Consider the following 1,153,433-nt stretch of genomic DNA (forward strand, 5'->3'; position numbering starts at 1 on the left):
GTTTCTAGATCGATGGGACCTGGATTGTGCTAAGAGGTATAGCGGGACCAAAAGATTTGGTGAGAGGTGGAGAGTCTGAAGGGGGGCAGGAAGAGACCTGTAAGGGCAAAGGAGGAGCTCCTGGAATGGAGGGGAAAGCTGTACTGCAGGCCAAATAGTTAAATATTGGACAGATTTGTTAGCATGAGCTGAAAGCCATTTTGTATTTCTGGTGGCCATTTCGTCTGCAGGGGCTCTGTCTTACCTTTCTGTTAACTGCTCTTGTAGCCTGCCTAGAGACAAACTATATTCAGCATCTTCCACTTCGCACATGCCCTGAAGGGCCTAGCTAGTAGAATGCACCTGCCTCTCTAGTACAACTGTCAGGCTATTTTTGCTGCTGTATGGAGAAGTGTTGGCCTTGGTCCTTCTGGCAGGTTCACCCCTAAACTTTTTGCTTATGGATGTGACTTAGTGCTAGTGATTTCTGGCTTCTGCACACTTTCACTGTGTCCCAGTGGAAAGTGCATGCGTACTCTGGTGTGGTGAGGTTGGCCTGCCCTCCCATAGGGATGCATGGGGAATGTATGTGTCCATGTTAGTTCCTGAAGCGTAAGGTGTGCAGGCTCGAGTTTGGTATGTGCAGACTCGTGTGATTAAATGCTGCGCAGTGATGTATGTGGCGTGATTGTGTCTAGTGTGGAAGTGCCACTTCTAGAAGTTGGCATGTTTTGTCTGGCATGTGATTGGCTGGAGCTGGCTTGTGTGCCAGGCTCCAGGAGTCAGGATGAGTCTGCCCCGCTGGTGAGTGTTGAGATTAGCATGAGTGATGCAAGGGAGGAGTACACCTGGGACCTGAATAGGCTGGGCTTTCCCCACACAATGCTGGCTCCGCCCCCTGTGGTGCGACTGATGACCCTAGCCTAACTAGTGAATAGAAAGGGTGGCTGAGCACATCAAGAGTGCTCCAAAACCAGCTGTGACTGGTTTCTTCCCCACCCTACACACAGACAAAGGTGTTTTACTGTATAAAAAGGGGCTGTGTCCACTTACAAAAGGTTCTTCTTTTTGATCCATGCAAGGGGGGGCCTGCTGATGCTGCTGGGCGCCAGGAGGACCGCCACTGGGGATTGCCTCCCTGCCTAGGAGGACCCTGTGAGCTGGCCCCTGGCCCAGCCTTGCCCCCCCCCCTTGAAGGACTTTGTTGCAAACATTTGGGCCACTAGCGCCTGGGAGCGCTTTATTTTGGCCCCTAGCGCTTGAGAGCGCTTTATTTTACACTAGCGCCTGGGAGCGCTTGATTTTTGCCCCTAAGTGCTTGGTAGTGCTTTTATTCCACTTTCGCGGCTGCCCACGCCGCATGTTGCCGAGTTTACCGCCCTTGATTTGCCCCTGACGGGTGCCCACCCCGCCAGGGACCCTGCCGGCAAATCTTGATATTTCAACCGGGAGCCTACCCCGGATTGACACCGATGAGGAGAGCATTCCCTTGGGCTGCCGCTCTGCCCATGGCGACCCAGAAGCAGCTTGATGGCTGGCCAATTGCAGCGTGGTTCCGGGAGAAGGGCCGGAAATCCCGCCCCCGCAGCCCGAGAGGAAGGATACTGCTGCATCGTGTCAGCGAGGTTCTCACGAGGGAGATCCCCGGCCACCTGAACCGGAAGCAGGAAGCAACGGGAGCTGACCTCGTGCTCCTGCGTGAGCCTGGGGAAGCTGTGCTGGGAATCACCAGTCCCTCGTGTGGAGAGGGACCCTGGCAGTGTCCCCCGCCACAGTCAATGAGGTCCCGATGTGAAGGGGAGCCCCAGAGTGCACCAACAAGCGCAGAGGAGAGGAGCCCCCCTGTTGGACAGGCCTCTTGGCATGCCCGTCCCCTCCCCGCATGGCGGGTCTCGGACTACTGTTACACCAGTTCCCCGGACAAGACCCACACCTGCAGCCCTCTGGGTCAACCCCCAGCTCTTCCCTAACGGAACCCAGACCCGTAACTACCCCGACCTCCGAGTGCGAGGGTCCGGACATCAAAGGGCGCCAGACCTATAACTGGGGTAGCTCCAGAGCAGGAAGGCAGTTGTATCCTGGAGTCGAGAGACACAGAGACAAACTCATCCTTGGAGGCCTGCTGGCGCTGCCGCGGCTCATCCTCGTGAACCATCTTTGAAGGCCTGCTGGCGCTGCTGCAGCTCATCCTCGTGAACCATCTTTGAAGGCCTGCTGGCGCTGCCGCAGCTCATCCTCGTGAACCATCTTTGAAGGCCTGCTGGCGCTGCCGCGGCACATCCTCGTGAACCATCTTTGAAACAAGGATCTCGGCGTCCCGAGAACCAGAACTTCGCTCCCCTTCGGACACCAAGGTCCACATTCCAAAAGACGTCGTCCGAGAGTACTACCGGAACGACGATATCCAGCAATGGTTCAAGGCCTACGAGGTAGCCATGATCTCCCACTGTATTCCGCGAAAAGACTGGGGAGCCGGGTTGTGGGGGAAATTCGTCAACGAAGGAAGAGATGCCCTGCTACAACTCCCCGACGCAGAGATGACCTCCTACGAGCACATGAAAGCCGCCCTCCTCACTCGCTATGGGCTCACCCCTGAGATGTAAAGGCAGCGATTCCGAGACTGTAAAAGGATCCCCGGTACCACCTGGGTGGAATATGTGAACTTTTTTAGCCGAGCCTTCGAGGGGTGGATCAAAAGCAGCCAGGTCACCACCTATGAACAATTATTCGATCTCGTGTGGGAGCACCTATCCAATAATTGTTTCATTGAACTAAGGCAGCATCTCCTCGATAGCAAGCTGACCGAACCCCGGAAACTCGCCATTGAAGCGGATCGATGGGAGAGCACCCGGGTCCCCCGGAATTGGCCGGGTGAACAAAACAGAGCCTCCCAGGGGTCCCACCGTCCGCGAGGGGGAGGAGGAGGCCAGGGTCGGGGCAGGGACACCGCCACGGTGCCCTCCACTAGCAACCCCCCGTCTCCGGCTAGAAGAGGAAGCCCTCTGACGCGACCGGGATTCCGCTCCAACATTGTCTGCCACAAGTGCCAGCGGCCCGGTCATTACGCCAATGACCCCAACTGTCCGAGAAACCAGTCAGCCCAGGCCCCGGGTCCAATGAACCGCCAAATCACCGCCGTGGCCCTCGGAGAAGAGCAAGGCGAAGAAGAAGCCGAAGAGTGCGAACAATACCAGACCGATTGGGAACCTGCAGCCATGTCCCTGATATGTCTAGGAGAAAGGGACATGGTCCCACGGGCCCCCATCCCAGCCAACACGCAGAAGTACAGCCAGTGGGTCACCATTAATGGACACCGGGCAGAAGCCCTCCGCGACACGGGGGCCAGTGTGACCGCAGTCCGTTGCCATCTGGTGACCCCGATCAAATCTTGCCCAACGTACTTTGTCCTGTACGGTCTGCGGACAACTCTGAAAGCCTGCGCCAGATGGCCCGCATCCCCTTCGAGTGGGGGGAAGTGTCGGGCATGCTGAAAGTGACCGTCCGAGACGATGCCCCCATTGACTGCCTCCTGGGGAACGATCTCGAGAGCTCCCCCTGGTCAGCCGTTGAACGAAAAGAGCACCTGGGGATGCTTGGCCTCCCTGAATGGGTCTGTGCGATGACCCGATCCATGGCCGCCCGCGCCATCCCATCCACTGAAGAACCCGAGTGGCCCGAGCCTCCCCCGCCGGTCGTCACAGAAGAGACCACCCCTGAACCTGGTACCCCGGGGTCCGACAATGAAGAACCTGACCCACCCCGGGACATACCGGAGCTGGCCCAGTGGCGCCAAGAAGGTGGCCCCACTCTGGAACAGTTCCGCTAGGAACAAAGAGCGTGTCCCTCCCTAGAGGGGCTCCGACATCAAGCCATAGCCCAGAGCGCAGGGGATGCCTCAGGGGCCCACTGGATCTATTGGGACAATGAACTCCTCTACAGTGAGCAAAAGATTGCCGAACTGGGGGCCAGCCGGATGCTGGTGGTCCCCCTCCGATTCAGAGACTTCCTTTTGAACCTGGCACACGATGCGCCTCTCGCCGGGCACCTGGGGCAGGACAAGACTTACAGCCGCCTGGTGACCCATTTCTACTGGCCTAAGATGCAGAACGATGTGATAAACCACTGCCGGGCCTGCCCCACCTGCCAGGCCAGCGGGAAGAGCGGCCGTAAACTAAAAGTCCCCCTGCAACCCTTTCCAATCGTCACCACTCCCTTCAAGCGGGTGGGAATCGACATTATGGGGTCCTTGGAGCCCCGGACAGCGCAAGGTCACCGGTTCATTCTCGTCCTGGTGGACCATGCCACCCGCTATCCCGAGGCCATCCCTCTCCGGACCGTGACAGCGCCCGTGGTGGGCCGAGCCCTGATGGGGATCTTCTCGCGGGTGGGCTTTCCCCGAGAGGTGGTCAGTGATCGGGGCACGAACTTCATCTCCAGATACATGAAGTCCCTATGGCAACAGTGTGGGGTCACCTACAAATTTACGACCCCCTACCACCCGCAAGGAAACGGACTAGTGGAATGATTCAATCGCACCCTCAAGGGTATGATCATGGGCCTGGAAGAGCCCCTATGCCGCCAATGCGACGTGCTGCTACCCTGCCGCCTGTTTGCCTACAGGGAGGTCCCACAGAAGTTCCTGGGATTCAGCCCTTTCGAGCTCCTGTATGGGCACCCCGTCCTGGGTCCCCTCAGCCTGGTCAATGAAGGGTTGGAGGTGACCCCCCAAAAGGCTCCCCCCGATGTGTACAGGTACCTCTTGACCCTCCGGAATCAGACCCAAAGGTTCCGGGAACTTGCCAAGGCCAACCTCGAAGCCAGCCAAGAGGACATGAGATGCTGGTATGATCAAAACGCCTCGTCTATTGAGTTCGAGCCGGGACAACAGGTCTGGGTCATGTCTCCGGTCGAACCTTGCGCCCTCCAGGACAAATGGCCGGGCCCTTCAAGGTGGTGGAACGCAAGGGCCCCGTCACCTACCTGGTGGACCTGGAGTCCCCCAGGAACCCCCTCTGGGTCCTCCATGCCAATAGACTTAAGCCGCACTTTGTGCGATCAGAACTTATCCTCCTGATGGCTACCGACAGTGGGGCTGAAGAGGACTCCGAGCCCCTCCCCGACCTCCTGAAAACTCTAGCCCAAGACGGCTCCGTGGAAGGGGTCAACCTCTCTTCTACCTTGACCCAGCACAACGCCACAGCTGCAAAGACTTGTTGCAACAATTTGCCGATTAATTCTCCCTCACGCCCGGGGTTACCCCCTGGTGTCTCCACGATGTCGACACCGGGGATAGCTGCCCTATCCGGCACAGGGCCTACAGAGTTCCCGATCGGGTACGCGCCTGCATCCAATCAGAGGTCTCCTAGATGCTGGCCCTAGGAGTAATCGAGCCCTCCGACAGTCCCTGGGCCAGTCCAGTCATGCTGGTCCCCAAGGCCGCTGCCCCTTGCGTCGCCCCAGAACTCAGATTTTGTGTGGACTACCGGGGCTTGAACGCCGTCACCCGAACAGACGCTCACCCCATACCCCGAGCTGATGAATTGATTGACCGTCTGGGGGCCGCCCGCTACCTGAGCATCTTTGACTTGACCGCGGGCTATTGGCAGATCGGCCTCACCCCAGGCGCCCAGGAGCGATCCGCCTTCTCCACCCCGGATGGCCACTACCACTTCAAAGTGATGCCCTTCGGAATGAAAAACGCCCAGCCACCTTCCAGAGGCTCGTGAACAAAGTATTGGCGGGGCTGGAGGAGTTCAGCGCCACCAATCTGGACGATATTGCCGTGTACAGTCGCCACTGGGCAGAACACCTCCAACACCTCCGGGAGGTCCTGACCGCCCTCCGGCGGGCAGGACTAACAATCAAGGCCAGCAAGTGCCAAATCGGCCAAGGGTCCGTGACCTACCTGGGGCACCAGGTAGGAAGTGGCCAGGTGGCCCCTCTCCAACTCAAGATCACTGCCATCCAGGCATGGGAGCCCCCGGTCACCCAAACAGAGGTCCGAGCCTTCCTGGGGCTCACCGGATACTACCGGCGCTTCGTGAGGGACTATGGCAGCATTGTGGGGCCCCTCACAGAACTCACGTCCAAGAAGAACCCCCCGAAAGTACACTGGACCCCTGAGTGTCAGGCCGCCTTCGAGAACCTCAAGTCCGCAATGTGCACTGCTCCAGTGCTCCAAGTCCCCGACTACAGCCGGGAATTTATAGTACAGACAGATGCCTCCGATCACGGCGTTGGGGCCGTCCTCTCCCAAATCAACACAGAGGGAGTTTACCAGCCAGTGGCCTTCATCAGCCGACGCCTGCTGGCCCGAGAACAGCGCTGGAGCACCATAGAGCGAGAGGCCTTCGCCGTGGTGTGGGCCCTCAAGAAGCTCCGGCCCTATCTCTTCGGTACCCACTTCCGGGTGCAAACAGACCACCGACCTCTGCAATGGCTGATGCAGATGCGGGGAGAGAATCCGAAGCTGTTACGTTGGTCCATCTCCCTGCAAGGGATGGACTTCACTGTGGAGCATCGCCCAGGCCAAGATCACGCCAACGCAGATGGCCTGTCCCGCTTCTTCCGCCTCGGCGAGGAGATTACCCAAGAGGATGGGTGACTCTCCCTGCCTTCAGCTGGGGGGGACGCATGTTGGACAGGCCTCGTGGCATGCCCGTCCCCTCCCCGCATGGCGGGTCTCGGACTACTGTTACCCCTGTTCCCCGGACAAGACCCACACCTGCAGCCCTCCAGGTCAACCCCCAGCTCTTCCCCGACAGAACCCAGACCCGTAACTACCACATTCTCGGCTGGCCGGGGCCTTTCCTGAACCACCGTCCCCGGCCCAGCCGCCATCTTGGAACTGCCACGACCAGGCCTCGTGGCCGCGGGTCGACCTCAGCCTCAGGCCCAGCCAAGCCCCGACATCGAGGCACCACCATCCACCCAGGGGGGAAAGAGACCACCTGGCGAGTTAATGGAAGAAGGAGTGTCGATGGCTCCCCTCCGCCTGGTTTCGATCGCCCCCAGCCTCCCTGGGCGCCGGCTCCACCCCCCTGCTGGGTGTCTGGACTCCCTCATCCTGAACCCCCCGACCTCCAAGTGCGAGGGTCCAGACATCAAAGGGCGCCAGACCTATAACTGGGGTAGCTCCAGAGCAGGAAGGCAGTTGTATCCTGGAGTCGAGAGACACCGAGACAAACTCATCCTTGGAGGCCTGCTGGCGCTGCCGCGGCTCATCTTCGTGAACCATCTTTGAAGGCCTGCTGGCGCTGCCACGGCTCATCCTCGTGAACCATCTTTGAAGGCCTGCTGGCGCTGCCGCAACTCATCCTCGTGAACCATCTTTGAAGGCCTGCTGGCGCTGCCGCGGCTCATCCTCATGAACCATCTTTGAAGGCCTGCTGGCGCTGCCGCAGCTCATCCTCGTGAACCATCTTTGAAGGCCTGCTGGCGCTGCCGCGCCTCATCCTCGTGAACCATCTTTGAAGGCCTGCTGGCGCTGCCACGGCTCATCTTCTTGAACCATCTTTGAAGGCCTGCTGGCGCTGCCGCGGCCCCTACTTGCGAACCCTCCAGCTCGAGTATTGAGAGCTATACCCCCGCTACCCATGTACCGGACCAGTACTGAGACTGTCCCGCTACCCCCTTTTCCCCCAGAGACTAGAATTGAAGGGATCATCGCATCCTGGTCCTGCTGTATCGTCAAGTTTAACCTGCCTAAGAATACCTATAAAAGTGTACAGAACCTATCTTGGTGTGGCGTCCATCTGTGGGGGGGTAGTTGCTCGTCCGTACGATCTCCGGAGAGGGCCCTCGCCAGGAGGCCTCTCCCCCTTGCTCGGCTGACCCTCCGGGTCCCCGTCTAACACCCCCCCACCGAAGAAAGCCAGTGAGTAAAAGCCGGCTGGATGGTAAGTGAGGCCACACACCCCGCCGGTGCATCTCTCCAGAGCGCCCCCACTGAGCAGCTGAAAATGCAGGCGGGGCTCCGAAGTTGAAGGAGAGCCCTGCGCTGCTTGAAGAGGCACACCGGCCGTGTTTCCCTCCCCTGCCCAACAACGGTGAGTGGAGCAGGGGGCGATTGTTCGCAAGTCCCCCGGAGAGGGAGGACACCAGAAACGGGGCACCATTGTTCTTGAAAGGCCCCGTGGGGGCCCGGGCAGCTATTTGTTCTGAGCCTGAAAGGCTCCATCGTCGTGAGGGAGCATATGCAAATTTGAGCCCCGAGGCTCTTGGGGTGCATTTTGGCATTTCGAGTCCCCCGAGTGGGACTCCAACGTTCCGGGCATTCTTCATGTAGAGCCCTTGAGGCTCCAGCATCACTGGGTCATTTTTCTTTGAGCCCACAAGGCTCCAACGATCCCCGGCATTCCTGGTGGTAGAGTGGCCCCAGCTGGCAGCGGGCCGCTCCCCCAGTGGTGGGAGCATTGATCAGAGCCCACGAGGCTCCCAGGGGCTTAGTTGTTGTGGCCACTGAGCCTGCATGGCTCACAGGTGATTCTTGGCCCCATTGATTGTTTGTTTAGGAGCCCCGCAGAGAGCCAGGAGGCACGCTGGTGCCCGGCTCCCTACTACAGCTGCTCAGCACTTAGTGGGCAGCTGCCACGTTTAGATTTCTTCTTTGGCTGCCTGCAGCCTGCCCTGACATTTGGGACACAGGGCGTCCTAGCCCCAGAGTGGCCAGTTGGCCTGGGGACAGTGAAAGGTTGTGGTTTATGTAATTTCTGCGCAATTGTTCTTTGCTACACCGCTGAATGTATGTTTATGCATCATGTGTAATGTTCTTATGCCTATACCCCTAAATGTATATTGATACTTAGGTGGTTGTTCATCCTAGTACAGGTGTTGATAGTGAGGTACTGGTTCCCTGCATGATATTTCCCTAAGGTGGTTAGGGTTGCATAGGTGGTACTTACCTGTTACCAGTGTTTACTGGTTGTGTGCTTTATTTTCTATTTGGTTCTACATTTGTTCTATGTGCTAAGGGTTATCCCTACAGAGTGCTAATTCTACCAAGTGCTAGTTCTAAAAGTGTTTCTTCCTGACAGTGGCGCTCATGGCCCTGTCCCATGCACCAAATCCCCTGTAAATTCTGCCCGTGCCTATGGCACATTGTAAAGTGTGTATTTATTATCTAATGTGTTTTGTACAATACAAAGGCTATTTTTTATAGAACCTTGTGTGGAGTTTCCTTTGTGGTGGGCCTTGGGTGCTTTTGCTGGGGGTGTGTGCGCTTAACACTTAACTTACATAGCCTCCAAGTTTAGCCTTGCTGCTCGTGTCACGTTAGCAAGGGGGTGAGCAGGGGTTATCTTGGCATGTAACTCCCTTGCCCTGACGTAGAATGGTGGTCTCTGACTGACTTTGGAGCAAGCCTTGGCCAGCCAAAGATCCCATTTCTAACAAGAAGTCACTCTCCTCCCACTTTGTTGAGCAAGTAGATTTTGCATGCCCATCTTGGTCATTTTGCATGCTTACATGAGCCAGGACTGTCCCTTGGTTTTATGCTGAGCATGTAACCCTGTTCTGTACTGCTAGACTGCCTCATTCAGTTGCTAAGGCTTCTGTGTGACGTAGTCTCACCTCATGTGAGGTTGATAAAAGTCTCTGTTATATTTCGGCTTCTGTGCCAATTTCTTCTTTGTTGGTTTAAATGGACTAAGTATCAGTGGAACCCCTGGGAAGTGGATTTTTGATTACTACAAAAGGGTGCAGCCAGGACGGGGGTGCAAGCTGGGGGGACGGAGGAGGAGGGGGGAGCTGTACTGCTGTCCAAGGGGTGCAGTGAAGGCAAGGGGTGCATACAGGGGGGCGGGGAAGATCTGTACTGCAGTCTGAGGGGTGCAGCCAGGGCAGGGGGAGGAGTGGAGAGCTGTACTGCAGTTAGTGTAGGGTAGAGTTGTGTTGCAGTCCGAGGGGTGCAGTGAGGGCAGGGCATGGGGCGGGGGTGGAGGAGAGAGCTGTACATCAGTCTGAAGGGTGCAGCCGGGTGAGAGCTGTACTGCAGTCTGAGGGGTGCAGCCAGGAAGGGGGTGGAGGGGAGGGCTATGCTGCAGTGTGAGGGATCCAGCCTGGACAGGAGGTGGAGGTTAGGGCTGTACTGGAATCTGAGGGGCGCAGCCAGGACAGGGGGTGCAAGCAGGGGGGGCGGGGGTCATGGGAGAGCTGTACTGCAGTGCGAGGGGTGCAGCCAGGACAGGGGTGGAGGGGAGAGCTGTACTGCAGTGCGAGGGGTGCAGCCAGGCTAGGGGGTGGAGGGGAGAGCTGTACTGCAGTTCAAGGGGTGCAGCCAGGAAAGGGGGTGCAAGCAGGGGAGTGGGGGTGGAGGGGAGGGATGCGCTGCAGTGCGTGGAGTGCAGCAAATACAGGGGGTGGAGGGGAGAGCTGTACTGCAGTTTGTTTGAGGGTGCAAAGAGGACAGGGGTGCACGCAGGGGGGCGGAGGAGAGCTGTGCTGTAGTCTGTGGGGTGCAGCCAGGACAGGGGTAGGAGGGGAGAGCTGTGCTGCAGACAGAGGGGTGCAGCCAGGACAGGGGCTGCAAGCAGGGGAGAGCTGGGCTGCAGGTAGTGGAGGGGACAGCTGTGCTTCAATCCGAGGGGTGCAGTGAAGGCACGGCATGGGGCAAGCAGGGGGCGGGGTGGAGAGGAGGGCTGTGCTGCAGTGTGAGGGGTGCAGCCAGGCAGGGGGTGGAGGGGGGAGCTGTGCTGCAGTCTGAGGGGTGCGGCCAGGACAGGGGGTGCAAGCAGGGTGGTGGGGTTCATGGGGAGAGCTGTACTGCAGCTCAAGGGGTGCAGGCAGGACAAGGGGTGGAGGAGAGAAATGTATGGCAGTCCAAGGGGTGCAGCCAGCATAGGGGGTGCAAGCAGGGGCCGGGGTGGAGGGGAAGGCTGTGCTGCAGTCTGAAGGTTGCAACCAGGACAGGGGGTGCAAGCAGGGGGGGCGGGGGTCATGGGAGAGCTGTACTGCAGTCTGAGGGTGCAGCTAGGACAGGGGGTGGAGGGGAGAGCTGTGCTGCAGTCTGAGGGTGCAGCCAGGACAGGGGGTGGAGGGGAGAGCTGTGCTGCAGTCTGAGGGGTGCAGCCAGGACAGGGGGTGGAGGGGAGAGCTGTGCTGCAGACAGAGGGGTGCAGCTAGGACAGGGGGTGGAGGGGAGAGCTGTGCTGCAGTCTGAGGGGTGTAGCCTGGACAGGGGGTGGAGGGGAGAGCTGTGCTGCAGTCTGAGGGTGCAGCTAGGACAGGGGGTGGAGGGGAGAGCTGTGCTGCAGAGTGAGGGGTGTAGCTAGGACAGGGGGTGGAGGGGAGAGCTGTGCTGCAGTCTGAGGGGTGTAGCCTGGACAGGGGGTGGAGGGGAGAGCTGTGCTGCAGTCTGAGGGTGCAGCTAGGACAGGGGGTGGAGGGGAGAGCTGTGCTGCAGACAGAGGGGTGTAGCCTGGACAGGGGGTGGAGGGGAGAGCTGTGCTGCAGTCTGAGGGGTGCAGCCAGGACAGGGGGTGGAGGGGAGAGCTGTGCTGCAGTCTGAGGGGTGTAGCCTGGACAGGGGGTGGAGGGGAGAGCTGTGCTGCAGTCTGAGGGTGCAGCTAGGACAGGGGGTGGAGGGGAGAGCTGTGCTGCAGTCTGAGGGTGCAGCTAGGACAGGGGGTGGAGGGGAGAGCTGTGCTGCAGTCTGAGGGTGCAGCTAGGACAGGGGGTGGAGGGGAGAGCTGTGCTGCAGACAGAGGTGTGCAGCTAGGACAGGGGGTGGAGGGGAGAGCTGTGCTGCAGTCTGAGGGGTGCAGCTAGGACAGGGGGTGGAGGGGAGAGCTGTGCTGCAGTCTGAGGGGTGTAGCCTGGACAGGGGGTGGAGGGGAGAGCTGTGCTGCAGTCTGAGGGGTGCAGCCAGGACAGGGGGTGGAGGGGAGAGCTGTGCTGCAGTCTGAGGGGTGCAGCCAGGACAGGGGGTGGAGGGGAGAGCTGTGCTACAGTCTGAGGGGTGTAGCCTGGACAGGGGGCAGAGGGGAGAGCTGTGCTGCAGTCTGAGGGTGCAGCTAGGACAGGGGGTGGAGGGGAGAGCTGTGCTGCAGTCTGAGGGTGCAGCTAGGACAGGGGGTGGAGGGGAGAGCTGTGCTGCAGTCTGAGGGGTGCAGCTAGGACAGGGGGTGGAGGGGAGAGCTGTACTGCAGTCTGAGGGGTGCAGCCAGGACAGGGGGTGGAGGGGAGAGCTGTGCTGCAGTCTGAGGGTGCAGCCAGGACAGGGGGTGGAGGGGAGAGCTGTGCTGCAGTCTGAGGGGTGCAGCCAGGACAGGGGGTGGAGGGGAGAGCTGTGCTACAGTCTGAGGGGTGTAGCCTGGACAGGGGGTGGAGGGGAGAGCTGTACTGCAGTCTGAGGGGTGTAGCCTGGACAGGGGGTGGAGGGGAGAGCTGTGCTGCAGTCTGAGGGGTGTAGCCTGGACAGGGGGTGGAGGGGAGAGCTGTGCTGCAGAGTGAGGGGTGCAGCCAGGACAGGGGGTGGAGGGGAGGGCTTTGCTGCAGAGTGAGGGGTGTAGCCTGGACAGGGGGTGGAGGGGAGAGCTGTGCTGCAGTCTGAGGGGTGTAGCCTGGACAGGGGGTGGAGGGGAGAGCTGTGCTGCAGAGTGAGGGGTGCAGCCAGGACAGGGGGTGGAGGGGAGAGCTGTGCTGCAGTCTGAGGGGTGTAGCCTGGACAGGGGGTGGAGGGGAGAGCTGTGCTGCAGAGTGAGGGGTGTAGCCTGGACAGGGAGTGGAGGGGAGAGCTGTGCTGCAGACAGAGGGGTGCAGCTAGGACAGGGGGTGGAGGGGAGAGCTGTGCTGCAGTCTGAGGGTGCAGCAAGGACAGGGGGTGGAGGGGAGAGCTGTGCTGCAGACAGAGGTGTGCAGCCAGGACAGGGGGTGGAGGGGAGAGCTGTACTGCAGTCTGAGGGGTGCAGCTAGGACAGGGGGTGGAGGGGAGAGCTGTGCTGCAGTCTGAGGGGTGCAGCCAGGACAGGGGGTGGAGGGGAGAGCTGTACTGCAGTCTGAGGGGTGCAGCCAGGACAGGGGGTGGAGGGGAGAGCTGTGCTGCAGTCTGAGAGGTGTAGCCTGGACAGGGGGTGGAGGGGAGAGCTGTGCTGCAGTCTGAGGGGTGCAGCCAGGACAGGGGGTGGAGGGGAGAGCTGTGCTGCAGTCTGAGGGGTGCAGCCAGGACAGGGGGTGGAGGGGAGAGCTGTGCTGCAGTCTGAGGGTGCAGCTAGGACAGGGGGTGGAGGGGAGAGCTGTGCTGCAGTCTGAGGGTCAGCTAGGACAGGGGGTGGAGGGGAGAGCTGTGCTGCAGTCTGAGGGTGCAGCTAGGACAGGGGGTGGAGGGGAGAGCTGTGCTGCAGACAGAGGTGTGCAGCTAGGACAGGGGGTGGAGGGGAGAGCTGTGCTGCAGTCTGAGGGGTGCAGCTAGGACAGGGGGTGGAGGGGAGAGCTGTGCTGCAGTCTGAGGGGTGTAGCCTGGACAGGGGGTGGAGGGGAGAGCTGTGCTGAAGTCTGAGGGGTGCAGCCAGGACAGGGGGTGGAGGGGAGAGCTGTGCTGCAGTCTGAGGGGTGCAGCCAGGACAGGGGGTGGAGGGGAGAGCTGTGCTACAGTCTGAGGGGTGTAGCCTGGACAGGGGGCAGAGGGGAGAGCTGTGCTGCAGTCTGAGGGTGCAGCTAGGACAGGGGGTGGAGGGGAGAGCTGTGCTGCAGTCTGAGGGTGCAGCTAGGACAGGGGGTGGAGGGGAGAGCTGTGCTGCAGTCTGAGGGGTGCAGCCAGGACAGGGGGTGGAGGGGAGAGCTGTGCTACAGTCTGAGGGTGCAGCCAGGACAGGGGGTGGAGGGGAGAGCTGTAAGGCAGTCTGAGGGGTGCAGCCAGGACAGGGGGTGGAGGGGAGAGCTGTGCTACAGTCTGAGGGGTGCAGCCAGGACAGGGGGTGGAGGGGAGAGCTGTGCTGCAGTCTGAGGGTGCAGCTAGGACAGGGGGTGGAGGGGAGAGCTGTGCTGCAGAGTGAGGGGTGCAGCCAGGACAGGGGGTGGAGGGGAGAGCTGTGCTGCAGACAGAGGGGTGCAGCCAGGACAGGGGGTGGAGGGGAGAGCTGTGCTGCAGTCTGAGGGGTGCAGCTAGGACAGGGGGTGGAGGGGAGAGCTGTGCTGCAGTCTGAGGGGTGCAGCCAGGACAGGGGGTGGAGGGGAGAGCTGTGCTGCAGTCTGAGGGGTGCAGCCAGGACAGGGGGTGCAAGCAGGGGGGGCGGGGGTCATGGGAGAGCTGTGCTGCAGTCTGAGGGGTGCAGCCAGGACAGGGGGTGGAGGAGAGGGCTGTGCTGCAGTGTGAGGGGTGCAGCCAGTACAGGGGGTGGAAAGCTGTGCTGCAGTCTGAGGGTGCAGCCAGGACAGGGGGTGGAGGGGAGAGCTGTGCTGAAGTCTGAGGGTGCAGCTAGGACAGGGGGTGGAGGGGAGAGCTGTGCTGCAGTCTGAGGGTGCAGCCAGGACAGGGGGTGGAGGGGAGAGCTGTGCTGCAGTCTGAGGGTGCAGCCAGGACAGGGGGTGGAGGGGAGAGCTGTGCTGCAGTCTGAGGGTGCAGCTAGGACAGGGGGTGGAGGGGAGAGCTGTGCTGCAGTCTGAGGGTGCAGCTAGGACAGAGGGTGGAGGGGAGAGCTGTGCTGCAGTCTGAGGGTGCAGCTAGGACAGGGGGTGGAGGGGAGAGCTGTGCTGCAGTCTGAGGGTGCAGCTAGGACAGGGGGTGGAGGGGAGAGCTGTGCTGCAGTCTGAGGGGTGCAGCCATGACAGGGGGTGGAGGGGAGAGCTGTGCTGCAGTCTGAGGGGTGCAGCCAGGACAGGGGGTGGAGGGGAGAGCGGTACTGCAGTCTGAGGGGTGCAGCCAGGACAGGGGGTGGAGGGGAGAGCTGTGCTGCAGTCTGAGGGTGCAGCCAGGACAGGGGGTGGAGGGGAGAGCTGTGCTGCAGTTTGAGAGGGTGCAGCCAGGACAGGGGGTGGAGGGGAGAGCTGTGCTGCAGTTTGAGAGGGTGCAGCCAGGACAGGGGGTTGAGGGGAGAGCTGTGCTGCAGTCTGAGGGGTGTAGCCAGGAAAGGGGGTTGAGGGGAGAGCTGTGCTGCAGTCTGAGGGGTGCAGCCAGGACAGGGGGTGGAGGGGAGAGCTGTGCTGCAGTCTGAGGGTGCAGCTAGGACAGGGGGTGGAGGGGAGAGCTGTGCTGCAGTCTGAGGGTGCAGCTAGGACAGGGGGTGGAAGGGAGAGCTGTGCTGCAGTCTGAGGGCTGCAGCCAGGACAGGGGGTGGAAGGGAGAGCTGTGCTGCAGTCTGAGGGCTGCAGCCAGGACAGGGGGTGGAGGGGAGAGCTGTGCTGCAGTCTGAGGGTGCAGCTAGGACAGGGGGTGGAGGGGAGAGCTGTGCTGCAGTCTGAGGGTGCAGCTAGGACAGGGGGTGGAGTTGAGAGCTGTGCTGCAGTCTGAGGGCTGCAGCCAGGACAGGGGGTGGAAGGGAGAGCTGTGCTGCAGTCTAAGGGTCGCAGCCAGGACAGGGGGTGGAGGGGAGAGCTGTGCTGCAGTCTGAGGGGTGCAGCCAGGACAGGGGGTGGAGGGGAGAGCTGTGCTGCAGTCTGAGGGTGCAGCCAGGACAGGGGGTGGAGGGGAGAGCTGTACTGCAGTCTGAGGGGTGCAGCCAGGACAGGGGGTGGAGGGGAGAGCTGTGCTGCAGAGTGAGGGGTGCAGCCAGGACAGGGGGTGGAGGGGAGGGCTTTGCTTCAGTGTGAGGGGTACAGCCAGGACAGGGGGTGTAGGGGAGAGCTGTGCTGCAGTCTGAGGGGTGCAGCCAGGACAGGGGGTGGAGGGGAGAGCTGTGCTGCTGTTAGACGGACCGGGAGGGTCGGCCGAGATTACGGGGAGAGGTCTCCAGGGAGAGCCGTCTCCAACGACTGTACAGACAAGTAACTTCCCCCCCACAGACGGACACCACACAAGGTTGAAGGTTAACGAGACTTTATATGCAATTCTTAGGTTACGATGGTATGATACAAGGAGGTCTGGACTCAGGGGTCCCCTCGGTTCTGATCTCTGGCTGAGGAAAAGGGTAGCGGGACAGTCTTAGTTACCAATGAGTACAAAATAGCTCTCAATCCTCGAGCTCGGCGTTCTAGATGATCGGGCCGTGGAGGAGCCAAGCAGGTCCCGAGATGGATGAAGGAAGGACGACGGTCCGCGGCGGAGCCTGCAGGTCCCGGTGAAAGATGACGGTTACAACGGTCCGCGGCCACGCCAGCAGATCCCGACGACGATGAAAGATGAAGGTTACGACGGCTGTGGCAGCGCCAACAGGCAGGAGGTTGGTGCACAGGACAGAGCTACGGCAGCGCCAGTAGTCCGTCCAGGATGAGTTCCTCTTTACGTCTCTCGACTCCAAGATACAACTGCCTTCCTGCTCTGGAGCGGCCCCAGTTATAGGGCTGGTGTGCTTTGATGTCCGGACCCTCGCACTTGGAGGTCGGGAGGTCCGGGATGAGGGAGACCAGACACCCAGCAGGGGGGTGGAGCCAGCGCCCGGGGAGGCGATGGGCGAGCGGCACTGGGCGGGGGAGAGCCATCGGCACCTCTTTCTCCCATTGACTTGCCAAGTAGCCCGCTCACCTCCTGGGTGGAGGGTGGTGCCGGAATGTCTGAGGCCGGGCTAGGCCCGGGGTTGAGGTCGATCGGGGGCCAGGCGGCCTCGTGGTGAAGTGTCCAAGATGGCGGCCCGGGCTGGGCGCGTGGGCCGGCAGAGGATCGGACCCACGAGGTTAACATGTTCGAGGGCAGGGGTCCCTGAGGGGACGGAGGACGTGCAATGGTGGTGTGTGGTACTTGCGTGACTGGGCTCGGGCCTGGTTGAGCCGGGGGAGAGCGGCCCTTCATGTGGCCTGTCCAACATGCGTCCCCCCCAGCTGAAGGCGGGGAGAGTTACCCATCCTCTTGGGGACTCTCCTCGTCGAGGCGGAAAAACCGGGACAGGCCATCCGCGTTGGCGTGGTCTGACCCAGGCCGGTGTTCGACTGTGAAGTCCATACCTTGCAAGGAGATGGACCAGCGTAGCAATTTTGGGTTTTCCCCTCGCATATGCATCAACCACTGCAGGGGTCGGTGGTCAGTCTGTACCCGAAAGTGGGTGCCAAAAAGGTAGGGCCGGAGTTTCTTGAGGGCCCATACCACAGCGAAGGCTTCCCTCTCTATGGTGCTCCAGCGTTGCTCCCGTGGTAGGAGTCTCCGGCTGATGAAGGCCACCGGTTGATCAAGGCCTTCGGTGTTCACTTGAGACAGGACCGCCCCAATGCCCTGGTCGGAGGCGTCCGTCTGGACGACGAACTCCCGGCTGTAGTCTGGGGCCTGGAGCACAGGAGCGGAACACATGGCGGCCTTCAACTGTTCGAATGCCGCTTGACACTCTGGGGTCCAGTTCACCTTCTTGGGCTGATTCTTTGACGTGAGCTCGGTGAGAGGCCCCACTATGGTACCATAGTCTTTCACGAACCTTCGGTAGTAGCCCGTGAGGCCCAGGAAGGCTCGCACCTTGGTTTGGGTGATAGGGGGCTGCCAGTTCTGGATGGCGGCAATTTTCAGCTGTAGAGGGGCCACTAGGCCGCTTCCCACCTGGTGTCCGAGGTAGGTCACAGACCCTTGTCCAATTTGGCACTTGCTGGCCTTGATCGTAAGGCCAGCTCGCTGAAGGGCTTGCAGCACTGCTCGGAGGTGGTGGAGGTGCTCGGTCCAATGGTGGCTGTACACAGCGATGTCGTCCAGGTAGGCGGCGCTGAACTCTTCGAGCCCCGCCAGGACCTGATTGACGAGCCGTTGGAAAGTCGCCGGGGCATTTTTCATGCCGAAGGGCATGACCGTAAAATGATAGTGGCCATCGGGGGTGGAGAAGGCAGAACGTTCTTGTGCTCGGGGTGTGAGGCCGATCTGCCAATAACCTGCTGTCAGGTCGAAGATGCTGAGGTAGCGGGCAGCTCCCATTCGGTCGACCAGTTCATCTGCCCGGGGGATGGGATGTGCGTCCGTTCTGGTGACTTCATTCAGGCCCCGGTAGTCGACGCAGAACCGGAGTTCTGGTGTGGTTCCGGGGGCGGCTGCTTTGGGGACCAGTACGACCGGGCTGGCCCATGGACTGTCTGAGGGCTCGATGACCCCGAGCGTGAGCACCTTAGCTACTTCCGCCTGGATGCAGGCCCGTACCCGATCAGGTACGCGGTAGGCCCGGTGGCGGATAGGAGGGCTGTCTCCGGTGTCCACATCGTGCACACACCAGGAAGTGACACCTGGGGTGAGGGAGAACAGACTGGCGAACCGTGACAGGAGGGCTTGGCACTCTTGGCGTTGTTCTCTGGGGAGGGTCTCCGAGAGTCGGACCCCATCCACGGAGCCGTCTTGCTCCTGGGTCCGCAAGAGGTCAGGGAGAGGCTCGGAGTCGTCTTCAACCCCATTGTCTGTGGCCATCAGTAGGCTGAGTTCTGTTCGTGCAAAGTGGGGCTTCAGTCTGTTGGTGTGGAGGACTCGGAGTGGATTCCGGGAGGACTCCATATCGATCAGATAGGTGGCAGGACCCTTGCGCTCGATTACCTTGAAGGGTCCCGTCCATTTGTCTTGGAGAGCGCATGGCTCTGTGGGGGACATTACCCATACCTGTTGCCCCGGCTCGAATTCACTGGATGAGGCGTTCTGGTCATACCATTTCTTCATGTCCTCTTGACTGGCCTCTAGGTTGGCTTTTGCTAGGTCTCTGAACCGCCGGGACTGGTTGCGGAGGGTGAGGAGGTACCGGAAGACATCTGGAGGACTCTTGGCCGGAGGCATCTCCCAGCCTTCTTTGATCAGGCTGAGCGGCCCCCGCACTGGGTGCCCATATAGCAGTTCGAATGGGCTGAAGCCTAGGGACTTCTGTGGGACCTCCCGGTAGGCGAAGAGGAGGCACGGCAGCAGCACGTCCCACTGGCGACGGAGGGGCTCTTCCAATCCCCCGATTATCCCTTTTAGCGTGCGATTGAACCGCTCAACAAGTCCGTTTCCTTGGGGGTGATAGGGGGTCGTGAAGCGGTAGGTGACCCCACACTGTTGCCAGAGGGACTTCATGTATTTAGAGATAAAGTTCGTGCCTCTGTCGCTGACGACTTCTCGGGGGAACCCCACACGGGAGAAGATCCCCATCAGGGCCCGGCCGACCACTGGGGCTGTCACGGTCCGGAGAGGAATAGCCTCAGGGTAGCGGGTGGCGTGGTCCACTAGTACCAGGATGAAGCGATGGCCTTGTCTTGTACGCGGGTCCAGGGGTCCCACAATGTCTATTCCGACCCTCTCAAATGGGGTCGTGACTACTGGAAAGGGTTGCAGGGGGGCCTTTAGTTTGCGGCCGCTCTTTCCACTGGCTTGGCACGTGGGGCAAGATCGGCAATGCTGGTGCACATCGTTTCTCATTTTGGGCCAGAAGAAGTGGGTCACTAGGCGGCTGTAGGTTTTATCTTGTCCCAGGTGCCCTGCCAGGGGGACATCGTGGGCCAGATTTAGCAGGAAGTCTCTAAAGCGGAGGGGCACTACTAGTACTCGGTTGGCCCCCAGCTCGGCGATTCGTTGCTCGCTGTACAACAGATCATTGTCCCAGTAGACCCAATGAGTTCCGGAGGTATCCCCTGCGCTTTGGGCGAGCGCTTGTTGTCGGAGTCCCTCGAGGGAGGGACAGGTCTTCTGTTCCTGACGAAATTGTTCCTGTGTGGGTCCCCCTTCTTGAGCCCACTGGTCAAGGTTAGCGAGGTCGGAAGGTTGAGCAAGTTCGAGGGGGATGTCATGGTCGGGGGTCTCGGCTGGGGCGACCGGAGGCGGTGGCGCCGGCCATTCTGGTTCTTCCGGGTGATGGTTGGCACGGGCGGCCATGGACCGGGTGGTGACGCACGCCCAGTCCGGGACGCCCAACATCCCCAAGTGTTCTTTTCGCTCCACGGCTGCCCACGGGGAGCTTTCCAGGTCATTTCCGAGGAGGCAGTCCACGGGGGCGTCGTCTCGGACCGTCACTTTCAACATGCCGGAGACCCCTCCCCACTCAAAGGGGACGCAGGCCATCCGACACAGACTTTCCGAGTTGTCGGCTGATCGCACAGGGCAGAGAATGTTCGGTAGATATTGTTCTGGGGTCACCAGATGACAGCGGACGGCTGTCACACTGGCCCCGGTGTCCCGGAGGGCTTCGGCCCGTTGTCCATTGATGCTCACCCATTGGCTGTACTTCTGGGTGTTAGTGGGTAGGGGGACCCGCGGGACCATGTCTCTTCCCCCTAAGCACGCGAGAGTCATGGCGGCTGGCTCCCACTCTTGATACTCTTGCTCGTCTGTTTCTTGTTCCTCGGAGATCTGTTCTTCCCCTAGTGCCGCGGCGGCCACATGGCGGGGTTTTGGACTCTGATACTGCGGGCAGCTTGGGTCGTTTGCATAGTGGCCGACTCGTTGGCATCGGTGACATGTAACGTTGGCTCTGTACCCCGGTCGCGCTGGGGTGCTGCCCCGGTTGGCCGGGGGGGTGGTGCTGGTAGCGGGGGCGGCCGGAGTGTTGTCTCTTCCTCGTCCTTGGCCCCCTCCTCCTCCTCTGGGTCGGTGGTGACCATTGTTGTTCCTGTTCTGCTCGTAGGACCCATTCCGGCCCACTCTGGTGATTTCCCACCGGTCAGCTTCGGCTGCGAGCTGCCGGGGATCGGTTAACTTGCTGTCGAGGAGGTGTTGGCGTAGTTCAATGAAGCAATTGTTGGACAGATGCTCCCATACCATCAGATTGAACAGCTGCTCGTAGGTCGTGACGTTGTTCCCTCTGATCCAGCCTTCGAAGGCTCGGCTAAAGTACGTTACATAGTCCACCCAAGTTGTACCCGGGATGCGTGTGCAGTCTCGGAACCTCTGACGGTACATCTCGGGCGTGAGGCCATAGCGGGTGAGGAGGGCCGCTTTCATATGGTCGTAGGAGGTCATCTGGTGGTCTGGGAGCTGTAACAGGGTATCGCGACCCTCATTGAGGAATTTGCCCCATAGGCCGGCTCCCCAATCGTTTCTATCGATCCGGTGCGCAGTCATCGCGATTTCATAGGCCTTAAACCATTGCTGGATGTCGTCTTCTCGAAAATATTCTCGGACAACATCCTTGGGGATGTGTACTTTTTTCTCCGTGGTCCCTGGGGTGTGTGGTCTGTCGGGCACCCCTAACTCTTTATTCTGCTTGCGCAGGTTGATCTCGGCTAGGTTCCGTTCGTGCTCGTACGCTAGTTTCTTTTCCTCGAGCTCCCTTTGCCTCTGTTTCTCCTCTCTTTCTTCTCGGAGACGTAGGTGCTCTAAGTTTATTTTTTGTTCGGCCAACTTGAGTTCTACGTCCATCTTGAGTCGGGCCATTTCTAGTTCGTGTAGTCGGGTTTTTTCTCTTTCTTGGATCTCGTCTTGCGAGAGACTGGTTCTTTGCCCCTCAGGGGCCGTGTTGGTATTTTTCGCGGTGCTTTGCTCGGGGGCTTCGACATCCCCGGTCTCTGCCCAAGATTCTAGGGCATGCTTAAAATCGTCCTTGGTGCTTAGTCCGGTGGTAGCGATACCTAGTTCGATGCAGAACTGCTTTAGTTCACGATGGCTGTACTCCTCTAGTTTTTCCATTTGGAACTTCTCAGTTGATCCGCTCTCTTTAGTTGACATTGTGGTTCGTTGTGGGGTGAGCTACTCTCTGTACGTTATGCGGTGATTCGGATCGCGCCGCTGGCCACCAATGTTAGACGGACCGGGAGGGTCGGCCGAGATTACGGGGAGAGGTCTCCAGGGAGAGCCGTCTCCAACGACTGTACAGACAAGTAACTTCCCCCCCACAGACGGACACCACACAAGGTTGAAGGTTAACGAGACTTTATATGCAATTCTTAGGTTACGATGGTATGATACAAGGAGGTCTGGACTCAGGGGTCCCCTCGGTTCTGATCTCTGGCTGAGGAAAAGGGTAGCGGGACAGTCTTAGTTACCAATGAGTACAAAATAGCTCTCAATCCTCGAGCTCGGCGTTCTAGATGATCGGGCCGTGGAGGAGCCAAGCAGGTCCCGAGATGGATGAAGGAAGGACGACGGTCCGCGGCGGAGCCTGCAGGTCCCGGTGAAAGATGACGGTTACAACGGTCCGCGGCCACGCCAGCAGATCCCGACGACGATGAAAGATGAAGGTTACGACGGCTGTGGCAGCGCCAACAGGCAGGACGATGGTGCACAGGACAGAGCTACGGCAGCGCCAGTAGTCCGTCCAGGATGAGTTCCTCTTTACGTCTCTCGACTCCAAGATACAACTGCCTTCCTGCTCTGGAGCGGCCCCAGTTATAGGGCTGGTGTGCTTTGATGTCCGGACCCTCGCACTTGGAGGTCGGGAGGTCCGGGATGAGGGAGACCAGACACCCAGCAGGGGGGTGGAGCCAGCGCCCGGGGAGGCGATGGGCGAGCGGCACTGGGCGGGGGAGAGCCATCGGCACCTCTTTCTCCCATTCACTTGCCAAGTAGCCCGCTCACCTCCTGGGTGGAGGGTGGTGCCGGAATGTCTGAGGCCGGGCTAGGCCCGGGGTTGAGGTCGATCGGGGGCCAGGCGGCCTCGTGGTGAAGTGTCCAAGATGGCGGCCCGGGCTGGGCGCGTGGGCCGGCAGAGGATCGGACCCACGAGGTTAACATGTTCGAGGGCAGGGGTCCCTGAGGGGACGGAGGACGTGCAATGGTGGTGTGTGGTACTTGCGTGACTGGGCTCGGGCCTGGTTGAGCCGGGGGAGAGCGGCCCTTCATGTGGCCTGTCCAACAGCTGCAGTCTGAGGGGTGCAGCCAGGACAGGGGGTGGAGGGGAGAGCTGTGCTACAGTCTGAGGGGTGTAGCTAGGACAGGGGGTGGAGGGGAGAGCTGTGCTGCAGACAGAGGGGTGCAGCTAGGATAGGGGGTGGAGGGGAGAGCTGTGCTGCAGTCTGAGGGGTGCAGCCAGGACAGGGGGTGGAGGGGAGAGCTGTACTGCAGTCTGAGGGGTGCAGCCAGGACAGGGGGTGGAGGGGAGGGCTTTGCTGCAGAGTGAGGGGTACAGCCAGGACAGGGGGTGGAGGGGAGAGCTGTGCTGCAGAGTGAGGGGTGCAGCCAGGACAGGGGGTGGAGGGGAGAGCTGTACTGCAGTCTGAGGGGTGCAGCCAGGACAGGGGGTGGAGGGGAGAGCTGTGCTTCAGTGTGAGGGGTACAGCCAGGACAGGGGGTAGAGGGGAGAGCTGTACTGCAGTCTGAGGGGTGCAGCCAGGACAGGGGGTGGAGGGGAGAGCTGTGCTGCAGTCTGAGGGTGCAGCCAGGACAGGGGGTGGAGGGGAGAGCTGTGCTGCAGTCTGAGGGTGCAGCCAGGACAGGGGGTGGAGGGGAGAGCTGTGCTGCAGAGTGAGGGGTGCAGCCAGGACAGGGGGTGGAGGGGAGAGCTGTGCTGCAGTCTGAGGGTGCAGCTAGGACAGGGGGTGGAGGGGAGAGCTGTGCTGCAGTCTGAGGGTGCAGCCAGGACAGGGGGTGGAGGGGAGAGCTGTGCTGCAGTCTGAGGGTGCAGCTAGGACAGGGGGTGGAGGGGAGAGCTGTGCTGCAGTCTGAGGGTGCAGCTAGGACAGGGGGTGGAGGGGAGAGCTGTGCTGCAGTCTGAGGGGTGCAGCCAGGACAGGGGGTGGAGGGGAGAGCTGTGCTGCAGTCTGAGGGGTGCAGCCAGGACAGGGGGTGGAGGGGAGAGCTGTGCTGCAGTCTGAGGGTGCAGCCAGGACAGGGGGTGGAGGGGAGAGCTGTACTGCAGTCTGAGGGGTGCAGCCAGGACAGGGGGTGGAGGGGAGAGCTGTGCTGCAGTCTGAGGGTGCAGCCAGGACAGGGGGTTGAGGGGAGAGCTGTGCTGCAGTCTGAGGGGTGCAGCTAGGACAGGGGGTGGAGGGGAGAGCTGTGCTGCAGTCTGAGGGGTGCAGCCAGGACAGGGGGTGGAGGGGAGAGCTGTGCTGCAGTCTGAGGGTGCAGCTAGGACAGGGGGTGGAGGGGAGAGCTGTGCTGCTGTGTGAGGGGTGCAGCCAGGACTGGGGGTGGAGGGGAGAGCTGTGCTGCAGTCCGAGGGGTGCAGCCAGGACAGGGGGTGGAGGGGAGAGCTGTGCTGCTGTGTGAGGGGTGCAGCCAGGACAGGGGGTGGAGGGGAGAGCTATACTGCAGTCTAAGGGGTGCAGCCAAGAAAGGGGGTACAAGCTGGGGGCCGGGGTGGAGGGGAGAGCAGTAGAGCATGCAGTGTGAGGTGTGCAGCCTGGACAGGGGGTGGAGAGGAGAGCTGTGCTGCAGTCTGGGGAGAGCAATCAGGACAGGGGTTGCAAGCAGGGGGTTGGGTGGAAGTGGGAGCTGTACTGCAGTTCAAGTGGTGCAGCCAGGACAGGGGGTGCAAGCGGGGGGTGTGGTGGAAGTGGGAGCTGTACTGCAGTTCAAGTGGTGCAGCCAGGACAGGGGGTGGAGGGGAGAGCTGTGCTGCTGTGTGAGAGGTGCAGCCAGGACAGGGGTGGAGGGGAGAGCTGTACTGCAGTGTGAAGGGTGCAGCCAGGAAGGGGGTGGAGGGGAGGGCTGTGCTGCAGTGTGAGGGGTGCAGCCAGGACAGGGGGTGGAGGGGAGAGCTGTAGTGCAGTCTGAGGGGTGCAGCCAGTTAGGGGGTGGAGGGGAGGGCTGTGCTGCTGTGTGAGGGGTGCAGCCAGGACAGGGGTGCAAGCAGGGGGCTGGGTGGAGGAGAGAGCTGTAGTGCAGGCCAAAGGGTGCAGCCAAGACAGGGGTGCAAGCACAGGGTGTGGGGTGTGTTCAGGGCAGGAAGGCACTTTAAACGTACTTACAGGAGGCAGCAGACGTGGGTCAGAGCCTTGTTCTAAGTACAACTCAGATGAGTCAGAGGCTGGGTGTACCTCTTGAGACGCAGACAGTGGTCGCCCTTCCGAGATGAGAAGTCATGGTGTCGATATCCATTATTATTGGATTGATAACTCTTGCTCTTCATGCCAGGCTGTCCTATCAATAGTATACACGTGTGTGCAGATGACCCGATTGAGCTGCAGATATCTACACACCAGGGCTCGGCCTGAAGGCCTCCCATCATACCGGCCCTGCAGCACTGGAGAAGTGCACTGTGGGTTTTGGTTTTCGAAAAGATTAAAATAATGAAAAGCCCCGCCCGTGCGCACAAATAAGGATCAAAATATTCTTCAAACAGGAGTAGGGATTTGTCGCAGCTTGAAGGCCAGCTTGGCTCAAAATGCACCTCTGGCGAGGCCCTGTCAGGCCATGGTCCTACAATGCTGATTTTGGGTGATGTCAAGGCTTCTTCGCAAATCAATCATCCGATTCTTTAACAACAAAGACAAACTTCAAGCGATGGTATGGAATGCTGGCGATGGAATAGAATGCTGGAAGGGCACTTGCATCCATCGCTCTTTGGTCCTTGGGGCAGTAGGAGTGCATGAACTCAGCGAAGGCTTCCAGTCTGCCCATCACCAGCTGACACCTCTCGCTGGCACTCTTCCTGACACACCGATGAGGGATGCAGACAGATCATCTTCTAGGGGTTGGCTCGGCCGGGGGAGCTCCACATCTTCCTTGTAAATATCTCAAGTCCCTCCAAGGAGTAGAGAGAGGCCTGGCTGGCTGGCAGCCGCAATTAAAACTTGAATTATTCCGATGCGCTGCTTCACTTTAGTGTTATGAAGTCATCCCAAAAAAATGTTCCTAAAATACTTCGCTCTTTTCCCACTTTAGGTTCGGAATCCTTCCCCTTGCAAGCCAAGTTTTATCCATATCAGATTGCTATCTATCCGAGGGGGGACTCCTCCATGATCCGCAGAGCACTGGTTGCGCCTCTATGCTGTATTATGCAATCCTCGGCCAGCTGGGACTGGCACCAGGGTAGCTTCAGAGCAACTATGGTCAGAGCTCCAAAGGTGTGACCTCAGTGCAAGGTCAGGAATATCAGGGCTCCAAAGGTGTGGCTTCAGTGCAAGGTCAGGACTTTCAGAGCTCCAATGGTGTGGCTTCAGTGCAAGGTCAGGACTCTCAGAGCTCCAAAGGTGAGGCTTCAGTGCAAGGTCAGGCCTATCAGAGCTCCAACGGTGTGGCTTCAGTGCAAGGTCAGGACTATCAGAGCTCCAAAGGCGTGGCTTCAGTGCAAGGTCAGGACTATCAGAGCTCCAAAGGTGTGGCTTCATTGCAAGGTCAGGACTTAGAGAGCTCCAAAGGTGTGGCTTCAGTGCAAGGTCAGGACTATCAGAGCTCGAAAGGTGTGGCTTCAGTGCAAGGTCAGGACTATCAGAGTTCCAAAGGTGTGGCTTCAATGCAAAGTCAGGACTATCAGAGCTCCAAAGGTGAGGCTTCAGTGCAAGGTCTGGACTATCAGAGCTCCAAAGGTGTGGCTTCAATGCAAAGTCAGGACTATCAGAGCTCCAAAGGTGTGGCTTCAGTGCAAGGTCTGGACTATCAGAGCTCCAAAGGTGTGGCTTCAGTGCAAGGTCTGGACTATCAGAGCTCCAAAGGTGTGGCTTCAGTGCAAGGTCTGGACTATCAGAGCTCCAAAGGTGTGGCTTCAGTGCAAGGTCAGGACTATCAGAGCTCCAAAGGTGTGTCTTCAGTGCAAGGTCAGGACTATCAGAGCTCCAAAGGTGTGTCTTCAGTGCAAGGTCAGGACTATCAGAGCTCCAAAGGTGTGGCTTCAGTGCAAGGTCAGGATTATCAGAGCTCCAACGGTGTGGCTTCAGTGCAAGGTCAGGACTATCAGAACTCCAAAGGCGTGGCTTCAGTGCAAGGTCAGGACTATCAGAGCTCCTAAGGTGTGGCTTCATTGCAAGGTCAGGACTTAGATAGCTCCAAAGGTGTGGCTTCAGTGCAAGGTCAGGACTATCAGAGCTCCATTGGTGTGGCTTCAGTGCAAGGTCAGGACTATCAGAGCTCCAAAGGTGAGGCTTCAATGCAAAGTCAGGACTATCAGAGCTCCAAAGGTGAGGCTTCAGTGCAAGGTCTGGACTATCAGAGCTCCAAAGGTGTGGCTTCAATGCAAAGTCAGGACTATCAGAGCTCCAAAGGTGAGGCTGTGGAGTGCAAAAAGTCACACTTTGATTTTCCTAGTAGACAGTACAATATTTTTGACAGTGCGTACTCTGTCTGAGTCACCTTTTGAAGGATAAATAAGTATGGGCAAATTAATGGAGCGGATCTTTCCCCTCAAGCTAGGTGTACTGTAAACTGTGTTTTAGAACAAAATTAGATCTTCCCAGCAGTGCTCCCACCCAGACCCTTACTAAAGCCAGTCGCAAAAATGTAGAAGACCCCCAATCAAATCTCAAAAAACAAGGCCTAGCAGAAAACTGGTGACAAAACGTACTTTGAAAGTAAAAGTAGGCCCAAATACCCCCTTACCCACCGTGGATTGCATTCAAACCACTTGCAAGCAACCAAGCAAAAGTATCCATAGCCAGCATCGCTCCAAGACTCGAACCCTCCCCACCCAAAAACATGCAATAGAAATACTGCTAACCCTAACGAACCCTAAGTTAAGAATAGTGGCAAAGGCTTTCTTTAACTATGCCAAATCCCCCCTTTCCCACCATGGATTTTCTTCAAATGACTTGCAACCAAAATTACACATTCTCACGAGTGCTCTAAGACCCCAGAACTCAGTTGCAAAAATCTAGAACACCCCGAAACACATGCAATCCTGCTGCTAGTGCTAACCCTAACGAACCCTAAGTTACAAAAAGTGCCAAAAGGCTTTTCGGCATGGATTTTGTACCAACCACTTCTACCCGGTATTAGACCTTTCCAGGAATGCCCCAAGACCCGCCAACCCACCCGCCAAAAAGCATAACACCCCCAAACAGGCCAAAAGCAACATCTCCTACTTACAATATTTCTCGGCCTTCGGTCCAAACGCGCTGCGTAGCTAGGCCATATGTCCGGTTTGCCACCACAGATTTCCTGAAAAGCAAATGCAATCAAGATTAGAGTGTCCCAGCAGTGCTCACAGACCCCGAAACTCACCCACAAACAGACGGAACCCCCCCTAAGAGCACCTCAAAGGCAAGCAAGTCAGCAAAAACACAAAAAAAATTCCGCCTCGGATTTGGTCCAAACCACTTTTATCCGTTATTAGAGCTTCCCAGCAATGGCCCAAGAGCCACCAACCCAGGAGAAAACGAGTAGAAGACCCCCAAACAGCCAAAGAGCAAAAGTACAAAAATGGGGACTTAGTCATTTTTTTCCAAATTTCCCAAATCACTCCGCGCGCGCTCTGCAGCTAGGCCCTAACTCCCCTCTGCCACCATGGATTTGCTTCAAACCTCTTGCAAAGTAAAGTATCCATAGCCAGCAGTGCTCCCAGACCCTGAAACCCACCCACAAACACCAGGAAGCCCCCCAAACAGACCCCCGAAAATGCTACATTGAGCAAAATGTCAGAAATTGCAACAAAAAAATCGGCGTGGATTTTGTCCCAACCACTTCTACCCGGTATTAGACCTTCCCAGGAATGCCCCAAGACCCGCGAACCCACCCGCCAAAAAGCATAACACCCCCAAACAGGCCAAAAGCAACATCTCCTACTTACAATATTTCTCGGCCTTCGGTCCAAACGCGCTGCGTAGCTAGGCCATAAGTCCGGTTTGCCACCACAGATTTCCTGAAAAGCAAATGCAATCAAGATTAGAGTGCCCCAGCAGTGCTCACAGACCCCAAAACTCACCCACAAACAGACGGAACCCCCCCTAAGAGCACCTCAAAGGCAAGCAAGTCAGCAAAAACACACAAAAAATTGCGCCTCGGATTTGGTCCAAACCACTTTTATCCGTTATTAGAGTTTCCCAGCAATGGCCCCAGAGCCGTCAACCCAGGAGAAAACAAGTAGAAGACCCCAAACAGCCAAAGAGAAAAAGTACAAAAATGGGGACAGTCATTTTTTTCCAAGTTTCCCAAATCACTCCGAGCGCGCTCTACAGCTAGGCCCTAACTCCCCTCTGCCACCTTGGATTTGTTTCAAACCTCTTGCAAAGTAAAGTATCAATAGCCAGCAGTGCTCCCAGACCCTGAAACCCACCCACAAACACCAGGAAGCCCCCCAAACAGACCCCCGAAAATGCTACATTGAGCAAAATGTCAGAAATAGCAACAACAAAAAATCGGCGTGGATTTTGTCCCAACCACTTCTACCCGGTATTAGACCTTCCCAGGAATGCCCCAAGACCCGTCAACCCACCCGCCAAAAAGCATAACACCCCCAAACAGGCCAAAAGCAACATCTCCTACTTACAATATTTCTCGGCCTTCGGTCCAAACGCGCTGCGTAGCTAGGCCATAAGTCCGGTTTGCCACCACTGATTTTCTGAAAAGCAAATGCAATCAAGATTAGAGTGTCCCAGCAGTGCTCACAGACCCCGAAACTCACCCACAAACAGACGGAACCCCCCCTAAGAGCACCTCAAAGGCAAGCAAGTCAGCAAAAACACACAAAAAATTCCGCCTCGGATTTGGTCCAAACCACTTTTATCCGTTATTAGAGTTTCCCAGCAATGGCCCCAGAGCCGTCAACCCAGGAGAAAACAAGTAGAAGACCCCCAAACAGCCAAAGAGAAAAAGTACAAAAATGGGGACTTAGTCATTTTTTTCCAAGTTTCCCAAATCACTCCGAGCGCGCTCTACAGCTAGGCCCTAACTCCCCTCTGCCACCATGGATTTGCTTCAAACCTCTTGCAAAGTAAAGTATCCATAGCCAGCAGTGCTCCCAGACCCCGAAACCCACCCACAAACACCAGGAAGCCCCACAAACAGGCCCCCGAACACGCTACATTGAGCAAAATGTCAGAAATAGCAACAACAAAAAATTGTCGTGAATTTTGTCCCAACCACTTCTACCCGGTATTAGACCTTCCTAGGAATGCCCCAAGACCCGCCAACCCACCCGCCAAAAAGCATAACACCCCCAAACAGGCCAAAAGCAACATCTCCTGCTTACAATATTTCTCGGCCTTCGGTCCAAACGCGCTGCGTAGCTAGGCCATAAGTCCGGTTTGCCACCACGGATTTCCTGAAAAGCAAATGCAATCAAGATTAGAGTGTCCCAGCAGTGCTCACAGACCCCGAAACTCTCCCACAAACAGACGGAACCCCCCCTAAGAGCACCTCAAAGGCAAACAAGTCAGCAAAAACACAAAAAAAATTCCACCTCGGATTTGGTCCAAACCACTTTTACCCGTCATTAGAGCTTCCCAGCAATGGCCCCAGAGCCGTCAACTCACCTGCAAAGAGGTAGAACAACACCCCCACAAGTGCTGAGTCTTTCTTCATTGGGCGTAAACCAGCCCTCTGCTTTGATGGAAATAGGAGTCTGGAGGAGGAGGATAGAGGAGCATGTTCTTCTGAACTTGTGAACCTGAGCAATGCAGACTGCGGCACCTTCAAATCAATTAGCAAACAAGTGAAGACAATTCTGCTGATGGGCTTGTTTTAGTGATTATCTGATTAAAGTTTGAATTATATTAACTGTGCACAACAAAGAAAGACAGACACACAGGAATAAAAGTGAATAAGGACGAAAAAGAAAGTTATTGATTTGTTGTCTCATTTTCAGGGCTCGGTATCACGGTCCGTGAATGAGAATAAGGCTTCGTCATCATACTCTGCAAATTCAGGCAGGGTGAGGTTAGTGTCACCTGACAGAGAAGAAATTCCCTCATCTATGTTGCTGTCCACGTCGTTTTCATCCGGCGCGCTTTCTCGTACTCTGAAATCTGGTGGTATGAGGTGCTGATTCATCTTGATCATTGTTAACCTCTCCACATTTTTGGGCGAGAGGCGGCTCCGTTTGGAAGTTACAATGCCACCAGCAGCACTGAAAACACGTTCAGAAGACACGCTTGCGAGTGGGCAAGACAAGTAGTTTAAAGCCAGGTTGGTGAGCTGTGGCCACAATTCTTTTTTCCCATGCCAATACGCCAATGGGTCAGCATTAACATAGACCTCTGTTGAGTCATTAAGATAGTCCTTGACCATCGAATCATGGTTCTCCTCCAAGGTTCCTCCACTTTGCTTAGCTGTTGCTGGGCCCTTTTGAGAACCAAACCCAAGCCGAGCTAGCCAATCCTCTTCAGCCTCCAATGTTACTGTTGTGTCTGGTGGTGCAGATGATCCGGTTGCCGGTCTCTTTAACGGCTGAGAGGTCACTTGTGCCCCAGCCACAGGTGCAGAAGTGGATTGTTGTGACTGGGGATGGCCTGCTGTTGCTGATGTACTGCCTTTTCCTTCAATTTGCTGCCGTTCTCTTTCAAACCTCTTGGCTGAGGAGTCTATCCACTGTTTGTACTTTGTAACATCTTCATCAGCAAGAGGAAAGAATGCTTGGCCTGCCAGCGCCTTTTTGTAGCGTGGATCCAGAATAGTAGCACAAATGTAATGCTGGTTTGAGTGGATCATTTTAAGACGTTCATCACCTTGTAAGTGCTCTAATAATTTCTCAGCCAGAACAAAAGGGTCTTGGTTTTTTTCATCTTTTTCAAACACAGAACACACCTCCTTCAGTTGGTCCTCCAGCATGTACGACAATGGGATAGCTTTTCCCAAATTACAGTCCTCCTTGCTGACTGCACGCATGAAGAACTCAAAAGGACGAAGCATGCGTGTCAGGCTTTTAACTATGTTCCATTGTGCTGCACCCATCCTCAGGTCCTCCTTCTGAGCTGTACCCTGTGTTAAGAAATAGTGATCGAGTACCGTATACTGCTCATACAGATGCTCAAGCATGTAGAAGGTTGAGTTCCAACGTGTTACCACCTCCTGGATGAGTGCTTTCACTGGCATTTGACATTCATATAACAGGCTCCTCAGATGCTTCCGGGCCTTAAAAGAATGGCTGAAATGGTTGCATATTTTTCGGCAGGTCTCCACTACTCTGTACGCTGCACTGTCTTTATCACCCAAGAATTTTTTGACAACCAGGTTTATACAGTGCGCCAAACACGGCACTCTGAAATAGTCACCCAGCTGCATGGCCTTAACTATATTGGAGCCATTGTCCGTGGAAACATAACCAACCTGGCGTTTTTTTGGGGACAGCCAGTCAAGGACCTTTGTGTTGAAGACATCCAAAATGTTTTGTGCTGTGTGACATTTCTCCAAACCAAACATGGCTAGTGTTGCATGTTTCCGAGCAGCTTTAAAAACAATGTCCGGGTCAACACCTGCGTTTAGCTTTGCTTTAGCCCCTGAAAAAGAGACCCTGTGTGCAGTGATGCACATGTAATCAGCGCCTGCGCCACTGGTCCACATGTCTGTTGTCAGATGTATAGTGTGAACAGCACTCTTCTGCAAAGCTGCCCCAATCACCTCCAGAACATCTTCATGTAGTGCTGGAACCGCAACTCGGGCAAAATAGAACCGACTAGGAACCTTCCATTTAGGGCAGAGCGCTGCCACTAATTCTAGAAAAACAACCCCTTCTACAAAAGAAAGAGGGAGAAGGTCCTGAGCTAGCATTTTAGCCAGCTTAGTCTTATACAGACGCGTCAGTGGGTGGTTGCGTTCATATTGCGCTTCTGTAAACAACATCTTTTTAATGTTGCCCTGGACCAAAGATTTACGGGATGATGATGATGATATCTTCGACTCAGTTACGCTCGCTGATAAACTTTTTCGCATTGATGTCTCACTCTCTCCCACACTCTTAGTGTGGCTCACATGGGGTGTGCTGCTGACAGGGGTACTGGGTGTAAGTGAAGTGTTTGAATCGTCTTCTTCCTCCTCGTCATCATCAGATGAAAAATCAACGTTTTCATTACGTGCAATTCGGGCTTCCTTGACCGCCTCTAGGTGCGCAAACCATTGGACAGTGTGCGTTCTCCTAAGATGATCTCTCTGGCCTCCGGTACCATAGTTGGTACCAAACTTATCACGACTAACTCGAAGCTTACAAATGCTACAAATGGCTACGTTTTCCTTTTTTGGGCAAACACTAAAGAAGTCCCAAACTGGAGACTTGAAATGTCTTTGGGGGCCGGAGGAGGCGGCGATACTGGTGGTGGTGGTCCTGCTGCTAATGCCAGATGAAGTGGAGGATGTGGATTGCCGAACTTCAGTACGTTTTGCACTTTCACCACCACTAATTGAGATCGAGGTGGATAGAGGTCCCTTCTTGCGAGAAAGAAATATGGAAGCGGTAGGTGTTGGTGTACTAGTTAACTCCAAATCTAATGATTGTTGTGTTTCCATTTCCATTGCCTCCTCGTCGACATCATCATCACGCTCAGCAGCTTCTCGGGATAGGGTCAAAATGTCTTTTTGCTGCATGCCCGCTGGGGCTGCAGTGACCTTTATGATGACTGGCTCGTTGTCATCGTGAGAGGCTTCATCAGCAGCCGTATCCGTCACTTCTTGTTGAGCCTCATCACACTCCACAGCTTTGAGTTTTTCGACGACCTTCCTTTTACGCTTAGGTACCTTTGTCAGATCATGGTGGGCCTCACTCTCAGACGGCCGTGGTGGTTCCCAATTTTCATCCAGTTCATCAGAAGGAAGTGGGCTTGAAAAAGATGTAAACACCCCCCTTGATCTTTTCCTTGCTAGGGATGTGGAAGACAATGAATGATCATCAGGAGGAGTGGCTTCCAATGCTACCTCGGCTTGATTGTTGATTTCCTGATGTGCCCCTACTTCGGGAGGAACAACTATTGTGGGCACTTGTGACCCTTGAGGTTCCGTGACGATTTGAACCTGTGTTTTCAACATTGTCGTAAATACATAATTTTGGTATCAGTGAACCGCAAATGATCCATTTAGCATATCCTGGTGTTTTCGCTATGCTACGAGCAAGAACACTCCTGTTATGAACACATTTCTGGTTTACCCATGGCATCCATCTTAGATTACGGCAGCCATTTTGTATTCTTGCCCTCACATAGTCAATGGACACGCAGTGACCTCTTTTTCACTTAAGGACACGTAAGCTTTAGCCAGCGATTCACCTTGCTAGTGACACGTGCACCTTAGGACAGAAAACGCCATGGCTACATGACTCGGCAGAAGCTGCCTCCCCAGCCTGAGGCCAGTCCTGCTATACTGGTTCTCGTATTCGTTGGCCTGATAATGATTAGGCGGCCGAAGCTGGTAGCCTTGCCCATTTACGACCCGCAAACATCCCTTATCCTGCTTTTCTATCTTCTGCACCTGGCTCTGCTCCTTTCCTTCTGGGCCTTTATTAGGGGGAGGTAACGAAATTTACGATGAGGCGGTCCGGCTCTTGAATGAAAAGTTGACATGGGATTATGATGGAACAGTGGGAACCCCTCGTTCGTAATGTTTTGACATCAGATATTGTTGACGATTCTTGTGTAACGCCAAATATTTATTGTTTAGGACATGAAGGTTTAGAAATGTACTAGCATGTAAAGAATTTGCCCCAAGCTGAAAATTGAGTATTTAAGGAGCAACCCACTTTGTACAAATCGAACAGTCTCCTAGATTCTGCCCGTGTGTAGTTTCTGTGACTTCTGTGTCCCTGCAGTAATAAACCTTTGGTCTTTGACGCCACCATCGAGAAGCCCGTGTTTCTGTTTATGTGTGCACCGAGACAGGTAGAAGTCCGGGGTCTTCGGGTGTTATCCCTGACACCTCTGGACGGAACCAAAAAGTTCAGAACTCCAATTGGCGCCCATAGTAGGGCGACGTCATTCGGTACCGGTCCAAAAGCCTGAAGAGTTCGAGTAGTTCGTGTGAAGATTCCAGATCGAGGCGCCCCACTTCATCGATCCCGGCATATCGCAAAAGTGGCCCGACGTTCTCTTCCACGAGGGTTCCCGTTCAGACGGCTGCAGTGATCCGCTGCCTTGACTGTCGCCCTGTCTTGGACCCGAGGTGCAGACCTTAGTACGGCGAGACGTGACGGGTTTCTCCTTGGTGACGTCTTCAGTGCCTCAGTTAAGTATTAAGTGGTTGCTAGTTGGTTACTTCATAAGGGTTGCTCCTGTTTGGATAATCCTTTTAGTTCTTGGTTTGGTTTGGTTTCGTAAGATTATCACTGGTTGTTCTAGTTACGATAATCATTTGGTTTAGTTTGGGTATCGATACATTTGTTCGCTTTGGTAGGCCTACTTCTTGGTTCGAGCGCGCACCTTCGTTTGTGTTTTGTCTGTTCTGTGTTCCGGGTTATAAAATGGTAAGTCGGAAAAATTGTATGTTGTTGTGTTTTGGTTGCAACAGTGATTCCCGGTTGGAGGACTCATGTCTGGTTCCTCCGATTGGAACTCCTCTTTATGATCTGTATTGTAAGTTCGGAGTGGGTCCTATATCTTATAACGAGGTATGGATCCGATATACAGAGAAAGACGGTGTCCTTAGTTGGCCACTGCATGGTAGTTTTGAACCCGAAATTCTCGATAACTTAGAAAGAAAATTATTTAAGAAGAAAGCCCGGCCGGCAATGTTTGATTCTTTCCGTTATTGGCGAAAAGAATCCAAACAGAGAGAAACTAAAAAATTAAAGAAAGAACAGAAAGAACAAGAGTTGACTTTAGAACAGTCTGCCAAGCAGCTGCAACTCAACGAGTCTGAGAAAGCGATGGAGGTGGCCAATAGAGAGCGTATTCTAGCGATAGACAAGTGCTATCCTGCCTTGCCATTGAGTACAGCTAAGATAGTAGAGGACCCCGAAAAGGATCCCCTGTTGTCTTACTTGTTGAGGTCACCCCCACCGTATGCACAGGGTGCTACAGCTCCACCCTTACCGAATGTTCAATTACCGGTTGCTGGACAGCCTGGTATACCTGCTCCTGCTCCCCTGAATCAAGCTCCTGTACCTCCTGTGGTCAATGTTAATGTTCCTCCGGCACCCCCTCTTCCAGGGTTGCCGGCTCCTTTGCCTATGCCTGTACCGCTCATACCTGTTGTTTCACAAGCTACTTTGCCTACTACTCCGACTGTTCCTGTTTTATCTGTTCCGACTGCTACTCTACTTACGGCTTCTGCTAGCATTATGACTCCGCTTTCTGTTCGTCGGAGAATCACTGATTCTGTCTCCAATATTCTATCTCCCTTCTATAAAACTTTGATTAAGACTCCTGCAGCCTGATTCATCATTCTCCCGTTTTGCGAGCCCCTAATAGCGATTCATAACGAATCGCTATTAAGGACGTGCAAAACGGGATTCATGTAGGAATTGCAATAATTATTGCGATTCCTACATGTTCCTTATTTGCGATGAGCTAATTGCTAATCGCTAATAAGGAATAACTCCCCATGCATTCCTATGGGCCTACAGGCCCGTAGGAATGCATGGGGAGTCATTCCTCATTTGCGATTAGCAATTAGCTAATCGCAAATAAGGATGCGATTTCAAGGGTGCTAGGGGTGTCCAAAGGACACCCTGTAGCACCCCTGAAATGTAATCTACATTGGTGTTGCGCACACACATGTCCAAAGGACATGTGTGTGTGTAACATGCAACCTAGAAAAATGCATTTAAATGCATTTTTCTAAGTTTTTGCTATTTACCGAGAGGTCTGACCTCTCGGTAAATAGCGGCCCAAAATTGCCATTTCGCAATTTTAAAATGCTTCATGAATTGCATTTAAGGAATCTCAAATAGAGATTCCTTAAATTCAATTCTTCGCAAATGTGCGAATTCTTAAATAGCGAAATTTGCATTTGGGATGATGAATCCCAAATGCAAAAATTGCACTTGCAAAAGGCAAGATTCTGAGAATCTTGCCCTTTGCGAGTGCAATTTAGCTTGATGAATCAGGCGGCTGCTTCTGACTCCGTTCAGAGACGTAGTCAGCTTCCCAGTACTGAAGAACGGGGAATATTAGATTCCACAGCTCTTAGATGGATTTCGAAAAGTGGAAGATATAGTGTAAGAGATGTATTAGATACATTTATGCAATGGAATGAACCGACACAGCGATATGTGTTTGATGAAATGTGCTTCCTTTTGCGTGAGGAATTGGAAGAGGATGACTCTGAATCAATTCTAGACAAATTAATTAATGTTCAGAAAGAATTTGCTGCATGTATGGTAGTTGGTCAGAGTATAAAGGAAGCGATGGAATTGATTTTAAGTTATGGGAATGATCCTTCCCTTCGTTCACCAAGAGAGTTAGAGAAACGCAGTACGAAGCAAAACCGCCAATATCCTATGAGGGAGGTTCCTCCAATTTGGCGCGAAGCTGTGCAAGCTGATGCGGTCCGTGGTATTGCAGCCGCTCCGGCGCAATTCCAGAGAGTGTGGATACACATTCCGTGGAAGCGAGCTGAAGTGTTAGCAGTGAAACAGGCCTTGCCAGATCCGCGTAAGAATCCAGCCGGATACTACAAAGAGTTAGCGCAGACAGTTGAAGCTTGCGTAATGAATTTAGCGGACATTGACATGTTATTTGGCAATGTAGTTCCACAACCAATTTGGGCTAAAATTCGTAAAGAAAATCATCCAGTTGCCCTAGGTGGTGATTGGGCAGCTATAATAGCGGCAGACGGTCAACAAACAGGTGGTTCTAAACCAGAACCTCTAATTGCTGGTTTGCCTGGTAGAATAATAGATTTAATGAAGACTCTGATGCCAGCATTGCGCGTTAACTGGGACAAGTTGTCCGCATGCAGGCAGAAGAAAGACGAAAGTGTCTCCGATTTTTTCACAAGGTTTGAAGAAACTTTCGTTGATCACAGTGGTCAGGATATGAGCACGGAAGGAGGACAGAGACTATTTGTTGATAAATTCGTGCACAATCTGTTACCAGAGCTCAGTAATAAATTGAAAGATTCTGAAAGTGCGTGGGCTGTTTCTACGACTGCGCAAATACTTGCAACTGCCCAGTATTATGAAAATAGGGATAAAGAAGAGAAGGAAAAGTCAGATAAGAAAACGAAAGATTTAAAAACAAAAGTTATTTTGCAGCAAGCATATCCGCCTCGCACGAATCAGACTAACACACAGCAAGGGTCATATCAAAGGACAGATTATGGTTCTCAGAGACCGCAATATCAATGGAATCAGTGTGCTTACTGCAAAAAAGAAGGTCATTATAAGAATGAGTGTCCAGTCTTAGCACAAAATAATGCTGCAGCAGCTCAGAGAGGTCGTGGTGGTTCTGTGCAAAATTCTAAAGGTCGAGGACGAGGTGCTACGCCTCCACAAACAAATGATCGCCCTTCTAATTATTTTGATCAGCGAAATGGACAGTGTGCCCAACAAAATAGATCTCAACAGTATCACGTTGAAGACTACTGTGAAGTTAGTGAGGAATTTCAGCAAAATGAGTACTAGGACAGCCATGGACAAAGAGAGGGAGTAGTATCAGTTCCAGTAGATCAGAGTGGGCCTTATGTCGCAGTAGCAACATCAGGTGTAGTCGAACCGTTTCTGTTGGATACTGGTGCAGCAAAAAGTTCTATCATACATGCGAAACTCCCTGGCGCACCTTTGTCTGGCTTAACAAATGTTTCTGTAGGTTTTTCAGGCGCCCCTGTTTACAACCCTGTATCTGGTCCCTTGTCTATTTCTGTTGGACCCCGTCAATTGAAAGCACCCTTGATTTTGACGACCGGTTGTAATGAAAATCTGCTTGGTTTAGACTTGTTAAAACGCCTATATGCGACATTGTACTGTTCTCCTTCAGGAGTACAGCTTACATTAGGTAAGAGAATCATCTCTCCGATGTATTTGTCAATGGATGCGCTCCCACCAGAGCTGCGTTCTCTCCCTCATTCTCTTTGGGCGACTGGTCCTAACGATGTAGGTCTTTTAGAAATTCCACCATATGTAGTCACTTTGAAAGCGAATGTCAAATTTCCACGAATCCCACAATGTTAAAGATTAGACTGCAAAACGTCAACATTATCGGCGCCATCTTGCCCCTTTCCAAGCCCATTCGTGCGCGTAAGCGGCAGCCATTTTTGAGCACCATGGCCTCCCTGCCCCTCGCTGATAGCCAGCGCGTCTCTCTCTCCCTTAACCTCGCAAGCATCCCCCCCCGCACACTGACAACCCCCGCTCTCTCATGCCTTGGGTCATAAACCCCTCTTCAGCGCAGCTTCATCACGGAATCCCATCCGGTTCCCAGCGCGACACCTCCCCTCATTCCTTTCATGGCCTCAGATCCTTTTGATGCAAACCCCCTTTTCCTGTGTCCCCGTTTGTCTTCCTTGTTCCCAGGCCGCCACCTGGCCCTGCGGATACTGTTTATTACCCCGTACAGTAGGAAGCTTCCCCTCCCCATCGAAAGACCCTCGAGCCGATCAAAGCACCCCACCCTATGAGATCCGATCAACCCCATGCATTCCGTGAATCGGCGGAATGCCCTGCTGTGCGACAACCATCACCTGTTGTGACCAGGGTGGGGAATCCAACTGTAAATGTATGTGGGAACGGGCCTGAAGGGGAGATTCCGAGGATGTTCTTTCAAATACTAAAGTGTTGCGAGAATGTGTTATGTGCAATAAAGGTCATAAACCCTAGTATAAGAGGCCAGGCCTCAGAGATGTGGTTAGAGCACCTCGTGACGATACTTGCTGTCTGAATTGATGTGTTCTCCTCCGGAGAGAATAAAATCCTCGTTTCCTGCCTTCCAGTCTCCAGCGCCTGCTTCTTCATTGATTAATATTGGTGGGTCATAGAGGCGATACCGCCGGGCAACATAAAAAGGGTCTTTGGTTACCGGTTGTCTTTGGAACCCTTTTTTTACAATTGGCGTCCCAAACGTGGGGCCCATCAGCGACTCGTGGATCCAGTGGGAGAGGTCCTGACGACAGAGTGAACGACTGCAACGATCGGAAGGTACCCTGTCCGATAGACCCTCGTCTGACAGCCGATCATCCGAACTTCACTGGTTCCGAACAGACCTCTCTCGAGTGATCTGCGGTCCTGACTGGGAACCATCAGGAGTGCCACGAGAAGTACGAAGAGAAGAGGACGATCGGGCGCTGGATTCGGAAGACAAGAAACTGTCCATGCGGTCCGGGTTGGTCGTGTAAACACGACGAATTGCGAAAGTGATAGATAAATTGAAAATGATTGATAATTGTTGAGAAAATACTAGTATTACTTTTTGTTAATTTATTGGAGATTCGCTGTCTGCAAACGGAGAAACAACAGGCTCTCCCTTTATAAACAGCGAAGGATAGGTACGCACCCGTCGGACCTATCTTTCTCCCCCACTGAACAATTGCCCCTTCCCCCCATTGATTAACTGTTATAGATTGTTTTCTGGAGAAAAATAGGTCCCCCTCTTTACAGATAGTGAAAGGGTAGGTGACGCGAACCTTTGCGAGCCTACTTATTCTCCCCATTGACCATATTGATTTTTTTTTTTTGACCTAACATTGATTGATTGCTCAAGATTGGTTCATGAGGTATTCACTACGTGCAAACAACGTAGAATAGAAATATTCTGTCTAGTCTTTGCGCGCAGTGATAAGATAGGTAGTGCTGACTATTATCCCATTGTGATCCGTCATGCCTGTCTTCTCCCCACTGGTTAGTAGCCTGTTTAACCCGGACCGCTTATTAGAGATGAACCATCCGGCTCCGCTGGAAGGCACCCCTAATAAGGACATGTTCTCGAAGCATGGATTAGTTGCTATAGCCTATAGCCAGCTGTGGCATAAATATACGAAAAAGGATCGAGAAAGTCAGTGGCCACTGATAGGATCCTTCGAAGATGATAGAATAATCGCACTAGAAACAGCCCTTGGTAAAAACAAGACGACGTCCACTATGCTTGACAGCTTCGGCATGTGGCGAAAAGAAGCCGAACAACGCAAAAAGAGAACCGAGAGTAGGTTGGGAAAAGAGCTGCGGAAAGCAGCCCACCTAGCGGCCCAGAAACTAGAGAAAGAGATAAAAGAAAGAGAGGATACCAAACAGAAGCTAGAAATAGAAACATCAAGCCAGTGTCTGGTTAGAACTCCCTCCACGCTCTACCCTGAATTACACTCAAAACAGCGAACCAACGATGATCTGCTGCTAGGTCCTCCGATCATCCACATGCCCCCTCCATATGCCCCTTCCCAACCCTTAGCCCAGCACCCACTACCCCCAGGTACAAGCGAGAGTAGCACCACGGCTTCAGCCCCCATGGCCTCCGTGCCGGCTGAACTCCTTGTATTAGATACTACGCAAACGACAACGCTAGGCGACCCAGAAGCCCGAGGGGGTGGTCCTGCTAGAGCATATAGACTAAGCAAACATGAACGAGCAGGGGTCGACAAGATAGCAAAGATACTGGTAGAGAAGAAGGAGGATGAAGAGTCCGTCACGGATGTGTTTAATTCTTATACTGGGAGTCACAGACGACACTTTACTGTACAACTGTGTTACCATGTCTTAAATGCATACGAGGACCGATATCAAGAAAAAGGTCCACAGAGCCTAACGACTCTGTACCGGAAGGTTGATATCGGGGATAAGAGTGAGAGTGATGTGACGGACCTCCTTACTCGTACGCTTGAGGTTTTCCGCCACCTCACTGAACAAAAGCCGAAAATCGAATCCACTACCTCCGTAGCAACCAACCCACAAACTGAACGACCTAACACTATGATGCCGATACGAGAGGCTGCCCCTTACTGGGTTCCTCCACGAGGTGAAGGGACTCACGATGACGCAAACAACAAAGATGCAAAGGGAAGGGTAGTGTACAATTGGGTCTACCAACCATGGGACCGGCAAGAGATTCTGACCTTCCGGAAATCTCTGCCTGACCTACGTAAAAACCCCACTGCCTTCTATACTGAGTTAGGTACGGCCCTAGGATCGACGATTATGACTCTAGCTGACATCGATTTGTTTTTCGGGTTATGTCTACCAGCTGATGTGTGGAAGCAAATCCGGAAAGTCGACCACTCTGAGCTGTTTGGACATAACTGGTCACAACTTGATGGCATAGACAGACAACGAGAACCCGGACAAAAGCCTTTGAAAGCCATTTTAGACCTCCCGGATAAAATCGTGCAGAAATTAAAAACCCTGATCCCAGAAAAGAAAGTGGACTGGTCGATAGTAACGGCTTGTCGCCAGAAACCTCAGGAGGATGTATCGGAATACTTCTCCCGGTTTGAAACGGTGTTCTCCGATTACAGCGGCCAGGACCTGACCACTGCAACCGGACACCATCTGTTTGTCCAGAATTACGTTAAGGGCTTATCACCGGAGGTCTCGCAGAAACTGCAGGCCAGCGAAAGTAGTTGGGCAGCCTCCAAACCTACGGCTATCCTCCAGATGGCCCAATATTATGAACATCAGAAAAACGAAAATGATAGAACAACAGAGAGAAAGAAGAAAGAATTAAAGGAGAGGGTGATGATAGCACAACTGCAAGGGGTGACTCTGGGACGAGACCAATACCGGGGAAACCCTCAGATGAACGTCCCTAAAACGGCACCTCCCAAAGACCGTGCTTCAACTCCCCACATTGGACGTACAGACATTAGAGAGGACGAGTGTGCCTTCTGTAAAGGATCGGGCCACTGGAAATCTCAGTGCCCGGTTCTTTTGGAACTCACCAGAAATAGAGATCCTAGAGATTCAGCAAACGAACCAAGAAATAGGGGACCACAGCGAGGGCCCCCAAACAACGCAACTAATGATAGATCAAGTAGGCCAAACACATTTGACCGACCCCGACAGAACCAATGCCAGCAATCTGACTACGATGATGTTCATGACTTTGCATAGGACTGCCTAGGGCAAGGGAGGGATCCAGTCGAGCTCCATGTTGACCAGCAAGGCCCTTATGTCACTGCTAAGGTCTTGGGTACAAAGTCACCATTCCTGGTAGACACTGGCGCAACACGTAGTGCATTATCTAAACGACTGATTCCAAGGGCACCCTTGTCTGGCTCACTAATAACATCGACAGGTTTCGATGGGACGCCCTCCACTAACCCTTTGTCCGCCCCAATCCTCTTTGACTTAGAAAATAACACCACTGACACTACGTTTTTGCTTTCCTCCAATAGCCCTGACGCAATTATGGGACTCGACTTATTGAAACACTTCCGAGCAACGATTAGATGTTCTCAAGATGGAGTCCGAGTTTTCCTTTACGACAATCCTGTTCTGCTCAGACATTGCCCCCCCAGACACATGTTTTCCATCACCGACGCTGACACTTCCCTGCTTGACACTCTGCCTCCGTATCTGTGGGCCAAAACGGATTCGGATGTAGGGCGCATGATGATTGACCCAGTGCACATCACTGTTCGACCAGATGCAACACTCCCAAAACTTCCACAATATCGGATATCGCCCGAGGGCGAGAAAGCATTGGTAGAAATCATCCAATCACTGATAGACGCAGGAGTGGTAGAGGAAGTAGTTAGCAACGTTTGCAACAGCCCAATCTTGCCCATCATTAAGAAACAGGGAGAAGGAGATGAGAAAGCATACCGCTTCATCATTGACCTTCGAGAGATCAACAAAGTGGTGGTACCCCAGTACCCTGTGGTCTCGGACATTACCACCATCCTGACTTTGATTCCCTCCACTGCCACCACCTTCACTGTCATTGACCTCAAAAACACATTCTTTTCCATCCCCATCCACCCAGACAGCCGATATCTCTTCGGTTTCACCCTAAAAGCCCGCTCATATAGGTTCTGCCGAGCACCCCAGGGCTACACAGAAAGCCCTAGCATCTACAGCCAGGCCCTCAAGAGACAACTGGATCAAGTCCAGTTACCCGATGGAGTGGTGTTAGTACAATATGTCGATGACATCCTCTTGGCAGCCGACACCACTCCACTAGCTGTCACAGCCACCATTCAACTCCTGCATTTCCTTGCCGAAAATGGCCACAAGGTCTCTAAGAAGAAGTTGCAATTCTGCCAACCCCAGGTCACTTACCTAGGCCACCTTTTGTCCAAAGACGGAAGGAAATTGACTCTTGACCGGATCCAAACCATTCTCGACACCCCCGTCCCTAAGACCCAGAAACAGGTCCGCTCCCTACTAGGCCTCACCTCCTTCTGCCGACAGTGGTTACCCAACTTTAGCCTTGTAGTAAAACCACTGCTTTCATTGTTAGCAAAGGACATCCCTCTCCCACTCCCTTGGACCCCTGAGTGTCAGGCATCTTTCATGCAACTACGAGATGCCCTCTGCTCGGCCCCTGTGTTGGGCACCCCCGATTACACAAAGCCCTTCTCCCTTTACACCCATGAAAGGGAGGGGTGCGCTTTATCTGTCCTGACCCAGTCCATCGGCTCAAAGCAACGACCATGCGCTTACTTCTCAGCCACTCTTGACCCTGTAGCCAGAGCCCTGCCCGCTTGCCTTCGAGCCGTAGCTGCTGCTGCGATCTCTATCCGACAGAGTGAAGGGATCGTGCTCTCGAATTCCCTCACAGTACTGGTACCCCATGCAGTTGACACCCTCCTAAACCAAACCAAAACGCAACACCTGACGAGTTGTGGTTCTTGGCATTCTGAACCTGTGTTTTAAATGTCATGACTCTGTTATGAATTTGGTATCAGTGAACCGCAAATAATGAATGCGTTATTCATGAGTATTTTCGTCATGTTACACCAATGGATTCACTGTGCATTTGAAGGTTTTGCATTGAACACTTGGGTTTCATCTTGTAAATAGAAGCCATGTTATTTTGTTGCCCTTACAGTAGGCTCTCTCCCATGGCAGAGTAAGCATTTAAAGGACATAACCTTAGCATGGGTTTGTGCTGACTTCTGTATGACCTGACGACAGCTGACCCTGTTGCTCGAGGCTAACCTCCCAAGCCAGTCCCAAGCCAGTTCCTTGTTCAGCAGCTGGCGCAATAAAGTTCAAAGAGCAGGACATGTCCGACCTTTTATGGCACCATTCCCACGGCTTCTATCTCCGTCCCATCTGTTGCTGCTTTTCCTTTAAGACATGTTCATCGATCTAGTTGAAGGGTTTTATGGTGGGTTTGTCCGGCCTGATGGAACAGGAAACCAAGCATGTGTGCAATTCTTTTCTTAGCCTGGACTTATCCTGAAAGTGGTGCTTTGTATGCACGTCCTGGGAATTTCCAACATAATGCACTTCAAAGCAGGAATGTGTGCTTAAAGCGAAATATTCTGTATAAAAGGCCTGTGCGAAGGCCATGCAGGCAGACTCTCTCATCCAGTTGCTTTAAGAGTGGCTGGGCGACGGAGCCTCACAATTAATGATAATAAAGATGTCTTTTCATATTTCAGATTCTGTGTTGATTTCTTTGCCACTCTTGAATGGACTACTTATTGGTAAGACCCCTGAGAAGGAGTATTGTAAATATTTGGTTCTTCAGTTGGCGCAACCAACAGGGGCATCATCATGGAAGTGAATACCTGGAGGAGAGTTTTTCAGAGAAAAGAACTATGCTGGGGAAGGCAAGACAGGAATCTACTAAAAGAGGTACTCTGTGCACGGAGGTTCTGGGGGATTCTCTGTCTTTGCGGCCTGGCATATTTTTGATTTTTCTGACTTAAAACTCTCCAAAAGATGTCACTCCTGACTGAGCAACCCTTTTTGGCGCAAGTTTTTTTTAAAGAGACTGTTAGTGCAGTTAGAAATTGGCAGTTAGAATTTGGACATCTATTTCTTTGGTACAGCTGTGATAAGTATTTAAGTGGGTCGCTCCCAGAGTCCTTAGTAGTTGACACTTTGCTGGTGCTTTTGTCGTATGCACCTTTGCGAGTGTTTTTGTTGTTGACGCTTTGCTAGTGTTTTTGTCGGTGACACTTTGCTAGCGTTTTTGTTGTTGTTGTATTATTTGACGCCTGCAGACGCCAAAAACCGAGGGTATTTGTTCTTTGCAGGGACTTGGTAAATCCCGTAACCCTTGAAGTTTGATGCTGGATTAGTGAGCTATAAGATGCCTGATCTTAGCGAATTTGAAGCTTTGTATTGGCCAACTTTGTATACGTTTGAATTAGCCGGTTTATCTAAATAGATTAGATTTACAAACATATTTCTTCCTTGGTGATTTTGTATCAGCAGGGAATTAAAATATGTCATAATACATAAACAAGGATGCTTTGCTCTGTATAATTTTATAAATGGATATGCAGAACGATTTTTGGTGTTCTGCCAGCTGCAGCTAGTAAATTGAGTGTATTTTTGGTTTTTACACTGTTGAGCAGTGTTTCTTGTAAATATGACTTACAGCTACGTATGGTCCGGACTGTCCTGTTTTTGTCCTGAGTGTTGATTTGTGGGTTTAAATGTGTGTTTGAATGCGTTGTTAAAATGTGTGTTTACATGTCTATTTTGTTTGTGAGTTTTGTTGTACATTGCGACGACGCGATTTACAAGAAATGGTTGGAGAGCGCTGTATTGTGTGTCCTAAATGTTTTCCACACTTTCTGTTTATGTCTGAAATGTGCTCAATGTGTGTGGTTCACATTTAATGGATTTAAATAAGGCCCCAGCCAAAAACGAAGTTACATGTTTTTGCAGAAATAAATGCATTTACAGCGTTTTTCACTTAAATGCACTGTATTAAATGTTCACAGGCAAAACGTTTTTAGCTGTAGTATATTTGCATAGGAATGTTTTTTCAGCCAGAAATTTTTGTAGTTCATCACGGGTGGATTTTGCATGACGGCCCTTTTACATGACAGAGGCCCCAAAAAGTGACGCAGAATATGACGCTTTTTAAATTAGGCATATGCGCTCAGGTTTGTGAGTTAATGCATCTCAATAAGAGGCAAGGGATGTAGCGGGCTCTTATATGTAAAACCAATCACAAACAGAAATAATTGGGTTTTATTAGGAGACAAAAATTATTAATTATGGAAAAATAATTCATAAAAATTAGTGCTACCAAAATCGTTTTTTAATATTCATAAGGCGTAACACTCATGCTATGACCTCTTAGCATTAAAATGTGATTTGCGTTATGTTGCATCACTTAAATGACAAGAATTCATTTGTATAAATTCGCTTGCCATAGGCGCAAGCAAGCTCATTTTTATAACATATAAATTATTATTTTCGGATACCTGACTCTTGGATTATGTAATAGACTTTCTAGTAATACATATTCTGCAAGAAAATTGTAAAATATTCATTTTGTAATGCCCAAAATAAGAAAGTCGATTTTGAGTAAAATCACTGTTTAAACTGCATTTTTGCTTTCCTTAAAGTGTCTCAGTCTTAAGCAAATGCATGCATTTAGGTTTTGACATAAGGTTGTGCTTTCTTGTGATTCAGTGGGTTAATGTGCCAGTACACAGGCTTGTTTTAATATCAGGATTGGAGGTTCTACTTTCAAGCTAGGCCTACGGACAGTTTGCTTATTTAACACTGATGCAGTGTGTGCCATAGGATTGCAACAAGTAAATTACTCTAAAAACTGGTCTGTGTGTCTTCAGCTTTTGAGACACATTGACAGTGAATGTAGTCTAATAATATGGGAATAGTGATCATTTTAGCGCCTAAAAAGAGAAATTTTTTTTTAAAATAGCTTGAATTATTGTTGATTAGATCCAGCCTACTGGCTTTGTCAGCTCCACTGTGGCAGAAGCTGGGGGCTGGGAGAATTTGCAACAGCTGGCTCAGCGCACTCGCTGAGATGTTCTCTTTTAAGTGTTTCCCCATAAATTATGGAGCAGGCCCCTCATGTGTTGCCATTTACAGCCTTTTAATTAGGCCTTTGTTTCCAAGGAATGCAGAATGACCTCTCTGCACGGCTGCTAAGGATGAGGTTTCTGGTTTCTGGTTTCACCGTGGTAACATGAAAGACCTTGATTTAAACAGGGAGATGAAAAGGGGTTTCTTTAAACATCGTGTTAAATGCTTGATACAATGTTTGTTAGCTGTGTTTTATTTTACAGAAAACGAAATGATGCATCCAGTGTTAGATAAAAATAACATGCAGCCTTTTTCACACAATTTTGAAGGTTATAGGTTACAGGCCTACGTTCAGTACAGATTTGCTCATTAACAGTTAAGTAATACACAGTTATTTTTTGTGTATGGTACAATGTTTTTGTGTTGTGTATTTTTCTGTTTTTGCCAACAGATTTTTTCATGGATTGTTCTTAAGAAGAGAAGACACGTGAGTTTGGCTAATTGACAAAAGATGTGTTTTTGCGTCATTTCTTTAACAGAAAAAAAAATGTACATGTTTCTGTTTGCGGTATTTACAGCTGTCATGACATATTATATTTTGACAATTGATCTACAACTGCGTTGTGCTCAAATGTCAAACGCTGGGTATAGAGTTTGTATGGAGTTTGGACCTGACAATTTAGACAGGCCCAAATATTGGGTTTTTGACTGCAGGTTTAAAGTGCATAAAATACACATGCCATGGTGCTGCATTTTTGTATGTTTGTTCATGTTGTTACCATCACAAGTTCTCCTGTATTGGATGAATTTGGTATAATGATAAATTTCACAGATATGGTTTGCATACTGTGAGGAAGGATGGCAGCACTTTTACCAGTGCATGCCTACCTTTGGCTATACATTTGGCTGTATTGAAAGTAAATAACTAAACAAATATAACAGGTTCAAAGTGTATCACCTGATGTTACGTACTGCACATTCCCTTAAAGGAATAGGCAGCCCTAAATTGTTATGTATCCTTGATTGGACCTAAGGATAGAATTATAGATCTGTGACTCACGGTGATCTAATTTTTATATTGCGTTATTTGATTATGTTTTGTTTCTCAAATAGCATATGGCTTTTGTCCCCTTGAAAGGAAGCCAGGTTTCATTTTTTTCCTCTCCCTGAAGAGAAAACAGGAACATAGAATTAGAATTTGTGTAACTTTGGTCTTTTGTGTATTCCCCATTCTCTTGGTGCTGTGTTACATGCCTGAGGCACCCAAGCACACTCTTGTTCTTCCTATAGATTTTTCTTTTGTTGTTCCGCCCCTGACCAATGCCCCTGACCAATGTCGCATTATGCTTAGTTATTAGGCATTTTAGTTGTGTCCTAATTCCATTTCCCCTTTTCCCATATTCCTTTCACCAGTCAGCCCATTTATCATTATGGGTGTATTGTTTATGTGTACACTTCTAGACCGTAGTTATGTATTAGGGACCCCCATGTTATGTAAAATGTTTTTTTCCCCCCATGTTATGTAAAATGTTTTTTTCAGACTGACTGTCAAGGTAGTGATAGGCTGGTTCCAATGTCTATTTTTAATTTTTCAGCTTTCTTGCTGCTTTAATTTTTGGTGGGATTAGATGTGTTCTAAACATGCAAATACCAGGACTTTCTAGTGTTTGTTCTTTGTCTTCACATTTGATCATTAGCCTTTTGTATTGCATAGTGCACTTAATGCACATTTTTAAAGGGACTTTTCTTCATGTCTTTGATAATGTGAATGATGTTATCTTTCTATTCGAGATGTTCTAGATAAGGAATTTAGGAACACCTAGGCTTAGTCATTGAGGGAACACATGTATTTACCCCATTAGATAATGCCACTGTGTGAGGAAATTCATTTTGATAGAAATCCTGTGTAGCTATAGATGACAGAGAATAATGAAAAGAACATACCTGAAGATTCTAAAGATACTGTTTTGCCCTTTTGCCTTTGCTCTTGTATTTTATGCTCATGGCACATTGTCACTCCCTTGCAGATTGCAGGTCACCTGCTTGCCAGTCCTTTTGTTAAAACACATGAACTGCTTTTTGTGCTTGATTTGAAGGAAACTAACAATTGTGTTACATATCCTGCATCATTAACAGGTCCTGCTAAGATCTTCCAGAGTTAAAGGAAGAGTGATTCCCTGCAGACCTGTGATCAACACTAAGCTCACACCCCATCAGTGACCGCTCTAAGATGAACAGATGTCCTGGCTCTACACTTCTTGCAAACAAGGAAGTCGCGAAGCGGGACAACGATCATCAGCGCAACATCAGTGGTACCTCCAAAGCAAGGCAGTTGATTTGCGAAAGGCGTTGCAGAAGAAAGGAGGAGCTGATTCGTTTATTTGTTGTTTGGGCTCTGTACCTGTTATGTGCTGGTAAACCTCTGTCAGTGTACATTCCCTTGAGCCATTGGCCCGAGTTTTGGCCACCTTCACACTTTTGCTTTGCACCAGTGGAAAGGCAGTGCACCCAAGGATCCACGTTTGGAAAAAGGCACTACATTCTGGTGCCCAGGAGAGAGCAGCTTGAGCATCCTCTGACACTAAATGATGAGTGTTGGAGCCTGAAAGTGCTGCTGATTTTGCTAAATAGTGCTTGGATCTGCACGAGATGCTTTGTGCCCTTGATCAATGAACAGCACATCATTTGTAGTGCCTGCCACCAAGAAGAGACACTGGTGCATTGTTTTGAAACATTGAAACTTTCGAGTGAGCTGTGAGTGTTTTCCCCGGACGGCACTCCAACTAAACAGTATTGTCTCCTCATGAAAGGCCTGACTTGAAGAGGCCCAACGCGAAGAAAAAACTGGAAGCGGATCTGATGGACTTTGGGTATTTTCTGTGAGCTTATATAGACTTGAAGTTTGGAAAATAATTTTTGCTGCTTTGCTGGCATTGTTTTAAAGTATTTCTGTTTAGTAAAAGCAGAATTAAGTCCACTCTCTGTGGAAGAGTATCCCTTTTTCATCTGAGAGCATTGATCAAGAACACCATTGTTTCACTTAAACATATAATGAATTACTGAAATGCGTAGGAAGCAATATAAAACGTTATTAGAAAATTCTAGGATTTGCTGTCTGCTTAGGACTGTGCAAGTATTACGCATTTGACCTTTTGTTGTTCTTTTTCCCTTGCTGAATTGTATTATGGTTTTTATTAAATTTTTGATTGGTTACCATTTGCCAGTTGCAGGGTCACGTAGGAGTACAAACGGTTCAGTTTGTGACCTGAGTAGTGGCAGTAGGCCTGCAGGACCTGCAGTGTCCCTATGACCTGCTAATAATCACAGCTGATGTACTCTACCAAGATTGCGTGAGCGACATTAGAAAATGGAGATTGTATTGAGGAATGACGATTTAATACTTTTATGTATTTTATTGGCTACTATATTTTGGTATGTTTCCCCCTACACTATTGACGTCTGCACCAACTTCCCAACATACTCTTTCTTTTTCTTCACATGAGTTTCACATTTTACCTGAACATGAACTGGTTAGGTCAGAGTTTACTGATAATTCCTTTGGTACAGTATTTACATCAACACCAGCTAGTGATGAATATAGCCATGTATAGGTTATTGCCTATGTAAGGGCAAAAGGATGCTCTGTGGTTCTTGGCATTCTGAACCTGTGTTTTAAATGTCATGACTCTGTTATGAATTTGGTATCAGTGAACCGCAAATAATGAATGCGTTATTCATGAGTATTTTCGTCATGTTACACCAATGGATTCACTGTGCATTTGAAGGTTTTGCATTGAACACTTGGGTTTCATCTTGTAAATAGCAGCCATGTTATTTTGTTGCCCTTACAGTAGGCTCTCTCCCATGGCAGAGTAAGCATTTAAAGGACATAACCTTAGCATGGGTTTGTGCTGACTTCTGTATGACCTGACGACAGCTGACCCTGTTGCTCGAGGCTAACCTCCCAAGCCAGTCCCAAGCCAGTTCCTTGTTCAGCAGCTGGCGCAATAAAGTTCAAAGAGCAGGACATGTCCGACCTTTTATGGCACCATTCCCACGGCTTCTATCTCCGTCCCATCTGTTGCTGCTTTTCCTTTAAGACATGTTCATCGATCTAGTTGAAGGGTTTTATGGTGGGTTTGTCCGGCCTGATGGAACAGGAAACCAAGCATGTGTGCAATTCTTTTCTTAGCCTGGACTTATCCTGAAAGTGGTGCTTTGTATGCACGTCCTGGGAATTTCCAACATAATGCACTTCAAAGCAGGAATGTGTGCTTAAAGCGAAATATTCTGTATAAAAGGCCTGTGCGAAGGCCATGCAGGCAGACTCTCTCATCCAGTTGCTTTAAGAGTGGCTGGGCGACGGAGCCTCACAATTAATGATAATAAAGATGTCTTTTCATATTTCAGATTCTGTGTTGATTTCTTTGCCACTCTTGAATGGACTACTTATTGGTAAGACCCCTGAGAAGGAGTATTGTAAATATTTGGTTCTTCAGAGTGCACGACTGACAGGATACGAACTGACTCTGCTCGCACCCCACATCACTCTGAAGAGATGCACCACACTGAACCCAGCAACCCTGCTGCCCTTACCAGAAAACGATCCCAATGCGCACCCTGTACACGACTGTGTGACCCTCACAGACGAACAGACCAGAAGTAGGGTTGACCTCAGAGACACGGCCTTTCCCGACCCCGACGGAGAGCTGTGGGTGGACGGTTCTTGCATCAAACTCCCCGATGGCACCACTTCAGCTGCCTATGCAGTCACCACAGCTCGAACTGTAGTCGAGACAGCCCGCATAACGCAACGATCTGCCCAGGCAGCGGAACTGATTGCCCTGACCCGAGCCTGTATTCTAGCAGCAGGAACCACAGCAAACATTTACACCGACAGCCAGTATGCCTTCGGGGTGGTTCACCATTTTGGGCTCCTTTGGAGGGAGAGGGGATTCTTGACCTCACACGGCACCCCCATTTTGCACGGGGATCTAGTCTCCGCCTTGATCGAAGCCGTCCTTCTCCCCAAAAAGCTTGCAGTCATCAAATGCCAGGCACACAAAAAGGTGACAGACATTGTTGGACAGGGAAATGCACTAGCCGACACCACTGCCCGAACGACAGCTGAAAATAGGACGACAACACGCATGTATGTGACCAGGTCACAAGCAGAAAAATGGTCTGACGCTAGGGACACTATCAGAGACATTCAAATGGCTAGCACACAACACAAACTGACTGAATGGACACGGGTGGGATTAAAAGATGACGAAGGCTGCTGGCGGACAAAAGACACAAACAAATGGTTGTTACCTGACTCATATCTGATTCCCATACTGACTATGGCACATTCCCCTGCCCACATAGGATCAGCCCCTATGATTGAACTTGTCTCCAGAGTTTGGCACAATGATAAGATCACAGAGTCCGCCAAACGCCTGGTCCAACAATGTTTGATATGCCTGCAACACAATCCCGGGAAAGGAACTGTAGTACCCCGGGGAGGGTTTGGGGTCCCGAATCACCCGTTTGAAGTCCTGCAGATGGACTACATCCAACTAGACAGATGTCAAGGCCTGAAATATGTACTTGTGGTGGTATGCGCATTTAGCAAATGGGTGGAAGCATATCCAACCCGTGACAACACTGCTATGGCCACAGCAAAAGTACTGTTAAAGGAGTTTTTCCCCCGTTACGGCCTTTGTCGAATTTTGTGGAGCGACAATGGCCCCCACTTCGTAGCCGAAGTTATCCAACTCATTTTGAAGGGGTTGGGTGTAAAACAAAAGTTCCACGCAGTCTTCCACCCCCAATCTGCTGGACTAGTTGAACGACATAACGCCACACTGAAACTAAAATTGGCCAAAATAGTCGCTACCACAGGACTGAAATGGCCAGACGCACTTCCCCTGGCATTGCTTTCAATGCGTTCCACCCCCACCAAACACCACTTGACGCCATACGAGGTTGTTTTCGGCCGGCCTATGAATGTCTGGTCTGCACCGAAACCAACTTCCATTCATGACGTCCCCGACGTCCTAATGTCTGATTACTTATGTCAGTTGACTAAAACGCTGTCTGTTATCCATCAACAGGTGCTGCATGCCATTCCTGACACCTCCAGGGGTCCCGGACACACCATTCAGCCTGGGGATTTCGTCCTGATCCGGAATTTCCAGCGTGCCAAGAGTCTGGAACCCCGGTGGACGGGCCCCTGGCAAGTCCTCATCACCACCCGAACAGCACTACGGGTGGAGGGAAAACGCAACTGGCTGCATGCACACCACTGTAAGAAGATCTCCTCGACCCTGACCTCGACCGAAAACATCGACAACCAAGAAGAGCTCCTGAACAAGGACCGACCGTCACTAACCTGCTATCCTGATACCGACACACTTGAACTTTCAAAATTCTCTGATCCCACAGTGCCATCGAAAGAAGGGTATTTCCTGCGTCGAAAGGAGGGAGTCTCGGCTAAGTAGACCACGGACTGAGTTAAATCTCAAAACGGTGACCTAAACACTACCAAGGGTTACCCGGAGAGAAGCAAAACAAAGTCTGTGGTTCTGCCCGCTACCGAGCCCCTTGAAGATGATGGAAGCGCCAGATAAGAAGATGATGGAAGCGCCAAATAAGAAGATGATGAAGGAAACAGGAAATACCCACCGCAGAAACCCAAAAGCAGACAGACTCCATAGCCCAAAGACTATTGCGCTCTTCATCACAATCCTCTTCTGCTTTCTCCTCATGACCACACTCTGGATTGTGGAAGAAAATGCACCTGCTCACGAAACATTCCTGACCACTGTCCAGCCTACCACCATGAAGGAACATTATCTGATCTCGCTCTCTCCCCAACTCAGAGAGAGGCGAAAGGAATTTTGGAATAACTCCTTCGTACAACTACTTCACCAGCACAACCTTGCCACCAATGCCACCAACTGTTGGATCTGTGGGTTGCTACCCCACGCCACTGGACACTCGATACCATTCATCCCTTCACCTTTCTCAGTTCACGGCTCCTGTCTTGCCTGGCTGATGCTTCTGCAAGAAAGCTTTAAGGACAATGCCACCTCCAGCAAAACCGTAACGCATTTCTACCACGGGGTCTGGCGGAACAGAACAAAGACACACTTCTGCCCACAGACCAACAACAACACAATCCACTTGGACATCCCTGCTAAAGAACAAGTTGAAATGCAAGTGTTCAATAATCCAACCAGAACCACCTTCTCCTACCTGCGAAAACGAACGGCTGCCACTCTGACTGTGGCCCTGTCAGTCATCAACGTCACCGGCCACATATGCATGGAAGGGCTAGGGACTCAGCTGGTAGGCCACAGTGCCTGCCGGTTTTCCAGAACTCTGGACTCCGCCGACCCACCTTCCTTTGTGGCATCACCAAACACGTATTTCGTCTGCGGCACAAAGGCTTACACCTGGCTTCCCAAAGGCTGGGGGGGCACTTGTTTCATTTCCTTCATCCTTCCTCCGACCTATGTGGCACCAGCAAATCATCACAGACAAAAACGAGCCAAGGACATCGATGCTATGAAAGGACTTGTCCCCCTCTGGGGCCCGATGGCAAACAGCCGTGCCATCCGACATCTGACTCAAGCAGTCGAGACAACAATGAACATCACGGCTGGTATCCTTGCTAACAACACCGCTGAACTTCAAGCGGTCCGCTTGGTGGCCCTCCAGAACCGCCTTGTCCTGGACGTGGTTCTTGCGGACCGTGGTGGGGCATGCCGCATTATTGGGTCCAGCTGCTGTACGTACATACCGGACAACTCACCCTCAGTGTACAAGGCCATCGAACATCTTCATAGACTCTCTTCAGAAGTCCACCAAGAACAAGAAGAATGGTCGCTGGGTGGGTGGTTCTGGAGCACCGTTAAGAACTGGGGCTGGAGACTATTCACCATTATCCTGATTCCTGTGGTTGTAATATGCGGTCTATGTTTAGGAATTCAATGTCTACCACCCCTGTGTACATTATGTATAAATTGTATTTGCCCTAAGACTGTGGACTTTGGAAACGAACGTATGAGAGCAATATATGATGCCGAGGTTAGGAATTTGATGAAGATTGACATTGATTAAACAAGTTGGCTAAGATATGTTGAAAAGGGAGGACTGTTAAAGATTAGACTGCAAAACGTCAACATTATCGGCGCCATCTTGCCCCTTTCCAAGCCCATTCGTGCGCGTAAGCGGCAGCCATTTTTGAGCACCATGGCCTCCCTGCCCCTCGCTGATAGCCAGCGCGTCTCTCTCTCCCTTAACCTCGCAAGCATCCCCCCCCGCACACTGACAACCCCCGCTCTCTCATGCCTTGGGTCATAAACCCCTCTTCAGCGCAGCTTCATCACGGAATCCCATCCTGTTCCCAGCGCGACACCTCCCCTCATTCCTTTCATGGCCTCAGATCCTTTTGATGCAAACCCCCTTTTCCTGTGTCCCCGTTTGTCTTCCTTGTTCCCAGGCCGCCACCTGGCCCTGCGGATACTGTTTATTACCCCGTACAGTAGGAAGCTTCCCCTCCCCATCGAAAGACCCTCGAGCCGATCAAAGCACCCCACCCTATGAGATCCGATCAACCCCATGCATTCCGTGAATCTGCGGAATGCCCTGCTGTGCGACAACCATCACCTGTTGTGACCAGGGTGGGGAATCCAACTGTAAATGTATGTGGGAACGGGCCTGAAGGGGAGATTCCGAGGATGTTCTTTCAAATACTAAAGTGTTGCGAGAATGTGTTATGTGCAATAAAGGTCATAAACCCTAGTATAAGAGGCCAGGCCTCAGAGATGTGGTTAGAGCACCTCGTGACGATACTTGCTGTCTGAATTGATGTGTTCTCCTCCGGAGAGAATAAAATCCTCGTTTCCTGCCTTCCAGTCTCCAGCGCCTGCTTCTTCATTGATTAATATTGGTGGGTCATAGAGGCGATACCGCCGGGCAACATAAAAAGGGTCTTTGGTTACCGGTTGTCTTTGGAACCCTTTTTTTACAACAATACAAAATCTCTAGTGAAGGTGAACGTGCACTTTTTTTGATCGTGCAAGATCTGATCAAGAAAGACGTAGTAGAAGAAACTAGAGGAAATGTCTGTAATAGTCCTGTATTGCCAATTCTGAAACGCACTGATCATTCAAAGCCTCCAGTCTATAGATTTGTAATCGATCTTAGAGAGGTTAACAAAATTGTGATTCCACAGTTTCCTGTGGTTCCGGACATTACTGCATTGTTAACGTTGATTCCTGCTACAGCCATATGGTTTTCAGTTATCGACTTGAAGAATGCCTTTTTCAGCATTCCAATAGCCGAAGAAAGCAGAGATATTTTTGGCTTCTCTCTAGGAGGACGAAGCTTCAGGTTTAAACGTGCTCCACAAGGCTATTGTGAGAGTCCGTCCATTTACAGTCAGGCATTAAAAAGTCAGTTAGATTCCTTTGTACTTCCTCCTGGTTCTGCTTTAGTGCAATATGTCGATGATCTTCTAGTGGCTGCCGATGACAAGGAAACTTGCAAAGCAGCTACAATTTCCTTATTGCATCATTTGTCTAATTTGAATCACAAGGTGTCACCTTCGAAAATGCAATACTGTTGCCAAGAAGTGACCTACCTAGGTCATCTCTTGTCAAAGGAGGGAAGAAAGTTGACCCCAGAGAGAATAAATGCAATTACGCAGATGAATGTTCCTAGCACACAGAGAGAAGTACGTGCCTTTTTTAGGTATTACCTCATACTGTAGGCAATGGATTCCAAATTTTTCTCTTTTGGCAAAACCATTGGTGGCTTTGACTGGGAAAGGTGTTCCGAGTCCGGTGCCATGGTCTGCCGAATGTCAGCAGAGTTTTTCTGAGTTACGAAATGCACTGTGTTCAGCTCCTGTGTTGGGTACACCTGACTACAGTAAACCATTTACACTCTATGTTCACGAGAGAGAAGGTTGCGCATTGAGTGTTCTGACGCAAAGATTTGGTGATAAACAACGCCCTTGTGCGTATTTTTCATCAACATTAGATCCGGTAGCCAGAGCTTTGCCTAGTTGTTTGAGAGCTACAGCAGCAGCTGCAGCGTCCATTCGACAATCTGCTGGTTTGGTCATGAACAACATGCTAGTGGTCATGGTTCCTCATGCTGTGGACACACTCATGAACCGAACCAAGACACAGCACCTTACCAGTGCTAGATTATCAGGCTACGAGCTGACACTGCTAGCGAGTCATATTCAGATCAAAAGATGCAATGTATTGAATCCAGCAACATTGTTGCCAACTAGTCAGGAGTCGAGTGATTCAGAACCACATGACTGTTGTTTCAGAACCGAGGAAGAGACAAAAGGATGAATTGATCTTAAAGACACTCCGTTGTCAGATCCAGATGGCACGTTGTATGTTGATGGGTCATGTTTTAAATTGGAGAATGGTGATGTGACAGCTGCCTATGCAGTAACGACTTTGAGTACGATTGTGGAGACTGCAAGAGTGAGTCAGAATTCTGCCCAAGCTGCAGAATTGATCGCCTTGACGAGAGCATGTGTTTTAGCTAAGGGAAAGAGAGTGAATGTGTTCACAGATAGTCAGTACGCGTTCGGCGTGGCCCATAGTTTTGGCCGTTTGTGGAAAGAGAGAGGTTTCATTACGTCCCATGGGACTAAGATCCAACATGGTCAGCTAGTTAATGACTTGTTGGAATCTCTAACCTTGCCGACTGAAGTTGCGATTGTGAAGTGCAGTGCTCATCGAGCAATCACGGATGACGTTGGTCGTGGGAATGCTTTTGCTGATGAGACCGCTAAACAGACAGCTAGAAACACGATGAGTAGGATGTATGTTGCAACGTCTGCAAGATGGATTACTGAGTCTGGAATGTGTGAGGATACAGTGGAAAGTGTGAAAGAAATTCAGAAAGAGGCGACTGAGGAGGAAAAGCTTGCATGGAAAGAGATTACGGGTAAATTGGACTCGAGTGGGTGTTGGATCGATTTGTCAGAACAGCAGCATTGGATGTTGCCTGATGCGTATGTGCTTGCAGTAGTAACGGTGGCGCATGGAGTAGCGCACATCAGTTCTAAAGGGATTTGTAAGATGTTGGCTCCAGTCTGGAAGAATGATGGGATTAGTAAGTGTGCAGAGAGAGTGGTGAGAAATTGCATGATATGCCTGATGCATAATCCTGGCAAGGGAATCCCCACACCCGCTGGTCACTTCGCTTCCCCTTCCTGCCCCTTTGAAGTGATCCAGCTAGATTTCATTCACATGGATCGTTGCAATAATCTAAAGTACGTCCTAGTGGTAGTCTGTGCTTCTTCCAGATGGATCGAAGCATATCCACTGAAGGACAATACTGCCTTGTCCACTGCCAAAATCCTTCTCAAAGAATACTTCCCCAGGTTTGGAATGCCACGGATTGTATGGTCAGATAATGGAAGTGAGTTCGTAGGGAAAGTTATGCAGAGTGTGTGTGCCGGTTTAGGGATAAAACAGAAGTTCCACAGCGCGAATCACCCCCAGTCTGCTGGTTTAGTTGAGGGTTACAATGGCCCCCTCAAGCTGAAACTTGCCAAGATACAGGCCTCCACGGGTTTGTCCTGGCCAGATGCACTACCTTTGGCTCTGTTATCCACAAGAGTGACTGTACATTCTAGAGTAGGGCTTAGCCCTTATGAGATTATATTCGGTCGACCTGCAAATATTTGGGGGGTACCTAGACCGAAGGAGTTTAAGCAGCTGGAATATCCAATGTTAATTGATTACCTTTTCGACTTGACTGCTAAATTGAGTCTTATTCACCAACAGGTTTTCGATGCATTGCCAAAGCCACCGGAGAGTCCAGGCCATCAGCTGAAACCCGGTGACCAAGTGGTCATCAGAAACTTTGGACGGACGAGAAATCTCCAACCCAAATTCGTCGGACCATTCCAGGTCTTGTTGGCGACGAGGACTGCTATACGTGTGGCTGGCAGAAAGAACTGGATACATGCGACGCACGCAAAACGTGTGCCCCTTCCACTTCCTTATGACAACTGGGTGAAGAAAGGAATTGGTGCCTCTGAAACTGAACCAGTCCCCCGGTTCATCCCTTTCAGCGATGCAGAACTGATCACTGATTCACCGAACTCTGACTCCCCTTCTGAAACTGTTCCTTTGAACTCCGAACATTTATCCTCTGCATCAAAAGAACATTTGTCATCTGCAAACCCGAACATTGCAACCCCTGCTAAAAATACACTGTTTCCGGATCAAACAGCTCCAGGAAAATTGAGATACAACTTACGTTCTCACTCAAAGGACAAATAAAGCAGGAAACTGCCTATTTTACATATTTTAATTTGATACATTGCCTCCAGCCAGGAAGTTTGCTAATATTTTGTGTTGTTATGTTGTTTTAAATTGCCTTGCCGTCTGGGTAGCCGTAGGGTCGTGGCTGTGTGCCTAATTGAATCTGCGGGGGTCAGACACAAGGTCGATCTTTCTGTTAGTTCTGGGAACTTCCAGGGCTGATAGAGGCATTTTCAACTACGTACACATCATCAGTGGTCGCGAGCGGTTGTAGAAGATGGAGCTTCCTGAGCTGCACCGAGAGAATGTAATTTATGTTCGCAGAAATAGACTTTACAAGATTCTTCATAACACATGTTTTCTGATGCAATGTGCAATTACTTTTTTGATTGTTTTAATAACGTTGGTGGGTGGAATCATCTTTGGTGTCTATTTAATTTTGTCACCGATAACAGCTACAGTACCTCCCCTTGATCCCGTTTCTTCTACTATTGCTTCTTACCATTCTTTTCACTCGTTTCCTGAACACGAACAAGCTCGACGCTCAGAATTCATTAATAACACTTTTGTACAGCTCTTGCATCAACACCAACTGGTAGTTAACACAACAGACTGCTGGGTGTGTGGTTTGATACCTCACACTATGGATAAAGGCATTCCCTATCTAGTCTTGCCTTTTAGCTATAATGGATCATTTCAGGCCTTTCAGACTATTTTTGTCTATGCCCTTGAAACCTATCCTCCGCGTCCACCACGTTCCACTAAATATATCTCTGCCAATAAAGCTTTAGTCAAGGGAATCATTGACATGATTAAAGACGTCAATAACACCCCATCTTATCCTAGAGATGAATTACGAGTATATCTGAGTTGGAATTCTACAGAGTATCGCATTAGTTTGGGTGAAAGCAAGCGTAAGAGCTCCACTCCAATCTGGGTCGTACCTCACCGAGGTCAAGTCTGTTTGCAAGGTAATGGGAGAAATCCAAGAGCTCAGCTAGGGAAGAGTGAGTGCGTTGAGACTTACGTGTATCCGTCTAACTCTTCCCCTGCCTTTCTTACTGCTAGGGGTACCTACTTCATTTGTCTGGATAGAGCATATACATGGCTGCCTGCTGACTTTTCAGGTTCATGCTATATTGCTCAACTGTTGCCTCCAACATACACTGCTTCCCCAGATTATCACAAGACCAGAGTAGCAAGAGGTGTTTTCAGCAAGGAAGATACCGCTGGTCAGGAAGCTGGAGACTTCTTCAAAGGTTTCCTTCCATTCTATGCGCTTAGAGGCCTGTAGGTGATTGAGCGCGTTACAAATCTAAACTAACAATAACAATTCTGGGGGCCTATGGCCAATAGTAGAAATCTACGTCAGCTAACACGGGTAGTTGAATCTACTATTACAGAAACTGCTGGTGCCCTTAGTAACTTGACAGCTGAGCTTCAGGCGGATCGTCTCATGACGTTGCAGAACCGTATGGTTCTAGACGTAATACTTGCAGATCGAGGTGGGGTATGCAGAATGATCCAATCGAGCTGCTGTGTTTTTATTCCCAATAATGCTCCGACTGTGTATGAAACGATCTCTAAGCTACACAATATCTCCGACTCTATACACGTAGACAAAGGAAATTGGTCCTTAATGGAATGGCTCTGGACATTACTCTCAGCGTGGGGATGGAAGGTTCTAATGGTCATTGGTATCATCCTAGTATTCCTGTTCTCGTGCTGCCTTATTATCCAATGTGGTCCCACTTTGTGTAGTCTCTGTGCTGCAACCTGTCTTAGAAAACCACCTGCGTTTGGAGACAAGGTACGAGGAATGATGATGATGCAACAACATGTCACTGACCTGATGAACATTGAGATAGATTCTGACATAGACTGAGTAATTGCCTATGTAAGGGCAAAAGGAGGGTATGAGGTTCCGTGACGATTTGAACCCGTGTTTTCAACATTGTCGTAAATACATAATTTTGGTATCAGTGAACCGCAAATGATCCATTTAGCATATCCTGGTGTTTTCGCTATGCTACGAGCAAGAGCACTCCTGTTATGAACACATTTCTGGTTTACCCATGGCATCCATCTTAGATTACGGCAGCCATTTTGTATTCTTGCCCTCACATAGTCAATGGACACGCAGTGACCTCTTTTTCACTTAAGGACACGTAAGCTTTAGCCGGCGATTCACCTTGCTACTGACACGTGCACCTTAGGACAGAAAACGCCATGGCTACATGACTCGGCAGAAGCTGCCTCCCCAGCCTGAGGCCAGTCCTGCCTTACTGGTTCTCGTATTCGTTGGCCTGATCATGATTAGGCGGCCGAAGATGGTAGCCTTGCCCATTTACGACCCACAAACATCCCTTATCCTGCTTTTCTATCTTCTGCACCTGGCTCTGCTCCTTTCCTTCTGGGCCTTTATTAGGGGGAGGTAACGAAATTTACGATGAGGCGGTCCGGCTCTTGAATGAAAAGTTGACATGGGATTATGATGGAACAGTGGGAACCCCTCGTTCGTAATGTTTTGACATCAGATATTGTTGACGATTCTTGTGTAACGCCAAATATTTATTGTTTAGGACATGAAGGTTTAGAAATGTACTAGCATGTAAAGAATTTGCCCCAAGCTGAAAATTGAGTATTTAAGGAGCAACCCACTTTGTACAAATCGAACAGTCTCCTAGATTCTGCCCGTGTGTAGTTTCTGTGACTTCTGTGTCCCTGCAGTAATAAACCTTTGGTCTTTGACGCCACCATCGAGAAGCCCGTGTTTCTGTTTATTTGTGCACCGAGACAGGTAGAACTCCGGGGTTTTCGGGTGTTATCCCTGACACCTCTGGACGGAACCAAAAAGTCCAGAACTCCACCCTCCATGCACCTCTGCTAGAGCATCTCCTTGAGCTGCCTCTCCTTCCACATGTACTTGGGCTTGTACTTGCACATGGTGTTGTTGTTGCGGCTGTGGTTGTTCAACACTTGAACAGATGAGTTACAACAACCTGTGTTAATTCAGGGACATTGCTGCTACTTTCTTGCGATGAGCCAACATCACTGGTCGATGGTGATTGGAGAAGTACACTGACTGCCTCTGAAGCACTCAAGGGCTTTGACTTAAGTTGGCATGGTGGTGGAGGCACTGAACCTAATGGAGCGGGGGTGCTGCTCCCAGCTTGGTCCCCAGCAGATCCTGCTGCTGCTGCAGGCTTATTTTTTTTTTTGCTCCCAAAAAACGCGGCGGCCGGCACACCAGCCTCCTTGGTAACTTGCTTCTTCTGCTCCTTACTAGCAACTTTCTTGCTAGAGGAGCTACGGAGACCTTTTGTTGGGGCCATCTTCTTCAGAGCAGGTCAGACAGCAGGCCACAGTTGCACGAATTGTAGAGTTGTCTGAGGCCAGACGTGATGTCGCGTGACGTTATGCTGCACACACACACCGCTGCAGGACTTCTTCCTGGCACCGGTGGTTCTCTTGAGTCTTGTGCACCTAAAAGCAATGGAAGACAGAGGAGCATCAGTTCAGTTATACACCCCAAAAAAATCGAAAAAAACAGAAATATCAGCACAATCCCATGCCCTCCATGATGCTTAAATTCAAGACACCCCACAGAAAGACTAGGCACATGCAACACTCACTAGTCACTACCCCTGGTGAAAAGGCCACAACAACAGGCCCAAAAAACGAAAATCACAGAAAAATCAGCACAATCCCATGTCATGATCCAGCCCCTCCATGATGTTTAAATTCAAGACAACCCACAGAAAGACTAGGCACATGCACCACTGACTACCCCTGGGCCTGTAGCAGCACTCAAAATGGCCCCCAACCACATGGCCTGTCCATCCACAACAGGCCCAAAAAACGAAAATCACAGAAAAATCAGCACAATCCTATGCCATGATCCAGCCCCTCCATGATGTTTAAATTCAAGACAACCCACAAAAAGACTAGGCACATGCACCACTCACTACCCCTGGGCCCTGGGCATAATGGATGAAAGCTAGGCAAAATGGGTGCAGGCCTGAGAACACTGCCTGCATTCAAAATGGCCCCCTCCATCACAGCACATGGCCAGGGCCTGTAGCAGCACTCAAAATGGCCCCCAACCACATGGCCTGTCCATCCACAACAGGCCACAAAAACGAAAATCACAGAAAAATCAGCACAATCCTATGCCATGATCCGGCCCCTCCATGATGTTTAAATTCAAGACAACCCACAGAAAGACTAGGCACATGCACCACTCACTACCCCTGGGCCCTGGGCATAATGGATGAAAGCTAGGCAAAATGGGTGCAGGCCTGAGAACACTGCCTGCATTCAAAATGGCCCCCTCCATCACAGCACATGGCCAGGGCCTGTAGCAGCACTCAAAATGGCCCCCAACCACATGGCCGGTCCATCCACAACAGTCCCAAAAAACGAAAATCACAGAAAAATCAGCACAATCCCATGCCATGATCCAGCCCCTCAATGATGTTTAAATTCAAGACAACCCACAGAAAGACTAGGCACATGCACCACTCACTACCCCTGGACCCTGGGCATAATAGATGAAAGCTAGGCAAAATGGGTGCAGGCCTGAGAACACTGCCTGCATTCAAAATGGCCCCCTCCATCACAGCACATGGCCAGGGCCTGTAGCAGCACTCAAAATGGCCCCCAACCACATGGCCTGTCCATCCACAACAGGCCCAAAAAACGAAAATCACAGAAAAATCAGCACAATCCTATGCTATGATCCAGCCCCTCCATGATGTTTAAATTCAAGACAACCCACAAAAAGACTAGGCACATGCACCACTCACTACCCCTGGGCCCTGGGCATAATGGATGAAAGCTAGGCAAAATGGGTGCAGGCCTGAGAACACTGCCTGCATTCAAAATGGCCCCCTCCATCACAGCACATGGCCAGGGCCTGTAGCAGCACTCAAAATGGCCCCCAACCACATGGCCTGTCCATCCACAACAGGCCACAAAAACGAAAATCACAGAAAAATCAGCACAATCCTATGCCATGATCCGGCCCCTCCATGATGTTTAAATTCAAGACAACCCACAGAAAGACTAGGCACATGCACCACTCACTACCCCTAGGCCCTGGGCATAATGGATGAAAGCTAGGCAAAATGGGTGCAGGCCTGAGAACACTGCCTGCATTCAAAATGGCCCCCTCCATCACAGCACATGGCCAGGGCCTGTAGCAGCACTCAAAATGGCCCCCAACCACATGGCCTGTCCATCCACAACAGGCCCAAAAAACGAAAATCACAGAAAAATCAGCACAATCCTATGCCATGATCCAGCCCCTCCATGATGTTTAAATTCAAGACAACCCACAAAAAGACTAGGCACATGCACCACTCACTACCCCTGGGCCCTGGGCATAATGGATGAAAGCTAGGCAAAATGGGTGCAGGCCTGAGAACACTGCCTGCATTCAAAATGGCCCCCTCCATCACAGCACATGGCCAGGGCCTGTAGCAGCACTCAAAATGGCCCCCAACCACATGGCCTGTCCATCCACAACAGGCCACAAAAACGAAAATCACAGAAAAATCAGCACAATCCTATGCCATGATCCGGCCCCTCCATGATGTTTAAATTCAAGACAACCCACAGAAAGACTAGGCACATGCACCACTCACTACCCCTGGGCCCTGGGCATAATGGATGAAAGCTAGGCAAAATGGGTGCAGGCCTGAGAACACTGCCTGCATTCAAAATGGCCCCCTCCATCACAGCACATGGCCAGGGCCTGTAGCAGCACTCAAAATGGCCCCCAACCACATGGCCGGTCCATCCACAACAGTCCCAAAAAACGAAAATCACAGAAAAATCAGCACAATCCCATGCCATGATCCAGCCCCTCAATGATGTTTAAATTCAAGACAACCCACAGAAAGACTAGGCACATGCACCACTCACTACCCCTGGACCCTGGGCATAATAGATGAAAGCTAGGCAAAATGGGTGCAGGCCTGAGAACACTGCCTGCATTCAAAATGGCCCCCTCCATCACAGCACATGGCCAGGGCCTGTAGCAGCACTCAAAATGGCCCCCAACCACATGGCCTGTCCATCCACAACAGGCCCAAAAAACGAAAATCACAGAAAAATCAGCACAATCCTATGCCATGATCCAGCCCCTCCATGATGTTTAAATTCAAGACAACCCACAAAAAGACTAGGCACATGCACCACTCACTACCCCTGGGCCCTGGGCATAATGGATGAAAGCTAGGCAAAATGGGTGCAGGCCTGAGAACACTGCCTGCATTCAAAATGGCCCCCTCCATCACAGCACATGGCCAGGGCCTGTAGCAGCACTCAAAATGGCCCCCAACCACATGGCCTGTCCATCCACAACAGGCCACAAAAACGAAAATCACAGAAAAATCAGCACAATCCTATGCCATGATCCGGCCCCTCCATGATGTTTAAATTCAAGACAACCCACAGAAAGACTAGGCACATGCACCACTCACTACCCCTGGGCCCTGGGCATAATGGATGAAAGCTAGGCAAAATGGGTGCAGGCCTGAGAACACTGCCTGCATTCAAAATGGCCCCCTCCATCACAGCACATGGCCAGGGCCTGTAGCAGCACTCAAAATGGCCCCCAACCACATGGCCGGTCCATCCACAACAGTCCCAAAAAACGAAAATCACAGAAAAATCAGCACAATCCCATGCCATGATCCAGCCCCTCAATGATGTTTAAATTCAAGACAACCCACAGAAAGACTAGGCACATGCACCACTCACTACCCCTGGACCCTGGGCATAATAGATGAAAGCTAGGCAAAATAGGTGCAGGCCTGAGAACACTGCCTGCATTCAAAATGGCCCCCTCCATCACAGCACATGGCCAGGGCCTGTAGCAGCACTCAAAATGGCCCCCAACCAAATGGCCAGTCCATCCACAACAGGCCCAAAAAACGAAAATCACAGAAAAATCATCACAATCCCATGCCATGATCCAGCCCCTCCATGATGTTTAAATTCAAGACAACCCACAGAAAGACTAAGCACATGCACCCCTCACTACCCCTGGGCCCTGGGCATAATGGATGAAAGCTAGGCAAAATGGGTGCAGGCCTGAGAACACCGCCTGTATTCAAAATGGCCCCCTCCATCACAGCACATGGCCAGGGCCTGTAGCAGCACTCAAAATGGCCCCCAACCACATGGCCTGTCCATCCACAACAGGCCCAAAAAATGAAAATCACAGAAAAATCAGCACAATCCCATGCCATGATCCAGCCCCTCCATGATGTTTAAATTCAAGACAACCCACAGAAAGACTAGGCACATGCACCACTCACTACCCCTGGGCCCTGGGCATAATGGATGAAAGCTAGGCAAAATGGGTGCAGGCCTGAGAACACTGCCTGCATTCAAAATGGCCCCCTCCATCACAGCACATGGCCAGGGCCTGTAGCAGCACTCAAAATGGCCCCCAACCACATAGCCTGTCCATCCACAACAGGCCCAAAAAACGAAAATCACAGAAAAATCAGCACAATCCCATGCCATGATCCAGCCCCCCATGATGTTTAAATTCAAGACAACCCACAGAAAGACTAGGCACATGCACCACTCACTACCCCTGGGCCCTGGGCATAATGGATGAAAGCTAGGCAAAATGGGTGCAGGCCTGAGAACACTGCCTGCATTCAAAATGGCCCCCTCCATCACAGCACATGGCCAGGGCCTGTAGCAGCACTCAAAATGGCCCCCAACCACATGGCCTGTCCATCCACAAGAGGCCCAAAAAACGAAAATCACAGAAAAATCAGCACAATTCCATGCCATGATCCAGCCCCTCCATGATGTTTAAATTCAAAACACCCCACATAAAGACTCAGTGCACCCACCATTGAGTACCCCTGGGCAAAATTGTAGTTGCAGCAACTGTAATGCCCCAAACAAACTTACTTGTGAAATTTCTAATCCAAAAGTGATCCAAAGAAAGTCATAAAGGCCTCAAATCCAAATATCCAGCAGCATCCACAAAAAGTAATCCTTCCAGCTCCAGATCCAAATGAAAAGTGACCAGGAGATGGACAAAGCACTGGGAGGAGCCTGCTGGACTGGAAAAGAAAGTTGAAGACTGTGGGGCACTTCCTTCCTCCCACCCCCTCCTCCACAAAATGGACTCCTCGCAAAAAAAGTGCAGGCAAATGTCAATCTAAGGCGTTATTCAGATAAAAATCATCATTTCCAGAAGGTTTATGCTGCTTGCTGGTGGATTTCTTGTGCAGAATTGCAAATTTTATATTTTCGCGTGTGCAAGATTGTTGCAGCTTGCCGCATCTCAAAGCTCGCAATTGCGAAGTACCGCGATACGTGATCACGGCATACTCGCGTTGACAAACTCTTGCTGTAAAAGTTGGCAAGCCGCGATTACGTAATCGCGCTTGCCAAATTCCCGCGGGATCCCGCAGCAAGATCCAAAATGGCGCAGCACTCGCAAAATATCGAGAAAAACAACTCGGCAAACGATGAATGACGGGAAGTAAACGACGCGCGCCGCAAAATTGTATCACCAAGAAAAAAAAAATCCGCTGAGTGTGAATTTGCGGATTTTGCGGGAAATCCGCAAATCGCGCGGATTGCGAATTTACCAAAAATCCGCAAAATCCGCGAGCGGAACGGATTTTCCGCCCATACTTAGTAGTCATGTGGCTCCTTTTATCTTGTACAGTCCTCAGTGTATTTTAATGAATCTGCTGAGTGGTTTTTCCACTACGGCCTAACAGGGAGTCTTTGAAGACCCTTGAGCCTAATTAGTTTCCTAATTTTTCTTTTACCCTAGGAGGTTAGCCCATCGGCCCCATCCTCCAACCTCCCTTCCCCCACTTGTCCTGATGAAGACCCGCGCTGTAAGGGCAATCAACCCAACATTTCTTTAGGGTCGAAACGTAGACTACTGTTGCCTACCCTATCAACTCCTATCATCAGCAGGATATGCACAGCCATTTAGGAGTTTGATTGTACATAATGTATTGATATATGCATGTTTTGGGTGGCCCCGATTGATGGGGACCATCCCAAGAGTATATACATGAACTTTGACTTATGTTGTTTATGTCACATACCATTGAATACTGAGTGTCAACTGTCTCACTCAACTCCCACACAGCACTCCCCTCCCCCCTTTTCTCCTATGTGGGCACAAAATGATTTGATAAAATAAAAATTCATTTTGCATATATACCGTTTGACCATAAAAAGGTTGATATGAGTGCGTTGTGAATAAAACATCGCATTTGTGATTTGTTCTTCCTTTCGTTTCTTTTCCTTTTATAATTGAGTACTTTGATTGTATACTATATTCGAATTACTCTCTCAGGTCTGGGACCCCTCTGTTCATAGATCTGAGGGCAGCCTTTGATCTCGTCCCACGATATGGGCATGCCTCCTACCCTCCTTTCCTTGATTATCAAACTGCATGAGCATAACTATGCCCAGATAAGATGGGGCCCCCCTGGACGTGTCACAAACCAGTTTTCGGTAGAGAGAGGAGTGCGCAAAGGGTGCATGTCAGCACTGACCCTCTTCTCTCTCTATATTAATAACGTGGCAAAGGTCTTGATAGAGGCAAATGTTGATGCTCCAATTTTGGCAGGCGCCAAAATACCAATCTTGATGTTTGCCGACGACTGTCTCATTATTTCCAAGACCCCAAGTGGCTTGCAAAAAGCACTTGGGATCTTCGAAACATTTTGCATTGACCACGGCCTGGAAATTAATGTTTTAAAATCTAAATTCATGTCTTTCAATAAACACAGGACATTTAGAGGGAAGGTGTTGATGAATAACCTACCCTTGGAACAAGTAAAATCATTCTCATATCTTTCTGTAACCATCCAGCACGATCTCCGATGGAATGAACAGATTGACCTGGCAACCCTAAAACATAGGCAAAATGCAGGTGCACTGACCCGTGAACATGTAAAGTCCCTTACAAAACCGATGCCCCCCGTAATCATGGTCTACAATGAGAAGGCTGTGAGCACAGCACTCTATTGGGTTGAGATATGGGGGCATGGGAACATAAGTAAATTAACAGTTTCTGAAAATAGGTTTCTACGTAATCTTATCATGCTACCACATAGGCCCGGTTCTTGAGGACCTTGGCATGAAACCAATCGAGATTATTGCAAACCTTCGCCTAGTATTATACTGGAGGCGAATATGGGTAACAAAGGAGCTGAAATTATTCGCCAAGGGACTTCTGGACATTATTAAAAGTGATGTCTTTCATCAGATAAAATGGCTCTCTGGAATTAGAGCGGTTCTCAGAGCGCTGGGTCTGGCGGAGACTTGGGAAGACCCAACCAACGCTATATTCCCCTCAAAAAAGGCAATTAAGGGATTGTATTGGGAGATGATATCCTCAAAACTGTTCAGGACCACTCCCCCACTCTCACTGACAGGGGTGGTTATGGAGTTCAAGTATGAGACTCGTTTTGAGGCATTCTGGGATGACATAATGAAGCCACTGGATAGAAAGCTCTACTTCCAACTGAGACTCGGTAGTATCCCTGTCAGAGCTTTCACATCCAGATGGTCTAATGGTGGAAGTGCCTCTTGTCCATCTTGCCTAGACCCCAAAGAAACAGTTGGTCATCTACTTTTTGAGTGCCCTGCACACTCTGCCCCGCGCAGAGTCTGGCTGCGGCCCATGGCTAAAGTGCTGGGAACTCAAAGTGGAATTGTGGCTGCTAGAATCATCTGTACAAACCCAAGCGGCAGAAAACTGCTGCTAAAGCGGCACTAATGGGCTTGATAATATGCCCTGGAGAATTTCAAAAGAAGCCCATGTTCACACCAGAACATGGACAAATGTATTGGAATTCTCAAGGGCCTATAATCAAGCCCATTATCGCCACTTTAGCAGCAGTTTTCTGCCGCTAAACAGGCAATAACTTTTTTTAACTCTGTTCTTGATAATATGCCCCCAAATCCTTTAACAATACTTTTGAAACTTTCACAAACCTTTCAACTTGTCTGTACCACTCTTCCTCTGGTTTTCCTTTAAGCTTTGAGAAGTCATTTGTGAATGATAAAATATCCTGTTTGGGCCATGGACATGTACATAACCGCCTCCTGGCACTTCTCTCATTGAACACTACCTCTAAACTTGTCTGTTTCTTTCATAAGATACTCAGATGCAGTTTGATTTGTCTGTGCTTCCTCCTTTTGATTTGTCCATCTAGCTTTCCACTTGTCTAAATCTCCCAATTTTTGTAACAGTGACAATAATTCTTTTATCTGCAATTTTCGTCCTGACACATTCATGTTCTCTAAATCTTTGTCAGAACATTCTGCTCTATATTGTTTCTGTAACACTTTAGATTTACCTATATCAATTCCCATTTCTGAAGCCAAATTCATTACCTTTCCATGGAACATTTTGGTAATTCGAGTGATGCTTCTACATATGAAGAACAACTCATCTTCGTTGAAGGAATTTAGTCTCTCTAGCCCTACATTTCCAGCTATCTTTTTTTTCAATTCTACTCTTAGTTTGAAAATGTACAATACCTTTGACTGGGATTTTGGCTTTTCTATATCTCGTGTCCATCTTTCTATTTCTTCAGGTGTTACTACAGTGGCACTCCTCGTTCCTGTGGAGGTTTTAATCTGTACTTCTATTTAGCATCCAGGAGTAATATTACTGATCGAGTCACCCACTGGTTCTGGTATAGGCAAATCCTTCAGGGAAATCACTGACTCGCACTCACTTGCCTGGTCATCAATTATTATATTTTTTTTCTGGATTTGTACTATGGAAGTAGTCAGAACATGAGTTTTAGGACTAGGTTGCTTATCTCCATATAAGGGAACAACGGGACCAATAGTTACTGGTATCATTAAAGCTTCAGGGCTTGTATTCAGTTGGGTTATTTTCTGTATTAATTCATTACGCTGTTTATTTATTGCTTCCCTTTCTTTCTCTTGTAGTACCTTTTCTGTTGTGATCTCATGTACAATCTGTGGAACTAAGGGTGGGTTTAAAAATGGACCACTAGGGGTAACTCTATTTGTTTCTTCTTGATAAGGGGGTGGATTTTTCATTAATAAATCCTCGAAACAATCATCTTCTGAATCACCACTACTAGTCATTAAATATTTTGTTTTCTCAGTATTTTTACTTTTGGTCTGTTCTTCTGTGGTAAATACAGGATACAATCCTTCCAGTAACATAGACTGTCTCCATTGTTTCATCTGCTTATCTCTCGACTCTTGGGGAAACCTGGGATAAAATGTACTTAAATTCCTGTCACACCAAGGTCTGTCTCGTTCAAAAGCCTCAATCACCCACTCTTCTAAAGCTTCATACTGTGTTAATCTAGGTCTAGTTTCTAATTCATTCATGCAAGTTCGCAAATAATATAAGATTCTACCATTGAATGTTCCATACTCTGGGAATGGCAATATTTCATCAAAAGTTGTGTACACTATACAATTTTCCAACCATACACATGTGTGGTAGCCTCTTTCTAACATCATGTGTGATGCAGGCGTTTTTGGAGGTGGAATAATAATACCTTTTCCTATTTTACCGGCTGATCCTTTTTTAAATAATTCTTAATTTTCTTCAGAAATGACAATATTCCCTCTGATATATTGCTTGTGAGTAAAACCTACGTACCTTCTATCTGGGCAAGTCCCTATAATCGTTGGATCAGAGCTCCACATATAATCACCACTATCTATTAAGACTGAAAATTCAGAGGGGGGAACCAAGCTAGTGACCGAGATGGCCGCATAGACGCTTGGCTCCGTGAGCCCTCTCACCCCGCGCATACATCCTGGCAACTATCCTGAGCGGTAACAGCATATTTAAGTGGGTGAAGGAAAACTTTCACTTACCGTTTGCTCCTGAGGCTTCTACGTGTGGCAGACCCTGAGAAATGTCCCCGACTGTTTTGCAGCCCTCACGGAGCTGGGACCGTGGTGTCGAGTGACCATTGGTGGAGGTGAAGAGTTGGCCGGAGGGCGCCAGAGGTTTGATGGGCCGTTGGCGACAGTGCCAGTCCATCTAGCGGAGTGCCTCATGGGGATGCGTGGCAAAGCAGGGTCGAGGGGAGTGCATGATATTTGGCCCCCGTTCCAGTTTTGTGTCCGGGCATAACTAAGGACTTCCCCCGGAATCGGCGGGCGGCTCCCGGGAAACGGCAGAGATTTTGTTTAGCCCTTTGGTGACTCTTCTCTGGGAAGCTTGCCTTGACTTTCTGGGTCCTCGCTGTGAATCCTGTTGCGCTCTGGTGTGGGGCCCGGTCCCTGAGGTGAGGTGAAGAAGGACGAGGCCGGATCAGCTAAGATGGCGGCTGGCACCCTCTTACGCAGACCACATCCGGATAAAAAAGCTGCTGTGCGGGAGAGTCCAGGGGACTGGTGGCACGAGAAAGAGCCCACGTCCAAAGATATATTGGCTGCTCTAATGACCCTGCATGCGACCCTGATCCGTAATGCCCGGGACCTGGGAAGAAGGATGGCCACCATTGCTGTCCCGCCGTTCCACATGGGCACAGTTCGATCTGAAGGAAGTGCGGACGTGCCTGCCTCTATGTCAATGAAGAGTGCTCCAGCTACGCCTAGGTTCGTGGAGATGCTGGAAGACCCGGCTCCTGAGATCACCTTGGACAGATCTGTAGTACATGTGAGTGACTCGTCGGGGCACATATCTAATTGGCGGCTGGGGAAACAATGCCGATCTATGTCTTGGGCTGCCCCGGCGAAGTCTCAGTGCTTGCCGGATGGTGTGACTCTCTCTTCTTGGATGGTGAGACTGTGCTCGGACTTGAGGATGTTTTCGGGGTCGATACCGACACAGACGGATTTCCGCCATACATGTTCGGCTGGGTTTTGGTTGCTGAAGTCCCATGGAGTAATAACACAGCCCGGTCCGCCCGGATCACTTGGACCCTCCACACCGCTCTGTATGCCGATTGATAAGTGGACGTATGTTGGTACTACTGATAGACAAGGCCAGGGGTGATACCGTCTAGGATCCAGTGGACTTATTGTTGGCTGACGGTGATTCGGGGGACACTCGGCGGGGATTATATTGATGGTGCGGTCGGTGATTAATGTTTTCCATGGCTATTTTGATCTTGCTTTTAGGATGTTTACTGAGCGCGGGGTGGGGGGGGGCGGGTGGCAAGATCGAGGGCCCTTCTCCACTTTTTTCCTCTTTTTTCTTCTTTTCTTCTTTCTCCTCTTTTTCTATATATCGGGTCTCTTATTTAGGGCGACAGGCACGCTGCTGGGGGGTAGGCCATGGCCTTCTGCAGGGGTGCAGGGTGGGGGGTAGGGGGATGGGGTTTGTAATTTGTCCGTTATTTGTTTCTATGGCCCTTTTGTCTTTCTTCCTTTTTAGTGTCGTTGTTCTTCATGTTTCCTACAGTATGTTTTGTTTTGAGGGGTGGGGTGCTGCTTTGCTACGGAACGGGTTTGTGTTTTAATTTATCCTGACTCGTATACCTTACCCCCAATACTTCAATTGTATTTGCACTATTTGCGGATTTCCTGATTCCTGCTTGTCATTGAGGGACCATGTATGACCGTATGGCATTGATTCTTAGTTTTTTCTTTATTGTAAAATGAACCTTCATTGATCCTGAATTTCGGCCAGTACGCTTGAATACAAGTCATATCCTGGACACTTGTTCGACCCCGGTTTTCGAGCTGCTATAATTTCCCACATTGATTTGCTGTACTTACGACTTGACTAGCGGACGGCCGGGGTGGTTGTAGGCCCATGCTTGTAATTGCTTGAAGTATTAATAAAGGTTCCCCAAAATTTTTTTAAAAAAGACTGAAAATTCAATTTTTGCAAGTTAATCAATTGTTTACTTTTCCAAAAATGCTTTTCCAATAACAGTGCGTCTCTTCATTTATTGTCCAATCAACATTTGATTTTCAGCACTGCATCAACCAATGCTTACGCAGATTTTCTGTGTCATGAGTTTTGCTCTCTGCACTCAGCCCTCGTTTTCAAAATATCCTGTTACACACATGCTGTTTCAACCAATCCAAGCGCGGCTCAGAGTGATGTCAGTGCAGCACCCGTGACTGACCCCTTCTTTGCAAGGTAATACAACAAATCAATTTATTTTCAATTTAAATGTACATTTCATTAACATTCGCTACAGTGCCTGATTGACTAAATTCAAAGAAAAGACAATTTTTCTCACAGCAAGTAAAACCCTTCCGTTTACCCTTCACACACTACAAGTGAAACCTCTTCCGCTTACTCTTCACACAAGCAAAACAAACCTGCTATTCCTTTAGACTTACCCTTTCTAGGTGATATAAGACCAAAGTCTCACCAGCTCACTCCTTTGCTATCAATCCCTCTCACTACTATACGAAAATAATCCCTTACTAGTGCTTCATGTTTTATCTAACTTTACCTCACTGCAGTGTGGCTTCCATTTACCACCAGCTATTCAATATCCCCGGGGATTTCCTGACAACATATATCAAATACAAACGGGTTTTGGTTTATACATTATATCAATACAAATCAATACATAATTAACTACCTATCTTAACTAAACCCTAACCATACCTCTGCTACCAGGAAAATATCGGATGGCGTGGCATTACTGGCTCAGTTAATCATACTCACCTGGGTCCATAACATTAACACTTTGAAACGTTAATCCATACTATCTTCCTGCCTATCAGAGTTTTATTCCCCTTAGGATTTATACCTGTACACCATGACTTACCAAATCCTTGTCACTTGTGTGCTAAATCCTAAATCCAAGGATTAAGGGAGTTAGAATAATAGGTAGAGAATAACATTTACTATATGAAAAAGAAACCAAAGACTCAGGAAACTTTTAAATACTTTATTATATTAATAAAACCGGACAAGTTGAAGTATGTCAGGTTGATTTATTGTAGATAAGTAGTTGAGTCCAGATGAAATAAAGTACAAGCCCCACCAGGAGCAGCCAGCAGGCAGCTCAGCCCATCTCAACTGGGCCTTTCTTGAGAGACACCAAACATTCCACAGAGCATCATAACACTGTAACATTCTAGAGGCACTGCATGTAATGAAAGACGAGAAGAACCAGTGTGGACAGAGGTATAAAATACTGGTAAATAGAGAAAAACTGCAGGGAAAGACAAAAGAAGGTAGAAAGAGTGGGAAGAGACCACCGAAAGGTACAAAAACATAAATAAGTACTCATCCTCCCTTTCCCATAAAACAACGAGAAAGAAAAAGGGAAAAGAAACCCTAAGAACTGCTCCAGACACACCCACTGACAGGAAAAGTGTGAAAGGAGATAGGCATAGAGGAAATTGAAATAGCTAACAGAGAAGCAGAGGAAAAAACACCAAAGAATCCTTCATTCTACCCTAGAACAGCAATAAAATATAATGTAGATAACTTTAGAATAGAACCTTACAATGTAACAGGTCACACATTCAGCAAAAGATAAGAGATAAAACTCACATCCCTTGCATACCAGACAACCTCATAAAGAGTCACACATTGAAAAAATGAGAAGAATGATCCCGATAGTGACAATCTGGTAAACGTCAAACATAGAAAATATATTGACAAATAGAGGGAGTAACTCCATGTCGACAACCTCATAAAAGTCAAACATTGAAAAATATTAAAGAATTGAGAGGGATAAACCCAGCATATCAACAACCTCATAAAGGTCACACATTGAAAAATTGAGAGGCAGAAATCCCAAATTGAAAACTTGGTAAAGGTCACACATTGACAAAACATAGAATGAAAATTGAGTAATTGAACTGTTTAGGGTGACCATTTGAAACCGTGAGTACAGTGCAGAGTACAACACAATGTAATCCCAACTAGGGAATTCAACTGGAATGCATGCAAATTGAGAAATGCAATCACGAACAAGGGATACTGCATTGAAAAAATAGAGTAACTAAACACAGGCATGTACATTGATACAATAGAGCAATCAAATCAGGATGCAAAAATGTACTCCGTAGAGCTAAATAGAATTGGAGAAGTGTGGCTCAATGATTAGAGCGGCAGACCCTGATGCAGAGGTCTAGCCCGGGACCAGGGTTCAATTCCCAACGTGGCAGGGTCCTGAACCCAATAATGTCCACAGACTCCATAATTCTCGCCTCGGTGCCTATTCTAATCATGGGGTCCCACGCTGCAACTCTGGGCAATAGCTGCTTAATCTCCACTACGACGGCCCACCCGCTGCGGGATGCCTGGCTTTCACCTTGGGGGAGCCCAGTAGGGGTTATCTCACAGGGAAAAGCCAGGACGGGTTCCCAAGGCAAGCGCCTTGATGCCTTTGGGTGATACGTGCGCTATATAAGTCGCAATACATTTACATTACCTACAATTGTGTAGATTACATAAACAGTAACGCTAGATCATTTGCAAACAGTGCTCATCAATTAAAATTAAGCCCGTAGAGGGGAATGACCCCATAGCGACAATCTAGTAGAGGTCAAACATAGAAAATATTGAGCAGAATCGAACTGCCAAGTGCAGAGCAAGGTTGGCATTGATATATGGTGGGCAGATGCAAAACTGTATATCGTTGGAGCCGCCAGCCAAAAAATGGCAGCACATACAGGAAACGCACGCTGAGAGACCCCTGGCATGCTCTGTAAAGCGACAGGCGACAGGGTTGAAGACAGGATAGACATAATGGAAGTCTCTTGAATGATTGCGCGAGACACCATAAGCGAGGTGAAGTGCGTGAGCCATTTGAATAGGAAAACCAAGCGCAACTGTATGCTTGTGCATGCGTTGTAGAGGAAAATAAAAACCCTAAAAAAACAATAAAATTGCACTTTGCTCACCAAGTCGATCAGTTCTCATGCAACAGACAGGACAACTCGGCAATAATAGTGCAGCCAAACCACTTAACTTTGAAAGAAACAGTATTTGACAGTGAACTGGCACAAATAAAGTGTACATAGATGCAGAGCTGGCACAGACTTGAACTTGAATGCATTGTTGAATCCAATACAATATTGTGAACGACAATGCACAGGATGAATTAACAATTGAGACATTGATAAGAAACCACACAATATACTTAGTGCTAAACCATTCGAAAGTAGATTTGACCATTCAAAACCATGAGTAGTGTACTTACCCATTGTGATCTCAACTAAAGAATGGGCGCAAATTGAGGTGTACAATCCCCGCTATGGAAATTATTGGGACAATAGAGCAATAGAATTGAGTTGAATGGATATAACACAATGTAAAATCCTGTGAAGGAAAACATTTAAAAAACAGTAACATAAATATTTGCATAGCTTACATTTCACTTGGATTGTACTTTGACTTGAACAAAAAATGGGACCAGTCACCATCCCCTAAATTGTACAATAAGTCCAACTAAACACAGAAAAGGTTCAAATACCATAAACATACTGGCTCTGTCGATGGAAAGGTTGCAGAGCGCACCCCTATACAAATGTAAAAATTTGAGTGGTTGAAATTTGCAATACCTCTTGAGAATACTGCAAACGTTGAAATTGAGTAAAGTTGCACAAATTTAATATTTCGAAAACAGAGTAATTGAAGACTGAGAGTGTGTAATTAAGGTGCAGATATGCACACAATAGAGATAGATCGAAATTACACACATGCAATCTCACAAAAGAATAGAAATAAAATAATTGAGGAAACTGAAACACAAAGATACATAACAGTAAAAAGGGCATAGATAGAATTTGAACAAACACCAAGGTTGAAGAAATCGGCAGTGCATTGAGGTCCCTTAAGAAAGTGAACAAAGTGACAGCACTAGATCAAAATGTTTTGCAGAAATATTGATCCTTGTCCATGGGTATTAAAGACAATTTTAAAATTGAGCAGTTGTACACTTGAGGAACTGTCTTCGAAGAATGCTTGCAAAGACGTGAAGTAAATAGTAAAACTGAAGTACATCCAGAGTGTTGAAGCAGTGCAAAAGTAAACTTGTGGCCTTACTGGAGAGTGTACAAGCAAAAGGATGACACCCAGGAGACACATACTATATCTGTTCAAGCGAGACATCCATTGCGACTGCAATAAGACAGACAAACCTGACACAAGAAACAACTCTCACTCACTGCCTGAACTTGAAGAAAGTTGAAGGCCACTACACTTTGAGTCATGAGAACTGATGAATGCCTCAATGGCGCTGGAGGATAGACCCAAAATAAGGACACCTTGACTGACAGGTCGAAGAGAAGAAACGTTCATGACAACGAAGTAGCAGACTCGAAAAAGTGAGATGAACTGCCAATTTTGGAATGTGGTTGGCAGAAACAAATGGAAAACACAGTGAAGAATGATGTACCTCAGCCAAACACAAGATGGCGGCCCATTTTGCACATAGTGTCGGGTGGATCACAGCACGTTAATACATAAATACGTCAAGCCGGCGGTCACGAAGACCTCATAGAAGATTCCCAAAAGAAAGACATCACATGGGATGCACGTGGTTTCGCTGGAAACTGGTAAGATTCCAGGTGCAGAGGCTTTAGAGATGCAACTTTTGAAATAAGGAACGCACAGGGAGAATGCACAACAGGTGGCTCATGAACAGTTTTCAAACAGGACAAAATAGGCTTACCCGAAAGCCGCATAGAGACACTAGTAATGTTGTGCCAAGCCAGTTCATGTTAAACCGACACACTGGAAAACACCACTCTGGTGTTGTGCATGCCGCTCCGACACTGCACATGAACAGCTGTCCACACTTGTTCCAGGTAAAATCGGCATGTCACAAAGTGTGACACTGGTCACATATCGAACAATAGAGTTGCCTTCAAACATTTGACGCCGTGCAGAGCGATTGGTATCATATGGAAACACAGTTTGTGGATTGACAGAAAATACTGAGTGAAACAAAAAGTCCTAGAAAACACATTGCATGTGATGAAAGTGGAGAAGGACAAGTATGGACAGAGCTATAAAATACTACATTTATCTATGCAATATTTTGTAAGCCAGTTGCAATGACTGTGAAATTAAGGATTTTCCAAGTAATAAAATAACTAATAAAGCATACAATGTGCAGGACTTTTGGAAAACACTTTCAAACATTGGTACCTGGGAGGGGTGAAAAAGGGAAAACGGTACAAGGACATATCACACAGATAATATTTACCTAGAATGTTGTGAAGATCAACCCTGGCCACGGGCTGGGACAAGAGAAACGCTCCTGATTAATCAGTTGCAAACCGGACAGAACAGGTGCAGGGACAGGACAGGCAACCTCCGCTAAGTGCAACACCAGCGTCACACCCTCTCCACGGCTACTCGCAGACCCCGACTGGGTAGATTGATTCTTCTCCCTCAACAAAACTCTCAATTCTCCGTCAAAGTCCTCGACTAGCACTCTGCTCTCGATTCTCCTTCAGAATATGTTGGGTCAGTGACAGGTCTGTGACAAGTCGGACAATCTAACTGACTAAACCTACCTTAGTTAAACCATTTCAGCGTGTGTACCACCACCTTAATATTGCAAATTCTATGTGTTTCCTTCATTTGATTGGTCAGAAAGACGAGGAGAGGTCATCACACCATACCAGTATGAGATAATTTCTCTTCTATATAGTTGATCTATGTTACCACCCATAATTTACTTTCCCATGCTTTTATTCCACCCAGCAATATTATTTCAAATCACATACAATGTATAAAGTTCTGTGCTTTCTCTTCCTCTTGCTCCGGGTGACTAGGTGGGTTTCCCACAAGCGTCGAGAATAAGATGGGAACTGGCATCAATTCAATGTCAAAGCTGTGAGGACTTTGATGTCATCAGCGCATGACCATGTGATTTCAAAATGGACTTTGCAATCCCCTTTAGGCCCAAATATGAGCTATCAATTAGGTCAAAAGAGAGACACATTAGAATACAAAAATAAATGAATGCACTGTAAACCACTTATTTCTACTCAAACCCCATTACTTTATTTTAACTATAGCATTAATAATTAAGCAGAACATACAAGTTTTAGTTCAAGCAAGAGCATGTGCATTAGTATATGAAGCATGAAGCGGCCATCTTTGGTTTTAGTATGCAGCTGCAAAGAATTACCACTAAAAGCATAGCTAGGTCTCACTTTGTAGATATAGGAGACGCCTTTGCAGAAAGGTTCCCGTATTTTCCGCGGCCATATTAGGGTTGTTGTTAGTAAAAACACATAGGAAAGCTTCCCCTATATACTGGAAATGTTGTATAGTGCGGTTTTAGTAATCACAAAACATGTTGGTTAATAAGTTACATGTTATTTTGAGAGGATTGAATACGAGCAAGTTTCTGTACATATGAAACCTTGCTCCATCAAGGGCAACAAGTTTTGATGTCTATTTTGTCCTTGGGACAAGTAGGCCCAACCTCCTACAGCACAAACCCTTTGGCTGCCATTTTACAGTACCACATTATGGATTAGGGAAAGGTATTGACTGCAGTTAAGGTAATATTTGTGTCCGTGTGATATTGTTGCATTTTTGGATGAGCGAATGTGCAGGTGTAGATTTGCTCATTCAAAATCTGAGTGTTCACTTTCCCTCCAATCACTTTTTTCCCAACCCTGGAAGACGTTTGATGTCTGCCATTGTCAGGAGTACATTTCCACTCTTTCTCGGAAAGGGAAAAGATTAGAAAAGAGTTGGTGAAAACCCTTAAAACATGCAAGTTAGTAGGTTTGCACACACTGAAAGTGCATTACAACCCTATAACTGTTGAATACCATTACCTTCAGCCCCAGTATGTAGATCTGCAAAAACGTGGCAACATAAGGGAATTTCTAGTTTTAAAACCTTAATATGGAAGGAACCCAGGCATAATTAGATAGTCTATTTCAGAGCTCTATATAATGAGATTGCTGCCATAATTTGACACAGCAATTCATGTCACAAACACGTGGATTTTGCTAAAGGACAAGTAGATTTATGAAGCAACCTGCCCCATGGACAAGTAGATATTTTATTAAATTGCACACCCCTATAGCAGGTGTAAATTTGTTAACAAACTTCAATCGTAATGGAGGCTCTCTGTCATGTGGGAAAAACAGAATGTCTCTATGAGAGTATGAAGCTCTTTTTCATGTCCTATTGAGAAGAAGCTTGGGATATCCTCTCTCTAATAACCGCAAAATAAGAATCTGACTCACGAAAGAAATCCTCCTTTGAACAGTTCCGCCGACTATAAAGGAACTGCCCAAAGGGGAGGTTATCCCTTAGACTATGCAGGTGGAAACTGGAATACTGCAGTGTATATTTTATTTTGGTTGGTTTCCTGAAGAGATAAAAATAAATTCTTCCCTGGTCGTGTTTTACCATCAGATCCAGGAAACTTATCTCCTGGACACTAGATGACATGGTAAGTTGAATATGTGGACTCTTCTGGTTCAATCATTTAAGAAAGAATATCGGTCTTATGATGATCCTGACCAAATAAAAAATACAGCATCAATATAATGCTTCCGGGTCGGCATCCTGGCCCAGAAAAAGTTAATCATTTAGCAAGAACTTTTGTTGAAAGTCAAACATACAGAGTATAGACAAATTTGGTGCAAAAGAAGCTCCCATGGCAACTCCCATGATTTGTAAAAAAAAGAAATTGCCACAGAATTAAAAAAAGAAATATTTTGCATAGCGATACTCAGTATCTTAATGAGAAAATCTGTAGGGACTGCCACTGGAATCACCTTCAGAGCCTCCTGTTGAGTAATGTTAGCATATAAGGAATTGGGGCCCGATTATGAAGAGACTCGGAAAGCCTCCAAACTCAGGTCAGATGTTTTCCCAGGCTCATCGCGGTTTCAGCTTGACCCCTGAAATATGATACAGGCAGTCAAAAGTGAAACCGGTTGGTAATTATGGCTGGATTCTGATGGTCTCAAGGAGCCTGTTGGCCAGTTGGAGACTGGCATGTAATCGCTATGGATGTCATTTCTGTTGTAGGGATTACGATGTCGGTTTCAGGCAGGCTTTCCATGCCGGGATTTCTGACAGAGAAAGCCTGAAAGAAAATCACATCACTTCTCCCTGCAGCCTCCAGTTGAGGCTGAGGTGCCCCCTGTGGATCCCTGCACCTAGTGGCAGGCACCATGAGGTGCCTGCCACATGGTGCAGGGATTTACACAAACTCTCAATTCTCTAATGAAGTTTATTCTACAGACAGTTTACGGCTAGAGCACAAGTTCCCACAGGGGAATGGGAGTTCGCAACCTTACCATGTGCAGTTGCATTGTAATTAAGTATGCAAAACCACCGACCAATGGGCAGTTCCCATACCAATACAGTGTCGGGCTGACGTGAAGTTGGGGAGTGATGTTGTCTGCCTGAGGTGGAGCGGTAGGGTGTTCCATGCACTGGCCGTGAGGAAGTAGAAGGTACTGACTCCTGATCTGGTCTTTCTGGTGTGGGAGACCATGGTGTAGGATCGCGGAGCTGATCGAAGGGTTCTTTGTGGTGCGCAAAAGTTGATTCGGCTGTTGAGGTATGCTGGTCCATTGTTGAGGAGAGCTTTGAGTGCATGGGTGAGGATCTTGAAGGTGATTCTAGCCTCAAAGGGGAGCTAGTGGAGTGTGCGCAGGTGTTGGGAGATGTGGCAGTGTCATGGTAGGTTGACGACCAGTCTTGCGGCGTCATTCTGGATGTTTTGTAGCTTGCGGGCGAGGTTTTTGTTGATTCCGGCGTAGAGTGCATTGCCGTAATCGAGTCTCCTGGTGACGAGGGTGTGGGTGACTGTTTTTCTGTACCGGAGAGGCATCCATTTGAAGGTCTTACGCAGGAGGCGGAGGATGTGGAAGCAGGAGGATGTGACTGAGTTGATCTGGTGGTCCATTTTGAGCTCGGAGTCTAGGATGATTCCAAGCTTGCATGTGTGGTCCGTGGGGGTGGGTGGGCTACTGAGGATGGGGGGCCACTAGATGTTGTTCCAGGCATTGGGGTGTGGGCCAATAATGAGCACTTCTGTTTTGTCTGTGCTGAGTTCTAGGCAGCTGCTTTTTATCCATTTAGAGACAGCTTTCATGCCTTCTTGGAAGTTGTGTTTGGCTGTGTTGGCTTCGTTGGATAGGGAGAGGATGAGTTGGGTGTCGTCTGTGTATGAAACAATATTGAGTCCATAGGTTCTGACGATGGGGGCAAGAGGAGCCATGTGGACGTTGAAGAGGGTTGGGCTGAGGGATGACCCCTTGGGGACTCTGCAGGAGGCTGGTGTAGGGTCCAAGAGAAAAGGGGGGAGTCTGACCCACTGCGTTCTGTCGGAGAGGAACAAGTGGATCTAGTCGGGGGCCTTGTCCCAGATACCTGTGTTGTGGAGTCTGCATATTAGGGTGCAGTGGGATACCGTGTCGAACACTGCTGAGAGGTTGAGGTGGATGAGGGCTACTGTTTCTCCTTTTTCCAAGGGAGCGGATGTCGTCTTTTGTGGCGAAGAGGGTGGTTTCTGTGCTGTTGTTTTTTCTGAAGTTGGATTGTGACGGGTCAAGGATGTTGTGCTTTTCGATGAAGGTGGCAAGTTGGCTGTTGATGGCTTTCTCGATGACTTTCACTGGGAACAGGAGCAGGGAGATGGGTCTGTAGTTTTTGAGTTTGGTGAGCTTCTTTGGGAGGGGGTTAGTCTTGGCATGTTTCCAGACTTCGGGGAAGGGGGCTTTCGCCAGGGAGCGGTTAATGGTGTGACGAAGCCTGGGTGCGATGGTGACGGCGGCTCTGTTGAAGATGTGGTGTGGCAGGGGTCCATGTGGGCCCTGGAGTGGATTGCCTTCATCATCTTTAGTGTGTCTACGGTGGTGAGGGCTGTCTAGCTGTCAATCATTGGCTTCAGGGTGTCGAGGGTGGCTGGTATGGTTCCGTGTGTTGGTTGTCTTCCTTGAAGTTGTTGTAGATGTTCTTGATTTTGCAGTGGAAGAAGGTGCTGAGTGTGTTGCAGAGGCATTGTGAGGGAGGAATGTCAGTCATCCTCGGCCTACAACTAAAAAAATAGGGGGTGGCTTGATTTGGGGTGGATGCTGGGAAGGTAATGTAACTGAGTGTGGTGAAACAAATGAAGAGAGACAGACCACACAGAGCTTCTATTACGCTGAGGGTCAATCTCAGTCTCAGAGTCACTAGACACAGAAGAATCTGAGAATGTGACCTGTTTACATGTGGGTAAACCCCTTTGGTGAAAGTTGGTATTGTTAGATTGGTAAAAGGTATCAGACAAAAATGGCTACGTCTGATTCCGATTGTAGCTAGTAATATCTTTTTGAAGCTTACCGCGCACTTTCTATTCAGATTGCTCATCTCGAATTTCAAGATCTTTCAATGAAGCTTAGACGATGCGTCTTTGGCCCCCTGAAGACTTTGATCATCCAAAGTGTCTCTTTCTAGATCTGGAATTTCTTTGTTTAGCTGATCAATTGATCTACTGGCCGTGTCGATGCCCAAGACCATCCAGTTCCTACAGCACTGATAAGAGATATGACTGAAATCTCTGTATCTTGGCTCACACACTAAGATAACTGGAATATTTCTGATGTGTGAACCTATCAGTATAGTATTTCCTTTAAGTTAGCCAGTCATAAGGCGGCCATACATCTGAGTGTGAATCACTTTCTTTTTTAACCTTTCTAGTTTCAGCATCTTCTCTTGCAAAGTCAAAGTTTGAGGCTCTGCTACAATTGGAACAAAATTAGATGTAGCCAACAACTCAGCAAATTATTGGCGGGTATCCATGGTGGAAATAGTCACATTCAACAATAAGCACATGAAAAAATGTTAATTATAAGACAAAACATAAAATGAACCATCAGATACAGAACCTCACTACCAACAATAATTAGCAAGTTGGTAACAATTTACAGAGTCAACCCAGTAACCCCAAGAAACAGGGTAATTATGTTAGACCAAATGACTATGGTTAACTTGGGATATCGTAAACCCATTGGAGTCAAGCTATAAAATTAAACCTACATATGACAAAATAATAAAAAAAATTCATAAAGCCTAATACAAGAGAAATACACTCGCAGAGACAAAAAAATTAATTAAACCATAAAGCTTGCTTTTCTTGTACAGTTTTTCCCGCCTATATATTCCTGACCTCAAGGCTTTACATGCCAAAAATCAAAAGTGAACATGAAGAAATGTTTTAATAATTATAAAAAAACGATTTACACAGCAACACATATAAAGCTGATATAAACTATCCAGAAATAATGACTGCCACTGAATAGACAACAATGCCATACAAATGGTTGAGTCTAAGAATTAAACAGTATATAATTATATACAAAGCAGGTACAGGGTACACTTAAGGCAGTCCAGCTTAATTAAATGCAGGTCGACCTTTCAGCCCAGCTGTAAAATTCACCAGGGGCTTCATAAGGACAAATGTGTTGCAAAAATTACACTAGTAAATAACTTCTACACAATCCTGTGTCCGAAAAAAGGGAGAGTAGAAGGAGAATGAAGAACAGTTAGGCTCAGTATGAATTAGTATAATTATTGCACATACACAAATACTTTTTAGGTCTCGCGCCTTGCGGTGCACTGTGCAGCAGTGCGCGTGCAGCGCAAGACATTTAGTAGGTGAAAAACAGTATATTGCTCGTGCATGTGCGGGTCCTTCTGTGCTATGCGATTGGCCTTTGCGTGCGTTTTTTTTTATTAAAGACTGCACGCCATTGGCCAGAGGCGGGCGCATTGCTCAACCCATGGACTATTGGTGTCTATTACGCGCTTGGTCAGCGTAATAGACACTAAAAGGCCATGTTGTTTTAATTATCGTGCCCAGACACTGGCACAATAATTGAATCCACATGTGTGGCTGTGGTGCGCATGCACCACTTGTTTGCAGCTTGGGGTGAGCTTTCTCCCCCTTGAGCTCGCAGTGTAGTGCGCGCTCCCTGCTTGCAGTGTCACCCGAGTACCCTCCTTCTTCCATGTGATGGTTGCTCTCTCTGCTCATGCGGTGGACCTGGGCAGGGCTGTGCATAACCCCTTCCAACTGCATGGATCTCACTGTCCTCCCTCGGAACAGCAGCCTTCTTCTTCCTCCGTCTGCCAGCGGTCCACAAGTGTAAGGGTTGGTAAGAGCAGCAGCATGGTGAAGGGAAAGAGGTAAGATGCTGCAGTCGGAGTGGAGCCAGGAGGCGGTGCCAGACCCAGACTCGGGAGGCATCACCCATTGCTGTGGCAGTGACCCGATCCCATGTCTTCAGCCCAAGCATGCCACCCCCTGCCTCCTACAACCTGTCCTGGCCCCTTGGCCAGCTTGGCACTCGAGCCGACGTGCGGTAGTGCGCGCAGCGGGTGGAGCTGCAGGTCAGGCCGGCAAAGTGGTGCACAGAGCAGCGGCTACTATCACCCTCTGCTTGACGTTCAAAGGCACGGAGTGTGGGCTGTGTTCTCTAGTGCAGTTGGTAACGGGGTATCTCACATTGACACCGAGCTCCGGGGTCATGAGCTGAATTCAATGTAAGGTTGAGAAAGCAGTTTACTGATGAAATGCCCTATTGTAAGTATAAGCGAAAGGCAGTAAGTAGTGTCACGTCTGGGCTCGTACAGTAACAGCTTCATACGTGGTGTTTGTGGTGGTTCGGCGGGAAGTGAGAACTGACTCTCAGACCTGGTAGTAATTAAAAAAAGACATTCAAACTGATTTCTGAATAATAAATCCAAAAAAACGTTGAGGTAATCCATGTCAGCGATTCAGTTTCTGTGTATATTTGACATATTTTACATAATTTTGAATTTGCTAAAAGTGTTAGCTGAACCAGATGTTTTATTGTATTTTTTTCAATGTAACAAATTACTCATGTATAGTACATGCTTAGAACAGAGTCGCCTCTAAAGCCTTATAATGGGCCACGATTGAGAGAGGACTGGAGTTCAGGTTGAAGGCAGTGTGAGTTTATCACTGTGCTTGTTTTATGTGGGGCTGTGCCTGCATCGAATCTACCTTATCCAGTAGCAGGAGTGAGCTAAGGAGTCCCGCTTTCAGAACATGGTGACCGGGATGGAAAGAAGGACTTCAGGCACAATCCAAGTGCTCGGAGAGAGATGTTGCAGGTATGAACACCACTGCTGGGGAACTACAAGCCCCATAGTCCCCTGTTGTTAGCTCACCTGCAGTGCATTAGCTGTGCATTTAATATTCTGCATTGCCCCACAGCTCAGGGCGGGCCCTGGGTGTGCCCTGGACGTGCCCGGGGAGGGCCCGGGGTGAGCCCGGGGTGAGCCCGGGGTGGGCCCGGGGTGAGCCCGGGGTGAGCCCGGTGTGAGCCCGGGGTGGGCCCGGGGTGAGCCCGTCAGCGACCGGAGGAGTCTGGGCTGTGTTCACCTGTCTTGGTTTTGCCATCTTGCTGCATGGTGAGTTTTAGTTAGGAGGTGTAGAACGGATAGAGCTATAATCACATCACTTTTGAACCTCATTGTATATTTTAGCTGAATCATGGTAAAGAGAAAGCTTCGTGGGGACCGAAGGCAGGGTAGTTGTGAGCACTAAGTAAGTTGGTGGAATTGTCACAACCCTTGATTCTTTTTTAACAAGAGCAGAGAGCGTCCACGCAAAAGAAATTGATTAAGGAGATCAACCTGAGTGAGACCTCTAGCCCCTCCCCTCGTCAGACAGTTGACACGCTAGATGACCAGATGGTAGCAGTATGGGAAGATGGTTTAGTGCCTGCATTATGAGACCAACCAATTAATATGTCAATTCACCATACACCTGTCCAGAGATCTGCTCCAGCCAATTCTGTCCCCCCCAACAAGCATCCTCAAGGGCTCCCTCATTTGTAGTCCCCCTGGTGAAAGCAAATGCAATTTCAAACAAGGGGCTCCTACTAAATCCTTAACTAATAGAGAAGAAGGGGCACTTTCTAAAACATCTAAGTCCAGATCGTTTAAGGCTAGATCATTTTTCGCAGATTTATCAGCATAGCACTGGTCCCATTGGGTCTGCAAATGAACCCGGCCCTGGCGGAGGTGATTCCTCCTTGGTTTTATACTTGAAGGAGGTAAAGAGGGCTTTGGGGGAATGCAGTAGCCTTAAGGGGCACAGATGGATGTCTTTTTATTGAATACCAGCATCTCTGAGCTCAACTCTTGGTGGTTGTGCTTAATGTGAAGTAGTGTGGCTCACTGGTTAGAGGCGGCAGACCCGAGAGCAGAGGACGGCCCGGGACCAGGGTTCGATTCCCGGCGCTGCAGGTTTCTGGACCAGGGTCAGCGGACTCGATAATTCTCTCGCCTCGGTGCCCACTCTGATCAGCGATCACACTCGGCAACTCTGGGCATTAGCTTGCCTCATCTTCACTAACGGCGCCACCAGACCGCCGGGGATGCCTGGTCTCACCCTGGAGATACCCATTAAGGGACCATCTCTCAGGGAAGCCAGGAAGGGTTTCGCAGCGGTCGAAGCACCTTGGGACCCTCCGGGTAAGTAGTGCGCTATATAAATGCCTATACATTTACATACATACATACAATGCCACAGTAAAGGTTAGCACTCTGGCATCTTGGAATCAATCGGTAATTGTCCCCATCGACAAAAAGGGAGCCTAGTCCAGCCCCAAAATCTATAGACCAAGTTTGTTGCTTGATTCCACCACAAAACTAATGGTGGCCTATTGTTACACAGGTTTGGCAGAATGGGCAGTGTCAAATAACCTCTTGCTACAGTATGGTTTCAGGAAGGGTAGGGGTACAGTAGATCATTCACTCACACAAAAGTGGGCCCCTGAGGCTATAACAGGTAGAAACATGCATTTGCAATGCAATAGGTCTAGCATTAATAAAGTTTGAGCTATTGGCATTGGTAAATAATGCAACATCAATAGCTCAAACTTTATTAATGCGAGACCTATTGCATTGCAAATGCTTGTTCCTAAAGTTGCCATCTTTTCCACATTAACGTTTGACACACATTTTGCATTTGTGACACTTGGATTGGTTTCACAGAAACACCGACCTTGCTGACACCGAACACTTTGTGAAAATCCTATCTCACAGCCCTGGCATTTGGTGCAAGGCCTCTCACGTGCGTAATACAAATGTGATTAAATTGTAACATTCATATGGCGGCACAGCTATCTGTAGAACACAAACAATGGTTGCCCGATTACAATCCCAACCCGAGGCAAGGATGCCATTTTCCATATGCAGCCTTTTGTTTCCTAAAATATTCAGGAGACACTTCTACTGATCTTGAAGGGTCGCTGAATGCTGTAGCTTTTGCCTAGCAGCTGACTGACATCTCCTTGAAGGGTGTCCTGTTCCTGACCAAGACACGGTCATACACTCTTACCCATCAGGTAAAAGAGTTAGATCATCCAGATGGGGGTTTTCTTGGCAAACCATACATTCACACCTTAGACAAGTAGGTAAGAGTTGGTATCGTAGGAGTACTATTGATTGTTATAATCTTATATATGTACACATTTATAACCTGTCTCAATAAGATGGTGCAGCTCTTTGTATTATTGTCTGTGTTGCCACTCATAACTTGTATCCGCTTCTGTCTATTAATCATCGCAGCCCATATATTCTATAAAAGAATCACTCCAGTTCAATAGATATTGAAAACGCCCCTATGTGTATTCTTTGTATATTTCTCTGAGCAACAGAAAGCACCAGCAACCAAGGGGAAGTTTGTAGCCTGTCACCACGGTTCCCGAGGGAACAGAGTGGTCATGTTCAGTGGTTTCTATACTGTTTGCTCCCTGTTCAGTTTAGGGGGGTCTAGCAGTGGCACAGTGAACTATCTGGTCAAAGAAGAACATATCCAGCGGGGGTGCATGGATTCATTCTGGCACCGTCCTAAGTATGTCGCCCGCAAATGTGCAGTTCCTACTGATTGGTGGACAGTACATGACAAGAGACTTACTAGTCGAGCTCTAAAACGAGAGAAACTCTTCCAAATGCACTGGACCACAACGGAATTGCAGGCAGAGGGATTGATGCCCCATTCTCACTGCTGCCACTGTATTCTGTGACCTGGTCCACTTCCTCTATGATTGCCACACTGGCGACCCGTTTGGGAGGCCGTAGGTGCCAAGCTGGGCACAACTCTGCTGGTCTTTGCTGGTATATCCTGTACCCTGCCCTCTGTTGTGGTTTCTTTATGAGATTAACCTGAATAAAGAACTTTGATACAAGAAAGGCATGCTTCTGTCCCACAGCCGGGGCACAACAGCCAAGGCCCCCAGGTATCTGTCCCGCCGCAGTCAGGAGGGTCCCATGCAGGGTACTGTGCCCTGGCCCATGGTGGCAGCCGCTCCATGGATTCTACCTGAGCACGGTGGAAGGGTCGCATTCAAGGCCTCCAAAGCCACAGACCATGCTGCAACTCTGATGGTCCAGTGGCGTCATGCCTCTCCGCAAGGCATTAGCGTTCCTGGCAGCAAGGGCTTTTCCTGCGCCCCTCCACCATCCAGGTCCAGGGGGTCAGAGGGGCATGGTTGCGGGTGCCAGGTGAAATGTAGCTGCAGGCTGGGGCAAACAGTCAACCGGGGCAACGCTAACCAAAAAGCTTCACAAGGATGCCCCCATGCTCCTCTGCGGCGAGCCTTACCCTCTCCAATCTCCTCTCACCCTCTCCCCAACACCTTAACTGGAAAAATACATTCCCAATCCCTAATCTATCTTCTGTTCTTTTTTATGCCTTCTGGTCCTGACCCAAGCATACATCTGCTACTATAGGTTTGTGTAGCTAACTACCCCATGGAGCAAATGTGCAATCGCTGCCAACCACTTCCTGTATCACTCAGCGGAATTATTGGCATCGTTCTTGCGCAACGATTCAAATAAATAAACAATTGCAACAGCAAAAAAAAGAACTGGCTGCTCCTAACTTTGACCCTAATTAATGCCACCTTAATTTAGTGGAGTTAGTTGGATCTGCCCATTCTTTGTTAGGACCCATACATGGTAATATGTTCTAATCATGAGATTCCCATGGTAATTTTAACACATCATCCAAGCTCAAGAGGTCTACAGAGTTTTGTTATTCTTTAGGAGACGCCTTGGCCCATAGCCTCGCTTAGGAAAGAGCAGATTTATGGGGGCCGTCTCTAGAATCCCACTGTTTACCTTTGCACCATCCTAAGCAGATTCACTGGAGTTCACTGTTTGATCCAACACCTCATCCTTTAAGAACTCTGTGCCAGAAGCATCACTAAGAGTCTGATGGCCCCAGAGTTCAGCCACTGGAAGCGTCTCAGCAGACAAGATGAGGCTAACAAGGTCCAGTGGGGTTAACAATGATACCAAGCCCAGTGTCAGCTTCACACCTGACATTACCTGCCATAATAACTCAATATGACAGCGCTCTTTTCACATGGGACCATAGCACTTAATTCAAGCACATTTGCATCTCAGGTAATACAATGGTTTAAATATTTCTTAAATACTGTTATTCGATTGGAAAAGTCGGTTTGTGTTGTAGGATTTCAATACCACTATTGACTTACAAATGTGGCAATGTCTGCTCCCAGCCAGCCCACCTGACACCACACAACATTGACAAAGTCATCCCTACAATATGAAAGAAGTTACGCAACAAACAGAAGCTTTGTCACACGTCACATGTAAGCTTAACTTTTGTATATGTCTGTTAGCTATGGCCTCTTATACAAAAGCTTTTTTGCATTTGTGAAGCTTGCAACTGCCACAGATCACAGGCCTTGCTACCACAAAAAGCTATATGAAAATGTACTAAAATGACTATGTGAATCAGACTTTTTTTCTGACTTTATTTAATGTTCGAAGTGTGTTCTGTATAGCAATAGGTAAGGGGCTGAAAGGGGATTCTCTCCATTATTTGTGAATGTCATAAAATGGATCAGTGGCTTGAAACTGTAATTGTAAAAGATTAATCAGCTACTGACACCCAAAGTGAGATAACTGGTTCCACAAGGGACAGCCTGTTCCAGGATTCATGGGAAGTGGTGTAGAATAAACAGAGGCACAGGGAGCAGTGCAGGCACATCCTGGAAGACATATATTTATTTGTGTTTCTCTTTTGAACAGCCCATGTCCCTTTAGGGCACTCAGGCTGCTTTAAAACTGTCCCTTTGGAATCCTGAGGTATGGAAGGCCATCTGCTGTTCTTCACAGGCCTCCTTCCTGAGTGGACATTACAGGGTTTACAAAATGAAGCCCTGTTTGCAATAGAGTCTGTGTTTAATTAGCACCCACTGGTTTGTGAACAGGTCTTGCATCTTGAGCCCCAGCTGTTTTCAAAAGATCACTTAAAACAGTCTGTAATTTTTAAAAAAGGTACAGGAAAAATAGATGAAAAACCAATGTCCTACCCTTGTCTGCACAACAGCTGCTCACCAGGGGGGTGAAAAAGACGGTCTGGGGGACACTCCTGTGGGAACTGTTCTCTGGTAACTGCAGAGACAGGCTTCTGACCCTCTTTGGACCAGATGCAGGGTCCTATGATCTCATGAAGAAGACTCAGATTGAGGGATTTGGACTCACCACTGAGGAGTACAGAATTAGATTCAGGGGGCTCGCAAAACCCAAAACCAATCCTGGATTAATTTTGTAGACTACTCAGTAAAGGCACTGGGTGGCTGGTTAATTGGAAACAATATGCATGACTTTAATGGAATTTACAACCTGTTAATTAAGGAACACATTTTAAGTAACTGCATTGATAAAAATTTGTATCAGTATGTAGTAAACCTAGGTCCACTTTCCCCTCAAGAATTGGGAAAAATGGCAGACCACTGGGTCAAAACAAGTGTAACTAGGACATCCACTGGGGATGACCAAAATAAAGAGGTCACAAAACCTCCCCAGAAGAAAGACAGTGAACCCCTTAAGGATAAAAGTAAGGAGTCCCAGGTAGCCCCCCGAAAACCTGTCCAGGAGGGTGGGCCCAAAGACACCTCACAAGCCAAACCAGGGTACCAAGGTAAGAATTGAGATCCCAACAGAATATGGTGTCATAACTTTCAGAAGTCAGGACACCACACCAAGGACCCTAACTGTCCTAAAAACAAGATCCCTAGTACAGCTCCAGGGGTGACTAGCGTAGCCCCAGCAGTTGCCAGTGTAGCTCTGGAGGAAGGGTCCTCCGATGAGAAAGTCCTCCTAGCTTTTAACTGGAAAATGGGCCCAAGAGGTAAGCTCGAGATCCTAGAGGGGAGTAGACACTTCCCCCACCTACTGGTGAATTGAATCCCAGCCACTTCCCTGATAGATACCTGTGCCAGTCACACTGTGGTGCATGACATGTTGGTACTCCCACACCAGTATGTCTCAAGGGAAACAAGAAGAGTAAGGGCTGTCCCAGGGGGAGTCACTGTTAGGCCTGTGGCTGTAGTGCCCCTAGCAATAGATGGGTCCCTTAGATGGAGTAAGGTGGTAGTCAGTAAAGACCTCCCCCTCGATTGCCTCCTGGGGAATGACCACTTAGAGGTGGATCTGAGACAAAGAGAGGCACTGGCCCAATGCAGGCCTCACTCAAGAAACCTGGGGGGCTCAACCTTCAGTCAGTGCAGCTAAGCCACCAAAGAGTAAGACAAAACAAGGTAGGAAAGATGGGCAACTGTTATTCACAGTTTCAGAGGGACAGGGAGATTCTATACCAGCGAGGGAAAACTCCAAACGTGGCCCTGGTAAAGCCCCCCGAGTCAACAAAAAGACCTGGCTAGTCAGGCAACTGTCCAGTCTGACTTGGTGGCTCCACAACTGGCAGAACACAGGGTTGAGGAAGGGTGTTCACTACAAAGTATAGTGACCCCACACCCTAAAAGAACAGACAGACAGCCGGGACCCACAGAGACCTATAACATAGTCCCTTTACTTGCCAGTCAGGAGCTTAAGCTGTGGGCACTGACAGCTGTCAGCAGCTTCTGCTGGGTGTTAGCCTTCATGGCAGCCCTATCCTTGGCATGGTGGCCCAAACCCTTGCCAAATAGCAAGCTAGGCCCTCTGACCCTATTGGTCATGGTGGGGTTGCTCAGACTGTGGGTAATCTCTGTAGGTAAGCTGGGCTTTGCCCTATCTAAGTTAGAATTTGCAGAGGTAGGCACCTCCGAAGTCAAAATAAAAAGATGGGATGAAGACACTAAAGAGCAAGGAGAGGAGCTTTGGGAATTAGGTACTTGATAAGGTAGGCCGGCACCCCAAAGGGACTGACCTGGACAGAAGGATATAAGTCAGAGTAGGCCCTGCAACTTTCAAACCACTTCTCCAACACTTCCTTGCCTGACAGACTAGGAAGACTCTCCCAGCATTGGCCGAGTCTCCTGGCCTTGGGGCTGGGGGAGGGCTTGTGTAGGAAAGTGGATTTTTGTTGCAGTAACCCCCCACACACTTTTTGCCTGATGAATGATGCTCTTTTCCTTGGTGTGCCCTGGGTCCATGCCAATCAGGTACCCAGGGCCTGTGTTCCTTTCCTAAAAACTGTACTAAAGCCTACACCTAATTGGCATCTCTGGCCACATGTCAGCCCCTGGTAAATGGTACCTTAGGTACCCAGGGCACTGTGACCTGAGAAGGCACTAAGGGCTGCAGCAATTATAGTGCCACCTTTAGAGGCCCTGTTCCCTGACACACATACACTGCCTCTGCAGACTGAGTGTATGGGTGCAGAACAATGCAAAGAGTCGACATGGCACACATCCCTGTGTGTCATGCACACAAACACACTGCCCTAGCATACCTCAGTCACCCCTCCACCTTGATGCACTATGCCAGTGGTGTAGGTACAAGTGCATGAGCCCTGTGCCTCTACAGTACCCAGGACCATTCCTGGGGACTGTAAGTATAGTGAGGACATTAAAAGTATATGGTGCCTGGAGGTTGTCATTACGAACTCCACAGCACCATAATGGTTACACTGAAGACTGGGAAGTTTGGTATCAAACTTCTCAGCACATTAAATCCACACTGATGTCAGTGTGAGATTTATTGTAAAATGCACGACATAGGGAAACTTAGAGTTACCCCCTGAACCTAACCCACAACCAGCGTCCTGACTGAGAGGCTGCCTAGGCTGTCACACAGCAGACATGTTGCTGGACCCCTGGGTGGAGAGCCCCCACTCTCCTGGCCCTGCAACAATGCACATCCTGGGATGAGGTGCTAGTTATCCTCCCCCAGGATGGGCAGGGGGAGCTTCAAAGGCAGGCCGCCTTTGTGAGATTCTTCAGGCTACTTGTTGTACCCAGCAACTGGCCCCCGCCGGTTCTTACCCCATCTCTGGCAGGAAGACAGGCGTGAAAAACAATGGAAGGAAAGGGGGTGTGCCAGCCTCTGCCAACCCCACCCCTCAGGTGGGGCTGGTGAGGTAAAGCACAACTCCTGTCTCTCGCCATTTTGAGAATGGGGAGCCCTACCCAATCAGAGATAGGCTCCTGCCCACCTGCCACTGGAGAGTGGCAAGATAGGGGGTGTACTCAGCCAGGACAGTGACCCATTTGTCCCTGCCCTTGCCCTGCCTGTAACACCCCTAAATGAAGTATTTAGGGGCTCCCTGAACCTTCCTTCCTCAGATCCCGATTCTGAAACAAGAAAGAAGAGCATGAAGAAGAAGACCTGCTGCGCAGCTGCTAACAAGAGGACGACTGACTTGGCCCAAGCCCCTACAGGCCTGTCAATCCTCGAACCTGCTGCTGCTAAATCTGTCTCCTGTGGTCAGCAACCTAAAAAACCCCGGGGACCTGACTGCCTTGCTCATCTAAGGACTTGGACTCCCACAAGCAGTGGTAATGCTCAAACAAGCAACGCCCCTGGTGCCAGCCAGGAACTGTGAATCCAGCACACTCTGAACCCGCCAAGCCCAGCGTTTGCCTGAGTGGACAAAGACCACGAGGACGTCCCCCCAGTGACCGTGATCCAGAACCCAGCACCCAAGGACCCTTCTCGACACTCCTGACAATGCCTGCAGGCGCTCAACCAGGGACCCCTCTAACCGCGACTAGCTGAGGGTAAGAATTCCCAACACTAAAAGACACCCCTGCACCCGGTGCCCTGCGGCCCCCTGTGCTCTCCTCCGGGGTGCCTATCTAACTCACAGCTTCCCAACTAACCTCTCAAAGTGGTGGTCGCACCTGAAGAATCTACGTCCCTGAGCCTGCAGCCTTTGTTCAACTATCAGCTTTTCCATTGAAATACATTGGGCGTCCGACTGCCCAAAAGGACACTGCACCCAGCCACCCGAGTGCCACTGGAAGTGCAGCATCTGTTCTATTCTATTTGCCCTGTGTAAGTGACCAGGAGCTCAGCTCTCACAGCCGCGTGGCCTGCCTGCTAGCAGCCACCAACCAAAGGCCCCTTACCCGCCATAGGCTAACAGTGGGCCTACTCACTCTGCACATGGCTATCCCTGTGCCGTTGAGGGTGTAACAACTGTACCTACCTGACCCTGGGAGACCCTTGAGTCTTACCCCAGAACCTTAACTCTGCCAGTCGAGTACTTACCCAAAAGTCGTTAACTTGCATTTTCTCCATAGGGTAACATTGGCTGGTTTTCACTTGAAATTTCTTCTAAATGTCGAGTTTTGAAACTTTGAAATATTCTTTAAAAATCATCCGAACAACGAAAACAAAATTACTCACCTGTAACCAGGAGAGATCCCAGTGCTGGATCTTTGTGCCCAGCACTGACCCTAAAAAGTCATTATAACTGTAACTTACTGTTAACTTGACTTAAAGTTACAAATTTTCCTCAAAAATCGCCTGTGTAACAAAACCGATTTCTTTCAACTGTTTACAGGAAATGCACTAGGGCTGAATCCAGGATCCCGCCCTGAGTAAGAAAAACTTTTGTAAAGTGATTTTATTGCATTTACTTTAAACTTCCAATTGAGTTCAATGTTAATATTGTGTTAGGTTTATGTTGCATATTGCAACAACTGTATCTATTGCATTCTAAAGTCTTCTGCTATTTGAAAATATTCAATTGCAACATCTGATTCTGAGAAAGTATTTATGATACCTACTTGTGGTTCTAAAATAAACAGCAATATGTTTTTATATTCAAAACAATTGTCCTAGAGTTCAGTTCTTGAGTGTGTGAGACCATGTGCCGACTGAGTGTGTACAACAAATGCTTTACACAGTCCACAGATACTGCCTTACTGCTCGACCAAGCTAACACTTTAGAGAGTAAGGTTATATATAACTTCAGCCTCTTCCCTACCTGGAGACTGTGGGCTCTGTGCACACTGAACCCTACTTTGGTGCAGTATATACAGAGCCAATTTCTTACAGATGGCCATTTTATTGCACAGACTGCTGGAGGTACAAGATGAATCCACATGTTCGCTATGTAAAAATATTGTTGATACTCCTGTTCTTGCCAACAAGTATAATTATAGAATAAAAATCCCTGAAGCCGCCCTTAACCTCACCTATGGCCACTTCATCGCATCTCTATTGTCAGTGCACTGATCCTTCAAAACATTCACATGTTGTAACTAACTGTAGTAAGAACACTGGTAACTTTATATAATTAAAGATTTCTAGTTGTCTCTTTGAACAAATAACTAGGGATTGCTTATCAAGATAAATATCTGCTAGAAGGTCTCTTAGGCTTGAATGGGGAACCCCATACCTCAAAGATCAGCAGAAGTGAATCACATCAGGATCTGCAACAAGCTCTCTGTTAGACCTGGCACCATCGGTGTGGGTCTCCCTTCCATTCTTTGCTGTTGCCTCATGTATTTTTTCTGGTGTTGTATGCTTTGGGCACTGTGTCACTGCTATTCAGTGCCACGGTGCAAGTGCTCCCTACTGTAAATTGATGTATTAATCCGTGGTTCCATGTTTGGCTATTTGGTTTACTTGTCAGACCAGAGTCTAGTGCACTGAGTGTGCCCAGGGCATGTAAATCCAAATGCTGCCGGTAGGCTTACAGCACTGGTTGTGCCACCCACAGAAGCAGCCTTGTAAAATGTTTCTAAGGTCTGCCATTGCAGAGCCTGCTTTCAGTCTGGTACTGTCATGCTGACTGGGCAAGTGCACCAACTTCCCAGTCCCTAAACCTTCCCATTTCTTCATATCAGTCACCCCTATGGTAGGCCCAAGGGCAGGGTATATTGTAAGTATAAGGTAGGACAAGCCCTGATGTGTGTGGCATGTCCTAATACGGAATTACAGCCATTTTCGTTTTTCACTATTGCAAGGCTACCTGTTCTCCATATGCCAGAATGATCTGTTAGAGGTATTACATTTTATAATCCTAACTGTCTCGGATAACATGGTAGAAATTCGAGTTTAGTATGCCTGAACTCAGAATAATAAAATACATCTTTTAGTAAAATGTATTTTAATATTCTGTGTTTGCAAATACCACTTTTAGAAAGTAGGTATTTGCTTGTCTAACCATTCAAACCTGCCTCTGCTAGTTTGTGTATTCCTATGTCTGGTTTTGTGAGTGACAAGGCTGGGGAATTCCAGGAGACAGGCTGAGTCACCCAGTAGTGAATAGAGAGATGTGCATCTAGATGGGAGAGAGGAGTTGCACCTGAACCTTAAATAGGGATGTGCCTGACTTCCACAATGCTGGCTTCACCCCCTGGGAAGCGGTTGATGTTTCTGCTGCTTTACTAACAAAGGAAGGAAAAAGGAACTTTAAATACTTTGCTTTCAACTTGTGAAGGATCTCCAAGGGTTTGGAAAAGAGCTTGCCACCTGCTGAAGTCTCGGGGACAACAGACTTCACATCCCAGCTTCCCAGAGTTCTTTTCGAAGTGCCTGCTGCTGTTTTTAGCCTCTGCGGAACTGCGTGTCGCAAGGAGCTTGAAGCGTGACTCAACGAGAAAAAGTGTGTCGCACTGCCTGCCGTCACAACCCAGAAGGAGGGTGTCACCGCTGGAACTGTCGCACTGCATCACATCGGAGAGAAGCGTGCCGCATGGAAGAGGATGCGTGTCCCCTTCGCTGCTGCTGCGGTCGCAACTCCAAAGAAGGAGGGTGTCGCCGCTGGAGCTGTCGCACTGCACCACATCAGGAGAAGAATCTCGCAACGAGGTCGGTGCGCGTCGCCATCGCTGTGCCTGCTGCCGAAACTCCAAAGCAGGAGGGTTTTGCCGCTGGAACTGTCGCATTGCACAGCATCAACCAAGAGCACCTCGCATCCCCGAGAAGCGTGCCGTCATCGGAGCTGCTGCCGTCGCATCTTGGATGTCGCCGCTGTAGTTGCCGCATCGAGCTGAAGCTTCACGCATTGTGGAGAAGAGGGTCGCCGCTGGAGCTGTTGCTGTCTCATCGTAAGGGTGTCGCCACTGTAGTCCACGCATCGAATCGAGAGTTTCTCGCATCCCCGAGCAGCATGCCGCATCTGGAAGATCTTCATGTTTTTATTTCTTTGTATCTGAACTTTGCCGCATTTCCCATCCCTGCGACATTGCTTGTCATGAAAGCGCAACGCAACCTAAGGTACATAGATGCATTGTGTCGCATCTAAGGACTGAACTGAACTAAGCTTAAATCTACCATCTTAAAGTAATCATAGTTTGTATTGTTGTCGTTTATGGTCTTGTGGTAACTCTATATAAAGTCTACTTATTATTTATATAAAACCTGTGTGGTGTCCATTTGTAATGTTGGCACTGGGTTACTGTATGTGATCGCAAATGCTTAACTTACAACGCCTCTGAAATAAGCCTTGACTGCTCGTGCCACGCTCACCCTAGAGCAGAGGTCTTCAAACTTTTTGATGCTGAGACCCCCTTGTAAAACCATTTTAGGCGTTAGGACCACCTTCCGACAAAAGTTTCTAGAAACTGATACTCCTCATCATCAACTTTTGACAACCATAAGTGCGCCTGTTAGACCTCATCACATCCATCCATCCATCATTCATCCACCCACACTTTCACACATCCATCCATCATCCATCCACCCTTTCATCCTTCCATCCATACAGCCATCCTTCATCCATCCACCCTTTCATCAATACATCCATCCATCCATCCACCCACCCTTTCATCTATCCATCCACTCATCATTCATCCCCCCACCTTTTCACACATCCGTCCATGCATCATTCATCCATGCAACCTTTTATCCATCCATACATCCATCCTTCATCCATCCACCCTTTCATCCTTCCATCCATAAGTCAAATCTTAAACATGTCAGATACCAGTGGCATCACACATGTATTTAAGACAATCTTTTCGGGACTGTTAGCACCCTTTGAAGCAGTAGTGGGCATCTTCCTGAATTTCGTACATTCTGTGTTCGGCGGCCTGCCTCTCATCTTGGGACTCGTAGCAGGAATCTTATTTTTGTTCCTTCTGCTCCAATACGGCAAGTCAAGTCACAGACAAAACTCAGGCTACAATGAAAGACACTATCCTAGCAATGCGATACCAAGATCGGATTACTAAAGTCCTCGGCTTGGCTCGGCTAAGAGATCTGAATGCTACCTGGTTTCTTTCATTCAGACCAATCTTGCAAGATTGCATCTTACCTGTTCTACGAAGCCTGCTTTGCGGAAAAGAATGCGTGTTAGACGTCTGTCTCACACTCCCATCAGCAGTACCTATGGATGTCGATACTTTGCTTGGTTCGGTAACGGCTCATGCAACGTGTTGTCCCCAGCGGCTACCCATTCTGATGACGGTATTCGTTGAGACCTCACCATTACGATTAGTTGGCGGTGAGGTACGAGATGAAAGCGGCACACAGGTACAAACTTCAGTGACCATTGCTGATCTAGACACCGAATATGGCAATGCTTCGCACATATGCACTATTTCTACTTTTTTGACCTGGTCCAACTTTCACCTACTGTTGTAGATGAATTTTTTACCATCCTATCTGAGTTAATGTTCTCTCCTAGCAACGAGAATAACTTTTGAAAAAGCGAGCACACAGCGTTCCCTGAACTCTGAATTCGGCCTTCAGTTTTGATAAACAGAACTGCTAAAAAACATTGGAACTATTTTTCTTCCCGAAAGCGAAATTATTTTTCTCCAGTTCCCAAAATATTTACCTTTTTTTTTTTTGGCACATGATACTCTGCTTAAAGTAGAACTATTCTTAGAGAACAAGATTTCTATTTTTTAAATCTCTAGAGACAATATTTTGACTTAGCCTCTAGCACATGTACAGTCTTGTATAAATATGTGATGAAATGGTCTCGACCTTCTCTTCTGTATTAAGAGCCATTTCATAAATGTAAATTTCGTGATTCATTCAGTCAACATTCTAAATGTACAAAATATGCATTATCTGAATGACACCACTGCTTACTAAAAACGTACAGTATTATACTCATTTTTCGTGGACATACCATTTCAAATGCTTACTATGTATTTTGGGGTGGGCTGGAAAACACATGCATCGTTATAAGTTTAGTATTGCTTAGTATTTAGTAATGATGGACATTATACGTGGAGTGGGTGTTGTGAATGTTTCTAGGACCCTAATTAAAACATTCCCGATTTATGCCCTTATGTGGTTATATCAAATCATACCCTTATAAAGGCATAAGAATCATCTCCATATTAAGTCATAGCATAATGCAGTCCAAATACGGCAAGGCTACTCCCATAGACTCCTATAAAGCACAACACGTTCTTAAACAAACCAAGCCTCCAGCAGCCCGGGAATAGCCCCTGCTTCTGTATTGATTTGTCCTAGAACTCCTGGAGTGCTGAAAGAACTGCGAGTTCTTAGTGGCGTCTTATGTTCAACCTTACATCAACTCGGCACCTTCCAGGTATAAATGTACCAGCATCTGCCTTAAGCAACACACGGTGGTTTGGAGCAGATCGGCTATCTACTTGCCCGACGCCCTGCTGATGTGAGTGCCGAAGGAAGCCGACCCTCCCTGTTGACGCACTGAGAGAGACACTGTCTTTTCTACTGCGGAGGAGTCCAGCTCCAGTGTTTCCCTGACACCCTCGCAGTTGCTGGGAGATCGAGTCCTGAGAAAGAAATACAAGACCTCCTTCATTCTATAACCAAGGTACGGAGCTGATTAGACCCACATAGAATTCTTGATTCAGATTCTTGGCAAAAACTGTAACTCATCTACTCCTTCCCTGTACTAGGCTTAGGTTAGGTACACTGGGGTAGGCGTATCTTAAAAACACCAGTTGAGTATGTTTAGTCATTATTTTAACATTGTATGTATTTTATCCATTTTAAGTATCTTATGGCTTAAAAACCATATAAATGCTTTTACAGTATTATTTCATAATACTCATTTTACTGTACGCACTTTGCTTTATGACAAGTATTGCAATTGTGGAAATTCATTTCTCTTGCATGAGAAAGAAGACTGCTTAATAAATAACTCTTTTATTGAAATCGCCCGTCTCTCTATTTCTCTGCACTTCTGGTGAAACGAAGCATGCACGATTGACTGAGTGAAATAGCTATCTATTCTTTCCGCGACTCTAGAGATATTCCTTATTTCAGGGGTAACAAAGTTGTCATGTTATTTGGTTGTCAGAAGCTAATCCCTTCCTGTCTATTCAGGAAAGTTAACACCTTCTTGTTTACTTGAGAAAGTTTCTAGTGACCTCTGAGCTAGCTGGCACACACACAATTAAGTCTAACATATTCAATAGAGACCTAGTCGACCTCAGTCCTACGTCTACACTATCGTTTATGTTATTCCAATGCGCAAAGCCAATTGGGAATATAGGAACTACACTACACCTGTGATAGGGATAATACCACCACGGCAGGCTCAATAACATGTCGGGAGTACTTGAAAGACAAGGATGCAGTACTTAAAACGTCTTGGGTAATCCCATATAGTTTTCTTCTTTATTGATTGGGTCACCTTGATATGATTAATATCAAACAATAATATGGATAGTTGTTGGTATACGATGACTTTCTATTCTGCTCATTTATGTGTATATTTAGAGAACATATTTTGGCAATGTGCTTGTCCATATGGGTCAAACGGCCTTCGTCAGGGGTGTCCTCCATATTCCCTATCGAAACGCTCTCGAACCATGCTATTAACAAGGCAAGAGCTCTCACATCTGGGTTTCTTTTCACAACTGGAAACCCTTAATATGGGTTAACTAGTTTTCATGGTTGTGATAAGAGGGCACTTCCCATTAGTCACAATCTTGGTTTCTTTTCACTGTTGGAAAGCCCTAATATGGATTAACTGGATGTCATGGTGAGTGGGCACTTTCTGTAGTCACACACTCGTCAATGGTAAAGTGCCAGCCTATGTATCTATGGTGCCCTCATCTCAACTTCCATATTGTAGGAAGCTGACATTTTATGCAGTGATGCCAATGTATGGGCACACCATGCAAAAAGTCCAGACAACCCTTATTGCTTTACAAGACGTATTTTAATAATCCCAAGTGCTCTATTTGTGGTAGTGTGGCCGAACAGCTTAGGTTTATCAGAGGGAAGTCTAAGCATTTGCTGTACACTCAATAAATGGTCCACACAATGAATGAGATATCTGAGAGCTATTTATAAAAACAAATTAGATTTTTATATGAATTTAGAAACCAAAGTCTTTAGAATAACTTTAGTACATTTGTAGATATCGATTATGGAAGAAAATCGCAAAATAGTTCAAATTACGGGTTTGAGGAGTGAGCATCAAACTCTACAATGTTAGCCTATGGGAGGGAAAACACATGTAGCAAAACGATACTTGCAGTGGGAGTTCAGTGGTGCCCTTTGGGGATTAAGGTGCTAGGGGAGCATGGTCCAAAGTACCACCAGCAATGCTGTGGTGCTTCATTAAACAAGCATTTGCAAGGTAATAGGTCTCGCATTTATACAAGTTTGAGGCATTGGCCTTGCAAATGACAATGTCTTTGAATCATGTTTTGGTTTTTAAAACACAAATAAACAAGCATTTGCAATGCAACAGGTCTCGCATTCACATGAGTTTAAGTTTTGGCATTGTAAATGGCAATGCCTTTTTTATTTGTATTTTAAAATCCAAAACATTATTCAAAGGCATTGTCATTTGCAATGCCAATGGCTAAAACCTGCATAAATGCGAGACCTATTGCATTGCAAATGCTTGGTATGTATTATTTATTTATGCATAATCACATAGCGCTGATATTACCTAAAGGTGCAGGGAGGGAAGGGTTTCTAGATCGATGGGACCTGGATTGTGCTAAGAGGTATAGCGGGACCAAAAGATTTGGTGAGAGGTGGAGAGTCTGAAGGGGGGCAGGAAGAGACCTGTAAGGGCAAAGGAGGAGCTCCTGGAATGGAGGGGAAAGCTGTACTGCAGGCCAAATAGTTAAATATTGGACAGATTTGTTAGCATGAGCTGAAAGCCATTTTGTATTTCTGGTGGCCATTTCGTCTGCAGGGGCTCTGTCTTACCTTTCTGTTAACTGCTCTTGTAGCCTGCCTAGAGACAAACTATATTCAGCATCTTCCACTTCGCACATGCCCTGAAGGGCCTAGCTAGTAGAATGCACCTGCCTCTCTAGTACAACTGTCAGGCTATTTTTGCTGCTGTATGGAGAAGTGTTGGCCTTGGTCCTTCTGGCAGGTTCACCCCTAAACTTTTTGCTTATGGATGTGACTTAGTGCTAGTGATTTCTGGCTTCTGCACACTTTCACTGTGTCCCAGTGGAAAGTGCATGCGTACTCTGGTGTGGTGAGGTTGGCCTGCCCTCCCATAGGGATGCATGGGGAATGTATGTGTCCATGTTAGTTCCTGAAGCGTAAGGTGTGCAGGCTCGAGTTTGGTATGTGCAGACTCGTGTGATTAAATGCTGCGCAGTGATGTATGTGGCGTGATTGTGTCTAGTGTGGAAGTGCCACTTCTAGAAGTTGGCATGTTTTGTCTGGCATGTGATTGGCTGGAGCTGGCTTGTGTGCCAGGCTCCAGGAGTCAGGATGAGTCTGCCCCGCTGGTGAGTGTTGAGATTAGCATGAGTGATGCAAGGGAGGAGTACACCTGGGACCTGAATAGGCTGGGCTTTCCCCACACAATGCTGGCTCCGCCCCCTGTGGTGCGACTGATGACCCTAGCCTAACTAGTGAATAGAAAGGGTGGCTGAGCACATCAAGAGTGCTCCAAAACCAGCTGTGACTGGTTTCTTCCCCACCCTACACACAGACAAAGGTGTTTTACTGTATAAAAAGGGGCTGTGTCCACTTACAAAAGGTTCTTCTTTTTGATCCATGCAAGGGGGGGCCTGCTGATGCTGCTGGGCGCCAGGAGGACCGCCACTGGGGATTGCCTCCCTGCCTAGGAGGACCCTGTGAGCTGGCCCCTGGCCCAGCCTTGCCCCCCCCCCTTGAAGGACTTTGTTGCAAACATTTGGGCCACTAGCGCCTGGGAGCGCTTTATTTTGGCCCCTAGCGCTTGAGAGCGCTTTATTTTACACTAGCGCCTGGGAGCGCTTGATTTTTGCCCCTAAGTGCTTGGTAGTGCTTTTATTCCACTTTCGCGGCTGCCCACGCCGCATGTTGCCGAGTTTACCGCCCTTGATTTGCCCCTGACGGGTGCCCACCCCGCCAGGGACCCTGCCGGCAAATCTTGATATTTCAACCGGGAGCCTACCCCGGATTGACACCGATGAGGAGAGCATTCCCTTGGGCTGCCGCTCTGCCCATGGCGACCCAGAAGCAGCTTGATGGCTGGCCAATTGCAGCGTGGTTCCGGGAGAAGGGCCGGAAATCCCGCCCCCGCAGCCCGAGAGGAAGGATACTGCTGCATCGTGTCAGCGAGGTTCTCACGAGGGAGATCCCCGGCCACCTGAACCGGAAGCAGGAAGCAACGGGAGCTGACCTCGTGCTCCTGCGTGAGCCTGGGGAAGCTGTGCTGGGAATCACCAGTCCCTCGTGTGGAGAGGGACCCTGGCAGTGTCCCCCGCCACAGTCAATGAGGTCCCGATGTGAAGGGGAGCCCCAGAGTGCACCAACAAGCGCAGAGGAGAGGAGCCCCCCTGTTGGACAGGCCTCTTGGCATGCCCGTCCCCTCCCCGCATGGCGGGTCTCGGACTACTGTTACACCAGTTCCCCGGACAAGACCCACACCTGCAGCCCTCTGGGTCAACCCCCAGCTCTTCCCTAACGGAACCCAGACCCGTAACTACCCCGACCTCCGAGTGCGAGGGTCCGGACATCAAAGGGCGCCAGACCTATAACTGGGGTAGCTCCAGAGCAGGAAGGCAGTTGTATCCTGGAGTCGAGAGACACAGAGACAAACTCATCCTTGGAGGCCTGCTGGCGCTGCCGCGGCTCATCCTCGTGAACCATCTTTGAAGGCCTGCTGGCGCTGCTGCAGCTCATCCTCGTGAACCATCTTTGAAGGCCTGCTGGCGCTGCCGCAGCTCATCCTCGTGAACCATCTTTGAAGGCCTGCTGGCGCTGCCGCGGCACATCCTCGTGAACCATCTTTGAAACAAGGATCTCGGCGTCCCGAGAACCAGAACTTCGCTCCCCTTCGGACACCAAGGTCCACATTCCAAAAGACGTCGTCCGAGAGTACTACCGGAACGACGATATCCAGCAATGGTTCAAGGCCTACGAGGTAGCCATGATCTCCCACTGTATTCCGCGAAAAGACTGGGGAGCCGGGTTGTGGGGGAAATTCGTCAACGAAGGAAGAGATGCCCTGCTACAACTCCCCGACGCAGAGATGACCTCCTACGAGCACATGAAAGCCGCCCTCCTCACTCGCTATGGGCTCACCCCTGAGATGTAAAGGCAGCGATTCCGAGACTGTAAAAGGATCCCCGGTACCACCTGGGTGGAATATGTGAACTTTTTTAGCCGAGCCTTCGAGGGGTGGATCAAAAGCAGCCAGGTCACCACCTATGAACAATTATTCGATCTCGTGTGGGAGCACCTATCCAATAATTGTTTCATTGAACTAAGGCAGCATCTCCTCGATAGCAAGCTGACCGAACCCCGGAAACTCGCCATTGAAGCGGATCGATGGGAGAGCACCCGGGTCCCCCGGAATTGGCCGGGTGAACAAAACAGAGCCTCCCAGGGGTCCCACCGTCCGCGAGGGGGAGGAGGAGGCCAGGGTCGGGGCAGGGACACCGCCACGGTGCCCTCCACTAGCAACCCCCCGTCTCCGGCTAGAAGAGGAAGCCCTCTGACGCGACCGGGATTCCGCTCCAACATTGTCTGCCACAAGTGCCAGCGGCCCGGTCATTACGCCAATGACCCCAACTGTCCGAGAAACCAGTCAGCCCAGGCCCCGGGTCCAATGAACCGCCAAATCACCGCCGTGGCCCTCGGAGAAGAGCAAGGCGAAGAAGAAGCCGAAGAGTGCGAACAATACCAGACCGATTGGGAACCTGCAGCCATGTCCCTGATATGTCTAGGAGAAAGGGACATGGTCCCACGGGCCCCCATCCCAGCCAACACGCAGAAGTACAGCCAGTGGGTCACCATTAATGGACACCGGGCAGAAGCCCTCCGCGACACGGGGGCCAGTGTGACCGCAGTCCGTTGCCATCTGGTGACCCCGATCAAATCTTGCCCAACGTACTTTGTCCTGTACGGTCTGCGGACAACTCTGAAAGCCTGCGCCAGATGGCCCGCATCCCCTTCGAGTGGGGGGAAGTGTCGGGCATGCTGAAAGTGACCGTCCGAGACGATGCCCCCATTGACTGCCTCCTGGGGAACGATCTCGAGAGCTCCCCCTGGTCAGCCGTTGAACGAAAAGAGCACCTGGGGATGCTTGGCCTCCCTGAATGGGTCTGTGCGATGACCCGATCCATGGCCGCCCGCGCCATCCCATCCACTGAAGAACCCGAGTGGCCCGAGCCTCCCCCGCCGGTCGTCACAGAAGAGACCACCCCTGAACCTGGTACCCCGGGGTCCGACAATGAAGAACCTGACCCACCCCGGGACATACCGGAGCTGGCCCAGTGGCGCCAAGAAGGTGGCCCCACTCTGGAACAGTTCCGCTAGGAACAAAGAGCGTGTCCCTCCCTAGAGGGGCTCCGACATCAAGCCATAGCCCAGAGCGCAGGGGATGCCTCAGGGGCCCACTGGATCTATTGGGACAATGAACTCCTCTACAGTGAGCAAAAGATTGCCGAACTGGGGGCCAGCCGGATGCTGGTGGTCCCCCTCCGATTCAGAGACTTCCTTTTGAACCTGGCACACGATGCGCCTCTCGCCGGGCACCTGGGGCAGGACAAGACTTACAGCCGCCTGGTGACCCATTTCTACTGGCCTAAGATGCAGAACGATGTGATAAACCACTGCCGGGCCTGCCCCACCTGCCAGGCCAGCGGGAAGAGCGGCCGTAAACTAAAAGTCCCCCTGCAACCCTTTCCAATCGTCACCACTCCCTTCAAGCGGGTGGGAATCGACATTATGGGGTCCTTGGAGCCCCGGACAGCGCAAGGTCACCGGTTCATTCTCGTCCTGGTGGACCATGCCACCCGCTATCCCGAGGCCATCCCTCTCCGGACCGTGACAGCGCCCGTGGTGGGCCGAGCCCTGATGGGGATCTTCTCGCGGGTGGGCTTTCCCCGAGAGGTGGTCAGTGATCGGGGCACGAACTTCATCTCCAGATACATGAAGTCCCTATGGCAACAGTGTGGGGTCACCTACAAATTTACGACCCCCTACCACCCGCAAGGAAACGGACTAGTGGAATGATTCAATCGCACCCTCAAGGGTATGATCATGGGCCTGGAAGAGCCCCTATGCCGCCAATGCGACGTGCTGCTACCCTGCCGCCTGTTTGCCTACAGGGAGGTCCCACAGAAGTTCCTGGGATTCAGCCCTTTCGAGCTCCTGTATGGGCACCCCGTCCTGGGTCCCCTCAGCCTGGTCAATGAAGGGTTGGAGGTGACCCCCCAAAAGGCTCCCCCCGATGTGTACAGGTACCTCTTGACCCTCCGGAATCAGACCCAAAGGTTCCGGGAACTTGCCAAGGCCAACCTCGAAGCCAGCCAAGAGGACATGAGATGCTGGTATGATCAAAACGCCTCGTCTATTGAGTTCGAGCCGGGACAACAGGTCTGGGTCATGTCTCCGGTCGAACCTTGCGCCCTCCAGGACAAATGGCCGGGCCCTTCAAGGTGGTGGAACGCAAGGGCCCCGTCACCTACCTGGTGGACCTGGAGTCCCCCAGGAACCCCCTCTGGGTCCTCCATGCCAATAGACTTAAGCCGCACTTTGTGCGATCAGAACTTATCCTCCTGATGGCTACCGACAGTGGGGCTGAAGAGGACTCCGAGCCCCTCCCCGACCTCCTGAAAACTCTAGCCCAAGACGGCTCCGTGGAAGGGGTCAACCTCTCTTCTACCTTGACCCAGCACAACGCCACAGCTGCAAAGACTTGTTGCAACAATTTGCCGATTAATTCTCCCTCACGCCCGGGGTTACCCCCTGGTGTCTCCACGATGTCGACACCGGGGATAGCTGCCCTATCCGGCACAGGGCCTACAGAGTTCCCGATCGGGTACGCGCCTGCATCCAATCAGAGGTCTCCTAGATGCTGGCCCTAGGAGTAATCGAGCCCTCCGACAGTCCCTGGGCCAGTCCAGTCATGCTGGTCCCCAAGGCCGCTGCCCCTTGCGTCGCCCCAGAACTCAGATTTTGTGTGGACTACCGGGGCTTGAACGCCGTCACCCGAACAGACGCTCACCCCATACCCCGAGCTGATGAATTGATTGACCGTCTGGGGGCCGCCCGCTACCTGAGCATCTTTGACTTGACCGCGGGCTATTGGCAGATCGGCCTCACCCCAGGCGCCCAGGAGCGATCCGCCTTCTCCACCCCGGATGGCCACTACCACTTCAAAGTGATGCCCTTCGGAATGAAAAACGCCCAGCCACCTTCCAGAGGCTCGTGAACAAAGTATTGGCGGGGCTGGAGGAGTTCAGCGCCACCAATCTGGACGATATTGCCGTGTACAGTCGCCACTGGGCAGAACACCTCCAACACCTCCGGGAGGTCCTGACCGCCCTCCGGCGGGCAGGACTAACAATCAAGGCCAGCAAGTGCCAAATCGGCCAAGGGTCCGTGACCTACCTGGGGCACCAGGTAGGAAGTGGCCAGGTGGCCCCTCTCCAACTCAAGATCACTGCCATCCAGGCATGGGAGCCCCCGGTCACCCAAACAGAGGTCCGAGCCTTCCTGGGGCTCACCGGATACTACCGGCGCTTCGTGAGGGACTATGGCAGCATTGTGGGGCCCCTCACAGAACTCACGTCCAAGAAGAACCCCCCGAAAGTACACTGGACCCCTGAGTGTCAGGCCGCCTTCGAGAACCTCAAGTCCGCAATGTGCACTGCTCCAGTGCTCCAAGTCCCCGACTACAGCCGGGAATTTATAGTACAGACAGATGCCTCCGATCACGGCGTTGGGGCCGTCCTCTCCCAAATCAACACAGAGGGAGTTTACCAGCCAGTGGCCTTCATCAGCCGACGCCTGCTGGCCCGAGAACAGCGCTGGAGCACCATAGAGCGAGAGGCCTTCGCCGTGGTGTGGGCCCTCAAGAAGCTCCGGCCCTATCTCTTCGGTACCCACTTCCGGGTGCAAACAGACCACCGACCTCTGCAATGGCTGATGCAGATGCGGGGAGAGAATCCGAAGCTGTTACGTTGGTCCATCTCCCTGCAAGGGATGGACTTCACTGTGGAGCATCGCCCAGGCCAAGATCACGCCAACGCAGATGGCCTGTCCCGCTTCTTCCGCCTCGGCGAGGAGATTACCCAAGAGGATGGGTGACTCTCCCTGCCTTCAGCTGGGGGGGACGCATGTTGGACAGGCCTCGTGGCATGCCCGTCCCCTCCCCGCATGGCGGGTCTCGGACTACTGTTACCCCTGTTCCCCGGACAAGACCCACACCTGCAGCCCTCCAGGTCAACCCCCAGCTCTTCCCCGACAGAACCCAGACCCGTAACTACCACATTCTCGGCTGGCCGGGGCCTTTCCTGAACCACCGTCCCCGGCCCAGCCGCCATCTTGGAACTGCCACGACCAGGCCTCGTGGCCGCGGGTCGACCTCAGCCTCAGGCCCAGCCAAGCCCCGACATCGAGGCACCACCATCCACCCAGGGGGGAAAGAGACCACCTGGCGAGTTAATGGAAGAAGGAGTGTCGATGGCTCCCCTCCGCCTGGTTTCGATCGCCCCCAGCCTCCCTGGGCGCCGGCTCCACCCCCCTGCTGGGTGTCTGGACTCCCTCATCCTGAACCCCCCGACCTCCAAGTGCGAGGGTCCAGACATCAAAGGGCGCCAGACCTATAACTGGGGTAGCTCCAGAGCAGGAAGGCAGTTGTATCCTGGAGTCGAGAGACACCGAGACAAACTCATCCTTGGAGGCCTGCTGGCGCTGCCGCGGCTCATCTTCGTGAACCATCTTTGAAGGCCTGCTGGCGCTGCCACGGCTCATCCTCGTGAACCATCTTTGAAGGCCTGCTGGCGCTGCCGCAACTCATCCTCGTGAACCATCTTTGAAGGCCTGCTGGCGCTGCCGCGGCTCATCCTCATGAACCATCTTTGAAGGCCTGCTGGCGCTGCCGCAGCTCATCCTCGTGAACCATCTTTGAAGGCCTGCTGGCGCTGCCGCGCCTCATCCTCGTGAACCATCTTTGAAGGCCTGCTGGCGCTGCCACGGCTCATCTTCTTGAACCATCTTTGAAGGCCTGCTGGCGCTGCCGCGGCCCCTACTTGCGAACCCTCCAGCTCGAGTATTGAGAGCTATACCCCCGCTACCCATGTACCGGACCAGTACTGAGACTGTCCCGCTACCCCCTTTTCCCCCAGAGACTAGAATTGAAGGGATCATCGCATCCTGGTCCTGCTGTATCGTCAAGTTTAACCTGCCTAAGAATACCTATAAAAGTGTACAGAACCTATCTTGGTGTGGCGTCCATCTGTGGGGGGGTAGTTGCTCGTCCGTACGATCTCCGGAGAGGGCCCTCGCCAGGAGGCCTCTCCCCCTTGCTCGGCTGACCCTCCGGGTCCCCGTCTAACACCCCCCCACCGAAGAAAGCCAGTGAGTAAAAGCCGGCTGGATGGTAAGTGAGGCCACACACCCCGCCGGTGCATCTCTCCAGAGCGCCCCCACTGAGCAGCTGAAAATGCAGGCGGGGCTCCGAAGTTGAAGGAGAGCCCTGCGCTGCTTGAAGAGGCACACCGGCCGTGTTTCCCTCCCCTGCCCAACAACGGTGAGTGGAGCAGGGGGCGATTGTTCGCAAGTCCCCCGGAGAGGGAGGACACCAGAAACGGGGCACCATTGTTCTTGAAAGGCCCCGTGGGGGCCCGGGCAGCTATTTGTTCTGAGCCTGAAAGGCTCCATCGTCGTGAGGGAGCATATGCAAATTTGAGCCCCGAGGCTCTTGGGGTGCATTTTGGCATTTCGAGTCCCCCGAGTGGGACTCCAACGTTCCGGGCATTCTTCATGTAGAGCCCTTGAGGCTCCAGCATCACTGGGTCATTTTTCTTTGAGCCCACAAGGCTCCAACGATCCCCGGCATTCCTGGTGGTAGAGTGGCCCCAGCTGGCAGCGGGCCGCTCCCCCAGTGGTGGGAGCATTGATCAGAGCCCACGAGGCTCCCAGGGGCTTAGTTGTTGTGGCCACTGAGCCTGCATGGCTCACAGGTGATTCTTGGCCCCATTGATTGTTTGTTTAGGAGCCCCGCAGAGAGCCAGGAGGCACGCTGGTGCCCGGCTCCCTACTACAGCTGCTCAGCACTTAGTGGGCAGCTGCCACGTTTAGATTTCTTCTTTGGCTGCCTGCAGCCTGCCCTGACATTTGGGACACAGGGCGTCCTAGCCCCAGAGTGGCCAGTTGGCCTGGGGACAGTGAAAGGTTGTGGTTTATGTAATTTCTGCGCAATTGTTCTTTGCTACACCGCTGAATGTATGTTTATGCATCATGTGTAATGTTCTTATGCCTATACCCCTAAATGTATATTGATACTTAGGTGGTTGTTCATCCTAGTACAGGTGTTGATAGTGAGGTACTGGTTCCCTGCATGATATTTCCCTAAGGTGGTTAGGGTTGCATAGGTGGTACTTACCTGTTACCAGTGTTTACTGGTTGTGTGCTTTATTTTCTATTTGGTTCTACATTTGTTCTATGTGCTAAGGGTTATCCCTACAGAGTGCTAATTCTACCAAGTGCTAGTTCTAAAAGTGTTTCTTCCTGACAGTGGCGCTCATGGCCCTGTCCCATGCACCAAATCCCCTGTAAATTCTGCCCGTGCCTATGGCACATTGTAAAGTGTGTATTTATTATCTAATGTGTTTTGTACAATACAAAGGCTATTTTTTATAGAACCTTGTGTGGAGTTTCCTTTGTGGTGGGCCTTGGGTGCTTTTGCTGGGGGTGTGTGCGCTTAACACTTAACTTACATAGCCTCCAAGTTTAGCCTTGCTGCTCGTGTCACGTTAGCAAGGGGGTGAGCAGGGGTTATCTTGGCATGTAACTCCCTTGCCCTGACGTAGAATGGTGGTCTCTGACTGACTTTGGAGCAAGCCTTGGCCAGCCAAAGATCCCATTTCTAACAAGAAGTCACTCTCCTCCCACTTTGTTGAGCAAGTAGATTTTGCATGCCCATCTTGGTCATTTTGCATGCTTACATGAGCCAGGACTGTCCCTTGGTTTTATGCTGAGCATGTAACCCTGTTCTGTACTGCTAGACTGCCTCATTCAGTTGCTAAGGCTTCTGTGTGACGTAGTCTCACCTCATGTGAGGTTGATAAAAGTCTCTGTTATATTTCGGCTTCTGTGCCAATTTCTTCTTTGTTGGTTTAAATGGACTAAGTATCAGTGGAACCCCTGGGAAGTGGATTTTTGATTACTACAAAAGGGTGCAGCCAGGACGGGGGTGCAAGCTGGGGGGACGGAGGAGGAGGGGGGAGCTGTACTGCTGTCCAAGGGGTGCAGTGAAGGCAAGGGGTGCATACAGGGGGGCGGGGAAGATCTGTACTGCAGTCTGAGGGGTGCAGCCAGGGCAGGGGGAGGAGTGGAGAGCTGTACTGCAGTTAGTGTAGGGTAGAGTTGTGTTGCAGTCCGAGGGGTGCAGTGAGGGCAGGGCATGGGGCGGGGGTGGAGGAGAGAGCTGTACATCAGTCTGAAGGGTGCAGCCGGGTGAGAGCTGTACTGCAGTCTGAGGGGTGCAGCCAGGAAGGGGGTGGAGGGGAGGGCTATGCTGCAGTGTGAGGGATCCAGCCTGGACAGGAGGTGGAGGTTAGGGCTGTACTGGAATCTGAGGGGCGCAGCCAGGACAGGGGGTGCAAGCAGGGGGGGCGGGGGTCATGGGAGAGCTGTACTGCAGTGCGAGGGGTGCAGCCAGGACAGGGGTGGAGGGGAGAGCTGTACTGCAGTGCGAGGGGTGCAGCCAGGCTAGGGGGTGGAGGGGAGAGCTGTACTGCAGTTCAAGGGGTGCAGCCAGGAAAGGGGGTGCAAGCAGGGGAGTGGGGGTGGAGGGGAGGGATGCGCTGCAGTGCGTGGAGTGCAGCAAATACAGGGGGTGGAGGGGAGAGCTGTACTGCAGTTTGTTTGAGGGTGCAAAGAGGACAGGGGTGCACGCAGGGGGGCGGAGGAGAGCTGTGCTGTAGTCTGTGGGGTGCAGCCAGGACAGGGGTAGGAGGGGAGAGCTGTGCTGCAGACAGAGGGGTGCAGCCAGGACAGGGGCTGCAAGCAGGGGAGAGCTGGGCTGCAGGTAGTGGAGGGGACAGCTGTGCTTCAATCCGAGGGGTGCAGTGAAGGCACGGCATGGGGCAAGCAGGGGGCGGGGTGGAGAGGAGGGCTGTGCTGCAGTGTGAGGGGTGCAGCCAGGCAGGGGGTGGAGGGGGGAGCTGTGCTGCAGTCTGAGGGGTGCGGCCAGGACAGGGGGTGCAAGCAGGGTGGTGGGGTTCATGGGGAGAGCTGTACTGCAGCTCAAGGGGTGCAGGCAGGACAAGGGGTGGAGGAGAGAAATGTATGGCAGTCCAAGGGGTGCAGCCAGCATAGGGGGTGCAAGCAGGGGCCGGGGTGGAGGGGAAGGCTGTGCTGCAGTCTGAAGGTTGCAACCAGGACAGGGGGTGCAAGCAGGGGGGGCGGGGGTCATGGGAGAGCTGTACTGCAGTCTGAGGGTGCAGCTAGGACAGGGGGTGGAGGGGAGAGCTGTGCTGCAGTCTGAGGGTGCAGCCAGGACAGGGGGTGGAGGGGAGAGCTGTGCTGCAGTCTGAGGGGTGCAGCCAGGACAGGGGGTGGAGGGGAGAGCTGTGCTGCAGACAGAGGGGTGCAGCTAGGACAGGGGGTGGAGGGGAGAGCTGTGCTGCAGTCTGAGGGGTGTAGCCTGGACAGGGGGTGGAGGGGAGAGCTGTGCTGCAGTCTGAGGGTGCAGCTAGGACAGGGGGTGGAGGGGAGAGCTGTGCTGCAGAGTGAGGGGTGTAGCTAGGACAGGGGGTGGAGGGGAGAGCTGTGCTGCAGTCTGAGGGGTGTAGCCTGGACAGGGGGTGGAGGGGAGAGCTGTGCTGCAGTCTGAGGGTGCAGCTAGGACAGGGGGTGGAGGGGAGAGCTGTGCTGCAGACAGAGGGGTGTAGCCTGGACAGGGGGTGGAGGGGAGAGCTGTGCTGCAGTCTGAGGGGTGCAGCCAGGACAGGGGGTGGAGGGGAGAGCTGTGCTGCAGTCTGAGGGGTGTAGCCTGGACAGGGGGTGGAGGGGAGAGCTGTGCTGCAGTCTGAGGGTGCAGCTAGGACAGGGGGTGGAGGGGAGAGCTGTGCTGCAGTCTGAGGGTGCAGCTAGGACAGGGGGTGGAGGGGAGAGCTGTGCTGCAGTCTGAGGGTGCAGCTAGGACAGGGGGTGGAGGGGAGAGCTGTGCTGCAGACAGAGGTGTGCAGCTAGGACAGGGGGTGGAGGGGAGAGCTGTGCTGCAGTCTGAGGGGTGCAGCTAGGACAGGGGGTGGAGGGGAGAGCTGTGCTGCAGTCTGAGGGGTGTAGCCTGGACAGGGGGTGGAGGGGAGAGCTGTGCTGCAGTCTGAGGGGTGCAGCCAGGACAGGGGGTGGAGGGGAGAGCTGTGCTGCAGTCTGAGGGGTGCAGCCAGGACAGGGGGTGGAGGGGAGAGCTGTGCTACAGTCTGAGGGGTGTAGCCTGGACAGGGGGCAGAGGGGAGAGCTGTGCTGCAGTCTGAGGGTGCAGCTAGGACAGGGGGTGGAGGGGAGAGCTGTGCTGCAGTCTGAGGGTGCAGCTAGGACAGGGGGTGGAGGGGAGAGCTGTGCTGCAGTCTGAGGGGTGCAGCTAGGACAGGGGGTGGAGGGGAGAGCTGTACTGCAGTCTGAGGGGTGCAGCCAGGACAGGGGGTGGAGGGGAGAGCTGTGCTGCAGTCTGAGGGTGCAGCCAGGACAGGGGGTGGAGGGGAGAGCTGTGCTGCAGTCTGAGGGGTGCAGCCAGGACAGGGGGTGGAGGGGAGAGCTGTGCTACAGTCTGAGGGGTGTAGCCTGGACAGGGGGTGGAGGGGAGAGCTGTACTGCAGTCTGAGGGGTGTAGCCTGGACAGGGGGTGGAGGGGAGAGCTGTGCTGCAGTCTGAGGGGTGTAGCCTGGACAGGGGGTGGAGGGGAGAGCTGTGCTGCAGAGTGAGGGGTGCAGCCAGGACAGGGGGTGGAGGGGAGGGCTTTGCTGCAGAGTGAGGGGTGTAGCCTGGACAGGGGGTGGAGGGGAGAGCTGTGCTGCAGTCTGAGGGGTGTAGCCTGGACAGGGGGTGGAGGGGAGAGCTGTGCTGCAGAGTGAGGGGTGCAGCCAGGACAGGGGGTGGAGGGGAGAGCTGTGCTGCAGTCTGAGGGGTGTAGCCTGGACAGGGGGTGGAGGGGAGAGCTGTGCTGCAGAGTGAGGGGTGTAGCCTGGACAGGGAGTGGAGGGGAGAGCTGTGCTGCAGACAGAGGGGTGCAGCTAGGACAGGGGGTGGAGGGGAGAGCTGTGCTGCAGTCTGAGGGTGCAGCAAGGACAGGGGGTGGAGGGGAGAGCTGTGCTGCAGACAGAGGTGTGCAGCCAGGACAGGGGGTGGAGGGGAGAGCTGTACTGCAGTCTGAGGGGTGCAGCTAGGACAGGGGGTGGAGGGGAGAGCTGTGCTGCAGTCTGAGGGGTGCAGCCAGGACAGGGGGTGGAGGGGAGAGCTGTACTGCAGTCTGAGGGGTGCAGCCAGGACAGGGGGTGGAGGGGAGAGCTGTGCTGCAGTCTGAGAGGTGTAGCCTGGACAGGGGGTGGAGGGGAGAGCTGTGCTGCAGTCTGAGGGGTGCAGCCAGGACAGGGGGTGGAGGGGAGAGCTGTGCTGCAGTCTGAGGGGTGCAGCCAGGACAGGGGGTGGAGGGGAGAGCTGTGCTGCAGTCTGAGGGTGCAGCTAGGACAGGGGGTGGAGGGGAGAGCTGTGCTGCAGTCTGAGGGTCAGCTAGGACAGGGGGTGGAGGGGAGAGCTGTGCTGCAGTCTGAGGGTGCAGCTAGGACAGGGGGTGGAGGGGAGAGCTGTGCTGCAGACAGAGGTGTGCAGCTAGGACAGGGGGTGGAGGGGAGAGCTGTGCTGCAGTCTGAGGGGTGCAGCTAGGACAGGGGGTGGAGGGGAGAGCTGTGCTGCAGTCTGAGGGGTGTAGCCTGGACAGGGGGTGGAGGGGAGAGCTGTGCTGAAGTCTGAGGGGTGCAGCCAGGACAGGGGGTGGAGGGGAGAGCTGTGCTGCAGTCTGAGGGGTGCAGCCAGGACAGGGGGTGGAGGGGAGAGCTGTGCTACAGTCTGAGGGGTGTAGCCTGGACAGGGGGCAGAGGGGAGAGCTGTGCTGCAGTCTGAGGGTGCAGCTAGGACAGGGGGTGGAGGGGAGAGCTGTGCTGCAGTCTGAGGGTGCAGCTAGGACAGGGGGTGGAGGGGAGAGCTGTGCTGCAGTCTGAGGGGTGCAGCCAGGACAGGGGGTGGAGGGGAGAGCTGTGCTACAGTCTGAGGGTGCAGCCAGGACAGGGGGTGGAGGGGAGAGCTGTAAGGCAGTCTGAGGGGTGCAGCCAGGACAGGGGGTGGAGGGGAGAGCTGTGCTACAGTCTGAGGGGTGCAGCCAGGACAGGGGGTGGAGGGGAGAGCTGTGCTGCAGTCTGAGGGTGCAGCTAGGACAGGGGGTGGAGGGGAGAGCTGTGCTGCAGAGTGAGGGGTGCAGCCAGGACAGGGGGTGGAGGGGAGAGCTGTGCTGCAGACAGAGGGGTGCAGCCAGGACAGGGGGTGGAGGGGAGAGCTGTGCTGCAGTCTGAGGGGTGCAGCTAGGACAGGGGGTGGAGGGGAGAGCTGTGCTGCAGTCTGAGGGGTGCAGCCAGGACAGGGGGTGGAGGGGAGAGCTGTGCTGCAGTCTGAGGGGTGCAGCCAGGACAGGGGGTGCAAGCAGGGGGGGCGGGGGTCATGGGAGAGCTGTGCTGCAGTCTGAGGGGTGCAGCCAGGACAGGGGGTGGAGGAGAGGGCTGTGCTGCAGTGTGAGGGGTGCAGCCAGTACAGGGGGTGGAAAGCTGTGCTGCAGTCTGAGGGTGCAGCCAGGACAGGGGGTGGAGGGGAGAGCTGTGCTGAAGTCTGAGGGTGCAGCTAGGACAGGGGGTGGAGGGGAGAGCTGTGCTGCAGTCTGAGGGTGCAGCCAGGACAGGGGGTGGAGGGGAGAGCTGTGCTGCAGTCTGAGGGTGCAGCCAGGACAGGGGGTGGAGGGGAGAGCTGTGCTGCAGTCTGAGGGTGCAGCTAGGACAGGGGGTGGAGGGGAGAGCTGTGCTGCAGTCTGAGGGTGCAGCTAGGACAGAGGGTGGAGGGGAGAGCTGTGCTGCAGTCTGAGGGTGCAGCTAGGACAGGGGGTGGAGGGGAGAGCTGTGCTGCAGTCTGAGGGTGCAGCTAGGACAGGGGGTGGAGGGGAGAGCTGTGCTGCAGTCTGAGGGGTGCAGCCATGACAGGGGGTGGAGGGGAGAGCTGTGCTGCAGTCTGAGGGGTGCAGCCAGGACAGGGGGTGGAGGGGAGAGCGGTACTGCAGTCTGAGGGGTGCAGCCAGGACAGGGGGTGGAGGGGAGAGCTGTGCTGCAGTCTGAGGGTGCAGCCAGGACAGGGGGTGGAGGGGAGAGCTGTGCTGCAGTTTGAGAGGGTGCAGCCAGGACAGGGGGTGGAGGGGAGAGCTGTGCTGCAGTTTGAGAGGGTGCAGCCAGGACAGGGGGTTGAGGGGAGAGCTGTGCTGCAGTCTGAGGGGTGTAGCCAGGAAAGGGGGTTGAGGGGAGAGCTGTGCTGCAGTCTGAGGGGTGCAGCCAGGACAGGGGGTGGAGGGGAGAGCTGTGCTGCAGTCTGAGGGTGCAGCTAGGACAGGGGGTGGAGGGGAGAGCTGTGCTGCAGTCTGAGGGTGCAGCTAGGACAGGGGGTGGAAGGGAGAGCTGTGCTGCAGTCTGAGGGCTGCAGCCAGGACAGGGGGTGGAAGGGAGAGCTGTGCTGCAGTCTGAGGGCTGCAGCCAGGACAGGGGGTGGAGGGGAGAGCTGTGCTGCAGTCTGAGGGTGCAGCTAGGACAGGGGGTGGAGGGGAGAGCTGTGCTGCAGTCTGAGGGTGCAGCTAGGACAGGGGGTGGAGTTGAGAGCTGTGCTGCAGTCTGAGGGCTGCAGCCAGGACAGGGGGTGGAAGGGAGAGCTGTGCTGCAGTCTAAGGGTCGCAGCCAGGACAGGGGGTGGAGGGGAGAGCTGTGCTGCAGTCTGAGGGGTGCAGCCAGGACAGGGGGTGGAGGGGAGAGCTGTGCTGCAGTCTGAGGGTGCAGCCAGGACAGGGGGTGGAGGGGAGAGCTGTACTGCAGTCTGAGGGGTGCAGCCAGGACAGGGGGTGGAGGGGAGAGCTGTGCTGCAGAGTGAGGGGTGCAGCCAGGACAGGGGGTGGAGGGGAGGGCTTTGCTTCAGTGTGAGGGGTACAGCCAGGACAGGGGGTGTAGGGGAGAGCTGTGCTGCAGTCTGAGGGGTGCAGCCAGGACAGGGGGTGGAGGGGAGAGCTGTGCTGCTGTTAGACGGACCGGGAGGGTCGGCCGAGATTACGGGGAGAGGTCTCCAGGGAGAGCCGTCTCCAACGACTGTACAGACAAGTAACTTCCCCCCCACAGACGGACACCACACAAGGTTGAAGGTTAACGAGACTTTATATGCAATTCTTAGGTTACGATGGTATGATACAAGGAGGTCTGGACTCAGGGGTCCCCTCGGTTCTGATCTCTGGCTGAGGAAAAGGGTAGCGGGACAGTCTTAGTTACCAATGAGTACAAAATAGCTCTCAATCCTCGAGCTCGGCGTTCTAGATGATCGGGCCGTGGAGGAGCCAAGCAGGTCCCGAGATGGATGAAGGAAGGACGACGGTCCGCGGCGGAGCCTGCAGGTCCCGGTGAAAGATGACGGTTACAACGGTCCGCGGCCACGCCAGCAGATCCCGACGACGATGAAAGATGAAGGTTACGACGGCTGTGGCAGCGCCAACAGGCAGGAGGTTGGTGCACAGGACAGAGCTACGGCAGCGCCAGTAGTCCGTCCAGGATGAGTTCCTCTTTACGTCTCTCGACTCCAAGATACAACTGCCTTCCTGCTCTGGAGCGGCCCCAGTTATAGGGCTGGTGTGCTTTGATGTCCGGACCCTCGCACTTGGAGGTCGGGAGGTCCGGGATGAGGGAGACCAGACACCCAGCAGGGGGGTGGAGCCAGCGCCCGGGGAGGCGATGGGCGAGCGGCACTGGGCGGGGGAGAGCCATCGGCACCTCTTTCTCCCATTGACTTGCCAAGTAGCCCGCTCACCTCCTGGGTGGAGGGTGGTGCCGGAATGTCTGAGGCCGGGCTAGGCCCGGGGTTGAGGTCGATCGGGGGCCAGGCGGCCTCGTGGTGAAGTGTCCAAGATGGCGGCCCGGGCTGGGCGCGTGGGCCGGCAGAGGATCGGACCCACGAGGTTAACATGTTCGAGGGCAGGGGTCCCTGAGGGGACGGAGGACGTGCAATGGTGGTGTGTGGTACTTGCGTGACTGGGCTCGGGCCTGGTTGAGCCGGGGGAGAGCGGCCCTTCATGTGGCCTGTCCAACATGCGTCCCCCCCAGCTGAAGGCGGGGAGAGTTACCCATCCTCTTGGGGACTCTCCTCGTCGAGGCGGAAAAACCGGGACAGGCCATCCGCGTTGGCGTGGTCTGACCCAGGCCGGTGTTCGACTGTGAAGTCCATACCTTGCAAGGAGATGGACCAGCGTAGCAATTTTGGGTTTTCCCCTCGCATATGCATCAACCACTGCAGGGGTCGGTGGTCAGTCTGTACCCGAAAGTGGGTGCCAAAAAGGTAGGGCCGGAGTTTCTTGAGGGCCCATACCACAGCGAAGGCTTCCCTCTCTATGGTGCTCCAGCGTTGCTCCCGTGGTAGGAGTCTCCGGCTGATGAAGGCCACCGGTTGATCAAGGCCTTCGGTGTTCACTTGAGACAGGACCGCCCCAATGCCCTGGTCGGAGGCGTCCGTCTGGACGACGAACTCCCGGCTGTAGTCTGGGGCCTGGAGCACAGGAGCGGAACACATGGCGGCCTTCAACTGTTCGAATGCCGCTTGACACTCTGGGGTCCAGTTCACCTTCTTGGGCTGATTCTTTGACGTGAGCTCGGTGAGAGGCCCCACTATGGTACCATAGTCTTTCACGAACCTTCGGTAGTAGCCCGTGAGGCCCAGGAAGGCTCGCACCTTGGTTTGGGTGATAGGGGGCTGCCAGTTCTGGATGGCGGCAATTTTCAGCTGTAGAGGGGCCACTAGGCCGCTTCCCACCTGGTGTCCGAGGTAGGTCACAGACCCTTGTCCAATTTGGCACTTGCTGGCCTTGATCGTAAGGCCAGCTCGCTGAAGGGCTTGCAGCACTGCTCGGAGGTGGTGGAGGTGCTCGGTCCAATGGTGGCTGTACACAGCGATGTCGTCCAGGTAGGCGGCGCTGAACTCTTCGAGCCCCGCCAGGACCTGATTGACGAGCCGTTGGAAAGTCGCCGGGGCATTTTTCATGCCGAAGGGCATGACCGTAAAATGATAGTGGCCATCGGGGGTGGAGAAGGCAGAACGTTCTTGTGCTCGGGGTGTGAGGCCGATCTGCCAATAACCTGCTGTCAGGTCGAAGATGCTGAGGTAGCGGGCAGCTCCCATTCGGTCGACCAGTTCATCTGCCCGGGGGATGGGATGTGCGTCCGTTCTGGTGACTTCATTCAGGCCCCGGTAGTCGACGCAGAACCGGAGTTCTGGTGTGGTTCCGGGGGCGGCTGCTTTGGGGACCAGTACGACCGGGCTGGCCCATGGACTGTCTGAGGGCTCGATGACCCCGAGCGTGAGCACCTTAGCTACTTCCGCCTGGATGCAGGCCCGTACCCGATCAGGTACGCGGTAGGCCCGGTGGCGGATAGGAGGGCTGTCTCCGGTGTCCACATCGTGCACACACCAGGAAGTGACACCTGGGGTGAGGGAGAACAGACTGGCGAACCGTGACAGGAGGGCTTGGCACTCTTGGCGTTGTTCTCTGGGGAGGGTCTCCGAGAGTCGGACCCCATCCACGGAGCCGTCTTGCTCCTGGGTCCGCAAGAGGTCAGGGAGAGGCTCGGAGTCGTCTTCAACCCCATTGTCTGTGGCCATCAGTAGGCTGAGTTCTGTTCGTGCAAAGTGGGGCTTCAGTCTGTTGGTGTGGAGGACTCGGAGTGGATTCCGGGAGGACTCCATATCGATCAGATAGGTGGCAGGACCCTTGCGCTCGATTACCTTGAAGGGTCCCGTCCATTTGTCTTGGAGAGCGCATGGCTCTGTGGGGGACATTACCCATACCTGTTGCCCCGGCTCGAATTCACTGGATGAGGCGTTCTGGTCATACCATTTCTTCATGTCCTCTTGACTGGCCTCTAGGTTGGCTTTTGCTAGGTCTCTGAACCGCCGGGACTGGTTGCGGAGGGTGAGGAGGTACCGGAAGACATCTGGAGGACTCTTGGCCGGAGGCATCTCCCAGCCTTCTTTGATCAGGCTGAGCGGCCCCCGCACTGGGTGCCCATATAGCAGTTCGAATGGGCTGAAGCCTAGGGACTTCTGTGGGACCTCCCGGTAGGCGAAGAGGAGGCACGGCAGCAGCACGTCCCACTGGCGACGGAGGGGCTCTTCCAATCCCCCGATTATCCCTTTTAGCGTGCGATTGAACCGCTCAACAAGTCCGTTTCCTTGGGGGTGATAGGGGGTCGTGAAGCGGTAGGTGACCCCACACTGTTGCCAGAGGGACTTCATGTATTTAGAGATAAAGTTCGTGCCTCTGTCGCTGACGACTTCTCGGGGGAACCCCACACGGGAGAAGATCCCCATCAGGGCCCGGCCGACCACTGGGGCTGTCACGGTCCGGAGAGGAATAGCCTCAGGGTAGCGGGTGGCGTGGTCCACTAGTACCAGGATGAAGCGATGGCCTTGTCTTGTACGCGGGTCCAGGGGTCCCACAATGTCTATTCCGACCCTCTCAAATGGGGTCGTGACTACTGGAAAGGGTTGCAGGGGGGCCTTTAGTTTGCGGCCGCTCTTTCCACTGGCTTGGCACGTGGGGCAAGATCGGCAATGCTGGTGCACATCGTTTCTCATTTTGGGCCAGAAGAAGTGGGTCACTAGGCGGCTGTAGGTTTTATCTTGTCCCAGGTGCCCTGCCAGGGGGACATCGTGGGCCAGATTTAGCAGGAAGTCTCTAAAGCGGAGGGGCACTACTAGTACTCGGTTGGCCCCCAGCTCGGCGATTCGTTGCTCGCTGTACAACAGATCATTGTCCCAGTAGACCCAATGAGTTCCGGAGGTATCCCCTGCGCTTTGGGCGAGCGCTTGTTGTCGGAGTCCCTCGAGGGAGGGACAGGTCTTCTGTTCCTGACGAAATTGTTCCTGTGTGGGTCCCCCTTCTTGAGCCCACTGGTCAAGGTTAGCGAGGTCGGAAGGTTGAGCAAGTTCGAGGGGGATGTCATGGTCGGGGGTCTCGGCTGGGGCGACCGGAGGCGGTGGCGCCGGCCATTCTGGTTCTTCCGGGTGATGGTTGGCACGGGCGGCCATGGACCGGGTGGTGACGCACGCCCAGTCCGGGACGCCCAACATCCCCAAGTGTTCTTTTCGCTCCACGGCTGCCCACGGGGAGCTTTCCAGGTCATTTCCGAGGAGGCAGTCCACGGGGGCGTCGTCTCGGACCGTCACTTTCAACATGCCGGAGACCCCTCCCCACTCAAAGGGGACGCAGGCCATCCGACACAGACTTTCCGAGTTGTCGGCTGATCGCACAGGGCAGAGAATGTTCGGTAGATATTGTTCTGGGGTCACCAGATGACAGCGGACGGCTGTCACACTGGCCCCGGTGTCCCGGAGGGCTTCGGCCCGTTGTCCATTGATGCTCACCCATTGGCTGTACTTCTGGGTGTTAGTGGGTAGGGGGACCCGCGGGACCATGTCTCTTCCCCCTAAGCACGCGAGAGTCATGGCGGCTGGCTCCCACTCTTGATACTCTTGCTCGTCTGTTTCTTGTTCCTCGGAGATCTGTTCTTCCCCTAGTGCCGCGGCGGCCACATGGCGGGGTTTTGGACTCTGATACTGCGGGCAGCTTGGGTCGTTTGCATAGTGGCCGACTCGTTGGCATCGGTGACATGTAACGTTGGCTCTGTACCCCGGTCGCGCTGGGGTGCTGCCCCGGTTGGCCGGGGGGGTGGTGCTGGTAGCGGGGGCGGCCGGAGTGTTGTCTCTTCCTCGTCCTTGGCCCCCTCCTCCTCCTCTGGGTCGGTGGTGACCATTGTTGTTCCTGTTCTGCTCGTAGGACCCATTCCGGCCCACTCTGGTGATTTCCCACCGGTCAGCTTCGGCTGCGAGCTGCCGGGGATCGGTTAACTTGCTGTCGAGGAGGTGTTGGCGTAGTTCAATGAAGCAATTGTTGGACAGATGCTCCCATACCATCAGATTGAACAGCTGCTCGTAGGTCGTGACGTTGTTCCCTCTGATCCAGCCTTCGAAGGCTCGGCTAAAGTACGTTACATAGTCCACCCAAGTTGTACCCGGGATGCGTGTGCAGTCTCGGAACCTCTGACGGTACATCTCGGGCGTGAGGCCATAGCGGGTGAGGAGGGCCGCTTTCATATGGTCGTAGGAGGTCATCTGGTGGTCTGGGAGCTGTAACAGGGTATCGCGACCCTCATTGAGGAATTTGCCCCATAGGCCGGCTCCCCAATCGTTTCTATCGATCCGGTGCGCAGTCATCGCGATTTCATAGGCCTTAAACCATTGCTGGATGTCGTCTTCTCGAAAATATTCTCGGACAACATCCTTGGGGATGTGTACTTTTTTCTCCGTGGTCCCTGGGGTGTGTGGTCTGTCGGGCACCCCTAACTCTTTATTCTGCTTGCGCAGGTTGATCTCGGCTAGGTTCCGTTCGTGCTCGTACGCTAGTTTCTTTTCCTCGAGCTCCCTTTGCCTCTGTTTCTCCTCTCTTTCTTCTCGGAGACGTAGGTGCTCTAAGTTTATTTTTTGTTCGGCCAACTTGAGTTCTACGTCCATCTTGAGTCGGGCCATTTCTAGTTCGTGTAGTCGGGTTTTTTCTCTTTCTTGGATCTCGTCTTGCGAGAGACTGGTTCTTTGCCCCTCAGGGGCCGTGTTGGTATTTTTCGCGGTGCTTTGCTCGGGGGCTTCGACATCCCCGGTCTCTGCCCAAGATTCTAGGGCATGCTTAAAATCGTCCTTGGTGCTTAGTCCGGTGGTAGCGATACCTAGTTCGATGCAGAACTGCTTTAGTTCACGATGGCTGTACTCCTCTAGTTTTTCCATTTGGAACTTCTCAGTTGATCCGCTCTCTTTAGTTGACATTGTGGTTCGTTGTGGGGTGAGCTACTCTCTGTACGTTATGCGGTGATTCGGATCGCGCCGCTGGCCACCAATGTTAGACGGACCGGGAGGGTCGGCCGAGATTACGGGGAGAGGTCTCCAGGGAGAGCCGTCTCCAACGACTGTACAGACAAGTAACTTCCCCCCCACAGACGGACACCACACAAGGTTGAAGGTTAACGAGACTTTATATGCAATTCTTAGGTTACGATGGTATGATACAAGGAGGTCTGGACTCAGGGGTCCCCTCGGTTCTGATCTCTGGCTGAGGAAAAGGGTAGCGGGACAGTCTTAGTTACCAATGAGTACAAAATAGCTCTCAATCCTCGAGCTCGGCGTTCTAGATGATCGGGCCGTGGAGGAGCCAAGCAGGTCCCGAGATGGATGAAGGAAGGACGACGGTCCGCGGCGGAGCCTGCAGGTCCCGGTGAAAGATGACGGTTACAACGGTCCGCGGCCACGCCAGCAGATCCCGACGACGATGAAAGATGAAGGTTACGACGGCTGTGGCAGCGCCAACAGGCAGGACGATGGTGCACAGGACAGAGCTACGGCAGCGCCAGTAGTCCGTCCAGGATGAGTTCCTCTTTACGTCTCTCGACTCCAAGATACAACTGCCTTCCTGCTCTGGAGCGGCCCCAGTTATAGGGCTGGTGTGCTTTGATGTCCGGACCCTCGCACTTGGAGGTCGGGAGGTCCGGGATGAGGGAGACCAGACACCCAGCAGGGGGGTGGAGCCAGCGCCCGGGGAGGCGATGGGCGAGCGGCACTGGGCGGGGGAGAGCCATCGGCACCTCTTTCTCCCATTCACTTGCCAAGTAGCCCGCTCACCTCCTGGGTGGAGGGTGGTGCCGGAATGTCTGAGGCCGGGCTAGGCCCGGGGTTGAGGTCGATCGGGGGCCAGGCGGCCTCGTGGTGAAGTGTCCAAGATGGCGGCCCGGGCTGGGCGCGTGGGCCGGCAGAGGATCGGACCCACGAGGTTAACATGTTCGAGGGCAGGGGTCCCTGAGGGGACGGAGGACGTGCAATGGTGGTGTGTGGTACTTGCGTGACTGGGCTCGGGCCTGGTTGAGCCGGGGGAGAGCGGCCCTTCATGTGGCCTGTCCAACAGCTGCAGTCTGAGGGGTGCAGCCAGGACAGGGGGTGGAGGGGAGAGCTGTGCTACAGTCTGAGGGGTGTAGCTAGGACAGGGGGTGGAGGGGAGAGCTGTGCTGCAGACAGAGGGGTGCAGCTAGGATAGGGGGTGGAGGGGAGAGCTGTGCTGCAGTCTGAGGGGTGCAGCCAGGACAGGGGGTGGAGGGGAGAGCTGTACTGCAGTCTGAGGGGTGCAGCCAGGACAGGGGGTGGAGGGGAGGGCTTTGCTGCAGAGTGAGGGGTACAGCCAGGACAGGGGGTGGAGGGGAGAGCTGTGCTGCAGAGTGAGGGGTGCAGCCAGGACAGGGGGTGGAGGGGAGAGCTGTACTGCAGTCTGAGGGGTGCAGCCAGGACAGGGGGTGGAGGGGAGAGCTGTGCTTCAGTGTGAGGGGTACAGCCAGGACAGGGGGTAGAGGGGAGAGCTGTACTGCAGTCTGAGGGGTGCAGCCAGGACAGGGGGTGGAGGGGAGAGCTGTGCTGCAGTCTGAGGGTGCAGCCAGGACAGGGGGTGGAGGGGAGAGCTGTGCTGCAGTCTGAGGGTGCAGCCAGGACAGGGGGTGGAGGGGAGAGCTGTGCTGCAGAGTGAGGGGTGCAGCCAGGACAGGGGGTGGAGGGGAGAGCTGTGCTGCAGTCTGAGGGTGCAGCTAGGACAGGGGGTGGAGGGGAGAGCTGTGCTGCAGTCTGAGGGTGCAGCCAGGACAGGGGGTGGAGGGGAGAGCTGTGCTGCAGTCTGAGGGTGCAGCTAGGACAGGGGGTGGAGGGGAGAGCTGTGCTGCAGTCTGAGGGTGCAGCTAGGACAGGGGGTGGAGGGGAGAGCTGTGCTGCAGTCTGAGGGGTGCAGCCAGGACAGGGGGTGGAGGGGAGAGCTGTGCTGCAGTCTGAGGGGTGCAGCCAGGACAGGGGGTGGAGGGGAGAGCTGTGCTGCAGTCTGAGGGTGCAGCCAGGACAGGGGGTGGAGGGGAGAGCTGTACTGCAGTCTGAGGGGTGCAGCCAGGACAGGGGGTGGAGGGGAGAGCTGTGCTGCAGTCTGAGGGTGCAGCCAGGACAGGGGGTTGAGGGGAGAGCTGTGCTGCAGTCTGAGGGGTGCAGCTAGGACAGGGGGTGGAGGGGAGAGCTGTGCTGCAGTCTGAGGGGTGCAGCCAGGACAGGGGGTGGAGGGGAGAGCTGTGCTGCAGTCTGAGGGTGCAGCTAGGACAGGGGGTGGAGGGGAGAGCTGTGCTGCTGTGTGAGGGGTGCAGCCAGGACTGGGGGTGGAGGGGAGAGCTGTGCTGCAGTCCGAGGGGTGCAGCCAGGACAGGGGGTGGAGGGGAGAGCTGTGCTGCTGTGTGAGGGGTGCAGCCAGGACAGGGGGTGGAGGGGAGAGCTATACTGCAGTCTAAGGGGTGCAGCCAAGAAAGGGGGTACAAGCTGGGGGCCGGGGTGGAGGGGAGAGCAGTAGAGCATGCAGTGTGAGGTGTGCAGCCTGGACAGGGGGTGGAGAGGAGAGCTGTGCTGCAGTCTGGGGAGAGCAATCAGGACAGGGGTTGCAAGCAGGGGGTTGGGTGGAAGTGGGAGCTGTACTGCAGTTCAAGTGGTGCAGCCAGGACAGGGGGTGCAAGCGGGGGGTGTGGTGGAAGTGGGAGCTGTACTGCAGTTCAAGTGGTGCAGCCAGGACAGGGGGTGGAGGGGAGAGCTGTGCTGCTGTGTGAGAGGTGCAGCCAGGACAGGGGTGGAGGGGAGAGCTGTACTGCAGTGTGAAGGGTGCAGCCAGGAAGGGGGTGGAGGGGAGGGCTGTGCTGCAGTGTGAGGGGTGCAGCCAGGACAGGGGGTGGAGGGGAGAGCTGTAGTGCAGTCTGAGGGGTGCAGCCAGTTAGGGGGTGGAGGGGAGGGCTGTGCTGCTGTGTGAGGGGTGCAGCCAGGACAGGGGTGCAAGCAGGGGGCTGGGTGGAGGAGAGAGCTGTAGTGCAGGCCAAAGGGTGCAGCCAAGACAGGGGTGCAAGCACAGGGTGTGGGGTGTGTTCAGGGCAGGAAGGCACTTTAAACGTACTTACAGGAGGCAGCAGACGTGGGTCAGAGCCTTGTTCTAAGTACAACTCAGATGAGTCAGAGGCTGGGTGTACCTCTTGAGACGCAGACAGTGGTCGCCCTTCCGAGATGAGAAGTCATGGTGTCGATATCCATTATTATTGGATTGATAACTCTTGCTCTTCATGCCAGGCTGTCCTATCAATAGTATACACGTGTGTGCAGATGACCCGATTGAGCTGCAGATATCTACACACCAGGGCTCGGCCTGAAGGCCTCCCATCATACCGGCCCTGCAGCACTGGAGAAGTGCACTGTGGGTTTTGGTTTTCGAAAAGATTAAAATAATGAAAAGCCCCGCCCGTGCGCACAAATAAGGATCAAAATATTCTTCAAACAGGAGTAGGGATTTGTCGCAGCTTGAAGGCCAGCTTGGCTCAAAATGCACCTCTGGCGAGGCCCTGTCAGGCCATGGTCCTACAATGCTGATTTTGGGTGATGTCAAGGCTTCTTCGCAAATCAATCATCCGATTCTTTAACAACAAAGACAAACTTCAAGCGATGGTATGGAATGCTGGCGATGGAATAGAATGCTGGAAGGGCACTTGCATCCATCGCTCTTTGGTCCTTGGGGCAGTAGGAGTGCATGAACTCAGCGAAGGCTTCCAGTCTGCCCATCACCAGCTGACACCTCTCGCTGGCACTCTTCCTGACACACCGATGAGGGATGCAGACAGATCATCTTCTAGGGGTTGGCTCGGCCGGGGGAGCTCCACATCTTCCTTGTAAATATCTCAAGTCCCTCCAAGGAGTAGAGAGAGGCCTGGCTGGCTGGCAGCCGCAATTAAAACTTGAATTATTCCGATGCGCTGCTTCACTTTAGTGTTATGAAGTCATCCCAAAAAAATGTTCCTAAAATACTTCGCTCTTTTCCCACTTTAGGTTCGGAATCCTTCCCCTTGCAAGCCAAGTTTTATCCATATCAGATTGCTATCTATCCGAGGGGGGACTCCTCCATGATCCGCAGAGCACTGGTTGCGCCTCTATGCTGTATTATGCAATCCTCGGCCAGCTGGGACTGGCACCAGGGTAGCTTCAGAGCAACTATGGTCAGAGCTCCAAAGGTGTGACCTCAGTGCAAGGTCAGGAATATCAGGGCTCCAAAGGTGTGGCTTCAGTGCAAGGTCAGGACTTTCAGAGCTCCAATGGTGTGGCTTCAGTGCAAGGTCAGGACTCTCAGAGCTCCAAAGGTGAGGCTTCAGTGCAAGGTCAGGCCTATCAGAGCTCCAACGGTGTGGCTTCAGTGCAAGGTCAGGACTATCAGAGCTCCAAAGGCGTGGCTTCAGTGCAAGGTCAGGACTATCAGAGCTCCAAAGGTGTGGCTTCATTGCAAGGTCAGGACTTAGAGAGCTCCAAAGGTGTGGCTTCAGTGCAAGGTCAGGACTATCAGAGCTCGAAAGGTGTGGCTTCAGTGCAAGGTCAGGACTATCAGAGTTCCAAAGGTGTGGCTTCAATGCAAAGTCAGGACTATCAGAGCTCCAAAGGTGAGGCTTCAGTGCAAGGTCTGGACTATCAGAGCTCCAAAGGTGTGGCTTCAATGCAAAGTCAGGACTATCAGAGCTCCAAAGGTGTGGCTTCAGTGCAAGGTCTGGACTATCAGAGCTCCAAAGGTGTGGCTTCAGTGCAAGGTCTGGACTATCAGAGCTCCAAAGGTGTGGCTTCAGTGCAAGGTCTGGACTATCAGAGCTCCAAAGGTGTGGCTTCAGTGCAAGGTCAGGACTATCAGAGCTCCAAAGGTGTGTCTTCAGTGCAAGGTCAGGACTATCAGAGCTCCAAAGGTGTGTCTTCAGTGCAAGGTCAGGACTATCAGAGCTCCAAAGGTGTGGCTTCAGTGCAAGGTCAGGATTATCAGAGCTCCAACGGTGTGGCTTCAGTGCAAGGTCAGGACTATCAGAACTCCAAAGGCGTGGCTTCAGTGCAAGGTCAGGACTATCAGAGCTCCTAAGGTGTGGCTTCATTGCAAGGTCAGGACTTAGATAGCTCCAAAGGTGTGGCTTCAGTGCAAGGTCAGGACTATCAGAGCTCCATTGGTGTGGCTTCAGTGCAAGGTCAGGACTATCAGAGCTCCAAAGGTGAGGCTTCAATGCAAAGTCAGGACTATCAGAGCTCCAAAGGTGAGGCTTCAGTGCAAGGTCTGGACTATCAGAGCTCCAAAGGTGTGGCTTCAATGCAAAGTCAGGACTATCAGAGCTCCAAAGGTGAGGCTGTGGAGTGCAAAAAGTCACACTTTGATTTTCCTAGTAGACAGTACAATATTTTTGACAGTGCGTACTCTGTCTGAGTCACCTTTTGAAGGATAAATAAGTATGGGCAAATTAATGGAGCGGATCTTTCCCCTCAAGCTAGGTGTACTGTAAACTGTGTTTTAGAACAAAATTAGATCTTCCCAGCAGTGCTCCCACCCAGACCCTTACTAAAGCCAGTCGCAAAAATGTAGAAGACCCCCAATCAAATCTCAAAAAACAAGGCCTAGCAGAAAACTGGTGACAAAACGTACTTTGAAAGTAAAAGTAGGCCCAAATACCCCCTTACCCACCGTGGATTGCATTCAAACCACTTGCAAGCAACCAAGCAAAAGTATCCATAGCCAGCATCGCTCCAAGACTCGAACCCTCCCCACCCAAAAACATGCAATAGAAATACTGCTAACCCTAACGAACCCTAAGTTAAGAATAGTGGCAAAGGCTTTCTTTAACTATGCCAAATCCCCCCTTTCCCACCATGGATTTTCTTCAAATGACTTGCAACCAAAATTACACATTCTCACGAGTGCTCTAAGACCCCAGAACTCAGTTGCAAAAATCTAGAACACCCCGAAACACATGCAATCCTGCTGCTAGTGCTAACCCTAACGAACCCTAAGTTACAAAAAGTGCCAAAAGGCTTTTCGGCATGGATTTTGTACCAACCACTTCTACCCGGTATTAGACCTTTCCAGGAATGCCCCAAGACCCGCCAACCCACCCGCCAAAAAGCATAACACCCCCAAACAGGCCAAAAGCAACATCTCCTACTTACAATATTTCTCGGCCTTCGGTCCAAACGCGCTGCGTAGCTAGGCCATATGTCCGGTTTGCCACCACAGATTTCCTGAAAAGCAAATGCAATCAAGATTAGAGTGTCCCAGCAGTGCTCACAGACCCCGAAACTCACCCACAAACAGACGGAACCCCCCCTAAGAGCACCTCAAAGGCAAGCAAGTCAGCAAAAACACAAAAAAAATTCCGCCTCGGATTTGGTCCAAACCACTTTTATCCGTTATTAGAGCTTCCCAGCAATGGCCCAAGAGCCACCAACCCAGGAGAAAACGAGTAGAAGACCCCCAAACAGCCAAAGAGCAAAAGTACAAAAATGGGGACTTAGTCATTTTTTTCCAAATTTCCCAAATCACTCCGCGCGCGCTCTGCAGCTAGGCCCTAACTCCCCTCTGCCACCATGGATTTGCTTCAAACCTCTTGCAAAGTAAAGTATCCATAGCCAGCAGTGCTCCCAGACCCTGAAACCCACCCACAAACACCAGGAAGCCCCCCAAACAGACCCCCGAAAATGCTACATTGAGCAAAATGTCAGAAATTGCAACAAAAAAATCGGCGTGGATTTTGTCCCAACCACTTCTACCCGGTATTAGACCTTCCCAGGAATGCCCCAAGACCCGCGAACCCACCCGCCAAAAAGCATAACACCCCCAAACAGGCCAAAAGCAACATCTCCTACTTACAATATTTCTCGGCCTTCGGTCCAAACGCGCTGCGTAGCTAGGCCATAAGTCCGGTTTGCCACCACAGATTTCCTGAAAAGCAAATGCAATCAAGATTAGAGTGCCCCAGCAGTGCTCACAGACCCCAAAACTCACCCACAAACAGACGGAACCCCCCCTAAGAGCACCTCAAAGGCAAGCAAGTCAGCAAAAACACACAAAAAATTGCGCCTCGGATTTGGTCCAAACCACTTTTATCCGTTATTAGAGTTTCCCAGCAATGGCCCCAGAGCCGTCAACCCAGGAGAAAACAAGTAGAAGACCCCAAACAGCCAAAGAGAAAAAGTACAAAAATGGGGACAGTCATTTTTTTCCAAGTTTCCCAAATCACTCCGAGCGCGCTCTACAGCTAGGCCCTAACTCCCCTCTGCCACCTTGGATTTGTTTCAAACCTCTTGCAAAGTAAAGTATCAATAGCCAGCAGTGCTCCCAGACCCTGAAACCCACCCACAAACACCAGGAAGCCCCCCAAACAGACCCCCGAAAATGCTACATTGAGCAAAATGTCAGAAATAGCAACAACAAAAAATCGGCGTGGATTTTGTCCCAACCACTTCTACCCGGTATTAGACCTTCCCAGGAATGCCCCAAGACCCGTCAACCCACCCGCCAAAAAGCATAACACCCCCAAACAGGCCAAAAGCAACATCTCCTACTTACAATATTTCTCGGCCTTCGGTCCAAACGCGCTGCGTAGCTAGGCCATAAGTCCGGTTTGCCACCACTGATTTTCTGAAAAGCAAATGCAATCAAGATTAGAGTGTCCCAGCAGTGCTCACAGACCCCGAAACTCACCCACAAACAGACGGAACCCCCCCTAAGAGCACCTCAAAGGCAAGCAAGTCAGCAAAAACACACAAAAAATTCCGCCTCGGATTTGGTCCAAACCACTTTTATCCGTTATTAGAGTTTCCCAGCAATGGCCCCAGAGCCGTCAACCCAGGAGAAAACAAGTAGAAGACCCCCAAACAGCCAAAGAGAAAAAGTACAAAAATGGGGACTTAGTCATTTTTTTCCAAGTTTCCCAAATCACTCCGAGCGCGCTCTACAGCTAGGCCCTAACTCCCCTCTGCCACCATGGATTTGCTTCAAACCTCTTGCAAAGTAAAGTATCCATAGCCAGCAGTGCTCCCAGACCCCGAAACCCACCCACAAACACCAGGAAGCCCCACAAACAGGCCCCCGAACACGCTACATTGAGCAAAATGTCAGAAATAGCAACAACAAAAAATTGTCGTGAATTTTGTCCCAACCACTTCTACCCGGTATTAGACCTTCCTAGGAATGCCCCAAGACCCGCCAACCCACCCGCCAAAAAGCATAACACCCCCAAACAGGCCAAAAGCAACATCTCCTGCTTACAATATTTCTCGGCCTTCGGTCCAAACGCGCTGCGTAGCTAGGCCATAAGTCCGGTTTGCCACCACGGATTTCCTGAAAAGCAAATGCAATCAAGATTAGAGTGTCCCAGCAGTGCTCACAGACCCCGAAACTCTCCCACAAACAGACGGAACCCCCCCTAAGAGCACCTCAAAGGCAAACAAGTCAGCAAAAACACAAAAAAAATTCCACCTCGGATTTGGTCCAAACCACTTTTACCCGTCATTAGAGCTTCCCAGCAATGGCCCCAGAGCCGTCAACTCACCTGCAAAGAGGTAGAACAACACCCCCACAAGTGCTGAGTCTTTCTTCATTGGGCGTAAACCAGCCCTCTGCTTTGATGGAAATAGGAGTCTGGAGGAGGAGGATAGAGGAGCATGTTCTTCTGAACTTGTGAACCTGAGCAATGCAGACTGCGGCACCTTCAAATCAATTAGCAAACAAGTGAAGACAATTCTGCTGATGGGCTTGTTTTAGTGATTATCTGATTAAAGTTTGAATTATATTAACTGTGCACAACAAAGAAAGACAGACACACAGGAATAAAAGTGAATAAGGACGAAAAAGAAAGTTATTGATTTGTTGTCTCATTTTCAGGGCTCGGTATCACGGTCCGTGAATGAGAATAAGGCTTCGTCATCATACTCTGCAAATTCAGGCAGGGTGAGGTTAGTGTCACCTGACAGAGAAGAAATTCCCTCATCTATGTTGCTGTCCACGTCGTTTTCATCCGGCGCGCTTTCTCGTACTCTGAAATCTGGTGGTATGAGGTGCTGATTCATCTTGATCATTGTTAACCTCTCCACATTTTTGGGCGAGAGGCGGCTCCGTTTGGAAGTTACAATGCCACCAGCAGCACTGAAAACACGTTCAGAAGACACGCTTGCGAGTGGGCAAGACAAGTAGTTTAAAGCCAGGTTGGTGAGCTGTGGCCACAATTCTTTTTTCCCATGCCAATACGCCAATGGGTCAGCATTAACATAGACCTCTGTTGAGTCATTAAGATAGTCCTTGACCATCGAATCATGGTTCTCCTCCAAGGTTCCTCCACTTTGCTTAGCTGTTGCTGGGCCCTTTTGAGAACCAAACCCAAGCCGAGCTAGCCAATCCTCTTCAGCCTCCAATGTTACTGTTGTGTCTGGTGGTGCAGATGATCCGGTTGCCGGTCTCTTTAACGGCTGAGAGGTCACTTGTGCCCCAGCCACAGGTGCAGAAGTGGATTGTTGTGACTGGGGATGGCCTGCTGTTGCTGATGTACTGCCTTTTCCTTCAATTTGCTGCCGTTCTCTTTCAAACCTCTTGGCTGAGGAGTCTATCCACTGTTTGTACTTTGTAACATCTTCATCAGCAAGAGGAAAGAATGCTTGGCCTGCCAGCGCCTTTTTGTAGCGTGGATCCAGAATAGTAGCACAAATGTAATGCTGGTTTGAGTGGATCATTTTAAGACGTTCATCACCTTGTAAGTGCTCTAATAATTTCTCAGCCAGAACAAAAGGGTCTTGGTTTTTTTCATCTTTTTCAAACACAGAACACACCTCCTTCAGTTGGTCCTCCAGCATGTACGACAATGGGATAGCTTTTCCCAAATTACAGTCCTCCTTGCTGACTGCACGCATGAAGAACTCAAAAGGACGAAGCATGCGTGTCAGGCTTTTAACTATGTTCCATTGTGCTGCACCCATCCTCAGGTCCTCCTTCTGAGCTGTACCCTGTGTTAAGAAATAGTGATCGAGTACCGTATACTGCTCATACAGATGCTCAAGCATGTAGAAGGTTGAGTTCCAACGTGTTACCACCTCCTGGATGAGTGCTTTCACTGGCATTTGACATTCATATAACAGGCTCCTCAGATGCTTCCGGGCCTTAAAAGAATGGCTGAAATGGTTGCATATTTTTCGGCAGGTCTCCACTACTCTGTACGCTGCACTGTCTTTATCACCCAAGAATTTTTTGACAACCAGGTTTATACAGTGCGCCAAACACGGCACTCTGAAATAGTCACCCAGCTGCATGGCCTTAACTATATTGGAGCCATTGTCCGTGGAAACATAACCAACCTGGCGTTTTTTTGGGGACAGCCAGTCAAGGACCTTTGTGTTGAAGACATCCAAAATGTTTTGTGCTGTGTGACATTTCTCCAAACCAAACATGGCTAGTGTTGCATGTTTCCGAGCAGCTTTAAAAACAATGTCCGGGTCAACACCTGCGTTTAGCTTTGCTTTAGCCCCTGAAAAAGAGACCCTGTGTGCAGTGATGCACATGTAATCAGCGCCTGCGCCACTGGTCCACATGTCTGTTGTCAGATGTATAGTGTGAACAGCACTCTTCTGCAAAGCTGCCCCAATCACCTCCAGAACATCTTCATGTAGTGCTGGAACCGCAACTCGGGCAAAATAGAACCGACTAGGAACCTTCCATTTAGGGCAGAGCGCTGCCACTAATTCTAGAAAAACAACCCCTTCTACAAAAGAAAGAGGGAGAAGGTCCTGAGCTAGCATTTTAGCCAGCTTAGTCTTATACAGACGCGTCAGTGGGTGGTTGCGTTCATATTGCGCTTCTGTAAACAACATCTTTTTAATGTTGCCCTGGACCAAAGATTTACGGGATGATGATGATGATATCTTCGACTCAGTTACGCTCGCTGATAAACTTTTTCGCATTGATGTCTCACTCTCTCCCACACTCTTAGTGTGGCTCACATGGGGTGTGCTGCTGACAGGGGTACTGGGTGTAAGTGAAGTGTTTGAATCGTCTTCTTCCTCCTCGTCATCATCAGATGAAAAATCAACGTTTTCATTACGTGCAATTCGGGCTTCCTTGACCGCCTCTAGGTGCGCAAACCATTGGACAGTGTGCGTTCTCCTAAGATGATCTCTCTGGCCTCCGGTACCATAGTTGGTACCAAACTTATCACGACTAACTCGAAGCTTACAAATGCTACAAATGGCTACGTTTTCCTTTTTTGGGCAAACACTAAAGAAGTCCCAAACTGGAGACTTGAAATGTCTTTGGGGGCCGGAGGAGGCGGCGATACTGGTGGTGGTGGTCCTGCTGCTAATGCCAGATGAAGTGGAGGATGTGGATTGCCGAACTTCAGTACGTTTTGCACTTTCACCACCACTAATTGAGATCGAGGTGGATAGAGGTCCCTTCTTGCGAGAAAGAAATATGGAAGCGGTAGGTGTTGGTGTACTAGTTAACTCCAAATCTAATGATTGTTGTGTTTCCATTTCCATTGCCTCCTCGTCGACATCATCATCACGCTCAGCAGCTTCTCGGGATAGGGTCAAAATGTCTTTTTGCTGCATGCCCGCTGGGGCTGCAGTGACCTTTATGATGACTGGCTCGTTGTCATCGTGAGAGGCTTCATCAGCAGCCGTATCCGTCACTTCTTGTTGAGCCTCATCACACTCCACAGCTTTGAGTTTTTCGACGACCTTCCTTTTACGCTTAGGTACCTTTGTCAGATCATGGTGGGCCTCACTCTCAGACGGCCGTGGTGGTTCCCAATTTTCATCCAGTTCATCAGAAGGAAGTGGGCTTGAAAAAGATGTAAACACCCCCCTTGATCTTTTCCTTGCTAGGGATGTGGAAGACAATGAATGATCATCAGGAGGAGTGGCTTCCAATGCTACCTCGGCTTGATTGTTGATTTCCTGATGTGCCCCTACTTCGGGAGGAACAACTATTGTGGGCACTTGTGACCCTTGAGGTTCCGTGACGATTTGAACCTGTGTTTTCAACATTGTCGTAAATACATAATTTTGGTATCAGTGAACCGCAAATGATCCATTTAGCATATCCTGGTGTTTTCGCTATGCTACGAGCAAGAACACTCCTGTTATGAACACATTTCTGGTTTACCCATGGCATCCATCTTAGATTACGGCAGCCATTTTGTATTCTTGCCCTCACATAGTCAATGGACACGCAGTGACCTCTTTTTCACTTAAGGACACGTAAGCTTTAGCCAGCGATTCACCTTGCTAGTGACACGTGCACCTTAGGACAGAAAACGCCATGGCTACATGACTCGGCAGAAGCTGCCTCCCCAGCCTGAGGCCAGTCCTGCTATACTGGTTCTCGTATTCGTTGGCCTGATAATGATTAGGCGGCCGAAGCTGGTAGCCTTGCCCATTTACGACCCGCAAACATCCCTTATCCTGCTTTTCTATCTTCTGCACCTGGCTCTGCTCCTTTCCTTCTGGGCCTTTATTAGGGGGAGGTAACGAAATTTACGATGAGGCGGTCCGGCTCTTGAATGAAAAGTTGACATGGGATTATGATGGAACAGTGGGAACCCCTCGTTCGTAATGTTTTGACATCAGATATTGTTGACGATTCTTGTGTAACGCCAAATATTTATTGTTTAGGACATGAAGGTTTAGAAATGTACTAGCATGTAAAGAATTTGCCCCAAGCTGAAAATTGAGTATTTAAGGAGCAACCCACTTTGTACAAATCGAACAGTCTCCTAGATTCTGCCCGTGTGTAGTTTCTGTGACTTCTGTGTCCCTGCAGTAATAAACCTTTGGTCTTTGACGCCACCATCGAGAAGCCCGTGTTTCTGTTTATGTGTGCACCGAGACAGGTAGAAGTCCGGGGTCTTCGGGTGTTATCCCTGACACCTCTGGACGGAACCAAAAAGTTCAGAACTCCAATTGGCGCCCATAGTAGGGCGACGTCATTCGGTACCGGTCCAAAAGCCTGAAGAGTTCGAGTAGTTCGTGTGAAGATTCCAGATCGAGGCGCCCCACTTCATCGATCCCGGCATATCGCAAAAGTGGCCCGACGTTCTCTTCCACGAGGGTTCCCGTTCAGACGGCTGCAGTGATCCGCTGCCTTGACTGTCGCCCTGTCTTGGACCCGAGGTGCAGACCTTAGTACGGCGAGACGTGACGGGTTTCTCCTTGGTGACGTCTTCAGTGCCTCAGTTAAGTATTAAGTGGTTGCTAGTTGGTTACTTCATAAGGGTTGCTCCTGTTTGGATAATCCTTTTAGTTCTTGGTTTGGTTTGGTTTCGTAAGATTATCACTGGTTGTTCTAGTTACGATAATCATTTGGTTTAGTTTGGGTATCGATACATTTGTTCGCTTTGGTAGGCCTACTTCTTGGTTCGAGCGCGCACCTTCGTTTGTGTTTTGTCTGTTCTGTGTTCCGGGTTATAAAATGGTAAGTCGGAAAAATTGTATGTTGTTGTGTTTTGGTTGCAACAGTGATTCCCGGTTGGAGGACTCATGTCTGGTTCCTCCGATTGGAACTCCTCTTTATGATCTGTATTGTAAGTTCGGAGTGGGTCCTATATCTTATAACGAGGTATGGATCCGATATACAGAGAAAGACGGTGTCCTTAGTTGGCCACTGCATGGTAGTTTTGAACCCGAAATTCTCGATAACTTAGAAAGAAAATTATTTAAGAAGAAAGCCCGGCCGGCAATGTTTGATTCTTTCCGTTATTGGCGAAAAGAATCCAAACAGAGAGAAACTAAAAAATTAAAGAAAGAACAGAAAGAACAAGAGTTGACTTTAGAACAGTCTGCCAAGCAGCTGCAACTCAACGAGTCTGAGAAAGCGATGGAGGTGGCCAATAGAGAGCGTATTCTAGCGATAGACAAGTGCTATCCTGCCTTGCCATTGAGTACAGCTAAGATAGTAGAGGACCCCGAAAAGGATCCCCTGTTGTCTTACTTGTTGAGGTCACCCCCACCGTATGCACAGGGTGCTACAGCTCCACCCTTACCGAATGTTCAATTACCGGTTGCTGGACAGCCTGGTATACCTGCTCCTGCTCCCCTGAATCAAGCTCCTGTACCTCCTGTGGTCAATGTTAATGTTCCTCCGGCACCCCCTCTTCCAGGGTTGCCGGCTCCTTTGCCTATGCCTGTACCGCTCATACCTGTTGTTTCACAAGCTACTTTGCCTACTACTCCGACTGTTCCTGTTTTATCTGTTCCGACTGCTACTCTACTTACGGCTTCTGCTAGCATTATGACTCCGCTTTCTGTTCGTCGGAGAATCACTGATTCTGTCTCCAATATTCTATCTCCCTTCTATAAAACTTTGATTAAGACTCCTGCAGCCTGATTCATCATTCTCCCGTTTTGCGAGCCCCTAATAGCGATTCATAACGAATCGCTATTAAGGACGTGCAAAACGGGATTCATGTAGGAATTGCAATAATTATTGCGATTCCTACATGTTCCTTATTTGCGATGAGCTAATTGCTAATCGCTAATAAGGAATAACTCCCCATGCATTCCTATGGGCCTACAGGCCCGTAGGAATGCATGGGGAGTCATTCCTCATTTGCGATTAGCAATTAGCTAATCGCAAATAAGGATGCGATTTCAAGGGTGCTAGGGGTGTCCAAAGGACACCCTGTAGCACCCCTGAAATGTAATCTACATTGGTGTTGCGCACACACATGTCCAAAGGACATGTGTGTGTGTAACATGCAACCTAGAAAAATGCATTTAAATGCATTTTTCTAAGTTTTTGCTATTTACCGAGAGGTCTGACCTCTCGGTAAATAGCGGCCCAAAATTGCCATTTCGCAATTTTAAAATGCTTCATGAATTGCATTTAAGGAATCTCAAATAGAGATTCCTTAAATTCAATTCTTCGCAAATGTGCGAATTCTTAAATAGCGAAATTTGCATTTGGGATGATGAATCCCAAATGCAAAAATTGCACTTGCAAAAGGCAAGATTCTGAGAATCTTGCCCTTTGCGAGTGCAATTTAGCTTGATGAATCAGGCGGCTGCTTCTGACTCCGTTCAGAGACGTAGTCAGCTTCCCAGTACTGAAGAACGGGGAATATTAGATTCCACAGCTCTTAGATGGATTTCGAAAAGTGGAAGATATAGTGTAAGAGATGTATTAGATACATTTATGCAATGGAATGAACCGACACAGCGATATGTGTTTGATGAAATGTGCTTCCTTTTGCGTGAGGAATTGGAAGAGGATGACTCTGAATCAATTCTAGACAAATTAATTAATGTTCAGAAAGAATTTGCTGCATGTATGGTAGTTGGTCAGAGTATAAAGGAAGCGATGGAATTGATTTTAAGTTATGGGAATGATCCTTCCCTTCGTTCACCAAGAGAGTTAGAGAAACGCAGTACGAAGCAAAACCGCCAATATCCTATGAGGGAGGTTCCTCCAATTTGGCGCGAAGCTGTGCAAGCTGATGCGGTCCGTGGTATTGCAGCCGCTCCGGCGCAATTCCAGAGAGTGTGGATACACATTCCGTGGAAGCGAGCTGAAGTGTTAGCAGTGAAACAGGCCTTGCCAGATCCGCGTAAGAATCCAGCCGGATACTACAAAGAGTTAGCGCAGACAGTTGAAGCTTGCGTAATGAATTTAGCGGACATTGACATGTTATTTGGCAATGTAGTTCCACAACCAATTTGGGCTAAAATTCGTAAAGAAAATCATCCAGTTGCCCTAGGTGGTGATTGGGCAGCTATAATAGCGGCAGACGGTCAACAAACAGGTGGTTCTAAACCAGAACCTCTAATTGCTGGTTTGCCTGGTAGAATAATAGATTTAATGAAGACTCTGATGCCAGCATTGCGCGTTAACTGGGACAAGTTGTCCGCATGCAGGCAGAAGAAAGACGAAAGTGTCTCCGATTTTTTCACAAGGTTTGAAGAAACTTTCGTTGATCACAGTGGTCAGGATATGAGCACGGAAGGAGGACAGAGACTATTTGTTGATAAATTCGTGCACAATCTGTTACCAGAGCTCAGTAATAAATTGAAAGATTCTGAAAGTGCGTGGGCTGTTTCTACGACTGCGCAAATACTTGCAACTGCCCAGTATTATGAAAATAGGGATAAAGAAGAGAAGGAAAAGTCAGATAAGAAAACGAAAGATTTAAAAACAAAAGTTATTTTGCAGCAAGCATATCCGCCTCGCACGAATCAGACTAACACACAGCAAGGGTCATATCAAAGGACAGATTATGGTTCTCAGAGACCGCAATATCAATGGAATCAGTGTGCTTACTGCAAAAAAGAAGGTCATTATAAGAATGAGTGTCCAGTCTTAGCACAAAATAATGCTGCAGCAGCTCAGAGAGGTCGTGGTGGTTCTGTGCAAAATTCTAAAGGTCGAGGACGAGGTGCTACGCCTCCACAAACAAATGATCGCCCTTCTAATTATTTTGATCAGCGAAATGGACAGTGTGCCCAACAAAATAGATCTCAACAGTATCACGTTGAAGACTACTGTGAAGTTAGTGAGGAATTTCAGCAAAATGAGTACTAGGACAGCCATGGACAAAGAGAGGGAGTAGTATCAGTTCCAGTAGATCAGAGTGGGCCTTATGTCGCAGTAGCAACATCAGGTGTAGTCGAACCGTTTCTGTTGGATACTGGTGCAGCAAAAAGTTCTATCATACATGCGAAACTCCCTGGCGCACCTTTGTCTGGCTTAACAAATGTTTCTGTAGGTTTTTCAGGCGCCCCTGTTTACAACCCTGTATCTGGTCCCTTGTCTATTTCTGTTGGACCCCGTCAATTGAAAGCACCCTTGATTTTGACGACCGGTTGTAATGAAAATCTGCTTGGTTTAGACTTGTTAAAACGCCTATATGCGACATTGTACTGTTCTCCTTCAGGAGTACAGCTTACATTAGGTAAGAGAATCATCTCTCCGATGTATTTGTCAATGGATGCGCTCCCACCAGAGCTGCGTTCTCTCCCTCATTCTCTTTGGGCGACTGGTCCTAACGATGTAGGTCTTTTAGAAATTCCACCATATGTAGTCACTTTGAAAGCGAATGTCAAATTTCCACGAATCCCACAATGTTAAAGATTAGACTGCAAAACGTCAACATTATCGGCGCCATCTTGCCCCTTTCCAAGCCCATTCGTGCGCGTAAGCGGCAGCCATTTTTGAGCACCATGGCCTCCCTGCCCCTCGCTGATAGCCAGCGCGTCTCTCTCTCCCTTAACCTCGCAAGCATCCCCCCCCGCACACTGACAACCCCCGCTCTCTCATGCCTTGGGTCATAAACCCCTCTTCAGCGCAGCTTCATCACGGAATCCCATCCGGTTCCCAGCGCGACACCTCCCCTCATTCCTTTCATGGCCTCAGATCCTTTTGATGCAAACCCCCTTTTCCTGTGTCCCCGTTTGTCTTCCTTGTTCCCAGGCCGCCACCTGGCCCTGCGGATACTGTTTATTACCCCGTACAGTAGGAAGCTTCCCCTCCCCATCGAAAGACCCTCGAGCCGATCAAAGCACCCCACCCTATGAGATCCGATCAACCCCATGCATTCCGTGAATCGGCGGAATGCCCTGCTGTGCGACAACCATCACCTGTTGTGACCAGGGTGGGGAATCCAACTGTAAATGTATGTGGGAACGGGCCTGAAGGGGAGATTCCGAGGATGTTCTTTCAAATACTAAAGTGTTGCGAGAATGTGTTATGTGCAATAAAGGTCATAAACCCTAGTATAAGAGGCCAGGCCTCAGAGATGTGGTTAGAGCACCTCGTGACGATACTTGCTGTCTGAATTGATGTGTTCTCCTCCGGAGAGAATAAAATCCTCGTTTCCTGCCTTCCAGTCTCCAGCGCCTGCTTCTTCATTGATTAATATTGGTGGGTCATAGAGGCGATACCGCCGGGCAACATAAAAAGGGTCTTTGGTTACCGGTTGTCTTTGGAACCCTTTTTTTACAATTGGCGTCCCAAACGTGGGGCCCATCAGCGACTCGTGGATCCAGTGGGAGAGGTCCTGACGACAGAGTGAACGACTGCAACGATCGGAAGGTACCCTGTCCGATAGACCCTCGTCTGACAGCCGATCATCCGAACTTCACTGGTTCCGAACAGACCTCTCTCGAGTGATCTGCGGTCCTGACTGGGAACCATCAGGAGTGCCACGAGAAGTACGAAGAGAAGAGGACGATCGGGCGCTGGATTCGGAAGACAAGAAACTGTCCATGCGGTCCGGGTTGGTCGTGTAAACACGACGAATTGCGAAAGTGATAGATAAATTGAAAATGATTGATAATTGTTGAGAAAATACTAGTATTACTTTTTGTTAATTTATTGGAGATTCGCTGTCTGCAAACGGAGAAACAACAGGCTCTCCCTTTATAAACAGCGAAGGATAGGTACGCACCCGTCGGACCTATCTTTCTCCCCCACTGAACAATTGCCCCTTCCCCCCATTGATTAACTGTTATAGATTGTTTTCTGGAGAAAAATAGGTCCCCCTCTTTACAGATAGTGAAAGGGTAGGTGACGCGAACCTTTGCGAGCCTACTTATTCTCCCCATTGACCATATTGATTTTTTTTTTTTGACCTAACATTGATTGATTGCTCAAGATTGGTTCATGAGGTATTCACTACGTGCAAACAACGTAGAATAGAAATATTCTGTCTAGTCTTTGCGCGCAGTGATAAGATAGGTAGTGCTGACTATTATCCCATTGTGATCCGTCATGCCTGTCTTCTCCCCACTGGTTAGTAGCCTGTTTAACCCGGACCGCTTATTAGAGATGAACCATCCGGCTCCGCTGGAAGGCACCCCTAATAAGGACATGTTCTCGAAGCATGGATTAGTTGCTATAGCCTATAGCCAGCTGTGGCATAAATATACGAAAAAGGATCGAGAAAGTCAGTGGCCACTGATAGGATCCTTCGAAGATGATAGAATAATCGCACTAGAAACAGCCCTTGGTAAAAACAAGACGACGTCCACTATGCTTGACAGCTTCGGCATGTGGCGAAAAGAAGCCGAACAACGCAAAAAGAGAACCGAGAGTAGGTTGGGAAAAGAGCTGCGGAAAGCAGCCCACCTAGCGGCCCAGAAACTAGAGAAAGAGATAAAAGAAAGAGAGGATACCAAACAGAAGCTAGAAATAGAAACATCAAGCCAGTGTCTGGTTAGAACTCCCTCCACGCTCTACCCTGAATTACACTCAAAACAGCGAACCAACGATGATCTGCTGCTAGGTCCTCCGATCATCCACATGCCCCCTCCATATGCCCCTTCCCAACCCTTAGCCCAGCACCCACTACCCCCAGGTACAAGCGAGAGTAGCACCACGGCTTCAGCCCCCATGGCCTCCGTGCCGGCTGAACTCCTTGTATTAGATACTACGCAAACGACAACGCTAGGCGACCCAGAAGCCCGAGGGGGTGGTCCTGCTAGAGCATATAGACTAAGCAAACATGAACGAGCAGGGGTCGACAAGATAGCAAAGATACTGGTAGAGAAGAAGGAGGATGAAGAGTCCGTCACGGATGTGTTTAATTCTTATACTGGGAGTCACAGACGACACTTTACTGTACAACTGTGTTACCATGTCTTAAATGCATACGAGGACCGATATCAAGAAAAAGGTCCACAGAGCCTAACGACTCTGTACCGGAAGGTTGATATCGGGGATAAGAGTGAGAGTGATGTGACGGACCTCCTTACTCGTACGCTTGAGGTTTTCCGCCACCTCACTGAACAAAAGCCGAAAATCGAATCCACTACCTCCGTAGCAACCAACCCACAAACTGAACGACCTAACACTATGATGCCGATACGAGAGGCTGCCCCTTACTGGGTTCCTCCACGAGGTGAAGGGACTCACGATGACGCAAACAACAAAGATGCAAAGGGAAGGGTAGTGTACAATTGGGTCTACCAACCATGGGACCGGCAAGAGATTCTGACCTTCCGGAAATCTCTGCCTGACCTACGTAAAAACCCCACTGCCTTCTATACTGAGTTAGGTACGGCCCTAGGATCGACGATTATGACTCTAGCTGACATCGATTTGTTTTTCGGGTTATGTCTACCAGCTGATGTGTGGAAGCAAATCCGGAAAGTCGACCACTCTGAGCTGTTTGGACATAACTGGTCACAACTTGATGGCATAGACAGACAACGAGAACCCGGACAAAAGCCTTTGAAAGCCATTTTAGACCTCCCGGATAAAATCGTGCAGAAATTAAAAACCCTGATCCCAGAAAAGAAAGTGGACTGGTCGATAGTAACGGCTTGTCGCCAGAAACCTCAGGAGGATGTATCGGAATACTTCTCCCGGTTTGAAACGGTGTTCTCCGATTACAGCGGCCAGGACCTGACCACTGCAACCGGACACCATCTGTTTGTCCAGAATTACGTTAAGGGCTTATCACCGGAGGTCTCGCAGAAACTGCAGGCCAGCGAAAGTAGTTGGGCAGCCTCCAAACCTACGGCTATCCTCCAGATGGCCCAATATTATGAACATCAGAAAAACGAAAATGATAGAACAACAGAGAGAAAGAAGAAAGAATTAAAGGAGAGGGTGATGATAGCACAACTGCAAGGGGTGACTCTGGGACGAGACCAATACCGGGGAAACCCTCAGATGAACGTCCCTAAAACGGCACCTCCCAAAGACCGTGCTTCAACTCCCCACATTGGACGTACAGACATTAGAGAGGACGAGTGTGCCTTCTGTAAAGGATCGGGCCACTGGAAATCTCAGTGCCCGGTTCTTTTGGAACTCACCAGAAATAGAGATCCTAGAGATTCAGCAAACGAACCAAGAAATAGGGGACCACAGCGAGGGCCCCCAAACAACGCAACTAATGATAGATCAAGTAGGCCAAACACATTTGACCGACCCCGACAGAACCAATGCCAGCAATCTGACTACGATGATGTTCATGACTTTGCATAGGACTGCCTAGGGCAAGGGAGGGATCCAGTCGAGCTCCATGTTGACCAGCAAGGCCCTTATGTCACTGCTAAGGTCTTGGGTACAAAGTCACCATTCCTGGTAGACACTGGCGCAACACGTAGTGCATTATCTAAACGACTGATTCCAAGGGCACCCTTGTCTGGCTCACTAATAACATCGACAGGTTTCGATGGGACGCCCTCCACTAACCCTTTGTCCGCCCCAATCCTCTTTGACTTAGAAAATAACACCACTGACACTACGTTTTTGCTTTCCTCCAATAGCCCTGACGCAATTATGGGACTCGACTTATTGAAACACTTCCGAGCAACGATTAGATGTTCTCAAGATGGAGTCCGAGTTTTCCTTTACGACAATCCTGTTCTGCTCAGACATTGCCCCCCCAGACACATGTTTTCCATCACCGACGCTGACACTTCCCTGCTTGACACTCTGCCTCCGTATCTGTGGGCCAAAACGGATTCGGATGTAGGGCGCATGATGATTGACCCAGTGCACATCACTGTTCGACCAGATGCAACACTCCCAAAACTTCCACAATATCGGATATCGCCCGAGGGCGAGAAAGCATTGGTAGAAATCATCCAATCACTGATAGACGCAGGAGTGGTAGAGGAAGTAGTTAGCAACGTTTGCAACAGCCCAATCTTGCCCATCATTAAGAAACAGGGAGAAGGAGATGAGAAAGCATACCGCTTCATCATTGACCTTCGAGAGATCAACAAAGTGGTGGTACCCCAGTACCCTGTGGTCTCGGACATTACCACCATCCTGACTTTGATTCCCTCCACTGCCACCACCTTCACTGTCATTGACCTCAAAAACACATTCTTTTCCATCCCCATCCACCCAGACAGCCGATATCTCTTCGGTTTCACCCTAAAAGCCCGCTCATATAGGTTCTGCCGAGCACCCCAGGGCTACACAGAAAGCCCTAGCATCTACAGCCAGGCCCTCAAGAGACAACTGGATCAAGTCCAGTTACCCGATGGAGTGGTGTTAGTACAATATGTCGATGACATCCTCTTGGCAGCCGACACCACTCCACTAGCTGTCACAGCCACCATTCAACTCCTGCATTTCCTTGCCGAAAATGGCCACAAGGTCTCTAAGAAGAAGTTGCAATTCTGCCAACCCCAGGTCACTTACCTAGGCCACCTTTTGTCCAAAGACGGAAGGAAATTGACTCTTGACCGGATCCAAACCATTCTCGACACCCCCGTCCCTAAGACCCAGAAACAGGTCCGCTCCCTACTAGGCCTCACCTCCTTCTGCCGACAGTGGTTACCCAACTTTAGCCTTGTAGTAAAACCACTGCTTTCATTGTTAGCAAAGGACATCCCTCTCCCACTCCCTTGGACCCCTGAGTGTCAGGCATCTTTCATGCAACTACGAGATGCCCTCTGCTCGGCCCCTGTGTTGGGCACCCCCGATTACACAAAGCCCTTCTCCCTTTACACCCATGAAAGGGAGGGGTGCGCTTTATCTGTCCTGACCCAGTCCATCGGCTCAAAGCAACGACCATGCGCTTACTTCTCAGCCACTCTTGACCCTGTAGCCAGAGCCCTGCCCGCTTGCCTTCGAGCCGTAGCTGCTGCTGCGATCTCTATCCGACAGAGTGAAGGGATCGTGCTCTCGAATTCCCTCACAGTACTGGTACCCCATGCAGTTGACACCCTCCTAAACCAAACCAAAACGCAACACCTGACGAGTTGTGGTTCTTGGCATTCTGAACCTGTGTTTTAAATGTCATGACTCTGTTATGAATTTGGTATCAGTGAACCGCAAATAATGAATGCGTTATTCATGAGTATTTTCGTCATGTTACACCAATGGATTCACTGTGCATTTGAAGGTTTTGCATTGAACACTTGGGTTTCATCTTGTAAATAGAAGCCATGTTATTTTGTTGCCCTTACAGTAGGCTCTCTCCCATGGCAGAGTAAGCATTTAAAGGACATAACCTTAGCATGGGTTTGTGCTGACTTCTGTATGACCTGACGACAGCTGACCCTGTTGCTCGAGGCTAACCTCCCAAGCCAGTCCCAAGCCAGTTCCTTGTTCAGCAGCTGGCGCAATAAAGTTCAAAGAGCAGGACATGTCCGACCTTTTATGGCACCATTCCCACGGCTTCTATCTCCGTCCCATCTGTTGCTGCTTTTCCTTTAAGACATGTTCATCGATCTAGTTGAAGGGTTTTATGGTGGGTTTGTCCGGCCTGATGGAACAGGAAACCAAGCATGTGTGCAATTCTTTTCTTAGCCTGGACTTATCCTGAAAGTGGTGCTTTGTATGCACGTCCTGGGAATTTCCAACATAATGCACTTCAAAGCAGGAATGTGTGCTTAAAGCGAAATATTCTGTATAAAAGGCCTGTGCGAAGGCCATGCAGGCAGACTCTCTCATCCAGTTGCTTTAAGAGTGGCTGGGCGACGGAGCCTCACAATTAATGATAATAAAGATGTCTTTTCATATTTCAGATTCTGTGTTGATTTCTTTGCCACTCTTGAATGGACTACTTATTGGTAAGACCCCTGAGAAGGAGTATTGTAAATATTTGGTTCTTCAGTTGGCGCAACCAACAGGGGCATCATCATGGAAGTGAATACCTGGAGGAGAGTTTTTCAGAGAAAAGAACTATGCTGGGGAAGGCAAGACAGGAATCTACTAAAAGAGGTACTCTGTGCACGGAGGTTCTGGGGGATTCTCTGTCTTTGCGGCCTGGCATATTTTTGATTTTTCTGACTTAAAACTCTCCAAAAGATGTCACTCCTGACTGAGCAACCCTTTTTGGCGCAAGTTTTTTTTAAAGAGACTGTTAGTGCAGTTAGAAATTGGCAGTTAGAATTTGGACATCTATTTCTTTGGTACAGCTGTGATAAGTATTTAAGTGGGTCGCTCCCAGAGTCCTTAGTAGTTGACACTTTGCTGGTGCTTTTGTCGTATGCACCTTTGCGAGTGTTTTTGTTGTTGACGCTTTGCTAGTGTTTTTGTCGGTGACACTTTGCTAGCGTTTTTGTTGTTGTTGTATTATTTGACGCCTGCAGACGCCAAAAACCGAGGGTATTTGTTCTTTGCAGGGACTTGGTAAATCCCGTAACCCTTGAAGTTTGATGCTGGATTAGTGAGCTATAAGATGCCTGATCTTAGCGAATTTGAAGCTTTGTATTGGCCAACTTTGTATACGTTTGAATTAGCCGGTTTATCTAAATAGATTAGATTTACAAACATATTTCTTCCTTGGTGATTTTGTATCAGCAGGGAATTAAAATATGTCATAATACATAAACAAGGATGCTTTGCTCTGTATAATTTTATAAATGGATATGCAGAACGATTTTTGGTGTTCTGCCAGCTGCAGCTAGTAAATTGAGTGTATTTTTGGTTTTTACACTGTTGAGCAGTGTTTCTTGTAAATATGACTTACAGCTACGTATGGTCCGGACTGTCCTGTTTTTGTCCTGAGTGTTGATTTGTGGGTTTAAATGTGTGTTTGAATGCGTTGTTAAAATGTGTGTTTACATGTCTATTTTGTTTGTGAGTTTTGTTGTACATTGCGACGACGCGATTTACAAGAAATGGTTGGAGAGCGCTGTATTGTGTGTCCTAAATGTTTTCCACACTTTCTGTTTATGTCTGAAATGTGCTCAATGTGTGTGGTTCACATTTAATGGATTTAAATAAGGCCCCAGCCAAAAACGAAGTTACATGTTTTTGCAGAAATAAATGCATTTACAGCGTTTTTCACTTAAATGCACTGTATTAAATGTTCACAGGCAAAACGTTTTTAGCTGTAGTATATTTGCATAGGAATGTTTTTTCAGCCAGAAATTTTTGTAGTTCATCACGGGTGGATTTTGCATGACGGCCCTTTTACATGACAGAGGCCCCAAAAAGTGACGCAGAATATGACGCTTTTTAAATTAGGCATATGCGCTCAGGTTTGTGAGTTAATGCATCTCAATAAGAGGCAAGGGATGTAGCGGGCTCTTATATGTAAAACCAATCACAAACAGAAATAATTGGGTTTTATTAGGAGACAAAAATTATTAATTATGGAAAAATAATTCATAAAAATTAGTGCTACCAAAATCGTTTTTTAATATTCATAAGGCGTAACACTCATGCTATGACCTCTTAGCATTAAAATGTGATTTGCGTTATGTTGCATCACTTAAATGACAAGAATTCATTTGTATAAATTCGCTTGCCATAGGCGCAAGCAAGCTCATTTTTATAACATATAAATTATTATTTTCGGATACCTGACTCTTGGATTATGTAATAGACTTTCTAGTAATACATATTCTGCAAGAAAATTGTAAAATATTCATTTTGTAATGCCCAAAATAAGAAAGTCGATTTTGAGTAAAATCACTGTTTAAACTGCATTTTTGCTTTCCTTAAAGTGTCTCAGTCTTAAGCAAATGCATGCATTTAGGTTTTGACATAAGGTTGTGCTTTCTTGTGATTCAGTGGGTTAATGTGCCAGTACACAGGCTTGTTTTAATATCAGGATTGGAGGTTCTACTTTCAAGCTAGGCCTACGGACAGTTTGCTTATTTAACACTGATGCAGTGTGTGCCATAGGATTGCAACAAGTAAATTACTCTAAAAACTGGTCTGTGTGTCTTCAGCTTTTGAGACACATTGACAGTGAATGTAGTCTAATAATATGGGAATAGTGATCATTTTAGCGCCTAAAAAGAGAAATTTTTTTTTAAAATAGCTTGAATTATTGTTGATTAGATCCAGCCTACTGGCTTTGTCAGCTCCACTGTGGCAGAAGCTGGGGGCTGGGAGAATTTGCAACAGCTGGCTCAGCGCACTCGCTGAGATGTTCTCTTTTAAGTGTTTCCCCATAAATTATGGAGCAGGCCCCTCATGTGTTGCCATTTACAGCCTTTTAATTAGGCCTTTGTTTCCAAGGAATGCAGAATGACCTCTCTGCACGGCTGCTAAGGATGAGGTTTCTGGTTTCTGGTTTCACCGTGGTAACATGAAAGACCTTGATTTAAACAGGGAGATGAAAAGGGGTTTCTTTAAACATCGTGTTAAATGCTTGATACAATGTTTGTTAGCTGTGTTTTATTTTACAGAAAACGAAATGATGCATCCAGTGTTAGATAAAAATAACATGCAGCCTTTTTCACACAATTTTGAAGGTTATAGGTTACAGGCCTACGTTCAGTACAGATTTGCTCATTAACAGTTAAGTAATACACAGTTATTTTTTGTGTATGGTACAATGTTTTTGTGTTGTGTATTTTTCTGTTTTTGCCAACAGATTTTTTCATGGATTGTTCTTAAGAAGAGAAGACACGTGAGTTTGGCTAATTGACAAAAGATGTGTTTTTGCGTCATTTCTTTAACAGAAAAAAAAATGTACATGTTTCTGTTTGCGGTATTTACAGCTGTCATGACATATTATATTTTGACAATTGATCTACAACTGCGTTGTGCTCAAATGTCAAACGCTGGGTATAGAGTTTGTATGGAGTTTGGACCTGACAATTTAGACAGGCCCAAATATTGGGTTTTTGACTGCAGGTTTAAAGTGCATAAAATACACATGCCATGGTGCTGCATTTTTGTATGTTTGTTCATGTTGTTACCATCACAAGTTCTCCTGTATTGGATGAATTTGGTATAATGATAAATTTCACAGATATGGTTTGCATACTGTGAGGAAGGATGGCAGCACTTTTACCAGTGCATGCCTACCTTTGGCTATACATTTGGCTGTATTGAAAGTAAATAACTAAACAAATATAACAGGTTCAAAGTGTATCACCTGATGTTACGTACTGCACATTCCCTTAAAGGAATAGGCAGCCCTAAATTGTTATGTATCCTTGATTGGACCTAAGGATAGAATTATAGATCTGTGACTCACGGTGATCTAATTTTTATATTGCGTTATTTGATTATGTTTTGTTTCTCAAATAGCATATGGCTTTTGTCCCCTTGAAAGGAAGCCAGGTTTCATTTTTTTCCTCTCCCTGAAGAGAAAACAGGAACATAGAATTAGAATTTGTGTAACTTTGGTCTTTTGTGTATTCCCCATTCTCTTGGTGCTGTGTTACATGCCTGAGGCACCCAAGCACACTCTTGTTCTTCCTATAGATTTTTCTTTTGTTGTTCCGCCCCTGACCAATGCCCCTGACCAATGTCGCATTATGCTTAGTTATTAGGCATTTTAGTTGTGTCCTAATTCCATTTCCCCTTTTCCCATATTCCTTTCACCAGTCAGCCCATTTATCATTATGGGTGTATTGTTTATGTGTACACTTCTAGACCGTAGTTATGTATTAGGGACCCCCATGTTATGTAAAATGTTTTTTTCCCCCCATGTTATGTAAAATGTTTTTTTCAGACTGACTGTCAAGGTAGTGATAGGCTGGTTCCAATGTCTATTTTTAATTTTTCAGCTTTCTTGCTGCTTTAATTTTTGGTGGGATTAGATGTGTTCTAAACATGCAAATACCAGGACTTTCTAGTGTTTGTTCTTTGTCTTCACATTTGATCATTAGCCTTTTGTATTGCATAGTGCACTTAATGCACATTTTTAAAGGGACTTTTCTTCATGTCTTTGATAATGTGAATGATGTTATCTTTCTATTCGAGATGTTCTAGATAAGGAATTTAGGAACACCTAGGCTTAGTCATTGAGGGAACACATGTATTTACCCCATTAGATAATGCCACTGTGTGAGGAAATTCATTTTGATAGAAATCCTGTGTAGCTATAGATGACAGAGAATAATGAAAAGAACATACCTGAAGATTCTAAAGATACTGTTTTGCCCTTTTGCCTTTGCTCTTGTATTTTATGCTCATGGCACATTGTCACTCCCTTGCAGATTGCAGGTCACCTGCTTGCCAGTCCTTTTGTTAAAACACATGAACTGCTTTTTGTGCTTGATTTGAAGGAAACTAACAATTGTGTTACATATCCTGCATCATTAACAGGTCCTGCTAAGATCTTCCAGAGTTAAAGGAAGAGTGATTCCCTGCAGACCTGTGATCAACACTAAGCTCACACCCCATCAGTGACCGCTCTAAGATGAACAGATGTCCTGGCTCTACACTTCTTGCAAACAAGGAAGTCGCGAAGCGGGACAACGATCATCAGCGCAACATCAGTGGTACCTCCAAAGCAAGGCAGTTGATTTGCGAAAGGCGTTGCAGAAGAAAGGAGGAGCTGATTCGTTTATTTGTTGTTTGGGCTCTGTACCTGTTATGTGCTGGTAAACCTCTGTCAGTGTACATTCCCTTGAGCCATTGGCCCGAGTTTTGGCCACCTTCACACTTTTGCTTTGCACCAGTGGAAAGGCAGTGCACCCAAGGATCCACGTTTGGAAAAAGGCACTACATTCTGGTGCCCAGGAGAGAGCAGCTTGAGCATCCTCTGACACTAAATGATGAGTGTTGGAGCCTGAAAGTGCTGCTGATTTTGCTAAATAGTGCTTGGATCTGCACGAGATGCTTTGTGCCCTTGATCAATGAACAGCACATCATTTGTAGTGCCTGCCACCAAGAAGAGACACTGGTGCATTGTTTTGAAACATTGAAACTTTCGAGTGAGCTGTGAGTGTTTTCCCCGGACGGCACTCCAACTAAACAGTATTGTCTCCTCATGAAAGGCCTGACTTGAAGAGGCCCAACGCGAAGAAAAAACTGGAAGCGGATCTGATGGACTTTGGGTATTTTCTGTGAGCTTATATAGACTTGAAGTTTGGAAAATAATTTTTGCTGCTTTGCTGGCATTGTTTTAAAGTATTTCTGTTTAGTAAAAGCAGAATTAAGTCCACTCTCTGTGGAAGAGTATCCCTTTTTCATCTGAGAGCATTGATCAAGAACACCATTGTTTCACTTAAACATATAATGAATTACTGAAATGCGTAGGAAGCAATATAAAACGTTATTAGAAAATTCTAGGATTTGCTGTCTGCTTAGGACTGTGCAAGTATTACGCATTTGACCTTTTGTTGTTCTTTTTCCCTTGCTGAATTGTATTATGGTTTTTATTAAATTTTTGATTGGTTACCATTTGCCAGTTGCAGGGTCACGTAGGAGTACAAACGGTTCAGTTTGTGACCTGAGTAGTGGCAGTAGGCCTGCAGGACCTGCAGTGTCCCTATGACCTGCTAATAATCACAGCTGATGTACTCTACCAAGATTGCGTGAGCGACATTAGAAAATGGAGATTGTATTGAGGAATGACGATTTAATACTTTTATGTATTTTATTGGCTACTATATTTTGGTATGTTTCCCCCTACACTATTGACGTCTGCACCAACTTCCCAACATACTCTTTCTTTTTCTTCACATGAGTTTCACATTTTACCTGAACATGAACTGGTTAGGTCAGAGTTTACTGATAATTCCTTTGGTACAGTATTTACATCAACACCAGCTAGTGATGAATATAGCCATGTATAGGTTATTGCCTATGTAAGGGCAAAAGGATGCTCTGTGGTTCTTGGCATTCTGAACCTGTGTTTTAAATGTCATGACTCTGTTATGAATTTGGTATCAGTGAACCGCAAATAATGAATGCGTTATTCATGAGTATTTTCGTCATGTTACACCAATGGATTCACTGTGCATTTGAAGGTTTTGCATTGAACACTTGGGTTTCATCTTGTAAATAGCAGCCATGTTATTTTGTTGCCCTTACAGTAGGCTCTCTCCCATGGCAGAGTAAGCATTTAAAGGACATAACCTTAGCATGGGTTTGTGCTGACTTCTGTATGACCTGACGACAGCTGACCCTGTTGCTCGAGGCTAACCTCCCAAGCCAGTCCCAAGCCAGTTCCTTGTTCAGCAGCTGGCGCAATAAAGTTCAAAGAGCAGGACATGTCCGACCTTTTATGGCACCATTCCCACGGCTTCTATCTCCGTCCCATCTGTTGCTGCTTTTCCTTTAAGACATGTTCATCGATCTAGTTGAAGGGTTTTATGGTGGGTTTGTCCGGCCTGATGGAACAGGAAACCAAGCATGTGTGCAATTCTTTTCTTAGCCTGGACTTATCCTGAAAGTGGTGCTTTGTATGCACGTCCTGGGAATTTCCAACATAATGCACTTCAAAGCAGGAATGTGTGCTTAAAGCGAAATATTCTGTATAAAAGGCCTGTGCGAAGGCCATGCAGGCAGACTCTCTCATCCAGTTGCTTTAAGAGTGGCTGGGCGACGGAGCCTCACAATTAATGATAATAAAGATGTCTTTTCATATTTCAGATTCTGTGTTGATTTCTTTGCCACTCTTGAATGGACTACTTATTGGTAAGACCCCTGAGAAGGAGTATTGTAAATATTTGGTTCTTCAGAGTGCACGACTGACAGGATACGAACTGACTCTGCTCGCACCCCACATCACTCTGAAGAGATGCACCACACTGAACCCAGCAACCCTGCTGCCCTTACCAGAAAACGATCCCAATGCGCACCCTGTACACGACTGTGTGACCCTCACAGACGAACAGACCAGAAGTAGGGTTGACCTCAGAGACACGGCCTTTCCCGACCCCGACGGAGAGCTGTGGGTGGACGGTTCTTGCATCAAACTCCCCGATGGCACCACTTCAGCTGCCTATGCAGTCACCACAGCTCGAACTGTAGTCGAGACAGCCCGCATAACGCAACGATCTGCCCAGGCAGCGGAACTGATTGCCCTGACCCGAGCCTGTATTCTAGCAGCAGGAACCACAGCAAACATTTACACCGACAGCCAGTATGCCTTCGGGGTGGTTCACCATTTTGGGCTCCTTTGGAGGGAGAGGGGATTCTTGACCTCACACGGCACCCCCATTTTGCACGGGGATCTAGTCTCCGCCTTGATCGAAGCCGTCCTTCTCCCCAAAAAGCTTGCAGTCATCAAATGCCAGGCACACAAAAAGGTGACAGACATTGTTGGACAGGGAAATGCACTAGCCGACACCACTGCCCGAACGACAGCTGAAAATAGGACGACAACACGCATGTATGTGACCAGGTCACAAGCAGAAAAATGGTCTGACGCTAGGGACACTATCAGAGACATTCAAATGGCTAGCACACAACACAAACTGACTGAATGGACACGGGTGGGATTAAAAGATGACGAAGGCTGCTGGCGGACAAAAGACACAAACAAATGGTTGTTACCTGACTCATATCTGATTCCCATACTGACTATGGCACATTCCCCTGCCCACATAGGATCAGCCCCTATGATTGAACTTGTCTCCAGAGTTTGGCACAATGATAAGATCACAGAGTCCGCCAAACGCCTGGTCCAACAATGTTTGATATGCCTGCAACACAATCCCGGGAAAGGAACTGTAGTACCCCGGGGAGGGTTTGGGGTCCCGAATCACCCGTTTGAAGTCCTGCAGATGGACTACATCCAACTAGACAGATGTCAAGGCCTGAAATATGTACTTGTGGTGGTATGCGCATTTAGCAAATGGGTGGAAGCATATCCAACCCGTGACAACACTGCTATGGCCACAGCAAAAGTACTGTTAAAGGAGTTTTTCCCCCGTTACGGCCTTTGTCGAATTTTGTGGAGCGACAATGGCCCCCACTTCGTAGCCGAAGTTATCCAACTCATTTTGAAGGGGTTGGGTGTAAAACAAAAGTTCCACGCAGTCTTCCACCCCCAATCTGCTGGACTAGTTGAACGACATAACGCCACACTGAAACTAAAATTGGCCAAAATAGTCGCTACCACAGGACTGAAATGGCCAGACGCACTTCCCCTGGCATTGCTTTCAATGCGTTCCACCCCCACCAAACACCACTTGACGCCATACGAGGTTGTTTTCGGCCGGCCTATGAATGTCTGGTCTGCACCGAAACCAACTTCCATTCATGACGTCCCCGACGTCCTAATGTCTGATTACTTATGTCAGTTGACTAAAACGCTGTCTGTTATCCATCAACAGGTGCTGCATGCCATTCCTGACACCTCCAGGGGTCCCGGACACACCATTCAGCCTGGGGATTTCGTCCTGATCCGGAATTTCCAGCGTGCCAAGAGTCTGGAACCCCGGTGGACGGGCCCCTGGCAAGTCCTCATCACCACCCGAACAGCACTACGGGTGGAGGGAAAACGCAACTGGCTGCATGCACACCACTGTAAGAAGATCTCCTCGACCCTGACCTCGACCGAAAACATCGACAACCAAGAAGAGCTCCTGAACAAGGACCGACCGTCACTAACCTGCTATCCTGATACCGACACACTTGAACTTTCAAAATTCTCTGATCCCACAGTGCCATCGAAAGAAGGGTATTTCCTGCGTCGAAAGGAGGGAGTCTCGGCTAAGTAGACCACGGACTGAGTTAAATCTCAAAACGGTGACCTAAACACTACCAAGGGTTACCCGGAGAGAAGCAAAACAAAGTCTGTGGTTCTGCCCGCTACCGAGCCCCTTGAAGATGATGGAAGCGCCAGATAAGAAGATGATGGAAGCGCCAAATAAGAAGATGATGAAGGAAACAGGAAATACCCACCGCAGAAACCCAAAAGCAGACAGACTCCATAGCCCAAAGACTATTGCGCTCTTCATCACAATCCTCTTCTGCTTTCTCCTCATGACCACACTCTGGATTGTGGAAGAAAATGCACCTGCTCACGAAACATTCCTGACCACTGTCCAGCCTACCACCATGAAGGAACATTATCTGATCTCGCTCTCTCCCCAACTCAGAGAGAGGCGAAAGGAATTTTGGAATAACTCCTTCGTACAACTACTTCACCAGCACAACCTTGCCACCAATGCCACCAACTGTTGGATCTGTGGGTTGCTACCCCACGCCACTGGACACTCGATACCATTCATCCCTTCACCTTTCTCAGTTCACGGCTCCTGTCTTGCCTGGCTGATGCTTCTGCAAGAAAGCTTTAAGGACAATGCCACCTCCAGCAAAACCGTAACGCATTTCTACCACGGGGTCTGGCGGAACAGAACAAAGACACACTTCTGCCCACAGACCAACAACAACACAATCCACTTGGACATCCCTGCTAAAGAACAAGTTGAAATGCAAGTGTTCAATAATCCAACCAGAACCACCTTCTCCTACCTGCGAAAACGAACGGCTGCCACTCTGACTGTGGCCCTGTCAGTCATCAACGTCACCGGCCACATATGCATGGAAGGGCTAGGGACTCAGCTGGTAGGCCACAGTGCCTGCCGGTTTTCCAGAACTCTGGACTCCGCCGACCCACCTTCCTTTGTGGCATCACCAAACACGTATTTCGTCTGCGGCACAAAGGCTTACACCTGGCTTCCCAAAGGCTGGGGGGGCACTTGTTTCATTTCCTTCATCCTTCCTCCGACCTATGTGGCACCAGCAAATCATCACAGACAAAAACGAGCCAAGGACATCGATGCTATGAAAGGACTTGTCCCCCTCTGGGGCCCGATGGCAAACAGCCGTGCCATCCGACATCTGACTCAAGCAGTCGAGACAACAATGAACATCACGGCTGGTATCCTTGCTAACAACACCGCTGAACTTCAAGCGGTCCGCTTGGTGGCCCTCCAGAACCGCCTTGTCCTGGACGTGGTTCTTGCGGACCGTGGTGGGGCATGCCGCATTATTGGGTCCAGCTGCTGTACGTACATACCGGACAACTCACCCTCAGTGTACAAGGCCATCGAACATCTTCATAGACTCTCTTCAGAAGTCCACCAAGAACAAGAAGAATGGTCGCTGGGTGGGTGGTTCTGGAGCACCGTTAAGAACTGGGGCTGGAGACTATTCACCATTATCCTGATTCCTGTGGTTGTAATATGCGGTCTATGTTTAGGAATTCAATGTCTACCACCCCTGTGTACATTATGTATAAATTGTATTTGCCCTAAGACTGTGGACTTTGGAAACGAACGTATGAGAGCAATATATGATGCCGAGGTTAGGAATTTGATGAAGATTGACATTGATTAAACAAGTTGGCTAAGATATGTTGAAAAGGGAGGACTGTTAAAGATTAGACTGCAAAACGTCAACATTATCGGCGCCATCTTGCCCCTTTCCAAGCCCATTCGTGCGCGTAAGCGGCAGCCATTTTTGAGCACCATGGCCTCCCTGCCCCTCGCTGATAGCCAGCGCGTCTCTCTCTCCCTTAACCTCGCAAGCATCCCCCCCCGCACACTGACAACCCCCGCTCTCTCATGCCTTGGGTCATAAACCCCTCTTCAGCGCAGCTTCATCACGGAATCCCATCCTGTTCCCAGCGCGACACCTCCCCTCATTCCTTTCATGGCCTCAGATCCTTTTGATGCAAACCCCCTTTTCCTGTGTCCCCGTTTGTCTTCCTTGTTCCCAGGCCGCCACCTGGCCCTGCGGATACTGTTTATTACCCCGTACAGTAGGAAGCTTCCCCTCCCCATCGAAAGACCCTCGAGCCGATCAAAGCACCCCACCCTATGAGATCCGATCAACCCCATGCATTCCGTGAATCTGCGGAATGCCCTGCTGTGCGACAACCATCACCTGTTGTGACCAGGGTGGGGAATCCAACTGTAAATGTATGTGGGAACGGGCCTGAAGGGGAGATTCCGAGGATGTTCTTTCAAATACTAAAGTGTTGCGAGAATGTGTTATGTGCAATAAAGGTCATAAACCCTAGTATAAGAGGCCAGGCCTCAGAGATGTGGTTAGAGCACCTCGTGACGATACTTGCTGTCTGAATTGATGTGTTCTCCTCCGGAGAGAATAAAATCCTCGTTTCCTGCCTTCCAGTCTCCAGCGCCTGCTTCTTCATTGATTAATATTGGTGGGTCATAGAGGCGATACCGCCGGGCAACATAAAAAGGGTCTTTGGTTACCGGTTGTCTTTGGAACCCTTTTTTTACAACAATACAAAATCTCTAGTGAAGGTGAACGTGCACTTTTTTTGATCGTGCAAGATCTGATCAAGAAAGACGTAGTAGAAGAAACTAGAGGAAATGTCTGTAATAGTCCTGTATTGCCAATTCTGAAACGCACTGATCATTCAAAGCCTCCAGTCTATAGATTTGTAATCGATCTTAGAGAGGTTAACAAAATTGTGATTCCACAGTTTCCTGTGGTTCCGGACATTACTGCATTGTTAACGTTGATTCCTGCTACAGCCATATGGTTTTCAGTTATCGACTTGAAGAATGCCTTTTTCAGCATTCCAATAGCCGAAGAAAGCAGAGATATTTTTGGCTTCTCTCTAGGAGGACGAAGCTTCAGGTTTAAACGTGCTCCACAAGGCTATTGTGAGAGTCCGTCCATTTACAGTCAGGCATTAAAAAGTCAGTTAGATTCCTTTGTACTTCCTCCTGGTTCTGCTTTAGTGCAATATGTCGATGATCTTCTAGTGGCTGCCGATGACAAGGAAACTTGCAAAGCAGCTACAATTTCCTTATTGCATCATTTGTCTAATTTGAATCACAAGGTGTCACCTTCGAAAATGCAATACTGTTGCCAAGAAGTGACCTACCTAGGTCATCTCTTGTCAAAGGAGGGAAGAAAGTTGACCCCAGAGAGAATAAATGCAATTACGCAGATGAATGTTCCTAGCACACAGAGAGAAGTACGTGCCTTTTTTAGGTATTACCTCATACTGTAGGCAATGGATTCCAAATTTTTCTCTTTTGGCAAAACCATTGGTGGCTTTGACTGGGAAAGGTGTTCCGAGTCCGGTGCCATGGTCTGCCGAATGTCAGCAGAGTTTTTCTGAGTTACGAAATGCACTGTGTTCAGCTCCTGTGTTGGGTACACCTGACTACAGTAAACCATTTACACTCTATGTTCACGAGAGAGAAGGTTGCGCATTGAGTGTTCTGACGCAAAGATTTGGTGATAAACAACGCCCTTGTGCGTATTTTTCATCAACATTAGATCCGGTAGCCAGAGCTTTGCCTAGTTGTTTGAGAGCTACAGCAGCAGCTGCAGCGTCCATTCGACAATCTGCTGGTTTGGTCATGAACAACATGCTAGTGGTCATGGTTCCTCATGCTGTGGACACACTCATGAACCGAACCAAGACACAGCACCTTACCAGTGCTAGATTATCAGGCTACGAGCTGACACTGCTAGCGAGTCATATTCAGATCAAAAGATGCAATGTATTGAATCCAGCAACATTGTTGCCAACTAGTCAGGAGTCGAGTGATTCAGAACCACATGACTGTTGTTTCAGAACCGAGGAAGAGACAAAAGGATGAATTGATCTTAAAGACACTCCGTTGTCAGATCCAGATGGCACGTTGTATGTTGATGGGTCATGTTTTAAATTGGAGAATGGTGATGTGACAGCTGCCTATGCAGTAACGACTTTGAGTACGATTGTGGAGACTGCAAGAGTGAGTCAGAATTCTGCCCAAGCTGCAGAATTGATCGCCTTGACGAGAGCATGTGTTTTAGCTAAGGGAAAGAGAGTGAATGTGTTCACAGATAGTCAGTACGCGTTCGGCGTGGCCCATAGTTTTGGCCGTTTGTGGAAAGAGAGAGGTTTCATTACGTCCCATGGGACTAAGATCCAACATGGTCAGCTAGTTAATGACTTGTTGGAATCTCTAACCTTGCCGACTGAAGTTGCGATTGTGAAGTGCAGTGCTCATCGAGCAATCACGGATGACGTTGGTCGTGGGAATGCTTTTGCTGATGAGACCGCTAAACAGACAGCTAGAAACACGATGAGTAGGATGTATGTTGCAACGTCTGCAAGATGGATTACTGAGTCTGGAATGTGTGAGGATACAGTGGAAAGTGTGAAAGAAATTCAGAAAGAGGCGACTGAGGAGGAAAAGCTTGCATGGAAAGAGATTACGGGTAAATTGGACTCGAGTGGGTGTTGGATCGATTTGTCAGAACAGCAGCATTGGATGTTGCCTGATGCGTATGTGCTTGCAGTAGTAACGGTGGCGCATGGAGTAGCGCACATCAGTTCTAAAGGGATTTGTAAGATGTTGGCTCCAGTCTGGAAGAATGATGGGATTAGTAAGTGTGCAGAGAGAGTGGTGAGAAATTGCATGATATGCCTGATGCATAATCCTGGCAAGGGAATCCCCACACCCGCTGGTCACTTCGCTTCCCCTTCCTGCCCCTTTGAAGTGATCCAGCTAGATTTCATTCACATGGATCGTTGCAATAATCTAAAGTACGTCCTAGTGGTAGTCTGTGCTTCTTCCAGATGGATCGAAGCATATCCACTGAAGGACAATACTGCCTTGTCCACTGCCAAAATCCTTCTCAAAGAATACTTCCCCAGGTTTGGAATGCCACGGATTGTATGGTCAGATAATGGAAGTGAGTTCGTAGGGAAAGTTATGCAGAGTGTGTGTGCCGGTTTAGGGATAAAACAGAAGTTCCACAGCGCGAATCACCCCCAGTCTGCTGGTTTAGTTGAGGGTTACAATGGCCCCCTCAAGCTGAAACTTGCCAAGATACAGGCCTCCACGGGTTTGTCCTGGCCAGATGCACTACCTTTGGCTCTGTTATCCACAAGAGTGACTGTACATTCTAGAGTAGGGCTTAGCCCTTATGAGATTATATTCGGTCGACCTGCAAATATTTGGGGGGTACCTAGACCGAAGGAGTTTAAGCAGCTGGAATATCCAATGTTAATTGATTACCTTTTCGACTTGACTGCTAAATTGAGTCTTATTCACCAACAGGTTTTCGATGCATTGCCAAAGCCACCGGAGAGTCCAGGCCATCAGCTGAAACCCGGTGACCAAGTGGTCATCAGAAACTTTGGACGGACGAGAAATCTCCAACCCAAATTCGTCGGACCATTCCAGGTCTTGTTGGCGACGAGGACTGCTATACGTGTGGCTGGCAGAAAGAACTGGATACATGCGACGCACGCAAAACGTGTGCCCCTTCCACTTCCTTATGACAACTGGGTGAAGAAAGGAATTGGTGCCTCTGAAACTGAACCAGTCCCCCGGTTCATCCCTTTCAGCGATGCAGAACTGATCACTGATTCACCGAACTCTGACTCCCCTTCTGAAACTGTTCCTTTGAACTCCGAACATTTATCCTCTGCATCAAAAGAACATTTGTCATCTGCAAACCCGAACATTGCAACCCCTGCTAAAAATACACTGTTTCCGGATCAAACAGCTCCAGGAAAATTGAGATACAACTTACGTTCTCACTCAAAGGACAAATAAAGCAGGAAACTGCCTATTTTACATATTTTAATTTGATACATTGCCTCCAGCCAGGAAGTTTGCTAATATTTTGTGTTGTTATGTTGTTTTAAATTGCCTTGCCGTCTGGGTAGCCGTAGGGTCGTGGCTGTGTGCCTAATTGAATCTGCGGGGGTCAGACACAAGGTCGATCTTTCTGTTAGTTCTGGGAACTTCCAGGGCTGATAGAGGCATTTTCAACTACGTACACATCATCAGTGGTCGCGAGCGGTTGTAGAAGATGGAGCTTCCTGAGCTGCACCGAGAGAATGTAATTTATGTTCGCAGAAATAGACTTTACAAGATTCTTCATAACACATGTTTTCTGATGCAATGTGCAATTACTTTTTTGATTGTTTTAATAACGTTGGTGGGTGGAATCATCTTTGGTGTCTATTTAATTTTGTCACCGATAACAGCTACAGTACCTCCCCTTGATCCCGTTTCTTCTACTATTGCTTCTTACCATTCTTTTCACTCGTTTCCTGAACACGAACAAGCTCGACGCTCAGAATTCATTAATAACACTTTTGTACAGCTCTTGCATCAACACCAACTGGTAGTTAACACAACAGACTGCTGGGTGTGTGGTTTGATACCTCACACTATGGATAAAGGCATTCCCTATCTAGTCTTGCCTTTTAGCTATAATGGATCATTTCAGGCCTTTCAGACTATTTTTGTCTATGCCCTTGAAACCTATCCTCCGCGTCCACCACGTTCCACTAAATATATCTCTGCCAATAAAGCTTTAGTCAAGGGAATCATTGACATGATTAAAGACGTCAATAACACCCCATCTTATCCTAGAGATGAATTACGAGTATATCTGAGTTGGAATTCTACAGAGTATCGCATTAGTTTGGGTGAAAGCAAGCGTAAGAGCTCCACTCCAATCTGGGTCGTACCTCACCGAGGTCAAGTCTGTTTGCAAGGTAATGGGAGAAATCCAAGAGCTCAGCTAGGGAAGAGTGAGTGCGTTGAGACTTACGTGTATCCGTCTAACTCTTCCCCTGCCTTTCTTACTGCTAGGGGTACCTACTTCATTTGTCTGGATAGAGCATATACATGGCTGCCTGCTGACTTTTCAGGTTCATGCTATATTGCTCAACTGTTGCCTCCAACATACACTGCTTCCCCAGATTATCACAAGACCAGAGTAGCAAGAGGTGTTTTCAGCAAGGAAGATACCGCTGGTCAGGAAGCTGGAGACTTCTTCAAAGGTTTCCTTCCATTCTATGCGCTTAGAGGCCTGTAGGTGATTGAGCGCGTTACAAATCTAAACTAACAATAACAATTCTGGGGGCCTATGGCCAATAGTAGAAATCTACGTCAGCTAACACGGGTAGTTGAATCTACTATTACAGAAACTGCTGGTGCCCTTAGTAACTTGACAGCTGAGCTTCAGGCGGATCGTCTCATGACGTTGCAGAACCGTATGGTTCTAGACGTAATACTTGCAGATCGAGGTGGGGTATGCAGAATGATCCAATCGAGCTGCTGTGTTTTTATTCCCAATAATGCTCCGACTGTGTATGAAACGATCTCTAAGCTACACAATATCTCCGACTCTATACACGTAGACAAAGGAAATTGGTCCTTAATGGAATGGCTCTGGACATTACTCTCAGCGTGGGGATGGAAGGTTCTAATGGTCATTGGTATCATCCTAGTATTCCTGTTCTCGTGCTGCCTTATTATCCAATGTGGTCCCACTTTGTGTAGTCTCTGTGCTGCAACCTGTCTTAGAAAACCACCTGCGTTTGGAGACAAGGTACGAGGAATGATGATGATGCAACAACATGTCACTGACCTGATGAACATTGAGATAGATTCTGACATAGACTGAGTAATTGCCTATGTAAGGGCAAAAGGAGGGTATGAGGTTCCGTGACGATTTGAACCCGTGTTTTCAACATTGTCGTAAATACATAATTTTGGTATCAGTGAACCGCAAATGATCCATTTAGCATATCCTGGTGTTTTCGCTATGCTACGAGCAAGAGCACTCCTGTTATGAACACATTTCTGGTTTACCCATGGCATCCATCTTAGATTACGGCAGCCATTTTGTATTCTTGCCCTCACATAGTCAATGGACACGCAGTGACCTCTTTTTCACTTAAGGACACGTAAGCTTTAGCCGGCGATTCACCTTGCTACTGACACGTGCACCTTAGGACAGAAAACGCCATGGCTACATGACTCGGCAGAAGCTGCCTCCCCAGCCTGAGGCCAGTCCTGCCTTACTGGTTCTCGTATTCGTTGGCCTGATCATGATTAGGCGGCCGAAGATGGTAGCCTTGCCCATTTACGACCCACAAACATCCCTTATCCTGCTTTTCTATCTTCTGCACCTGGCTCTGCTCCTTTCCTTCTGGGCCTTTATTAGGGGGAGGTAACGAAATTTACGATGAGGCGGTCCGGCTCTTGAATGAAAAGTTGACATGGGATTATGATGGAACAGTGGGAACCCCTCGTTCGTAATGTTTTGACATCAGATATTGTTGACGATTCTTGTGTAACGCCAAATATTTATTGTTTAGGACATGAAGGTTTAGAAATGTACTAGCATGTAAAGAATTTGCCCCAAGCTGAAAATTGAGTATTTAAGGAGCAACCCACTTTGTACAAATCGAACAGTCTCCTAGATTCTGCCCGTGTGTAGTTTCTGTGACTTCTGTGTCCCTGCAGTAATAAACCTTTGGTCTTTGACGCCACCATCGAGAAGCCCGTGTTTCTGTTTATTTGTGCACCGAGACAGGTAGAACTCCGGGGTTTTCGGGTGTTATCCCTGACACCTCTGGACGGAACCAAAAAGTCCAGAACTCCACCCTCCATGCACCTCTGCTAGAGCATCTCCTTGAGCTGCCTCTCCTTCCACATGTACTTGGGCTTGTACTTGCACATGGTGTTGTTGTTGCGGCTGTGGTTGTTCAACACTTGAACAGATGAGTTACAACAACCTGTGTTAATTCAGGGACATTGCTGCTACTTTCTTGCGATGAGCCAACATCACTGGTCGATGGTGATTGGAGAAGTACACTGACTGCCTCTGAAGCACTCAAGGGCTTTGACTTAAGTTGGCATGGTGGTGGAGGCACTGAACCTAATGGAGCGGGGGTGCTGCTCCCAGCTTGGTCCCCAGCAGATCCTGCTGCTGCTGCAGGCTTATTTTTTTTTTTGCTCCCAAAAAACGCGGCGGCCGGCACACCAGCCTCCTTGGTAACTTGCTTCTTCTGCTCCTTACTAGCAACTTTCTTGCTAGAGGAGCTACGGAGACCTTTTGTTGGGGCCATCTTCTTCAGAGCAGGTCAGACAGCAGGCCACAGTTGCACGAATTGTAGAGTTGTCTGAGGCCAGACGTGATGTCGCGTGACGTTATGCTGCACACACACACCGCTGCAGGACTTCTTCCTGGCACCGGTGGTTCTCTTGAGTCTTGTGCACCTAAAAGCAATGGAAGACAGAGGAGCATCAGTTCAGTTATACACCCCAAAAAAATCGAAAAAAACAGAAATATCAGCACAATCCCATGCCCTCCATGATGCTTAAATTCAAGACACCCCACAGAAAGACTAGGCACATGCAACACTCACTAGTCACTACCCCTGGTGAAAAGGCCACAACAACAGGCCCAAAAAACGAAAATCACAGAAAAATCAGCACAATCCCATGTCATGATCCAGCCCCTCCATGATGTTTAAATTCAAGACAACCCACAGAAAGACTAGGCACATGCACCACTGACTACCCCTGGGCCTGTAGCAGCACTCAAAATGGCCCCCAACCACATGGCCTGTCCATCCACAACAGGCCCAAAAAACGAAAATCACAGAAAAATCAGCACAATCCTATGCCATGATCCAGCCCCTCCATGATGTTTAAATTCAAGACAACCCACAAAAAGACTAGGCACATGCACCACTCACTACCCCTGGGCCCTGGGCATAATGGATGAAAGCTAGGCAAAATGGGTGCAGGCCTGAGAACACTGCCTGCATTCAAAATGGCCCCCTCCATCACAGCACATGGCCAGGGCCTGTAGCAGCACTCAAAATGGCCCCCAACCACATGGCCTGTCCATCCACAACAGGCCACAAAAACGAAAATCACAGAAAAATCAGCACAATCCTATGCCATGATCCGGCCCCTCCATGATGTTTAAATTCAAGACAACCCACAGAAAGACTAGGCACATGCACCACTCACTACCCCTGGGCCCTGGGCATAATGGATGAAAGCTAGGCAAAATGGGTGCAGGCCTGAGAACACTGCCTGCATTCAAAATGGCCCCCTCCATCACAGCACATGGCCAGGGCCTGTAGCAGCACTCAAAATGGCCCCCAACCACATGGCCGGTCCATCCACAACAGTCCCAAAAAACGAAAATCACAGAAAAATCAGCACAATCCCATGCCATGATCCAGCCCCTCAATGATGTTTAAATTCAAGACAACCCACAGAAAGACTAGGCACATGCACCACTCACTACCCCTGGACCCTGGGCATAATAGATGAAAGCTAGGCAAAATGGGTGCAGGCCTGAGAACACTGCCTGCATTCAAAATGGCCCCCTCCATCACAGCACATGGCCAGGGCCTGTAGCAGCACTCAAAATGGCCCCCAACCACATGGCCTGTCCATCCACAACAGGCCCAAAAAACGAAAATCACAGAAAAATCAGCACAATCCTATGCTATGATCCAGCCCCTCCATGATGTTTAAATTCAAGACAACCCACAAAAAGACTAGGCACATGCACCACTCACTACCCCTGGGCCCTGGGCATAATGGATGAAAGCTAGGCAAAATGGGTGCAGGCCTGAGAACACTGCCTGCATTCAAAATGGCCCCCTCCATCACAGCACATGGCCAGGGCCTGTAGCAGCACTCAAAATGGCCCCCAACCACATGGCCTGTCCATCCACAACAGGCCACAAAAACGAAAATCACAGAAAAATCAGCACAATCCTATGCCATGATCCGGCCCCTCCATGATGTTTAAATTCAAGACAACCCACAGAAAGACTAGGCACATGCACCACTCACTACCCCTAGGCCCTGGGCATAATGGATGAAAGCTAGGCAAAATGGGTGCAGGCCTGAGAACACTGCCTGCATTCAAAATGGCCCCCTCCATCACAGCACATGGCCAGGGCCTGTAGCAGCACTCAAAATGGCCCCCAACCACATGGCCTGTCCATCCACAACAGGCCCAAAAAACGAAAATCACAGAAAAATCAGCACAATCCTATGCCATGATCCAGCCCCTCCATGATGTTTAAATTCAAGACAACCCACAAAAAGACTAGGCACATGCACCACTCACTACCCCTGGGCCCTGGGCATAATGGATGAAAGCTAGGCAAAATGGGTGCAGGCCTGAGAACACTGCCTGCATTCAAAATGGCCCCCTCCATCACAGCACATGGCCAGGGCCTGTAGCAGCACTCAAAATGGCCCCCAACCACATGGCCTGTCCATCCACAACAGGCCACAAAAACGAAAATCACAGAAAAATCAGCACAATCCTATGCCATGATCCGGCCCCTCCATGATGTTTAAATTCAAGACAACCCACAGAAAGACTAGGCACATGCACCACTCACTACCCCTGGGCCCTGGGCATAATGGATGAAAGCTAGGCAAAATGGGTGCAGGCCTGAGAACACTGCCTGCATTCAAAATGGCCCCCTCCATCACAGCACATGGCCAGGGCCTGTAGCAGCACTCAAAATGGCCCCCAACCACATGGCCGGTCCATCCACAACAGTCCCAAAAAACGAAAATCACAGAAAAATCAGCACAATCCCATGCCATGATCCAGCCCCTCAATGATGTTTAAATTCAAGACAACCCACAGAAAGACTAGGCACATGCACCACTCACTACCCCTGGACCCTGGGCATAATAGATGAAAGCTAGGCAAAATGGGTGCAGGCCTGAGAACACTGCCTGCATTCAAAATGGCCCCCTCCATCACAGCACATGGCCAGGGCCTGTAGCAGCACTCAAAATGGCCCCCAACCACATGGCCTGTCCATCCACAACAGGCCCAAAAAACGAAAATCACAGAAAAATCAGCACAATCCTATGCCATGATCCAGCCCCTCCATGATGTTTAAATTCAAGACAACCCACAAAAAGACTAGGCACATGCACCACTCACTACCCCTGGGCCCTGGGCATAATGGATGAAAGCTAGGCAAAATGGGTGCAGGCCTGAGAACACTGCCTGCATTCAAAATGGCCCCCTCCATCACAGCACATGGCCAGGGCCTGTAGCAGCACTCAAAATGGCCCCCAACCACATGGCCTGTCCATCCACAACAGGCCACAAAAACGAAAATCACAGAAAAATCAGCACAATCCTATGCCATGATCCGGCCCCTCCATGATGTTTAAATTCAAGACAACCCACAGAAAGACTAGGCACATGCACCACTCACTACCCCTGGGCCCTGGGCATAATGGATGAAAGCTAGGCAAAATGGGTGCAGGCCTGAGAACACTGCCTGCATTCAAAATGGCCCCCTCCATCACAGCACATGGCCAGGGCCTGTAGCAGCACTCAAAATGGCCCCCAACCACATGGCCGGTCCATCCACAACAGTCCCAAAAAACGAAAATCACAGAAAAATCAGCACAATCCCATGCCATGATCCAGCCCCTCAATGATGTTTAAATTCAAGACAACCCACAGAAAGACTAGGCACATGCACCACTCACTACCCCTGGACCCTGGGCATAATAGATGAAAGCTAGGCAAAATAGGTGCAGGCCTGAGAACACTGCCTGCATTCAAAATGGCCCCCTCCATCACAGCACATGGCCAGGGCCTGTAGCAGCACTCAAAATGGCCCCCAACCAAATGGCCAGTCCATCCACAACAGGCCCAAAAAACGAAAATCACAGAAAAATCATCACAATCCCATGCCATGATCCAGCCCCTCCATGATGTTTAAATTCAAGACAACCCACAGAAAGACTAAGCACATGCACCCCTCACTACCCCTGGGCCCTGGGCATAATGGATGAAAGCTAGGCAAAATGGGTGCAGGCCTGAGAACACCGCCTGTATTCAAAATGGCCCCCTCCATCACAGCACATGGCCAGGGCCTGTAGCAGCACTCAAAATGGCCCCCAACCACATGGCCTGTCCATCCACAACAGGCCCAAAAAATGAAAATCACAGAAAAATCAGCACAATCCCATGCCATGATCCAGCCCCTCCATGATGTTTAAATTCAAGACAACCCACAGAAAGACTAGGCACATGCACCACTCACTACCCCTGGGCCCTGGGCATAATGGATGAAAGCTAGGCAAAATGGGTGCAGGCCTGAGAACACTGCCTGCATTCAAAATGGCCCCCTCCATCACAGCACATGGCCAGGGCCTGTAGCAGCACTCAAAATGGCCCCCAACCACATAGCCTGTCCATCCACAACAGGCCCAAAAAACGAAAATCACAGAAAAATCAGCACAATCCCATGCCATGATCCAGCCCCCCATGATGTTTAAATTCAAGACAACCCACAGAAAGACTAGGCACATGCACCACTCACTACCCCTGGGCCCTGGGCATAATGGATGAAAGCTAGGCAAAATGGGTGCAGGCCTGAGAACACTGCCTGCATTCAAAATGGCCCCCTCCATCACAGCACATGGCCAGGGCCTGTAGCAGCACTCAAAATGGCCCCCAACCACATGGCCTGTCCATCCACAAGAGGCCCAAAAAACGAAAATCACAGAAAAATCAGCACAATTCCATGCCATGATCCAGCCCCTCCATGATGTTTAAATTCAAAACACCCCACAGAAAGACTCAGTGCACCCACCATTGAGTACCCCTGGGCAAAATTGTAGTTGCAGCAACTGTAATGCCCCAAACAAACTTACTTGTGAAATTTCTAATCCAAAAGTGATCCAAAGAAAGTCATAAAGGCCTCAAATCCAAATATCCAGCAGCATCCACAAAAAGTAATCCTTCCAGCTCCAGATCCAAATGAAAAGTGACCAGGAGATGGACAAAGCACTGGGAGGAGCCTGCTGGACTGGAAAAGAAAGTTGAAGACTGTGGGGCACTTCCTTCCTCCCACCCCCTCCTCCACAAAATGGACTCCTCGCAAAAAAAGTGCAGGCAAATGTCAATCTAAGGCGTTATTCAGATAAAAATCATCATTTCCAGAAGGTTTATGCTGCTTGCTGGTGGATTTCTTGTGCAGAATTGCAAATTTTATATTTTCGCGTGTGCAAGATTGTTGCAGCTTGCCGCATCTCAAAGCTCGCAATTGCGAAGTACCGCGATACGTGATCACGGCATACTCGCGTTGACAAACTCTTGCTGTAAAAGTTGGCAAGCCGCGATTACGTAATCGCGCTTGCCAAATTCCCGCGGGATCCCGCAGCAAGATCCAAAATGGCGCAGCACTCGCAAAATATCGAGAAAAACAACTCGGCAAACGATGAATGACGGGAAGTAAACGACGCGCGCCGCAAAATTGTATCACCAAGAAAAAAAAAATCCGCTGAGTGTGAATTTGCGGATTTTGCGGGAAATCCGCAAATCGCGCGGATTGCGAATTTACCAAAAATCCGCAAAATCCGCGAGCGGAACGGATTTTCCGCCCATACTTAGTAGTCATGTGGCTCCTTTTATCTTGTACAGTCCTCAGTGTATTTTAATGAATCTGCTGAGTGGTTTTTCCACTACGGCCTAACAGGGAGTCTTTGAAGACCCTTGAGCCTAATTAGTTTCCTAATTTTTCTTTTACCCTAGGAGGTTAGCCCATCGGCCCCATCCTCCAACCTCCCTTCCCCCACTTGTCCTGATGAAGACCCGCGCTGTAAGGGCAATCAACCCAACATTTCTTTAGGGTCGAAACGTAGACTACTGTTGCCTACCCTATCAACTCCTATCATCAGCAGGATATGCACAGCCATTTAGGAGTTTGATTGTACATAATGTATTGATATATGCATGTTTTGGGTGGCCCCGATTGATGGGGACCATCCCAAGAGTATATACATGAACTTTGACTTATGTTGTTTATGTCACATACCATTGAATACTGAGTGTCAACTGTCTCACTCAACTCCCACACAGCACTCCCCTCCCCCCTTTTCTCCTATGTGGGCACAAAATGATTTGATAAAATAAAAATTCATTTTGCATATATACCGTTTGACCATAAAAAGGTTGATATGAGTGCGTTGTGAATAAAACATCGCATTTGTGATTTGTTCTTCCTTTCGTTTCTTTTCCTTTTATAATTGAGTACTTTGATTGTATACTATATTCGAATTACTCTCTCAGGTCTGGGACCCCTCTGTTCATAGATCTGAGGGCAGCCTTTGATCTCGTCCCACGATATGGGCATGCCTCCTACCCTCCTTTCCTTGATTATCAAACTGCATGAGCATAACTATGCCCAGATAAGATGGGGCCCCCCTGGACGTGTCACAAACCAGTTTTCGGTAGAGAGAGGAGTGCGCAAAGGGTGCATGTCAGCACTGACCCTCTTCTCTCTCTATATTAATAACGTGGCAAAGGTCTTGATAGAGGCAAATGTTGATGCTCCAATTTTGGCAGGCGCCAAAATACCAATCTTGATGTTTGCCGACGACTGTCTCATTATTTCCAAGACCCCAAGTGGCTTGCAAAAAGCACTTGGGATCTTCGAAACATTTTGCATTGACCACGGCCTGGAAATTAATGTTTTAAAATCTAAATTCATGTCTTTCAATAAACACAGGACATTTAGAGGGAAGGTGTTGATGAATAACCTACCCTTGGAACAAGTAAAATCATTCTCATATCTTTCTGTAACCATCCAGCACGATCTCCGATGGAATGAACAGATTGACCTGGCAACCCTAAAACATAGGCAAAATGCAGGTGCACTGACCCGTGAACATGTAAAGTCCCTTACAAAACCGATGCCCCCCGTAATCATGGTCTACAATGAGAAGGCTGTGAGCACAGCACTCTATTGGGTTGAGATATGGGGGCATGGGAACATAAGTAAATTAACAGTTTCTGAAAATAGGTTTCTACGTAATCTTATCATGCTACCACATAGGCCCGGTTCTTGAGGACCTTGGCATGAAACCAATCGAGATTATTGCAAACCTTCGCCTAGTATTATACTGGAGGCGAATATGGGTAACAAAGGAGCTGAAATTATTCGCCAAGGGACTTCTGGACATTATTAAAAGTGATGTCTTTCATCAGATAAAATGGCTCTCTGGAATTAGAGCGGTTCTCAGAGCGCTGGGTCTGGCGGAGACTTGGGAAGACCCAACCAACGCTATATTCCCCTCAAAAAAGGCAATTAAGGGATTGTATTGGGAGATGATATCCTCAAAACTGTTCAGGACCACTCCCCCACTCTCACTGACAGGGGTGGTTATGGAGTTCAAGTATGAGACTCGTTTTGAGGCATTCTGGGATGACATAATGAAGCCACTGGATAGAAAGCTCTACTTCCAACTGAGACTCGGTAGTATCCCTGTCAGAGCTTTCACATCCAGATGGTCTAATGGTGGAAGTGCCTCTTGTCCATCTTGCCTAGACCCCAAAGAAACAGTTGGTCATCTACTTTTTGAGTGCCCTGCACACTCTGCCCCGCGCAGAGTCTGGCTGCGGCCCATGGCTAAAGTGCTGGGAACTCAAAGTGGAATTGTGGCTGCTAGAATCATCTGTACAAACCCAAGCGGCAGAAAACTGCTGCTAAAGCGGCACTAATGGGCTTGATAATATGCCCTGGAGAATTTCAAAAGAAGCCCATGTTCACACCAGAACATGGACAAATGTATTGGAATTCTCAAGGGCCTATAATCAAGCCCATTATCGCCACTTTAGCAGCAGTTTTCTGCCGCTAAACAGGCAATAACTTTTTTTAACTCTGTTCTTGATAATATGCCCCCAAATCCTTTAACAATACTTTTGAAACTTTCACAAACCTTTCAACTTGTCTGTACCACTCTTCCTCTGGTTTTCCTTTAAGCTTTGAGAAGTCATTTGTGAATGATAAAATATCCTGTTTGGGCCATGGACATGTACATAACCGCCTCCTGGCACTTCTCTCATTGAACACTACCTCTAAACTTGTCTGTTTCTTTCATAAGATACTCAGATGCAGTTTGATTTGTCTGTGCTTCCTCCTTTTGATTTGTCCATCTAGCTTTCCACTTGTCTAAATCTCCCAATTTTTGTAACAGTGACAATAATTCTTTTATCTGCAATTTTCGTCCTGACACATTCATGTTCTCTAAATCTTTGTCAGAACATTCTGCTCTATATTGTTTCTGTAACACTTTAGATTTACCTATATCAATTCCCATTTCTGAAGCCAAATTCATTACCTTTCCATGGAACATTTTGGTAATTCGAGTGATGCTTCTACATATGAAGAACAACTCATCTTCGTTGAAGGAATTTAGTCTCTCTAGCCCTACATTTCCAGCTATCTTTTTTTTCAATTCTACTCTTAGTTTGAAAATGTACAATACCTTTGACTGGGATTTTGGCTTTTCTATATCTCGTGTCCATCTTTCTATTTCTTCAGGTGTTACTACAGTGGCACTCCTCGTTCCTGTGGAGGTTTTAATCTGTACTTCTATTTAGCATCCAGGAGTAATATTACTGATCGAGTCACCCACTGGTTCTGGTATAGGCAAATCCTTCAGGGAAATCACTGACTCGCACTCACTTGCCTGGTCATCAATTATTATATTTTTTTTCTGGATTTGTACTATGGAAGTAGTCAGAACATGAGTTTTAGGACTAGGTTGCTTATCTCCATATAAGGGAACAACGGGACCAATAGTTACTGGTATCATTAAAGCTTCAGGGCTTGTATTCAGTTGGGTTATTTTCTGTATTAATTCATTACGCTGTTTATTTATTGCTTCCCTTTCTTTCTCTTGTAGTACCTTTTCTGTTGTGATCTCATGTACAATCTGTGGAACTAAGGGTGGGTTTAAAAATGGACCACTAGGGGTAACTCTATTTGTTTCTTCTTGATAAGGGGGTGGATTTTTCATTAATAAATCCTCGAAACAATCATCTTCTGAATCACCACTACTAGTCATTAAATATTTTGTTTTCTCAGTATTTTTACTTTTGGTCTGTTCTTCTGTGGTAAATACAGGATACAATCCTTCCAGTAACATAGACTGTCTCCATTGTTTCATCTGCTTATCTCTCGACTCTTGGGGAAACCTGGGATAAAATGTACTTAAATTCCTGTCACACCAAGGTCTGTCTCGTTCAAAAGCCTCAATCACCCACTCTTCTAAAGCTTCATACTGTGTTAATCTAGGTCTAGTTTCTAATTCATTCATGCAAGTTCGCAAATAATATAAGATTCTACCATTGAATGTTCCATACTCTGGGAATGGCAATATTTCATCAAAAGTTGTGTACACTATACAATTTTCCAACCATACACATGTGTGGTAGCCTCTTTCTAACATCATGTGTGATGCAGGCGTTTTTGGAGGTGGAATAATAATACCTTTTCCTATTTTACCGGCTGATCCTTTTTTAAATAATTCTTAATTTTCTTCAGAAATGACAATATTCCCTCTGATATATTGCTTGTGAGTAAAACCTACGTACCTTCTATCTGGGCAAGTCCCTATAATCGTTGGATCAGAGCTCCACATATAATCACCACTATCTATTAAGACTGAAAATTCAGAGGGGGGAACCAAGCTAGTGACCGAGATGGCCGCATAGACGCTTGGCTCCGTGAGCCCTCTCACCCCGCGCATACATCCTGGCAACTATCCTGAGCGGTAACAGCATATTTAAGTGGGTGAAGGAAAACTTTCACTTACCGTTTGCTCCTGAGGCTTCTACGTGTGGCAGACCCTGAGAAATGTCCCCGACTGTTTTGCAGCCCTCACGGAGCTGGGACCGTGGTGTCGAGTGACCATTGGTGGAGGTGAAGAGTTGGCCGGAGGGCGCCAGAGGTTTGATGGGCCGTTGGCGACAGTGCCAGTCCATCTAGCGGAGTGCCTCATGGGGATGCGTGGCAAAGCAGGGTCGAGGGGAGTGCATGATATTTGGCCCCCGTTCCAGTTTTGTGTCCGGGCATAACTAAGGACTTCCCCCGGAATCGGCGGGCGGCTCCCGGGAAACGGCAGAGATTTTGTTTAGCCCTTTGGTGACTCTTCTCTGGGAAGCTTGCCTTGACTTTCTGGGTCCTCGCTGTGAATCCTGTTGCGCTCTGGTGTGGGGCCCGGTCCCTGAGGTGAGGTGAAGAAGGACGAGGCCGGATCAGCTAAGATGGCGGCTGGCACCCTCTTACGCAGACCACATCCGGATAAAAAAGCTGCTGTGCGGGAGAGTCCAGGGGACTGGTGGCACGAGAAAGAGCCCACGTCCAAAGATATATTGGCTGCTCTAATGACCCTGCATGCGACCCTGATCCGTAATGCCCGGGACCTGGGAAGAAGGATGGCCACCATTGCTGTCCCGCCGTTCCACATGGGCACAGTTCGATCTGAAGGAAGTGCGGACGTGCCTGCCTCTATGTCAATGAAGAGTGCTCCAGCTACGCCTAGGTTCGTGGAGATGCTGGAAGACCCGGCTCCTGAGATCACCTTGGACAGATCTGTAGTACATGTGAGTGACTCGTCGGGGCACATATCTAATTGGCGGCTGGGGAAACAATGCCGATCTATGTCTTGGGCTGCCCCGGCGAAGTCTCAGTGCTTGCCGGATGGTGTGACTCTCTCTTCTTGGATGGTGAGACTGTGCTCGGACTTGAGGATGTTTTCGGGGTCGATACCGACACAGACGGATTTCCGCCATACATGTTCGGCTGGGTTTTGGTTGCTGAAGTCCCATGGAGTAATAACACAGCCCGGTCCGCCCGGATCACTTGGACCCTCCACACCGCTCTGTATGCCGATTGATAAGTGGACGTATGTTGGTACTACTGATAGACAAGGCCAGGGGTGATACCGTCTAGGATCCAGTGGACTTATTGTTGGCTGACGGTGATTCGGGGGACACTCGGCGGGGATTATATTGATGGTGCGGTCGGTGATTAATGTTTTCCATGGCTATTTTGATCTTGCTTTTAGGATGTTTACTGAGCGCGGGGTGGGGGGGGGCGGGTGGCAAGATCGAGGGCCCTTCTCCACTTTTTTCCTCTTTTTTCTTCTTTTCTTCTTTCTCCTCTTTTTCTATATATCGGGTCTCTTATTTAGGGCGACAGGCACGCTGCTGGGGGGTAGGCCATGGCCTTCTGCAGGGGTGCAGGGTGGGGGGTAGGGGGATGGGGTTTGTAATTTGTCCGTTATTTGTTTCTATGGCCCTTTTGTCTTTCTTCCTTTTTAGTGTCGTTGTTCTTCATGTTTCCTACAGTATGTTTTGTTTTGAGGGGTGGGGTGCTGCTTTGCTACGGAACGGGTTTGTGTTTTAATTTATCCTGACTCGTATACCTTACCCCCAATACTTCAATTGTATTTGCACTATTTGCGGATTTCCTGATTCCTGCTTGTCATTGAGGGACCATGTATGACCGTATGGCATTGATTCTTAGTTTTTTCTTTATTGTAAAATGAACCTTCATTGATCCTGAATTTCGGCCAGTACGCTTGAATACAAGTCATATCCTGGACACTTGTTCGACCCCGGTTTTCGAGCTGCTATAATTTCCCACATTGATTTGCTGTACTTACGACTTGACTAGCGGACGGCCGGGGTGGTTGTAGGCCCATGCTTGTAATTGCTTGAAGTATTAATAAAGGTTCCCCAAAATTTTTTTAAAAAAGACTGAAAATTCAATTTTTGCAAGTTAATCAATTGTTTACTTTTCCAAAAATGCTTTTCCAATAACAGTGCGTCTCTTCATTTATTGTCCAATCAACATTTGATTTTCAGCACTGCATCAACCAATGCTTACGCAGATTTTCTGTGTCATGAGTTTTGCTCTCTGCACTCAGCCCTCGTTTTCAAAATATCCTGTTACACACATGCTGTTTCAACCAATCCAAGCGCGGCTCAGAGTGATGTCAGTGCAGCACCCGTGACTGACCCCTTCTTTGCAAGGTAATACAACAAATCAATTTATTTTCAATTTAAATGTACATTTCATTAACATTCGCTACAGTGCCTGATTGACTAAATTCAAAGAAAAGACAATTTTTCTCACAGCAAGTAAAACCCTTCCGTTTACCCTTCACACACTACAAGTGAAACCTCTTCCGCTTACTCTTCACACAAGCAAAACAAACCTGCTATTCCTTTAGACTTACCCTTTCTAGGTGATATAAGACCAAAGTCTCACCAGCTCACTCCTTTGCTATCAATCCCTCTCACTACTATACGAAAATAATCCCTTACTAGTGCTTCATGTTTTATCTAACTTTACCTCACTGCAGTGTGGCTTCCATTTACCACCAGCTATTCAATATCCCCGGGGATTTCCTGACAACATATATCAAATACAAACGGGTTTTGGTTTATACATTATATCAATACAAATCAATACATAATTAACTACCTATCTTAACTAAACCCTAACCATACCTCTGCTACCAGGAAAATATCGGATGGCGTGGCATTACTGGCTCAGTTAATCATACTCACCTGGGTCCATAACATTAACACTTTGAAACGTTAATCCATACTATCTTCCTGCCTATCAGAGTTTTATTCCCCTTAGGATTTATACCTGTACACCATGACTTACCAAATCCTTGTCACTTGTGTGCTAAATCCTAAATCCAAGGATTAAGGGAGTTAGAATAATAGGTAGAGAATAACATTTACTATATGAAAAAGAAACCAAAGACTCAGGAAACTTTTAAATACTTTATTATATTAATAAAACCGGACAAGTTGAAGTATGTCAGGTTGATTTATTGTAGATAAGTAGTTGAGTCCAGATGAAATAAAGTACAAGCCCCACCAGGAGCAGCCAGCAGGCAGCTCAGCCCATCTCAACTGGGCCTTTCTTGAGAGACACCAAACATTCCACAGAGCATCATAACACTGTAACATTCTAGAGGCACTGCATGTAATGAAAGACGAGAAGAACAAGTGTGGACAGAGGTATAAAATACTGGTAAATAGAGAAAAACTGCAGGGAAAGACAAAAGAAGGTAGAAAGAGTGGGAAGAGACCACCGAAAGGTACAAAAACATAAATAAGTACTCATCCTCCCTTTCCCATAAAACAACGAGAAAGAAAAAGGGAAAAGAAACCCTAAGAACTGCTCCAGACACACCCACTGACAGGAAAAGTGTGAAAGGAGATAGGCATAGAGGAAATTGAAATAGCTAACAGAGAAGCAGAGGAAAAAACACCAAAGAATCCTTCATTCTACCCTAGAACAGCAATAAAATATAATGTAGATAACTTTAGAATAGAACCTTACAATGTAACAGGTCACACATTCAGCAAAAGATAAGAGATAAAACTCACATCCCTTGCATACCAGACAACCTCATAAAGAGTCACACATTGAAAAAATGAGAAGAATGATCCCGATAGTGACAATCTGGTAAACGTCAAACATAGAAAATATATTGACAAATAGAGGGAGTAACTCCATGTCGACAACCTCATAAAAGTCAAACATTGAAAAATATTAAAGAATTGAGAGGGATAAACCCAGCATATCAACAACCTCATAAAGGTCACACATTGAAAAATTGAGAGGCAGAAATCCCAAATTGAAAACTTGGTAAAGGTCACACATTGACAAAACATAGAATGAAAATTGAGTAATTGAACTGTTTAGGGTGACCATTTGAAACCGTGAGTACAGTGCAGAGTACAACACAATGTAATCCCAACTAGGGAATTCAACTGGAATGCATGCAAATTGAGAAATGCAATCACGAACAAGGGATACTGCATTGAAAAAATAGAGTAACTAAACACAGGCATGTACATTGATACAATAGAGCAATCAAATCAGGATGCAAAAATGTACTCCGTAGAGCTAAATAGAATTGGAGAAGTGTGGCTCAATGATTAGAGCGGCAGACCCTGATGCAGAGGTCTAGCCCGGGACCAGGGTTCAATTCCCAACGTGGCAGGGTCCTGAACCCAATAATGTCCACAGACTCCATAATTCTCGCCTCGGTGCCTATTCTAATCATGGGGTCCCACGCTGCAACTCTGGGCAATAGCTGCTTAATCTCCACTACGACGGCCCACCCGCTGCGGGATGCCTGGCTTTCACCTTGGGGGAGCCCAGTAGGGGTTATCTCACAGGGAAAAGCCAGGACGGGTTCCCAAGGCAAGCGCCTTGATGCCTTTGGGTGATACGTGCGCTATATAAGTCGCAATACATTTACATTACCTACAATTGTGTAGATTACATAAACAGTAACGCTAGATCATTTGCAAACAGTGCTCATCAATTAAAATTAAGCCCGTAGAGGGGAATGACCCCATAGCGACAATCTAGTAGAGGTCAAACATAGAAAATATTGAGCAGAATCGAACTGCCAAGTGCAGAGCAAGGTTGGCATTGATATATGGTGGGCAGATGCAAAACTGTATATCGTTGGAGCCGCCAGCCAAAAAATGGCAGCACATACAGGAAACGCACGCTGAGAGACCCCTGGCATGCTCTGTAAAGCGACAGGCGACAGGGTTGAAGACAGGATAGACATAATGGAAGTCTCTTGAATGATTGCGCGAGACACCATAAGCGAGGTGAAGTGCGTGAGCCATTTGAATAGGAAAACCAAGCGCAACTGTATGCTTGTGCATGCGTTGTAGAGGAAAATAAAAACCCTAAAAAAACAATAAAATTGCACTTTGCTCACCAAGTCGATCAGTTCTCATGCAACAGACAGGACAACTCGGCAATAATAGTGCAGCCAAACCACTTAACTTTGAAAGAAACAGTATTTGACAGTGAACTGGCACAAATAAAGTGTACATAGATGCAGAGCTGGCACAGACTTGAACTTGAATGCATTGTTGAATCCAATACAATATTGTGAACGACAATGCACAGGATGAATTAACAATTGAGACATTGATAAGAAACCACACAATATACTTAGTGCTAAACCATTCGAAAGTAGATTTGACCATTCAAAACCATGAGTAGTGTACTTACCCATTGTGATCTCAACTAAAGAATGGGCGCAAATTGAGGTGTACAATCCCCGCTATGGAAATTATTGGGACAATAGAGCAATAGAATTGAGTTGAATGGATATAACACAATGTAAAATCCTGTGAAGGAAAACATTTAAAAAACAGTAACATAAATATTTGCATAGCTTACATTTCACTTGGATTGTACTTTGACTTGAACAAAAAATGGGACCAGTCACCATCCCCTAAATTGTACAATAAGTCCAACTAAACACAGAAAAGGTTCAAATACCATAAACATACTGGCTCTGTCGATGGAAAGGTTGCAGAGCGCACCCCTATACAAATGTAAAAATTTGAGTGGTTGAAATTTGCAATACCTCTTGAGAATACTGCAAACGTTGAAATTGAGTAAAGTTGCACAAATTTAATATTTCGAAAACAGAGTAATTGAAGACTGAGAGTGTGTAATTAAGGTGCAGATATGCACACAATAGAGATAGATCGAAATTACACACATGCAATCTCACAAAAGAATAGAAATAAAATAATTGAGGAAACTGAAACACAAAGATACATAACAGTAAAAAGGGCATAGATAGAATTTGAACAAACACCAAGGTTGAAGAAATCGGCAGTGCATTGAGGTCCCTTAAGAAAGTGAACAAAGTGACAGCACTAGATCAAAATGTTTTGCAGAAATATTGATCCTTGTCCATGGGTATTAAAGACAATTTTAAAATTGAGCAGTTGTACACTTGAGGAACTGTCTTCGAAGAATGCTTGCAAAGACGTGAAGTAAATAGTAAAACTGAAGTACATCCAGAGTGTTGAAGCAGTGCAAAAGTAAACTTGTGGCCTTACTGGAGAGTGTACAAGCAAAAGGATGACACCCAGGAGACACATACTATATCTGTTCAAGCGAGACATCCATTGCGACTGCAATAAGACAGACAAACCTGACACAAGAAACAACTCTCACTCACTGCCTGAACTTGAAGAAAGTTGAAGGCCACTACACTTTGAGTCATGAGAACTGATGAATGCCTCAATGGCGCTGGAGGATAGACCCAAAATAAGGACACCTTGACTGACAGGTCGAAGAGAAGAAACGTTCATGACAACGAAGTAGCAGACTCGAAAAAGTGAGATGAACTGCCAATTTTGGAATGTGGTTGGCAGAAACAAATGGAAAACACAGTGAAGAATGATGTACCTCAGCCAAACACAAGATGGCGGCCCATTTTGCACATAGTGTCGGGTGGATCACAGCACGTTAATACATAAATACGTCAAGCCGGCGGTCACGAAGACCTCATAGAAGATTCCCAAAAGAAAGACATCACATGGGATGCACGTGGTTTCGCTGGAAACTGGTAAGATTCCAGGTGCAGAGGCTTTAGAGATGCAACTTTTGAAATAAGGAACGCACAGGGAGAATGCACAACAGGTGGCTCATGAACAGTTTTCAAACAGGACAAAATAGGCTTACCCGAAAGCCGCATAGAGACACTAGTAATGTTGTGCCAAGCCAGTTCATGTTAAACCGACACACTGGAAAACACCACTCTGGTGTTGTGCATGCCGCTCCGACACTGCACATGAACAGCTGTCCACACTTGTTCCAGGTAAAATCGGCATGTCACAAAGTGTGACACTGGTCACATATCGAACAATAGAGTTGCCTTCAAACATTTGACGCCGTGCAGAGCGATTGGTATCATATGGAAACACAGTTTGTGGATTGACAGAAAATACTGAGTGAAACAAAAAGTCCTAGAAAACACATTGCATGTGATGAAAGTGGAGAAGGACAAGTATGGACAGAGCTATAAAATACTACATTTATCTATGCAATATTTTGTAAGCCAGTTGCAATGACTGTGAAATTAAGGATTTTCCAAGTAATAAAATAACTAATAAAGCATACAATGTGCAGGACTTTTGGAAAACACTTTCAAACATTGGTACCTGGGAGGGGTGAAAAAGGGAAAACGGTACAAGGACATATCACACAGATAATATTTACCTAGAATGTTGTGAAGATCAACCCTGGCCACGGGCTGGGACAAGAGAAACGCTCCTGATTAATCAGTTGCAAACCGGACAGAACAGGTGCAGGGACAGGACAGGCAACCTCCGCTAAGTGCAACACCAGCGTCACACCCTCTCCACGGCTACTCGCAGACCCCGACTGGGTAGATTGATTCTTCTCCCTCAACAAAACTCTCAATTCTCCGTCAAAGTCCTCGACTAGCACTCTGCTCTCGATTCTCCTTCAGAATATGTTGGGTCAGTGACAGGTCTGTGACAAGTCGGACAATCTAACTGACTAAACCTACCTTAGTTAAACCATTTCAGCGTGTGTACCACCACCTTAATATTGCAAATTCTATGTGTTTCCTTCATTTGATTGGTCAGAAAGACGAGGAGAGGTCATCACACCATACCAGTATGAGATAATTTCTCTTCTATATAGTTGATCTATGTTACCACCCATAATTTACTTTCCCATGCTTTTATTCCACCCAGCAATATTATTTCAAATCACATACAATGTATAAAGTTCTGTGCTTTCTCTTCCTCTTGCTCCGGGTGACTAGGTGGGTTTCCCACAAGCGTCGAGAATAAGATGGGAACTGGCATCAATTCAATGTCAAAGCTGTGAGGACTTTGATGTCATCAGCGCATGACCATGTGATTTCAAAATGGACTTTGCAATCCCCTTTAGGCCCAAATATGAGCTATCAATTAGGTCAAAAGAGAGACACATTAGAATACAAAAATAAATGAATGCACTGTAAACCACTTATTTCTACTCAAACCCCATTACTTTATTTTAACTATAGCATTAATAATTAAGCAGAACATACAAGTTTTAGTTCAAGCAAGAGCATGTGCATTAGTATATGAAGCATGAAGCGGCCATCTTTGGTTTTAGTATGCAGCTGCAAAGAATTACCACTAAAAGCATAGCTAGGTCTCACTTTGTAGATATAGGAGACGCCTTTGCAGAAAGGTTCCCGTATTTTCCGCGGCCATATTAGGGTTGTTGTTAGTAAAAACACATAGGAAAGCTTCCCCTATATACTGGAAATGTTGTATAGTGCGGTTTTAGTAATCACAAAACATGTTGGTTAATAAGTTACATGTTATTTTGAGAGGATTGAATACGAGCAAGTTTCTGTACATATGAAACCTTGCTCCATCAAGGGCAACAAGTTTTGATGTCTATTTTGTCCTTGGGACAAGTAGGCCCAACCTCCTACAGCACAAACCCTTTGGCTGCCATTTTACAGTACCACATTATGGATTAGGGAAAGGTATTGACTGCAGTTAAGGTAATATTTGTGTCCGTGTGATATTGTTGCATTTTTGGATGAGCGAATGTGCAGGTGTAGATTTGCTCATTCAAAATCTGAGTGTTCACTTTCCCTCCAATCACTTTTTTCCCAACCCTGGAAGACGTTTGATGTCTGCCATTGTCAGGAGTACATTTCCACTCTTTCTCGGAAAGGGAAAAGATTAGAAAAGAGTTGGTGAAAACCCTTAAAACATGCAAGTTAGTAGGTTTGCACACACTGAAAGTGCATTACAACCCTATAACTGTTGAATACCATTACCTTCAGCCCCAGTATGTAGATCTGCAAAAACGTGGCAACATAAGGGAATTTCTAGTTTTAAAACCTTAATATGGAAGGAACCCAGGCATAATTAGATAGTCTATTTCAGAGCTCTATATAATGAGATTGCTGCCATAATTTGACACAGCAATTCATGTCACAAACACGTGGATTTTGCTAAAGGACAAGTAGATTTATGAAGCAACCTGCCCCATGGACAAGTAGATATTTTATTAAATTGCACACCCCTATAGCAGGTGTAAATTTGTTAACAAACTTCAATCGTAATGGAGGCTCTCTGTCATGTGGGAAAAACAGAATGTCTCTATGAGAGTATGAAGCTCTTTTTCATGTCCTATTGAGAAGAAGCTTGGGATATCCTCTCTCTAATAACCGCAAAATAAGAATCTGACTCACGAAAGAAATCCTCCTTTGAACAGTTCCGCCGACTATAAAGGAACTGCCCAAAGGGGAGGTTATCCCTTAGACTATGCAGGTGGAAACTGGAATACTGCAGTGTATATTTTATTTTGGTTGGTTTCCTGAAGAGATAAAAATAAATTCTTCCCTGGTCGTGTTTTACCATCAGATCCAGGAAACTTATCTCCTGGACACTAGATGACATGGTAAGTTGAATATGTGGACTCTTCTGGTTCAATCATTTAAGAAAGAATATCGGTCTTATGATGATCCTGACCAAATAAAAAATACAGCATCAATATAATGCTTCCGGGTCGGCATCCTGGCCCAGAAAAAGTTAATCATTTAGCAAGAACTTTTGTTGAAAGTCAAACATACAGAGTATAGACAAATTTGGTGCAAAAGAAGCTCCCATGGCAACTCCCATGATTTGTAAAAAAAAGAAATTGCCACAGAATTAAAAAAAGAAATATTTTGCATAGCGATACTCAGTATCTTAATGAGAAAATCTGTAGGGACTGCCACTGGAATCACCTTCAGAGCCTCCTGTTGAGTAATGTTAGCATATAAGGAATTGGGGCCCGATTATGAAGAGACTCGGAAAGCCTCCAAACTCAGGTCAGATGTTTTCCCAGGCTCATCGCGGTTTCAGCTTGACCCCTGAAATATGATACAGGCAGTCAAAAGTGAAACCGGTTGGTAATTATGGCTGGATTCTGATGGTCTCAAGGAGCCTGTTGGCCAGTTGGAGACTGGCATGTAATCGCTATGGATGTCATTTCTGTTGTAGGGATTACGATGTCGGTTTCAGGCAGGCTTTCCATGCCGGGATTTCTGACAGAGAAAGCCTGAAAGAAAATCACATCACTTCTCCCTGCAGCCTCCAGTTGAGGCTGAGGTGCCCCCTGTGGATCCCTGCACCTAGTGGCAGGCACCATGAGGTGCCTGCCACATGGTGCAGGGATTTACACAAACTCTCAATTCTCTAATGAAGTTTATTCTACAGACAGTTTACGGCTAGAGCACAAGTTCCCACAGGGGAATGGGAGTTCGCAACCTTACCATGTGCAGTTGCATTGTAATTAAGTATGCAAAACCACCGACCAATGGGCAGTTCCCATACCAATACAGTGTCGGGCTGACGTGAAGTTGGGGAGTGATGTTGTCTGCCTGAGGTGGAGCGGTAGGGTGTTCCATGCACTGGCCGTGAGGAAGTAGAAGGTACTGACTCCTGATCTGGTCTTTCTGGTGTGGGAGACCATGGTGTAGGATCGCGGAGCTGATCGAAGGGTTCTTTGTGGTGCGCAAAAGTTGATTCGGCTGTTGAGGTATGCTGGTCCATTGTTGAGGAGAGCTTTGAGTGCATGGGTGAGGATCTTGAAGGTGATTCTAGCCTCAAAGGGGAGCTAGTGGAGTGTGCGCAGGTGTTGGGAGATGTGGCAGTGTCATGGTAGGTTGACGACCAGTCTTGCGGCGTCATTCTGGATGTTTTGTAGCTTGCGGGCGAGGTTTTTGTTGATTCCGGCGTAGAGTGCATTGCCGTAATCGAGTCTCCTGGTGACGAGGGTGTGGGTGACTGTTTTTCTGTACCGGAGAGGCATCCATTTGAAGGTCTTACGCAGGAGGCGGAGGATGTGGAAGCAGGAGGATGTGACTGAGTTGATCTGGTGGTCCATTTTGAGCTCGGAGTCTAGGATGATTCCAAGCTTGCATGTGTGGTCCGTGGGGGTGGGTGGGCTACTGAGGATGGGGGGCCACTAGATGTTGTTCCAGGCATTGGGGTGTGGGCCAATAATGAGCACTTCTGTTTTGTCTGTGCTGAGTTCTAGGCAGCTGCTTTTTATCCATTTAGAGACAGCTTTCATGCCTTCTTGGAAGTTGTGTTTGGCTGTGTTGGCTTCGTTGGATAGGGAGAGGATGAGTTGGGTGTCGTCTGTGTATGAAACAATATTGAGTCCATAGGTTCTGACGATGGGGGCAAGAGGAGCCATGTGGACGTTGAAGAGGGTTGGGCTGAGGGATGACCCCTTGGGGACTCTGCAGGAGGCTGGTGTAGGGTCCAAGAGAAAAGGGGGGAGTCTGACCCACTGCGTTCTGTCGGAGAGGAACAAGTGGATCTAGTCGGGGGCCTTGTCCCAGATACCTGTGTTGTGGAGTCTGCATATTAGGGTGCAGTGGGATACCGTGTCGAACACTGCTGAGAGGTTGAGGTGGATGAGGGCTACTGTTTCTCCTTTTTCCAAGGGAGCGGATGTCGTCTTTTGTGGCGAAGAGGGTGGTTTCTGTGCTGTTGTTTTTTCTGAAGTTGGATTGTGACGGGTCAAGGATGTTGTGCTTTTCGATGAAGGTGGCAAGTTGGCTGTTGATGGCTTTCTCGATGACTTTCACTGGGAACAGGAGCAGGGAGATGGGTCTGTAGTTTTTGAGTTTGGTGAGCTTCTTTGGGAGGGGGTTAGTCTTGGCATGTTTCCAGACTTCGGGGAAGGGGGCTTTCGCCAGGGAGCGGTTAATGGTGTGACGAAGCCTGGGTGCGATGGTGACGGCGGCTCTGTTGAAGATGTGGTGTGGCAGGGGTCCATGTGGGCCCTGGAGTGGATTGCCTTCATCATCTTTAGTGTGTCTACGGTGGTGAGGGCTGTCTAGCTGTCAATCATTGGCTTCAGGGTGTCGAGGGTGGCTGGTATGGTTCCGTGTGTTGGTTGTCTTCCTTGAAGTTGTTGTAGATGTTCTTGATTTTGCAGTGGAAGAAGGTGCTGAGTGTGTTGCAGAGGCATTGTGAGGGAGGAATGTCAGTCATCCTCGGCCTACAACTAAAAAAATAGGGGGTGGCTTGATTTGGGGTGGATGCTGGGAAGGTAATGTAACTGAGTGTGGTGAAACAAATGAAGAGAGACAGACCACACAGAGCTTCTATTACGCTGAGGGTCAATCTCAGTCTCAGAGTCACTAGACACAGAAGAATCTGAGAATGTGACCTGTTTACATGTGGGTAAACCCCTTTGGTGAAAGTTGGTATTGTTAGATTGGTAAAAGGTATCAGACAAAAATGGCTACGTCTGATTCCGATTGTAGCTAGTAATATCTTTTTGAAGCTTACCGCGCACTTTCTATTCAGATTGCTCATCTCGAATTTCAAGATCTTTCAATGAAGCTTAGACGATGCGTCTTTGGCCCCCTGAAGACTTTGATCATCCAAAGTGTCTCTTTCTAGATCTGGAATTTCTTTGTTTAGCTGATCAATTGATCTACTGGCCGTGTCGATGCCCAAGACCATCCAGTTCCTACAGCACTGATAAGAGATATGACTGAAATCTCTGTATCTTGGCTCACACACTAAGATAACTGGAATATTTCTGATGTGTGAACCTATCAGTATAGTATTTCCTTTAAGTTAGCCAGTCATAAGGCGGCCATACATCTGAGTGTGAATCACTTTCTTTTTTAACCTTTCTAGTTTCAGCATCTTCTCTTGCAAAGTCAAAGTTTGAGGCTCTGCTACAATTGGAACAAAATTAGATGTAGCCAACAACTCAGCAAATTATTGGCGGGTATCCATGGTGGAAATAGTCACATTCAACAATAAGCACATGAAAAAATGTTAATTATAAGACAAAACATAAAATGAACCATCAGATACAGAACCTCACTACCAACAATAATTAGCAAGTTGGTAACAATTTACAGAGTCAACCCAGTAACCCCAAGAAACAGGGTAATTATGTTAGACCAAATGACTATGGTTAACTTGGGATATCGTAAACCCATTGGAGTCAAGCTATAAAATTAAACCTACATATGACAAAATAATAAAAAAAATTCATAAAGCCTAATACAAGAGAAATACACTCGCAGAGACAAAAAAATTAATTAAACCATAAAGCTTGCTTTTCTTGTACAGTTTTTCCCGCCTATATATTCCTGACCTCAAGGCTTTACATGCCAAAAATCAAAAGTGAACATGAAGAAATGTTTTAATAATTATAAAAAAACGATTTACACAGCAACACATATAAAGCTGATATAAACTATCCAGAAATAATGACTGCCACTGAATAGACAACAATGCCATACAAATGGTTGAGTCTAAGAATTAAACAGTATATAATTATATACAAAGCAGGTACAGGGTACACTTAAGGCAGTCCAGCTTAATTAAATGCAGGTCGACCTTTCAGCCCAGCTGTAAAATTCACCAGGGGCTTCATAAGGACAAATGTGTTGCAAAAATTACACTAGTAAATAACTTCTACACAATCCTGTGTCCGAAAAAAGGGAGAGTAGAAGGAGAATGAAGAACAGTTAGGCTCAGTATGAATTAGTATAATTATTGCACATACACAAATACTTTTTAGGTCTCGCGCCTTGCGGTGCACTGTGCAGCAGTGCGCGTGCAGCGCAAGACATTTAGTAGGTGAAAAACAGTATATTGCTCGTGCATGTGCGGGTCCTTCTGTGCTATGCGATTGGCCTTTGCGTGCGTTTTTTTTTATTAAAGACTGCACGCCATTGGCCAGAGGCGGGCGCATTGCTCAACCCATGGACTATTGGTGTCTATTACGCGCTTGGTCAGCGTAATAGACACTAAAAGGCCATGTTGTTTTAATTATCGTGCCCAGACACTGGCACAATAATTGAATCCACATGTGTGGCTGTGGTGCGCATGCACCACTTGTTTGCAGCTTGGGGTGAGCTTTCTCCCCCTTGAGCTCGCAGTGTAGTGCGCGCTCCCTGCTTGCAGTGTCACCCGAGTACCCTCCTTCTTCCATGTGATGGTTGCTCTCTCTGCTCATGCGGTGGACCTGGGCAGGGCTGTGCATAACCCCTTCCAACTGCATGGATCTCACTGTCCTCCCTCGGAACAGCAGCCTTCTTCTTCCTCCGTCTGCCAGCGGTCCACAAGTGTAAGGGTTGGTAAGAGCAGCAGCATGGTGAAGGGAAAGAGGTAAGATGCTGCAGTCGGAGTGGAGCCAGGAGGCGGTGCCAGACCCAGACTCGGGAGGCATCACCCATTGCTGTGGCAGTGACCCGATCCCATGTCTTCAGCCCAAGCATGCCACCCCCTGCCTCCTACAACCTGTCCTGGCCCCTTGGCCAGCTTGGCACTCGAGCCGACGTGCGGTAGTGCGCGCAGCGGGTGGAGCTGCAGGTCAGGCCGGCAAAGTGGTGCACAGAGCAGCGGCTACTATCACCCTCTGCTTGACGTTCAAAGGCACGGAGTGTGGGCTGTGTTCTCTAGTGCAGTTGGTAACGGGGTATCTCACATTGACACCGAGCTCCGGGGTCATGAGCTGAATTCAATGTAAGGTTGAGAAAGCAGTTTACTGATGAAATGCCCTATTGTAAGTATAAGCGAAAGGCAGTAAGTAGTGTCACGTCTGGGCTCGTACAGTAACAGCTTCATACGTGGTGTTTGTGGTGGTTCGGCGGGAAGTGAGAACTGACTCTCAGACCTGGTAGTAATTAAAAAAAGACATTCAAACTGATTTCTGAATAATAAATCCAAAAAAACGTTGAGGTAATCCATGTCAGCGATTCAGTTTCTGTGTATATTTGACATATTTTACATAATTTTGAATTTGCTAAAAGTGTTAGCTGAACCAGATGTTTTATTGTATTTTTTTCAATGTAACAAATTACTCATGTATAGTACATGCTTAGAACAGAGTCGCCTCTAAAGCCTTATAATGGGCCACGATTGAGAGAGGACTGGAGTTCAGGTTGAAGGCAGTGTGAGTTTATCACTGTGCTTGTTTTATGTGGGGCTGTGCCTGCATCGAATCTACCTTATCCAGTAGCAGGAGTGAGCTAAGGAGTCCCGCTTTCAGAACATGGTGACCGGGATGGAAAGAAGGACTTCAGGCACAATCCAAGTGCTCGGAGAGAGATGTTGCAGGTATGAACACCACTGCTGGGGAACTACAAGCCCCATAGTCCCCTGTTGTTAGCTCACCTGCAGTGCATTAGCTGTGCATTTAATATTCTGCATTGCCCCACAGCTCAGGGCGGGCCCTGGGTGTGCCCTGGACGTGCCCGGGGAGGGCCCGGGGTGAGCCCGGGGTGAGCCCGGGGTGGGCCCGGGGTGAGCCCGGGGTGAGCCCGGTGTGAGCCCGGGGTGGGCCCGGGGTGAGCCCGTCAGCGACTGGAGGAGTCTGGGCTGTGTTCACCTGTCTTGGTTTTGCCATCTTGCTGCATGGTGAGTTTTAGTTAGGAGGTGTAGAACGGATAGAGCTATAATCACATCACTTTTGAACCTCATTGTATATTTTAGCTGAATCATGGTAAAGAGAAAGCTTCGTGGGGACCGAAGGCAGGGTAGTTGTGAGCACTAAGTAAGTTGGTGGAATTGTCACAACCCTTGATTCTTTTTTAACAAGAGCAGAGAGCGTCCACGCAAAAGAAATTGATTAAGGAGATCAACCTGAGTGAGACCTCTAGCCCCTCCCCTCGTCAGACAGTTGACACGCTAGATGACCAGATGGTAGCAGTATGGGAAGATGGTTTAGTGCCTGCATTATGAGACCAACCAATTAATATGTCAATTCACCATACACCTGTCCAGAGATCTGCTCCAGCCAATTCTGTCCCCCCCAACAAGCATCCTCAAGGGCTCCCTCATTTGTAGTCCCCCTGGTGAAAGCAAATGCAATTTCAAACAAGGGGCTCCTACTAAATCCTTAACTAATAGAGAAGAAGGGGCACTTTCTAAAACATCTAAGTCCAGATCGTTTAAGGCTAGATCATTTTTCGCAGATTTATCAGCATAGCACTGGTCCCATTGGGTCTGCAAATGAACCCGGCCCTGGCGGAGGTGATTCCTCCTTGGTTTTATACTTGAAGGAGGTAAAGAGGGCTTTGGGGGAATGCAGTAGCCTTAAGGGGCACAGATGGATGTCTTTTTATTGAATACCAGCATCTCTGAGCTCAACTCTTGGTGGTTGTGCTTAATGTGAAGTAGTGTGGCTCACTGGTTAGAGGCGGCAGACCCGAGAGCAGAGGACGGCCCGGGACCAGGGTTCGATTCCCGGCGCTGCAGGTTTCTGGACCAGGGTCAGCGGACTCGATAATTCTCTCGCCTCGGTGCCCACTCTGATCAGCGATCACACTCGGCAACTCTGGGCATTAGCTTGCCTCATCTTCACTAACGGCGCCACCAGACCGCCGGGGATGCCTGGTCTCACCCTGGAGATACCCATTAAGGGACCATCTCTCAGGGAAGCCAGGAAGGGTTTCGCAGCGGTCGAAGCACCTTGGGACCCTCCGGGTAAGTAGTGAGCTATATAAATGCCTATACATTTACATACATACATACAATGCCACAGTAAAGGTTAGCACTCTGGCATCTTGGAATCAATCGGTAATTGTCCCCATCGACAAAAAGGGAGCCTAGTCCAGCCCCAAAATCTATAGACCAAGTTTGTTGCTTGATTCCACCACAAAACTAATGGTGGCCTATTGTTACACAGGTTTGGCAGAATGGGCAGTGTCAAATAACCTCTTGCTACAGTATGGTTTCAGGAAGGGTAGGGGTACAGTAGATCATTCACTCACACAAAAGTGGGCCCCTGAGGCTATAACAGGTAGAAACATGCATTTGCAATGCAATAGGTCTAGCATTAATAAAGTTTGAGCTATTGGCATTGGTAAATAATGCAACATCAATAGCTCAAACTTTATTAATGCGAGACCTATTGCATTGCAAATGCTTGTTCCTAAAGTTGCCATCTTTTCCACATTAACGTTTGACACACATTTTGCATTTGTGACACTTGGATTGGTTTCACAGAAACACCGACCTTGCTGACACCGAACACTTTGTGAAAATCCTATCTCACAGCCCTGGCATTTGGTGCAAGGCCTCTCACGTGCGTAATACAAATGTGATTAAATTGTAACATTCATATGGCGGCACAGCTATCTGTAGAACACAAACAATGGTTGCCCGATTACAATCCCAACCCGAGGCAAGGATGCCATTTTCCATATGCAGCCTTTTGTTTCCTAAAATATTCAGGAGACACTTCTACTGATCTTGAAGGGTCGCTGAATGCTGTAGCTTTTGCCTAGCAGCTGACTGACATCTCCTTGAAGGGTGTCCTGTTCCTGACCAAGACACGGTCATACACTCTTACCCATCAGGTAAAAGAGTTAGATCATCCAGATGGGGGTTTTCTTGGCAAACCATACATTCACACCTTAGACAAGTAGGTAAGAGTTGGTATCGTAGGAGTACTATTGATTGTTATAATCTTATATATGTACACATTTATAACCTGTCTCAATAAGATGGTGCAGCTCTTTGTATTATTGTCTGTGTTGCCACTCATAACTTGTATCCGCTTCTGTCTATTAATCATCGCAGCCCATATATTCTATAAAAGAATCACTCCAGTTCAATAGATATTGAAAACGCCCCTATGTGTATTCTTTGTATATTTCTCTGAGCAACAGAAAGCACCAGCAACCAAGGGGAAGTTTGTAGCCTGTCACCACGGTTCCCGAGGGAACAGAGTGGTCATGTTCAGTGGTTTCTATACTGTTTGCTCCCTGTTCAGTTTAGGGGGGTCTAGCAGTGGCACAGTGAACTATCTGGTCAAAGAAGAACATATCCAGCGGGGGTGCATGGATTCATTCTGGCACCGTCCTAAGTATGTCGCCCGCAAATGTGCAGTTCCTACTGATTGGTGGACAGTACATGACAAGAGACTTACTAGTCGAGCTCTAAAACGAGAGAAACTCTTCCAAATGCACTGGACCACAACGGAATTGCAGGCAGAGGGATTGATGCCCCATTCTCACTGCTGCCACTGTATTCTGTGACCTGGTCCACTTCCTCTATGATTGCCACACTGGCGACCCGTTTGGGAGGCCGTAGGTGCCAAGCTGGGCACAACTCTGCTGGTCTTTGCTGGTATATCCTGTACCCTGCCCTCTGTTGTGGTTTCTTTATGAGATTAACCTGAATAAAGAACTTTGATACAAGAAAGGCATGCTTCTGTCCCACAGCCGGGGCACAACAGCCAAGGCCCCCAGGTATCTGTCCCGCCGCAGTCAGGAGGGTCCCATGCAGGGTACTGTGCCCTGGCCCATGGTGGCAGCCGCTCCATGGATTCTACCTGAGCACGGTGGAAGGGTCGCATTCAAGGCCTCCAAAGCCACAGACCATGCTGCAACTCTGATGGTCCAGTGGCGTCATGCCTCTCCGCAAGGCATTAGCGTTCCTGGCAGCAAGGGCTTTTCCTGCGCCCCTCCACCATCCAGGTCCAGGGGGTCAGAGGGGCATGGTTGCGGGTGCCAGGTGAAATGTAGCTGCAGGCTGGGGCAAACAGTCAACCGGGGCAACGCTAACCAAAAAGCTTCACAAGGATGCCCCCATGCTCCTCTGCGGCGAGCCTTACCCTCTCCAATCTCCTCTCACCCTCTCCCCAACACCTTAACTGGAAAAATACATTCCCAATCCCTAATCTATCTTCTGTTCTTTTTTATGCCTTCTGGTCCTGACCCAAGCATACATCTGCTACTATAGGTTTGTGTAGCTAACTACCCCATGGAGCAAATGTGCAATCGCTGCCAACCACTTCCTGTATCACTCAGCGGAATTATTGGCATCGTTCTTGCGCAACGATTCAAATAAATAAACAATTGCAACAGCAAAAAAAAGAACTGGCTGCTCCTAACTTTGACCCTAATTAATGCCACCTTAATTTAGTGGAGTTAGTTGGATCTGCCCATTCTTTGTTAGGACCCATACATGGTAATATGTTCTAATCATGAGATTCCCATGGTAATTTTAACACATCATCCAAGCTCAAGAGGTCTACAGAGTTTTGTTATTCTTTAGGAGACGCCTTGGCCCATAGCCTCGCTTAGGAAAGAGCAGATTTATGGGGGCCGTCTCTAGAATCCCACTGTTTACCTTTGCACCATCCTAAGCAGATTCACTGGAGTTCACTGTTTGATCCAACACCTCATCCTTTAAGAACTCTGTGCCAGAAGCATCACTAAGAGTCTGATGGCCCCAGAGTTCAGCCACTGGAAGCGTCTCAGCAGACAAGATGAGGCTAACAAGGTCCAGTGGGGTTAACAATGATACCAAGCCCAGTGTCAGCTTCACACCTGACATTACCTGCCATAATAACTCAATATGACAGCGCTCTTTTCACATGGGACCATAGCACTTAATTCAAGCACATTTGCATCTCAGGTAATACAATGGTTTAAATATTTCTTAAATACTGTTATTCGATTGGAAAAGTCGGTTTGTGTTGTAGGATTTCAATACCACTATTGACTTACAAATGTGGCAATGTCTGCTCCCAGCCAGCCCACCTGACACCACACAACATTGACAAAGTCATCCCTACAATATGAAAGAAGTTACGCAACAAACAGAAGCTTTGTCACACGTCACATGTAAGCTTAACTTTTGTATATGTCTGTTAGCTATGGCCTCTTATACAAAAGCTTTTTTGCATTTGTGAAGCTTGCAACTGCCACAGATCACAGGCCTTGCTACCACAAAAAGCTATATGAAAATGTACTAAAATGACTATGTGAATCAGACTTTTTTTCTGACTTTATTTAATGTTCGAAGTGTGTTCTGTATAGCAATAGGTAAGGGGCTGAAAGGGGATTCTCTCCATTATTTGTGAATGTCATAAAATGGATCAGTGGCTTGAAACTGTAATTGTAAAAGATTAATCAGCTACTGACACCCAAAGTGAGATAACTGGTTCCACAAGGGACAGCCTGTTCCAGGATTCATGGGAAGTGGTGTAGAATAAACAGAGGCACAGGGAGCAGTGCAGGCACATCCTGGAAGACATATATTTATTTGTGTTTCTCTTTTGAACAGCCCATGTCCCTTTAGGGCACTCAGGCTGCTTTAAAACTGTCCCTTTGGAATCCTGAGGTATGGAAGGCCATCTGCTGTTCTTCACAGGCCTCCTTCCTGAGTGGACATTACAGGGTTTACAAAATGAAGCCCTGTTTGCAATAGAGTCTGTGTTTAATTAGCACCCACTGGTTTGTGAACAGGTCTTGCATCTTGAGCCCCAGCTGTTTTCAAAAGATCACTTAAAACAGTCTGTAATTTTTAAAAAAGGTACAGGAAAAATAGATGAAAAACCAATGTCCTACCCTTGTCTGCACAACAGCTGCTCACCAGGGGGGTGAAAAAGACGGTCTGGGGGACACTCCTGTGGGAACTGTTCTCTGGTAACTGCAGAGACAGGCTTCTGACCCTCTTTGGACCAGATGCAGGGTCCTATGATCTCATGAAGAAGACTCAGATTGAGGGATTTGGACTCACCACTGAGGAGTACAGAATTAGATTCAGGGGGCTCGCAAAACCCAAAACCAATCCTGGATTAATTTTGTAGACTACTCAGTAAAGGCACTGGGTGGCTGGTTAATTGGAAACAATATGCATGACTTTAATGGAATTTACAACCTGTTAATTAAGGAACACATTTTAAGTAACTGCATTGATAAAAATTTGTATCAGTATGTAGTAAACCTAGGTCCACTTTCCCCTCAAGAATTGGGAAAAATGGCAGACCACTGGGTCAAAACAAGTGTAACTAGGACATCCACTGGGGATGACCAAAATAAAGAGGTCACAAAACCTCCCCAGAAGAAAGACAGTGAACCCCTTAAGGATAAAAGTAAGGAGTCCCAGGTAGCCCCCCGAAAACCTGTCCAGGAGGGTGGGCCCAAAGACACCTCACAAGCCAAACCAGGGTACCAAGGTAAGAATTGAGATCCCAACAGAATATGGTGTCATAACTTTCAGAAGTCAGGACACCACACCAAGGACCCTAACTGTCCTAAAAACAAGATCCCTAGTACAGCTCCAGGGGTGACTAGCGTAGCCCCAGCAGTTGCCAGTGTAGCTCTGGAGGAAGGGTCCTCCGATGAGAAAGTCCTCCTAGCTTTTAACTGGAAAATGGGCCCAAGAGGTAAGCTCGAGATCCTAGAGGGGAGTAGACACTTCCCCCACCTACTGGTGAATTGAATCCCAGCCACTTCCCTGATAGATACCTGTGCCAGTCACACTGTGGTGCATGACATGTTGGTACTCCCACACCAGTATGTCTCAAGGGAAACAAGAAGAGTAAGGGCTGTCCCAGGGGGAGTCACTGTTAGGCCTGTGGCTGTAGTGCCCCTAGCAATAGATGGGTCCCTTAGATGGAGTAAGGTGGTAGTCAGTAAAGACCTCCCCCTCGATTGCCTCCTGGGGAATGACCACTTAGAGGTGGATCTGAGACAAAGAGAGGCACTGGCCCAATGCAGGCCTCACTCAAGAAACCTGGGGGGCTCAACCTTCAGTCAGTGCAGCTAAGCCACCAAAGAGTAAGACAAAACAAGGTAGGAAAGATGGGCAACTGTTATTCACAGTTTCAGAGGGACAGGGAGATTCTATACCAGCGAGGGAAAACTCCAAACGTGGCCCTGGTAAAGCCCCCCGAGTCAACAAAAAGACCTGGCTAGTCAGGCAACTGTCCAGTCTGACTTGGTGGCTCCACAACTGGCAGAACACAGGGTTGAGGAAGGGTGTTCACTACAAAGTATAGTGACCCCACACCCTAAAAGAACAGACAGACAGCCGGGACCCACAGAGACCTATAACATAGTCCCTTTACTTGCCAGTCAGGAGCTTAAGCTGTGGGCACTGACAGCTGTCAGCAGCTTCTGCTGGGTGTTAGCCTTCATGGCAGCCCTATCCTTGGCATGGTGGCCCAAACCCTTGCCAAATAGCAAGCTAGGCCCTCTGACCCTATTGGTCATGGTGGGGTTGCTCAGACTGTGGGTAATCTCTGTAGGTAAGCTGGGCTTTGCCCTATCTAAGTTAGAATTTGCAGAGGTAGGCACCTCCGAAGTCAAAATAAAAAGATGGGATGAAGACACTAAAGAGCAAGGAGAGGAGCTTTGGGAATTAGGTACTTGATAAGGTAGGCCGGCACCCCAAAGGGACTGACCTGGACAGAAGGATATAAGTCAGAGTAGGCCCTGCAACTTTCAAACCACTTCTCCAACACTTCCTTGCCTGACAGACTAGGAAGACTCTCCCAGCATTGGCCGAGTCTCCTGGCCTTGGGGCTGGGGGAGGGCTTGTGTAGGAAAGTGGATTTTTGTTGCAGTAACCCCCCACACACTTTTTGCCGGATGAATGATGCTCTTTTCCTTGGTGTGCCCTGGGTCCATGCCAATCAGGTACCCAGGGCCTGTGTTCCTTTCCTAAAAACTGTACTAAAGCCTACACCTAATTGGCATCTCTGGCCACATGTCAGCCCCTGGTAAATGGTACCTTAGGTACCCAGGGCACTGTGACCTGAGAAGGCACTAAGGGCTGCAGCAATTATAGTGCCACCTTTAGAGGCCCTGTTCCCTGACACACATACACTGCCTCTGCAGACTGAGTGTATGGGTGCAGAACAATGCAAAGAGTCGACATGGCACACATCCCTGTGTGTCATGCACACAAACACACTGCCCTAGCATACCTCAGTCACCCCTCCACCTTGATGCACTATGCCAGTGGTGTAGGTACAAGTGCATGAGCCCTGTGCCTCTACAGTACCCAGGACCATTCCTGGGGACTGTAAGTATAGTGAGGACATTAAAAGTATATGGTGCCTGGAGGTTGTCATTACGAACTCCACAGCACCATAATGGTTACACTGAAGACTGGGAAGTTTGGTATCAAACTTCTCAGCACATTAAATCCACACTGATGTCAGTGTGAGATTTATTGTAAAATGCACGACATAGGGAAACTTAGAGTTACCCCCTGAACCTAACCCACAACCAGCGTCCTGACTGAGAGGCTGCCTAGGCTGTCACACAGCAGACATGTTGCTGGACCCCTGGGTGGAGAGCCCCCACTCTCCTGGCCCTGCAACAATGCACATCCTGGGATGAGGTGCTAGTTATCCTCCCCCAGGATGGGCAGGGGGAGCTTCAAAGGCAGGCCGCCTTTGTGAGATTCTTCAGGCTACTTGTTGTACCCAGCAACTGGCCCCCGCCGGTTCTTACCCCATCTCTGGCAGGAAGACAGGCGTGAAAAACAATGGAAGGAAAGGGGGTGTGCCAGCCTCTGCCAACCCCACCCCTCAGGTGGGGCTGGTGAGGTAAAGCACAACTCCTGTCTCTCGCCATTTTGAGAATGGGGAGCCCTACCCAATCAGAGATAGGCTCCTGCCCACCTGCCACTGGAGAGTGGCAAGATAGGGGGTGTACTCAGCCAGGACAGTGACCCATTTGTCCCTGCCCTTGCCCTGCCTGTAACACCCCTAAATGAAGTATTTAGGGGCTCCCTGAACCTTCCTTCCTCAGATCCCGATTCTGAAACAAGAAAGAAGAGCATGAAGAAGAAGACCTGCTGCGCAGCTGCTAACAAGAGGACGACTGACTTGGCCCAAGCCCCTACAGGCCTGTCAATCCTCGAACCTGCTGCTGCTAAATCTGTCTCCTGTGGTCAGCAACCTAAAAAACCCCGGGGACCTGACTGCCTTGCTCATCTAAGGACTTGGACTCCCACAAGCAGTGGTAATGCTCAAACAAGCAACGCCCCTGGTGCCAGCCAGGAACTGTGAATCCAGCACACTCTGAACCCGCCAAGCCCAGCGTTTGCCTGAGTGGACAAAGACCACGAGGACGTCCCCCCAGTGACCGTGATCCAGAACCCAGCACCCAAGGACCCTTCTCGACACTCCTGACAATGCCTGCAGGCGCTCAACCAGGGACCCCTCTAACCGCGACTAGCTGAGGGTAAGAATTCCCAACACTAAAAGACACCCCTGCACCCGGTGCCCTGCGGCCCCCTGTGCTCTCCTCCGGGGTGCCTATCTAACTCACAGCTTCCCAACTAACCTCTCAAAGTGGTGGTCGCACCTGAAGAATCTACGTCCCTGAGCCTGCAGCCTTTGTTCAACTATCAGCTTTTCCATTGAAATACATTGGGCGTCCGACTGCCCAAAAGGACACTGCACCCAGCCACCCGAGTGCCACTGGAAGTGCAGCATCTGTTCTATTCTATTTGCCCTGTGTAAGTGACCAGGAGCTCAGCTCTCACAGCCGCGTGGCCTGCCTGCTAGCAGCCACCAACCAAAGGCCCCTTACCCGCCATAGGCTAACAGTGGGCCTACTCACTCTGCACATGGCTATCCCTGTGCCGTTGAGGGTGTAACAACTGTACCTACCTGACCCTGGGAGACCCTTGAGTCTTACCCCAGAACCTTAACTCTGCCAGTCGAGTACTTACCCAAAAGTCGTTAACTTGCATTTTCTCCATAGGGTAACATTGGCTGGTTTTCACTTGAAATTTCTTCTAAATGTCGAGTTTTGAAACTTTGAAATATTCTTTAAAAATCATCCGAACAACGAAAACAAAATTACTCACCTGTAACCAGGAGAGATCCCAGTGCTGGATCTTTGTGCCCAGCACTGACCCTAAAAAGTCATTATAACTGTAACTTACTGTTAACTTGACTTAAAGTTACAAATTTTCCTCAAAAATCGCCTGTGTAACAAAACCGATTTCTTTCAACTGTTTACAGGAAATGCACTAGGGCTGAATCCAGGATCCCGCCCTGAGTAAGAAAAACTTTTGTAAAGTGATTTTATTGCATTTACTTTAAACTTCCAATTGAGTTCAATGTTAATATTGTGTTAGGTTTATGTTGCATATTGCAACAACTGTATCTATTGCATTCTAAAGTCTTCTGCTATTTGAAAATATTCAATTGCAACATCTGATTCTGAGAAAGTATTTATGATACCTACTTGTGGTTCTAAAATAAACAGCAATATGTTTTTATATTCAAAACAATTGTCCTAGAGTTCAGTTCTTGAGTGTGTGAGACCATGTGCCGACTGAGTGTGTACAACAAATGCTTTACACAGTCCACAGATACTGCCTTACTGCTCGACCAAGCTAACACTTTAGAGAGTAAGGTTATATATAACTTCAGCCTCTTCCCTACCTGGAGACTGTGGGCTCTGTGCACACTGAACCCTACTTTGGTGCAGTATATACAGAGCCAATTTCTTACAGATGGCCATTTTATTGCACAGACTGCTGGAGGTACAAGATGAATCCACATGTTCGCTATGTAAAAATATTGTTGATACTCCTGTTCTTGCCAACAAGTATAATTATAGAATAAAAATCCCTGAAGCCGCCCTTAACCTCACCTATGGCCACTTCATCGCATCTCTATTGTCAGTGCACTGATCCTTCAAAACATTCACATGTTGTAACTAACTGTAGTAAGAACACTGGTAACTTTATATAATTAAAGATTTCTAGTTGTCTCTTTGAACAAATAACTAGGGATTGCTTATCAAGATAAATATCTGCTAGAAGGTCTCTTAGGCTTGAATGGGGAACCCCATACCTCAAAGATCAGCAGAAGTGAATCACATCAGGATCTGCAACAAGCTCTCTGTTAGACCTGGCACCATCGGTGTGGGTCTCCCTTCCATTCTTTGCTGTTGCCTCATGTATTTTTTCTGGTGTTGTATGCTTTGGGCACTGTGTCACTGCTATTCAGTGCCACGGTGCAAGTGCTCCCTACTGTAAATTGATGTATTAATCCGTGGTTCCATGTTTGGCTATTTGGTTTACTTGTCAGACCAGAGTCTAGTGCACTGAGTGTGCCCAGGGCATGTAAATCCAAATGCTGCCGGTAGGCTTACAGCACTGGTTGTGCCACCCACAGAAGCAGCCTTGTAAAATGTTTCTAAGGTCTGCCATTGCAGAGCCTGCTTTCAGTCTGGTACTGTCATGCTGACTGGGCAAGTGCACCAACTTCCCAGTCCCTAAACCTTCCCATTTCTTCATATCAGTCACCCCTATGGTAGGCCCAAGGGCAGGGTATATTGTAAGTATAAGGTAGGACAAGCCCTGATGTGTGTGGCATGTCCTAATACGGAATTACAGCCATTTTCGTTTTTCACTATTGCAAGGCTACCTGTTCTCCATATGCCAGAATGATCTGTTAGAGGTATTACATTTTATAATCCTAACTGTCTCGGATAACATGGTAGAAATTCGAGTTTAGTATGCCTGAACTCAGAATAATAAAATACATCTTTTAGTAAAATGTATTTTAATATTCTGTGTTTGCAAATACCACTTTTAGAAAGTAGGTATTTGCTTGTCTAACCATTCAAACCTGCCTCTGCTAGTTTGTGTATTCCTATGTCTGGTTTTGTGAGTGACAGGGCTGGGGAATTCCAGGAGACAGGCTGAGTCACCCAGTAGTGAATAGAGAGATGTGCATCTAGATGGGAGAGAGGAGTTGCACCTGAACCTTAAATAGGGATGTGCCTGACTTCCACAATGCTGGCTTCACCCCCTGGGAAGCGGTTGATGTTTCTGCTGCTTTACTAACAAAGGAAGGAAAAAGGAACTTTAAATACTTTGCTTTCAACTTGTGAAGGATCTCCAAGGGTTTGGAAAAGAGCTTGCCACCTGCTGAAGTCTCGGGGACAACAGACTTCACATCCCAGCTTCCCAGAGTTCTTTTCGAAGTGCCTGCTGCTGTTTTTAGCCTCTGCGGAACTGCGTGTCGCAAGGAGCTTGAAGCGTGACTCAACGAGAAAAAGTGTGTCGCACTGCCTGCCGTCACAACCCAGAAGGAGGGTGTCACCGCTGGAACTGTCGCACTGCATCACATCGGAGAGAAGCGTGCCGCATGGAAGAGGATGCGTGTCCCCTTCGCTGCTGCTGCGGTCGCAACTCCAAAGAAGGAGGGTGTCGCCGCTGGAGCTGTCGCACTGCACCACATCAGGAGAAGAATCTCGCAACGAGGTCGGTGCGCGTCGCCATCGCTGTGCCTGCTGCCGAAACTCCAAAGCAGGAGGGTTTTGCCGCTGGAACTGTCGCATTGCACAGCATCAACCAAGAGCACCTCGCATCCCCGAGAAGCGTGCCGTCATCGGAGCTGCTGCCGTCGCATCTTGGATGTCGCCGCTGTAGTTGCCGCATCGAGCTGAAGCTTCACGCATTGTGGAGAAGAGGGTCGCCGCTGGAGCTGTTGCTGTCTCATCGTAAGGGTGTCGCCACTGTAGTCCACGCATCGAATCGAGAGTTTCTCGCATCCCCGAGCAGCATGCCGCATCTGGAAGATCTTCATGTTTTTATTTCTTTGTATCTGAACTTTGCCGCATTTCCCATCCCTGCGACATTGCTTGTCATGAAAGCGCAACGCAACCTAAGGTACATAGATGCATTGTGTCGCATCTAAGGACTGAACTGAACTAAGCTTAAATCTACCATCTTAAAGTAATCATAGTTTGTATTGTTGTCGTTTATGGTCTTGTGGTAACTCTATATAAAGTCTACTTATTATTTATATAAAACCTGTGTGGTGTCCATTTGTAATGTTGGCACTGGGTTACTGTATGTGATCGCAAATGCTTAACTTACAACGCCTCTGAAATAAGCCTTGACTGCTCGTGCCACGCTCACCCTAGAGCAGAGGTCTTCAAACTTTTTGATGCTGAGACCCCCTTGTAAAACCATTTTAGGCGTTAGGACCACCTTCCGACAAAAGTTTCTAGAAACTGATACTCCTCATCATCAACTTTTGACAACCATAAGTGCGCCTGTTAGACCTCATCACATCCATCCATCCATCATTCATCCACCCACACTTTCACACATCCATCCATCATCCATCCACCCTTTCATCCTTCCATCCATACAGCCATCCTTCATCCATCCACCCTTTCATCAATACATCCATCCATCCATCCACCCACCCTTTCATCTATCCATCCACTCATCATTCATCCCCCCACCTTTTCACACATCCGTCCATGCATCATTCATCCATGCAACCTTTTATCCATCCATACATCCATCCTTCATCCATCCACCCTTTCATCCTTCCATCCATAAGTCAAATCTTAAACATGTCAGATACCAGTGGCATCACACATGTATTTAAGACAATCTTTTCGGGACTGTTAGCACCCTTTGAAGCAGTAGTGGGCATCTTCCTGAATTTCGTACATTCTGTGTTCGGCGGCCTGCCTCTCATCTTGGGACTCGTAGCAGGAATCTTATTTTTGTTCCTTCTGCTCCAATACGGCAAGTCAAGTCACAGACAAAACTCAGGCTACAATGAAAGACACTATCCTAGCAATGCGATACCAAGATCGGATTACTAAAGTCCTCGGCTTGGCTCGGCTAAGAGATCTGAATGCTACCTGGTTTCTTTCATTCAGACCAATCTTGCAAGATTGCATCTTACCTGTTCTACGAAGCCTGCTTTGCGGAAAAGAATGCGTGTTAGACGTCTGTCTCACACTCCCATCAGCAGTACCTATGGATGTCGATACTTTGCTTGGTTCGGTAACGGCTCATGCAACGTGTTGTCCCCAGCGGCTACCCATTCTGATGACGGTATTCGTTGAGACCTCACCATTACGATTAGTTGGCGGTGAGGTACGAGATGAAAGCGGCACACAGGTACAAACTTCAGTGACCATTGCTGATCTAGACACCGAATATGGCAATGCTTCGCACATATGCACTATTTCTACTTTTTTGACCTGGTCCAACTTTCACCTACTGTTGTAGATGAATTTTTTACCATCCTATCTGAGTTAATGTTCTCTCCTAGCAACGAGAATAACTTTTGAAAAAGCGAGCACACAGCGTTCCCTGAACTCTGAATTCGGCCTTCAGTTTTGATAAACAGAACTGCTAAAAAACATTGGAACTATTTTTCTTCCCGAAAGCGAAATTATTTTTCTCCAGTTCCCAAAATATTTACCTTTTTTTTTTTTGGCACATGATACTCTGCTTAAAGTAGAACTATTCTTAGAGAACAAGATTTCTATTTTTTAAATCTCTAGAGACAATATTTTGACTTAGCCTCTAGCACATGTACAGTCTTGTATAAATATGTGATGAAATGGTCTCGACCTTCTCTTCTGTATTAAGAGCCATTTCATAAATGTAAATTTCGTGATTCATTCAGTCAACATTCTAAATGTACAAAATATGCATTATCTGAATGACACCACTGCTTACTAAAAACGTACAGTATTATACTCATTTTTCGTGGACATACCATTTCAAATGCTTACTATGTATTTTGGGGTGGGCTGGAAAACACATGCATCGTTATAAGTTTAGTATTGCTTAGTATTTAGTAATGATGGACATTATACGTGGAGTGGGTGTTGTGAATGTTTCTAGGACCCTAATTAAAACATTCCCGATTTATGCCCTTATGTGGTTATATCAAATCATACCCTTATAAAGGCATAAGAATCATCTCCATATTAAGTCATAGCATAATGCAGTCCAAATACGGCAAGGCTACTCCCATAGACTCCTATAAAGCACAACACGTTCTTAAACAAACCAAGCCTCCAGCAGCCCGGGAATAGCCCCTGCTTCTGTATTGATTTGTCCTAGAACTCCTGGAGTGCTGAAAGAACTGCGAGTTCTTAGTGGCGTCTTATGTTCAACCTTACATCAACTCGGCACCTTCCAGGTATAAATGTACCAGCATCTGCCTTAAGCAACACACGGTGGTTTGGAGCAGATCGGCTATCTACTTGCCCGACGCCCTGCTGATGTGAGTGCCGAAGGAAGCCGACCCTCCCTGTTGACGCACTGAGAGAGACACTGTCTTTTCTACTGCGGAGGAGTCCAGCTCCAGTGTTTCCCTGACACCCTCGCAGTTGCTGGGAGATCGAGTCCTGAGAAAGAAATACAAGACCTCCTTCATTCTATAACCAAGGTACGGAGCTGATTAGACCCACATAGAATTCTTGATTCAGATTCTTGGCAAAAACTGTAACTCATCTACTCCTTCCCTGTACTAGGCTTAGGTTAGGTACACTGGGGTAGGCGTATCTTAAAAACACCAGTTGAGTATGTTTAGTCATTATTTTAACATTGTATGTATTTTATCCATTTTAAGTATCTTATGGCTTAGAAACCATATAAATGCTTTTACAGTATTATTTCATAATACTCATTTTACTGTACGCACTTTGCTTTATGACAAGTATTGCAATTGTGGAAATTCATTTCTCTTGCATGAGAAAGAAGACTGCTTAATAAATAACTCTTTTATTGAAATCGCCCGTCTCTCTATTTCTCTGCACTTCTGGTGAAACGAAGCATGCACGATTGACTGAGTGAAATAGCTATCTATTCTTTCCGCGACTCTAGAGATATTCCTTATTTCAGGGGTAACAAAGTTGTCATGTTATTTGGTTGTCAGAAGCTAATCCCTTCCTGTCTATTCAGGAAAGTTAACACCTTCTTGTTTACTTGAGAAAGTTTCTAGTGACCTCTGAGCTAGCTGGCACACACACAATTAAGTCTAACATATTCAATAGAGACCTAGTCGACCTCAGTCCTACGTCTACACTATCGTTTATGTTATTCCAATGCGCAAAGCCAATTGGGAATATAGGAACTACACTACACCTGTGATAGGGATAATACCACCACGGCAGGCTCAATAACATGTCGGGAGTACTTGAAAGACAAGGATGCAGTACTTAAAACGTCTTGGGTAATCCCATATAGTTTTCTTCTTTATTGATTGGGTCACCTTGATATGATTAATATCAAACAATAATATGGATAGTTGTTGGTATACGATGACTTTCTATTCTGCTCATTTATGTGTATATTTAGAGAACATATTTTGGCAATGTGCTTGTCCATATGGGTCAAACGGCCTTCGTCAGGGGTGTCCTCCATATTCCCTATCGAAACGCTCTCGAACCATGCTATTAACAAGGCAAGAGCTCTCACATCTGGGTTTCTTTTCACAACTGGAAACCCTTAATATGGGTTAACTAGTTTTCATGGTTGTGATAAGAGGGCACTTCCCATTAGTCACAATCTTGGTTTCTTTTCACTGTTGGAAAGCCCTAATATGGATTAACTGGATGTCATGGTGAGTGGGCACTTTCTGTAGTCACACACTCGTCAATGGTAAAGTGCCAGCCTATGTATCTATGGTGCCCTCATCTCAACTTCCATATTGTAGGAAGCTGACATTTTATGCAGTGATGCCAATGTATGGGCACACCATGCAAAAAGTCCAGACAACCCTTATTGCTTTACAAGACGTATTTTAATAATCCCAAGTGCTCTATTTGTGGTAGTGTGGCCGAACAGCTTAGGTTTATCAGAGGGAAGTCTAAGCATTTGCTGTACACTCAATAAATGGTCCACACAATGAATGAGATATCTGAGAGCTATTTATAAAAACAAATTAGATTTTTATATGAATTTAGAAACCAAAGTCTTTAGAATAACTTTAGTACATTTGTAGATATCGATTATGGAAGAAAATCGCAAAATAGTTCAAATTACGGGTTTGAGGAGTGAGCATCAAACTCTACAATGTTAGCCTATGGGAGGGAAAACACATGTAGCAAAACGATACTTGCAGTGGGAGTTCAGTGGTGCCCTTTGGGGATTAAGGTGCTAGGGGAGCATGGTCCAAAGTACCACCAGCAATGCTGTGGTGCTTCATTAAACAAGCATTTGCAAGGTAATAGGTCTCGCATTTATACAAGTTTGAGGCATTGGCCTTGCAAATGACAATGTCTTTGAATCATGTTTTGGTTTTTAAAACACAAATAAACAAGCATTTGCAATGCAACAGGTCTCGCATTCACATGAGTTTAAGTTTTGGCATTGTAAATGGCAATGCCTTTTTTATTTGTATTTTAAAATCCAAAACATTATTCAAAGGCATTGTCATTTGCAATGCCAATGGCTAAAACCTGCATAAATGCGAGACCTATTGCATTGCAAATGCTTGGTATGTATTATTTATTTATGCATAATCACATAGCGCTGATATTACCTAAAGGTGCAGGGAGGGAAGGGTTTCTAGATCGATGGGACCTGGATTGTGCTAAGAGGTATAGCGGGACCAAAAGATTTGGTGAGAGGTGGAGAGTCTGAAGGGGGGCAGGAAGAGACCTGTAAGGGCAAAGGAGGAGCTCCTGGAATGGAGGGGAAAGCTGTACTGCAGGCCAAATAGTTAAATATTGGACAGATTTGTTAGCATGAGCTGAAAGCCATTTTGTATTTCTGGTGGCCATTTCGTCTGCAGGGGCTCTGTCTTACCTTTCTGTTAACTGCTCTTGTAGCCTGCCTAGAGACAAACTATATTCAGCATCTTCCACTTCGCACATGCCCTGAAGGGCCTAGCTAGTAGAATGCACCTGCCTCTCTAGTACAACTGTCAGGCTATTTTTGCTGCTGTATGGAGAAGTGTTGGCCTTGGTCCTTCTGGCAGGTTCACCCCTAAACTTTTTGCTTATGGATGTGACTTAGTGCTAGTGATTTCTGGCTTCTGCACACTTTCACTGTGTCCCAGTGGAAAGTGCATGCGTACTCTGGTGTGGTGAGGTTGGCCTGCCCTCCCATAGGGATGCATGGGGAATGTATGTGTCCATGTTAGTTCCTGAAGCGTAAGGTGTGCAGGCTCGAGTTTGGTATGTGCAGACTCGTGTGATTAAATGCTGCGCAGTGATGTATGTGGCGTGATTGTGTCTAGTGTGGAAGTGCCACTTCTAGAAGTTGGCATGTTTTGTCTGGCATGTGATTGGCTGGAGCTGGCTTGTGTGCCAGGCTCCAGGAGTCAGGATGAGTCTGCCCCGCTGGTGAGTGTTGAGATTAGCATGAGTGATGCAAGGGAGGAGTACACCTGGGACCTGAATAGGCTGGGCTTTCCCCACACAATGCTGGCTCCGCCCCCTGTGGTGCGACTGATGACCCTAGCCTAACTAGTGAATAGAAAGGGTGGCTGAGCACATCAAGAGTGCTCCAAAACCAGCTGTGACTGGTTTCTTCCCCACCCTACACACAGACAAAGGTGTTTTACTGTATAAAAAGGGGCTGTGTCCACTTACAAAAGGTTCTTCTTTTTGATCCATGCAAGGGGGGGCCTGCTGATGCTGCTGGGCGCCAGGAGGACCGCCACTGGGGATTGCCTCCCTGCCTAGGAGGACCCTGTGAGCTGGCCCCTGGCCCAGCCTTGCCCCCCCCCCTTGAAGGACTTTGTTGCAAACATTTGGGCCACTAGCGCCTGGGAGCGCTTTATTTTGGCCCCTAGCGCTTGAGAGCGCTTTATTTTACACTAGCGCCTGGGAGCGCTTGATTTTTGCCCCTAAGTGCTTGGTAGTGCTTTTATTCCACTTTCGCGGCTGCCCACGCCGCATGTTGCCGAGTTTACCGCCCTTGATTTGCCCCTGACGGGTGCCCACCCCGCCAGGGACCCTGCCGGCAAATCTTGATATTTCAACCGGGAGCCTACCCCGGATTGACACCGATGAGGAGAGCATTCCCTTGGGCTGCCGCTCTGCCCATGGCGACCCAGAAGCAGCTTGATGGCTGGCCAATTGCAGCGTGGTTCCGGGAGAAGGGCCGGAAATCCCGCCCCCGCAGCCCGAGAGGAAGGATACTGCTGCATCGTGTCAGCGAGGTTCTCACGAGGGAGATCCCCGGCCACCTGAACCGGAAGCAGGAAGCAACGGGAGCTGACCTCGTGCTCCTGCGTGAGCCTGGGGAAGCTGTGCTGGGAATCACCAGTCCCTCGTGTGGAGAGGGACCCTGGCAGTGTCCCCCGCCACAGTCAATGAGGTCCCGATGTGAAGGGGAGCCCCAGAGTGCACCAACAAGCGCAGAGGAGAGGAGCCCCCCTGTTGGACAGGCCTCTTGGCATGCCCGTCCCCTCCCCGCATGGCGGGTCTCGGACTACTGTTACACCAGTTCCCCGGACAAGACCCACACCTGCAGCCCTCTGGGTCAACCCCCAGCTCTTCCCTAACGGAACCCAGACCCGTAACTACCCCGACCTCCGAGTGCGAGGGTCCGGACATCAAAGGGCGCCAGACCTATAACTGGGGTAGCTCCAGAGCAGGAAGGCAGTTGTATCCTGGAGTCGAGAGACACAGAGACAAACTCATCCTTGGAGGCCTGCTGGCGCTGCCGCGGCTCATCCTCGTGAACCATCTTTGAAGGCCTGCTGGCGCTGCTGCAGCTCATCCTCGTGAACCATCTTTGAAGGCCTGCTGGCGCTGCCGCAGCTCATCCTCGTGAACCATCTTTGAAGGCCTGCTGGCGCTGCCGCGGCACATCCTCGTGAACCATCTTTGAAACAAGGATCTCGGCGTCCCGAGAACCAGAACTTCGCTCCCCTTCGGACACCAAGGTCCACATTCCAAAAGACGTCGTCCGAGAGTACTACCGGAACGACGATATCCAGCAATGGTTCAAGGCCTACGAGGTAGCCATGATCTCCCACTGTATTCCGCGAAAAGACTGGGGAGCCGGGTTGTGGGGGAAATTCGTCAACGAAGGAAGAGATGCCCTGCTACAACTCCCCGACGCAGAGATGACCTCCTACGAGCACATGAAAGCCGCCCTCCTCACTCGCTATGGGCTCACCCCTGAGATGTAAAGGCAGCGATTCCGAGACTGTAAAAGGATCCCCGGTACCACCTGGGTGGAATATGTGAACTTTTTTAGCCGAGCATTCGAGGGGTGGATCAAAAGCAGCCAGGTCACCACCTATGAACAATTATTCGATCTCGTGTGGGAGCACCTATCCAATAATTGTTTCATTGAACTAAGGCAGCATCTCCTCGATAGCAAGCTGACCGAACCCCGGAAACTCGCCATTGAAGCGGATCGATGGGAGAGCACCCGGGTCCCCCGGAATTGGCCGGGTGAACAAAACAGAGCCTCCCAGGGGTCCCACCGTCCGCGAGGGGGAGGAGGAGGCCAGGGTCGGGGCAGGGACACCGCCACGGTGCCCTCCACTAGCAACCCCCCGTCTCCGGCTAGAAGAGGAAGCCCTCTGACGCGACCGGGATTCCGCTCCAACATTGTCTGCCACAAGTGCCAGCGGCCCGGTCATTACGCCAATGACCCCAACTGTCCGAGAAACCAGTCAGCCCAGGCCCCGGGTCCAATGAACCGCCAAATCACCGCCGTGGCCCTCGGAGAAGAGCAAGGCGAAGAAGAAGCCGAAGAGTGCGAACAATACCAGACCGATTGGGAACCTGCAGCCATGTCCCTGATATGTCTAGGAGAAAGGGACATGGTCCCACGGGCCCCCATCCCAGCCAACACGCAGAAGTACAGCCAGTGGGTCACCATTAATGGACACCGGGCAGAAGCCCTCCGCGACACGGGGGCCAGTGTGACCGCAGTCCGTTGCCATCTGGTGACCCCGATCAAATCTTGCCCAACGTACTTTGTCCTGTACGGTCTGCGGACAACTCTGAAAGCCTGCGCCAGATGGCCCGCATCCCCTTCGAGTGGGGGGAAGTGTCGGGCATGCTGAAAGTGACCGTCCGAGACGATGCCCCCATTGACTGCCTCCTGGGGAACGATCTCGAGAGCTCCCCCTGGTCAGCCGTTGAACGAAAAGAGCACCTGGGGATGCTTGGCCTCCCTGAATGGGTCTGTGCGATGACCCGATCCATGGCCGCCCGCGCCATCCCATCCACTGAAGAACCCGAGTGGCCCGAGCCTCCCCCGCCGGTCGTCACAGAAGAGACCACCCCTGAACCTGGTACCCCGGGGTCCGACAATGAAGAACCTGACCCACCCCGGGACATACCGGAGCTGGCCCAGTGGCGCCAAGAAGGTGGCCCCACTCTGGAACAGTTCCGCTAGGAACAAAGAGCGTGTCCCTCCCTAGAGGGGCTCCGACATCAAGCCATAGCCCAGAGCGCAGGGGATGCCTCAGGGGCCCACTGGATCTATTGGGACAATGAACTCCTCTACAGTGAGCAAAAGATTGCCGAACTGGGGGCCAGCCGGATGCTGGTGGTCCCCCTCCGATTCAGAGACTTCCTTTTGAACCTGGCACACGATGCGCCTCTCGCCGGGCACCTGGGGCAGGACAAGACTTACAGCCGCCTGGTGACCCATTTCTACTGGCCTAAGATGCAGAACGATGTGATAAACCACTGCCGGGCCTGCCCCACCTGCCAGGCCAGCGGGAAGAGCGGCCGTAAACTAAAAGTCCCCCTGCAACCCTTTCCAATCGTCACCACTCCCTTCAAGCGGGTGGGAATCGACATTATGGGGTCCTTGGAGCCCCGGACAGCGCAAGGTCACCGGTTCATTCTCGTCCTGGTGGACCATGCCACCCGCTATCCCGAGGCCATCCCTCTCCGGACCGTGACAGCGCCCGTGGTGGGCCGAGCCCTGATGGGGATCTTCTCGCGGGTGGGCTTTCCCCGAGAGGTGGTCAGTGATCGGGGCACGAACTTCATCTCCAGATACATGAAGTCCCTATGGCAACAGTGTGGGGTCACCTACAAATTTACGACCCCCTACCACCCGCAAGGAAACGGACTAGTGGAATGATTCAATCGCACCCTCAAGGGTATGATCATGGGCCTGGAAGAGCCCCTATGCCGCCAATGCGACGTGCTGCTACCCTGCCGCCTGTTTGCCTACAGGGAGGTCCCACAGAAGTTCCTGGGATTCAGCCCTTTCGAGCTCCTGTATGGGCACCCCGTCCTGGGTCCCCTCAGCCTGGTCAATGAAGGGTTGGAGGTGACCCCCCAAAAGGCTCCCCCCGATGTGTACAGGTACCTCTTGACCCTCCGGAATCAGACCCAAAGGTTCCGGGAACTTGCCAAGGCCAACCTCGAAGCCAGCCAAGAGGACATGAGATGCTGGTATGATCAAAACGCCTCGTCTATTGAGTTCGAGCCGGGACAACAGGTCTGGGTCATGTCTCCGGTCGAACCTTGCGCCCTCCAGGACAAATGGCCGGGCCCTTCAAGGTGGTGGAACGCAAGGGCCCCGTCACCTACCTGGTGGACCTGGAGTCCCCCAGGAACCCCCTCTGGGTCCTCCATGCCAATAGACTTAAGCCGCACTTTGTGCGATCAGAACTTATCCTCCTGATGGCTACCGACAGTGGGGCTGAAGAGGACTCCGAGCCCCTCCCCGACCTCCTGAAAACTCTAGCCCAAGACGGCTCCGTGGAAGGGGTCAACCTCTCTTCTACCTTGACCCAGCACAACGCCACAGCTGCAAAGACTTGTTGCAACAATTCGCCGATTAATTCTCCCTCACGCCCGGGGTTACCCCCTGGTGTCTCCACGATGTCGACACCGGGGATAGCTGCCCTATCCGGCACAGGGCCTACAGAGTTCCCGATCGGGTACGCGCCTGCATCCAATCAGAGGTCTCCTAGATGCTGGCCCTAGGAGTAATCGAGCCCTCCGACAGTCCCTGGGCCAGTCCAGTCATGCTGGTCCCCAAGGCCGCTGCCCCTTGCGTCGCCCCAGAACTCAGATTTTGTGTGGACTACCGGGGCTTGAACGCCGTCACCCGAACAGACGCTCACCCCATACCCCGAGCTGATGAATTGATTGACCGTCTGGGGGCCGCCCGCTACCTGAGCATCTTTGACTTGACCGCGGGCTATTGGCAGATCGGCCTCACCCCAGGCGCCCAGGAGCGATCCGCCTTCTCCACCCCGGATGGCCACTACCACTTCAAAGTGATGCCCTTCGGAATGAAAAACGCCCAGCCACCTTCCAGAGGCTCGTGAACAAAGTATTGGCGGGGCTGGAGGAGTTCAGCGCCACCAATCTGGACGATATTGCCGTGTACAGTCGCCACTGGGCAGAACACCTCCAACACCTCCGGGAGGTCCTGACCGCCCTCCGGCGGGCAGGACTAACAATCAAGGCCAGCAAGTGCCAAATCGGCCAAGGGTCCGTGACCTACCTGGGGCACCAGGTAGGAAGTGGCCAGGTGGCCCCTCTCCAACTCAAGATCACTGCCATCCAGGCATGGGAGCCCCCGGTCACCCAAACAGAGGTCCGAGCCTTCCTGGGGCTCACCGGATACTACCGGCGCTTCGTGAGGGACTATGGCAGCATTGTGGGGCCCCTCACAGAACTCACGTCCAAGAAGAACCCCCCGAAAGTACACTGGACCCCTGAGTGTCAGGCCGCCTTCGAGAACCTCAAGTCCGCAATGTGCACTGCTCCAGTGCTCCAAGTCCCCGACTACAGCCGGGAATTTATAGTACAGACAGATGCCTCCGATCACGGCGTTGGGGCCGTCCTCTCCCAAATCAACACAGAGGGAGTTTACCAGCCAGTGGCCTTCATCAGCCGACGCCTGCTGGCCCGAGAACAGCGCTGGAGCACCATAGAGCGAGAGGCCTTCGCCGTGGTGTGGGCCCTCAAGAAGCTCCGGCCCTATCTCTTCGGTACCCACTTCCGGGTGCAAACAGACCACCGACCTCTGCAATGGCTGATGCAGATGCGGGGAGAGAATCCGAAGCTGTTACGTTGGTCCATCTCCCTGCAAGGGATGGACTTCACTGTGGAGCATCGCCCAGGCCAAGATCACGCCAACGCAGATGGCCTGTCCCGCTTCTTCCGCCTCGGCGAGGAGATTACCCAAGAGGATGGGTGACTCTCCCTGCCTTCAGCTGGGGGGGACGCATGTTGGACAGGCCTCGTGGCATGCCCGTCCCCTCCCCGCATGGCGGGTCTCGGACTACTGTTACCCCTGTTCCCCGGACAAGACCCACACCTGCAGCCCTCCAGGTCAACCCCCAGCTCTTCCCCGACAGAACCCAGACCCGTAACTACCACATTCTCGGCTGGCCGGGGCCTTTCCTGAACCACCGTCCCCGGCCCAGCCGCCATCTTGGAACTGCCACGACCAGGCCTCGTGGCCGCGGGTCGACCTCAGCCTCAGGCCCAGCCAAGCCCCGACATCGAGGCACCACCATCCACCCAGGGGGGAAAGAGACCACCTGGCGAGTTAATGGAAGAAGGAGTGTCGATGGCTCCCCTCCGCCTGGTTTCGATCGCCCCCAGCCTCCCTGGGCGCCGGCTCCACCCCCCTGCTGGGTGTCTGGACTCCCTCATCCTGAACCCCCCGACCTCCAAGTGCGAGGGTCCAGACATCAAAGGGCGCCAGACCTATAACTGGGGTAGCTCCAGAGCAGGAAGGCAGTTGTATCCTGGAGTCGAGAGACACCGAGACAAACTCATCCTTGGAGGCCTGCTGGCGCTGCCGCGGCTCATCTTCGTGAACCATCTTTGAAGGCCTGCTGGCGCTGCCACGGCTCATCCTCGTGAACCATCTTTGAAGGCCTGCTGGCGCTGCCGCAACTCATCCTCGTGAACCATCTTTGAAGGCCTGCTGGCGCTGCCGCGGCTCATCCTCATGAACCATCTTTGAAGGCCTGCTGGCGCTGCCGCAGCTCATCCTCGTGAACCATCTTTGAAGGCCTGCTGGCGCTGCCGCGCCTCATCCTCGTGAACCATCTTTGAAGGCCTGCTGGCGCTGCCACGGCTCATCTTCTTGAACCATCTTTGAAGGCCTGCTGGCGCTGCCGCGGCCCCTACTTGCGAACCCTCCAGCTCGAGTATTGAGAGCTATACCCCCGCTACCCATGTACCGGACCAGTACTGAGACTGTCCCGCTACCCCCTTTTCCCCCAGAGACTAGAATTGAAGGGATCATCGCATCCTGGTCCTGCTGTATCGTCAAGTTTAACCTGCCTAAGAATACCTATAAAAGTGTACAGAACCTATCTTGGTGTGGCGTCCATCTGTGGGGGGGTAGTTGCTCGTCCGTACGATCTCCGGAGAGGGCCCTCGCCAGGAGGCCTCTCCCCCTTGCTCGGCTGACCCTCCGGGTCCCCGTCTAACACCCCCCCACCGAAGAAAGCCAGTGAGTAAAAGCCGGCTGGATGGTAAGTGAGGCCACACACCCCGCCGGTGCATCTCTCCAGAGCGCCCCCACTGAGCAGCTGAAAATGCAGGCGGGGCTCCGAAGTTGAAGGAGAGCCCTGCGCTGCTTGAAGAGGCACACCGGCCGTGTTTCCCTCCCCTGCCCAACAACGGTGAGTGGAGCAGGGGGCGATTGTTCGCAAGTCCCCCGGAGAGGGAGGACACCAGAAACGGGGCACCATTGTTCTTGAAAGGCCCCGTGGGGGCCCGGGCAGCTATTTGTTCTGAGCCTGAAAGGCTCCATCGTCGTGAGGGAGCATATGCAAATTTGAGCCCCGAGGCTCTTGGGGTGCATTTTGGCATTTCGAGTCCCCCGAGTGGGACTCCAACGTTCCGGGCATTCTTCATGTAGAGCCCTTGAGGCTCCAGCATCACTGGGTCATTTTTCTTTGAGCCCACAAGGCTCCAACGATCCCCGGCATTCCTGGTGGTAGAGTGGCCCCAGCTGGCAGCGGGCCGCTCCCCCAGTGGTGGGAGCATTGATCAGAGCCCACGAGGCTCCCAGGGGCTTAGTTGTTGTGGCCACTGAGCCTGCATGGCTCACAGGTGATTCTTGGCCCCATTGATTGTTTGTTTAGGAGCCCCGCAGAGAGCCAGGAGGCACGCTGGTGCCCGGCTCCCTACTACAGCTGCTCAGCACTTAGTGGGCAGCTGCCACGTTTAGATTTCTTCTTTGGCTGCCTGCAGCCTGCCCTGACATTTGGGACACAGGGCGTCCTAGCCCCAGAGTGGCCAGTTGGCCTGGGGACAGTGAAAGGTTGTGGTTTATGTAATTTCTGCGCAATTGTTCTTTGCTACACCGCTGAATGTATGTTTATGCATCATGTGTAATGTTCTTATGCCTATACCCCTAAATGTATATTGATACTTAGGTGGTTGTTCATCCTAGTACAGGTGTTGATAGTGAGGTACTGGTTCCCTGCATGATATTTCCCTAAGGTGGTTAGGGTTGCATAGGTGGTACTTACCTGTTACCAGTGTTTACTGGTTGTGTGCTTTATTTTCTATTTGGTTCTACATTTGTTCTATGTGCTAAGGGTTATCCCTACAGAGTGCTAATTCTACCAAGTGCTAGTTCTAAAAGTGTTTCTTCCTGACAGTGGCGCTCATGGCCCTGTCCCATGCACCAAATCCCCTGTAAATTCTGCCCGTGCCTATGGCACATTGTAAAGTGTGTATTTATTATCTAATGTGTTTTGTACAATACAAAGGCTATTTTTTATAGAACCTTGTGTGGAGTTTCCTTTGTGGTGGGCCTTGGGTGCTTTTGCTGGGGGTGTGTGCGCTTAACACTTAACTTACATAGCCTCCAAGTTTAGCCTTGCTGCTCGTGTCACGTTAGCAAGGGGGTGAGCAGGGGTTATCTTGGCATGTAACTCCCTTGCCCTGACGTAGAATGGTGGTCTCTGACTGACTTTGGAGCAAGCCTTGGCCAGCCAAAGATCCCATTTCTAACAAGAAGTCACTCTCCTCCCACTTTGTTGAGCAAGTAGATTTTGCATGCCCATCTTGGTCATTTTGCATGCTTACATGAGCCAGGACTGTCCCTTGGTTTTATGCTGAGCATGTAACCCTGTTCTGTACTGCTAGACTGCCTCATTCAGTTGCTAAGGCTTCTGTGTGACGTAGTCTCACCTCATGTGAGGTTGATAAAAGTCTCTGTTATATTTCGGCTTCTGTGCCAATTTCTTCTTTGTTGGTTTAAATGGACTAAGTATCAGTGGAACCCCTGGGAAGTGGATTTTTGATTACTACAAAAGGGTGCAGCCAGGACGGGGGTGCAAGCTGGGGGGACGGAGGAGGAGGGGGGAGCTGTACTGCTGTCCAAGGGGTGCAGTGAAGGCAAGGGGTGCATACAGGGGGGCGGGGAAGATCTGTACTGCAGTCTGAGGGGTGCAGCCAGGGCAGGGGGAGGAGTGGAGAGCTGTACTGCAGTTAGTGTAGGGTAGAGTTGTGTTGCAGTCCGAGGGGTGCAGTGAGGGCAGGGCATGGGGCGGGGGTGGAGGAGAGAGCTGTACATCAGTCTGAAGGGTGCAGCCGGGTGAGAGCTGTACTGCAGTCTGAGGGGTGCAGCCAGGAAGGGGGTGGAGGGGAGGGCTATGCTGCAGTGTGAGGGATCCAGCCTGGACAGGAGGTGGAGGTTAGGGCTGTACTGGAATCTGAGGGGCGCAGCCAGGACAGGGGGTGCAAGCAGGGGGGGCGGGGGTCATGGGAGAGCTGTACTGCAGTGCGAGGGGTGCAGCCAGGACAGGGGTGGAGGGGAGAGCTGTACTGCAGTGCGAGGGGTGCAGCCAGGCTAGGGGGTGGAGGGGAGAGCTGTACTGCAGTTCAAGGGGTGCAGCCAGGAAAGGGGGTGCAAGCAGGGGAGTGGGGGTGGAGGGGAGGGATGCGCTGCAGTGCGTGGAGTGCAGCAAATACAGGGGGTGGAGGGGAGAGCTGTACTGCAGTTTGTTTGAGGGTGCAAAGAGGACAGGGGTGCACGCAGGGGGGCGGAGGAGAGCTGTGCTGTAGTCTGTGGGGTGCAGCCAGGACAGGGGTAGGAGGGGAGAGCTGTGCTGCAGACAGAGGGGTGCAGCCAGGACAGGGGCTGCAAGCAGGGGAGAGCTGGGCTGCAGGTAGTGGAGGGGACAGCTGTGCTTCAATCCGAGGGGTGCAGTGAAGGCACGGCATGGGGCAAGCAGGGGGCGGGGTGGAGAGGAGGGCTGTGCTGCAGTGTGAGGGGTGCAGCCAGGCAGGGGGTGGAGGGGGGAGCTGTGCTGCAGTCTGAGGGGTGCGGCCAGGACAGGGGGTGCAAGCAGGGTGGTGGGGTTCATGGGGAGAGCTGTACTGCAGCTCAAGGGGTGCAGGCAGGACAAGGGGTGGAGGAGAGAAATGTATGGCAGTCCAAGGGGTGCAGCCAGCATAGGGGGTGCAAGCAGGGGCCGGGGTGGAGGGGAAGGCTGTGCTGCAGTCTGAAGGTTGCAACCAGGACAGGGGGTGCAAGCAGGGGGGGCGGGGGTCATGGGAGAGCTGTACTGCAGTCTGAGGGTGCAGCTAGGACAGGGGGTGGAGGGGAGAGCTGTGCTGCAGTCTGAGGGTGCAGCCAGGACAGGGGGTGGAGGGGAGAGCTGTGCTGCAGTCTGAGGGGTGCAGCCAGGACAGGGGGTGGAGGGGAGAGCTGTGCTGCAGACAGAGGGGTGCAGCTAGGACAGGGGGTGGAGGGGAGAGCTGTGCTGCAGTCTGAGGGGTGTAGCCTGGACAGGGGGTGGAGGGGAGAGCTGTGCTGCAGTCTGAGGGTGCAGCTAGGACAGGGGGTGGAGGGGAGAGCTGTGCTGCAGAGTGAGGGGTGTAGCTAGGACAGGGGGTGGAGGGGAGAGCTGTGCTGCAGTCTGAGGGGTGTAGCCTGGACAGGGGGTGGAGGGGAGAGCTGTGCTGCAGTCTGAGGGTGCAGCTAGGACAGGGGGTGGAGGGGAGAGCTGTGCTGCAGACAGAGGGGTGTAGCCTGGACAGGGGGTGGAGGGGAGAGCTGTGCTGCAGTCTGAGGGGTGCAGCCAGGACAGGGGGTGGAGGGGAGAGCTGTGCTGCAGTCTGAGGGGTGTAGCCTGGACAGGGGGTGGAGGGGAGAGCTGTGCTGCAGTCTGAGGGTGCAGCTAGGACAGGGGGTGGAGGGGAGAGCTGTGCTGCAGTCTGAGGGTGCAGCTAGGACAGGGGGTGGAGGGGAGAGCTGTGCTGCAGTCTGAGGGTGCAGCTAGGACAGGGGGTGGAGGGGAGAGCTGTGCTGCAGACAGAGGTGTGCAGCTAGGACAGGGGGTGGAGGGGAGAGCTGTGCTGCAGTCTGAGGGGTGCAGCTAGGACAGGGGGTGGAGGGGAGAGCTGTGCTGCAGTCTGAGGGGTGTAGCCTGGACAGGGGGTGGAGGGGAGAGCTGTGCTGCAGTCTGAGGGGTGCAGCCAGGACAGGGGGTGGAGGGGAGAGCTGTGCTGCAGTCTGAGGGGTGCAGCCAGGACAGGGGGTGGAGGGGAGAGCTGTGCTACAGTCTGAGGGGTGTAGCCTGGACAGGGGGCAGAGGGGAGAGCTGTGCTGCAGTCTGAGGGTGCAGCTAGGACAGGGGGTGGAGGGGAGAGCTGTGCTGCAGTCTGAGGGTGCAGCTAGGACAGGGGGTGGAGGGGAGAGCTGTGCTGCAGTCTGAGGGGTGCAGCTAGGACAGGGGGTGGAGGGGAGAGCTGTACTGCAGTCTGAGGGGTGCAGCCAGGACAGGGGGTGGAGGGGAGAGCTGTGCTGCAGTCTGAGGGTGCAGCCAGGACAGGGGGTGGAGGGGAGAGCTGTGCTGCAGTCTGAGGGGTGCAGCCAGGACAGGGGGTGGAGGGGAGAGCTGTGCTACAGTCTGAGGGGTGTAGCCTGGACAGGGGGTGGAGGGGAGAGCTGTACTGCAGTCTGAGGGGTGTAGCCTGGACAGGGGGTGGAGGGGAGAGCTGTGCTGCAGTCTGAGGGGTGTAGCCTGGACAGGGGGTGGAGGGGAGAGCTGTGCTGCAGAGTGAGGGGTGCAGCCAGGACAGGGGGTGGAGGGGAGGGCTTTGCTGCAGAGTGAGGGGTGTAGCCTGGACAGGGGGTGGAGGGGAGAGCTGTGCTGCAGTCTGAGGGGTGTAGCCTGGACAGGGGGTGGAGGGGAGAGCTGTGCTGCAGAGTGAGGGGTGCAGCCAGGACAGGGGGTGGAGGGGAGAGCTGTGCTGCAGTCTGAGGGGTGTAGCCTGGACAGGGGGTGGAGGGGAGAGCTGTGCTGCAGAGTGAGGGGTGTAGCCTGGACAGGGAGTGGAGGGGAGAGCTGTGCTGCAGACAGAGGGGTGCAGCTAGGACAGGGGGTGGAGGGGAGAGCTGTGCTGCAGTCTGAGGGTGCAGCTAGGACAGGGGGTGGAGGGGAGAGCTGTGCTGCAGACAGAGGTGTGCAGCCAGGACAGGGGGTGGAGGGGAGAGCTGTACTGCAGTCTGAGGGGTGCAGCTAGGACAGGGGGTGGAGGGGAGAGCTGTGCTGCAGTCTGAGGGGTGCAGCCAGGACAGGGGGTGGAGGGGAGAGCTGTACTGCAGTCTGAGGGGTGCAGCCAGGACAGGGGGTGGAGGGGAGAGCTGTGCTGCAGTCTGAGAGGTGTAGCCTGGACAGGGGGTGGAGGGGAGAGCTGTGCTGCAGTCTGAGGGGTGCAGCCAGGACAGGGGGTGGAGGGGAGAGCTGTGCTGCAGTCTGAGGGGTGCAGCCAGGACAGGGGGTGGAGGGGAGAGCTGTGCTGCAGTCTGAGGGTGCAGCTAGGACAGGGGGTGGAGGGGAGAGCTGTGCTGCAGTCTGAGGGTCAGCTAGGACAGGGGGTGGAGGGGAGAGCTGTGCTGCAGTCTGAGGGTGCAGCTAGGACAGGGGGTGGAGGGGAGAGCTGTGCTGCAGACAGAGGTGTGCAGCTAGGACAGGGGGTGGAGGGGAGAGCTGTGCTGCAGTCTGAGGGGTGCAGCTAGGACAGGGGGTGGAGGGGAGAGCTGTGCTGCAGTCTGAGGGGTGTAGCCTGGACAGGGGGTGGAGGGGAGAGCTGTGCTGAAGTCTGAGGGGTGCAGCCAGGACAGGGGGTGGAGGGGAGAGCTGTGCTGCAGTCTGAGGGGTGCAGCCAGGACAGGGGGTGGAGGGGAGAGCTGTGCTACAGTCTGAGGGGTGTAGCCTGGACAGGGGGCAGAGGGGAGAGCTGTGCTGCAGTCTGAGGGTGCAGCTAGGACAGGGGGTGGAGGGGAGAGCTGTGCTGCAGTCTGAGGGTGCAGCTAGGACAGGGGGTGGAGGGGAGAGCTGTGCTGCAGTCTGAGGGGTGCAGCCAGGACAGGGGGTGGAGGGGAGAGCTGTGCTACAGTCTGAGGGTGCAGCCAGGACAGGGGGTGGAGGGGAGAGCTGTAAGGCAGTCTGAGGGGTGCAGCCAGGACAGGGGGTGGAGGGGAGAGCTGTGCTACAGTCTGAGGGGTGCAGCCAGGACAGGGGGTGGAGGGGAGAGCTGTGCTGCAGTCTGAGGGTGCAGCTAGGACAGGGGGTGGAGGGGAGAGCTGTGCTGCAGAGTGAGGGGTGCAGCCAGGACAGGGGGTGGAGGGGAGAGCTGTGCTGCAGACAGAGGGGTGCAGCCAGGACAGGGGGTGGAGGGGAGAGCTGTGCTGCAGTCTGAGGGGTGCAGCTAGGACAGGGGGTGGAGGGGAGAGCTGTGCTGCAGTCTGAGGGGTGCAGCCAGGACAGGGGGTGGAGGGGAGAGCTGTGCTGCAGTCTGAGGGGTGCAGCCAGGACAGGGGGTGCAAGCAGGGGGGGCGGGGGTCATGGGAGAGCTGTGCTGCAGTCTGAGGGGTGCAGCCAGGACAGGGGGTGGAGGAGAGGGCTGTGCTGCAGTGTGAGGGGTGCAGCCAGTACAGGGGGTGGAAAGCTGTGCTGCAGTCTGAGGGTGCAGCCAGGACAGGGGGTGGAGGGGAGAGCTGTGCTGAAGTCTGAGGGTGCAGCTAGGACAGGGGGTGGAGGGGAGAGCTGTGCTGCAGTCTGAGGGTGCAGCCAGGACAGGGGGTGGAGGGGAGAGCTGTGCTGCAGTCTGAGGGTGCAGCCAGGACAGGGGGTGGAGGGGAGAGCTGTGCTGCAGTCTGAGGGTGCAGCTAGGACAGGGGGTGGAGGGGAGAGCTGTGCTGCAGTCTGAGGGTGCAGCTAGGACAGAGGGTGGAGGGGAGAGCTGTGCTGCAGTCTGAGGGTGCAGCTAGGACAGGGGGTGGAGGGGAGAGCTGTGCTGCAGTCTGAGGGTGCAGCTAGGACAGGGGGTGGAGGGGAGAGCTGTGCTGCAGTCTGAGGGGTGCAGCCATGACAGGGGGTGGAGGGGAGAGCTGTGCTGCAGTCTGAGGGGTGCAGCCAGGACAGGGGGTGGAGGGGAGAGCGGTACTGCAGTCTGAGGGGTGCAGCCAGGACAGGGGGTGGAGGGGAGAGCTGTGCTGCAGTCTGAGGGTGCAGCCAGGACAGGGGGTGGAGGGGAGAGCTGTGCTGCAGTTTGAGAGGGTGCAGCCAGGACAGGGGGTGGAGGGGAGAGCTGTGCTGCAGTTTGAGAGGGTGCAGCCAGGACAGGGGGTTGAGGGGAGAGCTGTGCTGCAGTCTGAGGGGTGTAGCCAGGAAAGGGGGTTGAGGGGAGAGCTGTGCTGCAGTCTGAGGGGTGCAGCCAGGACAGGGGGTGGAGGGGAGAGCTGTGCTGCAGTCTGAGGGTGCAGCTAGGACAGGGGGTGGAGGGGAGAGCTGTGCTGCAGTCTGAGGGTGCAGCTAGGACAGGGGGTGGAAGGGAGAGCTGTGCTGCAGTCTGAGGGCTGCAGCCAGGACAGGGGGTGGAGGGGAGAGCTGTGCTGCAGTCTAAGGGTCGCAGCCAGGACAGGGGGTGGAGGGGAGAGCTGTGCTGCAGTCTGAGGGGTGCAGCCAGGACAGGGGGTGGAGGGGAGAGCTGTGCTGCAGTCTGAGGGTGCAGCCAGGACAGGGGGTGGAGGGGAGAGCTGTACTGCAGTCTGAGGGGTGCAGCCAGGACAGGGGGTGGAGGGGAGAGCTGTGCTGCAGAGTGAGGGGTGCAGCCAGGACAGGGGGTGGAGGGGAGGGCTTTGCTTCAGTGTGAGGGGTACAGCCAGGACAGGGGGTGTAGGGGAGAGCTGTGCTGCAGTCTGAGGGGTGCAGCCAGGACAGGGGGTGGAGGGGAGAGCTGTGCTGCTGTTAGACGGACCGGGAGGGTCGGCCGAGATTACGGGGAGAGGTCTCCAGGGAGAGCCGTCTCCAACGACTGTACAGACAAGTAACTTCCCCCCCACAGACGGACACCACACAAGGTTGAAGGTTAACGAGACTTTATATGCAATTCTTAGGTTACGATGGTATGATACAAGGAGGTCTGGACTCAGGGGTCCCCTCGGTTCTGATCTCTGGCTGAGGAAAAGGGTAGCGGGACAGTCTTAGTTACCAATGAGTACAAAATAGCTCTCAATCCTCGAGCTCGGCGTTCTAGATGATCGGGCCGTGGAGGAGCCAAGCAGGTCCCGAGATGGATGAAGGAAGGACGACGGTCCGCGGCGGAGCCTGCAGGTCCCGGTGAAAGATGACGGTTACAACGGTCCGCGGCCACGCCAGCAGATCCCGACGACGATGAAAGATGAAGGTTACGACGGCTGTGGCAGCGCCAACAGGCAGGAGGTTGGTGCACAGGACAGAGCTACGGCAGCGCCAGTAGTCCGTCCAGGATGAGTTCCTCTTTACGTCTCTCGACTCCAAGATACAACTGCCTTCCTGCTCTGGAGCGGCCCCAGTTATAGGGCTGGTGTGCTTTGATGTCCGGACCCTCGCACTTGGAGGTCGGGAGGTCCGGGATGAGGGAGACCAGACACCCAGCAGGGGGGTGGAGCCAGCGCCCGGGGAGGCGATGGGCGAGCGGCACTGGGCGGGGGAGAGCCATCGGCACCTCTTTCTCCCATTGACTTGCCAAGTAGCCCGCTCACCTCCTGGGTGGAGGGTGGTGCCGGAATGTCTGAGGCCGGGCTAGGCCCGGGGTTGAGGTCGATCGGGGGCCAGGCGGCCTCGTGGTGAAGTGTCCAAGATGGCGGCCCGGGCTGGGCGCGTGGGCCGGCAGAGGATCGGACCCACGAGGTTAACATGTTCGAGGGCAGGGGTCCCTGAGGGGACGGAGGACGTGCAATGGTGGTGTGTGGTACTTGCGTGACTGGGCTCGGGCCTGGTTGAGCCGGGGGAGAGCGGCCCTTCATGTGGCCTGTCCAACATGCGTCCCCCCCAGCTGAAGGCGGGGAGAGTTACCCATCCTCTTGGGGACTCTCCTCGTCGAGGCGGAAAAACCGGGACAGGCCATCCGCGTTGGCGTGGTCTGACCCAGGCCGGTGTTCGACTGTGAAGTCCATACCTTGCAAGGAGATGGACCAGCGTAGCAATTTTGGGTTTTCCCCTCGCATATGCATCAACCACTGCAGGGGTCGGTGGTCAGTCTGTACCCGAAAGTGGGTGCCAAAAAGGTAGGGCCGGAGTTTCTTGAGGGCCCATACCACAGCGAAGGCTTCCCTCTCTATGGTGCTCCAGCGTTGCTCCCGTGGTAGGAGTCTCCGGCTGATGAAGGCCACCGGTTGATCAAGGCCTTCGGTGTTCACTTGAGACAGGACCGCCCCAATGCCCTGGTCGGAGGCGTCCGTCTGGACGACGAACTCCCGGCTGTAGTCTGGGGCCTGGAGCACAGGAGCGGAACACATGGCGGCCTTCAACTGTTCGAATGCCGCTTGACACTCTGGGGTCCAGTTCACCTTCTTGGGCTGATTCTTTGACGTGAGCTCGGTGAGAGGCCCCACTATGGTACCATAGTCTTTCACGAACCTTCGGTAGTAGCCCGTGAGGCCCAGGAAGGCTCGCACCTTGGTTTGGGTGATAGGGGGCTGCCAGTTCTGGATGGCGGCAATTTTCAGCTGTAGAGGGGCCACTAGGCCGCTTCCCACCTGGTGTCCGAGGTAGGTCACAGACCCTTGTCCAATTTGGCACTTGCTGGCCTTGATCGTAAGGCCAGCTCGCTGAAGGGCTTGCAGCACTGCTCGGAGGTGGTGGAGGTGCTCGGTCCAATGGTGGCTGTACACAGCGATGTCGTCCAGGTAGGCGGCGCTGAACTCTTCGAGCCCCGCCAGGACCTGATTGACGAGCCGTTGGAAAGTCGCCGGGGCATTTTTCATGCCGAAGGGCATGACCGTAAAATGATAGTGGCCATCGGGGGTGGAGAAGGCAGAACGTTCTTGTGCTCGGGGTGTGAGGCCGATCTGCCAATAACCTGCTGTCAGGTCGAAGATGCTGAGGTAGCGGGCAGCTCCCATTCGGTCGACCAGTTCATCTGCCCGGGGGATGGGATGTGCGTCCGTTCTGGTGACTTCATTCAGGCCCCGGTAGTCGACGCAGAACCGGAGTTCTGGTGTGGTTCCGGGGGCGGCTGCTTTGGGGACCAGTACGACCGGGCTGGCCCATGGACTGTCTGAGGGCTCGATGACCCCGAGCGTGAGCACCTTAGCTACTTCCGCCTGGATGCAGGCCCGTACCCGATCAGGTACGCGGTAGGCCCGGTGGCGGATAGGAGGGCTGTCTCCGGTGTCCACATCGTGCACACACCAGGAAGTGACACCTGGGGTGAGGGAGAACAGACTGGCGAACCGTGACAGGAGGGCTTGGCACTCTTGGCGTTGTTCTCTGGGGAGGGTCTCCGAGAGTCGGACCCCATCCACGGAGCCGTCTTGCTCCTGGGTCCGCAAGAGGTCAGGGAGAGGCTCGGAGTCGTCTTCAACCCCATTGTCTGTGGCCATCAGTAGGCTGAGTTCTGTTCGTGCAAAGTGGGGCTTCAGTCTGTTGGTGTGGAGGACTCGGAGTGGATTCCGGGAGGACTCCATATCGATCAGATAGGTGGCAGGACCCTTGCGCTCGATTACCTTGAAGGGTCCCGTCCATTTGTCTTGGAGAGCGCATGGCTCTGTGGGGGACATTACCCATACCTGTTGCCCCGGCTCGAATTCACTGGATGAGGCGTTCTGGTCATACCATTTCTTCATGTCCTCTTGACTGGCCTCTAGGTTGGCTTTTGCTAGGTCTCTGAACCGCCGGGACTGGTTGCGGAGGGTGAGGAGGTACCGGAAGACATCTGGAGGACTCTTGGCCGGAGGCATCTCCCAGCCTTCTTTGATCAGGCTGAGCGGCCCCCGCACTGGGTGCCCATATAGCAGTTCGAATGGGCTGAAGCCTAGGGACTTCTGTGGGACCTCCCGGTAGGCGAAGAGGAGGCACGGCAGCAGCACGTCCCACTGGCGACGGAGGGGCTCTTCCAATCCCCCGATTATCCCTTTTAGCGTGCGATTGAACCGCTCAACAAGTCCGTTTCCTTGGGGGTGATAGGGGGTCGTGAAGCGGTAGGTGACCCCACACTGTTGCCAGAGGGACTTCATGTATTTAGAGATAAAGTTCGTGCCTCTGTCGCTGACGACTTCTCGGGGGAACCCCACACGGGAGAAGATCCCCATCAGGGCCCGGCCGACCACTGGGGCTGTCACGGTCCGGAGAGGAATAGCCTCAGGGTAGCGGGTGGCGTGGTCCACTAGTACCAGGATGAAGCGATGGCCTTGTCTTGTACGCGGGTCCAGGGGTCCCACAATGTCTATTCCGACCCTCTCAAATGGGGTCGTGACTACTGGAAAGGGTTGCAGGGGGGCCTTTAGTTTGCGGCCGCTCTTTCCACTGGCTTGGCACGTGGGGCAAGATCGGCAATGCTGGTGCACATCGTTTCTCATTTTGGGCCAGAAGAAGTGGGTCACTAGGCGGCTGTAGGTTTTATCTTGTCCCAGGTGCCCTGCCAGGGGGACATCGTGGGCCAGATTTAGCAGGAAGTCTCTAAAGCGGAGGGGCACTACTAGTACTCGGTTGGCCCCCAGCTCGGCGATTCGTTGCTCGCTGTACAACAGATCATTGTCCCAGTAGACCCAATGAGTTCCGGAGGTATCCCCTGCGCTTTGGGCGAGCGCTTGTTGTCGGAGTCCCTCGAGGGAGGGACAGGTCTTCTGTTCCTGACGAAATTGTTCCTGTGTGGGTCCCCCTTCTTGAGCCCACTGGTCAAGGTTAGCGAGGTCGGAAGGTTGAGCAAGTTCGAGGGGGATGTCATGGTCGGGGGTCTCGGCTGGGGCGACCGGAGGCGGTGGCGCCGGCCATTCTGGTTCTTCCGGGTGATGGTTGGCACGGGCGGCCATGGACCGGGTGGTGACGCACGCCCAGTCCGGGACGCCCAACATCCCCAAGTGTTCTTTTCGCTCCACGGCTGCCCACGGGGAGCTTTCCAGGTCATTTCCGAGGAGGCAGTCCACGGGGGCGTCGTCTCGGACCGTCACTTTCAACATGCCGGAGACCCCTCCCCACTCAAAGGGGACGCAGGCCATCCGACACAGACTTTCCGAGTTGTCGGCTGATCGCACAGGGCAGAGAATGTTCGGTAGATATTGTTCTGGGGTCACCAGATGACAGCGGACGGCTGTCACACTGGCCCCGGTGTCCCGGAGGGCTTCGGCCCGTTGTCCATTGATGCTCACCCATTGGCTGTACTTCTGGGTGTTAGTGGGTAGGGGGACCCGCGGGACCATGTCTCTTCCCCCTAAGCACGCGAGAGTCATGGCGGCTGGCTCCCACTCTTGATACTCTTGCTCGTCTGTTTCTTGTTCCTCGGAGATCTGTTCTTCCCCTAGTGCCGCGGCGGCCACATGGCGGGGTTTTGGACTCTGATACTGCGGGCAGCTTGGGTCGTTTGCATAGTGGCCGACTCGTTGGCATCGGTGACATGTAACGTTGGCTCTGTACCCCGGTCGCGCTGGGGTGCTGCCCCGGTTGGCCGGGGGGGTGGTGCTGGTAGCGGGGGCGGCCGGAGTGTTGTCTCTTCCTCGTCCTTGGCCCCCTCCTCCTCCTCTGGGTCGGTGGTGACCATTGTTGTTCCTGTTCTGCTCGTAGGACCCATTCCGGCCCACTCTGGTGATTTCCCACCGGTCAGCTTCGGCTGCGAGCTGCCGGGGATCGGTTAACTTGCTGTCGAGGAGGTGTTGGCGTAGTTCAATGAAGCAATTGTTGGACAGATGCTCCCATACCATCAGATTGAACAGCTGCTCGTAGGTCGTGACGTTGTTCCCTCTGATCCAGCCTTCGAAGGCTCGGCTAAAGTACGTTACATAGTCCACCCAAGTTGTACCCGGGATGCGTGTGCAGTCTCGGAACCTCTGACGGTACATCTCGGGCGTGAGGCCATAGCGGGTGAGGAGGGCCGCTTTCATATGGTCGTAGGAGGTCATCTGGTGGTCTGGGAGCTGTAACAGGGTATCGCGACCCTCATTGAGGAATTTGCCCCATAGGCCGGCTCCCCAATCGTTTCTATCGATCCGGTGCGCAGTCATCGCGATTTCATAGGCCTTAAACCATTGCTGGATGTCGTCTTCTCGAAAATATTCTCGGACAACATCCTTGGGGATGTGTACTTTTTTCTCCGTGGTCCCTGGGGTGTGTGGTCTGTCGGGCACCCCTAACTCTTTATTCTGCTTGCGCAGGTTGATCTCGGCTAGGTTCCGTTCGTGCTCGTACGCTAGTTTCTTTTCCTCGAGCTCCCTTTGCCTCTGTTTCTCCTCTCTTTCTTCTCGGAGACGTAGGTGCTCTAAGTTTATTTTTTGTTCGGCCAACTTGAGTTCTACGTCCATCTTGAGTCGGGCCATTTCTAGTTCGTGTAGTCGGGTTTTTTCTCTTTCTTGGATCTCGTCTTGCGAGAGACTGGTTCTTTGCCCCTCAGGGGCCGTGTTGGTATTTTTCGCGGTGCTTTGCTCGGGGGCTTCGACATCCCCGGTCTCTGCCCAAGATTCTAGGGCATGCTTAAAATCGTCCTTGGTGCTTAGTCCGGTGGTAGCGATACCTAGTTCGATGCAGAACTGCTTTAGTTCACGATGGCTGTACTCCTCTAGTTTTTCCATTTGGAACTTCTCAGTTGATCCGCTCTCTTTAGTTGACATTGTGGTTCGTTGTGGGGTGAGCTACTCTCTGTACGTTATGCGGTGATTCGGATCGCGCCGCTGGCCACCAATGTTAGACGGACCGGGAGGGTCGGCCGAGATTACGGGGAGAGGTCTCCAGGGAGAGCCGTCTCCAACGACTGTACAGACAAGTAACTTCCCCCCCACAGACGGACACCACACAAGGTTGAAGGTTAACGAGACTTTATATGCAATTCTTAGGTTACGATGGTATGATACAAGGAGGTCTGGACTCAGGGGTCCCCTCGGTTCTGATCTCTGGCTGAGGAAAAGGGTAGCGGGACAGTCTTAGTTACCAATGAGTACAAAATAGCTCTCAATCCTCGAGCTCGGCGTTCTAGATGATCGGGCCGTGGAGGAGCCAAGCAGGTCCCGAGATGGATGAAGGAAGGACGACGGTCCGCGGCGGAGCCTGCAGGTCCCGGTGAAAGATGACGGTTACAACGGTCCGCGGCCACGCCAGCAGATCCCGACGACGATGAAAGATGAAGGTTACGACGGCTGTGGCAGCGCCAACAGGCAGGACGATGGTGCACAGGACAGAGCTACGGCAGCGCCAGTAGTCCGTCCAGGATGAGTTCCTCTTTACGTCTCTCGACTCCAAGATACAACTGCCTTTCTGCTCTGGAGCGGCCCCAGTTATAGGGCTGGTGTGCTTTGATGTCCGGACCCTCGCACTTGGAGGTCGGGAGGTCCGGGATGAGGGAGACCAGACACCCAGCAGGGGGGTGGAGCCAGCGCCCGGGGAGGCGATGGGCGAGCGGCACTGGGCGGGGGAGAGCCATCGGCACCTCTTTCTCCCATTCACTTGCCAAGTAGCCCGCTCACCTCCTGGGTGGAGGGTGGTGCCGGAATGTCTGAGGCCGGGCTAGGCCCGGGGTTGAGGTCGATCGGGGGCCAGGCGGCCTCGTGGTGAAGTGTCCAAGATGGCGGCCCGGGCTGGGCGCGTGGGCCGGCAGAGGATCGGACCCACGAGGTTAACATGTTCGAGGGCAGGGGTCCCTGAGGGGACGGAGGACGTGCAATGGTGGTGTGTGGTACTTGCGTGACTGGGCTCGGGCCTGGTTGAGCCGGGGGAGAGCGGCCCTTCATGTGGCCTGTCCAACAGCTGCAGTCTGAGGGGTGCAGCCAGGACAGGGGGTGGAGGGGAGAGCTGTGCTACAGTCTGAGGGGTGTAGCTAGGACAGGGGGTGGAGGGGAGAGCTGTGCTGCAGACAGAGGGGTGCAGCTAGGATAGGGGGTGGAGGGGAGAGCTGTGCTGCAGTCTGAGGGGTGCAGCCAGGACAGGGGGTGGAGGGGAGAGCTGTACTGCAGTCTGAGGGGTGCAGCCAGGACAGGGGGTGGAGGGGAGGGCTTTGCTGCAGAGTGAGGGGTACAGCCAGGACAGGGGGTGGAGGGGAGAGCTGTGCTGCAGAGTGAGGGGTGCAGCCAGGACAGGGGGTGGAGGGGAGAGCTGTACTGCAGTCTGAGGGGTGCAGCCAGGACAGGGGGTGGAGGGGAGAGCTGTGCTTCAGTGTGAGGGGTACAGCCAGGACAGGGGGTAGAGGGGAGAGCTGTACTGCAGTCTGAGGGGTGCAGCCAGGACAGGGGGTGGAGGGGAGAGCTGTGCTGCAGTCTGAGGGTGCAGCCAGGACAGGGGGTGGAGGGGAGAGCTGTGCTGCAGTCTGAGGGTGCAGCCAGGACAGGGGGTGGAGGGGAGAGCTGTGCTGCAGAGTGAGGGGTGCAGCCAGGACAGGGGGTGGAGGGGAGAGCTGTGCTGCAGTCTGAGGGTGCAGCTAGGACAGGGGGTGGAGGGGAGAGCTGTGCTGCAGTCTGAGGGTGCAGCCAGGACAGGGGGTGGAGGGGAGAGCTGTGCTGCAGTCTGAGGGTGCAGCTAGGACAGGGGGTGGAGGGGAGAGCTGTGCTGCAGTCTGAGGGTGCAGCTAGGACAGGGGGTGGAGGGGAGAGCTGTGCTGCAGTCTGAGGGGTGCAGCCAGGACAGGGGGTGGAGGGGAGAGCTGTGCTGCAGTCTGAGGGGTGCAGCCAGGACAGGGGGTGGAGGGGAGAGCTGTGCTGCAGTCTGAGGGTGCAGCCAGGACAGGGGGTGGAGGGGAGAGCTGTACTGCAGTCTGAGGGGTGCAGCCAGGACAGGGGGTGGAGGGGAGAGCTGTGCTGCAGTCTGAGGGTGCAGCCAGGACAGGGGGTTGAGGGGAGAGCTGTGCTGCAGTCTGAGGGGTGCAGCTAGGACAGGGGGTGGAGGGGAGAGCTGTGCTGCAGTCTGAGGGGTGCAGCCAGGACAGGGGGTGGAGGGGAGAGCTGTGCTGCAGTCTGAGGGTGCAGCTAGGACAGGGGGTGGAGGGGAGAGCTGTGCTGCTGTGTGAGGGGTGCAGCCAGGACTGGGGGTGGAGGGGAGAGCTGTGCTGCAGTCCGAGGGGTGCAGCCAGGACAGGGGGTGGAGGGGAGAGCTGTGCTGCTGTGTGAGGGGTGCAGCCAGGACAGGGGGTGGAGGGGAGAGCTATACTGCAGTCTAAGGGGTGCAGCCAAGAAAGGGGGTACAAGCTGGGGGCCGGGGTGGAGGGGAGAGCAGTAGAGCATGCAGTGTGAGGTGTGCAGCCTGGACAGGGGGTGGAGAGGAGAGCTGTGCTGCAGTCTGGGGAGAGCAATCAGGACAGGGGTTGCAAGCAGGGGGTTGGGTGGAAGTGGGAGCTGTACTGCAGTTCAAGTGGTGCAGCCAGGACAGGGGGTGCAAGCGGGGGGTGTGGTGGAAGTGGGAGCTGTACTGCAGTTCAAGTGGTGCAGCCAGGACAGGGGGTGGAGGGGAGAGCTGTGCTGCTGTGTGAGAGGTGCAGCCAGGACAGGGGTGGAGGGGAGAGCTGTACTGCAGTGTGAAGGGTGCAGCCAGGAAGGGGGTGGAGGGGAGGGCTGTGCTGCAGTGTGAGGGGTGCAGCCAGGACAGGGGGTGGAGGGGAGAGCTGTAGTGCAGTCTGAGGGGTGCAGCCAGTTAGGGGGTGGAGGGGAGGGCTGTGCTGCTGTGTGAGGGGTGCAGCCAGGACAGGGGTGCAAGCAGGGGGCTGGGTGGAGGAGAGAGCTGTAGTGCAGGCCAAAGGGTGCAGCCAAGACAGGGGTGCAAGCACAGGGTGTGGGGTGTGTTCAGGGCAGGAAGGCACTTTAAACGTACTTACAGGAGGCAGCAGACGTGGGTCAGAGCCTTGTTCTAAGTACAACTCAGATGAGTCAGAGGCTGGGTGTACCTCTTGAGACGCAGACAGTGGTCGCCCTTCCGAGATGAGAAGTCATGGTGTCGATATCCATTATTATTGGATTGATAACTCTTGCTCTTCATGCCAGGCTGTCCTATCAATAGTATACACGTGTGTGCAGATGACCCGATTGAGCTGCAGATATCTACACACCAGGGCTCGGCCTGAAGGCCTCCCATCATACCGGCCCTGCAGCACTGGAGAAGTGCACTGTGGGTTTTGGTTTTCGAAAAGATTAAAATAATGAAAAGCCCCGCCCGTGCGCACAAATAAGGATCAAAATATTCTTCAAACAGGAGTAGGGATTTGTCGCAGCTTGAAGGCCAGCTTGGCTCAAAATGCACCTCTGGCGAGGCCCTGTCAGGCCATGGTCCTACAATGCTGATTTTGGGTGATGTCAAGGCTTCTTCGCAAATCAATCATCCGATTCTTTAACAACAAAGACAAACTTCAAGCGATGGTATGGAATGCTGGCGATGGAATAGAATGCTGGAAGGGCACTTGCATCCATCGCTCTTTGGTCCTTGGGGCAGTAGGAGTGCATGAACTCAGCGAAGGCTTCCAGTCTGCCCATCACCAGCTGACACCTCTCGCTGGCACTCTTCCTGACACACCGATGAGGGATGCAGACAGATCATCTTCTAGGGGTTGGCTCGGCCGGGGGAGCTCCACATCTTCCTTGTAAATATCTCAAGTCCCTCCAAGGAGTAGAGAGAGGCCTGGCTGGCTGGCAGCCGCAATTAAAACTTGAATTATTCCGATGCGCTGCTTCACTTTAGTGTTATGAAGTCATCCCAAAAAAATGTTCCTAAAATACTTCGCTCTTTTCCCACTTTAGGTTCGGAATCCTTCCCCTTGCAAGCCAAGTTTTATCCATATCAGATTGCTATCTATCCGAGGGGGGACTCCTCCATGATCCGCAGAGCACTGGTTGCGCCTCTATGCTGTATTATGCAATCCTCGGCCAGCTGGGACTGGCACCAGGGTAGCTTCAGAGCAACTATGGTCAGAGCTCCAAAGGTGTGACCTCAGTGCAAGGTCAGGAATATCAGGGCTCCAAAGGTGTGGCTTCAGTGCAAGGTCAGGACTTTCAGAGCTCCAATGGTGTGGCTTCAGTGCAAGGTCAGGACTCTCAGAGCTCCAAAGGTGAGGCTTCAGTGCAAGGTCAGGCCTATCAGAGCTCCAACGGTGTGGCTTCAGTGCAAGGTCAGGACTATCAGAGCTCCAAAGGCGTGGCTTCAGTGCAAGGTCAGGACTATCAGAGCTCCAAAGGTGTGGCTTCATTGCAAGGTCAGGACTTAGAGAGCTCCAAAGGTGTGGCTTCAGTGCAAGGTCAGGACTATCAGAGCTCGAAAGGTGTGGCTTCAGTGCAAGGTCAGGACTATCAGAGTTCCAAAGGTGTGGCTTCAATGCAAAGTCAGGACTATCAGAGCTCCAAAGGTGAGGCTTCAGTGCAAGGTCTGGACTATCAGAGCTCCAAAGGTGTGGCTTCAATGCAAAGTCAGGACTATCAGAGCTCCAAAGGTGAGGCTTCAGTGCAAGGTCTGGACTATCAGAGCTCCAAAGGTGTGGCTTCAATGCAAAGTCAGGACTATCAGAGCTCCAAAGGTGTGGCTTCAGTGCAAGGTCTGGACTATCAGAGCTCCAAAGGTGTGGCTTCAGTGCAAGGTCTGGACTATCAGAGCTCCAAAGGTGTGGCTTCAGTGCAAGGTCTGGACTATCAGAGCTCCAAAGGTGTGGCTTCAGTGCAAGGTCAGGACTATCAGAGCTCCAAAGGTGTGTCTTCAGTGCAAGGTCAGGACTATCAGAGCTCCAAAGGTGTGTCTTCAGTGCAAGGTCAGGACTATCAGAGCTCCAAAGGTGTGGCTTCAGTGCAAGGTCAGGATTATCAGAGCTCCAACGGTGTGGCTTCAGTGCAAGGTCAGGACTATCAGAACTCCAAAGGCGTGGCTTCAGTGCAAGGTCAGGACTATCAGAGCTCCTAAGGTGTGGCTTCATTGCAAGGTCAGGACTTAGATAGCTCCAAAGGTGTGGCTTCAGTGCAAGGTCAGGACTATCAGAGCTCCATTGGTGTGGCTTCAGTGCAAGGTCAGGACTATCAGAGCTCCAAAGGTGAGGCTTCAATGCAAAGTCAGGACTATCAGAGCTCCAAAGGTGAGGCTTCAGTGCAAGGTCTGGACTATCAGAGCTCCAAAGGTGTGGCTTCAATGCAAAGTCAGGACTATCAGAGCTCCAAAGGTGAGGCTTCAGTGCAAGGTCTGGACTATCAGAGCTCCAAAGGTTTGGCTTCAGTGCAAAGTCAGGACTATCAGAGCTCCAAAGGTGTGGCTTCAGTGCAAGGTCTGGACTATTAGAGCTCCAAAGGTGTGGCTTCAGTGCAAGGTCTAGACTATCAGAGCTCCAAAGGTGTGGCTTCAGTGCAAGGTCTGGACTATCAGAGCTCCAAAGGTGTGGTGTTAGACGGACCGGGAGGGTCGGCCGAGATTACGGGGAGAGGTCTCCAGGGAGAGCCGTCTCCAACGACTGTACAGATAAGTAACTTCCCCCCCACAGACAGACACCACACAAGACTGAAGGTTAACGAGACTTTATATGCAATTCTTAGGTTACGTTGGTATGATACAAGGAGGTCTGGACTCCGGGGTCCCCTCGATTCGAGTCTTTGGTTGAGGAAAGGGGTAGCGGGACAGTCTTAGTTACCAGTGAGTTCAAAATAGCTCTCAATCCTCGAGCTCGGCGTTCTTGATGATCGGGCCGTGGAGGAGCCAAGCAGGTCCCGAGATGGATGAAGGAAGGATGACGGTCCGCGGCGGAGCCTGCAGGTCCCGGTGAAAGATGACGGTTACAACGGTCCGCGGTCACGCCAGCAGATCCGGACGACGATGAAGAATGAAGGTTACGACGGCTGTGGCAGCGCCAACAGGCAGGACGATGGTGCACAGGACAGAGCTACGGCAGCGCCAGTAGTCCGTCCAGGATGAGTTCCTCTTTGCGTCTCTCGACTCCAAGATACAACTGCCTTCCTGCTCTGGAGCTGCCCCAGTTATAGGGCTGGTGTGCTTTGATGTCCGGACCCTCGCACTTGGAGGTCGGGAGGTCCGGGATGAGGGAGTCCAGACACCCAGCAGGGGGGTGGAGCCAGCGCCCGGGGAGGCGATGGGCGAGCGGCGCTTGGTGGGGGAGAGCCATCGACACCTCCTTCTCCCATTGACTTGCCAAGTAGCCCGCTCACCTCCTGGGTGGATGGTGGTGCCGGGATGTCTGAGGCCTGGCCAGGCCCAGGGTTGAGGTCGATCGGGGGCCAGGCGGCCACGTGGTGAAGTGTCCAAGATGGCGGCCCGGGCTGGGCGCGTGGGCCGGCAGTGGATCGGGCCCACGAAGTCGACATGCTCGAGGGCAGGGGTCCCTGAGGGGACGGAGGACGTGCAATGGTGGTGTGTGGTGCTTGTGTGACTGGCCTCGGGCCTGGTCGGGCCGGGGGAGAGTGGCCCTTCATGTGGCCTGTCCAACATGCGTCCCCCCCAGCTGAAGGCGGGGAGAGTCACCCATCCTCTTGGGGACTCTCTTCGTCGAGGCGGAAAAATCGGGACAGGCCATCCGCGTTGGCGTGGTCGGACCCAGGCCGGTGTTCGACTGTGAAGTCCATACCCTGCAAGGATATGGACCAGCGTAGCAGCTTGGGGTTTTCCCCCCGCATGTGCATCAGCCATTGCAGGGGTCGGTGGTCGGTCTGCACCCGAAAGTGGGTGCCGAAAAGGTAGGGCCGGAGCTTCTTGAGGGCCCATACCACAGCGAAGGCTTCCCTCTCTATGGTGCTCCAGCGTTGTTCCCGTGGTAGGAGTCTCCGGCTGATGAAGGCCACCGGTTGATCAAGGCCCTCGGTGTTCACTTGGGACAGGACCGCCCCAATGCCCTGGTCGGAGGCGTCCGTCTGGACGACGAACTCCCGGCTGGAGTCTGGGGCCTGGAGCACAGGAGCGGAACACATGGCGGCCTTCAACTGTTCGAATGCCGCTTGACACTCTGGGGTCCAGTTCACCTTCTTGGGCTGATTTTTTGACGTGAGTTCGGTGAGAGGCCCCACTATGGTACCATAGTCTTTCACGAACCTTCGGTAATAGCCCGTGAGGCCCAGGAAGGCTCGTAGCTCGGTTTGGGTAATAGGGGGCTGCCAGTCCTGGATGGCGGCAATTTTCAACTGTAGAGGGGCCACTAGGCCGCTTCCCACCTGGTGTCCGAGGTAGGTCACAGACCCTTGTCCAATTTGACACTTGCTGGCCTTGATCGTGAGGCCAGCTCGCTGAAGGGCTTGCAGCACTGCTCGGAGGTGGTGGAGGTGCTCGGTCCAATGGTGGCTGTACACAGCGATGTCGTCTAGGTATGCGGCGCTGAACCCTTCGAGCCCCGCCAGGACCTGATTGACGAGCCGTTGGAAAGTCGCTGGTGCATTCTTCATGCCGAAGGGCATGACCGTAAAATGGTAATGGCCATCGGGGGTGGAGAAGGCAGAACGTTCTTGCGCTCGGGGTGTGAGGCCGATCTGCCAATAACCTGCTGTCAGGTCGAAGATGCTAAGGTAGCGGGCAGCTCCCATTCGGTCGACCAGTTCATCTGCCCGGGGGATGGGATGGGCGTCCGTTCTGGTGACTTCATTCAGGCCCCGGTAGTCGACGCAGAACCGGAGTTCTGGGGTGGTTCCGGGGGCGGCTGCTTTGGGGACCAGTACGACCGGGCTGGCCCATGGACTGTCTGAGGGCTCGATGACCCCGAGCGTGAGCATCTTAGCCACTTCCGCCTGGATGCAGGCCCGTACCCGATCAGGTACGCGGTAGGCCCGGTGGCGGATAGGAGGGCTGTCTCCGGTGTCCACATCGTGCACACACCAGGAAGTGATACCTGGGGTGAGGGAGAACAGACTGGCGAACCGTGACAGGAGGGCTTGGCACTCTTGGCGTTGTTCTCTGGTGAGGGTCTCCGAGAGTCGGACCCCCTCTACGGAGCCGTCTTGCTCCTGGGTCCGCAGGAGGTCAGGGAGAGGCTCGGAGTCGTCTTCAACCCCATTGTCTGTGGCCATCAGTAGGCTGAGTTCTGTCCGTGCAAAGTGGGGTTTCAGTCTGTTGGTGTGGAGGACTCGGAGGGGGTTCCGGGAGGACTCCATATCGATCAGATAGGTGGCAGGACCCTTGCGCTCGATCACCTTGAAGGGTCCCGTCCATTTGTCTTGGAGAGCGCATGGCTCCGTGGGGGACATGACCCATACCTGTTGTCCCGGTTCGAATTCAATGGATGAGGCGTTCTGGTCATACCACTTTTTCATGTCCTCTTGACTGGCCTCTAGGTTGGCTTTTGCTAGGTCTCTGAACCGCCGGGACTGGTTGCGGAGGGTGAGGAGGTACCGGAAGACATCTGGAGGGTTCTTGGCCGGAGGCATCTCCCAGCCTTCTTTGATCAGGCTGAGCGGCCCCCGCACTGGGTGCCCATAGAGCAGTTCGAATGGGCTGAAGCCTAGGGATTTCTGGGGGACCTCTCGGTAGGCGAAGAGGAGGCACGGCAGCAGCACATCCCACTGGCGACGGAGGGGCTCTTCCAATCCCCCGATCATTCCTTTCAGCGTGCGGTTGAACCGCTCAACAAGTCCGTTCCCTTGGGGGTGATAGGGGGTCGTGAAGCGGTAGGTGACCCCACACTGTTGCCAGAGAGATTTCATGTATTTAGAGATAAAGTTCGTGCCTCTGTCGCTGACGACTTCTCGGGGGAACCCCACACGGGAGAAGATCCCCATCAGGGCCCGGCCGACCACTGGGGCTGTCACGGTCCGGAGAGGAACAGCCTCAGGGTAGCGGGTGGCGTGGTCCACTAGCACCAGGATGAAGCGATGTCCTTGTTTCGTACGCGGGTCCAGGGGTCCCACAATGTCTATTCCGACCCTCTCAAAGGGGGTCGTGACTACTGGAAAAGGTTGCAAGGGGGCCTTTAGTTTGCGGCCGCTCTTCCCACTGGCTTGGCACGTGGGGCAAGATCGGCAATGCTGGTGCACATCGTTCCTCATTTTGGGCCAGAAGAAGTGGGTCACTAGGCGACTGTAGGTTTTATCTTGTCCTAGGTGCCCTGCCAGGGGGACATCGTGGGCCAGGTTTAACAGGAAGTCTCTAAAGCAGAGGGGCACTACTAGTACTCGGTTGGCCCCCAGCTCGGCGATTCGTTGCTCGCTGTATAACAGATCATTGTCCCAGTAGACCCAATGAGTTCCGGAGGTATCCCCTGCGCTTTGGGCGAGCGCTTGTTGGCGGAGTCCCTCAAGGGAGGGACAGGTCTTCTGTTCCTGGCGAAATTGTTCTTGTGTGGGTCCCCCCTCTTGGGCCCACTGGTCAAGGTTAGCGAGGTCGGAAGGTTGAGTCGGTTCGAGGGGGGTGTCATGGTCGGGGGTTTCGGCTGGGGCGACCGGAGGCGGTGGCGCCGGCCATTCTGGTTCTTCCGGGTGAGGGTTGGCACGGGCGGCCATGGACCGGGTGGTGACGCACGCCCAGTCCGGGACGCCCAACATCCCCAAGTGTTCTTTTCGCTCCACAGCGGCCCACGGGGAGCTCTCCAGGTCATTACCGAGGAGGCAGTCCACGGGGGCGTCGTCTCGGACCGTCACCTTCAACATGCCGGAGACCCCTCCCCACTCAAAAGGGACGCAGGCCATCCGACACAGACTTTCCGAGTTGTCGGCTGATCGTACAGGGCAGAGAATGTTCGGTAGATATTGTTCTGGGGTCACCAGGTGACAGCGGACGGCTGTCACACTGGCCCCGGTGTCCCGAAGGGCTTCGGCCCGTTGTCCATTGATGCTCACCCATTGGCTGTACCTCTGGGTGTTAGCGGGTAGGGGGACCCGCGGGACCATGTCTCTTCCCCCTAAGCACGCGAGAGTCATGGCGGCTGGCTCCCACTCTGGATACTCTTGCTCGTCGGTTTCTTGCTCCTCGGAGATCTGTTCTTCCCCTAGTGCTGCGGCGGCCACATGGCGGGGTTTTGGACTCTGATACTGCGGGCAGCTTGGGTCGTTTGCATAGTGGCCGACTCGTTGGCATCGGTGACACGTGACGTTTGCTCTGTACCCCGGTCGCGCCGGGGTGCTGCCCCGGTTGGCCGGGGGGGTGGTGCTGGTAACGGGGGCGGCCGGAGTATTGTCTCTTCCTCGTCCTTGGCCTCCTCCTCCTCCTCTGGGTCGGTGGTGACCATTGTTGTTTCTGTTTTGCTCGTAGGACCCATTCCGGCCCACTCTGGTGATCTCCCACCGGTCAGCTTCGGCTGCGAGCTGCCGGGGATCGGTTAACTTGCTGTCGAGGAGGTGTTGGCGTAGTTCAATGAAGCAATTGTTGGACAGATGCTCCCATACCATCAGATTGAACAGCTGCTCGTAGGTCGTGACGTTGTTCCCTCTGATCCAGCCTTCGAAAGCTCGGCTAAAGTACGTTACATAGTCCACCCAAGTTGTACCCGGGATGCGTGTGCAGTCTCGGAACCTCTGACGGTACATCTCGGGCGTGAGGCCATAGCGGGTGAGGAGGGCCGCTTTCATATGGTCGTAGGAGGTCATCTGGTGGTCTGGGAGCTGTAACAGGGTATCGCGGCCCTCATTGAGGAATCTGCCCCATAGGCCGGCTCCCCAATCGTTTCTATCGATCCGGTGCGCAGTCATAGCGATTTCATAGGCCTTAAACCATTGCTGGATGTCGTCCTCTCGAAAATATTCTCGGACAACATCCTTGGGGATGTGTACTTTTTTCTCCGTGGTCCCTGGGGTGTGTGGTCTCTCGGGCACCCCTAACTCTTTATTCTGCTTGCGCAGGTTGATCTCAGCTAGGTTCCGTTCGTGCTCGTACGCTAGTTTCTTTTCCTCGAGCTCCCTTTGCCTTTGTTTCTCCTCTCTTTCTTCTCGGATACGTAGGTGCTCTAAGTTTATTTTTTGTTCGGCCAACTTGAGTTCTACGTCCATCTTGAGTCGGGCCATTTCTAGCTCGTGTAGCCGGGTTTTTTCTCTTTCTTGGATCTCGTCTGGCGAGAGACCGGTTCTTTGCCCTTCAGGGGCCGTGTTGCTTCCTTTCGCGGTGCTTTGCTCAGGGGCTTCGGTATCCCCGGTCTCTGCCCAAGATTCTAGGGCATGCTTAAAATCGTCCTTGGTGCTTAGTCCGGTGGTAGCGATACCTAGTTCAATGCAGAACTGCTTTAGTTCACGATGGCTGTACTCCTCTAGTTTTTCCATTTGGAACTTCTCAGTTGATCCGCTCTCTTTAGTTGTCATTGTGGTTCGTTGTGGGGTGAGCTACTCTCTGTACGTATGCGGTGATTCGGATCGCGCCGCTGGCCACCAATGTTAGACGGACCGGGAGGGTCGGCCGAGATTACGGGGAGAGGCCTCCAGGGAGAGCCGTCTCCAACGACTGTACAGATAAGTAACTTCCCCCCCACAGACAGACACCACACAAGACTGAAGGTTAACGAGACTTTATATGCAATTCTTAGGTTACGTTGGTATGATACAAGGAGGTCTGGACTCCGGGGTCCCCTCGATTCGAGTCTTTGGTTGAGGAAAGGGGTAGCGGGACAGTCTTAGTTACCAGTGAGTTCAAAATAGCTCTCAATCCTCGAGCTCGGCGTTCTTGATGATCGGGCCGTGGAGGAGCCAAGCAGGTCCCGAGATGGATGAAGGAAGGATGACGGTCCGCGGCGGAGCCTGCAGGTCCCGGTGAAAGATGACGGTTACAACGGTCCGCGGTCACGCCAGCAGATCCGGACGACGATGAAGAATGAAGGTTACGACGGCTGTGGCAGCGCCAACAGGCAGGACGATGGTGCACAGGACAGAGCTACGGCAGCGCCAGTAGTCCGTCCAGGATGAGTTCCTCTTTGCGTCTCTCGACTCCAAGATACAACTGCCTTCCTGCTCTGGAGCTGCCCCAGTTATAGGGCTGGTGTGCTTTGATGTCCGGACCCTCGCACTTGGAGGTCGGGAGGTCCGGGATGAGGGAGTCCAGACACCCAGCAGGGGGGTGGAGCCAGCGCCCGGGGAGGCGATGGGCGAGCGGCGCTTGGTGGGGGAGAGCCATCGACACCTCCTTCTCCCATTGACTTGCCAAGTAGCCCGCTCACCTCCTGGGTGGATGGTGGTGCCGGGATGTCTGAGGCCTGGCCAGGCCCAGGGTTGAGGTCGATCGGGGGCCAGGCGGCCACGTGGTGAAGTGTCCAAGATGGCGGCCCGGGCTGGGCGCGTGGGCCGGCAGTGGATCGGGCCCACGAAGTCGACATGCTCGAGGGCAGGGGTCCCTGAGGGGACGGAGGACGTGCAATGGTGGTGTGTGGTGCTTGTGTGACTGGCCTCGGGCCTGGTCGGGCCGGGGGAGAGTGGCCCTTCATGTGGCCTGTCCAACATGTGGCTTCAGTGCAAGGTCTGGACTATCAGAGCTCCAAAGGTGTGGCTTCAGTGCAAGGTCAGGACTATCAGAGCTCCAAAGGTGTGTCTTCAGTGCAAGGTCAGGACTATCAGAGCTCCAAAGGTGTGTCTTCAGTGCAAGGTCAGGACTATCAGAGCTCCAAAAGTGAGGCTTCAGTGCAAGGTCAGGACTTTCAGAGCTCCAAAGGTGTGGCTTCAGTGCAAGGTCTGGACTATCAGAGCTCCAAAGGTGTGGCTTCAGTGGATGGTCAGGACTATCAGAGTTCCAAAGGTGTGGCTTCATTGCAAAGTCAGGACTATCAGAGCTCCAAAGGCGTGGCTTCAGTGCAAGGTCAGGACTATCCAAGCTCCAAAGGCGTGGCTTCAGTGCAAGGTCTGGACTATCAGAGCTCCAAAGGTGAGGCTATAGTGGAAGGTCAGGACTATCAGAGTTCCAAAGGTGTAGCTTCAGTGCAAGGTCTGGACTATCAGAGCTCCAAATTTGAGGCTTCAGTGGATGGTCAGGACTATCAGAGTTCCAAAGGTGTGTCTTCAGTGCAAGGTCAGGACTATCCGAGCTCCAAAGGTGTGGCTTCAGTGCAAGGTCTGGACTATCAGAGCTCCAAAGGTGTGGCTTCAATGCAAAGTCAGGACAATCAGAGCTCCAAAGGTGAGGCTTCAGTGCAAGGTCTGGACTATCAGAGCTCCAAAGGTGAGGTTTTAGTGGAAGGTCAGGACTATCAGAGTTCCAAAGGTGTGGCTTCAGTGCAAGGTCAGGACTATCCGAGCTCCAAAGGTGTGGCTTCAGTGCAAGGTCAGTAATATCAGGGCTGCAATGGTGTGGATTCAGTGCAACGTCAGGACTATCAGAGTTCCAAAGGTGTGTCTTCAGTGCAAGGTCAGGACTATCAGAGCTCCAAAGGTGTGGCTTCAGTGCAAGGTCAGGACTATCAGAGCTCCAAAGGTGTGGCTTCAATGCAAAGTCAGGACTATCAGAGCTCCAAAGGTGTGGCTTCAATGCAAAGTCAGGACTATCAGAGCTCCAAAGGTGTAGCTTCAGTGCAAGGTCTGGACTATCAGAGCTCCAAATTTGAGGCTTTAGTGGAAGGTCAGGACTATCAAAGCTCCAAAGGTGTAGCTTCAGTGCAAGGTCTGGACTATCAGAGCTCCAAATTTGAGGCTTTAGTGGAAGGTCAGGACTATCAGAGCTCCAAAGGTGTAGCTTCAGTGCAAGGTCTGGACTATCAGAGCTCCAAAGGTGAGGCTTCAGTGGATGGTCAGGACTATCAGAGTTCCAAAGGTGTGTCTTCAGTGCAAGGTCAGGACTATCCGAGCTCCAAAGGTGTGGCTTAAGTGCAAGGTCAGGACTATCAGAGCTCCAAAGGTGTGGCTTCAGTGCAAGGTCTGGACTATCAGAGCTCCAAAGGTGTGGCTTCAGTGCAAGGTCTGGACTATCAGAGCTCCAAAGGTGAGGCTTTAGTGGAAGGTCAGGACTATCAGAGCTCCAAAGGTGTAGCTTCAGTGCAAGGTCTGGACTATCAGAGCTCCAAAGGTGAGGCTTCAGTGGATGGTCAGGACTATCAGAGTTCCAAAGGTGTGTCTTCAGTGCAAGGTCAGGACTATCCGAGCTCCAAAGGTGTGGCTTCAGTGCAAGGTCTGGACTATCAGAGCTCCAAAGGTGTGGCTTCAATGCAAAGTCAGGACTATCAGAGCTCCAAAGGTGAGGCTTCAGTGCAAGGTCTGGGCTATCAGAGCTCCAAAGGTGAGGTTTTAGTGGAAGGTCAGGACTATCAGAGTTCCAAAGGTGTGGCTTCAGTGTAAGGTCTGGACTATCACAGCTCCAAAGGTGTGGCTTCAATGCAAAGTCAGGACTATCAGAGCTCCAAAGGTGAGGCTTCAGTGCAAGGTCTGGACTATCAGAGCTCCAAAGGTGAGGCTTTAGTGGAAGGTCAGGACTATCAGAGTTCCAAAGGTGTGTCTTCAGTGCAACGTCAGGACTATCAGAGCTCCAAAGGTGAGGCTTTAGTGGAAGGTCAGGACTATCAGAGTTCCAAAGGTGTGTCTTCAGTGCAACGTCAGGACTATCCGAGCTCCAAAGGTGTGGCTTCAGTGGATGGTCAGGACTATCAGAGTTCCAAAGGTGTGGCTTCAGTGCAAGGTCTGGACTATCACAGCTCCAAAGGTGTGGCTTCAATGCAAAGTCAGGACTATCAGAGCTCCAAAGGTGAGGCTTCAGTGCAAGGTCAGGACTATCACAGCTCCAAAGGTGTGGCTTCAATGCAAAGTCAGGACTATCAGAGCTCCAAAGGTGAGGCTTCAGTGCAAGGTCTGGACTATCAGAGCTCCAAAGGTGTGGCTTCAATGCAAAGTCAGGACTATCAGAGCTCCAAAGGTGTGGCTTCAGTGCAAGGTCTGGACTATCAGAGCTCCAAAGGTGAGGCTATAGTGGAAGGTCAGGACTATCAGAGTTCCAAAGGTGTGTCTTCAGTGCAAGGTCAGGACTATCCGAGCTCCAAAGGTGTGGCTTAAGTGCAAGGTCAGGACTATCAGAGCTCCAAAGGTGTAGCTTCAGTGCAAGGTCAGGACTATCAGAGCTCCAAAGGTGTGGCTTCAATGCAAAGTCAGGACTATCAGAGCTCCAAAGGTGTGGCTTCAATGCAAAGTCAGGACTATCAGAGCTCCAAAGGTGTAGCTTCAGTGCAAGGTCTGGACTATCAGAGCTCCAAATTTGAGGCTTTAGTGGAAGGTCAGGACTATCAGAGCTCCAAAGGTGTAGCTTCAGTGCAAGGCCAGGACTATCAGAGCTCCAAAGGTGTGGCTTCAGTGCAAGGTCAGTAATATCAGGGCTGCAATGGTGTGGATTCAGTGCAACGTCAGGACTATCAGAGTTCCAAAGGTGTGTCTTCAGTGCAAGGTCAGGACTATCCGAGCTCCAAAGGTGTGGCTTAAGTGCAAGGTCAGGACTATCAGAGCTCCAAAGGTGTGGCTTCAGTGCAAGGTCAGGACTATCAGAGCTCCAAAGGTGTGGCTTCAATGCAAAGTCAGGACTATCAGAGCTCCAAAGGTGTGGCTTCAATGCAAAGTCAGGACTATCAGAGCTCCAAAGGTGTAGCTTCAGTGCAAGGTCTGGACTATCAGAGCTCCAAATTTGAGGCTTTAGTGGAAGGTCAGGACTATCAGAGCTCCAAAGGTGTAGCTTCAGTGCAAGGTCTGGACTATCAGAGCTCCAAATTTGAGGCTTTAGTGGAAGGTCAGGACTATCAGAGCTCCAAAGGTGAGGCTTCAGTGCAAGGTCAGGACTATCCAAGCTCCAAAGGTGTGGCTTCAGTGCAAGGTCAGGAATATCAGGGCTGCAATGGTGTGGATTCAGTGCAACGTCAGTGTTGGACAGGCCACATGAAGGGCCGCTCTCCCCCGGCTCAACCAGGCCCGAGCCCAGTCACGCAAGTACCACACACCACCATTGCACGTCCTCCGTCCCCTCAGGGACCCCTGCCCTCGAACACGTTAACCTCGTGGGTCCGATCCACTGCCGGCCCACGCGCCCAGCCCGGGCCGCCATCTTGGACACTTCACCACGAGGCCGCCTGGCCCCCGATCGACCTCAACCCTGGGCCTAGCCCGGCCTCAGACATTCCGGCACCACCCTCCACCCAGGAGGTGAGCGGGCTACTTGGCAAGTCAATGGGAGAAAGAGGTGCCGATGGCTCTCCCCCGCCCAGTGCCGCTCGCCCATCGCCTCCCCGGGCGCTGGCTCCACCCCCCTGCTGGGTGTCTGGACTCCCTCATCCCGGACCTCCCGACCTCCAAGTGCGAGGGTCCGGACATCAAAGCACGCCAGCCCTATAACTGGGGCAGCTCCAGAGCAGGAAGGCAGTTGTATCTTGGAGTCGAGAGACGTAAAGAGGAACTCATCCTGGACGGACTACTGGCGCTGCCGTAGCTCTGTCCTGTGCACCATCGTCCTGCCTGTTGGCGCTGCCCGGACATCAAAGCACGCCAGCCCTATAACTGGGGCAGCTCCAGAGCAGGAAGGCAGTTGTATCTTGGAGTCGAGAGACGTAAAGAGGAACTCATCCTGGACGGACTACTGGCGCTGCCGTAGCTCTGTCCTGTGCACCATCGTCCTGCCTGTTGGCGCTGCCACAGCCGTCGTAACCTTCATCCTTCATCGTCGTCGGGATCTGCTGGCGTGGCCGCGGACCGTTGTAACCATCATCTTTCACCGGGACCTGCAGGCTCTGCCGCGGACCGTCGTCCTTCCTTCATCCATCTCGGGACCTGCTTGGCTCCTCCACGGCCCGATCATCTAGAACGCCGAGCTCGAGGATTGAGAGCTATTTTGTACTCATTGGTAACTAAGACTGTCCCGCTACCCTTTTCCTCAGCCAGAGATCAGAACCGAGGGGACCCCTGAGTCCAGACCTCCTTGTATCATACCAACGTAACCTAAGAATTGCATATAAAGTCTCGTTAACCTTCAATCTTGTGTGGTGTCCGTCTGTGGGGGGGAAGTTACTTGTCTGTACAGTCGTTGGAGACGGCTCTCCCTGGAGACCTCTCCCCGTAATCTCGGCCGACCCTCCCGGTCCGTCTAACAGTCAGGACTATCAGAGCTCCGAAGGTGAGGCTTCAGTGCAAGGTCTGGACTATCAGAGCTCCAAAGGTGAGGCTTCAGTGGATGGTCAGGACTATCAGAGTTCCAAAGGTGTGTCTTCAGTGCAAGGTCAGGACTATCCGAGCTCCAAAGGTGTGGCTTAAGTGCAAGGTCAGGACTATCAGAGCTACAAAGGTGTGGCTTCAGTGCAAGGTCTGGACTATCACAGCTCCAAAGGTGTGGCTTCAATGCAAAGTCAGGACTATCAGAGCTCCAAAGGTGAGGCTTCAGTGCAAGGTCAGGACTATCAGAGCTCCAAAGGTGAGGCTTTAGTGGAAGGTCAGGACTATCAGAGTTCCAAAGGTGTGGCTTCAGTGTAAGGTCTGGACTATCACAGCTCCAAAGGTGTGGCTTCAATGCAAAGTCAGGACTATCAGAGCTCCAAAGGTGAGGCTTCAGTGCAAGGTCAGGATTATCAGAGCTCCAACGGTGTGGCTTCAGTGCAAGGTCAGGACTATCAGAACTCCAAAGGCGTGGCTTCAGTGCAAGGTCAGGACTATCAGAGCTCCAAAGGTGTGGCTTCATTGCAAGGTCAGGACTTAGAGAGCTCCAAAGGTGTGGCTTCAGTGCAAGGTCAGGACTATCAGAGCTCCATTGGTGTGGCTTCAGTGCAAGGTCAGGACTATCAGAGCTCCAAAGGTGAGGCTTCAATGCAAAGTCAGGACTATCAGAGCTCCAAAGGTGAGGCTTCAGTGCAAGGTCTGGACTATCAGAGCTCCAAAGGTGTGGCTTCAATGCAAAGTCAGGACTATCAGAGCTCCAAAGGTGAGGCTTCAGTGCAAGGTCTGGACTATCAGAGCTCCAAAGGTTTGGCTTCAGTGCAAAGTCAGGACTATCAGAGCTCCAAAGGTGTGGCTTCAGTGCAAGGTCTGGACTATTAGAGCTCCAAAGGTGTGGCTTCAGTGCAAGGTCTAGACTATCAGAGCTCCAAAGGTGTGGCTTCAGTGCAAGGTCTGGACTATCAGAGCTCCAAAGGTGTGGCTTCAGTGCAAGGTCTGGACTATCAGAGCTCCAAAGGTGTGGCTTCAGTGCAAGGTCAGGACTATCAGAGCTCCAAAGGTGTGTCTTCAGTGCAAGGTCAGGACTATCAGAGCTCCAAAGGTGTGTCTTCAGTGCAAGGTCAGGACTATCAGAGCTCCAAAAGTGAGGCTTCAGTGCAAGGTCAGGACTTTCAGAGCTCCAAAGGTGTGGCTTCAGTGCAAGGTCTGGACTATCAGAGCTCCAAAGGTGTGGCTTCAGTGGATGGTCAGGACTATCAGAGTTCCAAAGGTGTGGCTTCATTGCAAAGTCAGGACTATCAGAGCTCCAAAGGCGTGGCTTCAGTGCAAGGTCAGGACTATCCAAGCTCCAAAGGCGTGTCTTCAGTGCAAGGTCAGGACTATCAGAGCTCCAAAGGTGTGGCTTCAGTGCAAGGTCAGTAATATCAGGGCTGCAATGGTGTGGATTCAGTGCAACCTCACGACTATCAGAGTTCCAAAGGTGTGTCTTCAGTGCAAGGTCAGGACTATCCGAGCTCCAAAGGTGTGGCTTCAGTGCAAGGTCAGTAATATCAGGGCTGCAATGGTGTGGATTCAGTGCAACGTCAGGACTATCAGAGTTCCAAAGGTGTGTCTTCAGTGCAAGGTCAGGACTATCAGAGCTCCAAAGGTGTGGCTTCAGTGCAAGGTCAGGACTATCAGAGCTCCAAAGGTGTGGCTTCAATGCAAAGTCAGGACTATCAGAGCTCCAAAGGTGTGGCTTCAATGCAAAGTCAGGACTATCAGAGCTCCAAAGGTGTAGCTTCAGTGCAAGGTCTGGACTATCAGAGCTCCAAATTTGAGGCTTTAGTGGAAGGTCAGGACTATCAGAGCTCCAAAGGTGTAGCTTCAGTGCAAGGTCTGGACTATCAGAGCTCCAAATGTGAGGCTTTAGTGGAAGGTCAGGACTATCAGAGCTCCAAAGGTGTAGCTTCAGTGCAAGGTCTGGACTATCAGAGCTCCAAAGGTGAGGCTTCAGTGGATGGTCAGGACTATCAGAGTTCCAAAGGTGTGTCTTCAGTGCAAGGTCAGGACTATCCGAGCTCCAAAGGTGTGGCTTAAGTGCAAGGTCAGGACTATCAGAGCTCCAAAGGTGTGGCTTCAGTGCAAGGTCTGGACTATCAGAGCTCCAAAGGTGTGGCTTCAGTGCAAGGTCTGGACTATCAGAGCTCCAAAGGTGAGGCTTTAGTGGAAGGTCAGGACTATCAGAGCTCCAAAGGTGTAGCTTCAGTGCAAGGTCTGGACTATCAGAGCTCCAAAGGTGAGGCTTCAGTGGATGGTCAGGACTATCAGAGTTCCAAAGGTGTGTCTTCAGTGCAAGGTCAGGACTATCCGAGCTCCAAAGGTGTGGCTTCAGTGCAAGGTCTGGACTATCAGAGCTCCAAAGGTGTGGCTTCAATGCAAAGTCAGGACTATCAGAGCTCCAAAGGTGAGGCTTCAGTGCAAGGTCTGGACTATCAGAGCTCCAAAGGTGAGGTTTTAGTGGAAGGTCAGGACTATCAGAGTTCCAAAGGTGTGGCTTCAGTGTAAGGTCTGGACTATCACAGCTCCAAAGGTGTGGCTTCAATGCAAAGTCAGGACGATCAGAGCTCCAAAGGTGAGGCTTCAGTGCAAGGTCTGGACTATCAGAGCTCCAAAGGTGAGGCTTTAGTGGAAGGTCAGGACTATCAGAGTTCCAAAGGTGTGTCTTCAGTGCAACGTCAGGACTATCAGAGCTCCAAAGGTGAGGCTATAGTGGAAGGTCAGGACTATCAGAGTTCCAAAGGTGTGTCTTCAGTGCAACGTCAGGACTATCCGAGCTCCAAAGGTGTGGCTTCAGTGGATGGTCAGGACTATCAGAGTTCCAAAGGTGTGGCTTCAGTGCAAGGTCTGGACTATCACAGCTCCAAAGGTGTGGCTTCAATGCAAAGTCAGGACTATCAGAGCTCCAAAGGTGAGGCTTCAGTGCAAGGTCAGGACTATCACAGCTCCAAAGGTGTGGCTTCAATGCAAAGTCAGGACTATCAGAGCTCCAAAGGTGAGGCTTCAGTGCAAGGTCTGGACTATCAGAGCTCCAAAGGTGTGGCTTCAATGCAAAGTCAGGACTATCAGAGCTCCAAAGGTGTGGCTTCAGTGCAAGGTCTGGACTATCAGAGCTCCAAAGGTGAGGCTATAGTGGAAGGTCAGGACTATCAGAGTTCCAAAGGTGTGTCTTCAGTGCAAGGTCAGGACTATCCGAGCTCCAAAGGTGTGGCTTAAGTGCAAGGTCAGGACTATCAGAGCTCCAAAGGTGTAGCTTCAGTGCAAGGTCAGGACTATCAGAGCTCCAAAGGTGTGGCTTCAATGCAAAGTCAGGACTATCAGAGCTCCAAAGGTGTGGCTTCAATGCAAAGTCAGGACTATCAGAGCTCCAAAGGTGTAGCTTCAGTGCAAGGTCTGGACTATCAGAGCTCCAAATTTGAGGCTTTAGTGGAAGGTCAGGACTATCAGAGCTCCAAAGGTGTAGCTTCAGTGCAAGGCCAGGACTATCAGAGCTCCAAAGGTGTGGCTTCAGTGCAAGGTCAGTAATATCAGGGCTGCAATGGTGTGGATTCAGTGCAACGTCAGGACTATCAGAGTTCCAAAGGTGTGTCTTCAGTGCAAGGTCAGGACTATCCGAGCTCCAAAGGTGTGGCTTAAGTGCAAGGTCAGGACTATCAGAGCTCCAAAGGTGTGGCTTCAGTGCAAGGTCAGGACTATCAGAGCTCCAAAGGTGTGGCTTCAATGCAAAGTCAGGACTATCAGAGCTCCAAAGGTGTGGCTTCAATGCAAAGTCAGGACTATCAGAGCTCCAAAGGTGTAGCTTCAGTGCAAGGTCTGGACTATCAGAGCTCCAAATTTGAGGCTTTAGTGGAAGGTCAGGACTATCAGAGCTCCAAAGGTGTAGCTTCAGTGCAAGGTCTGGACTATCAGAGCTCCAAATTTGAGGCTTTAGTGGAAGGTCAGGACTATCAGAGCTCCAAAGGTGAGGCTTCAGTGCAAGGTCAGGACTATCCAAGCTCCAAAGGTGTGGCTTCAGTGCAAGGTCAGGAATATCAGGGCTGCAATGGTGTGGATTCAGTGCAACGTCAGGACTATCAGAGCTCCGAAGGTGAGGGTTCAGTGCAAGGTCTGGACTATCAGAGCTCCAAAGGTGAGGCTTCAGTGGATGGTCAGGACTATCAGAGTTCCAAAGGTGTGTCTTCAGTGCAAGGTCAGGACTATCCGAGCTCCAAAGGTGTGGCTTAAGTGCAAGGTCAGGACTATCAGAGCTACAAAGGTGTGGCTTCAGTGCAAGGTCTGGACTATCACAGCTCCAAAGGTGTGGCTTCAATGCAAAGTCAGGACTATCAGAGCTCCAAAGGTGAGGCTTCAGTGCAAGGTCAGGACTATCAGAGCTCCAAAGGTGAGGCTTTAGTGGAAGGTCAGGACTATCAGAGTTCCAAAGGTGTGGCTTCAGTGTAAGGTCTGGACTATCACAGCTCCAAAGGTGTGGCTTCAATGCAAAGTCAGGACTATCAGAGCTCCAAAGGTGAGGCTTCAGTGCAAGGTCTGGACTATCAGAGCTCCAAAGGTGAGGCTTTAGTGGAAGGTCAGGACTATCAGAGTTCCAAAGGTGTGTCTTCAGTGCAACGTCAGGACTATCAGAGCTCCAAAGGTGTGGCTTCAGTGGATGGTCAGGACTATCAGAGTTCCAAATGTGTGGCTTCAGTGCAAGGTCAGGACTATCAGAGCTCCAAAGGTGAGGCTTCAGTGCAAGGTCTGGACTATCAGAGCTCCAAAGGTGTGGCTTCAATGCAAAGTCAGGACTATCAGAACTCCAAAGGTGAGGCTTCAGTGCAAGGTCTGGACTATCAGAGCTCCAAAGGTTTGGCTTCAGTGCAAAGTCAGGACTATCAGAGCTCCAAAGGTGTGGCTTCAGTGCAAGGTCTGGACTATCAGAGCTCCAAAGGTGTGGCTTCAGTGCAAGGTCTAGACTATCAGAGCTCCAAAGGTGTGGCTTCAGTGCAAGGTCTGGACTATCAGAGCTCCAAAGGTGTGGCTTCAGTGCAAGGTCTGGACTATCAGAGCTCCAAAGGTGTGGCTTCAGTGCAAGGTCAGGACTATCAGAGCTCCAAAGGTGTGTCTTCAGTGCAAGGTCAGGACTATCAGAGCTCCAAAGGTGTGTCTTCAGTGCAAGGTCAGGACTATCAGAGCTCCAAAAGTGAGGCTTCAGTGCAAGGTCAGGACTTTCAGAGCTCCAAAGGTGTGGCTTCAGTGCAAGGTCTGGACTATCAGAGCTCCAAAGGTGTGGCTTCAGTGGATGGTCAGGACTATCAGAGTTCCAAAGGTGTGGCTTCATTGCAAAGTCAGGACTATCAGAGCTCCAAAGGCGTGGCTTCAGTGCAAGGTCAGGACTATCCAAGCTCCAAAGGCGTGTCTTCAGTGCAAGGTCAGGACTATCAGAGCTCCAAAGGTGTGGCTTCAGTGCAAGGTCAGTAATATCAGGGCTGCAATGGTGTGGATTCAGTGCAACCTCACGACTATCAGAGTTCCAAAGGTGTGTCTTCAGTGCAAGGTCAGGACTATCCGAGCTCCAAAGGTGTGGCTTCAGTGCAAGGTCAGTAATATCAGGGCTGCAATGGTGTGGATTCAGTGCAACGTCAGGACTATCAGAGTTCCAAAGGTGTGTCTTCAGTGCAAGGTCAGGACTATCAGAGCTCCAAAGTTGTGGCTTCAGTGCAAGGTCAGGACTATCAGAGCTCCAAAGGTGTGGCTTCAATGCAAAGTCAGGACTATCAGAGCTCCAAAGGTGTGGCTTCAATGCAAAGTCAGGACTATCAGAGCTCCAAAGGTGTAGCTTCAGTGCAAGGTCTGGACTATCAGAGCTCCAAATTTGAGGCTTTAGTGGAAGGTCAGGACTATCAGAGCTCCAAAGGTGTAGCTTCAGTGCAAGGTCTGGACTATCAGAGCTCCAAATTTGAGGCTTTAGTGGAAGGTCAGGACTATCAGAGCTCCAAAGGTGTAGCTTCAGTGCAAGGTCTGGACTATCAGAGCTCCAAAGGTGAGGCTTCAGTGGATGGTCAGGACTATCAGAGTTCCAAAGGTGTGTCTTCAGTGCAAGGTCAGGACTATCCGAGCTCCAAAGGTGTGGCTTAAGTGCAAGGTCAGGACTATCAGAGCTCCAAAGGTGTGGCTTCAGTGCAAGGTCTGGACTATCAGAGCTCCAAAGGTGTGGCTTCAGTGCAAGGTCTGGACTATCAGAGCTCCAAAGGTGAGGCTTTAGTGGAAGGTCAGGACTATCAGAGCTCCAAAGGTGTAGCTTCAGTGCAAGGTCTGGACTATCAGAGCTCCAAAGGTGAGGCTTCAGTGGATGGTCAGGACTATCAGAGTTCCAAAGGTGTGTCTTCAGTGCAAGGTCAGGACTATCCGAGCTCCAAAGGTGTGGCTTCAGTGCAAGGTCTGGACTATCAGAGCTCCAAAGGTGTGGCTTCAATGCAAAGTCAGGACTATCAGAGCTCCAAAGGTGAGGCTTCAGTGCAAGGTCTGGACTATCAGAGCTCCAAAGGTGAGGCTTTAGTGGAAGGTCAGGACTATCAGAGTTCCAAAGGTGTGGCTTCAGTGCAACGTCAGGACTATCAGAGCTCCAAAGGTGAGGCTTTAGTGGAAGGTCAGGACTATCAGAGTTCCAAAGGTGTGTCTTCAGTGCAACGTCAGGACTATCCGAGCTCCAAAGGTGTGGCTTCAGTGGATGGTCAGGACTATCAGAGTTCCAAAGGTGTGGCTTCAGTGCAAGGTCTGGACTATCACAGCTCCAAAGGTGTGGCTTCAATGCAAAGTCAGGACTATCAGAGCTCCAAAGGTGAGGGTTCAGTGCAAGGTCTGGACTATCAGAGCTCCAAAGGTGAGGCTTCAGTGGATGGTCAGGACTATCAGAGTTCCAAAGGTGTGTCTTCAGTGCAAGGTCAGGACTATCCGAGCTCCAAAGGTGTGGCTTAAGTGCAAGGTCAGGACTATCAGAGCTACAAAGGTGTGGCTTCAGTGCAAGGTCTGGACTATCACAGCTCCAAAGGTGTGGCTTCAATGCAAAGTCAGGACTATCAGAGCTCCAAAGGTGAGGCTTCAGTGCAAGGTCAGGACTATCAGAGCTCCAAAGGTGAGGCTTTAGTGGAAGGTCAGGACTATCAGAGTTCCAAAGGTGTGGCTTCAGTGTAAGGTCTGGACTATCACAGCTCCAAAGGTGTGGCTTCAATGCAAAGTCAGGACTATCAGAGCTCCAAAGGTGAGGCTTCAGTGCAAGGTCTGGACTATCAGAGCTCCAAAGGTGAGGCTTTAGTGGAAGGTCAGGACTATCAGAGTTCCAAAGGTGTGTCTTCAGTGCAACGTCAGGACTATCAGAGCTCCAAAGGTGTGGCTTCAGTGGATGGTCAGGACTATCAGAGTTCCAAATGTGTGGCTTCAGTGCAAGGTCAGGACTATCAGAGCTCCAAAGGTGAGGCTTCAGTGCAAGGTCTGGACTATCAGAGCTCCAAAGGTGTGGCTTCAATGCAAAGTCAGGACTATCAGAACTCCAAAGGTGAGGCTTCAGTGCAAGGTCTGGACTATCAGAGCTCCAAAGGTTTGGCTTCAGTGCAAAGTCAGGACTATCAGAGCTCCAAAGGTGTGGCTTCAGTGCAAGGTCTGGACTATCAGAGCTCCAAAGGTGTGGCTTCAGTGCAAGGTCTAGACTATCAGAGCTCCAAAGGTGTGGCTTCAGTGCAAGGTCTGGACTATCAGAGCTCCAAAGGTGTGGCTTCAGTGCAAGGTCTGGACTATCAGAGCTCCAAAGGTGTGGCTTCAGTGCAAGGTCAGGACTATCAGAGCTCCAAAGGTGTGTCTTCAGTGCAAGGTCAGGACTATCAGAGCTCCAAAGGTGTGTCTTCAGTGCAAGGTCAGGACTATCAGAGCTCCAAAAGTGAGGCTTCAGTGCAAGGTCAGGACTTTCAGAGCTCCAAAGGTGTGGCTTCAGTGCAAGGTCTGGACTATCAGAGCTCCAAAGGTGTGGCTTCAGTGGATGGTCAGGACTATCAGAGTTCCAAAGGTGTGGCTTCATTGCAAAGTCAGGACTATCAGAGCTCCAAAGGCGTGGCTTCAGTGCAAGGTCAGGACTATCCAAGCTCCAAAGGCGTGTCTTCAGTGCAAGGTCAGGACTATCAGAGCTCCAAAGGTGTGGCTTCAGTGCAAGGTCAGTAATATCAGGGCTGCAATGGTGTGGATTCAGTGCAACCTCACGACTATCAGAGTTCCAAAGGTGTGTCTTCAGTGCAAGGTCAGGACTATCCGAGCTCCAAAGGTGTGGCTTCAGTGCAAGGTCAGTAATATCAGGGCTGCAATGGTGTGGATTCAGTGCAACGTCAGGACTATCAGAGTTCCAAAGGTGTGTCTTCAGTGCAAGGTCAGGACTATCAGAGCTCCAAAGTTGTGGCTTCAGTGCAAGGTCAGGACTATCCGAGCTCCAAAGGTGTGGCTTCAGTGCAAGGTCAGTAATATCAGGGCTGCAATGGTGTGGATTCAGTGCAACGTCAGGACTATCAGAGTTCCAAAGGTGTGTCTTCAGTGCAAGGTCAGGACTATCAGAGCTCCAAAGTTGTGGCTTCAGTGCAAGGTCAGGACTATCAGAGCTCCAAAGGTGTGGCTTCAATGCAAAGTCAGGACTATCAGAGCTCCAAAGGTGTGGCTTCAATGCAAAGTCAGGACTATCAGAGCTCCAAAGGTGTAGCTTCAGTGCAAGGTCTGGACTATCAGAGCTCCAAATTTGAGGCTTTAGTGGAAGGTCAGGACTATCAGAGCTCCAAAGGTGTAGCTTCAGTGCAAGGTCTGGACTATCAGAGCTCCAAATTTGAGGCTTTAGTGGAAGGTCAGGACTATCAGAGCTCCAAAGGTGTAGCTTCAGTGCAAGGTCTGGACTATCAGAGCTCCAAAGGTGAGGCTTCAGTGGATGGTCAGGACTATCAGAGTTCCAAAGGTGTGTCTTCAGTGCAAGGTCAGGACTATCCGAGCTCCAAAGGTGTGGCTTAAGTGCAAGGTCAGGACTATCAGAGCTCCAAAGGTGTGGCTTCAGTGCAAGGTCTGGACTATCAGAGCTCCAAAGGTGTGGCTTCAGTGCAAGGTCTGGACTATCAGAGCTCCAAAGGTGAGGCTTTAGTGGAAGGTCAGGACTATCAGAGCTCCAAAGGTGTAGCTTCAGTGCAAGGTCTGGACTATCAGAGCTCCAAAGGTGAGGCTTCAGTGGATGGTCAGGACTATCAGAGTTCCAAAGGTGTGTCTTCAGTGCAAGGTCAGGACTATCCGAGCTCCAAAGGTGTGGCTTCAGTGCAAGGTCTGGACTATCAGAGCTCCAAAGGTGTGGCTTCAATGCAAAGTCAGGACTATCAGAGCTCCAAAGGTGAGGCTTCAGTGCAAGGTCTGGACTATCAGAGCTCCAAAGGTGAGGCTTTAGTGGAAGGTCAGGACTATCAGAGTTCCAAAGGTGTGGCTTCAGTGCAACGTCAGGACTATCAGAGCTCCAAAGGTGAGGCTTTAGTGGAAGGTCAGGACTATCAGAGTTCCAAAGGTGTGTCTTCAGTGCAACGTCAGGACTATCCGAGCTCCAAAGGTGTGGCTTCAGTGGATGGTCAGGACTATCAGAGTTCCAAAGGTGTGGCTTCAGTGCAAGGTCTGGACTATCACAGCTCCAAAGGTGTGGCTTCAATGCAAAGTCAGGACTATCAGAGCTCCAAAGGTGAGGCTTCAGTGCAAGGTCAGGACTATCACAGCTCCAAAGGTGTGGCTTCAATGCAAAGTCAGGACTATCAGAGCTCCAAAGGTGAGGCTTCAGTGCAAGGTCTGGACTATCAGAGCTCCAAAGGTGTGGCTTCAATGCAAAGTCAGGACTATCAGAGCTCCAAAGGTGTGGCTTCAGTGCAAGGTCTGGACTATCAGAGCTCCAAAGGTGAGGCTATAGTGGAAGGTCAGGACTATCAGAGTTCCAAAGGTGTGTCTTCAGTGCAAGGTCAGGACTATCCGAGCTCCAAAGGTGTGGCTTAAGTGCAAGGTCAGGACTATCAGAGCTCCAAAGGTGTAGCTTCAGTGCAAGGTCAGGACTATCAGAGCTCCAAAGGTGTGGCTTCAATGCAAAGTCAGGACTATCAGAGCTCCAAAGGTGTGGCTTCAATGCAAAGTCAGGACTATCAGAGCTCCAAAGGTGTAGCTTCAGTGCAAGGTCTGGACTATCAGAGCTCCAAATTTGAGGCTTTAGTGGAAGGTCAGGACTATCAGAGCTCCAAAGGTGTAGCTTCAGTGCAAGGCCAGGACTATCAGAGCTCCAAAGGTGTGGCTTCAGTGCAAGGTCAGTAATATCAGGGCTGCAATGGTGTGGATTCAGTGCGACGTCAGGACTATCAGAGTTCCAAAGGTGTGTCTTCAGTGCAAGGTCAGGACTATCCGAGCTCCAAAGGTGTGGCTTAAGTGCAAGGTCAGGACTATCAGAGCTCCAAAGGTGTGGCTTCAGTGCAAGGTCAGGACTATCAGAGCTCCAAAGGTGTGGCTTCAATCCAAAGTCAGGACTATCAGAGCTCCAAAGGTGTGGCTTCAATGCAAAGTCAGGACTATCAGAGCTCCAAAGGTGTAGCTTCAGTGCAAGGTCTGGACTATCAGAGCTCCAAATTTGAGGCTTTAGTGGAAGGTCAGGACTATCAGAGCTCCAAAGGTGTAGCTTCAGTGCAAGGTCTGGACTATCAGAGCTCCAAATTTGAGGCTTTAGTGGAAGGTCAGGACTATCAGAGCTCCAAAGGTGAGGCTTCAGTGCAAGGTCAGGACTATCCAAGCTCCAAAGGTGTGGCTTCAGTGCAAGGTCAGGAATATCAGGGCTGCAATGGTGTGGATTCAGTGCAACGTCAGGACTATCAGAGCTCCGAAGGTGAGGCTTCAGTGCAAGGTCTGGACTATCAGAGCTCCAAAGGTGAGGCTTCAGTGGATGGTCAGGACTATCAGAGTTCCAAAGGTGTGTCTTCAGTGCAAGGTCAGGACTATCCGAGCTCCAAAGGTGTGGCTTAAGTGCAAGGTCAGGACTATCAGAGCTCCAAAGGTGAGGCTTCAGTGCAAGGTCAGGACTATCAGAGCTCCAAAGGTGAGGCTTTAGTGGAAGGTCAGGACTATCAGAGTTCCAAAGGTGTGGCTTCAGTGTAAGGTCTGGACCATCACAGCTCCAAAGGTGTGGCTTCAATGCAAAGTCAGGACTATCAGAGCTCCAAAGGTGAGGCTTCAGTGCAAGGTCTGGACTATCAGAGCTCCAAAGGTGAGGCTTTAGTGGAAGGTCAGGACTATCAGAGTTCCAAAGGTGTGTCTTCAGTGCAACGTCAGGACTATCAGAGCTCCAAAGGTGTGGCTTCAGTGGATGGTCAGGACTATCAGAGTTCCAAAGGTGTGGCTTCAGTGCAAGGTCAGGACTATCAGAGCTCCAAAGGTGAGGCTTCAGTGCAAGGTCTGGACTATCAGAGCTCCAAAGGTGTGGCTTCAATGCAAAGTCAGGACTATCAGAGCTCCAAAGGTGAGGCTTCAGTGCAAGGTCTGGACTATCAGAGCTCCAAAGGTTTGGCTTCAGTGCAAAGTCAGGACTATCAGAGCTCCAAAGGTGTGGCTTCAGTGCAAGGTCTGGACTATCAGAGCTCCAAAGGTGTGGCTTCAGTGCAAGGTCTAGACTGTTAGACGGACCGGGAGGGTCGGCCGAGATTACGGGGAGAGGTCTCCGGGGAGAGCCGCCTCCAACGACTGTACAGACAAGTAACTTCCCCCCCACAGACGGACACCACACAAGATTGAAGGTTACGAGACTTTATATGCAATTCTTAGGTTACGATGATATGATACAAGGAGGTCTGGACTCAGGGGTCCCCTCGGTTCTGGTCTCTGGCTTAGGAAAGGGGTAGCGGGACAGTCTTTGTTACCAATGAGTGAAAAATAGCTCTCAATCCTCGAGCTCGGCGTTCTAGATGATCGGGCCGCGGCGGAGCCAGGCAGGTCCCGAGATGGACGAAGGAAAGACGACGGTCCGCGGCGGAGCCTGCAGGTCCCGGTGAAGATGACGGTTACAACGGTCCGCGGCCACGCCAGCAGGTCCCGACGACGATGATGGATTTGAAGGTTGCGAAGGCTGTGGCAGCGCCAACAGGCAGGACGATGGTGCACAAGACAGAGCTACGGCAGCGCCAGTAGTCCGTCTAGGATGAGTTCCTCTTTACGTCTCTCGACTCCAAGATACAACTGCCTTCCTGCTCTGGAGCTGCCCCAGTTATAGGGCTGGCGTGCTTTGATGTCCGGACCCTCGCACTTGGAGGTCGGGAGGTCCGGGATGAGGGAGTCCAGACACCCAGCAGGGGGGTGGAGCCAGCGCCCGGGGCAGCGATGGGCGAGCGGCACTTGGCGGGGGAGAGCCATCGGCACCTCTTTCTCCCATTGACTGGCCAAGTAGCCCGCTCACCTCCTGGGTGGAGGGTGGTGCCGGAATGTCTGAGGCCGGGCCAGGCCCAGGGTTGAGGTCGATCGGGGGCCAGGCGGCCTCGTGGTGGAGTGCCCAAGATGGCGCCCCAGGCTGGGCGCGTGGGCCGGCAGTGGATCGGACCCACGAGGTCAACATGCTCGAGGGCAGGGGTCCCTGAGGGGACGGAGGACGTGCAATGGTGGTGTGTGGTACTTGCGTGACTGGACTCAGGCCTGGTTGGGCCGGGGGAGAGCGGCCCTTCATGTGGCCTGTCCAACATGCGTCCCCCCAGCTGAAGGCGGGGAGAGTTACCCATCCTCTTGGGGACTCTCCTCGTCGAGGCGGAAAAACCGGGACAGGCCATCCGCGTTGGCGTGATCTGGCCCAGGCCGGTGTTCGACTGTGAAGTCCATACCTTGCAAGGAGATGGACCAGCGTAGCAACTTTGGGTTTTCCCCCCGCATATGCATCAACCACTGCAGGGGTCGGTGGTCGGTCTGCACCCGAAAGTGGGTGCCAAAAAGGTAGGGCCGGAGCTTCTTGAGGGCCCATACCATAGCGAAGGCTTCCCTCTCTATGGTGCTCCAGCGTTGCTCCCGTGGTAGGAGTCTCCGGCTGATGAAGGCCACCGGTTGATCAAGGCCTTCGGTGTTCACTTGAGACAGGACTGCCCCAATGCCCTGGTCGGAGGCGTCCGTCTGGACGACGAACTCCCGGCTGTAGTCTGGGGCCTGGAGCACAGGAGCGGAACACATGGCGGCCTTCAATTGTTCAAATGCAGTTTGACACTCTGGGGTCCAGTTGACTTTCTTGGGCTGATTCTTTGACGTGAGTTCTGTGATGGGCCCCACTATGGTACCATAGTCTTTCACGAACCTTCGGTAATAGCCCGTGAGGCCCAGGAAGGCTCGTACCTCGGTTTGGGTGATGGGGGGCTGCCAGTCCTGGATGGCGGCAATTTTCAGCTGTAGAGGGGCCACTAGGCCGCTTCCCACCTGGTGTCCGAGGTAGGTTACAGACCCTTGCCCAATTTGACACTTGCTGGCCTTGATCGTGAGGCCAGCTCGCTGAAGGGCTTGCAGCACTGCTCGGAGGTGGTGGAGGTGCTCGGTCCAGTGGTGGCTGTATACAGCGATGTCGTCTAGGTAGGCGGCGCTGAATCCTTCGAGCCCCGCCAGGACCTGATTGACGAGCCGTTGGAATGTTGCTGGGGCATTCTTCATGCCGAAGGGCATGACCGTGAAATGGTAATGGCCATCGGGAGGGGAGAAGGCAGAACGTTCTTGCGCTCGGGGTGTGAGGCCGATCTGCCAATAGCCTGCTGTCAGGTCGAAGAGGCTGAGGTAGCGGGCAGCTCCCATTCGGTCGACTAGTTCATCTGCCCGGGGGATGGGATGTGCGTCTGTTCTGGTGACCGCATTCAAGCCCCGGTAGTCGACGCAGAACCGGAGTTCTGGTGTGGTGCCGGGGGCAGCTGCTTTGGGGACCAGTACGACAGGGCTGGCCCAGGGACTGTCTGAGGGCTCGATGACCCCGAGCGTGAGCATCTTGGCTACTTCTTCCTGGATGCAGGCCCGTACCCGATCTGGCACGCGGTAGGCCCGGTGGCGGATAGGGGGGCTGTCCCCGGTGTCCACATCGTGCACACACCAGGAAGTGACACCTGGGGTGAGGGAGAACAGGCTGGCGAACTGTGACAGGAGGGCTTGACACTCTTGGCGTTGTTCTCTGGTGAGGGTCTCCGAGAGCCGGACCCCATCCACGGAGCCGTCTTGCTCCTGAGTCCGTAGGAGGTCAGGGAGAGGCTCGGATTCTTCTTCGACCCCATTGTCTGTGGCCATCAGGAGGCTGAGCTCTGTTCGCACAAAGTGGGGCTTTAGTCTGTTAGCGTGGAGGACCCGGAGAGGGTTCCGGGAGGATTCCATGTCGATGAGATAGGTGGCAGGACCCTTGCGCTCGATTACTTTGAAGGGCCCCGTCCATTTGTCTTGTAGGGCGCATGGCTCAGTGGGGGACATCACCCATACCTGTTGGCCAGGTTCGAATTCAATGGATGAGGCATTCTGGTCATACCATTTTTTCATGTCCTCTTGACTGGCCTCTAGGTTGGCTTTCGCTAGTTCTCTGAACCGCCGGGTCTGGTTGCGGAGGGTGAGGAGGTACCGGAAGACATCTGGAGGGTTCTTTAACGGAGGCATCTCCCAGCCCTCTTTGACTAGGCTGAGCGGTCCCCGCACTGGGTGTCCATATAGCAGTTCAAATGGGCTGAAGCCTAGGGATTTCTGAGGGACCTCTCGGTAGGCGAAGAGGAGGCACGGCAGCAGCACATCCCACTGGCGACGGAGGGGCTCTTCCAACCCCCCGATCATTCCCTTTAGCGTGCGGTTGAACCGCTCAACAAGTCCGTTCCCTTGGGGGTGATAGGGGGTCGTGAATCGGTAGGTGACCCCGCACTGTTGCCAGAGGGATTTCATGTATTTAGAGATAAAGTTCGTGCCTCTGTCGCTGACGACTTCTCGGGGGAAGCCCACACGGGAGAAGATCCCCATCAGAGCCCGGCCGACTACCGGGGCTGTCACAGTCCGCAGAGGAACAGCCTCAGGGTAGCGGGTGGCGTGGTCCACTAGCACCAAGATGAATCGATGGCCTTGTTTTGTGCGCGGGTCAAGGGGCCCCACAATGTCTATTCCGACCCTCTCAAATGGGGTAGTGACCACAGGGAAAGGTTGCAGGGGGGCCTTTAGTTTGCGGCCGCTCTTTCCACTGGCTTGGCACGTGGGGCAAGATCGGCAATGCTGGTGCACATCGTTCCTCATTTTGGGCCAGAAGAAGTGGGTCACTAGGCGACTGTAGGTTTTATCCTGTCCCAGGTGTCCTGCCAGGGGGACATCGTGGGCCAGGTTTAGCAGAAAGTCTCTAAAACGGAGGGGCACCACTAATACTCTGTTGGCCCCCAGCTCGGCGATTCTTTGCTCGCTGTACAGCAGATCATTGTCCCAGTAGACCCAATGAGTTCCGGAGGTATCCCCTGCGCTTTGGGCGAGCGCTTGCTGGCGGAGTCCCTCGAGGGAGGGACAGGTCTTCTGTTCTTGGCAAAATTGTTCTTGCGTGGGCCCTCCCTCTTGAGGCCACTGGTCGAGGTTAGCGAGGTCGGAGGGTTGAGCTGGTTCGGGGGGGATGTCATGGTCGGTGGTTTCGGCTGGGGCGACCGGAGGCGGTGGCGCCGGCCATTCGGGTTCTTCTGGGCGGTGGTTGGCACGGGCGGCCATGGACCGGGTGGTGACGCACGCCCAGTCTGGGACGCCTAACATCCCCAGGTGTTCTCTTCGCTCCACGGCTGCCCACGGAGAGCTTTCAAGGTCATTTCCAAGGAGGCAGTCTACGGGGGCGTCGTCTCGGACCGTTACTTTCAACATGCCGGAGACCCCTCCCCATTCGAAAGGGACGCAGGCCATCCGACACAAACTTTCCGAGTTATCGGCTGATCGTACAGGGCAGAGAATGTTCGGTAGATACTGTTCTGGGGCCACCAGGTGACAGCGGACGGCTGTTACACTGGCCCCGGTGTCACGAAGGGCTTCGGCCCGGCGTCCATTGATGCTCACCCATTGGCTGTACTTCTGGGTGTTAGCGGGTAGGGGGACCCGCGGGACCATGTCTTTTCCCCCTAAGCATGCTAGAGTCATGGCGGCTGGCTCCCACTCCTGATGCTCTTGTTCATATTCTTCCTGCTCCTCGGAGATCTGTTCTTCTCCTAGGGCCGCGGCGGCCACTTGGCGGGGCCTTGGGCTCTGGTACTGCGGGCAGTTTGGGTCGTTTGCGTAGTGGCCGACTCGTTGGCATCGGTGACACGTGACATTGGCTCTGTACCCCGGTCGCGCCGGGGTGCTGCCCCGGTTGGCCGGGGGGGTGGTGCTGGTTGTGGGGGCGGCCGGAGCGTTGTCTCTTCCTCGTCCTTGGCCCCCTCCTCCTCCTCTGGGTCGGTGCTGACCATTGTTGTTCCGGTTCTGTTCGTAGAACCCATTCCGGCCCACTCTGGTGATCTCCCACCGGTCAGCTTCCGCTGCGAGCTGCCGGGGATCGGTTAACTTGCTGTCGAGGAGGTGCTGGCGGAGTTCAATGAAGCAATTGTTCGACAGATGCTCCCATACCATCAGATTGAACAGTTGTTCGTAGGTCGTGACGTTGCTTCCTCTGATCCAGCCCTCGAAGGCTCGGCTAAAGTAGGTTACGTAGTCCACCCACGTTGTACCCGGGATGCGGGTGCAGTCTCGGAACCTCTGACGGTACATCTCGGGTGTGAGGCCATAGCGGGTGAGGAGGGCCGCTTTCATATGGTCATAGGAGGTCATCTGGTGGTCCGGGAGTTGTAGCAGGGTATCGCGGCCCTCATTGAGGAATCTCCCCCATAGACCGGCTCCCCAATCGCTTCTATCGATCCGGTGTGCAGTCATAGCGATTTCATAGGCCTTAAACCATTGCTGGATGTCGTCCTCTCGGAAATATTCTCGGACAACATCCTTGGGGATGTGTACCTTTTTCTCTGTGGCCCCTGAGGTGTGGGGTCGCTCGGGCACCCCTGCTTCTTTATTCTGCTTGCGCAGGTTGATCTCGGCTAGGTTCCGTTCGTGTTCGTACGCCAGTTTCTTTTCCTCGAGCTCCCTTTGTCTCTGTTTCTCCTCTCTTTCTTCTCGGAGACGCAGGTGCTCTAAGTTGATTTTTTGTTCGGCCAGCTTGAGTTCAATGTCCATCTTGAGTCGGGCCATTTCCAGCTCGTGTAGTCGGGTTCTTTCTCTTTCCTGGATCTCGTCTTGCGAGAGACCCGTTCTTTGCCCTTCAGGGGCCGTGGTGGTTTTTTCTGCGGTGCTTTGATCGGGGGTTCCGACAGCCCCGGTCTCTGCCCAAGATTCTAGGGCATGCTTGAAATCGTCTTTGGTGCTTAGTCCGGTGGTAGCGATACCCAGTTCGATGCAGAATTGTTTTAGTTCACGATGGCTGTACTCCTCTAGTTTCTCCATTTGGAACTTCTCAGTTGATCCGCTTTCTTTAGTTGTCATTGTGATTTCGTCGTGGGGTGAGCTACTCTCTCTACGTTATGCGGTGATTCGAATCGCGCCGCTGGCCACCAATGTTAGACGGACCGGGAGGGTCGGCCGAGATTACGGGGAGAGGTCTCCGGGGAGAGCCGCCTCCAACGACTGTACAGACAAGTAACTTCCCCCCCACAGACGGACACCACACAAGATTGAAGGTTACGAGACTTTATATGCAATTCTTAGGTTACGATGATATGATACAAGGAGGTCTGGACTCAGGGGTCCCCTCGGTTCTGGTCTCTGGCTTAGGAAAGGGGTAGCGGGACAGTCTTTGTTACCAATGAGTGAAAAATAGCTCTCAATCCTCGAGCTCGGCGTTCTAGATGATCGGGCCGCGGCGGAGCCAGGCAGGTCCCGAGATGGACGAAGGAAAGACGACGGTCCGCGGCGGAGCCTGCAGGTCCCGGTGAAGATGACGGTTACAACGGTCCGCGGCCACGCCAGCAGGTCCCGACGACGATGATGGATTTGAAGGTTGCGAAGGCTGTGGCAGCGCCAACAGGCAGGACGATGGTGCACAAGACAGAGCTACGGCAGCGCCAGTAGTCCGTCTAGGATGAGTTCCTCTTTACGTCTCTCGACTCCAAGATACAACTGCCTTCCTGCTCTGGAGCTGCCCCAGTTATAGGGCTGGCGTGCTTTGATGTCCGGACCCTCGCACTTGGAGGTCGGGAGGTCCGGGATGAGGGAGTCCAGACACCCAGCAGGGGGGTGGAGCCAGCGCCCGGGGCGGCGATGGGCGAGCGGCACTTGGCGGGGGAGAGCCATCGGCACCTCTTTCTCCCATTGACTGGCCAAGTAGCCCGCTCACCTCCTGGGTGGAGGGTGGTGCCGGAATGTCTGAGGCCGGGCCAGGCCCAGGTTGAGGTCGATCGGGGGCCAGGCGGCCTCGTGGTGGAGTGTCCAAGATGGCGCCCCAGGCTGGGCGCGTGGGCCGGCAGTGGATCGGACCCGCGAGGTCAACATGCTCGAGGGCAGGGGTCCCTGAGGGGACGGAGGACGTGCAATGGTGGTGTGTGGTACTTGCGTGACTGGACTCAGGCCTATCAGAGCTCCAAAGGTGAGGCTATAGTGGAAGGTCAGGACTATCAGAGTTCCAAAGGTGTGTCTTCAGTGCAAGGTCAGGACTATCCGAGCTCCAAAGGTGTGGCTTAAGTGCAAGGTCAGGACTATCAGAGCTCCAAAGGTGTAGCTTCAGTGCAAGGTCAGGACTATCAGAGCTCCAAAGGTGTGGCTTCAATGCAAAGTCAGGACTATCAGAGCTCCAAAGGTGTGGCTTCAATGCAAAGTCAGGACTATCAGAGCTCCAAAGGTGTAGCTTCAGTGCAAGGTCTGGACTATCAGAGCTCCAAATTTGAGGCTTTAGTGGAAGGTCAGGACTATCAGAGCTCCAAAGGTGTAGCTTCAGTGCAAGGCCAGGACTATCAGAGCTCCAAAGGTGTGGCTTCAGTGCAAGGTCAGTAATATCAGGGCTGCAATGGTGTGGATTCAGTGCGACGTCAGGACTATCAGAGTTCCAAAGGTGTGTCTTCAGTGCAAGGTCAGGACTATCCGAGCTCCAAAGGTGTGGCTTAAGTGCAAGGTCAGGACTATCAGAGCTCCAAAGGTGTGGCTTCAGTGCAAGGTCAGGACTATCAGAGCTCCAAAGGTGTGGCTTCAATGCAAAGTCAGGACTATCAGAGCTCCAAAGGTGTGGCTTCAATGCAAAGTCAGGACTATCAGAGCTCCAAAGGTGTAGCTTCAGTGCAAGGTCTGGACTATCAGAGCTCCAAATTTGAGGCTTTAGTGGAAGGTCAGGACTATCAGAGCTCCAAAGGTGTAGCTTCAGTGCAAGGTCTGGACTATCAGAGCTCCAAATTTGAGGCTTTAGTGGAAGGTCAGGACTATCAGAGCTCCAAAGGTGAGGCTTCAGTGCAAGGTCAGGACTATCCAAGCTCCAAAGGTGTGGCTTCAGTGCAAGGTCAGGAATATCAGGGCTGCAATGGTGTGGATTCAGTGCAACGTCAGGACTATCAGAGCTCCGAAGGTGAGGCTTCAGTGCAAGGTCTGGACTATCAGAGCTCCAAAGGTGAGGCTTCAGTGGATGGTCAGGACTATCAGAGTTCCAAAGGTGTGTCTTCAGTGCAAGGTCAGGACTATCCGAGCTCCAAAGGTGTGGCTTAAGTGCAAGGTCAGGACTATCAGAGCTACAAAGGTGTGGCTTCAGTGCAAGGTCTGAACTATCACAGCTCCAAAGGTGTGGCTTCAATGCAAAGTCAGGACTATCAGAGCTCCAAAGGTGAGGCTTCAGTGCAAGGTCAGGACTATCAGAGCTCCAAAGGTGAGGCTTTAGTGGAAGGTCAGGACTATCAGAGTTCCAAAGGTGTGGCTTCAGTGTAAGGTCTGGACTATCACAGCTCCAAAGGTGTGGCTTCAATGCAAAGTCAGGACTATCAGAGCTCCAAAGGTGAGGCTTCAGTGCAAGGTCTGGACTATCAGAGCTCCAAAGGTGAGGCTTTAGTGGAAGGTCAAGACTATCAGAGTTCCAAAGGTGTGTCTTCAGTGCAACGTCAGGACTATCAGAGCTCCAAAGGTGTGGCTTCAGTGGATGGTCAGGACTATCAGAGTTCCAAAGGTGTGGCTTCAGTGCAAGGTCAGGACTATCAGAGCTCCAAAGGTGAGGCTTCAGTGCAAGGTCTGGACTATCAGAGCTCCAAAGGTGTGGCTTCAATGCAAAGTCAGGACTATCAGAGCTCCAAAGGTGAGGCTTCAGTGCAAGGTCTGGACTATCAGAGCTCCAAAGGTTTGGCTTCAGTGCAAAGTCAGGACTATCAGAGCTCCAAAGGTGTGGCTTCAGTGCAAGGTCTGGACTATCAGAGCTCCAAAGGTGTGGCTTCAGTGCAATGTCTAGACTATCAGAGCTCCAAAGGTGTGGCTTCAGTGCAAGGTCTGGACTATCAGAGCTCCAAAGGTGTGGCTTCAGTGCAAGGTCTGGACTATCAGAGCTCCAAAGGTGTGGCTTCAGTGGATGGTCAGGACTATCAGAGTTCCAAAGGTGTGGCTTCATTGCAAAGTCAGGACTATCAGAGCTCCAAAGGCGTGGCTTCAGTGCAAGGTCAGGACTATCCAAGCTCCAAAGGCGTGTCTTCAGTGCAAGGTCAGGACTATCAGAGCTCCAAAGGTGTGGCTTCAGTGCAAGGTCAGTAATATCAGGGCTGCAATGGTGTGGATTCAGTGCAACCTCACGACTATCAGAGTTCCAAAGGTGTGTCTTCAGTGCAAGGTCAGGACTATCCGAGCTCCAAAGGTGTGGCTTCAGTGCAAGGTCAGTAATATCAGGGCTGCAATGGTGTGGATTCAGTGCAACGTCAGGACTATCAGAGTTCCAAAGGTGTGACTTCAGTGCAAGGTCAGGACTATCAGAGCTCCAAAGGTGTGGCTTCAGTGCAAGGTCAGGACTATCAGAGCTCCAAAGGTGTGGCTTCAATGCAAAGTCAGGACTATCAGAGCTCCAAAGGTGTGGCTTCAATGCAAAGTCAGGACTATCAGAGCTCCAAAGGTGTAGCTTCAGTGCAAGGTCTGGACTATCAGAGCTCCAAATTTGAGGCTTTAGTGGAAGGTCAGGACTATCAGAGCTCCAAAGGTGTAGCTTCAGTGCAAGGTCTGGACTATCAGAGCTCCAAATTTGAGGCTTTAGTGGAAGGTCAGGACTATCAGAGCTCCAAAGGTGTAGCTTCAGTGCAAGGTCTGGACTATCAGAGCTCCAAAGGTGAGGCTTCAGTGGATGGTCAGGACTATCAGAGTTCCAAAGGTGTGTCTTCAGTGCAAGGTCAGGACTATCCGAGCTCCAAAGGTGTGGCTTAAGTGCAAGGTCAGGACTATCAGAGCTCCAAAGGTGTGGCTTCAGTGCAAGGTCTGGACTATCAGAGCTCCAAAGGTGTGGCTTCAGTGCAAGGTCTGGACTATCAGAGCTCCAAAGGTGAGGCTTTAGTGGAAGGTCAGGACTATCAGAGCTCCAAAGGTGTAGCTTCAGTGCAAGGTCTGGACTATCAGAGCTCCAAAGGTGAGGCTTCAGTGGATGGTCAGGACTATCAGAGTTCCAAAGGTGTGTCTTCAGTGCAAGGTCAGGACTATCCGAGCTCCAAAGGTGTGGCTTCAGTGCAAGGTCTGGACTATCAGAGCTCCAAAGGTGTGGCTTCAATGCAAAGTCAGGACTATCAGAGCTCCAAAGGTGAGGCTTCAGTGCAAGGTCTGGACTATCAGAGCTCCAAAGGTGAGGCTTTAGTGGAAGGTCAGGACTATCAGAGTTCCAAAGGTGTGGCTTCAGTGTAAGGTCTGGACTATCACAGCTCCAAAGGTGTGGCTTCAATGCAAAGTCAGGACTTTCAGAGCTCCAAAGGTGAGGCTTCAGTGCAAGGTCTGGACTATCAGAGCTCCAAAGGTGAGGCTTTAGTGGAAGGTCAGGACTATCAGAGTTCCAAAGGTGTGTCTTCAGTGCAACGTCAGGACTATCAGAGCTCCAAAGGTGAGGCTTTAGTGGAAGGTCAGGACTATCAGAGTTCCAAAGGTGTGTCTTCAGTGCAACGTCAGGACTATCCGAGCTCCAAAGGTGTGGCTTCAGTGGATGGTCAGGACTATCAGAGTTCCAAAGGTGTGGCTTCAGTGCAAGGTCTGGACTATCACAGCTCCAAAGGTGTGGCTTCAATGCAAAGTCAGGACTATCAGAGCTCCAAAGGTGTGTCTTCAGTGCAAGGTCAGGACTATCAGAGCTCCAAAGGTGTGGCTTCAGTGCAAGGTCAGGACTATCAGAGCTCCAAAGGTGTGGCTTCAATGCAAAGTCAGGACTATCAGAGCTCCAAAGGTGTGGCTTCAATGCAAAGTCAGGACTATCAGAGCTCCAAAGGTGTAGCTTCAGTGCAAGGTCTGGACTATCAGAGCTCCAAATTTGAGGCTTTAGTGGAAGGTCAGGACTATCAGAGCTCCAAAGGTGTAGCTTCAGTGCAAGGTCTGGACTATCAGAGCTCCAAATTTGAGGCTTTAGTGGAAGGTCAGGACTATCAGAGCTCCAAAGGTGTAGCTTCAGTGCAAGGTCTGGACTATCAGAGCTCCAAAGGTGAGGCTTCAGTGGATGGTCAGGACTATCAGAGTTCCAAAGGTGTGTCTTCAGTGCAAGGTCAGGACTATCCGAGCTCCAAAGGTGTGGCTTAAGTGCAAGGTCAGGACTATCAGAGCTCCAAAGGTGTGGCTTCAGTGCAAGGTCTGGACTATCAGAGCTCCAAAGGTGTGGCTTCAGTGCAAGGTCTGGACTATCAGAGCTCCAAAGGTGAGGCTTTAGTGGAAGGTCAGGACTATCAGAGCTCCAAAGGTGTAGCTTCAGTGCAAGGTCTGGACTATCAGAGCTCCAAAGGTGAGGCTTCAGTGGATGGTTAGGACTATCAGAGTTCCAAAGGTGTGTCTTCAGTGCAAGGTCAGGACTATCCGAGCTCCAAAGGTGTGGCTTCAGTGCAAGGTCTGGACTATCAGAGCTCCAAAGGTGTGGCTTCAATGCAAAGTCAGGACTATCAGAGCTCCAAAGGTGAGGCTTCAGTGCAAGGTCTGGACTATCAGAGCTCCAAAGGTGAGGCTTTAGTGGAAGGTCAGGACTATCAGAGTTCCAAAGGTGTGGCTTCAGTGTAAGGTCTGGACTATCACAGCTCCAAAGGTGTGGCTTCAATGCAAAGTCAGGACTTTCAGAGCTCCAAAGGTGAGGCTTCAGTGCAAGGTCTGGACTATCAGAGCTCCAAAGGTGAGGCTTTAGTGGAAGGTCAGGACTATCAGAGTTCCAAAGGTGTGTCTTCAGTGCAACGTCAGGACTATCAGAGCTCCAAAGGTGAGGCTTTAGTGGAAGGTCAGGACTATCAGAGTTCCAAAGGTGTGTCTTCAGTGCAACGTCAGGACTATCCGAGCTCCAAAGGTGTGGCTTCAGTGGATGGTCAGGACTATCAGAGTTCCAAAGGTGTGGCTTCAGTGCAAGGTCTGGACTATCACAGCTCCAAAGGTGTGGCTTCAATGCAAAGTCAGGACTATCAGAGCTCCAAAGGTGAGGCTTCAGTGCAAGGTCAGGACTATCACAGCTCCAAAGGTGTGGCTTCAATGCAAAGTCAGGACTATCAGAGCTCCAAAGGTGAGGCTTCAGTGCAAGGTCTGGACTATCAGAGCTCCAAAGGTGTGGCTTCAATGCAAAGTCAGGACTATCAGAGCTCCAAAGGTGTGGCTTCAGTGCAAGGTCTGGACTATCAGAGCTCCAAAGGTGAGGCTATAGTGGAAGGTCAGGACTATCAGAGTTCCAAAGGTGTGTCTTCAGTGCAAGGTCAGGACTATCCGAGCTCCAAAGGTGTGGCTTAAGTGCAAGGTCAGGACTATCAGAGCTCCAAAGGTGTAGCTTCAGTGCAAGGTCAGGACTATCAGAGCTCCAAAGGTGTGGCTTCAATGCAAAGTCAGGACTATCAGAGCTCCAAAGGTGTGGCTTCAATGCAAAGTCAGGACTATCAGAGCTCCAAAGGTGTAGCTTCAGTGCAAGGTCTGGACTATCAGAGCTCCAAATTTGAGGCTTTAGTGGAAGGTCAGGACTATCAGAGCTCCAAAGGTGTAGCTTCAGTGCAAGGCCAGGACTATCAGAGCTCCAAAGGTGTGGCTTCAGTGCAAGGTCAGTAATATCAGGGCTGCAATGGTGTGGATTCAGTGCGACGTCAGGACTATCAGAGTTCCAAAGGTGTGTCTTCAGTGCAAGGTCAGGACTATCCGAGCTCCAAAGGTGTGGCTTAAGTGCAAGGTCAGGACTATCAGAGCTCCAAAGGTGTGGCTTCAGTGCAAGGTCAGGACTATCAGAGCTCCAAAGGTGTGGCTTCAATGCAAAGTCAGGACTATCAGAGCTCCAAAGGTGTGGCTTCAATGCAAAGTCAGGACTATCAGAGCTCCAAAGGTGTAGCTTCAGTGCAAGGTCTGGACTATCAGAGCTCCAAATTTGAGGCTTTAGTTGAAGGTCAGGACTATCAGAGCTCCAAAGGTGTAGCTTCAGTGCAAGGTCTGGACTATCAGAGCTCCAAATTTGAGGCTTTAGTGGAAGGTCAGGACTATCAGAGCTCCAAAGGTGAGGCTTCAGTGCAAGGTCAGGACTATCCAAGCTCCAAAGGTGTGGCTTCAGTGCAAGGTCAGGAATATCAGGGCTGCAATGGTGTGGATTCAGTGCAACGTCAGGACTATCAGAGCTCCGAAGGTGAGGCTTCAGTGCAAGGTCTGGACTATCAGAGCTCCAAAGATGAGGCTTCAGTGGATGGTCAGGACTATCAGAGTTCCAAAGGTGTGTCTTCAGTGCAAGGTCAGGACTATCCGAGCTCCAAAGGTGTGGCTTAAGTGCAAGGTCAGGACTATCAGAGCTACAAAGGTGTGGCTTCAGTGCAAGGTCTGAACTATCACAGCTCCAAAGGTGTGGCTTCAATGCAAAGTCAGGACTATCAGAGCTCCAAAGGTGAGGCTTCAGTGCAAGGTCAGGACTATCAGAGCTCCAAAGGTGAGGCTTTAGTGGAAGGTCAGGACTATCAGAGTTCCAAAGGTGTGGCTTCAGTGTAAGGTCTGGACTATCACAGCTCCAAAGGTGTGGCTTCAATGCAAAGTCAGGACTATCAGAGCTCCAAAGGTGAGGCTTCAGTGCAAGGTCTGGACTATCAGAGCTCCAAAGGTGAGGCTTTAGTGGAAGGTCAGGACTATCAGAGTTCCAAAGGTGTGTCTTCAGTGCAACGTCAGGACTATCAGAGCTCCAAAGGTGTGGCTTCAGTGGATGGTCAGGACTATCAGAGTTCCAAAGGTGTGGCTTCAGTGCAAGGTCAGGACTATCAGAGCTCCAAAGGTGAGGCTTCAGTGCAAGGTCTGGACTATCAGAGCTCCAAAGGTGTGGCTTCAATGCAAAGTCAGGACTATCAGAGCTCCAAAGGTGAGGCTTCAGTGCAAGGTCTGGACTATCAGAGCTCCAAAGGTTTGGCTTCAGTGCAAAGTCAGGACTATCAGAGCTCCAAAGGTGTGGCTTCAGTGCAAGGTCTGGACTATCAGAGCTCCAAAGGTGTGGCTTCAGTGCAAGGTCTAGACTATCAGAGCTCCAAAGGTGTGGCTTCAGTGCAAGGTCTGGACTATCAGAGCTCCAAAGGTGTGGCTTCAGTGCAAGGTCTGGACTATCAGAGCTCCAAAGGTGTGGCTTCAGTGGATGGTCAGGACTATCAGAGTTCCAAAGGTGTGGCTTCATTGCAAAGTCAGGACTATCAGAGCTCCAAAGGCGTGGCTTCAGTGCAAGGTCAGGACTATCCAAGCTCCAAAGGCGTGTCTTCAGTGCAAGGTCAGGACTATCAGAGCTCCAAAGGTGTGGCTTCAGTGCAAGGTCAGTAATATCAGGGCTGCAATGGTGTGGATTCAGTGCAACCTCACGACTATCAGAGTTCCAAAGGTGTGTCTTCAGTGCAAGGTCAGGACTATCCGAGCTCCAAAGGTGTGGCTTCAGTGCAAGGTCAGTAATATCAGGGCTGCAATGGTGTGGATTCAGTGCAACGTCAGGACTATCAGAGTTCCAAAGGTGTGACTTCAGTGCAAGGTCAGGACTATCAGAGCTCCAAAGGTGTGGCTTCAGTGCAAGGTCAGGACTATCAGAGCTCCAAAGGTGTGGCTTCAATGCAAAGTCAGGACTATCAGAGCTCCAAAGGTGTGGCTTCAATGCAAAGTCAGGACTATCAGAGCTCCAAAGGTGTAGCTTCAGTGCAAGGTCTGGACTATCAGAGCTCCAAATTTGAGGCTTTAGTGGAAGGTCAGGACTATCAGAGCTCCAAAGGTGTAGCTTCAGTGCAAGGTCTGGACTATCAGAGCTCCAAATTTGAGGCTTTAGTGGAAGGTCAGGACTATCAGAGCTCCAAAGGTGTAGCTTCAGTGCAAGGTCTGGACTATCAGAGCTCCAAAGGTGAGGCTTCAGTGGATGGTCAGGACTATCAGAGTTCCAAAGGTGTGTCTTCAGTTTAAGGTCAGGACTATCCGAGCTCCAAAGGTGTGGCTTAAGTGCAAGGTCAGGACTATCAGAGCTCCAAAGGTGTGGCTTCAGTGCAAGGTCTGGACTATCAGAGCTCCAAAGGTGTGGCTTCAGTGCAAGGTCTGGACTATCAGAGCTCCAAAGGTGAGGCTTTAGTGGAAGGTCAGGACTATCAGAGCTCCAAAGGTGTAGCTTCAGTGCAAGGTCTGGACTATCAGAGCTCCAAAGGTGAGGCTTCAGTGGATGGTCAGGACTATCAGAGTTCCAAAGGTGTGTCTTCAGTGCAAGGTCAGGACTATCCGAGCTCCAAAGGTGTGGCTTCAGTGCAAGGTCTGGACTATCAGAGCTCCAAAGGTGTGGCTTCAATGCAAAGTCAGGACTATCAGAGCTCCAAAGGTGAGGCTTCAGTGCAAGGTCTGGACTATCAGAGCTCCAAAGGTGAGGCTTTAGTGGAAGGTCAGGACTATCAGAGTTCCAAAGGTGTGGCTTCAGTGTAAGGTCTGGACTATCACAGCTCCAAAGGTGTGGCTTCAATGCAAAGTCAGGACTTTCAGAGCTCCAAAGGTGAGGCTTCAGTGCAAGGTCTGGACTATCAGAGCTCCAAAGGTGAGGCTTTAGTGGAAGGTCAGGACTATCAGAGTTCCAAAGGTGTGTCTTCAGTGCAACGTCAGGACTATCAGAGCTCCAAAGGTGAGGCTTTAGTGGAAGGTCAGGACTATCAGAGTTCCAAAGGTGTGTCTTCAGTGCAACGTCAGGACTATCCGAGCTCCAAAGGTGTGGCTTCAGTGGATGGTCAGGACTATCAGAGTTCCAAAGGTGTGGCTTCAGTGCAAGGTCTGGACTATCACAGCTCCAAAGGTGTGGCTTCAATGCAAAGTCAGGACTATCAGAGCTCCAAAGGTGTGTCTTCAGTGCAAGGTCAGGACTATCAGAGCTCCAAAGGTGTGGCTTCAGTGCAAGGTCAGGACTATCAGAGCTCCAAAGGTGTGGCTTCAATGCAAAGTCAGGACTATCAGAGCTCCAAAGGTGTGGCTTCAATGCAAAGTCAGGACTATCAGAGCTCCAAAGGTGTAGCTTCAGTGCAAGGTCTGGACTATCAGAGCTCCAAATTTGAGGCTTTAGTGGAAGGTCAGGACTATCAGAGCTCCAAAGGTGTAGCTTCAGTGCAAGGTCTGGACTATCAGAGCTCCAAATTTGAGGCTTTAGTGGAAGGTCAGGACTATCAGAGCTCCAAAGGTGTAGCTTCAGTGCAAGGTCTGGACTATCAGAGCTCCAAAGGTGAGGCTTCAGTGGATGGTCAGGACTATCAGAGTTCCAAAGGTGTGTCTTCAGTGCAAGGTCAGGACTATCCGAGCTCCAAAGGTGTGGCTTAAGTGCAAGGTCAGGACTATCAGAGCTCCAAAGGTGTGGCTTCAGTGCAAGGTCTGGACTATCAGAGCTCCAAAGGTGTGGCTTCAGTGCAAGGTCTGGACTATCAGAGCTCCAAAGGTGAGGCTTTAGTGGAAGGTCAGGACTATCAGAGCTCCAAAGGTGTAGCTTCAGTGCAAGGTCTGGACTATCAGAGCTCCAAAGGTGAGGCTTCAGTGGATGGTTAGGACTATCAGAGTTCCAAAGGTGTGTCTTCAGTGCAAGGTCAGGACTATCCGAGCTCCAAAGGTGTGGCTTCAGTGCAAGGTCTGGACTATCAGAGCTCCAAAGGTGTGGCTTCAATGCAAAGTCAGGACTATCAGAGCTCCAAAGGTGAGGCTTCAGTGCAAGGTCTGGACTATCAGAGCTCCAAAGGTGAGGCTTTAGTGGAAGGTCAGGACTATCAGATAAGCATGGGCGAATTTTGCGGATCTCGCGTTCGCGAATTTGCGGATTTTTGAACTCGCAATCCGCAAAATCCGCGAATTCTTGCGAATTTGCGGATTTTTTTTTTTTTTTGTGTTCGCAAGGATTTCTGCCAGTTCGCGAGGGTTTCGTACCAGTTCGCAATTGCGAACTTACATTTCGTCGCGCAACGGTCGCGAATTATGTTGTTTCTACGTCTGGTTCATCATCACAGGTTCCCAGCACCCTCTGTTTCACCACTGCAACCCTCTGTTACATCAATGCCACCCTCTGGTTCATCATTACTGTAGATTATGGGGGGGAAAAGCAAGCACACCATCCCTGCTTCAACTCAGATGAATTAATTTGGGGTTAGTTTATTAATGTGTCACTGTTTTAAAATTCCAGTCTGGCACCTGCTTCCTTATCTGTAATTTTGCTTTCTGTTGCAGTGCATTTTTTTTCCCCAGGACCTTCTTTGTGGCCTACTTGTAGCTATTGTATGAGCCTGCTGTGAGGGTCAGAGCAGGGTCATACAATTGTTGCAACTAGCAACTGAATTCTGGAGGGGCCCCAGTCAGGAAGCACTACCGGGAATTGTTACTAATGATGAGTTTGAACTCTTGCCCCTGCCGAGTGCTTTCACTTTTGAAAAACTCGTTTTTCTGCAATTTCGCGGGGTTCGCGGGGTGCGAACACGCGCAAGATCGGATTCAGAAGCCGCAAATTCGTGCGAATATGCAATTTGTTTTTTTTGCGGCGTGTTAGTTGGCAAGGTTTTGTGCGTTTTTGCAAGCCGCTCGTAGCGCAAGACGCGAAGTTACCCTCGCGGTCGTTCAAGGGCGCAGCCATCTTGTTTGCCTGACGTATTTCCGTTTCCGGGCGCGAAGTGTAATCTCGCAAAGTCCGCGGTTTGCCAGTACAGTCTCGCGCGTGTTCGCAAGGAAAATCTCGCGCGAACTTACCCGCGCGGTCGTGAACGGGCGCGGCCATCTTGTTTCTCATTCATTGCTATGGTTCTGGGCATGGTCTTTGTATCCTCTGTCAATCTCTGCCATCCTTTGCTTGTTTGAAGTTTTTTTTTATCTATTTTACTTATTATCTATCCCTCTATTTTTCTAGCCCTATATTTTTGTGTTTACTGCTACTTTTGGTTAATTTTAAACTACTTTTGTAAACTCTTTTCTTTTCTTCTCTTCCCTATTCTATTTTCTTTATTCCTTTCCGCCCAGACCATGGTGAAGGGAGCCGGGAAGCATCCCGAGAAGGGGAAGGGTCCCGCACCCCGTGTCCGGCTCCCGTGCGGGCGTTTGAGGGGGGAGCTAGTGATGCCACGGGAGATCTTTACCCCGGAGGAGGTGGCCCAACTCATTTTTTATGTTCAGCGCCGCCTCCCCAGGACCATCATGGGAGGCGGCAAGATCAGTGCCGGGTACGGGGCCCGGGAGCGCCGGAAGCGGTGGGAGAAGGTGTGCCAGGCCATTTACCACCACTCTCGGGTCTGGCGCACCTACAACCAGGCCACCCACCGCTGGACGGATGTCCTGACCCGTGAGCGAGATCTGCTCGACCTCCTTGGCCTTGAGATCCCCGGGCTTGGTGAGTAGTAGTAGCTATGTCTTTACTACTATGTTTTCTCCTGCTGTGTTATTATATTGCAAATTTTTGTTTTTTACCAAGAGCAATAATGCTGCTCATTACATTGTAGGTACATTTTATTTCAAAATCTTCTGTGCATTTCAGGTACACTGCTCTCCTTCTCAGTAGTGTTGCTACTATGCTTATTTGTTTTAGATTTTGTGTTCATTTCATTGGCCTGTGAAATTATGTATGAGTGTAGTTGAAAGAACTGCGCAATGCTACACACTAAGGTTCAGATTTTTAATTACCGGCGCATCCCTGCAAAGTTGCAGGGATGCGCCAGTAATTGTGCGTCACGCCACCATCACCCATGGTGCGCCGTATTACAATGCGGCGCGCCATGGGCCCAAAACGTCACCAAAGCGTTACGCATCTGTGCCGTAAAGGTGGCGCATTGCTGGAGTTGCGTCGCAACGATGGTGCAGCTCCATCAATTCTCTGGGGTGCCCTATCTCCCCAATGCTGCGTCAAGCCGTACGTCTGCTTCAAGCAGGCGCAGGGTTTGAGTCACGCATCATTGTCCTCAAAGTGACTGATTGAAATCTTGTAGATTTCCCTCAGCCACTTTTAGGATGCGTTCCTGCGCAGGAACGCCCTCCCTTGCGCCGGAACACCCCTATTGGCGCAGGGCTTTACAACGTGATGCATCTCCCAGATGCGTCACGTTGTTAATATACGCCGCACCATTGCGCCTCTTTTGTGCTGTCGCTGCGTCACAAAAGTCACGCAACAATGGAGCAAAAGAGCCGCAAGGGCCTTATAAATCAGCCCCTACAGACTCAAGTCCAGTCCTTCCTTTGTACACATGGCGATAAGAAGAAATAGTGGTGGTGGATTAATAGTTTGAGTATTTTAATGACTGGTGAATGTAGTAGGAAACTTTAGTGTTGTCGCTGATCTTCAATCACGATGGACTTTGGCTGTCACTTTGCGTGCTGCGGACTGCTGCCTGCCAATCCTAGGCAAACCTTTTTAGTACTTTGTTTAGTGAGTTACATAGGGTAGTTTCCAATTCGACGGTCCGCAAATCAAGCAATACTAAAGTAATGACGTAGTCGACCACATGAGATTGGTCAATAATATATCCCGTGGAGTCGTTCCCTATTTGCTATTTCGCAAAAATATTTTGTTACTTTGTTAGTTCTTTTTTAAATGTTTGATTTGGTTGAGAAATAAATATCATCCATGTTTTCTGTTTTTCTTTCTTTCATGTTGTACATCAGCTTCCCCCAGGGGCAAGAGGAGGACACAGGAGGAGGAGGAGGAGGGTGCTGTTGTCGATGCAGGCCAGGACCGGGCAGTCGAGGGCTCCTTTGCTGGCCCCAGTAAGTTTTAATTTTAATATAGAGTACTTATTTTTTCCTAGCGTTCCTCATGCGATTTTTTCTAAATCGTCTTTGATCTTCTTGTAGACAGGATCTAAATTCTTATCCCTATGACTCCGTGTGGTATTACTAGATTATTCTTATTAGTCTGTCTGTGTAGCTAACTAAGATTGCACATTTGGCATTTCCATTGGACTCCCATTCTAGTCAGCAATAGCTCTATGCACTGAGTGTAGTCCTCTGGGATTGTCCATAATGTCTTTTCAAGTATTCTAAATGTTTATGCTTTGACCATTGCCAACAATAAAAAGGTGAATGACCACCACCAAGAAATAATAAGATACTACTTTACTTTTGGTTTGGATAGGACAATCCATTCTACTACTGTTGCAGGGACAAATCTGCACAAACAGAACTATGGACACTAAATAATGCATCGCTTAGCTTATCAATTATAATAGGTGCTGTAACTGTTAGACTTTCCACATACCTCAGTGATAACAGACTTTGTAGTTGAACCCCCAATCTCCTTACTGACTAGATAGTGTGGCAGAGTCATTTAGCTCCCAAAGTCACCGATGGCAGAGGCACGGACTCATGCTTGCAAAAATTCGAAAACCTTTAGCTCATCCACTCTAGTCTGGAGGACCAAAAACCACAGAGTCTATTTAAGTTTAAAAGCTTTATTAAAAGTAAACACATTTATTAAATTCAAGTTTGTCATAAAAGTGAACGTGTAACTGAAAATGGAAAAGTGCTTAGTGCTGACGATTAATTGGACACATTTCTTGTGGTCGAGCCGAGCTCTCACCTGGTTTGAACTTGATCCTGCTCGTGTTCTTAGAAGTCAAGGTTCTGTCTGTTAGGAGAAAAAGTGGTGCGAGTTAAAAAGTAAAAAGCAAACATTCATCAGTTGTGCCAAAAAGTGCAGCAAGACAACAGCCTTCCCTGGAAAAAGGGACATTTTTACTCTAGAGTACACAGTCAAAAATTATTAAATTGTACACTTTTTTTCACATTTCTTTCTTCCTCCTAGACCAAATATTATATAGTAGTGAGTGGTGTATTCTAACATTATTAAATGTACTTTGTAGGTGGAACATCTGGAGACGGGGCCAGCGCGGAGGTGGTGGCATTGGACGAGGAGGACAACTCTGGGGAGGAGGCGGTGCAAGTGCCGGAAAAGGACATGCCTGTGAGGGTTCACACGGTGGTGGCGGGCAGAGGTAAGCTATACATTCCTTAGTCATTGAGATTGAAGACTGCAGAGTGTGCTTTCTGCACGGGTGTATTATAAAAAAAGCAGGTAGTAGCCTCCTCTAAATGTACTTCGACTTAGCTGTGAAGTTTTTGGCGAGAAGAATCCCAATCAGATCTGAGGTGAACTTGATGGATGGGATGAACGAAAAGCGAAAGAAGGGTGTAAGTAAGTGTGGAAGCACGAGAAATGTAATGATGACTGGCAAAGAAGAATGATATGTGTTTGCTTGGTCCCCGAGGTGGCTGGGAAGGTAAGAAAATGGTATGGTGCATGGCTGGGTGAATGATGAAGCATGGATGGGTGGAAGGAGAACAGCCTGGGTGGGTGAGACAGAAACTGTATGTCTGCAATATACTTTGAATGGATGGATGCCTGGATCATTCATGGTACTATCTGACTCTTAGATAGCATATGTGAATCTAGAGAGAGTAGACGGTCACTGGATGAACTAAGTGTTACTTTGAAGAGCATGTAACACCGCACCCGCACGTCCGTTCCAGTGTAGGAAAGGCAAGGAAAAGAAGTTGTAACGTTGTCCAAAGACTACCATGAATAGTAGCAGTAGTTTGTATTGCAACTGCAAGCACAGCATATATCCAGTTATTACGATGGGCACTCCCTACCTCCCTTAATAACTTTAGTTTAGTAGTAGTACGTCATTCATGTGTGGGGGTATCACTGTTCACTCAATAATAAGCAAAGCACCTAAAGTCATCCCATATGTCATCAAATACATCCCATGTGAAGTGATAGATAATCAGATAATTTAGCTTCTTCATTTTCCTTTTCTAATACTCATTTGCACTGTAGGGTGAAAGCTAAATTAATTAAGCAGTAGCCCTTTTAACAGAGTATTCTCAGTGCCACCCGTAATAGAAAAGTAAGAGCTTCACCACCTGCATGTACTGGACCGGTACAGTAACGCAAGTCTGTCTCACTCACCATGGTGTGCGTCTGTTTTTCTCGGGTGCAAGTTCACTGCGCTGGCATTATGCCGGCTTGCATAAGATAACGTACCAATTGTCCTAAACAAGAGAGAAGAAGAAGAATAAGAGTGGTGTACTGTCATAGTCGACTGTAATAGAAGTCCATAGTGCTCGTAGAATTTGTTCCTTAAACTCCCACTAATGTTAGAGCAAGGATGAAGAAGTCGGAGGTTACATAGATACTGTCCTCAATAGTTATGCACTGTGCTTTCAATTTGCTACTTGTACTGTGACAACTTTCTGCTCAATCATTTTGTGTTAATCTTAAGGAGCATTGGTTACAGACTATGTCTTTCTTTTTTCATGTAGTTGCTCCTTCCAAATCCAAGACACCATCAAGGAGGAAGGAGCAGGCTCGAATGGCCCGGCAACGGAGGCTGGATGCCACTGTGGCTGAATATCGGCGGCTGGTGGCCCTGCAGGAGGAGGAGACGCAGTCTGGAACAACAACAACGTCCACTGGGACAGCTGCCTCCTCCTCCGTGCGGGCTGCCAGCCAGCGCAGTGCTCCAGCGGTACGGAGCCGGGCTACCAAAGCCAAACGCCACCGCCCAGCAGCAAAGAAAGCAGCTGCCCCTCACAGGATTTGCAAGGCACACCGGCGCCGCTTATCCCTCAGACTGTCCTACCTGGAGCAGGAGGTCCATAATTATAAGAACGTGGTGGAGGGCCTCCGCTTCGAACTTGCCACCCTCCGCAAGGAGCATGATGCCCTGGCTGCTAATTCCAACAGCACCCTGCCATAGTGTCCCTTGCCCCTTTTTTAGAGACTTTTGGGGGGTGGGAATTGGGAGTTGTGATTTTTGGGGACTTTTGAAGGACAATCGTTGGGGTTAGGGAGGGTCTTGCGGGAGATTCTTTTGTTAGGGCTATAAAAATATACTTTTTGAAACTTTATCTGACCATACCTGTTTTTTACTGCTTTTGAGTCTGGTGGGTGGGGGTTTAACATAACAGTAAGTTTGTTTTCCTGAATAGTCCTAGGACTTTAGTAGTACTACCGTCAATCAAATCTCTCGTCTCTCCTAATACTCCATTATACTACCTCCAACCAAACGCCTATCTTACCTGTAATTTCTGTTTGCAAGTAGGGCTAGGCCCAGGGCTGGCTCCACGGGAAACAGCAAATAAGGTTGGCAATCCTGGGCGGATAAAATTTCCTCATAGCGGTGGTACTACTGGTGTGACACAGTGGCAGTTGCTTGCCTATGAAAAAAAGAAAATGAAATCTGGTTTGTCCTCCTGAGCAATACAAAGGTACAATACAGAATATAGCAGGTGACAGAAGTACACTAGAACAGTGCCACGTTGTAGCCTAACAAATGTTAAAGTATAACTAATTCGGTTGAAGTTCTTTGACATTAGCCATGGGTCTTTGTCAAGCAGAGTAAGAATATATCATCGGATTTCTTCACCAGCCTGTTGCTATCACCTTATCCTCCCCAGCAAGTGTGTGGATTTATTGCTGTAATTTAGTCACACATCAATCAAAACCACACAGCCCGGGGGAAGAGGGTTAGGCTTTGAAAAATGGATGGGTACGGGGGTTTTTGGGAAAGGTTTTGGGAGACAAGAAAAAGTAGCACAGCATGGACGAACAATTGTGAACATAAACAAATCTTTGGGTACAAACCTATCCCTCAATCTTTGAAAGTGCATACACTACTGTAACTGCATGCATGTCAGTTAAAAGTAATTAGTACTTTCGACAACTGTGGAAGAAAGAATGCGACAGTACAGGGCGTGGGTGGAAATATTGATAACTATATTCAACATAAGGTCTCTGTAGCCAGATACCTGAGAGCCTTGCTGGTCACTATAAATCCATTCACAACAACACTCAATGGGGTTGGTCTGGAAGGTGTCAGGTTTACTCCCCGTGATCCAGTCGATGCAAATATGGTTCCGCCTCCAAATGTCACCAACACCCAGAAGTGTAAACACAGGGTGTTCGAGGCATTAGGCGGGGGAGAAAAATAACAAACTAAAATAAAAAATGTGGGATGGGTAAAGGTAGGGTCAGCAGGGAAAGGATACCTGTAACAGAAGACAAGACAGGCATCAGTGAAGTGCTGTCCTAACATACAAGGGTACTCTCATATAGTCTCACTAAATAGTCTGCAAGTCTCCCGCCTACTCATGGGAAATGTAGTTTCATAGTACGGTAGGCGCTTAGGGGCTGCGTAACCTGACAGAAGGTATAGTAGATAGAAAAGGAGAAATTGCTTTTTTTCTAGGTGTCCCCTCACTCACCAGGGTTGCCCCTTGGTGACATGCTTCATCATTGGGGCCATCCCAGTCCTCTACGGCCTGGGGCGTGCTGCGACTTGCGAATTACGTAGGAGCACTTACAAATGACTATGTGTGGTGCAGATGTGATAGTGGAGTGGACTAAGTGATGTGTTAAGGGATCAATGTAGAAGCAGAGAGAGAGCCAAGAAATGCAGTCACAGTCAGAGAAAAAGGCAAGGGATACTGTATCTATGTGGTTGTAGTGGTCCTGTTGGAAGTGGTAAGTAAGTTGCCCGCAGAAAAAAAATCCTCCTATTAGCGGCACTCCTCCATTGCAGCCGACGCTTCGTCCATCGATGTTGGTCACCAGAAGACACCCTGTCCACTGCCTGCCTGATGCTGAATTGTGGCTCGCTACTGTGAAGCCTGACTCCATCCTTTTTTCCCCATTGCAGAGACTGAAACCCGGCCTGTAATTATTCAACGAAAAACAGGAAGTGATATAATATTACAACACCACTGATAAATAAATATAAGGCATGTAGGCTGTGGAGTGCAAAAAGTCACAATTTGTTTTTCCTAGTAGACAGTACAATGTTTTTGAAAGTGCGTACTCTGAGTCACCTTTTGAAGGATGTATGGGCAAATTAATGTATCGGATCTTGCCCCTCAAGCTAGGTGTACTGTAAACTGTGTTTTAGAACAAAATTAGATCTTCCTAGCAGTGCTCCCACCCAGACCCTTACTAAAGCCAGTCGCAAAAATGTAGAAGACCCCCAATCAAATCTCAAAAAACGAGGCCTAGCAGAAAACTGGTGACAAAACTTACTTTGAAAGTAAAAGTAGGCCGAAGTACCCTAATTACCCATTACCCACCATGGATTGCATTCAAACCACTTGCAAGCAACCAAGCAAAAGTAGCCATAGCCAGCATCGCTCCAAGACTCGAAATCCCCCCCACTCAAACACATGCAATAGAAATACTGCTAACCCTAACGAACCCTAAGTTAAGAATAGTGGCAAAGGCTTTCTTTAACTATGCCAAATCCCCCCTTTCCCACCATGGATTTTCTTCAAATGACTTGCAACCAAAATTACACATTCTCACGAGTGCTCTAAGACCCCAGAACTCAGTTTGAAAAATCTAGAACACCCCGAAACACATGCAATCCTGCTGCTAGGGCTAACCCTAACGAACCCTAAGTTACAAAAAGTGCCAAAACTAAAGGCTTTTCCGCGCGGATTTTGTCCCAACCACTTCTACCCGGTATTAGACCTTCCCAGGAATGCCCCAAGACCCGGCAACCCACCCGCCAAGAAGCGTAACACCCCCAAACAGGCCAAAAGCAAAATCTCATACTTGCAATATTTCTGGGCCTTCGGTCCAAACGCGCTGCGTAGCTAGGCCATAAGTCGGGGTTGGCACGACGGATTTCCTGAAAAGCAAATGCAATCAAGATTAGAGTGTCCCAGCAGTGCTCCCAGACCACGAAACTCACCCGCAAACAGACGGAACCCCCCCTAAGAGCACCTCAAAGGCAAGCAAGTCATCAAAAACACAAAAAAAATTCCGCCTGGGATTTGGTCCAAAACACTTTTATCCGGTATTAGAGCTTCCCAGCAATGGCCCCAGAGCCGTCAACCCAGGAGAAAACGAGTAGAAGACCCCCAAACAGCCAAAGAGCAAAAGTACAAAAATGGGGACTTAGTCACTTTTTCACAAATTTCCCAAATCACTCCGCGCGCGCTCTGCAGCTAGGCCCTAAGTCCCCTCAGCCACCATGGATTTGCTTCAAACCTCTTGCAAAGTAAAGTATATATAGCCAGCAGTGCTCCCACACCACGAAACTCACCCGCAAACACCAGGAAGCCCCCCAAACAGGCCCCCGAAAACGCTACATAGAGCAAAATGTCTGAAATAGCCCAAAAAAAATCGGCCTGGATTTTGTCCCAACCACTTCTACCCGGTATTAGACCTTCCCAGGAATGCCCCAAGACCCGGCAACCCACCCGCCAAGAAGTATAACACCCCCAAACAGGCCAAAAGCAAACTCTCATACTTGCAATATTTCTGGGCCTTCGGTCCAAACGCGCTGCGTAGCTGGGCCATAAGTCGGGGTTGGCACGACGGATTTCCTGAAAAGCAAATGCAATCAAGATTAGAGTGTCCCAGCAGTGCTCCCAGACCACGAAACTCACCCGCAAACACCAGGAAGCCCCCCAAACAGGCCCCCAAAAACGCTACATAGAGCAAAATGTCTGAAATAGCCCAAAAAAAATCGGCCTGGATTTTGTCCCAACCACTTCTACCCGGTATTAGACCTTCCCAGGAATGCCCCAAGACCCGGCAACCCACCCGCCAAGAAGCATAACACCCCCAAACAGGCCAAAAGCAAAATCTCATACTTGCAATATTTCTGGGCCTTCGGTCCAAACGCGCTGCGTAGCTGGGCCATAAGTCGGGGTTGGCACGACGGATTTCCTGAAAAGCAAATGCAATCAAGATTAGAGTGTCCCAGCAGTGCTCCCAGACCACGAAACTCACCCGCAAACACCAGGAAGCCCCCCAAACAGGCCCCCGAAAACGCTACATAGAGCAAAATGTCTGAAATAGCCCAAAAAAAATCGGCCTGGATTTTGTCCCAACCACTTCTACCCGGTATTAGACCTTCCCAGGAATGCCCCAAGACCCGGCAACCCACCCGCCAAGAAGCATAACACCCCCAAACAGGCCAAAAGCAAACTCTCATACTTGCAATATTTCTGGGCCTTCGGTCCAAACGCGCTGCGTAGCTGGGCCATAAGTCGGGGTTGGCACGACGGATTTCCTGAAAAGCAAATGCAATCAAGATTAGAGTGTCCCAGCAGTGCTCCCAGACCACGAAACTCACCCGCAAACACCAGGAAGCCCCCCAAACAGGCCCCCGAAAACGCTACATAGAGCAAAATGTCTGAAATAGCCCAAAAAAAATCGGCCTGGATTTTGTCCCAACCACTTCTACCCGGTATTAGACCTTCCCAGGAATGCCCCAAGACCCGGCAACCCACCCGCCAAGAAGCATAACACCCCCAAACAGGCCAAAAGCAAAATCTCATACTTGCAATATTTCTGGGCCTTCGGTCCAAACGCGCTGCGTAGCTGGGCCATAAGTCGGGGTTGGCACGACGGATTTCCTGAAAAGCAAATGCAATCAAGATTAGAGTGTCCCAGCAGTGCTCCCAGACCACGAAACTCACCCGCAAACACCAGGAAGCCCCCCAAACAGGCCCCCGAAAACGCTACATAGAGCAAAATGTCTGAAATAGCCCAAAAAAAATCGGCCTGGATTTTGTCCCAACAACTTCTACCCGGTATTAGACCTTCCCAGGAATGCCCCAAGACCCGGCAACCCACCCGCCAAGAAGTATAACACCCCCAAACAGGCCAAAAGCAAACTCTCATACTTGCAATATTTCTGGGCCTTCGGTCCAAACGCGCTGCGTAGCTGGGCCATAAGTCGGGGTTGGCACGACGGATTTCCTGAAAAGCAAATGCAATCAAGATTAGAGTGTCCCAGCAGTGCTCCCAGACCACGAAACTCACCCGCAAACACCAGGAAGCCCCCCAAACAGGCCCCCGAAAACGCTACATAGAGCAAAATGTCAGAAATAGCCCAAAAAAAAATCGGCCTGGATTTAGTCCCAACCACTTCTACCCGGTATTAGACCTTCCCAGGAATGCCCCAAGACCCGGCAACCCACCCGCCAAGAAGTATAACACCCCCAAACAGGCCAAAAGCAAACTCTCATACTTGCAATATTTCTGGGCCTTCGGTCCAAACGCGCTGCGTAGCTGGGCCATAAGTCGGGGTTGGCACGACGGATTTCCTGAAAAGCAAATGCAATCAAGATTAGAGTGTCCCAGCAATGCTCTCAGACCATGAAACTCACCCACAAACAGACGGAACCCCCCCTAAGAGCACCTCAAAGGCAAGCAAGTCATCAAAAACACAAAAAAATTTCCGCCTCGGATTTGGCACAAACCACTTTTAGTGCTTCCCAGCAATGGCCCCAGACCCGTCAACTCACCTGCAAAGAGGTAGAACAACACCCCCACAAGTGCTGAGTCTTTCTTCATTGGGCGTAAACCAGCCCTCTGCTTTGATGGAAATAGGAGTCTGGAGGAGGAGGATAGAGGAGCATGTTCTTCTGAACTTGTGAACCTGAGGAATGCAGACTGCGGCACCTTCAAATAAATTAGCAAACAAGTGAAGACAGTTCTGCTGATGGGCTTGTCTTTGTGATTATCTGATTAAAGTTTGAATTATATTAACTGTGCACAACAAAGAAAGACAGACACACAGGAATAAAAGTGAATAAGGATGAAAAAGAAAGTTATTGATTCGTTGTCTCATTTTCAGGGCTCGAAGTCGGAATCACGGTCCAGGAATAAGAATAAGGCTTCGTCATCATACTCTGCGAATTCAGCCCGGGTGAGGTCAGTGCCACCTGACAGAGTAGAAATTCCCTCATCTATGGTGCTGGCCACCTCCTCTTCATCCGGCACGCTCTCTCGTACTCTTATATCTGGTGGTATGAGGTGCTGATTCATCTTGATCATTGTTAACCTCTCCACATTTTTGGGCGAGAGGCGGCTCCGTTTGGGAGTTACAATCCCACCAGCCGCACTGAAAACCCGTTCAGAAGACACACTTGCGAGTGGGCAAGACAAGTAGTTTAAAGCCAGGTTGGTGAGCTGTGGCCACAATTCTTTTTTCCCATGCCAATACGCCAATGGGTCAGAATTAACATAGACCTCTGTGGAGTCATTCAGATAGTCCTTCACCATCGACTCAAGGTCCTCCTCCAAGGTTCCTCCACTTTGCGTAGCTCTTGCTGTGCCTCTGGCCTTTTGAGAACCAAACCCACGCAGAGCTAGCCAATCCTCTTCAGCCTCCAATGTTTCTGCTGTCTTTCGTGCAGATGATGCGGTTGCCGGTGTCTTTAACGGCTGAGAGGTCACTTGTGCCACAGCCACAGGTGCAGAAGTGGATTGTTTTGACTGGGGATGGCCTGCTGATGTACTGCCATTTCCTTCAATTTCCAGCCGTTCTGTTTCAAACTTCTTGGCTGACAAGGCTAGCCAACGTTTGTACTTTGTAACATCTTCATCAGCAAAAGGAAAGAATGCTCTGCCTGCCAGCGCCTTTTTGTAGCGTGGATCCAGAATAGTAGCACAAATGTAATGCTGTTCTGAGTGGATCTTTTGAAGACGTTCATCACCTTGTAGGAGCTCTAATAATTTCTCAGCCAGAAGCAAAGAGTCTTTCTTTTTGTCATCTTTTCGAAACACAGAACACACCTCCTTCAGTTGGTCCTCCAGCATGTACAACAATGGGATAGCTTTTCCCAAATTAGAGTCCTCCTTGCTGACTGCACGTGTGAAGACCTCAAAAGGACGAAGCATGCGTGTTAGGCTTTCAACTATGTTCCATTGCGGCCCACCCATCCTCAGCTCCTCTATACCCTCTTTCAAGAAATATTGATCGAGTTGCGTATACTGCTCATACAGACGCTCAAGCATGTAGAAGGTTGAGTTCCAACGTGTTACCACCTCCTGGATGAGTGCTTTCACTGGCATTTGACTTTGATATAGCATGCTCCTCAGCTGCTTGCGGGCCTTAAAAGAATGCCTGAAATGCTTGCAAATTTTTCGGCAGTTGTCCAATACACTGTACGCTGCACTGCGTTTATTACCCAAGAATTTTTGGACAACCAGGTTTATACAGTGCGCCAAACACGGCACTCTGAAATAGTAACCGTCCCTCATGGCCTTAACTATATTGGAGCCATTGTCTGTGGAAACATAACCAACCTTGCGTTTTAGTGGGGACAGACAGTTAAGGACCTTTGTGTTAAAGACATCCAAAATGTTTTCTGCTGTGTGACGTTTCTCCAAACCAAACATGGCTAGTGTTGCATGTTTCCGAGCACCTTTAAAAACAATGTTAGTGTCAACACCTGAGTTTAGCTTTGCTTTAGCCCCTGAAAAAGAGACCCAGTGTGCAGTGATGCACATGTAATCAGCGCCTGCGCCACTGGTCCACATGTCTGTTGTCAGATGTATAGTGTGAACAGCACTCTTCTGCAAAGCTGCCCCAATCACCTTCAGAACATCTTCATGTAGTGCTGGAACCGCAACTCGGGCAAAATAGAACCGGCTAGGAACCTTCCATTTAGGGCAGAGCACTGTCACTAATTCTAGAAAACCAACCCCTTCTACAAAAGAAAAAGGGAGAAGGTCCAGAGCTAGCATTTTAGCCAGCTTAGTGTTATACAGACGGGTCATTGGGTGGTTGCGTTCATATTGCGCTTCTGTAAACAACATCTTTTTAATGTTGCCCTGGACCAATGATTTACGGGATGATGATGATCTCTTCGACCCAGTTACGCTCGCTGATGAACTTTTCCGCATTGATGTCTCACTCTCTCCCACACTCTTAGTGTGGCTCCCATGGGGTGTGCTGCTGACATGGGAACTGGGTGTAAGTGAAGTGTTTGAATCGTCTTCTTCTACCTCCTCGTCATCAGCAGATGACAAATCAACGTTTTCATTACGTGCAATTCCGGCTTTCTTGACCGCCTCTAGGTGCGGAAACCATTCGACAGGGTGCCTTCTCTCAAGATGACCTCTCTGGCCTCCGGTACCATAGTTAGAACCAAGCTTACCACGACTATATCGAAGCTTACAAAGGCTACAAATGGCTACGTTTTCCTTTTTTGGGCAAACACTAAAGAAGTCCCAAACTGGAGACTTGAAATGTCTTCGGGGGCCGGAGGAGGCGGCGATACTGGTGGTGGTGGTCCTGCTGCTAATGACAGATGAAGTGGAGGATGTGGATTGCCGAACTTCAGTACGTTTTGCACTTTCACCACCACGAATTGAGGTCGAGGACGAGGTGGGTACCTTCTTGCGAGGAAGAAATATGGAAGCGGTAGGTTTTGGTGTACTACTTAACTCCAAATCTAATGATTCCATTTCCATTGCCTCCTCGCCGACATCATCATCACGCTCAGCAGCTTCTCGGGATAGGGTCAAAATGTCTCTTTGCTGCATGCCCGGTGGGGCTGCAGTGACCTTTGTGATGACTGCCTCGTCGTCATCGTGAGAGGCTTCATCACCAGCAGTATCTGTCACTTCTTGTTGAGCCTCATCACACTCCATAGGTTTGAGTTTTTGGACGACCTTCCTTTTACGCTTAGGTACCGGTGGCAGATCATGGTGTGCCTCTGCCTCACTGTCAGACCGCAGTTGTCGTGGTTCCCAAGACAGATCACTTGCACCAGAACGAGGTGGGCTTGAAGAAGATGTAGACACCCCCCTTGATCTTTTCCTTGCTAGGGATGTGGAAGACAATGAATGATCATCAGGAGGAGTGGCTTCCAATGATACCTCAGCTTCATTGTCGATTTCCAAATGTGCCCCTACTTCGGGAGGAACAACTATTGTGGGCACTTGTGAACGTCCATGCACCTTTGCTTGCGCATCTCCTTTTGCTGCCTCTCCTTCCACATGTACTTGGGCGTGTACTTGCACATGGTGTTGTTGTTGCGGCTGTGGTTGTTCAACACTTGTCAGATGAGTTACAACAACCTGTGTTGATTCAGGGACATTGCTGCTACTTTCTTGCGATGAGCCAACATCACTGGTCGATGGTGATTGGAGAAGTACACTGACTGCCTCTGAAGCACTCAAGGGCTTTGACTTAAGTTGGCGTGGTGGTGGAGGCACTGAACCCAATGGAGCAGGGGTGCTGCTCTCAGGTTGGTCCCCAGCAGATCCTGCTGCTGCAGGCGTACTTTTTTTTTTGCTCCCAAAAAAAGTGGCGGGTGACACACCAGCCTCCTTGGTAACTTGCTTCTTCTGCTCCTTACTAGCAACTTTCTTGCTAGAGGAGCTACGGAGAACTTTCTTTGGGGCCATCTTCTTCAGAGCAGGTCAGACAGCAGGCCGCAGTTGCACGAATTGTAGAGTTGTCTGAGGCCAGACGTGACGTCGCGTGACGTTATGCTGCACACACACACCGCTGCAGGACTTCTTCCTGGCACTGGTGGTTCTCTTGAGTCTTGTGCACCTAAAAAAAATGGAAGACAGAGGAACATCAGTTCAGTTATAGAGCACAAAAAAATCGAAAAACACTGCAAAATCAGCACAATCCCAATCCATCCATGCCCTCCATAATGTTTAAATTCAAGACAACCCACAGAAAGACTAGGCCCATGCAAGACTCACTACCCCTGGGCATAAATAAAGGTTGAAAAGTAGGCAAAATGGTTGGAGGCCTAACAACAAAGCCTGCATTCAAAATGGCCACTTGCCTGCCAAGCACATGGCCAGTGCCTGTAGCTGCACTCAAAATGGCCACCAGCCACATGGCATGTCCCTCCCCATGAACACCCCCAAAAATCGAAAAACACTGCAAAATCAGCACAATCCCATTCCATCCATGATGTTTAAATTCAAGACAGCCCACAGAAAGACTAGGCCCCATGCACCACTCACTACCCCTGGTCAAGGCCCCAACAACAGGTCAAAAATCGAAAAACACAAAATTTTACAAAAAAAAAAAATCGAAAAACACAGAAAAATCAGCACAATCCCAATTCATCTATGGCCTCCATGATGTTTAAATTCAAGACAACCCACAGAAATACTAGGCCCATGCAAGACTCACTACCCCTGGCATAAATAAAGGTTGAAAAGTAGGCAAAATGGTTGGAGGCCTAACAACAAAGCCTGCATTCAAAATGGCCACTTGCCTGCCAGCACATGGCCAGTGCCTGTAGCTGCACTCAAAATGGCCACCAGCCACATGGCATGTCCCTCCCCATGAACACCCCCAAAAATCGAAAAACACTGCAAAATCAGCACAATCCCATTCCATCCATGATGTTTAAATTCAAGACAGCCCACAGAAAGACTAGGCCCCATGCACCACTCACTACCCCTGGTCAAGGCCCCAACAACAGGTCAAAAATCGAAAAACACAAAATTTTACAAAAAAAAAAAATCGAAAAACACAGAAAAATCAGCACAATCCCAATTCATCTATGGCCTCCATGATGTTTAAATTCAAGACAACCCACAGAAATACTAGGCCCATGCAAGACTCACTACCCCTGGCATAAATAAAGGTTGAAAAGTAGGCAAAATGGTTGGAGGCCTAACAACAAAGCCTGCATTCAAAATGGCCACTTGCCTGCCAAGCACATGGCCAGTGCCTGTAGCTGCACTCAAAATGGCCACCAGCCACATGGCATGTCCCTCCCCATGAACACCCCCAAAAATCGAAAAACACTGCAAAATCAGCACAATCCCATTCCATCCATGATGTTTAAATTCAAGACAGCCCACAGAAAGACTAGGCCCCATGCACCACTCACTACCCCTGGTCAAGGCCCCAACAACAGGTCAAAAATCGAAAAACACAAAATTTTACAAAAAAAAAAAATCGAAAAACACAGAAAAATCAGCACAATCCCAATTCATCTATGGCCTCCATGATGTTTAAATTCAAGACAACCCACAGAAATACTAGGCCCATGCAAGACTCACTACCCCTGGCATAAATAAAGGTTGAAAAGTAGGCAAAATGGTTGGAGGCCTAACAACAAAGCCTGCATTCAAAATGGCCACTTGCCTGCCAGCACATGGCCAGTGCCTGTAGCTGCACTCAAAATGGCCACCAGCCACATGGCATGTCCCTCCCCATGAACACCCCCAAAAATCGAAAAACACTGCAAAATCAGCACAATCCCATTCCATCCATGATGTTTAAATTCAAGACAGCCCACAGAAAGACTAGGCCCCATGCACCACTCACTACCCCTGGTCAAGGCCCCAACAACAGGTCAAAAATCGAAAAACACAAAATTTTACAAAAAAAAAAAATCGAAAAACACAGAAAAATCAGCACAATCCCAATTCATCTATGGCCTCCATGATGTTTAAATTCAAGACAACCCACAGAAATACTAGGCCCATGCAAGACTCACTACCCCTGGCATAAATAAAGGTTGAAAAGTAGGCAAAATGGTTGGAGGCCTAACAACAAAGCCTGCATTCAAAATGGCCACTTGCCTGCCAAGCACATGGCCAGTGCCTGTAGCTGCACTCAAAATGGCCACCAGCCACATGGCATGTCCCTCCCCATGAACACCCCCAAAAATCGAAAAACACTGCAAAATCAGCACAATCCCATTCCATCCATGATGTTTAAATTCAAGACAGCCCACAGAAAGACTAGGCCCCATGCACCACTCACTACCCCTGGTCAAGGCCCCAACAACAGGTCAAAAATCGAAAAACACAAAATTTTACAAAAAAAAAAATCGAAAAATACAGAAAAATCAGCACAATCCCAATTCATCTATGGCCTCCATGATGTTTAAATTCAAGACAACCCACAGAAAGAATCAGTCCACCCACCACTGAGTACCCCTGGGAAAAGGCCCCAAAACAGCCCAAAAATCGAAAATCCCAAAATTTTAGTTGCAGCAACTGTAATGCCCCAAACAAACTTACTTGTAAAATTTCTAATCCAACAGTGATCCAAAGAAAGTCAAAAAGGCCTCAAATCCAAAGATCCAGCAGCATCCACAAAAGGTAATCCTTCCAGGTCCACATCCGAATGAAAAGTGACCAGGAGATGGACAAAGCACTGGGAGGAGCCTGCTGAACAGGAACAGGAAGTTGAAGACTATGGGGCACTTCCTTCCTCCCACCCCCCTGCCCCCCTCCCCAAAATGGACTCCTCGCTAAAAAAGTGCAGGCAAATGTCAAACTAAGGAGTTATTCACATAAAAATCATCATTTCTAGAAGGTTTATGCTGCTTGCTGGTGGATTTCTTGTGCAGAATTGCAAATTTATATTTTCGCGCGCCGCATCTCAAATCTCGCAATTGCGAAGTACCGCGAGACGTGATCTCGCCGTACTCGCGTTGACAAACTCTCGCTGGCAAGCCGCGATGACGTAATCGCGCTCGCCAATTCCCGCGGGATCACACAGCAAGATCCAAAATGGCGCAGCACTCGCAAACTATCGAAAAAAACAACTCGGCAAACGATGATAAACGCCGCGCGCCGCAAAAATTGTATCACCAACGCCGCGCGCCGCCAAAAAAATCCGCTGCGTGCGAATTTGCGGATTTTGCGGGAAATCCGCAAATCTCGCGGATTGCGGATTTCCCGAAAATCCGCAAAATCCGCGAGCGGAACGGATTTTCCGCCCACGCTTAGTTATATTGCTATTTCAATTTCATTCTGCTTTTATATTTCAGTACAGTTAAAGGAGACAATTTCATTGCTCAACTTTTTTCAATCTACAAGCAAGTAATGAAAGAAGGATTAGCTCAGGTAAGAGAGAAATACAGTAAAATGTATTTAAAATGATCTGCACCTGCATTCCTTTTTGTTACTTTTCTTTTTTTACTGTTTGGTCAACTTGTTGCTATTGTTCCTATAGCTTCAAGAGCTGTGCCTCTCTTTTGAAAGATGTGGTTAATCTGAAATGTTAAGTGGTGAATTAAGAGCAAATCTTCTAGCTGGTCACCTTTATTGTCCAAGCATCACTTCTCTGTGTTGAATTTCATGATTCCTGTTTAGTACGCATTAAGACTTTCATTAATGAGAAATCACTTTTTAGAGAGGTTTAATCGTTAATATTATTGGAAATATGAGCTTAGTTCAAATATCCAGCATATCAAAAAACATTTGAAGTTCCAATTTGTGTAAAGTGGCTTTAAATTATAGATATTTAGAGTTTACACCTGATTTCCACACATTATCATTTGAGCACTATATAGTTTTAGCACGAAAACTCAATCTCAATGGGAAGGTTTGTGGCAATTTCAATGGAAAATATGCTGTCCGTAAAGGACAGAATGCAGCCATATCATGCTTTAGCTATATTTAATATTATAGAGTTTTTGTAAAGTTTTACAATTGTGTTAAAAGTTTATAGCAAATTGTCACACGTGTAGTCATTGAATAGTAATAATACTATTAATAATACTAATAAAACATCATGCTTTTTTTAATGCAGTAAGGTGTCATTCATGAGGTGTACACTAGGGAAGGGATAATACATTAGAATCAATTACATCAAGAAGAAATTCAGCTGAAGTTCTTGTAAGCTTTTTGGCAATTTTGGGTAGTTAAAAAACAAATTCAGCTTTGAGTTTTAAAGATTTTAGATGTAGTAAGTAATTTCCAGACCTCAAAAATCTACTCATCAATTTGCTATGCAAGTTTGATTTTTATCAAGTCGAGCTATTCTTACTGTCGCATTCTGGTGAAAGGGCTTGAACTTGCAAAGAACAGGTGTTCTGTTCATTCAGAAAGTGAATGAGTAAAAAGATTCCTTCTTGATTTTATCTTGTCACATTTGATGTGCATTCAAAGACAGAGGTCACATGTAACCTTATGTCCTCTTACAAAGAGCTGCTTGGATTGACTTGCAGATGGTGTTTACTCTTTTTTCCACAACTGCAAAATATGAGGATTTTGATATGAGAAATGATCTAAGATGTCAGAATGTCACATCATTTAAGTAACTTGGTCGCGAACAAATATATCAACAGTTATTAAACACATTTTTTTGTGATTCTGAAGGTGAACACAAATATTTCAATGGGATCAAAACAAATATGAACAGTTTACTTGGTAATGTGTCAATGATAATTATTTGCTCACACCTGATTTCCACACATTATCATTTGAGCACTATATAGTTTTAGCACGAAAACTCAATCTCAATGGGAAGGTTTGTGGCAATTTCAATGGAAAATATGCTGTCCGTAAAGGACAGAATGCAGCCATATCATGCTTTAGCTATATATTGGTTAAAAGTGATTATACATATTATACATGAAGCAAAGGTTTAATTTATGAAATCATTCAATCAATACTTTACTTCATTGAGCGCAAAAATGACCTTGAAATATACATAAAAAATACAGAGAGAGTAAAATTTACAGAAAACATGCACAAAATGAAGGAGAGAATTGGTGTCAACTCCCACGCTAATTCCAGAAATTGTACAGTTGCTGTTGTTTTCCTTGTCCAGTAATCATCAATCCAATTACAGGACCTCTGAAGATTGAATTTAGTTGTCTGCTTAACACTTCATCATCCTCCTAGATCTCACAGCCGCTCGTAAGAATGCGGGACCCTATAACAAACATTGTGAGTGCATAAGAGTTGACGGTAGAAAAATGCATCCTTATATTTCCTAAATCCTAATGATTTTACCATCAGCTTGATAAATATGTTAAAATGTAAAATGTAATTTAAAAAAAAGTACAGAAGAACATAAAGCATGTCACAGTTTGCTCTGAGTAACCACGACCAGGGAAAGCCATCTTGTCCTGCCTAGTCTGAGCGGAACAGGAAATTACAAAAAATAGATGTTGGATTTGATCCCTTATACAGGGCTATCCCCACACATTTTGTCCTCTTCCTCCTGTTTTTCTGATCCTCTTTTTGTTGGCTCCAGGACTCTGGGCACTATACACCAATTAATTTGTTCTTTAGTGCATGTGCTCTTTTAAAAGATGCAAAAACAACAGTTGATGGAGAGAATGCAGAACAATGTCAAACATTCCCCCAGTACAGAGATCTGGGCCTAAATCCATTGATTTTTTGCACTCCACACCACCTCAGTTCAGACATGGCATATGCAAATCAGCCCTGACCCTGTGCCTCATGGGAACAGTCCAGCCCGAACTGCCTAGCCATGTCTTTCCTGGACTGGAATCAAGCATCCCAGGACCAGTTTCTGGCTATCAGCCTTCTTCAGCCAGGATAGCTTGACTCCAGTGATGTTGAGAGCATGGGACTCACGTCTGAGTATACCCATTCCACTCGGGGTGACAAATGCAAAAATAACAGTTGAAGGACAGAATGCAGAACAATGTTATACATTCACCCCAGTACAGAGATCTGGGCCTAAATCCATTGTTTTTTTGTACTCCACACCACCCCAGTTCAGACATGGCCATATGCAAATCAGCCCTGACCCTGTGCCTCATGGGAACAGTCCAGCCCGAACTTTCAAGCCACGTCTTTCCTAGGCCAGAACCCGGTCCTAGGATGCTTGATTCCGGTCTAGGAAAGGCATGGCTTGGCAGTTCGGGCTGGACTGTTCGAATTCACTGGCTTCACATAGGGAAGGTTACCAGCTTTGTAGCCCCCTTGCAATTGTGTTCCTCTGGAGATTTTCAACTCCCTTAAAAGAGATTGAGAACCTTATTTAGGACTTGGGGAATGGGATATTCCATCATCTTATTATATATGCATTTGTAATACGATGGATGAGATATCTGTAACATTTTTGACAGAGAATGCCATCCACCAATGTCTAATCAGGCCCTATTTAAAAATGTAGGACTCAACCAAATTGTGTTCCATCGAGGTTGCCCATGACTTTTGGCATTGCCATGGTCCCACACAACTATATGTTACTGGTTGAGCTTTAATGACTTAGGCACTATTTTTCACTTTAAAAATAAAAAATTCATAACTCAAGTTGTATTGACTAGATTTTTGTTGTGGTATTAAATCATTTCTTCAAATGTAGTCTATTTTTCAAAATTAGTGTGGGGTTTTTCATGTGTTTGTTTCTGTTAAATTGCTGTATAAATACTTTACACATGGCCTCTGTAAATTAAGCATGACAGCTTTTGTGCCAAGCTGCTGGTGGGTCACCCTGATAAGAATTTTGGCCATTGCCTGTGTACACTTAACTACCAACCCAATTGCTCACAAGCAACATATATGATGAACAGAGTAGGACTGATGCCTGATTACAACTTAACTTAACTGCTGTGAATAAGTGATGAAAGTAACCTGTCATGGGCAACCCTAGAACACCCCATGGCCACCAGAATTTGTACCAGAGAAGAATGGCAGACTGTATCAAAGGAGACATTAAGGTGAAGAAAAACAAGGGTTGGCACCCCGTATTTTCCTAGAATCATGCACAGTTAATTTGTAAACTCTATCAATACAACTTCTGTGCTGAGATAGATTTAAATTTAAGTTAGAAACATACATCCGACAACCACTGTTTTCAGTTACTTTAGGAAACAAAGACAGTAAAAATACAAAGGTGGCCCGATAAATGGGCCAAACTATGGAATGCTCTAGCTGAAAAATGAGCAAGTTACTTACCTTTGGTAACTATCTTTTTGGTATAGATTTTGTCTAACTATAGATTTCTCACGTTTTGAAATATTCCTCCAGGTGTCTTAATGAATCCAGAAAACCCCTCTGTCATACACTAGCACACCGTCAGGTGGTGCAAACTGCTCCACATAACATAATTCTATGCCACATGTGGTGAATGTCACTTCTATATAGACACCACTCGTGACCACTGATATCAGTTGCTGTCTGACTCATCCGTGCCCCTAGATACAAAGCCAAAACCAGAACAATCAGTACCAGTGTGCAGATCTTCAAATATAAAAGAGAATGGGGAGGCGTGTAAGTCAAGCAGGACTCTGAGGCTATATAATAGATTTTTTTACTAGAAAGAACATTATTGTAGGTAAATATACGAATTTCTAAAAGCAGACTCTTCACCTTTTAAATAAATCCGAAAGCAGTATCTTCTAGTAGGTGAGTCAGTGACCTGTCTCAAACCAGCAGGTTCTGAAGGACCAAGCCAGAAAAGTGCCTTTCCTGGAGGACCTCGTTGTGTGAAAGCATGGAATGAGGCCCATGTAGCAGTTTGACAAATGTCCAAATAGACATCCCATGTGCCCAAACATTGGCAGCACCCTGGTAGAATGAGCACTTCAGGTGGCTACTTTGGGGTGAAGGCATAGCAGATCTTAATGGACATTAGAACATTGCAATGTTGGGGAGCTCCATTGAAAACAGTGGGGTGCTCCGGGCTTATAATGGCTGGTATGAGCCTGGAGCTCCAACATTCCAATGTTTAACCCAGAATGAGATTGTCCTTTTCTGCAGATCCTTACCATTCTTCCATCCAGAGAATCAGATGAAGAGCTGACAATCTGGCCCGGGTTCTTTGATACAATCAATGCAGAAGAGTCCCTTTTGGAACTTCCCTAAAGGGGTTCTGTAGTGTAGTTCCTAGTTTCCCACTAGGCCCTGCGCATTGGAATAACATAAACAGTAGTATCGACGTTGAAGTGCGGATCTTCCAGGCCTCCACTGACTATGCTAAACTTAATTGGGTGTGTTACCAACTAGCTCAGAGGTCACTGGAAACTTTCTTGACTGAAATAGGAAGTGATCAGCTTCCCTGGTACAGACAAGAAGGGATTCAGCTTTCCAACAACCGTGCAACATGACAACTTTGCTCCTCTGATCAAGAGTCAATCTCTAGGGTCGTGTGAACAATAGACATGTATTTCACTCAGTCAGGTTAGTGCAGTTTACTTTCACGAGATGTAGAGAACAGAGAGACGGGCGTTTGTCAATAAAGGGTTAACATTTATTGAACAGTCTTTCTTCTCGTACAAGAGAAATTTATTGTAATAATTGCAAGACTTGTTATTATAAAAAGTATGTACAGTAAGATAAGTATTGCGAAATAATACTGTAAAAGCATTGATATGGTTTCTTAGCCATACAATGGTTTAAAAGTAATAAAACATATATACAGTCATATATACATTAGGCTAAAATACTCAACTGGTGCTTCTAACTAAGCCTACCCCAGTGTGCCTGACCTAAGCCTAACACGTGGAAGGGGAGTAAGTAAGTAGCTTAAGTTACGTTGGTTTTGCCAAGGTTTGCTTCAAGAATTCTCATCTAAGGGTTTAGTCAACACCATACCTCTGAATAGAATGATGGAGGTCTGGTATCTCCTTCAGGAGAAACTCGGTATCCAAGTCACCCGCGAGGGCAGACTAGAAACGCTGGAGCTGGATTTCTCAGCAGAAGAAAGGCAGCGTCTCTCTTCAGCGCGTCGAGGAGGAGGAAGGGGGACAGCGTCCGCGGGCAGCTTGGCATCTGCTGGGCTCTTCGCAGAGGGACGGCTGTTCAGCTCCTAAGCTCACCACACCATCGTTCGCGCTTTAGCAGCGATAATGGTATCAGTAGCTTCACCAACAGCAGCAATGGGACACCAGCTGCAGCAACGGGCTCGCTCGCTCGCAGACAGCATACAACAGCTAGCAACAGGCAACAGGCTATTGCTTAAGGCAACGTTGGTAATATTTATACCTGACAGGTGCCTGGTTTGACGCAAGTTTGCTGGACATAAGACGTCAATTAAAGATGTCACTAGGAAGTGATAGCTATCAGTTGCTCATTAGAGTTCCATTACTAATCAAAACACAGCAAGCGGGGATTTCCAGGTTTGCTGAGTTTTTATCTTGTTGAAGAACTCGGAGTGTTAATCTAGGAATATCAGATAGTGACTTCTGCTCTGTCATTGCACTAATTGGTTGCAAAGGAAGTGGCAGAAACTATTCTGGAATGTGGCTCTGTTCGTGTGAGGCCAGAGATGACTTTCTGAATATCGCACTTGAACGGTTATGCCAATATAGGGAATAAATGGATTTATAGCCGAATAGGGGCATAAGGTCGCAGTATCGATCAGGAACCTAGATAAACACGCAACAGTTCCATGGAAAAAAGAATGCCAGAAAAGTGATGCTCTGTCTTCACTAACTTTGGCAGGAAAGAGTAATTAAATGCAGCAGGGTGTCTCTGCTCCTACTCACCAGCAGCATCAGCAATGTCTCCCCCTTTGTTGTTATGGAAACACGGGACGGCCTCACGAGTGAGACCGCTTTGGACCTCCAATGATCACCACGTGGGTTCTTGCGATGTTAAGCCACTAAGATCTTTACTTCCTGATTCTGAATGATCTAAAGTCAGAAATTATAATGGGTGTGCTGCAAGCAGCCAGGGAGTCTAGGCACAAAAACCGAAAAACACAACATGTATCATAGAGGATATTTTTGAAAATGTTGTATTCAATATAAAAACCAATAAAAGGCACATAAAAACCAAGGTTATAGGAAGTACAATATAGCTATGTTCTTGTCATGTATTATTTTATAATTCAATGATTTTAGTTGTATTTTTGATATGTTGTTCTTTCACCCATCAACAACTTATTATCTTGAAAATAAATACATAGAAAAATCATGGTGCATTAACATAATTATCTAGTACACTTTTAGGTAAAAAAAATGTAATCACATGGCATGTGATGTTGGTGGAAATAAGGTGAAAACACCGATGAATTTCACAAGATTACGCTGAATTAAACGAGAAGAGCAATTCTGCTTTCAGTACTATTTTCAAAATGGACCTGAGGATGCATTTCTGTGCAAAGGTTTATCGCTAAGATTAGCTGAACAAGATTAGCGAGTGCAAGCAGCTGTCCCAATCTCTGTACATATACTTGGGGTAGCTTTTATCTCTAACTTACTCTCTACCTTTAGCACTATTTTCTTAGCACAAAATGCACCCTTGCGTCCAAAGTTGATGCAAGGATCCATTTTTTCCTGAACAAATTACGCTAAGTGCAGCAGAACACAATTTAGGGAGGGTGCGTGGCCGCTTGTGCCTACTAAATGTGCTCTTGCTGTAGTACTGTGGCCCCTAAATTACGCAAGTAGCAGTAATGCAAGATTACCTGTAATTACGCTTTAAAGAGTAACGTGGAATTATCAAAATTACTCCGATTACTCCGGAGTAATTTATATTCTGCCCTGGGCGACTGGTTTTAGTTCTGAAAGCCTTCTTTTCAAGATGGTTTTAGGTTCAACAACTAGTTCCTATCAGCTGAGGCTCCTGAAAATAAGTATTAGTTTAAAGACTAGAAGCACGTCAACAAGCCTCTGATTTCGATCAGTCACGGAGACGCAGACGTTCCGGCCGGCTCCCAGGCACCCGAGACCCAGGGTGGTGCCTTTTTTACCACTCAGCAAATTTGACAACCCCGTCCTGGAGACGATCCCTAGTAAAAAGGATCAAAATGCCCTCGACACCACTGCGCAATTTTAGGCATATTTTTTCCGTTTGGCTCATGAAAAAATGGAAATGAAAGCAATGATTGCAATTGATGTAAATTGTTACTCTTTGAGCCACCACTGTATATTATTTTTTACCATTGTTCACCTTGCGCCGTCCACGCTGATCACTTGCGTTGTCACCTTTATCCACTTGTATATATCACTATACACCCAGGGGCATATTATCAAGGGGGTTTATCTCCGCTTTTTTGGCTTTAAAAGCCAAGAAAGCGGAGATAAAATTATCTCCCTATTACCTAGCTGTCGCTAACACCAGTTAGCGACAGCTAGTAGGAGATAGCGACCATCTTGGGCCCCACTTTGCATGTCAATGATATTTATCACTAATGACATGCAAAGTGGGCGTGCCAAGATGTTAGCGACTGAAAACAGTTGCTAACATCGCTATCTCCTATTACCAACTTTTGGAGATATTCGCGCTAAGCGCGAATATCTCTAAAAGCTAACACCTGCCCTGAGCAGTTCTTAGCCATGTTATCCAATGGGAGGTGGATAACATGGCTAAGAGCATTAGCTCGGTAATGCATGAATATCGCTGACTTTTCAGTGATATTCATGCATTGCGGCGATTTTTATCGCATTTGCGATAAACTTTGGTAATACCAAGGTTTATTTGCGGTAAAAATCGCCGCAGCTCAGCGGTAAATTTTTGTCTCTAACCAAGCAATAGCGATAATTATCGCTATTGCTTGGTAATATGCCCCCAAGTACCTTTGGGTTATCACATGATTTTCTCTATATAGTGCTGCTTTAACTGTATACCTTGATGTTACTTTCTTTGATGTATCTTGGTGATTAACACCCTGTTCGTGTAATGCTTTCTGCATACATACATAACTGTCTTTAAACTGATACCTGTTGGGATAGTGTTTTTACTTCTATACTATACCCAATCCCGAGGTTGTTTATGGGCTCCACTCCTGTTATGTTTCACCGCACCTGAAAATAAGGCATTCCACCGGAAACTCATTCTAGGCAGGTGAACAATACATCCCAAAGCCAGTAGCGCTAGGCGAGAGAGGTGCCTTCCCCTCGGCTGAGCCAGAATGTGCTTAACGAAGTCTCAAAACAATGTCGGAAGAGACAGATCCGCCACCGAGTTAGACTTAAAGATGAATTAACGTCTTGATTAAAACAAATGCCAGGGGGAAAATGTGAAAAGTACATACATATTTTTACTATGAACTGTATTTTGGAAAGCCGAATGTACCTATTTTGATAAAATTGAGAGGATGAAAATCGTCTGTCTCATTAAAAGCATCCAACTTATGGTTCATTTTATAAAACACATACTTGTACCGAATGTTACACTTTTTTTTTTCTTTTTGCAGTTTGACTCGCACCATGCCGCTCAACGTCTACCAAAAATGGTCAAAGCATTATAAAAATACATTTACAATACAATCTTCTCAAATTTGTACATATACGAGCGAAAATACATTTTGGTGAAATGCTGTTTCTCATTCGAGCATGCCCTTTTTTTCTCAGTCGGTTTTCTTAGGAATCAATCGGTCTGACTACATGTTCTATTGTGAGGCAGATGGCACTGCAGCCCTGAAACAAGTTGAAATAAACACCATCGCTGCAGGTTTAGGAGGCCTGGTATCAAAGATCACCGATGTGCACAAGTAAGGAGATCTCTTCATGCCCTTTCCTGCGGTGAAAGCAAAGCTGTGCTTGTATTGTGCACTTAAACACTGAATAACAACACGATGTTTCCATTGCACTTCACCCAGTTTTCTGTTCGCCAACATCATTGGTACTCCTTTCAGCAATGAAGCATGAAGGGCTGAGTCAGTCTTTCCATGGTTTGATTCTAAGACCTTCAGTCCCCTATGGCTCTTGACCCGGTGCAATAGCCTCATGAGATGCAAGGTTGCTATACTCTAGGCACTCTTACACAATTTAGATGTTATTATTTCTAACTAGATATTACTTCCTAAATATTCAGCCTTTTCCTTTCTGCATTGCCAGTTTTACCCATACACGTCGCAATTTGCTTCTGCTACCACAACATACAACATGGAGTAATGTGTCTGCCCACTGTACCTATTGGCTCCCTTAAATTCGAGTTACTGCGTAAAGCATGTGCACATTGTTTATATCCATCTAAAAATAGTCTCGTTCTCTTCAATAGTAAAACTAGCTCTAAGGGTGTTTTTAAAATGCATTTATTTATTTTTAAATGTGAACTTTAAATAGTGCTGATTATTTTGCCTGCACGTTTGTGCCTGGTTAGGTGGTGATTTATTTTCTGTTTCCTTGGAAATCTTTAATTCAAGCATATGGTAATGCTGTTCAGGTGGCCACATATCTACTTTTTATGGCACATTTAATAACAAAGGTACCACTGCACCAGCCTGTTTAGAATATACCAATTAGCTTTGCCAATGCTTGTTGATATTTTGGCTTAACAAGATTGCTAAGGTGAGAACAACAAGCTCGAACACTACCAGGAGTCTCACACTCCCTAAAGTACTCGCTCTCACTCATTGCCTCATGTTCACTCGATATGGTTTTAGTTATTGACTCCCTTTGATTGTTTATTCTCGCTCACTCATTGTCACTCTTTACTCAACCTCCCTCACACCTTTTTCTACTTTCATTCACTTTCTGTGACTTACTCACTTTTCTCGTTTCTTCATTTTCTTGTCCAAAAGCCATTTTAAAAGAAAAGCAGTTTTTTCAGTAAATAAAGCAAAGTCTCCTTTCATGCAATGTGAACTGTGTCAGAAAATCAAGAAGTATTTGAATGGGAGCCAATACATTCTGAGTCAGAAATCAAGCTTCTGCAATGGTCTGCAATGCTTTGTTAATCTCCCAACTACCTGGAAAACTCGGCATGAGTCGAACTGTCAGTCGAATTCTGGTACTGAATCATGAATATCAAAGACCTTAAAAAGTGTAAATATTTCAAATTAACAGTTGTAACTCTTTGTATGTTCTTGCATCACATCCGCTGTTAAACAACAACAGGGTTTCCTATCATAAAGTTACCTCAGAAAAAGACTTCTGCTATGGCATTGGGTGTGGATGCAGAGTACCAATATTGTCCTCAATTATAATTATAGCTTGAAGAAATACATATAACAACAATTCTAAAGCCTGAAAGCCAACTCACCTTTGCACATCCTACCGGCCAATTCATAATATTAATGATACTAAAATATCAGCTATCCATTTGACTGTCTACAATTATCACTGGTTTGGTGAATAGAGGTGGCAGTGAGTTTATGGTGCATCGATCCACTCTGCATAATATATGGAGGTTATTTAATGCAATCAGGATGGCCGGCAAGTTCTGGGATCCTGTAGCTATCCTACAAGAAGACTTGGAAAAGGCCCTTTATAGTCCCTCACGGTGCTAGCTAACTACCTTACTGGAATAGTTGGGCTTCGGACCTCTACATCTATCATATGCCATATTCCTCTATGTCACCACTAGCACAAGTCAAGGTGCACGGGGCATGTCTTGCTTTTCCCATGGAGGGATATGAGGCATGGATTGTCATTGCTACCTTCATTATTTGCACCAGCAGTGGAACCCCTAGCACACTTACTCAGGACAGATTCCCAAAATAAGAGGTTTGCATGGTTAGATTTCTATGAAGGTATGGTCATCCTGCGTGCAGACCATCATCTTATGAATGTGCATTAGTATAAGAAATGTATTTAAAGATTCAGGTGGATGGAAGACACTCACAAGCATCAACCACAATGTTTGTCAGGGTGACCTGAGAACAGATTAGTGATGTTAATGTGTCATTATGGCACATGGCCAGAACATAGGGTCTGTAGTGTTCAGGCCAACGATAAACTTGACCTAAGTTGGGACGGCCCATGTTGTAATGCGGACAAGTAATACTGATTTATTGTAGATTAGACAATGCTACCTAAAGAATACATTTTAGATTATACTGTTGTCCACTACTGAATGAGCCAGTTCTATGTTGGCTCTCAATACAGAGAGCATAAACGAAACACGTTTGATTTGGTTTCTGTGCTGTTTTACCTGGGACAGTGTTCTGGTCTTTAGCCAATTAAGGCACAACTTCCCAACACTGTAGGTTGTTACCAATCCTGAATGTTCACTCTGCACATATCACATGTGAGGCCTATTGGTTGTAAATCTCTTGCAGAAATCTATTCTGACATCTGTTAGTGTCTCGTGGCCAGACTAACCATCCCTTCCTACTGGGATCAGATGAGTTATGCTTACTCTTACGCAGCATAGTGTCAATAGTGTTTTCATCACGTTTTAACTGCTGCAGTTGTCAAATCGTGTAAGAGTGGGAACCCGTGGTATATTGAATACGTTATCTTGGCTAAGCCAAGGCAAGTACTTTGCTGCACAGTTTTGTTCAGGAAAATCATCTGTTTTGGTTTTAAGTAGGCCCTAAGTAAAACCTCTGTTTCCTGAACCTGTAAATCTTTATTCCCACAGATAGATTTCATATCTACTGTATCCTTCCAAAATGTTAAACCTTATCAGCCATATTTGTAGACCGCTAACAAATTTCCCTTAAGGTTTCAGGGTTGTTGGGGAAATTAAGTGAGCTATTGCCCAAAGTCACATGGTGCTGAGCTGAGCTGTCACCAGCAATCGAAGCATGACCTCCCACTCAGCCTCTCTGGCAGCTGTACCACACCTCACTTGTACAGAGAGCTGGGAAAGTAAAGAAGAAAAGTCATTAGCTTGAGGTCAGTTAAAAATGTTTCTTTGCAGGTGACGGTACAGGCCTATAGGGAAATGATGCTGAGTCTGACGTGTCATAACCAGAAAATAGTTAAACTGCTGTCTAAATGCTTTTGAACAACCCTTTGGTGGTGTAGGGCAATGTTCCTATTGTGTAAAGTTAAAAACTTCACAATGTATACTAGCCTTGTTTAAAAAGTGATGACTGTAATGTGGAAAACCGAACATCTCATCAAAATTAGCTGTACCATCATATAACACATCAGAAAAAAACACCATGGAATGTTCTAGATCTTCTAACATTTAGGGCCTCAAATGATGCCCTACCGGCAATTTTGCATGACCGGAATGTCACTTTTTTTTACATTTTGGTTGCGCAATATGCCACTGGCATATTTACAAGGTCATGAAAAGCCAAGCCATACTACGTGGCTTTTCATGGCCTTATGAATATATACCCCTTTCATGCTGAAAACCGCAGGAAGGGGCATTCCATGGGCGGCACACTTGCACCATGGTGCATGGGTGCCTGTGTTGGCGCATGGCTGACCATAGTGCACCGGCATATTCCTGCCCTTTTGTTTTGCCGTAGGGCAGGGCATCTGCAAATCCTGCTGTGCTGCCCTATGGCAAAAAAACCCATAAATGAAGCCCTTCATATACTTTATCAATGTGACAATCAACATAAATAGTTCATGGGGTGGTCCTGTCATAAAAGGACATTTTAAACAAATTCAGATATGTTGTCCCATACAATCCCATCCAGAACTGAAAGAGCTGAAATATTCATGAGGGACAATTTTCTCTGTTCACTGTGTGATGATGTGTGTACTTTATTATTCAAATTTACTATGTGTACTGCAGAGCGTTCTGGGTCAAAAATGTCCAGCAGAAAGAACACAGTCACAAAACCAAACTAAAGGATAGGAAAAGTCATGCAATAGTAATCCAAATGTGAACCTTGGAGAAACAAAGTATGTTCCTTTGAGCCAAAGGTAGAATATATTCACCTTCAGCACAAAGGGCAGGGGCCATGGGGGCAGTGGGGCCTCCGACACATCAGAGGAGAAGTCAGCAAAGTCGATGAAGTATCTAGAAGCAATCCGGTTTATTTCATGAAGCACAGCAGGTTGGTTTGAATTAGATGATGATTGGGTCTATGGTATATCGACATAGATCTTGTTCTTTTCAGGATTTTGAATTGAAATCTGTGTTTCTGTACTTGTTGACTGCACATTTGTTGTTTTTTAAACAAGTAGAAGATATACTTACTTATTGTTGACTCTTGTTGAAAAGAGCAGGCGTTATTTGTAATTGAAACTTCCATCTGAAAGGCCTGTATGGCAGCAAGAAGCTTACTGCTCTGAATCGGCCACATAGTTTGTTTTGATCAGATCAATAGAGGTAAATTGTTTGTCTCTGCAAATTATGTGGACTAAACTGTGCTATTTTCCTAATTGTGCGTAGCACAAAGAAGAAAGCAGAAATTACCTTATTAACTTGTTATTGGTATGTGAGTTTATCGTCTCCCAGGATTCCCAGATTTTTCACCTTTTTCACAGGAACCTGAAGAAAACCAAATTCATCCGGCCTCCTGTATGGATTCCAAAAAGAAGCTTTATTCCAAAATATGATAAACTCCGCCTCTCGCATGCGCATCTGAAACATCTCATTTATATTAGGACACAGAGAGTCCGCCTCCCCCTGTTCAGATCGGAAGCCACCGAAGTCATCTGCGGAGTTCCTCAAGGCTCCTCGCTCAGCCCCACCCTCTTCAATGTCTACATGAGCACCCTTGCGGCCATCGCACGCCAACACAACCTCGACATCATCTCTTACGCCGACGACACCCAGCTGATCCTCTCCCTCACCAACAACCCTGCCACCGCCAGAGCCAACCTACACAAAGGGATGAAAGATGTAGCCGAGTGGAGGATGAACAGCCGCCAGAAACTGAACTCAGACAAGACGGAAGTCCTCATCCTGAGATCTTCGCCCTCTGCTTGGGACGACTCCTACTGGTCCCCTGACCTGGGAAGCGCACCCAAACCAACAGACCACGCACGCAACCTGGGCTTCATCCTGGACTCCTCCCTCTCCATAACCAGACAAGTCAACGCCGTCTCCTCATCGTGCTTCAACATCCTGCGCTTGCTACATAAGATCTTCCGGTAGATCCCCACCGAGACCAGGAAGACGGTCACCCAAACCCTCGTCACCAGCCGACTGGACTACGGCAACTCCCTCTACGCCGGAACCACCGCTAAATTTCAAAAGAGACTCCAGCGGATCCAGAACGCCTCAGCAAGACTCATCCTGGACATCCCCCGACACAGGCACATCTCCAGACACCTGAGATACCTGCACTGGCTCCCGGTAAACAAAAGAATCACGTTCCGACTCCTCACCCACGCTCACAAAGCCCTACACAACCAAGGCCCACGATACCTCAACAACCGCCTCAACTTTTACACTTCCACACACCAGCTTCGATCGACCAACCACACCCTCGCCGCCGTCCCCCGCATCCGAAGAGCCACCACAGGAGGAAGGTCCTTCTCCTACCTGGCCGCCAAGACGTGGAACACCCTCTTGACCTATCTCCGCCTGACCGAAGACCACCTCACCTTCAGGAAGCAGCTCAAGACCTGGCTGTTCGAGCAGTAGCGGACCCCCCCCCTCCCCAAGCACCTTGAGACCCTCCGGGTAAGTAGCGCACTATATAAATGCTGTGATTGATTGATTGATTGATTGATTGATTGATTGATATTAGGACTATTTATGGAGAATGAAATGACAATTTGAGTGTCATCCGCAAATGAAACAATTGTTAGACCAAATTATATTAGCGGACCGTGAGCTGTGTCACATAAATATTGAAGAGAGTTGATCTCATCAATGAGCACTAGGAAACTTCATTTGGGTTAATTCTATCGGGAAGGATCTAAAGAGGGTCAATGCTGCCCCTTCAACACGCAGGTCTTCCAGTCTAAACCAAGAGGTCGTGACAAAGGCTGTGGTCAGTTCAAGGAGGATGAGTGCAGCATTTCCCTCACCATTAACTGTGCCCCTGGCTATTACTGTAGCTATAATAGGAGCAGATCCTGTCGAATACTCGATGTGAAAGCCAAGTTGGGATTCATCCAGCAGCTGATTGCTAGTCAGGAAGGCTGATAATTGAAGGTTCATTTTTTGTTGCCTTTTCACCTTCATCAGCCTGTGAATTCCCTGCAAGGTGATCATCAACACGTTGATAACTGAATGTATGAATTATATGAACCTGTGACAATCATTCTTTCAAATTCTCCACCTGTTCTCAAAGCAGATTTGTGCTTCACTGTGCATACTTTCAAATTGCTGAATCCATTCTGACTCCAATAATAAAGATACTCATTAAATGACTGTATAAAATAATATAAATCACACACAATAAGAGTGAGGGAATGCACTACCCATATTCTGTAGTGCCAGTCCTAGAATCTTAAATTCTGCCTGCTGTTTCTTAAGTTCTGCCTGCAGTGCAGTCACTGAGTGACTACGTGTATATTTTTTCCTGGTGGAAGGTTCCTTCATGGATACAGACTTTTACGAATGCACATGCACCTGAATAATGGGGGGTATTATAAAAATGCTTACTTGCAATCTATTAATTGAAGCACTACATATGCAACATTTATTTCACTAATGTTCTTCTGGCTTTGTTTGCTTTTAGGTGCAGTGTTTGGCGCACTGTATAAACCTGATTGTTAAAAAATTCATGAGTGAAGAAAGTCCAGTGTGCGAGTTACTGACCACCTGCCAAAGAATGTGCACAAATTTCAACCATTCTTTTAAGGCCCGGCAGCAGCTGAGGTGCCTTTAACATGAACGCAAAGTGCCAGTGAAAGCACTCATCCAGGAGGTGCAACACGTTGGAAATCAACCTTCTACATGCTTGAGCGTCTGTATGAGCAGTATGCTGTAGTCGATCAGTATTTCTTTAAACTGGGTACACCTATGATAGACCTGAGGATACAGGTGGAGCAATGGGAGCTAGTTAAAAGCCTGACAGACATGCTTCGTCCTTTTGAGGTCTTCTCGCGTGCAGTCAGTAGGGAGGACTGTAATTTGGGAAAATCAATCCCATTGTTGCGCATGCTAGAGCACCAACTGAAGGCGGTGTCTTCTATGTTTCAAAAAGATGGAAAGCAAGAAGCATTTGAGTTGGTGGAGAAGTTATTACAGAGCCTACTTTGTGATGAAGGTCTTGAAAAGATCCACACAGAACAGCATTACATTTCTGCTACTATTCTGGATCCACGGTACAAAAAGGCAGTGGCAGGCAGAGTATTCTTTCCTTTTGATGACGCAGATGTTACGAAGTACAAACATTGGCTAGCTGTGTCAGCCACTTGGTTTGAAAGAGAACAGCAGGAAATTGAAGGAAAAGGCAGTATATCTGCATCAGCAGGCCATCCGGAGTCAAAAAAATCCACTTCTGCATCTGTGGCTGCGGCAGAAGAGAGTGATTTTCCCTCTCAGCCGTTAACGACACCAGCAACCGTATCATCTGCACCAGACACAACAGTATCATTGTGTGAAGAAGAGGATTGGCTAACTCAGCTTGGGTTTGCTTCTCAAAAGGTCGAAAAAAGTAAGCAAAGTGGAGGAACCCTGGAGAACCTTGAGTCGATGGTGCAGGACTATCTGAATGACTCAACGGAGGTCGATTTTCATATGACCCATTGGCGTATTGGCATGGGAAAAGAGATGTGTGGCCAGAGATCACCAACTTGGCTATAAATTACTTGTCTTACCCACTCGCAAGCATTTCTTCTGAACGTGTTTTCAGTGCTGCTGGTGGCATTGTAACTTCCAAAAGAACCCGCCTCTCGCCCAAAAATGTGGAGAGGTTAACAATGATCAGGATGAATCAGCACCTCATACTACCAGATTTGCTTTTAGGTGCAGAAAGACGAATCATCAGCCTCATCATTCCTCATCAGTGCCAGGAACAAGTCCGGCTGCTGTGTGTGCAGCACAACGTCACGTGTGGCCACAGACAACTCTGCAACTTGTGCAACTGCGGCCTGCTGTTCTGACATCTGAAGAAGATGGCAACAAAAAAAAGTTGCCCGTAGCTCCTCAAGCAAGAAAGTTGCCAGTAAGGAGCAGAAGAAGCAGTGGCGCCACTTGCAAAGGAGACTGGTGTGCCGACCGTCGCATTTTTTGGGGAAAAATAAAGTATGCCTGCAGCAGCGGGGTCTGCTGGGGACCAAGCGGGGAACAGCACCTCCGCTCCATTGGGCTCAGTGCCACCACCACCACGCCAACTAAGGTCCAAGCCCTTGAGTGCTACAGAAGCAGACAGTATAGTTGTTCAATCACCATCGAGCAGTGATGTTGGCTCATCGCAAGAAAGTAGCAGCAATGTCCCTCAATCAACACAGGTTGTTGTAACTCATCTGACGAGTGTTCAACAACCACAGCCGCAACAACAACCACATGTGCAAGTACAAGCCCAAGTACATGTGGAAGGAGAGGCAGCACAAGGAGAGGCGCAATCAGAGGTGCATGGAGCGGCACAAGTGCCCACAATAGTTGTTCCTCCTGAAGTAGGGGCACATCAGGAAATCGACATTCAAGCCAAGGTATCATTTGAGGAAGCCACTCCTCCTGATCATTCATTGTCTTCCAGATCCCTAGCAAGGAAAAGATCAAGGATGGTGTCTACATCTTCTTCAAGCCTCTTCCTTCTGATGATATGGATCAAACTTGGGAACCACCACTGCCGCCTGGGAGTGAGGCACACCATGATCTGACAAAGGTAGCTAAGCGTAAAAGGAAGGTCCCCAAATGTCCCATAGTTATGGAGTGTGATGATGAAGCTGAACAAGCGGTGGCATGTACTCCTGCTGATGAAGACTCCCATGACGACGATGCAGTCATCATGGACGTCACTCCAGCCTCAGCGGTCTTATCCCGAAATTCTGCTGAGCGTGATGTTGGTGACGTGGTAATGGGACTACCACCAATGCAGTTAACTAATACACCACCACCTACCGCTTCCATATTTTCCCGCCAGAAGGGACCTCCATCCACCTCGATCTCCATTTCCTCAATTAGTGGTGCTGTAAGTACACAGTGTAGTACATTTCGGCAACAAACATCCTCCACTTCATCTGGCATTAGCATTCCCAGTATCGCGTCCTCCGCCCCACCACAGACATTTGAAGTCCGCAGTTTGGGACTTCTTTAGTGTTAGCCCAACAAGGGAAAACATAGCCATTTGTACCATTTATAAGGTTCCAGTTAGTCGTGGTAAGCTTGGTACCAACTATGGTACCGGAGGCCAGAGAGGTCATCTTGAGAGACAGCACACTGTCAAATGGCATCCGCACCTAAGGGAGATCAAGGCAGCCCGAATTGCAAGTCAACAAATTATATCCATTGATGTTTTATCTGATGATGACGAGGAGGAAGAAGCGTCAAACATTTCTTCAGTTACACCCAGTACCCCTGTCAGCAGCACACCCCCTGCAAGATATATGAGCCACACTAAGAGTGTGGGAGAGAGTGAGACTCCAATGTGAAAAAGTTCATCATCACTGAGCGTAACTGAGTCAAAGAAGTCATCATCCCGTAAAATAATGGTCCAGCCCACAATTAGAAGCATGTTGTTTTCAGATGTGCCATTTGAACGCAACCACCCAAAGGCACGTCTGTATAACACTAAGCTGGCTAAAATGCTAGCTCTGGACCTTCTCCCTTTTTCTTTTGTGGAAGGGGTGGATTTTCTTGAATTAGTGGCAACACTCTGCGCTAAATGTAAGGTTCCTAGCCGGTTCTATTTTGCCAGAGTTGCAGTTCCAGCAATACATGAAGATGTGCTGGAGGTGACTGTGGCAGCTTTGCAGAAGAGTGCTGTTCACACTATACATCTGACAACAGACATGTGGACCAGTGGCGCAGGCACTGATTACATGTGCATCACTGCACACTGGGTCTCTTTTTCAGGAGTTACAGCAAAGCTAAGGGCAGGTGTTGACACGGACAAAGTTTATAAAGCTGCTCGGAAACATGCAACACTAGCCATGTTTGCCATCGAGAAAAATCATACAGGAGAAAACATTTTGCATGAGTTTAACACAAAGGTCTTTCAATGGCTGTCCCCAAGAAAACGCATTATTCGTTATGTTTCTTTCTACGGATAATGGTGCCAATGTAGTTAGGGCCATGGATAAGGTAACTATTTCAGAGTGCCGTGTTTGGCGCACCGTATAAACCTGCTTGTTAAAAAATTCATGAGTGAAGAAAGTCCAGTGTGCGAGTTACTGACCACCTGCCAAAGAATGTGCACAAATTTCAACCATTCTTTTAAGGCCCGGCAGCAGCTGAGGTGCCTTTAACATGAACGCAAAGTGCCAGTGAAAGCACTCATCCAGGAGGTGGCAACACGTTGGAACTCAACCTTCTACATGCTTGAGCGTCTGTATGAGCAGTATGCTGTAGTCGATCAGTATTTCTTTAAACTGGGTACACCTATGATAGACCTGAGGATACAGGTGGAGCAATGGGAGCTAGTTAAAAGCCTGACAGACATGCTTCGTCCTTTTGAGGTCTTCTCGCGTGCAGTCAGTAGGGAGGACTGTAATTTGGGAAAATCAATCCCATTGTTGCGCATGCTAGAGCACCAACTGAAGGAGGTGTCTTCTACGTTTCAAAAAGATGGAAAGCAAGAAGCATTTGAGTTGGTGGAGAAGTTATTACAGCGCCTACTTTGTGATGAAGGTCTTGAAAAGATCCACACAGAACAGCATTACATTTCTTCTACTATTCTGGATCCACGGTACAAAAAGGCAGTGGCAGGCAGAGTATTCTTTCCTTTTGATGACGCAGATGTTACGAAGTACAAACATTGGCTAGCTGTGTCAGCCACTTGGTTTGAAATAGAACAGCAGGAAATTGAAGGAAAAGGCAGTATATCTGCATCAGCAGGCCATCCGGAGTCAAAAAAATCCACTTCTGCATCTGTGGCTGCGGCAGAAGAGAGTGATTTTCCCTCTCAGCCGTTAACGACACCAGCAACCGTATCATCTGCACCAGACACAACAGTATCATTGTGTGAAGAAGAGGATTGGCTAACTCAGCTTGGGTTTGCTTCTCAAAAGGTCGAAAAAAGTAAGCAAAGTGGAGGAACCCTGGAGAACCTTGAGTCGATGGTGCAGGACTATCTGAATGACTCAACGGAGGTCGATGTTCATATGACCCATTGGCGTATTGGCATGGGAAAAGAGATGTGTGGCCAGAGATCACCAACCTGGCTATAAATTACTTGTCTTACCCACTCGCAAGCATTTCTTCTGAACGTGTTTTCAGTGCTGCTGGTGGCATTGTAACTTCCAAAAGAACCCGCCTATCGCCCAAAAATGTGGAGAGGTTAACAATGATCAGGATGAATCAGCACCTCATACTACCAGATTACAAAATACAAGAATGCATGCAGATAGAAGACGAGGAGGACACCAACTTAGATGAGGGAAGTTCTTCTCTGTTAACTGACTTACTCCCGTCTGAATTCACAGAGTTTGAGGATGAGCTCTTTCTTACCTGACACCGAGCCCTGAAAATGAGTCAATGAATCACTAACTTTCTTTTTCGTCCTTATTCACTTTTATTCCTGTGTGTCTGTATTTCTTTGTTTTGCAAAATATATATAAAAAAAACTTTAATCTCCTAATCACAAAAACAAGCCAATGAGCAGTACTGTCTTCACGTATTTGCTCATTGATTTGAAGGTGCCGCAGTCTGCATTCATCAGGTTCACAAGTTCACAAGAACATGCTCCTCTATCCTCCTCCTCCAGACTCCTATTTTCCTCAAAGCAGATGGCTGGATTACACCCAATGAAGAAAAACTCTGCACTTGTGGGGGTGTTCTACTTCTTTACGGGTGAGTTGACGGGTTTGGGGCATTGCTGTGAAGGTCTAATACCGGATAAAAGTGGTTTGGAGAAAATCGAAGCAGAAAAAGTTTTTGCGGTTTTGATCACTTGCCTGGGGAGTTAGGGCCTAGCTGCACAACGTATTTGGACTGAATTGAAGGTAGGCCCATTTTTGCTTTTTGCCTGTTTGGGGGTGTTTTTTTGCGGGTGGCTGCAGGGGACTGGGGGCATAGCTCGGAAGGACTAATATCGGAATTAAGTGTTTTGGACCAAAAACCATGGTGAAAAAGTTTTTGCATTTTTGCTCACTTGCCTGTCTTTGGGGTGCTGTTTGGGGGGCTTCCACGTTATTGTGGGTTAGTTTTGGGGTCTGGGAGCACTGCTGGCACAGTCTAATGTTGATTGCATTTGTTTTTTAGGAAATCCATGGTGGAAAAGGTGAGTTGGGACCTCGCTGCAGAGCGCATTTGGACAGAATTCCAGGTTTGCTTTTCCCGGGTTTTGCCTTTTGGCTTGTTGGGGTGTCAAACTTGTTTTTGCCCTGGTTGACAGTTCTGGGGCCATTGCTGGGAAGGTCTAATACCTGAAAGAAAGTGTTTTGGAGAAAATCCGTGGGGAAAAAGTTTTTGCATTTTCTGAGATTTTGCTCACTCTTCCATTTTCGGAGGGCTGTTTATGGGGGTTTCTGGTGTTTGTGGGTGTGGTTTGCGAGTCTTGGAGCAATGCTGGGTATGGATAATTTTGCTTGCCTGCAAGTGGTTTGAATACAATCCATGGTGGGTAAGGGGGGATTTGGGCCTACTTTACTATCAAAGTACGTTTTGTCACCATTTTCTACTAGGCCTCGTTTTTGGAGATCTGATTGGGGGTCTTCTACATTTTTGCGACTGGGTTTAGTAAGGGTCTGGGAGCACTGCTGGAAAGGTCTAATTTTGTTCTAAAACACAGCTTAGAGTACACCTAGCTTGAGGGGAAAGATCCGCTAAATTAATTCGCCCATACTTATTTATCCTTCAAAAGGAGACTCAGACAGAGTACGCACTTTAAAAAATATTGTACTTGCTATTAGGAAACTCAAAGTGTGACTTTTTGCACTACACAGCATACATACCTAATATTTATTTCTCAGTGGTGTTCTAATATCACTTCCTGTTTTTCCATCAATAATTACAGGCCGGGTTTCAGCCTGTGCATTGGGAAAAAAAGAATTACGTCAGGCTTCACATTAGCGAGCCGCAAATCAGCATCCGCCAGGCAGACAGTGGACAGGGTGTCTTCTGGTCACCAACATTGATGGACAGAGCGTCAGATGGAATGGAGGAGTCCTGCTAACAAGAGGAATGGTTGGATGCATGCAACTTACCAAATTCAAGAGGACAACTACAACAACATACAGATACAGTATCCGTTCTTTTCTAATTATCTTTTAAGTAATTTTATTGCTGTGAACTTCTATGAGTGTGACTCTGCATTTCTTTGATCTCTGCTTCTAAATTCATCCCTACAGCCATTGTATAGGTTTTACTTCTGCTATTTTTCAAACCTAATTTAATGTACGAAGTGTTTCTCAGAGTGCAGAGATAGGCAAGTGAAAACGCATAATTATTACTGCAGCCCTGTACTGTCGCATTCTTTCATTCACGGTTGTTAAGACTACTACTTACTTTTCAGTAACCATGCATGCAGTAGTTTTATGGATAGCTTTGTACCCAAAAATGTCTTTATCTTCAATTATTGTTTGACCATGCTGTGCTTTTTTTTTCTTCTCTCAACAAAACTTTTCCAAAAAAAACCATTCCCATCCATTTTCCAAAAACTTACCCTCTTTCCCAGGGCTGTGTGGGTTTGATTGATGTGTTACTCAATGACAGCAATAATTCCACACACTCGCTGGGGAGGATAAGGTCATAGCAACAGGCTGGTGAAGGAATCCAAGGATATCTTCTTACTCAGCTTGACACAGAGTGACTATTGGCAAATGAAAGCAGATTTTCATGTGTGCCATCAACTTGATTGGTCATCAAGAACATCCTCCACCTTGACGTGGCTAATTATTACTCTGCTGTGTCCTTCACCTTCAGTACTATTTCTTGTAGTAGTAGCCAATGTCAAAGAAATTGAACACAAGTACTAGTTATGCTTTCAATATTTTACCATTTGTTAGGCTACATTGTGGCACTGTTCTAGTGTACTGTCACCTGCTTTATTCTCTATCATACCGTTCTAATGCTACGGTAAGGACAAACAAGGTTTCATTTACTTTTTTTTCATATGCTGCAACTGCCACTGTGTAACACTACTAGTAACACCGCAATGATGACATTTCATCCGCCCAGGATTGCCAACCTTAATCTCCATTTCCCGTGCAGCCAGCCCTGTGCCTAGCCCTATTTCCAAACACAAATTACAGGTAAGATAAGCGTTTGGCGGAGGTAGTATAATGGAGTATTAGGAGAGACGAGAGACTGACGGTAGTACTAGTAAAGTCTTAGGACTATTGAATTCACTTACTCTGTGAGAGGCACTTAGTTTTGAAAACATTTGGGCAATTAGTAATTACTTACACAACTTGAATCAAGATGCCACTTACGTTTCAGGAAAACAAACTTACTGTAAAACCACCACCCACCAGCCTCAAAAGCAGTAAAAAACACGTATGCTAAGATAAAGTTTAAAGTATATTTATATCCCTAACATAAATACTCTCCCATCAGACCCAACCCACCCCCATCCCTAACCCCAACAAATGTCTGTGAAAAGTTCAAAAAACCCAACTCCCAAATTTCCACTCCCAGAAGTCTTTAAAAAAGGGGTAAGGGACAGTCTCCTCCTACTGCTGGCTGCTGTTCACTTTTCGGTCCAGGTCGGCATGCTCCTTGCGGAGGGTCTCGAGCAGGGTTTTGGTGTTCAACAGCTCCTGCTCGAGGTAGGACACCCTGAGTGAAAGGCGGTGCAACCTTTTTTGGGTACTGCTGTGGGGGGCAGCTGATCTCTTTGCTGCTCGACGGTGGCGGGTGGCTGCGGTACCTCGGCTCCGTATCGCTGGAGACCTGCGGCGCTGACTGGCTGGCCCAGGGAGCATGGAGGAGGATGCAGCTGTCCCGGTCGATGTTGTGGTAGACTGCGTGTCCCCCTCCTCCTGGGCCACCAGCCGCCGATATTCGGCAACAGTCGCCTCCAGCCTCTGTTGACCGGCACTTTTAGCCAGCTCCTTCCATGTTGGTTTGGAAGGAGCATCTATATGAAGAAAGAAAGACATAGTCTGTAACTAATGCTCTTTAAGATTAACACAAAATGATTCAGCAGAAAGTTGTGTCACAGTAGAACTGGAAACTTGCAAGCGCAGTACATAACTATTGTGGCCAGTATCTATCTAACCTCCCACTTCTTCATCCTTGCTCGAACATTAGTGGGAGTTTAAGAAATCAATTCTACGAGCACTTTGGACTCACTCCATTAGAGTCGACTAAGACAGTACACCAGTCTTATTCTTCTTCTTCTCTCTTGTTTACCAAAATTGGTACATTAAATTCTGCAAGCCGGCATAATGCTAGTGCAGTAGACTTGCACCTGAGAAAAACAGACGCCAACATGATGAGTGAGACAGACTTGCGTTACTGTACCAGTCCAGTACATGCAGGTGGTGATGCTCTTACTTTTCTATTACAGTTGGCACTGAGAATACTCTGTTACAAGGGCTACTGCTTAATTAATTTAACTTTTACCCTACAGTGCCAATGAATACTAGAAAAGGAAAATGAAGATGATAAATAATCTGATTATCTATCACTGCACATGGTATGTATTTGCTTACATATGGGATGACTTTAGGTGCTTTGCTTTTTATTGAATGATACATCCACACATGAATGACTGAGTTTTACTAAACTTATTAACAGAGGTAGTGAGTGGCAATCGTAATAGCCGGATATATCCTGTGCTTGCAATACAAACTACTGCTACTATTCATGGCAGTATTCGGACAAAATTAAAACTTCTTTTCCTTGCCTTTCCTACACTGGGACGGACGTGCGGGTGTGGTGTTACATGCTCTTCAAAGTAACACTTAGTTCATCCAGTGACCGTCTACTCTCTCTAGATACACATATGCTATCTAAGAGTCAGATAGTACCATGATCCAGGCATCCATCCATTCAAACTATATGTCAATCATTCTTCTTCATGTCTCTCATCTGGACAAACATTACGTTTTCTCACCGGAAAACAACCTTTTTATTTTATTTGGGAAACCGCAAGCCATACATCCGTGCTTGACTTGCATTTGAATTTCAACCAAAGCACATATTGCGCACGTATACAGTTTCTGTTTCACCCACCCAGGCTTGCTTCATCCACCCATCCTTGCTTCATCCTTCACCCAGCCATGCATCATATTCCTTCCCACCCACCTCGGGCACCAATCAAACACGTATCATTCTTCTTTGTCAGTCATCATTACTTTTAACTTGCTCGTCCTTCCACACTTACTTTCACTCTTCTTTCGCTTTTCGTTCATCCCATCCATCAAGTTCATCTCAGATCTGATTTGGATTCTCGAAAAAAAATTCACCGCTGAGTTGAAGTAAATTTAGAGGAGGCTTCTACCTGGTTGATAACAACTTTTTTCTAAATTTGAAAGTCTTCTTAACAGTATAGTAACTTAACTGTAGAACATACATACTACACCATGCAGAGAGCACACTCTGCAGTCTGCAATATCAGTAAGTAAGGAATATAAGAGCTTACCACAGCCCGCCACTACCGTGGCAACCCGCACAGCAGTTTCGTCCGGCACTTGCACCGCCTCCTCCCCAGAAGTGTCATCCTCCACCTCCGCGCTGGCCCCGGCACCAGATGTTCCACCTACAAAGTACATTTAAGAATGTTAGTTGTCATAGACATACACCACTCACTAGTATTTTGTCTAGGAATGAAAAAAAGTGTATTCAGAAACCAATCTAATAATTTGTGACTGTCTACTCTAAAGTAAAAATGTCCCTTTTTCCAGGGAAGGGTGTTGTCTTGCTGCACATTTTGGCACAACTGATGAATGCTTGCTTTTTAACACACACCATTTTTCTCATAACATACGGAAGCTTCACTTCTAAGAACAAGAGCAAGATCAGATCATCATCAGTAGGACGGAGTGACCAACGATTCAGCACCAAAAAGAAAAATTAAAGTTCAAACCAGGTGAGGGCTCGGCTCGCCCACAATAAATGTGTGAAATAATTCACTAAGCACTTTTCCATTTTTAATCAACCGTTTATGTTTTATGACAAGCTTGATTTTAATAAATGTTTTTACTTTTAATAAAGCTTTAAAACTTAAATAGACGCTGTGGTTTTTGGTCAAGAGTGACTGAGCAAAAGGTTTTGCAATTTGCAAGTATGAGTCCATGCCTCTGGCACTTCTGGACTCTGACTCCGTACTCTTGTCCTGCGTTGGATAATCATCATTAGTGATCAATCATCGATGAATTCGGGAGCTAAATGACTCTGCCACACTATCTAGTCAGTAAGGAGAATGGGGGTTTTTCAAAGTCTGATATCACTGAGGTATGTGGAAGTCTACCTGCGCCTATTATAATTGATAAACAATGCACTATTTAGTGTCTATAGTTTTGTTTTTGCAGATTTGTCCCTGCAACAGTAGTAGAATGGATTGTCCTCCTATCCAAACCAAAAGTAAAGTAGTATCTTATTCTTTCTTGGTGGTCATTCACCTTTTTATTGTTGGGAATTGTCAAAGCATAAACATTTAGAAGACTTGAAAAGACATTATGGACAATCCCAGTGGACTGCACTCAGTGCATAGAGCTATTGCTGACTAGAATGGGAGTCAAATGGAATTGCCAAATGTGCAATCTTACTTAGCTACACAGACAGACTAATAAGAATAATCTAGTAATACCACAGGGAGTCATAGTAGAGGCAGATCAAAGACGATTTAGAAAACATCGAATGAGGAACGCTAGGAAAAAATAGGTACTGTATATTAAAATGAAAACTTACCGGGGCCAGCAAAGGATTCTTCACCTGACCGATCCTGGCCTTCTACAGCAGCAGCAGCCGATACCACCTCCTCCTCTGTCCTCTTGCCCCTGGGGGGAGCTGATGTACAACATGAAAGAAAGAAAGACCCGAAAACATGGATGATTGTTGTCAACCAAATAAAACATTTCAAAAGAACAATAACAAAATATTTTCGCGAAATTGCAAATAGACAACTATTCCACGGGATATAATGACCTATCTCATGTGGTCTGCTACGATATTAGTATTGCTTGATTTGCGGACTGTCGACTTGGAAAGTTATGTAACTCACTAAACAAACTACTAAAAAGGTTCGCCTAGGACTGGCAGGTAGCAGCCCGCAGCACGCGGAGTGACAGACAAACTCCATTGTGATTGTAGATCAGTGACAACACTAAAATGTTTCGTACTACATTAACCAGTCATTAAAATACTCAAACTATCAATCCACCACACTATTTCTTCTTATTGCCAGGTGCACAATGTAAGGACTGGACTTGAGTCTGTAGGGGCAGATTTATAAGCCCCATGTGGCTCTTTTGCTCAGTTGTTGCGTGACTTTTGTGACACAGCGGCAGAACAAAAGAGGCTCCATGGTGCGGCGTATATTAACAACGTGACGCATATGGAGGATGCATCACGTTGTAAAGCCCTGGCGCCATCAGGGGCCGTTCCGGCGCAAGGGAAGGCGTTCCTGCGCCGGAACGCATCCTAAAAGTGGCTGAGGGAAATCTACAAGATTTCAATCAGTCACTTTTAGGACAATGATGTGTCACTCAAACCCTGCGCCTGCTTGAAGCAGACGTATGACTTGACACAGCATTGGGGAGATAGGGCACCCCAGAGCATTGCTGGAGCTGCGCCATCATTGCGACGCAACTCCAGCAATGCGCCGCCTTTACGGCACAGAGGCATAACGCTTCAGTGACGTTTTGGGCCCATGGTGCGCCGCATTGTAAATACGGCGGACCATGGGTGGTGGTGGCGTGGTGTACAATTACTGGCGCATTCCTGCTACTTTGCAGGGATGCACCAGTAATTGCAAATCTGTCCCTTAGTGTCTAGCATTACGCAGTTCTGTAAACTGCACTTATACATAATTTCTCAGGCCAATGAAATGAACACAAAATCGAAAAAACAAATAAGCATAGTAGCAACGCTACTGAGAAGGAGAGCAGTGCACCTGAAATGCACAGATTTTGAAATATAATTTACCTACAATGTCATCGGCAGCATTATTGCTCTTGGTAAAAAACAAAAATGTGCAATATAATAACACACAGAGCAGAAGAAAACAGAGTAGTGATGAAATAGCTACTACAACTCACCTAGCCCGGGGATCTCGACGCCGAGCAGGTTGAGCAGGTCGCGTTCCCGGTCCGGGAGATCCGTCCAAGGGTGGGTGGCCTGGTTGTAGGTGCGCCGGACCCGAGAGTGATAATACATGGCCTGGCACACCTTCTCCCACCGCTTCCGGCGCTCCCGGAGCCCGTAGCCGCTTGGGATCTTGCCGCCTGCCATGATGGTCCTGGGGAGGCGGCGCTGTACATAGAACACTAGTGCGGCCACCTCCTCCGTGCTAAAGATCTCCCATGGCATCACTAGCTCCCCCCTCAAACGCTCGCACGGGAGCCGGGCACGGGGTGCGGGACCCTTCCCCTTCTCAGGCTGCTTCCTGGCTCCCTTTACCATGGTCTGGGCAGAAAGGAAGGTAAATAATAAATAAGAAATAGAATAGGGAAGAAGAAAAGAAAAGAGTTTAAAAAAGTAGTTTAAAATTAACCAAAAGTAGCAGAAAACATAAAAATATAGAGCTAGAATATTAGAGAGATAGATAATAAGTAACATAGATCAAAAAAAACTTCAAACAAGCAAAGGATGGCAGAGATTGAGAGAGGATACAGAAAGCATGCCCAGAACCATAGCAACGAATGAAAAACAAGATGGCCGCACCCGTTCACGACTGTGTGGGTAAGTTCGCGCAAGATTTCCCCCGCGATTACGCGCAAACTAGTACTAGCGAGCTGCACACTCTGCGAGATTACACATAGCGCCCGGAAATGGAAATACATCACGCAAACAAGATGGCCGCGCCCATGTAAGACCGCTAGGGTGACTTCGCGTCCGCGCTCTACCAGCGGCTTGCAAAAATGCAAAAAACGACTATAACTAATACGCCGCAAAAAAAATTGTAAATTTGCACGAATTTGCGGCTTCCGAATTCAATCTCGTGCAAATTCGCACCCCCGAATCCCGTGAAATTTGCAAAACTGTAAGCACTCAGCAGGTGCAAAAGTTCAAGCTCATCATTAGTAACTATTCCCTGTAGTGCTTCCTGAGGGGCCCCTCCAGAGTTCAGTTGCCTACTTTCAACTATTCTATGACCCTGCTCTGACCCTCACAGCAGGCTCAGAGAATAGCTACAAGTATGCCACAAAGGTCCTGTTAAAAAAAATTACACTGCAACAGAAAGCAATTACAGATAAGGAAGCAGGTGCCAGACTGGAAGTTCATTTTCAGTGACACATTAATCAACCCCTAATTCATTCATGTCAGTTGAGGCAGGGCAGGTGTGCTAACGAATATTGCAAAACTGAAAGCACTTAGCAGGTGTAAAAGTTCAAGCTCATCATTAATCAGGAAGCAATTACAGCTAAGGAAGCAGGTGCCAGCTCAAATTCTGTGACACATTAATCAGCCCCATATTAACCGCATCGATGCTGCGGCGATTTTTGCGCTGTGCGGCTGTTTTCCCTTTTCCGCAATACATGACGAGCTCAGCTCGTCATCAGCACACACCACCCGTGGGTGATGACGAGCTGAGCTCGTCATCAGCATCGAAAGGGTTAATTCATGTCAGTTGAGGCAGGGCAGGTGTGCTTTTCCCCCCATAGTCTACAGTGATGAACCAGAGGGTGGCAGTGATGTACCATAGAGTGGTATGGGTGAACCAGAGGGTGGCAGTAGTGAAACAGAGGGTGCTGTGATGAACCAGATGTAGAAACAACATGGTCACGACCGTTGTGACCCGACAAGTAAGTTCGCGTTTGCGAACTGGTAAAAAACCCTCGCGAACTGGTAGAAATCCTTGAAAACACAAAAAATGAAAAAATCAGCAAATTCGTGAAAGTTTGCGGATTTTGTGGATTGTAAATTCATGAATACGCAAATTTGCGATCAGCTAATTCACAAAATTTGCCCATGCTTACTCCTAATCCTACAGGGAGATAGGGAAAGATTCTGCCCACACAAGTGGAACTGTATAGAAAATATATTTGGTCTGAGCCCAGAGTAGTAGAGAGTGAAGTACAGGGACATCCATAAAGTTAACATTAAGTACTGGGTGGACTTTGTGGACATCTCAGTGAAGGCACTAGAGGGATTTCTTAGTGCTTAGTAGTTATTGGCGGCTGTACAATTTATTCCTGAAAGAACACATCCTTACTCATTGTGTACACAAGAGGTTGCGTCAGACTAGTCTGAGAACACTCAGAGATCTAGCTTATGAGTGATTGAGAATCCGGGTTTTAAATCAGAACCAGGTGGTGATCAGAAAAAGGGAAGACATGCCCCCCCAGGGGAAACCCCAGGAAAAAGTAGGTTATAAACAGAAAAAGTCCTCACAAGACCCACAAAAACCTGCACAAGGAGGGGTGTCCCCACGCCAATCTAACTTCAAGAGGAGGGGTTTTCAGAGAAAGCCTAGTAAGTTCTTTGATCCTTCAAAGGTGGGGAAGTGCTATGACTGTAATCAGCCAGGGCTTAAGAAAGGAAACGCTGTTTGTACAAAGAAGCCCCCAACTGGTGTGCAATCCCAGGGGATTGTCAGTGTAGATTGCCTCATAGTTGGGAAGGGTTTGACAGATGCAACCTTAGTATCCCTGGTTTGGGTGGAAATTGCAACCCTGGCCACCTTGCCTCCCAGAAGAGAGAGGTACAGGCATATAGCTATAATCAATGCAACTGAGGTAGAAGTTCTGTGAGATTCAGGAGCAAGTGTCACTATGTTCACAAAGAAACTGATTTATCCAGAGAACATTATACACGTACCACCAGGTAACCTTTGCAGACAGCAGAGCCAAGCTCCATTCAATGGCAATGGTGAGTTTGGAATGGGAAGGTGTGGTAGGCTTTAAGAAGGTAGTTGTGTCTCCTGCACTCCCAGTAGAGGGTCTACTGGGAAATTATCTTGAAGTGTCTGACTTCCAAGGGTGGATAGAATGGTTCATGCAAGGATGCTGGATATCCCTGAGTGGGTATGTGCTGTGACCAGGTTACATACTATTCAAAATGAACATACTGGACAGCTGGACACTGGAACAATGGGCCAAGCAATAAATGGCAAGAGAAAGGGCACTGGGCCTGGTGAACCGGACCAAATAACTCCGGATCAGCCTCAAGAATCTAAGCCTGAGGCAGATGATCTGACCTCAGGGGAACAGATTCCATTCCTGGAAGGTCAATCATATTTGCCAGAATTGACAGAAGATGGTGGACCCTCCAGAGAGGGGTTTGTCAGGGACAGAGAAAGGGCCCCGCCCTTGAGAGCTTGAGCCATACTGCCTCAAAGCAATAGGAGGGGGATGTCAGTGGATTCCATAAAGTCCACTGGGAGGATGGAGTTCTATTTTCTGAGGCCAGACACCTAAAGGAGGGAGCCACCAGGATGTCGGTGATCCCCTAGAAGTACAGACAATTCCTCCCCACCCTCAGTCATGACACACCCTTGGCTGGTCATTTTGGACAGAGTGATACCTGGAACCGATTGGTTAAAACTTTCTACTGTCCAATATGTCTGCCAAAGTGACAGAGTGTGTAGCACCTGTGTCACCTGATAGTCCGGTGGCAAAACAGGGGACAAGCCAAAGACTGCCTTGATACCACTACCAGTGGTTGTTGATATCCCCATTTAAAACTGCACCAGGGAACAAGTATATCTTGGTTGTAGTGGACCATGCTACAAGATACCCTGAAGCAATACCCCTCAAGACAGTCACTGCTCCTTTAGTAAAATTTGGTGTTACCTTCAAATTCACCCTCCCATCTCATACCCAGAATGGTGATCTGGTGAAAAGGTTCAATAAGACCTTGAAAGGCATGATCAGTGGTTTGCCTGACAGAATTATGAGGATATGGAATGGTCTCCTCTTATGCCTACTGTTTGCCTAAAAGGAGGGCACACAAGAAGGGGTTGGCGTTAGCCCATTTGAGTTTGTGTTTGAACATCCTGTAACAGGGCCATTGTGCCTTATGAAGGAGTCTTAGAAAAAGCCTCTCAAGGAAGCTAAGGACAATGTGCTGGAGTATCTACTAGGCCTGAAGTCTTGCATGGCGGGGTACATATACAAAGCCAACAGGAAACTGGAGGCCAGGGAGGAGCTCATGAAGTAATTGTATGACCAAAAGGCTATGTGTGATTACAATCTAGGACAAGTAGTGTATGTGTTGGAGCCTGTGGCTACTAGGTCCCTCCAGGACCAGTGGCCTGAGCCCTAAGTAATCCTTGAGAAGAACAATGAGGTTATGCTGCATTTGAAATCACATTAGGCAAAACAGTAGTGCACACATCTTGGTCTCTAATCCTAGATGCCCTATTCTATACTAGGCACATACAACTAGTCTGTCAGTACCAATTGTAATTAAACCTAATTACAATAGTCCAAGTAAGCAGAGCCCAGGTCACTGTCAGAGTCAGTTACCAACAGTTTCAAGCAAAAATGGGTGTGATGATTGCAAAAAGGATGACTTTCTCCTTGGTCTTTGGTTTAGAGAATGCTGACCTCTCTGTGAGCTATCTGGCAGTAACCTGAGGTTAAATCAAATGTACTCGGGTACATGTCAGCCCCTAATCTGTCAATGAGGTCATCAGCTCTAGCTATAGAGAGATAATCAGTCCTAATAACTGTATTCAGTCCTCTGTAGTCCACACAGAACCTTAATTCTTTCTTCCTCGCTGGTAATTAGGTTTGGGCACTAGCTGATCCTTCTATTAGTGGGCTACATGATCCTTAATTCCAGCATCTCAGCTAGGTCAACCTTGATACTGGCTCTGACATGGTCAGACAACCAGTACTATGTATTGTGTACCCACCAATCAGTGATACCTGTGTTCAAAGAGAACAGACCAGCAAACTGCCCCAGCAACTGCTTGCAGTATCTCTGCTGCTGGCCAGTCAAATTAGGAGGATGAGTAATACCCCACTGACCCATCTTGCACATTGTGGGAGAGGAGGTCTGGCACTGGCTAAGTCTCATCTTCTCCTCCCTCATCTGTGACAATCTGCATAGTCATGCCTGTCCTGTCTTGGTGGGTTATCAACCTAATGACATGCAGGAAACTATGGAGGTTCCTGGGGGTGTTAAAGTATACCAAGCCCAGCAACATCCTCACAGATAACGGAGTGCAACTATGTTCAAAAGAGATGGAAGACTTTCTGGAAGGAAGAGGCATCAGACACAAGCGTTTCACTTTATACCACCCCAAAACCAATGGCATGGTCGAGCGTTTTAACAAAACTCTCAAGGAGAGCATGCAGTTGGCCAAAGCCAGTGGCATAAGCTGGAAAGAAGAGGCGTGGAGACGGTTAGAAGCTTACAGGTTCATGCCGCATCAGACGACGGGCGTCACCCCGTTCGAACTGCTCCGCACCAGGATACCCAACACCAAGTTAACCCCAGGATGGATGGAGTGGCACAAGGGGTGGTTAGACCGAACTAAAGAAGTGAAAAGCATGAAGAAGCAAGAAGAAGACATGAAAAAGAGGAAAGAAGGATATGACCGGCACAAGGCCGCACAGACGGTTGAATACAAAGTAGGAGACAGCATCAAAATCAGAGCTCCCACAGGAAAGGCAAGTTGGTCAGGGTACACCAGTCCCACCAAAATCACAAAACTGTTCAAGAATGCAGTCAAGACACAGGAAGGAAAAATATGGAACCTAGGGAGAGTTGTAAAATACCATACGCCAGAGAAACACCCTGAGAGTTCAAGGGGGTGGGAGGGAGACTCTAGGCAGGACATTAGTTCCAATACTAAGAGGCAGTCAGTGGTCCCCCAACCAAGCAATAAGCCCAACAGGAGAGTGACCAGACCACCTAGGCATTTTGATCAGTATGTTATGATGTAACCTATGCCACCCTGCCCACCATGAGTCCTGTACTTCCACCAGGCCAAAGCCTTTTGTTGTTATACACCCCCATTGGGTGTCCTTCAATCAATCAATCAATCAATGACATTTATAAAGCGCACTACATACCCGTAGGGTCTCAAGGCGCTGGGGGTGGGGGGGGGGGTGCCGCTACTGCTCGAACAGCCAGGTCTTCAGCTTCTTCCTGAAGGAGAGGTGGTCTTGGGTCAGGCGCAGGTCGGTCGGGAGGGAGTTCCAGGTCTTGGCGGCCAGGTAGGAGAAGGACCTTCCTCCTGTAGTCGCTCTTCGGATGCGGGGGGCGGCGGCGAGGGCGTGGTTGGCTGATCGGAGGTGGCGTTTGGGAGCGTAGAAGTTGATTCGGCTGTTGAGGTAGCTCAGGCCTTGGTCGTGTAGGGCTTTGTGTGCGTGGGTGAGGAGGCGGAAGGTGATTCTTTTGTTGACGGGGAGCCAGTGAAGGTCTCTCAGATGTCCGGAGATGTGGGTGGTTTGTGGGATGTCGAGGATGAGTCTGGCTGAGGCCTTCTGGATCCGCTGGAGTCTCTTCTGGAGCTTGGCGGTGGTACCGGCGTAGAGGGCGTTGCCGTAGTCCAGTCGGCTAGTGACGAGGGCCTGGGTGACGGTCTTCCTGGTCTCGGTGGGGATCCACCAGAAGATCTTCCGTAGCATGCGTAGGATGTTGAAGCACGCTGAGGAAACGTTGTTGACTTGCCTGGTCATGGAGAGGGAGGAGTCCAGGATGAAGCCCAGGTTGCGTGCATGGTCTGTCGGTTTGGGTGCGGTGCCCAGGGCGGGAGGCCACCAGGAGTCGTCCCAGGCGGAGGGTGAGGAGCCCAGGATGAGGACCTCCATCTTGTCCGAGTTCAGTTTCAGGCGGCTGGTCGTCATCCACTCGGCTACCTCTTTCATCCCTTCGTGCAGGTTGGCTCTGGCGGCGGCGGGGTCGTTGGTCAGGGAGAGGATCAGCTGGGTGTCGTCGGCGTAGGAGATTATGTTGAGGTTGTGTTGGCCCGCGATGGCCGCGAGGGGGCTCATGTAGACGTTGAAGAGGGTGGGGCTCAGAGAGGATCCTTGAGGGACGCCGCAGATGACTTCGGTGGCTTCTGACTTGTACGGTGGAAGGCGGACTCTCTGTGTTCTTCCGTCGAGGAAGGAGATGATCCATTCCAGCGCCTTGTCCTGGATTCCGACGTTGCTGAGGCGCTGTACTAGGGTGCGGTGGCAGACAGTGTCGAATGCCGCGGAGAGGTCTAGGAGGATGAGGGCCGCTGTTTCTCCGTTGTCCATCAGGGCTCGGATGTCATCGGTGGCGGTGATGAGGGCGGTCTCGGTGCTGTGATTGGCTCGGAAGCCGGACTGTGAGGGGTCGAGGGATCCATTCGACTTGAGGAAGGCGGCCAGCTGCTTGTTGACGGTCTTTTCGATGACTTTGGCTGAAAACGGGAGGAGCGAGATGGGGCGGTAATTCTTGAGTTCGGTGGGGTCCGCTGTGGGTTTCTTGAGTAGAGCGCTGAGTTCGGCGTGCTTCCAGCTCTCAGGGAAGGTGGCGGTGTCGAAGGATGTGTTGATGATGTCTCGCGGTGGGGTGCGATGACAGCGTCAGCCTTGTTGAAGACGTGGTGAGGGCAGGGGTCGGTCGGTGATCCGGAGTGGATGGAGTTCATCGTGCGGATGGTGTCTTCGGTGCTGATCGGGGTCCAGGCGTGGAGGGTGGTGGTGGGGGGTGATTGTTCGGTCTTGGTGTGCGTTGGTTGGTTGTTGAAGCTGTTGTGTATGTCCGCGATCTTGTTGTGGAAGTATGAAGCGAGGGAGTTGCAGAGGTCTTGCGATGGGGTGATGTCGTTGTTTCCTGCGCTGGGGTTGGATAGCTCTTTCACGATGTTGAAGAGTTCCTTGCAGTTGTGTGCGTTGTTGTCCAGCCGGTCCTTGAATGCAGTTTTCTTGGCGGCGCGGATCAGCTGGTGGTGCTTCCGGGTGGCCAGCTTGAAGGTCACCTGGTGCATTTGGTAGTTCATGTTGCATTTAATATTTTCTTTCCGCAGGGAAGGAGGATGTGTGGTATCTTCCTTTTCAAAACGCCCCGGCGCCTTCGCGTGTGATGGAGCTGCTAGCGGTGACATCACTTAGAATGTCACCGCAACCAGCGTTCCAAGGCGAGCACCGCGGGACAGTGTGTGAAGAAGCTCCTTAAGCGGTAGGCTGTGGCTGAGGTCGCAGTAGTTAAGTCTTGTAAATAAAGACTCAACGCCTTTCTCCATGTTTCTTCCCCCAACGCCCTCTGGTTGGTGCAGACATCCTCCATCTGAAGGTCCTCCTCTTCTTCATCCGTCTTCTCCTGCTTCTCTCTCGCTTCTTCATCAGTGAAGAGTCTGGACAGACAGTCAGCTGCAAGGTTTTGCGTTCCGGGGACGTACTCGACATTGAATGTGTATTCTTGAAGGCTGACCACCCACCGCCTTATCCTGCTGGAGATGGCATCCAAACCCTTCTTAAATGAACACTTCCACTAACGGCTTGTGGTCAGTTCGGAGAGTGAACTGAGTTCCCCAGAGGAAGTCTCTGAAATTCCCCACTGCCCAAGATACTGCCAAGGCCTCTTTTTCGATCACCGAGTAGTTGTTCTCAGACTTCTGGAGTGACCTTGAGGCAAAGGCTATGTTTTCTATTCCTTCTTCTCCAACTTGGGTGAGGACAGCTCCCAAACCTTTGGCGCTTGCATCGGTGGTGACTACTGTTGCCCGGTTGGGTATATAAGACTTCAAACTGGGGGACTCAACGAGTGACCTCTTTACGTCCTCGAACTCCCTCTGGCACTCCTGACTCCACTGGAATTCATTCTCCTTCTTCAACAGAAGCCTGATGGCATAAGTCCTTCCCGCCAGGTTTCTTATGAACTTTCAATTGAACTCCAACATCCCCATGAATGACTTGATCTCTTCCTTGCCCTTGGGGGGTGTCAGGTTTACGATGGTGTTTTGCAGTTTGGCTTTGGGACATATACCTTCTGTCGTCACCTTGTGTCCCAGGAAGTCTAACTCTGCACAGCCAAAAACACACTTGTCTTTTTTCACAGTAAGGCCTTGTGACTAAAACCTCTCAAGCACGCATCTCAGTCTTCCATCGTGCTCCTCATGGTTCTTGGCGAATATCAGCACGTCATCCTGGTAGCACATGACGCCTGGGATGCCCTTCAAGATGTTGCCCATGATTCTCTGAAACACGGCGGCCGCCGAGACTAGCCCAAAAGGCATTCTTTTAAATTTGTATGCGCCTATGGGTGTCACAAAAGCTGTTAGTTCCTGGGACTCCTCATGTAGTTTTATTTGGAAATAGGCCGAGGTGAGGTGTGGCAATCACCAAAGATGACCAAAAGACATGAAGACGATTGAACAGGAGTCTTTATTTACAAGACTTAACTACTGTGACCTCAGCCACAGCCTACCGCTTAAGGAGCCTCTTCACACACTGTCCCGCGGCGCTCGCCTTGGAACGCTGGTCGCGGTGACATTCTAAGTGATGTCACCGCGAGCAGCTCCATCACACGTGAAGGCGCCGGGGGGTTTTGAAAAGGAAGATACCACAAGCAGGAAACCACAACTTGTAGGAAACCAAATAGCAGAAATACAACAATGAAACCTGGGATTAGGCATGTGAATATTTTGGACACCCATATGGGAATCCAAGAAAAGATGCTATGATACCAGTCCTGCTTGGGGCACCTCCCTCTTTCTTCATGTCGCCTAGCATATGATCGGGGTTCTTGGATGGCATGAGATGAAGTCCCAATTATCCATATCATTCTTAGGTATAAACTTACAACAGTAAACACCAATCTTGGCACACTCACCACCTTCCAACATGGTCATCTAGTCCAACATTTACCGATGTTGCATCACCATAAGACGGATGGCTCTCAGTTTATCATGATAGCATTTAGGTCAAGCTCAGTGTCATTGATCATCTTCATCAAATCCCAACTGGTTATTGGCAACCGGTGGGGACTTGCATTTGTTTGCATTGTGAAGAAGGGTATTGGCCTTCCATCCTTTGCTTGAATCTCTGTGAACAGTCTAAATTCTTCTGGAATGTCCTTGTACTGAGCCAGGCCAAAATATTCAGCAGTTCTTCTCCTTCGAGCCTGATGTAACAGAGTGTTTTTCTCCTTTAATGGATGTTAAGACAACTCAGACAGATCTTCCCCAGGGATGACCAGTTTTGTGATGTGTATTGTATGAGGGCGCAGATGGTACTTCCATCAACTTGGAGATGCCCCATTGCAGGTCTGATATGTGCAGTATCATGTCAAAGATTTCATTATTGCCTAACAGGGTGGTTCCTTTTGTTTCTGAAACACAGAGAATACAGTGTAAGTTTCCATACATTCCCCTTCAACCATATGTACCAATTCATCTCTGTATCCCAGATTTTGAGGAACGGAGTATCTATGCTAGTGCTGAACCCTCTCCCAAGGGACTCATTTCCCCAATGTGGTTGAGGTGAGTGGCCCTCACTGGAAATCCATGTCTAGGATCCACTTGTCATTAAAGAAGGCGACTGTACAGATGTTGAGGATCTCCCTGGAATTACTGACGGAAGTGGTAGCAGAAATATTTGTGCACTGGTGTTATGTTTTTACTACCTCCAGGAACATCTTTTATATGAAGTACCCTGGCCAAACAGTGTCCTCCCCTATGGTGCCCCTTATTCACATCCTGCCTACCTTGATTTGGATTTCGCTTGGTTTGATGAAAAGATACAGTGCTGTGGCGTTGGTCTCATAACAGGTGATGTTTACTATTGCCCAATGTAGTTCTACTTTGTGGTATCTTATCCCTGATCCTACAAAGGTACATATGGACAAGCCATTTTTCTCTTGCAGGTTCTATCTCCTGGGATAAATAATGGCTTTCAGTGAACCTATGTAGCATGATCTGTTTGTAGTTTAAGTGCAGTCATATATTGGTACCAGGTATTGTGAAGTGGGTAATGTGGTGCAGTGGCCAGGGCAGCTGACTTCGAAGCACAGGGTTCACGGTTCGATCTCCGGTGGCAGCTCAGCACCATGTGACTCTGGGCAATAGCTCACTTGATGTCCATGACTTCCCCAGCACCATGAGACCCGTAAGGGTGAGTAGTTCAAACTATATCAATGCGGATTTACATATTTTATTTAGTGCGCTGCGTAGTGTGTGAGGAATACTAGCGTTTGGTTCAATGTAGGTGTTTGTGAGGTGAGAGAGGTCCCTATTCAGATGTTGCAAGAAAGTAGAAGTAGAGTTTTTGAGATTAGGCCTACGTCTAACTCCGGAGGAACTCAAGAGCACCCCTGCTAAATAGAGTGTGTACAGAAATACAAAAACACATAAGTTTAAAAATGTTTGCAGGCTCTAGGATCTTCTTCGGTGATGTGTCTATCGCTTGGGCACCCAGAGGTTGCTTGACTTGGTGCAATAAAACAAGTGTGCCAAAAAGTTGTTACAAAAATCAATTTGTAGTTTGTGTTACTTGAGCATTTTAACTTGTGAAATAAAGTGTTATTGAAAGGTTTGATTGAAGAAATGGCACGCCACAGCAGCGTTGGTGCCGTTTTTACTCTATTGTAGACCTGTAGGGTAAGAGCTATGAGTTGTAGGTTAGCTAACACATTCTAGGCAGTTGTCTGGAAAATATCCGCGTTTACATGTTACCGAAGTTCTGGTCAATTTAACTTTGAGCACATGTTTTCCTAGCGGGGTACTGGAAAGAGGTTCTAGTCTTTTTTAGTGGAATAGTGAATTTTAAACTGTTTTAGGAGGTGGTAGTATATTGAGTTACTGAGCTACACCTTTCTTCTGGAAGGGTTGAGACTCTATTGGCTGCCTTGAGCAGATCTCAGTAGGTGTTTACCTGTGTTTTTGACTGTAGATAATTTTAACAAAGAATACTGGAGGTGATCGGAAGGTCATGTGTGACACTGTAGAATCCTGCAGAGAAAAAGCTTTAACAATGTTTGTTTGCAGTATTTTTTGGCAAGATTCAGGGGTCTTGTTAGGGCTTTATGTGCTCAGCCTGATGCTTCCTAGGGACTGTGGACATTTGTATTTATTTGGACATTGCTGCCATAGGGGTCATCTGTCTGTTAAGGAATCTGGCTTCTGAATTTGTAACTAAAGGATGGCCTCTATTTGGTGGCAAACCTTGAGGTGTTAGAGACATACACCCAGGAGAGGGGTCAGCCAATCCCACCCCAGGGATCTACAGCAGTGGGAGCCCCTGCGGGCACCAGGAAAGTAAACTCTATTGTGGATTCTCGGTCAAAATAGCATAGATGTCCTGAAGGTTGGCTGTGAAGGTCGGTAAGGAGATGTGACTGGGAGTGGTATGAAGGGGTACGTCATTTCAGGGGATCGGTGTGGACTTACAACATGTTTGCACTCTCTGCTCGTGCAAGGCCATTGCTATCCCAGACAGTCACGTCACCTTGCTGCTGATGTGGGTACGGTCATGGCTGGACTGACCTTCCTCTCAGTTACAGCGATTGCACTGTGCTCAGACAACCACCCAGCCCCTTTTGTGGTGGGAAGGAAGCAGCTTGGATTCCTTGAAGGTGATTGTGAGATGCGTGTGCTTTTTTTCTTAACTCCTAGGTTTTGGGGGTTGGATCTGTTCCGGTGCTATTCAATTCTGATTGTGGTACATGTTTAGATGGTACCAGTTTGTCATGTGGCCTATTCTGTGACTACAGTGGCACTCTACGTTGCCGGTTTGGACCCATCCTCCTTGACCTCAGCCACTAGGACATGGCGGATACCTTCTGGGGTCCATAACCAGAATTCCCATTGAGAGGAGTGTCATCTGGTAGTTCGTTGTTAATGTGGTCCCCTCAAGGATGGTCTTTTTCAACCTATGTTGGACCAGATTGAGGTTGTCTCCCTGGGACTGCTCCTGCCTTTTTCTGTCCTTCTCCTGCTTCCTCCTATAAAAGTGTAGTATGTGGCACTGCATTTCTCATCAAGGTTTGGTGTCTAGTCTTACTACATTATCTAATCTGGTCTTGAAATAAGTGGGTTCTCCTCCTGAAAATGTCATATAAGAATGCAACCTGGAGACATAAGTCAGTTCAGGGCTGTCCTGTCTCCTGCTTCCATCATTCTTTTACTTTGGGTAGGGTTCAGTCACGGTCTCCCCAGGCTTCCTTCTCTCTACCATCAGTTCTCCAACTTCTGGGCAGTCATAGAATAGCTCCCTAAGGGCCATCTAGTCCTAGTGTCTGAATGAGTTAAATGTAACCCCATCATGCTCAGTGTTAATAAGCGTGGCTGCAGGGATGTGGGGTTGGGAAAACACTGTACTGATGTAGCTGAGCAGACTTTTGATGTCACCTATAGCTAAGAATATACCCACTGTGTTAATTTCAAAGGAGGAGATCCATTTTCCTAGCACATCCATCAATAGGGGCAGTTTATTTCTGAGCCCTTCTTTGTCCATCTGTCCCAAGGCTCGTAGATGCTTCCTGCGGCAACATTTGTGCCGTAGAGGGCACAGTCTGGCTTGCAGCAGTTCTGTCAGTTTCTCCCCGACATAGCATTCCCATCATCTCAGTCATTCCTGCATTAAGGGTTAGTTCCATTTTGTATCCCCCTCGCCATACCGAATGCAGTTCTTCACAATAGCCATGTTCTCAGGTCCATAGAATCTCTTCTACAACCAGGGACGATCATATTGGTAGGCCTTCCTTCTCGTTCAGCAGGCGTGCAGATGGCAAATATGGCACAAGAAGGCCTCACCCTCATTTTTGGATACTCTCTCTCTAGGGATTGGTCTGATTGAGCAGAGCATTCAGGGGGAATGCCGGACCTCATTGTTGCTCTCCTCATGTATGTGTAAAGGTGCCATGCTGCTCCATATGAGTCTCAATTGTGTCCCTGTCAGGATTTCCTGACTTTATTTTCGGCCAGCCCCTATCCTACGCTGACTGCCAAGTTATCTCTGATCTTATTGCGCTATGTTCAGGACCATGTTCTCCCTGTTCAGCTTTGACCTGATGGCCCGCTACCAATGGGTGAGGGGTCTAACCTAGGGGACTTGGCACTGGACTGTATCTGGGTTGGATAGACGTGGTGAGACCTGTGGAGAGACGGATGGCTTGCTGCCCCGTGGTGGTGACTAGCTGCCCCTTTCCTACAGCCCGAGGAAAGGGGATGCTCCCTCAATTACACAGAGCTAAGTGAACCTGTTGCTATCAGCTTGGCAGAGAAATATAGCAGGACTTTGTGTGGAAAAAAAGGAATAACTTGCAACTATCTGCAATCTGTCACACCTAGGGGTAGTGCAGACCGACTGCTTGATGCCCAGTGGTCCAAGCACAAATATTTCCACCTTTTCACTTCTTTTAGATCTGCCCAGTGTTAAGAAACCCTGGCAATCCATAAGCAAATGATTTTCAATAAACAATAAGATTGATGTGGTGACCCTATATAACACACCAAGGGGTCAACTGTTCAAGCAGCCAGCTACCAAGAGTTGACCAAGGAAAACATTTATTGAAACCTTGACTGAACCTTTTATGGTGTTTGTCGTTTTATTACTAGTGCCAGACCCTTACTTATCACAACTAATAAACCACTTTCCACTAAATAGGTACTAAAAGATGCACATAGACATGTTGAGGGATAATAGGGAACTGATTTTATTGTACTTGAGATTGAATTGTGACTTTCAATAAAGGTACATGGGTTTGCTACTTACAGTTGATGATGCTAAGGGTTCCAGAGTGTTCATTTAGACTAGTTACAAAGGGTCATTCTCCCTACTTTTGATTTCGACCCAAATCACTAAATTGGGCAGAATTACGCCAGATCTTTTTGAAAAGAAATATAAATATCCAGAGGCTTCCTGTAATCATGTGGCACTCTTTTACTGACTTAGAAGTGCACAGAGGTTAGTAGAATGAGAAGCATGGAGGCTTCTGTAGTAAAGGGATCATCTTGGAAGTTCTTTGTCATTATTTTCAATGCCTTTTCTCTTCTTTGCTTCTCTTTGGCACTTCAAGCGTATTTGTCTCCAGACCTCTCTCCTGTTGCCACAATTATCACATTACTAATGCCTAGAAGGGTGGAGTGGGTGTAATCTGTCCTCCTATTGCTGATACTAGTGAGTAGAAAAGACCTGCGTCAGGTGCTGATTTAATTATTCCAGTGATGGTTAGCTCTGGATGATAAGATATGAATTTGCAATTGTGTTACAAATTTAAGGAGAGTCATATGGAAGTGGAGCAATTGCAACATGAGGTGACGTATTCTGTCCTTGAAATCTTATGTATGTGTTCACACAGTGCAAACCTTTTCTTTTACAGGTATGTGTTAAATAGAATAGGAAAATCCGAGGAGGCTTCAGAACTTCCACCAAACAACCCTTCAAAGGGGATTGGTGATGGAATTGAAACAGCTTGGAAACTGTATGGCTCTGAAAAGTAAGGTGCTGTCTTTGTTTTTGCTTTGTGTTCAAAGATTTTCTCCTCTTATCTGTGTCCTTGTAGTTTGTCAATTAGCGTACTACAGTGTTCCCTAAATGCATGAATATGCCTGACCTACCACTCCTTAATCTGTCCTCCAGGAGGATGTGTCAATACTGATGGTTGTCTCTTCTTATGTTGATTATGAATACAAATGGACCTTCCGCCAATGTTCCAGTGTGAGATGTTTGGCCAGTTAGGATGGCAGGACCCAATGGTGCCTGACCAGTCACCTGGATCTTACATCCATAGATAGACAGAAGGATGAACAGAGAGAGGAGCCCTGTCTTGTAATAGCACTAAGCAGGGTGATACATCACAAGGAATGTCTGAGAACAACTTTGTTGGGGTTATTTTTAGTTAAAATAATAATGAGTACTAATATGAATAAAATGAACTAACATAAACTAACTGTGTAGTATAGTATAGTAATATAGTATAATTATATTTTTGGTTAAATAAAACCATTACATCGTATACATTCAAAGTTAAAATCACACCATAGCTGAAATGGTTTTGAAATCATGAGTTATAAAAGTATGAAGGGTTTTTATAAAAATACACTAAAGGGGCAAACTTGTAGTTTAAACAAAAATAAAGAATATATTATGGTATCTAAAAGTAATTTCTTAAAAGCTATCTACTCAAAGTGCATGATATTGCAAAGATGTCAGTCATTTTTGGTTAGCTGTGATGATCTGGCATAATGATGAGTCATGTGCTTCATGTCCTCACTACCAGCCTGTCAACGAGGTCTGTGTATTTGATCGACAAGGAAACTAATGGAGGACACTCACCTGCTGACAAAAGATTATAGTATTAGGACAGGAGCGGATGGCAAATCCGTTAACAACAGATCCTTTCAATAGTCTAAGCTCAAAGAAGAAACATGTGCATTTAATTAGGATGTTAGCAAGCGCTTATCGATAATCAAGGCTAATTCAGCCATTTTGAGTAACTCATCTTTCCACCCACATATACTGGAATTCAAAGAATGAGCTTTGAGAACATCATATAGATAGCCTTGTAGTTGTTGGCTTTTGTTGCAGGTTAATATTAGCCATTCTTGAATTCTATAAAAATTACAATATGCTAATTTGTTGAGCAGCTTCTTAAAAATCCCATTTAACAAATTATATTCCCATAGCCTTTAACTTTGTCTAGGCACAAATATTGGTATTTTAGGAATGTTGATTATTGAGTCATGTTTACTTCCGTTTAATAGAGTTGAACTATCTGCGCTCCTGAAAGGTTTTTTTGAAAGGCTGAATAGTAATTAATGTATTTTGCTCAGGAATTTGTGCAAAAGTGCCACATTTGTCCTTGAAGACTTCTGTCTCATATGCAACAGAGGGGATAAGCTTTATAACTTTGAAAATTGGGAAGAATTACAGATTTCTGGCCTTTCACAGGAGGGACTAGCAAGGCAGACACTTTTAAAGAATACAAATTGTGTAAGTGCTCCCCTCAGTTGTCTAGGATTTATGTGTGTTCATTTATGCCATATGTATTTTCCTTGGGTGTCAGACTCCATTCTTTAAAAATGTCCTTCCAAATTATTAATGCACTTCTCTTTTCATAATTAAGCACTGTAAGAAAATGGGTGTCTGTTTGGCGTAGGTATGCTCCCCGTCCAAGCAAGGACCACAATCCCAGTCAGTGAAAGTTACAAAAACACCCTAAGTTAAACTGTACTCACCCCCTTGGTAGATTGGCACAGAGCAGACAGGCTTAACCTAAGAGATAATATGTAAAGTATTTGTCCAACACTTCAAACAGTAAAACAGTAAAAACACAACACAAAAAAATCCACAACAGCTTAGAAAATTAATTTAATTTACAAAACAAGACCAAAATGACAAATATCTGATAAGTATAACCACACCCTATCTAGTGCGAGGTGAAGTGGAGGAAGGTTGCCAGACATTTGGGGATACTGTCCCCCACTCTGAGAAACCACAGAGGACAGTTTACCCTGGATGGCCTGGTGTCTGGCTTTCGACACTGACAGCTGTCAGTGGCCTCTGTTTGTTGTTGGCCTTGTGGACAGATCTTTCCTTGGGTTGGAGACCGAAGTCATATCACTTTTTTGGCCACAGTGGTACTGCCAACCTACTGGGATACAAAAACAACCTTTGATGGACAGAATGCAGATCAATGTCATACATCCACATCAGTACAGAGATCTGGGCCTAAATCCATCCTTTTTTTGCTCACCATGCCATTCCAGTTTGAACCCAGACATATGCAAATCAGTCTTGACTTATGCCCATGGGAACAGTCCAGCCCGAACTGCCAAAACAGGTTTTGCCAGGGTACCAAGAAGGTGCCAGAGACTTGATCTAGGTAAATAAGGTTTTATTTTGGTGAGAGTATTTTCATATCGGGTGGTGAGTCTTTCCTTGGGAATGTGGTAAATAAATTTACCGTATACTGAATTTCTATGCGGTATAAGTTCAATAAAATAGCTCAATCAAAATGAGAGGCAGAGTCCGTGGAGGCTGAATTTATAAGGGTTTTATTCCATGTAATGGAATGGTTCGAACCATGGTATCATGTTCCATCACCACGAGGGTTCAGGAAGGGATAGACAATGCTTTATTAACAGTGCACATTATATATAGTAAAAGCATACAATGGTGATGGATACAGAAGGCGTAACAGCTGAAAGAAACGAGATAAGAACACATGTGCGTAACAGAAGGCATGCACGAGGGCGTACACGGAGGTGTGTGCTAGAAACGTCACATGAAAGTGTCACAAGTGGGTGGATTGGTAGAGGAATCCTGCAGTGTCAGCAGAAATATATGGCTGGATGCGCGCGCAGGCAACATGACGTGTGATTGACGTGGAACTGGAGGGTGAAGGGGACTTGACATTTAGCACCGAAAGGAGAGACAGAAGTCTGGCGTGTCAGAACAACCTAATCCCAAATCATATCTGATATCTTGTGTTGAAGAACTGTTTTATCTAGAAGGAAAGGTCTTTCGGGCAGAGGCTATTCTATACTGACTGCTAGTGCGTGCATATGTGTCTACGTGTCTACGTGTAATGCGAGGGGCCATGGGCCTACCATGGTAACAGGAGCAATGAATTTCATGCACGGAGACAGAAAGGCCAGGCCCTTTGCTCTGCAGCTGGGGAGATGTTTACCTAAATCGCTAGACAGGAATGTATTTTCGAGGAGCGGAGCAGATAACTTGAAGGCTGAATTGTCTTGGCAGGCAAGCAGGCCGAGCCGGGCACCGCTCGCCGCGCAGGGAGTAGGGTAAGGGTCATGGATGCAGGTCCAGGCTGCAGCTTTCCGAGGCAGAAGGCAGGAAGGCAGAAAGGGCTTGATGGCAGAAATCAGGGCCTAACTCAACAGAGCCAGGAAAACGTGAAAGTGCACCATGTAAAGAGGTTGGCACGGCATACTTAGGAACGGAATTATCGACCCATTCATGGTGGATCTGAAAGAGGACATGTTGACGTTGGACGCAAATGTATTTGCGTCTTCATAGCTGGTAATGGAGGGAAATTACATGTACTTGAAGCATGTACATGGAGCCGTTGGGGTCTACGTTAGGATTCACAATTGACCATAAAAATTCCATTTACCTCAGGAAACCCGACCAGATGCGTGGTAGCGCGGTCCCTTGGCATGGGTGAAAAAGTACTCTGGGGTCTTGTTCGTCTCCCTCAGCTTTCTTTTTCTCTGGTTCCTGGGTTACTCTCATCTAGGGCCGTGCAGGATAGGAAGAGACAGAAGATGCTGAAGATGCTGTCAGGGCACAAGTCTGATACCCGTGGGGACCTGGGATAGTGAGGGGGTCACAGCTACATGTGTACTTATTTGACCAAAAACGTCTGTACAGTTGGGGTGAGGAGAAACAAAGTGAGGAAAGATGTTTAGGAAATGCGGGGAAAAAAGGTAAGGGTAGGGGTATTTGCACAATTTACACAAGTTACAGGCAGGATGACCACGCGACTACGGAGGCAAGTCTCCCCATCTCCCGACTCACCCTGCAAGCTGCTGCCATACCTGCTTAAGCCACACTCCTCCCTCTGGAGTGTGGCGCAGCGCTTCGCAGAGACGATGGCCTCCTGGCTCCGAATTTACCTCCGCTGCCGTACTTCGTCATTCTCCCCTCTGATAACCGTCTTCTTATTCTCCTGTCCACACGCAACCTCCAAACGCCTCCTGGGTGTCATCACACGCCAACCTTGAGGCTTCCTGAATCTTAATTTTTCTTGTGGTCCTGGCGTCAGCAGGGGGCGTTGCTTTGTCATCTGTTTACCCCTAGTTAAAGGAACCTTCTTCCATTTCATCCTCTTGCGCGGTAAACAAAGGATGCCTGTCTGTGCTCCACTCATTCTGAGGTAATTGGAGAGAGGGAGGGGAGGCAGAATCAACAACCCACCAGACAATTGAGGGCGGCACCTCTTCCACCCGCCTAGTCAGCCATTTACAATTCCCTGGACTGGAAACAAGCATCCTAGGACCGGTGTCGGGCTATCAGCCCTCATCAGCCAGGATACCTACAGTCCTAAACAGGGAAGCCCATAAAGGTATTGATTAATCTAAGCAGCCTTTAGTTCGGAGGGGGGTTATGTTGGAAAATGGGTCTCACTGAAAAGTCACCCAAACATTTTCCCTTCCTCTTCCGCTTTTTCTGACATTGGTTTTGTTGGCTTTGGGATAGGAAGAAAGGGCCATAGTGCTCTTCACTATAAAGAACCTTCTTTAAAGTCACCCCCCACGTCAAAGGCACAACTGGGTATAAGTACTGGTTCTCTAACCCCACAAAATCAGACACCTTTGGACTCTGTCAGGAACAAAGACTGCTGTACCACTACAAGGATCATCACTCTGCTGGACTGCTGCTCTAGAAGAACTGCTTTTCTGCTGTGTTGCCCTGTTGCCTACTACCCTTTGACCCTGCTTAGGGAGAACTGGATCTCCAAAGGTTTGCTGTCTTGCCTCCTGTTTCTGAGACTCAGTGATATCAAAGTTTCACCACCTGCTCCTGTACATAGTTTCTTGGAAGTGGATCCTGGTGCATGCTCCAGTCGAACTCACGCATCTCCTATATGATAGAAGCAGAACTGACACATCGTCACTGTTGCTGGAAAAGAATTGGTGCTTCACACTTAGAACTACGATTCAGAAAAGGGGGTGGTGATGAACAGAGTGTCTGAATTAAGCAGACCACTCTTACCCAGTCCAAAGATCAGGGCTTGATCCATCACCGTTATTTATCTCACTGCACCATCCCAGTTCAGAACCTGTCTATATGCAAATCAGTCTGTCCCTGGCCCAGTGCATCATGGGAACAGGGCAGACTAAACTACCAAGCCAATTCTTCACCAGAAAGGAGACAAGCTACCGGGGACCGGTTTCTGGCATTTCAGCCGTCGTCGGCCTGGCTTGCTTGAATCCTGATGGTGCAGTGAGAAAGGGACTCATGTCTGAGTATACCCTGCCACACCTATAGTGGCCAAAAACGATTCCTTTTCTGGATCGTTTTGTCCACCATAAGTGTGGAAGGGTGTACTCAGATGTGAGTCCCTTGCTCACTGCCCCATCAGGATTCAAGCAAGCCAGGCCGAAGACGGCTGAAATGCCAGAAACCGGTCCCCGGAAGCTTGTTTCCTTCCCAGTATAAGAATTGGCTTGGTAGTTTGGTCTGCCTTGTTCCCGTGATGCACTGGGCCAGGGACAGACTAATTTGCATGTAGCCAGGTTCTGAGCTGGGAGGGTGCAGTGAGCTAAACAACAGTGATGGATCAGGCCCTGATCTTTGGACTGGGTAGGAGTGTTCTGCTTAATTCAGATACTCTGTCCATCACCACCCCCCCTTTTCTGAATCACACTTAGAACTACAGCATTGCAGTCGGAACTACCGCTCTGGAACCAAGCCATCACTGCCACTGCATGGAGAAGATCAACGCATCAATCCGTCAGCATGAATTGACGCATCACCTTTGGAATCGTCATACTTGGAACCTGTACTTAGCTCAACGGAACTGATGCATCACCTCAAGCATGTAGAGAAATCCATTGTGACAGCCTGACTGTGTGGGGATAATTAAAGCATCTCATGATGTGATAAGAATTAAGGTTGTTTTTCTCAGTGGGGCCTTTTTAGGTCCTATAGGTGCTATATCACAAACATCCGAAACTCTTGACTTTGTCCCGGTCCTGCGGAACAAATTAATTCTTCAAGACCTATTTACTTCTAAGCTCCATATTTACATTAAATCTTTACAAATTTATATCTCAACTTTGTTAGATTTTTTTCATTTGGTCTTGTTTTATTTATACAATTGTTCTCTATTTTTCTAAAATGGTGTGGAGTTGTTTCTGGTGTTTTCATTTTGTTACTGTTTGAAGTGTTTTATAACTACTTTACACATTGCTCTTACATAAATCCAGATGTTCTTTGAAAAGCCACGTTATGGTGAGCACAGGTTAAGTTAAAGTGTGTTACCTACTTAACCGGACTAAGTTGTCATTCCTGCTTTGACAGGGTGCATAAATATGCCAGCCAGAAACCCAGCTCCTAACAGTAGAGTAGTTAATGTGTATAACATCTCTGGAGGAGTGGAGTCATTGTCTTTAGTGTATCTGTCAGTAGTTCTTGAATAGATGTGCTTCAGTGGAAACCAATTGCTGCCATATATCGTGCAAGAGTTTCTAGCAAGGACATTTGTGTATCAGATTTGTTTGATTGACATTCCAAAGCCTTGGCATGTAGCGTAGAATAAGATACCTTCATGTCTCCTGCACAATTTTTTTCAGTCTTGAGTCATCTTGAGTGGTGAGGCAGCAGTGGGGGCCTTTAGAGAGTTGGTGCTGCCAGCACTTGATTTTGCTGTCATTTTCACCACAGCTGAGAAGTGTACTACATAGAGGTGCTTTGTTGGATTTCTGCATGTCAAGAGCATTGTGAGTTTTTTTAACTTAGCTGGTGTTTGATTTTTCTTTGCATTCCTAAGCTGAGAGATTTTTTTTACAAGTGTGCACTTCTCCGTAGTTCAGCATAGGTAGTGTGGATTAAATCAGTAAAGATGATCATACTTGCTTTTTTGACCTCATTGGGACTGCGCAGCACCAGTCATGATATGGAGGTTTGTAACAGGACTTTAGGTCTCTCTTTGGTAGTGATGTTCTTGCACCTATTGAGGTAGAAAAGTTGACTTTTATTGAAAGTTATCATTTATGTAACCTGATCTGTGCTGACCCATCCTTTAACTTTTGCTCAGAGGAGACTCAATATTATGAATTTAGGGGGATAGTTGTAAGATGATGGTATTGTTTGGTGGTTTCTAATCCTGTGTTATGATTTGATAATATGTTGATAGATTAGCTCACCCATTGCAATTACCATCGTTTTTTTATGGGTAACTTCTCTTTGTAAAGATGTTTTTCTGGGGATGTCAGACATGTTTGTCTTTTTCCTTGAACCTCTAGTGATGCTGACAAAGGTTCTATTGATTTACTGCATATTCTGGACAGAGTTTGCTCATGCTGCCTCTTCTTTAAATGATTTTTGAGCTTTTTGCTCATGACTTGTCATGATTTCTAATTACTCATCTAGAGCCTGTTTTGGTCATGGCTAATTCATATTACTTGCTAATTGAAATGCCTGTTTTGAATCTTATCTTTAGGAACACGTTTCCTCTTCTATTCTTGTGGACTACACTGTCCCTGACCATGCATTAGTCAGTTTATTTCTAACTTGTCAGACTATCAGAGATAGTGCTAGCAAATCATTTACAACAAAGATGTCAGATAAGTATATTTTTAAGGTTAACCACAATAATTCAAACACCATTATGTTATGATAAAGCATATATGACATAACCAGTTGAACATGTGCTTTCCAACCACAACAGTAGTTTATATAACAATAATAATTAATAATGGGGGGGATGTGGTCTAACAGCTAGAGCGTTCGACCTCGAATCTTTGGAACCAGGTTCGATTCTAAGAATCGACGCTCAACGTCCTGTGATTCTGGGCAAATCACTTAATCATCCCTTGCCTAACAAAAAAAGAATGTGTCCGTCTATAACACAACTGGTGCTCACGTAAAGTACTCCATTACCTTTGGGTCTAGTTCATACTATATAAAACTCCACACAAATATTCAACTTTTTAATGTATTTACTCCACAACATTGACTACCATAATATTGTCTTGGTGAGTAGATTTGAATATAGAATATTAAATCTGTACTTCCAAATGTATGCTTATTTTTATATGTTGCAGTCGAAAACATGTAAACAATGTATGCTTAAATCAATATTATTGACCTACAGAATAAGACATTCAATTATCACAAGTTGTGATGGTTGGCTGTTTCAATATAAATGTCAATGATATTGACATAAGCACACATTGTATAATTGAGCCATTTGTCTCAAGTCCTCTTTGCATTTCTTAGTTCAACTCTTTTATCTAAACTTGTTGATTAGAGTCCATATAGAAACCTATATCCTCCTCCTGTACATGAGTTTCATTTTTTATCTGCGTCCAAAAGTCTTGTAGTTCAATATAATAATGTCAGTGTTCAAGTTCAATGAATGGCTATTTGCAGTGTAAGAAGAGAGTGTAAGTTATTTTCTTTCTCTATAGACAAAATATTTCTCAGAATCACTGTTTACTATGGTTGGATCTTCTGTGCTCCAGCAGCGATAACTAATACAATGGGATGATCCAGTGATAATGCTTTTTGCCAGAAATATGGCTGTTTTTGCACCGCAGACTGATACATGCTGCATTTAAGAATGTTATTAATGTTCTGCAGGGCTCATGTCATGGTCCTGGTTGAAGACAAGATAATGAATATTTTTGACCAGCGATGCACTGAAAATGAGCTCTGGAAAAGGTATTATATGTTCTGTAAAGGTGTTGGTTAATTCTCTGTTAAGCATTAATAATAATGGAAAATGTTTAGTGTGTTATCGGGCCTAGACACAAATGGGATTTCGAATATCTAAAATAGTACTCTTCTAATTCTCTTACAGGCCTTTGTGAATTTGTCACAAAACATCTAAAAAGGAAATTTTAAATAAGGGGTTATTAATTTTGTTGGTGTGAGTCCATGTCAAGGAATAATATCAAAGACTTGTCAGGCTAAAATACTGTTTCATTGATTTAAACCTGAGTTCAACCCCCTGGTAGCTGTAGCACTGAGAAGACAGTCTTAACATAGGAAAAATATGTACAGTATTTAGCTGTAACATATCAGATGAAAAGTAAAAACACAAAACAATCAAAATAGAAGATTTAAGGAGTAAAATGACAACAAACTGACATGAATCTAACAAGGGTAATCAGTCACATTAATTATTAGAGATGTAAGGCAAAAACACCAAGAAAAAGGGAAGGGCCAATCAGTAGTGACTACTCATGGTGAAACAGGGTCTAGACAAGATTTCAGGATAAAAGTGATACAGCACAGGTCAGATACATCAAGCAGGCTCATCCCAGTCAAATATGTTTACCTTCTGACTTAGTATGTAAAATGGTGATTGCCATTTCCCATTGGGGTAAGTCTGTACGCTCAATCTGCCAAAAATCCTCTCAAAGATGGATAGCCCCTATACGTGGCCTCATAAAAGCCATAGGGTTTGGAAGGAAAAGTTCAGAGGGAGATAAATAACAATTTCATGGCTTACAAGTCATTTTTTATGTGAATACTTTTAGCTCCTTCTCCCTGCCAAGATTTGTACCCTCGGACTTCATTTTTTATGAACTCTTAAACCTAAGAGCAGTGCCAACCTGAAACTGTGTCTGATGAAGTTGTATTTAAATTGTTCATCTTTGCAGCAAGGTCCCACTAAGACTTCAGAGGTTCTGGAAATCCCAACATTACTTGGTGTCCTCATTTCTCCGATTTTCTGGAGCACCTCTTCCTGGTCACTTCCATGGCTCTCAAAACATCAGAGGCTGCACTTATTGGTCAGGACTTATTCCAAAGAGACCTCTAGCAGGTTCTAGTCTAGTTTTATTTTCTACTGGTCATTATGGTCTTTTGCAGCTTGTTGTGTCCCACACAGGAGGTCACCCATCTGACCCATGGAGCCTAAGACCGTTGGATTCCACTTCTTTTACCTGGGTTCAAGTGGGAATAGGTCGAGCTCTTCCGGTTTACACGAAGGTCTCAAAGAGCAGGGCCAGTCCTATTCTGCTCTTCAGTAGGTCAAGAAAGTGTTCTAATGACCTCTGCCTGATGTGCAAGTTTTATAGGTCCCGCAGCCAGTGGCTAGGGTTGATTCCTGGACACTCCTCACCCATTGACAAAACATTTCCAGGGCCTCCCTTCCATCATATTTACCTTACTGCAAATAACTAGGCCTGGGCAGTAAACCCAGCTCCAGGGGTGGAGTCCACCAAGTTTTGCCAGATGGAGCGTGGAGTTCAGCAAAAACTCAGTGTATGCTACGTAGTGGAGTTTAATGGCACTTGCTGCTCACCTCTAGCCATTATGATCTCTGTGTGCATTCTAGCTCAATGGAAACATGGCTATGAACTACTGGAATTGGCCTGAACTGGCATGTTGGGCCAAACTGGTGGCTGCCAATATTTTGTATTTTTTTAAAACTTTTTTTATTCCATGGATAATTTGGAGACCATCTGAGGAGAGGAAGGATGTGCATCTAGAGCCAGCAGTCTCCGCATGATGTAGTTCACCTGTCTGTCAGGCAATGAAGGGTGCCCGTTGGCTCTGCAGACACCTAGAGGCCATAAACGATGTGGAGCCTGGAGTGCCCAAGTATAGCAGGTGAGGCTCCCTGGCCCCCCACACAATTTCTCATGACCTTGCTAGGTGTGACAGTTTTCTTCCCTGGTAAATCATGCCTGTCTGCACAGGGGCATGCAGATTGTGTTAATGAGGTGATGTTTGGTTCATGCACGTGAAGTGTTATTTGTTTCACACACAATGGGTCCAATGTTTGGCTCATGAATACTCTTCTCTGACTTCACAAGGTGGTATTTGGTTAATAAAAACTGGCTACATGAGATTTATTTATTTATATAATTTATAGAGAGCATGAATCACCCCAACTGGGGTATCTCTGTGCTGTGACAGCCCTTAGCAACTAAAACAGAAAAAATCAAAACAGTGAGGTTTTCCAAAGGATAAGGTAGTTGGTGCAGGGACATAGGTGCATGGGCAGCTGTTTCCAAAAGGATGGGTCCAGATAGGAGAAGGATTTCCCCTCCAACCAAGTCTGTTTTATGCGAGGTGTTAAAAGGAGATCTTTGGACCACTCCCTGGAGGGAGTGTATCTGACCAGCTTGTCTGTCATATACCTTGGACCCATATTGTTTAGGGCTTTGTAGACCATAAAGCAAATTTTGTATTTAATCCTTTTGCTAATGGGTAGCCAATGCAGCTTACGGAGTAGGGGAAGTGAAGCTTTTCTGGTCAGGGGAATTGGTCACTAATCGAGCTGTGGTTGTAGTGTATGGTTGTTGTTGAAATGACGCGCGTGAACGCACGCGCGTCATTCACAACAATAACATCGCGTTATGGTTTGAATGTGGTTACTGTCGCGTGTTGTGTTCGCGTGAGGTGTGTATGTGGATTTGTGCCGCGTGTCTGTATGTTGTCTTTTGAATGTTGTGGCGTGCATGCAAGTCTGAGTCGCGTGTGTGTGTTGTTGCTTGAATGGAGACGCTTGTCTTAAATAGTATTGCCGTGCGGTTAAACCGGCATTCAAATTGTAACCTGTTGCTTACGGCTGCTTATTAAAGGATCTCCTTACCGGATTACTGGAATTGCCTTCTGAAGTGTTTCTTTCCATTTTATTACACTGGCGACGATCGGGAACACGTTTCCATGCGTGCAACGAATATATTTTTCAGGAGTTTTCTCATTTTTTTAACAAATCGTTTTCATTGGATGTTTCACTTGGGAAGTTTTACATTGGCACTTTCTATTGGATGTTTCCCAACGTTTTTCATTGGACTATACCAAAAGGATTTATAACAGCCTTTTTCATTGCTTATTTTTGCCACCATCATTTTTTTTTTTTTTTAAAAAGGGAACAATTTATTTACTCAGCTTATTGTGGATTACGAACAACTAGAATATATCTTCCTTGAGGAGTATTTACAAGAAAGAAATCAACAGTAAGTGACATCTGTGATTCGCACACACTGTTGTGAGTCACAAACATTTCTATTGTTAAATAATTATTCTCTTCATTGTTTAAACCTTTTGCCTTTCATTAACTATGATCGGGATCCAACCTCCTCCTTCATTCTTAGCCAGTAAGGGTGACCCCCCTATTGAGTGGGATATTTGGGAACCTATGTTTTTGGCATATGTTGATGTTTTAGAGGAAGAAGATTGTGGAGCAGAAAGAAAACTGGCTCTATTAAAGCACTGTCTTGGTGGAATAGCACTCAAAGAATTCAAAGGTCTACCTCCTTTAAGTGACACTTCTAATTTGGATGTATATCAGATTGCTACCAGGCAATTAGCTATTAGATATGGAAAAAAGATTAATATGGTTATGGAAAGATTTAAATTTTACTCAAGAAAACAACAAGCAGATGAGTCTATTGATAACTATGTATCTTCATTGAGAGCATTAGCAGTTACATGTGACTTTGAACACATTAATTATGATCAAGTCTTAAGAGATCAGATCCTTATGTGTACTAATAATAAAAAGATACAACAAAGACTATGGACCACTTCTGATATGACCTTAAATGCAGCAATTGAAATTGCAAAGTCAATAGAACATTCGGAAAAATTTGTAGATGAAATACGTTCGCAAAACAACAGTAAATCTGATATTCTAATTATAAATAAGGAAAATGAGAAATTTAAAGATTCAGGAAAATATGGGAAATATGTTAATACAAGGAATGATAACCAGTATAAAAATGAATACAGGAATAGATGGCAAAAACCTGATCAGAGAACAAATATGTGGCAAAGATCTGATCAAAAGATGAATACGTGGCAAAGAGCTGATTCAAGAACTTACAATATGTACTGTTTTAGATGTGGTAGTAGTTATCACCTAGGAAATTCAAAGTTGTGTCCAGCTCTGGACAAAGTTTGTTCAAGATGTGAAAAAAAAGGGCATTTTTCAAAAGTTTGCAGATCAGCACCAAGGAAAGTCAGTTTAGTTCAAGATCAAGAACATGAAAGTTCAAGTGATTGTGTTTTGATGTGAATACCATAATGTGCATAACTAAGGAACCAAAAGTAAGGAAATTTCCTTCATGTTATATCACTGTTAATGGAGTCTCTACCAAAGTATTTGTTGACTCTTGCTCATGGTACACAATCCTGCCTAACATCTTGTTTAAATCTAACTGGCCTAATGTTAAACTGATACTACCAGATATCACGCCAAGTGGATATACAGGGCATAAATTGCAACTCATTGGATACTTTATTGCTGAACTCAAATTTAAAAACTACTCCACACATGGGAAGGTGTATATTACAGAATCTGGTGATTCATTATTAGATTGGCCACATGCAGAACAATTGGGAATGAAACTCGACCCTAATGCTGATCCTCCTGTTTATTCTATTGATTCTGGACCAGGCAAATCTGTACAAAGTAAAACTGGAGAAGATTTGATTTCTAAAATTAAAGAAGAATTTCCAAAATTATTCTGTGATGTTCTAGGGAAATATAAAGTATTTGAACATCGGATAAAAGTACATGCAAATGCTTTACCTGTCCGTCATAAAGTGAGGAATGTGCCTCTTTCTTACAGAGAAAAATTAAAAGAAATTCTAAATGACATGTGTCAAAACAAAATTATAGAACCCATTGAATCATCTCCATGGGTTTCTCCCATTGTAATTTCGATCAAATCTGGGGGAGATCTTCGTGTATGCATAGATTTACGCAGTTTGAACAATGCAATTTGTGTGGACTCACATCCTTTACCCAATCTACACGAAATGGTTTCCACTTTAGATAATGCTAAAGTATTCTCATGTCTAAATCTAGCAAGTGCGTATCATCAAGTGGTCCTGCATGAGGATTCAAAAGACTTGACTGCTTTTATTACACCAGAAGGGTTATATAGGTTTTGCAGGATGCCCTTTGGGTTAGCAAGTGCAGCTGCAGTTTTTCAGAGGCTGATGAAAGAGACATTAAGCGGATTATCTGGGGCAATTGGTTTCCAAGATGACATTTTGGTCTTTGGGAAAGACATAATTGAACATGACAAGCACTTATTCAAAGTATTGAACGCCTTATCGGAGAAAGGTTTAACTCTACGTGCGTCCAAGTGCAAATTCAGGAGAGAAGAAGTAGAATATCTTGGACACTGCATTAGTGCTAATGGCATTAGACCTAAAAACTCACATTTGGAAAACATTAGCAAGGCTCCTGTCCCTCAGAACAAGGAACAGTTGGTTGCATTTTTAGTTCTTGTTGAATTCTATGCAAAATTTATCCAGAACTATGCAAGTGTGATTGAACCTTTCAGGATGCTCTTGAAGAAGAATGCAAAATTTGAATGGACAGAAACTATGACTGAAAGTTTCAATGCTGTGAAGTCAATGATCACTAAGGCACCCTGTCTTAAACCATTCGTAATTGGCAAGAAATGTATTGTGACAGTAGACGCAAGTAGTTGTGGGTTGGGTGCGGTACTGATTCAAGAGGAATGGGGTAAAGAATGGATCGTATCATATGCCTCAAGAACGTTGAGAGAGTCTGAACGTCATTATTCAGTGATTGAAAGAGAACTTTTGGCATGTGTTTGGGGTGCAGAACATTTCCGACCTTTTTTATGGGGAACGAAATTCACCATTAAAACCGATCACAAGCCCTTGGTACATATATTATCACCAGGTGGAGGACGTACTCTTTCTTCAAGGTTAGCTAGATTATCATCTAGGTTACAAAATTTTCAGTATTCCTTGGAATACATTCCTGGGAAATCGAATGTTCATGCTGACTGCATGTCAAGGCTTCCATTGGCATGCAGAGATTCTGATGTGGTTGACAAAGATGAATGTGAAGTGGCACATGTGTATAATGATGTTAATTTAGTGTTTGGAGAAAGTTCAATAGTAGAAGAAGAGACATGGAATGAAGAAATGAACAAAGACCTAAAACTCAAAGAAGTTAAGGAATATGTGTTGGAAGGCTGGCCTGAAGGAAGGAACTTTACAGGTGGTTTAATGTGTTATCACAAGATTAAGGATGAACTGGCTATAGAAAATGGGATTCTTTTAAGGAATGATAAATTTATTCCACCCTTTGGTCTTAGGAAAAGGTTTCTAGATTTGGCTCATGTGGAGCATTTTGGAATATCAGTCACTAGAAGACGTTTAAAGAATAATTTCTGGTGGCCTGGTATTGATTATTTTGTTGAGCAACAAGTAGAATTGTGTGAATTATGTGCTAAGAGCGATAAAACAGCTAAGGCTTTACCCAGTGTACCACAACCTGTTGGATTACCTGCATCACCATGGAATAAGATTGGCATTGATATTATTGGACCATTCAGTGTTTTACCACAACAACATTCTTTTGGTATAGTACTTATAGATTATTTTTCAAAATGGCCAGAGATAAAGACAGTCAAGGAAGTTACTAGTGATGCTATTATACAGTTTATGGATGAAGTTTTCTGCAGAGAAGTTATTCCTCAAGAGGTAGTGACAGATAATGGTCCACAGTTTGTTAGTAAGCAAATGGAAAAGTACTTTAGTAGATGTGGCTATCTTCACAGAAGAATAGCAGTATTCCATCCTGAAGCCAATGGTCAAATAGAAAGATTCAATAGAGTTGTCAAGGAGGCTATCCAATTAGCTGTCAAAGGCGGATTGTGCTGGAACAAGGCTTTACAGTCCATGTTATTATCTTATAGGACGGCTCCCAATGCCATTACTCTGCTATCTCCTTTTGAGATGTTGAGAGGGCGTAAACCCAGTACTAATTTGGTTCCTTGGTGGTTAAAGAATAAGGATAGTAATCGCGTTGATTTCGCAGAAGTGGATTTTGAAGAAATTCGCAAGAAAGTCGATATTTATAAGGAAAAGATGAAGAAAGATCTGTCGAGAGTGGGAACAAGGAGTTGTGTGCCTGTTCATGTTGGTGATTTTGTGAGATTGAAAAAAGGCAGTTATGTACACAAAGGACTAGCGAAGTGGTCTGATCCTGTTAAAGTTGTTGAAGTATTTAAGAATGCTGTAAGGGTAATTGATGGAAGTGTTTGGCATTTTAGCAGAGTTTCAAAATATAATATTAGCAAAGAATTCTCTGAAGGTGCTTCATCCAATGTTGTTTTGAATGAGGATGATTCATTCAATGTATTTTTGGATTTTGACGCTAATGATTCAAAGTCACCTGAACTACCTACTGTTTCCACTAATTGTGATTCCAATACACAAGAGTTGTTGAGGAGCTCAAGATGTCGCAGAATTCCATCAAGATTCAATGACTTTGTTCTTTCTTAAAAAAAAAAGAGGGAGGTGTGTAGTGTATGGTTGTTGTTGAAATGACGCGCGTGAACGCACGCGCGTCATTCACAACAATAACATCGCGTTATGGTTTGAATGTGGTTACTGTTGCGTGTTGTGTTCGCGTGAGGTGTGTATGTGGATTTGTGCCGCGTGTCTGTATGTTGTCTTTTGAATGTTGTGGCGTGCATGCAAGTCTGAGTCGCGTGTGTGTGTTGTTGCTTGAATGGAGACGCTTGTCTTAAATAGTATTGCCGTGCGGTTAAACCGGCATTCAAATTGTAACCTGTTGCTTACGGCTGCTTATTAAAGAATCTCCTTACCGGATTACTGGAATTGCCTTCTGAAGTGTTTCTTTCCATTTTATTACAGTGGTGTTCTGGACAACTTGCAGTCTGTTTAAGGAACATTCCTTGGCTGAGATCAACAGAGCATTGCAGTAGTCCGGCTTAAGACCAATGCTGGTATCAGGGTTTTCTATGTGGATAACATGAGTAGTGGGAAAACTTTGAGAAGAAGGCTTAGTGTATGGAAACTGAAGCATGTGATAAAGCACAACACTTACTCATGAGACCTGAAGAAAAGCTGGTGGATGGATGAGGCAGGTGGATGGATGAGGCACCATGAAGGTGCATGCAAAGTTGAAGACGGCTGATGCTGAAGCTAATTAGTGGCTGATCAAGACTCAGCTTCCTGGAGGAAGAAGGAAACTGATCAGGGCAAGCGAATAATTAAGCACATTGAAGCATACTTATTGGAAGGGAGAAAGTCAAAGTCAGTAAAAGTCAGAAGGTCTTGCTAAGCGCAGCATGTCACCGTTTGGTCTCAGGGTACTTCCAGAACAAGATCGACTCACCAGATTCTTAAATCGCATTAGTTTGGCAACATCCACATTTTTAGTTCCTTACAAAAACACAAATGATCTGGAATGGAGGAAATGTGTGGGGGAAGCTTATTCCAGAAATCGGGGCGAGATAGGAAAAAGATCGACCGCCATATTTCATGGTGCGTGTCCATAACAGGGTTAAAATAAATTTAGAGCTGGATCTCAAAGTTCTATTAGGCTCGAATATCCACAGTTTTTTACCTAGGTACCCTGGGCCTGTGTGATAGATACTTTCATGTGTGAGGCAAAGAATCTTTATATTGGCCTCTCAGCCTGATTGGGAGCCAATGAAGAGTTTTCAGTTGGGCACAGGATGATGTTCTTAAGGATAAGTCCAGAATAAGTCTGGAAGCAGTGTTTTGAAGGGTCTGTAGTTCAGCATAGAGGTCATTATTGATGGAAGCCAATAGGGCATTGCCCTAGTCTACTCGACTCATAATTAGGCCCATAACAAGTGGCTTACGAGTTTCAATTGGTAGCCATTTGAAAATCTTCCGCAATGTGCGTGGAATGCCATAGCAGGTACCCACTACACGGTTAACATGAGCTTTCATTGAAAGTTTATTGTCGATAGTGATACCCAAATTTCATATAGTTGGGCTTGGATATGGACAGGGGCCCGGTGACTGGGGCCACCAGTCACTAGACCAATGATCTTCAGCCCTGCCAAACAGAATGATCTCCATTTTGCTAATGTTCAATTGCAATTAATTATGACCCATTCAGTTGTCGATGTGGATCATACATTTCATGAATCGGATAATGTATCCGAGGGGTCAGGGCTGAAGGTAACCAGCAATTGGGTATCATCAGCCTATGATACCATTTCAAAGCTGTAGGATCTAATTATCTTGGCGAAGGGAGTTGCATAAAGATTGAAAAGCATAGGGCTCAACATAGATCCCTACGGTACTCCAAAGCATATTAATCTACTGCATGCCGCCATAGGACTGAGGTGCACAGTAGTAGAACAATCTTTTAAATATTGTTAAACTAATCCAAGGCGTTTCCCTGGACACCCATCTCCCAGAGCCGGTGTAACAAAATGTCATGAGAGATGGTGTCAAAAGCGGCCAATAGTTCAAACAGCACAAGAATAGCTGATTCCTTATTATATAGGGTGAGCCTGATATTGTCTATCATTTCGATTAACGCCAATTCAGTGCTGTATGCCCCGTGGAACCCTGATTGAGAAGGGTCAAGGTGAATCTGCCCTTCTAGATGGCTTCTAGAGGGCTTCAAAAGCTTTCCCAAAATAGGGCAGCAGCGAGATGGGGTGGTAGTTGACTAGTTCACTTGCATCTAGTGTAGGCTTCTTCAGAATGGGCCTAATTTACGCTTTCTTCCAGCTGCCCGGCATGGCATCTTGGTCCAGAGAAAGATTGAAAATCTCTGTTAGCCTTGGTATTTAGAGAGGGTGCCAATTTCTTAATCATCCATGAGGGAAAGGGACTGTTGGAGATCCCAATTTAATTTTAACAATAACCTCCATTACCTGATCCCTAGTTACTGGTTGAAATTTAGATAGCATGTCAGTTGGAGGGTGACTACTGTTAGTTGCCTGCAGGTCGATCCTGTTCTCATGCGGGAAAGATCTGTAAATGACCTTTATTTTCTCATGGAAGAAAAAGGATAGTTTATTGACCCAATCCTGAGAGGGAGCCACAAAAGATTGAATAGCTGTGGGGTGTTGAATTCTTTCATGATTTTATATAGTTGTTTACTTGAGTTGGCTGCATTATTGATCCTCCCTGCTAGGTACATCTTTTTTGCCTTTTTAATCTTATTTAACCCCTTTGATGCTCATGACGAGCTCAGCTCGTCATGAGGCACAGTGGAGCTGTGCTTATGACGAGCTGAGCTCGTCATGAACAATGGGTTTCCAAGCCTCTCAGCACAGAGGGGGAATTGCTGCAGCAGTGATGGTGTTAAATATGAGCGATGACTTTCTCTATAATTCGCTTGATTGTTGGCTGTTTTTATTTTTCTCCAAAGGTGCTCAACCTTCCTATTGAATAATTTCTGGGTTTTGAGTTCTGCAGTGCACCAGGGGGACATTTTGTGCTTTATCTTAACTTTAGAAAAAGGCGCTATTATATTTAACCTGGTTCTGATTGCCTGTTTGAAATTGGTAATAGCTTCCTCAGTGTCTTTGGTATTCAATTTGGCTTCAATGCTGAAATAATTGGAGAGGGAGGAGGATGTAACTTTGTGCCAAGGTCTATTCATGACGCTTTCATTATCTCGTCTCATTATTGGCTCAGTAGCAGGAATGAAGAACCGGGGTTTATCCCAGCGACGTCAGGGGCACGCCTCAGATCTTCAAGTTCACCTGTCTTGGTATACAGAGACACAGAATACTTCTGGATGGCATCAGAGACCAAGTTTATTAGCTGCAGCTAGTAACAGTGACCTAGAAATACATCACAGTGTAAATTCTCAGGAGACTTCTCATTTTACTAAGGCAATACGGCTCCTTTTATACCCAATAGTCACATTATAAATGTACACCCACTGCACACAATTCTAGCCAATAAGGCACATTTTCAAACAAAGTATCACATAACAAAAACTCAATTTACAGTATCCCAACCCAAAAGTTAATTATTAGGAATGTCCTAAATTCAATCTCCACAAGCCGGACAAACCTATAATTGAAAGCATAACACATGTAATGAAGAAACATAAAAAAAGAAACAGTAACAGATGCTGAACAAGATAAGGCATGTGCAAGGAAACTAAAAGTTAACGATGTCCTGAACATTGATTGGCAATCTCAGACAAAGATCGATCATGGAAATTGGCTTTGTGAGGTCAGTTTCAGGTGAAGAGGTCATTTTCTTACAGTTACTTTCAGAGTCAAAAAGAAACATAGGTTTATGTATACATGAAATAGGAAGGCCAGGCCACTTTGTTCGCCAGGCTACCTTCACAGGCCTACGTGAGGGCAACACAAAATGGTGGCACAGAACAAAATGGAGTCAGACTCGAGAATTATAAAAGCCTCAGGAAGCCTAAACTGTATTAAATAATGATCCGTCCAAAGGAGCTGTACAAGTTGGTCAACGATGATCCTAGTGGAAATCGTAAATAAAAGATCGTGGGTATGACCAGCTTGATGAGTGGGCCCACTACCAATTGCTCAAGCCCCAAGGCCTGGAGAGATGTGATCAATTGGTCGTTGTGCGGGTCCTGAGCTAGCTCAGCATGATAATTGAAGTCACTGATGAGAATGAAGTTATTGGCACCCATGACACAAGGAGATTGCGACATCAGTTTAAAAATTAGAATTTCTGCTTTATCTAAATGCAGAGAATCCATTATAAAGGTTTTTAATGAACCTGTTGTCGCGATTGCTAGGCCCCCTCCTCACCAGACTGCTCTATCCAGCCTTCATAACTTAGAGAATGGAAGAAAGGCGATGGCTATGTCCGGAGAACACTGTTCCTGAAACCAAGTTTCTGTAATGAAACAGACTTCTGATTTCACTTGATCTAAGAGAGTCCATATTTCTAGCGCGTGTTTTGATATTAACCGTGTATTAAAGTACATAGCCTTCAAAGGTGTAAGGGCTTCTCCTGTAACTCTGGTCCTTGGTGGGGATGGAGGGAATCTCTCAAAGGAGATCTTCTCTTGAGTAAGGGTAGGCTGATTTTCTAACAAAATGTCAGTGTATTCGACCCTACTCGGAAGTTTGTTTAGTGCAACAAGCTCACCTCTGGTATAGCAGATTTTTACCATAATTAAAAAGAAGATAAAGACAAGACCTTCAACAGGCAGGGGGTCCTGGTGGCTGGCGGGGTTCTGGCGCAGACGGGCTTGCCTTTGGCGCGCCTTTGCTGAAACCGCCGGTGCGCTGCTGGGCGCGTCCGCACCCCAGTCGTGTTTAAGTAGATGCGGGAGGGCGTGCAGCTGGATCGCCGACTGACCCTCGCTAGCCGGAGCAACCGGAAGTGCAGAAACCTAGGAGCCCAAACAACCCCTCCGCTACAACCGGCACAAGCCGCAGCAGAACGGGGACAAAGGGCTAGATGAGGTAGGTTTAAAGGAAAGTGACTTACAGCAAATTATTCAGAGTGAAAAAGGCGGGTGAATAATTTAAGTTTAATTAAAGAGCCAGGGCAAGCAAGGAGCAATTGAAACCACTGAGGGCTCATTGGCCTACATTGTTAATTATTTTATAGCATGCTACTTAAAGGATCATCAGTCGAAGGTACAGGATGCACAACTGATATTTTCTATTTTTCTTTGCTTGGTTTATCCTGTTTCTCCACAAGCGCGTGCAGACTGTTTTTGAAGTGCCATGCCCAGCAAACTAAAAATTAACACTTTTGATGATGGGGCATACATCTCACCCGACAAATCGCACAGCTAAATTGTGGCCATCTTGGTGATAATAATCCTCCACAGTAATTAGTTATGTTTATACTTGTTTGCTCATAAAAAAAATTCAATTTTTCATCAACTGTTTATCAGAATCCACACATGGAGTGTAAATGCCATTTCCCAGCTTTCTAATGTTACAACCGTGTCCATCCGGACCTCTTGAAAGAACATGAGTAGTGCAAAATTCATAAAAGGCAGCGTTTATTCAATAAAATACCCAATGCAAATTGGGCCAAGATGCCCTTCTTCAGGGGTCACTGTAAATAATCAGAGAACACACAATCACCACTTGTTCTTTGTCTTTCAATATCACTGGTTTCTACATTATACGAAAAATGACTGTGATGTATTGTAACTCAAACCCTTTCCCTGACATGAGCGCCTCTCTTTTCAAAGAAACTAGTTTCCCCTTATATGCATAACGTGCCACGTCAAACTCAAACGTTCACTTAATCTTAACCCTGTTTCATTTCATGGTTCTACAAACCTCAACTAAATCAGCTTCCTATCATTGTACGAGCCATGCAATTTCCATTCACTTTTCCTTATTCCTCCAATTTCTACCATGTTTATTCACCCAAGGGATGATCAGTCCATACTTAATTTCCATGAACTAAAATCAATGTTTATTTTTTCACATTTTAGTTACATATTTCTCTACTTTAAAATATACTTGCTTTTCTTTAAGGGTGATTAAAGGAGGGTAAAAGAATGGAATAATACCAGGGAAGGTTACAAGTGAGATAGTTCACGTTTGAAGGATGAAATGTTTAAAAGAGGATTAAACGCCAGGACACGTTTAAACATAACGGATTACTTAGATTACTGTGGAAGATTATTATCGCCAACATGGCACAATTTACCTGTCCGATTGGCTGGGCGAGATGTACGCCCCATCATCAAAAGTGTTACGCTACATAGTGGGACACAGTAAGTTAGCCATCGGAAGATGAATCAAGTGTCTGCCGTGGAGAGTAATCAAATGAATTTCTGGCCACATAAGAACCCTTGACTGCTGTAGTTTGCAAACACTTATTTATTGACAATGTATGTCTTTGTAGATCTATTAAGTAATTAAGTAATTGCCATTGGATTTAGAGTATAAACCTTTCTTCAACATTTATGGTTGCCTCTCTGTGATACAGTAAAAGTACAGCAGCAGACTTTGTCCCATGTCTATTGCACATGTTGTTTACTACTCTAGCTCATGTGTGTTCCAAGTCCCCGGGCACACATCCTTATGTCACTTGAAGGCAACCTGTCCTTCTCCCTATTACTCTATTACCTGGTGGTGCTCTTTTATGGCAGTTTAGTGTCCAATGAGAAATAGGTGACCCTGCTGTTGTGGAAGGTGGTGGACCAGGCTAACAGATTGGTGCCAGCTGCTTTCATTGCTCAACCCAAATATAGAGAAACATGCAACCCACAAGAAAATGTCTGTGTTAAAAGTAAATAGGGCGCAAGTGGCATATCAACTCTATGTTGAGAATTTCAATTTTCACTTCACTTCGGCATTTCTGGACTGGTGTCGCTCAGCTCACTTTCAAATGGTATACACCCTGATGCATTAAAGGCTAACACATGTAAATAAAGGGCATGTTTGCTTTCATGTGCAGTATTCCAATGACGTAGAAAAAAGGAGGGGCATCCACATGTTTGCTTAACATATGTGTAGTATCTTGTCATTCCCTATGCTTTGCCTCTCTACCTCCATTAGAATGTTAATGTAATGCATCTAACAGAATGTTGGTGATCTGCCTGACAGATTACAGTTGGCTGGGCTGTGCACCATGTTGGATGCTTCTGGTGGGGTCTCCCTTTACATCTTGGAATAAAGCATCATTAAATACTACTCTACGTGTGGACTTCCCATCATTACATTCATGGCGACGATCTAAACAAAGAACCTACACTTGTCAAGTCTGGAAGAACTTCAAGCTGTGTGAAATTAAGAAAAGAAACAAGAAACCATGGAAGGTCCTCCTGCAACAGGAAAAGTTACCCCAACTGCCAGCATGACCCCACCAGTGACCTACAACTGGTCGCCCACAGCAGTCTGGCAGTCGTCCTGTGTAACAGTGAGTCTAAAATGTTTTAAATGGAGCAGTGCCCTGACTTTGGGTAAGCGTGCCTGTTGTGACTTTGGGACTCACGTTTATTCCTCACATGAGGGTAAGCATTTGATTGGGCAATTTTTTATTTTGTCCTACTTTCAAGGAGAGCTAACGTCCTATTTACAAGGAATGCGTTTTTCTGTGGTTTTGGAGCTGCTTCATCAAGAAAAAACCCTTAACTTGTCAGCTCCTGGCTCATCCTGTGCTGTGCCTTTTCTTGAGGAAAATTATTTTATTGGGCAATTTTGTATTTTGTCCTATTTACAAGGAGAGCTACTGTCCTATTTACAAGGAGAGCCTACTATATGCTGTTTTGGAACAGTGCCCTCAAAAATTAACTGTGGTCTTGCTAGAGCGCGCAGTTCCCCCGGGTCACCCGAGTTACCAATTCTTTACACGCACTGGGCCCTTGGCGTGCAAAAACCTTTATTACCACACAAATTTGTTTGGGTGAACTGGGTGAGGATTTCTCCTCCTGCACGCTGCTAAGAGTAATTAAAGTTTGGATTTACCTCTGCTTACCATGTACCCGACTTACCACAGGCACAATTCTTACGACGGACCTAGAGCTATCAGGGAAAATAGTAGACAGGCCTAACATCAAATACTCTTTATAATCAGTAAAATACTTTCCACAATTCTGTAAAATGACCACAGACACCTGATGAAGTTTAAAACTTTATATAAGAATTCAAAGAGAAGATGCCAAGATAATAAGCGATACACAGAGTAATATATCAAACATTAAAATCAACACCAATAGGTAACTTTGCACCAAAAATATGACCATTAGGATATATGGGAAGACTAAAGGTAGGGTTTTTTAGAACAAAACTAGTCACTGCAATTTTATACTAGAACATAGGATGTGGATGAGACCTAGAACATGTACTTAACCTAAGTGTTTAAACTATTCTCGCTAAGTTCACTGCAATCCAATAAAGGAAAGGGAAAAACGGGAACATGCTATTACTTTTATAAAATCAATGAACTCCTAAAGGAGAGGGGGAGAGAAGGAACCAACTAAAATCAGACACATATATTTGATATTTCAACGGCAATAGAGCAATATCACAGGTAAGAATGCTTTAATAGATCAGACAAGAAAGAGGGAGAAAGAGAGAGATAGAGATACGCAAACCCACAATCAATAATTACCTAGTTCAGATTGAAGACCAACCCTGGCCACGGGTCAGTTGGGAAGACGGGGACAGGGACCCTCAGAAAAGGAATGCCAGAATGCGAGCAGGTACAGCTCACGGACAGTAAGGACAGGATACCCCTCAGGTTCAGGTCAAAGGACTGGGCCTCCCAGGGTACGACCAACACCCACAGCTTCGGACAGCAACGCCTGCGTTACCCCCTCCTGCAAGTAATCCGCCAGAAACCCCGATTGGATTTTCGAATTCCCCAGCAAAGTGCTTCGCCAGTACTTAGGATTTTCCACCCCTTAGGAGATTGTGGAAAGTATGGACAAAGTGCTCCGCAGCACTTTCAGAATGAGCACCTATTGAGATCGTAGGGTCAGTGACAGGTCTGCTACTCGGACAAGTCGGACAATTTTCCTAAGCTAAACTAGGGCAATTATACTGTTTTGGGGACCCTTAGACCACCCACCAATGTTGCAAGTAACAGTTTCCCACATTGTGATTGGTCAGGAGAGGTGGTGCGGTCATTACCACCTCCTAGAATTCAACTTTCCCATCAAGAAATTTAAATTTTCTTGTCCGCCCCTCAGGTTCACGTTCCCATCCATAGAATACAATAGAAAATATGAGCGCACAAGACATCGCAACAAAGTCTGTTATTTTCAAGGTGATTGTCCACATCTTGTGCTGGGTTCTCAGGCGCATTTGGCTTCAGGAGCCAGCTGGCTGGTTTCAGCTTCTGCGCAGTTAGGACTTTCCCTGGTCAGCTGACAGGGTTCAGAGGAGCCTCAGCATGGCGTCGCTCATGTATGCCCCAGCCCACAAAGACGCGGTACATGAAAAGTAAGCGAGAACAAATTAAAATCACACATAAAATGATCGCACTGTATACCATGATAAAATCTAACCAACCCTTACTTTATAATGACTATAGCATTATGGATTAGTGCGAAAAGACAGATAGGCTAAAGCAGCAGTAGCAAGCGGAGAGCGTGGTGAGAGACAAGCGGCCATGTTTGCATCAGTGCGCATGAGCACAGAATCCCTCCAGAATGCGAGTGCGTCACATCACATGGGTATGACCGACGCACGCGCAGACTGAATTTTCAGCGAAGCAGCCATTTTTAGTGCAAGCTTCGTTTTAGTACGAGAAAGACAAACAAGCAAGCATCCTGGGGACACCCGCGTGTTGGGAAAACACTTTATAAATGACGAACAATGGTGTTAATATTATTATGCGGTTTAGACAAGGGTTTTGCATACGAGCAAGGCGCTTCACGTGCGAATCCTTGCTCCATCAGTCTCCTCAGATGTGTGTCTGTTTCTACACTTTTGCCTCTGAGTAGAGAACATGTCTACCAGTGTACCTGAGCGTCAGTGTTTTAGCTTTGTAACTGCTTCACTACGACCTCATTTGGATGCCTGGGAGTTAGTTTGTCTACATTGTTTGCAGTGTCACCAAGAAAGATTTCTTTTACTTGAAATTGTCTGCTGTTCTTTCAGCGTCTCATCCATTTCTTCAAGAGCCCAAAGCACCGTGTGTTTTCACTGCAGTCTCACCAAGGAACATTCCTGCTGTTTTGACTAGTTTTCACGATGTCTAAATTGCGCAGTTAATTATTTCTTTTAACATTTTACAAACGTGTGACTGCAAGCAGTTTACAAACATAATGGCATGCCAGAGTTTAAAGGCAGTCGTGGTGATTCTGTAATATGTTCATTATTTTATCGTTTTTGAGAGGAAATACAGTCATCAAAGCCAGCGTCTGTTTAACTGTCTTTCAACATTTAAATATGCAGCGCGTGTTATTCGCTCTGCGCGCACTCACCTCATGTCTTCTTCGAAGCTCCTGTGACGTTTTGCCTTCCCTGCACCATCAGCCGAAGCTCTTTGATGTTAAGTAGTGCCCTGAGCCACCCAGCTTTGCGTCTACTGTGCATGCCGCCATCTTTTCTTTGGAAGTCTTCTGTGTTTCCAGACCCATGTACGTGGTCTGCCACAACCTCATTTGTTATCTGCTGTTTCACTTTGTTCAGTCAGCGGTATCCAGCAGACATTGAGACTGATTGAGCGCTGTGATTAAATCCAAGGTACTGTACTTTCCCGTCTTGAAAATGCCGGAAATGGCATTTTAATTTTCTCTTCGTCTCAGCGCTCTAGTGAGTCTCTGTGTTTTCATCATCTTTGGGGATAGTTTTTCGGGAGCATAGATCGAGCTCCAGTGTTGCCTCCACTTTGACTTCACTTTTGCACGGTGACAGGCACACCGGTGACATTAGGATAATAGTGTTTTGTGTTTGTAGAGCTTGCCTGTCTGCCTCATTCCGGTGACATGCATGTCATTTCATTTGCGTTATTATTTGCTTTGACAAAGTAATGGGGGTGACGAATGCGCTTTCTTTTGGCATGTTTGTGTGAATTATTTGTTTTGGTATGTTTCAGTTTCCTTAAAATTCGTACTTTCTAGCTGTCTTAGTCCCATTTTTCCTTAGAAACATGTTTTTGTGTGGGGGTTTGTTTTTAAAGTCCCATCCCCCCAGTATGCCTCTTGGCATAATGTGTTTGCTATATTTACAGTGGGTTTTAGTCCCATCTGTTTTATTTATTGTGTTCTATTGATGGGTTCCAAGTCCCATTTCAACACAGTGGGTTTGAGTCCCACCTGTGTGGTTTAAATGTTTGTAATGGGTCCGAGTCCCAATTACTTACAGTGGGTTTTAGTCCCACCTGTATTATTTATATGTTGGCATTGGGTTATAGTCCCATTTGCTAACTGTGGGTTTCAGTCCCACATGTTTAATTTTTGCATTGGGTTTTAGTCCCTTTTGCTTACATTGTAATGTTTTTCCTATGGGTTCTAGTCCCATTTTTCTTGCAATTGGTTTTAGTCCCACTTGCGCTGGTTATGTGTATTTGCGATGGGTTACAGTCCCATTTCTTTGTTGTAGTGGGTTTCAGTCCCATCTACTTGATGACATGTTTTTGCTATGGGGTTCATGTCCCATTTTGCTGTTGTGGGTCTTAGTCCCACCTGACGCTAAGTCAGTTGTTTACAGGGTTTTTGTGCCCTTTTGGGTGTGTGTATTTTCAGTCTCCTTCAGTGGAGCTTTGCTTTGGTGTATTTTTAGGCTCCTTCAGAGGAGCTGTGCTAGGGTTTATAGTCCTTTTGCATTATTGTATTTTTCTTTCACATTTAGATTTTTAAAAGTTTTACATCATATTTAGCTTATGCCTTCTATTTATGTGCTTTTATACTTTTTATGCTAAATATGTTCAGATTTACATGTATTTAGATGCTATGTACTTTTATTGCAACTTCTCTTGCACTATTATCTCTTTCATTACATTTTTGTATTTTGCTTAGTGGTAATAGTGTTTTCGTGCGGTTTCACCTCTACTTTTCCTTTTGTTCTTTTCTTTTCTGTTTACTTCCATTGGTCTTTTCCTTTTAGTTCTGTGAGAAGAGAGGATGGTCTATATGGTGTAAGAAGGGTAAATGGTTTATACGTTTTTTTCCATTCTTCTATCTTGTTCTCTTTTTAAGTTGTTCCTTTTTTCTGTTCTTCTTTTTCAGCTTTCGTTCATTCTACTTGTGTTCATTTTCTCCAGTTCTCCGTTCCTTTTTTAAGCTTTTTGTTTTCTGTTAAGGAGAGAGGATAATGTAGTATCTTCTCATTCCCTATGCTTTGCCTCTCTACCTCCATTAGAATGTTAATGTGATGCATCTAACAGAATGTTGGTGATCTGCCTGACAGATTACAGTTGGCTGGGCTGAGCACCATGTTGGATGCTCCTGGTGGGGTCTCCCTTTACATCTTGGAATAAACTTGCAGCACTAAAAAAGGAATGCAAAAAAGCTGAAAGATGCTGGAGAAAAAACTATGATCCCGCCCTCAAAATTCTATACACAAAATCCCAAAAAATCTACCATCGTAGTATATGCAAGACCAGGGCAACCTACTACACCACGGAGATCAAAAATAGCCATAACGCATCAAAAACCATCTTTAAAATTCTTAAAGAACTGAGCACCAAAAAAACAATGGCTAATCTAAACTCCTCACCTACGCTATGCGACAATCTGGCCTCTTATTTCTTAGAAAAAGTCCAGAAAATCTACAGCACTTTCCCCCCTGGTCTATATGGTCTATATGGTGTAAGAAGGGTAATTGGTTTATACGTTTTTTTCCATTCTTCTATCTTGTTCTCTTTTTAAGTTGCTCCTCTTTTCTGTTCTTCTTTTTCAGCTTTCGTTCATTCTACTTGCGTTCATTTTCTCCAGTTCTCCGTTCCTTTTTTAAGCTTTTTGTTTTCTGTTAAGGAGAGAGGATAATGTAGTATCTTCTCATTCCCTATGCTTTGCCTCTCTACCTCCATTAGAATGTTAATGTGATGCATCTAACAGAATGTTGGTGATCTGCCTGACAGATTACAGTTGGCTGGGCTGAGCCCCATGTTGGATGCTCCTGGTGGGGTCTCCCTTTACATCTTGGAATAAAGCATCATTAAATACTACTCTACGTGTGGACTTCCCATCATTACAATATGTTTATGCCATATTTTCTTAAATTGGCAAGGTGTCTCTATACAACTCTAACAGTCAAGAAAACGGTTTCTTTCCGAAAAAAATATTGCCAGAACTTCATTGACAAAACTATAGATTGCATTCACGTTATAGTTCTGAATTAGCATTTTAAAAACCTATGAAATTCACTGAAAAAACCATAGGTTTTACACACTTTATAGTTAGGAAGTAGCATTTAAAAAACCTATGAAATTCACTGAAAAAACCATAGGTTTTACACACGTTATAGTTAGGAAGTAGCATTTACAAAACCTATGAAATTCACTGAAAAAACCATAGGTTTGACACATGTTATAGTTACCTGGACATTTCACTTATATAAAACCAATGAAATTCCCCCATTATAGTTACTTCAGCTAACTATAACTCGCGCACCCGCAATGCACTGCTGATGATGTTACATTAAATTGGATACCATGCTTACCTCATCAATGATAAGAAGTTTCATTTTTTTAAGGACTCTAGAAACTTCAAAACAAGCTTCTCCAGATAGCTTGTGATATTGTAATTTATTTTCATGTTCAGCTGGCAGCATCAGTAAACGATGAGTTCTTTGCTGTAGATATGTAGTAATTCCTTTAATTAGGAAAATTTTACCAGTTCCAGCTTCTCCACTTACATATAGTCGAATAGGTTTAAATGACATACATGAGCAATCTTTTCTCTCATGACGAAAGTCATGCTCAATGTGCTCTGTCACTTCATCATATATCTGTCTTTGCTCAAGATTAAATTGCTTCTTTAATTCTTCTAAGTTTATTACTTCCTCTTGACCTTGCTGCATTGTTCTTTCCACCTCATCCATGGCGGTGGCTGCTTCATTGTGGATAATTGGTTGTCCCACTGGATCTTGACTTAATGAAGCCGAAATTTGACTACCTTGTGAACTATTGCTAGCAATCTCCGCTGCAATTGTTGCTTCTTGCTCTATTTCATCATTCAACATTTGGCGATAATTACTAAAAACAGGACATTCGATACTACTTTTAGATGCGTTGAATGAATCTTCATAACTATCAAAGTCACCAAGTAGTTCCTCTTCTGTACGCCATGGTTTAAAGAGTTGCAAAAGAGCAAAATAGTAAAATTATCTTTTGTCAGGTGTATCGCAACTCAGTTTTCGATGATTAATCAAGTGTCCTTTTCTTTGTTTCACCAGACATCCTTCATGTCCAATTACAGTGTGTACACCTGTAACAATATTCTCTGTAATACTCCTTTTAAAAGTGTAGTTTTGAAGTATTTTATACAGACAAATGTTTTCAAGCAGAGTACTTCTATTTGGATAGTATGTATCCAATATATTTGTTTTCAGAATGTCTGTACTGTTTGGTTCTTTCTGGGCTAAATATTCAATTTCTTGCCCAGGTTTTAGAACACGGTTTCGTGTTTCTGCAAGACCCAAACTCACCCAGAGAATAGTCCTTGATTTTGCATAAAGATTTGCTGATGATAACCGATCACAACATTCATATGCGCCAATTTCTCGATGAGACAACATCTTCAAGCTGTACGTATACAATTTCTTGCTTAAGCTCTTTTCATGAGAAATGTCTTCCCACATCTCCTTCAGTTCCGTCTTTTCAGATTGCGTGATGTAAGACGTTACATATCAAGCCACAGCAATAGAGTTGTCTGCAACATATTGTATGTCCATGTTAGCATTCCACATGGACAAAATGACTGGGTTATAGTCATTTATATATTTGGATTCTTCACCTCTTCTTAAATTGTACGTATTTTTAGGTGACCTTCTTCTGATATTATGTCGCAAACATGACCTCAAATTGTTGACTCTTCCTTTTGAAAGTACCGGTCGTGCAAATCCAAAACGACATTTGGTGTAGAATTTACTCTTTGATTTGAATTTTTGCCGACAATATTTTTTTCACAACGATGACTTTGAAAACGTAACACGTTTCCTCTTAAGTCCTTATCAGTTGTACTATTAGGTATGTCACAAGTGGCATACTGTTCAATAAAAGACAGTACAGTCTGATCCGAATCTGTCCAAATTTAGGAGCATCCTTGATCCATAACAGCATATGAATATGAGGAGCACCTCTTGCTTAATATTCTTTTCTCCAAAAGAAATCCAGTACTTCACCAAGAGGCAGATTTTTCTTGTTTGTAATAAAAGACATCATAGCTTCAAATCTATGATTAAAATATCTGCAAACCTTAACTGGATCTAACGAACACAGTTCTCCAGGTGTCCTGTAGTTTATATTTTCTATGTTTGCATTCGCCTCCCGAAGAAATTCAAGTAAATCTTCCCAAGCATACTCTGCACAGCTTAGAGTTAAAAACCATATAGGTGCTCCTAAGTTTCTAAGCATGCACTTCAAATCTCCATGACGACGGTACCAATACTCATTAGTACAACGCTGACAAGCCATTAAATTAATGAGGTGTGAATCCAAAACACTATATTTCTGTTGCACTTTATCCATAAATTCCTTTGCAATGCATTGGCGAAACCTCGGATCTTCTGCATATAATCTTGTTGTCCGGTACTCAGATGCAGAAATCTGCATAGGTCGATCATCATATCGTGTACCTTCACCTGTAGGAAATAACTGTGGAAAACCCTGTACTGACCCTGGCACCCACCCTTACAACGCCGAGCAGCTGATCTAATAGCTGTGTTTGGCGCAAACGCTTGTTTCCCGCCGCCATTACCTCGCTCGAGGGAGCCACGAGGCACGCCCACCTCTGCTGGCCATGCCCCCTCTCCGATGCCCGAGCATCCACTATAAAGCATGAGTCTATGCCGGAAGCGCAGCGGATGAGCGCAGCGGGCGCGCCGTTGGAACGCTGAAGGCGCGCTTAAGGCAAGCTCGTCTGCGCTCGTCAAGCGCCGAGGCAGCGCCAGACGCCAGACACCATGCCTCTCGCCAATGTGGTAAGCCTACATACTCTTGAACTGAGCTACTTAATTTTTGACACCTCAGGCAAGGATGCGCCATCCTCAACCCCTCCCTTATAGACTCTCCCCAAGTATGCTGATGTGGGTTCTCCCTTCCGATTCACCACCGGCAAGCCCCCCATGTCAGAGCTGAATGCTCAACAATCAAAATTGGCCATTTGAATGTCCGATCCATGCCCAAACACCACGCTGAAATCTCCGACTTGGTCACTAACCATGCCCTGGACATACTATTTCTTACTGAGACGTGGCTCCATGATGATATGGACTCCGTACTGAACCTGGCAACCCCTACAGGCTATACTACACACACTCTCAATAGAAACTCCAGAGGCAGTGGTATTGCCGTGATGACCAAAACTAATATTACGTGCCAGCTAACTAAAGCTGACATTTCAGATAGGGAAAGTACACGCTACAACATTAAAATCAATCCTCAGCTCAGCTTGGTAGGTTTCCTGATTTATAGGCCCCCAGGAAATGATGGTAAATTCATCGCCTCACTCCTTGAGAACCTATACTCCCAGATTACTGATACCGCCAACTTCACTATTATTGGAGATCTGAACATCCATTTTGACCAGACGGGAGACTCTAAAATTAACACTCTATTAGCGGACCTGGGGGCGCTACAATTAGACCAACTCATTAAGGGCCCCACTCATACCGGTGGTCACCTCCTGGACCCCATCTTTTCGAACATCACCAATGCACGGGTTGACATGCCCATCCCCATGACCTCGACTGATCATTATCTAGTATCCATGTCAATTCCCTGTAAAAACATCCTGCTCAATGTACCCTTCCAGCAACTCCGGAAAAGACCCTGGAGGAAGCTCCGTCTTGAGGACTTCCACAGTCTCCTCACTACGTGTCCTCTCCAACCTAGTGAAAACCCTGATCATGGATACGACCAATTCTGCAATTGGATCAGCCAAGCCCTGGATACCTTGATCCCTACTAAATTGATCAAAGCACGTACCCATGAATCTAGTCCCTGGTATAACAAAGAACTTGCAGCACTAAAAAAGGAATGCAAAAAAGCTGAAAGATGCTGGAGAAAAAACTATGATCCCACCCTCAAGATTCTATACACAAAATCCCAAAAAATCTACCATTGTAGTATATGCAAGACCAGGGCAACCTACTACACCACGGAGATCAAAAATAGCCATAACGCATCAAAAACCATCTTTAAAATTCTTAAAGAACTGAGCACCAAAAAAACAATGGCTAATCTAAACTCCTCACCTACGCTATGCGACAATCTGGCCTCTTATTTCTTAGAAAAAATCCAGAAAATCTACAGCACTTTCCCCCCTACCCCAGAACTCACCCCTTCTGATGATCCTAACAAACCCAACCTCGCTAGCATTCCGGCCCTCAGCCAGGAAGACTTTTCTAAAAATCTGCAACAAAATCAAGTCCGGCTCTCCAGCAGACCCTCTCAAACCTGAAACCTTTCGAGAAGCATATGAAATCGTTCTAGGCCCTCTGCGAGGGATCATTAACAAATCCTTCTCCACTGGTATAATCCCCTCCAAGTGGAAAAAGGCCCGGATATCACCTATCATTAAGAAGCCTACACTTGACCCCAATAAACCCGAAAACTTTAGACCAATATCCCTCCTCCCTTGGCCAGCCAAGGTAGCAGAAGCCCATGTAAACAACATCCTGACCAATCATCTGACATCTAATAACATCTTAGACTGGTCTCAACATGGCTTCCGGGCCGGCCACAGCACTGAGACAGCCCTACTAAGTGTGACTGAACACCTGCGCACCATTTCAGACTCTGGTGGAATGGCAGCACTGATTCTCCTCGATCTCAGTGCTGCCTTCGACACGGTGTCACACGAGGTTCTGCTGTTCAGGCTAAAAGAGGTTGGGGTAACAGGGTTAGCCCTTGAATGGTTCAGAGACTTTCTCTCGGGCCGGTCCTTCCGAGTCTCCACCCCCCCACCTCTCCAGGGAATGCCCCATTGAACAGGGCGTACCCCAGGGCTCTGCTCTTAGCCCCACCCTGTTCAATGTGCATGTTCAGCCCCTGGCTGAGGTGGCCAGAAGACACGGATTGTCGCTCGTATCCTACGCTGACGACACTCAGCTGGTGGTGGCACTAAACGATGAAAGTGGACTTGGTACCCAAAAATTCCAACGCACCCTCGTGGACATCACAGAATGGATGACAGCGAACTACCTTCAGCTCAACTCCGGTAAAACCGAGTTGTTGGTGGTAGGAAAAAATACTAAAGCTTGGGGGAACAACTGGTGGCCAGCAGACCTAGGACAGCCACTGGAACCCAAGGACTGTGTCAAAAACCTGGGAGTCTGGGTAGACTCCGCCCTTAAATTCACTCAGCACACAAAAAAAGTGGCAGCTACCTGCTTCGGTATTCTAAGAAATCTCAGACCCATCCTTGGATTTTTCGACAACCAAACCCGTCAGACGATAGTACAGGCAGCCATCCTCTCCAGATTGGATTATGCCAACTCCCTTCTCCTAGGGACTAACGTAGCTGAAAAAGCTAGACTTCAACGAGTACAGAACGCTGCCGCCAGGGCACTAGTAGGCATCCCCCGCCATGCATCTGCAACCAGTACTCTCACCAAACTCCACTGGCTCCCAATGGAGAAACAAATTCATTTCAAAACACTGTGCCTAGCATTTAAAATTCTAAAAATGGCTTCCCCACCCATGCTCAGCCCCCTTCTGTCTAACTACGTCCCTTGACGTACTTTACGCTCAGAAGGTCAAAATCTCGCAACAGTATCTCGTATCAAATTATCCAGGATGGGCGGCCGCTCCTTCAAGTACCTGGCCGCAAAGCTTTGGAACGACCTCCCTGACCCTATTAGAGGGATACAGGACCTGCAGTCCTTTAGGAAAGCAATACAAACTCACCTCTTCTGCTACACTCCTCTCCCTTCCTTTCTCCTGATCCCATCTCCTGTCCACTCCTCTTACAGAAAGCGCCGGGACGCCCTTTGGCTGGGGCAGCTGCTCGCTATACAAGCTCATATAACATTAACATTAACATTAACAAAACAACGACCTTCCAAACTTTCTTCCCACACACTAATAGTATTTCCTTTCATTTTTTTAATCTGATATAATTCAATAGCATTCCCTATTGCTTCTTTGGAATGCAGTGGATGAACACTGTAATGTTCATAAATGTCTTCACTTCTGGATAAGTCAACTTTTTCAATTTGTCCAATAGACAAATCATTGTCCTCTTCTTCACTTACCTCTTCTTCTTCTACGTATACATCTTTATAGTACTTATTGTTTTGGACTAAATACAACGTTGCCTTTTTGACTTTTCTAACATCCACTAAATCTTGCCAGATTTTCTTACTCTTTGTAGGTACACCATTAACTAGAATAACTAGAGGTTCCTCTTCTACATTTTCAACACCAATTGTTTCCATATTTTTTTTAAATCAAGTGGCAAATATACCACTCTACCCTTTAATCTTCTTTGTAAATCTGAAGGATTTAATTTGCCAGTCTTAGGCTCCATACGAACAATAGCCTGAAAAGGATGTACACATTGAATCAGAATTGTCTCATAAGTATTTAAATCCATCAGTTCCGATGGAATATTTAGCAACTCAAGATTATTATGGACAGCTCTAGTAGGCATTCTATTTTCATGTACTTTATTATAACAATATTTACAAATACGTTGCTCAAAACCCAAATCAAAATATTTTTCCACCAACAAATAAGTTGCAAAATCTTTCCATTGACTATTACTTTCATCTTCACTTTTAAAATATAAATCAACTAACCTAGTTTGACTTTTGTAATGAATGCGTCGACAACACACACAAGAAAAATGTAGTTTCTCACCTGCATTAACCTTAAACTTTCTTATTTCCTGTTCAAAATATTCAATATTAACATTTCCAACATTTTCTAACATATTTCCTTCTATAATTATATCAGTTTCTGCATTATCTTCCTCTGGACCAAAATAACTTACCTCAATTTCTGCACAAATCTTCTTAACATCTAATTCACATCCATGCAAAAGAGCACTATTTAACTGTTTAAGTTTAAGTGCTGGACTTTTTGCATAATACAACTTTCTCACTAATTTTCTCATTTTGGTATGATGCACTGCTAACATCCTGAAGTGATGAAACACACTCTGGCATATTTTTTTAGAAAGACAAGCCAGAGAATGACCTTGCAGACCTATTTTTTCTTGCACTCTGCAATGATCTAATTCTTGCAACATTACAATTTTTTTTTAAGACTTTCTTTAGTGTACTTACGTAAGAAATTGCGAAAGAAATCAATTTAATCCTGTTGTACACTACAAATGCTACTACAATTCCATCTGTAAACAGGAACATTAGGACGTCCCTCTAAAGCTTCTCCAGCCATCACCTCTTCTGCATTTCTAACCACAATTTTCTCTTTCTCAATTACACAACCATCCTTCACCTCATATGCTCGACCACTGGTGTCAACTGCATGCAACAAATTGTTACTTTGAAAGTAACTCTCTTCATTTAAAAATGGTTCAGAAGTTGAAGTATGCATCCACTTCCCAGGAAACACTTTACAAAAATGACTCCTATTTATGTGTCTTTTCCATTTACTTTTAGCTTTTAAAACTCGGATTGCCTTATTAAGTGTATTTATTCTATTAAGTACCAAAATAAATAATTGTCTTTTTGTCTCAAACGCGCGCTGAACAATACCCGCTATACGTTGTTTCTTCTTAAAAAAAATCATATCTTCTTTTACAAACTTTCTCCTTTTTTAATACATTCGAAACTACTCTGTTATAAAACATACGCTTCCTGATTTAGGTAAACTGATTTGTCTGCATTTTACTGTAAAGATTTTCCTCTCTGCTGATTCCAGAAACATTTTTATCTTTGGTTCCATGTCTCCTTCTCGATACTGGTAAGTCTTTTTCCTTTTGAACGTTAATGCTAACATTTTTCCTTTGACATATTCTTTTAAAAAAACTTTTGGTTTTCTTACCAGGAGCACTCTTCTTTTTATCCGTCCTTTGTTTTTTTGATAATTCTTGAATTTCTTTCTTCTTCTAATTGTAAGTCCGTTTATAGAGCTTTCTTTTTTCACTTCTGGTCGGCATGTTAATTTAAGATTTTGATGAAAATGTCTATCTGTAAAACACAAACATAACAAATATTATAGTTGGCTACTAGCATATAACGTACAAAGAAAAAGTCTCTGAACAGAGTAGGAAATCCTGTAGTGAATGTTGGTTCTAAATTTATCACAGTCCATAGCTGTTTTAACATTATAGACGTATTTTTTAATTCTAATTTTTTAAAGCATACAAACAGTACACTTTTTTTAAGAATTATCGGTCATCCTTGTGCTTTAATCTTTTTTACTACAATCTCTTTTACACTTCATGAGAACATGTCTTATCACTCTTATAAAGCAGATGAACGACGAATAGGACAAGAAAACTGTCTTCAAGAATGCTTTAGTAGTAAAAATAATTTTATTCATTTAAAAGTTCATAATTTAGTAGAACTTCCAGCATTACATCATCAGGGAAATCCTCTAATCCATAGTCCTCATCCCCTTCCACCATCTCTAAATAGGCAGAGTCCAGGGAAATGTCCATGAAATCATCATTATGATTTTCTATTTCCTCCTGAAAGACAGCTTCTAAAATTTCGTCCATCAATTCTTTTATAATATCGAAATGAATTTGTTTCTCTTGCGAACAATTCTCCATGTCTATATTCAGTTTGATCTTCTGTATCCTTTTGAAAAAATATAGAGACTAAATTATATCTTTTTCCATAAATATATAACTTAAAAGTACCTTTACTAATTTTTAAACTACGTATATTTTTATAATTTCTAACTTATTAACTACATATATTAAGATAGCACCTTCCTCTTGTCTTGAAAAGAAATTGGCAGTATAACCCTAAACATTAACACTGATCCTTTTTTTTGCATTAAATAATTACTGTTGTAAAAAGACATTTTACTGTAAAATTTGTTTTTAGATTTTCTAGATATCAGAAATATTGATAAACTTTAGAATTAATGTTTAGAGATCCATTTTCTGAGTTCACCACTACAAAGTGCTATGCAAACTATATACACTCTAGAGAGAAGGCTCGCATTATACAAACCATAACATTCACTTAACAGATTACTACTTCCCACAGAGACCGTTGCTTTTATGTTTGAACTACATACTTAGCATGTGAATGTCACAGCATATACAAAATGTCATGCTAACCATGAAGAACCACATCATAATAAAGCTCTGAAAATATATGTAAAACAGTGCCTATAGATAGTACAATCACAGATATGCAGGAAAGATGCCCATCACACCAAGAACCATATCATAATACCCCTCTGTAAATGAAGGAGAAGGACTGTCAAACATAATACAACATGATTTCAAAAATAATGAACACTTCACAAGAAATAGAGAAGTGTGGCTCAATGGTTAGAGCGGCAGACCTTGATGCAGAGCGCTGGCCAGGGACCAGGGTTCGATTCCCGCCTCGGTGGGATCGGGCTTAAATTCCTCTGACCGGATATTCTCGCCTCAGTGCCGAATCTAAGCATGGGCCCCACGCTGCAACTCTGGGCAATAGCTTGCTTAGTCTCCACAACGGCCCCCGATACACAAGGGATGCCTGGTTTCACCATGGGATTCCCAGGAGTGGACACCTCACAAGGAAAAGCCAGGAGGGGTTCCCTTGTGCTAGGAGTACAAGCGCAGGGATGCTTACGGGTTACTGTTCGCGCTATACAAATACAACACATTTACATTCACATTTACAATTATTTAATGGAAACCGGAAAGAATTACACTCAAATGATCCGTAAATATGAACTCCATCAAAAAGAACACATGCACCAGGCCCCTTAAAAGGTACTTTCAACTGTAAGTGGAGAAATATCTCAAAATACATATCTAGTATAAGCAGATACAGACATGGGATAAATAGAAGGTAAAATCATGTTCCAAACCGAAATTTTACAAACATTTTAAAAAGTCTTCTTTAATATTTTAATGTGCACCCAAAAACATTGCTTTTGCAAAAATACCAACTCACCTGAAAAAAAGAATATAATTCCTGGAATTCTGTGATACGGAAGGCAGGTTGTTGCTTTTCAGTACCAAACACTATAAAAAAGAAAATAATAAAATGTAATTAACATATTACAGACTTAGTTGTTACACAACATAGAGCCATTGTAGCAAAGAACAAGCATAACAGATAAATTCCCCAAGATTCTCTACTATTAGATATCCTAATGCCTAACTAAGTTCAATAATTGTTTATTTAATACATAACATAACTAAATATAAAATAAAATATCAAATATAGAGTACAAAATAGATACAGGACAGGAGAGATACAAACTACAGGAAAGAGAGAGACAGTAGCAGGAAGAGGAACATAAAGAGACAGACTAGAATTCAAAGCACAAACAGATAGACAGAAAAATAACACCAATACTAAAAACTCAAGAAACAAATGGAAGGTATAATAAAGAAAAAGATAACCATAGAGACGGAGTCACAAAGTAGAAATAACGGACAAAGAACAAAGAAGACTAAAAAGAGGAGGTACAGAGAGGACAGCAAGCAAACACTACAATAGGATGAGAGAGAGCAGAAGGAACACAGAGATGAACAAACAAATCAGAAGAGAGAGAAAGATGGACAGAAGAAGGGTGAATAAGAGGAAAAGAGATATACACCACATTACAGACAATCTAGGAGGAAGACTGAGAACAGGAGACAGAGAAGCATACAAAAAGAGCACGAGAAGAACAGAGATATCAGAAGGGACAGTGAAGTTAAGAGTGCTTTCAGGCCAAAAATAAAACAATCTCAGAAATGAATAAATATAGTGAAAACCACAACCAACACAAACAGACCAAGAGAAAGAAATAGAATAAGATACAAAATGTCTCATTTATGAAAGTCTTGTGCAAGAGATACGTCACTTTTTCCCATGTTAAAAATGATGCCCCAGCAGCACAAGCCTTCATCATTAAAGGCCCATGTGAGGGAGAACAAGTGCATAGAGAGAAAATGTCTAAGACACAGCAACGGTAAAAATCAAAGAATAGGCAACATGCAGAAAAACTGCACAGTAGACAAAGAAACATATTTTTTGGATAACCCCATTGAAAAACATGTAGTAATTTTTTTAATCTGCCATGCATCTGGCCCTCCAGGACCGCTTTGGAAACCCCTGCTTTAAACCTTTACATTTCATTTCCAAACCATACACACGTTTTTTTTCAAGGCTCCGCATGGAACGCCTAAACACTTTTCCCTTTTTAGAATCCGAAGCCACAACTGCAACATGGCTAATGCACAAACTAATTGGTGTACCTTTCCCATTTTTTCACTCTTTAATTTCTATAAATTTCTTCACATAAATAGATGCCACCGGTTCAGTACCTCCTACAGTCATAAAACTAAGTCGCTCCCTTTCACTTACAAATGCCTTTGAGACGGGAGACAAATGTCAGATTTACAATCCCATTACGCCACTTTAACATCACTTTTAACATGTGACAAGTGAAGCAAAACTACCGCACGGAGCATGTTATTCTGCCCCTAAATCTTTATAGAAATGACTGTACTCAAACATGTAATTAGTTGTCCACATGCAGGCACTTTCAATCACATAATTTATTTAACTAGAATCCCTGTAATGTTGCATGTCTTTTCAAAGATACACCAGTGCCTGCTATTATGCCGACTTTTTCTTCATTCTTCATCAGTGCTAATTTTTTTTTTACATGTAATGAAAATTACTAAGACTTTTTAAACGGCACAGCTTACGCGGTAATAATCACTCTGCATATGCTTCCCTTTAGGAATTTAGTTTATCTACCCCCGCATGTGAACCTTGATGTTTCCATCTGGCAGCGAATTCCGGCCTTGAATCACAAGACATGAACAACAGTCTTATTACCCTACCATCTGTTCGCACACATATCTTTCACTTAGCTAATATTCACAGAGAAGAGCATTCTTATAAAATAGTGACCATCCTTTACAATTTGCTGAGGTGACTCCCTTAATTTTTAACGCATCCTCCACTTCACGACAGGCTATTTTTTTTATAACTACTAAGCAATGGTTTAGTGACTGCTCGGCCAGAAATTATATCAAGTCATTCTGCTACTCTTCACTCCATAGTCGGCGACCTATTTTTCTGGACTTCCTGTTGAACTCTAGTGCTGCGACTTTTGTGTTCCTATCTTGTTTATTTCAAAATGGATGTCCCTCCTGTCTTCACAAACGAGCCGGAACACTTAGAACTATTTTGCCAGAGGATGCTTGACTACTACGGCATTTTAGCACTCTCGACTTTGAATGCATCATATCGGTTATCATTTAGATAATCCTATTTCACCTGTGTGCAGCCTGTATTTCATTGCCTGAGCTGTGATTTCATGTGGGCCCTGGACTTATGTCTCTGCATCTTGGTACCTGCTGAAGTGAATTACAATCATACCATGAATCCGTTAATTGACCATGAACAGCTTTGTTGCAACGGAGGGATTATGGCCTTTGCAGCGATACAAGGAGTTCTGGGTCATTGGAATATATTCGCAGCGGCACAAGATTTCCTGACATACAGCAACATTGAAAACCCACCGAGCTGTCCTCTGATGGTACTAGAGGCTCCGGTAATAGAAGACCATGAATGCTGGTTCCCTCTTTTCAATTGGATGGCTGACATGTTTTCAGATCATAACAGTGACTTCCTTTTAGAAGCGGTAGCTGCATACTTCGCCTACACAATTGTAGGATGACTCTTATGCAAGCCATTGACGTCCACATTTCGTTTTGCCTCCCCATCTTTTTCACGTTTTCTTGGATATTTTTTTACATCATTACATCAACAGACCTATTGGCTTTACTAACAGTGGACATTATGATTTCCTGCTGGTCAGATTTTTGTCTTTTATGTGGACTACATTTTTTTTCTTCAGCTACTCGATTTCAAACTTTATTTTTTATTAAACTTTAATCTCAACAATTCTGTTACATATCTTATCTTATGTTATTTCAAACGTACTCGGAGCAAAACTCACTAATATATGCTACATGTGCCCTGATTAATGTGTAAATATAGCATGAGCTTTGTATAACTGTGAACGCCATTTCGCCTTTGAACTGCTTATTTCCGCCTCACACACCTTTGCTCCTTTACTTTTCCATGAACTAAAATATTTTTTTAATACATAACAGAAAAATATGTTCTTTCACTAATATTTCCGTTGCTTTTCGTGCTGTATTTCAAATGCAATACTGAAACCTTCAAAAGATATGTCAATATAGTAGTTCTTCTCAACACAGATTTGCGAACGTTCCAACAGATTACATACATGCACTTCCAGCCAACTTGTTGCTTTTGGCGCCTTTTTTTCCCTTACACAACAGCATAACACAAACTTGATAGTGCTTCGCATACAGAGAGCCGATTGTTAATGAGATGATGTCTAACCACTAGCATTTTCATGTATCGTTCCTAAACTGAAAGGCCAGAGACCTTCTTACATTTAATAAAATATAATGTACTTCCTCATGACAGTGTACAATTAATTTTGCTAAACCATATTCATTTTACATCAACTATACCGTTTGTATTCTATGTACTAGTGACTATACCGATTACTTTGTTTCTTGCAATGTCTGTACTCGTATTAGATAAGAGACTTGCCTTGAAAATAGTGCATTTCTGAATAAACATTTCAAATATACACGTTCTCTCTTTTAATCCATAATCTCAACTGAAATAATTGTATACTAAAAGAATATTCATGTGTTCCAAGTAACCTCAGCTGTACTAACTTCATGTTTTCTTTTGTCGACCTGACTTACTCATACTAGAACCCGCAGGCCTATGATGGCCCGTCAACCCTTTCTTAGTGGGTCGCGCACCATGTAAACAGTTGTACCTCTGTAAAAAAATCATTTATTACTGTTACCAAGCACCGCCGCAGTTTCGCTTGACTCAGAGTTAATCACTGCTCCCACGCTTCTACAGACCAGACCCTATGTCGTATTTCACTACTTATCACACTTTCATCTCCACAATAACAAACACTTCGCCGCCAGCCACCAGAGAACAGAGTGCAGATGCAGAGGCACTAAGTAGTGAAATACGAGATACCCAAGCAACCGAGCGGTAATTGTAAAAGTAGACATTCACTAGCGCTTCAAAATAGCATCTTAATTACATAAATATTTTTTTGAAAACGTTCCAACTACTTTGATGGGACTATCTGTGTGTGCCTCCACAGCAAACTTCCTCACCCCAGACTGAAGGCAGACACAGACAGACACACACACAGTAAGATAACACAGACCAACGGAGACGGAAAGCAGAAGGGAGATTAAGATGCAGTCAAACGGCAGGAGTGAGAGAGATATTTTTATACTCGGTTTACTACCTCAATGTATGAAGACATGTACTGCGCAAACCTGTGTACAGCCTCATAATCACAAACTTTATTTTATTTTACTCCGCCCCTCCCCCTCTCACCCCACCCCCACCAGTGCAGGCCACAGCCACAAACCGCACAGTAATTTTGTCGTCTGACAGAAAGTTTATGAATACTTTAATCATTACCACTTTGGCCCCCTCCCCCTCTCACCCTACCCATACCAGTGCAGGCCACGGCCACAAACCACACTGTAATTTTGTCATCTGACAGAACGTTTAAGAATTCATGAAGCATTACCACTTTTTCAAGACGGTATGTAAAGTACCAACTTTTCATTTTATTTTACTCGACCACCTGCCCCTCTCACCCTACCCCCACCAATACAAGCTGCGGCCACAAACCGCACTGTAATTTTGTCGTCTGACAGAAAGTTTAGGAATTCATTAACCATTAGCACTTTTTGACGATGGTATCACATGTAATTTACCATTTCTCTCTCTATCTGCATTATCTATCTCTCTTCTAATACCATTTTTTCACTTCAAAAACAACTTCTCTCATTATATGTAAACTCTTCAAAATTTAAGTTTAATTACTCTCTATATTAAACTTATTTTATACTCCATATTTTACTGTTCACCAAAATTATATACAAAACTATATTTTACACTTGAAAGAATGTGAAGAAAAGGCGCGCAACCCCCATTAAATTCACAGGACTTCAGGCCCACACGCTCCTCCCGTCTGGTGTACCAGCCCAAAGTAACATATATATTCTAGGTACACACACCGACGCACCTGAAATTTTCACATCTCTATAAACTTCCATTTAAGTAGGCCTTTCAATTATTTTACCCCTCCTAAAAGCCCCTGCACCTTTACCCTGCCAACTAATTAAACCTTCAAGTTCGCCTATTAAAAATTTTTTCATTTGCCCCCCCCAAAAAAAATCCCTAGCTATATATGGTCTATAACCTATGTTTTTTTTGTGTGAATATATATATATATATATATATATATATATATATATATATATATATATATATATATATATATATATATATATATATATATATATTCACTGAAAAAACCATTGGTTATAGACCATATATAGTTAGGGATTAGCATTTACAAAGCCATAATTGACTCGCACAAAAGCACAGAAATTCTCATATATAGTTAGTTGCAATAACTATATATCGCGCACCCGCAATCCACTGCTGATGATGTCACATATTACATCATTCATGACATGGTCAGTGAAATCACTGATGACATCACTGATGACATCTCAAATGACATCACTGATGACATCTCAAATGACATCACTGATGACATCTCAAATGACATCACTGATGAAATTACTGATAACATCTCATTTGACATTACTGATCACATCACTGATGATATCATTCATGTGATAATACGATGAACCTCTTCAGACTCTTATATAACCTTAGATACAATCATTGTAACCAGACACTCACAGACTGTCACTCATCCATGGAGTTACTCACACACCTAGTCAGTCATGCAAAGAATCAATCACACCTCCATTTCCTAAACTATACAGTTATACCCACCTTACTTATTCAAACATATACTAACACATATTTACTCTCTTATACAATCCCTGATACAAGTTCACAATGATCCATACAGCCACTCACACATTTACTGGCTCTTATGCACAGTTATTTATATATGTCAACTCTTACATGTACTGTGTTTTACATATGTACTTACTTTGACATGTAGCACTGAGAAATCCAATCACTCACCAATACACTCATGCAGATAGTCAACCGCCCATACAGCTGTTTCCACATGCACTTTTGAACCCATACATCTACTGAATCAACTGCTCACACATCTATGCACAGAGTCACATACCTCCCAGCCACCCCCACACACACACTCACTCTCCCATACAAATATTTGGGCAACCAATCAATAACCCATATAGTTACTCATATATCTACTGATCAACACATGCAGCAGTTTACAGAACTACAGAAATAATGATGCACAAATTAAGACAGTTTAGTCACTAACCCATGCACTCAGTGAGACACATTTAATCATTCTCTCATACAGTCAGTCATGCACCTACTAAATCCTTCATCGAAACACTTATACATCCACTCATTCTTCAATATGTAAGACATATTTTAACTTTACAGAAACATACAGTCACTGGATGTTGTCATCAGTGATGTCATCAGTGATGTCATTTGAGATGTCATAAGTGATGGGATCCTCGGGGTCCGGTCTAGAGGAATCTTGCAGGTTAAGAAGCGGGTTGAGAGCGCTGGGGGCGATGTGCCAGGCGTGCTCCAATCCTCCTCCCGAGACCCATGGTGCTAGTAGCGCCCTATTTTAAAGTGCTGAGACATCCCTGAATTTGGGGTTTTTTGGAATGAGCAATTTGCTCTTCTGATTTTTAAGCACTTTTTTCACTTTTCTTTTTTCACTTTCACGTCCCCAGGTCAGGGTGGACTATTAGAGTGTCCATACCGCCGGGGTATAGTCCTGAAGAATGCCTTGGTGAATCTATACCACTAGTACGGCAGAAACATGTTGACTGATTAATATAACCACGTGGTATTTAGCTGAATTTAAACCAAACCCTAACAACCTTGGCACGTAAATTCAGACACATATACCACATTACCGTGTCTTAGGGATCACTCATTAAAAGATTTTTTTGATACCCTTTTAGGCACTTTTAATTATTATTCCTTCACAACACGTCCTCCCCACACGACCAGCTCCGCAGTCTTTCTGGCGTCGTAGCACACCGAAGAGGCACTCGGTCTCTTCGGTGGGGCCCGATGATGAAGCATGACACTGACCAGGTCGGTGTGTGAGGGCCTTCCTACTCAACTTGAGTGATTGTGTGAAAACCCTCCCATCATTTGCTCCATAGTCCTAGCAGTCCTAAGACTGACTAGACCTCTCTTCTTTTGTTGTACTACATGTCATAAGTGATGTCATCAGTGATGTCACTGACCATGTCATGAATGATGTAATATATGACATCATCAGCAGTGGATTGTGAGTGCGCGATATATAGTTATTGCAACTAACTATATATACGAATTTCTATGGTTTTGTGCGAGTAAATTAAGGTTTTGTAAATGCTAATCCCTAACTATATATGGTCTATAACCAATGGTTTTTTCAGTGAATATATATATATATATATATATATATATATATATATATATCCGCACTGCACTTTTCACTGCGACAGGCTCCAATAACCGACCACCACACAGGAAAGAACACGGAAGACCCAGAGTGCAGGTGAGTTTCTTTTATTCATCAGCACACCACGGCAGCATAACGTTTCGGCCTACACAGAGGCCTTGGTCACATGGCGCACTGAGAGAGGTGCAAGAAATTTAAAGGGCACATTCACCAATGATGGAATCATTTGATTGGTTATTTTGTATGCGGTAGGAGTGTTCTAACTGCAACGGAAAGTGTGTTTGCAATTGCAATTTTTAGGGCGGGGAATCTCTTGTCAGAAACAGATAAGCCATAGAACATTGATAACTGTATAAATACATTTATGAATTCCGACAATTTTGAAAATTGTTTGGGGTAATCAGTGGGTAAACGAGGTATATACAACAAGCTATACATAATTACATGTATTTACATAAAGTGCAAAAGGCAAACATCAATCAGATGTCATTATGATTGGGTCATTATAAGGCTGCCAGCATAAATGCTATAAATACACCCCTTCAATGCACAATATAACAGTTGTACCTCATATATATATATATATTACCTACTGGCGGTAGCCAGTAGGTATATATAGTTAGGATTTTTTCTCTATGGGATTTTTGATAATTCTATGTCTAATAACTTTGGCTTTTGTGGGCGGAATTGTCTGAAACTTTCAGGAAAATTGCAAATTTTGTTTCGGAGCAGCTCCTAAAAATTTGGGGGGGTTCATCAAGGGGGGGCCGAGAAAAAAGGGGGGTCCCAAAACGTGTTTTTCCCATGTTAATTTCCATAGGGCGGTTGGCCTAAATTTTAGCTTGAACGGCTGAATGGATTTGCACGAAACTTGGCAAAATTGTAGGGACTGCTAGCCCGATGTGCCTTTGCTAGGTCTCAATATATGTGTTCAGGTGGATTTTGATAAATTAACGTTCAAAAAAATATATATATCTGTAACAGCGTCCCGGTAGCGCTCCGGTTCGCGTACTTTTCACGTAACGGAACTTCGCGAAGCGAAGCTGATTGGCTCTCCGGTGTCTGTCAACATTCTAAACAGTCCGGAGCGGCCGCCATCTTGTTTCTCGGTAGGATTGAGTGACAAGAGGTGGCCAAAACAAAGGGGGAAATGACCATAAGGGGGAATAGTAGATCCTCCCTGACCCCCTAGGTTTGATGTGGAGGCTTTAAAAGGGCCCCGCGGGGCAAAAAAAAACAAAAAACGTTTTTTTTGCGTGGGGGGAGCGTACTATAAGGAAACAAGAATGATAGACTTTTTAAATATTGTATGTTTATTGATTGTTCGTTTTGTTGTTTTTTTTTGTTTTTTTTATTTAAGTAGCAAAATGTAGGTACCAATGCAGTAACATAAAAAAGTTGCACAGTATAATATAAGTCTGACTTTACATTATAATCAATTTGGTACTAGTTTATGAATTACATATAAAAATGATTAAAGACTCGAACAATTTTTGATTATTAAATATAAATGTATTCTTCTGATTCTTTTTCAAAATTTAATAGACTGTCTAACATTTGACTGTCCGAAATGTCCTCTTGTTGAGTGAACATAACTTCCCACATTTTATCGTCCTCATAATGAAGTAACAAATCCACAGATTCTACACATTGCAGAAGTTCTTAGTCTCGTGATTCGTCCATGAATTCCAAGTCAATGCTTTCAATTATTTCCTCATTGTTCATCTCTAGGGCAATTTCAAAGGAAAGGTTTTGTTCTCTTTCCATTTTTGTGCTGAAATTTGCATAAAAATTAAATATATCAGTGTAGATAGGGCAATTTTGGGTTTAAGTTTAGGCAGCTACTTGTGAGTTTATAACAGAGAAGTTATCTATGGGCACTGTATGGTTTCAGGCGTGAAGTAGTACTATTAAAAAGTGCTTGCGAAAAAGCCTAAGTAAATTCATAATTATAACACAGAAACGTAAATCAATCCATAATTATAATAAACAATCCTTTCTCAATGTCTAACTCTTACAGAGGGATAGTATATAACTATCTGAAAATGTTTTCCAAATTAATTTAAATTGTATAACATAGTCCTCCGGTCAAATTTATAAAATAACATCTTACCTTTTAAAAACAAGTTTAAGTTGTCAGTGAAAACGTTCTTGCAATGTACTTCAGAAAGTAGAAGTCAAAATGGCTGTGTTTTTCTCTCTTTCTTTATATATATTCAGGTAATAATCAATCAAATGTCAGGTAAAAAAAGTAGAAAATGAAAGTAACATTTTAATTGGTTGTCAATTCCAACACTTCAGATGTGTTTTGTGAAGTAATTTACCTCAGGGAATTTAGAGAAGTCTACATGCTAAATGGCTAAATGGAATTCCAACCAAATTTGCGAAAATGGTAGGGATTGGTATGTAGTATGAGCTAATGTATATTTGGTGAAAGTGTCTCCAGTGGTTTTTCTGTAAATTACTTTTCCACCTTTTTTAAGCGAGCGCTTCACAGTGCGTGTCCCGGTATGAGAACCTGCAGCGTTACGGGAGTCCTCCATTTTGTGTTTCGGTAGAATTGAGATACAAGATGGAGGGTAAATAATGTCCAGAATGGGTAGAAGGGGGCACGGTAGACGTATCCTGACCCCCTAGGTTTTCTGAGGGTGGCTGAGGAGTCCCATATATGCGATAAAAAATAATTTTTTTTTAAATTTTTTGCGCGGTTAGCTGCCGGTACGCGAACCGGGTAGCGAACCGGGAAGCGAACATAAGTGAAAATTAGTGAAAAAAGGTACATTCGAAATTTTTAAAGAGTAATTATAGTTAAGGTAGCTCTGAAAAGAGCTTTTGGGTTCTGAGTAAGTTCTAGGTACTTATAAGTAGGTACCAATACACAGTCTTAAGTTTTGTATGAAAACTCTGTTCCCCTCATCTGAGAAGTGCACGCCATCTCCTCTGTAGATATCTTGCATGTAGTAACGCAAGTTATTGTTGTAGATGCAGCCCATTCCATGGTCTCTCATGTAAGCTGAAACAGACTTATTTACATGCTTCCTCGATTTCTCAATTTGTGGCCAAAATTGATTGGACCACCTCCATTTTTGTCTTTGGCATATATTGGAATATACCAAGGCAGTTTGAAGAAAAAATTGCCATCAATTGCTCAACGTTGTCCTTTAAGAGCATTTCCAGACCTACCCCAGTCAAAGTGCCCAAATCATTTCCTCCACAGTGCACTATTATGAGGTCAGGGTTTGGCAAATGCAAAAAAGTTTTCACCAATGGTATCAATTGGTGACATATCAATCCTCTTTGGCTAATCCATTTGATTTCCACATTTTGTAAATTGAGTTTGTGTACATTTCTGTTATCAGCATACCTGTGAGCCTAGTGGATGTAGCTATGTCCTAGAATCCAGACAGAAAACATGGCGAGAGGAGGTTCTACTGCAGTCAGATGAAGTGTGGGAATGAAATGGCAGTTGAAACAGTGGAGTTTGTAAAGAAAAAAAACTGGGGAGTTTGAGTGCTAATGATTCATTAGCAGTGTTTGGTGGATTTCCATTGCTGAAAACAGAAAGTTAGGGTGCATGTATGTGTTCTTTAAAAGATGTAATTTGAATGGTTAATAAAAAATGATTTTATGAAAGACTGCAGTGGATTAGCAGGTGTACTGAGAGTTCAGAGTTCATTTGAAACATTGTTGTGTGAACTTTTAAACATGAGAGGTCTGGCAGGAGGTAGTTGCTATGGAAAAAGGGCAGAAAGAGCAGAGGGGGGAAGGGTATTGATTTGAAAAAAGTGTGGAAAGAGTTTTGATTGGCTGACATGAGAGATATGTGTGATGAAAATCAGCATTTATGTGCCTTTCTTGGTTGCAGCCTCTGGAGTGCATACCTTTTGTTCTGCTAAAGAAAAATTGGTGTGTTTCTGAGACTGTTTTGAAATTCAAAAAGCATTTGCTAAGGTGAGATATCGTTTCTTTATTTTAGATAGACACAAGTATGTTTTTTTGAGAAAATAAGCAAGCCAGCTGTGCATTTAAAATGATGTTTGGAGTCAAGTGTTTGCATTATGTTTTCAAAGAAGATTTTACATTCTTTTACAAATTGTAATTGTAGATAATGTAAAGTATTAGTACTGTCAAGGTGTGGTTGTACATAGGAGCTGTGCTGTGTTTTCAAATTATGATCAGAAAATCGTTTTTAAGGAAAAGGAATGCTTTTAAAATTTATGAGAATTTATTTACTTGCGATGTGACTCTTTTGCGGAACAGATGCATTATGCATCTGTGTTGTTTTTGCCCCATGGTGCTCCACAGTGTACATGTTAAAAGTGATGCATAAGTGGTGCAAGGGCCTTGTAAATACACCCCTATGCGTGCTTGGTCATTTTAAGTCACTTCCGCCTGAAGAAAGGGTCTTCTAAATATGTCCTCATGTGTACTTTGCAATTTTAAGTCACTTCTCTCTGGTGCAAGTTCTTTGTAAATACGCCGTTATGTGTGCTTGGCCATTTCAAGTCATTTCCCTCTGGTGCAAGGCCAGGGCCTTGTAAATACGCTCTCATGTGTGCTTGGCCATTTCAAGTCACTTCCCCCTGGTGCAAGGTCCTTGTAAATACGTCTCCATGTGTGCTTGGCCATTTCAAGTCACTTCCCCCTGGTGCAAGGTCCTTGTAAATACGTCCCCATGCGTGCTTGGCCATTTCAAGTCACTTCCCCCTGGTGCAAGGGCCTTGTAAATACGTCCCCATGTGTGTTTGGCCATTTGTAGTCACTTTCCCCGTGGTGCAAGGTCCTTGTAAATACGCCCCCATGTGTGCTTGGCAAATTTTGATTTTGATTGTTTGAGTTACATAGCCATGTTAAAAGTGATGGAAAAAAAGGTGCAAGGGCCTTAAAAAACATTTTCATGTGAATTAGGGCATTTTAAGTCAGTTCCCCATGAATGAAGGTATATAATTGTTTTACATAAAAGGTTTAAAAAAGTTTTTTGAAATCAATTAGGTTTCTTGATATGTACTGCTAGTGTTTCATAGGTTGTTTGGGGCATATTTACAAGGCCTTTGAGTCCCTTTGATGTAATTTTTCCCATTTTAATTTAAGACATTTCCCCGTGGAGCAAGGTCCTTGTAAATACGCCCCCATGTGTGCTTGGGTAATTTAAGTATTGATAGGGTGTGCTTCTACATAGGACGTAGACTACATCTGCACAATGAGATAACTAAGCTGAAGAAATACAGGTGATGTGATTGTTAAATGTGCAAAAATATTTACATGTTTTTCAATTATATCACTTGTGTTTCCTAACATTACGAATCATATTGTGCAGATGAGGTTTAGTCGTGTTCAGGGAGATAGAGGAGGTCTGGCCTTTGTTCAAGAGTGCAGTGGACATGATTCACTTCATTGGTAGGCTTGTACATGTATTATCACCTCTGTACTCTTCAACAAGCCTAAATTTCATCTGCAACCCTGAGTAGGCCTCACCTCAAACAAACTTCTAGATAGTCCACACCTTATCGTCATCCTGAATCAATCATTTAAAGTGTTAGGGGCAGATTTATGATATCTGTGCGCCTCTTTTGTGCTGCTGTTGCGTCACTTTTATAATGCAGCAGTAATTAACAAGATGTACCATGTTGCAAGATAGCAGCCGCGGGCCGTGGAGGGAGTTACGGTGGGGCAGGGAGGCAGGGAGGGGGAGGGGCAGGGTGGAGGGACCTAAACACTGGCATATGGATTATTGCAGGTAAGTATATAATTTAACGTGCGTCAGGTTTCATGTGGGCGTTTTGTTGCAGGGTGGGCAGTCATTTGCATGAAAGTCCTGTAAAACTAACACAGTTAAAATAAGAAGATTTCATTGAATCATTTTTATGGCATTGCTGAATCAAATCCTTACTGTTTTTGATTTACTGTTTGGTAATAGTGGTTAATAACATTTTTTATTATAATTTACCACAGATTCAACTGCAGATCATTTCGAAATTAGACAATGCCGTCTAAGGATAGAATCCGAAAGGCTACAAAACGTCAAAGACAGCAGATTACTAAATGCTTGCAGCAGTCCTCTACAATAAAATCTCGTCAAGTCACGAAGAAAGCTCTGGGTAAGAGAACGAAATCATTCCTTAGAAACATTTGTAGAAACAAAAGTATAACTACAGAACAAGTTTTAGTCCAGAAAAAGAGAGCCAATTTAAACGGAAAGGAAAGGCCAATGAAAAATGTTACTGGTAGAGCGGGAGATAATTCTGTGCATGGCAGTAGAAGGAAAAATCTGTTTAGGGACATTCGTAGACGAATGTTCCGCAACAGGATAATTGACGATTTGTTAAAAAATTTAAAGAAAGGTCAACAAAAAGTGGCTTTTTATAAGAGAAAGAAAAATGTAGAGAAAATTATTGATCAAGCTTTTGAAATTAAGCGAAAGTTATTTATTTTGGTAATCAATAGAATTAGGAAACTAAACAAGGTAATTTCTGATTTCAAATCAAATTGTAGATGGAAGAGAGTAGTTAATAGAAGTAATTTTTGTGAAGTTTTCTCAGGAGAATGGATGCATAGTTCCAGTTGTGAGGCATTTTTTAATGAGGAGAGTTATTTTCAGGACAATAATTTGGTGCATGCAGTTGACACCAGTGGTCGAGCTTATGAGGTGAAAGATGGTTGTCCGGTTGAAAAAGAAAAACTTGTGTCAACAGAGGCAGAAGAGGTGTTAGGTAATGAAGTTTTTAGGGAGACGTCCTAATTGACCAGTGTAACCTGGAAGTGTAGTTCTATTTGCAGTGTGCGACAGGATTCCATCAATTTTCTTTGTGATTTTGTACGGACAGAAAAGTTTAAAACAGAAAATAAAATTGTTGCAAGAATTAGATCCTTGCAGAGTGAGAGAAGTGACAGGTTTGCATGGTCATTCACTGGCTTGTCTTTCCAGGAGAGTATGCCAGAGTGTTTTTCATCATTTCAGGATGCTAGCAGTGCATCATAGTAAAGTGAGGAAATTAGTTAGAATGTTGTATTATGGTAAGAGTCCAGCAATTATGCTTAAATAATTATGCACTGCTCTTTTGCATGGTTCTAAAGTAGATGTGAAGAATATTTGTGAGGAAATTGAGTTTTGTTACTTTACAAGTAAAGAGGAGAATGTTGAAATTGACCTAGAGAATAAGGTATTGTGGAAGCTAGTTTACATGTTTCCAGTACAGATAATTTTCAAAAGGAAATTGCCACGTTTCAGGTGAAATCAAGTGAGAGGCCTAATTTCACTTGTGTGTGTTGTCGACGCACTTATTATAAGAATCAGACTAAGTTAGTGGATTTATATGCGAAAAGTGAAAGGGAAAATAATAGTGAATGGAAGGATTTTGCACAATACTTGATGGTAGAAAATTGTTTTGATTTGGGTTTGGATCAACGTGTGTGTACTTATTGTTGTAACAAATTAAATCAAAACAGGATGCCTGCTAGAGCGGTTCATAATAATCTGGAATTGGTTGACATTCCTTCTGAATTGAAGGATTTAAATACTTATGAATCTATTTTGATTCAAAGTGTGCATCCCTTTCAGGCTATTGTAAGAATGGAGCCAAAGACAGGGAAATTGCCTCCATCAGATTTACAGAGAGGATTAAAGGGAAGAGTTGTTTATTTGCCTTTAGATTTTAAAAAAAATATTAATACAATTGGAGTAGAGAAAGTGGAAGGGGATCCTCTGGTTATCTTAGTTAATGGGGTTCCGACAAAGAGTAAGAAAATATGGCAAGATTTAGTGGATGTTAGGAAAGTCAAAAAGGCAACATTGTATTTGAAGAAAAACAATAACTACTACAAGAATGTATATGTTGCAGAAGAGGAAGAAAGTGAAGAAGAGAATAGCAATTTGTGTGCGGGTCAAATCTAAAAATGAAGAAATATATGAACATTATAGTGTTCATCCTTTGCATTCTAAGGAAGTCATGGGGAATGCTATTGAGTTGTTTCAAATGAAACAAGCCAAAGGGAGTCCTATTAGTGTTTGGGAGGAAAGTTTGGAAGCTCGGTGTTTCCCACAGCTATTTCCAACAGGTCAAGGAGGAAGATATGATGAGCCACCTGTTCAAATTCCTGCTTCTGAATACCGGACTTTACGATTGTATGTAGAAGATCCTAGGTTTCGTCAATGCATTCCCTATTTGTTTCATCTACTGTTTGAAAGCGATCTGTCTGGACTGTCATATGCAGTGAACCACATCTTGAAAAGTGGTGTACAGATGCAAAACATCTCGGCAAGTGACTTTATGAATAAAGTCAATGTGCAAGATAGTATTTTGGATTCTCACCTGATTAATCTCATGGTGTGTCAGCGTGGTACTAATGAGTACTGGTACCGTCGTCATGGTGATTTGAAATGTATGCTGAAGAACTTAGGAACTCCCACATGGTTCCTCACTCTCAGCTGTGCCGAGTATGGCTGGGAAGACTTACTTGAATTTCTACAAGAGGCAAATGGAAACATTGAAAATATCAAATTCAAGACACCCGGAGAACTGTGTTCTTTGGATCCAGTGAATGTATGCAGGTACTTCAATCATAGATTTGAAGCTATGATGTCTTTCATCATGAACAAGAAAAATCCACCTCTTGGAGAGGTGTTGGATTTCTTCTGGAGAAAGGAGTACCAAGCAAGAGGTGCTCCTCATATACATATGCTGCTGTGGATCAAAGATGTTCCCAAATTTGGAACAGATCCGGATGACTTAGTGATGAGTTTCATAGAACAGTATTCTACATGTGCTGTTCCAAAGACAAAGGAAGACAAAAGTCTAAGAGAACAAGTTTTACGGTTTCAAAGCCTTCGTTGTGGAAAATACTGTCGTCGTATATTCAGAAACAAGAACAAGTACTATACAAAATGTCATTTTGGATTTCCACAATTGGTGATATCTAAAGGAAGAGTGAACAATTTGATGTCTTCTCTGCAACATAATGTGACGAGAAAATCACCCAAAAATACATACAATTTGAAAAGGAACGAAGAGTCCAAGTATATCAATGACTACAACCCAGTGATTTTGTCGATGTGGAATGCTAACATGGATATACAGTTTGTGGCTGATAACTGTATGGCTGTGGCTCGGTATGTGACATCTTACATCACCAAAAAAGAAAAGACAGAATTGAAGGATATGTGGGTGGACATTTCCCATGAAAAGAGCCTCAGTAAGAAGTTGTAGAGTTTCAGTCTAAAGATGTTGTCGCATCGAGAAATCGGTGCTTACGAATGTTCTGACCGGTTGTCTTCAGCAAGTCTTTATGCCAAATCCAGGAGTATCATTTGGGCGAGTCTTGGTCTTGCTGCAACGCGTAATCGAGTTCTGAAACCTGTACGGGAAATTGAGTATTTGGCGGAAAAGGAGCCAAACAGTACAGATATTTTGAAGACCAACATGTTGGATACATATTATCCAAATAGAAGCAGTCACGTCGAGAATGTTTGTCTGTATGAGGTTCTGCAAAATTACATATTCAAAAGGAACATCAAATAAGATATTGATAAAGGAGTGTATGCTGTAATCGGAAGTGAGGGATGTATGGTCAAGCAAAGAAAATGCCAATTGGTAAATCATCTAAAATTGAGAGGTGAATCTCCTGAAAGAAAAGAGTTTTTCAATTTAGCTCTTTTGCAACTTTTCAAGCCTTGGCGTGCAGAAGAGGAACTGCTTGGAGATTTCCTCTGTTACGAAGACTCTTTCAATGCAGCCAAAGAGACCATAGAATGTCCTGTTTTTCCTAAATATCTAGAAATGTTGAATGCGGAAATCGAGCAGGAAGCAACGATTGCAGCCGAGATTGCTAGAGACAGTTCTCAGGACAGTCAGAGTTCTGTTTCATTGAGTCAGGATCCACTAGGAGGACCAGTTTTTGAAAATGAAGCTGCCACTGCTATGATTGAAGTGGAAAGAGCCATGGCACATGCTCAGGAGGATGCGGTTAACTGAGAAGACTTGGAAAGACAACTCTACGTTGAGCAGAGGAATATATATGACGAAGTTAACAACCAAATTGATCAGGGATTAAGTCATGAGAAGAAAGAGTGCTCATGTACGTCGTTGAAGACTGTCCGACTGTACGTGAGTGGAGAAGCAGGAACTGGAAAAAGTTTCCTTATTAAAGCAATTTCATGTTATTTGCAGAGAAGGACTGAGTCATCGCTGTCTTGTGTTGTCACCGCTCCAACTGGACTGGCAGCACATAACATTAAAGGTATTACTTTGCATCGTCTACTGATGCTGCCAGTGGAGCATGATAACAAATTACAATACCACAAGTTATCTGGAGTTGCTTGTTGTGAAGTTTCAAGAGTCTTGAGGAAAATGAAACTTCTTTTCATTGACGAAGTAAGCATGGTTTCCAATGTCATGCTTGCCTTTGTGCATTTGAGAATGCAAGAAGTTCTCAAAACAGAGTATGATGTGTTATTTGGTGGCAAACACATCATTGTTTTCGGTGATCTTCTACAGCTGACACCAGTGAAAGGACAACCTGTGTTCAAAATGCTCACACATGAAGATACCAGGATGTGTCTAGGGAGTATTGGCAACGTCAATATATGGTTAAACTTCAAATATGCTAAACTGCGTGAAAATATGTGTCAAGCAAAGGATGAAGATTATAAGAATATTCTACAAGATGTTAGAATTGGAAAAGTGACCGAGCATGGGAAAGAAGCTTTACATGCACGATTACTGTCAAATTTGTATCCAGAAGAAGACGTTGTACCTGAGAATATTTTTCGGAAAATTACTGAGAAGAAATCTGGAATATGTTTGATGCCAACTCTTGCAGAATGTGCCATCTTCAACAAAAAAATGTTACATTTAGAAAACCAAGAGATTGTGAAGCTGGAAGCTATTGACAGAGTAGAGCATATGGGAGCAACAATTATTTTGTCTGAGAATTTGAAATCTAAATTGGATTCATTAGAGAAGACTATATCTAAAACTGCAGGTTTTGAAAAGACTCTGAATGTGTGCTTAAATTGTCATATAATTTTAAGAAGGAATTTACATGTTGAAAGAGGTATGGTAAATGGATCAATGGGTAATGTTGTTGATTTTGAGAAATACAGAAATAGAGATGGAATTGAATTTTTAAAAATTAAATTTGATGGTATTGAGGAAGTACAGCTAATTGGTCGTTGCTCTGCTAGGTTTTTGCTTGTAAAAGACTTATATGTTCGCCGTAAGCAATTTCCTGTTTGCTTGGCATATGCGGTGACAATCCATAAATCGCAATGTTTAAGTGTAGACAGTGCATTGGTGAATATTGGCAGTTCTGTGTTCAAGGAGGGTATGGCATATGTGGCATTGTCACGAGTTAGAACTTTATCGGGATTGTACTTGATTGAGTGTGATGTCACAAACATTTGTGCGGATTTAGATTGTGTTAAGGAATACAATAGGTTAAGAAAAGAGTATGCGCCACATTTGGATCAATATCCTTTGTTTGAGAAACGTGTGGTAGGCCGGAAAGGAAGAAATGTGACCAATAGTCGGGAGGTTGTAGCAAAAAGACAAAAAGTCGATGAACCTGAAATTATAAGCAGAAAGAAAAAGGATTCTGTTGAAGATGTTGTTGATTTTCAATTTGAAAACAGTTCTGGTGTCAACTGCTATGCTAATGTAGTGGTTAATGTTGTCTTTTCTCTAGAAACTTTAAAAGAACAGACTGTGATCAATTCGGATCAAAGTTTTTGCTGCTTGCTGAATTCTGTGTTAGAGAAATGTAGCACTGACAGAACAAAAATCGAAAGTGTGTCTGAAATTCGAAATTTGTTAGACATATGTTCAGGTCAAACGCAATTTTCTCAAAATATTCAGCAAGATTGTCAAGAGTTTTTAATGTATATGCTTGATGTGTTGCAAGATGAAGGTGTAGATGTAGATTATCTATTTGGCCTTTCTTATCAATGGCAGCATGACTGTGGGAACTGTAGGCTATCAAGTACTAGTAGTGTAGACTCAGTATGGCTGAGATACCCGCCACCCCCTCTCAACACAAATCCCCAAGAATGGGAATACGGAAACGTTTTCTGAACTTTTGGAAGGCAGGAGGGAGTTACCCTCCCGGCCGTATTTATTAAAATATGAAACAAAAGTTAAAACATAAAATAACAGTTTCGTATCATGTACAATTTCATTTCCACATTACGATGTTTTGGCTGACCTTAACATATTTCTAATACAAAGGTTCTCCTAGCCGATACTAACATCCTACAAATACATTCTTAAATTGAAATTGTACATCCTAACGTTAAGGGCCAACGGCAAGGTCGTAACCGGTGTCAGATCCCTAAACCAGAACTACCCCCTCAGTTGTGAGGGGCGGCCGCACAGAGGACTGTACCTCCTGTGCTCATACCAATTTCCCTTGTCTTGACGGGGGCCCCAATTAACTCGACGCCATTTTATGGTCATCCGAGGACTCGTGTGAGGTGTCTAGAAGGTAGCGTAGACCCCCCTCCCCACCCCACACAACTTACCACATCTGCCGTCGCAGATGTCCTGGCCCCGGGAAATTCCCAGGAGGGGCCCGTAGCCCCTCCTATCCAGGGAGGGGCCTTGACCGCCTTCCCTTTCCTTTCGGCGTCCCATCCTTAGAAGGGATCGCCTCCCCGTTGAGGGGCCAATGGCCACCTCCCCCCGGGCGCTCCCATCCGTAATGGGTGACGCCCCCCCCATAGGGATCTTCCAATTACTGCTCACCGATCATGACCTTACCGCCCGACCGAAAAAATAAATACGACATTAAACTAAAAACTAATTACTAAAAGACACAGATGCTCAAAGTATGAACTGTCGAAACATCACTGATCAACACTGGTGCAAAACTTTATTCGATAAAACATACTGTAAAGAATTATCCACTTTATTGCATAATGAATCACGACTTTAATCGACAACCTGTAAGAAAAATTGCGTTTACCATCAAAACTTTATTTCAAACCACTTGCTGTCTTCAGGGGCTGGTGGGTGGGTCAAAATTGGCTCTTCGTTCCGTCTCGAGCTCACGTGCAGCGGGGAGGTGCAGCTTCAGAGCACAGGAACAAGCGGATGCTACCTTGGCTCGTCGCTCCTTATATCCTTCTTCAGGGTGGGCGTAAACCCACCTCCGCCCGCCTCCGGGGGCGTGGCTGGCGGCTTCGGTGTCTAGGACAACCCACTCTAGGGCGGGAAAAAGCGCGCCCCGGCTACGCCGCTTCGGGCATACCAGCCGAGACTCGCCTCCCGCCCAAGATGGCTTCCCGGGGGGATCGGGGTACTCCACCATACGTTCGGGGGGACCGATTGGTCGCCCCTTTCCAAAAGATTTATATATTTAACTTTGCCAGACACTAAATCAGTATCCTTTAATAAGCTAGTAAAATCAGCCGATCACAACATGGAGTGTAGCCAATGTAAGTCAGCAATGCTGTCCACATTATTTATACGAAGTTATGGCCAGTATGTCATTTTAATGTTCCAACGATGTAGGCCTGATGGAACAAAATTGACAACTTTTATTAAAAATGTTGTGGCTTCGCAGTTATCACTATCAGGAAGGACTTTTGTAACTGCAGAAATTATACATCATGACGGTCCTTCAACAACATCAGTACATTACACAGCTTATTTAAAGTCTAGAAACAGCTGGTCATTCTGCAATGATTCTGTTTTAATTTTCAAAAATAAATTGCCTTTCCACCTTCAAAATTCTTACCTGGTGTTCTTACAACCAAAATTTTAGGGAAGGAATCTTGGGATTTGTTCTGAGGAATTTCAAGAGGTTATAATGGCTCCTACTCTATATGGCCTTGTGGATACGTGTAGTACAGAGCGAAAACTGTTTGTGTTTATAAGCTGATTCAAGCAGCAGATCAAAACAAGGAGTAGAGGACATGTAAGTCTGCAATGCTGTCCACATTATTTATGGAAACTTATGGGTGAAATGTCATTTTACAATTTCAACTACATAAACTGTATGGAAATTAGTTGTCAATTCTAATTAAAAATGTTTTGGCTACACAGTCATGGATTTCAGGAAGAACATTTGTAACTGCAGCTATTATATATTATGATGGTCCTTTGACAACATCAGGATATTACACAGCTTATTTGAAATATAAAAAAGGCTAGTCTTTCGGCAATGATTACCATTTCAGTATGAAGCAATGTTGCCTTTTGACTTGTTTTCAGAAGTGAGAATTTTAGGGTAGGTAACTGGATTATAATGATTCTAGGTGTTGCTGTAATTTAGTGTGCTGTTTTAAATTGCTTTGTATGTCTCATTTTTCTTAAAACGATGGAGTTTATCTTTCAGAAAGTGGCAGGCAGAAAATAGTAACAGCACAACAGAGTATAAGGTGTTCATAGGACATCCTTTGACGACATAGAAAGTAAGTTACTTTTGAGGAGTTCTGATTTCTGATTGATTATATTTTATGGGTTTTTTAAACACAATCATTTTGATTGTGTTTTTTTTCCCCGCTGTTATATGATGAATACCTTCAACTCACTGTTTTCAGTGAAATTTGATATATTCTGAGAACAGCAAAAATAAACCATTTAATATGTATAATTAATTCTGTACTTTGAATTGTGATTTTTAATATGTACTCATCTTGTCTCATGCTCACTCATCTTTTACAACCTTCTATCAATTTTAAAATTTTTGTTCTCTCATTCACAGTTTGAAAGTATAAAAATAGCGAGTGATTAAGTTAACGACAATTATAAGGTAAATGTTTAGTACTCTTTACGTTACATCTCTATCATATTTAACTTTTATTAGTTCCACTGTTTCATTTCTTTAACCCTCAGTTTCCTGCCTTTGCTACTTCCCTCATTTCTTTTTCTATTACTTATTTATAGTACTCTTTTCACTCCTTTTCTCAGTCCCTCTTTCAACAGTATCTATGTGTTACTCCCTCTATTTGTCTTTCTTTTAACATTACTCTCTGTTTACTTACTCTTCTTTTTTTTTAAAAAATGTTTTTTTAGTTCGCTTCCGGTTCGCGTACCGGCACGCGAACCGGGAAGCAAACCAAAATAAATAGAGGTTGCCAGAGTGCTAAACATTCTAGCAATTTCTTATAAAGGGGAGGTAGTTCTGAAAATAACTTTTTTTAATTATTTTTGTTGTTTTAATTTTTTTTTATTATTTTTCTGAACATTTTTATAGTTTTTTTGTATTTTTTTAACGGTTTTTGGGGGGGAACAAAAATGATTCATTAGAAAGGGCTCAACAGGAGCAACAAAAAAAAGAGAATTTATTTTCCGGGGCTTTTTGTATATTGATGATGTTCAAAAGCTCTATTGATTAGAGTTACACTCCTCTCTTCATAGGAAATTAATTTTCCGCAAATTATACAGGTAAATTTCATTTGGCCAAAGTTCATCTGTATATTTGGGACTGTCTCCCTTGCCTCTGATCCCAATCACTGCCTCTTCATTGGTGGATATACTGGCCACAGGTCAGGGGTTATCCACAAGATCACGTATTTGTGCACTACTGTAATTTAACGGGTGCCACCTCTTCATATGGCGATGCATGGTATAATTACCATGACTGTATTTTTTTTCTGTTCCTCTGGACAGTTCATCTTTACAAATTAGGCAGGTAACATACCGGGCGTTCACCTTTTTTTGACCTTCGGGAAATGAAAAAAATTGCCAAAATATAATTTTCTTTTATATGGGACCTCCTTGGCTGTTCTTTTAAAAACCTCCTTGTCCCTTGCTCCTCTTCCTCTTCTTCCTCTTCTTCCTCCTCTTGTTGGAGGATGACCTGAGGAGGTGGTCCTCTCTTCCTAGGAGGTGGTGGTGGTGGTGGGGGTCCACTAGCTGCAGCAATCATTAAAGCCATTTGTAAGGTAGTCAATGTAGGTCTTTCTCTCATAAAAATGAAAGTCAGAGTGAGGAAAAAAGGTGGGGCTTTCATCATTTGGGGAAAAAAAAATGTTCCAAACCAATCAAAAGTGTTATTTTAAGGTCATATGACCAAGCCTTCCATCATTAGGAAACCAAAAGTAAAATGAACCAATGAAAAGTTTTATAAACTAGTCACATGACCTGTTATGCTTACATTACGCGCTCCGCACCGCGCCCCAGATCGCTTCCGGTGCGCTGCGCTTCGCGCCTCGGTTCGCGTTCCGGAGCGCTTCCGGGTGCGCTAACGCGGTGCGTCATAAGATGCATTACGCTGTAACGCGATTCGTCGAGCTTAAGTGACGCGTCACGATGTTGCTTTCTAACGCGGTAGTTGCGCTAACGGAACATTTACCGGTTCGCGGACCGGGTCGTGGAACAAATTGAAGTATTTTACAGCTTTTGATATTTGCTATTAAAAAACCATTGAAATTCACTGAAAAAACCATAGGTTATACACCATATATAGTTAGGAATAAGCATTTACAAAACCTTGACAATTCACTGAAAAAACCATAGGTTATAGACCATATATAGTTAGGAATTTAGATTTACAAAACCTTATTTTACTCACACAAAACCATTGAAATTCGCATATATAGTTAGTTGCACTAACTATATATCGCGCACCCGCAATCCACTGCTGATCATGTCACATATTACATCATTCATGACATGGTCAGTGACATCACTGATGACATCACTGATGACATCTCAAATGACATCACTGATGACATCACTGATGACAACATCCATTGACTGTATGTTTCTGTAAAGTTAAAATATGTCTTACATATTGAAGAATGAGTTGATGTATAAGTGTCTGGATGAAGGATTTAGTAGGTGCATGACTGACTGTATGAGTGAGTAATTAAATGTGTCTCACTGAGTGCATGGGTTAGTGACTAAACTGTCTTAATTTGTGCATCATTATGTCTGTTGTACTATAAACTGCTGCATGTGTTGATCAGTAGCTTTATGATTAAGTATATGGGTTATTGATTGGTTGCCCAAGTATTTGTATGGGAGACTGAGTGTGTGTGTGGGTGGCTGGGAGGTGTATGACTCTGTGCATAGATGTGTGAGCAGTTGATTCACTAGATGTATGGGTTCAAAAGTGCATGTGGAAACAGCTGTATGGGTGGTTGACTGTGTGCATGAGTGTATTGGTGAGTGAATGGATATCTCAGTGCTACATGTCAAAGTAAGTACATATGTAAAACACAGTACATGTGAGAGTTGACATATATAAATAACTGTGCATAAGAGCCAGTGAATTTGTGAGTGGCTGTATGGATCATTGTGAACTTGGATCAGGGATTGTATAAGAGAGTAAATTTGTGTTAGTATAGGTTTGAATAAGTAAGGTGTGTATAACTATATAGTTGAGGAAATGGAAGTGTGATTGATTCTTTGCATGACTGACTAGGTGTGTGAGTAACTCCATGGATGAGTGACAGTCTGTGAGTGTCTATTTACTCAGAGTGTATCTAAGATTATATTAGAGTCTGAAGAGGTTCACCGTATTATCACATTAATGATGTCATCAGTGATGTGATCAGAAATGTCAAATGAGATGTCATCAGTGATATCATCAGTGATGTCATTTGAGATGTCATCAGTGATGTCATCAGTGATGTCATCAGTGTTGTCAATGATCATGTCATGAATGATGTAATATGTGACATGATCAGCAGTGGATTGCAGGTGCACGATATATAGTTAGTGCAACTAACTATATATGAAATTTCAATGGTTTTGTGTGAGTAAAAGAAGGTTTTGTAAATGCTAATTCCTAACTATATATGGTCTATTACCCATGGTTTTTTCAGTGAATTTTCAAGGTTTTGTAAATGCTAATTCCTAACTATATATGGTCTATAACCTATGGTTTTTTCAGTGAATATCAATGGTTTTTTAATAGCAAATATCAAAAGCTGTAAAATGTCAAGTACGTGGTAGGTAAAAACATTTTCGTGTTTATGCACGCTGATGTGCTTTAAACGCTGCCCCCCCCCCTCTTTTCTTTTAGGAGTATTCTCTCTTTGCAGATAGTGAAGGTGTGAGAAGTTGGCCTGGTATATAATGCTCACTAGTTCTAGTGATCACTTTGTACCATGCCAAGCAACCCTTATGATGATGGTTGTAATTCAACCTTGTAGACCAGTTATCCTAGTGGTAACGTGGACAAAGCAGTCTTAGGCTAAACTCTGAAAGGCATGTGAAGCCAGCTGTTATACCATACACAACCCCCTTGAATACCAAATGAAAGGGACACCACACAGATATATATTGAAAATATATATTGATTTATTAACTATTAAAATCCCCTGGACTCTTTATGAGCACAGAAGCACAAGCGTAAAATCACAAGACAGTTTAAAATACACAAAAGTTGCACAATATGGATGAGCCCTCGGGGCCACCTAAACCATATACTAAATAAGTGGTATAAGAGATACCAGGAGGAAAGTGAAGAGGCCTAGGGCCTTGGGAATCGCTGGAGCTATTCGAGACTGGAGTTAACTAAGTCGGGAAAGGCCCACGGGACTCGGGTGCAGTGTCCAAAGTGCACGCACTTCTCAATACAAAGTCTATGGTGCGTAAAAAGCACAAAGTTAGAAAGTTAGGAACCTTCCGAGTGACCTACGGAGCTGAAACTTAAAACACAGGCCCTTGGGATGTGTACCAGTGCAGGAGCACCGGCGGAGCTGAGTTACCTCACCCACAGGAAGCGGGTGCACAGGGTCGAAGATGTGTCGGGTTTCGTCACGCTGGTCGATGGTGCTTGGAGCAGGAGATGCTGCAGGCGGCTCGATGAGAAGAGTTCCGGTGGATCCAAGGGTGGATCTGTAGATGTGAAGACCTGAAAGCAGAGGGGACAGTGTTCAAAGTCACTAGCCAGTGACTGCCGTGGAACCAGAGTGGAACCAGGTGATGTCGGGTGCAAACAGGCGTTGTCGGGTAGCTTCTTTCTGCAGCCACGTGGATACCCGGGGTCGAGGACGTCCAGGAGTCGGTCACGAGCTGTCCCACGTAGGCTTCTCGCTGTTGGCGGTGTCGGCGACCTGATCGGAGCAAACAGGCCTTGGCAAATGCAAGCCACGCAGAAGTTGAAAGATGCTGTTCACTCGGACCAGCAAGGTCAGAGCGGGTGCTCCTTTTCACAGGAGCTTGGGTAGGTCTGGAGCAACCAGACCTGCTGTTTAAATCTTCGGGTTCGTCGCCAAGATGGCCGCTGGCCGCGTGGCTAGTGGCCGGGATGGCGCGTCGAGTGGCACAGTGCAAAAGGGCCCCACGCAGATCGTGGAGATGCTGGGGGGCTGATCTTCGGTGCAAGGGCTGCTCGGTGGTGGGGGTTCTCAGTCCCCAAAGCACAACGTCGAGGATGCCTCAGAAGCTGCGCAGTCAGCTTTACGAGTGTCTTCCAAGAGGTCCGGTCCCACGTCACTCGGTGCCTCCACGGGTCCCTTCTTTGCAGGGACTGTGGATCGGGCTCTGAGAGGTCTGGGAATCTGGTTCTTGTCGGGCTCTGGGCTCGGGCTCCGGCGGGAGGCGGCGGCAAAGCAGACGTCGAGTTGCTGGTTGGTACCTGTGTTCACAGGGTGGTCACTCCTTGGCCACAAGGGAGATTCTTCTTCAGTCTTCTGTGCAGCAGAATGTCGAAGTCCAGTCTTCTTCTTAGTTTAAGTTGATTTCGGGATGATCTGCTGTGCAATGGCACTGCTCCCCCTCTTATTCCAATCTAGGGGGTGGATCACCTACTAGGTCCCTCCTCTGGGAGGAACCAGGAAGGGGGGCGGTTACACCCCCTTTCCTTTGTCCAGCTCCGCGCCAGGACTGGGGCTGGAAGGCCCCAGAACCGGTTTGGACTGGCCTATGCACGGGGACACCTTGTGTGCCCCGGGCATGTCTGATTCTTTTCAGCCCTGTCCTACCTAATACACAAAATCCTGTCTGGGGTGGTGCTCGCACCTCCCAAGGCAGGAAACCCTTTGTCCAGGCCACCATCTGCCGAGTTTCGGTCAGCAGCAGGAGGCCAGACTTGTGTCTGTGGTGGCAGCGTCCATTTTGTGGAGCTGAGGCTCTGTTTAACTTTAACCGGGGTTAAGGCTACACACATGTCGTGTCCCTCTAGAAGGGTGGAATGCTATCCCCGTCGCCAGAACTGGCGAGGGGATAGTATTCCAATTCGTATGACACCTTACTCGACATGTTTTGATAAAGCCAAACCAAAGATAGCATTTAACCGCGAGGATTATAATGCACTTAAGAGTATATGGTATGGCAATATCCCGGAACAGCTTAGGGAGTGGTTCCCGACAGCTGCAGACAGGCTCAGCTCATGCTAGAGCACCATCTCACATATTTCCAAGCACTCTGCCTCCAGGATTGATGAGGCCTTCCATAGGAGTGGCTGATAGGAACATATGTGTCCAGTTTAGGGTTAGGCACAGGCATACTGTACCTAAGTAAGAGGTGGTTACACCGACTTACCCCAGCTGAGTGTTCAGCCAGTTGTGTCAAAGATGGAGGCCAGGCCAGGGGTGGCACAATACGTGCTGCAGCCCCTGGTAGGCCTTGGATACACCTATGCCCTGGGCACCTAGGGTGCACTATTACAGGGGCTCATAAGGTGAACCAGTTCCAATTCGTAATGCACCTAGAGTGCATTGGCATCAATTTAGAGAGAGAACAGCAGGCTGTGGGTCTGATTAGCAGGCCCACAGCCACATTAAGTCAGAAACCAGTGAAGCAAAAAGCAAAAATTTGGGGTGACCATAGGATAGCAGACCCTACTCTCCTACATAACCCCCCCCCAAACGCAGGGACATTAGACTAACCTTGACCAGTTGTGTCTTCATGTTCTAAGTGGAAGTACCTGGAGAGACCATCTGCGTTGCCATGGTCAGTCCCTGGGCGGTGCTCCACTGTAAAGTCCATCCCCTGTAGGGAAATGGACCACCTGAGTAGTTTGGGGTTTTCACCCTTCATCTGATTAAGCCATAGGAGGGGCTTATGGTCGGTCTGAATCTTGAAGTGAGTGCCAAATAAGTATGGTCTCAACTTCTTCAGGGCCCACACCACAGCAAAGGCCTCCCTCTCTATAGCTGACCAACGTTTCTCTCTGGGGGTCAGCCTTCTGCTAATGAAAGCAATGGGCTGGTCCTGGCCATCTACATTAAGCTGTGAAAGCACTGCTCCCACTCCCAACTCAGAAGCATCTGTTTGGACAATGAACTCTCTTGAGTAGTCAGGACTCTTCAGGATAGGTGCAGAGCACATGGCCTTCTTCAGGTCATCAAATGCCTTTTGACAGATTTCTGTCCACTGAACCTTTTTGGGCATCTTCTTGGATGTCAGATCATTAAGAGGAGTCACAATGGACCCATAGTTCTTAACAAACTTCCTGTAGTACCCAGTCAGGCCCAAGAAAGCTCTGACCTGAGTCTGGGTAGTTGGAGGGGACCAGTCCTTGATGGTCTGGATCTTACTCTCCAGTGGTTGAACTTGGCCTCCACCTACAAGGTGGCCCAGGTATACAACCTTGCTCTGCCCTATCTGGCACTTTGTTGCCTTGATAGTGAGGCCTGCCTTCTGCAGAGCCTCAAGCACTTCCTTCAGGTGGATCAGGTGATCCTCCCAGGTGGAGCTAAAGACAGCAATATCGTCCAGATAAGCTGCACAAAAGTCATCCAACCCAGTGAGGACTTGGTTCACCAACCTTTGGAAGGTGGCAGGTGCATTTTTCAAACCAAAGGGCATCACCACAAACTGATAATGCCCACTAGGGGTAGAAAATGCTGTCTTGGCTTTAGACTCCTCAGCTAACCTGATTTGCCAGTAGCCAGCTGTTAAGTCAAATGTGCTCAAATATTTGGCAGAAGCCAACTTGTCAATGAGCTCATCTGCCCTTGGAATAGGGTGTGCATCTGTCCTGGTGACAGCATTGAGTCCTCTGTAATCCACACAGAACCTCATCTCTCTCTTGCCATCTTTGGTGTGAGGTTTGGGGACCAGAACCACTGGGCTAGCCCAGGGGCTCTCTGAAGGCTCAATGACACCTAATTCCAGCATCTTTTGCACCTCAGTCTTTATACAGTCCCTGACGTGGTCAGGTTGCCTGTAAATCTTGCTTTTTACAGGAAGACTGTCACCAGTGTCCACCACATGGGTACACCAGTTAGTCTGACTGGGGGTCAAGGAGAACATATGCCTGTATGCCTGTAGAACTTGTCTGCAGTCATGTTGCTGATGTTCAGTGAGGCTGCCACCTAAGGCCACACCATCAACTGAGCCATCCTCAGGGTTCTGAGTGAGCAGGTCTGGGAGAGGGTCACTCTCTTCCTCCTGTCCCTCATCTGTAGCCATGAGCAAGCCCATGTCTGCCCTGCTGACATATGCCTTCAATCTGTTCACATGGAGCACCCTGTGGGGGCTCCTGGGAGTTCCTAGGTCCACCAAGTAGGTAACCTCTCCCTTCTTTTCCAGAATTGTATGGGGTCCAGACCATTTGTCTTGGAGTGCTGCTGGGGCCACTGGCTCCAACACCCATACCTTCTGTCCAGGCTGAAATTCAACAAGGACAGCCTTTTGGTCATGCCAAGCTTTTTGTAATTCTTGGCTAGCCTCAAGGTTTTTGGATGCCTTTTCCATGTACTCTGCCATCCTGGAGCGGAGACCAAGTACATAGTCCACTATGTCCTGTTTAGGCTTTTTGAGAGGTAACTCCCATCCTTCCTTCACAAGACACAGGGGTCCTCTTACAGGGTGCCCAAACAACAATTCAAAGGGGCTGAAGCCAACCCCCTTTTGAGGGACCTCTCTGTAAGCGAACAAAAGGCAGGGCAGAAGGATGTCCCATCTTCGCCTGAGCTTTTCAGGTAATCCTTTAATCATGCCCTTTAGGGTCTTGTTAAATCTCTCAACAAGCCCATTGCATTGTGGGTGATAAGGAGTGGTGAACTTGTAGTTTACACCACATTCCTTCCACATAGCTGTCAAATATCCAGACATGAAGTTGGTACCTCTATCTGATATTACCTCCTTAGGAAACCCCACTCTGGAGAAAACTCCAAGTAAGGCCCTGGCCACAACAGGAGCTGTGGTGGTCCTAAGGGGAATTGCCTCTGGGTACCTGGTGGCATGATCCACTACCACCAGTATGAATCTGTGCCCAGATGCTGTAGGGGGATCCATTGGACCAACAATATCAATCCCCACTCTCTCAAAGGGAACCCCCACCACAGGTAGTGGTATCAGGGGGGCCTTTGTTGTTCCACCTGCTTTACCACTGGCTTGGCAGGTTTCACAGGAGCGACAAAACTCCTTGGTGTCTTCAGACATGTGAGGCCAGTGAAAGTGAGGGACAAGCCTGTCCCAAGTCTTGTTCTGGCCTAGGTGTCCTGCTAAAGGAATATCATGGGCCAAGGTGAGTAGGAAGCCCCTAAATTGCAGAGGTATAACCAACCTCCTGGTAGCACCAGGCTTGGGGTCTCTAGCCTCTGAATAAAGGAGTCCATCGTCCCAATATACTTTATGGGCACCTTGAGCATTCCCAGCAGCCTCAGCAGCAGCCTGCTGTCTGAGGGGTTCAAGAGAAGGACAGGTTAACTGAGCCTGCCCCAAGTCTGCCCTAGAAGGTCCCCCTGTCCCCAGAAACTCAACCTGATCAGGTTCAAGTTCTTCAGGGACAGTTCCTTCAGGGGTCTCTAGATCAGTTTCCTGTGAAGCCTGATCCTCACTTGTAGGCAGTTGGGAAGGCACAGCCTTAACCCTCCTGTTCTTCTTCTTGGGAGGTACTTGGTCCATTGTTCCAGGATCCAAGACCTGAGGTTCAGAGAGGCACTTTTTGGCCTGTGACCTGGTCACAGCAAGGACATGTGATGATATCCCTAACATCTCTGCATGAGTCCTGTACTCAACTTCTGACCATAGAGAGTTCTCCAGGTCATTGCCCAACAAACATTCTACTGGGAGATCAGCACTAACCACAACTTTCTTTAGGCCAGTTACCCCTCCCCAGGAAAAGTTAACAAGTGCCACACTATGTGTAGTAGTGACATTGCTGGCATTGGTCACCAGGTAATCATCGCCTGGCATGTATTGTCCAGGGTCCACAAAGTTAGGTGTCACCATAGTGACACTGGCACATGTGTCCCTGTAAGCTTGAGCCACTTTGTTGTTAATCAAAGGTGTCTGTCTGTATTTGCCCAGGTTACTGGGACTTATGTCAGGGGTCAAATCTATGTCCCCTTCACAAACCAGAACAGCCTGTGTAAGGGTTCTGACTAGGTCAGAATCTCCTTCAGTTCCCAAAGTGATTCCCACTAAACCCTTGGCTTGAGGACCAACACTGCTAACTGTACTAGTGGGTGCAGGTGCCTTAGGGGCTGCAGTGTTGGGGGCTCCACCCTTTTTACACTCACTTGTCCAGTGAGAGGTGTTCTTACAAGTTTTACACCAGGGTTTCTTCTGACCTTCTTTCTTCTTCTTCTTGGAAGTTTGGGACCCACCCTCTGTCTCAGTTTGGGGCCCTGTTGAAGACTTCTGGTCTTTAGCTTTCTGCTCCCCACCCTTCTGGTCTGTTTTCTTCTGGTCACCACCCTGGTTCTGGTTCTGGTTCTTTTGCTTAACTCTGGTTCTTACCCATTTATCTGCCCTCTTTCCCAATTCTTGGGGAGAGGTCAAATCTGAGTCAACCAAATGTTGATGCAACTGCTGGTTCTGACAATTATTTAAAATTTGTTCTCTCATCAGCAAATTGTACAATCCTTCATAGTCTGTAACCTTGCTTCCCAGCAACCATCCCTCCAGAGCCTTAGTGGCACACTCAACAAATTCAGACCAGTCCTGAGTCTGTGTCTTCTGGGTATCTCTGAACATTAACCTGTACTGTTCAGTGGTTAAGCCTAACCCATCAATCAGAGCACTCTTCAGGACCAGGTAGTTTCTAGAATCCCCATCACTAACTGTGAGGAGTCTGTCTCGGCCTCTACCTTCAAAGGAGAGCCACAAGATTGCTGCCCACTGCTCCTGAGGGATCTGCTGTACTCTGCAGGCTCTCTCCATTGCAGTAATCCATTTATGGATGTCATCCCCAGCTTTGTAGGGGGGCACAATCTTACTCAGGTTTCTATTATCAAAAGACCTGTCTTTATCCTTGTGGATATTGCTGCCACCAGTGGGTTCTATTACCCCACTCTCTCTAGGCTGTCTTGCTCTAGCAAGTTTCTCCTTAGCCAGGGCAACCTCTAACTCTTGCCTCTGGATCCTAAGCTCAGCCTCTCTCATCTTGGCCTCATGTTCCCTTCTCTGAGGGCTAGTCATCTCCTTTCTGGAGTGACCATGAGAGCCTCTAGAGACATGGGAGGTGTTGGATTCACCTGAGTGATGCCTTCTCCTCCTATGGCCCTGGTTAAGTCCACCTGGGGGTCTGAATGGGTTGTTACCTGATTCATTCCCAAGTTGACTTAAGTTAGCCTGGTTCAGTCTACTGACCAGCACCTGACTATCTCTGTCATCATCTGACTCACTGCTTTCCACCTCCTCCTCCTCTTCTTCTTCTTCCTCTTCATCTACCTGAGGAGCTCCAGTGGTGGAGGCTTCCTCATCTACTAGGATGATAGGGGTAGGGGTGTCTACAGTGTCATCCTCTGAAGGATGGCCTCCTTCAGCATTCCCTGTGGGGTTTGCTTTAGAGGTCTTTAGAGCCTCAGACTGATCCAAGAGCTCTCTTAGGTGGTCTGTAGTAGGGGTAGGCCCTGTCTTCAGACCCCTTAAGACACAAAGCTGTCTTAATTCCTTAAAAGGAAAAATAGCAAACTGGGATGGTGCCCTTGGAGGGTCACTCTCAACAGGAGTAAGTCCACTGGACCCCTCTGTTCCAGACATTGCTCTAGTGTGGGTGGATGTGTTGCAATCTACCTACACTGGTGTTTACCTACTAAACCTATCTAGTAGTTGTAGCTAGGGTGTGCTACTCCCTTTGCTCTACAACAACTAAGTTCAGTAGAACTTAAGTATACTAGTCTTGTTTTATATGTACCTAGCAGGTACCTGTATGATCTTTCAAATGATAATCTCAAAGATTGCAATGGTAAAACAACAGCAAGCTCAGATCCCAATCCGCTGCTCACCAATGTGAGAAGTTGGCCTGGTATATAATGCTCACTAGTTCTAGTGATCACTTTGTACCATGCCAAGCAACCCTTATGATGATGGTTGTAATTCAACCTTGTAGACCAGTTATCCTAGTGGTAACGTGGACAAAGCAGTCTTAGGCTAAACTCTGAAAGGCATGTGAAGCCAGCTGTTATACCATACACAACCCCCTTGAATACCAAATGAAAGGGACACCACACAGATATATATTGAAAATATATATTGATTTATTAACTATTAAAATCCCCTGGACTCTTTATGAGCACAGAAGCACAAGCGTAAAATCACAAGACAGTTTAAAATACACAAAAGTTGCACAATATGGATGAGCCCTCGGGGCCACCTAAACCATATACTAAATAAGTGGTATAAGAGATACCAGGAGGAAAGTGAAGAGGCCTAGGGCCTTGGGAATCGCTGGAGCTATTCGAGACTGGAGTTAACTAAGTCGGGAAAGGCCCACGGGACTCGGGTGCAGTGTCCAAAGTGCACGCACTTCTCAATACAAAGTCTATGGTGCGTAAAAAGCACAAAGTTAGAAAGTTAGGAACCTTCCGAGTGACCTACGGAGCTGAAACTTAAAACACAGGCCCTTGGGATGTGTACCAGTGCAGGAGCACCGGCGGAGCTGAGTTACCTCACCCACAGGAAGCGGGTGCACAGGGTCGAAGATGTGTCGGGTTTCGTCACGCTGGTCGATGGTGCTTGGAGCAGGAGATGCTGCAGGCGGCTCGATGAGAAGAGTTCCGGTGGATCCAAGGGTGGATCTGTAGATGTGAAGACCTGAAAGCAGAGGGGACAGTGTTCAAAGTCACTAGCCAGTGACTGCCGTGGAACCAGAGTGGAACCAGGTGATGTCGGGTGCAAACAGGCGTTGTCGGGTAGCTTCTTTCTGCAGCCACGTGGATACCCGGGGTCGAGGACGTCCAGGAGTCGGTCACGAGCTGTCCCACGTAGGCTTCTCGCTGTTGGCGGTGTCGGCGACCTGATCGGAGCAAACAGGCCTTGGCAAATGCAAGCCACGCAGAAGTTGAAAGATGCTGTTCACTCGGACCAGCAAGGTCAGAGCGGGTGCTCCTTTTCACAGGAGCTTGGGTAGGTCTGGAGCAACCAGACCTGCTGTTTAAATCTTCGGGTTCGTCGCCAAGATGGCCGCTGGCCGCGTGGCTAGTGGCCGGGATGGCGCGTCGAGTGGCACAGTGCAAAAGGGCCCCACGCAGATCGTGGAGATGCTGGGGGGCTGATCTTCGGTGCAAGGGCTGCTCGGTGGTGGGGGTTCTCAGTCCCCAAAGCACAACGTCGAGGATGCCTCAGAAGCTGCGCAGTCAGCTTTACGAGTGTCTTCCAAGAGGTCCGGTCCCACGTCACTCGGTGCCTCCACGGGTCCCTTCTTTGCAGGGACTGTGGATCGGGCTCTGAGAGGTCTGGGAATCTGGTTCTTGTCGGGCTCTGGGCTCGGGCTCCGGCGGGAGGCGGCGGCAAAGCAGACGTCGAGTTGCTGGTTGGTACCTGTGTTCACAGGGTGGTCACTCCTTGGCCACAAGGGAGATTCTTCTTCAGTCTTCTGTGCAGCAGAATGTCGAAGTCCAGTCTTCTTCTTAGTTTAAGTTGATTTCGGGATGATCTGCTGTGCAATGGCACTGCTCCCCCTCTTATTCCAATCTAGGGGGTGGATCACCTACTAGGTCCCTCCTCTGGGAGGAACCAGGAAGGGGGGCGGTTACACCCCCTTTCCTTTGTCCAGCTCCGCGCCAGGACTGGGGCTGGAAGGCCCCAGAACCGGTTTGGACTGGCCTATGCACGGGGACACCTTGTGTGCCCCGGGCATGTCTGATTCTTTTCAGCCCTGTCCTACCTAATACACAAAATCCTGTCTGGGGTGGTGCTCGCACCTCCCAAGGCAGGAAACCCTTTGTCCAGGCCACCATCTGCCGAGTTTCGGTCAGCAGCAGGAGGCCAGACTTGTGTCTGTGGTGGCAGCGTCCATTTTGTGGAGCTGAGGCTCTGTTTAACTTTAACCGGGGTTAAGGCTACACACATGTCGTGTCCCTCTAGAAGGGTGGAATGCTATCCCCGTCGCCAGAACTGGCGAGGGGATAGTATTCCAATTCGTATGACACCTTACTCGACATGTTTTGATAAAGCCAAACCAAAGATAGCATTTAACCGCGAGGATTATAATGCACTTAAGAGTATATGGTATGGCAATATCCCGGAACAGCTTAGGGAGTGGTTCCCGACAGCTGCAGACAGGCTCAGCTCATGCTAGAGCACCATCTCACATATTTCCAAGCACTCTGCCTCCAGGATTGATGAGGCCTTCCATAGGAGTGGCTGATAGGAACATATGTGTCCAGTTTAGGGTTAGGCACAGGCATACTGTACCTAAGTAAGAGGTGGTTACACCGACTTACCCCAGCTGAGTGTTCAGCCAGTTGTGTCAAAGATGGAGGCCAGGCCAGGGGTGGCACAATACGTGCTGCAGCCCCTGGTAGGCCTTGGATACACCTATGCCCTGGGCACCTAGGGTGCACTATTACAGGGGCTCATAAGGTGAACCAGTTCCAATTCGTAATGCACCTAGAGTGCATTGGCATCAATTTAGAGAGAGAACAGCAGGCTGTGGGTCTGATTAGCAGGCCCACAGCCACATTAAGTCAGAAACCAGTGAAGCAAAAAGCAAAAATTTGGGGTGACCATAGGATAGCAGACCCTACTCTCCTACAGAAGGGTAGGTAACACAGGCCTTTGCCCCCGTTGTAATCCGTCGTGCCTGCTTCCCTCTCCATTTGATTGATTGTTATCCTAGCATTTATTGTTTTGGAATTGGTTCTCTTTGGTTCATTCTCTATTCACAAACAAGCACAGAGTCGCAATACTCTGTTTAGTCTTTGCAGATAGTGAAACATTGTTAAAAAAACAAAAGGAATCAAGCAAAATCAATAGGCCACTAATGGGATCTCTTTTTGACCTCGCTAAAATAGAAAAATTATGAACAACCCCTCATGAGAAATACGAAACTAGTGAGAGGAACTGAGCTCGACACCATGATGGCTGCAAGACAGCTCGGCTCCGCCACCCACCCCACCCAAAATAACGACAAACCCTATGCAAATATTATAAATATATACAACACACCAGCAAGGTAACAGGGTAAAACATTTTATTAAATAACTATTTACATGGCAGCCTGCTGCAACATCGATCCAAACAAGCCTTTGTATTTGGAGCTCAAAATCAACCATCAATAGTAAGATTTTCATAGGTGAGTGTAGGTTCATGGTTTTCCATCCACAGACTAAAAGCCTGGAGTGGGAGTGAAAGAACAATAACTAGGTAAGAAGGAAGTCAGAGTCTGTGGTAAGGACTCCGGATATAGTATGTTGCTTGGTCCCTGAGATGGTTCGATGTCACTACCTTGCACAAATGGCATAAGTCCTGGATGTTGGGTGCCATAGTTGAGGGTTCCGAGCAGCGCTTGTAACACTGTCTGAAGCTTATTTGCACCTGCTGCAGCTTCACTATTCTCAAAGTAAGTGGTGGCTGTTTGTGGACCAGACTGCATTGGAAAACAATGTGATGCGGTGCCTCCCTGAACCGATTGACCGAGGCCCCCGAGATAATTGCGCCTGCTCCACACCTTGTCCCACAATCCGTTTGACCTGAAGACACATCCTGCGGTGCCCTGGTCCAACCATCACATATACCTGCGCCAGGAGACGGCGTGGGGTGCACTAGAAGGGAGAGGCGGCACGAACGAGCCTCCCCCACCTCTCCAGGTGGAGGTTTCTCAGCTACACCCCATCGCTTCACTCGACCAGCTGACTTGCGCCCGCTCTTGTGACACAGTGCCTCGCTCGGCCAGCTGAATTGCGCCTGCTCTTGCTATTACAACGTCTCACCCGCCATCCAACGGAATTGCACCCAATCTTGCGGTACAGCGACAGGTGGCTGCTACGGAGCTCACGAAATGGCGGTCAGCTCCACAGACTTGGGCCTGGCCTGCAAAGATGGCTCTGGGCAACCGTGGAACTCGGACGCTTGACTGCTAGGGCATGGGCCCCATTCCCAAAAGAGTCCCCTCAGCCTTGAAGATTCTACAACAGTCACCGGGACCCCCGCCTCCCGTAGACTTCCGGTGGGGAGCGACTGCCATGATTGCTCGCGGAATGGCCACGATGTAGCCACAAGATGGTGGTGCTCTCATGCTGACGCCAGCATCAGTCTGAAACATCCAGAAACACTGTAGTGTAGACTACCAATTCGATCACTTTCGGTGGAGCCCCAACGTGACCCGGTAGAGAAGAAATTACCCTCCCCTCTTTGACTGATGGTTCTTGTTGCCTGTCCCTTCTGTTGTCATTTAACAGAACTTTTTTGACTACTGAAAGGGGTTGTGTTCCAACCGCTGGTTGGTGGAGACATTTTGACTATATTCTGGACCTCCGTTGTCGCGTAATGCGTCATATGACGCGCCGCGTCAGCGCACCCAGAAGTGCTCCGGTGTGCGAGGCGCAGCTTCCCGGAAGCGATCCAGAGCGCGGCGCTCAGCGCGTAACTTAAGCATAACAGGTCATGTGACTTGTTAATAAAACTTTTCATTGGTTCATTTTACTTTTGCTATTCTAATGATGGAAGGCTTGGTCATATGACCTAAAAATAACACTTTTCATTGCTTTCGAACATTTTTTTTTCCCAAATGATGAAAGCCCCACCTTTTTTTTTCTCACTCTGACTTGTAAAGCAAAGGACCCAGATGCATTTACAGTTTATCACTAACAATGTTCCAGGCTAATGTATTTTCCCGGGAAATTTACAACTGTCCTGCAAGTAAAATATTCCTATTTCGAGAAAAAGGGCGTTTCTTCGTCCCATGAGGGAGCCGTTGAACAAAAGAGGCTCGGCCTGCTGTCTTAGTCGCTGATAGGCATGAATATCGGATTCTTATCGATCACTTTATGCTGCAGGAGTAGAAAACACAACAGCCCTTGACCATTTATCTTTACTGCTTTCCTGCGTATTATACCTTTTAATCGTCATGTAATCGGGCTGCTTTATTTCACTTGTCTTTTACTGATTCGAAAACAGTAGCTATTATTCAAAACTTTACCAATCTAGGTACTACTACCATGTTTTGTTTTAAAAACCTTTATTGTGAAAATGTCAGTATTCAAATATGGGCCTATAACTGTAGTGTAGTTCCTAGTTTCCCACTAGGCCCTGCGCGTTGGAATAACATAAACAGTAGTATCGACGTAGAAGTGCGGATCTTCCAGGCCTCCACTGACTATGCTAAACTTAATTGGGTTTGTTACCAACTAGCTCAGAGGTCACTGGAAACTTTCTTCTCTGCATAGGAAGTGATCAGCTTCCTTAGCACAGACAAGAAGGGATTCAGCTTTCCAACAACCGTGCACCATGACAACTTTGCTCCTCAGATTAAGAGTCAATCTCTAGGGTCGTGTGAAACAATAGACAGGTATTTCACTCAGTCAGGTTAGTGCAGTTTACTTTCACAATATGTAGAGAACAGAGAGACAGGCGTTTGTCAATAAAGGGTTAACATTTATTGAACAGTCTTTCTTCTCGTACAAGAGAAATGTATTGCCACAATTGCAAGACTTGTTATTATAAAAAGTACGTACAGTAAGATAAGTATTGCGAAATAATACTGTAAAAGCATTGATATGGTTTCTTAGCCATACAATGGTTTAAAAGTAATAAAACATATATACAGTCATATATACATTAGGCTAAAATATTCAACTGGTGCTTCTAACTAAGCCTACCCCAGTGTGCCTGACCTAAGCCTAACACGTGGAAGGGGAGTAAGTAAGTAGCTTTAGTTAAGTTGGTTTTGCCAAGGTTTGCTTCAAGAATTCTCATCTAAGGGTTTAGTCAACACCATACCTCTGAATAGAATGATGGAGGTCTGGTATCTCCTTCAGGAGGCACTCGGTATCCCAGTCACCCGCGAGGGCAGACTAGAAAAGCTGGAGCTGGATTTCTCAGCAGAAGAAAGGCAGCGTCTTTCTTCAGCGCGTCGAGGAGGAGGAGGGGGGACAGCGTCCGCGGGCAGCTTGGCATCTGCTGGGCTCTTCGCAGAGGGACGGCTGTTCAGCTCCTAAGCTCACCACACCCTTGTTCGCGCTTTAGCAGCGATAATGGTATGAGTAGCTTCACCACCAAAGGGACAGCAGCAGCATCAGCGTACTGCATACAGCATACAACAGCAATGGGACACCAGCTGCAGCAACAGGCAATTGCTTAAGGCAACGTTGGTAATATTTATACCTGACAGGTGCCTGGTTTGACGTAAGTTTGCTGGACATAAGACGTCAATTAAAGATGTCACTAGGAAGTGATAGCTATCAGTTGCTCATTAGAGTTCCATTACTAATCAAAACACAGCAAGCGGGGATTTCCAGGTTTGCTGAGTTTTTATCTTGTTGAAGAACTCGGAGTGTTAATCTAGGAATATCAGATAGTGACTTCTGCTCTGTTTTTGCACTAATTGGTTGCAAAGGAAGTGGCAGAGAACTATTCTGGAATGTGGCTCTGTTCGTGTGAGGCCAGAGATGACTTTCTGAATATCGCACTTGAACGGTTATGCCAATATAGGGAATAAATGGATTTATAGCCGAATAGGGGCATAAGGTCACAGTATCGATCAGGAACCTAGATAAACACGCAACATAACCACGTGGGCTGGCCACGGAGCAAAGTGGAATCGTATATGATGAGGGAACATTTACACTGTAGAAGAACGTAACGGGCGGGCCATTAGGTTGCAAGAACTAAGGTGTCTAACAGTTGCGGAATCGGTGGACGTACATTTTATAATTAAAGTACGACAGGGCCAGTTACAATAAAATTATCTGGATATACATTTGCGGGCAAGTACCATAGGTGACGTTAATTCGAACTTTCAACAGTACAGTAATCAATAACACATCAGAACTTAATATCAATAGGGATGTCCAAATGTTCAATCAGTACTCGTCCCCGCTGGCCATGTGCTTCAAAACTGCATACGTATCTCGTGATATCAAGGTTGGGCAACCAGTACACAACAAGGAGTTACGAGTCCCATTTATACCGGCGCCATTTTGGGCGAGGCCGGGCAGGTCCAGGATATAGTCAAAATGTCTCCACCAACCAGCGGTCGGACTTGAACCCCTTTCGGCAGTCCAAAAAGGTTCCGTTAAATGACAACAGAAGAGATAGGCAACAAGAACAATCAGTCAAAAGAGGGGACGCTTTCATGAATTGGGCCCATGCTCTAGCAGGCAAGCGTCCGAGTTCCAAGGTGTCCCAGGGCCATTTTAGTGGACCAGGCCCAAATCCAAAGAGCCGGCTGCCATTTTGAGAGTCCTGTTGCAGCCGCCTATTGCTGCACCACAAGAGTGGCCGCAATTCAGCTGGATGGTGGGCGAGACACTGTAGACGCAAGAGCGGGCGCAACTCAGCTGGATGGCGGGTGAGGCGCTGTACCGCAAGAGCGGGCGGAACTCAGCTGGATGGGGGTGAGGCACTGTGCCACAAGAGCGGGCGGAACTCAGCTGGAAGGCGAGTGAAATGCTAGGAGGCGCCCCACTGCAGATGAGGTGCCTCCACCTGGGGAGGAGGGAGAGGCCCGTTTGCGCCGCCTCCCCCCCCCCCCGGGCACCCCACACCGTCTTTCGGCGCAGCAATGTAGGATGGCCCCACCAGTGAAACTTGCTGGACACCACCTCGGTGCCATCTGGATCTCGGCGCGTTGTGCTGCCTTCGGTGTACTGTAGCAGAAATGGCGGCCGCAACTCTGCTGGACGGAGAGGGAAACGCTAAGGGGCGCCCCACTGCAGATGAGGTGCCTCCACCTGGGGAGGCGGTAGAGGCCCGTTTGCGCTGCCTCCCCCCCCCCAGGGCACCCCACGCGGTCTTTTGGCGCAGCATTGTAGGATGGCCACACCAGTGAAACTTGCTGGACACCACCTCAGTGCCATCCGGATCTCGGCGCATTGTGCTACCTTCGGCCTACTGTAGCAGCAAGTGCAGGCGCAACTCTGCTGGACGGCGAGTGAAACGGTAAGAGGCGCTGCACTGCAGATGAGGTGCCTCCACCTGGGGAGTCGGGAGAGGCCAGTTCGCACCGCCTCCCCCCCCCCGGGCACCCCACGCCGTCTTTCGGCGCAGCATTGTAGGATGGCCACACCAGTGCGGCAACTTGCTGGACACCACCTCGGTGCCATCCGGATCTCGGCGCGTTGTGCTGCCTTCGGCCTATTCGCACATCGGTCCGCTACTGACGCCGGCTCACAGGCCAACGGATTTTGAAGCTTTTTATAGCCCAAAGCCGCATAACAAGTCATGTGACTTGTTTATAAAACTTTTCATTGGTTCATTTTACTTTTGGTTTCCTAATGATGAAATGCTTGATCATATGACCTAAAAATAACACTTTTCATTGGATTGAAACATTTTTTTTCCCCCAATGATGAAAGCCCCACCTGTTTTTTTCTCACTCAGCAATCCAAAAAGGTTCCGTTAGATGACAACAGAGGGGACAGGCAACAAGAACCATCAGTCAAAAGAGGGGAGGGCAAGTTCTTCCCTACCGGGTCACGTTGGGGCTCCACCGGAAGTCATCGAATTGATAGTCTACAGTGTTTCTGGATGTTTCAGACTGAAGCTGGTGTCAGCATGAGAGCACCACCATCTCGTAGCTCCGTCGTGGCAATTCCGCAAGCAATCATGGCAGCCGCTCCCCACCGGAAGCCTGCGGGAGTCGGGGGCCTCGATGACTTTTGTAGAATCTTCAAGGCTGAGGGGGTGCTTTTGAGAATGGGGCCCAAGCCCTAGCAGGCAAATGTCCGAGTTCAAATGTGTCCCAGGGCCATTTTAGAGGACAAGGCCCAAATCCAAAGAACCGGCCGCCATTTTAAGAGTCCTGTGGCAGCCGCCTATCGCTGCACCGCAAGAGTGGGCGCAATTCAACATCGATGGTAGGCGAGACGCTGTAGCCGCAAGAACGGGCGTAATTCAACTGGATGGTGGGCGAGACGCTGTAGCCGCAAGAGCGGGCGCATCTCAGCTGAATGGCGGATGAGGCACAGTGCAGCAAAAGCGGGCGGTAAACAGTTGAATGGCGACTGAAACGCAAAAGGGGTGCCCCACTGCAGCAGAGGAGCCTCCACCTGGGGAGGCGGGGGAGGCCTGTTTGCGCCCCCTCCCCCCCCGGGGCGCCCCACGCCATTTTTCGGCACAGCATTGTTGGATGCCAATACCAGTGCGGCAACTTACTGGACATCACCTGGGTGCCGTGCGGATCTCGCGCGTTGTGCTGCCTTCGGCCTATTCGCACAACGGACCTCTACTGACGCCACCTCAAAGGCAGACGGATTTTGCTGACTAAAAGACAGACCAATGCAGCCCATTGTTGCTTTGTTTAAAATTTGTTTTTTTTAACGTGTTTACTTTGTTGGAGCATTGTATATATTTATAAGTTATTAAAGTGTTATAATCCTACTACTTTGTTGGAGTGCTATATATTTTTAATGTGACACATAATTGTGAAGACTTTGATGTACAAAAAGGCATCCCTAGAATCTTCCGCTTCAGGCTCGGTCCCACACACCCTCACAGTGAGAATCCCCTCCCCAATCACAATTCAGGATCGTTATCAGATAGTAGGAACGCGTGTGGTGTGACGGATCTCATGGAGTGGGGGCCTTGATCTACTGTAACTCCTTTGAAGAGGGGTGATTCTTTACAGTTGGGGCCATAAACTACATCCGCAGGGCTAAGTGATAGCCTGGGACCGGCCTGGACAATCAGACACAGAGGAAGAGGAGTGACAGAGGGTACGGTAGTGAATGGGTTGAAAGGGAGGTGTCGGGCGGGCACAGGGTGTGATTCTCAGGGAATAGCAGCGCAGAAAGGGGGAGGTTTATGGCCCATGCATGAGAGAGAGAGCGGGGGTGACCAGTGCGTGGGGAAGATGCTTGCAAGGGTGGGGAGCCATGCTGAGGATCTGCGGCGTGCAGAGAGTGGGTCTGGTAAAGGCATCTAAAATGGCTGCCGTGCACGACAAAAGTGTGGCATTGGAAAAAAGGCAAGTTGGCGCAGACAATGTTTATCAATACGGATTAATTTATAACAATTATTTTTAACAATATATTTACTCGCAGTGTCAAAATGGCGGTCAACACTTCCTGATTTCCTTCGAATCGAACGTTATCAGACATCACGCACCAAAAAAAAAAAACACGCTCACGCGCAACAGCTGGAAGACATGTATCAACATATATGAGCATCCTCAGCCACCCTCAGAAAACATAGGGGGTCAGGATACATCTCCCGTTCCCCCTTATACCCATTTCTCACATTGTTTTTCCTCCATCTTGTAATTTAATTAAAACGAAACACAAAATGGCGAATTCCCGTTTCGCGACCCGGTTCGCTACCCGGTTCACGAACCGGAAAGCGCTTCTAAAGCGAAAAATCAATTTTTTTTTATTTGCCCCACGGGACCCTTTAATATCCCCAACATCATTCCTAGAGGGTCAAGAACGGTCTACCTTGCCCCCTTTTATTAAATTCCCCCTTCGTTTTTCTCCTCCTCTTGTCTCTCAATCCTACAAAGAGACAAGATGGCGGCCGTTCCGGACTGTTTAGAATGTTGACAGACACCAGAGAGCCAATCAGCTTCGTTTCGCAAAGAAATATATCTGTTTTTTAAAATGTTAATTTCTCAAAATCTGAAGTTTTGCGGTGGTACCGGCGTAGAGGGTGTTTCCGTAGTCCAGGCGGCTTGTAACCAGTGCGTGGGTGACTGTTTTTCGAGTTTCAGTGGGGATCCAGGGAAACAGAGAGACAGGCGTTTGTCAATAAAGGGTTAACATTTATTGAACAGTCTTTCTTCTCGTACAAGAGAAATGTATTGCCACAATTGCAAGACTTGGTATTATAAAAGGTACGTACAGTAAGATAAGTATTGCGAAATAATACTGTAAAAGCATTGATATGGTTTCTTAGCCATACAATGGTTTAAAAGTAATAAAACATATATACAGTCATATATACATTAGGCTAAAATATTCAACTGGTGCTTCTAACTAAGCCTACCCCAGTGTGCCTGACCTAAGCCTAACACGTGGAAGGGGAGTAAGTAAGTAGCTTTAGTTAAGTTGGTTTTGGCAAGGTTTGCTTCAAGAATTCTCATCTAAGGGTTTAGTCAACACCATACCTCTGAATAGAATGATGGAGGTCTGGTATCTCCTTCAGGAGGCACTCGGTATCCCAGTCACCCGCGAGGGCAGACTAGAAACGCTGGAGCTGGATTTCTCAGCAGAAGAAAGGCAGCGTCTTTCTTCAGCGCGTCGAGGAGGAGGAGGGGGGACAGCGTCCGCGGGCAGCTTGGCATCTGCTGGGCTCTTCGCTGGCTCGTGGTCAGCTCCTAAGCTCACCACACCATCGTTCGCGCTTTAGCAGCGATAATGGTATGAGTAGCTTCACCACCAAAGGGACAGCAGCAGCATCAGCGTACTGCATACAGCATACAACAGCAATGGGACACCAGCTGCAGCAACAGGCAATTGCTTAAGGCAACGTTGGTAATATTTATACCTGACAGGTGCCTGGTTTGACGTAAGTTTGCTGGACATAAGACGTCAATTAAAGATGTCACTAGGAAGTGATAGCTATCAGTTGCTCATTAGAGTTCCATTACTAATCAAAACACAGCAAGCGGGGATTTCCAGGTTTGCTGAGTTTTTATCTTGTTGAAGAACTCGGAGTGTTAATCTAGGAATATCAGATAGTGACTTCTGCTCTGTTTTTGCACTAATTGGTTGCAAAGGAAGTGGCAGAGAACTATTCTGGAATGTGGCTCTGTTCGTGTGAGGCCAGAGATGACTTTCTGAATATCGCACTTGAACGGTTATGCCAATATAGGGAATAAATGGATTTATAGCCGAATAGGGGCATAAGGTCACAGTATCGATCAGGAACCTAGATAAACATGCAACACCCACTCCACGTTTTCATGTCCATCAAATTACTAAAACTAGAGCAATAAGATGCATGTGTAACATTGCCCACCCCAAAATACATAAATGCATTCGAAATAGGCGTATATTGTAATACGTGGAATTTAGGTACTGTACGTTTTTGAAGCATAGAAATCATTCAAAAATTATTGCATATGAAATCAATGAACGATTATGCAAAAAGAATTACACATGAAGTATCTCTGAAACAGAAGAAGGGCGAGATAAATCATCACATATAAATGCATTGCAATAAATATGCTAGAGGCTGATGTAAGTTATTATGTCTCTAGATGTGTGTAGAAATAGAAGTTTGAACTTCTGTTCTCTAAGAAGAGTTTTTACGTTAAGCAAAGAATTGTTTGTGCCAAAAAAAAAACGGTCAATATTAAAAAATGTCCAATTCAAAAGAATCAATGCTTGAACGGGGAAATAGAGTTCCAACGCTGTTAGCAGTTTTTGTTGATCAAAACTGAAGGCCGAATTCAGAGTTCATGGGAACGCTGTGTGTCGGAAAGCTTCTCAAAAGTTATTGTTTCTGTAGGGGTGAGAACATTGTATCAGACAGGCCCTCAAAGAATTGGTCTACAAAATCAGGTGACAGTTCAACCAAATTCGATAGTGCTGTAACTTGGCAGGTGTGAGAATGATTGCTGTCATCATAGTCGGGAGCAGCAATGCTCACAGAAGGTCGTACCTGGGTGATGTTGCTTTTGTCACTCGCTCCACTGTTACCACCTAGTCGTAGCACAGGAGTCTCAACGAATGCCATCATCAGGATTGGTAGCTGCTGGGGACAACACACTGTGTGAGCCGTTATCGGACTGAGCAAAGTATCGACGTCCATTGGTACTGCTGATGGAAGTGAAAGACAGATGTCCAACACGCACTCATCTGCGCATAGCATACATCGAAGTACAGGTAAGATACAGTTCTGCCACATAGGTCTGAATGAAAGGAACCAGGTCATGTTTAGATCTCTCAGCCTGGCCAATCCAAGGACGTTAGTTATCCTGTCCCGGTAGCGCATTGCTAGGATTGTCTCTTCCATTCCCATGGGAGCTATGTCTGAGTTTCGGCTTGCCATAACGAAGCAGAAGGGTCAAAAATAAAATCCCTGCTACAAGTCCCAAAAATAGTGGTATGCCGCCAAAAACAGAGTGAACAAAATTAGGAACGATTCCCAAAATTGCTTGAAAAGGTGTTAGCAGTCCCGTAAAAATCGTCTTAAATATGCCTGGGATGCCTGTGGCACTAGACATGTTAAGGAGTTGGCTGAGCATTTCTACAAAATGCACGGGACAATTTGTTGATAAAAGTTCATGAACTTCAGTAGCTGTCCTTGCAACTAGAAGATCATACGTCTCTTTTGATGATGTTATAGGCACTGTTGTCTGCAAAAGCACCGACTTCATTTTGCTTAAAGTATCAATTCGTATAGAATAGAGATTCAGACGAGGCCAGATGGGAGTCACTGTGTCTGCAGGCCCACTCGGGAACAATGCCTGCATACAGCATTTGACCATGGATGTTACGCTTACTATATAACTTTTCCCTTGCACTAGGCAACAACATCTGTGATCCGTTCTAAGAATGTAACTCCCGTTTGCGAGTTGCATAAAGAAGGGCTCTATCTGAGTTGCAGGTGTGACTAGCTGGTGGCATGAAAGGTTGTTAGAATTTCCATCACAAGCTCCGTGTAAATAAATACCCTGACACAAAAGTATACCGCTTAGTGAATGTTTACAATTTTCACCACTAAGAAATACATTTTTGTCGCTGTCACTATAGCAAGAATGTGTGTATGGTAATTTCCATTCTGATTTTACATATCCTTTACCCAATTGTTCATACTGGCCACTAGGTATGTATTCAAGGCACTTTTTAAATCGGAAAGTTGTTATCGGAATGGTGATAATTCCGTGTACTATCCATTCAATGACAGGACTCTCTGACATTGTCAATGGTAATCTCTCATGTTTTTCGATGCTCAGGATTGTATAGTCTGCTCCTTTCTGTGCCAAACTGATCTGTTTATCAGTAAGGTTTAAAATGGAAAATAATGATGTTGTGTTGATTAAACGCCAAGGCACATAGCCTGAACGAAGATTTTGCAGCGTCCAGCCTAATTGTATAATAGAACGTAATTGAGATTGGCCATGTTGTAACATTAGCAAGTCACTATCTATCACATCAAAGGCAGAGGATACAATATTGTCCAACGAATATATTCTGGAAGACAGAGTCATTAACCCATTGTCCACTACAGAAAGTGATTTTTCCAAATTAATACGATCAATTTCTCTTATTTTTTCAGCTGTTTCAATTTGTGTGACTTTCCAAGCCTCGTTGTACGCACCATAGATACTGGTCGCTATGAAACGCTTTTGAAGCTGTTTGCGTGGTCCAAGAATGAAATCGCGCAAATCAGCACCATCTTTTAGTAAAGACAAGTGTTGCTTAATTTCAACCAGTGTGGATGATGTTAGCCATTCAAGGCAGAGTTTCCCTACACTGTATGTTGTTATTATCCCTGGATGTTGTCTCTGGGAGTATCTGGGGTCTAGTCTGGTCATTTTTAACCCCTGTGTTTTATTCAGGAATCTATCTTGACAGTTGTTTGTGTCAGTAGGCCAGATTAACCACTTTTTCCAATCAGGATGTGTTCTGTTAAAATGTAAAATTTGTGTCACGTCTAACTCAATATCTGCAGTTATATTTTCAGGTATTGGCTTTGGTATAGACGGTTTGTTAAGGTCTTTGATCTTAGCTAGGCCAAGACAGGATGTTTGGTGTATTGTGTCATTTAAAAACAACATTTGTTCTGGTATCATGCAGGTTCTGAATAGTGCTTCAAGGCCTTGTACCTGCCAATCTTTTGTACCCCAAATGGTTTTCGTTTCAATGTTATCTTTCCAATAACCAAAACCAAATGTCATCATTTTGTCATAAAATGCTTCTGAATATATCAATTTAGAATTTGTCAGCATTGTTTTCATTCCTGTTTTGTCTAACAGTTTGTAATAAAACGTTTCTGCATCACTGGTGTTAAACCCTGAGAAGTATTTGAATTTCTCAAAAAATGCTTTAGAACTGCTTTTAGGTGGTGTAGCACAATGTTCCCATTGATTATACTTAAAAACATTTCTAGGCTGTGCAGATTTATGCAAATAGTGATCACCATAATGTGTGTAGCAAAATGTCTGCTCATAACTAGATGAACCTTGTAAATAATCATGATCTGTGAATCTAGCTGACCTTACTAAATCAGACATCATGTCATTAATACTGTTAAAGTCCCAATCATCAGAGAATGTACTAGGTTTTACAAAGTCACTTAAGGAAACCTTCAGTTGATGAGGATACTTCAGGATTTCGACCGGACCATAGACCTTATAGTCTGTTTTCTCCCATACTACCCCACCAGGTATTGGAATTGCTGTGACATTTACTGTTGACAGTTCTCTTTTCTTCACGTGGGATGATCTGTGTGGTTTCAGGACTAGGTTGATGTTCTGACTTGCTTTGTCCATTCAATTGTAATAAACTTTCTTAAAATTAAAACTAAAATTAGGCATAGTAGGAGTATGAATACCCCTGAAATAATCCAATGCTCAATCAACGGTGAATCTAAATATTGTTCTTTGATTTGTTGAAGGAGTCCTGTTGTATTTTCTTTAGAATACTTTTTTGTTTCTGGCATCACTTCGGGGTCGTTTTGATCTTCAGAGAAGTTGTCGAAGTTGATGAAATAACCAGAGGCAGTTCTGTCAATTGGTGGGATTGTTTTTTCAATCTGTCTTTCGGTAGCATTTTCTGATGCCACATTATTGTAGACTGGTGTTGTTTCTTGACAAACTGTTTCAATCTGTGTTTCAAGAGGCACGAGTTCCATGGCATTATTGCATAGTCCTTCCCCGTGCACTGCAGGCTGATCGAATGTGATTAGTCTTTCAGTTTGAACCTCTTGGATTGTTGCAAGTTTGGGTATTCTGTTGTTTCTTGGGAGTCCACTGGGCCTACTGTTGATTATAGGCCACATGCTTGTGGTTTTACCAGGTCGATGGACACGACTCTGTTCTCCTTTTTACCAGCAAGGGGCGGTAGTACTATTGATCTTGTTCCGGTGACTGCCAAGACAGGTACTGCTTTTCTGTAAGAAGGCCCAAATTCCTTCTTCACCGCGATCTTTTCTCTGACTAGATCCCCAATCTTTGGAATCCAGACAGGCCTTACTGGGGCTGTTGCTTGTGGTGCCTCGTCAGTGGTATCTGGCCGTTGCTTTAACTTTATGTTGCTTAAGGATTTTCTTGTTTCATTCAGTTCCTGTAAAACAGCCAAACGATCCTTTACATCAAAGTCTGTTGTTTTTTCTTGTACCACTGACATCTGACTATCGAGGTCCTAAATGTTCATTCTAATTCCGAACAACAGTTCGTATGGGCTGAAACCTTTTAGAGAATTTCTTGGCAAGTTATTAAGACTAGTCTGGACACTTATTAGATGTTTGACCCACCCAGCGCCTGAACCTAATACCTTCGGTGTTATAGATCGCTTTATGTCCCGTTTTTTTCTTTCAACCACACTATTCCCTTCGGGGTGCGACGGACAAGAATACCGCTACCCAATTCCCATGCTGGCCAAGGCCTCCTTATAGGCTCGAGAGCTGAAAGCAGGACCCTGGTCAGAATGGAACGTGGTAATTGTGTATATGCCGATATGGACTCGCAGGTCTCTCTTATAACAGTTCTAGCGTCAGCCGAGCGCAGGAGGCTACATTATATAAGTGTGTTTAGCCTTAACTGTGTACAATGGGACGCGCTTCTCTTCTTTGATTGCGCAGATAGACCGCCTTATGCTGTCTAGCAGGGATCCTGAAACTACACTGGCCTGTTCATTACTGCGATCTCTGTTGCAGTTTTCACAATTTTGAGCAAAACTTTGAATATCTATGCTCATTCCTGGCCACCAGTACTCTGATTGTAATTCTTTCAGAGAATCCTTAATTGTTTGGTGTCTCAGACCCAACCCCATGTGTGCTTCCAGTAAGAGGAAGCCCCTCCTGCTCCTGTTTGGAATTACTCTGTCCCCCACTCCAGGGATTCGAGCAAAAGGAACGGAGTTTGCATCGATTACGTATGCATAATTGAGTGGATAGTTCACAGGTAGTGCTGCACAGTTGCCATTTACGGTCGTTTTTACTGCCAGCATGGTTTCCCCGTCTATGTATTTTTCTGTACGCTTTTTTGTGGCTACGGAAGCCGGTTTAGTTACTTCCACTGTGGCTGTATTAGCCAATGAATTCCCTGCAATGTGAACGCCATCAAGTCGAAGACTCTGTGCGTGAATCACGTGAGTCTTTTGTAGTTCTTTGTGTAAAAGAGCTACCTGTTTCCAGAGCAATTTATGCTTTATTGTGGCACCTGTGTCATATTTGTAGTCGTTTTCAATCCACCTCTGCAGTTTATTGTTGTAAGAGTTGACGCAAAAATGAGAATCGCACACGATAAGTGTCGGGAATTCACGTTCTGCATTTTCGAGCGCCATCTTTAAACATCTGATTTCAGTTCTCTGAACCGAACAGTTTCTTACAGATTCAGTTTTTGTTACTTTCGGTCTGAATTTACCGCACAGCCAACGACCTTTAATTATCCCACTGCCTGCATTGTAGGATTTGCTCTCTACGTTGAAATGCTGTACAAAACTATCTGTATAGATTATACAGGCGTATTGTGGGAGAGGCAGAATTTCGATTGGCAGAGGATATTCTTCTTCATATTCTAAATCATTCGGTTCTTTGAATTGCGGGGCGAAATAGTATTTCACATCTTCCGCTCCTAGAGAATCTAAACACTGTATCCATTTCGGATCCAGTGACACTGTAGGCAGGTTTACTGGGCTGAATAGCGCCTCGAAGGCGGATTCCGCTGTAAGGATATTAATCCGTTTGCCGTGTGCTAGTGCTCGTTCATTTGCTAATGCGATTTGCACTGCTTTCACAGTTCTTTCTGTGTGACTGAATGCTTTTTCTGCTTGTGTGTACAAGTGAGATTTAATTGAAATTGGTACCTTTTCTCCCTCATTAGAGGTCAGGTACGTGAATCCGCATCTTCCTGGGATGACTCGGATTACAAGATCACGTGTGTTGTCACGTGTATCTAATTTTGTTTTTGCTAACATGTCTGTTTGCAGTGATCTCAAAATTTCTGTGTGTTTTTGAGTCCAATTGATTTGTTTAAAATCAGGTTTAATTAGTTCGTAGAGAGGTTTAACCCTCTCTGCGTAATTTAGAATGTATGTTCTTCCGAAATTCAGAAAACCTAGTATGGATTGTAAATTCTTCAGCGTTTTTGGAGATTGGAGAATTTGTCTGCTAGGCTTTTCCCTTCACTTGATAATTCGTACCCTAAGAATAGTACTGTCAGATGGGCAATTCGGGACTTTTTAAAGTTGAATTTGTAACCCTCTGCAGCGAACCCAAGTATAATGGTGTTCACTCTTATCAAGTGAGTATCCAAGTCGTCGTCTGTGAGATAAATATCATCTACGTAAGATAATGCTTCATCATCATATATTTGTAGTAACTCTGTTACCCTAGCTGAGAACAGTCCTGGGCTGTTCTTGAACCCCTATGGGAGTCGACAGAATTTTTTCTGCGACCCAAATGCAGAGAAAGAGGTCAAATATCTGCTTTCCGGTGCAATGTTTTGACAAAAGAAACCATTAGATATGTCTAATGTCGTTTTATATTTTTTCCTAACTATGTTATTCATTAGGGCTGCACTATGCGAGTTTTGTACTGCAAATGTTTTACAACATGCATTAAGGTGTCTGTAGTCCAAAACTAGATGATATGAATTGTCTGGCTTGGAGACAGGAAACAAAGGATTGTTCATTTGAGAGGTGCATGTTTCAATCACCCCCTGGTATTCAAGTTGATCTAAGATCTCCCTGACTTTTTTTTTTAGTTTCTTGCTTAATGGGATACTGCCGTTGGGCAGTTGGTTCACTTTTTAATTGGATTTTGTGAGGAGTTGAGTCCTCATCCCATCCTACATGATTTTTGTATAATGCAGGTGCCTGGGCCACTGCCCATTTCCTTGCATATGTATATTTTTTTGAATCGGAATGTGATTCAAGAAGGCAGGCATAATAATTTCTTCGCCACGAGGGCACTCCCTGACAAACTCTGGGGGCCAATTTTTTTCAGCTATCAGAATATCATAGCCTTTTGAGAGTTTATCCCAAAATAGACCCCTAATTTTCCTAGTCTTATCACCCTCTATACGCAATGTTATTTCGTATATTTTATGGGGCTCGCTAAGTCTGGTGTCGGCAGTTTCAACCTGTATGTATTCATTCGTGTCCACTGTCTCCAGATGACTCATCAAGATCTTGCGCGCTATACTGATTTCTGCTGCACTGTCCAACATTGTCAATGCCCACTCCCCGTTTTTTAACTGTGTCCTCAGTATTCTCGGCATGGTTGATTACTCTAATAATGGCTACCTTCTTTTTTGGAAATTGAGATTTTTTACTCTGAGCAGGTTCCTTGTCTTTGGACTTGGTGTGCTCTCCTGGGTCTGACCGTCCTCTTCTTTCCGATTACTGTGGAAAAGATCGAGAGGGACGTGTATCAATACTTTGATATCTATCAGTTTTTTTCAGATTATCCCTATTTCTAAGGTTATATCTTTTCTCAGAGGGCTCCCTCTGGGGAGACTGGCGTTCTCGAGTCGGAGTTCTTTCCCTCCATCGAGGAGACCTTCCTCTGGACTGGAAAACTTTTTCCTTGGGAGTGGATTGTTTATTTCCATCCCAGCTCTTTTTAGGAGTGTTTAAAATATTTGTAATAAATAATTTTTCAGGATTTTCGAGCAGTTGGGGCTTTACTGGTTTTCCACCCAAGCTGTCTCTACCTAATTCTTCATAGCATTTTTCTATGATTTTGGCGAGCTCAACAGGATCTTCTATAACTGTTTCCTTCAACTTCTGGCGGATCACCACAGATGCTGCTTCTCCTTTTATATTGGCTAATAATATAGCCGAGACCTGCTTGAAGTCTTTCAGTAATTTCATACCTAGATTTAAAGCGGGCTCTGGACCGTATTCATTTTGAATCTGTTTTAGCACTTCTGGTATTACCGCCATAGACAGAACACCGTGTGTTTTTGTGTAAATGGAAGCAAAGACTGTACCCCAAGTGTCACAGTCCTCCACGTGTGGTGCGATTCCCATAGGAAGGCAGATTGTCAAGATTCTGTGTTTCTCTATAGGGGTAGTATCAGGAAATACTGCCTCTATTTGAGTGATTTTCTGTGCTAACCAGAAAGGAATTTGTTCCCGTTTTACGGGTGTTTTACCAAGACATGACTGTATGTTCTGTGGTGTAATTTTATTAGTGTTCCCCTGATGAGGGGTCAGCTGTGGTACATTAACAGCTGGCTGGACTGTTGCAGTCCGCATTACATATTGGACTAATTGCCTATGTATTTTTATTAATGTTTTTAGCTGTATTAACAGCTCTTCTTTAGACATTCTTGCAATGTCCGGATGTGGTGTGTAGCTGGCTAGAACCGGCCACGTTGCTCCTGGTCTACCTAGTGGACCGAGCCTGGTAATATGATCATTGTGTTTTAGGGCGCCATTAAACCAGAGCAGGTGCTCTTGAAATTTAAGTGGAATTTCAATCTCCTCGAAAGGAGCGTACCCTTCCGGAGGTTCCTCTATTTTGTAATAGTGAAACTCTTTTGTTGTAGCGTTTGCCGCTGGAAAGTTTATCCATGAATAGAATACCTCTGTCTGCCGATATTCGTGAGCCTCTATCACGAAAATTACTGTACCACCTTGAGGTGTCAGTCCGTTTTCTATAAGTTTTAACGTTATAGATTTTCTTAAGTGGACCAGGATGATAATTGCATCCAGGTCTGTGTGTTCGGGACCCTGCTGAGTCGCATCTGCTGCGGCCCCAGTGGTTCCGTTTTCTCCTGGCATTGTTAAAATGCAAGGTTTGCAGAGTTGGTCTCCAAGGAGACAAAGATTAGGTGCACAATATTTTGGAACACTGTATCCTTCAACGTTGAATAAACCAGAGCTTTACATAGGAATCTCTTCCTACTAAGGTCGGGCGGATTTTAACCTTTCACCCACTCCAGTCTATTGGAGTATTTACGGGAGAAAGGGGTCTGTGTGAAATATGCACGACTGAGTTACTCTAACGTCTTGCGTTAGTTTATCGCCTTACCAAACGTTGGGCGCCATGTAGTGTAGTTCCTAGTTTCCCACTAGGCCCTGCGCATTGGAATAACATAAACAGTAGTATCGACGTAGAAGTGCGGCACTCGGTATCCCAGTCACCCGCGAGGGCAGACTAGAAACGCTGGAGCTGGATTTCTCAGCAGAAGAAAGGCAGCGTCTCTCTTCAGCGCGCCGAGGAGGAGGAGGTGGGACAGCGTCCGCGGGCAGCTTGGCATCTGCTGGGCTCTTCGCAGAGGGACGGCTGTTCAGCTCCTAAGCTCACCACACCCTCGTTCGCGCTTTAGCAGCGATAATGGTATCAGTAGCTTCACCACCAAAGGGACAGCAGCAGCATCAGCGTACTGCATACAGCATACAACAGCAATGGGACACCAGCTGCAGCAACAGGCAATTGCTTAAAGCAACGTTGGTAATATTTATACCTGACAGGTGCCTGGTTTGACGTAAGTTTGCTGGACATAAGACGTCAATTAAAGATGTCACTAGGAAGTGACAGCTATCAGTTGCTCATTAGAGTTCCATTACTAATCAAAACACAGCAAGCGGGGATTTCCAGGTTTGCTGAGTTTTTATCTTGTTGAAGAACTCGGAGTGTTAATCTAGGAATATCAGATAGTGACTTCTGCTCTGTCATTGCACTAATTGGTTGCAAAGGAAGTGGCAGAGAACTATTCTGGAATGTGGCTCTGTTTGTGTGAGGCCAGAGATGACTTTCTGAATATCGCACTTGAACGGATATGCCAATATAGGGAATAAATGGATTTATAGCCGAATAGGGGCATAAGGTCACAGTATCGATCAGGAACCTAGATAAACACGCAACATAACCACGTGGGCTGGCCACGGAGCAAAGTGGAATCGTATATGATGAGGGAACATTTACACTGTAGAAGAACGTAACGGGCGGGCCATTAGGTTGCAAGAACTAAGGTGTCTAACAGTTGCGGAATCGGTGGACGTACATTTTATAATTAAAGTACGACAGGGCCAGTTACAATAAAATTATCTGGATATACATTTGCGGGCAAGTACCATAGGTGATGTTAATTCGAACTTTCAACAGTACAGTAATCAATAACACATCAGAACTTAATATCAATAGGGATGTCCAAATGTTCAATCAGTACTCGTCCCCACCCGCCATGTGCTTCAAAACTGCATACGTATCTCGTGATATCAAGGTTGGGCAACCAGTACACAACAAGGAGTTACGAGTCCCATTTATACCGGCGCCATTTTGGGCGAGGCCGGGCAGGTCCAGGATATAGTCAAAATGTCTCCACCAACCAGCGGTCGGACTTGAACCCCTTTCGGCAGTCCAAAAAGGTTCCGTTAAATGACAACAGAAGAGATAGGCAACAAGAACAATCAGTCAAAAGACGGGACGCTTTCATGAATTGGGCCCATGCTCTAGCAGGCAAGCGTCTGAGTTCCAAGGTGTCCCAGGGCCATTTTAGTGGACCAGGCCCAAATCCAAAGAGCCGGCTGCCATTTTGAGAGTCCTGTTGCAGCCGCCTATTGCTGCACCACAAGAGTGGCCGCAATTCAGCTGGATGGTGGGCGAGACACTGTAGACGCAAGAGCGGGCGCAACTCAGCTGGATGGCGGGTGAGGCACTGTACCGCAAGAGCGGGCGGAACTCAGCTGGATGGGGGTGAGGCACTGTGCCACAAGAGCGGGCAGAACTCAGCTGGAAGGCGAGTGAAACGCTAGGAGGCGCCCCACTGCAGATGAGGTGCCTCCACCTGGGGAGGAGGGAGAGGCCCGTTTGCGCCGCCTCCCCCCCCCCCGGGCACCCCACACCGTCTTTCGGCGCAGCAATGTAGGATGGCCCCACCAGTGAAACTTGCTGGACACCACCTCGGTGCCATCTGGATCTCGGCGCGTTGTGCTGCCTTCGGTGTACTGTAGCAGAAATTGCGGGCGCAACTCTGCTGGACGGAGAGGGAAACGCTAAGGGGCGCCCCACTGCAGATGAGGTGCCTCCACCTGGGGAGGCGGTAGAGGCCCGTTTGCGCTGCCTCCCCCCCCCAGGGCACCCCACGCGGTCTTTTGGCGCAGCATTGTAGGATGGCCACACCAGTGATACTTGCTGGGCACCACCTCAGTGCCATCCGGATCTCGGCGCATTGTGCTACCTTCGGCCTACTGTAGCAGCAAGTGCAGGCGCAACTCTGCTGGACGGCGAGTGAAACGGTAAGAGGCGCTGCACTGCAGATGAGGTGCCTCCACCTGGGGAGGCGGGAGAGGCCAGTTCGCACCGCCTCCCCCCCCCCCGGGCACCCCACGCCGTCTTTCGGCGCAGCATTGTAGGATGGCCACACCAGTGCGGCAACTTGCTGGACACCACCTCGGTGCCATCCGGATCTCGGCGCGTTGTGCTGCCTTCGGCCTATTCGCACATCGGTCCGCTACTGACGCCGGCTCACAGGCCAACGGATTTTGAAGCTTTTTATAGCCCAAAGCCGCATAACAAGTCATGTGACTTGTTTATAAAACTTTTCATTGGTTCATTTTACTTTTGGTTTCCTAATGATGAAATGCTTGATCATATGACCTAAAAATAACACTTTTCATTGGATTGAAACATTTTTTTCCCCCAATGATGAAAGCCCCACCTTTTTTTTTCTCACTCAGCAATCCAAAAAGGTTCCGTTAGATGACAACAGAGGGGACAGGCAACAAGAACCATCAGTCAAAAGAGGGGAGGGCAAGTTCTTCCCTACCGGGTCACGTTGGGACTCCACCGGAAGTCATCGAATTGATAGTCTACAGTGTTTCTGGATGTTTCAGACTGAAGCTGGTGTCAGCATGAGAGCACCACCATCTCGTAGCTCCGTCGTGGCAATTCCGCAAGCAATCATGGCAGCCGCTCCCCACCGGAAGCCTGCGGGAGTCGGGGGCCTCGATGACTTTTGTAGAATCTTCAAGGCTGAGGGGACGCTTTTGAGAATGGGGCCCAAGCCCTAGCAGGCAAATGTCCGAGTTCAAATGTGTCCCAGGGCCATTTTAGAGGACAAGGCCCAAATCGAAAGAGCCGGCCGCCATTTTAAGAGTCCTGTGGCAGCCGCCTATCGCTGCACCGCAAGAGTGGGCGCAATTCAAAATCGATGGTAGGCGAGACGCTGTAGCCGCAAAAACGGGCGTAATTCAACTGGATGGTGGGCGAGACGCTGTAGCCGCAAGAGCGGGCGCAACTCAGCTGAATGGCGGATGAGGCACAGTGCAGCAAAAGCGGGCGGTAAACAGTTGAATGGCGACTGAAACGCAAAAGGGGTGCCCCACTGCAGCAGAGGAGCCTCCACCTGGGGAGGCGGGGGAGGCCCGTTCGCGCCCCCTCCCCCCCGGGGCGCCCCACGCCATTTTTCGGCACAGCATTGTTGGATGCCAATACCAGTGCGGCAACTTACTGGACATCACCTGGGTGCCGTGCGGATCTCGCGCGTTGTGCTGCCTTCGGCCTATTCGCACAACGGACCGCTACTGACGCCACCTCAAAGGCAGACGGATTTTGCTGACTAAAAGACAGACCAATGCAGCCCATTGTTGCTTTGTTTAAAATTTGTTTTTTTTAACGTGTTTACTTTGTTGGAGCATTGTATATATTTATAAGTTATTAAAGTGTTATAATCCTACTACTTTGTTGGAGTGCTATATATTTTTAATGTGACACATAATTGTGAAGACTTTGATGTACAAAAAGGCATCCCTAGAATCTTCCGCTTCAGGCTCGGTCCCACACACCCTCACAGTGAGAATCCCCTCCCCAATCACAATTCAGGATCGTTATCAGATAGTAGGAACGCGTGTGGTGTGACGGATCTCATGGAGTGGGGGCCTTGATCTACTGTAACTCCTTTGAAGAGGGGTGATTCTTTACAGTTGGGGCCATAAACTACATCCGCAGGGCTAAGTGATAGCCTGGGACCGGCCTGGACAATCAGACACAGAGGAAGAGGAGTGACAGAGGGTACGGTAGTGAATGGGTTGAAAGGGAGGTGTCGGGCGGGCACAGGGTGTGATTCTCAGGGAATAGCAGCGCAGATGGGGGAGGTTTATGGCCCATGCATGAGAGAGAGAGCGGGGGTGACCAGTGCGTGGGGAAGATGCTTGCAAGGGTGGGGAGCCATGCTGAGGATCGGCGGCGTGCAGAGAGTGGGTCTGGTAAAGGCATCTAAAATGGCTGCCGTGCACGACAAAAGTGTGGCATTGGAAAAAAGGCAAGTTGGCGCAGACAATGTTTATCAATACGGATTAATTTATAACAATTATTTTTAACAATATATTTACTCGCAGTGTCAAAATGGCGGTCAACACTTCCTGATTTCCTTCGAATCGAACGTTATCAGACATCACGCACCAAAAAAAAAAAAAACGCTCACGCGCAACAGCTGGAAGACATGTATCAACATATATGAGCATCCTCAGCCACCCTCAGAAAACATAGGGGGTCAGGATACATCTCCCGTTCCCCCTTATACCCATTTCTCACATTGTTTTTCCTCCATCTTGTAATTTAATTAAAACGAAACACAAAATGGCGAATTCCCGTTTCGCGACCCGGTTCGCTACCCGGTTCACGAACCGGAAAGCGCTTCTAAAGCGAAAAATCAATTTTTTTTTATTTGCCCCACGGGACCCTTTAATATCCCCAACATCATTCCTAGGGGGTCAAGAACGGTCTACCTTGCCCCCTTTTATTAAATTCCCCCTTCGTTTTTCTCCTCCTCTTGTCTCTCAATCCTACCAAGAGACAAGATGGCGGCCGTTCCGGACTGTTTAGAATGTTGACAGACACCAGAGAGCCAATCAGCTTCGTTTCGCAAAGAAATATATCTGTTTTTTAAAATGTTAATTTCTCAAAATCCTCTGGAGCACATATATTGAGACCTAGCAAAGGCACATCGGGCTAACAGTCCCTACAATTTTGCCAAGTGTTGTGCAAATCCATTCAGCCGTTCGAGCTAAAAGTGAGGCCAAACGCCCTATGGAAAAATGAATTGGAAAAACGCGTTTTGGGACCCCCCTTTTTTCTCGGCCCCCCCTTGACGAAAACCTCCCAGATTTTTAGGGGCTGCTCAGAAACACAATGTGCCATTTTCCTGAGAATGTCAGCCGATTCCGTCCACAAACGCCAAAGTTATTAGACATAGAATTTTCAAAAGTCCCATAGAGAAAAAATCCTAACTATATATACCTACTGGCGACCTATAGCGTATATATGCTGCTACTGGATTCTGATTTCTTGTTTTTATTTGTATGTTGATTCATTTATTTATGTTTATGGTGGTTTTGTTGACGCGGGGAACAGCAGCGAGGGCTTGGTTGGAAGAGTGCAGCTGGCGGGGGGGGGGGTGTAGAAGGAAAGACGTGTATTGAGGCATTCGGGTCCAAGTTCGTAAAGAGCTTTGTGTGCGTGGGTGAGGAGGCGGAAAGTTATCCTCTTATTGACGGGGAGCCAGGGGAGGTTTTTCAGGTGACCAGAAATGTGTTCTTTACGCGGGATGTCTAATATGAGTCTGGCTGATGCGTTCTGGATGCGTTGGAGTTTTTTCTGAAGTTTTGCGGTGGTACCGGCGTAGAGGGTGTTTCCGTAGTCCAGGCGGCTTGTAACCAGTGCGTGGGTGACTGTTTTTCGAGTTTCAGTGGGGATCCAGGGAAATGTTTTTTGGAGCATGCGAAGAGGGTTGAAGCAAGATAAAGAGACGGCGTTGACTTGTCTGGTCATCGAGAGTGAGGAATCCAGGATGACGCCTAGGTTCCGTGCGTGATCCGTCGGGATGGGTGCTTTTCCAAGGGCCTCTGGCCACCAAGAGTCGTCCCAGGCGGAGAGGGAGGTACCTAAGATAAAGACTTCTGTTTTGTCTGAATTCAGTTTCAGACGGCTATGCTTCATCCATTCGGCTACCTCTTTCATTCCTTCATGTAGGTTGGTTTTGGCGATGTTTGGGTCTATGGTGAGTGAGAGGATCAGTTGAGTGTCATCAGCGTAGGAGATGATGTTGAGGTTGTGTTAGCGTGCGATGGTCGCGAGGGGGCTCATGTATACGTTGAAGAGGGTGGAGCTGAGTGAAGATCCTTGTGGCACGCTGCAGATGACTTCAGTTGCCTCTGACTTGAATGGTGGGAGGCATACTCTCTGAGTTCTTCCGGCAAGGAATGAGGTGATCCATTCCAGTGCTTTTCCTTGGATTCCGATGTTTCTGAGTCGTTGTAACAGGGTGTTATGACAGACTGTGTCGAAGGCTGCGGAGAGGTCGAGGAGGATGAGGGCGACTGTGTCTCCATTGTCCAGTAGAGTTCGGACGTCGTCTGTTGCTGCGATGAGTGCGGTCTCAGTACTGTGTTTGGCTCGGAAGCCAGACTGTGGGGAGTCGAGGGATTTGTTGGCTTTGAGGAAGGCGGCGAGCTGGTTGTTTCTCGATGACTTTGGCCGGGAATGGAAGGAGCGAGATGGGGCGGTAGTTTTTGAGTTCGATGGGGTCAGCTGTGGGTTTTTTCAGAAGGGCGCTGAGTTCGGCGTGTTTCCAGCTTTCTGGGAAGGTGCCGGAGTTGAGGGAGCAGTTGATGACGTCTCGGAGGTATGGTGCTATGATGGAGTCTGCTTTGTTGAAGATGTGGTGAGGGCATGGGTCTGTGGGGGATCCTGAGTGAATGGAGTTCATCAGGCGGATGGTGTCCTCAGTGGAGATTGGGTTCCAGTCATTAAGGATGTTTAAGGGGGTGAAGGTACGGCAGAGGGTTGGGTGGGTTGGTCTTCGGGTTGGTTGTCGAAACTGTTGTGGATGTCTGCGATTTTGTCATGGAAGAGCGAAGCTAGGGAGTCGCAAAGGGTTTGAGAGGGGGTGATGTCATTGGAGTTGGCAGTGGGGTTGTTAAACTCTTTGACGATGTTGAATAATTCCTTGCTGTTGTGGGTGTTTTTGTCTAGTCGGTCTTTGAATGCGGTTTTCTTGGCAGTCCGGATCAATTGGTGGTGTATGCGGGTGGCGTTTTTGAAGGCGTCCCTGGTGTTGGTGTTTGGGTCTTTTTTCCAGGCCTTCTCAAGGGAGCGACAGAGTTTCTTGGATTTCTTAAGATCCTCGTTGAACCAGGGGGCGTTTTTGCTGCCTAGTTTGATTTGATGTTTTTTCAAAGGTGCTAGGTTGTCGGCGGTGTTGCTTAGCCATTGAGTGAGGTTAAAGGCTGCTTGGTTGGGGTTCGATGAGTGGGCAGGGGGGTTTTGAAGAAACGATGTGGAGATCTGGTCGATGGTGATTTTGTTCCAGTTTCTTCGCAGGGTAGGTTGAGGATGGTTGTGGGCTGTGGTCTTATTGTAAACAAAGTGAACGCAGCTGTGGTCCGTCCATTGGAGAACTGTGGTGTGACTGAAGGAAATATGTTTGCTGGAGGTGAAGATAGGGTCGAGAGTGTGTCCTGCGTGGTGTGTGGGGGTATTAACAAGTTGTTTGAGTCCAAGGTTGGCGAAATTGTCTAGAAGGGTGGTGGTGTTGTTGTCGTTGCTCTTTTCCAGGTGAAAATTGAGGTCTCCCAATAGAATGTAGTCCTCGGAGGAGAGGGCGTGCTGGGTGATAAAATCAGTGATGTCTTCAGTGAATTGTGCACAGGGTCCTGGTGGCCTGTAGAGGAGGGTGCCTCTGAGTGTGGTCTTGGGGTCGGTGTGGATCTGGAAGTGAAGGTGTTCGGCGCTAGAGAGGTTGACGTCCGAGCTGGTTGAGATGCGGATGGAGTTCTTATGGACGATGACGATGCCTCCTCCTGTTTGGATGGTGCGATCTTTTCGGATGATCTTGTAGCCTTCCGGGATGGCTATGGTGATGTCTGGGGCTGAAGAGGCGTTCATCCAAGTTTCTGTTAGGAATGCGACGTCTGGAGAGATGGTGTCTAGTAGATTCCAAAGGTTGATGGCGTGGCTGTGGACCGATCAGGTGTTGAGTAGGATGCATTTTAGGTGGTTGTCGTCAGATCTATGTTTGGTGTTAGTGGATGAGGAATTTGTTTTTGTGCCGTCAAACTTGCAGGAGTTGCATGTGAAGGGTCCATGGGTGTGTCCAGGTGCGGCTTGGGCGCAGTTAAGGAATCGGCCGGGGTTTAGTGCAAAGAGTGAGGAGGAATCGTATGTAATGCGGGTGGGCTGGGACTTAAGGGAACCAGGGGGTCTGGCGCTGGGCGTGGTCTTGGCGTGGACGGGCGTAGACGGGCTTACCTTTGGCGCACCTTCGGCGCGGCCGCAGAGCGTGGACGCTGCACGTTGGGGCATTCAACTTAAATGGATGGTGGAGGGGGCGGAGCGTGGGAGGGTCAGCTGGGAGGCGTCAGTGGGGAGGGTGGGCGGGCCAAGGGAACACACAACAAACCAGGATCCAAAATGGAGAATGGAAAGCGAAACAGAGCTCGGCTACTACAAGTTTCTATTCCACTAAGTAATAAGGCAGAACAAAAACTGCTCAATGCATATGGCAGCAGCAGCCACAATCTAATGAAATAAAGCTGCGCACAACCGCAGGTGACAGCACGAGGTTCGGCGCTATGCCCCAGACAATGCGCCACGTCTCGAGGTTAATTGCAGTTAAGCGCGATGTCACCAAAAGATAAACAATCAAGCATGAGGCACGGATGTTGCTTTTACAAACGCGTTAAACTTTTAAATGGAATATAGTCTGGCGCGATGTTCACAATCAATCAAGTGCGAGGCTTGGAACTTTCTTTTACACACGCGCAAAGCTTAAAATGTAATACAATCAAGCGCTATGTCTATAATGCAGTTAACAGCGAGGTTCAAATGTCTACGATACCACGAAGTCAGGCAGAGGCGTCCAAAAGCTAGGATTGCAGGCAGATTCCTTGGTCAGGTAGCGTGAGGGGAGCGGCCGCCTAGGATCAAATCCAGGTGGTCACAATTGTGAGAAGGAGGAGGTGACCGTAGTATTTGTGGGTGGGAGGGGCAGCTGGGAGGTGTCAGCGAGGAGGGTAGGCGGGCCAAGGGAAAACACAACAAACCAGGTTTCAAAATGGAGAATGGAAAGTGAAACAGAGCTCGGCTACTACAAGTTTCTATTCCACTAAGTAATAAGGCAGAACAAAAACTGCACAATGCAGATGGCTGCAGCACCCACAATCTAATGAAATAAAGCTGCGCACAACCGCAGGTGACAGCACGAGGTTCGGCGCTATGCCCCAGACATTGCGCCACGTCTCGAGGTTAATTGCAGTTAAGCGCGATGTCACCAAAAGATAAACAATCAAGAGTGAGGCACGGATGTTGCTTTTACAAATGCGTTAAACTTTTGAATGGAATATAGTCTGGCGCGATGTTCACAATCAATCAAGTGCGAGGCTTGGAACTTTCTTTTACACATGCGCAAAGCTTAAAATGTAATACAATCAAGCGCTATGTCTATAATGCAGTTAACAGTTTTCTTGACAGTCAGAGTTGTATAGAGACTCCTTGTAAAGCGCTAGTGGTTTAGAAAGTCTCCACCTTGCCCTATTTTGAACATATTGTAATTTGTCAGTAAATGGAGATTGCCTTTGTAAACTTTCGTGCGCGACCCGGTGCGCGCACTCTCTGCACCTTGCCTTATTTTGAACGTATTGAAATTTGGCAGTTAATGGAGATCGCCTTTCTAAACTGTTGTGCGCGATCGGGTGCGCGAACTCTCCTATATATTTCGAGAACTCATTGAGTTTCTTCATAGACCCCTCAAAGAAGTTATAGTACGTCAAAGAGACTGTACCTAGCCTTCTTTTTTATTATTATGAAACTTTTCAGTAAATGGAGCCGAATGTCTTTTTAAACTTTCGTGCGTGACCGGATGCACACACACCGATATTATTTCAAAAACATAAAAGGTTTTATACTTTAACAATTGTGTGCTTGAATCCCCCTTAGAAGATGTACAAAATCAGGATGTGTTTAGATTTACTCCTTTTCACGTTTTGAAACTTCAGTGAATTAGACCACTACTTCCAAATGACGTACGTGATCAGATACTGTCACCGCGTACACGTCCTGATACGCACATGTGAATTCATGTAACTTAAAAACAACATTTCCAATTGCTTCTTAGTAGTTTCTGTTCTGGAATTTTCACAGATCCCATTCACTTCCCTCCCTCAGCACGTACAAGTCCTAATGGGCGTTTGTGAAGTCATGTGACTCGAAAACAACACTTCCAATTGGTTCTTAGTAGTTTCTATTGATAACATTTCAGACTTACATTGAGAACAGACCATGTTCTGATGCGCATCTTTAACTAGTTTATTAAAAGACATTTCTTTACAGTCTGGTAATGTTAAATATATAAATCTTTCACTGTGTATATCAGTAATACTTGAAAATGAGCAATTATCACACTTATGTTCCCATTTATAGGAAAGGCCAAAAAGACTATCAATATCTACACCTTCATCTTCCAAAACTGTAAACATATACATAATAAATTCTTGACAATCGTGCTGAATATTCTGAGAAAATGGATTTAGTCCTGCACATATGTCTAAAACATTCCTTAGTTCTGAAACACTTGCTTCTTCACCATCACCACTGCTACATTTTTCAAATACAGAATTTATTGAACAACAACATGTTTGCTCCCGATTTTGTACAATCTATTGCTTAACATTTTTTAGAAAAAAAACATTAACTACTACATTTACATAGCAGTTGACACCAGACCTGTTTTCAAACTTAAATACAATAATCTCTTCAATACTAACCTTTGTCTTACGCCTACCAACGACAGCTACATTTTTTTTTCTTCTTTTCTCGACTACTTCAGTACATATGGCCGGGATGCCTATCACCCCCTTCCAACACAATCCCCAAGGATGGGAAGATGGACGCCGTTCTGAACTTTTGGAAGGCGGGAGGGAGTTACCCTCCCGGCCGTATTTATTAAAATATGAAACAAAATTAAAACATTAAAATAACAGTTTCATATCATGTACAATTTTTCATTTATGCATTTCACTGCAGTCACGTTTATTGGCTAACCTTAACAAATCTCTAATACAAAGGTTCTCCTAGCCGAGTCTAAACATCCTGCAAATGCATACTTTCTAAATAAAAATTGTACATCCTAACATTACGGGCCAACGGCAAGGTCGTAACCGGTGTCAGATCCCTACAACCAGAACTCCCCCCTCACGTGTGAGGGGCGGTCGCACAGAGGACTGTACCTCGGTGCCAACTTCCAATTTCCCTTGTCTTAGCGGGGGCCCCTTATTTAACTCGACGCCATCTTAGTGGTCGTCCGAGGACTCGTGTGAGGTGTCTAGAAGGTAGCGTGGACCCCCCTCCCACCCCACACTGTTCACCACATCCGCCGTCGCGGATATCCTGGCCCCGGGAAATTCCTAGGAGGGGCATCCAGCCGCCTCCTCCCCTGGGAGGGGCCTATGACCGCCTTCCCTTCGGCGATCCCATACTTAGTGGGTGCCGCCTCCCCGTGTGAGGGGCCAAAGGCCGCCTCCCTCCGGGCGCTCCCATCCATAATGGGTGGCGCCCCCTCTAGGGATCTTGAAATTACTGCTCACCGATCATGACCTTACCGCCCGACCAAAATAAATACAACGTTTTTGAACCTATTGAAGAGAGCGATAAAGCGGTTAACTGGACATTGTATTATGTATCTACTTATCTACACATGCCATACATTTAATTAGACAGTGATACTTTGCTCAACTGGATGAGAAAATTGTTATGAAGCAAATCACTTTATTGCGGTTCAAACATTGACATCTTTATTACACACTAAAAACCCTGGAAAAAAGATACTATCAACGCAAATCAACTTCATTGCATTACTAACGTTGCCATAAGGGGCTGGTGGGTGGGTCAAAATTGCTCCTTGTTCCGTCTAGGGCTCACGTGCAACGAGAGGGTGCAGCTTCCAAGCACAGGAACAAGAGGATGCTTCTTTGGATTGTTGCTCCTTTTATTCTTCTTCGGGAGGGCGTGTACCCTCCTCTGGTACGCCTACGGGGCGTGACCAACGGTGTAGGTGTCTAGGACAACCCCTTCTTGGGCGGGAAAAGGCGCGCCCCGGCTACGCCGCTTCGGGCATACCAGCCGAGACACGCCCCCGCCCAAAATGGTTTCCCGGGGGGATCCGGGCACCCTACCATACGTTCGGGGGACTGTACCTCTGTGCCAACTTCCAATTTCCCTTGTCTTAGCGGGGGCCCCTTATTTAACTCGACGCCATCTTAGTGGTCGTCCGAGGACTCGTGTGAGGTGTCTAGAAGGTAGCGTGGACCCCCCTCCCACCCCACACTGTTCACCACATCCGCCGTCGCGGATATCCTGGCCCCGGGAAATTCCTAGGATGGGCATCCAGCCGCCTCCTCACCTGGGAGGGGCCTATGACCGCCTTCCCTTCGGCGACCCCATACTTAGTGGGTGCCGCCTCCCCGTGTGAGGGGCCAATGGCCGCCTCCCCCCGGGCGCTCCCATCCATAATGGGTGGCGCCCCCTCTAGGGATCTTGAAATTACTGCTCACCGATCATGACCTTACCGCCACAGGCCGGATAGTTGACCGGCTATCCGGACCCCCCACACTCCTACTAAAGGTCATGACTATACAAACCCCGTAACCATGCTATGAAGTCTCCTATGAGTAAGACATTCCCCTCCCGGAACAGATGAACCCCGTCTTCGAGATAAATGTCATCCCCCCGGATACATCCATGCGGAATACAGTGCAACTGTCCTGAACGAAACAATCTACCCAGCTTGTTATTAACTTTCTTTACTGAATGATTCAAAGCTGACACAGAGAGGGCCCCCCGCCACACCTTCCTTGGAATCATGTGTGACCATGCTATCGTGCACCCCGGAATCCTCTTTGCCAACCAGCTAACAGTGGATAGGACCCGCTCGAGGAGGACTCTCCGACCAAGCGGCACCAAGTGATTGCCCCCCAGATGCACTATGATTATAGACGGCGGTGACCTTGTCCGCCCTAACAGTTCCTCAACAAAACACTGAAACCGGTCAATACAGAGCCCGCCCCTTCCATGGAAGGTCACCCTGTACCCATATTCCCCAGCTGCGTGAATCATGTCACCTGCTTTGAATACGTCCGTGGCACGCCTCACGTATGAGTGGCCCACTACCCACACCACTCTTTCCTCAGCCGGTGATCTTTGACCGCTGGTTCCCAGGTGTCGGGTCGACTGCACAGTCCGCCCCGCCTCGCAGGCTCGCGAAACTGTAAACCAAACAAAAGACAAGAAGCGTGAGTGCATGACATTAGCTTCACAACATGTGCAACCGCACATACCTTTTATAACAGTTCGAGGACCATCGTCCCAATTGTTTCACCATTTCCACACTTTGACCCCTGGCTTTAGCTTCTGTAGCAGCCCCTATCCTGAAGGAATGGGTCCCAAAATCGCTCGGGTCCAAACCCGCTGCCGCGATTGCCAAAGTTAACACCCGCTGGAACTGAAACCTTGTCAGTGGGGTGGCGTCGGTGTGTCTCAGCAAGCTTCCCCCCCATGCTACCGCCCTTTGCGCCAGGTATTCCTCAACGCACTGCACCGGGCACATGGGGGACCCTCGCATGCGCTGGACCACAATACTGTCCCCCATCGCACCCTGGTCAGTTTTAGACCTGGCTATTGTGTTTACCATTGAATCACCCTTGATCTGAATGTGTTCCCGACATAGACCTCCCCCCACATCCTTTTTATTTCTTGCCACCAGCTCGCTCACCCGCATAGCCCCATGGAATGCTAATGCGAAAGCGACCCGGAACAGCACTGCTTCGGACTGGGAGGAACATGTTGTGGGGAGCACTGACATCAACAGGGACAATCTTTCTAACCCGATCGGGCGCCTCTCGTCTGCTCTACGACCCTCGAGGCGTTGCCACCCTCATAGTGCCTTCGTAACCAAAAAGGACGATGTAGGGTCCTTGATGCCGTAAGCCTGCGCCATGAATGCAATGGCGGCCCGGTGTCTATTGGCCGTCGCTGCTGATCGGCCTGCCTTCTGGAGTGCTACTAAAAACTTCAGTACATACTCCTCCTGTCCCCACTTATCCCCTCCTGCTGGACCCAAAAATGCACAATAGGAACGAAACGCTCCTTCGTATGCCTTCCATGTCCTGGGGGCTAAGCTGGCTCCCACGAGGTCCTGTAATCCGGGGCACCGAGTGACCAGAGAGCTTCGGGAAATGGTGCCGCCACTAGATACGCAGAAGGTAGATAACCCCTGAAGGCCTGCATGTGGGAACGAGAGAGTGCATCAGCCGCCTGGTTCAGTACACCCGGCACATGCCTTGCCCTAAACTGAACGTTCAGTCTCATGCACAGTAGTACAATTTCCTTTAACAATCTCAGAATCAACTTGCAGCGTGCTGCCTGGTTATTTATGCATTCAACCACAGTCATGTTATCATACCAAAATACCACAGAGCGATCCCGGAAGTTGTCCGGCCATGCCTTCAGGGCCACCAAAATGGGGAACAATTCAAGAAACCCAATGTTACCTGTTAGCCCACTGGTGTGCCACCACGTCGGCCATGTTTCTGCCGACCATCGATCACCAATGATGGCGCCAAATCCCACGCTCCCTGCCGAGTCGGTCCACAAACCCAGCTCGTCCGAGGATGCTGGTGATTTGCTCCATACCACTCGACCGTTGAAATCCGCCAGAAATGCCAACCATATGCACATATCCTGGCGAACCTCTGCAGACAGTCTTGTGCGGTGGTGTCCTTCCTTGAGACCAACCATGGCTTGTGCAATAGAGCGGGAAAAGGGACGGGCCATTGGTATCACTCTGAGGGCAAAGTTAAGCTGGCCCACCGCTTGCTGCAACTGATGGAGAGTTACCTTCTCTTTGCTAATGCACAATTCTAGCGAGGCCCTAAATTTCAATACTTTGTCCCTGGGTAAACGTAAGCATCCCTCCACTTAATCGAGCTCGATTCCAAGAAACTCGGGTGAAGTAGATGGCCCCACAGTTTTCCCCGGTGCCAATGGCACGCCGAATCGTTTCATGAGATTGTAAAATTCCAGTAAAGCCTGCGCACATTCCGTGTCCCCGGCTGGCCCCAAGAACAAAAAATCATCTAGATTGTGCATAACCTGCGTATAGCCCGTAGCTCTGGTGAACGCCCATTGCAGAAAACAGCAGAATTTCTCAAAATAAGCACAAGAGATGGAGCAACCCATTGGCATACATCTATCCATGTAATAGCGTCCTTGAAACACAAAACCTAACAGACAATGATCCTGAGGATGTAGCGGGAGCAACCGGAAAGCTGACTCAATATCTGATTTAGCCATCAGCGCTCCGGGCCCCAGGCGATTCAACATGGCGACGGCCTCATCAAAGGATGCGTACCGCACCGAACAGACTCCTGGATCAATCGCATCGTTTACCGAAAGACCCCTAGGAGCCGACAAGTTATGAATTAACCTAAACTCACCTGGGTCCTTCTTGGGGACTACTCCCAATGGTGAACAAATGAAATTAGGAACAGGCGGGTGCCTATATGGGCCGGCGACCCGGCCCCGGGCAACTTCCTTCGCAATCTTGCTTTCTACAACCATCAGGTGCTGCTGAACAGACAGTTGATTTCTGCACAGTGAGTCCCCCCTAAAATCCCCCGCCGGGATGTGGAAACCATACGAGAAGCCGTCCCGTAACACCCCAGCGGAGACATGATCAGGGTATTCGTTTAGCCAGGGGATCATTGCCATGATATCTACGGGGGTAGGTAGTGGTACCCCTTGGCCGATATTAGACCTGTTTGGTACCTCCTCTACCCCCGGCATCCCCATTCTTGGCTCTGCACGAACTCTCCGGGTGTGAAGAATGTCCTCAACCTGCACACTCATGCCTGAACTTACATGTCCCATGTGGCCTCGTGCACTTGCCTCTGTTAAAATTCCAGCAAACCCCTTTTCTACCCCCATTCCCACCACTCCTGGGTTGGTGATCACCTGCAGGGTTTGTTCGAAAGGGCGCCGCCGATTGATGGCGGGAAGGCGCCGACCCATACTCGCCAAGCGAGGACGACTTTGTCGTGCCCGGCAAGAGCTGCTTCTGCCAAGAGACGGAGTCGAGACAGTCCCACGTCAGAGACGAATCGTGCTCCTTGGCCTTACGAAACTTACTATCATAACCCTTCCATTGATCGCCCTCATATGTTTCATAGAAATCCATTATACGTGTCTGATAACAGGCTAATTCAGTCATAATCTCTGGCTTACGTTCGCCCATAATGGCAGTAAACATCCCAAAGGCCTTGGCCCAATTAGAGATCGTCTCATCCACCCTGAAGCCCACCATTTTTGCGCGCCACACACTCGGATGCAACAACTCCTTCTGAGCCTTAACATACTCAATCTCGTGATGGTCAGTCAGGAGCGAAAACCTATTTACATATTTATCAGCCCAAATCATCTCTTTCGTGGCCAGAGGAATATGCTGAACTATTTTCTCCCTTCTTGAGGGCAAAAACCCCCCATTTGCCATTGGCAATGGCTGCTTACCAGACTCCATAGCTGGTCCTGCTGATTTTCCACCGCCAGCCGCTGGTTCTTCCGAGGGAATCTGTGAGGGGACAAGAGGGACATTCGCCTTCGCAGCATCTCGTGATTGCCGCAACTGCTTCATTAGTAACCTAGCCTCTTTGGCCGTATCTCCGGGCGCCGCTGCACCCTCGGTATTTTTTCCAAGCCATGCGGCCACTGGGCGGCCAACTCAGGAGGCATTTCATCCTCGCTGGTGGGCGTAACTACTACAGGAATCGGTTGGCCTGCATCCGGGATCGGTACTGGTACCTGGGCCTCGACCGGACTAACCAGGCTTACCGGGGGTGACTCGGGAACTGGAGACCCCCCCCCTGCCGCCCTACTCCTGGCCCTTTTACCTCTCCCTGCGGGGACCACTCCCGGCAATGCTGGTCCGACGACCTTCTTCGGTCTGCCCGTATTATTCATTTCCGCCATTTGCTTTTTCATGTTCGCCATGTCTTTCACCAGCATGGGGAGCATCTGCTCCGTCCTTGCCTTCTTTCCGACCTTCTTGCCAGGCATCGTTGTCAGATACTCAACCCTTGCTGCTTAGCTGCTCGACGAGGTCCTGGATCCGGAGGTCCGAAGACGCTGGGAGAGAAGGCTCCTGGAAGAGAAACACAAAAATTACAAGTTCTCAAAATTGCTCCTTGTTCCGTCTAGGGCTCACGTGCAACGAGAGGGTGCAGCTTCCAAGCACAGGAACAAGAGGATGCTTCTTTGGATTGTTGCTCCTTTTATTCCTCTTCGGGAGGGCGTGTACCCTCCTCTGGTACGCCTACGGGGCGTGACCAACGGTGTAGGTGTCTAGGACAACCCCTTCTTGGGCGGGAAAAGGCGCGCCCCGGCTACGCCGCTTCGGGCATACCAGCCGAGACACGCTCCCCGCCCAAAATGGTTTCCCGGGGGGATCCGGGCACCCTACCATACGTTTGGGGGGACCGAATGGTCGCCCCTTTCCATTTTTCCTCATTTCTCCTTTTTTGACCAACCATACGCCTTTCAATTAAAGGATATTGAGGTAAACTTGGAGCATATTCTCTTCTTAACCTATTATACTCCTTCACACAATTTAAAACTGCACTAATCTTTGTCTCATCAAAATCAATTAGATAAAGTCCACATAAAGTTCTAACTCAAGATAAAGCAACATACGCCATACCCTCTTTGAATATAGTGCTTCCAATATTTACCAAAGCACAATCTACACTTAAACCTTGAGATTTGTGAATAGTCACTGCATATGCCAAACAAATTGGAAATTGGTTCTGACGGACATATAAGTCTTTCATAAGCAAACACCGAGTTGAACAGCGACTAATTTGTTGAACTTCCTCAATTCCATCAAATTTTATTCTTATAAAATTCAATCTCATCTCTATTTGAGTAATTGACAAAACCAACAACATTACCCATTGCTCCATTTACCAATCCTCTTTCTACATGTAAATTTCTCCATAAAATTATCTGACAATTTAAACATACATACAGATTTTTCTCTAAGCCAGCGGTTTTAGATATAGAATTCTGAAGAGAATCCAATTTTAACTTTTACTTTTCAGACAAAACAATAGTACTACCTTCATGCTCTATTCTATCTTTAGCTTCCATTTTCTCATTAAAAACTGAACATTCTTTCAGAGTTGGCACCAAGCATATGACTGACTTATCTGCTACCTCTTTATTATATATTTTCTCAGGTACATTATCTTCATTAGGAAACAGCTTGGAAAGTAATCGTGTTCGTAGAGTGTCTTTCGCATCTTCAGTTAGTTTCCCAATCCTTATATCTTGAAGAATATTTCCATATTTAGTATCCTTTGCCTGTCGCATATTTTGAATAGTTAGCTGCAGTAGATCTCCAAAAACTATGACATTTTTACCTCCAAATAACACATCATACTCTGTCTTAAGTATCTGTTGCATTCTTAAATGCACAAAAGCAAGCATTAAATTGGATACCATGCTTACCTCATCAATAATAAGTTTAATTTTTTTAAGGACTCTAGAAACTTCAAAACAAGCTTCTCCAGATAGCTTGTGATATTGTAATTTATTTTCATGTTCAACTGGCAGCATCAGTAAATGATGTAAAGTAATGCCTTCAATATTATGTGCTGCCAATCCAGTTGGAGCAGTAACAACACACAACAGTGTTGACTGAGTTCTTTGCTGTAGATATGTAGTAATTCCTTTAATTAGGAACTTTTACCAGTTCCAGCTTCTCCACTTACACATAGTCAAATAGGTTCAAATGACATACATGAGCAATCTTTATTCTCATGACGAAAGCCATGCTCAATGTGCTCTGTCACTTCATCATATATCTGTCTTTGCTCAAGATTAAATTGCTTCTTTAATTCTTCTAAGTTTATTACTTCCTTTTGACCTTGCTGCATTGCTCTTTCCACCTCATCCATGGCAGTGGCTGCTTCATCTTGGATAATTGGCTATCCCAGTGGATCTTGACTTAATGAAGCCGAACTTTGACTACCTTGTGAACTATCTCTAGCAATTTCCGCTGCAATTGTGGCTTCTTGCTCGATTTCATCATTCAACATTTGGAGATAATTACTAAAAACAGGACATTCAATACTACTTTTAGATGCGTTGAAAGAATATTCATAACTATCAAAGTCACCAAGTAGTTCCTCTTCTGTACGCCATGGTTTAAAGAGTTGCAAAAGAGCAAAATAGTAAAATTCTCTTTTGTCAGGTGTATCGCAACTCCGTTTTCGATGATTAATCAAGTGTCCTTTTCTTTGTTTCACCCGACATCCTTCATGTCAAATTACAGAGTGTACACCTTTATCAATATTCTCTGTAATATTCCTTTTAAAAGTGTAGTTTTGAAGTATTTCATAGAGACACATGTTTTCAAGCAGAGTACTTCTATTTGGATAGTATGTATCCAACATATTTGTTTTCAGAATGTCTGTACTGTTTGGTTCTTTCTAGGCTAAATATTCAATTTCTTGCACAGGTTTCAGAACACGGTTTTGTGTTTCTGCAAGACCCAAACTCACCCAGAGAATAGTCCTTGATTTTGCATAAAGACTTGCTGATGATAACCGATCACAACATTCATATGCTCCAAATTCTCAATGAGACAACATCTTCAAACTGTACGTATACAATTTCTTGCTTAGGCTCTTTTCATGAGAAATGTCTTCCCACATCTCCTTCAGTTCCGTCTTTTTAGATTTCGTGAAGTAAGACGTTGCATATCGAGCCACAGCAATAGGGTTGTCTGCAACATATTGTATGTCCATGTTAGCATTCCACATGGCCAAAATGACTGGGTTATAGTCATTGATATATTTGGATTCTTGACCTCTTCTTAAATTGTACGTATTTTTAGGTGACCTTCTTCCGATGTTATGTCACAAAGATGACATCAAATTGTTGACTCTTCCTTTTGAAAGTACCGGTCGTACAAATCCAAAACAACATTTGGTGTAGAATTTACTCTTTGATTTGAATTTTCGCCAACAATATTTTCCACAACGATGACTTTGAAAGCCTAACACTTTTTATCTTAAGTCCTTATCAATTGTACTATTAGGTATGTCCCAAGTGGCATACTGTTCAATAAAAGACAGTACAGTCTCATCCGAGTCAGTTCCAAATTTAGGAGCATCCTTGATCCATAATAGCATATGAATATGAGGAGCACCTCTTGCTTGATATTCTTTTCTCCAAAAGAAATCCAGTACTTTACCAAGAGGCGGATTTTTCTTGTTTGTAATAAAATACATCATAGCTTCAAATCTATGAATAAAATATCTGAAAACATTAAACCGATCTAACGAACACAGTTCTCCAGGTGTCTTGTAGCTTATATTTTCTATGTTTGCATTCACCTCCCGAAGAAATTCAAGTAAATCTTCCCAAGCATACTCTGCACAGCTTAGAGTTAAAATCCATGTAGGTGCTCCTAAGTTTCTAAGCATGCACTTCAAATCTCCATGACGACGGTACCAATACTCATTAGTACCATGCTGACAAGCCATTAAATTAATTAGGTGTGAATCCAAAACACTATCTTTCCGTTGCATTTTATCCATAAATTCCTTTGCTGAAATATTTTGCAGATGAACTTCACTTTTTAAGATATGGTTTACTGCATAAGACAGACCAGATAAGTCACTCTCAAACAGAAGATGAAACAAATATGGAATGCATTGGCGAAACCTCGGATCTTCTGCATATAATCTTGTTGTTCGGTACTCAGATGCAGGAATCTATATAGGTCGATCATCATATCGTGTACCTTCACCTGTAGGGAATAACTGTGGAAAACAACGACTTTCCAAACTTTCTTCCCATACACTAATAGGATTTCCTTTTGATTTTTTCATCTGAAATAATTCAATAGCATTCCCTATTGCTTCTTTGGAATGCAGTGGATGAACACTGTAATGCTCATAAATTTCTTAACTTCTGGATAAGTCAACTTTTTCAATTTCGCCAATAGACAAATCATTGTCCTCTTCTTCACTTACTTCTTCTTCTTCTACGTATACATCTTTATAGTACTTATTATTTTGGACTAAATACAACGTTGCCTTTTTGACTTTTCTAACATCCACTAAATCTTGACAGATTTTCTTACTCTTTATAGGGACACCATTAACTAGATTAAATAGAGGTTCCTCTTCTACATTTTCAACACCAATTGTTTCCATATTTTTTTTTAAATCAAGTGGCAAATATACAACTCTACCGTTTAATCCTCTTAGTAAATCTGAAGGATTTAATTTGTCCGTCTTAGGCTCCATACCAACAATAGCCTGAAAAGGATGTACACATTGAATGAGAATAGTCTCATAAGTATTTAAATCCATCAGTTCCGATGGAATATTTATCAACTCAAGATTATTATGGACAGCTCTAGCAGGCATTCTATTTTCATTTAATTTATTATAACAATATTTACAAATACGTTGCTCAAAACCCAAATCAAAATACATTTCCACGAACAAATAAGTTGCAAAATCGTTCCATTGACTGTTACTTTCATCTTCACTTTTTAAATATAAATCAACTAACCTAGTTTGACTTTTGTAATGAATACGTCGACAACACACACAAGGAAAATTTTGTTTCTCACCTGCAATGACCTTAAACTTTGTTATTTCCTGTTCAAAATTTTCAATATTAAAATTTCAACATTTTCTAACACATTTCCTTCTATAATTATATCAGTTTCTGCATTATCTTCCTCTGGACCAAAATAACTTACCTCAATTTCTCCACAAATCTTCTTAACATCTAATTCACATCCATGCAAAAGAGCACTATTTAACTGTTTAAGTTTGAGTGCTGGACCTTTTGCATAATACAACTTTCTCACTAATTTTCTCATTTTGGTATGATGTACTGCTAACAACCTAAAGTGATGAAACACACTCTGGCATATTTTTTTAGAAAGACAAGCCAGAGAATGGCCTTGCAGACCTATTTTTTCTAGCACTCTGCAATGATTTAATTCTTGCAACATTACAATTTTTTTTAAGACTTTCCTTAGTGTACTTACGTAAGAATTTGCGAAAGAAATCAATTGAATCCTGTCGTACACTACAAATGCTACTACAATTCCAACTGTAAACAGGAACATTAGGACGTCCCTCTAAAACTTCCCCAGCCATCACATCTTCTGCATTTCTAACCACAATTTTCTCTTTCTCAATTGCACAACTATCCTTCACCTCAAATGCTCGACAACTGGTGTCAACTGCATGCAACAAATCGTTACTTTGAAAGTAACTCATTAAAAAAAGGCTCAGAAGTTGAAGTATGCATCCACTTCCCAGAAAACACTTTACAAAAATTACTTCTATTTATGTGGCTCTTCCATTTACTTTCAGCTTTTAATACTCGGATTGCCTTATTTAGTGTATTAATTCGATTAAGAACTAAAATAAATAATTTTCTTTTTGTCTCAAACGCGATCTGAAAAACACCCTCTATATATTCTTTCTTCCTATAAAAAGCAGATCTTCTTTTACCAACTTTCACCTTTTTTAATAAATTTGAAACTACTCTGTTATAAAACATACGCTTCCTGATTTCTGTAAACTGATTCGTCCGAGTTTTACTAGAAACATTTTCCTCTCTGCTCATTCCAGAAAAAAATGTATGTTTTCTTCCATTTCTCCTTCCAGATACTGATAACTCATTTTCCTTTTGAATGTTATTGATAACACTTTTCCTTTGACATAATCTTCTTAAAAAAGTTTTGGTTTTCTTACCCGGAGCACTCTTCTTTTTATCCGTCCTTTGTTGTTTTGATAATTCTTGAATTTCTTTCTTCTTCAAATTGTATGTCCGTTTATAGAGCTTTCTTTTTTCTGAACAGAGTAGGAAATCCTGTAGTGAATTGTGGTTCTAAATTTATGACAGTCCACAGCTGTGTTAACATTATAGACGTATTTTCTAATTCTAATTTTTTAAAGCATACAAACAGTACACTTTTTTCAAGAAATGTCGGTCATCCTAGTGCTTTAATCTTTTTTACTACAATATCTTTTACACTTCATGAGAACATGTCTTGTCACTCTCATAAAGCAGATGAATGACGAATAGGACAATATGGCTGAGATACCCGCCACCCCCTCTCAACACAATCCCCAAAGGAGGGAAACCGGAAACAGTTCTTGAAGTTTTTGGAAGAGGGAGGGAGTGACCCTCCCGGCCGTATTTATTAAAACAAAAATTAAAACATTATATTAATGTACAATTTCATTACCACATTGCGATGTTTGGCTAACCTTAACAGATTCTCTAATACAGAGGTTCTCCTAGCCGAACTAACATCCTACAAAACATTGACTTGAAATTTTGAAATTGTACATCCTAACGTTTAAGGGCCAACGGCAAGGTCGTAACCGGTGTCAAGATCCCTAACCAGAAATACCCCCCCCACTTGGGAGGGGCGACAGGACTGAGGCGTACCTCCAGTGCAACTACCAATTTCCCTTGACTTGACGGGGGCACCAATAAACTCGACGCCATTTAAAGGTCGTTCGAGGACTCGTGTGAGGTTATCTAGAAGGTAGCGTAGACCTCCCCCCAAACCCCACACAACTTACCACATCTGCCGTCGCAGACGTCACTGGCCCCGGGAAATTCCCCAGGAGGGGGCTGTAACCCCTCCTACCCAGGAAGGGGCCTTGACCGCCTTTCCTTTTCTTTCGGCGACCCATCCTTAGAAGGGACCGCCTCCCCGTTGAGGGGCCAATGGCCACCTCTCCCGAGCGCTCCCATCCGTGTTGGGTGACGCCCACTCATAGGGATCTTCCAATTAGTGCTCACCGATCATGACCTTACCGCCACAGGCCGGATAGTTGACCGGCTATCCGGACCCCCCACAAAACTCCTACCTAAAGGTCATGTTTTAACGTTTTTAACCATGCTAAGAAGTCTCCTATGAGTAAACCTGCCCCTGCCTGCCCCGAGGGCGTGGCCAGCCGCGTCAGTGTCTAGGCCAGCCCACTCTAGGGCGGGAAAAAGCGCGCCCCGGCTACGCCGCTTCGGGCATACCAGCCGGGACACGCCACCCGCCCAAGATGGCTTCCCGGGGGGATCGTGGTACTCTGCCATACGTGCGGGGGGACCGAGTGGTCGCCCCTTTCCAGAAAACTGTCTTCAAGAATGCTTTACTATGAAAAATAATTTTAATCATTTAAAAGTTCATAATTTAATAGAACTTCAAGCATAACGTCATCAGGTACTTCTTGTAATTCATAGTCCTCATCTTCAAAACACTCCTCATCCCCTTCCACCATCTCTAAGTAGGCAGAGTCCAAGGAAATGTCCATAAAATCATCATTTTCATTTTATATTTCCTCCTGAAACACTGATTCTAATAACCGTCCATCAGTTCATTTATAATTTCAAAATGAATTTATTTTTCTTGAGAACAATTTTCCATCTCTATATTCTGTTTGATCTTCTGTATCCTTTAAAAAAAATATAAAGAGTAAATATATCTTTTTTATAAATATATAACTTAAAAGTACCTTTACTAATTTTTAAACTACAAATATTTTTTATAATTTCTAACTTATTAACTACATATATTAAGACAGCACCTTCCTCTTGTTTTGAAAACAAATTGGCAGTATAACCCTAAACATTAACACTGTTCCTTTTTTTGCATTAAATAATTACTGCTGTAAAAAAGACATTTTACTGTAAAATTTGTTTTTAGATTTTCTAGATATCAGAAATATTGATAAACTTTATAATTAATTTTTAGAGATCCATTTTCTGAGTTCACCACAACAAAGTGCTATTCAAACTATATACACTATGAAGGGAAGGCTCACATTGTACAAACCATAACATTCACTTAACAGATTACTACTTCCCACAGAGACAGTTGCTTTTATGTTTGAACAGCATACTCGACATGCGAATTTCATAGCATATACAAAATTTCATGCTAACCATGAAGAACCACATCATATTAAAGCTCTGCAAATATATGTAAAACAGTGCCTATAGATAGTACAGTCAAAGATATGCAGGAAAGATGCCCATCACACCAAGAGCCATATCATACTACCCCTCTGTGAATGAAGAAAAAAGACTGCGAAATATAATACAGCATGATTTCAAAAATAATGAACACTTCGCAAGAATTATTCCATGGAAACCGGAAAGAATTATCAGCCTGATTCATGTAGGTAAATTGCACTCGCAAAGGGCCAGATTCTCAGAATCTGGCCCTTAGCGAGTGCGATTTTTGCATTTGGTATTCATGATACCAAATGCAAAAATCGCTATGTAAGAATTCGCATATTTGCGTGGAATGGCATTTAAGGAATCTCTAATAGAGATTCCTCAAATGCTATTCATGACACACAACAAAATTGCGATTTTGGACTTTTGGGGCCGCTATTTACCGACAGGTCAGACCTGTCGGTAAATAGCAAAAACTCAGAAAAATGCTTTTAAAAGCATCATTCAAAGTTTCATGTAGCACACACACATGTCCTTTGGACATGTGTGTGCGCAACACCTGTCCAAAAGTGCATTTTAGGGGTGCTACAGGGCGTCCTTTGGACACCCCTGGCACCCTTAAAATTGCTATCTCAGTTGCGAGTAGCAAATTGCTTGCCCCATAGGAATGATTGGGGAGTATTTGCGAGTAGCAAATTGCTACTCGCAAATAAAGAACATGTAGGAATCGCTATTTAAGTAGCAATTCCTACATGAATGCCGTTTTGCGTGTCCTCAATAGCGATTCGCTATGATTCGCTATTAGGGACACGCAAAACGGCATGTACCTGAATCAGGCTGTATGATACGTAAACCAGAACTCCATCAAAAAGAACACATGCACCAGGCCCATAAAAAGATAATTTCAACTGTCAGTGGAAAAATATCTCAAAATACATATCTAGTACAAGCAGATACAGACATGGCAAAAATAGAAGATAAAATCATGGTCCAAACCGAAAGTTTACAAATATTTAAAAAAATCTTCTTTATTATTTAATGTGCACCTAAAAAAATGCCTTTCAAAAATACCAACTCACCTGAAAAAAAGAATATGATTTCTGAAATTCAGCGAAGTGGAAGGCAGGTTGTTGCTGTTTAACACCAAACACTATAAAAAAGAGAAATACTGAAATTTAATTAACATATTACATACATATTTATAACACAACATAGAGCATAAACAAGCATAATAGATAAATTCCATAAGATTCTCTACCATTAGATATCCCAATGCCTAACTAAGTTCAATAATTGTTTATTTAACATATGACATAACTAAATATAAAATAAAATATCAAATATAGAGTAAAAAATAGATATAGGACAGGAGAGATACAGACTACAGGAAAGAGAGAGACAGTAGCAGGAAGAGGAACATAAAGAGACAGACTAGCATTCAAAGCACAAACAGATTGGCAGAAAAATAACACCACCACTGAAAAGACAAGAAAAAAAGAGAAGGTACAATAAAGAAAAAGATGACCATACAGACAGAGTCACAAAGTAGAAATATGAGACAGAGAACAAAGAAGACAAAAGACAGGAGGTACAGAGGCAGAGAGGACAGCAGGCAAACACTACAATAGGGTGAGAGAGAGCAGAAGGAACGCAGAGATGGACAAACAAAACAGAACAGAGAGAAAGATGGAGAGAAGAAGAGAAGAAAAGTGAATAAGAGGAAAAGAGCTATATATCACCATACAGACAATCTAGGAGGAAGACTGAGAACAGGACACAGAGAAGCATACAAAAAGAGCACGAGAAGGAGAGAGATATCACAAGGGACAGTGAAGGTAAGAGTGCTTTCAGGCCAAAAATAAAACAATCACAGAAATGAATAAATATAGTGAAAACCACAACCAACACAAAGAGACCAAGAGAAACAAAAAGAATCGGACACAAAGTGTCTCATTTATGAAAGCCTTGCGCCACAGATACGTCACTTTTTCCCATGTTAAAAGTGATGCACCGGTGGTGTAAGGCCTTCATAATTAAAGGCCCATGTGATGGAGAACAACTGCATAGAGATAAAATGTATGAGAGACAGCAACTGTAAAAATCAAAGAATAGGCAACATGGAGAAAAACTGCACAGTACACAAAGCGAGCCAGACACACTAAAATATATAAAGAAAACAGCACAAAAACAGTATGTTGAGAAAACGAAAACAGCAACACAAATATATGTATACTGACTCCACTAACTTAGTGCAAGAACGTATCTGTTACAAGAACTTCTGCATAATCTTAACTCCCAACTCTTTTTTTCCCTTTAGCCCCAACACTTTCCCCTCTGAACTCTCACCCACCATTGCTGCTCTCGGCCACAAACCACACTGTAAATTTTGCCCTCTAATTTTTTACATATAGGTATGGTACAACACATAACATCATACCTACAGCAACTAAGTACTAATACTTTTGACACAGATTAATAGCTGCACAACTCAACTAAAAAGTCTGCCTACGCCAAGCCTCAAAATTGCAGCCCAATACACAGCAAGCCTACCTTTAAGAAACTGCCTGTGCTAAAACTTGAACAGACCTGGCCAACTTAAAACCTTGAAACTATCTTAATTTTCTCCTCTCTCTTTAAACCCGGAGTCCCCAAACCGGTCCTGAAGGGCCGGATCCATGCCATATTTTTTGGATATCCCCATTGAAATACATGTAGTAATTTTTAAAATCTGGCAAGGATCTGGCCCTCCAGAACCGCTTTGGAGACCCCTGCTTTAAACCTTTACATTTCATTTTCAAACCACGATTGATTTCCATAACACACGTTTTTTTTCAATGTTCCACATTCAACACATAAACACTTTTCCCTTTTTAGTATCCGAAGACACAACTACAACATGGCTAATGCACGAATTAATTAGGTTACCTTTCCCATTTTTTCAGTCTTTAAATTCTATAAATTTCTTCACATAAACAGATACCAGCGGCTCAGTACCTCCTACAGTCATAAAACTAAGTCGCTCCCTTTCACTTACAAATGCCTTTGAGACGGCAAAAAAAATGTTGGGCAGATTTACAATTCCCTTACGCCACTTTAGCATCACTTTTAACATGTGACAAGTGAAGCAAACCTGCCGCACGGAGCATGTTAATCTGCCCCTAAATCTTTATAGAAATGACTGTACTCAAACATGTAATTAGTCGTTCACATGCAGGCACTTTCAATGACATGACTTATTTAACTAGAAGCGCTGCATGTCTTTTCAAAGATACACCAGTGCCTGCTATAATGCTGTCTTTTTCTTTATTCTTCAACAGTTTTTTTTTTCATGTAATGAAAATTACTATGACTTTTTAAACGGCAAAGCTTACGCGGTAATAATCACTTTGCATATTCTTCCCTATAAGAATGTAGTTCATCTACCCACGCATGGGAACCTTGATGTTTCCATCTGGCCGCAAATTCCGGCCTTGAATCACAAGACATGAACAACAGGCTTATTGTCACAAAAACAAGTTATCCTACCATCTGTTCACAAACATATCTTTCACTTAGCCAATATTCACAGAGAAGTGGATTCCTTATAAAATAGTGACCTTCCTTTACAATTTGCTGAGGTGACTCCCTTAATTTTTTAACGCATCCGCCACTTCAAGACAGCCCTTTTTTTTATAACTACTAAGCAATGGTTTAGTGACTTGTCTGCCAGGAATTATTTGAAGTCATTCTGCTACTCTTCACTCCATAGTCGGCGACCTATTTTTTCAGGACGTCCTGTTCTTTTATCAGTAGCAGTTGCTTTTGTGTTCCTATTTTGTTTATTACAAAATGAATGTCCCTTCTCTGTACGCAAACGAGCCGGAGCACTTAGAAGTATTTCGCCAGAGGATACTTGACTACTACGGCATCCTACCACTCTCGACTTTGAGTGCTTCATATTGATTATCATTTCAATTTTCCTATTTCACCTGTGTGCAGCCTGTATTTCATTGCCTGAGCTGTGATTTCATGTGGGCCCTGGACTTATGTCTCTGCAACTTGGTACCTCCTGAAGTGAATTACAATCATCTCATGAATCCGTTAATTGATCTTGAACAGCTTTGTTCCAATGGAGGAATTATGGCCTTTGCAGCGATACAAGGAGTTCTGGGTCATTGGAATATATTCGCAGCGGCGCATGATCTCTTGGCAAACAGCTACATTGAAAACCCACTGAATTGTCCTCTGATGGTACTAGAGGCTCCGGTAATTAAAAACCATGTATGTTGCTTTCCTCTTTTCAATTGGATGGCTGACATGTTTTCGGATCATAACAGTGACTTCCTTTTAGAAGCGGTAGCTGCTTATTTCGCCTACACAATTGTAGGATGACTCTTATGCAAGCCATTGACGTCCACATTTTGTTTTGCCTCCCTATCTTTTTCACGTTTTCTTGGATTTTAATTTTTACATCAACAGACCTATTGGCTTTACTAACAGTGGACATTATGATTTCCTGCAGGTCAGATTTTTGTCTTTTATGTGGACTACATTTTTTTTCCTCAGCTACTCGATTTCGAACTTAACTTTTTATTAAACTCTAATGTCAACAATTCAGTTGCATATCTTATCTTATCTTATTTCAAACGTACTCGCAGCAAAACTGGGTAATATATGCTACATGTGCCCGGATTAATGTGTAAAGATAGCATGAGTTTTTTATAAGTGTAAACGCCATTTCTCTATTGAACTGCTTATTTCTGCCTCACACACCTCTGCTGCTTTAGTTTTCCATGAACTGAAATATTTTTAATGCATACGAGAAAAATATGTTCTTTCACTAATATTTCCATTACTTTTCGTGCTGTATTTCAGATGGAGTACTGAAACCTTCTAAAGATATGTCAATACAGTAGTTCTTCTCAACACTAATTTGCGAACGTTCCATCAGATTACATACAAGCACCTCCAGCCAACTTGTCGCTTTTGGCACAACAGCATAACACAAACTTGATAGTGCTTCGCATGCAGAGAGCTGATTGTTAATGAGCTCTTTTCTTGTATCGTTCCTAAACTGAAAGGCAAGACACCTTTTTAGATTTAATAAAATATAATGTACTTCCTCATAACACTGTACAATTAATTTTGCTAAACCATATTCATATTACATCAACTATACCGTTTGTATTCTATGTACTAGTGACTATACCGATTACTTTGTTTCTTACAATGTGTGTACTCGTATTAGATAAGAGACTTGCCTAGAAAACAGTGCATTTCTGAATAAACATTTCAAATATACACGTTCTCTCTTTTAATCCATATTCCCAACTGAAATAATTGTGTACTAAAAGAGTATTCATGTGTTCCACGTAACCTCAGCTGTACTTACTTCATGTTTTCTTTTGTCGACCTTACTTACTCATACTAGAACCCGCAGGCCTATGACGGCCCGTCAACCCTTTCTTAGTGGGTCGCGGACCATGCAAACAGTTGTACCTCTGTAAGAAAATAATTTATTACTGTTACCAAGCACCGCAGCAGTTCCGCTTGACTCAGTGTTAATCACTGCTCCCCCGCTTCTACAGACCAGACGCTATGTTGTATTTCACTACTTATCACGCTTTCATCTCCACAATAACAAACACATCTCCGCCAGCCACCAGAGAACACAGTGCAAATGCAAAAGCACTAAGAAGTCAAATACGACATACCCTCTGCTCTGTGGAGCCAACCGAGCAGTAATTGTGAAAGTAGACATTCACTAGCGCTTCAAAAAAGCATCTCAATTATATAAATAGTTTTTTGAAAACCTGCCAAGTACTTTGATGCGACTATCAGTGTGTGCCTGCACAGCAAACTTCCTCAGCCCGGACTGAAGACAGACTCAGACAGACACACACAGAGTAAGATAACACAGGGCAACGGAGATGGAAAACAGAAGGGAGATAAAGATGGAGTCAGACGGCAGGAGGGAGAGAGATATTTGTTTACTCAGTCTGCTAACTCAATTTTTGAAGGCATGTACTACACAAACCTGTGTACAACCTCATGGTCACAACTTTTCATTTTATTTTACTCGACCACCTCCCCCTCTCACCCCACCCCCACCAGTGCAGGCCTCGGCCACAAACCACACTGTAATTTTGTCGCCTGACAGAAAGTTTATGAATACCTTAATCATTACCACGTTTTGACAACGGTTTCAAATTTGTACTACACGAACCTGTGTACAACCTCATGGTCACAACTTTTCATTTTATTTTACTCGACCACCTCCCCCTCTCACCCCACCTCCACCAGTGCAGGCCGCGGCCACAAACCACACTGTAATTTTGTCGTCTGACAGAAAGTTTAGGAATACCTTAAGCATTAGCACTTTTTGACATGTAATGTACCATTTCTCTCTCTATCTGCATTATCTGTGTCTCTGCTAATACCATTTTTTCATTTCAAAATCAACTTCTCTCATTATATGTAAGCGCTTCAAAATCACACAAATAATTACTGTCTATATTAAACATATTTTATATTCCATTTTTTGCTGTTCACCAAAATTATGTACAAAACTATAATTTACACTTGAAAGAATATGAAAAAAAGGCGAGCAACTCCCATTAAATTCACAGGACTTCAGGCCCCCACTCCCCTCCCGTCTGGTGTGCCAGCCTAAGGTAACATATATATTCTAGATACATGAATGTTAAGTAGGCCTTGCAGTTATTTTACCCCTTCTAAAAGCCCCTGCATCTTTTCCCTGATTAATTATTAAACATTCATGTACGCCTAATAACATTTTTTTTATGTGCCCCCCCAAAAAAAATTAGTTCCAGTTTCGTCTCTGACTGAGAGTGAATTGAAAAAACTAACAGTAAAAGATTACATAACAACATGACTGAAAACCATTTACCTTATTGAAATTTATTATTCAAAATTTTTAAACTATTAATTGCAAACAAATGATGTTTTTAAAGAGTGATGAAACGAAATGGAAAAACACTTTTAAAAATACAAGACATTATTACAGTCAAAAATGAGGTTACTCAGAGACTGTGAGGGAAATGAACCAATTATAGTGACTAAACAACATTTTACGGTACATGACAAAAAACAGTTACAGACTTACCTTTACCAATGCTTTGTACAATGTAGAACAGTGACAGTCACAAAACAGATATTCGTTTGCGGAACTCTGAATAATGCTTCTATCACTGCGACCAAAATTCAATGGCACGGATTTCCTGTCAATACAGACTCATATATGTATCTTCAACCAATCATATTTCTTCCCGCAAAATTTTAAAATCAAATTTACATTTCAGTTGGTTGTCCCTTACAATATTTTCATTGTCACATAAAGGTCTCCCATCACCCACTGCCTTCTCTGGCTGTTTCCATTGTAACACCTCATTCTGCACCTGGCTGAAGGCACAGGTCAAAAGTTCATATCTCAACGTTCTACAGCAAACCAAGAATGCTGATTTCCCTCCAAAAACACCTGCCTATCCACTGCTCTGTTACATGTCATTTTTTTGACACCCAATAGTACTTTTCGTTTTACATAAACATTAACATGCAACATAGTCTTTAATCTTGAGGTATTACAATCAACCAATCATTTTTATTTTTTCAACCACACCAAGCCTCATCCATTTTTTCATCCTGACTTTCAGCTTCTAACTGCCATTCCACTTCCAGAACCCATCGGAGTACGAGTGCATCTGCCTTGAAAATGAAGGTTTGGCTTTTAGGACACAGCTATATTCACTGGAGTGGAAAATATGCAGCAAACAGACTAATTTCAAACCTTGATTTACTAAATGTGCAGATAACGTGGATTGGCCAGAGAGGATTGAGATGTCACCAATTGATACCATTGGTGAAATCTTTTATGCATCTCCCAGAACCTGACCTTATAATTGTGCACTGTGGTGGGAACGATCTAGGCACATTGACTGGGGTAGGTCTGGAAATGATTCTAAAAGACACCTTTCGACAATTGATGACACTTTTTCCTCGAACTACCTTGGTATATTCCAATATATGCCAAAGACAGAAATGGAATTGGTCCAATCAACATTGTGCATAAATTGAGAAAGCAAGGAAACATGTAAATAAATCTCGGGGGGAGAGCTTGTGTCTCACTTGAACGCCGTGAGGGGATTGGCCAGAGACTCATGTGCGCCGTGAGGGCAACGGCAGTAGTTCCAATCGGGAACTACATTTCCCAGCAACCCCGGCTACCCCGCACACCTGCCACAAGACTAGCGCACCTGGAGGCGCTACATAAGGCAGAGGCTGCACAAGCTTCAGCGGGAGACATCTCGGGGGGACAGCTTGTGTCTCACTTGAACGCTGTGAGGGGAACGGCCAGAGACTCATAAGCGCCGTGAGGGCAACGGCAGTAGTTCCAATCGGGAACTACATTTCCCAGCAACCCCGGCTACCCCACACACCTGCCACAAGACCAGCGCGCCTGGAGGCGCTACATAAGGCAGAGGTTGCACAAGCTTCAGCGGGAAACATCTCGGGGGGACAGCTTGTGTCTCTTTTGAACGCCGTGAGGGGAACAGCCAGAGACTTGTGAGCGCTGTGAGGGCAACGGTAGTAGTTCCAATTAGGAACTATATTTCCCAGCAACCCCGGCTACCCCACACACCTGCCACAAGACCAGCACACCTAGAGGTGCTACATAAGGCAGAGGCTACTCTCGCCCCGCGAGTCGCGCGCGGGCGCAGCCTGGAAGAAGCCCGGGACAAGGGTGGAACAGTCTACGGCAGGATCAGGCAGGGCTGGGCCGCCCATCGTACATCTGCTGATAAAATAGGTAAGCTCAAAAATGGAGCCACTGCAGATGATGGTGGGAAGAAGGGAAAAGTTGCCAAACAATCTGATTCCATTATGTCTTACCTTACTACCGCGGTTGGGGCTTTATCTAAAGAAATCGCTACGGCACAGCAAGAACTGGGCTTATTAGCCGGCTCTCCCACCATAATAGAACAAACTCCAGCGCAAGGCATCCCCCTAGAACCTAATGTTATTATCATGAAATCCACCACTGCCACTGCCCCTAGTTTGATTCAAACATGTGCACCACAAACTGCGCAACCCATAGTGACTTTGGACCCACCTGCTATCCCAAACCCAACATCGAAAAAATAAAAGAAGGGTGAGGGAGACCCAGAAGTTAGAAAAGTGGTGGAGGACACTCTAAAGGATCACCTTGATGCTCTCTTTGAGGAACAACTTATTTATTATTTTTTTTTAATTGGTTTTTATTGCAGAATTAGAAACCACAGCTTACAATTGCTCAACCAGTCCACTCATGGTGTCCCCCCGCATCAATCGTAAGAGTGTGTACCATACACAGCCATTCAGCCCGCATCCCGGAGGCCGGGCGGCACAGTGTCCCAAAGAACAGGAAGACATCATGGCGAGCGTCCCTATGGGACAATGGTCGAAAAAACATTTTACGTATCTGCATTTTACCCCCCCAACCCCAACCAAAACAACATCAGCCATCCTACGTGTGCAGGTCAATGCTACAAAGCCGCTACCTTCCTATCCCCGTGCTTCGTGAGGCCCACCACGTCTGATCCGTTCCCCACTGCTACCTCCCGCTATCAACCTATGCCCCACAGGCTCATTCCCAGTTCCAGATTCGCCACCGCGGACAGACTATCTCCAGGCTCCTAACCCACCCCGAACACCCTCTAAACAACCGCCTAATGCCCCCCCCCGGCAACCGCTAGTGGTGTGAGTCATATATCCGAGTGTAGTTGGGTCCCACTACAGTGGCAATGATAACCCTAAACTAGTATGCCTCGTAGCGTCCTCAGGACTCGTCCACTCCATCCTCATCCTCCACCAATGAATCGCGCAAGGCCTGCACCACCAACTCCCACGCACGCGCTGCTTCCAAGGCTTTCTCATTATCAAGCTTGACTGCCTGCTTCATTCGGAGCGCACTCTCACACTCTGACCACCGCAGCAAGTCATTCCTCCACCTCCTTACTGACGGCCCTCCCTTAGACTTCCAATGCCACGAAATCTCTCTTTGTGCCAGTCTCAACCCCAGGTCAATGAATTTGCTCGTCACCTTAGTGTGTTTAGTGTGCGGGAACCAGAGCAACAGGCATGCCGCCATGTCGAAGTCCACCTCCCTGTCAGTCACTTCGTTCAGGAGGTCCCCCACCTCTGCCCAGTAGGCCTCCAGGTTCGGGCAACCCCAGAACAGGTCATCCATGTCCGCCTCCGGCGACAAGCACCTCGGGCACCGTGCGTCCTGTACCTGGAAATATCGTTTTATCTTTTCCGGAGTCAGATAGGCCCTATGTAACACAAAGAAGTGCACTTGCTGGAAACGCGCATTCCTCGTGCCTTTCCACGTACGCCGTAGAATATGGCTCCACGTCGCATCCGGAATGGGCCTACCCACACTCTCCTCCCACTTCGCCTTGAGCCCCAGGAGCGGTTCCAGTCCCTCGTGTAACATTCTATTATGGAGGCAGGTCACCGCCTTAAAGGTGCCCGCCGCCATTACTACGTACTGGCATGCCATAGTCGTGTCCGGTTCGATGAGCCCTCCCTTCCAATGCTTCTGTATAGCCGCCACTACCGCCGCATGTAAGAGGAAACCCCCTTCGGGTAGCCCGAACTGTTCCTGTAGGACTCCGAAGGGTGCCAAGGCCCCATCGACATACAGGTCCCCCACCACTTGAAGCCCCGCCTCCTCCCATTCCAGCAATGGGGACCAATCGCCCCCATGCGGCAGGGCTGTCAGCATGCCAATCGGTATCTCCGGTGCATACGGTCGAGTCGCCTTCGCCCTCCTGAGACTCCTCTGCCAGCATAACCTGAGCGTCCGCTCCTCCAGAGTGAGGTCTCGTAACTCCAGTTTCTGCTGCATAATGATATAGGCCAGCACATGGCGCTGTATCCCCAATTCTCGATCACACTCCGGTCCCCGAAATACCCGAGCCACGTGCTGCGTAATAACCTGGAGCTGCGCCGCTAAGTAATACAGTTCAAAATCGGGTACAGCCATCCCCCCCTCAATCTTAGGACGTAGTAACGTGCTCAGTGCCACTCTACGGCGGCCATGTCCCCACAGGAAACCGATAACCATCGTCCTCAGGTCCCGAAAGATCCTCTGAGGAATCCAAATGGGCAGCGTCCGAAAGTAGTACAGGAGTCGGGGGAGCGCCACCATTTTCAAAAGAGCGACCCTACCCAGCACCGTCAGTGGAAGGGTTGCCCAAAAGGCCATGCTACCTCTCAGCGCCCGTACGCACCGGCCAATATTGCGCTCTAGTAGGTCCGCGGTCACGTGATAAACTCCCAAATAAGTGAAGCAAGATGGCTCCCAAACCACCCCCAAGTCACGTGCAGGGCAGGGCGACTCCGCTCGCAGCGGAAACACGCAGGTCTTCGCCCAATTGACCTTGAGGCCCGACAACCGGCCAAACTCCGACAACAGGTCCATCGCTCCTTCTAACGCCCGCTCTGTGTCGCCTAGATACAACAACAGATCATCCGCATACAGCGAGATGTGGTGTAGCCGCCCGCCGCTGTCAATCCCCGCATATCTGTCTCCGGACCTAGCATGGGCCGCCAAGGGTTCCATCGCCGGGGCGAACAGAAGGGGGGAAAGGGAGCACCCCTGCCGCGTGCCTCTACCGACCGGATAAGCCGCGGAACCCAAACCACACAGGCGCACTCACGCCGTCGCCGATGAATATAGCACCTTCGTCCATCTGCGGAACCCCTCACCAATACCAAACCTCTCTAGCACGCCATCCAGAAAAACCCACTCCAAACTATCGAAAGCCTTCTCAATGTCCACCGACAGTACCGCCTGGGCCCCGTTCTCTTCCACCACAGCGTCCATTATCCCAACCAGGCGACGAATATTCAACGCCGTATTCCTTGTGGGGATAAACCCCGCCTGATCCCTGTGCACCAGGCCAGTCATATGTGGAGCCAGCCTGGTGGCCAAGATCCGGCTCAGTATTTTGTAGTCCACCGTTAGCATGGACAACGGTCGATAGGACCTTACATCCGTCGCATCCCTGCCGGGTTTTAGCAGCAGCACTATCAATGCTTCCCTCATGGATCTGGGCAAACCCCCTGTCTCATAAGCCTCCGTATACACCACCAGCAATCTGGATGCCAAACTATCCACAAACTTCTGGTAGAACTCTATCGGCAACCCATCCACACCGGGTGTTTTATTCCGCGCCATGTGCTTAATGGCCGCCCTTATTTCAGCTAGTGTGATCGGCCCGCCCAGTTCTGTCGCGTCCTCATAGTCAAGGACCGGAAGCTGCCTCGCCTCTAGGTACTCTGCAATATCGTGGGCCTCCACTCCCAACTGACTCTGATACAATTCCTCATAATACGCGCGAAAGCACTCCAGTACCGCTGCCTGAGAGTACACCGTTTCCCCCAGTGCGTTGTTGACGCTAAGGACTGGGCAGCCCCTAATTTCAGGATTAGCCAGCCTGGCCAGGAGAGTGCCCACTTTATCCCGTTCAGCATGCGCTTTGATGGCGTATTGCCTATAATCGTAGCTCCTCAACCGTTCTGTTTCAGTGGCGACCGCCTCTTTCGCTTCCAGCAACCGGGCCTGCAAGTCCGGTCGGGTCGGCCTGCGCCGCTCCAGGTCTCTCAGTTTCACTTCCGCACTGGCAAGGGCATTCAACACAGACGTGCGCACATTCGAGAACCTGCCCAGGCACACCCCTCTCACCACCACTTTCATTGCATCCCACTCAGTGGATCTACACGTAGCAGTACCCTCATTCTCATTAAAATAATGGTCAATGCCCTGCTGGACCGCTTTACTAAACACTGAGTCCTCCAACGTGTCTGGCTGAAGCCGCCATGTTGGAATCGCCACGCGCTCCCGTTGCCACTGAATATGTACCAATAAGGGGTTATGATCCGATATAGTTCTAGTCAGATATTCCGTATGAGAAATCAATGGGGCCAGGGACCCGCCACAAAGCACCGAATCAATTCTCACGTGTAGTGCATGGAGGGCTGAGAAAAAGGAATAGTCCCTGACGTCCCTGTGCTGTTCCCGCCATACATCCAGCAACCCCCATCTGTCCTGCCAATCCTTCCTATGCATAGCTAATTTGCGTACCGGGGAATCAACAAGGGGAGGGTGAGACCTGTCCAAGACCACATCAGTAATTGAATTAAAATCCCCTCCCAATAGCACCGGGCCCGCTAGGAAGGAGGCCAAGGACCCGGACAGGCCATCGAAGAATCGGGCCTGATCAGCATTCGGCGCGTACACACAACAGAGAGTCACATCCCGACCATACAGCCGCCCCTCCACCGCCACAAACCTGACCTCAGGATCTACCACTTGGTTCAGTACCTGAAACGGTATCCCCGCTCTCACCCATATCAATACCCCCCGAGCATACGCCGAGTAAGTGGTGCCAAACACCTGACCCCGCTATCTTTTTTGCAGTGCTGCACATTCCTTTTTCGTCAAATGAGTCTCCTGCAGCATGGCAACCTGGACCCCCCTGCGCACCAAATATGCATGTACCTTGTGGCGCTTGACCATAGTTCGCAGCCCTCGGACATTCCACGTCAGGCATTTTAAGTTAGGTAATGTCCCCATACTGATAGTGGACAATCCAAGTCAAACAGTGCCAGTTCGTGCCCACACCATAGCAGTTGCCCCCCCTGAAACAAACATTGGAAAAGAAAACACCCCAAACCCCACTCCCCAGGACAGAGCCTACAAACCCAATGTCAGCCCCGATCCAAACCTCAAACCAAACACACATCCGTCTAACCTGTGGTCGCCACCACAGAAGGCCTTAAGGGCCCCGGGGGGGTGAGTTATCGCCGACCCCAGCAAGCGGAGCCCGCGCCCCGCGCCTTCAATCCCATCATGCCAAAGCGGTACCCTACCCGGCAACACACCCATCAACAACAGGATGCCACCCTACCAAAAAACCGTGTCCAAGTTCCAATGAAGCATCAACCACAAAAAATGCCATCTGATGTTTGGGGGGTGACCACCGGCCCCTTCGAACTCTCCGCCTCCGAAAGGTCCTCCCCAGTCCTGCCACCTTCGTCGCCCGAGTCCGTCTCCGCCAGTTCACTCCCCTGCTGCGACCCCGTAATGGCCGCCGTCGCTGCAAGTGCCTCTCTCTTGTCCGCAGCCATTTGGGCCTCTCGTTTCTCCCGCTGGCGCCTATTGCGGGACCGGATCTGTTGAGATTGTCTGACCTGAGGTGGTTTAGGCCGATCTCGTCTACTCCTGTGGGACCTATCCGTCCCGGCCCTGTACGATTCCAGCCACTGCCACGCCTCGTCCGGGGATTGAAAGAAGTGCGTGGTCTCATCCAGGATGACCGGCAGCTTGGCCGGGAAGAGCAAGGAGTACTGGATGCCCTCCTCTCGCAGTTCCTTCTTCACCGCCAGGAACGATGCCCTGTTCTTCTGGACCGCCTGGGTGTAATCCGGAAAGATCGTAACCCTGCTGTTCTCCACCTCAAATGGGCCCGACGCCCTAGCCCTCTGGATGAGGAGGTCCCGGTCCTTATAATGGAGAAGCCGCACCACCATCGGTCGGGGAGGGCGGCCCAGCATTGGTGGGCGAGCCGGTACCCTGTGGGCTCGTTCCAGGGTAAAGAAAGGAGTAAGCCCCTCTGGTGCCACCACAGTTCGAAACCAGTTCTCCATGTAGGCCACTGCATCCTCCCCCTCAATTCGTTCCGGCAGGCCTATGACCCGCACGTTGTTCCGCCTATTGCGGCCTTCGGCATCCTCCGCTCTCCGTTCCAGCGAATCCAACCGGGCCAGGATGTCTGTTAACTTATGTTCCGCGGTCACCACCGACGGTTTCAGGTCCAATAGGAGCTGATCATGTTCCTTGACCTTATCTGCCAGCTTCGCATGGTCCGCTCGCAGTAGCCCCAGCCCCGTGGCGACTTGAGCAATGTCCTGCTGCAACGCCTCCTTGGTCGAGGTGATAGCGTCCAGTATGGCATCCAGGCGCCGAGTCAGTCGCTGCTCCTGGTCTAACATCTGCGGGGGGGTCTGGGTCAATGCAGCCAAGTCCACCTGCCCCAGCTCCAAAGCCGCCGGTCCTCCTGTAGCCGCCATCTTAGATTACTGCGCCACAGGCAAAGTAATTCGCCCAGTCCCGGACGTCGCCGTGTGGCGGTGCAGACGTCCCAATAATGCACAGGATCAAGTGCCACCACTGATGTCCGCCACACCAAAGAACAAATGGGTCGGCACCGTCCGGCTCACCCCCTTCAAATCCGGAGGGAGGGGGGGAAGGAGGAGGGATAGCAGCAAAAAATCGTCCTCGATGTCCGAACAGCGCCGGGTTCCCGGTCCCCCAATCTTCGGGACCGTCGCCACAGCCCCCGTAGCGCCGATCTCTCAGCCGTGGGTCCCCCCACTAGTCGGCGCCAAGACTGCTCAAAGTCGTCGTCCGGAGCCAGCGGTCCGCCCCGCCGCCATTTTCCTCACACTCTCGGCGACACCTCGGCCGTCGTTCATCGAGGTTTTCCCGGGGCCAGCGGTCCCCTAGCAGCCAGCCACTGATGCTTAGTCGTCCCCCTTCACTTTGTAGGGCAGGATTGTCGACCACGGGTCGCTCGGGGTGCAGGAATCAGGAGAATTAGCGGGATTCCGCGCGGAGCTGCGAGCTCACGCCGCCATCCCGATCGGCGTCCAAGCCACGCCCCCTCTTTGAGGAACGACTTGAACCCCTATTAGTGGGTATTGCGAAGGACATAGTTGACACTATGAATACATGCCTCGAAGGATTGTTAAAAAAATGCGTCCTGATAGATGAATTAGTGAAAAAATTTGATAGCACCTACAAGGGTCACATACTGGGACCAGAACGCCAAACAAAAATGCGGACAACATCACTGTTACCAGTGCCCATTACTGACACCATGGCAGTATACAGCGTAGGGCCAGGCATAAATGAAAAACCCCAACCACTTATATCTAACATGCCACAGGGGGTTCCCTCAACACCAAGGGAGCCTACGCATTTAGAAAGTAAGATCCATCTAAACTTGCCCCCAGCAGTAGTACCTTTTGTGGCAGTTTTTATAGGGGTCCCTCCGCTAAGGAAAGGAGAGGTTGAATCTACTGCTACCCTTATAAGAAAGGCAAAAAAATGGGCCGATGATTCTAGTAGTGGTGAATCAAACACTTCCTTCAGCATTATTTTAGCGAGAAGGGTGGGGTGGGTGGGGAAGCGAGCCAAAAAAAGTGAAAGGTGACTGTGTGGTGATAAATTTTAACAACGCTTATTGCCCGAATAGTTTGTTTTGGGATGGATCAGACATACGAGAAAATGATAGCCTCAGGGCAGTTCCCTTAGGGTTCTTTTAACCTCCGTTAAGGGGGCAAATCCAATTTAATACACACATGAATGTACCCCCAATACAGAGTCAGTGGGAAATGGGTGGCAAACAGTACCTAGGAAAGCAAGACAAAATAGACCTACACCCTACAGTGAAGGCCCAAGCCTGGACCTGGTAAATCGTTTTGATCCCTTAGCCGTTTTAAACACAAATGACTGAAAACCAGTCTCAATAGTGACCCCAACACAAATAACCTCTGAGGTGGTGGCTCCATCCCTATGTACATTCCTGACCTGGAATGTCGCAGGGACGAGAGCTAAAAGGACAGACCCAACTTGGGTTAATTATATCCCCAAACACCAGGTGATAGCTATTCAAGAAACTTGGGACACCTCACCAACCTTCTTACTAGATGGATTCTCAAGTTTCACAGTACCAGCAAGCTCTAGCAATGCTGGGAGAGCGAAAGGCAGGCTTTCTATATTCTTCTCTTTAGAGTTAGCGGGGTCTTTTAATCAGCTGGATTCAGGTTCGCCTAATATCTTGACAATAGAATGGACAGTTTCCCCAGGGTGCACTCTACTTGTAAACAACTTTTATAATCCTTGGGGAGGACAAACAGAAACTGATCATGTGGATCATCTGGAGAACTTCCTGAATAATTACAGTCAAAATACACATATTCCTTTTGAAATCCTTTTGATGGGAGATTTTAACATTCATCAATGCAAACTACTGTGCCATTCAGGTGATTGAGAGGCCCCAAATGGAGCAGGTATCCCTCACTTTGAACATACTAAAACAGGGGAGGCGCTCGAACTATTGTTCGCCAGTTTTAATATGTACGAACCATTTAACACAGGAACAAATGAGATGGTACCCACTTTTAAAGGCTCGACAAATGGGTCGGTAATCGACTACATAATCATTTCCCCAGGCATCATTTCAAAGGTGAAAGACTATACGGCATCTGCCTCACCCCATAGTGACCACAACCCTCTGTCGGTTGAGATACACTGGAGTGACGTATGGCGCAAACAAGTGGGACAACCTCCGGGTATGCACCATGGCGATGCACAGTGACCAAGGCAGACGGCTCAAATGGGGTAAGGTTGTGGAGGAAACGTTCATGGACACTTTACTGCCTAAATTTGAGGGATCATTGGAAATTTGTATCAATCACACCACTTCAAATCCCCAAATCATTACAGCTTTCGACTCTATCTGTGCACAAACCGCCAGGGACCTTACAAAACCTTTATCACAGTTCCCTACAAAGCCTCACAAATGGTTTGATACTAAAGGCTCACGGTCCTATAGAGCTCTGAAACAGGCCCTTAAGGCTAAGGATAGAGACAAGGTAGAAATTTCAAACCTGAGGCAGTCCTAAAAAGCAAATATTAAGGCAAGGAAAAATGAGATTAAAAATAATGAATGGAATGACCACCTTACCATAGATGTTCTCAGAGACAGTAAACAATTTTGGGACATTATCAATCATTCTTTCTTTTCGGGGGATGATAATATGGTTGCAGATTGTTTAATTCCTGATGAGACGTGGTTGCAGCATTTTAGCAACGTATATGGAGGTAACCGTAATGAAATCACAGGTATAACGAAGATGGACCATTGCTTAGCTACAGTATAGTTTACTGAGGAGGAGGTTTATAAAGCTATAATGGAGTCCACAAAAAACAAGGCACCTGGCCCCGATAGAGTGCCGGCGGACTTTTTTAAATTTTGTCCGACACTTTGGTCCAAAGTATTAGCTAGAGTGTTCGGGGCAATAAATGAAGGAATCTTCCCCGGAACATGGGCAACATCCATTATTTTACCCATTTTTAAAAGGGGAAACTGGGAGGATCCAGGGTGTTACCGCCCCATTTCCCTCATTGATTCTGCCTTCAAGATCTTGGGCAGAGTCTTATTGGTCAAACTAAGGGAAAACTTAGAACTGTGTGGGGGGCTCTCAAATATTTAACACGGGTTCCGAGAAAAAAGGGGACCCTTGAACAATGTTCCAATCTTCACCTTTTGGTCTCCAAATACACGGTGGCCTGGGAGGAGTCAGTATATCTGGCCTTTATGGACCTCTCCTCGGCCTTTGACCTGGTGAATAGGACTAAGCTATGGACCCTCTTACTCGAAATGGGTATAGAAGAACACCTGGTAGCTTTCATTGCTAGTTTACATCAGGACCTCAATGCTGAAATAAGGGTCACTAGGGATGGAAGGTGCACGGACAGCTTCAAGTCTGAGAAAGGGGTGCGCCAGGGCTATATCCTTGCCCCCTTCTCTTCACCATCTATATAAATGGGCTGGGGAAACATTTAGAATCAGGAATGGCTGATGTGCCGCGTATAGGAGGAGAAGAGATACCAGCCCTCCTATATGCGGACGATGCCGTTTTAATAGCACGAACTGGCATTGGTCTACAGGCCCTTTTGGACAGCTTTGGCTCCTTCACGGAGAACCTCGACTTAAAAATTAACATAACTAAGTCTCATACTATGATAATAGGCCGTAAAGGAAACATGCTCCACACAAAATCCTTCACTTGCAAGGGTGAGGTTGTTTCTAGGGTACCAGTCTTTCCGTATCTGGGGGTCCTTTTTGACCAGAGAGGTTCTTGGGTCCCCCAGATTAAAGCAAAGAGCTTTAGTCTAGCACGTTCAACATCAGCCTTGCTGGCCTTTACAAAAAGATTAGGGGCCAAACCAATGGAGGCAGTGATAAACGTATATAACAGCAAGTGTATCCCAATTCCCATGTATGGGTCCGCTATGTGGGGATATGCAAACCTGGATAAAATACAGAGGGTGGAAATGTGTTCATTAGAACATTTTTATCTGTCCCAAACTCCACTCCCACCTTTATGATCCATGAAGAAATGGGCTTGCCTTATATTGTCGATAAATTAAAATTAGCCCCACTTCTTTTCTGGTCTAAAACATGGTTGAACTCTGAGCTAACGCTAAATCATGCTATCCTAAAAGATGTTATCTCGAGGGATAATGCCAGGAGAATACCTTGGCTGAAATATATTAGATCTGCTTTCTCCATGCTCGGGAGACCAGAACTCTTTAACGACCCAATCAACATCAGGAGGGAAGACATTAGATGGATTAAGCAGGCGTTCCTGGAGAGGGCTCGCTTGGCGAGAGAGGACTTGGAACTGAGGAAACCCTCGGTAAGAGCGCATATAGTTTTAACGACCACTCCCTCCCTGGAACCATACTTAAAAATTGTGACCAACCCACTCCATAGACTCCTACTCACAAAATTCAGGCTGAACTTAATTCACTATTTACTTGGTAACTTCCCTGTGTGGTCAAAACCTGTAGATGGACCACCCTGTGATTGTGATCAGTTTTCAATTCAGGATACCCTCCATTTTAAATTTTTCTGTGGTCTGTTCACAAGGGAGAGGGCAAAATTTTTACTTCCTGTACTGTACTAAGGGCTGCTGGTTTCATCCAAGTAAGGCCAGCTTTAATTTTCCTTCAATTGTTAGCAGAAGCGCATACCATCTTTAGCGTTGCATGTTATCTAACAGCTGCACATTTTAATTATTGTAATAATTTTAATTATTGTAATTTTGTGGAAAAATGAAATTAACAACTCATGTTATAAGTTAGCAACCAGATCTATTGACGTTTTAAAAATTGTATTTGTATTGTATTTTGTCCTTTTATGATTTTAACAAAAATCGAATAAAGTGTATTTTGACTGACTGCCTGATGTAAATAAATCTGTTTCTGCTTTCCTCAGAGATTATAGCATGGGTTCTATTTACCACAACAACTTGCGTTACAACATGCAAGGCATCTATAGGAGAGATGGCGTTCATTTCACGGATGAGTAAAACAGAATCTTCCTCTGTAACATGAGACTCTGCATCGGTACTTACTTATAAATGCAGAAAAAACTCAAGGGCTCTTTTCAGAGCCACCTTATATCTAAGCACTCAAACTTCTGATTTATCTCCATTTTCACACTCTCGTAAATAGGTGTGCGCGACCGGGTGCGTGCACCCCGCAACTTTTTTTTTGAAAAATAAAAAATCTTTTTCATGTTTAATAGCCTTACTGCACCCCCTGAGAAAACCTACGCGGCCAGACAATCTCTACCTTGTTCCCTTTCCATGTTGCAACACTTTGAAATGTACAATATATTCACTCGCACTAATAAAATGGCGGTCAACACTTCCTGATTTCCTCCAAATCGAACGTTAACAGACGTCACACGTCACACATCAAAACAAAAATTCCGCGAGTGCACGCACCCGTGCGTGCTTATAGATATATAATTGACTTCAACTTTAATTCAAATTTAAAATCGAATTTAAATTTCTCAGCAACTACTTAACTACTTAACGGATTTACACCATTCAAAAAAAGCATAATCTGCAAGCCGGACTCTACCCTTTTGCCAAATTTCTTATAAATCCATTCACTCGTTCGAGCTGTAGCCGTGTCTAAACATCCTATAGAAAATAACATGAAGAAAACATGTTTTGGGACCCCCCTTTTATCTCAGCCCCCACTTGACGAACCCCCCCCCAAACTTTCAGGGAAGGACCTCAGCGGACCGAGCCATCTTCTTTGAGAAATTCACGAAGATTCATCTACCTGGGCCAAAGTCAATCCAAATAGAATGTTGAGCATTTCCTATGGAAACTAGGTCCTAACTATAACTACCTACTGGCGACCGCCAGTAGGTTATATATATATATATATATATATATATATATATATATAGATATATATATATATATATATATATATATATATATATATATATATATATATATATATATATATATATATATATATATATTCACTGAAAAAACCATAGGTTATAGACCATATATAGTTAGGAATTAGAATTTACAAAACCTTATTTTACTCACACAAAACCAATGACATTTCATATATAGTTAGTTCCACTAACTATATATCGCGCACCCGCAATCCACTGCTGATCATGTCACATATTACATCATTCATGACATGGTCAGTGACATCACTGATGACATCACTGATGACATCTCAAATAACATCACTGATGACATCACTGATGACAACATCCAGTGACTGTATGTTTCTGTAAAGTTAAAATATGTCTTACATATTGATGAATGAGTGGATGTATAAGTGTCTGGATGAAGGATTTAGTAGGTGCATGACTGACTGTATGAGTGAGTGATTAAATGTGTCTCACTGAGTGCATGGCTTAGTGACTAAACTGTCTTAATTTGTGCATCATTATGTTTGTTGTTCTGTAAACTGCTGCATGTGTTGATCAGTAGCTATATGAGTAACTATATGGGTTATTAATTGGTTGCCCAAGTATTTGTATGGGAGAGACTGTGTGTGTGTGTGGGTGGCTGGGAGGTTTGTGACTCTGTGCATAGATGTGTGAGCAGTTGATTCACTAGATGTATGGGTTCAGAAGTGCATGTGGAAACAGCTGTATGGGCGGTTGACTGTGTGCATGAGTGTATTGGTGAGTGAATGGATGTCTCAGTGCTACATGTCAAAGTAAGTACATATGTAAAACACAGTACATGTGAGAGTTGACATATATAAATAACTGTGCATAAGAGCCAGTGAATGTGTGAGTGGCTGTATGGATCATTGTGAACTTGCATCAGTGATTGTATAAGAGAGTAAATATGTGTTAGAATATGTTTGAATAAGTAAGGTGTGTATAACTGTATAGTTGAGGAAATGGAGATGTGATTGATTCTTTGCATGACTGACTAGGTGTGTGAGTAATTCCATGGATGAGTGACGGTCTGTGACTGTCTGTTTACACTGAGTGTATCTAAGGTTATATTAGAGTCTGAAGAGGTTCATCGTATTATCACATGAATGATGTCATCAGTGATGTCATTTGAGATGTCATCAGTGATGTCATCAGCGATGTCACTGACCATGTCATGAATGATGAAATATGTGACATGATCAGCAGTGGATTGCGGGTGCGCGATATATAGTTAGTGGAACTAACTATATATGAAATTTCAATGGTTTTGTGTGAGTAAAATAAGGTTTTGTAAATGCTAATTCCTAACTATATATGGTCTATAACCTATGTTTTTTTCAGTGAATTTCAATGGTTTTTTAATAGCAAATATCAAAAGCTGTAAAATGTCAAGTACGTGGTAGGTAAAAACATTTTCGTGTTTATGCACGCTGATGTGCTTTGAACGCTGCCTCCTCCCCCTTTTTTTCTTTTAGGAGTATTCTCTCTTTGCAGATAGTGAAGGGTAGGTAACGCAGGCCTTTGCCCCCGTTGTAATCCGTCGTGCCTGCTTCCCTCTCCATTTGAATGATTGTTATCCAAGCATTTACTCTTTTAGAATTGGTTCTCTTTAGTTCATTCTCTAATAACAAACAAGCACAGAGTCGCAATACTCTGTTTAGTCTTTGCAGATAGTGAAAAATCATTTAAAAAAACAAAAGGAATCGAGCAAAATCAGTAGGCCACTAATGGGATCTCTTTTTGACCTCGCTAAAATAGAAACATTAGGAACAACTCCTCATGAGAAATACGAAACTAGTGAGATGAACTGAGCTTGAAGCCATGATGGCTGCAAGACAGCTCGGCTCCGCCACCCACCCCGCCAAAATTCGATCAGTTCCGGTGGAGCCCCAACGTGAACAGGTAGAGAAGAACTTGCCCTCCCCTCTTTGACTGAAGGTTCTTGTTGCCTGTCCCTTCTGTTGTCATTTAACAGAACTTTTTGGACTACTGAAAGGGGTTGTGTTCCGACCGCTGGTTGGTGGAGACATTTTGACTATATTCTGGACCTGCGTTGTCGTGTAATGCATCATATGACGAGCCGCGTTAGCGCACCCGGAAGTACTCCGGTGCGCGATGCGCAGCTTCCCGGAAGCGATCCAGAGCGCGGCGTGCAGCGCGTAACGTAAGCATAACAGGTCATGTGACTTGTTAATAAAACTTTTCATTGGTTTATTTTACTTTTGTTATTCTAATGATGAAAGGCTTGGTCATATGACCTAAAAATAACGCTTTTCATTGCTTTCGAACATTTTTTTTTTCTTAAACATATATGTTATAATGTTCCAGGCTAATGTATTTTCCCGGAAAATTTACAACTGTCCTGCAAGTAAAATATATTCCTTTTTCGAGAAAAAGGGCGTTTCTTCTTCCCATGAGGGAGCCGTTGAGCAAAAGATGCTCGGCCTCCTCTCTTAGTCACTTATAGGCCTGAATATCAGATTCTTATCGATCACTTTATGTTGCAGGAGTAGAAAACACAACAGCCCTTGACCATTTATCTTTACTGCGTTCCTGCGTATTATACCTTTTATCCGTCATGTAATTAGACTGCTTTATTTCACTTGCCTTTTACTGATTCGAAAACAGTGGTTATTATTCACAACTTTACCAATGTAAGTACTACTACCATGTTTTGTTTTAAAAACCTTTATTGTGAAAATGTCAGTATACAAATACTGGCCTATAACAACGTGGGCTGGCCACGGAGCAAACTGGAATCGTATATAATGAGGGGACATTTACACTGTAGAACAAGTAACGGGCAACCCATTAGGTTGCAAGAACTAAGCTGTCTAACATTTGCGGAATCGGTGGACGTACATTTTATAATTAAAGTACGACAGGGCCATTTACAATAAAATTATCTAGATATACATTTGCGGGCAAGTACCATGGATGACGTTAATTCGAACTTTCAATAGTACAGTAATCAGTAACACATCAGAACTTAATATCAATAGGGATGTCCAAATGTTCAATCAATTCTCGTCCCCGCCCGCCATGTGCTTCAAAACTGTATACGTATCTCGTGATATCAAGGTTGGGCAACCAGTACACAACAAGGAGGTACGAGTCTCATTTATACCGGCGCCATTTTGGGCGAGGCAGGGCAGGTCCAGGATATAGTCAAAATGTCTCCACCAACCAGCGGTCGGACCAGAAACCCTTTCGGCAGTCCAAAAAGGTTCCGTTAAATGACAACAGAAGAGATAGGCAACAAGAACAATCAGTCAAAAGAGGGGACGCTTTCGTGAATGGGGCCCATGCCCTAGCAGGCAAGCGTCCGAGTTCCAAGGTGTCTCAGAGCCATTTTAGTGGACCAGGCCCAAATCCAAAGAGCTGGCCGCCATTTTGAGAGTCTTGTTGCAGCCGGCTATCGCTGCACCACAAGAATAGCCGCAATTCAGCTAGATGGTGGGTGAGTCACTGTACCGCAAAAGCGGGCGGAACTCAGCTGAAAGGCGAGTGAAACGCTAAGAGGCACCCCACTGCAGATGAGGTGCCTCCACCTGGGGAGGAGGGAGAGGCCCGTTTGCGCTGCCTCCGCCTTTCGGGCACCCCACGCCGTCTTTCGGTGCAGCATTGTAGGATGGCCACACCAGTGAAACTTGCTGGACACCACCTCGGTGCCATCCGGATCTCGGCGCGTTCGAGTCACTGTACCGCAAGAGCGGGACAAACTCAGCTGGAAGGCGAGTCAAACGCTAAGAGGCGCCCCACTGCAGATAAGGTGCCTTCACCTGGGGAGGCGAAAGAGGTCCGTTTACGCCGCCTCTCCCCCCCCCCCCGGGCACCCCACGCCGTCTTTCGGCGCAGCCACACCAGTGAAACTTGCTGGACACCACCTCGGTGCCATCTGTATCTCGGCGCGTTGTGCTGCCTTCGGAGTACTGTAGAAGAAAGAGTGACCGCAACTCAGCTGGACACGCCGTCTTTAGGCGCAGCATTGTAGGATGGCCATACCAGTGCAGCAACTTGCTGGACACCACCTCGGTGCCATCCGGATGTCGGCGCGTTGTGCTGCCTTCGGCCTACTGTAGCAGCAAGTGCGGGCGCAACTCTGCTGGACGGCGTGTGAAACGCTAAGGGGCGCCGCACTGCAGATGAGGTGCCTCCACCTGGGGAGGTGGAAGAGGGCCGTTCGCGCCGCCTCCCCCCGGGCACCCCGCGCCATCTTTCGGCGCAGCATTGTAGGATGGCCACACCAGTGCAACTTGCTGGACACCACCTCGGTGCCATCCGGATCTCGGCGCGTTGTGCTGCCTTCGACCTATTCGCACATCGATCCGCTACTGACACCGCCTCATGGGCCAACGGATTTTGTACGCTTTTTATAGCCCAAAGCAGCATAACAGGTCATGTGACTTGTTTATAAACCTTTTCATTGGTTCATTTTACTTTTGGTTTCCTAATGATGGAAGGCTTGATCATATGACAAAAAAATAACACTTTTCATTGGATTTTTTCCCAAACGATGAAAGACCCACCTTTTTTTTTCTCACTCGGCAATCAAAAAAGGTTCCGTTAGATGACAACAGAGGGGACAGGCAACAAGAACCATCACTCAAAAAAGGGGAGGGCAAGTAATTCCCTACCGGGTCACGTTGGGGCTCTACCGGAACTCATTGAATTGATAGTCTACAGTGTTTCTGGATGTTTCAGACTGAAGCTGGCGTCAGCATGAGAGCACCACCATCTCGTAGCTCCGTCGTGGCCATTCCACAAGCAATCATGGCAGCCGCTCCCCACCGGAAGCCTGCGGGAGTCGGTGGCCCCCAAGACTTTTGTAGAATCTTCAAGGCTGAGGGGACGCTTTCGAGAATGGGGCCCAAGCCCTAGCAGACAAGCGTCCGAGTTCCAAGGTGTCCCAGGGCCATTTTAGTGGACCAGGCCCAAATCCGAAGAGCCGGCCGCCATTTTAAGAGTCTTGTGGCAGCCGCCTATCGCTGCACCGCAATTCAACTAGATGGTGAGCGAGACGCTGTAGCCGCAAGAGCGGGCGGTAAACAGCTGAATGGCGGATGAGGCACAGTGCAGCAAAAGCGGGTGGAAAACCGCTGAATGGCAAGTAAAACAGTAAAGGGGCGCCCCAGTACAGCAGACGAGCCTCCACCTGGGGAGGCCCATTCACGCTGCCTCCCCCCTCCCCGGGGCGCCCCACGCCATTTTTCGGAGCAGCATTGTAGTATGCCAAAACCAGTGCGGCAAGTAAAGGACATCACCTGGGTGCCGTCCAGATGTCAGCGCGTTGTGCTGCCTTCGGACTATTCGCACAACAGACCGCTACTGACGAGGCACAGTGCAGCAAAAGCGGGCGGAAAACCGCTGAATGGCAAGTGAAACGCTAAAGGGGCGCCCCATTACAGCAGACGAGCCAGGGAGGCCCGCTCACGCCGCCTCCCCCCCCCCCCCGGGGCGCCCCACGCCATTTTTCAGAGCAGCATTGTAGGATACCAAAACCAGTGCGGCACCAAGGTGACATCACCTGGGTGCCGTCCAGAACTCAGCATGTTGCGCTGCCTTCGGACTATTCGCACAACAGACCGCTACTGACCATTGTTGCTTCTGTTTAAAAAAACTTTTTTTAACGTGTTTACTGTTTTTGTTGCGTTGTATATATTTATAAGTTATTAAAGTGTTAGAATCCTACTACTTTGTTGGAGTGCTATATATTTTTAATGTGACACATAATTCTGAAGACTTTAATGTACAAAAAGGCATCCCTGGAATCTTCCGCTTCAGGCTCGGTCCCACTCACCCTCACAGTGAGAATCCCCTCCCCAATCACAATACAGGATCGTTATCAGATAGTAGGAACGCGTGTGGTGTGACGGATCTCATCGGGTGGGGGCCTTGATCTACTGTAACTCCTTTGAAGAGGGGTGATTCTTTACAGTTGAGGCCATAAACTACATCCGCAGGGCTAGGTTATAGCCTGGAACTGGCCTGGACAATCAGACACAGAGGAAGAGGAGTGTCAGAGGGTACGATAGTGAATAGGGTGAAAGGGAGGTGTCGGGCGGGCACAGGGTGTGATTCTCAGGGAAGAGCAGCACAGATGGAGGGAGGTTTATGGCCCATGCATGAGAGAGAGAGCGGGGGTGACCAGTGCATGGGGGAGATGCTTGCGAGGTTGGGGAGCCATGCTGAGGATCGGCGGCGTGCAGAGAGTGGGTCTGGTCAAGGCATCTAAAATGGCTGCTGTGCACGACAAAAGTGTGCCATTGGAAAAAAAGCAAGATGGCGCAGACAATTTTTATCAATACGGATTAATTTATAACAATTATTTTTAACAATATGATTACTCGCAGTGTCAAAATGGCGGTCAACACTTCCTGATTTCCTTCGAATCGAACGTTAACAGACGTCACGCAGCAAAAAAAAAAAAAACGCTCACGCGCAGCCGCTGAAAGACAAGTATCAACGTATATGAGCATCCTCAGCCACCCTCAGAAAACATAGGGGGTCAGGATACGTCTCCCGTACCCCCTTATACCCATTTCTCACATTGTTATTTGCCCCACGGGACCCTTTAATAACCCCAACATCATTCCTAGGGGGTCAAGAAGGGTCTACCTTGCCCCCTTTCACTAAATTCCCCCTTCGTTTTTCTCCTCCTCTTGTCTCTCGATCCTACCGAGAGACAAGATGGAGGCCGCTCCGGACTGTTTAGAATGTTGACAGACACCGGAGAGCCAATCATCTTCGCTACGCAAAGTTCCGTTACCCGAAAAGTTTGTGAACTGGGGTGCTACCCAGGACGCTGTCACAGATATATCTGTTTTTTTAAACGTTAATTTCTCAAAATCCACTGGAGCACATATATTGAGACCCAGCAAAGGCTCATCGGGCTAACATTCCCTACAATTTTGCCAAGTTTCGTGCAAATCCATTCAGCCGTTCGAGCTAAAAGTGAGGCCAAACGCCCTATGGAAAACTCAATGTTAAAATAGTGTTTTGGGACCCCCCTTTTTTCTCGGCCCCCCCTTGACGAAACCCCCCGATATTTATAGGAGCTGCTCAGAAACAAAATGTGCCATTTTCCTGAAAATTTCAGCTGATTCCGTCCACAAACGCCAAAGTTATTAGACATAGAATTTTCAAAAGTTCCATAGAGAAAAAATCCTAACTATATATACCTACTGGCGACCGCCAGTCGGTAATATATATATATATATATATTACCTACTGGCGGTCGCCAGTAGGTAGTTATAGTTAGGATTTTTTTCAATGTTAAATCTCAAAATTCTATTTGGAATAACTTTGGCACCGGTTGACGAATATGCCTGAAAATTTCCTGAAAATGGCCTCGTCGAGCTCCGGTCCTTCCTTGCAAGTTTGGGGGGGATACGTCAAGCGGGGGCTGAGATAAAAGGGGGGTCCCAAAACGCGTTTTCCCCATGTTAATTTCCATAGGGCGGTCGATTTCACTTTTAACCCGAACGGCTGAATGGATTTCCACCAAATTTGGCAAAATTGTAGGGATTGGTAGCCTGATGTGCCTTTGCTATTTATTTATTTATTTATTTATTTATTTATTTGTGTGTTTTGTAAAGCGCACAGCTGCCCCAACGGGGCGTCCCGGCGCTGGTAAAACTTGGAGACAGTGAGGGTAGGAAAAAGAGGATAACCTTATGAGGAAAAAAGGTGGGTCTTTAGTGACCTTCGGAATGCCACTTCAGTTTGACATGCGCGTAGAGTAATCGGAAGCTTGTTCCAGCACTGAGTGGCACAGACCTCGAAGGTTTTCCCTCCAGTACGAGAACGTTTAAATCTTGGGGTTTCCAGGAGAAGAAGGGAGTTAGAACGTAATGTCCTGGCCTTGACGTACGGCTTCAGAGTGCTTTTCAAGTGGGCTGAGCCATTGCCCTTGGAAGCACGAAAGGCCAGCGTCATGGCCTTGAATACACATCTCTTGGCTATCGGTAGCCAATGTAGTTTTTGGAGGAGGGGAGAGATGTGTTGTCTGGCTGGGATTCTCTCGACCAGCCGGGCGGCAGCATTTTGGACAGTCTGTAATTTGTGGCAAAGGCCTGCTGTGATACCAAGATATAGTGCGTTGGCGTAATCAAGGTGAGATGTTATAATTGCATGTACCACAGTCTTACGGCAGTCTGCCGGCAGATAGTTGATAAGCCGGTTAATCGTCTTGATCTTTGCGAAACAGGATGCTGCTACTGTTTGGACCTGAGCGTTAAAACTAAGCTGATTGTCCCAGCGCACTCCCAAGTTTCTCACCGAGTCTTTGGGCGTGGGGGCTTGGCTCAGGTCAGCTGGCCACCACAGATTGGAATCCAAAGGGGATGGTGAGTTAAAAAACAGGGGGGCATATTATCAAGCCTGTGCGCTAAAATTATCGCCGCTTTATCGGCCGAAAACGGCCGATAAAGCGGCGATAATGGGCTTGATAATATGCTCTGTGGAATTCCAATCGAAGCCCATGTTAGATGTCTTCACATCTAACATGTGCTTCAATTGGAATTCGATCGAGCATATTATCAAGCCCATTATCGCCGCTTTATCGGCCGTTTTCGGCCGATAAAGTGGCGATAATTTTAGCGCACAGGCTTGATAATATGCCCCAGGATCTCTGTCTTTCCAGCATTGAGTCGGAGGGAATTAGAGTCCATCCAACTAGAGATGTCTCTGAGACAGGATTTCAGCGGATCAAAGTCAAAAGCGGAGGGAGTCTCAAAGGTAAAAAGTAACTGAATATCATCAGCATAGGAGGTGGATTTAATCCCAGTTCGCGCAATCAATTTAGCTAGGGGGGTAAAATAGACAATAAACAAAAGCGGGCTCAGGGATGAGCCCTGGGGGACTCCCCATTTGAGTGGTCTAGCTGAGGAGGTGTAAGGAGAGGTATATACCTGCTGTGTGCGGTCACATAGGTAAGAAGCGAGCCACTTAAAAACTGTTCCGCCAATGCCTAGGTCTCCCAGTCTTCTCAGCAGGATCTTATGAGAGACGGTGTCAAATGCCGCTGAAAGATCTAGCAGCAGTAACACCGCCCTCGACCCCCGGTCCAGCGACCATCTCACCGAGTCAGCCATTTCAACAAGGGCTGACTCCGTGCTGTGGCCCGACCGAAAGCCGTGCTGAGAGTCATGTAGGAGCCCATTGGTTTCGATGTAATTCGCCAGCTGGGAATGTACCAGTTTTTCTAGGATCTTAGCTGGGGCAGGCAGAAGAGAAATCGGCCTGTAGTTACTGGGGTTGTCAGGGTCCAAATTTGGTTTTTTCAAAATGGGAATCAGGGAGGCATGTTTCCATTTGGCGGGAAAGCAGCCCATTCTTAGGGATTCGTTCCAGATATGGTTCAAATAGGGATTGAGCAGGGGAGCCAATTTCTTGTATTGTTTGGCTGGCCAAGGGTCATTGGGCGAGCCAGACTTACATTTGAGTAGTTCTGCCATAGAGTCGGCTTCGGAGATGACTGAAAAGTCAATCAGCGAGGGGGACTGGGGCATGTGAGAAGTGGATTCCTCTTTCGGGTCTTCACTGGTGGAAATTGGGAAAGTGGAATAGATGGTCTCTATTTTTTCCTCAAAGAATTGTGAAAGTTTATCGCACAAAGACTGGGAGGCAGGCTATGTCTCAAGATATGTGCTGCAGTGGATTTTGAGTAATTTAGGTTACAAAAAATATATATATCTATAGCAGCGCAGCGGTGCGCGCACCAGGGAGCGCTCCGGGCGCGTGACGCGAGGTGCGCATGGAAAGCTGATTGGCTCTCGGGTGTCTGCAAACATTCGAAACAGTCCAGAGCGGCCGCCATCTTGTGTCTCGGTAAAATCGAGACATAAGAGGTGGCTAAAACAAAGGGGGAACTGACCATAAGGCGTCAGGGATAGACCCCTTTGACCCCCTAGGTTTGATGTGGGGGCTATAAAAGGGCCCCGCGGGGCATTTAAAATATTTTTTTTTTTTCGTTTTGCGCAGGGGAAGCGCTCGGTGCGCGCACCAGGTAGCGCACCGGGGAGCGTAAAATGAGGGAAAAAGATGACAGAGTTTTTAAAAAAATGAAGTTTTTATTTAGAAATTGGAGGTAGTTCTAAAAAGAACTTTTTTTTTTCTTCTTTTTGTTGTTTTATATTTTTTTGTGTTTTTTGAACTTTTTGAACTTTTTTTGGCTTTTCAAAACAGTTTTATATTTTTTTTGTATTTTTTTAGGGGGAGAAACAAAAAAAGGGAATTGAAACTGGCTCAACTGGAGCAAAAAAACAAAAAACCCAAAAAATTACTTCTTTTTGGGGCACTTGTGATTATCACCTGCAAGGACGATGAGCTTAACGCTTTTTTCGCCATAGGCGATAAGCTTGCCACATGCAGAACAAGTGATTTTAAAATCAGCAAATCTCGGCTGAATGCAAGGCATCACCTCGGATGTTTCTGGTTCTGATGAGGTGGGTTGGTTTCTTTGGGAGGGGGTCCTTGATGACTGGGGGAGGTTACTGGCCAGTTCCCTGAACTCTGCTCGAGAGTAGTTGTTTGGGTGCTTTCTGGTCATGTGCCGAATCATGGTATAGTTACCAAAAGAATATTTTTTGTTTGGGTTGCCCCGTGAAAGTTCATCATTGCAGATGAGGCAAGTCACCTTGGGCGCATTCACCTTTTTTTGCCCCTCTGGGATTGAAAAAAACTGCCATACAATGTGTGGTTTGGGTTTGTAAGGTGTATTTTCTTCTGGCAGCCATCTTCTTCTCCCCTCCTCCTCTTCCTCTTCCTCCTCCTCCTGTTCTTGACCACCAATATAATTTGGAGCTGGTCCTCTTGGTGGTTGTGGTGGTGGTGGTGGGGCAGATGCACCAGCTGATGCTACTACTGAAGCCATTATTTGGAGCAAAAAAGTAGAGAGAGCAACAAACAGGTCTTCCTCAGTCAAAGGACAAAGTCAGAATAAGGAAAAAAGGTGGGGTCTTTCATCATTTAGAAAAAAAAACTGTCCTGAACCAATGAGAAGTGTTATTTTCAGGTCACAAGACCAGGGGCTTCATCATTATGAAACTAAAACTGTTATGAACCAATGAAAAGTGTTATTTTCTGCTCACATGACCCGACGCGCTTACGCTACGCGCACGGGGGCGCGCATCGTAAGCGCGTCGGAAGTTTACGTTGTGCGATCGTATTCGCTCGTGTACTTCCGGGTGCGCTTACGCCGTGCGTATCACGCGGTCGCGGCTACGCGATACGTCACGATCATGTTTTCGTTTGCGATATTGGCGCTCACGAGACGCTCCCCGGAGCGCGCCCGGGGGCGCTTTTCAGAAATACGCTTTTCGGGGCGCACTCCGGGGCGCGCTCTGGGAGCGCTCCCCCCAAAAATTAAAAAAAAAAAATGGGATAATTGTAGGGACAGGTAGCCCTATTCTGAAGTGGTTTGTAAAAAAATTAACTTTATAAAAATATGTATTGTGCTACATTGGGCTTAATATATGTTAGAGCCAAAATGTAGCCCAAATGTAGCCCAAAGTAGCCCAATGTAGCCCAAAGATGGCCACCAGAGACCAAAAATTGTAAATGTAGCCCAAATTTCAACTAGATGTAGCCCAACTGTAGCCCAATGACAGAATGTACCAGAGTGTTAAAAAGAACAACTAGAGTGCTAACAGTCTTATTTATAAAGTGAAACTTATAGTTAGGAATTAGCATTAACAAAACCTATGAAATTCACTGAAAAAACCATAGGTTTCACACCAGTTATATTTAGGAATTAGCATTTAAAAAACCTATGAAATTCACTGAAAAAACCATAGGTTTCACACCGGTTATAGTTAGGAATTATCATTTAAAAAACCTATTAAATTCACTGAAAAAACCATAGGTTTCACACCAGTTATAGTTAGCTGGAAATTTTACTGATATAAAACCATTGAAATTCCGATGTTATAGTTAGTCGGACTCACTATAACTTGCGCGTGCAATGCACTGCTGATGACATCACATATTACATCACTCATGACATGGTGAGTGACATCACTCATGACATCACTGAAGACACCATCCAGTGAATATGTGTCTTTCTGAAAAATAAATATTAGTGAGTTATGTTTAAATATTTAAATACATATATTAGTGTTTCACTTTGTGTATAAGTGGCTACATGTGTTGATAAGTAGCTACATGCGTATGTATATGGGTTATTTGATATTTTTATTAGTATCAGTTTGAGTGTCTATATGGTTTGGTGGGGGTATTACTTAGCACATAGATGCATGAGTGACTGACTCTTTGTTTGTATGTGTTTTGAAGACAGCATATGTACAGGACTGTATGGGTGGATGAGTGTCTATATGTGTTTGTTAGTGAGTGAATGACTGTCTCACTAATGTCTTTATCAGTAACTACATATGTTTTAATCTAGTATATATGAATATTGATGTATATAAGTGAGTATATGTGAGAGTAAGAGATTGTAAGAGTTCCTGTTTAAATAAGTATGTGTTTCTATAAGTGATTGTTTAAGAGAATAAATATGTGTAATTTTCAATAGAAGTAAGGTGGAAGTGTGTGTATAACTCTATATTCAAATAAATGGTTGTTCAATAGTTTATTTGCACGTGTGAATATGTGTGTGAATAACTTTTGGATGAATGTCGGTGTGTAACAGGATGTATAGGTGTATCTCTTCATATGATGAGTGAGTATATGTATGAGTGACTATATAGAACTGTTGGTGAATGAGTGGATGTGTATATAGATAGTGGAAGTACAGAATTGCTTGTTGTAACTGATATAGGTATGTCCATTTTTTAAAAATTTCAGTTTCTATTTTTGAATATGTGTCTCAAGGGTTACTTTACACTGAGAGGAGGTCTGTCACTGTGTCACAAGGATGGTGTCATCAGTGATGTCATGAGTGATGTCACTCACCATGTCATGAGTGATGTAATATGTGATGTCATCAGCAGTGCATTGCACGCGCAAGTTATAGTGAGTCCGACTAACTATAACGTGGGAATTTCAATGGTTTTATATCAGTAAAATTTCCAGCTAACTATAACTGGTGTGAAACCTATGGTTTTTTCAGTGAATATATATATATATATATATATATATTGCGAAGCGAAGCTGATTGGCTCTCCGGTGTCTGTCAACATTCTAAACAGTCCGGCGCGGCCGCCATCTTGTCTCTCGGTAGGATCGAGAGACAAGAGGAGGCCAAAACAAAGGGGGAAATTACCATAAGGGGGCATAGTAGATCCTCGTTGACCCCCTAGGTTTTATGTGGAGGTTTTAAAAGGGCCCAGCAGTTTTGCGTGGTGAGCGCCAAGTTCGCGAGCCGGGAAGCGTTCTGGGCAGCGTACTATAAGGAAAAAAGAATGATAGACTTTTCAAATACTGTATGTTAATTGTTTGTTGTTTTTGTTGATTTTTTTTTGTTTTCTTTATTTTTAAAGCTTTTTTTTTTATTTTGTTTGTGTTTCATAATTTATTAAACTTTCTAACATTTCAGTGTCCGAAATGTCATTATTTTCTTGGAATATTGTTTGCAATCTGTGAGGTTGTAAAATGTCCTCATTTTCAAGGAGGTCATCTACTGCTTGGACACATTGCAGTAGTTCTTTGTCCAAAGTTTCGTCCATAAATTCAATGTCAATTTGATCAATTGTATCAATCAATTCTTGGCTGCTCTCTTGCAGGTCCATTTCAAAAGTAACTTGGTTTTCGCCTTCCATTTTGCCTGAAATTTGGATTAAAAAAATATATATTAGTAGAGATAGGGCACTGTTGGGAATAATTTTAGATAGGCATTTTTTATCAGTGAATTTATCTTTGGGCAGTGTATAGTATCAGAGTGGAAGTAGGAATATAAAAAAGTGTATGTGATTTAATGTAAGTAAATTTATAATTATACAAGAGAAGTCTAAGTCCATCCATAATTATAACAGAGTAGTCTATCTAAATCTATAACTACTACAGAGGGATAGTATATAACTATCTGAAAAAGTTTACCATATTTACTTATAGTGCACAATATACTTCAGTTTTAAAAATAACAAATTACCTTTAGAAACAAGTTGAAGTGATTAGTGATATTCCAAATGATATATACAACAAGAAGTAGTAGTCAAAATGGCTGTGTTTCCTTCTCTTCCTTTATATATATTCAGGTATATAACCAATCAAATGTCAGGTAATAAAAGTAGAAAATGAAAGTAACATTTTCATTGGTTGTCAATTCCAACACTTCAGATGTGTTTTGTGAAGTAATTTACCTCACGGTATTTAGAGAGGTCTACAGGCTAAATGGCTAAATGGAATTTCAATCAAATTTGTGAAAATGAAAGGGATTGTTATATAGTATGAGCTAATCTATATTTGGTGAGAGTGTCTCTAGTCGTTTTTCTGTAAATTACTTTCCCACCTTTTTTTTGGACCGCTTCCCGGGAAGCGGCTCGGATCGCGAACCTTAAGCGTCACGGGAGTCCTCCATTTTGTGTTTTGGTCGCATTAAGATACAAGATGGAGGGCAAATAATGTTCAGAATGGGTAGAAGGGGGCATGGTAGATTTATCTTGACCCCCTAGGTTTTCTGAGGGTGGCTGAGGAGGCTTATATGTGTGGAAAAAAACATTTTTTTTAAAAAGTCCGCGAGGTTAGCTTTCGGTTAGCGAACCGGGTAGCACCCCGGGGAGCGTATTTTGTGGAAAATTAGTGAAAAAAGTTAGAAAAAAATAATAATTGTGAGTGATCAGATGAAGGGTAGCTCTGAGAAGAGCTTTTGGGTTTATGGTACATTTAGGTACTTATAAGTAGGTACCAATGCACAGTCTTAAATTCAGAATGAAAATTCTGTTGCCCTCATCTGAGAAGGGAACTCCATCTCCTCTGTAGATATCTTGCATGTAGTAACGCAAGTTATTGTTGTACAAGGAGCCCATTCCATGGTCTCTCATGTAAGCTGAAACAGATTTGTTTACATGCTTCCTCGCTTTCTCAATTTGTGGACAAAATTGGTTGGACCACCTCCATTTCTGTCTTTGGCATATATTGGAATATACCAAGGCAGTTTGAGGAAAAAGTGCCATTAATTGCTCAAAGGTGTCCTTTAAAAGCATTTCCAGACCTACCCCAGTTAAAGTGCCCAAATCATTACCTCCACAGTGCACAATTAATAGGTCAGGTTTTGGCAAATGCATAAAGGTTTTCACCAATGGTATCAATTGGTGACATTTTAATCCTCTTTGGCCCAACCACTTAATTTCTACATCTTGTAAATTGAGGTTAGGTAAATTTCTGTTCTCAGCATACCTTTGAGCCCAGTGGATGTAACTATGTCCAACAATCCAGACATTAAACATGGTGGGAGAAGGTTGTGCTGCAGTCAGATGAAGTGTGGTAATGAAAGGGCAGTTGAAACACTAGGAGTTTGTAAAGAAAAAAAACTGTGGATTTCCAGTGCTAATGATTCATTAGCAGTGATTGGTGCATTTCCATTTCTGAAAACAGAAAGTTAGGGTGCATGGATGTGTTCTTTGAAAGATGTAATTTGAATGGTCAACGAAGAAACATTTAATGAAAGATTGCACTGGATACGCAGGTGCACTGAGAGTTCAGAGTTCAATTGAAACATTGTTGTGTGAATTTGCAAACATGAGAGGTCTTTCAGGAGGTGGTTGCTAAGCAAAAAAGGCAGAGAGGGCAGAGGGGGGAAGGGTTTTGATTTGAAAAAAGTGAGGGAAGAGTTATGATTGGCTAATATGAGAGATATATGTAATGAATATCTGTATTTGTGTGCTTTTAATAGCTGCAGCCTCTGGAGAGCTTCTTCTTTGTTCTGCTGAAGACAATTTGGAGTATTTCTGAGACTGTTTTGAAACTCAAAAAGTATTTGCTAAGGTGAGAAAAGATTTATTTAATTTAGGTAGAGAATAGTATGATTTAAGGAGAAAATGATGAAGAAAGCTGTGTTTTTAAAATGTGGCTTTGTCTCAAGTGATATACAAATAGATTTTGTTTTTTGGGAGAAATTGTAATTGCATATTCGGTGTAGCATTCTGGCATGCAGTAACACAAGTTATTGTTGTACATGGAGCCCATTCCATGGTCTCTCATGTAAGCTGAAACAGATATGTTGTTTTTAAAAACGATTTTTGAAAACAATTACATTTCTGGATATGTACTGCTAGAGCTTCATAGGTTGTTTGGGTCATATTTATAAGGCATTTGAGTGTCTATGATGTTATTTTTCCCTTTTTAAATGGAAAGCGTTCTTCATGGGGCAAGTTTGTTGTAAATACGCTCCCACCTGTGCTTGGCAAATTTAGATTTTGATTATGGGAGTTACATAGCCATGTTAATAATGTCCCAAAAATGGTGCAAGGGCATTCAATAAAACGCTTTCATGTGTCTCAAAGACATTTTCAGTCATTTCCTCTTGAATGCAGGTATACAATTGATTTATATGCTGTGTTTAAAAACGATTTTTTGAAATCTATTACATTTCTGGATATGTACTGCTAGAGCTTCATAGGTTGTTTTGGGTCATATTTATAAGGCATTTGAGTGTCTATGATGTTATTTTTCCCTTTTTAAGTGGAAAGCGTTCCTCATGGGGCAAGTTTCTTGTAAATACGCTCCCACCTGTGGTTGGCAAATTTAGATTTTGATTTTGGGAGTTACATAGTCATGTTAAAAATGTCCCAAAAATGGTGCAAGGGCATTCCTAAAAACGCTTTCATGTGTTTCAAGGACATTTTTAGTCATTTCCTCTTGAATGTAGTTATCCAATTGATTTATTTGCTGTGTTTAAAAACGATTTTTTGAAATCAATTACATTTCTGGATATGTACTGCTAGAGCTTCATAGGTTGTTTTGGGTCATATTTATAAGGCATTTGAGTGTCTATGATGTTATTTTTCCCTTTTTAAGTGGAAAGCGTTCCTCATGGGGCAAGTTTCTTGTAAATGCGCTCCCACCTGTGCTTGGCAAATTTAGATTTTGATTATGGGAGTTACATAGTCAGGTTAAAAATGTCCCAAAAATGGTGCAAGAGCATTCCTAAAAACGCTTTCATGTGTTTCAAGGACATTTTTAGTCATTTCCTCTTGAATGTAGTTATCCAATTGATTTATTTGCTGTGTTTAAAAACGATTTTTTGAAATCAATTACATTTCTGGATATGTACTGCTAGAGCTTCATAGGTTGTTTGGGTCATATTTATAAAGCATTTGAGTGTCTATGATGTTATTTTTCCCTTTTTAAATGGAAAGCGTTCTTCATGGGGCAAGTTTCTTGTAAATACGCTCCCACCTGTGCTTGGCAAATTTAGATTTTGATTATGGGAGTTACATAGTCATGTTATAAATGTCCCAAAAATGGTGCCAGGGCAATCTAAAAAAAACGCTTTCATGTGTCTTAAGGACATTTTAAGTCAATGAGGAAACACAGGTGATGTAATTCTGAAATGAGGAAAAGAAACTCCACATTTTTCAATTACATCACTAGTGTTTCCTAAGTTTAGGAATGACATTGTGCAGATGAAGTTTAGGTGTGACGACAGATTCAAAAGAGGTCTGCCCTTTGTTCAAGAGTGAAGTGGACATGACTTACTTCATTGGTAGGCCTTCACATGTATTATCTCCTTTGTTTTCTTCAACAAGTGAAAATCTCATCTGCAACCATGTGTTGGCCTCACCTTAAAGAAACAAAACAGGTGATGGACCGAATGTGGATCAATGACACACATTCACCCCAGTCCAAAGATTTGGGCCCAAACAAATCTTTAGATAGGCCACACCTTATCGTCAACCTGAATTAATCATTTAAAATGTTAGGGAGAGATTTATGATTGTTTTATGCCTGTTTTGTACCACTGTGTGTCATTTTTGTGACGCAGTGCTGATGCAAAAGATTTGCTATGTTAAATAATAAGTAGGTTGTTAAGTTTTTGATGATTGTTATTCATTTACTGTTTGGTAATAGTGGTTAATAACATTTTTTATTATATTTTTCCACAGATTTAACTGCAGATCATTTCAAAATTTGAAAAATGCCAACTCACAATCGAATTAGAAAGGCTAGAAAACGTCAAAGACAACAAGATCATGTAATATTGCAGCAGTCCTCTTCCCAAAATATTTGTGAAATCACCAAGAAAGCTCCGGGTAAGAGCACGAAATCATTCTTAAGAAATATTTGTAGTAAAAAACAGTATTTCTACGAAAAAAATTTCAGTCCAGAAAAAGAAAAGTAATTTAAATGGAAAGGAAAGCCCAATCAAAAATGTTACTGGTAGAGCAAGAGATAACTCTGTGCATGATAGTAGAAGGAAACAACAGTTTAGGGACATTCGAAAACGAATGTTCCGCAACAGGATAATAGTTAATTTATTAAAAAATATTAAGAAAGGCCAACAGAAAGTGGCATTTTATAAGAAGAAGAAAAATGTAGAGAAAATTATTGATCATGCTTTTGAAATTAAGCGAAAGTTGTTTATTTTGGTAATCAATAGAATTAGGAAACTAAGCAAGGTAATTTCTGATTTCAAATCAAACAGTAGGTGGAAAAGAGTAGAAAATCGTAGTAACTTTTGTGAAGTTTTTTCTGGACAATGGATGCATAGTTCAAGTTGTGAGGCATTTTTTAATGAGGAGAGTTATTTTCAGGATAATGATTTGGTGTTTGCAGTTGACACCAGTGGTCGAGCTTATGAAGTGAAGGATGGTTGTCCAGTTGAAAAAGAAAAACTTGTGACAACAGAGACAGACGAGGTGTTAGGTAATGATGTTTTAGGAAGACGTCCTAAAGGCCCTGTGTAGATTTGGAAGTGTAGTTCTATTTGTAGTGTGCGACAGGTTTCCATCAATTTGCTTTGTGATTTTATACGGACATTTTGCTAAGAGTCCAGCAATTATGCTTAAACAATTATGTGCTGCATGGTTCTGAAATAGATGTCAAGAATATTTGTGAAGAAATTAAGTTTTGTTACTTTGGTAGTAAAGATGAGAATGTTCAAATTGACCCAGAAGTAAAAGGTAATGTTGAAGATAATGTACAGGTTTCTAGTACAGATACATTTCAGAAGGAAATTGCCACATTTCAGATGAAATCAAGTGAGAGGCCTAATTTCACGTGTGTGTGTTGTCGACGCACTTATTATAAGAATCAGACTAAGTTAGTGGATTTATATGCAAAAAGTGAAAGGGAAAATATTAGTGAATGGAAGGATTTCGCCACATACTTGATGGTAGAAAATTGTTTTGATTTGGGATCAGATCAACGTGTGTGTACTTATTGTTGTAACAAATTAAACCAAAACCAGATGCCTGCTAGGGCGGTTCATAATAATCTTGAATTGGTTGAGGTTCCTTCTGAATTGAAGGATTTAAATACTTATGAATCTATTTTGATTCAAAGTATCCATCCCTTTCAGGCTATTGTAAGAATGGAGCCAAAGACAGGGAAGTTGCCTCCAGCAGATTTACAGAGAGGATTAAAGGGAAGAGTTGTTTATTTGCCTCTAGATTTGAACAAAAACATTAACACAATTGGAGTAGAAAAAGTGGAAGCGGAACCTCTGGTTATCTTGGTTAATGGGGTTCCGACAAAGAATAAGAAAATATGGCAAGATTTAGTGGATGTTAGGAAAGTCAAAAAGGCAACATTGTATTTGAAGAAAAATAATAAGTACTATATAAATGTATATGTTGCAGAAGAGGAAGAAAGTGATGAAGAGGATAGCGATTTGTGTGCTGGCCAAATTGAGAAAGTAGAGGCCTCTAAAAGTGAAGAAATATATGAACATTATAGTGTTCATCCTTTGCATTCCAAGGAAGTCATGGGGAATGCAATTGAGTTGTTTCAAATGAAACAAGCCAAAGGGAGTCCCATTAGTGTTTGGGAGGAAAGTTTGGAAGCTCGGTGTTTCCCACAGCTATTTCCCACAGGTCGAGGAGGAAGATATGATGAGCGACCTCATCAAATTCCTGCGTCTGAATACCAGACTTTACGATTGTATGCAGAAGATCCTAGGTTTCGTCAATGCATTCCCTATTTGTTTCATCTCCTGTTTGAAAGCGATCTGTCTGGACTGTCATATGCAGTGAACCACATCTTAAAAAGTGGTATACAGATGCGAAACATCTCGGCAAGTGACTTTATGCATAAAGTCAATGTCCAAGACAGTATTTTGGATTCTCACCTAATTAATCTCATGGCATGTCAGCGTGGTACTAATGAGTACTGGTACCGCCGTCATGGTGATTTAAAATGTATGCTGAGGAACTTAGGAACTCCAACATGGTTCCTTACTCTGAGCTGTGCCGAGTATGGCTGGGAAGACTTGCTTGAATTTCTACGAGAGGCAAATGGAAATATTGAAAACATTGAATTCAAGACACCGGGAGAACTGTGTTCTTTGGATCCAGTGAATGTATGCAGGTACTTCAATCATAGATTTGAAGCTATGATGTCTTTCATCACAAATAAGAAGAATCCACCTCTTGGAGAGGTGTTGGATTTCTTCTGGAGAAAGGAGTACCAAGAAAGAGGTGCTCCTCATATACATATGTTGTTGTGGATCAAGGATGCACCTAAATTTGGAACGGATCCGGATGACTTAGTGATGAATTTCATAGAACAGTATTCTATGTGTGCTGTTCCAAATGCAACGGAGAAGAAAAGCCTAAAAGAACAAGTTCTACGTTTCCAAAGCCATCGTTGTGGAAAGTACTGTCATCGTAAATTCAGAAACAAGGACAAGTTCTACACCAAATGTCGTTTCAACTTTCCACGACCTGTGATTTCTAAAGGAAGAGTGAACAGTTTGATGTCTTTGCTGCGACATAATGCGACGAGGAAATCACCCAAAAATACATACAATTTGAAAAGGAACGAAGAGTCCAAGTACATCAACGACTACAACCCAGTGATTTTGTCCATGTGGAATGCTAACATGGATATACAGTTTGTGGCTGACAACTGTATGGCTGTGGCTCGGTATGTGACATCTTACATCACCAAAAAAGAAAAGACAGAATTGAAGGATATGTGGGAAGACATTTCCCATGAAAAGAGCCTCAGCAAGAAGTTGTACAGTTTCAGTCTGAAGATGTTGTCGCATCGAGAAATCGGAGCTTACGAATGTTCTGACCGGTTGTCCTCAGCAAGTCTCTATGCCAAATCCAGGAGTATCGTTTGGGCGAATCTTGGCCTTGCTGCAATGCGAAATCGAGTTCTAAAACCTGTCCGGGAAATTGAGTATTTGGCAGAAAAGGAACCAAACAGTACCGACATTTTGAAGACTAACATGTTGGATACATATTATCCAAATCGAAGCAGTCACCTTGAGAATGTTTGTCTATATGAGGTTCGACAAAATTATATATTCAAGAGGAACATCAAAGAAGATATTGAGAAAGGAGTGTATGCTGTAATTGGAAGTGAGGGATGTCTGGTCAAGCAAAGAAAATGCCAATTAGTAAACCATCGAAAATTGAGTGGCGAATCTCCAGAAAAAAAGGAGTTTTTCTTTTTTTAGCACTTTTGCAACTTTTCAAGCCTTGGTGTGCAGAAGAGGAACTGCTTGGAGATTTCCTCTGTTACGAAGACTCTTTCACTGCTGCTAAGGAGACCATAGAATGTCCTGCTTTTCCCAAATATCAAGAAATGTTGACTTTGGAAATTGAGCAGGAAGCAACGATTGCAGCCGAGATTGCCAGAGACAGTTCTCAGGACAGTCAGAGTTCGGTTTCATTGAGTCAGGATCCACTAGGAGGACCTATTATCGAAAATGAAGCTGCCACTGCTATGAATGAAGTGGAAAGAGCCATGGCACATGCTCAGGAGGATGCAGTTAACTTAGAAGACTTGGAAAAACAACTCAACGTTGAGCAGAGGAAAATATATGATGAAGTTACCAAGCAAATTGAGCATGGATTAAGTCATGATAAGAAAGAGTGCTCATGTACATCGTTGAAGCCTGTCCGACTGTACGTGAGTGGAGAAGCGGGAACTGGAAAAAGTTTCCCCATTAAAGCAATTTCATGTTATTTGCAGGAAAGGACTGAGTCATCGCTGTCTTGTGTTGTGACCGCTCCAACTGGACTGGCAGCTCATAACATTAAAGGGATTACTTTGCATCGTCTACTGATGCTGCCGGTGGAGCATGACAACAAATTACAATACCACAAGTTATCTGGGGATGCTTGTTGTGAAGTTTCAAGAGTCTTGAGGAAAATGAAACTTCTTATCATTGACGAAGTAAGCATGGTTTCCAATGTCATGCTTGCCTTTGTGCATTTGAGAATGCAAGAAGTTCTTAAAACTGAGTATGATGTGTTATTTTGTGGCAAACACATCATTGTTTTTGGAGATCTTCTGCAGCTGACACCAGTAAAAGGACAACCCGTGTTCAAAATACTCACGCATGAAGATACCAGGAAGTGCCTAGGGAGTATTGGCAACGTCAATATATGGTTAAATTTCAATTATGCTGAACTGCATGAAAATATGCGTCAGGCGAAGGATGAAGATTACAAGAATATTCTACAAGATATTAGAATTGGAAAAGTGACAGAGCATGGAAAAGAAGCTTTAAATGCACGATTACTGTCAAATTTATATCCCGAACAAGACATTGTGCCTGAGAATATTTTTCAGAAAATTACTGAGAAGAAATCCGGAATATGTTTGATGCCAACTCTTGCAGAATGTGCCATCTTCAACAACAAAATGTTGAATTTAGAAAAGCAAGAGATTGTGAAACTTGAAGCTATTGACAGAATAGAGCATATGGGATCAACAATTATTTTGTCTGAGAATTTGAAATCAAAATTGGATTCATTAGAGAAGACTATATCTAAAACAGCGGGTTTTGAAAAGACTTTGAATGTGTGTTTAAATTGCCGAATCATTTTAAGAAGGAATTTACATGTTGAAAGAGGTCTGGTAAATGGATCAATGGGTAATGTTGTTGATTTTGAGAAATACAGAAGTAGAGATGGAATTGAATTTTTAAAAATTAAATTTGATGGTATTGAGGAAGTACAGCTAATTGGTCGTTGTTCTGCTAGGTTTTTGCTTGTTAAAGACTTATATGTTCGCCGTAAACAGTTTCCTGTTTGCTTGGCATATGCGGTGACAATCCATAAATCGCAAGGTTTAAGTGTAGATAGTGCATTGGTGAATATTGGCAGTTCTGTGTTCAAGGAGGGTATGGCATATGTGGCATTGTCACGAGTTAGAACTTTATCGGGATTGTACTTGATTGACTGTGATGTCACAAACATTTGTGCGGATCTAGATTGTGTTAAGGAATACAACAGGTTAAGAAAAGAGTATGCGCCACATTTGCCTCAATATCCTTTGTTTGAGAAACGTGTGGTAGGCCGGAAACGAAGAAATATCAGTAATAGTAGGGAGGTTGTAGCAAAAAGCCCAAAAGTCGATGAACCGAAAATTGTAAGCAGAAAGAAAGTGGATTCTGTTGAAGATGTTGTCGGTTTTCAATTTGAAAACAGTTCTGGTGTCAACTGCTATGCAAATGTAGTGGTTAATGTTCTCTTTTCACTAGAGACTTTAAAAGAACAGATTGTGTTCAATTCGGAACAAAGTTTATGCTGCTTGTTGAATTCTGTGTTAGAGAAATGTAGCACTGATCGAACAAAAGTAGAAAGTGTGTCTGAAGTTCGTTATCTGTTAGATGAATGTTCAGGTCAAACAGACTTCTCTGAAAATAATCAGCAGGATTGTCAGGAGTTTTTAATGTATATGCTTGATGTATTGCAAGATGAGGGTGTAGATGTAGATCACCTGTTTGGGCTTTCTTATCAATGGCAGCATGACTGCGAGAACTGTTTGGTATCAAGTACTACTAGTGTAGACTCAGAAAGATTTATATATTTAACTTTGCCAAATAGTAAATCAGTCTCCTTTAATAAGCTAGTAAATGCAGCGGATCACAACATGGAGTGTAGCCAATGTAAATCTGAAATGATGTCAACATTATTTATACGAAGATATGGCCAGTATGTCATTTTAATGATCCAACGATGTAGGCCTGATGGATCAAAATTGTCAACTTTAATAAAAAATGTTGTTGCTTCTCAGCTGTCAATATCAGGAAGGACTTTTGTAACTGTAGCAATTATCTATCACGATGGTCCTTCAACAACATCAGGACATTACACAGCTTATTTAAAGTCTCGAAATGGCTGGTCATTCTGCAACGATTCTGTTGTAACTTTCAAAAAAAATTGCCGTTTGACCTTAAAAATTCTTACCTAGTGTTTTTAAAACCAAAATTTTAAGGAAAGAATCTTGGGATTTCCTCTGAGGAATTGCAAAACGTTCATCAAGTAGAGGGAATGTAAGTCTGCAATGCTGTCTAGATTATTGGTCCAAAACTTTTAATTATAATGTCAATTTAAAAATCCAACTATATAAACCTGATGCAAGTAAGTCTGCTTCATAGTAAGCAGTATCAGTGTCATAGGAAAAGGAGAACATGAGTGAGAAAGAAGGGTAAGATATTACTAGTCCAGGATTGTGAAAATAATCTTAAATGTTTTCTTTTTGAAAGTTGCGAAAATAGAAAATGACGGGATTTGATTGGAAGAATTACAAGAGTTGTGAATCGCTGCAACATGACTTGGCCAAGTGGAATCATGTGGTAGAATGTGAGAAGTGTTTTATTGTATGTAACATATTTTTCAAAACGATGGAGGTTTTCTTTCAGAAAGTGGCGGGCTGAAAATATTTATAGCACAACAGAGTGGACGCTGTTCATAGGACATCCTTCGACATTATGGAAAGTACGTTAATTTTAAGGAGTTTTGAATTCAGATTTCTTAGGTTGTATGGGTTTTTTAAACACAATCATTTTGATTGTGTTTTTTTTCCCCCGCTGTTACATGATGAATACATTCAAGTCACTGATGTAAGTGAAATTTGTTACATTCTGAGAACAGCAAAAATAAACCATTTAACATGTATAATTAATGTTCTGCTTTTTGTACTTATGATATACATTTAGAAATGTGAGGTAGATATGGAGAAACTGAGTCTTCTGTAAGTGTCAAAGTTAATGCTTACAGTGCTGCACTTCTGGGTACTGTTTTTTTAAAAAAAAAACTGAATAGGCCTCACCTCAAAGAAACCTCTTGAAAGGACACATCTTATTTGCATCCTGAAACAATCATTTACAATGTTAGACACAATTTTATGATGTCTTTACATCTCTTTTGCGCTGCTATTGCATCACTATTGTGAGACATCAGCAGTGCAAAAGAAGCACCATGTTCCAAAATAGGCCTCACTTCATCAGCATGAAGATACTGTTTGTTTAAAATATATATCTTTAGGATTGTGTAGGGGACGTAGAGAAGCAAAGGCTTCTGTAAATGTCAAAGTTGTTGAAAAACTGTTTGTTTTTTAACCTTTTCCCTTCTCTTTTCTAATTTTTAAATACATGTTTTAATATTTTTGGAAATGTTTGTTCTCTCTTTTACAGATTGAAAGTATGAAAAAATATTTTAAAAAGTTAACAAGAATTATAAGGTAAATGTTTTCTACTCTTTTTACCCGCAATGCACTGCTGATGATGTCACTGACCATGTCATGAATGATGTAATAAGAGGACATGACTTACTTCATTGGTAGGCCTTCACATGTATTATCTCCTCTGTATTCTTCAACAAGCGTAAAATTGATCTGTAACCCTGAGTAGGTCTCACCTTAAACAAACCTCAAGAGAGACCACACCTTATCATCATCCTGAATTAAATATTTAAAATGTTAGGGACAGATTTATGATATATGTATGCCTCTTTTGCGCCACTGTGCGTCAGTTTTGTGACGCAGTGGCGGTGCAAAAGATATGTTATGAGGCGTCAAAATTACAAATTGATGCATCTAGGCAAATGTGTCATGCTGTTTTAAAACCGTGCCACATGAAACCGATGCAGCAGTGATGAAAAAGATGCACCATATTGCAAGACAGGCCTCACTTGGGGTCATATGTATCAAGCTAATTAGAATGCTTTGGCGACATATTTCTGCTGATAAAAAATGCAAAACTTTTATTGCCTATGTTGATGATATGGCTCTATGTTATTTACATTTCTTTGCTGTTTCAATTAATCTTTTTCTGTTATTTTTTCTTTTCTGTTTTCTATTTTTTCTCTCTGTTATTCCACATGTTTTAATCTTATTTTGAACATTCACTCACATTCTCCAAGAAACTCTTCTTTGTTATTGTTCTACTCTCTTTTTTTTCTTTCACTTCCTTATCCATTTTGTTTTTCGCAATTATACCCTCTTCCATCTTTTCTTCGGTAAATAGATCTATTAAACAGTATCTCTGGTTTACTCCCTATAGCTGTCTTTCTTTTAACATTACTCTCTGTTTACTTCCCTTACACTTACTCTTCTTTTTTTTAAAAAACATTTTTTTGGTTCGCTCCTAGTTCGCGAACCGGGCAGCTAACGGGAAAGCGAACCAAAAGAAATAGAGCTTGCCAGAGTGCTAAACATTCTAGCAATTTTATTTGAAAGGGGAGGTAGTTCTGAAAATAACTTTTTTTTTAATGTTTTTGTTGTTTTATTTATTTATTTTTTCTAAACATTTTTTGTTTTTTTTGTATTTTTGGAACAGTTTTATGTTTTTTTTTGTTTTTGATGGAGGGGAAACAACAAAAAACAGGCATTGAAAAGGGCTCAACAGGAGCAAAAAAAAAATTACTGTCTGGGTTGGTTAGGGCAATTGTGATTTTCAAAAGCAATGTTCATTAACTTTATGCTCATGTTACCACATGAAAGCAATGCTCCGCAATGCAAACAGGTTACTTTCATGTGTAAAAAGTTCTTCTGAATGTTTGGCACGGTTTCCTGTGCCTCTCCTCCTGTCAACGATATTTGTGAAGTTGACCTGGCCACAGGAGTTGTTGGTGGATTATCCTGCAGGTCACGCAACTCTGCACGGCTGTAGTTCAGTGGATTCCACCTGCTCATATGGCGATGCATGGTATAGTTTCCCATGCTATACTTTTTTTCAGTGCCTCTTGATAACCTTTGTTTACAAATGAGGCAGGTGGCATACTTTGCATTCACTTTCTTCTCCCCTCGAGGGATTGAAAAAAACTGCCAGATGAAACTGGTTTTCCGACGGGAAACACGGGGCAACTCCTGTAAGAACTGTGGTTCTTCTGTCTCCTCTTCCTCTAGTTCATCCTCTTCCTCCTCTGTGTTGGTGATGAACTGAGATGGTGGTCCTCTCTTCTCATGAGGAGGTGGAGGTGGTGGTGGGGGTGCACCAGCTGAAGCAAGTACAGAAGCCATTGCTCAACTATAGGAAAATGGTCTTTCTCTCACCAAGATGAAAGTCAGAGTGAGGAAAGAAGGAGGGGTTTCATCATTTGGGAAAAGCAAAAGTTCTAAACCAATGAAAAGTGTTATTTTTAGATCATGTGACCTAGTCTTACATCATTTGGAAACCAAAAGTGAAATGAACCAATGAAAAGTTTTATAAACAAGTCACATGACTTGTTCCGCTCACGTTACGCGGTGCGCGCCGCGTCCCGGATCGCTTCCGGTTCGCTGTCCGGAGCACTTCCGGGAGCGCTAACGCGGCGCGTCATAAGACGCATTACGCGACAAAGTGATACGTTGCGCTTCCGCGACGCGTCACAGTTGCGCAAACGAAACGTTTACCGGTTCGCGGACTAGGTTGCGGCATCAAGATGAGCTAACGGAAAGCTTCCCGGTTCGCGAACTGGAAGCGAAGAAAAAAAATATTTAAAAAAAATATATCAATAAACATCTAAAATATATTTTTGGATTTAAAGAAGAATACATTTTACAGCTACAGATGTTAGCTTTTAAAAAACCAATGAAATTCACTGAAAAAACCATAGGTTATAGACCATATATAGTAAGGAATTAGCATTTACAAAACCTTGAAAATTCACTGAAAAAACCATAGGTTATAGACCATATATAGTTAGGAATAAGCATTTACAAAACCATATTTTACTCACACAAAACCATTAAAATGTCATATATAGTTAGTTGCACTAACTATATATCGCGCACCCGCAATCCACTGCTGATGATGTCACACATTACATCATTCATGACATGGTCAGTGACATCACTGATGACATCACTGATGACATCTCAAATGACATCACTGATAACATCACTGATGACAACATCCAGTGACTGTATGTTTCTGTAAAGTTAAAATATGTCTTACATATTGAAGAATGAGTGGATGTATAAGTGTCTGGATGAAGGATTTAGTAGGTGCATGACTGACTGTATGAGTGAGTGATTAAATGTGTCTCACTGAGTGCATGGGTTAGTGACTAAAGTGTCTTAATTTGTGAATCATTATGTCTGTTGTTCTGTAAACTGTTGCATGTGTTGATAAGTAGCTATATGAGTAAATATATGGGTTATTGATTGGTTGCCCAAGTATTTGTATGGGAGACTGAGTGTGTGTGTGGGTGGCTGGGAGGTGTATGACTCTGTGCATAGATGTGTGAGCAGTTGATTCACTAGATGTATGGTTTCAAAAGTGCATGTGGAAACAGCTGTATGGGCGGTTGACTGTGTGCATGAGTGTATTGGTGAGTGAATGGATATCTCAGTGCTACATGTCAAAGTAAGTACATATTGTTAAAGAATTCACATCTCCCTCCTGCTGTACTCCTGCGTCTGCTTTCTCGGAACCTTGGATCATGGAGCTTGCAGCATTTTTTACTAATAAAATCCGCACTATTCAGTCAGCTTTGCAAGGAACTCAAAACATCTCGAGTATGGGCTCAGCGATCGACGGCCCCTCCTACCCTTGGTTATGCCCGACGGCAACGCATAGGGGCCCCACCCTGCACTGTTTTCCCCCTTTAGAGCTTCAGGCTTCGCTTGACCTTCTGTCTAGCCTGAAATCTGGATCTCCACTGGACCCTTGTCCCGCCAAGTGTCTTGCGACCCTGGCGCCTGCCCTTAACCCGATCATCAATCCTCTCATTAATGCTTCTCTGAATTCGGGCAAAGTCCCCTCCTCCTGGAAACAGGCCCTGGTTCTTCCCCTCATTAAAAAAACGAATGCAGATGCCAAACTGCATTCGAACTACAGGCCAATCTCGCTGCTTCCTGCCCTGGCCAAGGTTACTGAAAAATATGTGCACACCACCCTTACCAACTTTCTAGAGGGTAACTCCCTATTACATCAGTCACAGTCTGGTTTTAGGTCCAACCTGAGAACCGAAACCGCTCTTCTTGAGGTTACCGAGGCTGTGAAGGAAACCCTCGACAGGGGTGGAAAGGCCCTGCTTATCATGCTCGATTTGTCGGCGGCCTTCGACACCGTTCCCCACGACCTCCTCCTAACTAGACTCTGGGAGATTGGGATGCGGGGAACGGTGTTCGCATGGTTTCAGTCTTTCTTGGCCGACCGGAGACAAACGATCTGGGCTCCCCCTTTCTCCACCCTGATGCCGCAGCTTGAAGTTGGGGTCCCGCAGGGCTCCATACTTAGTCCCTCCCTCTTTAATGTCTTCCTTACGCCTCTGGCGGCACGGGTGGAGGAGCTAGGGGCCCAGATCATATCCTATGCGGATGATACACAACTCCTGTTCACTTGTGACAGGGGATGTGACTTCGATGGAGCAGCTATTCGGAAGTGTTTGGAGTTTGTGTTTGAATGGTTCGGGAAAAATGGCCTTAAATGCAACTCCGACAAATCCGAAATACTGTTCTTTGGCTGTTCTGCAGACCCAAGATGGAAGCAATGGTGGCCTTCGGCCATGTTTCCCCCTGCCAGCGATTCGGCCACAGCTAAGAATTTGGGTATGATGGTTGATAACACCCTTTCCTTCAAGGCCCAGGTTGTTGGCTTGACTGGGAAGTGCTTTGCGATCTTAAGGATGTTGCGTAAGTTTTTGCCCTATCTTTCGTTTGAGCATAAGAAGATCACGGTGCAAGCACTAATAGGCTCGCGACTAGACTACGCCAACATCCTTTACTTAGGTCTGCCTGAATATCTGCTGACTCGTCTGCAGATAGTTCAAAATTCTGCAGCCAGAGCAATCTTTGGTCAAACTAGAAGAGCCAGGGTCTCTCTGCATTGGCTGCCGATTCGTAAGCGCATCTTTTTTAAGACCTTAATTACAGCTTTTAGGGCGCTTCACAATTTCGGCGCGGAATATCTGCAAAGAAGGGTCCATTTCTATCTCCCATCTAGACCTCTGAGATCTGCGGCCCAGGCCAAGGCTATCGTCCCAACAGTGAAGCATGCTCACTGTGGAGGCCGTTCCTTTAGTTACCTTGCACCCCGTCTCTGGAACACACTGCCTCTGAGTCTGAGGATGTGCACCGATCTCTCTGTTTTTAGGAAGGGACTTAAAACTTATCTTTTTGCCCTGTAATTGCTGTTCTGGTTAATCATGGTGCCGCTATGACGTTATGTTAGTTGCTGGTATTTTGGTGTGATGATCTTTAGCGCCGGGACGCTCTTTGGAGCAGCTGAGCGCTCTACAAAACAAATAGTAACATAACATAACATAACATATGTAAAACACAGTACATTTGAGAGTTGACATATATAAATAACTGTGCATAAGAGCCAGTGAATGTGTGAGTGGCTGTATGGATCATTGTTAACTTGTATCAGGGATTATATAAGAGAGTAAATATGTGTTAGTATATGTTTGAATAAGTAAAGTTTGTATAACTGTATAGTTGAGGAAATGGAGGTGTGATTGATTCTTTGCATGACTGACTAGGTGTGTGAGTAACTCCATGGATGAGTGGCAGTCTGTGAGTGTCTGTTTACACTGATTGTATCTAAGGTTATATTAGAGTCTGAAGAGGTTCATCGTATTATTACATGAATGATATCATCAGTGATGTGATCAGTAATGTCAAATGAGATGTCATCAGTGATGTCATCAGTGATGTCATTTGAGATGTCATCAGTGATGTCATTTGAGATGTCATCAGTGATGTCACTGACCATGTCATGAATGATGTAATGTGTGACATCATCAGCAGTGGATTGCGGGTGCGCGATATATAGTTAGTGCAACTAACTATATATGAAATTTCAATGGTTTTGTGTGAGTAAAATATGGTTTTGTAAATGCTTATTCCTAACTATATATGGTCTATAACCTATGGTTTTTTCAGTGAATATATATATATATATTCACAGAAAAAACCATAGGTTTTACACACGTTATAGTTAGGAAGTAGCATTTAAAAAACCTATGAAATTCACTGAAAAAACCATAGGTTTGACACATGTTATAGTTAGCTGGAAATTTTACTGACATAAAACCAATGAAATTCCACGTTACAGTTAGTTGGACTCACTATAACTTGCGCGTGCAATGCACTGCTGATGACGTCACATATTACATCACTCATGACATGGTCAGTGACATCACTCATGACATCACTGATGACACCATCCTTGTGACATAGTGACAGACCTCCTTTCACTGTAATGTAATCCTTGAAACACATATTCAAAAATAGAAACTGAAATTTAAAAAAAAATGCAGATACCCATATCAGTTACAACAAGTAATTCCACCATCTATATACACATCCACTCATACATATACTCACTCATCATATGAAATGATACACCTATACATCCTGTTACACACCGACAATCATCGAAAAGTTACTCACAGACATACGCACACGTGCAAATAAACTATTGAACATCCATTTATTTGAATATAGAGTTATACACACACTTCCACCTTACTTCTATTGAAAATTACACATATTTATTCTCTTAAACAATCACTTATAGAAACACATACTTATTTAAATAGGAACTCTTTCAATCTCTTACTCTCACATATACTCACTTATATACATCAATATTCACATATACTAGATTAAAACATATGTCGTTACTGATAAAGACACTAGTGAGACAGTCATTCACTCACTAACAAACACATATACACACCCATCCACCCATTCAGTCCTGCACATATGCTGTCTTAAAAACACATACAAACAGAGAGTCAGTCACTCATGCATCTATGTGCTAAGTAATACCCCCACCAAACGATATAGACACTCATACTGATACTAAGAGAAACATCTAATAACCCATATACATACGCATGTAGCTACTTACCAACACATGTAGCCACTTATACACAAAGTGAAACACTAATATATATATTTAAATATTTAAACATTACTCACTAATATTTATTTTTCAGAAAGACACATATTCACTGGATGGTGTCATCAGTGATGTCATGAGTGATGTCACTGACCATGTCATGAGTGATGTAATATGTGACGTCATCAGCAGTGCATTGCACGCGCAAGTTATAGTGAGTCCAACTAACTATAACGTGGAATTTCATTGGTTTTATGTCAGTACAATTTCCAGCTAACTATAACATGTGTCAAACCTATGGTTTTTTCATTGAATTTCATAGGTTTTTTAAATGCTACTTCCTAACTATAACGTGTGTAAAACCTATGGTTTTTTCTGTGAATTTCATTGGTTTTTTAAATGCTAATTCAGAAAAATGTCGTGTATGCAACCTATACTTTTGGCAATAAAGTTCTGGCAATATTTTTTTCGAAAACAAGCCGTTTTCTTCACTGTTCAAGTTCCATAGAGACTCCTTGTAAAGCAATACAGAATTCGAAAGTCTGTACCTTGCCTTTTTTTAAACACATTAAAATTTGTCTGTAAATAAAAATAGCCTTACTAAACTTTCGTGCGCGACCCGGTGTGCGCACTCTCGGCAACAGTTGTCAATAAAATGGATATCGCATTTCCAGGCTTTCGTGCGCGACCGAGTGCGCGCACAGGCCTATATATTTCGTAAAAACGTTGCGATTTGAACTTATTGAAATTCTTCATACACCCCTCAAAGAACTTATAGTACGTCAAAGAGACTGTACCTAGACTTCTTTTTTATTCTTATGAAACTTTTCAGTAAATGGAGCCGAATGTCTTTTTAAACTTTCGTGCGTTACCGGATGTACACACCTTGGTATTTTTTTTTGAAATATAAAACGTTTCATACTTTAACAATTGTGCGCTTAAATCCAGCTCAGAAGATATACAAAATCATGATGGTAGTTGGTTCAACCCGGACCGTTTATTAGAGGTAGATCGTCCGACTCCACCGGAAGACACCCCTAATAAAAAGGACATATATATAAAATGCGGACTAGCCGCTGTATCGTGCTAGCAAACTATAACATATAAATCGTTAGAAAAAACAAAAGGAATCTAGCAAAATCAGTAGGCCACTGATGAGATCTTTTTTTGACCTCGCTAAAATAGAAAAATTAGGAACAACCCCTCATGAGCAATATGAAACTAGTGAGAGAAACCGAGCTCGACGCCATGATGGCTGCAAGACAGCTCGGCTCCGCCGTCCACCCCACCCAAAATAACGACAAATATTATAAAGATACACAACACACCAGCAAAGTAACAGGGTAAAACGTTTTATCAAATAACTATTTACATGGCAGCCTACTGCAACATGAAAACAACACTTTCAATTGGTTCTTAATAGTTTCAATTCTGGAATTTACACGCAGCACTCCACCCACTTCCCTCACTATCTTTTCTACTCTCAAGAGACAACAATGTCCTACATCTTTTGGAAGACTTTGGTGAAATGGCTACCGTATCTCATTCATCTTCCGAATCTGACCAAAATGATCGACTACCTTTAATAAGAAAAAATAAATCTTTCATCTGGCAATTTTTCACTTATCCTGAAGATCAAAAGAAAGTGAATGCACCAAAAGTAACCTGCACGATATGTGACTTGGTTCTCTTAAGAAGAAATCCAGCAAAAAAATATTTCTTTTCCATACATACCATGGTGCGGCATGTCAAACAAGTGCACCCTCTGCAATTTGCAGAGGCAACGACAAGAGCCCTGGCCACGCTATTACCATTAGAGGTGGCCAGCACATCTTCTGATCGACGACCTGTATCTCCATGCAGTGCAGAGATGGACTTCAGATATTTAACTATATATGGTCTATAACCTATGGTTTTTTCAGTGTTTTTCTTTGTTTTTTAATAGCAAATATCAAAAGCTTTTTTGTGGAAAATGACTACAATTAGGTATACATAAGCGGCGTTCATTTATGTTCACCACAGCCATTGTTAAAAGTAAAGTGAAAGTCGCGAAACAGTGGCCACGCCATCTAGTCCCTTTTAGGCCCCATCATGCACGTAAGTAACAGCCATTTCTGTGTCATGGCCTCTCTGCCCACTGCCAATAGCCTATGATTGTTCAAAATTGGTTCTCTTTGGGTCATTCTCTGTTCACAAATAAGCATAAAGTCGCAATACTCTATTTAGTTTTTGCAGATAGTGAAGGATAGGTAGTGCACACTTTTGTCCCCTTTGTAACCCGTCATGCCTATCTCTGCCCCGTTTGTTGCTAGTTGGTTCAACCCGGACCGTTTTATTAGAGGTAGATCGTCCGACTCCACCGGAGGACCCCCCTAATAAAAAGGACATATATATAAAATGCGGACTATCCGCTGTATCGTGCTAGCAAACTATAACATATAAATCGTTAGAAAAAACATGAATCTAGAGAGAGGAACCGAGCTCGACGCCATGATGGCTGCAAGACAGCTCGGCTCCGCCACCCAACCCGCCCAAAATAACGACAAACACTATGCAAATATTATAAATATATACAACACACCAGCAAAGTAACAGGATAAAACGTTGTATTAAATAACTATTTACATGGAACCTACTGCAACATGAAAACAACACTTCTAATTGCTTCTTAGTAGTTTCAATTCTGAAATTGAACACCCAGTACATCCAGAGGTCATGTCCGACAAGTTGTGTGAGGGGAAACCTTGCTAATGCCGCCACCCCCACCACCTTCTGTAGGAAGGACTCTGGATATCCCTGCCTTGCACAAATGTCATAAGTTCTGGATGTTGAGAGCCATACTTCAGGGTCCGACAAGTTGTGTGGGGGGATGCCTTGCTAATGCCGCCACCCCCACCACCTTCTGTAGGAAGGACTCTGGATATACTTGGTCCCTGAGAGGCTTCGATGTCCCTGCCTTGCACAAATGTCATACGTTCTGAATGTTGAGTGCCATACTTCAGGGTCCAAGAAACGCGGACTCGGAGGGGGCGCTTGGCTCCTGCCCCCTCCCCAAGTCTTGTTCCCCTTGTATGGCCTGAGATCGCCAATGACATAGGCGGCCGGCTCCCGGGGTCAGGCGGAACTTCTTGCCTTTTGATGCCTCTTCCATTCTGGACCTTGTCCCACAATCCGTTTGACCTGAAGACACGTCCTGCGGTGCCCTGGTCCAACCATCACATTTACACCGTCTCACCCGCCATCCGGCTGAATTGCACCCACTCTTCCGATACAGCGACAGGCGGCTGCCACGGAGCTCAGGAAATGGCGGTCGGCTCCACAGACTTGGGCCTGGCCTGCAAGGATGGCTCTGGGCAACCCTGGAACTCGGACGCTTGACTGCTAGGGCATGAGCCCTTTCCCAAAAGCGTCCCGTCAGCCTTGAAGATTCTACAAGAGTCACCGAGGCCCCCGACTCCTGCAGACTTCCGGTGGGGAGCGACTGCCATGATTGCTCGCGGAATGGCCACGACGTAGCCACGAGGTGCTCTCATGCTGACGCCAGCTTCAGTCTGAAACATCCAGAAACACTGTAGACTACCAATTCGATCAGTTCCGGTGAAGCCCCAACGACGTATCGCGTTCTTGCGTAATCCGTCAAGTGCTCCGGTGCGCGAGGCGCGAAGCGCAGCTTCCCGGAAGCAATGCGGAGTGCGTAATGTAAGCAATTACATTTCAGTTGGTTCTCCCTCACAATATTTTCAATGTCACATAAAACTCACCCATCACCCACTGCCATCTCTGGCTGTTTCCATGGTAACACCTAATTCTGCACCTGGCTGAAGGCACAGGTCAAAAGTTCATATCTCAACGTTCTACAGCAAAGTAACAACACTGTTTTCCCTCCAGAAACACCTGCCAATCCACAGCTCTGTTACATGTCTTTTTTTTCACACCCAATAGTACTTTTCGTTTAACATAAACATTAACATGCAACGTACTGTTCAATCTCCACTTCTTACAATCAACCAATCATTTTTATTTTTTAAACCACACCCAGCCTCTTCCTTTTTCTTTATTTAGAATTTCAACTTCTAACTACCATTCCACTTCCAGAACCGATCGGAGGACGACTACAAATCCCTTGAAAATTAAGGTCTGGCTAATAGGACACAGTTATATTCACTGGAGTGAAAAATATGCAGTAAGCAGACGAATTTGCAACCTCAGCTTACCAAATGTACACATAACATGGATTTCCAAAAGAGGATTGAAATGTCACCAATTGATTCCATTGGTGAAAACGTTTATGCATCTCCCAGAACTAGACCTTATATTTGTGCACTGTGGTGGAAACGATCTAGGCACAATCACTGGGGTAGGTCTGGAAATGCTTCTAAAAGACACCTTTCGACAATTGATGACACTTTTTCCTCGATCTGCCTTGGTATATTCCAATATATGCCAAAGACAGAAATGGAATTGGTCCAATCACCATTGTGCACAATTTGAGAAAGCAAGGAGACATGTAAATAAATCTGTTTCTGCGTTCCTCAGAGATTATAGCATGGGTTCTATTTACCACAACAACTTGCGATACCACATGCAAGACGTCTATAGGAGAGACGGTGTTCATTTCACGAATGAGGGAAACAGAATCTTCCTCTGCAACATCAGGCTCTGCATCGGTACTTACTTATAAATGCAGAAAACACTCAATTAACACAATGGCTCTTTTCAGAGCCACCTTATATCTAAGCACTCAAACTTCTGATTTATCTCCATTTTCACACTCTTGTAAAAAGGTGTGCGCGACCGAGTGCGCGCACCACGCAACTTTAAAAAATATATATATATATATCTTTTCGCCTTTAAGGGCCTTACTGCACACCCTGAGAAAACCTACGTAGCAAAACAATCTCTACCTTCTCCCGTTTCCATATTCCAACGCTTTGAAATCAACAATATATTTACTCGCAATGACAAAATGGCGGTCAACACTTCCTGATTTCCTTCGAATCGAACGTTAACAGACGTCACGCAACAAAATTCCGCTCGCGCGCGCAGCCGTTTGGGTGCACGCACGTGTGCGCGCGTATAGATATATAATTGACTTTAACTTTAATTTCCTCAGCAACTACTGAACGGATTTACACCATTCCAAAAAAAGCGTAATCTGCGAGCCGGACTGTACAGCTTTGCCAAATTTCTGATAAATCCATTCACCCGTTCGACCTGTAGCCGAGTCTAAAGGTCCTATGGAAAATAACATGGAGAAAACACGTTTTGGGACCCCCCTTTTATCTCAGCCCCCACTTGACCAATCCCCCCCAAACTTTTAGGGAAGGAGCGCAGCGGACCGAGCCATCTTCTTTGAGAAATTCGCTAAGATTCTTCAACCAGGGCCAAAGTTATTCCAAATAGAATGTTGAGGATTTCCTATGGAAACTAGGTCCTAACTATAACTACCTACTGGCGACCGCCAGTAGGTAATATATATATATATATATATATATATATATATATATATATATATATATATATATATATATATATATATATATATATATATATATTCAATGAAAAAACCATAGGTTATAGGCCATATATAGTTAGCAATTAGCATTTACAAAACCTTATTTTACTCGCATAAAACCATTGAAATTCCATATATAGTTAGCTAACTATAAGCGCTAACTATATATCGCGCACCCGCAATCCACTGCTGATGATGTCACATATTACATCATTCATGACATGGTCAGTGACATCACTGATGACATCACTGATGACATCTCAAATGACATCACTGATGACATCACTGATCACAACATCCAGTGATTGTATGTGTCTGTAAAGTTTAAATATGTTTCACATATTGAAGAATGAGTGGATGTATAAGTGTCTGGATGAAGAATTTAGTAGGTGCATGACTGACTGTATGAGTGAGTGATTAAATGTGTCTCACTGAGTGCATGGGTTAGTGACTAAACTGTCTTAATTCGTGCATCAGTATGTTTGTTGTTGTGTAAACTGCTGCTTGTGTTGATCAGTAGCTATAAGAGTAGCCATATGGGTTATTGATTGGTTGCCCAAATATTTGAATGGGAGGCTGAGTGTGTGTGTGGGTGGCTGGGAGGTGCGTGACTCTGTGCATAGATGTGTAAGCAGTTGATTCACTAGGAGTATGAGTTCAAGAGTGCATGTGGAAACAGCTATATGAGCGGTTGACTGTGCATGGGTGTGTTGGTGAGTGAATGGATTTCTCATTGCTACATGTGCAAGTAAGTACGTATGTAAAACACAATACATGTGAGAGTTGAGATATATAAATAACTGAACATAAGAGCCAGTGAATGTGTGAGTGGCTGTATCGATCACTGTGAGCTTGTATCAGGGATTATATAAGAGAGTAAATATGTGTTATTATATGTTTGAATAAGTAAGATGTGTATAACTGTATAGTTGAGGAAATGGAGGTGTGATTGATTCTTTGCATGACTGACTAGGTGTGTGAGTAAGTCCATGGATGAGTGACAGTCTGTGAGTGTCTGTTTATACTGAGTGTATGTAAGGTTATATTAGAGTCTGAAGAGGTTCATTGTATTATCATATGAGTGATGTGATCAGTGATGACAAATGAGATGTCATCAGTGATGTCATTTGAGTTGTCATCAGTGATGTCATTTGAGATGTCATCATTGATATCATTTGAGTTGTCATCAGTGATGTCATTTGAGATGTCATCAGTGATGTCATCAGTGATGTCACTGACCATGTCATGAATGATGTAATATGTGACATCATCAGCAGTGGATTGCGGGTGCGCGATATATAGTTAGCGCTTATAGTTAGCTAACTATATATGGAATTTCAATGGTTTTATGCGAGTAAAATAAGGTTTTGTAAATGCTAATTCCTAACTATATATGGCCTATAACCTATGGTTTTTTCATTGAATTTTCAAGGTTTTGTAAATGCAAATTCCTAACTATATATCCACTATAACCTATGGTTTTTTCTGTGAATTTCATTGGTTTTTTAATAGCAAATATGAAAAGCTTTAAAATGTCAAGTACGTGATAGATAAAAACATTTTCATATTTATGCACGCTGATGTGCTTTGAACGCTGCCCCCCCCCTCCCCTCTTTTGCCTTTGTTAGTACTCTCTCTTTGCAGATACAGAAGGGTAGTTAACGCAGGCCTTTACCCCCGTTGTAATCCGTCGTACCTCCTTGTCTCTCCATTTGATTGATTGTTGTCCAAGCATTTACTGTTTTAGAATTGGTTCTCTTTGGATCATTCTCTATTTACAAACAAGCACAAAGTCGCAATACTCTGTTTAGTCTTTGCAGATAGTGAAAAATCGTGTAAAAAAATAAAAGTAATCGAGCAAAATCAGTAGGCCACTAATTGGATCTCTTTGACCTCGCTAAAATAGAAATATTAGGAACAACCCTTCTTGAGAAATACGAAAATAGTGAGATGAACTGAGCTCCACACAATGAGGGCTGCAAGACAGCTCGGCTCCATCACCCATCCCGCACAAAATAATGACAAACCCTATGCAAATATTAAAAATATAGACAACACACCAGCAAAGAAATAGGGTAAAACATTTTATTAAAAAACTATTTACATAACGTTGGTTTATAAGATGATGTCAGTAGTGGACCGATGTGTGAATAGATCGAAAACAGCACAAGGCTCCAAGATCCGGATAGCAAGCTCCTGGATGTTGGGTGCCATAGTTTAGAGTTCTGAATTTCAGCCTTTTTCGATGCCTGTGCTTTGTTGAATCAAAATGGCGGCTTGACACAAAGCTGACTCAAGCGTTGTTACTGATGCTATGCAGACCAAAACTGGTTTTCAGTTTGTACATTTTTCTAGATTTTTCAATCCAAGTTTGGTTGACTTTGTAGAACGATGGCTTCAGATTTTCAACATACGGTGTGGTGGCGCTGACTGGGAGGGGGCGCTTCGCTCCTGCCCCCTCCCCAAGTAAGATTTTCATACGTGAAAGTACGTTAATGGTTTTGGTCCCCGAGATGCTTCGATGTCACTACCATTCTCAAATAGCATAAGTTCTGGATGTTGGGTGCCATAGTTAAGAGTTCTGAGCAGCGCTTGTAACACTGTCTGAAGCTTATTTCCTCCTACTGCAGCTTCACTATTCTCAAAGTAAGTGAGTGTCGTTTGTGGACCTGACTGCATTAGAAAACAATATGATATGTTACCTTCCTAAACAGCTTGACGGAGGCCCCTGAGGGGCGCTGTGATGGCCATGGACTCGGAGAAGACGCTTGGCTCCGACACCCTCCCCAAGTCTTATAGCACTGGTGTAGCCTGAGATCGCCCCCGACATAGGCGGCCGGCTCCCGGGGTCCGGCGGTACTTTTTGCCTTTTGATGACTCTTCAATTCTGGACCTTGTCCCACAATCCGTTTGACCTGAAGACAAGCTGTAGTGAGGCGCCCCTTTATCGTTTTAGTTGCCATTCCGCCCGCTTTTGCTACACTGTGCCTCTTCCGCCATTCAGCTGTTTTCCGCCCGCTCTTGCGACTACAGCGTCTCGCTCACCATGTAGTTGAGATGCGCCCGCTCTAGCGGTGCAGCGATAGGCGGCTGCCACAGGACTCTCAAAATGGCGGCCGGCTCTTCGGTTTTGGGCCTGGTCCACTAAAATGGCCCTGGGACACCTTGGAACTCGGACGCTTGTCTGCTAGGGCTTGGATCCCATTCTCGAAAAGCGTCCCCTCAGCCGTGAAGATTCTACAAAAGTCATGGGGGCCTCCGACTCCCGCAGGCTTCTGGTGGGGAGCGGCTGCCATGATTGCTCGTGGAATGGCCACAACGGAGCTACGAGATGGTAGTGGTCTCATGCTGACGCCAGCTTTAGTCTGAAACATCCAGAAACACTGTAGACTACCAATTCGATCAGTTCCGGTAGCGCCCCAACATGACCCGGAAGAGAAGAACTTGCCCTCCCCTCTTTGACTGATGGTTCTTGTTGCCTGTCCCCTCTGTTGTCATTTAACAGAACTTTTTGGACTGCTGAAAGGGGTTGTGTTCTGAACGCTGGTTGGTGGAGACATTTAGACTATATTCTTGACCTACGTTGTCGCGTAATGCGTTTTATGACACGCCGCGTTAGCGCACCCAGAAGTGATCCGAGGCGCGGCGCGCAGCGCGTAACGTAAGCATAACAGGTCATGTGACTTGTTAATAAAACTTTTCATTGGTTCATTTTACTTTTGTTAATTTAATGATGAAAAGCTTGGTCATATGACCTAAAAATTACGCTTTTTATTATTTTCGAACAATATTTTTTTTTCAAACATATGTTATAATATTCCAGGCTAATGTACTTTCCCGGAAAATTTACAACTGTCTGGCAAGTAAAATATATTCCTTTTTCGAGAAAAAGGGCGTTTCTTCCTTCCATGACGGAGCCGTTGAGTAAAAGAGATTCGGCCTGCTGTCTTAGTCGCCGATGCGCCTGATTATCAGATTCTTATCGATCACTTTATGTTGCAGACATGAAAAACACAACTGCCCTTGACCATTTATCTTTACTGCGTTCCTACATATTATACCTTTTATCCGTCATGTAATTGGACTGCTTTATTTCACTTGCCTTTTACTGATTCGAAAACAGTCACTAAAAGTAAAAACTTTACAAATGAAAATACTACTACCGTGTTTTGTTTTAAAAACCTTTATTGTGAAAATGTCAGTATACAAATACGGGCCTATAACCACGTGGGCCGGCCACGGAGCAAACTCAAATCGTATATGATGAGGAGACATTTACACTGTAGAAGAACGTAACGAGCGGGCCATTAGGTGACAAGAACAAAGGTGTCTAACAGTTGCGGTATCGGTGGACGTACATTTTGTAATTAAAATACGACAGGGCCACTTACAATAACATTTTCTAGATATACATTTGCGGGCAAAGAGTTACGAGTCCCATTTATACCGGCGCCATTTTGGGCGAGGCCGGGCAGGTCCAAGATATAGTCAAAATGTCTTCACCAACCATCGGCCAGACCAGAACCCCTTTCGGCCCTTTATGTTACAAGATGATGTCTTCCATTCAGAAAATATTGGTGGCAGCATTTTGAAAGGAAACAAAAACAGCCGTTCTCCTAGTGAGTTTCACATTGTTACATTTAGGAAGAATGTTGAAGAGTAGTATGTGGAAAATCTGAAGCCATTTTTCTACAAACTCTCAATCAGACTTGGATGGAAAAAAAAACCTGAAGAATGTACAAACTGAAAACCAATTTTTGTCTGTATAGCACCAACAGTAACGCTTGAGTCAGCTTTGTGTCAAGCCGCCATTTTCATTCAATCAATAGCGTCCCCCTGCACACATTCAGGGACCTGGTCGTGTCTTTAGATGAAACGCATTGTAGGAAAAGAAGCAGAAAGGAAAAGGAAAAAAGTTCCGCCGGACCTAGTGAAGCTGCAGCAGGTGCAAATAAGCTTCAGACAGTCTTACAAGCACTGCTCAGAACTCTCAACTGAGGCACTCAACATCCAGGACTTGCCATTCGGATCTTAGCGCCTTGTATTTTTGTTTTGTTCTTGATGGAGGGGAAACAACAAAAAACAGGCATTGAAAACGGCTCAACTGGAGCAAAAAAAAAATTACTTCTTGGGTGCATTAGGGCATTTATGATTTTCGAATGCCGTATTCATCAGGTTGATGCTCATGTTGCCATAGGACAGCATAGCACCACAGTGTATACAAGTTAACTTCATATGTTCAGATGAGGCAGGTGGCATATTTAGCATTCACCTTCTTTGATCCAGGAGGGATGGAGAAAAACTGCCAGATGAAACTTGAAACTTGGCCATCCAGATCTCGGCGCGTTCGACTCACTGTACCGCAACAGTGACCGCAACTCAGCTGGACACGCCGTCTTTCGGCGCAGCATTGTAGGATGGCCACACCAGTGCGGCAATTTGCTAGACACCACCTCGGTGCCATCCGGATCTCGGCGCGTTCGAGTCACTGTACCGCAACAGTGACCGCAATTCAGCTGGACACGCCGTCTTTCGGCGCAGCATTGTAGGATGGCCACACCAGTGCGGCAATTTGCTGGACACCACCTCGGTGCCATCCGGATCTCGGTGCGTTCGAGTCACTGTACCGCAACAGTGACCGCAACTCAGCTGGACACGCCGTCTTTCGGCGCAGCATTGTAGGATGGCCACACCAGTGCGGCAATTTGCTGGACACCACCTCGGTGCCATCCGGATCTCGACGCGTTGTGCTGCCTTCGGCCTATTCGCACATCGGTCCGCTACTGACAGTGACCGCAACTCAGCTGGACACGCCGTCTTTCGGCGCAGCATTGTAGGATGGCCACACCAGTGCGGCAATTTGCTGGACACCACATCGGTGCCATCCGCATCTCGACGCGTTGTGCTGCCTTCGGCCTATTCGCACATCGGTCCGCTACTGACAGTGACCGCAACTCAGCTGGACACGCCGTCTTTCGGCGCAGCATTGTAGGATGGCCACACCAGTGCGGCAATTTGCTGGACACCACCTCGGTGCCATCCGGATCTCGACGCGTTGTGCTGCCTTCGGCCTATTCGCACATCGGTCCGCTACTGACGCCGCCTCACGTGCCAACGGATTTTCTACGCTTTTTGTAGCCCTATGCCGCAGAACAGGTCATGTGACTTGTTTATAAAACTTTTCATTGGTTCATTTTACTTTTGGTTTCCTAAAGATGGAAGGCTTGGTCATATGACCTAAAAATAACACTTTTCATTGGTTTAGAACATTTTTTTTCCCAAACGATGAAAGCCCCACCTTGTTTCTGGATCATTCAGACTGAAGCTGGCGTCAGCATGAGAGCACCACCATCTCGTGGCTCCGTCGTGGTCATTCCGCGAGCAATCATGGCAGCCGCTCCCCACCGGAAGCCTGCGGGAGTCGGGGGCCCCCAAGACTTTTATACAATCTTCACGGCTGAGGGGACGCTTTTCGAGAATGGAGCCCAAGCCCTAGCAGGCAAGCGTCCGACTTCCAAGGTGTCCCAGGGCCATTTCAGTGGACCAGGCCCAAAACCGAAGAGCCGTCCGCCATTTTGACAGCCATGTGGCAGCCGCCTATCGCTGCACTGCAAGAGTGGGAGCAACTCCACAACATGGTGAGCGAGACGCTGTGGCCGCAAGAGCGAGCGCAACTCAGCTAGATGGCCGCCACCTGGGGAGGCCCGATCACGCCGCCTCCCCCCCCCCCCCCGGGCCGCCGCACGCCAATTTTCGGAGCAGCATTGTAGGATACCAAAACCAGTGCGGCAGTTTACTGGACATCACCTGGGTGCCTGTCGTACATGTTGTGTCAGCCATGTGACACTGGACACAGACCGCTACTGACGAGGCCTCCCCCCGCACCACCCGGGACGCCCCACGCTGTTTTTCTGTGCTGCATTGTAGGATCCCTAAACCAGTGCGGCACCCAGGCGACATCACCTGGGTGCCGTCCAGAACTCTGCACGTTGTGCTGCCTTGGGACTATTCGCACAACAGACCGCTACTGACGAGGCCTCCCCCCGCCCCACCCGGGACGCCCCACGCCAATTTTCGGAGCAGCATTGTAGGATCCCTAAACCAGTGCGGCACCCAGGCGACATCACCTGGGTGCCGTCCAGAACTCTGCACGTTGTGCTGCCTTGGGACTATTCGCACAAAAGACAGCTTCTAACCATTGTTGCTTTTTGTGTTAATAAATGTTTAAATGTTTTTAGTTTTTGTTCTGTTCATTATCGTTAAAAGTTAATAAAGTTTTATAACCTTACTTTGTTGGAGTGTTATCTATTTTTTGAAAAACGGGTGAATGGGGCCTTGAATCGGGTTATTGTCATGTGTGGGCTTTGGAAGTGTGCTGCTGCAGGATCGGACATTTCAAACTCAAATGCACGTTCTTTTTCTTACCTTTCCGAAGCATGGAGCGCAATAGCAAGCAGAGAAAGGGTGATGCACGTGTTGAACACTACCTGACCTGGCAAGTTGCTGGCAGTGCCCCCCCGCCCGCTCCTGAAAGAGGGCACACACACACCGCCGCCCCGAGTACTTCAGAAATCTTTAAAAGACCATGCGCTTGTTCATGAGGCTTAAATGGTTTATCACCTCTTCTAGAACCCCTACATCGACCCTCTGACGTTTCATGGAAAAATTACCATGTAACACAATACCAAGCCCTATCAGCTGAAACCCCCAAGGAATCGTGGGGCATATTAGCAAGGGGGTTTATCTCCCCTTTTTTGGCTTTAAAAACCATGAAAGCGGAGATAAAATTATTTCCCTATTATCAAGCTGTCGCTAACACCAGTTAGTGACACCTAAAAGGAGATAGCGACCATCTTGGGCCCGGCTTTGCATGTCAGTGATACTTATCACTAATGACATGCAAAGTGGCGTGCCAAGATGTTAGCGACTGGAAACAGTCCCTAACATCGCTACCTTCTATTACCAACTTTTGGAGATATTCGCACTAAGCGCGAATATCTCCAAAAGCTAACACCTGCCCTGAGCAGGTCTTAGCCATGTTATCCAATGGGAGGTGGATAACATGGCTAAGAGCATTAGGTCGATAATACATGAATATCGCTGACTTTTCTGCGATAATAGCAAGGTTTATCTGCGATAAAAATCGCCGATGTGCGGCGATAATTTTTGTCTCTAAACAAGTTATAGACAAAAATTATCGCTAGTTGTTAGTAATATGCCCCCGGGTTTTTGCTTGCAGAAATCGGGAGGCGGGAGACTAGCACTGAAATCAGTACTCACACGCCTGAATCAGGAGGATTGGCATGTCTGAATTCTCTACAGCTGGGGCCATAAACTACATCCGCAGGGGTAGGTGATAGCCTGGGACCAGCCTGGCATCTAAAATGGCTGCCGTGCACGACAAAATTGTGGCATTCGAAAAAAGGCAAGATGGAGCAGCCGCTGGAAGAGATATATCAACATATATCAGCCTCCTCAGCCACCCTCAGGAAACATAGGGGATTAGGATATGTCTCCCGCACCCCCTTATACCTAGTACTTTAATTAACGAAGCACAAAATGGCGAATTCCCGTTTCGCTACCAGTTTGCGGCCCAGTTCGCGGCCCGTGAAGCGCTTCTACCGTGAAAAATCATTTTTTTTTTATTTTCCCCACGGGACCCTTTAATAACCCCAACAACATTCCTAGGGGGTCAAGAGGGGGATACCTTGCCCCCTTTCATTAAATTCCCCCTTAGTTTTTCACCTTTTCTTCTCTCTCGATCCTACCGAGAGACAAGATGGCGGCCGCTCCGGACTGTCACGCAGCAAAAAAAAAAAAAAAGCTCACGCACAGCCGCTGGAAGAGATGTATCAACATATATCAGCCTCCTCACCCACCCTCAGGAAACATAGGGGATTAGGATACGTCTCCCGTACCCACTTATAACTAGTAATTTAATTTACGAAGCACAAAATGGCGAATTCCCGTTTCGCTACCAGTTTGCGGCCCAGTTCGCGGCCCATGAAGCGCTTCTACCGTGAAAAATCATTTTTTTTTTCTTTTCCCCACGGGTCCCTTTAATAACCCCAACAACATTCCTAGGGGGTCAAGAGGGGGATACCTTGCCCCCTTTCATTAAATTCACCCTTCGTTTTTCACCTCTTCTTCTCTCTCGATCCTACCGAGAGACAAGATGGCGGCCGCTCCGGACTGTTTAGAATGTTGACAGACACCGGAGAGCCAATCAGCTTTCTGCGCGCAAAGTTCCGATAAGCGAAAAGTAAGCGGACCGGATCGCTGCCCAGAGCGCTGTTACAGATATATATCTTGATTTAAACGTTAATTTCTCAAAAACTACTGGAGCACATATATTGAGACCTAGCAAAGGCACATCGGGCTAACAGTCCCTACAATTTTGCCAAGTTTCGTGCAAATCCATTCAGCCGTTCGAGCTAAAAGTGAGTCCAACCGCCCTATGGAAAACTCAATGCAAAAAACGCGTTTTGGGACCCCCCTTTTTTCTCAGCCCCCCCTTGACGAAACCCCACCAAATTTTCAGGAGCTGCTCAGAAACAAAATGTGCCATTTTCCTGAAAATTTCAGCCGATTCCATCCACAAACGCCAAAGTTATTAGACATAGAATTTTCAAAAGTCCCATAGGGAATTTATCCTAACTATATATACCTACTGGCGAACGCCAGTAGGTAATATATATATATATATATATATATATATATATATATATATATATATATATTCACTGAAAAAGCTATAGGTTTTACACCAGTTATAGTTAGGAATTAGCATTTAAAAAAAAACTATTAAATTCACTGAAAAAACCATAGGTTTCACACCAGTTATAGTTAGGTGGAAACTGTACTCGCATAAAACCATTGAAATTCCCACATTATAGTTAGCTGGACTCACTATAACTTGCGCGTGCAATGCACTGCTGATGACATCACATATTACATCACTCATGACATGGTCAGTGACATCATTCATGACATCACTGATGACATCTCAAATGACATCACTGATGACATCATCCAGTGAATGTGTATCTTTCTGAAAAATAAATATTTTTTATATATGTTTATCTATAGGTTGATGGAAGAATAAATGGGTAAATAAATGTCTAAATGGATGTTTTTTGTGTAAAATTGATTGGTTAACTGACTTATTAAATGTATCTTAGTGAATACATATTTTAGCGAGTAATGTTTAAATATTTAAATATCTGTATCTGTGTCTCACTTTGTGTATATATCGCTTCATGGGTTGGTGAGTAGCTACATGAGTGTGTATATGGGGTATTAGTTGTTTTTTTGAGTATCTGTATCAGTATCTATATGGTACGGGGGGATTATACTTAGAGCACAGATGCATGAATGAGTGACTCAATATTTGTATGTATTTTGAAGACAGCATGTGTGCAAGACTGTATGGGTGGATGATTGTGTGTATGGGTGGGTTAGTGAGTATGTGTTTTTATAATTGATTGTTTAAGAGAGTAAATATGTTTCCGTTTCTGTAGAAGTATGTGTGCATATAGCAGTATAATTGGAAAGGGCCGACCACTCGGTCCCCCCGAACGTATGGTGGAGTACCCCGATCCCCCCGGGAAGCCATCTTGGGCGGGAGGCAAGTCTCGGCTGGTATGCCCAAAGCGGCGTGGCCGGGGCGCGCTTTTTCCCGCCCAAGAGTGGGTTGTCCTAGACACTGAAGCCGCCAGCCACGCCCCCGGAGGCGGGCGGAGGCGGGTTTACGCCCGCCAGAAGAAGGATAAAAGGAGCGACAAGCCAAGGAAGCATCCTCTCGTTCCTGTGCTCTGAAGCTGCACCTCCCCGCTGCACGTGAGCTCGAGACGGAACGAAGAGCCAATTTTGAGCGTTTTAATTCTTGTCTTTGTTCTTCCAGAGAATCAGCGTTGGAGAATGCTGGGCAAGAAGGCCGGAAAGCGGGTCGGAACCAATCAGATGCTCCGCATGCTCATAAAAGACATGGCCGAGATGAAGAAACAGATGGCGGCAATGAACGGTGTAGGGGGCCCTAAGCGAGGTAGAAGGGCCAAGAAGGGAGCAACTGGGGAAGAGGCCCCGGTTCCCGAGGCGCCGCCGGCGCACCCTGATACACCGACTGAGGCGCCGATCCCGGTCCCGAAGGAGGGGCAACCAATTCCCGTTGTAGTCACCCCTGTGAACGGGGAGGATATGCCTCCCGAGTTGGCTGCACAGCTGGCAGCATGGTTGGGAAAAGAGAGTGAGGGGGCTACGGCAGATGACGCCAGGGCAGTAATGAGGCAGTTGCGGCAATCAAGAGAGGCTGCAAAGGCTCCATGTCCTTTTGTTCCCCCGCAGGCTCCAGTGGGTCAACCCGCAGCGGGCATGAGTTCGGCAGCGACTACGGTTACAGCTTCTGGTTCAGGTAAGCAGCTACTGCCAATTGCGGGGGAGGGGTCAGTACCCTCGAGAAGGGAGAAAGTGGCTCAGCATATTCCGATGGAAATCAAGGAGAGGATATGGGCTGAGAAATATATAAACATGTTTTCTTTATTAACTGATCATTACGAGATTGAGCACGTGAAAGTTCAAAAAGAGTTTATGCACCCGAGTGTTTGGCGCGCCAAGATGGCCGCTTTCAGAGTCGATGAGACGATAGGTAATTGGGGCAGAGCATTTGGCATATTCACTGCAATTATGGGGGAACGGAGGTCTGAACTGTTGGCCGAGTTACCCATGTACCAGACACGTATTATGGAGTTTTCTCAGACATATGAGGGCAATCAGTGGTTTTGTTATGATAATATTTTTCGTAAGGCCAAGGAGTTCGACACATCTCTGACGTGGGATTGTTACGACTCCATTTCCTGGCAAAAAATTGAGAAATCAGGCATGACAAAGGCGCCATTGTTGGGGGGAAACGGGGGCGAGTTTTCCCGCCATTCATCTGGGGCGCCCTTTCGGGCGGGTTCAAGTAACGAGCATCACTCAAGGTCGAATGGCAATACAGGTAAAAAAGGGGTCTGCTGGAATTTTAACAGGGGAAAGTGTACAAGGCCCCAGGGGTCATGCAAGTTTAGGCACGACTGTGGGGGGTGTGGACAGTCCTCGCATCCCGAGACCATGTGCAGAGCCAAAACGGGTGATAACGGAAGTAGGGGAAGCGCCAAACAGGTCTGAAATAGTCCGAGGGGCGCCTTTACCTACCCCGGTTGATACCATGGCAATGATTCCTTGGCTCAATGAATACCCGGATCATGTCTCCGCTGGGGTGTTGCGAGACGGTTTTTCGTATGGTTTCCGCATCCCAGTGGGGAATTTTCAGGGTAAAGCACATTGTAGGAACCAACTGTCGGTCCTGCAGAATACGGCCGTGGTACAAGCGAAGATTGGGAAGGAGGTGACCCGGGGTCGGGTTGCCGGACCATTCGACATGCCACCAGTTGCTAATTTTGTTTGTTCACCCTTGGGAGTGGTCCCCAAGAAGGACCCGGGTGAGTTTAGATTGATACATAACTTGTCAGCCCCGAGAGGTCTTTCGGTGAACGATGCGATAGACCCGGAGGTTTGTTCGGTGCGGTACGCATCTTTCGATGATGCCGTCGCCATGTTGAATCGCCTGGGGCCCGGAGCGCTGATGGCAAATCAGACATCGAGTCAGCGTTCTGGTTGCTCCCGGTACACCCAGACGATCAGCGTCTCCTTGGTTTCATGTTTCAGGGGCGCTATTACATGGATAAATGTATGCCAATGGGATGCTCCATATCTTGTGCTTATTTTGAGAAATTCAGTTGTTTTCTGCAATGGGCATTCACAAGAATGACGGGGTTTCAGCATGTTATGCATTATCTTGACGATTTTCTGTTCCTGGGGGCAGCCGGGGACCCAGAATGTGCACAGGCTTTAAAAGAATTTTGTGGTCTGATGAGTCAGTTTGGTGTGCCATTGGCGCCAGGTAAGACTGTGGGGCCATCAACTTCGCTCGAGTTTCTTGGAATAGAGCTCGATTCCGAAGAGGGTTGCTTCCGGTTGCCCAAAGAAAAGGTGAGGAAATTCAGGGCCTCGCTTGAAACATGTATTAGGGAGACTAAGGTTAATTTGCATCAATTGCAGCAGACTGTGGGTCAGTTGAATTTTGCCCTTAGAGTGATGCCAATGGCCCGCCCTTTTTCCCGCTCGATTGCACAAGCCATGGTCGGTCTTAAAGAGGGGCACCACCGCACGAGGCTCTCGGCAGAGATTCGCCAGGACATGCGCATTTGGTTGGCATTCCTGGCGGATTTCAATGGTCGGGTTGTCTGGAACAAGCCGGCGGTGTCCTCCGAGGAGTTGGGGCTGTGGACAGATTTGGCGGGAGTATAGGCTTTGGCGCCATATTTGGTAATCACTGGTCGGCTCAAACGTGGCCGTCATGGTGGCACGAGTGTGGGCTTACAAGTAACATTGCTTTTCTCGAACTGTTCCCTATTCTGGTGGCCTTGAAAACATGGCCTGAGGGGTTTCGGGATCACTCTGTGGTGTTCTGGTCTGATAACATGACCGTGGTTGAGTGTATCAATAGTCAGGCAGCACGATGCAAATGGATTCTGAGATTGCTCAAGGAAATTGTTTTACTATGTGTAGGAGAGTAGGGCCTGCTATCCTATGGTCACCCCAAATTTTTGCTTTTTGCTTCACTGGTTTCTGACTTAATGCGGCTGTGGGCCTGCTAATCAGACCCACAGCCTGCTGTTCTCTCTCTAAATTGATGCCAATGCGCTTTAGGTGCATTACGAATTGGAACTGGTTCACCTTATGAGCCCCTGTAATAGTGCACCCTAGGTGCCCAGGGCATAGGAGTATCCAAGGCCTACCAGGGGCTGCAGCACGTATTGTGCCACCCCTGGCCTGGCCTCCATCTTTGACACAACTGGCTGATCACTCAGCTGGGGTAAGTCGGTGTAACCACCTCTTACTTAGGTACAGTATGTCTGTGCCTAACCCTAAACTGGACACATATGTTCCTATCAGCCACTCCTATGGAAGGCCTCATCAATCCTGGAGGCAGAGTGCTTGGAAATATGTGAGATGGTGCTCTGGCATGAGCTGAGCCTGTCTGCAGCTGTCGGGAACAACTCCCTAAGCTGTTCCGGGATATTGCCATACCATATACTCTTAAGTGCATTATAATCCTCGCGGTTAAATGCTATCTTTGGTTTGGCTTTATCAAAACATGTCGAGTAAGGTGTCATACGAATTGGAATACTATCCCCTCGCCAATTCTGGCGACGGGGATAGCATTCCACCCTTCTAGAGGGACACGACATGTGTGTAGCCTTAACCCCGGTTAAAGTTAAACAGAGCCTCAGCTTCACAAAATGGACGCTGCCACCACAGACACAAGTCTGGCCTCCTGCTGCTGACCGAAACTCGGCAGATGGTGGCCTGGACAAAGGGTTTCCTGCCTTGGGAGGTGCGAGCACCACCCCAGACAGGATTTTGTGTATTAGGTAGGACAGGGCTGAAAAGAATCAGACATGCCCGGGGCACACAAGGTGTCCCCGTGCATAGGCCAGTCCAAACCGGTTCTGGGGCCTTCCAGCCCCAGTCCTGGCGCGGAGCTGGACAAAGGAAAGGGGGTGTAACCGCCCCCCTTCCTGGTTCCTCCCAGAGGAGGGACCTAGTAGGTGATCCACCCCCAGTTTGGGAATAAGAGGGGGAGCAGTGCCATTGCACAGCAGATCATCCCGAAATCAACTTAAAACTAAGAAGAAGACTGGACTTCGACATTCTGCTGCACAGAAGACTGAAGAAGAATCTCCCTTGTGGCCAAGGAGTGACCACCCTGTGAACACAGGTACCAACCAGCAACTCGACGTCTGCTTTGCCGCCGCCTCCCGCCGGAGACCGAGCCCAGAGCCCGACAAGAACCAGACTCCCAGACCTCTCAGAGCCCGATCCACAGTCCCTGCGAAGAAGGGACCCGTGGAGGCACCGAGTGACGTGGGACCGGACCTCTTGAAAGACACTCGAAAAGCTGACTGCGCAGCTTCTGAGGCATCCTCGACGTTGTGCTTTGGGGATTGAGAACCCCCACCACCGAGCAGCCCTTGCACCGAAGATCAGCCCTCCAGCATCTCCACGATCTGCGTGGGGCCCTTTTGCATTGTGCCACTCGACGCGCCATCCCGGCCACTAGCCACGCGGCCAGCGGCCATCTTGGCAAAGAACCCGAAGATTTAAACAGCAGGTCTGGTTGCTCCAGACCTACCCAAGCTCCTGTGAAAAGGAGCCCTTGCTCTGACCTTGCTGGTCCGAGTGAACAGCATCTTTCAACTTCTGCGTGGCTTGCATTTGCCAAGGCCCGTTTGCTCCGATCAGGTCGCCGACACCGCCAACAGCGAGAAGCCTACGTGGGACAGCTCGTGACCGACTCCTGGACGTCCTCGACTCCGGGTATCCACGTGGCTGCAGAAAGAAGCTACCCGACAACGCCTGTTTGCACCCGACATCGCCTGGTTCCAATCTGGTTCCACGGTAGTCACTGGCTAGTGACTTTGAACACTGTCCCCTCTGCTTTCAGGTCTTCACATCTTCCGATCCACCCTTGGATCCACCGGAACTCTTCTCATCGAGCCGCCTGCAGCATCTTCAGCTCCAAGCACCATCGACCAGCGTGACGAAACCCGACACATCTTCGACCCTGTGCACCCGCTTCTTGTGGGTGAGGTAACTCAGCTCCGCCGGTGCTCCTGCACTGGTACACATCCCAAGGGCCTGTGTTTTAAGTTTCAGCTCCGTAGGTCACTCGGAAGGTTCCTAACTTTCTAACTTTGTGCTTTTTACGCACCATAGACTTTGTATTGAGAAGTGCGTGCACTTTGAACACTGCACCCGAGTCCCGTGGGCCTTTCCCGACTTAGTTAACTCCAGTCTCGAATAGCTCCAGCGATTCCCAAGGCCCTAGGCCTCTTCACTTTCCTCTAGGTATCTCTTATACCACTTTCTTAGTATATGGTTTAGGTGGCCCCTAGGGCTCATCCATATTGTGCAACTTTTGTGTATTTTAAACTGTCTTGTGATTTTACGCTTGTGCTTCTGTGCTCATAAAGAGTCCAGGGGATTTTAATAGTTAATAAATCAATATATATTTTCAATATATATCTGCGTGGTGTCCCTTTCATTTGGTATTCAAGGGGGTTGTGTATGGTATAACAGCTGGCTTCACATGCCTTTCGGAGTTTAGCCTAAGACTGCTTTGTCCACGTTACCACTAGGATAACTGGTCTACAAGGTTGAATTACAACCATCATCATAAGGGTTGCTTGGCATGGTACAAAGTGATCACTAGAATTAGTGAGCATTATATACCAGGCCAACTTCTCACATTGGTGAGCAGCGGATTGGGATCTGAGCTTGCTGTTGTTTTACCATTACAATCTTTGAGATTATCATTTGAAAGATCATACAGGTACCTGCTAGGTACATATAAAACAAGGCTAGTATACATAAGTTCTACTGAACTTAGTTGTTGTAGAGCAAAGGGAGTAGCACACCCTAGCTACAACTACTAGATAGGTTTAGTAGGTAAACACCAGTGTAGGTAGATTGCAACACATCCACCCACACTAGAGCAATGTCTGGAGCAGAGGGGTCCAGTGGACTTACTCCTGTTGAGAGTGACCCTCCAAGGGCACCATCCAAATTTGCTATTTTTTCCTTTAAGGAATTAAGACAGCTTTGTGTCTTAAGGGGTCTGAAGACAGGGCCTTCTCCTACTACAGACCACCTAAGAGAGCTCTTGGACCAGTCTGAGACTCTAAAGCCCTCTAAGGCAAACCCCACAGGGGATGCTGAAGGAGGCCATCCTTCAGAGGATGACACTGTAGACACCCCTACCCCTATCATCCTAGTAGATGAGGAAGCCTCCACCACTGGAGCTCCTCAAGTAGATGTAGAGGAAGAGGAAGAAGAAGAGGAGGAGGAGGTGGAAAGCAGTGAGTCAGATGATGACAGAGATAGTCAGGTGCTGCTCAGTAGACTGAACCAGGCTAACTTAAGTCAACTTGGGAATGAATCAGGTAACAACCCATTCAGACCCCCAGGTGGACTTAACCAGGGCCATAGGAGGAGAAGGCATCACTCAGGTGAATCCAATACCTCCCATGTCTCTAGAGGCTCTCATGGTCACTCCAGAAAGGAGATGACTAGCCCTCAGAGAAGGGAACATGAGGCCAAGATGAGAGAGGCTGAGCATAGGATCCAGAGGCAAGAGTTAGAGGTTGCCCTGGCTAAGGAGAAACTTGCTAGAGCAAGACAGCCTAGAGAGAGTGGGGTAATAGAACCCACTGGTGGCAGCAATATCCACAAGGATAAAGACAGGTCTTTTGATAATAGAAACCTGAGTAAGATTGTGCCCCCCTACAAAGCTGGGGATGATATCCATAAATGGATTACTGCAATGGAGAGAGCCTGCAGAGTACAGCAGATCCCTCAGGAGCAGTGGGCAGCAATCTTGTGGCTCTCCTTTGAAGGTAGAGGCCGAGACAGACTCCTCACAGTTAGTGATGGGGATTCTAGAAACTACCTGGTCCTGAAGAGTGCTCTGATTGATGGGTTAGGCTTAACCACTGAACAGTACAGGTTAATGTTCAGAGATACCCAGAAGACACAGACTCAGGACTGGTCTGAATTTGTTGAGTGTGCCACTAAGGCTCTGGAGGGATGGTTGCTGGGAAGCAAGGTTACAGACTATGAAGGATTGTACAATTTGCTGATGAGAGAACAAATTTTAAATAATTGTCAGAACCAGCAGTTGCATCAACATTTGGTTGACTCAGATTTGACCTCTCCCCAAGAATTGGGAAAGAGGGCAGATAAATGGGTAAGAACCAGAGTTAAGCAAAAGAACCAGAACCAGAACCAGGGTGGTGACCAGAAGAAAACAGACCAGAAGGGTGGGGAGCAGAAAGCTAAAGACCAGAAGTCTTCAACAGGGCCCCAAACTGAGACAGAGGGTGGGTCACAAACTTCCAAGAAGAAGAAGAAAGAAGGTCAGAAGAAACCCTGGTGTAAAACTTGTAAGAACACCTCTCACTGGACAAGTGAGTGTAAAAAGGGTGGAGCCCCCAGCACTGCAGCCCCTAAGGCACCTGCACCCACTAGTACAGTTAGCAGTGTTGGTCCTCAAGCCAAGGGTTTAGTGGGAATCACTTTGGGAACTGAAGGAGATTCTGACCTAGTCAGAACCCTTACACAGGCTGTTCTGGTTTGTGAAGGGGACATAGATTTGACCCCTGACATAAGTCCCAGTAACCTGGGCAAATACAGACAGACACCTTTGATTAACAACAAAGTGGCTCAAGCTTACAGGGACACATGTGCCAGTGTCACTATGGTGACACCTAACTTTGTGGACCCTGGACAATACATGCCAGGCGATGATTACCTGGTGACCAATGCCAGCAATGTCACTACTACACATAGTGTGGCACTTGTTAACTTTTCCTGGGGAGGGGTAACTGGCCTAAAGAAAGTTGTGGTTAGTGCTGATCTCCCAGTAGAATGTTTGTTGGGCAATGACCTGGAGAACTCTCTATGGTCAGAAGTTGAGTACAGGACTCATGCAGAGATGTTAGGGATATCATCACATGTCCTTGCTGTGACCAGGTCACAGGCCAAAAAGTGCCTCTCTGAACCTCAGGTCTTGGATCCTGGAACAATGGACCAAGTACCTCCCAAGAAGAAGAACAGGAGGGTTAAGGCTGCGCCTTCCCAACTGCCTACAAGTGAGGATCAGGCTTCACAGGAAACTGATCTTGAGACCCCTGAAGGAACTGTCCCTGAAGAACTTGAACCTGATCAGGTTGAGTTTCTGGGGACAGGGGGACCTTCTAGGGCAGACTTGGGGCAGGCTCAGTTAACCTGTCCTTCTCTTGAACCCCTCAGACAGCAGGCTGCTGCTGAGGCTGCTGGGAATGCTCAAGGTGCCCATAAAGTATATTGGGACGATGGACTCCTTTATTCAGAGGCTAGAGACCCCAAGCCTGGTGCTACCAGGAGGTTGGTTATACCTCTGCAATTTAGGGGCTTCCTACTCACCTTGGCCCATGATATTCCTTTAGCAGGACACCTAGGCCAGAACAAGACTTGGGACAGGCTTGTCCCTCACTTTCACTGGCCTCACATGTCTGAAGACACCAAGGAGTTTTGTCGCTCCTGTGAAACCTGCCAAGCCAGTGGTAAAGCAGGTGGAACAACAAAGGCCCCCCTGATACCACTACCTGTGGTGGGGGTCCCCTTTGAGAGAGTGGGGATTGATATTGTTGGTCCAATGGATCCCCCTACAGCATCTGGGCACAGATTCATACTGGTGGTAGTGGATCATGCCACCAGGTACCCAGAGGCAATTCCCCTTAGGACCACAACAGCTCCTGTTGTGGCCAGGGCCTTACTTGGAGTTTTCTCCAGAGTGGGGTTTCCTAAGGAGGTAATATCAGATAGAGGTACCAACTTCATGTCTGGATATTTGACAGCTATGTGGAAGGAGTGTGGTGTAAACTACAAGTTCACCACTCCTTATCACCCACAATGCAATGGGCTTGTTGAGAGATTTAACAAGACCCTAAAGGGCATGATTAAAGGATTACCTGAAAAGCTCAGGCGAAGATGGGACATCCTTCTGCCCTGCCTTTTGTTCGCTTACAGAGAGGTCCCTCAAAAGGGGGTTGGCTTCAGCCCCTTTGAATTGTTGTTTGGGCACCCTGTAAGAGGACCCCTGTGTCTTGTGAAGGAAGGATGGGAGTTACCTCTCAAAAAGCCTAAACAGGACATAGTGGACTATGTACTTGGTCTCCGCTCCAGGATGGCAGAGTACATGGAAAAGGCATCCAAAAACCTTGAGGCTAGCCAAGAATTACAGAAAGCTTGGCATGACCAAAAGGCTGTCCTTGTTGAGTTTCAGCCTGGACAGAAGGTATGGGTGTTGGAGCCAGTGGCCCCAGCAGCACTCCAAGACAAATGGTCTGGACCCCATACAATTCTGGAAAAGAAGGGAGAGGTTACCTACTTGGTGGACCTAGGAACTCCCAGGAGCCCCCACAGGGTGCTCCATGTGAACAGATTGAAGGCATATGTCAGCAGGGCAGACATGGGCTTGCTCATGGCTACAGATGAGGGACAGGAGGAAGAGAGTGACCCTCTCCCAGACCTGCTCACTCAGAACCCTGAGGATGGCTCAGTTGATGGTGTGGCCTTAGGTGGCAGCCTCACTGAACATCAGCAACATGACTGCAGACAAGTTCTACAGGCATACAGGCATATGTTCTCATTGACACCCAGTCAGACTAACTGGTGTACACATGTGGTGGACACTGGTGACAGTCTTCCTGTAAAGAGCAAAATTTACAGGCAACCTGACCACGTCAGGGACTGTATAAAGACTGAGGTGCAAAAGATGCTGGAATTAGGTGTCATTGAGCCTTCAGAGAGCCCCTGGGCTAGCCCAGTGGTTCTGGTCCCCAAACCTCACACCAAAGATGGCAAGAGAGAGATGAGGTTCTGTGTGGATTACAGAGGACTCAATGCTGTCACCAGGACAGATGCACACCCTATTCCAAGGGCAGATGAGCTCATTGACAAGTTGGCTTCTGCCAAATATTTGAGCACATTTGACTTGACAGCTGGCTACTGGCAAATCAGGTTAGCTGAGGAGTCTAAAGCCAAGACAGCATTTTCTACCCCTAGTGGGCATTATCAGTTTGTGGTGATGCCCTTTGGTTTGAAAAATGCACCTGCCACCTTCCAAAGGTTGGTGAACCAAGTCCTCACTGGGTTGGATGACTTTTGTGCAGCTTATCTGGACGATATTGCTGTCTTTAGCTCCACCTGGGAGGATCACCTGATCCACCTGAAGGAAGTGCTTGAGGCTCTGCAGAAGGCAGGCCTTACTATCAAGGCAACAAAGTGCCAGATAGGGCAGAGCAAGGTTGTATACCTGGGCCACCTTGTAGGTGGAGGCCAAGTTCAACCACTGGAGAGCAAGATCCAGACCATCAAGGACTGGTCCCCTCCAACTACCCAGACTCAGGTCAGAGCTTTCTTGGGCCTGACTGGGTACTACAGGAAGTTTGTTAAGAACTATGGGTCCATTGTGACTCCTCTTAATGATCTGACATCCAAGAAGATGCCCAAAAAGGTTCAGTGGACAGAAATCTGTCAAAAGGCATTTGATGACCTGAAGAAGGCCATGTGCTCTGCACCTATCCTGAAGAGTCCTGACTACTCAAGAGAGTTCATTGTCCAAACAGATGCTTCTGAGTTGGGAGTGGGAGCAGTGCTTTCACAGCTTAATGTAGATGGCCAGGACCAGCCCATTGCTTTCATTAGCAGAAGGCTGACCCCCAGAGAGAAACGTTGGTCAGCTATAGAGAGGGAGGCCTTTGCTGTGGTGTGGGCCCTGAAGAAGTTGAGACCATACTTATTTGGCACTCACTTCAAGATTCAGACCGACCATAAGCCCCTCCTATGGCTTAATCAGATGAAGGGTGAAAACCCCAAACTACTCAGGTGGTCCATTTCCCTACAGGGGATGGACTTTACAGTGGAGCACCGCCCAGGGACTGACCATGGCAACGCAGATGGTCTCTCCAGGTACTTCCACTTAGAACATGAAGACACAACTGGTCAAGGTTAGTCTAATGTCCCTGCGTTTGGGGGGAGTTATGTAGGAGAGTAGGGCCTGCTATCCTATGGTCACCCCAAATTTTTGCTTTTTGCTTCACTGGTTTCTGACTTAATGTGGCTGTGGGCCTGTTAATCAGACCCACAGCCTGCTGTTCTCTCTCTAAATTGATGCCAATGCGCTTTAGGTGCATTACGAATTGGAACTGGTTCACCTTATGAGCCCCTGTAATAGTGCACCCTAGGTGCCCAGGGCATAGGTGTATCCAAGGCCTACCAGGGGCTGCAGCACGTATTGTGCCACCCCTGGCCTGGCCTCCATCTTTGACACAACTGGCTGATCACTCAGCTGGGGTAAGTCGGTGTAACCACCTCTTACTTAGGTACAGTATGTCTGTGCCTAACCCTAAACTGGACACATATGTTCCTATCAGCCACTCCTATGGAAGGCCTCATCAATCCTGGAGGCAGAGTGCTTGGAAATATGTGAGATGGTGCTCTGGCATGAGCTGAGCCTGTCTGCAGCTGTCGGGAACAACTCCCTAAGCTGTTCCGGGATATTGCCATACCATATACTCTTAAGTGCATTATAATCCTCGCGGTTAAATGCTATCTTTGGTTTGGCTTTATCAAAACATGTCGAGTAAGGTGTCATACGAATTGGAATACTATCCCCTCGCCAATTCTGGCGACGGGGATAGCATTCCACCCTTCTAGAGGGACACGACATGTGTGTAGCCTTAACCCCGGTTAAAGTTAAACAGAGCCTCAGCTTCACAAAATGGACGCTGCCACCACAGACACAAGTCTGGCCTCCTGCTGCTGACCGAAACTCGGCAGATGGTGGCCTGGACAAAGGGTTTCCTGCCTTGGGAGGTGCGAGCACCACCCCAGACAGGATTTTGTGTATTAGGTAGGACAGGGCTGAAAAGAATCAGACATGCCCGGGGCACACAAGGTGTCCCCGTGCATAGGCCAGTCCAAACCGGTTCTGGGGCCTTCCAGCCCCAGTCCTGGCGCGGAGCTGGACAAAGGAAAGGGGGTGTAACCGCCCCCCTTCCTGGTTCCTCCCAGAGGAGGGACCTAGTAGGTGATCCACCCCCAGTTTGGGAATAAGAGGGGGAGCAGTGCCATTGCACAGCAGATCATCCCGAAATCAACTTAAAACTAAGAAGAAGACTGGACTTCGACATTCTGCTGCACAGAAGACTGAAGAAGAATCTCCCTTGTGGCCAAGGAGTGACCACCCTGTGAACACAGGTACCAACCAGCAACTCGACGTCTGCTTTGCCGCCGCCTCCGGCCGGAGACCGAGCCCAGAGCCCGACAAGAACCAGACTCCCAGACCTCTCAGAGCCCGATCCACAGTCCCTGCGAAGAAGGGACCCGTGGAGGCCCCGAGTGACGTGGGACCGGACCTCTTGAAAGACACTCGAAAAGCTGACTGCGCAGCTTCTGAGGCATCCTCGACGTTGTGCTTTGGGGATTGAGAACCCCCACCACCGAGCAGCCCTTGCACCGAAGATCAGCCCTCCAGCATCTCCACGATCTGCGTGGGGCCCTTTTGCATTGTGCCACTCGACGCGCCATCCCGGCCACTAGCCACGCGGCCAGCGGCCATCTTGGCGACGAACCCGAAGATTTAAACAGCAGGTCTGGTTGCTCCAGACCTACCCAAGCTCCTGTGAAAAGGAGCCCTCGCTCTGACCTTGCTGGTCCGAGTGAACAGCATCTTTCAACTTCTGCGTGGCTTGCATTTGCCAAGGCCTGTTTGCTCCGATCAGGTCGCCGACACCGCCAACAGCGAGAAGCCTACGTGGGACAGCTCGTGACCGACTCCTGGACGTCCTCGACTCCGGGTATCCACGTGGCTGCAGAAAGAAGCTACCCGACAACGCCTGTTTGCACCCGACATCGCCTGGTTCCAATCTGGTTCCACGGTAGTCACTGGCTAGTGACTTTGAACACTGTCCCCTCTGCTTTCAGGTCTTCACATCTTCCGATCCACCCTTGGATCCACCGGAACTCTTCTCATCGAGCCGCCTGCAGCATCTTCAGCTCCAAGCACCATCGACCAGCGTGACGAAACCCGACACATCTTCGACCCTGTGCACCCGCTTCCTGTGGGTGAGGTAACTCAGCTCCGCCGGTGCTCCTGCACTGGTACACATCCCAAGGGCCTGTGTTTTAAGTTTCAGCTCCGTAGGTCACTCGGAAGGTTCCTAACTTTCTAACTTTGTGCTTTTTACGCACCATAGACTTTGTATTGAGAAGTGCGTGCACTTTGAACACTGCACCCGAGTCCCGTGGGCCTTTCCCGACTTAGTTAACTCCAGTCTCGAATAGCTCCAGCGATTCCCAAGGCCCTAGGCCTCTTCACTTTCCTCTAGGTATCTCTTATACCACTTTCTTAGTATATGGTTTAGGTGGCCCCTAGGGCTCATCCATATTGTGCAACTTTTGTGTATTTTAAACTGTCTTGTGATTTTACGCTTGTGCTTCTGTGCTCATAAAGAGTCCAGGGGATTTTAATAGTTAATAAATCAATATATATTTTCAATATATATCTGCGTGGTGTCCCTTTCATTTGGTATTCAAGGGGGTTGTGTATGGTATAACAGCTGGCTTCACATGCCTTTCAGAGTTTAGCCTAAGACTGCTTTGTCCACGTTACCACTAGGATAACTGGTCTACAAGGTTGAATTACAACCATCATCATAAGGGTTGCTTGGCATGGTACAAAGTGATCACTAGAATTAGTGAGCATTATATACCAGGCCAACTTCTCACATTGGTGAGCAGCGGATTGGGATCTGAGCTTGCTGTTGTTTTACCATTACAATCTTTGAGATTATCATTTGAAAGATCATACAGGTACCTGCTAGGTACATATAAAACAAGGCTAGTATACATAAGTTCTACTGAACTTAGTTGTTGTAGAGCAAAGGGAGTAGCACACCCTAGCTACAACTACTAGATAGGTTTAGTAGGTAAACACCAGTGTAGGTAGATTGCAACACATCCACCCACACTAGAGCAATGTCTGGAGCAGAGGGGTCCAGTGGACTTACTCCTGTTGAGAGTGACCCTCCAAGGGCACCATCCAAATTTGCTATTTTTTCCTTTAAGGAATTAAGACAGCTTTGTGTCTTAAGGGGTCTGAAGACAGGGCCTTCCCCTACTACAGACCACCTAAGAGAGCTCTTGGACCAGTCTGAGACTCTAAAGCCCTCTAAGGCAAACCCCACAGGGGATGCTGAAGGAGGCCATCCTTCAGAGGATGACACTGTAGACACCCCTACCCCTATCATCCTAGTAGATGAGGAAGCCTCCACCACTGGAGCTCCTCAAGTAGATGTAGAGGAAGAGGAAGAAGAAGAGGAGGAGGAGGTGGAAAGCAGTGAGTCAGATGATGACAGAGATAGTCAGGTGCTGGTCAGTAGACTGAACCAGGCTAACTTAAGTCAACTTGGGAATGAATCAGGTAACAACCCATTCAGACCCCCAGGTGGACTTAACCAGGGCCATAGGAGGAGAAGGCATCACTCAGGTGAATCCAATACCTCCCATGTCTCTAGAGGCTCTCATGGTCACTCCAGAAAGGAGATGACTAGCCCTCAGAGAAGGGAACATGAGGCCAAGATGAGAGAGGCTGAGCTTAGGATCCAGAGGCAAGAGTTAGAGGTTGCCCTGGCTAAGGAGAAACTTGCTAGAGCAAGACAGCCTAGAGAGAGTGGGGTAATAGAACCCACTGGTGGCAGCAATATCCACAAGGATAAAGACAGGTCTTTTGATAATAGAAACCTGAGTAAGATTGTGCCCCCCTACAAAGCTGGGGATGATATCCATAAATGGATTACTGCAATGGAGAGAGCCTGCAGAGTACAGCAGATCCCTCAGGAGCAGTGGGCAGCAATCTTGTGGCTCTCCTTTGAAGGTAGAGGCCGAGACAGACTCCTCACAGTTAGTGATGGGGATTCTAGAAACTACCTGGTCCTGAAGAGTGCTCTGATTGATGGGTTAGGCTTAACCACTGAACAGTACAGGTTAATGTTCAGAGATACCCAGAAGACACAGACTCAGGACTGGTCTGAATTTGTTGAGTGTGCCACTAAGGCTCTGGAGGGATGGTTGCTGGGAAGCAAGGTTACAGACTATGAAGGATTGTACAATTTGCTGATGAGAGAACAAATTTTAAATAATTGTCAGAACCAGCAGTTGCATCAACATTTGGTTGACTCAGATTTGACCTCTCCCCAAGAATTGGGAAAGAGGGCAGATAAATGGGTAAGAACCAGAGTTAAGCAAAAGAACCAGAACCAGAACCAGGGTGGTGACCAGAAGAAAACAGACCAGAAGGGTGGGGAGCAGAAAGCTAAAGACCAGAAGTCTTCAACAGGGCCCCAAACTGAGACAGAGGGTGGGTCCCAAACTTCCAAGAAGAAGAAGAAAGAAGGTCAGAAGAAACCCTGGTGTAAAACTTGTAAGAACACCTCTCACTGGACAAGTGAGTGTAAAAAGGGTGGAGCCCCCAGCACTGCAGCCCCTAAGGCACCTGCACCCACTAGTACAGTTAGCAGTGTTGGTCCTCAAGCCAAGGGTTTAGTGGGAATCACTTTGGGAACTGAAGGAGATTCTGACCTAGTCAGAACCCTTACACAGGCTGTTCTGGTTTGTGAAGGGGACATAGATTTGACCCCTGACATAAGTCCCAGTAACCTGGGCAAATACAGACAGACACCTTTGATTAACAACAAAGTGGCTCAAGCTTACAGGGACACATGTGCCAGTGTCACTATGGTGACACCTAACTTTGTGGACCCTGGACAATACATGCCAGGCGATGATTACCTGGTGACCAATGCCAGCAATGTCACTACTACACATAGTGTGGCACTTGTTAACTTTTCCTGGGGAGGGGTAACTGGCCTAAAGAAAGTTGTGGTTAGTGCTGATCTCCCAGTAGAATGTTTGTTGGGCAATGACCTGGAGAACTCTCTATGGTCAGAAGTTGAGTACAGGACTCATGCAGAGATGTTAGGGATATCATCACATGTCCTTGCTGTGACCAGGTCACAGGCCAAAAAGTGCCTCTCTGAACCTCAGGTCTTGGATCCTGGAACAATGGACCAAGTACCTCCCAAGAAGAAGAACAGGAGGGTTAAGGCTGCGCCTTCCCAACTGCCTACAAGTGAGGATCAGGCTTCACAGGAAACTGATCTTGAGACCCCTGAAGGAACTGTCCCTGAAGAACTTGAACCTGATCAGGTTGAGTTTCTGGGGACAGGGGGACCTTCTAGGGCAGACTTGGGGCAGGCTCAGTTAACCTGTCCTTCTCTTGAACCCCTCAGACAGCAGGCTGCTGCTGAGGCTGCTGGGAATGCTCAAGGTGCCCATAAAGTATATTGGGACGATGGACTCCTTTATTCAGAGGCTAGAGACCCCAAGCCTGGTGCTACCAGGAGGTTGGTTATACCTCTGCAATTTAGGGGCTTCCTACTCACCTTGGCCCATGATATTCCTTTAGCAGGACACCTAGGCCAGAACAAGACTTGGGACAGGCTTGTCCCTCACTTTCACTGGCCTCACATGTCTGAAGACACCAAGGAGTTTTGTCGCTCCTGTGAAACCTGCCAAGCCAGTGGTAAAGCAGGTGGAACAACAAAGGCCCCCCTGATACCACTACCTGTGGTGGGGGTCCCCTTTGAGAGAGTGGGGATTGATATTGTTGGTCCAATGGATCCCCCTACAGCATCTGGGCACAGATTCATACTGGTGGTAGTGGATCATGCCACCAGGTACCCAGAGGCAATTCCCCTTAGGACCACAACAGCTCCTGTTGTGGCCAGGGCCTTACTTGGAGTTTTCTCCAGAGTGGGGTTTCCTAAGGAGGTAATATCAGATAGAGGTACCAACTTCATGTCTGGATATTTGACAGCTATGTGGAAGGAGTGTGGTGTAAACTACAAGTTCACCACTCCTTATCACCCACAATGCAATGGGCTTGTTGAGAGATTTAACAAGACCCTAAAGGGCATGATTAAAGGATTACCTGAAAAGCTCAGGCGAAGATGGGACATCCTTCTGCCCTGCCTTTTGTTCGCTTACAGAGAGGTCCCTCAAAAGGGGGTTGGCTTCAGCCCCTTTGAATTGTTGTTTGGGCACCCTGTAAGAGGACCCCTGTGTCTTGTGAAGGAAGGATGGGAGTTACCTCTCAAAAAGCCTAAACAGGACATAGTGGACTATGTACTTGGTCTCCGCTCCAGGATGGCAGAGTACATGGAAAAGGCATCCAAAAACCTTGAGGCTAGCCAAGAATTACAGAAAGCTTGGCATGACCAAAAGGCTGTCCTTGTTGAGTTTCAGCCTGGACAGAAGGTATGGGTGTTGGAGCCAGTGGCCCCAGCAGCACTCCAAGACAAATGGTCTGGACCCCATACAATTCTGGAAAAGAAGGGAGAGGTTACCTACTTGGTGGACCTAGGAACTCCCAGGAGCCCCCACAGGGTGCTCCATGTGAACAGATTGAAGGCATATGTCAGCAGGGCAGACATGGGCTTGCTCATGGCTACAGATGAGGGACAGGAGGAAGAGAGTGACCCTCTCCCAGACCTGCTCACTCAGAACCCTGAGGATGGCTCAGTTGATGGTGTGGCCTTAGGTGGCAGCCTCACTGAACATCAGCAACATGACTGCAGACAAGTTCTACAGGCATACAGGCATATGTTCTCATTGACACCCAGTCAGACTAACTGGTGTACACATGTGGTGGACACTGGTGACAGTCTTCCTGTAAAGAGCAAAATTTACAGGCAACCTGACCACGTCAGGGACTGTATAAAGACTGAGGTGCAAAAGATGCTGGAATTAGGTGTCATTGAGCCTTCAGAGAGCCCCTGGGCTAGCCCAGTGGTTCTGGTCCCCAAACCTCACACCAAAGATGGCAAGAGAGAGATGAGGTTCTGTGTGGATTACAGAGGACTCAATGCTGTCACCAGGACAGATGCACACCCTATTCCAAGGGCAGATGAGCTCATTGACAAGTTGGCTTCTGCCAAATATTTGAGCACATTTGACTTGACAGCTGGCTACTGGCAAATCAGGTTAGCTGAGGAGTCTAAAGCCAAGACAGCATTTTCTACCCCTAGTGGGCATTATCAGTTTGTGGTGATGCCCTTTGGTTTGAAAAATGCACCTGCCACCTTCCAAAGGTTGGTGAACCAAGTCCTCACTGGGTTGGATGACTTTTGTGCAGCTTATCTGGACGATATTGCTGTCTTTAGCTCCACCTGGGAGGATCACCTGATCCACCTGAAGGAAGTGCTTGAGGCTCTGCAGAAGGCAGGCCTCACTATCAAGGCAACAAAGTGCCAGATAGGGCAGAGCAAGGTTGTATACCTGGGCCACCTTGTAGGTGGAGGCCAAGTTCAACCACTGGAGAGCAAGATCCAGACCATCAAGGACTGGTCCCCTCCAACTACCCAGACTCAGGTCAGAGCTTTCTTGGGCCTGACTGGGTACTACAGGAAGTTTGTTAAGAACTATGGGTCCATTGTGACTCCTCTTAATGATCTGACATCCAAGAAGATGCCCAAAAAGGTTCAGTGGACAGAAATCTGTCAAAAGGCATTTGATGACCTGAAGAAGGCCATGTGCTCTGCACCTATCCTGAAGAGTCCTGACTACTCAAGAGAGTTCATTGTCCAAACAGATGCTTCTGAGTTGGGAGTGGGAGCAGTGCTTTCACAGCTTAATGTAGATGGCCAGGACCAGCCCATTGCTTTCATTAGCAGAAGGCTGACCCCCAGAGAGAAACGTTGGTCAGCTATAGAGAGGGAGGCCTTTGCTGTGGTGTGGGCCCTGAAGAAGTTGAGACCATACTTATTTGGCACTCACTTCAAGATTCAGACCGACCATAAGCCCCTCCTATGGCTTAATCAGATGAAGGGTGAAAACCCCAAACTACTCAGGTGGTCCATTTCCCTACAGGGGATGGACTTTACAGTGGAGCACCGCCCAGGGACTGACCATGGCAACGCAGATGGTCTCTCCAGGTACTTCCACTTAGAACATGAAGACACAACTGGTCAAGGTTAGTCTAATGTCCCTGCGTTTGGGGGGGGGTTATGTAGGAGAGTAGGGCCTGCTATCCTATGGTCACCCCAAATTTTTGCTTTTTGCTTCACTGGTTTCTGACTTAATGTGGCTGTGGGCCTGCTAATCAGACCCACAGCCTGCTGTTCTCTCTCTAAATTGATGCCAATGCGCTTTAGGTGCATTACGAATTGGAACTGGTTCACCTTATGAGCCCCTGTAATAGTGCACCCTAGGTGCCCAGGGCATAGGTGTATCCAAGGCCTACCAGGGGCTGCAGCACGTATTGTGCCACCCCTGGCCTGGCCTCCATCTTTGACACAACTGGCTGATCACTCAGCTGGGGTAAGTCGGTGTAACCACCTCTTACTTAGGTACAGTATGTCTGTGCCTAACCCTAAACTGTTATCAGATAAAAAGGAGGACCCCACTACAGCTGATAGGGGACTGGGGGGAATAGTAACTCTTGAAAAGACTTAGGCGTCCCCTCAACGAAGAGCCCACATGGGTTGAGTATATTACTCAAAAACTAACATGCCGTTCATTCCAGCGGGAAAGGTAAAGTTACAGGTTTCAAAAATAACAATCTATAAAAGCAACCTTGAACTAGCGAGATAAGGTCTATATATCAACTTAATTCTATTGCTACAGTGACCAAATTTTCAGGGAATTGTGTATCCAGGGGAGTATTTTTTAACAAACACAATTTAAACATAAATACTTTCTCTTAACCACCCAGCATTAGTGTTTACCGAAAATGAATTACGTAACAAGTACAGTTGGTAATGGTTCAAAGAAATATTGAAAAGATATTTACCACACAAAAGATTTCATTAAAACTCTGTTATGCATTTATTTTATATTTATGATAACAATATACAACAATTTAAAAAAACATAATACATTTCATAAAAGGATTTTTTTAAAAACAAGAATCACAAGTCGACGCGGCGTTTCGGTATCCTGTATATGAACCTTCTTCAGGACTGATTCTTTGAGTTTAGATAGGGCAAGGCGCCCACTGGACACAGTTTAAGTGAATTCTGTATCATGTAGTAATTGGATACTGATATTCTCCGGACCAGATTTTCAATTTCTGATCCCACTGATTTTTGGGTTGTACACACTTTGTCTTAGACTGCCAGGGGGAGCCACCGTTTTTCTACAAATGGGTTTCTTCAATAGCCCATTAAAGAATTGGATAGTTGGCGCAATGTTCAGGATGAGTTGCTACCATCTTCCTATTTTGATCCACTCCAATTCCTTTCTTAATTCACAGGTTCGGCCTCCTTGCTCCTGGTCTCTGGCAGTCAGTCCACACGTCCTTCCACTGATGGGACGTCTTGAATATATTCAAGACGTCCCATCAGTGGAAGGACGTGAGCAAGGAGGCCGAACCTGTGAATTAAGAAAGGAATTGGAGTGGATCAAAATAGGAAGATGGTAGCAACTCATCCTGAACATTGCGCCAACTATCCAATTCTTTAATGGGCTATTGAAGAAACCCATTTGTAGAAAAACGGTGGCTCCCCCTGGCAGTCTAAGACAAAGTGTGTACAACCCAAAAATCAGTGGGATCAGAAATTGAAAATCTGGTCCGGAGAATATCAGTATCCAATTACTACATGATACAGAATTCACTTAAACTGTGTCCAGTGGGCGCCTTGCCCTATCTAAACTCAAAGAATCAGTCCTGAAGAAGGTTCATATACAGGATACCGAAACGCCGCGTCGACTTGTGATTCTTGTTTTTAAAAAAATCCTTTTATGAAATGTATTATGTTTTTTTAAATTGTTGTATATTGTTATCATAAATATAAAATAAATGCATAACAGAGTTTTAATGAAATCTTTTGTGTGGTAAATATCTTTTCAATATTTCTTTGAACCATTACCAACTGTACTTGTTACGTAATTCATTTTCGGTAAACACTAATGCTGGGTGGTTAAGAGAAAGTATTTATGTTTAAATTGTGTTTGTTAAAAAATACTCCCCTGGATACACAATTCCCTGAAAATTTGGTCACTGTAGCAATAGAATTAAGTTGATATATAGACCTTATCTCGCTAGTTCAAGGTTGATTTTATAGATTGTTATTTTTGAAACCTGTAACTTTACCTTTCCCGCCGGAATGAACGGCATGTTAGTTTTTGAGTAATATACTCAACCCATGTGGGCTCTTCGTTGAGGGGACGCCTAAGTCTTTTCAAGACCTAACCCTAAACTGGACACATATGTTCCTATCAGCCACTCCTATGGAAGGCCTCATCAATCCTGGAGGCAGAGTGCTTGGAAATATGTGAGATGGTGCTCTGGCATGAGCTGAGCCTGTCTGCAGCTGTCGGGAACAACTCCCTAAGCTGATCCGGGATATTGCCATACCATATACTCTTAAGTGCATTATAATCCTCGCGGTTAAATGCTATCTTTGGTTTGGCTTTATCAAAACATGTCGAGTAAGGTGTCATACGAATTGGAATACTATCCCCTCGCCAATTCTGGCGACGGGGATAGCATTCCACCCTTCTAGAGGGACACGACATGTGTGTAGCCTTAACCCCGGTTAAAGTTAAACAGAGCCTCAGCTTCACAAAATGGACGCTGCCACCACAGACACAAGTCTGGCCTCCTGCTGCTGACCGAAACTCGGCAGATGGTGGCCTGGACAAAGGGTTTCCTGCCTTGGGAGGTGCGAGCACCACCCCAGACAGGATTTTGTGTATTAGGTAGGACAGGGCTGAAAAGAATCAGACATGCCCGGGGCACACAAGGTGTCCCCGTGCATAGGCCAGTCCAAACCGGTTCTGGGGCCTTCCAGCCCCAGTCCTGGCGCGGAGCTGGACAAAGGAAAGGGGGTGTAACCGCCCCCCTTCCTGGTTCCTCCCAGAGGAGGGACCTAGTAGGTGATCCACCCCCAGTTTGGGAATAAGAGGGGGAGCAGTGCCATTGCACAGCAGATCATCCCGAAATCAACTTAAAACTAAGAAGAAGACTGGACTTCGACATTCTGCTGCACAGAAGACTGAAGAAGAATCTCCCTTGTGGCCAAGGAGTGACCACCCTGTGAACACAGGTACCAACTAGCAACTCGACGTCTGCTTTGCCGCCGCCTCCCGCCGGAGACCGAGCCCAGAGCCCGACAAGAACCAGACTTCCAGACCTCTCAGAGCCCGATCCACAGTCCCTGCGAAGAAGGGACCCGTGGAGGCACCGAGTGACGTGGGACCGGACCTCTTGAAAGACACTCGAAAAGCTGACTGCGCAGCTTCTGAGGCATCCTCGACGTTGTGCTTTGGGGATTGAGAACCCTCACCACCGAGCAGCCCTTGCACCGAAGATCAGCCCTCCAGCATCTCCACGATCTGCGTGGGGCCCTTTTGCATTGTGCCACTCGACGCGCCATCCCGGCCACTAGCCACGCGGCCAGCGGCCATCTTGGCGACGAACCCGAAGATTTAAACAGCAGGTCTGGTTGCTCCAGACCTACCCAAGCTCCTGTGAAAAGGAGCCCTCGCTCTGACCTTGCTGGTCCGAGTGAACAGCATCTTTCAACTTCTGCGTGGCTTGCATTTGCCAAGGCCTGTTTGCTCCGATCAGGTCGCCGACACCGCCAACAGCGAGAAGTCTACGAGGGACAGCTCGTGACCGACTCCTGGACGTCCTCGACTCCGGGTATCCACGTGGCTGCAGAAAGAAGCTACCCGACAACGCCTGTTTGCACCCGACATCGCCTGGTTCCAATCTGGTTCCACGGTAGTCACTGGCTAGTGACTTTGAACACTGTCCCCTCTGCTTTCAGGTCTTCACATCTTCCGATCCACCCTTGGATCCACCGGAACTCTTCTCATCGAGCCGCCTGCAGCATCTTCAGCTCCAAGCACCATCGACCAGCGTGACGAAACCCGACACATCTTCGACCCTGTGCACCCGCTTCCTGTGGGTGAGGTAACTCAGCTCCGCCGGTGCTCCTGCACTGGTACACATCCCAAGGGCCTGTGTTTTAAGTTTCAGCTCCGTAGGTCACTCGGAAGGTTCCTAACTTTCTAACTTTGTGCTTTTTACGCACCATAGACTTTGTATTGAGAAGTGCGTGCACTTTGAACACTGCACCCGAGTCCCGTGGGCCTTTCCCGACTTAGTTAACTCCAGTCTCGAATAGCTCCAGCGATTCCCAAGGCCCTAGGCCTCTTCACTTTCCTCTAGGTATCTCTTATACCACTTTCTTAGTATATGGTTTAGGTGGCCCCTAGGGCTCATCCATATTGTGCAACTTTTGTGTATTTTAAACTGTCTTGTGATTTTACGCTTGTGCTTCTGTGCTCATAAAGAGTCCAGGGGATTTTAATAGTTAATAAATCAATATATATTTTCAATATATATCTGTGTGGTGTCCCTTTCATTTGGTATTCAAGGGGGTTGTGTATGGTATAACAGCTGGCTTCACATGCCTTTCAGAGTTTAGCCTAAGACTGCTTTGTCCACGTTACCACTAGGATAACTGGTCTACAAGGTTGAATTACAACCATCATCATAAGGGTTGCTTGGCATGGTACAAAGTGATCACTAGAATTAGTGAGCATTATATACCAGGCCAACTTCTCACACTATGTATGCAATTGAACGTGCTCTTTAGGGCGAGACATGTGCCAGGGGTGCTGAATCAGGCTGCTGATGCGCTTTCTCGTTTCCGTATGCAGGCCTTCTGGGGTTTTCTGCCCACAGCGGACCCGGTGGCGGCACCATTTCCCAAAGCTCTCTGGTCTCTCGGTGCCCCAAACTACAAAACCTCGTGGGAGAGAGTTTAGCACCCAGGACAAGGAAGGCATATGAAGGGGCGTTCCGTTCCTATTGGTCCTTTTTGGGTTCTGCTAGGGGGGAGCTTTGGGGCCAGGAAGAGTTTGTCGTAAAGTTTTTGCTGTCATTACATCAGGCAGGCAGATCGGTAGCCACGGCCCAGAGGCATCGGGCCGCCATTTCCTTCATGGCACGGGCTCATGGTATCCAGGACCCTACAGCGTCTTTCGTAGTACAGAAAGCGCTGTGTGGGTGGCAACGCCTTGAGGGTCGCAGAGTAGATGAAAGGCACCCGATAGGTCTGGAAAGGTTGGCCCTGTTACTGTCCGTACTCCCTGCGACATGTTCATCCCAGTCAGAAACAGTGTTATTCCGGGCCGCTTTTGCATTAGCATTCCATGGGGCTATGCGGGTAAGCGAACTGGTGGCAAAGAACAAGCAGGATACGGGGGGGGACTGTGCCGAGAGCACATTCAAGTTAAGGGGGAGACGATGATTGTCTCGTTTGCCAGGTCCAAGACCGATCAGGGTGCGATCGGGGACAGTGTAGTAGTCCATCGGATTCCCGGATCTCCCATGTGCCCCGTCGTATGTGTTGAGGAATATTTGGCGCTGAGGGCGGCATCATGGGGGGGGACCTTGTTGAGACACGCTGATGCCACCCCACTGACGAGGTTTCAGTTCCAGCGGGTGCTTGCAATGGCAATTTCGGCCGCGGGCTTGAACCCGGGCGAGTTTGGGACCCATTCCTTCCGGATAGGGGCTGCTACAGAGGCTACAGCCAGGGGTCTGAGTGTGGAAAAGGTGAAACAGTTGGGGCGTTGGTCCTCGAATTGTTACAAAAGGTATGTGCGGTTGCACATGTTGTGAAGCTGATATCATGTACTCACGCTTCTTGTTTTTGTTTGGTTTACAGTTTTGCAAGCTTACGAGGCGGGGCGGACTGTGCAGTCGACCCGACACCTGGGAACCAGCGGTCAAAGATCACCGGCTGAGGAAATAGTGGTGTGGGTCGTGGGCCACTCATACGTGAGGCGTGCCGCGGACGTATTCAAAGCAGGTGACATGATTCACATGGCTGGGGAATACGGGTACAGGGTGACCTTCTACGGAAGGGGCGGGCTCTGTATTGACCAGTTTCAACCTTTTTTCGAGGGTTTGTTAGGGCGGACAAGGTCACCGCCATCTATAATCATAGTGCATCTTGGGGGCAATGATTTGGTGACCACTGGTAGACGACTACTTCTCAAGGCGATACTATCCACAGTAAGTTGGTTGGCGAGAAGGGTTCCAGGGTGCACGATTGCATGGTCCCATATGATTCCACGAAAGGTGTGGCGGGGGGCTAATTCAGTGTCTGCTATAAATCATTCTGTGAAAAAGGTGAATAACAAGCTTGGTAGACTGTTCCGTACAAGTACATTGCATTCGATTCCTCATGGGTGTATCAGGGGGGACCATATGTATCTAGAAGATGGGGTCCATTTGTCCCGAGTGGAGAATTCTTTACTCAAAGGAGACCTCGTAGCTTGGTTAAAGAGTTTACAGCATGACCTTTAGGTAGGAGTTTTTTGGGGGGTCCGGATAGCCGGTCAACTATCCGGCCTGTGGCGGTAAGGTCATGATCGGTGAGCAGTAATTGGAAGATCCCTAGGGGGGGGCGTCACCCATTACGGATGGGAGCGCCCGGGGGGAGGTGGCCATTGGCCCCTCAACGGGGAGGCGGTCCCTTCTAAGGATGGGACGCCGAAAGGAAAGGGAAGGCGGTCAAGGCCCCTCCCTGGATAGGAGGGGCTACGGGCCCCTCCTGGGAATTTCCCGGGGCCAGGACATCTGCGACGGCAGATGTGGTAAGTTGTGTGGGGTGGGGAGGGGGGTCTACGCTACCTTCTAGACACCTCACACGAGTCCTCGGACGACCATTAAGATGGCGTCGAGTTAATTGGGGCCCCCGTCAAGAAAAGGGAAATTGGTATGTGCACATGAGGTGCAGTCCTCTGTGCGGCCGCCCCTCACAAGTGAGGGGGGAGTTCTGGTTTAGGGATCTGACACCGGTTACGACCTTGCCGTTGGCCCTTAACGTTAGGATGTACAATTTCAATTTGAAAATGCATTTGTAGGATGTTAGTATCGGCTAGGAGAACCTTTGTATTAGAAATGTGTTAAGGTCAGCCAAAACATCGTAATGTGGAAATGAAATTGTACATGATATGAAACTGTTATTTTAATGTTTTCATTTTGTTTCATATTTTAATAAATACGGCCGGGAGGGTAACTCCCTCCCGCCTTCCAAAAGTTCAGAAATGTTTCCGTATTCCCATTCTTGGGGATTGTGTTGAGAGGGGGTGGCGGGTATCTCAGCCATACAAGTAAATGGTTTTTTGATAGTTTATGTCCATGTTTGAATTTGTGTGTGAGTAACTATATAGATGAGTATTAGTGTGTAACAGGATGTATGGTGTATGAGTACATATGATGAGTAAGTACATACATGAGTGACTATATAGAACTGTTGGTGAATAAGTGGATGTGTATCTAGATGTTGGAATTACTTAATAAGTTGTTGTAATTGGTATTGGTTTCTCCTTTTTTAAGAAAATGTTAGTTTCTATTTTTGAATGTGTGTTTCAAAGGTTATTTTATGCTGATAGGAGGTCTGCCACTTTGTCACAAGGATGTTGTCATCAGTGATGTCATTTGAGATGTCATGAGTGATGTCATGAGTGATGTCACTGACCATGTCATGAGTGATGTAATATGTGACGTCATCAGCAGTGCATTGCACGTGCAAGTTATAGTGAGTCCAACTAACTATAACTTGGGAATTTCAATGGTTTTAGGCGAGTAAAATTTCCACCTAACTATAACTGATGTGAAACCTATGTTTTTTTCAGTGAATATATATATATATATTGATATCTATATATTACCTACTGGCGGTCGCCAGTAGGTAGTTATAGTTAGGATTGTTTTCCATAGGAAATCCTCAACATTCTATTTGGAATAACTTTGGCCCTGGTTGAAGAATCTTAGCGAATTTCTCAAAGAAGATGGCACGGTCCGCTGCGCTCCTTCCCTGAAAGTTTGGGGGGGATTGCTCAAGTGGGGGCTGAGATATAAGGGGGGTCCCAAAACGTGTTTTCTGCATGTTATTTTCCATAGGACCTTTAGACTCGGCTACAGGTCGAACGCCTGAATGGATTTATAAGAAATTTGGCAAAACTGTAGAGTCCGGTTCGCAGATTATGCTTTTTTTGGAATGGTGTAAATCCGTTCAGTAGTTGTTGAGAAAATTAAAGTTAAAGTCAATTATATATCTATAGGCGCGCACGCGTGCGCGCACTCAAGCGCCTGCGCGTGAGCGGAATTTTGTTTTGCTGCGTGACGTCTGTTAACGTTCGATTCGAAGGAAATCAGGACGTTTTGTTCGCCATTTTGTCACTGCGAGTAAATATATTGTTAATTTCAAAGCGTTGAAACATGGAAAGGGGAGAAGGTAGAGATTGTTTTGCTGCGTAGCTTTTCTCAGGGTATGCAGTAAGGCCCTTAAACGCAAAAAGATATATTTTTTTCCAGAAAAAAAATACGGGGTGCGCGCACCCGGTCGCACACACCTATTTACAAGAGTGTGAAAATGGAGATAAATCAGAAGTTTGAGTGCTTAGATATAAGGTGGCTCTGAAAAGAGCCATTGTGTTAATTGAGTGTTTTCTGCATTTATAAGTAAGTACCGATGCAGAGCCTGATGTTGCAGAGGAAAATTCTGTTTCCCTCATTCGTGAAATGAACACCGTCTCTCCTATAGACGTCTTGCATGTGGTATCGCAAGTTGTTGTGGTAAATAGAACCCATGCTATAATCTCTGAGGAACGCAGAAACAGATTTATTTACATGTCTCCTTGCTTTCTCAAATTGTGCACAATGTTGATTGGACCAATTCCATTTCTGTCTTTGGCATATATTGGAATATACCAATGCAGATCGAGGAAAAAGTGTCATCAATTGTCGAAAGGTGTCTTTTAGAAGCATTTCCAGACCTACCCCAGTGATTGTGCCTAGATCGTTACCACCACAGTGCACAATTATAAGGTCTGGTTCTGGGAGATGCATAAAAGTTTTCACCAATGGAATCAATTGGTGACATTTCAATCCTCTTTTGCCAATCCTTGGTATGTGTACATTTGGTAAGCCGAGGTTGCAAATTTGTCTGCTTACTGCATATTTTTCACTCCAGTGAATATAACTGTGTCCTATAAGCCAGACCTTCATTTTCAAGGGATTTGTAGTCGTCCTCCGATAGGTTCTGGAAGTGGAAAGGTAGTTAGAAGTTGAAATTCTAAATAAAGAAAAAGGAAGAGGCTGGGTGTGGTTAAAAAAATAAAAATGATTGGTTGATTGTAATAAGTGGAGATTGAACAGTACGTTGCATGTTAATGTTTATGTTAAACGAGAAGTACTATTGGGTGTGAAAAAACAAGACATGTAACAGAGCTGTGGATTGGCAGGTGTTTCTGGAGGGAAAATAGTCTTCTTAATTTGTTGTAGAACGTTGAGACATGAACTTTTGACCTGTGCCTTCAGCAAGGTGCAGAATGAGGTGTAACCATGGAAACAGCCGGAGATGGCAGTTGGTGATGAGTTCACTCTTTGGTGCCTCTGTGTCTGACTCTGTTCTGTGGTGGCAGGCGGACAACTGTTTGTTATTGTAGAGATGAAAGGGTGCTAAGGAGAGAAATACGACATAGCGTTTGGCCTGTAGAAGCGTGGGAGCAGTGATTAAGTCTGAGTGAAGCGGAACTGTGGCGGTGCTTGGTAACAGTAAAAAAATTTTTTTAACAGTGGTATAACTGTCTGTACGGTGCGCGACCTACTAAGAAAAAGTTCACGGGCCGTAATTGGCTTGCAGGTTCTAGTATCAGTAAGTGAGGTCGAGAAAAGAAAACATTCAGGACTTTATTTATGAAGGCCTTGCGCCACTGGTGCGTCTCTGTTTCCCATTTTAAAAAATGAGGCACCGGCGGCGGAAGGTCTTCATAAATAAGGTCCTCAGTGACTACAGTTAAGGTTATGTGGAACCCATGAATAGTTTTTCGATATGAAATCATTTCAGTTGAGATTATGGATTAAAAGAGAAACCGTGAATATTTGAAATATTTATTTAGAAATGTACTGTTTTAAAGGCAAATCATTATGTAATATGAGTACAGAAATTGCAAAAAACACAGTAATTGGTATTGTCAGTAGTACATGGAATACAAACGCTATAGTTGAAGAAAAATGAATATAGTTGGAAAAAAACATTGTACACTCTTATAAGGAAGTATATTATATTTCAATAAATGGAAGAAGGTCTCTGGCCTTTCAGTTTAGGAACGATATATGAAAATGCAAGTGGTTATACATCATTACTTTATCAATCAGCTGTCTACATGCGAAGCACTATCAAGTTTGTGTTATGTTACTGTGTACGGGGAAAAAAAGGCGCCAAAAGCGGCAAAATGGCGAGAGGTGCATGTATGCAATCTGTTGGATGCTGCGCAAATCACTATTGAGGAGAACTAAGGAGCAGAGGCGTGTGAGGCGGAAATAAGCAGTTGAGATGCGAAATGGCGTTTACAGTTATAAAAAACTCGTTTAAAATTTACACATTAATTAGGGTACATGTAGCATATATTAGCGAGTTTTGCATCGAGTACGTTTGAAATAACCTTAGATAAGATATGCAATAGAATTGTTGAGATTAGACTGTAAAAAAATAAAGTTGAAAATCGAGAAGCTGAAGAAACAAATGTAGTCCACATAAAAGACCAAAATTTAAACAACACGAAATCATAATGTCCACTGTTAGTAAAGCCAATAGGTCTGTTCTTCAAAAGAAAATATGGAAAAGAACGTGAAGAATATAGGGAAGCAAAAGGAAATGAGGACGTCAATGGCTTGCATAAGAGTTATTGAAGCATTGTTTAGGGAAAATAGGTAACTTCTGCTTGTAACAGGAAATCACTTTTATGATTTGAAAGTATGTCAGCTATCCAATGGAAAAGAGTAAAGCAGTACTCATGATCTGTTAAAATCAGAGCCTCTTTTATTATCAGAGGGCAGCTCGGTGGGTTTTCGATGTAGTTCTCTGTTAGGAAAGAGTTAACCGTCCATTGTGTAGGCAAAGTATGCAGCAAGTGCTTCCATCAGGAAATCACTGTTATCATCTGAAAACATGTCAGCCATCCAATTGAGAAGATGAAAGGAGCATTCATGATCTGTCATTATTGGAGCGTCTTTTACCATCATAGGGCAGCTCGGTGGGTTTTCGATGTAGCTCTCTGTTAGGAAATCTTGCGCCGCTGCGAATATATTCCAATGACCCAGAACTCCTTGTATCGCTGCAAAGGCCATAAACCCTCCGTTGTAACAAAGCTGTTCATGATCAAGTAACGGATTCATGAGGTGATTGTAATTTGGTTCAGGAGGTACCAAACTGCAGAGACATAAATCCAGGGCCCACGTGAAATCACAGCTCAGGCAATGAAATACAGGCTGCACACAGGTGAAATACGAATATCGAAATGTTAATCGATATGAAGTATTCAAAGTTGAGAGTGGTATGGTGCCGGAGTACAGAAGCATTCTCTGTCGAAATAGTTCTAAGTAGTCCGGCTCGTTTGCGAAGGCAGGAGGGACATCCATTTTGAATTTCCCAAGATGGTAAAGAAAAGGGCGCAGCACTGCCGTTCTATAGCAACTCCACAGAATTAGGTCGCCGGCTATGCAGTGGAGAGGAGCAGAATGACTTGATAAATTTTCTAGGAGTCTAGTCACTTATATATTGCTTAGTAGTTATCAAAAAAGTAGCTTTTCTTGAAGTGGAGGATGCGTTAAAAAATAAGGGAGTCATTTGACCAAGTTGTAAAGCAAGGTCAATTTTTTTTTACATCAATGCTGTTTTCTGTGAATGTTAGCTAAGTGAAAGATATGTGTGTGAGCAGATGCAACGTTCAGTTTTAACTGTGACAATGGAGCTCTTGTTCATGTCTTCCGATTCAAGGTCGGTATTCGCTGCCAAATACAAAGATCAAGAAACGCATGCGTGGGGTAGATAGTCTGCATTCTTAAAGGAAAGGAAATGAAGGGTTATTTTTACCGCGTTAGCATTGTCGTTTAAAAAGTTACAGTGATTTTCATTATATGTTAAGAAAGTGTCACTGATGAAGACTGAAAATAAATCCTTATAAATAACAGGGACTGGTGTATTTTAGAAAAGGTGTGTAACATTACATGAATTGTAAAAAAAAAAATAATGTAATTGAAAGTGTATGGTTTGAAAATGAAAAGTAGAGGTGTATAGTTCACGTTTTGAAAGCGGTTCTAGAGGGTCAGATGCATGATAGATTTATAAAAAATAGAACATGTTTTTCAATAGTATTATGGAAAAAATATGTGCCTTTATGTACTATTTAGATTATCTGCCTGTTGCCTATTCTTTGAGTTTTAGTAATCCTGTGTCTTATAAGTTTTCCAGGGGCGGTTTGAGGTTCATGGTGGGCTTGGGCAGGGAGGGTAGGTTGGGGGTTTGTATTAGGGGGTCCGGGTGGGGTGGAGTGTGGAGTTTAGTGAAGAGTGAGGGGGGCGGGGGGTTAGAGTGTTTGGTAATGAAGCAGAGTCAGAGGACGCCAAATTTCTTTTATGGGGTGCCACGGAAATATGTATTTATTCTCAGAGGTTTTTTTTATAATAAGGATATATATTAACATGGTGGCTCTTGTCGTTTTGTGGTTCTGTGCATGTGTATAATGCTGGCCCCGTAGTTTTTGTTTATGGACCTTATTACGACACACAGGGGAGCCACGTTGCACAGTGTGAGATCAGAGGCTTAGGAAATAAAACTTTATAATCGTAAGGGCTCTAAGCGATACAAATCGCCCGTTTTCGGTGTAAAAAATATCACCGCTATTGGTGGTATTTTCTACGGTGTTAGTGCTCGAAGGAGAATAGTAACATATATGTGAAATAAAATTATGTAACAGGCTCAGCATTTCACATTATCGCGTGAAAACAAAAGTTGTTCTCACATAGCAATAAGTCTCTTATAATTAAGGGACGGAGTGTATATAGTGCTATTTACTACTCTGCTATGTGAACGATGTCGAATATTTCATAAGAGGAGGCTTTAAAAGTTTTTCGATAAACTGGTTTTCCAGGGAAGTGGGTGGAGTGTTCCGTGTAAATTGCAGAATAGAAACTAGTAAGAACCAATTGGAAGTGTTGTTTTAAAGTCACATGACTGCACATGCTTGTCTCGACGCCTGTACGCGATAGGTGGGTGCGCGCACCCGGTCGCGCACTAAATGTAAGCGGTGAAAAAACATCCTATAATATGCTCTTGGAGCACGTTTTGGTAAAAAGAGTTAGTTCTGAAAAGAACTTTTTTTTTTTTTTTTTTTGGGAAACAAGTGTTATGATGCTTTTGATTTCTTAAAGTTGCTACGACATTTTTCAGTATGTCATACTATCCAAATAAAGTGAAGAAATTTAACTTTTCTTGGAGCATTTATGACTCTCAATTTTGTGTTTAATTAGAGTAAAGCTTTGCTCTCCGTATACAAGAAGTTTTCCACAGTTCGTGCATTCCATGTGCAAGATTACCAGATATGGTTTCAAGTCCATTTCAGCACTCGATGGAGATACAGGTCGTCCACCGGAAGATGCAACTGGGGGATGAAACATCAGAGGTGGGGATCTTGGAGTGTGGGGTACCGCAGGGGTCTGCCCTGTCCCCGCTTCTATTTAACCTTTACCTGCAACCACTGATTGCTTCGTTAGCTGCGATGAACTGCAAAGTTTTTAACTACGCTGATGACACGCAGCTACTGCTAAGTATAAATGACACCACGGAGGCACAACTCCAATCCCAGAACATCCTGAGGTTCACGGTGCAATGGATGACGGATAACCTTTTAAAAGTCAATCCTGACAAAACTGAGATCTTGGTTATCCCATCCACTTCTTCACCTTGGAGTGACCTTTACTGGCCTATGGAGTTGGGCCCTGCCCCAAAACCAAGCCTGGCTGTGAAAAGTTTAGGGATTAAACTGGATGCCGACCTGTCGATGGCTGCTCAGATCGCATCGGTGGTAGGCAGCTGTATTAATATCATTCGGCAACTGCGGAAGCTATCCCCTATCCTTTCAGAGCCCATGATGCGATCAATAGTGGCTGCCACCATCATTTCCAGAATCGATTACGGAAATGCTCTCTATCTTGGCTTACCGAAAACCCTCACCAACAGGCTCCAGGTCTTGATGAATGATGCTGCCCGTTTGATCTTTAGACTTCCTAGGAGGTCTAGAGCCACTCCCCTACTACAAAGCCTACATTGGCTTCCAATTAAAGAGAGAGTGGAATTTAAGAGTTTGTGTACAGCTCATAAGGCAATTTACGGTAAGGCTCCAGCCTATATCAAGGAGCGCCTGCAGCTGTACTGTCCGACGAGATCACTTCGGTCCTCGGACTCGCAGCTGCTGACCTGCTCTCGCTATAGGCTGGCGACGAAGGGAGGGAGAGCTTTTTCAGTACTGGTTCCCCAGTTGTGGAACAGTCTGCCTGGAGGGTTGCGCGAGGAAGGAAACCTCCTAAGATTCCGAAAGAGCTTAAAAACGCTATTGTTTAGGAGAAGCCTGAGCATAGCATAACCGGAATGTTGCTCTTTGCTCTGACTTCGTTATGTTGTTGTCCTGTACCATCTTTTCCTGGCGCTTAGAGACCTGCAGGTGATTAGGCGCGGTATAAAATTAAAATAACAATAACAATAACAATAACAAGATGTGCTGATTACTTCTGATGGTAATAGCGTGGCCTCCGTTTTTCTTGTCAAAGGTGGTCGCTCATTTCCTTCAGATTCGGAAGATGAATGCGGAACGGTAGCCATTGCAGCGAAGTCTTCGGGAAGATGTTCAAAGTTGTTCTCTTAGAAAAGAAAGTGATGGAAGTGGGTGGAGTGCTGCATGTAAATTCCAGAATATAAACTACCAAGAACCAATTAGAAGTGTTGTTTTGAAGTCACATGACTTCACATGCAAGTGTCAGGTCCTGTACGCGATAGGAGGGTGCGCGCACCCGGTCTCGCACTAAAATAAAGCGGCGAAAAAACATCTCATCATATGCTCTTGGAGCACGTTTTGGTAGAAAGAGGTAGTTCTGAAAATAACTTTTTTTTTTTTTGGAAACAAGTGTTATGATGCTTTCGATTTTTTAAAGTTGCTACTACATTTTTCAGTATGTACTACTATGAAAATGAAGTAAAGAAATTTATCTTTTCTTGGGGCATTTATGACTTTCAATTTTGAGTTGAATAAGAACGAGGCTCTGCTCTCCGTACAAAAGAATTTCTCCACACTCGTTGCATTTCATGTGCACCTTCGCAAGATATGGTCTCAAGTCCATCTCAGCACTCGATGGAGATATAGGTCGTCCACCAGAAGATGTGCTGGCCACCTCTGATGGTAATAGGGTGGCCAGGGCTCTTGTCGATGCTTTTGCATAATGCTCAGGGTGCCTTTGTTTAACATGCCGCAGCATGGTGTGTATAGAAAAGGAATATTTTCTACTTGGATTTCCCCTTGAGAGCTCCGAATTGCATATCGTGCAGGTTACTTTTGGCGCATTCACTTTCTTTTGATCTTCAGGATAAGTAAAAAATTGCCAAATGAAAGATTCCTTTTTTCTTCTTAACGGTGGTCGCTCATTTCCTTCAGATTCGGAAGATGAATGCGAAAGGGCAGCCATTTCAGCAAAGTTTTCCGGAAGATGCTCGACGTTGTTGTCTCTTGAGAGTAAAAAAGATTGTGACGAAAGTGGGTGGAGTGCTTCGTGTAAATTCCAGAACAGAAACTACTAAGAACCAATTGGAAGTCTTGTTTTCAAGTCACATGACTTTACATGCGCTTCTCAGGACGTGTAGGCGGTGACACTATCTAGTTACGAACGTGATTTCATACTTAGGAACTAGCATTCAAAAAAACTATGAAATTCACTGAAAAAACCATAGGTTTTACACATGTTATAGTTAGGAAATAGCATTTGAAAAACCTATGAAATTCACTGAAAAAACCATAGGTTTGACACCAGTTATAGTTAGCTGGAAATTTTACTGACATAAAACCAATGAAATTCCACGTTATAGTTAGTTGGACTCGCTATAACTTGCGCGTGTAATGCACTGCTGATGACATTACATATTACATCACTCATGACATGGTCAGTGACATGGTCATGACTGACCATGTCATGAATGATGTAATATGTGACATCATCAGCAGTGGATTGCGGGTGCGCGATATATAGTTAGTGCAACTAACTATATATGCGAATTTCAATGGTTTTGTGCGAGTAAAATAAGGTTTTGTAAATGCTAATCCCTAACTATATATGGTCTATAACCTATGGTTTTTTCAGTGAATTTTTAAGGTTTTGTAAATGCTAATTCCTAACAATATATGGTCTATAACCTATGTTTTTTTCAGTGAATTTCAATGGTTTTTTAATAGCAAATATCAAAAGCTATAAAATGTATTCTTATTTTAATGCAAACATATATTTCATATGTTTGTAATATAATTTTTTTATGTATATATTTTTTTTTTTGGTTTTGCTACAGGTCCGCGAACCGGGCAGCTTCCCGTTAGCTTCATTTGTTTCCGCGACCCGGTCAGCGAACCGGTAAACGTTCTGTTAACGAAACTACCGCGTTAGAAAACAACATCGTGACGCGTCGCGTAAGCGCGACGTATGACGTTACCGCGTATTGCGTCTTATGACGTGCCGCATTAGCGCACCCGGAAGCGCTCCGGAACGTGAACAGAGGCGCGAAGCGCAGCGCCCCGGAAGCGCTCCGGGTGCGTAGCGGGACGCGTAACATAAGCATAACAGTTCATGTGACTTGTTCATAAAACTTTTCATTGGCTCATTTTACTTTTGGTTTCCTAATGATGTAAGGCTTGGTCATATGACCTAAAAATAACACTTGTCATTGGTTTAGAACATGTTTTTTTTCCCAAATGATGAAAGCCCCACCTTTTTTCCTCACTCTGACTTTCATTTTTATGAGAGAAAGCCCTACTTAGAATACCTTAGAAATGGCTTCATTAAATGCTGCAGCTGGTGCACCCCCACCACCACCACCACCTCCTAGAAAGAGAGGACCACCTCCTCAGGTTATCCTTCAACAAGAGGAGGAAGAAGAGGAAGAGGAGCAAGGGATGGGGAGGTTTTTACCTGAACAGCCGAGGAGGTCCCATGTCAAAGAAAATTATAAATGGCAATTTTTTAAATTTCCCCAGGGCCAAAAAAAGGTAAATGCCCGGTACGTTACCTGTCTGATCTATAAAAAAGATCTGTCCAGAGGGACAGAAAAGAAATACAGTTATGGCAATTATACCATGCATCGGCACATGGACAGGTGGCACCCTATAAATTGCAGTGCTGCACAAGTACGTGATCTGCAGGATAACCCCCCACCTGTGGCCAGTACATCCAATGAAGAGGCAGTGACGGGACCAGAGGCGAGGGAGATGGTCCCAAATATCCAAAAGAAGTTTGGCAATGTGAAGCACGTATGCATTTTTTGTGGCCATCTGATTTGCTACAGGGAGAGTAGCATACATTTATTTAATAAAGCTATTGACAATCAGAAATGTCCAAAACGCCCCAGAAAATAAATTATCTCTTTTTTTATTGCTCCTGTTGAGCCTTTTATAATGAATCATTTTCATTTCTCCCCCCATCAAAAAAACTAAAAAAATATAAAACCGTTCAAAAAATACAAAAAAAATAAATGTTCAGAAAAATAATAAAAAAAATATAAAACAACAAAAATAATTTTAAAAAAGTACTTTTCAGAACTACCTCCCCTTTATAAGAAATTGCAAGAATGTTTAGCACTCTGGCAACCTCTATTTCTTTTGGGTACGCTTCCTGGTTCGCGTGCCGGTAGGCGAACCGGAAGCGAAGTAAACATTTAAAAAAAAAAAAAAAAGAAGAGTAAGTAAACAGAGAGTAATGTTCAAAGAAAGACAGTTAGAGGGAGTAACACAGAGAAACTGTTTAAAGAGGGACTGAGAAAAGGAGTGGAAAGAGTAGAGTAAAAAAGTAATAGAAAAAGGAATGAGGGAAGTAGCAAAGGCAGGAAACTGAGGGTTAAAGAAATGAAGCAGTGGAACTAATAAAAGTAAAATATAAAAGAGATGTAACAGAATGAGTACTAAACACTTACCTTATAATTATCGTTAACTTAGTCACATATTATTTTTATACTTTCAATCTGTGAATGAGAGAACAAAATTTAAAAAATTGATAGAAAGTAGTAAAAGATGAGTGAGCATGAGACAAGATGAGTACATATTAAAAATCACAATTCAAAGTACAGAATTAATTATACATAATAAATGGTTCATTTTTTCTGTTCTCAGAATATATCAAATTTCACTGAAAACAGTGAGTTGTAGGTATTCATCATATAACAGCGGGGAAAAAAAAACACAATCAAAATGATTGTGTTTAAAAAACCCATTTAATATAATCAACCAGAAATCAGAACTCCTCAAAAATAACTTACTTCATATGACGTCAAAGGATGTCCTATGAACAGCTTATACTCTGTTGTGCTGTTATTATTTTCTGCCCGCCACTTTCTGAAAGATAAGCTCCATCGTTTTAAGAAAAATGAGACATACAAAGCAATTTAAAACAGCAAAATAATTACAGCAACACCTAGAATCATTATAGTCCAGTTACCTACCCTAAATTCTGAACTTCTGAAAACAAGTCAAAAGGCAACATTGCTTCATAGTCAAATACTAATCATTGCCGAAAGACCAGCCTTTTTTACATTTCGAATAAGCTGTGTAATATCTTGAAGTTGCCGGCCTACCACACGTTTCTCAAACAAAGGATATTGAGGCAAATGTGGCGCATACTCTCTTCTTAACCTATTGTATTCCATAACACAATCTAGATCTGCAGAAATGTTTGTGACATCACACTCAATCAAGTACAAACCCGATAACGTTCTGACTCGTGACAATGCTACATAAGCCATACCCTCCTTGAACACAGAACTGCCAATATGCACCAAAGCACTGTCTACACTTAAACCTTGTGATTTATGGATTGTCACCGCATATGCTAAGCAAACAGGAAATTGCTTACGGCGAACATATAAGTCTTTTACAAGCAAAAACCTAGCTGTGAAACGACCAATTAGCTGTACTTCCTCAATGCCATCAAATTTAATTTTTTAAAATTCAATTCCATCCCTATTTCTGTATTTCTCAAAATCAACAACATTACCCATTGATCCATTTACCAGACCTCTTTCAACATGTAAATTCCTTCTCAAAATGATACCGCAATTTAAGCACATATTCAGAGTCTTTTCAAAAGCAGCAGTTTTAGATATAGTCTTCTCTAATGAATCCAATTTACATTTCAAATTCTCAGACAAAACAATTGTTGCACCCATATGCTCTATTCTGTCAATAGCTTCCAGTTTCACAATCTCTTGGTTTTCTAAATTCAACATTTTGTTGTTGAAGATGGAACATTCTGCAAGAGTTGGCATCAAACACATTCCCAATTTCTTCTCAGTAATTTTATGAAAAATATTCTCTGGCAGAACGTCTTCTTCTGGAAACAAATTTGACAGTAATCGTGCATGTAAAGCTTCTTTCCCACGCTCAGTCACTTTCCCGATTCTAACATCTTGTAGAATATTCTTGTAATCTTCATCCTTCGCCTGACGCATATTTTCCCACAGCTCAGCATAACTGAAGTTTAACCATATGTTAACGTTGCCAATGCTCCCTAGGCACTTCCTGGTATCTTCATGCGTAAGCAGTTTAAACACTGGTTGTCCTTTCACTGGTGTCAGCTGCAGAAGATCACCGAAAACAATGATGTGTTTGCCACCAAATAACACATCATACTCTGCTTTAAGAACTTCCTGCATTCTCAAATGCACAAAGGCAAGCATGACATTGAAACCATGCTTACTTCATCAATGATAAGAAGATTAATCTTCTTCAGGACTCTAGATACTTCACAACAAGCATCTCCCGATAACTTGTGGTATTGTAATTTGTTATCATGCTCCACTGGCAGCATCAGTAGACGATGCAAAGTAATACCTTTAATGTTATGTGCTGCCAGACCAGTTGGAGCGGTGACAACACAAGACAGCGATGACTCAGTTCTTATCTGCAAATAACATGAAATTGCTTTAATGAGGAAACTTTTTCCAGTTCCTGCTTCTCCACTCACGTACAGTCGGATAGGCTTCAACGACGTACATGAGCACTCTTTCTTCCCATGACTTAATCCATGATCAATTTGGCTGGTAACTTCGTCATATATTTTCCTCTGCTCAACGTTGAGTTGTCTTTCCAAATCTTCTAAGTTAACCATTTCCTCCTGAGCATGTGCCATGGCTCTTTCCACTTCAATCATGGCAGTGACAGCTTCATTTCGATAACTGGTCCTCCTAGTGGATCCTGACTCAATGATACAGAACTCTGACTGTCCTGAGAACTGTCTCTAGCAATCTTGGCTGCTATTGTTGCTTCCTGCTCGATTTCTGCATTCAACATTTCTAGATATTTTGGGAAAACAGGACATTCTATGGACTCCTTGGCTGCATTGAAAGAGTCTTCGTAACAGAGGAAATCTCCAAGCAGTTCCTCTTCTGCACGCCAAGCCTTTAAAAGTTGCAAAAGAGCTAAATAGAAAAACTCTTTTCTTTCTGGAGATTCTCAATCCAATTTTCAATGATTTACCAATAGATATTTTTTTTTGCTTGACCAGACATCCCTCACTTCCAATTACAGCATACACTCCTTTATCAATATCTTCGATGATGTTCCTCTTGAAAATGTAATTTTGTAGAAACTCATACAGACAAACATTCTCCAGGTGACTGCTTCTATTTGGATAATATGTATCCAACATGTTGGTCTTCAAAATATCTGTACTGCTTGGCTCCTTCTCCGCCAAATACTCAATTTCCCGTACAGGTTTGAGATCTCGATTACGCGTTGCTGCAAGACCAATACTTGCCCAAATGATATTCCTAGATTTGGCATAGAGACTTGCTGAAGATAACCGGTCAGAACATTCGTAAGCTCCGATTTCTCTATGCGACAACATCTTCAGACTGAAACTGTACAACTTCTTACTGAGGCTCTTTTCATGGGAAATGTCCTCCCACACATCCTTGAGTTCTGTCTTTTCTTTTTTTTGGATGTAAGACGTCACATACCGAGCCACAGCCATACAGTTGTCAGCCACAAACTGAATATTCATGTTAGCATTCCACATGGACAAAATCACTGGGTTGTAGTCGCTGATGTACTTGGACTCTTCGTTTCTCTTCAAATTGTATGTAATTTTGGGTGATTTCCTCGTCACATTATGTTGCAGCGAAGACATCAAATTGTTCACTCTTCCTTTAGATATCACCAATCGTGGGAATCCAAAACGACATTTTGTATAGTACTTGTTCTTGTGTCTGAATTTTCGATGACTGTACTTTCCACAACGATGGCTTTGAAACCGTAAAACTTGTTCTCTTATACTTTTGTCTTCCTTTTTCTTTGGAACAGCACATGTAGAATACTGTTCTATGAAATTCATCACTTAGTCATCCGGATCTGTTCCAAATTTGGGTGCATCTTTGATCCATAGCAGCATATGTATATGAGGAGCACCTCGTGCTTGATACTCCTTTCTCCAGAAGAATTCCAACACCTCTCCAAGAGGTGGATTTTTCTTGTTCGTGATGAAAGACATCATAGCTTCAAATCTATGATTGAAGTACCTGCATACATTCACTGGATCCAAAGAGCACAGGGTGTCTTGAATTCAATATTTTCAATGTTTCCATTTGCCTCTCGTAGAAATTCAAGTAAGTCTTCCCAGCCATACTCAGCACAGCTGAGAGTGAGGAACCATGTGGGAGTTCCTAAGTTCCTCAGCATACATTTTAAGTCACCATGACAAAGATACCAATACTCATTAGTACCGCACTGACATGCCATCAGATTAATCAGGTGAGAATCCAAAATACTGTCTTGCACATTGACTTTATACATAAAGTCCCTTGCTGAGATATTTCGCAGTTGTAAACCACTTTTCAGGATGTGATTCACTGCATAAGACAGTCCAGACAGATCACTTTCAAACAGTAGATGAAACAAATAGAGAATGCATTGACGAAACCTAGGATCATCTGCATAAAATCCGAAAGTCAGGTATTCAGAAGCAGGAATTTGATCAGGTCGCTCATCATATCGTCCTCCTCGACCTGTGGGAAATAACTGTGGAAAACACTGAGCTTCCTAACTTTCCTCCCAAACACTAATGGGACTCCCTTTAGCTTGTTTCATTTAAACAACTCAATAGCATTCCCTATGATTAGCTTGGAATGCAAAGGATGAACACTATAATGTTCATATATTTCTTCATTTTTAGAGGCTTCTACTTTCGCAATTTGTCCAGCACACAATTTGTTGTCTTCTTCTTCACTTACTTCCTCTTCTGCAACACATACATTCTTGTAGTACTCATTGTTTTTTTATCAAATACAATGTTGCCTTTTTGACTTTCCTAACATCCACTAAATCTTGCCAGATTTTCTTACTCTTTGTCGGAACACCATTAACTAAGATAACCTGAGGTTCCTCTTCCACTTTCTCTACTCCAATTGTATTAATGGGTTTCTTCAAATCTAAAGGCAATTAAAAAACTCTTCCCTTTAATCCTCTCTGTAAATCTGATGGAGGCAATTTCCCTGTCTTTGGCACCATTCGTACAATAGCCTGAAAGGGATGCACACTTTGAATCAAAATAGATTCATAAGTATTTAAATCCTTCAATTCAGAAGGAATGTCAACCAATTCCAGATTATTATAAACCGCTCTAGCAGGCATCCGGTTTTGGTTTAATTTGTTAAAACAATAAGTACACATACGTTGGTCCGATCCCAAATCAAAACAATTTTCTACCATCAAGTATGTAGCAAAATCCTTCCATTCACTATTATTTTCCATTTCACTTTTTGCATATAAATCCACTAACTTAGTCTGATTCTTATAATAAGTCCGTCGACAACACACACACAAGTGAAATTAGGCCTCTCACTTGATTTCACCTGAAAGATGGAAATGTCTTTGTGAAACTTATCTATATTAGAAATCTGTACACTGTCTTCCACATTACCTTCTTCTACTGGGTCAATTTCAACATTGTTCTCTTTACTAGCAAAGTAACAGAACTCAATTTCTTCACAAATATTTTTCACATGTTGTTCTGAACCATGCAAAAGAGCACTGCTCAATTGTTTAAGCATAATTGCTGGACTCTTAGCATAATACAACATTCTCACTAATTTCTTCACTTTATTATTATGCACTGCTAGCATCCTGAAATGATGAAAAAGACTCTGGCATACTCTTCTGGAAAGACAAGCCAGGGAATGCCCATGCAAACCTGTTACTTCTCTCACTCTGCAAGGATCTAATTCTTGCAACAACTTTATTTTCTGTTTTAAACTTTTCTTATTAAATGTACGTACAAAATCACAAAACAAATTGATGGAATCCTGTTGCACACTACAAATGCTACTACATTTCCAGGTGTAGCCTGGTCCCTTAGGACGTCTTCCTAAAATCTCATCACCTAACACCTCTTCTGCATCTGCAGACACAAGTTTTTCTTTTTCAACCGGACAACCATCTTTTACCTCATATGCTCGACCACTGGTGTCAACTGCATGCTCCAAATCATTGTCCTGAAAGTAACTCTCCTCATTGAAAAATGCCTCACAACTTGAACTATGCATCCATTCTCCTGAGAATACTTCACAAAAATTACTTCGATTAACTACTCTCTTCCATCTACTATTTGATTTGAAATCAAAAATTACCTTGTTTAGTTTCCTAATTCTATTGATTACCAAAATAAATAACTTTCGCTTAATTTCGAAAGCCTGACCAATAATTTTCTCTACATTTTTCTTTTTCTTATAAAATGTCACTTTCTGTTGGCCTTTCTTAAAATTTTTTAACAAATTGACAATTATCCTGTTGCGGAACATTCGCCTATTAATGTCCCTGAATTGTCCCTTCTACTGCCATGCACAGACTTATCTCCTGCTCTAGCAGAAACTTTTTTGACGGGCCTTTCCTTTACCTTTAAATTGTCTCTCTTCTTATGCACTAAAACATGTCCAATACTGGTATTTTTTTGTATGCAAATTGTTTTTAAAAATGATTTTATTTTCTTACCCGGAGCTTATTTGGCAACTTGATACGATTTAATATTACAGATGGACTGTAAGTCACTTTGCTTCTTTTAGTTTTCGCTGCCTTGAGGGCATTTTTTAAGTTTTCTAAAGATCTTCAGTTAAATCTGTGGAAAAATATTTAAAAAATTGATATTAACCACTATTACCAAACAGTAAACCAATAACAGTAGGCAAACAATTAACACACTAGATGTCAATTCCATCTACAGTAATTTAACAACATAGACAAAGGGGGCATATTTACAAGGCACTTGCACCATGGGGGAAATAAGTTAAAATTCCAAGAACACATAGGGTCGTATTTACAAGGACCTTGCACCAGGGAAAAGTGACTTAAAATTGCAAGCAGACATGAGGGCGTATTTACCACAACCATGCACCAGAGGGAAGTTAATAAAAATTGCCAAGCACACATGAGAGCGTATTTACAAGTCCATTGCACCAGAAAGAAGTGACTTGAAATGGCCAAGCACACATGAGGGTGTATTTACAACACCCTTGCACCAGGGGGAAGTGACTTAAAATTACCAAGCAGACATGAGGACATATTTACCACACCCATGCGCCAGGGGGAAGTGACTTAAAATTACCAAGCAGACATGAGGGCATATTTACCACACCCATGCACCAGGGGGAAGTGACTTAAAATTGCCAAGCACACATGAGGCCGTATTTAAAAGGCCCTTGCACCAGCAGGAAGTGACTTAAAATTGCCAAGCAGACATGACAGCGTATTTACCACACCCATGCACCAGGGGGAAGTGAGTTAAAATTGCAAAGCACACATGAGGGCGTATTTTCAAGGCCCTTGCACCAGGAGGAAGGGACTTGAAATGGCCAAGCACACATGAGGGTGTATTTACAAGACCCTTGCATCAGGGGGAAGTGACTTAAAATTACCAAGCACACATGAGGGCGTATTTACAAGGCCCTTGCACCACCATAGGGTGTGCCCTATGCAGAAGTATGCTGGATTGTCTGTCTGCCATGGTAAAACCAAGAAATATCTAGGAGCAAAAAGGCAGGTCTGGCAGTCACAAAAGTTTATTTGAGGTGAGGCCTACTCAGCATTGCAGATGCAATTTTGGCTTGTTGAAGAGTACAGAGGACATAATACATGTGCAGGCCAAGAGATGAAGTGAGTCATGTCCATTGCACACTTCAACAAAGGACAGACCTTCTCTGTCTCCCTGGACAGGCCTAAACCTCATCAGCACAATGTGATTAGTAATGTTAGGAAACACTGGTGATGTAATTGAAAAACGTGCAAATATTTTTGCTCATTTCACAATCACATCACCTGTGTTTCCTCAGCTTAGGTATCTCATTGAGCAGATATAGTCTAGCATATCCAAGAGTACACAGAAGGTGAGGATTGTATGCAGCAGTGCAATGTACATAATTCTCCTCCAATGACAATTACAGAAGCCTCAGCATATCCATGCCCCCTAAACAGTCCTAAATGTATATCATAATTATCATAGTGACTATGAAACTCTACCAGTACATATTGTGAAACCTAAATGACTTCAAGAAACGACTTTTTAAACCGACAAACAAGCAAATTATTCTCCCATATTCATGTTCAGAAATAAAATATTTATTTAAAAAAGCAGACCCCTTGTTGTCCTTCTCATAAATGTGAAAAGTATTTCTTTTAAAAAAAAAACGATTTTCTGGTCATAATTTCAAAACACAGCACAGCTCCTATGTACAAGCAAACCCTAGCTGGCTTCCTAATTTTCTCCAATAGGCATACTAATCTCCTTCTAAATTAAAGGAATCTTTTCTCACCTTAGCACGATTTTCAAACACATATGGTTGGGATACCCGACACCCTCTCTCAACACAATCCCCAAGAATGGGAAGACGGAAACGGTTCTGAACTTTTGGAAGGCGGGAGGGAGTTACCCTCCCGGCCGTATTTATTAAAAATATGAAACAAAATTCAAACTTTAAAATAACAGTTTCATATCATGTACAATTTCATTTACACATTACGATGTTCTTGGCTAACCTTATCACATCTCTAATACAAAGGTTCTCCTAGCCGATACTAAAACATCCTGTAAATGCATTTCTCAAAATTGAAATTGTACATCCTAACATTACGGGCCAACGGCAAGGTTGTAACCGGTGTCAGATCCCTAATACCAGAACTCCCCCCTCACCTGTGAGGAGCGGGCGCACAGAGGACTGTACCTCTGTGCCAACTTCCAATTTCCCTTGTCTTAACGGGGGCCCCTGTTTACTCGACGCCATCTTAGTGGTCGTCCGAGGACTCGTGTGAGGTGTCTAGAAGGTAGCGTAGTCCCCCCTCCCACCCCACACTGCTTACCACATCTGCCGTCGCAGATGTCCTGGCCCCGGGAAATTCCCAGGAGGGGCCCGTAGCCCCTCCTCCCCACGGAGGGGCCTTGACCGCCTTCCCTTTCGGCGTCCCCATCCTTAGAAGGGGACCGCCTCCCCGTTTGAGGGGCCAATGGCCGCCTCCCCCCGGGCGCTCCCATCCATAATGGGTGACGCCCCACCTCTAGGGATCTTCCAATTACTGCTCACCGATCATGACCTTACCGCCCGACCAAAAATAAATACGACATTTTTAAACTAGGAGAGAATACCACAGACAATTATACTGAGCAATTCAAAGTATAACTTCTACTAAGCACTACATTTAACTCTGCTGCAATTACTTTGTCGAAGTACATGCTGAACGATCAACCACTTTATTACATATCAAATTCATCAACTTTATTCACAACAACCTGTAAAAGAAAAAGCATCATGTCACTCGACTTTATTCAAACAAATCGCTGTCATCAGGGGCTGGTGGGTGGGTCAAAATTGGCTCTTCGTTCCGTCTCAAGCTCACGTGCAACGGGGAGGTGCAGCTTCAGAGCACAGGAACAAGAGTATGCTTCCTTGGCTTGTTGCTCCTTTTATCCTTCTTCGGGCGGGCGTGGACCCTCCTCCAATCCGCCTATGGGGCGTCGCCATCGTCGTAGGTGTCTAGGACAGCCCCCTCTTGGGCGGGAAAAGGCGCGCCCCGGCTACGCCACTTCGGACATACCAGCCGAGACTCGCCTCCCGCCCAAAATGGCTTCCCGGGGGGATCGGGGTACTCCACCATACGTTCGGGGGGACCGAGCGGTCACCCCTTTCCATATGGTTGGGATACCCGACACCCCCTCTCAACACAATCCCCAAGAATGGGAAGACGGAAACGGTTCTGAACTTTTGGAAGGCGGGAGGGAGTTACCCTCCCGGCTGTATTGATTAAAAATATGAAACAAAATTAAAACTTTAAAATAACAGTTTCATATCATGTACAATTTCATTTACACATTACGATGTTCTTGGCTAACCTTAACACATCTCTAATACAAAGGTTCTCCTAGCCGATACTAAAACATCCTGTAAATGCATTTCTCAAAATTGAAATTGTACATCCTAACATTACGGGCCAACGGCAAGGTCGTAACCGGTGTCAGATCCCTAATACCAGAACTCCCCCCTCACCTGTGAGGGGCGGGCGCACAGAGGACTGTACCTCTGTGCCAACTTCCAATTTCCCTTGTCTTAACGGGGGCCCCTGTTTACTCGACGCCATCTTAGTGGTCGTCTGAGGACTCGTGTGAGGTGTCTAGAAGGTAGCGTAGACCCCCCTCCCACCCCACACTGCTTACCACATCTGCCGTCGCAGATGTCCTGGCCCCGGGAAATTCCCAGGAGGGGCCCGTAGCCCCTCCTCCCCAGGGAGGGGCCTTGACCGCCTTCCCTTCCGGCGTCCCCATCCTTAGAAGGGGACCGCCTCCCCGTTTGAGGGGCCAATGGCCGCCTCCCCCCGGGCGCTCCCATCCATAATGGGTGACGCCCCACCTCTAGGGATCTTCCAATTATTGCTCACCGATCATGACCTTACCGCCACAGGCCGGATAGTTGACCGGCTATCCGGACCCCCCACAAAACTCCTACGTAAAGGTCATGGCTGCACACTCGTTAACCAAGCTACGAAGTCTCCTATGAGTAAAGCATTCCCCTCCCGGGACAAATGGACTCCATCCTCCAGGTACATATGGTCCCCCCTGATACATCCATGAGGAATAGAATGCAATGTACATGTACGGAACAACCTACCAAGTTTGTTATTTACTTTCTTCACCGACTAATTTAAAGCTGACACAGAAATAGCCCCCCGCCACACCTTCTGTGGAATCATGTGGGACCATGCAATCGTGCACCCCGGTACCCTTCTCGCCAACCAACTTACTGTGGATAATATTAATTCGAGAAGTACTCGTCGACCCGTGGTCACCAAATCATTGCCCCCAAGATGCACTATGATTACGGATGGCGGTGACCTTGTCCACCCTAACAGACCCTCCATAAAATTTTGAAACTGGTCAATACAGAGCCCGCCCCTTCCGGAGAAGGTCACCCTGTACCCGTATTCCCCAGCCACGTGAATCATGTCACCTGCTTTGAATACGTCTGCGGCATGCCTCACGTATGAGTGGACAACGACCCACACCACTCTTTCCTCAGCCGGTGATCTTTGACCGCTGGTCCCCAGGTGTCGGGTCAACTGCACAGTCCGCCCCGCAAAGCCTGCTCGCGAAACTGAAAACCAAACAAAAAAACAAGAAGCGTGAGTGCATGACATTAGCTTCACAACATGTGCAACCGCACATACCTCTTATAACAATTCGAGGACCAACGCCCCAACTGTTTCACTTTATCCACACTCAAACCCCTGGCTGTAGCTTCTGTAGCAGCACCTATCCGGAATGAGTGCGTCCCAAAATCGCCCGGGTTCAATCCCGCTGCCGCGATTTGCCATTGTCAACACCCGCTGAAACTGAAACCTGGTCAGTGGGGTGGCATCGGTATGTCTCAGCAAGCTCCCCCCCCATGATGCCGCCCTCTGTGCTAAATACTCCTCCACGCATTTCACCGGGCACATGGGAGACCCTGGGATCCGCTGAACTACCACACTGTCCCCGATCGCTCCCTGATCGCTCTTGGATCTGGCCATTGAGACTACCATTGTCTCCGCCTTAATTCGAATGTGTTCTCGACACAGACCTCCCCCCGTATCCGGCTTGTTCCTCGCTACCAGTTCGCTCACCCGCATAGCCCCATGGAATGCTAATGCAAAAGCGGCCCGGAACAGCACTGTCTCTGATTGAGATGAACATGTCGCAGGAAGTACGGACATTAACAGGGACAACCTTTCCAAACCTATCGGGTGCCTCTCATCCACTCTGCGACCCTCAAGGCGTTGCCACCCACACAGCGCCTTCTGTACCAAAAAGGACGATGTGGGGTCCTGGATGCCATGATACCGTGCCATGAAAGAAATGGCGGCCCGGTGCCTATTGGCCGTAGCCACTGATTTGCCTGCCTGATGTAAAGATACCAGAAATTTCAGGACATACTCTTCCTGCCCCCAGTGCTCCCCCCTAGCTGGACCCAAAAAGGACCAATAAGAACGGACCGCCCCTTCATATGCCTTCCTTGTCCTGGGTGCTAGACTCTCTCCCACGAGGTTTTGTAATCCGGGGCACCGAGAGACCAGAGAGCTTCGGGAAATGGTGCCGCCACCGAGTCCGCTGAGGGCAGAAAACCCCGGAAGGCCTGCATATGGGAACGAGAGAGCGCATCAGCTGCCTGGTTTAGTACCCCTGGCACGTGTCTTGCCCTAAAGTGGACGTTTAGTCTCATACATAGCAGGACAATTTCCTTCAGTAATCTCAAAATCCATTTGCAGCATGCTGCCTGACTATTGATACATTCAACAACGGTCATATTATCAGACCAGAACACCACAGAGCGATCACAAAACCCCTCTGGCCAAGTTTCCAAGGCCACCAGAATGGGGAACAGCTCAAGAAACCCAATGTTACCAGTGAGTCCATTATCATGCCACCACTCAGGCCAGGTCCGTGCCGACCAATGATTGCTGAATATGGCGCCAAAACCTACACTCCCAGCCGAGTCGGTCCACAACCCCAGTTCTTCCGAGGAAACTGGTGGATCGGTCCACACAACACGACCGTTGAAATCCGCCAGAAATGCTAGCCATATGAGCATATCCTGGCGAACCTCTGTTGCAGTCTTGTGCGGTGGTGCCCTTCCCTGAGGCCCACCATGGCTTGTGCGATAGAACGGGAAAAGGGGCGAGCCATCGGTATTACTCTCAGGGCAAAGTTAAGCTGACCCACAGCCTGTTGTAACTGATGGAGAGTTACTTTCCTTTTGCCGAGACACATTTTCAGCGAGGCCCTGAATTTCATCACATTCTCTTTGGGAAAGCGGAAGCACCCTTCTACCGAATCGAGCTCAATTCCAAGAAACTCGAGTGTAGTAGATGGCCCTACCGTCTTACCAGGTGCCAGCGGCACACCAAACTCCTCCATAAGGTTACAGAATTCCCTCAAGGCCTGTGCACATTCCGTGTCCCCGGCTGCCCCCAGAAACAGAAAATCATCAAGATAATGCATAACATGTGTAAAGCCCGTGGCTCTTGTGAACGAGCATTGCAAAAAACTACTGAATTTCTCAAAATACGCACAAGAGATGGAGCAACCCATTGGCATACATTTATCCATGTAATAGCGTCCCTGAAACATAAAACCTAGGAGACGCTGATCGTCTGGGTGTACCGGGAGCAATCGGAACGCTGACTCGATATCTGATTTAGCCATCAGCTCTCCGGGCCCCAGGCGATTCAAAATGGCGACGGCCTCATCAAAGGATGCGTACCGCACCGAACAAACTCCCGGGTCAATCGCATCCATCCCCGAAAGGCCCCTAGGAGCTGACAAATTATGTATTAACCTGAACTCCCCTGGGTCCTTTTTGGGGACCACTCCCAAAGGTGAACAAACAAAATTGCCAACTGGTGGTATGTCATATGGTCCAGCAACCCGACCTCGGGCCACTTCTTTCCCAATCTTCACCTGTACCACCGGCGCATTCTGTTGAACCGATAGTTGGTTCTTACATCGTGCTTCCCCCCAAAAATCCCCCGCCGGGATGCGGAAACCATATGAGAAACCGTCTCGCAACACCCCGGCGGAGATATGATCGGGGTATTCGTTCAGCCAAGGGATCAGTGCCATGATATCAACCGGGGTAGGTAATGACGCCCCTTGGCCTACTTCAGACCTGTTTGGCGCCTCCTCTACCTCCCGTATCACCAGTCTTGGCTCTGCACGTACTCTCGGGGTGCGAGGACTGTCCGCACCCTGCACACTCATGCCTGAACCTGCAAGAACCTTGTGGCCTGGAACACTTGCCTCTGTTAAAGCTCCAGCAGACTCCTTTCTTACCCAAGTTGACATTATTCTTTGTGTTCTGATCACTGCTTGTACCCGCCCGAAAGGGCGCCCCCAAAGAATGGCGGGAAGGATCAACCCCGTTTCCGCCTAAAGATGGCGACTTCGCCGTGCTCGACCTCTCAATTGTTTGCCAGGAAATGGAGTCGAAACAATCCCACGTCAGGGATGAGTCGTGCTCCTTGGACTTACGGAATATGCTATCATAACAACACCATTGATTGCCCCCGTATGATTCATAAAATTCCATGATACGTGTCTGATAAACGGCTAATTCCACCAATAATTCGGGCCTACGTTCCCCCATAATTGCAGTGAACATCCCAAACGCTCTGGCCCAATTGGCGATCGTCTCATCTACTCTGAAACCCGCCATCTTTGCGCGCCATACACTAGGATGCAAAAATTCTTTCTGGTTTTTTACATGCTCAATCTCATAGTGATCGGTCAACAAGGAAAACTTGTTCACATATTTATCCGCCCAAATCCTCTCTTTCACATCAATCGGGATATGTTGAACGACTTTTTCCCTCCTTGAGGGTACCGATCCCTCCCCCGCCATTGGCAATGGCTGCTTACCTGAACCGGTAGCTGTGACCGTTGTCGCTGCCGAACCAACGCCCGATACTGGTTGTTCCACGGGAGCCTGCGGGGAAACAAGAGGACAGGGTGCCTTCACAGCATCTTTCGATTGCCGCAACTGCTTCATTATCGACCTGGCTTCTTCAGCCGTGGCCCCCTCATTCTCTCTGCCCAACCATGCCGCCAACTGGGCAGCCAGCTCAGGAGGCATATCTTCCTCGTTCACAGGAGTGACCACCACAGGGATCGGTTGTCCCGCGTCCGGGACCAGAACTGGGGCCTTGATCGGGGTGACCGGGTTCGCTGGGGGTGATTCGGGAACTGGGGCCTCCCCACCCGATGCCCCCTTCTTGGCCCTTCTACCTCTCCCGTTAGGGATTACTCCCGGCAATGCTGGTCCGATGACTCTCTTTGGTGCACCCGGACCATTCATTGCCGCCATCTGCTTCTTCATGTCCGCCATGTCCTTTACCAGCATACGAAGCATCTGGTCGGTTCCGACCCTCTTTCCGACCTTCTTGCCAGGCATCGTCCACGGATACTCCTCAAGGTCCTCGGTCAGGAAGCTTCGAACTCGCTGAAAGAAGAGACACAAAATTAAATTCTCAAAATTGGCTCTTCGTTCCGTCTCAAGCTCACGTGCAACGGGAAGGTGCAGCTTCAGAGCACAGGAACAAGAGGATGCTTCCTTGGCTTGTTGCTCCTTTTATCCTTCTTCGGGCGGGCGTGGACCCTCCTCCAATCCGCCTACGGGGCGTGGCCATCGTCGTAGGTGTCTAGGACAGCCCCCTCTTGGGCGGGAAAAGGCGCGCCCCGGCTACGCCACTTTGGGCATACCAGCGAGACTCGCCTCCCGCCCAAAATGGCTTCCCGGGGGGATCGGGGGTACTCCACCATTCGTTCGGGGGGACCGAACGGTCGCCCCTTTCCATTATGTAAGCAAATTAGTCTCCCAGATTCCTGGGAGAAGTACCTTAAAATTGTCTAGCACACATAGGGGCGTATTTACAAGGCACATGCACCAGGGGAAAATGACTTAAATTTGCAAAGCACTCATGAGGGTTTATTTACAAGAACCTTGCATCACCTTTAAAGTCACTTTTAAAATGGGGAAAATGACGTGAATGTGTCTCATAAGCCTTGTAAATATGCCCCCATGTTGACTATGTAACTCTTGCAAAACATATTGTGAAACCTAAATGACTTCAAGAAACGAGTTTTTAAACAAACAAACATGCAAATTATTCTCCCATATTCATGTTGGGAAGTGAAATATTTATTTAAAAAAGCACACCCCATGTTATCATTCTCATAAATGTAAAAAGCATGTCTTTTTCTTAAAAAACGATTTTCTGGACATCATTTGAAAACACAGCACACCTCTTATATACAAGCACACCCTGTCAGTACTAATACTACTCTCTATCTAAATTAAATGATTTCTTTCTCACCTTATCAAATGCTTTTTGAATTTCAAAACAGTCTCAGAAACACACCAATTTTTCTTTAGCAGAGCAAAAGGTATGCACTCCAGAGGCTGCAACCAACAAATTCATCACACATATCTCTCATGTGACCCAATCAAAACTCTTCCCTCACTTTTTTCAAATCAACACCCTTCCCCCCCCCCCTCTGCCCTTTCTGGCCTTTTTCCATAGCAACTACCTCCTGCCAGACCTCTCATGTTTACAAGTTCACACAACAATGTTTCAAATGAACTCTGAACTCTCAGTACACCTGCTAATCCACTGCAATGTTTCTTAAAGTCATGTTTTCTTAACCATTCAAATTACATGTTTCAAAGAACACATCCATGCACCCTTACTTTCTATTTTCAGCAATGGAAATCCACCAATCACTGCTACTGAATCATTAGCACAGAAACTCCACAGTTTTTTTTCTTTACAAACTCCTACTGTTTCAACCGCCATTTCATACCCACACTTCATCTGACTGCAGCAGAACCTCCTCTCACCATGTTTTCTGTCTGGATTGTTGGACATAGTTACATCCACTGGGCTCACAGGTATGCTGATAACAGAAATTTACACAACCTCAATTTACAAAATGTGGAAATCAAATGGATTGGCCAAAGAGGATTGAGATGTCACCAATTGATACCATTGGTGAGAACCTTTTTACATTTGCCAAACCCTGACCTCATAATAGTGCACTGTGGAGGAAATGATTTGGGCACTTTGACTGGGGTAGGTCTGGAAATGCTCTTAAAGGACACCTTTGAGCAATTATTGGCACTTTTTCCTCAAACTGCCTTGGTGTATTCCAATATATGCCAAAGACAGAAATCGAGGTGGTCCAATCAAATTTGTCCACAAATTGAGAAAGCGAGGAAGAATGTAAATAAGTCTGTTTCAGCTTATATGAGAGACCATGGAATGGGCGCCATCTACAACAATAACTTGCATTACTACATGCAAGATATCTACAGAGGAGATGGTGTGCGCTTCTCAGATGAGGGAAACAGAGTTTTAATACAAAATTTAAAACTGTGTATTGGTACCTACTTATAAGTACCTCCTAGAACTTACACAGAACCCAAAAGCTCTTTTCAGAGCAACCTTAAATATAATTACTTTTTTAAAATTTCAAATGTACCTTTTTTTACTAATTTTCACTTATGTTCGCTTCCCGGTTCGCTACCCGGTTTGTGTACCGACAGCTAACCGCGCGAAAAATTCAAATTTTTTTCCCCGACATATATGAGCCTCCTCAGCTACCCTCAGAAAACCTAGGGGGTCAAGATACGTCTCCCTTGCCCCCTTATACCCATTTCTCACATTGTTATTCCTCCATCTTGTAATAAAATGTGTCCAAAACACAAAATGGCGAACTCCCGTTACGCTACCCGGTTCGCGGGGCACTATAATATCCCCCTCATCAATCCTAGGGTGTCAGGAGGGATCTACCTTGCCCCCTTTCATTAAATTCCCCCTTCGTTTTTCTCCACCTCTTGTCTCTCGATCCTACCGAGAGACAAGATGGCAGCCGTTCCGGACTGTTTAGAATGTTGACAGACACCGTTACGCGTCAGCTACACGAACAGGAGCGCTAACCGGAGCGCTGTTACAGATATATCTGTTTTTTAAAACGTTAATTTCTCAAAATCCACTGGAGCACATATATTGAGACATAGCAAAGGCACGTCGGGCAAACCATATCTACAATTTTGCCAAGTTTCGTGTAATTCCATTCAGCCGTTCGAGCTAAAAGTGATTCCAACCGCCCTATGGAAAAATGAATGGGAAAAACGAGTTTTGGGACCCCCTTTTTTTTCCCTGCCCACCCTTGACGAAACCCCCCCCCCCCAGAAACTGCTCAGAAACAAAATGTGCAATTTTCCTGAAAATTTCAGCCAATTCCGTCCACAAACGCCAAAGTTATTCGACATCGAATTTTCAGAAATCCCATAGGAAAAAAATCCTAACTATATATACCTACTGGATTTTGAGTAATTTAGGTTGAAAAAAATATATATATCTATGGCAGCGACCCGGTACGCGCAACAGTACGCGCACCGAGCGCGCCACGGAACTTGCGCGCAGAAAGCTAATTGGCTCTCGGGTGTCTGTAAACATTCTAAACAGTCTGAAGCGGCCGCCATCTTGTATCTCGGTAAAATCGAGACACAGGAGGTGGCAAAACAAAGGGGGGAATTGACTATAAGGGGGCAGGGTAGACCCCCCTGACCCCCTAGGTTTGATGTGGGGGCCCTTAAAGGGCCCCGCGGGGTCTCATTTTTTTTTTTTTTCGATTTTCGCGGGGGGAGCGCCCAGTACGCTGCTGGGGGGCGTACTCTGGGGAAAAAAAATCACTTTTAAAAATTGTATGTTTATTAATTGTTCTTTTTGTTTTTTCATTTTTTATTTAAGTACCGACATGTAGGTATCAATGCACAGTCTATAATTTAATATACACTTTGTAGATATCTTGCATGTTGTTACAGAAGTTATTGTGTTATATGAAATCCATAGTGTAGACTCTCAGGAAAGCAGAAAAAACATTGAGGCAGGAGATGAAAAAGAGATGTTAAGTACACCTTGGAGATAATATAGTGGGAGAAAGGAAGTAACTATGTGCAAACTTTCTATGTAACACAAAAAATTTGCACAGTATACTATAAGTCTCACTTTATATTTTAAACATTTTTGATCTACTTGATGAATTTCATATAAAACGAATAAAATGAATAATGGCTCGAACAATTTTTGATTATTAAATATACATTTATTCTTCTGATTCTTTTTCATAATTTAATAAAACTTCTAATAATATATTGTCTGGAATCTCCTCATTTACATTCTGTGTTTCCATTGATTCCAAACACTCAAGTAATTCAAGGTCCAGAGACTCATCCATAAAGTCAATGTTATCATTTTCAGCATTTTTTCCATCCTGGTTGTTGTCCAAAACAATTTTAAAAGAAATATTCTTTTCTCCATCCATTTTGTTGCTGTAAATTCCATAAAAAACAATTATATCAGTAGAGATAGGGCACTGTTGGGTTTAAGTTCAGACATGTAGTTTGGATTTTTTAACAGTGAAGTTATCTTTGGGCAGTGTATGGTATCAGGCTGGAATTTGAAATATAACAAAGAGTATGTGATGAAGCCTAAGTAAATTTATAATAATATAAGGGAAGCCTAACTCAATCCATAACTATAACAGAGAAGCCTATCTCAATCTATAACGATTAAAGAGGGATAGTATATAACTAACAGAATATTTTTTCTCAAATTAACTTAAAGTGCACAACATACTTCACTTTCCAAAATAACAACTTACCTTTGAGAAAGCAGTTGAAGTTGTCAGTTTTATTTGTTTTCAAATGTACTTCAGGAAGCAGTAGTCAAAATGGCTGTGTTTCCTTCTCTTTTTTTTATTTATTCATGTACATAACCAATCAATTGTCAGGAAATATTCGTAGAAAATGAAAGAAACTTTTTAATTGGTTGTAAATTCTGACACTTCATATGTGTTTTAGTCATGTAATTTACCTCAGGATATTTAGACAGGCCTGTAGCCTAATTGTCTCAATGGAATTCCACCAAATTTAGGCAAATGGTAGGGACTGCTTTGTAGTAGGGCCTATTCTATATTTGATGAAAGTGTCTCCAGTGGTTTTTCTGTAAATTACTTTCCCACCTTTTTTTTATGGAGCGCTTACCAGTGCGCGCTCCAGTACGCGCACTGGCAGCGTTACTGGAGTCCTCCATTTTGTGTTTCAGTACAATCGAGACACAAGATGGAGGGCAAACAATGTTCGGAATGGGTAGAAGGGGGCACGGTAGACATTTCCTGACCCTCTAGGTTTTCTGAGGGGGGCTTAAGAGTCTCATAAAGGCTAAAAAAAAAAACAATCTTGAATTTTCCACGGAGGAAGCGTACTTTGGTGAAAAATAGTAAAAAAAGTTAGAAAAAGATAAACGTGTTGAATTATCAGAGGTAGGGTAGCTCTGAAAAGAGCTTTTGGGTTCTGTGGTTGATTTAGGTACCTACAAGTAGGTTCCAATGCACAGTCTTAAATTCAGGAGGAATATTCTATTTCCCTCATCTGAGAAGTACACAACATCTCCTCTGTAGATGTCTTGCATGTTGTAACACAAGATATTATTGTATATTGAACTCATTCCACAGTCTCTCATGTAAGCAGAAACAGATTTATTCACATGTTTCCGTGCTTTCTCAAATTGTTGACAAAATTGGTTGGACCAGTTCCATTTCTGTCTTTGGCATATATTGGAATATACCAAGGCAGTTTGTGGAAAAAGTGTCATCAATTGATCAAAGGTGTCCTTTAAAAGCATTTCCAGACCAACCCCAGTCATAGTGCCCAAATCATTTCCACCCCAGTGCACTATTAAGAGGTCAGGGTTTGGCAGATGCAAAAAGGTTTTCACCAATGGTATCAATTGATGACATCTCAATCCTCTCTGGCCAATCCACTTGATTTCCAGATTTGATAAATCAAGGTTGTGATAATTTCTGCTGGTGCATACCTTTGAGCCCAGTGGATGTAGCTATGTCCAATAATTTATACAGAATACATGATGTGAGAAGGTTCTGGTGCAGTCAGATGAAGTGTGGGAAGGAAATGGAAGTTGGTACAGTAGGAGTTTACAAAAAAATAAGTGTGCAGTTTCTCTGCTCTTAAATCACAAGCAAGGATTGGTGGATTCAGATAGTTGAAAACTGAAAGTTAGGGTGCATGGTTGTGTTGTTTGAAAGAAGCAATTTGAATGGATAAGAAAAAGTCACTAAAAGCAATAATGCCCTGGATAAGCAGATGTATTGAGAGCTCAAACATCCTTGCTGACTTAATATGCAACATTGTAGAATAAACTTTTGAACCTGAGAGTTCAGTTAGGAGGGAGTTGTTATGGTTGACAGATAGAAAGAGCTGAGAGGGGGAAGGGTGTTGGTTTGAAAATAGTGAGGGAAGACTTTTGATTGGTTGAAATAAGGCATATGTGTGCAAAGTTAGAGATTTTCTATGCCAGTCTTGATTTCAGTGTATTGAGTGCACACCTTTTGCTCTGCTAAAGAAAAATTGGTGTGTGTGCCTGACACTGTTTTCAATCTCCAAAAGCATTTGTAAAGGTAAGTAATGATTTATTTAATTTAGATAGAGACTTGTTTGCTCTATGGAGAATATTTGGAAGCAGATAGTTAAGTTTCAGTAGTGAAATTGAATGCCTGTACATAGGTTCTGCGCAGTGTTTCTAAAATGTTATTCAAAAAACGATTTTCGGGGCAAATGAATGGTATTTTCATTTGGCCCTTATTTATGATTGCCTTGTGCAGACGGTGCATCACTTTAAACATGGGAAAAAATTGACTCTCTTGTGGCGCAAGGCCTTCATAAAGAAGGTCCTGAGTTTCTTTGCTTTTAGTTTGTGTTCTGCTTTTTGATAATGCTTGATATTAACATTTGCAAGGTAGAGGATTTATATTTTGGGAAACAGTGATGTTTCAAAAGTGAAATTCTGTGCTTGTACATAGGTTCTGCCCTGTGTTTTTTAAATGTTATTCAAAAAACGATTTTGGGTGCAAATCAATGATATTTTCATTTGGCCCTTATTTATGATTGCCTTGTGCAGACGGTGCATCACTTTAAACATGGGAAAAAATTGACTCTCTTGTGGCGCAAGGCCTTCATAAAGAAGGTCCTGAGTTTCTTTGCTTTTAGTTTGTGTTCTGCTTTTTGATAATGCTTGATATTAACATTTGCAAGGTAGAGGATTTATATTTTGGGAAACAGTGATGTTTCAAAAGTGAAATTCTGTGCTTGTACATAGGTTCTGCCCTGTGTTTTTTAAATGTTATTCAAAAAACGATTTTGGGTGCAAATCAATGATATTTTCATTTGGCCCTTATTTATGATTGCTTTGTGCAGCCGGTGCATCACTTTAAACATGGGAAAAAAGTGACTCTCTTGTGGCGCAAGGGCTTCATAAAGAAGGCCCTGAGTTTCTTTGCTTTTAGTTTGTGTTCTGCGTTTTGATAATGCTTGATATCATCATTTGCAAGGTAGAGGATTTGTATTTTGGGAAACAGTGAGGTTTCAAAAGTGAAATTCAGTGCTTGTACATAGGTTCTGCCCTGTGCTTTTTAAATGTTATTCAAAAAACGATTTTTGGTGCCAATCAATGGTATTTATATTTGGGTCTTATTTATGATTGTCTTGTGGCATAGGTATGTCACTTTTAACATGGGAAGAAAGTGACGCACTGGTGATGCAAGGCTTTCATAAATAAGGCCCTGATTTTCTTTGCTCTTTGTTTGTGGTCTGCTTTTTGATAATGCTTGCTATTAACATTTGCAAGGTAGAGGATTTGTATTTTGGGAAACAGTGACATTTCAAAAGTGATATTGAGTGTTTATATATAGGTTCTGTGCAGTGTTTTTTAAGTGTTATTCAAAATATGATTTTGGGGGCAAATCAATGGTATTTTCATTTGGCCCTTTTTTATGATTGCCTTGTACAACCGGTGCATCACTTTATACATGGAAAATAAGTGACACTCTTCTGGCGCAAGGTCTTCATAAATAAGGCCTTGAGTTTCTTTGCTCTTGGTTTGTGTTCTGCTTTTTGATAGTTCTTGATATCAACATTTGCAAGGTAGAGGATTTGTATTTTGGGAAACAGTGATGTTTCAAAAGTGAAATTCTGTGCTTGTACATATGTTCTGCCCTGTGTTTTTTAAATGTTAATCAAAAAACGATTTTGGGGGCAAATCAATGGAATTTATTTGTGGCTGTTATTTATGATTGTCTTGTGGCGCCAGTATGTCACTTTTAACATGGGAAATAAATGACGCTCTTCTTGCACAAGGCCTTTATAAATAAGGCCTTGAGTTTCTTTGCTCTTAGTTTGTGTTCCGCTTTTTGATTATGCTCGATATCAACATTTGCAAGGTAGGGAATTTGTATTTTGGGAAACAGTGACGTTTCAAAAGTGATATTGAGTGCTTATACATAGGTTCTGTGCAGTGTTTTTTAAATGTTATTCAAAAAACGATTTTTGGTGCCTATCAATTGTATTTATATTTGGCCCTTATTTATGATTGCCTTGTGCAGCCGGTGCATCACTTTATACATGGGAAATAAGTGACGCTCTTTTGGCGCAAGGTCTTCATAAATAAGGCCTTGAGTTTCTTTGCTCTGGGTTTCTGTTCTGCTTTTTGATAATGCTTGATATCAACATTTGCAAGGTAGAGGATTTGTATTTTGGGAAACAGTGATGTTTCAAAAGTGAAATTCAGTGCTTGTACATAGGTTCTGCCCTGTGTTTTACTAAATGTTATTCAAAAAACGATTTTTGGTGCCAATCAATGGTATTTATATTTGGGTCTTATGTATGATTATCTTGTGGGGTAGGTATGCCACTTTTAACATGGGAAGAAAGTGACGCACTGGTGGCGCAAGGCTTTCATAAATAAGGCCTTGAGTTTCTTTGCTCTTGGTTTGTGTTCTGCTTTTTGATAATGCTCGATATCAACATTTGCAAGGTAGAGGATTTGTATTATGGGAAACAGTGACGTTTCAAACGTGATATTCAGTGCTTATACACAGGTTCTGTGCAGTGTTTTTTAAATGTTATTCAAAAAACAATTTTTGGTGCCAATCAATTGTATTTATATTTGGCCCTTATTTATGATTGCCTTGTGCAGCCGGTGCATCACTTTATACATGGGAAATAAGTGACGCTCTTCTTGCGCAAGGCCTTCATAAAAAAGGCCTTGAGTTTCTTTGCTCTGGGTTTCTGTTCTGCTTTTTGATAATGCTTGATATCAACATTTGCAAGGTAGAGGATTTGTATTTTGGGAAACAGTGATGTTTCAAAAGTGAAATTCAGTGCTTGTACATAGGTTCTGCCCTGTGTTTTTTAAATGTTATTCAAAAAACGATTTTTGGTGCCAATCAATGGTATTTATATTTGGGTCTTATTTATGATTATCTTGTGGCGTAGGTATGTCACTTTTAACATGGGAAGAAAGTGACGCACTGGTGGCGCAAGGCTTTCATAAATAAGGCCTTGAGTTTCTTTGCTCTTGGTTTGTGTTCTGCTTTTTGATAATGCTCGATATCAACATTTGCAAGGTAGAGGATTTGTATTTTGGGAAACAGTGATGTTTCAAAAGTGATATTCAGTGCTTATACATAGGTTCTGTGCAGTGTTTTTTAAATGTTATTTAAAAAACGATTTTGGGGGCAAATCAATGGTATTTTCATTTGGCCCTTGTTTATGATTGCTTTGTGCAACGGGTGCATCACTTTATACATGGGAAATAAGTGATGCTCTTCTGGCGCAAGGTCTTCATAAATAAGGCCTTGAGTTTCTTTGCTTTTGGTTTGTGTTCTGCTTTTTGATAATGCTTGATATCAACATTTGCAAGGTAGAGGATTTGTATTTTGCTAATACAACATGGGTTGCACTGGTGGTGCAAGGCCTTCATAAATAAGGCCCTGAGTTGCTGTTGTATAAACTTAAATATGTTGCAATTTATTGTTTATATTGTTTGCTTTTTGTCATTACTTTGTTGTTTGAAATAGTGGTCTTTCATGTGTTTTTTTTCAGAACAACAGATTCAAATCTACTTCCGAAAAGCAAGCAAAAATGCCTTCAAGGCAAAGAAGTATCAAAAATAACATACGTAAAAGGAGAACATCAGCAACAGAATTTATGGAATCCTCTACAACAACTACTTCAAAAAACACTAGAAAAGCTCCTGGTAAGCCAATTAAGTCTTTTCTTCGCAACATATGTCGTACAATAAAAATGATATTGGTAATGTGAATATTCAGAAGGAGACAGCAAATATAAAAAGGAAGGAGAGGCCCACAAAAAATGTCTCGATTGGAGCAGGAGAGAAGAGAATGGATAGCAATAGAAGGGTAAATCAATTTAGGGACATTCGTAGGCGAATGTTTCGCAATAGGGTAGTTTTAAATTTGCTAAAAAATGATAAGAAAAGTAAACAGAGAACTGCTTTTTACAAGAAAAAGAAAAGTGTAGAGAAGATTGTTGATCAGGCTTTTGAAGTTAAGGAAAACATTTTTATTTTAGTAATCAATAGAATTAGGATACTTAATAAGGCAATTGATGTTTTCAAATCGAACAGTAGATGGAAAAGAATTATTAATCGGACTAATTTTTGTGATGTATTTTCTGGCGAATGGATGCATAGTTCAAGTTCTGAGCCATTTCTCAATGAGGAGAGTTACTTTCAGGAAAATGATTTGGTGCATGCAGTTGACACCAGTGGTCGATCATATGATGTGAAAGATGGTTGTGTGATGGAAAACGAGAAACTTGTGTCTAGAGATGCAGAAGAGGTGTTAGCTGATGAAGTTTTAGTACAAAGGGTCCAGTGTACACATGGAAGTGCAGTAGTATTTGTAGTGTGCGACAGGATTCAATCGATTTGCTTCGAAATTTCTTACGTACATATAGTAAGAAAAGTCTCAAACAAAAAATGAAGATCTTGCAAGAGTTAGATCCTTGCAGAGTGAGAGAAAGCACAGGTTTGCATGGGCATTCACTGGCTTGTCTTTCTAGAAAAGTATGTCAGCGTGTTTTTCATCATTTTAGGATGTTAGCAGTGCATCATAATAAGGTGAGGAAATTATTGAGAAAGTTGTATTATGCAAAAAGTCCAGCACTTAAGCTTAAACAGTTAAACAGTGCTCTTTTGCATGGAACTGAAGTGGATGTGAAGACTATTTGTGAAGAAATTGAGTTTTGTAATTTTGGGAACAAAAAGGACAGTGTAGAAATGGATACAGTAATGGATGATAATGTGGAAGATAACGGACAGATTTCAAGTACAGAAAAGTTTGACGAGGAAATTACCAAGTTTAAGGTGAAATCAAGTGAAAGGCCTAATTTAACTTGTGTGTGTTGTCGACGGACTCATTATAAGATTCAGACTAGGTTAGTTGATTTATATGCAACATGTGAATTGGAAAATAATAGTGAATGGAAGTATTTTGTAAGTTATTTGTTGGTGGAGAATTCTTTTGATTTGAGTTTTGATCAGCGTATTTGTAAATATTGTTTGAAAAAATTAAATGAAAATAGAATGCCTGCTAGAGCAGTTCATAATAATCTTCAGTTGATAGATATTCCTTCTGAATTGATGGATTTAAATACTTATGAATCAATTTTGATTCAATGTGTCCATCCTTTTCAAGCTATTGTTCGCATGGAGCCTAAGATAGGGAAATTACCTCCTACAGATTTACAAAGAGGATTAAAGGGAAGAGTTGTTTATTTGCCTCTAGATGTCAAGAAAAATATTAATACAATTGGTGTAGAAAGAGTAAAAGAGGATCCTCTGGTTATTCTAGTTAATGGAGTTCCGACAAAGAGTAAGAATATCTGACAAGGTTTAGTGGATGTTAGGAAAGTCAAAAAGGCAACGTTGTATTTGGTCAAAAACAATGAATCCTATAAATATATAAGTGTTGGAGCAAAGGAAACAGCTACAGAAGAAGACAGTGATTGTTCAGTTGGCCAAATTGAAAAAGTTGATGTGTCTAGAAATGAAGAAATATATGAATATTATACTGTTCATCCTTTGCATTCCAAAGAAGTAATGGGGAATGCAATTGACTTGTTTCAAATGAAAGCAGCAAAAGGAAGTCCCATTAGTGTATGGGAAGAAAGTTTGGAAGCTCGTTGTTTTCCACAGTTATTTCCAACAGGTCGTGGTGGACGATATGACGATCGACCAGTTCAAAGTTCTGCAGCTGAGTACCGGACTTTAACCCCTTCCATGCTGGTGACGAACCCCAGCCGTCATGCACTACGGTGCTCGTGTGCTGATGACGGCTGGGGTTCGTCATGGCCCGCCCGTGTTCTGCCGGCGGCCGCACACGGAGAAAATCGTGGCCGCACGGAAGGGGTTAAGATTATATGCTGAAGATCCAAGGTTTCGGCAATGCATTCTGTATTTATTTCATCTACTATATGAAAGTGATTTGTCTGGTCTTTCTTATGCAGTTAATCATATATTGAAAAGTGGAGCTCATCTACAAAATGTTTCTGCAAGGGACTATGGATAAAGTTAATCTGCAAGATAGTATTTTGGAATCTCAGCTAATCAATCTCATGGCATGTCAAAGTGGAACCAGTAAGTATTGGTTCCGTCGTCATGGAGAATTGAAATGTATGCTAAGAAACTTAGGAACTCCTACATGGTTCCTCACTCTGAGCTGTGCTGAGTATGCATGGGATGACTTACTTGAATTTCTTTGAGAGGCAAATGGAAACATACAAAATATAGAATTGAAAACACCTGGAGAACTGTGTTCTTTGGATCCAGTAAATGTTTCCAGATATTTTAATCATAGAGTTAAAGCTATGATGTCTTTTATTACCAACAAAAAAAATCCTCCCCTAGAGAGGTTTTGGATTTCTTTTGGAGGAAGGAATATCAAGCGAGAGGTGCTCCTCATATACATATGTTGTTATGGATTAAAGATGCACCCAAATTTGGATCAGATTCGGATGAAACAGTGATGAGTTTCATTGAAAAGTATTCAAAATGTGCTGTTCCAAAATCTACTGAAGAAAACAGTTTAAGGCAACAAGTTTTACGTTTTCAATCTCATCGTTGTGGAAAGTACTGTCGTCGAAAATTTAAAAACAAGGAAAAGTACTACACGAAATGTTGTTTTGCGTTTCCACGACCAGTGATTTCTAAGGGAAGAGTAAATAATTTGATGTCATCTCTAAGACATACTGTGACGAGGAAATCTCCCAAAAATACATACAATTTGAAAAGAAATGAAGAATCTAAGAACATCAACAATTACAACCCAGTGATTTTGTCCATGTGGAATGCTAACATGGATATTCAGTTCATTGCTGACAACTCTATTGCTGTGGCTCGATATGTGACATCTTACATCACCAAAAAAGAAAAGACAGAACTGAAGGAAATTTGGGAGGACATTTCACATGAAAAGAGTCTAAGCAAGAAATTATATAGTTTCAGTCTGAAGATGTTGTCGCATCGAGAAATTGGAGCATGTGAATGTTCTGATCGGTTATCATCAGCAGGTCTCTATGCCAAATCAAGAACAATCATTTGGGTGAGTCTAGGTCTTGCTGCAACACGAAACCGAGTTTTGAAATCTGTACAAGAAATTGAATATTTGGCAGAGAAAGAACCAAGCAGTACAGATATTTTGAAGACAAATATGTTGGATACATACTATCTAAATAGAAGTACTCACCTTGAGAACACTTGTTTGTATGAAGTTCTGCAAAACTACAGTTATAAGAGGAACATCACAGAAGATATCAATAATGGAAACTTTGCAGTCATTGGCTAAGAAGGATGTCTGGTGAAGCAGAAAAAAGGCCATTTGATTAATCATCGAAAATTGAGTTGCGAAGCTCCAGACAAAAGAGAATTTTACTATTTAGCTCTTTTGCAACTCCTTAAGCCATGGCGTACAGAAGAGGAACTACTTGGAGATGTTCTCTGTTATGAAGACTCTTTTAATGCAACTAAGAATACCATAGAATGTCCTATTTTTCTAAATTATCTGTAAATGTTGAACGAAGAAATAGAGAAAGAAACCACAATTGCTGAAGAGATACCTAGATACAGTTCTCAAGACAGTCAGATTTCTACTTCATTCAGGATCCACTAGGAGGACCTATTATCCAAAATGAAGCTGCCACTGCCATGGATGAGGTGGAAAGAGCTATGGAACAAGCTCAAGAGTATGGAGTTAACTTAGAAGATTTGGTAAAGCTACTAAACGTTGAGCAGAAAAAGATATATGATGAAGTCACAGAGCAGATTGAACATGGATTCAGACATGAGAAAAAAGAATGCTCATGTACATCATTTGAGCCTGTCCGACTGTACGTAAGTGGAGAAGCGGGGACAGGAAAACGTTTTCTAATTAAAGCCATTGCAAGTTATCTGCAGAAAAGGACTGATTCATCGCTGTCTTGTGTTGTAACTGCTCCAACTGGTCTGGCAGCACATAACATTAAAGGGATTACTCTACATCGTTTACTGATGCTGCCAGTTGAGCATGATAATAAATTGCATTACAACAAGTTATCTGGAGATGCGTGTTCTGAAGTTTCAAGAGTCTTGAAGAAAATGAAACTTCTTATTATTGATGAAGTAGCATGGTCTCAAATCTAATGCTTGCTTTTGTGCATTTGAGAATGCAAGAAATTCTTAGAACAGAGTATGATGTGTTATTTGGAGGAAAACACATTATTGTTTTTGTAGATCTATTGCAGTTAACTCCAGTAAAAGGACAACCAGTGTTTAAAATGCTCACGCATGAAGATACTAGGAAGTCCCTTGGAACCATTGAAAACGTTTATATATGGTTAAATTTTAAATATGCTGAACTGCTTCAAAATATGCGAAAGGCAAAGGATGAAGATTATAAAAATATTCTACAAGATGTAAGAATTGGAAAAGTAAGCGAGCTTGGGAAAGAAGCTTTACATGGTCGATTAATTTCAAATTTGTATCCAAATGAAAACATTCTTCCAGAGAACATTTTAAAAAAAATGACTGAGAAGAAATCTGGGATATGTTTGATGCCAACTCTGCAAGAATGTTCCATCTTCAACAACAACATTTTAGAGTTAGAAAATGAAGAGATTGTGAAACAGGAAGCAATAGATAAAATAGAACATATGGGTGCAACAATTGTTTTGTCAGAACATTTGAAAACCAAATTGGATTCATTAGAGAAAAGTATTTCAAAAACAGCTGGTTTTGAAAAGACTCTGAATGTGTTTAAATTGTTGTATAATTTTGAGAAGGAATTTAAAGGTTGAAAGAGGTCTGGTAAATGGAGCAATTGGTTATGTTGTTGATTTTGTGAATTATAGAAATAGAGATGGAATTGAATTTTTAACAATAAAATTTGATGGCATTGAGCAAGTACAACAAATCAGTCGTTGTTCTGCTAGATTTTTACTTGTAAAAGACTTATATGTTCGCCGAAAACAGTTTCCTGTTTGTTTGGCATATGCTGTAACAATTCATAAATCTCAAGGTTTAAGTGTAGATAATGCTTTAGTGAACTTTGGAAGACCTGTGTTTAAAGAGGGTATGGCATATGTGGCATTATCCCGAGTCAGAACTTTATCAGGATTATACTTGATTGAGTGTGATGAGACAACAATTTGTGCAGATCTAGATTGTGTTAAAGAATACAATAGGTTAAGAAGAGAGTATGCTCCACATTTGCCTCAATATCCTCTGTTTGAAAAACGTGTGGTAGGCCGAAAAAGAAGAAATGAGAGTAATTGCAGTGAGGTAGTATCAAAAAGACAAAAAGTAGATGAAACTGTAATTGAAAACAGAAAGAAAAAGGATTGTGAAGAAAATGTTGTTGGATTTCAGTTTGAAAATATTTCTGGTGTCAACTGCTTTGCTAATGTAGTGGTTAATGTTGTTTTTTTTATTAAAACTTTATAAGAACAGATTGTTGAAAATCGGGATCAAAGATTGTGTGGTTTATTGAATTCTGTGTTTGAGAAATGTAGCAGTGATAGAGCAAAAATAGAAAGTGTAACAGAAATTCAAAATATTTTAGATATGTGTTCTGGTCAAGATAAATATTCACAGAACATTCAGCAGGATTGTCAGGAATTTTTAATGTATATGTTTCGTGTTTTGGAAGATGAAGGTGTAGATGTAGATAATCTTTTCAGCCTTTCTTATCAATGGCAGCATGACTGCCACAATTATAGTTCATCAAGTACTACTAGAATAGACACTGAAAGATTTATATATTTGACTTTACCTGACTGTAAATCAGTGTCATTTAAAAATCTAGTTAAAGCAGCAGATCATAATATGGTGTGTACTCAATGTAACTATCCAATGCTATCCACATTATTTATACAAAGGTATGGTCAGTATTTCATTTTAGTTTTCCATCAATGTAGATCTGATGCAACTAAATTGACAACTTCTATCAAAAATTTTGTGGCTTCTCAGTTATCAATTTTAGGAAGAACATTTACAACTGAAGCTATTATTTATCATGATGGTTCTTCGACAACCTCAGGACATTATACATGCTACTTAAAATGAGAAAAAGGATGGAGTTACTGCAATGATTCTCATTTAACTTATAAACAACCTTTGCCTTATGACTCTACATATTCTTATCTAGTGTTTTTAAAACCAAAGTTTTAGTAAAGGGAATTGGCCTTTGAAGACGGGAATAGATAATAAAAGTTAGTTGGTTAGTTGGTTAATCTAATGTTTTAAATTATTTATCTCATATAGATACTTTAAGTGGATCTCAAAGTAAAAAATACTGATATATCTGTCAAAAATTGGCCGTGAGGAAAGTGTAAGGTATGATGTTCTTAGATCTTTTTTCATAGGAAGTCGATGAAATGGAAGTTATAGAGCACAGCAGACTTCTTTTCCACAAAAGGACCTTCACTATCTTCTATTTGGCCTCACGGAAAAGTAAGTGAATCAAAGATTAGTGTACATATATGAGATGTATGTTTGAATGGGTTTTTATAAACACAATCTTTTTGATTGTGTTTTTTTTCCGGCTGTTATATGATGAAGACTTTGAACTCACTAATTTAAGTGAAATTCAATATATTCTGAGAACAGCAAAAATAAATAATGTAACATATTGTAGAAAATATTCGATAGTTTGCATTGTGTAATTTATGTTGTATTCACATTATCTCACACTCATTTTCCTTTTTCACCCTTATTTACCTCTCTTTACTCATTTACACTGCCTTTTTTTATCTTTGTTTCATCGCTGTTCCTTTACTGCACTTCATTCACAACTTCTCAATCCAATTTGAACTGTCTGCATTTCCTCTCTTCCTTCCACCACTTTTTTTTCTTTTACACATTCTCTCAGTACCACTGCTTTAGTTTTCTTCCCCTCTCTTTCTTTCTTTTTCTCCTTTTTTTTCTTTCGCATTGTACTGTAGTTCACTCAGTCTTTCTCTTTGTTTTTCTGTATACTTACACTCTCACTCCTTTTTCATCCATCGTTCTATATTAACCTCATTCCCTTCATCCCTTCACTCTCTGACTCCCCTTCACTCACTCTCAGTCATCCTCTATTCCTCTTTTTTGTTAATAGTTCCTCATTCAGACTTCTCTCCTTTTCACTCATTTTCCTTTTACTTTCTTATCTTTCCTGATTTCGTTTTGGTATCTCACATTCTTTTAGCATCTTACTTACCTTCAGTAATTTGTTCTCTTTCTATTTCTTTTTCCTTCTTTTTTCTCTTTCTACATTACTTTATTTCTGTTTTTCTATCCTTCACTTTTGCTTTATTTCTTAGTACACTTTTTTTGATTTTTTACCTCTTGACCTGTTTCTTCTATTTTAAAATATATTTTTTACTAATTATAACTTATTTTTCTTTTGTATTTCACAGATACAAGTAAGTTTTCATTAATTATATGGTAAGTGTGTTTACAAAATGTTGTTTGTTATCACCCTTTGCTTTAACCTCACTACTTTTCTCTCACCCTACCTCATCCTTGTTTCCTTACTTTGCTTCCCTCACTTATTCTTATGCTCCATGTTTACTTCCTACCACATTTAGCTTCTTTCAGTACCTCTGCTTATCTACACCCCTTCACTTACCTTTTTTACTGGTTCACTTAGTCCCTTTCTGACACTCCTTCCTTTACTCTCTCTCTTCTTTCTCTCTGTCACTCCCTATGTCTTACCCTTATTCACTTTTATCCACCCTCTTTCATTCCGCTTTACTTACACTCACTGCTATTTTCTTTCCCTCCGTCACTACTGTTTATTTCTCTGGTTCCGTCACTATCTGTCATTCCCCATTCTTAAGTCTCCTTCCTTTTACTTTCATCACCCATTCACATTTTCCCAGAAACTCTGCTTTAGTCTTCTTCCTCTTTCTTCTCTTCTTTTGCTCCCTTATTCATTTTCTTTTTCTCAGTTATTTTCTCTTACACCTTTTCTCTGTCTTACTATCTATTACACAGTCCCTCTGTGTTCCTCTCTGTAGCTCTCTTTCTCTTAACACCACTCTCTCTGTCCTCATTCCTCATGCTCATTCTTTCATTATTTTTTTTTTCCTTTTTTTGTTGGTGCGCTGACGGGACGCGCCCCGGTACGCGCACCGGGGCATTCACCGGTACGCGCACCGGGAGCGCACCAAAGTCAAATATAAAAAAAAGTAAAATACTATTTTAAAACAAAAATATTATCTTAATATACAATATAGGATTAATTTATAGAAAAACATACCTTTCTCAGCTATAGACATTTGCGAAAAAATTAGCTTAGAAATTCACTACAAAGTACATAGGTATGAAGCCCTATAAAAAGTTAAAAATTAGCAGTTAAAAAAACCTATGAAATTCACAGAAAAAAACAAAGGTTTCACATCAGTTATAGTTAGAAATTAGCATTAAAAAAACCTATGAAATTCACTGAAAAAAACAGAGGTTTCACACCAGTTATAGTTAGCTGGAAATTTTACTGACATAAAACCATTGAAATTCCCACGTTATAGTTAGTTGGACTCACTATAACTTGCGCGCCTGCAATGCACTGCTGATGACGTCACATATTACATCACTCATGACATGGTCAGTGACATCACTCATGACATCACTGATGACACCATCCAGTGAATGTGTGTCTTCCTGAAAAATAAATATGTTTCATATATATATATTTAAAGGTGGATGGAAGAATAAATGTTTTAATAAGTGTGTAAATGAATGTTTTAAAAAAAAAGTTGATTGGTTAACTGGCTTATTAAATGTATCTTAGTGAATACATATATTAGCGAATACATTTTAAATATTTAAATATATGTATCAGTGTTTCACTTTGTGTATAAGTGGCTACATGGGTTGGTGAGTAGCTATATGTTTGTGTGTAGGGGTTATTAGATATTTTTTTAGTATCAGTATGAGTGTCTGTATGGTTTGGTGGGGGTATTACTTAGCACATAGATGCATCAATGACTGACTCACTGTTTGCATGTGTTTTGAAAACAGCATATGTGCAGGACTGTATGGGTGGATGAGTGTGTATATGTGTGTGTTAGTGAGTGAATGACTGTCTCACTAGTGTCTTTATCAGTAACTACATATGTTTTAATCTAGTATATGTGAGTATTGATGTATATAAGTGAGTATATGTGAGAGTGAGAGATTGTAAGAGTTCCTGTTTGATTAAGTATGTGTTTCTATAAGTGATTGTTTAAGAGAGTAAGTATGTGTAAGTTCCCTTAGAAGTAAGGTGGTAGTGTGTGTATACTTGCATATGCAAATAAATGGATGTTCAATAGTTCATTTGTATGAGTGAGTATGTGTGTGAGTAACTTTTGGATGACTGTCGGTGTGTAACAGGAGTTATAAATGTATCACTATATATGATGAGTGAGTGAGTATATATATGAGTGACTATATAGAACTGTTTGTGAATGAATGGATGTGTATATAGATGGTGGAATTACTGAATTGTTTGTTGTAACTGGTACGGGTATCTCCACTTTTTTGAAAATGTTAAATACTATTTTTGAATATGTGTTTCAAGGCTTACTTTACAGTGAAAGTAGGTCTGTCACTCTGTCACAAGGATGGTGTCATCAGTGATGTCATGAGTGATGTCACTGACCAGGTCATGGGTGATGTAATATGTGACGTCATCAGCAGTGCATTGCAGGCGCGCAATATATAGTGAGTCCAACTAACTATAACGTGGGAATTTCAATGGTTTTATGTCAGTAAAATTTCCAGCATACTATAACTGGTGTGAAACCTCTGTTTTTTTCAGTGAATTTAATAGGTTTTTTAAATGCTAATTCCTAACTATAACTGGTGTGAAACCTCTGTTTTTTTCAGCGAATATATATATATATATATATATAGATTGCCCTGCTCTGTCAACAGCCATCCTCGCCAGGAACCAGTGGACCGGAAATCTTCTAAGGGACCCGCAGAGCCTGCTGCTGCCGCCACGCCTCGCCGGACCCGCTTTGTGGGTCCCGCTTCGCGGTCAGCAGCGGGCAGTTATCCACAGCAAGGGGCTTGATCACAACCGACCGGCAGGGCTGCGAGCAAGGAGCGGTGGACTCCGAGGACCAGGAGTCCCCGCGCGCCCGTAGCCACCTGGGCTGCTCTCACTGCCGGCCCCGCACCCATCTCGCTAGGCTTACGCGGTGTCCTGCCTTCTGCACTTCGGATTGCCCTGCTCTGTCAACAGCCATCCTCGCCAGGAACCAGTGGACCGGAAATCTTCTAAGGGACCCGCAGAGCCTGCTGCTGCCGCCACGCCTCGCTGAACCCGCTTCGCGGGTCCCGCTTCGCGGTCAGCAGCGGGCAGTTATCCACAGCAAGGGGCTTGATCACAACCGACCGGCTGGGCTGCGAGCAAGGAGCGGTGGACTCCGAGGACCAGGAGTCCCCGCGCGCCCGTAGCCACCTGGGCTGCTCTCCCTGCCGGCCCGCCCCCTTGACAACCAACCACATAGCAATAAAAAAGGACCAACACTCCCGCGTCGCGGGAGCACGCGGGAGGGCGCCGGGAGAAGCCCGGGACAAAGGCGGGACCGTCTGTGGCCGTCAGGGGCCGAAGGAGGCCGGGCCGGGCCCTATCCCTTAATCCTAGTCTCCAATCCGACCAAGGTGATGCCCTCGCCCACACCATGTGAAACCCCATCAAGGGAGGGGGCCAACAGTACAGGGACACTGGACAATTACTTCAAATCTGCTAAGGGAGATGCGGGCAAAGAAAGCTCACTAGAGAAACGGCGCTCCATTGAATCTATGAAAAACAGACCCTTGACAGAGATTATCCTGTACCCTATCTCCCAAGAGGAAGGTACGCCCCCCAACAGCTTAAATCTCCCGACCCTTGAGGACTTCCCCCTTTTACTTCGGGAAATTCCCTGCACCCCAGGGAGGATGCCTGGAAAGTATGCAGACCCAACTCCTCCTATGTTACCCGTTACCCCCGTTAACCTGGTCACCCAAACTCCCCCTATGCAAATAGCTAAGAAGAGTAAGCCAAAACCAAGTGTTGTGGTGGAGTTGCATAGGCCTCCGCCTAGCAAACGCACTAGGAAATCAATAGGGGGACGGGGGAAAACCAAACTATCCCATCTTGCCAACCATTCCACCTCCTAAGGCTCAAAGCCCCAATATAGCTGTTAATAACAAGGATCTAGAGGGCAGTACATCGAACACAAACCCCCCACTCACATCTATAGGGAGTATTGAATTCCTATTCCGCTCCCTCTTGCAGCCCATTAGTGACAGTTTGAAAAAAGTTGAGATTAGGCTCACTTTATTAGAGACATCTCTTACTACCCTGAACACCTTAGTCAGTAAGCAAACCAAACTAGTGGGAACTCATCTCTCCGTAGGGGACCCTTCCAAAGTAGGAGCTCCAAAAAGTGCTAACAAAGCCCCCCCTCAGAGTGCGCCCACTGCCCCCCCCCCTTGCAGCCACTTATGGCTATTCCATTCCAGGCACCGTATAACAACCAAACTAATGGACCTTCACAACCAACAGACCATGCCCCTTATAGTTCTCAGGCAGGGACCAATGAAAGATACCAGGAAGACGGTAAAGCTATCCCGCTCTCCCCGGGCCGGCCAACCCCAAGACCACGGAGGCCAGATCTCCCGCCAGAAGCCAATAGTCTAACAGTGGTTTTAGCAGGTGCCCCCCATCTAAGATCAGGGGAAAATGAAGACTATCAATCCCTCAAGAAAAAGGTCATTAAATGGCTAAATTGGAACGACCCCTACCATCCCATTTTAATAATGAGATTATTATGGTTAGAAGGGTCCCTTGGTTAGGGAAGACCAGAAAAACAATAATAGGGGACTGTATTTTGGTAACTTTTAAAGACCCGGGCACTGTTCTGCACATCTGTGAAGGAGTAAATAGATCACTGGATTCCACCATTCAGACCCTCCCAGTATCCTTCTTCTTCCCCCCTATTCGCATGCACCAGGCTCCACCGCATGATGAATGGACAAGGGTGGAACGCAGACGCAGACACAAGGACTATGCACAACGCCCGCATTTCCAACTGCCGGACACACCCTATTTTCACTTTAACCGTTTCAATTGCTTGAACGGCTTGGACGGGGTTGACTGACTCTCTGTTCACAAACCAGTGACCTGGGATAACGGCTCCTGCAGACTTTCTGAACCACCCACCGTGACTAATGGCATAACCTCTGGTCCATCGAACGATCCAGTGACTCTGGATAACGGCATCAGTGGACCTTCACATCCATCCGCTGATAATGTACACACTGCTGTGGGAACACTCAAGGACTTATTGCCTGCGGACAACGGCTCGCTTAGACTCTTTGAGCCATTTGCCCCCACTGCTGCCTTTGTGTCAGGCCTTCCGACGGAAGTGGTGCCCGGAACTATCTCCCCCAACCCCTATGGCACGGCAACCGACACCCCTGAACATTTGAGGCTAATTTGTTGGAACATTGCGGGATTGGCCAACAAAGTGGGTGAGCCGGACTGGGTAAATTACATCGAGACTGGTGACGTATGTATGTTCCAGGAAACCTGGGCCAGAGAGGACTATGGGCACCAAGGCTACACATCATTCTCCATCCCAGCAAGGTGGGAAGGCAAAGGCCGTCCGTCAGGGGGGTTACGACGTGGGTTGCATCTCATTTGGGCTGCGTGGCCACACGGTGGCCGTTTAATTCCGAAGATATCCTTGTGGTTTCACTACTATGGCCAAACAAAGCTAAACTTGTGTTGGTCAACATCTATTCCAGGCCGGTGGGAATGGCAAAGGAATCACCAACCATTGATGAACTTTCGAACTTTTTATCTGAACTGCCGAATGATTTATTCTATGTGGTGGGTGGGGATTTTAATTCTCACTTTGAGCCACTCCCCGGCCTTCTGGAAGGGTTCTCATCGGAAGAAGAGGCTAGGTGGGCAGTGCCCTCGGTGGAAGCTCCACCCCCGAAGGCCTGGACCCCACTAGCACTACAAATTACAGCCCTCACCCTAAGGTTCGGAATCAGAGCCTGTAACGGGCGAATGAAATCCAACATACCCAGTAAAATTACCTACAATAGACTGGGGAGAGAGTCCCGCCTGGACTATGTCTTGGCCCAATTAGTGAAGTGGCCGACAATTCAGGATTTTAGGGTGATGGAAAGGACCGATAGCGACCACAACGCCCTTGAGCTGGACCTTGTTCATCCAGGCCCCCAAGCTCCAGTATCTAACGTGGAAGGGAACAACCCTGCGCTACTCCTGGATAATGTATAGAAAGGTGAGTAACCCAATATACCCTTGCGGGCTCGGCCAGAGTTTAGTATAATATGAAGTGGCCAGCAAGGGGTTTTATTTATATGAGGTTTCAGCACTAGTTAGGACCTGTTGAAGGGCAATCAAAGTACCTAAATCTGAGTTTAATCAGCGGCTGGATAATAGCAGGAGAAGAATCAGGTGGGAGCACCTGGTCACAAGTAAGGACAAACTCCCCATGCTCTATGTTGAGATTACTCCCATCTTGGAAATCGTGGGGAGTCTTGACATCGAGGTAAACAATAAAGACTCCCAGACCAAATTGTACAAGGCCCACGAGGACCTTATAAAAACTGCGGCACCCCATTTCACTTGTAGCTCACAAAAGCCAAGGGAGAGGTGCCAAGGCAAAACATTGTGATACATTCTAGCATGTAGACGGGCCAAAACAGAACTCTTTGGAATAATTAAGGAGGGTACAGGGGGGAACGCCTTAAACAAAGCAGGCGAGCCTACAAGAAACTTGTTGCCCAGGCTAAAGCAGAATGGGAGGAAAATCAGTGGGAAGAACTCACCAAGGCCTTAGCGATTCAAAATCAACGCCTGTTCTGGAGGACAGTGAATGGGGGTCAGGGAGTTTACAATCGGCACTAGAGCCTAACATAGCACCTGGGGTGTGGCAGGCTCATTTCCAGTCCCTATACAGCTCTGAGCCGGGAGAATCCCCTGCTGCCATTGAGGTGGGCCGGCCGGGCTATCAAGGGGAGCAAATAACGCTGGGCGAAGTCACTGCTGCCATCTCAGGTCTAGCTTCTGGGAAAGCGCCGGGACTGGACGGCTTACCGGGGGACTTGTTTAAACAGGAGCCCATTGTTTGGGCGCCTTACCTTGCCGCCTTTTTCAACGGTGTTCTCAGCGGAATGGAAATCCCTAGTACTTGGCTGGGGGCAGAGGTGGTCCCCATCTTTAAAAAGGGCTCGCCCCTCCTCCCAGCCAACTACAGACCGATCAGTCTGATAGACGTAGCACAGAAGCTGTTCGGTAGGGTTTTGTTGAACCGGCTCCAGGATTAGATGGAGGAGGTGGGTGCCCTTAGTCCCTACCAGGCGGGATTTAGGAAGGGGGTATCCACAGTGTACCAGGTTTTTAGATTGAACCTGATCTATTGGAGGACAGCAAAGTTCGAGGGCGGCAGTCCGTACACAATTTTTGTGGACTTACGGGCCGCCTTCGACCTGGTGCCCAGGGGGAAACTTTGGAGCGTCCTGGCAGAGATGGGTGTCCCCCCGGATATCCTGTTGATCTTACAGAGGCTGCACCACAATAATTACGCCCGCGTGAGGTGTGAGAGGTCGGGGGAACTGACCGACAGATTCCCCGTTGGCCGAGGGGTAAGACAGGGTTGTGTGCTGGCGCCGACCCTGTTTTGCCTCATCGTCAATGGGGTAATCGCCCATCTGAATGCCACTGACAATACTGACGCCCCCAAATTAAATGGCAGCAGGGTGCCCGCAATTATGTTCGCGGACGACACCCTGTTGCTATCTAAAACCCCTATGGGTATACAAAGGATTCTTGATTCCTTCGTGGCTTTCTGCCTTGGTAGGGGGCTAGAAATTAATGCTGCAAAAACCAAATTCATGGTTTTGAACCCGAGCCAGAAACTGCGGCCGAATCCGCAATTGGGAGCCGTGCGGCTTGAGCGAGTAGTCACCTTTGAATATCTTGGTGTGACCCTCAACGAAACCATGACTTGGGGATCCCACCAGAGTAGGGCAAACCTCAAACTTATACAAACCACTGGGGGCATCTCACGGATGATGACCGGCTCGTCATACCGCCCATTGGGGGCATTCATCCAGATATATAAGGCCCAGGCTAGGGTAGCGATTATGTACGGGGCAGAACTGTGGGGTCATACGCCCTGCCGGAGTCTGTCACTAACAGAAAATAAGTTCATAAGACAGATAGCCGCACTCCCCCCTAGTACCCCGCTCCTCCCCTTGAGGCTTGATTTAGGGTTACGACCACTAGCTGACGAGATAAGCTTGAGGAGACCCATAGCCTTCTGGCGTAGGCTATGGAGCAGCAATGATCTCGCAGACTATAGGGCGGAACTGGTCGAATTACTGAATCACCCCAAGGCGCTCAGTATTCCCTGGGTCAAAAACATTCAAGTTACCTGTATGGAATTAGGGCTTCCCGACCTATGGACTAAACCGGCGAATGCAGCATCAAACATCTCCAAGAGGTCCCTTGCTAATTTGTACCACGAACACAGATGGGCAAGGGCCCAAGCTACCCAGCCAGACGGGTCCTTATCATCTGTATTTTTGCAAAGTAAAGATCTTTATAGGTTTGAGAAGGCATTGGATCCTGTCTACCCTATACTTGCTAGAAAGCTGTTTCTCCAATGGAGATACGGCACATTGCCCTTTCGGTCCTTTACAAGCTCCTGGTCATCGGCTTCCTCCACAATGCAGTGTCCTGTCTGTGTTGATAAGGAGAAAAACGACTTGCATGTGGTTTTCTTCTGCCCAGCCTACAAGGCAGCCAGAAAATACTGGCTCCTCCCGTTGATAAGGAATATGGGTGGCAGGGAATATGCACCAATGTACAGGATTTTAAAATCTGATGTCTCCGGCCCAACTGTTTTCGCACTTTCAAAATTCTTTACTAATGTCTGGTATACGCGTAACCGCATTTTAAAGACGTTGGGTTATACTTAAAAAATGTTTTAAGATGTTTTAGTCTGTACAGGATCCTTTTAACATATGTATTCAATGTTTTATCTGTTTATGACAGAGTTACATGTGATTTTTATCTGTATTGTGTATCTTTTATGGCCAAATGGTCGAAATAAAGATTGGAAACGAACGAAACGAATATATATATATATATATATATATTACCTACCTGGCGGTCGCCAGTAGGTATATATAGTTAGGATTATTTCTCTATGGAACTTTTGAAAATTCTATGTCTAATAACCTTGGCGTTTGTGGATGGAATCGGCTGAAATTTTCAGGAAAATGGCACATTATGTTTCTGAGCAGCCCCTGAAAATTTGGGGGGGTTCATCAAGGGGGGGCCGAGAAAAAAGGGGGGTCCCAAAACACGTTTTTCCCATTCATTTTTCCATAGGGCGTTTGGCCTCACTTTTAGCTCGAACGGCTGAATGGATTTACACGAAACTTGGCAAGTTTGTAGGGACTGTTAGCCCGATGTGCCTTTGCTGGGTCTCAATATATGTGCTCCAGTGGATTTTGAGAAATTAACGTTTTAAAAAACATATATATCTGTGACAGCGTCCCGGATAGCGCTCCAGATCGCGTACTTTTCGCGTAACGGAGGTTTGCGAAGTGAAGCTGATTGGCTCTCCGGTGTCTGTCAACATTCTAAACAGTCCGGTGCGGCCGCCATCTTGTCTCTCGGTATGATCGAGAGACAAGAGGAGGAGAAAAATTATGGGGGAATTTAATGAAAGGGGTCAAGGTAGACTCCTCTTGACCCCCTAGGAATGATGTTGGGGTTATTAAAGGGTCCAGTGGGCAAATAAAAAAAAATTGATTTTTCGCGGTAGAAGTGTTTCGATTTAATTAAATTACAAGATGGAGGAAAAGCAATGTGAGTATTGGGTATAAGGGGGTACGGGAGACGTATCCTGACCCCCTATGTTTTCTGAGGGTTGTTGAGGAGGCTCATATATGTTGATACTTGTCTTCCAGCGGCTGCGCGTGAGCGTTTTTTTTTTTTTTGCCGTGTGACGTCTGTTGACGTTCGATTCGAAGGAAATCAGGAAGTGTTGACCCCCATTTTGACACTGCAAGTAAATATATTGATAAAAATAATTGTTATAAATTAATCCATATTGATAAACATTGTGTGCGCCATCTTGCTTTTTTTCTAATGCCACACTTTTGTCGTGCACGGCAGCCATTTTAGATGCTTTGATCAGACCCACTCTCTGCACGCCGCCGATCCTCAGCATGGCTTCCCACCCTCGCAAGCATCTCCCCCACGCACTGGTCACCCCCGCTCTCTCTCTCATGCATGGGCCATAAACCTCCCCCATCTGCGCTGCTATTCCCTGAGAATCACACCCTGTGCCCGCCCGATACCTCCCTTTCACCCCATTCACTACCGTACCCTCTGACACTCCTCTTCCTCTGTGTCTGATTGTCCAGGCCAGTCCCAGGCTATCAATTAGCCCTGCAGATGTAGTTTATGGCCCCAACTGTAAAGAATCACCCCACTTCAAAGGAGTTACAGTAGATCAAGGCCCCCACCCCATGAGATCCGTCACACCACACGTGTTCCTACTATCTGATAACGATCCTGTATTGTGATTGGGGAGGAGATTCTCACTGTGATGGTTTGTGGGATCGAGCCTGAAGCGGAAGATTCCAGGGATGTCTTTTTGTACATTAAAGTCTTCACAATTATGTGTCACATTAAAAATATATAGCACTCCAACAAAGTAGTAGGATTATAACACTTTTATAACTTATAAATATATACAACGCTCCAACAAAGTAAACACGTTAAAAAAAAACATTTTAAACAAAGCAACAATGGGCTGCTGTGAGGTGGCGTCAGTAGCGGTCCTTTGTGCGAATAGGTCGAAGGCAGCACAACGTGCCGAGATTCGGACGGCACCCAGGTGATGTCCAGTAAGTTGTTGCACTGGTCATGGCATCCTACAATGCTGTGCCAAAAAACGGCGTGGGGCGCCCCTTGGGGGGAGGCGGAACGAACGGGCCTCCCCCGCCTCCCCAGCTGGAGGCTCCTCTGCTGCAGTGGGGCGCCCCTTTACCGTTTCAGTCGCCATTCTGCTGTTTACCGCCCGCTTTTGCTGCACTGTGCCTCATCCGCCATTCAGCTGAGTTGCGCCCGCTCTTGCGGCTACAGCGTCTCGCCCACCATCCAGCTGAGTTGCGCCCGCTCTTGCGGCTATAGCGTCTCGCCCACAATTCAGTTGAGTTGCGCCCGCTATTGCGGTTACAGCGTCTCACCCACCATCCAGCTGATTTGCGCCCTCTCTTGCGGTGCAGCGATAGGCGGCTGCCACAGGACTCTTAAAATGGCGGCCGGCTCTTCGGATTTGGGCCTGGTCTTCTAAAATGGCCCTGGGACACATTTGAACTCGGACATTTGCCTGCTAGGGCTTGGGCCCTATTCTCGAAAGCGTCCCCTCAGCCTTGAAGATTCTACAAAAGTCATCGAGGCCCCCGACTCCCGCAGGCTTCCGGTGGGGAGCGGCTGCCATGATTGCTTGCGGAATGGCCACGACGGAGCCACAAGATGGTGATGCTCTCATGCTGATGCCAGCTTTAGTCTGAAACATCCAGAAACACTGTAGACTACCAATTCGATGACTTCCGGTGGAGCCCCAACGTGACCCGGTAGGGAAGAACTTGCCCTCCCCTCTTTTGACTGATGGTTCTTGTTACCTGTCCCCTCTGTTGTTATCTAACGGAACCTTTTTGGATTGCCGAGTGAGAAAAAAAAGGTGGGGCTTTCATCATTTGGGAAAAAAAAATGTGTCAATCCAATGAAAAGTGTTATTTTTAGGTCATATGATCAAGCCTTCCATCATTAGGAAACCAAAAGTAAAATGAACCAATGAAAAGTTTTATAAACAAGTCAGATGACCTGTTATGCGGCTTTGGGCTATAAAAAGCCTACAAAATCCGTTGGACTGTGAGGCGGCGTCAGTAGCGGACCGATGTGCGAATAGGCCGAAGGCAGCACAACGCGCCGAGATCCGGATGGCACCGAGGTGGTGTCCAGCAAGTTTCACTGGTGTGGCCATCCTACAATGCTGCGCCGAAATACGGCGTGGGGTGCCCGGGGGGGGTGGAGGCAGCTTAAACGGGCCTCTCCCTCCTCCCCAGGTGGAGGCTCCTCTGCTGAAGTGGGGCGCCCCTTAGCGTTTCAGTCGCCATTCAGCTGAATTGAGCCCGCTCTTGCGGCACTGTGCCTCATCCACCATTCAGCTGAGTTGCGCCCGCTCTTGCGGCTACAGCGTCTCGCCCACCATCCAGCTGAATTGCGGCCACTCTTGCGGTGCAGCGATAGGCGGCTGCAACAGGACTCTCAAAATGGCGGCTGGCTCTTTGGATTTGGGCCTGCTCCACTAAAATGACCCTGGGACACCTTGGAACTCGGATTCTTGCCTGCTAGGGCATGGGCCCCATTCACGAAAGCGTCCCCTCTTTTGACTGATGGTTCTTGTTGCCTATCTCTTCTGTTGTCATTTAACGGAACCTTTTTGGACTGCCGAAAGGGGTTCTGGTCCGACCGCTGGTTGGTGGAGACATTTTGACTATATCCTGGACCTGCCCGGCCTCGCCCAAAATGGCACCGGTATAAATGGGACTCGTAACTCCTTGTTGTGTACTGGTTGCCCAACCTTGATATCACGAGATACGTATGCAGTTTGGAAGCACATGGCGGGCGGGGACGAGTACTGATTGAACATTTGGACATCCCCATTGATATTGAGTTCTGATGTGTTATTGATTACTGTACTATTGAAAGTTCAAATTAACATCACCTATGGTACTTGCCCGCAAATGTATATCTAGATAATTTTATTGTAACTGGCCCTGTCGTACTTTAATTATAAAATGTACGTCCACCGATTCCGCAACTGTTAGACACCTTAGTTCTTGCAACCTAATGGCCCGCCCGTTACGTTCTTCTACAGTGTAGATGTCCCCTCATCATATATGATTCCAGTTTGCTCCGTGGCCGGCCAACGTGGTTATAGGCCCATATTTGTATACTGACATTTTCACAATAAAGGTTTTTAAAACAAAACATGGTAGTAGTACCTAGATTGGTAAAGTTTTGAATAATAGCCACTGTTTTCGAATCAGTAAAAGGCAAGTGAAATAAAGCAGCCCGATTACATGACGGTTAAAAGGTATAATACGCAGGAATGCAGTAAAGATAAATGGTCAAGGGCTGTTGTGTTTTCTACTCCTGCAACATAAACTGATCGATAAGATTCCGATATTCATGCCTATCAGCGACTAAGACAGCAGGCTGAGCCTCTTTTGTTCAACGGCTCCCTCATGGGACGAAGAAACACCCTTTTTCTCGAACTAGGAATATTTTACTTGCAGGACAGTTGTAAATTTCCCGGGAAAATACATTAGCCTGGAACATTGTTAGTGGCAAACTGTAAATGCATCTGGGTCCTTTGCTTTACAAGTCAGAGTGAGAAAAAAAAAGGTGGGGCTTTCATCATTTGGGAAAAAAAAATGTTCGAAAGCAATGAAAAGTGTTATTTTTAGGTCATATGACCAAGCCTTCCATCATTAGAATAACAAAAGTAAAATGAACCAATAAAAAATGTTTTATTAACAGGTCACATGACCTGTTATGCTTATGTTACGCACTGCGCGCTGCGCTCTGGATCGCTTCCGGGAAGCTGCGCCTCGCGCACCGGAGCACTTCCGGGTGCACTAACGCGGTGTGTCATGATGCATTACGCGACAACGCAGGTCCAGAATATAGTCAAAGTGTCTCCACCAAACAGCGGTCGGAACACAACCCCTTTCAGCAGTCCAAAAAGTTCTGTTAAATGGCAACAAAAGGGACAGGCTATAAGAACCATTAGTCAAAAAGTCAAAGAGGGGAGGGCAAGTTCTTCTCTACCGGGTCACGTTGGGGCTCCACCGGAACTGATCGAATTGGTAGTCTACAGTGTTTCTGGATGTTTCAGACTGAAGCTGGCGTCAGCATGAGAGCACCACCATCTCGTGGCTCCGTCGTGGCCATTCCGCGAGCAATCATGGCAGCCGCTCCCCACCGGAAGCCTGCTGGAGTCGGGGGTCCCGGTGACTGCTGTAGAATCTTCAAGGCTGAGGGGACTCTTTTGGGAATAGGGCCAATGCCCTAGCAGTCAAGCGTCCGAGTTCCACGGTTGCCCAGAGCCATCTTTGCAGGCCAGGCCCAAGTCTGTGGAGCCGACCGCCATTTTGTGAGCTCCGTAGCAGCCGCCTGTCGCTGTACCGCAAGATTGGGTGCAATTACATTGGATGGCGGGTGAGACGTTGTAATAGCAAGAGCAGGCACAATTCAGCTGGCCGAGCGAGGCACTGTGTCGCAAGAGCGGGCACAAGTCAGCTGGTCGAGTGAAGCGCTGGGGTGTAGCTGAGAAACCTCCACCTGGGGAGGTGGGGGGGCTCGTTCGCGCCGCCTCTCCCTTCTAGTGCACCCCACGCCGTTTCCTGGCGCAGGTATATGTGATGGTTGGACCAGGGCACCGCAGGACGTGTGTTCAGGTCAAATGGATTGTGGGACAAGGTCCAGAATGGAAGAGGCATCAAAAGACAACAAGTTCCACCTGACCCCGGGAGCCGGCCGCCTATGTTGGGGGCTATCTCAGGCCATACCAGGGCAACAAGACTCTGGGAGGGGGCAGGAGCCAAGCGCCCCCTCCAAGTCCGCCCCACCACACCGCCCCTCGGGGGCCTCCGTCAAGCGGCTCAGGGAGGCACCGCAGGCAGCTGTTCTTCAGATCAGTTGTTCTCACCGGCAAGGCTCCCCTCCATCAGCAGCGATTGTTGGCGCTGTGGTTGCGGCCGGAGGCCCTGCCTAGTCAACGCCCCGGCCTCTCCATCTCGTAGGCCGCAGAGTAGTCGGGGAGAAATCCCGGGAACGGCGGCATGCATTTGGATCGATGTTGCAGCAGGCTGCCATGTAAATAGTAATTTAATAAAACGTTTTACCCTGTTACTTTGCTGGTGTGTTGTATATATTTATAATATTTGCATAGGGTTTGTCGTTATTTTGGGCGGGGTGGGCAGCGGAGCCGAGCTTTCTTACAGCCATCATGGCGTCGAGCTCAGTTCCTCTCACTAGTTTCATATTTCTCATGAGGGGTTGTTCCTAATGTTTCTATTTTAGCGAGGTCAAAAAGAGATCCCATTAGTGGCCTACTGATTTTGCTTGATTCCTTTTGTTTTTTTCTAAAGATTTTTCACTATCTGCAAAGACTAAACAGAGTATTGCGACTCTGTGCTTGTTTGTAAATAGAGAATGAACCAAAGAGAACCAATTCCAAAACAGTAAATGCTTGGATAACAATCAATCAAATGGAGAGGGAAGCAGGCACGACAGATTACAGCGGGGGCAAAGGCCTGCGTTACCTACCCTTCACTATCTGCAAAGAGAGAATACTCCTAAAAGAAAAGAGGGGGGGGCAGCGTTCAAAGCACATCAGCATGCATAAACACAAAAATATTTTACCTACCACGTACTTTACATTTTAAAGCTTTTGATATTTGCTATTAAAAAAACATTGAAATTCACTGAAAAAAACATAGGTTATAGACCATATGTAGTTAGGATTTAGCATTTACAAAACCTTGAAAATTCACTGAAAAAAACATGGGTTATAGACCATATATAGTTAGGAATTAGCATTTACAAAACCTTATTTTACTCACACAAAACCATTGAAATTACATATATAGTTAGTTGCACTAACTATATATCGCGCACCCGCAATCCACTGCTGATGATGTCACATATTACATCATTCATGACATGGTCAGTGACATCACTGAAGACATCACTGATGACATCTCAAATGACATCACTGATGACATCACTGATGACATCTCAAATGACATCACTGATGACATCACTGATGATATCATTCATGTGACAATACACTGCATCTCCTCACACTTTTATATAACCTCTGTTACATCCAGTGTAAAATACAGAATATAATTTTTTAAACCATTGACACACCAATACTAGTTACTACATACGCACTCACTGATTCCTATGTCTACACACAGATTCACTCATTCACCCATACAATCATTCATAAATACAATCACTCATCTTCACAACACTATCATATGCACTCATACACCAATACAGACACTCACACTCTGCCACTCATCCATGGAGTTACTCACACACCTAGTCAGTCCTGTATAGAATCAATCACACTTCCATTTTCTAATCAATACAGTTAAACATAGAGTACCTTACATTTTCAAACATATACTAACACATACTTACTCTCTTATACAATCATTGATACAAGAACACATTGATCTGCACAGAGTCACACATCTCCCAGCCAGCCACACACACACTCAGTCTCCCATACAAATACTTCGACAATCAATCAATAACCCATATAGTTACTCATATGGCTACTGATCAACACATGCAGCAGTTTACAGAACAACACACATAATGATGCACAAATTAAGACAGTTTAGTCACTAACCCTTGCACTCAGTGAGACACATCACTCACTCATACTGTCAGTCACGCACCTACTAAATCCTTCATCCAGACACTTCTACATCTACTCATTCTTCAATATGTAAAACATATTTAAACTTTACATAAACACACAGTCACTGGATGATGTCATCAGTGATGTCACTGACCATGTCATGAATGATGTAATATGTGACATCATCAGCAGTGGATTGCGGGTGCGCGATATATAGTTAGTGCAACTAACTATATATGGAATTTCAATGGTTTTGTGTGAGTAAAATAAGGTTTTGTAAATGCTAATTCCTAACTATATATTGTCTATAACCCATGGTTTTTTCAGTGAATCTATATATATATATATATATATATATATATATATATATAGATTCACTGAAAAAACCATAGGTTTGACACCAGTTATAGTTAGCTGGAAATTTTACTGACATAAAACCAATGAAATTCCACGTTATAGTTAGTTGGACTCACTATAACTTGCGCGTGTAATGCACTGCTGATGACATCACATATTACATTACTCATGACATGGTCAGTGACATCACTCATGACACCATCCAGTGAATGTGTGTCTTTCTAAAAAATAAATATGTTTTATATATGTATATGTAAAGGTCGATGGAAGAATAAATGTTTAAATTATTGTCTTAATTAATGTTTTTTTTAAAAAAATTGATTGGTTAACTGGCTTATTAAGTGTATGTTAGTGAATATATATATTGGCGAGTAATATTTAAATATTTAAATATATGTATCAGTGTTTCACTTTGTGTATAAGTGGCTGTATGGGTTGATGAGTAGCTACATGTGTGTGTATATGGGTTATTATATGTTTTTTAGTATCAGTATGAGTGTCTGTATAGTTTGGTGGGGTGTTACTTAGCACATAGATGTATCAATGACTGACTCACTGTTTGTATGTTTTTTGAAAACTGCATATGTGCAGGACTGTATGAGTGGATGAGTGTGTATATGTGTGTGTTAGTGATTGAATGCCTGTCTTACTAGTGTGTTTATCAGTAACAAGATATATTTTAATCTAGTATATGTGAGTATTGATTTATAAAAGTCAGTATATGTGAAAGTGAGAGATTGTAAGAGTTCCTGTTTAAATAAGTATGTGTTTCTATAAGTGATTGTTTAAGAGAGTACATATGTGTAAGTTTCCTTAGAAGTAAGGTGGTAGTGTGTGTAAATCTGTATATGCAAATAAATGGATGTTTATTAGTTTATTTGCATGTGTGAGTATATGTGTGAGTAACTTTTTGATGACTGTCGGTGTGTAACAGGATGAATAGGGGTATCACTACATATGATGAGTCAGTATATGTATGAGTGAATATATAAAACTGTTTTTGAATGTGTGAATTTGTATATAGATGGTGAAATTACTGAATTGGTTGTTGTAACTGTGTGGGTATATCCACTTTGAAAATGTTAGTTTCTATTTTTGAATATGTGTTTCAGTGAGAGGAGGTCTGTCACTGTGTCACAAGGATGGTGTCATCAGTGATGTCATGAGTGATGTCACTGACCATGTCATGAGTAATGTAATATGTGATGTCATTAGCAGTGCATTACACGCGCAAGTTATAGTGAGTCCAACTAACTATAACGTGGAATTTCATTGGTTTTATGTCAGTAAAATTTCCAGCTAACTATAACTGGTGTCAAACCTATGGTTTTTTCAGTGAATTTCATAGGTTTTTTAAATGCTACTTCCTAACTGTAACGTGTGTAAAACCTAGGGTTTTTTCTGTGAATTTCATAAGTTTTACAAATGCTATTTCCTAACTATAACGTGTGTAAAACCTATGGTTTTTTCAGTGAATTTCATAGGTTTTTTAAATGCTAGTTCCTAAGTATGAAAGATATACCTGAAATAAATATCGACATATCAATCTTACGTGCACAACTGACTGCACACACCCACCTATTTATTTCATGAAAGCTTTCCAATTTAAACCTAATGAATTTCTTCATAGACCAATGAAAGAACTTATAGTACGTTAAGACACTGAACCTAGGTTTTTTTTTTGTCATACAAACCTTTTAATTAAATGGAGCCGAATTTTTTTAATCGTTCTTGCGTGACTGATAGAACACGCCTAAATATTTTTAAAAAAATATATAATTTAATAATTGTATACTTAAATCGAGCTCTAAAATATGTGAAATCCGTATGTGTTTCAATTCACTTCTTTTCACGTTTTTAAACTTCACTAAAGAACATCGCTACTTCCAAATCACGTTCGTAACTAGATAGTGTCACCGCCTACACGTCCTGAGAAGCGCATGTAAAGTCATGTGACTTGAAAACAACACTTGCAATTGGTTGTTGGTAGTTTCTATTCTGGAATTTACACGCAGCACTCCACCCACTTCCATCACTTTCTTTTCTACTCTCAATAGAGAACAACGTCGAACATCTTCCTGAACACTTTGCTGCAATGGCTACCGTTCCGCATTCATCTTCAGAATCTGAAGGAAATGAGCGACCACCTTTGACTAGAAAAACGGAGGCCACGCTATTACCATCAGAAGTGACCAGCACATCTTCTGCAGAACGACTTGTATCTCCATCGAGTGCTGAGATGGACTTGAAACCATATCTGGCGAACGTGCACATGAAAGGCAAGAACTGTGGAAAACTTCTTGTATACGGAGAGCAAAGCTTTATTCTAATTAAACACAAAATTGAGAGTCATAAATGCTCCAACAAAAGTTAAATTTCTTCACTTTATTTGGATAGTATGACATACTGAAAAATGTCGTAGCAACTTTAAGAAATCAAAAGCATCATAACACTTGTTTCCAAAAAAAAAAAAAAAAAAAAAAGTTCTTTTCAGAACTAACTCTTTGTACCAAAACGAGCTCCAAGAGCATATTAGCTGATATTTTCTCGCCGCTTTCTTTTAGTACGCGACCGGGTGCGCGCACCCACCAATCGCATAGAGGCAGCGACACACGCATGTGAAGTCATGTGACTTTAGAACAACACTTCCAATTGGTTCTTACTAGTTTCTATTCTGCAATTTACACGGAACACCACCCACTTCCCTGGAAAACCAGTTTATCGAAAAACTTTTAAAGCCTCCTCTTATGAAACATTCGACATCGTTCACATAGCACTGTACTAAATAGCACTATATACACTCCGTCCCTTAATTATAAGAGACTTATTGCTATGTGAGAACAACTTTTGTTTTCACGCGATAATGTGAAATGCTGAGCCTGTTACAGAATTTTCTTTCACATATATTTACTATTCTCCTTCGAGCACTAACACCGTAGAAAATACCACCAATAGCGGTGATATTTTTTACACCGAGAACGGGCGATTTCTATCGCTTAGATCCCTTGCTATCATAAAGTTTTATTTCCTACTTGTGGGACACCCCCGCGCCGCACGGCCACCAGCTGCTGCGTGTGCCCCTTGCCGCCCTCTGCCTCGCTGCTGCCTCGTTTGCCGGCTGCCGCCGCTGCGAGTGGTTTTCCTTGTTTTGACGGTTCTTTGTGCTTGTTTGGGCTAAACTTGTTTTTTCCCTGTTTTAGCGGTCATTTTTGCCTGTTTGTACTGTATTTTAATTTTTGTTCCGTGTTGACCTCCTTCCTTGTTGTCCGCCTACCTCGACGCCCCCCGCCCTCCCTTCCCGCCACCGCCGCTTGTCCCCGCCCCTTTTTGCCTTCTGTAACCCTCCCCGCTCCCGCCTCCCAGCTGCTCCGCCCACCCGCGCACTTGGCCTTAAATGGCGACCGTGCGACGCAGGTGAGTGTGACCCACTTGTGGGACACCCCCGCGCCGCACGGCCACCAGCTGCTGCGTGTGCCCCTTGCCGCCCTCTGCCTCGCTGCTGCCTCGTTTGCCGGCTGCTGCCGCTGCGAGTGGTTTTCCTTGTTTTGACGGTTCTTTGTGCTTGTTTGGGCTAAACTTGTTTTTTCCCTGTTTTAGCGTTCATTTTTGCCTGTTTGTACTGTATTTTAATTTTTGTTCCGTGTTGCCCTCCTTCCTTGTTGTCCGCCTACCTCGACGCCCCCCGCCCTCCCTTCCCGCCACCGCCGCTTGTCCCCGCCCCTTTTTGCCTTCTGTAACCCTCCCCGCTCCCGCCTCCCAGCTGCTCCGCCCACCCGCGCACTTGGCCTTAAATGGCGACCGTGCGACGCAGGTGAGTGTGACCCACTTGTGGGACACCCCCGCGCCGCACGGCCACCAGCTGCTGCGTGTGCCCCTTGCCGCCCTCTGCCTCGCTGCTGCCTCGTTTGCCGGCTGCCGCCGCTGCGAGTGGTTTTCCTTGTTTTGACGGTTCTTTGTGCTTGTTTGGGCTAAACTTGTTTTTTCCCTGTTTTAGCGTTCATTTTTGCCTGTTTGTACTGTATTTTAATTTTTGTTCCGTGTTGCCCTCCTTCCTTGTTGTCCGCCTACCTCGACGCCCCCCGCCCTCCCTTCCCGCCACCGCCGCTTGTCCCCGCCCCTTTTTGCCTTCTGTAACCCTCCCCGCTCCCGCCTCCCAGCTGCTCCGCCCACCCGCGCACTTCGCCTTAAATGGCGACCGTGCGAACGCGCAGTGGTCACGCGCAGCGGGCGCGCCGATTGTGCGCCGAAGGCGCGCCAAAGGTAAGCCCGTCTGCGCCCGTCCGCGACCGGATCGCGACCAGCGCCAGGACCCCTGGACCTCGAAGACCTCGACCTACCCGCCTGACGTACTCAGCCGCCACCCTCATCGCTCTCAACACCGGCCGACTCCCAGAATGCCACCAAGCCACTCCAAGACGCACCCACGGACCCTTCAGCTGCCACGCCTGCAAGTTCTCCTGCATCCGGACCAGCCCCGCACCAGCACCCGCCAAGTCGAACTCCAGCAGCACCCACCTCAAGTGCATCCTGCTCAACACCCGCTCCATCCACAGACACGCCATCGAACTCTGGAACCTCCTAGACGCCACAGCCCCTGACGTTGCCTTCCTCACGGAGACCTGGATGAACGCCTCTTCAGCTCCCGACATCGCCATCGCTATCCCAGAGGGCTACAAGATCGTCCGTAGGGACCGAAACGCCAACCAGATGGGAGGAGGCATCGCCATCATCCACAGGAACACCATCCGTCTCACGACCAGCACCGACAACACCCTGACCAGCGCCGAACACCTGCATTTCCAGATCCACACCAACCCGAACACCACCCTCAGAGGCACTCTGATCTACCGACCCCCTGGACCACGCACGCAATTCAGCGAGGACATCGCCGACTTCGTCAGCCCGCATGCCCTCCCCTCCGCTGACTACATCCTCCTGGGAGACCTCAACTTCCATCTGGAGAACAACAACGACCACAACACCAACACCCTGCTCGACAACCTCGCCAACCTGGGACTCAAGCAACTGGTGTCCACCCCCACCCACCTCGCCGGACACACACTCGACGCCGTCTTCTCATCCAGCACAGACATCGACTTCAGCCACACCACAGAGCTTCAATGAACGGACCACAGCTGCGTCCACTTCACCTTCAAGAGAACGACGACCCACCAACACCAGCAACAGACCGCCCGCAGAAGCTGGAACAAGATCACAGCAGACCAGCTCGCCACCTCCCTGAGCCAACACCCTCCTGCCAGCTCAGCGAACCCCAGCCAGGCCGCCCACAACCTCACGAAGTGGATCAGCAACTGCGCGGACGAACTCGCCCCGCTGAGGACCCCGCCTAGCAGACCCGGCAGCAAGAAGGCCCCATGGTTCACCGACGAACTCAAGAGCTCCAAGAAGAACTGCCGAGCCCTCGAGAAAGTCTGGAAAAGGGAACCGACACCGGACAACAGGACCTCCTACAAACTTGCCACCCGGAAACACCACCAGCTGATCCGCTCCGCCAAGAAAACAGCATTCAAGGACCGGTTGGACAACAACGCACACAACTGCAAGGAACTCTTCAACATCGTGAAAGAGCTTTCCAACCCCAGCGCAGGAAACAACAACATCACCCCATCGCAAGACCTCTGCAACTCCCTCGCCTCATACTTCCACAACAAGATCACGGACATACACAGCAGTTTCAACAACCAACCAACGCACACCACGACCGACCAGCCACCCCCCCCACCACCACCCTCCACGCCTGGACCCCGATCAGCACCGAAGACACCATCCGCACGATGAACTCCATCCACTCCGGATCACCGACCGACCCCTGCCCTCACCACGTCTTCAACAAGGCCGATGCTGTCATCGCACCCCACCTGCGAGACATCATCAACACCTCCTTCGACACCGCCATCTTCCCTGAAAGCTGGAAACACGCCGAACTCAGCGCTCTACTCAAGAAACCAACAGCGGACCCCACCGACCTCAAGAATTACCGCCCCATCTCGCTTCTCCCGTTTCCAGCCAAAGTCATCGAGAAGACCGTCAACAAGCAGATGGCCACCTTCCTCGAGACGAACGGATCCCTCGACCCCTCACAGTCCGGCTTCCGAGCCAAACACAGCACCGAGACCGCCCTCATCGCCGCCACCGATGACATCCTAGCCCTGATGGACAATGGAGAAACAGCGGCCCTCATCCTCCTAGACCTCTCCGCGGCATTCGACACGGTCTGCCACCGCACCCTAGTACGGCGCCTCAGCAACATCGGAATCCAGGACAAGGCGCTGGAATGGATCATCTCCTTCCTCGACGGAAGAACACAGGGAGTCCGCCTACCACCGTACAAATCAGAGGCCTCCGAAGTCATCTGCGGCGTCCCCCAAGGATCATCCCTGAGCCCCACCCTCTTCAACGTCTACATGAGCCCCCTCGCGGCCATCGTACGCAAACACCACCTCAGCATAATCTCCTACGCCGACGACACCCAGCTGATCCTCTCCCTGACCAACGACCCCGCCGCCGCCAGAGCCAACCTGCACGAAGGGATGAAAGAGGTAGCCGAGTGGATGACGACCAGCCGCCTGAAACTGAACTCGGACAAGACGGAGGTCCTCATCCTGGGCTCCTCACCCTCCGCCTGGGACGACTCCTGGTGGCCTCCCGCCCTGGGCACCGCACCCAAACCGACAGACCATGCACGAAACCTGGGCTTCATCCTGGACTCCTCCCTCTCCATGACCAGGCAAGTCAACAGCGTCTCCTCGGCGTGCTTCAACATCCTACGCATGCTACGGAAGATCTTCTGGTGGATCCCCACAGAGACCAGGAAGACCGTCACCCAGGCCCTCGTCACCAGCCGACTGGACTACGGCAACGCCCTCTACACATGCACAGAACCACAAAACCACAAGAGCCACCATGTTAATATATATCCTTAATATAATAAACCTCTGAGAATGGATACATATTTCCGTAGCACCCCATAACAGAAATTTGGCATCCTCTGACTCTGCTCCATTACCAAACACCCTAACCCCCCACCCCCCACACTCTTCACTAAACTCCGCACTCCACCCCACCTGGACCCCCTATTACAAACCCCCAACCTACCCTCCCTGCCCAAGCCCACCATGAACCTCAAACCGCCCCTGGAAAACCTATAAGACACAGGATTACTAAAACTCAAAGGATAGGCAACAGGCAGATAATCTAAATAGTACATAAAGGCACATATTTTTTCCATAATACTATTAAAAAACATGTTCTATTTTTTTAAATCTATCATGCATCTGACCCTCTAGAACCGCTTTCAAAACGTGAACTATAAACCTCTGCATTTCATTTTCAAACCATACACTTTCAATTACATTATTTTTTTTTTTTACAATTCATGTAATGTTACACACCTTTTCTAAAATACACCAGTCCCTGTTATTTATAAGGATTTATTTTCAGTCTTCATCAGTGACACTTTCTTAACATATAATGAAAATCACTGTAACTTTTTAAACGACAATGCTAACGCAGTAAAAATAACCCTCCATTTGCTTTCCTTTAAGTATGCAGACTATCTACCCCACGCATGCGTTTCTTGATATTTGCATTTGGCAGCAAATACCGACCTTGAATCGGAAGACATGAACAAGAGCTCCATTGTCACATTTAAAAATGAACGTAGCATCTGCTCACACACATATCTTTCACTTAGCTAACATTCACAGAAAACAGAATTGATGTAAAAAAAAATTGACCTTGCTTTACAACTTGCTCAAATGACTCCCTTATTTTTTAACGCATCCTCCACTTCAAGAAAAGCTACTTTTTTGATAACTACTAAGCAATATTTAAGTGACTAGACTCCTAGAAAATGTATCAAGTCATTCTGCTCCTCTCCACTGCATAGCCGGCGACCTAATTCTGTGGAGTTGCTATACAACCGGCAGTGCTGCGCCGTTTCCTTTACCATCTTGGGAAATTCAAAATGGATGTCCCTCCTGCCTTCGCAAACGAGCGGGACCACTTAGAACTATTTCGACAGAGAATGCTTCTGTACTACGGCACCTTACCACTCTCAACTTTGAATACTTCATATTGATTATCATTTCGATATTCGTATTTCACCTGTGTGCAGCCTGTATTTCATTGCCTGAGCTGTGATTTCACTTGGGCCCTGGATTTATGTCTCTGCAACTTGGTACCTCCTGAAGTGAATTACAATCACCTCATGAATCCGTTACTTGATCATGAACAGCTTTGTTACAACGGAGGGTTTATACAAGGAGTTCTGGGTCATTGGAATATATTTGCAGCGGCGCAAGATTTCCTAACAGAGAGCTACATCGAAAACCCACCGAGCTGCCCTATGATGGTAAAAGACGCTCCAATAATGACAGATCATGAATGCTCCTTTCATCTTCTCAATTGGATGGCTGACATGTTTTCAGATGATAACAGTGATTTCATGTTAGAAGCACTTGCTGCCTACTTTGCCTACACAATGGACGGTTAACTCTTTCCTAACAGAGAACAACATCGAAAACCCACCGAGCTGCCCTCTGATAATAAAAGAGGCTCCGATTTTAACAGATCATGAGTACTGCTTTACTCTTTTCCATTGGATAGCTGACATACTTTCAAATGATAAAAGTGATTTCCTGTTAGAAGCAGAAGCTACCTATTTTGCCTAAACCATGCTTCAATAACTCTTATACAAGCCATTGACGTCCTCATTTCATTTTGCTTCCCTATATTCTTCGCGTTCTTTTCCATATTTTCTTTTGAAGAACAGACCTATTGGCTTTACTAACAGTGGACATTATGATTTCAAGCTGGTTAAATTTTGGTCTTTTATGTGGACTACATTTGTTTCTTCAGCTACTCGATTTTCAACTTTATGTTTTTTACAGTCTAATCTCAACAATTCTATTGCATATCTTATCTAAGGTTATTTCAAACGTACTCGATGCAAAACTCGCTAATATATGCTACATGTGCCCTAATTAATGTGTACATTTTAAACGAGTTTTTTATAACTGTAAACGCCATTTCGCATCTCAACTGCTTATTTCCGCCTCACACGCCTCTACTCCTTTAATTTCCTATAAAATTATGTTTTAAAATACTTTACAGATAAATATGTTCTTTCAACAATATTTCCATTATTACTTGTGCTGTATTTCAAATGCAATACTGCACCCTTCAAAAGATATCTCAATACAGTAGTTCTCCTCAATAGTGATTTGCGCAGCATCCAACAGATTACATACATGCACCTCTCACCATTTTATCGCTTTTGGCGCCTTTTTTTTCCCCTCACACACTGACATAACACAAACTTGATAGTGCTTCGCATGTAGACAGCTGATTGATAAAGTAATGATATATAACCACTTGCATTTTCATATATCGTTCCCTAACTGAAAGGCCAGAGACCTTCTTCCATTTATCAAAATATGATATACTTCCTTATAAGAGTGTACAATGTTTTTTTCCAACTATATTCATTTTTCTTCAACTATAGCGTTTGTATTCCATGTACTACTGACAATACCAATTACTGTGTTTTTTGCAATTTCTGTACTCATATTACATAATGATTTGCCTTTAAAACAGTACATTTCTAAATAAACATTTCAAATAATCACGGTTTCTCTTTAATCCATAATCTCAACTGAAATGATTTCATATTGAAAAACTATTCATGACTTCCACATAACCTTAACTGTAGTCACTGAGGACCTTATTTATGAAGACCTTCCGCCGCCGGTGCCTCATTTTTTAAAATGAGAAAAAGTGACGCACCGGTGGCGCAAGGCCTTCATAAATAAAGTCCTGAATGTTTTCTTTTCTCGACCTCACTTACTGATACTAGAACCTGCAAGCCAATTACGGCCTGTGAACTCTTTCTTAGTAGGTCGCGCACCGTACAGACAGGTATACCACTGTTAAAAATGTTTTTTTACTATTACCAAGCACCGCCACAGTTCCGCTTCACTCAGAGTTAATCACTGCTCCCACGCTTCTACAGACCAGACGCTATGTCGTATTTCTCTCCTTATCACCCTTTCATCTCCACAATAACAAACAGTTCTCCGCCTGCCACCACAGAACAGAGTCAGATGCAGAGGCACCAAAGAGTGAACCCATCACCAACTGCCATCTCCGGCTGTTTCCATGGTTACACCTCATTCTGCACCTTGCTGAAGGCACAGGTCAAAAGTTCATGTCTCGACGTTCTACAGCAAACTAAGAAGACTGTTTTCCCTCCAGAAACACCTGCCAATCCATAGCTCTGTTACATGTCTTTTTTTTTCACACCCAATAGTACTTTTCGTTTAACATAAACATTAACATGCAACGTACTGTTCAATCTCCACTTATTACAATCAACCAATCATTTTTATTTTTTTAACCACACCCAGCCTCTTCCTTTTTTTTTATTTAGAATTTCAACTTCTAACTACCATTCCACTTCCAGAACCGATCGGAGGACGACTACAAATCCCTTGAAAATGAAGGTCTGGCTAATAGGACACAGTTATATTCACTGGAGTGAAAAATATGCAGTAAGCAGACGAATTTGCAACCTCGGCTTACCAAATGTACACATAACATGGATTGATAAAAGAGGATTGAAATGTCACCAATTGATTCCATTGGTGAAAACTTTCATGCATCTCCCAGAACCAGACCTTATAATTGTGCACTGTGGTGGAAACGATCTAGGCACAATCACTGGGGTAGGTCTGGAAATGCTTCTAAAAGACACCTTTCGAGAATTGATGACACTTTTTCCTCGATCTGCTTTGGTATATTCCAATATATGCCAAAGACAGAAATGGAATTGGTCCAATCAACATTGTGCACAATTTGAGAAAGCAAGGAGACATGTAAATAAATCTGTTTCTGCGTTCCTCAGAAATTATAGCATGGGTTCTATTTACCACAACAACTTGCGATACCACATGCAAGACGTCTATAGGAGAGACGGTGTTCATTTCACGAATGAGGGAAACAGAATCTTCCTCTGCAACATCAGGCTCTGCATCGGTACTTACTTATAAATGCAGAAAACACTCAATTAACACAATGGCTCTTTTCAGAGCCACCTTATATCTAAGCACTCAAACTTCTGATTTATCTCCATTTTCACACTCTTGTAAATAGGTGTGCGTGACCGGGTGCGCGCACCCCGTATTTTTTTCGGGAAAAAATTATATCTTTTCGCGTTTAAGGGCCTTACTGCACACCCCGAGAAAACCTACGCAGCAAGACAATCTCTACCTTCTCCCCTTTCCATGTTTCAACACTTTGAAATGAATGATATATTTACTCGCAGTGACAAAATGGCGGACAAAACTTCCTGATTTCCTTCAAATCGAACGTTAACAGACGTCACGCAGCAAAAAAAAATTCCGCTCACACGCAGCCCCTTGAGTGCGCGCACGTGTGCGCGCCTATAGATATATAATTGAATTTATCTTTAATTTTCTCAACAACTACTGAACAGATTTACAACATTCCAAAAAAAGCGTAATCTGCGAACCGGACTCTACAGTTTTGCCAAATTTCTTATAAATCCATTCAGCCGTTCGACCTGTAGCCGAGTCTAAAGGTCCTATGGAAAATAACATGCAGAAAACACGTTTTGGGTCCCCCCTTATATCTCAGCCCCCACTTGACCAATCCCCCCCAAACTTTCAGGGAAGTAGCGCAGCGGACCGAGCCATCTTCTTTGAGAAATTCGCTAAGATTCTTCAACCAGAGCTAAAGTTATTCCAAATAGAATGTTGAGGATTTCCTATGGAAAACAATCCTAACTATAACTACCTACTGGCGACCGCCAGTAGGTAATATATATATATATATATATATATATACATAGATTCACTGAAAAAACCATAGGTTTCACACCAGTTATAGTTAGGAATGAGTAATGTCACTGACCATGTCATATGGCTGAGATACCCGCCACCCCTCTCAACACAATCCCCAAGAATGGGAAACCGGAAACGGTTCTGAACTTTTGGAAGACGGGAGGGAGTGACCCTCCTGGCCGTATTTATTAAAATATGAAACAAAATAAAACATTAAAATAAAAGTTTCATATTAATGTACAATTTCATTTCCACATTGCGATGTTTGGCTAACCTTAACATATTCTCTAATACAAAGGTTCTCCTAGCCGAACTAACATCCAACAAAACGTTTAACTTGAAATTGTACATCCTAACGTTTAAGGGCCAATGGCAAGGTCGTAACCGGTGTCAAGATCCCTAAACCAGACATATCCCCCCCACTTGTGAGGGGCGACCGCACAGAGGTGTACCTCAAGTGCATTTACCAATTTCCCTTGACTTGACGGGGGCCCCAATAAACTCGACGCCATTTAAAGGTCGTCCGAGGACTCGTGTGAGGTATCTAGAAGGTAGCGTAGACCCCCTCCCAAACCCCACACAACTTACCACATCTGCCGTCGCAGATGTCCAGGCCCCGGGAAATTCCCCAGGAGGGGGCTGTAGCCCCTCCTACCCAGGAAGGGGCCTTGACCGCCTTTCCTTTCCTTTCGGCGGCCCATCCTTAGAAGGGACCGGCTCCCCGTTGAGGGGCCAATGGCCACCTCCCTCGAGCGCTCCCATCCGTAATGGGTGACGCCCACCCATAGGGATCTTCCAATTATTGCTCACCGATCATGACCTTACCGCCCGACCAAAATAAATACGACAATTCTAACTAAATTACTAAATGACTAAATTACTAAAAGACAGTAATAATTACAACTTATTAAAGACATGATTACTGATCAACACTAGTGCATAATTACTTTATTTGCAAAACATATTACAATTTGACCATTCTTTATTGCATATTCAAAGTTATCACGATAGTCATCACAACCTGCAAAAATAATTATTAACACATCAAACTTTATTCAAAACCACTTGCTGTCCTCAGGGGCTGGTGGGTGGGTCAAAATTGGCTCTTCGTTCCGTCTCGAGCTCACGTGCAGCGAGGAGGTGCAGCTTCAGAGCACAGGAACAAGAGGATGCTTTCTTGACTTGTTGCTCCTTTTATCCGTCTTCAGGGCGGGCGTAAACCCGCCCCTGCCTGCCGCAAAGGGCGTGGCCGGCCGCATCGGTGTCTAGGCCAGCCCACTCCAGGGCGGGAAAAAGCGCGCCCCGGCTACGCCGCTTCGGGCATACCAGCCGAGACTCGCCTCCCACCCAAGATGGCTTCCCGGGGGATCGTGGTACTCCGCCATACGTTCGGGGGGACCGAATGGTCGCCCCTTTCCATATGGCTGAGATACCCGCCACCCCTCTCAACACAATCCCCAAGAATGGGAAACCGGAAACGGTTCTGAACTTTTGGAAGACGGGAGGGAGTGACCCTCCCGGCCGTATTTATTAAAATATGAAACAAAATAAAACATTAAAATAAAAGTTTCATATTAATGTACAATTTCATTTCCACATTGCGATGTTTGGCTAACCTTAACATATTCTCTAATACAAAGGTTCTCCTAGCCGAACTAACATCCTACAAAACGTTTAACTTGAAATTGTACATCCTAATGTTTAAGGGCCAACGGCAAGGTCGTAACCGGTGTCAAGATCCCTAAACCAGACATATCCCCCCCACTTGTGAGGGGCGACCGCACAGAGGTGTACCTCAAGTGCATTTACCAATTTCCCTTGACTTGACGGGGGCCCCAATAAACTCGACGGCATTTAAAGGTCGTCCGAGGACTCGTGTGAGGTATCTAGAAGGTAGCGTAGACCCCCTCCCAAACCCCACACAACTTACCACATCTGCCGTCGCAGATGTCCAGGCCCTGGGAAATTCCCCAGGAGGGGGCTGTAGCCCCTCCTACCCAGGAAGGGGCCTTGACCGCCTTTCCTTTCCCTTCGGCGGCCCATCCTTAGAAGGGACCGCCTCCCCGTTGAGGGGCCAATGGCCACCTCCCTCGAGCGCTCCCATCCGTAATGGGTGACGCCCACCCATAGGGATCTTCCAATTATTGCTCACCGATCATGACCTTACCGCCACAGGCCGGATAGTTGACCGGCTATCCGGACCCCCACCACACTCCTGCCTAAAGGTCATGTTATAAACTCTTTAACCAAGCTATGAGGTCTCCTATGAGTAACTCGTTCCCCACCCGGGACAAATGAACACCATCCCCCAAATACATACTGTCCCCTTTAATACAACCATGCGAAACAGAATGTAGTGTACTTGAACGAAACAATCTACTCACTTTGTTATTCATTTTTCTCACTGAATGATTCAGAGCAGAAACCGAAATAGCCCCCCGCCACACTTTTCGTGGAATCATATGGGACCATGCAATTGTGCACCCTGGAACTCTTCTTGCCAACCATCTTACTGTGGAAAGCATTGCCTCAAGAAGAAGTCGTCTACCAGTGGCCACCAAATCGTTGCCCCCAAGATGGACTATGATTATAGACGGCGGTGACCTCGTCCGCCCTAACAAACCCTCAAAAAATGATTGAAATTGGTCAATACAGAGCCCGCCCTTTCCGTAGAAGGACACCCTGTACCCGTATTCCCCAGCCACGTGAATCATGTCACCTGCTTTGAATATGTCCGCGGCACGCCTCACGTATGAGTGGCCCACGACCCACACCTCCTTTTTCACAGCCGGTGATGTCTGACCGCTGGTCCCCAGGTGTCGGGTCGACTGCACAGTCCGCCCCGCCTCGTAGGCTTGCGCAACTGAAACCAAACAAAAACAAGAAGCGTGAGTACATCATTACAGCTTCACAACATGTGCAACCACACATACCTTTTATAACAGTTCGAGGACCAACGCCCCACACGTTTTACTTCTTCTACACTCAGACCCCTGGCTGTAGCCTCTGTAGCAGCCCCTATCCGAAAGGAATGGGTCCCAAACTCGCCGGGGTTCAAGCCCGCGGCCGAAATCGACATCGCAAGCACCCGCTGGAACTGAAACCTCATCAGTGGGGTGGCGTCAGCGTGTCTCAACAAGGTCCCCCCCCATGATGCCACCCTTTGCGCTAAATATTCCTCTACGCTAACCACAGGGCACATGGAAGACCCAGGAACCCTCTGAATGATTATGCAGTCCCCAATCGCACCCTGATCGGTTTTGGACCTGACAAACGAGACAGTCATCGTCTCCCCCTTGACCTGAATGTGCTCTCGGCACAGTCCCCCCATCGTATCCTGCTTGTTCTTCGCCACTAGTTCGCTTACCCGCATAGCCCCATGGTATGCCAGCGCAAAAGCGGCTCGGAATAACACTGTTTCATACTGGGATGAACACGTAGCAGGGAGCACGGATAATAACAGGGTCAACCTATCCAGACCTATCGGGTGCCTCTCATCTACTCTGCAACCCTCAAGGCGTTGCCACCCACGTAGCGCTTTTTGCACAACGAAAGACGCTGTCGGGTCCTGGATCCCGTGAGCCCTTGCCATAAAGGAAATGGCGGCCCGATGCCTCTGGGCCGTAGCTACTGATTTGCCTGCCCGATGTAAAGACAGCAGAAATTTTACTACAAACTCTTCCTGGCCCCAAAGCTCCCCCCTAGCAGTCCCCAAAAATGCCCAATAGGAACGGAACGCCCCTTCATATGCCTTCCTCGTCCTGGGTGCTAAACTCTCTCCCACGAGGTTTTGTAATTCGGGGCACCGAGAGACCAGAGAGCTTCGGGAAAGGGTGCCGCCACCGGGTCCGCTGTGGGCAGAAAACCCCAGAAGGCCTGCATACGGAAACGAGAAAGCGCATCAGCCGCTTGGTTCATTACCCCCGGCACATGTCTTGCCTTAAATAGCACATTCAATTGCATACACAATAACACAATTTCTTTGAGCAGTCTCAGAATCCATTTGCATCGTGCTGCCTGACTATTGATACACTCAACCACGGTCATGTTATCAGACCAGAACACCACAGAGTGATCTCTTATTTATTTATTTATTTGTTGAGATTTATAGAGCGCAGCGAATACCCTTGGGCGTCTTGGCGCCAAGTTTTCAGGGCCACCAGAATAGAGAAAAGTTCAAGAAAAGCAATGTTACTTGTCAGCCCGCACTCGTGCCACCATGTCGGCCATTTTTGAGCCGACCATCGAGTGCCGAATATGGCACCAAAACCAATGCTTCCTGCCGAATCTGTTCACAGCCCCAGCTCATCGGAGGACACCGCCGGTTTGTTCCAGACAATTCGACCATTGAAATCCGCCAGAAATGCCAACCAAATGCGCATGTCCTGGCGAACCTCTGCCGACAGCCTCGTGCGATGATGACCCTCCTTCAGGCCGACCATGGCTTGAGCGATCGAGCGGGAAAAGGGGCGGGCCATCGGCATTACTCTCAGGGCAAAATTCAGCTGGCCCACCAATTGTTGTAGTTGAAGCAGTTTGACCTTAGACTCATTAATACACGTCTCCAGGGATGACCTGAATCTTAACACTTTTTCTCTCGGTAATCGAAAACAACCTTCCTCTGAGTCTAGTTCGATCCCCAGAAACCCGAGGCAAGTCGAGGGACCCACAGTCTTACCTGGTGCCAATGGCACACCAAAATGCTTCATTAAGACACGAAATTCATTCAAAGCCTGTCCACATTCTGGATCCCCGGCTGCCCCCAGAAACAAGAAGTCATCGAGATAATGCATAACATTTTGAAAACCCGTCCTCTTTGTGAAGACCCATTGCAGAAAACAACTGAATTTTTCAAAATAGGCACAAGATATAGAGCATCCCATTAGCATACATCTATCCATGTAATAGTGACCCTGAAACATGAAACCAAGGAGACGCTGGTCGTCTGGGTGTACCGGGAGCAACCGGAACGCTGACTCAATATCCGACTTTGCCATCAGTGCACCGGGCCCTAGGCGATTCAACATGGCGACGGCCTCATCGAAAGATGCGTACCGCACCGAACACACTTCCGGGTCTATCGCATCATTCATGGAAAGACCACGTGGGGCTGATAAATTATGTATCAGTCGAAACTCACCCGGGTCCTTCTTGGGGACCACCCCTAACGGGGAACAAACAAAGTTAGCACATGGTGGCTTATCAAATGGACCGGCGACTCAACCTCGAGTAACCTCCTTCCTAATCTTCTCCTGTACCACGGTCGTATATTGCAAGACCGACAGTTGGTTTTTACATTTTGCTACACCCTGAAAATCCCCCACTGGGATGCGGAAACCATATGAGAACCCGTTCCGCAACACCCCAGCGGAAACATGATCCGGGTAGTCGCTGAGCCAAGGAATCATTGCCATGGTATCAATCGGAGTAGGTAAAGGCGCCCCTCGGACTATTTCAGACCTGTTTGGCGCCTCCCCTACCGCCGTTATCACCCGTTTTGGCTCTGCACATGGACTCAGGATGAGATGGCTGCCCACACCCACCACATTCATGTCTAAACTTGCATGACCCCTGGGGCCTCGTACATTTACCCCTATTGAAGTTCCAACAAATCCCCCTTTTACCTGCGTTGCCGTTCGGCTTCGAGTGGTAGTCATTCCCCGTACCTGATCGAAAGGGTGTCCCAGCATATTGGCGGGAGGATTCACCCGCGCTACTCCCTACCAATGGTAATTTCAACATACCAGTACTCTCCATTTTTGACCATGAAACAGAATCGTAACAATCCCAAGTCAAGTTTTTGTCGTGTTCTTTCGCTTTTCTAAAAATATTATCGTAACAGAACCACTGATTGCCCCCATATGATCCATAATATTCCATGATCCGTGACTGATAAATAGGCAACTCGGTCAGCAACTCGGGCCTACGTTCGCCCATGATGGAGGTAAAGATTCCCCATGCCCTGCCCCAAGTGCCAATGTTTTCGTCAACCTTAAAGGCGGCCATCTTTGCGCGCCAAACACTCGGATGCATGAGCTCCTTTTGGCTCTTAACATGCTCCATCTCATAATGGTCGGTAAGCAATGAAAAAATGTTTACATACTCGCCCGCCCACATCTTTTCCTTAATTGCCAGAGGGACATGCTGACCCAACTTTTCCCTTCGTGAAGGTGCAGACTCCTCCCTCGCAATCGGCAATGGCCGCTTACCTGAACCAGAAACTGCATCCGCCGCTGGACCTGCTCCTGTTGCTTTATCCACCGCCGGAGACAGCGGGGTAACTGGCGATGATGCCTTCACCGCCTCCCTAGTTTCACGCAGTTGCTTCATCAATACCCGTGCGTCGTCAGCCGTGGCGCCCTCGCTATCTTTCCCCAACCACGCTGCCAATTGTGCTGCTAATTCAGGCGGTATGTCCTCTCCGGACACGGGAGTGACCACCACGGGAATCGGATTCCCCTCCCTCGGCGCCGGAGTTGGCTCCTCGAGTGGGGTATCGGGGACCGGGATGTCCCCCCCAGATGCCCCCCTTCTGGGCCTCTTGCCTTTTCCTACAGGAGCTGCTCCCGCCAAAGGTCGTTTCGCTCCCCCTTCCCCGTCTTTAGCCGCCATCTGCTTCTTCAGATCGGTAACTTCTTTCATGAGCATACGGAGCATCTGATCGGTAGTAACTCGCTTTCCGACTTTCTTAGGCATTCTCAGACAGAGTATCTGTAAGACAAAAAGAAAGATTACCACGCTCAAAATTGGCTCTTCGTTCCGTCTCGAGCTCACGTGCAGCGAGGAGGTGCAGCTTCAGAGCACAGGAACAAGAGGATGCTTTCTTGACTTGTTGCTCCTTTTATCCGTCTTCAGGGCGGGCGTAAACCCGCCCCTGCCTGCCGCAAAGGGCGTGGCCGGCCGCGTCGGTGTCTAGGCCAGCCCACTCCAGGGCGGGAAAAAGCGCGCCCCGGCTACGCCGCTTCGGGCATACCAGCCGAGACTCGCCTCCCGCCCAAGATGGCTTCCCGGGGGATCGTGGTACTCCGCCATACGTTCGGGGGGACCGAATGGTCGCCCCTTTCCATGAGTGATGTAATATGTGATGTCATCAGCAGTGCATTACACGCGCAAGTTATAGTGAGTCCAACTAACTATAACGCAGGAATTTCAATGGTTTTATGGCAGTAAAATTTCCAGCTAACTATAACTGGTGTGAAACCTATGGTTTTTTCAGTGAATTTGATAGGTTTTTTAAATGCTAATTCCTAACTATAACTGGTGTGAAACCTATGTTTTTTTCAGTGAATTTCATAGGTTTTTTAAATGCTAATTCCTTTCTATATCGAGTTTCTAACCTTTTTTTTTTACAATTTGCTGTTTTTTCGTAAGTATTCATTTTTTTTTATATATAATTTTTTTCTTTTGCGCTCTGGGTGCGCGCTCCGGGAAGCTTTCAGCTAAGCTCTCCGGTAAGCTTTCCGGTAAGCTAACCGGTGAGCTCACCTGAAAGCGCACCCAGAGCGCTACTGTCGTTCGTGAAAAAAAATATGAATGAAAAGTTAATAATAATGCAAAACATTTCGTACCATACAAATAAAATCAGTTTTTTTTATAAGGAAAATGATTCTGCATTTCTGTAAAAGTTTGATGACGTCACTTCGGCGCGCAACGTAAGTGCCCTCAGAAGCGCCTACGTTCGCGCCGCGTAAACGCACCCAGAAGCGCCTACGTTCGCGCCACGTTTGCGCCCCGGAAGCGCCTACGATCGCGCTGCGTAAACGCACCCGGAAGTGCTCCGGATCGCGCAGCTTAAACGCGTCAGGTCATGTGACCCTAAAATAATACTTTTCATTGGTTGCTAACAGTTTTTTTTACAAAGAATGAAATCCCCACCCATTTCCTTCACTTCTTCTTTCACTTTGGTGACTGAAAGACCTGTTTTTTGCTCCTGGATCTTTCTTGATTTACCATGACTGCCAGAGAATCCAGCAGTGAGGATGAACCTGATTTCATCAATGAAGAGCCTCCTACCCCAAAGGTGAAGGAACATTTTATTTGGAAATGTTTTAAGATTCCAGCTGACCAGAAGAAGGTGAATGCTCCAAAAGTGGAGTGCAGGATCTGCAAACAGGTCCTGTCACGGGGTGACCCCAAAAAAAAATACTCATTTGGGAACTTCACGATGATCCGGCATGTGGAGAGGAGGCACCCCCAGAATTATGCCGGGGAAAGTGTCAGGGCTCTGGCACAAGAGGTTCCCAGAGATGGGGCCTCTACATCAACTGGAGGAGCAACTTCTTCTGGGAGGGGGCAATCACAGGAGCAGGTGCCAAACATTCAACCTGCATTTAACCATGGTGTCCTCAGATGCAGATACTGCAATCAACTCCTCACCTATGGGGAGCAAAGTGTCCAGCTCATGGTTCGAGCATTGGAGAACCATCGCTGCCCTTCCCACCCCTAATTTTTTTATTTTTTTTTGCTCCTGTTGAGCAGTTTCCATTCCCTGTTTTTGTTCCTGTTTTGAAAAAAGAAGAAAACCAAAAGTTCTTTTCAGAACTACCTCCAATTCTCATCAAAGAGCTATATTCTTAAAAAAATGAAGAGTAAGTGAAATATAGTGCATTGATAATTGAAAGGAGAATGAGTAAGAAAGAACAGAAAGGTATGAGAGGAAAAAAGAAGTGAAGTAGGAGGACTGAAAGAAGGTGAGTGTTAGAAAAGAAAGTTATGATAAGAAGAGTGAATATGGGGAATGTTGATATTCAATGAAAATGTTGAAAAAGAACAGGAGTGTTGAAGGATAAGAAAAGATGCATTGCTGGAGTTGAAGGTAGAAGGTCTCATTTATGAAGCCATGCGTCACTTTAACACCACCAAAGCATCACTTTTTGTGACACAACATTCCAATAAAAAATGCACCTTATTTATTCATATTTACAAAGTGGCGTTTCTTGGTAAATTCATCACTTTGTAAACCCCTGTGACACATTATTCCTACGTCAGGTGTAATGTATGCAAAAGGGACGTATTGACGCAAGAAAGGGTCGTAGAGGTGACACAGTGAATAAACTGGAGGCCACATTTCTGAAAAGTGACGCATCGCTACGTGAAAACAGCGATGCGTCACTTTTCTGGCGCACTCCTTATGACATTCCAGATATGTCATATTTAATTTATGACTAATCATGTCGCAACGAGTTACAGATATGTCAGTATTTCTGACGTATCTGTAAACACAAAAGTAACGCATTGCTGGAGTGCGTCACAAAAGTGACGCAACTCCAGTAATGTGTCCTTTCACATGTAAAAAGCACCATGTGAAAGGTCTTGCGTCAGTCTTACACCTGCTGTGAAGCAGGCGCAAGATTTTAACGCAACAGCATCCTAAAAGTGACGCAGTGAAATCTCATAGATTTCACTGCGTCGCTATTATAAAGCTTTTTGCGGGGGAACACCCCCTCTGCATACATTATACCTGACGCAGATATAATGTGGCGCAGGATTTTAAAAAGTGACCCATCTACCTCACAGCAGGCGTAAGACTGACGCAAGCCCTTTCACATGGGGCTTTCCCCATGGGAAAGGATGCATTGCTGGAGTTGCATCACTTGTGTGACACACTCCAGCAATGCGTCACTTTTGCGCTTACAGATATGTCAGAAATACTGACGTATCTGTAACTCCTTGCGACATGATGCGTCATACATTAAATATGATGCATCATTAGTGTCACAAGGAGTAAATAAATAAGGCCCTATGATTCTACTTCCGAGCTGCTTGCACATTTAAATACCTTGTCATGCATAACCTATCAAACGTAAATATGTACACCCAAATATTAATGCACCTGATATGAAGTATCAAGATCTCTTTTGAAATCCTTCAATGCAAAAGAAGCATGGAATACTTTCAAAGGGGCATGGCCAGTCTAATTAAGAGCATGGCTTAAGACATATAAGCAAAAAATCTGTACTTAGCATAGTACCGCCCGACTTATATTTTGCTGTTTCTATCATTGCATCCAGTTTTATGATACAACAAGTAACATCATATCTACAAGTCAGGACTATTGCCTTTGTCAATGGTTGTTAGTTACATAAGATGAATAAGCCGCAGCTAAGGATTCCATATAATATTGAAAGCTTCCACTTAAAGCCCTGATGACACCATAACTATGTTGCTGCCCCTGAGTTTCAAAAAGAGAAGGGAAGCAAGTGTTAGTGAAGAGAATACTCCTGACAGATGGATCAGTCATTTACAAACTTGCATCTGCCATCTGCTCAGTCCTGCATCTTGGCAAGATTAAAAATGTTGGCAAGGCCTAACTAGCCTTCCACCCTTCTTAGTTTGTTCAGGTGAGCACGGTTACATAGAGCAAGCATTTAGAAATGACAAGATGGGAAAAAGGCTCCTTATATTACACCCCAACGTCGATATACAGAGACGCTACTTCTGGAGAATTGCCATACAAGTTCAAGTTCAAGTTCAATAATTTATATAGCATACTACTCACCCATAGGGTCTCAAGGCGCTTGGGGAGGGGGGTCATTATTTATCAAATATCCAGGTTTTAAGTTCTTTTCTGAAGGAGATGTGGTTGTGTGTAAGGTGGAGGTGAGTGGGGAGAGAGTTCCAGGTCTTGGCTGCCAGGTAGGAGAAGGATCTACCTCCCATGGTGGATCTTTGGATACGCGGAACTGCTGCGAGGCCTTGACTGGAGGATCTTAGTTGGCGGGTGGGTGTGTATAAGGTTAGACGAGTGTTGAGGCATTGAGGCCCTAGTTTGTAGAGGGCCTTGTGTGCGTGGGTGAGGAGACGGAATGTAATTCGTTTGTTGACGGGAAGCCAGTGGAGGTTTTTCAGGTGTCCGGTAATGTGATTTTGGCGAGGGATGTTTAAAATGAGTCTCGCTGATGAGTTTTGGATGCGTTGGAGTTTTTTCTGTAATTTGGCTGTCATTCCAGCGTAGAGGGTGTTTCCGAAGTCTAGTCGACTCGTAACCAGTGCATGGCTGACGGTCTTTCTTGTCTCGGTGGGGATCCAGTGGAAGATTTTTTTGAGCATACGGAGTACGTTGAAGCAGGAGGATGATACGGCGTTGACTTGTTTGGTCATCGAGAGTGAGGAGTCTAGGATAAAGCCAAATTTGCAAGCGTGGTCTGTGGGTATGGGTGCTGAGCCCAGATCCGAGGGCCACCATGAGTCGTCCCAGGCAGAGGGGGATGATCCTAGGATGAGCACTTCCGTTTTGTCTGAGTTAAGTTTTAGGCGGCTGTGTTTCATCCATACGGCTACCTCTTTCATGCCTTCGTGAAGATTGGTTTTGGTGGTCTTCGGGTCTTTGGTGAGGGAGAGGATCAGCTGGGTGTCATCAGCATAGGAGATAATGTTAAGGTTGTGTTGACGCGCGATGGAGGCGAGTGGACACACTTTCTATCCTCTCTGACATATCTTTTTTCCTTTTTTCTTCACCCCCTAGCTGCTCTCGCCATCTCCTTCTCTTCTTTTTCTTCTTCCTCATATCCGTCCCACTCCACATTTACCAACTTTCCCCTTCTCCCCATCCCATTCTTGTCTTCATTTCCCTCTCCCTGTCTGTTCTTTGCTTTCTCTCTTACTGGTTTCCCATTCTCCGTCCCAGTTCTCCAAAGCCTCTGCCTGCCTTTCTCTTTCCGCCCCTCTCTTACCAATTTCTACATTACTCCTTCCCCATTTCTCGTCTTTGCGCCCTGACTTTTTTTCTACTTTGTTCCTCTTTCTCCCCCTCCTTTCTCCGCCACTAAATCCTATTTCTCAGTAGTCTCCTCTCCTTTTCCTTCAGGCTATGTTACAATTTATAAAACACATACCACTATCTCTGAATATTGGATGGAAGCACATTTAGAATTTGGACCAATGTGGCTCTGCAGCGTCGGAAACCTGGCCAAAAAGGACATGAAAAAGCTGAAAATGGATCATTAATCCAAAGCTGTTCTAATCAGGGGTCCCACAAATAAGTTTGGGCCAGGCACCCAAAATCCTTAAAATGTCCCTGGGCATTTTTAAAGTTTCATGTTAATCCTAACACCCATCATGAGCTGCAATGAACACGAAAACCTTAACAAATGCACACAATCACCCACAGCCCATCCCAATTAGGAAAAGAAATGCAGTAACATAGCTGCCATGGTTTCAGATTGCAATGTGGGATGTTTTCCTAATTTCACATTAATTATTAGTGCCATTTGAACAGGGCCGACTTTAGTGCTCGTATACTCTCATTAACATCCTTTAACAGTGACCCTCAAGTCTCCATAACCCCTCTCTCTTTCATATTTATTTTGTTTAATAGCACTTTACTTCGCATACACATTACACAGAGACTCTAAATCACTGTGTGTAAATCACTGTATAGGAAATGTTACACCAGACTGAGGTAATTGAAATTTTTATGGTCAATTGTGTCCCCTAACGTAGACCCCAACGGCTCCATGTACGAATTTCAAGTACATGTAATTTCCCTCCACAACCGAATCTGAAGACGCAAATGCATTTGCGTCCAACGTTAACATGTCCTCTATCAGATCCACCATGAATGGATCGATAATTCCGTTCCTAAGTATGCCGTGCCACCGTCTTTATATGGTGCACTTTCACGTTTTTCCTGGCTCTGCCGAGCTAGGCCCTGATTTCTGTCTTCAAGCCACTTCTGCCTCTGTCTCTGAAAGCTGCAGCATGGAGACGCATCCCTGACCTCCGCCTTACTTCCTGCCAACCGAGTGGTGCCCGGCTCGGCCTGGTCTGCCTGCCAAAAACAGTATTTTGCCTTCAAGTTATCAGCGTAGCCAGCTCAGCTCCTCGAAAACACATTCCTGTCTAGTGATTTAGGTAAACATATCCCCGGCTGCAGAGCAAAGAGCAAGTCTCCCTGTCTCCGTGCAAGTAATTTACAGTTCCCGTTACCAGAGTAGGCCTATGGACCCGCACGTAGACACGCAGACACCTATGCACACACTAAGATTCAGTATAGAATAGCCTCTGCCCGAAAGACCTTTTACTCTAGATTAAACATCCTCCAAATACTAGATATCAGATATGTTATAGGGACAGGTTGATCTGACATGCCAGACTTCTGTCTCCTCTACTAGTGTTAAAAGTCAGACCTTTAGCTTCTTCCCGTTGCACGTCAATCACACGTCATATTAGCTGCGCCCGCATCCAGGCCACAGGTTTCAGCTGACTCTGCAAGAATTCTCTAAGCATCCACCCACTTATGACACTTTTCTGTGACGTTTCTAGTTCACGCCTCTGTGCACACCCATGTTCACGCCTTTTTGCTACGCACATGTGCTCTTATCATATACATTTCACTTGTCACGCCTACTGTATTCAATGCTATTGTGTCATTTTACTATATATGTCATGTACTGTGAATCAATCGTTGACATCTTTTCCTGCCATCATTGCATACCCGAACCCTTGTATTGATGGATTAGATCTCCATTGACTCGAGTCATTTAGTCATTTTATGATTAAAGCCCTTATGACTTAGACACCACGGACTCTGCCTCTCATTTGATTGAGCTATTATTTTGTAACTTGTAAATTATCTGGCAAACTCGTATACGGTAAAAATATTTACCACATCATTTGGCGCCCGAATAGGGACCCCTCCCCCACCCCACGCGCCAGTGATGCGTCACAGGCTTTGCCCCCGACAACAGCTGTGACGGACCCATGCGCATCTGCAGGATTTCCTGTATCTCCCTCAGGCCTACGGAGGTGACGGAGACTGCGGCCGCCATCCAGACGAGGCGGTGAGGAGTGCGGAGGATCCCGACCAGAGCCCAGCCGAGAGAGCAGTGTCCGAGGTATCGAGAGGCCCACCTGTAGTGTCGAGGCACATGCGTAGTGCGCAGCAGAAGCAGTGACGTCAGTCCAGTCCAGTCAAGTTTCTGAGGCCTTCCGTTCCGTGCTTCCCGGTGAGTACCGTTGCTGGGGACGCATCTAGACGGGTGCATTAATTTGTGTCCGGTCAAGACGGGTTTGGGTACACAGACCCGGTCTGCACTGTTTTAGCAGTGTATCTGTACTGTTTAGCAGTGCATCTAGTATCCAGGTATCAAGTTATTGTTGTTCGTTTCATAATGTTTCAATGTGTTTTTATGTCGTGGTATGAGTGATTGTTTGCATTTTTCTTACTGTGTTTATTGTGTATAGTGTTTAGACCGAGGTAGCAATGCCTTTGTTCTCGAAATTACGACAGATAGGAACTAGGAAAGGGATACTTGAGGAAGCTGTTCCCATCCCACCCAGGGACACCCCTGGGCATTTTATGTACCACAAGCACGGCTTAGATGCCATATTATTTCTCGACTTGTGGGTGGAATACACGAACAACTTAGCAGAGAATCAGAGATGGCCCATTACAGGGACATGGGATGCCGAGTGCATCATGAGAGTAGAGGAAGCGTTGTGGAAAAAGAAAGCCAGACAGTCACAGAAAGATGCCATTGAATTATGGCGTAAAGAATCACATAGACGGACAGAGAAAGCACTCAGAAAGGCAGAGAAAAGCAGAGAGGATTCTGAAAAAGCTAAGGAAAAAGAACTACTAGAAGAAGGAGAACGAGTTAGAATGGAACAACATGACAGACAGAGTAATGCCATTATGACAGGACTCTATCTAGTCCCGGCCGAGGGCCTGCCCAAGGCGACCCCGGAAACACCGAAAGATCTGCCCCCTCCAATGGTTCCGACTAAATTACGTCACAAGACCGCAGCAGACATTTTCCTTTCGTCCTATTTAGACGATGTAGCTCCCGCCTATACCAATGTATCTGCCCTTGTACCCGTACCACCTACTGACAATAATCTACCCCATGATCATCTGCCCCCGTGTCCGCAACAGCAGACCCCTCCTGCACCACTTCCTGCACCCGTACCTGTTGTTCCCCCTGTTATTCATCCGCTTAATCCCTGTGGGTCTGGCGCTGGCCAGGTTCCAACCCCGTTACAACTACCGACCCTACAGCCAGGTTATGCTCAAGCCTCCGCCTCAGGAGGTGCTACAGGAGGTTATCGCACCCCGCCACAAGTACAACGAATGACAATGAGAGAATTCGCAATGCAGCGTACACCTAAAGGGGCCCCAGCCGAAAAGCTTAAAGAACAGCTTACAGATTGCAGATATGACCCAGTGCCTGGAAAGACAGGACCCATGTTGTTAGCCTCCCTACGTTTAAGACGTGTTACAGATTATTTGATATTGCTACCAGAAATGCCAGACCATCTAGACAATATGTATCATTTTATTAGAACAGGAGAAAGACCGGAGTGTGTTGGTGAAGCCATGTCACGTCAGAAAGTTGAGACTCAAGGTTTAATAATGCGATTTTTGGTTAATTGTTTGATAAGGGAACAAGATCAGCCCAGCTTTCCACAAGGAGAGATGGATAGATTGACCAGATGGAGTCAGAATATATCGGAGGGTAAACATGATAGAGAGAGATGTGTACATGCTATGGTTAGAAAGATCCATAAAGAAATAATAGCAATACATGCCCGTCGAGAATCTGAAAAACAACTCGAATCAGACGATCAGGACTCCTCGCAGGAGGAAGAAACAGAGAATCCAGCAGAAACATCGGAACAGGCGAATAGAGACATGGTGGCATATGTAGGTAGAGAGAAACTCCCTAGACCGTACCCTCTTGATAGGCCCTTCGATAGACCCATTCGTTTAGAAAACAAGAAACGATACCTTTGTCCGATACCAGAGCGATGTACCCTTGAACATGTATTTCAAGCTACTGATAAAATACTGAAAGAAAGGGTAGGTTATCACGAACTCAATACCTTACGTGATCAGGAACTAGCCCGGTCCGCAGTACAGTGGGCCGGAGATGACAGTATATATAAAGACGATTCAGTAGTGCAAACATTTTTAAGTCTTACTCCAGAAGAACAGCGACTAGCTGGTATATACATGACCCAACACCTCATTATACAGTATGAAAACCAAGCATCCGATCCTGGTCAGTTATATAGTTTATTGCAAGACTTACTCTTGAGAAGATGGAGAGGTCTAGGTACCGATCTAATTGAAACAATTTTAGAACAACGTCACAAATATAGAACTTTCTTGACTCCACATCTTGTTTCCGTTCCACCCCCAGTCAGGCAACCATATCACTTAGACAAACAGAATCCTTTACGAGAAGTACATCCAATTCGGAACCCTGATGATACCTTTGCACGTGTACACGCCCATAACTAAAATGGAATTATTGTAAATGAAGAAACTAGTGCCCAGTCATGATAAAGACCCTGCAGGTTTCCACCGTGAAATAAAAGACATGTTACTCATGGGAGATTATACCTATCCCGACATTATGAAAATATTGAAAGTGTTATTGCCTGCCGGTATTTACGAGAAACTCAAAGAAAAAGAATGGGAGGTGGGAGACAAAAAGATTGATTGGGCTGCATTAGAAGCCGAAGAAACTGGTCGAACCCCAGGTGTAGGTCTTGGGGAGAAAACTAAAGCATTACCAGGATTGTTAGTACAGGTTTTGCCAAGATTGTTAGCAACTAAAAAGGAGGACTGGGATGCAATCTCAGCCTGCAAACAGAAACCCGACGAAGACACTAGTGATTTTTATTCCCGATTTGAGAAATGTTTTATTATTAATAGTGGCCTGAAAACAAGTAGCGAGTCATACCCACACCTTTTTGCATCCAAATTAGTCGAGAATTCCCTGCCCCAGGTTAAGAACCGTGTACTGAAAGTCGAGAGCACATGGCAAGCTAATACGCCTTCCCAAATGTTACAAATGTTACAGTACCACCAGAACAGAATTAGGGAGGAACATGATCACGAACAGAGACGTATGAAAGACACAAAAATGAAAGTACTAGTTGCTCAGTCAGTTCCAGCGGACGGTCATAAAAGGGGTACAACACAATCCAACAATTCAAATTCAGCAGCTCCTGTTAAAGGGATATGCAACTATTGTAAACAGCCAGGTCACTATGTAAACGATTGTGCAGTTTTGAAACACAACATAGCCACGGGTAAAACTAAAGAGAGACCGCGTCCTCCTAGACAGGACCAGGTCCAACAACACGTTCCACAGAATGTCCAGCCTATGCAGGTTCCACAACAGACTGTAGCAGTACCGCAGCCACAGCCCATAGCCGCAACACAGCATGTCACACAGCAGATGTACCAGTATGCGCAATCTGACTACCCCGATTACCAGCAATACACATGAAACAGCCTAGAGAGAGAGGTTGGCTTGCCCCTTATCGAGGTTCCTGTAGATCAAGAAGGCCCTTATGTACACAGTCAGGTATTAGGGAAGGATAGAAAATTTTTGATAGACACAGGGGCAAGCAGAACAACCATCAGTCATGAAGAGGTTCCAGGGGCACCCCTCTCAGGCTCACAGAATGTTTCCCTTGGATTTTCAGGAAAGCCTATTGTCAATGAAGTATCGAAACCAGTTCCCCTTGCAGTTGGTCCATTGTCCCGCACCACAGATTTACTGCTCACGAAATCATGTCCAGAAAACTTGCTTGGTATTAAGACCCTGAAGGCTCTAGGAGCTGTGATTTGTTGTTCTCCAGAAGGAGTAAGGTTGTTCCTTCGTGACTTTAAGGGACATCATGTATTGAGAGATTTTGACCCCAGGTTACAGAATGTTCCTGCACATTTATGGGCAAAAGGCCCCACTGATGTAGGTTGTATGCACATTACTCCATATCGTGTCACACTCAAGCCAGGAGTAGTACTACCACGCATCCGACAATACAAGTTACCACCAGATGCTGTAGTGGCTTTACTGAAAATCATTGACGAGCTCATTGCACAAGGAGTGGTTGTAGAAACCGACTCCAATGTTTGTAATTCCCCTATCATTCCAATTCTTAAACGTACTGATCCAAATGCACCTCCAGTTTATCGATTAGTCATCGATTTACGAGAATTGAATAAATGCATTGTACCACAATATCCTGTGGTCCCAGACATTTCGTCCTTATTAACAGCTATTGATTCTGAAGCGACGTTCTTTACTGTAATCAACCTCAAGAACGCCTTCTTTAGTGTCCCCATTGATCCGGAAAGCCAATATCTTTTCGGTTTCTGTTTAAATGGCCGAAGCTTCAAATTTGCACGCGCACCTCAAGGATTCACAGAAAGCCCCAGCATATACAGCCAAGCCTTAAAACGACAACTTGACAGTATTCACATGCCTGCTAACACTGCCCTACTCCAATATGTCGATGATCTATTGATCACCGCCCGTAGTGAACCAGAATGCGAACAAGCATCACTGACAGTTTTACTTTTCCTGGCGGACAAGGGACACAAGGTGTCTCCTTCGAAGCTACAATTCTGTGCCCAGCAAGTGGTGTACCTTGGGCACTTGCTGACCAAGTGGGGTAGGCAGCTGACACCTGAACGAATTCAGTTAATTGCACATCTTCCGCAACCCAAGACACAGAAAGAAGTACGAGCCTTTATTGGACTCTCTTCTTATTGCAGACAATGGATTCCACAATATGCATTTCTAGCTAAACCACTCATACAGTTGACAACACAGGAGGCAGCGTCTTCGACTGTTCTCCCATGGACTCAAAAACATACACAAGCTTTTGACGAATTAAAGAAAGCCTTATGTCAAGCACCAGTTTTAGCAACACCATGTTACAGCAAACCTTCTACACTTTTTGTCACAGAACGCGATGGCACAGCGTTGTCGGTTCTCACTCAGTTACAAGCAGACAAACACAGACCGTGTGCTTATTTTTCGAGTACATTGGATCCAGTAGCCCAGGCTCTGCCTGCGTGCTTAAAGTCAGTTGCAGCTACAGCTCTAGCAATCAGACAAAGCGACTCCATCGTATTAGGACATCCATTGACAGTACAAGTTCCACATTCTGTAGAGGTTCTTTTAAACAGAACACAGACTCAACACTTGACTGTAGCACGACTGACTGGTTATGAATTGACGTTATTCCAGCCACACATAGAAATCAGACGCTGTAATACACTGAATCCTGCCACACTTTTACCATCTAGCACAACAGATCCTACTCCACATGACTGCGTAGAAGTGGTTGACACAGTTACAAAACCCAGACAAGACTTGACAGATGTCGCATTTCCCGATCCGGACCTGACACTTTATGTGGATGGTTCATGTTTAAGAACAAGTACAGGAGAGTTAGTGGCCGCGTATGCAGTGACCACTGAAACTGAAGTCATAGAAACACATCGCATTGACACCCTGTCAGCTCAAGCAGCAGAGCTCATTGCTCTGACCCAAGCCTGTATACGTGCCAAGGACTTGAAAGTGAACATATACACAGCTTCACGTTATGCATTCGGAGTCGTACACGATTTCGGTGTCCTCTGGCAAGAAAGAGGTTTCTTGACCTCTCACGGAGCCAAGATCCAGCATGGCCCCCTCATTCAAGCCCTATTAGAAGCAATACATTTGCCTACAGCTATAGCTATCATGAAATGCAAGGCACATACAAAGGTCACAGACAAGATTTCTCAGGGTAACGACTTTGCAGATCGAACAGCGAAACATACAGCACTGACTCATACTCAAACGACGGACATGACCAAGACAGATGTAACTTCACTGACACATTGCATGACAGTCAGGGACCCCACACAAGATGTCATGGACATACAGACACATGCCACTCCAGATGAAGTAAAGAAATGGGCTGAACAAAGAGGGGTCCAGACAGATCAAGGATGGATGACGAAGGGAAAGACCACATGGTTCCTCCCCGACTCTATGGTTCAAGTTATCATTAACACAGCACATAGTCCAGCACATTTAGGAGAAAAAGCCATGTTAGACAGTTTACAGAGCATCTGGTTCAACAAGCATTTACGAGCAGCAGCGAAACAGAAAGTGCGTACCTGCATGATCTGTTGTCAGTTCAATCCAGGAAAAGGGATTCCCGTAGAGCAAGGTGGATTCCATCCTCCCGACTACCCTTTTGAAGTCCTCCAGATGGATTATATTCAGATGGAAAGATGCAGAGGATTCAAGTATGTCCTCGTAGTTGTCTGTGCCCTATCCCGATGGACAGAAGCATATCCCGTCCCAGATTACACTGCCCCGACCACTACCAAGCAGTTGGTTCGTGAATTTTTCCCTCGATACGGTTTGCCCCGTGTCGTGTATTCAGATAACGGTCAGCCATTCTCATCCGAACTCATGAAGCAGGTCTCGCTTCTATTGGGGTACCAGTGGAAGTTTCACTGTGTCCGGCATCCTGAGGCAGCAGGTCTCGTGGAGCGGCACAATCAGACTCTGAAAACTCGCCTTGCAAAAGTGTGTAAAGAGAAGGGAGTAGATTGGATAGTAGCTTTGCCAGTTGCTCTTTTTTATATGAGAATGGTAGCACACTCTAGGACAGGGCTATCCCCGTATGAGGTGGTCTTCGGTAGACCTCCTAATATGTGGGGGACGCCTCTGCCGCGAAAAATTACCGATGTTGATAGTACTATGCTGACAGATTACCTTGCTTCCTTGATGTCTGCACTACAATCATGTCGTTCACAGGTCGCGGCAGCCTTCCCAGACAACACCGAGGTGAAGCCCCATGAACTGGTTCCAGGAGACGTTGTCGTCGTTCGGAGTTTTGATCGGTCAAGCCCTTTGGAGCCCCGCTGGAAGGAGCCGAAGATCGTTTTGTTAACAACCAGGACTGCCGTGAAACTGGAGGGGCGCAAAGGTTGGGTGCACTCCAGTCACGTTAAACGATTTCATGGACTTCCGCCAAACTCTGAATCCCAGAACTCCCACGTACCAGTGACTGATACCAAACTCCCCCTTCTAGAGAAAACTCCCCAAGAGGAGTATCGCCAGAAATTGAGGTCTAGTAAGTCAGACAGTTTAATTGTTTAAGTCCCCCTCGGGTGAAGCGGTTAGGCAGTTTCTGACAATGTATAAGTTAGACCCAAATAGAGAGAGAGATAGACAGGAGACCAAGAAACGAAAATATTGTAAAAGTCTCCGGAGCAGATGCGTCTGCACATTACTTATTATGTTTTTTCTGAGTCTTACGATTATTGTTTTGAGTTGGATGCTATATATGTATTTTCCTCTTGCACATTTTTCTAATAACACTGTAGAACACACGTTTAGTGCTCTACCCCCACACAAATTGTCTTATCGACTTGCGCTGCGCAACAATACATTCATTCGTATGTTACACCATTCTCACCAGATCAACAATGCTACTAATTGTTGGATATGTGGCCGACTCCCTCCCTATCAGAACTACAAGGGAGCTCTGCCTCTCTTTCCTTACCCGTTTACACATAATGGTTCCTGTGGTGCCTGGTTTAGTTTAATATCTTCTATAGACACTGACTGTAAGGTTTCCCAAGGCAATTGGATATGGGGAAATCTGAACACCGTCATGAACAAAGCATGTTTCCCGAACGAAGAGGGTCTTCCACAAATGACAGGGACCGATCTAGAAAATGAAGTGTATGGATTAGGCAATTTTACACTTAACCTCATGATTCTAAATGTTCAGTCAGAAACCAGTCCAGACTTGCCATCCATATCGGTTCTACCAGTGAAAGGTGTGTTATGTGTCAGAAAGAATGGTTCAGTACATCTAGGTCACAGTGACTGTACTACTGTGGTCGAATTTAGTGATCAAGTCAAGTCTACTTTCAAAGCTTCCCGACATTCCTATTTTATATGTGGTCAGACAGCCTATGTCCGTTTACCTCCAGACTGGGATGGTACCTGTTTCATTGCATTCTTATTGCCACCAGTATTTCTAGCCCCATCTGACTATCACAGGAATTCCCGCCTTAATATTGTTAGACACAGGAGAGACATCCCAATAGTTGATCAGACTGAAACTACATGGGAACAATATACAGATTTCATTAAAGGATTCTTTTTCTTTGTAGGTCCTGTCAGGAATAGTAAATTGATACGCAAATTAACTAGAACGTTAGAAGCAGTAGTGAACGAGACTACTTCAGCTTTGGGCAACTTAACAGAGGAGCAGTCTGCTATGAGACTTGTTGTTCTTCAGAACCGCCTTGTCCTTGACATCATCCTGGCCAATAGGGGCGGGGCTTGTAGAGTCATCGGATCCAGTTGCTGCGTATTTATTCCAAATAATGCGCCATCAGTCTATAAGGCCATTACCCGACTTCACGAAATTGCCCATCTGATACATCAGAATCCAGGCTCATGGACTTGGTCCGGTTGGCTCTGGAGTGTAATAACCGCCTGGGGATGGAAACTACTGTCATTCCTAGGAATCATATTGGCCATAGTATTCAGTTGTTGTCTATGTTTACAATGTGGGCCAGCGATTTGCGGCTTGTGCGCCACAGCATGTGTTCCCCATTCAAGTACACGTTCCCATTCCAGAAGAAAGAAGGAAGAGCAGATGATGTTATATGAACAGATTGATGGTCTCATGAACATCGACATATCATGAAGGGTCCGTAGGGGACAAGGAGGGAATGAGGTAATTGAAATTTTTATGGTCAATTGTGTCCCCTAACGTAGACCCCAACGGCTCCATGTACGAATTTCAAGTACATGTAATTTCCCTCCACAACCGAATCTGAAGACGCAAATGCATTTGCGTCCAACGTTAACATGTCCTCTATCAGATCCACCATGAATGGATCGATAATTCCGTTCCTAAGTATGCCGTGCCACCGTCTTTATATGGTGCACTTTCACGTTTTTCCTGGCTCTGCCGAGCTAGGCCCTGATTTCTGTCTTCAAGCCACTTCTGCCTCTGTCTCTGAAAGCTGCAGCATGGAGACGCATCCCTGACCTCCACCTTACTTCCTGCCAACCGAGTGGTGCCCGGCTCGGCCTGGTCTGCCTGCCAAAAACAGTATTTTGCCTTCAAGTTATCAGCGTAGCCAGCTCAGCTCCTCGAAAACACATTCCTGTCTAGTGATTTAGGTAAACATATCCCCGGCTGCAGAGCAAAGAGCAAGTCTCCCTGTCTCCGTGCAAGTAATTTACAGTTCCCGTTACCAGAGTAGGCCTATGGACCCGCACGTAGACACGCAGACACCTATGCACACACTAAGATTCAGTATAGAATAGCCTCTGCCCGAAAGACCTTTTACTCTAGATTAAACATCCTCCAAATACTAGATATCAGATATGTTATAGGGACAGGTTGATCTGACATGCCAGACTTCTGTCTCCTCTACTAGTGTTAAAAGTCAGACCTTTAGCTTCTTCCCGTTGCACGTCAATCACACGTCATATTAGCTGCGCCCGCATCCAGGCCACAGGTTTCAGCTGACTCTGCAAGAATTCTCTAAGCATCCACCCACTTATGACACTTTTCTGTGACGTTTCTAGTTCACGCCTCTGTGCACACCCATGTTCACGCCTTTTTGCTACGCACATGTGTTCTTATCATATACATTTCACTTGTCACGCCTACTGTATTCAATGCTATTGTGTCATTTTACTATATATGTCATGTACTGTGAATAAATCGTTGACATCTTTTCCTGCCATCATTGCATACCCGAACCCTTGTATTGATGGATTAGATCTCCATTGACTCGAGTCATTTAGTCATTTTATGATTAAAGCCCTTATGACTCAGACACCACGGACTCTGCCTCTCATTTGATTGAGCTATTATTTTGTAACCTGTAAATTATCTGGCAAACTCGTATACGGTAAAAATATTTACCACAAGACAGAGGAATAAAATGTCTCTTCTTAACAGAGCTAGGATGCTAGGGTTGTAAGCAAACGTTTGAAGTGATATTTGGCACTGTACAAACGCACGGGTTGGTTCCTGGCACCCATCGCAATGGCTGTAGTGCACAATGACCCTACACTGCCGTACACAGAGGAAAAAAATGAGAGGGAACATTGCCACCATGTCTGTGCAGCTTACACCACCATGAGGTTTCCCACGTAAGCGAAGGTGGCTGTGTGAATGATGCTTTCATTATGCTGGTACACGGAAACTGTAATTGACGCTGCAACGCCTATATGCCACACAGTTCATCTTTTGACACCGCTGTATGTGAAAGAGGGCCCACCACGTGCCGGCAGAAGCTGCAGGGCCGAGGTCAGCGAGCATGGAAGGCTCCTGAGATCAACGCTGGCTACCGTGACACAGGCACACAGCACCCAGCCTGAGGCCCAGCAGTGTGGAGTGCTCTGTATACTACTAACAGAGTAGTCAAACAGGTACCAACAGAGGAACAGTGTCTTGATCCCACAATGGACGATGTCCGATATTACCTGCTGCTCGATTTTAATGTGTATATTTCAATAGACGCTGTAGTTACTTGACTATTGGATTCTGTAATTAAACAAGCACCACTCAATCTCAGTCAGTCAGTCAAATCACTTTATTCAATTACTTAAAATCATAAAAGACAATATAAAAACATTCCATGTCAATATGTACCATCAATCAATAATTACAATCATTTTACAAAAAAACATTTAAAAACAGATAAAAATTAGTCAGGGTACACTATACAATTGATCGTTTGGTATTATTCCGTTCAGCAGCCACCAGAAAGCTAGCAACATGAAAAATGTCTGCTTAGAATCTGGAGATAGGTAAGAGCGGGCCTAACTGGTGAGAAACCCGCCTCTCTAAGGATTGGCAATAAAAACTTTTTCATCGTCTCCACATAATGGTCATGAAACATAACAAAATGCATCCTCTCTTGTATGGAGAAATTGTCACAAGTACACAACCGAATCTGAAGACGCAAATGCATTTGCGTCCAACATTAACATGTCCTCTATCAGATCCACCATGAATGGATCGATAATTCCGTTCCTAAGTATGCCGTGCCACCGTCTTTATATGGTGCACTTTCACGTTTTTCCTGGCTCTGCCGAGCTAGGCCCTGATTTCTGTCTTCAAGCCACTTCTGCCTCTGTCTCTGAAAGCTGCAGCATGGAGACGCATCCCTGACCTCCGCCTTACTTCCTGCCAACCGAGTGGTGCCCGGCTCGGCCTGGTCTGCCTGCCAAAAACAGTATTTTGCCTTCAAGTTATCAGCGTAGCCAGCTCAGCTCCTCGAAAACACATTCCTGTCTAGTGATTTAGGTAAACATATCCCCGGCTGCAGAGCAAAGAGCAAGTCTCCCTGTCTCCGTGCAAGTAATTTACAGTTCCCGTTACCAGAGTAGGCCTATGGACCCGCACGTAGACACGCAGACACCTATGCACACACTAACATTCAGTATAGAATAGCCTCTGCCCGAAAGACCTTTTACTCTAGATTAAACATCCTCCAAATACTAGATATCAGATATGTTATAGGGACAGGTTGATCTGACATGCCAGACTTCTGTCTCCTCTACTAGTGTTAAAAGTCAGACCTTTAGCTTCTTCCCGTTGCACGTCAATCACATGTCATATTAGCTGCGCCCGCATCCAGGCCACAGGTTTCAGCTGACTCTGCAAGAATTCTCTAAGCATCCACCCACTTATGACACTTTTCTGTGACGTTTCTAGTTCACGCCTCTGTGCACACCCATGTTCACGCCTTTTTGCTATGCACATGTGTTCTTATCATATACATTTCACTTGTCACGCCTACTGTATTCAATGCTATTGTGTCATTTTACTATATATGTCATGTACTGTGAATAAATCGTTGACATCTTTTTCTGCCATCATTGCATACACGAACCCTTGTATTGATGGATTAGATCTCCATTGACTCGAGTCATTTAGTCATTTTATGATTAAAGCCCTTATGACTCAGACACCACGGACTCTGCCTCTCATTTGATTGAGCTATTATTTTGTAACCTGTAAATTATCTGGCAAACTCGTATACGGTAAAAATATTTACCACAAGACAGAGGAATAAAATGTCTCTTCTTAACAGAGCTAGGATGCTAGGGTTGTAAGCAAACGTTTGAAGTGATATTTGGCGCTGCACAAACGCACGGGTTGGTTCCTCGCGCCCATCGCAATGGCTGTAGTGCACAAAGACCCTACACTGCCGTACACAGAGGAAAAAAATTAGAGGGAACATTGCCACCATGTCTGTGCAGCTTACACCACCATGAGGTTTCCCACGTAAGCGAAGGTGGCTGTGTGAATGATGCTTTCATTATGCTAGTACACGGAAACTGTCATCGACGCTGCAACGCCTATATGCCACACAGTTCATCTTTTGACACCGCTGTATGTGAAAGAGGGCCCACCACGTGCCGGCAGAAGCTGCAGGGCCGAGGTCAGCGAGCATGGAAGGCTCCTGAGATCAACGCTGGCTACCGTGACACAGGCACACAGCGCCCAGCCTGAGGCCCAGCAGTGTGGAGTGCTCTGTATACTACTAACACAGTAGTCAAACAGGTACCAACAGAGGAACAGTGTCTTGATCCCACAATGGACGATGTCCGATATTACCTGCTGCTCGATTTTTACAAAAGTCCCTCAGTTGAGGTGCATCAGAATCTGTGCTACCGTAGCTAACTACTGTACAGGATTATTGGGCTCGGTTGACTCTGTCACTAGACTACACCGTGGTACAGCAGGACCTAACATTGAAACAGGGTCTTGATTCTATGATTGAGGATGTCAGAAGTTAAAGTCTGGGATAGTTTCTGTGTACCCCCTCTGACTAGGTGCAATCAACTGTAGGTCCCAACAGTGGAACAGTGTCTTGATCCCACAATGGATGATGTTAGAACTGCATCTGAGAGTGGAGATGAAGGTACTCCCTTCGACCAGGTGTAACCTACTCTATGTCCCAACAGTGGAACGGTGTCTTAATGCCACGATGTCCGATATTACCTGTTGCTTGGTTTTCATAGAAGTCCCTCCATTGAGGTGCATTAGACTCTGTGCTTCCGTAGCTAACTGCTGCACATGATTATTGGGCCTAATTGACTGTAGTCAGTGGACTACACCATGGTACAGCAGTTCCGAACAATGAAACAGGTCTTGATTCTATGATTGAGGATGTCAGAAGTTAGGGTCTGTGATTATGTCTGTGTACCACCGCCGACCAGGTGCAACAAACTCTAGGTCCCAATAGTGGAATGGTGTCTTGACTCCACAATGGACAATGTCTGATATTACCTGCTGCTTGGTTTTCATAGAACACCCTCCTTGAGGTACATCAGACACTGTGCTTGCATAGCTAACCGTTGCACATGATTATTATGCTTGGTGGACACCAGCCAATGGAGTACACAGCAGTACAGCAGGTTTGAACAGTGAAACAGGTCTTGATTCTATGATTGAGGATGTCAGAAGTTAAAGTCTGTGATTATTTCTGTGTACCCCCTTCGATCTGATGAACATACTCCATGCTTTCGAATTCAATGGTATGTGGCTGTGAGGCGTTTATGAATAGTGCCTCTGGCCTACACTGCGGTCAGCAGGGCTCATAATTCAGATCGAGCGGTGATTGTTTAATTACAGAATCCAGTAGTCAAATAACTAGAATGTCTATTGAAATATACACAACATCCTTTTAGTACTTGCTTGAAGAATTTTCTTTAGCTGACTTATAGGTTTACTACAATGACCAAATTCATCTTGTGAAAGGAACACTGAATAGCATACACTGTGGACAGGAGAAATTGCAATTTTAATTGTTTTGATTTATTTATTGCAGAGTTTTGTGTAATTTATGTTGTTGTATTTTGTGAAGAGGAAGTGAGAACAAGTATTCATGGTTGTCTGTGTGAGTACTGCCTTCAATTAACACTGCAGACAGCAGTATACACAATTGAGTTTGAGTCGCTATTGTAGATGATGGAGTCCTGTAGGAAAAGACATTTCTCCAGTGTGCTCTGTATGCACCATGCATACGTGTTATTACAGGCTTTGCACATGTTTTTTTTGCTTCGCTTATACACCTTGCAGCTCAAGTCCACGTTACGTAGCTGTGGGCCCTTGCTGACTGCTCTCCCAGGCATACACTGCAGATAGAAGTGTTCACAATGGAGATCGAGTGGTGATTGTTTAATCACAGAATCCATTAGTCAAGAAACTACAACGTCGATTGATATATACACATTATCCTTTTATTTATTATTATTTTTTTTTTTATCCTCATTTGCCGTCTTGCCGCCCATTCTTCTCTCTAATCCACCACTGGGCTGTTATTATCTCTTGTGCTGGATTTAGAATGATGGGGCATAGACAACACATATTCTGGGCCTGGCCTTCCTCTAACTTATCCTTCTTCCCCTCCTGACCCAAGATGTGTGTCCTCCACCAACTTTCTTTATCGTCCTGGGATAGCTCAAATACCAGCGAGACAGGCACGGGCTTAATCATTGGACTTAACATAAACTTAACTTTAACCAAAATTTAGCAGGAAGGGTGTCCAAAATCGTCTATTTCTTTTAGATCGGTCTAATAAATCAAGCTTAGCCATGTACCTCATAGCTAAAACCCAATCTAATAAAGTGGGGCTAAGTGGTGAGACCCACAGTTTACAAATCTCTCGACGTGCCAACAACATAGCATAAAAAATAAGTCTAACATTATCATTCAAAGTTCTATTTTGTAAATCCAGTCTCCCAGTAATAATTAATTCAGGGCTTACCTCAATAGGTTGGTTCAAAGATTTGGAGAGAGAATTACTCACGTCAAACCAGAATTTCTTGATAATTGGGCAGGACACAAACATGTGTAAATCATCAACATTTGGAGCTTTGCATTTTGGACATCCAACAATCCCTCCATCTTTAAATTTAGAAAGCCTGTACGGAGACCAATATGCCCTGTGGATAGTAAACAAAAGATTTCGCCTTAGGTTTGCCGGTTTAATAATTCTATATAGCATGCACATAGTTACTTGCCATTGGTCTTCTGTAGCGATCCTTGGCAAGCTCTCCTTCCACAAGGTCTCTGGTAGATCAAATATTCCATCCTCCATATCTAGTATTTGCCAATACCAGAATGCTACTTCCTTCTCGAATGTCCCCTTCTCCAACTTTGACTCCAAGTCATTTTCCAGCCCAATCTCTACTTCCGGGTGACTTGCCCAACTTTGAATCTGAATGTATTTATATTTTGAAAAAACTGAGCCCCATTTTTGCTGGCAAATACCCCAAGGAATTAAATTGCCATCTTGAAACAAGTCCTTCCACCTTTGCAAATCAGGTTCCTTTTTCAGATTTAAAGCCAACGCATCTCTTGTCCAAGCGGGGGCTCCAGGAGAATCCCATATCGGAGCACTATGGCTGAAATTCGAAAGTTTAGATAATTTCCTAATCCTGTACCATATCTCAGCCAAGTCTCTCAACGTCTTGAGTTTCACCTTTTTGAAAAACTTAGGGTCTCCAAACTTATACATAAAACCAAACTCATGATACCCTGACCGCCTCAGCATTATCGCAAAAAGGCCTCCGATCTGAGAGCTAGCAGGGGTGCCCAACAACATCCTGCAGTTTTTTAAACAAAAAGCCCATGTAAGTCTGAGGCCGCCAATCCTCCTTTTTCAGCTTTCCTCCTTATTTTCTTCCATGAAATTCGAGAGGTTTTTGACGCCCAGATAAACGATATTATCATGCTTTGTAGCTTCGCCAGCCATTCCTTTTTAAAACCCAGCGGAATAGTCTCGAACAAAAAGGTAATCTTAGGTACAATCACCATCTTTACAAGATTGGATCTTCCATATATTGACAGTGTTAGATTCATCCAGCCTTTTAACGTGTCGCCAACCTCTTTCTTCACCCTATCAAAGTTAATTTTTGCCAGATCCTCAATCTTCTGAGTAATCCTGACTCCCAAATACCTCATTTCTTTTGTTATTTTTACACCTTCAGTATTGAGATTCCAAGTCATTATTTCCGTTTTATCTTGATTTAACTGATATCCAGAAATCTTACCAAACTCCTTTGTCGTGTTCACTAAATTTTCCAGAGTTCCAACTAACTTAGTAGAATAAACAATAATATCGTCCGCATATAGCCCAAGTTTCTTGGACCAATCCATCACAACAAAGGGGGGTATCTCTACTGAAGCTCTAATTTTGCATGCCAGAGACTCTATATATATATTAAAGAGCAGCGGTGATAAGGGGCATCCTTGTCGGGTGCCCCGCATTACTCTGATAGGAAGCGTAAGGGTTCCATTTACCAGTACTCTTGATGTAGGTGCACAGTACAAAGAAAAAATAGATTGTGTAAACTTATCTCCTAAATTAAGATGGTGCAACAGAGTTTTTAAATATACAAAATTGACTCGATCAAAAGCCTTGGCAGCATCTAACGCAATAACTGCCAAGGGGTATTCATATTTAGTGGCTAAGTCTATCATACCTATCAGTGAAAAAGTAAGATCTTTTAAGTATCTCTTCTTGATAAAGCCTCTTTGATCTTCATGAATCAGCTTATGAATGATTTTACCAAGCCTATCCGCTAGGATTTTAGAGAAGAATTTATAGTCACAATTTAAAAGTGAAATCGGCCTATATGCATCCATGCTTTTTGGAGATTTCCCTGGTTTAAGTATTAACACGATAGTAGCTTCATTCCAAGAGTTTGGGATTGCCACTTCTCCTCTAAAAATTTTATTATACAACTGACACAGAGTGGGGACCACCGTATTTCCTAAAGCTTTGTATACTTCTACGGGTAGACCGTCTGGTCCAGGTGCTTTCCCTCTTTTGCCTTCGTTGATAACATTCATCAGCTCTTCCTGAGTTATTTCCTTGTTTAATTCCAACATATCCTCATCTGCAAGCGGTTGTATTAGAGGAAGCCAGGACTCAATCTCAGCCTTGTCTGGAGAGAGGTGCTCTGTATACACATCTGCAAAGTATTGCTGAAAAGCTTCTACAATCTGTTTATTTTCTGTAATAACTTGATCTGTCCCTAGTTTCTTAATCTCCTTAATTTGATTCTGTGTAACATCTTTCTTGGTTTCCATGCTAGTAGCTTACCACATCCCTCTCCATATGAAAAGTGTGCCAACTGACTGGCTTCCCATCTCTCTTTAACTCTTTGGGTAAGTGTTGCAGTGAGTTGAACCTTTAAATCTAAAAGTTTTTTCTCGCATGGGCCATCTGGGGTGGTAGATCCCTGAGAGATTCGGATGAGTTCAAACTCTCGGATCTCTTTTTCTAGATTAGAGACTTGACTGTAGTATAGTCTGCGTTTTTTTGCACCTAAAGCTCCCATTCTACCTCTCATAAATGCTTTGCATGTTTCCCACGCTATTGTAGATGATGGAGTCCTGTAGGAAAAGACATTTCTCCAGTGTGCTCTGTATGCACCATGCATACGTGTTATTACAGGCTTTGCACATGTTTTTTTTGCTTCGCTTATACACCTTGCAGCTCAAGTCCACGTTACGTAGCTGTGGGCCCTTGCTGACTGCTCTCCCAGGCATACACTGCAGATAGAAGTGTTCACAATGGAGATCGAGTGGTGATTGTTTAATCACAGAATCCATTAGTCAAGAAACTACAACGTCGATTGATATATACACATTATCCTTTTAGTATACTTGCTTGAAGACATGTTTTTAGATGGCCTATAGGTTTACTACAATGACCAAATGTATCTTGCAAGTGTAAAGGAACACTAAGTAGTCTACACCGTGGCAACAGAAATTGTAATTTGAGTTTGTTTAATTTATTTATAACAGAGTTTTCTGTAATTTATGTTGTTGTATTTTGTGAAGAGAAGTGAGAAAAAGTATTCATTGCCCCACTGACCTGTTGGATAAAGACTTGGTTGAATCAAGAAATGACATTGAACCACCAGATGATAGGTGATTGTCTTTCCTTGGATAGGGCTAGCAGGGTGCTCTTGTACATCAAAGCAATGTTCACAAAACTAGGGTGTCCTGAGATTTATACTTCACCGGTCTCTATCACAAATGAGGACATAAGCTGGACAAAGAAAAACTTTTTAAATATGTCGTCATTAGAAAGTGAGGAGTTGGCGTTAAAGAAATCATGCGTAAAAGCTAACAGTGTATTGTTAACTTCACCTTCACTTGAGCCATACTAAAAAATTGTTACTAGATATTTTCATCGCCAGATTTTAACTAGATTCCGTTTCAACCTAATTCATTTGTCCCTTGGCGTTTTCCCCATTCGGTGTAAACCTGAAAACAGCAATCCTTGTACTTGTGACAATTTCTCCATACAAGAGAGGATGCATTTTGTTATGTTTCATGACCATTATGTGGAGACGATGAAAAAGTTTTTATTGCCAATCCTTAGAGAGACGGGTTTCTCACCAGTTAGGCCCGCTCTTACCTATCTCCAGATTCTAAGCAGACATTTTTCATGTTGCTAGCTTTCTGGTGGCTGCTGAACGGAATAATACCAAACGATCAATTGTATAGTGTACCCTGACTAATTTTTATCTGTTTTTAAATGTTTTTTTGTAAAATGATTGTAATTATTGATTGATGGTACATATTGACATGGAATGTTTTTATATTGTCTTTTATGATTTTAAGTAATTGAATAAAGTGATTTGATTGAGTGGTGCTTGTTTAATTACAGAATCCAATAGTCAAGTAACTACAGCGTCTATTGAAATATACACATTATCTTTTTAGTGTACTTGCTTGAAGGGATTTTTTTTTGTAGATGACTTATAGGTTTACTACAATGACCAAATTTATCTTGCAAGTGCAAAGCAACACTGAATAGTCTACACTGTGCACAACAGAAATCGCTATTCAAATTGTTGTAATTTTTTTTTGCACAGTTTTATGTAATTTATGTTGTTGTAGTTTGTTAAGAGGAAGTGACAACAAGTATTCATGGATTTCTGTGTGAGTACTGCCTTCAATTAACACTGCAGACAGCAGTGTTCACAATTCAGACCGAGTCGGTATTGTAGATGAGTTAGACCTGTAGGAAAAGACATTCCTGCAGTCTGCTCCGTTCGCACCACGAGTACGCATTATCGCAGGCTCCGCTCACGCATTGTATTGCTTCTCATATGACAAACTGTGTAGCTCAAGTCCACCTTACATAGCTATGTGCCCTTGTTCACCATTCTCTCTGGTCTACACTGCAGACAGCAGTGTTCTCAATACAGTTAGTCGCTATTCCAGGTGATGCTGTGTTGATGGCAACAGATATTACTCCTAGTACGGCCCACCCGCAGCATGCATCATCACTGGCTGTGCACATGCTGAATGCTTTTGATGTGGCTATCTGAGTGCACTGGAACTGATGGACCCTTTATGATACAATTTATTTGTGTATTATTTCAGATCTATTGATTGTGTCTCAGTATACCATGAGTTGTGGTTCTTTTACGATAGAATATTTTTCTGTATCATCTACTGTCCCCACCGTACTGCAGCACTATCAACTTATTTGTTTATTATTGAATGTCTGTGAGTGATCCAATGATTACTGTTGTAGTTGATGGTAGCAGCAACCATTCCCTGAGGGCTGGTATACACTCACTCCACACACATCCACCACAGAAGTCCCTAGATATGTGACTGTGGTAATAAAAAGGTGTCAAACGCATATATCCGTACCCACTTCCACTATCTATATGTGTCCATGTGTTCATTATCTTTGCACGATACGGCCCCTGGGCCATACTAAATTACATTGTGCTGTGGACAGCGTATGCAACCATGTTACCTCTGGAAGTGGGAAAAACTTTGGTTATGTAACTATTAGGTGGAAGGCTACTTTACAGACAATAAATATTGATATGTGTACATAGCAAAAAGTTCAAAAAAGCTGGCCAAGCAGAAGAGGTGTGCCTGATCAAATGCTGTAGAGAGAATGACTAAAATGGGTGGCGTTTTGCAAATGCTACAATGGGAAATGTTATGAACTAATGTAAAGCTTTTTTTTAAGGTCACATGACAATCCTGCACTCAGTGTATAAGAAGACCGCACTCAACACAATTTTGAGGCAATATATTTACTTTAGTCTAAGGTTATTACAGTTAGAAATATATACATGTTGAACATATGTTAGATTATCTCTTGGTCTCTTTTATACTTTAAAGTTATTTACATTTACTTTGCAGATATAAAAAAAATAGGGAATGGATACCCGGAGACATCACTGATGACATCATCCAGTGAATGTGTGTTTCTGTAAAATTTACATATTTTTCATATATATCTATGCCAGGGTGTGTTGAAGAATGAGTGGATTTACAAGTGCCTGAATGGATTATTTAGTGGGTGCGTGACTAACTGTATAAGTGAGTGAATGAAGGTGTCTTACTGAATAGATGGGTTAGTGACTAAACTGTCTGAAAGGCTGCATTAGTCTCACAGTTGGTGTGTAAGCGGCTGCATGCGTTAATCAGTACATACATGAGTGTCTATATAGGTTATTGATTTGTTGTCTGAGTATCTCTATGGGTGCCTGAGTGTCTGTGTGGGTCGGTGGACGGGGGTGTAACTCTGTGCACAGATGTCTGAGTGGGTGATTAACTGATAGTATGGATTCAAAAGTACATCTGGGAAGGGCTGTAAAAGTGAGTTAGAGTGTGTATGGGTGTGTTGATGAGTGAATGAATGTCTAAGTCATATATCTGTGACTAACTATATATGTATTAAGGCACTATATGTGAGTGTTGGAGTATATAAATGACTACATGTGAGAGTACGGTATTTGAAGGGTTGGAGTATCAATAGGTATCTGCTTCTATTAGTCATTGTATTAGACACTAAATATGTATTAGTATATATATAAATAAGTGATGCGGTATGTCTATAAATAACGGAGTTGGTGTGTGTAACTGTATGCATGAGTAAATGGGTATGTGATGGATTCTTTGCATTACTGACTAGGTGTGTGAGTAACTCTATGGATGAGTGACAGAGTCTGACTGCAATAATACATGTATTAGTGCATAATGTAGTCCTGTATTGATAAGTAACTACATGTATAAATAACTGGATGTGTGTGTAGACCTAGGAAATAGTGAGTGGTATGTAGTATATGGCATTCTTCTGTATATGGTTTCAAAAACAGTAGCATGCATTTTAGAATGGGTGTATCAAAGTTTATATTAGGGCATCAGTATGTGCATCAGATCATCCCATGGATGATATCATCAGTGATGTCATTTGAGATGTCATCAGTGATGTCAACAGTAATGTCAACGACTATGTCTTGAGTGATGTAATATGTGACATCATCAGCAGTGCATTGGGGGAGCACATGTTATAGTTAGCTCAACTAACTATAACAGGCAAATTTTATATCAGTCAAATGTCCAACTAACTATAACATCCCTGAAACCTATGGTTTTTTCAGTGAATTTCTAAGGTTTTTTCAATGCTAATTTCTAATTATAACATCCCTGAAAGCTATTTTTTATGCTATCTTTACCAGCATTAAAAGAATCTTCATAGCAGTCAAATTCTCCAAGTATTTCACTCTCACTATACCATTTAATAAACAGTTGCAGAAGTGCTAAATAGTAAACTTGTTGCTTATCTACAGTTTCACACGTTGTTTGTCGTTTATAAGATTGCCCTTTGCATGTTTGACTAAACAGCCATAACATCCAACTACAGCAAACTTTCCTTCTTTTCATTTTAGTTCAACATTTATTTTGAAGCTGTAATGTTGAAGTACTTCATACATAATTGTGGGTTTGTATGCGCTAGAATCGATTCCCGAAGGAGTATCTCTGCGCAGTAGACCGCTAGAAAACCCTTCTTGGCTTTCCCTGTGGGATGGTCCCTCCTGGGTATCTCCAAGGTAAAACCAGGCTTTCCCGGTGTATGTGGGGGGCCGTTGTGGAGGTGAGGCATACTAATGTCCAGAGTTGCCTAGTGTGATCCCTGGTTAGAGTAGGCACCGAGGTGAGAATTATCGAGTCCGCTGACCCAGGTCCACGACCATGCCGCGTCGAGAATTGAACCCTGGTCCCGGGCCGTCCTCTGCTCGCGGGTCTGCCGCCTCTAACCAGTGAGGCACACCACTCCATACATACCTGTTCCAGATGTTGACTCCTTTTCGGAATGTATGAGTCCAACATATTAGTTTTAAGAATGTCTGAAATGTCTGGCTCATTTGCTGCTAATTGTTCAATTTCTCCCAATGATTTCAACACTCTATTTCATTTGCAGGCAAGACCTACACTTACCCAAAAATTCCTAGTGACTTTGAATATAAACTTGAAGATCACAAGCGGTCTGAACATTCATACAATCCAATTTCTCAGTGGGAAAGCATTTTCAAACTAAAAGTGTACACGTTTTTGCTAAGGTTTTGGTCTTGTGTAGTTTAGAATAAATATCTTTATTTTCCTAAACTGTTGTGGAATCAGTTTGTGGTGTTTTCACTGTGTTACTGTGAGTGTTGGTACAAATACTTAACGCATTGCCTCTGGTTAGCCTAGACTGCTCAGGCCAAGCTACCTTGAGGGCGAGCAGGGGTTATCTGAGAGGGTTATCTCCTTGTCCTGACTAGAAGCAAGGGTCCCTATTTGGACAGTGGTACCTACCTCTGCCAACTAGAGACCCCCAGTTCTAACATCCGCCAACCCTTCAGCATACGATTTTACCTCTCACCCCTCCAGATACGTGTCCATAAAAGGAGTGGGCGAAGCCGGGCTTGGTCTTTAATGTTCTTACAACCTGTATCCAGCAGCAGAGGTACTGTTGGAGTGCTCGGAGGGATGGCGAGTAAGGATTTCAAGAGCTTGCTCTCTGCTGTTGCCAAGGAGTTCAGACAGCAATGCCCCCACATTTCGGCCCCAAACAAGGCTGATGTTACTACCTTAGCCTTGTAGATGTCAATTACTGGGGTAAGGGACCTCCTTGGTGATGACCGGAATTCCCTCAGGAGGGCACCTCCTACTCTCTTATGGTTGAGGACCATCTTAGCAATGTGAGGTGACCAGTTCATGCTATCCGTGATCCGAATTCCAAGGTAGTCAAATTCAGATACTTTCTCCAAGGCAACAGAATTGAGGATTGGAGGGCGGCCCACTTTCCTTGGAGGATTTAGGACTAAAAACTTGGTTTTATCCACATTGATTACTAGGCCCTTTGCAACACAAAAATTCTGGAAACGGGTTAGCAGTTTCTGGAGGCCTTGCGGAGTCTTAGAAATCAGGAGCGTGTCGTCCGCAAAAAGCAGGGTGGGGATCCGCACTCCTCCGAGACAGGGGGCGTCGGCTGGTTCTTGCTGGAGATATTCCACCACCCCGTTCACATATAATGAGAAAAGGGTGGGCGCCAGAACGCATCGCTGTCTCATCCCCCTAGACACTGGTATTTTCTCTGTTAGCTCTCCATTTCTTCCCCAGCGGACCTGAGCAAAGGTGTGGGCGTGAAGGCTAATAAGGAGGGACAAGATGTAAGGAGGGAGTCCCAGCCCATAAAGCACCCTCCATAGCTCCTCCCGGGGAACTAGGTCAAAGGCAGTCCTCAGGTCTATAAAAGCCAGGTATAGACTGCCCTTGCTTAGCTCCACCACCTTCCACCCAAGGAGTGCCAACCTAAACACCTGCTCTATCGTCCCCATTCCTGCCCGAAAGCCTGCCTGGAAGTCTGATAATATTTTATTTTCCTCCACCCAATGGAGAATCCTACCAAGTATAGCTTTTCCTGCTATCTTTTGGGTGGAGTCTATCAGGCTTATGGGGCGGTAGTTCCCCGGGATTTCTCTGCATCCTTTTTTATAAATCGGGACCACCACCGCCCCCTTCCAGGAATCGGGCACTGGCCCTCCCATCATAATGTCATTTAGGAGAGCTGCGATAACCCTTCCCCACGCCACTGGATGTGCCCGCATGAGATCCCCGGTAGACCATCTGGACCTGCTGCCTTGCGGGGGGCTACCCACCCAATTACCTTTTCGATCTCTAACGGTGAAAGAGATTATAGGCATGGGGTTCGGATACCAGTGGAGAGGTCACCCTGACATTTAGTTCCCCATCTCTCTGGAGGTATAAAGCCCCAAAGTGTTTTACCCAGCTTTGTGGGGGAATATTACAGGGTCTCATAGTTTCCTCAGGCCTGTTCCGGGAGCCTACAAGGTTCCAGAAGCCCCTTGAATCTTTACTTTTGCTAGCATGGAGTAGGTCCTCCCAAAATTTCTCTTCCCACTCCATCCTAGCAACTTTAAGGGATCTATTGTAGGCCTTCCTTGCTTCCAGTATTTCGCTATGGGATTTATGCTTCACTGCCTCTACAAGACTTGTTTTATGTACCCTACATGTTTGTGTGTACCAACCATTACCTTGCTTTTTATCTCGTTTATTTCATGACTTGCTAGAAGGGATGGTAAACACGTTTGTCAAAGCCTCTACTAGTGAGAAAAGACCCCGCTCACCCTACCCACCCCTTCCGAGAGAGACCCCAGATTAGACACTGCTTGATTTAAGAGGGTTGAGATTTCTCCAACCTTTTCCTCTGAGAGGACCAATTTAGCCCATTTTAGGCGCCTTCCACAGAGCGAGACTACAGACTCATCGGGGGGAGCTACTACGTGATTAATGGGACCCTTTTTGGGAAGACACCACCACTGGGCCATGGTTAAGGAAAGTAGGTTGTGGTCACTTTCAATTGTCGGGACCACAACCATATTCCTCACTTGGCTCCAGAGACATACATCTAGTAAGATATAGTCTATTCTAGAGGTGTATCCTGGTCTATTATATGTATGCCCCCCCCCCCCTATCCGAAGTTGTCCTTCCATTCACTGCCCTTAAGTTTAATTCAAGGCTTAGGGAGTATAGCTGTAATGCCACCTCTGACCATCTCCTAATGGGTGAATCTCTAAAACAGGGATCCCTATCCTAGTATCCTCCTCGTCCTGGTCTAGGGTAACGTCCAAGCCCAAGGGCTCTAACGTACAGTTCATGTCACCCGCGACCAGGATACATGACTTGTGAGGAGTTGTATTCAGAAGGGTCTCTAGGAGAGATAGTACAGAGGACTTCCTCCCACCCTTAGTCCCTCTGGCGTAGACATTATAGACATTTAATATTATTCGACCCCTTGGGTCTCTTAAAATAACATTTTGGATGTCCGGACAACCTGTCTGTGCCTCCACTATTCTGCAGTCTAAGGAGGCTGCTACCCATATGAGCAGGCCACCCGAGGGGCGTCCTCTCCCTGTTTCCGAGGTTAGCGCAGGCACAGAGTAGGAGGAGAATCCCACCCTATGTACCGACTCCAAGCTCCAGGTCTCTTTGAAGATGCATAAAGAATGCTCATCAACCAAGGCATTCCAATCTGGGAGGGCCAAATTTCTTGCGATCCCTGCGACATTCCAGCTGAAAACCTTAAGGACTAGGTCTGTCACAGCTGATGTGTCGCTGGTCGCGAGAACACTACTGTCCGCAGACCTCAGAGAACGAACTTGCAAATGACAATCTAGAGTAATGGGCAGAGAGGCTACCAACCCACTGACGCTTACAGTTGAGGGTGAGGCTGTTCGGGGTGGTGATGCTACCATTGGGTCTATTCTATTTACAGTTGCAGTATCTGCAACTGCAACTGTAATTTCCCTTGTGTCGCCCTCCTCCAGTCAACAACTCCCTAGCACCCAAGGGGGGTTTAGCCCATTGCCCCCTAGGCCCCCAACCCAGCGTGTGCCCCAGTTTTGACAAAAGCCAACAGTACTAGGACCCTCCCATGGTGCCATAGCAATTTGCCTTGGGTAGAAAAAAGTAAAGTCCACTGCTTTAACCCCTACTGAATCCATGTTTTTTATAGGACTACAGATGGTGCTCACTACTCTGGGATCTTGGAAGTTTATTATTATACAGTCCCCCTACTGTGTTTGTTTTCCCCTGCCCTACCCACCCTACTCTGCGAACACTTTGGATAAGCCCATCCACGCCAGTCGGAATTGGCTTATTTGACTTAAGCCAGTGGATGCACTTATTCTTAAGAGATTGGTGGTTGTCCACCTGGCCTTCCTTCAGAGGGGGAACATTTACTAATACGGTGACAAAAGGTTGGCAATCTGGTGGGAGGTTTACAGGGGGGATCTGCTGTGTGAGATTTCGAGGGGCCATTGTAGTAACAGCTGGGGCTATAGATTGGGAAGCAGTTTTAGCAACCATTCCTGTCGCTGTTCCCTTGACTTTATCTTGTATACCAGGTGTTTGGCTAGCTTTTACTTTACCTCTGCTTGCCTGGGGCTGCACTTGTGGAAGTGGCTTAGGTATAGTTTTGGCAACCTCTATGGGTTGTTGGCGTTCCCTTGGGTTGGGGCCCTATTGTAGGAGGAGAAGGAAATTTAGGTGCTAGGGCTTGCGCTCTGCTAGTTTCAGCCTTATTTGACCTGTTTGGGGGATTAGAATCTACCTGTGGTGGTAAGGAAGCTACTGGGGGCGCACTCCCCTTTGATCCCATGTCCTGATTGTCGCTCACTCTTTTTAGCTGTTTAAATGTAGTTTTAAGTGAGTAGAATCCATTGAGGGTTGATTGCTCTAGTTTATCTATTCTAGCCCCCAGGCCCTTAACCTGAGTCAGCAAGGGCATCAAGAGGCTATTTACCCTCTCCAAACTGGTATCAATAGTCATGGGATCAATAAGTTTGGGGCCATTATCAGTACTATTACTAGTGTGTGGGCAGTTATTTAAACCTATGTGCGAAACCACAGCATCCCCCTCCTCCTCAACCTTATCCTCTGGGAGCAGGCCCTTTGCGTCTTTCCCGCCTTGGCCTAAAGACTTTCTTGTTCGTTTGTAGAGCGCGGCTTGTCTCACCAGCCTGCCCTTAGTGTGGTTACCTGCCTTTTTGCTTTTAGCCCTTTTATTCTGCCTTCTTGCGTCAGTTACAGAAGGCACCGCATCTGGGATTACTATGGTGGGGGTGGGCGATATTGGCAATGGTGACTGGGGTGTAGCTTTGTTTAGGGGCGTATGAGGTGCAGGTGGAGGTGATGTGCTTAGGCCACCCTCTTCCTCAATGCCACTAGGAAGAAGCGTGGCCAGATGTTCCAACCTGTCTATGTTTTGCCCTATTTCCAGAAGTTGGGGTGGGTCTAGAGAGCAGCCCGGGACAGCAGCAGGGGGGACAGATTGGTCCCGCTCACAAGCCGGTGTCAAGGCCTGTGCAACGGCCCCCAAGGATGAGCGTCTGGAAGGGAGATAGACCTCTGATAGACGGCGTTCAGACATAGCAATCTCCTTTTCTATGACTGTCGCCACTCTGGTGATAAAGCGGTCCATAGTTCCGATCACTGGGCTCCCACCAGCAACTCCCCTTTTGCCCTCACTCCTGAGCAATTTGCCGGAACGGGTTGACATGGTTAGGGAAAAACCGTAGGGTGTCACACACGGCCCACCTGTGCTCGGCGTTGGATGTAAGAGACGTGGCCCAGCCCAGCCTCTGACAGCCCCTGACTGCCACAGACTGCCCGCCCTTTGCTCGGGCTTTGCTCGGCGTCCCGCTCGCGTCCCGCTGAGCGTCGTGCAGAACTTGAAGTAGGCGCGTTGCAGGCGGGGGTCATGTCTGTTGGTGGGCGCGTCCGCGCGCACCTGAGGAAGCAGGGACTCCTGGACTTCCGAGTCCCTGCTACAGTGCCGTTTGTTCCTCAAGTCCTTCCACTGCCCAGCGCCTCACAGGCAGCTCTCCCTCGCTGGAAGTCGCGAAGCGGCACCCGCGGAGGGGGTGCGGCGAGATGCGGCAGCAGCACAGCACAGCACTCGGTCCCGGGGTCAGAGGGACAGGCAGCAACCTCCAACGCTCCCAGGTGAGTCCCAACAAGGAAGGAAACAGGTGCCTTTTTCACTCTGGCCAGGCTGGGGGCGTGTCTGTTGGTGGACGCGTCCGCGCACACCTGAGGAAGCAGGGACTCCTGGACTTCCGAGTCCCTGCTACAGCGCCGTTTGTTCCTCAAGCCCTTCCACTGCCCAGCGCCTCACAGGCAGCTCTCCCTTGCTGGAAGTCGCGAAGCGGCACCCGCGTAGCGGGTGCGGCGAGAGGCGGCGGCAGCACAGCACAGCACTCGATCCCGAGGTCAGAGGGACAGGCAGCAACCTCCAACGCTCCCAGGTGAGTCCCAATGAACACAGTTCACCAGGAGTCTTTATTTCAATTTGTTTTTTATTGGAATTCGCTTCTCTCACATACTCAAGCAAATCTTCCCATGCATACTCTGCACAGATGAGTGTGACAAACCATGTTGGTGTAGCTAGGTTCTGTAACATACACTTGCATTCTGCATGACAACAATACCAATACTCATTTGTTCCATGTTGACATGCCATCAAATTAATAACTGTGCTTCTAAATTTTCTTCCTTTTCTTGAACTTTCTCCACAAATTCTTTCCAGAAAGAAGTGGTTGATAAACTCCAGTCCTAGGTATATGATTCACTACATACAACAGAGAAGACATATTACTTTCAAACACAAGGTGAAATATGTATTGAATTGTGAGAAGTTGGCCTGGTATATAATGCTCACTAGTTCTAGTGATCACTTTGTACCACGCCAAGCAACCCTTATGATGATGGTTGTAATTCAACCTTGTAGACCAGTTATCCTAGTGGTAACGTGGACAAAGCAGTCTTAGGCTAAACTCTGAAAGGCATGTGAAGCCAGCTGTTATACCATACACAACCCCCTTGAATACCAAATGAAAGGGACACCACACAGATATATATTGAAAATATATATTGATTTATTAACTATAAAATCCCCTGGACTCTTTATGAGCACAGAAGCACAAGCGTAAAATCACAAGACAGTTTAAAATACACAAAAGTTGCACAATATGGATGAGCCCTAGGGGCCACCTAAACCATATACTAAATAAGTGGTATAAGGGATACCAGGAGGAAAGTGAAGAGGCCTAGGGCCTTGGGAATCGCTGGAGCTATTCGAGACTGGAAATAACTAAGTCGGGAAAGGCCCACGGGACTCGGGTGCAGTGTTCAAAGTGCACGCACTTCTCAATACAAAGTCTATGGTGCGTAAAAAGCACAAAGTTAGAAAGTTAGGAACCTTCCGAGTGACCTACGGAGCTGAAACTTAAAACACAGGCCCTTGGGATGTGTACCAGTGCAGGAGCACCGGCGGAGCTGAGTTACCTCACCCACAGGAAGCGGGTGCACAGGGTCGAAGATGTGTCGGGTTTCGTCACGCTGGTCGATGGTGCTTGGAGCAGGAGATGCTGCAGGCGGCTCGATGAGAAGAGTTCCGGTGGATCCAAGGGTGGATCTGTAGATGTGAAGACCTGAAAGCAGAGGGGACAGTGTTCAAAGTCACTAGCCAGTGACTGCCGTGGAACCAGAGTGGAACCAGGTGATGTCGGGTGCAAACAGGCGTTGTCGGGTAGCTTCTTTCTGCAGCCACGTGGATACCCGGGGTCGAGGACGTCCAGGAGTCGGACACGAGCTGTCCCACGTAGGCTTCTCGCTGTTGGCGGTGTCGGCGACCTGATCGGAGCAAACAGGCCTTGGCAAATGCAAGCCACGCAGAAGTCGAAAGATGCTGTTCACTCGGACCAGCAAGGTCAGAGCGGGTGCTCCTTTTCACAGGAGCTTGGGTAGGTCTGGAGCAACCAGACCTGCTGTTTAAATCTTCGGGTTCGTCGCCAAGATGGCCGCTGGCCGCGTGGCTAGTGGCCGGGATGGCGCGTCGAGTGGCACAATGCAAAAGGGCCCCACGCAGATCGTGGAGATGCTGGAGGGCTGATCTTCGGTGCAAGGGCTGCTCGGTGGTGGGGGTTCTCAATCCCCAAAGCACAACGTCGAGGATGCCTCAGAAGCTGCGCAGTCAGCTTTTCGAGTGTCTTTCAAGAGGTCCGGTCCCACGTCACTCGGTGCCTCCACGGGTCCCTTCTTTGCAGGGACTGTGGATCGGGCTCTGAGAGGTCTGGGAATCTGGTTCTTGTCGGGCTCTGGGCTCGGGCTCCGGCGGGAGGCGGCGGCAAAGCAGACGTCGAGTTGCTGGTTGGTACCTGTGTTCACAGGGTGGTCACTCCTTGGCCACAAGGGAGATTCTTCTTCAGTCTTCTGTGCAGCAGAATGTCGAAGTCCAGTCTTCTTCTTAGTTTTAAGTTGATTTCGGGATGATCTGCTGTGCAATGGCACTGCTCCCCCTCTTATTCCAATCTAGGGGGTGGATCACCTACTAGGTCCCTCCTCTGGGAGGAACCAGGAAGGGGGGCGGTTACACCCCCTTTCCTTTGTCCAGCTCCGCGCCAGGACTGGGGCTGGAAGGCCCCAGAACCGGTTTGGGCTGGCCTATGCACGGGGACACCTTGTGTGCCCCGGGCATGTCTGATTCTTTTCAGCCCTGTCCTACCTAATACACAAAATCCTGTCTGGGGTGGTGCTCGCACCTCCCAAGGCAGGAAACCCTTTGTCCAGGCCACCATCTGCCGAGTTTCGGTCAGCAGCAGGAGGCCAGACTTGTGTCTGTGGTGGCAGCGTCCATTTTGTGAAGCTGAGGCTCTGTTTAACTTTAACCGGGGTTAAGGCTACACACATGTCGTGTCCCTCTAGAAGGGTGGAATGCTATCCCCGTCGCCAGAACTGGCGAGGGGATAGTATTCCAATTCGTATGACACCTTACTCGACATGTTTTGATAAAGCCAAACCAAAGATAGCATTTAACCGCGAGGATTATAATGCACTTAAGAGTATATGGTATGGCAATATCCCGGAACAGCTTAGGGAGTGGTTCCCGACAGCTGCAGACAGGCTCAGCTCATGCTAGAGCACCATCTCACATATTTCCAAGCACTCTGCCTCCAGGATTGATGAGGCCTTCCATAGGAGTGGCTGATAGGAACATATGTGTCCAGTTTAGGGTTAGGCACAGACATACTGTACCTAAGTAAGAGGTGGTTACACCGACTTACCCCAGCTGAGTGATCAGCCAGTTGTGTCACAGATGGAGGCCAGGCCAGGGGTGGCACAATACGTGCTGCAGCCCCTGGTAGGCCTTGGATACACCTATGCCCTGGGCACCTAGGGTGCACTATTACAGGGGCTCATAAGGTGAACCAGTTCCAATTCGTAATGCACCTAGAGTGCATGGGCATCAATTTAGAGAGAGAACAGCAGGCTGTGGGTCTGATTAGCAGGCCCACAGCCACATTAAGTCAGAAACCAGTGAAGCAAAAAGCAAAAATTTGGGGTGACCATAGGATAGCAGACCCTACTCTCCTACATAACCCCCCCCCAAACGCAGGGACATTAGACTAACCTTGACCAGTTGTGTCTTCATGTTCTAAGTGGAAGTACCTGGAGAGACCATCTGCGTTGCCATGGTCAGTCCCTGGGCGGTGCTCCACTGTAAAGTCCATCCCCTGTAGGGAAATGGACCACCTGAGTAGTTTGGGGTTTTCACCCTTCATCTGATTAAGCCATAGGAGGGGCTTATGGTCGGTCTGAATCTTGAAGTGAGTGCCAAATAAGTATGGTCTCAACTTCTTCAGGGCCCACACCACAGCAAAGGCCTCCCTCTCTATAGCTGACCAACGTTTCTCTCTGGGGGTCAGCCTTCTGCTAATGAAAGCAATGGGCTGGTCCTGGCCATCTACATTAAGCTGTGAAAGCACTGCTCCCACTCCCAACTCAGAAGCATCTGTTTGGACAATGAACTCTCTTGAGTAGTCAGGACTCTTCAGGATAGGTGCAGAGCACATGGCCTTCTTCAGGTCATCAAATGCCTTTTGACAGATTTCTGTCCACTGAACCTTTTTGGGCATCTTCTTGGATGTCAGATCATTAAGAGGAGTCACAATGGACCCATAGTTCTTAACAAACTTCCTGTAGTACCCAGTCAGGCCCAAGAAAGCTCTGACCTGAGTCTGGGTAGTTGGAGGGGACCAGTCCTTGATGGTCTGGATCTTACTCTCCAGTGGTTGAACTTGGCCTCCACCTACAAGGTGGCCCAGGTATACAACCTTGCTCTGCCCTATCTGGCACTTTGTTGCCTTGATAGTGAGGCCTGCCTTCTGCAGAGCCTCAAGCACTTCCTTCAGGTGGATCAGGTGATCCTCCCAGGTGGAGCTAAAGACAGCAATATCGTCCAGATAAGCTGCACAAAAGTCATCCAACCCAGTGAGGACTTGGTTCACCAACCTTTGGAAGGTGGCAGGTGCATTTTTCAAACCAAAGGGCATCACCACAAACTGATAATGCCCACTAGGGGTAGAAAATGCTGTCTTGGCTTTAGACTCCTCAGCTAACCTGATTTGCCAGTAGCCAGCTGTTAAGTCAAATGTGCTCAAATATTTGGCAGAAGCCAACTTGTCAATGAGCTCATCTGCCCTTGGAATAGGGTGTGCATCTGTCCTGGTGACAGCATTGAGTCCTCTGTAATCCACACAGAACCTCATCTCTCTCTTGCCATCTTTGGTGTGAGGTTTGGGGACCAGAACCACTGGGCTAGCCCAGGGGCTCTCTGAAGGCTCAATGACACCTAATTCCAGCATCTTTTGCACCTCAGTCTTTATACAGTCCCTGACGTGGTCAGGTTGCCTGTAAATCTTGCTCTTTACAGGAAGACTGTCACCAGTGTCCACCACATGGGTACACCAGTTAGTCTGACTGGGGGTCAAGGAGAACATATGCCTGTATGCCTGTAGAACTTGTCTGCAGTCATGTTGCTGATGTTCAGTGAGGCTGCCACCTAAGGCCACACCATCAACTGAGCCATCCTCAGGGTTCTGAGTGAGCAGGTCTGGGAGAGGGTCACTCTCTTCCTCCTGTCCCTCATCTGTAGCCATGAGCAAGCCCATGTCTGCCCTGCTGACATATGCCTTCAATCTGTTCACATGGAGCACCCTGTGGGGGCTCCTGGGAGTCCCTAGGTCCACCAAGTAGGTAACCTCTCCCTTCTTTTCCAGAATTGTATGGGGTCCAGACCATTTGTCTTGGAGTGCTGCTGGGGCCACTGGCTCCAACACCCATACCTTCTGTCCAGGCTGAAACTCAACAAGGACAGCCTTTTGGTCATGCCAAGCTTTTTGTAATTCTTGGCTAGCCTCAAGGTTTTTGGATGCCTTTTCCATGTACTCTGCCATCCTGGAGCGGAGACCAAGTACATAGTCCACTATGTCCTGTTTAGGCTTTTTGAGAGGTAACTCCCATCCTTCCTTCACAAGACACAGGGGTCCTCTTACAGGGTGCCCAAACAACAATTCAAAGGGGCTGAAGCCAACCCCCTTTTGAGGGACCTCTCTGTAAGCGAACAAAAGGCAGGGCAGAAGGATGTCCCATCTTCGCCTGAGCTTTTCAGGTAATCCTTTAATCATGCCCTTTAGGGTCTTGTTAAATCTCTCAACAAGCCCATTGCATTGTGGGTGATAAGGAGTGGTGAACTTGTAGTTTACACCACATTCCTTCCACATAGCTGTCAAATATCCAGACATGAAGTTGGTACCTCTATCTGATATTACCTCCTTAGGAAACCCCACTCTGGAGAAAACTCCAAGTAAGGCCCTGGCCACAACAGGAGCTGTTGTGGTCCTAAGGGGAATTGCCTCTGGGTACCTGGTGGCATGATCCACTACCACCAGTATGAATCTGTGCCCAGATGCTGTAGGGGGATCCATTGGACCAACAATATCAATCCCCACTCTCTCAAAGGGAACCCCCACCACAGGTAGTGGTATCAGGGGGGCCTTTGTTGTTCCACCTGCTTTACCACTGGCTTGGCAGGTTTCACAGGAGCGACAAAACTCCTTGGTGTCTTCAGACATGTGAGGCCAGTGAAAGTGAGGGACAAGCCTGTCCCAAGTCTTGTTCTGGCCTAGGTGTCCTGCTAAAGGAATATCATGGGCCAAGGTGAGTAGGAAGCCCCTAAATTGCAGAGGTATAACCAACCTCCTGGTAGCACCAGGCTTGGGGTCTCTAGCCTCTGAATAAAGGAGTCCATCGTCCCAATATACTTTATGGGCACCTTGAGCATTCCCAGCAGCCTCAGCAGCAGCCTGCTGTCTGAGGGGTTCAAGAGAAGGACAGGTTAACTGAGCCTGCCCCAAGTCTGCCCTAGAAGGTCCCCCTGTCCCCAGAAACTCAACCTGATCAGGTTCAAGTTCTTCAGGGACAGTTCCTTCAGGGGTCTCTAGATCAGTTTCCTGTGAAGCCTGATCCTCACTTGTAGGCAGTTGGGAAGGCACAGCCTTAACCCTCCTGTTCTTCTTCTTGGGAGGTACTTGGTCCATTGTTCCAGGATCCAAGACCTGAGGTTCAGAGAGGCACTTTTTGGCCTGTGACCTGGTCACAGCAAGGACATGTGATGATATCCCTAACATCTCTGCATGAGTCCTGTACTCAACTTCTGACCATAGAGAGTTCTCCAGGTCATTGCCCAACAAACATTCTACTGGGAGATCAGCACTAACCACAACTTTCTTTAGGCCAGTTACCCCTCCCCAGGAAAAGTTAACAAGTGCCACACTATGTGTAGTAGTGACATTGCTGGCATTGGTCACCAGGTAATCATCGCCTGGCATGTATTGTCCAGGGTCCACAAAGTTAGGTGTCACCATAGTGACACTGGCACATGTGTCCCTGTAAGCTTGAGCCACTTTGTTGTTAATCAAAGGTGTCTGTCTGTATTTGCCCAGGTTACTGGGACTTATGTCAGGGGTCAAATCTATGTCCCCTTCACAAACCAGAACAGCCTGTGTAAGGGTTCTGACTAGGTCAGAATCTCCTTCAGTTCCCAAAGTGATTCCCACTAAACCCTTGGCTTGAGGACCAACACTGCTAACTGTACTAGTGGGTGCAGGTGCCTTAGGGGCTGCAGTGTTGGGGGCTCCACCCTTTTTACACTCACTTGTCCAGTGAGAGGTGTTCTTACAAGTTTTACACCAGGGTTTCTTCTGACCTTCTTTCTTCTTCTTCTTGGAAGTTTGGGACCCACCCTCTGTCTCAGTTTGGGGCCCTGTTGAAGACTTCTGGTCTTTAGCTTTCTGCTCCCCACCCTTCTGGTCTGTTTTCTTCTGGTCACCACCCTGGTTCTGGTTCTGGTTCTTTTGCTTAACTCTGGTTCTTACCCATTTATCTGCCCTCTTTCCCAATTCTTGGGGAGAGGTCAAATCTGAGTCAACCAAATGTTGATGCAACTGCTGGTTCTGACAATTATTTAAAATTTGTTCTCTCATCAGCAAATTGTACAATCCTTCATAGTCTGTAACCTTGCTTCCCAGCAACCATCCCTCCAGAGCCTCAGTGGCACACTCAACAAATTCAGACCAGTCCTGAGTCTGTGTCTTCTGGGTATCTCTGAACATTAACCTGTACTGTTCAGTGGTTAAGCCTAACCCATCAATCAGAGCACTCTTCAGGACCAGGTAGTTTCTAGAATCCCCATCACTAACTGTGAGGAGTCTGTCTCGGCCTCTACCTTCAAAGGAGAGCCACAAGATTGCTGCCCACTGCTCCTGAGGGATCTGCTGTACTCTGCAGGCTCTCTCCATTGCAGTAATCCATTTATGGATGTCATCCCCAGCTTTGTAGGGGGGCACAATCTTACTCAGGTTTCTATTATCAAAAGACCTGTCTTTATCCTTGTGGATATTGCTGCCACCAGTGGGTTCTATTACCCCACTCTCTCTAGGCTGTCTTGCTCTAGCAAGTTTCTCCTTAGCCAGGGCAACCTCTAACTCTTGCCTCTGGATCCTAAGCTCAGCCTCTCTCATCTTGGCCTCATGTTCCCTTCTCTGAGGGCTAGTCATCTCCTTTCTGGAGTGACCATGAGAGCCTCTAGAGACATGGGAGGTATTGGATTCACCTGAGTGATGCCTTCTCCTCCTATGGCCCTGGTTAAGTCCACCTGGGGGTCTGAATGGGTTGTTACCTGATTCATTCCCAAGTTGACTTAAGTTAGCCTGGTTCAGTCTACTGACCAGCACCTGACTATCTCTGTCATCATCTGACTCACTGCTTTCCACCTCCTCCTCCTCTTCTTCTTCTTCCTCTTCATCTACCTGAGGAGCTCCAGTGGTGGAGGCTTCCTCATCTACTAGGATGATAGGGGTAGGGGTGTCTACAGTGTCATCCTCTGAAGGATGGCCTCCTTCAGCATTCCCTGTGGGGTTTGCTTTAGAGGTCTTTAGAGCCTCAGACTGATCCAAGAGCTCTCTTAGGTGGTCTGTAGTAGGGGTAGGCCCTGTCTTCAGACCCCTTAAGACACAAAGCTGTCTTAATTCCTTAAAGGGAAAAATAGCAAACTGGGACGGTGCCCTTGGAGGGTCACTCTCAACAGGAGTAAGTCCACTGGACCCCTCTGTTCCAGACATTGCTCTAGTGTGGGTGGATGTGTTGCAATCTACCTACACTGGTGTTTACCTACTAAACCTATCTAGTAGTTGTAGCTAGGGTGTGCTACTCCCTTTGCTCTACAACAACTAAGTTCAGTAGAACTTAAGTATACTAGTCTTGTTTTATATGTACCTAGCAGGTACCTGTGTGATCTTTCAGATGATAATCTCAAAGATTGCAATGGTAAAACAACAGCAAGCTCAGATCCCAATCCGCTGCTCACCAATGTGAGAAGTTGGCCTGGTATATAATGCTCACTAGTTCTAGTGATCACTTTGTACCACGCCAAGCAACCCTTATGATGATGGTTGTAATTCAACCTTGTAGACCAGTTATCCTAGTGGTAACGTGGACAAAGCAGTCTTAGGCTAAACTCTGAAAGGCATGTGAAGCCAGCTGTTATACCATACACAACCCCCTTGAATACCAAATGAAAGGGACACCACACAGATATATATTGAAAATATATATTGATTTATTAACTATAAAATCCCCTGGACTCTTTATGAGCACAGAAGCACAAGCGTAAAATCACAAGACAGTTTAAAATACACAAAAGTTGCACAATATGGATGAGCCCTAGGGGCCACCTAAACCATATACTAAATAAGTGGTATAAGGGATACCAGGAGGAAAGTGAAGAGGCCTAGGGCCTTGGGAATCGCTGGAGCTATTCGAGACTGGAAATAACTAAGTCGGGAAAGGCCCACGGGACTCGGGTGCAGTGTTCAAAGTGCACGCACTTCTCAATACAAAGTCTATGGTGCGTAAAAAGCACAAAGTTAGAAAGTTAGGAACCTTCCGAGTGACCTACGGAGCTGAAACTTAAAACACAGGCCCTTGGGATGTGTACCAGTGCAGGAGCACCGGCGGAGCTGAGTTACCTCACCCACAGGAAGCGGGTGCACAGGGTCGAAGATGTGTCGGGTTTCGTCACGCTGGTCGATGGTGCTTGGAGCAGGAGATGCTGCAGGCGGCTCGATGAGAAGAGTTCCGGTGGATCCAAGGGTGGATCTGTAGATGTGAAGACCTGAAAGCAGAGGGGACAGTGTTCAAAGTCACTAGCCAGTGACTGCCGTGGAACCAGAGTGGAACCAGGTGATGTCGGGTGCAAACAGGCGTTGTCGGGTAGCTTCTTTCTGCAGCCACGTGGATACCCGGGGTCGAGGACGTCCAGGAGTCGGACACGAGCTGTCCCACGTAGGCTTCTCGCTGTTGGCGGTGTCGGCGACCTGATCGGAGCAAACAGGCCTTGGCAAATGCAAGCCACGCAGAAGTCGAAAGATGCTGTTCACTCGGACCAGCAAGGTCAGAGCGGGTGCTCCTTTTCACAGGAGCTTGGGTAGGTCTGGAGCAACCAGACCTGCTGTTTAAATCTTCGGGTTCGTCGCCAAGATGGCCGCTGGCCGCGTGGCTAGTGGCCGGGATGGCGCGTCGAGTGGCACAATGCAAAAGGGCCCCACGCAGATCGTGGAGATGCTGGAGGGCTGATCTTCGGTGCAAGGGCTGCTCGGTGGTGGGGGTTCTCAATCCCCAAAGCACAACGTCGAGGATGCCTCAGAAGCTGCGCAGTCAGCTTTTCGAGTGTCTTTCAAGAGGTCCGGTCCCACGTCACTCGGTGCCTCCACGGGTCCCTTCTTTGCAGGGACTGTGGATCGGGCTCTGAGAGGTCTGGGAATCTGGTTCTTGTCGGGCTCTGGGCTCGGGCTCCGGCGGGAGGCGGCGGCAAAGCAGACGTCGAGTTGCTGGTTGGTACCTGTGTTCACAGGGTGGTCACTCCTTGGCCACAAGGGAGATTCTTCTTCAGTCTTCTGTGCAGCAGAATGTCGAAGTCCAGTCTTCTTCTTAGTTTTAAGTTGATTTCGGGATGATCTGCTGTGCAATGGCACTGCTCCCCCTCTTATTCCAATCTAGGGGGTGGATCACCTACTAGGTCCCTCCTCTGGGAGGAACCAGGAAGGGGGGCGGTTACACCCCCTTTCCTTTGTCCAGCTCCGCGCCAGGACTGGGGCTGGAAGGCCCCAGAACCGGTTTGGGCTGGCCTATGCACGGGGACACCTTGTGTGCCCCGGGCATGTCTGATTCTTTTCAGCCCTGTCCTACCTAATACACAAAATCCTGTCTGGGGTGGTGCTCGCACCTCCCAAGGCAGGAAACCCTTTGTCCAGGCCACCATCTGCCGAGTTTCGGTCAGCAGCAGGAGGCCAGACTTGTGTCTGTGGTGGCAGCGTCCATTTTGTGAAGCTGAGGCTCTGTTTAACTTTAACCGGGGTTAAGGCTACACACATGTCGTGTCCCTCTAGAAGGGTGGAATGCTATCCCCGTCGCCAGAACTGGCGAGGGGATAGTATTCCAATTCGTATGACACCTTACTCGACATGTTTTGATAAAGCCAAACCAAAGATAGCATTTAACCGCGAGGATTATAATGCACTTAAGAGTATATGGTATGGCAATATCCCGGAACAGCTTAGGGAGTGGTTCCCGACAGCTGCAGACAGGCTCAGCTCATGCTAGAGCACCATCTCACATATTTCCAAGCACTCTGCCTCCAGGATTGATGAGGCCTTCCATAGGAGTGGCTGATAGGAACATATGTGTCCAGTTTAGGGTTAGGCACAGACATACTGTACCTAAGTAAGAGGTGGTTACACCGACTTACCCCAGCTGAGTGATCAGCCAGTTGTGTCACAGATGGAGGCCAGGCCAGGGGTGGCACAATACGTGCTGCAGCCCCTGGTAGGCCTTGGATACACCTATGCCCTGGGCACCTAGGGTGCACTATTACAGGGGCTCATAAGGTGAACCAGTTCCAATTCGTAATGCACCTAGAGTGCATGGGCATCAATTTAGAGAGAGAACAGCAGGCTGTGGGTCTGATTAGCAGGCCCACAGCCACATTAAGTCAGAAACCAGTGAAGCAAAAAGCAAAAATTTGGGGTGACCATAGGATAGCAGACCCTACTCTCCTACATGAATGCACTGTCAAAATCTAGGATCTTTAGAATATAATCTTGCTGACCGATATTCTGAAGCAGGGATCCTTACATGTCTGTCATCATATCGTCCACCTTCTCCAGGAGGAAACAACTATGGAAAATAATGAGCTTCCAAGCTTTTCTCCTATATGCTCATTAGAGTTCCCTGTGCTTTTTTCATTTGAAATAACTCAATGTTACTTTCTATCACTTCTTTTGAATGCACATGACATATTGTGTAATGTTCATAGATATCTTCAGCCCTTGACTTGTCAGTTTTCTCTATTTGACCACAAAATTTCAGATTAATCTTCTAAATGTATTACTTGGTCATCCACATTTCCATTTTTGGTATAAATATTGTTCTCTAAAAGATATAAGGTAGCCTTTTGAACTTTATTAACAACCACAAACTCTTGCCATATTTTCTGACTCTTAGTTGGTACACCATTTACTAAAATACCTACTGCTTCATTTTCCTCTTTCTCTCCAGCAATAATTTCAATGTTTTTTGAAAAATCCAAAGGTAATTACACCACTCGTCCTTTTAGACCTCTTTGCAGGTCTGTTGGTGGCAGTTTACCTGTTTTATACTCCATCCGAATAATAGTTTGAAAAAGATAAACTGCATGAATTAGAACCAACTCAAATGTATTCAATGTGGCCAGCTCCTCCAGAATAACTATTAATTCCAAGTTATTATGTACTGCTCTAGCAGGCATTTTGTTCTTTTCTAATGTGTTGTAATAATATTAACATATACATCGATCACTACCTAACTCAAATCGATCTTTAACAAACAAGTAAGTTGCAAATTCTTACCATTGTTCTCCTTTTCACTTTTCAAATACAAACCAATATTTCTACTTTGACTTTTATAAGTACATCGACAACAAACACAAACATAGTTTGATATTTCAGAGCACACTATATTAACATTTCCAATTTCTTCTTCAAACTGATCAGTGCTAATCACTTTCGCATCTCATCCAACATCGGTAATTGTCAAAGTTTCACTTTCTATGAACTGCTCTTCTGAACCAAAATATCGCATTTGAATATCATCACATTTTATTTGAACATCAGATAATGAAACATATAAAAGACTTTTATTCAGTTCACTTAAATCTAATGCAGGACTTTTTCCAAAGTACAGTTTCTTTACAAACTTCCGCACTTCTGAATGGTGAACTGCTAACATCCTCACATTTTTTATTTTACTGCAGTGACAGTATGCATATTGATTTAAGCATGCTTATTTTGCTCACTACTGAGAACTGGAAACATCACAGTAGGTTATCCACATTGTAAAATAAAGAGAAATCATTTAAAGAATGTTTTTTTCTGAAAGTATGATAATTGGAGAGGATTTTCTAAAGCACGGAAATGATACTTATCTTGATTTAGACCACAGCCCAACTTGCATAGCCAACACCGCATTAGGAGCACTTTTTTTCCTCCCACTTAGAACCCTAACTACACTATAGTAACAAACAAACAGTGTAAGCTTCCATTGAATTGTACAATGGCACCACGTTTCATGATTTTGCATCAATGCTATCAGCCTTCTACCACAGTACAAGAGTGTCTATCAGCACAAAGATTTCTTATCCACAGAAATGTTGTGTAATTTGTGTACCTGTTTAAAGGAAAATATATGTCTCCAAAAGGTAATAGAACATGGGAATTTGCCACTTAAACACCTACATATATCCACCACAAGGACACAGCCTTACAAATAGTATCAATTAAAACCACATGTAGTTCTCTAATGTCAAGTAACATAGAAAATATACTGCACATTTTCATTTTTTTTTATCTCTCACACATTTATTAAATATCACTTCTAAAGAATCACTCCCCAACCACTTCTATTCCATAAGAACAGGCAATAATTAATACAATTACAACCATATATTTTAGTATATCTACATTTTCATTCATCTTTAGTAAGAAACTACAAAAAACTATTGACTATAACCAAATGCAAATCAGAAACCATGTTCATATTATATCTCAACCTAGGAACACATAATTCATACTATGTGTACGTATAAAAAGAACGTACCACTTTTCCTATCTCCATCTCCTTTACATGTAATCTCCAAACACTGTAGACAGCCCCACTGTACAACAACCTACCTTGACTTACATTCGCATCTACCTCTCAGTGTCAAAAATGAGACCACAACCTGCCCACATAACATTTCTAGGTTTTGTTTTATCACATGCATCTCCTACCACCACCCCCACCCCACTATTTCCACAAACAGTATAATTTGCAAACATGTGACATTTTGTTTATCTCCCCAAATACATTAAAAACCCAAATTAACACTGTACCTCATTTTCAAAACCATACAGTCCTATAAAGATGGCGATCTACACATCTTTTCTGTGAACAATTCCTAAACATATATAAAGTACGTATTTAACAAAAGCTTGTATTTTATGCATATTTTATAACCAATATCAAACATCACACTTTACTAATACTATATTACTTTGAAATACAAAATACTTTCAAAATGTAAAACATCACCTCAAATACTTAATCACTACTATAGAACACATAACACACCTTGTTCATTTCTAACTCACCTTTGTAGTTGGTATGCAGATTGTAAATATCAAACATGCAAGGAATTTTTTCTTTGTCACACACTACATGTAAAGCACCGATTTCATCAAGAATGGAACCAGGAATAGCACAATTCCTCCTTCGCTCCACATATAAATACATGTAAAGACCAAATCAGAATACTTCATTCTTCAACGACATTCCAAAACTTTCCTCCATTGGTTAATTTTAAATGTTCAATCCAAAAAGCTACTTAATATTCCGCGCCCCAATCAGGTCAAAGGTTCAACCTACTTTATCACCACACTTTCTGGAACATTCTACGACACCTGCAGGTTAAAAGTTCTTCAATTTTTTTTGTAACCGTAAGATATACTTTTGCAACATTTTATCGAACATTTAACAGCTCGTGTAGGTTAAAAGTTCACAATAGGGGTAAGTAATTCATCAGCTTTATCCCCAACTCCAGCAGCACCTCACCTTATGCCCCCAGCGCCATCAGACCTGTAGGATTCAGTGCTTTCCACTTTCTAAATACCAAATTCATTTCATACACATGAATTTACCTTCGCACTCCCTATATAACAGCCCCTAAGCACCATACACAACTTACAATTTTCAAAACAAAAGTTCCTCCAAGTAGTTAAACTACATGCTGACACTGCTTTGACAGATGTGGCACAGCGGCCAGAGCACATGACTTCACAGCATATGAAACACAGTTTGGGCTCATGCTTTCATCCCCGAGTCCGGCAGCAGCTCAGCTTAGCAGCATGAGACTCTACACACTACCTCACATAATTTCCAAACCCCAAGACTTTCAGACCAGTATGGGTCAGTAGTTCATCCTAGTAATTATAAACACATGCTGATACTACTTGTACATGGCACATGACTTCGCAATATAAGACACACAACTTGGACTCACCCTTTATTCCCGAGTCCCACACCAGCTCAACTTAGTAGCATCACACTCTAGGTAATACCGCACTTAATTTTTGTAGCCTAGCACTTTCAGACTGGTATGTATGAGTAGTTCACTTTGCGCCCCCTGTATAGCATACCCTAAACACCCCACAGAGGTTACAGTTATCCTACCCTCCTATTTCCCTCTTTCTTCACCCTTTTTCCCCTTACTCACTTAAACGGATACTCAAAAAGGCGGCCAGCATTTTCATTCTATGAGACTCTAGACAATACCTCACATATTTTCCATACCCAGGACTTCCACACCAGTATGGGTCAGTAGTTTGTGCTAGTAGGTATAAACACATGCTGACACTACTTCCACAGCTGTAGTACAGCAGCCACCGCACATGACTTCACAGCATAATATATGCAGGTTGTTCTCAAGCTTTAATCCTGAGCCCCGCACCACCTCACCTTACCAGCAACAGATTCTAGGGAATACCCCACTTTATTTCCATATCCCACATCTTTTACACCGTTAGGGGTGAATACTTTGCTTCTCACCCCCTCTATTGTACACCTAAACACCCAACAGAGCTTACAGTGCTTCTACCCTCCTATTTTTCTTTTGTTTGGCCTTTTTTCCCCTTACTCACTTCAACAGAATCACAAAACGGCAGCCAACACTTCCTAGTTGCAACCGCTCGCAGCCATGGGGAGGCCCTACAGTAGCTCTCCCCAGTGAGGCAACTGGGGCTGCGAGCTGCGTTGTGATTAGCAGCGACTTGTCAAACAGGAAAAGCGTTTTTACCTTCTTAAAATTGTACTAGATCGTTTTTATTCTGAATTGTTTTTAATGATTGTGTTTCACTTGGGGGCTCATATAAGTTAAGGGGAAAAACTTTAATAGGCACTCTGACACCGCTGACACACCCCACAAGCCTTTTTTCGGCACTGCCGCCTCGCCGATTCTCGAAGACGGCGGGCGCCATCTTGAGGGAGGCAGGGAGAGCGCTCTAGTCGCGCCATACTCCCACCCCCTTTTCTCCCTACATTATGTGTAGACCAGCCAGACGGCACAGCGGGCTGCCGCAGCGGGCGCGCCGAAGCCGCGCCTAAGCCAAGCCCGTCTGCGCCCGTCCGCGCCAAGACCGCGCCGAGCGCGGGCCATGCTGCTCCTGCACTCCCTGTCCTCAGGTACGACTCGCCTGCATTGCTTTCCTTGCGTTCTACCTCATTACGTCCTTCTTGCCATGTCTTTGCCTTCTCAGACGATCTCAGGGGCCCCTTCTCCTGTCAATCATGTGGTTGGTCATCCGCTTGTTCCGTCAGCCCTAATGTCACACCTCCTCCCCAAACCTGCCTTAAGACTACCTGTTTCAATAGTGGCCTCGTTAACGCTAGATCCTTAGCATGTCACGCACAAGACATCCACGACCTTATCGTATCAGCTGATCTTGATGCATTATTCATTACCGAATCTTGGCTGCATGATGCCTCCAACCCTGATCTTGCAATCGCCCTTTCTCCTGATTTCACCATCATCAGGCAGGACAGACCCATTGGTCGGGGAGGTGGGCTGGCCATTATTATAAAGAATACATTCAAGTGTCATACATTTGATTTGGCTGCCTTTAAGGATTGTGAGTCCCTCGGATTTGTCATCCAAATTAGTTCTTCCTCTGCTTTCTCCGGAGGACTTGTTTACCGCCCCCCCCCCCGGTAACGCCACTTCATTCTTGGATTCCCTGGATGAAACTTTAGCAGCCCTCCTCACCCACTACCCCTCCTTTACCCTCCTAGGGGATTTCAATCTTCATTTGGAATCCCGTACCGAGTCACACTCCCTTAATTTCCACCACTCCCTCGAGATTTTTGGTCTCTCCCAATTAGTCTCCCTTCCCACTCATCGTGCCGGGCACACCCTGGACGGCATTTGTACAAACCTGGCCTTCTTAGAAGTCTCTCCCCCCCTACCACAAATATGGACAGATCACTGTCTCATTCCTTTCTCTATCCAATCCAAAACTTTGCCTCATCCCCCCACTAAAAACTCCCATACCCCCTTTCCAGCGAATTGGAAAAAGGCAGCTGAGTGCATCAAACTCAACCCCCTACCGACTGTCCCTCCCCCTCCTATAACAGGTGATGTAACAGTAGACTCCACAAATTTTCATCAGTGGATTGACAGAATGGTCTCTGCTAACTCTACACCCTCCACTCAAAAACTAGCTCGTGTTAAGAAAAAGCCTAGCGCCCCCTGGTATACTCCAGCCCTCACTGACTGCCATCTCAAGTGTAGGCGTATGGAGAGAAAATGGAGAAAGACTTATGATCCTACTGCCAGAATCCTATACATCCTTCAGAGAAAACAATACCTTTCCGATATAAAAAGGGCAAAAACTGTTTTTTTTACTCATGAAATAAACTCAGCCAACCAGAAACAGCAAACGATTTTCAACATCGTAAAATCCTTCACTCATCCTAAGGCTTTGGCACGTGAAATTCCCCTCTCACAAATTCTCTGCGACCAAATCGCTGACTTCTTCGAGGAGAAAATTCAGAATATCCATAAGGACTCCCCCCCCCCCACCCACTCCAATTTTAGAATCCGACCCAACCACGCCCCTACTCAGTCAATTCTCACCAGTCTCCCTACAACAAACGCAAAAAGCCATTTTGGCGTGTAAATCAGGTGCCCCCACGGACTCTTGTCCTCCAGTCATCCTTCATCACCTCGTCGATGCTGTCAATCCTCTAATTAATGCCATCGTGAATCAATCTCTCCACTACGGTACTGTTCCCTCTGACTGGAAGAAGGCCATAGTCAAGCCCCTTATGAAAAAGCAAAATAAATCCCCCACCGACTTGACTAATATGCGCCCAATTTCCCTCCTTCCAGTACTAGGCAAAATCACCGAGCAATTAGTCCACGAGGAATTAAAATACTTTGTGGAAAACCTACAGATCTTGCACCCACAGCAATCCGGCTTCCGCCCCGGCCATTCCACAAAAACCGCTCTGATTGAGTTATCTGACACCATCAAGTTCTTGCAAGATGAGGGCAAACAGGCTGTCCTCATCTTGCTTGACCTTACCGCGGCCTTCGACACCATCTCTCATGCTATTCTTATCAGCAGGATGCGTGGGATTGGTGTCTCGGGCTCCGCGCTTGCCTGGATAATTTCATTTCTGTCCAACCGCTCTCAAACGGTTTCCTTAGGCCCTTACCTCTCTGGTGAACGCCCCATTATTTCAGGTGTGCCTCAGGGCTCCATCCTGAGCCCTCTCTTTTTTAATATATACATGGCCCCCCTCCTTATGTTGATTGAGTCACATGGGATTCTAGTGACATCCTATGCTGACGACACTCAACTTGTCGTCACCATTGACAAAAGAATCCCTGACGCTGCCATCAGACTCCAAAATTGCCTATCAGAAGTCTTTTCCTGGCTCAACCTAAATCATCTGAAATGTAACAGCGCCAAAACCGAAATAATACCCCTCGGTAAAGGCGCACTCTTTTCCCCTAAAGAGTGGTGGCCCCATAATTCTGAAGCACCACCAAGTGCGGTTGTGTCAGCCCGCAATTTGGGAGTTCAATTCGATGCTTCTCTCAGCTTCGATGAACATGCGCGTATCACCGCAGGACGCTGTTTCAGCTTAATCAGCCAGCTAAAGAAGTTTTTTAATTTCTTGCCTATTTCAGCCAGGAAATCAGTCGCGGTTGCTCTCATTCTTTCCCGGCTGGATTATTGCAACGGTCTCCTTGCAGGCATTAAGAAGTCCTCACTAAAAAAACTGCAGACCGTTCAACATGCAGCTGCCAGACTCGTCCTGAAACTCCCTCGTAGGTCCTCGGCCACTGCAGCCCTCAACGCACTCCATTGTTTGCCCCTCCACAAGAGAATCTTGTTTAAGCTTTTAGTCACTGTTTTTAAAGCTAACAAGCGCACGGGCCCAGCCTACCTGATCAAGCGATTTCAGCATTATACTCCAACTCGCTGCTTGAGGTCATCAGGCGCTAATTTTATCTCTGAACCCCGAATGAAATTAAAATCAAAAGGTGGAAAGACCTTTTCATTCCTTGCTGTCAGGGCATGGAATTGCCTCCCCCCTAATCTTAGGCTTGCCCCCTCAGAATACCTTTTCAGGAAAGCCCTGAAGACGTGGATTTACTCTCAATCTGACTCCTCAGTTCTCGCAGCTATCTGATTCATGCCATCCAAGTAGGTCTGCTGTAGGTGCAGCGCCAAGATGCTCCTTCCGGAGCGATAGTAGCGCTTTACAAAAAAACCACAAATATCAAATATCAAAAAATAAGCAGTAAGCTCATGCTCGTAACGCCTCAGCCAATCAGATGGCAGAATTCCCAAATAACGCTATCTGTTATTTTGATATTTCTCAAAAAGTACTGAACGGATTTACACCAAATAAACAAAATCATGCTTTCTAAACCAATAGCCTTCTCCCTGCCAAATTTCCGTTCACCCTTTCAACCTGTAGCCTTGTCTAAAGTTTCCGATGGAAATTAACATTGAAAGACACGTTTTGGGACCTCCATTTTTTCTCGGCCCCCCCTTGATGAATCACCTTCAAACTTTCAACATAGGAGCTGATCACATCAAAGAATCAACACCAACGTTATTGGAATAGAATGTTACAATTTTTTATGGTTACTAGGTCCTAACTATAACTACCTATGGCAGTCGTACTCAATATCCTTTTAACAATGATTCCGTAATGCTTCTGGGTGTCCTATAGCAATGGTCTAGTTTTTGCTCAATCTATGGCTATCAGGATGCAAGCAAGAGATTCGGCAAAAACAAGACCATCGCTGTAGGATGCCCAGGAGCATTACGGAATCATTGTTAAAATGATATCAGGCATGACCGCCATGTGGTCCAAGATACGAAGCGTCCCTACAGAATCAGAGATGGCTTGATATATATGTCAATTAGCTATTTGCTTTTCGCTCAGATGTTCAAATTTGGCAGGTAGAGGATTGATCGTGATTTGAGATACTGCTACATTTTGTTGACTATGATGTCACATTTCTATTTGGACACCCCCCAGTATTAATGGACCACCTTAAGATGACGTTGGACATTTATTTTTAAACATATCATGCCCTCATATTCTATTCATGTATGGACGCTATTGTACCCAATACTACATATAAGCACCCTGAGTATCACACAGAATTGTAGCGCAATGGACGGTCACCTGATGAAGGCAGCAATGCCAAAACATGCATAGTCTACATCTACCTCATTGCCCTCCATCAACTTTACGTCTATTATATTCAATCAATCAATCAATCAATCAATCAATCAATGAATCAATCAATCAATCAAGGCATTTATATAGCGCACTACTCACCCGGAGGGTCTCAAGGCGCTAGGGGAGGGGGCTTCTCTACTGCTCGAACAGCCAGGTCTTGAGCTGCTTCCTGAAGGCGAGGTGGTCCTGGGTCAGGCGGAGGTGGGTCGGGAGGGAGTTCCAAGTCTTGGCGGCGAGGTAGGAGAAGGACCTTACCCTTGTTGTGGCTCTTCGGATGCCGGGGACGGCGGCAATGGCATGACCAGTCGAACGAAACTGGCGTTTGGGAGCGTAGAAGTTGAGGCAGCTGTTGAGGTATCCTGGGCCTTGGTTGTGTAGGGCTTTGTGTGCGTGGGTGAGGAGACGGAAGGTGATTCTCTTGTTGACCAGGAGCCAGTGCAGGTCTCTCAGGTGTTCCGAGATGTGGCTGCGATGGGGGATGTCCAGGATGAGTCATGCTGAGGCGTTCTGGATCCGCTGGAGCCTCTACTGGAGTTTGGCGGTGGTTCCGGCATAGAGGGAGTTGCCGTAGTCCAGACAGCTGGTGACGAGGGCCTGGGTGACCATCTTCATGGTCTTGGTGGGGATCCACCGGAAGATCTTTCGTAGCATGCGCAGGATGTTGAAGCACGTCGAGGATACGGTGTTGACTTGTCTGGTCATGGAGAGGGAGGAGTCCAGGATGACGCCCAGGTTGCATGCGTGGTCTGTTGGTTTGGGTGCGCTGCCTAGGGCGGGGGGCCACCAGGAGTCGTCCCAGGCGGAGGGTGAAGATCCCAGGATGAGGACTTCCGTCTTGTCCGAGTTCAGTTTCAGGCGGCTGTTCTTCATCCATTCGGCTACCTCTTTCATCCCTTCGTGTAGGTTGGCTCTGGCGGTGGCGGGAGAGGATCAGCTGGGTGTCGTCGGCATAGGAGATGATGTTGAGGTTGTGCTGGCGTGCGATGGCTGCGAGGGGGCTCATGTAGACATTGAAGAGGGTTGGGCTGAGCGAGGAGCCTTGAGGAACGCCGCAGAAGACTTCGGTGGCTTCTGATCTGAACGGGGGAGGCGGACTCTCTGTGTCCTTCCAGCGAGGAAGGATATGATACACTCCAGTGCCTTCTCCTGGATTCCGACGTTGCTGAGGTGCTGTACTAGGGTACTGTGGCAGACAGTGTCAAAGGCCGCGGAGAGGTCTAGGAGGATGAGGGCCGCTGTTTCTCCGTTGTAGGGCAGGGCTCGGATGTCATCGGTGATTGCGATCAGGGCGGTCTCAGTGCTGTGGTTGGCCCGGAAGCCAGACTAAGAGAGGTCTTGGGGTCCGTTTGTCACGAGGAAGGCGGCCAGCTGCTTGTTGACGGTCTTCTCGATGACTTTTGCAGGAAACAGGACCAACGAGATGGGGCGGTAGTTCTTGAGGTCGGTGGGGTCGGCTGATGGTTTCTTAAGTAGAGAGCCGAGTTCAACGTGCTTCCAGCTCTCCGGGAAGGTAGCGGAGTCAAAGGAGGTGTTGATGATGTCCCGCAGGTGGGGTGCAATGACAGTGTCGGCCTTGTCGAAGACGTGGTGAGGGCAGGGGTCGGTCGGAGATCCGGAGTGGATGGAGTTCATCGTACGGACGGTGTCGTCAGTGCTGATCGGGGTCCAGGCACGGAGGGTGGTGGTGGGGGCGGTGGTTCGGTCGTGGCGTGCGTCGGTTGAGTGCTGAAGCTGTTGTGTATGTCCGCGATCTTGTTGTGGAAGTAGGAGGTGAGGGAAGTGCAGAGGTCTTGCGAAGGGGTGATGTCATTGTTTCCGGCGTTGGGGTTGGAGAGCTCTTTAACGATGTTGAAGAGTTCCTTGCTGTTGTGTGTGTTGTTGTCCAAGCGTTCCTTGAATGCAGTTTTCTTGGTGGCGTGGATCAGTTGGTGGTGTTTTCTGGTGGCGAGCTTCAGGGCAGTCATGTTGTCCTGTGTTCGGTCTTTGTGCCAGGCTTTCTCAAGGGCTCTGCAGTTCTTCTTGAAGCTCTTGAGTTCGTCGGTGAACCATGGGGCTTTCTTGCTGCCGGGTCTGCTAGGCGGGGTCCTGAGAGGGGCGAGGTTGTCTGCGCAGTCGCTGATCCACTTCGTGAGGTTGGTGGCCGCTTCGCTGGGGTTTGTTGCGCTGGTGGGTGGGTTCTTGCTCAGGGAAGTTGCGAGCTGGTCGGCTGTGATCTTGTTTCAGCTTCCGCTTGCAACCTGTTGCTGGTGGTGGTGGATCGTGGTCCTTTTGAAGCTGAAGTGGACGCAGCTGTGGTCCATCCAGTGGAGTCCGGTGGCATGGCTGAAGGTTATGTCCTTGCTGGATGAGAAGACGGGTGTCGAGTGTGTGTCCGGCGTAGTGGGTGGGGGTGGTCACGAGCTGCTTGAGTCCGAGGTTTGCGGGGCTGTCCAGCAGGGTGGTGGTGTTGCGGTCGTTGTTGATCTCCAGGTGGAAGTTGAGGTCCCTGAGGAGGAGGTAGTCTGCAGAGGGGAGGGCGTACGGGCTGACGAAGTCGGCGATGTCTTCACTAAATGGTGTGCTTGGTCCCGGGAGTCTGTAGATGTGGGTGCCTCTGAGGGTCGTCTTCATCCACCAATTGATTGATATGTTCTTGGTATATTGATTATGTGCAAGGAATGGAATATTTTTCATACATTGAGAAAAAAACTAAGAAATATTTTAAAATGTAATCTAATAAGAGACTGTTTTGAAGAATAAAAATAAATATATATTTTTTGGAGATACGTTAGTGCCTTTTTCTGCACTAGTGGTTACTGTCTACAGGTATTTTTTCGATTGTTTCATTATGACAAGCTATAGACTTTTACCTACTGCGTTGTTCCCTATGTATAGCTTGGTCATTACATATATAGGCATCCCCTGTTTTCAAAAGCACCGCAGTAGACCCGCCAGACCTCCTACCTTCTCCCCACCTGCATTCCACCAAATCCATGAGTTAGGTTATCCAAATATCCTGGAATCTGCTCAAACCAACCTACCTTCCCTTCTACCCCTACATGCCACCTGGACTGCTCCTGCTCCGGAACCTTTGCCCCTTTGCCCGCTAGCACCCCAAGCTCATATTGGTCTCAAAACTCTACACTCGAGAGTGACTAAACTTACCCAGAGCATCCATAGCTCCATTCAGGACCTTATGAACGTCCTTCACCTGGCCGAGCTCCCTCTTGCTAACAGCAAGTCACCTAATTCCCACTCACGATCACAGAGCCTCCCAAGCACCCACTCCTACTACCTCTGAGACATCTCCACCCTGCCACCTCTCAGAGGAGGAATCCCATGCTCTTGCACTCTCCTACATCTCTACCATCACCATTTCTAACCCTCCAGACCTTACGGGAAACAAATACTATCCATCCTCCGAGACCACAAATCTGCCCAAGTCATCCCTTGTCTGCAAAGCACGAGTCGTGGTCACCCTATTAGCACAGTCACCATCAACCCCAACAGGCCACCTACCCTCCATGACATAAGTGTGATGGAAAGCAACCTTGCGCCTGTAGGGCTGACCACTAAGACCCCAGTCATCTCCCCTGACCCCCCCTTTTCTGGTTTCCTAATCAATTGCCGTTCAGCAGTCAAGCATGCCGCTGATATTGTTGACCTCATCCTGAACCTAGACCAAACTACACTAACTGAATCTTGGTTCAACGAATACTCATCCTCTTGCCTGGACTTATTAGTGCCTCCCAACTACAAAATTTCTAGACTAGACAGACGCTCCCACAAGAAAGGTGGAGGCATTGCCTGCATCTATCGATCCTCCCTCCTTGTCACTGAACTCTTGGCGGACACCACTGACTCCTGCAAATACCTCACACTCTCCATATGCAGCAGCTCACTTCATCTCTGTAACTTACACATCTTCTATCACCCTCAAGGCTCCTATAACTCCTTTACCAATCACCTCTTGGAAATCATCACAACTAAGATGTCCTCCAATGCTTAAGAGACTTTCCTGGGTGATTTCAACCTGCAGTGGAATGACTCTAAAGATCCCCTACTAACTGACTGAGCACTAACCCAAGCCTGCTCTCAGCCAACTCACTCAAAAGGGGCCATCCTTGACTGAATAATTTCTAAGGAATCCTCAGTCAAGCTCATCTCCATAGACCCATGTGACTGGTCTGACCACCAGTCCGTCTCCTTCATTTTGCCTGGGTCCCGGAAGTCTAAGACACTGCAACCGGTGATCCCCAAACACTGGACCAGAGACACTAAAACCCTTGACCTTATGGAGCTGGAGACTCGCGGCAATTTTGACCTCCTCCCACCTCTGCACAGAACCTCGGTCAGAGACCTAAATGAGCATTACTAATCAACTATCTCAACCATTCTGGACGACCTTGCCCCTCTAAAGCTAAAAAGAACACAAGTCAAAGACAGGAACCCCTGGTTCCCTCAACATGGAGAGGAGATCCCCACGGCAATGTGAAAGACACTGGAAACAACAGCCCTCTGAGATGCATCTTAAAGTTCACCGCCAGGTGAGGAACTCCTACAATAAGCACATCCTCAATTAAAAAAATAATATTTCGGATCTGAACTGGACAGCACCAAGAATAGACCCTATAAACTTTTTGAACTGCTCAAATATCAATCTAACAAACTGGCTAGAACACCAAAAGAATCCCCCAAATCTCTAATTTCGCCAGAGGAATTCTCCTCTTTCTTCGCGGATAAAACCATCATTTTAGGCACTGAACTCAGTACTGCCTCCTACTCACAACCCCTTCTCGACATGCTCCCTTTCCCTGCTCCAACCTCTATGGCCTCTCCTAAAAACCAAGCCTGTTGGTCTGACTTTGAATATTATGACGAAGACTCCATATCCAAAATCTTCTCTACCCTAAAACCTAACCAATCACTTTAAAGACCCCCTACCTTCCTACTGCCTCACTGCTGCCTCCAAATTCATTGTTCCTTGCTGGACTGCAATAATAAATGCCTCTCTCCAACAGGGATCGATTCTGGACCCCCTGAAAGCCGGCCAAGCCCACCCCATTTTAAAAAAACCATCACTGGATCCATCCTCCCCGGCAATTTCAAACCCAGCTCCAATATCCCGCTACTTGCCACAGTACTTGAGAAATGTGTTAAGCAACAACTAAGTCAGCACATCAGTAACTTCCACCTACTTGATGACTTCCAATCTGGGTTCAGACCGGGGAAGAGCACTGAAACCACTACGGTCCACATCGTGGATGATGCCTTCCAAGCCCTGGACCAAGGCAAAACCAGCCTGCTAATCCTCTTAGACCTATCCTCCACCTTCGACACGGTCTATCATGACAAACTTCTCGAAGGCCTCAATCTCAGGATGGGTCTGGATGGTGTGGTCCTAGAGTGGTTCAGGTCCTTCCTCCATAATCGATCACAGAGATTCCTTGTTATTGGCAACCTATCAGCTCTCACTCCAGTCATGGTTGGAGTCCCCCAAGGCTCAACCCTGTCCCTCACCCTCTTTTATCTTTACTTAGAGCCACTCTCTGAAGTTCTTTGTACCGTCAACATTTCCTACAATATGTACGTGGACGATACCCAAATATACATCAATATCTCTTCGCTGGATGAGATTGTCTCCCTGAACAAGACTCTAAAACTGACTCTCCAGTGGCTAGCTGCTAATCAACTAAAACTCAACACAAAGCGAACCAAATATCTCCTAATCTCCCCTTCTGAAGCCAACCCTGAGATTCAGACATGGATCAAGGTCATCACAGCCCTAAACTGCTCGCCGACCATTGTGGACTCTGCTAAATCCCTGGGCATAATCCTAGACTGTATTTTGAACATGCAGGACCACATCAACTCAATGGCTAAAGCAGCTAGATTCCACTTGAGCTATCTTTGGAAACTGAAACCTTTCATTGAGGCTGCCGACTTTAAAATAGCAGTGAAAGCACTAGTCATCTCAAAACTGGAATATGGTTGCTCCACGCTCGCTGGGCTACCCAAGATCTCCCTTGCACCGTTAAAAGCTTGCCTCAAAGCGGCCGCCAGACTACTCGCCGGCACCAGGAAATTAGACCACATCTCTCCACATATGAAAGCACTGAACTGACTTCCCCTAGAGGCCTAGTATTCAGCTGGAACTGGAATGCATAACACACATGGCTCTTTAATCGAACTGCCCTGCTTATCTTGCACAAAAACTACTGGTATCTGGAGGAAGCAGGACATCCCTGTCCGCCAGAAACCTCATACTCCAACCCGCCTTTTTCAGAAACAAAGAACCTATAATAGGGCATTCACTGGGGCAGCTCCTAGAATCTGTTACTCCTTCCCACCCACCATCAGAAAAATCCCCTCTTTAGCACTTTTCAAGAAGGAGGCCAAAGCCTTTCTCATGGGTAAAATCCTCGTATAATGCCTGCTATGCCTGACCACAAGTCTGATGTTTCTAAGACTAGTGCTTCTCCCTCAGATCACCAACTCTCCCCGCAGAGTACTTTTAGGGCCCTTATTTTTATTTGTATTGTCCTATTATGTCCTTCTTATTTTTTACAGACTTTAAATATGATTGTAATTGTCTTGTGTATCACGAGTATCCCTATTTTCTCTACACCCCAGCCCATAGCCATCCCCTTGTACAGTTTTGTATGTATATTTATGCACCTGAACATTGTTTGTACTCTTCTGTATATCTTGTAAAGGGCTCTGATACCCTTGCAGGTCAAGTTTGCGCTTGACCCGTGACTTAAAATAAAAAACAAAAAAATAAATGAACTCAATTTAATTTAGGTGGACAGTAGTTAGATAATTTTTTTCAATTAAACATTGCAAAACCTGCTTTAAACTGCATTGGTTAATACTAATACAGGAATAAAATAAATGCACCATGACAGTTAGTATCCTATCCTTCGGCTCTAGATAAATTCAAGATGGACTCAAGACAATTATTCAGATAGTACTATGTTAGAGTTACTGCTAAGATGTCCAAAACAGTTCTATTGGGAGTGGATCAATGCCAGATTTTCTATGTATACCTATTCAATTTGTATTTCTTACAATATATCTATTTTGAATATCTAGAAAATCTCACATGGATCCAGCCCTCCTTGATCTAATCTGGACACCCATGATTTCGTGCATATATGTAGCATGTGTTTCTCTGTAGCATTATCCTTCATAAAATAATTGCAGGTTCAAGTTCCATATCCACCTATGTTTTTGCTATGTTATTTGTCACTTTTGATTGTTTGCTGAACCACCTAGATATTAAACTAGTAAAGCTGATATTGTGCCCAGCAGACAACACAAAAAGACTGAGGTTATTTACTTCATAAAACTCAAAAGGTCATTAAAACAACTTAATGAAATGTTTCTGTACGTGCTTTAGACAATTGTCAATTCAAAAACTAATATTTTCAATTGGTATTATGTAAGGCACACATTGTGATGTAGGATCAGTATGTTCATTTTTGTATTACTATGTTTTTGTTTACACGTTGGATCATTCTTAATATAGTTATCATGGTTTGTGACAAACTTGTTTAAACCATATATAAAAGTATATAATAAGTATATCAATTTGATTCTCTATTTTCTCAAAGAAATATCTGTGTTGTCCGAAGGAATCTGGAAGATGTGTCTGAAAGAGCAACATTGGATGAGGATAGGAGACTATACATGTAAGTATTTTTGAGTGTCCAGATTGAATAATACCTTCCATTGGCAATGCTTCAATTGGTTGTCCCATCCTTGTTTATAGAAAATTTGAAAAAAAATTACTATAGTGAATATTCATTATTTGTGATTTAAACATGATTGTTTTATAAAAATTGTATATGTGGTAGTATAAATAACAATGTTGTAAGCATTTCTTTTTATATTTATTAATTTAAAGAAATTAGAACTTGTCTCAAATCAATTCAAAGATAGCTTTATTCGATTTGACATTAAAATCATAAAAGCAGACAGAGTAATTACATCCAATAAAACGGTAACAATTGATATTAAAAAAGCTATATACAGTACATAATTTATGAATACCAGACACCCCTTACTTCAAGGGTGGAAAAATAAAACAGCAATCATAAAAACTCATAAAGGTTACAGTCATACCATAGTAGATCTGCATATAATCACATATTTCAGGTACCTAGACACAGCGATAATAGTCATTTCATCAGACAAGGTCAGTGATTTCAATAATGCAGGACTAAATTGTCAAAGTTTCCAAGATTTAGGAAGAGTTAGTAGATATATTTTCCGCACCAACTCGTAAGATCAGCAGAACAAAATGATGATTGAGTGGAAGAATCATCACACTGACAAATCGTTAATTGCGTCGACCAATCATTTTGGTTAGGAAAAGTTAACATCCTGGAAAAAGTTCCAATTCTGAATCGGGCTAACAGCATTCTGCTATAACTTGTCTGATCTGGTGACAAATAGAGCTGTAGCCCAGAATTTTGCAACAGGAATCGATGATGAATAACAGAGGCCTTTTTTCCCTCAAGACATCAGCGTCGATCTTCCAGATGGGCAAGACAAACTTCTTTCAATGCCCGTCTGGAGATCGAGGACAGTGTCTCAGGGGAATCATAAAATTCAGGGTGCCCGATGTTTTTGGAGAATTCCTGAACATAAGTGAGCCACTGGATCTTTTTGGAGCCTTCAAGTTTCATGCAATCCGCAATAATCGCCCTATTAAAAGCAGTATCTGCTGTTGTCCAGATCTTATGCCACAACAACATGGGTCTGATTTTAATTAGGTCTGAGATAAAGGGCAAGGCTAATTCTTTGTGACAGACATAAGTGGAGGTGGAACGGGGAACAGCGAGCAGGTAGCAGAGAAAACCATTTTCCTTTGTTTGAATTTCATCGCAATCTGCAACCCCCCACATACCAGCTCCGTACACAGCTGTCGATACACATTTTGCCTTATATATGTCAATCAGGATTCGTACTGGCCTGTCCCCTAGCTAATTTGTGAATTGCTTCAGAGCACCAATAGCCCGTGAAAAAGCTAGATTCCTCGTAGTGATCGCTGATCTCCAGGTGCCCCTTTTGTTAAAAACAATCCCTAAATAGGAAAAAATATCAGTTAAGCCTATCTTTGATTTTTCTAAATGAATATTACAGGTAATATTTACCTTGTTCGAGGAGCACATAGTGAAGGTCTTTCCTATATTAATCCTAAGGCCCCTATCTCCCATGTATGCCGAGAAGCTGGTTAAGGCCTTCTGGAGGCCAGTTTGTGTTCGAGCCATATTGACTGCGTCGTCGGCATACAGAAAGATAGGGACACGTTCGCCTTCTATTTGCGGGTAATCCACCACTGTTTTTAATAAATGGTCTGCCACCCCATTTATGTATAAATTAAAGAGGAAAGGAGCCAGGATGCACCCCTGGCGGACACCCTTCTCAATTGGGAATTTGGGCGTGCATTCTCCCAATTTTCCATAGCGGACTTTAGCCCCCGCTCCTCTATATAGCTCTTTAGAAAAGTTAAGTTAAAATCAATACCAAGATCTGCTAAGGTAGCCTACAGAATATCATGGTTCAAGCAGTCGAAGGCCGAACTGAGATCTACAAAGGTCATAAATAGATTTCCCCTCTTTGCTGCCAAATATTTACCTATTACTAAGGCCAAATTTAGGCGTTGTTCAACAGTACCCAGGCATGACCTAAAGCTGTACTGAAATTTTGAAAGGACGGCTTTCTACTCAGCCCATGACTGGAGACTATTTAAAAGGATTCTGCCCGCTACCTTCATTAGAGAGTCAAGGAGGGAGATTGGCCTATAGCATTTGGGGTCGTTTCTGTCCCCCTTCTTAAATATGGAGACTACAATAGCTTCCTGCCAGGTAGTTGGAAAACCCTTGATGTTACAACTGTTTAAAACGTTGGTCAGAAGCGGTGCCCACAGAGCAACGTTATCCTTATAGATGTCAATTGGGATACCATCTGGTCCCGGGGCTTTGCTATTTGAGCTATCAGCCAATGCTGATTCCACCTCAGCTAAGGAGAAAACTACGTTAAGAGGAAATAAGTCTAATGCATCAAGTTCTGTAGTGCTCATGACTCCCACCACTGAACTCGTAAGTCCAGTACGAGTCTCTTGTTTATATAGCTCGGTAAAATGTTTAACCCAAAGAGTTTCATCAATAACAATCTCTACCTGGTCACAGTTCCTCTCCACAAAGAAAGGGGCATTGACTGTATTCCAGAATGCAGTAGTATCTTTTAATGCACTCGCTTTTATTCGGGCTTTCCAGGCAGACTGCTTCAAATCCTTCTTCCATTTTTCTAAGGCATCCTTATAGGAAGCTCTGGCTACTCTGATGTCTAGCTGGTTTCTTGGGACTTTTTTAAAGTTCTGGATCAAATAAGAGTGTGCTTTTGTGCACTCTTGGTTAAACCATCCCTCTGCTCTACTCTGTCCCCCTTTTCGTGCTGTGCCAGTTAATTTGCTGCTGATGTGGACTGAAATCTTGTCAAAGGCTGCAATAACCTTGGTGGGATTAGGGTTCTCCTCTAAACAGGTCATAAAATCATCTTTCTGTTCCACTACCAGGTTCTCTAAGAAGTTAATCGGATTTACCTTTTTCCGTTTAATTACATATCCATTGGTTCTAGCCAAGGAAATGCCATGTGTATAAATATTTTCCACTACATTATTAGCTTTGCAACCTCTCTGCCCTATTTCAAAACTAAAACTAATTGGATAATGGTCACTAAGTGCAATGTGCTCTAAATTAAACTGCGATGATAATTAGTAGAGACCAATGTATAGTCTATAATAGACCGAGATCCCCACCCAAAAAAGGTGGGTTCAAAGTTGATCGGAGGAACACAAAGTTAATTTGCAAAGCCCAGTTCCCACTCAAATAGTATATGATTTAATAAGTTTCCGAGTATGGAATGCTCGAAATGAGTACGGGGATCACCTCTAAGATTCACCATACCACATATCTCCGTATCGCTGGGCAAGCATAAATGGCAATTAAAATCCCCCATCAAGATGATTAAATGTTCTTTCTGATTAGATCCCAATCCTCTTCCCATTGCATCATTTAATTCCTCTAAGGCCCTAGGTAAGGCAGCCTTAGGGATGCTATTATAAAAGTTAATCGGGAGGATAGAGTGGTTTTCGCCTGACCTTAAGGAGAGGAGTTGGTAGTATTGAACTCCCCCGTTTGGTAAGCATTTAGTGGTTATGTTGCCTTTGTTGGATATAAAGGCACATAACCCCCCAGAACATCTCCCTCTGTAATTAGGTTGCGCTGCAAGGAAGTGTATGTGAAACCCCACCACATGTATCTCAATATTCTCCCAATATTCCTGCAAGCACATTACTTCAAACTTATCTATTAGTTCCAGGAAGATTGGGTCCCTTATTTTGTTTGAAAGGCCAGCTATATTCCACGATAATAACCCCATCCTAACCCTTTGCAGACGTCGTGATGGTCCTATGTCTCGCGTGGTGGGATTCGAAGTGTGACCTGGGCTAGATAAAAGAGCCAGACTGACTTCATCATCCCTTACAATCTCAGTAGGAGACATAGAAGCAGTTCCTCTTCTCTCTGCATCCAACTTCAAAAGCCCCTAACAGGTTCTTTCCACTGCCTCGTTCTATGTTCAAGCATTCACATTTAGAATAATAGCTAACATTTTAACTTGATTTGCAAGAAATAATTTACATGTTAGCCCATAACACATCCCCCTTACATTGAAAACAACAAAATAACTTATACCGTTAAGAAACCTTCCCACCCAACAGTTGTCCCGGGTATTACAACAATTAAATGTGTTCTAAATGCAAATTAAAGGTAACCTAAATAAATATAACCACCACAAAGAAAGTGTTTACTGAATAGATAACAACCAAAAACATGTTTATAACCCAATGTACTTAACATATGTTCTGTATAACAAAAGATGTGGCAAATACCTTTCAATTTCAAAGAATTTCTACCACCCAGGCCTGCATGCAGCTATAACTTCACTTTCAGACCTAAATGGTGTTAAGCCATCACCAGTCATTTCTGGTACATGGTTGGAACTATCCTTGGCCAACAGAGAATTGTATTTGTATCCCATGTGTCCAGTCTGTACATACTCCAAAAATCTCAATTTTCAAATTCCACCTAATTTCTACTTACTCTCTTTCTGACAAAAGGTCCAATGAAATTTGAAACTCCTTTTTTCACAAACCCCAGTTTTTCAATCTATGCCAACTCACCAAAACTCCAAAGTACTGTTTTACACACTTTGATTTTGCCTCTCCATATTTTGCTTGGAAGATCTTCCTCAAGACCTCACTCCTATTGTTACAATCCTCAAAATACAATTAATCATACAACCATCCTGTATCATTAATTCCACCTTCTTCCAAGCGGGATTCAATTTAGTGTTTCCCACCCTACCACTCATCCAGAAGAAAGGAGATTTAAAAGTTACTAGAGGAGGAGTAATGCAATGAGCCAACCACATTCATCTAAACCCTTAGCTCACAACATCTTGAAATCCACTTCCTTTTGAATACTTGACCTAACCAACCAATTCAACATTTCTGCAGGCCCATTAGTTTGTGGTGAATATAGTGCAGAGATGGATAATAGAGTATCATTTTAGGACACTTGCATTTCTTGCCAGGTAAATTGGACTGCATTGTCACTTAGAATGTAACTGAGTATACATTATTTACTGAACTCTCCCTTAAGAAACTCAATCTCCACCCTAGTGTCCTATGACCTCACACTTCGTGACTTCTCACTGGAGCATGTAGTTTCTCTAGTGATATATAAATGGACTTGTACAATCCAATCTAAGTTTTTCCATAGGTTCATTAAGAATGACAACAGGTGACAAAGGGGTTTTAATCACAGTCATGCTCTAGTCATTCCTGACACATAAGTCACAATCTATGATCACTCCTTATACTTGATGGTCAAGATGTGACCACTAATACAATGATCTTACCTTAGCCTTAGTAAGACTTCTCCCTAGCCGAACCTCATGTGGCAGATTAAAAACCTTTTATCCCAAGTACTTGGGATGAATGACTTTCTTATCCCTGAATATTTTGTTTCCTGTTCAAATTAATTTATCTCTGACATTTCAGTAACCTAATATGTTTTCTGGAATGGACTTGTACTCTAGCTTTTACGTTAAATATTTGAGGCATTTCACCTCAGTGTTCCCCACTCTTGCTTCTTCTCCACTCCTCTTTCTGAGTGGCATCTTCACAAACCAAATTTAACTGACACTATTCCAAGAAATCCTGAACATTAACTTCTTTATGTATGAGAATTCTGGACAGACAGTCTGCCATACTGTTCTTACTGCCCAAAACATGTTTAACACAAAAATTAAAATCACTTATACCGTCCATTGATCTATTAATTTCTATGAGTGACTTTATCATCCTTTCTCATAGAAAACAAATGCATCAACAGTCTGTGATCAGTGCACCATCCAACATTTGCATCACTCTTTGAAAACATGCTGCAGCCGATTCCAAATCAAACAACATTCTGAGGAAATGAGAGGCACCAAGCAGAAGTGAGATGCTTGGAGCCATCCTGTTGTTTGAAGTGGTGGAATGCGGATGACAGGTTCATAACACTGAATACACTGGCCCCACCTAGCATTGTCAAAGCCTCTCAAATGTTTGGAAGAGAATAGCGATCAACCCTGATGTGTCCGTTTGAATTGCTGAGATCGAAACATATCTGAATATGTCCATCACCCTCATTCGGAGGCAAAACCACTGGAGCAATCACTTGAGGACTATAGTTCCACAATGACTCTTTCAGTTATTAATCTGTGTTTCTCCTCTCTGAGAGGTTCTAACATGAGATTTGGGACATTCCTACCCTTATGCACACAGGGTGAAGCATAAGGTTGATTCCATGCTCTAAATTCTTCAGATAACACAATTGTCCACTAAACACTGTGGGAAACTGTAGAAAAAATATCTTCATGTTCACTTGACATGGTCATAACTAGCTGCAAAGCATTACGGTTAAGTCTGATATCCATCTCCCCCTGGTGGCACCAAAGCAAAATGTTGTCTCTTTTCTTGGCCACATACAATTTTCCTGTAGTTTCTTTGTCATAAATGTATATTCTCATTACTGTGTATCATAAAACCTCAATCCTGTCCAGGTTACTGGAGAAATGTACTAGTCCCCAAACACTCTCTACCAAATCGTATCTCACACCATGTTATAGGGCGATCCTGAATCCACTAACACCATCACTTCTTTGTCATCTAAAGTGCTCGAACATTCTAGCACGATGATGGGATCATTATCTACGTTTTTGGGATCTGCCTTCACATTAACACAATACTTGTCTTGTCAGATACTGAGTCCATCCCTTGGTACTGATTCTCATGCAAATTGGCTTTTCTTGCCACATTTCCTGGAAATTGAATGTGTAGCATATGATTGAGAACCATTTGCAGTATGTTGAGGATTACCAGAGCAAAATTATTTCAATTTATTACTTTATCTATCCTCCTATTTTGCCAAAAGTGTAATTTCTGGTCTAGTTGTAGAAATAAAACCAAACTTCATCTATTTGACTAGTACGAGCAGGTAGGGAAACATCACACATCCTATTCCCCATGAACTGGTGCGTTACATGCTTTCCACTATATCAATTGCTTACCTTAACCAGGATTCTCATTAATTTTACATTGTTAGTACAATGCACCAACTGATTTCCCAATGAAAGAATGTCCGATGATCAAAATCACAAGTGTGTGCCAGAGTCCTTAAACATGCACTGTAGTTCCCTACACCCTCATTCTTCCCTGCTCCCTTATAAAAAATGGTGATGCTTTAAAACAACACTTGAGGACATTGATCATGTCCTCAAATTGTTTCTTTAACATTAGTTATATGAACTGATGATCAGTGCACACCTAGTATGAACAAGAAAAAAACTTTCAAGTTTAAAACAAGAATGCGTGCTACCCAGGGAGAAGCAGCTAGCCTTATAGTACAAGTAAACCTTCCAGTGAATGTTCACCAGTATACTGTAGAATCAATACTTTACAATTTTATGAAACAAAAATAAAACAATTCCATTGTTTATTCAAAAATATAGCAACCGAAAAACAATGAAATCAGATCAATAACAGCATCTGATTACAGAGAGTGAAAACAAATAAAGTGTGATTCAAACTATGATATGCACAGAACTCAGTTCATTAACAGTTCTCAAAAACATATCTAATGCATGTTGCGACTAGATTACCCTGCCCAGCCCAATGCATTTTGGGATTCTATTCATCCCTTCTTTAGGGGCCACTGTTAATCACCTAGGGGATTCTCTTTAACTTTAAATGTGTTCATATTTCACGTAGTGGGTACTTCTTTAACATTAGTACCAACATGTCGTATGCGTCTCCTGCATCACTCCCAGCATTTACAATAGGAATTGTTTCAAGACTAAATAACATGATCAAGCGAAACCGCTTGCCCCCTGTGCACTGTTGCAAATCCTAATTGGACATTCAAAAATGCATCTAATGTCTCGCATACATTTTTAAGAAAACATCACCAAAAACTTTTTAAGTCAGTTGATTTTTTACTGAGATATCTAAGTTCATCAGATTAATATTATGAATCATAACATCCCATGATACTCAATGATAGAACGAGGCGAGAGAGTCGCAGAGGTCTTCTGAAGGAGTGATGTCGTTGTTGCCAGTGCAGGGTTTGGAGAACTCCTTGACGATGCTGAAGAGTTCCTTGCTGTCATGGGCGTTGTTGTCCAGTCGTTCCTTCAGTGATTTCTTCTTGGTGGTGCGGATGAGCTGGTGGTGCTTGCAGGTGGCTTGTTTGAGGGCGGTCATGTTGTCTGTGGTCTGGACAAGGAGCCAGGCTTTCTCGAGGGTGCGGCAGTTCTTCTTGGAGTCCTTGAGTTCGCCGGTGAACCAGGAGGCCTTCTTGCTTCTGAGTCTGCTGGGAGGGTTCTTCAGTGGTGTGAGGTCGTCGGCACAGGTGGTCAGCCACTGTGTGAAGTTGCGGGCTGCTTCGTTGGGGTCCGTTGTGCTGGCAGGTGGGCTCTGGCTAAGGGAGGTGGTGAGCTGGTCGGCGGTGATCTTGCTCCCGCTCCTGTGAGGAACCTGTTGCGGGTGGTGGTGGGTTGAGGTTCTTCTGAAGCTGAAGTGGACGCAGCTGTGGTTGGTCCTATGGAGTCCGGTGGCGTGGCTGAAGGTGATGTGCTTGCTGGAAGAGAAGACGGGATCAAGCGTGTGGCCGGTGTAGTGGGTGGGGGTGTTGACCAGTTGCTTGAGTCCGAGGTTGGCGAGGTTTTCTAGCAGGGCGGCGGTGTTGCAGTCCTTGTTGTTCTCCAGGTAGAAGTTGAGGTCCCCTAGGAGGATGTATTCAATGGAGGGGAGGGCGTGCGGGCTGATGAAGTCTGTGATGTCTTCGCTGAATTGGGTACGTGGTCCGGGGGTCTGTAGACGAGGATCCTCTGAGGGTTGTCTTTGGGTCAGTGTGTATCTGGAAGTGGAGGTGCTCCGCGGTGGCGAAGGTGTCATTGGAATCGGTCGAGATGCGGATGGTGTTCTTGTGGACGATGGCAATGCCTCCTCCGGTCTGGTTGATGCGGTCCATCCTGATGATCTTGTACCCGTCCGGGATGGCAATAGAGATGTCGGGGGCTGAGGAGGCATTCATCCAGATTTTTGTGAGGAAGCGATGTCCGGTGATTTTGTGTCGAGGAGGTTCCAGAGTTCCACGGCGTGTCTGTCGAAGGAGCGGGTGTTGAGCAGGATACACTTGAGGTGGTTGCTGATGGTGTCTGGCTTGGCAGGTGCGGTGCAGGTTCGGAGGCAGGTAAACTTGCAGGTTTTGCAGGTGAAGGGTCCATGGGTGCATTTCGGGGTGGCCCGACAGCAGGCGGGATTCCGGCCAGCATTGAGTGCATTGAGGCCGGCTGCGTCGTAGGTCTGTCGGGTCATCTTGCATCGGCGAGGGCCAGGGGTCCTTGCGCTGGGCGTGGTCCAGGTGCGGACGGGCGCACAATCAGTGCGCTCGCTGCATTATTTATGAAAGGCGTCAGTGCTGTCCATTGGAAGTGCTTGGTAGTAACAGTGCAATCTCATTAGAAGTGCAGGAACACAGATGAGAAATACTGACACTGCTCTTTTAAAGTGCTGCATTATTTATGAAAGGCGTCAGTGCTGTCCATTGGAAGTGCTTGGTAGTAACAGTGCAATCTCATTAGAAGTGCAGGAGCACAGATGAGAAATACTGACACTGCTCTTTTAAAGTGCTGCATTATTTATGAAAGGCGTCGGTGCTCTCCATTGGAAGTGCTTGGTAGTAACAGTGCAATCTCATTAGAAGTGCAGGAACACAGATGAGAAATACTGACACTGCTCTTTTAAAGTGCTGCATTATTTATGAAAGGCGTCAGTGCTGTCCATTGGAAGTGCTTGGTAGTAACAGTGCAATCTCATTAGAAGTGCAGGAACACAGATGAGAAATACTGACACTGCTCTTTAAAGTGCTGCATTATTTATGAAAGGCGTCAGTGCTGTCCATTGGAAGTGCTTGGTAGTAACAGTGCAATCTCATTAGAAGTGCAGGAACACAGATGAGAAATACTGACACTGCTCTTTTAAAGTGCTGCATTATTTATGAAAGGCGTCAGTGCTGTCCATTGGAAGTATTGGGAAGTAACAATGCAATCTCATTAGAAGTGCAGGAACACAGATGAGAAATACTGACAATGCTCTTTTAAAGTGCTGCATTATTTATGAAAGGCGTCAGTGCTGTCCATTGGAAGTACTTGGTAGTAACAATGCAATCTCATTAGAACTGCAGGAACACAGATGAGAAATACTGACACTGCTCTTTTAAAGTGCTGCATTATTTATGAAAGGCGTCAGTGCTGTCCATTGGAAGTGCTTGGTAGTAACAGTGCAATCTCATTAGAAGTGCAGGGACACAGATGAGAAATACTGACACTGCTCTTTTAAAGTGCTGCATTATTTATGAAAGGCGTCAGTGCTGTCCATTGGAAGTGCTTGGTAGTAACAGTGCAATCTCATTAGAAGTGCAGGAACACAGATGAGAAATACTGACACTACTCTTTTAAAGTGCTGCATTATTTATGAAAGGCGTCAGTGCTGTCCATTGGAAGTACTTGGTAGTAACAGTGCAATCTCATTACAAGTGCAGGAACACAGATGAGAAATACTGACACTGCTCTTTTAAAGTGCTGCATTATTTATGAAAGGCGTCAGTGCTGTCCATTGGAAGTGCTTGGTAGTAACAATGCAATCTCATTAGAAGTGCAGGAACACAGATGAGAAATACTGACACTACTCTTTTAAAGTGCTGCATTATTTATGAAAGGCGTCAGTGCTGTCCATTGGAAGTGCTTGGTAGTAACAGTGCAATCTCATTAGAAGTGCAGGAACACAGATGAGAAATACTGACACTGCTCTTTTAAAGTGCTGCATTATTTATGAGAGGCGTCGGTGCTCTCCATTGGAAGTGCTTGGTAGTAACAGTGCAATCTCATTAGAAGTGCAGGAACACAGATGAGAAATACTGGCACTGCTCTTTTAAAGTGCTGCATTATTTATGAAAGGCGTCAGTGCTGTCCATTGGAAGTGCTTGGTAGTAACAATGCCATTTCATTACAAGTGCAGGAACCCGTCTGAGAAGTGCTGGCGCTGCCATTAAATACACCTCGCCCGATCAGAAGTGCCCGCGCCGCCGCCTCATTGCATCCATAGCATCGGTGCTGTGAGCCCTCGGAGATCTCTCACTAACATATAGTGAGGCTCGTGGCATGAAAGCCATTTGTTTTTGCCTGCATTTGGTTCCTGTCTCCTGCAGGGTCGCCACGAGCAGCGCTGACCTTCAGGGGGGCTGCAGGCGAGGGGGCTGCGCACAATGTAGGGTTGGAATAGCGGCCAAAAAGATACATGGATCAGTCACATTTACATGACATTGAGTTTTTGTGTTGCAAGTAATGCACCCAATAAATGAACATTTCCTGTGTTTAGAAGGAAGTGAATAGTCGTGAAGGACAATATTAGGAAGAAACAGGTGCGTGAACGAAAGCAGGGCGTGTGGGCTGACTGCTGGCTATGCCGACTTTAGTGCTGTTAACCAGGGTTCGAGCCTCCTATCCAGTCGCCAGTGCTTTACTGACTTTTTAGGTATTTACAGTGATATTAAAAGATATGCTATAATGGCGCAGATGTGAATATTTATTAGACACCTGGTGAATGCATGGCGGATGGATGTGTAATAATGGATGCATGGATGGATGCATGGATGGATGGATGCACGGATAGGTGTATGGGTGTCTGGATGGATGCATAGATGGATGGATGCATGGATGGATGGATGAATGGATGGGTGTATGGATGCTTGCATGGATGGGTGGGTGCATGGATGGATGGATGCACGGATGGGTGTATGGATGGATGCATGGATGGATGGATGCATGGATGTGACTAATCTATTTATCTTTTTGGCAGCTACAATCACATTAACATTGAATTGATACTATTTCCAGATTTCATGTAGGCGACGGTCAAATTATTGAAAAATGAAGGGTCTGTGGAAGTTCGAGCATCTCATTTATGTGCAGCACTTCCGACTTACTCACTGGGCCTTCGTAGAAGAGTGCAAAAGTTTAAAATTTACAAGCAGTTAAGCTAATCTGGGCAACTTTCACTGCCTTCTCAGTTGCATATATTGGTGTACCTATTGAACCGAATGGCACTGGTTACTGTTTCCGATGTCACTTTTTATATACAAGAGTAAGCACTGGTATTCAACCATAGTTCACGCAGACCGAGCACCAACAATTCATACACGACACCTCTGTCAGAAAGCAATCCAAGTCACCAATCTTCGTGAATACTTCCTTTGAGGTTCAGCAACATCATTCAATGCAAGATCGCATTTGTGCTAACGTTCTTACCAACGTTTAGCCCACAACTTCGGTCGAAGAAGAAACTTTCAAGCATATCAAGCATAGAACTAGGTTCTCCTAAAATATGCTTATGGAAATTCTTCTCCAAGCTTCAGGCCTCGATGTTTCCACATGGCCAGCTTATAACTCCATAGCTGGCACACATCGGGAGTGGTTTACAGATATTGCAGGGTTTTGTTTTTTGTGCAACAAAGTAGAGTCAATAAGAATTCTACAAAGGCTATATCACACATTTCAAGAGGCATTACAAAATGAAGCTATGCCAAACCAGTCACTTATTAGCTCACCGTCCGATTTATCAAAGGATTCTGAAATTCTTGTACTCATTTTGGAGAGACAATGGTTAACCGATTATTATGTATGAAACTCCCCCCCACAAACCCATTGTCCGAAACTTTTTTTGAACTGTAGGCTCACACATCGCGTTGTCATGTCGCGCGATGTTAAATCGCCGATGTGACACGCGATCCAATGAAATTGCCGCATTTGCGGCTCAAATGCTTGCGACGAAGTTAATGGCCGGTGTAACGGCCGATGCGATGTCGTGGCCGCGATTTAAAATGCCGCGATGCAATTGCGCTCGATGGTTCGTCATACAACCGTTATTTCTCCACTGACTATTTTCGGAATCTTCTAGTCTCCACATAATATCCATTAATCTTGCATCATTTTCCGTTGTCTTTAACTCAGTGCTTTCAAGACCAGCCTCCAGACCCACTACATTTTCCTCTAGGGCAGCGGTTCTGGCTACCACCTGGAGCAAGCTTTTTTTGTTTTGCGAATAGCATCCTGGATCTTCTTGGTCGCAAGCTGCGCTTTTTTGTGCTCCTGATGATCCTCTACTTGCATAGCTTTAAGTGTTGCTTAGCTCAAACCAATTGAGGCGATCGGTTCAGGCTTACTGCCAGGAGCCCTTTGATCTACCTCCTGAAATTCCGGCCCTGGCCCCCCCACTGCTGCCGGATTAGTAGTGGCATAGTCCCATTGGGGAATTTCAGGTGTGAATGACAAGTGTGTAGGTGGTTAGAGGACTGCATGCATAGTGGATAGGCGTTTGAAGCAGTCCATGTGCTAAAGCCTGGGTCACTGCATGAGTACTTGGGTACTGACTAAATGATTTGATTCCTGCATTGAGAGTGCCTGGGTGAATTTATAAGGGGTTGCGTTTTGGTGCAGTGAATGGATTAGTACATGGTACTGAATGGGTCACTAGGGGAGTGCAAGGGGAGTGACAGGGTGTTTGCTGGAATTGTATGAATACTGACTGGGAAATTTAAGCTGTGTAGATGGTTAGAGGACTGCACGCATAGTGGATAGGCATATGAAGGAGTTCATATGCTAAAGCCTTGCTCACTGCATGAGTACTTGGGTACTGACTGAATGATTAGAGTACTGGAAGGAGAGTGCCTATGTGAATTTATAAGTGTTTGGGATTTGGTGCAGTGCAGTGAATGGATTACTAAATGGTGTTGAATGGGTCACTGGAGGAGTGCTAGGGAAATGACCGGGTGTTTGATGGAGTGTATGGATACTGACTAGGGAATTGAAGGTGTGTACGAGGTTAGAGGTAAGTATGGGAAAAATTTGCGAATTTGCGGTACGAGAATTAGCACGAAAGCTAATTTGCGGCCTGCAAAATTCGCAAATTTGTGCAAATTTTTTTATTTTTTATTTTTGCGTATTCACAGTTTTTTTTTTCAGCGCTGCTACCGCCAAGTTACCCATGCGGTCATACATGGGTGAGGCCATCTTGTTTGTGTTGCGTATTTCCGGTTCCGGGTGCTAGTTGCATGCTCGCATTGTGCACGGAGCGCGATTGCGTGTTCGCGTCCGTTTTTGCGTGCTTGCGAGGGAAATATCACGGAAACTTACCCATGTGGTGGCAATGGGAGCGGCCATCTTGTTTTTCATTCTTTGCTATGGTTCTGAGCATGCTTTTTCAATCCTCTTTAATCTTTGTAATCCTTTGTTTGTTTGAACTTTTTTAAATATTTTTTTACTCATTACCTATCTCTTTATTTTTGTACATCTATATTTTGTGTTTTCATCTACTTTTGGTTACTTTAAACCTACATTTTTAAACTCTATTTTCTTTTACTTACTTTCCCTATTCTTTCCTATTTTATTTACTGTCCAGGACCATGGCAAAGGAAGTCAGGAAAAATCTGAAGGGGGAGGGGCCAGCACCCCTAAGCCGCATCCCTTGCGGGCGCTTAAGGGGGGGAAGCTGCAACTGTCCGGGAGATCTTCAGTGCAGTGGATATGGCGGCTATGGTTTTCTTTGTTCAGTGCCACCTTCCCAAGACCGTTGAGGCAGGCGGCAGGCCCAGTACCAGGTACGTGGCTTTGGGAGCGTCGCCAGCTATGGGGCAAGGTGTGCCGGGCCATGTATCAGGAGTCTGAGGTCCGCCGCACCTACAACCAGGCGACGCACCGGTGATCAGACATTTTTAGTGGTCTGCAATCATGACGGACTGTGTCTGTCACTTCGCATGCTGCGGAGTGCTGCCTGCCAGTCCTAGTAGAATCTCTTTGTAGTTGGTATAGTGAGTTACATAACTTTCCAAGTAGACGGTCCGCGAATCCAGAAATACTAATATCCTAGTAGACCACATCAGATAGCTCAATAAATGTAGTGCAATTGTTGTCTATTTCCCTGAAATAATTTGTTATTGTTTTTTTGAAATGTGTGATTTGGTTGACAACAATCATCCATGTTTGTGTTTTTCTTTCATGTTGTGCATCAGCTTCCCCCAGGGGCAGGAGGACAGAGGTGGAGGTAGCGGCGCCGGCGGAGCAGGAACAACAGGAAGGCCAGGATAGGTCCACCGAGGGCTCCTCTGCTGGCCCCAGTAAGTTTTCCTGTTAATATTATTATTTATACTTCCCTATCTTTTACAGCACCTATTTATTCCAAACGTTCCTCATAATTCTATTTTTTCGTAAATCTTCTTTGATCTTCTTGTAGACTGTTTCTAACTTCTTATCCTGCCTCTACTATGACTCTCTGTGCTACTACTATATTATTATTATTCTGTCTTTGTAGCTAGCTAAGCTAGCAGAGTTGGCAAAAGGTGTTAAACGAAACTCCAATTCAGCAAAAGCTCTAGGCACTGAGTGCAGTCCTCTGAGTTGTCTACAATGTCTATTGAAGTCTTCTAAATGTTTATGCTTTGACAATTCCCAACAATAAAATGTCAATGGCCACCAAGAATAACATACAAGTTTACTTTTTGATTGGATATGAGGACATACTACTACTGTTGCAGGGACTATTCCGCACATACAGAACTATGGACAAGAAATAGGCATTGGTGATAATAGGCACAGTTATTCCACATACCTCAGTCATAATAGAAGTTGAACTCCCAATCTCCTTACTGACTAGCTAGTGTTTCAGAGTCAATATTTAGCTCCCGAATGCAGCCAGGATCCCCAATGATTATACAACCCAAAAAATAAAACTATGGAGTCAGAGTCTTGACCTCTCCGAGTCACGGACTCATGCTTGCAAATTGCAAACCCTTTCGCTCACTCACTCATGACCAAAAACCACAGAGTCTATGTAAGTTTTAAAGCTTTATTAAAAGTAAAACAACTAGCTCTGTGTGTACTCTCTAAAAATGTAAATTGTGCTTTATATAAAAAAATTCATTGGGCACTCCAATGGCGGATGCGGTGCCACAGCCAGCAGGAACTGCTGTGGGGATGCCACGGTAGTGGCGGGCAGTGGTAAGCTATTATATTCCTTACTGATTGAGATTGCAGAGTGTGCTCTCTGCAGGGGTGTGTATGTTGTACAGTACAAGTGCACTTTACTGTTAAGAAGACTTACAAATTTAGAAGTAAGTCAACCAGGTAGAAGACAGTCACCCTTGACTTCTCATTAGAAATAGTATTAGCGGCGGGATTTGACGAGTAACCAATGGCCTCCTCTAAATTTGACTTCAACTCAGCTGTGAAAGTTTTATCGAGAAGCCAAGTCAGATCAGAGATGAACTTGATGGACGGGATGAACGAAAACGGAAAGAAGAGTGTAAGGAAGGACAAGCGAGTGAAAATTAAAGACTGGCAAAGAATGAGACTTGTTTTTGAATGCTGCCCGAGGTGGATGGAAATCTGATGCATGGCTGGTTGAAGGCTGAAGTAAGGATGGGTGGAAGGAGAAAGAAAAGAGGACTGCCTGGGTGGGGGAAACAGAAACTGTATGTGTGCGCAATATATCCTTTGGTTCAAATTCAAATGCAAGTCAAGCATGGGTGCATGGCTGTTTGTTTTACAAAATAAAAAAAAAAGTTTGTTTTTCGGTGACAAAAAGTAAGGTTTGTCCAGTTGAGAGTCAGACATTAAGAAGAATGATTGACATTTACTTTGAATGGATGGATGCCTGGATGGTATCTTCCATATAGTTAGAATAGGTGTATGTAGACGGAGTAGACGGTCACTGGATGAAGAGTGTTACTTTGAAGAGCATGTAACACTGTATGTCTGTGCCAGAGTAGCAAAGCCGAGGAAAGTAGAAGTTGTAATTTTTCAGAATACTGCCATGACTAGTAACAGTAGTTTGAAAGCACAGCATATATCCGGCGATTACGGTGACCACTCACCCACAACCTGTGTTAATATTTTTTTTACAACTCTGTCATTCATGTGTGGCCTATCGGTCTTCACTCAATCAAAAGCAAAGCACCTAAATGTCATCCCATATGTAAGCAAATATCCTGTGAAGGGATAGATGATCATATTATTTATCTTCTTCATTTTCCTTTTGTAGTAGTCAGGGGCAGGGCAGGGTGAAAGTTAAATTAATTAAGCAGTAGCCCTTGTAATAGAGTATGGCCAGTGCCACCTGTAATAGAAAAATAAGAGCTTCACCACCTGCATGTACTGGACTGGTAACAGTAAGGCAAGTCTGTGTCATCATGGCTTGCCTCTGTTTTTCTCGGGGGGAAGTTGACAGGGCTGGCATTATGCCGGCTTCCACAAGTTTGCGTACCAATTTAGCTAAACAAGAGAAAAGAAGAAGACTGGTGTACTCTATGAGTCTTATGTAGTGAGTCCATATAGTGCTAGTAGAATTCCTGAAACTCCCACTAATGTTAGAGCAGAGGCTGACGAAGTGGGAGGTTAGATAGATATGAGCCACAAATGTTATGTAAAGTGCTTGCAAGTTGCTAGTGCTACTGTGACACAACTTTCTGATGAATTATTTTGTGTTAATCTTAAACAGCATTGGATACAGTATGTTTTTCCTTTTTCATATGGATGCTCCTTCCAAAATAACAAGGAAGTAGTTGGCTAGACGGGCCCAGCAATGGAAGCTGGAGGCAATTGTCACCGAATATCTACGGCTGGTGGCCCAGGAGGAGGAGGATGACAAGCAGTCTACAACAACAACATCCACAACAGCTGCAGTGAAGAGGATACTGTAACTGTATGTTGTAGTTATCCTGTTCAATTTGTGAAGTTACATGCACCCAGCCATTCCTCTTATTTGCGGTACTCCTCAATTCCATCTGACGCTACGTTGATCAATCTTGGTGACCAGACACACTGTTCACTGCCTGTCTGGCGGATGCGGAATTGCGGATCGCTAATGGTACGCCTGAGTTGATCATTTCTCCCATCGCACAGGGTAAAAGCTGGCCTGTAATTGCTGATGGAAAAACAGGAAGTGATATTAAAACACCACTGAGAAAAAATATAAGGTACGCTGTGTAGTGCAAAAATGACACATTCAGTTTCAGAGGCGACAGTATTACATACAATCATCATTTCTAAAGTGCGTACTCTGAGTCTCCTTTTTAAGGATAGTAATTAGCACACAGCAGGCCAGGGCCAAGCAGACGGTCAAGGCACTGAGTGAAGCAACCTGATGTGGCATATCTCCTTGACACAGACAGATAAAGCACATCTAAATGAATGCAGCAAGCCACATAGCCACAATTTTACATGAATTGCTGTTTTGGACTCTGGCATAACAACACTACACTGGCTCGACAACTCTATACCACGACTAGACAGACATGTAGTTCTGCTGTAGTTGTCGTTGACTTGTTTACCTGTTTGCCACTCATGAAATGGGCATAGTTCTTCCGTAAACTGATGATGATGATCCATCCATCCCAGTGAGTGACAGTAAAGAAAAAATGTATTATGTAACTTTGATCATCAAGGCTCATCATCATCATGGTATATTGGCAAACCCAATGTGTTCATGCAGTCACAGTCTACACACACAGTGAGTCCTAGGACATTTTGCATATTTAAAAATGCAACATAGGTGGCCCCTGCAGTAGAAGTAGAATTTGAGTTAACCAAGGTAAAAACAGAGTAGACTTGAGTTACATTTAGTGTGTAAAAGATTAAATAATAGCAGAAGACATATGATTCATTGCATGTACAACAAACAAACATCAATTGCTTTCATCAGAGCCAGACAGCCAGTGTTGTCCACTGCATGCCATCTCATTATTCATTACCTGTTTCACTTCTTGTCCGCATCTTGTTCTAGAAGTGATGGTCCACAAGGCAGCCTCTCTTGTCAATTTTAGAAGTAACTGTCAGAAATCAGCATATAATCAGTAATTCCAGTCCCACTTCTTTTGAGGGGACTCATCTACGAAGCAACGGTTTCTTGATTCTGCGTAATCCAGCCATCTGCCTTGAGGGAAAGGGATACAGGGAGTCTGGAGGAGGAAGATGGAGGAGCATGACTGAGTTGTGAACTTGTGAACTTCAGGAATGCACACAGCAGCACCTTCCATAAGGAAATAAGATGAAGACTGATGCTGATGGATTTGTTGTGATTAGAGTTTTGTTGTGGTGAAAGTTGCCAAACAAAGAAAGACACACAGGAATAAAAGTGAATAAGGACGAAAAAAATGGAAGTCAGTTTCAGGCCCAGGGGTCGGGGAAGTAGAGCTCGTCCTTAAACTGTGTGAATTGAGGCTTTTAACTAGGTCCCATTCCTCCACCTCTAGCCTCAAGTCTTTCATAGAAGAACCCAGTGCAAAGAATACACATTGTTTACCAAGCACTGCACAAACAGGCGCTCAAGCATGTAGAAGGTTGAGTTCCAACGTGTTGCCGCCTCCTGGGTGAGTCCTCTGACTGGCACTTTATGGACACGCTGAAGGATCCCCAGCTGCTTCCGGGCCTTAAAAGAATGGCTGAAATGTGTGCGGATCTTTGGCAGGTGGTCAGTAACTTGCTGACTTTGTATTCTTTTTTCAAGAAATCTTGAACCACAATGTTAATACTGTGCGCCAAACACGGCACTCTAAAATAGCCACCATCATTCATGGCCCTAACTATATTACTGCCATTATCCATGGAAACATAACCAATCATGCGCTTTCTTGGATGCAGCCATTTAAAAACCTTATTGTTTAACTCTTTTAAAATGTTTACTGCAGTATGAGATTTCTCCATGGCAAACATGGCAAACATGGCTACTGTTGCATGTTTCCGACTAGCTTGAAAGATTGTGGCACTGTCAACATCTGAAGATATCTAACCCCTGCAAAAGAGACCCAGTGTACAGTGATGCACATGTAATCAAGGGCTTGGCAACTGGTCTACATGTCTGTTGTCAGGTGTATAGAGTTAACAGCACTCTTCTGCAAAACTGCCCCAATCACCTCCAGCACATCTTGATGCAGTGCTGGAAACGCAACTCTGGCAAAATAGGACCGGCTAGGAACCTTCCATGTAGGGCAGACTATTGCCAAAAATTCTAAAAAACCCACCCCTTCCAAGAAAGAAAAAGGGAGAAGGTCCAGCGCTAACATTTTAGACAGCATTGCATTATAAAGACGTGCCGTTGGGTCGTTGTGTTCAAATGGCGCCTCCGACCAAAACATGCTTTTAATAGTGGTCTGGACTGTTTTCATATGTGATGAGGATGATCCAGACCTCTTCAACCCAGTTAGGCTCATTGATGTACTTTTTCGCATTGGTGTCTCTATCAGACTACTGTGCCTCCTTGATGTTGTTGGGATAGAGGAGGGTGTGGGCGCTACCACTGCAGACATTCTACTCCTGAGGCGGAAGCCGAGAGCACGCAGATTAGCGCAAATTTGACACATTTTTTTTAAATACTTGTGTGATATTTTAAAACTTACTTCTCCTCCTGAGCACTCCCCCCCTCCTCACCGATATCCTCAGTCCCGAACAGCCGATCTGAACCCTGCCACAGGGTGGAGATAGAACTGACGCCATTGCGCCGAAAGCCCGCAGGCCATGCCAACAAACGTGAGGCCACGCCCCCCTGCACTGCTACAAAAGCGCGCTGATGCCAGAAATCATTCAAGAGACATTCTACTCCTGAGGGAAAGCCGGGAGCATGCAGATTAGCGCAAATTTGACAAAATTGTTTTTAAATACTTGTGTGATATTTTAAAACTTACTTGTCCTCCTGATCACTCCCCCCCTCCTCACCAATCTCCTCAGTCCCGAGCAGCCGATCTGAACGCTGCCAGGGGGTGGAGATAGAACTGCCGCCATTGCACCGACAGCCCGCAGGCCACGCCCACAAATGTGAGGCCACGCCCCCCTGCACCGCTACCAATGGCGCGCTGACGCCAGAAATCATTCAAGAGACATTCTACTCCTGAGGCGGAAGCCGGGAGCACGCAGATTAGCGCAAATTTGACAAAATTGTTTTTAAATACTTGTGTGATATTTTAAAACTTACTTCTCTTCCTGAGCACTCCCCCCCTCCTCACCGATCTCCTCAGTCCCGAGCAGCAGATCTGAACGTTGCCACGGGGTTGAGGTAGAACTGCCGACATTGCGCCAAAAGCCTGCAGGCCACGCCCCCCTGCACCGCAATAAAAATGTGTCTCCCCAGGACGCGCAGTGGACACGCGCAGCGGGCGCGCCGCCAGCGCGCCGAAGGTGCACCAAAGGCAATGCCCGTCTGCGCCTGTCCGTGACCGACAGGGACCAAGGGCCACCCCCCTGGTATCCCCTCTAGGACTCAATATAGCATCAGTGCCCTCCTCAAACATAAACCTCCCAAGGAAGCCCACTGTCATCACCTCCACCACCCTCTGGCCCTTCCAACCTCCTGTCCTCATTGTAACACTAGTCTCAAGCTGCGCCGGCAAACCCCGGAGCAACAAAGCTTCACCATACTACTCTTAAACTGCAGATCTCTGCCCAAACATAGCGCAGAAATCTTTCTACTAATTTCCGAGAAAAAACCAGACGCTGTCCTACTAACCGAGACCTGGTTAACACCTGACTGCGACCCAGATGTAGTCCAAGCACTTCCCCCTGGCTATCAGATCGCCCACAGAGATCGCACTCGGCCACAAGGAGGAGGGATTCCTGTCACACACAAATCCGCAATTCAGTGTCACTACAGGCCGGTTCCTATCCCAGATTGCGAAAGTATGTCCTTCTGCCTGAAATTCACTCCTAATGATAGCCTAACAGGAATACTCCTGTACCGCCCCCAGGACCTCTGAACAACTTTCACTTGGCACTTCCCTCGCAAGCGGCGGTTTCCGCCATGTCCTCCTCCAGCTTCACTATACTTGGCGACCTTAACCTGCACTTTGACGACCAGTCTGACAACACTGCCAATGAACTAGTCTCAAGCCTAGCCGCTATCCAACTGGAGCAACTTATTAAAAACCCCACCCACAACAAAGATCATCTGCTTGACCCTGTTTTTAGTAACTGTCCCAACCTCTCAGTAGGGTCCATCACTCAGCTCCCATGGACAAGCCACTTCCTCATCCCACTCACCTGGTCCACCCACAAACACACTCCTAATATCCCCTCCTCACAAACAAAGAGGAACTGGTCAAAACTCCCTCTCGAGCAATGGGGCAACCAACTAACGGCCACAAAGCCCTCATTTACTCAGGATCCCCTACTGGATAGTGGCATATTTAATGAGTGGATCGAGGATTCTCTTGACACCGTTCTTCCCATCAGGAAAACAGTACTAAAAAGAGCCCAGGAAACTGCTCCTTGGTACTCAGAAGAACTGAGGGAACTTAAACGTCAGTGTAGAAGGATGGAAAGGAAATGGCGCCTTGAATACACCACCACTGACAAAACCAGATATAAGGAAGCCATAAAGGCTAAAGCCCAATCCACTTACTACAATGGAAAAATCATCTCCACCAGATCCAAGCCCAGAGAAATCTACCAAATCGTCAAATCCCTCTCCAAAATCTCCCCCCTCCAGTGCCAGTCGATAACCCTATCGGCCGATGCAATGATCTAGTCGATTTCTTCCACCAAAAAATCTACAAAATATACTCTTCCTTCACCACCTCCGCACCAGACCCAAACATTAATGAGCCTCAGCCCTCAACAGATACTACACCTTCGCGCCTAGTAACTATGAGCGACATCCCACCGTTAGACCTGAAATCGCTTTACACTACAAATAAAATCTGGCTCTCCCCCTTACGATGACCATGGCTAGCCATACAATTCTCCCCACCCTCTTAGAGCTACTGAACTGCTCCTTGGAAAAGGGAATCATACCCCCCATATGGAAAAAGGCCATGGTGAAAGCACTTTTAAAAAAGCCCAACCTTAACGTGAACGACTCCAACTATCGTCCCATCTCTCTGTTACCCTGGGCAAGTAAAATACTGGAAAAGCATGTTAATCTCCACCTAACAATACACCTCGAAGAAAATCTCCTAATGGATGTCACCCAAACAGGATTCCGCCCAAAACATGGCCCGGAAACAGCTCTCCTAGCCGTGGTAGAAGATTCGAGAAAGATCTTGGATCGAGGGGGATCAGTGGCAGTGGTCCTCCTCGACCTCAGTGCCGCGTTCGACACGGTATGCCACAAAACTCTATTGCATCGACTACTCAATCTTGGAGTCTCTGGAAATGCTCTTGCATGGTTAAGATCCTTCCTGAGTGGAAGAACCTTCCAGGTCTTCGATGGTGACTCCTGCTCCACCAGCAAACCTCTGAGCAGTGGGGTGCCACAGGGCTCTTCCCTGAGCCCCACGCAGTTTAATGTCTACATGAGACCGCTGGCTGGGATCGTTCGTCAATATGGTATCAAGATCATATCATATGCGGACGATACCCAGCTCGTGGTCTCCCTGGCACAGAGGAGCAGTGGGCTCCCGCAAGTCAACATGGCATCCTGCATGGAAGAGATAACAAGCTGGATGACGGCATCTCTCTAAAACTGAATGGGGATAAAATCGAGATCCTGCTCCTCGGCCCCCCCCTCCCCAACCACCATTGCCCAGCTATGGCCCCCCAGCTTGGGCCCACCCCCATCTCCAAAGGAGGACATCAAGAGCTTAGGAGTCTGGCTTGATAAATCCCTGACTCTTAACACTCAGGCAACCAAGACCTCAGCAATTTGCTTCAGACTAATCCGGATGCTGAACAAAATCCTCCCCATCCTACCCCTCAAAGCCAAACAAATCGTCATTCAGGGCCTCATTCAATCTCGGCTTGATTTCAACAATGCCCTCTACTAAGGAGCACCAGAATATGTATTAGAAAAACTTCAACAGACCCAGAATTGTGCAGCCAGGACACTACTACAGATACCCCGCAGAGAATCAGTCAAGGCAGGGATTCGATCTCTCCACTGGCTCCCTGTTAGGGACAGAATAAAATTCAAGGCCCTCTACTCAGCGCTTGGACGCCCTCAGGCAGCAGCTATACAAATCACCTTTTCATTTCATTTCATTTCTCATTTCATTTAATTTAATTTCATTTCATTTCAGTGCTTCTGCCAGGGGTACTGTGTGTACCAGAAAAAATGTCTCTCTCGGTTGTTCACCTCCCCCCGCAGGATCAGCTCCTCCTCGTCATCAGATGCAATATCAATGTCTACATTTGGATTTGTACTTTTTGTTTTATGGATGTTACTTAGGTGCGCCTCCCACTGGATAATGTGGTGTTTTTTGAGATGACCTCTTTGGCCTCCGGTACCACAGTTGGTGCCAAGCTACCCCGACTAACTACTTATTTACAAATTAAAAAAAATGGCTAGGTTTTATGCATTTTTGTTCATACTAAAGAGTCCCAAAATGGGGACTATAGATTTCTGGTGGTGGTGGAGGTGCTACTTTCAATGCCAGATAAAGTGGAGGATGGGCGTGACTGAAATTGACTCTTTGTGCACTTAAAGCACCACTACTTGAGGTAATGGAGGTCGAGCTGGATGGAGGTCCCTGCCAGCCCTTCTGATGAGAAAATATGGAAGCTCTAAGTCGTGTTGGTGTAGTAGTTACCTGTGATGGTGGTGGTACCAGTGCCACGCCGTCCACATCCTGCACAGCAGCATTTCGGGAGAGGGTAAAAATGTATTTCGGCCGCATGCCCACTGGGGCTGGAGTGACGCCTGTAATGACTGGGTCGTCATCATCAGACTGTTCATCAGCAGCAAAATACACAACTTCTACTGCTTGTTCGTCGTCATCACCCATAAGTGAAAGCCTTGTGGGAACCTTCCTTTTAGCTACCTTTGTCGGCTCATGGCGTCCCTCCCTCTCAGACTGCATTGGCAGGTTCTGTTCAATATGTTGATCATCAGATGGAAGGGGGCTTGAATAAGAACTAGTAGTAGCCCTCCTTGACCATTTTGTTGCTGGGAATCTGGAAGACAATGGATCATAAGGAGGAGTGGTTGCTTGGATGATACCTCAACTTGAATCTTGATTTCCTGATGTGCCTCTACTTCTGGAGGAACAAGAAATGTGGGCAGTTGTGCCTCTCCATGCGCCTCTCCATGCGCCTCTCCATGCGCCTCTACTTGCGCCTCTCCATGCGCCTCTACTTGCGCCTCTCCATGCACCTCTACTTGCGCCTCTCCATGCGCCTCTACTTGCGCCTCTACTTGCGCCTCTACTTGCGCCTCTCCATGCGCCTCTACTTACGCCACTCCTTGCGCCTCTCCTTGCGCCTCTCCTTGCGCCTCTCCTTGTTGCACCTGTGGTTGTCCTTGCCGCTGTGGTTGAACACTCGTCAGATGAGTTACACCCTGCATTGATTGGATGCTACTTTGCGATGAGTCAACGCCAACATCACTGGTCGATGGTGAAAGAGCAATTAAAGAGGCTGCCACTGTGGCACTCATGGACTTGGGCTAAACTTGGCGTGGTGGCACTGAGACCAACAAAGCGGAGGTGCTGCTCCCCGCGTGTTCCCTGGCAGACACCGCTGCTGCAGGCGTAGTTTTTTTCCCCCAAAAAAGTGTCTGTTGGCACAACAGTCTCCTTAGTAAGTGGTGCCACTTATTTCTTCTGCTCCTTCTTACTGGCAGCGGCACTGGCAACTTTCATGGTAGAGGAGCTACGGCCACCTTTCTTTGGGCCCATCTTCTTGAGATGTCAGAACAGCAGGACGCTGTTGCACGAGTTGCAGAGTTGTCTGTGGCCACCACACGTGACGTCACATGACGTTGTGCACACACTGCAGCAGGACTTCTTCCTGGTACTACAGCAAGTGATGATGATGATTTTGTCAGTCTTTGTGCACATAGAGCAAAGGAATCCAGAGGAACATCAGTTAAATAAATGTTGCATATGTCGTGCTTCAATTAATATTTGCAACTAGGCATTTATTAATAACACAACACACCCAAAAACGGAAAGACCCAAAATATAAATTGCAATTCTAATCCAAACAGAGAGACCATTCAGAGAGAGTTGTTTCATGCACCACTGAGTACCCCTGGGAATAATGGTTGAAAGCAAGCAGACTACCAAAAAGAGGTGGAGACATGAGATCACTCCTTAATAGGAGCGAATATAAATGGATGACATTTTGCGACTCGGCCCACAGTGGACTTAACACGATTGATGAATAGAATGGAACCATCACCATCTAGTCCCCTTATACTGATCCAGTAATCTCCTTGATGCATTCACCTCACTTGTACTCTCTAATACTTAAAATTGAGAGTGCCCCTGGTGAGTGGAATGGAACCATCACCATCTAGTCCCCTTATTCTGACCCAGGGATCTCCTCTGTGTATTCTTCTCCATTGTGTTCTTTAACACTTACTCATCCCTACCTAAAACTGAGAGTGTCCCTCCCATCTCTAGTAACAACAACATTGCCAGGAGCCGCTCTTTTCTGTCCCGTGTAATCCATGCTTTACTCTCCATGTCTGGTGTTGCTCCAATAAATTGTGCGAGAAATGATTGTCTGTTCTCCAACCAACCTGCAGTAAACCTTTTACTCTGTTAGAAACTGAAACTGAAATTGTTATATCTATTCGTCTTGTATAGATATTATTGTGCCTTCTAATAGACTAATTGTGCGGTCTAATTTCGTACATATATATATGAATAATTGCTCATTTTTATCCCCTTCCCCTCCCATTAGACTCTTTGCCTTAATGGTACGTATCACATTTATGCACTGCCGTGACTGCTTCTGTCCTCCGCTCCTTTTCTGTCCCGCCTCCTAGTCGCATGCCCCTGTCTCTGTAGCTGTCACCACGTCGCTTTCAAAAGCTCTGGGCCCACGTCACTCCTTGCCCTATCATTAATTAGCTTTGAGCATAGGCACCACTTTACCCCAGCAAGCAAGGATATGATTCACTCACGGTGGCCATTTCTCCTGGAAAGGTACAATTCTTACCCGCCGGCTGCTTTGCTTTCTTTGCAAGATATGCTAGTTGCATAGCGCCTCTAACCGCCACCTCTCCTTCCTTTCCCGCTGCATTTTGACAGATTGACTCTCCATAACCCTTGGTTGAATCATAGTGGGTAACACCGCGGACCGGACCACAACGGGATCCGTCCAACAACATTTCACCACGGTCTACACACCTCATTGGGTAAGTCAGTGACCTTGATCACACACACCCGTCCCATCCCTAATTTCTTTTCAATCATTGATTTTTGAATCAGATCCTCTTGTTCCCTTTGCCAGATCTCCGTACGCCGTGGACCATGCCCAATCATAGTACCTAACTACTGCAGACTACACCTCATTGGAACCCGCCCCAACTTCAAATTACATAGCTTCATCCCGCTCGGCTGGGTAAGTCAGTTACTTAGGCCACGCAAACCGTCTTTTCCATTCTCAAACATTCCTTTTCTTTTTAACTAGGACTACTTGTTACTTCTCCCAGATTCGTCAGACCCCAAGACTACCAGAGTCCCGTTTGCCTCCATTGCCCTCTACATTGGTGGGACTCTTCCTCAATAATTGTGGAACATCCTTACATACGTTCTTCCCGCACATAATCCTTCAAACGCAATATTGGGTAAGTCCTGCCCTTTGATGCGCGTTACCCACTCCCCTCAGGTTTGCTTAACCTTATCCTCGCTATTACATGCCCCCTCTACAGAACTGCCATCAACACACCCTGTCCTGAAGATGATCCTAATTCCTAAGGATCGAAACGCCGTTCACTCATCAGCAAGAGTTTAGGTGCCCCATACATAGTGGTTTTCGTAAAGATTGATAAAAGAAATTGACTAAATTTTAATTGTTTTGACACCACTCTGTTTTTTACTCACTGTATATATTTATGCACTAACTCTTTGCGCCGTTCATGCTGATTACTCTGTCACTTGTATCGCCGTAGTGTCACTCACATTTTCACTTGTGCAACTTGTACAACTTTGGGTTGTTCTGTTCGAATTGTAAATTGTAAATTGCAGTGCTGAAATTAACTGTAATTGTACCTGTCAGATCCCTTAAGATACATTTGAAATATATGATGCCTTGATCACGTTCAGCAAAAATATATAGAGTCTCCTTGTTTTCTCATTTGATAATGCTGCATGCATATCTTTATTAATTGTCTATGAATTACACCAGTTGGGATATTGTTTTTACATATAAAGTTCTCTACCCCAATCCCAACGAGGTTGATGGGTCAACACTCCTGTGTCTTTATACAACTCACAATAGGAACACACCACACCGAGAGAATTTGTCCTAGACTGCGCAAGATTGACATTAAAAGAAAACTTTTCTGAATTTGAGGGAACATACTACCTCCAGACAAATGGAACATCCATGGGCAGTATTTTTGCACCCAGTGTGGGGGGACTATAGGTCTACCACCTGGAACAGTCACACATCCTCGAGCCCAACAACCCTTTCACAGAATCAATACTCTTTTGGTGTTGATACATTGAAGGAGTCCTCATGCTATGGGAAGGCTCGGAGGAGTCCTTGAAGAACTTCCTGACCTGGCTCAACACACGTGATCCCTACCTACGCTTACGCTTCACGTACACCAGCAGCTAAGACCAGTCACCTTTCCTGGACCTACTGATCAAGGCCACCAATGGTAAACTGCTAACCACCACATATTACAAACCTACCAAAGACATTTACTACTGGCTTTTGAAAGTTTCCACCCACGACAACTAAGGGAGAACCTGCCATATGGCCAATTTCTATGCATAAGGGGCAATTGTAGCAATAAGGAGGAGTACAACACACAGGCCACAGACCTTTGACATAGACTACAACAACGGGGCTATCCAACAAGGACCAAGAAACGGGCAAAAAAACAAAATAGAGACGCCCTACTGGAAACACTGACCGACCAAGAAACAACAACACCATTGACATGTGTCACCACGTACAATCCTATCTCCAATACAGTTGGCTAAAATCATTAAGAAAGATTTGAGAACCATAAACACGGGCAAATGAGACTGGGACCTGTCTCTCTTCCCTCATGAAAAATCGAACAGCCTACCGGATCAACTCATCTCTACACGGCCTAGAACCACGGAAACCACCATCAACCCTACACTTAATCAAGTGTGTAACCTCCCAAAGTCACAGATCACTACCCCTGTGGCGATTGCAGCATTTGCCATCTCATGACACATACCAAAACCCTCAATCTGGAAACGGGAAAAACATGGCACCAACACAAGCACACGAACTTCAATTAAACCACCCTAGTGTACTTGGTTGAGTGCCCATGCCGGCTCCAATACGTGGGGATGACCACGAGAAAAGTACGCACTAGAATCACTGCACACAGAAGTACGATTTGGTGCAAGAAGACTATCAGCAAACTCACAGACCACTTCCTGAGGCTTGGACATACCACCAATGACCTCAGATGGAGAGTCATCGAACAGATCCCTGTCCAACCTACAGACAATGAGAAGCAGCTGCTGTCCAAAGAACAACTCTGGAGCTACAGATTGTCAACCCACACAAAGGGACTGTATGCTAATATTCCGTGTTATAGCCTCAGCAGATGAGGCCCCCCTTCTGTCAACACCTGACACATCATTTCCACTCTCCCAGTGCCATCTCGCCAACAGCGCCCTCGCAGGGCCTGGGATGACCCTGCCCTGTTACATGTCCCCACTTCAAACGTCCTCAGTGCGACGTACTGGCTCTAACACCTAGGCTGAGACCAACTCACTCACAATGCGCATAACCATCACTCTGTGGGACGACACCAGATCCCGCCCACTGATGCCCCATGAACCTTTTTCCTCCCACAGGGCACTTAATCTTCACGGCATGCCAGGGTATACACCCAAACAAGACCATTATGACCCTGCGAAGTCCCTTCCCTGAAGAGCACGTGAACACCCAAGTGTAATCCCTCTGCACATTCTAATGAGCCACCCACTCATGGCAGAGCCAATATTCAGCAACATCACTACACATTAGAGTACGTTACCACCTTAGCCCCGCCTAGTTGCCGCTTTATATACAAATAGAGAGGGTGCCCCTCCACTTTAGTGCAGAGATGGGGCACGAATCCCCTATTTGGATTAGCACTCTTTTAGATGACCGCACATTTGCACGGGTATGTAAGCGATCTAGACATTCAACTACGCCATGAAAATAAATAGAGAGAGCGCTACATACACCTGCATGCAAGTGTTTCTCATATTTCCGCTACTACAGGCATTTCCTCGAGACAACAGGAAGCTGAACATACACCTGCAAGCAAGTCTTTCTTTTATTTCCTCTACTACAGTCATCTCCTCAAGTCAACAGGAAGCTTAACACTCCACGTTAAACGTGCCTAGGCCAGAACACCTGAGACAGTTAACAAGCAACACCTGGCGCTTTCTACTGATATTTAAGCGCACCTGTCGGAAACTGGAGAAGAAATCGCTCCACGACCGAAATCCAGACAGCTATAAGGCCCAAAAGAGTACCACCTGCAGACACCACCAACTCATTAGACCCACCAAGAGGACTGCCTTCAAGGACCGCTTAGACAACAACGCACACAACACCAAAGAGCTCTTCACCATCATGAAAGAACTCTCCAACCCCAGCTCCAACACCAACGACATCCCACCATCACAAGACCTGTGCGACTTCCTGGACACCTTCTTTCACCGCAAGATCACCGACATCCACAACAGCTTCAACGCTGACACCCCCCACACCCACCACCGCGTCTACCACCCCTGCGACCACCACCCGCACCAACCACCTGACGGCCTTGTCCTACATCAGTGATGAAGACACCATCAAAACCATGAACTCCATCCACTCCGGATCCCCATCTGACCCCTGCCCTCACCACATCTTCAGCAAAGCCAGCACAACCATCACACCCCACCTCCGGAAAGCAATCAACAGCTCCTTCAAGAAAGCAACATTCCCGGAAAGCTGGAAGCAGGCCGAGATCAACGCCCCTCTGAAGAAGCCCAAGGCGGACTCCAAGGACCTCAAAAACTTCCGGCCCATCTGCCTGCTCCTGTTCTGGGCGAAAGTGACAGAGAAAATTCACAACAAACAGCTAACCCGCTACCTCCAAGACAACAACATCCTGTACCCCTGCCAAACCGGCTTTCACAGCAACCACAGCACCAAGACTGGCCTCATCGCCGCCACTGACGACATCAGGATCTGATGGACAAAGGAGAAACAGCCGCCCTAATCCTCCTGGAACTATCAGCAGCCTTCGACATAGTCTGCCACCGCAACCTATCAGCATGCCTACATGAAGCTGGAATCCAAGAGAAGGCCCTGACCTGGACCACATCCTTCCTCGCCGACAGAACCCAGAGCGTCCGCATCCCACCCTTCCGCTTGAAAACCACTGAGATCATCTACGGCGTCCCACAGGGATCCGACCTCAGCCTGACGCTGTTCAATATCCGCATGGCAGTACTCGCCCTCGTCGCACAACAACACAACCTCAACATCATCTCCTACGCCGACAACACCCAGCTGATTATTTCCCTCACCGAAGACCTACACACAGCCAAAGTCAACCTCTACAGGGGAATGAAAGCAGTAGCCGACTGGATGAAGGACAGCAGACTGAAGATGCACTCGACAAGACAGAGGTTCTCATCCTCGGACCCACCCCATAGGCATGGGACGACTGTTGGTGGCCCACTTAGCTAGGCACAGCCCTGGAACCAACAGACCATGCACGCAACCTGGGGGTCATCCTCGACTCCACCCTCTCCATGACCAAGCAAGTCAATGCCGTCTCTGCGTCCTTCTTCAACCCCCTCTGAATGCTCCGCAGGATCTTCAAATGGATCCCCCTGACACGATAAAAAACATCACCCAGGCCCGCGTCACCAGCAGACTCGACTACGGGAACGCCGCACTACTCAGGAACCTCAACCAAGCTCCTGAGACGACTACAACGAATCCAGAATGCCTCGGCACAACTGATCTTCGACGTCCCCCAACACAGCCACATCACACCCCACCTGGGAGGCCTGCACAGGCTCCCCGTCAACAAGAGGATCACCTTCAAAATCCTCATCCATGCACACAAGGCACTACACAACACCGGACACACATACCTCAACAACCGACTCAGCTTCCACACCCCCACCAAAAGCCTCTGATCAGCCAACCTTGCCCTCACCACAGTTCCTTGTATCCGTAAATCTACCGCCGCCGGCAGATCCTTCTCCTTTATCACCGCCAAGACCTGAAACACTCTCCCTACCAGCCTACGGCAGACCCAGGAGCTGCTGGCCTTCAGAAGACTTCTCAAGACCTGGCTCTTCCATCAGTAGCACCCCCCCCCGTGCCTTGAGACCCTCCCCGGTATGAAGTTCACTTTAGAAATGCAATGATTGATTGATTGATTGATTGAAGTGCTCTCTACACTGAAGCTCACTTCTCACGGAGCCTCTGCCCGGAAAAGAGGTTCATTCGGACAACAGGTTCATTGCGGCTCCAGCGACATTGCGCAGTAAGTACCTGAACTCAACTTTGTTAATGGTACAGCCACCATTCAAGCTGCCGCAGGCCGTGTCTGTGTGTGCATCCTTTTACCGTTACCTTGTTGGGTCCAGACTACCCCCCTCCGCCAACAGCCTTTTTCCATTTCTTCCCCCAATTTAGAGTGCACATGGTCCTGGCCCCCGGCTGAGCTCCATGCTGAGTTGTTCGCTAAAATCAGGTGTTAGCAATTCCATTATAATGTTTTTTTATTGCTTCACCACTGTTTACACCAACTCCTGGTACAGCACTTAGACCTAATTGCACATATATTACGCATATTGTGAGACCGGCCACACTTTCACTGCTCGCCACTGATGCCAACACTATCGCCTTGTCCATGGTCACCAGTAGGCACCCTGCGCGGACTCACTGAATGCTTTTAGCCTCTACAAGGAGCCTTGACGTAAATGTTATGTCTATCCTTTTTTTACCCCCCAAAGTTACAATTCGAGAGGAAACACCTCTTGTACATACAAGCGCCGTAGCGTGTGCTCTACACACAGGGCACTGACAAACTCATACAAACCCCTATAACACCCTACACATATGATGTCCTGACGAAAGCCAGTAGAAGAAAAGGCCTGGCTGAAACTAGTTGACGGCACGGGACGTTGGAGGCCAAAAGCCTACTGTGCATGTCTGAAAGCCTTTGTTTTTATTGACTGCCTGGGGTCCACTATTAAAACAGTATTTGGGAAGTGGAGGACAGTATTTTAAACTTCACTCAGAGCACACTCAAAACACCCTCACGAACCAAAAAACCAGCTCTGCAGTAATCTGGAATCGAAGCACACCTTAGGTACAACCGGTACCTCGGGTGACTCGCGATATTGTAACGTAATGTAAATTGATACTTGTATAGCGTACTACTCACCCGCAAAGGTCTCAAGGCGCTTGTACGAATACCGCTGTGGAACCCATCCTGGCTTTCCCTGTGAGGCGTCCACTCCTGGGAATCCCCAAGGTGGAGGCCAGGCATCCTTAGCGTTTTGGGGGCCATTGTGGAGATTAAGCAAGCTATTGCCCAGAGTTGCAGAGTGGGACTCCATGATTGGAATAGGCACCAGGCGAGAGTTATCAGGTCAGTGGAATTTTGAGCCCAAGACCCGCCGAGGCAGGGAATTGAACCCTGGTCCTGGGCTGAACCTCTGCATCAGGGTCTGCCGCTCCAATCATTGAGCCACATGCTCTGATGAAGCATGCCACCAACTAGGTTGGTGTGTGAGGGCCTTCATTAAACCTAATGGTTTTCCTCCACCCGCAGACATACAAACAATTTAAACCAGAGCTAGTTCTCATTGATTGCTAAAATATAAACTGGGGAAACAGACTAGCCTCTCTAGTTCTTCTCTCTCTTTTTGATTACAACATAAAATGAAGAGAACACACAGAAAGAGTTGTCCCATGCACCACTGACTACCCCTGGGCATTGTGGATGAAAGCTAGGCAGACTGGGTGCAGGCCTATGGCACAAAGCACACTGCCTGGCTTCAAAACGGCCCCTAGACCCCCACCCACATGGCCAGGCCCTGGACCAGGCCTCAAAATGGTCCCTACCCACATGGCCAGGCCCTGGACTAGGCCCCAACAACACCCAAAAATCGAAATACACACACAAAATCACCCCACTCCAATGGCATCAATGCCCTAAATTATTTTTAGAATCAAGAGAACACACAGAACGGCTTGGCCCATGCACCACTGACTACCCCTGGGCATAATGGATGAAAGCAAGGCAGACTGGTTACAGGCCTATGGCACAGAGCATACTGCCTGGCTTCAAAATGGCCCCTAGACCCCCACCCACATGTCCATTCCCTGGACCAGGCCTCAAAATGGCCCCCACCCACATGGCCAGGCTCTGGACCAGGCCCCAACAACAGCCACAAAATCGAAATACACACAAAAATCACCCCAATCCAATGGCATTCATAACCTAAATGTTGTTTCACATTAAGAGAACACACATAGAGACTTGGCCCATGCACCACTGACTTCCCGTGGACATAATGGATGAAAGCAAGGAAGACTGGTTGCAGGCCTATGGCACAAAGCACACTGCCTGGCTTCAAAATGGTCCATAGACCCCCACCCACATGGCCAGGCCCTGGACCAGGCCTCAAAATGGCCCTCACCCACATGGCCAGGCCCTTGACAAGGCCCCAACAACACCCAAAAAATCAAAATGCACATGAAAAAATCACCCCAATCCAATGGCATCCATGCCCTAAATGATGTTTAAATTCAAGAGACCCCCCAGAAAGACATGGCCCACGCACCACTGACTACCCCTGGGCCTACTGGCTAGTGTGGCTTTAACACACACCCCAAAATGACAAAAAACATCCACATAGATATAATAACAGTCAGCTATTCAATTCCATGCGATCCATGCCTTAAAGGATATTTAAGTTCCACAAAACTCACAGAAACAGTTGTATCATTCACCCATGACTAACTCTTACCTTACTAGATATTGTGGCTACCCACAATATATATATATATATATTTTTTAAAGTTGTGAAGTATATGGATTGTAGTTGCAGCAACTGCAATGCTCCAAACAAACAACACCAACTTACTTGTAAAATCTCAACTTCAAAAGTGATCCAACCAAAAAGTCCCCAATTACAAATATCCAGCAGCAGCCACAAAAAATAATCCTTCCAGCTACAGATCCAAATAAAAAGTGACCAGGACATGGACAAAGCACTTGGAGGAGCCTGCTGGACAGGAACAGGAAGTTGGAGACTCTGGGGCACTTCCTTCCTCCCACCCACCCAAAAGTGGACTCCTTGCACATAAAAGTGCAGTCAAATGTACATATGAGGAATTATTCTGATCCAAATCATCAATTTCAAAAATTTGCAAATTCCGCAAGCGGAACAGATTTTCAGCCCAAACTTAGTTAGAGGACTGCATGCTTAGGGGTTTGAAGCAGTCCATGTGCTAATGCCTGGCTCAGTGCATGAGTTCTTGGCTACTGACTAAATGAGTATTGTACTGCCAGGAGAGTGTCAGGGTGAATTTATAAGTGGGATGGGTTTTGTCACATTGAATGGATTAGTACATGGTACTGAGTGAGTTACTAGAGGAGTGCAAGGGGAGTGACAGGGTGATTGCTAGAAGTACATGAATACTGACTGGGGAATTGAAGGTGTAAAATACAAGTGTGTAGGTGGTTACAGGACTGCATAAATACTGGACAGGTTTTAGAAGCAGTCCATGTGCAAAAGCCTCGCTCACTGCATGGGTACTTGGGTACTGACTGAATGATTAGACTACTGCAAGGAGAGTGTCTGTGTGAATTTATAAGTGTTTGGGTTTTGAACCAGTGAATGGATTATTACATCGTGCTGAATGGGTCACTGGAGGAGTGCAAGAGGAGTGACAATGTGTTTGCTGGAAGTGTATTGATACTCACTGGGGAATTGAAGATGTGAAAGACAAGTGTGTAGGTGGTTAGAGGACTGAATGCATAGTCCATAGAGGTTTTAATCAGTCCATGTGCTAAGGCCTGGCACACTGCATGAGTACTTGGATACTGACTGAATGATTAGAGTACTGGAAGGAGAGTGTCTGGGTGAATTTATACGTGGCTTGGTTTTTTGACACAGTGAATTAGATTAGTACATGATGCTGAATGGGTGACTAGAGGACTGCAACAGGAGTGACAGCATGTTTCCTGGAAGGGTGTGGATACTGACTGGGGTATTGAAAGACAAGGGTGTAGGTGGTTAGAGGACTGCTTGCATAGTGGTTATACATTTGAAGAAGTCCATGTGCTAAGGCCTGGCTCAGTGCATGAATACTTGTGTACTTTCTGAATGATTAGAGTATTGCAAGGAGAGACACTTGGTGAATTTATAAGTGGGATGGGTTTTGGCACAGTGAATGGATTAGTACATGGTACTGAGTGGGATAATATAGGAGTACAAGAGGGTTGACAGGGTGATTGCTAGAAGTACCTGAATACTGACTGGGGAATTAAAGGTGTGAATGACAAGTGTGTAGGTGGTTAGAGGGCTGCACGCATAGTGGATAGGTTTTTGAAGCAGTCGACGTGCTAAGGCCTGGCTCACTGCATGAGTATTTGGGTAATGACTGGATGATTAGAGAACTGCAAGGAGAGTGCCTGGATACATTCATAAGTGTTTGGGTTTTGGTGCAGTGAATGGATTAGTGCATGGTGCAGAATGGTCACGGTAGGAGTGCAAGGGGAGTGGTTGGGTGTTTGCTGAATTGTATGGATACTGACTGGGGAATTGAAGGTATGAAAGACAAGTGTGTAGGTGGTTAGAGGACTGCTTGCATAGTGGATACACGTTTGAAGCAGTCTATGTGCTAAGGCCTGGGTCACTGCATGTGTACTTGGGTACTGAAAGAATCATCAAAGAACTGCAAGGGGAGTGCCTGGATAAATTTATAAGTGTTTGGGTTTTGGTGCAGTGAATGGATTAGTGCATGGTGCTGAATGGTCACGGTAGGAGTGCAAGGGGAGTGGTTGGGTGTTTGCTGAATTGTATGGATACTGACTGGGGAATTGAAGGTATGAAAGACAAGTGTGTAGGTGGTTAGAGGACTGCTTGCATAGTGGATACACGTTTGAAGCAGTCTATGTGCTAAGGCCTGGGTCACTGCGTGTGTACTTGGGTACTGAAAGAATCATCAAAGAACTGCAAGGAGAGTGCCTGGATACATTTATAAGTGTTTGGGTTTTGGCACAGTGAATGGATTAGTACATGGTACTGAGTGGGATAATATAGGAGTACAAGAGGATTGACAGGGTGATTGCTAGAAGTACCTGAATACTGACTGGGGAATTAAAGGTGTGAATGACAACTGTGTAGGTGGTTAGAGGGCTGCACGCATAGTGGATAGGTTTTTGAAGCAGTCGACGTGCTAAGGCCTGGCTCACTGCATGAGTATTTGGGTAATGACTGAATGATTAGAGAACTGCAAGGAGAGTGCCTGGATACATTTATAAGTGTTTGGGTTTTGGTGCAGTGAATGGATTAGTACATGGTGCTAAATGGTCACAGTAGGAGTGCAAGGGGAGTGACACTGTGTTTGCTGAATTGTATGGATACTGACTGGGGAATTGAAGGTATGAAAGACAAGTGTGTAGGTGGTTAGAGGACTGCTTGCATAGTGGATACACGTTTGAAGCAGTCCATGTGCTAAGGCCTGGGTCACTGCATGTGTACTTGGGTACTGAAAGAATCATCAGAGAACTGCAAGGAGAGTGCCTGGATGAATTTATAAGTGTTTGCGTTTTGGCGCAGTGAATGGATTAGTGCATGGTGCTGAATGGGTCACTGGAGGAGTGCAAGGGGAGTGCCAGCGTGTTTGCTGGAGTGAATGGATACTGCTTGGGGAAATGAAGGTGTGAAAGAGAAGTTTATAGGTGGTTAGAGGACTGCATGTGTAGTGGACAGGGGTTTGTAGCAGTGCATGTGTTAAGGCCTGGATCACTACATGACAACTTGGGTATTGACTGAATGATTAGAGAACTGCAGGGAGAGTGCCTGGGTGAATTTATAAGTGATAGGGTTTTGGTGCAGTGATTGGATTAGTACATGTGCTAGATGGCTGACTGGAGAAGTGTATGGGGAGTGACAAGGCGTTTGCTGGAGTGTATAGTTATTGCCTTGGTAATTCAATGTATGAAAGACAAGTGTGTAGGTGGTGATAGGACTGCATGCATAGCAGACAACGGTTTGGTGCAGTGCTTGTGTTAAGGCCTAGGTCACTGCATGAGTACTTCGGTACTCACTAAATGATTAGATTACTGCAAGGAGAAAGTCTGGATGAATTTATAAGTGGTTGGGTTTTGGCGCAATGTTTTGATTAGTACATGGTGCTGGATGGCTTACAGGAGGAGTGCAACGGGTGCGACAGGGTGTTTGCTGAAGTGTATAAGTACTGTCTAGGTAGTTCTAGGTGAGACAGACAAGTGTGCAGTTGGTTAGAGGACTGCATGTGTAGTGTACAGGGGTTTGCAGCAGGCCTGGGTCATTGCATGAGTACTTGTGTACTGACTGAATGATTAGAGAACTGAAAGGAGAGTGCCTGGGTGAATTTAAAATTGTTTGGGTTCTGACGCAATGAATGGATTAGTACATGGTGCTGGATAGCTGATTGGAAAATTGCATCGGGAGTGACAACGTGATTGCTGGAGTGTATAGGTACTGCCTTGGTAATTGAAGGTTTAAAAGACATGTGTAGGTGGCTAGAGGACTGCATGCAGAGTGGACATGAATTTGTGGCAGTGTATGTGTTAAGGCCTGGGTGATTGCATACGTACTTGGGTAGTTCCTGAATGATTAGAACACTGCCAGGATAGTGCCTGGGTTACTTTATAAGTGGTTGGATGTTGGTGCAGTGAATGGATTAATACATGGTGCTGAATTGGTCACTGGAGGAATGCAAAGGAAGTGATAGGGTGATTGCTGGTGTGCATAGCTACTGCCTGGGTAATTGAAGGATTGAAGGTGTGAAAGACAAGTGTTTAGGTGGTTAGATGACTGCATGCATAGTGGACAGGGGTGTGTAGCAGCGCACTTGCTAAGGCCTGGGTCATTACGCGAGTAGTTGGGTAGTGACTGAAGGATTAGAGTACTGCAAGGAGAGTGGCTGAGTGAATTTATAAGTGTTTGGGTTTTGGCGCAGTGTTTGGATTAGTACATGGTTCTGAATTGCTAATTTTAAGGAGTGCATAAGGAATGAGAGGGTGTTTGCTGGAGTGTATGGGTACTACCTGAGTAGTTGAAGGTGTGAAAGACAAGTATGTAGGTAGCGGACTGCTTGCGTAGTGGACTGGGGTTTGTAGCAGTATATGTATTGAGGCCTGGTTCACTGCATGACTACTTGAGTACTGACCGAATGATTAGAGTACTGCAAGGAGAATACATAGGTGAATGTATAAGTGTTTGGGGTTTGGTGCAGTTTTTACAATTTTTTCAGATTGGTACTGGTGGTAACTGACTTTGACTAACCAGTCCTAGAGCCAGCGCTATGCTTAAAGCCACTTAGAATACAGTTAAAACACCTATATACAATAGGGAACACTATGCATTGGGGTACCCCTGTGATTACCATGGCCTCGTCTGTAAGACCCTAGTACATAATATGGCAGAGGATTAAAACTACCTCTTAAAATGCACCACAGGGCGTGTTTGCACACTAGTGATGGGAGGGGGGGCTGAGCTGATGTGTGCAAACACATCCTCTAGTCGTTTTAGTCCCCTTGAATTATGAGTGTCCCTTGTGTCCAACTAGCCTACCAGATATCTCCAGTTAGAGCCACAGTGCTGCGATGCAGAGAGGTATAATAAAAAGGACCACCTCTCTGCATCACAGAGCAGTGGTGCTTACTGGAAGCACCTGGTGGGCTAGTTAGCCCCCAGGTCCCCTCAGGATTAACTTGCACCTCTACTTGCGCCACTCCTTGCACCACTCCTTGCGCCTCTACTTACGCCACTCCTCGCGCCACTCCTTGTGCCACTCCTTGCGCCTCTCCTTGCGCCTCTCCTTGTTGCACCTGTGGTTGTCCTTGCGGCTGTGGTTGAACACTCGTCAGATGAGTTACACCCTGCATTGATTGGATGCTACTTTGCGATGAGTCAACGCCAACATCACTGGTCGATGGTGAAAGAGCAATTAAAGAGGCTGCCACTGTGGCCCTCATGGACTTGGGCTTAACTTGGCGTGGTGGCACTGAGACCAACAAAGCGGAGGTGCTGCTCCCCGCTTGTTCCCTGGCAGACACCGCTGCTGCAGGCGTAGTTTTTTTTCCCCCAAAAAAGTGTCTGTTGGCACAACAGTCTCCTTAGTAAGTGGCGCCACTTATTTCTTCTGCTCCTTCTTACTGGCAGCGGCACTAGCAACTTTCATGGTAGAGGAGCTACAGCCACCTTTCTTTGGGCCCATCTTCTTGAGATGTCAGAACGGCAGGACGCTGTTGCACGAGTTGCAGAGTTGTCTGTGGCCACCCTACGTGATGTCACATGACGTTGTGCACACATTGCAGCAGGACTTCTTCCTGGCACTACAGCAAGTGATGATGATGATTTTGTCAGTCTTTGTGCACATAAAGCAAAGGAATCCAGAGGAACATCAGTTAAATAAATGTTGCATATGTCGTGCTTCAATTAATATTTGCAACTAGGCATTTATTAATAACACAACACACCCAAAAACGGAAAGACCCAAAATATAAATTGCAATTCTAATCCCACCAGAGAGACCATTCAGAGAGAGTTGTTTCATGCACCACTGAGTACCCCTGGGAATAATGGTTGAAAGCAAGCAGACTCCCAAAAAGAGGTGGAGACATGAGATCACTCCTCAATAGGAGCGAATATAAATGGATGACATTTTGCGACTCGGCCCACAGTGGACTTAACACGATTGATGAAACGAATGGAACCATCTTCATCTAGTCCCCTTATACTGGTCCAGTAATCTCCTTGGTGCATTCACCTCACTTGTACTCTCTAATACTTAAAATTGAGAGTGCCCCTGGTGAGTGGAATGGAACCATCACCATCTAGTCCCCTTATTCTGACCCAGGGATCTCCTCTGTGTATTCTTCTCCATTGTGTTCTTTAACACTTACTCATCCCTACCTAAAACTGAGAGTGTCCCTCCCATCTCTAGTAACAACAACATTGCCAGGAGCGGCTCTTTTCTGTCCCGTGTAATCCATGCTTTACTCTCCATGTCTGGTGTTGCTCCAATAAATTGTGCGAGAAATGATTGTCTGTTCTCCAACCAACCTGCAGTAAACCTTTTACTCTGTTAGAAACTGAAACTGAAATTGTTATATCTATTCGTCTTGTATAGATATTATTGTGCCTTCTAATAGACTAATTGTGCGGTCTAATTTCGTACATATATATATGAATAATTGCTCATTTTTATCCCCTTCCCCTCCCATTAGATTCTTTGCCTTAATGGTACGTATCACATTTATGCACTGCCGTGACTGCTTCTGTCCTCCGCTCCTTTTCTGTCCCGCCTCCTAGTCGCATGCCCCTGTCTCTGTAGCTGTCACCACGTCGCTTTCAAAAGCTCTGGGCCCACGTCACTCCTTGCCCTATCATTAATTAGCTTTGAGCATAGGCACCACTTTACCCCAGCAAGCAAGGATATGATTCACTCACGGTGGCCATTTCTCCTGGAAAGGTACAATTCTTACCCGCCGGCTTCTTTGCTTTCTTTGCAAGATATGCTAGTTGCATAGCGCCTCTAACCGCCACCTCCCCTTCCTTTCCCGCTGCATTTTGACAGATTGACTCTCCATAACCCTTGGTTGAATCATAGTGGGTAACACCGCGGACCGGACCACAACGGGATCCGTCCAACAACATTTCACCACGGTCTATACACCTCATTGGGTAAGTCAGTGACCTTGATCACACACACCCGTCCCATCCCTAATTTCTTTTCAATCATTGATTTTTGAATCAGATCCTCTTGTTCCTTTTGCCAGATCTCCGTACGCCGTGGACCATGCCCAATTATAGTACCTAACTACTGCAGACTACACCTCATTGGAACCCGCCCCAACTTCAAATTACATAGCTTCATCCCGCTCGGCTGGGTAAGTCAGTTACTTAGGCCACGCAAACCTTCTTTTCCATTCTCAAACATTCCTTTTCTTTTTAACTAGGACTACTTGTTACTACTCCCAGATTCGTCAGACCCCAAGACTACCAGAGTCCCGTTTGCCTCCATTGCCCTCTACATTGGTGGGACTCTTCCTCAATAATTGTGGAACATCCTTACATACGTTCTTCCCGCACATAATCCTTCAAACGCAATATTGGGTAAGTCCTGCCCTTTGATGCGCGTTACCCATTCCCCTCAGGTTTGCTTAACCTTATTCTCGCTAACACATGCCCACTTTCCTCCCCCTCTACAGAACTGCCATCAACACACCCTGTCCTGAAGATGATCCTAATTCCTAAGGATCGAAACGCCGTTCACTCATCAGCAAGAGTTTAGGTGCCCCATACATAGTGGTTTTCGTAAAGATTGATAAAAGAAATTGACTAAATTTTAATTGTTTTGACACCACTCTGTTTTTTACTCACTGTATATATTTATGCACTAACTCTTTGCGCCGTTCATGCTGATTACTCTGTCACTTGTATCGCCGTAGTGTCACTCACATTTTCACTTGTGCAACTTGTACAACTTTGGGTTGTTCTGTTTGAATTGTAAATTGTAAATTGCAGTGCTGAAATTAACTGTAATTGTACCTGTCAGATCCCTTAAGATAAATTTGAAATATATGATGCCTTGATCACGTTCAGCAAAAATATATAGAGTCTCCTTGTTTTCTCATTTGATAATGCTGCATGCATATCTTTATTAATTGTCTATGAATTACACCAGTTGGGATATTGTTTTTACATATAAAGTTCTCTACCCCAATCCCAACGAGGTTGATGGGTCAACACTCCTGTGTCTTTATACAACTCACAATAGGAACACACCACACCGAGAGAATTTGTCCTAGACTGCGCAAGATTGACATTAAAAGAAAACTTTTCTGAATTTGAGGGAACATACTACCTCCAGACAAATGGAACATCCATGGGCAGTATTTTTGCACCCAGTGTGGGGGGACTATAGGTCTACCACCTGGAACAGTCACACATCCTCGAGCCCAACAACCCTTTCACAGAATCAATACTCTTTTGGTGTTGATACATTGAAGGAGTCCTCATGCTATGGGAAGGCTCGGAGGAGTCCTTGAAGAACTTCCTGACCTGGCTCAACACACGTGATCCCTACCTACGCTTACGCTTCACGTACACCAGCAGCAAAGACCAGTCACCTTTCCTGCACCTACTGATCAAGGCCACCAATGGTAAACTGCTAACCACCACGTATTACAAACCTACCAAAGACATTTACTACTGGCTTTTGAAAGTTTCCACCCACGACAACTAAGGGAGAACCTGCCATATGGCCAATTTCTACGCATAAGGGGCAATTGCAGCAATAAGGAGGAGTACAACACACAGGCCACAGACCTTTGACATAGACTACAACAACGGGGCTATCCAACAAGGACCAAGAAACGGGCAAAAAAACTAAATAGAGACGCCCTACTGGAAACACTGACCGACCAAGAAACAACAACACCATTGACATGTGTCACCACGTACAATCCTATCTCCAATACAGTTGGCTAAAATCATTAAGAAAGATTTGAGAACCATAAACACGGGCAAATGAGACTGGGACCTGTCTCTCTTCCCTCATGAAAAATCGAACAGCCTACTGGATCAACTCATCTCTACACGGCCTAGAACCACGGAAACCACCATCAACCCTACACTTAATCAAGTGTGTAACCTCCCAAAGTCACAGATCACTACCCCTGTGGCGATTGCAGCATTTGCCATCTCATGACACATACCAAACCCTCAATCTGGAAACGGGAAAAACATGGCACCAACACAAGCACACGAACTTCAATTAAACCACCCTAGTGTACTTGGTTGAGTGCCCATGCCGGCTCCAATACGTGGGGATGACCACGAGAAAAGTACGCACTAGAATCACTGCACACAGAAGTACGATTTGGTGCAAGAAGACTATCAGCAAACTCACAGACCACTTCCTGAGGCTTGGACATACCACCAATGACCTCAGATGGAGAGTCATCGAACAGATCCCTGTCCAACCTACAGACAACGAGAAGCAGCTGCTGTCCAAAGAACAACTCTGGAGCTACAAATTGTCAACCCACACAAAGGGACTGTATGCTAATATTCCGTGTTATAGCCTCAGCAGATGAGGCCCCCCTTCTGTCAACACCTGACACATCATTTCCACTCTCCCAGTGCCATCTCGCCAACAGCGCCCTCGCAGGGCCTGGGATGACCCTGCCCTGTTACATGTCCCCACTTCAAACGTCCTCAGTGCGACGTACTGGCTCTAACACCTAGGCTGAGACCAACTCACTCACAATGCGCATAACCATCACTCTGTGGGACGACACCAGATCCCGCCCACTGATGCCCCATGAACCTTTCTCCTCCCACAGGACACTTAATCTTCACGGCATGCCAGGGTATACACCCAAACAAGACCATTATGACCCTGCGAAGTCCCTTCCCTGAAGAGCAAGTGAACCCCCAAGTGTAATCCCCCTGCACATTCTAATGAGCCACCCACTCATGGCAGAGCGGATATTCAGCAACATCACTACACATTAGAGTACGTTACCACCTTAGCCCCGCCTAGTTGCCGCTTTATATACAAATAGAGAGGGTGCCCCTCCACTTTAGTGCAGAGATGGGGCACGAATCCCCTATTTGGATTAGCACTCTTTTAGATGACCGCACATTTGCACGGGTATGTAAGCGATCTAGACATTCAACTATGCCATGAAAATAAATAGAGAGAGCGCTACATACACCTGCATGCAAGTGTTTCTCATATTTCCGCTACTACAGGCATTTCCTCGAGACAACAGGAAGCTGAACATACACCTGCATGCAAGTCTTTCTTTTATTTCCTCTACTGCAGTCATCTCCTCAAGTCAACAGGAAGCTGAACACTCCACGTTAAACGTGCCTAGGCCAGAACACCTGAGACAGTTAACAAGCAACACCTGGTGCTTTCTACTGATATTTAAGCGCACCTGTCGGAAACTGGAGAAGAAATCGCTCCACGACCGAAATCCAGACAGCCATAAAGCCCAAAAGAGTACCACCTGCAGACACCACCAACTCATTAGACCCACCAAGAGGACTGCCTTCAAGGACTGCTTAGACAACAACGCACACAACACCAAAGAGCTCTTCAACATCATGAAAGAACTCTCCAACCCCAGCTCCAACACCAACGACATCCCACCATCACAAGACCTGTGCGACTTCCTGGACACCTTCTTTCACCGCAAGATCACCGACATCCACAACAGCTTCAACGCTGACACCCCCCACACCCACCACCGAGTCTACCACCCCTGCGACCACCACCCGCACCAACCACCTGACTGCCTTGTCCTACATCAGTGATGAAGACACCATCAAAACCATGAACTCCATCCACTTCGGATCCCCATCTGACCCCTGCCCTCACCACATCTTCAGCAAAGCCAGCACAACCATCACACCCCACCTCCGGAAAACAATCAACAGTTCCTTCGAGAAAGCAACATTCCCGGAAAGCTGGAAGCAGGCCGAGATCAACGCCCCTCTGAAGAAGACCAAGGCGGACTCCAAGGACCTCAAAAACTTCCGGCCCATCTGCCTGCTCCTGTTCTGGGCAAAAGTGACAGAGAAAATTCACAACAAACAGCTAACCCGCTACCTCCAAGACAACAACATCCTGTACCCCTCCCAAACCGGCTTTCTCATCAACCACAGCACCAAGACTGGCCTCATCGCCGCCACTGACGACATCAGGATCTGATGGACAAAGGAGAAACAGCCGCCCTAATCCTCCTGGAACTATCAGCAGCCTTCGACATAGTCTGCCACCGCAACCTATCAGCATGCCTACATGAAGCTGGAATCCAAGAGAAGGCCCTGACCTGGACCACATCCTTCCTCGCCGACAGAACCCAGAGCGTCCGCATCCCACCCTTCTGCTTGAAAACCACTGAGATCATCTACGGCGTCCCACAGGGATCCGACCTCAGCCTGACGCTGTTCAATATCCGCATGGCAGTACTCGCCCTCGTCGCACAACAACACAACCTCAACATCATCTCCTACGCCGACAACACCCAGCTGATTATTTCCCTCACCGAAGACCTACACACAGCCAAAGTCAACCTCTACAGGGGAATGAAAGCAGTAGCCGACTGGATGAAGGACAGCAGACTGAAGATGCACTCGACAAGACAGAGGTTCTCATCCTCGGACCCACCCCATCGGCATGGGACGACTGTTGGTGGCCCACTTAGCTAGGCACAGCCCTGGAACCAACAGACCATGCACGCAACCTGGGGGTCATCCTCGACTCCACCCTCTCCATGACCAAGCAAGTCAATGCCGTCTCCGCGTCCTTCTTCAACCCCCTCTGAATGCTCCGCAGGATCTTCAAATGGATCCCCCTGACACGATAAAAAACATCACCCAGGCCCGCGTCACCAGCAGACTCGACTACGGGAACGCCCTCTACTCAGGAACCTCAACCAAGCTCCTGAGACGACTACAACGAATCCAGAATGCCTCGGCACAACTGATCTTCGACGTCCCCCAACACAGCCACATCACACCCCACCTGGGAGGCCTGCACAGGCTCCCCGTCAACAAGAGGATCACCTTCAAAATCCTCATCCATGCACACAAGGCACTACACAACACCGGACACACATACCTCAACAACCGACTCAGCTTCCACACCCCCACCAAAAGCCTCTGATCAGCCAACCTTGCCCTCACCACAGTTCCTTGTATCCGTAAATCTACCGCCGCCGGCAGATCCTTCTCCTTTATCACCGCCAAGACCTGAAACACTCTCCCTACCAGCCTACAACAGACCCAGGAGCTGCTGGCCTTCAGAAGACTTCTCAAGACCTGGCTCTTCCATCAGTAGCACCCCCCCCATGCCTTGAGACCCTCCCGGGTATGAAGTTCACTTTAGAAATGCAATGATTGATTGATTGATTGATTGAAGCGCTCTCTACACTGAAGCTCACTTCTCACGGAGCCTCTGCCCGGAAAACAGGTTCATTCGGACAACAGGTTCATTGCGGCTCCAGCGACATTGCGCAGTAAGTACCTGAACTCAACTTTGTTAATGGTACAGCCACCATTCAAGCTGCCGCAGGCCGTGTCTGTGTGTGCATCCTTTTACCGTTACCTTGTTGGGTCCAGACTACCCCCCTCCACCAACAGCCTTTTTCCATTTCTTCCCCCAATTTAGAGTGCACATGGTCCTGGCCCCCGGCTGAGCTCCATGCTGAGTTGTTCGCTAAAATCAGGTGTTAGCAATTCCATTATAATGTTTTTTTATTCCTTCACCACTGTTTACACCAACTCCTGGTACAGCACTTAGACCTAATTGCACATATATTACGCATATTGTGAGACCGGCCACACTTTCACTGCCCGCCACTGATGCCAACACTATCGCCTTGTCCATGGTCACCAGTAGGCACCCTGCGCGGACTCACTGAATGCTTTTAGCCTCTACAAGGAGCCTTGACTTAAATGTTATGTCTATCCTTTTTTACCCCCCAAAGTTACAATTCGAGAGGAAACACCTCTTGCACATACAAGCGCCGTAACGTGTGCTCTACACACAGGGCACTGACAAACTCATACAAACCCCTGTAACACCCTACACATATAATGTCCTGACGAAAGCCAGTAGAAGAAAAGGCCTGGCTGAAACTAGTTGACGGCACGGGACGTTGGAGGCCAAAAGCCTACTGTGCATGTCTGAAAGCCTTTGTTTTTATTGACTGCCTGGGGTCCACTATTAAAACAGTATTTGGGAAGTGGAGGACAGTATTTTAAACTTCACTCAGAGCACACTCAAAACACCCTCACAAACCAAAAAAACAGCTCTGCAGTAATCTGGAATCGAAGCACACCTTAGGTACAACCGGTACCTCGGGTGAATCGCGATAATGTAACGTAATGTAAATTGATACTTGTATAGCGCACTACTCACCCGCAAAGGTCTCAAGGCGCTTGTACGAATACCGCTGTGGAACCCATCCTGGCTTTCCCTGTGAGGCGTCCACTCCTGGGAATCCCCAAGGTGGAGGCCAGGCATCCTTAGCGTTTTGGGGGCCATTGTGGAGATTAAGCAAGCTATTGCCCAGAGTTGCAGAGTGGGACTCCATGATTGGAATAGGCACCAGGCAAGAATTATCAGGTCAGTGGAATTTTGAGCCCAAGACCCGCCAAGGCAGAGAATTGAACCCTGGTCCTGGGCTGAACCTCTGCATCAGGGTCTGCCGCTCCAATCATTGAGCCACATGCTCTGATGAAGCATGCCACCAACTAGGTTGGTGTGTGAGGGCCTTCATTAAACCTAATGGTTTTCCTCCACCCGCAGACATACAAACAATTTAAACCAGAGCTAGTTCTCATTGATTGCTAAAATATAAACTGGGGAAACAGACTAGCCTCTCTAGTTCTTCTCTCTCTTTTTGATTACAATATAAAATCAAGAGAACACAAAGAAAGAGTTGTCCCATGCACCACTGACTACCCCTGGGCATTGTGGATGAAAGCTAGGCAGACTGGGTGCAGGCCTATGGCACAAAGCACACTGCCTGGCTTCAAAATGGCCCCTAGACCCCCACCCACATGTCCATTCCCTGGACCAGGCCTCAAAATGGCCCCCACCCACATGGCCAGGCTCTGGACCAGGCCCCAACAACAGCCACACAATCGAAATACACACAAAAATCACCCCAATCCAATGGCATTCATAACCTAAATGTTGTTTCACATTAAGAGAACACACATAGAGACTTGGCCCATGCACCACTGACTTCCCGTGGACATAATGGATGAAAGCAAGGAAGACTGGTTGCAGGCCTATGGCACAAAGCACACTGCCTGGCTTCAAAATGGTCCATAGACCCCCACCCACATGGCCAGGCCCTGGACCAGGCCTCAAAATGGCCCTCACCCACATGGCCAGGCCCTTGACCAGGCCCCAACAACACCCAAAAAATCAAAATGCACATGAAAAAATCACCCCAATCCAATGGCATCCATGCCCTAAATGATGTTTAAATTCAAGAGACCCCACAGAAAGACATGGCCCACGCACCACTGACTACCCCTGGGCCTACTGGCTAGTGTGGCTTTAACACACACCCCAAAATGACAAAAAACATCCACATAGATATAATAACAGTCAGCTATTCAATTCCATGCGATCCATGCCTTAAAGGATATTTAAGTTCCACAAAACGCACAGAAACAGTTGTATCATTCACCCATGACTAACTCTTACCTTACTAGATATTGCGGCTACCCACAATATATATATATATATTTTTAAAGTTGTGAAGTATATGGATTGTAGTTGCAGCAACTGCAATGCTCCAAACAAACAACACCAACTTACTTGTAAAATCTCAACTTCAAAAGTGATCCAACCAAAAAGTCCCCAAATACAAATATCCAGCAGCAGCCACAAAGAGTAATCCTTCCAGCTACAGATCCAAATAAAAAGTGACCAGGACATGGACAAAGCACTTGGAGGAGCCTTCTGGACAGGAACAGGAAGTTGGAGACTCTGGGGCACTTCCTTCCTCCCACCCACCCAAAAGTGGACTCCTTGCACATAAAAGTGCAGTCAAATGTACATATGAGGAATTATTCTGATCCAAATCATCAATTTCATAAGGTGTATGCTGCCAACGATAGATTTCTTGTGCAGAATTGTAATTTTTGCTATTTCGGGAAAGAGAGAAGTTCAAATCTCCTGCGCATCTATGCAATCGCAATTGTTTACTCTTGCAATGCGTGACCGTGGGCCCTTATGATGTATTCTCGTGCTGAGCGTCTCACAGTGCAAGATGGCGGGACGCTATGACGTACTCGCGGTTGAAAAGTCTTGCACGATCACGCAGCAAGACTGAAAATGCAAACCGGGAGGAAAACAGCTCGGTGAACTCAGAATCACGGTAAGTCATCGCCGCGCTCGCGAGTTTGTTTCGTTTTAAGCACGACCAAGCAAAAAAAATCCACCAACTCGCAAATTGCGAATTCTTTGACAATTTCGCACAATTAGCGGACCGCAAAATTTGCAAATTCCGCAAGCGGAACAGATTTTCAGCCCAAACTTAGTTAGAGGACTGCATGCTTAGTGCATAGGGGTTTGAAGCAGTCCATGTGCTAATGCCTGGCTCAGTGCATGAGTTCTTGGGTACTGACTAAATGAGTATAGTACTGCCAGGAGAGTGTCAGGGTGAATTTATAAGTGGGATGGGTTTTGTCACATTGAATGGATTAGTACATGGTACTGAGTGAGTTACTAGAGGAGTGCAAGGGGAGTGACAGGGGGATTGCTAGAAGTACATGAATACTGACTGGGGAATTGAAGGTGTAAAAGACAAGTGTGTAGGTGGTTACAGGACTGCATAAATACTGGACAGGTTTTAGAAGCAGTCCATGTGCAAGAGCCTCGCTCACTGCATGGGTACTTGGGTACTGACTGAATGATTAGACTACTGCAAGGAGAGTGTCTGTGTGAATTTATAAGTGTTTGGGTTTTGAACCAGTGAATGGATTATTACATCGTGCTGAATGGGTCACTGGAGGAGTGCAAGAGGAGTGACAATGTGTTTGCTGGAAGTGTATTGATACTCACTGGGGAATTGAAGATGTGAAAGACAAGTGTGTAGGTGGTTAGAGGACTGAATGCATAGTCCATAGAGGTTTTAATCAGTCCATGTGCTAAGGCCTGGCACACTGCATGAGTACTTGGATACTGACTGAATGATTAGAGTACTGGAAGGAGAGTGTCTGGGTGAATTTATACGTGGCTTGGTTTTTTGACACAGTGAATTGGATTAGTACATGATGCTGAATGGGTGACTAGAGGACTGCAAGAGGAGTGACAGCATGTTTCCTGGAAGGGTGTGGATACTGACTGGGGTATTGAAAGACAAGGGTGTAGGTGGTTAGAGGACTGCTTGCATAGTGGTTATACATTTGAAGAAGTCCATGTGCTAAGGCCTGGCTCAGTGCATGAATACTTGGGTACTTTCTGAATGATTAGAGTATTGCAAGGAGAGAAACTTGGTGAATTTATAAGTGGGATGGATTTTGGCACAGTGAATGGATTAGTACATGGTACTGAGTGGGATAATATAGGAGTACAAGAGGATTGACAGGGTGATTGCTAGAAGTACCTGAATACTGACTGGGGAATTAAAGGTGTGAATGACAAGTGTGTAGGTGGTTAGAGGGCTGCACGCATAGTGGATAGGTTTTTGAAGCAGTCGACGTGCTAAGGCCTGGCTCACTGCATGAGTATTTGGGTAATGACTGAATGATTAGAGAACTGCAGGGAGAGTGCCTGGATACATTTATAAGTGTTTGGGTTTTGGTGCAGTGAATGGATTAGTGCATGGTGCTGAATGGGTCACTGGAGGAGTGCAAGGGGAGTGCCAGCGTGTTTGCTGGAGTGAATGGATACTGCTTGGGGAAATGAAGGTGTGAAAGAGAAGTTTATATGTGGTTAGAGGACTGCATGTGCAGTGGACAGGGGTTTGTAGCAGTGCATGTGTTAAGGCCTGGATCACTACATGACAACTTGGGTATTGACTGAATGATTAGAGAACTGCAGGGAGAGTGCCTGGGTGAATTTATAAGTGATAGGGTTTTGGTGCAGTGATTGGATTAGTACATGTGCTAGATGGCTGACTGGAGAAGTGTATGGAGAGTGACAAGGCGTTTGCTGGAGTGTATAGTTATTGCCTTGGTAATTCAATGTAAGAAAGACAAGTGTGTAGGTGGTGATAGGACTGCATGCATAGCAGACAACGGTTTGGTGCAGTGCATGTGTTAAGGCCTAGGTCACTGCATGAGTACTTCGGTACTCACTAAATGATTAGATTACTGCAAGGAGAAAGTCTGGATGAATTTATAAGTGGTTGGGTTTTGGCGCAATGTTTTGATTAGTACATGGTGCTGGATGGTTGACAGGAGGAGTGCAAGGGGTGCGACAGGGTGTTTGCTGAAGTGTATAAGTACTGTCTAGGTAGTTCTAGGTGAGACAGACAAGTGTGTAGTTGGTTAGAGGACTGCATGTGTAGTGTACAGGGGTTTGCAGCAGGCCTGGGTCATTGCATGAGTACTTGGGTACTGACTGAATGATTAGAGAACTGAAAGGAGAGTGCCTGGGTGAATTTAAAATTGTTTGGGTTCTGACGCAATGAATGGATTAGTACATGGTGCTGGATAGCTGATTGGAAAATTGCATCGGGAGTGACAACGTGATTGCTGGAGTGTATAGGTACTGCCTTGGTAATTGAAGGTTTAAAAGACATGTGTAGGTGGCTAGAGGACTGCATGCAGAGTGGACATGAATTTGTGGCAGTGTATGTGTTAAGGCCTGGGTGATTGCATACGTACTTGGGTAGTTCCTGAATGATTAGAACACTGCCAGGATAGTGCCTGGGTTACTTTATAAGTGGTTGGATGTTGGTGCAGTGAATGGATTAATACATGGTGCTGAATTGGTCACTGGAGGAATGCAAAGGAAGTGATAGGGTGATTGCTGGTGTGCATAGCTACTGCCTGGGTAATTGAAGGATTGAAGGTGTGAAAGACAAGTGTTTAGGTGGTTAGATGACTGCATGCATAGTGGACAGGGGTGTGTAGCAGCGCACTTGCTAAGGCCTGGGTCATTACCCGAGTAGTTGGGTAGTGACTGAAGGATTAGAGTACTGCAAGGAGAGTGGCTGAGTGAATTTATAAGTGTTTGGGTTTTGGCGCAGTGTTTGGATTAGTACATGGTGCTGAATTGCTAATTTGAGGAGTGCATAAGGAATGAGAGGGTGTTTGCTGGAGTGTATGGGTACTACCTGAGTAGTTGAAGGTGTGAAAGACAAGTATGTAGGTAGGGGACTGCTTGCGTAGTGGACTGGGGTTTGTAGCAGTATATGTATTGAGGCCTGGTTCACTGCATGACTACTTGGGTACTGACTGAATGATTAGAGTACTGCAAGGAGAATACATAGGTGAATGTATAAGTGTTTGGGGTTTGGTGCAGTTTTTACAATTTTTTCAGATTGGTACTGGTGGTAACTGACTTTGACTAACCAGTCCTAGAGCCAGTGCTATGCTTTAAGCCACTTAGAATACAGTTAAAACACCTATATACAATAGGGAACACTATCCATTGGGGTACCCTGTGATTAGCATGGCCTCGTCTGTAAGACCCTAGTACATAATATGGCAGAGGATTAAAACTACCTCTTAAAATGCACCACAGGGCGTGTTTGCACACTAGTGATGGGAGGGGGGGCTGAGCTAATGTGTGCAAACACATCCTCTAGTCGTTTTAGTCCCCTTGAATTATGAGTGTCCCTTGTGTCCAACTAGCCTACCAGATATCTCCAGTTAGAGCCACAGTTCTGCGATGCAGAGAGGTATAATAAAAAGGACCACCTCTCTGCATCACAGAGTAGTGGTGCTTACTGGAAGCACCTGGTGGGCTAGTTAGCCCCCAGGTCCCCTCAGGATTATCTTGCGCCTCTACTTGCGCCACTCCTTGCACCACTCCTTGCGCCTCTACTTACGCCACTCCTCGCGCCACTCCTTGTGCCAGTCCTTGCGCCTCTCCTTGCGCCTCTGCTTGTTGCACCTGTGGTTGTCGTTGCGGTTGTGGTTGAACACTCGTCAGTTGAGTTACACCCTGCGTTGATTGGATGCTACTTTGCGATGAGTCAACGCCAACATCACTGGTCGATGGTGAAAGAGCAATTAAAGAGGCTGCCACTGTGGCACTCATGGACTTGGGCTTAACTTGGTGTGGTGGCACTGAGACCAACAAAGCGGAGGTGCTGCTCCCCGCTTGTTCCCTGGCAGACACCGCTGCTGCAGGCGTAGTTTTTTTCCCCCAAAAAAGTGTCTGTTGGCACAACAGTCTCCTTAGTAAGTGGCGCCACTTATTTCTTCTGCTCCTTCTTACTGGCAGCGGCACTAGCAACTTTCATGGTAGAGGAGCTACGGCCACCTTTCTTTGGGCCCATCTTCTTGAGATGTCAAAACGGCAGGACGCTGTTGCACGAGTTGCAGAGTTGTCTGTGGCCACCACACGTGACGTCACATGACGTTGTGCACACACTGCAGCAGGACTTCTTCCTGGCACTACAGCAAGTGATGATGATGATTTTGTCAGTCTTTGTGCACATAAAGCAAAGGAATCCAGAGGAACAACAGTTAAATAAATGTTGCATATGTCGTGCTTCAATTAATATTTGCAACTAGGCATTTATTATTAACACAACACACCCAAAAACGGAAAGACCCAAAATATAAATTGCAATTCTAATCTAAACTGAGAGACCATTCAGAGAGAGTTGTTTCATGCACCACTGAGTACCCCTGGGAATAATGGTTGAAAGCAAGCAGACTCCCAAAAAGAGGTGGAGACATGAGATCACTCCTCAATAGGAGCGAATATAAATGGATGACATTTTGCGACTCGGCCCACAGTGGACTTAACACGATTGATGAATAGAATGGAACCATCACCATCTAGTCCCCTTATACTGGTCCAGTAATCTCCTTGGTGCATTCACCTCACTTGTACTCTCTAATACTTAAAATTGAGAGTGCCCCTGGTGAGTGGAATGGAACCATCACCATCTAGTCCCCTTATTCTGACCCAGGGATCTCCTCTGTGTATTCTTCTCCATTGTGTTCTTTAACACTTACTCATCCCTACCTAAAACTGAGAGTGTCCCTCCCATCTCTAGTAACAACAACATTGCCAGGAGCCGCTCTTTTCTGTCCCATGTAATCCATGCTTTACTCTCCATGTCTGGTGTTGCTCCAATAAATTGTGCGAGAAATGATTGTCTGTTCTCCAACCAACCTGCAGTAAACCTTTTACTCTGTTGGAAACTGAAACTGAAATTGTTATATCTATTCGTCTTGTATAGATATTATTGTGCCTTCTAATAGACTAATTGTGCGGTCTAATTTCGTACATATATATATGAATAATTGCTCATTTTTATCCCCTTCCCCTCCCATTAGACTCTTTGCCTTAATGGTACGTATCACATTTATGCACTGCCGTGACTGCTTCTGTCCTCCGCTCCTTTTCTGTCCCGCCTCCTAGTCGCATGCCCCTGTCTCTGTAGCTGTCACCACGTCGCTTTCAAAAGCTCTGGGCCCACGTCACTCCTTGCCCTATCATTAATTAGCTTTGAGCATAGGCGCCACTTTACCCCAGCAAGCAAGGATATGATTCACTCATGGTGGCCATTTCTCCTGGAAAGGTACAATTCCTACCCGCCGGCTGCTTTGCTAGTTGCAAAGCGCCTCTAACCGCCACCTCTCCTTCCTTTCCCGCTGCATTTTGACAGATTGACTCTCCATAACCCTTGGTTGAATCATAGTGGGTAACACCGCGGACCGGACCACAACGGGATCCGTCCAACAACATTTCACCACGGTCTATACACCTCATTGGGTAAGTCAGTGACCTTGATCACACACACCCGTCCCATCCCTAATTTCTTTTCAATCATTGATTTTTGAATCAGATCCTCTTGTTCCCTTTGCCAGATCTCTGTACGCTGTGGACCATGCCCAAATATAGTACCTAACTACTGCAGACTACACCTCATTGGAACCCGCCCCAACTTCAAATTACATAGCTTCATTCCGCTCGGCTGGGTAAGTCAGGCCACCCAAACCTTCTTTTCCATTCTCAAACATTCCTTTCCTTTTTAACTAGGACTACTTTTTCCTTCTCCTAGATTCGTCAGACCCCAAGACTACCAGAGTCGTTTTAGTCCCCTTGAATTATGAGTGTCCCTTGTGTCCAACTAGCCTACCAGATATCTCCAGTTAGAGCCACAGTGCTGCGATGCAGAGAGGTATAATAAAAATGACCACCTCTCTGCATCACAGAGCAGTGGTGCTTACTAGAAGCACCTGGTGGGCTAGTTAGCCCCCAGGTCCCCTCAGGATTAAGGGGAAAATATTTCCCCAACATAAAACGCACCAGAGGGCGTGTTTGCACACATCACCTCAGGCCCGGTCCCCTCCCTTAACCACTGTGTAAACATGCCCTGTGGACGTTTTGAATCCTGAGGGTCCTTGGAGTCACAGAAACCCACTAGGTACCTTCAGTAAGCCTCAGAGAGCTGCGTTGCAGAGAGGTGTAAAAAAGGTGTGGCCTCTGAAAACCTCTCTGCACCGCAGCTCCCTGGTGCATACTGTAGGTACCTGATCGGCTAGGTGGCCCTCAGCGACCCTCGGTATTAAAAGAGAATTAATTCCCCAACCTACTACTCACCACGGGGCGCGTTTGCACAATGATGAAGGAAGGGGGCGGGCCTTAGGTGACATCCAAGAACTTGGTGGCCTAATGAGGCTACCCAAAGAAAGGAAGGGGCAATAATGGCCAGGTTTCCAAATGGTTACTTTTCAGAAATCTTGTCAATTGACCTGCAACCAGGATCAAAGGTCTCCACATCTCATCACATCACATACTGCTCTTACTAAGCACCATTTTCACTATTTTCACTAGTGATATTCCCCTCCCTGGATCCTTTAGCGCTGACAGATGTTCACATTTTGCTCTGGGTGATCTACCTTCTGCCTCAAATGACATACTTCACCACACATTTTCATAGCTGCACACACTGTTGTGTTAATACAACGTTGTGGTCATCTTAAGAGAAGAGAATATATAGAGGTATTGTTCTTGTTTAAGTGAGTTGTAGGTGTCACAGCAGTGAGAGATGAGAATTTGTAGGCTGGTTTCTTAGGCAGCATGCATTTAAATTATACCTAAAGTGCAGTTTGTCTTGGAACTAGTTCTGTTGGGTCCCAGTGCAATTAACAGTTCCTAGGCTCCAGTTCTGACAATTGGAGGCTTTAAGAAAGTAGATTATTAATAGGTGGGGATATTCACCTTCAGAAAGTAATAATACCACAATCAATAATAGTTCCAGTCAAGCCTCAATAAATGCATTCTTGCTCAACCCTTAAGAGCTTGGCAAATGAGCAGTCAGGCTTAACTGAGGAGATAGGTATGTGAACAGCAAGACATGGCACAATAAAAATCCCAATACCCCCAAACCCATACCAAGCCCTGAACCCTAAAAATACCCCTGTACCCCAAACCTCAAACCTCGCCCTGAAAGCTAAAAATACCCCTGTACTCCAAATCCTAAACCTAGCTCTGAACCCGAAAATACCCCTGTACTCCAAAACCCATACCTAGACCTGAACCCTAAAAATACCCCTGTACCCCCAAACCACATACCTAGCCCTGAACCCTAAAAACACCCCTGTACCCCAAAACCCAAGCCTATCCCTGAACCCTAAAAATACCCCTGTACTGCTAATCCTAATCCTAAACCTAGCCCTGAACCCTAAAAATACCCCTGTACCCCAAAACCCATACCTAGCCCTGAACCCTAAAAATACCCCTGTACCCCAAAACCCAAACCTAGCCCTGAACCCTAAAAATACCCCTGCACCCTAATACCCAAACTTATCCCTGGACCCTAAAAATACCCCTGTACCCCAAAACCCAAACCTAGCCCTTAACCCAAAAAAAAACCTATACCCCAGAACCCAAAACTTACCCTGAACCCTAAAAATACCCCTGTACCTCAAAACCCAAACTTATCCCTGAACACTAAAAATACCCCTGTAACCCATAACCCAAATCCCAACCTGAACCCTAATAATTCCCCTGTACCCCAAGACCCAAACCTATCCCTGAACCCTAAAAATATTACTGTACCCCATAACCCAAAACCCACGGTGAACCCTAATAAAATAATCAAAATAATAATCTAATAACAAAAATAATCATAACATAATAACTAATGATCTATAATCTAAAAATACCATACTGTAAAAATAAACCCACCTTTAAAATACCCCTTAACCCCTAAAACATATACACCCCCAAACTAAAACCATATACTTACCTCAAACTTAAAAATAAAAAAAACATATGCTTTTTCCATTCATGCTTTTACAATGAATTTCGTTGTAAATGATGCGTGGTAAAAGCATATAAGATGTAATGCCATGTGTTATAATGGCATTGCGGAGTGATGGTAGTTTCGTTGTAAAAGTATGCGGAGTGATAGTATGCGGGAAGAAAGATTTGTTTTAAAGGTGTTTTACCACACCAACAGGCAGTCTGTGTCGGTCCCATCGTCGACAGTCCATCGTTACTATGCTGATGGCCAGACCCATAGCTGTCCAACAAAAGACAGTAGCCTGTGCCAAGATCAGAGATCATGAAAGGGTGGCAGTTGGAGCAGCATTCCAGCATTGTCATGGTGCCAATGTAGGCAACCCCTTCAGGATTTCTGACAGCCTTTTAATGGCGGGAACACCACCATTATAAGACTGTCAAAAAGGGATATTAAGGGCCCCAAATAGGGCCCTAGTCCGTGGTGGGCCACTGAAAAGTGGCCCTTGGCAGGACATTTTGTGCCCCACGCACCTCTGTGCACCGAGTGCCATGTACGACATGTTGTATGGCGCATGGTGCAAGGACATGTAGTATATGCATTCATGCATCGGCATGTGCTGCAGCACTTACTCATTGGGTCAGCATACCCTCACTATGTTCCCAACTGCCAGACCAGTTGTCACTCCCAATAGAGCGTCGGACCACGTGCATGCTTTGAGGCCATCTCCTGACCGCCACAATAGCAGTCGGTGGTCCTAAATACTGGCATCAAGATGATGCCCTAAGTTAGGGTCTTTCTGCAGACTTGCAATTGCGACCCAGGTTAACAGTTTATGAAAGATGCATCTCAAAAGGCTTAGAGTATCTCTCCGGCTATTGCAAAAGCAATTTGTAAGAGTAAATCATGCAAAAAGCAAGTCAATTTCAAGGTGGTAGAAATGTTTGGCAGCTTCATAAGAAGGGAGGGCAGGAAATCATGTCCTACCCTAAAGCAGGGTAAAGAGGGGTTTACCACTAAAAGAGGATTGCGTACTTGGAGTTAGGCCCAGTATAGGAGCAATTCAAAGCTCCACCTAGTCACCCCAGCAGCATGCCCCACCCTTATAGGTAATATTATCTTTCCTTTTTAGTTATTTTTTAATTGAATGTTTTTATTGGCAGTGGAGATGTGCCTGCATTTGTTAGTGTTCCTGGTTTTAGAATGAATGGCAAATAATGGCTTCTTCTGGATATGTGATAGCTAGACCCCTGACACACAAAAAGCGATGGGAGGCTGTTTGCAACAAGTTTAACCATTGGCCATCGCTCCGGGAAGCAGTCAAACGAGAAGTCCATCCTCCTGAAGAAGGCATGGATAAGCTTACTTAGTAGTACCTGAAGTCTTGTTTGGGAATTCTACAGACACTGATGTCTTGAAATAATAGGAGGGCTGAGTTAGATTTCTTGAAAACGTGCATGTATTTGTTTTTAGTGAAAACCTTGCCTGATATTTTTATGTACTCAGTTCACCATTTTCTTTATAAATGCCTTCTGGTGACCATATATATTCTAATAATGTGTAATAATGTCTAAAACTCTGTTTGTAGAGATGGCCATGAAGTTGCTGTGATATATTTCAGAACTGGATACATACCGATGAACTACAATGAGCAGGTCTGTGGAGTTCACCTCTTCATGTTCATTGAGATTGGTTGGTTGGACCAGCAACATTTCTTACTGAACTGATCTCAGCATCAAATTTACACTACCGCGCAAACCCTACACTTTCTGTTTCTCCTGTTTACCCATTGCCCTTACATTTGGAACTATTTACCTTTCTGCATTGTGCTATTTATGCCAACTGTCTTTCCTTATGCAAAGCTCTTCTGTACATTTTTTGGTTTTCGACACACAATTACCAGTGTTAATTTTTCCTCTGATAAGGATGAGCAAACCATATCCGCTCCACCCCATTCAACTATTATACTATTTCCATTGTATTCTGTTGATCTGCATTACTTGGTCACCATTAAATATGTTTCTTTTTACTCATTGCTTCCTTGCTATAATCAGGCTTCCATCCAGAATATACCGCTGACAATACTGTTTGTAACCTTAATGAACCTTGCCCTTGGCATCTATTTTATTTTGTACAATTTTGTAACCTATACCCTACTTTTAGTGCTGTTATGTGGAACTCATTTCATTGCTGTTCATAACAGAAGAGATTTTACAATTGTTCATCAATGTTTAAACCTCTATAAATACATGTAGGACCTAGAAAACTCTACATAACACAATAACAAAGAGACAGGCAAAAATAAGAACAAAACATTTTGGCCACCTAGAATAAAGCCTTACACTTCCAATGAAAGATAACAAATAAAAATGCATGCATATTATATTAATCCAACATTTATTTTTTAAAATTCAAAGTGTAGACAAGTGTAATCCATCAAGAGTGTGATCAAACATATAATTAAGCCTCAACTAAGATTTGTAATACACCTCCGCAAATATGGTTTGCAGCTCTTGGTAGTAGAGGACTGTAAGGGAATGGCTCTTTTTGTATGGTAACCCCTAATGCTTGGATTGATGCTGCTGGTTTTTAGGCACTGAGAGTGTTAACGAGACCTTAGTGCCAGTGCCTTGACCTTAAGATGTGTATTTTTGATTGGATTATACTAAACTGGCATTGGCAAATGTACTTGTAAAGGCTTAATATATGGTACCAGGGCTATTCAGGGACTTTAAGTTAAAGGTTCATTGCAGAACTGACTGTGACAAAGGTAAAACTTGACTCCCAGCCTGCCAAAGGCAGTTTTAAACTGCTAACTCAAATTTACAATGCAAAACAATGGCAAAGCCATGTCCTCCTTTTTAAATAAATAAAAGTCACCCCTAGGGAAGGCATATTAAGTCCTAAGGCTGGGTACTGTAAATTTGAAAGTAGAACATGTACTTTCTGTGGAAAAGGCTAGTAGCCGCATTGGCCAGTGCAGAGTTACAGACTGACACCTCAGAATTGTTAACGTCTGACTCGGACTACTAAAGTTGGTTTTATAAGGTTTCGAACAATTTGTTACATTTACTTGAACTTGTTGTTTAAGTTAAAATTAATGTGCTTGTTGCAATTTCCCACTTTTAGAAAGTGTCCACTTTGTTGCCACTTAATTCTTCTGTTGGCCATTCACGGTTGCACACAAGGCCTTCCCCGAGACAGATTTCTACCCTCCTAGGGAGACATGTAAATAGCTCATGGGAAAGGACTCAATAAAATCCTGCCTGGAGGAGAGTTGTTACCTCTCCCTGTCAGGAAGACACACAGGTGTTGGCCCAAAAGTGGCGCTTCAATGGTGGAGCCACCTTTGAAGGGCAACTGTCGGTCATTTGGGAGATGGGTGGTCTATTGTTTAGGTAGACAGGCTGGCACTGGGGACAAAGAGGGGAAGACAGCTGTTACACTGATTTTGAAGGGGTGTGAAGCCCCTGTGGTACACACACTTCTGGGTTGGGCTTGGGATAGGTAGATGCCACACTTCTCCCGAAGTAGTCATCAGGAGGGACGTAATCTGGTAGCCCATTGGTTAATAACTGCAACCTCCCCTGAGAGCATTTTCGGGATACAAAAAGGGATGCCTGGCACTCAGAACTCAGATCTTGTTGGACCAGAGAAGAGGGGCTTAGTAGCTGTCCAGGAGGTGATGAAACAATGGCATGCGCAGATGGCCTCTCTGGTCCAGTTTCGGCCTGGCCAGAAAGTGTGGGTAATGGAGCCAGTTGATCACAAGGCCCTCCACGACCATGGGCAGGGCTGCATGAGGTGATTGAGAGGAAGGGGAGGCCACCGACCCAGTGGTCTTTAAACAAAACCAGCAGACATGCCCTATGGTTCCTCTATATCAATTGCCTGAAGTCCCCACTATATGAGTGGTGAGGTTACCATGTTGTTGGTGACAGATGATGGAGTAGAGGAGGGTAATGAACATCTTCCTGAGCTCCTGTCATCCAAGGAGAAAGATGGGTCAGTGAGGGGTGTGAAACTCTTCCCTATTCTGAACACAGAGCAGCACAAGGACTGTTGCCAGCTCTTGGTAAAGTTCACCCCACTGTTCTCTATCACTCCTGTGCTTACAAACTTGTATTCCCATGACCTTGATACTGGCGACAGTTTCCCTCTCAGGAAAAAAATCTGCAGACAGTCTGACAAGATGAAGGCCAGCCTAAAGGCAAAGGTATCCATGATGCAGGAGTTGGGAGTGATTGAGCACTCCAGTAGTCCCTGGTGCTAATTCAAAAAACTCCCAAACTAATGAACGTATTAATTGGATGCAGGATGCCAAGTTCCTGAGTAAATTTTACTTGAATTCGAGTGACTGGCATATTGCCCTGACTGAGGGGACCAAGGTGAGGTCAGCATTTTCCACACCAGAAGGCCCCTTCCAATTCAAGGTAACGTGATTTGGTCTGAAAGTGCTCCTGTGGTTGGAGAACAAGGTTTGGCTGAAATGGAGGCCTTCAGAGCTGCTTACCTGGATGACATAGTTGTCTTCAGTAGGCCTGGGCAGCAAATTCCGTTCCGCTTGAGGAATTTGGGTAATTTTGCGTTCCACGGAGAACGCAAAATTGCCCAAAATTCTGCGTTATGTGACTTCACGAAATGTGTTGCTTATGTGCGTTCTCAAAATCCGTGTTCGCAAGATATTTCCCCCCAAGCATGCAAACAGCAATTGCAAACTGAAAAAAGCATTGCGAACAAGCAATTCCGTGTATTTGAGGAATTTCTGCGTGTTCGCGGGGATTTTTTACCGTTTTGCGGAGATTTGAGTAACACGATTACACAAATTTCACCCACCCCTAGTCTTCAGTAGCGGCTCAGTGGGCCATCTGTCTCACCTCCAGGAAGTGCTTAAGGCACTGCAACAAATATGCGATGTTACAATGCATGCAATACATGGCATGCCATCACAATGCGGTTGTTACAACAACTGCGTTGTTACATTGCATACCATTACACACAGGTCATTACAATGACTTGCTGTAGGGGGTGCTGGATGTTGGGATAGTATAATTAACTATTCCAACTCTAGTCTGGGGAACAGTAGGGAAGGTGTTGGATTTTAAATACAATACGTTCTGCCCCCTACAGCAATTCATTGGAACAACATGCATTGTAATGGTTTGCGATGTAACAACGCAGCCATTGTAGCAACCATGTTGTAATGGCATGCGATGTATTGCATGTGATGAGAAGGATGTCTCCCCACTGCAACAGGCAGGCCTGGCTATAAAGGCCAGTAAAAGCCAGATGGTGAAGGGTCAGTGGTGTACTTGGGGCACTTGCTGGGTGGTGGTAAGATAGAGACCATATGTTAGGTTTTTAAATTAGAGTAGACTGGCAGCATAGATTGTGCCATCCACTCAAGTAGCGATGTAAACATGCCTCAAGCGTGCCATTGCAGTGCCTGTGTGTCAGTTTTAAAATGCCATGTCAACAGGGCAAATTAAAATATATTACCAGGCCCAAAACTTTCATTTTATTACATACATGTCATCTCTAAGGTAGACCATGGAAATGTACTTTTAAGTTTTACATGTCTTGGTAGTGAAAACTATTACATTAATTTTTCACTACTGTAAGGCTGGCATCTCCTCGCATAATTACAATGGAGTTACCTTATTAACAAATGGGAATTGGTAACTCTGGAATCCTTATTCAAAAACTTAAAACAGTCGGATGTTGAATTAAACTGTTGCTTTTAGAAAGTTGGCATTTTCTGGATAAACTTTGTTTATTCCACCTAGACAGTCACACACACTAGAGAGATTAGGTGTGTCTACATGAGCCATCGCTGGCAGTATGGAATAGAAAAGCTGGGAACAAAACCACTTACATTTGAAAAGACTGTGTCTTGCCTCCACACAAAGGGCTGCAAACCCCTAGAGTTATTTTGTAGCTAGGGCAGGAGAGGAATGGCAGCAGTGCACTTAAAAGTAAAGCCTCTAGAAACTTATCTGCCACTTCAATGGCATAACTGGATAGACATACTGGGCCTAAGACACCACCTCTTCAGTACACTTCTAAAACCTGTGGATACTTTGCTAGGTATGAGGACTGTTGAGCTGCTGAAAAGAGTGCTTCTCTGTTGGACTGCTGCTATGAAGGAACTGTTGGCCTGCTCTTCTGACCTGCTGTCCTCATGCCTGAGTAAGAACGACTGGACCTGCATCTCTTGAACCCAGAACTGAAAATTAATCCAAGGGGTGATTGGTTGGCTCCTGATCTGAAGTCTCTGGGACATAACAGGCTTTCCGCAATCTTCCAACAACCTTACACCTGTAGCTGGACTCTGACATTGTGGAGCCTACCCTGCCAAGTGGTGCCACCCTAGTTCTGGACCCTTGAAAGTGGACTTAAAGTGGACTTAAGGTGCTCTGCCAGTCTCTGTGCATCCACAGGAATGGACACATAACCTCTGCTTCCAATTGCTCAACCCTGGGCAGAACTGATGCATCTCCTCTGCAGCCCGCGACACCTTCAGAACCAAAACTGTGCAATGCATCCTAAGCACTGGACCTCACATCTACTATAAACAGCAGCCTCAATGACAACTCCAGGCTCCACATCACAGCCCCACAGCTCTTCAAAGCCAACAGATCCTCCTCATCTTTGCACTGCATCCTCAACATCAGATTTCAGATAACACGCCCCACCAACAGGAGTCTCAACAGCAATGCAGGCCCTAGTATCACAGCCTCACCACATCACAGAACAGACGCCTGGCTTTGGCTGTCCGATTCATCTTTTACACAGGTTCTTGCAATGCTTTGCAAAATATGATTGACGGTTCTTTGTTCAGTAGGCCTAACTAGGTCTCTGAAGCGTATTACGTTACATTGTGTTGTCCTGAACTTGTGACTATGTACTGGTCCGGCGTGTCCAGTGAGAGGTGGGGTGCAGTAGCCAGAGTGGCTGCCTCCGCGGTTCAGGTGCCAGCAGCAGCTCAGCACAGCATCATGTGACTCTGGGTAACAGCTCACTTAATCTCCCCAAGAGCCCTCCACCCTGAGGGGTAATAAGTTAGCTCTTTACAAATGTAGAATTATTTAATGATATGTTATATTATCCACAGTTGGTGATTTTTGTATTTTGATGCTATTTTTACAAGAATCCTTCAAATTGAATATCTCCTGTTCTACTATTGGATTTTTGCCATTTTGGTCTAGTTTAATTTATTATATAAAGTTATTTTTTTCTAACGTGGTGTGGGATACTTTTTGTGTGGTGTTTTGTCTTTACTATTTTTTGAAGTGTTGAACACATATATAGCATATTGCCTCTAAGTTAAGTGTGACTGCTCTGTGCCACTCTGCTAGGGTTTAAGCACAGGGATGGACTGACTGTAGCGGGCACCGGGCGTTTCCCTGGAGGGCTGCCAGGGAAGCGGCCTGTTTTGGACCACTCTGTGGATGTTTTTGTTACCAAGTGATGGTTTTTGCAATATTGGCTCCCTGTATCAAAAAGAGCTCAAACTTGCACTGGCAAACAATTCACCCCCTTGCGGGCCGTGCAAGCAGTGTGCCAAGGCTGGTTTTGTTTTCCAGTTCGGCCCTGGTGAGCAGGAGTTAATATAGGGTTTGCTTGTCCCATATCCTGACTAGGATTGTGCTGCTGCTTGACGAGCTCACACCACAGTCACCAATAATCCAATTTCTAACTTTTTGCTATAAATTGTCAAATTATTTTGAAGAAAAAATGTCTGAAATCACAGACCATTCACTGACAGAATATTGGTGGAAAAAATATAGATGTAAAAAATATTGATAAAAAATATATAATGCAAGAATATGGACATGCTTAAACAGGTAAGTTAAAAAATATCGAAAAAAAATACTGATGTAAAAAAATATCTATTTTTACATATATATATATGTATAAAATAATAAAAACAATATTATGTTAATATTAAAATTAATATAAAAAATAAAGTAGTCTAAATATAAATTTAAAACATTGTAACAAATAAACATCATTAAGAAAGTTATTCACTCATATATAATAATTAATATAAATATATATTTATTTTAAAACAATAAACTATTCATTTTGATGTATTTTAAAAAAAATTGAATTATGTAAATGTGTAAATATATATATATATATTTATATATATATATATATATATATATATATATATATATATATATATATATATATATATATATATATATATATATATATATATATATATAATATCTATTACCTACTGGCGGTCGCCAGTAGGCAGTTATAGTTAGGACCTAGTTACTATAGGAAAATCGCAACATTCTATTCCCAATAACTTTGGCACCAAATGACGAATCTTCGTAACATTTTTAAGATTTATGGCACGCTCCGGTCCACTCCTATCTTGAAGGTTTCAGGGTGATTCGGCAAGTGGGGGCCGAGAAAAAAGGGGGTTCCAAAAAGTGTTTTCCTCATTCAATTTTCCAAATTTGGCGAAAAGGTAGCTCTTGGTTCAGAAAGAACTCTTTTTGTTAAATGGTATAAATCCATTCAATTGTTGCTGAGAAATAAAAAAAAGTATATAGACATCTAGAGGCTCTCAAATTGCGCGTACCCTGCAGATTAGTATCTGCGCAACCTGCCGATCATGAGCTGCATTCTAATTGGTTGTCAACACTTCAAAGCAGGAATTGTTGGCAGCCATCTTGCGTCTCGGTAGAAGCGAGGCACAAAAAAAGTAAAATGAAGGTACAAAACAAGAATAGGGGACAGGGTTGAAACACCCTGACCCCCTAGGCCTGCTTAGGGGGTCCCACAAGGTCCTTCAGGGCCAAAAATAGCATTTTTTTTAAAGGATGTGATGCACGCTGGGTGAGTGGATCCAGTCGCGAAATTAAAAAAATAAACAGATTTGCGCGCTTAGTTTAAATAAAACCCCTGGGTGGGCCAGGTCTTGGGGGCAAGAAAACAAAAGTGTGGCCAACCCCCCCACACTGCCCTTGGGACTACCACTCCCACCACCCAAGGGTCTTTGCTTAATGATATGCGGGATGGGCACAGGGCTTCCCCCCACAGCCCCAGGGACCACTACCCCCCCGGGATTTGATTTTTCATGTGAGGGGCATCAAAGCCCCCCATGCCCCAGGGACCACCACCCCCAGGGCTTTTATTTTCAAAATTATTCCTGTGTGGGGGCTCTAATTATTATTGGGACCCCCAAGCTCTGGGGACCACCACCCCAGGGCTTTGTAAATGTTCGGAGGGGGGTGTGCGGCCCCCTTCCTGGAGCCCTTGATGGCCTTGGGGACCGTAAATCCCCATGGCTGGCTCCTGCAGTATACCGGGTTGCCCGCCCCTGGACACTGCTGTTTGCTATGCGTTATATCCTAAGTATTGCACTTATGTGTAATCAGCCTAGGTCCTCCTAGCTGCTCAGCCAGTGTGAGATATGGTACTAGAATGTCGGTGTGACTGTGATGCGTGGAATGCCTGGGTGCCTGAGTGGATGTGTGGATGACAGTTGGAGATGGGCTGAGCAGCTAGGCAGGCTGCTCCTGGTGGGGCTGGTGTATGGCTGGTACACAACTTGTAAGCATCTAGAGCTGGCTGCACTAAGAGTGTTAATATTCTGACATGGAGACAATAAAGACGATTTGAAACTACCAACATGGCTACCAAAGTCTCTATGTCGAATGCAACACTATGTCAGGCTCCAGCTCGGTCATAGCAAACTGAGGTTTGGTTTTTGGAAGAGAGAGCTGGAAAAGCTGTTCTCTCTTCCAAAAATCAAAGCCAATTGCTTTTCCACACGGGGAGCTGCATGTTAGCAGCTCCCCATGTGGAAAAGCAGTGCCGGCTCCCAGAGGACGCTGGGAGCCGGTGGGACCATGGTGGCATTGTGGCTCCCCCCATGGTCCCCATCATTTTGCATAGGCCTAGGGGATGGGGTCCCCGGGGCGAATAGAAATTAGTTGTAGAAGGCAATATTTTTTTCTGGAAAATTATGGATTCGCGACACTCAGCGCGGCCTCCTGGTGTTAACGCATTTGCTGCGCGACTCCCAGCGTGGTCCCCTGGTGTGAAAACGCTGGGTGCACGACTCCCAGAGCAGGACCCTGGTGTAATGGCGCTGGGTGCACAACTTTAAAACAAGATGGGTGCGCAACTCCCAGCATGGCCCACTTGGGAGAACGCGCTGTCTCCAAGCAAAAAAACTGTAATATTTTTTATAAATAAATCTAGCTTATTTGTTTAGATCTTGGGTGGCTCTAAAAGGAGCCCATGTGTTTAGTGGGAGATTCTGGTACCTACAAGTAAGTACATATGCAGAGTCAAAATATGTTGAGAAAGACTCTGTTACCCTCATCTGTGAAATATACACCATCTTTCCTGTAGATGCCATCCATATTAAAACCCACATTTTTTTGTAAATTGATCCCATCCTATCATCCCTGAGATAAGCAGAAACAGCTTTATTTACATGTTTCCTAGCTTTCTCAATCTGTGGACAAAATTGATTGGACGAGTCCCATTTCTGTCTGTGGGATATGTTAGAGTAGACAAAGGCAGTTTGGGGGAAAAACAACATCAATTGTGCAAAGGTGTCCTTCATTAGCATTTCCAGACCTACCCAAGTCAAAGTGCCTAGGTCATTGACACCACAGTGCACAATTATGAGGTCATGGTGTTGGAGATGCAAAAAGGATTTAACCTATGGTATCAATTGGTGCCACTTTAATCCTCTATGTCTAATCCATTTAATGTCTACATTTTTCAAAGCTAGTTCTTTGTCAATACCTCTGCTTTTAGTATATCTTTTGCACCAGAAAATGTAGCTGTGTCCCACACTCCACACTCTAAGCATCTTGAAGGGAACTCTGGATGCTCTCAGAAGATGTCTGTAGGTGAAGTAGGCAGTTTGTAAAATAAGACGTTTCTAAAATGGTGGACAAGATACAGTTTTAAAAAAGAAGAGAAATGATTGGCTGATTGAGAACATTATACACTGAAAAATAGGGTGCATGTTTCTGAGCTTAACGAGCATGTTTCTTATTGGTTAGTAATAACTGTTTGAAAGGTACATTAGGAAAGATAAGCTTGTACTTTGGAAAGTCAAGCACACTTGCTGTTTAAATTTGTAACATTTTGTGCTGAACTTGTGACCTGTATGTTCGGTTGAGTGTTCCATGCACGGTTACTATGGTAAAAGGCATTAACCAGAACGGGGGTAGGGTTTTAAGTTATGAGCGGCATTAAAATGTGTATTTCTTATTAATAATAAGTGGTGCCACCCTAGTTCTGGACCCTTGAAAGTGGACTTAAAGTGGACTTAAGGTGCTCTGCCAGTCTCTGTGCATCCACAGGAATGGACACATAACCTCTGCTTCCAATTGCTGAACCCTGGGCAGAACCGATGCATCTCCTCTGCAGCCCGCGACACCTTCAGAACCAAAACTGTGCAATGCATCCTAAGCACTGGACCTCACATCTACTATAAACAGCAGCCTCAATGACAACTCCAGGCTCCACATCACAGCCCCACAGCTCTTCAAAGCCAACAGATCCTCCTCAACTTTGCACTGCATCCTCAACATCAGATTTCAGATAACACGCCCCATCAACAGGAGTCTCAACAGCAATGCAGGCCCTAGTATCACAGCCTCGCCACATCACAGAACAGACGCCTGGCTTTGGCTGTCCGATTCATCTTTTACACAGGTTCTTGCAATGCTTTGCATAATATGATTGACTGTTCTTTGTTCATTAGACCTAACTAGGTCTCTGAAGCTTATTACGTTACATTGTGTTGTCCTGAACTTGTGACTATGTACTGGTCCGGCGTGTCCAGGGAGAGGTGGGGTGCAGTAGCCAGAGTGGCTGCCTCCGCAGTTCAGGTGCCAGCAGCAGCTCAGCACAGCATCATGTGACTTTGGGTAACAGCTCACTTAATCTCCCCAAGAGCCCTCCACCCTGAGGGGTGATAAGTTTGCTCTTTACAAATGTAGAATTATTTAATGATATGTTATATTATCCACAGTTGGTGCTTTTTGTATTTTGATGCTATTTTTACAAGAATCCTTCAAATTGAATATCTCCTGTTCTACTATTGGATTTTTGCCATTTTGGTCTAGTTTAATTTATTATATAAAGTTATTTTTGTCTATCGTGGTGTGGGATACTTTTTGTGTGGTGTTTTGTCTTTACTATTTTTTGAAGTGTTGAACACATATATAGCATATTGCCTCTAAGTTAAGTGTGACTGCTCTGTGCCACTCTGCTAGGGTTTAAGCACAGGGATGGACTGACTGTAGCGGGCACCGGGCGTTTCCCTGGTGGGCTGCCAGGGAAGCGGCCCATTTTGGACCACTCTGTGGATGTTTTTGTTACCAAGTGATGGTTTTTGCAATATTGGCTCCCTGTATCAAAAAGAGCTCAAACTTGCACTGGCAAACAATTCACCCCCTTGCGGGCCGTGCAAGCAGTGTGCCAAGGCTGGTTTTGGTTTCCAGTTCGGCCCTGGTGAGCAGGAGTTTATATAGGGTTTGCTTGTCCCTTATCCTGACTAGGATTGTGGCTGCTGCTTGACGAGCTCACACCAGAGTCACCAATAATCCAATTTCTAACTTTTTGCTATAAATTGTCAAATTATTTTGAAGAAAAAATGTCTGAAATCACAGACCATTCACTGACAGAATATTGATGAAAAAAATATAGATGTAAAAAATATTGATAAAAAAAATATAATGCAAGAATATGGACATGCTTAAACAGGTAAGTTAAAAAATATCGAAAAAAAATACTGATGTAAAAAAATATCTATTTTTACATATATATATGTATAAAATAATAAAAACAATATTATGTTAATATTAAAATTAATATAAAAAAAAGTAGTCTAAATATAAATTTAAAACATTGTAACAAATAAACATCATTAAGAAAGTTATTCACTCATATATATTAATTAATATAAATATATATTTATTTTAAAACAATAAACTATTAATTTTGATGTATTTTTAAAAAAAATTTGAATTATGTAAATGTGTAAATATATATATATATATATTCACTGAAAAAACCATAGGTTATAGACCATATATAGTTAGGGATTTGCATTTACAAAACCTTATTTTACTCGCATAAAACCATTGAAATTCCATATATAGTTAGTTGCGCTAACTATATATCGCGCACCCGCATCCACTGCTGATGATGTCACATATTACATCATTCATGACATGGTCAGTGACATCACTGATGACATCACTGATGACATCTCAAATGACATCACTGATGACATCTCAAATGACATCACTGATGACATCACTGATGACATCTCATTTGACATTACTGATCACATCACTGATGATATCATTCATGTGATAATACGATGAACCTCTTCAGACTCTAATATAACCTTAGATACAATCAGTGTAAACAGACACTCACAGACTGTCACTCATCCATGGAGTTACTCACACACCTAGTCAGTCATGCAAAGAATCAATCACACCTCCATTTCCTCAACTATACAGTTATACAAACTTTACTTATTCAAACATATACTAACACATATTTACTCTCTTATACAATCCCTGATACAAGTTCACAATGATCCATACAGCCACTCACACATTCACTGGCTCTTATGCACAGTTATTTATATATGTCAACTCTCACATGTACTGTGTTTTACATATGTACTTACTTTGACATGTAGCACTGAGATATCCATTCACTCACCAATACACTCATGCACACAGTCAACCACCCATACAGCTGTTTCCACATGCACTTTTGAAACCATACATCTAGTGAATCAACTGCTCACACATCTATGCACAGAGTCATACACCTCCCAGCCACCCACACACACACTCAGTCTCCCATACAAATACTTGGGCAACCAATCAATAACCCATATAGTTACTCATATAGCTACTTATCAACACATGCAACAGTTTACAGAACAACAGACATAATGATGCACAAATTAAGAGAGTTTAGTCACTAACCCATGCACTCAGTGAGACACATTTAATCACTCACTCATACAGTCAGTCATGCACTTACTAAATCCTTCATCCAGACACTTATACATCCACTAATTCTTCAATATGTAAGACATATTTTAACTTTACAGAAACATACAGTCACTGGATGTTGTCATCAGTGATGTCATCAGTGATGTCATTTGAGATGTCATCAGTGATGTCATCAGTGATGTCACTGACCATGTCATGAATGATGTAATATGTGACATCATCAGCAGTGGATTGCGGGTGCGCGATATATAGTTAGCGCAACTAACTATATATGGAATTTCAATGGTTTTATGCGAGTAAAATAAGGTTTTGTAAATGCAAATCCCTAACTATATATGGTCTATAACCTATGGTTTTTTCAGTGAATTTTCAAGGTTTTGTAAATGCAAATTCCTAACTATATATGGTCTATAACCTATGGTTTTTTCTGTGAATTTCATTGGTTTTTTAAAAGCTAACATCTGTAGCTGTAAAATGTATTCTTCTTTAAATCTTAAAATATATTTTAGATGTTTATTAATAATTTTTTTTTTTATATTTTTTTTCTTCGCTTCTAGTTCGCGAACCGGGTAGCTTTCCGTTAGCTCATCTTGATGCCGCGACCTAGTCCGCGAACCGGTCAACGTTACGTTAGCGGAACTGTGACGCGTCGCGGAAGCGCGACGTATCACGTTGTCGCGTAATGCGTCTAATGACGCGCTGCGTTAGCGCTCCCGGAAGTGCTCCGGACCGCGAACCGGAAGCGATCCGGGACGCGGCGCGCACCGCGTAACGTAAGCGGAACAGGTCATGTGACTTGTTTATCAAACTTTTCATTGGTTCATTTCACTTTTGGTTTCCAAATGATGTATGACTAGGTCATGTGACCTAAAAATAACACTTTTCATTGGTTCAGAACTTTTGCTTTTCCCAAATCATGTAAACCCCTCCTTCTTTCCTCACTCTGACTTTCATCTTGGTGAGAGAAAGACCATTTACCTGGAGTTCAACAATGGCTTCCATTCTTGCTGCAGCTGGTGCACCCCCACCACCACCTCCACCTCCTCATAAGAAGAGAGGACCACCAAGTCAATTTACCTCCAACAGGGAGGAGGAAGAGGAGGAAGAAGAAGAAGAGGATAGAGATCAACCACAATTTATCCCGGAGTTGCCCCGTGTTTCTAAGAGAAAAACAAGTTTCATCTGGCAGTTTTTTTCCATCCCTCCAGGAGACAAGAAAGTGAATGCTAAATATGCCACCTGCCTCATCTGTAATTACAGATTGTCTAGAGGCACAGAGAAAAAATATAGTATGGGCAACTATACTATGCATCGACATATGACCAGGTGGCATCCCTTAAACTACAGCCGGGCTGAGTTAAGGGACCTACAAGACAATCCCCCGACAACTCCTGTGGCCAGATCTACCTCAACAATGTCTTTGACAGGAAGAGAGGCACAGGAAACTGTGCCAAACATTCAGCCAAATTTTAAACATATAAAGTTTACTTGTATCTATTGTGGTGCTATGCTGTCGTACGGGAACATGAGCGTCAACTTGATTAATATGGTGTTCGAAAACCATAAGTGCCCTAATGCACCCAAGCAGTAATTTTTTTTTTGCTCCTGTTGAGCCCTTTTCTAAGCCTGTTTTTTTGTTGTTTCCCCTCCATAAAAAACACAAAAAAACATAAAACTGTTCTAAAAATACAAAAAAATCTAAAAATGTTCAGAAAAAAATAAATAAATAAATAAAACAACAAAAACAAAAACAAAAAAGTTCTTTTCAGAACTACCTCCCCTTTCAAATAAAATTGCTAGAATGTTTATCACTCTGGCAAGCTCTATTTCTTTTGGTTCGCTTCAAATTCGCTGACCGGTTCGCGAACTGGAAGCGAACCAAAAAAATATTTTTAAAAAAAAAAGAAGAGTTAGTATAAGGGAAGTAAACAGAGAATAATGTAAAAAGAAAGACAGCTATAGAGAGTAAATGAGAGATAGTGTCATTGGAAATCCACAGTTTTTTTTCTTTACAAACTCCTACTGTTTCAACTGCCCTTTCATTACCACACTTCATCTGACTGCAGCACAACCTTCTCCCACCATGTTTAAGGTCTGGATTGTTGGACATAGTTACATCCACTGGGCTCAAAGGTATGCTGAGAACAGAAATTTACACAACCTCAATTTACAAGATGTGGAAATTAAGTGGTTGGGCCAAAGAGGATTAAAATGTCACCAATTGATACCATTGGTGAAAACCTTTATGCATTTGCCAAAACCTGACCTGTTAATAGTGCACTGTGGAGGTAATGATTTGGGCACTTTGACAGGGGTAGGTCTGAAAATGCTTTTAAAGGACACCTTTGAGCAATTAATGGCACTTTTTCCTCAAACTGCCTTGGTATATTCCAATATATGCCAAAGACAGAAATGGAAGTGGTCCAACCAATTTTGTCCACAAATTGAGAAAGCGAGGAAGCATGTAAACAAATCTGTTTCAGCTTTCATGAGAGACCATGGAATGGGCTCTCTGTACAACAATAACTTGCGTTACTACATGCAAGATATCTACAGAGGAGATGGAGTTCACTTCTCAGATGAGGGCAACAGAATTTTCATTCTGAATTTAAGACTGTGCATTGGTACCTACTTATAAGTACCTAAATGTACCATAAACCCAAAAGCTCTTCTCAGAGCTACCCTTCATCTGATCACTCCCAATTATTATTTTTTTCTAACTTTTTTCATTAATTTTCCACAAAATTCGCTCCCCGGGGCGCTACCCGGTTCGCGAACCGAAAGCTAACCTCGCGGAATTTTTAAAAAAAATGTTTTTTTCCGCACATATAAGCCTCCTCAGCCACCCTCAGAAAACCTAGAGGGTCAAGATAAGTCTACCATGACCCCTTCTACCCATTCTAAACATTATTTGCCCTCCATCTTGTATCTTAATGCGACCGAAACACAAAATGGTGGACTCCCGTGACGCTTAAGGTTCGCGAACCGGGCCGCTTCCCGGAAAGCGGTCCAAAAAAAAAGGTGGGAAAGTAATTTACAGAAAAACGACTAGAGACACTCTCACCAAATATAGATTAGCTCATACTACATAACAATCCCTTCCATTCTCACAAATTTCATTGAAATTTCATTTAGCCATTTAGCCTGTAGACCTCTCCAAGTACCGTGAGGTAAATTACTTCACAAAACACATCTGAATTGTTGGAATTGACAACCAATGAAAATGTTACTTTCATTTTCTACTTTTATTACCTGACATTTGATTGGTTATATACCTGTATATATATAAAGGAGAGAAGGAAACACAGCCATTTTGACTACTACTTCTTGTTGTACCTCCTATTTCAATAGCTTCAAAAAACTTCAACTTCTTTGTGAAGGTAAGGTATAATTTAATATATTGTGCACTATAACTTAATATAGTAGACTTTTTCTGCTAGATATACACTATCCCTCTGTAGTAGTAATGTATTTAGATAGACTTCTCTGTTATAGTTATGAATGGAGTAAGGCTTGTCTTGGTTAAATCACATACACTTTTTTATAGTCCTATTTCCACTCTCATACTATACACTGCCAAAAGATAAATTCACTGATAAAAACTGCCTATCTAAAATTAATCCCAACAGTGCCCTATTTCTACTAATATATATTTTTTTAATCCAAATTTCAGGCAAAATGGAAGTCGAGCAGCAAGTTTCTTTTGAGATGGACCTGCAAGAGAGCAGCCAGGAATTAATTGAACAAGTTGACATGGAATTTATGGATGAAAGCTTGGATAATGAACTGCTGCAATGTGTCCAAGCAGTAGATGTCCTCCTTGCAAATGAGGACATTTTGCAACCTCATAGATTGCAAACAATATTTCAAGAAAATAATGACATTTCAGACACTGAAATGTTAGAAAGTTTAATAAATTATGAAAAAGAATCAAAATAAAAAAAACACTTTAAAAAAAGAAAACAAAAAAAAACAAGAAAAACAACAAACAATTAACATACAGTATTAGAAAAGTCTTTCATTCTTTTATCCATAAAGTTCGCTGCCCAGAACGCTTTCCGGTTCGCGAACTTGGCGCTTACCACGCAAAAAAAAAATTATTATTTTTTTTTTTTTGGACCCTCCTAGGCCCTTTTAAAACCTCCACATAAAACCTAGGGGGTCAACGAGGATCTACTATGCCCCCTTATGGTAATTTCCCCCTTTGTTTTGGCCTCCTCTTGTCTCTCGATCCTACCGAGAGACAAGATGGCGGCCGCTCTGGACTGTTTAGAATGTTGACAGACACCGGAGGGCCAATCAGCTTCGCATCGCAAAGTTCCGATACGCGAAAGGTTCGCTAACCGGATCGCTGCCCGGAGCGCTGTTACAGATATATATCTTGATTTAAACGTTAATTTCTCAAAATCCACTGAAGCACATATATTGAGACCTAGCAAAGGCACATCGGGCTAACAGTCCCTACAATTTTGCCAAGTTTCGTGAAAATCCATTCAGCCGTTCGGGCTAAAAGTGAGTCCAACCGCCCTATGGAAATTAACATGGGAAAAAGGCGTTTTGGGACCCCCCTTTTTTCTCGGCCCCCCCTCCACAAAACCCCCCCAAATTTTCAAGGGCTGCTCAGAAACAAAATGTGCCATTTTCCTGAAAATTTCAGCCAATTCCGTCCACAAACGCAAAAGTTATTAGGCATAGAATTTTCAGAAATCCCATAGGGAAAAAATCCTAACTATATATACCTACTGGCGAACGCCAGTAGGTAATATATATATATATATATATATATATATATATATATATATATATATATATATATATATATATATATATATATATATATATATATATATATATATATATATATATGCCTCAAATATACAGCAATGTGAGCTCTACTATATCAAGTGACTGGTTGTATATAGAATATTGATTTACATCTTAATATACTGACATGGATCATTATTGGGAGGTTAATAAGGGCACTGTGCCCAGCATTGTTATTTGATGTATACCCCTTTAATGTTGACAGGAAGTACTATTAGTCATGTGACTGAAATATTGTTTAAATAGTACCTTCTTCCTCCTTCACATGACATGTGATCAAGCCTCGGCTGAGGCGAAACGCGTCATGGCGACTGGTGGCTGTTTATTCTTCACGAATAAAATGCACTAAACAACGGAGCACGGAGTTTGTGGCTTTACTCGACTCTTTCAGTGTGGCGTGGCGTGGCGTAACTTGGTTTTTGCTGTGCTCGTGCTGAACTTTGCAGAATATATATATATATATATATATATATATATATATATATATATATATATATATATATATATATATATATATATATATATATTTATATATCTATAATATATATATATATATAATATATATTACCTACTGGCGGTCGCCAGTAGGCAGTTATAGTTAGGACCTAGTTACCATAGGAAAATCGCAACATTCTATTCCCAATAACTTTGGCACCAAATGACGAATCTTCGTAAAATTTTTAAGATTTATGGCACGCTCCGGTCTACTCCTATCTTGAAGGTTTCAGGGTGATTCGGCAAGTGGGGGCCGAGAAAAAAAAAGTGGGGGCCGAGAAAAAAGGGGGTTCCAAAAAGTGTTTTCCTCATTCAATTTTCCAAATTTGGCGAAAAGGTAGCTCTTGGTTCAGAAAGAACTCTTTTTGTTAAATGGTATAAATCCATTCAATTGTTTCTGAGAAATAAAAAAAAGTATATAGACATCTAGAGGCTCTCAAATTGCGCGTACCCTGCAGATTAGTATCCGCGCAACCTGCCGATCATGAGCTGCATTCTAATTGGTTGTCAACACTTCAAAGCAGGAATTGTTGGCAGCCATCTTGCGTCTCGGTAGAAGCGAGGCACAAAAAAAGTAAAATGAAGGTCCAAAACAAGAATAGGGGGCAGGGTTGAAACACCCTGACCCCCTAGGCCTGCTTAGGGGGTCCCACAAGGTCCTTCAGGGCCAAAAATAGCATTTTTTTTAAAGGCTGTGATGCACGCTGGGTGAGTGGATCCAGTCGCGAAATTAAAAAAATAAACAGATTTGCACGCTTAGTTTAAATAAAACCCCTGGGTGGGCCAGGTCTTGGGGGCAGGAAAACAAAAGTGTGGCCAACCCCCCCACACTGCCCTTGGGACTACCACTCCCACCACCCAAGGGTCTTTGCTTAATGATATGCGGGATGGGCACAGGGCTTCCCCCCACAGCCCCAGGGACCACTACCCCCCCGGGATTTGATTTTTAATGTGAGGGGCATCGAAGCCCCCCATGCCCCAGGGACCACCACCCCCAGGGCTTTTATTTTCAAAATTATTCCTGTGTGGGGGCTCTAATTATTATTGGGACCCCCAAGCTCTGGGGACCACCACCCCAGGGCTTTGTAAATGTTCGGAGGGGGGTGTGCGGCCCCCTTCCTGGAGCCCTTGATGGCCTTGGGGACCGTAAATCCCCATGGCTGGCTCCTGCAGTATACCGGGTTGCCCGCCCCTGGACACTGCTGTTTGCTATGCGTTATATCCTAAGTATTGCACTTATGTGTAATCAGCCTAGGTCCTCCTAGCTGCTCAGCCAGTGTGAGATATGGTACTAGAATGTCGGTGTGACTGTGATGCGTGGAATGCCTGGGTGCCTGAGTGGATGTGTGGATGACAGTTGGAGATGGGCTGAGCAGCTAGGCAGGCTGCTCCTGGTGGGGCTGGTGTATGGCTGGTACACAACTTGTAAGCATCTAGAGCTGGCTGCACTAAGAGTGTTAATATTCTGACATGGAGACAATAAAGACGATTTGAAACTACCAACATGGCTACCAAAGTCTCTATGTCGAATGCAACACTATGTCAGGCTCCAGCTCGGTCATAGCAAACTGAGGTTTGGTTTTTGGAAGAGAGAGCTGGAAAAGCTGTTCTCTCTTCCAAAAATCAAAGCCAATTGCTTTTCCACATGGGGAGCTGCATGTTAGCAGCTCCCCATGTGGAAAAGCAGTGCCGGCTCCCAGAGGACGCTGGGAGCCGGTGGGACCATGGTGACATTGTGGCTCCCCCCATGGTCCCCATCATTTTGCATAGGCCTAGGGGATGGGGTCCCCGGGGCGAATAGAAATTAGTTGTAGAAGGCAATATTTTTTTCTGGAAAATTATGGATTCGCGACACTCAGCGCGGCCTCCTGGTGTTAACGCATTTGCTGCGCGACTCCCAGCGTGGTCCCCTGGTGTGAAAACGCTGGGTGCACGACTCCCAGAGCAGGACCCTGGTGTAAACGCGCTGGGTGCACAACTTTAAAACAAGATGGGTGCGCAACTCCCAGCTTGGCCCACTTGGGAGAACGCACTGTCTCCAACCAAAAAAACTGTAATATTTTTTATAAATAAATCTAGATTATTTGTTTAGATCTTGGGTGGCTCTAAAAGGAGCCCCTGTGTTTAGTGGGATATTTTGGTACCTACAAGTAAGTACATATGCAGAGTCAAAATATGTTGAGAAAGACTCTGTTACCCTCATCTGTGAAATATACACCATCTCTCCCGTTGATGCCATCCATATTAAAACCCACATTTTTTGTAAATTGATCCCATCCTATCATCTCTGAGATAAGCAGAAACAGCTTTATTGACATGTTTCCTAGCTTTCTCAATCTGTGGACAAAATTGATTGGACGAGTTCCATTTCTGTCTGTGGGATATGTTAGAGTAGACAAAGGCAGTTTGGGGGAAAAACAACATCAATTGTGCAAAGGTATCCTTCATTGGCATTTAAAGACCTACCCAAGTCAAAGTGCCTAGGTCATTGACACCACAGTGCACAATTATGAGGTCATGGTGTTGGAAATGCTAAAAGGATTTAACCTATGGTATCAATTGGTGCCACTTTAATCCTCTATGTCTAATCCATTTAATGTCTACATTTTTCAAAGCTAGGTCTTTGTCAATACCTCTGCTTTTAGTATATCTTTTGCACCAGAAAATTTAGCTGTGTCCCACACTCCACACTCTAAGCATCTTGAAGGGAATTCTGGATGCTCTCAGAAGATGTCTGTAGGTGAAGTAGGTAGTTTGCAAAATAAGATGTTTCTAAAATGGTGGACAAGATACTGTTTTAAAAAAGAAGAGAAATGATTGGCTGATTGAGAACATTATACACTGAAAAATAGGGTGCATGTTTCTGTGCTTAACGAGCATGTTTCTTATTGGTTAGTAATAACTGTTTGAAAGGTACATTAGGAAAGATAAGCTTGTACTTTGGAAAGTCAAGCACACTTGCTGTTTAAATTTGTAACATTTTGTGCTGAACTTGTGACCTGTATGTTCGGTTGAGTGTTCCATGCACGGTTACTATGGTAACAGGCATTAACCAGAACGGGGGTAGGGTTTTAAGTTATGAGCGGCATTAAAATGTGTATTTATTATTAATAATATAGTAATATGTAATTGCAGTGAGATTTCCCAAATCACTGGTATAGTTAAAAGTTGTCTGTAGTAAATCTTTTTGTCATATACTTTTGAGATCTCTCCTCTATTTTGGTTAGTTAGAGGTCAGTTGGCCAGGGTTGATATGTGTAACCAATAGAATTGTGTGCTAGACTTTGAAAAAATCCGGGAAGTAATGTGATTTGATATTTCCATGTATATTTGTGCAGAATGAGAGGGAAAGTTTGTCATTTTTTGGTTTTGCTATGAGCAGTGCACTACAGTCATTGTGTGCATAAGAAAATCTGGTGTGTGATTCAGATAAATCATAATTTACAAATCAATTTGAAAGGTAAGTTATTATTTTGTGAGGTGTTCAATGTGGTAGCTGTGTTTTTAATCATTAACCCCTTCCATGCTGGTGACGAACCCCAGCCGTCATGCACTACGGTGCTCGTGTGCTGATGACGGCTGGGGTTCGTCATGGCCCGCCCGTGTTCTGCCGGCGGCCGCACACGGGGAAAATCGCGGCCGCACGGAAGGGGTTAAATATAATTTTTAAAATTTTGAGTTAGTGATATATTTTCTAATGGAGAAATATTTATACCAGTAATTTGTAATGTGTTTAAATGTTGTTTAATTTACTGTTTGTATACAGTGTGAGTCTGTGTCCACTCCTACAATCATCCTGACAGAAGCATGTGCCTATGTTATGTCTCTGCTGACACATAAGTGATTATAAATGTATCCTGCTGTCAACTAATAGCAGTATGAAAATCCAGTCATTTTATATGTACTTGGAGAATGAGTGAGACATTTAGACAAGCAGTGGTTCATTTAAATGTGTAGAATGCATGCAGTCCTCTTACCCCTTTCATACTACTGAGTCTCTCCTGCTAAAGTCCAGGGAATAGTCCTGCCTGTTTAGAATCACACTGTGAGTCTCTGGCCACTCCTATAAATATCCTGACAGAAGCATGCACTTGTTTATTCTCTCTGCTGACAAAAAAGTGTTTATAAACTTATCCTGCCATCAACTACTAGCAGCATGAGAACCCAGTACCTGTTTATGCACTTGGAAAAAGAGTCAGGCATTTAGAGAAGCAGTAGTACAGTCAAATGTGTAGAATGTTTGCGGTCCCCTGTCCTGCTAAAGTTCGAAGAAAGGTCTTGCCTGTCTGGAATCACACTGTGAGTCTATATGCACTCCTTAAATCATCTTGACAGAAGCATGTGCCTATTTAATTCCTCTGCTGACACATAAGTGCTTTTAAACTGATCCTGCTGTCAACAACCAGCAGCATGGGAACCCAGTCACTGTTTATACACTTCGAGAAAGAGTCAGGCATTCAGAAAAGCAGTAGTACAGTCAAATGTCTAGAGTGTCTTCTGCAAAAGTCCAGGGAATAGTCGTGGCTGTCTGGAATCACACTGCGAGTCTGTGTCCACTCCTACAATCATCCAGACAGAGGTATGTGCTTATTTATTGACTCTGGTGACACATGAGTGCTTACAAACTTATCATGTTGTCAAATACTAGCAATATGAGAAGCCAGTCACTGTTTATGCACTTGGAGAATGAATCTGGCATTCAGACAAGCAGTGCTACAATCAAATGTGTAGAATATATATGGTCCCCTAACCATTTACACACTACTGAGATGCTCTTGCTAAAGTCCAAGGAATAGTCTTGCCTGTCCAGAATCACACTGTGAGTCTGTGTCCACTCCTACAATCATCCTGACAGAAGCATGTGCTTATTTAATCTCTCTGCTGGCACATAAGTGCTTATAAACGAATCCTGCTGTCAAGTACTAGCAGTGCAGTGTGAGAACCCAAAAACTGTTTATGTACTTGGAGTATAAGTCAGGCATTTAGACAAGCAGTGGTGAAGTCAGATCTGTAGAATGTATGGGGTCCCCTAACCCTTTACAGACTACTGAGTCTTTCCTACTAAATAAAGTCCAGGGAATAGTCTTGACTGTCTGGAATCACACTGTGAGTCTGTGCCCACTCCTACGATCATCCTACATGATGCATGTGCTTATTTAATGTCTTTGCTGACACATGAGTACTTGTACAATTATCCTGCTGTCAACTACTAGCAGTATGAATACCCAGTCACTACCTATGCACTTCCAGAATGAGTCAGGCATTCAGATAAGCAGTGGTACAGTCAAATGTGCATAATTTATGCGGTGCCCTACCCCTTCCAGACTACTGAGTGTCTTCTTTAAAAGTCCAGGGAATAGTCATGGTTGTCTGGAATGACACTGTGAGTCTATCTCCACTCTTATCATCCTGACAGAAGTATGTGCTTATTTAATGTCTCTGCCAACACATTAGTGTTAATAAACATATCCTGTATGAGAACCCAGTCACTGTTTATACACTTGGAGAAGGAGTCAGGCATTTAGACAAGCAGTGGTACATTCAAATGTGTAGAATGTGTGCAGTTCTCTAACCCTTTCCAGACTATTGAGGCTGTACTGCTAAAGTCCAGGGAAAAGTCTTGCCTGTCTGGAATCACACTGTGAGTCTGGGTCCACTCCTACAATTCTCAAGACAGAAGCATGTGCCTATTTATTGTCTCTACTGACACATACGTGTTTATAAACTTATCATGCTGTCAACCACTAGCAGTATAAGAACCCAGTCACTGTTCATGCACTTGGAGAATGAGTCAGGCATTTAGACAAGCAATAATACAGTCAAATGTGTAGAATGTATGTGGTCCCCCAACAATTTACAGTCTACTGAGTGTCTCCTGCTGAATTCCAAGTATTAGTATTTCCTGTCTCGAATCACACTGTGAGTCTATGTCCACTCCGAAAATCATCCTGACAGAAGAATGTGCTCATTTAATCTCTCTGCTGACACATAAGAGTTTATAAACTTACCCTGCTGTCAACTACTAGCAGTATGAGAACCCAGTCACTGTCTGTACACTTCCAGAATGAGTCAGGCATTTAGACAAGCAAGGGTACAGTCAAATGTGTAGAATGTATGCGGTCCCCTAACCATTTCCCGACTACTGAGTCTCTTCTGCTAAATTCCCTGGAATAGTCTTGGCTGTCTGGAATCACACTGTGCGTCTGTGTCCACTCCTACAATCATCCTGGCAGAAGCAAGTGCCTATTTAATCTCTCTGCTGACACATAAGTGCTTATAAACTTATCCTGCTCTCAACTACTAGCAGTGTGAGAACCCAGTCTCTGTTTTAGCACTTGGAGAAGAGTCAGGCATTTAGACAAGCAATGGTACAGTCACACGTGTGAAATGTATGTGGTTCCCTAACTCTTTTTGGACTACTGAGTCTCTCCTGCTAAAATCCAAGAAATAGTCTAGCTTGTCTGGAATCACACTGTGAGTCTGTGTCCACTCCTACAATAATAAAATAATAATAATACAGAAGCTTGTAGAGTGCGAACAGCTACATCTGGGTGAGGTGTCCCGGCGCTACAATCATCTTGATAGAGGCATGTGCTTATTTAACGTCGCTGCTGACACATAAGTGCTTATAAACTTATCCTACTGTCAATTACTAGCAGTATGAGAACCCAGTCACTGTTTATACACTTGGAAAATTTAAGTGAGGCATTTAGAGAAGCAAGGGTACAGTCAAATGTGTAGAAAGTATGCAGTCCCCTAACCATTTCCAGACTACTGAGTCTCTCCTGCTAAAGTCCAAGGAACAGTCTTGCCAGTGTAGAATCACACGTTGAGTCTGTGTCCACTCCTACAATTATCCTGACAGAAGCAAGTGCTTATTCAATCTCTCTGGTGACACATAGATTCTTATAAACTATCCTGCTATCAACTACTTGCAGTATGAGAACCCAGTCATTGTTTATGCAGTTGGGGAATAAGTCAGGCATTAAGACAAGGAGTGGTAGAGTCAAATGTGTAGAATATATGCGGTCTTGGCTCTCTGGAATCAAACTGTGAGTGTGTGTCCACACCTACAATCATCCTGGCAGAAGCATGTGCTTATTTAATCTCTCTGCTGACACACAAATGCTTATAAACATATCCTGCTGTCAACTACTAGTGGTATGAGAACCCAGTCAGCGTTCATTCACTTGGAAAATGAGTCAGGCATTCAGACAAGTAGTGGTACAGTCAAATGTGTACAATGTATGCAATCCTCTAACCCCTACCAGACTACTTAGTCTCTTTTGCTAAATTCCAGGCAATAGTCTTGCCTGTATGGAATCACACTATGAATCTGTGTCCACTCCTACAAACATCCTGACAGAAGCATGTGCTTATTAAATCTCTCTGCTGACACATAAGTGCTTATACACTTATCCTGCTGTCAACTACTAGCAGTATGAGAACCCAGTCTCTGTTTATACACATGGAAAATTTAAGTCAGGCATTTAGAGAAGCAAGGGTACAGTCAAATGTGTAGAATGTATCCGTTCCCCTAACCATTTTCAGACTAATGAGTCTCTCCTGCTAAAGTCCAAGGAATAGTCTTGTTTGTCTGGAATCACACTGTGAGTCTGTGTCCACACCTACAATCATCCTGACAGAAGTATGTGCTTATTCAATCTTTCGCTGACACATAGGTTCTTATAAACTTATCCTGCTATCAACTACTTACAGTATGAGAACCCAGTCACTGTTTATTCAGTTGGGGAATAAGTCAGGCATTAAGACAAGGAGTGGTAGAGTCAAATGTGTAGAATGTATGCGGTCCCCCAACCATTTCCAGACTACTGAGTCTCTCCTGCTAAAGTCAAGTGAATAGTCTTGACTGTCTGGAATAACACTTTGAGTCTGTGTCCACTCATACAATCATACTGACAGAAGCATGTGCTAATGTAATCTCTCTGCTGACACATAAGTGCTAATAAACGTATTCTTTTGTCAACTACTAGAGGTATGAGAACTCAGTCACTGGTTATGCACTTGGAGATCGAGTCACGCATTTAGAGAAGCAGTGGTACATTCAAATGTGCAGGATGTATGCAGTCCCCTAACCCTTTCCAGAGTACTGAGTCTTTCCTGCTAAAGTCCAAAGAATAGTCTTGACCGTCTGAAATCACACTGTGTGTCTGTTTCCACACCTACAATCATCCTAACAGAAGAATGCACTTATTTAATCTCTCTGCTGACACATAAGTGCTTATAAACGAATCCTGCTGTCAACTATGGCCAGTATGTGAACCCAGTCACTGTTTATACACTTGGAGAACGAGTCAGGAATTTAGAGAAGCAGTGGTATGGTCAAATGTGTAGAATGTACGCGGTCCCCTAACCCTTTCCAGACTACTGAATCTCTCCTGTTGAAGTCAAAAGAAAGGTCTTGCCTGCCTGGAATCCCACTGTGAGTCTATGGCCATTCCTACAATCATCCTGACAGAAGCAGGTGCTTATTTCATGTATCTGCTGACACATAAGTGCTTATAAAATTATCCTGTTTGTAGGAGAGTAGGGTCTGCTTCCTATGGTTACCCCCACTTTTTGTTGTGATTCTCTAATTTTTCTACTTTAATGTGGCTGTGGACCTCCTAATCAGGTGCACAGCCCCGCTGTTCTCTCTCTAAATTGATACAATGTATTTTAGGTACAAACAAGATTGGTTACTGGGTCACCCTTGTGAGCCCCTTTATAGTGTACCATAGGTACCCAGGGCATAGGTGCACCTTAGGCCTACCAGGGGCTGCAGCATGTATTGTGCCACCCTTGGTTTGCCTTACAAACTGACACCACAGGTCTGTTCACACATACTGGGTAAGGTGCTGTAATCACTTCTTATATTATACCTATCTCTATATGTACATATAGACACATATACACCTAGAAGGCACTCCTATGGCAGGCCTTGTCAAAGGCAGAGTGCTTGGTTTTATGTTAGAGGGTGCCCTAGCATGAGCTGAGCCCCTCTGCAGCTTTCAGGTAGCACTCCACCCTTCTAGAGGGAGAAGACATGTAGTTACTGGTTTACCCGGTTAAAGTTCAACAGAGCCTCAGCATCACAAAATGGATGCTGCTGCCACAGACATGAATCTGACCTCCTGTTGCTGGACAAAAATCTGACAGGGAAGGCCTGGACAATAGGTTTCCTGTCCAGGGAGGTACCAAAACCACCCCAGACAGGCTTTAGGGTTTTGGGGCAGGGAGGGCTGCATTCAGTTAATGCTTTCAACACACTGCCTGGGGCACACAAGGTGCTCCATGCATTTTCCAGTACAAAGCTGCTGCTGGGGTACTATGTCTCAGCTCTGGCATGAAACATGCCAAAGGGAAATGGGTATAACCACCCTCTTCCCAGGTCTATCCACAGGACTCCAGCACATAAACCCAGTATAAGTATAGGAGCTGTGTCCCTAGGACTTTAGATTACCTTGGACAAAACTTTGAAACAGCAATCCTGGACCTTTGACATTCCATTTTGGCTGGAAGACAAAAGACATCTCCCTTGAGGTCAAGGAGTGAACACCCTCATCAAAATTGCACCAACAGAAACTTTGCCTGTCTGCATTTTTTAGGCTCCTACCATATCCCAAAGGATCTGCAACACAAGACACAGACTTCCAGACACAGACTTCCAGACTTCTCTGACCCCGACCTTCATTCACAGCAAAGCTGAGACATGTGGATGACATGAGAGATGTGGGAGTGGAACTCCTGGACATACAGAATTTTGCAAGCTGTACTCTTTTCTCGAGGTATATTGAAATTGTGCCATAGGCTGCTTGAAGCCCCATCCCCAAGCAACATTTGCACCGAAGCTCAGAGGCCCCCACTCTATGAGTGACCCATGGGCCCCACTTTTGCATTTCAGCTTGAGCATCTTCCTGGTTCTTAGTCGGTTGGCTTGTGAACCCCAGGAATACTCCATTTAAAATCTAAGTTGCTTTCCTGATTGCTCCAGGCTTTCTCCAATTTCCCTACAAAGGAAAAGTTCTGCAGACCTTGCTGGTTTGCACCGAAGTAAATCTCGACATCCTGCATGGGTTGCGTTTACCAAGGCTTGTTGGGACCAGTCCAGATACGGACACTGCAGTCAACTAGATCCTTTGAGGGACAGCTTGAATCCTGCTCCTGGTTTTTGTTGATACCTCCTGGTCCTCATGGCTGAAGAGACAAACTTCACATATTCACCTGAAATCACCCGACATCTGGTGGCATCTTTCTAGCGCCGCCCTGTCCCTTCTGCTTTCAGGTTCTACAGATTTTTGATCCACCCTTGGATCCTCCCGGAAACTTTTCCTCTGGTCACCTGCAGCACTTCTTTGCAGCTCTTCGTAGAAAGTCAATGGTAACCCACGGCTGTGTTTAGAAACTGCACACGTCTCCCGTGGTTCTTATGCCACTATTTTAGTATATGGTTTGTAAGGCCCCTAGGGCATAACGCATACTGTGCAAATAATTTTATAGTAACTTAGTCATTTGTATTGGATTTTTACCTCTGACCTCATAAAGAGTGCAGAGGGGCTGTGTTTAGATTAAATACATATATATTTGATATATACCTTGTGTGGTGTCCTTTCATTTGATAATCAAGGGATTATAATTGGTAAAACAACGTGCTTAATACGCTCTCTGAAGTCCTAGCCTGATGACAGCTGGTCCATGCTACCACTAGGATAGCTTTCTATAAGGTTGACTTTACAACCACCATTAATAAGGGTCGATTAGACCGGTACAAGGTGCCCACTAGAAATAGTGGACATCATATACCAGGCTAACTTCTCACATTTGGTGTGCAGCTGCATCGAGAAAGCTGTCAACAACCAGCTCGCCGCCTTCCTCGAAACCAACAAATCCCTCGACTCCTCACAGTCCGGCATCCGAGCCAAACACAGCACTGAGACCGCCCTCATCGCAGCAACAGACGATATTCGAACTCTACTGAACAATGGAGACACAGTCGCCCTCATCCTCCTCGACCTCTCCGCAGCCTTCGACACAGTCTGTCATAGCACCCTATTACAGCGCCTCAGAAACATCGGAATCCAAGGAGAAGCACTGGATTGGATCACCTCATTCCTCACCGGAAGAACCCAAAGAGTCCGCCTCCCACCATTCAAGTCAGAGGCCACTGAAGTCATCTGCGGCGTGCCACAAGGATCTTCACTCAGCCCCACCCTCTTCAACGTACACATGAGCCCCCTCGCGGTCATCGCACGCCAACACAACCTCAACATCATCTCCTACACTGATGACACTCAACTGATCCTATCACTCACCAAAGACCCTAACACTGCCAAAACCAACCTACATGAAGGAATGAAAGAAGTAGCCGAGTGGATGAAGCACAGCTGTCTAAAACTGAACTCAGACAAAACAGAAGTCCTTATCCTAGGTACCTCCCCCTCCACCTGGGATGACTCTTGGTGGCCAGAGGCCCTTGGAAAAGCACCCATCCCGACGGACCACGCACGGAACCTGGGCGTCATCCTGGACTCCTCACTCTCCATTAACAGACAAGTCAACGCCGTTTCATCATCCTGCTTCAATATTCTTCGCATGCTCAAAAAAACATTTCGCTGGATCCCCACCAAAACTACAAAAACGGTCACCCACGCACTGGTCACGAGCCGCCTGGACTATGGAAACACCCTATACGCCGGTACCACCGCGAAACTCCAGAAAAAACTCCAACGCATCCAGAACGCTTCAGCCAGACTCATACTAGACATCCCGCGTAAAGACCACATCTCTGGTCACCTGAAAAACCTCCACTGGCTCCCCGTCAATAAAAGGATTACTTTCCACCTCCTAACCCACGCACACAAAGCACTTTACGAACTTGGACCCGAATGCCTCAACACACGACTTTCCTTCTACACCCTCTCTCGCCAGCTACGATCCTCCAACCAAGCCCTTGCTACTGTACCTCGCATCAACAAAACCACCATGGGAAGTAGATCCTTCTCCTACCTGGCCGCTAAAACCTGGAACTCACTTCCCACTCACCTGCGCCTCACTCAGAACCACCTAGCATTCAGAAAGCAACTTAAAACCTGGATATTCGACAAGTAATTCCCCACCCTTCTTCAAGTGCCTTGAGACCCTCTGGGTATGTAGCGCGCTATATAAATCATTTGACTTGACTACAACTCCTAGAGAGTTTCTTGTAGGTAACAAGTAGTGTAGATAGGTGCACAAACCACACCACACTAGCCATGTCTTTGGGACCAGACTAGTGGGCCTCTGCTAGAATACAACCCATGGTTGCCTTCTAAGTATGACACATTCGCTTTTCAAGAATTAAGAAGCGTGTGTGTGGTCAGAAAGTTAATACAAGAACAGAGTCCAACCCTTACCCACCTCGTAGATATCTTAGTGGCCCATGTTGTATAGAATGAGTCAGACCCAGGTAGCCAAGGTAGTAGAGAGAAGGGCCATCCCTCAACAGAAGTGAATCCTAATGGGGATGACCCAGTGGTCTCTGAAAATGATGAGGATGCTGAACAGGAAGAGGTTAATAAACCTGACCTGGGCAACACATGACTAACTGGAGGTGGAGAAGGCATAGGAAGGCCTCCCTCTAACCTTCCAAGTAGGCCTAATGGGAACAAAAGGCCCAGATCACTTTCCAGGGGTTCTGAGCATTCTGACCTATCAGTAGGATCCAATGCCTCTGCTCAAAGCAGAATGTCTTCCCCTCAGAGAAGAGAACATAAAGCTAGGATGAGAGAAGTCAAGCTGAGTATCAAGAGGCAAGAAGTTTCCCTTGCAAAAGAGACCCTAGCTCTCGAAAGAGAGAAGAAATGCTTGGGCTAGAGCCCACTGGTGGCAGCAACAACCCTAGTGGTAGGGAAAGGTCTAATGCCCATAGAAAAATGAACAAGCTTGTCCCTCCCTATCAGATTGGGGATGACATCCACAAATGGATAACTGCTTTGGAGAGGGCCTTCAAAGTACAGCAGGTACCCCAGAGTCAGTGGGCAGCACTCTTGTGGCTCTCCTTTGCAGACAAAGGAAGAAACAAGCTCCTCACTGTTAGAGAAGAGGAGCCTGACAACTACAATGTCCTGTAGAGTGCTCTGAAAGATGGGTTTGGCCTAACCACTGAGCAGTACAGGTTGTTGTTCAGAGACACCCAGAAGACACAGATTCAGGACTGGACTGATGTTATAGATAGATTAGATTGTGCTGCTAAGGCTATGGAAGGCTGGTTACTGGGCAATAAAGTTAGTGACTATACGAGATTGCATGACCTTATTATGAGAGAAATGATTCTTAATAACTGTCAAAACCAGCTATTGCAACAATACCTGGTTGACTCTGATTTGACCTCTCCCCAATAATTGGGTAAGAAGGCAGACAAATGGGTCAGAACCAGGGTGAAGAAGAAGGTTCAGAAGGAAGGTGATGATCAGAAGAAACAAGACCAAAAGTTTGGGGAGAAAGCAAAAGACCAGAAGTCTTTTCAAGGTCCCCAAAAAGCTGCTAATACTGGGGGTTCCCAGCAATCTAGAAGAAAGAAGGCCCAAAGAAACTATGATGCAAATTTTGTAAAGTAAAAACTCACTGGACTAGTGACAGCCCTTAACCCCTTCGGTGCTCATGACGGAACCGTTCTGTCATGAGTCCATAGGTTCTTTAGAACCTTCAGCACCGCAGCGGAATTTGCACAGCACTGAAGGGGTTAAGGCAACTGTTCCCCCTACTTCAACTCCAAGTGGTGGTTCCCAACAGAAGGGTATAGTAGGGTTAACCCTGGGAACTGATATGGATTCGGGCTTAGTCAAAATACCAACTCAAGCTGTTTTAATCTGTGATGGGGACATAATTATGTCCTCTACTGTAAGCCCCAAATAACTTGGGCAAGTACAGACAAATTCCTTTAATTAATGACAGAGTGGCTTAGGCCTACAGGGACACATGTACCAGTGTCAAAATGGTGTCACCCAGCTGTGTGGACCCTGGACAGATCATACTAGGAGAAAATAACCTAGTGACCAATGCTAGCAATGTCACTACCACACACAGTTTGGCAGTTGTTAATTTCTCCTGGCGAGGGATCAATGGCCTCAAGAAGGTTGTGGTTATCTCAGACCTCCCTGTAGAATGCTTGATTAGAAATGACCTGGAGACTTCAGCCTGGTCTGAAGTAGAGTATAGGACGCATGCAGAATTGTTAGGGATCTCAGCACATGTTCTTGCTGTGACTAGGTCACAGGTCAGAAATTGCAACACTGAACAGGCACTGGATTGTGGAATAAGGGACCAGTTGCCTACTAGGAGGAGAAGCAGTAGGGTTAAGGTAGTGCCAAACCCCCTACCTCAGGAAGAGGATCAGCCTTCTGAGGAAGCTGATTGTGAGACCCAGGAAGGAACTGTCCTAGAAGAACTTGAGCCTGATCAGGTTGAGTTTCTTGGGACAGAGAAACCTTCCAGGGCAGATCTGAGGCAGGCGCAGTTGGACTGCCCTTCTCTTGAACCCCTCCGACAGCAAGCTGCTGCTGAGGCTGCAGGGAAAGCTAGTGGGGCCCATAAGGTTTACTGGGATGAAGTGCTCCTGCATTCAGAGGCTAGAGACCCCAAGCCTGGAGCTTCCAGGAGGTTGGTCATACCTTTGGCATTCAAGGGCTTCCTTCTAACACTAGCCCATGATATTCCCCTTGCAGGACATCGTGGCCAGAACAAGACCTTGGACAGGTTTGTCCCTCACTTTCACTGGCCTCACGTGTTAGAAGATACCAAGGAGTTATTTCGCTCCTGTGTCACCTGCCAAGCCAGTGGCAAATCAGGTGGCACCACAAAGGCCCCCCTGATACCACTACCTCTGGTGGGGGTTCCCTTTGAACGTGTAGGGATTGGCATTGTTGGACCAATGGATCCCCAAACAGCCTCCCGGCACAGATTTATTCTGGTGGTAGTGGATGATGGCATAAGATACCCAGAAGCTACTCCCCTTAGGATCACAACAACACCTCTTGTGGCAAGAGCCCTCCTGGGAGTTTTCTCAAGAGTGGGTTTTCCGAAGGAGGTTGTCTCAGACAGGGGTGCAAATGTTATCTCTGAATACCTGACTGCAACGTGGAAGGAGTGTGGAATGAACTACAAGTTCACCACACCCTATCACCCACAATGAAATGGTCTAGTTGATAGATTAAACAAGACCTTAAAGGCATGATTAAGGGTCTCCCTGAAAAGCTCAGGCAAAGATGGGACATTCTGCTGCCCTGCCTTTTTGTTTACTTATAAAAAAAGTCCCACAGAAGGGTGTTGGCTACATCCCTTTCAGACTTTTGTTTGGAGATCCTGTAAGAGGACCCGTTTGTCTGGTGAAGGAGGGATGGGAATTACCTCTTAAACGTCCCAAGCAAGACATTGTGGAGTAAGAACTTGGTATCTGCTCCTGGATGGCTGAGTGCATGAAAAAGGCATCCACAAATCTTGAGGCAAGTCTGGAATTGCAAAAGGCCTAGCATGACAAAAATGTTGTGCTGACTGTTTAAAAGCCACGACAGAAATTGTGGGTGTTGGAGCCAGTGGCCCCAGCAGCTCTCCAAGACAAGTGGAGTCAACTCCATACTATTGTTGAACAGAAGGGATAAGTCACCTATTTGGTTGACCTTGGAACTCCCAGGAGCCCCCACAGGGTGCTTCAAGTCAACAGACTGAAACCATATGTTGACAGGGCAGAAATGTGTTTGCTCATGGCTACTGATGAGGGACAGGAGGAAGAGAGTGACCCTATGACAGACCTGCTCACTCAAAACCCTGATGATGGTTCAGTGTATGGTGTTGCCTTGGCAGGTTTCCTCACTGACCAACAGCAGCAGGACTGCAGACAAGTTCTCCAGGCCTACATACATATGTTTTCTCTGACTCCAAGTCAGACTACCTGGTGCACTCATGAAGTGGACACTGGGGACAGTCTGCCTGTTAAAAGTATGATTTACCGGCAACCTGATCATGTCGGGGACTGTTTCAGGACAGAGGTCCAAACGATGTTGGAATTGGGAGTCATTGAAACCTCAGAGAGCCCTTGGGCCAGTCCACTAGCCCTGGTGCCAAAACATCACACCCAAGATGGTAAGAGAGAAATTAGGTTTTGCGTGGATTACAGAGGTCTATTGCCCAGATGCATCAACCTTTTTAGGAAGTGCAAACGGTGCGATTCGCATAAATCGGCCTTTTGCACTTCCTAAATTGGTTACTGGGATGCATCAAGCATTTTTTGGAAATCGCTTTTTTTGCGAGTTCCAAAAAATGCGATTGCTGTTAAGGAATCGCAAATTTGCGATTCCTTAAAAGCAATGCATCATCCTCAAAACATTTGCGATTTTACAAATTGCAAATGCAAATTACCACGAAGTTGAACTTCGTGGTAATTTGCAAAAATGTTTAAAAACGCATAAAAATGCATTTTTTAAACGTGTACGTTACAGGCACACATGTCCTTAGGACATGTGTGTATGTAACTCACATGTAAAAGTGCATTTCATGGGTTCAGGGGGGGGGGGTCCTTTGGACCCCCCTCTCCACCCTTGAAAGGCTTTGATGCATTCCGATTCGAAATTGCGAATTCGCAATTCCCATTCATTCCTATGGGCATTTCAGCCCATAGGAATGAATGGGAATATCGGATTCGCTATTTGGAAATCGCAATTTTATTGGAATTCGGTAAAAAATGCGATTTTTACCGAATCCCAAAAAAATAGCGAAATTAATGATGCATTGCCATTTGCGAATCCTTAATTGCGATTCCTTATTTTTCGCAATTAAGGAATCGCAAATGACAACGTTGATGCATCTAGGGGTAAATGCTGTCACTAGGACAGATACCCATCCAATACCCAGGGCAGATGGGCTCATTGACAGGTTGGCATCTGCCAAGTTTTTGAGCACATTTGACCTGACAGCTGTCTACTGGCAGATTAGACTAGCTGATGATGCAAAGACATCATTTTCAACTCCTGATGGGCATTATCAGTTTGTGGTGAAGCCCTTTGGTCTGAAAAATGTCTCTGACACATTCCAAAGGTTGGTGAACCAAGTCCTCTCAGGTCTGGGTGACTACTGTACAGCTTATCTAGAAGATAATGCTGTCTTTAGCTCTACCTGGGAAGATCACCTGATCCACCTGGGAAGATCACCTGATCCACCTGAAGAGAGTTTTGGAGGCCCTGCAAAAGGCAGGCCTAACTCTCAAGGCTACCAAGTGCCAGATAGGGCAGTGTCAGGTTGTATACCTGGGCCACGTTGTAGGCGGAGGCCATGTTTAACCATTGCAGAGCAAGATCCAGACCATAATGGACTGGACTGCTCCTACCACCCAGACTCAGGTCAGAGCTTTCTTGGACATGATTGGGTATTATAGGAAATTTGTCAAGGGGTATGGTTCCATAGTGACACCCCTTAATGACTTAACTTCCAAGAAAATACCAAAGAAAGTTGAATAGATAGTCAGCTGTAAAAAGGCATTTGATGACCTGAAGCAGACCATGTGCACTACACCAATTGTGCAAAGTCCAGACTACTCCAAAGAATTCATTGTTAAAACAGATGCTTTTGAGTTGTGGGTATGTGCTGTGCTTTCACAACTGAATAAATATGGTCAAAACCAGCCAGTAGCTGTTATTGGCAGAAGGCTGACCCCTAGAGAGAAACGTTGGTCAGCTATTGAGAGGGAGGCCTTTGCTGTGGTTTGGGTACTGAAGAAGCTGAGGCCATACTTGTTTGGTACTCACTTCAAAGTTCAGACAGACCATAAGCCCCTCCTGTGGCTAAAACAGATGAAGGGTGAAAATCCCAAATTGCTCAGATGGTCCATTTCACTACATGGCATGGACTTTACAGTAAAACATAGACCTGGGAGTAACCATGCCAATGAAGATGGACTCTCCAGGTATTTCCACATAAAACATGAAGATTCAACTGGTCAAGGTTAGTTTAATGTCCCTGTGTTTGGGGGGTGGTGGGTTGTATAGGAGAGTATTGTCTGCTTCCCAGGATTACCCTCACTTTTTGCTGTGATAATCTGTTTTTTCAACTTTAGTATAACTATGGGCCTGCCAATCAGACCCAAAGACGAGCTGTTCTCTCTCTAAATTGATAAAATGTACTTTAGGTACATACCAGATTGGTTACTGGGTAACCCTTGTAAGCCTCTGTATAGTGTAGCATAGGTACCAAGTGTAGGATGGTGGATATCTGACTATATGGTTACTCCAACTTTTTGCCAAGTGTTTTGCTGGTGTTCTACTTAGTTGGCCTGGGTTCCTGCTATTCAGGGCCCCAGTCTATCTGCTCTCCCTATAAATTTACTCCATGTACTTTAGGTACATATCAGATTGGGTATTGGTCACCTCTGTGATCCCCTGTATAGTGTACCATAGGTACCCAGGGCATAGGTGCATCCAGGGCCTACCAGGGGCAGTAGCATGTATTATGCCACCCCTGGCTGTCCCTCCAAACTGACACCACAGGCTGATCACTCAGCTTGGGTAAGGTGGTGTAATCACCCCTTATTTAGATATAGTATACCTATATCTACCATTGTATATAGACACATATGCACCTATAAGTAACTCCTATGGTAGGCCTCGACAATCATGGAGGCAGAGTGCTTGGTTTTATGTGATAGGGTACCGTAGCAAGAGCTGAGCCCCTCTGCAGATTATGGAACCATCTCCTTATAGCTGTTCTATGATATAGCCATACCATAATAAGTGCATTATAATCCTCACGATTAATGCTAACTTTGGTTTGGCTTTATCAAAACATGTTGTGTAAGGTGTCAAACACTTTGAAATAGTACCCCCCACCAATCCTGGCGGCAGGGGTAGCATTCCAAGTTTCTAGAGGGAAAATACATGTATGTTACTCCTTTCCTGGTTAAAGTTAAAGAGAGCCTCAGCATCACAAAGTGGATGCTGCTGTGACAGACACGAGTCTGACCACCTGGTGCTGTGGGAAACGCTGGCAAGGGCACCCTGGACAATAGGTTTCCTGTCCAGTGAGGTGCCAGCACCTCCCCAGACAGGGGTTATGTGTATGAGGGCAGGGAGGGCTGCATTCCGTGAATGCATCTAAACATTGCCTGGGGCAGACAAGGTGCCCCATGCATAGCCCAGTTAAAACCAGTTTCTGGGGCACTCCAGCCCCAGATCTGGTGTGAAACTGGACAAAGGGAAAGGGTGTATCCACCCCCTTCTCAGGTCCACCCATAGGAGGGACCTAGGCAGGTATTCCAGCCCCTTAGCTTAGTATAAGTATATGAGATGAGTCCCCAGGACTTTAGATTATCCTAGAAAGAAACTTTGATACAGAACTCTTGGACCATCGATGTTCCATTTCCACTAGAAGACTGAAGACATCTCCCTTTTGGTCAAGGAGAGACCACCCTGTGCCAACAGGCACCATCAGCAACTTGCTGGTCTGCTTTGTCAATGCTCCCGCTGGAACCTGAAGACTCAGTGACACAGGAACTGGACTTCTAGACTTCTCTGTCTCTGACCCACATTCACAGCAAAGTTGAAACCCATTGCGGACACGAGAGACGTAGGACCGGACACCCTACACATTCTGCATTTTGCTAACAGCTCAACTACCGAGGTACACTCATAGTTGTGCATTGGTACACTCACAGTTGTGCATTGGGGTACAAGAAGCTCTACACCCGAGCGCCATTTTCACTGAAGTTCAGCCCTCCACACTCCATGAGTGCCACGTGGGTCCTGCTTTTCCACTTCATCTCAACGTGACTTCCCGGGTGCTAGCCCGTCAGCTAGTGAGCCCACTGAAGACAAACCTTTGAAAGCCAACTGCTTTCCTGGTTGCTCCAGGCTTGCTCCAGTTTCCATGCAAAGGAGAAGCTCCCCAGACATTGCTGGTCTGACCGGAAGCCCATCTTCTCTTCCTGTGTGGAATGCGTTTGCAGGGCTTGTTGGATCCAATCTGGATACCGATACTACAGTAAACTAGATCCTTTGTGGACAGCTCGAATCCAGCTCGCGGTCATCGTCGACACCTCCTGGTCCTCGTGGCTGCTGAAACAAGCTTCACATCTTCAACTGAGATCATTGCAACATCGCCTGGATCCTTCCTGGTACCTTACTGGTCACTGGCTAGTGACCCAGACTCTGTCCCTTCTGCTTTTAGGTTCATCAGTTGCTCTATCCACCCTTGGATCCACCCGGACACTCTTCCTCTGGCCGCCTGCTGCACTTCTTTGCAGATCTCCATTGAAAGCATCGACGAAACCCGACACCAAAAGGCACCTATGCACCTGGCTTCCATGGGTGAGGTAACACGAGTACTATGTGTGCTCCCGTAGGTCTTGTCTCTCAAAGTGTCCTAGTCTAAAACCATCCGGAAGTGCCCTTCAACCGTTACTTTGTAACTTCTTCGTTCTCCATTATAAGTCAATGGTAACTCGCGACTGTGTTTTGACACTGCACGCATCTCCCGTTGGCCTCCTACTTCCTAACCTTTGGTTGTTTAGTGTAGCCCCAGAGATTTCCTAGGCCCTAGGCCTACTCACTGCTTCTGTGGTGGTCCTTATACCACTTACTTAGTATATGGTTTGTGAGGCCCCTAGGGCATAACTGTATTTGTGTAAATTATCGTATGCTAATTGAGTAACTTGTGATGTAATTCGATCTCTGACCCCATAAAGAGTACAGAGGGTTTGTGTTTAGAATAAATACATATATATTTGATATATACCTTGTGTGGTGTCCTTTCATTTGGTATTCAAGGGATTATAATTGGTAAAAACAGCTTGCTTCACATGCTCTCCGAAATCTTAGCCTAAGACTGTTGGTCCATGCTACCACTAGGATAGCTTGTATATAAGGTTGACTTTACAACCACCATCAATAAGGGTCATTTAGACTGGTGCACTAGAATAAGTGGGGAAGTGTGGCTCAGGGGTTAGAGGCGGCAGACCCGGAAGCTGAGATCGGCCCTGGACCAGGGTTCAATTCCCCGCCTCGGCGGGTCTTGGGCTAAAAATTCCACGGACTCTGGGCAATAGCTTGCTTAATCTCCACAACGGCCCCTCGCGGCGGGATGCCTGGCTTTCACCTTGTGGATACCTTGTGGATACCCTGCCGGGTTATCTCACAGGGGAATACCAGGACGGGTTCCCTAAGCAAGCGCCGGGAAACCCACTGCGGGTAGCTGTGCGCTATATAAGCTCAAAAACATTTACATTTACATTTACATATGCCAGGCTAAATTCTCACATTGGTGTGCAGCGGATGGGATAATAGCTTGCTGTTGTTTTACCATATAATCTTGAAATATCATTTGAAAGATCACATTAAGGTACCTGTAGGTACATATGAATCAAGTACTTATAATACTTTATGTTCTACCGAACTTAGCAGCTGTAGGTAGAAGGGCTTTGCACACCCTGACTACAACTCCTAGAGAAGTTCTAGTAGGAAACCTATCAGATTGGGGATGACAACCACAAATGGAAAACTGCTTTGGAAAGGGCCTGCAAAGTACAGAAGGTCCCCAAGGAGCAGTGGGTAGCAATCCTGTGGCTCTCCTTTTCAGATAAAGGCAGAGATAAGCTCCTAACAGTTAGTGAACAGGATGCTGACAACTATACTGTCCTGATGAGTGCTCTGATATATGGGTTTGGCTTAACCACTGAGCAGTACAGGTTACTGTTCAGAGTCACCCAGAAGACACAGACTCAGGACTGGACTGATTTTGTAGATTGTGCTACTAAGGCTCTGGAGGGCTGGTTATTGGGCAGCAAAGTATAAGACTATACAGGATTGTATAATATGAGTATGAGGGAGCAGATCCATATTAATTGTCAAAACCAGCTTCTACATCAGCACCTGGTGGACTCTGTTCTGACCTCTCCCCAAGAATTGGGAAAGAAGGCAGACAAATGGGTCAGAACCAGGGTGAGGCCTAAAATCAGGGTGGTGACCAGGAGAAAGATTCTACCAAACCTCAAGAGAAAGGTGGGAATAAATCTAAGGACAAATTAACTACAGGGCCCCAAAAATCCTCTGAGGGGGTGGGTCCCAAACTCCTTCCTCTAATGTTAAGAAACCTTATTGCCATGTATGTAGACAACCTGGCCACTGGAAAACTGACAGCAGTTGCCCAAAAGTCAGTAATAAGGAAAACATTCCTACAAGTAACACTACAACACATCCTTTTACTACTAGTAATCCCCCTGGTGGTGGGAATGCCCCCAAAACATTGGCTGGGTTAACTTGGGGAACTCAGGTAGACTCTGGCCTAACCAGGTCCCCTACTACAGCAACTCTAGTCTGTGAGAATGGCATGGGGTTTGACAACTTCCCTGCTTGTCCCAATACTCTGGGCAAGTACAGACAGGAGCCCCACATCAATGGTCATAAAACTAAGGTCTAAAGAGACACAGGGGCTAGTAACACTATGGAGACTGAGAGACTAGTCCCCTTAGAACAACTTTTACCTGGGTTCGCATACCAGGTGCAGAGCGGTTGTGTTTAGAAAGAATACATATATATTTGATATATACCTTGTGTGGTATCCTTTCATTTGGTGTTTAAGGGATTATACTTGGTAAAACAGCTTGCTTCACTTGCTCTCTGAAGTCTTAGCATAAGACTGCTGGTCCATGCTACCAATAGGATAGCGTGTCTGTAAGGTTTACTTTACAACCACTATCAATAAGGTTTGTTTAGACTGGTGCAAGGTGCCCACAAGAATAGTGGACATCATATGCCAGGCTAACTTCTCACGCCCAGGGCATAGGTGCACCTTAGTCCTATTAGGGGCTGCAGGATGTATTATGCCACCCCTGGTTTGCCTTTCAAACTGACACCACAGGTCTGTTCACAAAGCCTGGGTAAAGTGGTGTAATTACCCCTTACTGAGATATAGTATACCTATATCCCTATATATATTTAGACAATTATGCACCTATAAGTCACTCCTATGGCAGGCCTTAACAATTCTGGAGGCAGAGTGCTTGGCTTTATGTGAGAGGATGCCCTAGCAAGAGCTGAGCCCCTCTGTAGCTTTCGGAAACCTCTCCTTATAGCTGTTCTATGATATAGCCATACCATATACTGTTAAGTGCATTATAATCCTCGCGGTTAATGCTGATTTTGGTTTGGCTTTATCAAAACATGTTGTGTAAGGTGTCAAACACGTTGGAATACTACTGCCCCGCCAGTCCTGGCATCGGGGTAGCATTCCACCCTTCTAGAGGTAGAAGACATGTAGTTACTGGTTTACCCCGATAAAGTTAAACTGAGCCTCAGTATCACAAAATGGATGCTGCTGCCACAGACACAAGGCTTACCTCCAGCTGCTGGATAAAACTCCAGCAGGGGAGGCCTGGACAATAGGTTTCCTGTCCAAGGTGTCCTTTTGTGTATTGGGGCAGGAAGGGCTACATTCAGTGAATGCTTTCCAGACTCTTCCTGGGGCACACAAGGTGTTCCATGCATTTCCCAGTTCAAACCGGTTGGTAGAGCACTCAGCCCCAGCTCTGGCATGAAACTGGACAAACGGAAAGGGGTGTAACCACCCCCTTCCCAGGTCCACCCAAAGGAGGGACCTGCCAGGTAGTCCAGCCCCTAAACTCAGTATAAGTATAGGAGCTGTGTCCCTAGGACTTTAGACTACCCTGCATGAATCTTTGCAAGACATATCCTGGACCTTTGACGTTCCATTCAGCAGTGGTACAGTCAAATGTGTAGAATGTGTGTGGTCCCCTAACCATTTTCAGACTAATGAGTCTCTCCTGCTAAAGAATAAAGAACAATATTGCATGTCTGGAATCACAGTCTGCATTTGTGTCCACTCCTCCTGTCATCCTGACAGAAGCATGTTCCTATTTAATCTCTCTGCTGACACATATATGCTTATCAACATAACCTGCTGCCAACTACTAGCAGTATGAGAACCCAGTCACTGTTTATGAACTTGGAGAATGAGTCAGGCATTTCGACAAGCAGCAGTACAATTAAATGTGTAGAATGTATGCAGGCCTCTAACCCCTTCCAGACTACTGAGTCTCTCCTGCTAAATTTCAGGGAAAAGTCTTGCCTGTTTGGAATCACACTGTGAGCCTGACTCAACTCCTCCAATCATCCTGACAGAAGCATCTGCTTATTTAATCATTCTGCTGACACATAATTGCTCATAAACGTATCCTGTTGTCAATTACTTGCAGTATGAGAACCCAGTCACTGTTTATGCACGTGGAGAATATGTTAGGCATTTAGTGAAGCAGTGGTACGGTCCACTGTGTAGAATGTATGCGGTCCCCTAACCTTTTCCAGACTACTGAGTCTCTTCTGATAAAGTCCAGGGAATAGTCTTGCCTGTATGGAATAACACTGTGAGGCTGTGTCCACTCATAAAATGATACTGACAGAAACATGTGCTTATTTAATGTCTTTGCTGACACATAAGTGTTTATCAACTTATCCTGCTGTCAACTACTAGCAGTACGACAACCCAGTCACTGTCTGTGCCCTTGGAGAATGAGGCAGGCATTCAGACAAGCATTGAGAGAGAGACAAACAATGTTTATTTAGACCAGAGGTCTTCAATCTATGGGGCGCGACCCCCAGGGGGGGCGTGGAGTCATCTGAAGGGCGTCGCGCATTCACCAGCCTCACGTCTGCCTCATATGCAAAACGTTTCCTCTTCGTTTTGGATTAGAAATACTTGCATCTCAGGAGGCTCTCTGATTGGAGGACTAGGTAAAATAAGCCAATCATAATGTGGCTATGTCATCAAAGCATGTCCTCCAATCAGAGAGACTGCAGCATGCATACCAGGAAATGCCCGAAAACTTTGTCCATAATGATGGACCAGAACCTTTGCAATGCAGCCTGTACTTCGAGGGAGTTCTGCAATATTCACGCCGGCACTGCTGCCTTCCTTGGCCATCCCTGCTTTCACCTCGTGAGCTGCTTTGTGCCTCGTTGCTACCTCTTCATTAGGGTCTCCGCGTTACTTCGGCTGATTTCCAAGGCAACCCAAAGCTTCCCAGTTTAATTAGGTAACCTGCCTCTTCCCCGCTGCAGACATACACTGAAACTGACTTGCGCACACACACAGATTCTTATTTGTTTCCCCGATTGAGCCATGAGGGGATTTGGGCAAAGGCTGCGGTTGATCTTTATTTTCTGTCTTCTGTCCTTTTTTATTCTTTCCTGCATGTGTCTATTTATTTATGCTGCCTTAACTCCGTGCTCAATTTCATTGATTGCTCCAGAGAAACACAATGGAAGATTGAATCGTTCTATTTAAACACGGCGCGCCCCATAGCTGCCAAGGTTTCAGATTACTATGTGTGACATTTTCATAAATTCATTGCAATTATGAGTGACATTTACTATGAGTGACACTCTCGAGCAAAATCAAGCAATGAATATCAGTTTACCATGACTGAATATTATAGCATTTATTCAGTATAAATAAGCAATGTTAACTGTACACAATCGGGTGTGGAGCTCATTTCCATACAATAATCTCTCCCTGTGCGTTAGCTTCTACTCTGCACAACATGAAAAGAGCCTTTGGCTCACGCCTGCACTCAGCAAAGTATGCTGTGTATGAGGTTGTGTGCATGTGTCTGCACTCAGCACAGGGCATGAATAGGGAAGTAAAGGTCGCAGTGTGCGCGTCTGGCTATCCTAGGTAAGTAATAAGGCACAAAGTGTAAATGTCTGGGCTTTCTTCCTCCTCCCTGGCAACCAAATAAGTAGCATCAGTCTACTCCAGGGCTTATGTGTCCCACGTGCACCCGGGCCGAGACTCCTAGGCTGTGAGAGGCCCCATCTCGTCAGCTGCATAATAAATGAATAAATCCACAAGACTCAGCTGACTCAAGTCTCCAGAGTCCCCGCAGACTGGCACTGGGCATGTCTCAAGACAGGGAGATTGAAGCATGCTACATGTATAGTTACCTCGAAACAAAATAAATAGAAAGAGAGGTGGGATGGGTTGTCATGATTGTGCGCTATTAAAATATTATTTTGTGTAATAAAAGCTGCATGTGGCTTTGCAGATTCTGCGAATACGCTAGTTTTGTTTGTTACTCACTGCTCCCTCACACCAGAGCTCCTAATGCTTAATCTTCAATAATTCATGCACCTACATAACAACACTGCTGGCAGGCAGAGGCTCAAAATTTTGGCAAGCATAATATTTGGAACTGTAAATGAATTGGCTATTTCGAACGCATTGTTAAATGCGACCTAGGCTTGCCTTGCACACACTTACTTTATGCAGCGTCGGTCAGAGACGAAGGCTCAGTTTAGCCAGTCTGACCGTGCAACAAGTTGTCCGGCACCTGCACCAAGTGCATGGGAACACATGTTCACAATGGATGTCATTCTCCTTCCAGATACTAAGCCTCCCACTGTACTGAACGTATGGCCTGCAAAGAAGGGCACTTCTAGGGGCACTGATGTGAAAGAGGTCATAGGGACACGAGATGCACCATGAGCATAGATAGTCTAAAAGATGACCTTTGAGTATAGCCCAAGCACACAAATTACAAGGGCATACCCATTGGCCGTACTTGTACCACGTGAACATAATTATAGTCTAGGTGACTGGACACCCAGGCAGCCAGCCTCTTAGCATTTTCTCGTGGCCTTCAGAATGTATTGTTCACTTGGCCAAGATGGTTACCAAAAACCGAAACAAATAACAAAACCCAAAAGACCACGAACCATAGTCATCTACAAACATTTGGTTTTGCTAAACACTGTTTAATTTCATTTCCCAACTATAAAATGATTTGCCGTGGGAATTGGGGGCGTTTTTGGTTGTCGATGATGGTGAGTACGAAGTTCTAGACATTTTGGTCAGGAGGGGGTCCTCATGCTTAAAATTTTTTGACAGGGGGGGTCTCGGCATCAAAAAGTTTGAAGACCTCTGATTTAGACCATAGTCTTTAAAACTGTACGTAGCTTATGGATCCTTATAGTGATAACATAATAAAAGACACATTTCATTTTAACACAATTTACAAAAATGTATAAATCCATAAAATTTGCATCCTATATTCTAATTTTTGGGAGAACATTGTAAAAAGTTTTAAAATCAACATCCCTCTTTTATTTTCTCCTTTATGAAATCGTGTATTGCTTTCAGGAACTTCCCCAAAGCGATTGTGATATCTAGGGATGGCATATCCATAAGGAGATGGGCCGCTTGAGCACGTGAATTCACCATATATTTTAAAATTATTGGACGTAAAAATACTTTCCGTATCGCTAAAATCAATGTGCAATCAAGCAGTATGTGCGAAATATCATTTCTCACTCCTAGGCAACATTTACAAATTCCATCCATTTGGATCAATGCTGCTTTTATTTTTCCCTCCAACTTCCAAGTGTTAATACCCACACGAACCCGCAGGATTTCGTGTCTTAGCCATTTATTTGGCAAAAAATCCAAATATGGAAACCGGTCCTCCCTTTTCCATGCACTCCTTACACATTTAACCAATCTTTTCTCCCTCAAATAGTCACGGTCTTGTGATCTAGAGTATTGGAGCCCTTGTTCTCTAAGCATTCTCTTAGTAAGGACTATGTCCAGGGATGGCTGCGAAAGGCTCAATTTTAGGTGCGCCTCTACGGTCTGGAGGGTTTTCCTTACATCCCGTGCCCACCCAAGGCTACTTGTTAGGATTTCCTCTCTGTACCATGTTGAAAACGTTTGCACGCCTTCTGACTCCTGGCGTCTCCAGAATCTTAATAGGGACATTTGGGTCTTTACATTCCAGGCTATATGTCCTACCTCCATTCTGATTGCTTGAATCATGGTACTATTTGGTAAAGACAGCAGCATTTTTAAAATCCTTCCTTCTTCACAATCCCACACTCTTTTGCCACTCAAATAGAGCACTTCTGCACCATACAGAACTTGCGGGGGATCATAGCTTCAAATGCATCTAACAGAGGTCTATGTGACATGTCGCCTTATTCTTTGTTACATTTTTTAAGACCGCAAAATGACGAAAAGGCTTTTGCAGCTTGTGCCTCCACGTGAGTACCCCACTTCACTGCACTATCAAACCAAAGGCCTAGGTATTTATATTTGCTTACAATTTCTAATTTATCTTGTCCTAAGAACCAATACAAATTATTATTTTAAACCCTTTTCCCAAATCGAAGGACCTTTGTTTTTTCCATATTTACAATTAAAAACTTTTTATCATAGTCATTTTTAACACATTTAATTTTCTTTGGAGTCCCATTTCGGTTTGGTCAAGGATCACAAGATCATTGGCGTATAAAAGGCAGGACACTTTATTTCTGTTAATATGCAGACTCGCACTTCTTTCAATTTCCAGCACTGCAGGGAGATCTGCTAGAAAAATTGAAAAAAGCAGGGGTGCCAACACGCCCTCTGTCTAAGACCATTCTTCACTGGTATTTTGTGAGTTAGTGACCCCTTTGTATCTCTAATGACCTGGACCCAGTTATCACTGTGTAACTCTTTTAAAATGATCAACATCCCATCAGGTATTCCATAATTTCCCAGAACTTTCCAAAGGTTATTGCGAGCCACACAATCGAAGTCCACCCGTAAATCGACAAAGCAACAAAATAGTTTGCCATTTTGCTCTATCGATTTCCCAGCCAATGCCTACAGGGCGAATCAATGATCTATTGTGGAGTGACCTTCTTTAAACCCTCCTTGTTCAACTGGAACAATAGATACCTGTTCTACCCAATCTTTTATAACAGTATTTTCACAAAAATCTTTTCTCGTATATCTAATAGGTTAATGAGTCTGTAATTTTTAGGAGCATATACATCCCCTTTTTTGTGTATCGGCCGAATTATTGCACTCTTCCAATTTGGGAGAATCTTCCCTTGTTCCAAGATTACTAAAAACATCTTCAAGAAGAATTCTGCCCACCAGAACTGGTTTGAATTTATTATCAGCGCTGGTTGATTGTCTGGGCCTGCTGCTCTTGTTAAGTTCAAAGTCCCTACTGTACTAAGAACATTAGCTATTAAGCAATCTGGTTTTAAGTTCTCTACTAGGTCACTCAAATCTCTTGGACTCTCCTCTCCAATCTCCCTCTCCAGGGAATATAATTCCTGTAGACAATCTTCCCATGCCCCCTCTTCCACTACACAATTCATTGGGGCAACAGAAGATTCAGTAGCTGATTTTATTATCTTCCAGATCTGACGTATATACTTAGATTCTATTGCCTTTAATAACTTTCCCTAACATAATTCCTTGTGGGCCCTTTTGGCTTTATGGACAAGTAAGGTATATTCTCTCTTTATTTTGGCAAGATTTTCAGCCCAAGCCTGGCCAAATCTTTTGCGTAAACTACGTTCTTTTCTCCTTAGTTCTTTTTTCTTATTTAAGCAATCTATATTAAACCAATTTCCTTGTTTGGCCTGCCTCCTTTCTTTATCCTTGGGTGCCCTTACATCTATTCCTAATTCTATACTGATACATTTCACTACTTGGTCTATTTTGTCAACATACCATGATAAGTCTTGGCCACTCACGCCTCCTAGCTTAACATTTTGTTGCAGACTAGTTAACCTTTCTATGAATATATCCAATAGGCGGGTAGTTATCAGCATTGGATATTCCATCTCTTTTAAGATGACTTTGTTGCAAGCAACCTGGCGGGATATTACCAACTCTAATTTTATTAAGTTATGGTCACTACATTCCGAAAGGCTAATCCTAAAATCTGAAACTAACTCAAAGTTCCATGCCAGCATGAAAACATAATCAATAGAGTAATTTCGAATCCCACATTTAAAAGTTTTCTTTGCCGGACAATCTTGAGCTTGCCTGCCATTCAGGCAAAAGAGACTTTTTGACGCTAGATATTTTCCCAGCTTAGCAGCATCAGTTGATATTATATTTTCAGGGAACTTTGCTTTTTTTATGTCGTATCAATCCAGAATTTCTGTATACCAAAGGTCAAAGGCTTTTTTTATGTCGTATCAATCCAGAATTTCTGTATACCAAAGGTCTAACAATTTTTGGTTTAGTGTATAATTAAAATTTCCCACCAACAAAATTAAAATAGTCCCATATTTATCACATAATGAATCCAAATCATTCTTAAACTGTCCCAATTCAAACCTATATTTTTCATGTGGGCCCCATTGCATATAAACATTTAAGATCAATATATTTTCATATTTTTTATCAACAAACGCTGACGATATCCTACAGGCCAAAAGCCACTTACATGTCACAGGTAACTGGGATACCCTAATCACTAAGTTTGTTTACAGTAAAATCAATGAGCCACCTGCAGCGCGTCCAGAGCTAAACTTTATCGCTGGACGATGGATTTGTCGAAACCCTTCAACTACGGGGGGCTCTCCACAAAGACAGGTCTCTTGTATACAAATGATCTCGTTATTTTTCGAAGGCTTTGTTAAAAATTCCTACTTTAACTGTGTTCTAAGACAATTTATATTCCAGGAGACCATTTTTACGCCATGTGGCAGCCCCGTTACCTATTCTACATCGCTCAGCATCCCGTTAAATTCTGTTCCCTCCATATGATGCTGGGAAGAGCCTGCAGGGCTTGTACAATGGCCCCAATTTTTCCAGGCTTTCATTAGGTCTGTTTATCATTATATTGAAATTTTCCAACCCTTGGTCAACTTCATTGCTAGGTAGCTTTACTTGTCTTTTACCTAGGCCTAAATGGAAACGTAGGAATGTTTTCTGTTGCAGAGCATTACATTCTGGTACAGCCTCTTCTTGGGGCATTAGTCTAATCCCTTCTTTACGTATCTCCTTCTCTGCATTTATCACTGCAGCCTGAAACAGGTCAGAATAAAACTGTACCCTAGTAAACTCTTTGCCTTCACAGGATGCTTGAAATCCCACCTGCCGGAGATCTTTAGATCCTATTCCTTTTAAATTTGGGCAGTGGGCAAATGAGTTAAGAAGGTGGGATCTGTTTAAATAGGAGCATTTCTTCATTTTTTTCCATCCCTTCCCACTCTGACTTTTTCTAAATAAAGCCACTTATTCCCTTTGTCCTCCTCTCTTTCTAATCTAATTTCCCTCAGTGGCAGTTCATTATTATCCCTTACCCCTTCCTCCAGGCTAATACCCTGGAATAACCTATCATCAGGGGACGTTCTTGCTACCCTGAGAGGCAATTGGTTTATATTTATTTTTTATCTCCTTATCCCTGTGGATTTGCTTCCTACTAAAGATCTCCTTTTTTACTAACATCCTTGCTGGTTTTTCTACAATTATTCTTGTCATTCCTGTTTCTCTCTCTACTTTAAAAGGTTCAAACTAAGACACTTGTTCAGGAACTCCTATTTGTTCCTTATGCTCCCCAGTCATTTTCCTTGCTCTTGTTTTATCATTTCTTTGTACATTTCTTCTTACCATTTTCACGCGTTTTGGCAAACCACAGGTTCTATATCCTCCGCTTATTTTTACCAACATCGGCAATCTTGAAACATAAACTTCATGATTAGTAGTTGATGATTCAACATCAAGGTTAACCATCGGGGATCAACATTTCCAACCTCCTCCTCCCCCTCCCTCACCGGGGCTATCAATACAGGGTCTGAGACTTGTCTTAACATTGATGGCATTCGCCCCCTAATGCCATGTAGTTCTCCCATAATTTTAAAAAGGTGCATTTCCTGAGTTTTTAATTCATCATGGTTCAACTGAGTCGCTTCCAGCAAGCCTTGGAGTGATTTTTGAAACATTAATATTAACTCCAGCATTGAGGAAGCTTGGGTTTCTAAAGATTACATATTTGGGTCTAAGGATGGATTTTTACAATTAATGGTGCCAATATTGTCCACATACACTGGTCTCTTGGTTTCATATGACACCGGACTATCCATTACATTTAGTCTTCCATCTGAGGTTTGGGCTACTTCTTCATTTTTCCTTGATCCTAAGCTTTCCACTTCATCAGGCATCTGTGGTAACAATCGTGGAGACGAGGAAAGTCGAGGTGACATTATTGCTCCCCGATATCCTATCAAAGACTGTACCGATTGGTTAGCCAGATGTATTGAGTCCACCGTGCGTTCGTCAAAGATTAAGGAGGAGCCCCCTTTCCATGATTTATCCCCTTCTTCTGTGGCCGAGGATTTAGCAGGGGAAAAGACCCTTTTAAAATGTTTCCCAACAAATTCTTTAATGGGCTTTGATGCTATGCCTCCCTTATTTCCTCCATGTGATGTATCCCTGGAGGCTTTCCCTTTTTTTCTTTGAACACGTTTGGGTTTTGGGTCTGTCCTTGCGCAACTCTGATTCTCCCCAGAGTTTTTTTGGTCTACTGCAGTGATCTTTTCTTTCTGCACTGTTATTTCTCCGATGGGCCATTTAAGCACTTCAAATTAACTTCACATACAGTTGAAATCACTCAATAGTGTCCCCAAGTCCAGCCCCCGATACACCAATCACTGTCCTCTGGACGGGGGGGTGTAACACCTGTGTGATGTTAAATATTAATATTGGTAAATTGGAAAAACTTTTTAATCACTTACCTCTGTTGTGCTGTGTGCTAGTGCAAATACAGTCAAACAAGAAAGGTTCCTCCTTAAACAACCTCGCAAATCCACTACTGCAAAATTGATATAAGTATGAGGTTATGTGAGGTTTAATTCAACAGCTCCTCCTGGTGGCTCGTTCCACACTATTTCCATCTCTCCTCTGCCGCACTTGGGCACACTCTCTCCTCTCCCCCCACCTCACTTCAAACCCTGCTGAGTTACCGCCTCCCAGTGAAGGCGCTCAAGCAGGGACTCACGCTGTGCCCGAAAATGCGCAATGTAGTGCGATGTTTAGGCTTTTTTCAGGGGAGGGTGTGCAGTAAATCACAGGCAGGGTGTCCTCGGTCCTATGGAGGGCAAGTAAATATTCAGGGAAGCGTTCACACAACGTTCCGATTTCCCCTGTAGCCACACATTGCTCCATTCTCCGTGTTCCAGCCGATCCTCCTGCTCCCAGCTCCAGCTCTCTGGCACGTCAGGGTCACCGTCCGGGTCACGGGATCATGCATGCAGCAGAAGCACAGCAACAACAGAGAGACAAGAAGTAGTACAGTCAAATGTGTAGAATGTATGGAGTCCCCTAACCATATCCAGACTACTTGGTCTCTCCTGCTAAAGTCCAGGGAATAGTCTTGCTTGTGTGGAATATATGGGTGGGCGGAATTTGCGAAATTCACTTTCAGAAACTATCGCGAAAATGCTAAAAATCTCCGCAAACACACAGAAATATTGCCAAGACGCAGATGTTTTTCCCCCGCCCGTTCACGGTATTTTATACCTGATCGCGGCTCACCAACTTACCCATGCCATTGCTCTTGGGCTGGGCTATCTTGTTTTTCAATTGTCCCGCCGGCCTGCAATGCTTACTTCTTGTTCCGGTTCGTGCAATGCATCGTCGCATCCGTTCTCAGTACGTATTTCCTGTTTGGGAACGCTTTTACTTGTTCGTGCCGCTTTTTGCGTGCTCGGGGAGAAAATATCACGCGAACTTGCACACGTAGTCGCAATGGGAGTGGCCATCTTGGTTTTCACTCTCTTGCATGGTTCTGGTCCCCTGATTTTCAATCCTCCCTGTATCTTTACAATCCCTTGTTTCAAACTACTTTTTTAAAAATCTTTTTTATTTATTATCTCTCTAACTTTTCACCTGCTTCTATATTTTTGTTTTTGTCTACTTTCTTTGTGTTTTTTAGCTACTTTTCCACTCTTTTTCTATTGCCTGCTATTTCCTTTAGTTATTTTTTTAATTTTATTACCTTTTCTTTCCCGCCCCGTCTCTCTCTCCCCAGAACCATGCCGAAGGGTAGGCCTCGCCGCAGCTAGAACCGCCACCACCTTCCTTGCGGAAGGCAACGCCCACAAGGGGTACAGACATGGGCCTTATTTAAGGAGATGGAGTTGGCTGCAATTATATTCTTTGTGCAGCGCCACCTCCCCTTAACCCTCGCATCAGGTGGCCTGTGTTAGGGTATGAGTTCCGGGAGTGTCGACAGCGCTGGGGGAAGGTGCGCTGGGCAGTGTTCTGCTGCTCTGGGGTCCGGCGCACCCATGCACAGTTGACACACTGGTGGTCCGACATCCTGGACTGTGAGCAGAAGCTGCTGGACCTGCTAGGAGTGGAGGTCCTGAGTCTTTGTGAGTTACTTTTTAATTATTACTACTTTGTGTCTGTTCTTCTGCTCCGTGTTATATATTGCGAATAGCTTTCTTTCTTCCAACCAGCTAGAATGTTGGTGCTTACATTTCAGGTCCACAGTCTTCTGTGATTGTTATGACACAGATGCTCCTCTTACTTATTTGCTTAGCGTGATTATGTAAGAGTTTATTGTAGGGAAATTAAGTTACATAATGCTATAGTGACTCTCGTCCTTACTTTGTCCTGTCAATAAGAGATACAGGAGGAGTGATACTTAGGTTTAGTTACTTTGTATGAGTTTGTAATTTTTTAGTGGTATGCATGATGCCCCCTCTGTTACGTCACGTGATGCTAGTACCCCAGTCTTTATTAGAACCTTTTCTAGTTTGTTCAATGAGTGGTGGTAATAGGCTTAGCACTAGCAGAACATCAGCATCAATCAATCAACCCAAAATTTGGTGTATACAAAAAATGCAGTCATGTGTCCTCCATTTGACCATATGCATTGTTGAGGACTGAAAGAAGTGTAAATGCATACTTTAATGTACAATTGGCATGCCTCGAATAGGTGAGCTAGGTTAGGTTAGTTAGTATTCTGGAATCAGAATGGAATACTGGATTAGTGTTGATAAATAAGAAGTTGTCAATCCTCAAATCCCCCGATACTACTTGTTGACCGATGAGAACGGTCAATTTACTTATTGCAATTGTTGTTTACATGAGTGTTTTTTGACCGTTCTTTAAAAATATTTTATTTGTTTGACACCATCCATCAATGTTTGTCTCTTTCTTATATCTTTCCTGTTCAGCACCCAGGGGCAGGCAGACAGAGAGTGGGACTCAGTCGGCGGTAGAACAACAACACCAGCAGGACACCAACGAGGGCTTCTCTGGTGGCCCTAGTAAGTCTTCTTGTTTTTAATACTAATTCTCATTACATAACTTTTACTGCACCATATTTTCCCGAACTATTGTTTCTGTTTCCTAATGCTATTTTTTACCAACAATTAATTTTTGATCTGTACTCTTTCGAAAATCTTGTTATTCCTGCCTCTGCTATGGTGTCTCTCTATACTACTACTATTATTGGTCTGTCTGTACTGTAGTAGCTAAGCTTGCCCAGTTGGCCACTCTTTATTTAATAGGCTGTACATAAAACTCAGATTCCCCAGTAGCTCTAGCCATTGAGTCCAGTCCTTTGGATCGTCCTCTTGTACTACTTCTAGTCTTATTGATCTTGAGTCTTTGTTAATCTTCAAGCCTTGACAATTCACACCAACAAATACCCAAGCAGATTTATTACTATTTTGAGATGATAGAACATACTACTACTATTGTAGGGATTTTGCACATACAGACCTTTGCACAAGAAAAGAGGATGTTGGTGATGGTAGGTTGGACCTTCCTCACACACCATAATCAGAAGTTCAGAATCAGAACCTACCACAATCCCCTGCCCGACGAGTTATACTAGTGTCTTGTCATAACTATTAGCTCTCCAAACACTCACCCAAGATACCCAACAAGTAGACAACCCAGAAAATCACACACATAACCTCTCATTCGTGGAAGCAATGCATATGCTTCCTTTAATTTGCTCACTCGTGTAAGTCCACACCAAATCTATGTAAGTTCAAAATGTTTATTGATAAGCTTTGTAAGTTGTTCTATTATAATGCAGCAGCACCAGGAAAATCAATAACATTAAAACAATAAATATTGATATACTTACTTACAGTTGTTAATTCAATCATTATAACTGAGCAGTGGTGGAAGCATCACCACCCTTAGGTAGGAATTTAGTTTATATACATTTATAAATGAAGATCTTTGAGTGAAGGGACCCCTCACCTTAAAAGAACCTAGTACTGGTAGTTGTTGCATCATAATCTCTGCAAAGCTCTGGTTCGTAGAAGAGAATCTTCTGTCTGTAATGCGAAAAAGGAAATGGTGCCTGTTAGTATTTTACAAGCATTTCTTAGCCGTTCCAAAAAGTGTAGCATTTATGGATAAGCAATATGGACTAACAGTACACCAAAACTTCATAAAAAGTGGCTTGTTCATGTTGACCGCTTGTACGCAGCGCTTAGACAGTAGCAGTGGGAGGTCATGTGGGCTCAAAAGTGTCTTATTCAACAAGCTGCAAGGTAACGTCACATGTGCAAAAATAAAAGACACAAAGGTAACATGGTTGCATTGCTCGCGCTAACTAAGCAAAGGCAAGACTGACCCTAGGGACCATATATACCTACTAGTGTCTACTCGACTACTAACTGATTTGCAGTAGTGATGTATGTTATATGCTATTAACTCATTTTTCAATCTTGCTACTGACCAATAGGGGAGGTGTATATGATGCTTAAAAAACTGTGTAATGATTTCTGGGCGCACTACCGACCAAGACTGACCAAGACCACCATTGCAGGGGCCAGCCAAGGCGACACGGAGGGAGAGGATGCAGCAGTTGCCAAGGATACTGATGGAGTGGTAGGGGGAGTGCCAGCACCAGTGGCGGGCTGTGGTAAGTTAGATTCATAATCCTTAACTATTGTTGACATTACACTCACTGCAAGGGTGTACTGGATGTATACTGTACTGTTGAGACTTAGGGCCAAATTAGGATGGCGGGCGGATCCATCAGCAATGCAGGGGCAAACCTCCAGCCATCCCTGTAGAAAAGACCCCAGCCATACTAAGGCTGTGGGGTCCGAGGCGGATAGAAACCGTCCGCTGCTTTTCCACACAGTCGACCAGGTGGAAAACTTTTCAATATGGTGGCGGTGTCTGAACACACCACCAGCCATATAATCTGTATTTTGGAATGCCTTTCCATGGCAGCACTGCCTCCATGAACAGGCATGCTGTGCATGCCTGGGGTATGCTTGGGGTACCCTTTGCGGGCCTGCATAGAGGGTACCTATGCTATGGTACCCCCAGCCTTTCAAAGCACAACGTGGCAGGCTCTGCTTTTGGCACCGCCCACCACAATGTTAAAAATACGGAATGCGCCCGCCACTGTGGTAGGCGCTTCCTAATTGTCTCCACGGGATCCCCGAATTATGGCGGGTGGTCCTTTTTTAGCTTGAGAATAGTGGGCGGACTTTTTCTGCCCGCCATCCGATTACTTACTAAGTAAGTAGGTACGTAGATCTCCTAAGTAAGTAAGTTATTGTGAACGTTTGAAGAGTGAAGACACCCTTTAATTGGAATAAGGGCAGTAGTATTGAGTAACCAATGGCCTCATCTACCTGTCATTTTTCAACTCCGCTTTGAACATTTTATGGAAAAGACTAAAAGTCAGATCAGATCACCTGGTGTTCAACTTAAAGTTAAAGACAGGTGGAAGGAAGAATGACGGGTGAGATTTAATAAATGGTATGTACTGTGCTTTATAGTGCTACCATGCCACTATGTGTATAATTAACTTGTCTTTCTGTTTTTCTAACAGTATATTTTAAAATTGTATTTTTGGTATACAGCGACTCCTTCCAAGGTTGATTGAAAGGAGGTGGCCGCCAAGGCACACCGCCAGAAACTGGAGGCAATCCAGCGCGAATATTGGTGGCTGGTGGTCTTGGCAGTGGAGGAGGAAAAAACTGCTGCAGCACTTGAAGCCTCCTCCAGTACCCCGGGCCCAGCCAACGCCCTTCAGAGGTACGGCGCCAACGTCTGGCGGCCGCCCGCCGCCACAATATCATCACTGGTGCCCCTCCACTGTTGATCCAGCTGCTGCGCTCTCAAGCGCAGTGTCACCCATTTAGAGGAGCAGATGCGTGTAGTCCTCCAATCCCACCACTCCTCTTAGAGTCCCTGTCTTCTCTCCCTTTTTTAAGTCTTGTTTATCGTTGAGGATTTTTGGTCATTTGTACTTCAGTTTCTTACTGACACTGGTTGGGGTTAGGGAGGGGGTGGGTCAGCTTCTGTGGGTTTTACATAGTTAATTTTTGTTAGGGTAAATTAAATTTATATTTCTACTATACAGGCAATGTTGTTAATTTATTGTACTGTATGACATAGCCAGTGTGTGATTTAAATAATTGGATGACTGTGTAATACGATAGATTAAACACCTCTCACTGATTGAGTTGTCCTACCAGTACTTTGGCTCTCTCGTCTAGTCTATGCATTCTTTATCTGGACTCAAAGGGGTTTGTGAATTCATTGAAAACATGTCCATGATTAATTATGCCTCCCCCAAACTTCTCTTACCTTTGCTTGATGTTTAACTTAGGCACAGCGGTGGCTGCATGGTGAAGATGGTTTCCTTTTTGTAACATGCCATGATTGGGGTAGGGGTGGTAGTATAGTAGTAGTAGTAGACACTGACAGGACAGCAGAATTTGAAAGAAAATAAAACGAGACAGTCAGTCGCCTTTTTGAGACTGTTCGAGGAGTAGTAGAATGAAGTACAGTACAGAACTAACGGAGCTACAATAATATGCTAAAATATTTTACAACAAAACATAATGGTGGTGGGGATAGCCTACTAGACAGTTTCAAACTACAGTGGAGCGTAATAGTTAGAGGAATGTCAGAAATTAATGCGGAGTTATATGTTCCTTTGTTAAATTAAAATCACCTCTAGAATATACTGCTCATTGGTGGGCAAGCAGAAGAAGATCATCGCTCTGCCTTGAAATTGAAGTACTGTTGCTTTCACCACATCCGCCTCTGCAAACCTATGAATAATTATTGGTGTACATTAAATTTAGTCACACCTCAATAACTCACGCAGCCCAGTGGAAGAGGGTTAGGGTTTGTTGAATGGATGGGAAGAGGGTTTGGGGAAAGGTTTGACAGTGAAAAACAGTACGCATGGACAAACAAATGACAATCTTTGAAGACTACCATATCCATGTCAATATGTTAAGGGATAAAAAGGAAATGCACGCATGATGATGATTGATAAGGAGACCCGGATCACATACACTTCTTGTTCTGTTGTTCCAGGCTTAATACTTTTACAGATAGCAAATAGAATTTTTAAATATTGGTAGGGATGAATCATAAACAGAGAGCAAACCTAATGATAATAACAACAAGGAGAACAAACTGTTGTAAAGATTGTAGACAAAAAAAGATTAATCAAATTATTTAAAAGAAGGTGAAAGTTGATACTGTTACTGTGTTATCCTGATCAAAAATGTGGACTGGATTTGCATCTCGGCATTCCTCTTGGTCCTCTCGTCCATAAATCTTGGGTGTCGACACTCGTCAGTCGCCACTGCCCGCCTGGAATTTTTTTTAATTTTATTGGTAAGGTAAGTGTGCATTGTAATGTTTTCCCAAGTATAGGGCAAGGTGTAGGAGAGTGGGGTCTGCTTGCTATGGTCACCCCAACTTTTTGCTGGCTGTGATTTCCTGGTTTTTTGACTTTAGTGTGGCTGTGGGCCTGATAATAAGACCCACAACCCAGCTATTCTCTCTCTAAATCGATACCATGTACTTTAGACACATACCTGATAGGGCATTGGGTCACCTTTGTGAGCCCCTGTATAGTGTACCATAGGTACCCAGGGCATAGGTGCATCCAAGGCCTACCAGGGGCTGCAGCATGTATTACACCACCCCTGGCTGGCCATCCAAACTGACACCACAGGCTGATCACTCAGCTTGGGTAAGGTGGTGTAATCACCCCTTACTTAGCTATAGTATATCTATATCTACCCATTAATATAGACACATATGCACCTATAAGTCACTCCTATGGTAGGCCTCGACAATACGTGAGGCTGAGTGATTGGTTTTATGTGAGAGGGTGCCGTAGCATGAGCTGAGCCCCTCTCCAGCTTCCGGAATCATCTCCTTATAGCTGTTCTATGATAAAGTGCATTATAATCCTCGCGGTTAATGCTAACTTTGTTTTGGCTTTATCAAAACATGTCGTGTAAGGTGTCAAACACTTTCAAATACAATTCCCCAACCAATTCTGGCGGTGGGGGTAGCATTCCACGCTTCTAGAGGGAAAAGACATGTATGTTACTGCTTTACTTGGTTAAAGTTAAACAGAGACCCAGCATCACAAAATGGATGCTGCTGCCACAGACACACGTCTGACCTCCTGCTGCTGGACAAAACTCTGGCAGGGGAGGTCTGGACAATAGGTTTCCTGTCAAAGACATGCAAACAGGCACCATCAGTAATTTGCCAGTCTGCTTTGTCGATGCTCCCTCCGTAACCCAAAGACTCAGTGACACTGGAACTGGACTTTCAGACTTTTCTGACTCCAACCAACATTCACAGCAAAGCTGAGACCTGTGGCGGAAAAAAGATACGTGGGACCCGACACCCTGGATATTGTGCATTTTGCTAATAGCTCAACTACAAAGGTACCCTCGCAGTTGTGCATTGGAGTACGAGAAGCCCTAGACCTGAGCGCAATTTGCACTGAAGCTCAGCCCTCCACACTCCATGAGTACTACATGGGGCCCGCTCTTGCATTTAAGGTCAATGCGTCTTCCCAGTTGCTAGCCTGTTGGCTAATGAGCCTCCTGAAGACAAACCTTTGAAATCAAACAGCTTTCCTGGTTGCTCCTGGCTTGCTCCAGTTTCTCTGCAAAGAAGAAGGTCCCCAGACCTTGCTGGTCTGACCCGAACCCCATCTTCACTTCCTGTTTGGATTTCGTTTGCCAAGGCGTGTTGCGTCTGAACTGGATACCAACACTGCAGTCACTTAGATCCTTTGTGGGTTAGCTCGAAACCAGCTCTTGGTCATCATCGACACCTCCTGGTCCTCGTGACTGCAGTGGCAAGCTTTACCTCTTTACCTGAGATCATCGCAACATCGCCTGGTTCCTTCCTGGTCACTGGCTAGTGACCCACACTCTGTCCCCTCTGATTTTAGGTTCTTCAGTTCCTTGATCCACCCTTGGATCCACCCGGACACTTTTCCTCTGGTCGCCTGCAGCACTTCTTTGCAGATCTCTATTGAAAGCATTGACGAAACCCGACACCAAAAGGCACCTATGCACCCAGCTTCCCTGGGTGAGGTAAAACGAGTACTCTGGTGCTCCCGTGGGTCTTGACTCTCAAAGTGTCCTAGTCTAAAGGGGGTTCATCGTAGTCCATCCAGAAGTACCCTTAAACCGTAACTTTGTAACTTCTTTGTTCTCCATTATAAGTCAAAGGTAACTCGCGACTGTGTTTAGACACTGCACGCGTCTCCCGTGGGCCTCCTACTTCCTAACCTTTGGTTGTTTAGTGTAGCCCCAGCAATTCCCTAGGCCCTAAGCCTACTCACTGTTTCTGTAGTGGTTCTTATACCACTTACTTAGTATATGGTTTGTGAGGCCCCTAGGGCATAACTGTGTTTCCACAACTTATCGTATGCTAATTTCATAACTTGTGATGTACTTCTAACTCTGACCACATAAAGAGTTCAGAGGGGTTGTGTTAGAAATAAATACATATATATTTGATATATACCTTGTGTGGTGTCCTTTCATTTGGTATTCAAGGGATTATAATTGGTAAACCAGCTTGCTTCACTTGCTCTCTGAAGTCTTCGCCTGAAGACTGCTGGTCCATGCTACCACTAGGATAGCTTGTCTATAAGGTTGACTTTACAACCACCATCAGACTGGTGCCAGGTACCCACTAGAATAGAGGACAACATATGCCAGGCTAACTTCCCAATCAAGGCCCTGCCTGTATTTGTAGATGGAAGCACACAGGGGATATTGAGAAACAAAGTTGAAAGAAATGCACCAGCACTTTCTGAATCAGCATGTATGCATCATTTCCACTCTAGTCTGTTTCCAGCTTTGACCTTCAACAACAACACGACAGAGTAGGCCCACAGTGACAGGCCTGATGTCGATGGCACGTTGCTTAGCACATCCTCTGTTTAGAGTATTTTGTTTAAAGAGTTGGACAAAGGCAAAGCACATATCCATTCCAAACATAGCATTTTATAATTTAAGTTAGTTAATTAAAACCACAGCAGTCATCCCATCGCTACACTCGACTCCACTTCTACACAGACATTTGGGTCTGCTGTGGTTGTTGTTAACGTGTTTACCTTTAGGCCACACATGAAACGTCCTCCTGGCTTGTTATTATTCCATCAATCATCTCTGATACTGGTACTGACTGACGGTGAAGGTTGGCCTGCAGTAGAAGTAACAATTTGTTATTACAAAACAAGAGTAGAACTATTATTGACTTGAGTCACTCTTTAGTGTGTAAGTCTACTAGTACACTTTGACTTCACTTTGTGCAGAACAAACATACAACAAAAACACAAACACGAATCGCTCAGAGTCAGGTGTCCAATCCATGACATTCATTTTCATTACCTGTTCCTTCTCATCTTCAACGCGCTGCCTTTTTCTCCATCATCATCATACCCAGAGCCCAGATTGAATGCCCTTCCTGTATTCAATCAAAAGCAATGTATCAAGCTACAGTAGAAGTACAAATTTCTGATTTGCAAGAAGGGGAAAATTCACCTTGAGTTACGTTTAGTGTGTAGTTTAGAAAGATGATTAGTGCACAATGACATAACTTCATGCACAACAAACAACAAAATCACTCAGTCTGCGACTCTGCGTCCAATGCATTGCATCAATCATTACCTGTTCCATCTCATTTTCAGTTAATGGGAACGCTCTTTTGGCTCTGAAAGGAGGATAGCTATAATAGTCATCATGTTCCAGTAATTTTGGTGGAACTAGGAACGTTTTTATTTTTTCTTCTATTTTCCATCATCCAATCATCATGAGGGCAATGGATTTAGGCAGGAGATTCAGTATGATGGAGCAGACAAGCTGAATTCCGCGGACTGAACTGTCAAATGCAGACACCTGAAAGTTATATATTGAAATAAGAAGAGTAAAAGACGGTGGTAATGGAATGGATTGGTTGTGATTCACAAGTTTGTAACCGGAAAGACAGACACACAACAGACACACAAATAAAGGAAATAAAGGGAGGTAGACAGTAAGTGCAAGCCTACTTGTCAGGGAAGTATAGCTTGTCCTCAAACTCTGTGGGTTCAGCCAGTAGTAGGTAATCATGTGACACACTCCTTCTGCTGTTGTCCTCATCTTCCTCTCTTGATTCATGTATTGAGTAATTCAGTGGTATGAAGTGCTGATTCATTTTGATAATTGTTAACCTCTCCACCTTTTTGGGCAAGAGACTGGTCCTTCTCACTGTCACAATGGAACCAGCAGCACTGAAAACCCGTTCGGAAGAGACACTTGCAACAGGGCAAGGGAGATAGCTTATCGTAAGCCTGCTGAGCAGTGGACATTCATCCCTTTTCCTATATCAATACTGCAATGGGTTTTGATCAATGAACACCTCTGTTGGGTCGTCCAGCTAGGCCTGGACCATCCGCTCAATGTTTAGGGGTGCTGCTGCTAACCTTTCAGGCTCTTTATTCTGTGCATCTGCACTGCGCTTATTAATGCCTAACTGTAAATACCAATCATCTAACAATTCTACTGGACCTAATGATGGTCCGGTTACTGTTGCTGTTGTTGACAGTGATTGTGAGTATTGTGATCAAAACGCACTGCCCTCAGCCTCCAAAGTTGCACTTGATGCTGCATACCCTTCTGCAGTACTTCTTGTGGGTTGATCTTGTGGGCTTTTAATTAACAGCCGTTCATTTTCCAACTTACTCGCTACCTCAGCTATCCACGTTTTGTAGCGGGCAACATGAATCTCTAAAAAAGGAAATAATGTCTTCTGTCTCAATTTTATTCCATGGATCCAGAATTGTGGGAGAAATGTAATGTTCTTGTGACAAAATTTTATTTTATATCCTTGTATTTTCATATAAGGAACAGGCTAAGCTCTTCACCAAGTCATAGGCTTCCTTTTTGTCCTCTTTACCTTTGTATGATTCAGACAACTTCTTCAGCTTGGCACCTCGATTAGGGTCACAGATAACTGCTTTTTTTGCCATTTTGAACCGGGCACTATATCTATATCTAAAATCAACCCATCTGAATTAAAAATCTTAGAAAAATGTGCTATCCAGGCGCAGCAGCTTACGTGGGAGGTGATTTCAGGGATAATGTTGTTCTTTAGGAGGGGGGCTGTTAATGGTTTCGCAAAATAATTTGAGTTTTTTTGTTGCAGCTGCCATGTCCAGGTTAGACCAAGCCTTATTTTGTAATTCTTTTTTCCTGGTGGCCAACGGGATCTTATAATTGTGGGCTCCTCTCTAATTTTTACTATATCTCTGGGCTTGGTATCTAGAGCTAGTTTGAGTTTATTTAGTGAATGGGCACAATTCTTATCAAACCAAACCACTTGAATTTTCTTCAGTTTTCGACTCCTAACTGTAAGTGAATCGTCGATCACTTTAGTTATTTTTAAAAAATGAGTGAGTAAATTGCCAGGGGTCACTTTGGAACCTAGACAGAAACCTATTTCCACACTACATTTTAAAAGTACTTCCTTCATGAATTGGGCAGGGTTAATTCTAACCCACTTTATTCTCATGCCGTTTGCTCTTTCAGCTGTAATCCCTTGGACGGGTCTCACATTAACGTAGGTTTTTCGCCCCCAACCAAATAGTACCAGTGATAGGCTGTTTTGATCACTCACAGTCTGCTCGACTGCCCATAAGTTGGAATAGACTGATCCTTTAGACACCAGAATTTGGTCAATATGGGAGTGGGCATCCCTCCCTTTAAACGACGGGCACGCTACATTATCTCTATTCTTTGTGCAGTCTAGCAACTATAAATCTAATTTGGCTGCTAAATTATTCAAGGCGCTACCGTAGTTTGTATGGGGGAAATGGTTGTAAACAGTACTACCTCCGCTATAGTACTTGCCTCGATGACCACAGATCCCCTTCTGTGCATGACCGCACGCTTGGATATTAAAATATCCCGCCCAAATTATTACAGGGGGATCGCCTGGTTGCTCAAATACTCCCTCTATTGCCTGCTCTATATCTTGTACAATCAAACCCCGGTTAGCTACAATGATGTTATTGTTAAAATTTACTATAACTAGGTCCCTACCTTTACCATGTACCAAGCGCAGAATCTGCTCGTATGGGGCCACCTCTGTACAGCTACCAAGACTAAACTCAGTTAAGGTAGTCGATACTAAAGTCAAGAGGCCGCCTTTTGCCCTTCCTGCTACGGGGATTGCTGCATCCACACTATAGGATATGTACCCCTCAACTTGTATTTGAGCTATATGCCATGTCTCCTGGAGACAAATTATATCATGCCCTTGTGTAATAAAGGTGTTCCAAAAAGGAGTAGTTATTTTGCCGGCAATACCTGCTATATTCCAGGTAATGATGTTGAGGCCTTCATCAGTATTATCATGTGCAGTGTCATAAGGTGCAAGTGTTTCTATACTCTCAACCGGGATGGTATCTATGATGGAGGTTACATCGGTCTGAACTATTTTAGCAATTGTGTGCAAACCATCACTTGCTATCCTTTCCACAGTGTCCCTGGCTACCCTCTTTCTGCCAGACACCTCTGAGTCAGTTTCAACCTTTCCCCTAATAGCAGTAGTATCAACTGATTGGGATAATGTGGTTTGTTCCCTCAGTCAGTCATTTTCATCCAGTGAGCTAAACACCTGACATCTGTTGTAGGTCAGTATTGCGAAGTTGTCCCAAGGATTATATTGTGAGGCAAAGCGTAGGCTTTGTGCTATTGATTGAAATGGGCAGCTCTCTGGTGGTCGATTATCCGTGCTGTAGGGTGTCTCCCTGACTGGCCCCTATAAAAATAATCTAGAGGGAGTAGAGTTGTGTTATATTCCCAATTAGAGGGCACAGGTGCATTTAAGATTGAGTCTCTGGCCCAGTCGGGTGTCCTGAAGTTTATAACTATACAGTCACCATTTATCTCCTTTTTACTGGGTCCCAACAAACCTACTCTCTGGGTTGAGATAATCTGATTTGCCCCACGCATCGGAAACCCACAGTTTCTAGTGAGCCAATGTAGTGTTTTATTTTTAAGTGTTTGCTGGTTTTCAAATTGGGTGGGCTTTAACTTTGGTACATTGGCGAGGATAGCTACATACGCACTGCTTTCCGGTGGTAAGTTTATTGTTGCAGGGATAATATTGTTGATGTTCCGGACAGGTGCTCCCCTGTCCATATTATTAGATTCTAGCTGCCTTTATCCCTTTGTTCCACAGCGGATTTCTGCCCTATCGTTATAGTAGAGATGTTGGTAGTTAATTTTTCCGGGGCAGTGGCTACAACTGTTGTCACCACCAGCCAAGTTGTTATTAGGCTTCCCCTTTGGGGCATTTTTTGTAGGTTGCTTGTGCTGTGTGCTAATTTGTTCTAACAAATCTAGATTAGCTATTCCCAGCTTTTCTAAATTCTCTACCTTGTCTGATAAAACCCTCAGTCTTTCAGCTATTGGGGTAATAAGTGACTTTACTAGATGCTCGAACTGTTTTATGAAACCCTCCCTATTAACAAGTAAGGAGTCTTGTTGCACAGTACCCTTTTGTTCATTTGAATGTATGTGGCTGCTCTGCTGCATATTATTTCCCCCCCTGGTTTCGAGGAAATTTGGGTTGATCTCTTCTGCTTACTTCTACGTCTCCCCCGGGTCAACTTACAATTACCAATTTCTTGCTAGGTATCGGTCTACCTTTGGCACCACTAGGTCCATTATCGCTTATGCTTTGTGATAGGCTCATATCAGCTGTATTATCTACTAGGTTAGCATCATTATTACCACAATTATCTAGCTCTTCTCTGACATTGGACACATCAATCATAGGTGGGGCAATCTCACTTGGCTGCAAGTTGGGGGTTAGTGACAGCCTGCTCTCCCGTACAGCAAAATTAGTGGGTAGTGACTGTTGTAATACATCTACACAATTCTGAACATTCCCCGGTAAGTCTGCATATGAATGCAATAGAATAGAGTCCTGTGACACGGCTGTTGTTATAGAGGTGTTTGCAGGTATATTAGTTCCTTGCGTAGGGTGAATAATCAAACACATGCTCGGCGGTAGTGAGAGACGTCTCTCAGTATTTTTAATGGCAGTGGCAACAACTCCTATTGTTTTTTGTAACATTATGTCGATCGCAGTCAAGCTTGGAAGTGGGGTTGTTGCCTGTGCTAATTTCCTTGACATAGATCGAGATGACATTGGTGTCTTTTTAACCAAAATGCCACTTAGCGCCTCGCAGGTACTATGTTAAGCCAAAATCTATTCACATGCACTTCAGGAGCAATATATTACCTTGGACGGTGGCTTGATGGTTTAACCAAGAGCCGTGGCCCAGACCAGACTCTTCAGGCCTCTGAGAGCCTAAGAGGGCCCGCCCTTTGCCCAGCATCCCGCTCGCGTCCCGTGACGCAGTTATCGCGCGCTTTTGCAGCGCCTCCTGGGGCGGGGCCTGGCGGTGGCAGCTCCTGCCGCAATGGCCCAAGGGAGTTGTAGTTCTCCACTCGGCGGCCGCAGATGGCAGGAGTGGCGACGGGAGGACTACAGCGCGGATGGAGTTGGCCCGGTCGTGTCCACAACAAGTGAGGTGAGAGAGAGCCATGTCCCAAACAAGCAAAGGTTGATCCAGTCATTGTCTATGTACTTCCAGAATGAGTCAGGCATTCAGATAATCAGTGGTACAGTCAAATGTGCACAATGTATGCGGTCCCCTATCCCCTTCCAGACTACTGAGTGTCTTCTGCAAAAGTCAAGGGAATAGTTATGGCTGTCTGGAATTAGACTGTGAGTCTGAGTCCACTGCTACAATCATCCTGACAGGAGCATGTGCTTATTTAATGTCTCTGCTGACACATAAGTGCTTATAAACGTATCCTGCTGTCAACTACTAGCAGTATGAGAACCCAGTCACTGTTTATACACTTGGAAAATTTGAGTCAGGCATTTAGAGAAGCAAGGGTACAGTCAAATGTGTAGAATGTATCCGGTCCCCTAACCATTTCCAGACTACTGAGTATCTCCTGCTAAAGTTCAAGGAATAGTCTTGCCTGCTGGAATCCAACTGTGAGTCTGTGTCCGCTACTACAATCATCCGGACAGAAGCAAGTGCTTATTCAATCTCACTGCTGACACATAAGTGCTTATAAACTTATCCTACTGTCAACAATTGGCAGTATGAGAACCCAGTCACTGTCTGTGCACTTCAAGAATTAGTCAGGCATTTAGAGAAGCAAGGGTACAGTCAAATGTGTAGAATGTATGCGGTCCCCTAACCATTTCCAGACTACTAAGTCTCTCCTGCTAAATTCCCTGGAATATTCCTGGCTGTCTGGAATCACACTGTGAGTCTGTGTCCACTCCTACAATCATCCTGGCAGAAGCATGTGCTTATTTAATCTCTCTGCTGACACGTAAGTGCTTATGAACTTATCCTGCTGTCAACTACTAGCAGTGTGAGAACCCAGTCTCTGTTTTAGCACTTCGAGAAGAGTCAGGCATTTAGACAAGCAGTGGTACAGTCACACATGTGAAATGTTTGTGGTTCCCTAACTCTTTTCAGAATACTGAGTCTCTCCTGCTAAACTCCAAGGAATAGTCTTGCTTGTCTGGAATCACACTGTGAGTCTGTGTCCACTCCTACAATCATCCTGACAGAGGCATGTGCTTATTTAATGTTGCTGCTGACACATAAGTGCTTATAAACTTATCCTACTGTCAACTACTAGCAGTATGAGAACCCAGTCCCTGTTTATACACTTGGAAAATTTGAGTCAGGCATTTAGAGAAGCAAGGGTACAGTCAAATGTGTAGAATGTATGCAGTCCCCTAACCATTTCCAGACTACTGAGTCTCTCCTGCTAAAGTCCAAGGAATAGTCTTGGCAGTGTAGAATCACACTGTGAGTCTGTGTCCACTCCTACAATCATCCTGACAGAAGCAAGTGCCTATTCAATCTATCTGCTGACACATAGGTTCTTATAAACTGATCCTGTTATCAACTACTTGCAGTATGAGAACCCAGTCACTGTTTATGCAGTTGGGGAATAAGTCAGGCATTAAGACAAGGAGTGGTAGAGTCAAATGTGTAGAATGTACGCAGTCCCCTAACACTTTCCAGATTACTGAGTCTCTCCTGCTAAATTCCTTGGAATAGTCTTGGCTGTCTGGAATCACACTGTGAGTGTGTGTCCACACCTACAATCATCCTGGCAGAAGCATGTGCTTATTTAATCTCTCTGCTGACACATAAGTGCTTATAAACGTATCCTGCTGTTAACTACTAGCGGTATGAGAACCCAGCCAGTGTTCATTCGCTTGGATAATGAGTCAGGCATTCAGACAAGTAGTGGTACAGTCAAATGTGTACAATGTATGCGAGCCTCTAACCCCTACCAAACTACTTAGTCTCTCTTGCTAAATTCCAGGCAATAGACTTGCCTGTCTGGAATCACACTGTGAGGCTGTGTCCACTCCTACAAACATCCTGACAGAATCATGTGCTTATTTAATCTCTCTGCTGACACATAAGTGCTTAAAAACTTATCCTGCTGTTAACTACTAGCAGTATGAGAACCCAGTCTCTGTTTATACACTTGGAAAATTTGAGTCAGGCATTTAGAGAAGCAAGGGTACAGTCAAATGTGTAGAATGTGTCCGTTGCCCTAACCATTTCCAGACTACTGAGTCTCTCCTGCTAAAGTCCAAGGAATAGTCTTGCCTGCTGGAATCACACGGTGAGTCTGTGTCCACACCTACAATCATCCTGACAGAAGCATGTGCTTATTCAATCTTTCGCTGACACATAGGTTCTTATAAACTTATCCTGCTATCAACTACTTGCAGTATGAGAACCCAGTCACTGTTTATGCAGTTGGGGAATAAGTCAGGCATTAAGACAAGGAGTGGTAGAGTCAAATGTGTAGAATGTATGCAGTCCCCCAACCATTTCCAGATTACTGAGTCTCCCCTCCTAAATTCCTTGGAATAGTCTTGCCTTTATGAAATCACACTGTGAGTCTGTGCCTACTCCTGCAATCATCCTGACAGGAGCATGTGCTTATTTAATGGCTCTGCTGACACATAAGTGCTTATAAACTTATCCTACTGTCAACTACTAGCAGAATGAGAACCCAGTCACTGTTTATGCACTTGGAGAATGAGTCAGGCATTTAGACAAGCATTGATACATTCAAATGTGTACATTATATGCGGTCCTCCAACCCCTTCCGGACCACTGAATCTCTCCTACTACAGTCCAGGGAATAGTCTTGCCTGTCTTTGATCACACTGTTAGTCTGTGTCCACACCTACAATCATCTTGACAGACGCATGTGCTTATTTAATTTCTCTGCTGACACATAAGTGCTTATAAGCGTATCCTGCTGTCAACTACTAGCAGTATGAGAACCCAGTCACTGTTTACGCACTTGGAGTGTGAGTCATGCATGCAAACAAGCAGTGGTACAGCCAAATGTGTAGAATGTATGCGGTCTCCTAACTTCATGCAGAAGACTGAGTCAGTCTTGCAAAAGTGCAGTGAATAGTCATGCTTGTCTGGAATTCTAATGTAAGTCTGTGGGCACTCTTACTCTTATCTTGACAGAAGTATGACATTATTAAATCACTCTGCTAAAACATAAGTACTTATAAATTTACTTTGCTGGGAACTACTAGCACTCTAGGTACTCATTCATATTATAAGTATTTGTATTGCACTTATTCATTTTAATAAATATTTAATTAGTAGATCTGTACTTTATTATATTATGTGTGATTTATAAAGAGAGTGAATAAATATTTTTATGTGAATGTGTTTGTTTAGTAATAGAATAGTATATTTTATAGATTTTTCAAAAATAGTATCCTATATTTTTTACCAGCTATTGTTCATTATAATTAAAAGAAAATTATTATGGCTAGAAAAACAGAAAAGAGAAAACAACACAAAAAGGACTATTATTTAAAGAAAACTCAACAGGAAGTATTGGACGAACAACATCATGTTTCAAAAAAGGAAAAAGTCTTGCAGTAAGAGAACAAAATAATTTATTAAAAAACTTTCAAAGCCTAGAAACAGTGTGCAGATTGTGGAAAGTAAAGAAAAAAATTGTAAAAAATGGGAAAATATATTCAAAAGGCACAATATATGGTAAAAGGCATCAGAGTCAGTATCAAGAAATAAGAAAGATGATGTTTTACAATAGAGTTATCTTTAATTTCTTAAAACATGTGAAGAAATAAAAAATAGGAGCACCATTTTATAAAAAGAAAAAAGAAATTGAAATTATTGTTGAGAAGGCTTTTGAATTAAAAAGGAAATTATTCATTTTAGTTTGAAACAGAATTCAATCACTAGATAAACCAATCCATTTGATTGAGGCCAAAAGTAAGAAGAAAAGAGTAATTGACAGAACTAATTTTTGTGATTTTTCTGGGGGTAAATGGAAACACAGTTCAAGTTCAGAGCCTTTCTTCAATGAAGAGAGTTATTTTCAGACCAATACTTTATTGCTTGCAGTTGATACCAATGGTCGATCTTATGTGGTTAGAAATGGTTGTTCTATTGAGAAAGAGAAGATGGTTTCTCGAAATTTAGAAGAAGTAATAGCTGATGAAGTTCTAGGGAGACGTCCTAAAGCCCTAGTGTATACTTGGGATTGCTGTAGTATTTGTTGTACACAACAGGAATCTATTGATATGTTATGCAAATTCTTACAACAGTATAGTAAAAACCGTGTTAAACAACAGATTAAGATGTTGCAAGGACTAGATCCTTGCAGAGTGAGAAAAAATACCAGTTTTCAATGTAATTCTCTGGCTTGTCTTTCTAGGAAAGTATGTCAAAGTGTTTTACATCATTTCAGAATGTTGGTAGTACATCATTCTCAATTGTGAAAGTTAGTCAGAAGATTGTATTATGCAAAAGGACCAGCAATAATGTTAAATGAGTTGAACAGTGCTATTTTGCGTGCATCAGTATCAGATGTAAAGAAGGTTTGGACAAGAACAAGAAAGTGCAGACACATTATTAGAAGAAAATGTTTCAGAGAATGTGGAACATACCACTACAAAAACTTTTGAAAAACAAATTACAAAGTTTAAGGTAATTTCATGTGAAAGGCCAAATTATTTTTGTATTTGTTACCGACAAACTCACTATAAAAATCAAACTAGGACTATTGATCTATATGTTAAAATTGAAATATAACATAATGATAAGTGGAAGGAATTTTCAACATATTTGTTGGTAGAGAATTGCTTTGAATTGTGTGCTGATCAGCGAATTTGTAAATATTGTTATAACAAATTAGATGAGAATAAAATGCCTGTTGGAGCGGTCCATAATAATCTAGAGTTGGTAACTATTAATCGGGAACTGATAGATTTAGATATGTATGAGTCTATTCTGATTCAGGCTATTGTTCGTATGGAGCCTAAAACAGGTAAATTGCCTCCTACAGATTTGCAGAGAGGATTAAAAGGAAGAGTTGTATATTTACCTCTAGATTTAAAGAAAAATATTGAAACTGTTGGTGAAGCGAATGTAGAAAGTGTACCACTAGTTATTCTAGTTAATGGTGTTCCTACTAAGAGTATGAAAATCTGTCAATAATTAGTGGATGTTAGGATAGTGAAAAAACAATGATTACTACGAAATTGTGTATGTGGAAGAAGAAAAAATACTTTTAGGAGATGATAGTCAAACGTCAAGTGGTCAAACTCGGAAAAGGGAGCCCCGGGATGCCACATGTCAGGTAAGTCGTTTTAATTCATTTAACAATGTTTTAAATAATTTCCAGGGCATTTACAAGAGGGTGGGAGGGAGGCGGGTGGCAGAATACTTTGCCCCACCATAGTGATTCATAGTGTTGCCTACTTCGCCTACTTTGCGAATCGCATGGTAGGCAACACTACGCACACTCTGTGGATGGAGCGAAGCACTATGCCAACCCCTACTTCCAGGATTTAGCAATGTATTGTTTTGCCAGTGTAAGGCCTAGAAACATGCGTTGTTGTTTATAGGTGTTGCCCCCACCCCCTCCATAAGATGCAGCAGTGCCAGCTCACAACATATATTTTTAAAAACATAATTTAGAGTATATGGAAATTATAAGGAATTGTTCATTGAATTAATATTTCAGTTCTTTCATATTGAAGTAACAAAATTCTCTAAGAAAGAAGCATATATGTGTGATTGTATTACATGGTATGTTATTTTCATGGAATGTTGAGAGATAGTTGACTATGTTGAAAATATTTTTTACAAAGATTTGGGTTTTTGGAAACAATCTTATTGATTGTTTTTATGTGCCCTCTGTTATGTGATGAGTAACATTGAAATCACTGTTTGTAGTGAAATTCAATATAGTTAGTGTTGCAAAAATATATAAAATATTATATATTGTAACTGTATTTTGTCTTCACTTTCACAGATCCTAATTCTAAAATATGAAATTTTAAGAAATGTAAATTGTAAAAAACAACAAAAAAATTGTTAAGCATTTTTTGATACATACTACTGACAAGGTAAGATTAAGTAATGCAAACTCTATCAATGCACAACTACATTCAGCTGTGCACTATATATATAAACCTCTAACCAACTACTAAGTAAAGTAGTACCTATACAATCTGGAAATCCTCCTGTCTATCTCATGCACTTCGCAAATGATGCATCCAGCACTATATACATATTCGATCACTTCACCAACATCTATGCACTTATCATTTCAGCATACACTCTCTTTGCAGCACTGAAGTTACTCCTGTTACAAGTCATATACTTAAGAAATTGTCTAGCCACTAAAATAAGTGCAGGTACAATAGTTTGTACGGTTTACAAGTAAACTATAAAATGTTACATACTATTGATACACTCTTCTAAATACCCAATCAATACTTATGTAATGTAGGAATCCTTCTATCAGTCTCATGTATTTCTCCAATCACCCATTCAGCACTATCAAAGTACAGTATAACTCTGCAATACCTATATTCATTTAAAGATTCTAAATGTACTTTATTTGCAGCACTGAAATTATTCTTGTTACTAGTTATGTAGGTAAGGAATGGCCTACCAGTAAAACTAGTACAGCCATAATATTTTGTACACTGCATGCAGATTTTTAAACAGCTGCATATTAGTGATACACTTTTCTAAATACTCAGTTAGTACCTACACAGTGTAGGAATCACCCTGTCTGACCCATGCACTTCTTCAATTATCCATCCAGCACTATATAAGTATCCTATTAGTCTGCCAAAACCTAAGCACTTATAAATTCAGCACATATTCTCTTTACAACTGTGAAATTATTCTAGAAACTAATCAATTACCTAAAGAATGGCCTAATCAGAAAAATGAGTACAGCTACAATATTCTGTGCACTCTGTATGCAGGCCTCTAATCAGCTACATAGTATTGATACACTCTTTTAAATACTAAGTTAGTACCTATGCAATCTAGGAAACCTTATGTCTGTCCCATGCGCTTTTCTTTTCACCCATCCAGCAATATGTATGTATCCTATCACGTTGCCAATACCTACGCATTTATAAATTTATCTTGCACTCTCTTTGCAGTACTGAAATGATTCTAGTTATTATTCATATACTTAAGGATTGGTCTAGCCACTAATCCTAGTACAGGTGCATTTCTTTATATACTATGCATGCAGATCGGTAACAAGCTACATACTATTAATATACTCTTCTAAATACCCAGTTAATACCTAAGCAATGTTGGAATCCTTATGTCTGTGCCATGTTTTTTCGCAATCCCCCATCCAGCACTAGCTACGTCTCGTATCACTTTACCAATAGCTAAGCACTTCTAAATTCAACATATACTCTCTTTGCAGCTCGGAAATTATTCTAGTTGCTAGTCAAGTATCTAAGGAATAACCTAATCAGAATAACTAGCACATCTTTATTATTCAGTGCACCATGTATGCAGACCTCTTATGAGCTACATAGCATTGTTATCATCTTTTAAATATTCAGTTAGTACTCATGCAGTCTAGGATTCCTTCTCTTTGTCCAGCGCACTTTTGCATTCACCCATCCACCAATACCTAAGCACTTATAAATTCACTTTACACTCTCTTTTTAGTTCTGTAATTAGTGTAGTTACTAGTCATGAACGTATGGAATAGCCTAGCTAGTACCACAGTACAGCTTTAATATTGTGTGCACTATCCAAGCAGATCTCTAACTAGCCAGCTATTATTGATAAACTCTTCTAAATACCCAGTTAGTACTTATATAGTGTAGAAATCATCCAGACTATCCAATGCACTTATTTAATCACTTATCTACTTATCCTATCACTCCATCAATATGTAAGCACTTAAACATTAAGGGGTAGATTTACAAGCCCCTTGCGTCTCTTTTGCACCACCGTTGTCTCACTTTTTTGACGCCGCAACATGATGCATCTGCGACATAAGGGGCAGGGCGTTCCTGCACAGGAACGCCTCATAAAAGTGGCTGAATGAAATCTACAAGATTTCACTCAGTCACTTTCAGGCCAAAGCTGCGTCAAAACCCTGCGCCTGCTTGAAGCAGGCTGAAGGCTTGAGGCAGCATGGAAAGAATAGGCCATCTTACAGCATTGCTGGAGATGTGTCGCGCTTGCGATGCAACTCCAGCAATGCACGACTTTTACTGCACAGATGCGTGACGCATCTGTGCCGTTTTGGCCCCAGGGTGCGCGGCATTATAAATGCGGCGCATCATGAGTGGCGGAGCTCCCGTGCACAATTACTGGTGCATCCCTGCTAATTTGCAGGGATGCGCCAGTAATTGTAAATCTGCCCCAACGTGTTCACTCTGTTTGCAGCACTGTCAACATTCCAGTTACTAGTAGTGGTAGTGCCTAAAAAGACTTGGGCACCAACACAAGTACACATACAATATAATGTGTATAATTTGTTCGAATCTCTAAGTCGATACATACTAGTGGTTCAATCCATTAAATACTGAAGTAGTACCCATGCAACATCCTTTCACTCGCATGCAAGTATTCAATCACCTAACCTGTGCTATGCTCTTATTGAACCAGTCTGCCAATACCTAATCAATACCTAATCACTATTGGGGCAGATTTACGAGTAACCTGCACCACCAGTACAACACTTTTTTGTAACATAGTGAAGGTTTCAGACACTCCTTCCTATTTACAAAGAGAGGAAAAGCCAAGAAAAAGCTTTAAGTAACTCTTTGTGGACCATAGTTCACCACCCTTCTTTGGTGATGTTTTAAACAAAGGTTAATGCAGCGAAAGTAATGTAAAGCAGTTTTTCAATGTAAGACGTTAATTTAGAAACATAACGTTGTGTCCATTTCTATACAGGAACACTGCTTTAAAATAGCCGTGACTGACAGATACTGAATACCTATAGTTTTTATTTTTGAGAGGGTATACCAGGCAGCTAATTTGGGGTGGTGAGAACCTGCACTTCTATATTTCCATGTGAAGCACAGAATAGGGAAATAAAGGTTATTTATACCCCTTCATAATAAAAAACTAAAAGGGTTGTGAGAACTAAGTGAGCCAGGCAAAACGTGTTTTCGTAGCACTAAAAGAAGACACTGTGAAAGGTCAGAGCAGGATCGTGCTGGGGTTGACTGCATGGGTCGTCTCCAGGGAAGCAACCAGGGCGAAATTTCAGGTGAGGCTAGTTCTTTACAGTGCATAACCCTGATACAGATGACACACCTCCCACCGATCTCAGGCCCAAGGATAAGAGGCTTAGGACGTTCAAATCCATCACCTTAGACACTGCACTGAAAAAACTTCAACTATGTAAATCAGGCTCGCCCTTAGATCTGATGCCTGCTCAAGTTTTCTCCACAGTTGCTCCGGCGATTGTGCAACCTCTGCTATCAATATGGAACTCCTCTCTTATATCAGGACAGTTTCCGGAGACTTGGAAGCAGGCAATTTTCATCCCCCTTTTAAAGAAACCCGACGCGGACCCTGTGGTTGTCAGTAACTACCGCCCGATATCCCTGTTACCAAAACCTGCCAAAAATATGGAAAAAATAGTACAGGAACAACTATCGGACTATATTGAAAGCCATGACCTGTTACATGACTCGCAATCCGGCTTTAGGACCGGCTATAGCATGGAGACTGCACTTCTAGAGGTGGCGGAGACCGTGCGGGAGACTGTGGACAGGGGAGAGGTAGCCATGCTTGTGCTCCTCGACCTGTCTGCGGCCTTCGATACGGTCTCCCATGCCATCCTCCTGAATAGACTCCGTGAGATGGGGATCTGTGACACTCCTCTGGCCTGGATTACTTCCTTTCCTACAGACCGCACACAACTAGTCTGGTGCCGTCCTTTCTGGTCCAAAGACAGGAAGCCTCTTGGCTGCGGGGTGCCCCAAGGATCTGCTCTAAGCCCCCTCTTTTTTAACATTTATGTTGCACCCCTAGCAAAGGTAATTGAGTTTCTGGGGGTAAGAGTGATATCGTATGCTGACGATACTCAGCTTATTTTTTCTCTTAAAGATCACTCACCCTCTGGTTTTGACAATTTCAGAATCTGTCTTTCCAATATCGTGGCTTGGATGACTTCAAACACGTTAAAACTTAACACGGACAAGACTGAGGTGTTATTTTTTAATCTAACGATTCCCTTATCCCCCTCCACCTGGTGGCCTGTGGAACTCAACCCACCACCTTCCCCGGTGACGGTGGCCCGCAATCTTGGAGTTCAATTTGATAATGATTTATCTTTTAAAACCCAGATTCAGAAAGTCACCTCAGCATTCTTTGGGAAACTTCATATGATAAGAAAAATCTCCCCCTTCCTTCCCAAGGAAGCATTGAAGACAGTGACACATGCCCTAATCAAGTCGCACTTAGATTACGCAAATAGTCTATATGTGGGACTCCCTGCCTATCTGCTTCACAGACTGCAAATAGTGCAGAACGCCGCTGCCAGGCTAATCTGCAAAGTCCCCTATCAACACTCCCCCCACTTGAAGAAATTGCACTGGTTACCGATCACGGCTCGCGTTAAATTCAAGGCCCTGGTACTAGCTTTTAGAGCTCTCAATGGAAAAGGCCCTAAATACCTGAGTCACAGACTAAAACCAGTCCACTCCGCTCTCAATCTCAGATCGAACCACCTTCACCTTCTGTCAACCCCCCGTTTTCGTTATGCGAGAAAGGGAGGCAGAGCTTTCACAGTGGCAGTATCCAAGCTGTGGAACTCTCTGCCCATCAGTCTTAGGACTATTGACACTGAAGCTCAGTTCAGGGGCAAATTGAAAACCTTCCTATTTTCAGGCCACTAAGTCCTGCCCCGTTGTTCCGCATTCCTCAGCACCGGGACACCCCCGTTGGGGGTAGCTGTGCGCTCAATAAATGTCAATAATAAATAAATAAAATACATTTCTGTGTGTGCCCAGGAAGCTGTTTCAGAGAGTCTGGATAAATGAGTGTTGGCGCCTGGTGGTCTCTCTGCTAATCACCCAACGATGATGTTGCTCCTGTGCCGCAAAAAGAGAAGGCAAATCCTGAGGGAATGGCTCTCTACGAAGGATTTTCTTCTTCTACAGTGATACTCACCTGGCATGATGTCTCCACTTCTCAGTATTGAGCAATGTGCATGCTCTCACAGACTCAGTGCCATGCAATAAAAAAAAACAACAATGGACTACATTAGCAAGGTTTGAAAATAGAGCCCCATAGAGACCCGTTTTGAGTTCTCCAAAAATAAACTGCCGGTTGGCAGACCCCCACAGACACCCCCCACTTAAAGCCCTGGGTGCAGTGTTCTGTTTGTGAAGTTGTATATACAGGTGTTAGGCTAATAATGGTCATTTTTTTGGGTGCCGTTTGGTTGATAATATCATCTAAGTACATATATTACAGTGTTTAAAAATACTATGTATAAAGTTGTCTGCGGTGGGTTGCAGAGGGAGTGCTATGGGGTGGTGGGGTGCGGCGGAGAGGTGAAAACATACATATAGATTGTAAAGGTGTGTGTAAATAATTAAATAAATAGTTGTTGTATGTTCTATGGCACTACTTGTCATCCTACTGCTCCTCTGCCATGCTCCATCACGTTGCAGAAGTGCCTCTGGAAGCTATCAGTAAAACTTATGAAATTGTATGTCATTATTTTAACATATTGAATATATCAAACAAATAAGTGAATCTATTTTTTCGTCTTTCAGGAAATTATTTTGTTTAGATTAAAATTTGAAAATGCCTAGAAGAACTAAAAAAAAGGAAAGATATATAAACAATATATTTGACCAAAAGGAAAGATGTTCAATTAGAACAAAAATTTGAGTAGTACACGTACAGTGTCTTGCAGTAAAAATACTAGACAATTTTTGAAAAAAAATTATTATGAACATTTATTGAAAAAAACACACAAAGCAAAAATAATAATTTTTCAAGTAGGGAGAAGCAGGAAAAGAAAACATGATAAAGAAACAGTATCTGTTACTCGGAGCCAAAAGCAATTGCAAGAAATTCGTCAGAGACTTTTGTGATCTAGAGTGGTTTTGAATTTAATGAAAACATGCTGCAAACATTAAAAAAATGGCTGCAATTCAAAGAGAAGCAGCGTATTGTATGTATAGTGGATAGTGCTTTCAATTTAAAACAGAAGTTAGTAATTCTGATTTGAAGCAAATCAACGTGTTGGATAAAATAAATAGTCAAAGTATTGAAAGACAAAAGTAGTTCAAGTTCCAAAATTTGTATAGCGCATTACTCACCCAGAGGGTCTCAAGGCACTTTAGAGAGGGACGTGCTTTACTTATCGAATATCCAAGTTTTTAGTTGCTTTCTGAAGGAGAGGTGGTTCTGTGTAAGGCGGAGGTGGGTGGGGAGGGAATTCCAGGTGTTGGCCGCTAAGTAGGAGAAGGATCTTCCCCCCATGGTGGATCTGAGGATGCGCGGAATTGCGACAAGGGCTTGATCGGCCGATCGTAGTTGGCGGGAGGCGGTGTAGAAGGAAAGTTGCGTGTTGAGGCATTCGGGTCCTAGGTCATAGAGGGCTGTGTGTTCATGGGTGAGGAGGCGGAACGTTATTCTCTTGTTGACAGGGAGCCAATGCAGGTCTTTCAGGTGGCCGGAAATGTGAGCTTGTCGAGGGGTGTCCAAAATGAGTCCGGCTGAGGCGTTTTGAATGCGTTGGAGTTTTTTCTGTAGTTTTGTTGTGGTTCCGGCGTAAAGGTTGTTTCTGTAATCCAGTCGGCTTGTGACCAGTGCGTGGGTGACCGTCTTTCTTGTTTCAGTAGGGATCCAACGAAAGATTTATTTGAGCATGCGTAGGATGTTGAAGCATGATGATGAGACGGCGTTGACTTGTCTGGTCATCGAGAGGGAGGAGTCCAGGATGAAGCCCAGGTTACGTGCGTGGTCCGTAGGTATTGGTGCGGTTCCCAGGGCTGATGGCCACCATGAGTCGTCCCAGGCAGAGGGGGATGACCCTAAGATGAGGACTTCCGTTTTGACTGAGTTTAGTTTTAGACGGCTGTTCTTCATCCACTCGGCTACTTCTTTCATTCCTTCATGTAAGTTGGATTTGGCGGTGTTTGGGTCTTTGGTGAGGGAGAGGATCAGCTGGGTGTCGTCTGCGTAGGAGATGATGTTGAGGTTGTGTTGGCGCGCAATGGAAGCGAGGGGACTCATTTATACGTTGAAGAGGGTGGGACTGAGTGAAGATCCTTGTGGTACGCCGCAGATGACTTTGGTGGCCTCTGATTTCAAAGGGGGGAGGCGGACTCTCTGGGTTCTTCCGGCGAGGAACGAGATGATCCAGTCCAATGCTTTTCCTTGTATTCCGACGTTGCTGAGGCGTTGTATGAGGGTGCTATGACAGACTGTGTCGAAGGCTGCCGAGAGGTCAAGTAGGATGAGAGCGACTGTTTCTTCATTGTCCAGTAATGTTCGGATGTCGTCTGTTGCTGCAATGAGGGTGGTTTTGGTGCTGTGTTTGACTCGGAAGCAAGACTGTGAAGGGTCGAGGGATTTGTTGGATTCAAGGAAGGAGGTGAGCTGACTATTGACTTCTTTCTCAATGACTTTGGCAGGGAATGGAAGGAGCGAGATGGGGCGGTAGTTCTTAAGTTCGGTGGGGTCTGCTGTGGGTTTCTTCAGAAGGGCGCTGAGTTCGGCATGTTTCCAGTTTTCCGGGAAGGTAGCGGAGTTGAAAGAACAGTTGATGACATCGCGGAGGTGGGGTGCGATGATGGAGTCTGCTTTGTTGAAAATGTGGTGGGGACATGGGTCGGTTGGCGATCCTGAGTTGATGGAGTTCATCAGGCGGATGGTGTCTTCGGTGGTGATTGCGTCCCAGGCGCAAAGGTTGTCAGAGTGCGGTTTTGTTTCGGGGGTGGGTGGAGTGGACTGGTCTTCAGACTTGTTTTCAAAGCTGTTATGTATTTCAGCGATTTTGTTGTAGAAGAATGAGGATAGAGAGTCGCAGAAGTCTTGGGAGGGAGTGATGTCGTTGGTGCCGGCGGTGGGTTTAGTAAATTCTTTGACAATGTTGAATAGTTCTTTGCTGTTTTGGGCATTGTTGTCAAGTCGATCCTTAAATGCTGATTTCTTGGTGGATCAGATCAGTTAGTGGTGTTTGCGGGTGGCGTTCTTGAAGGTGGTTAGGTTGTCAGTGGTTGGGTTTTTTCGCTAGGTTTTCTCGAGAGTACGACAGAGCTTCTTGGATTTCTTAAGGTCTTCATTGAACCAGGGGGCTCTTTTGCTACCTTGCTTGATTAGATGGTTTTTCAGGGGTGCTAGTTCGTCGGTGCTGTGGGTGATCCATTGTGTGAGGTTGGGGGCTGCTTGGATTGGGTCAAATGATTTGGCAGGGGGGTTTGGTGAAGCGATGTGAAGAGCTGGTCGGTGGTGATTTTGTTCCAATTTCTTCGAGGAATAGGATGTGGGGGGTTGTGGGTCGTGGTCTTTTTGTAGTTGAAGTAAACGCAGCTGTGATCCGTCCAATGGAGAGCTGTGGTGTGATCGATGGAGATGTGCTTGCTGGAGGTGAAGATAGGGTCGAGCGTGTGTCCGGCAAGGTGGGTTGGGGTGTCAATAAGTTGTTTGAGTCCGAGGTTGGCCAGGTATTCTAGAAGGGTGGTGGTGTTGCTGTCGATTTTTTTTTCCAGGTAGAAGTTGAGGTCTCCCAGTAGAATGTAGTTCTCGGAGGGGAGGGCATGTGGGCTGATGAAGTCAGTGATGTCTTCGCTGAATTGTGTGCGGGGTCCTGGTGGTCTGTAGATGAGGGTGCCTCTGAGTGTGGTTTTGGGGTCGGTGTGAATCTGGAAGTGAAGGTGTTCGGCGGAAGCGAGGTTATCGTCGGAACTGGTCGTGATGCAGATGGTGTTCTTATGGACGATGGCGATGCTTCCTCCTGTCTGGTTGGTGCGATCTTTTCGGATGATCTTGTAGGCGTCCGGGATGGCTATGGCGATGTCGGGTGCTGATGAGGCGTTCATCCATATTTCTGTAAGGAAGGCGACGTCCGGCGATGTGGTGTCGAGTAGGTTCCAGAGTTCAATGAAGTGTCTGTGGACTGAGCGGGTGTTGAGCAGGATGCACTTTAGGTGGTTAGTGTCGGAGCTCTGTTTGTAGTTTGTGGATTTGGTGTGGGTCCTGATGCAGTCGAACTTGCACGAGGGGCAGGTGAAGGGTCCATGGGTGTGTCCTGGCACGGCGTGGTAGCAGTTTGGGAGTCGGCTGGGGGTAAGGGCTGAGAGGGTTGCGGCGTCGTATATAATGCGGGTGGAATGGGTTTTGCGGGGGGCAGGGGGTCTGGCGCTGGGCACGGTCCAGGCGCGGATGGGCGTAGACGGGCTTACCTTTGGTGCACCTTCGACACGCATAGGGCACGACCGCTGCGCGTGAACACTGCGCGCAAAAGCATCTGTCGTATGTGGATAGTGGAGTGGGCGGGGGCGACGGAGGAGCAGCTGGGAGGCGGGAGTGGTGTGGAGAGCCGGGCAGGGAGGCACAACAACAAACAACAAAATGGCAGCAAGCCAAATGCGAAACAGGATTGGGGCACAATCGAAATGAACGCGATGAAAATGGCAGTGGCACCAGCACAGACAAGCACAACTGAAATATACAGGCAAAAGGCAGCGCCGCACAATTTAAATCTCTTTAAAGCGCACTTTCGCAATAGCGCTACAATACCAATGTAATATGCAATCAGGCACGAATAATAGCGCTACAATACCAATGTAATATGCACTCAGGCACTGATAATTGTGGGAGCAATGCGAGGTAGCAGAGAGCAATCTGGGAGCAGCATGAGGAGCGACCACTTCTGAGGGGATCAGGACGGTCAGACTTGTGAACAGAACCAACTTTTGCAAAATCTTTAGTGGACATTGGAAACATATTTCTACCAGTGAGCCTTTCTTTAATGAGGAAAGTTACTTAAAGGAAAACAGTTTACCATTTGCAGTTGATATTGGAGGTCTTTGCTAAGAAATTCAGGATAGCTATCCTCTTCCAAAAGAGGAAATAGTTAGTAAAAGTGCTAAGAGTTAATAGGTGAAGAAGTGCAAGGGAAACAAACACAAGCTCCTGTGGACAAGTGGGGCTGTAGCAGTATTTGTAGTATTCAACATGAATCTATTGATATAATGCAACATTTACTACAGAAACATACACATAAAAGTATTAAACAGAAGATTAAAATGTTACAAGGACTAGATCCATGTAATGTAAAATACATATGTGTAAAAGTGTTTTTCATCACTTGAGGAATTTAGCAGTACACCATTCAGAAATGCGGAAGTTTGTAAGGAAACTGTACTATGTAAAAAGTTTTGCTTAATGTTTAAGTGAACTGAATACATGTCTTTTACATGATTCTTTATCAGATGTTCAAAAAAGTATGATGATATAGAAATGCAATATTTTGGTTCAGAAGACCAGTCCATAGAAAGTGAAAGTTTGACAATTACAGATGTTGGAAGAAATGGGGAATTGATTAGCACTGATCAGTTTGAAGAATAAATTGGAAAGTTCATTGTAGTGTGCTCTGAAATACCAAACTATGTTTGTGTTTGTTGTTGATGTACTCATTATAAAAGTCAAAGTAAGAATGTTGATATGTATTTGAAAAGTGAAAAGGAGAACAATGGAAATTGGGTAGAATTTTAACGTATTTGTTGGCGAAAGGTCGATTTGAGTTAGGTAGTGAACAACGTATATGTAAATATTGTTACAACAAATTAGAAGGGAACAAAATGCCTACTAGACCAGTACATAATAACTTACAATTAGTAGATATTCCGGAGGAACTGGCAGAATTGAATACATTTGAGTCTGTTTTAATTCAATCTATTCATCCTTTTCAGACTATAATTCGGATGGAACCTAAAACAGGTAAACTGCTACCAACGAACTTGCAAAGAGGGCTGAAAGGATGAGTGGTGTACTTACCTTTGGATTTTAGAAAAATATTGAAACTATTGCTGGAGAGAAAGAGGAAGATGAGGGAGTCATTCTAGTAAATGGTGTACTAACAAAGAGTCAGAAACTTTGGCAAGAATTTGTGGATGTTAATCAAGTTAAAAAGGCTACCTTATATCTTATAGAAAATATATTTATTACAGAACTGTAAATCTGAATCATCAGGTAAATAGTTTAGAAGATGAATCTGAAATTTCAAGAGGTCAAAGTGGACAAGTCAAGGACTGAAGAGATTTATGAACGTTACACAATATGTCCTTTGCATTTAAAAGAAGTAATAGGAAGCACCATTGAGTTGTTTCAAATGAAAAAAGCACAGGGAACTCCAGTGAGTGTATGGAGAAAAGCTTGGAAGGTCGTTGTTTTCCACAGCTGTTTCATACGGGAGAAGTTGGACTTTATGATGATCGACCTGTATTGATTCCAGCTTCAGAATATCGGTCAACTATATTATATTCTGAAGATCCTAGATTTCAACAGTGCATTCTATATATATTTCACCTTTTTTTTAAAGTGATCTGTCTTTTCTGTCGTATGCAGTGAACCACATACTTAAAACTGGAGTTCATCAATCACTTCTTTCTATGAAAGAGTTTGTGGAGAAAGTTCAAGAAACAGATGAAAATTTAGAAGCACAGTGGAACAATTGAGTATTGGTATTGTCGTCATGGAGAACTCAAGTGTATGTTAAGGAACTTAGGTACACCAACATGGTTTGTCACACTTAGCTGTTCAGAGAATGCCTGGGAAGATTTGCTTGTGTTTATAAGAGAGGCGAATTCCAATATAAAACATGTTGAATTAAAGACTCCTGGTGAACTGTGTTAATTGGATCCTGTAAATGTGTACAGATAATTTAATCATTGGTTTCAAGCTATGATGTCTTTTATCTGCAAAAAAAAGAATCTAACACTTGGAAAAGTTACCGATTTCTTTTGGAGAAAGAAGTATCAAGCAAGAGGTGCACCTCATATACATATGCTACTATGGATCAAGGATGCACCTAAATTTGGAAATTATTCTGATGAAACAGTATTGTCTTTCATCGAACAGTATGTGACATGTGAGAGTCCAAGAGAAGAAGGTGATAGAAGCTTGTGACAGCAAGTTTTATGTTTCCAAAGTCACTGTTGTGGAAAGTTATGCAAAAGAAAAAACAAGTCTAAAGGAAAATTGTACACCAAATGTCGGTTTAGTTTTCACCATCCAGTCATTTGTAAAGGGAGAGTAAATTATTTTTTTTCTCCTGTAAGGCAAGCAATTACTCAAAAATCTCAGAAGAATACCTATAACTTAAAAGAACAGAAGTGTCAAAGTATTTCAATGATTACCGCTCAGTCATTTTAAAAATGTGTAATGTGAACCTGGACATTCAGTATGTTGCAGATAACTCAATTGCTGTTGCACGTTATGTTACATCGTATATAACAAAATCAGAAAAAACAGAGTTGAAACAATTGTGGGAAGAAATTGCACAAGAGAAAAGCCTCAGCAAAAAATTGTAATGCTTTCCCACCAAGAAATTGTATTGTCTGAATGTCAGACCGCTTGTGCTCTTTAAGTTTATATTCAAAGTCACGAGAAATCATTGGGGTAAGTTTAGGTCTTGCCTGAAAACAAAAGAGTGCTGAAATCATTTAAAGTAATTGAAGAATTAGCAGCAAATGAACCAAACAGCACAGACATTCTTAAAACTAATATGTTGGACACATACTATCCAAAAAAGAGTCGACATCTGGAACAGCTCTGCCTCTATGAATTACTTCAATATTACATTACAGCTTCAAAAGAAATGTTAAACAGAATTTTAAAGAAAGAAAATATGCAGTAGTTGGATGTCATGGTTGTTTAGTAAAACAGGGTAATCTCATAAACCACAAGAAACCTAATTGTGAAACTTCAGATAAGTGAGATTTTAACTATTTAGCACTTATGCAACTGTTTACACCGTGGCGTAGTGAAAGTGAATTACTTGGAGACTTTGACTGCTATGAAGATTATTTGAATGCATGTAAATATAGCATTGCATGTACAATTTTTCCTACATATTTAAATATGTTGAATGATGAAGGTGAACAGGAAAAGACTGTTACAGCTGAAATAGCTAATGAAAGTTCTCATGATAGTCAAAGTAGTGCTCCATGTAGTCAAGGTCCACTTGGAAAATGAAGCAGCTATTGCTATGCGTGAAATCAAAATTGCAATGCACCAAGAACACAAGGAGAATATTACATTGGAAAACTTCGAAGAATAAGTAAATGTTGAACGAAAAGAAATATATGTACAAGAGAGCGAATGGAGAGAACATAGTTTGTTGCATAAAACAAAAGAATGCGTATGTTCATCTTTTAAACCTCTTCTGATGTACATTATTGGTCAAGCTGGAACAGGTAAAAGTTTTTTAATTAAAGTTTTGACCAGTTATCTTAAAAAAACTACTGGTTCACATTTATGTTGTGTGGTAACAGCTCCAACTGGATAAGCTGCACACAATCTTAAAGGAGTTACTTTGCACAGATTATTGATGTTACCATTTGAGCATGATAATAAATAAGAATATCAGAAGTTGTCTGGAGAAGCTTCTTATCAAGTGTCAAGAGTGCTGAAGAAAATGAAACTTTTAATGATTGATGAGGTGAGCATGGTCTCAAACCTAATGCTTGCTTTTGCACACTTAAGAATGCAACATGTATTAAAAACAGATTACGACGTTCTCTTTGGAGGAAAATATTTAATTGTATTTCAAGATCTGCTACAACTAACCCCTGTAAAATGAAAACCAGTGTTTAAAAATCTTCTACATGAAGAAACGAATACATCTTTGGGAAGTATTGGAAATGGGAATCTGTGGTTATATTTTGATTATAAAGAACTCACTCAGAATATGCGACAAACAAGAGATGAAGATTATACAAATAATCTAAAAGATTTAAGAATTGATGTTCTAAGCAAACATGGTAAACAAGCTTTTCAAAGTTGTCTACTAAAGAACTTGTTTACAAACGAAAAGAAACCAGCAAAAGTAAAGGCCAAGAAAATGAAAGAAAGAGTGTCTATAGTTTGTTTAATGCCTACAGTGGAAGAGTGTTATACATTTAATAGAGAGCTTATGAAATTGAAAAATCAAGAAATAGTTCACATTGAAGTAATTGATGAAATCGAGCATGAAGGAAAAACAAATTGGACTCTTTGGAAAAGTCTAAATCAAAAACTCCTGGCTTTGATCAGATTACGCAGGACAGATTGCACGTTCTGCTGCACGTTTTTTGCTTTTAAAAGACTTGTATGTTCGTAGAAAACAGTTTCCCTTCTGTTTAGCATATGCAATAACTATTCATAAATCTCCGGGTTTAAGTGTAGGTAATGCTTTGATAAATGTAGGAAGAAATGTGTTTAAAGAGGGATTGGTATACGTTGCATTATCTTGTGTTAGAACATTGTCTGATTTGTATTTATTTGATTTTTTGTGAACAAGGTTAGTGCTGATGATAATTGTGTAAGAGAATATAATCGTTTGATAAGGCTTTATGCTCAAAGTTTAGGTGAATATCCTATTTATAAGAAACGTGTTGCGTGTTCAAAATGCAATAATGTTTAAGAATCATCTATGGTTGAAAAGGAGAAAGAAAATACAAGCAAGTGATTATGTTGTTGGATATCAATTAGAAAATGCTTCTGGTGTCAACTGCTATGGTTATGTTATTCTAAACATTATATTTTATCTTGAAGATGTTTATGGTGAAGTTATGGGAAGTCAGGAAAAAAGATTATGTTTGGCACTTTATACTTTATTTCAAGAATTGAGAACTGAGAGAAGTAAGATCCATTCTGCTTCTGGTATTCGCCAACTGTTGGATACTAGCAATGGATCTTTAACGTGCATTGCTAATAAACAACAAGATGCACAAACATTTCTGATGGTTATTCTTGGATTACTAGAAGAAGAAGAAATTCAGATTGAGAATTTATTTGGACTCAGTTACAAATGGGAACATAAATGTAAACAATGTTCATTAACTTCAAGCACAATAGTTGACAGAGAACAATTTCTATATTTAACCACTTCGCTGCTAGCCTTTTTCCCCCACTGTGCTAAGTCTTTTTTTGGCTATTTAGGGTAGTGCGTGCTTAGGCCCCTGTAATTGTTTTACCACAAAAGGTATTCACGCCAAATTTGCGTCCTTGTCTTCAAACATGATGGGGATTCTAAAGGTACCCAGGGTTTGTAGATTCTCATGGAGGCGTCCCAGAAATTAGCCAAAATACAGCAAAAATATTTTTTGGGGGGAAGAATGGGAAAAACGGGCTGCAAATGAAAGCATCTGGGTTATTCCCTGCAAATGTTATCAACATTGGGTTTGTGGGACTGAAATCACCCTTTCCCCAGCTTTAAGGGAATGACAGACTTTTGTCATAAAACCATCATTTTTTACACAGTTTTGGCATTTTTCTGGGACATAGCCTATTTTTTCTATTTTTTGTGCTTTCAACTTCCTTCCAGCTAATGGTAGAAATGGGTCTGAAAACAATAATTGATCCTGGAAAGCTATATATTTCAGACAAAATTCTGAATTTAGAAAGGGGTCATTTGTGTGGATACATCAAGGTTTCTTTCTGGAAACTAACAGTTAAATGTAGGAAAAATTGAAAATTAGTTAAAAAAACAGCCTTTTGTGTCAACATTTTCGTCTGTAACTTCTTGTAATTATGAGAGCTCTTTAAAAGCAATATGCCGTTACATCCACTGGATGTTCATGGTTGTAGGGATCTATAGGACTTGTAGGTTCACCAAGAACCCAACGAACCCAGAATAAAAAACTGAGCAGCAATTTGCAATACCTTTTTATTATGTACCGGGCATTTAGCAATTATTCTGGGAAAATGTATACATAGAAAAATTGGTATCAAGGACAACTATGTATTTCCGAGATGGGAACGAACTATAGAGTTTAGAAACAGTACATATTTGCACATTTTCAAAATTGGGAATGCTCATACTAGCATGAGAATTATCAGTCATTTTTCAAAATGACTTCTTTTTTACACAACGTCTTTCATTTGGAAAGCAGAAATGCATCAGAATTCAATAGGTAAAAACAGTTGCTTAACAAATCTAAATTACCATAAGTCTCTTGATAAAAATGGTACCTCACTTGTGTGGGTAGGCATAGTTCCCACGACAGGAAATGGATCAAAACCCAACGTGAACACACCTCAATTTCGCAGTGAAAAATAACCCTTTTTTTGCAAAGTGCCTAGGTGGAGTATTTTAACCCTAGCTCTGCTGGCACCTAGGGAATCCTAGCAAACATTTTTGAACAGTGGACACACAGAAGAATCCAGGATGGGGTGACTTGACTGCCTCCCACCAGGTTCTGTTACCCAGAATCCCTTGCAAACCTAAAAAATTGTTAAAAAAAATAGATTTTCACCACATTTCTGTTGTGTAAAGTTATAGAATCTGCGTGGATCCACAAACTTGCACACATCCTGCGTTCCCCAAAGTCTTCAAGAAAAATGGTACCTTACTTGTGTGGCTCATCCTAGTGCCTGCGACAGGAAACGATGCAAAATGCAATGTGGTCACATCTCAATTTCGCAGTGAAAAATGACCCTTTTCTTGAAAAGTGCCTAGCTGTAGTTTTTTAAAGCTAGCTCTGCTGTCATCAAGGAAAACCTAGTAAACCAAAACATTTTTTAAAACTAGATGCCCAGGGGAATCAAGGATGGGGTAATTTGATGGCCTCCCTTCAGGTTATTATTTTACCCCAAATCCCTTGCAAACCTAAATAATTGACAAAAAAAACATATTTTCCCCAATTTTCTGTGGTGGAAAGTTCTGGAAACTGCATGGATCCTCAAATTTCCAGCCTCCCCGCATTCCCCAAAGTCTTCTGAGAAAATGGTGTCTCACTTGTGTGACTTGGCCTAGTGCCCGTGACAGGAAATGGCAAACAAATCGCAACGTGGTCACACCTCAATTTCGCAGTGAAAAATTACCCTTTTTTTGCAAAGTGCCTAGCTGTAGTTTTAGCTCTGCTGGCACCTAGTCAAACCTAGCTAACATATACATTTTTTAAAACTATACACCCAGGGGAATCAAGGATGGGTTAACTTGACTGCCTCCCACCAGGTTCTGTTACCCTGAATCCCTTGCAAACCTAAACATGAATTAAAAAAAACACATTCTCCCAATATTTCTGTTGTGGAAAGTTCTGGAATCTGCATGGATCCACAAATTTCCACACTCCCCGCGTTCCCCAAAGTATCCAAGAAAAATTATACCTCACTTGTGTGGGTCAGCCTAGTGCCCACGATAGGAAATGGTGAATAAAAGCAACGTGGTCACACCTCAATTCTGCAGTGAAAAATTACACTTTTTTTGCAAGTGCCTAACTGTCGTTTTTTAACCCTAGCTCTAAACTATACAACCAGGGTAATCTAGGATGGGGTGACTTGACTGCCTCCTACCTGGTTCTAATACCCATAATCCCTTGCAAACCTAAAAAAAAGTCTAAAAAACATATTTTCCCCATATTTATGTAGTGGAAAGTTCTGGAATCTGCATGGATCCAAAAATTTCCACACACCCTGTGTTTCCAAAAGTCTTTTGAGAAAAATGGTACCTCACTTGTGTGGGTAGGCCTAGTGCCCGCAACAGTAAATGGCGCAAAACACAACGTGGTCCTTCCTCAATTCTGCAGTGGAAAATTATCCTTTTTTGGCAAAGTGTCTAGCTGAAGTTTGTAAACCCTAGCACTGCCGGCACAGAGGGAAACCTACCAAACACACACATTTCTAAAAAGTAGACATACGGGGGCTTCATGGACGGTATGGCTTGCATATATCCCCCAACGTTGTGTTACCCAGTATCCCTTGCAAACCTCCATTGTAGCTGAAAAAATCTTTTTTTACACATTTTTGTGTGGGAAAGTGTGGCATCACTGGGCTCACGCAAATTTCCTACCACCCAGTGTTCCCCCAGGTCTCCCGATAAAAATGATGCCTCACTTGTGTGGGAGGCCCATGTACCGGAGATGGGCAAGGGCCTAAAAAGTAGTGAGGCGACATCAAAATTGCTTATCTCAAAACCACCTGGTTTTTCCAGGGGTCACCCGAGTTTTTGACCTAATTGGCAGCCATTTATGGAAACATACCAAACCCACACATTTCTGAAAGCTGGACACCAGGGGTCTTCCAAGGAGGTATGGCTTGCGTGAATCCCCCAATGTTTTCTTACCAAGAATCCCTTGCAAATCGCAATGTTAGCTGAATAAAAATACGTTTTTTTCAGACATTTTTGTGTGGGAAAGTGTGGCATCACCGGACTCACAAACATTTCCTACCACCGAGCATTCCCCCAGTTCTCCCGAGATAAATGATGCCTTACTTGTGTTTGAGACCCAAGTACCCACCACGGGCAAGGGCCCAAAACGTAGTGAGGCAACATCAAAATTGCTCATCTCAAAGCCACCTCGTTTTTTAAGGGGGGGTCACCTGGGTTTTTGGCCCCGTTCTTGGTGCCCATCTAGGGCAAACTACCAAAGCTTCCAAAGAGGTATGGCTTGCATGGACCCCAAATGTTTCCTTACCCAGAATCCCTTGCAGAGTTCAATTTCAGCTGAAAAAAGTCACTTTTTTCAGACATTTTTGTGTGGGAAAAAGTGGCATCACCGGGTTCACACAAATTTCCTACGACTCAGTATATCACGAGGTCTCCTGATATGAATTATGCCTCACTTGTGTGGGAGGCCCAAGTACCCGTGACAGGCAAGGGCCCAAAACGTAGTGAGGCGACATCAAAATTGCCTATCTCAAAACAACCTGGTTTTTCAAAGGGGGTCACCTGGGTTTTTGGACCTGTGCTCAGCGGCCGTTTATGGCAACCTACCAAACTCACACATTTCTGAAAAGAAGACTCCCAGGTCTTCCAAGGAGGTATGGCTTGCGTGGATCCCCCATCATTTCCTTACCAGATTCCCTTGCAAACAGCAATTTTAGCTGCAAAAAAATCATGGTTTTCAGACTTTTTTTGTGTGGGAAAGTGTGGCATCCCCAGGCTCACACAAATTACCTCCACCCAGTGTTCCTCCAGGTCTGCTGATAAAAATGGTGCCTCACTTGTGTGGGCAGCCCAAGTACCCTTGATGGGCACGGGCCCAAAATGTAGTGAGGCAACATCAAAATTGCCTATCTCAAAACCACCTGGTTTTTCAAAGGGGGTCATCTGGATTGTTGGCCCATGTTTGGCAGCCATCGAGGGCTAACCCACACATTTATGAAAAATAGACATCAGGGGGCTTCCAAAGAGGCATGGATCCCCCACCGTTTCCTTACCAGATTCCCTTGCAAACCACAATATTAGTTGAAAAAATCACTTTTTCAGGCATTTTTGTGTGGGAAAGTGTGGCATCACTGGGCTTACACAAATTTCCTAACACCTTGCGTTCCCCCAGGTCTCCCAATAAAAATGGTGCTTCACTTGTGTGGGAGGCCCAAGTACCCGCGACAGGGAAGGGCCCAAACCACAGGGGTCTTCCAAGGAGGTATGGCTTCTGTGCATCCCACAACGTTTCCTTACGAAGAATCGCTTGCAAATCACAATATTACCAGAAAAAATACTTTTTTTTCAGATATTTTTGTGCCAGAAAGTGTGGCATCATCGGGCTCACAAAAATGTCCTACCGCCCAGTATTCGCCCAGGTCTTCTGATAAAAATGGGGCCTCACTTGTGTGGGAGGACCAAGTACCCGCGACGGGCAAAGGCCCAAAACGTTGTGAGACAACATAGAAATTGCCTATCTTAAAACAACCTTTTTTTCAAGGGGGGTCACCTGGGTTTTCGGACCCGTGCTTGGCCGCCATCTAGGGAAACCTACCAAACCCACACATTTCTGAAAATGAGACACCCGGGGTCTTCAAAGGAGGTATGGCTTGAGTGAATCCCCCAACGTTTCCTTACCAAGAATCCCTTGCAAATCGCAATATTAGCTGAAAAAATCACTCTTTTCAAACATTGTTGTGTGGGAAATTGTGGCACCATTGGGCTCACACAAATTTCCTACCACCTAGCAGTCCCCCAGGTCTCCCAATAAAAATGATGCCTTTTTTGTGTGGGAGACCCAAGTACCCGCAACGGGCAAGGGCCCAAAAAGTAGTGAGGCGACATCAAAATTGCTTATCTCAAAACCACTTGGCCTGCTTGGCAGCCATTTATGGAAACATACCAAACCCACACATTTCTGAAAGCTGGACACCCGGGGTCTTCCAAGGAGGTATGGCTTGTGTGAATCCCCCAACGTTTCCTTACCAAGAATCCCTTGCAAATCGCAATATTAGCTGAAAAAAATACTTTTTTTTCAGACATTTTTGTGCAGGAAAGTGTTGCATCACTGGGCTCACAAAAATGCCCTACCACCCAGCATTCCCACAGGTCTCCCAATAAAAATGGTACCTCACTTGTGTGGGAGATTCAAGTTCCCACGAAGGGCAAGGGCCCAAAACGTAGTGAGGCAACATCAAAATTGCCTATCTCAAAACCACCTGGCCATCTAGGGAAACCTACCAAACCCACACATTTCTGAAAATGAGACACCCGGGGTCTTCAAAGGAGGTATGGCTTGAGTGAATCCCCCAACGTTTCCTTACCAAGAATCCCTTGCAAATCGCATATGGCTGAGATACCCGCCACCCCCTCTCAACACAATCCCCAAAAGGAGGGAAACCGGAAACAGTTCTTAAAGTTTTTGGATGTGGGATGGAGTGACCATCCCGGCCGTATTTATTAAAACAAAATTAAAACATTAAACGTTTTTTATGTTATGTACAATTTCATTATCACATTACGATGTTTGGCTAACCTTAACATAATCTCTAATACAGAGGTTCTCCTAGCCGAACTAGCATCCTACAAAACATTCTCTAAGAACACTGAAATTGTACATCCTAACGTTTAAGGGCCAACGGCAAGGTCATAACCGGTGTCAAGATCCCTAACCAGACTTACCCCTCCCACTTGGGAGGGGCGACAGCACAGAGGCTTACCTCAAGTGCAACTACTAACAATTTCCCTTGACTTGACGGGGGCCCTTAAGACTCGACGCCATTTAAAGGTCGTTCGAACACTTGTGTGTGGTATCTAGAAGGTATCGTTGACCTCTCCCCACCCCACACAACTTACCGCATCTGCCGTCGCAGATGACCCTGGCCCCGGGAAATTCCCCAGGAGGGGGCTGTAACCCCTCCTACAAAGGAAGGGGCCTTGACCGCCTTTCCTTTACTTCCGGCGACCCGCCCTTAGACGGGACCGCCTCCCCACTGAGGGGCCAATGGCCACCTCTCCCGAGCGCTCCCATCCGTGTTGGGTGACGCCCACTCATAGGGATCTACCAATTAGTGCTCACCGATCATGACCTTACCGCCTACCAAAAATAAATACGACAATTCTGAAACCTATGAAAACATTGGTCACTACGACCGAAAGAGCCTGCTAGAAATGCAACACTACATCAACTCATTTTAATCGTAACAACCTAGACTGTATTCACCATACTTTATTATGATTAACCACAAACTGATACTGTCACAGCCTGTAAACGAAATGGAAAAACCAACTTATAACTTCACTTTATTGCACAACAACTTGCTGTCCTCAGGGGCTGGTGGGTGGGTCAAAATTGGCTCTTCGTTCCGTCCCGAGCTCACGTGTAGCGAGGGGGTGCAGCTTCGGAGCACAAGAACAAGAGGACGTCTTCTGGTCTTGCGCCTTCTTTTATCCGTCTTCAGGGTGGGCGAAAAACCCGCCCCTGCCCGCCCCGAGGGCGTGGCCGGCTGCGTCGGTGTCTAGGCCAGCCCATTCTAGGGCGGGAAAAAGCGCGCCCCGGCTACGCCGCTTCGGGCATACCAGCCGAGACGCGCCTCCCGCCCAAAAATGGCTTCCCGGGGGGATCGAGGCACTCAGCCATACGTTCGGGGGGACCGAGTGGTCGCCCCTTTCCATATGGCTGAGATACCCGCCACCCCCTCTCAACACAATCCCCAAAAGGAGGGAAACCGGAAACAGTTCTTAAAGTTTTTGGATGTGGGATGGAGTGACCATCCCGGCCGTATTTATTAAAACAAAATTAAAACATTAAACGTTTTTTATGTTATGTACAATTTCATTATCACATTACGATGTTTGGCTAACCTTAACATAATCTCTAATACAGAGGTTCTCCTAGCCGAACTAGCATCCTACAAAACATTCTCTAAGAACACTGAAATTGTACATCCTAACGTTTAAGGGCCAACGGCAAGGTCATAACCGGTGTCAAGATCCCTAACCAGACTTACCCCTCCCACTTGGGAGGGGCGACAGCACAGAGGCTTACCTCAAGTGCAACTACTAACAATTTCCCTTGACTTGACGGGGGCCCTTAAGACTCGACGCCATTTAAAGGTCGTTCGAACACTTGTGTGTGGTATCTAGAAGGTATCGTTGACCTCTCCCCACCCCACACAACTTACCGCATCTGCCGTCGCAGATGACCCTGGCCCCGGGAAATTCCCCAGGAGGGGGCTGTAACCCCTCCTACAAAGGAAGGGGCCTTGACCGCCTTTCCTTTACTTCCGGCGACCCGCCCTTAGACGGGACCGCCTCCCCACTGAGGGGCCAATGGCCACCTCTCCCGAGCGCTCCCATCCGTGTTGGGTGACGCCCACTCATAGGGATCTACCAATTAGTGCTCACCGATCATGACCTTACCGCCACAGGTCCGGATAGTTGACCGGCTATCCGGACCCCCCACAAAACTCCTACCTAAAGGTCATGTTCCAAAGATTTTAACCAGGCTAGGAAGTCTCCTATGAGTACCTCATTCCCCGCCCTCGACAAATGCACACCATCCCCCAGATACATATTGTCATCATTAATACCATTATGCGAGATCGAATGCAATGCCTTGGAACGGAACAACCTACTCACTTTGTTATTCAATTTTCTAACAGAATGATTCAAAGCAGGGATCGAGATAGCCCCCCGCCACACTTTTCGTGGGATCATATGAGACCATGCGATTAGGCACCCCGGAACTCTCCTCGCTAACCAACTTACCGTGGAAAGCATAGCCTCCAGGAGAAGTCGTCTACCGGTGGTGACCAGATCATTGCCCCCCAAATGCACTATGACTATGGACGGCGGTGACCTCATCCGCTCTAACAAGCCCTCAAAAAATTCCTGAAACTGGTCAATACAGAGACCGCCCCTTCCGTAGAAGGACACTCTGTACCCGTATTCCTCAGGTACGTGAACCATGTCACCTGCTTTGAATACGTCTGCAGCCCGTCTCACGTATGAGTGGCCCACGACCCAAACCTCCTTCCTCACAGCCGGTGACGTGCGACCGCTGACCTGGTGTTGGGTCGACTGCTCAGTCTGCCCTGCCGCGTAGGCTTGCGCAACTGAAAACAAACAAAGACAAGAGGCGTGAGTACAAGATTACAGTTTCACAACATGTGCAATCGCACGTACCTCTTATAACAATTGGAGGACCAGCGCCCCACACGTTTCACTTGTTCTACATTAAGACCTCTGGCTGTAGCTTCAGTGGCAGCCCCTATACGAAAGGAGTGGGTCCCAAATTCGCCCGGGTCCAAGCCCGCTGCGGCAATGGCCATTGCAAGCACCCGTTGAAACTGAAACCTCGTCAGCGGGGTGGCGTCTGCATGCCTCAACAATGTCCCTCCCCATGATGCCACCCTTCGTGCTAGGTAATCTTCTAAGCACTGTACCGGACACATGGATGAGTCGGGGTCCCTGCGGATGATCGTGCAGTCCCCTCTCCCATCTTGGTCAGTCTTGGACCTGAGAAAGGAGACAATCATCGCGTCACCCCTGATCTGGACATGCTCCCTGCACAAGCCCCCCGTCACGTCCCGTTTGTTCCTTGCAACCAGCTCACTAACTCTCATAGCCCCGTGAAATGCCAGCGTAAATGCAGTCCGGAACAAACAGGTCTCGAACGGGGACGAGCATGTGTTCGGGAGCGTGACCAGTAACTGGGACAACCTGTCTAGACCTATCGGTCGTCGTACATCTACTCTGCGACCCTCTAGACGTTGCCACCCACGTAGCGCTTTTTGTACCGTGAAAGACGCTGTTGGGTCCAGGATGCCATGGGCCCTGGCAACAAAGGAAATGGCGGCACGATGCCTTTGGGCCGTAGCCACCGATTTCCCAGCCCTACGTAAGGACATCAGAAAAAGTACTACCAACTCCTCCTGACCCCAAAGTCCTCCTCTCTCTGCCCCCAAAAAGGCTAAATAGGCCTGGAACGCCCCTTCATATGCCTTCCTTGTCCTGGGTGCTAGACTCTCTCCCACGAGGTGACGAAGTTCGGGGCACCGAGAGACCAGAGAGCTTCGGGGAAGGGTGCCGGCTCCGGGTCCGCTGAAGGAAGGAAACCCGAGAAAGCCTGCATGTGAAAACGAGACAGTGCATCAGCAGCCTGATTCATCACCCCTGGGACATGTTTTGCTCTGAATACTACGTTCAGTTGCATACACAGTAAGACAATTTCTTTGAGGAGCCTCAAAATCAACTTACAACGGGCTGCCTGACTATTGATGCATTCTACCACGGTCATATTATCGGACCAGAACACAACAGAATGATCTCTGAACCCTTCTGGCCAGGTTCTCAGGGCCACCAGAATGGGAAATAGTTCGAGGAAAGCGATGTTACTTGTCAGCCCCTTCTCGTGCCACCATAGGGGCCACTTTTGTGCCGACCATTTCGTGCCGAAGATGGCGCCAAAACCTACGCTTCCTGCTGAATCTGTCCATAGCCCAAGCTCTTCAGAGGAGACGGCTGGCTTGTTCCAGACGACCCGGCCATTGAAGTCCGCCAAGAATGCTAACCAAATCCGCATGTCCTGGCGGACCTCGGCCGATAACCTTGTGCGATGATGACCCTCCTTTAAGCCAACCATTGCTTGGGCAATTGAGCGGGAAAAGGGGCGAGCCATTGGTATCACCCTCAAGGCAAAGTTCAACTTTCCCACTAACTGTTGCAACTGATGCAGTGTAACTTTGGATGCCTTTAAACATACTTGGAGGGCTGCCCTGAATTTCGACACTTTGCTAGCTGGTAAACGGAAGCACCCCTCCCTTGAGTCCAACTCGATCCCCAAAAACTCGAGGCAAGTCGTGGGACCCATAGTTTTACCTGGTGCCAACGGCACGCCAAGATGATCCATTAACACACAGAATTCAGCTAAGGCCCGGGCACATTCGGGAGTACCGGCGGGGCCAAGGAACAGAAAATCGTCAAGGTAGTGCATTACATTTCGGAAACCCGTTTTCTTAGTGAACACCCATTGCAGGAAAGTACTGAATTTCTCAAAGTAAGCACATGATATAGAGCATCCCATTGGCATACACCTATCCATGTAAAATGACCCCTGGAACCCGAATCCCAGAAGACGCTGATCGTCTGGGTGTACCGGAAGCAACCGGAACGCTGACTCGATATCAGATTTCGCCATCAACGTCCCGTGCCCCAGGCGATTCAAGATGGCTACCGCCTCATCAAAAGATGCGTATCGCACCGAACAAACTTCTGGCTCAATTGCGTCGTTCACCGAAAGACCATATGGAGCAGATAGATTATGAATCAAACGAAACTCACCCGGGTCTTTCTTGGGGACCACCCCTAACGGAGAACAAACGAAATCCGGTACCGGGGGCTCACTAAACGGGCCGGCGACCCGTCCCCGGCTAACCTCTTTCTGAATTTTTTCTTGCACTACAGATGCATGTTGTAAAACGGAAAGTTGATTTTTGCACATCCCTACACCCTGAAAGTCCCCTACCGGGATGCGGAAACCATGTGTAAAACCGTTCCGCAGCACCCCGGCAGAAGTACGATCCGGGTATTCGCTGAGCCAGGGAATCATTGCCAAGGTATCAATCGGGGTTGGTAAAGGCGCCCCTCGGCCTAGTTTAGACCTGTTTGGCGCCTCCCTTACCCCCATTCTCACTCGTTCTGGCTCTGCACGATGACTCAGGATGGGACGACCCACACGTACTACACTCATGTTTGAATTTACACGATCCCGGAGGCCTGGTACACTTCCCCTTGTTAAAATTAAAACAGAAACCCTTTCTACCTGTATTGCCTGCGGGCCTCGACTGGTCGTCGGTGCTCGTACTTGGTCGAAAGGGCGTCCCCACATTTTGGCGGGAGTAATCAACAACAGTGCTCCCGACCAATGGCATTCTTAACATTCCCGATTCTTTCATTTTATCCCATGTTAAAGAATCGTAACAATCCCAAGTCAAACTCTTGTTATGTTCCTTTTCTTTCCTGAACAAATTGTCATAACAAAACCAATGGTTACCTTGATACGCTGTCGAGTAACCCATAATTCGTGATTGATAAACGGGAAACTCAGGAAGCAACTCGGGCCTACGTTCCCCCAAAATTGATGTGAAAATACCCCATGCATTGCCCCAGTTGCCAATGTTCTCATTGACCTTAAAGGCGGCCATCTTTGCGCGCCAAACACTCGGATGCATTAAGTCCTTCTGACTTTTTACATGCTCCACATCATAATGATCAACAAGCAGGGAAAAAATATTCACGTACTCCCCCGCCCAGATCTTTTCTTTTATAGCTAAAGGCACATGTTGTCCTAATCTCTCTCTACGAGAGGGTGCTGACTCGTCCCTTGCAATCGGCAATGGCCGCTTACCTGCACCGGACGCAGCTTCTGCCGATTGCGACTTGTCTATCCCCGCCAACGGCGTAGCCACTCTAGCTGCCTCTTTCTTCTCACGAAGCCCTTTTATCAGCGCCTGTGCTTCGGCAGCCGTGGCGCCATCACTACTATCCCCCAACCATGCTGCTAGCTGTGCTGCCAGCTCGGGGGGCATGTCTTCCTTGGATGTCGGGGTGACGACAACGGGAATTGGATTCCCCTCCATCGGTACTGGGGTCGGCGCCTCGAGCGGGGCAGAGGGAACCGGGACGGCCCCACCGGCTGGAACCTTTCTCGGCCTCTTAGGTCTCCCTCCAGCCGGCGGGGTGCCCGAACCCTCCTCCCCATCTCGCTCCGCCAACCGTTTCTTTATGTCGGACACTTCTTTGCAAAGGGCCCGCACCATCTGTTCGGTCGTCATTCTTTTTGCGCCTTTCTTGGGCATCTCTCCGAGGAAGTATCTAGAAGACAAAGAAAAAGATCAAAACGCTCAAAATTGGCTCTTCGTTCCGTCCCGAGCTCACGTGTAGCGAGGGGGTGCAGCTTCGGAGCACAAGAACAAGAGGACGTCTTCTGGTCTTGCGCCTTCTTTTATCCGTCTTCAGGGTGGGCGAAAAACCCGCCCCTGCCCGCCCCGAGGGCGTGGCCGGCTGCGTCGGTGTCTAGGCCAGCCCATTCTAGGGCGGGAAAAAGCGCGCCCCGGCTACGCCGCTTCGGGCATACCAGCCGAGACGCGCCTCCCGCCCAAAAATGGCTTCCCGGGGGGATCGAGGCACTCAGCCATACGTTCGGGGGGACCGAGTGGTCGCCCCTTTCCAATATTAGCTGAAAAAAAAAAATTTGTGTGGGAAAGTGTGGCATCACTGGACTCACACAAATTTCCTACATCCCAGTGTTCCCCCAGGTCTCCATATAAAAATGGAGCCTCACTTGTGTGGGAGGCCCAAGTACCCAGGACAGCCAAGGAACCAAAACATAGTGAGGCGACATCAAAATTGCCTGTCTCAAAACCACCAGGTTTTGCACAGGGGTGTCACCTGGGCTTTTTGCCTCGTGCTCGGCGGCCATGTAGGAAAACCTACCAAACCCATACATTTCTGAAAACTAGACATATGAGGGTTTCAGAGAGGTATAGTTTGTGTGGACCCCCAACGTTTCCTTACCCAGAATCCCTTGCAAACCGCAATTTTTCACTGCAAAAAAATATTTTTTTTTCAAACTGTTTGTGTGGGAAAGTGTGGCATCACCAGGCTCATACAAATTTCCTATCACCCAGTATTCTCCCAGGTCTGCCAATACAAATGGTGTCTCACTTGTGTGGGAGATCCAAGTACCCGCGATGGGCAAGGGCCCAAAAAGTAATGAGGCAACATCAAAATTGCCTATCTCAAAACCACCTGGTTTTCCAAGGGGGGTCCCCTGGGTTTTTCTCCTGCTTGGCAGCCATTTATGGAAACATACCAAATTCACACATTTCTGAAAGCCTGACACCAGGGGTTTCCAAGGAGGTATGGCTTCCGTGGATCCCACAACGTTTTCTTACCATGAATCCCTTGCAAATCGCAATATTAGCTGAAAAATAAAGTTGTTTTCAGATATTTTTGGGTGGGAAAGTGTGGCATTACCGGGCTTACACAAATTTCCTACCACCTTGCATTCCCCCAGGTCTCCCAATAAAAATTGTGACTCACTTGTATGGGAGACCTAAGTACCCGTGACAGGCAAGGGCCCAAAACATAGTGAGGCAACATCAGAATTGCCTTTCTCAAAACCACCTGGTTTTTCAAGGGGGTCACCTGGGTTTTTGGCCCCGTGCTCGGCAGCCATATAGGGAAACATACCAAACCCACACATTTCTGATATCTGGACACCAGGGGTCTTCTAAGGAGGTATGGCTTGCGTGGATCCCACAACGTTTCCATACCAAGAATCCCTTGCAAATCGCAATATTAGCTGAAAAAAATAAATTTTTTTCAGATATTTTTGTGTGGGAAAGTGTGGCATCACCGGGCTCCCAAAAATGTCCTACCGCCCAGTGTTCCACCAGGTCTCCCAATAAAAATGGTGCCTCACTTATATGGGAGGACCAAGTACCTGCGACGGGTAAGGGCCCAAAACGTTGTGAGGCAACATCGAAATTGCCTATGTCAAAATGACCTAGTTTTTCAAGGGGGGTCCCCTGAGTTTTTGGCCCTGTGCTTGGCAGCCTTCTAGGGCAACCTACGAAACCCACACATTTTAGAAAATTAGACACCTGGGGTCTTCAAAGAAGGTATGGCTTCCGTGGATCCCCCAAAGTTTCCTTACTAAGTATCCCTTGCAAATCGCAATATTAGCTGAAAAAAAAAAATAATGTGTGTGGGAAAGTGTGGCATCACCGAGCTCACACAAATTTCCTACCAACCAGTTTTCCTCCAGGCCTCGCGATAAAAATGGTGCCTCACTTGTGTGGAAGGCCCAAGTACCCACAACAGGCAAGGGTGCAAAACATAGTGATGTGACTTCAAAATTGCCTATCTCAAAACCACCTGGTTTTTCAAGGGGGATCACCTGGGTTTTGGGTCCCGTGCTCCGCAGCCATCTAGGGCAACCTACCAAACCCACACATTTCTGAAAACTATTTACCCGGGTTCTTCCAAGGAGGTATGGCTTGCGTGGATCCCCCAAAGTTTCCTTGCCCAGAATCCCTTGTAAACTGTAATTTTAGTTGAAAAAAATCACTTTTTTCTGACATTTTTGTGTGAGATTGTGTGGCATCACTGGGATCACACATATTTCTTACCACCCAGTGTTCCCCTAGGTCTCCCGAGAAAAAAAGGTGCCTTACTAGTGTGGGAGGCCCAAGTACCCACCAGGGGCCTTCCAAGGAGGTATGGCTTGCGTGGATCCCCCAAAGGTTCCTTACCCAGAGTCTCTTGCAAACAGCATTTTTAGCAGAAAAAAATCACTTTTTCAGACATTAATGTGTAGGAAAGTGTGATATCACCAGGCTCAAACAACTTTACTACCACCCACTATTCCCTCAGAACTCCCAATACAAATGGTGCCTCACTTGTGTGGGAGGCTCAAGTCTTCATGACAGGCAAGGTCGTAAAACTTATTGAGGTGACTTTAAAATTACCTATCTAAAAAACCACCTGGTTTTTTAAGGGGGTCACCAAGGTTTTTGGTACCGTGTTCGGCAGCCATTTATGAAAACCTACTAAACCCACACATTTATGAAAATTATACACCCTGGTTCTTCCAAGGAGGTATGGCTTGCATGGATCCCCCAATGTTACCTTACCCAGAATCCCTTGCAAACTGCAATTTTTGTGTGAGAAATTGCCTATCTCAAAACCACCTGGTTTTTCAAGGGGGGTCACCTGGGTTTTTGGCCCCTTGCTCGCAGCCATTTATGGAAACCTACCGAACCCACACATTTCTGAAATCTAGACACCATGGGGCTTCCAAGGAGGTATGGCTTGTGAGGATCCCCCAACAATTCCTTACCCAGAATCCCTTGCAAACAGCAATATTAGCTGAAAAAAATAAATGTTGAGACATTTTTCTGTGGGAAATTGTGGCATCACCAGGCTCACACAAATGTCCTACCACCCAGTGTTCCCCCAGGTCTCGCAATAAAAAATGGTGCCTCACTTGTGTGGGAGGCCTTAGTACCTGCGAAGGGCAAGGGCCCAAAACATAGTGAGGCGACATCAAAATTGCCTATCTCAAAACCACCTGGTTTTTCAAGGGGGTTCACCTCGGTTTTTGGCCCTGTGCTTGGCAGCCATCTAGGGCAACCTACCAAGACCACACATTTCTGAAAACTAGACAACCAGGGGCTTCTAAGGAGGTATGGCTTCATCTTTACGGATTTGCTTGGGGATACCTTGAGCCATCTCTTTCTTAAATATGCTAATTTCACCCTTTTTGGTGATTTTAATCTCCACTTAGAAAGCAGAATTGACCCAGGAACAGATAACTTTCTTCAAATAATAGAGCTTCTCTGACTGTACCAACAGGTGGAAGGTACAACACATCAGGCATGCCATACCCTGGATGGAGTTTGTCCTAATTGGCCTGGGCTATCGGCATATATCCCCTCCCCACAGGTGTGGTCAGATCTCTTCTCTGTCCCTCTTACACTTAGAATCCCTCACAAGGGCTATCTTGATATGTTGCCCCTCGTCCCCTAACAAGGGCACAGATGGGCACAATTAACTGGTAATCCCAAACTGTCAATTTGTGCCCAGGCCAATATCCCTGCTCTAACAGCAAGCACCAAAATTGATTCAAGCCTCTTTCACTCTTGGATAACAAAGGTATGCCACAAACTTTCTCTTCCAGATAAACCAGGCAAACGTAAGTACCTAAAAACTCAGAAGACTCCTTGGTTCACGCCCATGTTGGAACATGCACACTTGCCATAACGCTGAACAACAACTAATATTTAAAAAGAGTAGAAAGCTCATCATCAGATTATATTGGTGAAAAAAGAATACTTTACTAAAAAATACAAGAAGCTAACCAAGACCAAAAATGTATTTTTTTGGTAGTACCATCATTCACAAATCCTAAAGGGCAATTGAAAGAGCTTACATCCCGCAAAAATTGTATGATAATATCTCTTTTTTTGGGGGGAAAAAATTCTAAGAGAATTCCGTTACTTCGCTTACGGATTAGGATTGCATTCCTAAGCAAGTTCCTGTGGACATTGCCGGTTCTATTTGAATTTTTGAACCAGTTTCACTAGAGCAGACACGTGAGGCCTTAGGAATATGTAAGTCAGGCTCACGGTTGGATGCTTGTCCACCAATGATTCTTCATAAAATCATAGATACGGTAAACCCCATTGTAAATCACATAGTGAATTCTTCCTTAAGAACAGGTAGTGTAGTGTAGTCGAGTGGAAGCTTGCACTGGTAAAACCGCTAAAAAAGAAACAAAACATTGACCCTTCGGTATTGTCTAACCTCCGACCTATTTCTCTTCTGCCTTGTTAGGTAAGAAAACAGACAAATTTGTTCAGAAGGAACTTACCACATTAATTTAGGACCCTGATATCCTTCATCCACTACAATCTGGATTTTGCGCAAAGTACTCCACAGAATCAACTCCACAGATAACTGACACCCTAAAAATGATCGCCGACCAAGTCAGGAAAGAGGTTCTGACTCTTCTTGATTTTTCGGTGGCGTTCGATACCATTTCACACAACATTCTATTGAAGCATCTCGAACGTAGTGGCATCTGGGGAATAGTGTTGGATTGGATTAAATCATTCCTCACTAACCGCTTTGGGCACGTTCCTTTAAGCAGAGCGGAATATAACAATAAGTGTCCTGGGGCTCTTCATTTAACCCATTGCTATTAATCATCTATATGTCCCCGCTCGTCTCTCTGATTGGATCATTTGGGATAGACGTTGCATATTATGCAGGAAATACCCAAATGATCCTTTCAGTAAATAATATGACCTCTGAAGATGAATCCAATTTTAAAAGTTGCCTATCCACAGTCCTCCAGTGGATGAGGAATAACCACCTCAAATGCAATAAGGACAATACAAAAATCTTCCCAATAGGTAAGGATGTCCCATTCCAGCCTTGTAAATGGTGTCCCGTGGGAACTATGCCTCTGCCTAATGTGGTTAAGGTGGCAAAGAACTTGGGAGTAACATTTGTTGCAACCCTCTCTTTCTCCCACATGTCACAGCTGTAGCAGGGAAATGCTTTTAGGATCATTAAATCGTTAAAAAATGCTCTTAGTTTGTTCCCAGTAGCTGCAAGGAAATCAGTGGCAGTAACCTGATTCTCTGGTGTTTAGGTTATTGTAATGGCCTTCTCACGGGAGTTATTAAATCTATTCTCAAAAAGTTACAGGTGGTGCAACACGAGGTGGCGGGCCTGATACTTAAACTCCCACGGAGATCCTCAGGATCTGCAGCATTACAAAGCCTGCAATGGCTTCCGGTGCACAAGATAATTATTTTTAAAATTCTCCTGATCACCTATAGAGCCAGGCTTAACGTCGGTATCTGGCAGCCCAACGAGGCCATTTCGGTAATCGTCAGTGTACTTGCTCAAACCCCCTCTTTCAGATACAAACTTAAAGGTGGAAGAACAGTAGCCTTCCTTGGGAGCAGAGCATGGAACTTACTGAGACCTCACCTAAGGCAAGTTAAATCAGAAATTCAATTTAGGAAAGCCCTGAAGACCTGGGTATTCATGGAACCAGACAAGGTATGTCTTTCCCTTATTTAGTATCTTCATGGCTCACTCTCACTTCCAACCAAGTCAGCACCAGGATACTCCTCGCAGAGTGACAGTTGCGCTTTAAAAAGTACCGAATTACATTACATGGGGGTGTTGAAGTCAAAGGCAATGTAATTGACCTGCAGGTGCACACTGTGCTTGGATTGTGTAAATCTTTAACTGGTTTCTGTATTTTGTTACTGTTGCTGGTTATGGTGTTTTCCTTTACCGTCAGTGTTAGGGTTACTATCTAGGTAGGAACTGCCTTTCTCCCGTCTGGGTCATGGGGAAACAGAAAACTATGGAAAGCATAGAGGCAGGTAGTAATACCAAGAGTGGTGTAGGTAAGGGAAAAAAGCCTGGGAAAAAAACAGAAGCACTCAGCTGGTAATGGTATCATCAATAGAATTGACACTCTTATCACTGAGTGTGAGGACATCCTTGCATCAGAACCCTTATTACCACGTAGTAGTTGTTATTCCTTACCTGCACATGCAAGTCCGTCATATCTAGTCACGATCCCCACTATGTACCAGAACGTTTCTAAAAACAGCTATTACGATAACAACAGCAAATTCCCACCTGTTCTAATAGAAGGTTCATAGGATGATTCTATCAGTGACTTGGATGAATGTGTTTCTTATCCAAGAGTTCCTTGTTCAAATAGTTTTGGTGTGCTAGCTGTGCCTGATTCTGATCCAGGTACAGATATACAGCTAACAAATACAGCCCCAGAACTGCCATATCTGTAAGACAGTGTAGATTTACGGACTTCTTTTCCTCACGGTGATCATTCGTCTATTGACTTACTCAAGGATAAATATCCGCTATGAGACAGATGATTGAAGATATCACTGCAATGGTTAAATCTTTATTACCTCTGGCCACACTTCTTCTGCAGTACCCAAGTAACCTTTTTTTTCCAAATTGGAATAAGGACATAACGGCTAAGACACTTCCAATTGAAAGAGATAACCCAAGCAGACTCGTTAGTTCATGCTCCACATCATTTATGACCCCAGTCTCCAAAAGTCAATAACCAAATAACAATAGAAATAATATTGTATCTAAAATTCATTTTGTCACACAGGGATTGGCATCTAGAGCATGCCCTAAAAAATCGATAGCTGGTCTGGTACCGGAGCAAGTAATACCTATTGGTATACCCTTAGATAGAAACTCTTGTGCCAACAAATACCAGCAGACTCGGTATTCATCTATTACCCCATATCTACTGGGCCAAACTATTTATATGACTATGGTCCCCAAACTCAGTCCTAATGTTGTTCATGAGAGTTCTAGCTCCCTAAAAAATATAGTGATACATTGGATTTGACAAGTAAGTGGCTTTCGCTCCCTGATATGGGAGGACATTATATGCATTTGTAGATGCTAATCCCCAGCCCAAAGACATGGGGGCATATTTGCAAGAACTTTGTTAAAAATATCGTCATTTTAGCGGTAGGAAACTGCCGCTAAAACTGCGATAATGGGCTTGCTACTATGCATTATAGAATTCCAATAGAAGCCCAGGTTAGATGTGCAGGACATCTAACCTGGGCATCTATTGGAATTCTATAACACGTATTAGCAAGCCCATTATTGCCATTTTAGTGGCAGATTCCTGCCATTAAAATGGCCCTCAGGAGGTCTGATCGTATGGGTGAATATTGCCATAGGTTGCCAAGTTCACATGCATCCACTTCCAACTCATGACATCTTGAGATGACTATCAGGGGCCTAAATGGAGGGGCGGCTTTCGAGTGGTTCAATGTTATAGCAGGGGAACTAAGGGGAGGAATCATTCACCCACTATCACGCTTTTAGAGCAGGCATTATCTAGTTGTCCACCAGGAAATCGTATTATGATTGCAGGTGACTTAAATTGCACCTTTGAGCCCTTGAGTTAAGATGATTGTCTGGAGTATGACAGGGCCAATGGTAAAAGGATAATCCCTCAACTAAATGTATCCCTGATTAAAAAAAGTACTGCCTAGCCATTCGACTCAAAGCATTGGCCACAGAGTTTGATCTCAGGGCAACAAATGGAAGAACTCCCTCAGATAAACAGGGGGTAAACACCTTTAATAGAGTTGGCTGTCCTTCATGAATCAATTATATTTACTGGATGTAAACTTATGGGATGAGAAGACTGACATGGTTGTAGGTGCTATGACGGATAGCGATCATAATCCCTTATGTATGACCATGACTAACCCTTGAGCTACCGTATTAAATCCCTCGACCAGTAGGACATCAACCTGTATTACTAACATCATTCCCTCTAATTGCAAGAGGCATCTTAAGTGGGACAGGGTCTCTCTGTACAAAGACAAGTTATTGGCTATCTGTAAAATCTTGTCCCAGAAAACAGTAGAACTTAGTAGTGTGGCTTCAGATAAATCCAAGTGTGATATGATCTCGACAGTCCATGCCATTACTGTAGAGACACTCAGCTCGTATTTTCAGGCTCCTCGTAAGGACAGGACCTTGCGTGTCCGCCACAAAACACTAAATCCTCGGTATAACATAGATTGCAAACTCAAAAGACAATCTTTGCACCTAGCTATTAGAAAAACATATTATTCTAGAGTCAAAAGTGCTAGGAAAGATTATAAAGTAGCCCTACATAAAGCTAAGATTGAGTGGGACAAACGATATTGGTTAGAGCTGAAGGACGCTAGTCTGAGGAAAAACACGAAAAGATAGGGTCTTAAATACCATATCCAATCATATTGCTGGACTTGACTGGTATAACCATTTTCTAAACTTATATTCCCTACAGAAGATGGATATCTGGAGAAGCTATGCAGCACGCCTGACATCCCTCCTACAGGGAACAATTGAGAACGCTTCTCACGGACTGAAATAGAATCAGTAATTCTGTAATTCTGAAGCTAGTCCCTGCCAAGGCCCCAGAACCAGAGGGTCTGCCAGGAGATTTATTCTTGTCTGATCTAAGAGGGTGGTCGTGTTATTTCTACTTTTTATATAGCAGAAGGATGCCCAGTTCCAAATTCCTGGAAAGGTGCAGAAGTGCTTCCTTTATATAAAAAAGGAGACAATGAAGACCCTTCAAATTATAGGCCTATAAGCCTAACTGATGTAATTCAAAAGGTGCTAAGTAGGGTTCTCCTGCAGAGAATACAATCAAGAGGAGGATATCCTCTCGCAATATGAGGGAGGCTTTAGGGACTATAACGGGAAAGTTGTTGTAATTGGAAAAGGTAGTCTCTATATGGCATTTATTGACCTTAAAACAGTGTTTGACCTGGTACAGAGGACCAAATTGTGGCAGATTCTAAATGATATGGGCATCCCACCATTAATTCTTAATTTATTAATACGTCTCCACGAAGGTACTTATGCTCAAGTGAGATGGGGTATCCAAGGGCAGCTAATGGAGCAGATTTCTCTTGTCAAGGGAGTGCACCAGTGTTGTGAGAAGGCTCCCACCCTGTTCTCCTTGTATGTGAATGGGGTGGCAAAGTTTCTCTAAGAGGACCCAGCCGATGCACTTATCTTAGTGGATGACCAAGTGCCAACACTCCTGTTCACTGACGATACCTTGTTGTTGGCAAAGACTCCAGTCGGGCTACAAAAGTTGTTGAGTAGGTATCAGTCCTTCTACGATACTCTGGGCTTAGTTATTAATACTACGAAGACAGAGCTTATGGATTTAAACCCTCCTAAACCCTTCAGGAACAAATTCATACTAAATGGCACCCCCCCCCCTTCATTGAGAGAGTTGAGAAATTTGAATATCTGGGCATACGGCTCTCAGAAAAAATGCTCTGGAGGCACCATTTAGCCAAAATGCTATTAAATCAAAGACGGGTGACTGGGGCAATAAGCAAAGAACATTGCTCCTAATTTAGTTTTTGGCCACTATAGGTGTGGCAGGGTATACTCAGACATGAGTCCCTTGCTCACTGCACCATCAGGATTCAAGCAGGCCGGGCCCACGATGGCTGAAATGCCAGAAACCGGTCCCCGGAAGCTTGTCTCCTTTCTGGTGAAGATTTGGCTTGGTAGTTTGGTCTGCCCTGTTCCCATGATGCACTGGGCCAGGGACACACTAATTTGCATATAGCCAGGTTCTGAGCTGGGATGGTGCAGTGAGCTAAATAACGGTGATGGATCAAGCCCTGATCTTTGGACTGGGTAAGAGTGGTCTGCTTAATTCAGACACTCTGTTCATCACCACCCCCTTTTCTGAATAGTTTTTGCCACTATAGGTGTGGCAGGCTATACTCAGACATGAGTCCCTTGCTCACTGCACCATCAGGATTCAAGCAAGCCGAGCAGACGATGGCTGAAATGCCAGAAACCGGTCCCCGGAAGCTTGTTCCCTTTCTGGTGAAGAATTGGCTTGGTAGTTTGGTCTGCCCTGTTCCCATGATGCACTGGGCCAGGACAGACTAATTTGCATATAGCCAGGTTCTGAGCTGGGATGGTGCAGTGAGCTAAATAACGGTGATGGATCAAGCCCTGATCTTTTGACTGGGTAAGAGTGGTCTGCTTAATTCAGACACTCTGTTCATCACCACCCCCTTTTCTGAATAGTTTTTGCCACTATAGGTGTGGCAGGGTATACTCAGACATGAGTCCCTTGCTCACTGCACCATCAGGATTCAAGCAAGCCGGGCCGACGATGGCTGAAATGCCAGAAACCGGTCCCCGGAAGCTTGTCTCCTTTCTGGTGAAGATTTGGCTTGGTAGTTTGGTCTGCCCTGTTCCCATGATGCACTGGGCCAGGGACAGACTAATTTGCATATAGCCAGGTTCTGAGCTGGGATGGTGCAGTGAGCTAAATAACGGTGATGGATCAAGCCCTGATCTTTGGACTGGGTAAGAGTGGTCTGCTTAATTCAGACACTCTGTTCATCACCACCCCCTTTTCTGAATACCTCATATAGTAGGCCTGTTGCCCGTGCGCTCACAGTCTGTGAAGAAAAAGCAGTTAGCCCGGCTCTGTATGCAGCGGAGTTATGGGGTTCCAAAATGTGGATGAAATATGTAGATCAGAGCACACATTTCTGAGGGATTTGGTGAGGATCCCACAAAACACCCCTTTAACACAATTAATGTACGACATGGGTAGGCATCCGTTTGGAGCTATATCCAGGCTATGACCTTTGCCTTTCTGGGCTTGCATATAGCGTACAGAAGAGGTTACTAAATTAGCCTTACCTCTAATGAAGGTAATGAATCTGAATGTGAACCATAAGGTCAAGTGGCTATCATATGTGAAGAAAACAATGATGCAACTTGGCCTTAAAGATTCAGACTCTGCCGAGTAAAGCGGAACTCAAGAGATACTATTGTGACTGGTATGACAGGCAAGAGTTATGCAAGCCAACGTTGGGTAGATTGACTGAAGAGTTCCTCTTGTTTAAGCATGTCAGATGTCTGGAGCCTTACCTGGATGTGATCCAGGTCCCACGAGATAGGACCCTCTACATTCTGTTTAGGTTCGGCACGCTCCCTGTTTATAACCATATGGCAAAGTGGCAAACAGCCGAGAACATGAAAGAGCACTGTCCGTGCTGCGGAGTGTTGGTCGAGTGCATTGCCCATGTCCTCTTTGCTTGGCCCACATATGCTAAAGCTAGTAGCAAGTGGATAAAGCCACTGTGTAGCGACATGGGCACCTGCGACTTCCAGTCTGCTCTGCGTATTCTAAAATATGATGCCAGTGTCCTATTTTCATGCGGAGTGTCCAAGTTCTTAGGCCGAGCCTGGCTAATCAGAATTAGAGCCATACAAGGTGTGACCCTAAAGTAGACCTGCAAACGTAAGCAGACCAAGTTTATTCCTCAGACCTGGTGCTGCTTGATTTGTCCATGGAATGTTATACTGTTTCCCTTTTTTTATTCAGGTATTTTTCCCTTTTTTGTTGCAGTACAGGGCACAGCAAAAAAACAAATAAGAAAAAATAAATAAATAGATAAATAAAAACACATAAAAATAAAAAATAAAGATCAAAGAGCATTAACATTTCATTTACATTTACCACTTTCCTGAATTAATCTTAACATTTAGTACAAAATATTTGTTTGAGCAAACAAAACAAAGTTGAGAAACAAATATATAGCATTGTATATCGAGCTACCCACTATTTTCCTCCTTCCATCTCCTTATAGGTTCCCAAGTTTGCTTACCTAGTTTCTTTCCCTTTTTTCCCCTTCTTGTATAAAATGCTTTCTCTAAGTTGTAAGTCATAAGCAACTTCGCTAGCCATTGATGATAGGACGGTGGCTGACAGTCAAGCCATGCCGTGGCGATGCATAACCTTAACACTGCCATGGCTACAAAGATGAAATATCTGCATATCAGCATCATTTACTCCAAGTAGTAATATCAATGGTGTTAATGTAATCTCTATTCCTAATGACCTTTGGAGGAACAACTCAATATCTTCTTGTGTTGCTTGCAAGTGAGTTCACGTCGCAAATATATGTACAATATCAGCCTCCAAGCTCCCACATCTTGGGCAGTTAATTCCAGTTGTCCCCCCCATTGTGCAATTCTTAAAGGATAAAGGATATCGAAGTTTTGTAGTGTTGTGCCTGGAGAGCCGCTGAGCACAAAATGTTCTGCCCCATATCTAGCGATAAGAGAGAACACTGCTTCCCTTTTCCTAGCTTCAGTGCCCATTTATCTCCACATTTTTTCAAATCATCCTACTGTGCTCTATCAATTCAGCATAAAACCTTTTAATTGTACAATCTGCCCCTCCCTGGATAATCTCCAAAACCGAATACCTTTCAAATCCCGCCGGGTCTCCCTTTTTCATCGCTAGAACACTTCTGACTTGCAAGTATTTAAAACATTGTCTTGAATCTAATCCATAGATTGACTGAATCTCAGAGATTTGCATAATTCCCCATGCTGCCATAATATCCCCGATCTTTGTTATCCCGTGTCTCCTCCACTCTCTAAATACTGAATCAGAAAGTATATCTTGTGGAAATGCAGAATTATTATTCATTCTGATATAAGTGTTGTATATTCCTAGGCCAAATTTCTTTTTGAGCCCCTTCCAAATATTATGTGCTGCAATAATCGTTTTGAATCTAGTCCTTTTAAAATAACTAGAGTTCATATGTTTCAGAAATGAATTTTCCGCCTCCTCCCCCAAAACTAAGGCGTATATTGCTATTGTGCCTAGCTCGTCCAGCCCTTCCAGCTCTGCTCCCCCCAATAGGCCTGTCATATACTGTAGGTCAGATTCCCAATAGTAGAGTTTCATATCCGGCAGAGCACACCCTCCCCTATCTCTTAGTAGTGCCATAAATCTTAGTGCCCTTCTAGTCTTACCCTTAGCCCAAACAAACCTATTAATCATATGTTCTAAAATCTTAAACCACTTGGCTTCAAAGAATAACGGGACTGCCCTAAAAACATAACAGAACTTAGGGAGGATCATAATTTTTTACAATATTGGTGCATCCTACTATGGAGAGATGTAGATTCTGTAGCCTGTCGAAATCCTTCTTTACTTTAGTGATTATGGGAGCTATGTTTGCTTCAACTAAAGTGTCTAATTCCGAAGTAATTGTAACCCCTAAATATACACCTGACTGTACCACCCGCTGATCAGAGCAGTCCACATTTTTGTTCATAATTATTTGCATTTTAGAGGTATTCAAAGCATATCCTGATACCCGGCCTAATTTCAAAGCTTCAATCTCAACCTGTATAAAAGCCTCTGTGGGGTTAGGGGTGACGACCGCAACATTGTCGGCATACGCCAATACCTTACAATGACCCTTATGTGTGCTCAATGGGGTGATGTTATTTTTCATCTCCATTTTCCGAATCAATGGATCCAAGTACATGGCGAATAACAATGGGGAGCATGGGCATCCCTGGCTTGTTCCCCACTTGATTTGTAGTGGCAATGAAGATCCAGTATTTACTTGAATACAAGCTGCCAGGGCAGTATATAATGCTTGTATTGCTTTGACAAACTCATCCCCGATCCTGGCTCTTTTAAGGATAGACCACAGGTAGTCCCAGGAGACCCAATCAAAAGCCTTCTCTGCGTCTAGCAACATTAATGCCATTGGGTCTCCTGCAACTTCTGTGACATCAAACAGGGTAATAACTTTCCTGGTATGATGGGTGGTGCCTCTCCCTGGGATAAAACCATGCTGATTGCCACTCACCAATGTGCCTATTAAACTAGAAAATCTTATTGCCAGTGCCTTAGAATAAATCTTTGTGTCAGCATTCATAAAAGTGAATGGTCTATATGATCCAGGTTCAGTAGGCAGCTTCCCCTTTTATTAAAATGACAAAAATGTCCGCCCCTGCCCAGGATCCTGGTACAGATGCCCTTGTCTGTGCCTGCTGTATTGTATTCATTATATCCTTGCTGAGTATGTTCCAGAAAACGTTATAAAATTCAATTGGGATTTGATCTGGCCCCGCCGTCTTCCCAGAAGGGAGTTTCGCTATGGCAGCATTGATCTCTTCTGACTCCAAAGGTGCGTCTAGCCTTTCACCCTTCTCCTCAGCTAAGACAGCTACGGATATATCCTGTACGTAGGCACCTATTTCATCAGGATATTTGCCTTGTTGCTTATCATACAATGTAGCGTAGAACTGCCTGAACACCTCACGAATCCCATCAGGATCTGTGACGATTCTTCCCGTTGTGTCTTTAATCTCCCTTACTACTCCTACAGCCACCTTCTGTCTAGTACGCACTGCTATGGTGCGACCCACTGTTTCGATAAACTAATGAAACATCTCCCTACCTGCTAGAAATATCTTAGCAGCCTTATTTGCTATGTCCTCTTCTGTGTCCATTTTGGCCTTTGCCACTTTGATAAGGACCTGCTCAAGCGGTGCCCCCGCTATCACCAATTGAGACAACTCCTCCTCCATGTCCAATACTGCCTTGGATAATTCTTTGTTTTTTACCTGCTCCTGTTTTCGCTTAAAAGTTTTAAAGCTTGGGTCTCTCCCCGAACTCCCTCCTTGAAGGCATCCCAAATCATACCAGCAGCTGTCCCTATTGATCTCAAAAAAAGTTCTAATCCATTGTGTCATATGCTGTATATAGTTATCGTCTTTCAGCAACCCTCTCTCAAAGGTCCATACCCTCTCCCTTCTATGTGTTACTGTTGAGGTTAGAGCCTAAATCAAGGGGTTGTGGTCAGAGAGTATCCGTGGGTGCCTTTCGATTTTTAATTGAGACAGCCGAGAGTTGGACGAAAAAACGTAATCCAGTCTTACGCATACCTTGTGTGGGGCTGAGTAGTAGGTGAACCCTTTCTCCCCAATTTTTAGGCTACACCATACATCTGCCAATGCATTGTTCCTTGAGAGACTAAGATCTGCTTGGAATACCCTTTTTTTTCTACCTGGATATCTCCCATGAGACCCCAAACCCAAACCACCCGAACCATTAATATTAAAATCAGCAGCCAATATAATACAGGGGGACCACAAAGCTAATTCTACATCTAAAAAGTCAAAGATCTCTTGATCATCTTCAGTTGAACCGTATATTGATCCCAAGGTAATCCACTCCCCATTAATTAAGCACTCTACAAGCGCCCACCTGCCCCACTGATCTTCAAGCTTCTTTCTCGTTATAATGTCCCTATATTTGGATAGTATAGCAACACCTCTATTTCTAGACCACTGTTTTGAATATGCCAACATATAGAATCCAAATTGTTCCAAAAGGTGCCATTATGTCTCCATAATGTGTGTTTCCTGGAGGCACACAAAATCAAACCTCATATTTAGTAATGTAGCAACCCGTTGCCTTTTCTGCCGGTCATTTAGTCAACAGACATTCCATGTAACTAATTGAATACTCATTAAAAAACATCTAATGGTCTTCCTAGCCAGGTATCCATACAGAATGTATTTTCCTTCTTTCCCTTGTTTCCTTCATTGTATATTTCAATCAATAGTAATTCATTACTATGTGTGCTCAATCACCTTGTGACCCTGCCCAGTGCGCTCAACTTCTGCTTCAATGTGCCCTGCCCTATACCCACCCCCTCCCCTTAACCCCCCCCTGAGACCCCTCCCTGATGTGCCCCCTCTTACTGGCAATTAGGTCAATACTGACCTATATGTAACAGCTGTGACCTTCGGTTGTCCCTCCCTTCCCCCAGTCCCTTTTTTACATCCTTTTATATCCTTTTCTTTACCGGTGCTGCTGCTAATGCCTAATCACTAGCTGAAGTCTTCAACCTTAATTACCCCGTTAACTTTCCATGTTACTATTGGTGTGTCTTCCTATTTACCTGCCTCACCGTCACCGCCATACTGTTCTGCCCTTTCTTTTCCTTAATCAAAGTAAGATATTTTTGGACCTTCACTTCTGAGTAGAATACCCTGAACTGCCTGTTTATCCCTACTTTAAGGCGACATGGGAACATTAAATAAGCTTCACATCCTATGTTCTGAAATTGTGTTATTAATAGTCTCATCCGCCACCTCCTTTTGACAGTGGCATGGCAGAAGTCCGGCCGAGCGAAGAATGTTGTACCATTGTACATGCGCCAAGCCTCAGGCTTGGCCTTGCTCATGATCTCCTCTCTCAACAGGAAGTTCCCGATATACTCCAAGATAGCCCTTGGCTTGTCTGCTGTATTTCCCTTTCTTTGGATCAAAGGGAACCGGTGGGCCCGTTGCACTTCATTTTCCCAAGCTCACGTTATGGTATTTCAGGTAGCCCTCCTTTAAGCAAGTCAATAACACATGCCCGAGCATCTTGCCCCTCTTTCCATTCTGCCACACCTAGCAGTCTTATGTTGTTGCGTCTCTGTTGATTCTCGAAATCCACAAGCTTCCACAGGACGTCCGATGATGTTTTCTACTGATCCTGTCTGAATTCCTGCCATTTTACAACTTTATCTTTCAATTACCCTGTTCTTTCTTCGACCTCCGTAACTCTACCAGCTATATCTTCATACGTTTTTTTTACTTTTCGCAGCGAGCCCTGTATTTTCTTATTTGCCTGCCTAGCCCTTCGGCTTTCAGATTAAGCCTCCCCCTGCATCTGCTTCAGGGTTGTATATAGGAGGTCAAGGTTAGAGGCCTGTGTTTGAGTCTGAGAGTGATGCTGTTGAGAATTGCCTCCTACCACCTCTTGGCATAGCTGTTAGGTAGCAGAGTAGTCCCAGTCCAACTACTTTGCCACTTCTGGCTGCGAAGGGGTTGTTGTCCTTTTTGCCCCGTTACGGGGCCTTGTCTTGCTAATCTTAGATCTCCGATCTCCTGTTTACTGTATTCCCTTCAATCTCTGATGTATCGATTTCAAGCTCTGAATCACTCTCCTCCACTGATCAGCACATGCCTGATCATTCCTCCTCTTCTTCCTCCTCCTCTTCATTGTTAAGAGAAAAGAAACACTCATCACTGGGTGAGCCACGAATTAAGGAAGTACCAAATGGCCCTTGATCAGTAGTCATACTATTAGCAGGGAATTCATTAGTATATTCCACCATCATAGATCTCTTCATGCTCATTGAGTGTCCCCGTATAGCCAGCTCTGTTTCCTCAGCCCGTCTACTTTCAGCCTTCTTCCCGACCTGTCCTGATGTAGCTGCATCACTAAACATGGGGAATATATTTAAGCCAATGATCTTACCACTATTATCCCCACGAGCGCCCTCACCATCGCAGTTATTTCTATTAATATTTTCTGTTATGTCTACTTGAGGAGACGTTACGAAGTCCTTGCTCTGTATTTACAACTGTCCCGCGCCGTATCTCTCAATCTCAGCCGCTCTGATACGGTCATCGGCATTGTCCTTCTATATTCTAGACCACTACTTAACCTCTTCGCCGCTAATGACAAGGGTAACTCGTCATGGACTTTCCATTGATTTCAATGGAAATTATATGAGGGCAGGAATAATGCCTTAGCAGTAAAGGGGTTAAAGTAGACTGGACTACTGTAATTCACAATTTCTGGGCTCACCTGTCATTGTACTCGGAATATGGCTGCTAAGATGGCTCTTCAGCTCCCTCGGGGTGTGGGAGGTACACCCACACCTGTGAACAAAGATCAACTAGGTTCCTACTTGGGATTTCTGGAGAATTACTCCAAATTTCTTAGTAATTTCTCCAGTAAAACTGCTTCTATGCATAATTTGTTAAAAAAGAATGACGAATATGTGTGGGATGATGACTGTAATAGCAACTTTGAGTCAATCAAGCAAGAAATTCTAAATTGAGCAAGCTGGTCCTCTTAAACTCTTTGACATTAATGATCATATCTACTGATGCAAGCAATGTTGTTCCGGGATCAGTCCCTGTGCAATGAAAAAGGAGATGGTCCGGAGGAGACAATAGCTTTTGCTTTGAGAACGTTAAGGGTAGCTAAAAGCACCTACTCAACCATCGAACAGGAAGTTTTAGCCATGTGGTGGGTGTCTAGAGCTTCAAGAATTTTATGTGTGGTAACGAATTTACCTTGAGGACAGATCATAATCCCTTAATTGATGTTTTTACTACTAAAGGTGGTGCTAGGGCAACCCCTCGTATCTCTACATGGAAGTACAGACTGCATGAGTTACGCTATTACCTTGAGTTTTTTGGCTGGGGCTAGGAATCATGTTGCTCATTGCTTGTCCACATTACCTCTTGTATGTGATGAGGATGCGATGACACATGTCAATTTAAAAATGGTTTGTGTGGTTTGTTCTGTGGAGAACACTATTGGTGGTGCTCTTTCTGAACAAGAGTGGCAGGATGGTACGTCTGAAGATGGTGTGGTCATGAATGTCATTGACCTTTTTAGCCAGGGTGTGGCCCAGCGACAAGGATTGTCCCTCTGAGTTGGCTGCTTACAAAAGAGTTAGTGAAGAGTGAACCATGGTTGATAGAGTATTGAGGAGGTGGGGTTTATTAGTGATTCCCTTGTCTGTGCGCAAAATAATTTTGGATTAGGCCCACAAAGGTCATTGTGGAATTTGAGCCACGAAACGCAGGGTTAGACAAGATTTTTGGTGGCCTGCATTAGATAAAGATGTCGAACACTATGATTGTGACTGTTGTGTTTGTGTTACTAGTGACAAATCCCAAGTGACTCATACTCCCCCCTTTGAACCAGTAGTGGTTAGGAATGTTCCATTTTCCAAATTAGCCTTTGACATTGCGGGTCGTTTAGTGCTCATTGGTAGTTCACCCAAATATGCCTTGGTTCCTATTGACTACATGTCAAAATGGCCTGAGGTCCGATTGTTGACAATGTGAATTCTCTGTCCATTATTACTTTCTTTCAGGATTTTTTTCTTAGGGAGGGTTTTCCGTCGGAAAACGGAACTCAATTAGTTTCCAGTGAAATGCAGGACTTTTTGAAAGTCATTGGTGTGAAGCACATTCTCACATCCATTTATCACCCCCGCATCAACAGTTTAGTTGAGCGATTCAACCATGTGATTAAGGAACACTTGCAACTGGCTTTTGTGAATGGTTTTGTATTTGTGGCGTGATGTGACATGTTGTGGGCTGTGAGGACAACCCCACATGTTAGTATTGGGATACCTCCTTCTACCCTACTATGGGGGAGTGTTGCGGGGTCCAAATTGAACAAGGAATGGATGTCCAGGAGGGTGGTGGACATGAGAAAGTTGGCCGATGTGGTGGATGTCAGGGCTGCCACCCAGGCTAAGAATAATACTGGGCCAGGAATTCGTAGTACATTGTTTGTGAAGCTGTGTGATTGGGTAAGAATCAAGAGGCCTGGTTTTGTTCGCAAACGTGAATCTTGTTTTTCTTCTCCTAAAAGAGTGTTATTTCTTGTCGTGTTCCTGTAAGATGTGCATCCACGAGATTGAAATGTGTTGCCTCCAAATTTCAGGATTAAAAATGTTGTAATGCCTAATCTTGCTATTTGCTCTGCCTTATAATGCTGTAATGTTTTACCTTGCAAATTTTTTTCCTGTTTAGTTTTCTTCTTCATTTTCTGATCATATTGTTATAGTTTTTCTTCTTTTGCGGTAAGGTTATGAAGGAAGGGGGGGTGTTGGGTTCTGGCTGGAATCGGGTTGGTGAGCTTGTTTGAGCTCATATTGGGATTGTGGGTTTCCATTGTGGAATGGGAAACTGTGGCAAGGCAGTTGCTATCAGGATCTAAAGGACACTAAACTGAATAAACTGAGCTCTTACCTCACTCCGTTGTGTCTTCAGTTCACTACTCAACTGTAATAAACTATTGCATTAAAGTTAGCAAAGCCAGCAGCCAATGAGGAGGCAGTGCATGATTAAAGCTTCATATTAAAGTGAAAACTAAACCTTCCCTTTCCTACTGCCACACTCTTTTCTTAGTAGAGCACTGACCGACAGAAAGGTGACTATTTCTTTGTGTTTTTACACATTATGAACAAATGCTTTTTAAAAATAAAACATGACTAAATGCTGGTTTGGCGTGCTTAATTTTGCACTACAGATTCAGCTTTTATGCTCCTTTTTTAAAACATGTGACATATTTCATGTTTCATTTGAAAGAGGAACAAACCACATATTTAACTGTATTCTGTGGAAGTAGAGGGTATGGCCATAGATCATACCCCCATGTAGTACAATATAAGAATATTGCAAGTCTCCTTGAATTTCCATGACCTTATAAGGGAATTCCACATTCTGACTCATTCCTCTATATGGTCAAGGAACTCCGCCGTGACTCACAATATCTTTAAAATAAACTTGTGTATGCCACTGACCTATCCACTGAAGCAATGGAACACTGCAGACAGACTTGAGTCCACCCGCCATGGTGGTGGTGCTTGGGACCACCTGCCTGTATGGCGGCTCTCCTGCATGTAGAATCACAATGTGACTACCACCGTGGTGGTTGCATCTTTACCATTATGGCAGGTGCTGCTGGCTGCAGCACCTGCTGCAATGTTAAAAATGTATGTAGTGTGTTTCCCAGCACTACGTGGCAAGCACCATACGGTGCCTGCCACTTAGTGCATGGAAATGTAGGGGGGTTCCATGGTAATTGTGATGTTCTTTCCTTTTCCCTGTTATTCTCTTCCTTCCCTTTTAAGGCTCCTTAGTCTTCCCTTCATTCTGTATTCTCTTGATGAATTCTGTATTGGTCAGTTGCTTCTGGCTGTTCCTGGATGAGGATTAATAAACCCACCTTGCTTATTCTGACATCTTCTAACCTCGTTTTATTTAACAATCAACAACATTATACTGGCGACGATCGGAAACAACCTCAACAGAACAACATAGCAAGATTCCTGACCTGCTCTCTCCTCCAGCGGCTGATCATTTGCTGTTCAAGTGAAGCGTAGACTTCCCAGCGGCCGTTTTCGAATTATTATTGTGGTGAGGAGAGCGGGAGGTTTATTTAAAAAAAAAAGTTATTGGGAATATAAAATATAACAAGATAAATTAAAGTTTGACGTAGCTCTTTCGTTTGGTGCTCGCGCTTTCGTTTGGAGCTCGCGCTCTACTGTTGGATTCCTGACGTCACTTGCCTGCTCGCATATGTTGCGTTTCAGGAGTATGCGTTCCAAGTTGAAGAGTGAACGTAGTGCGCACTGACGAGCATTGTCACCTCCTCCCTCGCATACGTTGCGTTTCAAGCGTATGCGTTTCAAGTTGAAGAGTGAATGTTGACAACGCTGCGCTCCAGGAAACCTGTGCTGAGTTCCAGTGGAACGCTCTTCTAATTGACATTATCCCTTTGTTAACTTAGAATTGAAAGTTCTCTTTACTCTTCAGAACGTCTTCTCTCTCCAATTGTTCTACACTGGGACTGTCCTTTAGAATCTGGAACAATATCCATTTGGTTAAATCGTTCCATTTCTTTTCAAGGACATTTCAAGGAAAGACAATGCATAATGGATAAATAAACATTGCACAATTGATGAATGAAAGAAGCATTATTTTTTAATAATTCCACTTATTTATCAAAGTAAAGAGGATCTATATATACATACATATAAAAAAAAAGAAAAAGGAAATTAATACGGAATACAAGCTTATAAGGAAAAGAATATATATATAAAAAAAAAATGTACTTACCATTATAAAATGCAAAATGTAACGCAACCCGCGTTTTTTCTTACGAGTCCAGGAGAGCCTAACGTAAAATGGAAAAAATGGAAAAAAATATTTGCAAATTACGCTAGAGTTTGCGGAACCAATTTGAGTGCCGAAAGGAAACACTCTCTTCTGTTACATTGTCTGGTGGTGAAGGGCAAGATGTTCTTGAGCATTTACCTGATTTGTCAGCTGCTGAACAAAGAAACTTGAATGAATACGAAATTGCCATTTTACAACTTGACAGGCATTATTTACCTAGACTTAGCACCATTATGGAAAGATATCATTTTGGTTTGCGTGAACAGAAAAAAGATGAAACAGTGGAGGAATATGTATCTTCTTTGAGGAAACTCGCTTCGTCTTGTAATTTTGGCCAAATTCTTGATGAAAGGATCCGCGATCAATTCGTCTTGAGATGCGCACATGATGACATAAGAAAAGAACTGTGGTTGAAGGATGAGCCCCCCTTAGAAAAAGTTTTAACAATAGCAAAACAAGTTGAACATATGACGAAATGTGTCGGGGAACTTAAAAAAGAGAAAGAGAAGCCATCTACTTCTGAATCAAAGGATGAAGTAAAAGTGGATGAGACTATTTATCAATTAAAGAAAGTAGAAAATGTTAATTCTGAAGACAAGCATGGTAGGTCAATTAATCCCCCTTTCTCTTCCTCAAGTAACACATTTCCTTGTTTTAGATGTGGTCAAGTTAGTCATTTGGCTAATTCACTGGTGTGTCCTGCTTTAAAAGTTACGTGTAATTTATGTAATAAAAAAGGTCATTATGCAAAATTATGCAGGACAAAAACATACAATGGTGATAACTCAAGGAGAAGATGGTCTCAACCTCAACCTCATGTAAATCAATTTGTTTTGAGGTGAATGATGAGAAATCAGGCCATCCTTCTCATTTAGTCAGAGTTGAAAGTTCAATGATAAATTTAAAATTTGACTCTTGCTCGAAGATAACCATAATTGATGAAAAGTTGTATAATGATCTATTTAAGGAAAAAGTGAAATTGTTCAAATGTGATATTGTTCCTTTGGGTTATAGTGAAAAACCTATTGTGAGGCTGGGATATTTCATGGCTGAGATAGAGCTTGGTTCTCGAATTATTGTTGGTAAAGTCTATGTGTCAAAGAAAGGTGATGCGCTGTTGGGATGGTTGCATCAACGCCAATTAGGCGTAACACTTGATCCCAATGCCTCTCCTCAAGTCCAGATACAGGAAGTGTCTAACTCAGTAGGTAACAACAAGAGTGATGATAGTCTGTCTTTGTCCTTAGCAAAACAATTTCCTGATGTTTTTAAAGAAGACTTGGGGTGTTTGCGTGGTTACAAACATCACATAAAGTTAAAGAGTAATGCCATTCCTGTTGTGGCTAAGGTTAGGAGGATTCCCCTTATAGAGCAAGGGAAAGTTCAGGAGGAACTGGACAAACCGGTGGAGGCAACAGAGTGGCTTGCTCCAGTGGTTATTGTGAAGAAACCTACAGGTGAGATTCGCCTTTGCATTGACTTAAGGGCTTTAAATAAGGAAGTGGTAGTTGACAGGTTGCCTCTTCCCAACATAGATGAGATAGTTAGCACTTTAGAAGGTGCAACGTATTTTACCACTCTTGATTTAGCTTCCGCGTACCATCAGGTAGAATTAGATAGCTCCTCTCAAGATCTGACTGCCTTCATTACACCCATGGGCACGTTTAAATTTAAGAGAATGCCTTTTGGTCTTGTTTCGGCGGCCTCCGTTTTTCAACGAATCATGTCAAAGATTTTAAGAGGTTTAACAGGTGTTAAGTGCTATCAGGATGATTTACTAATTTATGGGAGCAACATTCTTGAGCATGATTGTCGTGTGTCTGATGTTTTGAATCGATTAGATGGAGCTGGAATGACTTTGAAAAGATCTAAATGCAAATTCAGAGTTATGGAGGTTAACTATTTAGGACACTGTATCTCTGGTGATGGGGTTTTTCCTAAAAAAGAACTTGTTGAATCCATTGACAAAGTTAAAGATCCGACTTGCAAAGATGAACTTCTCTCTTTTTTGGGTATGGTTGAATTTTATTGTAAATTCATTCCAAATTTTGCAGAAAAAACCCACAATTTAAGGAAACTTACTGCGAAAAATGTTATGTTTGACTGGTCTAGTGAATGTAAGACTGAATTTATGTGCATCAAGAAGGAATTAAATAAAGCTCCTTCCCTTCATGCGTTTGTTCCTGGACTACCCACTGTATTGTTTACTGATGCAAGCGATAAAGGCCTGGGTGCTGTTTTGGTTCAGAAAAGAAATGGTAAGGATTGTTTAATTTGTTGTTCTTCTCGTTGCCTCAGGGGATCAGAGTATAATTACTCTGTAATAGAGAAAGAGTTGCTTGCCATTTTTTGGGCTTTAAGAAAATTCAAAAATCTCATTTGGGGCACGAAAGTGTGTGTGTTGTCTGATCACAAGCCTTTGGGAGAGGTTTTTTCAAAGAAAGGTCTGGATGCCATTTCTTCTAGAATTAGGAAATGGATTGTTTCCTTGCAAGAATTTGAGTTTGAAGTACAGTATATCCCTGGTTTGGCTAACAAGTCAGCTGATTGTCTATCAAGATTGTTTGACAGTGATAATACTGAGCCGGATGATTCTTGTGAGCTTGATGATTGTGTCAATGTGTGTGAAATAACTGATGGGGCAATTGATGAATCTGAGTGGAGGTTGGAGTTGGATAAGGATGAAGAAATTTCTAAAGTAATTCTTTCCTTAAAGAGTAAAACTCGTCTGTGTAAGCCTTGGTCTTTAGTTTCGGATGAACTCTCTGTCAATAATGGCCTTTTGACTCGTGGTACAAAACTTGTTCCTCCATGTACTCTAAGGGGAAGGTTGTTGTCTCATGCACATTGTGGTCACTTGGGGATTGTGAAAACTAAAGAGTTCATGCGTATGCAATTTTGGTGGCCAGGGATGGATCTTGAAATTGAAAGGATGGTAAGAGAATGTCCAGAGTGTTGCTCCAGTGATAAAATCCTGAAAACGAAACAAATGCCTATGGTCAAGAGGGTTTTACCTGGTCATCCATGGGATGAGATTGCTGTTGACATTCTGGGTCCCCTGTCGGGAGTTTCTGATACTCCCTATCTTATTGTACTAATTGATCTCTACTCCAGATGGATTGAATTTTCTGCGGTCAGAGAAATTACCTCTGATTCCATCATCAAGTTTTTGGAGCCTTTGTTTTACAAGGAAGTCTTTCCTAACAGTTTATTATCTGACAATGGTCCTCAGTTCTGTTCCTCTGTATTTGTTGATTTTCTAAAAAAAAAATTCCCTATACCATCCTGAAACCAATGGTGCTGTAGAAAGGGTTAATAAAACTCTGAAGGAGTCAATTCAACTTGCTCGCTCTTCTTGTCTAAATTGGAAAACCACTCTCCAGGACAGGATAAATACCTATCGTTTTGTCCCTCATTCCTCTACGGGGAGGTCCCCGTTTGAGCTCTTCAAAGGGAGGGTTCCCAATACTTTGTTGTGTCCTGGGTGGATGTGCTTATATAAAGGTCTTGTAAATAATGACATAGGTGATTGGAGTGCTAGAGAATTGCTCAAGCAAGATGCACGCAAAAAGTATTTTGACAAAAAGAAATGTGTTAATTTTCAAGAGGTCAATGTGGGTGATTTTGTAAAAATAAAGACTTCGGTTGGACGAAAACCGTGGTGAAAGTATACTGATGTTAGAGCTGTTGTTAAGATTTTCAGGAATGCTGTCAAGACAGAGGATGGAAGAATCTGGAATAAGAGTTGTGTGGTTGTAGTCAACCCTAATCTGTCTAGTGACTCTATCCATAAAAATGTTAGTTTGTACAGTGATTTTCATCTTCCTGCTAACTCTTCCTTTGACAGGCCTTCAACTCCTTTCAAAAGGAGCCAAAGGATTTGTAGAGCTCCTTGCTACTTAAAGGACTATGTTTGAGCTGTTTTTTTGTCTAGCATTTTCACTTACGTATTTTAGTGATTATTCTGTTTAACTTGTTCTTAGTCTGTAAAGAGAGGGAGATGTGTGATGTTTTTCATTTTCTCATTTGTAAAGGAAGGGAGATGTGTGATGTTCTTTCCTTTTCCCTGTTATTCTCTTCCTTCCCCTTTAAGGCTCCTTAGTCTTCCCTTCATTCTTAATTCTTAGAATGTATTCTCTTGATGAATTCTGTATTGATCAGTTGCTTCTGGCTGTTCCTGAATGAGGATTAATAAACCCACCTTGCTTATTCTGACATCTTCTAACCTCGTTTTATTTAACAATCAACAACATTATAGTAATCCCCCCAGTGCACCAGGGGCGCCAGCAACAGGCCCCCAAATGCAATCTATACCAGCCTTTCAATGGCGGTTTACTTGTAATGGAAAAGCTGGCTGCGGCCAGCATCCTAATCTGGGGGACAGTGCCTGCTAGGCACTACCACCATTTTAGGCATGCTGACCTCTCCGCCAGGCAACCAGTATGATTGCCTGTGGTAGAAGTGTGGCGGGCGGTCTTTGCGTCCCCCTGCAGTCGGAAAGCAATTCCTCCCGCCATCGTGATGTGGCGGGGGAAATTGCTTTCCGATGGTGGATGGTCCGCCACCCCACTGCTGGTGGTGTCAGGCCTTCCCCAATCATGGTGACCCCCTTTGCTTTTTTTGGTTTTGCAGAATTTCCAAAAGGAGCCTGGGTTTGCCTTTACTGGTCCAGGGCACTCCAGGGGCGCATAACTTGTCTTTCAGGTAGTCATGGATGCTAGAATGTAGAGCTTTACCTGTGGTGCAGAACATCTTGTCAATTCTGTCGTCTTTTAGGGGGAGACAATATAATTTGGACTCAAGGTTATTTTGGTCTGATCTCTGTATCCCATTGACAAGGAGGATCACTTTGAGGGGCACTAGATTAGATTTCTGTAGACCCTGAGTAAGCCATTGACTTACTCAGGATGATAGACACTTAGAGCTTGCTTGGTTGTGCTGGAGTCTATATGTGGGAAGTGTAAGTATAGAGTCTTTAGTAGATATAGTTGAAATTAAACTGTTTTCAATAGTTTTGAAATATAAGGTGCCAGCGTGAAATTTAGGTTGATACTGTTCCCTAGAGCTTTAAAAAAAGCAGTTCTAATGAAACAAAATGTGATCCAGAAGAGAGTAAATATGTAAACTATTCCAGATGTTGGTTCATATTTTCTATTCTGGTTGTTAAAACTGAAAGCAGTGTGTTATGGAAAATAGTTTAAAACACAGTTGACAGATTTAGCCTGGAAAATGTGTTGAATAATGTTGTGAACTTAGTTTGAGCATGTTTACAGGACTCTGGTCATCTATATTCGATGAACAGTTGATTCCTCATTTTGGGTATATTATGAATGTCATGTTTTCCGAAAGCTGGCCATTCCTTTAAATCTCATTCTGGAATTTCTAGCTGGATTTTTGCATCTCAGTCTAATTTTATGTCTTTGTGTATTTTAAGATAGAGAAAATGTTTCCAACATTGTTAAAGCATGGGGTGTTTGGGTTATGAGTTAGCTTGGAACATTGTTGAATTGTTTGGAAAAGTGATCTGAGTCTGTTATAGATTTCATTGATTTGTTTTTGAATTCCTCTGTATTTTTAGCAACTGTACAGTTTCTAAATTTGTAGCTTATGCCAAACTTTTTTTGCAATTATCCCATTAGTGTATCATCGGACTCATTATAATGATGATTGAGAATCAGCCATTTGTTTTAGGATTTTATTGGTGAGGAATAGTGATCGATAGTGACACCTTCTGTTGAGAGAGGCAGATTTTTAACTTTCACCATGGATTTTAGGTCTTCAGCCAGTTGTAGATTGGGAAGGCTTTTTAGATATCTTCTACAGAGGACAGTCAATAATACTTTCATTTGATTTTGTTAAAAAAATTGAGTTTAAAAAGGTACAAAAGATTGAAACGCAATGCTATCATGTACTAAATCATCATCAATAGTTAATACAGCAAGTGTATAAATAGTTAATACATAAAGTATACATTTGTAGCAGTGCAATTTTGAGCGATCCAAAGCGGTACTGTGAGCAATAAGTCGGGAAATAATATCAGTGCAAATAAGAAAGGTCCAAGCAGTCTTGTTTAAAACACTTCGTTTCATTAATTTATGTTGTCTAATTCTTTGGCTGCCATTTTACAAAATGTGATGGTTATACAATATAGCATGATTGACAGGCCACCAAGGCATTGTATGACTGCGGCTGTGCAAGTCCGTAGCTGTTTTTTTCTCAATAGCTCCCGGAAGACAATTTTTCGAATTTCTAAAAGTGCATAGGAGATGTAAGAGACTCTCTTCTCCTTGTCTGCGCAACCTGCATTCTTTTGTTAGCCATACGAGCTTTAATTTTTGGGTTAAATCCTTCATGTGGAATGACCTCAACCGTAACATCATCAGATAATGCTTTTTATGATGTTAAAAGTGTTGTGACAAATATAGTTGTGGTTTAAGCGTCTGATAAGATTGAAACAATACCCAAGTGTGACTTTTCATTGAGAATGTTGTTTTGTCCATTAACTGCGATATTTATTTAGTTGCACTATTTACTGCATTTTTAAAACCAGGATAGGAGTTGTTTGTGTAGCATGCCTCTTTGAGGTGTGGGTCCTTAAGTGATTCTTTTAGAACTGTGGCGATGGAAATTATTTAGCCTCGCTTGCTTTTCGATTTCTTCCCAGCAAGAGTGGGCTAGTGTGCTATCTTCTGCTTGCCTCATCCGCCAATAGTATTTGACAACCGCCCATTGTCTGGCTGGTTTCTGGTTATTAAGCCCCTATTCCAGTCGAATTTGGGCCTGAGAGATGTGCTGGGGGATTAAAAACAAATTCTTGAAAAAGCTCATTTGGGCTTGGTTTATGGCGGCTGCGTCTTTTGTGTACATTATTTCTGACCCGTATGATATTGTTGGTATGAATTTTGCTGCGATTACGATTACCTTAGGTTGAACAGCCTTTTATTTTCCTCATACATTCCGGTTTGCCTTGTGTGTCACTTTGTCTTTTTGTTTTTGTTTATTTTTTTGTTTTTTTTGACTAGTGAGGATTGGGCTGCTGGTTGAGGGCGGGGTTCCTCATGCAGTAGAGGTGGTGAACCCTCTGATATGGCTGTACTTGGGGGGATACTTGAAGATGGTAAAGTGATCACATCCCCGTGGGCACAGGCATTTTGCTGAGGATTTGCCATGCATGTGTGTGTGTAGATTCTGCATTCTGGATAAAAGAAGGTACAGATATAAAATTGAAGCTCAAGGGTGGCTAATTTTTCTTCAATTTTTGTCAATTTAAAAAGAATAGGATCAAGATAAGTGGTCATTCATTTGGTGACTTCAACCCAAAAGTCATTGTCCACCTCTAACTCTCGGGGCATGGGGGCTTGTACATGGTGAAGTTTGCAATGTCACAGTGTCTAGGTTAACTGGTTTTGCATTTACTGCCCTGGGTTTGGTCACTCTTGCAGATTTAGCTTGTTTTGGTTTGGAGATTCCATGTGCCTTTCGTTGTTTTAAGGGGGCAAGATTGACACCTTAATTAGAGTTGACGATTCACTACCCCTCAAGGGGGTTGTAGAAGGTGATAGAGTATTTGTTAGGATCTCCCTTTGACCAGGTGGAAGGTCGTCAGGTGATTGGAAACTGGGTGGACAAGGGAACAATCTCCACAATGTTAGTTGGTCTATTATTTGGCACAGTGGCAGTGACTCATTAGGTAGCATGTTTCTCGATCTTGCTGCACCCTCATGATCGTCTCATTAAAGTTTTGCAGGTTTTATTCCACCCCGTGAACGTAAATGGCTAAAATGTTTAAAAGATCCACTTGGGCGTCTAACTTGTCTGCATGGTAAGGTAGGGCTTTACTGATGGTGTCCAGGATGCTTAACAGATGTGGCCAGACTGAAGAGGGTGGTGGGCTGGCTACCTGTTCCTGTACTAGTAAATTCCCCGAAGATATAAAGTCCAGAGGAACTGGAATTTCACATCATTTCTCCCTTTTTTGCGACAGGGAGAATTTTTGAGATTTTTGAAATTAAGAACGAGTCAAATTTAAATTCAAATCATCTTTATTCGATTTTCATTGAAAATCATAAAAGTACAGATAAAACATGGTACATACTAAAACATAATCCCTTATTACAATTTGTTTACACCAAGATTCATAATTCTATAGCTGAACTTAAAAATGTATAAAAAACATATCAATCAAAATATGTTAAGATGGAGGTGGTGATTAATGCAAAATTTTCAAAAGTAGGCAAGGGATTTAGCATATGGTTCGTTCTCCAGGATTTGCAATGCTAGGAAAGCTGGGCGACAAGTTCAAAGTCCCATGATTTGTTATATGGGAATGACCCAACGTCTACGCGGAAGTACATAGAACTTGCAGAACAATACTGTATGTATTGTGGATTGAGTAGAGATGGACTCGCAGGGGCAAATTTGAAGGGACCTCGACCAATCATTTTGTTTTGGGAAGGCAACAAGTCTATGGAAATTGTCCAGTCTGAACCTTGTTAAGAGAAATTTTTCATATTGGTTCAAATTGTATTTTAAATAAGGTTGAAGCGAGAAAGTGTTCTGTATTGCCAGAAGATGTTGGACTGAACTTTTTCCCGCTTCTTGCGCCAGTCATAAATCTCCCAAATGAAGCAGGCACTTCTTTTTGTGCTCGTTTCTTGAGACTTTGGAAATTGTGGCTGGATGGGTAAAATAGCTTGGGGAACCTAAATCATTAAAGAAGGTTCTCACGTAGTTGAGCCACCTGATTTTATGTGAATTATCTAGTGCCATGCAGTCTTCGATAAGGGCGCGAGTCAGTGTACACCTCTCATTTGTCCATATATGTCTCCACATCAGAATAGGTTGAATTTTCAAGGCGTCCACGATATGGTCTATGCCTAGTTCTAAGTTGCACCCGTATGTCGAGGTACTGTTAGGGACTGAGAGGAGGTAGCGTAGAAAGAGTTCTCTACTCTCTGTATGTCTTGTGAGTTTACATAGCCCCATACCCATGACACCATAACAAGCCACACTGATGCACTTCGCTTGGAAGATCTTCAACATTTCTTCGGGGGATATTTTTCCAAATTTTTGTGCAAAGGCAGTCAGTGTGGATGTCGCCCTAAGAAAGGACAATTTCCTTGACTCAATGACCTTCAACTAGGATAATTTGCAATCTATCATAATACCCAGATACGAGTAAGAGTTTGTGATCTCCAGGATCGAATTATTTATGAAAATGCCCCTGTTTTTCCATTTCTGTTTTGGGCCAACATGCATGATAAACATCTTTTTTATGTTTACTTTTAAGTTAAGGGAGGACATGTACTTACAATAACAGTCTACCGAACGCTGTATTTGGACAGAAGTTCTTGCTAAAATGACAGCGTCGTCAGCATACAGTAGTGTCGGTATTGGCCGACGGTGGATGGCTGGTAGATATTGGCTATCTTTAACCATTTGTGCTTCTAACCCGTTGGTGTATAGTGTGAAGAGAAAGGGGGTCAGAACGCACCCCTGCCTGACCCCCCTCTCTATCTTAAAGGTTCTTGTGAGGTCTCCATCTATTCCATATCTTACCCGGGCAGATGCGTTGGAATAGAGTTCTCTTAAAAGGTTTACGAGATCTGGTTCTACTCCCATATCAAATAATATTGCCCACAGTTTTGAATGACTGACGCAGTCAAAGTCTACGTAAACCATGTGTACTTCGCCTCCCTTTGCTGAGACGTATTTCTCTATTAGAAGGGTGAGATTTAGGACTTGATCAATTGTACTCAACCCTTCTTGAAATCCATATTGCAGGTCTATAAACTATATTATTTCCAATGGCCCAGCCCTGGAGTCGGTCTAGAAGGATACGGCCAGAGACCTTACCCAAGGTGTCTAACAGCGAGATGGGCCGGTAGCAGGTCGGGCTATTACCATCCCCCTTCTTAAAAATTGGCACCAAGGTTGACGTTGACCAAGATTTACCCAATCCTGCCCTTGTGGTTGCTTCTAGGACTCTAGTAAGGATGGGGGACCATAGATCTGAGGTGTGTTTAAACAGGTCCACCGGTACCCCGTCAGGGCCGGGTGCTTTGCCGGATTTGGACATTTTAAGACCTTTAACAACTTCTTTATGGTCAAAGTTTAACTGAATTGGGTAGCTAATATCCTTGAGTGTGACTGCCAAGGCCATATTCAAACCAACATCTTGTTTAAAGATGGCTGAGAAATGCTCAACACAGGTATCGGCATCTATGGCTAATTCCAATTTTGGGAGATCTGTCTCAGGACAAAAAAATGGTGCTTTGACTATTCTCCAAAATGTGGAAAAATCTTTTGTTGAACAACTATAATGTAATTGATTCCACAGGGAGTCCTGAATCTTAGCTTTACGTTTCTTAAGTGTTAACTGGAAGGCCCTCCTTAACTCGGCCACCCGTGGCTATCCCTATTTTCACGGGTTAGTGCTACTTTCAGTCTGATGTGGGCTTTGGTGCATTCAGAATTGAACCACCCCCTGTACTAACGGTTATTAGATTTGTTGGTATTTGTTAGTTCGTCTCTGACGGTTTTCGTTATTGTCTCATAACTGGTGAGTACTTGCTCAGGGGTTGAGTTTAGGGCTAGACATGCATATATAATGGGCAGTGCTTTCCTTGATATGTTAGATAGTGCTCGGTCTTGGTCTATCTTGGCCCACTTTAACGGGAAACCATTTAGCCTATCTAAATTCAGGGATTATTGATCCAGAAAGTTCCAGTAAACTTTCTCTACCATCAGAGAGGGGATTCCTATTGTGACACTATTAGCAGTGGTCGCTAAAAGCAGTTATATGGGTCTCAAATTTAGTTAATCTTTCTGCAGTACAGTTTGACACTAAAATATAGTCTATTACGCTGCTTGCACCACGCCCTTTGAAAGTACTTGAAAAAGGGACAGGTGGTCTGACCAGTCTGTTAGCATAACCCATATCAAGAGTGTGCATTATCTCGTCCATACGGCAACCGGCAGGAGAGTGTGCGAAATGCATCTGGTCATTCCCTTGGTCATCATAGATACCGCATTTGCCTGAAAAGCTGCTTTTGCACAGGTACATGTTAAAATCGCCGCCCCATATTAGTGTTACTATCTTATCGGTGTGCTTTGCTCTTAGTTCTTGGCTGAGATCAGAAATAATATTTAAAATGCTGTTTAAATCAGCTATATCCAGATTATTGTAAAAATGTATAACTATGTAGATTATTGTCTTATTACAAGTTATCAAGAGGGCCAGATAATTAAATTCTAATTTTAGTACTTCGATTTTAGCGCATGGGAGTACATTTGATATGTAAAAGATAAGGTCCCCTCCTGTGTGGGCTGGGGTACTTGTACTAGGGTTCCCTCTGAGAACGTTTTGGTATGGTCATTAACGTGTTTTAGTGGAAACTGTTTTGGTCTGTTTCCTGTTTGATTGTGGAGAGTCTGTGCCATGCTGGATGTAAGAGTGATTGTAGTAGGTACTGCTGTTGTTTTCCTAATGTCATGTCTAGCAGTATTTGGATCATTTAGGTTTGGTAGATGAATATGTGTTCCCATGATTGGGTGTGCATTGTCTATTGTTCTCGGTTGGATTGTGTTCGAATTGGTCAGAAGGAGTGATTCTATGCTGGCCACTCTAGTAGCCAGTTCATCTACCCTCACTCTTAAATACGAGTCAAGCCTTTCTACTGTTGCTGTTAACTTCTGGAGATCAGGTTGTGGCTGACTGATTACAGTGCCCTGACTACTACACGAATGTTTAGAATATTGGATCTGGGGGTCGGCGTGGGTCTTTTTTGATGGTGGGCTTTGTTGAGTTCTAGTCTCGTGTGTGTCCGAGTGCACCGTGACTGGGTGGAATTCATTATGGGGGTTACGGGCATCTGGGGCTATCGCTCTGGGTTTGCATTTTTTCTTCTTCTGGGGGGGTTCAATTAATGAATTACTAGCGTCCGGTTGTATGTTATTGATTGACAGTTGGATACACCCATTAGAAAGGGGGCTTTTCCCAGCCCCTGAAATTATGACAGCTGGGTTGTCGCTTGAGGTTAATGGTTGGCTCGCCCCTGAAAATTAACCTGCAATAGATTCCTCTACTGTGTGAATCTTTTTTTCTAATACCTCCACAGCCCCGGTTAAATAGCTTAATAAGGTTTGCTGTCTTTCATTCGTCAGACCGTTACCCCTTGGGCTAGGCAATTTTCTTTTCCCCATTGCTCTGTTAGGTTTTTAGGGCAGTTAGGGGTTGCGTGAGGAGTCCTACTTTATCTCTGGTGTCACTTCCGAATTGGGGCTAAGATCGAAACTTATGGGACAGAACTGTAGAGGAAACAGGACTCCGAGCCAAGAGACTAAGCCCAGCCCGGCCTCCTACTGTAACTGACGAGCAAGGACATGTCTCGCCCTTGGCCCGGGCTTCGCCCGCGCGCGTTCCGCGAGGCGTTGGCCGTGTCTTGATTTAAAGGTCCCGGGGGGGGGCGGAGCTTGCGGCGGGCACCTCACGCGAGATTGCGCTGCCTGCAGGGTGTTGTAGGCAGGCGGTGCGTGGTCCGCGGATAACTCGAGGCACAACTCAGCCACAAGACGCCCCCAACAGGTTCTGGAACCCCAGGCTGTTGAGACTGTTTCTTTGTTACCGTTATTGCTATTGTAACCGAGTGACAATTGTTGGTGCCCTTTCGGTTGTAATTCTGTGATGAACGGGTGATGGTGTATTTGTTCTTCGATGGCATTAACTTTGTGACTATGACCACTTTCTAAGAGGTGTTTGATTGTTTGAACTTGAGAGACGTCGGCTTCACTTTTTATTGCCTGATCGAGATCTGGTCCTGTTTCCTAAAGTACATTGTTGTGTATCTTGCTGCTCCTGTCCTGAAAGGTTTTCATTTCAGCTTCACTTTGAACGTCATTGGTGTCGTTGCTGAGATTGGTGTATTTAAAGGGTTTAGGATCGTCGTGGTCCTGGTTATTCTTGATAGTTTTTGTCGCCACTTTTAAGAAGAAAGTGATCAATGCCCATTTGCTACTGTTTGGGCATGAATTGTGCCTAGTCAATGCCAATGGAGTGCCTTTATTGCCGCCTTCATGAGTGACATGCGGGGCAGACTTTTTTGGTGAGATTTGACTTTGCGCTTGAGAATCCAGAGGTTGCTGCAATGTCCCTTGATAGGGCTCCGGACGTGTGCTGCTTGTTGCTATTTGTTCACCTCTGCTCTATTATAGACGTTCGTCCCTGCGAACTTCCATATGTGGTGCTGTTATCCTCAATGGCTAACGCCAGGGGGCATCCATTTCTGTTTTCAAATCCCATTCCCTTTCTTCTTTGGGGATTTTTAGGGTTGGCTGATGTTTTTTTTCTCTTTTTTCTCCACCCCCCCCTTTGTTCTTCCAGACCTAATGATGGGTTGTTGCCCGCTCGCCTAGCATCCTAATGCTGAAGCTGAAGATTTGGCTGAAGATTTTGATGGCAAATTCTGGAGAAGATCCCTTTTTGGCAGATTTAGTTGCTAAATTATTTTTTTTCAGTTTTCTTTTGTTTTGTTTATTTGTTTGTTTGTTTGAGAGGTAAGCAATGGATTTATGGTAGATTTATACATTTTTGACAGGCCGTAGGGGCAGTTTGACAGTTGGGGTGCAGATCTAACCCCCCTCGCTCCTGCCCCCCCAGCGGCTTCTCACTGTCTCACCGTTTTCTCAGTATATCCCTGCCTAAAAACCTTACACTGGCTGCCTGTTAGGGACAGAGTAAAGTTCAAAGCACTCTGCATTGCCCACCAGACATTCTGGAAAATGGGCCCAGATATTAACTGCTCCCTGATCTCTCCATACAAACCCAACAAGACTCTTCGTTCCTCAGCGGCATCCCTAGCCAAAATTCCCAGAATCCGCAGAGCAGGAGGACGCTCATTCTCATACAATGTATCCAAACTCTGGAACACCCTGCCTCTGCAGTTGAGAAATAACCCCAACCTAACCAGCTTCCGCTAACAGCTAAAAACCCTCCTGTTTAACAAATAATAACCTTCTGAGGGCATCATCTGTTTTTTTCAGTGTCTGGACGCCTCAGGGCAGCTGCAGCACTCTACAAATCCCATTTTCATTTCATTTCTGCTGCCTCAGCAGGCTCAGATGCCGTCACCAGCCGTACTCCTTCTCGCAGGGGGCAGGCACTTTGCAGCTGTCTTGACCCCACGGCAGGTGCTATCAGGTGCAGCAGGCTTGCTTGCTGGTTGTTGTTTGCCACCAGCTGCCACCAGCTGGCACTTGCTGCTTGCCTCCTCATGCCTGCTTATCTCCTACCTCCTGCTTATATCCACTAGGGCAGTGGTACTGGAGCCTCGGGCCTCAGAGCATCAGGTCTTTGAAGCATCTGGGCACGGGAACCAAGAAGACTGCCGTACAGCTCATTGGCCCCTAGGCTGCTCAGGATTAGGACCAGTTTGATGAACAGTTTGGGTCTCTGGGAACGAGCAAGTGAGCGAGTGAGCAGCTCTGGTGCTTATGCTGCTTAAGCACAAGCTCAACTTTCCCCCCACCGTACCCGAGCTATGAGCTCCCAGCACCTGGCTCCGGCGTGTACGTGTGGCTCCTCCTCCAATGCCTGCTTCTACGGAGGATTCTTGCTTTTGTTTGTTCTGTTTTGTGTGTCTGAATGTATGTAGTGAAATGGAAGCGGTAGTGGTCATTATATTCTAGAGTTTTCCAGCATTAATTCCTTTTAGATGGAGGAAACCAGAAATAATGCTATGATCGTAGATACAACTATAGAGGGATAAACTGTAGAAGCACAGCTTTTGGTTAAGAGTATGTTTTCCAATCCCACACCCTAGGATTCCAAGTGAAGAGTCGTCAGTCACATGGAATCCTTTGGAGACATTACCCTGTCTGAAGCTAAGTCCCTATTACAGAGTTCAGTTAACCATTCATATATATCTACAAAGAGCTACATCTTCTCTTCATGCAGCAGACATTTTACTTGCTCACTATATACAGAACTAGATTTAGATGAGCTTTCTTGAAGAGAATTGCCTTTGTGACTAATTCATTTCTTTTGAACTCCAGGGAAGTTGCAGATCAAGTCCAATATTCTTGCTTGAGGTAAAGTGAATTATAGTAATTGGATTTCAGAACTCTCATCAACTGTTCTTTTTATAAACCCATATTAGGTAAATATGTAGGGCTGGGTTGCTAACTCTTCAACCAATATGAGTATGGCAAATATTCTTATTTTTCCTTTTAGGGCTGGGAGGCCAGACTGCTAATGGAAAGGTCCAGAGCTGTCAAGTGCCCAGATGTTGCCACTCAGCTTACTGGCACCAAAAAGGTGCAGCAAGAGTTGAGTCGACCAGGAGCCTTGGAGAGATTTCTACCTGGAAATCCAGAAGCTGTAAGTCCAAATTTCCCACTCAACATGGATCTAATCAAAAAAGCAGGAGGGGACACACTAAATGGCATAACACTGCATAGTTCACCAAGGTGCATTAAGAAAGTCTTTGCAGGATTCTTCATTTTTGGCTCAGCCAGTGCAATGTATCTCTAGACCTGTGTTTAAAGATGTGTATCCTTTTTCAGTAGAGAGTACTGCTATACCATACCTCTGGCTTTGGACTCAGGTATTTATGTTCTTGGCTAAGCTGTGTTCATGCACTCTGTATTTTCACTGGAATTAATTACAACATCAGTCACAAAGCAGAGGATGTGCAAAAAAGACTGCTTTCAGACTCCACCTTCGTACATCAGGATTTGATTCTTCTTAGGAAGTATTCTCTCGCAGGAGAATATTTTGGCTGTCAGCTTCCAGGGTTATGTTTAAAGGCACTCACATCAATGAGGCCTTATCATGCAATGATGTCCTAGGTTGGCATACAGTAGTTACATTATTAGAATAAACTTGATATTTTGATCTGTTCAAAGTAAATTGCAAATAAAGTTAGAGTGCAACATTAATTGTCTTCTCTTCTTTTCTGTTTTATTTTCTTAAAGGGCATAGAAGGCGATCAGAATGCTGCAATGGCCATCAAGAATCCAGAACAATTTGTGCTCAAACCTCAGCTTGAGGGAGGAGGTATATCAGCACTCCTTGATAGTATAATTGTATTAAGAGTCACGTGATTTCTGTCCAAAGTCCCTAGGAGACATGCACTAGATTGGACTCCCTAGTCTCCTGCACCTATGAAATGGGATAAAATATCCAATCAGGTTGGTGTAGACAGAGCCACTATGGTTGAAATCCATAACAGATTCATAGTATTCAGAAATCACAATTTTCTAATTGGCATCAGAGCCCTTGGCACATGAATATAACTTTATACGATATACACAGGATGCGAGTAATGCATTAAAATGGAAACATCAATTAAGCATATTTCTAAAGATCACAATATATGAGAGTTAAAAAATACCTTGAAGGAAATATACTGTCATTTGAGTTCTTGTTCTAGAGTGTCTCGCCCATTTCTTTTGGCTAGCCTTGACATAACCTGGTGAAGTACACAGAATTGATTAGGACCAGAAAAGAACCCTCTAAATCAGTGCATCATCTTGTGGTGAATATAGTAATGTAAAATATATTCTTAAGTGGAGAATCATTTAGACTCTGGCATCACCAGAGCCTCTGCCTTACCATTGAATTACCTTCTCCTGCATTGAGAGAACCCTGTCCTCATGGGGTAGCAAAATGACCATCAAGTTGAAGGGGTTTTGTATCTGTGAGTGGGTCCTTTGTTTTTTTATTCCTGTGTGGGATGGTGAACCCAGATATGGAAGTTCTACAGCAGGACTGCCCTAAGTAGGGTGGACCTCCCAATATACTAAAGTCAGATGCGTCTTTGTATGGGTTGCTGTGGATGCTCCATTCGTAGTTCCCCACTTCTAAACAGGACTAGGGGAATTGCAAATGCAGTGTGGTAGGATTTGTAACAAGAGTCCTGCTCTGAAAAACTCAAAACTAGCTATGGTCTTAAGTAAGCACTAACTCTGAGCCTCGATCAAAGCCAAACTCTCTTGTCCTCACCTCAACCCTCCTTTGTTTCCAGAAATATCCAAACTGGTAATCCTCTAAATATTATTCTATCAACTGCTTTATCACCAAATGTTGCTTCCTATTCAATCCCTCATGTAGTTACAGATCTTAAAGGTACAGTGCATCACGTAAATATGTCTTGGGTAACTGCAGAAAACAATGCCAATGATGTATCAAAATAAACTGGTGATATCCATTCTTTGTGTAACAAGTAATGCTTAGGAGCTGCCTACAGTAGAAGAGTGCCATCCTTTTGTGATTGCCTTCGCCGCATCTCACCGCAATAGCTCACCTGCTTGTCTTTGTGGCCCAGGGGGGGTGCCACGCTGTTCTCCACTCTTTTCCGCCTGAACTGGTGAAGCCGGGCCAAGGAGACCACAACATCCGGCATCCCCCTCATGCTGCACCGACACTCACGTCATCCTCCGGCACAATTAGGTACCTGAAAAGCGACCGTGGGATCACGGAGCGCGGGTCCTGCCTTGCCTTCGCTGATTCTCACCGCAATAGCTCACCTGCTGCTCTTCTCTTTTGCTCTTTCCCGCCCAGGGGGGCCACAACACAGTTCTCCACTCTTTGCCACCTGAACTGGTGAAGCTGGGATGAGGGGACCCCAACATCTGGCATCCCCCAAGTGGCGCACCGACACCCAAGTCATCTGCCGGCACCAGGGGGCACCTAAAAAGTGGGACACACGCAGGCTTACCTGGGTCAAACCCGTTCGCACCTGTTACAGACGGGAAGAGGCTGGGCAGGGCAAATTCTCTAAGATCTTGCCTCCGAGAGTAACTGATCTGGAACTCACTGATAAATGAAGGTACTGTCGGTTGTGGAACCCTCAGTGAATTATTGTTTTGTTTTTGTTTTTTGCATTAACAACTGGGAGCTAATATAGAATGGAAAAATGAAAGGGAGTGGCGGGCACTGTCACCCTCTGTCTCCCGCACTCTGTCTCCCTCATCTATCTCCATTTCACTCTGTATCCCTCTCCCTCTGTCTGTATCCCTCTGTCTGTCTCCCTCCCTCTGTCTCCCTCTTTCTCCCTCTCCCTATGTCTCTATCTGCCTCTGTCTCCCTCTGTCTCTCTCCCCCTGAAGTATTTCGGGGTTCCCAAGGCCTACACGCTCCAGAGATTACCCACATACACAAAAGAACTGTTGGCACGGAAGCTGTAAAAGGCAAAGAACAAGTTTATTAAAACCCCATGGGGTGGTGGTACACTCAAACAGCACCCTTCGGTATTGCAAGAGGTATCACCCCGAACACCGGTGTGACCCCGTTTATATACACATTTGGGGCAATAAAAGACAGGCGGCACAAGTTAAAACACAGTTTTAGAGACATATATGGTCATGTTTTGGAACACTGCCAGCTCATTGGAGGGTTTCAAACCCACTGGTCAGTTTGCGGCACATTCCTGAAGGTTTACGGGTCAGTGAGAACTGCGCATGTGTGGCTTGACCAATACTAAAAATAGCCTGTTGCTGGGCAGATGAGAGTGGTCAGTGGAACGGACAAAGGACTAAAGGGCACGTCGGCCACGAGGCCGCTCATGAGCTAAGATGGCCGCCGCAGTATTCAAAATGGCGTTTATCGTATACAGCCAAGTTAAGGAGGACAACGTGTAGGTTCAGCTAATCGCTAACACGGACGGGCCAATTACGACAGACGACCCTTTTAGCGTTTAGCTGAATCTACCTCATAATGAACATAATCTGGATGTTCGTCCTCGATGTCAATTAACATAATTTGTGTCACCTCTTTGTGGAGCATTATTTTGTCATGGGCAAGAGCTCGCCTCGATGGTAAGCAAGCTGATAGGCACATTGAACATAAGGCAGGACCACATTGGATACACAAGCAGATAAAAAACATTGCTCCCACAAGTATACAGAGAATTGTCAACAGTTTCCAGCCCCAAGTGGCAAGCATTGACCAGAACCATCCAGAAAGTGTCCAAGTTCCATTGTCCGGATGTATTTCGGCAGCTATGTTGTGCAGCTTGGAAATCGCATCATACACAGATGGAGAGTTATCAGGCACGTAAACACAACAGCTGCTTCCGATAATTCTACATGCCCCCCCACGATCAGCCAAAACAACATCCAGCACCATCCGGTTTTGGAGGGTGACAATTCTAGAAATCTGCAGTTCTTCGGTGATATTTCCCAGGGCAACAGCAGTGTCATTCGCAACAGCCCCGACAACGCGAGTCAGCCGTCTGATTTTCCGACTGTTCAAGGCAGCCCCCACAAAGGAGAACAGTCCCAAATTGAAGTCCACATACTGTTGCAACGCAGTGTCCGTTTGATCAATGTCCTCTAAAGCAACAGTTCGCTTAACTCTGTTCAAAACAAAATCGTGGTACAGAGTATAGTCGTTGTGATACATCGGAGGGGCAATGAATACAGGCGGTAGCACAAACGATACATAACATGTGCCCAACCACCCCACTGGAAGCTGATGGTACCCCTTCGTTCCACAGATGAAGTAGGTGTTTCTGGATGCAACAAATGAAATACCATTCGGGCTATCAAACGTGAGAGTAACGTTACATTCACTTTTCCCCACTGCAATCGTGCCCTTATTTCGGATACATAAATCGGCTTTTGTAGCAATGACATTTATAACATGAGCACTTGATACATTCACATTTCTCTGATTGCTGTATATTCGTGGGGCAGATACATTGTCGGGCTTATACTCTTCCCATTCAAAACGTGTACCCTCAGCCCGTGGAAACCCATCCTTGTCATGGGGACATTCTTTATTTAGGCGGAAAAGCACCCCCCCCTTGGTTGGCCATCTCAGGGTAAAGAGGAGGGTGTACCAGGCGTTGCAAGACCCATTATGCGAAAACGGGAGTGGAATAAGTGGGGTGCCCCCTCTCTTCTGGTGCCCAGGCAACATTCCACACACCCAGCAATTAGAGGTATTGGTCATATTATGTGTGTGGTGAAGAATCTGAATGAAGCTGTTATTTAAATACGTTTGGCGGTGGCGTTCTTCATGAAAAGGCAATGTAAAGTGAAAATGTTCAGACGGTGCCGGGGTAGTCGGCAGCAAATGTTCACGTACAGGCACCACAAGTTCGACTACCCAGGCTAAAACAGCTATCACCACAATCGTGAAAACAAAAAGAAAGGCACCCAGTATTTTCTTATCACGCGATGCCGTTGATGCCATTGTTCAAGAAAGTTCTGTGCAAAGTCTCAAATAACACAAATTGTTCACAGTTTCTCACAAATAGTCTCTGATACACGTGCGTGTATACCTAAGAAAAAAGAAAAATGCGGTGCTGAACTCCGAGGTAGCCGTTGTTTTCTTCTCCGGGCCAAGACGGGTGTCGCTACTCTGGCAGAACTGATCCCCCCCCCCTTGGAATTCCCGGTTTCCGTTTCACAAACCTGGAGCGGTTACCAACCAGTTCAAAAAGGAAAAAATCTTCTTTATCGCGGTCGTAGATTGTAGCGCTCTCTTCCAGCAGCAGATTGGTCCGGGAAGGCTCCCTCTACTTCGGCCGACGTCACAGCTGGGCTCTTTTCTTTCTCCAAAATCTCTTTATAATCAGTCAGCACAGCAGGAGTCACCAGATCCGGAGAGACTCGGCGACAGTGTGTCGAATGCACCCACCGCTTCCTGTTGGTCACTCGTACAGCGGTGCGGGTCGCCAGAAGGACCTGCTCGGGGCCCTTCCACCTGGGCTCCAAACTGCTTGCTCTTTCAAACGAACGGATCATCACATGATCCCCAGGACGAAGATCGTGGCCTTCTCCAATAGAGTTGTCAGGGAGCGCTTCTCGAACCTGTTGATGAATGGAGAGCAAATCATTTGTTAATCATGCCAAATAATCATTCATCATAACACAAGGCACATCATGTATTAATCGCGGCTTGGGCACTCCCCAGATATTCATGGGGCGGCCAAACACCACCTCATAAGGCGTAAGGCCAGTTCGTGAATGGGGCACTGATCTAAGAGACAGTAGTGCTAGCGGCAACGCATCTGGCCACTTCAATGATGTAGACGCCACAATTTTGGCCAGCTTAAGCTTCAACGTTGCATTGTACCGCTCGACCAAACCTGCTGACTGAGGGTGGAATACAGCGTGGAACTTTTGCTGAATCCCTAACCCCTTCAGTACATACTCCACAATCTTTCCGACAAAATGGGGCCCATTATCGCTCCACAAAAATTTGCAAACTCCAAAGCGAGGAAAGAATTCCTTAAGCAACACCTTAGCTGTTGTCAAAGCCGTATTGTCTTTCGTGGGGTAGGCCTCAACCCATTTGCTAAAAGCACACACCACCACTAAGACGTACTTCAGGTTATTGCAGCGCTCGAGTTGGATGTAATCCATTTGAAGGACTTCAAACGGTGCAGAAGGTGGAACGAACCCTCCTTTCGGAGTATAGGCCCCCTTTCCAGGATTGTGTTGCAAACATACCAGGCAGGTCTGCACTACTCTCTTCGCAGTATTCGCAATCTCGGGATGTTCCCAAACTCGTGCTAAAAGCCGAGTGATTGCAAGAGCTCCGACATGAGCCAGTCCATGTGTCATCTGGACCATCGCCTGTAAGTAAGCCGCAGGCAATTTCCACTTCTCCATGTCTTTGCTTCTCCAACACCCCTCGTCGTCTAGTACCCCATCTGCTGCCCAAGCCGCAAGCTCAGATTCTGTAGCTGAATTTTGTATATCCCGTATCTCTGCTCTAGCATCACTCCATCGCTCAGCCTGTGATTGTACCACGTACATGGGGGAGCTAGTTCGGGACATAGCCGTTTGCCTTGCTATGCTGTCTGCAAAGGCATTTCCTTGGCCCACCTTATCTGTGACTTTCTTGTGGGCACTGCACTTCACTATCGCTACTTTTTTAGGGCCAAGCAACGCATTTAGAAGATCACGCACTAAATCTCCGTGCATAATGTGCTCTCCGTGTGATGTCAGAAACCCACGTTCCCTCCAAAGAAGCCCGAAGTCATGGGCCACTCCAAAGGCGTACCGGCTGTCTGTGTATATGTTCACACATAGGCCAGCACTCAATTCGCAGGCTCTTGTTAAAGCTATCAGCTCTGCTGCCTGAGCCGATTTTTGTGGTATCCTAGCTGTTTCTACCACCGTCTTAAGAGTCGTGATCGCATATGCTGCGGAAGTCGTACCATCTGGCAGCCGTATACACGATCCATCAACCCACAGTTCCCCATCCACATCGGGAAGTGGCACATCCTGTAAGTCAACACGACCCTTTGTCTGTTCCTCAGTCAGGAAAACACAGTTGTGATGTTTTTCTTCCTGACCCTCCTCGGCCGGATCAGGCAACAAGGTGGCAGGGTTCAAAGTAGCGCATCTTTTTAACGTTATATGTGGCGCTAAGAGTGTCAGCTCATATCCTGTAAGTCGTGCACTCGTGAGATATTGGGTCTTAGTTTGGTTTAGCAGGGCATCTACTGCGTGGGGGACTAACACCAGCAATTTGTGTGATAACACTATGCCCTCACTCTGTCGTATGGCTACTGCTGTTGCCGCTACTGCTCGAAAACACCCAGGCAGCCCTCGTGCTACAGGGTCCAAAATGGCAGAGAAGTATGCACATGGTCTCTGCTTATCCCCATGTAACTGCACTAATACTGACAATGCACACCCATCATTCTCATGTACATATAATGTGAAAAGTTTTGTGTAGTCTGGTGTTCCCAACACGGGTGCGGAACAAAGGGCCTGCCTTAGCTGTTCGAAAGCTTTCTGACATTCATCTGTCCACTCAAGAGGCATTGGTGTGGTCTTTGACAATAATGCTAGCAAAGGTTTTATGATATGTGAGAAACCCATGATCCATTGCCTACAAAGGGATGTCAACCCTATAAAGGCACGCACATCTCTCTGCGTGCGGGGGACTGGTGTATCTAAAATCGCCTGAATTCGATCAGATGTTAATGCCCGCCCCTCCTTAGACAACAGATGACCAAGGTAGGTCACCTGGGGTCTACAATATTGAAGCTTTTTCCTGGAAACCTTGTGATTGTGTTGTGCCAAAAAGGAAAGTAATGCAAGTGTACTCTGTTCACATTGTGCATAGGAGTCGGCGGCAAGCAAAAGGTCATCCACGTACTGGATGAGCGCAACGCCAGACTGCAATTCGAAGGAGTCTAGTTGTCATTTCAAAGCCTGGCTATAAATGCTAGGACTCTCAGTATATCCTTGAGGAACTCGACAAAATCTATATGATTTATTATTGAGCGTAAAGCCAAACAGATATCTACTATCTGGATGAACAGGGATAGAAAAGAACGCATTCTTTAGGTCAATAACAGTAAAAGTGGTGGCCGTCGGTGGAACCAATGTAAGCAAGGTCGTAATATCGGACACCACTGGGTATTGGGGGAGGACAATTTTGTTGACTTCACGCAAATCAATAATAAATCGATAGATCTTTCCATCTGAATCTCTTTTGAGGATCGGTAGAATAGGGCTATTACAAACATTATAAGGGACCTCCTCCACCACCCCTGCAGAAATCAAGTCGTGAACAATATGTGTTAATGCAATTTCACCTTCCTTTGAAATCTTATATTGTGGCACTCGTGGTAGAGGGGCCCCTTCCTTAACAGTAATGCGTATTGGTGGAATACGCATCTCTCCCACATCCGTATCTGATGTCGCCCACAACGTGTGCGGCAGGGAGGCCAAAGCAGGGATATCTAATATAGCATAAAATCTATCGGGCTCAATACAATCATCGGGGTCAGGGTAGTTGTCGTTCAGGATAACCCGCACTCCCTCTGGAGCGCAACGTATTGTTGCTCGGAAATACTTAAGCAAATCAATGCCCAGGATATTGTCTGGGGTATGAGGTGATAACAAAAATTGGCCAAAACTAAAATATTTGTCAATGCATAGTGCAAGGGGCTTGGACAATGGGCTGGGGGAGGGTGTGCCGTCGAACCCTACACACGTAATCATTTCGCCAGACAGGGGAGCCCTCGGAACCAAGTTTTTCGACAGCGCGCTACGAGTAGCTCCTGTGTCGACTAGAAATTTATCAGTAGCGCCCAAAATACCCGCTGTTACGTATGGACCTTGCTGATCTACCCGCACTTCAACTGATTCCTTACCCCATCCTACGCAATCCTATGCATGCACATAATCCTGGTGTTCCACATTCTCTCCTTCCGAAATCTGATATTGATTCCGTCTATCAAACGTGTTTCGTTCGCCCTGGCCACGGCCCCTCTCCTCAACCTGTCTACGATCACCTCCGCCACCTCTCGCTCCCGTATAACCTCCTCTTGACCTTCCACTGCCTCGACCACGCTGACTACGCTGTTCACGAAGTACCGGACAATCGTCGGCCCAATGCCCAAACTCCTTACAATAAGCACACTGATCCTCCGCAATGTCCGTACGACCATACGACGCATTTCCTCCACCTCGTCTACCTCTATCATTCCCTCTGCTCTGTGTTCCCCGAACCTGTGCCAACATCACCTTCGTTTTCAACTCCTTCGCCTTTTTCTCTACACTTTCTTTAGCATCCACCTCCTGCCGCTCATAATACTGAGCCATAGTTAACAAAGACGCAGGGGTCGCCGTGGCCCAGGAACTCTCGCTCGATTTCAATCGCTTAGCAATCTCCGGTAGGAGATTAGCTACGTACTTATCTACAAACAGATGCCGACCCGTATCGTCCGTTAAAGATTGGCCACTGTAATCATGAAATGCCTCCTCAAAGCGTGTAAAGAAATCAGAGACCGTTTCATCGGGTTTCTGCTTGCATGACGTTAACATGGTCCAATCAATCTTTTTGGCGGGAACAAGCGTTTTTAATTTACGCAAAATAGCAGCCGGGAGTTCTAGGATTAATTGACAGGGCTTGCATGCTGGTTCCCTATCCAAATCAGCCTCACCTATCTCTTTCCATGTCCCTCCCAATATTGTTTCATCATTAGTTTTACGAATCTGCCGCCACATATCAGGTGGCAATATCAACCCGAAAAATAAGTCTATATCCACAAGAGTCATCACACAAGACGATATAGCCCCCTCCACCCCCTCATAAAATGCCGCTGGATTCTTTCGGAGATCAGGCAAGGAATTTTTAAGTGCCATTACATCTGCCCTATTCCATGGCGTATATACCCAATTATACACAAAATACCCTTTCGCATCCTTTGACAATTTATCATCATCCGTACCGGCCCCTTTTGGTGGAACATACAAAGGCGCGGCTTCACGCATAGGCATAACATGCAACGCAGAGCTCTTATCTGAACCACGAAGAGAACACTCCTTAACCGCCCCGTCGTTTCCCGGCTCGGACTCCTTTTTCCTCCGTTTCAGTTCCTGTCGCAAATAGGTTGTCTCATCCCGCAGCGCGATCAACTGCTTGAACAGGTCGTCCACATCTGTAAGATCAAAATCACCTTTAGCTAAATTCTCACGATACACCGACAAAACTTTAGGCTCTAACGTTTCAGAAACTTCACGATATGCGTTTACAACTTCATCCGCTAAACTGGACAGGAAATACATTAATTCAAGATCCGACCACCCCTTTTTCTCCGTCACCAACTGTTCCTGAGTAACACAATGCTTATTCACTTTACGGGCCCAACTACGCAAATGAGCGGACCTATCCGCGGTAAACCTGAGAGCCGATACCCCTTTCTGGCTCACTTGAATCTGCCCATCATCCTCAGGATCCGCAGTCGGAGCCGTCGGTGAAACGTACGGAGGCGGTGACCGATCTAACAAAGAAAAATCATCAATTTCATTATTAAGGACAGGATAAAGCGGTCGACGAATAGGAAACTGACCAGTCGTTTGCAATTTACGTTCCCGTTCCTCCCTCTCTTTCTTCTCCTGAGCCTCCTTCTCCTCAAGCTGTAAAGCCTTATCCCGAGCAGCCTTGCGCTGCTCTTTGTCCGCCAAGGCAACCTCACGCTTCATTCGTTCACGCGCCGCTTTCTCCCACATTCGTACACAATCAAACATATTTTGTCTAGACCTACGTTGAAACATACATTGCTCGACAAATTGGATTTTACTCAAATCGTATGACCCGTGTAGGGGCCATTGCAATTCGGGATCGGCCTTAGTGTACTTATGCCATAATTTACTGTACATAATAGGTGGAAGGCCGTGCTTGATATACATTTCCCTATTTGGTGTCCCCTCTGGGGGAGCCGGCTGTGATTCCGCTAACCTAATTGATGCATCATCTCCTAAGCAACACATTCCCCGGAGTTTGCTGAAAACAGGCATGTTCAAAAAGTATCACGAAAGCGTGACACCAGACCAAATGGCACTTACAGTTCTTCACACGATTGTGCCGCTCAAAGGAAAAAAACAAGGTTAGAGAAACATCTCTACATGCCTGCCTATGTGAAGTGCACTACACATATAAGTTCAAAGATCACAAATTCAAAATGTTAGCTAACTCAGATCAAAGTTCACAAAATTCGGCGAGCGTCCGAAGACTACCTCACCGATCACAAATCTCAGGACTTCAGTAAGCGTCCGAAGACTACCTTACCGAACACAAATCTCAGGACTTCAGTAAGCGTCCGAAGACTACCTTACCGAACACAAAGCTTACCAATTCTCAAAAGTCCAGATTCCAACTGCCAAGGTCTTGTAAGCCAAATCAGCCAAACGGCACTTTCTCAGTGAAGCGGACACTCGAAAACTCAGTCGGAGACCGGCGCCACCTGGAAGGTCAGATCGGAAGGAAAGGAAAAGACACCTTGGCAGCCAAGACTCGGGTCACTCGTGGCAGTGCGCGTCCATGGCGAGTTTCCAAGCCTTCGTCACGACCTCTCCTTCGGGCATCCGAGTCGCCGATGAGTCCCTTCGTGGTCGCCAATTGAAGTATTTCGGGGTTCCCAAGGCCTACACGCTCCAGAGATTACCCACATACACAAAAGAACTGTTGGCACGGAAGCTGTAAAAGGCAAAGAACAAGTTTATTAAAACCCCATGGGGTGGTGGTACACTCAAACAGCACCCTTCGGTATTGCAAGAGGTATCACCCCGAACACCGGTGTGACCCCGTTTATATACACATTTGGGGCAATAAAAGACAGGCGGCACAAGTTAAAACACAGTTTTAGAGACATATATGGTCATGTTTTGGAACACTGCCAGCTCATTGGAGGGTTTCAAACCCACTGGTCAGTTTGCGGCACATTCCTGAAGGTTTACGGGTCAGTGAGAACTGCGCATGTGTGGCTTGACCGATACTAAAAATAGCCTGTTGCTGGGCAGATGAGAGTGGTCAGTGGAACGGACAAAGGACTAAAGGGCACGTCGGCCACGAGGCCGCTCATGAGCTAAGATGGCCGCCGCAGTATTCAAAATGGCGTTTATCGTATACAGCCAAGTTAAGGAGGACAACGTGTAGGTTCAGCTAATCGCTAACACGGACGGGCCAATTACGACACCCCTGTCTCTCTCCCTCTGTCTCACTTCCTCTGTCTCACTCCCTCTGTCTCCCTCTCTCTCTGTCCCCCTCCCTCTGTCTCCCTCCATCTCCTTCTCTCTGTCTCCCCCTGACTGTCTCCACTTCCTACCCCTGTCTCCCTCTCTCTCCGTCTCTTGTCTCCCTCTGTCTCCCTCCCTCTGTCTCCCTCCCTCTCCTTCCCTCTGTCTCCACCTCACTTTTTCCACTGCCTCCCTCTATCTCCCTCCTTCTGTCTCACTGTCTGTCTCCCTCTGACAGTCTACCTCCCTCTGTCTGTCTCTCTCCCTCAGTCTCCCTCCCTCTGCCACCTTCTGTCTCCCACCTTCTGTCTCCCTCTAACTGTCTATCGCCCTCTGTCTTTCACCCTCTGTCTCCTGGTCTCTGTTTGCCTCTGTTTTTGTCCTTCTGTCTCTCTCACTCTGTTACCCTCCCTCTGTATCCCTCCATGTCTCCCTCTCCCTCTGTCTCCCTCTCCCTCTGTCTGTCTCCCTCTAAATGTCTCCATCCCTCTATCTCCATCTCCCTCTGTCTCTCTCTCCCTCTGTCTCCCTCTCCCTCTATCTCCCTCTGTCTGTCTCCCTCTCCTTCCCTCTGTCTCCCCTGACTATCTCCCCCTCCCTCTGTCTCCCTCTCTCTCTATCTCCCTCCCTCACTCACCCTCTGTCTCCCTCTCTCTCTCCCTCTATCTCCCTCTCCGTCTCCCTCTCCGTCTCTCTGCCTCTTTGTCTCAGTCTCTGCCTCTGTCTGTCCAAGTCTCTGCCTCTATCGGTCTGTCCCTGTCTCTGTCTGTCCCTGTCTCCCTCTCTGTCTGTCTGTCTCTGCCTCTATCTGTCTGTTCCTGTCTCTGTCTGTCTCTATCTCTGTATGTCTCTGTCTCCCTACCTCTCTTTGTCTCTCTCTGTCTCCCTTCCTCTCTCTCTTTCTGTCTCCATCCCCATCTGTATCTCTTTCCCTCCCTCCCTCTCTCATTCTGTCTCCCTCTGTCTCACTCAATCTGTCTCCCTCTCTCTTTCTCTGTGTCCCTCACTCTCTCTATGTCTCCTTCCCTCTCTGTCCCTCTATTCCCCTCCTTCTGTCTCCCTCCCTCTGTCTGTCTCCATCTTGTCTATCTCCTTCTGTCTCCCTTGTGTCTGTCTCCGTCTTTCTGTCTCCCTCCCTCTGTCTCCCTCCCTCTGTCTCCCTCCCTCTGTCTCTCTCCATCTGTCTCCCTCTATCTGTCTCCCTCTATCTGTCTCCATCCCTCTGTCGCCCTCTTCCTCTTTCACCCTCCTCCCACTGTCTGCCTGTCACCCTCTGTTTGTCACCCTCTGTCTGTCGCCCTCTGTCACCCTTTGTCTCCGTCCCTTTGTCTCCATCCCTCTGTCTCCCTCTCTCTCTCTCTCTCTCTCTCTCCCTCTGTCTCCCTCTGTCTGTCTCCCTCTCTCTCTCTCCATACGTCTTCCTGTATGTCCCCCTATCTCTCTCTCTCCCTCTGTCTCCCTCTGTCTGTCTCCTTCTCTCTATGTCTCTCTGTATCCCTCCCTCTGACTCTCTCTCTCTCCTTCACGTCTTTTGCCCCCTGACTGTCTCCACTGCCTCCCTCTGTCTCCCCCCAACTGTCTGTCGCCCTCTGTCTGTCGCGCTCTGTCTCCCGCTCTCTGTCTCCCTGTTTTTGTCCCTCTGTCTCCTTCACTCTGTCTCGCTCCATCTAGCTCCATTTCCCTCTGTATCCCTCTCCCTCTGTCTGTATCCCTCTGTCTGTTTCCCTCCCTCTGTATCCCTCTTTCTCCTTCTCCCTATGACTCTATCTCCCTCTGTCTCTCTCCCCCTGTCTCTCTCCCTCTGTCTCACTCCTTCTGTATCACTCCCTCTGTCTCCCTCTCTCTCTGTCTCTCTTTATCCCTCTGTCTCCCTCCCTCTCCTTCCCTCTGTCTCCAACTGACTGTCTCCACTGCCTCCCTCTATCTCACTCATTCTGTCTCAATTTCTGTCTCCCTCTGACAGTCTACCTCCCTCAGTCTGTCTCGCTCCCTCAGTCTCCCTCCCTCTTCTGCCGTCTGTCTCCCTCCCTCTGTCTCCCTCCAAATGTCTATTGCCCTCTGTCTTTCACCCTCTGTGTCCTGGTCTCTGTTTCCCTCTGTTTTAGTCCTTCTGTCTCTCTCACTCTGTTTCCCTCCCTCTGTCTCCCTCCCTGTCTCCCTCTCCCTCTGTCTCCCTCTCCCTCTGTCTGTCTCCCTCTGCATGTCTCCCTCCCTCTGTCTCCATTTCCCTCTGTCTCTCTCCCCCTCTGTCTCCCTCTCCCTCTATCTCCCTCTGTCTGTTTCACTCTCCTTCCCTCTGTCTCCCTCATTCACCCTCTGTCTCCCTCTCTCACTCTCCCTCTGTCTCCCTCTCTGTCTCTCTGCCTCTTTGTTTCAGTCTCTGCCTCTGTATGTCCTAGTCTCTGCCTCTATTGGTCTGTCCCTGTCTCTTTCTGTCCCTGTCTCCCTCTCTCTCTGTCTGTCTCTGCCTCTATCTGTCTGTCCCTGTCTCTGTCTGTCTCTATCTCTGTATGTCTCTGTCTCCCTACCTCTCTTTGTCTCTCTCTGTCTCCCTTCCTCTCTCTCTCTCTGTCTCCCTCCCCATCTCTATCTCTCTCCCTCCCTCTCTCATTCTGTCTCCCTCTGTCTCACTCAATCTGTCTCCCTCTCTCTTTCTCTGTCTCCCTCACTCTCTCTATGTCTCCCTTCCTCTCTGTCCCTCTGTTCCCCTCCCTATGTCTGTCTCCATCTTGTCTGTCTCCTTCTGTCTCCCTCGTGTCTTTCCCCGTCTTTCTGTCTCCCTCTATCTGTCTCTATCCCTCTGTCGCCCTTTTCCCTCTTTTGCCCTCATCCCTCTGTCTGCCTGTCACCCTCTGTTTGTCGCCCTCTGTCTGTCGCCCTCTGTCACCCTCTGTTTATGTCCCATTGTCTCCGTCCCTCTGTCTCCCTCCCTCTGTCTCCCTCCCTCTCTCTCTCTCTCTCTCTCTCTCTCTCTCTATCTCTCTCTCTCTCTCCCTCTGTCTCCCTCTGTCTGTCTCCCCCTCCCTCTCTCCATATGTCTTCCTGTCTGTCCCCCTCTCTCTCTCTCCCTCTGTCTGTCTCCCTCTCTCTCTGTCTCTCTGTCTCCCTCCCTCTGTCTCTCTCTCTCTCCTTCCGTTTATCGCCCCATGACTGTCTCTACTGTCTCCCTCCCTCTGTCTGGCTCCCTCTGTCTGTCTACCTCTCTCTGTCTATGTCGCTCCCTAAGTCTCCCTCCCTCTGTCACCCTCTGTCTCCCACTCTCTGTCTCCCTCCAACTGTCTGTCGCCTTCTGTCTGTCGCCCTCTGTCTCCCGCTCTCTGTCTCCCTGTTTGTGTCCCTCTGTCTCCTTCACTCTGTCTCCCTACATCTATCTCCATTTCCCTCTGTATCCCTCTCCCTCTGTCTGTATCCCTCTGTCTGTATCCCTCCCTCTGTCTCCCTCTTTCTCCCTCTCCCTATGTCTCTATCTCCCTCTGTCTCACTCTGTCTCTCTCCCCCTGTCTCTCTCCCTCTTTCTCACTCCCTCTGTCTCACACCCTCTGTCTCCCTCTCTTTCTGTCTCTCTGTCACCCTCAGTCTCCCTCCCTCTGTCTCCCTCCCTCTTCTTCCCTCTGTCTCCCCCTGACTGTCTCCACTGCCTCCCTCTGTCGCCCTCTCTTTCTGTCTCTCTATCTCCCTCTGTCTCCCTCCCTCTCCTTCCCTCTGTCTCCACCTGACTTTCTCCACTGCCTCCCTCTATCTCCCTCCTTCTGTCCCTCTGTCTGTCTCCCTCTGTCTGTCTCCCCCTCCCTCTCTCCATATGTCTTCCTGTCTGTCCCCCTCTCTCTCTCTCCCTCTGTCTGTCTCCCTCTCTCTCTGTCTCTCTGTCTCCCTCCCTCTGTCTCTCTCTCTCTCCTTCCGTTTATCGCCCCATGACTGTCTCTACTGTCTCCCTCCCTCTGTCTGGCTCCCTCTGTCTGTCTACCTCTCTCTGTCTATGTCGCTCCCTAAGTCTCCCTCGCTCTGTCACCCTCTGTCTCCCACTCTCTGTCTCCCTCCAACTGTCTGTCGCCTTCTGTCTGTCGCCCTCTGTCTCCCGCTCTCTGTCTCCCTGTTTGTGTCCCTCTGTCTCCTTCACTCTGTCTCCCTACATCTATCTCCATTTCCCTCTGTATCCCTCTCCCTCTGTCTGTATCCCTCTGTCTGTATCCCTCCCTCTGTCTCCCTCTTTCTCCCTCTCCCTATGTCTCTATCTCCCTCTGTCTCACTCTGTCTCTCTCCCCCTGTCTCTCTCACTCTTTCTCACTCCCTCTGTCTCACACCCTCTGTCTCCCTCTCTTTCTGTCTCTCTGTCACCCTCAGTCTCCCTCCCTCTGTCTCCCTCCCTCTTCTTCCCTCTGTCTCCCCCTGACTGTCTCCACTGCCTCCCTCTGTCACCCTCTCTTTCTGTCTCTCTATCTCCCTCTGTCTCCCTCCCTCTCCTTCCCTCTGTCTCCACCTGACTTTCTCCACTGCCTCCCTCTATCTCCCTCCTTCTGTCCCTCTGTCTGTCTCCCTCTGTCTGTCTCCCCCTCCCTCTCTCCATATGTCTTCCTGTCTGTCCCCCTCTCTCTCTCTCCCTCCGTCTGTCTCCCTCTCTCTCTGTCTCTCTGTCTCCCTCCCTCTGTCTCTCTCTCTCTCCTTCCGTTTATCGCCCCATGACTGTCTCTACTGTCTCCCTCCCTCTGTCTGGCTCCCTCTGTCTGTCTACCTCTCTCTGTCTATGTCGCTCCCTAAGTCTCCCTCCCTCTGTCGCCCTCTGTCTCCCACTCTCTGTCTCCCTCCAACTGTCTGTCGCCTTCTGTCTGTCGCCCTCTGTCTCCCACTCTCTGTCTCCCTGTTTGTGTCCCTCTGTCTCCTTCACTCTGTCTCCCTACATCTATCTCCATTTCCCTCTGTATCCCTCTCCCTCTGTCTGTATCCCTCTGTCTGTATCCCTCCCTCTGTCTCCCTCTTTCTCCCTCTCCCTATGTCTCTATCTCCCTCTGTCTCACTCTGTCTCTCTCCCCCTGTCTCTCTCCCTCTTTCTCACTCCCTCTGTCTCACACCCTCTGTCTCCCTCTCTTTCTGTCTCTCTGTCACCCTCAGTCTCCCTCCCTCTGTCTCCCTCCCTCTTCTTCCCTCTGTCTCCCCCTGACTGTCTCCACTGCCTCCCTCTGTCTCCCTCTCTTTCTGTCTCTCTATCTCCCTCTGTCTCCCTCCCTCTCCTTCCCTCTGTCTCCACCTGACTTTCTCCACTGCCTCCCTCTATCTCCCTCCTTCTGTCCCTCTGTCTGTCTCCCTCTGACAGTCTACCTCCCTCTGTCTGTCTCGCTCCCTCAGTCTCCCTCCCTCTGCCGCACTCTGTCTCCCTCCCTCTGTCTCCCTCCAACTGTCTATCGCCCTCTGTCTTTCACCCTCTGTCTCCTGGTTTCTGTTTCCCTCTGTTTTTGTCCTTCTGTCGCTCTCACTCTGTCTCCCTCCGTCTGTCTCCCTCCCTGTGTCTCCCTCTCTCTCTGTCTGTCTCCCTCTGCATGTCTCCCTCCCTCTGTCTCCATCTACCTCTGTCTCTCTCAACCTCTGTCTCCCTCTCCCTCTATCTCCCTCTGTCTGACTCCCTCTCCTTCCCTCTGTCTCCCCCTGACTATCTCTCTCTCTCTCTGTCTCCCTCTCTCTCTATCTCCCTCCCTCATTCACCCTCTGTCTCCCTCCCTCTCTCTCCCTCTGTCTCCCTCTCCGTCTCCCTCTCTGTCTCTCTGCCTCTATGTCTCAGTCTCTGCCTCTGTCTGTCCTAGTCTCTGCCTCTATCGGTCTGTCCCTGTCTCTTTCTGTCCCTGTCTCCCTGTCTGTCAGTCTGTCTCTGCCTCTATCTGTCTGTTCCTATCTCTGTCTGTCTCTACCTCTGTATGTCTCTGTCTCCCTACCTCTCTTTGTCTCTCTCTGTCTCCCTTCCTCTCTCTCTCTCTCTGTCTCCCTCCCCATCTCTATCTCTCTCCCTCCCTCTCTCATTCTGTCTCCCTCTGTCTCAGTCAATCTGTCTCCCTCTCTCTTTCTCTGTCTCCCTCACTCTCGATATGTTCCCCTTCCTCTCTGTCCCTCTGTTCCCCTCCCTATGTCTGTCTCCATCTTGTCTGTCTCCTTCTGACTCCCTCGTGTCTGTCTCCGTCTTTCCGTCTCCCTCTATCTGTCTCTATCCCTCTTTCGCCCTTTTCCCTCTTTTGCCCTCATCCCTCTGTCTGCCTGTCACTCTCTGTTTGTCGCCCTCTGTCTGTCGCCCTCTGTCACCCTCTGCCTATGTCCCATTGTCTCCGTCCCTCTGTCTCCCTCCCTCTGTCTCCCTCCCTCTCTCTCTCGCTCTCTCTCTCTCTCTCTCTCTCTCTCTCTCTCTCTCTCTCTCTCTCTCTCTCTCTCTCTCTCTCTCTCTCTCTCTCTCTCTCTCTCTCTCTCTCTCCCTCTGTCTCCCTCTGTCTGTCTCCCCCTCCCTCTCTCCATATGTCTTCCGGTCTGTCCCCCTCTCTCTCTCTCCCTCTGTCTGTCTCCCTCTCTCTCTGTCTCTCTGTCTCCCTCCCTCTGTCTCTCTCTCTCTCCTTCCATTTATCACCCCATGACTGTCTCTACTGTCTCCCTCCCTCTGTCTGTCTCCCTCTGTCTGTCTACCTCTCTCTGTCTATGTCGCTCCCTTAAGTCTCCTTCCCTCTGTCGCCCTCTGTCTGCCACTCTCTGTCTCCCTCCAACTGTCTGTCGCCTTCTGTCTGTCGCCCTCTGTCTCCCGCTCTCTGTCTCCCTGTTTGTGTCCCTCCGTCTCCTTCACTCTGTCTCCCTACATCTATCTCCATTTCCCTCTGTATCCCTCTCCCTCTGTCTGTATCCCTCTGTCTGTATCCCTCCCTCTGTCTCCCTCTGTCTCCCTCTCTTTCTGTCTCTCTGTCACCCGCAGTCTCCCTCCCTCTGTCTCCCTCCCTCTTCTTCCCTCTGTCTCCCCCTGACTGTCTCCACTGCCTCCCTCTGTCTCCCTCTCTTTCTGTCTCTCTATCTCCCTCTGTCTCCCTCCCTCTCATTCCCTCTGTCTCCACCTGACTGTCTCCACTGCCTCCCTCTATATCCCTCCTTCTGTCTCTCTGTCTGTCTCCCTCTGACAGTCTACCTCCCTCTGTCTTTCTCGCTCCCTCAGTCTCCCTCCCTCTGCCGCCTTCTGTCTCCCTCCCTCTGTCTCCCTCCAACTGTCTATCACCCTCTGTCTTTCACCCTCTGTCTCCTTGCATCTGTTTCCCTCTGTTTGTGTCCTTCTGTCTCTCTCACTCTGTCTCCCTCCCTCTGTCTCCCTCCCTTTCTCCATCTCCCTCTGTCTCCCTCTCCCTCTGTCTGTCTCCCTCTGCATGTCTCCCTCCCTCTGTCTCCATCTCCCTCTGTCTCTCTCCCCCTCTGTCTCCCTCTCCCTCTATCTTCCTCTGTCTGTCTTTCTCTCCTTCCCTCTGTCTCCCCCTGACTATCTCCCTCTCTCTCTGTCTCCCTCTCTCCCTCCCTCATTCACCCTCTGTCTCCCCTCTCGCTCTCTCCCTCTGTCTCCCTCTCCATCTCCCTCTCTGTCTCTCTGCCTCTTTGTCTCAGTCTCTGTCTCTGTCTGTCCTAGTCACTGCCTCTATTGGTCTGTCCCTGTCTCTGTCTGTCCCTGTCTGTCTGTCTGTCTGTCTGTCTCTGCCTCTATCTGTCTGTTCCTGTCTCTGTCTGTCTCTATCTTTGTATGTCTCTGTCTCCCTAACTCTCTCTGTCTCTCTCTGTCTCCCTTCCTCTCTCTCTCTCTGTCTCCCGCCCCATCTCTATCTCTCTCCCTCCTTCTCTCATTCTTTCTCCCTCTGTCTCACTCAATCTGTCTCCATCTCTCTTTCTCTGTCTCCCTCACTCTCTCTCTGTCTCCCTCCCTCTCTGACTCTCTGTTCCCCTCCCTCTGTCTTCCTCCCTCTGTCTGTCTCCATCTTGTCTGTCTCTTTCTGTCTCCCCCGTGTCCGTCTCCCTCCTTCTGTCTCCCTCCCTCTGTCTCCCTCCCTCTGTCTCCGTCCCTCTGTCTCCCTCCATCTGTCTCCTTCTATCTGTCTCCCTTTATCTGTCTTCATCCCTCTGTCGCCCTCTTCCCTCTTTCGCCCTCCTCCCTCTGTCTGCCTGTCACCCTCTGTTTGTCGCCCTCTGTCTGTCGCCCTCTGTCACCCTCTGTCTACGTCCCATTGTCTCCATCCCTCTGTCTCCCTTCCTCTCTCTCTCTCTCTCTCTCTCTCTCTCTCTCTCTCTCTCTCTCTCTCCCTCTGTCTCCCTCTGTCTGTCTCTCTCTCTCTCTGTCTCCCTCCCTCTGTCTCTCTCTCTCCTTCCGTCTTTCGCCCCCTGACTGTCTCAACTGCTTCCCTCTGTCTCCCTCTCTCTGTCTGTCTCCCTCTGTCTGTCTACCTCTCTCTGTCTATGTCGCTCCCTAACTTTCCCTCCCTCTGTCGCCCTCTGTCTCCCTCCCTCTGTCTCCCTCCAACTGTCTGCGCCCTCTGTCTGTCGCCCTCTGTCTCCTGATCTCTGTCTCCCTGTTTTTATCCCTCTGTCTCCTTCACTCTGTCTCTCTCCATATCTCTCAGTCTCTCAGTCTCCCTCTGTTTCCCTCCCTCTCCTTCACTCTGTCTCCCCCTTACTGTATCCACTGCCTCCCTCTGTCTCCCTCTCTCTCCGTCTCTCTGTCTCCCTCTGTCTGCCTTCGTCTGTCTCCCTCCGTCTCCACCTGACTGTCTCCACTGCCTCCCTCTGTCTCCCTCCTTCTGTATCACTGTCTGCCTCCCTCTGACAGTCTACCTCCCTCTGTCTGTCTCGCTCCCCCAGTCTCCCTCCCTCTTCTGCCCTCTGTCTTCCTCCAACTGTCTGTCGCCCTCTGTCTTTCACCCTCTGTCTCCTTGTCTCTATCTCCCTCTGATTTCATCCCTCTGTCTCTCTCACTCTGTCTCACTCCCTCTGTCTCCCTCCCTGTCTCACTCTCCCTCTGTCTCCCTCCCCCTCTGTCTGTCTCCCTCAGTATGTTTCCCTCCCTCTGTCTCCCTCCCCCTCTGTCTCTCTCCCCCTCTGTCTCCCTCTCCCTCTGTCTCCCTCTGTCTCCCTCTCCTTCCCTCTGTCTCCCCTGACTGTCTCCTTCTCTCTCTGTGTCCCTCTCTCTCTATCTACCTCCCTCAGTCACCCTCTGTCTCCCTCTCTCTCTCTCTGTCTGTCTCCCTCTGTCTGTCTTCCTCTCTATCTCCCCCTCTGTCTCCCTCTTGCTCTCTCTGTCTCCCTCGCTCTCTGTCTTACTTCCGCTGTCTTCCTCTGTCTCTGTCTCCTCTCTCTTTCTGTCACCCTCTGTCTCCCTCTCTCTCTGTCTGTCGCCCTCTGTCTCTCTCTCTGTCTCCCTCTGTCTCCGTCCCTCTGTCTCCCTCCCCCTCTACCCCCTCTCTCCCTCTCTCCCTCTCTCTCTGTCTCCCTCTATGTCTCCCTCCCTCTGTCTTTCTCCCTCTATCTCCCTCTGTCTGTCACCCTCTTTCCCCTCACCCTGTATGTGTTTCAGCCTGGGGAGAGACAGCTTCCTGGACACACACACATCCGTACCCCAGTGCTTTGCAGGTCTGTAAAAGACCATGTACTGCTTTGCTGTGAATCACCTGGCCCCCACAGAGCAGAATGTCTCAGAGTCGGTGCTGCTGCAGTGGACTCCGAGACACTCTTTCGAAGGAATGCATCTTAATTAGCAGCAGTTATGTGCTAAGTGCTCTTATTACTGGTGTCATCCCGCGACACACCCACCATTTGCAGGCGACACAGTACTGTGTTGGGACTCACAGTTTGGAAAGCACTGTACTAGGGACTCACAATGGTATCCCAGTAACTAAACTGGAGTGTACCTATAGTACATGGAATCAAAATAGAGAGGAAGCAGCTGGGCTGGGGTCCTGGATAGCAGGGCCCCAGCCAGACTAAAGTTGAAAAAACTGTGAAAATCAGCAAAAAGTGTGGGTAACCATAGTAAGCAGATCCTACTCTCCTACAGAAGGGCCTATTCACTAACACAAGTATAGCTACAATATTATGTTCAATATACATGCAGACGTCTAACCTGTTATATACTATTGATACAGTGTTCTACATACCTAGTTAGTACCCATGCAATCAAGAAATTATTCTGTCAGGCTCATGCGTTTCTCCAATCAGCCATCCAGCACTATCTATTTATCCTATCACTCCACCAAAACCTAAGCACCTATAAATCCGCCATGCACTCTGTTTGCAGCCCTGTATTCATTCTAGTTTGTAGTCATGTACTTATGGAATGGCCCAGCCAGTAATACTAGTACAGCTACACAATTCTGTACACTATGCATGCAGACCTCTGACCAGCTACATACTATTGATACAGTCTTCCAAAAACCCAGTAAGTACCTAAGCAGTCTAGGAATCCTCATGTCTGTCCCACGTACGTCTCCAATCACCCATCCAGAATTATCTACTAATCCGATCATTCCGCCAATACCTAAGCACTTATAAATTCACCACACACTCTGTTTGCAGCATTGATTAGAGTGATTAGAGTCTAACAGTCTAATTCATGAAGCTGAATTCGGCTCGCAAAGGGCCAGATTCTGAGAATCTGGCCCTTTGCGAGTGAGATTTTTGCATTTGGGATTCATCATCCCAAATGCAAAAATCGGTAATTGAGTTTTCGCAAATTTGCGATGGATTACATTTAAGGAATCTCTATTTGAGATTCCTTAAATGCAATTCATCATCCATTTAAAAATTGCGAAATCGCATTTTCGGGCCGCTATTTACCGCGAGGTCAAACTTCGTGGTAAATAGCGATAACTCAGAAAAATGCTTTTAAAAGCATTTTTCTGAGTTGCATGCTGCACACACACATGCCCATTGGACATGTGTGTGCACAACCCCTGTTCATATTAGCATTTAAGGGGTGCTACAGGGTGTCCTTTGGACACCCCTGGCACCCTTTCAATCGCTATCTTATTTGCGATTAGCTAATTGCTAATCGCAAATAAGGAATACTCCCTATTCATTCCTATGGGCCTTTTGGCCCTTAGGAATGAATGGGGAGTTATTCCTTATTTGCGATTAGCAATTTGCTAATCGCAAATAAGGAATTAGTAGGAATCGCATTTTTTTTGCATATTCCTAAATGAATCCCGTTTTGCGAGTCTTTATAGCGATTAGCTATGAATCGCTATTAGGGGCTCGCAAAACGGGAGTATGATGAATCAGGCTGTAAATCATTCTCTTCTAAATCTTTGCATAGAAAAACACACATTTTATCGAAAACGTACCTCTGCTTTTATGATTCCCACTGATGGAAAACATCCATAACAGATTCTAGATCATATTTTGTCGGGTTAGTCACCCATCTATGTGCCAAACGATCCAATACTTCTTTCTCCCTAGAATCAGGCAGGAGGCTACGCAACTTTTTGTGTTCAGGGGTATTAGTCGGGCCTGCCGCTCCAAACAAAGGATATAGAAGACTAGAAACAGTGCTTGCCACTCTTTGGCGGACAGAAGGAGAAGTTGATGAAAAGATAAGTGGGAAGGCAGGGTGAGATGAGGCAGATGCAGAGGCAGTGTCAGGAGGAGTATCAGGAGTGGTAGTCGATACAGTAGTTAAAGTTGCAGGATGTATAGGAAGAGCAGGTGTAAAGGCCGGTGACCCTTGGGAAGGCTGCACCGGAGGAATAGGAGCCAGCTGAAGAGTAGCTGGTGGGTGCTGTGGAGGAACAGGAGGTATAGCAACCATGGGTTGCACAACTAAAGTTTGTGGAGGTGCTGTAGCATTTTGCGCATAGGGGGTGGTGAACTTAACAAATGCGACATTAGGGGATCTTTTTCTAGCTCTTTTGCTGCTTCTTGCTGAAGATGCGGCAAAACTGGGTAGCATTTATCTATTACCATTTTACGTTGCCTGTGCAACTGCTCACTCATCTGTTCTTCTTCATTGTCTTTATGCTGCATAGCAGCTTGCATTATAGAGATACCCCTTTCTCTCTTATTTTTCTTTGCTAATTTAATTCCCTTTTGTTTGGCCTCCTTACGCCATAGGCAGAAAGAGTCAAACATTGCCGGCCGGGCTTTCTTCTTAAAAAGTTTAACTTCGAGATTATCTAGGATTTCAGTCTCAAAGCTACCATATTGGGGCCATTTTAAAACACCATCTTTTCTGGTGTATTTTATCCACACTTCATTGTATGTTGAGGGGCCTACTCCATGTTTCACATATAATTCATAGGTTGGAGTTCCAATCGGAGGAACCGAACACGAGTCCTCCAGTCGGGAGTCCCTATTATTACAACCAAGACAAAACAAATTTCCAAGTCTGCTAAGACCATGCATCTTCGCTCTCTAGTCTAGCTTCAAACTTCAAAGGGTTATCGATTATGATATTTCTCGTGAATACACGAGTCCTTTGGCTTTGGCGCTTGCAAGTTCCAAATCAAAGCGGTCCCACAAAGGGAACACCAAACAAACTAAGGACTGGGAGACGCTCCACTTATACTTAACTGAGGTATCGATGACGTCACCAGAAGACTCGTCTATCGGTTCGCTCTACCAAACATCAAGGGTCCAAATCAGGGCGATAGTCAGGGCAGCAGTCCTTTGTAGCCGTCGGGACGCGGGAAACCTCACAGCAAAGACCTTCGGAACCATGTCGACATACAGGGGTCGCTGAAGTGGCTGGCCGTCCTCTGAAATTTTCACACAAAGCTCCTCACGAACCTCTGGCTTGGACCGGTACCGCTGATACCGCCCACGTTGGGCGCCAAATGAGGTACTGGGTTTTTCAGAACCGGTACTGATCCGGTAACCCAGCGGTGTCAGGGGCAATACCCAAAGACCTCGAGTACTTTCCTGATTCAGACCACAGAAACACGAGTCTTCTCGGTGAAGTCAAAGATCGAATTTATTGGCTGCAACCAAGTAACAGGCGTCCTAGAAGTACAACAACACAATCAATCAATCAATCAATCAATCAATCAATCAATCAATCATCGTATTTATATAGCGCACTACTTACCCAGAGGGTCTCAAGGCGCTGGGGGGGATCCGCTACTGCTCGAACAGCCAGATCTTGAGTTGCTTCCTGAAGGCGAGGTGGTCCTGGGTCAGGCGGAGGTGGGTGGGGAGGGAGTTCCATGTCTTGGAGGCGAAGTAGGAGAAGGACCGTCCCCCTGTGGTGGCTCTGCGGATGCGGGGGACGGCGTCGAGGGCGTGGCTGGTCGAGCGAAGCTGGCGTTTGGGCGCGTAGAAGTTGAGGCGGCTGTTGAGGTATCCTGGGCCTTGGCTGTGTAGGGCTTTGTGTGCGTGGGTGAGGAGACAGAAGGTGATTCTCTTGTTGACCAGGAGCCAATGCAGATTTCTCAGGTGTCCGGAGATGTGGCTGCGACGGGGGGTGTCCAGGATGAGGGGTTCTGGATCCACTGGAGTCTCTTCTGGAGTTTGGCGGTGGTTCCGGCGTAGAGGGTGTTGCCGCAGTCCAGACGGCTGGTGACGATGGCCTGGGTGAACATCTTCCTGGTCTTTGGTGGGGATCCACCGGAAGATCTTACGTAGCATGCACAGGATATTGAAGCACGACGAGGAGACGGCGTTGACTTGTCTGGTCATGGAGAGGGAGGAGTCCAGGATGAAGCCCAGGTTGCGTGCGTGGTCTGTTGGTTTGAGTGCGCTGCCTAGGGCGGGGGGCCACCAGGAGTCGTCCCAGGCAGAGGGTGAGGATCCCAGGATGAGGACTTCCGTCTTGTCCGAGTTCAGTTTCAGGCGGCTGTTCTTCATCCATTCGGCTACCTCTTTCATCCCTTTGTGAAGGTTGGCTCTGGCGGTGGTGGGGTCGTTGGTAAGGGAGAGGATCAGCTCGGTGTCATCGGCGTAGGAGATGATTTTGAGGTTGTGCTGGCGTGCGATGTCTGCGAGCGGGCTCATGTAGATGTTGAAGAGGGTTGGACTGAGCGAGGAGCCTTGAGGGACGCCGCAGATGACTTCGGTGGCTTCAGATCTGAACGGGGGGAAACAGACTCTCTGTGTCCTACTGGCGAGGAAGGAGATGATCCACTCCAGTGCCTTCTCCTGGACTCCGAAGTTGCTGAGGCGTTGTACTAGGGTACAATGGCAGACAGTGTCGAAGGCTGCGGAGAGGTCGAGGAGGATGAGGGGCGCTGTTTCTCCATTGTCGAGCAGCGCTCGGATGTCATCAGTGACTGCGATCAGGGCGGTCTCGGTGCTGTGGTTGGCCCGGAAGCCAGACTGCGAGGGGTCGAGGGAGCGTTTGTCTCGAGGAAGGCGGCCAGCTGCTTGTTGGCGGTCTTTTCGATGACTTTTGCAGGAAACGGGAGCAGTGAGATGGGGCGGTAGTTCTTGAGGTCGGTGGGTCAGCCGATGGCTTCTGGAGTAGAGCGCTGAGTTCGGCGTGCTTCCAGCTCTCCGGGAAGGTAGCAGTGTCGAAGGAGGTGTTGATGATGTCCCGCAGGTGGGGTGCGATGATAGCGTCGGCCTTGTTGAAGACGTGGTGAGGGCAGGGGTCGGTTGGAGATCCGGAGTGGATGGTGTTCATCGTGTGGACGGTGTCTTCGGTGCTGATCGGAGTCCAGGCGCGGAGGGTGGTGGTGGGGGGCGGTGGTTTGGTCGTGGTGCTCGTCGGCAGCGTGCCGAAGCTGTTGTGTATGTCTGCGATTTTGTTGTGGAAGTAGGAGGCGAGGGAGTTGCAGAGGTCTTGCGAAGGGGTGATGTTGTTGTTTCTGGCATTGGGGTTGGAGAGCTCTTTGACGATGTTGAAGAGTTCTTTGCTGTTGTGTGCGTTGTTGTCCAGTCGTTCCTTGAATGCAGTTTTCTTGGTGGCGCGGATGAGTTGGTGGTGTTTCCGGGTGGCGAGCTTGAGGGCAGTCATGTTGTCCGGTGTTGGGTCTCTGCGCCAGGTTCTCTGGAGGGCTCGGCAGTTCTTCTTGGAGCTCTTGAGTTCGTTGGTGAACCATGGGGCTTTCTTGCTGCCGGGTCTGCTGGGCGGGGTCCTCAGGGGGGCGAGCTCATCTGCGCAGTTGTTGATCCACTTCGTGAGGTTGGTGGCCGCATGGCTAGGGTTCGTTGTGCTGGTGGGAGGGTTCGTGCTCAGGGAGGATGGGAGCTGGTCGGCTGTGATCTTGTTCCAGTTCCTGCGTGCAGCCTGTTGCTGGTGGTGGTGGAACGTGGTCCTTGCGAAGCTGAAGTGGACGCAGCTGTGGTCCGTCCAGTGGAGTCCGGTGGCGTGGCTGAAGGCGATGTCTTTGCTGGAACACGGTGTGTATATTCTCAGGAGACTCCTCGTTTTTACAGAGCCGGCCTTCTCTTTTTATACACGATATTACACTTCAGGCAAAAATTCTTAGTTTTACAATTCGACCATAAACATATTTTCACAATAAAGAAAAAGCAAAGTCATGATGGCAAGCCCATATTTTCGTTTGTCCAGTTCGTGATAGATTACCTGGCCAGGCCCAGAACTTCCATCAGATATCGATGAAACCCCAATAAAATCGGGCACCTCCTCCTTGTAAAACTAGCCATAAAGAAGAAACAGGGACAGGTGTGTGTATGATAAAGAGTTGTTTGTATGCGGTAAATGGTTTATGACATGTTGTGCCTTGATGCTAATCTTGCTCGGCCACTGGGTTGGGGACTGCCCGAACAGGTTTGGCTGGAGGCAGTGGAGGCAGCTCGCCCAGGTCACAGAGGAGTCAGGAAAGGTGGACGTGTCCTTTCAGCTCAAATTCGGCCTTGGTCAATTGACTATGTAAGGGCACCCACAAGATGGATGCCACTCACAAAATGGATCTGAGGGTTCAACACAGGAAGTATGATTTAGGGGTGTTCTCGTCATTCAATCGTGACGCAAATGCACAGTTATAATGTCCTAATCATATCGGTCTGCCAATACCAAATTCGTCATGGTATGATGATATTTTCTGACATGAATGTTGGGCTTCGGTACCATATAATAGCAGGGTCCAAAATTCTCAGAACCACATTTCCAGCGACTCAGCCTGAAGCGCAAGAGACACATGACTGTGTCTTTGTGACCGAGGAACAGACAAATGGTCGTATTGATTTACAAAATACGCCCTTTACAGATGTGGATGGAGAGCTGTGGGTGGATGGGTCCTGTGTAAAGTTACCAGACGGAACCACTTCTGCAGCATATGCAATTACTACATTACACACGATAGTGGAGACAGCACGCATACCATAGAAATCAGCTCAGGCAGCAGAACTGATAGCGTTGGTACGAGCTTGTGAACTTAGTGCAGGATTATGTGTGAATGTTTACACAGACAGCAGCGCACAATTTTGGCCTGCTCTGGAAGGAAAGGGGTTTTTTGACATCACATGGAACCCAGATAATGTATGGAGAATTAGTACAAAATCTCTTGACTGCACTGACGCTCTCTAAAAGGACAGCTAGAGTGAAATGTAGTGCACACAAGAGTGACAGATAAAGTGGGACAAGGAAACGCTTGCATAGATCGAGTGGCGCGTGAAACTGCGATGCAGCCCGGCTCCACTTCGATGTATGTTGTGAAGTCACAAGCTGAACGGTGGAATGATGCAAGGGAAAGGTATTAGAAATGCAAAAGACTGCTACTGAGAAAGAATGAGACCAATGGTCCAAAGATGGAGAGTTGGACGATGAGGGTTGTTGGAGAAATAAACAGATGGATAGGTGGAAGTTACCTACAGCTTTCGTACAACCCATGGTTCAGATGGCACATGGGCTAGCACATGTTGGAGCTTCGGCAATTGTGAAATTGCTTACGCAAGTTTGGGAGCATCCAGAAATTGCTAGCACGGCTAAGAGAGTGGTACAGACCTGCATGATTTGCCCTAAATATAATCCAGGAAAAGGGACACGAACTCAGCAGGAGGATTTGCAGCACCCACTGCACCTTTTGAAGTACTACAAATGGATTATATTCAGCTGGAACGCTGTAATAATCTGAAGTATGTCCTGGTTGTGGTTTGTGTATTCAGTAAATGGATTGAAGCATACCCTACTAAGGACAATACTGCCATTACTACTGCTAAGGTGCTTCTGAAGGAATTCTTTCCTCGTTTCGGTGTTTGCACATTGTTGTGGAGTTATAACGGGCCCCATTTTGTGGCGGACGTTATTAAGTTTGTCCTGAAGGGATTAGGCATCGTGCAGAAGTTCCACGCAGTATTCCACCCTCAATCAGCAGGGTTGGTGGAAAAGTACAACGGCACACTTAAATTAAAGATTGCGAAAATACAGGCTTCTACTTCTCTGACTTGGTCAGATGCTCTGCCTTTGGCATTGTTGTCTATCAGATCAGTACCACATTCTCAGACGTGCTTTACGCCCTATCAAATAGTTTTCGGGCGCCCCATGAATATATGGGGGATGCCCAAACCAAGTTCAGTCTGGAGCCAAGATGGTGTGGCCCTGAACAAGTCCTCCTAGCCACGATAACAGCAGTACGAGTGACGAATCGCAGGACCTGGATCCATTCTATTCACTGCCGGAAAGTGCAATCTGATCTGGTGGAACCTGCTGTACTGACTGACCATCGAGATATCCTGACTATGGAGAGAGGCCGTGCTGTGGTACCTGACGATACTGAGGAGTTCTTCCCGGACCAGACAACGCCTGCATCGAGAAGATACAATCTACGACCAAGGAAAGAATCTGCAATTGTATGAGAAGTTGTCAGAACGGTCCCTAGGTTTGTGAAACGGAGAGCCAATGAAGCAAGGGGGGGGGATCAGCCATGCATTAGAGTAGTGACACCCGTATTGGCCCGATGGTGAAGAAAACAATGGCTACCTATGGGGTAAGAGTTCTGACAACACTTTAGTTTCAGGAAGATACTGTGTACATTTGCTCGAGATGGATAAAAGAAAGATGTTTGGTTCTGTAGGGTTCATTTTTCTTATAGCAGTCATTGCTACAGTCATGTGGTTTGTTGAGGAGAAAGCTCCTGCCCGTGAACTGTATGTTGCTTCTACTCCAGTCCCTGATGAGCACTTTTTTTATACACTCCCATATCAAGAGTTGAAACATCGACAGTCATATTTGAATAACACCTTTATTCAGATGTTGCATCATATCCATGTTGCTACAAATCCCACAGACTTCTGGATATGTGGGATGATGCCAGCGCATCAAAAGAAAGGGGGGACACCGTTCATACCACTTCCCTTTTCACACAATGGCTCTTGTTGTGCGTGGTACACTTTGCTTTTTGCTACAAGGAAGCCTACAGTAGGACGATTGATTTTCAAACTGAACAAGGAATGCCATCAATATAAAGACGGCTATCCACTAGCCAACGGAACTATATGGGAGTGAAAAGAATATCGACCGGACAATAAATCGACCCCTTATGTCTTCACGAACACTAGATACACTGTTGGGCAAGAGAAGTTTGTGATTTCGGTGGCCCAAGCGCAAGCTGATTTATGTGTTCAGAGAGTAGGCCACATTCCTGTAGGTGTTAGTGATTGTATTGTTGTATTGAACATTGATGGCCTGAATAACAGTATTTTCCTTGCTTCACATAACACCTATTTTGTATGTGGGAATAAGGGTTATTATCGATTACCAGCCAGATGGTCTGGAGTATGTTATGTATCGATTCTATTGCCACCTGTATTCTTGGCACCTGCATCATATCATAAAGACTTGAAGCTGTTGAATAATGTAACTGTAAACAGATTCAAGCGAACTTTATCTGTAGATGATGTTGATCAGACGGACACTAGTCTGCAACAATATATAGATTTCAACTTAGGATTGTTTTTCTTTGTGGGAGCTGCTCTGAATAGCAGAAAGATACGACGATTAACAAGAGTAGTAGAAGCTGTCACCAATCAAACTGCTGCGGCTCTTGGGAACCTTACGGAAGAGCTACAAATTACTAGGTTTGTTGCGTTGCAGAACCGGATGGTTCTCGACGTTATGCTAGCAGATAGAGGTGGAGCTTGTAGAATTATTGGAAGCAGCTTCTGCATGTTTATACCTAATCACACTTCTTCTGTGTATAAAGCCATTAACAAATTACACAAGATTGCAGCTGATATACATCTAGAAAATGGATCTTGGACTTTCTCTGGGTGGTTCTGGACCTTGATTTCTACACAGGGTTGGAAGGTCCTCACTGGAATATGTATAATTGTTGCCATATTATTCACCTGTTGTTCATGCATTCAATGTAGCCCTATGATATGCTCGTTGTGTGTCTTACTTTTTGCGTCTAATAAACAAGCTGTTGTGGATGCTGCCCATAAGAAAACTATAACTAGAGAGATAGTGGATATGATGAGCATCGATATAAACGATGAGTATTTAGATTATCCAAGAAAACCGAATGTCTTCAGAAAATGCTGAAAGGGTCGTCTGTTGTAAATAAAACAGCGATAATGTTAAGCATTCGCTGAAGACATGGTATTCTGTCTTCATTCTAGTTTTACCGCTCATACTCAGAAATACCGCCGGACTCCATTTTGTTTTCTGGTGTCCATCTTGTATGCTATACTTCGCCATGTGCTCGCCACGAGGCAAGTCCTACTTCACTGACCGTCACCCCTGGAGTTTGCCCAGCAACAGGCTATAAATAGTTCCAGCTTGCCTAACGCATGCCCAGTATGTGTAACATCTGTTTCTGCTTAGAGGGGATTGGAATGTGCATTCGAGGGGTTCCATGAACTGCTAACTCCACCCATGTATCAATCATGTTTAAGGAATGTCCATATATGGCTGTAAATCATGCTTTTGAGTTGTAACCGCCCACTTATGAGCCCCTTCTTTGTGTATAAAAGGGGACCGCATGTCCGAGTTCTGTGTGCTACCTTGTACAATACTGTAGAGTGTTGTGTGAGCTGTAGTACCACCTTTAAAGGTTTATTAAACTATGTTTTTGTATTTCCAGTTTCTGTGCCAATTTCTCATGTAGTCTGAGGACTTTGCGTACAGAAGGGCGAACCCTTTCGCACTCACGGGCCTTGCTGAGGCCTGTACTCATCACCATGTGGCGACAGAGCAGGGGTGGCGCCTCCACCAAGACTGTGAGCGGGAGAGCCCCACCCGCTCCTGCTGCGGGGCTTGTCTCGTAGTTTGCGTTGTTTCCTTTCTTCGGGCTCACGACTGCGCCACCTTCCACGTCTGTGTGCGCCGCTCCACGCCTGGCAGCGTGCCGGGCCTGGTGGTGCCCGCGGGAGGCCTGGAATTGGCATGGAGCCGCCCCCCGCTCCGGGGGCAGCTTTCCGCGGCGCTGCATGCATTGTTCCCAGATTAGGAAGAATGCCAGGCAGATAAGGGCCAGTAAGTCGGCGCCCAGGGGGTTTCAGGCCGGGCCCCGCTGTGCTGTGGGCTCTGGTCAGCTGGGACAAAGCACTGCCTCCCGCAGCACACCTTGTGTTCACCCCACAGCCCCCTCGCCTTCTGACACGAGGGGTGCAGGGCCGGGTGGGTGACTGGAAGGAAGGGGTGGAGATGCGGATGAGCGAGTCGTGGAGTGTTTGGTATGAGGTGGGGTGGGGTGCAAGGCAGGTGTGGGGTAGAGGGAACACACAGTGGCTAGTTCAGCAGTGCCCGGAAGCATATTTGAGTGTGTCAGCAGGATGTGAACTCAGTGTGTGGATGGTTGTGTGGTGTGGTTGGGGCTAGGCCTGGAGGAAGCAGATGTGGGTAAAGGTGGGTGTTCTGCGGGCCTGGGTGTGGAAAAGGGCAAAGGTGAGAGGGCCCTTGGGTGTGACCAGGCTGCTTGTGGCTGGAGTGGTGTGGGTGTGAAAGACAAAGGGATGGGGCGACGAGTAGCAAGGGGTGGTGTGAAAGTGTGCATGGTGCGTCGACAGCACTTAAATAAGAAACAGGAGAGGTTGCCTTATTGTAGATTGAGGGACACGCGGTGTGCCTGGGACCCTCTTGTATTCATGGCTGACATGAATTACGCCATATTTTTGCTGTTTTTCTGTTTTTAATAGCGTAAATTCGACCCGAAGGCATTGATGCGCTTTACATGAACACCAGTTACATTACACAAATACACAGTCATTTTTTGCAGGCACAGGGAGATTAAATGATTTGCCCAGAATCACAGAGTTGACCCGACGAAAGACTTGAACCCGGTTCCCTAGTTTCAAAGTCGTCAGCTCTGGCTATTAGCCCACATCATACGTATACTGTACTCCACAGACCTAATCTTCCTCTGGTGCTCACAGATAGTGTGTAGTTTTAAGACCCTTGGTCTGTGTTTCCTGCCTGGGACTCTCCTCAAGATCTCCTGTGTGTATTTCCTTTCCCAGGGGTGAGGCAAGCCCTCCTCCGACAATCCAGCTCCTTGTAGAAGCCCACTTTGCCTGCTAGGGCACTTGTTTAAAGTGCAGAGGACACGGTTGGGAGGCGTGTGCCAGCGCCGGTGTGGGGCTCCCATTTGGAGAGGCCCCGACTCAAGCACAGCGGGAGGTCCTGGAAGTTAAGTGTCAAATGCGGAGTGAAAGCTAAGTGTGGACAAGGCAGGGCAGTGGCTTCTCCACTCTTGGACTGTCTTTAGTGCTCACTCGCCTGTCCGTGCTGGTTCATGTTGGTGTTGCCTGCTCTCGTCCTATCCGGAGAATCACAAACAGCAGAGCTATACCTCACGTTGCACAGGTTCAAGTCCATCATAGCCCTGCTCCCGCTCGTGTTGAACAGATCACCTTGTTTAATCTTCCTTTGGTTAATGTCCACGCTATATAAAAATGCCCTAAATAAAAATAAATAAATACTGCTGCGCTGGTCCTTTCGGAACTCCGACCCTGCTGCCCCTCCCTTAGTACCGGCGGAAGTCGTTCCTGTCCATTGCAAAGCCATAAGCTGTCTTTGAGCTGGAAGGGCGCAGAGTGCTCTGGGACAGTGGTTTTGTGTTACCTGTTTTCATTACTTTTGGTAGATATGTGTGTGTATTTGGTGCTTGTGTTTAGTTTGTATTTGGTGTTTTGCCATTCATGTCTTGTATGCTAAACTGCATTGGTGCGCCTTTGAAAGTTTGTGCTTGCTGCTGTGCTGCCCCCGTGTTCGTGCTTGCTGTCCTGCCTTCCCCCGCCCCCCTCCCGCTGTCCGTGTCCCCGTTCACACACCCCCTCCATTGCTTTTTTAATGTTCCTTTGGGTAATGTCAGCGCTATATAAAAATGCCCTAAATAAAAATAAATAAATACTGCTGCGCTGGTCCTTTCGGATCTCCGACCCTGCTGCCCCTCCCCTAGTACCTGCGGAAGTTGTTCCTGTCCGTTGCAAAGCCATAAGCCATCTTTTAGCTGGAGGGGTGCAGTGTGCTCTGGGCCAGTGGTTTTGTGTTACCTGTTTTCGTTACTTTTGGTAGATATGTGTGTGTGTTTGGTGCGTGTGTTTAGTTTGTATTTGGTGTTTTGCCATACGTGTCTTGTATGCTAAACTGCATTGGTGCGCCTTTGAAAGTTTATAATTGTGTTCAATGTATGTTTTGGGTATGTGCGCATGTCGTTTTGATATGTACATGTCTATGTGACATAAGAGTGTTCCATGTGTGTCGAATGTATGCATTATGTATGAGTGATTGGTTGTGCTTCTATCGCTGTGATTTGTGTTACATATGTTTGTAAGTTTTTGTTTGTGTTTTGTGGTTGTGTGCCTACCCCGAATGCACAGTAGTTTGTATTGTTATAGGCGTGCATGGTTTGATTGCTGTATGTGTGTGCTTCGGTGAAGTATTCTTGTAATTGTGTTTTGGGCTCACACATTCTTTTGATTGTGTGTACTTTGAGTGTGCGTGTTTGCGTGAATATTGGGTGTTCATGCTGGTGTTGTGTTGTTTGAGCGCCTTGCTTTTGTGGCCCTGTTTGTGTGTGCGTGTGTGTGTATGTGGCAGAGAAAGGGACGCGGGAGCAGGGATGAGGTGTGCCTCGGCCCAGGGGCAGCAGAGCTGGCCTTGTTTCTGGCCCTGCAGTCCCCTCGACACCACCCCAGAGCTGACATTAACGCAGGCATTATCTGTGTAATTGGGTTTGCTCGGTCCATCTTAATGGGTTTAAGGAAACGCAATACCAAGGATACAATGGATTGCTTATGGAGTGGACCTGGGAACTTTAAGATTAGGGACAGGGGAAATAGGCATCACAATTTGATTTCATTCCCCTGCAGGCAATGACACTTTGGGAGCTCGGGGTTGACTCCCATGTGGTAATTTGCTTCACACCTTATTTTCGCAAGGGAAACAGACCCTACAGCTAACACACAAGATTTGGTTTAGTTTATGTTTGCTTCAATGAGTATGTTAATGGGAGGCCGAATATGCCAGACCACCTAGCTAGAGTGGTGTACGAATTATTCACACATTCAATCTCTAATACACTTGTGCATTCTTCCACAAATGCTCACAGACACACACTTAAACCAGTGCACATGCACGAACACACACGTACATTTTGGTTTATGATTGCATAGATGAGCAGGAGACTGAGTTGCTGACATTAGTTGCATATTGACACCAGCCCTTCAAGTCCTTTTGCACACCATCTCTCACTTTCACACACTTACCCTCACACATGCACGCACCACTTTCAACACATTGCCACAGATACAAACATATGCATTCTGACATTCACTTGCTTTCACTCACACATGCAGTAAACATTGTTTCTGGTCCATGATTGCCTCAGAGGGCATGATGAAAAAATCCTTGCAGACCAACGAACTAGAGTGCCACATACATTTTCATGCCTTGTGGATCCATGCATATGCACACTCACTCACATGCGCACATTCATACACACTCGGGAAAGTTCATTCACACAATAATCATGCACACACACCCGTGCACATGTGCATACTCACGTGCACACGCGCACACACACCTACAAACACACACATCATCACTCAGGGAGCTCCTAATTGAATGTGAGCATTGCATGTCAGCAATACACACGTGCACACACACACACACACCTACAAAACACACACCATCACTCAGGGAGCTCCTAATTGTCAGAAAGCTCTTTAATGACTGCAACTTAAGGCAGGGTTTTTGGTCCCTTGATAAGAAGGAGGTTAGTTATTATTAATAATTTTTACTGTTTGCGAGAGATTAAGCTATTGGCATTGTAAATGGTAATGCCATTTATTTATCTGTCTTCAAAACCAACACATAAATAAAAAATTTGTCATTTACAATGCCAATAGCTCTAACTTTTATAAAGGTGAAACCGTTGCATTGTAAATGCTTGTTTCAATATATTCCTACAGTTATTAAAATACAGTAGTACGATGTTTTTCACATTCGTTCCCAACTTCCCTTACTGCCGTGGCTCGTACTACCTGTTGCCCTCAAGTGTATACTCTTCATGCCACGTTTTAAGTAATAACTAATGACACATTCTTCCTAGCATACAAATCATCCCATAAAAATTATGACATTCCACAACAAATCTCTAATGTTGGTAATGATTGCAAAAACAAGTATACAGGAAAGCATTATGGGAAACATAATTGTCTAATCATCGGAAAGACATACCGTTTCCTATATTGGGTATAAAATGTACAAAAAAGATCCACATTTTAGAGTGATGGGCATGCCAATGGCTACTGGCCCCTTCACTTGTATTTGTTCGATGTTGTTGAATTATGCTGGCTTCCTCTGACGTTTTTATTTAATTTGGTTTGCTTTGTTTTCTGTGTGAGGTGTTTTAGAAGTAATGATTGCGCCGAATCTATTGTTCATAACTAATGCGCGGAATGTTAAGGAATGTGTACTTTTTTAATTTGCGTTGCTTTGTTTTTTGTGTGAGGTGTTTTAGAAGTAATGCACGCACTGAATGTAATGTTTTTAAAGTTACAGAACACAGAATTTTTATTTTAACCCTTCCCATGCTCGTGACGGAACCGTTCCGTCACGAGCCTCGGGTGGGCTGTGCTGGTGACGGAACGGTTCCGTCACGGCACGCTCGCCGCGCCTGCGCGGCATGAATTACGCGCCTGCGCTGATGTTCTGAATAGTGGGCGGGTCGTGACAGAACCGTTCCGTCACAAGCACAGCTCACCTGCAGGCTGTGACGGAGCGGTTCGGTCACGAGCATAGGACCACCGCGCGGCCCCGCCTCCCCCGTAGCCCTGCGGCGGAATAGCAGCCGCAGCAAAGGGGTTAACAAATGTTTTGTATTTGTCTGGTTTTGTATGTTGTTTTATGGATTGTAATATTTGTAATTTTGTATGAGGTGTTTGAAAATTATTGTGCACGATAATTTCGAAGTGCTTAACCTTAGGATATTTACCCTTTTTGTATGTTGCTATGTTTTGCGTTTGTTTTTCTGAAGAATATTGAGTTTGAAAATAGCAATCCTTCCAGTAAAAGTGATTCTTAGCATATAACAGAATTTGTCAAAGTTTGTAAAGTGGCCTCCACGATCGTAGCGTTAAATACAATGTGTATAATTTTACGAAACAAGTATTTGTATTATAATAAATGCACTTTAATTGATTTAGAAAAAGAGTAATATTTCCAAAGTGCCACCATGTGAAAATAACATGATGTGCTCATTTGCACTTTATGTATGTTGCTTCAATTTTGTAAAAATTATGTTGATTTTAAAACTAACAATCCAGTAAAAGTAATTTTTAGCCTTTAACAGAATTTGTCACATGTTGCAAAAGTGGCCTCTACTACTCGGAGCGTTAAATGCAATGTATGTCGTTTTACGGATAAATGCACTAATAACAAACTGCTGTCATACATTTTTTAAAAGATTCATTTTTGCAAAAGTGCCACCATGTGAAAAAACGCAATGTGCCTATATTTATTAACCCCTTCTGTGTTAAGGACGTAACGTTATGTCCTCGGCAACGGTAGAGCTGTGCCGAGGATGTAACCATTATGTCCTGGCACTGACCCACATGGGAAGCACTCCATGGGGATGATTATTATTTCCTCCATGTTTCAGCCCCCCTGGGGCTAGATTAGCCATTTTGCTTGCTGATCTAGCCTCCAGTGGGGTCGAAACCCACAAGATGCCAGGGAGTCATTTTTTAATAATTACTGGGAGCAATCCCTTGGGCAAGGATTGCTCCCCTTTTGGGGATGAATGGTTTAGCCATTTCTGCCGCCTTTGGGGCAGATTAGCTTTATATTTTCGGTTCATCTGCCCCCAAGAGGGGCAGAAACCTCTAGACCACCAGGGATATTTTATGTATACACATAGAAATGTTTTGGGGAGTGGCCCCTTGGGCAAGGGTTACTCCCCTTTTAATGGTAAATATTCTGGCTCTTTATGCCCCCATAGGCTTTGTAGTTTTAAGTCGCTCCCACAGACATGATCGAGGTGGCTCTATCCAAATTTAAGCTGGCTATCCACACAGCAGTAGAAACTATTGCCCCTCTGAAACTTTTTAAGCCTCGACCTGCGCATAAGCAGGAAGTATGGATCTCCGAGCATCTACAGTCCCTTAAGCGACCTTGCAGGAAGCTTGAAAAGGCTTGGAGATCATCTCATGTAGAGGCTGATAGGAGCTGCTACTGTGAGGCCTTGACATCTTATCACAAAGTTATTGGATAAGTCCGCAATAATCACATTGCCTCCCAACTTATGGCAGCAGGCAATGCTCCTAAGGTTCTGTATCAGATCTTGCAGACATTTACAAAACCAGTAGCCTGTGAGAGTCTGGACGTATCGTCACAGAAATTATGTGACAATATCTCCCTCTATTTTTCAAGTAAAATAGACAGAACCTATAGCTTCACCTCAGGTCATGAGGGGAGCAAACTCTGGAGGGCTTACTATGTTTCCCGCCATCGCTTTGAAGGAGGTGGAAGATTTGGTGAGCTAAATTAAGAGTGGCTCTCCATCTGACCGCTTTCCGGCCAGAATTATGCCAGTGGTTGGCAAGGTGCTCGGTCCTGGGATCCAGCGCTTGGTCAACCCCCCGCTTGCCGAAGGCCATGTCCCACTGGAGTGGAAGAAGGCACTGATGAGGCCTATTCGGAAAAAACACCTCCATTGCATGGACAGATTTGTCTAACCTCAGGCCGATATCTCTGCACCCGTACCTGAGCAAACTCACAGAGAAGCATGTAAATAAACACCTTTCAAATTTTATCAAACAATCAGGCAGTCTGGACTATTCGCAGTCCGGTTTCAGGCCGAATTACAGCACAGAGTCGTCCCTGCTGTCGGTAACGGACAATCTCCACATGTACCAGGACAAGGGTTATTCAGTGGTCCTTTTGCTGCTGGATGTGTCGGCAGCGTTCGATACCATATCTCACAACATCTTGCTCGGACGTCTTGCAGAGATTGGCCTTGAAAGTATGCCCCTTCTAGATCTCCCTCTAAACCCCTCCTAGACAAACTGCACTAGCTGTCAGTTCGCCAAAGGGTCAAATTCAAGACCAGTTGTGTAATCCATAAGGTCTTACACGGACTAGGACCCTCATATTTGGCAGAAAAATGTATGCCATATAATCCCGTCTGTACCCTCAGGTCCAGCAACCAACTCCTCTTCCGAGTGCCCACTGTAAAGAAGACTAGACTGGGCGGCAAAGCCCTGTCAGTGGTTTGTCCGGTACTATGGAATAAACTTCCTCTCCAGCTTAGGCAGTGTTCGGACCATCTTACTTTTAGAAAAAAGTTGAAAACCTTTCTGTTCCAGAATTAGCACTCTACTATTATTCATGGACTGATCGCTCCAGGTGTTTGTGCGCAGAGATATTCCTTAGGGAGTCGATTCAAGCGTGGTAGAAACCCGTAAATAGATAAAATAAATAAACAATGTGCCCCCGGAAAATGTTTGTGTTAAATGTAGTTCAACCGATGAACTGCATGTGTTGCCATTATTTGTGATCAGAACTTTTTTTTTTTCGCTGTTTCATTTTAGTGCAAAGTCTTTGCTTTACTTTGGTGTTACTTGTGCGTGTGATTTTGCCACTGGTAGAGCTGCAGTTAGTTTATTTGCCAGTGTTTGGTAAGGAACATGTTTTTATATTGTTTACTACAGATGTCTCTCAATGACCTGCATTAATGTGCTTTGGAAATGTTGGAATGATAGCAGCCTATTTAGCTTCTGTTTGACTGTCTGTGATATTCCCCTTGTATTTGGGCATAATGTGTATTGTGTTGCTTTGTGTGTAATTTTCTTTTGTTTTCGTATTTAATGAGATATATGTGCTTGCTGTGTCTGTGCAGAGTAGGTTATGGTGACTCTAGCTCCCTCTGGCAAGTGAGTGGTATTGTTTAACAGTATAATGGTCTTTGGGTGCTTTGTTTTGATTGACTTTACTGTGCAAGTGAAGGATTCTAATTTCTTAAAGTCGGACTATACTTACTAATAGTCCAAGGATATATATATCAATATATATACAATCAAGGAATAACCAAGCAGTCGGCAATGAAGAAGGTCGAATCGTTTATTGAATCAAAATACAAGCCCTGACAGGGGAGCCTCTGTCTACACGACCCATGGAGGTGCGCAGAGGAGACTAACGAAATACACATAACACAAGGTATATATACGTTTTACATATTCTGGTTAACACCAAGAAAGGAAATACACAAGTTGTCCGCTAGTCTACCAGAACACCCATTTAAGGTTCTTACACATTTGTCAATAGCTAAGCTAAAAGCTATTCCAAGGGTAGGTAAGTGAGGTGCCCTTCTAGTCTATCTTGGACCCGTGGAGTACAGAAACTGACCTCGCTATAATGTATGCGTCCTACGAGAAGAGCAAGTGTGACCTTGGGTTTCCCTGAGCCATGTTCTAAGAGAAAGAGAGGCAGACTTAAACGGTTTAACCTGTTTTCATATTCTGTGTTATACAATGAAGTATCGAAACTCTTAAAGATAGACGAAGGGAGATAATACCAAGTAGTCCTAACTACATTAATAGGACAGAACAACATTCTAAAACCTATCATTAGGTCATCATACAATAATGTTTTATTGTGAATCATGAATACGTGTATGCGGTTATATGGTGCATAGTGGGACAATCACGTTTATATAATTTTATATTCCAACACAAGGGCTACATGCCTGGAATTTTTCTTTTTGTTTTATAAATCCACACTTTGTTTATTTCTTTTTTACACAGCTTGAAATAATGTTGACTTATTTGTCAAGTTACTTGTATAACTAAGGATTATCGCTAGCTGCAGGATGCCCGCTCAGTAGGTTGTAGCGATGCTCTTCGCGTCTTCTTCTGACCATGATTATGAGACTGACTCTGCTTCTGAGGCAGAGGAGGTAGAACACGATTCTAGCTCCGAATTTTCTATTAGAGAGAAATACTCTGATGATGAAGCTACTCTCAGTGCTGATGAAGTGCTTGTTTTAGAGGAGGTGCCGATACTGCAGCAAGTAAGCATGGGCGGAAAATCCGTTACGCTCGCGGATTTTGCGGATTTTCGGGAAATCCGCAATCCGCGAGATTTGCGGATTTCCCGCAAAATCCGCAAATTCGCACGCAGCGGATTTTTTTGGCGGCGCGCGGCGTTGGTGATACAATTTTTGCGGCGCGCGGCGTTTATCATCGTTTGCCGAGTTGTTTTTTTCGATAGATTGCGAGTGCTGCGCCATTTTGGATCTTGCTGTGTGATCCCGCGGGAATTGGCGAGCGCGATTACGTCATCGCGGCTTGCCAGCGATAGTTTGTCAATGCGAGTACGGCGAGATCACGTCTCGCGGTACTTCGCAATTGCGAGATTTGAGATGCGGCGAGCGAAAATATAAATTTGCAATTCTGCACAAGAAATCCACCAGCAAGCAGCATAAACCTTCTAGAAATGATGATTTTTATCTGAATAACTCCTTAGTTTGACATTTGCCTGCACTTTTTTAGCGAGGAGTCCATTTTGGGGAGGGGGGCAGGGGGGTGGGAGGAAGGAAGTGCCCCACAGTCTTCAACTTCCTGTTCCTGTTCAGCAGGCTCCTCCCAGTGCTTTGTCCATCTCCTGGTCACTTTTCATTTGGGTCTGGAGCTGGAAGGATTACTTTTTGTGGATGCTGCTGGATATTTGGATTTGAGGCCTTTTTGACTTTCTTTGGATCACTGTTGGATTAGAAATTTTACAAGTAAGTTTGTTTGGGGCAATACAGTTGCTGCAATACAAATTTTGGAATTTTCGATTTTTGGGCTGTTTTGGGGCCTTTTGCCCAGGGGTACTCAGTGGTGGGTGGACTGAGTCTTTCTGTGGGGTGTCTTGAATTTAAACATCATGGAGGGGCTGGATGGCTTGGGATTGTGCTTATTTTTCAGTGATTTTCGTTTTTTTGGGCTGTACTTGTGGCCTTTTCACCAGGGGTAGTGAGTGTTGCATGGGCCTAGTCTTTCTGTGGGGTGTCTTGAATTTAAACATCATGGAGGGCATGGATGGAATGGGATTGTGCTGATTTTTCTGTGTTTTTCGATTTTTGACCTGTTGTTGGGGCCTTGACCAGGGGTAGTGAGTGGTGCATGGGCCTAGTCTTTCTGTGGGCTGTCTTGAACTTTAACATCATGGAGGGCATGGATGGAATGGGATTGTGCTGATTTTGCAGTGTTTTTCGATTTTTGGGGGTGTTCATGGGGAGGGACATGCCATGTGGCTGGTGGCCATTTTGAGTGCAGCTACAGGCACTGGCCATGTGCTGGCAGGCAAGTGGCCATTTTGAATGCAGGCTTTGTTGTTAGGCCTCCAACCATTTTGCCTACTTTTCAACCTTTATTTATGCCCAGGGGTAGTGAGTCTTGCATGGGCCTAGTCTTTCTGTGGGTTGTCTTGAATTTAAACATCATGGAGGCCATGGATGGAATGGGATTGTGCTGATTTTGCAGTGTTTTTCGATTTTTGGGGGTGTTCATGGGGAGGGACATGCCATGTGGCTGGTGGCCATTTTGAGTGCAGCTACAGGCACTGGCCATGTGCTGGCAGGCAAGTGGCCATTTTGAATGCAGGCTTTGTTGTTAGGCCTCCAACCATTTTGCCTACTTTTCAACCTTTATTTATGCCCAGGGGTAGTGAGTCTTGCATGGGCCTAGTCTTTCTGTGGGTTGTCTTGAATTTAAACATCATGGAGGCCATGGATGGAATGGGATTGTGCTGATTTTGCAGTGTTTTTCGATTTTTGGGGGTGTTCATGGGGAGGGACATGCCATGTGGCTGGTGGCCATTTTGAGTGCAGCTACAGGCACTGGCCATGTGCTGGCAGGCAAGTGGCCATTTTGAATGCAGGCTTTGTTGTTAGGCCTCCAACCATTTTGCCTACTTTTCAACCTTTATTTATGCCCAGGGGTTGTGAGTCTTGCATGGGCCTAGTCTTTCTGTGGGTTGTCTTGAATTTAAACATCATGGAGGCCATGGATGGAATGGGATTGTGCTGATTTTGCAGTGTTTTTCGATTTTTGGGGGTGTTCATGGGGAGGGACATGCCATGTGGCTGGTGGCCATTTTGAGTGCAGCTACAGGCACTGGCCATGTGCTGGCAGGCAAGTGGCCATTTTGAATGCAGGCTTTGTTGTTAGGCCTCCAACCATTTTGCCTACTTTTCAACCTTTATTTATGCCCAGGGGTAGTGAGTCTTGCATGGGCCTAGTCTTTCTGTGGGTTGTCTTGAATTTAAACATCATGGAGGCCATGGATGGAATGGGATTGTGCAGATTTTTCAGTGATTTTCGTTTTTTGGGCCTGTACTTGTGGCCTTTTCACCAGGGGTATTTGAGTCTAGCATGAGCCTAGTCTTTCTGTGGGCTGTCTTCAACTTAAACATCATGGAGGGCATGGATTGAATGGGATTGTGCTGATTTTTCTGTTTTTTCGATTTTTGACCTGTTGTTGGGGCCTTGACCAGGGGTAGTGAGTGGTGCATGGGCCTAGTCTTTCTGTGGGGTGTCTTGAATTTAAACATCATGGAGGGCATGGATGGAATGGGATTGTGCTGATTTTGCAGTGTTTTTCGATTTTTGGGGGTGTTCATGGGGACAGGCCATGTGGGTGGGGGCCATTTTGAGTGCTGGTACAGGCAGGCCCTGGCCATGTGCTAGGAGGCAAGTGGCCATTTTGAATGCAGGCTTTGTTGTTAGGCCTCCAACCATTTTGCCTACTTTTCAACCTTTATTTATGCCCAGGGGTAGTGAGTCTTGCATGGGCCTAGTCTTTCTGTGGGTTGTCTTGAATTTAAACATTATGGAGGGCATGGATGGATTGGGATTGTGCTGATTTTGCAGTGTTTTTCGATTTTTTTTGTGCTCTATAACTGAACTGATGTCCCTCTGTCTTCCATTTTTTTTAGGTGCACAAGACTCAAGAGAACCACCAGTGCCAGGAAGAAGTCCTGCAGCGGTGTGTGTGTGCAGCATAACGTCACGCGACGTCACGTCTGGCCTCAGACAACTCTACAATTCGTGCAACTGCGGCCTGCTGTCTGACCTGCTCTGAAGAAGATGGCCCCGCCCCCAAAGAAAGTTCTCCGTAGCTCCTCTAGCAAGAAAGTTGCTAGTAAGGAGCAGAAGAAGCAAGTTACCAAGGAGGCTGGTGTGCCACCCGCCACGTTTTTTGGGAGCAAAAAAAAAAGTACGCCTGCAGCAGCAGGTTCTGCTGGGGACCAAGCTGGGAGCAGCACCCCTGCTCCATTGGGTTCAGTGCCTCCACCACCACGCCAACTTAAGTCAAAGCCCTTGAGTGCTTCAGAGGCAGTCAGTGTACTTCTCCAATCACCATCGACCAGTGATGTTGGCTCATCGCAAGAAAGTAGCAGCAATGTCCCTGAATCAACACAGGTTGTTGTAACTCATCTGACAAGTGTTGAACAACCACAGCCGCAACAACAACACCATGTGCAAGTACACGCCCAAGTACATGTGGAAGGAGAGGCAGCAAAAGGAGATGCGCAAGCAAAGGTGCATGGAGGTTCACAAGTGCCCACAATAGTTGTTCCTCCCGAAGTAGGGGCACATCAGGAAATCGACAATGAAGCCGAGGTATCATTGGAAGCCACTCCTCCTGATGATCATTCATTGTCTTCCACATCCCTAGCAAGGAAAAGATCAAGGGGGGTGTCTACATCTTCTTCAAGCCCACCTCGTTCTGATGCAAGTGATCTGTCTTGGGAACCACAACTGCGGTCTGACAGTGAGGCACACCATGATCTGACACCGGTACCTAAGCGTAAAAGGAAGGTCGTCCAAAAACTCAAACCTATGGAGTGTGATGAGGCTCAACATTAAGTGACAGATACTGCTGGTGATGAAGCCTCTCACGATGACGACGAGCCAGTCATCACAAAGGTCACTGCAGCCCCACCGGGCATGCAGCAAAGAGACATTTTGACCCTATCCCGAGAAGCTGCTGAGCGTGATGATGATGTCGGCGAGGAGGCAATGGAAATGGAATCATTAGATTTGGAGTTAAGTAGTACACCAAAACCTACCGCTTCCATATTTCTTCGCAAGAAGGTACCCACCTCGTCCTCGACCTCAATTCGTGGTGGTGAAAGTGCAAAACGTACTGAAGTTCGGCAATCCACATCCTCCACTTCATCTGGCATTAGCAGCAGGACCACCACCACCAGTATCGCCGCCTCCTCCGGCCCCCGAAGACATTTCAAGTCTCCAGTTTGGGACTTCTTTAGTGTTTGCCCAAAAAAGGAAAACGTAGCCATTTGTAGCCTTTGTAAGCTTCGATTTAGTCGTGGTAAGCTTGGTTCTAACTATGGTACCGGAGGCCAGAGAGGTCATCTTGAGAGAAGGCACGCTGTCCAATGGTTTCCGCACCTAGAGGCGGTCAAGAAAGCCGGAATTGCACGTAATGAAAACGTTGATTTTTCATCTGCTGATGACGAGGAGGTAGAAGAAGACGATTCAAACACTTCACTTACACCCAGTTCCCATGTCAGCAGCACACCCCATGGGAGCCACACTAAGAGTGTGGGAGAGAGTGAGACATCAATGCGGAAAAGTTCATCAGCGAGCGTAACTGGGTCGAAGAGATCATCATCATCCCGTAAATCATTGGTCCAGGGCAACATTAAAAAGATGTTGTTTACAGAAGCGCAATATGAACGCAACCACCCAATGACCCATCTGTATAACACTAAGCTGGCTAAAATGCTAGCTCTGGACCTTCTCCCTTTTTCTTTTGTAGAAGGGGTTGGTTTTCTAGAATTAGTGACAGCGCTCTGCCCTAAATGGAAGGTTCCTAGCCGGTTCTATTTTGCCCGAGTTGCGGTTCCAGCACTACATGAAGATGTTCTGAAGGTGATTGGGGCAGCTTTGCAGAAGAGTGCTGTTCACACTATACATCTGACAACAGACATGTGGACCAGTGGCGCAGGCGCTGATTACATGTGCATCACTGCACACTGGGTCTCTTTTTCAGGGGCTAAAGCAAAGCTAAACTCAGGTGTTGACACTAACGTTGTTTTTAAAGGTGCTCGGAAACATGCAACACTAGCCATGTTTGGTTTGGAGAAACGTCACACAGCAGAAAACATTTTGGATGTCTTTAACACAAAGGTCCTTAACTGTCTGTCCCCACTAAAACGCAAGGTTGGTTATGTTTCCACGGACAATGGCGCCAATATAGTTAAGGCCATGAGGGACGGTTACTATTTCATAGTGCCGTGTTTGGCGCACTGTATAAACCTGGTTGTCCAAAAATTCTTGGGTAATAAAGGCAGTGCAGCGTACAGTGTATTGGACACCTGCCGAAAAATGTGCAAGCATTTCAGCCATTCTTTTAAGGCCCGGAAGCAGCTGAGGAGCCTGCTATATCAACATCAAATGCCAGTGAAAGCACTCATCCAGGAGGTGGTAACAGGTTGGAACTCAACCTTCTACATGCTTGAGCGTCTGTATGAGCAGTATACGGAACTCGATCAATATTTCCTTAAAGAGGGTGCAGAGGAGCTGAGGATGGGTGGGCCGCAATGGAACATAGTTGAAAGCCTGACACGCATGCTTCGTCCTTTTGAGTTCTTCACGCGTGCAGTCAGCAAGGAGGACTCTAATTTGGGAAAAGCTATCCCATTGTTGTACATGCTGGAGGACCAACTGAAGGAGGTGTGTTCTGTGTTTGGAAAAGATAAAAACCAAGACTCTTTGCTTCTGGCCGAGCAATTATTAGAGCTCCTACAAGGTGATGAACGTCTTAAAAAGATCCACTCAGAACAGCATTACATTTGTGCTACTATTCTGGATCCACGCTACAAAAAGGCGCTGGCAGGCCAAGCATTCTTTCCTTTTGATGATGAACATGTTCTAAAGTACAAACGTTGGCTAGCCTTGTCAGCCAAGAAGTTTGAAACAGAACGGCTGGAAATTGAAGGAAATGGCAGTACATCAGCAGGCCATCCCCAGTCAAAACAATCCACTTCTGCACCTGTGGCTGTGGCACAAGTGACCTCTCAGCCGTTAAAGACACCGGCAACCGGATCATCTGCACGAAAGACAACAGAAACATTGGAGGCTGAAGAGGATTGGCTAGCTCTGCGTGGGTTTGGTTCTCAAAAGGTCAGAGGCACAGCAAGAGCTAAGCAAAGTGGAGGAACCTTGGATGAGGACCTTGAGTCGATGGTGAAGGACTATCTGAATGACTCAACAGAGGTCTATGTTAATTCTGACCCATTGGCGTATTGGCATGGGAAAAAAGAATTGTGGCCACAGCTCACCAACCTGGCTTTAAACTACTTGTCTTGCCCACTCGCAAGCGTGTCTTCTGAACGGGTTTTCAGTGCGGCGGGTGGGATTGTAACTCCCAAACGGAGCCGCCTCTCGCCCAAAAATGTGGAGAGGTTAACAATGATCAAGATGAATCAGCACCTCATACCACCAGATTTCAGAGTACGAGAGAGCGTGCCGGATGAAGAGGAGGTGGCCAGCAACATAGATGAGGGAATTTCTACTCTGTCAGGTGACACTGAGCTCTCCCTGCCTGAATTCGCAGAGTATGATGACGAAGCCTTATTCTTATTCCTGGACCGTGATACCGACTTCGAGCCCTGAAAATGAGACAACGAATCAATAACTTTCTTTTTCATCCTTATTCACTTTTATTCCTGTGTGTCTGTCTTTCTTTGTTGTGCACAGTTAATATAATTCAAACTTTAATCAGATAATCACAAAAACAAGCCCATCAGCAGAACTGTCTTCACTTGTTTGCTAATTTATTTGAAGGTGCCGCAGTCTGCATTCCTCAGGTTCACAAGTTCAGAAGAACATGCTCCTCTATCCTCCTCCTCCAGACTCCTATTTCCATCAAAGCAGAGGGCTGGTTTACGCCCAATGAAGAAAGACTCAGCACTTGTGGGGGTGTTGTTCTACCTCTTTGCAGGTGAGTTGACGGGTCTGGGGCCATTGCTGGGAAGCACTAAAAGTGGTTTGGACCAAATCCGAGGAGGAAAATTTTTTGTGTTTTTGATGACTTGCTTGCCTTTGAGGTGCTCTTAGGGGGGGTTCCGTCTGTTTGTGGGTGAGTTTCGTGGTCTGGGAGCATTGCTGGGACACTCTAATCTTGATTGCATTTGCTTTTCAGGAAATCCGTCGTGCCAACCCCGACTTATGGCCTAGCTACGCAGCGCGTTTGGACCGAAGGCCCAGAAATATTGCAAGTATGAGATTTTGCTTTTGGCCTGTTTGGGGGTGTTATGCTTCTTGGCGGGTGGGTTGACGGGTCTTGGGGCATTCCTGGGAAGGTCTAATACCGGGTAGAAGTGGTTGGGACAAAATCCAGGCCGATTTTTTTTTGTGGCTATTTCTGACATTTTGCTCTATGTAGCGTTTTCGGGGGTCCTGTTTGGGGGGCTTCCTGGTGTTTGTGGGTGAGTTTCGTGGTCTGGGAGCACTGCTGGGACACTCTAATCTTGATTGCATTTGCTTTTCAGGAAATCCGTCGTGGCAACCCCTACTTATGGCCTAGCTACGCAGTGCGTTTGGACCGAAGGCCCAGAAATATTGCAAGTATGAGATTTTGCTTTTGGCCTGTTTGGGGGTGTTATGCTTCTTGGCGGGTGGGTTGACGGGTCTTGGGGCATTCCTGGGAAGGTCTAATACCGGGTAGAAGTGGTTGGGACAAAATCCAGGCCGATATTTTTTTTTGCTATTTCTGACATTTTGCTCTATGTAGCGTTTTCGGGGGCCTGTTTGGGGGGCTTCCTGGTGTTTGTGGGTGAGTTTCGTGGTCTGGGAGCACTGCTGGGACACTCTAATCTTGATTGCATTTGCTTTTCAGGAAATCCGTCGTGCCAACCCCGACTTATGGCCTAGCTACGCAGTGCGTTTGGACCGAAGGCCCAGAAATATTGCAAGTATGAGATTTTGCTTTTGGCCTGTTTGGGGGTGTTATGCTTCTTGGCGGGTGGGTTGACGGGTCTTGGGGCATTCCTGGGAAGGTCTAATACCGGGTAGAAGTGGTTGGGACAAAATCCAGGCCGATATTTTTTTTTTGCTATTTCTGACATTTTGCTCTATGTAGCGTTTTCGGGGGCCTGTTTGGGGGGCTTCCTGGTGTTTGTGGGTGAGTTTCGTGGTCTGGGAGCACTGCTGGGACACTCTAATCTTGATTGCATTTTCTTTTCAGGAAATCCGTCGTGCCAACCCCGACTTATGGCCTAGCTACGCAGTGCGTTTGGACCGAAGGCCCAGAAATATTGCAAGTATGAGATTTTGCTTTTGGCCTGTTTGGGGGTGTTATGCTTCTTGGCGGGTGGGTTGACGGGTCTTGGGGCATTCCTGGGAAGGTCTAATACCGGGTAGAAGTGGTTGGGACAAAATCCAGGCCGATATTTTTTTTTTGCTATTTCTGACATTTTGCTCTATGTAGCGTTTTCGGGGGCCTGTTTGGGGGGCTTCCTGGTGTTTGTGGGTGAGTTTCGTGGTCTGGGAGCACTGCTGGGACACTCTAATCTTGATTGCATTTTCTTTTCAGGAAATCCGTCGTGCCAATCCCGACTTATGGCCTAGCTACGCAGTGCGTTTGGACCGAAGGCCCAGAAATATTGCAAGTATGAGATTTTGCTTTTGGCCTGTTTGGGGGTGTTATGCTTCTTGGCGGGTGGGTTGACGGGTCTTGGGGCATTCCTGGGAAGGTCTAATACCGGGTAGAAGTGGTTGGGACAAAATCCAGGCCGATTTTGTTTTTGGCTATTTCTGACATTTTGCTCTATGTAGCGTTTTCGGGGGCCTGTTTGGGGGGCTTCCTGGTGTTTGTGGGTGAGTTTCGTGGTCTGGGAGCACTGCTGGCTATATATACTTTACTTTGAAAGAGGTTTGAAGCAAATCCATGGTGGCAGAGGGGACTTAGGGCCTAGCTGCAGAGCGCGCGTGGAGTGATTTGGGAAATTTGTGAAAAATTGACTAAGTCCCCATTTTTGTACTTTTGCTCTTTGGCTGTTTGGGGGTCTTCTACTCGTTTTCTACTGGGTTGACGGCTCTGGGGCCATTGCTGGGAAGCTCTAATACCGGATAAAAGTGTTTTGGACCAAATCCCAGGCGGAATTTTTTTTGTGTTTTTGATGACTTGCTTGCCTTTGAGGTGCTCTTAGGGGGGGTTCCGTCTGTTTGTGGGTGAGTTTCGTGGTCTGGGAGCATTGCTGGGACACTCTAATCTTGATTGCATTTGCTTTTCAGGAAATCCGTCGTGCCAACCCCGACTTATGGCCTAGCTACGCAGCGCGTTTGGACCGAAGGCCCAGAAATATTGCAAGTATGAGATTTTGCTTTTGGCCTGTTTGGGGGTGTTATGCTTCTTGGCGGGTGGGTTGACGGGTCTTGGGGCATTCCTGGGAAGGTCTAATACCGGGTAGAAGTGGTTGGGACAAAATCCAGGCCGATTTTTTTTTGTGGCTATTTCTGACATTTTGCTCTATGTAGCGTTTTCGGGGGTCCTGTTTGGGGGGCTTCCTGGTGTTTGTGGGTGAGTTTCGTGGTCTGGGAGCACTGCTGGGACACTCTAATCTTGATTGCATTTGCTTTTCAGGAAATCCGTCGTGCCAACCCCGACTTATGGCCTAGCTACGCAGCGCGTTTGGACCGAAGGCCCAGAAATATTGCAAGTATGAGATTTTGCTTTTGGCCTGTTTGGGGGTGTTACGCTTCTTGGCGGGTGGGTTGCCGGGTCTTGGGGCATTCCTGGGAAGGTCTAATACCGGGTAGAAGTGGTTGGGACAAAATCCGCGCGGAAAAGCCTTTAGTTTTGACACTTTTTGTAACTTAGGGTTCGTTAGGGTTAGCCCTAGCAGCAGGATTGCATGTGTTTCGGGGTGTTCTAGATTTTTCCAACTGAGTTCTGGGGTCTTAGAGCACTCGTGAGAATGTGTAATTTTGGTTGCAAGTCATTTGAAGAAAATCCATGGTGGGAAAGGGGGGATTTGGCATAGTTAAAGAAAGCCTTTGCCACTATTCTTAACATAGGGTTCGTTAGGGTTAGCAGTATTTCTATTGCATGTGTTTGAGTGGGGGGGATTTCGAGTCTTGGAGCGATGCTGGCTATGGCTACTTTTGCTTGGTTGCTTGCAAGTGGTTTGAATGCAATCCACGGTGGGTAATGGGTAATTAGGAAGGGGGTACTTCGGCCTACTTTTACTTTCAAAGTAAGTTTTGTCACCAGTTTTCTGCTAGGCCTCGTTTTTTGAGATTTGATTGGGGGTCTTCTACATTTTTAGCGACTGGCTTTAGTAAGGGTCTGGGTGGGAGCACTGCTAGGAAGATCTAATTTTGTTCTAAAACACAGTTTACAGTACACCTAGCTTGAGGGGCAAGATCCGCTACATTAATTTGCCCATACTTATTTATCCTTCAAAAGGTGACTCAGAGTACGCACTTTCAAAAATATTGTACTGTCTACTAGGAAAATCAAATTGTGACTTTTTGCACTCCACAGCCTACATACCTTATATTTATTTATCAGTGGTGTTGTAATATTATATCACTTCCTGTTTTTCGTTGAATAATTACAGGCCGGGTTTCAGTCTCTGCAATGGGGAAAAAAGGATGGAGTCAGGCTTCACAGTAGCGAGCCACAATTCAGCATCAGGCAGGCAGTGGACAGGGTGTCTTCTGGTGACCAACATCGATGGACGAAGCGTCGGCTGCAATGGAGGAGTGCCGCTAATAGGAGGATTTTTTTTCTGCAGGCAACTTACTTACCACTTCCAACAGGACCACTACAACCACATAGATACAGTATCCCTTGCCTTTTTCTCTGACTGTGACTGCATTTCTTGGCTCTCTCTCGGCTTCTACATTGATCCCTTAACACATCACTTAGTCCACTCCACTATCACATCTGCACCACACATAGTCATTTATAAGTGCTCCTACGTAATTCGCAAGTCGCAGCACGCCCCAGGCCGTAGAGGACTGGGATGGCCCCAATGATGAAGCATGTCACCAAGGGGCAACCCTGGTGAGTGAGGGGACACCTAGAAAAAAAGCAATTTCTCCTTTTCTATCTACTATACCTTCCAGACCAACCCCACTGAGTGTTGTTGTGAATGGATTTATAGTGACCAGCAAGGCTCTCGGGTATCTGGCTACAGAGACCTTATGTTGAATATCGTTATCAATAATTTACACATAGGCCCTTTACTGTTGCATTCTTTCTTCCACAGTTGTCGAATGTACTACTTACTTTTCACTGACATGCATGCAGTAGTGCATGCACTTTCAAAGATTGATGGATAGGTTTGTACCCAAAGAATTGTTTATGTTCAATTGTTTGTCTATGCTGTGCTTTTTTTTACAGGGTGTCTTCTGATGACCAACATCGATGGACGAAGCGTCGGCTGCAATGGAGGAGTGCCGCTAATAGGAGGATTTTTTTTCTGCAGGCAACTTACTTACCACTTCCAACAGGACCACTACAACCACATAGATACAGTATCCCTTGCCTTTTTCTCTGACTGTGACTGCATTTCTTGGCTCTCTCTAGGCTTCTAAATTGATCCCTTAACACATCACTTAGTCCACTCCACTATCACATCTGCACCACACATTGTCATTTGTAAGTGCTCCTACGTAATTCGCAAGTCGCAGCACGCCCCAGGCCGTAGAGGACTGGGATGGCCCCAATGATGAAGCATGTCACCAAGGGGCAACCCTGGTGAGTGAGGGGACACCTAGAAAAAAAGCAATTTCTCCTTTTCTATCTACTATACCTTCTGTCAGGTTACGCAGCCCCTAAGCGCCTACCGTACTATGAAACTACATTTCCCATGAGTAGGCGGGAGACTTGCAGGAAGTTTATCTGGGGAACAGACGCGCTTCCTGTTGCGCGTTATTCTGGTTTCTGTTCTGCACCGGCATGAGAGCGGACGCTCTGCATGCTTTTCTATCGTGTCTCCTGTGGACTATCACCTTCCCCCCCCCCCCCCTGAGGCTCAGTGGGGAGCGCTTCCGTGTTCTGTCCTTGGCGGTAGACGGACTTCACGCGTCTTCAGGTAAAGCCGCTCTAAACTCTTCGGCCGCCCGTGCGGTCAGCTGATTACTGCCTGAACGGATTGTTAAGGGAGGTTCTGTGACTGTTTTCTAACAGAATTCTACCTTTGATGAATTCCTGTTTGGTTGAATTGTGTGTGGCGGAGCACAGTGGCGGTCTATACCACGTGTTAGCGTTCACATCGGGGATCGTTTTTGTACTATTAAAACGGAGCGCGGTAGTAAGGACAACTACGCGTCTCCGTTGTATAACTGTGTATTTCAAAGGACCTCCATAACTGGGCATGTAGTGAGGTAACTACAGGCTACCCCAGTTCTCTTTGTGTAGTGCACCGTGGGGTGTGTTGTTGGCAGAATTCAGTGGTGGTCGCAACTACGTTTTTCTGTTTGACCTTCACCAAAGATTCTCTACTGGGTCATTACTTAGAGAGCGCAGTGTTGTAGTTCTTGCTTCCTACACACTACCGTTTCCCTCTTCCTTTTTGTTGGACCATACATCTTTGCTTTGACTATTTGGAACCCCCTTTGTACATTGAGTCCTCTACCATATTTGTGGTATGTTGTGAGTAGTGGGTTTGATGTCTTAGTATAACGCGAGTGTGTTTGGTGCGACAGGAGTGTGTTCGTTAACTATATGTTTATGTGTTTCTTAGGCCTTCCTCGCAGATTGTGGCAGAAGGGCTATAGTATTTCCTATCCAAGGTCATGTTTTCTTGGTGCTCAGGTACTTGTCTACTTCCTTGGTTATTTAGTGAGACTATATGAGAGTACCCTTGTATGTTAGGACAGCACTTCACTGATGCCTGTCTTGTCTTCTGTTACAGGTATCCTTTCCCTGCTGACCCTACCTTTACCCATCCCACATTTTTTATTTTAGTTTGTTATTTTTCTCCCCCGCCTAATGGCTCGAACACCCTGTGTTTACACTTCTGGGTGTAGGTGACATTTGGAGGTGGAACCATATTTGCATCAACTGGATCACGGGGAGTAAACCTGACACCTTCCAGACCAACCCCATTGAGTGTTGTTGTGAATGGATTTATAGTGACCAGCAAGGCTCTCGGGTATCTGGCTACAGAGACCTTATGTTGAATATCGTTATCAATAATTCCACACAGGCCCTGTACTGTCGCATTCTTTCTTTCCACAGTTGTCGAATGTACTACTTACTTTTCACTGACATGCATGCAGTAGTGCATGCACTTTCAAAGATTGATGGATAGGTTTGTACCCAAAGATTTGTTTATGTTCACAATAGTTTGTCTATGCTGTGCTATTTTTTCTTGTCTCCCAAAACCTTTCCCAAAAACCCCCGTACCCATCCATTTTCAAACCCTAACCCTCTTCCCCCGGGCTGTGTGGTTTTGATTGATGTGTGACTAAATTATTATTACAGCAATAAATCCACACACTTGCTGGGGAGGATAAGGTGATAGCAACAGGCTGGTGAAGAAATCCGAGGATATATTCTTACTCTGCTTGACAAAGAACCATTGCTAATGTGAAAGAACTTCAACCGAATTAGTAGTTATACTTTACCATTTGTTAGGCTACAATGTGGCACTGCTCTACTGTACTTCTGTCACCTGCTATATTCTCAGTTGTACCGTTGAATTGCTCAGGAGGACAAACCAGATGTCATTTTCTTTTTTTTCATAGGCATGCAACTGCCACTGTGTCACACCACTAGTACCACCGCTATGAGGAAATTTTATCCGACCAAGATTGCCAACCTTATTCGGTGTTTCCCGTGGAGCCAGCCCTGGGTCTAGCCCTACTTTCAAACACAAATTACAGGTAAGATAAGCGTTTGGTGGTTTGGGGGTATAATGGAGTATTAGTACGAGAGACGAGAGACTGAAGGTAGTACTACTAAAGTCCTAGGACTCTTGGATTCACTTCACTTAGTCTGTGAGAGGCACTTAGTGTTGAAAACATTTGGGCATTTACACTTAAAGGAAGAAAATGGAACTAAACTTTCAGGAAAACAGTCAACGTTAAACCCCCACCCACCAGGCAAGCAGTAAAAAACAGGTATGCTCAGATAAAGTTTGAAAAAGTATATTTATATCCCTAACAAAATAATCTCCCGCAAGACCCTCCCTAACCCCAACGATTGTCCTTCAAAAGTCCCCAAAAACCCAACTCCCAATTCCTACCCCCCAAAAGTCTCTAAAAAAGGGGCAAGGGACACTATGGGTGGATGCTGTTAACTTTTTGGGCCAGGGCATCATGCTCCTCGCGGAGCAAGGCGAGCTCCTGCTGAAGGCGGGACACCATCAAGGTAGTGCGGCGCAGGCGTGCCTTCACTGCCTTGCAGGTGCAATGCCTGTGAGAGGCAGCTGTTGGCCTTGCTGCTCGGCGGTGGCGTTTGCCTTTGGCAGCCCGGCTCAGTCTGGGTGGACCACTGTGCTGGGTGGCAGCCCGTGGGGCCACGGAGGCCGATGCAGACGACGTTGTTGTTGTTGTCGACTGCACACTTTCCTCGTCCTCCAGGGCCACCAGCCGCCGATATTCCGCAACAGTGGCCTCGATCCTCCGTTGCCGGGCCGCTCTAGCCAGCTCCTTCCTCCTTGTTCGTTTGGAAGGAGAACCTATATGAAGAAAGAAAGACATAGTCTGTAACCAATGCTCTTTAAGATTAACTCAATCATTCAGCAGAAATTTGTGTTGCAGTACAACTAGCAACTTGCAAGCGCATTACATAACTATTGAGGCCAGTATCTATCTAACCTCACACTTCTTCATCCTTGCTCTAACATTAGTGGGAGTTTAAGGAACAAATTCTACGAGCACTGTGTACTTCCATTGGAGTCGACTATGAAAGTACACCAGTCTTATTCTTCTTCTTATCTCTTGTTTTGGAAAATTGGTACGTTATTTTCTGCAAGCCGGCATAATGCCAGCGCAGTAAACTTGCACCCGAGAAAAAGAGACGCACGCCATGAGGAGTGACCTAGACTTGCGTTGCCGTTGCGTTACTGTACCCGTCCAGTACATGCAGGTGGTGAAGCTCTTACTTTTCTATTACGGGTGGCACTGAGAATACTCTGTTGTTACAACTCAAGGGCTACTGCTTAATTAATTTAACTTTCACCCTACAGTGGAAATGAGTACTAGAAATGGAAAATTGAAGAAGATAAATAATCTGATTATCTATCACTTCACATGGGATGTTTTTGCTTATATATGGGATGACTTTAGGTGCTTTGCTTTTTATTGAGTGACCAGTGATACATCCACACATGAATGACTGAGTACTACTAAACTTATTAAGAGAGGTAGGGAGTGGCCACCATAATAACCGGATCTATGCAGTGCTTGCAATACAAACTACTGCTACTATTTATGGTAGTATTTGGACAAAATTAAAAGTTATTTTCCTTGCCTTTCCTACACTGGAACGGACGTGCGGGTGCAGTGTTACATGCTCTTCAAAGTTACACTTAGTTCATCCACTGACCGTCTACTCTCTCTAGATCATGGGTACTCACAAACTTTCTCTCAGGGGCTACATTTACAGTGTAGTTTGGGGCCGAGGGCCGCACTGGTGGGGGCGGAGTCAGAGGGGGCAGGGCTAAAGCAAAACGATAACTTGTGACCATGAGGTTGCACACAGGTCCCTGCAGCAGATGCCCTCATCCACTGAGCCACCAGACCCAGCATTTACATACATCTCTCTCCCTCCTGCTCTCCCTCCTGCCCTCCCTCCATCTCTCTCTCCCTCCTGCCCTCCCTCTCCCTCCCCCTCTGTCATCTCACTGTGTGTGTGTCTATCTGTGTCAGCCTTCAGCCCGGGTTGAGACCGCTTCCTCAACGCGCACACACAGACAACAACACCAAAGTACTTAACAGGTCTTTAAAAGACCATGAACATATTATTGAGGCTTTGTTTGTTGTAGCGCCCCTGCTTCTCCACCCTGACAATCACTGCTTGCCCGGCCCCACAGAGCAGAGGCTTTGTTCTATTTCACCTCTTTGTGGCCTTGCATCTCCACTCTGCTCTGTGGGGGCCGGGGGAGCAGTGATTGTCAGAGTGGAGATGCAGGGGCGCTAACAGGTGAAATACAAAAAAGCCTCTGCTCTGTGGGGGCCGGGGGAGCAGTGATTGTCTGCAAGGTCTGCGCACCGCCAAGGAAGGCTTGCCGGGCCACCACCGGCCCGCGGGCCATACTAGGAGTACCCCTGCTCTAGATACACATATGCTATCTAAGAGTCAGATAGTAGCATGATCCAGGTATATGGACACATACAGTTTCTGTGTCACCCACCCAGGCTGTTGTCCTTCCACCCATCATTGCTTCATCATTCACCCAGCCATGCATCTCATATTCTTGCCTTCCCAGCTAGTCTTCAATCTCAATAAGTAAGGAATATATAAGAGCTTACCTCTGGCCGCCACCACCACCGTCTCAACTCTCACAGCCGCCGCCTCCTCCCCTGAAGAATCGCCCTCCGCCTCCGTGTCGAGCACCACCACCTCCACACTGGCCCCGCCACCAGATGTTCCACCTACAAAGTACATTTAAGAATGTTAGAATAAAGCACTCACTAGTCTTTGGTCTAGGAATGAAGACATGTGAAAACAATGTAATTTGTGACTGTCTACGTTAAAGTTAAAAAAAATGTCCCTTTTTCCAGGGAAGGTTGTCTTGCTGCACTTTTTGGCACAACTGATGAAGGCTGTTTTTTTAACACGCACCATTTTTCTCCACACAGACAGAAGATGGACTTCTTACAACAAGATCAAGTTGAAACCAGGTGAGAGCTCGGCTCGACCACAAGAAATGTCTTCAATTAATCGTCAGCACTAACCACTTTTCCATTATCAGTTAAACGTTTAGTTTTATTATGACTTCATTTTAATAAATGTGTTTACTTTTAATAAAGCTTTTAAACTTAAATACAATCTGTGTTTTTTGGTCCAGACTAGAGTGACTGAGCGAAAGGTTTTGCAATTTTTGCAAGCATGAGTCCAGATAGAACACTTCAAAAGACATTATGGACAATCCCAGAGGACTGCACTAAGTTGATAGAGCTATTGCTGACTAGAATCATGGGAGTTTCGCCAACCGTGCAATCTTAGTTAGCTACACAGACAGACTAATAAGAATAATCTAGTAATACCACAGGGAGTCATAGTAGAGGCAGGATAAGAATTTAGATACAGTCTACAAGAAGAGCAAAGACAATTTTGAAAAAAGTCAAATGAGGAACGCTAGGAAAAATAGGTACTAGTCTAAAATGAAAACTTACTGGGGCCAGCAGAGGAGCCCTCGCCTGCCCGATCCTGGCCCTGTTGAACAGCATCCGCCGCCTGCTGCTCCTGTGTCCTCCTCTCGCCCCTGGGGGGAGCTGATGTACAACATGAAAGAAAGAACAGAAAACATGGATGATTGTTGCTTGTCAATGTCAACCAAATCAAACATTTCAAAAGAACAATAACAAAATATTTCCGCGAAATTATATTGATTATGGTTACTTTTCATTTATTTGCGGACCTGTGACTTCGAAAGTCACGTAACTCACTATACAAAGTACTGAAACGTTCACCTAGGACTGGCAGGCAGCAGTCCGCAGGCAAGACGCAAAGTGACAGACAAACTCCATTGTGATTTCAGTCAGATCAGTGACAACACTAACAGTTGCCTGCTACATTACCAGTCATTTAAATAGTCAAACTATCAATCCACCGCCACTATTTTTCTTATTGTCAGGGGTACAAAGGAAGGGGCAGATTTAAGCCCTTGCGGCTCTTTTGCGCCGTTCTTGTGTGACTTTTGTGACGCAGCAGCTAAACAAAAAAGGGCGCCATGGTGCGGCGTATAATATTATAACAACGTGACGCATTTGGGAGATGCATCCCGTTATAAAGCCCTGCGCCATCAGGGGGCGTTCCGGCGCAAGGGAGGGCATTCCTGCGCTGGAACACATCCTAATAGTGGCTGAGGGAAATCTACAAAATATCAATCAGTCACCTTTAGGACAATGATGCGTCACACAAACCCTGCACCTGCTTGAAGCAGACGTACGGCTTGACCCAGCATTGGGGAGATAGGGTACCCCAGAGCATTGATGGAGCTGCGCCATCGTTGCGACGCAACTCCAGCAGTAAAGCTTCGGTGACGTTTTGGGCCCATGGTGCGCCGCATTGCAAATACGGCGCACCATGTTTGGTGGTGGTAGCGGGCCGCACAATTAATGGTGCATCCCTGCTACTTTGCAGGGATGCGACGGTAATTGCAATTCTGCCCCTTAGGGGCATACTTACTTACGCGTTCTGGCGCATCTCCAGAGATGCGCCAGATCAAATGCGTCACGCAAAACTACCCTTGCGACACGGCAGATGTGCCTCATTTACAATGCGGCGCGCCCTGGCGCAAGGGTAGGCACTTGCGTGACGCATCTCGTCACGTAAGAGCGGCGCATCGCTGGAGTCACGTCGCCAACGCAATGCAACTCCAGTAATGCTCAGGGCCACCCAATACTTAACATGCTGTGTCAGTCCTTTCGCCTGCTTTGAGCAGACATAAGGAATTGAATTGACGTAGCAGCGTCGCAGAAGTGCCTGCGGTCAATCTTGTACATTTCACGCAGGCAATTTTGCGAGGCGCACAGCCGCTGGACCGCCCACCCTGCGTACTAGGAATGCACCCATTGTGGTGCAGGCCCATGGCTTTATAACGTGACGCATCTCCCTAGATGCGTCATGCTGTAAATGACTTGCAGGGATGCGGCACGTTTACGCCGCTGTTGCGTCACGCAAGGCAACGTAAACGTGGCGCAAGGGGCTTGTAAATGTAATCTGCCCCCTAGTGTCTAGCATTACGCAGTTCTGTAAAGTACACTCATACATAATAGTTACTCAGGCCAATGAGACCACGAAATAGAAAACAAATAAGCATTGGCCGGAGCGGACCAGGCGCGAGTATTGAGGAAACGCCGACTGGGGATATCGAATGGGACCCCCACAGGTAACTACCTGAATGTGATAACCTCGCAAGAGTCGATTAGGGATTTCGGAATTGGAATAAGTGACAGTGAATAATATGAACCTTCAAACTATTTAAAGGTTATAATTCAGCAAGAAAACTTTACAGTGCATCGGTACTAATGATGAAGAAATGAAAAATAAGAAACAGTAGAGATAATTGAATAATCTGCAGGAAGGCTTTCATAAGGTGTATTCCCTTTGGAAGATACAAGGCAACTACCTTTCTGAAATATTATCTGGTGACCTCATCTACTCGTCGACATCCAGACATAGGATATATATATCTATGGTTAATCTCTGATCTTGGCTCAAGAAATCATTATTATTTTTGTCATCCATCATTACTGCCCTGAAGAAGTTCCTCCTGAAGGAACGAAACGCGTTGGCTGGCTTTTCGATCTGAAAATTAAAAGAATCCTGAATACTTTCTTGCAAGCTTGGACTCAGCGCTCTTTTATTTGGACTATCTCCTTTCAAATATATACTCCTTCACCGATATATGGTGTAACTTTGACTGCCAAAGTGGTGCATTTCGGAACTTTTTGCTAAACAAATAAGCATAGTAGCAACGCCACTGAGAAGGAGAGCAGTGCACCTGAAATGCACAGAAGATTTTGAAATATAATTTAACTACAATGTAATCGTCATCAGCGGCATTATTGGCTTGCTCCATGTAAAAAACAAATATTTGCAATACAACAACACAGAGCAGGAGAAAACATCATAGTAGTGAGTGATTAAATGGCTACTACTACTCACCAAGCCCGGGGATCTCCAAGCCGAGCTGGTCCAGCAGGTCGCGCTCGCGGTCCAGGAGGTCCGTCCAGCGATGGGTGACCTGGCTGTAGGTGCGCTGGACCCCGTAGAGGTGGGATATGGCCCAGCACACCTTCTCCCACCGCTTCCGGCGCTCCCGCATGTTGTAGCCGCCGGCCGCGATCCTGCCGCCTCCCGCGATGGTCCTGGGCAGGCGGCACTGGACGAAGTAGACCAGCGCGCCCACTTCCTCCGGGCTGAATATCTCCCGTCGCGTCACCTGCTCCCCCCTCAATCTCCCGCATGCTGTCCTGCCACTGGGTCCAGCACTACTCCCCGCCGCCGCTGCGGCCCTCAAGTGCCTGGGCAGCTTCACGGCGCCTGGCTTGACCATGGTCTGGGCAGGTAAGGTAGGAAGAAGTAGAAAATTAAGAAAGAATAGGATAGGGAAGAAGAAAAGAAAAGAGTTTAAAAAAGTAGTTTAAAAGTAAAGAAAAATAGCAGAAAAGACAAAAATATACAGCTAGGAAAAGAGAGGGATAGATAAGAAGCAAAATCGTAAAAAAAAAACTGAAAACAAGCAAAGGATGGCAAAGATACCAAGAGGATTAAGCACCATGCCCAGACACAGGAAATGAATGAAAAACAAGATGGCCGGCGCCCGTTCACGAGCGCGAAAGTAAGTTCGCGCGAGATTTTCCTCGCGATCTCGTGCGAACCTCTAGATTTCCCGCGCGATCTCGTGCGAACCTCTACTCGCAATGCGCTTACTGCGCGAGATTATACATAGCGGGCGGAAACGGAAATACGTCACGCAAACAAAATGGCCGTGCCCGTACTCGACCTTGGGGTAAATTCGCGTGTTGCGCTGCAAGCGGCTCGCGAATACTGCAAAAAAACTCGCGAAACAACAAGCCGCAAAAAAATAAAATGCTCATTCGCACGAATTGGCGGCTTCCGCGGTCGGTTTCGCACGACGCCGCGCCCCGCGAATAGCGCGAAAAAAAACGAAAAACGATTTCAGCAAAAGCAAAAGCAATGAGCAGGTGCAAAAGGTCAACCTCATGATTTGTAACGATTCTTTGTAGTGCTTCCTGAGGGGGCCCTCCAGAATTCGGTTGTCTGCTTGCAACTATTGTGTGACCCTGCTCTGACCTTAACTGTATGCCACAAAGGTCCTGATTTACAGCTAAAGGAGCAGACAAGCAGGTGCCAGGCTGGAACTTTAAATTCTTTCAGTGACACATTAATTAGCCCCTAATTCATTATTGTCAGTTGGGGCAGGGCAGGTGTTGTTAATAAACTAACCCCAAATTAATTCATGTCAGTTCAAGCAGGGCAGGTGGGCTTGCTTTTCCCCCCCATCTTCTACAGTGATGATGAACCAGAGGGTGGCATTGATGTAACAGAGGGTGGCATGGGTCAAAGAGATGGTGCCAGTGGTAAAACAGAGGGTGCTGGGAGGCTGTGATGATGAACCAGACGTAGAAACAACATAGTCGCGACCGTTGCGAGCCGACAAGTAAGTTCGCAATTGCGAACTAGTACCAAATCCTCGCGAACTGGCAGAAACAATTGCGAACACACAAAAAAAAAAATCCGCAAATTCGCGGATATTCGCGGATTTTGCGGATTGCGAGTTCGCAAATCCGCAAAATTCGCGAACGCGAGATCCGCAAAATTCACCCATGTCTAGCAGCAAGGGACATCTGGATTGCAGCCTGGGGCTGCAAGGCTTCCCATTGGAAGTGCTAGACTCTGGGTTGACCTAAACATGATGCAGCTGGTGTTTTCTATCTTTAGTGGTGTTGCACGGTGTAGAGTGAATTGTGAAAACCTTTTGCCGATAAATTGGTTTCAGTGGTTTATAGATGATGTTTTTTGGGCTGAGATTGTTGAACAGACCATTTTGTATGCTGAACAGTATTTGAGGGATAACAGTGCCAGACTCTAGAGCTACGTGGTGGAGTCTCACAAATTTGCATGAGCTGAAGAGGTTCTTGGGTTTAACTTTTTGATGGGTCTGAGTACGAAGCTATCGCTGTCTTTATATTGATCTACTAATCTCTTGATGGCAACAGCTACATTTTTGGCAACCATGAGTTGTAATTGGTATTTGTATCTTCTTTGGATGTTGCATTTTGTTGATAATACTTTTGTGTTTTCCCCCGAGATCACCCTGATTGAGACCGTCTTTTTGAGGTTCGGCCTTTGATTGTTCACTTTGCTGTCGGGGAAGAAATACCTGTGGATGAGCAGGCATTTCTGAAAATTAGACACCCAGGCAAACCCAAGGATGTGTAGCTTGCTTGGATCCCCAACATTTTCTTACTCAGAATCCCTTGTAAACCTCACATTTTACTAGAACATCACATTTTTCTCATATTTCTCAGGGGGTATTGCTGTGCTGGCACAAATTTCCTATCACCCAGCGTTCCCCTTGATCTCCCAAGTAAAATGATACCTCACTTGTGTGGCTGTCTAATGAAGAATCAGCTTTTTTTAAAGTGTAGCGCTTAAAATTTGCTGTGCTATACCCTTAATCCCAATGCTTTTGGGCCTTCCCAGTCACAGGCCCTTGTCCCACCCACATAAGTGAGGTATCATTTTACTCGAAAGAACAAGGGGAACGCTGGGTGATTTTGTTTAGCACATTTTGAGGTTCACAGGGGATCCTGGGCAAGAAAACATTGGGGGATTCATGCAGGCCCCCATTCTTGGCCTTCCCCGGGTGTCTAGTTTTCAGAAATTTCTGGGTTTGGTAGGTTTTTCTACATGGCCGCCAAGCCCGGGGCCAAAAACGAAGGCTAGCACCTTACAAAAGTAGGTCCTCTGGGTGTCTAATTTTCAGAAATGTATAGCTTTGCAAGGTTTTCCTCGGTTTACAATCCACAACTAGGCACATTGCAAAAAAAGGGTGAGTTCCACTGGAAAAATGGGATGTGTCCACGTTGTGTTTTGGGCTGTTTTCTATTGTAAGCAATAGGCCTACCCTCACAAGTGAGGTACCATTTTTATTGGGAGACTTTAGGAAATACCAGGTGGGTGGAAGTTTGAGGCTCCCCATGGATTCCAGAACTTTTCCTCACAGAAATGTGAGGAAAATGTAATTTTTTTTACAGAGTTTAAGGTTTGCAAGGGATTCTCGGGAACAGAACCTGATGAGAGCCACAGAAGTACCACATCCTGGATTCCCTTGGGTTTCTAGTTTTTTAAAAATGTAATGGTTTGCAAGGTTTCCTCAGATGCCATCCCAGCCAGGGTTTAAAATTCACTTCTAGGCACAGTGCAAAAAAGGGTCCGTTTTCACTGGCAAAATGTGATGTGGCCACATTGCACTAGGCCTACCCACACAAGTGAGAACCATTTTTATCGGGAGACTTTGGGAAAGGCCAGGTGGGTAGAATTTTTTTTGGTTCCCTGCAGATTCCAGAAATTTTCCATCACAGAAAAGTGAGGAAAATATGTTTTTATTTACAAAGTTTGAGGTTTGCAAGGGATTCTGGGTAACAGAATCTGGTGAGAGCTACAAAGGTCAACCCATCCTGGATTCCCCTCAGTGTTTTTTTACAAATGTATGGGTTTGCTAGGTTTTCATAACTGCCGGCTGAGCTAGGGTTGAAAATCTACAGTTCAGTTTTGACTGGAAAAATGTGGTTTGCATATTGCTTTGGTCTGTTTCCTGTGTCAGGCACAGTGCCTTTCCACACAAGTGAGGTATCATTTTTATTGGGAGACTTTAGAGAGTGCTGGGTGGGTGGAAGTTTATTGCTCAGCACAGATTCAGGAACTTTCCATCAGGGAAATGTGAGAAATAATGTGTTTCTTTGACAAAGTTTGACATTTATAAAGGATTCTGGGCACCAGGACCCTGTGAGAGCCACACAAGTCACCCCATCCTGGATTCCTCTGGATGTCTACTTTTCTCAAATGTATAGGTTTGCTAGGTTTTCCTAAGTGCTGCCTGAGCTAGGGTCCAAAATCCACACCAAGACACATTGCATAAAAAGGGTTTGTTTTCACTGGAAAAACTGTGATGTATTAATGTTGCGGTTTGGTCAGTTTTCTGTCGTGCGCACAGTGCCTACTGTTGTGAAGTAACTTACCTGCAGCTGTCCTTTCATAGTGTTTACCTTTCCTTATGATGGAGCCCTCTTGTCTCTGCGTTCTTTAGATTGTTAAGCTGACGGCACTCGATGTTTGCCAGTTGATGCTGGATCGTAGAGGTGGTCAGATGCCAGGTTGTGTTCCTAATAAATCTTCTCTTCAACCTTACCGGTTTTCTGAAGATTTATTCTACATGCCTTTTTAACAATTTTAGTGATGATTTTGTGTCTTCCTCGACTGTCCAGATGACCACAACCTGGTGATCCACGTTTTGCTGTTTTTTCTTCTTGCTGGCTCTGCGTGCTACTTCTTTGTTGCTTTGGGACAGTCTTTGATGGATTTGCTAACTATTTCTCAACCTTTTAAGGTACAGTTTTGCCTCCCTTAAATATTGGTATCGTGCTGCAGTTGAGCCATGCACTGCTGTTTAATTGCGTGCCTAGTCTCGAGCACAACCATCATCTGGTTACATCACTATCCTGCTGGAACGCATGGCGTAACTTACGTTCACTCTTCAGTGCATGTTTCACGTACGTCGAGCACAACGTCTGTCACGTGATTTACGTGCAGCTATTTTGTTGATCATTAATTCAATTTCCTAATTTCAGCCGGTCAGCATTTGTGAAAGCAGTTCTGCATGAGTGCAAGTTTACTTCATATCACCACCGCCAATTTATTTTCCTCACATGCAGTTTCTACCTTGCTGCAGTGATCTGCACACCCTTCTAGAGTTATTGTCATCATTTCAAGTTGATTGCTTGTGTGTTTATTTTGCTTATATCTCCAGCGCCTCAGTTTCTCTGCTCCTCACTGCTGTGCTGTGCTGTCATTCTTCAGTGATCTGCACACCTTGGAACTATTTACAAGCATCATTCCTTTTTTTGAACTATATATATATTTTTTCCTTTATTACATTTTGACATTTGTACCTGATTTTCTTAGATTTTCTTTTTCTGTATTGAGTCATGTGTGAGTCACATCCTCATGTTATTATGCTACCTTTGTTTTTACCTTTGCCTGGAACGCCCATGATTATATGGGAAGACTGGTTTGAGAAAACTATATCATAGCACTTGATGGTATTAATTTTTCACCTGCAAGGACGAATGCTTTATTACTTGGTGCCTTAGGAAGTGAAGGTCAGCGTGTGTTTAAATATCTTCCTGTTGCCATGGGTGCAAATGGTCAACCCATGGTTGAAGTTTACAAACAAGCCATTAAACTTCAAGAAACCAGGTTTGCTAAAGAGGTACATTTAGTAATGGCAAGATATACATTTTTCACCCAACCTCAATCAGAGGGTGAAACTATTGATGACTTTGTAGCCAGATTATGATTGGATAGCAACTGCTGGCGTCTCATTAGGTCCAGTTGGCAAGATGAAAAATTCTGGTCTCACCAAAAGCAAAAGAAGTGCGCCATGGTTCTCGCCAGCCCTGAAATTAGAACTAGGGGAAGTGAGAACATTGGAGCGGAGGTGGCGCAGGAACTATGAAGTAGCCGCTCGCAATGTTTACGAATCGTCCAGAAAGAAATACCATGCAGGGATTAAGTTAGCTAAGAAAGCCCACTATCTGCAAGCTATATATACTGTGGGTAACGGACAGAAAGACATTTTCAAAATAGTAAATGAGTATACCAATCCTTCTGCCCTTTCACAGATCCCTTCGTCTCAAAATCTTTGCAATACGATTGCTGATTATTTTGAACATAAGATTCTCGATATTGTGAAGATCTTTCCTCCGATATCTTCTATTTTAGGGAATTCAGAACGGATAGAGGGGGAGAAGACAATAACTAGGTTTCCTCGTTTTGATTCATTCACCCCTGTTTCCCTTGAGGATACCTTTAAAGCCATCTTGGTCAGTAAATCTGGATCCCCGTTTGATCCTTGCCCACCATCAGCCTTGCAGACGTTAGTGGAGGTGGTTAACCCCACCATCAACAGCATCATAAATTCATCGTTAGCCATGGCAGAAATCCCCAATGAATGGAAGCTTGCAGATGTCAAGCCTCCCCAGAAAAAAGCCCTATCTGACCCGACCACCCTCTTCAACCTGCGTCCTATCTCCCTGCTCCCATTGGTGTTCAAACTGGCGGAAAAGTTTGTCCATAGCCAACTTACGAACTTTCTGGAGGAGAACAATATCCTACACCCAAACCAGTCAGGATTTCGGTCAAATCATTCTACCGAGTCTGCCCTGCTTTTTACAGCAGAGACCCTGCGAATGGCCATGGACCAGGGAAAGAAGGCTGTCCTGGTTTTACTTGACCTGTCAGCAGCCTTCGACACGGTCTCACACACCATCTTAGTGAACCGGCTGGCTACCGCAGGAATAGGAGGGGTGGTTCTGGCTTGGCTCAGAAATTTTCTTAACAACAGACGCCAAGTCACAGTGTTGGGCCCATTCCAGTCTAAAGCTAAAGTCATCAGCTCTGGGTCCCTCAGGGCTCTAGGTTAAGCCCATTACTCTTTAACCTATATATGGTACCTAGGCATGGGTGGATTTTGCGGATTCGCAATCCGCGAATTTGCGGATTTGCGGATGGCGAAAATCCGCAAAATCCGCGAATCCTCGCGGATTTTGCTGATTTTTTTTTGGGGTGTTCGCACGGGTTTCTGCAAGTTCGCGAGGGTTTTGTGCAATTTCGCAAATTGCGAACTTACTTGTCAGGTCGACAGTTTTGCGAACTTGTTGTTTCTACGTGCCCAGCCTGTTTGCAAGCCTTTCTTCATCACTGCCACCCTCTGTCACCACTGGCACTCTCTTTGTTCACCCATGCCACCCTCTGGCTCACCAATGTCACCCTCTGTGTCATCACAGCACCCTCTGGTTCACCAGTGTACATTATTTGGGCAAACAAAGCACTGCCATCCTCTGTCAACACTGGCACTCTGGTTCACCCATGCCACCCTCTGGCTGTCACACCCATGCCACCCTCGGTGTCATCACAGCACCCTCTGGTTGACCAGTGAGTGTACATTATTGTGGCAAAGCAAAGCACACCTGCTAAGTGCCTTAAGTTTTGCATAATTAAATTACAACAACACCTGCCCTGCCCCAACTGACATTAATGAAGGCTGGCACCTGCTTGTCTGCTCCCTTTCCTTTCCTTTTCCTGTTTGTTGCAATGTAATTTTTTTTTAACAGGAACCTAACCGAATTCTGGAGGGCCCCTTCAGGAAGCACTACAGGGAATGGTTACAAATGATGAGGTTGAACTTTTGCACCTGCTCATAGCTTTTCTTTTTGCAACATAGCCAGCCCCCAACACCACCCCAAAAGTCTTTAAACACACACAAAAATCACCACAAACAACATCAACTTATCAACTTACTTGTGAAATCAAATTTTGAATCCAAAAGGCCTCAAATCCAAATATCCAGCAGCATCCACAAAAAGTAATCCTTCCCAGTCAAGATCGAATCCAAAATGGCCAGGAAAGGAAACAGGAACAGGAGACTGAGGCACTTCCTTCACCCCTCCCCAATGGAGGAACTTGATGGACAGGAAAAGGAAGTTGGAGACTGGGCCACTTCCTTCCTTCACTCCTCCGCCATTTTTTTTTTTTGTAATTTCGCGAGTGCGAGATTGTTGCTGCCCGCGCCGCGGGCCGCGAGCAGTGCGAACACAAGCAAAAAATCCGCAGCGCGCGGATTTTGTGGGAAATCCGCGAATCTCGCGGATTGCGGATTTACCGAAAATCCGCAAAATCCGCGAGCGGAACGGATTTTACGCCCATGCCTAATGGTACCCCTTATTGAGCTAATTGCATCATTTCAGATTATCACAATATAATATGCTGACGACACACAGCTCATTCTGGTGCTGGATAGAGAATTGCCTGGTGCCGAGGAAAACTTGAAAAATTGCTTGACGGCCACGTTTGAATGGATGACCAGTAATCATCTCAAATGTAACTCCCGCAAGACGGAAATCCTGCCATTCAGCAATCAAAATCTGTTTTCCCCAAAACACTGGTGGCCTGATGATGCTGAAGACCCCCCAATACCATCTCATCTGCCCCAAATCTGGGCATCTAATTTGACGACCAACTGTCTTTTAAACAGCAAGCGGTGGCCCTAGCCGGTATGTGTTTTCACTTAATCAAATCTTTGAGGAAGTTTTTTGATCTTCTTTCTCTGTCAGCAAAGAAAACGGTTGAAGTCGCTTTAATAACCTCGAGGCTGGACTACTGTAATGGCCTATATGCTGGAGCTAATAAGTCCGTACTCCACAGGCTACAGATGGTTCAGCATGCAACTGCCCGGCTGGTGCTATGTTGGCCCCGCAAGTCATCTGCTTCGGCCGCGCTGAATGCGCTTTATTGGTTTCCAATTGGCAAAAGGATCCTATTCAAGATTCTTTTGATTACCTTTAGAGTTTTTCAACAGCAAGGGCCCAAATATCTTTCCAATGGCTTTAAACTGTACCATTCCACCCGTTGTTTGAGGTCTGCTAGTCAGACCTACTAATAATCCCCAGATTTAGTCTGGCAACTAAAGGAGGGAAATCCCTTTTTGTTCTTGGCGCTAAGGCCTAAAACAAGCTTCCGCCCTACCTTTGGTCATTGTCCCATGAAAATCAGTTTAGGAAAGCCCTAAAAACCTGGGTATTTTCCCTCACAGATGCCGCCTGTAGAGCACTAGTGTAAGGTTTATTCCACCGAGCTGCTTTCTTCCCTCCATTCTATTTCATCTGGGTTGGTTAAGCGCCAAGATACTCCTTGGAGTAATAGGAGCGCTATAAAAGTGTCCATTACATTTACATTTACACATAACAGAGGTCAGGGTATGCAAGTCTGTGATCAGCTGGTTGATACTTTTTTCAAATGAGCAACCTGTTGTGTTATGGACAAAATGTGGATTGCAGTCTGTTGTCAATGATGAAAGTTGGATAATTACAACTCAGTCCAAGAACTCCATCCTGAGACTACTTTGCAAGCCACACTAAACTAAATGTATGTAAACCACAGCTGTTGACGAGTCAAAAGATTGGCCATGCATCAGGTCATGTGCAGATGTCAGCAATTATTGTTGTAATTATTAAGTTGATCTGATCCCAAACACATTTCCGAAAGTCATGAACAAAAGGACATGTTTTAGGTCAGCGTGTTTTAAAGAGCAAGACCAGCATGCATCTGATACATCAGTGTTCATCCTATGTAAAGTTGTGGGAGGGAAAATAAGCTTATTATATATATTATATATTTTTTAAAGTCTGTGTTAAGTTTGCTGCTCTAGAGGTTTTCCTAATGTTAGTCCAGATTTTATTGCATGCATTGCATCAAATCTTGTTCCTATGTTAACTCAACTATGGTTTTGTCTCTAGGGATACTAGACGTGCGCAAATGAGAGTATATGGTGGAAGACTTAGGATTACATGTTTGACTGATGGTTGTAATAGTAGGGATAGGAGATTAATTGAATTGGGCAAAAGCAAAACATAAACCATTTTGTAATCGTTGATATTTGTTCAGAGAAGAGGAAGAGAGGCCAAATAAAAGAGGCCAAATAAAAGGCGGGCATGAGAAAATGACATGACAGTTTTATTATCGAGTAACTGATTCACCCAAATTAGATCTTTCTGTCTCCATGCTTTCAAATAAAAAGATTTATTTTAATGAGAATGAATTTGTTGAGCTATATAGTGGATTTGAGAAGCGTTTCAGAATCCATAGGCAGGCGAGCTACAACCAAATGAAATAGCTTACTCGAACACTTAAAAATAGGAGTGGATAAATGTTGAGGCTTACAAGTGAATGACAAATATTCTTGAAAAGAGAAAGGAAGAAAGTAAGATTGTTCAAGTGAGACTCATAGTGGAGAATCCAATAACGAATCTGAAATCCAATTAGAGGATTGGCGTGACCGAAATGCATATATCCTCCTATTTTCGGGTGCAAAAGTTTTGGTTTATTGTTCCAGAGAAAAGAGGATAGTATAGAATTGATTTTCGTAAAAGACTTAAAAGGTATAGCAATTGGTATTAGAGATAATATAAAGTATGATTGGGATAACATCATCTTAATAGTATCCAAATGGCCACACCAGGAGAGATATAGAGGATGCCATTTATCAGTTAAACAACTTAAGTAAGCATTTTTCTATGTTTATGGAAATTGATGTCTTGATTGAGGGCGCAAAATATAGTCCCAAATAGTTTATATGTGCAGGACTCCATACAAAATTGGACACATTAAAATCATCATTAAACATAATTTTGGTTAAGGTTAATATCTCACCTTTATCATTATTTAGTCTATAACCAGAAACAGATGAATATGAAGTCACTTCTTGTGGAAAAGCAGGGAGGGAGGATTGGGATTGCGAAATAAATATTAAAATATCATCTGATTATGCTGCTAATTTAATTTGTAAGTTATTAGATTTAAATCCATGAATTTCCAGATATTTACATATTTTAGGAAGAAAAGGTTCCAATGCTAGGTTAAAAAGAAAAGGGGTTAGGTGAATCCTTGTCTGACACCTCTGTTAAAGTAAAATATGAGTAGGTGAGGCCATTACCTAGAGATGTCGCTTTAGGGTTCGAGTAAAGAAGAGAGATCAAGGTTGTAATTTTTGGACCAAAACCAAACCATTAAAGGTTTTAAAAGAGAAAAGGTTAATAGACCCTATAAAATGCTTTCTCTGCATCCAGTGCAATTGCAGCAATGGAGTCCGATGTATGGGCGGTTTTGGATAATATTTAAAGAAATAAACAATTGTTACCTGTGATGAAACGTTCTCTAACAAAACCAGATTGTTCCCTGACAACAAGGCCAGGAAGATACAATTCCAACCTCTAGGCCAAAGCTTTGGAAACATTTTAATAGACTGTATGACCTAAAGAAATGGGTCTTCAGTTTCTGCAATAGAGAGATCCTTACCTTCTTTTTGAATAACGCATAATAAAGCATCCAAAAAGGATCCGTAAGATTCACCGGTATGTGAAAAGGAACAGAGATAAGTGGATAGAAAATTCTACAGTAAACTCAGCTGGATCCGGAGCTTTATCTTTTTTGAGTGCATGTAGTGCAGTCTGTAATTCATAATGTGGAACATCAGACTCTAATGGGTCAAGGTTTAGTTGTGCATCAAAGGATTTTTTGATAGCAGAAAGTCAGTCTGTGATATCAGTATCTGAAAGTGAAGTTTCTGGTGTATATAAAGATTTGTAAAATAGATGATATTCCTCTATGATTTATGAATCTTATATTTGGAATTCTGTTTAGCATCTACAACTGATTCTATGTTCAGCTTATTGTATTTGACCTTAAGATAATTTGTCAGCAATTTGCCTGATTTATCCTGATCCCCATATACTCTTGTGTGCGACTTTAATACATATAATGAAGCATTGTTTTTGGATTCTTCATTACATTTAAATTTAGTTGCTATGAATCAGTGAAGCATTCTATTGATTTAGTTTTGTAGTATTAATGTTCAGGTCTCTTTACTTTTACAAAATTCAGTGGCAAGTTTGCAGACATTATGGGGTCGTTTCCGATTCGGCAAAAAAACGTTGGTATGATTCGTATTTGGAGTCCTCTCCGTACGAATCGTAAACATGCTGTTCGATCCGACGAGGATGATCCAGAATGGGGTATGAGGACGCGATTTGTACGGTCCACGTCATGTAAGGGTTATTCGTGCGGAAAAGCACACAATCACATACACACTGTACGGTCCGTAAAACCCCATGATTGCGGGGTACGGTGCGTACCCCTGCGATCATGGGGGGTACGCACTGTACCCCTGCAATCGCAGGGTTTACGTACCGGACACGAACATGGGGTACGGTCTGTACATACCATAATCGAGGGGTAGGGTGCATACACCCCATAATTGCAGGGGTACGCACTGTACAGCTGCGATCATGGGGGGTACGCACCGTACACGGGTGGGCCTTTCCGTACCTGTTTTGCGGGGAACTCTGCTTTCATGGCTTTTTTCAGCTCCCGTAGTAAAAGGGTCGTACGGTGTGTACCCGACACGAATCGTACTTGCTGGTTTTGAAAAACCAGCCGCGTACCATACGGGTATCGCGTACAGCGGGTTCCGAGGGAGAATCGTATGGGGATTTGATTCGTACAGTCTCTGTACGATTCGTACGGAGTCCAGCTCCTGGTACGAATCGTACTTCATCGTACGCATGGGGGCCGTTGCAGGGTACGATTCGTTTGGGAAAAACGCTCCGAACGGCTATTCGGAGCGGTTTTTCCCGAATCGGAATCGACCCCTATGTCTTTTTTTAAACATAGTTAATAATAAAGTTGCATGCAGTTGCTTTAAAAGCGTACCAAACAGAATGAAAACATAAATTCTCTGATTCATTAAAATGAAAATTTTCATTAAAAAAGACGCAAAGGAAGAAGTAAATGTAGGGCCCAGGAGCAGGGAATTATTCAAATGCCAACACTTAGACATCCTAAATAAACCAAATTTATCTAACAAAATAGAAATAGGGGCATGAGCAGATATTAGACCCAATATCAGCAGATTGTACAGATTGAGAAACATTATGAGATACAAAACAATAGTCAATACGTGATTCCGTATGGTGTACTGGGTAAAAATAAGTAAATTCCATTAGGGTGGGGTTACAGAGTCTCCAGACATTCAATAGATTTTGCTGCTTGATGGGTTGTACAAACAACTTATGAGCTTTATTTAGTGTGAAGGAAGTCCAGGAGTTGTGATCGATAAAGGGATCTATAATCTGGTTACAATCACCAGCTAAAATGCGATTGTCATGAGAACACTGTAGAAGTTTTTTGTAAGGTTAGACAAAAAAATATAGTCACCAGTAATTGGGGCATAAATGTTGAATAAAGAGAGTTTAACCTTTCCAATCAACAGTTCAGTAATCAGCCAGCGACTCACATTGTCATATTCCTAAGAAACTAGCCCAACACAAAAAGATTTATGACATATGGTAGCAACACCACCCACCCAGTCCCTTTTTAATTTTAAAGATTGGTTTTCCATAAGATGCGTCTCGTGTTTTAGGGCTATGTCAGCTCGCAACTTAGCTATATGTGTTAAACCACACTGTCTTTTAATAATAGAATTCAAACCTTGTACTTTCAATAAAATAATTTTCAATGACATAAAAAATGTATTATGTAGAGGAGATAAACTGAGCCAAACCATGTTATAAGAATAGTACAAGGCAAACCATGTAAACACAATTATGAACCTGAATATAACAGAGAACAGAAGGAATAGAAGAAAAGCAAAATAGAGATAAGAAAACAGGAAAAAATACTGATAAGGAAAGTGTAACAGGGACAAGAAGAAGGGGTAAATTGAAAAGGAAAGAATTGGGAAAGAAGTAGGGTATAAACATAAAATGGAAAACACATACCTAAAACGTCCCAAAAAAGACAGGGGGATGAGACCACATGGACAGATGGCACAACTATATTCTGTGGAAGGAGCACACGGATGGCTGCAATCGAGATATGAGACATCAACAAGCACAAACAGAAGAAAAAATATCAGTTATAAAAAAATACCAATGATTTAGAGAATGAAGGATCACACTGCAAGCATCCAGGAAGAGTCTCAAGATCTGGCTGCAAATGAGCAATACATAAAAATCTATAAAGTTCAAAAAGAAAACCACTTCTGGATATCAACGGAATCCTGAACTTTAAACTAGAATGATATGCTAAAGTTCCAGAGGTGTCCATAGTTTCTATCTTGCAAGAGTTAATAAAGCTGTTCAATTTAACAGGATCTTCATAGGTGGTCGTTATTATTCCTGTAAGTAACTATGATACGGAAGGGGTGGAAAAGACCATAATGAGCCCACAGAGAGCGAAGATTTGGCCTCATATCTAAAAAATCTCTGCATCTGTCGGATGTACTCTTGGGATAACCTTGAGAAAAAAACTGAGGGGCATATTACCAAGGGCCTTATCGCCGCTTTAGCACCACTTTTTAGCACTAAAGCAGCGATTTTTTTATCGCCCTATCAACAAGCTGTCGCTAACAGTCATTAGCGACAGCTTTCCGGCGATAGCGGCCGGTTTGGGTGCCGCTTTGCATGTCAGCGATGTTCATTGCTAATGTCATGCAAAGTAGGCATTCCCGATCAACAGGCCTAGTAAACAGCCGCCAACAGGCCTATAACCTATTAGCAAGGAGGCCCTGGTTAGCGACGTGAAAAGTCGCCCTAACCGGAGTCGTTGTAATTTTTTTGACACCTGTTATTTTCCTGACTTCACCATACCTAACATGGGGGGGTGGTGGATTATGCTGATACGACCACAGGGTCGTATCAGCTAGGTTTTTCCCCTTCACCTTGCAACATCGCTAGTTTTGTCACGATTTTGGCCCTTCTCTCCCGCTATGCTGGAATACATATCACCATAGCGCTAATTGTTGCTAATACAGCTTAAGCGTGGTGATATATTCCAGCGATAGCTGGCGATGAAAATTTTTGCGCTGTGCGCGCTCTGAGATATTTTTTGCAGTTTCTTGCTGAGTGTGTCCTGACCAACTAATATGATTTATTGATTTAGACACTGCAAGAACTTTAAGGAGAATTGTATATTCCAAGAAATCGGGGTTACACCTTTTGGGCTCTTGAAGAAGAGGTGGTAACTGGTTGACGCCCGAGTCTGTGTGGACATTGAGGGCCTCATTTATGAGGTTTTGCCGTAGGGAAGCGCAGCAGGGCTTCCTGCTGCGCTTCCCTACGGCAAAAGAAAAGGGCAGGAATCAGCCATATCTATAAGATACGGCGCATTCCTGTCCTTTTCCCCTGCGCCGGCGCACAATGGGCTGCTGTGCGCCAGCGTAGGCACCCTTGCACAATGGTGCAAGGGTGCCGGCCAGGCAGGGATGATTATTTTTGTACAGGAAAAGAAACCTTTCTGTTGAAAAATAATCACAAGAGGCTTTTCCTCTTTCCATGAGTGCTGCTGAATGCAGCACACATAGAAAAAGGAAAAACGAGGAGAAATAAAGATACTTCTCCCCCTTGAGCCTCCCCTCCGCCTCCCCTGGGAGGCGTAAGCTTTTGGCGCTGCCTCTGATTCACGATTTCTCGTAATTCTGGGGCATGTCAAAAGGCCATGGATGTTACTGGGAACGCCCCCAGAAACACCCATTGCACGCCCTATTAATGCAAAAAACAGTGTTAAAGGGACTGATATCTATCAGGCAGCAGTACGCCATAAAAAGTGGCTGAGTGCTGCCTGATAAATATCATGCAGGCTTCTGCGCCACGGAACTTCACAATAAGTGAAGTTCCGATGGCGCAAGGGGCCTCATAAATGAGGCCCTGAATGTTTAAAGAGGTACCTTCAGGCAAATTTAGCAACTCAGGAAGGACATTTGTGAAGAAGGTTGGAGGATCCGACCCTACTGCGTTCTCTGGTAAACCATACATGCGCAAGGTATTTCTTCTGTTTTCCAAATTTACCACTTGTTTTTGCTTACAGGAGACTTGAGATTAAAGAGAGTTTACTTTACTTTTGGTAATACCATAAGAAGAGATTTTTTGCTCTACAGCGAGTGGTCATTCGTCCATTTGAGACCATCTTTCAGTGCGGTGTTGTAGTTTGACATCGGTTTCCTCCATGAAAGGGTGTAAACCATGGATTTCTATAGGCAGCAGGTCCAGAGAGGCAGGGAGATGACTTTGTGGGAGATGGCAGGTCTTAGTTTCAATCACTTCATAGAAGCTTTCTGAAAAGATGAAGAATCCAAGAAAGTAAAGTTCAATCTCTTTATTTGCGAAGAAAGATATAGTAAAGCTACCGGCCAGAGCATCAGTACACTACAACTGCTGTTCTGTCCATTCTACCACCCACCATTTTAAAAGAACACAGGTAAAGTGGAATGCGCAATCATTCAAATATAAACACCCATTAAAGATGCACATTTAAAGATACACACATCATTTAGATAGAACCAAAACATGTTTCCCCTTAAACAAAACAAATGAATCTAATTAAAGCAAAATGAATGTAAAAGAATAACAGTTACAAATCACGAGTTGATGTAATCCTTAAACCAAATGGGAGGTTTACGTTCCCTTGTACAACTTCTGAAACCCAGATCACCCTGCATATCCTCAGAACTACTTTTGTGACACTCATTGGCATTGAGATTACCAGGTACAGTTTGTTTGGATAATCTCTCCATATTCCACCATTTGCCATTACTCAGTCTAACAGATCTGTTTTTAATGAATGCCATTTGTAAAGAATTTGAAAACTTGGAATATCCCTTAGCTGTATGTCCAGGCAATCTCACTTTAACCAAATCACCTACTTTAACAGCAAACTGTTTTCTCCCTTTATTTGGTATGTTCGTGATATACTTATTTTGTGCCTTAAGATGTTCAGCCTTTACCTGATCAAGATCTACCTTAGGAATGCTGAGATCACACTTCCATGGTCTAACCAACTTGGAAGATGCAGTTCTACCCTACAATGAAGTAAAAGGAGAAACCATTGGGTGTGGTCTACAAAGCCCATAGTAAATTAGACAGCTCTTTCTTCCAGTCTAATCATTTACCACTGGCAGCTGTGCATTGTTTTTTATCATTCTTGCAAAGTTCTACCAGACCATTACTACAGGGATGATATAAAGAAGTGGTGATGTGTTTGACTTCCCTATGTGACAAAAACTCTTGAAATTCTTTGGACATTGAACAACTTCCTCAGTGGTTGCAGATTTCAGAAACTTTACTTCAGGCCATCTGGAACCATAGTCCACCAGCACCAAATCGTACCTGCTCCTTTCATCTAAAACAAACATAGGTCAAATGACATCCAAAGCTAACTTGACCAGCAGTATATCGAGAACAAGAATGTCTTCAACTGGACTCTGAAACATAACTTGAGACTTATCACTTGTGGCACATGAAATACAATCCCTTACAAAGTGCTCTACAGAAGAGTCCATACCAGGCCACCAGAATACTTCTCCGAGTCTTCTCTTCATGGCCCTCATGCCAATATGACCCTCATGGGGTAAAATTAAGATTTTATTTTAAAGCGTCACTGGCACAACTAATAAATCAACTCTCCTAAGTATACCTGCTTGTACGATCAATTCAGAGAGAAAACATCCTTAAAAGAAGCCACACTTTCAAGGATCGGTAATTCACCCTTACTTAACATTGAAATTATCTCTTGTAACAATACCCCTTGATGAGCAGCAAGTTTCCACTCATCCTCAGAGATGCAAGTAAAATTAGAATCCATTAATGCAGCAACAACACTTTATTCTTCCTCTACTTGATCACCTGATTGCTTATCTAGACTTCGTTTAGTAAATGTGCAATCAGCAAAAATATTTTTCACACCAGGAATATATTCAAGATGAAATTGAAACTCCATCAATCTAAAATACCATTTGGTAATGCGAGGAGTGGCATTGCCCACACCTCTTGTTGTAAACAGATTAATCAATGGTTTATGATCCATACGTATCGTAAATTCCAAACCCCCATAAAGCCACAACCTCTTCCTTTCCCTCTCTGAGTTGCTGTACAACGGCACCTAAACCGTACTGACTGGCATCAGTAACTACAATGGATTTGTCATGTGTCAAATGGTTACAAGGGAATAGTTTTACAAAGATATAATTTTATGGATTGGAACTCCTTTCCTATATCAGATGACCACAGAAACTGTTGACATTGCATTAAATTCTAGCATGTTAAAAAATGATCTCAACTGATCCTTGTTTTGAGGAGTAGGAAAAGATTTTACGGCTAACACTAAATCTTTGGGTTCAACTCCTTTAGCTGATAACTTGTACCCGAAATAGTTTACCTCTTCAACAGCAAATTTGCATTTTTCTGCCTTCAAAGTTGCACCACGCTCAGACAAAATGTATAATACAATAGCTAAAGTTTTGTCATGAGACTCAGTGTCTTTACCATAGACCAATATATTGTCTTGGAAGCATTTAACATTTGGTACATTTGAAAACATTGATTCCATCACACGTTGAAAACAGCCAAAGAAGACGCCAACCTGAAAAGCATTCATTTCAATCTATATGCCCCAGCAGGAATAACAAAAGATGTGAAATGTCGACACTCCTTCTTTAGAGTAAACGGATGGTATGCTGAAGATATATTTAATGTTTTGAATACTTTAGCATCTTTGATACAACTCAGCATTTCAGTAATATTAGGCAGGGGATGCCTATCTACCCATATTTTGTCATTAAGATCCCTCAGATCACAACACATCCTGAAGCCCCATTAGGTTTCCTTGCTAAAACCACTGGAGAAAGCCAATCTGAGCACTCAATAGGCTCAATAATACCTTGCTTGCAAAGCAAGTCCAGTTCTTGGGATAGTTCCTTCCTCATGGCCAATGGAACTCGTCTAGATTTGCGCACTACAGGCTGTGCTCCATGCTTTAGAACAATCTGATGAGAAAAACCTTTAAAGCAACCAAGAGTTTCACTAAAGACTGTAGGAAAAGACGTTTTCCAATCCTTGGCACTAACACCATCAGTAGAGACTGTAAAATGATCTTTGAGTAAGACTTGGTCTGTATTTTTAGGATCTAAAATGATTCCCAAATTCTTTTGTTCTAGCCAACCCAACAGAGAAGATTTATCCTCAGCCACATAAACAATAGCTGGAGTAGAACGCCATTTAAATGATAAGATACAATCAAATTCACCTAAACTTGAATAGGTTTGCCACCATAGGCGACTGGTTTAATGAAGGACTTTCCTAAAGGAACCTGTTTTAGTTTGTTCCAATCTTCAGGGCTAATTAATGTGAAAAAGGAACCTGAATCAGCCATCATAGGAATGTGTATATCATTAATCTCTACTTGGCAATATGGACGTTTTATATTGGAAGAATGGAGTTCCACAACTTGAACCATGTTTTTTGACAAATTAGAAAGTGTCATGTTACTTTGGGAATCACTGGTTACTAACTCATCATCACAAGATAACATCATGATTTAATTTCCTTCCTCACTATCTGAATCAGGATCTACTTCAGACTTGGTTTCAATGGAAACAAACTTTTTCGTACTAGGTTTAAAATTGGAAACATAAGATCTTTACTTACACACTTTTGAAAAATGACCTTTCTTTTTGCACTAGGTACACACTTTTTCAATAGCAGGGTAAAAAGGAGCATTTCCTAAAAGTTTTCTACTACCACACTTATAACATTCCAGTGGTTTCCGTTTATCATATTTTGTTTCTTTTTTAGAAACAACTTTATCAACAGCTAATGCATGTACTTTGCTGTCCAAAGTCATTTGAGCCATGAATAATGCAGTTGCTTCAATAGTCTTAGCTATTTCTAAGGCCTTATCTAATGTTAAATCAGGGGTGGTTAGTAATTTTTCTTGAATCTTTTTACTATTATTATATCAACTGATCTCTTAACATTTCATCATGAAAGGTTTTATATTCACAAGTAGAAGCTAAAGCCCTTAAATCACTTTCAAAAACCTATACTGTTTCATTAGGTAATTGTTTCCTCATATAAAATTCATGTCATTCCATAATAACATTACCTTTCTCTTTAAACCTGGTTTCTAAATGTTTTAAGGCATATGCATATTGATCCACTGAATCACTGGCATCACCTTCACTCATAATTTCCACAGGAGGTAAGTGTTTTAACACGTTTCTACCTTCCGTACCTAAAGTATGTTGCAGTAGTGCAAACTTTTTTTTTGGGTAAATACTTTGGCTTCAATGGCTTCTAAATAAGCCTCGAAACCATCTAACCATAATTCCCATTCTAAAGGAGGATTTCCAGGAGTGGACAGAAAAGGAGGAGGTGGACGTACCGACTGTTGCATGATGGTATGTAATATGTGGGCAGAAGCAGTTAAATGTTAAAATATTGCAGACAAAAATATCTATTAATCTGTAAAGGAAAAACAATTATGGTTAAATAATTCAATGCAAATTTACAATATAAGTAAGTTGTGCAGTGTGACACATATAAAAATTGTAAAAATAAACTGGTTAAAAGCTGTGCATATCAGCGGTTAATATGCACGTTGTGACTTAAATATGTAAGAGTTGTAAGTTGCAGCTGTGTGCATCAGCGTGAATACGCAATGATGCACTAATGATTTGAAGAATTTCAAAGTCAGCTGATTTAGCTGTGTGTATCAGCGTGAACTTGCAGATTCACGGAAGACCAGAGAATCAGGCATGAAAGACAGTTCCACGAGGTGTTCTTTACCAAGCGAAGGCCAACTTCAGCCACGATTTTGTTAAATGGTGTTCCGGTTAGAGATTACCTTGGAAACGATAATAGCAACAACAGTGACGTGACGATCACTTGCCTGACGAAGTACGTCACAAAAGGCACTGCTTCAGGAAACTGCGTAGCTAGCGCGTAACTACGCGCGTCAGCACGTACAGATGAAACAGTGAAGCCAATTAAGATTGAAATGCGCACCAAAGACATGCACACGTTTAATTAACAGGCACTCCAGATGAGGTCAGAGGTGCTCGAAATCTGAAAAAGAGATGAAGGGGCTGACAACTCACAATTGTCGGAAAGCTCAAACAATATCCGCTCCAAAATATTCCGCTTCACAGGAAGACAGCAAACAAGATGAATCCAGGAAAGACAGGAAAATCCCAAAAAACAGTGAAATCCGAGCCACCAGGAACATCAGATGCTCTCCACCGGTCCAGGGTCCGAATCACATTGTTGCCAATGAAAAGATGAAGAATCCAAGAAGGTAAAGTTCAATCTCTTTTATTTATGAAGAGAAATATAGTAAAGCGACCGGCCTGAGCATCAGCACATTACAACTGATGTTCTGTCCATTCTACCACCCACCATTCTAAAGGAACAAAGGTAAAGTGGCATGCACAATCATTCAAACATAAACACCCATTTAAGATCCACATTTAAAGATACACATATTACTTACATAGAACCCAACACTTTCCCAGAAGTCGTTGGCGCAGGAGCCATATTTGTAGATGCACCATTCTTTGACAGAAAACCTAAAGAAGCTTCCATGGATGCAAACCTCGTAAACACCGTAGAATTTTTAACAAATCTATTCTTTAAAGATAGGACAAAGGAATCAAATCCCTTCACTCTTCCCATATGCCAAGCAGCAGAACAAAAAAACAAATGTATCATGATGCCTCTTGGAAAATCAGTAAGAAATACTAACAGCACATGTAGAGATAGCTGAAAAACAAAACAAGTTGCAGTAGAGATTTGGTGAATACAGCTCAAAATACCATACCAAAAAGAAAAATTAATAAGGAGCAAGAATGATATATATCTTTTTTTTAGCTGTCCAGAACTGCCAAAAAGTTCTTTTTAAAAAGGCTCTTGAAAAGTGATGAAAAGGCCTACCTTTATACATATTATCATTAGCAAAGACGGTTGAAAAGGTTTTCCTTAAACTCATCAGCTTTGAGAACCCTTTGTTTAATTTGTTAGAACATTCTGCCCTCTAGTAGCAGAATGTTCTAATAGCCTTATAGCCCTTCGTAGCATGGCTATATTGGCAATTAAAGTCCCGCTGTCTTGTTAAAGTTCCTCGCCTTCAGCTCGGTCCATTAACGATTCAGCGGGCCTTTAATAGCCGGTATAGCCCACTACGGCAGGCTATAAGGCAATATTATGATTTCATGTTTTGTTGTGCACACGAGTCAACTGTTGCAGCGATTCCTCCACTCACACCAGGTGTTTATCTGCAGGTGCCACACACTCCAGAACCAACCCAACTACGCAAATGGATCCCAATAACACATTTACTTTAAAAGTAAGGGGCAGTCACACACCTGCGCCAGACACTCTATTCTTATCTCAAGCTCATATTGTCCTCTTGCAGGAATCACACTTGATGCTACCTGAGATCACTGGACTTCAGAGGCTCTAGCGGGGGCAGCTCCTTGTCACAGGGAGCATTGGTGTGGTTTAGGCCGGGGACTTCTCTAATGGCAGACAAGATTGACATTGATGAGGAGGGGCTTACGTGTTTGCGAAACACCGCCTAGATGGGTGACACATACTCCTGGGTTCGATAAAATGCTCCAAACTCTGACTAAGCCACAGTCTTTGATACCCTGTCCAATAAGTTATGCCTCTGCATTGGATTACCATGGCTAGTGGGCGGTGACTTTAACTGTGCTCTTGATCCAGCCCTAGATTGATCATTGCCCCGCTCCCAGGAGCACCTACGATTCTGGCTCCACGGGCACTGTGGAATTGGCTGAAACATTGGCGGTTGGTGAATGTGCGGCAACACCGCAGGTTCACATGCAAAGTCTACTCATTCTTTTTGGGCTCTCATCAGCTACATGTTCGACTGGACAAAATTGGCTGTACCTCTACCTTCGCTTCATCAGTGATACAGACTTACTCTATGAGTATGACTCACTCCATCCACAACAAGCAATTCCTGCAGATGTCGTGGGATACTGGCACACCTACAATCTCCACATGGTGATTACAACCAGAGGTGATGGAGGACCAGGCGGCAGACCCGAGAGCAGAGGACGGCCCGGGACCAGGGTTCGATTCCCGGCGCGGCAGGTTTCTGGACCAGGGTCAGCGGACTCGATAATTCTCTTGCCTCTGTGCCCACTCTGATCAGCGATCACACTCGGCAACTCTGGGCATTAGCTTGCCTCATCTTCACTAACGGCCCCACCAGACCGCCGGGGATGCCTGGTCTCACCCTGGAGATACCCATTAAGGGGACCATCTCTCAGGGAAGCCAGGAAGGGTTTCGCAGCGGTCGAAGTGCCTTGGGACCCTCCGGGTAAGTAGTGCGCTATATAAATGCCTATACATTTACATTACATTTACATTTCTGGGAAGCCCTCAGTCCTGCCATAGCTGAAAACCTCCAGAGCAATGACTGCACAGCATCCTCGCACCTAATAGAATGGGACGCTTTTAATTTAGTCATCTGGGGACACTGCTTGGGCACACAATGTATTCTTCACAGATCGATCGAAGTAGATCGCCCTCATACTGAGGACGGGCTCCTCCAAGAGGAACCCCGAGTGGTGGGCACACCCACTGAAATATGCTGGCTGGAGAAACAACAAGTAGAACATAAATCTTTCCTGGAAAGACTTAAATTGCACTGCACTTTAGCTCATGCACATGCTATAGCTGAACGATCAGGACGATTAGCGGCCTGGATCATACACCAAGGAGGTTCCAATGTACACCCATCATGGCGCTAAACTCCTCTTTTGACACGTTAATCCATACACACAAGGTTAGGTGTCGACTTTATATGACACTCCACAGATCTATTACAGTTGTCGGGGTCTTGTCCCAGGTCAGAAAAAAACAGTATCCACGGGATCGAAGATTGAGCCTCTCCACTCACGTAGGGTAAAGTCACCTCTAGCCAACTAGGCACACCGAAGGTAGACTAAGACCCCCATGGAGTGAAGAGGCCAGAAGGGCCACCAGAAACGTCTTCTAGTAAGGAAGAGGGATTAGTAGACTGGGAACTCTTACAGGAGACCGACAAAACAGAAGAAACTACGGTTAAACAAAGGGCAGCTAAACAGGTATAGATATATATATTTTTGCAGAGTTTTATATAGCGCGAACTAGACCCGAACAGGATCAGGTATCAGAGCGCTTTACATAGCACCAGTTACGTTACCTGAGGACACATTCATTTTCGGCACGGGGAGATGAAGTGATTTGCCCAGAATCACAGGAGGTTTTGGCGTTGTTACCGAGACTCGAACCCAGATCCCTGTACTCACTTCTGTACTGTCAGCCTCAAGTTTAAATCATATCTCTCCAAAAAATGCAAAAAAAATTAAGATAGTGCTCCTAGTTACAAGTACTCTCTGTGAGTGTAGGCAACCCACAAGTATCAGGCATAAGCTGGCTTCACATCAGTCCACAAAATCAGAGGAGGAATGGGAACGACAGTCCAAGAGTCCTAGAAAAGCTAGAAGTCCCTGTATCCCACTAGACTGCTTAACTAAAGACCAGCACTCAACTGGCCCGGAAACGCCAGCGGGTTGAAAGAGACACAATGTGTCATTTGTTCTCTGCCTGCGGCGCTCCCCGCGCTCGAATTGCAAAGGTCATTAAAATGTGGCAATTCAAAAAGGATTCCCCAGCGCAATATCACGCTGCAAATAAACAAAAGAGGTACACAGGCTTCAGCACGTCCTGACACTCACGGTATTCGGAAATGCAGCAAAATCAGCGCGTCCTTGCACGTGTAAAGTAAACAACCAGGAGAACAGGCTCTGGGGCGTCCTCGCCTCTGGGGAGGCAGGAAAGCAGCAGAGTTCAGCTGGCCCAGGATGAATAAAGAACTGATCCAGGACTAAGTTTACTCAAAAATGCTATTGCAAGAAGAATTATCTACGGTACAGCAGTCTTGGGGTTGGAAGGTTCCCAAACGATATCAAACTGGCAGGAAGGGTGTGGTCCTAGATGAGAAGAAAGCCAAGCACCTGAGAACGGGAGTTGACGGCCTATGTGACGTAGAGGTCACCTGCCCTTAAACTAGTGCAGCATGGGAAAGCATACATTTTAGCACCCGCCGCAGTGCATCATGGGAATGGTAGTCTTGGCCCATTATCAAGCAGAGACAAGGTACAGGAAGCCTGGCGGTCAACAACAGTCATTCACTGCGACTACCCAGGCCGAGGTCTGCTGGTTTCTTTCTACGCTAGAACTACTGCACTTTACCCCAGAACAATGGGCGGGCCTGGATGAGCGCCCCCTCAAGAGGAAATACTGCTCAGTTTCTAGGCACTAGCCAGATGAGTTTTATAAAACCTATTCTGCACTGCTTGCCCGTAGCCTGAGCTGGTTTTTGAGGAAGCCCTTTCAGCTGCTACTCTACGCCTAGGCATGCCAACCTTACAGCTGGAGCCGACTTTGCCACCTGGCATGCGGCTGGACTACACACACTAGGAGACCTGTACAGTGAGTGTGTCCTGCTTTCCTGTGAGGACCTAGCAGGAGGCACACATTTGCTAGCAGGGCAATTCTTACTATACATCTTGCTACTGGTGATGCTGGCTCATGAATGGGGCGATACAACCACTGAGCCTCAGTCACATTTAGAAATACAATACTTACAGGTAGTCGAGACAGTATTTACCTGCTTAACTGCTTGTTGCTCACTCACATGACACCCCCACTGGCACACCTGGGAATTCACCGGAAGGTGAACCTCGTTCGTCCCTGTACAGAAAAGAACTGGACTACGATATTGGCAGGGCCTACCCACATCTCACAGAATGTGAAATTCAGGCTAATGCAATTTTACATCATGCATGGAGCACACCTTACCATAGTCAAAACACATCTATATTTGTATCAGACGAACGCTGCCTTCCCCTGATGAGCTATAGTTGAGGCTGATCTGCTCCACATGTTATGAGACTGTCATCCTTACACACCTATTGGCAAGATATCACGACCCGACTTACCTGCTGTACACACTTGGGAGGCGTGTGTGCTGGGTCAACTTCCTAGGACCATAAAACACAAGATTACTTACTGATTCCTTTTTAACTGTCAAGCGACTTATAACTCACCAGTGGAAGTCCCCAGACCTTCCCTCGGTGAAGGCCTGGATACAATCATTCCTTGTGTGGGCGCTCCACAGCGAGGACGCCCTAGGACGCTTGCGCAAATACCTGGTAGCTCAAAACTGGGATGCAATACTGGTGGAATTCATATTATCGATATAGGTCCCGGAAGAGGGCACACATGATTGATGGGAGGGTTGGAGTTGACTGGATGGAATGAACTCCCCATGGTTGCTGAGATATTAGTGGACTGACTTACCTCTTCATTGGTGTCAGACATGCGGGAGGGTGGTCCTGCTCCAACATCCATGATCACAACACACACCAACGCTGCTGGTTTTGGGATGGTAAATGACACAATGCGTATTACTCTACTTTCAGACTCTAGATGGTCACTTCGTTGAGTTTTCTTCTTAGCATGATTCAGAATCTTGCAATATCTGCTATTTCAGATCGTTGTTTTGATGATTGCACAATATATATATACACTAACATCCTTACAGTGGCGGGAAGGGGGCAAGTGACTTTGATACACCTGACTCCATATTGAAACTGTCATTGGCTGAACTCAACATATCAGTTATGAGCTTGTTGTAACCGGAAGCGGGAGATATGTCTCTTGCTGTATTGGCCTGGAAGCAGTTATTGTACTATATTACTAACAGAAAATGCAATAAAATGATTCAAACGAAAAATCAAGGCAAAGAAAATACTGAGTGCTGGAACCTCTCACTTATATTGCGGAACTGTGTTATAGAATTGTAAGAGGATAGACCTCACTGCAGTTGCATGTCCGAATAATAATACCTCAAATATTCTCAGATATAAATTTAGTGGCCTAAATATCTTTATAAAAAATTATGCTCTATTGATTGTAGATTTTCTATTATAGTTTCTTTAGTCACTGCAAAAAGGGTGACAGAGGCTTGCTGTGTTCCGCCTCTACTTTCACTGTCGCCACTCTCACCGGCTGGCAGCAGCCGCTTTTGAAAGCTTTCAAAAGCTGAAGCCGAAGCCGGAGCAGGGGAGTTTCGTGCTCGGCCACCAAGCTGCTCCCAGGACTCAGCCGCCACACTTCAAATACTTTCGGATACACCTCCCCTCCCTCCGCCCTGCCACAAGGAGCGCCCAGAGAGGCTCACAGAAAGCTCACAGAAAGCGGGAGAGGTAGATATCAACCTTGGAAAAACGCAACACCAGGAAGAATCGCGGTCACAATAGATAGTCAAGACAACTACTTCAACCTAATCAGCCCATAGCATCCCGCACACAATAATGCGGTCCGGAAAGACAAGGCAGCAGGCACCAGTAAACCCTGCCAAAAGAACGAGGAGAGCAACCAAGAAGGCACTAAACAAGGGAAGCGCCGAAGCACACAGGAGGTCAAAAGACGGAGCCTACAATCTAATCTCTCCGCTTCTTACCAGCCCTGAACGGCCGACAAGCGGGATGGCAAATAGTTCAAGCAATGACCCTTACTTCAAGTCAACTGACCAGGAGGAGTGTGGCTCAATGGTTAGAGCGGCAGACCCTGATGCAGAGGTCTGGCCTCTGACCAGGGTTCAATTTCCCCCCTCGAAGGGTCTTGGGCTCAATTTCTGCGGTCCTGATAATTCTCGCCTCTGTGCCTATTCCAATCATGGAGTCCCACTCTGCAACTCTGGGCAATAGCTTGCTTAATCTCCACAACAGCCCCACCAGCGCTGAGATGTCTGGCCTCCACCTTGGGGGTGCCCAGGAGTGGACGCCTCACAGGGAAAGCCAGGATGGGTTCCACAGCGGTATGAGTAATAACGCCAGGAAACTGCTTGGTGGCAGTGCGCTCCACAAATACTTTGACATTTACATTTACATTTTTACATTTAACCTAAAATGTACACAAAGTTTTCGTTCCTAAAGGATGGCGGGCCGGTACTGTGTTTAAATAGCAGTCAAGTAACTAACCTCCCTGATCCACTCCAACCTCTCAATGCACACCAAACGGAACACCAGATGGCACAACAGCAGCAGCAACAGCAGCAGGGGCCAGATTGCAGAAGCTTATCAGTCGCCGGCAAAAGCTATGGTAGTGGGGATGCAAGCCCTAAAGAGGTAAAAACGCACCAGCCATAATCAAGGAGACAAAGACCAAGGGAAACAAGGAAAACAATCACCTGGGATTCGACGACCTGAGTCAATTGGAGATATTCCTGCCTATAAACATAGCAATAGGCAATGAGCACAGGCACAACATGCCCGGACAGGTGTTAAGTCGCAGAGCAACATCTGCAGAGGGAGGAACTGAAGGTATGAAGGAAAAAAGGGGTAACGCCCCTACAACAGCATCCCCTATAAGTACGTCAAGGACGTCAAGGACGTTAAGGATGGATCCTTGGATAAGATGTTACCACAGCATTTGGGAGGAGAGGAGGAAGCTTCCGAAAACCATAAGCACAGCACAGCTCTTCATGGTTCCTTACAGCGACCAGATACGCCACTGCAGGCCAAAACAGAAGATAACTCCAATGATAACTCTCTCACTTTGGGTAGTTTTTGTCAGGATTCACCGGAGAGACTTGGGACATGCAAGTACAAGGAGGCGTGCACAGCTAACATGAGCACGGCTTACATTAGTAAAGTAGATGGCATAGACTCCTAAAATATAACAAAAAACACAGAGGCCGGAAAATCACCACCAGTACAAGATGAGCACGCTCAACTAAGCCGGGAAAAATCTAATACCCAATATGGTCTCAGCTCTGTCGCAGCTCAACCTGACTGTAATATAAAACAGGCACCAACACGATTACTAATGTCTCATGAAACTGAACCAGAGTCATCATATCTTACACCTGAAGAATGGGAGGAATTAGTCGCGTCCAATACTGCTGCCACCGGAGGCGAGTCAGAAAGAAGAAATAACAGCTATCCAAAACTCAACATCGAAAAGGATAAATCACAAGATAGGGACGATATCTGGTCCACTCTACTGCACACAATGCAAATGTCTGTAAATGCATTGCAGTATCAATCAGATAAGATGGACCTCCAGTTGTCAGTCCTCAGCTCACTCTCCATTTTTGTGGCTGGTATAGACGACAAGCTGGCAGACCTTAACAATCTGATCAAGAGGGCACAGTCAGAGACCAAAGTCGCCCAGGCTAGCTGCACCTGCATAACAATTGTGTACAAGCTAGCAACATTACCATCAGCACTGGATAATCTCCTTGCCGTTATAAGGCAAGCAGGAATAGCCCAACCCATGCCAGGCGTGGCCCACACCAGCATCAGTGGCCAACAAACGACTAAGGACGAGGACTTGGACTTACACATATCAGGGCTAAAGAACAGTGCACTAACCGAAGGAGCAACAGCAGCCCTGATGAGTAGCACCACTCAATCCAGCAATTCCCTGGAAAAACAGGTACCGACTGAAGGTGCACAATTATCCTGCAAACAGCGGAGAAAACAAAGGAGGAAGGGGCAAAACCAAAAACCCACGCAGGCATTGTCACATAGCAAGGATGGAACTTTCAGTCCCCAGGATGAAGTAATGGATGATCAACTAGTCTATTCTTTTAGGGAGGAAGAAGATACGGCCCCGGGTCGGGAAGAGAAAAAGAGCCCAATCCAGGAAAAAGCACTACAATTCACTGTGCGAACAAATGCCAATGAATTAACTACTGAAGGACGGGAGCAGAAACCGGGGAACAACAGTGGGAGCTTGACAGGGGAACCGCTGATAACAATAACAAAGGACTGGGCCCTCAATAAGGCAATACAAGGCTCAGCTACATCATCAACTAATGGGCCGAGGGAGCCAGCAGAAAAAAACAGCCCGACAGAGCAGCACTGGCACAGAGGGGGAGAAAATTAAAACATCAGCGCCAAGTATGGAAAAAACTGCAGTAAGCAACAGCCAGCCACTCAGCCTGACTATACCATCACAGGGCCATCACTGTTATCAGAGATCTCAACAGCGACAGAGAACATCCTGGACCAACAAATAGAGCACTCAGGTGCTATAACAGCAATCATGTTTTACCCAGAGTATATATCAAAGGGACGGGTTGATATACTAAACAGGGGCAACATCTTGCGTTTACTGAGGTCCATCAATACCTAAAAGAACATGAAAACCACTGACCTGGAGTCAGTTGAGTTTAAAGAATCACTGAACGACCAGGATCAGAGTTAACGAAAACAGCCTGGGCTACATCAGTCGTAGTCGAGAGAGTCCTAAAGGAACAAAATAGGTTCAACGAATGGGGCATTAAACTCAGCCGCTTGCAAAATCAAGGTATCCTGACCCCTACTGGCCGAATCAAAGTGCCAAGAAGAAAACCCTGGCTCTGAACAACCGAGCCCACGATTATTCTCAGTACTGCGAGGGGCGCGTAGCAACAGCACAGAGTATAGGGGAAACAGAGATCACAATGCACTTAGGGCACACGTGGACAGAAGCAGACCCACACCGGAGTAGAACAGGGTTTCCAGGATAATAAACATCAAAACTGAGAGACTGTGACATTCTAAGCATAATGCACCTCGGACCCAGAACTGCTATCTTATCTGCAGAATTTGTATATAATTTCGCTCCAAGAAACATGGAGTGAAGTACCAACGGCACTGCACGGCTTTAACATGCTCTATCTACCGGCAACTAGAAATGATAAATTTGACCACAAAAAGGGAGGTCTAGTTACATTCAGCTCCATAAGCAGGATTTTACTCAACAGAACTCTTACCATACAATCTAACGCCATCAAATGAAATGCAAGGAACTCGAATTACACTACAGGGGAAGACAAGCAAAGAAGATATAATACTTGTAAACCTCTATCTACACCCACGCGATAAAAACAAAGGGAGTCAATATCTAAAGGAGGAGATGGTGAAAATAATAACAGAAGAGAAAATAAACAATTGGATAATCACCGGGGACTTCAATCTAAATATGCTGAAGAGACGAGCAGATGACATCCACCAAGAGGAGGATCCATTTGCTTGAAAGGAAATGCCCCAAGACATTAACACAGACGGAAGACTCACGAACATCTCAAAAAATCTGTTGTCGTTCTAAGAGCAACTGGGCTCAGGTGCATTAAACGGCAGATTCCCTGGAGATCGTCCACAAACAACAACATTTAACAATGCAGTAACAAGGTCTACAATTGACTACACATTCTGCTCTTGCTGCATGCTCACAAAAGTAAAAAACTATTGCATTGGGAGCATAGATTTTAGCGACCACTTACCCCAGGAAATCACGGTAGAAGAGCCTTCATCATACAAATTGCCCCCAGCAAACACACACAGCTCAGAATATACCAACAACGAGAGAAGAGTAAAATGTAGCACCAATTATCCTGAAGGACTCCTCTCTTTAGCGAAACAACTCTGGGAAGAAGGGAACGGAGCCAACCCCGACATAATTGGAGGCGGGGAGGCATTCACAAATGCCCTACGAAATAGCTACTGAAATATCAATGGCCACTCTTGAAATAGGAGAATAAAGTGTTATCAAAACCTAGGGCCAGGCTCCAACCTACGGAATAACGCCAAATTAAAACAGCTAAAAGCACGGATAAACCTCACATTGCAGAGGCTGAAGAAAGGCCCCTCGGCATTACAAGAGCTGAGGCAGTTAAAAGCTACTCGCAAAAAACGTATTTGGCAAAACAAAAAGGAAGCCGAAGAATCTATTTGGGCCAGACTCCTTTACGACATAAAAAACAACATTAGCGCACAATTTTGGAAGAAGATTAATGCCCTATCTAACCCGCAAGGTCAGTACATCAGCTCCAATGTCACAGAAAAAGCATGGATAACTTACCTCAAACCTCACTTTAACAAAGAACAGACTCCCCAAATCGGCTTAAATAACCCTGCGCCTAGTATGAAAATTCAACCGTTCCAGCCAAACTTTAATGCAGAATAAATTCACAAAAGAATCTTGAAAGGTAGACGTGAAGGAGCTCCTGGCCCAAACAGAATTCCGCCCATATTATTAAAACTATACCCTGAATTTTGGGCTACAGTTCTAAAACCGATCTTTGAAAGAATCCTGTAGACGTCAACATTACCATCATTATGGAGAGGCTCAATAATCTCTCCCATTTACAAAAAAGGCAACAGGAGCAATCCAAAGAGCTATCAGTTGGTAGCTCTTTTGTACAATGAAGCCAACATTATGCTGGGGTACTTCTTCAAGAAATAACAACATGGGCCACAGAAATTAAAGCAATACCCTACAATCAAACCGGTTTCTGTAAAAACATGGGCACTGCCACTAACATCTCCGCCCTCTCACTAATGAGAGACACTGCACTTTTAATCAAACAGGCCCTGTACATCTGTTTCATCGATTACAGTTCAGCATCACATAAACAGAAATATTCTGTGGCAAAAACTAAATATTTTAGGTATCCCATCATTGCTCCTAAGCCAACTAATCCTTCTGAATAGTAACACCTGGGTACAAGTAAAGTGGGGGAAAGGAGACCATCTATTGAAAAAGATGAACACAACTTCAGGATTAACAAGCATTTGCAATGCAATAGGTCTCGCATTAGGAAAGTTTGAGCTATTGGTATTGTAAATGACATATTTTTTATTTATGTGTTGGTTTTGAAAATAGCGAAATTAATAGCTTTGTCATTTACAATGCCAATAGTTTTAACTTTCACAAATGTGACACCTATAGCTTTTGTAATGCAATATGTGTTGTATTTTCACGAAAATCTAAGAACAGAAGTGAAATATTAACATCTTTTTGTGACATTTATAAGACAGACGTCATCGTTGTTCGAGTACTTTACGCTGGTGTTTGGATTCCTGTAAATCCCCAGTGTTGCAGGGTGCTTAAGAATTTTGTGATCACAGTGGTACTGTATTCTGTGCTGGGGGGAGAGGGGAGGAGAGAGAGAGAGAGAGGGAGGGGAGAGAGAGGGAGGGGAGGAGAGAGAGAGGGAGGGGAGGAGAGAGATAAAGAGAGAGGGAGGGGAGGAGACAGAGAGATAAAGAGAGAGGGAGGAGAGAGAGAGAGAGAGAGAGGGAGGGGAGGCGAGAGAGAGAGAGAGAGAGAGGGAGGGAGGAAAGAGAGAGAGAGAGAGGGGGAGGGGAGGAGAGAGAGAGAGACAGAGAGAGGGAGGGGAGGAGAGAGAGTGAGAGGGAGGGGATAAGAGAGAGAGAGAGAGAGAGAGAGAGAGAGAGAGACCGAGAGAGAGTGTGTTTTCCTCTTTCTTATATTGTGTTTTAATTTAACCAAAGAGGTCCTGTGATTAAATTTTGGGCATTTACAATAGAAATACATCTGTAGCTTTCTTAAGCTTTTCTTAGAATGATGAGGGAATCCCTTGGGCACGTGCACATATGCCCTTCACATGAGTGTAGCAATAACGATTATAAGTGAAACACTAATTATTCATAAACCTGTACCTTCTCAACAGTGGGTTCATCGACACGCTAACTCCCCTTATTTGGATGATGCGCCTGCCCTCCTCCCATTGTGACTCCAAAGGACTCATGCACAAATATCGCTAGACAAGCCAGAGCCGTCAATATTGGAGTTATGGTAATGCAACCAACACTCACCTTTGTCAATGGTCCATCTCTGTGCAGATTTCCAGATCCATCTACAAGGTTCATAAGACCTCCAGCACGTCCTGGTAACCGGCGTGTCACACTGGATTGGTTCCGGGTGCACTAACTTGTGTTAAATTCTATAGTAGCTAATACCCGTCAGAGTTCGTCACAGAATGATATGTTTTGGAAATTTTTTCAAAAGTTTATGGTTCAGCAATAAACAATAACAAAACCTCACTCATGAGTCGATTTCCTTCATCCACAGTGCTTTGCCCAACCTGACTCCGCCTTATCAAGGGGAATATCACGTAATTTCGCAAACCTGTCACTCAAATGTAGGAGGCGCAGCTACTGCCAGGCAGTGCAGTTTGTGAGGCATAATACTTTTAACTCTGCTTCAAAGTCCGCTCAAGCAGGACAAAACTGCAACAACATTATTGCATTTGATTTATGTCCACTGAAACCTGCTGCCATAACAGTTTTTCAGTCGAATAAAATCCGGCGCTCGTACTTCATGTAAATGAGGCGCTCATAGGCTAGATTCTGTTGAATTAAAGAAAATGCAAGTACATCTTGATAAATCTAGTTTATTGGCATTTAGCGCATCGGTCTGTTTGTGCGGATGGGAGGCAAAGGGTATTAAACACAAGCCTTTCAGCCGAAGCTTAAGAGGGTGCGCCCTTGTGAAGCGAGCGCGCTCACGCCAGCAGAACGCCAACCGGAAATTCGGCAGCGTGAAGCCGGTCGTGGGGCGGGACATCTGCCTTCTACGTGAAGCCAGCATCCACGGAGTGCCAGAGAGCAGCATTGGTGATGCGGGCGGGGCTCCCATGCCTGAGGGAGAGCCCCGCAGTGGCTGCCGAAGTCAGGAGTGGCGGCAATGCGGTGAGTGGGGTTTAGTTGTAAGGGGGGGGCGGGGGTGTGTGTGCAGGGGGGTAGGGGGCTGCGGCAAGTGTATGCGTGCGTGTCTGTGTGTGTAAGTGTCTGTATGTGTGTGTGTGTGTGTGCAGGGGATAGGGGGGCGGCAGCATGTGTATGTGTGCGCGCACCTGTGTGTGTGTGTGCAGGGGGTGGGGGCTGGCTGTGTGTGTGCTGCGCCGTGTTTGCATGCAAGCCAAGCGAAAGCAGGGGCTGTGTGTGCGTCTGCGTGCGTCTGCGCAAGCGCGTCTCAGAGGCGCGCTCCCGCGGTCAAAACTGAGACTGGGAAAGCGCGCGTCTGACTCGTGTCTACATTCCCAGAAACGGACAGCAATAGGTCTCGAGCCGACTCTGCTCGACCTAAAAAAGGGTGTGTATTAGCCCTGACACTATTCAATGTATTTATGGCCGAGCTTTCAGTCCAACTTAATGGAAGCAACGTGCATGCCACAAACCTAGGAGTTCGGTACAAAAGGGGTTGGTGATGGACGGAGCATCTGAATCAATCAAACACTCACACCCAGTCAAAAGATCTGAGTTTAATCCATCACCTAGGTGATGGATTAGATAGGTGGCGAACCTAGGAGTTCGCCACCTATCTAACCTCCTGTTGGACTTAGCCCTTCTGGCAGGTTCACCCCTGAACTTTTTTCATTTGAACTCTGAAATATTTATAATGATTTCTGGTCTTTGCGCACTTTAGCACTGTGGCACAGTGTAAAGTGTGTGCGCTCTCTGAGTGCGTGTGTGAGATTGGCCTGCCCTCCCATAGGAATGCATGGGGAATGTATGTGTCTGTGTTAGTTCCTGATGCGTGGGGAGTGCAGGTGCGAGTTTGGTATGTGCGAACCCATGTGATTAAATGCTGCGCAATGATGTGTGCGGCGTGAACGTGTCTAGTGTGGAAGTGACACTTCTAGAAGTTGGCATTTTTGTGTAATTTGTGTCTGGCGTAAGATTGGCTGGAGCTGGCTGGTGAGCTTGGCTCCAGGAGGCAGGATGGGTCTGCCCCGGTGGTGAGTGTTGAGATTAGCATGCTGATGTGAGGGAGAGGCTGCACCTGGGACCTGAATAGGGCTGGGCTTTCCCCACACAATGCTGGCTCCACCCCCGTGGTGCATGGGCAGTGAATAGTAAGAGGGGCTGAGCCCATCAGAGTGCTCCCAAACCAGCTGCGTCTGGTTTTGCCCCCACCCTACACTCTGGAGACAAAGGGATTTTCTGTATAAAATGAGTCTGTGACCTCATGTTCAATGTTCTTGTTTTCCTGATTAAAATCTACCAGGGGCGTGCTGCTGCTGGGGCCCAGGGGAAGGCTTGCCTCCCTGGGCCCTGCCCAGCCCCTGGATTACTGATGGACTTGGTTTCTGGGGGCCCTTTTCTTCCTTTAGGGGTCCTCCCTTGGGGGCTTGCTGGTCTCTGTGTCCCCTGGCAGCCTGGAAGCGCTTTATTTCTAAAATATTACTTGTGATTCCAAGCGCCTCGCCAAGGGCCTGGAAGCGAGTTGGCCCCTTGATCTGAGTCCCAGGAATAGTGGACTCTGCCTGCCTTTATCCGACAAACCTGACAAACTCTGCCCCAGCTGCTGGAGCCGCCAGCTGAGTGTGTCTTGCATTGCTGAGCCGTGACTGTGGCTGCCCGCCCCGTGGTACCCACTCTGACCTCGAGCCGTGTCCACACCGTGCCGTTGGACCGCTCTCACCCCCTTCACCCCCCTCTGCCGGACGACACTGCTTGCCGCATCCCCGCTGGAGAGAGAGCCTGCGCACCGCCCGTTTGGCCCGTACAAGCGCACCGGCCTGACCTGTGCGCTGCGCACCAGTCGTCAGCGGCACCTTTGAAACAGGAGTTTGCACCGTCCGCGTAAAACGTACCCCTTTGAATGCCCTCTGAGATCCTGCACGTCGTACCGGCTTGAAGCTAGCAGCCGAGTACGACTCGCACAGCGCCTGCCAAGTATCCTGGAGTACGCGCCATACGCCTGAAGCGTACCAGCATCGCACCGCCTGTAAAGAGAGTGAGCGGATGTCCGGTTAATACGCCCTAGCGTACCATTTGCCCCTGTATGCCTGAAGCGTACCATTTGCCCCCATACGCCTGAAGCGTACCATTGGCCCCCATACGCCTGAAGCGTACCATTGGCCCCCGTATGCCTGAAGTGTACTATTTTGCCCGCACCTTGTCCCCGAGGCTGTGCCGCACCCGAGAGCCACACTGTACTTGAGTACAGGCCGCCTGTGCCGCTGCCGCCTCTGGGGGGATCTTCTTGTACGAGAGGACGTCTGCCCCAAGCCGGACCGGCTCTGCCAGACCGGCGTCCCGAGTCCGTCCCACACCCCGTGGGGCCCACGTATCGGTAGGTACGATGCCCGCATCGGACTGGAAAGTCCAACTGTCATTTTAACTAAAGGCCAAAAATGTGTGGTTACCCCCTTGGGTCGCTCTCAACCATGAACCATATTTGGGGGAAGTAAAAGTATTTGAAAAGGAATCTAAAGTATTTTGATAAGAAAGCCTCGTTTTGCATTATTGAAATAGCATAAGAAAGACTCGTTTTGCCTTATTGAAACAGCATAAGAAAGACTCCTTTTTGGCATTATTGAAACATTCTGCATGGTGTACGACCCTTACAGAAAGAAAGTCTATACCCTTAATTTAAAGAAGAGAATTGTGTGCATCCCAAAGCGAATGTTATTTATGGTCTTCCCCAGCTGCGCAGAACTTAGTGCCAGCTGCAGCGTTTAGGCTCTGTTCTGTCCCCAGCTGCCCAGCAAGAAGTGGGCAGCTGCTACGTTTAGGTTTTGGCGCAGTGGCGCAACCTGGACTTTGATGAGACTTATGTGCGAAATGTGATTTCTGCACTCAATGTGAGTTATGTGATAGTATGATTCATGCGCTAATGCTTTGGGTGTTAGGAAATGTACTGTGTGTAGTATGTTTTGCGCACCCTGTGTTCTGATACCGCTGAATGTGTTTTTATGCATTATGTGTCTTACCTCTACCTCTGAATGTGTTTCTATGCATCATGTGTAATGCTCCTGACCTATACCCCTAAATGTATTTTTATGCTTAGGTGGTTGTGTTTCCTAGTATAGTTATGCTAGTGAGTTCATGGTTCCCTGCGTAATATTTTCCTAAGGTGGTTAGGGTTGCGTAGGTGGTACTTACCTTTTACTAGTCGTTACTCGTTGAGTGCTACATTTGCTATTTGGTGCTTAAAACTATCTCCAAGGGCTTGATACTGAGCCTGCCCCCTGACGAGAGTCCCAGGACCAGTGGACTCTGTTGTGCCTTTCCTGACAAATTGCTGGGACTTGTCTGATCTCCTTGGGCCGCTGGGGCCTCGCCTAAAGTGTGCCTTACTCACTCCCCTCTACAGCTCGTGCCTGGCCGCCCCCGCCTCGAGCCGCACCGCTCCTTGTGAAGCCGTGCTCTGCTCCGCCAGGGCCGCCCCCATCCTGCACCTCGGCAGCTCGTGCCTGGCCGCCCTTATGGCTCGAGCCGCGCCGGACTCCTCTGAGCCCCGTCCGCTTCGCTGGGCCGCCTGCCCCCCTCCTCCTCTGAGCCACACACCTTGGTTGCCCCAGTAAAACGCTTGTAGCACGCCGGCCGCCTGCTCAGGCCTACTGAGGAGATCACTCGTATTATCCCGCGCAACCTGAACGGAAGGTGCGGTCCGTATCCGCCGCCAGTTATTATATGTTCTATGTTCTAAAAGTGTTAGTTCTACAAAGGGCTAATTCTACCAAAAGCCAGTTCTAAAAGTGCTTATTCCTGACAGTGGTCCAGGTGGCCCTGTCCCACGCATATAATCCCCTGTAAATTCTGCCCATGCCTCTGGCACATTGTAAAGTGTGTGTTTACTATCTAATGTGTTTTGTAATACAAAGGCTATTTTTACATATACCTTGTGTGGATTTCTGGTGGGTTGCTGGTGGGTGCGTGTGCAAATACTTAACTTACATTGCTTCTGGGGTAAGCCTTACTGCTTGTGTCACGCTACCAAGGGGGAGAGCAGGGGTTATCTTGGCGTGTAACTCCCTTGCCCTGACTAGAGTGGTGGTTTCTGCCTAGTTTTGGCGCAAGCCTCAGCCAACCAGAAATCTAGCACCTCCTATATGCAGACTGTTAGATTTGGGGATCTCTGGTTGGCACAGGTATGCACTTGTGACAAGCAGGGACCCTCTCCTCTAGTCAGGGCAAGGGACTTACTCCTTAAAAATAACCCCTGCTCACCCTTTAGGTTGCGTGGCGCGAGCAGACAAGGCTAATTTTCAGGGCGTTAGTTTAGTTAAGCATTTATGACCACATACAGTAATAAAAATGACCCCTCACAAATGGACACCAGTCTATATTTATAAAAATATGTATGCTTTATGTAAAAATAGGTTTCTATGCAGATTTACATTACAAGACCACAATAACGATGTAAATATGAGGCCACATTACTTTGGAATGAAAAGAGTTCTTTACAGTTCGTTAAAAAGGCTAACTGCTGGTCCTGCGCGCTTCACGCCGGCTGTGCGACCCGTTCGTGCTTTTAGTAATGCATTTAAACAACCGTGGTCCGATGCAAGCACTTGACTTGGTTCGAGTCCCACAGTACCTTTTTATCGATGTTCATGACATTCAGATGCTTAGGTTGTTAAATAAAGTCAAGTAGTCCATTTCTAAGGTCCAGGTTGTTTTTATTGTCCATTCCCAAAGCACAGATCCATGTCCCTGCTATTATTAATAGTGACGCTCTGTTCCTTTGTCAATGACGGGCGGGGGCGGACTCACAGGCGCTAGGGGCACATTTGTTAAAGGTCAAAAAACAGGATTGAGCAAACATGCCCAGGGCCCATGAAAACTATGTCATTGGTGTAAAGAGAAACCATGATTTGTGTTTCACCGAATCCAGAGGGAAACCTCTTATTGCTTTGAGGACTGCAGAACAGTGAAGACAGGGGTGCAGTGACATCAGGGCCGGGCTGGGACCCGAAACCAGCCCCCCGTGGGGCTCCCCGGGGACACGCCCAGTGCTCCTGCGGCCAGTACGGCCCTGAAGGACCCGACTCAGTTTGAGGCCCTCTCAGTGCTTAATTTTTAAAAAAAGAAGTGCAGGTGCTGAAATGTTGCCAAGGAGGCCACAGCTCACTTCTTCCTACGGTGAGCCCCACTTTCAACACTCTCACTACCTCAGTCTCTATCTTCTAACCTTGATCTGTTGTCTGTCCCCTACGTCTTTGCTTTAAGAGTCTATCTTCCCACCTCTCGAATTGTTTTCTATCATCTTTGTCACACCTTGTGTGTTACCTTATTTCCTGTATTTCTGATTTGCCGTCTATTCATTTTAGCCCTGCCCTTTTTCCTCTTCACTTTTATCCATATGTGCTCTCCCCTCGATCTTGGCTCTTTACTATCACTCTTCTAGCAGTCATTAGCTGTGTCTCCATTTTATCATTTGTCTGCTTTTTTTCGTCTGTCCTGTCCTCTAGGTCCTTTCATTCTATCTTCTCTCTTCTTAATGCTCTCTTCTTCACATCATGGCTGCTTTCTTTTTTATATGATTTGCTCTCCTTTTCTTATACTTAGCTCGGTCTTATCTCTCTCCTCTCCTTTTGTTTCCTTCACCTCTTTATTCCTGCTCTCTCTCTCATCTATAACACTGCTGCTGCCTGTGACCCCTGCCGTCAGCTTGTACATGTCCCTGCTATATTGTACTCTGCGTTTTTCTGTTGTCATTCCTAAAGAAGATGACGTGTTTTACTTTCTTACCTACACATTTTTTTGCATATATTAATCAGTGCAGTATAACTGGGTTATTTGCAGAACAGGTAGCTGCTCCAGCACAGCAGGTGATGTCACTACTCGTGCTGCCTGTAATTAGTAGGTCCAGGGATGGCGACGACATCTGCACCCACTGCTCGGCTTGCTGTGACCCTGCCTGCTACAGCACAGGCATTGTCCCAAGCCGTAACGCTGCCAATGCCGACAAGTATGGCTGTGGTGCCTACTGGACTCACTCATGCTCAGCAATTATCATGCTGAGGTTCAGCGCACAGATTCTACTGGTGACGCCATGGCGCACAAAAGTTGTGTTGGGCCACTAACGCATCGAGCACGTTGAGGAAAGCAGCAATGCAGGGCTGCAGGATGTGATACTCTGGCTACGCAGCAAGTGGAAAGTCCACACTTACTTTCGTTTATTCTTCCTCAAGAGCCCTCACTTCCAAGTCCCAAATGCGCTCTCACAGCTTCCTTGCCTCAACTCCGTCATGAGCCAGCCCCCAGCTACAATTATTCAATGGGAGGCTTAGGCTCAAGCACTGGCAGGGTGCAGCAGACTTAGGGAATAGAATGCAAGACATAGTTTGTCAATGACGTCTTGGATTTGTGATCAGCGAGATGACATGACTAACTTGGTGATACACAATCATGCTTGCCTGGACAGGTGTATGCTGGCCTGTCTATGAACAATTACCAGCCAGAAACCATGTAATGTATGTTATTCTTTTTATTTTGAATTTGAACAATTATTATTGAGACCACCACCTGCAGGGTCAGAAATTGTAGCCCCTGCCCTGTAAAAGAAGTGCAGGTGCTGAGCTCCTGAAAGCTCCTGCTCAAATTAAACACTGGGCCCTCTTGGGGTTCACTTCATTCAGGGCACCTCGTGCGCCCCTTCATTTTCAGGGCTGGTTTGAAGGGTGCAGAAGCCTGAAGGCTCCCCCCTCTTTCATGGTCAGCCCCACAGAGCTGCTGGTCCGCCCTGTCAAGCGCTGCCTTGAAGTTCACTAACAGGAATATAAAGTGCCCTTAATCATGGTCTTCTTGGCACAGGCCAACAGGTGGATGCGGTGCATTGTGCTAATGTGGGGGCATGACCCCTGCTCCTTGGAACGAAGGGTTCACCTTTGACCCAGGATTTAAAAAATGGAGAATAATGAGGGAAACCTTGATGGCACAGAGTTATAAGGAGACCAAAGTGTAATATTCGGGAGGCTGCATTTACCCTTTTAGGTCTGGCCTCAAGGCCGCTTTGGCTAATCCCCACTGTCGGGTTTTCCAAAGAATTCAAAACAGACATTCATTCACACACACATCCATCCAAGGGCATAGGGTCATCCCTCTTCGTCCATTGGTCTTTCCAACTCTCATGCATGCTTTGCTTTATCCAATGACCGCCCATTGCGAGGAGCAGCGTCCGCCCTCCTCACCCATTGGCTGTCGTGACTGACGGCATTCTGCCTGACCAGATGTGCACAGCCTCGTGGGAGGGAGTGGGTTTAAATGCCCTGGCTGCTTTTTTTTGCATATTGCATGTGTTTGAAACAAAATCATAAAAATACCTTGTCACAGAAAGACCTATTGGCTTTGTCAACCCTTGGCATGAAGTGGTTTCACTGAGCCCCAGCCAAGGGATGAAGAGAACAGCTGCATCTCGGCGGCTTTTACCTCTCTTAATTACTGCACCAGTCAGACTATCAGCCCAGGGTCATAGCTACCTTTTAATTGGTTTAATTACTGTGGCAGTGCCCAAAAATCCCAGGTATCGCTATCGACAATAAATTGAGTTAATTGTACATGAAAGGAAGGGTCAGGCTTGAGATGCCACAAACATCACCATCGGCCATTTCTACAACACTTTGCAGCCCGGGGCGATGCTGTGGAAGGGGCAGAATAACTGGACGGGGCGGCACTGAGTCATAGCGAGAACTGTAAAAAAACACACATGCCACCCTGAACCCTGAAAACACCCTTGCCACCCAAAAACCATACCCACCCTGAACCCTAAAAATACCCTTGCCACCAAAAAACCCAAATGTACCATAAAACCTAAAATAATACCCTTGCTATCCAAAACCCCACACCAATCCTCAACCCTAAAAACACTGTTGCTGCCCAAAAACCCACACCCGTTCCAAACTCTAAAAATTCTCTTGCCACTCAAAATGCAACACCCTCTCCTAAACCCTAGAAATGCCCTTGCCACCCAAAAACCCACATCTGCCCAAAAAATACCCTATCTACTCAAAAACCCACACCCACCCTAAACCCTAAAATACCCTTGTTAGTGGGTGGGAAATAGACATGTAAGGTCCTGATTTACTGCGTATTGCTTACAGTTGTCAAGATGCCCTGAGGAAATTTGGATTGTAACTAAAGTGCAATTTATATTAAGTAGGTGTTTAATAAAAAGAAATTGAAAAAAAGGGGAAAAAAACACTTGCTACCCAAAAATTCCACAGCCACCATAAATCCTAAAAAGACCTCCTGTGCTGTTAAACCCTCAAAAAGAAAAGAAGAAAGCCCGGAAGGAAGTTTTATTTTAAGCTCTACATTTTCTTAAAACTGCTGCAAATATCCTAAAATGTTAAAGCAATGTGGGTGGACACAGTTGATGCCACACACGTGGCCCTGCTTAGGGGACCTCCGGGGCCAAAAGAAGGGGCGTGCCCCCTCTTTGAGAGGCCAGGCACATCTGACAAACATCTGGCTGAGTCTACGAATCCTACAGCCGCTCATGGGCCCTCATTACACTCACTGTGAACTGAAGCAGCGTCTTGTGCTGATTCTTCTGAAGTGGAGAAGCTTGCAGCAACAGAACGCCTTTGAGTCGAAGCCCTTGTGTCAGTTTGGGGCGAGGCCTTCCCTGCATGCCCGAGGGGGCCCTGGGCTCCACAGAGAAGTTAAAGTACCCTGCTCGATTGAACAGCGCCCTGTCCGAGCTTTATACAAATGCACTAAATAAAAGGTCTCTGGGTTCACAGAGGAGGCCCTTGTGGGTGGAGGAGAGGCTGCGAACTGTGGTGCAATGCTGCCACCTTGTGGCCAGCCGCGGTGCACACTTCATACAGCTCCAAGAGGCCTAAGCATGGCTCCTGCCCTCACTGGGTCAGTTCTGAAGACCTCATTTATGAGGCCTTGCGTCAGTTTTGCGCTTCCGATGCGTCACTTTTTGTGATGCATCAGCAGCATAAAACATGCCACCTGTTGCACACTATTTACAAAGTGACGCATCTGTAGATTCTTCACTCTGTAAACCCCTGCGATACATTATACCTGCGTCAGCTATAATGTATGCAGGTGGCGCTCCCCGCAAAAAGCCTCGCATAAGTGACGCAGTGAAACCTATGAGATTTCACTGCGTCACTTTAGGACGCTGTTGCGTCAAAATCTTGCACCAGCCTCACGGCAGGGGTAAGACTGACACAGGCCTTTTCACATGGGGCTTGCCCGTGTGATATTGGCTCCTCAACGGCTTGCCCCATGTGAAAGGACTCATTGCTGGAGTTGCGTCACTTTTGCAGCATACAGAAATACTGACGTATCTATAACTTCTTGCGACATGATGCGTCATACAGTAAATATGACGCATCAGGCATGTCGCAAGGAGGGCACAATGAAAAGTGACACATCGCTGCTTTCACGCAGCGATGCGTCACTTCTCATAAATGAGGCCCTGAGCAGGGCCAGACTGGCTACCGGGCAGTTGTGTGTGCTGCCGAGCTGGGGGCTCTAAAAGGGTAAAACACATCAATACAGACAAAATATTAAAGTGTGATGAATAGAAAAAGGCAATGAGAAAAAGCAGGAGAGGAAAATGGAGAAATAAAACATTGCAGATTTTATACAATGAACAATTTACAAATCTGTTTTCAAAACGCCTCTGGCACTGCAAGTGCATAACAGTGATTCTTTCATTTTATACATACAATAATAAGGCTGCCATCTTACTGACATTATATTTCTGTGCCCATTAAAACAAGCATTAGCAGAACCGATATAGTTTGCCTATGATAGAGTTATTTGTTTATGCTTTTAAGTAATATTGTGTAGCAGCATGGCTGTAGAGCAGCATGAAAGAAAGTAAAACAAGCATTTGCAATGCAAATTGGTCTCCCATTTATGAGAGTTTGAGGTATTGGTGATGTAATTGACAATGTATTTTTCCCTTGTGTTGTGGATTGGTGTGGAGTGGAATTGTGTGTTGGCTTGGAATTGTTAGATGTGGAATTGTGAGGTGTAAAGTGGATTTCTGTAGTGGATATAAGTGGAATGGTGTTAAGTTGCAATATGTGTATAGTAATTATGTAGTATTGAGTGTACTGGAATTATGTGGAGTGTAATTGTGCTTTATCGAGTGCAGTTATGTGGAATGGCATTTTGTGTTGTGGAGTTGGATGTTGTGGCTTTTCATTATTTGGTGTTCTGTTTAATTTTTTGGCATGATGTGGAATTCTGTGGAGTGGTTTGGATGTATGTGGTGTGTTGTGTAATTGTGTTGTTGAGTTGAAATATGTGTTTTTTTGACGAATCATGTAGGGTTGAATGCAAATGTGAAGAGTTACATTGTGTGGAGTGGAAGTGTGTGGTGTTGAGTGGAAATATGCTAAATGGAATTATTTTGCATGGCATGGAGTGTATTTGTTTAGATTGTGTTACCAAGTTTTAAAATGATGAAACAATTAGAATGAAAGGCGGCCTTTCGTGGTGCACAAATTTACAAAATCTCATAATATGCAAAGATGTGTCTAAATATCTCAAATAAAACATGCATATTGAATACTCAGTGACATTTGTGTTGGTGAATTTTAGGGAGGGCTTGAACAATGTGTGGTGCTGTTGGGTTGCTAATGGTGCTAGGGCTCTGCACATCTGTGGCGGAGGGAATGTTCATCTTAACTCCGCCTGGCACATTTGATACAGGAATTCTGATTCCAGGGTTCCAAACAAAGCCCCCATAAATGTGTATGTGATTCATGGGATTTTGGATTAATTCACTGCTCAGAAGGCAGCAAGTGGGTTGCTTTTGAAACTGTAAACATATTAAATGCCTGATCATTAGATAGCTATTGAGTGAGGTAAGAAAAAAAAGCATGAACATTCATATCACATTAAAGAGTAAAGACACATGCATCATTGCTTGTGGCCGCCCGGAGTATGGTTACTGTTATATTCCTGACTTTTTCCTCTCTGCATTTTCAATCTGAAATTGCCTTGTGTACTTTTTGAGACATGAGATGGGGGTTGGATCTCGCTGGGGGCAGTCTTGTTTCCTTTATAATGATGCTGACCTGTCTCAACGCGAATGTGATTGCTACGTGTGTTTAGGGCTGGTGTGTTTGGGATGGTCATTCGCCACTAGTGACTTAGATCAATACCAAAAACAATAAACTAAAACTTCATCCAGAGGGCTTGGAAGACTTGTGATTGTATTATTACTGTACTTCCTGAGAAATTGTCATATTCAAGTGGATTTCTAGTCTGTCTGCCCTAGTTAGTGTGTCTGCTCAGTAGGTTATGTGTTCGCTGTTGATATTATTGTGTGACCTGCCAGGTTGAAATCTAGCAGGACCAGCTCCGCCGTGCATCCATCCAGCATGGATAAAATGAGTAGGATTAAATCGTGTAACACTTGTTATAACAGCGCCTACTGCTGCAACCCCCTGACATTACGCTATGCACTACATAAATCTATTTATCACAATCATTATTATAAACCTCCTAGACACAGGTTTGATAGTGGCATGGCCGACTGACCATTTCATAGTTCTAAAATGAGATAAGTGAGTTGGGTAAGGATGAACCCTTGTTAATCACAGCACTATAAACCGTAAATATGTGCATTGTAAAAATAATCAGTTTCTTATTTGATAGGAAGACCAACAAGTGCACCTAGCAGGTAATCTGCTTCAGATATCACCACTGCTCTTCTATTTGCAAAATCAAACAGAGAAGAAATGTGTGGGTTTAATTTGCTTACATGGCTATCCGGCAATAGTGCAGAAAATAGATGGCGAATCAGAAGGGTAACAGAAAGTGCATTCAGGAAGAGTTGGAAGGAGACAGAAGCCTGCCTGACAATAGGCTGAGCCAAGAGCCACATCATCACTACTGTGGACAGATTCTAGCCACAGTGGAGGGCATGCTATAGAGTGGGAGTTCAGTGTGAAAAAAGGTCTTGTTTTCCAAATTCAGTTTCAAGAACAAGGCAAGGGCAGGTCGCTGACTTAAGTCTAGAGGAGCTGAAGACCATCAGCATTATTGTAAAATTAGCAAAGAGTATAGGGGATGAAGAGGCGCAAAAAGTAACTTTCTGTGGTACGCACTGTTTGCCCTGGAGAATTTTTGTAGAGAAGGGATGACTACAAATCCCTTTAGGGTGAACTACACAATGCATCTTAATTTTTATTTTTTTATTTTATTTAGTGTTTTCTGTAGCGCGAACATGACCCTGCATAGGGTGTCAGAGCGCTTTACAGGTGCAATTTCAACAGTCAGAAACTTACAAAACACGACCGTACGCGTTTACGAGATTTACACTTCCGCAAAGTATATAACATATATATTAGTCAGGAGATAGGATCCCATAAAGTCTTTTGAAAAATAAAACTACAATAGAAAGCATATATAAATCCAGAACTGGATAGAGAATTGCTTGCTTGAAATTTAAGCACATGTGACAGGTTAATAAACAGACGATCCACTGTAAACATTTAGAGAAGAAATGTCCTCATATAAAACGATTTTGTCTCCTTTTTGAATGTTGCTATGTCTGTAATTCTTCTGAGTTTAGGGGGGAGGGCATTCCAAATTCTCGGTGCTGCCCCTGAGAACGCTCGGTCATAAGTTCTTTTCTTACAGAAACAGCCGGTTTCAGTAGTAGATCTGCTTTGCTCCTGGAGGATCGTGTCCCTCCCGAAAGCGTGAGTTTCTGAGCAAGGTAGATTGGAGAATTGTTGTCTACAGCCTTATGAGTGATGCATGCCAGCTTGAAATGAATACTTGCTTCGAATGGTAGCCAGTTGAGGGCTTTCAAGTGCGGAGAGATATGGTTGAATTTTATGTAACCCGTTATAAGTCTTGTGGCTGCATTAAGGCATGCTTTCAATGGGGCTGTTGAGATCTTCGGTAGCCTCCCAGGGTAGTGCAACCATATTCGATCCTTGAAATGACCAGTGCCTGAACTGCTGTTTTGAGGTCTGCTTTGTCTAGGAATGGTTTTAGTTCACGCAAGTAGCTTAAGTCGAACCTGGCGTTTTTTGCCATCGTGTCGATGTGTGCTGCCTTGTTTAAGTTTTTGTCCAGAATGTTACCCAGTGATTTCATTGAGTCGATGATCTTCGGAGTGCACTTTAGAGCAGTGATAAGGTTGGACCATTCTGCAGTCAAACTTTTGCTTTTCTGGGGTGTAATCAGTAAGAATTCAGTTTTCTGAGGATTTAGCTTTAAGTGGTTCTTGGTTAGCCATAGTAGGGTTCTTGTTAGCGCTAACCTCATTGTCTTTATATCAACGGACGAAGCGTCCTTGATGTACAATTGAGTGTCATTAGCATACATGTGGAAAGCAATGTTAGCTTTATGTAGTATTTCCGTTAGAGGTTCTACGTATAGATTGAAATGTGCCAGAGATAGCGAAGAGCATTGTGGAACTCCTATAGTATTATGGGTTGCGTTTGAGAGAGTTTGGTTGACGATACATTTTTGCCATCTATTCTCAAGAAAGGAGCTAAACCAGGTTAGAACTGTACCCTCAATTCCCATTCTGTTTTTCAATCGATCACGAATTTTGAAATGGTTCACCATGTTGAACGCTGCCGACAGGTCCAACAAGATTAATAGGCAAGTTTCATTCTGGTCGAGAGCCAGTAACGCGTCATCTACTATGTGCAGAATTGCAGTTTCAGTACTGTGGTTTGGACGGAAACTGGATTGGCAATCGTTTAACAGCTTGAAATCAGAGATGTGTAGACTAAGTTGTTGTTGGACACATTTTTCCAGAATTTTGGCCAACATGGCAATATTAGTTACAGGTCAGAAATTGTTCGTATCTGAGGAGTTCTCTGTGGGTTTTTTAAGGAGAGGAATGACTTGCCCTGTTTTTAGGCAAGCCGGTATTTGGCCTTTGGATAAAGATGCATTGATGACCTTAGTCCACGACGGGATTAGCAGGTGGTTTATGGATGACCAGCAGTTTGCCTGTAAGGGATCGTTGTCGTGATTATTTGGTTTGGTCGTTGACATGATCTTCGAAATGTATAATTCACTGACCGGTATAAAATCTGACCATCGGGCATTGTTTTTAGGTTTGTCAGATTCTTGTTCATCCTGAACTTCATCCCCCATACCCTTCTCAATTTCAATGTCTTCAGCTGCTTTTTTGAGTTCCTTCTCCAATGTGATAGCTTTGTCTGTAAAGAAGATTGAGAAGTCTTTGCTGGGTGTGATTACAATGTTCTTGATTGATTTCTCTTTAGCTACGATCTTTAGCTACGATCCAATCTAAGGTGGAACCTTTGGTGTGGGTAGGGAGATGACATCCTTGGATTAACAATTGCTCATCCAGGAAGGTTTTAAACAGGGTGATTTGATTATCATCATGATCCTCCCAATTAATGTTGAAATCTCCTAAGAAAATATAATTTGATTGCAGATTAGAGTTAGTAGTAATGATTTCTATCATCTGGTCAATGAATTTGGTCTTAGTGCCCAGGGGGTGATAGAGTGCATGGAGTTTCCAATTCTGGTTGTCTAAAGATCTGAAGGACATGCCTAGATATTCACAAGACTCTAAGGGGTCAGCCTGTATTTTTGTTATGGATATGTCAGATCTGTATATACAAGCGATTCCTCCACCCTTTCTGATATTTCTATTGATCCAGCGCTCTTACTAAAATTCTCCATAAATGATGTCACTATCTACCACCAAACTTACCAATCAATACCAGGCCCATAAGAATAACAGAGCAGCTGAATCATGAGGCGAATGGATCTTATATGTTGAAATTGAACTCTTTTCAATAAACAAGACCAGCTTGTCATTTTAAAAGTTTATTAAAACATATTTAAGAAAACTTAGGTTTGGAACTTTACTAAGCAAGCATTAGAAAAAGTCATAAGAAAGTTTTATTCAGCATTTATAAAGAGAGCTTAATTCAGGAAAATATTATTCATTAGCAGAAATAGGTGAAAAAGAGCATTTCCAAATCCTAACTAACTCTCTGTCTCTACCCCCATCGCCTGGAAACAAAGTCCTTAAAAGTTACCTTTCCTAACGTGTATTCATCGGACAGCAGAACGTCCCTCTGGAATCAAGAAGCGTAAGCCAAAAAATCTGCTCCTAAAGCCTATTCTTATACCCTAAAACTATGGTTAAACTAACTAATTTCACATTCCAACAGCTGAATTCTGGCTCCCCATTGGGTGAATCACCTCACGCCACAGTAAACTGTGACATCTTCCACCGCGAGACAGGCTTTTACACAGAGCCATTGTTCATGCACAGAATCCTGGCAACAGTTCCTTAGTCTGCTACATTTTGTAGCAAAGATGTTCAAGCAATACAAAATCTGTCATGTCTCTTCCTTTCAACCTTGAGCCTGTCCGTTCTGAGCTTTCCGTGGCACAACCAAACCACTCCACAGAGTGCCTTTTGCAGTTCTTTTTAAACCATTTCACAATAAAAGTTCAGTTCATAGGCTTTTCATCCACTTCAAAATAAGATTTTCTCATGTGGCTTTCAACAGCAGCAGGCCTCTTTTCAGAAAGCATCAATTTCCTACGCCTCTTTTGCTTGCGTCACTGGCCACTTTTAGCTCACGTCACTTTCCAGAAAACTATTATTTAAACAAACACAAAACAATAATTAATTCAGGTAAGGAAAGTCATTCTGTTTCCAACCTACATAGCTAATGTTAACCCATTAATATAAGTCACCTAACAGAAGCACACAGAAAAGCAGCACATTTAATATCTACCATTCTTCATGTAATCCAACTTTAAGTTTCTGAAAGAGTAAAAAGATAATTAAATAATACACAGACAGACAAACACAACATAGGACAAACATGTAAGCACCTATAATAAAGCACATGCCATGAATATTCTGCCGCATATTAATAGTGACAAAGACAATAGGACAACCATAACAAACAAAACAATATTAGTTATGTGTTACAAAACAGACTTGCAAATGCAACATAAAGCATATTAGTCCTGTATAATGATGTGGAATCTTACTCTAGATTGGTTTAATTGTAACAAATCATGCAAACACTCATTAATATATTATTTTAGGTTATGAGAGTATGACATCACGAGCTAGAATAAAATATTTTCTAAAGCTCGCTCCAATCCTGCCTCAGAATCTGGTAGTTCAGCGGGACTAATAGGTCTAAGCAAGGCGACGAGGAGCCAGAAAGCCAAGTTTCAGTTAGAATGGCTATGTCAATTTCAAGGTTAAATATGAGATCAGCTATGTCAGCCACGTGTTTATTTGCTGATCGACAGTTTAGAAGTATGCCCCGAAAATTTCTTAACGGAACACACATTTTCCAACACCTCCACACTGAGGGGCCGATTAGGATGGCGGACGGAAATGGGTACTGTCCGCCATGGTGGGGGAAATTTTACTCCCGGCTGCGCCGCGGAGATACCGCGTTTGGGATTAGGATATTCATGTGACGAAACTCCGACCGCGGCGGACGGTTCACAACCAACACCGTCCGCGGCGGTCGGAACACAACCAAGTCCGTCCGCGGCGGACGGAGTTCAATGAACAACCACTGCCGCGGACGGAAATGACCGCGGAAAATAAAACATGTACCGCCATACCTGAGAATACTCCGTGGCCGCAATTAGGATAAATCCGCCCGTACCACGGAACGCACAGCCATCCACGTCCGCGGCGGAAACAATGCCACGAGAACCACAGCATCACCGCGGAAGGCCAACAGGCACAACATCCCTAGCGCCGAACAAATGTCAGAAACTGCACCGCAAGTCCTAAGCAAACATACGAACATTGACAAGCCCCCCCCCCAACACCAATCACAAGCCACCATGACAAGTCCCAATCATCCAATAATGCACACACGTCAACACGCCCACCTACCACCTGACTCGCAACAACCATTGAGACACGACTACAAAATGACACCCACACACAACCACAATCCTTTGCACCACAGCATTGCTGCCAGCAAGAGGGCAAATCGAGAAACTGCTAACTCACATAAAATCACATAGAAGACACCCACCCACCACCCTACCACACCCACCACACAAACACCCACCACACAAATCCGACACATCACACACCACACACCTGCACCTCCCAACTCACACAACTCACACACTGAGCACCACACACCATGGCACCCAAAAAAAATCCTAAATTCTCAGAGACAGAGTTGAGGGTAATGGTAGACGAAATAATCCGTGTCGAGCCCCACATCTTCGGGGCCCAAGTCCAGCAGACGAGCGTGGCGCAAAAGAACCACATGTGGGACAGGATCGTCACTCGGGTGAATGCGTCGGGGACTGTGCCGAGGACGAAGCATGACATTCAGAGGCGGTGGCATGACCTGAAGACCAGGGTCAAGGGCATCCGAGCGAAAAACGTCACTAGAGCCAATCATACTGGCGGTGGCACACCCCAGGAGCCATTACCCTACACAGATTGGGAGGAGAAGGTGCTGGGGATACTGCACAGAGAGAGCCTAGACGGACTTGACGAAGGAGAAGAGACTGGTGAGTACAAACCAACACCACGATCAGCACGACATGGTCAGGCTCACACAACTGAGAAGAAACATCCCCTACGCCCCAAACCATGCACGTTCGACACCAACTCACTAACATGTCCATGGCTCCCAACAGGCCCCCATGTTCACGGGGAGGGTGGTGGTGGTGGTGGTGGTGGTGGAGGGTGGGGTGTGTGAGAGGCCCAAACTACAACTCCCAACAGGCCCCCATGTTCACGGGGAGGGTGGTGGTGGTGGTGGTGGTGGTGGAGGGTGGGGTGTGTGAGAGGCCCAAACTACAACTCCCAACAGGCCCCCATGTTCACGGGGAGGGTGGTGGTGGTGGTGGTGGTGGTGGAGGGTGGGGTGTGTGAGAGGCCCAAACTACAACTCCCAACAGGCCCCCATGTTCACGGGGAGGGTGGTGGTGGTGGTGGTGGTGGTGGAGGGTGGGGTGTGTGAGAGGCCCAAACTACAACTCCCAACAGGCCCCCATGTTCACGGGGAGGGTGGTGGTGGTGGTGGTGGTGGTGGAGGGTGGGGTGTGTGAGAGGCCCAAACTACAACTCCCAACAGGCCCCCATGTTCACGGGGAGGGTGGTGGTGGTGGTGGTGGAGGGTGGGGTGTGTGAGAGGCCCAAACTACAACTCCCAACAGGCCCCCCATGTTCACGGGGAGGGTGGTGGTGGTGGTGGTGGAGGGTGGGGTGTGTGAGAGGCCCAAACTACAACTCCCAACAGGCCCCCATGTTCACGGGGAGGGTGGTGGTGGTGGTGGTGGAGGGTGGGGTGTGTGAGAGGCCCAAACTACAACTCCCAACAGGCCCCCATGTTCACGGGGAGGGTGGTGGTGGTGGTGGTGGTGGTGGAGGGTGGGGTGTGTGAGAGGCCCAAACTACAACTCCCAACAGGCCCCCATGTTCACGGGGAGGGTGGTGGTGGTGGTGGTGGTGGTGGAGGGTGGGGTGTGTGAGAGGCCCAAACTACAACTCCCAACAGGCCCCCCATGTTCACGGGGAGGGTGGTGGTGGTGGTGGTGGAGGGTGGGGTGTGTGAGAGGCCCAAACTACAACTCCCAACAGGCCCCCATGTTCACGGGGAGGGTGGTGGTGGTGGTGGTGGTGGTGGAGGGTGGGGTGTGTGAGAGGCCCAAACTACAACTCCCAACAGGCCCCCATGTTCACGGGGAGGGTGGTGGTGGTGGTGGTGGAGGGTGGGGTGTGTGAGAGGCCCAAACTACAACTCCCAACAGGCCCCCATGTTCACGGGGAGGGTGGTGGTGGTGGTGGTGGAGGGTGGGGTGTGTGAGAGGCCCAAACTACAACTCCCAACAGGCCCCCATGTTCACGGGGAGGGTGGTGGTGGTGGTGGTGGTGGTGGAGGGTGGGGTGTGTGAGAGGCCCAAACTACAACTCCCAACAGGCCCCCCATGTTCACGGGGAGGGTGGTGGTGGTGGTGGTGGTGGAGGGTGGGGTGTGTGAGAGGCCCAAACTACAACTCCCAACAGGCCCCCCATGTTCACGGGGAGGGTGGTGGTGGTGGTGGTGGTGGTGGAGGGTGGGGTGTGTTCGACAGGAAACCGAAATGGCTACAAATCCATATACCCATGTAATGTCCAAATTACTGACCAGCTCGATCTTGTCCCTCAGGTGATCGTCAACTGACTGCGGAAACCAGTACCCGGCCGCCAGCCTCGCCTCTCACATCTACAGGACTCTCTGGTGACGAGGACACAGTCAGCTCCGGGGCGGAGGATGGAGCGGGACCAAGCACGCAGCCAGGGCCATCTGGCTCACAGGGACTCCCTGGACAGACCAACGTCGCATGTGTGACTCCAGCGGCACCTGTCTCTGTGATCTGCACAGTCCCCACCACCACCAGTACCACCAGTACCACCAGTACCACCAGTACCACCACTACCACCAGCACCACGACTCCTGCCGCTGCCACCCAGCAGAACCCACCGCGCAACGCTGGTCCAACGGCCCCACACACAAGCAGGGTGAGTGGGCCACAAACACAGGCAACGGGACAACATCCAATCAGGCGAGCCACACACCGCCGTGCAGAGGAGGAACAGCTACCCCAGCCAGTGGCACAGTCCCTACAAGCTCTTGCCAGGTGCCAGGCGTCATACGACCGGTCCCAGGCAAACGCTGATCGTGCACACCAGGACTCAGTGGACAACACCAACACCCAGCGCCAAATCGCTGGCATCCTTGGCCAGATGTTGCTGATCATGGGGCAGCAGGCAACGATGTGGAGTGAATGGGTTGACCGGAACAACCCCCCCCCCCCTCCACCAAGTGTGGTAGCGCCACCGTCACCTCCGCCTCCCCCGCCACCTCCGCCTCCCCCGCCACCTCCGCCTCCGCCGCCACCTCCGCCTCCGCCTCCACCGCCGCCACCACCACCTGAGCCCCTGGCGACGGATGTGGCCCATCAACAACCTGCCCTCCCAGCTGACTCTGTTCCAGGTCAGAGACGGAGGGGCCGTCCGAGTAAGAAAGAGGCTGAGAGCAGTGTTGGAGCGCCAGGCACACGCTCCAAGAGGGGACGACCATGACAATGTCACTGCCTGTGCCAGACATTCACCCAGCTAAGTAGCCTGTCCCACAGACAATCATTCCCACTGGTCTGCTGGTCTACCCTGACACCCCCCAATGTGGCGTCAGCACGGACATTTCATCAGCCAATACCTTCAACTCCAACTCCCTCCACCCCACTGACTTGTAAATATTCACCAGCACAGAAGCACAACCTGTAAATAAATAGCATTAATTCACACAATGATGTTTTGCCTCCATGTTTATTCACATGATTGCCATCAGATACAGACGTAAACAGGTACAGGGATCATAGTCGTACATGATCATGGCGCTGCGGGAGTGACCTAGAGAAAACCAGAGACAGCAAACACACGTCAGTAAAGAGATTCACACACATCACAACACAATGCACAGCTACATTACACAAACGACAACCATCACACAAGCATGGGATGAGAGCACACACATCATGGACACTTCCATGTCCAAAGACATGAAGACACACATGTGCAACCATCACAAACAACACCCAGCTGATTAACCCCATACCCACACAACACCAGCAAACATACATGAGGCATTGTCAACCGCCACTACAGGTAGATACTCACATTCAAGGGAAGTAGCGATCTATGAGCTGGCGCCTCTGGTCCACACCTTCCTCCTCACCACTATCCTCATCAGTGGACATGGGTGGGATGGGAGGCCGAGGCACTCCTTCATCTTCAGGGTCCAACAGCAGTTCAATGCCATTGCGTACTGCAATGTTGTGGAGCATGCAGCAGGCTATCACGATCTTGCATACTTTTCCTGGTGTGTAAGGCAGGGCCCCTCCGGTCTTATCGAGGCACCGAAACCTGGACTTTAGCAGTCCAAAGGTACGTTCGATGACTCTCCGTGTCCTTCCATGTGCCTCATTGTACCGCATGTCACCCGCCGTCCTCGGATTGCGTAGGGGACTGAGGAGCCAGGGCCGGTTTGGGTAAGCCGAGTCGCCTATGTAGGGGGATGACAGAGACAAACATCTGAAATATATATGGTGGGTACCCCATGCAAAACAGAGATCACAAGAGTACCCACTGCACACTCACCAACAAGCCACGCTTGACCGGGTCGCAGATTTGCCATGAGTCGTGGGACATTGCTGCTCCGCATGATGTGGGCGTCATGTGCGGATCCAGGAAATCTGGCACACACATGGGAGATGATGTTGTTCGCCAGGCACACCACCTGCACGTTCAGCGAATGAAAGTGTTTGCGATTCCTGAACACTTGTTCGCGTGCCCGTGGTGGAATCAGAGCGATGTGTGTGCCATCAATTGAGCCCACAACGTGAGGCATGTGGCCCAGTGCATAGAAAGCAGCTTTGACAGCTGGCAACTCTTCCGGCCGTGGAAAATGTATGTACTCATCCTTGTAGAGCATCATAGCTGTCAACACATCCCGAAGAACCGTGCTAAACATGGCCTGCGACATCCCCCCGGAAACTGCAACAGTGAACTGAAAAGTGCCAGTAGCGAAGAAATGTAGTACCGCCATGACCTTTGCAGTGGGTGTAATCGACCCAGGATACGTTCTACGTGGCTGCAGATGAGGAGACAATAGTGCCACAAGGTCCATCAACCGACGTCGATCCAGCCTGAATTTCCGAATGATGTCCTCGTCTACCATATCCTCCAGCACAGTGTATGGCCGAAGCACATTTGGAGCCCTCCTGTGTGGGACAGAGATGTAACTTTGGTCAACTTACAAACGACGCATACGTGTAGAACTCCATCACATGTGTACCTTACTGACAAAACTTCTGTCATCACCCTAATGTTTCGTAGACACATCACAGACACTCATGCTACTGCATGCACACAAACGATAAGTGTACACACGCCATGTCATCAAGCACAAATGCCACCACCAATAATGATGTGCATACGGAAATGACATGCATGGTGACACAACGTACAAAACACATACACGGAATGCATGTGTACCACCACCACTGTAGTCACCTCGACACAACAAGAAACTGACAACAGATGCATTAATTGGCCACACAGCCGTGATGTACTGTGTAGTTGTGAAGATGTAACAACGTCTGTAGGGTCACACCCGACGTCAACAAGTAGAAATGCACATCTTTTGCCCATAATGTGCCGACCAATTGCCATTGTATGGACACACATGCTATATTGTATGACATATGACCTTTCCCAATCACGCTCACATCCCTCATGACACAACTGCACACAACACATCACGGTGCAGCGTCTGACAAGATCACATAATTGGCGCCGCCATGGCGGTGCTCAACTTCCGCTACTTCCCAAAGGCCATATGCGGCCAGCGTCCCTCTCCCCATTGGCTGCATGTGCATGGACCGTCACGGGCAGACATCGGCGACCGCACGTGCAAGCCTCAGGCACGGATGCTTCCGTTGCAACAATGTACTATCACTGGCGCCTCCATGGCGGTGCACGTACTCAGCGGGGGAGGTGCAGGCCCATACACCCTGTAGATGTAGTCAATGGACATGCCATTTCATGACCCCCCTTACAGTCACCTTGCATCATCCACCGTACACCGGCCGGAGCGGCCGGGCCTAGGACGACCGCCGTGCCCGGCCATGTTGAACCGCCGTGCCCGGCCATGTTGAACCGCCGTGCCCGGCCATGAACAACCGCCGTGCCCGGCCATGAACAACCGCCGTGCCCGGCCATGTTGAACCGCCGTGCACGGCCATGAACAACCGCCGTGCCCGGCCATGAACAACCGCCGTGCCCGGCCATGTTGAACCGCCGTGCACGGCCATGAACAACCGCCGTGCCCGGCCATGAACAACCGCCGTGCCCGGCCATGTTGAACCGCCGTGCACGGCCATGAACTACCGCCGTGCCCGGCCATGAACAACCGCCGTGCCCGGCCATGAACAACCGCCGTGCCCGGCCATGAACAACCGCCGTGCCCGGCCATGGCGCTTGTGTTCATGGCCGGGCACGGCGGTCGTCCTAGGCCCGGCCGCTCCGGCCGGTGTACGGTGGATGATGCAAGGTGACTGTAAGGGGGGTCATGAAATGGCATGTCCATTGACTACATCTACAGGGTGTATGGGCCTGCACCTCCCCCGCTGAGTACGTGCACCGCCATGGAGGCGCCAGTGATAGTACATTGTTGCAACGGAAGCATCCGTGCCTGAGGCTTGCACGTGCGGTCGCCGATGTCTGCCCGTGACGGTCCATGCACATGCAGCCAATGGGGAGAGGGACGCTGGCCGCATATGGCCAATCGCAAGTAGCGGAAGGTGTGCACCGCAACTATGGGCCAGTCATTGGCCCATTTCACGATCACGCTTCCAGGGCTGACCAATTGCTGGCGACGTATGCCACTGACACGTGCAGAGGGCCCTATATATGTGTGTTGGCCAAAACGACGCTACCTACCCTGGGGACCAGTGCTGCCTGTGACCATCACCTCGACCTACTGCTGCTGCTGAGCTGACCACCGACTGCTGCCTGTGACCATCACCTCGACCTACTGCTGCTGCTGAGCTGACCACCGACTGCTGCCTGTGACCATCACCTCGACCTACTGCTGCTGCTGAGCTGACCACCGACTGCTGCTCTAGTGCCATACTCCGTGATCTTGCCATGTCGAGAGGCAATGAGATCCGGTCTCGACCCTTCACCGCCGCGGAGCTTGATGTCCTCGTGGACGGTGTACTCCGCAACTATGGACGCCTCTACGGCGCACCAGGACGGGTGGTAAGTGCAGTGTGGGACATGTTGGTGTGCATGAGGGGGCTAAATGATCTTGCCAATTTCTATCTTAGCTGTGTAGTGTGGGCTACACATATGTTCCCGATTGTGCATGGCTGCTGACAGTTACGTCTTGCCCCTATGTGTGTCACAGGCCACCTGTCCACTGACTAAAACCCTTTTCTCTTTCATCATGGTAGGTCAAGCTGCACCTTCGCAAGGACCTGTGGAGGGGCATAGCACGGGAAGTACGGGCATTGGGGGTGTGCAACAGACGACATACACACTGCCACAAACGCTGGGACGACATTTCCAGGCTGAGCAAGAATGTAGCTGAAGTGACACTGGGCCTGATTCCAAGGACGCCCCGTCTGGCCCGACGCTCCATGACCCCTCTCATGCACCGTATAATTGCAGTGACGCATCCTGAACTGGCCGAACGTCTGAGTGCCGATCAACAGCAAACTAGCGGTGAGCATACTGTCTGTGTAGGAAACTTGTGAGTGCTATGCATGTATTGGTGCCCAGACACACTATTGAGTTCCGTGTTGCGTACGTATGCCTGTGCTGCCATTTTGGTCCCATTGGGTGGTACTCATTTGACAGCCAGGTCCGCCATGTTGACACGCCACTTGCTTAGTACTTGAGTGTTAATGCACATCCCCTAGTGGTCCATGGCCCCATTCCAGGAAATGTGAGGATGACTGGTAGGGGTGGGCCATGTGCAGGATGTTGGCTCCTAAACCTTTGTCTGCTATGTAATTTGGCTATCCTGTTCCATCTGTACGTCAGTCTGCCCATGACTCACACATCTTTTCTGTGCATTTCAGCTTTGACAGAGGACACTCTGCCACAGACGGTGGAGAGTAGCCGAGGAAATGAGTCCGGCTCAGACATCGCACACACGCAGACTGACACGGAGGAGGCCAGCGCCGGAGAGGGGGACAGGACCGTCCCTGAGGACTCGCATGTGGAGACACCATCGTCCTCCTCGTCGGACACTCTTGGTGAGCCTGCACTGTTGTCACAGACTGGGAGTGGGCACTCATCACCTTCTGTCGGAAGACAGCACACAGGGCCCACACTTCCACCAACTGCACCATGTACTGTTCGTGGCCGGAGGAGTAGGGGGAGCAGAGTGGCGTTCGGTGCAGGCACCGCTGCCCCTGCCACGGTGAGCCAAAATGCACTGTGTGCTGAGGCAGTTGATCTGCTGCGACAGCTGTGTGTGGGGCAGACCAATATGACGAATGCATTCCAGGAGCATGATAGGAAGTTGGGGCAGGTGGTGGCATTCATGGAAGGGATGCATGGCGATCTTTCAGGTCTACGCAGGACAGTGCAGTCATTGGCAAGCAGTGTGTCGTCTGCAATAGTTCAGTCGAATGAACAGGGTCCTACTTCTGTTTCCCCATCTACACCGCTGGATGTCTCAGGGGGTAGTGATTATTGTGTGCAAGACTCAAATAAAGGTTATTGCACTAGAAGCAGCGTCAGACAGCACGTCAGGGCACGCAGGGCACAGACCACATCCCCTAGATCACCTACATCTGTTCACGTACACGACGTCAGATGCACTGGAGTACACACACAGGATCCACAAGTGTTGTTGGAGGACATGCCTTCAGGAGCTACACAGGCATTCAACACAAAAGGTACTCCCAAGGCATGGGATACTCACATGTCCATGGACTGTTCCTTGGACAAGGCCAGTCAGAAGACTAAGGCACCTACTAAGTGCAGGGAGACTCCCAAGAGCAGGCCCACAGCAGAGGTAAGGGACACTCCCAAGGACAGTGAGAAGACTAAGGCACCTACTGAGAGCAGGGAGACTCCCAAGAGCAGGCCCACAGCGGTCGATAGGAACACTCCCAAGGACAGTGAGAAGACTAAGGCACCTACTAAGTGCAGGGAGACTCCCAAGAGCAGGCCCACAGCAGAGGTAAGGGACACTCCCAAGGACAGTGAGAAGACTAAGGCACCTACTAAGTGCAGGGAGACTCCCAAGAGCAGGCCCACAGCAGAGGTAAGGGACACTCCCAAGGACAGTGAGAAGACTAAGGCACCTACTAAGAGCAGGGAGACTCCCAAGAGCAGGCCCACAGCGGTCAATAGGAAAACTCCCAAGGACAGTGAAAAGACTAAGGCACCTACTAAGTGCAGGGAGACTCCCAAGAGCAGGCCCACAGCAGAGGTAAGGGACACTCCCAAGGGCATGGACACACACAGAGAGCAGGTGTCTACTGGAGACAGGTGCACCACAGACGACAAGTCTGCTGGCAGGAACAGGGCGGCGAGCAGGGCACAGGCTACATCCAGAGACAACACTCCACCTAAGGATAAGGCACCTCCTACGGACAAGGCATCTAGCATGGACATTGGCGCAATCAAGGACAGGCATACTCCACCCCTGGCTGCACTGAGGCTGATGTTTACTACTGGACGCCAAACTAATGTCTCCGCGGCGGAGTCCCCCCATACCTCCACTCCCATCCAGGGCAGTCAGAAGCAGAGGTGGGTGTCCCCTGTTGTAGCATCCCCCATTACACATCATTCCGAGTCCAGGCGGCAGGCACAGAGCAAACGACAAGCAGGCTCCAGCACGTCCCCAGAAACCAGGTCCCCGGCAGCAGTTGCTCCACCTATGCTGGGTGGTGATTCTTTGGAGTCCCCGCCACTTGGCAGTCCAGTCCTGTCCAGGGTGCACTCACACCTCCATAAGAAACGCAGACACACACCATTGACACCTGCCACACCCGATTTGGCTCTAGATGACCTATCACCAGCTCCCAGGGCCACCCTGCCTCCTGGCCCATACAGCCCTGTGGCTCATCATTTCAGTTGTCCCAGTGGCGCTGGTGCAGTTGACTCTCATGTATCAGATGGTGGCACAGTGTCAGTTGTGCCCTCTCCTGTTGCACGTCCTGGCAGTGTATCTGGGTCTATGGCTCACGTGTCAGTTAGGAGATCTGTGGCTGTGTTGCACACTCCTGTTTCTGGTGCTGCCAGTGTGTCTGGGTCAGTGGCTCACGTGTCAGTGACTACATCTGTGGCTGTGTCTCACACTCCTGTTGCTGGTGCTGCCAGTGTGTCTGGGTCCGTGGCCCATGTGTGTGTGACTCGGGCTGTGGCTGTGGCTCACACTCCTGTTGCTGGTGCTGCCAGTGTGTCTGGGTCCGTGGCCCATGTGTGTGTGACTCGGGCTGTGGCTCACACTCCTGTTGCTGGTGCTGCCAGTGTGTCTGGGTCCGTGGCCCATGTGTGTGTGACTCGGGCTGTGGCTCACACTCCTGTTGCTGGTGCTGCCAGTGTGTCTGGGTCCGTGGCCCATGTGTGTGTGACTCGGGCTGTGACTGTGTCTCACACTCCTGTTGCTGGTGCTGCCAGTGTGTCCGAGGCAGGTGGTTCACGCAGTCCCCCTGAGTCTGTGATGTGAGGTGCTGTACACTTCACTGAAATGTTACTTCACATGGTGTGTCCATTGGGAACTGCGTGGCACTCTTGTGGTTCCTGTGACGGGTTGGTAGGGACACGTAGTTGTGCAGCCTCTGATGTACCTGCTGTGTACTGCACTGTGCCCTGTTGATGCTCTGATACTGCATACTGCCCTCTCGTTACCTGCTATGATGTACCTGCTGTGTACTGCACTGTGCCCTGTTGATGCTCTGATACTGCATACTGCCCTCTCGTTACCTGCTATGATGTACCTGCTGTGTACTGCACTGTGCCCTGTTGATGCTCTGATACTACATACTGCCCTCTCGTTACCTGCTATGATGTACCTGCTGTGTACTGCACTGTGCCCTGTTGATGCTCTGATACTGCATACTGCCCCTCTCATGTGCTGCCTCTGATGGACCTGTTCTGTGCAATGGACTGTTCATGCACTTGGCCCCTCTCATGTGCTGCCTCTGATGGACCTGTTCTTTGCAATGCCCTGTTGATGCTCTGATACTGCATAGTGCCCTCTCGTTACCTGCTATGATGTACCTGCTGTGTACTGCACTGTGCCCTGTTGATGCTCTGATACTGCATACTGCCCCTCTCATGTGCTGCCTCTGATGGACCTGTTCTGTGCAATGGACTGTTGATTCTCTGTGCCCCTCTCATGTGCTGCCTCTGATGGACCTGTTCTGTGCAATGGACTGTTCATGCACTTGGCCCCTCTCATGTGCTGCCTCTGATGGACCTGTTCTGTGCAATGGACTGTTGATTCTCTGTGCCCCTCTCATGTGCTGCCTCTGATGGACCTGTTCTTTGCAATGCCCTGTTGATGCTCTGATACTGCATAGTGCCCTCTCGTTACCTGCTATGATGTACCTGCTGTGTACTGCACTGTGCCCTGTTGATGCTCTGATACTGCATACTGCCCTCTCGTTACCTGCTATGATGTACCTGCTGTGTACTGCACTGTGCCCTGTTGATGCTCTGATACTGCATACTGCCCTCTCGTTACCTGCTATGATGTACCTGCTGTGTACTGCACTGTGCCCTGTTGATGCTCTGATACTGCATACTGCCCTCTCGTTACCTGCTATGATGTGCCTGCTGTGTACTGCACTGTGCCCTGTTGATGCTCTGATACTGCATACTGCCCCTCTCATGTGCTGCCTCTGATGGACCTGTTCTGTGCAATGGACTGTTGATTCTCTGTGCCCCTCTCATGTGCTGCCTCTGATGGACCTGTTCTGTGCAATGGACTGTTCATGCACTTGGCCCCTCTCATGTGCTGCCTCTGATGGACCTGTTCTGTGCAATGGACTGTTGATTCTCTGTGCCCCTCTCATGTGCTGCCTCTGATGGACCTGTTCTTTGCAATGCCCTGTTGATGCTCTGATACTGCATACTGCCCTCTCGTTACCTGCTATGATGTGCCTGCTGTGTACTGCACTGTGCCCTGTTGATGCTCTGATACTGCATACTGCCCTCTCGTTACCTGCTATGATGTACCTGCTGTGTACTGCACTGTGCCCTGTTGATGCTCTGATACTGCATACTGCCCTCTCGTTACCTGCTATGATGTACCTGCTGTGTACTGCACTGTGCCCTGTTGATGCTCTGATACTGCATACTGCCCTCCCGTTACCTGCTATGATGTGCCTGCTCTGGTGCCCACTTTGCCCATGCTCACGCATACACTGTGATTGAACCCCTATTTTGTGAAATAAAGGTGGTCTATCAAATCTCGTGGTTTTTCGTTGTCATTCCTGCTTGCGTACTACAATTGTGTATTCGTATTTGCTTCTCATCAGTGGTTACGGTGACATAACACTCCCCCTCCCTACGTCACGTCCCTTGCTGGTATTCACCTCCAGACAGCCAATGGTTTGTGCCTTACCTGCGTCGTCCATAGTAGGCCATGACTAGGACGTGGTGGATCGCGAAGAGCATCGGGAAGGCGTGTAGCGCAGGGTCCATGGTGGTGGTCAGCTTGCGGTGGGTATCTCGGCTATGTCACCTGTGTTCGCTGTGGGGATTCCGACGTGTTCAGACAGGTTGTTTTTCCGCTGCGGTTTTATGTGTGTTTTCCGCCATCTTGATTGGGGGGACGGTCTTCGTCGTCAGTAAGTACGGCGGTGCGTCCGGATCTGTTACGTCCGCCGCGTGGTCGTGTGTAGTTGGCCGGCGGAGCGTGCTTTTCCGTCGCGGACGGAAATTTGACAAGTTTTCCTATCCTGATATGGCGGACGGAGTATCCGCGGCAGGCGGACACGGAAAAGGCTTTTTCCACCTACTCACGGGCCGCGGTGGCTCTTCCGTCCGCCATCCTAATCGACCCCTATATCTTAGAGAAACAAGCCATCATGTGCGTTAATACTTACCGCTCGGAAACAACATACAATATCAGTTCTCCAGAAGCCGTCTATACTCGCAAGCAAGCGAGGCACAGAGCTTCCTCAGTCTAAATCTCTCCAGTAACATTTCTATTAATCTTTTGTGCTTCTGGTGACCGTTCTCTCAGGTCTAAACATAAGAGCACTGTTAGAATTGGGGGTCTATGGTTGGCAGAGGAATGCGCCTTTGTCCAAGTAGGCACCCTTCCTTCTAGTCAGGGTAAGGGGGATACACACTTACCCCCTTACCCACTTACTGGTAGCTTGGCATGAGCAGATTGGCTTAACCCAAAGGCAATATGTAAAGTATTTGTACCCAAACTCACAGTAACACAGTGAAAATACCTGAAATGGACACCACACCTGTTTAGAAAAATAAGTTACTTTATCCAAACCAAACAAGACCAAAACAACAAAAATCCAACTTATATGTATTAGAATAGGACTTTAAAACAATGATCTCAAAAATGGAACTTGCAGAAAACAAATAGCTCCACCTGGGTCTATTATGACATTGTGACAGGCAATAATTCAAAGAATGGGGCCAAATGCAAGATACGGCATGGAGTCACATGGACCCCCAAGCAGCAGTACCTTAGAACAAATTCTTTGGATGATGCACGGTGTCATGGAGGTGAGGCATTGGTGCTGAGGTTGAGGTCCGATCCCTGGTTGCCATGGCTAAGGCGAGGGGTCATGTCGAAAAGGAGGTGATGCGCCGAGTCCAGGACAGGGGAAGTCAGTTCAGTAGGTGGTGAGGCTTCAGTTCTAGTTAAGTGATGCAAAGTCAAAGACTCGTGAACTCACCCTTGTCGGTTACTAGCTCAGCGATAATGGGACTCAGGTGCTGATGTTGACGACGTCGGTGTGAGCACCTGAAAGGCCGATAACTGCTGGCGTCGAAGGGCATCGGAGCTGCAGTGTAGACAAGGTGGTGCATCGTGCAGTTCATGGGTGGGGCCCAGGACCTCTCTGCTCATCGTGGTGGTGAAGATGGCATCAGAGTTGGTTTTCTTTGTGTTGCAGGACCAACCACACAATTCTCAGTGCCGAGGAACTGAAGTTGGTGCTTTTGTAAATGCAGGAGTCCACATAGTAGTCAATGTGCTGGTTAGTCAGTTGCAGATGAAGTCTTGGTGTTCCTGAAACTTCAGAACAGGACGCTAGCACACACAAGTCCAGTTTTTGTCCTTTCCTTGGCAGAAGCAACAACTGCAGGTCAACCCAGCAAAGCAAACAGCAAAGCAGCAGTACTCCTCCTCACAGCGCTCCAGCTCTTCTTCTAGGCAAAGGTTCCTCCTGAATCTAGAAGTGATCTAATTCTATGGCGTTGAAGGTTCTCTGCTTATACTCCATTTTGTCTTTGGGACAAGGGTCTCTGAGCCCAGTCTAATCAATTCTGTCTTCTTTGGTGCAGCAGGGCCACAGGAGTTGGAGACAGCATTGTGTAATGGAGACACAGCCTATTCAGGTGCAAGGGAAACTCTTCCCACCACTCTAAAGCCAGCCAAGGTCTATTCAGTCCAGCAATGCATCTCCCAGGAAAGGCAGAACATATATCAACACCCCCCCTGGTGGCTGTCTACAGTGAATGCACATCCCTAGCCCCTGTCACTCCACAACCAGACAGTCAATGCACAAACCAGTAGAGGCATACAGAATGGTTAAACAAGAAAATGCCTACTTTCTAAAAGTTCAAAAACTGGGTTGGCGAAGTGAGCTAAAGAAAGATGATGGATTCAACTCAGATCTGTGACTAGGGTGAGTGCCTGAAAGGATTCAGCACTTCGTCCATCATCTTTTAGTGTTTTCGTTACTTTCTAAAAATGGCATTTTCAAACACATAATTTTAAAACCATCTTAACTAAAAAGATGTGTTATTAAATTCTAAGCTCAGAGAACCTTAACTACATCTTTTCCCAATGGAAAGTTATGCTTCTAAGATGGTATAAAGCAACTCCCATTTTTGCCTATGTGACAGATAGCCTTTCAAAAGTGAAAAACTAAATTGGCAGTATTTCACTATCAGGACATGTAAAACACACCAGTATTTTATTTGCAGAGTTTTATATAGCACTGGCGAGACCTGGAGGTATCAGGGCGCTTTACATGAGGATTAGTGAATTACAAGTTACATGAGCTGAGTATAACATAAGAGAAAAAACAGTGATTAAACAATAACCTGAGGAGTGTTTTTTAACCTGACTTGTGAGGAGGAGAGCGCAGGCTGTGCTAAAGAGGAGGAGGGCTGCCTGTCGCCACGAACATCAAGCGTATTGCCGCCTACACCTGGGCTCTGAACTACAGATCCCAGGGTGCAACACTGCACTCACAACTGTACCAGCTCAGGGGGAGGCGCTGACATCACGCCTAAAACCGCTGCCTCTGCCCTTGTCCTGCTGGAGTGTTGTTTGACCTGACCTGAGAGGAGGAGAGCGCAGGCTGTGCTAAAGAGAAGGAGGCCTGCCTGTCGCCACGAACATGAAGCGTATTTCCGCCTACAACCGGGTTCCGGACTACAGCCCCCAGAGTGCAACACTGCACTCACAGCTGTACCAACTCAGGGGGAGGCGCTGACATTGAGCCTAAAAGCGCTGCTTCTGCCCCTGTCCTGCGGGAGTGTTTCTTGACCTGACCTGCAAGGAGGAGAGTGCAGGCTGTGCTAAAGAGGAGGAGGGCTGCCTGTCGCCACGGACATCAAGCGTATTGCCGCCTACACCCGGGCTCTCTGGACTACAGCCCCCAGGGTGCAACACTGTACTCACACCTGTACCAATTCAGGGGGAGGCGCTGACATCGCGCCTAAAAGCCACTCCCCCTTTTCTGCGGCAGGGGACGCAGCGCGGGACAAAGCCCGGGACCAAGGGCCTGTCTGTGCCTGTCCGTGACTGGGAGAGACGGGACTGGGCTACCCCTCTGTTGTCCGGACTGTGAGAATCTGTATACGGACTTTCTCTATTGCGGGACACTGTAAGAACACAGGTTTCTGTAAACTCGTATTTTACTGTGTATGTGGGCTCGCCAAACTTTAAGGGTTTAATTTTACTGTGATTGCTTAAAAATCAATAACACTCGAGTTAGCCAATTTTCAGTTCAGTTGCACGTAGGAAGAGTAATAGATATGGGTAAGACTACTCCCCCTTGCCAAAAGCCCAACAGTAGACAGAAATCCTCTAAGCAAACTGCTCATCCCCATCCTACTGCCATTGTGAACGCACAGAAAGGAGTTTGTCCCACACACCAAGATTGTCTAGTGTGACCCAGTTGGCTGAGCCAAGCTCCCCTGATGCATCTATTCAAGAAATATTTACAAACTCATTAGACCTACCCTGGCACAAGTTAGTGCATCCATAACCAGAGTTAATAGAGTAGATAAGGGTGGGAGAGGGACAAGGAAATGTCCTGCGCAAAAGAAGCATACAGTCAGGGGGGGAAGAGGAACTGGTTCTTCCATAGAAAGAGAGTCTATCATTACTGCAGAGACTAGCCCTTTGGATACTCATATAAACTCTGATGTCCTGGTTTGGGTCAAGTTGTTTAAATTGGAATTTAAAGCTTTTTTGTATCAGCTCCTTAAATCAGAACTTAGTAATGTTCTGAAAAGTATTGATACACTAAAAACAACTTTGGATATTTGGGGACCCAAAATCGATGCAGTGTTAAAAAGTAGTGACAGTTTAAAGGTTGTAAATAAGACTGTCAAGAACCAAGGCACGCAGGCTTCCCTTTCCCCCGGTGGGCATATAGATACCACAGCAGGCCATTCAAATACACATAATCGAAATTTGCCCAGTGGACACACTTTTGAATACCATCCTGTGAGTAGTACTCATTCTAGGGTCCCTGATCCTATTCCTAAAGATCAAAACTATAATTCCAAGGCCTGTAGCACAGGTTTGGATGATGCTCACCAGGTTACACATCTAGTGCTAAATACCGTAAGGAATACTACACTCCCGAAAACAAGTCCGACTTAACCTGCTCTCCAATGCATAGATCTACCCTCAGAATCAACTCCTTATGTTGTAATCTTAGCTGCAATTCCATCCCTGGAGCCTGGTCGGGGTGCAACATTTATGGAATTGAAAAAAAATGTAATTCATTAATTGAATGAACATAGACCACTCCCTTCCCTGGTACATACTGAAATTCTATTTGCACGTAGGGTTAGCTGGCTTGGACAGAGACAAAAGATATTTCAGGGGACTGTGTGGTGATAAATGTCAGAGATAAGAGGGCAGTTCATTATATTCTTAAAGGAGGACAAACCCCCACAGGGTTAGGAGGCATTCAAATACTCCCAATGGGCTATTTCTATCCGCCCAGCCCTCTCTTGGATAGTGTATATAAAAAGTGGGAAAAGCGTGCACAGAATAACGTCCCGCCACACTTAGCCGAAGACTAAGTAAACCAGGAGTACTTTAACATATCTGTAAACAATCGCTTCAGCCCCCTGGACCTGGTTGACTGACTAGCCCTGTTGCAGGAAAATTCGAGCCGAGTCCCGAATACTTATATTGATCTCTGCCTTCTAGAAAATCAAAATTCAGATAAACAGGCCTTGCAACCCTCCCCAAAGATAATTCCCCTATCTGAACCCCGGTGTACATCTAACTGTGCACTACACAATTCTGTCCCACAGACACAGGAGTCACTAGAGTATGAAGATTTGACAACAGCTATCCCCTTGAACATACAGCAAAGTGGGCCCCTGGATCCGATTAACTCGGGTTGCCATATAGTATTAGGGCAGACTATTAATATTTTGTTTTGGAACATAGCCGGTCTAGGTTTGAAATTGGACCATCCAGATTGGGGTGACTATGTTGATGCCCATGACATCTGCTTGTTCCAGGAAACTTGGTTAAGGGTTCCCGGTTGCAGAGTAGGGGAATGTAGCACACTTCATTCCAGCTATTCAAGGGACCAGGGGAAGGCCTTCGGGTGGCCTATCCATCTGGGTCGGAATTCACTTGGGATGCAAAATTAAAGTGCTAGATACGCTGTCCATTAATATTCATTGTATTCTTCTAATATTCAATAATGATATGAAAATAGCGCTTATTAATATTTATTCACGTCCAGTGAAACAGGGGTCAACTTCGCAGATTTTAGACTCTTTGATAACCTTTCTACAAATTCTGCCTGAGACCGCTCACATAATAATTGGGGGAGACTTCAATTGCAACTTTGAACCGTTAAAAGGCCTGAATACCCCCATCACTAGTGAGGAGGATTCTGTATGGTCAATACCTCACTGTAACACCTACTTGGCTAGGAGTTGGTCCCAGTTAGTTCTTCAAATGAACTCTTTTACCCTGATACACATGCTAAGGGCGTGCAACGGACGCTTTCCCTCAGACAGCCCGGCCACCCCTACCTATAATAAGATTGTCCAATTTTCAATTATAGACTATATATTGGTAGATGTGGAACTGTGGTACAGAGTTTTGGATTTCGTAGTACACCTCCACTGTGAAAGTGACCATAACCTACTGGTGTTAAAAATCAATCTGCCAAACCTGGAGTCAGTTCAAGGCTATTCTATCCCAGTAAATCCAAATCTGGTAGCAACAGGTGGAGGCAGAAGAATTTGGTGGGAAACTTTTGTCCAATCCGATGACAAAAAGGCTGTTCTTTATAAACAGATTATCCCCCACTTGGAAGTGGCTTCCCAATTACCAATAATCGGCTCTAGCCCTGGCTGTTTACAGGAATTAGCTAAAAATCACCACCCTCACCAAAATGGAAGCTCTTCATTTAGTGTGATTTCAGTGTTTACAATGGTATTCATTTACCATTAAAACGTAGTATTCATTTAGTAGTAGTATGCCCACAAGCCGAAATATGCTAATGAGGGAATACTAGTTCTACTCAACTATCCTTCAAATACATGATGAACACTTCAATTGATTGCTAAAAGAAGACTAGTAGTATTCTAGAAGAATAGTATTTGAAGCTTAGTAGTATTCTGTTAGTGTTTATTTGCAGCTCTTGTGCTATTTCAAGAGCAAAATGAAGGCTAGTCTCATTGATTGTGACCACTGTTTGAAGACTAGTGGTATTCTTTGTCAGCAATATCTGAATACTAACGGCAATGATTGTGAAGACTCAAGTAAGACTAGTAGAATTTAAAGTGAATGTTAATTGTACACTAGTCACATTCGCTCTGATTAATTTATAGTAATGCGATCGATTTGATTGCTTGCACAGGGCTTCTCTTAATGATGCCTTATGGGCCTTTCAGACTAAATGTTATTTGTTTCCAGAGTGAATGATTATAATCTGCCTGTTACAAACTCATTAGTCATACATTCAGCAAACATTTTATGATGTGTCCCTGGAACATGTGCTTGTTTTCAGACTACCCAGAAGGAACAATTGTGCAAAATTGAATTAGTCGCCAGATAAAAGCTTAACTGTTCTAACTCCTCCTGTGTTGATTTTCACACCTGCTTGGGTCTGTACTCTGCCATTAGGCAGGAATTTTGTCTTTGTAGACGCCCTTTCCAACGCCCGTTTTCCTCGGGTCTGTAGTCTGCCATTAGGCAGTTTGTTATTGCACACCAGGGGGGTCAGTAATAGGCCGTTTTGTTATTTGCTCCTACGGAGACTATTATATTGGAATTTTAGAATTCCAAGGGCCCCCTTCTGTTAGGCAGACTGCCCATTAATATTTTTCCTGCACCTGGGCTGTTGGGTCCTGGGCTGTAGCCCTATTTAGACGCAGGCTCTGCTTGCCCAAAGTGTAGGCTGACACCCAGCCCCCCATATCTGACCTCCGAATTACCTACTTACCTTTTGAAGGGTTTTTCTGCCTGGTGTCATGGATTCACATCAGGAGACTTACCAGGATGACCAGTGGGAGGAGGATCCCCTTAACGCCCTACCATGGGATGATTCCTTTTATGACGCAGTGGACAATTCCATAGTCGCGGAGGAATTGGCACCGTTAGAGGATCGCCTGACACGAAAGATTGATAAGGCTTGTGAGCTATTGGCTAAAGCTGTGCTATTTGTGCCAAACCCGACACCAGGGAATGCCATGACAGATGCTCAGCCACCACATTCTAAGCGACCCAGAGACTCGGGCGTCAACACTGATGCGTTCAGCTGCCTTAAGCAGGCATTCCTGGCCAGTTCTCAGGCGCCCACAACCCCTGTTGCAGCAACCCCTGCTGCAGCATCACCTGCTACCCAGGGGGCGGATGATCAGGGTGGAGCGGATGATCAAGGGGACACTGCGCTATATAAAACTTTATAAATAAAAAAATATTAACCTTACCTCCAGTAAGTCCCACATAGGGAGATTGCTAAGAGGTCTTCGGAGGCCATGTCCCCGTTCTCCACCACTCCGCAAAACGCGGCTCCTGGCACACTACTGGTTGGGGATGAAGTCCACTTTACTCCTGAAGGACCTTTGGAGACTAAAACACTCTCCTTGTACCTCCTGTAAGTCCTACACAGCGGGATTCCTGAGAGCTGGTAGGAGGCCCATCCACCTTTCTCCACCACTCTGCAAACACCATTACTGCTTAAAAAACGATAGACATTCGCTGAAAAAAATAAAGGTTACAGGGGCTTTATAGCTAGGAAACGGAGATGGAAAAAACGTTAGTAGTTCAATGAAAAAAACAAAGGTCACAGGGACGTTTTAGCTAGGCTCAGGTTTCACTTGAACAAAACCAGGGAAATTCAGCTGTTATCGTTAACTTACGCCCCCTCAATGCACCACCTATGACCTCATGTATTACATCACTCATGACATGGCCAGTGAGATCACTGATGACATGATCCACAAAATCACTAACGCATCCACTCACATCCCCATAGAATCTTTCATACACCCACTCCCACATGATAATTCACAAACCCATTTACAGACCGATACCACTACTTACACACCCACTCACAAATTCATATATCTACACACACATCCACTCACTCATACACCCACTCATTCATACAGTCACTAATATATTCACTCATACACCCATATTATCCCCCACACACTGGGTTAGTCAGCTGTTGAGCTACTGACACCTACTCACTCACCCATACAGTCAATCACACAGCCACTTACTCACCCATACAATTACACCCCCCACTTCATATGCATACAGATACTAACAGGGACTCATTTGTTATTTTTGCAATCTATAGAGGCAGATGTGATCTGTTTGCAGGAAACCTGGTTGGTGGGGAAATTCCCGTCGGTAAAAGGTTTTTATGTATTAGAAGGTAGTGCCATCCCTTCAATACGAGGGCGCGCGAAGGGAGGTCTAGCCTGTCTACTGTCCAATAAAATTAATTGGAATTATTCCCACTACCAGGATCTGAATACATTATTTCAGGCAATAACTGTGACGAATTTAGCTATTGATGCTCCTCAGAACACATTAGTGCTAATAAATGCCTACATACCTCCAGATTTATAATATAATGCTGGTATAAAGACGATTTGCTCTTTTATACAGAATGTCCAGGAATCTTTGTCTCCCCCTCATATTTTATTACTAGGAGATTTAAATGGCAAAATATCCAACAGTGCCCTGGATCTATTCAGGAATAAGCTAAAGGAAGAATCCCTCCTGATACCAAAAGCCATATTCCCAGAGAATATTAAAACCAATAAAAGAGGGAAACTAATCCTGGAGAGTTTATCCGAAGTGGATTATATTATAATTAACGGAAGGTTTCCTTTGGATAGCCCTGCTCATTGTACTCACATCTCTAGGAATGGTGGCTCGATCCTTGATTACATGATAGTAGACAGTTCTTTTTTTGGTTCTCTGAAGGATCTGGCCGTACTTATCACTGATGTTAGTGATCATAATGTCTTGTCTGTCAAATTAAAGGTAAAATCATCTCAAATGGATACATGGAACATCGCGGATGATTTAATGAGGCACCCAGGGGCTATTAAAAACGTGGTTAATATATTGGAACACACAGTAGAGAACTTACACCTTTGGAAAGGGAATGAACTACTGTGTTTCGCTTCCTTTTTACGTACCCTACAATCCAAAGCTAAAAAACCTCCTCCTAGAAGAATAACTACTAAAATCCCCTCTGACCTTTATTATTTAAATATAAAAATAAATAAATTGGTTAGGGATCAGTACCTCTCCTTTATCCCTGAATGTAGTAAAAGGATAACTCTTTTAAGAAGAAGGAGAAATAGGATAAAGGCCAGATTAAAACGAGAAAAAGAAGATATTATCTGGGTTAAACTCCGTGAGGCATCCAGAAGTGGGCAGGCCAAGACTTTTTTGGTCCATAATCGGAGAAGGATGCGGGCAAAGATCTAGACCCTTACCGATATCCATTAGTGAGCAATCTTGGGTTGATTTTATTCAGCATCTGTATAGTGGCAATAATGTGACGTTTGACCCAGCGAAGCTACAGGAGAATTCGTTACCTTATGGTCCTCCCTCTGAATTGGAAATTGTTTCCGCAATCAAGGGCCGGCACACATCAGGTGCAATGGGCCCTGACGAAGTCCCTATTTCTGTTTTAAAATATCAAAGTGCATTGTTGGGAAAAAATGTATACCCAGTCTTTAGATTCTGCTTTACCAGTGGCATTGTTTCATATTTCTGGAAAGGGAGTTTATTGGTTCCCCTCTTTAAAAAGGGGGCAAGAGATTTACCTAAAAACTACTTACAAATAGCCCTCCTAGACGCCACTGGTAAGGTTTTTGCGAAATGTTTACTTAATTCCCTAAATTATTGGGTATCTTCTAAAGGAATATTACCACTTGAGCAGACTGGCTTCAGGAAACAACATGGTACCCTGGATAATCTCACGGCTCTCCAGATTCTGGCAGAAAAATACTTCAAAGTCCGTGGAGGAAATATATATGGTGCTTTTATTGACTTCTCCACGGCCTTTGACAAGGTGGATAGATCTTTGTTGTGGAGTAAGTTATTTGATTTAGGGATGCCCTCTAGTTTGTTAAGACTAGTTATTGCCCTACATACAGATACTTGGTGCAGAGTATTAATGGGAGGAGAGAGAGGACTATCTAGGGTTATTCCCATGATTAATGGACTTAAACAAGGATGCCTGTTGGCTCCTTTGTTGTTCTCTTTATACATAGCAGATCTCCCCCAGGCTTTATTATTATCTAAAAATGGCATTTCCCCAGTTTTAGGGGGAACCCCAATAGTATGCCTAATGTACGCCGATGATATTTTAATTTTGGACCTCACCCCAAAAGGTTTGAATGGTCGACTACATGCCCTGAATACCTATGCTGAGGCTCATTTTCTAAAAATAAATATTTCAAAAAGTAAAATAATGTGTTTCCGGGGAAGGAAAAAATCCAATTATGACAATTATCTCTGGTCTGTTGGGGGTGAAAGACTAGAAGTAGTCAAATCCTATCCTTTCCTTGGAAAGGTTGTCACGAGTAATCTAAGTGACATAGCACATATTGAGAATAATAGCAGGAAAGCTCTTGCTCAAGGGAAGAGCCTTGTTTCTCTGTACAAGGCAACAGGTAGAAGGCACTTCTCCATATTGCTCGAGGTATTCCGAGCAAAAATCCCCGGATCCCTTATGTATGGACTAGAAATAGTGGATATGACAAGATGGGTTTTTCTGGATTCCATTGAAGGAAAAATATTACGCATCCTCACCTCAGTAAGCATCGCAAATTCCACGTCTTCTTTGAGACAAGAATTCAGATTGCGTAGTTCCTGGGCCCAAGCAGTTGCGAGTGTGGTGCGTTGGGTATTTAACTTAGCTAAAGGAATGCCCGGTACGTTGACGCATCTCATAAAAAATTAACTGTTGGGTACTTTTAATACTTATTCCCTAATTGTAAGGAATTTTCGACAAGCTGTTGCATTATTACAGTAAGATGAATCAGATCTTTTTTCATTTTCCACGGTCCAATTAAAATCAATATTAAAATCGGCTTCCTGGGAGCTAGGTTATAGAATAGACAGACGGAAGAGTAAAATGAAGAGAGGAATGCTCCATCCCAGTGGTTTATGTCTAATGAAAAACCTCAGCTATACATATCCTAGAAATTGTTAAGTTAAATCTTACTCCCTTTGAATTATCTTTTATCTAAATGGTATGGCCGTTCCGACATATGTGACCTTTGTAATACCAATTCCCAGGATGTGTATCATGTCATTTTTGTATGTCCGGCACTTATGGTATTTAGACGCAAATGGTTAAGACCTATGTGTTTGCAAATGGGTATCCTTACAACCTCTGATTTTATTGAAGCAATGTTTAACCCTCCAAATGAAATGTTTTGTTTTAAATTGTTTCATTATTTTAAATGCTTCCTACCGTTACATTGACAAACTGACATACCTTTCTATGATATTTTATTTTTTACTGCTTGTTTGAATTTTTATGTGGACCTCAATTGAGTTCCGATATCATAAATAAATAAACTTGAAACTTGAAACAGGGACTCACTCACAAATACAGCCACTTACATACCCCACAGCTCACCTATACTGACCTTTACATACCCATATACAACTGGCACATTCATTCACTCACCCACACAGCCATACACACACTCACCCATACAGCCCCTCACACATGCATTCACTAACCCATACAGCTACTGATTCACCCACTCATTCATCAATACAGGTAGTCACACACCCCCTCACCCAGACAGGTACTCAGACAACTAATCAATCGCCGATGCAGCCACTCATGTACCCACTCACACACCCATACAACCACTTAGACACCAACTGACAGACTTATACAGTCAATCACACACTTACTGAATCATCCACACAGGCACTCTTACACCCAGCGATACACCATATACACCTTGGTATTTATATTTAACACTTAAACTCTATAAAAACAGTCAATCACTGGATGATGTCATGAGTGATGTCAGTGATGTCCTGAGTGATGTAATATGTGAGGTCATAAGCAGTGTATATATATATATATATATATATATATATATATATATATATATATATATATATATATATATATATATATATATATATATATATATATATATATATATATAATTCACTGAAAAAACCATAGGTTATAGACCATATATAGTTAGGGATTAGCATTTACAAAACCTTATTTTACTCGCATAAAACCATTGAAATTTCATATATAGTTAGTTGCGCTAACTATATATCGCGCACCCGCAGTCCACTGCTGATGATGTCACATATTACATCATTCATGACATGGTCAGTGACATCACTGATGACATCACTGATGACATTATCCAGTGACTGTCTGTATGTTTCTGTAAAGTTAAAATATGTCTTACATATTGAAGAATGAGTGGATGTATAAGTGTCTGGATGAAGGATTTAGTAGGTGCATGACTGACTGTATGAGTGAGTGATTGAATGTGTCTCACTGAGTGCATGATTTAGTGACTAAACTGTCTTAATTTGTGCATCATTATGTCTGTTGTTCTGTAAACTGCTGCATGTGTTGATCAGTAGCTATATGAGTAACTATATGGGTTATTGATTGGTTGCCCAAGTATTTGTATGGGACACTGAGTGTGTGTGTGGGTGGCTGGGAGGTGTATGGAAAGGGGCGACCACTCGGTCCCCCCGAACGAATGGCGGAGTGCCTCGATCCCCCCGGGAAGCCATTTTGGGCGGGAGGCGCGTCTCGGCTGGTATGCCCGAAGCGGCGTAGCCGGGGCGCGCTTTTTCCCGCCCTAGAGTGGGCTGGCCTAGACACCGACGTAGCCAGCCACGCCCTCGGGGCAGGCAGGGGCGGGTTTACGCCCGCCCTGAAGACGGATAAAAAGGGACGCAAGACCAGAAGACGTCCTCTTGTTCTTGTGCCCCGAAGCTGCACCTCCTCGCTACACGTGAGCTCGGGACAGAACGAAGAGCCAATTTTGAGCGTTTTGATCTTTTTCTTTGTCTTCTAGATACTTCGTCGGAGAGATGCCCAAGAAAGGCGCTAAGAGAATGACGACTGAGCAGATGGTTCGGGCCCTTTTCAAGGATATGTCCGACATAAAGAAGCGGCTGGCGGAGCGAGACGGGGAGGAGGGATCGGGCCAACCACCGGCTGGAGGGAGACCTAAGAGGCCGAGAAGGGTTCCAGCCGGGGGGGATATCCCGGCTCCCTCTGCCCCGCTCGAGGTGCCGACCCCGCTACCGATGGAGGGGAATCCAATCCCCGTTGTCATCACCCCGACATCCAATGAGGATATGCCCCCCGAGCTGGCAGCACAGCTAGCAGCGTGGTTGGGCGATAGTACTGAGGGCGCCACGGCTGCCGAGGCACAGGCGCTGATAAAAAAGCTGCGTAAGGAGAAAGAAGCAGCCAAGGTGACCGCGCCGGTGGCGGTGATAGAAAAGCCACAAGTGGCAGAAGCAGCATCCGGTTCAGGTAAGCGGCCATTGCCGATCGCAAGGGACGAGTCAGCACCCTCTCGTAGAGAAAGATTGGGGCAGCATGTTCCTTTAGCAATAAAAGAAAAGATTTGGGCGGGGGAATACGTGAATATATTCTCCTTGCTTGTCGATCATTATGAGATAGAGCATGTCAAGAGTCAGAAGGACCTAATGCATCCAAGTGTTTGGCGCGCAAAAATGGCCGCCTTTAAGGTAAATGAGAATATTGGCAACTGGGGCAATGCGTGGGGTATTTTTACATCGATTTTGGGGGAACGTAGGCCCGAGTTGCTTCCTGAGTTTTCCATTTATCAGTCACGAATTATGGGTTACTCGACAGCGTATCAAGGTAACCATTGGTTCTGTTATGACAATCTGTTCAGGAAAGAAAAGGAGCATAACAAGAGTTTGACTTGGGATTGTTACGATTCTGTGACATGGGATAAAATGAAAGAATCAGGAATGTTAAAAATGCCATTGGTTGGGAGCAATGTTGTTGATTACTCCCGCCAAAATGTGGGGACGCCCTTTCGGCCAACTACGAGCACCGACGATTATTCGAGACCTGCAGGCAGTACAGGGAAAAGGGGTTTCTGCTTTAATTTCAACAGAGGGAAATGTACCAGGCCTCCGGGATCGTGTAAATTCAAACATGAATGTAGTACTTGTGGGTCGTCCCATCCTGAGTCATCGTGCAGAGCCAGAACGAGTGAGAATGGGGGTAAGGGAGGCGCCAAACAGGTCTAAGATAGTCCGAGGGGCGCCTTTACCAACCCCGATTGATACCTTGGCAATGATTCCCTGGCTCAGCGAATACCCGGATCGTACTTCTGCTGGGGTGCTGCGGAACGGTTTTACACATGGTTTCCGCATCCCGGTAGGGGACTTTCAGGGTGTAGGGACGTGCAAAAACCAACTTTCCGTTTTTCAGCATACATCTGTAGTGCAAGAGAAGATTCTGAAAGAGGTTAGCCGGGGACGGGTCGCCGGCCCGTTTAGTGTACCCCCGGTACCGTGTTTTGTCTGTTCTCCGTTAGGGGTGGTCCCGAAGAAGGACCCGGGTGAGTTTCGTTTGATCCATAATCTGTCTGCTCCACATGGTCTTTCGGTGAACGATGCAATTGATCCAGAGGTTTGTTCGGTGCGGTACGCATCATTTGATGAGGCTGTAGCCATCTTGAATCGCCTGGGGCCCGGGACGTTGATGGCGAAATCAGATATCGAGTCAGCGTTTCGGTTGCTCCCGGTACACCCAGACGACCAGCGTCTTCTGGGATTCGGGTTTCAGGGATCATATTACATGGATAGGTGTATGCCAATGGGATGCTCTATATCATGTGCTTATTTTGAGAAATTCAGTACTTTCCTGCAATGGGTGTTCACTAAGAAAACGGGTTTCCGAAATGTAATGCACTACCTTGATGACTTTCTGTTTCTTGGACCCGCTGGAAATCCCGAATGTGCCCAGGCCTTAGCTGAATTCTGTGTGTTGATGGGTCATTTTGGCGTGCCATTGGCACCAGGTAAAACTATGGGTCCCACGACTTGCCTCGAGTTTCTGGGGATCGAGTTGGACTCTAGTGAGGGTTGTTTCCGTCTACCAGCTAGCAAAGTGTCGAAATTCAGGGCAGCCCTGCAAGTATGTTTAAATGCATCTAAGGTTACACTGCATCAGTTGCAACAATTGGTGGGGAAGTTGAACTTTGCCTTGAGGGTGATCCCAATGGCCCGCCCTTTTTCCCGGTCAATTGCCCAAGCGATGGTTGGCCTAAAGGAGGGTCATCATCGCACGAGGTTATCGGCTGAGGTCCGCCAGGACATGCGTATTTGGTTAGCATTTTTGGCGGACTTCAATGGTCGAGTCGTCTGGAACAAGCCAGCCGTGTCCTCCGAAGAGCTTGGGCTATGGACAGATTCAGCGGGAAGCATAGGCTTTGGCGCCATCTTCGGCACAAAATGGTCGGCACAAAGGTGGCCCCCATGGTGGCATGAGGAGGGGCTGACGAGTAATATTGCTTTCCTCGAACTGTTTCCCATTTTGGTGGCCCTGAGAACCTGGCCCGAAGGGTTCAAAGATCATTCTGTCGTGTTCTGGTCTGACAATATGACCGTTGTTGAATGCATCAATAGTCAGGCAGCCCGTTGTAAACTGATTTTGAGGCTGCTCAAAGAAATTGTCTTACTGTGTATGCAACTGAATGTGATATTCAGAGCAAAACATGTCCCAGGGGTGATGAATCAGGCGGCTGATGCACTGTCTCGTTTTCACATGCAGGCTTTCTCGGGTTTCCTTCCCTCAGCGGACCCAGAGCCGGCACCCTTCCCCGAAGCTCTCTGGTCTCTCGGTGCCCCGAACTTCGTCACCTCGTGGGAGAGAGTCTAGCACCCAGGACGAGGAAGGCATATGAAGGGGCGTTTCGGGCCTATTTAGCCTATTTGGGGACTGAGAGAGGGGGGCTTTGGGGTCAGGAAGAGTGGGTAGTACATTTTCTGATGTCCTTACGTAGGGCTGGGAAATCGGTGGCTACGGCCCAAAGGCATCGTGCCGCCATTTCCTTTGTTGCCAGGGCCCATAACATCCTGGACCCGACAGCGTCTTTTGCAGTACAGAAGGCGCTTGGTGGGTGGCAACGTCTGGAGGGTCGCAGAGTAGATGAAAGACGACCGATAGGTCTGGATAGGTTGTCCCAGTTGCTGGCCACTCTTCCTAGCACATGCTCGTCTCCTTTCGAGACGTGTTTGTTCCGGACTGCATTTACGCTGGCATTTCACGGGGCTATGAGGATAAGTGAGCTGGTTGCAAGGAACAAACAGGATGTGGTGGGAGGATTGTGCCGGGAACACGTTCAGATCAGGGGTGATGCGATGATTGTCTCCTTTCTCAGGTCCAAGACCGACCAAGATGGGAGGGGGGACTGCACGATCATTCGCAGGATCCCCGGGTCCTCCATGTGCCCGGTACAGTGTTTAGAAGATTACCTAGCACGGAGGGTGGCATCATGGGGGGGGACATTGTTGAGGCATGCAGACGCCACCCCACTGACGAGGTTTCAGTTTCAGCGGGTGCTTGCAATGGCCATTGCCGCAGCGGGCTTGGACCCGGGCGAGTTCGGGACCCATTCCTTTCGAATAGGGGCTGCCACTGAAGCTACAGCCAGGGGTCTTAATGTAGAACAAGTGAAACGAGTGGGGCGATGGTCCTCCAATTGTTATAAGAGATATGTGCGATTGCACATGTTGTGAGGCTGTAATGATGTACTCACGCTTCTTGTCTTTTGTTTGTTTTCAGTTACGCAAGCCTACGAGGCAGGGCGGACTATGCAGTCGACCCAACACCAGGCCAGCGGTCAGACATCACCGGCTGTGAGACAGGAGGTGTGGGTCATGGGCCACTCATACGTGAGACGTGCCGCAGACGTATTCAAAGCAGGTGACATGATTCACGTACCTGGGGAATACGGGTACAGAGTGTCCTTCTACGGAAGGGGCGGTCTCTGTATTGACCAGTTTCAAGCATTCTTTGAGGGTTTGTTAGGGCGGACGAGGTCACCGCCGTCTATAGTCATAGTACATTTAGGGGGCAATGATTTGGTCACCACCGGTAGACGACTTCTCCTAGAGGCAATGCTATCCACGGTAAGTTGGTTAGCGAGGAAAGTTCCGGGGTGCATAATTGCGTGGTCTCATATGATCCCACGAAAAGTGTGGCGGGGGGCTATCTCGATCCCTGCTTTGAATCATTCTGTTAGAAAACTTAATAACAAAGTGAGTAGGTTGTTCCGTTCCAAGACATTGCATTCGATCTCGCATAGTTGTATTAACGATGATAGTATGTATTTGGGGGATGGTGTGCATTTGTCGAGGGTGGGGAATGAGTTACTCATAGGAGACTTCTTGGCTTGGTTAAAAACGTTAAAACATGACCTTTAGGTAGGAGTTTTGTGGGGGGTCCGGATAGCCGGTCAACTATCCGGACCTGTGGCGGTAAGGTCATGATCGGTGAGCACTAATTAGAAGATCCCTATGAGTGGGCGTCACCCAACACGGATGGGAGCGCTCGGGAGAGGTGGCCATTGGCCCCTCAATGGGGAGGCGGTCCCGTCTAAGGATGGGTCGCCGGAAGTAAAGGAAAGGCGGTCAAGGCCCCTTCCTTTGTAGGAGGGGTTACAGCCCCCTCCTGGTGAATTTCCCGGGGCCAGTGTCATCTGCGACGGCAGATGCTGTAAGTTGTGTGGGGTGGGGGGGAGGTCCACGATACCTTCTAGATACCTCACACGAGTCTTCGAACGACCTTTAAATGGCGTCGAGTCTTAAGTGCCCCCGTCAAGTCAAGGGAAATTGTTAGTAGTTGCACTTGAGGTAAGCCTCTGTGCTGTCGCCCCTCCCAAGTGGGAGGGGTAAGTCTGGTTAGGGATCTTGACACCGGTTATGACCTTGCCGTTGGCCCTTAAACGTTAGGATGTACAATTTCAGTATTTCTAGAGAATGTTTTGTAGGATGCTAGTTCGGCTAGGAGAACCTCTGTATTAGAGAATATGTTAAGGTTAGCCAAACTTCGCAATGTGATAATGAAATTGTACATAACATGAAACGTTTAATGTTTTAATTTTTTGTTTTAATAAATACGGCCGGGATGGTCACTCCATCCCACTTCCAAAAACTTCAAGAACTGTTTCCGGTTTCCCTTCTTTTGGGGATTGTGTTGAGAGGGGGTGGCGGGTATCTCAGCCATATGGAAAGGGGCGACCACTCGGTCCCCCCGAACGTATGGCGGAGTGCCTCGATCCCCCCGGGAAGCCATTTTGGGCGGGAGGCGCGTCTCGGCTGGTATGCCCGAAGCGGCGTAGCCGGGGCGCGCTTTTTCCCGCCCTAGAGTGGGCTGGCCTAGACACCGACGTAGCCAGCCACGCCCTCGGGGCAGGCAGGGGCGGGTTTACGCCCGCCCTGAAGACCGATAAAAAGGGACGCAAGACCAGAAGACGTCCTCTTGTTCTTGTGCCCCGAAGCTGCACCTCCTCGCTACACGTGAGCTCGGGACAGAACGAAGAGCCAATTTTGACCCACCCACCAGCCCCTGAGGACAGCCAGTTGTTTTATAATAAAGTGATTTTATAAGTCTGTTTTTCCGTTTCGTTTACAGGTTGTGATGGTATCAGTTGATGTTGATCATAATAAAGAATGGTGTATGTTTTACGATTAAAATGATTTGATATAGTGTTGCATTTTTAAGCATGCTTTTTCGGTCGTAGCGACCAATGTTTTCATAGGTTTGAGTAGAATTGTCGTATTTATTTTTGGTAGGCGGTAAGGTCATGATCGGTGAGCACTAATTAGAAGATCCCTATGAGTGGGCGTCACCCAACACGGATGGGAGCGCTCGGGAGAGGTGGCCATTGGCCCCTCAATGGGGAGGCGGTCCCGTCTAAGGATGGGTCGCCGGAAGTAAAGGAAAGGCGGTCAAGGCCCCTTCCTTTGTAGGAGGGGTTACAGCCCCCTCCTGGTGAATTTCCCGGGGCCAGTGTCATCTGCGACGGCAGATGCTGTAAGTTGTGTGGGGTGGGGGGGAGGTCCACGATACCTTCTAGATACCTCACACGAGTCTTCGAACGACCTTTAAATGGCGTCGAGTCTTAAGTGCCCCCGTCAAGTCAAGGGAAATTGTTAGTAGTTGCACTTGAGGTAAGCCTCTGTGCTGTCGCCCCTCCCAAGTGGGAGGGGTAAGTCTGGTTAGGGATCTTGACACCGGTTATGACCTTGCCGTTGGCCCTTAAACGTTAGGATGTACAATTTCAGTATTTCTAGAGAATGTTTTGTAGGATGCTAGTTCGGCTAGGAGAACCTCTGTATTAGAGAATATGTTAAGGTTAGCCAAACTTCGCAATGTGATAATGAAATTGTACATAACATGAAACGTTTAATGTTTTAATTTTTTGTTTTAATAAATACGGCCGGGATGGTCACTCCATCCCACTTCCAAAAACTTCAAGAACTGTTTCCGGTTTCCCTTCTTTTGGGGATTGTGTTGAGAGGGGGTGGCGGGTATCTCAGCCATATGACTCTGTGCATAGATGTGTGAGCAGTGGATTCACTAGATGTATGGGTTCAAAAGAGCATGTGGAAACAGCTGTATGGGCGGTTGACTGTGTGCATGAGTCTATTGGTGAGTGAATGGATATCTTAGTGCTACATGTCAAAGTAAGTACATATGTAAAACACAGTACATGTGAGAGTTGACATATATAAATAACTGTGCATGAGAGCCAGTGAATGTGTGAGTGGCTGTATGGATCATTGTGAACTTGTATCAGGGATTGTATAAGAGAGTAAATGTGTGTTAGTATATGTTTGAATAAGTAAGGTGTGTATAACTGTATAGTTGAGGAAATGGAGGTGTGATTGATTCTTTGCATGACTGACTAGGTGTGTGAGTAACTCCATGGATGAGTGACAGTCTGTGAGTGTCTGTTTACACTGAATGTATCTAAGGTTATATTAGAGTCTGAACAGGTTCATCGTATTATCACATGAATGATATCATCAGTGATGTGATCAGTAATATCAAATGAGATGTCATCAGTGATGTCATTTGAGATGTCATCAGTGATGTCATTTGAGATGTCATCAGTGATGTCATCAGTGATGTCATTTGAGATGTCATCAGTGATGTCATCAGTGATGTCACTGACCATGTCATGAATGATGTAATATGTGACATCATCAGCAGTGGATTGCGGGTGCGCGATATATAGTTAGCGCAACTAACTATATATGAAATTTCAATGGTTTTATGCGAGTAAAATAAGGTTTTGTAAATGCTAATCCCTAACTATATATGGTCTATAACCTATGGTTTTTTCAGTGAATTTTCAAGGTTTTGTAAATGCAAATTCCTAACTATATATGGTCTATAACCTATGGTTTTTTCTGTGAATTTCATTGGTTTTTTAAAAGCTAACATCTGTAGCTGTAAAATGTATTCTTCTTTAAATCCCAAAATATATTTTAGATGTTTATTGATAATTTTTTTTTAAATATTTTTTTTCTTCGCTTCCGGTAAGCGAACCGGGAAGCTTTCCGTTAGCTCATCTTGATGCCGCGACCTAGTCCGCGAACCGGTAAACGTTTCGTTAGCGCAACTGTGACGCGTCGCGGAAGCGCGACGTATCATTGTCGCGTAATGCGTCTTATGACGCGCCGCGTTAGCGCTCCCGGAAGTGCTCCGGACCGCGAAGCGGAAACGATCCGGGACGCGGCGCGCACCGCGTAACGTAAGCGGAACAGGTCATGTGACTTGTTTATCAAACTTTTCATTGGTTCATTTCACTTTTGGTTTCCAAATGATGTATGACTAGGTCATGTGACCTAAAAATAACACTTTTCATTGGTTCAGAACTTTTGCTTTTCCCAAATCATGAAAACCCCTCCTTCTTTCCTCACTCTGACTTTCATCTTGGTGAGAGAAAGACCATTTTCCAGTAGTTCAGCAATGGCTTCTATCCTTGCTTCAGCTGGTGGACCCCCACCACCACCTCAACCTCCTCATGAGAAGAGAGGACCACCATCTCAATTCATCTCCAACAGAGAGGAGGAAGAGGAGGACCTAGAAGAAGAGGACACAGATGAACCACAGTTTATACAGGAGTTGCCCCGTGTTTCCCGAAGGAAAACAAGTTTCATATGGCAGTTTTTTTCAATCCCTCGAGGGGAGAAGAAGGTCAATGCGAAGTATGCCACCTGCCTCATTTGCAAATACAGATTATCTAGAGGCACTGATAAAAAGTATAGTATGGGCAACTATACTATGCATCGCCATATGGCCAGGTGGCATCCATTAAACTACAGCCGGGCAGAGTTAAGGGACCTGCAAGATAATCCCCCGACAACTCCTGTGGCCAGGTCAACGTCAACTATCTCTTTGACAGGAAGAGAGGCACAGGAAACTGTGCCAAACATACAGCAAAACTTCAAACACATGAAGTTTACCTGCATATATTGTGGTGCTCTGCTCTCATGTGGGAACATGAGCGTGAAATTAATCAACATTGCGTACGAAAACCACAATTGCCCTAACGCACCTAAACAGTATTTTTTTTTTTGCTCCTGTTGAGCCCTTTTCAATGCCTGTTTTTTGTTGTTTCCCCTCCATGAAAAACACAAAAAAAACATAAAACTGTTCTAAAAATACAAAAAAAACAAAAAATGTTCAGAAAAAATAAATAAATAAATAAAACAACAAAAACATAAAAAAAAGTTCTTTTCAGAACTACCTCCCCTTTCAAATAAAATTGCTAGAATGTTTAGCATTCTGGCAAGCTCTATTTCTTTTGGTTCGCTTTCCGGTTCGCTGCCCGTTTCGCGAACTTGAAGCGAACCCAAAAAATATTTTTTTTAAAAAAGAAGAGTTAGTATAAGGGAAGTAAACAGAGAGTAATGTTAAAAGAAAGACAGCTATAGGGAGTAAACCAGAGATACTGTTTAATAGATCTATTTATTAATTCAGGATGACGATAAGGTGTGATCTCTCCTGAGGTTTGTTTAAGGTGAGACCTACTCAGGGTTACAGATCAATTTTACACTTGTTGAAGAATACAGAGCAGATAATGCATGTGAAGGCCTACCAATGAAGTAAGTCATGTCCTCTTATTACATCATTCATGACATGGTCAGTGACATCATCAGCAGTGCATTGCGGGTAAAAAGAGTAGAAAACATTTACCTTATAATTCTTGTTAACTTTTTAAAATATTTTTTCATACTTTCAATCTGTAAAAGAGAGAACAAACATTTCCAAAAATATTAAAACATGAATTTAAAAATTAGAAAAGAAAAGGGAAAAGGTTCAAGAAGAAACAGTTTTTCAACAACTTTGACATTTACAGAAGCCTCTGCTTCTCTACGTCCCCTACACAATCCTAAAGATATATATTTTAAACAAACAGTATCTTCATGCTGATGAACTGAGGCCTATTTTGGAACATGGTGCTTCTTTTGCACTGCTGATGTCTCACAATAGTGATGCAATAGCAGCGCAAAAAAGATGTAAAGCCATCATAAAATTGTGCTAACATTTTAAATGATTGTTTCAGGATGCAAATAAGATGTGTGCTTTCAAGAGCTTTCTTTGAGGTGAGGCCTATTCCTTTTTTTAAAAAAAAACAGTACCCAGAAGTACAGCACTGTAAGCATTAAAATTGACACTTACAGAAGACTCAGTTTCTCCATATCTACCTCACATTTCTAAATGTATATCATAAGTACAAAAAGCAGAACATTAATTATACATGTTAAATGGTTTATTTTTGCTGTTCTCAGAATGTATCAAATTTCACTTAAATCAGTGACTTGAAGGTATTCATCATGTAACAGCGGGGAAAAAAAACCACAATCAAAATGATTGTGTTTAAAAAACCCATACAACCTAAGAAATCTGAATTCAAAACTCCTTAAAATTAACTTACTTTCAATGACGTCGAAGGATGTCCTATGAACAGCATCCACTATGTTGTGCTATAAATATTTTCAGCCCGCCACTTTCTGAAAGAAAACCTCCATCGTTTTGAAAAATATGTTACATACAAGAAAAGACTTCTCACATTCTACCACATGTTTCCACTAGGCCAAATCATGTTGCAGCGATTCACAACTCTTGTAATTCTTCCAATCAAATCCCGTCATTTTCTATTTTCGCAACTTTCAAAAAGAAAACATTTAAGATTATTTTCACAATCCTGGACTACTCATATCTTATCCTTCTTTGTCACTCATGTTCTCCTTTTCCTATGACACTGATACTGCTTACTATGAAGCAGACTTACTTGCATCAGGTTTATATAGTTGGATTTTTAAATTGACATTATAATTAAAAGTTTTGGACCAATAATCTAGACAGCATTGCAGACTTACATTCCCTCTACTTGATGAACCTTTTGCAATTCCTCACAGGAAATCCCGAGATTCTTTCTTTAAAATTTTGGTTTTAAAAACACCAGGTAAGAATTTTTAAGGTCAAACGGCAATTTTTTTTTTAAAGTTACAACGGAATCATTGCAGAATGACCAGCCGTTTTGAGACTTTAAATAAGCTGTATAATGTCCTGATGTTGTTGAAGGACCATCGTGATAGATAATTGCTACAGTTACAAAAGTCCTTCCTGATATTGACAGCTGAGAAGCCACACATTTTTTTATTAAAGTTGACAATTTTGATCCATCAGGCCTACATCGTTGGATCATTAAAATGACATACTGGCCATATCTTCGTATAAATAATGTTGACATCATTTCAGATTTACATTGGCTACACTCCATGTTGTGATCCGCTGCATTTACTAGCTTATTAAAGGAGACTGATTTACTGTCTGGCAAAGTTAAATATATACATCTTTCTGAGTCTACACTAGTAGTACTTGATACCATACAGTTCTCGCAGTCATGCTGCCATTAATAAGAAAGCCCAAACAGGTGATCTACATCTACACCCTCATCTTGCAATACATCAAGCATATACATTAAAAACTCCTGACAATCTTGCTGATTATTTTCAGAGAAGTCTGTTTGACCTGAACATTCATCTAACAGATAACGAACTTCAGACACACTTTCTACTTTTGTTCGATCAGTGCTACATTTCTCGAAACCAGAATTCAACAAACAGCATAAAATTTGTTCTGAATTCAACAGAATCTGTTCTTTTAAACTCTCTAGTGAAAAGAGAACATTAACCACTACATTTGCATAGCAGTTGACACCAGAACTGTTTTCAAATTGAAAACCGACAACATCTTCAACAGAATCCACTTTCTTTCTGCTAACAATTTTCGGTTCATTGACTTTTGGTCTTTTTGCTACAACCTCCCTACTATTACTGATATTTCTACGTTTCCGGCCTACCACACGTTTCTCAAACAAAGGATATTGAGGCAAATGTGGCGCATACTCTCTTCTTAACCTATTGTATTCCTTAACACAATCTAGATCCGCACAAATGTTTGTGACATCACAGTCAATCAAGTACAATCCAGATAAAGTTCTAACTCGTGACAATGCCACATATGCCATACCCTCCTTGAACACAGAACTGCCAATATTCACCAATGCACTATCTACACTTAAACCTTGCGATTTATGGATTGTCACCGCATATGTCAAGCAAACAGGAAACTGTTTACGGCGAACATATAAGTCTTTAACAAGCAAAAACCTAGCAGAACAACAACCAATTAGCTGTACTTCCTCAATGCCATCAAATTTAATTTTTAAAAATTCTATTCCATCTCTATTTCTGTATTTCTCAAAATCAACAACATTACCCATTGATCCATTTACCAGACCTCTTTCAACATGTAAATTCCTTCTCAAAATGATTCGGCAATTTAAACACACATTCAAAGTCTTTTCAAAACCCGCTGTTTTAGATATAGTCTTCTCTAATGAATCCAATTTTGATTTCAAATTCTCTGACAAAATAATTGTTGATCCCATATGCTCTATTTTGTCACTAGCTTCAAGTTTCACAATCTCTTGCTTTTCTAAATTCAACATTTTGTTGTTGAAGATGGCACATTCTGCAAGAGTTGGCATCAAACATATTCCGGATTTCTTCTCAGTAATTTTCTGAAAAATATTCTCAGGCACAATCTCTTGTTCGGGATATAAATTTGAAAGTAATCGTGCATTTAAAGCTTCTTTTCCATGCTCGGTCACTTTTCTAATTCTAATATCTTGTAGAATATTCTTGTAATCTTCATCCTTCGCCTGACGCATATTTTCATGCAGTTCAGCATAATTGAAGTTTAACCATATATTGACGTTGCCAATGCTCCCTAGGCACTTCCTGGTATCTTCATGCGTGAGTATTTTGAACACAGGTTGACCTTTTACTGGTGTCAGCTGCAGAAGATCTCCGAAAACAATGATGGGTTTGCCACCAAATAACACATCATATTCAGTTTTAAGTACTTCTGGAAAGGGGCGACCATTCGGTCCCCCCGAACGTATGGCGGAGTACCACGATCCCCCCGGGAAGCCATCTTGGGCGGGAGGCGAGTCTCGGCTGGTATGCCCGAAGCGGCGTAGCCGGGGCGCGCTTTTTCCCGCCCTGGAGTGGGCTGGCCTAGACACTGACGCAGCCGGCCACGCCCTTTGGGGCAGGCAGGGGCGGGTTTACGCCCGCCCTGAAGATGGATAAAAGGAGCAACAAGCCAAGAAAGCATCCTCTTGTTCCTGTGCTCTGAAGCTGCACCTCCTCGCTGCACGTGAGCTCGAGACGGAACGAAGAGCCAATTTTGAACGTGGTAATCTTTCTTTTTGTCTTACAGATACTCTGTCTGAGAATGCCTAAGAAAGTTGGAAAGCGAGTTACTACCGACCAGATGCTCCGTATGCTCATGAAGGAGGTAACCGACCTAAAGAAGAAGGTGGCGGCTAGAGACGGGGAAGGGGGGCCGAAACGACCATCGGCAGGAGCCGCTCCAGGAGGGAAGGGCAAGAGGCCCAGACGGGGGGCAGCGGGGGGAGACACCCCGGTTCCCGATACCCCACTCGAAGGGCCAACTCCGGTGCCGACAGAGGGGAGTCCGATTCCCGTGGTGGTCACCCCGTGTCCGGGGAGGATATGCCGCCCGAGTTGGCAGCACAATTGGCAGCGTGGTTGGGGAAAAATGGCGAGGGCGCCACGGCTGACGACGCACGGGTGTTGATGAAGCAACTGCGTGAAAATAGGGAGGCGGTGAAGGCACCATCGCCAGTTATCACGCCGTCTCCGGCGGGTGAAAAATCGACAGGAGCAGGTTCAGCGGCAGACGCAGCTTCCGGTTCAGGTAAGCGGCCATTGCCGATTGCAAGGGATGAGTCTGCACCCTCACGAAGGGAAAAATTGGGTCAGCATGTACCTCTGGCTATTAAGGAAAAGATGTGGGCAGATGAGTATGTAAACATGCTCTCGTTGCTTACAGATCATTATGAGATGGAGCATGTTAAGAGCCAAAAGGAGCTCATGCATCCGAGTGTTTGGCGCGCAAAGATGGCCGCCTTTAAGGTTGACGAAAACATTGGCAATTGGGGCAGGGCATGGGGAATTTTTACCGCCATCATGGGTGAACGTAGGCCCGAGTTGTTGTCCGAACTGCCTATTTATCAGTCACGAATCATGGAATATTCTGTATCATATGGGGGCAATCAGTGGTTCTGTTACGATAATATTTTTAGAAAAGCGAAAGAACACGACAAGAACTTGACTTGGGATTGTTACGACTCTGTTTCGTGGTCGAAAATGGAGAGTACTGGTATGTTGAAGTTACCATTGGTAGGGAGTAGCGGGGGTGAATCCTCCCGCCAATATGCTGGGACACCCTTTCGATCGAGTACAGTTAATGACTACCACTCGAAGCCAAACGGCAACGCAGGTAAAAGGGGGATTTGTTGGAACTTTAACAGGGGTAAATGTACGAGGCCCCAGGGGTCATGCAAGTTTAGACATGAGTGTGGAGGGTGTGGGCAGCCATCCCATCCTGAGTCCATGTGCAGAGCCAAAACGGGTGATAACGGTGGTAGGGGAGGCGCCAAACAGGTCTGAAATAGTCCGAGGGGCGCCTTTACCTACTCCGTTTGATACCATGGCAATGATTCCTTGGCTCAGCGAGTACCCGGATCATGTTTCCGCTGGGGTGTTGCGGAACGGGTTTTCATATGGTTTCCGCATCCCAGTGGGGGATTTTCAGGGTGTAGCAAAATGTAAAAATCAACTGTTGGTCTTGCAACATGAGGAAAATTAAATTTTGGCCATGATGTGTTCCCTAGCGCGTACCCCACCGACTCCATGTACCAGATTAAAGTGCATGTAACTTCCCTCCTGTGCCAGCTATGAAGACGCAAATACATTTGCGTCCACCGTCAACTTGTCCTCTTTCAGATGCACCATGAATGGATTATATAGTCCGTTCCTAAGTATGCTATGCCAACGTCTTTTTATAGTACACTTTTCACTTTTTCCTGCTCTAGCCAGAGTAGGCCCCGAATTCCTGCCATCTGAACCTCTTTTGTGGCTCCTGGCTCTGCCCAGGCTACCTCTGTACTCGTGAACTCTGTCCTACATTCAGCGCGGCCCCTCGCGCTCAGCTCAAGCCTGCTTTCTGCCAAGACTGACTATAACCTTCGAGTTATCTGTTTCGCTCCCCGAGAATACATTCCTGCCTACTAGATCCTGTAAACATCCTCTCCAGCTGCAGAGCCAAAAGGGCCGACCTGTCTCAATGCAAGTAATTCATAGCCTCCGTTGCCATGCTTCCATGGAAGGCCCCGTGCCCCCACGCTTCACATGTAGACATTCAGGCGCTCATACACGCATCCACAGTTAGCATAGAATAGCCTCTACCCTAGAGACCTTTCCGCCCAGATAGTATAGTTACTAAACATCAGATATCAGATATGATAGAAGTACAAGTTGATCTGACATGCCAGACTTCTGTCTCTGTCTCTTTCCGTCAGTATAAATGTCAAGACCCCTGCACCCCGTCAATCACACGTCATGCAGCTGCGCGCGCATCCAAGCTTCCGATTTCTGCTGACATTGCAACATTTTGTTAGCACCACCCCTTGGTGCCACCCACTTGCGTCACCTATCAGTGACGTTTCTAGCACACACCTCTAGTTCACGCCTAGTTTACGCCTCTTGATGATGTATTGGTACCACGTGTATACTGTTATCTTGTCTTCTCTCAGCTGTTACGCCTCTTACATTGAACATTATGATGTAAATCAAGTATATAAGCTATGTATTGTCAATAAACGAGAGCGCGCTCATCTATCCCTTCTGACACCCCTGTGGTGGTCAGAACATGATATCCTGATTCCTTTATGAGGAATAAAACCCTTAGAAACTCTAACACCACGGACTCTGTTTTCTTTCCTTCTGATTGAGTTATTATTGATTAAGTACTTACCTGCATAGAAATTAAGAGAGTAAATTAATTATTTACGTCATTTTGGCGCCCGAACAGGGACCCCTCCCCCACCTCACGCGCCGGTAGGTGCGTTGCAATCCGTGTCCCCTGCCATCAGTTAGACGGACTACACGTGTACTGGCAGGATTTCCTGCATCCCCCTCTGACCCACGGAGGTGACGAAGACTGCGATCAGTGCCCAGACGAGGCGGTGAGGAGTGCGGAGGATCCCGACCAGAGCCCAGCCGAAAGAAGCAAGGTCCGAGGTGTGAAGAGGCCCACCAGTTTTCCGAAGTTTTCCGAAGTTTTCCGAAAGTTCTCCGAAGTTTTCCGAAGTTCCGAGTCGAGTCCAGTCGAGTTTTCCGAGGCCTTCTGTTTCCGTGCTTCCCGGTGAGTACCATTGCTGGGTCGTATCTAGACGGGTTTGGGTACGCAAGTCCGGTCTGCACTGTTTTTAGGCAGTGTATCTGTACTGTTTAGCAGTATATCGAGTCTTCCGAATTTCTGCACTGTTACAGCAGTGTATCCGTACTGTTGAGCAGTACACTTAGTTAGCTATGTCTTCAATGTTTTCATGTGATTAATGTTGTGGTATGAATGTGACTGTTTTACTGTGTATTATTGTATTTCTTGTATCAACTAGCAACTCGTATCAAGGAATAAAAGACCTAGCGTTCAGCAATAAGTAAGCAGGATGCCGTTCCTCAGCAAGTTAAAACAGATCGGAACTAGGAAAGGGTTACTAGAGGAAGAAATTCCTATCCCCCCTAGGGACACTCCAGGCAATTTTATGTATCAGAAACACGGCATAGATGCCATATTATATCTAGATTTATGGGCCGATTACACCAAGCACCTAGACGAAAGACACAGATGGCCTGTTACCGGAACGTGGGATGCCGAGTGCATCATGAGGGTAGAAGAAGCATTATGGAAAAAGAAAGCTAGACAATCTCAGAAGGACGCCATAGAGTTTTGGCGTAAGGAATCACGTAAGCGTGCTGACAAAGCACTCCGTAGAGAAGACAGACTTAAAGAATCAGATAAAGAACGAGAAAACGAATTAGTTACTGAAGGGATCCGAGTAAAAACAGAACAAATAGACCGTGCCCGAAATAATCTTGTAAACGGTATGTATCTCGTAGCAGATGGCCCATCCGAAACTGAATCAGAGATACCGAAAAACTTACCGACACCATTAGTTCCAACTAAAGTAATGCATAAAACTACTAAAGATATATTCCTGAATTCGTATCTAGAGGATGTAGCACCAGCTTATACCAACATGCCTGTTCGTGCCCTGCCTACTGACAGGGATGGGGGTGGCACTGCGCCCCCAGATAATGTTCCACCGGTACCGCGACAGACCTCCCCTGTTCCGCCACCTCCGCCACTTCCTCCACTCAAGACGGATCTACCGAAACCAGTACTACCCGATCTTACTAAAAGACAGATTCAAGTCCAGATACAGACTCCGCGGAGAGATAATGCCCAAGCATCCGCCTCAGGAGGTGCGACAGCGGGTCTACAGACCCCGCCACCGACACACAGATTACATTTAAAGGACACACAGAATCCTTTCCAGTCTCCCTATTCAGCCCGGCTTGACGCATTCAAAGATAGGATGTCATTCTGCAGATATGATCCAGTACCCGGAAACGACGATCTAATGGTATTAGCATCACTGCGCTTAAGATCTGCCACCGATAACTTGCTATGCTGTGTAGGAATGCAGGAAGCTCTCGACAGACTATACAAATTCATACAGACAGGGAAAGACCCCGATAGTGTCAAAGCTGCCATGTATAAACAGAAAGTTGACATTCAAAAACAGATATTACGATTCTTCATTAATTGTGTGATAAGAGAACGAGACAGGCCCGGGACAGATCAAAGTGAGTTAGACGCATTAAACAAGTGGGGCCAAAATATAGCAGACGCGAAACATGACAAGGGGACTTGCATAGCCACTATGTCCCAGAGAATTAGAAAGGCAGTATTAACTGCACATCAGGAAGGAAATGATAAAACTTCCTCCGAGGAGGAAGATGAAGATGAAACATCAGAAAAGTCTACAGATATAATAGCGTATGTAGGTAAGGGAAATTACCTTAGGAAAGGCATCCGTCCGGAGAGCAAGAGAGTTCTTTTCTCCGCTTTAACAAATCCGAATTCTTCAGAACATCAGTTCCAGGAAACTGATAAAAGGCTTCGAGATCGAGTAGGGTACCATATACTCAATTCTATGGATGAACAGGAACTAGCCCGGTCAGCCGTGTTGTGGGCCGAAAACCCAGACATATATAATGATGACACGTTAGTGCAGACATTCTTGAACCTTTCCCCGGAAGAGCAGAAAATAGCAGGTGTATACATGATTCAGCACCTCCTCATCAAGTTCAGAAACCATCATTCTGATCCAGGTCCCTTACACGAAACATTAGAAGCACTAATCATGGATAGATGGAGAGGTTTTAGTACCAAATTAATACAAATAATTCTAGAACAACGACGCAAGTATAACACCTTCCTGAGCTCTGAATATGTTCCCGCCCCGCCTCCAGAAAGAAAAATGTACCACATGCAATGCGGTGGTGGCATTGAAAGCCAGAATCCCTTACGAGAAGTACATCCAGTTATGGGTGCCGATAATAACCTGAAACGTGTGTGTATGTTCACACACCACTGACTAAGTTAGAACTATTAGAAATGAAGAAATTAGTTCCGTGCCATGATAAAGACCCTGCGGGTTTTCACAGAGAGCTTAAAGACATGTTACTGATGGGAGATTACACGTATGATGATATTATGAAAATGTTAAAGGTACTGTTGCCCACGGGCATTTACGAGAAATTAAAGGAGAAGGATTGGGAAGTGGGAGAGTCAAAGATAGCATGGGCGGAGATAGAAGACGAAGAAAAGAAACGAGTCCCAGGGTTAGGCCTTGGGGATCTGACTAAAGCATTACCAGGTTTAATAGTACAGGTTCTGCCAAGATTATTGACAACTAGAAAGGAAGATTGGGACGCAATCTCGTCCTGCAAACAGAAACAAGATGAAGATACTAGTGACTTTTATTCAAGATTCGAGAAATGTTTCATTATCAATAGTGGCCTAAAAACTAGTAGCGAGTCATATCCACACCTTTTTGTAACAAAATTAGTAGAGAACGCCCTACCACTAGTTAAAAATAGAGTGTACAAGGTTGAAAGTACTTGGCAGGCAAATACGCCATCACAGATGTTACAAATGTTACAATATCACCAGAATAGAATTAGGGAAGAACAGGACCAGGAACAGAAACGTATGAAAGACACGAAAATGAAAATGTTAGTAGCCCAGACAATTCCAGCCGAGGGTCATAGAAAAGGTGGGGCCCAGACAAATCATTCTGCCGCTCCCGTTAAAGGGACATGTAATTATTGCAAGCAGCCAGGTCACTACGTACATGAATGTCCAGTCCTGAAACATAACATCGAGACAGGTAAAACTAAAGAAAGACCGCGTCCGCCTAGACATGAACAGGGTCATCAACAGACCTCACAGAACGAACAGCCAATGCAGAATACACAGCCTATGCATGATCAGTCCCATACAGTACAGACAGTAGCAGTACCGCAGCCACAGCATACTCAGACACAGCCCGCTGCCGCAACTAGAGAAGTCTCACAACAAATGTACCAGTATGCCCAGTCGGCATACCCAGATTATCAGCGTTATACATGAAACAGCCTAGGGAGGGAAAGTGATTTGCCTCTTATTGAAATTCCTGTAGATCAAGAAGGTCCTTATGTACATAGTCACGTATTAGGAAAAGATAGAAAGTTTTTAATTGACACAGGGGCAAGTCGCACTACTATAAGTCATAATGAAGTTCCAGGGGCACCCCTCTCAGGCTCACAGAATGTTTCCCTTGGTTTTTCAGGACAGCCTATTGTGAATGAAGTATCAGAACCAGTACCACTAGCTGTGGGTCCATTATCTCGAGTTACAGATTTGTTACTTACGAAATCATGTCCCGAAAATCTGTTAGGAATTAAAACACTGAAGGCTCTAGGAGCTATAATTTGCTGTTCCCCGGAGGGAGTCAGACTCTTTCTACGGGATTTCAAGGGTCATTATGTTCTACGTGACTTTGATGTTAGACTGAAAAATGTACCAGATCACTTATGGGCAAAAGGCCCAGCTGATGTAGGTTGTATGCATATCACACCATACCGTGTTACACTCAAGACAGGAGTTGTTCTACCCAGAATCAGACAATACAAGTTACCACCCGATGCTGTAGTGGCTTTACTGAAAATCATTGAAGAGCTTATTGCCCAAGGAGTGGTCGTAGAGACCGACTCCAATATCTGTAATTCGCCTATCATTCCAATTCTTAAACGTACAGACCGCAATGCACCGCCAGTATATCGGCTGGTGATTGATCTTCGAGAACTGAACAAATGCATTGTACCACAGTATCCTGTGGTCCCCGATATCTCCTCCCTGTTAACTGCCATTGATTCAGAAGCAACGTTCTTTACTGTAATCGATCTCAAGAACGCTTTCTTCAGTGTACCTATTGACCCGGAGAGCCAATATCTCTTCGGATTCAGTTTAAATGGACGAAGTTTCAAATTCTCCCGCGCACCTCAAGGATTTACAGAAAGCCCCAGCATTTATAGTCAAGCACTGAAAAGACAACTAGATTGTATCCAAATGCCAGTTAATACCGCTTTATTACAGTACGTCGATGATCTACTGATCACCGCACGAAGTGAGCCCGAATGTGAACAAGCATCTCTGATAGTTTTGCATTTCCTAGCCGACAAGGGACACAAGGTGTCTCCTTCGAAGCTACAATTCTGTGTTCAGCAAGTTGTGTACTTGGGTCACTTGCTGTCCAAAGTGGGGAGACAGCTCACTCCAGATCGCATTCAGTTAATTGTAAACATGCCCCGACCCCAGTCACAAAAAGAAGTGCGGGCCTTCATAGGCCTCACCTCGTACTGCAGACAATGGATTCCTCAATATGCATTTCTAGCTAAACCACTCATCCAGTTAACGACACAGGAGGCAGCAACTTCGACTGTCCTCCCTTGGACTCAGGAACACACACAAGCCTTTGAGGAATTAAAGAAAGCTTTATGCCAAGCACCAGTTTTAGCGACACCATGTTACAGCAAACCGTTTACACTTTTTGTTACAGAACGTGACGGTACAGCATTGTCTGTCCTCACTCAAGATCAAGCAGGTTCACATAAGCCTTGCGCTTATTTTTCAAGCACATTGGATTCAGTAGCACAGGCACTCCCTGCATGCTTAAAGTCAGTAGCAGCAACAGCGTTAGCAATCAGACAAAGCGATTCAATTGTTTTAGGTCATCAGTTAACAGTACAAGTTCCACATTCTGTAGAGGTTCTGTTAAACAGAACCCAGACTCAACACTTGACCATAGCACGACTGACAGGTTACGAATTGACATTATTCCAGCCACACATAGAAATCAGACGCTGCAGTATCTTGAATCCAGCAACATTGTTACCTACAGTTATGACAGATCCAGCTCCACATGATTGTATAGAAATTATTAATGCAGTAACAAAGCCCAGACGAGATTTAACAGATGTTCCATTGACAAATCCAGACCTGACACTTTATGTGGATGGTTCATGCATGAGAACAAGTACAGGAGAGTTAGTGGCCGCATATGCCGTGACCACTGAAACTGAAGTTAAAGAAACACATCGTATTGATACATTGTCTGCCCAAGCAGCAGAGCTCATCGCTCTGACCCAAGCCTGTATTATAGCGAAGAACAGAAATGTTAACATATACACAGATTCCCGTTATGCGTTCGGAGTCGTACACGACTTTGGTATGCTCTGGCAAGAACGAGGTTTTCTGACCTCTCATGGTACAAAGATACAGCATGGTCCCCTCATTCAAGCACTGCTAGAAGCAATACATCTGCCTTCAGCCATTTCAGTCATGAAGTGTAAGGCACATACTAAAGCCACAGATTCTGTTTCCCAGGGTAATGACCTGGCAGATCAGACTGCAAAACATACAGCACTAACTCACACTCAGACAACTGATACGATAAAGACAACAGATCCGACAAACTGCATGACAGTCAGAGATCCCACACTAGATGTTATTGACATTCAGACACATGCTACTGCAGACGAAATAAAGAAATGGACCGAACTAGGAGGGATCCAGACAGATCAAGGTTGGATGACGGGAAAATCTACATGGTTTCTCCCTGACTCTATGGTTCAAGTCATGATAAATACAGCACATAGTCCTGCCCACCTGGGAGAGAAAGCCATGCTAGACAGTTTGCAAAATATCTGGTACAATAAACACTTACGAGCAGCCGCAAAACAGAAAGTGCGTACTTGCATGATCTGTTGTCAGTTCAATCCAGGTAAAAGCGTCCCTGTAGAGCAAGGTGGATTTCATCCTCCCGATCACCCTTTTGAAGTCCTCCAGATGGATTACATCCAGATGGACCGTTGTCGAGGATTTAAATATGTTCTCGTAGTTGTCTGTGCTCTGTCCCGCTGGACCGAAGCATACCCCGTCCCAGATTACACTGCTCCGACCACTGCCAAACAGTTGGTTCGTGAATTTTTCCCACGATACGGCTTGCCTCGTGTCGTGTACTCAGATAACGGTCAGCCATTCTCGTCTGCCCTAATGAAAGAAGTCTCCTTATTATTAGGATACCAGTGGAAGTTCCATTGTGTCCGACATCCAGAAGCCGCAGGCCTTGTTGAAAGGCATAATCAGACATTAAAGATTCGCCTTGCCAAAATATGTCAGGAAAAAGGGGTCGACTGGATAGTCGCCCTGCCGGTGGCACTATTCTATATGAGAATGGTCGCCCATTCGAGATCAGGGCTATCTCCGTACGAAGTGGTCTTTGGCAGACCACCGAATATGTGGGGGACGCCCATTCCTAAAAGGATAACCGATGTTGATTCTAATATGTTGACAGATTACCTTGCCTCCTTGATGTCTGCACTCCAATCATGTCGTTCACAGGTTGCCGCAGCCTTCCCTGACAACACCGATGTGAAGGAGCATGACGTCCGCCCCGGAGATGTTGTTTTAGTCCGAAACTTCGACAGGAAAAGTCCGTTGGAGCCCCGCTGGAAGTCTCCGAAGACCGTTCTACTTACGACAAGGACCGCAGTCAAGTTGGAAGGAAGAAAGGGGTGGGTCCACCTAAGCCATATCAAAACATTCCCAGGACTGAAACCGGAACAAGACACACCCACCCCCACCAAAGACTGTGATCCCAAAGACTTTTCCGAACCCAAACGAGAAAAAATTCCTCAAGAACAATATCGTATGAAGTTACGATCTAGCAAGTCAGACAGTTTAATTGTTTAAGTCCTCCCCTAGGTGAATCGGTTAAATAGTTTCTGACATGTATCCCCTAGATCGAGTTAGAGAGAGAGAAGAAAAGAAAAGAACATATTGCAAATCACTTCGTAGTCACTGCATAGTGACACTAATAATTATGTTTATTCTAAGTATATTAATAATTGTTGCTAGCATCTTGTTACCTATATACTATCCTATTTTCAAGCGTGAACAATCTGCTTACAATGTCTCTGCTGAACACACTTTTAGTGAGTTACCTCCTCATGAGCTTTCCTACAGACTTGCGCTGCGCAACAATACATTCATTAGTATGTTACATCATTCTCATCAAACTAACAATGCTACAAATTGCTGGATATGTGGCCGACTCCCTCCCTACCAGAATTACAAGGGAGCGCTGCCTCTCTTTCCGTATCCGTTCACTCACAATGGCTCCTGCGGAGCATGGTTTAAGATAATTAATTCTTTAGATCCCGACATTGCTGTTTTCGATGGGGGTTGGGTTTGGGGAAACCTGAACTTGGTCCTACTAGACGTCTGTTACCCGGATAAGGAGGGACTGCCCATTAGAATAGGAACTGATCTAGAAAATGAAGTATATGGATTAGGTAATTATACAATTAGCCTTATGATTCTTACTGTCGAATCCGAAGCCGCACCAGTTCTACCTATTATGTCAGTACTGCCAGTCACTGGTGAATTATGTATCAAGAAGAAAGGTTCAGTACACTTAGGTCATAGTAAATGTACTACTGTGGTCGAATTCAGTGATGATGGAAAGTCATCTTTCAAAGCTATCAGTCATTCTTACTTTGTGTGTGGTCATACCGCATACATCCGTCTACCTCCAGATTGGGATGGTACCTGTTACATTGCATTCCTTCTGCCACCCGTTTTTCTAGCTCCTTCTGATTACCATAGAAATAGCAATCTAGTAAAGAATAGACCCAGAAGAGATGCCCCCCTCTTCGACTACACAGAAACGGCATGGGAACAGTACACTGATTTTAATAAAGGATTCTTTTTCTTTTTAGGTCCTGTCCAGAATAGTAAATTAATACGCAGATTAACTAGAACACTTGAAGCCGTAGTAAATGAAACTACCTCCGCCTTAGGTAACTTAACAGAAGAGCAGTCCGCTATGCGGGTTGTTGTCCTTCAGAATCGTCTTGTAATTGACGTCATCTTGGCAGATAGAGGTGGAGCATGTAAGGTCATCGGGTCAAGCTGCTGTGTTTTCATTCCACAGAATGCACCATCTGTATATCAAGCTATCACCCGTCTTCATAAAATTGCTAATCAGATACATCAGAATCCAGGCACCTGGACTTGGTCCGGTTGGTTCTGGACAACGTTAACAGCTTGGGGATGGAAGATCCTATCCTTCCTAGGCATTGGCCTAGTCCTAGTATTCAGTTGCTGCCTGTGCCTACAGTGTGGGCCAGCGATTTGTGGACTATGTGCCACTTCTTGTATTGAACATTCCAGTTTCCACTCAAAACGTAACCAAAAGAAAGAAGAACAAATGATGTTACAAGAACAGACTGATCGATTCATGAGGATCGATATTTCATGAAGGGTCCGTAGGGAACAAGGAGGGAATGAGGAAAATTAAATTTTGGCCATGATGTGTTCCCTAGCGCGTACCCCACCGACTCCATGTACCAGATTAAAGTGCATGTAACTTCCCTCCTGTGCCAGCTATGAAGACGCAAATACATTTGCGTCCACCGTCAACTTGTCCTCTTTCAGATGCACCATGAATGGATTATATAGTCCGTTCCTAAGTATGCTATGCCAACGTCTTTTTATAGTACACTTTTCACTTTTTCCTGCTCTAGCCAGAGTAGGCCCCGAATTCCTGCCATCTGAACCTCTTTTGTGGCTCCTGGCTCTGCCCAGGCTACCTCTGTACTCGTGAACTCTGTCCTACATTCAGCGCGGCCCCTCGCGCTCAGCTCAAGCCTGCTTTCTGCCAAGACTGACTATAACCTTCGAGTTATCTGTTTCGCTCCCCGAGAATACATTCCTGCCTACTAGATCCTGTAAACATCCTCTCCAGCTGCAGAGCCAAAAGGGCCGACCTGTCTCAATGCAAGTAATTCATAGCCTCCGTTGCCATGCTTCCATGGAAGGCCCCGTGCCCCCACGCTTCACATGTAGACATTCAGGCGCTCATACACGCATCCACAGTTAGCATAGAATAGCCTCTACCCTAGAGACCTTTCCGCCCAGATAGTATAGTTACTAAACATCAGATATCAGATATGATAGAAGTACAAGTTGATCTGACATGCCAGACTTCTGTCTCTTTCCGTCAGTATAAATGTCAAGACCCCTGCACCCCGTCAATCACACGTCATGCAGCTGCGCGCGCATCCAAGCTTCCGATTTCTGCTGACATTGCAACATTTTGTTAGCACCACCCCTTGGTGCCACCCACTTGCGTCACCTATCAGTGACGTTTCTAGCACACACCTCTAGTTCACGCCTAGTTTACGCCTCTTGATGATGTATTGGTACCACGTGTATACTGTTATCTTGTCTTCTCTCAGCTGTTACGCCTCTTACATTGAACATTATGATGTAAATCAAGTATATAAGCTATGTATTGTCAATAAACGAGAGCGCGCTCATCTATCCCTTCTGACACCCCTGTGGTGGTCAGAACATGATATCCTGATTCCTTTATGAGGAATAAAACCCTTAGAAACTCTAACACCACGGACTCTGTTTTCTTTCCTTCTGATTGAGTTATTATTGATTAAGTACTTACCTGCATAGAAATTAAGAGAGTAAATTAATTATTTACGTCAGTACAGGAGAAGATTGGGAAGGAGGTTACTCGAGGTCGAGTCGCCGGTCCATTTGATGAGCCACCATGTGCTAACTTTGTTTGTTCCCCTTTAGGGGTGGTCCCTAAGAAGGACCCGGGTGAGTTCCAACTGATACATAATTTATCAGCCCCACGTGGTCTTTCTGTGAATGATGCGATAGACCCGGAAGTGTGTTCGGTGCGGTACGCATCTTTCGATGAGGCCGTCGCCATGTTGAATCGCCTAGGGCCCGGTGCGCTGATGGCAAAATCAGATATTGAGTCAGCGTTCCGGTTGCTCCCGGTACACCCAGACGATCAGCGTCTCCTTGGTTTCATGTTTCAGGGTCACTATTACATGGATAGATGTATGCCGATGGGATGCTCTATATCTTGTGCCTATTTTGAAAAGTTCAGTTGTTTTCTGCAATGGGTCTTCACAAAGAGGACGGGTTTTCAACATGTCATGCATTATCTCGATGACTTTTTGTTTCTGGGGGCGGCCGGGGATCCAGAATGTGGACAGGCTTTGAATGAATTTTGTGTCTTAATGAAGCATTTTGGTGTGCCACTGGCACCAGGTAAGACTGTGGGTCCCTCGACTTGCCTCGAGTTCCTGGGGATCGAGCTCGATTCAGAGGAAGGTTGTTTTCGATTACAAAGAGAAAAGGTGTTAAGATTCAGGGCTTCCCTGGGAAAGTGTATTAGTAAGTCTAAAGTCAGACTGCATCAATTACAACAATTGGTGGGCCAGCTGAATTTTGCCCTGGGAGTAATGCCGATGGCCCGCCCCTTTTACCGCTCGATCGCTCAGGCCATGGTCGACCTGAAAGAGGGTCATCATCGCACGAGACTATCGGCAGAGGTTCGCCAGGACATGCACATTTGGTTGGCATTTCTGGCGGAGTACAATGGTCGAATTGTCTGGAATAAACCGGCGGTGTCCTCCAAAGAGCTGGGGCTGTGGACAGATTCGGCTGGGAGCGTTGGTTTTGGTGCCATATTCGGCACACAAGGGTCGGCTCAAAAATGGCCGTTATGGTGGCATGAGAGTGGGCTGACGAGTAACATTGCCTTTCTTGAACTTTTTCCCATTCTGGTGGCCCTGAAAACTTGGCCTGAGGGATTCAGGGATCACTCTGTGGTATTTTGGTCTGATAACATGACCGTGGTTGAGTGTATCAATAGCCAGGCAGCACGATGCAAATGGATTCTGAGATTGCTCAAAGAAATTGTGTTATTGTGTATGCAATTGAACGTGCTATTTAGGGCAAGACATGTGCCGGGGGTAATGAATCAAGCGGCTGATGCGCTTTCTCGTTTTCGTATGCAGGCCTTCTGGGGTTTTCTGCCCACAGCGGACCCGGTGGCGGCACCCTTTCCCGAAGCTCTCTGGTCTCTCGGTGCCCCGAACTACAGAACCTCGTGGGAGAGAGTTTAGCACCCAGGACGAGGAAGGCATATGAAGGGGCGTTCCGATCCTATTGGGCCTTTCTGGGGACTGCTAGGGGAGAGTTTTGGGGTCAGGAGGAGTTAGTGGTAAAATTTCTGCTGTCCTTACATCAGGCAGGCAAATCAGTGGCTACGGCCCAGAGGCATCGGGCCGCCATCTCCTTTGTGGCAAGGGCTCATGGGATCCAAGACCCGACTGCGTCTTTCGTGGTGCAAAAAGCGCTACGTGGGTGGCAACGCCTTGAGGGTCGCAGAGTAGATGAAAGGCGCCCGATAGGTTTGGAGAGGTTGGCTCTGTTGTTATCGGTTCTTCCTGCAACGTGTTCATCCCAGTATGAATCAGTGTTATTCCGAGCCGCTTTTGTGCTAGCATTCCATAGGGCTATGCAGGTAAGCGAACTAGTGGCAAAGAACAAGCAGGATGCCATGGGGGGACTGTGCCGAGAGCACGTTCAGATCAGGGGGGAGACAATGACTGTCTCGTTTGTCAGGTCCAAGACCGATCAAAGTGCGATCGGGGACAGCATAATCATACAAAGGATTCCCGGGTCTTCCATGTGCCCTGTGGTGTGCGTGGAGGAATATTTAACGCATAGGGTGGCATCATGGGGGGGGACCTTGTTGAGACACGCTGACACCACCCCACTGACGAGGTTTCAGTTTCAGCGGGTGCTTGCGATGTCAATTTCGGCCGCGGGCCTGAACCCCGGCGAGTTTGGGACCCATTCCTTTCAGATAGGGGCTGCTACAGAGGCTACAGCCAGGGGTCTGAATGTTGAACAAGTAAAACGTGTGGGGCGTTGGTCCTCAAACTGTTATAAGAGATATGTGCGGTTGCACATGTTGTGAAGCTGTAATGTTGTACTCACGCTTCTTGTTTTTGTTTGGTTTTCAGTTGCGCAAGCCTACGAGGCGGGGCGGACTGTGCAGTCGACCGGACACCGGGGGGCCAGCGGTCAGACATCACCGGCTGTGAAAAAGGAGGTGTGGGTCGTGGGCCACTCATACGTGAGGCGTGCCGCGGACGTATTCAAAGCAGGTGACATGATTCACGTGGCTGGGGAATACGGGTACAGTGTGTCCTTCTACGGAAAGGGCGGGCTCTGTATTGACCAGTTTCAATCATTTTTCGAGGGTTTGTTAGGGCGGACGAGGTCACCGCCGTCTGTAGTCATAGTACATCTTGGAGGCAACGATTTGGTGACCACTGGTAGACGACTTCTTCTTGAGGGGATGCTTTCCACTGTAAGTTGGTTAGCGAGAATATTTCCAGGGTGCACAATTGCATGGTACCATATGATTCCACGGAAAGTGTGGCGGGGGCTATTTCGGTTTCTGCTCTGAATCATTCAGTAAGAAAAATTAATAATAAAATGAGTAGATTGTTCCGTTCAAGTACACTGCATTCTATTCCGCATGGTTGTATTAAAGGGGATAGTATGTATTTGGGGGATGGTGTTCATTTGTCCCGGATGGGGAACAAGTTACTCATAGGAGACCTGATAGCTTGGCTGAAGACTTTGTGACATGACCTTTAGGCAGGAGTGTTGTGGGGGGTCCGGATAGCCGGTCAACTATCCGGCCTGTGGCGGTAAGGTCATGATCGGTGAGCAGTAATTGGAAGATCCCTAGGGGTGGGCGTCACCCATTACGGATGGGAGCGCTCGAGGGAGGTGGCCATTGGCCCCTCAACGGGGAGGCGGTCCCTTCTAAGGATGGGCCGCCGAAAGGAAAGGAAAGGCGGTCAAGGCCCCTTCCTGGGTAGGAGGGGTTACAGCCCCCTCCTGGGGAATTTCCCGGGGCCGGGACATCTGCGACGGCAGATGTGGTAAGTTGTGTGGGGTTTGGGAGGGGGTCTACGCTACCTTCTAGATACCTCACACGAGTCCTCGGACGACCTTTAAATGGCGTCGAGTTTATTGGGGCCCCCGTCAAGTCAAGGGAAATTGGTAAATGCACTTGAGGTACGCCTCTGTGCGGTCGCCCCTCACAAGTGAGGGGGATATGTCTGGTTTAGGGATCTTGACACCGGTTACGACCTTGCCGTTGGCCCTTAAACGTTAGGATGTACAATTTCAAGTTAAACGTTTTGTAGGATGTTAGTTCGGCTAGGAGAACCTTTGTATTAGAGAATATGTTAAGGTTAGCCAAACATCGCAATGTGGAAATGAAATCGTACATTAATATGAAACTGTTATTTTAATGTTTTAATTTTGTTTCATATTTTAATAAATACGGCCGGGAGGGTCACTCCCTCCCGTCTTCCAAAAGTTCAGAACCGTTTCCGGTTTCCCATTCTTGGGGAATGTGTTGAGAGGGGGTGACGGGTATCTCAGCCATATTGCATTCTCAAATGCACAAAGGCAAGCATGACATTGGAAACCATGCTTACTTCGTCAATGATAAGTAGTTTCATTTTCCTCAAGACTCTTGAAACTTCACAGCAAGCATCCCCAGATAACTTGTGGTATTGTAATTTGTTGTCATGCTCCACTGGCAGCATCAGTAGACAATGCAAAGTAATACCTTTAATGTTATGTGCTGCCAGTCCAGTAGGAGCGGTGACAACACAAGACAGCGATGACTCAGTCCTTTCCTGCAAATAACAAGAAATTGCTTTAATGAGGAAACTTTTTCCAGTTCCCGCTTCTCCACTCACGTACAGTCGGACAGGCTTCACCGATGTACATGAGCACTCTTTCTTCTCATGACTTAATCCGTGCTCAATTTGCTTGGTAACTTCATCATATATTTTCCTCTGCTCAACGTTGAGTTGTTTTTCCAAGTCTTCTAAGTTAACTGAATCCTCCTGAGCATGTGCCATGGCTCTTTCCACTTCATTCATAGCAGTGGCAGCTTCATTTTCGATAATAGGTCCTCCAAGTGGATCTTGACTCAATGAAACAGAACTCTGACTGTCCTGAGAACTGTCTCTGGCAATCTCGGCTGCAATCGTTGCTTCCTGCTCAATTTCCAAAGTTAGCATTTCTTGATATTTGGGAAAAGCAGGACATTCTATGGTCTCCTTAGCAGCAGTGAAAGAGTCTTCGTAACAGAGGAAATCTGCAAGCAGTTCCTCTTCTGCACGCCAAGGCTTGAAAAGTTGCAAAAGTGCTAAATAGAAAAACTCCTTTTTTTCTAGAGATTCGCCACTCAATTTTCGATGGTTTACTAATTGGCATTTTCTTTGCTTGACCAGGCATCCCTCACTTCCAATTACAGCATACACTCCTTTCTCAATATCTTCTTTGATGTTTCTCTTGAATATATAATTTTGTAGAACCTCATATAGACAAACATTCTCAAGGTGACTGATTCGATTTGGATAATATGTATCCAACATGTTGGTCTTCAAAATGTCGGTACTGTTTGGTTCCTTTTCTGCCAAATACTCAATTTCCCGGACAGGTTTTAGAACTCGATTTCGCATTGCAGCAAGACCAAGACTCGCCCAAACGATACTCCTGGATTTGGCATAGAGACTTGCTGAAGACAATCGATCAGAACATTCGTAAGCTCCGATTTCTCGATGCGACAACATCTTCAGACTGAAACTGTACAACTTCTTGCTGAGGCTCTTTTCATGGGAAATGTCCTCCCACATATCCTTCAGTTCTGTCTTTTCTTTTTTGGTGATGTAACATGTCACATACCGAGCCACAGCCATACAGTTGTCAGCCACAAACTGTATATCCATGTTAGCATTCCACATGGACAAAATCACTGGGTTGTAGTCGTTGATGTACTTGGACTCTTCGTTCCTTTTCAAATAGTATGTATTTTTGGGTGATTTCCTCGTCACATTATGTTGCAGTGAAGACATCAAACTGTTCACTCTTCCTTTAGAAATCACCGGTCGTGGAAAGTTGAAACGACATTTGGTGTAGAACTTGTCCTTGTTTCTGAATTTACGACAACAGTACTTTCCACAACGATGGCTTTGGAAACGTAGAACTTGTTCTCTTAGGCTTTTCTTCTCCGTTGCGTTTGGAACAGCACAAGTAGAATACTGTTCTATGAAATTCATCACTAAGTCATCCGGATCTGTTCCAAATTTAGGTGCATCCTTGATCCACAACAACATATGTATATGAGGAGCACCTCTTGCTTGGTACTCCTTTCTCCAGAAGAAATCCAACACCTCTCCAAGAGGTGGATTCTTCTTATTTGTGATGAAAGACATCATAGCTTCAAATCTATGATTGAAGTACCTGCATACATTCACTGGATCCAAAGAACACAGTTCTCCAGGTGTCTTGAATTCAATGTTTTCAATATTTCCATTTGCCTCTCGTAGAAATTCAAGTAAGTCTTCCCAGCCATACTCGGCACAGCTCAGAGTGAGGAACCATGTCGGAGTTCCTAAGTTCCTCAGCATACATTTTAAATCACCATGACGACGGTACCAGTACTCATTAGTACCACGCTGACACGCCATGAGATTATTTAAGTGATAATCCAAAATACTGTCTTGGACATTGACTTTATGCATAAAATCACTTGCCGAGATGTTTCGCATCTGTATACCACTTTTTAAATGTGGTTCACTGCATATGACAGTCCAGACAGATCGCTTTCAAACAGGAGATGAAACAAATAGGGAATGCATTGACGAAACCTAGGATCTACTGCATACAATCGTAAAGTCCGGTATTCAGACGCAGGAATTTGATGAGGTCGCTCATCATATCTTCCTCCTCGACCTGTGGGAAATAGCTGTGGGAAACACCGAGCTTCCAAACTTTCCTCCCAAACACTAATGGGACTCCCTTTGGCTTGTTTCATTTGAAACAACTCAATAGCATTCCCCATGACTTCCTTGGAATGCAAAGGATGAACACTATAATGTTCATATATTTCTTCACTTTTAGAGGCCTCTACTTTCTCAATTTGGCCAGCACACAAATCGCTATCCTCTTCATCACTTACTTCCTCTTCTGCAACATATACATTCTTATAGTACTTATTATTTTTCTTCAAATACAATGTTGCCTTTTTGACTTTCCTAACATCCACTAAATCTTGCCATATTTTCTTATTCTTTGTCGGAACCCCATTAACCAAGATAACCAGAGGTTCCTCTTCCACTTTTTCTACTCTAATTGTGTTAATGTTTTTGTTCAAATCTAGAGGCAAATAAACAACTCTTCCCTTTAATCCTCTCTGTAAATCTGCTGGAGGCAACTTCCCTGTCTTTGGCTCCATTCTTACAATAGCCTGAAAGGGATGGATACTTTGAATCAAAATAGATTCATAAGTATTTAAATCCTTCAATTCAGAAGGAATCTCAACCAATTCCAGATTATTATGAACTGCCCTAGCAGGCATCTGGTTTTGGTTTAATTTATTACAACAATAAGTACACACACGTTGATCCGATCCCAAATCAAAATAATTTTCTACCATCAAGTATGTGGCAAAATCCTTCCATTCACTATTATTTTCCCTTTCACTTTTTGCATATAAATCCACTAACTTAGTCTGATTCTTATAATAAGTGCGTCGACAACATACACAAGTGAAATTAGGCCTCTCACTTGATTTCATCTGAAACGTGGCAATTTCCTTCTGAAAATTATCTGTACTGGAAACCTGTACATTATCTTCAACATTACCCTCTACTTCTGGGTCAATTTGAACATTCTCATCTTTACTACCAAAGTAACAAAACTCAATTTCTTCACAAATATTCTTCACATCTATTTCAGAACCATGCAAAAGAGCAGCACATAATTGTTTAAGCATAATTGCTGGACTCTTAGCATAATACAACATTCTCACTAATTTTCTCACTTTATTATGATGCACTGCTAGCATCCTGAAATGATGAAAAACACTCTGGCATACTCTCCTGGAAAGACAAGCCAGTGAATGACCACGCAAACCTGTCATTTGTCTCACTCTGCAAGGATCTAAATCTTGCAACAAATTCATTTTCTGCTTCAAACTTTTCTTATTAAATGTCCGTATAAAATCACAAAGCAAATTGATGGAAACCTGTCGCACACTGCAAATAGAACTACACTTCCAAATGTACACAGGACCCTTAGGACGTCTTCCTAAAACCTCATCACTTAGCGCCTCTTCTGTCTCTGTTGTCACAAGTTTTTCTTTTTCAACTGGACAACCATCCTTCACTTCATAAGCTCCACCACTGGTGTCAACTGCAAACACCAAATCATTATCCTGAAAATAACTCTCCTCATTAAAAAATGCCTCACAACTTGAACTATGCATCCATTCTCCAGAAAAAACTTCACAAAAGTTACTACGATTTACTACTCTCTTCCATCTACTTTTTGTTTTGAAATCAGAAATTACCTTGCTTAGTTTCCTAATTCTATTGATTACCAAAATAAACAACTTTCGCTTAATTTCAAAAGCATGATCAATAATTTTCTCTACATTTTTCATCTTCTTATAAAATGCCACTTTCTGTTGGCCTTTCTTAATATTTTTTAATAAATTAACTATTATCCTGTTACGGAACATTCGTTTTCGAATGTCCCTAAACTGTTGTTTCCTTCTACTATCATGCACAGAGTTATCTCTTCCTCTACCAGTAACATTTTTGATGGGTCTTTCCTTTCCATTTAAATTGCTTTTCTTTTTCTGAACTGAAACATTTTTTGGATAAATACTTTTTTTACTAAAAATATTTCTTAAGAATGATTTTGTGCTCTTACCCGGAGCTTTCTTGGTGTTTTGAAAAGTATTTGGGGAAGAGGACTGCTGCAATAAAAGATCATCCTGCTGTCTTTGACGTTTTCTCGCCTTTCTAATTCGATTTTTCGTTGGCATTTTTCAAATTAGAAAAGATCTGCAGTTGAATCTGTGGAAAAATATAATAAAAAATCTTATTAACCACTATTACCAAACAGTAAATGAATAACAGTCATCAAAAACTTAATGCCCTAATTATTATTTAACATAGCAAATCTTTTGCACCAGCACTGCATCACAAAAATTACACACAGTGGTACAAAACAGGCATACAACAATCATAAATCTCTCCCTAATATTTTAAATGATTAATTCAGGATGACGATAAGGTGTGGCCTATCTAAAGGTTTGTTTAGGCCCAGATCTTTGGACTGGGGTGAATGTGTGTCATTGATCCACATTCGGTCCATCACCTGTTTTGTTTGTTTGAGGTGAGGCCAACACATGGTTGCAGATAAGATTTTCACTGAAGAAAACAAAGGAGATAATACATGTGAAGGCCTACCAATGAAGTAAGTCATTATTTGAAATCAATTACATTTCTGGATATGTACTGCTAGAGCTTCATAGGTTGTTTTGGGTCATATTCATAAGGCATATGAGTGTCTATGATGTTATTTTTCCTTTTTAAATGGAAAGCGTTCTTCATGGTGCAAGTTTCTTGTAAATACGCTCCCATTTGCGCTTGGCAAATTTAGATTTTGATTATGGGAGTTACATAGCCATGTTAATAATGTCAAAACAATGGTGCTAGGGCATTCCAGAAAACGCTTTCATGTGTCTCAAGGACATTTTCAGTCATTTCCTCTTGAATGCAGGTATACAATTGATTTATATGCTGTGTTTAAAAACGATTTTTTGAAATCAATGACATTTCTGGATATGTACTGCTAGAGCTTCATAGGTTGTTTTGGGTCATATTTATAAGGCATATGAGTGTCTATGATGTTATTTTTCCATTTTAAATGGAAAGCGTTCTTCATGGTGCAAGTTTCTTGTAAATACGCTCCCACTTGCGTTTGGCAAATTTAGATTTTGATTATGGGAGTTACATAGCCATGTTAATAATGTCCAAACAATGGTGTTAGGGCATTCGAAAAAACGCTTTCATGTGTCTCAAGGACATTTTCAGTCATTTCCTCTTGAATGCAGGTATACAATTGATTTATATGCTGTGTTTAAAAACGATTATTTGAAATCAATTACATTTCTGGATATGTACTGCTAGAGCTTCATAGGTTGTTTTGGGTCATATTTATAAGGCATTTGAGTGTCTATTATGTTATTTTACCCTTTTTAAATGGAAAGCGTACCTCATGGGGCAAGTTTCTTGTAAATACGCTCCCACCTGCGGTTGGCAAATTTAGATTTTGATTATGCCCTTACACCATTTTTGGGACATTATTAACATGGCTATGTAACTCCCATAATCAAAATCTAAATTTGCCAAGCACAGGTGGGAGCGTATTTACAAGAAACTTGCACCATGAAGAACGCTTTCCATTTAAAAAGGAAAAATAACATCATAGACACTCATATGCCTCATAATATGACCCAAAACATCCTATGAAGCTCTAGCAGTACATATCCAGAAATGTAATTGATTTCAAAAAATCGTTTTTAAACACAGCATATAATCAATTGTATACCTGCATTCAAGAGGAAATGACTGAAAATGTCCTTGAGACACATGAAAGCGTTTTCTGGAATACCCTTGCACCATTTTTTGGACGTTATTAACATGGCTATGTAACTCCCATAATCAAAATCTAAATTTGCCAAGCACAGGTGGGAGCGTATTTACAAGACACTTGCCCCATGAGGAACGCTTTCCATTTAAAAAGGAAAAATAACATCATAGACACTCATATGTCTTATAAATATAACCCAAAACAACCTATAAAGCTCTAGCAGTACATATCCAGAAATGTAATTGATTTCAAAAATCGTTTTTAAAAACAACATATCTGTTTCAGCTTACATAAGAGACCAGGGAATGGGCTCCATGTACAACAATAACTTGTGTTACTGCATGCCAGAATGCTACACCGAATATGCAATTACAATTTCTCAAAGAAACAAAATCTATTTGTATATCGCTAGAGACAAAGCCACATTTTAAAAACACAGCTTTCTTCATCATTTTCTCCCTAAATCATACTATTCTCTATCTAAATTAAATAAATCTTTTCTCACCTTAGCAAATACTTTTTGAGTTTTGAAAACAGTCTCAGAAATACACCAAATTGTCTTCAGCAGAAGAAAAAGGATGCACTCCAGAGGCTGCAGCTATTGAAAGCACAGAAATACAGATATTCATTTCACATATCTCTCATATTAGCCAATCATAACTCTTCCCTCACTTTTTTCAAATCAAAACCCTTCCCCCCTCTGCCCTCTCTGCCTTTTTTCCATAGCAACCACCTCCTGGAAGACCTCTCATGTTTACAAATTCACACAACAATGTTTCAATTGAACTCTGAACTCTCAGTGCACCTGCGTATCCAGTGCAATCTTTCATTAAATGTTTCTTCCTTGACCATTCAAATTACATCTTTCAAAGAACACATCCATGCACCCTAACTTTCTGTTTTCAGAAATGGAAATGCACCAATCACTGCTAATGAATCATTAGCATTGGAAATCCACAGTTTTTTTTCTTTACAAACTCCTACTGTTTCAACTGCCCTTTCATTACCACACTTCATCTGACTGCAGCACAACCTTCTCCCACCATGTTTAATGTCTGGATTGTTGGACATAGTTACATCCACTTGGCTCAAAGGTATGCTGAGAACAGAAATTTACCTAACCTCAATTTACAAGATGTGGAAATTAAGTGGTTGGGCCAAAGAGGATTAAAATGTCACCAATTGATACCATTGGTGAAAACCTTTATGCATTTGCCAAAACCTGACCTGTTAATTGTGCACTGTGGAGGTAATGATTTGGGCACTTTGACTGGGGTAGGTCTGGAAATGCTTTTAAAGGACACCTTTGAGCAATTAATGGCACTTTTTCCTCAAACTGCCTTGGTATATTCCAATATATGCCAAAGACAGAAATGGAGGTGGTCCAACCAATTTTGTCCACAAATTGAGAAAGTGAGGAAGCATGTAAACAAATCTGTTTCAGCTTTCATGAGAGACCATGGAATAGGCTCCTTGTACAACAATAACTTGCGTTACTACATGCAAGATATCTACAGAGGATATGGAGTTCACTTCTCAGATGAGGGCAACAGAATTTTCATTCTGAATTTAAGACTGTGCATTGGTACCTACTTATAAGTACCTAAATGTACCATAAACCCAAAAGCTCTTCTCAGAGCTACCCTACATCTGATCACTCACAATTATTATTTTTTTCTAACTTTTTTCACTAATTTTCCACAAAATCCGCTCCCCGGGGCGCTATCCGGTTCGCTAACCAAAAGCTAACCTCGCGGAATTTTTTTTTAAAAAAAAAAATTTCCGCACATATAAGCCTCCTCAGCCACCCTCAGAAAACCTAGGGGGTCAAGATAAGTCTACCATGACCCCTTCTACCCATTCTAAACATTATTTGCCCTCCATCTTGTATCTTAATGCGACCGAAACACAAAATGGTGGACTCCCGTGACGCTTAAGGTTCGCTAACCGAGCCGCTTTCCGGGAAGCGGTCCTAAAAAAAGGTGGGAAAGTAATTTACAGAAAAACGACTAGAGACACTCTCACCAAATATAGATTAGCTCATACTACATAACAATCCCTTTCATTTTCACAAATTTGATTGAAATTTCATTTAGCCATTTAGCCTGTAGACCTCTCTAAGTACCGTGAGGTAAATTACTTCACAAAACACATCTGAAGTGTTGGAATTGACAACCAATGAAAATGTTACTTTCATTTTCTACTTTTATTACCTGACATTTGATTGGTTATATACCTGAATATATATAAAGGAAGAGAAGGAAACACAGCCATTTTGACTGCTACTTCGTGAAGTGCACAACAAAAAATCAACTGATAACTTCAACTTATATTTAAAAGGTAAGATATTATTTATAAAACTTAAGTATGTTCTGTACTGAAACCTAATTAGAAAAACATTTTCTGAGAATTACATTCTATCACTCTGTAATACTTATAGAAAAAAATTGACTACTCTGTTTTAGTTATGGCAGAGCCATTCTAAGAATTTGCAAGACCATAGGCTAAAAAGGAACGTGCGCGAAGCCCCCTCCAATTTACATAAGTGGCCCCTTGCAAGGAGACCATTCACAGGCACTGAGGGGGCCCCATTGTCCAGCATTTTGACGCCCCCACAGTTTTAACTTTAAATCCACACGCATATCTCACACCTTCATAGGTGTGAGAATTGATTGTGGTCTAAAAGTTAAAACTGTGGGGGCGCAAAAATGCTGGACAATGGGCCCCCTCAGTGCCTGTGAATGGTCTCCTTGCAATTGAGGGAGCGTCTCCTTCTCCCTCCCCTATACCTCCTGACACCATCCATGGGAGGCCCAAGGAGGGGGCCCCCTGCAATAGACCTTAATTGCAGGCGACACCTTTCTTTGTGAAAAAAAACACTATATAAATAATCAAACTGCCAATCTGTACTGAAACCCAACAATGCCCTTTCTGTACTGATATATTTTTTAAAAATTCATTTTTCAGAATTGAAAATGGAAGAACAACAAAACAACATGAAAACTGAAACAGAAGAAAAAATTGAGACACAAGATGACATGGATTTCTACGACGACACAATAAATAATGAACTTGTGCAATGCGTAGATGCAGTAGATTTTCTACTAAAAAATGAAGAAAAAAATGATCACGATTTTTTAGATTTTCTTTTAAATTTTGAAAAACAAAATGAAAAAAAAATTTTAGTTTCTTAATTCAAAAATTGTTTGACACATTATTTATTTTTATATGTTTATTGAATGTTAAAAGTTTAATGAATTATGACACACAATCAAAATAAAAAATAAAAATTTAAAATAAAGAAAACAAAAAAAAACAACAAAAACAACAAATAATTAACATACAGTATTAAAAAAGTCTATCATTCTTTTATCCTTATAGTACGCTGCCCAGAACGCTTTCCGGTTCGCGAACTTGGCGCTTACCACGCAAAAAAAAAAAAAAATTTTTTTTTTGACCCTCCTGGGCCCTTTTAAAACCTCCACATAAAACCTAGGGGGTCAACGAGGATCTACTATGCCCCCTTATGGTAATTTCCCCCTTTGTTTTGGCCTCCTCTTGTCTCTCGATCCTACCGAGAGACAAGATGGCGGCCGCTCCGGACTGTTTAGAATGTTGACAGACACCGGACAGCCAATCAGCTTCGCAAAGCTCCGTTACGCGAAAAGTTTGCGAACCGGAGCGCAGCCCGGAGCGCTGTTACAGATATATATCTTGTTTTAAACGTTAATTTCTCAAAATCCACTGAAGCACATTTATTGAGACCTAGCAAAGGCACATCAGGCTAACAGTCCCTACAATTATGCCAAGTTTGGTGGAAATCCATTCAGCCGTTCGGGCTAAAAGTGAGGCCAACCGCCCTATGGAAATTAACATGGGAAAAATGCGTTTTGGGACCCCCCTTTTTTCTCGGCCCCCCCTTGACGAACCCCCCCCCAAATTTGCAGGAGCTGCTCAGAAACAAAATGTGCCATTTTCCTGAAAATTTCAGCCGATTCGGTCCACAAACGCCAAAGTTATTAGACATAGAATTTTCAGAAATCCCATAGGGAAAAAATCCTAACTATATATACCTACTGGCGACCGCCAGTAGGTAATATATATATATATATATATATATATATATATATATATATATATATATATATATATATATTCAATGAAAAAACCATAGGTTATAGTCCATATATAGTTAGGAATTTGCATTTACAAAACCTTGAAAATTCAATGAAAAAACCATTGGTTATAGAACATATATAGTTAGGAATTTGCATTTACAAAACCTTATTTTACTCGCATAAAACCATTGAAATTCCATATATAGTTAGATGCGCTAACTATATATCGCGCACCCGCAATCCACTGCTGATGATGTCACATATTACATCATTCATGACATGGTCAGTGACATCACTGATGACATCACTGATGACATCTCAAATGACATCACTGATGACATCACTGATGACAACATCCAGTGACTGTATGTTTCTGTAAAGTTAAAACATGTCTTACATATTGAAGAATGAGTGGATGTATAAGTGTCTGGATGAAGGATTTAGTAAGTGCATGACTGAGTGTATGAGTGAGTGATTAAATGTGTCTCACTGAGTGCATGGGTTAGTGACTAAACTGTCTTAATTTGTGCATCATTATGTCTGTTGTTCTGTAAACTGTTGCATGTGTTGATAAGTAGCTATATGAGTAACTATATGGGTTATTGATTGGTTGCCCAAGTATTTGTATGGGAGACTGAGTGTGTGTGTGGGTGGCTGGGAGGTGTATGACTCTGTGCATAGATGTGTTAGCAGTTGATTCACTAGATGTATGGTTTCAAAAGTGCATGTGGAAACAGCTGTATGGGCGGTTGACTGTGTGCATGAGTGTATTGGTGAGTGAATGGATATCTCAGTACTACATGTCAAAGTAAGTACATATGTAAAACACAGTACATGTGAGAGTTGACATATATAAATAACTGTGCATAAGAGCCAGTGAATGTGTGAGTGGCTGTATGGATCATTGTGAACTTGTATCAGGGATTGTATAAGAGAGTAAATATGTGTTAGTATATGTTTGAATAAGTAAAGTTTGTATAACTGTATAGTTGAGGAAATGGAGGTGTGATTGATTTTTTGCATAACTGACTAGGTGTGTGAGTAACTCCATGGATGAGTGACAGTCTGTGACTGTCTGTTTACACTGATTGTATCTAAGGTTATATTATAGTCAGAAGAGGTTCATCGTATTATCACATGAATGATATCATCAGTGATGTGATCAGTAATGTCTAATGAGATGTCATCAGTGATGTCACCAGTGATGTCATTTGAGATGTCATCAGTGATGTCATCAGTGATGTCATTTGATATGTCATCAGTGATGTCATTTGAGATGTCATCAGTGATGTCATCAGTGATGTCACTGACCATGTCATGAATGATGTAATATGTGACATCATCAGCAGTGGATTGCGGGTGCGCGATATATAGTTAGCGCATCTAACTATATATGGAATTTCAATGGTTTTATGCGAGTAAAATAAGGTTTTGTAAATGCAAATTCCTAACTATATATGTTCTATAACCAATGGTTTTTTCATTGAATTTTCAAGGTTTTGTAAATGCAAATTCCTAACTATATATGGACTATAACCTATGGTTTTTTCATTGAATTTCAATGGTTTTTTGAAAGCTAATATCTGTAGCTGTAAAATCTATTCTTTTTTAAATCTTTAAATATATTTTACATGTTTTTAATACATGTTTTTAAAAAATATTTTTTTGTTCCGCTCCCAGTTCGCGAACCGGTCTGCTTTCCGTTAGCTCACTTTAAAGCCGCTCCTAGTCCGCGAACCGGTAAACGTTCTTTCAGCGTAACTGTTACGTTAGAATGACGTTTTGCGTTGTCGCGTAATACGTCATCGGACGCGCCAAGTTAGCGGACCCGGAAGCAGACTGAAAGCGGCGCAAAGCGCGAAACGTAAACACAGCAGGTCATGTGACTCGGTAATAACACTTTTCATTGGTTCATTTCACTTTTGGTTTCCTAATGATGTAATACTAGGTCATGTGATCTAAAATTAACACTTTTCATTGGTTTAGAACTTTGGCTTTTCCCAAATGATGAAAACCCCTCCTTCTTTCCTCACTCTGACTTTCATCTTGGTGAGAGAAAGACCTTTGTACAATCCAGAGAAATGGCTTCTGTTGTTGCTTCTGGTAGTGTTTCCCCACCACCACCTCCACCTCCTCATGGAAAGAAAGGACCACCAACTCAACCAATCTTTCAAGAAGAGGAAGAGCAGGAAGAGGAGGAAGAGCCTGAATATTTGCCTGAGGAGCCCAGGAAATACAACAGGAAGGAAAATTTCATTTGGCAATTTTTCAAATTTCCACAAGGGCAAAAGAAAGTGAACGCCAGGTATGTCTTTTGCCGAATCTGTGATGAACGTCTTTCTAGAGGCACGGACAAAAAATATAGTTATGGGAATTTCACTATGCACAGACACATGAGCAGGTGGCACCCAAATAACTATAGTGCAGCTCAGCTTCGAGACGAACAACAGAATTCACCAGCAATAGCCAGAAGATCGGTTGTGCCAGAAGTTACGGGACCTGAAGCAAGGGAGCTGATCCCAAATATACAAATGGACATGGGGGAAGTGAAACAAGTTTGTGTGAGGTGCAATCAAACATTATGCTACCGCGAAAGTAGCATAACTCTTATAATTAGAGCCATCAAAAATCATGTATGTCCAAAACGCCCCCAAAAATAAATTCTTCTTTTTTTTGTTGCTCCTGTTGAGCCCTCTTTGATGAATCATTTTTGTTTCCCCCCTCCCCCCAAAAAATAAAAAAAAATACAAAATGTTCAGAAAAAAACAAAAAAATATAAAAAATGGTAAGAAAACTAATAAAAAAAATATAAAACAACAAAACCAAAAAAAAAGATCTTTTCAGAACTACCTCCCCATTATTAAAAAAAATTGGTAGAATTCTTTGAACTCTGCCAAGCTCTATTTCTATTAGTTCGCTCCCAGTTCGCACTCCGGTACGCGAACTTTGAGCGAACCCAAAAAATTTTTTTTTAAAAAAGGAACAGTAAGTATAAGGAAAGGAAACAGACAGTTATGTTACAAAAAAGACAGCTATAGGGAGTAAAGAAAAGATACTGTTACCCGCAATTCACTTCTGATCATGTCATATATTACATAATTTTTGACATGGTCAGTGACATCATCAGCAGTGGATTGCGAGTAACAGTTTTTTTTGTTTACTTCCTATAGCTGTCTTTCTTGTAACATAAATGTCTTTTCCTATCCTTATACTTACTGTTCTTGTTTTAAACATTTTTGGAGATCATTCAGAAACAGTAACATTAATAGAGACAAAATTAGTGAATAATAATGAAGAAGTATGAGAAGAGAGGGAGTGAGAAAAATACTGGAAGGAGTAGAAATATTAAGTAATAGAGAAAGGAATGAGAGAAGTAGCAAACACAGGAAAGTAAAGATTAAAGAAATGAAGCAGTAGAACTAATAGATGTTAAATGTGATAGATTAAATGATTGATTGAGGGTGACGATAAGGTGTGTCCTCTCTAAAAGTTTGTTTAAGGTGAACCGTACTCTGGGTTGCATATCAAATTTATGCTTGTTGAAGAATACAGACGAGATAATAGATGTGAAGACCTACCATTGCAGTAAAACATGCCCACTTATTACATCATTCATAACATAGTCAGTGACATCATCAGCAGTGGAATGCAGGTTAAAAAAGTAGAAAACATTTACCTTATAATTCATGTTAACTTTTCAAGCAAATTTTTCATACATTCAATCTGTAAAAGAGAGAACAAACATTTCCAAAAATATTAAAACATGTATTTAAAAATTAGAAAAAAGAAGGGAAAAGGTTCAAGAAGAAACAGTTTTTAAACAACTTTGACACTTACAGAAACCTCTACTTTTCTACGACCCGTACACAATCTTAAAGATATTTATTTTAAACAAACAGTATCTTCATGCTGATGAAATGAGGCCTATTTTGAAACATAATGCTTCTTTTGCATTGCTTATGTCTCACAATAGTGATGCAATAGCAGCGCAAAAGAGATGTAAAGCCATCATAAAATTGTGTCTAACATTTTAAATGATTGTTTCAGGATGCAAATAAGATGTGTGCTTTCAAGAGCTTTCTTTGAGGTGAGGCCTATTTCTTTTTTTTAAAAAAAAACAGTATCCAGAAGTACAGCACTGTAAGCATTAAAATTGACACTTACAGAAGACTCAGCTTCTCCATATCTACCTCACATTTCTAAATGTATATCATAAGTACAAAAAGCATAACATTAATTATACATGTTAAATGGTTTATTTTTGCTGTTCTCAGAATGTATCAAATTTCACTTAAATCAGTGACTTGAAGGTATTCATCATGTAACAGCGGGGAAAAAAAAACACAATCAAAATGACTGTGTTTAAAAAACCCATACAAGCTAAGAAAACTGATTTCAAAACTCCTTAAAATTAACTTACTTTCAATGACGTCGAAGGATCTCCTATGAACAGCATCCACTCTGTTGTGCTATAAATATTTTCAGCCCGCCACTTTCTGAAAGAAAACCTCCATCGATACGAAAAATATGTTACATAGAAAAAAAGACTTTTCTCATTCTATCACATGTTTCCACTAGGCCAAATCATGTTGCCGCGATTCGCAAGTCTTGTAATTCTTCCAATCAAATCCCGACATTTTCTATTTTCGCAACTTTCAAAAAGAAAACATTTGAGATTATTTTCACAATCCTGGACTACTAATATCTTACTCTTCTTTGTCACTCATGTTCTCCTTTTCCTATGACACTGATACTGCTTACTATGAAGCAGACTTACTTGCATCAGGTTTATATAGTTGGATTTTTAATCTAGACAGAATTGCAGACTTACATTCCCTCTACTTAAAATTTTGGTTTTAAAAACACCAGATAAGAATTTTTAAGGTCAAACGGCAATTTTTTTTTTAAAGTTACAACAGAATCATTGCAGAATGACCAGCCGTTTCGAGACTTTAAGTAAGCTGTATAATGTCCTGATGTTGTTGATGGACCATCGTGATAGATAATTGCTACAGTTACAAAAGTCCTCCCTGATATTGACAGCTGAGAAGCCACAATTTTTTTTATTAAAGTTGACAATTTTGATCCATCAGGCCTACATCGTTGGATCATTAAAATGACATACTGGCCATATCTACGTATAAATAATGTTGACATCATATCAAATTTACATTGGCTACACTCCATGTTGTGATCCGCTGCATTTACTAGCTTATTAAAGGACACTGATTTACTGTCTGGCAAAGTTAAATATATAAATCTTTCTGAGTCTACACTAGTAGTACTTGATACCATACAGTTCTCACAGTCATGCTGCCATTGATAAGAAAGCCCAAACAGGTGATCTACATCTACACCCTCATCTTGCAAAACATCAAGCATATACATTAAAAACTCCTGACAATCTTGCTGATTATTTTCAGAGAAGTCTGTTTGACCTGAACATTCATCTAACAGATAACGAACTTCAGACACACTTTCTACTTTTGTTCGATCAGTGCTACATTTCTCGAAAACAGAATTCAACAAACAGCATAAAATTTGTTCTGAATTCAACAGAATCTGTTCTCTTAAACTCTCTAGTGAAAAGAGAACATTAACCACTACATTTGCATAGCAGTTGACACCAGAACTGTTTTCAAATTGAAAACCGACAACATCTTCAACAGAATCCACTTTCTTTCTGCTAACAATTTTCGGTTCATTGACTTTTAGTCTTTTTGCAACAACCTCCCTACTATTACTGATATTTCTACGTTTCCGGCCTACCACACGTTTCTCAAACAAAGGATATTGAGGCAAATGTGGCGCATACTCTCTTCTTAACCTATTGTATTCCTTAACACAATCTAGATCCACACAAATGTTTGTGACATCACAGTCAATCAAGTACAATCCCGATAAAGTTCTAACTCGTGACAATGCCACATATGCCATACCCTCCTTGAACACAGAACTGCCAATATTCACCAATGCACTGTCTACACTTAAACCTTGCGATTTATGGATTGTCACCGCATATGCCAAGCAAACAGGAAACTGTTTACGGCGAACATATAAGTCTTTAACAAGCAAAAACCTAGCAGAACAACGACCAATTAGCTGTACTTCCTCAATGCCATCAAATTTAATTCTTAAAAATTCTATTCCATCTCTATTTCTGTATTTCTCAAAATCAACAACATTACCCATTGATCCATTTACCAGACCTCTTTCTACATGTAAATTCCTTCTCAAAATGATTCGGCAATTTAAACACACATTCAAAGTCTTTTCAAAACCCGCTGTTTTAGATATAGTCTTCTCTAATGAATCCAATTTTGATTTCAAATTGTCTGACAAAATAATTGTTGATCCCATATGCTCTAATTTTTCGATAGCTTCAAGTTTCACAATCTCTTGCTTTTCTAAATTCAACATTTTGTTGTTGAAGATGGCACATTCTGCAAAAGTTGGCATCAAACATATCCCGGATTTCTTCTCAGTAATTTTCTGAAAAATATTCTCAGGCACAATCTCTTGTTTGGGATATAAATTTGACAGTAATCGTGCATTTAAAGCTTCTTTCCCATGCTCGGTCACTTTTCCAATTCTAATATCTTGTAGAATATTCTTGTAATCTTCATCCTTTGCCTGACGCATATTTTCATGCAGTTCAGCATAATTGAAGTTTAACCTTATATTGACGTTGCCAATGCTCCCTAGGCACTTCCTGGTATCTTCATGCGTGAGTATTTTGAACACAGGTTGACCTTTTACTGGTGTCAGCTGCAGAAGATCTCCGAAAACAATGATGTGTTTGCCACCAAATAACACATCATATTCAGTTTTAAGTACTTCTTGCATTCTCAAATGCACAAAGGCAAGCATGACATTGGAAACCATGCTTACTTCGTCAATGATAAGTAGTTTCATTTTCCTCAAGACTCTTGAAACTTCACAGCAAGCATCCCCAGATAACTTGTTGTATTGTAATTTGTTGTCATGCTCCACCGGCAGCATCAGTAGACGATGCAAAGTAATACCTTTAATGTTATGTGCTGCCAGTCCAGTAGGAGCGGTGACAACACAAGACAGCGATGACTCAGTCCTTTCCTGCAAATAACAAGAAATTGCTTTAATGAGGAAACTTTTTCCAGTTCCCGCTTCTCCACTCACGTACAGTCGGACAGGCTTCAACGATGTACATGAGCACTCGTTCTTCTCATGACTTAATCCGTGCTCAATTTCCTTGGTAACTTCATCATATATTTTCCTCTGCTCAACGTTGAGTTGTTTTTCCAAGTCTTCTAAGTTAACTGAATCCTCCTGAGCATGTGCCATGGCTCTTTCTACTTCATTCATAGCAGTGGCAGCTTCATTTTCGATAATAGGTCCTCCAAGTGGATCTTGACTCAATGAAACAGAACTCTGACTGTCCTGAGAACTGTCTCTGGCAATCTCAGCTGCAATCGTTGCTGCCTGCTCAATTTCCAAAGTTAGCATTTCTTGATATTTAGGAAAAGCAGGACATTCTATGGACTCCTTGGCTGCATTGAAAGAGTCTTCGTAACAGAGGAAATCTCCAAGCAGTTCCTCTTCTGCACGCCAAGGCTTGAAAAGTTGCAAAAGTGCTAAATAGAAAAACTCCTTTTTTTCTGGAGATTCACCACTCAATTTTCGATGGTTTACTAATTGGCATTTTCTTTGCTTGACCAGGCATCCCTCACTTCCAATTACAGCATACACTCCTTTCTCAATATCTTCTTTGATGTTCCTCTTGAATATATAATTTTGGAGAACCTCATATAGACAAACATTCTCAAGGTGACTGCTTCGATTTGGATAATATGTATCCAACATGTTGGTCTTCAAAATGTCGGTACTGTTTGGTTCCTTTTCTGCCAAATACTCAATTTCCCGGACAGGTTTCAGAACTCGATTTCGCGTTGCAGCAAGACCAAGACTCGCCCAAACGAGACTCCTGGATTTGGCATAGAGACTTGCTGAAGACAATCGATCAGAACATTCGTAAGCTCCGATTTCTCGATGCGACAACATCTTCAGACTGAAACTGTACAACTTCTTGCTGAGGCTCTTTTCATGGGAAATGTCCTCCCACATATCCTTCAGTTCTGTCTTTTCTTTTTTGGTGATGTAAGATGTGACATACCGAGCCACAGCCATACAGTTGTCAGCCACAAACTGTATATCCATGTTAGCATTCCACATGGACAAAATCACTGGGTTGTAGTCATTGATGTACTTGGACTCTTCGTTCCTTTTCAAATTGTATGCATTCTTGGGTGATTTCCTCGTCACATTATGTCGCAGCGAAGACATCAAACTGTTCACTCTTCCTTTAGAAATCACCGGTCGTGGAAAGTTGAAACGACATTTGGTGTAGAACTTGTCCTTGTTTCTGAATTTACGACGACAGTACTTTCCACAACGATGGCTTTGGAAACTTAGAACTTGTTCTCTTAGGCTTTTCTTCTCCGTTGCGTTTGGAACAGCACACGTAGAATACTGTTCTATGAAATTCATCACTAAGTCATCCGGATCTGTTCCAAATTTAGGTGCATCCTTGATCCACAATAACATATGTATATGAGGGGCACCTCTTGCTTGGTACTCCTTTCTCCAGAAGAAATCCAACACCTCTCCAAGAGGTGGATTCTTTTTATTTGTGATGAAAGACATCATAGCTTCAAATCTATGATTGAAGTACCTGCATACAATCGTAAAGTCCGGTATTCAGACGCAGGTATTTGATGAGGTCGCTCATCATATCTTCCTCCTTGACCTGTGGGAAATAGCTGTGGGAAACACCGAGCTTCCAAACTTTCCTCCCAAACACTAATGGGACTCCCCTTGGCTTGTTTCATTTGAAACAACTCAATAGCATTCCCCATGACTTCCTTGGAATGCAAAGGATGAACACTATAATGTTCATATATTTCTTCACTTTTAGAGGCCTCTACTTTCTCAATTTGGCCAGCACACAAAACGCTATCCTCTTCATCACTTACTTCCTCTTCTGCAACATATACATTCTTATAGTACTTATTATTTTTCTTCAAATACAAAGTTGCATTTTTCACTTTCCTAACATCCACTAAATCTTGCCATATTTTCTTATTCTTTGTCGGAACCCCATTAACCAAGATAACCAGAGGTTCCTCTTCCACTTTCTCAACTCCAATTGTGTTAATGTTTTTGTTCAAATCTAGAGGCAAATAAACAACTCTTCCCTTTAATCCTCTCTGTAAATCTGCTGGAGGCAACTTCCCTGTCTTTGGCTCCATTCTTACAATAGCCTCAAAGGGATGGATACTTTGAATTAAAATAGATTCATAAGTATTTAAATCCTTCAATTCTGAAGGTATCTCAACCAATTCCAGATTATTATGAACTGCCCTAGCAGGCATCTGGTTTTGATTTAATTTATTACAACAATAAGTACACACACGTTGATCCACTCCCAAATCAAAACAATTTTCTACCATCAAGTATGTGGCAAAATCCTTCCATTCACTATTATTTTCCCTTTCAGTTTTTGCATATAAATCCACTAACTTAGTCTGATTCTTATAATAAGTGCGTCGACAACATACACAAGTGAAATTAGGCCTCTCACTTGATTTCATCTGAAACGTGGCAATTTCCTTCTGAAAATTATCTGAACTAGAAACCTGTATATTATCTTCAACATAACCCTCTACTTCTGGGTCAATTTGAACATTCTCATCTCTACTACCAAAGTAACAAAACTCAATTTCTTCACAAATATTCTTCACATCTATTTCAGAACCATGCAAAAGAGCAGCACATAATTGTTTAAGCATAATTGCTGGACTCTTAGCATAATACAACATTCTCACTAATTTTCTCACTTTATTATGATGCACTGCTAGCATCCTGAAATGATGAAAAACACTCTGGCATACTCTCCTGGAAAGACAAGCCAGTGAATGACCACGCAAACCTGTCATTTGTCTCACTCTGCAAGGATCTAAATCTTGCAACAACTTCATTTTCTGCTTCAAACTTTTCTTATTAAATGTCCGTATAAAATCACAAAGCAAATTGATGGAAACCTGTCGCACACTGCAAATAGAACTACACTTCCAAATGTACACAGGACCCTTAGGACGTCTTCCTAAAACCTCATCACTTAGCGCCTCTTCTGTCTCTGTTGTCACAAGTTGTTCTTTTTTAACTGGACAACCATCCTTCACTTCATAAGCTCGACCACTGGTGTCAACTGCAAACACCAAATCATTATCTTGAAAATAACTCTCCTCATTAAAAAATGCCTCACAACTTGAACTATGCATCCATTCTCCGGAAAAAACTTCACAAAAGTTAGTATGATTTACTACTCTCTTCCATCTACTTTTTGTTTTGAAATCATATGGCTGAGATACCCGCCACCCCCTCTCAACACAATCCCCAAAAGAAGGGAAACCGGAAACAGTTCTTGAAGTTTTTGGAAGTGGGATGGAGTGACCATCCCGGCCGTATTTATTAAAACAAAATTAAAACATTAAACGTTTCATGTTATGTACAATTTCATTATCACATTGCGAAGTTTGGCTAACCTTAACATATTCTCTAATACAGAGGTTCTCCTAGCCGAACTAGCATCCTACAAAACATTCTCTAGAAATACTGAAATTGTACATCCTAACGTTTAAGGGCCAACGGCAAGGTCATAACCGGTGTCAAGATCCCTAACCAGACTTACCCCTCCCACTTGGGAGGGGCGACAGCACAGAGGCTTACCTCAAGTGCAACTACTAACAATTTCCCTTGACTTGACGGGGGCACTTAAGACTCGACGCCATTTAAAGGTCGTTCGAAGACTCGTGTGAGGTATCTAGAAGGTATCGTGGACCTCCCCCCCACCCCACACAACTTACAGCATCTGCCGTCGCAGATGACACTGGCCCCGGGAAATTCACCAGGAGGGGGCTGTAACCCCTCCTACAAAGGAAGGGGCCTTGACCGCCTTTCCTTTACTTCCGGCGACCCATCCTTAGACGGGACCGCCTCCCCATTGAGGGGCCAATGGCCACCTCTCCCGAGCGCTCCCATCCGTGTTGGGTGACGCCCACTCATAGGGATCTTCTAATTAGTGCTCACCGATCATGACCTTACCGCCTACCAAAAATAAACACGACAATTCTACTCAAACCTATGAAAACATTGGTCGCTACGACCGAAAGAGCATGCTTAAAATGCAACACTATATCAAATCATTTTAATCGTAAAACATACACCATTCTTTATTATGATCAACATCAACTGATACCATCACAACCTGTAAACGAAACGGAAAACATACTTATAAAATCACTTTATTATAAAACAACTGGCTGTCCTCAGGGGCTGGTGGGTGGGTCAAAATTGGCTCTTCGTTCTGTCCCGAGCTCACGTGTAGCGAGGAGGTGCAGCTTCGGAGCACAAGAACAAGAGGACGTCTTCTGGTCTTGCGTCCCTTTTTATCCGTCTTCAGGGCGGGCGTAAACCCGCCCCTGCCTGCCCCGAGGGCGTGGCTGGCTACGTCGGTGTCTAGGCCAGCCCACTCTAGGGCGGGAAAAAGCGCGCCCCGGCTACGCCGCTTCGGGCATACCAGCCGAGACGCGCCTCCCGCCCAAAAATGGCTTCCCGGGGGGATCGAGGCACTCCGCCATACGTTCGGGGGGACCGAGTGGTCGCCCCTTTCCATATGGCTGAGATACCCGCCACCCCCTCTCAACACAATCCCCAAAAGAAGGGAAACCGGAAACAGTTCTTGAAGTTTTTGGAAGTGGGATGGAGTGACCATCCCGGCCGTATTTATTAAAACAAAATTAAAACATTAAACGTTTCATGTTATGTACAATTTCATTATCACATTGCGAAGTTTGGCTAACCTTAACATATTCTCTAATACAGAGGTTCTCCTAGCCGAACTAGCATCCTACAAAACATTCTCTAGAAATACTGAAATTGTACATCCTAACGTTTAAGGGCCAACGGCAAGGTCATAACCGGTGTCAAGATCCCTAACCAGACTTACCCCTCCCACTTGGGAGGGGCGACAGCACAGAGGCTTACCTCAAGTGCAACTACTAACAATTTCCCTTGACTTGACGGGGGCACTTAAGACTCGACGCCATTTAAAGGTCGTTCGAAGACTCGTGTGAGGTATCTAGAAGGTATCGTGGACCTCCCCCCCACCCCACACAACTTACAGCATCTGCCGTCGCAGATGACACTGGCCCCGGGAAATTCACCAGGAGGGGGCTGTAACCCCTCCTACAAAGGAAGGGGCCTTGACCGCCTTTCCTTTACTTCCGGCGACCCATCCTTAGACGGGACCGCCTCCCCATTGAGGGGCCAATGGCCACCTCTCCCGAGCGCTCCCATCCGTGTTGGGTGACGCCCACTCATAGGGATCTTCTAATTAGTGCTCACCGATCATGACCTTACCGCCACAGGTCCGGATAGTTGACCGGCTATCCGGACCCCCCCACAAAACTCCTACCTAAAGGTCATGTTTTAACGTTTTTAACCAAGCCAAGAAGTCTCCTATGAGTAACTCATTTCCCACCCTCGACAAATGCACACCATCCCCCAAATACATACTGTCATCGTTAATACAACTATGCGAGATCGAATGCAATGTCTTGGAACGGAACAACCTACTCACTTTGTTATTAAGTTTTCTAACAGAATGATTCAAAGCAGGGATCGAGATAGCCCCCCGCCACACTTTTCGTGGGATCATATGAGACCACGCAATTATGCACCCCGGAACTTTCCTCGCTAACCAACTTACCGTGGAAAGCATTGCCTCTAGGAGAAGTCGTCTACCGGTGGTGACCAAATCATTGCCCCCTAAATGTACTATGACTATAGACGGCGGTGACCTCGTCCGCCCTAACAAACCCTCAAAGAATGCTTGAAACTGGTCAATACAGAGACCGCCCCTTCCGTAGAAGGACACTGTGTACCCGTATTCCCCAGGTACGTGAATCATGTCACCTGCTTTGAATACGTCTGCGGCACGTCTCACGTATGAGTGGCCCACGACCCACACCTCCTGTCTCACAGCCGGTGATGTCTGACCGCTGGCCTGGTGTTGGGTCGACTGCATAGTCCGCCCTGCCTCGTAGGCTTGCGTAACTGAAAACAAACAAAAGACAAGAAGCGTGAGTACATCATTACAGCCTCACAACATGTGCAATCGCACATACCTCTTATAACAATTGGAGGACCATCGCCCCACTCGTTTCACTTGTTCTACATTAAGACCCCTGGCTGTAGCTTCAGTGGCAGCCCCTATTCGAAAGGAATGGGTCCCGAATTCGCCCGGGTCCAAGCCCGCTGCGGCAATGGCCATTGCAAGCACCCGCTGAAACTGAAACCTCGTCAGTGGGGTGGCGTCTGCATGCCTCAACAATGTCCCCCCCCATGATGCCACCCTTCGTGCTAGGTAATCTTCTAAACACTGTACCGGGCACATGGGGGACCCGGGGATCCTGCGAATGATCGTGCAGTCCCCCCTCCCATCTTGGTCGGTCTTGGACCTGAGAAAGGAGACAATCATCGCATCACCCCTGATCTGAACGTGTTCCCGGCACAACCCCCCCACCACATCCTGTTTGTTCCTTGCAACCAGCTCACTTATCCTCATAGCCCCGTGAAATGCCAGCGTAAATGCAGTCCGGAACAAACACGTCTCGAAAGGAGACGAGCATGTGCTAGGGAGAGTGGCCAGCAACTGGGACAACCTATCCAGACCTATCGGTCGTCTTTCATCTACTCTGCGACCCTCCAGGCGTTGCCACCCACGCAGCGCCTTCTGTACTGCAAAAGACGCTGTCGGGTCCAGGATGTTATGGGCCCTGGCAACAAAGGAAATGGCGGCACGATGCCTTTGGGCCGTAGCCACCGATTTCCCAGCCCTACGTAAGGACATCAGAAAATGTACTACCCACTCTTCCTGACCCCAAAGTCCCCCTCTCTCAGTCCCCAAATAGGCTAAATAGGCCCGAAACGCCCCTTCATATGCCTTCCTCGTCCTGGGTGCTAGACTCTCTCCCACGAGGTGACGAAGTTCGGGGCACCGAGAGACCAGAGAGCTTCGGGGAAGGGTGCCGGCTCTGGGTCCGCTGAGGGAAGGAAACCCGAGAAAGCCTGCATGTGAAAACGAGACAGTGCATCAGCCGCCTGATTCATCACCCCTGGGACATGTTTTGCTCTGAATATCACGTTCAGTTGCATACACAGTAAGACAATTTCTTTGAGCAGCCTCAAAATCAGTTTACAACGGGCTGCCTGACTATTGATGCATTCTACAACGGTCATATTGTCAGACCAGAACACGACAGAATGATCTTTGAACCCTTCGGGCCAGGTTCTCAGGGCCACCAGAATGGGAAACAGTTCGAGGAAAGCAATATTACTCGTCAGCCCCTCCTCATGCCACCATGGGGGCCACCTTTGTGCCGACCATTTTGTGCCGAAGATGGCTCCAAAGCCTATGCTTCCCGCTGAATCTGTCCATAGCCCAAGCTCTTCGGAGGACACGGCTGGCTTGTTCCAGACGACTCGACCATTGAAGTCCGCCAAAAATGCTAACCAAATACGCATGTCCTGGCGGACCTCAGCCGATAACCTCGTGCGATGATGACCCTCCTTTAGGCCAACCATCGCTTGGGCAATTGACCGGGAAAAAGGGCGGGCCATTGGGATCACCCTCAAGGCAAAGTTCAACTTCCCCACCAATTGTTGCAACTGATGCAGTGTAACCTTAGATGCATTTAAACATACTTGCAGGGCTGCCCTGAATTTCGACACTTTGCTAGCTGGTAGACGGAAACAACCCTCACTAGAGTCCAACTCGATCCCCAAAAACTCGAGGCAAGTCGTGGGACCCATAGTTTTACCTGGTGCCAATGGCACGCCAAAATGACCCATCAACACACAGAATTCAGCTAAGGCCTGGGCACATTCGGGATTTCCGGCGGGTCCAAGAAACAGAAAGTCATCAAGGTAGTGCATTACATTTCGGAAACCCGTTTTCTTAGTGAACACCCATTGCAGGAAAGTACTGAATTTCTCAAAATAAGCACATGATATAGAGCATCCCATTGGCATACACCTATCCATGTAATATGATCCCTGAAACCTGAATCCCAGAAGACGCTGGTCGTCTGGGTGTACCGGGAGCAACCGAAACGCTGACTCGATATCTAATTTCGCCATCAACGTCCCGGGCCCCAGGCGATTCAAGATGGCTACTGCCTCATCAAATGATGCGTACCGCACCGAACAAACCTCTGGATCAATTGCATCGTTCACCGAAAGACCATGTGGAGCAGACAGATTATGGATCAAACGAAACTCACCCGGGTCCTTCTTCGGGACCACCCCTAACGGAGAACAGACAAAACACGGTACCGGGGGTACACTAAACGGGCCGGCGACCCGTCCCCGGCTAACCTCTTTCAGAAACTTCTCTTGCACTACAGATGTATGCTGTAAAACGGAAAGTTGGTTTTTGCACGTCCCTACACCCTGAAAGTCCCCTACCGGGATGCGGAAACCATGTGTAAAACCGTTCCGCAGCACCCCAGCAGAAGTACGATCCGGGTATTCGCTGAGCCAGGGAATCATTGCCAAGGTATCAATCGGGGTTGGTAAAGGCGCCCCTCGGACTATCTTAGACCTGTTTGGCGCCTCCCTTACCCCCATTCTCACTCGTTCTGGCTCTGCACGATGACTCAGGATGGGACGACCCACAAGTACTACATTCATGTTTGAATTTACACGATCCCGGAGGCCTGGTACATTTCCCTTTGTTGAAATTAAAGCAGAAACCCCTTTTCCCTGTACTGCCTGCAGGTCTCGAATAATCGTCGGTGCTCGTAGTTGGCCGAAAGGGCGTCCCCACATTTTGGCGGGAGTAATCAACAACATTGCTCCCAACCAATGGCATTTTTAACATTCCTGATTCTTTCATTTTATCCCATGTCACAGAATCGTAACAATCCCAAGTCAAACTCTTGTTATGCTCCTTTTCTTTCCTGAACAGATTGTCATAACAGAACCAATGGTTACCTTGATACGCTGTCGAGTAACCCATAATTCGTGACTGATAAATGGAAAACTCAGGAAGCAACTCGGGCCTACGTTCCCCCAAAATCGATGTAAAAATACCCCACGCATTGCCCCAGTTGCCAATATTCTCATTTACCTTAAAGGCGGCCATTTTTGCGCGCCAAACACTTGGATGCATTAGGTCCTTCTGACTCTTGACATGCTCTATCTCATAATGATCGACAAGCAAGGAGAATATATTCACGTATTCCCCCGCCCAAATCTTTTCTTTTATTGCTAAAGGAACATGCTGCCCCAATCTTTCTCTACGAGAGGGTGCTGACTCGTCCCTTGCGATCGGCAATGGCCGCTTACCTGAACCGGATGCTGCTTCTGCCACTTGTGGCTTTTCTATCACCGCCACCGGTGCGGTCACCTTGGCTGCTTCTTTTTCCTTACGCAGCTTTTTTATCAGCGCCTGTGCCTCGGCAGCCGTGGCGCCCTCAGTACTATCGCCCAACCATGCTGCTAGCTGTGCTGCCAGCTCGGGGGGCATATCCTCATTGGATGTCGGGGTGATGACAACGGGGATTGGATTCCCCTCCATCGGTAGCGGGGTCGGCACCTCGAGCGGGGCAGAGGGAGCCGGGATATCTCCCCCGGCTGGAACCCTTCTCGGCCTCTTAGGTCTCCCTCCAGCCGGTGGTTGGCCCGATCCCTCCTCCCCGTCTCGCTCCGCCAGCCGCTTCTTTATGTCGGACATATCCTTGAAAAGGGCCCGAACCATCTGCTCAGTCGTCATTCTCTTAGCGCCTTTCTTGGGCATCTCTCCGACGAAGTATCTAGAAGACAAAGAAAAAGATCAAAACGCTCAAAATTGGCTCTTCGTTCTGTCCCGAGCTCACGTGTAGCGAGGAGGTGCAGCTTCGGAGCACAAGAACAAGAGGACGTCTTCTGGTCTTGCGTCCCTTTTTATCCGTCTTCAGGGCGGGCGTAAACCCGCCCCTGCCTGCCCCGAGGGGGTGGCTGGCTACGTCGGTGTCTAGGCCAGCCCACTCTAGGGCGGGAAAAAGCGCGCCCGGCTACGCCGCTTCGGGCATACCAGCCGAGACGCGCCTCCCGCCCAAAAATGGCTTCCCGGGGGGATCGAGGCACTCCGCCATACGTTCGGGGGGACCGAGTGGTCGCCCCTTTCCAGAAATTACCTTGCTTAGTTTCCTAATTCTATTGATTACCAAAATAAACAACTTTCGCTTAATTTCAAAAGCATGATCAATAATTTTCTCTACATTTTTCTTCTTCTTATAAAATGCCGCTTTCTGTTGGCCTTTTTTTTAAATATTTTTCAATAAATTAACTATTATCCTGTTACGGAACATTCGATGTCGAATGTCCCTAAACTGTTCTTTCCTTCTACTATCATGCACAGAGTTATCTCTTCCTCTACCAGTAACATTTTTGATGGGTCTCTCCTTTCCATTTAAATTGCTTTTCTTTTTGTGGACTGAAACATTTTTTGGAGAAATACTTTTTTTACTACAAATATTTCTTAAGAATGATTTCGTGCTCTTACCCGGACCTTTCTTGGTGTTTTGACAAGTATTTGGGGAAGAGGACTGCTGCAATAAAAGATCATCCTGCTGTCTTTGACGTTTTCTCGCCTTTCTAATTCTATTTTTTGTAGGCATTTTCCAAACTATGAAAGAATCTGCAGTTGAATCTGTGGAAAAATATAATAAAAAATGTTATTAACCACTATTACCAAACAGTAAATGAATAACAGTCATCTAAAACTTAATGCCCTACTAATTATTTAACATAGCAAATCTTTTGCACCAGCACTGCATCACAAAAATGACACTCAATGGTACAAAACAGGCATAGAACAATCATAAATCTCTCCCTAATATTTTAAATGATTAATTCAGGATGACGATAAGATGTAGCCTATCTAAAGGTTTGTATAGGCCCAGATCTTTGGACTGGGGTGAATGTGTGTCATTGATCCACATTCGGTCCATCACCTGTTTTGTTTATTTGAGGTGAGGCCAACACATGGTTGCAGATAAGATTTTCACTGAAAAAAACCATGGAGAAAATACATGTGAAGGCCTACCAATGAAATAAGTCATTATCCAAGCTTTCATCCATAAATTCCATGTCAATTTGTTCAATCAATTCCTGGCTGCTCTCTTGCAGGTCCATTTCAAAAGAAACTTGGTTTTCGCCTTCCATTTTGCCTGAAATTTGGATTAAAAAAATATATATTAGTAGAGATAGGGCACTGTTGGGATTAATTTTAGATAGGCAGTTTTTATCAGTGAATTTATCTTTTGGCAGTGTATAGTATCAGAGTGGAAATAGGACTATAAAAAAGTGTATGTGATTTAACCAAGACAAGCCTAACTCCATTCATAACTATAACAGAGAAGTCTATCTAAATACATTACTAGTACAGAGGGATAGTGTATATGTAGCAGAAAAATTCTATTATATTAAGTTATAGTGCACAATATATTTCGTTTTTAAAAATTATAACTTACCTTCACAAAGAAGTTGAAGTTTTTGGAAGCTATTGAAATGTGATGTACAACAAGAAGTAGTAGTCAAAATGGCTGTGTTTTCTTCTCTTCCTTTATATATATTCAAGTATATAACTGATCAAATGTCAGGTAATAAAAGTAGAAAATGAAAGTAACATTTTCATTGGTTGTCAATTCCAACACTTCAGATGTGTTTTGTGAAGTAATTTACCTCACGGTACTTGGAGAGGTCTACAGGCTAAATGGCTAAATGAAATTTCAATCAAATTTGTGAGAATGAAAGGGATTGTTATGTAGTATGAGCTAATTTATATTTGGTGAGAGTGTCTCTAGTCGTTTTTCTGTAAATTACTTTCCCACCTTTTTTTTGGACCGCTTCCCGGAAAGCGGTCCGGTCCGCGAACTAGGAGCGTAACGGGAATCCACCATTTTGTGTTTCGGTCGAATCAAGGTATAAAATGGAGGGTAAATAATGTTCTGAATGGGTAGAAGGGGGCATGGTACAAGTAGTTTGCCCCCCTACGTTTTCTGAGGGTGGCTGAGGAGGACTATATGTGCGAAGAAAAAACTTTTTTTTTGAAATTTTGCGCGGTTAGCTTCCAGTTCGCGTACCGGATAGCGCTCTTTGAGCGTAGTTTGTTGAAAATTACAGAAAAAAGTTAGAAAAAAACAATAATTGTGAGTGATCAGATGAAGGGTAGCTCTGAGAAGAGCTTTTGGTTTTATGGTACATTTAGGTACTTATAAGTAGGTACCAATGCACAGTCTTAAATTCAGAATGAAAATTCTGTTGCCCTCATCTGAGAAGTGAACTCCATCTCCTCTGTAGATATCTTGCATGTAGTAACGCAAGTTATTGTTGTACAGAGAGCCCATTCCATGGTCTCTCATGAAAGCTGAAACAGATTTGTTTACATGCTTCCTCGCTTTCTCAATTTGTGGAGAAAATTGGTTGGACCACCTCCATTTCTGTCTTTGGCATATATTGGAATATACCAAAGCAGTTTGAGGAAAAAGTGCCATTAATTGCTCAAAGGTGTCCTTTAAAAGCATTTCCAGACCTACCCCTGTCAAAGTGCCCAAATCATTACCTCCACATTGCACTATTAACAGGTCAGGTTTTGGCAAATGCATAAAGGTTTTCACCAATGGTATCAATTGGTGACATTTTAATCCTCTTTGGCCCAACCACTTAATTTCCACCTATTACCACCCTATTACCAAGCTGTCGCTAACACCAGTTAGTGACAGCTAAAAGGAGATAGCGACCATCTTGGGCCCCGCTTTGCATGTCAGTGATATTTATCACTAATGACATGCAAAGTGGGCGCGCCAAGATGTTAGCGACTGGAAACAGTCCCTAACCATCGCTATCTCCTATTTCCAACTTTTGGAGATATTCGCGCTAAGCGCGAATATCTCCAAAAGCTAACACCTGCCCTGAGCAGTTTTTAGCCATGTTATCCAATGGAAGGTGGATAACATGGCTAAGAGCATTTGCTGGATAATGCATGAATATCGCTGACTTTTCAGCGATATTCATGCATTGCGGCCGTTTTTTATCGCATTTGCGATAAACCTTGCTAATAGCAAGGTTTATCTGCGATAAAATTCGCCGATGTGCGGCGATAATTTTTGTCTCTAAACAAGTTAGAGACAAAAATTATCGCTAGTTGTTGGTAATATGCCCCCGGATTTTTCCTTGCAGGAATCGGGAGGCAGAAGACTAGCACTGAAATCAGTAGTCTCACGCCTGAATCGGGAGGGTTGGCATGTCTGGATTCTCTACAGCTGGGGCCATAAACTACATCTGCAGGGCTAGGTGATAGCCTGGGTCCGGCCTGGACAATCGGACACAGAGGAAGAGGAGTGTCAGAGGGTGCGGTAGTGAATAGGGTGAAAGGGAGGTGTCGGGCGGGCACAGAGTGTGATTCTCAGGGAAGAGCAGCGCAGATGGGGGGAAGTATATGGCCGATGCATGAGAGAGAGAGCGGGGGTGACCAGTGCGTGGGGGAGATGCTTGCGAGGGTGGGGAGCCGTGCTGAGAATCGACGGCGTGCAGAGAGTGGGTATGGTCAAGGCATCTAAAATGGCTGCCGTGCACAACAAAATTGTGGCATTGGACAAAAAGGGAAGATGGCGCAGACAATGTTTATCAATAAGGATTCATTTATAACAAAATATTTACTCGCAGTGACAAAATGGTGGTCAACACTTCCTGATTTCCATCGAATCGAACGTTAACAGACGTCACGCAGCAAAAAAAAAAAAAAAAGCTCACGCACAGAGCAGTTCTTAGCCATGTTATCCAATGGAAGTTGGATAACATGGCTAAGAGCATTTGCTGGATAATGCATGAATATCGCTGACTTTTCAGCGATATTCATGCATTGCGGCCGTTTTTTATCGCATTTGCGATAAACCTTGCTAATAGCAAGGTTTATCTGCGATAAAATTCGCCGATGTGCGGCGATAATTTTTGTCTCTAAACAAGTTAGAGACAAAAATTATCGCTAGTTGTTGGTAATATGCCCCCGGATTTTTCCTTGCAGGAATCGGGAGGCGGAAGACTAGCACTGAAATCAGTAGTCTCACGCCTGAATCGGGAGGGTTGGCATGTCTGGATTCTCTACAGCTGGGGCCATAAACTACATCTGCAGGGCTAGGTGATAGCCTGGGTCCGGCCTGGACAATCGGACACAGAGGAAGAGGAGTGTCAGAGGGTGCGGTAGTGAATAGGGTGAAAGGGAGGTGTCGGGCAGGCACAGAGTGTGATTCTCAGGGAAGAGCAGCGCAGATGGGGGGAAGTATATGGCCGATGCATGAGAGAGAGAGCGGGGGTGACCAGTGCGTGGGGGAGATGCTTGCGAGGGTGGGGAGCCGTGCTGAGAATCGACGGCGTGCAGAGAGTGGGTATGGTCAAGGCATCTAAAATGGCTGCCGTGCACAACAAAATTGCGGCATTGGACAAAAAGGGAAGATGGCGCAGACAATGTTTATCAATAAGGATTCATTTATAACAAAATATTTACTCGCAGTGACAAAATGGTGGTCAACACTTCCTGATTTCCATCGAATCGAACGTTAACAGACGTCACGCAGCAAAAAAAAAAAAAAAGCTCACGCACAGAGCAGTTCTTAGCCATGTTATCCAATGGAAGTTGGATAACATGGCTAAGAGCATTTGCTGGATAATGCATGAATATCGCTGACTTTTCAGCGATATTCATGCATTGCGGCCGTTTTTTATCGCATTTGCGATAAACCTTGCTAATAGCAAGGTTTATCTGCGATAAAAGTCGCCGATGTGCGGCGATAATTTTTGTCTCTAAACAAGTTAGAGACAAAAATTATCGCTAGTTGTTGGTAATATGCCCCCGGGTTTTTCCTTGCAGGAATCGGGAGGCGGAAGACTAGCACTGAAATCAGTAGTCTCACGCCTGAATTGGGAGGATTGGTATGTCTGGATTCTCTACAGCTGGGGCCATAAACTACATCCGCAGGGCTAGGTGATAGCCTGGGTCCGGCCTGGACAATCGGACACAGAGGAAGAGGAGTGTCAGAGGGTGCGGTAGTGAATAGGGTGAAAGGGAGGTGTCGGGCGGGCACAGGGTGTGATTCTCAGGGAAGAGCAGCGCAGATGGGGGGAAGTATATGGCCCATGCATGAGAGAGAGAGCGGGGGTGACCAGTGCGTGGGGGAGATGCTTGCGAGGGTGGGGAGCCGTGCTGAGAATCGACGGCGTGCAGAGAGTGGGTCTGGTCAAGGCATCTAAAATGGCTGCCGTGCACGACAAAATTGTGGCATTGGACAAAAAGGCAAGATGGCGCAGACAATGTTTATCAATAAGGATTCATTTATAACAAAATATTTACTCGCAGTGACAAAATGGTGGTCAACACTTCCTGATTTCCATCGAATCGAACGTTAACAGACGTCACGCAGCAAAAAAAAAAAAAAAGCTCACGCACAGCCGCTGGAAGACATGTATCAACATATATGAGCCTCCTCAGTGACCCTCAGAAAACATAAGGGGTCAGGATACGTCTCCCGCACCCCCTTATACCTAGTAATTTAATTAAAACGAAACACAAAATGGTGAATTCCCGTTTCGCTACCAGTTTGCGGCCCAGTTCGCGGCTCGGGAAGCGCTTCTACCGTGAAAAATATTTTTTTTTTATTTTCCCCACGAGACCCTTTAATAACCCCAACATCATTCCTAGGGGGTCAAGAGAGGTATACCTTGCCCCCTTTCATTAAATTCCCCCTTCGTTTTTCACCTCTTCTTCTCTCTCGATCCTACCGAGAGATAAGATGGCGGCCGCTCCGGACTGTTTAGAATGTTGACAGACACCGGAGAGCCAATCACCTTTCTGCGCGCAAAGTTCCGTTTCGCGAAAAGTAAGCGGACCGGAGCGCAGCCCGGAGCGCTGTTACAGATATATATCTTGTTTTGAACGTTAATTTCTCAAAAACTACTGGAGCACATATATTGAGACCTAGCAAAGGCACATCGGGCTAACAGTCCCTACAATTTTGCCAAGTTTCCTGCAAATCCATTCAGCCGTTCGAGCTAAAAGTGAGGCCAACCGCCCTATGGAAATTAAGATGGGAAAAACGCGTTTTGGGACCCCCTTTTTTTCTCGGCCCCCCCCTTGACAAAACCCCCCCAAATTTTCGGGGGCTGCTCAGAAACAAAATGTGCCATTTTCCTGAAAATTTCAGCCGATTCCGTCCACAAACGCCAAAGTTATTAGACATAGAATTTTCAAAAGTTCCATAGAGAATTAATCCTAACTATATATACCTACTGGCAATAGCCAGTAGGTAATATATATGTATATATATATTCACAGAAAAAACCATAGGTTATAGACCATATATAGTTAGGAATTTGCATTTACAAAACCTTGAAAATTCACTGAAAAAACCATAGGTTATAGACCATATATAGTTAGGGATTAGCATTTAAAAAACCTTATTTTATTTGCACAAAACCATTGAAATTCCATATATAGTTAGTTGCACTAACTATATATCGCGGACCCACAATCCACTGCTAATGATGTCACATATTACATCATTCATGACATGGTCAGTGACATCACTGATGACATCACTGATGACATCTCAAATGACATCACTGATGACATCACTGATGACAACACCCAGTGACTGTATGTTTCTGTAAAGTTAAAATATGTCTTACATATTGAAGAATGAGTGGATGTGTAAGTGTCTGGATGAAGGATTTAGTAGGTGCATGACTGACTGTATGAGAGAATGATTAAATGTGTCTCACTGAGTGTATGGGTTAGTGATTAAAGTGTCTTAATTTGGCAATCAATATTTATGTTGTTCTGTAAACTGCTGCATGTTTAAATCAGTAGCTATATCAGTAACTATATGGGTTATTGAATGGTTGCCCAAGTATTTGTATGGGAGACTGAGTATGTGTGTGGGTGGCTGGGAGGTGTATAACTCTGTGCATAGATGTGTGAGCAGTTGATTCCCTAGGTGTATGGGTTCAAAAGTGCATGTAGAAACAGCTGTATGGACAGTTGACTGTGTGCATGAGTATATTGGTGAGTGAATGGATATCTCAGTGCTACATGTCAAAGTAAGTACATATGTAAAACACACTCCATGTGAGAGTTGACATATATAAATAACTGAACATAAGAGCCAGTGAATGTGTGAGTGGCTGTATGAATCATTGTGAACTTGTATCAAGGATTGTATAAGAGAGTAAATATGTGTTAGTATATGTTTGAATAAGTAAGGTGTGTATAACTGTATAGTTGAGGAAATGGAGATGTGATTGATTCTTTGCATGACTGACTAGGTGTGTGAGTAACTCCATGGATGTGTGACAGTCTGTGAGTGCCTGTTTACACTGAGTGTATCTAAGGTTATATTAGAGTCTGAAGATGTATTATCACATAAATGATATCATCAGTGATGTAATCAGTAATGTCAAATGAGATATCAGTGATGTCATCAGTGATGTCATTTGAGATGCCATCAGTGATGTCATCAGTGATGTCATTTGAGATGTCATCAGTGATGTCATCAGTGATGTCACTGACCATGTCATGAATGATGTAATATGTGACATCATTAGCAGTGGATTGCGGGTCCGCGATATATAGTTAGTGCAACTAACTATATATGGAATTTCAATGGTTTTGTGCAAATAAAATAAGGTTTTTTAAATGCTAATCCCTAACTATATATGGTCTATAACCTATGGTTTTTTCAGTGAATTTTCAAGGTTTTGTAAATGCAAATTCCTAACTATATATGGTCTATAACCTATGGTTTTTTCTGTGAATTTCATTGGTTTTTTAAAAGCTAATATCTATAGCTGTAAAATATATTCTTTATTAAGTGACGTATCACGTAGCCCGTGAGACGCCTCATGATGCATCGCATAACCGTGACGTATCGTCTCTGCAGCGCAAACCAAACCCAAAACGTAAGCGCGCCAGAACACGCTTAAAGATATATATATATATATATATATATATATATATATATATATATATATTACCTACTGGCGGTCGCCAGTAGGTATATATAGTTAGGATTTTTTCCCTATGGGATTTCTGAAAATTCTATGTCTAATAACTTTGGCGTTTGTGGACGGAATTGGCTGAAATTTTCTGGAAAATGGCACATTTTGTTTCTGAGCAGCTCCTGGAAATTTGGCTAGTAGGTAATATATATATATATATATATATATATTACCTACTGGCGGTCGCCAGTAGGTATATATAGTTAGGATTTTTTCCCTATGGGATTTTTTGAAAATTCTATGTCTAATAACTTTGGCGTTTGTGGACGGAATTGGCTGAAAATCCTGTAAATTGAGGTTGTGTAAATTTCTGTTCTCAGCATACCTTTGAGCCCAGTGGATGTAACTATGTCCAACAATCCAGACCTTAAACATGGTGGGAGAAGGTTGTTCTGCAGTCAGATGAAGTGTGGTAATGAAAGGGCAGTTGAAACAGTAGGAGTTTGTAAAGAAAAAAAACTGCAGCCAAAAAAGCGGAAATAAACCCCCTTGATAATATGCCCCACGATTCCTCGGGGGTTTCAGCTGACAGGGTTTGGTATTGTGTTACGTGCTAATTCTTCCAGGAAACGTCAGAGGGTCGATGCAGGGGTTCTAGAAGGGGTGATAAACCATTTAAGCCTCATGAACAAGCGCATGGTCTTTTAAAGATTTGTGAAGTACTCGGGGCGGCGGTGTGTGTGTGCCCTCTTTCAGGAGCGGGCGGGGGGGCACTGCCAGCAACTTGCCAGGCCAGGCAGTGTTCAACACGTGCATCACCCTTTCTCTGCCTGCTATTGCGCTCCATGCTTCGGAAAGGTAAGAAAAAGAACGTGCATTTGAGTTTGAAATGTCCGATCCTGTAGCAGTACACTTGCAAAGCCCACACATGACAATAACCCGATTCAAGGCCCCATTCACCCGATTTTTAAAAAAAATATAGTACTCCAAGAAAGTTGGATTATAAAACTTTATTAACTTTTAAATATAACGAACGCAACAAAAACTGTAAATATATTTAAAAAAATTTTGATAAAAAAAAACAACAATGGTCAGAAGCTGTCTTTTGTGCGAATAGTCCCAAGGCAGCACAACGTGCTGAGTTGTGGAAGGCACCCAGGTGAAGAACCATCCCTTCTTTAAACCCCATGGTGACCAACTATAGTTTCAATGAGTGCTATGTCCCAGGTTTTACATAAAGTAGTGTTTACCTAGAGTGGTGCTGTGTAGGACACTCTGAATGGAAATTAACTAGAACTATAACGATAACAACAACAACAACAATAATATAACTTTTATGCCTAAATTACGCAAACATTTAGCTAATCTGCTAAAGGGGGGAGTCGCCATTTCTTTACAATAATCAATAATGAAAAATCAACATCAATAGGGTTGTCCGTATTCCCGATGCAGCACTATAGTGCAACATACACAGCACCTGGGGTGTCAAGAGTGAACAGGTCCTAGCTGCTTAACCAATGACTGACAAATGCTATATTAAACACTTACTATGTATAATACTTGCGTTCACAATAGTTTTACTTTACAAAACAGAACAAAAGATGTCCCCTGTATGTAAACCCATATTAGCTGTTTCAGTTATTGAACATCCTAAGGTTTTATGACATGGGGAACAGTGGTGATATCCTGGGCGGGTGAAGGAACTGGGATTGTTAATGGGAAAACATCTACAAAGAAAACTATTGGTGAATTATACTTCTCCGGAAACTATAACGATAACAACAACAACAACAATAATATAACTTTTATGCCTAAATTACGCAAAGATTTAGCTAATCTGCTAAAGGAAGGAGTAGCCATTTCTTTTGATAATTTATTTATCCATCCGTAGCCTCTCTAATCTCCATTACAATATGTTTCTTGCTGTCGCTAGCTGATGAAAAAACTAAAGTGATAACTTCCTCATCCTTATTTTGTCTTTCTTTGTTCCTTAAGATGTTATCTGTGTCAACCTCTTCCGAGAATGCTGATGCGTTAGGGATTTCCTTGTGTTTCTTAATAGCATTGGTGTCTGCACACTTCTTTGTCAATTCTGTGAACATGATAACTGCTTCATAAACAGACGATATCTTTGTTTAGTCATTAGTGTTACGTGTGTCTGAAACTACAGTGCCCTTTTGTTTTTCTTTCTTCAGGCTCTATAGAGTTTTGTGTGTTGTTCTTTTGAGCGACAATTATTCCAGAGGTTTCAGGTTCACTTGTTTTGTCCTGCAGTGAGTTAACAGCTTTAGAGACTTCATGTTTATTTGCTATGTCCTGCTGTGCGTCAACTGCTTCAGAGACGTCAGCCTCATTTGTTATGTTTGACTAGATCCTGGACCTGCCCGGCCGCGCCCAAAATGGCGCCGGTGTAAATGGGACTCGTAACTGCTTGTTGTGTACTGATTGCCCAACCTTGATATCACGAGATACGTATGCAGTTTTGAAGCACATGGCGGAGGCTCGTCTGCTGTAGTGGGGCGCCCCTTTATCGTTTCAGTCGCCATTCCGCCCGCTTTTGCTACACTGTGCCTTTTCCGCCATTCAGCTGTTTACCGCCCGCTTTTACGGCTACAGCGTCTCGCTCACCATGTAGTTGAGTTGCTCCCACTCTTGCGGTGCAGCGATAGGCGGCTGCCACAGGACTCTTAAAATGGCGGCCGGCTCTTCGGATTTGGGCCTGGTCCAGTAAAATGGCCCTGGGACACCTTGGAACTCGGACGCTTGTCTGCCAGGGCTTGGTTTCCATTCTCAAAAGCGTCCCCTCAGCCTTGAAGATTGTACAAAAGTCTTGGGGGCCCTCGACTCCCGCAGGCTTCCGGTGGGGAGCGGCTGCCATGATTGCTTGCGGAATGGCCACGACGGAGCTACGAGATGGTGGTGCTCTCATGGTGACGCCAGCTTCAGTCTGAAACATCCAGAAACAAGGTGGGGCTTTCATCGTTTGGGAAAAAAAATGTTTTAATCCAATGAAAAGTGTTATTTTTAGGTCACATGACCTAGTCTGACATCATTAGGAAAACAAAAGTAAAATGAACCAATGAAAAGTTTTATTAACAAGTAACATGACCTGTTATGCTTACGTTACGCGCTGCGCGGCGCGCTCTGGATCGTTTCCGGGAAGCTGAGCCTTGCGCACCGGAGCACTTCCGGGTGCGCTAAAGCGGCGCGTCATATGACGCATTACGCGAGAACGCAGGTCCAGAATATAGTCAAAATGTCTCCACCAACCAGCGGTCGGAATACAACCGCTTTCAGCAGTCCAAAAAGTTTGGTTAAATTTTAAGAGCGGGAGCAACTCAACTACATGGTGAGCGAGACGCTGTAGTCGCAAGAGCGGGCGGTAAACAGCTGAATGGCGGAAGAGGCACAGAGTACCAAAAGCGGGCGGAATGGCAACTAATACGGTAAAGGGGCGCCCCACTACAGCGTGTCTTCAGGTCAAACGGATTGTGGGACAAGGTCCAGAATGGAAGAGTCATCAAAAGGGAAAAAATTCCGCCGGACCCCGGGAGCCGGCCGCCTATGTCGGGAGCGATCTCAGGCCACACCAGGGCAACACGACTTGGGGAGGGGGCAGGAGCCAAGCGCCCCCTCTCAGTCTGTGCCATCTCACCGCCCCTCGGGGGCCTCCATCAAGCGGTTAAGGGAGGCACCGTATCACATTGTTTTCCAATGCAGTCAGGTCCACAAACGGACCCCACTTACTTTGAATAGTGAAGCTGCAGCAGGTGCAAATAAGGTTTAAACAGTGTTACAAGCGCTGCTTAGAACTCTGAAGTATGGCACTCAACATCCAGGACTTATGCCATTTGTGTAAGGCAGTGACATCGAAGCAACTCAGGGACAAAAAGCATGAACGAACATTCACGTATGAAAATCTTATTTGGGGAAGGGGCAGGATCCAAACGCCCCCTCCCAGTTCGCGCTACTACACCGTATGTGGAAAATCTGAAGCCATCGTTCTACAAACTCTCAACGCTTGCTATCAGTGCATGAGTTTCATGCTCGATCGATTGAGCTAGCCGGATCGGGCAATAAAAAGTATAAAATAGTTATGTAAATAGTTATTTAATAAAATGTTTTACCCTGTTTCTTTGCTGGTGTGTTGTCTATATTTATAATATTTGCATAGGGTTTGTAGTTATTTTGGGCGGGGTGGGTGGCGGAGTCGAGCTGTCTTGCAGCCCTCATGGTGTGGAGCTCAGTTCATTTCAATATTTTCGTATTTCTCATGAAGGGTTGTTATTAATGTTTGTATTTTACCGAGGTCAAAAAGAGATCGAATTAGTGGTCTACTGATTTTGCTCGATTACTTTTATTTTTTTACACGATTTTTCACTATCTGCAATGACTAAACAGAGTATTGCGACTTTGTGCTTGTTTGTAAATAGAGAATGATCCAATGAGAACCAATTCTAAAACAGTAAATGCTTGGATAACAATCAATCAAATGGAGAGACAAGCAGGTACGACGGATTACAACGGGGGTAAAGGTCTGCGTTAACTACCGTTCACTATCTGCAAAGAGAGAGTACTACTAAGAGAAAAGAAGGGAGGGGGGGGTAATGTCATTTGAGATGTCATCAGTGATGTCATCAGTGATGTCACTGACCATGTCATGAATGATGTAATATGTGACATCATCAGCAGTGGATTGCGGGTGCCCGATATATAGTTAGCGCATCTAACTATATATGGAATTTCAATGGTTTTATGCGAGTAAAATAAGGTTTTGTAAATGCAAATTCCTAACTATATATGTTCTATAACCAATGGTTTTTTCATTGAATATATATATATATATATTCCAGCTCCAATCGACCCTTGCTCCAAAGACGATACGCACTCACTGGGGTATGTTCACAAAAATGTATTACGGCTTCTCTGACAATACAAACAGACGCGTTTCGGACCTCTAGTCCTTCGTCAGTGTTAGTGTGTGCCGTGTTGCCCAGCATCATATATACAGTTCACTTCCTGTCAGATGAAAGGGAAAAAGGACAAAGCGTGCAAATATTTACAGCAGGGCAGCCATTACTAAGTGGGTTCATATACTTCACATAGTGACATATTTACAATGTGTTTCGACCCCTATTTTATACTTATGCTAATTTCACTGTACTACAGTGAATAATAGCAATCTCGCTGTGTATCAGCATGTCATGGCATTTCTATCGCCCTATTTTCAAAATATTTACACTATATACAATGTAAGCACTATCCTGTACAATACAATCATCATACAGTTGCACTGTGGGTTCAGTTATTACCTTCATTGTTGCATTAGCATCTAATTCTAACCCAAGTCGGTAAAAATAAATCTAATCTCGCCGTGTATCGGCGTATCACCGACTAGGGCAAGATCGGCAAAATCACAATCCAACAGAAAGCCATCACCTTCGTGACATGATATTTCAAATGTACAATATCTGTAATATTCCTAAATCAACACATTGATTCTTCAAATAAGGAATGCCAAGGGGATATGTCCAGGATATAATACAATAAAATAAAATAAGATAAGATAAATTGCACTCTCAAAATTAGGCCGTGGATCGGCTTTACCAGAAATTCATTGATTCACAAAAAAACAAATTCCAATTTGGGAAAGACTGTCATATGTCAGAGCCAAGCCTGGTTCAAACCAAATTCGGATAATCAACAACCCAACATCCTAAAATTTCAACAAATATGAATCAATATACGACAGGAGAGGGGCAAAATGAAGTCAACTTATATCCATATCCGATCAGCAGAACTTCATATCACAGGAGAAGGTAGATAAAGGAGAGAAAAAAGAGAAAAAAGAGAGTGAGAAAAGAAGAGTTCTTGGGGAAGAGTGGAAAAGGCAAGAGGAAAAAAGGTGGAAAAGATTAAGTTCAAACTTCAGCCATGAAGTTAAATAATTAGAGCAAATATAAGGACAAACCATCTGCAAGTAATACAGTTCTTAATTCATAAAAATCTGCTTGCATTGGTCTTTTGACAAAATCAAACCCCAACATGCTAGTTATTCATTTTCCTAGGTGTAATCCCAACTCCTCTCCAATATTAAGCCCACCCGGCTGTTTCGTCTGCATGTCAATTATATGTTGTGACTCTAGTCTGCGTAGACGTGTTAATATGTCCCCTCCTCTAGGGTTAAACGGTACGTGGTCCAAACCAAAAAATTGGAGTAACTCCCGATTACTCTGGTGAACTTGGGCAAAATGTCTGGCCACCGGATAAGATACATCCTTATTCATTATGGCCCGTTGGTGTTCCAAGACTCGCATTTTCACCCCATTAATTGTACTCCCAATATATTTGTGACCACAGGGACATATAAGGCAGTACACCACATATGGTGTCGTGCAGGTGATGAAATGTTTGATCTTTTTCGGTTGGGTTAAACCTGGAATGGAATAGGAGAGTACCCTTCGGCTATGCTCACATGCGCTGCATTTGCCACAAGGGAAGAACCCCGCCATGTCTTTCAGCGTGCCCTGTCCAGTTGCTTTCATAGATGTTAAGTGACTATGGACTACCATATCTTTCATGGATCGTGATTTACGGAACGTGATAAGTAGTCTCTCAGGAACATCACATCCAATCACTGGATCAGTGCGTAGTATGTGCCAACTTTTCGAGAGTATACCTCTCAGAACATTGACCCCCTCTGAAAATGTTGTAATCATCCTGAATTTATTTACATTCTCAGTATCTTCAGTTCTTTTGGGGTTACATGCCAGCAGTTATTGTCTGGGAATCCTTGTCACTTTTCAGAGAGTTCGATCCAGCATATCTGGATCATATCCTCTCATAATGAACCTCTGCACGCTCTCATTGGCTGCTGTCCTGAAGTCTACATCTCGGGAGCAATTTCTTTTTAACCTCAGCATTTCACCATAAGGTATGCTTTTTACTAGGCTAGGTGGATGACTACTTTTAGCATGGAGTATGCTGTTCCCTGCTGTGTGTTTCCTGTAAAGGGCAGTTTGCAATTTGTCCTCACTCACAAAGACTTTCAGATCTAGATAATGGACTTCTTTACTGCTGATATCAGCAGAGAATATCAGATGTAAATCATTTTTGTTCAGGTCCCTGACAAAATTATTCGCTTCTGTGGAGGAGCCCCTCCACACCACAAACAAGTCATCAATATAACGACGCCACATCACATCATTTTCTGCCCATTTGCTATTTTCACCGGCAAGGGCCACCTGCTCCTCCCACCAGCCCACGAAGAAATTCACGTAGCTGGGGGCGAAGCAGGTTCCCATCGCCGTTCCAGATACTTGTTTAAAAAGGGTGTTTTGAAACAAAAAGATGTTGTTTTGTAAACAGAACTCTAGCATCTCAATTAACATTGCACCATGCTCTCTATATTTTCCAGGTCTCATGTCAAGGAAGTATTTAACAGCCTTGGCCCCCACATCGTGTTTTATGCAGGTGTACAAACTAGAGATGTCTAGAGTAATGAGAAAAAAAGAATTGTCCCATGTGATGTCTGCTATCTGTTCAATGAAATGTTTCGTGTCTCTTACATACGATTTTAGGTTCACTACAAATTCTGCCAGGAAAGAGTCAATATAGATTGATAAGTTCTCCGTCAATCCGCCTTTGGATGACACGATGGGTCGTCCCGGAGGATTTGTTAAGTCTTTGTGTACTTTGGGGAGCTGGTAAAAAGTAGGACTTATCGGTTCCGGGTTACGCAAAAACAAGAATTCGTCCATATCCAACATAGATTTATTCCGCCATTTCGTCAGAAGATCATGGTATAATCTCTTACTGCATTCATATTCTTCTTCACTGGTGACAAGATAATATGGCTGAGATACCCGCCACCCCCTCGCAACACAATCCCCAAGGATGGGAAACCGGAAACAGTTCTGAACTTTTGGAAGACGGGAGGGAGTGACCCTCCCGGCCGTATTTATTAAAAATATGAAACAAAATTAAAAACATTAAAATAACAGTTTCATATTATGTACAATTTCATTACCACATTTGCGATGTTTGGCTAACCTTAACATATGCTCTAATACAAAGGTTCTCCTAGCCGAACATCCTACAAAATATTAGCTTGCAATTTGAAATTGTACATCCTAACGTTTAAGGGCCAACGGCAAGGTCGTAACCGGTGTCAAGATCCCTAAACCAGAAATGACCCCCTCACTTGTGAGGGGCGACCGCACAGAGGCGTACCTCAAGTGCAACTACCAATTTTCCTTGACTTGACGGGGGCCCCATTAAACTCGACGCCACTTTAAAGGTCGTTCGAGGACTCGTGTGAGGTATCTAGAAGGTAGCGTAGACCCCCCTCCCAAACCCCACACAACTTACCACATCTGCCGTCGCAGATGACATGGCCCCGGGAAATTCTCCAGGAGGGGGCTGTAACCCCTCCTACCCAGGAAGGGGCCTTGACCGCCTTTCCTTTCCTTTCGGCGGCCCATCCTTAGAAGGAACCGCCTCCCCGTTGAGGGGCCAATGGCCACCTCCCTCGAGCGCTCCCATCCGTAATGGGTGACGCCCACTCATAGGGATCTACCAATTAGTGCTCACCGATCATGACCTTACCGCCCGACAATAAATACGACAAACTATCTAAATTACTAAATTACTAAAGAATTATATATTATAAGCATGATTATTGATCAACACTAGTGCAAATACTTTATTTGAAAACATCCAACACATGACCATCTTTATTGCAGATTCAAAATATCACGACAGTCGTCACAACCTGAAAGAAAATAGAGTTACCACATCAAAACTTTATTCACAACAAGTAGCTGTCCTCAGGGGCTGGTGGGTGGGTCAAAATTGGCTCTTCGTTCCGTCTCGAGCTCACGTGCAGCGAGGAGGTGCAGCTTCAGAGCACAGGAACAAGAGAATGCTTTCTTGGCTTGTTGCTCCTTTTATCCATCTTCAGGGCGGGCGTACACCCGCCCCTGCCTGCCCCAAAGGGCGTGGCTGGCCGCGTCAGTGTCTAGGCCAGCCCACTCCAGGGCGGGAAAAAGGCGCGCCCCAGCTACGCCGCTTCGGGCATACCAGCCGAGGCTCGCCTCCCGCCCAAGATGGCTTCCCGGGGGGATCGTGGTACTCCACCATACGTTCGGGGGGACCGAATGGTCGCCCCTTTCCATATGGCTGAGATACCCGCCACCCCCTCGCAACACAATCCCCAAGGATGGGAAACCGGAAACAGTTCTGAACTTTTGGAAGACGGGAGGGAGTGACCCTCCCGGCCGTATTTATTAAAAATATGAAACAAAATTAAAAACATTGAAATAACAGTTTCATATTATGTACAATTTCATTACCACATTTGCGATGTTTGGCTAACCTTAACATATGCTCTAATACAAAGGTTCTCCTAGCCGAACTAACATCCTACAAAATATTAGCTTGCAATTTGAAATTGTACATCCTAACGTTTAAGGGCCAACGGCAAGGTCGTAACCGGTGTCAAGATCCCTAAACCAGAAATGACCCCCTCACTTGTGAGGGGCGACCGCACAGAGGCGTACCTCAAGTGCAACTACCAATTTCCCTTGACTTGACGGGGGCCCCATTAAACTCGACGCCACTTTAAAGGTCGTTCGAGGACTCGTGTGAGGTATCTAGAAGGTAGCGTAGACCCCCCTCCCAAACCCCACACAACTTACCACATCTGCCGTCGCAGATGACATGGCCCCGGGAAATTCTCCAGGAGGGGGCTGTAACCCCTCCTACCCAGGAAGGGGCCTTGACCGCCTTTCCTTTCCTTTCGGCGGCCCATCCTTAGAAGGAACCGCCTCCCCGTTGAGGGGCCAATGGCCACCTCCCTCGAGCGCTCCCATCCGTAATGGGTGACGCCCATTCATAGGGATCTACCAATTAGTGCTCACCGATCATGACCTTACCGCCACAGGCCGGATAGTTGACCGGCTATCCGGACCCCCCACAAAACTCCTACCTAAAGGTCATGTCTTAAAGTCTGTAGCCAAGCTATACAGTCCCCTATGAGTAATTCGTTCCCCACCCGGGACAAATGAACACCATCCCCCAGATACATACTCTCACCAGTAATACAACCATGCGAAATAGAATGCAGTGTATTGGAACGGAACAATCTACTCACTTTGTTATTAATTTTCCTTACCGAATGATTCAGAGCAGAAACAGAAATAGCCCCCCGCCATACTTTTCGTGGGATCAAATGGGACCATGCAATCGTGCACCCTGGAACTCTCCTTGCCAACCAACTTACAGTGGAAAGCATTGCCTCAAGAAGAAGTCGTCTACCAGTGGTGACCAAATCATTGCCCCCAAGATGTACTATGACTATAGACGGCGGTGACCTCATCCGCCCTAGCAAACCCTCAAAAAATGATTGAAACTGGTCAATACAGAGTCCGCCCCTTCCGTAGAAGGACACCCTGTACCCGTATTCCCCAGCCACGTGAATCATGTCACCTGCTTTGAATACGTCCGCGGCACGCCTCACGTATGAGTGGCCCACGACCCACACCTCCTTTTTCACAGCCGGTGAAGTCTGACCGCTGGCCCGGTGTTGGGTCGACTGCATAGTTCGCCCTGCCTCGTAGGCTCGCGCAACTGAAACCAAACAGAAACAAGAAGCGTGAGTACATCCATACAGCTTCACAACATGTGCAACCGCACATACCTTTTATAACAGTTGGAGGACCAACGCCCCACACGTTTAACTTGTTCAACATTCAGACCCCTGGCTGTAGCCTCTGTAGCAGCCCCTATCCGAAAGGAATGGGTCCCAAACTCGCCCGGGTTCAAGCCCGCAGCAGTAATCGACATCGCAAGCACCCGCTGAAACTGAAACCTCGTCAGTGGGGTGGCGTCAGCGTGTCTCAACAAGGTCCCCCCCCATGATGCCACCCTTTGTGCTAAATATTTCTCTACACAACTCACCGGGCACATGGAGGACCCGGGAATCCTTTGTATGATTATGCAATCACCCATCGCACCCTGATCGGTCTTGGACCTGACAAACGAGACAGTCATTGTCTCCCCTCTGATCTGAACGTGCTCTCGGCACAGTCCCCCCATCACATCCTGCTTGTTCCTCGCCACTAGTTCGCTCACCCGCATAGCCCCGTGGAATGCCAGCGTAAAAGCGGCTCGGAATAACACTGTTTCAAATTGGGACGAACATGTTGCAGGGAGTCTGGATAATAACAGGGCCAACCTACCCAAACCTATCGGGCGCCTTTCATCTATTTTGCGACCCTCAAGGCGTTGCCACCCACATAGCGCTTTTTGCACAACGAAAGACGCTGTCGGGTCCTGCATCCCATGAGCCCTAGCCACAAAAGAAATGGCGGCCCGATGCCTCTGGGCCGTAGCCACTGATTTGCCTGCCCGATGTAAAGACAGCAGAAAGTTTACTACAGACTCTTCCTGGCCCCAAAGCTCCCCCCTAGCAGCCCCCAAAAAGGCCCAATAGGATCGGAACGCCCCTTCATATGCCTTTTTCGTCCTGGGTGCTAAACTCTCTCCCACGAGGTTACCAAGTTCGGGGCACCGAGAGACCAGAGAGCTTCGGGAAAGGGTGCCGCCTCCGGGTCCGCTGTGGGCAGAAAACCCCAGAAGGCCTGCATACGAAAACGAGAAAGCGCATCAGCTGCCTTGTTCATCACCCCCGGGACATGTCTTGCCCTGAATAGTACATTCAATTGCATACATAGTAATACGATTTCCTTGAGCAATCTCAGAATCCATTTGCATCGGGCTGCCTGGCTATTGATACACTCAACAACGGTCATGTTATCAGACCAGAATACCACAGAGTGATCTCTGAATCCCTCAGGCCAAGTTCTCAGGGCCACCAGAATGGGAAAAAGTTCTAGGAAAGCAATGTTACTTGTCAGTCCACTCTCATGCCACCATGACGGCCATTTTTGTGCCGACCACTGAGTGCCGAATATGGCACCAAAACCAATGCTCCCTGCCGAATCTGTCCACAGCCCCAGCTCCTCCGAGGACACGGCCGGTTTGTTCCAGACAATTCGACCATTGAAATCCGCCAGAAATGCCAACCAAATGCGCATGTCCTGGCGAACCTCAGCCGAGGGCCTTGTGTGATGATGACCCTCCTTCAGGCCGACCATGGCTTGAGCGATCGAGCGAGAAAAGGGGCGGGCCATCGGTATCACTCTTAGGGTAAAAATCAATTGTCCCACCAATTGCTGTAATTGATGTAGCTTAACTTTAGACTCACTTATACACATTTGCAGGGATGCCCTGAATCTTAACACTTTGTCACCTGGTAAACGAAAACAACCTTCTTCGGAATCGAGCTCGATCCCCAGAAACTCCAGGCAAGTCGAGGGACCTACAGTCTTACCTGGTGCCAGTGGCACGCCAAACTGATTCATCAAGACACAAAATGCAGTCAAAGCCTGCCCACATTCCGGATCCCCGGCTGCCCCCAGAAACAAAAAGTCATCGAGATAATGCATAACATGGTGAAACCCCGTCTTCTTTGTGAAGGCCCATTGCAGGAAGCAACTGAACTTTTCGAAATAGGCACAAGATATAGAGCACCCCATCGGCATACATTTATCCATGTAATAGTGACCCTGAAACATGAAACCAAGAAGACGCTGATCGTCTGCATGTACCGGGAGCAACCGGAACGCTGACTCGATATCAGATTTTGCCATCAGCGCCCCGGGCCCCAGGCGATTCAATATGGCTACGGCCTCATCGAAGGATGCGTACCGCACCGAACACACTTCCGGGTCTATCGCATCGTTTACGGAAAGACCACGTGGGGCTGATAAATTATGTATCAGCCGAAACTCACCCGGGTCCTTCTTGGGGACCACCCCTAAAGGGGAACAAACAAAGTTAACCACTGGTGGTACCTTAAATGGACCGGCGACTCGACCTCGAGCCACCTCTTTCCCCGATCTTTTCTTGTACCACGGTCGTATGCTGCAAGACCGATATCTGGTTTTTACATTTTGCTATACCCTGAAAATCCCCCACTGGGATGCGGAAACCATATGAAAACCCGTTCCGCAACACCCGAGCGGAAGCGTGATCCGGGTATTCGCTGAGCCAAGGAATCATTGCCATGGTATCAATTGGAGTAGGTAAAGGCGCCCCTCGGACTATGTCAGACCTGTTTGGCGCCTCCTCTACCCCCGTTATCACCAGTCTTGGCTCTGCACATGGACTCAGGATGGGATGATTGCCCACACCCACTACACTCGTGCCTAAATTTGCATGACCCCTGGGGCCTAGTACATTTTCCCCTGTTAAAGTTCCAACATACCCCCCTTTTACCTGTGTTGCCGATTGGCCTTGAGTGATTGTCGTTACTCGTACCTGATCGAAAGGGCGTCCCCGCATATTGGCGGGAGGATTCACCAACATTACTCCCTACTAAAGGGACTTTCAACATACCAGAGTCCTCCATTTTGGACCAGGACACAGAATCATAACAATCCCAAGTTAAGTTTCTATCATGCTCTTTCGCTTTTCTGAAAATATTATCGTAACAGAACCAATGATTGCCCTTGTGTGATACAGAATACCCCATGATTCGTGACTGATAAATCGGCAATTCGGGCAGTAATTCGGGCCTCCGTTCACCCAAAATGGATGTAAAAACCCCCCATGCTTTGCCCCAATTGCCAATGTTTTCATTTACCTTGAAGGCGGCCATCTTTGCGCGCCAAACACTCGGATGCATGAGCTCCTTCTGGCTCTTAACATGCTCCATCTCATAATGATCGGTAAGCAACGAGAAGATGTTTATATACTCCCCTGCCCATATCTTCTCCTTGATAGCTAGAGGGACATGTTGACCCAACTTTTCCCTTCAAGAGGGTGCCGACTCATCCCTAGCAATCGGCAAAGGCCGCTTACCTGAACTGGAAGCTGTATCTGCGACTGCCGCAGCCGGCAATGGCGCCTTCGTCGCTTCCCTTGTTTCCCGCAGCTGCTTCATCAACACCTGCGCGTCGTCAGCCGTGGCGCCCTTGCTACCTTTACCCAACCACGCTGCTAATTGTGCTGCCAGCTCGGGCGGCATATCCTCTCCGGACACGGGGGTGACCACCACGGGAATCGGATTCCCTTCCTCCGGCACAGGAATGGGTGCCTCACTTGGGTTACAGGGAACTGGGACGTCTCCCCCTGCTGCCCCCTTTCTGGGCCTCTTGCCTTTTCCACCCGGAGCTGTTCCTGCCAGAGGACGTTTCGGCCCCCCTTCCTCCTCTTTATCCGCCATTCGTTTCTTTAGGTCGGTCACCTCCTTCATGAGAACCCGCAGCATCTGGTCGGTAGTCATTCTCTTTCCCGCCTTCTTAGGCATTTTCCGACAGAGTATCTGTAAAATAAACAAGAAAGATTACAACGCTCAAAATTGGCTCTTCGTTCCGTCTCGAGCTCACGTGCAGCGAGGAGGTGCAGCTTCAGAGCACAGGAACAAGAGAATGCTTTCTTGGCTTGTTGCTCCTTTTATCCGTCTTCAGGGCGGGCGTACACCCGCCCCTGCCTGCCCCAAAGGGCGTGGCTGGCCGCGTCAGTGTCTAGGCCAGCCCACTCCAGGGCGGGAAAAAGGCGCGCCCCGGCTACGCCGCTTCGGGCATACCAGCCGAGGCTCGCCTCCCGCCCAAGATGGCTTCCCGGGGGGATCGTGGTACTCCACCATACGTTCGGGGGGACCGAATGGTCGCCCCTTTCCATTCTCCAGATTTTCCAATTGTCGAAGAGACTCTTTGCAGTATTGTTCTCTGGACAACAGAACGATATTCCCTCCTTTGTCGGATGGTTTTAGTATAATCTTATCATTCTTTTGGATATTATCTAAGGCAGATTGTTGTTCTTTAGTCAGATTGTGTTTTTTCTTCCAATTGGACCTTTTGTTGGTATTTACTCTATGTTGGACTAGGTCCTGTATGACGGCCTCTGAGAAAGTATCTATAGCGTCGTATGGCATTTGAGGACTGCGAGGGACTGTGAGGGAGCCCGAAAATTAGTTTGGGGTGATTGTTGCTCAATACCGTTTTGACTCCCCGATGTTTGCGTTTGTTCTTCCCTCAATTCTTCCAATACTTGGACTGCATTTAGATGTCTCACAGTTAACACATCAGTCAGTTGTGCAGTTGATCTTTTTTTCGATTTCCGAGAGTCCACAGCACTGGGTTTGATTTTGTGGAATTTGTGCAACTTCATTTTCCTTACTAGTTTGAACAAATCAATCCTCGTTTGTGTGAACTCTAATCGGTCACTCGGGCAGAAGGTAAGGCCCAATTGTAAGGTGTTTCTTTCAACCTCTGTTAGGTCTTGGTTGGTTAGATTTATGATGGTCAGATTTTCATTGCTGTCTACCACCTGTTGCCCTTTTTGCGGGTATTTTGACTCGCCATCCTGCCTCTTCCTCTGCCACCCGCCCCTCCTGGTCTGACGTCGTCGTCTTCCGGGGGTTTGGTCTTTCCCCCTCTTAACCACGTCTTTTGGATTACATTGAACTCCAAATGAAAAGGGTTCTTCCGTAATTGGCTTGTGGTTCCCAGGTCGTCATCTCCAGAGGGTTCCTCATCCGTGACACTTGATTCTGAGGTTGCTGCTTCAACTGCTGGTTCTGTAGTTTGTTTCTTGTTCTTATTTTTCATAGCTGCTCTTATGCCATCATATTTTTTGAAGAATGTTAGTACTCCTCCTTGAGCGTAATCACGCTCATCCCGCTCAAATTTTTCTTGCTTCCTCAATCTTATTTTCAGCTCGTACTTCATCAGCCTCTTTTTCATCTCATCTTTTAATTGTTGTACCTTCGTTTGGTCCTCTTCTTTCAACAGTTCTTTCTCCAGGGAGGCAATTTCTTCTAGAGCTTTTGTTCGATCGCTCCATGCGAATTTGACTAATAAATTCAACATCGCTTTACAAGATGTCGCTGTCAACTCCGCCCATTGCTCCAGTAACATGGGTTCCGGGTTTTCATATGCCAGAACGGTATATATTCTGAGCCCTCTAGGGACTCCGTCCACATCCATGTAATTCTGTAGCGAGGTGGCCTCCCACCATTTTCTGATCTCTTTTTCACAGCATCGCTCCAGCTTGTTGCATAGTGTTATTAGGGCGTTTTGAGACTTAGTCCCTGCACCCCCTTGAGCCGGTGTTGCCTGTGCGTTTGGTGTTCTTTTCTTAAAAATGTCCAACGCCGCCTCACGGCGGTCCATTTCATCACACATCTTGTCAGTTACTTCTTTGCCGACGCGGGATAAGCTCACCGCGTTTCAGTGCACATTACCCCCTCGCCCTGCTCAGCTATCAGTCAGTTTTACAGATGTAATGAGGAGACTATATATTTAGAGAAAAAAACATAGGTTTTAGACATGACATTGTGTTCCTCACGGAGACTTGGCTCAATGAGATATCCCCACCATGCTTAGACATGCTTGTAACCCCAGGCTTCTCCCTCATCAACAAAGACATGATAGACCAGCGAGGAGGAGGGGTTGCTATTATCCATAAAGATAACATGGTCATCATAGACACTAACTCTTTCGATTACAATACATTTGAATGTTTCTCATCCAACATCAAGACCAAAGATAGTGGTTCTTTACTTTGTCACCTGTTCTATCACCCCCCAGGTAAAAACAGCGCATTCGGAGAACAGCTTTCCGACGTGATAGCTCAGGGTGCACTCAGTGATACCTATAATCTAATTCTCCGTGACCTGAACCTACGGTGGAACGAGACCAACAACCCTCTACTCCAATCGCTATCCTGTCTCCTCTGTGTTAATAATTTACTCCAGCACCACACAGAGGAGACACACTACAAAGGAGCCACGCTGGATGCCATCATTGCGCAAAGAAACACAATCACTATCAACCACATACTCCTCATTGACTGGTCAGACCACCACATGATCCTATTTCATATCAATCACCCTCTCTCTCCCAATCACCTCCGCAAGATCCCCCCAAATGGCTGAGACACTTCTCCCAAAGTTCCTTTGGGAATCCTGCCAGATCAGATAAGCTCACTTTCCCCGATACCAATGAACACCTCTCCACTAATGACCTCACAGATTGTTACAGTGCTAAGCTAGCGTCCTTACTTGACAAAATATCTCCTTTAAAGCACAAAAAGAGCAGAGCCATGCCATCAAGATCATGGTTCAACTCTGACCGCAACTCCAAAAGGAGGAATTTAAGAGCCAAAGAAAGAAAGTGGAGAAACAACCCGACCTCCATCCTCCATGATCAACTCAAATCAGCCCGTAGGAAGTACAACAACCACATCAAAAACAAGAAATCTATCTTCTTTCGCGCGGCACTGGACAGTGCCAAAAACAGACCTAAAGAGCTCTAGAGCATCATTAGACAACAAACCTCAAAGCCAGTGTCTTCATCTGTAAAGGCATCCAAAGAACTCTGTGACAACTCCGCCCATTTCTTCAACGACAAGATCTCAAAAAACGAACTATCATTGGACATCAACAACTCGCACCTCATGAAGAGCATCACGTCTGTGCCACATGATCTCTCTCCTGGCTCCTCTCCCAATTCCTGGCTCAGTTTCCATCCTGTCTAAGAAAATTAGATAATCACAATGATCTCCACCTCCAAACCCTCAGCTGATGTATTAGACCACATTCCTCCCCTAATGATCAACAAAATGAAGCACACCTTTGCACAGATCTGGAGCACAATCATAAATAGCTCCCTAAAAACTGAGTGGTTCCTGATTGCCTTAAAATGGGGCAAGTCACCCCCCTGTTGAAAAATCCCGATCTAGATCCGACAGATCTGAACAATTTTAGACCTGTGTCAAACCTCCCCTTGCTCTCAAAAACACTAGAAAGATGCATACTACATCAATTAACACAACACCTAGACAACATTAACTTCCTCGACCCCCACCAGTCTGGCTTCAGTAAAGGCTGCAGCACAGAAACCGCGATTCTCAACATCATGGACGATATTCATGGATCACTAGACTCTGACCAATGCTGTCACCACATTCTCCATGACCGGCAACATTTGATACTGTTGATCACAAACTCCTCATAAGAGCTCTCCAAGAAAGAGCTGGTCTTGGTGAGGTAGTCGTCAAATGGTTCTCCTCCTTTATTCACAATTGCACACAAAAAATAAAAATAAAAAACTTCTCCTCCGAACTTCAGCAAGTCAACAAGGGCGTCCCTCTAGGCTTGGTGCTCTCACCACAACTCTTTAACATCTACATGGAACCTCTCTCCAAACTACTCAGAAAAGCCAACATCTGCTTCCACCTCTATGCTAATGATACGCAGATCTAACTGGAAAATACCTCTCTCAAAAACATTCAAAGACTAAATGATGTCCCGAAAGATGTACAACACTAGCTGACAAGTAACCACTTGAAACTAAATCACAACAAGACTGAGACACTCCTCATCTCGAACGAGGATGATAACCCCCAAATCACCAAATGGTTTAAGGCTATTGATGCGCTCAAGGGGAATCTCACTCTGGCAGATTCTGTCAACAAATCTCTAGGCATCACCTTTGACCCAAAACTGAACATGTTAAGACACATTAAGAACTCAGCCAAAAGTGCGTTCCTTAACCTCAGACTACTTAACAAAATCAAACCCTACATTCCTACCAATGATCTCAAATAGGCCACCCAATCTCTGGTACTGTCAGGACTGGACTATAAGAATGCAGTCCTAACAGGAATCCCTAAATCATACTTGGCCCCCATCAAAACAACGTTACATGCGGCCTCAAGAATGAGCCCCCAGAAATTTGATCATATCTCTCCTGGACTCAAGGAACTCAAATGGCTTCCAGTAGAAATGCGAAGTAGCTTCAGAACAGCCTGGCTAATCCATAAAGCCCTTCACACCGGCAAACCTGAGTACCTGGCGAAAAAACTCACAAAAGCCGGCCAATCCAGGAATCTGAAAAGCTCAAACTCCCTCCTACTCATCCCACCTAAAACCAGAAGGAAAAGAAAAGCGGGCCGTTCTTTCACTGGAAGTGCCCCAAAAATGTGGAATTCCATTCCCCTGCACATTAGAACCATTCCCTCCTTTGTAGACTTCAAAAGACAACTCAAAACCCTTTTCCTCAACTGCTCCCTAGGAAGTGGATAGGTTGGGACAGACAGCAATCAACAAGCTCTGCTCCAAACCTAAGAATCCGAAGGATCTCGAAGCCAAAAATGTCCTGCACTACAATATGCTGCTCTTTACTTTGACACTCGTCGGTTGTTCTGTCGCTCCTATGTCTTGTATCCGATGATTTTATGCTATGCACCTACTGTAAAGCGCTCCGAAACCCCTGGGTCTGGACAGCGCTATAGAAAACTTCTTAAATAAATAAATAAATAAGCATTTAAAAACCTCAGAAATTCACTGAAAAAACCACAGGTTTCAGGGGTATTATAGTAAGTTGGACATTTCGCTCGTACAAAACCATTGAAATGCCCCTGTTATAGTTAATTGTACTAACTATAACTCACATGCCCGCAAACCACTGCTGATGATGTCACATATTACATCATTCATGACATGGTCAGTGACATCACTGATGACATCTTAAATTACATCACTAATGAACATCACTGATGACATCATCCAGTGAATGTGGTTTGCTTCGATATTTAAATAAGTATTATATATATATATATATAGCAATCTGCCTTGAAGTCTGTATTAATGTGTAAGTGTCTGAATGGAGAATTTAGTAGCAGAGTGAATGACTATCTAAGTAATTCATTTACAGTGTCTCACTAAATAGACACTGATTACAATTTGTGAATATGTTTATCACTCTATCTCTTGATGTGTAAAGTACTACATAAGTTGGTTACTAGCTATGTGAAAGTGTATATAAGTTACTAATTTGTTAAGTGATTATTTGTATGTAATAGTGAATAAATGTGTGTGTGGTTGGGTGGGAGGTGTGTGACTGTCCAAAGATGTGTAAATAATTGATTTAGTAGGTAGATGAGATTAAGACTGTATGTTGAAACAGTTGTTTAAGTGAGTGAATCTCTTTATGGGTGTGATGATGAGTAAATATATTTCTCAATAATACATGTCCAACAAACTAGAAATAGAAAAGACAGTGTATGTGACAGTTGTCGTATATAAATAAGTATACATAAGACTCAGTGATTGTATGAATGTCATATGCATAACTGTATACTTGTAATAGTGATTTTATAACACACTAAGTATGAGTTACTATCTACATGAATAAATAAAGTGGTCTTTGTGTAAGTGTGTACCTCAGTAAATATAAGTATGATCAATTGTTTTCATAAGTGAGTAGCATAACTGAATAACTGGATATGATGTAAGCTAGTGTGTAATGTTGATGTAGATGTATGAGTATATTTAATAGTGTTGTATTGATCTTTGTTACCATGTATGAGTGAATCTATAGGTAAGTGATTAGATGTATATGTAGAACTAGGAATCACTAAGTGGCTTTTTAGAAACTTGTATTAGTGTGTCAATGCTTTAAAGTATGGTACTTCACATTTTATAATGAGTGTTAAAAAGTTATACTAGTGAATGATAAAATGTATCAGATTGTCACATGGATGATCTCATCAGTGATGTCATCAGCGGGTTCCTGTAGGACCCCCTGAGCAGACCTAGAGGATCAGGGTGTGTCTACCCTCCCACTTTCAAATTTATCTGGGTGATAACTAATTGAGTATCTAGCTTCTATACCCAGCCCTTCTACAAATGCCTTCCAGAAGTGAGATACAAACTGTCCCCCTATCTGAAACAATCACCTTTGAAATTCTGTGTATCTTCACTATCTGGGTACTAAAATGGTTAGCTAGCTGTTTAGCTACTGTACCCCTTTTAAAGCCTTAAAATGTGCCATCTTTGTGAATGCATCTACAATTACTAAAATGTTGTTGTACCCTTGGCTAAGAGGTAAATCCACAATAAGGTCTAATGTAACTGTGTGTCACAGAAATGGTGGAATGGGTAAAGGATGTAATAATCCTTTAGAAGCTTGCCGTTCTGATTTTCCCTGAGCGCAGATTTCACAGGTCTCAACGTACTTTTCAATGTCTTTGGTCATATGAGGCCACCAGTACTGTCTTTTGATCAATTCTTCAGTCTTTGCTTATCCTTTGTGTCCTGCTAAGAGATTATCATGACACTCATACAGCACTTGATTTTGCAACTCTTTACTGGGTAAGCACAAAGTTCCATTGTGGTAAGGCAGTTGATGTTGTATCTCTCTTTCCGCATCCTCCTTAACCCAATCTTGCATCTCTTTTGGACTCATAGTTTTCATTCTTTGTTCCTTTAGATCAGTCAAAATTGTAGCTCCAATGATTTTTTAACTCGGAATTATCGTTTGATCTTCGGTCTGGTTCTTTTGGTCTGTGATTCCTAATCTTGACAAGGCGTCGGCATTTCTATTCTGTGATCCAGGTCTGGAAGTAATTACAAAATCGTAATCAGCAAAATATAGCGACCATCGTAGCTGTCGTGGTGTCAATGTTCTTGCTGATTTCAGAAATTTTAATGATCTGTGAAGACTGTCACTTGATGCTGGGCTCCCATAAGATAGTGTCGCCACTCCTTGAAAGCATCGTTGATTGCTAATAACTCTTTCTCAGTTATGGTGTAGTTCACCTCGGCTGGTGTCAGTTTTCGCGATCTGTAGGCAACCGGATGCAGCTGTCCTGTCTTCTTGTGTCATTGAGACAACACCCCTCCAACTGCGAAATCCGAGGCATCAGTTTCCACATAAAATGGTTCTGTAGGGTCAGCATGCAAGAGTATGGGGCGGTGGTGAAATCTTCTTTCAAAGATTTGAATGCTTCTTCAGAATCTTCTGTCCATTCGAAGCGAACCCCTTTTCTGCGTAGACGTGCAAGTGGATGTATTTTTCTCGACAATTCACTTATAAATCTTAGATAGAAATTTGCGAAGCCTATGAAGCTCTGGACTTCCTTAACACTTTCAGGGGACTTCCACTCAATCACGGCCTTAATCTTTTGTTCATCCATATTTATTCCAGTTGGGGACAGAACAAAACGCAGGAATTCCACTTGTGAAACATTGAATGTGCATTACTCTAACTTCACAAATAACTTGTTTTCTCTAAGTTTCTGCTAAAACCATCTTACGTGACCTTGATGCTTATTTTTGTCAGATGAGTAAATCAGAATATCGTCTATGTACACAATGGCACACTGATCGATATATTCACTGAGAATGTCATTAATGAAATGCTGGAAGGCTGCCGGAGCGTTCCACAAACCATACGGCATAACCTGATATTCAAACAATTCGAACCTGGTTCTGAAGGCTGTTTTCCACTCATCTCCCTTGCGCATTCGTAACAGATGGTAAGCACCTCTAACGTCCAATTTAGTATATATCTGTGCCCCTTTCACTTGATCCAACAGGACGGAAATAAGAGATAGAGGTACCGGTTCTTCTTAGTGATTTTGTCGATGGCGCGATGGTCGATACAAGTCCTCAAATCCCCCTCTTTCTTCGGCATGAAGAATAGAGGCGAAGACACAGGAGCTTGTGATGGTCGGATGAAACCATTCGCGAGGTATTTGTGGAGGTACTCTTTCAAATGATGGTTTTCTTTCTCAGTTAAGGCGTAGACTCGACTGCCGGGTAGATTTGAACCAGGCTCCAGATCGATCTTACAATCATATACCCGATGGGGTGGTAATTGTTCTGCCTCAGTTTCATTGAAAACATCTTCATAATCCTCATACTCAGTTGGTATTTATTGGGAGTCTATGACGCAGACAGACGCTCCTGTCATACACAAGGAATGGGCAGGCTTGTACTCCTTGGTCCTTCCCTTTGCTTCGAAGCAGTTTCTTTGACAATACTCCGAATCCATTACAATCGTCTGATTGCTCCAATTGATGGTTGGATTGTGTTCAGTTAGCCAGGGTAGACCCAAGATGAGCTGGAATTGGGGGGCGTCGATTAAATTAAATTGAATAACTTCTTCATGTCCATCACTTGAAATTAGTTGTACCTGCTCCGTGTGACTCACTATGGGTCCGTAAGAGAGATTTGCTCCGTCCACCGCTCGAACTGGTTCGCTCTTGGGTTTTAGTATTGCTTTTAACCCCACCTTCGCTGCAAATTTTAAATCACAGAAGTTTCCAGTGGCTCCTGAATCAATCATTACAGAAACCTCTGTCAATGTCACTTGCCGAAACTTGAGTACCATTGATAAGATCAAATGTGGGGCTGACGACTGTAGAGTGTTGGCCACTTGATGTTCTTTTGGAGTTGAATTTTGGTTTGCATCCACCGGTCCAACTCCTGCTAATGGTGGTGCTGCGTGTTTTCCTTCTGCTTAAAGGAAGTTTTAGGCTTCTTTGGACAACCTCTAACGAAATGTCTACTGGAACCACAGTACATACATAGATTACTAGTTCTACTTTTCTCTTTTTCTTTCTTAGTTAAAGGACCTCGGAGAGTTCCTATCTGCATGGGTTCTGAATTTGCATGTCCTTCCATAAGTCGATTTCCTTCAGTTCAAGCTCGATAAAATCTTGGAACTATTGGTTTAAAATCTCTTCTCTTCTCTCCTTTCCTCTCACCCTGACGGAAGTCAATTTCTAAGACTAGGTCTATTAATTCTGAGATTTCTGTGGGTCGATTAGGGATCTGTGCCAACACATCCTTAAGCTCGTCTTTTAAACCCCTATAGAAAACAGCAGTTCTTTTGCTCTCAGGCCAGTCGGTCTCCACTACCAGCTTATTGAATTGGGCCAGATACGCTACTTGGTCCCGGTTTCCCTGCTTCAAATCCAGTAGCTCATTATCAACAGCTTGAGAGATTCTTCTCCTATCAAAAATCCGAAGAAATTCTTGTTTGAAATTTTCATAGTTTTGCAATATGGGATCATCACGGGAAACCCAGGGCATGGACCAAGATGCAGCATCACCGCTTAAGTACGATAACACAAAGGCTACCTTTGACTGCACATCTGGGAAAATAGAAGGGTGACACATGAAGTGTAAAGAGCACTGTGTGATGAATATTTGAGCATTTTGTGGATCCCCACTAAAACGTTCTGGAGGGGCTAACGGAATAACTGGGGACAAGGAATGGATTACTTCTGTTGTGATTCTGTTGGGTTCTTCTATGGAAGGATTCTAGGTGTCTCGTCCTGAGCTAAATGGTTGCCTTAGTCTCTGAGCCAATTCTGCCGTTTCTTTCCTTGAATTTACAATTTCTAGCCTAAGACTCTGATTTGCCACTAACTCATTTTGAATGGTCTCTAGAACTGTCCCTAAGGTCTGCAAATGTATTCCCTCAGCCATCTCTGCTCGGGTGCAAGTATACCACTTGTGCACTTCACTCTGTCAAGACTCTAAAGTCTTCCTTATCAATGACTTGCACAGGAAAAGAGACGCTGATTCCCAACTCACCCCCAAAGGTGCCTCGGAGAACTAGTAATATGACCCAGACTCCAAGACACCCTCAGAGGGGAAGGGGGAGTGGACAAAATCTACTTCTTTCTTCTAATTAGCAGACGTTGAGCTTCAGAGAGTATCTATGATGATGTAATAAACACACATTAGGTTCAGCCTCCCTAACTTCTTGGTTGCTTCTTATATCTTATTATCTACTTAACCTACCCTAAGCTTCAGGAAACTGAGCCTCTCCTCTGTGTTCTTCTAACTGGTAAGTCTTTTCTTTTCTTGACTTCTTACTTCACCTGTATTGTCTCATCTATAACATAGAATACTCTTTCAGTTCTTATTGTATTTCTACTGGGAAACATCCTTTACAACGCAACTTTTACCACACAGTGCTTTTACATCGCAACTTTTACAACGCAAACCATTACAATGCATTGCGCTGGGGGGCGCTCTAGGATAGGGAATACGTTTAATTTACTATCCAACACCTTCCCTAGTGTCCACAGGGACTGGAGTTGGAATAGTAAATTAAACTATTCATTATCCAGCACCCCAAAGCGCTATGCGTTGTAACAGCATGCGTTGTAAAAACTGCGATGTAAAGGCATGCGTGGTAAAAGCATGCGTTGTAATGTCATACATCCATTTCTACTATAACCTTTTAACCTTAATGTTTGTGCCTTGAATTCACTTACTGCTGATTTGGTGCCTGATTTTTTTCTCCTCTATGTACTGCAAGCTGAACTGTGACTGAAAGGCTTCTCTTTCCCTTTAAAGGTTTCTCTCCTTGTGATATATATACATATTTATCTAGGTAAGTATAGTTCCTATGATTTCTATTATGTTCTTGACTCGCAAAACTTAAAAATTTAATAATCTGGTTCCTTGATCCTGTATTTCTTTCTCTATTACTGGTTTCACTTTCTCCTGGAATTCAGAAAGTAAGTTCTGGTTCTCTTCTTTAACTATTTACAACTGGTTAACATTTCTTGAAAAATGCGTCATTAGTAAAGACTTGTCACTTAGCTTATCTCTGGCAAGTCTTCTAAGACGGAACTGGAACACGGAGCGTTGGGCTCAAAATATTCGTTATTCAGGGCTTACTGCGTGAGACGAACGAAGACTCCAAACACCTTCTTTCTCCGTGACCTTAGTTCTGTTAGGTCGCAGTTCTTCACGAAGAACAAACAGGAATCTTCCGGGCTTATAAATCATTAAACAAGTTACTTGGGGGACCTATTATACTCTAACGCTGTTGGCGTTTTCACCCTCACTACTCCGACAGAGAAGCGGAGAGACAACAGAGAAAGCAGACAGCAATTATTTTTAACTAAAATACTCGGAGCGTTGATACTAAGGTGCGTTCACTCTAGATACCTCAGTGAAGTGCGCGTTTGTATTAGAATGCGCGCCTCAGCTAAATTCCTGCACACCTGTACCAGAAAGACTAGACCGCTCCTAAGGATTCAAGCAGCAGCCATCTTAGAATTTCTCAAATGCATCAGTTTAGACCAATGGTTGCCTTTTGACTGTTTGTTCTTTGTCTGGCTGGAACTATTAGTGTATAATGTTCTAACAGTTGAGATAACACATTTGGGAGGTCTAACAAATCCATACTATATGTTGTTTGTTATAATGTTTTGTTAAACTTATGGTTCTAGTTATTTATTGTATTGTTATCATTTAGTTATTTTTCCAGTTATTTATTGTTTTAATAAAAGGTCATTAAAAAAATACATGTGTCTTTTTTTTGTTAGTGTAGCAGTCCACAACAGAAATGTTATTTATAATTTGAAGTATAATTCTGAGGTTAGCTCTTCACCAGAACCTTACCAGAGTGTATAGCTACAACTTACAGTTCCAAATCAAAAGAATAAAAAGTACAACCCCATTAGCAACATAGTGTGGTGAACTTATAACCTCTGTGGTCACGTAAGTGTTCCATAAACTGTTACTATAGTAACAAGAAGAAAGCCGTTTGGGGGTAGGGGTAAAAGTTACTGGCTGTACAGAAACTGTTATATTTACCCTTGATCCTCTACATGACAGAAAGGAAAGCAAAGTAAAACATAACACTGTGTACCAGATTTACAACCCCCTTGTACCGCTTTCGCATCCAACCCCCCCTACAAAATTACAAGTATGTGGGCCTCAACGACCCCCCTCAAGCTCCGGGAATCACCACCCCCGGGAATTTGTGTATTATGGGAGGCAGACTGCGTGGCCCTCCGCCTGGTGCCCTCGAGGGCCCTGGAAACTACTACAACCGGCTCCTGCAGTTTCCCGGGGTGCCTACCCCCTGTATACTGCTGTTTGCTTTGACAGAGCAGGACTCTCACGACTCCTGCCTTCCCTTAGCAAACATAGTTTGCATTTTGAAAGACAGAGCAGTGAAATCTGTTCTCATCTACCCATGCAAAAAAGCAATACTGGCTCCAGAAGAACGCAAAAGTTCATCACACAATGTTGCTAAAAAGAACAGCAAGTCTGCTCGACTTCTCAATATACTACCTTATCCTATGTAATGTTATATTCAGTCATGTTTTGATAACCAATAATAATCATGCTTTTAAAAAACAGAAAAATGCACCAGAGTTTTCAGTGTAGAATGTTGTCAAACAACCAATCATTTATTTTCTGTTTTAATTTCACTTTTCCCCCAAACTCCCTTTGCCTATTCTAACATATGCCAAAGGCAGAAATTGAACTACTCCAATCTATTTTGTCCACAGATTGAGAAAGCTAGGAAAAAATGTGAGACTATAGAATGGTGTCCATATGACACAAAAATCTGTGTTTCAATATGCATGGCATCTATAGAAGAGATGCTGTACATTTTATAGATGAAGGGAACAGAGTCTTCCGCATGAACTTTAGACTCTGTATCGGTACTTACTTGTAAGTACTAAAATCTCTCAATAAACACAAGGGCTCTTTTTAGAGCCACCCAACATCTATACTTATCTTAATGTATAGCTCAAAAATACATGCTTCTTTTTTTTGGCGGCAAAATGTGCAGATCCTATGCGCATCCCGCAACTTATTTTTACAAAGAAAAATACTATCTTACTTTTTTGCCCCTCCGGGTCCTGATGTGAACCCCTGAGCAGGCCTAGGGGGTCAGGGTCTGTCTATCCTGCCCCCTTTTCACATTTTGTGCATATATTTCACTGACTTGTTCAGCCTCGCTTCTACCAAAGCACAAAATGGCTGCCAACAGTTCCTGATTTCGAAACAGCCAATTGGAATTAAACGCGTCATCAGGACGGTGCACTTATCCTACGAGGCCAATCCTTGCACAATCCACGGATCCACCGTCCCCATAGATATATAAATGACTTTAACAGTAATTTTTTTTTAAATACTACTGCACAGAGTGACACCAGATAAGTGAAAGGCAGAAGTCAGAACTGAGGACTACCTCTCTGCCAAATTTGGTGTAATTCCGTTCAGCTGTTCGGGCTGTAGCCGTGGCTAAAGGTTCTATGGGAAATTGCATGAGGAATACATGTTTTGGGACCACCCTTTTTTCTCTGCCCCCGCTTCATCAATAACCTCCAAACTTTCAGGGAAGGTGCGGAACTGAGCTGGCCAAACGTTTGGAAAATGTCAAGCAGATTCATCAATCAACACTAAAGTTATTCTAAATAGAATGTTGCGCTTTTCCTATGGATGATAGGTCCGAACTGTAACTACTGTAACTACCTGCTGGCAACCGGCAGTGTGTATATATATATATATATATATATATTCAATGAAAAAACCATTGGTTATAGAACATATATAGTTAGGAATTTGCATTTACAAAACCTTATTTTACTCGCATAAAACCATTGAAATTCCATATATAGTTAGATGCGCTAACTATATATCGCGCACCCGCAATCCACTGCTGATGATGTCACATATTACATCATTCATGACATGGTCAGTGACATCACTGATGACATCACTCATCTCGTTTGACATGACTGATCATATCTCTGATGATATCATTCATGTGATAATACCACGAACCTCTTCAGACTCTAATATAACCTTAGATACAATCAGTGTAAACAGACAGTCACAGACTGTCACTCATCCATGGAGTTACTCACACACCTAGTCAGTTATGCAAAAAATCAATCACACCTCCATTTTCTCAACTATACAGTTATACACACCTTACTAATTCAAACATATAATAACACATATTTACTCTCTTATACAATCCCTGATACTTATTCACAATGATCCATACAGCCACTCACACATTCACTGGCATCACTCATCACTGATGACATCACTGATGGCATCTCAAATGACATCACTGATGACATCACTGATGACAACATCCAGTGACTGTATGTTTCTGTAAAGTTAAAATATGTCTTACATTTTGAAGAATGAGTGGATGTATAAGTGTCTGGATGAAGGATTTAGTAGGTGCATGACTGACTGTATGAGTGAGTGATTAAATGTGTCTCACTAAGTGCATGGGTTAGTGACTGGGTTTTAATTTGTGCATCATTATATCTGTTGTTCTACAAACTGCTGCATATGTTGATCAGTAGCTATATGAGTAACTGTATGGGTTATTCATTGGTTGTCCAAGTATTTGTATGGGAAACTGACTGTGTGTGTATGGGTGGCTGGGAGGTGTGTGACTCTGAACATAGATGTGAGAGTAGTTGATTCACAATATGTATGGGTTCAAAATTGCATGTGGAAACAGCTGTATGGGCGGTTGACTGTGCATGAGAGTATTAGTGAGTGAATGGATATCTCAGTGCTACATGTCAAAGTAAGTACATATGTAAAACACAGTACATGTGAGAGTTGACATATATAAATAACTGTACATAAGAGCCAGTGAATGTGTGAGTGGCTGTATGGATCATTGTGAATAAGTATCAGGGATTGTATAAGAGAGTAAATATGTGTTATTATATGTTTGAATTAGTAAGGTGTGTATAACTGTATAGTTGAGAAAATGGAGGTGTGATTAATTTTTTGCATAACTGACTAGGTGTGTGAGTAACTCCATGGATGAGTGACAGTCTGTGACTGTCTGTTTACACTGATTGTATCTAAGGTTATATTAGAGTCTGAAGAGGTTCGTGGTATTATCACATGAATGATATCATCAGAGATATGATCAGTCATGTCAAACGAGATGAGTGATGTCATCAGTGATGTCACTGACCATGTCATGAATGATGTAATATGTGACATCATCAGCAGTGGATTGCGGGTGCGCGATATATAGTTAGCGCATCTAACTATATATGGAATTTCAATGGTTTTATGCGAGTAAAATAAGGTTTTGTAAATGCAAATTCCTAACTATATATGTTCTATAACCAATGGTTTTTTCATTGAATTTTCAAGGTTTTGTAAATGCAAATTCCTAACTATATATGGACTATAACCTATGGTTTTTTCTGTGAATTTCATTGGTTTTTTAAAAGCTAACATCTGTAGCTGTAAAATGTATTCTTCTTTAAAACCCAAAATATATTTTAGATGTTTATTGATAATTTTTATTGAAATATTTTTTTTCTTCGCTTCCGGTAAGCGAACCGGGAAGCTTTCCGTTAGCTCATCTTGATGCCGCGATCTAGTACGCGAACCGGTAAACGTTACGTTAGCGGAACTGTGACGCGTCGCGGAAGCGCGACGTATCATTGTCGCGTAATGCGTCTTATGACGCGCCGCTTTAGCGCTCCCGAAAGTGCTCGGGACCGCGAACCGGAAACGATGCGGGACGCGGCGCGCACCGCGTAACGTAAGCGGAACAAGTCATGTGACTTGTTTATCAAAGTTTTCATTGGTTCATTTCACTTTTGGTTTCCAAATGATGTATGACTAGGTCATGTGACCTAAAAATAACACTTTTCATTGGTTCAGAACTTTTGCTTTTCCCAAATCATGTAAACCCCTTCTTCTTTCCTCACTCTGACTTTCATCTTGGTGAGAGAAAGACCATTTTCCATTTTGATTGCAATGGCTTCTATCTTTGCTTCAGCTGGTGGACCCCCACCACCACCTCAACCTCCTCATCACAAGAGAGGACCACCATCTCAATTCATCTCCAACAGAGAGGAGGAAGAGGACGACTTAGAAGAAGAGGACACTGATGAACCTGAATTTATTCAGGAGTTGCCCCGTGTTTCCCGAAGGAAAACAAGTTTTATTTGGCAGTTTTTCTCAATTCCTCGAGGGGAGAAGAAGGTTAATGCCAAATATGCCACCTGCCTAATTTGCAAAAAAAGATTATCTCGAGGCACAGAGAAAAAGTATAGTATGGGCAACTATACTATGCATCGCCATATGGTCAGGTGGCATCCATTAAATTACAGCCGGGCAGAGTTAAGGGACCTGCAAGATAATCCCCCGACAACTCCTGTGGCCAAATCAACTTCTAATATATCTTTGACTGTAAGAGAGGCACAGGAAACTGTGCCAAACATACAGCCAAACTTCAAGCACATGAAGTTTACGTGCATACATTGTGGTGCTTTGCTCTCATGTGGCAACATGAGCGTAAACTTAATCAACTTGGTGTTTGATAACCATAACTGCCCTAACCCACCCAAGCAGTAATTTTTTCTTTGCTCCTGTTGAGCCCTTTTCAATGCCTGTTTTTTTGTTATTTCCCCTCCATGAAAAACACAAAAAAAACATAAAACTGTTCTAAAAATACAAAAAAAACAAAAAATGTTCTGAAAATAAAAAAAATAAAAAATAAAACAACAAAAACATTAAAAAAGTTCTTTTCAGAACTACCTCCCCTTTCAAATAAAATTGCTAGAATGTTTAGCACTCTGGCAAGCTCTATTTCTTTTGGTTCGCTTCAAGTTCGCTGCCCGGTTCGCGAACTTGAAGCGAACCAAAAAAATATTTTTTTTAAAAAAAGAAGAGTTAGTATAAGGGAAGTAAACAGAGAGTAATGTAAAAAGAAAGACAGCTATAGAGAGTAAATCAGAGATAGTGTTTAATAGATCTATTTATTAATTCAGGATGACGATAAGGTGTGATGTCTCCTGAGGTTTGTTTAAGGTGAGACATAGCAAATAAACATGAAGTCTCTAAAGCTGTTAACTCACTGCAGGACAAAACAAGTAAACCTGAAACCTCTGGAATAATTGTCGCTCAAAAGAACAACACACAAAACTCTGTAGTGTCTGAGGAAAGTAAAACAGAAGGGCACTGTAGTTTCAGACACACTTAACACTAATGACTAAACAAAGATATCGTCTGTTTATGAAGCAGTTATCATCTTCACAGAATTGACAAAGAAGTGTACAGACACCAATGCTATTAAGAAACACAAAGAAATCCTAACGCATCAGCATTCTCGGAAGAGGTTGACACAGATAACATCTTAAGGAACAAAGAAAGACCTGTTCACTCTTGACACCCCAGGTGCTGTGTATGTTGCACTATAGTGCTGCATCGAGAAAACTGACGACCCTATTGATGTGGATTTTTCATTATTGATTATTGTAAAGAAATGGCGACTCCCCCCTTTAGCAGATTAGCTAAATGTTTGCGTAACTTAGGCATAAAAGTTATATTATTGTTGTTGTTGTTGTTATCGTTATAGTTCTGGTTAATTTCAAAAAATGGTTAAATATATTTACAGTTTTTGTTGCGTTCGTTATATTTAAAAGTTAATAAAGTTTTAAAATCTAACTTTGTTGGAGTGCTATATATGTTTAAAAAATCGGGTGAATGGGGCCTTGAATCGGGTTATTGTCATGTGTGGGTTTGCAAGTGTACTGCTACAAGATCGGACATTTCAAACTCAAATGCACGTTCTTTTTCTTACCTTTCCGAAGCATGGAGCGCAATAGCAGGCAGAGAAAGGGTGATATACGTGTTGAACACTGCCTGGCCTGGCAAGTTGCTGGCAGTGCCCCCCCGCCCGCTCCTGAAAGAGGGCACACACACACCGCCGCCCCGAGTACTTCACAAATCTTTAAAAGACCATGCGCTTGTTCATGAGGCTTAAATGGTTTATCACCCCTGCATCGACCCTCTGACGTTTCCTGGAAGAATTAGCACGTAACACAATACCAAGCCCTGTCAGCTGAAACCCCCGAGAAATCATGGGGCATATTATCAAGGGGGTTTATTTCCACTTTTTTGGCTTTAAAAGCCAAAAAAAAAGAGATAAAATTATCTCCCTATTACCAAGCTGTCGCTAACACCAGTTAGTGACAGCTAAAAGGAGATAGCGACTATCTTGGGCCCCGCTTTGCATATCAGTGATATTTATCACTAATGACATGCAAAGTGGGCGTGCCAAGATTTTAGCGACTGGAAACAGTCCCTAACCATCGCTATCTCCTATTACCAACTTTTGGAGATATTCGCGCTAAGCGCGAATATCTCCAAAACCTAACACCTGCCCTGAGCAGTTTTAGCCATGTTATCCAATGGGAAGTGGATAACATGGCTAAGAGCATTTGCTGGATAATGCATGAATATCGCTGACTTTTCAACGATTTTCATGCATTGCGGCCGTTTTTTATCGCATTTGCGATAAACCTTGCTAATAGCAAGGTTTATGTGCGATAAAATTCGCCGATGTGCGGCGATAATTTTTGTCTCTAAACAAGTTAGAGACAAAAATTATCGCTAGTTGTTGGTAATATGCCCCCGGGTTTTTCCTTGCAGGAATCGGGAAGCGAAAGACTAGCACTGAAATCAGTAGTCTCACGCCTGAATCGGGAGGGTTGGCATGTCTGGATACTTTACAGCTGGGGCCATAAACTACATCCGCAGGGCTAGGTGATAGCCTGGGTCCGGCCTGGACAATCGGACACAGAGGAAGAGGAGTGTCAGAGGGTGCGGTAGTGAATAGGGTGAAAGGGAGGTGTCGGGCGGGCACAGGGTGTGATTCTCAGAGAAGAGCAGCGCAGATGGGGGGAAGTATATGGCCCATGCATGAGAGAGAGAGCGGGGGTGACCAGTGCGTGGGGGAGATGCTTGCGAGGGTGGGGAGCCATGCTGAGGGTCGGCGGCGTGCAGAGAGTGGCCCTGGTCAAGGCATCTAAAATGGCTGCCGTGCACGACAAAATTGTGGCATTGGACAAAAACGCAAGATGGCGCAGACAATGTTTATCAATAAGGATTCATTTATAACAAAATATTTACTCGCAGTGACAAAATGGTGGTCAACACTTCCTGATTTCCATCGAATCGAACGTTAACAAACGTCACGCAGCAAAAAAAAAAAAAAAAGCTCACGCACAGAGCAGTTTTTAGCCATGTTATCCAATGGAAGGTGGATAACATGGCTAAGAGCATTTGCTGGATAATGCATGAATATCGCTGACTTTTCGGCGATATTCATGCATTGTGGCCGATGTGCGGCGATAATTTTTGTCTCTAAACAATTAAAACGAAGCACAAAATGGCGAATTCCCGTTTCGCTACGGCTGGGGCCATAAACTACATCCGCAGGGCTAGGTGATAGCCTAGGTCCGGCCTGGACAATTGGACACAGAGGAAGAGGAGTGTCAGAGGGTGCGGTAGTGAATAGGGTGAAAGGGAGGTGTCGGGCAGGCACAGGGTGTGATTCTCAGAGAAGAGCAGCGCAGATGGGGGGAAGTATATGGCCCATGCATGAGAGAGAGAGCGGGGGTGACCAGTGCGTGGGGGAGATGCTTGCGAGGGTGGGGAGCCATGCTGAGGATCGGCGGCGTGCAGAGAGTGGCCCTGGTCAAGGCATCCAAAATGGCTGCCGTGCACGACAAAATTGTGGCATTGGACAAAAACGCAAGATGGCGCAGACAATGTTTATCAATAAGGATTCATTTATAACAAAATATTTACTCGCAGTGACAAAATGGTGGTCAACACTTCCTGATTTCCATCGAATCGAACGTTAACAAACGTCACGCAGCAAAAAAAAAAAAAAAGCTCACGCACAGAGCAGTTTTTAGCCATGTTATCCAATGGAAGGTGGATAACATGGCTAAGAGCATTTGCTGGATAATGCATGAATATCGCTGACTTTTCAGCGATATTCATGCATTGTGGCCGATGTGCGGCGATAATTTTTGTCTCTAAACAATTAAAACGAAGCACAAAATGGCGAATTCCCGTTTCGCTAACAGTTTGCGGCCCAGTTCGCGGCCCGTGAAGCACTTCTACCGTGAAAAATCATTTTTTTTTTATTTTCCCCACGGGACCCTTTAATAACCCCAACAACATTCCTAGGGGGTCAAGAGGGGTATACCTTGCCCCCTTTCAATAAATTCCCCCTTCGTTTTTCACCTCTTCTTCTCTCTCGATCCTACCGAGAGATAAGATGGCGGCCGCTCCGGACTGTTTAGAATGTTGACAGACACCGGAGAGCCAATCAGCTTTCTGCGCGCAAAGTTCAGTTTCGCGAAAAGTAAGCGGACCGGACCGCAGCCCGGAGCGCTGTTACAGATATATATCTTGTTTTGAACGTTAATTTCTCAAAAACTACTGGAGCACATATATTGAGACCTAGCAAAGGCACATCGGGCTAACAGTCCCTGCAATTTTGCCAAGTTTCGTGCAAATCCATTCAGCCGTTCGAGCTAAAAGTGAGTCCAACCGCCCTATGGAAAAATGAATGGGAAAAACGCGTTTTGGGACCCCCCTTTTTTCTCAGCCCCCCCTTGACGAAACCCCACCAAATTTTCAGGGGCTGCTCAGAAACAAACTGTGCCATTTTCCTGAAAATTTCAGCCGATTCCGTCCACAAACGCCAAAGTTATTAGACATCGAATTTTCAAAAATCCCATAGAGAAAAAATCCTAACTATATATACCTACTGGCGACCGCCAGTAGGTAATATATATATATATATATATATTCACTGAAAAAACCATAGGTTATAGTCGATATATAGTTAGGAATTTGCATTTACAAAACCTTGAAAATTCAATGAAAAAACCATTGGTTTTAGGTCATATATAGTTAGGGATTTGCATTTACAAAACCTTATTTTACTCGCATAAAACCATTGAAATTCCATATATAGTTAGATGCGCTAACTATATATCGCGCACCCGCAATCCACTGCTGATGATGTCACATATTACATCATTCATGACATGGTCAGTGACATCACTGATGACATCACTGATGACATCTCAAATGACATCACTGATGACATCACTGATGACATCATCCAGTGACTGTCTGTTTCTGTAAAGTTTAAATATGTTTTACATATTGAAGAATGAGGGGATGTATAAGTGTCTGGATGAAGGATTTAGTGAGTGCATGACTGACTGTATGAGTGAGTGAGTGATTAAATGTGTCTCACTGAGTGCATGGGTTAGTGACTAAACTGTCTTAATTTGTGCATCATTATGTCTGTTGTTCTGTAAACGGTTGCATGTGTTGATAAGTAGCTATATGAGTAACTATATGGGTTATTGATTGGTTGCCCAAGTATTTGTATGGGAGACTGAGTGTGTGTGTGGGTGGCTGGGAGGTGTATGACTCTGTGCATAGATGTGTGAGCAGTTGATTCACTAGATGTATGGTTTCAAAAGTGCATGTGGAAACAGCTGTATGGGCGGTTGACTGTGTGCATGAGTGTATTGGTGAGTGAATGGATATCTCAGTGCTACATGTCAAAGTAAGTACATATGTAAAACACAGTACATGTGAGAGTTGACATATATAAATAACTGTGCATAAGAGCCAGTGAATGTGTGAGTGGCTGTATGGATCATTGTGAACTTGTATCAGGGATTGTATAAGAGAGTAAATATGTGTTAGTATATGTTTGAATAAGTAAAGTTTGTATAACTGTATAGTTGAGGAAATGAAGGTGTGATTGATTCTTTGCATGACTGACTAGGTGCGTGAGTAACTCCATGGATGAGTGACAGTCTGTGAGAGTCTGTTTACAGTAATTGTATCTAAGGTTTTATTAGAGTCTGAAGAGGTTCATCAAATTATCATATGAATAATGTCATCAGTGATGTGATCAGTAATGTCAAATGAGATGTCATCAGTGATGTCATTTGAGATGTCATCAGTGATGTCATCAGTGATGTCATTTGAGATGTCATCAGTGATGTCATCAGTGATGTCACTGACCATGTCATGAATGATGTAATATGTGACATCATCAGCAGTGGATTGCGGGTGCGCGATATATAGTTAGCGCATCTAACTATATATGGAATTTCAATGGTTTTATGCGAGTAAAATAAGGTTTTGTAAATGCAAATCCCTAACTATATATGACCTAAAACCAATGGTTTTTTCATTGAATTTTCAAGGTTTTGTAAATGCAAATTCCTAACTATATATCGACTATAACCTATGGTTTTTTCAGTGAATTTCAATGTTTTTTTAATAGCAAATATGAAAAGCTTTAAAATGTCAAGTACGTGATAGATAAAAACTTTTTCGTGTTTATGCACGCTGTTGTGCTTTGAACGCTGCCCCCCTCCCCTCTTTTCTCTTAGTAGTACTCTCTCTTTGCAGATACTGAAGAGTAGTTAACGCAGGCCTTTACCCCCGTTGTAATCCGTCCTGCCTGCTTGTCTCTCCATTTGATTGATTATTATCCAAGCATTTACTGTTTTACAATTGATTCTCTTTGGTTCATTCTCTGTTTACAAACAAGCACAAAGTCGCAATACTCTGTTTAGTCTTTTCAGATCGGGAAAAATCGTGTAAAAAAATAAAAGTAATCGAGCAAAATCAGTACGCCACTAATTGGATCTTTTTTTGACCTCGCTAAAATAGAAATATTATAAACAACCCTTCATGAAAAATACGAAAATAGTGAGATGAACTGAGCTCCACACCATGAGGGCTGCAAGACAGCTTGGCTCCATCACCCATCCCGCCCAAAATAACGACAAACCCTATGCAAATATTAAAAATATAGACAACACACCAGCAAAGAAACAGGGTAAAACATTTTATTAAATAACTATTTACATAACGTTGGTTTATAAGATGATGTCAGTAGTGGACCGATGAGTGAATAGGTCGAAAGCAGCACAAGGCGCCAAGATCCGGATGGCAAGTCCTGGATGTTGGGTGCCATAGTTCAGAGTTCTGAGTTTGAGCCTTTTTCAATGCCTGTGCTTTGTTGTTTCCCCTCCATCAAAAACAAAAAAAATATTTAAAACTGTGCAAAAATACCAAAAAAACAAAAAATGTTTACAAAAGCAGTGCTTGTAAGACTGTCTGAAGCTTATTTCCACCTACTGCAGCTTCACTATTCTCAAAGTAAGTGAGGGTCGATTGTGGACCTGACTGCATTTGAAAACAATGGTATATGGTACCTCCCTAAACCGCTTGACGGAGGCCCCCGAGGGACGGTGTGATGGCACGGACTCGGAGAAGACGCTTGGCTCCGACCCCCTCCCCAAGTCTTATAGCACTGGTGTAGCCTGAGATCGCCCCCGACATAGGCGGCCGGCTCCCGGGGTCCGGCGGAACTTTTTGCCTTTTGATGACTCTTCTATTCTGGACTTTGTCCCACAATCCGTTTCACCTGAAGACATGCTGTAGTGGGGCGCCCCTTTACCGTTTTAGTTGCCATTCCGCCCGCTTTTGCTACACTGTGCATCTTCCGCCATTCAGCTGTTTACTGCCCGCTCTTGCTACTACAGCGTCTCGCTCACCATGTAGTTAAGTTGCTCCCGCTCTTGCGGTGCAGCGATAGGCGGCTGCCACAGTACTCTCAAAATGGCGACCGGCTCTTCGGTTTTGGGCCTGGTCCACTAAAATGGCCCTGGGACACCTTGGAACTCGGACGCTTCCCTGATAGGGCTTGGGTCCCATTCTCGAAAGCGTCCCCTCAGCCGTGAAGATTCTACAAAAGTCTTGGGGGCCCCCGACTCCCGCAGGCTTCTGGTGGGGAGCGGCTGCCATGTCTGCTCGTGGAATGGCCACGACGGAGCTACGAGATGGTAGTGCTCTCATGCTGACGCCAGCTTTAGTCTGAAACATCCAGAAACACTGTAGACTACCAATTCGATCAGTTCCGGTAGCGCCCCAACATGACCCGGAAGAGAAGAACTTGCCCTCCCCTCTTTGACTGATAGTTCTTGTTGCCTGTCCCCTCTGTTGTCATTTAACAGAACTTTTTGGACTGCTGAAAGGGGTTGTGTTCCGAACGCTGGTTGGTGGAGACATTTTGACTATATTCTTGACGTACGTTGTCGCGTAATGCGTTATATGACACGCCGCGTTAGCGCACCCGGAAGTGATCCGGGGCGCGGCGCGCAGCGCGCAACGTAAGCATAACAGGTCATGTGACTTGTTAATAAAACTTTTCATTGGTTCATTTTACTTTTGTTATTTTAATGATGAAAAGCTTGGTCATATGACCTAAAAATTACGCTTTTTATTGTTTTCGAACATTATTTTTTTTAAACATATAGGTTATAATATTCCAGGCTAATGTACTTTCCCGGAAAATTTACAACTGTCCTGCAAGTAAAATATATTCCTTTTTCGAGAAAAAGGGCGTTTCTTCGTCCCATGACGGAGCCGTTGAGCAAAAGAGGCTCGGCCTGCTGTCTTAGTCGCTGAAACGCCTGAATATCAGATTCTTATCGATCACTTTATGTTGCAGGAGTGAAAAACACAACTGCCCTTGACCATTTATCTTTACTGCGTTCCTACATATTATACCTTTTATCCGTCATGTAATTGGACTACTTTATTTTATCTGCCTTTTACTGATTCGAAAACAGTGACTAAAAGTAAAAACTTTACCAATGTAAATACTACTACCATGTTTTGTTTTAAAAACCTTTATTGTGAAAATGTCAGTATACAAATACGGGCCTATAACCACGTGGGCCGGCCACGGAGCAAACTGGAATCGTATATGATGAGGAGACATTTACATTGTAGAGGAACGTAACAAGCGGGCCATTAGGTTGCAAGAACTAAGGTGTCTAACAGTTGCGGAATCGGTGGACGTACATTTTGTTATTAAAATACGACAGGGCCACTTACAAAAAAGTTATCTAGATATACATTTGCGTGCAAGTACCATGGGGGACGACGTTAATTCGAACTTTCAATAGTACAGTAATCAATAACACATCAGAACTTAATATCAATAGGGATGTCGAAATATTCAATCAATTCTCGTCCCCGCCCGCCATGAGCATCAAAACTGCATTCATAACTCATGATATCAAGGTTGTTCAACTAGTACACAACAATGAGTTACGAGTCCCATTTATACCAGCGCCATTTTGGGCGAGTCCGGGCAGGTCCAAGATATAGTCAAAATGTCTCCACCAACCATCGGCCAGACCAGAACCCCTTTCGGCCCTTTATGCTACAAGATGGTGTCTTCCATTCAGAAAATATTGTTGGCAGCATTTTGAAAGGAAACAGAAACAGCCGTTCTCCTAGTGAGTTTCACATTGTTACATTTAGGAAGAATGTTGAAGAGTAGTATGTGGAAAATCTGAAGCCATTTTTCACCAAACTCTCAATCAGACTTGGATGGAAAAAAAATCCTGAAGAATGTACAAACTGAAAACCAATTTTTGTCTGTATAGCATCAACAGCAACGCTTGAGTCAGCTTTGTGTCAAGCCGCCATTTTCATTCAATCAATAGCGTCCCCCTGCACACATTCAGGGACCTGGTCGTGTCTTCAGATGAAACGGATTGTAGGAAAAGAAGCAGAAAGGAAAAGGAAAAAAGTTCCGCCGGACCTCGGGAGCCGGCCGCCTATGTCATGTGCGACCTTTGGCCACACCAGGGCAATAGTGAAGCTGCAGCAGGTGCAAATAAGCTTCAGACAGTCTTACAAGCACTGCTCAGAACTCTCAACTATGGCACTCAACATCCAGGACTTGCCATTCGGATCTTGGCGCCTTGTGCTGGTTCCGACCTATTCACACATCGGTCCACTACTGACATCACCTCATAAGCCAACGGGGCACCCCACGCCGACTTTCGGCGCAGCATTGTAGGATGGCCACACCAGTGCGGCAACTTGCTGGACACAACCTCGGTGCCATCCGGATCTCGGCGCGTTCGACTCACTGTACCGCAAGAGTGACCGGAACTCAGCTGGACACGCCGTCTTTCGGCGCAGCATTGTAGGATATCCACACCAGTGCGGCAACTTGCTGGACACCACCTCGGTGCCATCCGGATCTCGGCGCGTTCGAGTCACTGTACCGCAAGAGTGACCGCAACTCAGCTGGACATGCCGTCTTTCGGCGCAGCATTGTAGGATGGCCACACCAGTGCGGCAATTTGCTGGACACCACCTCGGTGCCATCCGGATCTCGACGCATTGTGCTGCCTTCGGCCTATTCGCACATCGGTCCGCTACTGACGCCGCCTCACGTGCCAACGGATTTTCTACGCTTTTTGTAGCCCTATGCCGCATAACAGGTCATGTGACTTCTTTATAAAACTTTTCATTGGTTCATTTTACTTTTGGTTTCCTAAAGATGGAAGTCTTGGTCATATGACCTAAAAATAACACTTTTCATTGGTTTAGAACATTTTTTTTCCCCAAACGATGAAAGCCTCACCTTGTTTCTGGATCATTCAGACTGAAGCTGGCGTCAGCATGAGAGCACCACCATCTCGTGGCTCCGTCGTGGTCATTCCGCGAGCAATCATGGCAGCCGCTCCCCACCGGAAGCCTGCGGGAGTCGGGGGCCCCCAAGACTTTTGTAGAATCTTCACGGCTGAGGGGACGCTTTTCGAGAATGGAGCCCAAGCCCTAGCAGGCAAGCGTCCGAGTTCCAAGGTGTCCCAGGGCCATTTCAGTGGACCAGGCCCAAAACCGAAGAGCCGTCCGCCATTTTAAGAGTCATGTGGCAGCCGCCTATCACTGCACTGCAAGAGTGGGAGCAACTCAACAACATGGTGAGCGAGACGCTGTAGCCGCAAGAGCGGGCGCAACTCAGCTGGATGGCCGCCACCTGGGGAGGCCCGTTCACGCCGCCTCCCCCACGCCCCCCCACCCCCGGGCCGCCCCACGCCAATTTTCGGAGCAGCATTGTAGGATACCAAAACCAGTGCGGCAGTTTACTGGACATCACCTGGGTGCCATCAACATCTCAGCGCGTTCTGCTGCCTTGGGACTATTCGCACAACAGACCGCTACTGACGAGGCCCCCCCCCGCACCACCCGGGACGCCCCACGCCAATTTTCGGAGCAGCATTGTAGGATCCCAAAACCAGTGCGGCACCCAGGCGACATCACCTGGGTGCCGTCCAGAACTCTGCACGTTGTGCTGCTTTGGGACTATTCGCACAAAAGACAGCTTCTGACCATTGTTGCTTTTTTGGGTGAAAAATGTTTAAATCTTTTTACAGTTTTTGTTCCGTTCATTATATTTAAAAGTTAATAAAGTTTTATAATCTTACTTTGTTGGAGTGTTTTTTTTTTTTTTTTAAACGGGTGAATGGGGCCTTGAATCGGGTTATTGTCATGTGTGGGCTTTGGAAGTGTACTGCTGCAGGATCGGACATTTCAAACTCAAATGCACGTTCTTTTTCTTACCTTTCCGAAGCATGGAGCGCAATAGCAGGCAGAGAAAGGGTGATGCACGTGTTGAACACTACCTGACCTGGCAAGTTGCTGGCAGTGCCCCCCCGCCCGCTCCTGAAAGAGAGCACACACACACCGCCGCCCCGAGTACTTCACAAATCTTTAAAAGACCATGCGCTTGTTCATGAGGCTTAAATGGTTTATCACCTCTTCTAGAACCCCTGCATCGAACCTCTGACGTTTCCTGGAAGAATTACCACGTAACACAATACCAAGCCCTGTCAGCTGAAACCCCCGAGGAATCATGGGGCATATTATCAAGGGGGTTTATCGCCGCTTTTTTGGCTTTAAAAGCCATGAAAGCGGAGATAAAATTATCTCCCTATTACCAAGCTGTCGCTAACACCAGTTAGTGACAGCTAAAAGGAGATAGCGACCATCTTGGGCCCCGCTTTGCATGTCAGTGATACTTATCACTAATGACATGCAAAGTGGGCGTGCCAAGATGTTAGCGACTGGAAACAGTCCCTAACATCGCTATCTCCTATTACCAACTTTTGGAGATATTCGCGCTAAGCGCGAATATCTCCAAAAGCTAACACCTGCCCTGAGCAGTTCTTAGCCATGTTATCCAATGGGAGGTGGATAACATGGCTAAGAGCATTTGCTCGATAATACATGAATATCGCTGACTTTTCTGCGATAATAGCAAGGTTTATCTGCGATAAAAATCGCCGCACATGTTAGAGACAAAAATTATCGCTAGTTGTTCGTAATATGCCCCCGGGTTTTTGCTTGCAGAAATCGGGAGGCGGGAGACTAGCACTAAAATCAGTAGTCTCACGCCTGATTCGGGAGGGTTGGCATGTCTGGATTCTCTACAGCTGGGGCCATAAACTACATCCGCAGGGGTAGGTGATAGCCTGGGACCAGCCTGGCATCTAAAATGGCTGCCGTGCACGACAAAATTGTGGCATTGGAAAAAAAGGCAAGATGGCGCAGCCGCTGGAAGAGATGTATCAACATATATGAGCCTCCTCAGCCACCATCAGGAAACATAGGGGATTAGGAAATGTCTCCCGCACCCCCTTATACCTAGTAATTTAATTAACGAAGCACAAAATGGCGAATTCCCGTTTCGCTACCAGTTTGCGGCCCAGTTCGCGGCCCGTGAAGTGCTTCTACCGTGAAAAATCATTTTTTTTTTATTTTCCCCACGGGACCCTTTAATAACCCCAACAACATTCCTAGGGGGTCATGAGGGGTATACCTTGCCCCCTTTCATTAAATTCCCCCTTCGTTTTTCACCTCTTCTTCTCTCTCGATCCTACCGAGAGATAAGATGGCGGCCGCTCCGGACTGTCACGCAGCAAAAAAAAAAAAAGCTCACGCACAGCCGCTGGAAGAGATGTATCAACATATATGAGCCTCCTCAGCCACCCTCAGGAAACATAGGGGATTAGGATACGTCTCCCGCACCCCCTTATACCTAGTAATTTAATTAACGAAGCACAAAATGGCGAATTCCCGTTTCGCTACCAGTTTGCGGCCCAGTTCGCGGCCCGTGAAGCGCTTCTACCGTGAAAAATCATTTTTTTTTTTATTTTCCCCACGGGACCCTTTAATAACCCCAACAACATTCCTAGGGGGTCAAGAGGGTATACCTTGCCCCCTTTCATTAAATTCCCCCTTCGTTTTTCACCTCTTCTTCGCTCTCGATCCTACCGAGAGATAAGATGGCGGCCGCTCCGGACTGTTTAGAATGTTGACAGACACCGGAGAGCCAATCAGCTTTCTGCACGCAAAGTTCCGTTTCGCGAAAAGTAAGCGAACCGGTGCGCAGCCTGGAGCGCTGTTACAGATATATATCTTGTTTTGAACGTTAATTTCTTAAAAACTACTGGAGCACATATATTGAGACCTAGCAAAGGCACATCGGGCTAACAGTCCCTACAATTTTGCCAAGTTTCGTGCAAATCCATTCAGCCGTTCGAGCTAAAAGTGAGTCCAACCGCCCTATGGAAATTAACATGGGAAAAACGCGTTTTGGGACCCCCCTTTTTCTCCGCCCCCCCTTGATGAAACCCCCCCAAATTTTCAAGGGCTGCTCAGAAACAAAATGTGCCATTTTCCTGAAAATTTCAGCCGATTCCGTCCACAAACGCCAAAGTTATTAGACATAGAATTTTCAAAAATCCCATAGGGAATAAATCCTAACTATATATACCTACTGGCGATAGCCAGTAGGTATATATATATATATATATATATATATATATATATATATATATATATATATATATATATATATATATATATTCACTGAAAAAACCATAGGTTTCACACCAGTTATAGTTAGGAATTAGCATTTAAAAAACCTATTAAATTCACTGAAAAAACCATAGGTTTCACACCAGTTATAGTTAGCTGGAAATTTTACTTATATAAAACCATTGAAATTCCCACGTTATAGTTAGATGGACTCACTATAACTTGCGCGTGCAATGCACTGCTGATGACATCACATATTACATCACTCATGACATGGTCAGTGACATCACTCATGACATCACTGATGACACCATCCAGTGAATGTTTGTCTTTCTGAAAAATAAATATATTTTATATATGTATATGTAAAAGTTGATGGAAGAATAAATGTTTAAATAAGTGTCTAAATGGATGGTTTTTAAAAATTGATTGGTTAAAGTATTCATGTTTTTTTTATATAATTTTTTTCTTTTGCGCTCTGGGTGCGCGCTCCGGGAAGCTTTCAGCTAAGCTCTCCGGTAAGCTTTTCCGTGAGCTCATCTGAAAGCGCACCCAGAGCGCAACTGTCGTTCGTGAAAAAAAATATGAATGAAAAGTTAATAATAATGCAAAACATTTCGTACCATACAAATAAAATTAGTTTTTTTTAATAAGGAAAATGATTATGCATTTCTGTAAAAGTTTGATGACGTCACTTCGGCGCGCAACGTAAGTGCCCTCGGAAGCGCCTACGTTCGCGGCGCATAAACGCACGCAAAAGCGCCTACGATCGCGCCACGTTTGCGCCCCGGAAGCGCCTACGATCGCGCTGCGTAAACGCACCGGAAGTGCTCCGGAGCGCGCAGCGTAAACGCGTCAGGTCATGTGACCCTAAAATAACACTTTTCATTGGTTGCTAACAGTTTTTTTTTACAATGAATGAAATCCCCACCCATTTCCTTCACTTCTTCTTTCACTTTTGTGACTGAAAGACCTGCCTTTTTGCTGTTGCATATTTCTTGATTAATCATGGCTGCCAGACCATCCAGCAGTGAAGATGACTCCAATGATTTCATTGATGAAGAGCCTCCTCAGCCGAAGGTCAAAGAACATTTCATCTGGAAATTTTTTAAGTTTCCAGCAGACCAGAAAAAGGTGAATGCACCAAAAGTAGAGTGCAGGATCTGCAAACAGGTCCTGTCACGGGGTAACCCCCAAAAAAGTATTCTTTTGGCAACTTCACCATGATTCGCCATGTGGAGAGGAGGCACCCCCAGAATTTTGCACGGGAAAGTGTCAGGGCTCTGGCACAAGAGGTTCCCAGAGATGGGGCCTCTACATCAACAGGAGGAGCAACTTCTTCTGGGAGAGAGCAATCGCAGGAGCAGGTGGCAAACATACAACCTGCATTTAACAATGGGGTCGTCAAATGCAGATACTGCAATCAACTCCTCACCTATGGTGAGCAAAGTGTCCTGCTCATGGTTCGAGCATTGGAGAACCATCGCTGCCCTTCCCACCCCTAATTTTTTTCTTTTCTTTTTGCTCCTGTTGAGCAGTTTCCATTCCCTGTTTTTGTTCCTGTTCAGTTAAAAGAAGAAAACCAAAAGTTATTTTCAGAACTACCTCCAATTCTCATCAAAGAGCTATATTCTTAAAAAAATGAAGAGTAAGTGAAATATAGTGCATTGATAATTGAAAGGAGAATGAGTAAGAAGGAACAGAAAGGTATGAGAGGTGAAAGGAAGTGAAGTAGGAGGAATGAAAGAAGGTGAGTGTTAGAAAAGAAAGTTATGACACAGTGAATAAACTGGAGGCCTCATTTCTGAAAAGTGACGCATCGCTACGTGAAAACAGCGATGCGTCACTTTTCTGGACGCACTCCTTATGACATTCCAGATATGTCATATTTAATATATGACTAATCAATTCGCAAGGAGTTACAGATATGTCAGTATTTCTGACGTATCTGTAAACACAAAAGTAACGCATTGCTGGAGTGCGTCACAAAAGTGATGCAACTCCAGTAATGTGTCCTTTCACATGGAAAAAGCACCATGTGAAAGGTTTGCTGTGAAGCAGGAGCAAGATTTTGGCGCAACAGCATCCTAAAAAAGACGCACTGCGTCATTATTACCAAGCTTTTTGCAGGGGAACACCCCCTCTGCATGCATTATACCTGACACTATTTTTAAAAAGTGACGCATCTAGGTACATGGGTCACTTTTTAAAACTCTGCGCCACATTATATCTGCATCAGGTATAATGTATGCAGAGGGGGCAATCCCTCGCAAAAAGCTTGGTAATAACGACGTATTGAAATCTATGAGATTTCTCTGCGTCACTTTTAGGATGCTGTTGCGTCAAAATCTTGCGCCTGCCTCGCGTCACTTTCATGTTTACAGATATGTGAGAAATACTGACGTATCTGTAACTCCTTGCAACATGATTCGTCATACATTAAATATGACACATCTGGAATGTCATAAGGAGTGCGCACAGAAAAGTGACGCATCACACCAGCAGTGTAATAAAATGTGCCTCGTTGCACTATATTTAAAGGATGCAACAGCATCCTAAAAGTGACGCAGTGAAATCTCAAACATTTCACTGCGTCGCTATTACAAAGCTTTTTGCGGGGGAACACCCCCTCTGCATGCATTATACCTCACGCAGATATAATGTGGCGCTTGATTTTAAAAAGTGACCCATCTACCTAGATACGTCACTTTTTAAATATAACGCAACGAGGCACATTTTTTTACACCACTGGTGCGATGCGTCACTTTTCTGTGCGCACTCCTTATGACATTCCAAGTAACGCATTGCTGGAGTGCGTCACAAAAGTGACGCAACTCCAGTAATGTGTCCTTTCACATGGAAAAAGCACCATGTGAAAGGGCTTGCGTCAGTCTAACACCTGCTGTAAAGCAGGCACAAGATTTTGACGCAACAGCATCCTAAAAGTGACGCAGTGAAATCTCAAAGATTTCACTGCGTCGCTATTACAAAGCTTTTTTGCGGGAGAACACCCCCTCTGCATGCATTATACCTGACGCTATTTTTAAAAAGTGACGCATCTAGGTACATGGGTCACTTTTTAAAACTCTGCACCACATTATATCTGCGTCAGGTATAATGTATGCAAAGGGGGCATTCCCCCGCAAAAAGCTTGGTATTAACGACGTACTGAAATCTATAAAATTTCTCTGCGTCACTTTTAGGATGCTGTTGCGTCAAAATCTTGCACCTGCCTCGCATCACTTTTATGTTTACAGATATGTCAGAAATACTGATGTATCTGTAACTCCTTGCAACATGATTCATCATACATTAAATATGACACATCTGGAATGTCATAAGGAGTGCGCACAGAAAAGTGACGCATCACAACAGCAGTGTAAAAAAATGTGCCTCGTTGCACTATATTTAAAAAGTGACGCATCTAGATAGATGCGTCACTTTTTAAATATTGCATAACAATGCGCATTTTTTTTACACCGCTGGTGCGTCACAAAAATTGACGCACACGAGGCGCAAAACTAGCAGCGCAAGGCCTTCATAAATATGGTCCTGGATTTTCCCCGTGCTTCGCCGGTGCGCGTACCATGCGCTTCCCCCGCGCAAAACGAAAAAAAAAATAAAAAATGTAATGCCCTGCAGGACCCTATTTTAGCCCCTACATCAAACCTAGGGGGTCAGAGGGGGTCTACTCTTCCCCCTTATGGTCATTTGCCCCTTTTTTTTCCAAACCCCTTGTGTCTCGATTTTACCGAGACACAAGATGGCGGCCGCTCCAGACTGTTTAGAATGTTTACAGACACCCAAGAGCCAATCAGCTTCCTGCGCGCAAGTCGCGTGTCGCGCCTGGAGCGCACTCCGGTGCGCGCACCGGAGAGCGCCTATAGATATATATATTTTTTTTAACCTAAATTACTCAAAATCCACTGCAGCACATATCTTGAGACATAGCAAAGGCACATCGGGCTACCAGTCCCTTCAATTTTGCCAAGTTTGCTGGAAATCCATTCAGCCGTTCGGGCTAAAAGTGAAATCGACCGCCCTATGGAAATTTACATGGGGAAAACGCGTTTTGGGACCCCCCTTTTATCTCGGCCCCCGCTTGACGTATCCCCCCCAAACTTTCAAGGAAGGACCCGAGCTCGACGAGGCCATTTTCAGGAAATTTTCAGGCAGATTCGTCAACCGGTGCCAAAGTTATTCCAAATAGAATTTTGAGATTTAACATTGAAATAAATCCTAACTATAACTACCTACTGGCGACCGCCAGTAGGTAATATATATATATTACCTACTGGCGGTCGCCAGTAGGTATATATAGTTAGGATTTTTTCTCTATGGGATTTTTGAAAATTCTATGTCTAATAACTTTGGCGTTTGTGGACGGAATTGGCTGACATTTTCAGGAAAATGGAACATTTTGTTTCTGAGCAGCCCCTGACAATTTGGGGGGGGTTTCATCAAGGGGGGGGCGAGAAAAAAGGGGGGTCCCAAAACGTGTTTTTCCCATGTTAATTTCCATAGGACGGTTGGCCTCACTTTTAGCTTGAACGGCTGAATGGATTTGCACGAAACTTGGCAAAATTGTAGGGACTGTTAGCCCGATGTGCCTTTGCTAGGTCTCAATATATGTGCTCCAGTGGATTTTGAGTAATTTAGGTTCAAAAAAAGATATATATCTGGGCGGAGCCTAACCACACATCTGATATGATTGGCTGTCAGCACTTCATCCAAGAAGTGTTGGCAGCCATCTTGGGACCAATATACATGATAGCACCTCATTAAAAAGCATTGTAGTTAATAGAGGGTTTTAGGACTTTAGTTACATTATAAATCATTTGTTGATGGTACCATACTCGTTTTAGGAATTGTGGTGGGTTCTAAGGTGATTTTACCATGTGAAAAAACCTTCTGCTGTGATATCATGAATATTGTTTGAAAGAAAACTAATATCTCATGATTTTCCCACAGTGGTTTGGAAGGGAATCTATAAGCTAAACTGAAAGCATATGTTCTGTAAATTCACATTATCTTTCTCAGTCATGTGAAAATGAAGTCTGACATTCTCAGTAAAACATGTACATCCAACAAGGACAGAGACTGTCAGTTGATTCCTTTGTGTTCTACTGCAGCCTCCTAGAGTGTTCTAAAGAACAACTAGAGCGCTAACAGTCCTACTTATTACAAAGGTATGGCACACCTGAAGCCATCTTGATTGGAATAAAGTGGTAACTCTTAAAACATTTAATTTAAAAAGAAACAACATGAGGGGGTATATTTTGCCATAGAAAGTATGATTAGTGCTGCAGAATGAAAAATGAGGGCACATTTTGAGTGACTTCTCAAATCCTTTTCTATTTCATTAAAACATTCTGACATGCAGTCTCCCAAAATGGCCACCAGAGACAAAAGAGCCCAAATGTAGCCCAAATATCACCCAGATGTAGCCCAAGTATAGCCCAATGACAGAATGTCCCAGAGTGTTCTAAAGAACAACTAGGGCAGCAAGAAAGCCTCATGGTTCAACGATGATCTCAAGAAGTCCAAGAAACTCTGCCGCTCCCTTGAAAAGGCCTGGAAAAAAGACCCAACCACCAGCACCAAGGACGCCTTCAAAAGCGCCACCCGCACTCACCACCAACTGATCCGAAAATCCAAGAAAACAGCATTCAAGGATCGACTTGACAACAACGCCCACAACAGCAAGGAACTTTTCAACATCGTCAAGGAATTTTCCAATCCCTCGGCCAACTCCAACGACATCACCCCCTCTCAAACCCTCTGCGACTCCCTCGCCTCTTTTTTCCACAACAAGATTGCAGACATCCACAACAGCTTTGACAACCAACCCGGAAACCAACCCACCCTACCATCTGCTGACCATCTTCCCCCCGTGAACACCCTTAACGCCTGGAACCCAATCTCCACTGAGGACACCATCCGCCTGATGAATTCCATCCACTCAGGATCCCCCACAGACCCATGCCCTCACCACATCTTCAACAAAGCAGACTCCGTCATAGCACCGCACCTCCGTGACGTCATCAACTGCTCCCTCAACTCCGCTACCTTCCCAGAAGACTGGAAACACGCTGAACTCACCGCCCTTCTGAAAAAACCAACAGCGGACCCCACCGAACTCAAAAATTACCGCCCCATCTCGCTTCTCCCATTCCCGGCCAAAGTCATCGAGAAAGCCGTCAACAACCAGCTCGCCGCCTTCCTCGAAGCCAACAAATCCCTCGACCCCTCACAATCTGGCTTCCGAGCAAAACACAGCACTGAGACCGCCCTCATCGCAGCAACAGACGACATTCGAACTCTACTGGACAATGGAGACACAGTCGCCCTCATCCTCCTCGACCTCTCTGCAGCATTCGATACAGTCTGCCACAGCACCCTTCTACAACGCCTCAATAACATCGGAATCCAAGGAAAAGCACTTGAATGGATCACATCGTTCCTCACCGGAAGAACCCAGAGAGTCCGCCTTCCTCCATTCAAGTCCGAGGCCTCTGAAGTCATCTGCGGCGTACCTCAAGGATCCTCACTCAGTCCCACCCTCTTCAACGTATACATGAGCCCCCTCGCGGCCATCGCACGCCAACACAACCTCAACATCATCTCTTACGCGGACGACACTCAACTGATCCTTTCTCTCACCAATGACCCCAGCACCGCCAAAACTAACCTACACGAAGGAATGAAAGAAGTTGCCGAATGGATGAAACAAAGCCGTCTGAAACTGAACTCAGACAAAACAGAAGTCCTCATCTTAGGCACATCCCCCTCTGCTTGGGACGACTCCTGGTGGCCGGAAGCCCTCGGAAAAGCACCCATCCCGACAGACCACGCACGGAACCTTGGCGTCATCCTGGATTCTTCACTCTCAATGAGCAAACAAGTCAGCGCTGTATCCTCTTCCTGCTTCAACATTCTTCGCATGCTCAGAAAAACATTTCGCTGGATCCCCTCCGAAACAAGGAAAACAGTCACCCACGCCCTGGTCACGAGCTGACTGGACTACGGAAACACCCTCTACGCAGGTACCACCGCTAAACTCCAGAAGAAACTCCAACGAATCCAAAACGCCTCAGCCAGGCTCATATTAGACATCCCACGCAACGAACACATCTCTGGTCACCTTAAAGACCTCCACTGGCTACCCGTCAATAAGAGGATCACTTTCCGACTGCTCACCCACGCACACAAATCACTCTACGACATCGGACCAGATTGCCTCAACTCTCGACTGTCCTTGTACACCCCCTCACGCCAACTACGTTCCTCCAACCAAGCCCTCGCCACTGTACCTCGCATCAACAAGACCACCATGGGAGGCAGATCCTTTTCATACCTGGCTGCTAAAACATGGAACTCACTCCCCGCTTACCTTCGCCTCACCCAGAACCACCTAGCGTTCAGAAAGCAGCTTAAAACGTGGATATTTGACAAATAATCCTCCTCCCCTTCCTAAGCGCCTTGAAACCCTATGGGTATGTAGTGCGCTATACAAATGTTATGACTTGACTTGACTTGACTTATTACAAAGGTATAGCACACCTGGAGCCATCGTGATGGGAATAAAGTGGTAACTCTTAAAACATTTAATTTAAAAAGGAACAAAATGAGGGGGTATATTTTGACATATGAATTATGATTAGTGCTGCAGAAAGAAAAATTAGGGCACATTTTGAGTGACTTCTCAAACCCTCTTCAATTTCATTAAAAAAATTCTGACATGCAGACTGAAACATGCACTTTGAATACCAGCAGCAGACGTCCCTGGTGAGCAGTAGCTTTACTACAGTGATCTAATGTGCAACTAGAGTGCTAACATTCAGAATTTATGGCAAATGTGTGACACATCTGAATGCCTTCTTGATGGAACCAAAGTAAACAAGCATTGAAAATGCAATAGATCTCGCCCTCGTTTAAGTTAACGCCATTCTGTTTGTAATGAGGTGGCTTTTTAGCTTTGCTTTTATTAGTGTTTTTTCAACTTTCATGTAAATAACATGCATCTGTATGCATATAAGTATATGTATGCATGCATTTATGTTTGTATTTATATAGATATACAGATGATATATGTTTATATATGTATGTATATATATATATTTACTGAAAAAACCATAGGTTATAGACCATATATAGTTAGGAATTAGCATTTACAAAACCTTGAAAATTCACTGAAAAAACCATAGGTTATAGACCATATATAGTTAGGAATTCGCATTTACAAAACCTTATTTTACTCACACAAAGAATGAGTGGATGTATAAGTGTCTGGATGAAGGATTTAGTAGGTGCATGACTGACTGTATGAGTGAGTGATTAAATGTGTCTCACTGAGTGCATGGGTTAGTGACTAAACTGTCTAAATTTGTGCATCATTATGTCTGTTGTTCTGTAAACTGTTGCATGTGTTGATAAGTAGCTATATGTGTAACTATATGGGTTATTGATTGGTTGCCCAAGTATTTGTATGGGAGACTGAGTGTGTGTGTGGGTGGCTGGGAGGTGTATGACTCTGTGCATAGATGTGTGAGCAGTTGATTCGCTAGATGTATGGTTTCAAAAGTGCATGTGGAAACAGCTGTATGGGCGGTTGACTGTGTGCATGAGTGTATTGGTGAGTGAATGGATATCTCAGTGCTACATGTCAAAGTAAGTACATATGTAAAACACAGTACATGTGAGAGTTGACATATATAAATAACTGTGCATAAGAGCCAGTGAATGTGTGAGTGGCTGTATGGATCATTGTGAACTTGTATCAGGGATTGTATAAGAGAGTAAATATGTGTTAGTATATGTTTGAATAAGTAAAGTTTGTATAACTGTATAGTTGAGGAAATGGAGGTGTCATTGATTCTTTGCATGACTGACTAGGTGTGTGAGTAACTCCATGGATGAGTGACAGTCTGTGAGTGTCTGTTTACACTGATTGTGTCTAAGGTTATATTAGAGTCTGAAGAGGTTCATCGTATTATCACATGAATGATATCATCAGTGATGTGATCAGTAATGTCAAATGAGATGTCATCAGTGATGTCATCAGTGATGTCATTTGAGATGTCATCAGTGATGTCATCAGTGATGTCACTGACCATGTCATGAATGATGTAATATGTGACATCATCAGCAGTGGATTGCGGGTGCGCAATATATAGTTAGTGCAACTAACTATATATGGAATTTCAATGGTTTTGTGTGAGTAAAATAAGGTTTTGTAAATGCGAATTCCTAACTATATATGGTCTATAACCTATGGTTTTTTCAGTGAATTTTCAAGGTTTTGTAAATGCTAATTCCTAACTATATATGGTCTATAACCTATGGTTTTTTCAGTGAATATATATATATATATATATTATTATTATTTTTTTTCCCCACTGGGAATTTACATACTTGGTATATTGCGTTATATATATCATTTGAATTATGAAGCATTCCGTTTATTTGGTAATTTATTTTGATCAATATGAGCAACTGAATATATTGATATGCATAGTGAATGGAATTTGAATTCACAGATATTATTTCTGTTGACCACAGGCCCTGCAGGTAATAAGGTATAAATATGACAGAAACAGTTAATTTGTGAATAGAAAATACAGGATAATGGACAAGTTTCTCCTTATATGTGTTTTGTATGCTACATTGTGCACAAACACCACTACAAGATGTCTGCTATACTTTGACTGTTGTCCTTTGTTGATGTCTTACTCAGTATTCACGTGTGCATTACTATGTTTTTTTTTAAACTTTGGTTTTTGAAACTTTATTTATGTTCGTTTGAAACAACACTCAACTACCCGTGATCAAGGCGACTGGTTCGCTGAAACGCGTTGGGCTGTTTCCATGTGCCTGTGTGTGGAACCAATATGAATTAAAATATCACTTTGATGAGCACACCCGACTGTCTGAGTGATTTATGTGCCACCTGAAGCGGAGTGCACCGGCACAGCTTGCACTGTGCTTTGTGAAATGTAATATATATATATATATACATATATATATATATATATATATATATATATATATATATTACCTACTGGCGATAGCCAGTAGGTATATATAGTTAGGATTTTTTCTCTATGGGATTTCTGAAAATTCTATGCCTAATAACTTTGGCGTTTGTGGACGGAATTGGCTGAAATTTTCAGGAAAATGGCACATTTTGTTTCTGAGCAGCTCCTGGAAATTTGGGGGGGGGTTCGTCAAGGGGGGGCCGTGAAAAAAGGGGGGTCCCAAAACGCGTTTTTCCCATGTTAATTTCCATAGGGCGGTTGGCCTCACTTTTAGCCCGAACGGCTGAATGGATTTCCACGAAACTTGGCAAAATTGTAGGGACTGTTAGCCCAATGTGCCTTTGCTAGGTCTCAATATATGTGCTTCAGTGGATTTTGAGAAATTAACGTTTAAAACAAGATATATATCTTTAACAGCGCTCCGGGTAGCGATCCGGTTAGCGAACTTTTCGCGTATCGGAACTTTGCGAAGCGAAGCTGATTGGTTCTCCGGTGTCTGTCAACATTCTAAACAGTCCGGAGCGGCCGCCATCTTGTCTCTCGGTAGGATCGAGAGACAAGAGGAGGCCAAAACAAAGGGGGAAATGAAGGAAAGGGGGCAAGGTAGACCCCTTCTGACCCCCTAGGATTGATGAGGGGGATATTATAGAGCCACGCGGGGCCCCAAAAAAAAAAAAATCAAATTTTTCGCCGTAGAGACGCGTCTTGGTAAGCGAACCGGGCAGCTAACCGGGCAGCTAACTGGGAAGCTAACCGGCAGTGTAACGGGAGTCTGAGGAGTAGCTGATTGGCTGTCAACATTGTAAACAGTCCGGAGCGGCCGCCATCTTGTCTCTCGGTAGGATCGAGAGACAAGAGGTGGAAAAAAAAAAGGTGTAAATGAATGAAAGGGGTAAGGCAGACCCCTCCTGAACCCCTAGGATTGATGAGGGGGCTATTAAAGTTCCCTGCGGGGCAAAAGAAAAAAAAATTGCGATTTTTCGCGGTAAAGGTGCTTCCTGGTACGTTAACCGGGCAGCTAACCAGCAGCGTAACGGGAGTCCGACATATTGTGTTTTTTGAACGTTTGTGATATGTGCACGTGTGGATTTTGTCTAATTAAGGTTAAAAAAATATATATATATCTTTAAGCGTGTTCTGGCGCGCTTACGGTTTGGGTTTGGTTTGCGCTGCAGAGACGATACGTCACGGTTATGCGATGCATCATGAGGCGTCTCACGGGCTACGTGATACGTCACTTAATAAAGAATATATTTTACAGCTATAGATATTAGCTTTTAAAAAACCATTGAAATTCACAGAAAAAACCAGAGGTTATAGACCATATATAGTTAGGAATTTGCATTTACAAAACCTTGAAAATTCACTGAAAAAACCATAGGTTATAGACCATATATAGTTAGGGATTAGCGTTTAAAAAACCTTATTTTATTTGCACAAAACCATTGAAATTCCACATATAGTTAGTTGCACTAACTATATATCGCGGACCCGCAATCCACTGCTAATGATGTCACATATTACATCATTCATGACATGGTCAGTGACATCACTGATGACATCACTGATGACATCTCAAATGACATCACTAATGACATCACTGATGACATCTCAAATGACATCACTGATGACATCACTGACATCTCATTTGACATTACTGATTACATCACTGATGATATCATTTATGTGATAATACATCTTCAGACTCCAATATAACCTTAGATACACTCAGTGTAAATAGGCACTCACAGACTGTCACACATCCATGGAGTTACTCACAAACCTAGTCAGTCATGCAAAGAATCAATCACATCTCCATTTCCTCAACTATACAGTTATACACACCTTACTCATTCAAACATATAGTAACACATATTTACTCTCTTATACAATCCTTGATACAAGTTCACAATGATTCATACAGCCACTCACACATTCACTGGCTCTTATGTTCAGTTATTTATATATGTCAACTCTCACATGGAGTGTGTTTTACATATGTACTTACTTTGACATGTAGCACTGAGATATCCATTCACTCACCAATATACTCATGCACACAGTCAACTGTCCATACAGCTGTTTCTACATGCACTTTTGAACCCATACACCTAGGGAATCAACTGCTCACACATCTATGCACAGAGTTATACACCTCCCAGCCACCCACACACATACTCAGTCTCCCATACAAATACTTGGGCAACCATTCAATAACCCATATAGTTACTGATATAGCTACTGATTTAAACATGCAGCAGTTTACAGAACAACATAAATAATGATTGCCAAATTAAGACACTTTAATCACTAACCCATACACTCAGTGAGACACATTTATTCATTCTCTCATACAGTCAGTCATGCACCTACTAAATCCTTCATCCAGACACTTATACATCCACTCATTCTTCAATATGTAAGACATATTTTAACTTTACAGAAACATACAGTCACTGGGTGTTGTCATCAGTGATGTCATCAGTGATGTCATCAGTGATGTCATTTGAGATGTCATCAGTGATGTCATCAGTGATGTCACTGACCATGTCATGAATGATGTAATATGTGACATCATTAGCAGTGGATTGCGGGTCCGCGATATATAGTTAGTGCAACTAACTATATATGGAATTTCAATGGTTTTGTGCAAATAAAATAAGGTTTTTTAAATGCTAATGCCTAACTATATATGGTCTATAACCTATGGTTTTTTCAGTGAATATATATATATATATATATATATATATATATATTACCTACTGGCGTCTCGCCAGTAGGTATATATAGTTAGGATTATTTGTCTATGGAACTTTTGAAAATTCTATGTCTAATAACTTTAGCGTTTGTGGACGGAATCGGCTGAAATTTTCAGGAAAATGGCACATTTTGTTTCTGAGCAGCCCCCGAAAATTTGGGGGGGTTTCGTCAAGGGGGGGGCGAGAAAAAAGGGGGGGCCCAAAACGCGTTTTTCCCATGTTAATTTCCATAGGGCCTTTGGCCTCACTTTTAGCTCGAACGGCTGAATGGATTTGCACGAAACTTGGCAAAATTGTAGGGACTGTTAGCCCGATGTGCCTTTGCTAGGTCTCAATATATGTGCTCCAGTGGATTTTGAGAAATTAACGTTCAAAACAAGATATATATATGTAACAGCGCTCCGGGCTGCGCTCCGGTCCGCTTACTTTTCGCGAAACAGAACTTTGCGCGCAGAAAGCTTATTGGCTCTCCGCTGTCTGTCAACATTCTAAACAGTCCGGAGCGGCCGCCATCTTATCTCTCGGTAGGATCGAGAGAGAAGAAGAGGTGAAAAACGAAGGGGGAATTTAATGAAAGGGGGCAAGGTATACCTCTCTTGACCCTCTAGGAATGATGTTGGGGTTATTAAAGGGTCCCGTGGGGAAAATAAAAAAATATATATTTTTCACGGTAGAAGCGCTTCCCGGGCCGCGAACTGGGCCGCAAACTGGTAGCGAAACGGGAATTCGCCATTTTGTGTTTTGTTTTAATTAAATTACTAGGTATAAGGGGGTGCGGGAGACGCATCCTGACCCCTTATGTTTTCTGAGGGTGGCTGAGGAGGCTCATATATGTTGATACATGTCTTCCAGGGGCTGTGCGTGAGCTTTTTTTTTTTTTTTTGCTGCGTGACGTCTGTTAACGGTCGATTCGATGGAAATCAGGAAGTGTTGACCACCATTTTGTCACTGCGAGTAAATATTTTGTTATAAATGAATCCTTATTGTTAAACATTGTCTGTGCCATTTTGCCTTTTTGTCCAATGCCACAATTTTGTCGTGCACGGCAGCCATTTTAGATGCCTTGACCAGACCCACTCTCTGCACGCCGTCGATTCTCAGCACGGCTCCCCACCCTCGCAAGCATCTTCCCCACGCACTGGTCACCCCCGCTCTCTCTCTCATGCATGGGCCATATACTTCCCCCCATCTGCGCTGCTCTTCCCTGAGAATCACACCCTGTGCCCGCCCGACACCTCCCTTTCACCCTATTCACTACCGCACCCTCTGACACTCCTCTTCCTCTGTGTCCGATTCTCCAGGCCGGACCCAGGCTATCACCTAGCCCTGCGGATGTAGTTTATGGCCCCAGCTGTAGAGAATCCAGACATATCAATCCTCCCGATTCAGGCATGAGACTACTGATTTCAGTGCTAGTCTTCCGCCTCCCGATTCCTGCAAGGAAAAACCCGGGGGCATATTACCAACAACTAGCGATAATTTTTGTCTCTAACTTGTTTAGAGACAAAAACTATCGCCGCACATCGGCGAATTTTATCGCAGATAAACCTTGCTATTAGCAAGGTTTATCGCAAATGCGATAAAAAACGGCCGCAATGCATGAATATCGCTGAAAAGGCAGCAATATTCATGCATTATCCAGCAAATGCTCTTAGCCATGTTATCCACCTTCCATTGGATAACATGGCTAAAAACTGCTCAGGGCAGGTGTTAGCTTTTGGAGATATTCGCGCTTAGTGCGAATATCTCCAAAAGTTGGTAATAGGAGATAGCGATGGTTAGGGACTGTTTCCAGTCGCTAACATCTTGGCACGCCCACTTTGCATGTCATTAGTGATAAATATCACTGACATGCAAAGCGGGGCCCAAGATGGTCGCTATCTCCTTTTAGCTGTCACTAACTGGTGTTAGCGACAGCTTGGTAATAGGGAGATAATGTTATCTCCTTTTTTTTGGCTTTTAAAGCCAAAAAAGCGGAAATAAACCCCCTTGATAATATGCCCCACGATTCCTCGGGGGTTTCAGCTGACAGGGCTTGGTATTGTGTTACGTGCTAATTCTTCCAGGAAACGTCAGAGGGTCGATGTAGGGGTTCTAGAAGGGGTGATAAACCATTTAAGCCTCATGAACAAGCGCATGGTCTTTTAAAGATTTGTGAAGTACTCGGGGCAGCGGTGTGTGGGTGCCCTCTTTCAGGAGCGGGCGGGGGGGCACTGCCAGCAACTTGCCAGGCCAGGCAGTGTTCAACACGTGCATCACCCTTTCTCTGCCTGCTATTGCGCTCCATGCTTCGGAAAGGTAAGAAAAAGAACGTGCATTTGAGTTTGAAATGTCCGATTCTGTAGCAG

At 45.9% G+C, this 1,153,433-nt stretch overlaps 2 pseudogenes; both read left to right on the forward strand.

The window, feature by feature from the left end:
- Window positions 1-191,827: 191,827 nt before the first annotated feature.
- Window positions 191,828-892,077, forward strand: LOC147678934 (glutathione synthetase-like; annotated as a pseudogene).
- Window positions 396,390-401,700, forward strand: LOC147678935 (ATP-dependent DNA helicase PIF1-like; annotated as a pseudogene).
- Window positions 892,078-1,153,433: the final 261,356 nt, after the last annotated feature.

Source organism: Lissotriton vulgaris, chromosome 11, assembly GCF_964263255.1.
Source record: "Lissotriton vulgaris chromosome 11, aLisVul1.2, whole genome shotgun sequence".
NCBI lineage: Eukaryota > Metazoa > Chordata > Amphibia > Caudata > Salamandridae > Lissotriton > Lissotriton vulgaris.